At 38.9% G+C, this 908,069-nt stretch overlaps 2 protein-coding genes, 1 non-coding gene and 1 pseudogene across 3 annotated transcripts; 1 reads left to right on the plus strand and 3 right to left on the minus strand.

Moving 5' to 3' along the window:
• Nucleotides 1–23,852: 23,852 nt before the first annotated feature.
• Arhgap15 (Rho GTPase activating protein 15) lies at nt 23,853–627,872 on the minus strand. The gene is made up of 14 exons (XM_038336693.1): nt 627,746–627,872; nt 602,731–602,908; nt 557,073–557,141; nt 540,358–540,419; nt 530,589–530,676; nt 503,145–503,234; nt 322,979–323,077; nt 321,754–321,877; nt 271,988–272,110; nt 241,160–241,258; nt 214,462–214,539; nt 151,914–152,048; nt 82,241–82,346; nt 23,853–24,223 (listed from the first exon to the last, which is right to left on the minus strand). The coding sequence occupies exons 1-14, from the start codon at nt 627,754–627,756 to the stop codon at nt 24,040–24,042; spliced, it is 1,446 nt and encodes a 481-aa protein (XP_038192621.1). The 5' UTR covers nt 627,757–627,872; the 3' UTR covers nt 23,853–24,039.
• On the plus strand, nt 307,786–307,910 carry LOC119820137. Its single transcript, XR_005286405.1, has one exon. It is a non-coding gene; the product is annotated as a small nucleolar RNA SNORA40 (small nucleolar RNA).
• Nucleotides 446,607–446,732, minus strand: LOC119820176 (annotated as a pseudogene).
• A 73,041-nt stretch (nt 627,873–700,913) lies between the features above and the next one.
• Kynu (kynureninase) lies at nt 700,914–838,947 on the minus strand. Its single transcript, XM_038338285.2, has 14 exons — nt 838,793–838,947; nt 830,643–830,824; nt 801,181–801,301; nt 787,228–787,310; nt 776,331–776,392; nt 774,844–774,915; nt 773,301–773,375; nt 770,539–770,685; nt 744,444–744,542; nt 743,239–743,312; nt 711,263–711,315; nt 709,235–709,320; nt 702,260–702,490; nt 700,914–701,327 (listed from the first exon to the last, which is right to left on the minus strand). The coding sequence occupies exons 2-14, from the start codon at nt 830,809–830,811 to the stop codon at nt 701,196–701,198; spliced, it is 1,404 nt and encodes a 467-aa protein (XP_038194213.1). The 5' UTR covers nt 830,812–830,824; nt 838,793–838,947; the 3' UTR covers nt 700,914–701,195.
• Between the last annotated feature and the right edge of the window lie 69,122 nt (nt 838,948–908,069).

The following is a 908,069-nucleotide window of genomic DNA, read 5'->3' on the forward strand; positions in this document are numbered from 1 at the left end:
AATCTTGTAGAACTCTGCACTGCAACTATCTGATCCTGTGTTTTTTTGGTTGGGAGACTTTTGATGACTATTTCTATTTATTTAGCAGTTATAGGTCTATTTAACTTGCTTATTAGACTTGATTTAATTTTGATAAGTGATATTAATCCAGAAGATTGTCCATTTCCTTTAGGTTTTCCAATTTTGTGGAGTACAGGTCTTTAAATTATGACCTGATGATTCTCTAGATTTTCTCCATGTCTGTTTTTATGTCCTCCTTTTTGTTTCTGATTTTGTTAATTTGAATATTCTGTCTCTGCTTTTTGGTTAGTTTGGATAAAGTTTTGTCTGTTTTGTTGATTTTTCTGGAAGAACCAACTCTTTGTATCACTGATTACTTGTATTGTTTTCTTTGTTTCTAGTTTGTTGATTTCAGCTCTCAGTTTGATTATTTCCTGCCTTCTAGTACTCCTAGGTGAGTTTGTTTATTTTTGTTCTAGAGTTTTCATGTGTGCTATTAATTCACTAGTGTGGAATTTTCCAGCTTTTTTTATGTAGATATCTAGTGCTATAAACTTTCCTCTTAACACTGTTTTCATTGTGTCTTATAAATTTGGGTATGTTGCAGGGTAATTTTTGTGGATTTTTTAGGAAGTCTTTAATTTCTTTCTTTATTTCTTCCTTGACCTACTGGTGATTCAGGTGAGCATTGTTTAATTTCCATGTGTTTCTGAGCTTTTAATTAGTGTTGCTGTTGAATTCTAATTTTAAGCCATGGTGATCTGATAAGATACATGGTGTTATTCCAGTTTTTGTATCTGCTGAGGTTTGCTTTGTTACCTAGTTTGTGGTCAGGTTTTTTTTTTTTTTTTTTTTTTTTTTTTTTTTTTTTTTTTTTTTTTTTTTTGGTTTTTTGAGACAAGGTTTCCCTATAGTTTCTAGAGCCTGTCCTGGAACTAGCTCTTGTAGACCAGGCTGGCCTCGAACTCAGAGATCTGCCTGCCTCTGCCTCCTGAGTGCTGGGATTAAAGGCGTGCACCATCACTGCCCGGCATGTGGTCAGTTTTTGAGAAGGATCCATGAGGTGCTGAGAAGAAGGTATATTCTTTTATGTTTGGGTCGAATGTTCTATAGATGTCTGTTAAGTCCATTTGAATCATAACGTTTGTTAGTTCCCTTATTTCTCTGTTAAGTTTCTGTCTGGCAGACCTGTCCAGTGGTGAGAGTGGGGTGTCAGTGTCCCCCACTATTGGTGTGTGGGGATTAGTGTGTGATTTAAGCTTTAGTAGTGTTTTTTTTTTAAATATGATGGTACCTTTGTATTTGAGGCACAGATGTTCAGTCTTAAGATTTCCTATTGATGGATTTTTCCTGTGACTAATAAAAATGTCTTTCTTTGTCTCTTTTGATTTATTTTAGGTTGAAATCTATTTTTTCACTATTAGGATAGCTACACCAGCTTGTTTGTTTCTTAGGTCCATTTGATTAAAAATTTTTTTCCTAATCTTTTTCTCTGAGGTGATGTCTGTCTTCGAGGTTGAGATGTGTTTTGTGAATGCAGTAGGAGGGTGAATTCTGTTTTCATATCCAGTTTGTTGGCATGTGTCTGTTTATAGGTGAGTTGAGTCCATTTATATTAAGGGATATTAATGACCAGTCATTGCTAGCACCTGTTGTTTTTCGTTTTCGTTGTTGGTGATGTTATTGTGTGTTTTTCCCTTCTTTGAAATTGGTGCTGTGAGATCATCTATTGTTTGTGTTTTTATGGATGTAGCTAACTTCCTTGGTTTGGAGTTTTCCTCCTAGTACTTTGTGTAGGGCTGGGTTTTTGGATAGGTATTGGCTAAATCTGGATCTGTTAAGGAATATCTTGTTTTGTCCATCTGTGGTGATTGAAAGTTTTGCTGGGTATAGTAGTCTGGGCTGGCATTCGTAGCCTCTTCATGTCTGCATAATGCTTGACCAGAACCTTCTGACTTTCATTGTTTCCATTGAGAAGTCAGGTGTAATTCTGATAAGTCTCCCTTTACATGTTACTTGGCCATTTTCCTTTGCAGCTCTTAACATTCTTTCTTTATTCTGTATGTTTAGTGTTTCAATTATTATGAGGGGACTTTTTTTGGTCTAGTCTATTTGGTGTTCTTATATCTTCATATTCATATCTTTCTTTAGGTTGGGAAAGTTTTCTTCTATAATTTTGTTGAATATATTTTCTGTGCTTTTGAGCTGGACTTCTTCTATCCCTATTATTCTTAGGTTTGGTCTTTTCATGGTGTCCCATATTCTGTTAAACTTCTGTTAGATTTAATGCTTTTTTTTTCTGATTAGCATAATTCCTCTATTATATTTTCAAAGCTTGAGATTCTCTCTTCTATCTATTGTATTCTGCTGATTATGCCTGCACTTGTGGTTCCTGATCTTTTTCCCATATTTTCTGTTTCCAGAATTCCCTCATTTTTTATTTTATATTATTGTTCTATTCTGGTTTTCAAGCCTTTAATCATTCCTTTCATCTTATTGCCTTTTCATAGTTTTCTTTAAGGAATTTGTTGATATCTTTCTATTTTTTGTTTATCTTTTTTTCAATTTCTTTGAGAAAAATTTTCATTTCTTCTTTAAGGACCTCAAACATTCTCCAAAAGTTATTTTTAGGTCTTTTTCTTCTGCTTCATCTGTATTAGGTTGTTCAAGTCTTGCTGTTTGAAAGCCACTAGTTTTTGTTGGTATTGTATTGCTCTTTGTGGTATTGAGGGTACTCTTACCTTATCTACCCATCTTTTCCTCTGATTGGTGTAGCTGGGGTCATGTCTCTGGTGATCACTTTTCCAAGTGCCAGTGGATCCAAGGCTCAGATGGTTGCTTCTCATGGGGGAGTTGGGGCCATGGTTGCAGTCAAGCCGAAGGTCACTTGGTATTCCTGGAGGTCAGTTGGCACTCCCAGAGTTTGCCCTGCAATCCTGGTGGTTGGTCGGGCCTGCTTCCATGAAGGTTGCTTACTTTGGCCTGGGCCTGTGGAGGTTGCTGACTTAGGCCTGATCCCATGGAGGTGGTTGGTTTGTTCCTGCTCCTGAGGAGGTTGCTGGCTCAGGCCCTGGTCCCACAGAGATCACTAGCTCAGGCCTGCTCCCTCAGGGGTTGCTTTGGCAGTGGTTGCTGGCTCAGGCCTACTCTAGGAAAGGTCACTGGCTCAGGCCTGCTCTGGTGGAGGTCGCTAACTTGGGCCTGTTCCTACAAAGGTTGCTGTCCTGGACTTGGTCCCACAGAGGTTGCTGGCTCAGACCTGCTTTCATGGAGGTCACTGGCTTGGGCCCAGTCCCATAGAGGTCTCTGGCTCAGGCCTGCTCCCACAGAGGTCACTAACCTAGGCCTGGTTTCTCAGAGGTCACTGGCCTGGGCCTGGTCCCACAGAGGTTGCTGACTCAGTCCTGTTATTGTGGAGGTCACTGGCTTGGGCCTGCTCCCTCCGAGGTTGCTCCCTTGAACATGCTGTGGCAGAGGTCTCTGGCTCAGCCAGCTTGATATTTTTGTGGTACTCCTAACAGTGTTCAGAGTGAGTGAAGCTTTCTCTGACTCTTTTGCCTGCTTTTAGGATCCTTTTCCTTCTACTGGTTGCCTTACTCAGCTCTGCTATGAGGATTTGTTAATAGTCTTATTATATCTTGTGTTCAGTTGATATCTCTGGGAGGCCTATTCCTTTTTGAAGGGAAATGGAGGAGGAATGGATCTGGGGGCAGGGGAGGTGGCAGGGGGACCACAGTGGGGATGTATTGTATGATGTAACAACAATAGTGATAATGTAACATCATTGTTGAGAAGGAGGAAATGTGAGTTTGAGAATAAGGGATCTGACCAGAGGTACTTCCTTATCTTCCAGTTGTTTATCCTCTGGCCCAGCTGCACATAAGCTTATGTCTCACATCCTTTGCATGGGTTTTCCTCTTGTGCCAGCTTCTTGAGGACTTAAGTCCTGCTGTGGTTCTTTTCCTTTGTCATTAGTGTCCTCTTCTAGTCTAGATCCAACTAGCACATCAGAATGCTAACGCATTTTCCACGGTCAGATGAGCCTTTGTTGATAATTTGCCTTTTCCTGTACTTCATGGCTTTCCTCCTCTTCAAACAAATTTTTCCTAAAATGCATGTTCCTGTCTCTACTTCCTATTTATTTATTTATTTATTTATTTATTTATTTATTTATTTATCTTCCTTACTTCCTAGACCAAATGTAGACTGGCTGTTTCTTTCTCCAGTAAAAGAGTACCTGTCACTCTTTTTACTCTTTGGTTTCTTTGACATCAGATTTCCTGGGGGCTTTCTCTAACTTGTTGGTTATTGTCTAGTAATTTTCAATAACTACAATTTTTTTCCTCCTTGAAATGTTGCTATGTTTACAGTATCAATCCTGGACCACTTTTTTCTTGTTTTGTTTTGTTTGTTTTTGAGATCATATTTTATGACATCTCTCCCTTCCCATTCCTCCCTCGAAAACTTTCCATACACCTCTCCCTATTCTATTTTAAATTCATGGCCTCTTTTTTCAACAGTTGTTTTTGCATGCAATATTTGCATAAACATATATATTCCTAAGTATAACTTGTTGAGTACGTATAATATTACTTGCCTATATATTTTCAGGGCTGACTGTTTGGCACTGGACAACCAACTGGTATTCTCTTTCCTGAGGAGCACTGCCTCTCTTGTGCCCAGCTTTACCCAGTTGTCTGTAGTTATTTGGTTCAGGCTGAAGTTGTGTGGACTTTCCCCTGCCTGGTTTTGCATGTTCATTAGCGTAACATTTTTTCTTCCTCCTCCTGCAACACAACCTAACTTTGTGCCCTGAGTTTTTACTAGAGCTATGAGTTTATGTTTCTATATCTGTTTTGACGGCTCTCAAGAAGCACATGTGTGCCACTGACAGTGTCCTGTAGGGCATGTGTTAACCATCAAAATCACCTCAAATTTAAAGCAATAGTAAGTCTTCATTCTCTGTCTCCATAAGCCATCCTCTCTTACAATCTTCCCATATCCGTAAATCTTACTACCCCCTGGCATCTTAGACCAAACACCTGAACGAGCTTCTTCATTGATACCCATTCATTCACTAGGATCAACCAAGGCATGGCTTCGATACCTCTCCACTTATTTCCACCTCCGTTGTTTTCCTCCCCGTTCATGTCATCGTTGTCTCTTATTTGCATGGGGTCTTGACTGTGAGTGAATGAGTCCTTTTCATTCTTTAGGTTGCCTGTGCACCAAGTGCTCATGCGCAGCTGTGTCATATTGCCATTCCACATTTGTGGCTAAAATTCCCATTCTCAAGCAAGCGCTCCCCAGAGAGACTCGCAGTTGTCAAATCACCACATGCCTTGCTTTCAGGATGTGATGTCTTCATCTTGTAAGGGAGGAAGTTATAAGCCGAAACCATCTTGTTTATTTCTTCCACTGTTTATGGGTTGCACATCCCTCCAAGAAGATGATGAGCTTCTTGAAGGAGGCACTTTTTCCCAACTTCATCTTTTCGGTATCTTCATTCTGCAAAACACTGAAGTCCCTGTGTAAGACTCAGCGTAGGTTGATCAATTCTCTGACTGACTGACGGTTGGCTGACCTAATTGACAGAATGCATGGATCATAATAAGGCCTAGAAGAAGTGGTAGGTACAAGGAAATGTCCCTAAAGGAGGTCAAGAAACAGAAGCAATTCTAGAATTGTCTATGTATGTCTTCAGAAGTCTGCTGAAAAGTATTATCCTATTTTTTCCTGTTCCAAGTAGACTTTGTTTAAATTTAATTAGGAAATTGCATTTAAAATGAGAAAAAAAAACTTCACCTATTTTTCTTGGCATGCTTGGGTTTTAAAAGCAAGAGCCAAAAAAGCAAGCTTAAGAATCATACATAGAACATCCATGTACAAAGATAGAAAGCTACCCTAGCATGTGGAGTGATTACATAAGTACATCACACTGTGATAGCTTGATACATACACTTTCTGGAAGTATCCACGTCATGCTCAACATCATTGTTACTTTTTAGGTATGAAGAGAGTGAGAATTCAGCAGAGAACAAGGAGACTTTGATTTTATTCACCAAGTTGCACTTTTTATTTAAGAAGTGTGAAATAGATCTGACAGAGTTCCAACATTTTACTGTTGTGTGGATTGATCTACATTCAATATATTTTTTCTTAATAATTTCTGTACTTTAAACATAAAAGAAAGCTAAATTAAAGACTACTATGTACCTGTGATCTTAGTAGAACTTAAGGTCTTGATTCATAAAATATAATGTCTTTATATTGAAATCAGGAGTTAACTAATTTAATTTGGCATCTGCCTTTATGATTCTTGGGTGGGCTTCCTTCTGGCTGGCGTCTGTGTTTCAGGGTCAGACTGCAGTGGCGTGGAATGTGGAAATCGAAAGGAAAACATCTGTGCACAAACTCAAATATCTTTCCCCTGTTCTTCTAGGGCTGCTCTCTGCCCCTGTCTCCACATAAAAGTGGCAAACATAAATGTCGTCTATTGAGGAGCATGTCACCTCTGGCCGCTGGCTATGGTGTTGCAGTCATCACCGACTGTTTGAGGTGGGTTTTACAATCCCCTTTTTATAGGTGAGAACATTTAGATTTGGAAGCGAAGCACACTTGGTTACACAGCTTGTAGACGACAGCGGCCATTGTGAAAGCTGTGTTTACTTGACCCCAGCGCTGGGAGCTTTCCTATGATATGATTTTTATCTACTGGACTTTGACTCCAAAGTACATCTTTAACTTTCAGATTGTTCATTTCAGCCTTTTGATTTCCAAGAGGTTTCCTTTTCATCCAAACATTTGGTTAGCGCAAGCTGTATTTAACCCAGTCTAAGAGACACTTTGACTATAAAGTCATAGCGTTCCGTGTGCAGCATTGTTCCTACAAATTGGGGTCTGATGAGTTCAAAGAAGTTTATTATTATTATTATTATTATTATTATTAATTTTGTGGGTATCTTCTTTTTCTTATAAAAAGATTATTTTTAATTGTGTGTCTGTGTATTTGAGCACACGAGTGCAAGCATTCAGAGTCCAGAGGCACTAGCTCTCCTTGGGGCTATAATTATTTGTAATGGGTGTTAGGAACCAGACTATGGTCTTCTTTGCAGGAGCAGGACGTGCTCCGACATCTGAGCTGTCTCTCCAGCCCCATTATGTGTTTCTTCAAAGAGTGTGAAAAAGGTATCACTTGAAAAATTGGGAAGATATGAAGCAGCAAATAAGTAATACTAACAAGTATACTCAGAATTTTGGATTAGTCTTAAATCAAGAGTAAGCATGGTGAAGTAGTCAAGACTATTATTTCAGGATTTATTTCAGTTTTATCTTCCCCAAAACCAGTTGGATGGCATCTCCTATGTGAACTTTTCAGTGCTGTGACATTTGTCTAGGTGTATATCCCCGTGTGGGCTTTGTCTCTCATCTCCCTCGTCTATGTAATAAGGAGCTTTCTCACCTTGTTGCGAGAGCTGGAGTCTACTTTACCTGCTCCACTCTTAGCAGCTTCCAAATAGTAGGCCTTCTGGTGAAGCGGATCGTCTTTCTTGGATGATGGTGACAAAGGAAGATCCAGGCTACTGTGATCATGGTTATGTAAAGGTTGATGAACTATCTCAGACAACGTGTATGATGCTTGGCTGGCTTTCTCTCATACTCCCGCAAAGAGACTCTGTGACTTTTAATACAATGGCATAAAGAAAGGCAAAATACCTGGTGGGGGATAATCCCTTTGTATATCGTAAAAATGCTACATGGCTGCCTCTTTTCTTTCTATGCTAGGATTCTGGTGTTCGTGCCACCAGGTAGAAAACCAAGAGGATTCCGAGACTCTGTGAAACTCTGTTTTCAAAGTATGTAGCTAGGACCTCAGATATGGAAATTAAAACGGAAGTTGGTGGAAAAAATAGAATTTAGTACTAATACACATACTTACTCTTTCCTCCTTATTGAGACAGTATTGTTGGATTTGATAAATGTCAATCTGTGAGCTTTAAAACACTCATATTGACCAGAATACTGTTAATAACAGAAACTCTGACATCATAGGTCTCTTCAATCCTTTCTTGGGAGTTTGTAAGATAACAAAAACATCAATTTCATGGGTATAGAGGTTGGTTATTAAGCCATTTCCTGCTCACCTGGGGAAGTCGATTTATGTGTAGACGTTTTTATTTAAAGGAAAGGGAGAGATTATATGAATTTAAAAATACTTTCTGAATTTTCTTTTGTGACCTTTAAATTTTATTTTATTCTTTCATAGATATATACTTGAGGGCAGTCTTTTGGTAGGGAAGGTAGGAAGATCGTCAGGCTTTGGGTTTATCTAGAGAGGGAAGCAGGGGATCCTCTTGTCAAGTCAGATAAAATATACCGAGTGTTGTGAGCTTGAGCCACTGGAATGGCATGCATAGTCATTGCATGGTACTTAGACCACAGTAAGAGCCAAGGTTATCACTGTCTGTGTCCCCCATCTGACTCATGAATGTTAGCTTGACCTTTACCCTTCCACGTGCTAACACGTGGCTGAGTGGTGAAGTGAGATCTATTTTTACTTTGCATCCTGTGCATTTCTGAGGCTGTAGCTGTAGAACATGGACTTTTCTTTTTCAGGTATCTTTGAAAAATATTTATAAGCCAATTGAAATGATATTTCAAAGTGCACTCATGTGCTCAAGCAAACAAGCAGTGAGGAGAGGAAGTAAGGCGAGAAAATGTTAGTACTTGCAAATACCAGAAAATGAACACTCAGGTGCTGTGCGCTCTCACCCATCTACTGTTGAATAGGTGTAGAAACGCCAGAAATGAACACTCAAGTGCTGTGTGCACCTCATCCATTTACTGCTGAATAGGCATAGAACTTTTTGGTCTGTCTGTCTGTCTGTCTGTCTATCTATCTATCTATCTATCTATCTACCATCTATCTAGTTATTTTCATGTGTAACATATGTATTTACGTTTTCAAGTATGGGTGTGCACATGCCATGTCATACACATGGAGGTCAAAGGGTCAACCTCTGCTGTCAATCTTAACCTTCCACCTTGTTTGAGACAGTCTATTGATGAGAACCCAGGGTAGCTGGCCTGAGAACTTCAGGGAACTTTCCGGTCTCCTCTCCCAGCTCACTTCAAGAATGCTCACTTGAAGTACTCTGTCTCGATTTAGGTGGGTTCGGGGTTGGTATTCATGCTTGAATGACAAATGCTTCACTTACTCAGCTGGCGTCTGAGCCCTCCTTATATTTCTTACCTGGAACTCATCTACAAAAATTTACTCTTTCTGTAATTATTTGGCTGTTCTGAAATACTTTTGAAATGAGGAAGTCAGAATTAATGCTTGACTTGTTTGCTTTATAGCCAATTTTCGGAGGCTTTTTATGTTTTCCTAGCACTCTATTTTCCTTTTGATGAAGTTGTATTTCCTTCTTTGCATGAATATTACTACATAGATCTCAAGTACACATTTTGTGTATACAGTCCATTCTATTTATAGCCTCAGGCTAGTGGGAGCATCCTCAAGGTGGCCGTTTTGTCCATTGGAAATGATCCATTAGTCTTTTGTGATTCCTTGACTTTTGGCACCATGAGTTGTTCCAGGTTGACTTTCTGTGTTTCCTGCCCAAGATCTTGGGCATGAGTTTAATCCAAACAATGAAGCTATCTCTTTGTTCCTGCTGTATATCAGACATATTGCAAAGACAGGTTGTCCTGAATTAATACTGATCAGAAGAAAGTCAACTGGAAGTTTCCTCAAAAGAGTTTCTGCCAGGCATTGTTGTTCTCTCTCTCTTTTTTTTTCCTGATGGGAATGTAGCTCAGTATCTGGTTACTCCATTCAGCTTCTTCTTTCTAATTTACTTAAGATTTCTTTGGCTTCCAGCAATCCTGTCTTTTCTCTGCTGAGTTATTTATGTTTTGGGCACAGCAGAGTCAGATTTTGTCCTTTGAATCTTTTCAATGCCCTTCTTGCTAATAGAGTAATATCTTCCAAATTATATTGGTCTTACCCTTTCCCACTCAATGCCTAGATCAGAGAGTGAACATCAAATATAATAATCATTACATTTTATAATCAAAATTACATAATATAATCAAAATTGCTTATCTTACCAACAGTTTCAGAAATGGTAGCAATTTTTAGAGCAATAGTTAACAATGGACACCTTCCCCTTAGCACATTCTTATAACCTCACACTGACTATTTTGTAATTCTCTTCATTAGATATTCCTGTCCCCATTTTACACATTATCCCAGTGAGACTCAGAGAATAGAAATGCTCCTTTAAGGATCTGACAGTTTCACAGAGAGTTCTCTGGACTCAGGTCTGGCACTATTTAACAGTGGTTCACTATTTCTCCTCTCTTTCCTTTCCTTCCATTTATTTCCTCCTTCCATTCCCTTTACCTTTCCCTTCTTTCCCCTTCCCTTCCATTCCTATTCCTTCCCTCCCCTCCTCTTGCCTCTCCCCTCCTCCTCCCTTACTTCCCTCCCCTTTTCTTCTTCCCTTCCCTTCTGTTCCCCCATCCTGATCTCTGTGTTGTTAGGGATCAAACCAAGGGTTTTGTGTATATTAGGCAAGTGCTCTACCACCAAGCTACCTCTCCATTCCAAGGCCTTATGTTTTTCCTCAAAGGTTTCATAATCCAAATGGAGTAGACAAAATCATCATAGAAAAAAGATGTATTTTTTTCAATATAAGAAACCTGTAAGAAGATCCATGTAGCTGTCTCTCCTTTAGTCTTTCCACCTGGTATTGCCAGAATAACTCAACTGAAATGCTTTGGCTCTCATTACCCCCCCCCCGCCTAAAACTTCAGAGGTCCCCCACTGCCTACAGGATCAAGTCCAACTCTCTTGCTTGGCATTTAGGGCTTCCAAAATTTGGCCCTTACCTATCTTTTCATGTGTGAAATTCTACTGTGAAGCTGGCATGCAAACTGGGTGTCTAAGCCAAAGTATATGTCTGGAGCTCTGTGCTTTTGCTTGCTAGAAAAATTTGTCACATTAAGGGCATCCTTGTTTTTCTCAGTTCCACCATTTAAAAGATGATCCCTGAAAGATGCACAGCGATTAGACTTCTGGACCCCTCATGGCCAAACTGGTCCTACTTCTGAAGTGCATCTTGACGGTCTTGCCTTTGCTCTTGTCACACTCTGGAAATTTCTAGGCCTTTGCTCCTCTCACACCCTGTGTCTCTGCCTTTCTTTCTTCTTCTTTTGGCCGTGCTTCAACACACCCTTGTGTCTTGGAGCCTCTCCTGGCTTCTCCATGCCCCTGTTTAACATGATCTCATTTGAAATTCTTCAGAGTGTCTTGTCTGTATCAATTACCATATATAGTCTTAAATTATCACTTCCATATTTTTAAAATTACACTTGTATTTTTTTCTAATTATGAAAGTAACAAATGGTAAAAGCAAAAACTTGGGGATGTGCCAGGAACAATGGGAGAAAATTAATTACCAATAATCTAACAACCCAAGGATAACCACTGATAATATTTTGTTGTGTGTATACATACATTCTGCAGTATATAAACAAGAATGGCATAATATTGTACCTATGATTTTGTAACCCGGTTTTCCTCTAAGCAGATTTCTCTTATTGATGGGACTTACACACAACTGGTTCCCTAGTTGATGGGACTTGAACCAACTGGTTCCCTAAAGCCTCTGTAACATTTTGTCATAAGCTGCATTGGCTTTATAACCAAATCTTTATCATTAAGGGTTTATTACTTTCCTATTATAAATAATGTTTCAGTAAGTATACTTTAGGCAATTTTTCAATTTGGAGGATCTGGAAATATTTATTAAAAGGTATATATTAGTCGGGCGGTGGTCACGCATGCCTTTAATCCAGCACTCAGAAGGCAGAGGCAGGCGAATCTCTGTGAGTTCAAAGCCAACCTGGTCTACAAGCCCTAGTTCCAGGACAGGCTCCAAAGCCACAGACAAAGCCTGTCTCAAAAAAGAAAAGAAAAGAAAACAACAACAAAAGTACACACTTATAAAGCTACTTCCTAGCTCTATTTCTCTGGACAATGATGTAGCCTTTCAAAGATGACATTACTTCATCTTTCAAATATTACATCATTGCGTGTCAGAGAAACACTACAAAATGGCATCAAAGAAGCTGGTAGCAGACAGAAGGTCCTGGGATTTTTCACTTTTATGCCCATAGAAGTATCGCTTCTCCCAGGACTAGAGTATAAATCCTTAGGTAAAGCACCCACCTATTTGGAGTTTGTGTTCTTTGCATGCAGGACCGTCCCAGTGAATCATAACAAAGCAGCTATTAACAGCTATTTGTAAATTATTTCCACAGCGATGTCCAATTTCCACTGCATATTGCCATGTAAGTAACTCCTATTCGTACTCCTTTGCAAATCCCAAGGTTTTTTCGCAATGTGGTCTTAAGACTTTTTCTTGAACAGAACTTCCTTTTTGGTATTCATCTGAGTTTGCTGTTATCCCTACTTCACCCATCCTTTACATTCTAGCCTTAATTCTAGTCCCATTTCCTTACTCTGTGCGTTCATTTCTGCCATCAGCCTTGCAGTTCATCTATGCGATCAGCCCTTCCATTCATCTATGCGATCAGCCCTTCAGGTTATTTATTTATTTTGTTAATTGCCAAGGGCCCGGCTGTGATCTATGCTAACTTCATGTGATGGCACTTCCAGGACACTAATTTGTGGCACCACGGAACATATCTCTGGCTGTGTTAGCCAGTTTAAAAGCCAGCTTCACAGCAGAATTTCACACATGCAAATAAGCCATTGTGGCTCCAGTCATGAAAATTCATGGAATGGTGGCTAGTTCGGTGTGGATGACCTGTCAATTTGGCAGCCAATCATTTAGTTAAACATTCAAATTACTGGCCAGTTGACTCACTCAAAAACTAGTCTTCCTGCTTCCTTTTGGGTTCTACATAATCCTATTAAAAGCAATGCCATTGCTTTTGATGTATTACAGCTAATGGCTTCAAAGTACCATGCAAGCATAGGCCATGTGGCTGGCACAGTTTACATGTGGGCATTGTAAGAAAGGACGACGTGCATATTTATTGGTTTTGTTCTTGAGATACTAAATGTCTTTGTCGAATAGCAGGCAAATGTCTTAATTTCATAGGTCCTTCTGTGTCCTATTCTAAATGGTGGTGTCTCTCAGGGTGACTTCTCATTTTCTTATGTGTACTAATTGATTTTGTTAGATCTACATTTAATCCCCTGGGGAAGTCTGTACTGTGGAACAGTGGGGCAGAAACCTTTGTGAACTCCTAAGGGCTTAGTGGAATTTAGGATGGTATTGAACACGAACCATCTGAGGTTTAAATTGGGCACAAGATAACGGTTTTGATAAGTATAATAGCCAATCCAGACCCATAATTACTAACCACAGACTTCTCTGAGAATATGGTGAAAAAAAATTACAAAGAATGTAACCTTAACTTTCTGAAAGTCCTAATGTCTGCCAAAGTCTAGTGGTACCAGGAACCATAACCTCTAAGGCAAGAGTCTGCTTTGGATGTGGAGACAAGGGGCAGGGCTGAAAACTTAGATACGTACAGAGAGGCGCTGAGAGGGAGAGGTGCTAAGAACTGTCCCTAAGGCTGGGACAGAAGCTGAGACAAAAGAGTCAGTGTGAGCATAAACTTTCGCTGTCTTATAGTCACTCAATACCACTCATAATGAGGTTCCAATAAATACCTTATTATGTTCATAATCCTGAGTCCTACTAACAAAATAAAATCCTTCGTATGAAAGACATAGCATATCCCATACCTGAGGGGTTTGAGAAGTATATAGAAACAACCATTTCTTGGTTAAAGGTACGCTGGCTGATTTCTGAAAGATATAGTATATAAGAAAGAATTTATAAATACAAGATTCTTTGTGTATGCAGGAAAAATTGATAGAATTATTGTAGTAAAGATAATAGGAAACATTATGTTCCTTGCTTTCCGTGTGGTTACCGGTTACCTGCTTTCATTCTGATACCAGCTATACTCTCTTGATTGGATAGGATAGAAACTGTCATTTGTATTCTGAACCCAAAAACATGAGACATTTTTATAAAGACTTCCTTGAAATCAGGAATCTGCAGTGAAATAAAGAATTCTGGAAACCTGACTTCCCAACATTGATTGTCTGGTGAATCCTCTGGATATTAGTATTTATATAGCCTAACACATTACAAATACAGTATTTTCCTACTCCTTAACATGAAATATATCATTGACAATGGTAATCATGAAATAGGATCAAATAATGCAATCTCCAAGATTTAAAGTATAGTGAATCCTACAGAAGAAAATTGGACCTGCTTATTATGTTGAGGACACAGGCCTGACCTGGATCTGGTCTCCTTCCTCCAGAGCCTCTGGAAATGTAAGGAGCGAGCACTGGGACAGCTTAAGAAGGAGTTCCCTCCCAATGCCTTGATTTTAAAATGTTCTTTAGCAAGGAGAAAAGCAGTATAGAATGGGCTGCTATTAACAGCCATGAGTCTAATCGATTCTCTTTTCAAAAAGTTTAAGATTCCAAACAGTATTTGCCAGATGGCATTTCTATGGGGTAACATTAAATTTCCTAGGTGCTGTTGGCCTGAGAAACACGACATGGCCATAAAAAATATGACAGATGAATTGACCTGCTTGCTGGTCTGCAGTAAAGAGTCCCAGATTAGAGTAGGTTGCATGCATATCAAAGAGGGTTGTGTACGCATTCATCTGCATGTGATTTATTTATACATGTGCATGTATATGTACGTGTAATTAATATATGTATTTCATCATGAGCATTTATAATATGAATTGGGTCTTTGACATATTTAAACATTCCTCGTTTATAATATGCTTTTTTGAATTATTTAGCTATGCAAGATATCACCATATTCCGTATTTTTTTAATAATAAACATGTCTAGTCAAAGAAGGCATTAATGAAGCAATTCCCCAAATAAAACAGCCCATGATATCGGAGTTACAGCAGAGAGAGTGTGGTCTTTGTAGTTTAATCAAGATCACAAGACTTGTTTTGAGTGTCTGTCATCTTTAATTTTACGGCACTTCATTTCAGAGCGGGACTGCCAGGGTCACATGCAATTAAAACACAGGCAAGATTTGTCTTGTGAAATCTTAACATGAAAAGTAATGTGTTACTGCATTTTAACTTTTCCACTGAACTCTGTGAACTCACTAATTACTTTTCCCCCTCTTGTCACCTTTTTGATATGACATGTATTTTCTAGAGGAGATAGAAGTTTGGATTTTTTTCATTTCGTGCCTATGATTGAGGATAACAAAATTAAACCGGAGAAAAAAGGAATGTGTTTCTCAGAAATACATTTTTTAGTAATATCTGAGTACTCCAGCTTCAATTACAAAGAACCTCATGATCAAATTCTAGGAAATAACTGTTAATCTGCTTAACTAGGGCAGGTAGGAGTGTAATAACGGACCGGAGATTTTATAGAGGCCAGGATCCTGAACTGGGACGTACTCTCTGGAGTGCCGGCAAAGGCTCTTTTATGTGATTGGCTGCGGAAAACATTAACAGGCAGCGCCAATGTGGAGATTGGGAGCGCAAGGAGGCTGTTGCATTATAGTGATCAGTAAATTGCATAGACCCTTATTAACCTTATTGATAAGGAGCTTAGGGAAGTCCCATTCAGCTGCCGTAGAGTCCGCTTTTTGTTCTCCTCTCTGTCTGTGTGTGCAATCTCGGGCACTTTGTACTGGAAGCCTTTCTGGGCACCACAAAATTCAGTGTGAGTAGTTGAACCTCCAAGTTAGAGCAAAAAACGGCATGGGAGCAGACTTCAGCACTGGGGACTCAGGGCCTATTTAACTGTGTGGGGACACCTGGAGAATGTTTGAAAATGTCGTGCTTAAAGAATCTTTTATTTTGCTCCTCTTTCAATGCAGCTGGAGTCTGCAGGGATCAGGGGATTATTTTTGATACCTGTCGAAAAGAGTTATGTCTACACTGATTTTCCATCCCTCACCACTAATTAACCTCATTGTATACAGGAAGCAGTCTATTTAATACCTGCATTCTTTCTGTAATGCCAAGTAAAATGAAATCCAGTGTGAAATCTGGTTAGCGTTGGCCTTTTTGAAGTCGTTTTAAAGTTTCCAGTTTTAGTGACTGTGACCTTAGAACTGATAGCAGGAAAATAGTGAGCGTAAACCAATTTGGGTTTCAGCAGTGTTCTGTTCCTCCTCCAACTTGAAAGCTTCCCTTACCTGGCAGTCTGATGGGACAGGAAATCTGGAGCCGGAGCCTGTGTCCCTGTCCTGTTGCTCACTCCCGACGCTCTCCTTTCACATTGCTCAGTTCCATTAATACGTCCTCCTCTCTAGTTGAACACCTCTATCCTTTGCATTTCTTTAGAATGTTTGATTTTAACAGATGGACACTTCCTGACAAAACTTCCCAACAGCCAAGCAAGTAGATGCTGAAGGACAGGAAGGAATTTCAGCCCAGGGTAAGATGCTCTATGAAATTCTATTGGTGGAGTCTTTGAAGGGAGAGTGGGGAGGCAGGGTCTAGCAAGAAAGAGCAGAAATTAAACTGTGTAAAATGTCACCAAATGATGTGGAAAAATCCACACGTCTTCAAGCATGCTGCACAATATGGACTTAGAACACATTTTGCTAGCGATGTGAGAACGGTTAGAGCAATGGTTACATTCCTGCTCTTAAAATGTGAGCCTGTATGTCAAGGAAACTCATCAGCTCAAAGGGTGCCAGAGGAAAGGGAGGATTTCCAGGACCAATGCTTTATATTTTTGTAGCGATCTTGGCTTTTGATAGATTGGTCAGAAAGCCCTCACTCTATAGGACTCAGACAATGTGTAAGTCACACATGTGGGAAGTTCATAGAAGCGGTGGAAGATGTCACGAGGTGTCGTAGATGCCAGGATGCTCCCTGGTCTGAAGCAGGGTGTGAGCATCTGCTGTCAGACTTACAGGAACCAGACTGGCAAGCCGGATGCTCTGCTGCCTCCGTGAGCTGTAGGGAAAAGGAGCATTTCCTAGGGACTTAGACTTTAGGAGACACAGATGAAGGGGATTCTCTTTGATGGTTCTTTTTCTTTTCTTTCTTTTTTTTCTTTTTTTCTTTAGGGCTAGGAATCAACACAAATACCAGTGATTTGGCTGCACCTAAGCCATTAGACACTACATTTTTCTGAAGAGGAAACATGATAGTAGATTATGTTCATCTGCTTATGTTCTTGGTGTTTGTCTCGGTTCCCTTATCTAACAAGTGTGCACTTAACACACACCCTGGGCCTGGTGCTGACTGTCTCTCCCTTGCTGCTTTCTTTACACCCCTCAGACTGAATAAGGAGTGTTCTGCAGAACCAGGCTTGAGGATTTTGTGGACACTGGATGCTTTGCCTCACGTATAAGCTAGCAAAAATCAGATGCCTGTTTATAGTGTGTGTGTGTGTGTGTGTGTGTGTGTGTGTGTGTGTGTGGTGTTCCCTTCTCTTAGGCACCTCATCAAGGCGGAAGACATTTCCATCTTGACAATATCACTGCAGCAAATTGTCATCTTCCTATTCAAAACGTTCACTGTATTCTCATCATTCCAGCGAGTCAGGATCACTTTTCAGCAGCGGGAGACACAGCATGTCCTGATGCCTGCCTCTTTTTCAGTTATATTTAAGAGGAAGACTGCTGGGGACCCAGTTTTTTTTCATCTTTCTCAGGACTCCCATAGAGCCAGATCTAATTTTGATAAGATGCCGGGTAGCGTGGATATGACGGATGCTAGTGGCCACTGAGAAATATGCTCCACCCTGGTTGATAAAATGCCACACAGGGTCAGGGTCACCCGAACAGGTGCTTTGTATCTATTTGGGGAAAGAGGTTTTCTTGTCTGACTTTTCCACAGTGAAGTGAAGTCAGAACTGTGGAGGTAAAGCAAACAGATAAATGAACTATGGCGTGACTGCTAAAATCTTAAAGAGCCAAATCTTTAAGGCGGTTTAGTCATCTACTGACAGGAACAGAAATACCGTACGTCTCTTTGGGAAACTCACATAATGTTCCTTCTGCTCGTCCGTGAAAATTGATATGGAGGCGAAAGCCTCAAGAACGTTCACAAGAGAGCAACCAGCACCCCTCCCATATTAAATGCAAATATTTGGGGGTGTTTGTATGCTTACCTTTTTTTTTTTCCCCAGCTGCATTCCCTGAAGATCCTTGTGGCATACTTATGTATTAGTTCATCCACTGCTGTGACAAAGTCTCTAACAACAGCATGCTATAAGAGGGAGGAAGTATATTGGCTCACAGTTAGCACCATCCATCAACGGGAGGAAAGCACGTGAGCACGTGAGCCATTGCCCACATCTGGGTGTATCAGGACCCCGAATCCTATGAATTCTGGGTGCTCAGTCCAGGTACTACCCCTTCCCCCTGGGCTTTTCTTATTCAGTTAAAATCCCAGCCCACAGTACAGCACCATTCACACTCAAAGTAGATCTCTCGTCTTCAATTAAATGTCCCTGCAGATGTCTTCAGAGACACCCCCAGAAGTCTGAATCTGGTCAAACTGTCAATGAACATCACCCATCCCACATAGGGCAGGGTCCTCTGGAGCCATATTATTTAAATTTGAATACTCCCTTGGTGAGTTACTAATGACATGGACTTGGTAGCATCTTTTTTTTTTTTTTTTTTTTTTTTTTCCATTTGTGTTTCTTTGAGGATGAACCAGGGACAAGCAGACGGTTGTGAGGAGTAAATAAAACAACAAATAAGACCATCATTGATACGGAACTAATGTTTCATTCATGTTAGCTAGCCAAATCAATCTTCCCAGGACCGGTTTTCCTTGGTGGTCTTGCGCAGAATGAGAGGAGCCATACTGGGCCGAGAGATGGAGTGAGAAAGTAGGAGTGAGGTGATGGAGTGACCCCAGGACAGCCTGGGCTTAGCTCTGGGAGCAGGCATGACATGGTCCAAATATATTAATGACTCTTAAATGACACATTATGGCCAGAATTTCCGAATGGGCCATAGTCCCAACCCAGCAAGTAATCCAGAATGGACCTGCTTATAGAAATTTGGTCCAATTGGAACTGGAACTGGTGGGTTTTTTTTTTTCATAGCAATTGTAACAAAGAGATGTGGGTAACGCCTTCACAAAGAACAGCTAGATGATCGCAGATCAATTTCTCTGCCTGCTGCCAGTCTGAATTCGGACTGCATGAATAGGGCTCCGGCAATAATGTCTAGTTTGACAGTCGTGCCTGCAGTTTCTCCCTGCATCAAACTTTACCTCATCACATAATATCTCTGATAAAGTTGCTTTCCTGAAGAAAAAACTTGACTAGAGATGTGCTAGGCCATCCAAGACTTTTTAGAATTTGGTCCCCACCTTCCTTCCATCATCTTCAGATTATAAAGTTACTTATTATTAAGCTATGGATGAATCATCTAAATCCTTAAGTGACAATTTATGAGATTTGCATTGCCTGTTTGAGCTCTCACCGCATCATTCCATTCGATAGCAAGATTTAAAAATGTATATCACATTTAATAAATCAGAAAGCAAGGGAGTTCCAGACGGATTAAGTAATCTGCTCAGAACTTGAACAGTAAGTTCGACATATTTTGCTGCTTGTATGTTCTTTCGTTGCTTTGGCTCACTCTCTTATCTCCACAACTTACATCCAAGAGTGCCATTTTCTGGGGAACAAGCTCTGCAACTTGGAAGGCTTAACACCGAGGCCACAAAAAAGACTTGGTCTTTAGGCTGAGTCTGCTCAGATGTGTTTTATTTGGTAGCTTATTTAGTGTCTTAAAAATCAGATTTCATAGAAGATTCTCAATTCTGGCTTTCCATGAAAGATCTGAAGGTCTGGCAACATGGCTCACATTCCCACATAAGCAACATCAGCTCCAGCTGAGTGGAAGCCTGCCTTTTGGCCAGGCAGGGAGCTTGAGTTTTCCCCAGCTGTTACCACTTCATAGTGCCGGCTGCCTGCTTCTCTTTACTCATTTATGCTACATGCCTGGCCCTACTCAGCATCTGAGTTTGCAGCCCTTGGCTTAAAGAAACACACACACACTTATACTTACAGACACACACACACACACACACAAAGAGTAACCTATCTACATTTTAAAGATACGATGAAGCGTTTTAAAATTATTTCCTTTAACTTTGAAATTACAATATAATTATACCATTTCTCTCTTCCCCTACTCACCTCTAAACACTTCAAGGCACCCCTCTCTCCTCTCTTTCAGATTCATGGCCTCATTTTCATTAATTCTGTTATATATGTATGTGTACCCACAGGTAAACCTAAATACATAAATACAGCCTGCTTAGTTTGTATAATTTACTCGTACATGTGTTTTCAGGACTGACCAGAGGATGCATTTTAATTGAAGATATGAAATTTTAAGAATATCTTTTTATTATGTTAAAATTTGCATTCCCAAGGAGAGAGCTGATATGGTTTTGGAATTTTTTTCTCATTTTTGACAACAGAGCAATTTGACCCAGAACTTTTAGCGATGGTCCTTTTGGATAAAAATCTTTGCAGGGCCTTCTAATTAGGAATTGACAGGGTGATTAACTTATAATTCACAAAACTAAGTGTGGAAGAGAGAAGTGCAGGTCACTCTCTGGTGGCGCTGGGCTGCGAGGACAGCACTATTGGCAAGTGGCGGCGTCCTTCTCACAGCTTGTCTCCTTCTTCTTAATTGGATCCTTTGTTTTCTAATTGGATAGGGCGAACCATCACAAGGCTTTCAATTACGAGCTGTGGCATGATGATCCTGTCATATGGCACACGCTAAGTAAAGCCAGACTCAGAACACGTAGATGGAAGAGCCACCTTTCCCAGGAAGAAAGAGGCAATCTCTGGCAAGCTGGGTGAGGGAAGCCTGACTAAGTGGGCATCCTGACTGGCTTGATTTTTCCAGAGAGACAGATGCAGATTTGTGTTCCTATTCGTTAGATTAGAATGTCTTACTGTTATGTAGAAATGCCTCTGAGAACACAGGGTTATTATTGCACTGTTAAGAAATGTTAAAAAAAATTACAGACACATGACTCATGTATTTGCAGAGCCCTAGCCCCAGTAAGAGAACAAGAATCTTCTCAAATAGGTTTGTATCTCTTTACCTCTAGGAAATTTAGAGATTCTTTGTCCAAGTTATTCTGTGCCTCTCTTATTTTACAATCCACAGTGGATCGCCTCTGTCTACAAGAAAGATCTGAATATCCCGCTTTCTGTATTCTGTCTTCCCAAATAGCCAGACATATATACATCATCTCTAATTACTGATGTTCTCAGTTTTCTTTGGGGGTGTCAAACCTTCCACCATTGCACACCATTCCTACTTGGTGTGACTTCTGTATTTTTCCTTGTCTAATAAATCTTAGTAATCAAGATTATACAGAAGGTTCCCCAGAGTATCTCAACAGTGAAACCTTATCTGGTTTTCCCAATTACAACTTGTTTCTTAAACACCAACTAATATAATTTGTCTATGTTTCTGTATAGGGCACTGCCCATCTCTCTGAGCATTTCTCTGTATAGGTGTTGAACTCTGAGGTGGACATGGTTGCTCCAGTGGCCAACATCTATGATCTTGTACTGGATAGTATCTAATCCTTAAGCAACTGTCTTCCTTTCCTACAGAGGTTAGTAATACATAATACGTGCTTTATATGGCAAACATATCATCAGTGCCTCCACCTGGGCTTGGCTCAGACCAGGTGAGTAAGAAACCCTTGCTAACTTTCCTAGTTTTGTTTTGGTGTTGTTGTTTTAATGGAGAATACTGTCCAGTTTCATAAAATCGTTTAGTGCTCCAACCTAGGACAGAACCTCGGCTTTAACACAGGGGACAGCAATTCTAGACAGCATGGCTAACTGAAATGTTGTGGAATATCGTGACCTTTCTGTACTTTTCGAGTGAGCAAGTGAGAGCCTGTGATGGGCACTTTGGCTCAGTACCTTGGAAAGGCCTTCCTCTAGAGAGGAAACATGTTCTCTGATGCAATGCCCTTAGCAGGCAGGGACAGGACACAGCTGGGGTCTGAATCAGGCTAAATCCCATCTGATTGGAAATCAAGAAGCTGATGCTTTTGAAGATTATGAATCTGGAAGGCAGCAGAGGCAAGGGGATGTCAGTCTTTGCTCAAAGCAGGTAGTGCCACTCTCTTTGGCTTGTGGTCTGATTTCTCTATGGTCAAAGCTTCCAGAGTAACTTTAAAAGTGGATTTGTAAAGACACAGCATTTGCCTCCTGGATCTCTTAACCTGGCTGTTCACTTTTCAAAAGGAGAAATAATTAAAGTCTTGGAAAAGACTTCATTGAGAATGTTACAGCATTGAGAAAGACTAGAAATAAATGCCAGAAACCCATGTTTCATGTTTCTCTGTGTTTTATTGAAAGTATAAGTATAGTTTTACATGTAAGAATCTTTTCCAGCTTAACCATCCTGTTGCTTCACTATTACTGATAGCTTTAGAAGATCTCTTTCTTGTGACTTCTCTTGGCTTTGTGATAGGATGTGTGTACATCCCACTTGTTGAAACCATGGTGAAGAATTAATTGTGCCCTCTTCACTATTCTTGGCTGTGAGCCCATGTATTGGCACCTTTACTAAAATAAAGACATTCAAGAGGGTCAGGCTTACTGTGTCCTTCCTCAAGCTAGTGTCCTCGGGCAGCACCACGGATGCTGGTACTTGAATATCTGACTGTCTCTTAAGGCTGTCTTTCTCATCTCTGAATGCCCGATCCATGCTACAGCATATGCCTCCAAGCTCATTATTGCTCTGAGACCCATGTTTCACACATAGTATTTACATGCTTTATTTTACATTTTAGGATTAAATCAATAGCTAGACTTTCTTACCACACTGGATTAGCTTTATTCATTCCATTTGAGTTTATTAAAAAGCTGTCAAACATAAGTCTACATTTTTATCAGCAGAACTCTTTCATAAAACGGCATGAGATGTGTTCAACCAGAACATACTTTTCAAAATATAGCAATGTTTGATATATTCTAGACAGTTATCCCTTCATTTAATCAATCACAATTGAAAGTAACCATCACATGAATGAAATAAAATGAGTCTAGTCAAGGAATCCTTGGGGCATAATAGTACAAGCATTAAAAAATAGTTCTTTTTAGCTGGAGTTAGTATAACTCCCCAATAAAATAGCTTTCAAAACTTATTAAAAATTCTACATAATATGGCATAGCTGAGGAAAGGGAAGATACACAATTTGATGAAGAATCAACGTGGAACAGCAGCGCAATCCTTGTGTACAATAAAGATCAATCCAGTTAATTTACAAAATGGTATGTTTGTGGAACCAAAATAGTTTTTACCCACAAAGAAAGAACAGTCCAAACAAATCTCTTGAACTGTCCTTTTGTTCTTCAGAAAAGCTACCACTCAGCATGTTGTATTTGCAAAGCTCACCCATCACTGACGATCATGGGCTGTACACTTGAAAGATGAAATTACTCTATTTTGATTGAGAACAGAGAGATGCCTTCGTATTCCTTGTGTTCTCTCTGTGGATGCTTAGGCATGTGGGGACACAGTTGATGCATTGGTGCATATGGATCTTGATAAGGTACACATGTCCACACTCTCAAACTTACCCACAATTTCTCTGCATGCTCACATATCTGCACATACACCAGCACACACATGATGCCAAGGTTCAGTAGTAGAGCTATGCTTTGGTGCTGTCTTGTACACACTATTTACGAGTGTGAGACATTTATGATGTATTCCTAGAATGCTAAGAGGAACAACACTCAAGGGGTTAATGTAGACCACATATAGGAAAATATTGTCATTTATTTTATTCAAATGTTTGGAACTTAAATACAAAATCATCACTAAGTTTTCACAAAATGAAGCATCTGTCGCTTGGAAGGAAAAAATATTTCAGAAATATGTTTACAAAAATGTAAAAATATTAGGCATCAAGACAGATGTGAACACACTCAGTAGCTTGTCTTGTCTGTCAGTCTTCCTTTGAGTTGAAGATCTTATCATACTCGTTCAGCATGAACTCTGCTATCTGGTTCTGGTATACCATGTGAATCGCCATGTTCCCCGACTCATTTTCAGCTCGCAGAAGGGTGGGTCCAAATACAATTCCTAAGCTTTGGGTGGACATGAGATTCTTGGAGGCTTTGGCCACTATCCTGGGGAGAAGAAAAAAAATAAAGATACCATTGATGTTTAAGGTGAAATTGTGGCTAGTTCTAGCTCCAGGAAAAAGAAAAAGAAAAATGAAGAACCACACTGCACTATTTGATCATGAGCCCTTTCTGAACTACTGAATGGAATCAGAATGTCACCTTGTCCAGCTTTAATTCCTCATTATAAATGGCTATTGTGGATGTCAAATAAATATGTTAAACAGCAAAATTCTTGTGGAATTAAAAAGATTCAGCCTCTGAAGTGTTTCTAATCAATGGAAAATATGGGTGACATCTTCATAGATTATATTAGAATCCAAAATAATAATCGAAAATAAATGCATGATTAATAATGGAAGACAGACATAAAGACTGAAATAAGATTTTAGCGATTAGAATGAGAGACATGTTCCTGGCAGAAGTTAACTGGAATATGCTTTGTATAGGAGGTGTGGTCCGGAGACTTTTGGGTATATGTCAAAATTCTGTTTCTCCATTCAGTTGGATGGGTTCTTTTCTCATGCCTCAATAGAATGCAGAATCTCATAGCATTCCTACAGATAGAGAATCCTTCTGAGATTAGAGAGGTACTTGCTCACATGAGGGTTGCATAGAAAGCTAGGATACCTTCAGTACAACAAAGATGTTGTATTTAAGGGATGCCTTACATGTCACCAAAGGGCTTTTCAAAGAAAACCCAATCTTCTTGCCAGATCGACACTTAAACAGGGAATTGTCTCATAGCTGATAGTGTGGGAGCACGGTTTCAATGACAGTAAGGAAAGAAGACAGCACGCATAAGGCATGGGCTAAGAAATTCTATTGTAGACTTCCAGACAGCCTGACCCAAGGGAAGTATGAAGACAGTGATTTTGTTGTCCTCAGTGCTCGGTGTGGAACTTGGTTAAACTGTTGAGAACTTGACACTGTCTTACTTGGCCTATGCTGGTCTACACAGTCCATAGTTGGAGGAGACAGCAGACTCTTTGCTTTCATTAATTTCCAATGGAAATGCGCTGGCTTGTATCTGAGCACAGCCATGTTAATGTAACGGAATGTTGGCAGAAAATGTACTTGGTTTAAAATTTCCCAAGCAACCATAATCGATCATTATTTTAAATGATTTTATTGTGACATTTAATCCTTATAATAACCCAACAAACTAGGTTCTGTTGCTAGCTCTGTTGATCAGGTGAAATGGTTGGGGCTCTGTGAACATAGGGACTGACGTCATGCAGAATTCAGGCTGGTAGTGAGTTGCATGGTTCCAGCTCTTCGGGACACATCATGTCAGAGGGTCTGGCAACGCCCTTACGCTTCATAATGGGGTCAATGTTTCGTTCCTCTCCACCTTGCACAATTATTGAGTCTACAATAAGAGGCTCTGTGGTTGTCAGTTTGGTTACAGCATATTTACTGTGGGCAAAATGACTGCAATCTTTTCTCTTTCTTTTATTTTTTATCTTTTGTCTTTTCGAGACAGGGTTTCTCTGTGTAGCTCCAGAGCCTATCCTGGAACTCACTCTCAAACTCACAGAGACCCACCAGTCTCTATCTCCCAAGTGCTGGATTAAAGGCATGCACCACCACCAAAAGTGACTGCGGATCTGAGTGAAAATTCAGGATATTCTGCCTCACATTTCCCTTTTCTTCCTGTTTTAAGTTGAGAACATTTGTACCTGTGAGTATTGTTGGCATGACTACATTTCTGGAAGGGAGTCTCATATTTTTAGAGTTTCAGTTAGTTATCAGAGATTTCAAATTTAAAGTTTCCTTTGGGAGAAAAAGGACTACGTCACTTTGATGCTTCCTTTTTCAAAGGCTGTAAAATGATATGAGCCTCTTCTCCCCACATCTGTTGAGTGAAACAGGCCTTAGCTCCCCACAGCATGGCAGTTTACCTCAGTTTAAGATCTTTGGAACTTCTTCTTGGCAAGTGTGCTATGAAAGTCATTAGTAAGACTTATTTCAAGGTAAAAAAAGTTTTTTTTTTATCTTTTGCTTTTAACTGAATGCTTTTTATGATACCAACTCCAGTGACTCCAAGACATGAACAATTGCCAAAGACAAAAATGGAAAAAACAGAACATAACAAGTAATTGAGTGCTCAGAAGGCAAAGGTTGCTGTGACTATACCCACTGACAGCAAATGTCTCAGCTGCGGAGGTTCATCCAGCAAAGAGCAGTTTTCTTTTGTTATAGGCTATGGGGGAAGCAGACAGAAATCTCAGACAGTACTGACTGTGTGATGGCAAATGGCCTGGCAGTGGCACAAGGGTAGGTAGTGGCTGGTCACTAGGGATGGGAGTTTAGAGAGCCTGAAAGGGGAGGGGCAAGATGAAAACATGGTCTGTGGTATATTTTCTAATTTAGACTGTTCTAATTTCTCTTGGACAAAGAATGGGCAGGAGAGGTGGGATAGTTGGGAACTCAAACTGAGTGACACCCTCAAAAAATAAGGTCAGCCAAGGTGACTCCAGGATTTGGTAAGTGCAGGGGTTAATCATGGTGGACAGAAGGTGATGGGGTAACTCAACCAGTGGCAGGGCAGCTTAGTTCTCATTCCCAAAACACAGCTAAGGGGACATAGCCCTACAGAGAAACGAGGCTGGATTGAGTTTAGAAACTTCACTCTTCTCCAAGAGTTACAGGTTATTTGTGTGTGTGTATGTGTGTGTGTGTGTGTGTGTGTGTGTGTGTTGGACAAGGTCAGATCTAGAGGTGGGTACCTGGTTGAGTTTAGACAGAACAAAGAGTGGAAGATAATGAAGCATAGCTAGACACTCTGAAAGCATCTCCATCTCAGCCGCTGGGCCATAGGGGCGCCCAGTGAATTCCTTCCAGTGTGCTAATGCTCAGTTACTGCTTTTATGCATGTATAAATTATCACATCTCATCCTAAACCCATCATCTTCAGGTCCATGCTCTAGAAATTTCCCATCTGACTTTGATAATGCCAATTGATGAGTGTAAAATGATCTTGTTAATATAAACGCTTCAGAATAACATAGCTTTATACTTTTTTTTTTTTTTTACCATGTCTGGATTAGTGCAGATTACATTTTGATAGCAGTTTAAATTTGTTTCTTAAATTAAGAAAATCAAGTCACTTGCTATGCCTTCTTGAAAAGCAAGATGTAGTTAAAGAGATAAGACAATATGGGTGTGCATTATACGGTATGTGTGCTAATTACCTTATTTACCAGTATAAAATATAACCTGTTGGTGCGTATGTAGTCTACAATTTATTTCCTAAATATCAATGAACAGTAGTTGATAGGATAGAAGAACTGATCTTTAGGTTAGAAATGATGCTGAGGGTGAGGGCCAATCTGATGTGAAATTGCTGCTTCACGTGCCTGTAGAGACAGACACTTCTAGCAAAAAAAAAAGCTCTGAAATTCGGGCTGCCTGGCAAATGGGTTAATGCTATTGTAAACTTTGCTGTTCACATACAAACCTACCCATTCCTACCTTGCTAGATGCCTGAATGGTTAAGTGGTTGTTTGAGGAGCAGAGCGTCAATCCCAGTTTCCTAAATTTAGTTAGCATATTATGAAAAATTGTTTATTTGTCAAATCAAAATAGCACTCATTTTCTAGTCTCCCGAGTGAGTAGATGTGAATTGCAGTCGAGGGCTTAACTAGTGGTGGAGCACGCACAAGAACACAGTCTAACCAAAGCAATGAAAACCCTGCGTGCGCTTTGTGTAACCTCCTATCTATGCAGGACAACAAAAGAGAGTAAGCAGTTCTTCTAGGAGTTGGAGGGGAGGCCACAGCTGGCACTACCTTCCAGAAAGCTCTCACCAAAAGTGAGTTCTGAGCAACACTATTTCTGTCACATGCCTCATAAAATTGGCATCCGAGATAAGTTTTGAAGAAGATTGAGCTTTGTTTTTCCTCTTGAAAATCTTAATGCACAGAACTGTTATTAAGACCCCCGAAAAGACTGCAGAGAAAATGGCCCTGCTCACGCTCAGCTCGTGTAGTCCTCTCTGACTTAAATGGCACGTCTGGCTTTTGTGCCTCGGCGGCACTGAGTTGTTTAGTCAGGGAAACCCTGACCTTGTGTACTCTGCTAAGGGCCTGTCTGCAATTCGGAAAATCTACTGGGTGTGATGCACCTGAGTTTCTCTGGGTCTGCCGTCTCTGCTACCAGCCCAGAGAGTTCTCCTCTTGAGGTGGATACATTACATCATTCTTAAAGTCCATGCAGTGTTGTGAATTCTGAGCTGCAATTTAACCTGTTTTTTTTTTTTTGAGCATTGCCTGTTTTATTTTTGTTTTTGTTTTTGTTTTTGTTTTTTTTTTAAAGAAAGGCTGCAAGACACATCACAGAACAAAGGCAAAATGGCAGAGAACAAATATGAATGAGAAATTTAAGGGTGACGATGTGGCTGAGAGATTATAATATACTCTGAATTGGTGGACGATTGGGAAGTTATGAAAATCATTTAGCTCTTCTGTCGGTATTTGGAAAGTCCCTTGATACATGTTTATTTGCTATTAGTTTATTTCCAAGAAACCCTAACAGCAAAGATACCTGATTTTCAGCAGCTTGAAAAACTCAAAATTAACTCTCACCAATGACTGATTACCAGGCTTCCGTTCTTCATTGAGAAAGACTAAAGAGACACTTCTTTATCTACTAGAGCCTAACAAAGACTTAACTGATTTTATAACTGTGCTCTGCAATAGCAATTAATACATGATCATTGTAGTAGCAACGTTTATAACGCTAGGTTAAATCCAAGTTTGTACAGTCTTGAATGAGTCAGATTTTTTCCCACAAGGTCAGAAGAGTGGTACCTTATAGCAATATAGGGAGAAAAAAATCTGACTCCCACTCCTTATCAGGTGCCAAAGGAAGAGTGACAGTGACCCATCGATTTCAGATTCTTAAAAATACAATATGCACTACAATACTACAGATATTGGATCCCAGGCCAGAACAAAAAAAAAAAAAATCCAAAAAAAACCAAACCACCAACCACCCAACCAATCAAACAAAACCCAGAAACTCTCAGAAAAGCCTTATGCTTGGTATGTTTTTCCAAACATGAGCAGAATTTGAACTAACTGAAAGAAATTTCTTGGTTGTGTACAGTAACAGCCAAATGACTCAATGAAAGGGAGATTTGGTATCAAACTAGAAGCTGATATAGAATCAAGAAAAGCAACCTATTTAATAGTAGTACATGGTCAAGCAGATAGCTGATAGGTGGGTGCAGCCTTTTTTTAAATTGTAATTTATTTATTGTGTGTGTGTGTGTATGTGAGTGAGAGAAGAACCTCCAGAAGTTGGTCCTCTGCTTCAGACATATTAGTCTTGGGGATCAAACTCAGATTCTCAGACTTGGCCACAAGTTGCCTTTAGCAACTGAGTCATCTCACCAGCCTGCAAACTTCCTTTTGTTCCTTGATGTTCCCATGGTAATGTACACAGAAAGCCACGTAACTGCCCATAGGACAAGTTTTCAGTTCTGGGGGTGTATTGCAGAGTTCCCCTTCCTGTCTGAGGAGCTTCTAGAGGGTGTTACTGGATTGGGGAAGAGTGTGGTGACAAATGTGTCCCGCCAAGTCACACACCTGGCATGCAAAACAGATCTCAGCCACCGCGTGCGAAATGTTAGCCGTCATTTTGACCACTTAGTAAAGAGAGACTGTTACAAATAGAATCAGTCTTCAATATGCTCAACTTATGTTTCTTATGTGTTGTGACTATTTTGAGGGGATACGTGCTAACCATATGCTTGCCTTCCCTCCGTTTGCGCAAATTATTCTGCTGTCTCCTCTGGCCTTTTATAAGATTGGGGAATCTGCAAAACTCGCACCTTCTCTCCTAAAGTTGTGGCATATGTCAGGAGAATGCTCAACTCTACTAAAGGCAGGAGCACACTTACAGAGCATTTTGCATTTAGCATCAGCGTGTTTCAGAGTGATCATTCACATCTGATTCAGCCATTGTCACATGTCAATCTGGAAATCAATTGGCTTGAACTAATTGTAGTCTTCAATTTTATATCTAGATACTATATGATTATTAATTTCTAAAAATCAGCTCACGGCTAGCATCCCAAGTGGGAGTTATTGCTATATTCTGACAGTTTTGCTTTTAAATGATCTTTAGGACCATGCATATATAATTTTTAAAAAACACATTATAGGAAAAAACCCAATATGGCAATTGCCTATTGATAGGTAACACAGCCTGCTCTTTAAAATTTATTGAGCTACTTTGCATTAATTTCAATACAGAAGATTGAAGCACTTTCAAATTACCCATTTGTCTCATATCTTTATTGATCAGACATTATAGATATAGACTAAAGCACCTTTAGAATAATATTCATATTGTTTAACAGGATATAGGGAATGAAAATTTAAAAATGAATAGCCGTGGGCTTCAACTAATGACTTATTTCTAGTTATGCATTTTGTAAGGTATCAACAATCATAAATAAAATGGGCTGTCAGAACCACAGCCCTGCCGTTCTAAATACCAGAAGGGAATACTATTGGTACCGCTGCTGGATGCTTTCACGTGCTAATCATAGTGTTTCAGGTACGCCAGTGTTCACCAAACATACTTGAACATAAACTTTTTCTTGAGTTATAAAGGAAGGAGTTGGACTGGAGAAAATGTGACATTTATATGAGCCTGATTCTTCTGCGTGTATGTGTATGTGCACGGAGCTACGCAGGTCTGTGAGTGAGGAGAGTCACATGTGCGCTGCGGCATGCAGGCGGAGGTTGAGCCTCATCTTCCCCCTTATGTGAGAAAGGGAATACGGCTTTTTGCCTTGTTGAATTCAAAGCTAGCTGGCCTGTGAGTATCCGGGCACCCTGTCTCTGCCTTTCATCTTGCCATGGGAGCGTTGAGGTTCTAGATAGGCACAGTTACACTTGGCTTTACTTGGAATTTCAACTCAGGTTAACCCATGGATCTACCTCACCAGTCCGTGAGTATAATTTAAAAAGCGCATTCCTTGATAATCTTCTGTGCACCGGGTGCTATTCTGAATGTTGAGATAGTTGCAGCAAGCAAAACAGACAGAATCCTTACCCGGTAGGAGCTCCCACTGCCAGTCTCCCTTATCCACAGCTTTTGTAGTTTGGGGATCTAACCAACCTCAGATGGGAAACATTTGAGAAAAATTGCATTTGTGTTGAAAGACTATCGAGTTTTTTCCTTTACATCTACCCTAAACAATGTGGTGTAACAACTCTTTCCATAGCAGAAACATTATATTTGGTATTATAAATAAGACCTCAGCATTCAGAGTCTGGTGTCTGCAGGGTGTGCCAAACCCATCCTCTAAGGAGCCCGAGGAGTGACTGGAATCTTGCAGTGGATGGGGTAGACAGCCAAGCCCACACGACTCAATAGATAATGCGATTTCAATCACGAAATGGTTTACCAGGAAACTCAGAAAGGAAAGGGTAGTTCTTCTACTGACCCCAAGCAGTTTAAAAATCCCGGTGACCTAAAATCTCTCCCCTGAGATTCCCGCTTACGTGGCATAGGCGGGATCTGGTTGCCGCCATTTTTAAATAGTTCTCCTAAGTTCAAGGAGCAGAGTAGTGTCGTGGAGTATGCTGCACGTTAGTTGACAGGATGCTCCAAAAAACAAAAAAAATCCCTGTCCCCTTGGGATGGAGGAACAAGTCCTGTCCTGCTTAGGCACACGTATCAGGGAGGAACGATTCCTAGAAAGGTACGGCAGGTGCAGTGGTCCAGGGTGAAGCTGGGCTGCCTGCCATTCCAGGAGTGGAGAAAAGTCCAGTGTGACCATGGACCAGTGAGCCAGGGTGTGGAGGTGGGAGGCACTCCTTAGGGTGACCTTCTGCCCCTGCTATTATGTCATCTGGCTTAAGAACACAGTGTTGGCGGTGGTGGGAAGTCCTGCCCTTAGTGGGAGTGTGATAGCTAGCTATTATATACTCTTCTTTAAACTTTAGATCCTTTAGTATAAGGACTGGAAAAGAAATCAACAAATGCAAATAAATAGAGTTGTGTATTTTTCTCTTGTGAATATTTCTTGCCATCTTTTCTATTGAGAGCACATAGTTTTGTGCTTGCCTATTTAGTCCATTTGTTTATTTTTATAAAAAACTACTGTATAATCCTTAAAGATGTGATAATAAAAAGAAACCTAGGGTAACAAGTGAAGTATTCCCCCTGATTGCTAATGAAATGCTTTCATTGTAGTTATAATTAGCCAATGGGCGTGACTTCAAGATAGTTTTCTACTTGCCCATTGATCTACCTACCACTATATAGGATAATAGGTATTCATATGCTACCTGTATAAAATATATAATATGCAATATATATATATGTATATATGTATGTATTTTTGGTTTTTTGAGACAGGGTTTCTCTGTAGCTTTGGAGCCTGTCCTGGAATAGTTCTTGTAGACCAGGCTGACCTTGAACTCACAGAGATACACCTGCCTCTGCCTCCTTAGTTCCTTTGTACTGGGATTAAAGGCATCTGACACCGCTGCCCAGCAATGCAGCCATATTTTTTTAAAAAAAACAATGAAATAGTAACACAGAAAATGTTCTAAAATTTGCTCTTCCACTCTTTTACTATATATACATTATGGGCATCTTTCCAACTCACCACACATAAAATACTGCATTCTTTAAAAACAGTCATTTCATTTTATAGGATGGAAATACTTAGGTTCTTTAACCATTCATCAGTTGGTGGCTAACAAATTGCTCCTTCATTTTCTGTCACAGACGATGCTGCAATGAGGAGTCTTTTCTGTACAGACTTCTGAGATCTTAGGGATTTCAGTGATAACACTTTCACCATTTTTTTTTAATCACAAATAGAGCTCCTGATTTTTTTGTTTCTTAATTTTATTTTCTTTTATGTTTATATAGTCACATGTGGTAGTAGTCCTTCTGCAATGTATACCATTATTGTCATTATCCTAAAATCCAGCCATATAAAGAGAGCAAATACAGCTCTCCAGTCTTCTCTTAGTTAAAAAAAAAAAAGTGATGTCAAATTTATTTTTTATCATGCTCCCTACTTTGTCTTTCTCTGGTTTAGTTTGGAAATGTGATCACAATATAAATTTATCCTTTCCCCCATGCCAGCTAATTATTGAATTATCCACTTGCTACCAAACGATTAGTGACAAGATATTCTTTGGTAGTTCATTATACTCACAGCCACACATACCTGCATATCTAGCTGTCCTGCGCTCTAACTGTGTATTTGGAGCCAGGACCTGACTATCTACATCACCGTAATGTCAATAGGCTTGTTCCTCCTCCCATCTTTCTCTCCTTCATAACGGACAGAAAGCTTTTCCGTGAACTTCAGCTGGAGGAAAGGAGCTAAGGTGAGACTGAGTGCTTTGACCGAAGCCACTGAGGAGAGAGCAGTGGCACTGTGGGATACAGACACTCACTTTGCACAGCAACACGATCCAGCATTCTGAGTTTGAAATCAGAGCTCTTCCCAACAGTGAGGCCTGAGGAAGACTTGGGGAAGAGTTGCAGTCTGCTGAAGTGAGTTGCAGCCAGCAAGATATCCCGGAAGGCATATTTACATTTTTCAGAATGTCCTAATTCACATTCAAGGGCATAACTACACAAAGGAGAAGGGCAAGAAGACAGAAGAAAAACGGAGCTAGTAGATAGCACGAGTTCTAATTGATCTTAATAATAAAAACCTGGAGTCAGATATTAGGGGGCGAAAGCTAAAGAACAGAGCAGCCAGCCTCTACCTCTTACCTCTATGGAATCCTCAGACCAATGGGGTACCCTGTCTCTACAAGTCCTCAGACTGAATATTGTCTCTACAAAACCTCAGACTGAATCCTGAGCTCTTGTCTCCTCCCTCCTTAGAGTCCTCTCTCCACCCAGCCATAGTAATTCCTGTCTCCACCTCCCTAGTGCTGGGGAAAAAGGTGTGAACTAGAGTCCTCTCTCCACCCAGACATATTAATTCTTGTCTCCACCTCCCTAGGGCTGGGAATAAAGGTATGAGCCAACACTGCTTGGCTCTGTTTCTCTATTAGACTGATTCAATCTTGTGTAGACTAGGGTGGCTTTGAACTCATAAAGATCTGTCTGCCTCTGTCTCCTGAGTGCTGGGATTAAAGGTGAGTGCCAGCACTGCCTGGCTTCTGTAGCTAACTGCTGTGGCTAGCTCTGCACTCTGATCTTCAGGCAAGTTTTATTTGTTAGATCACAAACAGAGTATCAGCACACATGTATGAACGATTTTTTCCTCTTGTGTCACGCTTTTCTTACCACAATGGAAACACACTGCTGGTGGAATGACAGAGAATTTTAGTTCTGCTTTCATTAAAGTGTCTTCCCTCAGACTTTAGGATAGTTTTTGTTATCTATAGTGGGTCTCTCAAGAGTAACATAAGTTTGCTCTGCTACCTAAGAACTGATAATTCGAAGATCCCACTTCCAGTTAGAAGAAACATCTAGAAAATGTATTGTACGTTCGGAGTATTTTCAGGAAGCAAACATTCATAAGAGTGCTATTATTCTCTACCTGAGTTTTCCAAATGAACCTGTTGAAATGCTAGTATGTTCTACTCACATCTTATATGAACTATCAAGTGTTGCACATGGCTCTGCATTAATTAAGTCCACAGAACAATGCACCTAATTAAAAGAAATTAGTGCAAAACATGGGTCTTAAATATTTACCCTGTGTTGTTTGAAAAGCCTAGGAAGAATGTTACCAGTGTGTACTTAGAACTGTTAATCTCGGTTTTTCCTTATTATATAAGTGAAGGGAGTGTCAGTTCCCTCTGAGGACATCCTCACAAGGTCTTTGGCAGTCTATGTTTGGCAGGGATATCTTCTTGTTTCAAATGTCCTTGGAGTAGCTAATTATCAGTTGAAATTTGACGATTATCGTTCTATTGTCCATATTTTACTTTTTTTCTCAGTGAAAGTATTTTTTTATATTTTAAAAACTCTTATTTTGCATACCAGACTCAGTTCCCTCTCCCTCCCATCCACCTGCTCCCTCCACCTTCTCCCCACCCTACCCCCTACCCACTCAGAGAGGGTGAAACCTCCTATGGGGAGTCAACAAAGTCTGTCATCACTTGAAGCAGGATCAAGCCCCCCCTCCAATATATCTAGGATGAGCAAGGTATTCTCTAAAGGGAATGGGTTCCAAAGAGCCAGTTCAGAGGAATCTCAATGGCCAAAAGGCTCTTAAGGAACTGCTCAGCATCCTTAGCCATCAGGGAAATGCCAATCAAAGCAACTCTAAGATACCATCTTATGCCTGTGAGAATGGTTCAGATCAAAAACACTAAGGAAAACTTATGCTGGAGAGGAAGTGGGGTAAGGGAAATGCTGGTGGGAGTGCAAACTTGTACAGCCACTTTGGAAATCAGTATGGTGGTTTCTCTGAAAATTGTGAATCAATGTACCTTAAGACCCAGTAATACCACTCTTGGACATATACACAAAGGTACAAGGACATTTGCTCAACTATGTTCACAGCAGTATTATTTGTAAAATTCAAAACCTGAAAAAAGTCCTAGATGCCACTAAACCAAAGAATGGATAAAGAAAATGTGGCACATTTATACAATGAGTGCTATTCAGTGGTAAAAAAACCAATGAGATCTTTAAATTTGCAGGCAAATGGATGGAACTGGAAAAACCATCCTGAGTGAGGTAACCCAGACACAGAAAGACAAATCAAAGGATAACCAGCCTGTAACCCAAGTCCACAACCCCAGAGAAGACAGGAGACAAGGAGAACTCTAAGAGAGACACACGTGAATGCCCCTGGGAAGGGGAAGTAGAAAGTAAGTCTTTTAATCCTTTCTATAGTGACTGAACTTTAACAGGAGCCTGTAAGCCATCAGGTTATCAGGATGGCTCTAAAATAGTGCACTCCTAAAAGGAAGGACACAGGACAGAAACTGAAGGTGTTTGGCTGGAAACACAGCACACTTAGGGAAGCAACGATGTTGTGAAAGCAAACAGCCATTGTATGGAAGGAAGAGGGAATGAGTTTTCTTTGTATGAGGAATTAGTGCTGGGAAAATAGAAATGGCGATTTCAAAGCCATCATAGATTCTTACCACCATGGAAAATGCAGACAAGTCAAAATAAGAAAATAACCATTCCAAATTCTAACCACTTAGAGTTTTACCTCTATTAATATCTAGTTTAGACTTCCCTTATAAATGCTAGAAAGGTACTGGGAGTATCCATCGATATTACTCAATATTTTATGCATAAAAAGGCCCACATTCCCCATCAAGAGAAATATTTAGGAGGACATTTAAGATTCCTTATAGTAGATGGCAGATTTGGTGACCCTTGAAGAATGATTTGTGCTGCTGGATTGATGCCCAAAGAATAGACATTCTGGGAAATTTGAAGTATCATTTAAAATGAGAAGGCAGAATATTTACTAACTAAGATTTCTGCCCAGCATGCGTTGTGCTTCTTGCCATTTTCTAGGACTCAGCAGAATTCACGGCCTCAGTGGAGTGAGATACACTGGAAAAGCAGAGAAAATGCTCTTGATTTTGGCAACTCATGGTATTTGAATAGCAAAGGACAGCACCTATGAGTAGCCCAATAGTTGGATAGAGAGATGAGCCAGGCTACAATGCCACTAGGCTACAGATAGACCTTCTGAGCAGGGAAGGGAGAACGGAGACATCAGTGAGGTCTCAGGATAGTAACTGTCTGACTCCTTCTTAGCCTACTTTCCTGGGTATGAAGGCTGCTAGAAGGTTCAAAGAATACGAGGGAAGGCACAGTCACGTTCTTTTCCTTCCAAAATGCCCCGTGGTTTAGCATGATTTTATAGTTTCCATGTCTGTTACCAGGCATAGCCAAGTAGAAATTACTCTGCAGCATATCTAGGTGAACGGGACCCACGATAGTATCACATTCTGCTGCATCACATGGAATCTGGAACAGAGAGTTGGCCATGATAGCTGAAAACCAGAACAAAGTAGCACCAGCCTGCTGAGGTTGCAAAAGCCAGACTCTTTCTTTTCTGCTAATCTGCAGAATGCAAGTATCCTCAACACCAGGATTGACCTGTTCGGTCTAGTGTACTTCCACAGACCAAGCGTTGAGTTTGGGTCACAGTAATAAGTACTCAATAAGCATGTATTGAAATACTATATTAACAGATGCCCTCCCTGGGCATAGCCCCCCAGAATAAAAGCAAATCAGAAAAATCTGGAAGGCAATCATAATTCATTTAGAAGACTGGAATCTTAGATTCAATTAGGGCACAATCCTACCTACTCTGGGAAAAATAAGAGCATAGAAGTAGAAACAGAAAGAGGTATTTTTAATAAAGACTTAGGTATTCGTATTTTATGTTCTGCGAGAATGCCTGTATGTATGTATGTGCACCTCATACATGCCTGGTGCTGTGGAGACCAGAATAGGGTGCTGGATCCCTGCAACTGAGTTATAGGCAGTTGTGAGCCACCATATGGGTACTTGGAACTGTACCTCTTTGAGAACAGCAAGCGCTCTTAACCACTGGGCAATCTCTCTAGCCTCAAGAGCTTGTATGCTTTTTGACCTTGTTAAGAGGTTGGGATTAAACTGAATGGGACTTTAGAGTTTACAAGTCAGTTCAATTTCTTTCTCTGTTTAGTCCTGCTGCTAAATCCTTTCTTCCTCAGTGGATGGACAACAATTACACCTTGCATGTCATGCACTCCTTCTGCAGACCATAGCCCATGATTTCTAATTCCAGGAGTAGTGTAAGAAGGCTAACAATATAATTACGGTTGGGGCTTGCTCATCTGCTATCTGTTTGGTGACAATGAGTCAGGCAATGGTGGCAGGTACAGCACAGATGTGTCCTTGGGTAAGATAACAGCCCAATTGCTAAAACTCTTACAACTGGTAAGTCGGGGTATTGTATCTGTGGAGAACAGGCTGTGTAATACATGAGCATTGACAAATAATAGTTGGGGATTCCCGGTAACTAAGAAGTGTCAGCGAAAGTCCATAAGACATTGTTCATAAGTAAAAAAGATTTTACTCTGGAATGAGAGCTGATTGGAGAGTGTCTGCTACATACATAGGCTCACCGACAGCGATAGAGTTGAAAAGACCCTGATGGAATAGGAATAGAGTGATGGGGCTTAATTACAAGAAGCCAGGTAGCTGTAAGCTTAGCAACATGCAACAGAGCCTGAGGGGCAGGCAAGGCAACCTGATGTACGGAGTGTCATGAGGACGAGTAATAGGACATGGCATTCCCAGGAGCAAGATAAACAGGGAGCTAATAAAGATGCCCTTCTCCGTGTTAGAGCAATACATCTAATCAGTGGATTTTTAGCTACTTCTTGGCCCCTAGGCTTCTTTAGTCCAGGGACCAGAAGCCGAAGCTAAGAGTTGTCATCTCGTTCATAACAATAAGATGCTAATGATTCAGATCAAGTAAAGAGGCAGACTCATTGTTGCAGTCGGGACAGGGATAGTATGTGTGGCACCTACATGGAACTTCCAAGGTATCTGTTCTTTAGGCATAGCTAATGTCTGAGATAGAAATCCTAAGGTGAACAGGAATTTGGACTTGTTATGAATGAAGGAGTAGGTGGCACTGGGTTTGAAGGAGGCCATAAGTGAAGGAGAAAAGGAACCCAGAGTTCATAGTAGAGAGGTGAGCTGACGGCTTAAGCTCAGGCTTGGTTTCAGCGTCTGAGTCTGTTGTTCAGCCTTCTAAATCTTTCATTTAAAGGATTTCCTCAGGAAGACAGTCTCCCTGTCATCCTGGGGGAAATTTTTACCAAATACACATGAAGAATGGGTTGGCATAGGGCAGCAGGCGAACTCTGGGTGGCCTGTGATATGCTGGCGTCTCTGTTCGTACCTACTCTCAGAAGTAGGTTTGTCTCCAAGAGTGGTCTCAACCTACCTAACACTGCAGCCCTTTAATCCAGTTCCTTATGTTGTGGTGACCACCAACCACAAAATTATTTTGTTGCTACTTCATAACTGTAATTTTGCTACTGTTATGAATCATAGTGTAAATGTCTGATATGTAGGATATCTGATATGTGACTCCTGCAAAAAAGTTGTTCAACCCCCAAAGGGGTCATGACCTACGGGTTGAGAACCGCTGGCCTTCAAGGAAGGCTCAGCTCCCAGTACTCTGTCATCAGACAGATCCAGCTATCAGCTTTGCAAGGTTTCCCTAAACTGAGGACAGGCACTTCAGCCCAAAAGATTCTTGCAAGTGCCTTTGACCAGTAAATGGAGGTATCAAGTGTATAAAAGCCAAGCTCTTTTGAATAAGGCAAGGGCTGCAGTGGCCCAGGGGCTCCAGAACCCCTACAGGCTGTCTGGGCTTTGCTGAGCCCATGTCACGGACTGAGTTTTCTTTCTCCCCCACCCTCTTCCACCCTCTTTCCATTAGTAGCAATAAGTAGCTCTCACCACGTCAAACCCTTCTTGTGATAGTCACTATGAGCTCTATGGAATCAGAGATATTCCGATAGAAAGGAAACGTGTAAAAGAAAAGACATGAACTTTCATGAATCATCCACTTCCACACTGAACTCACGTTTTATGATCAGCAAAAATGGCACAATCATTGTATCTATAAAGAATTTATATTTTGCAAAGTTGTTCACTATAGAGAACATATTGTCCATCTGGCTTGTTTGTTACCATCGTCTACGGACAATTCAAAAGTATGTCAATGTCTGGGGCTCGTCCACAGCAACCCTGTTCCAGTGGTCTGCAGTAGGCTGATGTGTTTCCAAAGCTCATACTGCGACTACCCTGTGCCTGGTGCTGGGGGGGTGGGGATAATCATTACTGTGGGAAAAAGCGATAATATAATCAGGATGCCGAATCCACAGTACTCGCTCTCCAAGTGCTAAGGATGTGAGAGAAACATTTTAGCAGTAGAGCCTCCGACTCCACTTAAAAAGTGAAGGTAATGGCAAACGTGACACCATGGAAATTTTGCGAGTTAAAATCCAAACCTTTGTGAAAGGCTTTGGAAATTAATAGAATTGTCGTTCTCATTGTATGTGTTTTCTGTGGTTCTGTGGACCGTGGCTTTGAAGGAGGGAAAGGGAGAGAAGGTCGCACTAAGAGAGCTTTGACGCAGGAAACGGATTTAGTTACAGACTTTGGAGCGTCTAAAAGTCCTCCCAGGAAAGCTCACGTGTAGCCCCTTGGCTCCTGTGCTTTTTGATTAAATGAACTGCCCGAAAGTTACACAGCTGATGAAGGGAAAAGCAGGCCGAAGTCCCAGCATTCCTCTTGTTTTGTGCTACTATTCCTGGTGTTTTTATTTGTGCTCAGAGTTTTTATCTTAGTCTTGTCCCTTTGTCATAAAATACAACAATAGGGATAAAATGGATTTTTAATTTTAAAACATGTTGCCATTACAATGTTGCGGTGGTTATGAAATGGTAAAATAATGACTCCCATCCCGTTAGAGGTAAACCATTTGATCTGTGCTCTTTCAGTGAGGGCGAAACCTTGTAGGCAGCATAAGCTACGTTTAAGATTACATGAGCCAAGCGTAAATTAAACAACGTGACACAGAGGCTGAAATAATGTAAGCAGCTCCAAGTGAAGCCTGCGAGTGAGTTCAGAATAGTACAACTCCCTGCTCCCAGCTGCCCCCCTGCCGTGAACATACTCACTGATCATGATGGAGGAGAACAGAGTGGAGGGACAGAAGGACACAGGAAGCCATGAAGATCATCATTCATGTGTCTCTTATGGCCTGGGAACACTTTCATACTTATTGGAAGATATGACCTATAAGCATTCCTTGCTTGCCAAAGGACAAATATTCTAGAAGCCGAGCGTTCACCAGAAGCCTTGTCTACGGGAGGCCGCCGCAGGGAGAGCGTGCAGGCCACTTGAGCAAACGTGCCGCTGGCTTCCCATTTCCAGACTTCAGGGGGAAGCTCTCTTGACAGCTCCCTGATTTCTTTAACACAGCAAATCTTTAATCAGCCTAGATATGTTAAAATGTGATTTTTACAGTGAGTTGACCTGAGTGGAGTACTTGAGTTGAAATGTGTATTTTCTTTCCCCCTCAAAAGCTGACTTGTGGGGAAGGAAAAAAAAATATCAGATATTCAATGATATACTTTGCCTTAGTGACAAGATGTTTTGGAGGAAGTCACCCAAGCTTGAAATAAAATCTTTATTGAAAGTAATTCTACATTCATGGCAGTCAGATACATTGTCGGATTAGAGCAGATGTCCCAGGGGGAAACTACGGTATATGCACCAGGCAGGCTTGATTATTTGGATCTCCTGTCAGTTCTGAACTTTCTGACAATGGCTGAAGCATTCGCGACGGCTGCAACTCTGTTTTCATCTTTAGGTTGAGAGAAAGTTAATATACTTTACCTTAACTAGGCCAAATGTACTGGAAAATAACCCGGTAATAAGATATACCCCCACCCACCGAAAAGTATCTGTGTGGAGAGAGCATTTAGCTGTGCATTTTAAGGAAACAAACACGGCAGCCAATGACTGAGAGATGTGATTATTTTTTTTCTGCCTGAGCTTTAAAGATCTCCCTAGCAAAGCCCCCTATGTGCTGCTTTACAAACACCATGTGCGCAGAGTCAGGGGACACAAATGGTTCTCACTGGAAGGGGCCTCCAAATGGCAGAACAGCCTTTATTTTTCCTATTAGAATAAGTCAGATATAAATATTATTTGGTATCCCGAGAATGGCACAGGTGTGCCAGGTAACATTTATTTCTACTTAGAAACACACAACAGCCTATATGTCTCTTTTGAAAAGGTTAGAGAATTGCATATTTTGTTGAATATAATTGACACTAAAAGACAGAAAACACACGTAACTTTAGAATAAGAATTATGTTAGGATTTGTTTTGAAGCTGACACCTTGTTGTGGTTGAAGAAGGCAGGAAGAGACACACCTCCAATGGGTGACTGAGAAGAATCACATCCATTTGAAAATTCACAGCTTACTTTAGTTGCTCGCCTTGCTCAAATGTACGTTATAAAACTATCTTCTCCCCTGTCACCAGGGCACAGAAAAAGGGGAGCGAATTTGGTTTCAAATCAACTTAAATTTAAGAAGAGAAAGGATGAGTTTACATTGTGTGGTGGAAGGTCACAGAACAGCCCACCAGATCAAGGAGTCTGGCCACCAGACAAATGCATGCTCTGAGAACACAGTTCCCACTTGAGCAACGCACTGATTACATAAGTTAAACTTTATGTTTGAAAACTTGTTTTTCAACTACCAAGGATCATAAATATCCTCCACTAGGTGAGGTGACAAACAAATATTGCATGCCGACGCCATAGATGACGATTCAATGGCGAAGAGAAGTGAGTTCTGAAAGGCCATAAATGTTTGGGGGAGTTTGTAATGCTTGTTGTCACGTGAAATAGACAATGATTCCAGTCCTGGATTGTTTGCTTTCTGTTGCTAAGATAAACACCAGGACAACAAAGCAGCTTCAGGAGGAAAGGGTTTATTTGTCTTACGTGGCCCAGGTCACTTTCCATCACTAGGGGAAAGTAGGGCAGGAACTCATGACAGAGAATATGGAGGAGTGCTTGTTCACCGTGGCTCGCTCACCTGCTTTCTTAGACACACCAGGAGCACCTGCCTGGTGGGGGCACTACCCCCAGAGACCTGGGCCCTCCCACATCAGTTATTAATCCAGAAAATGTTCAACCATCTTGCCGATAGGGCAGTCGGATGAAGTATTTTCTCATTTGAAATTCCCTCTTCTCATATGACTCTGGTTGTGTTAATCTGACAAAAAGCCAACGAGAACACTGATATTCTCCAAAATTTGAAATTATGTGGGAAGAAAAGATCAGTACTTAACTGGAATTTCAGAAGAACAGGTAGGGAATTGAGATACTTTTAGGGATGTGAAACTATTCGGTAGGACCCTACAGTGATGCTTGTATGCCAGTATCCGTTTGCTAAAATCCACCGAAGGCAGAAAACAAAGAGTAAATTCTCCTGTGAGCTATGGATTTTAGTTAGCAATGTTTCAATATGGTCTCATCAGCCCATAATAGGATGGCCCTGACAGGAGAAGCTTTGTCACTGTGTGGCCTCAGAAGAATGGGACTATATGGGGACACCCTGAACCAAAGGCTCAATTTCTTTGCAAAACTAAATACGTTCAGAAAAATAAACTGTATTATTGCCAAAAAAGAAAGTAAAAAGGTGGTCTTGAAGTCGGATTGCTTCCATCTGGGTCAGAGATTGCTGGCCTGCTCATCTAACTTTACATTACATCCACTTGAGCCGTTTTTCCCTACCTTACTGCTGCTTCAATGACCACATCTATGCTCCGCTCCATACCCCAAAACATATTTAAGCATGCCTCTGCTAGGACGTATTTAGACATCATATTCTGAAAGTTTTGTTATTTGCTTTCTTGGCACTTAAACATCCAGCCTGTATCACGTTGTCGTTGACATGTTTGGGTTTTATCTCTCTTCCATGCGCACATGTTTTAGCTTTCTCAGTGAGGTCGTATAGGTGGTGTATTACCTTCTTCTTCACCCCAGCTCGGGTGCAGGAAAACGTTTGGGGCATTGCATACCTTTCTGTTGTTATAGCGTTTGCTTTGTGTGCGGTGCTCTAGCTTTTGCTTTAGCGGTGTGCTGCTTTTGCTCTACTAGCCAGGAACTGGACTGAACCAAATATTTTTCTGGATGTAGAATAACAAAGCCAGCCACAGTACTCCTTTTGGGTTTTCTCTGTAGAATAACAAAGCCAGCCACAGATACTCCTTTTAGGTTTTCTCTTCAGTCTCGATGAGAGAGGCCAGTTCAGTGAGGTGAGCTGTTGGGTTCTTGTCAGCACTTTTAACCTGGCTCTTTTGTCTCCTTTCTCTCTCTCCAGAAGCAAATTACAGTGGATAACTAGAGAACATATTTTTGGGTATGCAGCAATAGAGGGTAACATTTAGGAAAACTTTCTGAGGGAAAGGAAGAACTTGGTACATGTAAAATATGCTTTCTTCTCGACATTTTTGTGAGTTGGTGTAAAATTTCTCTTGGCTAAAGTGTCAAGCATAGAATATAGGTTTGTTTCCCAAAGCCGTGGTTGCTTATCGAAAGTGTTCAAATAATGCAAAAGAGAACTGTCTAGGTTAAAAAGCTGAGTGGTTATAAATCAAATGAGGATGTGCAGGAGAGAGTATTAAATGGCCCATTTCAGACCTGTGGGATTAAGTGATGATTCCTGAGAGCAGCTAACCCAGAAATGGAAGAAACCCAGGAATGCACCTCTTGAGTGTGTGCTGTGCAAGTGGGAGACCTGCCTCCCAAGAATGCAGGAAACTTGGCTTCCTTCTCCTACCTCCATGTTTCTACCTGAATGACTATGGATGCTTATTAGCCTTCCTCAGCCTCAGTTTCCTCATTTGCAATGTAAGTTAGTTGATCTAGAAGAGCTCTTACTTATTTCCTTGTGCTGGAGATTTGATTTCCCAACACATCTAAGCACTGTCTTTTGATCCTGACTTGAAGTCTGACAAGCTTCGAAATACACCGAAGGCATTATTGCCAATTACAGAATAGCTTGAACCTGGAACGTGAGGTTTTGTAATAGTGTCTTGCATATATGTAGACAATTTAAATGCTTGTTTATGCAGAAGTCACTATATGGAGTAAGATATGTGTCTGTTTATTAAAATGAAGAATGAAACAGAAAGGTAGACTCTACGGATTTAAAGAGAATATCAGCCAGGTGCCTCCTGTTGTCTTGAAAACAGTTTTTTTTTTTGTTTTGTTTTTTTTTTTTTTTTTTTTTTTTTTTTTTTTTTTTTTTTTTTTTTTTTTTTTTTTTTTTTTTTTTTTTTTTAGAGTGCTTGGGAATGGATGGTGACTTTGGAGTGGCAGGGCCTGACCCACAGGTGTGCATCATCTGCCTCAGGATGACTGCTTGTTCTCTGGGTAAGGACTCGGTGGTTGAAGCCACTGAGTAGAAGGAACGTATGATCAACCAATAATGTCTACATGGGCTTGGAAATGGAAAATGGTGGCCTATGTGCTCGGGCCATGCCATCCATTGCAAAAGCAATTTCAAAAGGAAACACAATACATGTACAGAAGCAATGAATGGTGTTATATCTTCCAGATGGTCAGGAATTTGGGATCTTGAAAGGCAAGATACCGGGACCGGTGGGGTGTGTGGGTGTTAAATCGCAGTAACCTAACGTTGCCATTAACCTTCTAAGAAGAAGGAAAAATTATCGGCAGATAGAGGCATCAAAGTATGGGAATATTTAGGCATTCCTAAAAATATGTTTAAGGAATATTAGAAGCAATTTATCTACATAAATATTTGAAAGAGAATTTTAGAGTATTTACACAAATGATATATCTCACAAATCCTTTCCATAAGACAGCTCTGCAGTCTTTCAAATGCTATTTTGAAGCCCAGCTCCCAGTAGATGGACAATTCCTCCCAACAGTTTGTTTATTTGATGTTAACCAAGCCTCTTTCTGGCTACCCATGCATATAGAGGAGCGCACTGTTGAAAGGGAAAATGGTCTCTCGATAGTTAAAATGATGTTCTAGGGCTGGAGAAATGGCTTAGTGGATAATGTCCTTGCCATACAACATGAACATCAGAGCTTGCCTCTCCAGAGGCATGTAAAGCTGATGTGGTATCCTGTGTCTGAAACCCAGCGAGCCTAGGTGAGATGGTAGGCCGAGGCAGGAAAATCCGCCGACAGTCTTTGGCCAGCTAGTCTGGCTTATGCCGTGCTGAGTATCAGACTCTGTCTCAAACCAAGGCAGAAAGCAAGGACTGACATCCAAGATTCTCCTCTAACTTCTATATGTGTGCTATGGTACGGACACATACATGCACACACACACACAGTCACTCTTCTCTAGTGACTGAAAGGGGGGGAGAGGAGCATAGATGTATACTACAGCGTATTGCACACAACACACACACACACACACACACACACTCACACCCATGCACGCTGCATACACACAGGATCTGCTATGATTCCAGAGTGAGGATAGATGTGTAAAACTGGTGAGAGTATAAGAAAATAGATGGAATCCCTATTTTGCACTCATACTCCTGCGTCTTGTGTGGAGCCTCACTCCAGGGCCTGATGTGGGAGGATTAACTACTATCACAACACGCCTGATTTATAGCAGCTCAATTAGGTTAAACAGCTTGATTCATTTCAGTTGGATAAGAAAAATTCCTCTTGAATATGAATCCTTGCTATGCAGTGAACACAAACTCACGCTCATTATTACTTATGGAACTTTTCTTTATGGATGAGTGTTTCTCAGCCAAGGAGCGGTAGTCACCCAGCTGATGACCATAAGGAAAGGCGAACACTGTCAGTAGAATAACATCCTCAGCCAAGTGTTTATGTTGGCTACATATACAATACAGAACTGTTCCTAACTAATGAGACAGAGTGGCCTCCCCAAGTCTCTCCCTTTGTATTATTTCTCGCCACCCATGCGCTGAGCAAGATTTTCTCAGGACCCAAGCCCCATCCTACTGGCAAGTTCTGCTTCGTTGCAAGCTGGATTTATTCTTTCTGTTCAAGTGAACATCATACATCAAGCAACTGTGAGGTAGCTCTGGGCACAACCGTGACACAACTGTTAGTATAGCATCCAGGGCTGATTGATTCATGCAGAGAAGATGTTAAACAATAAGATGATCAGGATAAGTCAATATTTCAAAACATAATTTATAATTTTTTACCCCCCCCCCCCAAATCTTTTGGCTCATTGTATTCTCAAAAGGCATTTTTTTATACCTTAAATTATTTCCTACTACAGGCAAAGAAACACCTAACCTTTTCTACTGAGAACTTAACTGTCTTTCTTCTCTAGGCTCCCACTCGGGTTGGTAGAGTTTTCTTTAGTCTGCAGTCTGAAATTCTCTTCTCTAGTGCCTGAAAGAATGCCTGTGCACACTTTAAATATCCTCTTGATGCATTTAAAACCACTTTAAAAATCTCTGTCCAGGCCTGGGACAGGGCCTCAGCTCACCCGGGTCTAGAACCCCAATTCTTCTACTGTTGCTCGCGCTCCAAGCCTACTTGCAGTCTGGCTCTTCTCTTTCTGTTTGTCTTTTGATTTCTAACCAGATACCCTTCGTCTCTGTACCCGGAGCTCGGAGGTAGCCTGTCCCTTCCCTTTCCCTAGTCTCAGCTCACTTAACCCCTGCCTGGGTTCAGAGCCCCAGGCCCCTGGCTTTTCTGGCAGGAGAATAAAGACAGCTGGCAGCGAAAAACGTCTGTTAAGGAGAATATGAGTCCGGTCGTGGTTATGGCTCTGCTGCCTCAGAACTCCCTCTGTCAGGGACCGGCCTGGGCTCTTCCCACACTTGCTCCACGGACAGATGTTTTCAATTATTATCACTGACAAGCCTCCAGGCCAGGTTGCCTTCTGATTGGCTGTCACCGGAGTCAGACGGGAATAAAGGAAACTGAGGCTCGGCCACCAAACACCTCAGTCATCACTTTAATAATGTTTCTCTGCAGCAACTGGTTGAGTTGGACAGTCCCCCCAGAACTGGAACCCTTTTGTAAACAGAGACTCAATTTCCTTTGAAACCTCTCTTGCATTCTGGTTTTGAGTTTTCTGCCAATCGTTCTTCTGTCGTTAGGAGAGAGAGAGCGAGACATTTGTCATTTCTTAACCAATTCTTTCCTTTTGTGTTCTTCCAGAATTTTGACTACATACCAAAGTACAGTGGGAGTTATAACTTGGAGAAACTGCACTCGTGATTATTGGACTACTAGACTTGCCTGTACATAATCATCCGCAAAAACACCCTACGCAGGGTCTGGAAGGAGGGCATTGGCCAATGTTTCCACTCACTGTAAGAGGACAGGCTCCCTCTTGAAGTCAGCAGCCACTTCCCAGATCAGATTTACGTGAATAGCTTTGCTAGGGCCACATGAGAAACACTGCTCTTGCACGGCTAGCTCTGTTTAGTCTCTCTTTTCACAGTAGGCAGACACAAGTACAGTAACGATTGCATTTGCCCCAATTCTCCCATGTATTATTGGCTGAGATGTGGCTATGGCCAAAGTACGTGACAGAGCAAATTAACGAAAGAGAGGCTAATTCTGATTCATGATTTCAGAGGGTTCAGCCCCTGGTCATTTGGCTCCATGTACTCTGGGAGAACATCACAGTGAGAGACTACAGATGAAGGAGTAAACAGGAGGTGGGGAGATGAGGGAAACACACTGGGGGAAAAAAAGCCAGGTATGATATTGAGGTACGCCTCCCCACAATGAAGCTGCGCCCCAGTTCTCAAGGCTTCCTCCTTTACTCCTTGAGCTTCTGATGGAAAGCGAGCATTCAACACACAGGGGGCATTTCATACATAAGCCACGACATCCTGATTGCCTTCCTTTCGTTACTTCCTGGGTGTTCAATGACCAGCTGATGCTTACAGTACTCGGATGGTCCAGCGACACCATCAGTGATAGGGAGGAACTGAGATGTGGCTTTCAGCGGCCGCCCGGATAGACTTTTCCTCCACGCTTCCTTGTTCAGTGGGTTTAGTTATATTGTGTACCATCCAGCTACACCCTTCTTTTCCTGGCTCGCAGAGCATTCTAAATTCATTTTTACTTCCCATTTTTGAGTGTCATATATCTTGTTAGAGAGAAATCTTTTCAAGATGCTTCAGTGTTTCTACACATTAGTTTATGTCCTCTGATGTTTTGAAATTTGGTTTGTGTGTGGTCCTTCTCACTCATGTACCCACACTGCCTCCTTTCAGCTGCCATCTTTAAAGTAATAGCAGTAGATGTGTAAGGCTCTGTATTTAATGAGATAGATGAAAAATTTGTAGCGTTAGTTCCTAAGGCCTGCATCTGTATTTTATTTCAAAAAAAGTCCCCCCGACTTTTGATCTAGAGTCTGTATTTTAAGTCTAGGGATAAAATACTATAGGATGTTAATCATTCTTTTCAAAAAAGGCACATGAGGATTAAAACATATGCTTCCTTCTTCACCCAGGAAAAAAAAATCCAACCTTTCTGGGGGATCACATGTAGTTCTCAAACAGCTGAAGCTAAAACATCAAAGTTGGCATACCTTCAGTTATCACAAAGTGGGGAAGAGCAAGCCAAATTTTTGAAGAAAATGGTTGAACATTTTAAAAAATAAAAAAGTCACAATGCTCTTTCTGAGCATGCTCCAGAAGACCCTTGAAAATAGTTTCTTTAGGTCAGTTTTATTTTGTTTGCTACCAACAAAGGCTATCTAATCGACCTTACAGATGATGTCCACTGATGCTCTAGCCCGGGGCCCAAGTGTTCTTTACTGGCCTGGGGCTGTTTCCCCATGTTTTTCCAGGCCCACTCCTGGTCAAGGCCAGTGAGTTGCTTTATTCCTTTTATATTTTTGTCATATTTGGTTTAGTGATTTGGTGTGGGACAAATGTGGAGGAGGGAATGACTGACAAGATGCTGAAACATATCACAATAACATTGTAGGTTGATTGTAGTTGCTAAATCTTTGCCTGGTTTTATTTTTTAAATGAAATTATTTACAACTTTAAATTTAAGGAATAAATGAGGATTATTTCAGTATTGGAGGGGCAACAAGCAGTTAAAGACAGTGTTCAAATATAAAAATACTCGAAGAGAAAGCAGAGTGAATTCTGTACTTATTATTTCCTGAGATGGGTTCCTTTTGCAACACTAAAGAGCTCTGTGCTACTGACAGTCTGGGGCCACATTTATCCTGTAAGAAGACGTAAAGTGCCCAGTGTTACTTGGGACTAGATCAATAGACAGACCTGGCAAATATTTGACATTATGCTTGTTATCACTGCAACACTGTTTCAAGACATAACTTTCTGAAATGATATCAACAGCCCGGTGAGAACATTGCTTCTTATTGCACAGTCTTCCTCCCGTCTACACGCTGCAGTTTCAGGACCCCAGTTCCCAGTGAAATCCTTCAGTTGAGTTTTTCAATTGAGAAAATATTTTGCATATAATGTCTCAAGGGAATTGCCTCTCTGGTAAGATTCTATCTTAACCTGCCATGGGCTGTCAGGAGGTAGATCTTGACAAATCCGTGCTTCCTAAGCACGTGTGGTACTCAGATGGCTCCACACAGACAGGGATAGCCCAACAGACTATGTGTAGATCAATTTGGGTCTATCAATCTGATGTACAATTATGTTCAAGTTATAGATTCAAGTATAATAAGGAAATGTTATTTTAATAGCTGGCAGCAAGATTCCACTTAAGCGAGAAAATCATCTGCTTTTCTTTCTTGCTTAGCAAAACATTTTGATGGGCATGTTGGTTGTGAAAAGATAATCCTTAGGACACAGCGAGAAAAACGAGAACCACATTTTCTATGTAAGACAGAAAAATGGACTTCTGACGGCTGTGCACACAGAGTAGAGAATGTGGCTGAGCAGCATGGTGACAGCAGAGGCCAATTAGAAAATCTATAGAATTCTTAGAGGAGGAGGCAGGAGGAAAGGGGGCTCTCAGCACGCGGGAAGCCCACTGTGCCTCTCCACAGTGGAAATTATCTGCTGGATTAGATGTTGGGTAGGTTTCCCTTCCCTGGTGAAGCTTTGGTAAAATTCTGTCAGTTCTTTGGCTGGGAATGAAATGCTGGAAAACAAGACAGAGGAACTGTCAAGATAAGGACCCTCGTGCAGGAAGGCATGGGTAAGTGGAGAGTTCACTGGCATCAGGAATGGCTGCAGGAAGTGTCCACCCTTCGTGATAACCTCAGAGATGCCAAATGCATAATTTTGAAAGAGTGGAAGGGCTGAACAAATTTTATTTTATTTTTTAAGGGAATGACAGTGTGGTAGGACAGAAGGCATCGCCCAGGGTTCTTGGTGCTATAGCTTTCTGCCTCAGGGATGCTCAGGGATTCTGTCAGGCCTTTGGTCCCAAGATGCAGCAAGAGTGAGTCACTTATGTAAGTTTTCATAAGTGGAGCTTCTGCTGGACTTCTTCCTTTCCTTTCCCGTTCAGGATTAGATTCTAGTCCAGGGCCCAATTTGGACTGCTGGGGAGCCCGGCTCTCCTACTGAAGTTTTACTAGTTCCTTTTTCAAAGTGATAGATGACCTTTTCCCGCCCTTTCAAGTATACTTAAGCTGCTCTTTGTTGCCCATCCCCAAGCATAGGCCACAGAGCCTTCCAGGACAGTATACTTCCAGGTAAATTCATGTGGATCAATCTCTGCTCAAAAATATACTCATTTACAAGGTAAAATCCCAGTCCCTTAATACAGCATGCTATTATTCTTCTTACTTCCTTTCAGATAGCAGCTACTCAATATTCTTCATGATTACTTGACAACACATTGCTCTCACTCCCAATGAGTAGACCTGGTCACATTTTGTTTTAGATTTTGGGGGGATGGGTGAATGGATTTGAACCAAAGAATGGGCCTAGCCAGTCTATTGGTACTTTGTATTAAGAATGTTGTTGAATAGAAGGGGTTCATTTTGTGGTAGTGAAGGGGAGAATAAAAGAGGATAATGGGGGAGAATGTGAAGAAAATATATTCTATGAAAATACCTTATCTGAAATTGTTTAAGAATAAACAAAGACATATCAATAAAGATACAAAGAAAATCAGGACGCTATTACATTTAAGTTATTTACAAAGTAGAACATATGATTCGCATTAGACAACTAATTCGATCATGAGTTAAGAAAAAAGGAATAAAAAGAGAGCAAAATGATGAGTTTATTCATAAATTTCTTTTTCTCACCGAAAGTCAGCATTCAAGTATTATAATCATGAAAATTTGGCTTCCCATGGCAAACAGTAAGTTAGATACATTATCCTTCTCAATAACAGCACACACTCACTGGTGAGAACTTTAGATTTAGCTGGTGACAGGCACGGCAGCACCCCAAACAACAGAGTCACCAATTTCCCAAAACCCTGAGTTCAGAATATACATGTTGTCAATAGTATTTTTTTTCAGCATCCCAATTCTGAAAACTGTAATATAATAAATATATAAATTGCAAAAACAAAAAAAATGATCAGGAGATCTCCCCAAAGATGGAAACAATTGCTCCCTTCATACAATTGTCCAATCAGAAGTCCAGGCGTTACTAAGCAAACACTCCGAATGTCCTTTTAGATTCTATCCAATTCAGAGGGTCTTTGAAACTGAAACACACTTCTCTTATGTCCTTCTTAGAAATGAATATCTGGCCTACGATTGAAGACTACTGGATTTAGGGTGGCACCAGTAGGCATCTTCCATATTCTCCCATTTTCCTTCTATGCGGCTTTCCGTCCGCCGCACAGTGACTACATAGTAACAACTCTGATTCGGGAAGCCATGCTTGAAATTCTTGTTATGGAGTGTTAAGCATATCAGTTATGGATAGCTGTTTAAGAAATCTAAGCAAGAGGCCAAATTTGTGGTCAAATATCAAGAGTGAGGGGAATTCAGGTAGAGCAGACTGCAAAAGACTCCTGACAGGTGGCACAGGCCCTCTTGTCTGATCCCACTTATCAGGCGCTCCGTTTCCCCCGTAAAACAACTGACCAGTGCCCACATCACACTCGATGTTCCCAGCTAGCTAATGACTCTCAACTGTGCACATCTGTTCCCACTAGAGGAAAGTCCCAGGAGAGAGTCCCAAACAAGTTTATGCCAGTTGTACTTATTATTATAATTATGTAATTTAATTAGCTATTATGTAAGCTGATGAAATATGAGAGTAAAAAGGAAGAGAGCTGCTCCAGGAACACTTTCTTTGGAGAGAAGATAAATCTCGTTTTATCTAAAATGACTAAGCTTTTTCTCTCTGAGGAAGGGGCTGGGTATGGCTGAACTCGCAAAGGTTTTTTTTTTCTTATATTACTCGAGCTTCCACGTTTTCCTACCCACGTGTCCACATGTCCCTTGCTCCATCTCTTGTCAGTAGTGTCTAAGTTATCTCCTCCTCAGGGCTTCCCCGTGCCAGGCACACTGTACAGTGATTTCCTTGCATTTTTCATTTGATATCCATGATAACAACTATCAATTTTTTGAAAAAATGACATTCTGTGCTTGGTGTTATGCTGAACACATGATGTGTATATTATCCATTTAATCCTCATAATGCACCTATTTTTTATTTTATTTTATTATTTTTATTGTTATTTATTTACTTTTTTTTTTTTTTTTTTTTTTTTTTTTTTTTTTTTGCAAAAACCTGAAAGGGTAGAAGGATTGAGAACTTGGTGCACACTCACAACTAAGAAACAAAACTCCCGAGACTGGAACCTAGCAATACATCAGGTTGAAGCCGTATCCCCTATAATTAAACTCTGCTGCCTCCGTGCGTTAATTTTTATGGACTGTCCATAGGGACTCTGCAGTCTCCGCAGAGTTCAGCGTGTTCTTCACTACAGGTGTTCTTTCCTGTCACGTGGGGGAAGGCACACACAGATGACTATTACCTCCCCCCCCTTTTTTTGATAAAACAACGCCAGTTTGCTAGAAAACGGAAAATATAGGCAACTTTCCCTAATTATAGATCAGTGCTCCTTAATGACAATTAGCCTCATTCACTGCCATTGATTGAACTATTATTTTCATCAAAGGTAGACGAGTTTTTTTGGGGGGGAATCACAGTAATAATTTACAATTGTAGACTGGTAGATTTTTCTCCTTGATCTCCAGTCATTATTCTTTCTTCCTCTGAGTGAGATCACGTTTGGGAGAAATTATTTTCTCCCCATTCCCAGTGTCTGCTTTTGAGTGAAGCTAACCCAGGGTGGGCCTGCCTTCCAAACCCAGCTAATGAGAGCCATGCATTTTTTCGCTATAGAGAAGGGATCAGGAACAAACAAGAAATAAACAAGGGACACAAGCCAGGCCAAGGAGAATGATTCCTGGAAGTTTTTCTTCCCACAGTAAAAGAGCAGCTTTCATGCCCCCAAGGAGGTGGAGTTGACATGATACAATCCTGGCACCGCCATTTGCTGCCAGGAAAAAAAAAAAGATTTCTACATTAACACAAAGTTAGCCCAGTAGTGAGCAGCGTTTAGGGATGAAAAAAGAAGTTCTGTCAATACCCTTTGGGGATTGGCTCTGGTGCCCAGAGTCCTATCTATCAGTGAAATCTTCATTCCTGTAGTTTAGCAGATTATCTCTTTTGCCTAAACAGTTTGCATCGGGCTTCTATCATTTGGATCAAGTCTTATCTATATGTCTAGATACAATTTCATATTTTACTGAATACTGACTAGAGTGGTAGCTTGTGAATATTTGGAGAAGCAAAAGAAATCATATGTAAGAAAAGCAAAAGAGTCGCGCATGTCAGCCGCTATATTGCGGTGCGAGCTGATGTTTTGGCTTCATGGCTTTATACTTTTACTTTGTTCTGTAATTTAAAAGAAGAGTCACTAATCTGCTAAGTCAAGGGACTTGATCATGAGAGAGGATTTATAGCATTTTAGGATCTGTGTTCCTTAGGAATCTTCAGATAAAGTGAGAGCATTCAGGAGAAATGCCCCCCCCCCATGATGTTTTCTTAATGAATTTTAAAAATCAAGACTTCTTCGAGCAATATTTTCTTCCCATTCTCTTGCAAAACACATGCTCTTATTTATACATCCACACAGGAAGAGAAATCCATTCAGGTACAATCTAACTTGCAATCAAGAACTACTCAAATAGAACCTTTATCATCAACACAGCACATCCAAAAATGTCTTTGTAAAATAAATCAAATTATATGAGTTAATTGATTCCAGGCAGCATCAGCAACTGCAGGTGGAGATGGAATAACAGGATGTTTATTAATGAAGAACTATTCATCAAAACTGACAATACCAACTCCTGTTTGTGGTATCTGTAAGAGTCCTGCTGTGGTTATAGGTATAATTGTTGAAAAATTTAAGCATAATTTTGAAAAGAGAAATTAAAAAAAAAAGAGGCTGTACTCACACATGGGAATTTTAGCTGAGGATCTGGGCCACTGTTGTTGTAACAGTGAAAGGGTACTCCTAAATGCAATTTGACAAGCAATGCCAAAGATGCCAGTGGTAATTAATTAGCACTTAATTGAGACCACAGAACAACAGGACATAGGAATCAGTACTCAGTGCCATTTTCCCCTCAGGCTCCAACTCATGAGGGTCAGCAGAGTGGCTGCAAGCTGAAGGTCAGGAAGTAGATTGAAAGAACACATTGACTCTGGACATTTCATGATGGATCTCCCTCACCCTCTGCTTCTGCCCCTGGCTATGGCCGACGAGAAAAGGACTGTGATTGTCTGAGGGGAATTTATTGCTCAGGCACATCTACACTGAGGTAGCTGCTGTCCTCACGTCCTCGACTAGATGGGATACTTCAGGAAGATTCAAGCTCAAATGTTTGTGAGCGTGAACATCAGCGGACATAAAGGCATGTGGACTTAGAATGGAGAATTCTTCGAAATTTCTGCCTACGCATGGCTATATGTAAGGTTTTGTAAAAGTAAATCCCTACAGAAATTTCTCACAACATTTTTTTTTTTTTTGTAGATCATAGGTATTATTATACAAGTTGGGACTTAAATGCACCCCCACATTCAATCTTAACTATTCTCGATGCTCCCCAGGTCTTCCCCAGGGCACAGATCCTGCCCTCTGTCTTCACAGGGGGGTGACAGCACATTTAGCATAGAGGAAACTCTTGTTTGTCAGCTGAGAGCAAATGAAGACAAGGAAATGGATTCCTCTGATCTCAGAGAAAATTAACAGGCAGTTTCTGACTGAAAATTTATGGTAACTTGGTTGGCAAATGTGGATCAGAGAATAGTTTTGTTCAAACTGTCTTTTCTAAAAACTTAACTTGGGCAGTTTTAATTTTTTCTTTTTCTTCCTTTCTTTTTTCTTTTTCTTTTAAAGCTCAGTGTTGAAGTCAGCAGTGAAAGTTCAGCTGGTCCACGTAACTGGGAATTGGAGCCTCCGTTCCTGAGTACTGAGCCCTCCATCCACGAGGATTATATCACTTTGAAGGGCCTTCACTCTTCAAATAGGCTCAGATAAACTACAAATGCTGCATCTCCATCTGGAAAAAGACTCTTCAGGGATCTGCTTTATTTGGTCACACACATGCCCGCAGTCAAAGCAAATCAGATACCTAACCTCTCTGCATTCCTAGAAAGTGCTTCACTCTGATTCTTCAGTGGTCCTTGAAAGCGTGTCTCAGACAATGATGCTCACTGTCAAGAAGCAGCAACGGGTGACCATTCGATAAGAAATGCCCTTTCCCTGTTCCTAACTCACTTCCTGCTCCGTCTCATTTGCTGACTTAAATCTGTTCCCACGAGTCAACAGTCACCCCTACTTCATTTCTCCTTTCCAACTAGGGGTCTGCCAGACAAAAGCGTTCTTTATTACGCTCGGTATCCTGGTTGGTATCCTTGGGGCATGCCCTGAGTAGTCAGTGACTCCCAGCCCTTCCATTAGGAAGCACGGTTGTGCTTGGTGAAGGCAACAAGGAGTCGTGCCACTTGGTGAGCTCAGAATCAGAAGAAAAATAAACAAAAGAAACCAAGGGAGAGCTTGTCCTCACTGCCTTGATATTAATTTAGCAAGAAAACAATGTCTTTCTCCGTCAGGCCTTCCCCAGTTCTTTGCTGTACCACTGCTGTTTGAGATAAAGTCGTTTTCAAACTAAGATCTTCATGGTTTCGTGAAAATTATTCTTCTTTTTCTCAATCTATGGCTAGCTCATATCTCTCTCTGCGCCTTAACAGTGACTGACCTGTATTGTTGATGCTGATCTTACCTAGCCCGCAACTTAGCAATCACAGTCCTTTCCTTAGCGAATGTTATTATGTGAAACTGAGAACTACCTACTCTACATATGGCTAGTACATATCTACCACATATGAGCCCTCTCGGTAAACATATCTGAATAAACTACAAACTTAAGCCCTACGCTGCTTTCTAAAGTGTAGTTATTTACTTGATTTACCTTCCTACCTTATTAAGTATAGCATTATATTTAAAACACATTGAAAATACAAATACTCAAATATGCTTAAAGCAGGAAAGAAACAAAAGTGAAGGGCCAACAGGGCTAAGGACCCAAACTGATGCTGTGAAGATCCACATGCTTGCTAAATGTCAGTCAGGTTTGGCTCAAGACTTTCTTGCTTTTTGAATTCCGTTATTTGTGGGTGGGTGTCCAGTGGTTGGCATTACTGTTAACTTCTAAAACTATTCCAAGCTTTCCTTGTATTGTCAGACCACATCTGCTCAGAGCTATCAAGACTCAGAATTCCTTATTCTTTTCCTTTGTGCCAATTACCTCAGTACTGTGTTCCCTTTCTATACACAATAATTCCTCCTTATCCATGTGTCTGTTGCCCAGATCCCTAGTGGCTATATGGTGTTGCATATAATGACAAACTTTGCCTCTGCTATACAAATTTACAGATACTCAGCCCAGTATGCCAGAAGAGACAGAAGTTATTTGGGCTGTCACGTCTATCAATGCCTCCTTTGTATCCATATTCTTGGGCTGTGTGGCAGTTGTTAAGAATAAGAGCTACTGGAATTGCAATGCTGAAGCTGCAACAGTAGGTCTGGTTCTAAGGAGCAGGTAGTGTGTACAGCTTGGGTACAGTGAAGGCTCATAGTTGAGACAGGAAAGTGAGAAAATTCTGCTGTCCAGAGTAGCATGCAACTTAAAACTTATGAATTATTTATTTATGGAATGTTCCATATTAGTTTTTTTCCCACTTAATATGCATTTGAGCCATTGTTGACTGAGAATAATTGAAGACTTGGAAAACAAATCCATGGATGGATGGATGGGGGGGCCTACAGTAATTTAGTTATTCACCTATCAGAATCACACACTTGTAATGACTTTTGCACAGACATTTCTCTGAGATGGGGGATAGTTGGGCACTGAAGTTATAACTAAAGGTTTTGCATCATTTAGTTAGACCTGCACCCCAAATACTGGAGCTATTCCAGTTTTGTTTTTGTTTTTTATGACCGACACAATACTATATTCTCTCTGGATACTACAATTTGGATGCATAAGTAGAAGACGGTTGGTTGTTTTATGTGATGATAGGCTGAGATGATATGTTTTTAAACACTTGATGAAGTATGGGATACATAGCTAATGTACAATTGTGTCTGTTCATGGCAGACATTCCGTGAGAATTACAAAAAGGGTAATATGCCTTGGCCTACATTCACTTCATACCCAACATGGAGTCACCAATGTGTCTTTACAGCTGTTTCTCGGCAAGGCCATATAGTCAGGGCAGAGGAAGGTGTGCACACGCAGGGCAGGCTCCCTAACTAGATTCTCTATGGTAAGAACTGGATGTTGAGTCAAAACCTCTGTAGATGTCACACAGTCTTGGGTAGACAGATAGCACACAGAGGGCTCTTGGTGGGAAGGGGAGAGTGTGGATGAAGAATCTGTATCTTAGAGTTACCGTGAATGAGGCATAATGTCGACCACATCTACGCACCCAGCGGTTCTTATATGGAATTCAGGGTGCTGATGAGAGCTAGGACAATCAAATCTATTTTGTAGAAAGGGGATCAGGGGAAGAAATTACTTCTACTGGAACCTGAAATGTAAAACCTTAACTGTATTTAATGGCCTAGAATGATCAACCTATTTCTATTTCCATTTTCTTCCCACAGTTGCAGTGACCTCGGTTAGGGGCCCCGTAGCATTGTTCGATGACTCGGGGAAGTCCTACGTCTGCTCATCTTTGATATCAGAAGATCACACAGCTTCCGTTCTGCTGGGGGAAAACCTAGATGCCATTTCTGACCCAAAATGAGAATAAAGGTCAGTTGTTGCTCTCATAGTGGCTTCACCTCTGGCTGCCTGTTTTGGGTGTCCCTCAACTCCCAGATGTCTGCACAAAGGCTTAGCACATGGCACTGGGCTTTCAAAGAGGCTTTCTCCTTCCCCCTCTTCCTCTGGCCAAGGTGTTGACTGGATCAAAATTCCTCAGGGCCAACCAAAACCAACCTCTCTCCAAACCTCCTCAGGCAAAAATCTTTCCATATGCACCCATGATGCTATGCTACTAATTCCTGATTTTAAGCTCAATGGTCATTTATATTTTAAAGATAGATACCAACCCCTTCGTGCACGAATGTGTCAAATATAAGTGCAAAATATAACAGGTTAGCATTTAGTGAGGTAAGGCAATGGGAACTTTTTAATGTAGGGCAGGAAATCACATCTGCATTTTGAAGTTCACCTCTACCCTGCCGCTGTTTCTCGGTGAGTTTCGGGATGACACCAGCTGCTCTCGGGTGGTTTTGATTACTCATTTTCAGAAGACACCCCTAGTTCTGCTTTGTAGCATTCTCTTCCTGGAGAGTCAGGATCGCCAGTGTGAAAACGGGGAAGACAAAGAGCTGCTGCATACCTGTCTCTAAGCACAGTGGCTCTCCTCTCATAACTCACCACAGGCAAACTGTGAACTGCAGGCATAGATTGACAGCTTCCGCGCCCTCTTTGAACCCTCAGCTCTGGGGACAAGGCAGAACTAGAGAGGGAGGGGTTTGTACCAAAACAGGGCAGAAGAAACATGCTCCTCACCTCGGCTGTGCTATGTTAACTGTTTTCTGAACTTCTACTTTGGCTACAATCCCAACCGTGTTGCTCACAATATGGCTATATGGCTTTCACATCTCAAAGGAGCTCTCTGTGCCCCGTGGCCTTTGCCTTTTGCCTCCTTTGGACATCTCTCCTTCCCACTGAAGTGCTTCCCTGACTTATTTGCCTACCCTGTGCTCCTGGAGCTCAATTGTCAACTGAATGTTTCTTCTTGGTCACAGCCCCATTCAGAACACTTACCCATTGTGTATTCCCTCTCATGGTCCCCAAAGTTCTCAGACTTACATTTCTCCCCGGAAAGCTTTCTGGGCTAAATCCAATGATAGTCAAGATAGGACGAGACATACACTTTGGTTATTTTTGATTTAAAGCCAGCTCTAATCCATTATTTTGTTAGATTTTTAATTAGCATCTGTAATGGCCATGCCTTGGCAGTGATGTGTCTTATGACTTCATGGAGTGAATAAGATGTGTCAAATTCACTTTGAGACTGCTTTCGGAGTACTATGAAAATTTGTTAGTCATACATCTCACCAACATTTATTGATAGCCTACTGTGTTACGGGTGTTGGACCATGTTCAAGCATTAAAGGGATAGGCAATACACTCTTAGACCATCCAAGTCATGGAAAACAACAGAGTTGTTTCAAACAAAGCAGGTGCAGTATCCAGTGAAGAAAAGCTCGGGAAAACAAAATAGGGTGAACCAGCAGGGGTGGTTTCTTTAAGACCTTTCAACTCAATGAAAGACTTAAATTCAGTGCCAAGCAGAACTGACCCAGGAAAGAATGGCCAGGGAGCAATAAGCAGGGTATGGTTGACTTCGACTTCCTGCATTGCTTAATAATCTTCCTAAATGCCTTCTTGTGCATGAGTGACCTTGGTTAGGATAATTCATTTCCATTTTCTGAGCTTTAGCATCTAAAAGCTCAGCTTGCTTTCCGGCTTTCTCCTTGGTTAGGTTGTAGTTTATTGGGACGGCACTAACAAAGGAGCCGTTTCTGAAGTTTTCCAGGTGTGTGAGCCACAGCGCATCTTGGGCTTAAGTATCCGTTCCCCTTTCTCTCCACTCCCACGCACGCACACGTCCACTTCAGGTTTTTCCTGGCACACCAAAGGGGGAACCTTGAGGATAGGTTTAAGCCTGTGTAACTAAGACCATAGCTCTGTGGCTTTGACTGCACTTCCGAGCGCGGGGACTCCACAGATAAATAATAAAGAAATAATGATTTTTAAAGCATTTGGCAATGCTGAGTTGAAAGGTGGGGTGGAAGTGCAATGCCTTCTACTGAAAGTGATGGCTCTCGCATTATGAGCATCTAATGGAGGCGCATAATGGAGGAGGAGGCACTTAGGCCTGGAGACCTGGTCCCTGAAGGCGGGTGGGGCTCGAGAAGACCTGTGGTAATGCTTACTGTATGTGGAGAACTTCCTTCCAATCCAGCAGGTGTGAGAAGGCTCGGCCTGTTACTTATTCCCCTAAACCTTGGAAGCTATCACCGTTTCTTTTTTTCTTTTCTTTTTTTTTTTTTTTTGTTTTTTTTGTTTTTTGTTTTTTTTTAGAGACAGGGTTTCTCTGTAGCTTTGGAGCCTGTCCTGGAACTAGCTCTTGTAGACCAGGCTGGTCTCGAACTCACAGAGATCCGCCTGCCTCTGCCTCCCAAGTGCTGGGATTAAAGGCGTGCGCCACCACCGCCCGGCATATCACCGTTTCTTAATGATGATCTGAAACTCATACTGGGTAAACACTGACGATTTAGAAATTAGGAATTTGGGTGTGGGTTCTGTGTTCAAATAAGCACACGTGTGACACACAGCCCACCAGGAACCTGGAGAAGCACATCCCCTTTGTGTGGTGTAGGTTGACGTAGGTCCCCTCTAGGTACATGGTAAAGCCCTAACTTCCAGTTCCTCAGACTGCAGCTGCCAGCAGGTTAGGGCAAGAAAAAAGTCACTAGGTTAAAATGAGACTGCTAAGTCTGGCTCTAAGGGTCTGACTGTGGCCTTGTCTGAGCACACACGGAGACAGTAGGAGCACACAGGCATAGAAGCAAGGCCATGAGGTCATTAGGGAGCTAGAAAAAGGTTATGTGCTAGCGATGGAGAGTGGCCACATAAGGAAGCCCATTGCTTAAGTTCTACCACTGCCTGTGGTGTTTCTCACGGCAGGCCTACGGCATAAAACCTCTTTGGGCTTTGGGTCCGCACCATACCGGAGAGTACACCGTAGAACATAAGAGATACTTTTCATTCCGTAGGATCCGAATGCTCTCGCAACTAAGTTCATAGCTTTAATTATAAAGTGAATATAACCTGTATCAAATTATGAATGCGTTAGCATATTGAACGGGGACAAGAAAAATAAGCACCAGATTCAGCCTACATAAGCACTTGAAGGTAGAGTAAAAAAATCTGGTTTCCTTGACCACATTGTCATAATATGCATACATAACAGTTTATTGAATCCAGGCTGTGTAGACAAGCAGAAGAACTCTGGCTCCACACTGTCACAATGCATGCCCACAACAAAGACTCAGGGAGAGCAGGCCCTTTCATTCGATCTCGCCAAGTATTACCAACACGAGAGCTGAAAACCTTACGTCTGTCTGAAGTTTATCTATGTATCCCATGCATAAGTTATTAACTAGGCTCCCTGGGCTCGGCTGATGAAAATATTAATATATTCAAATCTCATTCCAGCTACTGCAAAACACGGCACATCAGATAAATGCATTAATATCATCCTAAGACAAAAGACCCCAGTGTATTTTTTAAACTTTCCTCTTGTTTTCTGGAGTCCTGCTGAGCCATTGGCGATGTACAGGCTAGTCAGGTAAAGTGGCCCTCAGGTGCTGAAGTATTGGGATGACGTTATCTATAAACCTCTGTTTATTGTATGTGAAGTACAACACTCTTCTCTATGAATCATGTCCGAGGACTGCTCACAGAATCCAAGACAGAAATGTTTTCTTTTGAGTTTTTTAGACATTTTACCTGGTGGGAATGAGCTGGACTGCCTTCAGATGACATCCTGTGGCAGACACCGTGACCTCTGTCCTGGAGACAGCCCCACCTGCATAAACTGCCTCTCCAAGGCACAGAGCAACATCTGCTGAACTGGGAGGCAGAGTTTGCTGGGACTCCAGCAAGCCAAGTGGGACGGCTGGAGGGGATCAGGCGGTGAGTGAGGGCTCATACTTGGGACTTAGCCCTTGAGATCACCACTCAGCATTTTTGGAGGCGGCTTGGATATTTATAATGACCAGCCTCTACCCTGTCCAGCTTTGCCTGTTTGCTATTGGCTGCATTTAAGGCCCTTGTATCAATGACAACAAGCTCAGTGGGTGGTCTACCTCCTTCTAGCTGTAGGAAGAAAAATAGTGACATAATTTTTCACAGCCTGAAATAATTGTGGAAGTACAGATACTGGTTAGGCTTGCTATGAATTATTAGTGGAAAAGTGGGTCTCAGAAGTACGTTACATGTGAAATATTTTTCGTCACTTGAACATGTGCCGTCCAGAGCTGGCCCTGTTCTAGCCGTCACAGGGAACAAACATTTCACATTCCCAGATGCTCCCAATTTGGTGCGGTTTGGAGTGTAATTTAGATCAAACGTCTCCATGTAAATGAGTCAGGGTTTCTTAATTAGGTGCCTCTAAAGCAAAACCTTGGACCACATCAGTAGGTGTGGGTGTGGTGCCCACAATACTGGAATCTTTCCTGTATCATTCAAACAGAGTCCCCCCCTCCCACCCTTGGTTGTTTTTTTCAGGCAAAGTAATAAATCTGCAGATGGCATAGACAGAGAGACGCTGCTTCAGAAGAGCTGTCTGAAAACACCGCTTCTTTGGCAAATGCCTTAAAGTAGGTCATTCTGCTGTGATTTAGCTTTTTCTTTAGATTTGATTGCCAGCTTTTTGTTCCCATTACGAGTAGGGTGCATTCCAGTCCGCAGACTTGTTCTTACTTTTCCAACTGGTGTTTGTTTACTAGCATTCTCAGATCTTCACAGAAAATGGCCAATATCCTGTCACGGGGCTCATCATGCCCTTGACCACAGAGCGAAATGGATCCTGGTGATAATCTGGGGATGCTGAAATATTAAATGCCTTAAACACCCAGTCTTCCCACAGCAAAACGGCCTTGATTTATATGGGTGGGTCTGTTGAAATAATTGCCCCATCTTTTATACGTGTGCAAAGAAGAGGTGACAGGATGTAAATGGAAAACTTTTACAGGCCCTAGAGTTGTTGGTACAGATAGTCAGGTTTTTCGCTTATGCACTTGTCATTGTTTGTGTTTTTTATAGGATGGGGGGAATCACTGGGTCCCATTTCCCTATCAAGGCTTTGGGATTTACATGCCGAACTCCCAGTGGCATTAATGAGTTACCTGCATAAATTCCCCGGCAATCGATGGCCACATAGACCTTGTTTGGTTCTATTAATTATTCTTCACAGAACCTTGACACTGACATTAAATGAGGCCTTAAAAAATCTTGACGAAGGTCTTAAGGTATCTTTTACTGTTTAGATATTAGCATTGCAAACACTGTGTCTAAAGCATTATTCATTTTGTGGTACCAAAGGGAAGGAGGGGTTGAGATGTGGCAAGAGCACAGGGCATACGGAGCGAGCGTTCTGGTTTTAACTCTTCTTTGCCCACAGTCTAGTTTTGCTAGCACCAAGTTATGGTGTTCAAATTGTAATAATGAGGAAAATAACAGTTAAAAATCAAATTCAACGAATGGAATATGTTGTTTTCTCCAGATTGGTGTTGAATATGGTGTCTTCTCCAAGGCCAAGTTTTGTCTTGGCAAATTGTTGATGTTTTCAGGTGAATTCCAAAATGTCAATTAAAAAGACACAAAGCGGGCATTGGAGAGGAGATAGATTTTATATTATTGGCTAGGTATGTTGTAAGAGTGGCTTTTTCAGTGTGTTATTAAGGAACAGCTTCAGGAAATGGCTTAACATACCGTTTTCGCTCATTTCCAGCAACTTTCTTTCCCTCAGAGGGGCATAGAAAGTTCTGATTAAGCAAACCTTCTGGTGAAAAACACTTATCATCATGTGCGGATTAGCCGTAATCAAATAACACAGTTAATACTAAAATTACAAGGACACAGAATTAGCATCCTTTGATAATTCACAAGGAACTTTTGAATCTTCAAGCTTTCATTAAGAACTGGAGTTATCGCAGGGCTAGAGAGGGGTTATTAGATAAATCGGTGGCTATTAGAAGTCTCCGACTGGCGAAATGGCAGCTAATTGAAATTTGTTTGGATCCTTTTGGGCAGACGTTATTTAGTGGGCAATGATTATCGGATGACACTCTTCCAGTCTTGGTAACGCAGCTCGTTCTGAGTTCGCTGTTTCCTTCCTAGTTTTCCCGTTTGCAACTTAGTGGTTCTTACCATGCTTGATCCAAGGTTGCCTTTAATTCCTTCCCTCTTGGCTGATTCTGAAGTGTCTTGGTGAATGCGTTCACTTTTGTGGCTCGAAACATTCACTTTTGTGGCTTGAAACATTCACTCTAAAACAGATACAGCTCAGTCTCTTTCTTTTACATAATGCCTTCCTTCACCTACTTACGAAAGTGTTTTTTTCAGATCCCTTTGAGGTCCTATCTTTTGTCACTGACACCGGATATTGCTGTGAAGAAAAGAGTCCTGCTCTCAAAGAACAAAGTCACTACGCACAAGGAAGGATCATTTGTGTGTTAACAGGCAGAGTAGATCTACCTATGGTTGCAAAAGGAGCCTGGGGGAAAGTAAGCTTGCAAAAACCAACTCAAGTTGTTGTTGGTGCTTCAGAATTTCTACTGGGCTGTTCTTCCCACCTGGTTCTAAATCAAAGAGAGGTCCTTTTAGTGATAGGTATTGCAATATCTTTTAAAATACAAGAGGAAATCAATGCTACCGGAAGATATGCTGTCCAGTATGACAGGGAAAGAGGAAACCCCGGATGAAAGAAGCAGGTGTTCCTGATGTGAATCCAGTACTTTCTCCATTTGAGGCCCTGGATTCCATGCAGTGCTGAGTGCTGGGGCTGGATGCTGCTTGGATTTTTAACTGTGTCAAAACCCAGAACAGGATAGTCACCCTCAGTCTCCTGGGGAGACTGTTGCTAAAGTCTCCTTAGGATAACAAAATCCCTACATAAAGCTCAATTCTTTATTTAAAATGTTGCATAGGTTGCCTTTTCTAATGCTCTAACGACCTTGTCTTTTCTCCTCCCCATAACATTTTCCTTTTCCTTTTATCGAAAATGGATTTTTCCCTCACATAATTTATCCTGATTATGGTTCCCTTTCCTCTACTTCTCCCACCTCCTTCCCCCACACCTCTGGCTCTGGATCCACTCCCTTCATGTCTCTCATTAGAAAACAAACAGCTTTCTAAGGGATATAATATAATATAATATAATATAACATGGTAAAACAAAAGTTAACACTCTGGAATTGGATAAAACAAAACAGAGAGAGAGAGAGAGAGAGAGAGAGAGAGAGAGAGCCCAAGAGAACCAAGAGAAGGCACAGGAAACAGAGATCTAATTTGCACACTCAGGAATTCCATAAAAACATTAAACTGGAAGTCATTCTTTATACACATATATTTAATGTGCATATAATGTATATGACCCATAGAGTAAAAAAGAGAGAAGAAAAATATATAAACAAAATAAAAATAAAAAGATGAAATTTAATAAAAGAAAGAGCCCTGTCATGACATTATGAGACAAGGAACCTCTAAAGATGCCACTGAGGTCCTTTTCTGTGGCCATCTACTTCTGGGCATACAGCCTACCCTTAAGAATAGTTTGTTTCTCCAGTGAAACAACCTCAAAAGAAACCAAAATTTCATTTCCAAGAGGTTATCAAGTGGAGAACACTTCTGGTTTAGGGATGGAGATATGTGTCTATTTCGTTTAGCTCCTGGACCCCAACTGGTACAAACTGAGGCCCTTGTATGTTGCCTTGGTCTCCATGAGTACATGTATGTCCTCCATCCCTTCTGGCTTATACATTCTTTCTGCGTCCTCTTCCAATAAGTTCCCTGACCCCTGGGGGAATTTGATGGAGACATTCCATTTAAGGTTGTAGTTTGAATAGAAATAACCCCTCATAGACTGATGTGTTTGAATGTTTGACCCATGGGGGTAGCACTATATGGAGGGGTGGCCTTGTTGGAAGTGTGACACTGTGAGCCCAGGCTCATGGCACACAGTTCCTTTCCTGCTGCAAGTGGATCCAGATGTAGAACGCTCAGCCACCTCTCCAGCACCATCTCTGCCTGCATGTCCCCATACTTCCTTCCATAATTATAATAGACCAAACCTCTGAACTATAAGCCAGCTCCCATGAAAATGGTTTCCCTCATAAGTGTTGCCATGGTCATAGTGTTTCTTCACAGCAAGAAAACTATAACCAAGTAAGACAGGCTGAGCGAGTGTTTCAAAATCTCTCACTCTCTGCATACTATGTGGCTGTAGGTTTGCTCCCACATGCTGCAGGAGGAAGCTTCTTTGATGATGTCTGACAAAGGCACTAATCTATCAATATAGCAGAATGCACTAGGAGTCATTTTGTTGCTACTTTTTCTTTGTTTTAAAACGGTGAGTAGAATTTGGTTTTTCCTTAGGTTCCTGGACCATCTAGTCTCTTGTTGTTGGCCACCTAAACAATGTCAGTTATGGGTCCCCTCTCCTGGCGTGGACCTTGGGTCAAGTCAGTAACTGGTTGGTTACTCCCACAGACATCGGGCACCATGCCCTAGCATATCTTACCGGCGGGATACTATTGAGCCACCGTTTGTGGCAGCACACAGCCCCCACATCTCTCTTAAGCCTCTTCGTTCATCATCATCACACTTCATTCTGCTGAATCTGAAGCATGCAATGGCAGTACTTTCCTTATCCTACAGAGTTGCCTCAATTCTTTCTCCTATCTGGGTTAGGTGTATTATAGCCTCCACAAGGGCAAGGTGAGTTTCTAGATAGATGGGAAATTGCTAGAACTCCACATGGGTGATAGTTGGTGCCTGATATCAATTTCTAGATACTTCAGTTTTATCGGTGTTCTCACTATCTTGTAGCCTATAGGCGGGTACCTTGGTAGTCTCGGAGTCTCTAGTCCTCCATAGACCATTAAGAAAAGATCTGCAAAAATATGTATTTCAGAGCCTTTACAGAAGCTGCCTTCTTCCTGTTTATTTTCACAGCCAGTATCGGAAACAAAGGCTAGCCTAGAGAACGATGGGCTTCCAGCTTTGCTCCAGGCTCCTTTGGACCTTCTGTTCCTACATCCATTTTACACTTGCACTGGATTATTTGAGATAATTAAATCATAAATCCAACTTACATTCTTCATTTAATTTTATGAAATTTATTTATTTTGTGTTTGAGAACTTTTCCTGCATATATGTGTGCCACATACATGCTTGCTTCCCAGAGAAGTAAAAAAAAAAAAAAAAAAAAGGTGTTAGCTCCCCTGGAACTGGAGGTACAGATGGTTTTGAGCTTCTATGCAGGTGGGACGAACTGAACCTGGTCCTTTGCAAGAGCGGCACATGTTCTTTTTGCTGAGCCATTTCTTCCGTCCTAGAATTTGTGTGCTTTAACTGCTCAATAACCTGCGTTGCTTCCTCAAGGACGGAGGCATCAAATTCCAACCTCCCTGTGAAGCCCGCCTGCAACTCCAGCCCCTCCCTGCATTGCAATTGCTCCTTCTTTGTCCTTCTTCCATAGCACAGTGCTCTTGGACACAGCTGGCCTTCCACACGACTTTCTCATCCACGCCACCAACTGCAGGTTTTGCCTAGCAGTAAATTGCCTCATGTCTTTTCTTAAGCTCTTACCCCAGTAGATTGGTGGCTAAGCAAGAGTGTATCCCCCAGTTTCAAATGTTATGGTTATCTTCTCAACTCTCTTTACTTGATGATAACTCATAAAATAGATGCTTGATAATACAGATTCATTGAGCGTATTGCATTCTTCTAGAATAGGCGCTTATCACGCTAACTTTAAATAGCTGAATATTCTAAATGTTTTATCGTTTGAATGTCACCATAGATACATACATACATACATACATATATGTATTTATACACATACGTATATATCTGACAAGTGGTAGCTCTTAGCAGCTACAAGACTAAAGCATGTATGAAGGTGTACGTATATTTATTATTTCCCCATTCCTCGTTTACAGCGGTTTGCAGTATGTCTAAAGGGAGAGAGCTGTGTTGCTTCTACTAGGGATAAAAGACTATTTCCTTTCAAGTATCAGCATTTCTTCTCAAATATCAGTGGCTTCGATCATTAAAAAGTCACGAAATATGCAGATATTACTCCACAAACCACTTAGGAAATAACTAAAGAACGTAATTGTCAATCCCACCAACAATTAGGATCCTTAGCAGTATATCCATGCTTTATCATAAAAGCCTTTTAACAGCAATAACCATGTTTGCCTACAATAAGCTTTAAAAAACGGCCCGTTCAGTTACTGTTTCTTAGCAGCTCTGGAGTCCTTTCCCTTCCTCCACTGACCATGGCTTAAGTCAGCTTTAAGTTCCTGCGTTCCTCTACCTTGTCTTCTTTTGCTTCATTTTGGAAGCCTGGTGATGCCAGCTCCAGGACATCCTAACACGCCTCTTGTTGGCTGTCCTTGCTGGTATAGCTAGGTAGGTATCTCATGCATGAGACAGATTCAAGGACCAGATTCGTTCCTCCCCATCCTCATTATTAAGCTATTGTGGAGTGGAGTTGAAATCGCATTACTAATTTGGATTCTCCAAGTTTTCGCTTCACGCAGTGCCTAGGACGAATGCAGCAGGTTGGATAACTGGTTGTTACACTTCATTTTGAAGACAGCACTCCCTTTGCTGGTCTCCCCTTTGTCTACAGAGAGCCTCTTTTCTTTCCTGCAGAACTTGGTTTCTGACAGTTCAGCCCCCAGCGCAGCAGCCCTTTCCCTTGGAAAGCTACTCATGCAGATTCCTAGGCGTGCTAAACCTCCTGAAATGGAATCTATGTTCTTCGAATCTATTCCTATAAGTGGTGGCTTACTTTATAACAGCTTCCTTTAAAGGTGCTCATGGAAGAAGTTCTGGCCACGGGAGCAGCAGGCACTGGTGGCCTTCTGGTTCCCACCTAGCATCTTGACCTGTTCTCTATCCTCAGCCATCTCGAACCTTCTCTCTCCACTCAATTCCTTCTAAACCTGTTTGCCAAGTCTGGCGAGCCAGTTACAGGGCACTACAGCGGAGCCAATAGAGGGCGCTCTTCTAGCCAATTAGTCATCACCATTAAGTCCATCTGATGGATTCTGGGCTGAGAGGTGAGCTCCTTGGATAGGACGCAGGATGGCGGCCCTCACCACTTGTGGTCATTAAGGGTCCTGTGGTGCCCTTCGTGAGAGGAGAAATTGTTAACCTCGGTGTCCTGGCTGACTTCCAATCTGTGTAATTGCATACAGCCTACCTAAGTCAGCTCTGTAGTTTCAATTAGGTAAAGCATTGTTCACTTCTTGTATTAAACTGCTGTGCTGTGTGGCGGCAGACTGCTAATTAGCTTGTGTTTTGTGAGTGGCTGCATGATGGCCAGAACGCCACCCTCTGGTCATCTCCTTCTCTGTTCAGCTTTCTCCAGTGCCCTACCCAAGTGCAGGCTTCTTTTCTTCTGGACTTCTGCTTCCTGGGTTAAAGAGCATTGGGGTCAGAAGTTACTAGATGTGACAACGACTATTGCCTTAGCTTCTTTTGGTAGCCATCTTCTCCTAGTTTATCATTGGGTGGGGATGGGGATATGATAAGGGGTGGAGAATAGGCTTCCTACTGATGCCTATAGGAAGGAAGGCAAAGGAAAAATAAATTCCCTTCAAGATGTGGAGCAAGGTCCTGTGATTGCCAGGGAAGTACTAATTGCTTTAGGGGCCTGGCACCCCAGGAAATGCCCATTTCCATTATGATGGCAATGGAGGATGAGGTTAGCGAAAACAGAAGATGCACCCTATTTCTCCTTTCTCCCAGCTAGAAAAATCTGGCAAGACATGTGGACTGCCAGTCAAATGCCTATGTCTGCGGGGACGGCTTGGCCCTAACCAGGAGGAAGAGAGAGTAGGCTTGTCCTTGGATGGCTGAAGGGTCAGCACTAGGGAAGAAGGAGGAATGCTGAGAAAAAAGCCCAATCACCAAGAATGTAGGCAGGATTTAAGAATGGAGATGAAATTACTAGATGTGAGACTTGAGAATCTCTGTACAAAGCTTGTGTGTTATATGTTTTTGAATCTTCTTTGCATATGTTAGTAACAGGAATTCGTGTGAGCATTATAGACCCAGACATTGATGAATTGAAGAGAAAATAGTCTTAAAATCCATTTTATCTTTCTATCTACCTACCTGTCTGTCTATCTATCTATCTATCTATCTATCTTCTATCTATCTATCTATCTATCTATCTATCTATCTATCTTCTATCTATCTATCTATCTATCTATCTATCTATCTATCTTCTATCTATCTATCTATCTATCTATCTATCTATCTATCTATCTATCTATCTATCTATAGATCAATCTCCCTACCTACCCATCTATTAGCTAGGGACAGAATGCAGAATCTCCCAATCCTCAAAGTCCAGTCTAAAGTCAGAGTTTACTGTCTTGCACAAGATTTCAAAGCCATTTTCCACGTGGCCAGACCCAAGCCTTTGTCCCCAGAGGCTCTCCGTTGGGTTAAGCCCATGAGGTTTTAGTTGTAAAGTGCTTCAAAATCAAGTGTGGGTCCAGCCTGCTAGAGGCCCCAGGCCAGCTCGTATTTATGGCTGAGATTTCCTCCAGCCCAGCACTATACAGCAGTCAGTTTCCAGCCTAGACTTCCTAGCGCTGAGATCTGAAAGCTCATACACAATCTTCACTTTTTTTCTTGCATTGAAAAAAAAAAGAACCCACGACATGGAATTTGCAGCTACCCCATCTTTAACTATTCCTGGGTGTCACCCTGCAGCTCCAATTTCTGCTTTCTCCTCTGCATTCTGGGGACTGCTGCCGGACTTGTCAGCACCTTGTCATGGCTTCCTGTTGCGTGGGCTACCATTGGACTCCGCGTTCCTCACAATTATCCACAAACCCCACAAGTCCGTCACAATTAAAAAATATATATTAATAGGTAGGAAAAGGAAGCTGCTTTTTAAAAATTTAGTGGGGGCCGTTCGTAAAGCCTCCCTGCCCTCTGTGAGTGGTCATGTTGTTTTGTATCTTCTAGTCCTGGGGTAGTCTTTTGTTCTTGCTGTAACGTGGACCAAGAATGTGTGGGAGCCAATATGATTTAATGAAATAATATACAAATGTCAAGAATACTTTCATGTCTTGTGTACAGACCATAATAAATTACTTGGATGGAATGTTTTGCTTCCCTTTTCAGGCAACAACCCCACAGCTGACAGTGAGCTTCACTGATAAGAAATGGCTAAGAAGTATGTTAAAGCTAACCCATTTTTACGTGGGATTAAATGACTGGGGGGGGGGATCTCACCCAGCTTCAAGAGGCAGGGACAGGCAGGAAGCAGTAGGTATTAGGGCTGTCCTGGAATTGTTGTGGGCAAAACGGAGAAAAACAAATTCAGTGAGAGTGAAAGCGAATGAACTAGTTTCTCAGAATTAAAGGTGAACCGAAAGAAATTGGCAGCTGTCTGGACTTGCCAGCCAGGGAGGCCATGGTGTCAGATCCACGTGACAGATCCAGAGACAAGGCAACACTCCCTAAACAGCTCCCTGGAAGGGCTTGCCAGGAAGCCAGATGCTGCTTCTGGAAGACTGTCTTCCGTGGTTGGGCATCTGGGTTCAGCGCTTTCCATTTACAGAGGAGAAAGGTGGTGGCAAGTGGCAGCCCGTCGCTGCCCTTCCAAAAAGTGCTGTTTATAAGTGTGAGAAATGCACACCGAGGCATCCGGGGATTTTGACATGGCACTTGCTTTCAAAGACACCGTTGTTGAAGGATGCAGCATCCCTCTTGCTTTGCAGTCAGAAAGCAACACAGCGAAAGAAAGGAGGGAGGAAGAACAAGACTGTCACAGCTCTGCGGAGGCTCCCGTGACCATCAGGGGGTTCTCATTTCTTATGGTGCCTTGGGGGGCTTTATCTGAGTGACTGGGGTGATACATGGTCGCAATTAGGGGAACCGACTGAAGGACAGCCTGTATCCTCTCCAGGCTGTATCCCTGCCATGGTCTTCTTCCCGGGAAACACGGTTGAGTATTGGTGTTGGCAGGAGAGCGCAGTGTGCGCTGGGAGACTGGAAATCAGGTGATTTGAGGTCTGGGTGATTTTTTTTCTCCCTCCACTTTGAAGTTTACTGTCTTTGATGCACAGCATAGACAAACCCCATTTGTTTATCCAACAAAAGGGAGAGCAAGCTTTGCAATTAGGAGTCTTCATTCTTTCATTCATGTTTTGCTTTTATTCTTATTTTCTTTCTCCCCCACCCAATCTCTCTTCTCTCTCTCCCTTTATTCCTCTTTTATTCTCTCCTTTCTTCACCTGATACTTAATATTTGACGACAGTATGAAGTCTTTCAGAATTGAAAAGCATGATCAATAGGGAAGTTGGGATTGATATAACAGGAGCTGGGATTGATAAATTCTCTCACGAGTGAGAGACCTTGGAATATTCAGTCCTAAAAGACCTGTCACCATCAAATCCCTTGCCTCCAGGATCAGGGGACTCTGTGGAAGAGGAGGTGGAAAGAACGTAAGAGCCAGAAGGGGTGGAGGACACGAAGGACACAAGGCCTTCTGGCCACAGTGGGAGTGGCACACCTACGCACTCACAGAGCCTGAGGCAGTATGCCCAGGGCCTAAACCAGATGTGGTCCGAGAGCTGAAGAAAGACATGGGCACATGACCCCCATCCCTAACACAGGAGCTATCTCCAATTGGTAACCACTGGCAAAAGATAAATTAGTTTTCTCCTAAGGAGTCTCACTGGGAAAACAAACCACTCTTAAGGGCAGGCCCCCAGCCCAGCAATTGGCACATTTGAACTGGAAGGCATCTGTGGAGATTATTGTCTCATAATGTTTAGTCAGGGAGATTTTTTTCCCTCCCACCTTATAGGTCCTTTGTGTGTGTATTATGACCTCTCGTTTGGTGTTCTCATGGGATTCCTGTGTGTGTGAACATGTGCTTTTTCTTTGACTTTTTCCTGTCTGGTTACATTTTCATATTCAAATTTGTTTTGGATTTGTGTTACCTTATTTTATTATTATTCCTTAGATGCGTATTTATTTTCTAATGAAGATAGAAAGGGGGCATGGATCTGGATGGGGAAGGGAGGTAGGGAGGACATGGAAGGAGTAGAGGGGAGAAACCATAATCAGAATGTACTGTGTGAAAAAAAGATCTGAAAAAAGAAAAACATTCTCTCAGCAGGGAGTCAAAGGAAGATGTAAAAATAAATCCTCATGTTCTAAGACCTAGTACTAATTCCAGATAATACTAAATTAAAAAAAAAAAAACAAGTAATGGTGACCTTATGATATAGTATTAGAGTTGCTCCCATCTGGGGGGGGGGGGGTCACAGTGTCCTAGCGTGGCTGCAGCCTGCTAGCCCTTCTCACATTTGATGCTGGAATGCTAGCATTTCCCCCTCTGTCATCAGAAGAGGGTGTTCTTCATCACGGCAAGGATGGTATATCAGATGAGGCCAGGCATTTAAGAAGAACGAGTTACTTAAAGTGGGGGTATTCCCTAGTCCTCATCTGAACTATGTCAGATTTTTACCATGTCAGGCCTAAGATCTCACCTGGATCCACTCACCGCTTTGCAGCTGATTGCCATCCTCAATGAGGTCAGGGAATTCCACTGATTACACAAAATTGTGGGGACACTGTATTTACAAGTCTTTGCAAACAGTGCCATCAGGAACTCAGGGAGCTACATTCCTTCAGCCTGTGGTCAACCCTTTCATGGCAGAAGGGGTCAAATTTTGTTTTTAATTACTATTTTCACCAACATTTTCAAGAGGCTGAGTTACAGGATATCTCCCTCCTGCTTGCTCAATGCTGTGTTTACTTATTGGACATGCGAGGTGAAGATAAGAACAGTATCTGCTCACGGCTAGAAATCTACCCAACGGTCTGTTATCATGAGAACTTTCTGTTTCATTTATGTATTTATTTTAAGCTTTGGTGCATACTTTTCTCACTGAGCCTTTTCTAGGCCTCTTTTAAGGAATTAGTAGGCTTACACACGAAATGTAATACCTCTGCTTCTGCCGTATTTTCTGTAGTATGCTTGACGATCTCCAAGAGCTTCTACGGCAGTGTTTCCATGAGAAGTTCTGAGAATGCTGCTGTCAGCTCACCCCTTGGGGTTATTTATGGCCCGGTGCCATTGCCTTCTTCAAAGTGATGCTTTCCAAACTTATCGAAAGACCTATTGGTTCTATTGTACTACATTCTGCTAGTGGACTATAAATGGTGACCAGATCACATGATGCCCTAACTTCAGGCCCTCCTGTGCATCCGCTTTCTTCTTTTACCTGCACGAGTTACAGGCATTGCCCTTCCTGCAGCTAGTTCAAAGCCTGGGAAGTCTCCTGGAAACGTCACACTACTCATGCGCTTGGAGAGCAAGTGCTATGGGCTGTGCTTCCTCGGGGCTCTCGGAACGGACCTGCCCTGTTCTCCTAACTTTATCCTGTTTTGGCCATCTAACTCCTTGTATCTCAGACTGTTTCACTTCTCCTCTGCTTAGATCTTCCTAGGCAAGCCTTTTGCTTTATTTCCATACCGGGAGTCCTTAAACACCTGAAATTCAAACTCCTTTATAATACTAGGGCTTTCTTGACAATTTATCTTATCTAACAATATTCTGAGTTTACATTTTTTATTTCTATTTACAATTCATAAGTCTATTTATCCTGGAGGACATTTTCCCCTCACATTGTGGTCCTCCATGCCCTGGTACACAGTACGGTTTGCCATATGTGCTCACAAGTTCTATGTTAGAGGAATCAATAACTGTTGATTAAAACTGTTTAACTGGTTTTACATTTTACTAGCCTTCTTGTCATTATTTCCTAAACAGTTGCAATAACAATTATTTTCTTATTATTACATTATATTAGGTGTTATGAATAATCCAGAGAGATTGAAAGTCATGTTTTGAAGGATACCGTTGGTATGTACAAATATCATCTCATTTTATATAAGAAACTTGATCATTTTTAGCTTTTGTACAGTGCATACCAAATGGATGGATCCACTTAAAGCTAGTCTGTGTCATACGCTCTGAAGGTGTTCTTTTGAGGTTTCTAAGCTAAATTTCTACTCTTGCTTGGTGTTTCATGCCTTGGACCTTGAATTCAGTGGATAGACACTTTTTCTTCTGTAACAAATTAAGAACAAGCGCATTGGATCTTGTTCAACTCACTGCGATTATTTAATTCCTGGCATTGTAGAATGAAAATTTTTCCAGGAAATATATAAACAGCAAGTGTGTGTTTCAATAAACTGTTATTGACAAGTATGGGGAGCAGGAGAGATCTTGTCTAAGCCTGAGAACTTGTCAATCCACCAGTTCCTGTAGGCCCTAGAAGCTAAACGACACTCATTGAAAACTTATAAAGGAGTTGGAAGATAAGGTGTTACAATTGACAAACAAATAAGTTAGAATTTATTTCACATATTTCAAACAGGAATAAAAGGAACATTCAGGATAACTTTTTCTCAATGGTATAGGCTTCTAAGGGCTGAGATTGGGGCTGTAACCATTTTTCTATTCCAAGTTCCAAATTCCCAGTTCTTTCCTTTCTTTCGGACAAGGCCAAGAATCACGGTGAAGAAGAATATGGCTAAAACTTTTATTTCTCAGAGGCCAGTATCCCTGTGGGCGTGAAGCTTGGTCCACAACAGAAGACAGCCATAGAAGGGGCAGTAACAATTGTAAGTTTACTGTTTTCTACACTTTATGGAGAAGCAAAGTCTGAAGATCCCTAGGAATCATTTCACTCCTGCCTTGTTTATCTCTCAAAGCCTTCTTCTAGGAGCAGGGTACAACATGGGAAGGGTAATTGCACCTTGGTCCCCAGTTCACAGATCTTATAAATTCTTTGCCAAGATGTCTCCTAAGTTAATGACATTTTAATAACCCCTATGGGAAGTTGAAAACTGTTGATTCACCTCACAATCTGAATAATTAGTTTTAATGCTCAAACCAGCTTCTCCCACAAGAGTCCAGCTGAGGAGTTTCGTGCTCATTGGAAGTACATTAGCTCTTCCAAATGGCGGACATTTCTCACACACAGGCAAAGAAGCCACCATGTTTCTTGTTCCAAACTACTTGCTACCCTTGTCCCTGAAGAGAAGAAAAAGACACAGAGAAAGGGATGGATAGAGGGATGGATGGATGGATAGATGGATGGAAGAAGGGGAAGGAGAGAGAAAGGGAGAGGGAGAGAGACGGGGGAGAGAATAACAATTTGTACACATTCCTCTTTTTCCAGTAAAATTACCCATAGCTTGCAAATCTTTGGCTATCAGGTGTTGTGGTTGGGTGGAAGACCAAAGTGTACAGAAAGAGAGTGTAGTGCCAGGAGACAGCACAGAAAAAACACATCCTGTTCCAAAGCACAGGAGACCAGATGGGCAGAAGTGAGTCACACCCACGACGCTCCTGAGGACCAGACGAAAGCGAGAAGGAGGTCCCTGGTTTTGAAGTATGTGTTTATCGGTATCTAACCTCCACTGGGGATCAGAAATGCCCACAGTGCCATTGTAAAGAACCGGTGGACGCAATGTTTCCTCACTCTGGTTTCTACACACAAGGCTCCTCTTTCTAGGTCATCATCATCTAAGTTACCTCAGACGTGCTTTTGCAGAATATTTTATTTAATATCCATAAAGACCGCAACAGCTTTAAATATCAGTTCTCTCCCTCACAAAGTAGCCACAGCTCCACAGTTGCTCCTTTTAACACGGCATTCAACTGGCATGCTTCCCTGAGATCTGCCTGTGCGCTGAAAACGTTTGTTTCTTTCACCTTGGAATTCTATGAACAGCTGGGCAATTTTCTTAGAGTCAATGCAAAAGGGAAGATTTTAAAACTCTCCTTTTAGTCTAGTTTATAATGTGCAAATCTCCCCCAAGAAAACTTATTTGCATCTAAAAGTTAGCAGCAATTATATTCTTGTAAGGATATTTTTTTCAGAAATGCTTAAATTCTATTATTTCTTTCTTACTTATTTATTTATTCGGCTGGAGATTGAACCCAGGGTCTTAGGGAGGATCCTCCAGTACTGGAAGTTTTTGTTAAAAATACCCATTTCTGAAAGATTTTTACCTTTCCTGAATAATGTGTACCTAAGTGAGAATTAAATGTTCTTTTGTCCCACCTCCCCCCCCCCAAAAAAAAAAATTCGGAGATTATTTTTGACTTCCTAAATGCAAGCCACAAAGTAAATCTGGCTAAAGATTTTTATTTTGCCCGACTCCGAAGCTCATTTTCTTTGTTCCCTTAAGATTTGGATAAATTCTTCCAGGTACTCAAGTCTAACTACGCTATCACAGGTCTCTGAGAGTCTCTTTCCTGCTCTTCCTGCCATCAGACATGCCGTTGTGAGCTGACTCTCCCACAGGAGGATCACGGTGCAACTGTGTGCCGCATATACATTCGTGACTCTCTGCTTCTCCTTTCCTTCCTTTAATTGGCTCACACCCCAACTGCTGCTCACTAAGAAACAGGCCATTTTCCTACAACTTTTGCCCCTGTTGGCTTCATCTTTGGTCACCTATAACATATTTTACAGAGAGAGCACTTGGTTCTTACATGGTCATTCAGAAGGTATCATAGGACCTTCCTGGTCCAAGCACTATAATGTCAACTCACGAAAGTGGCCACGAATGCATTTTCTGACTGATAGTGCTTTCTGATTACCGTTCATTCTGAACTTTCGGTCTCTGGCTCTGACAGTAGGAACTGGCTCTAAACTTAAGGTCTTTAGATAAAGCATCTGCATCATTTTTATCTCTCTCATTTCTGTATCCTAGAAATATGTAGTTCTCTATGGGGAAAAGAATCCTGAAATTGCAATGCTGAATAATCGTGAAAACTGTTTCTGGTACGATTTAGAAAGACATTCTTTCCTTTATTTTGCAAGAGCAGCGAGAGAATAGGATTTGACCTTAAGTTCAACTAGAATAGGATAGTCAGAGCATAGAATCTGACCTTGAGTTCAACTACGACTGAGGACTTTGGACCCTGATACTACTGAACCTATGCAGTCATTAAATAACATTATGCTTAGTATAATCACAACCCTGTAAAAAAAAGTTCTGGCTTTTATGGGAAGATTTCCCTCCACCCTCTAGTCCAGCTGTGCTGTAGCAAGTTTTCCCAGTTGGTAGCTTTTCTGCTTTGAGGGCAGTGTTTAATTCACAGCTCTGAAAACATAGTTCTGCTCCGTTGATTGTAGAGTATAGAGGTCAAGTGGAATTTTGGCACATTATAATGATCCCTCCCCTTCACTAAACAAACTTTAGTAGACACACACATATTTTGTATTAAACACTCCACACAAGTATGGATGGTATATTCGCTGAAGGACTACCAAATGCATCAAGAATAAAGAAAACATCCTAATGATTCTTTCAAACACGAATATATTTAAACTTAAGTTAAACAATCTTTCTATTTAGTCTTCTCAGACTTTGATGACATACCACAACTGGCTGTTTATCAAAAACTTAGAAAAATGCTTAGCAAGATATAATTGTGTACACACATTTATGCATAATTAAAGTCAGTTTATAACTTGGTACTGGATGGAATATGGCCACACCACCCAAGAAAGGTTGGTGGATGATAAATAACACTTTTTCCTCCCCCATAAAGATAAATCTCAAGATGTGAATGCTTTGAGGTAGCAGAATAGTCTGATCTCAAAATCTTAGTTTAAAATATCTATTTCCAGCTTTACTGAACTAAACAAAAGATCTAACTAAGTTAGAAAATCCATTTAGATATCAGAAGCATGCTTCTATAGGAACTGCATCTCTGCACGCCTCAGCACACTGATTCTGTGTGTTTCGGAGGGAAGTTTTATAGCCAATTCTTAGTTTCTTTATTTTATTTTTTTTTTAAATTCTACTATTCATCTTATTCCTATTTTTCCTTTCAGTCCAAAAAGAGAAATATCTGAGACTAAGTAATGGCTATTTTTCAAGAACACTAAGACTGAATTTATCTTAGTACTAAATAGTGTAATTTTGATTTGTCTTTTGACTTTGTCCATCTAGAATTACTAAAAACTCTAGCTTTTAACTGAAACTTGAACACTCTTTCCATGCTAGATAAAAATATCGAGAAGAAAATAATAACATATCAGGAATTCTTAGTCTTGTGTCTGACGTTTTACGCATCTTCTTATTTAACTCACATAGCTATAAGATATGGTATATTATTTAATCTAGCTGTAGATGTCTGAGACCATACCTGAGACAATGTATAGACCACTGATTTGGCTCTAAGTCTCCTTTTTCTATTCATTTAAGAGCCAAGATCTTTTCCTAATGTATCCTGCATCCTATCTATGAAAGATGCTCAGAACTTTGAGAGAACAACTAAGACGATGCATTAGGTTCTTATATGTTCTCTAAGGCAAGTACTACTTTAGCAAGCTATGACATAGTAAAACCTTGGAGTGTTATCCTTAGAGATATAAGACAAGTCTGCTTAACAAAGTAGAGGACAGCACATGGGTTATAAATAGTTGAAGAATAATGTGTGCAGGGCTCTACTATAGCACCAGAAGCAACATACACACATACGTTTGCATGTGCTTAGAAAGAGGTCTAAGAGGATCCATGAAAGAATGTTAGCTACTTCTGCTAGGCAAGCTACGAGTGACTGGGGTTGGGGGAAGGAGGACGAATGTCACTTTTTCATGTATATTCGTCACTGCTGCTTACACATTTTGCGTGCAGTTTCATGTATTGCGTTCACAATTAAAAATGATTGAATGAATGAGTTGAATGGTTTTCAGGCATTATTCAGGTGATTAAGCAACTTTAATCTCACAAAGCACAACTGCAGTTTTGGTTCACTGCTCGGTGAGCAGTGTGCTGACGCTACGCATATAGAGAGCTCAGACGTCACCAAGTGTATCACACTGTGCCTTACTGAATATCAACAGAAGGTAATAACTGTTATTTCTGATGTAGCATGGCCCAAAAGGAGCTTTCAAGCCTGCTCTTCCCATTCCTCTACCAGGTTTGCCCATCGGTACATGGGGCACTATCATTTCTCAGCTTGCCTGAGCAGAAACCCTAAGGGGCAGCCATGGTCTCTCTTTCCTTTCTACCACTATGCCACAAACAACAGCACACCCAACTTGACTCACTTGTAAGATTTCTTGACTAATTTCTCTCTAATGCAGTGGTTCTCAGTCTTCCTAATGCTGCAACCCTTTAATCCTCATGTTGTGGCGACCGCCCCCAATCATAAAATTATTTTCGCTACTACATCATAACTGTAATTTTGCTACTGTTATGAATCATAACGCAAATATCTGTGTTTTCTGATGGCCTTAGGCGACCCCCATGAAAAGGTTTTTGACCTCTAAAGGGTCGCGATCGATGGGTTGAGAATCATGGCTCTAAGATCTTCTTCTTAGATAGTCGCCTCTATCTTCGAACTAGGCTACTAGAGATCCTAGCTAGTGGCATTCCTGCTTTCATAACTGTTCTCTATTCTCTGCTTGACAGGCAGAGAAACCTTGTACTCCCTCAGCTGAGCCTCTTCAGTGGCTCCTCGTATTTAACATGGAAATGTGAGACTTCTGCTTTCAAGTCTACGTTCCTTACTCACTTGGTGCTGGCCTTTCCTGTCTGCTTTCTGCTTTTCATGGGTATCAAGAACATTTGGGCCTCTGGATCTTTCTATTTGCCTCCCTTTTCCTAGACCACTCCTCTCTCACTTGACTACCTGACTAGCACCTTGACTAAGTGGAATGCAGAGAACGTAAGTCATGTAAGTTTGGTCATTGGATTTGGTACATGGTGGAGCTGTATTCCAATGTCTGTCTGAATTGTTTCATGTTTTGCCCATGATTTTAGATAGCAAAAGTCAATGTGAACCGTCATGGGCCCTGGCAATGTTTCTAACAGTCGGTCAACAAACATTTTCATGTTTTAAAAAAATACAAGAAAATAGAAGCCTTTAGAAGTTCCCTTTTCAGGTTTCTCTTCCTATCGTGATTATGTTTTCAGGCTCCTCAGTCAGACTGAGGTCAGGTAGAGTAGAGATCTCTGATGGACACATTGGGGAACCTTTGTCTTAGAGATACAAGGTCAAATGTTCTCTGTGTCAGTAACAACTATAATACAACGTACTCAAAAATGTGCGTAACTTACTTAGTCAGATGTCCAAAGAGGATTTTCATGGTGTCATGATTTGGTGGAGGGAGATCTTTTACCAGAGACTTTATAGCTTCAATTCTTGCATTACGGTCTTGTTTTTCTGAAACAAAATTGAAAACAAACATTAGAAAAGACAGAGATTCCACTGACATATGAAAGGGTTTCTGACGAGATTTTTGGGCTATGACATAGCAACTCTGATTATTAGCTCCCGACTCTCTTGTAGTGAGATTCTTGATTTGATGATAAATTAGACTATAAGCACATCAAAACAGTAACAGGGTGACTTTCATACCACAATTTTTCTGTTGAGATTAGATATGGAATTACTTTTTTCTATTTTTATTTGCAAGGCATGGGGTGAATAATGCTTTCCAAGACATTTATGGCCTCCAATCCTTGGTAAGAGAGTCTTTGAAGGTGCGATCTTGTTAGATATTGACACAGGGAGACCTTTCTGGAATGTGACCTCTCAGCTCCATATCACAGGCGGTTAAGGGGATGAGAACTAGAGAGAAGACAATAGGGCAGTGAGAACACAGAAGGGGTGTCTGATGCAGGAGAAGCTGCCTTTGCTGGAAAAGACAAGGATGCAGAACCTGGGGAGGTAACAGACCTGTCGATATCTAGAGTTATGTTTGGTCAGGCTGACGACAGTTGTCCAACCTTCAAGATTGGAAGCTAGCGAGTTCATGTCATCTGAAGCCACAGGTTGGCATAAGGACACACAATGTGACTTAATTATAAATATGCTGCAATTATTCTAAATATTCCACTGTGGTTTTGATTTTGTGGGGGATACTTTTGAAGGAGCAGAAAATATATTTTTAATAATACCTTTGTTTTTTTTTAACCTCATATATTTTGTTTTTGCTGATAAAACAAGAGCATCACACATCTCTCAAAAGTCAGGAAGTAGTTGTTCAAAAGTGTCTACCCCATTGATTGCTTCCCTCATGCTGCTCCTGTCAGAGAGAGGTGGCACGTGGAAAATGAATCTTGCTCCTTGGTAAAAGTGTTGCTGTAGCTAAGGCCTTCCAGGGTAGAGGTGTAAATATCTACTCTTCTTTAGCACTTCCTTCCCACTGAACTGGGTGTCTCCCTGGCTCATAAACTCTTTCTCACATTCAGCACATGATCCTCAGAACTCCAGAGACTTCTTTTCTGGACTCATGACGTATGGGAAAGTAGTACATGATATGGACAATCACACAGTATCCAATTTCTTCTTCCTTAGCATGATAATACCTTGGTGAACAAGGAAGGTAACATGTCTGTCTGGTCAACCGGTCCCTTTCCCAATATCCTCTGTAGCTAGGGTGGCCATATGACCAAGTCTGGCCAGTCAGAGCCAAAGTCATATGGGAGTTCTGAAAAGTTGAGAACGCAGACGGAAGTCTTCACTGTGAGATGAACTTGAGAACTGAGTCTCTGAACATGGAACACGTGTTAGCAGGAAGGGCTCTGTGGAGCAGCAAGACCTGGGTTTCTTTGACATATAAAAATGAACCCTCGTGTACTAAAGCCTTTGTCGATGGGTCACTGGTACCAAGGCAAATTGTCACTATAAAGATGTCCTTCCAACACCCTAATACTTAATCTCTTGCTAATAGATACATGGATTTTATACAGTAGGCTAAGGAAGAGTCAGTTCAGAAGCTGGCCATTTTCTTATGTGATGTTGCCAAAGAAACATTTTATAAAGCATTATAAGAGAATGTCCAGCTGAAGACAGTATTTGGCTAAAGTGGAGTGAAGGCAGCCTTCCTAGTGGTACCCTACTTGAAAGCTCTACTCTTCCCTCTTAAAACCACCAAGGTCTATAAATAACACTTCCCACAGTCAAAGCTTTCAGAATTACCATTCTTCTTAATCTTAAGACTTCCAATAGTATATGACTTGGATACAAAGAGGAAAAAGGAAGAGAATAAAAAAGCAGTTACCACATCTCTTTGTAGAGTAGCCCCTCTGTCATGTAATTGTAGGTGCTTCACAGAGCCCCTAGTGAATATGAGATCCCAGGCAATGAAGTCAAGAAAAACGGCAGGGAAGTTGGTCTAGTTCCCTGAGGAAAAACTATCCAGGCATGCTCTATGCCTTGTAGCTAACCTTGTATAGTCACCTGTGCAACACAGCGTTTCCGTAGCACAAATGCCTTTCAATTGCCCCCATCAAACTGCATTTTTCTCTGAAGCAAAGTGACTTCTCAACTGGTAGGTAATGGATTAAATGAGAAAGAAATGAATTAGTGAATGAAAGCCATGAGCATGGGTTAGGATGGATGGATCTGACTTTAAATTCTTTAATAGCCTCTTATAGCTGTACTGGATAGTTTTATGTCAGCTTGGAGCAAGCGGAGGTCATCAGAGAGAAGGGACCCTCGACTGAGAAAATGCCTTCATTAAGACTGTGCTGTAGGCAAGCCTGTAGGGCATTTCTTAATTAGTGATTGATGCAGAGTACCCATCCCATTTTTTGGTGATGCCATCCCTGAGTTGGTGATCCTAGGTTCTTTAAGAAAGCAGGCTGGCCAGGACAGGAGGATCAAGCCAATAAGCAGCTCCCCTCCGCCGCCTCTGCAGCAGCTCCCTGTTTGAGTTCCTGCTCTAACTTCCTTTGATGGTGAATCGTGATGTAGAAGCAGAAGTCAACTAAACCCTTTCCTCCCCAGCCTTCTTTGGTCATCACAGCAGTGGTAACCCTAACTAGGACATTAGCTTTGTGGCCATGTACACATTTCTTATGCTCTCTGACTAGCATCCAAAAAAGGAGCTTTATGGAATAGGCTATGGTATTCAACATACTTTGCACAAACAATAGTGAAACTAAGTACTCTATAAATGCTCATCTTCCAAGAAAAACACTTTTGAGGTTCAGTTCACCCATTTATAGCACATAGCAATTACCTCCTTGCAGTAACCATTGAAATGTAGTTACTGTGTGTGTGTGTGTGTGTGTGTGTGTGTGTGTGTGTGTGTGTGTGTTGGGGAAGGCTATGTACACAAGTGAATGCTGGTACTTGTAGAGTCCAGCAGAGGGCATCAGGTCCCCCCCGCCCCCCAGAGCAGGAGGCTGTCTTAGTCGCCTAATAGGATGCTGGGAAGTGAACTCAGATCCTATGCAGTACTATTAACCACTGACTCATCTCTCCACTCCTAGCTTCTGATTCTTCAGCTTGTTTGTCTGTTGGTCCACATGCAACTGCTCTCCTAGCCAGGCATTAGGTAACATGCTAAATACTTTGGTAATGACCTAAGAGACTGATATAATTGGAGGGTGGTTTATGTAGGAAAGTTTATAAACTATGGTGGTTTTTGTCTATAAGAAACATTTTACATTAAAAGCATTTTATAAAATGTTCCTTCTTTTTCTACTTTTGAGGAATCAGACTGTTGAATAGTTATGTAGATATTTGTGGCTAAGTTATACCAAGGGAAACACTCACAAAGGACTAAAGAAGACAGAAATACGAACAAGGAGCAACTCCTTTTCCTGACAACGGAGTCTGAACAAAATCTTTTTGGAGAACTATAAGAAAGCAACGTTTTCCCATTTAAATCAACACCACATAACCCTTTCATGGCATGTAAATAATATAAACATGCTTCAGTGGAAAGCATCTAAAAACACAATGGAAGCATTAAAATTAAAATAACACTTTTTCAGTTGGATTTATGGTGTCTCGTGCTAGGCTCTGGGATCACTTTCCCTAAGCCAGGAGTGGTTCCTATGAACTACGACTCATACGCAGCTTACTAAGACCATGTCAACAGTCTTCATGAACACACAAATGACAGGATTTTCTGCTATTTCTCTCTTAGCATGTAGTTTCTCTTATGTGTGAAGTACTCAAAATCTGAGACTATGGTGTTGTTTGACTCTCCCTATTTAATGTTAAGATTGTAGAAAGTAAAGGAACATTTTCTTTATGGAGACTTGAAGACCTCTTAGCAAAACTGTATGTTAAGAATCAGAAACTCTTTTTTTGGAAATAGCTGTGTTTTCTCCTTTTCTGCACTTAATTCTACTTTTGTTCCAGCGCCCCTGATTTTTAGATGCACTCTATGTTTCCAGTTATCTTTATTTAGTCCCTCGCCTCCAGCTTGTGCTTCCAGTCTCCATAAACTGGGAACCTTCAACCGCACACAAGACATTTCTGCATTCATTTGTGCCATCCAACAGGGATTCTAAATAATTTTCTGTCAGCTCTGGACTTGCTAGCCCCGTCTTCTTAAACTCCAACAAACTAGAGCAGTACATCAGCTTTCTCAGATACATTGCTATGCTCCTTGGAGAAGTCACATCTTTCATGATGTGAAATAGACTTCAATGTTATGGTAAGAATGTGGCTTTATGTTCACCTTATTAATGGTTCTTAGGTCAGTTTTTTTTTTAATAGAAAACGATTTATGAAAGTAACATTTGCATTTATCTGCACGAAAGGTTACTACTGAAACACATTTACAATCAAATGCTTTATAGAAAAGAGATAAGATAAAGTTATACGATGGTGGAAAGAGTTTGGCCCAGTAAAGAACCTTGGGATGGATAACCTCCAGTCACTTTCTGGCCTTATCAGCCATGGTCTTATTTTTCTGAACTTATTTATAGATGCATATTAAATCACATTTTGAAATAGATTCTGTTATATTATATAGGTCCAGGGAATGAAAAGTCTTGATTCTGCCAGCACATAATTCACACAAGCCTTATTTATCCGACTGTCTATAATTCTTAAAAGATAGTTATAACCCTGTGTGCTAAAGAGGTCACTGTGTACAGCTGTTCTTCTGAAGTGTATTCTGGAACATTAACATGTCTTGTATGAAAGCATCGTATGTCGGGCTGTGTTTAGAGTATGGCAATTCTCTAGCTTCGGTTGAGTTAGGCTTTTTGTGTTGTGGTCATTTTAGAATGTGGCGAGAGGCTGTCGTTTACCGCAATAAATATCATTAGCTTATATCCCCTTAGTTTCAGGCTATCCTATTGGTGAAACAAATTCTTTATAAAACATTTTCAATGACAAATTTTAGATGAAGATGAGAAATTAACCAAACTATAACAATTGCTTGTTCAATATTTTAAAGCAACATACATTCACTTTAGCAGACGCTTAAGGAGGAGGTTTAAACCTTAACTACTTCAAACTTATGTTGTAAATAAGAGAAGTGGTTTATCATTGCGCAGACTGACGAAAGTGACTGAGAATTTCTCCTCTGTTTTACAGTGCTGGGCAAATTGCTTATACCCTGGAAAATTCGTAGTCTTTAAAACACAGCAATATATATATATATATATATATATATATATATATATATATATATATGTTTCAGATTTTCTATGGAATCAAATGTTTTACCACACATTCATATATGTTAAGTGCTCATTGAGTAATCTTCACTTGGACAAACTTTCTTCGATTGTTACCAGCTCTGAGACAGGAATCTCATTAGTCAAGATCCTGTCTAAAATCATACCAAGCCATCTATTTTACTATTTATTTATTTTTATTTTTTCTTATATGCTATCCTTTAGTACTTTCTTAAAAACAGAAACAAGTCACAGAATATGATAGATCTATAATCAGAAAACAAGCCCGCTATCAAAATTTATTTGGTTAAATTCATAAGTAGAGTTCATGGAAGCAGGAGCAGCACTGCAGTAAAGCACCAAGCCATTACCACGGCTTGGAAATTGATCTGTGGTTGACAACTCTCACTTTTGTGAGATTCTACACTCCTTATAGACCCCTCTAGAATCCAGAAAAGCAAGTTAATTAAAAGGAAGGCACATTCTTGACATCTTCAGACACCTGGCAAATTTAGTTTGAAGTACTGATAAGTTGTGTTAAGCAGTTTAACTGGAACTGAATACATGTGACGTAAGTAGGACTGTTCCCTTCTTTAGCGGGCATTCCTGATAACTAGACCTGGCCAACTGATTTCCACAAATCACGTAGATCTCCTTGTAGCTACTGTTTCACTTGGAAAATATCAGGGTTTTGCCCATTTCTGAAATAAGCTAGTTTTTAATAAAAGAATTTAAACAATGAGAACTCTCTGCTATCCATCAATGTTAAGACCCAGAACACTCTAGCCAGGGCATTGTCGTAGGCCCATTGATTCCTTAAGTCCCAAAGCTGCTCACTGGCTGCTTCATTACTATATCTAGAAGCCATTTCTGGTCCTCATGCAGAAGGAGGTAGTCATTTAGTGCCATCTCCAGTCAAACTGGCCAGGTAGATGCAGATGTTGAAAACACACCTTCCTCTTACTTAAATATAAAAATACAACATTTCTTGGTTTATAGGGTGCTTCAGGGACCACAGATATCACAAAAGTGAAAATCATCATGCAATTAAAAGCCTTGCTAATGGGCATCATAAGATCAATCTCTTATCTGCCCTTTATTCCTCTCTGCAGTCAAGAGTCAGAAATTGTTAAGTAAATTTACCTTTTAAATAATTTATAGTGGGCTAAACATATGCATACATACAAATGAATAAAGTAATACCTAGCAGGGCAAGCGTACAGTCCAGGGCTAGTACAAATCTGGTCTGTGTCTTTGTCAATTTCTGACCCAGAGAGCCAACAAAATACAATATGCCATAACCAATGTTTAAATATAAGGCATATAAAAATACAGGTGTTGATGAACATTTTATTATTCTTCTTACTCAAGGAATTATCCAAGACAATGGTGGAGGTAAAAAAGCTTCTGAGGTGTTATTTTGCCTGGCAAAAAAAAAAAAAAAATTCAAAATAATTTAGAATTTCACAAATCAATGAGATTAAATTCTATTTAAATCCATTTTGGAAGGTCTTCATGATTATCACAATTAACTACTTTATGTATCCTCAAATACATTCATGGTAAGTAAGAATACTCTCTTTTCTTCTTTCCTGGAATTGTATTGGTTATTCTGATACTCCCGGTGGACTGACTTTGTGTGGGAAGGAAGTTTGGAGAACACTGACATTTAAGACTCTCAGTAACTTTTAAAGAGAATAATTACTTGGGGATAACCAATTTTAGGATGATTATATTTCTTAAAATTCATCAACCTAAAATTGACTTGTGTCAATTTGCGCACACACACATGTGTTTGAATGCCAGAGGACAACATCTGGTATCATTCTTAGGGTACTGTTGGCTTCTTTGAGACAGGGTCTCTCTGGAGCTTGCCACTCAGACTAACCTGAGTGGTTAGTGAAGGCCGGATATGTGCCTCTAGCCATCCTCCTCTCTAGAACTGGTGTTTGACATGGATACCACCACGCTTGTTTTTTCATCTTGTGTGATGAACATCCAGCTCAGGTCCTTGTACTTTACTGAGTAAGCTGAACCTAAACTTGCTCCCTTCGTTTTCACAGCGATGCCTCTATCCGAATTGGGGCACAAGGTGGCATCTGGCCCTCCATCAGTGGTTTTTCCAGGAAAAGCAGAAGTCTGCTAGAGATTTGCTGCTTTCAAAGTCATGTTGGGAGGATCATGGTGGCCAAGCACATTTCTGTAACTTACCAATGACACTAATTCATTCTTAGGGGAGAAGCTGTTGCTAAGATAACAAAACAGCTCACGAGTTTATTGCTTTGAAACTCAGGTCTATATAATTTTTTAAAATTATGTTTATGTATATCTAGTTTTATAAATTTTTTTTTTAGAAAAACGTCTTGGCATTGTGAGTTGTTTGAACTCTTTCTCATTGTAAACCAGTAACATTCCAAATTCTTAAGAGGCTGTTTATATTAATTGTTCTCTTTGTACATTTTTGTGAGAGTAGAAATCCAACTCTTCTAGGTTTGAGTTTTTCATACAAGTTTCTTTCATTCTGGTTATTTCCATCGGTAGACAGAATAAACTTACAGGGATTTAAAGTCTCACATGAAATTAATAGACTCTATCTGGGAAAGAAAACACAATCCTAGAAACTCTCGTCTATTTGGAGTTTAAAGATGCTTTTTAGGCAAGACATATTAAATTTTATCTAGAACACTTGTGCTAAACAAAAGACCTCTGAAGATGAGAAAATTCTTGGGACAGTAGCTTCCTTGTCAGTTTATTTGACCTGGACTCACAGTAATACTGAGAGCCAGGGGGCAGCTCTGAATTAAACAAACAGCAAAATCCTTTAAGAAATGGGTTATAAAATCATTTATGATTCAGCTTCCCCCTCCCCTCCAAATTGAACAATCGAAAAAGAGGGAAAACAGGCAACACGTGGCAACTTTAGTCAGCATTTCTGAGCTGGAAATGATAAACACCTCTGCCTGCCCCAGCATTTATCAGGACTGAGATATTATTACCACGTACGGTCACAGCGTGGTTACTGTTATCATCGGAAGAAAGAGCCAGCTAATCTTAATGGTTTGTAAAGCCGTTACCTGCGCTGGTCTGACATTTATCATGATCATTTTACCACATGGGTTCCTACATAGCAAAGGTCTTTTATCTGGAAGGGACATCACTATGAATTATTATTTGCAGCTAGGTAGAAAATTGTATGTTGTAGATACCTTTACTCATTATAAATCACATAGTCACATCCCACCATTTCACCCAGAAAGCTGCTGAGCCTACGGTTTTTTGCCACAGCTTGGTTTTTCTTTCCAACCCTCCTCTCTCTCTTTATAGTTTCTCAAAAACAGGACCTCCTCTTTTTTTTTATTAGAATTTTAAACACATTTTTTGATGGCGGCATTTGTATGGTAACAATACGTCGAGACACAGTTTATAATCAGAGGGATTTCTGGAGCCTTCTGTATAAGGACTGCACAGGTGCATGAGGTATGCAGTGACCGGCAGGTGCTCAACTGCTTATTTGAAAGGATCCTTCCCTTAGCCCGGCTGGCCAGAGCATCCTATGCTTTGGCTCTTACCAAAGAATGCTTACCAGCAGGTCAGACAAAATTTCATATGCTTGCCTTAAAAGAAAGGACTTATGACCTTGTTTGCCCCCAAATACTTTGCTTGAAGAACAGGAGTCAGAGAGTTTTGTTTTGTTTGATTGGAACTTTGAACGACTCTGGCTAGAGCGGAGTTGATTCTTCTAAACACTTGGTTCACGGAGCTGCTTAGATTTCGTCTCGATCTACCAACGTCCTAATGAAATGCACGGACACCGAATGTGGAGGAAATTAGACATGGAAGGTCTGGTGTTTCAGAGCCACAGAACTAACTCAGCGAAGTGCTGTGCATTAATCTAACAATGGAAAACTCCAGCGCACAGCCCAAAGTTGTTTACCATGGGGAGAAACAAACAAACCCTCTCTTTTAAAAAGATTGAGGCAACTAATCTTCTGAAAGAGATATTTATATATTTTTCTTCTTTCTCAAGTGTTCCATTAGGAATAAACAAGCCCAGAAATTCTGCACTTCCATAATGAAGAGGGAGGAGACTCCGTTGCCATTTTACATTTAGGAAGAAATGTGCGAGAAGAATGTGACAGTTTAAGCAAATCAAGATTGTTTCAAATGGATCACAAACGGGACTTAGTGGGGTATTTTATACTAGCACGTGAGGCAGGCAGTAAATTTGAAAGGAGGATTTTCTCAATGGTCTAGTTCTGATGTGTTTTCCCATTTCTTTGTGTGTTTAAGAGTGGTTTGGATGTGGTGTTTAATATTGCTATGGCTCTTTTGCAAATGAGTTCTGGAGAAACATTCACACATGAAGGGAAGCTGGTGTGCCGCATCGCGCAGCAGCTGCCGAGCACAAATGAACTACCCGGATTCTAGGTTTGGATCGAGCAAAAATAAACATATCATCCCCACTAAAAAAAAACAACCTGTCATTTTTATTTTATTATTTTAATTTATTAGTTACTCTAAATGCTTATCGTCATCAAAAGTAGAGCCCTGTCCCATTGAAGAAGCCCAATCTTCATTATCAAAGCCTAAAACAACAGCAACTTAACTGGAGGGCATCATTTTGTAGGAACAGGCAACACTTTGCCTGCGTTGCCACACTGGTCCTTGGTCCTGGAATCAAACAGTGATCTGTTTCTGTTTCAGAGACGGGTTGAGAGATATGCTTGCTGAATTTGAGGCCGGGGAGAGGCAATCATTTGTGAAGCCAACCTGTATGTACTACAGTTGCTCATGAGCAGCTGCCCACAATTTGGTTCAATCTTCTAAAATTTCATTGTAAAATGGTGGCCTAATACTCCAGCGTATCGCTTTGCAACCGAATGAAAGAGTGAGTGATTCCCAACAAACGAGCAAGCAACCAACACTCTGGCCTTCCTTCTTTTATATTTCAGGATGGTGCTTTTGTTTGAATTTGCCACCATCTTGCCATCGTAGCCCCCCCCACCCCCCCCCCCCCGCCCCGCATCCTGGGAGCATTTACAATAATTAGTGAGGAGCTTTGCTGCTTGGAATCTCCCCCCTTTCTGGGGAGCTGGGTGAATTGTTGAGTGCTAATGAAAGTCAGAGACTTCTAGCAGTGGCTGAGCCAGGCACCGCTCCGCAGACTGTGAGCTTCCCACTGTGCGGCAGTGCACGCTTCCCGCTGTTATGTTTACCATAGTTTTAATGTCTGTGAAAAAATTCCTGATGCAACCGAATTATGCTGTGCCCTTTTGTTTATACAACCCTTCCCTTCCCTGGCCACTTGCTGCCCCTATTTTAACAGATTCTGGTTGTGGCTGCCCCTGTCTCTAACAGAAAAGTGTCTCCTCAACTTTGTGGCTATCTTGCCACTTACAAGAGCCCAGCTGATTTGCAGCCTGGCTTGAAAAGCCTATCTATAAAGAAGTTTTGGAGGAACACACACACACACACACACACACACACACACACACACACACACACACCCCACAGCACACTTTCGAGGTACCTAGTACAGCCATCTTCTTCAGTGCACTCGAATGTTATCCTAGGTAGTGTTAAAGCACCAAACCAAGTCAGCTGGTGTTGGCAGTCGTAGCTTAAGATGCAAATGATTTTGGTGAAATGTGCCACGTCTTTAAAGAATTCTCTTAAAAAACCCCCAAACTTACTGCAACTAAGGATTGTGCTCTAAGACGAAAACAAGCCGATGGCAATTGGAGTTGTCCTTGCTTTAAAAATGGTTATCTCAAAGATGGCCATTCCCTTATATTGTAAATTGAATTCACCAAGTGTGATGTACAAGGAAGTTTTTAATGAGGATGCAATGTAACTCTTTCCATCCATTACCAGGACTCAAAAGGATGATGCAACCCTTTCTATTAGACAGCGGAGAGATGGAATTAATAGAAAAAAAAAAAAAAAAAAAAAGCACTCCAGAAAGTTTAACTTTAATGTTTCAAACTCCAGGTGCCAGAGTTTGAGGAAAATCACCAATAATAGCCATTTTTAACATATTTGATGGGACTGATTATGCAATGCACAACTCTAAATGGCTTATAGCACATTGTAGCATGGTTCCATCCCATTGGCTACAGTAGGGTGCAGGCAGATGGATGGCAGTGACAGGGAGAGAAGTGCTTTTGCTTAGCCGTGCGTTAAGATGCCATCCAGAAGCTCTGTGCACTGCAGACACTTCATTAGGATGCCAGGATAATGGTAAACTACCACTCAGAGTGACACCCCATTTCCCGCTTACTGAGCGCTCCAACCTCGGCAGATGTCAACAATCTCGCAGAGCCGCGGAGCAGACCTAACTTTCCAGCCACTTTGACTCCAATTTTTCCCTTCTAACAGGGCCATACATTATGTGCAATATGTAATGACAAACACCTCACCGACAACAAAACCTGTCCAGTTCATTAGAGCCGAGGGCCACCCTGTGTGTTCCTCCATCTCAGAGACGAGGGGCCCGGGAGCTTGGGTGAGCGTGGTCCACTTGCTATCTCACTTCCGAAATTCTTGCTGTACTCCAATTTGCTGATGAACTCAAAGTGTTAACTGCGTGGTGGACTCTGATCATAAATGGCTACTTTTCGATCAGCGGAGAGGTGACTGCTCCTTTTAATTAGTGCCCATTCCGACAGGGAGGGTCTTTAGGATTCTTTTGTTAAAATTTCCAGTATGGCTCTTACTCGTCTGCCAAGAAAAGGCTCACTGAAGCATCTGGATGGTATTTCCTCTGCAATGTATGACTTGAGGCCATTCACACTCCTCCTTTCCAGGGATCCAAGCCAAGAGGAACTTTTTTTTTCTATGATGTAAATCCCACTTTCTTTCTATAAAGAACTAAGGTGTGTTTTAAATGAATGAAAAAAGAAAAGTCTCCCAACTGGAAAAATAATAGTCTGAAAGCCGCCATTATGATTAAATAACTGATTCAAGCTTTGCGATCCAAAGTGTCCTCCTGGAAGCTCAAAGGGTCAAAGGCACGACTAAAGCACACACAGTGCTCTTGGGTGGGTCACCACTTCTTCATAAAGACACAGTGTGGAGTAACCGCAGCGGAGGACGAATTTGAATGTGAACTTTCGGTGTGATGCCCTCTATGAGGAACTGATGCAAAATGTGACTTTTGGTTTGAAATGGCATCTGGCTGGCAACACCTAAACCTCCTCTTGGGACTTGCCCCTAAAGGTGCTCAGAGACAAACTCCACCTTTCAAAGTAAGTCAAACAGAGACTGACAGTCAGGACAGTAATATGACTTAAGAACAGCTTACTGGAAGACATGTAAGAAGTGTCGGCCTTGGGACCACCTGGGCCAGAAGCTGCCCCAATCTTTTTCAACTGAGCTAATCAAAGAGTGAGGCACTGTTCTGGTAATGGTATTTCTCACCAGTTTTTCCTTCTTGTCTTCCTCTTATCCTTGCCTTCCCTTTGAACTATGCAATAGGTTTTTGGTTTACCCGAGGAAATTCAGAGATGGTGATTTCCATGAAATAACCAGGACACTGTGCAAGAGAGAGGGGAGACTAAGCAAGCCATTCACCTTTTAGAGTGCCAGACCACAACAGGGCCTAGCAATCCCAGTAGAGAATAGTAAGAACTGTCCGTCCGGGTCTACTGCTCCAATCACCGAGACAAACATCATAGACTAGAATAGAAGCAGAAGGTTAAAGCGAGTGTGCATAGGGTGCTGAATCCATGTTTGCCCTTCGAGAAGAATGAACGTAAAGTAAACATAATAAAACATGTAGGAAAAACTGTAGCTCAGATGGAAGGAGAGTGCCTGGAGAACTCTAGAATGTTCCCAATGACAAGATAATTAGGCAATTCAGCATCCATTGGATTTTTTTGAAAGTTATGTATTGAAAACTCAACAAATGTTAAGAGGGGAATATGGTAAGATGGAAAGATACTGAAAAAAAAAGCTGAGTGAGGACCAAGGGTAAAATAAAAATTAAATCCCATCAAAGGCCACATTTTTACTATAGAAAATTAGGTCAGTGATTTGGACCACAAGCTGGAGAAGCTTCCCGAGGATGTGAAAACATAAGCAGCAGTGAAGGCTGGATATCGGAGAGCTGCTGGGTTCTCTTTGATCTCTGTGTACGCAATCGCTCTAGAAAAACTGTAACATTTGAAAAAAAAAATAACAGGAATCTAAGTGTAATGGTCAGGAGTGAAATGAAAGAAAATGACGAATGAGGAAAAAAAAAAAAACCTTCGTCAATATTAAAGGTGATAGGTTCTAACACAATTAAACTGAGTTGATATACTATTTGGAGATATTTTGGTAAAACTTTGTTGAATGTAAAACATCTTCTTACAGATGCTCACCCGAAGACAGGACTAAATGAATAAAATCATAGGCTTCCCCAAGACCCATTTCCACCAAGTACAATGAAACACCAAGAAAAGCAAAAACATAAAAACCCAAAGCAACACTTGATGAGTTTACAGGGGAAAGTATCTACATCTGAAGTATTGTCATTTGTTTGCTAAGTCAATAGAAGGACATTCTTGTCTATGAACACTGATAATAGCACATCTTCCTTGAAAGTAAACTTGAAGCTTCCAGCGTCTGCTCACCAAGGATCAGAATTTACATCACAAGAACAGACACATCACAGGAAATCTTGGCTTGGATCCCAAAGCCAGGAGACTCTTTGTATTGCTGATCTTTGGCTTCTGTTTTCTCATGGTACCAGGAATACCTGGCAGTGTCCCCTACACAACTGAGGTAAAGGCTCTGGAATCAGGCAGCAATCTTTCAAAACAATGGTCTATGCTGACCATTCTGGAGTTTAGTCACAAATGTCTATAGAGACATTGTGCTAGAAAGAAACTACATCTCTTCTCTCTTCCGCTGGTAAAAGTCAGTGCTGGAGAGAGGGCAGCAGTTGTGTTGATGTCTGTTGCTAAGTAGTCCTTAGTAGTCATGTTTTCCTATAATTGTTTTGGAGTAATTTGGTGAAAGGTAGTTAAAGTGATGAAGCTTAAAAATGAAGTAATACTAGGTATTAAATGGAATTTTGTATATCACACTTGCCTTAAAATTATGAATGTTAGGAGTAAACACAAATGTAGTATGAACAGGTCGGAAGGAAATATCTCTAAGCCAGGATAAAAGGTGGAGTCATTTTTATAGACTCTATATTTTGTGTAGACTTCAAGTTAATGTTAATATATATTAATTCCTTTTTTAAAATCTGCTAAGAAAGCAATTCAACATGAGTTTGTTCAATCATTTAGCTACCATACAACTCATTCAAACACTTAGTAGAAAGCTTGGTAACAATTGTACCCAAATATTAATTAGGATAAATAGTATGCACTTTTAAATTTTAAAATATTTTCCATCATTTATGACAGGATGGGTTTATGACAATAAAATCAAGGCTCTGTGTTTGCAATATAAGAATCTTCAGTTTAGTTGATTTCACAGAAAAGCAAACTCCTTACAGAGGTCAAACCATTCTTAGAAAAATACCATTCCTTCCTTCTGACTTTCCTCTATGTACTACTGACGCTGTCAACCTTTGACTTGGTGACCGTGTTCCAGAATCAAGTATAAAGTGTTATATTGGCCACTTTCTTCTTCTGGGTTAACATGTTGGGTGTAGGGGCCCTTGCAAGGCAAGTGGAGAAAGCGGGAAACCCAGAGGAATAGATGTTTGCATTCTGAAGGAACAAGGACCCCGCATTGTAATGTGTGAACATCCATTCTAGTTTTAGATTCTAACTTCCAGCCCTCCCCCAATCATATCAGCTTTTAGGGAACTCTATTGCCTCCTGGACTGTACCTTGGAATAGTGGAACGCAACACACGCAAGCAATGTACACACAACACTACCACACAGAAGCTGTGGGAATATTGCCAAGGTAAAAAAAAAAAAAAAAAAAAAGGCAGCTGCTCACTTGTAAACCAACACACAGTTCACCCCCATTCAGTCTTGGTTTCTCTTGTCTTTGAAAGACACACCTATTAAACATCTTTATATTTGTAAAATATAAAGTGAGGGCGCTATTGATCTCATATAGAAGTTTAAGCCTCAAGTTTGCCTCAGTTTTCTGAATACGATAGATGCACAGTTAGTATCCAATTTGTGTGATCAAATTATCCAGATAATTGATTTAGTTGTGTAGCGGATCTTACACACAAGAGAAGAGAGCAGAGAAAACCTTTAGTTACAAGACGCTAACTCCTATGTACAATAAGCAGGGATACAAGGATCTGAAAGTCAAATCTTTGAATGTAGAAGTTGTTGGGTGGGCAATAAATAGTTGATTAAAATTTGGTCAAAATTCTGGTTAATTTTATATGGGGCAAAAGTTTGCTGGGAGAAAAAAAATAAAAAAATAATAAAAAATGTTTGTTGGGCTAGGGCCCCACTATAGCTGAAATACTTAAGGGAGCCCCCTATTGGCTAACCATAGAAATACATGCTGAGTCTTTAAGTAGCTGACCATGTGGCTGAAAATGATTTTGAATGGAAGCAACATAAACTTCCATATTTGATTAACATAAGCTCCTAATAACTTCTTTTTGTAAAAATGGTTTTAAAATTCTCGGTGTTAAAGGATATAAAAAGACAAAACCAATTTCCAATTTAAAAAAAAAAAGCCGCAAATGTAAGCAATTCAGAAACGTTCTAAGACAATGGGACATTTTTAAGAGGCTGAAGTGATTCCCGCTGTGACATTTTGCAAGGACTCTTCTCCTAAAACCATTTTTTTTTTGCCTGAATTTAGAAAGAAAATAAAGTTAGTCTCTTAGATAATCTGAGCACAGCCCGCTTCCCTGCTAGACATATTCCAGGACTTCAGAAAGAGAAATAATAATGGGAAAGGGATGCAAATGTTTTCCTTTTCCAGCAACATAATTTTTTTAGAAAAAGTAAACAGTGGCTCCTCAGGGAGATCCGACGTGAAGACTGTTTATTCCATCATTTGAATAGGACGAGACCTGGCCTTTGACTTGAACCACTACCAAATTTCAGACTGTGAGGAAATTGTTCTACATTTCCTGACAAATTGAGTTAAGCAGACATTAAGTGGGCTTTAAGAAAACAAATGGCCATCTTTATCACAGGTGGACACTGATGGCTTAATGGGGCCTGGGCTGATTGTATCACTTCTAATGGCTTGCCGGGAAGCATTAGGGTTTTTGCATAAAGAACTGGCATTGCGAAGCCCGGCTAACACAGACCTGTCAAGCGCTCTGTATCCCTTTGTGCACGGAAGCAGATGTTTGTATGTATACTCTGAACTGGCATTAGAGCAAGCGACAGATGCCTGTCTGAATGCCAGGTCTGTGAATCTTTACAGCAGGAGCATGTTCTGAGGAGGTGCGGCCCTGCCCTCCATCAGAGGTAATTCCCAGCGGGACTTGCTAAATCCCGGCTCAGTTTTCATGATTTGGCTTTCCGAGCAACTGGATGAATGTGTCTATCCTGAGAATGCAAGACGAGAGCCCTACCGAATTCTTGCAGATTTACAGATAGCTCAGCTGTGTTTTGAACTTGGACTTTGCAAGGCAGAGCTTTTGCTCTGTAATCGCGGGCGACTTGCTCAGAGGAGCGGGTGGCATAGCAGCTCTCTAATTAAAACTTACTTCAGTGTTTCTCTGCCAGGCTCCCCCACCGCCCCCGCCCCGCCCCCCATCTCCCTACATTCCAACCCCAGCTCTCAAGGAAATGTGATTTGAGTTCAGAGGTTTTCCTCTTCCGTAACGTTCAAAACTTACACTCCGGTTGTCTGTCAACAATAGAAACAGGTAGCATGCAGTCCGTTAAACAAACACAGTGCCCCCCTCACTTTTATTTGACATTTTATTTGGCTGTGACAAATGAGCAGCAGTTGGATTATAACATAATTTGTCTTGTCTTTATTACCAGCACAAAGGACACCATTCATTAATTATTCTGCCGTTGCAGCTTAACACTGACTGGAAAGGTCCCTCTTCGGACAGATGGCGGGGACGATGTTATTTATATCAATCAGCCAAAATCCTCAACAAGGATTACTGTTCCTGAGACTACAATGATTTATTTCTTTTTACCTCACCCTCCCTCAACCCCTTCTGCTTTCAGAGATTTCTCTATAAAAACGAAATTTGATGAGAATCTTAAAGCAAAGCCATATTTAACCTGTTAGCTTGCAAAACAACATGCATGCTACATCAGTTTAACTGCGTGACATTAGCTGCATATTTTTTAAACTGCTTGGGGTTTTTGATCTTTCATTCCAGAGTAAAAGATTAAGGGAAGGTCTCAGGGCAGCAAGTTCAGCAGAAGTTCGCTTCTTGTGTGACACTGTGTTTCAGTGGCCCATGGGACCCTACACCCCTAATAAGGATATTGAGCGGTCAAAGCATTTTTTTGGGGGGGTTCTCTGTTGAAATAAGATGATCCATCCCATTTCAAAGCCTAGACCCTTTCTGTAAGATCAGCTGGGGTATTGGGCCAAAATGAAAACAACAACTAAAACAAGCAAAAAGGCAGAAATGCTCCCCTGTTTGAATTGGGGTCAAGCAGAAGAAGAAAAGGAAGAACCCTTTGATTTCTTCTCAATGCCCATCTCTGTTTAGCACCCAGAGGAGGTGCCTGGGGAGGGAGTAGGTAATTTACCTTGCTTGTTTTGGGGTTGTCAACGGATTCTCTCTAATACGGGCCCATCAAGTACTCCTAAAAGGCCAGACAGAACCCAGAGGTGTGACATTCTTCTAGATATTTTCAGCAGTGCTTGTGAGATGTGTCCATTTCCTCACAGTAAGTCTCTAAGAGAGGTGGGTGTGCACAAAAGCACAGAGCCTGCAGTGGCTGAGCCACTGAAAGTTTTTTTTTAAGTTCTTGTTGAATATAATAAAGAAAATAATGCCAAAAGTTTTTTTTTTGTCTTCAGAAATTACTGGTATAACCTTGCTCTCCTGATTAGTGTGCAAATATTAAAAGTCCCATCAAGACAAATATCAGCAACATGCAAATACTCTTGCAGGTTGTGATTAAGATTTTAAATGTATCCTTTTGCTTTTAGTTAATGAAAAACAAAGTCTTGGAGGATCTAAGTTGTAATTTATTAAACATGAAAGGCTCCTTGATGAAATATAGAAATGAGATATATTTTGCATTTCAAAGATTTAAGCTGACAACTTACTTGCATGCAAATAAGAGCAAGATTTGTAAAAATATTTGAAAAGAAATTATTCCTGAATGTACTTATTACAATAATGTGGCATGCAGATAAGAGAAACACACAGCATTAAAAGACATTCATTTCTCCAAAGTCTTAAAATTAGCTCCTTCCTGCCATTGTGTATTAATGTTCTTCTTCAGGAATGCAGCATATTAAAGAACTGAACAGAATTAGTAATAAATTTGTTAATTACAAATTTAAGCAACACAACTGTGTTGTTTGCCCAATATGTGTTTTTTTTTCAAAAGCAGAATTGCTAATGCATTTTAATCATTTATGTATAAACATTCGAGGATAAAATATTCTGAAGTTTATCAATTTCAAGAGCTGTTTATTTGCTGGTAAAATAGGCCATGTTATACAACATATATCTTATCATTTTTGCTCATCAAATCCCCATTTGCTGAATGCAAATTTCCCTGGTCTAAGTGCTCTTGCACCTCAATTTAAATGAATAATAGGATTGACTCTATTAAAATCAGTTTAAGGTTGCCATGGGTGACATATCAGTAGGGTTAAAATGAGAAAAAAAGGTCATGGAATCAGTCCTTACAACCTGTTTTTTATCATAATGAAGCATATGCAAGACTAGACGAAAGCTTAAATAACAATATGTCACTTAGGCAGTTTTTAGTTTGTAGGTCATCTTTTTTGTTTTTTTTTTTTTTTGTTTTTTTAAAAATCAGAATGTATGCCCAATGAAATAAATGTAAGACGTGATAGTGCTCTCCACAAATCCAGGAGAGTATTCAGTTGCAGTTGCACTGAAAATGAAGAAGTAAGCTCTTAAATTGTTATCCAAGACTGACAGATTGTGGATTTGCAGAAATAATAGAGGGCCTCCAAACAGGAGAAGTAGCTACTATTGCAGCAATCTCCGCTTATGAGGATCCAGCTCGGTGCTATAGTCAAATTGACATAGCATGTAGGAAGTACACTTAACCCTTCACTTGAGAAAATGTTGCACCTCCCTCAAACTAATGAGGTTTAAGGGTTATTCATAGACTAGTCAGCAACTACCACAATATTAGGACTAGGCTGGGAAGAGATTCAGAGCTGCTTTTGGGTTACATGAGTTCAAGCCCTGGCTAGGTAATAAGCAAGTGTCTGAGCATGCTGGGATATACAAATACTTAAGCACATGCATACATATATACATACACATGTATGTAGGTTCATATGCATGCATGTGAGCATATGCATGGGTATATGTAATTGTGGTTTTGAATCCTGGTATTTATAAGGTCATTCCCATTTCTTAGACTTACAGTCACATTCTTAATGCTGATTTTATATTATTTATGATTCTCATTTGGATTTCACAGAATCACTTTTTGTTACAAGTGTTATATTTCCTATCTTTTTTTAAAAAAAACTTGCAATAAAAGGGGAAAAAAATCTCCTTATTTGCTAAGGTTACAGTGTTAGTTTAATCTTCATAGAAGCGGTAGAATATTTTGAAGTGAGTAACATTTACCAAGTCATTAGTTTTATGCAAACTAGGAAGGAAGATGAAAGAAAAAAAATTATCAATTATTTATAGATTGTTAAAATGTATCTTAGTGCACTGCTACTGTATAGAAATGACAATTAGCCAAACTTACCTTCTTTAATTAATAATGCATACATTATGCTCTTTGGGCAGCTAATCACCAGCTCTACAAATTTGTTTGACACTGTTGAAGATACCTATCACACGAGTTAAAAAAAGGAACAATGCTTCGCCAGCTCCAGCCAACTCTCAGGCTTCTAGAAATGCTGCAAAATCCTGTAGCAGTTCCAGGGAGCAAAATGGCGGTCCTTCAGCTGCCTGACACCAACCAACAGAGTGCGGCCTGCCATGGCTGCTTTATCAGAGAGTGTGCATTACCAGAAAGTATTTAGCTCCAGATGAAACCCTCATTCCCTGTCTCTCGTGTCACCTTTCACAATCAGAGGGTGAACAGTCATTACAGGAAAACGGGGCCTGTTTTCTAGTGGCGTTTACCCCAGTTTCTGAACTAAAAGAGGACTATATGGCTGGACACTAGGATGCTCCGTGAAACCTGAACTCTCAAGGAGAAATCGGTGTGAACGGTCACTATGCTCACCACAGAACATCCTGATCAAACCTGCCATGGCAGCATTGTGCTGTCACGTGCCCTCCGAAATTTACTTTAAATAAAAATGTAAAATAAACATGAAAAATGTAAAAAACAGAACCTAACAGCTGGCAAGATGGTTTAGGGTGTAGGGAGGTTGCACCAAGCCTGATGCTCTAAAGTTGAGCTATGTGGTAGAAGGAACGAACCCTCTCCTGTAAGCTGTCTTCCGTCTACACAGGTGCCATACTGTTGTGTGTGCGTACACACACACACACACACACACACACACACACACACACATGAACTATCAGAGGCATATGTTTAGAGATGAAGAGGAAAGTCCAGAAAAAACTGTAAAAAGTGCCTCTATCTTTTTTTTTTTTTTTTTTTTTTTTTTTTTTTTTTTTTTTTTGAAGATCACAAACCCAGTTTTCTCATTCTGCTCAGAAAGCTGAAGGCGATGGCAGCTATGGGGAAGCCTGTAAAAGTTGCATCCACACGACTACATAAATGTAAAGGATGGGATGTCTTGTTTTTCAGAGGCCGTGAAAGCACAGTATCATGCTCAGCTGTATTCCTGTGTGGTCAGCAGTCCAGCTGACACTGGGACCAGGTAGCCAGTTGGCTGTCATTGCTTTCGTGGGAGAGTCACACACACACCACCATGAGGTAGCAGCTTGTGGTGTTTGGAAGGAGAAGCGAGCCTGGTGCCGCTTCCTCCCATATGGTGTCTCACAGGCTCCACTTGCCATTTGCTCCCTGAAAAGGTGTGCCTTTTCAGGGGATGACGCCAAGCGCTCTTTGTGCTATGGTGTCTTTGCATTGAAAGGTGATGTGTCTGGCACATTTGGCAGGCTGCTGTGAGGAGGTGTAGAATTTTCCACTGACTTTGGCTATCATTTAACAGAATAATATCGTACCTGACCAAAGGTGATGATCTGCCTTTTGGGAAGCTAGGATTACGGTTGTGAAGCAAAAAGCAAAAAATCATTTTTATTGATATTGCTCATGACAGTACTTTGTAAAAAAAAATCCATTTTGTTGCTTTAAAAAATTTTTATACCGACAAGAAAATCTGGCACCTAAGCCGGCTTATCATTGTGAGTAAATTCTGAATGAGAGCTTTGACATGTGGGTATAGTAAAAGTAGAACATATCTTTCTTATTCAACCCCCTCCTCTTGCTTTAAATGAAATGCAAAAGAAGAGGCAGAATAAGTGGGAGGGGCGGAGAAGGCTGAGGGAGAAGCAATTCTCCATGTGAAGGGAAGAAAAGCTCTCTTTCCACATGAACACTGGGTCTCTCCCACTCACCATTTAGGGAGCTCGCATTCTGTTAGTCTTTTGTGAAAGACTGCTCTCGTTTATTTAACTCTTGCCACATGGCTTAGCATCATAACCACGAGAGCTCCTAGAGGTTGGAGAAATCCGCTTTGTATCTGTGGAAATAGCAAGCTAGAATTCAAGCTGGAATTGCGGTGACTTCTCCACATTACAGTGCGAATGTGCCGGGTTTACAGATGCCGGTCATCCTCCAGCTCTCTGTTTTGCCCTGATCAGTAGTTCCCTATCAGGATGTAGGATGCATCAAGGATACTCTGTGCCACCAAGAAAAATGGTGCGTGGGTTACTGCCCCCCCCAATGTTTTATTTGTTATATAAGCAATAATTTATGGAAATTCTTGGAATTATAAATATTAAATCAACGCCAAAGATTTAACTACCCCACAATGGCAAACTGTCTTTAAAGACTAGCATTTTTTTCTCTTTTTCTTTCTTTCTTTTTCTTTCATTCTTTCTTCTTTTTTTAATCATTTTGTTGTAGACCAGAAACACTTGCAGGCTCTTGCCCCTGGCCTTCTGTGAGAATGTTAGTTAGCAATGCTCATAAAAACTCAATTCATCAATGTGAACATAATTTGCTATGAACAGAAAGCTCACAAAAGGGTGAATTTGTCAGATAGACAGGTGGCCTGAGATCTCTCCCTGATACTGAATGATATGAATAATAGATTCTGGTAAATGTATGCCAAGACTTGAGCTGTAAACACAGCTGCCTCCGTTCCCTTCCAGAAAAACAGCTTCGAGGACGAAAGCACAGGAACCCTGCTTCCACCTGAGGACCAAAGCTTGCACACACACACACACACACACACACACACACGCACACACACACATACACACACACACCACGCACACACACGCACGCACATACACGCACACACATTCAAGAAGTAAACAACCTCTATTTTTTAAAAAAGACACAGTTAGAGCCATCCTCACACTTTTCCCTTCTATGAGAAAGACATTTTAAAGGCAGAGGAGACTAGACAGAGGAGAAAAAGAAGAGAAAGGAAATAGATTTTCTTAATGGTCCTGGTCCCGCATTATTCAAGCGTCTCATTTTATAAAATACACAAATCAATGGTGCTAATAAACTTGGCCATATTGTAACTCCTGTTTTATAATGACCAAAAACAAGAGGGCAGGTTGACTCCGTAGGAGCCCTGTGCTTAAAACCATTCTTGTAATTCATGGCTATTTGTCTTATGGGTTATTAAGTATTTATTAAGGTTCAAATGTAATGTAGCCCTTTCTCCAATTTACTCTGAACTTTAAAAATCTGCTTGGCAAATTGTTTTCCAGGTAATGCACAAATCTATTTAGGAGTGGATGATCAGGATATTAGGAAATTCTGGTTGAGTGGAACATATATATTTAGAACCTTTATAGACATCCATGCATATAGGTTGACCTGTTCCTGTAATATTTATGATCAACCTCTCTAGTCAACCAGTAGATTAATTTAAAAAGATTTTCTTAATATAGTAAAGCAGTGCTTCTTAAATAGAATGCTTGTATAAGTGGGAGTACAAAAGAAAAAATAATGGTTATATGTTTATTTAAAAATGTATACATGTGTTTTTATTAAATATATAAAGGCATGAGTAAAACAAATATTTATGATGTCAGGCATACTATTAATTAGGAGAAAGTTAAATATATTTAAGTCTGAAATCTTAGGAAAAATTTTAGCAGTAATATAACTGAAAATGAGAATTGCGAAATGAGTATGTGGATAAATGGAATTTAGGAAACACAGCAACCTCTTCCCACTCACCAGAAGAGGCAAGGTTACAGCCCAGCGGAGGAGCAGTGTTTAGTACTTGTTAAGCACTTCCTTCGGAGGGCCCTGTCTCGCCAGCCTTCGCAAGGAACAAAAAAGGCACCAGGAACTACAGAGCCACAGAAAAATGGAATCATGACAGTTTTGGAGTTGGAGGAGACCTTCGAAATCATTGTGTTCTATTTTTTAATGTTATGGATGATAAAGCTGTGAGCAAGGGGTTGGGTGAAGTTACTGACTATAGGCTAAAGTGCCTCAAGGCTGCTTCTGAAGGAGGAGGAGCAAGGGAGAGGGAGGGGAAGGAGAGGGAGGGAGAACTATCCTGGAGTCACTTGCCCTTCACTCACCCTTGACTTCCGAAGGAGAATGGATACATTCTCCCAGGGGAAGTTTTTTCCTTGCCTATAGACAAGAGTCCTAAAACTATTCGCTGGCATTTATTTTTACTTTTCCAGATGAGCAGGAGTGAAGTTTGACTCAATAGGAAGTGGACTGTCTTGTTTGGGAGTAATCTTAGAGACAAATATATTTTTTTACTTTTTTGGTTTGTCATTTGAATGTACCAAATCCTTTCCTTTGTCATGAGATTTTGTGTTTTTATTGAGTCCTATCAGTTGTACGTTTGTCTTTTCCCTGAAAACCCGGTTCTTTTATACAAAAACTTATTTTCTTTATCTTCAATTATCCTTTGTTTCTTTATTTCTTAGCTCAGTGTTTTATACATGGTAATTACTCACTCAGACTGTTCAGCATAAGAAGCCACAAATGAAGCCAATTCCTTAAGTCTCTGTTAATATTTCCAGACTTATGGCTCCATTAGCTGCAAAGATTATTCCACATTGTCTAGCCAAATCAACCCATCAAATATTTAAAACCTTCACTAACTTTGTCTTTATTTTGTTTTTAATCTAACCGGAGAATGTTCTGGATGTGATAGGTGATAAAACAGGTAAGCAGGTTTTTTGTTGCTGTGTTTGTTTCTTAGATATACCAACCAAGTAAAGGTGGGAGAGTAACATGACTCATGACTCACAGAAATGAAGTGCAGAGCATAGTAAAAAAGCTGCAAATTTCCTTGTTGTGGTGGCTTGGAAGAAAATGGCCACTGGGCAGTGGTGGCACATGCCTTTAATCCCAGCACATGGGAGGCAGAAGTAGGTAAATCTCTTTGAGTTTGAGGTCAGCCTGGTCTGCAAGAGCTAGTTCTAGAACAGGCTCCAAAGCTACACAGAGAAATCCTGTCTCAAAAATCCAAACAAAGAAAAAGAAAACAATAAAGAAAAAGAAAAGAAAGAAAATGGAATTGTGAGTGTGTGTGGAGGGCAGGCTTTGAAGTCTCTTTTTCTCAAACTTCCCTTAATGTGACAACCAGCTTCATGTTACCTGTAAGATGTAGCACTCTCCGCTCCAGCATCATGTCTGCCTGCGTACTGCCTTGGTCCCTTTCATGATCATAATGAACTGAACCTCTGAAACTGTAAACAAGCCACCTCAATGAAATATTTTCTTTATGCGAGTGGTCATGGTGTCTCTTCACAGCAATAGGAAACCCTAAATAAGACACATTAAGAGTTGAGGAAGGCAAGTGTTGCATGTGTCTGGGGGAATCCAAAGCAGTTACATGAAAATAGGGTAGCGACTTCAGTAACCAAGGATTTTTTGTTTACCTTTAAACGCCAGTGACCAGATACTTCAATCATGGATCCAAAACTTGATTTGCACAACACAAAAGTCTCTGAAGATGATGGGATCAAAATTCTCTATTCTACTTTCTTCACTATATGCCTAACTAGCTGGTACTCCATGGCAATATTAGGATAATTGGAGCAAGAACATTCACAAAATGATGAATGGCATGACTGTTGGCTGAATTAGATGTCTATACATGTGCTATTTGCTTAATCTCCCAAAGTGTTACATGATCTCCTCTTAATACAATCTCATTTGAGATATACAAGAGATTAATTTGTTTTAGTCAAATCAGGATTTCTTCAATTTTACAACTAAAATCAGAGTGATCTTCTAAGCCAAGAAAAAAATGCCACATCCAATCATTTTGCTATGATAAAAAGAGCCAGGTTCCAAGGAGATTCCTTTCAGGTAGCTACTGAAGCAGAAATACTCAGAAACCAACAAAATGTGTTCCTAGAAGAAAATTTCTTACTGATATAAAGAAACTGGTAAGTAGAATTTAACTTTTAAGCCGCTGAATCAAAGTAAGTTCTAAAAAGGATCTATCAAAACAAAAATGGTGACTTAAAGCTGAGTCACCATTGCATTATATTGCATGAACAGTGTCCACAGAAACATCTAATGGCAAACCATTACATAACTTCCCACTTAGCCTTCTGAAACATCATGTCTTCAGTAGGCTTTCCAAGAGTAGAATGAATTCAAAGAAAATACTGTGTAGAAAGGAAGGCAAATAGTGAAAATCAGAAGAGTAAATGAGGGGGCTGGAGAGATGGCTCAGCGGTTAAGAGCACTGACTGCTCTTCCAGAGGTCCTGAGTTTAGTTCCCAGCAACCACATGGTGGGTCACAGCCACCTATAATGAGATCTGGTGCCCTCTTCTGGCATGCAAGCATACATGGAAGGAATGTTGTATACATAATAAATAAATACATCTTAAAAAAAAGAAGAGTAAATGAGTATTCTTAAGATTGCCTTTCCAGTAACTTCTTCCAATGGTTTCTATTATGGCTGTTAAAAATAAAATGCACCTGATCCCTTATATATAAAGTTACCTGCTGATTAAATGGTAAAAAAAAACTATTTGAAAACCTATGTAGGAGAAAGTTTCTGTCCACCAGCAGCTCCCAAATAAACACACTGAAGCTTATGTTAATAACAAATGCTCCACCAATAGCTTAGACTTGTTACTAGCTAAATCTTACACTTAACCTATATTTCTTATCTTTGTCACATGTCTTGTTACCTCATTTTCTACACATCCTGCATCTGCTGGTGACTCCTCTGATTCTGTCCTTCTTTATCCCATCATCATTAGTTTTGTTGTCCCACCTATACTTCCTGTCTGGCTACTGGCCAGTCAGTTCTTTATTAACCAATGAGAGTAATACATATTCACAGTGTGCAGAATGATTATTCCACAACATCACTTCCTTTTGTCTAATTAAAAAGAAAGGTTTTAACCTTGACTACTATAGTAAAACTATATATAACAAAACAGTTATTAAATAAGAATTACAGTTAACAATATCCAGTCTATTTGTATTTGGCAAATTTAGAGAAAATTCTCTATTATTAATCTTGTCTTTGTGAATCTAAAATTTTATACCTAAGTTACTTCTTATCGTAACTAAGAAAACTATAAATTTAACTATTTTGTCTTTAACTCTACCAAATGAATTTAAGTATTTAGTTCTTAACTCCATCAAATATTCCAGAAGGATGAAGTATTACATAATGACAGGAGCATCTGGCTGCCTGGAGAGAGTTATTCTAGGTTCCTCTGCAACAGTGGAGCATCCATCTTGGCCTACAGTCCTAGATCATCTGACAGATCTTTCTGTGAGCCAGAAATTTTGAAGGACTGTCCCACCTTGCCTTTGGCAATGTTTGGCAGTCACTTTCTTTTATGTCCTGCTTGTCCAAACTGGATGGTACTCTGTCAGCAGTCAAGGTAAGGGCAGTTTCTTACCTGGTGGCTAACTTTTATCACAGATAAATAAAACTCCATATGGAGTTTCTTTGATGCCTATCATCTTCTATTTAGTATATTGGTGTAGCCAGGAACAGACATGTCTCACTGTCATGAAAAGCCTTAGGTATTAAACATATTAAATGCCATAGTCTGTATGTCTTCGAAATGTTTGAAGACCTTTATCTATCTAAATATATGTGTTTATGACCTTGAAAACGCTCCTAATATGACTATAAGTTTGACTATTATTAATGACTATTAATCTGTATTTCTTAATTATGTATTATATTTTTAAATGATTGCATAAACATAATACCCTAAGCCTAGAGTAGAAGCATACATATAGTATAAAAATTAACTTTAAATTTCTGTCAATAACCAAAATTTATACCAATGTAAAATATTTTGAAATTAATAGTTGTTTTTTGGATAAAAGTAGATTCAATAATCCACATTTTGATCTCATACTTCTGTATTATATCTCCCTTTTTTCCTTTAGAAAGAGATTTTTTTTTAATTTACCTTTTTTGTTTTGTGTTTTTTCTTTGACTAAGATTAATAACAATTCGTAAACAAACTCCTTAAATGATAATAAATATCCATAACCCATGTTTGGGAATGTGGACATCATTCTGTAGACTGCTTATTGTTTGGGGGTGCTGGTAATCTTTGGATCCTGAGAAAATTTAGAAAAATGGTAAAGTCCTGGCTATAGCATTTTGTGAGGCTGGATCATCTCAGTCAACTGAGATCATTGAATAAGAGACAGTGAGGAGTTCAGCAGATATGACTATGGTACAACACGACATTCTCTGCATTTGACATCACTATGACACAAGATGACATTCTCTGCATTTAATATCACTATGACACAACATGACATTTTCTGCATGTGTACCCTGGACTTAAGTTTTACTGTATCCACCACTACCTGCTGAATTTACCAAGACCAGTATATCAGTTCCTGAAGGTTGTGGAAGTCATGGAATTTGGGTTGGAGGTGTCAGAGGGGTGCATAAGTGTACTGATATGGCTTTTTATAAATGTTGGGTGCTCTTATCTCCATCTTTTGGCTAATTTAGAAGGACATCCAAAGTATGAGTCCTCAGTCTTGCCAGTCTTCAAACCCAGATGCCAACATCTAGCAGAGCTGAATTTAACACAAACTATAATTTGTGTCATAAATATGTTGATCCAAGAGGGAATGCAATAGTATTGGAAACATGGAGAAAAAGATGCAGACTCTGTATGATGAAGGGGGAAAGCAGGAAAAGTTAGCAGCAAACGGTGGTGCTAACAATATGATTAGGGGCAGAGGTCAGGTTTGTTGTAAGAACATGAGAAACAGAAAAGATTTTGTATATATAATACCGATTCCTAGGATTTTTCTGAATACTCTCTATGGGACTGCATGGACTCACCAGAGGTTCAACCCTTTCCTGGTGTTCAAAGTCTGAGCCAGACTTCAGGAGAGGTGTTAGTTACAGCTCTAGTCTCAGTGCCATGGGCATGTGACCTAGCCAACATGGCAGCCTTGCATCTTGTTTCAATGTAAGTGTCCTTCTGCCTGTATCTACATGTTAATGATCAGATCTTCGGTCCCTCTGCCTTGGGATTCTTGTCTTTTCTTTGTCTATATGTCTGGAAAATTTATTATTCTCAAACCTTCCTGTTTCTTGAAACATTTTTTTTTTTTGATCTGGATTATAAAACATAGCAGCTTTGATTTGAGTGTTTGGGTTCCCACAAAGCTCTTAAACTGGAAATTTATTTCTATGGTGGGAGCAATTGAATCTGAGGCAAGGCCTTTGGAAATAATGGGGTTTGTACTCCTGTGGAAAAATATCCAAAAAGCTGCTTTGTCCCTTCCACTATTACGAAGATGCTGGAAAACTTCTCACCTATGAACTATGATATCATTCCCGAATCTATCATTTTAGAAAACAACTATAGAATCTACTAGAGTCTTAAACTTGGACTTCTTAGCAGAAGTCATAAGAAGTAAGCTTGCTGTGTTGTTTTGTATAAGCTGATAGTGCTAAGACAGCAAGCAAATCTGAGTCCCCCTAGTATTCCTCTTGATAATATACATCACAATAAAGTCAGGGATCCTGAGGTCATAAAGTCCATCGTTCAGAAGAAGGCCTGTCTTCTGACCATGGAAATAGAGATCTGGATATCATGCTCAGCTTTCTTAATTACTAAGAATCTGACCTTGGATACACCTCATGACCTCTCCAAGTTATGGTTTTCTTATTTGTCAAGGATAGTGGTGGCTCATGTTCACAGTGTTTTTTAAGAGGTATGCTGACCACACAGAAACCCATTAGCATAGTTAGTCCTCAATTAGTCATGGCTATTGCTATCATAATATGATAAGTCCTATATGGGCTGGCACTTGTCTCTGTATTTCCAATGTTTGCTTTGTGACATGGTAGTTTAGCTCACTCCACTGTTCAGTTCTTCAACTGTTGTATTCAAGTATGAGTTCAAGTGTGTGCTTCTCTTACTGGGTTCTGTCCTGGTATAAGTGATTGATTTATATTTATGGGATCCCAAATACAGAATCCAAGAAAAAAAGGAAGCAATACTTCATTTTTTCTTATTATACAAATGGAAAGAACAGTAGGTCTTGTCTCTTAGGGTTGCTCTGAAGTTCAAGCTGACACTATTTGTGTGCTGGGTTATGCTTGGAGCATCACAATTCTGGATTATGTGTCCTGTATCATTGTTTTCATGTGAGAACTCTTATGGCATTTATTTCATTGACGTTGGTTATGTATTCAACCCTAATTGGAAAGTTGGAACTTGCAAGGTAGCCTTGCAGGAAGGGACCTGAAGGACAGTTATAACAAATCTCTCAACTACTTTAATATGACAATAACTGACAGAGAAAGGAACAGGGTTGACATTCAGTGTTGAGATGACCATGTGCTCTGCACTTAAAGGAAGAGTCAGTGAAGGCTTGTCAAACAGCTAATTGCGCCTGCAAACAAAGGACATAGTTTAAGGCATGAGGCTTTGAAAAGGATGCTGGTCTCTTATTTATCTTTTCAGCTGGGTCTGTGAACATGGGCAATAATGCCACAATCAACGATGTCATCTTTGAATAGGGAGGAATAGAAACTCATACAGGGCTTGCACCAGGGAGATTCTGCTCACAGATGAGCAATTCATTAGTCATTCAGAACTGGAAGCTGTTGCCAAACTTTGCAGAAAACAATGAAATAATAGAAAACCAAAGGAGAATAGAATTAAGGCAGGGGTGGGAATGCTGTCAAGTTATAGTTGAACCTGAATATCCACACAGTATTTTTCCAAGCTATGACATTTAAACTCATACTTTATAGAGTTTATAAATGGCACTCCCTGTCTCCTATTTGAAAATTGCTAAATCTAAGTAAAGTGCTTAAAATACTTCCTTCTTGATTCTCTCTTCCACACATTTTTCTTGTTTGAATCATTTTCATGATTTATTATAGCAAGTTATGAAAAATGAAATTTCTTGAAGATTAAATAAGCAAACTTCTGTGAAATATCTGTTTCAAGGTAGCTATTACTTCCAATCTTACTTTATTAATAAGTTTGCATATAGCTGCTCTCCTTTATCTCCTGCTATTCCTCTACATATAACTGGCATTCATAGAACATTCATTCTTCATTACTCTGTACAAAACTACATTCTCATCTCCTCTAGCTAGCATATATGGGAGGCTGGGAACTGGGCTCCGATGGCATCCTTGTCCTGATTGCCTAGAACCTATAAACATGCCACCTGCTTGAGAAAAGAGGATTTTGAAAATGTGATTAAATGAAGGATTTTGGGATGAAGAAACTGTTCAGGATTATGTGGCTGAGTCCAGTCAAATCACAAGCTTTCTTAAAAGCAGAGGATGCTTCTTTGTTGGGGCTGGTGGAAAAATATGGTATCGGGAAAAGTCAGATGTAGTCTTGATGGTTTTGAAAATGGGGGTAAGGGGTTGTGCTGGATAGTTTTATGTCAATTTAACACAAGCTAGAGTCATTTGAGGGGAGAAAACCTTAATTGAGAAAATTCCTTCAGGTGAGCCTGTAGGGCATTTTCTTAATTAGGGATTCATAGGGAGGACCCAGCCCATTGTGGGTGGGAGCATCAAGTTCCTATTCTGACTCCTGTTGATGATGAACAGCGATATAGAAGAGTAAGCAAAATAAACCGTTTCCTCCCTGAGTTGCTTTTGGTCATGATGTTTCATGAAAGCAATAGTTACCATAACTAAGACAGGGGTCTCAAGCTCAGGACTGGTGGAGCCTCTGGAACAGGAAAAGCAGCGGATGGATTTCTCCTTAGAGCTTTCAGAAGGGAGGTCAGTCTCATCAGCACCTGTCACCCGCTAAGACTTCTCTGTTGCAGAATCATAAGGTAAGAAGTCAGTAAGTTGTGGTAATTTCCACGACAGCAGTAGAAACTAATAGGACAGAGTATGGAGTGAAATTGGGACCTAGCACTGTGGGCTTGCTTGCCTTTGCACACAGTCTGCCTTGATTCTACTCCTCTGGGGGAGGGCGTGTCAGCAGTTAGGAAGAGAGCTCCATCAAGAAACATAGATGGTGAGTCCAATCTTCTCTTTCCGTGACAATCTGAACCTTCCACTTGAATTTGCTATATTTGCAGTAAAATGAAGATAACCCCAGTGTCAGAGCATTCTATACACAGGGTGTGGGGATTTGTATAGGTCTATCTAAATGAGTAATTTTGAAACATTTTCTCTCAATTTTTTACAAGCTGTACATCTTACAATTGATCCTCGTTCTTGTGATTTTTTTAAATGGTTATTGTCCCACCCTTCAATCATTGGCCAGATTGAACTAACCCTATTTTAATGACTCAATATGTAGATTTCTTTTCCGATTTTCAGAATGCTGCTCAGACACCAGAATTTTGACATCTGCTTGGAAGTAATATGAATAAACCCAGTGTCTCTCCTAGAATTCCTGGGATCTCAGGGTGAGAGACTACGCTGAGTATGGGAAAGGAAGGAGGGCTTATACTTACATATATGTTTAAAAACAAGCAGGCTATACTTTATACAAAAGTTCTACAGAAGATGAGATTAAGGGAAAGAGCCAGCATGGGGGCCTTGAGACCCACATCCCAAGCCCTAGAACTTGCCTTTGTCATTGTGTAGCAGCAGAACGTGTGACTTATCTTAGACCTCGCATATTATTTGACACACGTTCAGCCCCACACTTCCACATTAGTAACGCCACTGTGAAAAACTCAGCATAGCATTCTGAATACTGGCCTGCATTATCTACCCCCAGTGTCCGCCTTCTGTAAGTCTATTCCAATTCCAGATCTTTTGAGGAAAACTTCAAGATAAAAATAATGCTCACTAAACCAAATGCCACAGAAATGAGCCTATGATAGAAACTAGCTGTGAAGAGATGGAAATCTCTAGAATAAGAACCCTAGAATTATTGGAAGTCCCAATCACCGACTAGAAACCAATAAATCAGAGGTGTTAAAACTTTTAAGAATAGTGTTATAGTCACATGAACCCATGTCTGGCTGAGAAGGACAGATATTTCCTTCTTGTGGCCTCTGATAGTGTGAGCCGGAAGAGATGAATCCATACTGTGTCCTCTAGCATGGCTTTCTCTGAGGACCTCAGAAATAAAGTTATCCAAGATTCTTTCAGAAGTGGAACCGGGAGGTATTTGATGGCTAGGGCATAGAACATAAACTTTTTCTACCCAGAAGAATGGTATATATCCTATAGGTCAAAGACCAGAACAGGATTTCTTCTGCTTCTTCTTACAAATGGAATTTTTAAAACAAAAATGAAGATTAATATGGTGATTATATATTGTGTAATGCTGACCAATGTCTTAGTTACTTTCCTATTGCTGTGAAGAGACACTGTGATTGAGGCTACTTATAAAAGAAAGCATTTAGCTAGGGTTTTGCTTACAGTTTCAGAGTCCTTGATCATCATGATGGGGCACACGGCAGCAGAAAGTCATGGCGCTGTTTACATCTTGAGGCAACCAAGAAGCAGAGAGACGAGCAAGACTGGGCCTGATCTGGCCTTTTGAAACCTCATAGTCTGGCCCAAGGATATACCTCCTCCAAGACCACATCCCCTCAGCCTTCCAAAGCAGTCCCACCAAGTGGGAACAAAGCATTTAAATATATAAGCCCATGAGGGTCATTCTCATCATTTTAACTATCACAATATAATTAAGTAATAAACTGATAACTGCTCATGTTGTGTCTTAGATGCTTATTTAAAGGGAATTTGATGCTAGTATCCCTTCTTTCTGTATTTCTGAGCCCCCCTCTACCCCCAGATAGTTATCCTGTAGTTAATGAAGTTACAGGATACCCAGGAAAGAAAATGAGCACAAATTTAACTGGATCTAGCAGGAGAAACTGCAGGTGGCTTGGAAGTAGTGAGTGGCTTGAGAAGATGCCAGAGTTTTCCAGGTATGCTAAAGCAGGATTCATGCAGATTCGTAGTGGCCAATGCATTGGGCAGGTGACACAGCCCACTGTCTAGTCTACATGGGTGCTTCTATTCCAGTTTCTAAAGAGGCAGGTGACACTGTCAATTGTCTAGTCTACTTGTCTTCTTCTTTTCCACTTTTTAAAGAGAGTTCTGGTAGTGTCCAGAGACTGGTAGATTTTGATGCTTGAGCTAGGACTCAGCTTTGATCAATCTACGTATTTTTCATGGCTATATTAAGAAATGAGCATGTAGTGTAATTGAAATTAATCTGGTTCTACCTCTGGCGAAGGAAAGACACAGTCCATGCGGTTGTCTCCTACAAGGCAGTTTGTCTGCACCAAGGTGAAACAGAGTGGACTGTATGGGCACCACGCTCTGGTTTTCACCGTTGGGTCCCTGGATAAACACACTCTGCACTTCACACTATCTTTGGATCCCTAGCTACTAGGACCAATAACCTCCCTCTCTTCAACCTCTGACCTGATTTCTGCCAAATAGATACATAGAATCCAGTTCACACAGTATTTGATGTTGACATAGAGACAGTGTAAGTCACTCAGCAATTCTTAGGAGAAAATACATAGGAGAGTTTGATCTTGGGGCTCCATAGATGGACATGATGCATAAGCGTACAGTGTGTGCAGACAAATATATCCCTAAAATTTAACCTGAGCTATTATTGCTATATTTGTCTTCTCTGAAACCCAGAGTACAAATAAAATAGCAAACTGACCCCCAAATTTAGTTGGAGAGATTAAATGAGCTGATACCCATACGAATCCTGTTATGGAGTGGATGTTCAATAATAGTTGTCATTATTTTAACAGCAAGTGAAAACATTATTTAAGATCTCTTGGTGAGAATTTCTGGGTGGAGACGCCATAAATACATCTGAGTGCTCTAAAATGAAACCCTTAGAGTACAATTACAAATGAACCTGATGAGAAAGGAGACGTCAATCAGAGCTGATGGGCTACACGGGGTGTTTCAAATGGGTGCTAAGAATGAGAAAAGTTAACATCTTGTGATTCTTGTGGTTATGTCAAAAGACATAATAGGAATGAATTGTTGCAGGTACACATGGCACTAAGGGATGGACCGCAGGAGGAAGCCAAAGAGTTTAAAAACGGAATCGAACCCTTGACAACATGAGATGCACCACACTGATAGAACGTCCAAGGAGCTGCCTACAAAATGGGATATCCATTTTCAGGGTAAATGCTAGTTCTACGAAATTTCAAATTGTGCTTTGAAATATTACTGGTTACCTTGGCTTGAGTATTACTTTGCTATGGAAAATATAAAAAAGTAAAACATTAGATAAATTAGATTCATATCAGCTTCAATTCCTGGTAAACTCTGGGGAAAAGTCTTGCCACTACAAAAAGATAGCCCTTCTGTGGCCTGAAATACTAGCACCTTCTTATGTAAGCAAAATATTTTGTTCACCTCGGAAATATTCAACCACAGTTCCTAATTTCAGAAAAATAGCTTTAAAAAACCTTGGCTCAACCAAAATTTCTGGGGGGAAAAAAGGTTGTTAGTGATTTCTCTTAAGGATAACATATTCTTCACACCCTAACACATGTGCCATCCACACGCATGTGCACAGGTGAGAGACCGAGAATTCGGTCCAACTCAGACAGAAACACCTTTAACCTGGGTTGTTATGTAAACGCAAACCCACTTTCATGCATAGAGCAAACAGCGTTTACAGCCTAAGTTCTCCTGATTTGTCCAATGTGAACGTCAGAAGAGGCCTTCATTACCAAGCTTTAGTTCCTGTCTGACCTAGTAAAGTTTCCTAAATAGGAGAATGACTGTGATTTAGCAGGTCAGGGGAGAACATAGCTTCCCCACCATGAATGTCTTTGAAAAGAATTCACATTCAGGTAAACTGCTTTTAGAAAGTACTCCTGGTTACCTGCCCCTAGAGTGAAGTTCAAAGAAAAAGATTCAAATGTTCTCAGTAAAGATCTTTGGGCTGTTGTGTTTTCTACCACTGGAGAGTTGCTTGATTTCGAACATTATCACCTTCAGGAATGGGAAGCAGTCATTTCTTTACCTAGGCAGTCCTTTAATCTTGGAACAGGGGGCCCAGAAAGCTATTTTCACAGAAGGCTCTCTTTGCTTTTAAAAACGTAATCAAATTGGTTCCAGTGGAGTGGGATATAAGGAAGGCCACCTCTTCTACTTCTCCAAAAGTAATTGAGCCAGCCTAATTAAATTGCCCAAGTGTTTCAATACCATGGTGATGGACATGTTATAAATGCTGTATGTTGCTGAACTGGGAGCATCCCTTGCAAGTATAATAGCTATGTAGTTAGCTCTGATAGGGTAGGGAGATACAAGCCAAGTGCTTTTCTACATTCCTTATTTATTGATAGTTATTTATGCTGACACTTTCAGCCATTTGTGGTATCTTTTTATTCTGGGTCTGTGGGTAGTGTGGTCAAAGATGACTTCTGTAAAGACATCATCTTGTATGCATGATGCATCACTGTGGATTCTGCACCATAACCAAGAAAACCCTTTCAACTTATAAACAACTGCAACCCAGAAATAGAGCAACCCTCAATCCGTTCAGAATTAGAGCATGCGTAAACGAGATCTGTAAAGCCACACGTGGTACAGAGGCCCGTGGTCTTTTGATCCTGGAAGAAAATCAAAGAATGTTCACTGGTTGTTGAAATAAACCCAGAAAATAGCTATCCTGAATGCTGAGTTTCCCACACAAACTTTTTTTTCTGTTTTACTCGTCAGGCTGTGGCAACTTTACTGAGAACGGCTTTGGTTAAAGTGCTGATTTCCAGGAAGACACTCAGTCGTGTTTTCAATGCATACAACGTAATATTCTGAACTTCATGGTAAAAATTTGAAAAAAAAAAAGTTTGTTGTCTTTCATACCATCAGAGTTACCTAGAATGGTAATACAGTTATGTGAATTCTTGTAGTAATCCTGTCAGCTGGGTAACACACCACTCTTGAAGAGAACATTGAGACTCCAGATTGTGTTGATTACTATGAATGTCCACAGTCTGGAACACAACCCAAATTTCAATTTCATCTTATCAGACTTCATGATGAAGCCTTTTTCCTGTAATGCACTGTTCATATCTTCATTAAAATTTGTTGCCATTGGAAAATAGATTATTACCTTAACTATGAGCTTATCAGAATTCACATTTTGTCTTTTGATTGTGACTTGTAGTTTTTCATTTATGTTTATGAAAGCATGACTGGGTACCATGACAGCACGCATGGAAATAACACAATACGATGGGAAGGATCCAGACTTAGAATAAAAGCATCTGATAGGTGGCCTCTAGGATGATGTGTCCATGCGTGAAGCAGTGCACAGCTGTTATGGCAGCAACCAGCTGCCTTCTACTTGAATATGAGCCCTGCTCCACAAGAGGGAATTCACACTTGGTACATACAAGCATACGGCTACAGAAGTCCTAGCTCTCTTTCTTAAATGATCATGTCAAATTTGCCTTCTAAACGTTTATTTCTATATTCTTAGATTAGAGTTAATCTCGACCTTGGTCACAGATGTTTCTTTTAGCAGTTTGAAGTGATGAGTCCAGAGGCTCATAACTGGTCAAAGAGCTGAGAATAACTGACTTTAATACTAATACTCGTACGGGATAAATCTTTGTCAACCTCCGTAAAGCACAAAGGGCACCAGAGCTGGACGATGGAAATAAATGCTATGAATTGCTGTCTTTCAGATATAGCATGGTTGCTACACTGATAATCTCACAGCAGCTGTAGCTAGCTACACAAGACCTCCACGAGATTGAACCCATTAATATTCCATCACGGATTACAGAGGAATCATAAGGCCTCAACCCTAGATAAGGAGCTATTGGCAGTTCATAGCTGCTTGTGGAGAAGTAGCCATTTTTCTTCAGTGATGATAACTGGCTCAGGCTTCAATAAATAACGCTATGTCCATCCTCATGTAAGAGACCTTTACTAAACTCAGTGGATCAGAGAAAAGACGTGAAAGATGAAGACCTTGTTGGGGGAATGAAAGGGGTTCAGATGGTGTGTGAGGAGGATAAGAAGGTACTAGGAAGGGTGAATACTACCAAAATAAATTACATACATCTTGAATTTTTCAAAGAACAAATCAAAATGTTTTTGAAAAGACCTAACAAAGCTTCATTAGAAATGACACCATGAGTTACAATTTATTTATTGAAAAACGTGGGTGTTGATATTTCTTATTACCAGAGTGGCTGTCAAAGAAAGAAAAGCTTGACAATTCTTTATAGGTGCAGCTGTGTGTATTTCATTATAATTTCTATCAAAAAGGATTTACAAATCAATTGATTTCATGTTTGATAACTCACTGGAAACTTCGTGTATATGAACTATGTATCAATGTGTCTGAAGTAGTCCTGTACCTGGCAATGGAACATTTTGAAGAGCCTTCAAGAATCTTTTGCATCTCTCAAATACTTGAAAATGAATCACAGCAATGGCACTAAGGAGGACTTCAGGGTAAAATAATGGAAGCCCTGACGTACACGGGTAACACTTGGGAGACCTGTTTTTTGAAATATAAAAGGTTTGCCTAACCCATTTTTTTTTAAAAAAAATTACTCAATGGTACCATATACCAATAGCCATCCTGTTCTGCCTCTTCCTTTCTCTTGTTGCTGTTTAATTTTCTTTATTTTTTTTACTGTTAACTGTATGTGATGAGCAAATTCTATAAATTCTGCTTCCTAAGTTTTCCTTAAATTTCCTTAAAATGGCTTGTTTTCCCCTTTAGTCCATTCTTTCTCATTTCACCTTCATATTTCCTAAACCCACACATTATGCTACCAAATAACTCTGTCACGAACTTGCTTAAATTGTCGTAGATTTTGATTGCCCCCAGGATAAAATTCAAATGTCAAAGTAAAGCACAGAGAAACCTTCACTGTCTGGTAAATAGCCATATTAATCTAAAAATTAAACATTTTGTTAAAATTATTAAAAAGTAAAATAAAAATTGAAATGATTAAAAATTCATGGGCAGAGAATAACTTTTCTTGGAACTGTGTATCACACCTTATCCTGGCATTATTGGAAGTATCAAAACAGGCATTGTATCTGTTAACTTTCTCAATGCTGTGACTAAGTATCTGACACAAGAAATTTATGACAGGAAGGGTTTATTTTAGCTCGTGGTTTGAAGATAGAAACCCTCTTCTGTCACAGGAAAGAAGGGATGGAGTGAGACTATGAGCTATGAGGCAGCCGGTCACACAGCATCTGCAGTGGGAAGGAGGGAGGGAGAGAGAGAGAGAGAGAGAGAGAGAGAGAGAGGAGAGAGAGAGAGAGAGAGAGAGAGAGGCTGGTATTCAGCTTGTGTTCTACCCTCTTCCCTTGTTTATTTTAATTGTGTACGTGTGTGTGTGTGCGCGCGCGCGTGTGTGTGTGTGTGTGTGTGTGTGTGCATGCATGTTCAGTTATTTTCAGACTCCAGAAAAGGGAGCACTTAGACTGCAGGAAGTCTATTAAATTGAGGGCAAGTTATAAGAATGAATATGTTTATTCACTGTTGCAATAGTGGCATAAATGCTATCCAGGGAAGCAACCACTTTTTAATTGAATCTAAGTCTTTTCTAATGTGACAGCTCATGGCTGGTACTGTAAATCCAGCAAGAGCACGCAGCTGGTAGGTCACAAGCCTTACAAGATAATTAATTGCTTTGCCAAATGGACACAGCATTCAATTACTCTCCACACATTTACGTTGATTCTCACATATTAGAGCGATTCTCAGCCTTCATTAAGAGACTTCATTTTGAGCTGGGCGGTGGTGGTGCATGCCTTTAATCCCAGCATTCGGGAGGCAGAGGCAGGCGGATCTCTGAGTTCGAGGCCAGCCTGGTCTACAAGAGCTAGTTCCAGGACAGGCCCTAGAAACTACAGGGAAACCCTGTCTCGAACCCCCCCCCCCAAAAAAAAGAGACTTCATTTTGCAGTTGGTATCCGTTAATACAGAGGCGCACACCTGGTCAATGTGAAGACAGCAGTGACTGTGGAGTCCTCCTTCTTAAATGGACCTCTACAACCCCCTAAGGGAGGCTCAGGGGGCATCAGGGAGAGGTGGCAGGATGTCTGGGAGAGGGAGAAGTCAGGAGGGACTGCTGCAAACCTGGCTTCTGGACGTGACGGAGCCTTCGCACTCAGAAGCCGGTAGCAACTCTAGTTGCCTAGACAGGACCTTACATATTAAGCCAGTCAATGGTCCAACCTGGATGGGGGGGCACATGAGTTCCCATTACCAGCTGAAGAGGTGCTGGAAGCTGATGGCCACTAGTGCAGGGAGTCTTTCTCCTCCCCTTCCCTGCTATTTGGCGCCAGTGAATGGCCACACCCCCACGGACAATAAATGGTCCCAGTGGTAGTGGGTTCGAAAAACAAATGATATTGAATTGAGAAGGGGAGGGTCTAGAGAGAGTTCGACTTGAGGAGGGAAGATAACAGCAAACTTTTCGGTACATATCTGTCAAAGTCTCAAAAACACATTTTATGAAAATCGAATTGTACTTGGTGTATAAAACAGAACTCTTTCTGGACACCCTGTATGTCTATTGTAGCAAAAGCAGCTATGCAAGTAGTTAAAGCTGAAGGTAATAAGGTAAGCATTGTGGTAATTAAAATAATTAATTTTATTTCAAAACTTATCTAATAGCTACATCAGTTGTCACTGTGGGGATAAGACAAATGGTACTAAGGATTTGAATTAACCCTGTGTATTACCAAAACCTCACAAATACCAAAGATACTGTATTATAATTAGTGTTTGTCATAAACCAGGGTCTTACATTTTACCCTCCCACAAAGTATTTGCCTGGGCTCCTGACCTTAACAACAGTTGTTGGGCTAAGTGTCCTGACTAAAAGAAGAAAAGACAAAAGCCTTGATGACTCTTGGGCCTGCGGACATCCAAGGAAGGCATTCGAAGACTTTTTACTATGAAACTACAGAATAAAGTTCTAAAGGAACCAGAAGAGATGGTTACTGATTTCCTACTTCAATGACCTCATTTTCATTTTAGTGGCAAAACGTCAGGTTTGAGAGGACAGGGACTTTGATGTGGTAGAGCTAATTAGAGAATAAACCAAGAGAACTCATCCACTTAGTGTGCCCCTGCCCTTGGCAAACCATTCTGTTCCTTTCCTGACCACATGCCATCCATCTAAGCCACCCAGACAACCAACTGAAGGGTTCCATATGACAAACACAAAAGAAGCCTTCAGAGACCCAGCCTGTTTGCCTTCCCCATCAGTTCCTAGATGGAAGAAAAGTGATAGAGTTATTCTGGACATAAATTTGGTTCTGATAAAGGATTTGTTCACTAGTTTGCTGAAGAACTTACAGAGGAAAAACTTTTTCAGCAATATGGAACTAAAACTGAAAACAATAGACTGTAATCTTTGGAAAATCCTTAATCACCTGTAGTGACAGTTTTCCCAAATGATTGTTCTTCATTTACTTCGGCAATGCTTGGAGTGTAATGTATCTTTTAAAGGTGGTGGTGTTTTGCTGTTGTTATTCATGCTACAATCATCTATAAAATGGGCCGAAAACTGAGTTCAAGTCACCTAAGGCGAGCAGTTCACGGTCTGCCCAGAGTCCCTGACAGTATCAGCAGGCTTGAAGAATCTTGCCGTTTTAGTGTCTTTACAATAAGGACATACGTTTTATGCTGTACCTTCCTGATTGGCCGACTGTGGAGAGCAGACTACATCTGCCGGAAAGCAAACATTGTTTCTTCTCTCCAGATGTCTGCTTTTTCTCCCAGAAGTTGGAGAGCATCGGACAAGCAATAACAGATGATGAACACATGCATAACTACAAACGGGCAAGCTGATTGTTTTCAAAATCGCTGTAAACATTTGCTCTTGGGTTGAGATTTAGCTTCTAGCAAATCTTTACATTCTTGTGCTAAACTCCAAACTGAAAAAAAAGGGTTTATAATGGAAGTGCTGACAATGTGAAAATTAAGTTATGGTCAGGCAAGCAGCTCTGTTTAAAAATGCCATTTTGCACTTCCATATTTACTTCCTAACCACGGACGGAGATGTCAGTTTCTCCAGTTTTCGCTCCCATTCCAGAGGGTAGTCTGACAGTTATGTTGAAACGAACGGGCAAACTGAATTTCATCCTTTTTGCCCCATCAACAAGTTACAATTAGAATTTAGAGCCACATGCTGGTTACTTAGCTGGTTTCATGGATGGTGATGGTGGTGGTGGTGGTGGTGGTGGTGGTGGTGGTGGTGGTGGCGGTGGCTGTGAATTAGACCTGGAGAGGATTAAGTTCATTGCACAATACAAAGAGGTTTTGCTTTTATGAAGCATTTGTAAAGGAAAGAGCAGCAATTATTAAGAAATACTTTCCACTCCATGATCTTGACTATGTCAAAACATAGTGACTACATTGACTAAGGGTATTAACTAAGGTCAGAAAAACTCCTTGACTTATTAATAAATGATTTGGTGGGACTGAAAAATCTTGTTTGTACTCCAGTGTGGGCATGACAGTGACCCGAGTGGGCTGACTCAGCTGCCTATATATCTTGTTATATTAACAGTGCAATGTCCATCTTTTACAAAGATAGATTGCAAAGACTGCCTTTTTGTCCACTTAAAGACCCACAATGTGAATAAGAACAAATAAGAAGTGAGACTAGAGAAAGCTGTGGACAACGCATCATTCTGAGTGAAGGATTTCCCTCTGGAAACTGGGTGGGAATCAGGGAATTTCACACAGTTGCAGGCTATAGTGAGAGCCTCTGCAGTAACGCCATGTATAAAGCAAAAGCGTCAACTTGGAAATGTAAAGTTATTATTGTTTTATGATGCGTAATTCTTATCTAGATTCTCATTTATTTCCACGGGGCTGAATTCTATGTACAATAAATGCACCAGAAAGACAAAGCAAGACTCAAGTCTATGCCAAGGACACGACAGACACAGTACACAAAGCATCCTCATGCTCAGATGCCACATGTGGGTCTCAGTAGCATCAAATGCTTCTCAGGTTCTAACATGAGAAGCTGGATGGGTGACCTTTACCCTTGACATAAGAGCATCCAATAGATCACCCTTAAAAGAAACCTCCGAAGTCTTCTGAATGGAGAAAATCCTGACTAGCCTAAAACTCACCCTGTGTACCAGACTGGCCTTGAACTCCCCCCAAATCTACCAATCTCTGTTTCTCAAGTGCTGGGATTATAGATATGTATCACCAAAGCTAGCATATTTATTAAATATATGTAAAAAAGGCTAGTCACACATAAGCTTTTCTTAATAATGCAATTAAACAATTAGGAAATGCCCTTTAAAGTTTAGCATTTACATTTTTTGCATGAGAGTGTACAAATTATATAACAGATTCTGCATTCTATGGTTGTTTCACAATAACTCTTAAGTCATGTGTAAGATAAGCTCAAATGAAGAAATCAAGACACAGGAAGCCATCTGAGTAGTAGGGCAAAATGTAGATTTTGTTGCTGTCCTTTTGTTCCCAAGCCTTATGTGCTGTGACTGTCTAATCTTATGCAGGAACAGAAGACTCTTATCGTGCTTTCTAATATTTGGAGGGAGCCATGTGGGCTCTAAAGCGCCAATCCTCGGAGTGGAGGGATGATTTGGAGGGAGTAATGTTTAGTTCTCTTAGGCTGTTAGATTCTTGGAACTAACTTGAAAAGAACGAGACACACACAGGGAGGTAATGAAGAGGGTGTGTGCATGAAAACATGGGATCCATTTCCACATTTTACATTACTGAGAAAAGTGAACTTGTTTGTGACGTGGATAGTCTTTCAAGGGAAAGTTATACCTTACATTAAAAAAAGTACAGTGCAAATCTTGGCTGGCTATGCTTATTATCTCCAGTTATTCAGAGATTTTATTGTAAGTTAACATTACACAAGCATGGTGTACATTAGTGAATTGAGATAAAAGAGCTCTGATGGACAGAATAAGAGCAGAATTAAAGATTAATTGTTTTTCCCAAATGAGTTCTCTCCGCCTTGCCCTTGCTCAGTTATTGCTTGGAGGACTGGAATGCGTTCTATGTTTATAACTCAATGATTCACATACAGGCGGCACTGCAGCGCCACATCAAATAGCAACAATCATTTGTTGTAATTGGAGAAAAATGTGTTTGTGCAGAAGGAACCTAACAACCAGGGCTTTGGTGCATTCTTCTTGTAATCCTTAAGTCAGCACTGCAGTGGGAGCAGATCGAAAGCTCACCATCTACAGGGCCCCGCTGCTTGTTTCTCTCTTAAAAACTATGTTGTCATGTCCTAGTTAACCATGTTCAACTGACTGCTTTAAAAGAAGGACTATGGTTTCTCATCTAGTGCAGTGGGAGCTCACTCGCTCTTTTGCGCTAAGGCAATGGCACAGCTACACACATGTATGCTGGGCTGGAGCATGCTCTCGCTATTCAAATTTGGGTTAGTGTGGGCTCGCACTAGTATTGATTTCCATTTCGTGATGTTCTTTTCACATTCTGGAAGGTGAGTTCAAGTATCACATTTTCTTTTGCAGATTGAATCTGGTGTTGGAGTCTTAAGAAATTACTTGACAGACTCTGACATCTGAGAGATGATGTTTTACTTGAAAATAAATAAAAAAGCAGAAGAGTCGGTGGGATAAAATGGACTCAAAAGGAGGAAGCTGACTACTTCTTATCGTATGCCAATTGCTTCTCTTTCCCCTTTAAAGTCAAAGTCAAACACATCTAATTTGGATTGGCCAATCATCGCGTGACTCTGAGACTTCAGTGTGTGGCCAGTGTGTCTATTGAATTATGCTGCTCTGCAGTAGAAATACAGGTCCCCGATCTCCGTGCAGTCCGTGGGTGACTGTCGTCTTTCCCTCAGCTTCCTGGATAGACAATGCAATGCATAGCTAGCTGTCATATACAGGACTGAAAAATTGCGCGCAGCGTATATAAATCCCAGACCAGGCATTACACAACCAGAGTTTAAAGTGTCACGTGTAAATCATCCAGAGTTAAGCTGCTGAGGAAACACAAACCATTCTCTAAGGACATATGAGACCAGGACTTCAGAAGATGCTGCCTCACTGTGGGATGGCAGAAAACATCGGCTCGCAGACCACCCTGGTGTGCAGTAATCAACAATGCAGTGGCCCACTTTATAAAGGCGTCAGACAGTCTGTAAGCAAAAAGGCAGGGCCTCCAGCTGAGACGGGCCCTGCTAATAAGTGGCTTGAAGTAAAAAAAGAAGAGAGGCAGCTTTAAGCATATGCAACAGGTCGCATCACGGTCTTCTTTATTCCCTTTGCCAGCGACCATCTTTCATGGGGAACAGCTCCACCAAGAGCCTTGTCCCCGCCACCAGGAGCCCCCAGCGCACCAGTATTCTTACCTGGCTTGGCTCACAGTCCTCAATACCTAACTCGTTCCCATGCTGGGCTCTGAATCCTTTGAGAGCAGCACCAGGGACTGTTTGTCTTATTGCGTCTCCTCTCCTTTAATGATTTCTTAAGAAGTTCTTCAAAGCGTACTCATTACAAGTCGCTGAGTTCCAGCCCTGATCTTAGTTCCCTCAGAGGCTCTGGAAAAACTGTTTTTGCTTGAGGTTCCTCACTAATAAATGGGAACAATGGAGCTCTAAGCATTTTTTTTTTTTTTTTTTTTTTTTTTTTTTTTTTGCAAAAACTTTAACACAAGAGATTTGGTATTTGAAAATAAATGCCGGGGATGTAGCCGAATGGTGGAGAACTTGACCAGAACATGTGAGGCCCTGGATTTAATTCCCAGGATATGAGAGAGAAAGAGAGAGAGAGAGAGAGAGAGAGAGAGAGAGAGAGAGAGAGAGAGAGAGAGAGAGAGACAGAGAGAGAGAGAGACAGAGAGAGAGAGACAGAGAGAGAGAGAGAGAGAGAGAGAGAGAGAGAGAGAGAGAGAGAGAGAGAGAGCGCACATTCTGTGTCTATCAGGCACAGGTTTTCGTACTTGTTGCACTAAAAACTGAGTTTTCTGAAGAACTATTGTTTAATATGCAATAGTAGTGTTTAATCTGACTTACTTTTCCAGACCCCCCCCCTTTTTTAGCTGCATGCTGAAAATCATTTGAAAGAATCATATGCACTTGTGTAATTTGTAGAACACAGATGCCAAAGCAGTTACTCCAGGAAGTATGAAGACATTTCAGTTTTCTTACACTTCGGATGCTACATCTGCAAAATACCTCAGCGTAGGCCCTACCTGCTGGGCTAAGTACAGAGCCGCAAGCAAGCACATTTTATCAACAGGACAACTTGTACAAACTGGCTACACAAACAGAAAACAGCAATGTTGAAGGCAGTGTAATTAATTAATTCAAGCTTAAGATAAGATCAGTGGATCCTGCTGACCCTACATGTTAATCAGCTGATTGATTAATTGCTACAATCATAATAATTATACGGTACCAATCTAAGTATACTTAATGATAGTGTAGACCTAGAGTTAAAAGTGCTTTTCAATCTGCGTATCTTTTCACTTTCTTGAATCAAACGAGTTGGTTGCAGTTCCTGGAACCGTGTCTTTTAGCTTGTAGAGCTGGAAAACTTCTCTCAAAATTAGCCAAGGATCAATTTGCTTCATCCTATTGGGCATTTTTTGGCTACTCCCTAATGTTCTAATAATAATTAAAACTACACACCACTGAAATAGGAATGTTCCATTATACACCCCCATGAAACCACGACAACCTCCTGCAGATGTACTTAGTGCATGATGGACCGGAGTTACTGCAGAGCCGAGGTGCCCTTCAGCATGTGGCTCTCCATGCTGGACTTTTAACATGTGTCTGGTGGATGGAGTTGTCATGGAGACACAAGATTTGCATCTGTGCTGCAGTGAGGGTTCTCAGACACTTAAGGACTGAGTCTCACATAGCTCTAAGGTGCATAGTTATTTATTCATGGACAAATTCATTTTTGGGCTTTTCCTACCTCATGACAAAACATTGCTTTGCCATGAAGGTATAGCTTTATATATCACAGTATCATCAATTTTCCCAAAACCTTTGTTCATATCACATTTGACTGCTGATTGCCCAACATCCTCATAGCTACAAAAACTTTCGTTGGGTGATGCTGGAGTGACTCTTTGTAGAGCAAGAAGACAAGGAGCTGAGAATGATGGCTTAGTGGCTAATATTGAGCTCAGGACACACTCAATATGACACTTGAATATATAGGACATGGCCTCAGAAGCAAGATGTTGGCCCTGGCTCTTGCCTGCCCTTTTCTTCCCTTCCTATATTCACCAACAAAGAAAGTCATAAATCCTGGAATTCCCTTTCCTCATGTGTGTTTCCTAAAGCCAACCCCCAAACTTAGAATGAATCTGCCTTCTCTTCCTTCTCCCTTCGAGAACCCTCATGTGCTGTCTGTCAGTCCCTCTACCAGGAGACAGAGAAGGATCTGACCCAATAACCTGTTAGCATTAGATCCTAACTCCAGCCACACCACCATGTGACTGTCCAGTTCTTACTGAACAGAAGCATAAAGGCAAGGAATTCTCCCTCAGATTGTGTCATCATTTCTGAAGGCTCAAATGTCTCATTTAATTTTGATGAAAGAAATGTGTTCAGTTTTTCACATGTCGATATTTATCTTTTATCTAGAGGTGCTTACCGTAGACAATGAAGAGGGTGGAGAAAAGATATTATGTTATTTTGTTTCTAGAACTGTCTAGATTTAGCATACAGGAACAATAAGCCAGGAGGGAAAACTGACTGACTGATGACTTGTGTTTGTTTGATTCCATACTCTGCTGTATACAAAACACTCATACTGCAGTTTCTTAACTCCTGCTAAGGAGTTCGTTCTTCTTGGTCATCCAGTTTCAAGACCTCATTTATGTTTCTCTTTTATGATTTTTTTCCAAATTTTGTTAAGCCATCTTAACTTTTATTTTCTATCATGTTTGATATGCTTACTTCTTTTTATATATACTTTATATAACGTATATACTTAATACTTTTTATATACACATAAATTCTTAATTTTCAAAATAGTGAAAGATTTTAAAGTTGTGAACAGCCTAGCACTCATTTGGAAATAAGATGGTTCTTAAACTTTTGCATCAAGATAATCTGAAGAGCTTGAACAAACACCACTCCCTGAACTCTGTTTCTACAGACTGTCTCTCTCAAGAGGTTTGGTGTGAGACACTAGAATACACATGTGCAATAAGACTACTACTCAGATGCTCTCATCCTGCAATAGTTGGCATGGCACTTACTTTAAAATTACTTCAATTTATTTTTTTAATCATATCTGAGTATCTTGTTCCAGGATATATTCTGAGCACATACACACATTCGGCAACTGCTTTGGGGAGTTGTGTATGAATCCTATAAAGCAAATGCATGGATAGACCACAGAGCAATAAAGTCACTTTGGGTGATGGGTAATATTGGTTGTTAACCTGGTGGAATTTAGAATCAGCATGGGATCAAAACTTGGGGCATGTCTGTGAGAAACTTTCTAGATTGGTTTTATATTTGAGGTTGAAATATTCAATCTGAATGCAAGTGGACTGCGGTCCTAGTCCACATAAGGAGAAAACAAGATGAATACATTCATCTCCCTGCTCCTGATGGCAGGTGCAGTGGGACCAGTCTCTTCATGCTCCTAAAGTCATGATCTTCCATCATGATGGTCTATACTCATGAACCATGAATCCAGATAACCCTTTTCTTTAAAAAGGTGTTTTTATCAGCGATTTTGTACCTATGGTGTGCAACGTAACTATGCTTAAGTCATCTTTGGATGATAACCAAGAAGAGTATCTTCTGGGCTTTTGTGTTTCCTTTACCTTATTAAACCATTCTGTTGGTTACCATTAAGGTTATTTTTTCTAAAGCATAGTTTTCCATTTTGACCACTTTCCTCAGAAATCTGTAACAAGATTTTATTGTATGTTAGATAAGATTTAAACCATATATACAATTAAAATGTCTGCAACTGGCTAGTTAATTTGTTGGTCAAATATTTGCCTTTCCTATGGAAAGTCCTCTGCTAGGCAACGAGACGGAGAATCTAATCAGATAATTTCAGGGTGTGCCTACTTCGAATTTATAATGTCGGATTCACAGTATCTGCTCTCTCTCATCTCCTACTATTTATCGCTTTGGTTCATCCAACCCAGATAGCTCACTTTCCCCTAAATGGTATTTGCCTTAGGGTGGGGTCTCATGCTCATTCTCTGGCTGATATCCCGAGGGTCACATACCCCGCTGCCTCCTTTAGGAAGCAAGCCCTGCTCTATCATATGTCTCTGCTGTGGAGTATTTATTGTCTTGGTTGCCCACTGTCCAGCTGGATCACGTTAAGTCATTATCTGCTCAGTCAGGGACTGTACCACTCACTTTTCAGTACTTTCCTCAAAGTACACGTACCTTGGCTTGGAGCAAGATGTTGTGGCATCCATCAGTATTAGAAGGGAGAGTTTCACTCTCCCTGGGTCGCTTCATCAAGAAAAAGGAAGAAAACAAACGACTTTCTGAGCTAACAGCACAATACAACCACCCACCAGTTACCTCATTGTTTTTTAGTAAAAATTTTTATGCTTTATTTCAAGTGCCATAAACAATAACAACAACAAGATCTATCATTTTAGGTCCAGAAATCTGTTTTTACAGAAGTGATTGAATTAAAACCACATTGGAAGCTCCTAGTATAATGGGTTACTCCTCACATTGAATACTTTTTATTACATGTTCTTTGTAGTCCTTAAATATTATTCTTACTTCAGAAATGTACAGATCATATCAAAGCAGAAAGAGAAGAAAAAATCCTCAAGGCATATATAATCATTCATAGGTAAGAGATAATATTCTTAAGGAAATTTGCATTGCGTTTTCTATTCATGTGAGCATTCATATCCACACTTAAGAACATATTCACACTTGCTATGATTTAAATATGTACTGCAAAGTTCATGTGTTAGCACCAGATCCCCAGTGTAGGGTTGACAGGTAGGGCTTTTTAAGAAGTGATTAGACGAGGATCTCTCTGTCCTCATGGAAGAATGAATGCCTTATCTGGATATGGGCTGCAATTCCCCTACCACGTCTTCCCTCCTCCTCTTCCTTCTCCCTGCTTCTTTCTTCCACTGTCCAGTTTTCTCCCTCCCATGTGCACATATTATGACCTTCCTTACCCGACTTTAGGTCCTACAGCAGGATGCCTTTCTGAAGGACATTTGACTTTAAACTTCTCATCAGTCATAACTTATAACCCCTATGTTACTCAGTCTTTGCTCTTTGTTAGGGGGATAGTGCTGCAATGCTACATTAAGTTTACGCTTTCTCTTAATATCTAGGGGATTTTTTGGCTTGCAATGTAATGTTTCAATAGAACAATTTAACTATTGTTACATGAATGGGCCCTGGTTTAGGCTTCCCTAGGGTTTCTTTACATTGTTGCTGCTTTTATTTGTTTTGTTTGTTGTTGCTGCCTTGTTGGGGATCAGATCCTGGGTCTGTGCATGCTAGACAAGCATTCAATTAGTTAACTACACACCTAGTCACCTTCTCTAACTTCACAAACATGCATTCTACACTTTTGCGGTTAGAAATGATACTTCAAGGGGTCTGTTTGGACACATTCTTCTGTCCCTCTAAAAACATTCCCTAAGCTACTTTTTAGATGTGCACTTGCCATTAAAATGTTGTATATATTTTAAGGCTTTTCCTAGACACATATATACAAATATACACGCACGCACACACACACACACACACACACACACACACACACACACACACACACACACACACACAGCCCTCAAAGACTTTCTAAGACTGGCAATGCCAAGGAGCTTACAGGATCTGCTTCACCGTAATATCTACATTTTGTATATATGCACACACACACACACACACACACACACACACACACACACACACACACATGAATAGCCCTTTACAGGCACTTGGTAGCATACTTTACTACATGGAAATGGTGTCTTTTGTTAAGGATATTAAATTTATTGGCTCTCTTCCCTGAAAGTTTCCAGAAACATTAGAGAGAAGAAAACATCAAAATAATTAGTCTCCTGAAGTAACTTTTGATTAGATGTAACATAAGAGCTAAAAACCCAAGGCAGGAGAATGCTACTTTATTTTTTATTTTTAGTATGATACCTTATTCTAGCCATCTGTTGAATAAATCACTGGTTCCAAATAATGTCATTTAAGATGGATGACAAATTTTCCTAACTTTTACTTGTGAACATCAGAAAGATTAGGGCCTGGCTGTCCTGTAGTCCTCTCATGGTGAGTGAGATCTTTCTGTCATCTTCCTTGCTGTTTCTCTTTAGTCTCCCATCTCTCAGTGTTCCTGGTCAGCACAAACCTTGCTGTGTAAACATTTAAAACAGGGCGGTTCTACATTGGGGCACCCCAGTCCCAGTGAGAGGAGGGTCATGAGAATACAAGACAAGCGCTGTTGACCAGCGCAAATGAGGGAGACTTCTCTGGGCCACTTTGCAGATGGGGCTATTCTTTGGTGAACCACAGAGGCTCCCCGGTGGTGTTTGTAGCATTTCACCACGCAAGGTGACCTGCTTCCCTCTGCAGAGGAAACTTAAGGTAGCTGTGTGCATGTATGGACCCAGTGCCGCTGGCACAAGGAGCATCAGTGAGGGTTGGTGGCAGATGGTCTTGTTCTACAGGAAATGTCTATCCAGCTTTGTTTGGCCTAAATTCTGAAACAATTCTAAAATAAACACTCAGGGTCATAATTTATAAGTATATCCATACCAATAAATCAGAATCCTGTAAACAGTCATGTTTATTATCTTCTTCTTGCTTAATATTCATGACAGTAATTTATTTTTATGGTTTCACTGTCCTCTGTACCTCGGCTCTGCATTTAAGCTTGGCAACTTGAATGAGCAGGAGTTCAGGTAACCCTTTGAAGGCTGCAAAAGTTCACCAGCCAGTTAAAAGAAAAATAAAAAGATATAGGTGCGTATATTGATTGCTTAAATCCGCTGCACTGACATCTAGAAACTGTGAGGGCTAGTATCTGCAGGGTCCATTGATAATCTGTATATTGCAGGGCTCATAGACACAGATGAACATTTGGAGAAAGCTAAGTACTTAGTTCTTACTTGGAAACATCAGAAAGATTGTTGTGATTGAATTAAGATTGCATTAAGCAGAGTTTCCACCTTCCTCATTTCCTTGCCACCAGATCTGATTCTCCACAGGGACAATTTCAAGAGCGTTGCTACTAATTCCCAAGTTCTTTTCCAGGAGAACTTGCATGGATCAACTACCACAAATTGTGGTGACTTTTATATTCATCTTGTGTTGAAGCCCAGAATAAGAGTGAGATATGGTTCTTGTCCCAGAGAATCTTCAATCAGATTTTGAGATGGGGGATAGGGTCTGGGTTCTATAGCACTGGTAGAGTGTGTATGTGGTATGTGTGAAGCCTGGCTCACCTCGCAGAACACAAAAAGAATGTAATGGAAAACTGTAATGCATTGTTCTGTAAGTGTGCACGAGGCAGGCTCTATTCTGTTTTACACAGAAAATCTCAATAGAGAGTTAGGTGTGGTAGTGCATGTCTGTAATCCCAACCGGACCAGGAAGAGTGAGGTGGGGGGGGGTGGTTTCTAGGCCAATCTGGGCTATCAATCAAGATGCCATCTCACAAAAACAGACAAGCAAGCAAACAACAACAACAACAACAACAAAAAAAAAACAAAAACAAAAGCAACACACACACAAACTAACAAAAACAAAAATGCAATAGAGGACATATACAAATCATTATCAGAAATGAAAGCCATAAACTTATAAACCTAGAAAACAAATTTTATTATTTTTAAATTTTCCAGTTAAGAATATTCTTGCAATCTGTGTGCTGCTTTTCTGTATTTTTTGTTCTGTTTTGTTTTGTATTCACAGATATTTTAGAATTTAAGAAGCTCACTGTGCCGGCTGGTTTTTATGTCAACTTGACACACACTAGAATCATCAGAAAGGAGGAGATCTAGTCGAGAAAATGCCTACAATAAGATCAAGCTGTAGGAAGCTTATAGAGCATTTTCTGAAGTAGTGATTGATACAGAGGGTCCAGCCCCTGTGGGTGGTGTTATTGCTGGGCTGGTGGTCCTGTGTTCTCTACGGCAGCAGGCTGAACCAGTCATAGAGCCCTGCATAGACTCTGTATCAGCTTCTGCTTCTAAGTTCCTGCCCTCTTTGAGTTTGGCCTTCTTTCTAGGATGAATAGTGATGTAGAAGTGTAAGCCAAATAGACCCTTTAGAGACATGTTGGTTTGGCCTAAGTATTTCATCACAGCAGTAGGAACCCTAACTAAGATATGCATTATCATCTGATGTTAGTAGATATTGTTATAGTTTAATTTTAAGTTAAAACCAGTTTGGGTAGGAAGGTTGAAATGATAAAATATTTTGCAGGCTGGCTTTTTTTAAGCACGTGAAACGAGGCATAAAGTGATGTTGTTATTGTAGCTTTCTCTCTCTGACAACGTATGATGGAAGGTGTAGGAAATGCCATGCTGTTGTTTCCCATGCACTTTTTGGGAGGTTGTGATGAGGGTGTGATTCCTCTTCCCAATCTATACTTTAAGTATTTGCAATACAAGGAGGAGCTCACTGCTAACATAGTTGTATTTTCCTGGTGCATTTTGCACAAAATAGGTGCTCTTAGCCAACTTTCCTAACAGATAAATTAAATGTTCCTTACGAATACGTTTGCATGCCCTCCAACCTTCTCCATCTGCTAGGGGTATTTGAATCTCACTGGTGCTTTATTTTATTTTTAAAAGTTTTCCTAGAAACCTAGGCACAGGAATGAAAACCTGTAATGTTGCCTTGGAGACAGAAAGCAATAAAAATAATTGTTGAATTTCATTTGAATAGTGAGGACAGAGACAAAGAGCAAGGTTCTGAGATTCTGAGACTGATCAAGAAAGTTATTCATGTTTATGTGGTTTCTTCCCCTCAGAGTTCTCAATAGCACACTCTATCTGGAGCACGTTGTTGAAGTCTATTTGCTAATGCATTTTAAAGTCGACACTTCCTATCGGGTTTCTTCTATTCCTTGGATTTTTGCCTTGTGTGATCTATGGATATACACTTTTAGAGCGAAAGTCAATGAATTTCACAATGCAAATTGTGGTTATCATTTTAATGGTTTCTGAATTTATCTATCTTACCTAGATCAGTTTGCTAAGGAAGAATGACAGTTTGGGTCACATGAGCACTGCAGTCTTCTCAAATCTAACCAAGCCTGGTACTATGGTGTGCTGTTGGAAGATCCTGTTGATGCATTCAGAGACCTCTTGATTATTAAATGGTGTCATCAAGCATCAAACAAACCATAGCCTCCCATTGGGCCTCAGTGTAGAAGGGAACTTCAATGTGGTAAAGATTTCCTACTTGTTGGACCCATAGAGAAATCTGTTTGGCAAACCGGGTGCCAAAATTTTCTGTGACCAAGAGCCTTGAAAGAAAACTCTGAGAAGGTTGTCAGGAGGTCCTCTGTGTCTTATACACGCCAGCAGCTTCTAGTGTCAGAAAAATAGCTGCAGTGTGACCCCTCCCTCCATTTTTTAACACTTTGGAGATGATTATAGAAGGAAAAATTTACCTTGCTTGTAGTTATAAATATTGCTTTGCAAGGTTTATTCTTGTAATACTGGCAGAAACTTTTTCTAAACATCAGCATCTTTACTAGGAACACCTTGGCAGCTAGTGAGCCCACAGAATGTCTGGTCCCCATTTTTCAGTGCATGCCTACAGATGGCAAAGGAATTGTTCTTCTTTGTAGATTCCCTTGAGACCTTGGCTGTACCAAAGGAGTGCCGCACTGAATACTTCTGATCAATTTGACACAAGCTAGCGTCATTTGGGAAGAGGGATTCTTAATTGAGAAAATGCCTCCTTCAGATTTGCCCATAGGCAAGTCTATAGTGTCTTTTATAGATAAATGACTGATATGGAGGACCAAGCTCATTGTGGGTGGTGCCACCCCTGGGAACGCGTATGTGAAAATAAACTGAGCAAGTCAGTATGAACAATTCCTCCGTGACCTCTGTTTTAGTTTCTGCCTCCAGATTCTTCCTGTGTTTGAGTTCCTGCTATGAATTCCATCAGTGATGGACTGTGATCTGTAAGACGCACTGCAAGCCCTTTCCTCCCCAAGATGCTTTGGTCCTAGTATTTTATTATAGCAACTGAAATACTAAGACACTGTGTGTATTCCTAGACACTTGTATAATTATGAAGGCGGTATATTGTATCCAGGGATTATATTTTGTAGTCATTTTCTTATAGTGCTTGCTCTCAAGTATATCACAGAAATAAGCATTTAAAAATATTTGAATTTTCACGACAACAGAAAAAGCTCAATTGCTAAAAATTCTAAAGAACATTTGAGCTGTTAGTTGCAGTATTTTGGGTGGTAGGAGCAGGGCTTTGATGTTGATGGTTGCTGACTAATTGGAATGGTGGCTGCTACAGATTGCAGTGGCTTTGACAAGTTCTTAAACAGCAATGAAGTTTTTTCTATATAATTGTCTCTGCTTTCATAAAAGATTTGTTTGTGTGGTATTGTTTGATATTCTTTTTCTCATGGCAGAACTCCCAAAACTAGTCAGCTCTCTCAAAACTGTTAATTCTTTATCAACACATTTATGTAATATTCTAAATTTTGTATTGCCATTTTAATAATGTTTGTGATGTCTTTGACACATTTCGTCTCAAGATGGAATATTGCTCACACAAGTGAAGCCACTCTTAGTCCATTGTCGCTTAATCATGAAGGCACAGCAGTGCAGCTACATCCTGAGACTCCACTTCTCATCCTATGACTCTTGTTATTTCCCCTATAGGGATGTTTCAACCAATGTCTTCAGCCTTTCAAAGTCATCAAAAAAGTGGGAAGTGACTTTTCCGATCTCCAATTGTTGTTAACATTTTGACCATCTCCCAAGAAATACAAATGCTTTTCATTGCATTTAGCATGATAGATCTTTCCAGAGGGCTTTCAAAGTGTTTTGCCCAATTTTAGAGCAAGTGCGATGGTATGTGGCCACTATAACTTTATCAAATAGGCTTTTCAAATGATGAGACCTAAAAATCAAGGTTACTCTTTTGCCCAGTGACTACAGGATGGGTGTTGTGTTAGCAATGAAGAAGGCAAATTTACTTTAATTTTCATCTCTATTAGAGCCCTTAGGTGAATATGGGATAGTCATGATATTTAGAAAGCTATACTTTTTCCTGACCTCAGCAATGGTTAGAAGTTTCTAGAGATTGAAATGTAATTAGATATGTTCTTATCCTGATGTTTTTAGTTCCCCATCCATACAACACAAGAAAACTAGACACTATAATTCTTAAAGGTTCTAACATTTTTCAAATTATAAGTGAGCGTTCACTTGAACTTAAAGTTAGCAGCTGCATTAGTCTCGGATAAGGGAGAGAGCATGTCCATTGAAACCAGGAGTTGACTTTTCCAGGTTACCTATGAAAGTGTTAGATGACACTTACTTCCTTTATCAAGCTGTTTCTCCTACATTGAATATCTTCTGATCAGTATTGTTACCTTTGTTCACTGTCATAGCTAGGTTTCCGGAAAACTTGTTGGGGTCTCTATACCAACATTTCCTCTTCTCTTTAAATATTATACTATGCGATGATGTCTTCTCTTAAGCATCATGAACCAGCAACTCTTAGCTTCAATCTTTCTCTGCAGCTTTCTCGCCTTCAGTAAGGTAAAAATAGACTTGACTTAAGAATAGGTAGCTAATGGGTCTTTTGCTGGAGAACCATTCTCTATATTAGCAATAAGCTACTTCTTCTTTAGAAGGATTACACTTTTTAGCTACCTTCACAACTCAGAGCACAAGAAGCTTTTTTTTTGTTCTAGCCCATGAAGGCTTTCAACATGCCTCCCTCACTAAGATAAACCATTTTTAGGTTTTGATTTGAAGTGAGAGATTTGAAACTCTTCCTTTCACTTGAGCTCAGAGGGGCCATTGAAGTGTTACTAAGTGGTCTAATTTCCGTGTTTTGTGGTTCAGGAACTAGGGAGATCCAAGAAGAGAGAACAAGATGGGGAATGACTAGTTACTGCAACAGTCATAAACAAATAATTCTAATGACGATGAAATCCATCGTCCTATGTGGATGTAGCTCATGTTGCCTGTATAGATTGTGTTATAAGAACTAACTAATGACAGGACATATAACAGATAAATACAATTTTTTAAAAAACTTCATATCCCAGAAATTCAAATTGAGCGCAGAGTATTATAAAATAGTGTCAATAGACTTTTATGAGACAGGGTTGGCTCAAATCTTCAGTCAGAAAAGCCCAATACCAGCCTAATGTGGTGGAAGGCATCTGTAACCTCAGCTCTTAGTAGCAGGGAAGGGAGCTCCAGGTTCAGCGAGAGACACTGCCTCAAAAAACAAAGTGGAGAACAGTAGATACTTGACATTGATTTCTGGTCATTACAAGCACAAACAGCTACAAATAAGTGTACACAGCCACACTAACAGATACACATAACGCCACACACACACACACACACACACACACACACTCTCTCTCTCTCTCTCTCACACACACACACACCCCATAATACCTAAGGTGAAAAAGAAAATAAACTATGCCTATTTTTCTGATTCGAATTCTAAAATTAGTTGAGTTTAAAGTCCTTTATTTTGGCACACCGGGATGCCTATTTTTGCAATCTTCCTTATTGTAACTGTATTTGCAATTCTCAAAATGTTGAGAGTTGTTATCTTTAGCAGTTCAATTGTTCCAGAGGGTCTTAGAGATTGTATTACAGTTTTATAGTTGTCAATATTGGCAGGAAGGTTGAGTGATAGTGTCTGAAGAATTTATAGTTTAGCACTTGGCTTTGGCTCTAGTTCTAGCTGGTAGAAACTCAGGTGAGATTAGTCTCACAAATCTACAGAACTGAAGACAAACTCTCCTCGTGGTGTCATTGTTTTGGCAGGTCAAGCTTGGAGGAAAAATGTTATAGGGTTGCTCGAATGGTTCTGCATGTAAACAATATGAGAGAACATGGGTAAAAGTGATGCCTGGGACTGTGAAATTCAATTTCAGATTACAGTAACAGAATTAAGAATATAAATAAAGAACTAATTAAATCTTGTATTACAATAGTAGGAAGACATTGCCAGCATAAAGGAGGAAACCATTTTGTGCTGACAAATTTGCACACCTAAAATACTCTGTTGAAGTAGGATTTCTGTTGTAGATTTAGCACGTGTGCTGTCCTAAACTTGCTTGTTGAAGCTCAAGACCCAGTGCGAGAGCACTCAGAGGTGGGGCCATCGGGAAAGAAGCCAGGCTCAGACAGCTCAAGAATATGAAAGGGTAAGGCTCCAAGCTCAACAGTGATGGGGTCCTGATTTTGCCTGATTTTGGACTTCCAAAACCCAGGTCTGTGGGAAATAAATGTCTGTGTCCTAAGCCACAGATTCTTACGGAAGCTCCAGCTAAGACAAATTCCAAACTTTGGAAGGAATGGAGGAGTATGAATTTGGTAGTGAAAGATCTGGAAACACTGATGCATGGGAAATTCCTGAAAGACCAGAAGGAGAGTGAGACTATGGAACGCTTGTTCTTGGGCTGTAACGCTAAGGATTTTTGGGGGGAAAAATCTGGGGGCCTGTGGTTGAGTAATCTGGTCCTTCTAGTTATGTTCCAGGTATCCTCTCTTTCTCTCCGGTCATGCTTTTCTGCTTAGCTCACACTACTCTATAATTATCAAGGGAACCAGATCTCAGAAGTCCTGCGTATCAGACACATCACAGACAGCAGTTTCTGGGGTCTTTCTAGGTCTGATATGGCATGGCCTCACATTTCTCTGACTCTGCTGAAAGCATCCTCACCATACAACACAAAGGGGGTAGAAAATCCCCTTGAATATCACACTGGGAAAATGGATCTCTCATAGGTGCTGCTTGGAAATTCAGAGAATAATGCACAAAATGTCAAAGGATAAGCTTGCCATTGTGCTGAGAGTCAGAGGTCTGAAGAAGGAACTCGAGAGATCACGCTTTCATCTGTTGGTTAGATAGTATCCACCTGCATCTAGCGGGACAGATGGCACTAATTATGTCTGCCCATCCGTTACTTGGCAGAGGAACGGAACTGAGATCTGAAAGGGTGAACCTTTCACATGCTGGACACTCAAGGTGAGAAGGAAAATAGCAAGGGGCCAAGAGCTGATTGTCTGGTTAGACAGTAATCATGAGCTCAGGCCTTGGGCATTTGACCTTTGAGAATTGCAGTTTTGAAAAATAAAGGTACTGCAGAAAATGAGATGGTAGAAAAAGGGAGGGAGGCTGCACATTTAAACAGAAAATTACAATTAGTGAAGGGAACAATTCTCATAGATATCCTACATAATTTTTGTAGTTCATGAATATTTAAAAATATACATACATATATATATACATATATATGTAATTTCATCTTTCTGAACATTGCTTTTTCCCCCTCATAAAGAAGTAGTGAGACTTGTTTTCAACAACAGTGTATTTGTTTTCCATGCTTCTGTTTCCCAAAGTGTAGGTAGAAATGTCTGCCTAAATCCTTGGGGGAAAATGTTCTACTCTAAACCACATGGCTATGATCAGCTGTACCAACATAAGCAAAACTCTCTCAGGAGACTGATAGTACTTTAGCAACTATCACATCTAAAATTTAACCCTGAAGGGCAGTGAGGAGCCCAATGAACAAATGCCACTCTTCCGGGAACTCGGGGTTTATCTAGAAAATGTTCAAAGAACATCCCTCTACTGATCGAAACACAGCGGGTTAGAGTAGGGACAAGTGCTTGGGCAAGTTAAGTGTCGGTGTTAGCATCTTGCTGCTGTGAGAAGAAGCTCAAAGAGGAAAGCCTTCTTCCAAGCTCATTTTAGCCCTTGGTCATCGGCTTCATTATTTCTGCAATTGTCATGTAGCAGAGCATCACGATAGAAGGGCTTAGTAATGTAGAGCTTCTTGCTTCTCAGTAGCCAGGAAGCACAGGAAAGGCCGGAGACAAAGTATGCCATTCAAATGCTTTCGGTGACTTTCTCTAGCTAGACCACTGTCTCTCTATTCTTTACTTAGACTTGGAATCTCTCTATGGGTTAAACTGTTGATTGGATCTGAGATTGTGTGATATACTGTTTTCTGGAAATGGTTCAACAGACACAATCTGAGATATGCTTAGTAAAACTCACAGCTATCTTTCAACCCTATCAAGCCAACCGTCAAGGTTAACATTCCCAGCTACACGCTAGTACCAGCAAGCAAGAGGACGGAGACAGTTATCGCTCCATGAAAAGTCTGAAAATAAATAGTACACGGGAAGTTATTATGGAAGTTCTTTTGAGGAAAATTATCTTTTCAAAGTCTCTTTTGGGAAGGTAGACTGTATAATGTGTGACAAGCAAAGCACCTCAGATTTGGTGAATGCCAGTGAGTTTGTACCTACAAGTGTCCGTTGCTGTGTGAGGAAGGATTATTTGTTGAATATAGTTTAGTTGGTAAATCTCTGAACATTTTAAACTTTGAACAGAATCTACACTGTCACAGGTTTTCGTAGGCTATTATACAGTGTCCTCTACCACCTTCCACCTACCAGAGTGGTTATGACTTTCACAAGTCAACATCATCAGGATACACACACAGCAATGTAATCTTTTAACTTGGAGATGAATTACTTTGGAGTTGTCACTTTCGCTACCATAGTGAATACCATGGGCTCGCTACTGTGTAGAGTAGGAAGACAGCATTAATTAAGAGAATCTGGGATAGCCTACAGTTTATGAAAAGGATGTGTACTCTTCAGGAAAAGGACATACTTTTGATTATCTGGCAGATTGTTCTTCAGAGTAAAGCATGTCACAAGATGAAGAAACTAGAATTCACTGGGTTTTGAACCCATTATAAGAAAATGTCCTATAATATTATCTTAGCCATGTCTTGTGCTGCGCAAATTGCAGACACAAAACACTAAAGCAGAATGAGGATAGTCATATGCATCACTTGAGATAGCCATACCAGAAGAGAGACGAGGAAGTACGGGCAGGAAGATCTCCTGAGATGGTACCATCTAAATTGTAGTATGCCAATAGGTTGACATAATAAGATTAGCTAATATTTACTCAACACTGTATGTCAGGAACTGTAAAAAAGTGAGTTAATACAATTTGCATTTCACCAAATTATTTGAAAATCTCAGGAGGGAGGTGCCATTTTCGCATCAGTTTTTATAGATCGGAGAGAAGGTTTTGTTCAAGGTTTTAAAGGAAGTAAATGTCAGAGGCAGAATTTTAGGAGTAGCACAATGAGTGTTGCAGTTGAGGCCTTAGAAAATTTGCCTAACAGGGGGCATCTGAGCAGCAGTGAGTTTCAGCAGTGAATGACCCAAGATCAACAGACCTTGAATATCTGAAGGAAAGCCTTTAGCTCAAAGAGCTTTCCTGTGATGGGTGAGGCAGAAAAGTGAAGTCAGAGAGCTTATGCATAACCAGAACATAGAGGCTTTGAATCGCTTACAAAGGTGTTAGCTTTCTCTCAAAATGAAATGAAAGCCAGTTACAGTAATTTGGTTGCTTTTTGATGAGGAAAAGTTACTGGACCAGGAGGGGAGGATGTCCTTTTGGTGATGGGGCCACACTCAGAGCTGCGGTTGGTGGGTGGAAGGTTGTGGAAGTTCTGTGGTAGTGGCCATAATCCAGTGTGAACTGAAGCAAGTGAAGTAAAGCAGGATGGAGCAAGAGGCCACAAAACTTAAGATTCGTCATGTTCGCCATTAGAGGAACTGGTCAAGTTAACTGCTTTCCACTGAGTACCAGGAAGAATTTTTGCACCTTGCTGCGCATGTTTGGTAGCGTGTCTATGCAGTAAGGCAGGGGTGTTTAGGGCACTGACTCATGACAGCAATATGCCTGATTGCTCAGCTTGAAACAATCACTGCTTTGAGAAGTGACCTCAAGGACGTGGAGGTGTACACATACGTAAAGGCTTTGAGGAAAAGCAAAAGACTAGCATTGGGCATTGGGCATGAGGCTTTCTAATGGAGTTGATGGCTCACTACTCAATTTCTGAGTCAAGGCCGGATTTTAAATCTGAATCCCCCCCCCCCAGTGTTTTTTATAAAGGACTTTCATTAAAGCCAAATTAAGTCGATGGAAGTCCGGTTGTTTATTATCTAGCACTAAACTATTCCTACAAAGAGACACCTGTACCAGCCATTTGGCTCTAGTCAACTATAATTTTTACAATTTAATTATGAATATAATTAGGATGAGTTAGGAGACAGGCTAGGCATCAGCCATAAAATTTCCGCTGTGCTTACACACAAGCGAGTACGTGCACCCCCCCCCCCCCAGAGATAGAGATAAATAAATAAATAAATAAACCCTGTAGCCTGTGAGAATATTTGCTTTCAGTGAAAATTTTTAGAGACATCAGTAAAATTTATTTTTACTTAATTTAAAACTTTCTTGAAAGTCTGTTGATCAAGAATATTTTTATACCATATTATTTTTATGTCTTTGATTTCTTTGCTGTGAATCTTTAGAATATCTTTTTCTTTCTCTGGATTTAAAGCACTGTGTTACCTCATATATTCTTGTCTAGCCAACTGCTCTCCCAGCTCTGCTTCTTCTCTCCCAAGGAATGTAATCACAAAGTTGATGATGCATTAGAAATAGCTTGACCAAAGGGCAAGATAAAGTCAAGAAAAGAAAATATTTGCAAATATACTTGACTGGTTTTTCTCCCCAATTACCTATTGAAAATACACTGTATCAGCAAAATGGCATGGTGACCATCCATGGCAAAGCCATGGAAACATGTAATAGGTACTTTTGGCCATAGGGCAATGTCTTAAATCATTTTTATGTAAGGATGGTGGTATTGACATAGACACAGGTGTATGAGTTTTGTTTAAGGAATACACGTGGGAACATTTTACTTTTGGTTTCGGATTGGTTGAATTTTAACACTATGCAGTCTTATGGGTGCCATTTCGTACAGTCTATTTTAATTGACTGCTGTCATAAATAAATTTATAAAAATTTATATAAATGTATACAAAAGAAAAAGAACACCATTGTCTAACTACAAAGAGAGTAAAATATGGCCAAGTACTTAAGCAATTTTTGAAGCGTAACAATGTGTATTATATTTCATCCACTGAAGAATTCCCTATGAGAAGTCTCTGAGCTGTGAGAGAGAATGCCAAAGAAGACACCTTTGCACAGCCACCATGAAAGGCAGTTAACAATGCTTCTGGTACTATAGTAGTATAAATGTAAATATTGCTCCTTATTTTCCTAATGCTTATGACAGCATATGAAACTTAAAGGGGTCAATGGCCATTGTTACCATGAAAGATGAGAGATGAAGAAGAATGTCCCAACCTTGTAAAGGGAAGTTCAGATATTGCTCAATGTTAGTGAAGGAATAAATACATTTTTTAGTGTACTATTTAAACTTAAATATAATGAGTATAAGGTGGAATAAGGTAACATTTTATATTACACAGTAAAGGATATTGTTATCAATGGTTGATATACTAGAAAGATCATAAAGAACTAAAAAAATAATCATTAAATGTGATTAAAAATCTATTAACAGGGATAAGGTTTTTCCTCATAAACAAGCTTCTGATATTGTCTAAACATTCTCCCCAGAATAAACTATTCTTTCTGGCTTGTTGATTTATTTTGGTGTGTGTGTGTGTGTGTGTGTGTGTGTGTGTATAAGTGTGTGATTGCATGTCATAATATGATACAAGCAAAAACTTGGAAAAGTTTTAAAAATACACCCATAGAATATGATTTAAATATTGATATTTTCACTGTCATGTAACAAATATTGAAACATTGCTTATTCTTGTGGAATTACACTTTTAAAACTAGCTTTAAATTCCAATACTGAACATTTTTAACCTCTCACTTAATTCTGAATTCACCTAATATTTGAAGTAGGGTCTCACTGCACATCCCTTAGGGTCCTGGACCTTACTATGTAGACAAAGCTGGCTTCAAACTCTTAAAACTCTGCCCTACACTGCCTCACTGAGAGCTGGGATTAATGGCATGCATCATCACATCCAGTTCATTCAAGAACCCCCTTTAAAAAGAAAAGGGAATTAATATTGCAAAGAATGTTTTAGCCCATACCGATTTTTCAGAGACTAATGTAATACACATATATTTGTCAACAGCTAGTTTGTTAGTTTTCAGTCACGTGTGAAAAAGTAGTTAGTACACAGGTTTTGGAGTTTGGAGATGAATACAAAATTGAATTTTTTTTTTTTTTAGTTATGTGAGCTCAGGACTCACATAACTAAAAAAATCAACTTCTTTTAAAATCACATATAGAGTACCTCATACCCATATTGGAGGAAAAAGAGTTAATTTATTTAGTTCCCATAGAACCTTTAAGACATTGAAATTATTTTCTATATGATCTCTTTACTCCATCACTATCTCCATAGCTATCCTGAGGACTAAGCAAGAACACATCAGAAGTGCCTTTGAATTTCTTTCCTCTCATTTACTTTTGCAAGATGGCTAAGAAAATACAGACACTATTTTCCTTTGGATCTGTAGTTATAAGAATGAAAAGAATGGAGTAATCACAGACAGTGTATTTCCCAGGATTTAGGTCTACTGGAAAGACCTAGAATGCCCTCCGGTCTAACACGTGATTATATCACTCCCCCACTGGATAGAACCATTTGCTTAATAAGCTCACATTTACAGAACTAATAACTCCTTCAGCATAAGTCGTCTCCGGGAAATCAAGTCTTTGCTGATAGTGGGTTAAATCCTTGTGGGAAAAAAATGTGCTACTAACACAATTATACTGATATCTCAGGTACAGAATTTTATATCAATAGCTGGGACATTTAGATTTTGAAATATATAACCAAATCTGGGACTTTTGTTGCCCCAGTGAATCAGACAGAAATCACCATAGCATTTGCAGGTTCTTGTAGAAAGAAACTATATTAAAATGGTCCAAAAGAAACTCTTTTTATAAAAAAAATCTGTTTACTTTTCTTGGAATACACAACGATGAATTTCAAACTTATAATGAGTAATAAAATAATTCAAAAAGTGCAAGCAGTCAGGTCAATTGTTTCCACTAGAAATAACATTCTTTCTTCCATGCAAAGCATTCCAGTCAGATGTAAAATTCCATTTGGTCTATTCACTTTGGGACTTTTCCATGAAAACACATCTCTCAGCTAGGGGCCAAATACAAATGTTAAGTCTTCATAAACTGGTTTTCATAGTGGCAGAAGAGAAAATGGAAATAATGTTATGATAACATGAACTGTAGCAGGGAAGGGAACGGGCCTTTGTCCATGCCTAACTTAACAGCAGAAACCATTTTAAGCTTTTCTGCTAACACAAAATTAATTTAGTGCGAAGAAATGTTTATCCAAAAGATGGACAAGCTAAAGTATGAGTGAGGTAGACCAGAAGTCCCATCAGGAAGCCACTAACTCCTCCAAAGTGGAAGGGCAAAGACAGGAGGGTCTGAGCCACGAGGTGGAAGCTGGGACTAGAGTGATTCTGTCTACCAAAGCGGCATGTAGAAAAGCCACTGAGGCAGTGAAGTTAATAATGTGAGCTGGACTTGGCATCCCTCCTTGTCAGGGTTTGAATGAAAAATGGCCTTCACAAGGTGATATGCTTGAACACATGGTACCCAACCTCATGGTACCAAAACATGGTACTTAACCTTTGGATAAGCATTTCTTTGCACTAAATTAAATATGCAGGTTATGCACTTTTAGGAAGTAGTGTCTAGCTGGAGGAGGTGGGAAACTGGGAGTGGGCCCGCTTTGATTTCAGCTCAAGGTCTCTCTTTTCAGGTTTGCGTCCAGGTAGCCAGCCTCAACCGTGCACTCTTATCATCATAAACTCTGCAAAGTCTGCTCCACCATGATGCACTGTGCCTTCTACCCTGCATCCTCTATGGCTTCTGTCAGACATTTGGTTATAAAGTGAGAGTCATAGCTATCACACTCCTCTACCGGTTATCTCCTGCCAGTGGGTGTCCACTCTCTGCCACGGCTGCTGGCTGCCAAGAATACCTGTGAAACAGCTCTGTGTAGGGTCAACCCCACGATGGTGCAGAGCACAGAGAACAGCTGGGCAAGGCTCTGTGGACAACATAGCCCAGATACAGCCAACACACAAAGCACACTGTGGGTTTCCTGAAGTTCTTACTTCTTTTTGCAAAGAGTTAATTCTGCGTGGATTTGGTCAACTTGTAACTATTATAGTTTCACAAGGCATTGCAATGTGAGCTTTGATGAAATCCAAGACTCTTCTATGCCTGCATATGAATGTCCACATCATTCTGAAAGTTTTTTTTAAGCTTAATTATGTCAAGTGTAGTAAATGAACCCTCTCTGGTGTTATTTCTCCCAGTACCGAATATCAAAGTGCCCATTTCCTCATCCCTGAATGATATTTAAAGTAACATTACAATCTAGAGCTCACCCCAAGTTTAGAACACAGGACTAGGGTATTGCTCAATGGCAGAGCAGTTACCAAGTATGCTTGAGGCCCTGTATTCTACACCCAGCACAGGAAAAATAAAAGTTAAGTTTATGCCCAAAATACATTTAGATAATTGGAATCTTAGTTAAGGTTTCTATGGCTATGAAGAGATACCATGCCCACAGCAACTCTTATAAAGGGAAGCCATTTAATTGTGGTGGTGGCTTCTATTTTTAGTGGTTTAGTTCATTGTCATCATTGTGTAACAAGGTGGTGTGCAGGCAGACAGGGTGCTGGAGCAGGAGAGAGAGTCCTTACATCTGATTTACAGGCAACATGAAGTGGTCTGAGACACTGGGGAGTATCTTGAGCATATATGAGATCTCGAAACCTGCCTCCACAGTGACACACTTCCTCCAACAAGACCACACCTACTCCAACAAGGCCACACCTCCTAATAGTGACACTCCCTTTGGGGGCCATTTTCTTTCAAGCCACCACAGTTGGTATGAGTTGGTCCATCTGTTGAGTATTGTACCATATCCCCAACTACTCTATCCAATGGCTTATTGCCCAGTTGTTAAACATCATGCAGTGATGTTCTGACATTCTTGATTAGTTAAAGCAAGATTGAGAAGAATCTTAGTCTAATTATCCTTCTATAAAAGTACCATAAGCTGTACACATTATAAACAATAGAAGTTTATACGACACAATTGTAGTGGCTAGGATATCCAAGACCAAGACAACAGCATTGAGTACTGAGGGCCTGTTTTCTGCTTCAGCTGACTGTGATGTTTAGCTATGTACACACATGACTAGAAAAGCTAAGACATCTCTCTTGGTCTTGCTTTTGTTGTTGTTGTTGCTGTATTTTGTTTTTACTTCCTTTAGTTTTTATATGTATTTGTTTATTTTGGTGTGTGTGTATGTCAGCACGAATGTGCCGTGGTTTATGTGTGCAAGTCACATGACAAACTGCGGGAGTCAGTTCTCTACTTCCACCATACGGGATCCGGGGAGCAAATGCAAGTCTGTAGGCTTGGTAGCAAGCAATGCTCCCTACAGCGCTAAGTCATTGTCCCTGGGGCCTCTTTTATAGGGGTGTTAACCTTATCAGAAATGATCTTCTTCATGACTCAATCACTAAAGGCCCCACCCCTCAGTACGATTACCCTGGCCTTGCCACATATGGCTTTAATGGGACATGTTCCATCTCTTGATTTTCAGATTGCCTTCTCAACACAGGTCACTTGGAAAGCTACTGCCAGCATGCGTATAACATCTTGAAGTTTTAAAAGGACTTTATTAAGCTTGTTCCTCTTCATTTGGACAAATTACCTATTTTACAACTGTCTGCAGAGCGTCTCTCTACAACCACCCTTAAGAGCTTGCTGCCTGCCTTATCTTTGCTGTTCAGTTCTGATCATGCCTGTGTCACTGAAACTACGTCCAATTTGGGTTTAAAGCTAAAACATCCCAGAAAACATCATACTTCTTATGGGGATTCAAAGGACACGTACTCATATGAGCTCCAAGGGCCTGGTTCCCATATGCTTAGCCTATGAGAAAAGTTTGCTACTATCTTTGGAATCGTGTGAACTAAAGGAGGTAGAAAGCTTCATTTATGGGAATCTTATACGACACTCCCCACCCAGCAGATATGTAAGCATGTTTCCAGACGACACGATTGCCACCTAAGAGTAGAGAGGTCACAATATGATATGCATATTTCTAAATATGCACAATTAAGACAGGAATCTGTACAAAAGTCTTTCCAATTTCCTCCCAGAATGCTGCTCTCTCAGTTCACGTAAATGTGTGAGCTAAGAAAGAACACCAGACTGCACTGAATGAGATTCAGGCTTACTTACTTTTTCTTTATTATTCCTTTTAAGTTGTAGTTTAGAGAACCTGGCAACTATACATCATTGCTCTACAGGAAGGATAACACTCCAGACTCATACCAAACTTAAAACAAAAGTAATCTTCCTGCCCTTAAATAATAGCCAGTCAACAAGACAATTTGAAATTGTGAGCAGGTTAGACCAGAGGCTGAGAGAGGAACCCTTATCTTCAGCCCATCGATTTCATTTCGCGGAAGTTTTAAGAGCATGGGAAGAGATTTTTCCCAGTGAAAACAGAATAAAAGTGCCTACTGAAGGGCTGTTCTCCAGCACTGGCCCCCAGCTCCTCATTGCTACTACTGGGAACTCTTCACACACAGCATCCAAGATCAGACCTCCTAAGTAGAGCAGTTTTTTTCCTTGGAGATTTTTCTTGTTGGGACTTTAATTAAGCTCCTGCCAGGCTTGCAAGATTCTTAATTTTACCTTTCTTTCTTCTTTCTTTCTCTTTCATTCTTATATCGCCTGCTTGCCAGGAGTCATTTTCCAAGCTGTCACAATTAGAGTAAATGTACCCTATGATATTACATTTAGTAATATTTTAAGTATTTGTTTTTCCAAGTATTTATAGGAGAAGTTTTCATGCAGGAGAAGATTTTGATCATCCCTTCCTTCTTTCCTTCCTTCCTTCCATTTTACTTTAGATTGTGTATTATAAATGAGAGAGTAACACATCAGAGAAAGAAGCTTTGTGGAGAGATGCAACTCATCGTTATGAATGTCACCCTTAAAAGAAATTCACTTTCACTTAACCTTACACACTGCTCAGAAGCCAACTGTAGAGAGCTACTGCTGCTGGTGAGGGAACAAATGAGTGAGCCAAGAGAAGATTACGGTATTGCAGCTGATGATTTAACACATATTTAATGAAACACAATATTTAATATATTTAGGTTCCCTTGCAAGACCTCTTTGTCTGCAAACAGTGCAATTCTGAAAATATAAAGGCAGGGGCTGGGAGTACAAGAGATGACCCCTTTAAAGCAGATTGCAGAAGAAGCTATTTTCATTTGAGAAAGCTTAAATTTGGTGGCCTTAAATAGATTTCTATCTCTTTTTTTTTTGGTCTGAATATTTTGGTTTTAAAGCTCAGATAATATTGCAGGGTGAGCTATAAAATAAGCCACCCAAATGACAAAACCTAAGGCTACAGATTTGAGCATGGGGCACACATATTCCGTTTCTCTGTTGTCATGATCGGCATCAATCTCATTATTGTTATTAATTCTACCACACCCGGCTCCTTTCTGGGGTATACTTACTGATCGCCTCCACAAACCGCTCAAAGAAACTGTAAGGGAAGAGTGGTTCAGACAGCTCCCGGAAAAACATCTTCAGTGCTCCGGTGACGACGTGGATGTCCTCCCACTGGCTGTCATCCAAATTCAGCTTCTCTTCTGGGAAAACACGAGGAGAAATGGAACAACTGGTTTTAATGAAACAATTACAAGACACTAATTATTATGTTAATGTTTGCCGACTATCATCAGCAACCGTTAACAGCCTTCTGCACCTAGAGGTTTGGTTCTGTGCATGGGTTTCTTTTCTTTTTTTTTTCTTCTCTCGTTTTCTGTAGGAAGGGAACATTTTCAATGGAATGCCATCTGTAGGAATGCAGCTAACAAAAAACAAGGGACACAAAGAGACAGTACCATTGACACAGTATGTCAGATACAGTGATTCCCATAATGCATCAGTATGAAAATTAGCATCATGGCTCTACATGATTCAAAGCTATTTGGTTTTGAGGCCGAGGGGCTAAGAGTTGCCAGCGATGGCTGGCTCAAGGGACCGGCCTGAAGGCCTTGCTGAGCCAACAGGAGACATATGCTAAACATGGCAATAGAAAACGAGTTATTGCTTTACATGTGTTAGCTCTGCTATGTACAAGGGAATAATGGCTAACACTTTTTTCTTTTTTTTTCTTTCTTCTGTTTTTTTTCTTCTTGCCTAAATCTAAAGTCAGCAAGGAATAGAATATGGGGAGGGGGGGAAGAAAGGATATTAATTCCTTCTTACTGCTTCAGAAATATTTTTCTTCCGTTTTCATCTCAGTGAGGAAAATGTACCCAGCAACAATATTAGACAGACCCCTGTTGGCCTATGCAGGCTATGCAAAGCTGCCAAAATGATAACACGCCGAAGACAAACCACAAATGCTAACCGACTCTTTAGAAACAACAAAAATATTTGCTTGGGAAACCTGAGCAAGTTGCTTCCGTGACACACTGAAGAACGTAGGTGCCAAAGTGAATGTTCAGTAGCTGGGGAATGTGATAGGTGATTATCACCCTCCTTTAACTCTCAGTAGGAAAATCTGGGATCATTCTCATACAAGGAAGGGACGATGGCTGTCTAGAAGTGACATCTTTACGTATAATTAAAAGGAAGCAAGATACGATGACATTTCTGCTAATCTATAGGACAAGCTACAAAGAAACGATTTTTCCCCCCTGGGCTTAAAGGAACAAAAGCTTATCAGTTACGACATGGAGTTAACTGAAACTCCAAGAATCCTGGTGAAAACTTACAGGTGTTTGGTTGACTGGGATTTTTTTCTCTATTTTGATGATGTCTGAGCTCAGGGTCACATGCCCCCACAGTGTGAGCTTCGTGAATGCCAAGGAGCATTTTGCAACAACAACAACAAAAAGGAAAGGAAAGAAAGAAAAGAAAAGCTGAGAACTGTCACTGTAGGGATTCTCTGCAGGAGCTGTTTTGCTAATAGTGTTCATATCCTTTAAAAAATATTAGCCCACATTGCTATCAGATCTATTTTTTTTCTAATGGACTATTATTTTCAGGATCTGTGAGTGATGTTCCTGCCCAGTAGTATGTTTTCAAAAAGTGGGGATGAGGTGGATCTGTTTCTGCCAGACGGGCTCTTTGCATCCTCCTCTCAATCGTCGTCCTCGCCGCCATCATAACACACCAACAGGATCCACAGCAAAAATCAGCAGAGGAGACCTTCTCTCTGCCCTGCAATCATCTTGATTGATTGTATTTCAACAATTAGTCTTTTATTTGACTGCACACTATTGAAATAGGCCGACAGCATCTTAGCAGGCCAGCTTTAAACAGTCAACTGTTAACAATAGCATCAAAAAGGGAGACCTGATGGGGTTTACTGTCACTTTAAAGAACGGGGTTTTCACATTGTTGAAATCTGTCAGATATTTTGAAATGTCCCTCTCACTATGGTGCCACACCCCCTGCGTGCCCTTATAATAAAATCGGTTTTACTCCTGATTAAATCATTTTCTCCCTACCCACTACCATACTTCTCATAATGGACCTGTGCGCTCTACAGCTGGTGTTCTTCCCATGGTACCAATTCTTACTTTATCTTTTAAGCACTTTGCTGCTAAGATCTCATGCAGAGTGCTTATGTTTTGTTAAGAGCTTCATTCTTAGAGAAATAGTTTAACACATGTTCTAAAAATGTTGTACAACTTATTGCTTAAAACACATTTAGAAAATGTATCAGTACTGTAGCTTTGGCACTGATCTTTAAGTGGAAACCTAAACATACACACACATTCAGGGAAACACATGCATTCAACTTCCCAACTTTATTAGGGAAGTAAAGCATCGGGTGGCATTGTGGTGAGTAGATTAGAACCTGCTAAATGGAGACATTCAGAGAGTCAAAAGGAACATGTTCATATAGGGCAGATAGCCGACAATAATAACAAATAACTACTCAACTTGAGGGAAATGCCATTAATGTTAGTCACTTTCATATATACAGCAGCCAATTTTTTTAGTGAAGGTGAGGAAGGAGCATTTCAGTACACTGAGAAGGATGTGTCGATGGATGAGGGCCACTTCACTGTGTCTGCTTAAAAGTTTTAAGCTGGACTACTGTGAATTTGTGTCACTTACACAAGAATTCCTAATATTAGAAATATAAATATAGATATCAGTAGTCATCATTTAAAGAAAAAAATAATTATGATTTGTAAACTTCCACAAGTAGCTCAAGTAAACAATATGGCAAGAGTTGACATTTGTCATTTGAAATATGCTAGTTCATTTTTATATCCAGCATTTCATAATCAACAGATCCCCTGTAATCCAGAGGGTCTCGTGGTAGGGCTTTCAAGGCCATGGTGGCTTATTTAAACATATAATTATGCCCAAAAATCTGCCGTCTCACAAAGTCAGCCCGTTCTCAAGAAAATCTGTTCATAACACTTTCCTGGTATTGACAGGCATCATTCAAATACATTTACATTATTTGTAAGAATGTTCTAGTGCTTTTCCCTTTTCCAGGAATGTAAGGTATATAAACAGTGGCACACTATGCCACCTGAGAAAAGATGATTTTTCTTAGAGGACTGTCCTTTGTATTCTGGGATGTATAGGTAACATACTTGGCCTTCACCCACTCAAGGCCAGTTGTGTTTCCCAAGGTTGACTATAGAAAACGTTTTCAAACATTCCCTATTATGTTCCGGAGCTGCAAACTCTTCTTGATTGACAGGACTAGACTAGAGGCTGCAAATATCTATGGACACTCCTTTACAAGCTGAGCTTATGAAATTAACTCATGTGGACAAGGATCCATGTAGTGAGGAGCTGCGGGCAGGCCTGCTTTTCATCCCGCCCAGCTCCCGCATGGTTAGCTTTACACCCGAAATAATTACACGGAAACTGTATTCTTTTAAACACTGCCTGGCCCATTATTTTCTGCCTCTTACTCACAACTTGACTAACCCATATCTAATAATCTGTGTAGCACCACAAAGTGGGTGTCTTACTGGGGAAGGATTCTAGTGTACGTCCATCTTGGGGTGGAGCTTCGTCGCATCTCTCTCAGAGGAGAGGCAAGGCAGTCTGCCTAACTTAGGAGAGGCGTGGCATCTGACTGAGCCATTTACCTCACTTCCTTCTTCCTGTTCTGTCTACTCCACCCACCTAAGGGCTGGCCAAGGCAGTTTCTTTATTAATGAATGAAATCAACATAAACAGAAGACTCTCCCACATCAGATCCATGGACTATATATGTGTAGACACCATGATTTCCCAAATATGAACTTTAGAGTTGATACTTCATTTTTATTAAAGTTATTATTACTGTGTGTGGGGACGGGGAGTGGCTGTTTGGGTGGCATGTATATTGAGGTCAGAAGACTGCTGCAGGAATCAGTTCTCTGCTTCTGCTGTAGGTCTAAGCAACCAAACTCAGGTAACAAGGCTTGTGTGGCACCCACTGAACTACCTTGTCAGCATTGTAATTCTTAATTACTGACAAAAATCAAAACCTTTTCTATAACAAAATTCATATAACGATATTCAAAGTACTTAAAACAAAAATAATAACTGAAAATTATGTATCACTTAACTTATAGAACATGATACTAAGCATTTTGCAATTATCTATAATTTAAATGTATGTTAAATTATATATAAGTAGGTAAGACAATGAAGTAGATGTTGTTGGCATGGTATCGGTTTTATAGAGAAAATAAAAGGGGCAGGATTAGCTTAAGGAATTTTCTTATGAGTGGCAAGGCAGTGAAACTGAGATAAGGAGCCAATCCATTCCCACTATGTTTAAAATCGCTATATTTATACACAATTTCATCTGGCAGAAGCCAAAAGGCAAATAATTAGTGTGAAGTGCTCGTAGATGGACCCGACTTCAGAACTGGGGACTTTTACATTTTATCTCTAAGTATCTTATTTGAGACTGTGCTTTCATCTACAAACTAACTCCAATATTTAGTAATTCCCCAATCACTGAGAGCCCGATTCTTATATGAGCAGATATAAAACAAACTGGCCATAAAAAGAAACAGCAGTAGGAAACAGTCGGAGATGAGTGGATTATTATGTGAAGGGGTGTTGAAGAAACATGATAGAGTTGAAAAAATTATATGGATATATAAAATATCTTTTTTAGGCCTGGCTCACCACTGATACATTTTATATCTATTCATTTATATGTGAAGTGAAGATGGTTGGAGAGACAAATGCTACTATCAATGGGGGAAACGCACACAGCATTTGGAAGTTATAAGGAAACAAACATCCAAGATACAACCATGATTGGTAAGGCAAACAAGGGCTCTAAGGGGAAGATACATCAAGAGTGAAGGCAATGAAAACACCAAGTGAATATTATGAACTGTACTAATTGGTTTAGAGAAATCATTTCAGGGTGTTGTGGCTTACCATACAGGGTTAACAACAGTTATACACACTGGGATCTAATGCTCAGGGAAAGTCTGGTTGGTTCCAGGTCTCTCATGATTGTTACACTCAAAATCTGTCCTGGGTTCTCTTGACCCTCTACTTAGGGTATTTTAAATACACCCTAGTCAATGGTGGTTTTAAAATATATGATATAATTAAGGTAGGTTAAGATTGAGAATCCAAATACTATGAGATTTTTATGAGATCATTAATGTATAAGAAAATATTTTACCCAAATAGGCTGTCTTGAAATGCCTCATTTTGAAGGGGTCTTAGTATAGTTTATCCATTTTTAGGGGAAAAAAAAGTACTTGTGCATGCAAAAGAGTATGTTTGAAAGAGAAAAATCTACTATCATTTCTAAGACAATTCGGGGCCATTTTCCTTACAGTGGAGTCTTGTAAGACGGATCTCTGATGGTGTAGATGGGAAATGGTAGCCTTCAAGGAAGCAGGAACACTTAAGTATTACTGAACGTTTAATCACCAACTTTCTGGTACACATTTATTTGGAATTCTAGAAATAAATACAGGCAGGAGTTTCTGTATCAGGTCTGAACTTAACTAAATCATTCTTTACCTAATGTGGGTTAAAATGTGGCCATGGATAACTAGAATTATCCTGAATAGAATAAATGTAAAGTGCAAAGTGACACCTCTTTGCATATTTAAAAATCAAATGTTCCTCTTTTTCCCCTCCCACCCTTTATTTTGTAATGCTTCCATGACATTTCCAAAAGCTCTTTCCAACATTTACTTTCCGATCACAATAGAAAAGGGGAGAAAGACAGCCCAGGTTATGGAAAGAATAGCTCTGATTTCATTAATGCAACGACAAGAACAGATGACACCGTGAACCTGTCATCAAGGATATGGCATCTGCTCCCAGTGCCAAGAACCACGACACAGCCACATTTTTATTGGGAAAGCCTGCTGGGTTCATGAATGTCACATTGTAGATGCCAGAGATGCCAAAGAGGATGAATCTATATATAATGTTTGGCTATAAAATAAAAGTAAAAGGTTAGAAATCCGAGTGGCTGGAATGGCGCTGTCTGTCTATAAATATACAGCTTCTATCTAGGCCATTATATTTAAAGGACTAGATCAAAAGGAAATAGGTTGGGTCATTGACACGTACTGAACCTTTCTGGTTATCTCTTCTGAGTGACAGTCCACTCTGACTTCTGTTGAGTTAGACAGGGTCAACATTCTCATAGCAGGTGATACAAACTCCATGCCAAGGCAGCGCCTTCCTGTGCTGTCCTAATAGAAGTCCCTTTCTACCACTCACGCAGGAATGCACTGAGGATATTATCTGAGAAACTAGGACAGTTGGCCAGTTAATCTGTTTGTTCACTTAATTTTTATTATGCAAACAGGGACTGAACACGGTCTGGATACTAGTCACTATGCTGTGTGCTTTCGGAAGCTGCAGCTGGCAGACTGCCTTATGGTCCTCAAAGGAGAGGGCTTTACCAGGTGCTCAGAAACATTGCTAAAGTGAACATTGACCAAGTTCTAGCATTTCACATCGTCTGTTTATCCTCCACAACATACTCTACTGACCTTGATGATCAGGAGGACAAATTCATCAGCAAATATACCACCACCAAATGTACATGATGCTAGCTAGCTAGCTACAGCCTGAATTCCTAAACTTATACATTTTTGTACTTAGGGCCTCATGCCTGTATTTCAGAATATGACAACTTGGAGATGCTTTTTAAAGAAGTAATTAAAAATATAAGGTCACTTGAACTCCAAACACCATGACAATCCAATATGAATGGTGTCCTTATAGCAAAAGATTGGAACATACGGAGGGGAAGACCAGGAGACATTGGATTCCAGAGATGCCAAACGGGGATGGATATAGATATATAATAAACATCAATGATAGATGCTCGGATGACAATAACCTGGTCCCATTTAGAGCTCATATTTCTAGTACTTTGAAACAAATTACTGTGATTTAATTTCCTACCCTGTGGAAGTTTTGTAACCCAAGCTAACTCATATAACTCCTAAAGGTTTTGCATAGTGCACGACAAGAAGATGTTAACTTGTGAAATGCAAGATAAAACTGCCTAGATTATTCCAGATAAATGATTATTTATATTTTAAGAAATAATTTAAAGTCATAATTCAAAATTGCTTGCCTATTCTGACTCAACCTTACTGCAAACATATAGGATACTCTTGGTTGCCAAGGAATAAAATACAATTGCCATTTTCTTACTCAGCTCTTTTTACCCAAATATGCTTATTAGACAAGAAATACAATGCCATTCCTAAAGCTGGAGCTAAAGAACATTTGAAATTATGTGAAAAAATACCAAGTCAAGCCAATAGTCTATGGCCATGGCATCTATCAAAAAAAAAGGAAGAAATTAGTTTGGGATGTGAAATTTTGTACTCTAAACCACTTTTCATTTCTCATAATTTATACATAAATTCCCAGTAAACTGCTAAAAGAATTAGTTTTGAAACTGGTTCAGCCTACACATAAAATAGATGCTCCAGCCGCCCAGCACACATGGCCAATTTCATCTGGCCTTTTTGAAGTGGGAAAAAAGAAGGAAACAAGGAGATAATAGGTACTTTCTGAGATGCTAAAGTTTCAAAAACCAAAAGAGCAAGTCTTTCATCGTCCAGTAGTGCATTCCGACAGCCCTTGCTGACTTGTTTCTCTCTACTTTATATTTCAGCTATACCTTTGAAAGTCACTTGAGACACCCAAGCCATGTCCAAAATGTCAACGCATGATATAACATCTCTAAGATCATCTCTTTGAAGGAGACATCGTGATCTTCTACCACACCAAGTGTTGGAAGCAAGTAGATAATGTGATGCTTATTTTCACCAAATCAGCAGGCTTCATTTGGCTGAAGCAGCAACCTAGCAAATAGGTAGAGAGGAAACTTAGGAAGGAAGTGCCACAGATGGAAAGTATAACACGTATGGCACTGCTCTGTGCATTTTTAATTTACGGTGGCATAACATAAAACATCCTCCTATTACCATAACTCCATGCATAATGCCACCTCGTAAAAAGTGGTGGTTGAGGTCACCTATCTCTCTGCGTGTCTAGATACTCTTCTCTTGGCATCTGGAACAGTAGTGCTCTCACACAGGTTATGCAGAAAACAATGCCAAAAATAAACTGAGTTTTCTTTGAGTTAGATCATAAAAACTGATGTATTTCTCGGTGCCAATATGTATTTCTTTAATGCCCTTCTTACTTAGAGCTATCAACACTGCTCTTATTTACATTTGTAAAAGGCCTTTTGTATTCTACGGACATGGTACACAATGATTCATTTTATGCGATTGTCTTCTCCAAACAGATTCCAAGTTTGCTAGAATTCCATGGATGATTTCACATATTTTAGCCTCCAAAGGGTAGAGACTCGGTAGGATAAAATTTAACAGCCATTTTTAACAGCTTGCTTCGTGTTGTATCTAAATGACACCATTGCTCATTTGTCCCATCCAGTTCATGTTATGTTATTTAATATCAACCTAAGGGGTCAGTTTCTGTAAATAGCTATGCACAGATAATCTTTCTGTTACATGTGCATACAGGGATGCTGTTTAACATAGAGGTGTTGTCTCTTGTCAGATGAATTCCTAAGTTCATATGAGTTAAGGGAGGTTCTATATGTAATGGACCAGTATAGATCTGCCATTCTTTACCAGCAAGTTAGCTTGCATAGTAGTCTCTTTGCCAGTGGCAAATGTTCCCAGACTCTAATATAAGACTCTGACTTCTTTTATTCTCCTTACAATATTGTTGGGATTTGTTGGGTGAGAAATGGGTGAGAATAGGGACTCGCTTTAGAAATTAACTTGTTAATTTAGAAGTTACTCTGGATACAATCATTCAATAAAGCAGAAGTAGAAAACGAAATTGGTAGAATTAGATATTGCCACTTTGATTTATTCAAGCCACTGTCTCTAGATAAAATGTACAACACTTACCAAACGAAGAGAAAATCATAATTATTTTGCCTAAACAGTATCGATGAGTTTATTTCTTAAGAGTAGTTAAGTGCATTTTCTACTTCATATCACAAGAACTCATACTTTCTACTTCATATCATAATCAGAACTCTACAGATATAAATATTTGTGAGATTTACAACACTCACAACAGCATGTGTATTAGACACAGCATGGTTACTGTAACATTTTTTTTGAAGCTACAGAATAAAACTGTCATAATTATGTATTAATATAATTCTTTAAGTCCAGAATAATGAAATAGATTAATTAGTTGATAAGTATACTATCAGTAGCTAACTGTTTCGGTTTTCATAGATGAAAGGTTTGAGCGTTTTTCTGTCTTCAGTGAGGTTTCCTTGATGAAATAAAGCAATAGGTTGGTCACCCCGCTTTCACCGATGTGAAGCATAAAGTTTCTCTGTTGCTCTTTTCTTTTGAAACTTAAATATTATAACTCACAGAAATTATTCCCAAGATCATTTTCAAAAATCTACCATGAATGAAATAAGATTGTCAAAGCACTTGATAACTTGGTATTGAAAAACACATACTTTTAAAATAGGAATTATATAATACAGTAATTCAAACACTTTATTATTTTGATTTGATATATGTCATGTATTGAAACAGTGTTGATTGATAGTATATGCAAGAGTACATGGCGAGAACTTTGCCACATCTTCTCTTAGTTATTTAATTTATACCGACAGAGAAAACTGAGTCTTAGTTTTCCTTTGGGAATTTCCTAAACTTCTTAGACTTCCTTTCAAGGACATTTCTTACACTCAGGCAGTAGTACCGTCTACCACCATTTTAAAGAAACAAAAGGTAATTTATATATTCTTCTGTTTAGTTTTCACTAGATATATCTTGAAAATCACTCAAAACTAACGTTATCTCTGTTTCATCTGCATATGAAGAAGGATGCTTAAAAGAAATCCCACACTAGCTCAGAATTGAGAATAATAGAGAGTTATTTATTTAGGGGTAGAATCACAGATCACAATCCTCTGCTAGAATGGGGAACAGCAACCGAATCCCGCAGACAGAAAAGAGGCAGGATGCATGCTTTACATCAGCATAAACAGTAAAAGAGGCCATGCCTAAGTGGCCAGGTAACTTAAAGGCTACTGGCAATAGGAATTACTACAGCATGCATATTCATCTTTGCGGACGTATAATGACTCACTTAACAAGTCATGGGATCATCATGATTGTGCAAATAGTTTTGTACTAGCATAATTTGATATCTATGTCAGTATATACTACCCATGTAAGTAGAGAAAATACCTAAATGGTTAATTCCTATGTTAAAGTTTGTATGTATATTTAAATGTAAATAGGCATTGCCAACTTGTTATTGGAGTCAGTGAGTTAATTTCTATTACATCACAATGTTTGAGACCATGTGGACCACTGGGATTTATGTTATCACTGCTGCCTATCACTCCTCTCTGATATCCATGATGAAGTATACCTGTGAATAAATAGTTGAAAATGTACAATAACAAGTAAATACAGAAAGATCTGAATAAAAATTTTTGAGTAATAATACATATAAACTTTGTTAAATACCAAAAGAGATACCTATAAAATTTTCTTTTTATAAATTGTGTGTATAAACTTTATTATTAAGAAACCTGACAATTAAAAAAAGCAAACAGATCCAAGCTCTTTATATCTCAGTAGACTTCTATACACTTAAATTAATCATTTGATTTGGCACAGAAGCTGTAGAGTGTCACATTGGATTTTACATTTTCACTATCAAATATTGTACTTATTTACCACCAAAAACTAAAAAGCCATGAGAGCTACAACTTGAAAAACAACTAATTTATATCATCTTTTATAATTCATGACAATTTTCTGTATTCAGTGTGTGTGTGTGTGAAATTTTCATTATTCATTCTTCTTTCAGTCAATAACTAGGTTGATTCTAAATTATTTGCTATAGCGAAAAAGAATAAGTAGAATATGGTACACACATCTCTATGGAGTATGGAGTCTCTGGGTATATTTCTAGGAATAAAATGCTAAATATTTTGGTCTTTTTTAAAATATTTTTTTGAAATCTCTCCAAACTGATTCCATAAATGGCTGTATTAGTTTGTAGCTCCACAAACAGTGACTTAAGGCCCCTTTCTAGCCACATCTTCTCAATCATTTCTTGTCAGATTTGGTGGAAGGCTTTTTGACTGGGGTGAGGTGGATTTATTCAATATCTATAAATTAAAATGACTCAACATCTTGCATACAACTAATGTCTGTTTAATATATAACAGCAATATTTATGAATGATAGAATTCATTTCCTTCGCAGGAATTGCTAATATTTGAGAGATAAGAAACAGAGAAACAAACAAACAAATGAATAGACAAACAAAAGAAAATGGTATACTGGATATAGAAACATATCAACATTATTCTGTCATTGTAAGTCAATATAAACATTATAGTATAAGATCAAAGAAAATATTCAGTTGAACATATTTAATCATTAAGCAATTTCTGAACACCTAGTAAATGTCAGATGTCCTACTAAGTGCAAGAAGTTTACATAGGAGAAAGCAGAGGCTGAAAGACATACAAAAAGATCTATAATCTCTGGAACTCACTAGAATTTTCTGATTCTTGTTAGTGTTTCTCTTAAAATTGTACTGTTTCTGTGGAAAGAGTTACTCCTTTTAGTTTTATATCTGCTTCATTAATGTAAATCTACATTCAGCTCATTGCCTAATAAGTTCCTTTTAAATAAACTTCATGATGATGAGGGTGCTAATGACTGGGTAAACTCTCAAGAAAAGGGGGTCATCTACAGCTTTTATTTTTGAGAAAAATATCTGCAACTGTCTCAAGGTACCTCTTGGCACTAAGATTTCCCCGCAAGCAGTGCAGACAGGTTTGACACACATAAAAATGTCTTATTCCGACGGGAGAAGAAACACACTTAACCTAGCTTGACCATATACTCTGATGTTGGAGAGCTGAGGAAGTCAGGGGAGAATGCAAGTTTTAACAGGCACGCTGACGTTACAGACCACCTAAAGTCAGTGAGGAAGCTAAGGTCAGAATGTCCTCTTATGTTCACGAGCAGAGAAGTCATGCACACCAGTGTTGGAGAGCACAGGAGGTCCGTGCAGTAAGCTTTGGATCACATGTAAGACAGCACAAGCTTTTGTAACTATGAGAGATTTCAGGCTTTCTTCTCTTCCAACCTAAACAAATTTGTGACCGATGGTGTGAGTTTTTTGGCCTGTAGCTGTGAAGCCATTCATAGTATACATTGATAAAACGCTCTTTCCAGGCTTAGATTTATTTAATTTTTTATTATGATATTTCTAATCCTAGCATGATAATTCTTCCGTTCTTTACAAGCGCTACTACTTATTGGAACCGAATTGTCTATCTATGTCTGTCCTTCAAAAACTTTCTTATCCCTGAAAGACATTTTTTCTGATTAATTTTCCTGTCCCCAGAGCCTAGTACCTGCTGCATTCCTTTTATTAGTTCTGAAAATATCTTTTTGAAATCCTTCATCAATCTTAATTTAACCTCTTTTAGTAGTGATACTATAAAAATATGCCAATGAAAACAGACATATGTATAGTCACAGAGCATGATGAACTGTTCTTTTTATCAGGTTAACTTTTCATGGAATTTAACCAGTGCTGAAGACATGCAGGCCTTAAGTCACATATTCACTCCTTTATCAGATACTTGAAATCAAATTTTATGCTAGGCTTGTTGCTAGCCGTGGAGCTTAGAAATGAGAAAGAAAGTAGAGTATTTGCTATTTCATGTAATACAAGAAATTAGGCAAGTTGATAAAATAATAGCACATGGAAAGTTATATTTCGTGTAGACTGTTAAGGGAACATAGAAGGTGGCTAGCCAGCTTCATCTGGGTGGTGGCCAGAGGAGATTTTGTACATGAAGTCTTACATTGTAACTGTTTCAAAGAAGTTAATATTTGGATGAAGGGATATTGGCTGGGAGAGTGGACAAGAGGTAAATGAGGATGGATCCAACCAAGTTGAAGTAGTAGTATGTCAAAGACAGAGCACAACACATTGGTAAGTCATGGGTCGCTAGAGAACACAAAAAGATAGCTTCCATATCTCAAGGTATTGAGGATTAAGAGGGAGGGAAGGGATGGGGTAGAGTAAAAAGACCCTGAAAATGAAAAACATGCACACGAGTAACATTGTACAGACTTATCGGGTTATATACATGCATGTGTATAACAACAACCAATTAAAGAAAGAGGTCGTCAATTTGAAATAGAGAAAGAAGGGTCATATGGGACAGTTTGGAAAGAGGAATGGGCAGAGAGAAATGGTGTAACTGTATTATCATCACAAAAATAAAAGAGATTTTAAAAAGACATGAAAGAGTCTGCATGATCACTGGGACAGAGTCATGTCCTAAACAGGAACTAGAGCCGCAGGATGTGGCGTGGAACAGAGCGAGTGTGTATCTGGAAGGTGAATGGTGAGACTGTGGGCATAGCAAGGTCATAGATTAGGCGAGAGAGTGCTGGGCATAGCAAGGTCATAGCTTAGGCGAGAGAGTGCTGGGCATAGCTACCTTGGAAAATAATTTTGAAGTCAAAATGGAGGAACACAAGGTGTTTTCCTGAAACTGTATACTACAAGAGTCCAGAAAATGGTGGCTAGCAAGGACAAAAGACTAAAGTTCAGAGACCATTACTGAACTTAATGCAAGTTCAGGGAAGTCAAAGTATTTCATTTTGCAGGCGTCTGTAAAGACCTGCTGGTAGTTTGAAAATGAGAACCCGTTTGGATTATTGGACCAATGATAAGACTTCAATGGTGCTTTAGTGTCGTGATCCAGTTTTCTGATTCTACAAAGGGGACTTACAATTAATTGGATTATGCTGGGCTCCACATGGTGTTTGCACAAAAGAAAGTATGAAAGTGTAACTGTTGCTAACAGGTCATATCTATCATCAACCATGGGATTTGCTCTTTTACTTACCAGTAAGATTAATTTCTTCCTTGCAATCTTCCAACTTGAAGTCATTTTAATTACAGAGTTTAGAAAATTCAAAGGGAAAGACAAACCTACTTTCAACGTATTATTAATGATTGACCTCATTTTTATTCATTTTTATGATGAAGGGGAAATAAATGGATGGTTTGTTTATTATTTAGAAGATTTTTACTTTCTTAAGATCCTTTTGCAATCTTTCCTCAATCTCAATTTAATTAAAAACATTTTTTTTTTAGTGGATTTCTATAAAGAGCTGAACTCAGAGTTACTTCTGAGCAGTCACAAAGATGTTATTTCTCCTTCCAATGAACTTGATATATAGAGAAGGAGTTAGACCCACACCTCTGAACATCATTATGTCTGAGTAGAGTGTCCCATTAAAGATATGAACTGTTCTTCTTCAAGGGTTGAGGTCCCTGGTAAGTCGATCATGCTCCATGTATATGCTTATAGGCAGCACAAGTTTGACTCTGGATTATTAAAATAAATAATAATAAAAGGAAGACACAAAGCTGAGAGGGGTGGCAGAAGGATCTGAAGGAGTTACGGGAGAATGGGATCACAATGAATCTTATGCATGTGTGAAATTATCAAAGAATTAATAAATCCATTACATTTAATAACAGAGGCAATGGATTAAGTTGCCATAATCCATTAGGCTCATTTTAAAGAATTATATACAACCTTTAAAGTATCAATACTTTCAATGATCAAAACTTTACATACTTCACTATTAACAAAAAAAGATGTGACTTTCTCAAAAAGAGTAATAATTGTGCACACCTCTCAGGCATTATTCAAAGTGTTTCTTTTTGTTATTTATTTAATACTTATGTTAATATATGTTTTATGTATTTTTGTGGCAGGGAAACACAGGTCCAATGATTAAACAATTTGTCCTAATTCGTTTAGGCATTTAGTGGCTAAGTCCAGGCAGCCTCACTTCTTTCGTGCTATTGCTTTAACGTGTTTTTCAGAAGTCATCTTTGAATTGTGATTCTAACCTACTTGAAAAAAGATGAATTCTTTAAGACACCGTTAAGCCATGAGGACTCTACACCTTTGGGTTGGAATACTGCCTGTCTTAGCTAGTGTTACTATTGCTAGGATGGAACACCACGGCCAAAAACAAGTTGGGGAGGAAAGGGGTTATTTATTTATTTGCTTACATTTCTACATCCCTTTTCAGGGCAGAGACTCAAACAGAGCAGGAATCTGGACTCAGTAGCTGATGCAGAGGCCTTGGATGGGTGCTGTTTACTGGCTTAGCCCTCTTGAGTTACTCCACCTGCTTGCTTATACATATGCAACCAGCTGCATAGGAACGGCACCACCCACAATGGGCTGTGTCTTACCCCTTCAATCGTTGATTTAAAAAGTGCCTTACAGGCTTACCTACAGCTGGATCTTATGGAGGCATTTGCTCAGTTGAGGCTTCCTCCTCTCAGATGACTCTAGCTGTGTCAAGTTGACATGAAACTCGCCAGTACAATGCCATTATAAAGTCCCTTTTCCCCATCTTGCTTTCTACATGCCTTTCTGGATTCCATGTGATCACACAAAAGAACCCAGCCAGGTGTTGGTGCCCTGGTATTGGACTTTCCAGCCTTCAGAATCCTGAGCTTGCTCATTTAAAATTTTACCAGTCTATGATATTCTGTTACAGGCGTACAACATGAAATAAGACATTTTGACCCTTAATTCATTGTAATACCAAGTAGTATATTCTTCCCACTAGGGGCAGACAAAATCATACAGCCAATAGCCTTCAAGTTACCTGCCCACTGGGGTGTGGCCTCTTATACTATTTATGTAAAGTATGCATCTACCCTCTTTTCTGGTTGCAAGATTTAGATTCTGTTCTCTGTTCCAGCAGAGGATTTTGATTTGTGAGTTTACCCCTAAGTAAATAACCATGTACTATTCTCAATTCTGAGCTAGTGTGGGATTTCTTTTAAGCGTCCTTCTTTGCCTTTAGCTGGCACAGTCATCCCCGATACTTGGGAAGGATTACCTAGCATTTCAATTTCGTTCGCGTTGGGTCTTTTGATGGATAATGAGTTTGGATTAGATATACTGGGAAACATCTATGTCATGATGGCAACTAGACACAGGGAAATTTGGGCACACAAAGCTCAAGGAATACAACTCATACAGATAAATTTGAGAATTACCGGGGACGCGAAATCTAAACTATAACAGCAGAGTTGCAATGATGTTGGTGACAATGGTAGCCAGAAATCTTTACCGTTTATAGTGCACCTGCCATGGTGCTTGGCATTGCACACACATAAATATATTGAGAGTATGTACAAACCAAGCTAGCTCTTATTACTAAGAGTTTATACATACAAGTAACATTATTGGAACCGAACTGGGGATATTTAGGAATATATGTGTATATACAGATATGCATGCAATAATATTTAATGAAAGAAGAGGCCATGAATTTAAAGGAAAGAGAGGAGTATGTGAGAAACTGTGGAGCGTGGAAAGGCAAGGGAGAAATAAATACTATGAATTTTAAAACAAAATAAAAAAAATTAGCTTACAAACTAACTAAGTAATACATTTCCAAATGGGATTTCCATACATATTTCAGTTTTGGTTGATTCTTTCCTTCCAAGATTCTTTCTTTTCTTTCTTTCTTTCTTTCTTTCTTTCTTTCTTTAGTCTTCTTTCTTTCTGTTCTTTCTTCCTCATTCCTCCGTCCTTCCTTCCTCCTTCTTTCTTTCCTTCCTTTTTCCTTCCTTCCATCTTTTTTCTTCTTTCTTTTCTTCCTCTCTCCCTCCCTCTTTCCCTCCTTCTTCCCCTCCCTCCCTCCCCCCTCTCTCTTTCTTTCTTTCTTTTGTTTTGTTTTTTTTTTTTTTTTTTGAGACAGGGTTTCTCTTTGTAACAGTACTGGCTGCTAACTTGCTCTGTAGACCAGGCTGACCTCAAACTCACAGAGATCCACTTGATCCTGAGTGCTGGGATTAAAGGTATGCACAAGCATTACCCAGCCCCAAACTATTTATTAACTAAGACTTATAAACAAACTTCCCTAAAGTATGCCATTAAAAAAATAACAAGCCACGGGGATTCCTGTATTAACAATGTATCTACAAAGCTCAGAGTAAGGACAAGCCAGGCTGGTTGACCATATAAATTCTGCCCACCTGCCATAGACTTTGTCTCCAGCACAATGATGTTTATCTTAATGACAATGGGCATTGTGCTTGAGAACTGCTAACCCAAGCTCTTGGATGTGTGGAAATGAGACCAATACTGACTGTGCTCTCAGCAAAAACCCATCTGAAGTGCAGAGCAGTGAAACACATCAGTTGGTGTTTCCTAGGCCCAATAGTGAGCCTGCGAATCCAGTTCAACAGTAGTTTGCTAACAGACTGCAAACCAGTTGGTCAAGAAGAGATAAACCTATCGGATTTTTAAGCCTCTGCTTTAGTTCAAGAAGTGTAAGAAGGGAGCATTAAGCTATGAATCTTGGTTAAAAGCATAAAGTGATTTTAGGAATAAAATTTTTTAATTTTCTGAAAATGTAGGTTACAGATCTTTTAATGAACAGAGCTATTTTTAAGAGACAGAACAGCCGTACATTAATTTGAATGCATGATAAGGCACAGTATGTATCATTTATAGATTGCATTTACATACTAAACACACCTTTGTCACATATTTTGAAGAATAAGCCCTCCATTCAGCCATTCTGGGGCTTAATTTCATAGCCACACCCAAGCACAGAGCCTTTAAATGCAACTATTATATTAAATGTTAGCTTTAAACGCAACTATAAAGAACCCATGGCTTTCAGTCACTCTTGGCATCCATTGCCCTATCCTGTCCCTACCAGATCCTTTTCCTCTTGTTTTACTTTTTAGTTTTGCTTGATGCATAATAATAATTACACCCACAGAATACCTGGATGGGAGACCATTGACCCCTCAAGGACCAAAGCAAAATTTTACCTTTCCCAAATCTTGCCTTGAATAACCTATGACACCCGATAAAGAAACATATGTGTGCGCATTTGTGCTACGTATAATTATTGGTATAAATACAGCTGCACTCTATGTGAAGGGAATATGAAACTCACAAAAGCAAGGAGATCCCTACTTCGAAAGCTTCCTCCACTCTTACTGTGCCTTGTGCCCCGATGCTGCTGAACCATTAGAAGGTTGGTGTGCGAACACAAAACGGTGATAAGGAAATTAGACTGAGAATGGAGCCCGTAGAACTGTCCACTTCTTAGATTTCACTATGCATCAGTCTCCAGAATGTCCAGGCACAACAAAACAAATTACAAATTAAAGGGAAGGCAACTTGACTGTGGTTTGCTAAATTTGGGAGGCAGGAAAGCCACACATGTAAAGAGACACGAGACGCATACAGAGCAAACAGAATATTGAAATTGTGTAGGTTTACAGAAAACTTAAAATAAATAGCTTTACACTCCCCTTTAGATCCAGAAATACACGAAAAGTTGCAAGGCAGCCCACAACAAAGCAATTGACAAGAAAGATAGCATCTGCTTTTCGGTCTATTCAAGCTGAAGTTTTTCATTTGGAATGCAAGCAGTGCTTCCCAAGTTAACATAATTAACTCATGACGCTCCTGAAACATCATAATATAAGATGCAGATGGAAACTCAAAGCTGAAGAAATGTCAGCTGAGTGCGTCAGGAGGATCACTTCTTTTTTTTTTTTTTTTAAAGGAACAAACCATAATGCTAATTAAAACAGGTGTTTTTATTTCAAACCCCTTTGCATGTTATGAAATGGCAACCAGGGTTATTTATTTATTAGTCTGCTGTGAAACATACATCTTAGAAGAAAGGGGATCTGCGAAAATTACAAAGTAAAAAGATGAAAAGGATGGCACTCAGCATCGCGTTCTGACACAATAGAGGACCAGTCGCTCAATTAGGTAGTAATTTCCGTGCGACCACTTGACAGAACCTACTAATTGTTAATCTTCCACTAACTATTGCTTTACATAATTAATTATATTCAAATCAAAACAACAAAGACATGTGGGCCAGTTGCCCTTTTGAGAATTTTTTTTTTTTTTTGTAAACTGCTTCTTCTTACTGCGTCCTGACAATATTTCTAGGAAGCAAAGATATTAATCTCACAGGAGAGCACACATAAAAAAATATGAGCAGAGTCTAGTCTTTTACCTTTCGTAGAGAGCAAGGCCTGCAACTGTTCTACTCCACAAAAGACAGATTGACAGCCACAACAGAAAACCCCCCCAAGCTACTGACTCATCACACAAATCCATCCTTGAAACAATCACGAACAGCCCAAGTCCTTTGAGTTGGGATCTTTCATATTAATTGAGAACTGCATAAAATACAGCAACCCATCTAGGGGTCAAGCATCATTCATCATTAGTTGAAGTGACATTTTCAACCCTTCATTTTGCAGCTGCTGAGAGAGGAGGGGGAAAGGTATTCTTTAGAAGGAAAAAAACAAGGCAGAGAGCACAATCCTCGCTCTATCTGCGGGAGAGAATACAAGGTTCCTCTCTGTCAGCGTGATAACATGCTTAAAGCTGGTGATGTCATTCTTCCCTAACCTTGGAGTCACCAAGCACATGGCAGCTGCATTCCTCCACTTAGGAGTTCTGCTGGAGATCAGTATTAACCATTTTAGATGTAAATGAAGCCCTTCAGCGGGGTGGGGAACACAGTTCTGTGAGCTGAAACGATGACTTATATCCAAATCCCGTTTTGTTTTTGAGAGATGGCAACTTGTTAACAAGGCTGTCCTTGTTCTAGCGGCATCCCTCAGGGCAGAAGAGAAATTCTGGGAAACTGAGGGCGATCACTTTGAAGCTACAAAACAGCATTCCAAGACTGCGTAGCAAATGTACTGGCCAAACTGGGACCTCTGCCGTTCACAATAAAAGATCTCTCCTTTCTCCTCTGTGGGATGCTTGCTTTTCTCTGAAACAGAAAGGTCATGACAGGAAATGGGAGCAATTAAAATGAAAAAGCAATCTGAAACAAAATCCAGAAAGCTGGTATTTAAATGACCAATAATTCACAGCGCTTTTGATAATGCAGAGATGTTTGCGAGCCCCTTAGACATGTCTGGAGTCTAACTTATCAGGGGTATTTGCTCTAGGAAGGAAAGTTTCTTTGGCAAGTGTTCTGAGTACAAAGATAAGTGTTAGGAAACCCACGGGGGACAGAGCAGGATCTGGCCGTTTCTGCCAAGGAAGCCTCTCCAGCGAGCCTGTCTTTGAAGTGTCCTCTCAGATCCTGTGCTACCTGAGACGGCAGAATTTTGGCACTCACACTGCTACCAAATTAGAATACTCAGCTAAAGAGTTATGCGTGCTAATTGTTTCGGATGTCTAGGAAAATGATTTGGCAAATTTGGCCAACATTTCAGAAGAATTCAAAAATCACCTTATGGAATCCTTCAGAGGTAGTTATGTACACATAAATCTTGTATATAGTTATAACTTTGTGTAGTTATTTCAAAAGTGAAAGCCTCTAGTATTTTCATGGGTAGTAACATTCTAGATGCCATTTAACCACCACATTTGGGGAGGATTCTGTCTGCACAAAGGTGATGCACATGGTGAGGGAAGGCCCACGGCCGTGGCAGGTAAGAGCAGGGTCCTTTAGTTTTTCACATGTGGCAGAGCCTGTAGAGAGTGGTCCAAACTTCAGGTTTGACCTGAGAAACGTGAGCAGTTTTAACTTCCCTTTCTGGTACTGAAAATTTCTTTACAAAAGTAGTAAGTTTGGGTGCCGATGTCTAACAAATAAGCTGACATAAAAAAAAAAAAAGCAGAGAGAGTTCCCACGCAGTGGTTCAAAACAAGATTGTCATAAACTGCTGATGTCTTTCCCATTTCATTTTTAATTACTTTGATATGGGCTGGGTGCACACAGAGATCAAGTTGGAGTGTTAAAGAGATAATTAGCTGGATGTTTTAAGAAATAATTTTCATTGAGCTACCAAACAAATGGGAACAAATACAAGCATAGACTATCCTGAGGTAGAGGATCACAGACAATAGAATCATAGAATATGCTGAGGTAGAGAGTCCTAGAAAATATAATCATAGAACACGCTGACTGAGGTAGAGGGTCACAGATAAATAAACAGCCCGATATTCGGCATCTTTCTAAATAATCACTACAAACTGGAAACGCCTGACTTAGTTTCTTCCTTATTTTATAGAACAAGAAACAAAGGGTCTGTAAAATAGATACACACAGTATTATAGTTAGGGCAAACAATACGTAAACCAAAGTTTGAAATAAAACACTCCTTGTTATGTGTCACTGGTGGCATCCTTGTTGCCATTTAAATCAGCTTTTCATTATCATGTATAAACTTATTAATGTCAAACTATGATCTGCATCGAATAACAAAACCAGAATAAAGCCACTTCAAAATCAAAGCGCCGTCACTTGTAGGATGCAGAAAGGGAGCTCTTAAAATGTGCTCCCAATGGCTGAACAGCCCTGTCCTCTTACCCTGCAAGTCAAATGCTGTTTACTAAAACACTCTGAAATTGCTTCACAAGAGACCTTTGCATAACCATTGTCCGAGGAACTATGAGTTTGGGATTTTTTTTTTTCTAAAACTTGCCCGATTTTCAGTCATGACGTGCTATGTCTCCTGCTTGCAGGAATTCCTGCTAGTCTTTACCTGGGTATATACTTTAAAGTGCTGATTATGTGTCAGTCTCAGACCAAAGAACAGCCATCCGAAACATGTTTCTTCTGGGTAAGTTCAGCCATGGAGCCACAGCAGACAGAGCAAGTGGAGCAGGAAGGCAGAGTTTCGGCCTTCGTATGTTAGTCCGACTTGCTAGAAATTGTGAGCATGAGTTAAAGAAAATGTTAGAGAAAGCAAGCTAAGAAAAATTTGAAATATTTTGTCATGAAATAGGGTTTTCCTCAACTGAGAAGAGCTGCAAAGTATAGGCCTTGTAGAAGAGAGCCCTATCAGCTCCCAGAGCCTGGTCCACATTCCAGGAAGTAAAGCTGCCTAAATATCACCTGATAGTTGTGACAAATTCTGCTCAAACTGTATTGAGTTTGGTAGGGCGTACAACAAATGCATCTAAGAGTTTAGTCATGGGGAGTGAGCCTTGGAGCTTCACCTGCGAGATTTTATTAGGGAATTTTCAGTAACTAGCTAGATATAATGTGTTTCTCCAAAAAGGCACTCTATATATATTAAAATGACGGTGATCAAAGCTTAATTTTTGTAACAGCTGGGGGTCTTATGGGAGATAATACAGGTGTTTAATAAATGCCAGAAACTCAAGGCAAACAGAATCCTCCGAAGGGATTTGCAGTAAATGGTGGCTTCTCTATTTGAAGCCGATACTGAACACTTGTCTCCAGGTTGCTGTATACAGCAATTTGATCCTAGCTACTACCAGCAGCTTGCAAGAAGCTATGATAGAGGCTACAGAAATTTCCAATTCTACATTCTAAAGTAAAATTTGCAATGAAAGGCACAGAAGCAAGAGAAATGAGGCTTACTAGAGGCTTACTAGAGTCTGTCCCCCACCAATGAAACAACCCTGTGCAGCTAAGGCCAATGGCTGAGGTTGTCCTCAGTATACCCTCAAATGCTGTCCTGCAAGCCACACAGCCACTCCTGGGGAGATTATGTTGTAGTCTAATGGATCTCATTGTCAGGAAATGGTTTTTGATGTTCAGCCAAATTCAAGATTTCCAGAAACAAGTTTTATTTGTGCATTTCCCTCCTTTAATATTTATGGCTAATGCTGATATTTCATTTATGGGCTTCTTTTTTAAAGCTTCAAGTAGGCTGATGATTAAAAAAAAAGTCTTCTCTCATTTGTTTGTTTCTTTGTTTCTTTTAAACTTGGAATTTCTTTTCTTTTTGCCTCCTCAAGTGAGGTAAAGTTAACTGCTCCTATGGATGGCTGCTTTCCAGGGAGACTATGACAAGTCTTTACAAAGAGAAGCCGTACACATAGGTGGGAATATTTGAAGAGTGGAAGGTCACCAAATAACCCAAATCTGTAGGAAGACTACTTCAGCTTCAGCAGCTTTTAGATGCTTTGTATCGCCATCATTCATTGGTAACTGGGGAGTTTTTACAGCCTTTCAAACCTTGGAGTCCTTTCAATCATCAGAAGCCTTAAAGGGACAGAAGGCCTCAAAATGTGCTCCCTATCTCCCTAGTTGAAAAAGATACATAGACAGAGGGGGGAAAAGTCAAACAACAATACAAAAAGCATTAATGCAAAGAACAGTGGGGTCTCTCCCTAATTTGACTTTCTCTACAGGTGGCCTGCAGCTGCATCCAAACAGGTTGCTGCCTCTGCCTTCCCATGAGCACAGCAACAAAGTACTATCTGTATTCACAAGAATACATTTAGTGGCATAGACCGATTCAGGTCTAAAAATAAGAAAAAAGCATTTTCCAGCATAGCCCGAGGTGACTCTGTGCAGCAGCAGAAGACAGTAGCGCTCTTGTCTCCCTGGCCGTGCCCGAACATAAAGGAATCAGAAGTTCACTTCATATGACTCGAGGAGGCCCAGGGCCAGCAAGAGTTGATTCATTCTGTTTACATCCGCGTGGGCGAACTGACAGCAAACAGCAGCCAAGCAGGCAAAATCAATGAGAAATATTCTGTTTTCAATTGACTTCAAGGTGAACCGTACAGCTATGTCTCTGAGACCAAGGTGCCTGTTTGAACAAAGTCCTCTACCATGCTGGGCAACATGAGGCAGAAACAGGCAAAATTAGAGCATACCTATTTAGTTACTGTTAGCAATTGGGCCACCTTCACCAAACTAAAATATGCATTCTGAATAGATCTTTGCTGGTAAAATGACAAAGAGAAGAAAATCTTTGGGGGAGGAGAGTGCTTGTATTGTTTGTGTAGCCCCTCCTAACTCTATTGCTAATTCTTTTCTAAATTAGGTATCCGTACTTCAATCTCTACTGCAGCAAGTCCTGACATGACTTCTTCCTTCCTTCGCAGTCATGGAGGAAAGAGTTTGACTCCTTCCTTCATGCCTTCCTTCCCTCTTGCATTCCCCTCGAATCATTGATTCATGTGTTCACGCTGTCTCTTCCCCATTCATTATGCTGATTTGGATGCAAGGGGACCTTCCTCCTTTCCCTTCCATCCTTGGGCATCTCCTCCTCTCCCCACTGAAATCAGTTCTATTGCCACTGCACATGCCCAGCAGGTCATCTGGGAGCTTGGCTTATCTCTTACTGACCAATAAGTGGGACTCTGTACTTCTAGGTCCAGGTCTGATAAACAATTTTTATTTGCTCAATTGTTGCATTCCAAAACTAGCTTCTTTTAAAACCTTTTTTTGATAGCTCCGACTTTGTCTAGCTAGAAATCTATACAGGACTATTTTTGTAACGTGGACATGACAACCATTAGCAAAGCGTTTCTCCGCTTTCGATATCCAGATGGTTCCAATTTATTTCCTTGTTTCTCTTTAAACCCACACCTATATTGTTTTATGAAGATATATGATTTAAGAATACATCATAATAACATACTTTTGCTGATGCATGCCAAAAAAACGAAAGACCAGCTGATTTCCCTTTTGAATTCAATAAAGAGCAAAAGAAGAATGGATTTAATAATGACTAATGAATGGCTTTCTGTTTTATGTTACATGAGAAAACAGCCCCTTGAAATGGATCTCTCCCACAAGCGTAAGGTAAGTGGTCAGTCGTTAGTGTTCACTGATAAGAAGGCACAGAACTGGGCCGGGGTAAAGTTAGCAATTCCCTCTCAGGGAAAGGTGTGCAAAACTGAACAGCTGTGGAATGGAAACAAATCCAAGTGAAGGTACATAACAGAAGAACACAGTTCATAGGTCAATTTTTGAGAAATAGAAACTAAATCCATACAAAATTTAAGCATTGAGATAAAAGTGTGGGTTTTTTGGAGTTTTCTTTCTTTTTTTTTAAGGTTAGCTATATTCTTATGATTGTGGACTTGCTTTTAATCATGGTCTTTCAGACGGAACCCGTGGTCTCACACATGGCAGGCAAGAACTCTACCTCTGAGCTATGTTCCCAGCCCTCATCACCGGAATATAAATGGCAAAGGCTGAGTAATGGAAAGACAGATGAAGTCTCTAACCACTCGACTCTATAACCACGGGCTCCATTTCTAGACAGTTGAATCCTGTGGGCAGGCATTCTTCCTTTATCTGCCTGCAACTGCCGTTTACTTGATTACTGAGGAATGATTATTTTGAAGTATATGAACACTAATTATAGCAGAGAAACAGAATTTATCATTTTTTACTTCTTCTGTTACCAATACTTGTTATATTTGAGAAGTTTTAACTCTGAAAAAGAGTGTCACGTGGGCATGGTGACCCACGTCTTTAATCCCAGCATTTGGGAGGCAGAGCCAGGATGATCTCTGAGTTTGAGTCCAGTCTGGTCTACAAAGTGAGTTTCAGGACAGCAGGGATGTTACACAGAGAAATCTGTCTTGAAAAAACAAAAACAAATTTGAAGTATCTGGTTGTATATGAAGCTCTGTTAAGGCCATACAGTATGAAAATTCTACTAGGAATTTTCTTGCCTTCCTCTTGCAGAAAAACCTTAAGAAAGATGGAGATTTTGAAAGATATAGCAGGATAGGCTGTCATACAATATAAATTCCTGAAATCAAGATAAATGTGAATATTATCACATTGAAAAACAAAATTTAAAAGTATAAAGAGAAATTGAATAATAGCAAATATGTTGAGGCTTCTCTAAACTTAGCATTTCTATTATTTGAAACTATTAAAACCAGTATCTGGATTTCTAAAGCTATTAATATTGCCCATTCAAACCTTTGGGGCTACTGTGCTAGCTGAAGCAAGAACAAACCTGCCCACATTTTAGCCTATGTGCAAATGTGACTTCTGATTCTCTCTCTCTCTCTCTCTCTCTCTCTCTCTCTCTCTCTCTCTCTCTCTCTCTCTCACACACACACACACACACACTCTCTCTCTCAATATATATATATATCATATTTTAAATATGACAAGTGTATAATTCACATAGTTGATTTATTTTATAGTTTTACCACATTTCTTTAATCCTAAACTATTGTCTGTAATAGAAAAGGAACATAATACAATGGAATGTCATTATACTTTTATGTATATAAATCTTTTGGTCAAGATCAGCTATAAATTCATCAAAATATTCTAAAACACTGTGGCTGTTGATGCCATTCCGGAGCTTTGAGGCCCAGTTTTTATGGTAATTATATTTTATGCGACTTTAAGCTCCTTCAAGGCATTGAACAGCTACATAAGATGAGGTTTATAAAAGCCATTTAAAATACTCAGAAAACTACCTGAGGAGGCAGTCATGCTGCAGTAGTAGTGGTAGAAGTAGGTGCTCAACAAATGTTTGTTGGATGTATATTAAACACTGGCTCTGTTCTAAATATCTAATTTGAATAAGAAGGCCGACTGAGTTAATGATTACTCCACTGGTTCTGAAAGGCCTGGAATTCCAAGTGAGAGTCCCACTTGTGGAAGAAATACAGTATGTGGTCGTGTGACTCAAAGATAATAGGAACCATTGAAGATGGAGATTTTCCACTTGGTCCTGGGCAGAGAATCAAGATCTAAGTTTAACATGGTGATATTTAAAAATGCATAACATGCAAAAGTCTGTAATCGTTCTGTTTCTCAGCGAGTGAAAATAGAAGCCTACGGCACGGTATGTGTCAATTGTGAAGATATAGCCAAATCAGGCCGACAAGAAAAATTTTGAGTAAATAACTTCATCCATGTGTTTAGTACCAACCACTTCTCCATGCCAAGCTCACTTCATGTTTCTGTCTCCAGCAACTTCTCTTATAACGTGCCTGCTGCACTAACTATCCAAAGTGTTGATGAGGAGGAGCAATGAAATTGCTTTCCTAGTGAGGTTTCAGGGGCGCATTTGGAATCCCACAATATGTGGCTGCAACAGCTTCAGTCAGAAATGTATGCAAAGAAAAACACCTGAATTCTAAGCAAATAGTTTAAGCCACTTCAAATTCACAGAGGCAGATACACAAAATAAGAAAGCAAAAACGAAAAACAACAAGGAGATGAAAATCTTGTCACCCGATAGCAATGGAAAGAGATTACGGCCAGTTAGACTAGACATGTATGATGAATTTTAACAGCATGAAAATACTGGGTTTTCTAATTTGGATAGAAAATATCCTTTCCCCTTAAGGCATAGTTTTCTGGCTTTGATAGTGATAGTTTTATTTCTGCGTCGTTTATTACATGTTTTGATGGATAATTTCTTATATTTCAGTTAACACAAAATAATTTTTCCTTTCTATGAGAAATTCAAATGAATAATGCTTAATTTCCTGCTGTGTACTAATAGGAGTTCACAGATGTATACTATAGGCTGGAGAAAAGCTCCTCCCAAAGCTATTGGTCATCTCTGCACAGCGACGCTATCCAAAAGTCTCTATTTATTATAATAGTTTTCATTCTCCCAGATGAAAGTGTGTAAAAGTTTGATATTGGGTAAAGAGAGAAATAAATAATCAGTTCCACAGGCAACATTGTTTCCAGAAGGCAGTATGCCCCTTTTTGCTATTGACATCCTCTCTTTAAGGACATACTGTGTCCTCTGAATCTTTTACTCAGGTCCCTTCATAACCTTGAACAATGAACCTCTCTCTCCTCTTTACTTTTTAGCATATTTGCTAAGACATCCATCTTCTGCAGACAAGCAGGCAAGTTTTTTTCCTTCCCTCACTTCTCTGTCTCTTCCTCTTACCTGCTTGGTTTTTTTTTTTTTTTTTTTTTTTAATGTCTTTCCTCATTTCATCCCCTTTCTTCCTTCTCCTCCCTTCACTTCCTTGGTTTCTTTCTTTTGACAAGATATCTCTATGGAGTCCAGACTGGCCTTGAACTTGTACTTCAGCCTCAGCTTCCTGAGTGCCGGAATTAGAGAAGTGTGCTACCCAAACTACCAAGTTACATAAGTTCAGACTGAAAAAAAAAATGAAGTAAGGCATCTGTTTAAAGGGTGGAGCACTCAATGCTGATCAGGCAGGGTGTGGTAAAAAAAAAAAAAAAAAGAGAGATGTGATATGGCGTAGAAAACCCCATGAGGCAGATGTCTGCTGCCTCAAATCAGCTCTTCCTCTCTTTTCTGCAATTACTTTCTGACCTGTGGAACATAACTCAGGAGTCTTGGCATTTTAACACAAGCTCACTGATGGTAACTGTAAGTCTTTCATTCCTCTAGAGGGTGACCATCCTGGAGATATTAACTTTGAGTATCCCTCATCCATTTTGCGTATTATTTTTGACTAAAAATTAGTCTTTATCTCAACTTTTCCTTTAAGCCCTACAGAGCCCACATTTTGTTGTTTTGGGTTTCTTGGACAGGATCTTTCTATTAGTTCAGGTGTCCTGTAGTTGGCTTTCCATTCTGCACCGCTGACCTTCTTTTCACGACAATGGTTCTTGGATGGTGTCCTGGTAATATCGGCTATGGTCTCAATGAATCTTCAAAAACTCATGTGTAAGAAGCATAATCCTCATTATAACTGGGTTGAGCAGTAGAATCTTCTGGCGTGAAGTCACTGCCTTAGTGGCACCCACTTTCCAGACCCCAGAAGTGAGCAGAAGCACATTTCGATTCTTTAAAGCTTACCTCACCTTAGCGATTCTGTCACAGTGGCACACGGAACAAAGACAGAAGCTTCCCGGGAGAGTCTGTGGATGCGAAATGCTCAAATTGCTTTGCTTGAGAAAGTTTTAGTTGTTTACAGATCAAAATAAAATAGACTCATGACACCAGTTCGTGCTCTATTCTCTCAAGTATGTAATCCTCTCACTACTTACCTTTCAAATATGTCTTTCCTATTGTTCTGTACCATGGTTAAAGCTAAATGTTTTCCTGTGAAGTTAAAGCCTCTTCTCCTCTCACCACTTCATGCCCTCTTTATCAATACATTGCCCACTTTTTAAAGCAGATAGTAGATTACTATACTGAAGATTTCCTGGATTATGTAATTCTAATGATTAAACTCCTCTTTCTGTCCAGAAGGATCACTGCATTTTTTTCTTGAATATTCAGATTAGTGGTGAATTTTCTGCCTGGATCTCCATCTTCCGTAAGATCTCAGTAACACACTATACACATTAAAAACTATAAACTTAATATAGTTATTACAAACCAGTATTAATTACATAGTTTTTTCTCTTCCTTATCAGATTTGATATTTAAGCAGTTAAAATAGAACCACCGTGAGAACCAAATTACAAAGAAGAGAATTTGAGAATTTTGCTGTCTTGTGAGTTACAAATGAAATCTCAAAACTGTTTTATATCCCCCTATGCTTCAATATAGTTGACAAACTTTTATTATTAAGGGAAAAAAGGAGAAGGAGGAAGGTTATAAGAACAAGTGAAGAAGAAGCCTATTTAAATTAGTGAGAGATGAACTTCTAGTCAAATTAGAGAATGTTCTACATAGGATTCTTCTGCAGTTGGTGATAATGAATGAAGTTCTTAGTGAGGTCTAATCTCATGATCATTTATAAAGGTTTTATAGTTATAATATCATACTTAAGAGACAAATGGGTGGCTCTAAAGCAATTAAGAATTATTAAAAATGTTCCTGGAATTTTGGAAATGTTTTCAATAAAGACTTTTCAGCATAACAAGCGGATAAGTATCAAATCATTATGTTTCAAACATGCATGAATTGTTAATTAGTGAAACCTCCATTATATGGAGGATAAAACAGAATCTTCTACGGCACTCACTTAATGATTCTTAAAAGATAATACTTTTAGGCACAACTTAAAACAAATGCTAGTTTATAAATAAATACATATAAGTGGCTTATTTTCAGAGGTTATCATTTTCGTTTTAGGTAAACAGTGGTTTTGAGAATAGTAGGCTTTATTCAAATAATTGTGACTTCAAAACCAATGTTATGTGACAGTCCCACAGGGATAATACCACCCCTCCACAGTCATATTTTAACAGCAGACCGTGAGGCATGCTGGCTAATAAGTACCCATTTACAGTTGAGGTGTCTCTTCTTAGACTTGTCTGTCTCAACCAGCAATGGGTTTTGCTGGATTGTCTGACAGTCACTGAAAGTTTTCATATTCTTGGAACAGTAAAAATGAATAAAATCATTGCAATTTTCTAAGTTCAGTCACAAGCTTGACTTCACATAGCCAGAGACAATGTGGGTTAAATGGGCTTTGATCTGATGCTGCAGGTAGGTGGCTCTGTTCATGCTGACTGGACAGGAAGGGATTTTTCCTGAATATGAGTTTAAACCTAAGCAAAGTTGCATTTCCATCCCGTCCGTTCCAGAGAAGCCAAACAGTGCTTTTGCTTTAAAACTGCTTTAGTTCTGTTGGTAATGTGACTGCCTTGTAAGCATGGGGACCTGAGTTTGATCACAATCCCCGTCCATGCACACAGAGGCAATGAAAATGCTGAGAACAGGACTGTGTGATGAGGAGCCCTGGGCTGGGGAACGGGGCCAGAAGATCCACGGGGCACTTCAAGGAGTCAGTCTGTCCTAACTGGTGTACGCCAATCCAAATGGAGACGATCTCTCAAAAGAGATGGATAGCATACCCAAGGATGACACTTGAAGCTGTCTTTCAGCCTCCACATGCATGTGCACACACATACATGCACAAACAAAGATGCACATACAAATGTGTCCACGCATAATACTTCTTTATAGAAAGAGTATTGTCTGGAACGCTCAAGCTAATTCCCAATTTCAGTTAAAGAGTGGGTCGTTCTACTTCCCATCTTAATGTTTTGATTCACATAAGTTTCAGAAGATGAGAAAACGAAAAAACGTATATAGAAAATGAAATTCCTCCCAGAAAACTTGGGAAAAGACACTGTCAACAAAAGCATCACGGGACAAGTAGTAAGCTGAGTTCTTCCTTCATCACATTATCATTTGGGGTTGGTTACACAGGCACATGCTCATCCATTCATTTGACGAGCTTTAATTTTGCATCCCCCCAGGTACCAGGCAGTAGACATGGAAGGTGGAAAATACAGTATCATTTCCACTATAGGGGTTCTGTTATATAAGAGATAGAAACTAGCAATCTTGCACAATGGCAAATGTGCATGAGAAGACTGATTCCTCGGGGGTCGTAATTAATTTAGAAAGACTATTTGTCTCTAAACACATTTTACAGTTAGCCATCACTGATAGAGAAATGAAGACGGTACTTGTTTGGTATGCTGCATTTTGGACCCCACTCTACCCTAGCTGTCCCGATTTTATAAAGCTTAGGAATGGCTGAAGATCTGGTGCCAATAAAACTGAAAAATTTTAATATCTGGTCAACTCAGCTGCTCTGACAGCAATTGATTTGCTGAATGTCAAATCTGTTCACTCTGGAATTTAATGGGTTTTAATAAGGTTGGAGATGGGATAAATCTAAATAATGCTTGAGTAAGTATTTACCAATTTGTTCTTTATATTTTGCTTGACTAGAAGACATTTATATTTCCAAATACAAATTTCCATCATGGGCATGAGGTAGCAGCACCGTTCATTTTGTAGAGTATAACATGCCTAGACAGAACCCGTGGGAATCTGAAGGTGGAGTTGACACTCCATTGTTTGCTTATACAGCTGTGTATTTCCTTAAAACTAAACAGTGTGGTGGGGGCTGGTTATAGATGTAACTTTGACACTGCTGACATTTGTCACCTTATGTCATAACCTTAACTAGAGCTAAGTGTATGTATGAGTGGGTGTCCTTACCGTTCAAGTTCAACCTAGAATTCTGACATGTGCAGGCTTCTGTAACATTTGCCCCATCAGCAATCAGCATGTCAGATTTTCCTTGAGAGGTAAATATTATGTGTCATGTTCCACAGGGGAAGACATTAAGTAGTGCTATGACATGGTCTTTGATAATTTCCTCCCTGTTTTCTTTGTTTTGGAGGTTACTTACATCAGAAAGAAAATAGCTTGTGAATTTCTCTTTTTCCTTCATCAATCAAAGCTGATCAATTATAAGCCTGGCAAAACTGGATCACAACTCCAAGCTACATGGTCATATTACATTCATATTATTACTAAAAGCCACATCTATATTCCAAAGCAGGATACTATAACCCCTTTGTCATTTTCCAATAAAAAAGACCATACCAAATAGGCCGAGCACACCGTAATTAGCAGCTGGCAGAGAAAGCTGTAAATCTGTATGAGTTCTGAACGATTTGCTTACATTGTTGCTTTGTTGACAAATGATGCTGTACATGTTAATGTTCCTGAAATGTCCCCATTGCACCTGACGTGCCAATAAATGCCAGCCAGCTGTATGAATTATGGAAATAAGATTTTTGTTTATGAAGGTATTCCAGACATTTATTTTACAGCATTCCTCTCGACAGATTTAATGTCTGGAGTTACATTGAGAAGATATTTGCTACCTGACATAATGGATAATGAGAACTTTAAAGGCCCTGTTTTCTCCTTCTAATGATGAGATGAATAAATCCATGCATGCACACACACACACACACACACACACACATACACACACACACACATGCACGCACACATGCATGCACGCGCGCGCGCACACACACACACACGGGATTTAACATTTACCTTCTGATTTTATAATTTGCTTCCAATTTGTGCATATCATCCATTTCTGACAAAGAATTAAGTAATGCATCAGTTTCCAGTTAAGACTATTAGCCGCTGAATATTAGAATTATAGCCTCATAATTTTCTCTTCCCAATCATCCTTTAGTGTGTGTGTGAATTACACATAAGTACTTCCTATGGCTTATACTATTGTGCTTTTGTTCATTTATTACTTTATTGTTGATCTGAAAGAGCTTTATTATGGATGCTTCTTTTATATGAATTCCTGGAGTTCTTAAGGAGTTGGTGAATAGTTTTATCTCAAGACTTTTCAAAATAATTCATGGCTAGGGATCCACCAGACTATACCTCATTACTCAATGCTCCACTCAAAGTCATTATGTTTAGAGATTTAATTAATACATATTATTAAAGAGCTCTCATGAGAGATAAAAATGATCTGGTCTTACAAATATAGAATAATCACTGGTTCTGAATCCTATAAACTCACCAATAAAAGAAATTTGACCACAGTCATGCAAAACCTTTTCTTCCTCTACTAGTAAGAATATATAGTTTCTATATGTGAATGATGGTTTTCTCTGGCTTAATCTCCATAACACTTGTGCAAGAGGTTCGCTATCATCTTTCCATGTACTCTACCTTACACCAGGTCACAGGTAAATTAGAGATGATGATAAGGGGACTTATCCATAGTTTGGATTTTAGGTTTATTGCCGCAGAATGGATAGAACCAATGCCAAATCAGCTGCTAATGTAGGTGTCCAATAAGAGCTTGATTTTGAATATTGAGGTGCAAATGATTTGTCCCATGAAGCAGCTTGTGTTTTAAGAAAGAAGACAATGCGTAGAAGCTAATTGGTCTTCTGTAGATCATTGGTTATATGATTTTTATCTGGACTAAGTGGTTTAGTTGATTTTCATTCACATAGGTCAATGAGGTTTGTCTGTAGAAATGGTCTTTATCCTCCTTAGAGATCACCATGCTATTTAAATAGTCAAGCAGCAGTGGGGTAAAAGGGGGCCTCTTTTATGGAAGTTTGAAGAGTGGTGCCTATGGGATGATTAACATATAAATAGGGAGGAGAGTCAAATCATCTTTGTGACCAAAGGCAATTCCCTTCGAATATTTCTTTCTCCACAAAGAATCCAGATGGTCAAAATGATGCTTAAATCAATGCTTGGTGATAGCTCAATTCTTCCCATTCACCTTGGCTACCAGAGAAAAGACATTCATATTGGTTATTAACCATATTCACAGGTTGTGTGTGAAGAGCAAGCTATGTGTCCACATGTCTTTTGTGTTCAAGGAGTTAAGTGTCTGGTTCTCGGCACCACTGTTCCATTCTGTGCTTGCTGGAGGATTAAGGATAATGGGCAGCAGAGAAGCAACTTAGGAAGACCTGGACTCTCTCTCCCCAATATACCTGCATCTCAGGAAACACAGGCTCCACACTCCCTCCAGCTTCTTGTTCTGTGCATGGAATTCATTGAAACTAATGGGAAGGAAATTACAGTCGTCTCACAGGTCTCCTAACTATAGGTTTCTGTGTGGATAAATTTAACTTGTCAAGGTTTCTTACAGAAAGACACAAGAAAAGTCCAACAGTCAGCTAAAAATAGCAGGAAAAGCTCAAAGTATTCAGTTCCCCCATTTCAGTTAAATAGAACCAGATACATCAGAGGCAAGCATCAGAGTTGGACTGGAGATTTTACAAAATGATACCAGAAGTTCTTCCTGAGTGGTAAAGTTAAACATAATAAAAGCAATAAATATCTGGGAAAATAAAGATGCTTCACTTATGTGAAATTATTTAGAAGTGTATTTCTCATAAGCAAAATTCCTTGTACACCTCACAAGAATGTGCTAGGATTGACAGAAAAAAATAACGGGAGTTATTCAGTGACTAAATTCTTCATTTAGAAAGTGCACATCTCTGATAAAATATTAAATTTAGTAATATTTGAGAATTATGAACTATACCCCTTAACTCAGGCCAAGTGTTAGAATAGCTTTTTCAAACAATCGTCCCCTTTACAATAGAATTATAAGAAATTTTACAGTTGCCACATTTGCAGAAGCTAATGGTGATTATAAAAGATACTAATCTCTGCTTTTCTATGTAAAACATTAGGAACTGAACATTGTCAGCCTTCTTTATAATAGAGGAAGCTGTGGTGGTTTGAAAGAAAACAACCCCCAAAGGCAGTGTCACTATTAGGAAGTGTGGGTTTATTGGAGGAAGTGTGTCACTGTGGGGGTGGGCTTTGGGGTTTCCTATGCTCAGGATACTGTCCAGTGTCTCAGACAACTTCCTGTTGCCTGCAAACCAAGATGCAGCCAGCACCACTTCTGTTTGTACTCCACCATGCTCCCCATCATGATGATAATGGACTGAAGCTCTGAAACTGTAGGCAGGACATCCCAGTTACATGTTTTAATTATAAGAGTTGCCATGATCCTGTTTCTTCACAACCATTAAAACCCTAGCCAAGACAGAAGTGGAGCACTGAGTTGCTTGAACACATTTGAAGTTGTCCTATCTTTACAGTGGGGCTCAAACTGACCCCTAAACCATGATGGCACAGCCTCTATTTTAAAGTCCACAGTGCTTTGCCCCTCAAAATGAAAAAAGGCACATGATGACTATCTAATTTGGGACATTAATGAATTTCTTCAGGAGACTTTACTGAAAAACAGAAAGAAAAGTATAGGGGATTCAGGAAATGGGTCTTCTGAGTAGGAGAAGCAGATAGGAAAAGAACAGCAGCCAAACAGAAAACAACATGAGAGTGACCAGGGAGTTAGATACATGCTCATCAAATGTGCACCTTTGAAATTTGTGTGTGTGTGTGTGTGCATGCGCGCACGTGTGTGCACACTCATGTGTAAGCCAGAGGACCATGCCTGGTGTCTTCCTCAGTTGTTTTCTGCCTTATGCTTTGAGACAGGGTCTCTCTCTGAACTTGGGTCTCACGAATTCAGCCATGTTGACCTGCTGGAAACCTTGCAGCCCCCAAATCTCCTGTCTTCAACTCATTCAGTGCCAAGGTTACAAGCAATTTCTCTGTGAGATTTTTTTTTTTTCATGAGTGCTGGAACTCAAGCTTTTATCCTGACTTCTGATAGAGTTATCTCCCCAGCCCCTGTAATAATTTATAAGTTCCTATGCACACATGACATCCTAAATTCAAATAATTGCCATTAGGGGAACAAAGCTGAGGAGTCGCTGATTAATTTTTGTGACAAATAGTACCAGGCAAGAGCATCACTTACAAAATGAGAATGAATAACCTTCAAATGACATTGTCATCTATATTGGTTGCTGAATTCAAGACAGCAAAAAGACACAGCAACACCAGTGCTTGCCCCCACACGAAGAGTACAGAGAGTCCAAGCCTGGTGCACATAGTTTAAAAAGAGTGACCATGGATGCAGGAAGTCTATTCTGGACCTAAAAACAAATGGATAAGATAATGAACTGCATAGTGATGAGAAATGTGCTGACTGTGAGTTCAGTTGATGTTAGGTACCTGTCCTTGGATAGGATAACTTTTCTAGGCATTTATTGCTTCATGGACACAATGAGAGAGTACTGGGTATCCTGAGGACAGGAAGATTGTTCGCTGTGCAGAAGAACTTGCTGTTCTACCCTCAGAACAGTGTAGAAGAAGAGAACAAACTTCCAACAGCTGTCTCCTGATCGTGATACACACACACACACACACACACACACACACACACACACAATAAAAGGAGAGATGTAAAGGCTGAAAGAGCCTTGGGAAAGTAAGAGCGTTAGGCATCTACAGTATCTGTAGGTGGTAGCGTGACTGCAAAGGAAGGAATCGCTCTGACTAGAGATCAAATTTATCTCTCATACTAACAACGGGTGACCACTTAAGCAAAGGTGTAAAATCAGACTTCAAACAATATGTTGAAAGCCGAGAGTTAAGGAACAAAAATGTGGGTTTGATAATAATTTAATTGAAAGTGAACTCTTCAAGTTTTTGGAAGTAGCGAGTAGAGAAAGTTCCAAAGCTAAGTTTCTAAGGCAGTAAAATAAGGAAGTTTCAGCAGGAAGAACAGGGGTGGAGAAACAACCAGGGGTAACATTTTAAAGTCCCTTTGTTTATCTCAGTCTTGACTCGATTTCTTAAAACAGAAAGTATGTATAAATGGCCATAAAAGACTGTATCAGAGAGTTGGAGAAAACAAATTCTAAGGCATATTCATTAAAAAGCATAGAAGACTTGCCCAAACCCCAAAGCAGTGAGATTACACTGGGCAGGAAAGCGAAGTTTGCAGAGCCAGTGTTTGACACATTACAGGTGAAAAGATCACCTGCAATCCAGGTGATCTGCTGGGAGGACTTCTGATGGACACCCCCGGCACATGCACAAATTAATCAAACTAGCTGGAAATCCATACCTTCTCTTCCAGTCCTGAAAACAAATTGGGGTGCAATGGCTATGCTATTTTTCCCCGAGTGAAAAATGTTCATTTTTTTTCTAAAAGAGTCGGTAACTTGAAAACATGGGCACTTTTCGTAGTAAAGAAGGCTTCCCCAGAAAGTGTGAGAGTGGAGAAGGTGAGTGGAGGATCCAGGGATGCTATCACTGGGGCCTTATGTGTTTGATGCAATAGACTCTAACACGTAACCTAAAGCTTAATGAAAGGGAAGATTTACATGAGCAAAGCTGCTCTCAGGTGAAAAACTGGCAAAAGTTCTTTGGTAAGCTTTTTAGAAAGGTTGGTGGAACCAGAAGTCCTCCAGGATGAACATGTCAGTCAGCTGCCTACAGATGAGAGCGAGTCCAGTTAGGAGAAAAGTGTGGACAGAGTCAGCCAGCTGGTGTGAGGACATTCATAGACATTCCTTCTGCCTCTCCTCACCAAATACTTTCTCATGTATTAAAAAATAATAGGAGAGGGAGGGAGTGGGGGTATGGGTGGAGGGGAGGGGAGGGGAGGGAAGGAGGAGGAGGAGGGGAGGAGATGGCAATTTTTAATAAAAAATAAATAAACTGGAAAAAATAATAAATATTTATATGCATTTAATGAAGTAGCAAATTGCTGGTTTGCTGCAAAAGTCAAATGTCAAGTTTAACCATAATATAAAGTCTTTATCATGGTAGAGATATTCATGTACCTCTATAGATGGACTGGCATTGTAGAATTAAATGAAAGAACGGACACTTAAAGAAAGGTAGGCCTGACGCCTTCATTTGGAAGAGATAATGTCATGTTAGGCAAGGGATATTGGAAAAGAGTAATATATTAGTTTTGTTCAAAATAATTCATTATTTTCTTCCAGGAATTTGACACAAACTTTGAAAGCCTTCAAGAGCTCAGATCAGATTGTTTTCTTTGAAAAGCACAGCATGGAATTCCTTGAAAACACACCCAAAGCAAAAGTCACTAAAAGTCAGGGAACCACAGTAACACTAAAAACAAAATGCTCCATTTTCCATAGACAAAAATAACAACCTCAAACCAGAAATAATTACAGGTACTATCTAATCCTATGGAGTTACACTAAAATAAAGGGAGAATCTAGGAGCAGAGACAAGGATCGGAAACCCAAGATGAAAGTTGTTTTCTTAATAGGATTCTAATTTTGAAAGTGATAGTTGATGGTTTAAGTAGAATTCCAGGATCCTGTAAGTAGGGTCTTATAAGCTTTCAGAAATCCAAAAGATGGCAATTTTGATAGCAAAACCACTTTATTTCTTTCCTCTAAATTGTGCCTTAAGAAGGAAGTTAAATAGAAAACTGAATGAAAGGGGGGCCAGTCAGAAATCATTAACTTCCAATGTTGCTGGAGAGAGAAGGAGGGAGGGAGGAAAAAAAAGGAGGTACAGAAGGAGAGAGAGAGAGAGAGAGAGAGAGAGAGAGAGAGAGAGAGAGAGAGAGAGAGAGAGAGAGAGAGAGGGAGGGAGGGAGGGAGGGAGGGAGGGAGGGAGGGAGGGAGGGAGAGGGAGGGAGAGAGGGAGAGAGGGAGAATGGAAGAGGGAAGAGAGAGAGGAAGGGGAAGGAGGGAAAGAATGAGGAAGGGAGAGGGAGGGGAGAGGGGGAGAGAGGGAGACAGGGAAGGAGAGGGAGAGTAAGAGAGTGAGTGCAAGGAGGGGAGGGAGTGGGAACTGGGATTGGTATGTAAAATGGAAAAAGATAGTTTATTTTCTTTTAAAAAAATTAAAAAGAGTGAGTGGGAAAACACTAACCTTTAATCAAGGATTGCTACTCATCAGACATAGCTAAGTGATTACAGAATCATCACACCATCACTAATCATACCTCAGGTAGAAAGGAACACAGACACATGTCAGAAGAGGAATTATCAAGAACACAGAGGGTTCAACAGATAATATCTATAGTTTTAATGACATTATCTTACTTATAATATCAGAAAAAAAATGAAAGAACAGAAAGTCTTAAAATTAATGAAAAGCAAGTTGATAGAAAGCAGGAAATAAAAGGAAATCTAAAAAGCCTATAATGTAAAAGTAGAGCCAAAACACAATGCACACAATTGAAAGCACAGAATGCTGTACAAAATAGAAGAAATCGTATAAAAGGATAGCAAGACATCAGAGACATAATGCATGTCAGTACAATTAATGTACATTGGTAATGTTAACTATAGTATGGAAGGCAAACGAAATTAGTACTTCTGAAGTGAACAGAGCAGACTGAACAAAATAAAAATGATGGATATGACAGAAGAAAAGCTCTTGAAAATGGAGTACTTAAATCTGTGGCCTGAAGGAGTACATTTGATCCACAGAAATGTTTATATACATTACCTGTTTTCACACAGATACTAAAATTTAAGAATAAAGAAAAGGCCAAGAGCTTCCAAGTCCAGACAGTTAAATCATATGAAAAGGAGGAAAAAGATTGGCCTCAGATATTTTGCAACATTCAGTGCTGGGTGAAAAGCTATATGAATATCACAAAAATTAAAATCTCCCTTTTCCCTTTTTCCCTGTTACTAATTGATTACGATACCATGCACACACATAATGAAAGATGGAGAAATAAGCTCATGATCACTGTTCACGATCTCTTCTCTAAAAGGAAAATGGTCAGAAAATATCATCTACACAAAATTATTGGGAAACCCCCATGAATAGGGAAAAGTTGATAAACACTGTATTTTGTGTTTCAGAAGCAAGATCAACATTAGAATATAAACATATATTTGAAGTTCAACCATTTGGAGTTGTTCTTTATTCGTCTTCTCTTAACACAAACAAAATTTAATGCAAGATATTTACCAAGGCAAAACCTGTTTCTTTTTTCTCTTTCTAAGTCTGTCCTCTGTCTACAACACTACTCAAAGGGCTATTTAGAATTTGCAGGGTGCTTGCATGTGCAAGGGGTGGGTTTATCTATGGAATGCACGGATGTTATATATATATATATATATATATATATATACATATATATATATAATACATATATATGTATCTTTTTCAGTCCATGTGTTTATAATATTTGTTTTTTAAGACGTCTTCAATACTATAACACAATCGAATTTATACTATTCTTCAAACACAGCAATGCAGCTGCATACAGATTTGAGGTGTTTGTTATCCTCTGCTTACTTGATACATAATTAAGGGTAAAAATCACAGAGTTAAGAATATCTCAATACTCTTTTGATTTTGGTTGTTCACGAAATTGGGAATTTTCCGGTGAGATTTTCTTTGTGTTGGTTCAAATATTTGGAAAGGACATTTTAAATCTTGGCATGGAATCTTCATTATTACGCAATAGACCTGTGAACTCTGAGTATCTTTATCAGCATTGAAAACAGAAGAATGTCAAACTATTCTAGTGGCAAAAGTTGAAACACTAATATGGACGTGTTTACAAGAAATTCCAAAAATTAAGCGGGGACGAATTGGGTCTGCTTAGAATTAAGGACTTCTTCCGGGCGGTGGTGGCGCACCCTTTAATCCCAGCACTTGGGAGGCAGAGGCAGATGGATCTCTGTGAGTTCGAGACCAGCCTGGTCTACAAGAGCTAGTTCCAGGACAGGCTCTAAAAAGCTGCAGAGAAACCCTGTCTCGAAAAACAAACAAACAAACAAAAAAAAGAATTAAGGACTTCTTCTGCCAGAAACTTTGGTCTAACCGTATTTGTCTGTTGCATTTTTTTTTTTTTTTTTTTGGAATGAAGACTTAGATTTTGAGAGTAAAGTGTGTGACACGTTCATTTCAATTCACCACGAGTGCTTCGCTGAATTATTGTTTGAATTGAATCCGCTTCTACAGATCTGTGGTGTGTGTTACATGATCCAATTTCCAACCTTCTAGTCCTCCAGATTACATTGCAGCAACGCTGCTATCCTCCTCGTGTTTTATGTTTGCCAGCATGCTGTGTGTGAGCAATTGCACAGTACAGGTGCTCCAGCGTCATGCGGGACTTGACACCTGCGGATTCTCCAGCCAGTCCTGCACATGGGTAGGCAGCTCCGCTCAGGCTGCTCTGGGTTTTTACACTTGGGGCTTTTTCAATGTCTGATGTCAACAAAATGTGTCATCACATTTTGGATAAAAATATGTGGACAACGGTTCTTTTCTTGTTTCCTATTCTTTTTTTTTAAAAAAAGAACTTGACCAGCTAGTAAATATAAATCAAAATATTTATTTTTGGAGGAAGTAACATGCATAAAGTTAGTAGTATATGTTTAGCTATAAATTAATAAACATGATTTTGTAGTAATCAGTTTAATCTACCTATCTACCCATCTCTCTCTCTTTCTCTCTCTATCTATTCACCTACCTATCACCTATCCATCTCTCACTTTGGAAAATTCCCATTTATTAAGAATTATTTTGATAAAGGTTTTCCTTTGCTCACAAGAAATCCTCCAGGCTGCTGGAGGATTTAATCTTCACAGTTAAGTCATCTCAGACAAAATCCCGTAACAGAATATACATTAACTTTCAATTCAGAAGCCTCGGACTACTCAGCATATTCCATGAAGCAAATCCATGCTGGATACCTTTCTGACCCGTTCCCTCCTCATTAGTCTTCTGTGTGAATGCAGAAATCATAAAAAAGTTGATTTTCTGTAAGAGTAGGAGTTTATGAAAGTTCGTGAAACTACTACTAGAGACAAACAAATTAAACAAATGATAACAAGCCTGAAGAAATGGCTCTGCCTCTTCTCTAGTGGAAGAACCATCGCTTCTGTCCAACTAATACAGCCTGGTGGAACAATTTTAAATAATAGGAAACATACGGACCGGGTGTTTAATTATTCTAGAAGGAGACAATTATGGTGAACTGGTGTTGGTACATGACATTTATGTCATTCACTACTCAATCCCTGTCATGCTGGGTCAGCATTCTCTTTTCTTTTTCCTTTTCAGCTTTTTGAGACAGGGTTTCTGTGTAGACTTGGCAATCCTGAAACTCACTTTCTAGACAAGGCTAGCCTCGAACTCACAGAGATCCACTTGTTACTGCCTGTAAGTTCTATATTTAAAAGTGTGTGTCATCACTATCTGGCTCATCCTCTTTTCTTAAAACACCTCTGAGAATTTAAGCCTAGACTGTTTACCCCAGTGCTCATGTGGCCCTCATTAAGATTATGAGGATGGTTGACCTCAAAATGGAACCAGCAAAGAAATGACCTTCCTGTTGTAATGGGGTCAACACACACTCATATGTTCATTACCACCCTGTCTTCCATCTTCCTTTCTACATGAGTAACCCCCATTCAATGAGGAGAGAGTTGGGGCTCAAGTCTATCCAGTTCTTAACATAATGAGAGGAAAATAAGACTTATCTTTGGCTAAAAGAACTGCCTAATTGATATTAAGTATGAAAAAAATATATAGTATTGTTCCTTCATGACTCACAGTTAAATTGGTATATCCTGTATGCTGTATGGTTTTAAATAAAGTATTTGGTCAAAGAGCTAAACCTTAGGCACACATGGGACTGTTTTCCACAACGTATATGAAGTTGTTTGATACATGTAGAAAAGAGTTTGATATATGTAGAAAATAGTCTCTGTGTTTTCCTGTTTGCTTAACTCTCCAACCCAAATATTCTTTTCTATATTGTCAGTTTGACTAACTCATGGGTTGCCACTGTGCGTTTAGACAATGCTTGTAAAAGAAGAAAAGTCATGGGTTTTGCTCTGCTGCCTCTTCCTTCTGTTAAGGATCTCTTGCAGAAAGCCAGTTGGGGCAGTATTTACCAAAGGCCCTCCTCATTGGGACACTGAGTGAGTCGAAGAATTCTAATAATCAAAGGCACAGGGCCTGCATCTAGTTTGGAAATGAAACCATGGGCAATTTTCAAAAGTGGTGCCCTCAATTTTTGATGAACTGTCACACAAACAGGAATTACCACAATTCAAAAATCACATCGACCAGTAGACAGAGACCAGCATCTGTGGGTGATTTCTTCTACCCCAGTCCCCTCAAATTTCCTCCCTGCCCTCCTAATAAAAACACACCCTGTTGCCTCATGCTTCCAATTTAGTACGATCATGCCTCTTACTGGCCGTTGTCTTGCAGGACACCATCTGTCGAGTGCAGAGACACAAGGTATGGGGATTTGAAATGTAATGTCTTATAATGGAAAAGACGTGCATGTCTTATATCACATCCAATATTAAACTCAAAATGAGACTGCTCAGCATGCAGAAAGAAATCTCGTAAACACTGGAAATAAAGGAAAACGAGATGACACTTATCATTTTTCAGTCTCTAGATGGAATGTCTTCAGGAAAAGAAACCGCCCCGTTCCTTCCTCTTAAATCCCCTCCCACCGATGAAATGGCTGTGAGAGAAGCTGTGATTCTGGGAAGCTTTTCCAGAGTTGCCTTTGGAGAATTGAAGTTTTGTGCCGCTTGACAATCTGAGAATGTGAAGCCAGGGCACAATACACCATTTCTGTAGTTGGGGCAACTTGCTCCCTGGATAGCTCGGATTCTTTTTCATTTGTTCTTTCTATTTATTTTTCACAATGGCTCATGAAAAGTCCACTTACTTATCACATATCTGCATAGAGTCCTCTGTCAGGTAGTGAGGTCGGGCTGAGAAGCTGCATTCTCCCTTTAGGAATCCAGGATTTTGAAAGGAGAAGAAGGAAGCAGGCAAGGATGTAAGTAAATGACTCTATGGTGCTTAGTTCTCTGACCAGAGCACAGATGAAATCAGGGAAGACTAGAAAAGCAAGCAAGCAATAACTTGTATGTGTCAGACTCAAGACTCATGTTGGAGAAGAGATGGCATGTTAGCCTGATTTGAAAGGCTGAAAACATAAATTCGCCGGTGTTTGCAGGGCTCTGTGTAGAACTGTATCCCAGGGTGACTGGAGCATGGCCTTCAGTGTGCACTGGGCAGGAAAAGAAAGTTGCCGGCTAGATAAAATGAGAATTTTCAAGTGAATTTTCTGGGTATCATGGCTTCCCCATATTTCCAGCATTTGGGGGGATAGAGATCACTTAGTTCCTGTATCTTTTCCTTTTTGTGAAACTAATAATCAGTCAATTGTCCTAGAAAATGGGCTCTATTCAAGAATCCCTGTATTTGGACCTATTTACTAACTCCATCCACTGTCAAGTTCTTTTTCTATTTCCAATACTTTTACCTGAAGATGGGAATGAAAATGGCACCTGCTTTGCAGGGTTATTTTGATGATCAGGTATACACTGCTGATCTAAACTTAGCACGGTTCAGATCTGTAAGTCTTGAATAGACATTAGTTATCATAACTGCATTATTGTATTTTGAGTAGACTGTAATTTGAGTGTAATTATGTGCTATCAACGAGGATCACAGTGTAGAGCAAGCTTATTGATTTCTTCCTATCATACTGACATTCATTTTAGGCATGCAAAACTTCATGCCAGCTGTGGATTGAAAATAGCTGGGTGTGGTATGCATCTGGAGACCATGGTGATCTCCAGAGAAATTCACTAACTTGTAGGCAAACTTTTAGTGAAATTTTGTCTTTTTTATTTACTCCGTTGAAATGGGTTGATCTCTGACAGAACTGCCTTACTGAATAATCAACCAAAACATCTTCTTTCACCTCGTCACCCAGTAGTCCCCTAATGAATTCACAGCTAAATTCATATGAAGCAGACTCAAACCGAGTGGATTTTTCTTCTAACTTTATGATGTTCCATAGGCCTCATCTGATCACGTGTTCAGATCATCGAAAATTCAGGTAGAGTTAGAAATCAAACATTTTGTCATCTCATAGTGTTCTTTTTAAATACAAACAATGTTCAATTATTAATAGTGAAGGAAAAGTTTTATGTAGGAAAGAGTAAAAAAAAAACCTCAGATTTCATTCTTGCTCATTTACAAGTGTACCATCAACATTTTTATTAATAAGGAATGAAAGTTCATTTTTTACTTAAGCCCTGACTTCTTCATATTGTCCTCCCTAGCTGAAAATGTGGCTGCTTTAAAGTAGTTTGGAATACCGTTGGAGGATTACCATGAAAATGGGTATAGGTTGGGGCGCTCCTTTTACTTTTTCTGATCTGGTTCTGCTTCTGACAAAGGCATGCCTCTCTGTGAATGCTGGTTGGCATTAAGAACACAATCCATGCCCATGGAGCAAAGAACATCACATCGACCTATGTAAATACTGAGGATGCTCAGCTGCCCACCACACACGAAATACTGATGATATTTCCTGATGTTTTCTAAAGTAAAGAAAGCTGGTTGGTCAAATACATATAGATCTATATCTGCCCAAGATTGTCCCCACAAGCGTGAGATAACTGTGTGTTTCATCTGAAAAACCTGTGTTTGCTTTATAGTCCCATATAATAAAAAATAGTAATTATTACTTTATATCTTCTGACTTACCCATCTTTGAGAAGTTGATACACTTAGATGCCTACTCTCGCATTTTAAATGCTTTCTTAAACATTTAAATATGCAATTTTGCCTAATTACGCAATGCATTCTACTTGGATACAAAATCATAATACAACTTTGGCATCATTATCATCTTCTACCATTTGCTTTATTATGCTGTAGCATTTTGAGTATTTCTGACCAAACAGTATAAATGGGACAAGTTTCGCATGCTGGGCCTCTTAAAACCCACTTTAAAGAGATTTACTATCAATGCACATTTTCTGTTCAGCTGGAAAAATAAGAACTTTGAAGTGTGTGTTATAAAATGTTAAATATTAATACTATTTAAAGTTAATGGTATGCCAAAGAAAATGGCTAATAATATATTATACAATTAAATGCTTATCATATTAGCTCATCTATTAACAAAATAAAATAGATTCAAACAGGAGAACTCTGATTTGTAGTTTTTAAGCAAGGGTTGCCCATGTGTAAAAGCTAAATTATTTATTCAATTTTTAAACAGTTGGATACATCAGTTTGCAATTATTTGCACTATATTTGAATGCTTTGTCATGTGTCTCTGATATAACCAAAAGAGCAAACAGTTTTTCCTTCTTTTATGAAGGCTCATTTTTTTTTTCTAAACAAATTTCAGGACCAATCAACCAAAACATTGACCAAAAACTGGTGCTTATTTATGTCCTGGTTATCACAGGGTTGTAAGGAGAGTCAGCACTTACCCAGGGTCTCAATACTAATGCTGAATTGCTGGACTGTCTCTGTTAACGATATTTTCAATTACACAATTCTACTTCATTATTAGGTTTCCTCAACATTTACCATTTCTGTCCAATGCTAAGTGTCTCCCATTTCCTGTTCTCAGTTGTAATTCTCTGTATCTTGGGCTATTGTTATTCATATGCCATCATATGCTTGGTATAAATGGTGATTGCTTAAAAGGCTGAAAGCAGGTGGATTTTTTTTCCTAAAACACTTTAACTATTACATAATAATAGATGAGTCAGGACACTGGAGGGTCCATACTTGAGTGTCTGACGAAGTTAGCCAGTGTAACTTAGACATAATTATCCCTTTCCTGAAAAAAAAATCAATACAGCAAGGTACAAGTATGTCAAATCTCAAGCAATTTTATTGCATCTTTAAAATTTCCCCAAAACCTGCAAAATTTGTTTGGTGAGTTTTAAGCATTTGATAAACCGCTTGCACATAAAAGAGTTGCCGCAGGGGTGCCTCATCTCTCGTTTGTCTCAGTCCCTCCTATGTGGTACTCATCCACAATCAGTCCCTCCTGTGTGGTACTCATCCACAAACTGTGAAAGATCAGCTGTGGAGAACCATTTTGTTGCTGGGATACTGTATTCCTCTGGGTAAACACCACGCCTTCCATCCCACGAATGTGCCCTGATGGGCTGGGACCTCAGTCTCTAGGTCTGGACCTTGGTACCTCAGTAAAGGCCATCAACTTAGTCATAGCAGTCGATTCCAGGGTTGACTAATGACCCTATTTGGGTAATATAGTCAAGTGTTTGGGGGAAAGAGATTATGGGTGGACTAGAAACAGGGAGTTTGACTCAGACCTGCAGTTGGCCATTTTTCCACCATAGAAAATTGAGAACAAACCCAATGTGGAGATGAGAAGAGGTGGGAGACAGAGTTAACATATGAATGATGATTTTCAAACTAGAGGTTAGTTGTACTTAAAGTTGGTCATTTTCCTTAATTTTCCAGGTAATAAACAAAAGCAAATTCTTTTTCATTTTGGCTTAAGCTGATATTAGCTTTGTGTCCCATGAAATATTCTAAATAATGATAATGTACATCTATTTACTTTGTCTCTCTCATAGTGCTAATGTTTTAGCTTTAGAATTTTTGTAGATTGGAAGACCTGATACATACATTAAAAAGTCAATATTTCTTTTTATTCCCTATTGACATTTATTATTTTTAGGCTAAGGGAGTGTTGGAAGTAACTGGTTGCCCCACAAAGTCCATCAGCTTATGTCCAAAGTAAGTGAGGATAATGTATAAAAGGAACTTCTCGAAGACTGTGGTTTGAGATTACTTTTCCCATCACAGATGCTTTTTAAAAACTCTCCCCTTTAGAAAGTTTAGTTCTAGTGCTAGTTTGAGGAGAACATTATGGACAGAAAAATAATGTTGGCGATTATCAGCCAAAGTCATTAAGGGGCAGGGGATTTTTTTCCTATGGAAAATTATTTTGAAATTTTTTTATGCGGATGAGAATGAACTAAATATGTGATTTGCATAATGAATGGGACTCGACCAAAATAGTCTAGTTATATACCTAATGCCAAAGATGAATTCTGTTAGTGGGTAAAACAGACTTGGCTCTGGTGCAACGGTGAAGTAAGATATGACTTCCTCTTCCAACTACTTGCTAAAATCAAGGCTTTTTATTTTTCCCCTAAAGTTCTCAGTACTTCTGAATTCTTCATTCTTTCCCACAAGACCTTTACCTCTTCTGACTCTTCTAAAACACCTCTTGTTTCTCATCTTCCCCTGACGGTTTCCTGTCTAGTTCACATGCTCTCCTGGATGATAAGAGGACATGGGTCCTTGCTTTCACAAGGAGTAAGCTTCGCACAGCAACTGACACGGAAGAGTCGGTTTTTATTAGCTTAGCACTACAGTGCAGGAATAGAAACTATGCACCACATACATTGTGCCTCTCTAGAACTTGTTTCTCTGTAAAAAGGCAGTGTCCTGTCGTGAGTTAATTACAGAACTCTTCCTCACTTACTTATGACACCACTGCAGTATCCTTAACACAACTTCCCAATCGGTCACAATAAACACATCTTTGCTATAAAAGATGAAAGCATTTACTCTTCTTACTTGAGCAACCTAAGCTGAGTTCTAATTGTGTTAGGCACAATGGAACAGGTGGGGATCATGTCGAAGAAAATGCCTTTTGGTGCCTCAGAGCACCCACCTACTCGGCCATCAAATTAGTCCGCAAGTATTTTAAATGAAGTTAAATAGAGATAGATTTGGGTGTTACCGAACAGTGCTTTATATAATGTCACTTGAATATGTATATGCTCAGTGACCTAAGTGAGTTTTTAATCCCACCTCCTCCAGTTTAAATTATCTATAAAAATAATTCAGGGCATTTCGTTGTCAGAATAACACACTCCATCTAGTGAAAGCTAAATCATCTATTTTAGTCTTAGCTTCCTTTCCCTTTCCTCTTGCCCCCCAAATAAAACTATTCATATGGAAAGCAAATCCCAAGCACCATTAGAACAGCATCATCTCTTATTTACTTCACAAAACAGAATACAATATGGGTCGCTGTGAAATACAAATGAACTGTAATCCTCATCAGGTTTGGAAATAATGGATTCAGGCTAACATTTCCAGAAGAAATATGAAGGCAGTATTCTAAATTTCCTATTCTTTCCCAAATGAGTTTGCACAAAATGTGTCGCTAAGAAGAGTAATGTGCCCATCACATAGTGAAATTTCCCACTTGCAAAATGAAAATGAAAAGTCTGCATTTCTGGATGGCATATTTAAACACATGCACCATGCTGTTCGTACAGTAGGGAAAAGAATGCTCCCCCTACCGGAGCATAAAAAGCCTCATCTCTTTCCTGCACCCTGTGGCTCCCTCATATACAGGAAGGCACAGAAACATATAGTCTTTCCCCTTCTCAGCATCCTGGCTCTCTTAGCAAACATTACATTTTCTTCATTTCGGTTAATGAAAGGACGGGCTGGACACTCCGTTATTGACCATCTCAGCTCTATTTGGTTGAAATGGACATGGGAGGCACTTGGGCCCAGACACATTTTCACCCAAGACAAATGGTTGTAAAACCCGCAGCTCAAAGGAGAAATTCCAAGAAGAAATGAAAGCAATATTTGCAGGATATTTGCATGTATATATAGCGTGGTTTTCACCCCACTCGGGGAATGGAACACCAGCATGTCAGGATTTTGACTAAAGAAGTCAAAATACACGGGTCACATGTAGAAATGAAGAAAGGACTCTGTGACACGTGGGTTGCTATTAATGGTTGGAAATTCTCGCTTGTTGGTAAATCTCAGAGGCGTACCGAACCAAAGATACGCTTGTTCTATCAGAGAGCAAGGCGTTTATATCAAAAAGTATTCTAATGAAACATTCAGAATTTCTAAGCTTTGATAGTTGAAATGATTCCTATCTACAGAAATAAAACAAAACAACAACCACCACCACAAAAGCCATTTAACGAAAATTAAGAATTTCTACCAGTTCTAATTAGAGACAGCCTTAGTTAAGGAGGGCAATAAGCATGTTCCTATAGTTCTTGACATAAAAAGATCACGCCCACTCATTATAACTGGGAAGCTGGGAAGGTGACCATGGGAGAAAGCCTTCCACTGTAGCTCACCATTTTCAAGACAAGCCTCACACTTGCTTCCTCGTTCTCTTTGAAATTATGCCTAGGAATTAGGATGCATTCATGGTCAGCCAATACGCTAGACATTTCTAATTTTTTTTTCCACTGAATGAGATAAATGACCAGCTTCCAAGGTACAGTTCAAGTCAGGCATTTTGAATTCCTTGTAACTTAGAAAGCTCAGGAATAATTTGTAAGCCATGCTGATTAGATTCTCAGAAGAATGGTCCCCTATTCATCTATGTGGCTTCAGGAGTGGGCCCCAACCAAGGATACTCTTGACAGCTTTCTTGTTTCCTTCAATAGGTTTAAATGCAATCACTGTCAGATCCAGGTGGTTTTATTGTGGCCACAGTCTATGAAGCACCACGGTTACATTCTCTTCCACGCTTCTAAGCATCTTGAAGAGAGTAATATGTAGTATAACCATTGACTAAAAATAATCTGATTTCCCCTCTTTTCAATCTTAATGTTGACAAAAAATATAAGGTTGAATTTTTTTCTTTTAAAAGAAATGAGTGAAATGGATTCTGATCTATTCTGGATGGGATGCAAGGGATAAAGGTTTATCACTCATTTTCAAGAATTAAAAGTGGGTTACCTTTTGAAAAGAAAGTATACCTCAAAGCCACTGCACTAGGTATGTTAGAACTCATAACATTTCCAATTACTGTTTCAGAATTTATTGTGCACATATGGAAAATAATACTTGTTAAACAGAAAGGGGTTTGTGCCTTGTGCTGTCAATACTGTGAAGGATGGGGTGATTATAAAGCAAATTAACAATACTTTTAAATGTGCATTCACTTATCTTTCCAATTAAATCCTTGTTAAACAACCGCACAGACAGTAATGGCGCTTCTGCAAAGCACTGATCAAGACAGTTTTATTGTAATTTTTACTCTGTAACAATTAATCAAGTAGGCATTTTCTTCATTATTAAATTATTTAGTTAATAAATATTCTCAATAGGCTAACATATTTGGAGTTTCCGCGTTATTTTTGATTTTCCTACAGTGGAACATGTTTGGGGTCCTTCTATTCTCTGGCAGAGGGGCCATTAAGGGATGCGATTTTGCCAATTCCTTTTCTCTAGAAGAATAAACAAAGGAGAAAAAGTCCTTGAAACTTTAAACCATTTAAAAACCTGCTCAACGATCTTGTAAAGGATGGGAACACATTGCTTTTAGCAGATAAGAATGGAGTAGTTTTGCTTTAAGGCGCTTTTCTTTTGGGGTAAGCATGAAAATTTAAATTTGGAAAGTTCATCAATAGCGGTGGTAGACTGTCATGCCAAGAAGCTAGACTGTAGCCAGCACTTCCCTTTGTCATCTATGAAAATGACCAATACTTGACCACTTTTTCTTCCACAAACACAGGGTGATGTAAGTGGAGAAACAGATAAAAAATATTTTTAAAGAAGTTTCTACCTGCATCATTTGCAGGTGTGAACTCATCCAAGCAGGTACGTCCTGCTGAGCTTAAAATGCCATAAAGATTCTCTTTGGCCTTTTGTCATTTGGTTATAGTTTGTTGCATGTTAAGTTTTCAATATGGAGGGATGTTTTTTAGACTACTAGAGTAGCAGCAAGGGTAATGCTAGCAGAAATTACACTTTGACATAGAATTCAAGTGAGCTGTATTTATCCGGAAGTAAGAATCAATAGACACAAGAGAGACAGGCTAGTCTGAGGACCAGAAGCACAATTTCAGGAAAGATGTCTCTGGAAATGCTGTGATTTGAAGTGGGTTAATCTTATCTGTCAAAAATACCTTTCATGACGACCTAAAATCCTCACCATTGACCTGACAACATACTTCCTAGAAATAGGAAAGGACATGATCTTTTTATTCAGTCTGTTCTAGTTTCAATACTGTTGCTAAACAAATACCGTCAACCCTCCCATCCCCCCCAAAACAAACAAAAGACAAAACAAAACAAAAAGACAGAATTAGAATCAAAAGGGTTTATTTTGCTTATAATTTCAGGTGACAGTTCATCACTGAGAAAAAACTTGAAGGCCTCTCTACTTACTTATAGCATTACCTCATACCATTCTCATACTGAAGAAGTAGGGTGTGTGTGTGGCTTACTGGCTAGAAGGTAGGCATGCTTAGAAAGCTTTCTTATATTTAGTACTATCTGCCTGGGGAATGCTCCTGCCCACAGTCCTCTGGGTCCTCCTACATCAATAACAAGATAACCACCTATGGTCTTGCTCTCAACTGAGAATCTCTTCCTACAGAATTGTAGGTTGTGCAAGTTGATAGTTCTAGCCAAAATAATCACCTTGGACACTTTGACAGACAGTTGGGAGTGAGGGGGGATCTCTTTATGCTAATGTTGAGCACTGACCAGGCGGTGGTGGCGCACGCCTTTAATCCCAGCACTTGGGAGGCAGAGGCAGGCAGATCTCTGTAAGTTCGAGGCCAGCCTGGTCTACAAGAGCTAGTTCCAGGGCAGGCTCCAAAGTTACGGAGAAACCCTGTCTCGAAAAACCAAAAAAAAAAAAAAAAAAAAAAAAAGAAAGAAAGAAAAAAAAAAGAAAAGAAAGAAAGAAACCTAAAACTGGATACATGTGCTATGAGGAAGGGCAAAGTGAGCTCATTAAGATATACAGTCATGGCCTTATCAGGGGCTCAGGATGTGGCAACTCGAAGCCCAGAAACCACACTTGATACTTCTATGTTTTGGGAGGTGATTGATCCCAGTTTTAATCCAGATGATTCTCTGGTGGAAATAGAAGGGCAAGCACTTTGGCAAGCAGAAACCAGGCAGCATAATTTTATTGAGAACTTACAATGAGCATGGAACATGATTGGCATAATGAGGATCACCTAGACAACTATGAGAGAGACAGAGGGACTATAGAGCAGACCACATTCAGCGCTGAGCCACAGTTGCAAAGCACTATGGGAATATAGCAGCAGTAGTAGTCACTTCCTGTCGAGATGTATCCCCAAAAATCATAAGGCAAGTTTGTCTATAGCAAAACCTATGATGGCGTACCTCTTGCTCAGAAGGACAGATATGCTGTTGCAAAATAATAGAATACAGACTTGTAAACCCTAAAGGCTGAATGAAAACACACTTCTAACAGTCTAAGCACAGAGTCAGGAGTGATCTAGCCTCTTACAGTTGCCAGCATAGGCAGGGATAATATTAAGAAGGGGAGTGGTGCACTCAGGAAGAGTGTGGCAGAAAAGGATGAAAACACACACAAAAAAGCAATCTGGACCAGAGTAAAAGAAAAAGGTAGTAAATTAGTAGAAAAGACAGATGTCACCAATCCCTGCTGCTTTTTAAGGAGAAGAAAGGGCTGGAATTTTGCAGGCCCCCAGAGCCTGGATTTTCTATTCTATCCCTATCTTCTTACACAGCAGATTGGAATGTTCATGGACATAGAGGTTCTATGACCTAGGGAATGTTACCTGTGCCATTTATTGATGGATTACCAGCATCCTACATAATGTCTTGCATTAGTCAGAACTCTTCAAGTGTGTGTCAAGGGGATGATATGAACACCCAATTTCAGAGACCTCACCTCTCAGTTTTCCACAAATGTATTTGTTCTTGGACTCCTAATGTAGAGGAAAACTGAGTGACTTCCCTGTCACCCTTCCTCCGTGGTGCCCACTGACAATGAGAGCATAAAAGATAATGGGCTTTTATGTTAAAAGTGTCTCTATCATTCAGACCTTAGTCCATGTCTTGGTTTGAGCCCTGCATCTTGCAAATTTTAGGCAAATCCTCGGATTGTGCATGAGAGCAGCTCAAGCTGACCCTGCCACTGTTTTCCATTTCTGAAACAGCTTTGAAGAGGAGAGTGCTTCTTTCTACAGCACACGTGTCAGGAAATATTACTAAAGGATGCGGGGCACCTGGAAGAGAGATGGTGTAGAAATACATGTGGCTCATTAAAGCTGTGATTACTAACAAGGAGAATTTCCTGTGTGAAAACAAAAACAGGTCATTCAAAAATCGGGATGCCAGGGTTAGCTAACAGGAGCAATGCAATGCAATCGCTCTTGATTCCGCTGACTCATCATTCCCAGCACGTGGGCGGTCAATATGGCAAGCCAGGATCTCCTTCCGACACTGTATCTGATATGTTCATCTCTTAATGGCACACTGTGCTGATGGACAATCAGTTATCTCCCCTTAGTGTTAGTGAGCTTACATAGAAATGTGGAATTATCCAATGTTTATTTCTGTCCCTTGTTTATTTTACTCATGAGGAACTAAATGCAGTTTTAAAGGCCTCTGGGGGAGAAAACAGAAACAGATGATACTGTAGGACTTGTTCTTATTGTTGAGAAATACTAGAAATGAAACCAATGAGCTCACTTGGTACTTGCGTGATGTAAAGTCGGTCTGTGTCAACAGATCATCGATTGCTTAGTTTCTTTCATAGGAACAAAATTTTATTTAGTGACTACAAAATAACAGGTGCCTTTCTCTGCTGAATGCCCACAGATGAATCAAGATTTTGCCCCCGATGAACTCATGGGCAGATAAAGACTTTACTGGAAAGACATTTCAATAGACATTTCCCTTGTAAAAGAATAGTATTAGCTGGATACCAGGAAAATACGTTACAAAGAGAAGAAGTAAGGTTTGACTCTTTGGTATCCCAAAGAAGAAAACAGGTTTGGGTCTATGATGAAATATTGAATATAATAATCTGATAACAAACGCTTTATAGTGAGTTTCAAATGGATCATCTTGGGTCCTTGCTGTATATAGACTTTGCAGCCTTAGGAAGGCTCTTTAAACTTCTGATGTATAGGTTTCTCATGCGAACAATGAGGGCTTGAGATACATTTACCTTTGAGAACATACCATCTAGTAGATTCTCAAATAAAGGTTGGCTGTCGTTGGCACTGGATTAATCCTGTTATGCTTTTTAATATCATTCACTCTTCAGTTTTGTTAGAGACCCATTAGACAAGATATCTTTCCTTTTCATTCATCTCAGAGTGTACAGTATTGAAAAATGAGGGCAGCAATGACATCTGTCAACAATTTTCATCATGGTAGCAGCATATACGCTACATTAACAGCACTGTAAAATTATACAGTGATTCAGCTGTTCAGTGGTAGTGAGTACTATTAGTTAACAATCCAGGAGAAAAGTTTCCATGGGTTAGAAAACTGGTTAACTTTTTGTGGTTAATGATCTATCTCTGCTTCTCTTAAATTTCCAATATTGTGTACCTTATGGCTAGATAAATTTTATTTCCCTAGAAAGCCAGGACAGAGTTAGCCAGATATTGTGGAGGAGGTTCCCAGATATGGCTATGGACCCTCTTCTTTTCAAATACTTCTTTGTAATACCAACCTGAGTTTAAATGAGAGTTTCTATGAATGACTCCCAATCCTTTATTTTTTGGAACGTTACATTACTTGATTCTTACAAAAGAAACTCATAGATGTCCTGAACATCTATTTTTCCTTCCTGGACATCACACCTTTTGTGTATCCTTCCCCCAGGGTATGGGTAGGAGCAGCTACTTTCTTCTATCCAATAGAATACGGTAAAAGAAATGGGACATGCACTTTATGATTACATTACTCAGGTTTCTAGTTTCTGTGTCGCTATTAATCTTTCTCTTCCATACTTCTCTGATGACTCAAGCTACCATTTTGTGCTTGGCCTACAGAAGCATCATGTAGCCTCAGGCCTGTAGCCACTGACAAACTGAGGCCTTTTCGGTCCAACAACCCACCAGAAACAGAAACTCAAGCTTGCCCAAGACCATGTGAACCTGTCCCCAGGCAAGCTGCCAGATGAGAATCCACTCCTGGCTAACACCTTGACTGCAGAGCACCCAGCGAAACTGTGCCCAGACTTCTGACTCACAGAAACTGTGAGGTAATCAATTTGTACTGGTTTAAGCAGCTGATCTGGCAGCGATCTTGTCAGATAGCAGTACATTGCTGTGATGGCATCGGGTTTTAGAGAAAGGGCGCTGTGCGCGCAGCGTAACTAAAGCGGGAGGAGGCTTGGTCTGCTTTTCTAGCGAGCGTTTTAAGAGCTGCCTATTAATTATCATGGTGGTGATGGCCTGTGATGATGATGAGACAGTTTATAAATCTCCTAGGGGGTTCTCCAGGGTTGGCAGTTAAATAACTCTGACTTAATTCCTGGATTCAGTAACAAAATGTCCATGGGAAAACCCACACTGAATTCAGTTGTAAAATTTCCATAGACTCCGCCCACTCCCTGTATCACAAATTCATTGTAAAAGGAAACTAAGTTTCTCTTTTATGTCCAGGAGTTCCTAAGTCCATGAATTTGGCTAGTAATGTGATAAAACTTTGGATATCAAGCCGCTCAAAAAAACCTCATGTACTGGATTTCTCTTTCTAGGAAACAAATCTAATTACCATCAAAGAAAATTCCATCATGTAGATGACAGAACCATATTTGATTTTTAATATTTAATAATACAGTATTACTAATAAAACTAATACTCATTTTGGCTAACTTCTTGTCATCATAATTAAAGTAAACAGTAATTATCAGTTGGCTGATTCAGTTTTTAATTTGCTCACTTTTTAAAATATTAATCTCCATTTTGGAAATGAAGAATATGAGATTTAAAGAGATCAGAACAGATCCTTTTAGACTTATAGAATAACTCAGAATTAAGATAAGAAGATCCTTGAATTCTTATCTTGTGTGCCTTTCCCACTTGACTGCCTCTGCCTTTAATTGCATTAGTTACAGCATTAGGCCATTCCCTACCCCACCCCACCCCAGAAAGGGTTTCTCTGTAGGTTTTGGAACCTGTTTTGGAACTAACTCTTGTAGACCAGGCTGACCTCGAACTCACAAAGATCTGCCTGCCTCTGCCTCCTGAGTGCTGAGATTAAAGGCATGTGCCACCACTGCCCGACTACCACTGCCTGTTTTAGGTCAGTTTTTATTGCCTGTTTTGTAGTAAATTATATAATAGAACTCACAATAAGCATATAATTTTGCATTAAGTTTAGTGGCCAGAGTTTTTGTACATTAGAAATGGAAAGGACACCTAAGCTTGAGATGATTGGAATATAAGATAAAATGTAATAGCTAGAAATTATAGTTTATTTTGGCCTCTTTGTTCAGAAATATGAAGAGTTTGTTGCCTTGACATCTTTGTCAAGAATTGTCACTACTGCCAATGAGTTTCCTTAAGTTACTGGCAAGCTATATGAGTTTCCCCATCAATAGTCGTCAAATGCTCAGATTCAGTAGAGCTGAAAAATGAGATCTAGCGAAGTTTCTAAAGTCTGAACATTGTTAGAGTTTGCCCATTTTATGATCAAGTGATCTTTCTAGCTTCAAGGGAAAAATAAATCAGTGTTAAAATAAAATCTCATCACATGGAATCCACAAAGGTGCACCTTAAAAAAAATGACATACACACCACTAACACCACCACTACTACCACCAGCAGCAGCAACAACAAAACAAAGAAACTCACCCTACCCAAAAGGATAAGAGCAAATAACACAGTTTGTTTTGTTAAAGCTGCGGTTCCCAATGAAAATGAAGTAGGCTTAAGGAAACACTCATTTTAAAAATAACAAAGAGAGCAACATAAACTCACTTAATAGAAAAATGAATGGATTTGACACAAGGACTATGTTATAAGAACACGACTAGAAGTCTTAAAAATCCTTTTCAAAATCCTTTTTACTTTCATCCAGTTGCTTATTTCCAGATGAAACCGCCAATTGTCCACATTCTTTCCTGCTTTCCCTTTCCTTTATTCGATTTTGGTACTGCAAATGGTAGGGGATGCAGAGGAACAGCTACTAAAGCTTTTGCTTCTCTTTAAGGAGCACGACTGCAGAAAAGTAGTGTAGGTAGGATTGCTTTTCTAATGGTATATTTTCAGTGTGGTTGACCTATTATTAGCAAGTTTAAAGTAAGCAAAGGCATTCCTTTCAGCAAACATCTAGTATGTCTTATTGTGTCAATAAAATCTTTGTGAATAAATATATAGTACAAGATTACAAATTAAAAACTCCCCCTAAAAACAACAAACAAACATGTGTGTGCATGTCCATAGAAGATTCTTAGCCATGTAGATTTCTGTAAGGCACATATTTTGAAAATGTGAGCATGTTGTCTTTTATCTGCATTTCTATCTCTGGAAATCAGTTCTAAAATCCTGGTTAGGAGTTATTCTCTCCAATTCCAGGCAAACACTTGCAGGGGGAACTGTTACCATGTATCAAGAAGCACTGGTCCTGAAAATCCCGTCTTCTTTCTCCACGTAGCTTTATAGCTATCCTATTGGCTCAGGCTTTGGGGCAGCTTCAAATGTAGTATTTTGCAGAGAGGATGCCAACCTCTCCTGTCTCTTATAGAAAGAGTGAACCCAGAAGACATGTATGTAAGATTGGATTTGGGACAATATGTGTAGACGGCAGCTGAGACAGAGCTGATGTGAGGAAGTCTGGTGGGATTTCCAAGACCCACCGTCAGAAGTCCTTAAGACAGCCACGGAGCATCTTCTATGTTGAAGCCTGTCTTTTGCATACGTGCACCCATGCTACAAAGCCACCAGGAGGTCACAGATCATACAGAAGAATCAACACAATGACACAGGCTGATGACAGGTTGACATCTAGGGTCATGCACCAGTTTTCTTTGGGGATGCCCATATAGACCAGAAGAGTTGCATCAGCAAAATGTCACTGAAAGCTGTCACTAAATTCAACAAACAAACAAGGCAGAGCGCCGCTCACTAATGCACCAATAGCCTAGGAAGTCCAGAATCTGTAATGCCTCTCTGCAAGGCTGCAAAGTGCTTCTTGATCCAAACATAGAATCATAAAGGTGCCAGGATCCTCAATCCTGCGATGTTTTTCCCAAACATCTCCATTCTTGAATAGTTTTATCCAAAAACTAAATAGTAGCACCAATAACCAATGCTGAGGAGAGTAAAAACAGAGATGTTCAAATGCACGCCCAGCATGAAAAGACCCCACTCTGTTTTTGCAAGAAGGATGTAATAAAGAATCATTGCATGGGAGGTGTAGCTTCTCGGCAGTAGTTTGCAGCACAGACTCGAGTCCGAGACATCTGAGAGCTAGTTTTAGCCCCTTATCCTTGGACATTTGGCAACTGAGCCTCAGTTTCCTCACTGAAAACAACAAGCTTATTCATTGTACCTATCTACACTACAAGGTTGAAGAAAAGATTAGATTAAATATATATGTAGGGAATTCAGTGCACAGCCTGATATGGTACATTGTGAAAATGGTAGCTACCTATACAATAAAATTATTATCAGCATTACTAATTTTAATTAGGTAATGTTTTTCAAAAGTGATCACTTTGAATTTAACGTGTGTGTCATCTGATCTGGAAGTATAATAAGGGTATCTAATTCTTTCTGGTTTAGTGAGTCAAACAGAAAACCAAAACAAATTGAATCATTCAACTGGTGTATTTAGAATTGCTGATGATTATAGCATTCAAGAAAGTCAGCGAAACACAGAAATTGCAATTCAACTGTTCTTGAAAATCTCCAAAATCAGTTTTCATTTGTGTAGTCTAACAGTGGATAAGGCTTATTCATTTTTTAAAAAAAAATATATTTGGAACCTTTTAAAAAAAGAGGCATCATGTAAGTGAACACAGAGGGGATAAAAGACGCTAATGGAAGGACACCAAATTCTTCAATGTCCTGCATGAAATTTTAAAATGAATGTATGATGCTTGCATAGCTCTGCATACTTTAATGGAAAATTCATGTCATCAGCATTTTATTTCACCATTCATTCACACACACACGCACACACACACACACACACACACACACACACACAAGCATGTGTTACCCTCCTTGTTCCAAACGCTAATTCAAATAATACTCCAACCATCAAATTTTGAGAGGGGATGATATGTGTGTGTGTGTGTGTGTGTGTGTGTGTAGTATATATACACGTTCATACACACATGTGTGTATATATACATAAATATAAATGCATATATATTTATATATAGATATATAAAATCTTTAGGGTTTTTAATTTTATTTTATATTTATGAACGTTTTAGCTACATTTATGTGTATGTAAACTTCTGGTACCACACAAGTCAGAAGAGGGTGCTGGACAACCCGAATAGTCTGAGCCTCTACAGGGGTGCTAGGAATTGACTCTAGGTCTTCTGGAAAAGAAACAAGTGCTCTAGACTGGTGACCATCTCTCTGTCTCCTCAATATGTAAGTTAGGAGACTCCAGGACACAGAGTCAGCAGTACCAAAGGTCCCAATGCAGCCTCATTTGTGTTGACTGTGTTCAGTTCTCAGAGTGCTGTAAAACAGGACGACTGTTTGCTGACAGTTTATACCACCAGATACCAACTCAGGCCTCTGTCCAGCTTTACGTTGTCAACATTCACAGAAACACGAGCAGTTACAACGTCTCCGAGGATGCTCAAGTCTGGATTGTAAAAGATGAGATGGATAGATTTCGTATTTTCATTGCAGATTGTTTTTTTTTTCTTTAACAAACTGCTGAGCATAATTTTTTTAAAGGCAGGAAATACAGCTAGTGTTTGTTTCTAGCATGGCTTCTGTTTTGAGATTTCTTCTTTGTAGGAGAAATGTGTTGCCCAGCTGTCTAGAATCCCAGTCAGGATATGGTTTCAGCATGAGCTATCTTACAAGAATGATTTTAGCTGCTTACAAACAGAATAAAAATGAGACTGAGCTATTTCATGCAAATTTTTACCCACAGAAGGACACTGTGGCTTAGACCAATGGGACTTTCATGAAGTAATGTAAGGTTGGATTCTGTGTTTTGCCTAGCCAAATTAGTCAATAAGCAGAGCCCGTAACGATTCACAGAAAGAAGAATTATGGGCCAACTAGTCAAAGAACTAGTCAACACACATAAGAGGTTTTCCACCTGAACTTATAGAGAGACAGTTTAATTTTTACCAGTTTTAATGCCTCTACGTGCAGCATTCACAGGAATCAACATATAGAGGAGGTACATATAACATCCCCCCAGACACACAAAAGTACATGCACACATGCACACATACACACAGAAGCACATACACACACAGAGGCATACACACACATAGATGCACAATACATAGGTAGCACACACATACATACTTATTCCACAATTATTAATACAGGGATGCCGTGAGACTAGCACACTGGTTCATGAACAAGAACATCAGCAAAATAGGCAGAAGAACTGGCCCAGGCCTGAGTCCAGTTCCCAGTATCCACGTTGGGTGTGGCTCACAACTGCCCGTAAACTCCAGCTCCAAGAAGATCCAGTGTCTCTGGCTTCTGTGGGCATGGGCTCTCACATTTACATGCCCACACAAACCACATAATTAAAACAACAAAATTTATTTCTTTTAGAAATGCAAGAAAGATTCAAATCCAAGCTCGTATCGAGATTCGTGAAAGAGGCAGGTGTGCCAACCCCTTTATCTTATTTTTTGAGGTCAAGACCTTCATGTTTTAATGCTTCTTGGTATAAAGGCATGTGTACATTTGATTGCATTCTCTCTAAAAATAAGACCAATGGGTCTTAGCAGAGATGAAATTTTAGATGGTAGATACGAGTATACTATTATAAATTCAGCTACCGAGAATGTGAAGAGAACACAGAAAAGATAGACACCCTAGTTGTCTGGTTATGAAATGTACAAACTACTTAAATATCACCCTAAGGTCATTTAGGCTTCCTATTTTTCTTTTCCTAATGTTCTTAGTTTTGTTTTTTTTTTCATTAATAGACTTTCTAAGAGTAGCTTCAGGCTCCTAGAAAGGTCGACCAGCACATACAGCTAACAAGGGCCCCCTCACACCTCCCAGAAGTTCCAAGGTTACTCATGGCTCAATAGGTGGTTTCTCTCCATCACGGTAATATTCCATTATATGAATTTACCACATATTTTAGTCCAATCCCATTCTGAGACATACCTTATTACCTTCAAGTTTTTATTCATCCCTTTCAGGGGCTGGACCAGGGTCTCAGACATCATGCATGTAAGGCAGACGTATCACTCCTGAGCAATATCCTGACCCTATCTCCAAGCTTTTCCAATTAGGAATAAAGCCGTAAACATTTGTGTGTGGAATTTTGTATGGAAACAACAGCCAGTACAGAGAGTCCGTATCTGCTGGTAGGGACCCAAAGTGATGTGGCATTATATTTTCTCTGGATGGGTGTTAACCTTATCTCATTTCCTGATTTGCATTTCATTAACAACATAACGCATCTTTCATGTTTTCTTTTTGAGCATTTGTGATTTGGGTTCTTAAGTTTTCCATCATATGTCCATTGTTCCCTTCATCAACACATATCAGGAACCTCTTATAACCCAGTAACAGTTTTCCAAAGCTGAGCTATTTTTCTTTAGTTTATTATTTATTCTATTTCCTATTTTTCCCTGTCTTTATTCTATGCATTGTTGATTTTACATGAGCTATTAGTTTGACTTTCTAGTCTATGTCTCTTCGGGATTTATTTTTCTGGTAATTGTTCAGTAATTCCTTAATTTCTGCATTACGTTGTTCCCCCCTCAACACATTTATTACTGTCTGTTCATAGTGTACAGCTGTCTGAGCACTACTAGAGACGTGACTTCTGAAAAACGTTTGAAGTAAAGAAATCTCTTACCTTGGTTGACAATAAATTTTAACTTCTGTATTGTTGCCAGATTGCCACTAACTCGATATATTCCATCAACATCTAGGCCTGAAAACAAAATAGCAATTTCAAATCAGCACAGAGAAGAACTGAGACTATAAACAATGATGAAGTGTATTGTACACTATTGTCGAATACCTCTTCTCTACAAAGAAGACAAATTCCTATGACTTCAACTAAAGCAATGCTCAAAATTTTAATCCCCCAATTTTTGTCATAAAGTTCTGAGACAGTCAGAGTCAAATACAACTTTCATTAAAGCAAACACAAAAACCCATGCCATCGCATGGCATATTTAAGATGATTCTCAAGACAAGCAGAAAAAAAGAATGTGTGTGTGTGTGTGTGTGTGTGTGTGTGTGTATGTGTGTAACTTCCCTTATTGGAAAGATAAAATAATTAGACATATGAAAATGGTTTTCTTCTCTCTCTTTTTCATTTTGTTGCTCTCCTTCTATCCCCCATCCTTCTCCTTCTCTCTCTCCATTCCCAACCATGCCCCATTTTGCATCTCTTGCAATCACTGTCATATGGCATGTATTAGTCTAATATTTGAGCTACAGAGTAAAAAGGTCATTTAATGTATGACTAGTTTCTAGCATGTTCATATAATAAGATATTATCAAAGGAAAATATGGAAAATCCTGGCCTATTGCTCTATGAGTTTTAGATCATTTTGGAACTCGTCATCAAAATATTGTAGGGAACTTGGATAATCACTTGCTTGATTTTGGACATATTTGCTTATCATATCTACCCATTTGAACAGCTAAATCTCTAGGATTATTAATAAATGAGAAAATATACAGAGATACTTTTCATGTACTATTATTCTCTCCAATAAATGTTGATGTTTTAACTTTTATGTTAGGAGTATCATGTATCTAGGCTATCAGACAGATAAGTCTGGGTGAGATTACTGGCCAAGGGCACGGGCCATTATCCCAGCATCCTCTCCAAGGATGTGGTGTCAAATCATTGTTAATCATGGTGATTCATGAAAATAAATGTTAAATAAGTTGAAAGAAATTCATTATATTTTGTAACAAAAACATTACAGAGATCTTTAATAACACAAAATGTCCTTCCACTGGTTTGCCATTTCTATACTTCTATACATTTTAAATTAGGACTTTATGTGTTGTGCAAAACACTTCTTCATTAGCTTACAGTAGAATTATGCAATTTATGTCACAGGCATCGGTGACATAATGCAGAGCAACTATTGCCAGTGCCCTGAACTCTTCGATGTAATGAACTGAAGTAACTTGTGACAATAGCAGTGGGGTAGAGTTGCTATTAGCAAATGCATTAATTGTTGTGGGTTGGGAGTTGCAGCGTAAGCTAATGACCAATACATTACTGAGACGCTTCCCCTTTCTGAGAAGTCCAAGCTGCTCAGAATACAGAGGAACTGGATGAAGTGAGACACCTATCTGTAAACAGGAAAACCACCCAAGACGTAGTCCATTTTTATAAACATCAACTTTTTCTTCCCAATGTGCAAACTACCTCTGTTGACTTAAAAAAAAAAAACCTACTGTGTTTGCCCAAAGTACATTGAAGAATTGACATACTGAATGTGAGAATCATAATTCACACTTTTCTAATATATGATCCCTGCTTTCACTGCAGGATCCAGTTGTCCTTACGCTTATGCGTTTAAGTCTGAATGTTAAAAGATTAATTTAGGACGATTTACTGACCAAATTTTAGCTAATATAACTAAATTTTCTCATTGCTTCATCAGAAAGTAGTTGGCCTTTTGTCTTAATTTGAAAACTCTAAAACAATATGATTTATTTTAAAGGTTAAAATTTGTACATGGTTGTGTACTCTTCAAAGTGTTTCTTTCTTTTATGAACATATGAACAACTGCAGATGATGATTTTGAATTTTTTGAAGTCATTATTGGTGGCCCCCCAGTGTCTATAGAACAAAGTTCAGGACAGCATGTTGGGGCAGCTTTGGAAGGGTTGGAATTCAGATCTAGCCCAATGTCATTGAGACGAAGAGTGATAAGCAGTTTCACCTTGTCTCCCCAAATAAAATTTAACCAAATGCAAAGTGCCCTAATTATTCTATAGGTTACCAGTTGTTTGAAAGGAATTCAGAGAAAAAAATATTTTTAGGAAAAAAAAATGTGAGTCTATGTTCTGTAAAGGAGGGTTTCAATTTATCTTTAAAAGAGTCAAAGTAGTCTCAGTTAAAAGAATTATTAAAGGTGAAAAGTCAATCTGTATCTGGTGAGAGTGAAGACATTGACTTTGTATTTATTTCTTTGTTTGTTTGGCTGATTTATGAGATGTCAAAGATAAGTGAAAGCAAACCCCAAACAATAGAATATGAACCACAGCTTTCCTTAAGCCTCATTTTCCTATGAATCTTTTCAAAATACACTATAAAATCAAGTACATTTTAATTTTTTGTCTAATACTCATAATAGTATTGTAGGAGTATTTAGAGTGTCTATGTTGTCTTGTGCTGTAGACTGGTATTCAACTGCAACAGTTCTTCGGAGTCCCAAGCTTTGTTTTTCTCTTGTGTAAGTTGAAGTCGCAACAGAAGAAACAATGGCCTTGGTCTTTTGAAAATTTCTGTAGATTTTTTTTAAATGTTCAATACTCAAAACCATTTGAAAGAGTAGCATGGATTGGATATGTTACAAATGAACAATTGGAAAGTATGGCAGCGTTTAAAGAAAACAGCCTTATTCTACCTTAATAACCTATTTTCTTTTGGGACGAAGGCAGGGTGTGCTGCTGATGGAGATGGAGAGGGTAATTCAGACCTGAGCCACTGCTGTGGTTGCGTGACTGAGTCATAGCTGAGAAACTGTCTTGTGGCTTCAGTTAGCAAACAGAAAGTAAGAGGGAGCCGAGTAAAGCGTTTCGTTGCAACATGAATCTACTGACACAGCTTCTCCGTTCTTTAGATGCCGAGATAGCAACACCATACATCTTGCAAGTTATAATAATCTAGACCTTAGTGGCTCCCGCTCTGAGCAGGTTCTGCCCCGCCCCCGCGATCATACGTTTTAAATTGTGTAAGTAGGGTAAAGATGGCAAAGTGTATACTAAAGAAGAGGGCATTGCATTTTTCAAAACATAATCTGGAACCTATCAGTGAGGTTTAGTAATTATAAATTATGTAGGTACCGTCTTGAAGCTGGTCAGGTCCCCCCTGAATGGCTGTGGAAAGGCAAGCTTAAAATCCTGGGAGCATTATCTCAATTGCAGTTATTCACGTGTCATTCCCTTTTTACTCCAAGAACTTTGAAAGTTGTGCCAAACCAAACCAATGTAAATTGGTGGCTTTGGACATCCTTTTCGTGACCACATTATCCTTGCTGGATCGGGAACTGCTCATTTTGGAAATAAAGTCAGACTTGGTATGAGTTTTAAATGAGTGGTGTCTTCAAGGTACCCACATTGTGCTTTGGTGGAGCTTGGACAAATTACTTTGAGAGTTACCTCTTTGCAGTAAATAACATGAGTGAAGGCTGACAGAGGTTTTTGCTTGCCCTGCTAGGAATACACTGGGAACATGAGGAGACCAAGTCATTGCACTTTTTTTTTTTTTAAAAAAAAAAAAAAAAAAAAAACAGACTGGAATGAACAGGATTACAAAGATTTCTCAGAAGAGAACCACATTCTCTGAAGTATCATTTGCTTACTCACCAGCTGACTTTTTATGTTTCAAAACAGCGTTTACCACTGGCAGAAATGCCTGGGTGTTGCCGTAGGGGATTTTAGAAACTTGTTCCTTTTTTTTTCTTCTTCTTCTGAAGAAGCTTAAGGTAGGATAGATGTAGTTCAGACACAGTGCTGGCAAGATGCTGAGAAGGAGCGACTGAATTTGTTTAGTTTTGAATACCTTAATCATTTATTGACCATTTGCCAGTTGCTGCTTATTGTATATGTTGACTCAAAGTTGTGACATTCTATAGGATGCCAGTGTAAGGAATTGTGTATTCTGTAGGATATCACTGTAAGGAATTGTGTATTCTGTAGGATATCACTGTAAGGAATTGTGTATTCTGTAGGATATCGCTGCAAAGAACTGTGCCTACTTATGTTGTCTCATAATAATGTTTTCCCCACTTTGTTGTCTTCACATGTGCGATCTCATCTGCTTTCTGTCTTCTTGGAATCTATTTGTAGTGTGCTATTGGCACTTATTCTATTGTGTGGGGGAATTCTTGTCTCCTTTCCTTTCTTTCTTCCTCCCTTCCTCTTTCTTTCCCTCCCTCCCTCCCTCCCTCCCTCCCTCCTTCCCTCCCTCCCTCCCTCCCTCTCTCCCTGCCTCCGTCCCTCCCTCCATTCTTTCTTCCTTCCTTTCTGTTTTTTCCTTTTACAAGTATATCATTTTCATCTTCTTATTAGAATTTTTGAGAAAGAAAATCAGATTTTTTTGACGTGGCTACCATATTGAATTAGATGTTTGTACTGGTTTTCTAGTGACTGCACATTTTTTTTTTTGAGCTACTGATAAACATCCTTTATTCATCCATGCCAGGTTTGCACTGGAATGCATGGGCTCTGAAGGGCATTGGGGAAGAAGGGAAGGAAATCAGGTGCAGCAAAGGAAAAAAGAAAGACAAAAACAGGGAGCAGAATTGTAACATATGAAAGACAATTAATAAGTAGCATTGAGTTTGCACCTTTAAATAATTCATGATATGCTTTATCTACTTAAAAGATAAAGTCTTAGCAATATTTACTATCTGCCAGACAATGTCATAACTTCATATTTATTTAATTCTTCTAACAGCCCTAGAATAGCATCTTTAATTTCACATCATCATACTTGGATATTATATAATTTTAATGCTACTTTATATTGTATCCTTTTTATAGATGAAGATCAAGCTTAGAGAGCTGAAGCCAACTTAAGAGCAATATATTCGAGGCTGTATCTAGAAAATATTGGCCTAGATTCAAGCCTGAGTCCTACTCTAAGCTAAACATCAAATCATTTAATTATGCTGTGTCTTTCAATAATATTGTGAATGATTGTATCCTTACTTTATGTTGAAAAAATTTTATTCAGATTCTGACATGTTGCTATGAGTGTTTTTACTGGTACACGGTATAAAAAGAATGGTTGATTACATCATGATTATTTGAATTCCTTGTTATGTTACTATGCTCCAATATTAAGAGATTATGCTGACAAAGGGTCCTATTTCAGTACATGTTTCATGACTTTTATTTTTTTTGTATTCATGATTTTTATTATGTTATAGAAATGTTATTGTCTTTATATTTTTAATGTCCCCTAAAGACTTAGGGTTTTCACACTAATTTTTTTCATTAACCTTTTATTTTTAGTTTCTCTCAGTCCTATTTTCTTATATCTATGTTTGGGGTTCTTGTTTTATAGAAATAATTATTGCAAAATGATTCTCCTTTTCTCTTAAGACAATAACAAAATTCTTATTTTTAACTATTCCTTCATTTCTCTCATTTATTTATTTTTGCTTAAGGTTATTGTGAAGGTTTCACCAGCATAGTTTTTTGAATATTTACTTGTGGAAGAGCTTTTCATCTATGAGGTATTTATGGGGGATTCACATAAAAACGCAGAATGTTTGTTTTCTTAACAGTGGGACAGGCAAACATTGGTTGCTCAGTTAAGAAACACTAAATGATGGGCCTGGAGGATTGCTCACTGGTTGACAGCCCTGGCTACTTTTGTAGAAGTCTGGGGCTCTATTCCCAGAACTCACATGTTGGCTTGCAACTATTTGAAACTCCTGTCCTAGGGAATAGGAGGCTGTCTTCCTGTCTCGGCAGGGACTACATGAAAGTGGCCTACATGCATGCACTCAGGCATACACATGTCCACAAAAATAAAGAAATAAACAAATAAATAAGAATTAAAATAATATTTTACTAAAACAGGATTATTAAAAACTGCTTTTTAAACAGTACATAGCCTGTGATATTGACAAAAGATCTACTGTCTTATATCATTTACCTAGTTTCACAGAGATGGTGAATTCCAGATTTGGAGTAAATTTCTGAAAATAGAAAGTACACACAACAAAGAAAACATCCTATGGGCCTAAAGAAAAGGGTTGGATCAAACACAGAGTTTCTGTAATAGAAATGAGGCTCACCTTTAGGACTTTTTATTTGCTACCTGATTGCTTAAGGTCACTGGCAAGTGCTCCACCACTCCCTATACTACTGTCCCTTCAATTCAGTACTAGGAAATAAAAACATTTAATGTCCATCCAACAATACTCATTTATTAATATTAACAATACTCGCTGTTCTGCTCATCACAGACCTTGAAAAAAATCACTGTCCTGTTTTGGCAGCTGGGGAGACAGGTGCTAAGCTCATGCCAGAGCTGAGATGGGTAATAAGAAAGGACCAAATCCATGGCAGTAAGTGTTCTAAAATTTGGGTGTCTTACAGATGCTACACTGTGCTACTTAAACCTTAACATCCCTATATAACAGTAAGTAGAGATTAGAGAAGCCTCAGTGGTGCGGGACAGTTGTCTGTATTCTGTCAATTATGTTTTAAATAAATGCTGATTGGCCAATAGCCAGGCAGGAAGTATAGGCGGGACTACCAGACAGGAAGTAGAGGTGGGTCAGTGAGAACAGAAGAATTCTGGGGAGGAGGAAGCCCATTCCTCCCCAGTCCTGTCCCAACCACAGAAGAAGGAAGCTGTGATTGTCCCACTGAAAAAGGTACTGAGCCATGCGGCTAACATAAATAAGAATAATGGGTTAATATAAGTTATAAGAGTTAATAAGAAGCCTGAGCTACTGGGCCAATCAGTTTATAACTAATGTAGACTTCTGTGTGATTTTTTTTTTCGAGACAGGGTTTCTCTGCAGCTTTTTTAGAGCCTGTCCTGGAACTAGCTCTTGTAGACCAGGCTGGCCTCGAACTCACAGAGATCCGCCTGCCTCTGCCTCCCAATAGCTGGGATTAAAGGCGTGCGCCACCACCGCCCGGCTTCTGTGTGATTCTTTGGGACCTGGTGGTAGGACAGAAACCAGGCAGGACAGAAACCTTGATCAACACCTCGAGGTGGGAGGAAACATGCATGATTAGTTATTCTGTTTTAAATATAATCAGGTATTCTGTGTATAGAGAGATGTCTGGGAAAAAAATCTTGAAAAATCTTTTATTGCATCACTTTCCACACCGTTTACATATATATGTGGAATATGAGCACTTTATAAGCAGAAGAGAAACCCACTGAAATCTTTAAATATTTGTGTGAAAACAGAAGCCATGTGGGAAGTCACTGTCATCTATTGCTAGGCACTGTCTTCTATGTTTGTACTTGGTTCTTGCCAAACATCCCTTCCATTTCTCATAATGAGAGATACTTGCCTACACTGCTGAACTATACCATTGGAGATAGCGGTACCCACAAGCTCCAATCTTGACATCCATTTTCTGTGCTTCATAATGGATTGTGATTGCTTTTGCATAAAACCGCCATACATTTACTGTAACTCATATTCCCACTTTGACTACTGGGCCAGCTTCCCTTAAAATCATACCTTTTAGCTTCTGGATTGCTAAATGATAGCTGAATCAGGGAAAAGATGAGGGAAAATGTTCCAATATGGCTAATGTGGTATAGATTGAAGCCATTTGTGTGCCATATCTAATATCTGGGTAACGTGAAATGATAGACAAAGGATGATATCTCCTGTATGGCTACTCATTTTTTTATATACTTACTTGTATATATCTGTCGAACTCAGCAAAGAATTTGAGGTCTGTAGGATAGTATTCATGACTATAATTTATAGAATTATACCAACCATGAAGCCATTCCATAAATCTCTTAAGGTTAAAAAAATTTAAAAAGATCCTGAGTTTGAACATGAAATATCACCGAGAATGTTGCTATCAGAATAAAGTTGACAGACTGAGATGATTTCTGGAAAACAGAGAGCATTGCCTAAAGATAGTCTTTGGTTAATTTTAGTCTATTTCTTTCTTTCAGAACAGTCTCAGTCTTGAAGACAAGGACTGGCAAGTGACTCTGGTGATCATTTAACAGAAGTTGTCCTCTTCCAAGAAACTTCTACAGAGCTAGAAGACACTGACATTGGAGCTTGCATTCTGGGTCATTCTCTGCATGGCGAGGCTCCACTGTTTAAGTTTTGCTGTGATCATCCTGGTGGAAGTATATCCCTCTTTCGGTATTGGGACTTGCTTTGTGAAAGTAAATTGGAGTAATAGAAACAAAGGGTCTATTAGGTTCTGCCACTATCACCCGGTAGTTTGCTGGCACATAGACTAGGAAAACCTGAGCGTTAGTGACAGTAGAGTGTCCCAGGAGAGTCAAGGGAAAAATAGAGTTTTTCATAGATGCCGTTACTAAGGAAACCTGAAGTCTGGTGTTTGATTGAAAGTGAGACCCCAGACCTCTGACACCCCTACACCCAAGAAGTCTAGGATGATTGGAAACTTCACCCCAGCCCCTGACCTGGGAGTTGTCTTAGTCCGGACTGCAACTCCCAGCCTGCCAAGTGCTGACCCCTCGCCAGGGAGGATCAGGACCACTCCCACAGACTATTTAGGCTCAGAAAAAGAAACACGTGGTCTCCAGGGTTTGTGTATGCTCCTCTACCAGCCATGCTGTCCCGGTCCACCAGGTAGAGTAGCATTTATTAAACATGGGCATGTTTGATTCGGTCTAATCTGGTCTAATTAGAGTTATTTTGTGTCGGCAGAGAGGCTCTTCTTAAGATTATTCCTAACATGTGGGAAGGAGGAATCTGTATCTTTTGTACATACTCTTGCTTCTTTAAAATATTGTAGCAGCAGACTATTTCATAAATTAAAGGCATATAATAAAAGGCTGACCAACACCACACAAGCATGGAGAAAGCACTAGAAATGGCTCCTTTAATGATGAAGTCATAACAGTTATATAAAAGTCTAGTCTCTGATCCCATCGTACTTGAAATAGATATTGATGTAAAATTCATATATTTGCTGTCATTCTTTCAAACCTCCACTCCTATTTTCCTTTAAACATCTAAACAAAGTGACCTCATTGTTTTCCATTGGGCTTTTTTTTTTTTTTTTTTTTAACATTGGCAGGGATGATTGAGATTCAGGAATGTGGGAAAATGGATTCCCAAACCACGTCCCTCCCCTTTCATTCTGAACTGTAATTTTTGGCTTGGCTTGACTCACAGTCATCGCATTTCAGCCTGAATCTCTCTGTAAAGTGATCTTTCTTAAACATTTCTCTCACTCATCAAGGGATCAGAAGCGAAGCCATGCTAGCCTTTCAGCAAAACACTTAGAAGGCGCTCTGACGGAGAAGTCGCAAGAGCTAAATTTCACCCAAAATTGTTTGAAAAGAGCACATGTTCAGAGCCTCGCTGTCCTCTGCAAGTCTTGTCATCTGTGTGCCGTGAGCTCCAGCAGCTATTTTAATCTGTTTTTGTTTGCAATCCATTTGGTGTCCACCCAAGGAAATGCAGGTGATTCTAATTAACTTACTGCTAAAGATGTCGGAAAAGAAAAAAAAAAACCAAAAAAAAAAAAAAAAACCCAACAACTTACTCCCGTTGTACAGAATTATACACTTAAAAACCTGTCTTCTATTATTTATAACACATTATTAATGAAGATGACCGTATGCATATATTTACCACCTAATTCACTGTTGTTCACTTTTTTTGTTCAGAAAGAAAACAAACAAAAAAACCAAATGAGGTTTATGAAACAAGAAAAAGCCACACACATACACAAACACACAGACACAATACAGACCCTAGGAATGTTTGCCAACTTTATTTAACAAGAGTAGCAACTTAAAAATAACATTATTTTTACTTTGTGCAACATAGTTTAATATCTGAAATAACCCTGTTCCAATAAAAACCTATTGAAATACTCTCAGGCCTAACTCTGCCCTGAAGGTAAAAGTGATTAATTGAAAGATTTTGGCAGATCTCCGCTCACCACCAGGGCAGTTTAATTTAGAACACATTCAACCATTTCTCAGTGTCTCTGTGCTGGTGGGGCATGACTTTTGATCTTCTTTGGGGAGGCGCCTGTAATTCAGAGCCTTTGGCTAGCCACTTCCTGGAGGGTTTTCGTGGCTGCCCCTGCTGCGCATTCAGGTGAGAGACAGTCTGCCTTAGATGACTAAAGGTAATTCTAGGCACAAAAGGACACCGCACAAACCCCGCAGGGCGTCAACCATCTGCATAAGCGCGCCAAAATCACAGACGAGGTGATTCTTTTCAGTGTGGTGGTGCTCTCAGGCTTCTGAGCCGTTCTAGCACCATTCAACACTCTCCCAGTAAAGACGGAGCTCCTGCCCACAGCAGCGGCTACACTGATCCGCAAGAGTCTTTGGAGACAGACGCAGTGTTAGTTTTTAGAGACTACAGGAAATGCACACCTTCATTTTTTTTTTTTTAAGTAGTTCTGCTAAACGGACAAATGAGAGTGGGGCACCTTCCTCCGCATCTGGCAGATGGAACAGCGTTCATTGTGGTTACATGGAAGCACTGAGAAGCTGAACTATATGGAAATGGACATCCTTGAGTTGGTGAACGCTACTTCAATACTCACTGTATAGAAATAGAATGCTAGGTGCTAGGTGTTGAGGATTTGGTACAGAACACATATATAATAGTGTGTGTGTGTGTGTGTGTGTGTGTGTGTGTATTCCAAACTATAGATTTACCTCACACCATTAAATGTCATACAAACATTCATTTACTCATTCATTTTATTTATTTATTTTCAGAACTAGGCTTTGAAACTAGGGCATTGTGAATGCTAGGCAAGCATAGCCCAGATGACATCATTTTCTTTTTTTCCCCTTTACTTTGTGAGCCAGGGTCTCACTAAATTTTCTAGACTGGCCTTGAACTCACTACAGCTGAGGCAGGTCTTACAGTTACTACTCTCTTGCCTTAGATACTGGAGTACCTAGGATTATAGGCATGTACCACATAAACATTTTGTTTTGGAATCTATCTGTACATGCACGAGAGATGGATAATCATTTAATTAATCAATCAGTTGTTACCCTTGTAAAGAACAGGAGTTCACTTCCCAAAACTCATATCAGGTAGCTTACAACCACTGTAACTCCAGCCTGAGGATAGCTGATTCCTTCCTCCGGCCTCTGTGGTTGTCTGTGCCAACACAGCATACACTCATACAGACACACATGTATACATAAACAAAAATAACAATAAATATTAAAAATACATCCCGATCATACAAATATTTTACTACCTACCTAAATATCTATCTATCTATCTATCTATCTATCTATCTATCTATCTATCTATCTATCTATGTATCCATGTATGTATGTTTTCTACTCTTTGAACAAACAACATTTTCTAACTTTAAGACAATCTCATAGATTGTATAGATTGTATTTCTTTACTTTTACAGATATTCTGATATATTTATATATATATGTGTGTGTGTGTGTGTGTGTGTGTGTGTGTGTGTAAATTCTGTTTTCTGGGTAATGGTAATTTTGCATGCATATATGGATCATATATGTACTAGTGGCCTTAGAGGCCAGAAAATGGCATCAGATCACCTGAATCTAGAGATATAAGCTATTGTGAGCTGCCCAATAGGTGCTGGGAATTGAACCCAGGGTCTCTGGAAGAGCAGCCACTGCTTTTAACCGTTGAGCGACTGCTTCAGTCCCATATATTATGAGTTTTTATTTCTACCCATTCACATGAAAATATTTGGATAGTATCATCAATATGCTTATTGTCTTTGAGTTCCACTATGTGTCTGTAATTTAGATGAAATATGTTGTAAAACCCATGAGATGACATGAAAATTCTTTATGGGGTTCACATAGGAAATCTAAAATTTTAACTGATTGGTGAACTGTTCCAACATTAACTTTAAAGGTTTAAAGATACAAATGTAATCTATCAAGATCAGAGGAGAACAGGCAGAATTTTCCCTACCTAGAAACCCTAAGTCTGCATGGACGATCAGTACTATTCACATTCATGATTTTAGGAGTCAAACAGAAAGCACCAAGGTTTACTATACTAATTTCTAAAATCACAAAGGCTTCTTTAAGTGGTCTATGAGAGAGGATTTTAGCTTTATTCCTGACTGTATGCGGGTTGTTAACGATCTTTCAAAGAATTGTACACTCTCTGGTTACTCAGAACACATACATGTGCTTAAAAAAAGGCCATTCCAATAGCAATTGTTGCATTGTATAAACTCATCTAAGGCTGGCATCAGTTTCACATATATTTCATGTTTTCTTTACATGAAATCAGAAGAATATCATCATTTTCCCATTTCCCGGAGAACTAACAAAATTTAAGGCTTAGGAATATTTGAAAATCCATAATCAGTCTCTCTAACTGATTCTTGAAGAGATTTTAGAGGGTAGACAAAGAAGACTACCAGTTTGAAACTTAGAGTTTATGTGCTCAGCTCCCACAACAAGCCTTAAGATTAATTACAGAGGCCTTGTTTATATTTTCAGAGTTTTGAGGAAACAATTTTTCCTTCAAACATTTCTTTCAGTCAAAAATTGTTTATATGTAAAGTTCTGAAATAAGAAATAATGCTATTCTCTTGTCTTGAAATCATTCCTTTGTAAGAGAACTTGACTAATGGGAAGGAACGATAGGGTTGAGCCTGTAAATCTGTGTGTGATATAAGGAGATAATAAGTGATCAAAGATAAAACACTGAGAGAATAATAGAGTAAGAAAATCGATGGGCTGTATTGGATTTAAAATAATAAAATAGAATGGTTTACACCTTGCAAATATTTCTTTACTTAGATTCTTTACTATGTCCTTATAAACCAAGACAGAGAAAAGAAATGATCAGAGTATATGTAGAAATTTGGGAAGAGAAGGGTATTATTCAGGACCACTAAATACATTAATTTTGAATGGTTTGCACTTACTGTCATAATATTCTTTTCATCGAGAATGAATTATAAAAGGATCATCTACTGTTCTGCACATACAGCTTATGCAATGCTGCTTGTCTCAGGGTGAGTGTGACTTTTTCCACTGCATTCTAAATCCTCATTGCACCATGCAGGCTTTTCTCTACACATTTCACGCCACTAAGAGATGCTTCATTCTCTCTTGAAATCAAGAGAATCTGACACCAAGGCCTTCCGTCTATTTTGGACAGCACACAATACAGTCTTGACAACTTCTACAGTGGTACTGGTTTTCACACGTGAACTGTCTATGCATAGACTGCTTGCACCTGATACCCATCTTCTTCCTAGGGACCTGAAGTCTTTTACCGTAACTCAACCTAAGTACATATTGCCCAAAGCATGGGCTGACTCATGAAGTCAGAGAGACTTCCAACCTGCTGTTCACTTTCACAATAAAACTTAAGAAAGGCCTTTGGACCCAGAACCAAATAAATTTCTGTTAATACACTGGCCAGAGTGTTAAAAGCAAAGATTGACCTTACTTCATCCAGTTCCAAAGCAATGTGCTCTACAAGCAGAACTCCTTGGAAGGAGGAGAGTTCTAAGCTTAGGAACATGTATGCTTTAGAAGTGTCTATGTGACTCCTCTTCCCCCTCTGACTTATCAAAACAAATGGCAAACTTCACTTTCTAGGGCTTAAAATATTGTAAAAGGAAACAAGACCATTTCTTTTTCAAAATGATCCAAACTTTTCAAAACAACTGTATCCAAGTTAACACACAGTAGCGTATTAATGGTACCTGAACCCTTTATATACGTGCTACACCTGATGCTGTTTGCCAGAAGAATATGAGCGGTCAGGTAGAGGCACAAGGGGACATCATAAAGTAACGAAACCAGCTTGCAAAGAGAAGGAAGGAAGGAGACAAACTCTTCTCTTTGAGATCCCTGTTCTGTTCCTGTAAGTTATGTGCTCATGGTTTCAGGGCTTCTGACCCCGCTCCCTCTGACTCCACTGTCTATCAGTGTTCTTTCTAAAATCTTGTTCTAAAAATTGAACTGAAATTTTAATATTCAACAATTCTCAACCAGCGAAGTGTTCCTTCAATCCTCGTCCTGTTAAGACAGGACAATGATGCTTCAGGATTTCTTCTACCAAGGCCTGATTTCATTCTAAGAGCCAGATGTACGTGGACTTCCAGACAAAGGCTTTGAAAAGGAGGTGGCGGCCATAAGCTAGGATATCTGTGTATCCTTTGACAGTTTTTGCTAACGGAAACGTTATGGTCATTTTTTCTTTCCAGACTGTTAGTAATGGAGTGTATGAGAGTTGATTTAAAAATATAATATTTAAATCAGGAGGCAGTGGCTCATGCCTTTAATCCCAATACTTGGGAAGCAGAGGCAGTAGGATTTCTGAGTTCAAGGCTAGCCTGGTCTATAGCATGCGTTCCAGGTCAGATAGCGCTACACAGAAAAACTCTGTCTTGACAAACCAAAGGGGGGGGGGGGAGGAATTTAAATAATTCTTTTGCTGACTTCTCTATGGAAAAAAAAGTACTGATTTATCCTTCTCATGCTTTAAATGTAGTATCTCTTAAATATTCATATTTGGGTCTATAGAGACATGAGAAAAATGTGGTCATAGTCTTTTTCATATTAATCTGTTTTCCTGTTTCAAGCATTTCTTCTCATCGTTCAGTAAACACAGAACTCTATTTATTTCTGTTGACTCTTCAGAAGGCCACAGTTGACCTGTAGAGCTATATGTCTTTTGAAGATGAGTTGATGTCTAACATTGGTATACTTTCTTAAATCTAAGTTCAACTAGTTTATCTAGGAAATCGAGTTGCTTCATCAACTGCCTTTCACAAAAAAAGTTGGTGGGAAAAACCTTTCTGGTAGGAAATACATATATATATATATATATATATATGTATATATACATATATATGTAAATCAGATCATGGATTAAAGGATGAATATTGTGTTTGAGGAACACTATAAGGCGGTTCACTACGTTAGTTTTTCCAGAACTTTGTTCCAAATCAGGCTTGGATTATGTGTGAAAAGTAAGAACCTTCTACTGTAACAGGTGCTGGCAGGAAACTCCCATTAAAGCTATTGAAGTTCTGCCTGTAAAGACTTGGCATCTGCAAACATTCTCTCAGAAGAATGCATTATGCATCAGACTTTTCTCACTAGAAAAACAATGTGAGGCTGTGACTGCTGAACAATATTCCCAGTCACTATTTTGTTAACACGATCCTTCGGTGATGACATCTTTGCTGGCCTTGTGTTATATATGAAGCGCGCATCAGCTCTCGTTTCAACACTGTGAACGTGCATTGTCTTCTGTGTAGACAATAGAGACACTGGTCTACCATCTGTTTGTCCTATTTAGAGGATAAACTTGAAAATATTTTTTCCCAGTGCCGTCCACGGTTTAAATGACTGTATCCACATTCTGAAGACTGATTCTTTGCATGAAACTTAAAAGGTATTTACCAGGTTTTTAGTGAAGGTGAGAACGAGGTCTATAGAGTGCTGGCAATTATCAATGTAAGCTCACACGTATCTCAGACAGAAGGAACATTATGCCTGATATGTAATAGAAGATTAGTAAATGCTGTTGATTTTTCTTTATATAAGTATTCCGTGCTAATATGGCCTTATCTTTAAAGCCTAATGATGCTATTCTCTGAACATAAACATCCTAACCTTAAGTAAATAAGGACCCCTTCTCCACTCAGCCTTCATTTCCCAGATTACTAAATCTACAAACCATATATTCTTTTTCATATTAAATACATCTGAAGAAAATATCCTACTTCATCTTATAAACTGATTATTTATAAATAATTTTACTTACATACAAGGGTTAACTTACAGTCACCAAGTTAAGGTCTAAAAGAAAAAGGTATGTCACAGTAAATTCTAGAAAAAAAAGTAAAAACAATTTAAAACATGTGTAATCCAAGTGTGTGTGTCTATATCTAGCTTTGTGATTACCTTGCGTGTTAAATATCACCAAATAGTTACAGTAATAATTTATATTTTATTACATAAATAATTTTATAGTTGAGTTGATGGTTTTAAACTGAGCTTTTCAACTAAGCTGTAAACATGTATATATATCCATATATATATATATATATATATCCATATCCATAAATATATCTTTAGCAACAAGTCCTCATTGAGGCTAATCAAGCAGCTTACAGAATAGAGAACTCATACATGTGTATGAGCCTGCATACTGACACCAGCACTCAGGCAATGTGCCCAAGTGTGAGAAAGCCTTTGCTTCAGGGCAATAGCCAACCAGCTCAGCTCTCTACTACTGCACTGCCTGCCCTTCACCACATGGCCCTTTGCTGTATCCTTAGCCTCCCCTCCTACCGTGAGGGAACGCTGCTTTGTACTGTTTTATTGCCAATACATTTTTACGTTGTTTGATGAAATGAAGCAAGGGACTGGTTTCATTAGAAGGAGAGGTAAACAGAACATTAATTAAATTTGCTGATGATACTAAATTGGGAGGAACTGTGGACATCTGTGAGGACAAAAGAATCATACAAATGGACTTAAGGAGTTTAGAAATATGAGCAGGAAATAATAAAATGAGATTCAGTCTTAAATAATGCAGGCTAATACATTTGGGAGAAGATAATCAGAAACATGGCTGTTCAGTGGATGGTCGAGGCCTGGAAAGTGGCAACGGTGAAAGAGACCTAGGGGGTGATAATAGGAAAAATTATGCGCAAACTTACAGGGAAGTAGTCACTAAGCCTGGGGGTGTACATATAAAAAGGGATAGCGCTCTTCTTAGGACACCACTATGTTCGCAAGCAACAAATGGCAAATTTGCTTTAGTTGTTGAATCATTCAGGTCCGTGGGACAATTTAACACCCTTCGGTGGGAGTATTGCTTTTCTCTATTAAAGATGACAAAGTTTGTTTTGTCTAAGATCTATGTTGGAAATCAGAGTCACTGTTCAATTTCTGTCATTTTCTACTATGAACTATTGCTAATATATCAGTTCATATATTGATGGTTGGTGACATTGTAGAAACACAACCTCAACGCTCTCGCTTTATAGAGTCCCGTCTCTGGTTTGTATGATTGCACATAGTGTTCACAGTCACTGTGTTTCCGAAAAGGTCTCTTTAGGTCATGTGATCTGATTCTCTAAGGATGGATGTGAGGCGGGGGTTTTGGATAATATCCACCTCTTTATCCACTTAGTCACTCACTGTGAATTGAGTCCCTTTCTCCCGCTGACTATGAAATTGTAGGTAGAGTAAAGATGGCTGCAAAGCCAACACAATGGCTATGTTCAAGACTCGTGCTCTAGATGGAAAAAGGCAGTGAAAACAGCTATTGCAATCTCAGCACTTGGGGATATGTTAGGAAAAGTGGAGTTGTTGCTAGCATGCGGAAGGAAAGCCCCTCTGATATATTCAGGGGCCCACAGAGGAGGTTGGGAATGAGTTGGAGCATTTTGTTTGGAGAAGGTGATTTTTCTGCTGTTTGCAAGAGAATGAAGACAAATGTGGCAAGCGGACTGACTGTTCATGGCAGGTTTTCTAGGGGAAGGAACGAGCATACAGGATAAACAGAGATCTCTGGAAGCAAGGGTTTTGCTGGAATTCTTAGAACACACGAAGCAGTTCATAAAGATTTGGAGATGGGCAACAGGCAAGGATCACTTGATTATTATTATTGTTATCCGCTGGTTCTGCAGGTAGCTCAGGAGTTAATTCACTCCGAACTTTCAAAAATCCAAAATGGAATTAGAAAAGAACAAATCTTAATTATACATCACAATTCTAAATTTTAATGACATAGGTGCTTTCATAGTTTTATAGTTTTTTTTTCAATAGCAGAGTTTAAATTTGTCCTGGATGAAGTGCATATGGAAAAAAAAAAACAAAATTTATCTCAGAATTTCGGCTATTGACATCCTCCCTTCATTAGCTTCATGTTTATATTTCTGTGTTGAGCGTGGTTTTCTTTTTCAAAAAAATTTATTTATCTTTATTTTATTTTATGTGACTACAAATACATGTGTACTACATGTGTGCAGGTGCCCTTGGCATCAAAAAGACTTGAATTCTCTGGAACTGGAGGTGCGGGTGGATATGAGCTGCCTGAGGTGAGTGCTGGGAAGTGAACCTGGGTCCTCGGTGAGAGCAGCGAACACTTTTAATTTCTGAGCCTTTTCCCTGGCCCCCATGATGTGTTGATCATATCATATGACAATCTCTTATAACTCAAAATTTTTTATTAAGTAAAAATTTCCTGAGAGGTGTGTGGAAAACAAACATTAAATCACAGGGAGGTTAACTAACACAGAAAAGCAGTAACATTGCATTCCAAGTTCAAGTAAAAGAAAAAGATAGAGAACCCAGCTTCCTATGTGGCTATAGAAAATGAGCCCATGACTGACTATCATCAGGCATGTCCATTGTAAATCATTCAATTATCTGATTAAAAACAGTAGGTTAGTGGCGATGAAGCAGTGCCTGATGGGACATTACTTCCTCTAATGAAAACGGTCAAGGAATGGATAGTCCAGTGGTTGCTGGACTGTTCGCTTAAATCGAATATCTCCAAATTGAGGACTATAAAATCTTTCGGGCAACCTCATTTCAACTGCCTAACATAGCTGGGGCCTGATGGAAAGATGGCACCCCACTGAACAATGCAACACATTCCGTAAGTGGTCGCACTTAAATATTTAACAACCAAGCTACAAATCACATTATCCCCTTACATAAAATGTAGCTGCCTTCACTCAGCAACTGTTGACTACGAGTTGCTTTTTATTTTGAATGCCAAAGCAAGGATGAGTTCAGTTCACTCAGACCATTTCCTGGGAGCCCTTCCTCATTAGGCACTGTGAGAGAAGTCAATGCACTTTCAGAAGGGACACGCAGGGAGCTGAAGTGGGTATGTAAATAAATACTTTTCTACTGTATGTTGTGCTATTACCCTAGCAATCAGGCCTCCAGGATTATCTTTTCTTAAAACGGGAATGTTTTTTGAATTCGGGTCTACAGTCTTTAGTAACCAACCTCAAGAGTTCGCCCAACATTATCATTTAAAGAGCTATTTTGGTTCCGTGTAGTTTGTTTTTCTTTTCAAAGTGCCTTGCCCTTGATTTTTTTTTCCTGCTTGATTGTTTTTCTTTTTCTGAACTGAAAATAGGAAGTGGTCTGAAGAGTATAAAATTAGGCAAAAAGATTAAGCTAGAAAAGAAAGGATTATTTTTAACCCAAAGAAAAAAATATTACTAGCTCCACAGACTGTTAAACTATAAAATAACTTTCCAGGGAGGTTAAAGGCATCAAGGAATCATTGAGACATTAATCTTTCAAGGAGATAGGAAAATTATGACAAAGTATGGTGCTAAAGAAATGGATACGATGCTCTCCGTGCAACAGTGTACCCAGAATAAGTATTTGGCTTGTTGTTTGTACGTAGATTGATGTTTATGTTGGGCATTCTTCATTTGCAAATAGAAAGGGGGGAATTGGAAAGACCATCTTTTCCCTACTGACTTTAAAGGGAGAATTAGTCACCAGGGTACTCAAAAGCATATGAATTCTGGATCACTCACTGCTTCTGAAACCAACCTAAGACTTTTTCATGTGTTGAACCCAAGGATCGTTAATCTAAATCAAATCTATATATTCTTGTTCTATCAGAAACAAAAGTGTTTTGCCCAAATCATAGTAGTAGTGTTGTGGAAATTTTCATATTTTTGTAAATCAGTCAGTTTTCATTATAAAACAAGAATTACAAATAAAAACTATAGGGTTATTTTGTTTTGATTCCCAGGGCAACAAATATCTGGAAAATCTTTGGCTGCCTTAAATTATTTTTATTTTGTTCCTGATTATTGAAAACCTGAAAGCTTTCCAAACAAATATAATTTCTTTTACAAATTTTGTAAACATTTGTTTCCAGGCGAAAACAGCCTGCCAGCTCTCAGCTCGATTATCTTTAATGGTTGCACTATGAACTTCTGAATATAGGTCCTTATAATAGAAACTCACAGACCAAGAATTTACTTTATAAAATGATGCCACTTATAAGACATCTTAGCGTACTGGATCTTGATATGCTGAATCTATTCAAGCTTTCTATCCATAATAAAAGGCTAATTGTGCGGGGTCTTAATTTTGGCTTAAAATCAAGTGACTCCAGTGGAAAATATTTTCAAATCCTAAATTCCAGAATGGGGATTAAGAGTGGTGGTAAATGTTGGAAATTAGACCCAGGCTTTATCTGACACTGTTCTTTTGCAGTCTGGATCCAGAAGTGTGGGAATATCCACAGTCGGTGCGATGTGAGCAGGCCACACCGCTGTGTTCCGTAGCTAGCTTCACTGGTGACTGACCTGCACGTCAACTCCCACGCCAACTTCTGTTATGCTTAAGGTCTTTTTGATAACAAGACTGTCATATGTGCTTCTAAGTAGATATAAACTTAATTAAATGCCATTAATAAGCACAGCAAATTAATTAAAACAGTTTGTGTGCAGAATTTTTTTTTTTTTTTTTTACAATTCAAGGCATACTTTTTACTGCCAGATTTAACTTGCCATCATTTTGCAAGAACAAATGTCTTCGGGACAGAAAAGTATGTTTGGGGTAATTGCTAGAAATGACCCAATCCCGTGCTGCCCCCTTGCAGAACTCACAGGCCTACCCATTTGCCCACATTCGCTTTCTTCCTTGCGAAACCTACTTCCACCCCCAACTCTCCACCTTGCCATCTCTGATTTCTTTTGGGTTGTCTTTTCTGGTTTCTCTTTTATACTCTTGCAGGCCATTTCCTGTTTACTTTGTTGGAAATTGTCTTTCCTCCTAGCCCTCAATGTGGCTTTCTTACAGACACAGAGGCCCCAGCGTGACTACCCCAAAGAGCCAGCTCCAACTTGGCTCTAGCACAGCAGAACCGCTGTCAGGAAGGTGGCATTAAAACAGCAAAACAAAACACCAAGAGAACAAAAAAGAAATTACAAAAAATAAAAGAGAGACTGGTCTTAATTTTAACTCAGAAAGAAAAACTAAGTTAATTTGCAGCCTGCTCTCAAGAGCTTCACTGAGGATCGTCGGCGCTCAGCGTGCATGTGGACATCCAAGCTCTAGACATAAAAGTGAGAAAAAACCAAAACAAACAACAACAAACACCAACATAGCTCGCTCCCTTAGGAACCTTTTTTTGTCAAGTCCACAAATATTCTCCAGAGAAAAAGAAAAACTGCTTATCTTGTACTCTAGATTTTTGCTCTAAGCATGTAATTTTTATCAGTTTGTTTTGTTTTTATTACTTTTTTTTTTCACTTACTGCTTATAAAACTAGGAAGCAGAAGTCTCTCTGGAAGAGGATAGAATCATAAAAGTTTTCAAGACTCTCATCAGAAACTAAACAGTACAAATTGCATATTCTTCGTAGACGGATCAGTCTTTAGTGCGTGCCTGGATCCAGCTCTCATAGATTATTTCAAAGTGGGAAAGAATGAACAGTATAAAGTTAGCAGGGCTGGGAGCAGACTTGTCTAGTTATGGCAATACAATCTGCACTTTAGGGGCCTAGATTTCAAGCAATGGGAAATAGCAATGTGAAGTTTTATTTTTATACCAAAGTACTCAGTGGGATCTCAATGGGCTGAAGGGTTCACTGAATGAAGTTACAGAATATTAACAAGGATAAGCTTCATGTAGCTCAGCAGAAAACCTAGACAATCATCATTTCCATCACTTTTCCAATAATTTCTTGTACATACATACTCTACCTACTATTCACAGCAATCTGTTTATAGCAAATAGTCATATATCTATTTTTATTCCGTACTGTGAAGTTTCCAAAATCATAGATGTGCACTCATAGTTCTCACGCTATGACGGTACTAGCAAATATGACCGTATAAAAATTCATGTAGCTAAGGTGTCTGTCTGTCTCTCAAATTTCACATAATCACAAGGAATTAAAAAACCAGTTAAGGTATAATAATAATTTTAGCCATTATTTTTTCAACTTGCTACAATCTATCCTAAGATAACTAATTGTTCAAAGTAAACATTCCGCTCAGACCACAAAAGGAATCCATTATACAAACATATAATTCACAGTCATTTTTAGTGGGTTGTAAACAGTTTGGAATGAGTATAAAATGGGACAAAAATCAAAGTGAGCATTTTGAAATGAAAAAGTGTTTGCTACAAAAGGTCAGTCCCTTTGCTTGGCAAACTATGTAGAAAAGCCTGGGAAAATGCTGATCACACAAGCAATGAGGGGATTTTGAAGCCAACAGCCTCCTTGTTTCTTTAAACAGACATCGGAACCTATAACTGGATCCTGTCAAACAAACGACAGCAAAAAAATATAACAGCTGCCACGAAGTCAAGTTGAGAGATAAAGCTTTGGAGGCTGAGGACCTTCTCAGAACTGGACTAAAGGGCTTTCTTCAAATCTTTAAGCAATGTTATGGATCCCAGGGTATCTTCTGGGCACTAAGTCAAGTATGTAACTTGTGTTTCATTCCTGTCATAGCTTTATGTATTTGAGAGAAGGAAACACACACACACAGACACACACACACACACAGACACACACACACACACACACACACACACACACAGAGAAAGGGCAAATTCCTTGTTGGTCAGCAATTACTGAAGCATTCTGAAAGCTATCTTGTATCTCAAATCATTAAGGGTGGAAAACATGGGAACACACACACATCTCCCACACTCTCACCCCCCCCATACACACACTCACGCACAGTAGGGCTGGTGAGATGCTCATAGGGTAAGTGTAAGCCGCCAAACCAGACCATTTGAGTTTCATCCTTGGGAACCACGTGATGGAAAAAGAGAACCAACTCCTACAAGTTGTCTTCTCATTTCTACACTCGTGTGTGGTGTGTACACTCAGGAACACACAGACACAAACACATAGATTGAATAAAAAATAAAACTTGTGGCAAAAGCATACAATGTAACGTAATTATTTTAAGTACATATTTCAGTAGTGTCACGTATATTCAGATTGCTGAGTTACAGATCTCTTGGTACCCTCGGAACGTGCTATGTTTATGGGGCCCAGCAGCAGAACTGGCAATCTTAGGGGATAATGAGCTATCACAGCGTATTATGGATACTGAATGCCAACAGCATTTATGTTAATTTTAAAATTCAATTGTATTTCCTTACATTAAAAAATGTACTTGATATACAAAACATATTTAGGGTATAATTATGTTCATTAATTTAGTAAATTCTATCTCTCTATAAAAGAAGTCTCTGGCAAGGTCTCTGTTTAACTTTTCATGTAAAACATGTCTTTCCATGTATCACATATGGCTGACTTATTCTACTTATGACCACACAATGGGCCAAGATAGAAGCTTTGTGAATAAAACCAAATTAAACTCTCCTGATCCTATGTGGAGGGCAAAGCAAACAAGCATGTGTTTATGGTTTAGGTTTTGATCAATTTACTTTAAAGACACACATCTTTGTTTGCGTTTCAGATTTTGTAATCGTTTTCCTATGTTCTTTACCTGCGCTTTCCTCTCAAAGCCCTTATCTCAGCGTGTGCTTTATCTTTAGTGTCTATTTCTTCTACGAGTTTAGTTCATAACGTGAAGAACAATGCACATCGAGTGACTGCTTCCTCATTCAACATCCAAGGTGTCTTTCAGGAAGAAATTCAAGTTGAGACATTCATTGCTCAATTTGAGTAACCCACAGAGAGTTTTCAACCATGAGAGTAAGGCAGAGAGAAGGAGCTGCAAGTGTAAAATCAATGTCATTCTTTGTACAAAAGGATACTTAGGGCTGCGCAAACAGAAAAAAAAAAGGCAGAAGTGACTGTAGTCTAAAAAGCTTGGGAGGACAATATGGCCTAGTGGTCAAGAGTATAGTGAATCAAATTGAGACAAGGTAATGTGCCAGGTAAGTCATTTGCCAGTTGGTTTACAGGCTTACGTAGCCATTTTTCTACATTATATACAAAAGATGCCAAAAATTTAATGTAACTAATGCCACTTTACTGAAGGTGAACAAAGAATATGCTTCTGCTAGTCACTGGACAGACCTTCCTGGGAGACCCCAGAAACCAAGCATGGTTCTGTCAGACTCAAGCAGTCAGCAACCTGAGAGGATGACTGAATCAAATGCTGAGTTTGTCTGCCCTACCATGCTTCATTTTATAATAAATATATCATAAGCATTTAAAAAATACTGCTTGAGTTTTATAGGTGCCTTGAAAAAAAAAGAAAACAATTAGAGAGGGAAAATGAGGAAGGAGCCAAATCCTTTCTATTAGAGCCAGTGTGCCCATAGTATGAACCCAGAGGCCATTTCCCCAAGACTGGGAGAGCGAACGCAGCTTGCATTAAATGGGCCTTTCCTAGAGTGGACCCATAAGCATTTCCCATGACTGCACAGTTGAGTTTCTTGGCTGGAGGAGCATCTGGCCATTAGAAGGAGCACTCCAGATATGCTGAGTCCCAGCCATGCCGAGAGACTTGGCACCTTCCCTTGCTACTTTCTAGTACCAACCCTGCATCAAATGTCATCAGAAGCCTGCATAAATATTGGACTTAGATTCACATAAATTATTTCTGTCCTGAGGTGCAATATGCCAAAATTTAGTAAAAACAACACTTTGAGTAAACAGCACTGGTGTGTAATTGTAAGAATATTAATCCAACGAAACGATCATGGAAAAATATAATAGAAAGTACGCACTTGTAAATTTTGCAATGATGTGAGACGTTTGTCTGTGTCTTTGAGTATTTATTGAACATTTCCATGGAGTTCCTTTAAGCTTACACTGCCAAAGTGCTTTGAATTTTTCAGTTGCTTTGCAGAATTACAAAATGTCTTTGCGTTTCATTAGGATGCTCGGGAATTATTTTAATAATCATATGTGTGATTAGCAGCTGTTTAGCGCTGGATCTACAAATTCATTTTGAGAGTAAACATTGGGACAATAAAATATAATGCTGTCATGATTGCTCCTGTCAGCAGAAACACCATCTTACTTTATTAAAAATCACCATGAAAATGCCACGCATAGATACAATCCCTATTTATAGACAGTTTCTATTCTGTGATAGTATGGTATCTGTACCCTGCAAGGCTACATCAGGCAGGGTTTTTCATTTTGCCTTAGGTAGACACACAAATCGAGAGATATGAGCTATTATTTCCTCGTGCATACATCTTACTATGTATGACTTTCCCCCATGGCCTATTTGAATTTTGTTTTTGATATAACATAATAATGTTCATACCATTGGTCCTCAGTATTTAAAGGTGAATGAAGATTTCTTGGAAAAGATGATAATTTAACTATTGGAAATAATGGCAACCTTCTCGGCTGCCCATTTTGGCTTTAAGTATTTTTAAAATCATGTGTATTCGTCAGATAGGCACCTATAAATGGAATGAAATCGCAACAGGCACTAAAACCACATTTCGCTCTTAATTCCAATCAGCTTCATTCTGCGCAGGCACTTCTCGGTGCTTATTCTACAGTAACTGTTTCCTGTTCTCTCCTCTCTCAACTCTTCTCCCTGAAGTGCCAATGTGCCTTTCCCCACAGCCACGGGTCTTTATCTGTGTCCCTACCCAACCCTTCCCCTCTTGTTATTCTCTCATTCCCTACTGATAGGGGAATAATAGGATCCCAAGGCTGTCCTTACAGTATAATTAAAGTATGAATTTCTAGGAGCTAGAAATTGCATGCCGTTTTTATTATGCTTCTATAATAAAGCCAGGTAACACCGAGAGAATTAAAATGGCCTTTTTTTCTGAGCAGAGGATTTGAAGATCTTTTTCCCTTTGGTTGTATTGTTTTAGGAGAATAGGTGTTGAAAATGGAAATAGGGTCAGCCATTGCTTTTCTCTGCAAACACCTCTATGTTTCGCATGATATATATTCCCCTAGATCCTGGAAATATGTTGTAAACTTGTAACAGATGGTGATGAAGCTTCACATTTTTATTTAATACATTTTTTTTTTTTAAGATTCTGCATTTACAGTGTGTGTCTTCCAGGAAAAATGACCTTGAATGAATGAAGTCATAGTTCGAAGGAAAAACACTCCACAGATAAACTAGCATAGAAATGATGAGTCAATTGGGGTTTGTTTTCTTCCCTTCCGTGAGATGAAATAATTTCAGATGAAAAACAGAATGTTGAAACAGAGGAGTCAAAGGTCATCTTAACACTGGAGGTGTATCTACTAATTGTTCCAGGAAACCCAGTTAGCTGTAATCTGCACTGAGCAGAACCATGTGGAAGACAGCGCATCAGTATCTGTGAGTGGAAACGCTGTTTACTTCACTTGGGTAATGCTGGGGGCTTACCAAAATGGTTCTGGCACGTCTACCAGCATGAATGTCAGAGGGTTCTAACACCGAGAGTGCTGATATTTCATGAATGTTTTATCACTGGCTTAGAAACAAGAAGTTTGCAATTGATTCAACAGTATGTCAGACAGACAAAATATTAAAAAAAAAGAACATTAGTGAGAATTGCTAATGTCCCTATTGTAAAAACAAACCGAAGTTAATAAGAAACTTGATCCTCTTAGCCGATTAACAAAAGTCAAGTTTTAATTGCGTGGCTTCCCAGAGAAATCAAGTGGCACCGTGAACTCGAGCTGTAGCTGCTCAGAGGATGCAGCAAGGCTGCAGATTTAGCTACCCACCTCGTTTTTCAACAGCTTCAATGCATTGCTTTACAAACCATGGAACTGTGGAATGTTCCCGTTCACACACTGTGTGCAGATGAGAGCCAAAAGTTTGATCTGCAAACGAAACAAAGATGAGTTTCATTAAAATCCCAGCCTGCGTTGTTCTTTAATTTGATTCTGCTTCCATAGCCAACACTGCGCTCTTCATCTCGCATAGGAATTGATTTCTGCTTCAATTTCAAAGTGTCTACGGCAGACGTATTAAAGACTGCACGTCCCTTTATGCAACAGAACCCTGATCTCAATGTAAGAAAACTAGCATGGTCATGGATTAGGCGTGGAGGAAGAGTGTCTAAGTGTGTTTGAAATCCTGCATGTTTTGCAAGTTTGTCAGCAGTTATCAAAAATATAGTTTGGTCATTATATTTAAGGAATTCATCCTGCAGAGTTATTTGAGGAGGAAGGTAGAAGCAGGGAAAGCACTGCAAAGCCAACCTCTTAGTGTTTCTTTCTCCTGTCTTGAATGCTCACCCTCTTGGTCAGATTTAAGTATCACCTTTGCGACAAGCCTCTGCTCAGAGCTTCCCTAAGCCAGAGTGGCCTCTCCATTGAAATAGACTTCCTGGACAGCAATTCCTCGGGTTGTTCAACAGATGCTGTAGACAACAGGGCTTGTTCTCAAAATGGCTCGGCAACATCAAGTTAAACCACGTTAAACAGAGTTTAAGGTAAGCATTAAAAGTGCTTTGATTTGTGAGAGCCCCAATATATGTGAGTTTCTATAAAAGGGTGGAAGGGATAATATTCCTTGTACTTGTTTTGTTAATATCCCTTTGTTTCAGAGGGCATCTGACTAAAGAAAGCTGCTATAAGCGAGGGTGAGACCCCAGCCCTTCCCTCTCATTTAGAATAAGACAGATGCTTCGTCCAACAGCATTTCTGCATTTGTGATTAATGGAACTGTGAGTTGGACTTCAACTTGGTGCTGGTGGTTCATTTATTGAAAGCACCATTCTCCAGCCAGGGGTACTATTGAGAGGCGATTGGATCAGAGTCTACCTGATCCGATCAACAGATACATAATTGGATGGAGTCACTGGAAGGTTGTGGCAACTAGACACTGGTTGGAGGAAGTAAGTCACGAGGGCATGCTTTTGGAAGGTATATCTCTTCCCTGGTTTCTGCCTGTTACAATTTTTTTCCTCTTTACTCTCATGCAGTGAGCAATCGGTTTTGTGATATGTGGCCTCACTGCTATGCCACACATTTCCCTTGCCACAATGCATTGTCAGCCCAAAGCAATGGATCATTTTGACTCTACACTGGACCCAGAAGCTAAAAGAACCTTTTCCTTCCATAACTGACTTTCTCAGGTACTTTGTTCCAACAGCAAGAAAGTGACTAATACAGAACCATCTCTCTATTTCCAGAGCCCGAGTGTCTGAATCATCCGTTATTTTGTAGTTGCCAGGGCTTAGTACAGCAGTAGACACTCATAGACTGTATTTTAAAAATAATCATAAAATATGCACCATGTACCAAGTGTGCACGGACTTGAGGGGCATTAAGTCCATCCTGAGTATTGTGTAACTATCGCATTACTCACTTCAAGACCTCATTTCCGTAGCAACGATATGTAATACTCACACCCAGACTAGTATGTGGAGAGTCCAAGGGTGTCCCATTTTGATCAGAATGAGGCCTGGTCCCCCTGTGACTTCTCATGCTATCCCTGATTTGTCCTCTGCGAACTGTTTTCCTTTTAGCTTTCTCAATCTCCATGGAGACTACTCTTGTTTCCTGAGTGTCTGTTTCTAATCCCTTACGAATACTTTGTCCCTGGGGTTGTGGTCTCATTATCCCCTCTGGGTGGAACTCCATTGCTCCAGTCTTTGATCAAATGCTATCTTTTCGCTGTAGTCTTTTCCAGCCACCTCTCAAAGACTGAGCCACTCAACTCCATTTTCTATATCAATATCTCTTCTTTATTTGGGCATGGGGCTTACCTCCCCTTGAGATGTTAGACCCATGTTGATTGTATAGTTTATTTAAGCTAAGAATTGCAACTCAGAAGGGTCAGGGTAAAACATTTACTATGGATCTTCTCTTAGACGCAGGCAATGTAGTTTGGCACATAATGGAAATTTATTAAGCATATTTTGAATTGTCAGTGGGGATTTTTGCAGAAAAATTTAAATACACAGGAATGTGGAAACACGATATAATTGTACATAACAGAATCCTAAGTGCCAAAGTATTTTGATGATGAAGACACTGAGATTTCAGGGAAGCTGGATTTTCATGTTACTTAGGAAAATGTATTTATATGTGCTGGTAACGACAACATAGAGGGTATCAAGTAAGGCTAATGCACTATTAATAACACACCCTGATGTGGAAATATGTGTGTTTATACAAGAGACAGGAAGAAGATAAACTCAAAACCCAGAGAGTATAAAAATGGCAAACAATTGTATATGCTTTGAACACTTGATGAAGTAGCAGAGATTTGTTCCAAACGGTGAGCATCCCTATAATAAAGAGTGGCATGAATATTACCTAAGAAAAATTGTCTGGGGCTTCAGATTAAACATTTTGAGTTGGATAGAGTTCACAGTCAGGAAACATTACTACAGCATGTAAACCTGTTAGTAGACTTCATTATTTAAGTCTGTTGCCCAAATCTTGATTGACTCTTCTCTCTGCACAGCAATGAAGCAGGCACTTGAAGTTGTAAAACGATACTAGGATTTTTCTAATATTGCAGGGTTGATACAGCAGGTGCCATAAAAGGTGTTTAGCAGGAAGAATAACGCCCTTCAGATATATACCGGTGTATGTCTTCCATGTCTTCAGGAGACAGAGAAAGAGAGAGAGACAGAACTATTTTAAATGGAAGTCATTCAAGGAAAGTAGATGCAGTCATAAAGTGAGTGCTAAATTTTCAGAAGGACTTTGTTTTCTTTTTACGTGCATATAAGAGAAAGATGGAAACTTATGATATTTTCTCTTTAATCCACTCACTGTCTGGGAAAGACAATCATGAGTGCCTATTCTGCAGCAAAGTAACCTCAGGATCTCCCACATCATTATTAAAATGTTACAACCTCCTCATCCTCTAAATGTATCCTGTGTAAAATACTGACACATGTGGGAAGAACGGGTGATCCTGAATTATCAAGTGTCTGGGGTAGTAAAGGTGTTTTGTGGGAACATACGGGAAAAGGAAAGCCTAGCGTTACTCATGGACAGCTTCCCAGAGAAGAGGCGAATCGTCAGGAATAAGTAGGACTTGAGCAGAAATCACGAGAGGAACACAAGTGCGTTTGGAGAGATGGAGGACAAAAAGTGCCAGCACTTGGGGAAAAGACAGCATGACCAGGGTGCCCTTTTCTGGAAAAAAAACTCATGGTTTATTGAAATCTTGATGAATTAAGCTTAAACAGGAGATTGTATTCGGAAGTGTCTTATATTTTGTCAACTGGGTTCAGTAATTTGACAAATAATAATTATGTCCTATAAGTATTTCCTTTGAAAGTTACTTTCTTGTTCTTAGAATTCACTCAGGATGACTAAATGACTCCACAGGTAATGGCCTTTGCTGCTGCCATCCAACCTGGATAAAAACCATCTGATCCACATGGTGGAAGAAGACAACAGCTCCTGAATATTGTCCTCTGATCGCTACACAATAAAAGTTGCCATGCAGACACCTTTACACGTACATCTTCATGTGCACACAAAATCAACCAATAGAAATAAAACAGAATTCATAAGACACAACCCAAGAATGATCTCAATTAAAATCTATGTCTCTGCATCTCTGGTTGATAGGATGGTCTAGACAAGAAACAGAAAAGCCATTTGGGGTGTGTGCAGAGACTTTGCTTTCTTACCCTATGAAAAGATTGTGAAGAAGGAGGCACTTTCCTTTCCTTGTTTGCACTTGGGACATCACCTTGTGATAGTGCTTGGGTCAAGTGGAGCACTGCTGTCACTATGGGGCAACTGAGAACCATGGCTAACTTGTTTTAAAAGAAAGCAATGGAACTTATTATATGCCAGTGGTAAGACACTTCTCTAGGTTTCTTACATACCATAGTCCTTACCCAATATGGAGTAATATTAGCAGGTTGCTGGGATTTTTGAGTTGAGTGTGTGTCACAACCATAGTTCTGCTTGAAGAAGGTTGTTTGATGGATTATAAAGAGCATGGGGGCACAGAGAAGAGTGGGTGATTAGATCCTAGGGTCTATTAACTATTGTTAAAGAGGCAATGCACAGTCTAGGAAGGATGTTATGAATACCAAGTCAGGATAAGGGTGTAAATTTCTTTTGGTTCATGGTTTTCATGTTTTTGGAGTTAGAGTGTGGATTTGTACCCCCTACCATGTAATTTCCATTGATCAGCGTAAACAGCATTTATTTTTCTTCATATCCTTTGACACTGGGCTTGACCTGCAGTTGGCTTGGAGTGGTGGATGGGAGCAGAAATGTATCCAATCAGTTCCAGATGAAAACCTTAGAGAGCATGGCAGTCTTCTCCCCACCTAGTCACTTCTGTGTTGTTACTCACAGACATCTTCCCTGGCTGGCTACTGTCCCGTCATCCTGGGTTCCATGAGAAACATGCATGGCCAGAGCTGAAGCCAATGTTCAGAAGTCCAAGCAGACTGCGTATTAAAGCAATTCTGCCAAGCCAGGCCTTTTCTAGGTCGCACATACCACACCCCCACTGTAGAACCATTATATTATATGCTGCAAAATTTTGTTTGTTATTTAGCTCTATCTCACTGATTCATCTTCAACTGGAGTTCAAGGGTATGGTAAAATTCGTTTAACCCGAACTGTCAGAGGGAAAGTAAAAGAAGCAGCAGAAAATAAAATTAAAAAAAAAAAAAAACCTGGAGAGAAAAGGATGACAAACAACCACAGCAAAAACCATCTAATTCTCCACAAAAAGGGAAGTTCATGCTTAGTTTGAGTTCAGTGTATGGAGAGGTCTCGAATTAAGTTGTTTGTACCTTAACATTTATATTTGTTAGAGGAGGGGAGACAGAGAGGCGGGAGAAGAATTTGAGGGAACAGGATAGAAGAGATGGAGGAAAGACAGAGATGAGAGCAAGGAAAGAGATATTTTGATTGAGGGAGCCATTATGGGACTAGCATGAAACCTGGCACTGGAGAAATTCCCATGAATCCACAAGGCTGACCCAAGCTAACACCCTAAGGAGTAGAGGAGAGGGTACCTGAACTGGCCTTGCCCTGTAGTTAGACTGATGAATATCTTAACTATCACCATAGAATGTTCATCCAGTAACTGATGGAAACAGAGGCAGAGACCCATATTGAAGCATTGAACTGAGCTCCCAAAGTCCAGTTGAAGAGTGGGAGAATACAAGAGGTCAAGAACATGATGGGGATGCACTGAAACAGTTTACCTGAGCTAATGGGAGCTCACCAACTCCAGCCAGGCAGAAAAGGAATCAGTATAGGTTCAAACTAGTTCTTCTGAATGTGGGTGACAGTTGTATGACTGGGGCAGACCAGATATATTAGAGAGGGCCTTGGACCATCTCCAAAGCAATGTGCCTTACCCTCTCTGTGGAGTGGATGGGAGTTAGGGCGGTGGTGGGAGGTGGAGGGAATGGGAGGAGGGAGGAAGGGAGTGGGAACTGGGATTGGTATGTAAAATGAAAAAAGATAGTTTGTTTTCTTTTTTAAAAAAAGAAAAGAAAAGAAATTTTAAAAAACTATATTTGTTATGCCTTACAAAATATTATGACATTTCTTATTCTGTGTTTTCAATTCTACCCAATTTAATTCAGAAATATCAGTGAACACCTAGCATATGCCGAGTAGTGTATTTTTATTTATTTATTTATTTATTCATTCGTTCATTCAGCAACTATTACATGTCAGATGGAAGGCAGGCTGGGACTGTCTATAGCTTAATGTATATTTCATATAGGACTTTCACAGTGGTTACCACAAAATGTAATTTATGATGTTATAGTGAACATTCATGGTTATTTACTGTGTACTTACCCTTAGCCATGTCTGGTTCATACAGATGTTGTATGACAGTCTGACTAATACATTCTAAGTTGAAAATATCTCATGTTAGGTTTGCCATCCCAGGTGAGCCCTTGTCACATGGACACATGAACAAAACTAAATATACTCAGCCAAATATGTATGTATATATTTATATGTATATTTACTAAAAATATATATGTACATATCTCTATTAATTACTTTTCTGTTGCTGCGATATAACAATAAACAAGGCAATGTATAGAAGAAAGAATTTTATTTGGGCTTAAGTTCCAGAGGATTCAAGTCCCATGATGGCATGGACAGACAGCATAGCAACAAATCACAGACAAGCAGGAAGACAGAGAGGCATAGTGACTGGGGACGGGAAGCTGAGAGCTCACATCTTAAATCTCAAGAATAAAGCACAGACAGCAACTTGACATGGCAAGAATAACTAAGCTCTCAAAGGTTATGTCTGGTGAAACACTTACAACACCAAGGCTCCATCTCTCTAAAAGTCCCCAAACAATGCCACCATCTGGGGACCAAGTATCAAATATATGAGTCAATGGGAGATATTCTCCTTCAAACCACCACAAGTAATAATAACAATTTAAAAGTGATCATAAACTTGGGAGGGATGAGTAGAAAAATGGAAGAATGAGAGTAATGGGGTAGCACTGCTCACACATGAAAATTCAAAATTAAAAAAAATCTATTAAAATTTAAAAAGTATGGGAGATCTTTCCATTTTCTGGTGTATTTCTCAATTTCTTTTTTCAAAGACTTAAATTTCTTGTCATACAGGTCTTTCACTTCTTTGGATAGAGTTACTCCAAGATATTTTATGTTATTTGTGGCTATTGTGGAAGGTAATGGTTTCTGATTTTTTTCTCAGCCCATTTATCATTGGTATAAAGGAGGGCTACTGATTTTTTGAGTTAGTCTTGTATCCTGCTACATTACTGAAGGTATTTATGAGTTGTAGAAGTTCCTTGGTAGAATTTTTGGGGTCACTTATATAAACTATTATATCATCACCAAATAGTGAGAGTTTGACATCTTCTTTTCCAATTTGTATCCCCTTGATCTCCTTTTGTTATCTTATTGTTCTATCTAAAACCTCAGGTACTATATTGAATATATATGGGGAGAGTGGACAACCTTATCTTGTTCCTGATTTTAGTCAGATTGCTTTGAGTTTCTCTCCATTTAGTTTGATGTTGGTTGTTGGCTTGCTGTATATTGCCTTAATTACATTTAGGTATGTTCTTTTTATCCATGCTTTCTCCAAGATCTTTATCATGAAGGGATGTTATGGTTTTCTCAAAGGCTTTTTCAGCATCAAATGAGATGATCATGTAGTCTTTTTTCCAGTTTGTTTATATGGTGAATTACAGTGACAGATTTTCATATGTTGGACCATCCTTGCATCTCTGGGATGAAGTTTACTTAGTCACGGTGAGTGATTTTTCTGAGGTGTTCTTGGATTCTATTTTGCCAGTATTTTATTGAATATTTTTGCATCAATGTTCATGAGTGAGATTGGTCTGTAATTCTCTTTCTCAGTAATGTCTTTGTGTGGTTTGGATTGACTCTTGGGTTGGTAGAATTAACATAGTAAAAATGGCAATCGTACCAAAAGCAATCTACAGATTCAATGCAATGCCCATCAAAATCCCACCAAAATTTTTTACAGACCTCGAAAAAATAATACTCATCTTCATATGGAAAAACAAGGAATACAGAATAGCCAAAACAATCCTATACAATAAAGAAACTTCTGGAGGCATCATGGTCCCTGACTTAAAACTCTACTATAGAGCTACATTCCTGAAAACAGCTTGGTATTGGCATAAAAACATACAGGAGGACAAATGGAACTGAATCGAAGACCTGGATATCAGTACATACACCTATGAACACATGGTTATTGACAAAGAAGCAAAAAAAAATATAAAATGGAAAAAATAAAGTATATTCAACAAATGATGTTGGCATAACTGTATAGCAACATGGAGAAGAATGAAAACAGATCCATATCTATCACCATGCACAAAACTCAAGTCCAAATGGATCAAAGACCTCAACATAAAACCAACCACACTGAACCTCATAGAAAAGAAAGTAGGACATACACTTGAATGTATTTGCACAGGAGACCACTTCCTAAATATAACCCCAGTAGCACAAGTAGTGAGAGCAACAGTTAATAAATGGGACCTCCTAAATCTGAGACACTTCTGTAAAACAAAGGATATGATCAATAAGACAAAATGACAGCCTACAGAATGGGAAAAGATCTTCACCAACCTCACATTGGACAGAGAGTTGATCTTCAAAATATACAAAGAACTTAAGAAATTTGTCATCAAAAGAACAAATTACCCAATTAAAAAAAATGGGATACAGACCTAAACAGAGAACTCTCAACAGGTGACTCTAAATGGTTGGAAGACACTTAAAGAAATGTTCAACATCCTTAGCCATCAGAGAAATGCAAATCAAAACAGCTTTGAGATTCCATCTTGTACCTGTAAAAATGACCAAATCAAAACCACTGATAACAGAATATGCTGGAGAAGATGTGGGCTAAAGGGAATATTTCTCCATTGCTGGTAGGAGTGCAAACTGGTACAGCCACTTTGGAAATCAATATGGCGATTTCTCAGAAAATTAAAAACAACATACCTCAAGACCAACAATACCACTTTCGGGTATATACCCAAAGGATGCTCAATCATACTATAAGGACATGTGCTCACCTATGTTCATAGCAGCATTATTTGTCATAGCCAGAAACTAGAAACAGCCTAAATGCCCCTTGACTGAAGAACGGATAAAGAAGATGTGGTACATTTACACAATAGAGCACTACACAGTGGAAAAAAATAATGATATCTTGAAATTTGCAGACAAATTTATGAATCTAAAAAGCATCATAATGAGTGAGGTAATCCAGACCCAGAAAGACAATTATCATATGTACTCACTCATAAGTAGCTTTTAGACATAAAACAAAGAGAAGCTTGTCTGTAATTTGCAATCCCAGAGAAATAGACAACAAAGAAAACCCTAAGAGAGACATACATGGATCTAATCTACATGGGAGTTAAAAAACGACAAGATTTCCTGAGTAAAATTGGGAGTTGGAGGGATCATGGGAGAGAACAGAAGGGGAGGTGGGAGGAAGGGAGGGGAACAGAGAAAAATATATAGCTCAATAAAAACAATGAAAAAGAAGAAAAAAAGAAACAATAATAAAAAGAAAGAAAGAAAAAATTAAAAAAGAAAATATCTTATGTTAAAGAGTGTGTTTTAGAAACTTCTAAACACCAATGCTTGCCAACACAGTTCTTTGTAGAGTGCCATTTGCTTCTATGCTTATGTGCTGACTGGGCACCATGACTTGAGGTTGTTGCTCAGCATTGCAAGAAAGTGTTGAACTACCCAGACAAGGAACATATCAAAATCCATGTCTTGAGTAGTTTCCACTGACTATAAATTACTTTTACCTGTTGTAAAGCCAAAAATGTACACTGGGCTAGTACAACTTGGGGCCCATTTGTATAGTCTACACAACCTGATCAATCTTCATTGTTCTGATGACGGACACCATTACTGTACTAATTTTACTGCAAAGAAAATGGAATCAAAGATACTGAATTTTTGTTCATGGTCACAAATAATTAGGCTTTGAGCTGCAAGAGATGAAAATGAACCAGAAGTGGCGAGATTCATGACCCAGTGGGTATGAAAAGCAGATAGAGGATGGAATGAAGTCTGTCAGGAAATGACAACCTTTGGCTTTCTGTTTTTCAGTGGTGAGAGCTTGCAGGGTTGAAGAGATAGGAATTTGGAAGTGACATTAAGGGTTTTAGCTGCAGCAGAATGCTGTTTGGAGACGAACATGAAAAGCTATCTTGGCATTTTGACAACTCACACAACATGGGTGACTGCAAAGAGAGTGGTCTTGGGAGAGTCATTACACCAAAATTAGATGGTTGTGGTCAAGTTTTGTAAAGAAGATGAGGAAGAGATGGATTAGCTAGACAAAGGTATAGGACTTGATGTTTGACTTGGGGTAGATAGGAGAGGAATCAACTACAGGGTATTTTTGATGGCTGAGTGGGTGAGGAGGTGCACTACTGACTATCCTCAGCAGTCTTGTTGGGGTGGTAGAAGTGTTCTATTGCTCTTCACTGAGGGATCCAGGAAAATGGGTATTTCATAGAAAATCTTTCTCCCATTGCTGATAATGCCATAAGACATAAGACAAAACAAAACAATCTAAATATTTTAAATTTCTCTGAAGTGTTCAAGCTCAGTAATTACTAGCATAAGAAATATTTTTCTTTATTGCTTCCATCCTCCCTGAAGATTTACTGTCTTTACTCAAGAATATGTGGCTCGGGAGCATGGGATTCCAGCCCCCACATGAGCCAGCAAGGTCCATAGCTGCCTTACAGATCAAACTGGGGTCCCACTCAAGAAATTTAAAATCCAGATGCAGAGAGATTGGGGACAGTGTTGTTTATACAGATTTGAACTGTGAGGCTGCTTACATTTAGACGCTAAAGAAAACACAGCCTCTTCTGGGTTGTCTGTGTGGGATGAATGGGTGAACAGAACAACTCTACTTTGAAGAAATTGGTAAAGGGACCAGATGCGATTAAGTTCTTTGCAAAAGCCAGCCCCAGCAACTAGGCCTATTCCATGGCACTCAGACTTCCCCAGTCCTAAATTACCAAGGTTTCCTCATACCCTTTCTTGATGGCATTCCTTAAGATGTTTGCTGTGTGTTTCTATTGTCAATATAACAGCAGTCTGGACATAGCGCTTCCCGTGAGACTGTAAGTGAGAAGGTACAATTACAATATGAAAGGCCGAGATTGACAAAATAACTCAGGATCCACCCTTCCAGAGGGTACTGCACAGGAAACACATTGTATCCATCAATTCTCTCTGGAAAGACACACAGGAGAACTAGGGCCAAAGTGAAGAACAGTCCTGAACGAGGAATCTGAAACTATACATTTTGTGCCCCCGTGTCCAGTCACACCCCACATAACCCATATCCCTGAACTGGTCAGTTAAGTAACCAGAAAAACTTCATTCTTACATATGTGGGTCATACAAGTTTCTTTGAATTGCAAATGAAAAAAAAAAAACTATCAGCAAGACATTCAGCTTCAACATAAATAATGAATACTCATCTCAGAGGGTTGATGAAACAACTTTGCAAAGTGAGAAATCTTATCAAAGAAAGAATATCTTAGAGATTGATTCTAAAAGATATCGTATTTAAGGATGGATTTAGAATGTCTCCCATCTGCAGATTTGATCAAGTCTAGAGTTTTACATACCAAGGAGGACCTTTACGTTACAGGAAAGCATTTGACTTTCCGTCTTAAAATAGGGTAGACAAGAAGGAGGGAAAGAGGAGAGATTTTGTTTCCTTGGCAAGCTTACATGACCAGCTTTGCCCCTAACCTCCATGGTTGTTGCCTGGCACACCATTAAGGATTATTTCTGCCTTCCTCCTCCTTATGGATATTCAAAAATGGGAGCCTTCCCAGCACCCCAAGTTCCTAACTCCCCACCTACATTCCCATCTGTGGGCTCACTGCTAATCTTTTCTTCCTGTCTTAACAACTTTTGTTTTGTATTTAGAAAAGGCCTCTTGCCTGAGGTGTCAATATTTTTGGAATCCTCTGCAAGCGTCCCTGGCCTTGGCAAGTGTGATCATTCTATCCCCACCCGACTGCTGCAGCATTTATATTAAGGGTGGCAGGCAACACATTGTTTGGAGAAAATCCATTTTCGGTGATGTTTCATTGAAAGCATCTTTTGGTGAGAAAAATAAATAGACCTTCCACAAGACTGCACTTAGAAATCATGATGTTTACATAATGAAGTAGAGTTTAACTAGAGAATGGGGGATTTTAATCTTTTACCTCTCAAACTTGTGACCAATTGAGTTTGTCAGCAGAGCCAGGTTAAGTCCTCCCAGACTCCAAATTGGCTCTATTCTCTCTCCTTATAGGCGTAGATTTCTTTTTTTGAAAAATTATGGAAAGAACACCCAGTAATGGGATCTTTGTCAGTTAGACTCCAAATTAATCAAAACTATCAGGAGAACTACTCAATACATGCAGTTAAATGAACAAATAATGTGGCAGCGTTATCATTATTTACCTAGAAGACCATCTCCACACATTTTTAAAATGATGTTCTGTTTTCAGGAGTGCAAGCCACCACAGCCCAGAGGATGACACATTGTGGGGAAAAGAAGGAGACAGAAAGTGGTAATTGCAAGCCAGAATGTCCAGCTCAGAAGCAAAACAGGAGATGACCCTGAACATGAGGTGTGTTTATAGAGGTGATCAGCTGCCAGCAGTTGAGAAACACGTACCACTGTGGTTTGTATTAAGAAAATGCATATTAATCTAAAAGACTGAGGAGTAGAGATGGATGGAACACAATGAATATAGTCTTGGGACTAGAGTTGGGAATACTTTGAGATTCCAATGCTCAAGAGATCATGAAATGAAACTAGAGAAATACCATGTTTATACACCAGCCCCAACACTAGTCTGAGCAAAGAGGCTTCAAGTTATTAATTACATTAGTTTCAGTAAAGGATGCTGTAGTGACCAAGATCATGCAATAAAATACATACAAGGAAGTAAAGCATGCAGCATTCTTTGCTTTCATAGATCACATTTGCTCTGAATTTTTCTCCCACTAATATGTCACATACAGGCAGATAATTCTCAGTATGCTATTATAAGAGAGATGCAGGGGATAATGGGAGGTGCAAATAATACTTTTATTATGTAATTTCAGCAGTTTGCATTTTTATTTTAATTTCCTTCACTTTGAGATTAAAGTATTATTGCCACATCATTCCTTTTCCTTTTATCTCTCCATATCTTCCCATATACCTCTCCTTGCTATTTTTTAAAGACAGGACCTCATTTTAAAATAATTGTTATTACATGCATAGATGTATGTGTATATACCTATATTTTCCTAAATATAACCTACTAAGTTTCTATAATGTTCCTTGTGTGTATGTTTTTAGGACTATTTGATACTGGATAACTGATTGGTGCACTCTTCCCTGGAGAAAACTGTTCCTCCCACTCTCAGAATTACTGAGTTGCCTATAGTGCTTCATGTACTGTCAAGGCCTTGTGGACTTTCCCCAGTGTACTTCGCATGTCTCTTGGTGACTTCATTGTTCAACTCATGCTTAGGAAATCATTGTGCATTTTGAAGTCTGTCTTTCAGTTCAATTCTTACAACCATCTCGTGTTCTTCTCCTCAAACATAATATGAAATGTTAACACAGCACCCAGAACTGTCTCTGAACTCTACTGAGACTGCATGAAGGGGTGGGCGATTTGAGCGAACACTTGAGTGGAGCATGTGTCTACATGGAATGCAGACGTCTTTCTAGTGTTGAAGGCTGGTTGTGTTCTTATTTGTCTCCTCACTGCTTCAGAAAGTGCTTCCATCTCTTGTGAATCTCCACAGCTTTGATTAAAAGGATAAGCTACTGCCTTTGGGTGTGCAGATATAAAACATTGAGCTGATTTTCTGCTGAGCCTGTAACAGACAGTAAATCTTTTACTACCTTATGACTTTTTTTGACATGAGGCAAATACGAGAAAAAAAAATGGATGTTTTCACCTTGTAAGTATTTTAGATTGTAAGCACCTAGGCATATCCAAAGGTTGTGTAACAACCTGCTTCCACTGGTTCATTCATGTTCTTTTTATTTCAGTAAACCCCAAAAATCTACAGTGTATGGTAGAGAGGAACAATATTCACCATGGGAAGATTGATCTAGATATTTGACTAGAAAATTCAAAAATCTCCAGTCTTGTAGTGACGAGCAGCAGGCTGGGTTCCCGCTGGCTCCCGCATGGCTAGCTTTACACCTGAAATAACAACACACAAACTGTATTCATTTAAACACTGCCTGGCCCATTAGTTTCAGCCTCTTATTAGCTAATTCTCACATCTTGCTTTAACCCATATTTAGTAATGTGTGTAGAATCACAAGCTGGTGGCTTACCAGGAAAGATTCAGCATGTATGATCTGGTGGCTGGCTCCATGGTGTCTGTCTCAGAGAGGAGAGGCATGACAATTGACTAACTTCCCTTCTTCCCAGCATTCTGTTCTGTCTACTCCACCTATCTAAATCCTGCCCAATCAAAAAGCCAAGGCAGTTTCTTTATTAACCAATGAGAGTCCTCCATCACAGTCTAGTGTCTAGATTGAGAGTCTGCAGATTATGTTTGAGGATGGGCAGCCGACTGTAGTGTAGTAGCATTCTCTGACAAGAGCAGACCAAGGATGAGATTCCGTGAAAGCTAGCTGCCACTCAGATGGAACTGCCATAGTCTTCCCTGTACTTTCTATGCTTTTCTTCTTTCCTTTCAGATTTCTAGCAGTGTCTACTTCCCTGGACACAGATTCATGGTGAGTGCCCTTCCTTGTATGAGGTTCCTGTTCATTTAAGCTTGCATGGAATGAGATCCCAACTGTGCTTTTCTCTGTTTGGTGACATGAGCCCTTCCAAGAGAGATTTCAGCAGCCAGAAGGACATTTGTATCTTCAACCCTTCAGATCAACGTGACAGTAAACATGGTATTCTGTTTGCTTTCTTTAGACAGAAACTTTGTCTTGTACTTTCTTCTTCTGTTTGCACAAAATAATTCCCACTACACACACACACACACACACACACACACCAGGAAACACAATAGCAGAGGGAATGGTACACTTTTATGAAAAATTTTTTTTATATATCATTTTTATCCATTCAATGTATCTATTCAAGAGCTTTTTTCAATGTCTCTAGGGTTGGAATAGTAAAAGTTTCCATCACTACACAGCTTATGCACATAAGTGGAGAAAGGAAATACAAGCACATTAATACATAATATGAAGTCAGAAATAGATTAGCAAAGGCAGAGCTGATGGTATAGCCAGGGAAGACATCTCTAAGTTGATGCCATTTGAGAGGATGGAGCAACATAAACACACAGGGAAACAGAAAACACACAAAGCTGCTGGAGAAGGCTGTGGGATTAGAGAGTTGTGTGGCTGAAGTGGGGTGGCCAGGAAGCAGTGTGGTGCTGATGAAATTAAAAAGATAGCCTGGGGGCCAAAGCAGGTAGAAATACGTGGGTCATAGGAGGACACTATACGTTTAAATATGGTTCTATGCTAAGGCACTGGAGATTCCTGGGGGTGGAGGCATGGCATGGTGTGATTTACATCTCTAAATGATCCTTTGGAGCAGTTGCCGTGTAGCTCCTAAATTTAAGAGGGTCAAGCCTAGAAGCAGAGAGGCCAGGCAAGGGGCTGGTGAAATAGTCCCAAGAGAAAAGATGGCACTTGGATAAGAATGGTAATAACGGAAGTGACTAAAAGTGGTTTAATTTAGAATATATTTTTAGGCAGGATTTGCTGATGGAAGTGAAAGAGACAAAGTTAGAGTCGAGGGTGACTCCAGCTGGCACATGGCTGTGGTATTTCCTGAAATAGAGAACACGTGGGAGCCAGGGAATCAAGGGTTGCTCCGGATAAATTTGAGATGTCTACCAAGCACCCAAGAAGATGTCAAATAGACGTTTGAATATGCAAGTCTGGAGTGTGAGGCTGACGTTTTAAGTTTGGAGAATATCAACCTATAGATGGAATTAGAAGTCACAGGGATGGAATATTTCAGCCCCAGAATGTTTGAACAGTGTCCAAGAGTTGGGGAATAAGAAGAATAGAGAAAAGAAAGCCAAGAAACAGGGATCAGGAGAAGAGCAAGGGCCACCAAAGAACTGTTCACTGACCCAAGTTTTATCATGACCGAATAGGAACCTGTAAACAAACCATGACTCTAAGCCCAGAAATCCATGTCCAGGCTCATTCTTTCTTAGTCTCATTCCAGGCAATAACTTCCCATGATGGACAGAGCTGAATAAAATGGTGTCTGAGTTCACAACCTATCCATACTCTAAAAGGAGGATATTAAAACATGACACAATAGCTTTGGGAACAGAAGTGGGAACTAATGGAAGGGAGGAGAGAAAAAGATTGTTTCAGTGCATTGGAGATTTTCAGCTGAAAGTGTAAAAGAGAATGAGAGTTGATTAAGTGAAAAAATAATATCCAAGGTAAAAGGGACTTTGCATGGTAGGACAAGATAAGTGCCACCTCTTCCTCTTGTTTTTATATGCATGCATTACATGTGTGCCTCCAGTGACCTAATCCATTCATTCGTGAATGGAAGATAAAACTGAGCAAGAGGATATATTTTACAAAAGCAAATGATTTACATCTAAGGGCAGTGGCATGCTCAGTTGACAATGGGGGAAATAACTCTTATTTCACTTCTTGAGATTTAGATGACTAATGTGGACAGATATTTGTGGAGCATAGAGTTTTTTCCCAGCAGAGGGAGCTGACAATGTTTTGTGCTTTTTTTCCCACCTGACATCACCTTATTAGAAGTATAGGAAGGGTCAACAGAAGAAAGAAAATTGTTTATAAAGTTGAAGTATATCTAAATTTGCTGGCTTCTCTAGTATTTGCTTACAATTGCTTAGTATACTTTAAATAGAAAACTGTTCACAGAATTCACCTACTCCATCACAAAACTTCAATTAATTCATCTAAAAGCTAAAACTACCATCAAGTATGATGATCTTTAACTAAGGAAGGCCCACTTTATAGTAGGATGGACACTACTCGGGAAAAATATTTTTATTTTTTGTTTGACTTGCAACTATGAGGAAAGAATCTAATGTAAAAAAAACTTAGGGTAGTTAAATGAATGAATTCTAAATGACTCAATTTACCTTCTAAAGACAACTAACAGAGACTAAAGATGAAAACATTATTCAATGATTAAGAACTGAAGGATTGTTTTGGGGGCAGAGAAAGCACAGAAAATTTAACTCCAGAATTAAGCAAAATCTAGGTACGAAGACCATTTTCTCTAATATCAGCATAGATTCGCGGGAATCCCAAGTGGTAAAGACTTCAATTTATTTGCATGAATGTGGAGTTCAATAAGAAAAGACTCAAATTCAGTGGGAGTAAAACTGCTTAATGATTTCAAATATTGCTTGTAATGTATTAATATAACAGGTTTGAATATCTACAATGGAGTCTCTTTCATTTGGTCTTAAGGGTGTTCTTCAAGCCACTAATGCTGAGCGCTAGGTATGTGCTGAAGTACCTAAGAGGAAAGCACTTTAGGTTAAAAGCACTTTCTCTTGCAGCCTCGGGTTAAAAGCTATTTCAGGATTCTGTTAAAGGCATTCTTTAGTCCTCTGCTTCAGCTTAGAAGTGGCTTTGATGAGAAGTGCTTTGAGGCAGGTAAAGGATTTTATAATAAACCATATTAAGAGCCCGGGAGTCGTGTGGTTCTGTGGAGCACTGGGGCGGGTGTTTAAGCTGTGCGTACGGATTCCCATTCTCTGTAGGTTGTTCGAGGCAATGTGGCTCACTAGTTATTCTGTGTAAAGAAACATAAAACCAGTTCCAGCAACGCCACTGGAGAGAAGGGACTATGAGCCCAAATTCGAAGGCCATGGTGCACACATTTCTGAAAACAAGTTGTCTTTTTCGGGTTTCCAGCCAAATACTGTCTGTTTCTTATTGCAGAAAGAGACAATTGAAAGAACATTTCTAAAACACCTTATTCTGCCCAAAATTTACCCACAAAATTGAAGGACTGGACAGCCCATTGTGAGAGGCCATTTTGTACCTCGCACGTTTTCTGGGTCAAGGCTGCTCTTCAGACCTAGTGATTACCCAGGCAACGGGACTTCTTATTGGGATGTGAAGGGACTATAGAAATGGGATGGACACCTCAGTTGGAAGTGTCTACTGAACACAGAATGACAGCAGAATGAAGTCTACCACCTTTTATGTTTTTCTGTATGTGTTGGTATTAGCTCAAGAACTGCCTGTGAACTTGCTGAGGTTAATGAGAGTTCTAAGAAAGGACAAAAGGTACGTGTACAACAGCTATAGCCTAGGGCTAGGAATGAATTCTGTTAAGAAAAGAGCTTAGATACAAAGAAATGGAGCAATTTCGCCCCTTGTGAGATCCAAAGGCTCAGAGTGATGTTATAGGTCTTTGAAAACCATCTGCGCATGCACATGGGGAAAAGCAAAGCACCACCTTGTAGTCTCTGTTCTACCCAGGCTCAAAGGCGGGATTGAGCATGCGCGGGCACTGGGGCGGTTTTGCAATCTTAGTCGCCCTAGGCAGGGAAACCCATAACTCTCAAGGTTGCGGTTTGCCCAGTTGCTGTGATATTCTTTCTTAAGGCAGTCTATAGACAACAATGTCTAAAAAGGAAGAAAAAAAGGACAGGAGGGTCATTTGACAGTCCTCATTCTAGGCCATGTACTCTAGTAACTACTACCGGGAACTGGGAAGTTGTGTTCCTGGAGGAGAGATACATTCACACTTTTTGTTAGGATTTTATAAGAATCAAGTAAGACTAGATCACAACATCTAATGTGAACAGTTCAGCAATATCTCTTTCCAAAGTCTTTCCATCAACCTTCTAGTGGAGATGGTTGTGTTGTCTACGCTCATGAAATTGCTGAGTTAGAATATAGCTCTGTAGCAGTGCTAAAAAGACTGATCTTACAGAAGGGAGGCACAACATATTCATCTTTGTGACCCAGGGTTTACATATTGTTTGGCATAGGATAGATTAATAAATGTTTTAAAGTAAGTAAAAGGCAAAAAAAAATCATCCAATAGAAAAATTTTACATATAAACTTTTCGTAGAGGTTCATTTAGCTTACAGTAGTCCAAAACAACTACAACAAACCATTGTTATCATCAAATTCTCAGCATTTTATCCCAATCAATCATTGTGTCTCCAAGCTATCCTAAAGTAGCACAACTCAAATGTCTTGTTCCCAGTCCAAATGGTTTAACTCAGAGACTCAGCCTAAAGACCACAAAAAAAAAAAAAAGGGAAACATCAATCTTCCCCACGCTTTCCACTTGTAATTTTCCCCAAATTTGTGACCTGAATGCTCCTTAAGGCACCTGGCATTTGATATGTTACACAATATTTCTGAACATATATCTTCCTCACTCACATTTGGGGAGCTTTATGGAAGTCTGCACCCCCTAGTAACACAAGATTTCAATGTATAGATCTCAGTAGGCAATATGAATAGCAACCAAAACTAAAGCAGAAGGAAACATAAGCCCATCCCCTGATTCAGCACAGAGCTAGGTACACAGAATGTTTCAGATGCTGCCTTTATTAGTGGAATGTGACAAAGCTTGTACCAGGATCAATCACTTTTGACAAATTCAGAGTGTATTCTCCCTAATCAGGAGAATGCTGTACACTGGCAAGATGAGACATAGAAATAGAGCCTAAAATTAGTAGTCGGTGTTTGTTACAGTAATTGCTCTTTATAAAATGTCAACAATCCTAAGAGGTATTATTTGGAATGTGTGAAGACAGATAATTTCATCACCTTGCCCAAATTTACAAAACATGTAAGCAGTAAAGACAAAACTAGACTTCAGATCTATTTTAAAATTCAGTAGTTTTGTTGGTTCAAGGCGCACTGCTTTCCACGATGAAAACAAAACTGAGCTAAACAGCAACAACAAAATAGGGTTGTCCTCTGACTAGTGTAGCAAGAGTCTTGGCTAACCTGTCTTTTACCATTACGTAAGCACCCCATCAGTTCCCCACATTCAAGGAAGGAAATCAATGTCCAAATGTGTAATTGTTTCAAGTGTGCCTAATACTGCAAAACTAAGTATAGCTTTTGTGTTTATCACTTCCCTTAAAGAAAGAGCCATATATTTCCTTAGATGTCCTTGGGGTCTGAGGCTCAAGTCTGGTTATAATGGGGATGGTAGGCTCAGACCTTGTCCAGCAGAGACTATTCACAGCCTTTAAAGGCTATGCCTGATTAACCAGAACAGATTCTTAATTTCAGGTTTCTGATGAATGACAAAGGTCTGTAGGAACCTGAGATCAGTGGTCATGTCTATAGTAGGTTCTTGGAGAGTCACAGCTGGGCCACCAGGAAGTAGCCTCAGACAGAGGCTTTTTGATAAAGTTCACACTGTAGCTACTGATTATGTGTATAGATAGATGCCTTTGTCTATAACATCGAAAGTCTTTCCACTAAGACTTTACCTTGAAATGCTTATTCCATCCATAGAATTCCCCCAGGCAAAGTATCTTGTGTTCCAAATCATTCTCCACCAAATTATGTTGCCTTGAACCAAGTAAGTCTGTGTGGTCTGTGTTTATCAACACTGGCTTGTGTTCTTTCACCCTCCCCTGGGGCAAAGGCACATTTCCTCCCATGGAATCCTTATCTGAAAGCAGGAATTTTTCAACTCTCACACTAAATAGTCATGTTGGTGATACTTTCCACATGTCACTGTGGCGTCTTGAGTTGAATCCCACCAACCTCATTACAGACCTCCCCATTTATGTGCCTATGATTAGCTGTACATTACAAACCAGGATGTTTTCCCCATACTATTCACTCAACCTATAAGCATCTCACTGCCTACCCATGACTGGGTTGGAACACAATACATTAGCCAGGCCAGCCTCCAATTTAGAGATAAGCCTGTGTCTGCCTCCAAAGTGCTGTGCTGAGGTGAAAGGCTTGCCAAGTCTGGAAGTATGTTTGATGCAAGGTTTAACATGCTCGATTTTCTAATATATTTTTGACTTTATCAACTGATAATTATGTGAACAGATTCATAACCAAAATAGGCTCTATTCTTTGGACATGTTATTCGTCTTTAAAACAACATTAAATGAGGTCCTGTCAAACGCTGTACATAATATCGAATAGTGCATGCCAATTAGTTTTTAAGATAAAAAATTGGAGCATGCTTAGAGTCTCAGTGCATTTGACATGTGGAAGTACACAGTGTTCTACTCTTCATAAGACAATGCATGAGGGAGTTCAGGGGCAATGGCTTTTCTGACACTTAGCTTATTTGTAATTTCAAGATATTAAGATATCCTCTGTACATTATTTTCAGACCATCTACTTTTTTATTTCTCAGCCTCTAGTCATGTGATAGATTCCTTCCTTGCGAGGTTAACTAAGGCCAGGCCTCTTCCCACTCTATCATTTCTGTTGCTCGTATGAATTTGAGTTATAAGTTCAAAGGGACATGTTAGAAGTGATATATTCTAGTTAACGGCCTTCACATGTGTTTAACTTGGATGACATCTCCTCGAAAATTTCCTTCCTGTCTAATGTGGCTAGATAAGAATATCACTGAAGTATTGATGCTCGGCAACCATTGAAAGAGATTGAAATTTGTCTTTCGCTCTCTTTTAAGGGCATCACGTCCTATGGAAAAATCAGTCCTGGTGGCAGGTTCTTAGATGATGGTCTACAGAAACCATCTACCTAATAAAAGCCAAGTCCAACAGTTGTGTGCATTTCAGGAAGGTATCAAGCTGGGTAATTTTATGATTTGTGTCCAGATGTAGAGATTATAATTTGGGCAAAATTCAAGAAGTAAATAGTATCAAGATAATACTTCTGAAAAAAGTTTAAGAAATGTATACCAGATTTTCTTACACACATTGATCAAAACACACCACCAAGAAAACAGGATGTGACCTGCCAGCTAAAAAAGGTACTGAGCCATATGACAAACATATATAAGAACAACGGGTTAATATAAGCTACAAGAGCTAATACGTATCCTAAACTAATGGGCCAATCAGCTTTATAACTTATAGAGATCTCTGTGTGATTTTCTTTGGGGCTTGCCAGCTGTGGGGTACAGGATGGGAGAAAAACCCCAACAAGCCAGCCCTCATGTTACAGATCAAAACATTCATGATTTGTTTTGATTCCTAAACTAGGAGATCTTTTATGTTTGGTTTTCTTGCATGTATGAATGAATGTATAGCTTTCTACTAAAATTATTGTCCAATATATTTGAAACTCTTGTTTAAAACTAGGCAAATAATTCCTGAGATATTGGGAATATGCTAATGGGCACAGTGATTTAGATTTTATCTCAAAATAGTAAAGTGAGATGGGTATATGTTATTCAGTTTTATAGTTCCTCAGCAGATCAAAACGCTTTCTTAGTTAGCTCTATGAAGTGTGTGTAACATGTTTAATGGGATATCAAAGGTAAGATAGCAGAGATATTTAAAGATAGAACATAGTTAGGGCAGAGAATTGTATAGAAAAGGCCTGGACTCTTGGAAAAAACATGTTCTAGAAGGCATGTATTATGAACAGATATTTCTTATAAACTTTAAATACTTCTGAATTCTTTTCTTTACTAGGTCTTTTCCTCAGCTACTCTTAAATAGTGAAAATATATTTAATAGAACTTCACATAAGGTATAGCTAATTTTAGGAGGAAGAAAACATTTCCTTATTCCTCTTCTACATGCTTCTCTTTTTCTTGTCTGAGAAGAAAATATTTAGGTCATGTTTTTAAATAGTGAAAACAATAATAACATTTCCCAGGGAAATAAGGAAGTGAAGATGAGGTTTTGTTTAACTTATCTGTGATAAGACCCTTTGGGTCTCTGGCTTTAATGAGTTAAAGCGAGAGATATACATGACACTCCAACCCTTCTATTATGACAGTTTATGCTTCCTATACAGGTTATTTAACTCCAATGCCTGGGAAATAGACCCAATTACCACCTTCTGGAATGCGACTTAAGTTAAACGTTCCCTGCAGATTAGAAATCTACTGTACAAAATATAACTCGGTTTGTGAAGAATTATTTCTTCTTTAAGCTCCTGAATATTTTGGGGCAATTTAAAATTTAGACAAAGATTGCTTGAGAGTTAACTATGCTAGGAAAATGAAGGAAAAAAATTTCCCACAGTACTGGAGCCTGTTTCTAAGAGTTCGTACGTCCTGTGCCGATGTACATTTTAATCATGCTCTCTTTCAGCTGTTATCAATTTAAAACCAATGAAACTCCCACACTGAGTCCATTTGAGCAGTCAATTTTAATATCTCCAGGCATCTGTAGTTATTCTGAATGGGCTGCAAAAGCAGGGCTAACAAGTTAAGCTCTAACCATAAGTCGGCACAGGCTGGTAAGGCATACATCAAGCACCGACAGCTAGTCAATACTCCAGTGTGAAAAACCAGCTAGCCACTTTAAGACGAGCAATATATTCATAATATGTTCGGCAGTCTGCTTTGTATTTCTTTCTTGATGGCTACGAGTTCCACTCTGTCGTCAACAGGGTAACTCTCCAGCACCCTAAGAAATACATTGAAGGGAAAGGCGGTTACTTTTGTGATCTGCATGTAATGTCTTTAAGAATGAGAATGGAGAGTAAGGGAATGTGCCTTTTGTGACTACATATCTAGAAAGTGTCTTCAGTGGACGCTTCTTTTATAAGAAAATAGCCATATGTTCTGGATCTCTGAGCACGGACCCTACTTCAAATATTATGTCACTGTCAGGCCATGTGTCTCAATGTTGTGTTTGGAAAACATGGCTGCCAGAAATACCTCGGCCCCTCCTAGGAGTGGCTGCGAGGCGGGATCTGCCTCCTGCAGACAGAAGAGGACATTGAAGGAGGAGTATTGCAAGGAGATCAAGGCAGTCACCACTTCCATCAAACCCTTTCTAACTTTGGGCCACGGAGCCCTGGGGGAGGGAGTGCAGGGTGTTTATGACATTTAGCCGCTTTCCCAGAACTTTTATGTACTTTTATCTTCAAAAAGAAAGAACATATTAAAGCGACATAACTGAGGAGGAGCAATACTACATAAAGTTTATGTTTTCCGATCTGTTGCCCCAGAAAACGCTTTGATAGAACACACTTGGAGCAACGCAGATCATTTCAAAGACTATCGGAGTGATAGACCTCTTCGTATTGCAGTTTGGCTGGCATGGAGAGACAGCTAATTGTGATTAGTCAAATTCTGATCAAACATATTCCTTCCTGCCCCGGATAAAAGTAAAACTGCATGGAAAGAACGCTTGCAATTAGAACTGTTTTCCTAATGAATGCAGTTTATAGGGGCCGGCTGGCGTGTTTTCTTTTTAAGGCTGGTTCACACCATCTTGCCCAGCCTGGCCTTGAGCACCTGGGCTGACAAGAGCCTCCTATTTCAGCCCCCAGAGGATCAGGGACTCAGAGCAAGCACCACTACACCTGGCTTGAGGATGGTTAATTTTAAATCATTAATCAGGTAGGGCAATAAAACAAAAGGAAGTTACTTTATTTAGAAAAAAATATACTGATGCCATTCCTTTATTTTGTTTTGTAAATTTATGGGGTACTGGTGATTGATTATAGATAGGGGGATTTATTATAGATATGAATTTGGGGGTGTTTGTAAAGCCAAACTGTCAGTGATGGTAAAAGATACTGAGGACACTCCCTTCATCTTAGGATATGGCAAGATGAAATGTTGACATCAATACTTCCTTGTTTATAGCAGCCTAGCACATCTGCTGAGCATTGTCCCTGATGAGATGCTTGCTGGGAGAGTTCTGGTGTGGGTGATTTTTAGAGACACACTCAACCTACACATACTATAGAATCTTAAATCTTACTTATATCATGCAGAAGGACAGGGCAGAGCCAATTCTCAGATACGTGGTCAATCCATCTGTCTGGCTGCATATAAAACATTTCTTTATGTATTTGTTCCTTCTCTAGATCAGGATAAAATTACGCTTCAGTCTCCTGGAATTAGCTACTTTGAAATGAAATGAAGTCAGCAACTAATAGTTTGTATGGGGAGTAGGATTATAAAAATTAGAGGGGGAAAAACTCAGTATCTAGAACTGGCTTTGGAAGTTCTAGCCCACAGGAAGGGGGCTCTGAACATTGACAAAGGATACATGTCTTTTCAGAGAGCAAAGATTTAAGACACGATGAGAGACATGAAATATTCATGAACTTCTTGTCTATAGCGCAGAAGACTTCTGACACCTAAATGAAATAATATATCAGTCTGACTTTTGGTCATCTGCAACTAGTCAAGAACATAGTTTGAGCTGGGCGGTGGTGGTGCACACCTTTAATCCCAGCATGTGGCAGGCAGAGGCATGCTGATCTCTGCAAGTCTGATACCAGCCTGGTCTACAAGAGTGAGTTCCAGTACAGGCGCTAAAGCTACAGAGTAACCCTCTCTCAAAAAACCAAACCACACCAAACCAAAACAAACGAACAAAAAAGAACAGGCTTTGGAGAGTGTTATCCAATGAGTTGTACAAAGATGGCTTGTTTTAATTATAAACATGGATACACAGATGTATACACATACACGTTTTGGGTTAGCATACAGTGCATGCTTAAAACATGGTATACATACACAGGATGAAGCCAAGCACAACATGACTTACAACTGCTTCCCTTGTTTGGTCCTCATCTTCAACTTATTTTATTTTTAAAATTTATTTATTTTTATTTTATGTGTATGGGTGTTTTGCTTACATGTGTGTCTGTGCACCACAAGAGTGCAGTTCCTTCAGAGACCACAAGTTGTCAGACTACCTAGAACAGCAGTTACAGGTGGCTACTATGTGGGTGCCTGAGACTAAACTTAAGTCTTCCATAAGAATACCCAGTGATACTAACCACTGAGGCATCTCTTTAGTCTCTCTACTCCTCACTTCACAGAAACCTGATAGTCTTTCAGATGGAAGATTCAAATACACTATTCTAATTGGTACTAGAAGTCTATTAACCATAAAGAGTATGTGTCAAAATTCTAGATATAGGATGAGTGTGTTCTGTCTGAGCATGGGGCTTGGAAATCATTAACTACAAAGCAAATGCCACTTTTCTCTAGCATTTTCAATCCATTTTTGGTCAAGCCCATTGATGTAGGGCAAGCCCATGGATCTGGAGGGAAGATTATACATACATACATCTTATATCCTCAAATAATATTACATTCTGACTAATATCTGTAAGAAAAGTCTCTCCCCATGAGAAAATAAATCCTTGAACCACAAGCACACCGATTTGTTAAACTGGCTCATCATTTTTCTCTTCCCGAACTAGGAATTTCCCTTTCTGGATCTCATTTTCTTTCATTGTCCCCATGTTGATATGTTTTTAATATCCCATAAGACCTGATCATTTCCTCCCAGGCCAACAGGCTGTTCAAAGACGTAAGCTACCCAGGTGCATGATTTCTCCATTTCTCATGGTGACCCAAATTTTATTATTGAACAAAAGCTAGCTATGTGGTACTCTATTAACCATACATTTACTCCGAAGAGCCTTTAAATAGTAGTAACTGCCCAGGACCTATTAATGCAAAGGAACCAGGAAGCTTGTAGGCCAAGATAAAGAAGCTTAAGCTTGGCTATTAATTTTGGCTAATATTAAATCATGACACAGCTCACATGTAAGGATCACAGTTCAATTATGAGCCATAAGGAAGTTCGAAGAAAAGAAGATTTGTACTATTTTTTTAAGCACATTAGTATATATTGGGGAAGCTGTGAGAGTGCCTCATGCCCAAGTAATGCCAGACCCACGCCCTAGTGTATAAATCCAAACACAATTATTCTCAGCCTCACAGTGAGAGGTGGCAAAGTTGAGCATGACTCTACTAAAAACTGTGATGCTCAGATAGAGGTTTCTTCTGGAATTAGCAGTGGGCTAATAAGATTATTCTGTCATCTATAGGTTCTACCAAATTATTTAAAAAATACTTTTCTTTAACCCAGTTATTTTAGTATTCATAAACACAACTGGGAAACATAAGACTGACTTGTATTTGTCGTAGGAATGGTGACTATTTCTTTATTTCTCAATATAACTGATTTTTTTTTTTTACAAAAGTACTGTGACTTTTCAAAGACATTTTCTTCTTTGACAGAAATTTTAAACAATTAGTGGTGCTTGTGTAAAGGGTAATTACTTAAATGGCCCCTGCAGTTAGCTGACATGAGCAAGTGAATGTACCTGGGAAAGAAACTAGCCAATGCCAGCTTACAAATAAAGATTACAGACTAACAAATAAAAGATTACAAACTAAAGAGAATCAGAAGGATAAGACCAAGTTCTCAGCTCACTTTTTTTTTTTTTTGAAACTAGTGTGTTCAGTGTCCTTGCCTTTCTAAGAGATTTGCCAGACCTTTGAGCAAAATAATTGATTTGACAAAAATACAATGAAATAAGCAAACTGAAAGACTCAAATGAAATGAATGATTCCAGGACTGAAAGATAGTAGTTTAAAATAAAAAAATTCAACTTCCAAAGTAACAAAAAAATTCTAAGTTATGTCTTAAAGAAAAGCCATACACGCATACATAGTTTTAACTCAGTGAAAAGGAACATACTGAGTGTTAGTGCTGTTATTGACTGTGGCTAAGTGAGTGCCAAGTTTACTCTCATGACGTGGAAGAGAATGAGGTATGCAAAAGGCACAGAGAAAAAGAAATCCAGATAAAGAATTATTGATACTCTTATAAAGACTGAGGGGTAATACTGAGAATTCGTTCAGGCTAGGAGAAAAATTAAGATTGGAAAAACGATTCATTCTGGTGATCTAACATAACAGTGAGACAAGAACTCAAAAGATGAACAGGACACACATGGGAGGAATGTGTCAACACCCAAACAAAAAGAAGATCATTTTAGAGTTGAAAGGAATCAGTATCCTTTGGATTAAGTGCTAAGCAGAATAAATTAGACAAGTATTGTCAACTATATATATTATCTTTCTTATAAAACTTGAACACAAAGTACCAAATGATTTTAATTTGAGAGAGGAAAAAAAAAGCAACCATTACAGTATAAAAGGTGAATTATAAGAATAGAGCATTTAATTCTGTCTTATAGAAGTAGTGGAATTTTATATCCAACTGAACCACTGGTACAGTATGTGGGTGTTTGCTGGGGAATAGAACTTAGTAATAAAGTGCTTTTGTACCATGAACAAGGCTATGGGTTTGAGCCCTATCAACACACACACACACACACACACACACACACACACACACACACACACACACACACATGCAACCAAACCAAACAAACAAATACAAAACCTTGCCCTAGTTGGGTTGATGGAAGCTTGAGGACTTCTAAAACAAACACACGATCAAACAACCCCCCAAACGGTAGCTATATTGAAAGTGTTTTCTAAATGAGTTAATGATTCCTGTCTCAAAGTAACAAAAAGGACTAGAATAAGAAGTAATCATGAGGTTTCCAGAGAGCAAATACAACCCAGAACACTTAGAGAAAAATCAGAACGTAATAAGACAACATTTCCAGCTGAGGTTTCCTTATGAATTTAGAAGATAACCAGAGAGAAAAGCAGGGGGTAGAAGAACAGAACAGAAAGAGAGGTGAGAAAGTAGTTGATAGCCCAAAAGCCAAGGTAGAAAGACAGAAAAACAACAATAACAACAACAAAATCTGCACAGAAAAAATCACAATAAAAATTCTGATGGATTTTAACTGGTGAAACAACCTTGGGAAGCAAGAATATTAACATTATCTTTTGGAGAACCAATCAGCCCATGGAGTTTATAAAGAATGTTAAGAATAATAAAGCAACACACCAAGACTGATTAACATTAAAGATGTGAAAGATATTGGCAAACTAGTCTGCATCCACACAACAATCACACAGATCAGAAGCTCGTCTCCTGGAGGCCTGTGAATAGGAACCAACATGGCGTCCCCTTAAGAGCAACGTGGGAATGGAGCTAGAAGAATTGCTTAATAACCCATACTCTGAGTTTCCTCTGTTATCTTTACATCTTTAAAGAGATTCATATACTAATGATTGGATATAGAAGCAATATGGTATTAATTTCACTTGGGTTCTATATACAGTAAGAGAATAAAACAATTTTTTAAGACACAGCTCTACTGTTTTTAATACCAGGAAGCCTTGGATGTTCCTAAACAACAAAAGCCCAAACACCAAACAATTGTTACCTTGTCTAAAAGCTGTAAACCTAAATAATTCCTATGTATAAACATCAATGCTATTATTTGAAAGATTATGACAGAGAAACTTGGATAAAACTAAAGAGCTATTAAATTCCATAAACGAGTTGCAGTTATGAAGAAACACACCCACTACCCTAAAAATGTACCTATTTCCTCACAATCTATATATAAAGCTGATTCAAACTGTGGGTCCAGCGAGCAGCTCACTGTAATAAACTCATACATCTGAAAAGGGCTCCTTCCTCCCTTAGGCAATGCAAATGCATTTGGACAATTTCAGAGGTTATCTTGTGACTTGGCATTTTATTATATTTAGTATCGCTGTATTTTTTTCAATAGCTATATTAAAAAAAAATTAAAATTCCTCTCCATCAAGTGACTTTCTGGATCTAGATTTTAACCGCTGCAGTCACATCTTGCCAGGGCCCCATGGTTCAAAAGCATAGCTTTTGCCTACAGGGCTGTGACTATGTGTACTTTGTGGACACCACACGGAGTGTCACAGTCTATAAGGTACTGGCTTCTGTCCTCTCAGTGGGCTTCAGTGAGGACTGGCTAAGGCCAGAGCTCAGTCCCCTCTACCTTTGGAAACAAGTACATTAGAGAGCAAACACTGGAAAGTATACAGGGCCTTAGCAAATCAACCCTGGGTCTGGAAGGCCATTTAAAGAATGTGATGCAAATGCTCCATTAGAAACAGCACCAATTCGTTTAGAGAACACTAGCACTCTTTCGAAAATACTTGTCCCCTTGAAAGACGTTTTCTTTCTTTTCTTTTTCTTCTTTTTCTGGTGAAATTAAGAGTGTAACTATTCATCATTTATTTTTTATGTAATGTTTCTTAACTGATTAAAATTTTGATTTTACTTTCTCCCCTGACTCTGTCTTAACTATGAAAATTGTGCTGAAGTGTTGAATTTGACTAGCCAGATGCTTTTAAAAATTGGTTTAATGCCATTTATCTCGCTGGAAAAAAAAATCTCAGTGAAAGCCTTGAGAAAAGTTCATAGATAAAATTGAAACAAGCCAGGAAGTGACTCCATTTGCATAACTTGATCTGTATTTGGAAAAAAAAAAAGATGCTGCTGAAGACAACAATGGAAGCTTATCAAATCAGAATTACACATAGATTTTCCATAGCTCTGCTAATGAATACTGACTCATCGGTGAGCTATGGTGAAACCTCAATGGAGCTCTAGTTAGGAAAGCAGGCAGACATCAGTCAAAGTGCATTAGCATTGACTCCGAGGCTGCCTTCTTAGGCCATTCTAGAGGGTGCCGGTGAGGCCAGTTTGCTCACCTGATGGGAGCCAGATCCTACCGCTGAACCAAGAAGCTGTCATGCACGGAACTATCTTTCCGGTCTCACAGCTAGCAGGGTTGAGGATTATTTTTCTATCTGAGATATATTTTCTTGGGGAAATCTTATTTTGCTTTACGCTGAACTGTTGTCCTCTAGGCATCTCTGGCTTTTTTCCTAGCATTCTCTAAGACTCTGGTTTCAATGACCAGATACCACTATTGAAATCAGGATACATTTGACAGTGAAAAGGGTGACCGATATTAAGTATGCTGGAACAAGAGATGTAAACAGTACAGGCCCATGGGAAAACACACTGTCATTCCCGTGGGCCATCTCCCAGGACAACACTTCTCTGCTCCTGGTACAGAGGCCAGGTCCTCTGAGGCCAACTCTGGCTATTTCTTTTCTCTATAATCTCATACCACCAACTTTATTTACTCAAGGGTCATTTTTCTGGACAACTATATTTTCTTCCATTACAGAGCAAGCCACGAAAATGACACTGTCCCGTACCTTTAATGATTCCCTTTTCTTGCAAAGTTTTCAGAGAAGGTCTTCGGGAGATGAACTTCTTCAGTCTGCTCTTCACACGGTTCTTATCGCTTGTATCAGAGGCACTGTGATGCAGTCGGAACACTGAGAATCGAAAACAAAGTCAGGGGTTTGGTTTGTTTTTGCTTTTTTGTAATTTTTGTTTATGATTATTACTTTGTGTAAAAACAAACGCGAGGCAAGTTACAGAATGACCACGTGGATGGCTACCAGGACCCCTCTATCCAGCCAGGGCAGAGGAATAAAATATGTCTACTTGGAAGCAGTGTGCTTTTGTATCCAATGTACAAAGAGAAGAGGGCTAGCTAACTCATTTCTATTTCCATTCCCTTATGTTTAACATAGAGACCTTCCTCTAGATAATTCCATTTCCTTGCATCTAAAAACAAAGTTACAGTCAGAAAAATAACCTATTGGAGGAGTACGTTAGCTCTTCTAATTTCAATTAATATTGATTACATACTAGATCTACCCACACAAGGCATTGTTCTGAAAGGTTTACATACTCAAATGATTTTACTCTTCTTTTTTTTAATATTAACTCATGGGATTTCTTTTCCTGGGATGCAGCCATTTCTTACTCAAATTTATAAAATTTGCCTCCGAATTTTCCACATTCCTCTAACTCCTCTGCCCTCAGATCTTCGTTCTATTTTCAGTTAAGTGTGTGTCATACTTAGTCCTGAACCAAAGTCTGCTGATCATCACACTCGATACTGAGTTAGGGGAATTCAATGACAAAAGTAGCAAATGTAATAGACTCTGGGCTTTTGGAGAGCCTATGGTCCAGCCATATTCATGGGCTGTTATTATTAATTACTGATGGCAATTTGATATGTCTGTGAGATAAGATATATTCTATTTCTGTCTCTACTATTTTAACCCAATTATCGACAAAAATGTGTAGTCTGTTTTTAAAAATCTGCCTTGCTCAGACAGTGAGAAAAAAAATCTGTAATCAGTCATGAAAGAGCATGTCTGCATCCTCCTTCCTCCAGCTTGGACCCCAGGCAGGAGCAAACTTCAGTTGGCAAGGCCAGAAGTCAAGGTGAAGCACCCAGTAGAAGCAGGTGGACATCTTGCCTACCTGGTAGCTGTGGAGAATGATGGGATTTTATTTTTAAATTAAGTTTCAAAAATTTGTTGGGATCTGATACGATGTGCTATATAGAACTGAGAACAATACTTATCATAGAAAAGGACAATAATACATAATTTTACCTGAAAATAATAGGTATCTGTGGAAATTCGGAGGCAATTATTCAGCTATCTGTGTTTTAGGCCAGATAAGTTTTGTGGTTGTAGTTATAGGGGACTTTTTACATAATCTCTGCAGGTTGCCAGCAGGACTTCCTCATTAGACATGACAATCAAAACCACCTATAGACATAGCCAAATGTCCCTGCTTAAGAATTATCACCTAAACGAATTGGGGCATTAATATGGCACAATTAAAACCTCCTTTCTTGGTGGTAGAAGGTTCATCAGCACACGGAGAAAACAGCTTACATTCTGGCCTAGGCATTGCAAAGGACCTCAGTGGTATATGAATAGGAATAGTTAATACCTAGTTAATACTTTAGTAGTGGGGAGAGTGATGAAATATTACCACAATATTAACTACTATAAATAATTATATATAATATAATAATATAATTATATATAATAATTATATATATATATTACTATACTGTAAGTCTGCATTCCTGTGTGAGGCTGAAGAACACTTAGTGTCCTTCAAAGACACATGTCTTGGAGAGATTTTGTGCGATTTCACAGAACTGGTAATTGTATGGAACAACTAATTTAAGTTTTTCCAGGTTGCCAATGATTCTGTTTTCCACTTCTTTTCTCGTCTCAAACCCCTGCAATTCCCATGCCAGGGTGTCAAAAACCATATGACCAGACAGTGTAGTTTTTGTCTGCCATGACAGAGCTCATAAGCATTTGTGACTGGAAAGTACTTTGCAAATTAACACACACATTCTGTCTCTCTCTCTCTCTCTCTCTCTCTCTCTCTCTCTCTCTCTCTCTCCAAATGTTACATTATGAAAATAATTATGTAGTGAGTTATATCTTTCTGGAACCCCCTAGGTATTCCAGAGATAGTATTCTTAATTAGAGATATATATATGTACATTATATTGTTTTCAATCCCACCATCTGGCTCCACGTGTGAGAAATGTCTGCAAGGTGTATTGGATTGTAAGGGAAATGGAAAAAGGTTTCGAAATGTTTTAACTTCTTTCCTTCTCACCCAGCCTAACAGCATCATGGGTAAGGTTACACAGTTTTGAACAGAGGCGGACTCTCCATAGGTGCTTATTTCGATGGCCTCTCTGAGTGTCACCTTCCATTTCCCAGAGCCGTAAATAATCATCCTTAGACGAGTCAGACTGCAAGGCCTTTGCCATCAACGCTGCTTTGTTCATTTCGTTCTAAGGGGAGTTATGAAGACGTTAAAGTCAGTAGAAGACTGTAATATATGGCATACTTTTTATTAACCAAATAACTAGAAAGAAAGTGCTATAAATACAAAATAAAAATGTAAGAGACGCCTGGCTATGAAGACAGGTCCATCCCGGGGCCCTGCAAACGGCAGTAAAAGCCTTTGAATATTGTGGTTTACAAATCTGATGTTAACAGCCAAACTTATAAAACAGTTTATGCTTTTCTGTTGTCAAGGGAGAAGAACTTGCCAAATTGTTCATTTTAAGTAAATACAACATAAGCAATTAAGGAAAGCAAAGTTTAAACACATGCCTGTGATAATCAGGACAGCTCGCTTCTGATCTCTCTCCTGATCCCACAGAACAGTGTTCCTTTCATTTTCCCACAGCACCCAGTGACCCCACACATACTTTTAGAAACTTGTAATCACACAGTGCAAATAAAAGGACACTTTACTGGAAAATACACAGTGTGGTACAATAATCCATCATTTATGAAAAATAGAATTCAGCCTTTTCTTTTTCCTCAGAGATTTAACTACTTTTTGAGGGTGAAACTTCCTGCAGTTTGAAGATTTATGTTAAGCCAATGAGCAGTTTTTTTCCATTCCCATTTAAACATTTTATTTGAAAATGGAAAGAGCTGTAAGAGATATGGTTTGAATTCTAAAGCAGTTAATCTGATTTACAGAGGAGAACAGGAATGTCCCTTAATTCTATGTATTGTCACCTCCATGTAAGTTAGCTTGGCTATGCATACTTTCTGGGGTCTCTGGAAATAATGCACATATTTCCTTTATATTTTCCTCTTAGTTTTCCACTGATTGTAAAATTTTCTTTGAAGCTCAATAGCATATTTTTCAAAGACCAAGAATCTTTTTTTTTTAAGTATGCAATTTAAGTCTGAGCACGTAGAGGCAAACAGTACTATCTTTAAACAGGATTCTTAACCAGTTGAGAGATTTTAATTGGTGCTAAGGCAGAGAGGTGCTAGGATCCTGCACTTTGGAAGGTATTAGGATAGCGAGCTTTCTCAGATGATCTTCAGTTAATAGCATTATGTGTGACAGTAAGCATTAACTCAACATAAGTCTTCTACCCAGGCCAGTCTTTGGGGAGTTCCCTGGTACCTCTTGTGTATTTTTTTTCCCACAGTAATGGAGGGAAGGGCCACACAGTGTGGATGATGGTCATCTACTACCATTCTATTAAGGGTATGGGAACCACAAAAGAAAACCCCAAATCTTCCAGAATCTAACAGTTTGGATAATATAATCCAGGATCGTGTATCTGCCAGAACTTTGCTTGCTTGGGACTTATTTTGAAATATTTCCTTTTCCTGCCAAACTGCTGTTCTCGCAGTATTCCCATGTCACAATTACATGTTTTCATTGTTATTTTTTTTATATTTGGAAATTCTAGGAGAGCTAAGGCTTCAGAAATGTCACTAAGAGAGCCGAGTTGCTACTCCTCAGAAACACAGCACTAGGCAGCTTTCAGGGTTACTTCCTTTCATTTTACTAAAGGCATTGTGCGTGAATCAACCTCAGGTGAGGCTAGAGAGTCCCGTTAACAGCCCGTAGTCCCCAGCAATTCAGCTTCCATTCAAGAGGACATCAGGGCAAAGCTGGCAAGAATGGTCAGTGCAATCAGTTTAGCACCCCATGGTGTCCGCAGCGAGAGGTCCAGAAAGAAATGTCGAAATAAGGTCAAACCAGACTCTTCATCCTCAGAGGTCCTGAGGTCCTTCTCAAACCTTCCCAAGGACTGTCCCGACAAGCGTGCTGTTGTCTCAACTCAGGTTTTCCAACACAACTTTCTTGTATTTGGGGGGTCATTCTGTATTGATACCTTCTTAACAGTACCTTACCCAAAATTGGTGGAAAAGAAAAAGGACGTTCATTATGTTTCGTTTCAGCCTTTGTATGTTTCTTCCCAGGCCGTACACACTTGGGCTAATGATGGGCTTGGACTGAACAGACTTTCCAGCATGACCCTTCCAGCAGGCGGGTCTAGAGCATGCAGGTTTTAAATGTTACTCCCTACACTCGAGGGACAAAAGGGGAAGGTTTAGGCTTAATACACTGTGGGTCATTTACTATCTCCTTCTTTTCCATATGTTCAATGTAAATAGAAGTCATAATTTCAGCTCTCAATAGTTTGAGAAACTAAGTTATTGAAACGTTAAGTGACTCACTCAAAGTACAAATCATGATTAAGTCTGGAAATAATTAGCAGAGTTAAAACAGGGAATTTTAACAGCAGCGCTTTGTTTTAACTGCTTCGTTCCCACTTCGACATTGTAAAAATACGAAACAGACTATTTGATTCATAATGGAAGGGTTTGCATACATCATATGTTCAGCAGTCCCTATTTATGCTCTGTACCCTTTTATGGAGAAGTGAGAATTCATATAGCGAAATTGTTTACTCTCCGAATAAATTTTCTAGCTAAATAGTCAAGTCTGAACCCATTTTTATAATCTCAGTGTTATTAAAGAGACGGGGACTACTATAATTCATCCCTATGTAAATTCCATGGCTACTTTTCCCAGTAATATGTGTATACATGTCTTCCTCCTCTAATGAGTTCACCGTCGGCGAATTACTCATGGTTGCAATATGCAACCTTTCTTTCACGACAGATTTATCAAGTTTCTTTTTATGATCGAGAGTTCAAAAAGATCCTTGCACCACTGTTTGAATTTATACTTTATTTCCAAAAGAAAAAAAGGGGAGAAGAGAAAGTAGACCTTAATCGCCTCCAACTATTGGATACAGAGAGGAACACAACGTGGTTGTTCCCTGAAACAGGACCATCAGCGGGGTAAGCTATGGGGCCAGCTCATTAAAACATTCTTCTATTGACCAGCTATTTTATCTTGGTTCCTCATGAATTGACACAGTGCCAGTAAACTCTTCTGAGAGCCACTCACAACTTTGATAAATTTGTTAATAAAGTAAGTGGCTCCTGAGCTAAAACAGTAGCTGGTTTTCAAATTTCAATTATGCGAGAGAAAGAGAGAGGTAGCATGGGTCATCCATCCAGACAGAAGGTATGGTGCGGTAGGAACCTGTTCTCCTTGAGCAAAGGTGGTATATTAAAAGCAGAAATGGGTACTGCCATGATAGAAAACAGGCACAGCCCAATTAAACCAAAAGAGCCCGACAGAAAATGTGAACCTCAGTCTCCAAAGATGATGGACCATGGAGTTGTAATCACGGTAATTAATGGCACAGCAGAGTTCTAGAAAATTCCCATCTAGACATTTTGTGAAAAAGGAAGGAGCATTGCAGAATAAAAAAAAAAAATTACGTTGAATGTTTTTGATTATTTCAAGGGCAATATGAGCCAAACCCTAAAATCCACACTGTTGAATTGGGGGTTATTGAAACTCTCACTCAGTATGCACACTCACAGTGAGAGCCACTAGAACAAGTGTACATTAACTTCCACACTCCGGGAAATGTGTAGAGAGGCATTTTGACAGGTATGGAGCATAGCGACAGAACTGTGTCATTTTGCCTTAACTCTCAGAATTCCTGGTCTTTTGAATGCCACAACATGTCTTTAGGAAAGAATATGCTATTCTACATCCAAAAATTGTGAAGCATGAAATTTGAGCCAAAATAGAAACACATACACCACCACCACCACCACCACCACCACCACCACCACCATGCTCATGTATGAAGAGTGTGGAGTGAGAAATGTCTTAAATATTAAAATAATATTTAGTTAGAAGAAACATTTTAAGTATGTATTTGAATTATAAAAAAAATACAGGGCTGATGAGTAGACTCTGTGGATAAAGGTCATGCCAGGCAAGCATTTGGATCAGAGTTTTAATGTCCAGCACCACATGAAAAGCTGGACCTCATAGCACTGTAGCCCTGGGTGCCAGGGGAGATAGGTGAATTTTGAAGTTCATCCATCATCTAGTCTAAACCAACTGCTGAGCAGGAGGTTAAGTGAGAGACTTCACTTTAATATATAAAAATAAAAGGTAGAGAGTGATCGCTAACTCCACACACATGTGCACATATATATTAACAGTCACCAAAGGCACAGCCAAAAGAAAATAAGAGAAATGCGTATAACATTTAGAAATATGTATAAGCATTGATAAAGGTATAGGATACAGATAGAAATGGCATGGATGGAGATGGAGGTACAGATATAGGGGGAGACCTGGGTTATAATAGGTATAGATGTATATAGAGATATCAATGTAGATATAGGTAGAGACATAGATTTAGGTCTAGATAAAGATGTAGATATAGACATAGATAAATTTCCGAGTCAGTTAAAACAGTCTTAGTTTCAATTTTGATTAGCCACTCTGGTTATCCTAATATAGTTGTTCCTAATAACGACCAGTGTTTTGGGAGTACTTGTTATACACTAAGGAACTTTCTAAGGCAAGGTGTGTCTTATTTATTTACTATAATCTTCCAGTCTGGTAGGTTCTAGCGTGTTAATCACCCATTCTTTATGTTAAGAATCTGAGGTTCTGAGATCACGTAACAGGTAGGCAACAGAGACTGAATATAGGGTTATTTGAGTCATAAGTCAATGTCCTGCCTTTCCATTTTCCAGCATGTTATCATTGTCTAATAACATAAAATATCATTGTCTGTCTTGCCTTTCTTCAGTACTTTCCATATAACATTTGAATCCTTTGCATTCCAAGAACTATGGACACTAGAGCATGGTGGTGTGCATTATTATAGGCCCGAGAGGGAAGTGGACTGCCTTAGGGGGCATGAGTAAATCAAGGGACAGCAAAGGAGCTGATGGCTGAATCATCTTGGGACTGCCAATTTAGTCACTGAAGAGGGCATCCGACAGTGGGAGCTGTCTGCTGCCACAAGGAAGCACACCCCCTGGAGAGTTACTAACCACTCTCCAAGTGACTGTATGACGCAAGACAACCCTGAGTCTCAAAGGAGAGCTATAGCTAAAGATTGGGACTCCCTTAAGACAAAAGGAGTTAGCCACCTATGGCAATTTCTCAGCTCTACTCCAGATGTCACACATGGTTTTCCCAAGACTGACATACTTACGTACCAAGCCAACAGTGTCAGGGAACACAGCCACCTTTGCAAGCTCTCTGCTCTTTTCTAAACTCTTGCCAGGACATCTCATTTTTCTCTATGCCCAATCACAGAGATCAGTGACTTACATCATTCATGTTGCTTTGCAGGACAAGGATTTGACTTCAGTTATAGTGTTTAATGGGAAAGCACAAAAGAGCTATAGTTTCCTCCCGATGTTCATGTTCTTTCTTTAAACAACAACAACCAGCTGTGCCCCTTTCTCTTTCCCGTTCTTTCACTCTCTTATGAATGCTAACTATAATATTTCAACTTGTCACTTAATGTGGCATCTTATTTAACCTATACAAGAGGTTTTATTTTGTATATGTGTGTGTGTACATCTGTCATTATTGGTTAAATGAGACTAACAATATCCACACCAGAGACTGATGTGCAAGGAAAATGCCCTGATATAGGCAAATCATGCAGCAGAATGACAAGCATATGCTAAGCATTCAGCCTACGCTAGCAATTGTTGCTACTCTTAAGGTTGTGGGAAGTGTCCTATACCACTATGGCCGTACCCATCCATAATCAGCAAGAAGCAGAACAGGTGTAAAACTCCCACTCCCCATCCCGCAGCACAGCATCTAACATTTTCAACCTTTCCCGAGCGCTTGCTATCTATCTGCTATCATTAGCGCTTACTCTTGGCTGCTGCATGTTTATGCACACATTTATTTATATATATACACATGTACGTAAGTGTTTGTATGTGTGCATTTAAATGAATCGTTCCTCGCTTCTCAATTAAAGAAAAATCTGGAATATAATCCCCAGAGTTACCTGCGATTAGTATTTGCCAGGTAGACTGCATTTCAAGACTTTGAGCACGTGTAAAAACGATTGGGCTTCGAAGCGTTATCTGTTAAAGACTTTCTGAACGGTGACAGTGGGTATTGACAGTGCTTGTCAGACTAAACCACTATTGATTGGCTCACATCATGTGTATAGCAAAACCAATTTCTTTCAAGTGCTTCTTTCTAACCAAAATACATTATTGCAGCCTTCCTCTCTGTTTATTATAACACCCAAGCTCATCGTATGTAGCACATCCAGCGAAAGGGTTTCACGACGAGCGAGGCAGCAGACACAGCACAGAGAAGCGAAGGCACTTAGCAATCCAAATGCTCAGACGCTGAGAGTTGCCATTCGTTCTGAAAATATTGATTCCTTGCCGTCTTTGTTTTCATTTTACAGCCCTTGTGAACAGGGAACAATCATGGCCTCACCGTGCTTTGCTGTTATTTACTGCCCTGTGACTCTCATGGCTTCTCCTCCTGAAAGAAACTATTCCGAGCATTGTGTATATGTTAAAGTTGTGGGAAAGAAAGTGTTTATGTTTGGGCCAGTGCTCCCATGCTGATAAACACACATAACCCTAAACACTCAAGAGCGGGTTCGCAGAGGACACAAACACACACACACACACACACACACACACACACACGGGGCGGGGGATGTGCCTTTCTCCCATCTTTAGGGCATTTTCTTGGGTAAGTGACTTAGGCCAACTTTGGACATGAGCTGCATATGGTACAGTTTTGCTGTGAATTTGCATTTGCATTGTGTCTCTCCTCCCTGGAGAGAACATGTCTTGTAGCAACAATACTGTTTTGGAGCAAAAAGCAGTTCTCACAATACCCCTGTGAATGGGAAGAATTCCATCTTTTTTTTTTTTTTTTGCTAGAGAATATAATCATTAAACAAAATTCCCCAAATGACATATCCACAGTCAGGGTCTGATGACACCAGTTACAAGGAGTAACCCTAACCCAAACTCCTTCCAACCCGTTTTACCAGGTAAACAACTCCTGATTAGCCATTCCTAAGTTCCTGGAGGTAATTCTTAGAGTATTATCAAAATTGCCATCCCTCTCTGACCTACCCTGATGACGACAACAGCATAGACTTCCACTAACCCGCAAATGCTTTAATGTACACGGCTGCAGCGCCTTCCTCCTAGCCTCAATGTACCTAGAAATTATAGAAAACAAACCAACAAATGCTACGCGAAAATGCATCATCGTCGTCTTTCAAAGCCCCTTCTTGGAAAGGCACGGGGGTTCCTGCTCAGCTGCACATTCTGGACAGGCTGAGATAAGGATTCTTTATATCTTGCCTGCGGTTCCAGACCATGATGCAGGGCAGTGGCCGCTCTGCCCTGCCTCCTTCGCCTTTCTTGGTGGCCTTCTCACCCCCACATTCCCCAGTGCTGAGACCCGCGCTTGGCCTGGGCTTGCGCTCTTGGCCGGCTCTGCAGTTTCTGCAGGCCTTGCTTTGGCCCGTGCAGTGGCTGCCAGTGTGGCAACTTGCCTTGTCTGCTAGGGAATATCAGGAATCTGAAAATGCCAGGCCAGAGACAGTCTTTCAAAAAGTAGTGTTTCGGGGGGACAGAACCCTCTATTATTCGAAGAATTATTTTGACATAAGCTTCAAGCTATTTGCTCCAAAATGTGCGGGCAAAGCACTGCTGCCCACCGGCCTCCCCCCGCCCCCCCCCCCCCCACAGGAAGTGTATTGAAAATGCGAAGGGTGCGCCGAGCATATCTGAGGACACAGTGTGTAGTCTACGGCTAAGCGATCAGGGATAGCGGCGAGGTTTGTCCTCACAAATGCTGACAGACAGCTGCAGTTTGCAGCTGGCAGGGAGCTTATGCTCGCTAAACAAAGATCTAGCTGGAGCCCGGTGAATACTTGGCTGTAGCGCAGTGATCATAATTCATAACATACATTTCTAAAGGAGAATTCAAACCCTAAGAAAAAGCCCAGAAAGAGTCCTGTCATTTTGTCACTTGCTGTGGTCTGGATGTAAGTTGCTTGTTGGCTATTTTGAAACCCCTCAGGGTCCTATATAGAGACCTGGGTTACCGCGCCTGTCATAAACCAAACTTCTCTGCTTTCCTACCACTCTTTCAGATTCCCCAAACCAAAGTGTTATTCCAAATAGTCTATTCATTTTCAAAAATGAGTCAATTGTAATAAAATTTCCAAACTCTTTATCCCTCCCTCCTTCTTTCTTCTTCTTCTTTCTTTCTTTCTTTCTTTCTTTCTTCCTTTCTTCCTTTCTTCCTTTCTTTCACTTTTGAAAACATCAGAAACCCCCATTTTTGGGGCACAGTTCAGGCTAGCTTCTCAGAAACATGAAATGCTAAATTTGGGAAACAAAAAAACTGAAGAGAACAAAGTGTAAGTGTCCCCAGCTTCTGAGATGAGGAAAGACAGACAGTTGTGAAGTCACTTGCCCGAGGCAACAGAGGAAGAAACAGAGCAAAGCTGGAATCCAAGCCTCTTAAACATCATTTCTGGTTTCTTTGTCAGCGCCTCCTTCTGCCTCTTTAATCCCAGATTGACTTTATTAGAAAAATTGTTCTTAAATCCTGAAGAATGTTCTAGGGAGCCTTTTTTGCTGCTTGAGGCGCCCACTGCTGGCCCAATGCTTCCAGTGACTAGGATTTCAGCCTAAAAGCAATAATTCCCATCAATTGTTTTAGTCTATGTCTTCACAATTGGAGAGTTTTGAATATAATATGGAAATGTATTTAAATTTATATGCATAATTATGCATAATAATATGAAAAATACATGCCCAAGGGGGGAAATTACAGTAGCCTTCCTTTGACACGCAACAATGCTAAGTGTTTGGCTGTGATTCTTCCCTCCAACTTTTGGTAACCTAAAATCTGCAATAGATTATTCTTATTATTTGGGGTTTTCAGCCTTCCCTTTCCCTGGGGGACAGAGAGCTGTGTTGCCGAATGCCAGGACACCCCTCCAGATGCAGATGTCACTGAGAAGGGCCCTGCTGGATATCCTTTCCATGTGTTTCTGCCTAAGCTGGGAGGGAACAGAGAGGATTGAGCTGCGCATGGGAAAATGTGCTGTGCCAAGTTCCAACCCCTCTGAAATTCCAGCTTTTGGACTTGAACAGGCTGCGATCTTGGTCCATTGCAAGCTTGTTCACTCTTGACACAATGAAACTTATGGTCTTGAGGAAGAAAAAAAAACCAACTGAATTTGGGTTTTAAGACCACCATAAGCTTCTTGAGACATTAAGTACCTTTTACACAAAATAGCAGGGATGGCTTAAGACTGGAGGAATTGGAAAGGCACGGATTGAATGACCTTTAAAATACACATAGGTTTAAAACTGAAAGAAAAATGCACTTAGCAAGAAAGTATTTTGACTTATTTCTAAAATATGGATGGAAACATTAAGCAAAGTCAAAATGAGGCCGCAGCACATTCTCCTTTTGACTGAAAGATCGACTTTAAATAACAAAACAGCTGCAGTCGTCAGTGTTGATTCCAAACACGAACCTTGTGAATGGTGAGAAAGACCGGGTGAGGCTTGGGCAATAGCAAGAACTACTGTTATTGTTAGCCCTTAATCCTTTAAACTCCCAAAGTAGAAACAGGAGTGCAAGGGATATATTCTGGCAGGGTCCGACTCCCACCCCAGTTTTGTGAACCGGTAAGAAACATCCACCAGGAAATGTCTCCCAACAGAAAACATGTTTAGCTGTTTGCACTCCGTGGCACAGATGGAAAAACAAGAAGTCACCTGTGGGAAAAGCAGTCCCAGCCACACAAACAGGTGCGGGCTTACAGGACAGCACCAAGGAGAGCAGGGGGGACAAAGCCAGAAATTGTGGGTGTCCACTGCAAAGGAGAACTGAAGTTAATTGCTGTATTGTGAGGAAATGGTCAACTGAGGATTGTTCTAAGTCACCTGGCCGTTTGGCAGAAATATTTCTTTTGCCAGGGTTGCGGTGACGTAAAATAAACTGCCACGGGAGTTTCCTCGTGAGGCAGTTTAAAGTTTAATGGTACTCCCTGCATTCCCTGGAACATAGTTCAGGGTTAATGAAGAAAAAAAAAAGTCTGATTATCTACCAGTATCTGGGCTTGATACTGTGTGGGAGGAGAAGACAGGCCTTTGTGTTGAGATCTGACATGCAATTCCATTTCTGCTACCAGGACAGTGCCAGGCTCAGTGCCCCTGGATTCTGTTTTTTTTCATCAGCATAACTGAGCGAAAGAGAACTTGTCACAGTGTTGCAGTCACTGAATATTCTATCATCTACAATCACTTTACGTTGTATGGTATACACAAGGAGAAAAATGCCTCAGTCCCATTCCTTCCTTCTTCATCATCATCATCACCATTATTAGCATACAGTTTGCCACAGAAGCTATATCATAAGACTTAAATAGGACTGGTCCTCGGGGTTTGGGGCTGATAACGAAATAGCATCCTATCAAAGTTTGTTAAGCCGAAAGATGACATAGATAATTTCAGAACCTCAGGGATCAATGCATAGAAATTTAATTAAGCATATCACTAATAAATATTAGTAAAGGCCAGTGTCTATATTGTATAAAGAGAGCTCTAAGGGATTGCTTTTGAGACATGGTACCTCTTTAATATTTTGCATACCTAAGTCTCTACATGAGAATTTATTGCAATTTTGGTAGAGAACGAGAGTACTGCTGAAGTGAGTGCCCTAGGTGGATGCAGGGCATGCACTACCACTTCTATTATTACTTCTGCTAATAATACTTAAGCAATATGATTTTTAAAGTTCATTCTATTCAATAAATCGTATGTCTATCCAGTCAGAAATGGTAGGCTATCTGTTCTGATAAATATGGCAGCAATGTGACCTTGCATAGTGATAAACAGTCTTGACATTATATTCAAGGTACTTCCATGTCCTATAGTTGAAGTAGTACACAAAACACATACGCTTTCGGTGTAGGAGCTCCTTCTGTTTGTGTGTTGCTTTCATTCGTTAATTAATTTAAAAAAAAAAAAACTGCTTGGCCTGATAAGGCAGAACTTAAATAGGCAGAGAAGACAGAACTGAATTCTGGGAGAAAGAAAGGAGAGTGAGAGAGAGCCACCATGGAGACGACAGGTCAGACATGCTAAATTCTTCTTGGTAAGCCACGACCTCGTGGTGAACACAGATTTAATAGAAATGGGTTAAATCAAGATGTGAGAGTTAGCCAATAGGAGGCTAGAGCTAATGGTCAAGCAGTGCTTTAATTAATACAGTTTCTGTGTGATTATTTCAGGTGTAAGCTAGCTGGGGGGGCCAGAACAAAGGGACCCCCGCGCTCCCTGTAACACACATTAGTCATGGCAACTAAAATACATTTTATATATTGAAATGTTCTGTAAAAGACTCTTAGGTCTCAGTGGATAAAATGTTTGCCAGACACATGTAAGAACAGGAGTTTGGAACTCCAGGGGCAACATATTCAGTAGTACACATCTGTAATACTAGCATGCTTCCAGAAAAAGGGGCAGCAGAGCAGCAGAATTGCCAGAAGTTTATGAGATGGCTAGCCTGGAATAAGCAATGGTGAATCACAAGAGACCCCGCCTCAAATGAGGGTGAGAGCAAGGACTGACACTGGAGGTTGTCCTCTGACCTCCACACTAGCCCTAAAATACGAATGTGCCACAGTCACATACATGTAAACACACATAAGCACATGAACACAAACACATATATACATAACACACACACACATTTTAAAGAAAATTGAGGTTAGAGAAATGACTTGGACGTCCAGAGAGAGGGCTGCTGCTGCAGGGGACTGGAGTTTAGTTTCCAGGCACTAGTCAAGTGGTCCACAACCACTGGCAACTACAGCTACAGAGGGGCCAATGATATATTCTAGTCTCGGCATGCATTCCCACATATGTGTATACACACACACATATGCATACATACACATATTCATATATAATGAAATAAAATAATTCTTCTTATCATTTTAAAAGTTTTTATCTAAAAGTTTGTTTTTTTCATTTTACATACCAATCACGGTTCCCTCTCCCCTCCCCTCCTTTCACCCCCTCACCACCTTCCTCCCACCCAACACTTTGAGAAGTATAGATATTAGCTCTTCTTAGAAGTTCTGGTAGAATTCTGCACGAAAACCATTTGGCCTGGGCTTTTTTTGGTTGGGAGGCTTTGATGACAGCTTCTATTTCCTTGCAGTTTATAGGTTGATTTAAACTGCCCACCTGGTCTTGATTTAACTGGATGGAAACATGGAGAAGAATGAAAATAGATCCATATCTATCCCCATACACAAAACTCAAATGCAAAAGGATTAAAGACCTCAATATAAATCCGACCACACTGAACCTGATAGAAGAGAAAGTGGGAAGTAGTCATTAATGCATGGGCACAAGAGACCACTTCCTAAATATTACCCCAGTAGTACAGACACTGAGAGAAACAATAAAAAATGGGACCTCCTGAAACTGAGAAGCTTCTGTAAAACAAAGGACACAGTCAATAAGTCAATAAGACAAAAAGGTAACCTACTGAATGAGAAAAGATCTTCACCAACCCCACATCAGACAAAGGACTGATCTCCAAAATATATAAAGAACTCAAGAAATTAGACATCAAAATTCTAAATAACCCAATTAAAAATGGGGTACAGAACTAAACAGAGAATTCTCAATGGAAGAATCACAAATGGCCTAAAGATACTTAAGGAAATGTTCAGCATCCTTAGCCATCAGGGAAATGCAAATCAAAACAACTCTGAGTTACCAACTTACACCTGTCAGAATACCTAAGATAAAAAACACCAATGATAGCCTATTCTGGAGAAGAGCACTCATCCATTGCTGGTGGGAATGCAAACTTTACAACTGCTTTGGAAATCAATATGGCAGTTTCTCAGAAAATAGGGAATCAACCTACCTCAAGATCCAGCAATATCACTCTTGGGCATATAACCCAAAGATGCTCGATCATACTACAAAAGCATTTGTTCAACTATATTAATAGCAGCATTATTTGTGATATCCAGAATCTGTAAACAACCTAGGTGCCCCTCAACCAATGAAAAGATAAAGAAAATATGGCATATTTACACATTAGAGTACTACTCAGCTGTAAAAAAAAAAAAAACCAAAAAACCCCCAAAACAATGATATCTTAAATTTTGCATGCAAATGGATGGAATTAGAAAACACTATACTGAGTGAGGTAACCCAGACCCCAAAAGATGAATATGGTATGTACTCACTCATAAGTGGATACTAGCTATAAACAAACGATGTTGAGCCTATAGTTCATGATTCTAGAGAAGCTAAGTAATAAGGTGAACCCTAAGAAAAACATATATAGATCCATCTGGAAAGTTGAAACAGACAAGATTGCCTGACAAAATTGGGAGCATGGGGGTCGGGGGAGAAGGGAGGGTGGAAGGGGAAGAGGAGGGAAGAAGGGGAGGAGTGAGGAGAACTTGGGGGAATGGAATAGTTGAGGAGGAAGGACAGAGATGAGAGCAAGGAAAGAGATACCTTGATTGAGGGAGCCATTATAGGGCTAGCAAGAAACCTGACTCTATAGAAATTCCCAGGAATCCACAAGGATTACCCCAGCTAAGACCCTAAGCAATAGAGGAGAGACTTGCACTGTAGTCAGACTGATGAATATCTTAAATATCACCATAGAACCTTCATGCAGCAACTGATGGAAACAGAGGCAGAGACCCACATTGGAACACTGGACTGAGCTCCCAACGTCCAGTTTGTAGTGAGAAGCGGCGGGCTGCCACCCGCCGCCGGCTAGCTTTACACCCGAAATAATTACACGGAAACTGTATTCTTTTAAAACACTGCCTGGCCCATAGTTTCAGCCTCTTATTGGTTAACTCTCACATCTTCCTTTAACCCATATTTAGTAATTTGGGTAGCACCACGAGTTGTGGCTTACCAGGAGAGATCTTAACCTGCGTCCATCTCGGAGAGGAGCAGCATGGAGCCTCACCACGCGACTGCCTGAAGCGTCTCTCCTTCACTCTACTTCCTTGTTCCCACAATTCTGTTCTGTCTACTCCACCTACCTAATTTTCTGTTCTTAAAGGGCCAAGGCAGTTTTCTTTATTAATTAACCAATGAAAGAAACATAGACAGATAACTCTCCTCCATCATTTCCCCTTTTTCTGTTTAAACAAAAAAGAAAGGCTTCAACTTTAACATAGCAAAATTACATATAACAAAACAGTTATCAAGCAAGTATTACAGTTACAATATTTAAATCTATTTTATCTTTTATCATAACTAAGGAAAGCTATAACTATCTATTTATTCTTCAACTCCATCAAAGACTCCAGAAGGATATAATGCTACCTAAGTAAATAAGAAATAAGTAACTTATAAAACTCTAGAAATGACAGAGACAACTCGCTGCCTAGACAGTCACCCAAAGTTCCTCTGTACCGTTGGGGCATCCATCTTCAGCCTTCAGGCCCATAGTGTCCAGCAGACTTTTTCATGAAGCAGGAAATTCCAAAGACAGTTCAGTCACTTTCTGCTGTGTCCTGCAGAACGTCTCGCAGACTCTTTCATGAATCAGGAACCGCGAAAGACCATCTCACCTTTAGGCAAGTTCAGCAGTCCTCTTTCTGTGGGTTCCTTGTGTCCAGTTTATGCAACAGTCCAGGCAAGAGCATTTTCTTGCCCAAATGGCTAACAAACTCCATAAGTAGCCTCTTCGATGCCCATCTTCCTCTCGAAGTAGATTGGTGCTGCCAGGAGCAGACGTGTCTCATTGTCATGAAAAACCCTAAGTTATTAAAACATTAAATGCCATATTCTGCAGTCTTTGAAAGATATGAAGAATGCCTATCTGAAATATATCTATGCACATCTAGAAAATGACTAACATGACTACAAGCTTGACTATTAATCGATGATTATCCATTAACAACCTATATTTCCTAATTATACATTACATTCTTTAAAATGAACTACAATCACAATAGCTTAATCAAAATCGGAAATACATATACATATAACAAATTGACCTTAAAATCCATACCAATGCAAATTATTCATATCTATATCATATCCCCCTTTAAATGTAAAAGAACATTTATAAACAATATTTGGGAATGTGGGCGCAGTTATTTCTCTCCAAACTGCTTCCTGCTGAGTGGGGGCGTTGTTATTTAGGTCTTTCATGGTATAACCTGTGTGCTAGGTTCCTCTCAGTTGGCAGTTGAGTGAAGTAATTTTTTGAAGATGTTCACAGCAACCTTTCAGGAGGGCGTGGTCTATCATACCATACTGGGATAGAAGCAATCCACAGAGTCTCGTCCTCTGTGAAAACAAAAGAAGAAACTCTTTTCCAAAGCATCATGTTCTTAGATCCAAATCCTGAAGTCATACCGTTAAGATGTCCATTCTGGTCTAGCCTGGCAGCCCATATAATGAAATGTCTCTCTGTACTTAGCTCCTTTACAGTCAAAAAAATCAAAGAAAACACAACAAAATACATAATCCAGACTCTCTGTGAATTTTCCATTTTTACGTGGCTTATTTTCACTCTATCACTTTACTTCTTTTAATCTATAACTATCTGTACTCTGTCTCTTTAAAGACTTTAACCTTTTTTTTTAAGGCATTAACTTTATTCTTTATATTTTCTTTTTCTCTCTTTTAAGCCTACGTGAGCCATTTAAAGGCCTTCTATGTCTGAATCTTTTCTATTGTGAATCTGTAATTTTTTACTATCCAGGAGCATTTCTTAAAAGGTTAACCACTTCTTAAAATAATACGGTACTGCCTGTTTACAGCCAAGTCTAAACCTTAACTGCGCTGTTATCATGGTAATTACGATAGTTCCTGCCTGAGGTCAGCACAATTCAGCGTGGCGGAGCAGAGCCGGAGCCACTCCTGCCTCAGAGCATGGTCTCAGAGAACCTTCTTTCCGATCCCCAGCGGGCACACAAACATCCAGTCCATAAAAGCCACTGAAATGCTTTATAGCCAGAGTTTGCACTGGCGGCACAGCGCAGGAAGCTGCAGTTTAAAATGACTCAGCTTTTTTTTTTTTTTTTTTTTTGTGCCGCTATTGCGGAAACAGGAGATCTCTCTACAGCATGTCCAGGCAAACAGCAAAAAGCCGTGTTAAACTCTCTCTCTCCTTTATTTAAAGCTTTTTAAGGTTTTTACGTGGATTTGGTCACCACGTTGGCGCGCCAATCTGTAGTGAGAAGCGGCGGGCTGCCACCCGCCGCCGGCTAGCTTTACACCCGAAATAATTACACGGAAACTGTATTCTTTTAAAACACTGCCTGGCCCATAGTTTCAGCCTCTTATTGGTTAACTCTCACATCTTCCTTTAACCCATATTTAGTAATTTGGGTAGCACCACGAGTTGTGGCTTACCAGGAGAGATCTTAACCTGCGTCCATCTCGGAGAGGAGCAGCATGGAGCCTCACCACGCGACTGCCTGAAGCGTCTCTCCTTCACTCTACTTCCTTGTTCCCACAATTCTGTTCTGTCTACTCCACCTACCTAATTTTCTGTTCTTAAAGGGCCAAGGCAGTTTTCTTTATTAATTAACCAATGAAAGAAACATAGACAGATAACTCTCCTCCATCACCAGTTGAAGAGTGGGAGGAGTGAGAATATGAGCAAAGAGGTCGAGACCATGATGCAGACACCCACTGAAATAGTCTACCTGAGCTAATGGGAGCTCATCAACTCCAGCTGGACTGGGAAGAAATAAGGATAGGAGCAAACTAGTCCCTCTGAATGTGGGTGACAGTTTCATGGCTGAGGCAGACTGAGGGGCCACTGGCAGTGTCACCAGAATTTGTTTCTGTTGCTTGTTCTGGCTTTTGGGAACCCATTCTCTTTGAATGGATACCTTGCTCAGCCTAGATATAGTAGGGAGAACCTTGGACATTCCACAAAGCAATGTGCCTTACCCTTTCTGATGGGGGTGGGGCTTGAGGGTATGTGGAGGGAATGGGAGTGGGAACTTGTATTGTTATGTATAATGAAAAAAGATAGCTTGTTTTCTTTATAAAAAATAAATAGGAAAAAAGGTGAGCTATAATGACATTTTAATTTTTAGGGGTTATTATTTCAATGCCTCAAAAGTTTTGGGCAAATAAGTGGACAGTACACTCATACTGAATGAATGGGAGAATATTTGAATTCCATTTTCTAGAAAAATAAAACCTCTCCGTTTCTTTAAAAATAATTCAGATTTAGAGATAAAATTATCTTCTAAGAAGATAGGAGCCAGGCGGTGGTGGCGCACGCCTTTAATCCCAGCACTCGGGAGGTAGAGGCAGGCAGATCTCTGAGTTCAAGGCCAGCCTGGTCTACAAAAGCTAGATCCAGGACAGGCTCTAGAAACTACAGGGAAACCCTGTCTCAAAAAACCAAAAAAAAAAAAAAAAAAAAAAGAAGATAGACTTCACTGAATAGTTTGCAAAGAAAGGATGACTAATAATTATCACTGTGACAATGTGAGTTGTCACATATCCACAATCTGTCCGAGAAAAAAGCAAATTCTGCCTCTCAAAACCTTCTCTTCAAAACTTGAACATGTAGAAATAGTTGTGGCACACTTCCATGTTTGCAAATTCATAGATATGAATACAAAATCACTTTCTTTTCTTTTCTTTACAGAATATTAGAATTCAGTTTTCAAAAATCTCATTAAATATCTGATTGATACTTACACCTACAAAAATATATCAAAATCATTCCATGTGTACTTATTGACAACAAGTAAAATAGAAGATTCATGTTAAAAATCATAAAGACAGTCTTTTTATAACTAATGATTATAAATACAAAAGTTATGATGACAATAGTGGAATTCTCTGTACAATTAAGGGGCTAAGGAAGAAGAGGGAAGGGAGGGGGAGAGAGAAAGAGAAGGTAATTCTTAGCGAGAGCATCTCAGTTTGTGGCAGAGGTTACAGAAATCCAAGACCAACAGTGTCCATAGGAAATCCAATGTGAACCACATATATAATTGAAAAATGTGTTAATAGCCACAATAAAAAGTAAAAAAAAAAACCAGTTGGAACTAATTTTAATATTTTATTTTCTTTAATTTGTTCTATTTCCTTGTATAATCAATTTCAAATCTTTGAAACATTTCATATTCTTTTTTCCTGTACTAAAAATTTAAGTCAGGTATATATGCTATACCTACAGGACATTTCAGTTTACAGTCATCTATCTTGCCAGTGCCCAATAGCCACATGACGGTGGTGGCATCCTGTCCATCAGTTCAGTCTAAATCCCGACTGGGAGATTTAACCTCCTTTCCAGTTTAACTGAATTTGGAATCACCAAGCTACCACCTCTTGGCCTGTGTGTGAGCATGTTTTGAACAGTTTAAGTAAGGAGATAAGACTCACTTGAATGCAGGCAATACAACCCCAAGGGCTGGAGTTGTGGGTTGAATGAAAAGGGAAGAATGGGCGGGTAAACTGAGTGCCAGCCTTTGTCTCTCTCTACTTTCTGACCATAGATGCAATGTGACCAGATGTCTCCTGCTCCTGCCTCACTGCCTTACTGGCATGACTGACTGTTTGCCTTTTAAAACCAAGACCCAAGGCAAACCTTCCTTTCTTAAGTTCCTTTTATGAGACACCTTGTCACAGTCAGGAGAAAAAAAATAACACAGAGTTTCTGGGTGTCATGTCTTAAAAAGAACTGGCTCCAGGAGCCATGGGGGAGTTCTACAGGAGAACAGGAAACCTGACTCAGCTCAGAGGCTGGCTTACAAGTTTCGGGAGAAGATACTGTCTTAACTCTAGCTGTATGTCCAGTTACTACAGCAATTTGTAGAAGCTGCACTTTATTTTTCCGCCATCATTAGATTGCTGAGTTTAATATTTTTTATTTCCAAATGTTGCTCTCTGGTAGCATGGCCTCTTTAAATGTTCAAACATGGCAGTTGTCCTATATGATCGGTTTTAATTGGCAACTGAACACCATGTAGAATTATCTAGGAACAGCGTCTCAATGAGGTCTTATTTAGGTCATGTTGGTCTGTGGGTCTGTCTGTCTATAGGGTATTTTCCTTTGTAATGTTAACAGCTGTGTGAAGACCAAGAATAAAAGTGGGTGCGACCACTCTCAGGGCTTATATCGAGGACAGTATAGAAAATGAGAAAGTCAGCTGTGCTCAAGTAAGCATGTATTCCTTCTTGATAAACCCTGCAGTAGGTATGTTCAGCTGCCTCAGGTTCCTTCTGGTTTGACTTGCCTGCACTGATGGACTGTAACCGAAAATGTAAGTCGAACAAGTCCTATCTCCCCCAAGTTGTTTTTATACTGAATTATTTTATCGCAGCCACAGAAATGCAACCAGGACAACCTTTATCACTGTATTTATATCCAACTCTAAAATACATCTGAGAGAGCAAATGAGCAAACTAAATATTTCCAAGTTCTGGCATTTGCAATTCATAACGTTAGCTTTCTGTACCCAGAACACTTTCTTATGTCAAGATGACAGTGCTTATTCCCCCATCTTTACTACTAAACAATAGTTCATTTATGAGAACCCACAGTGAACGACAACATTAGTTTCCAAGAGGTGTGTCCAGACTGTTGGCGGAGAATAGAGAAGAGAGAGCATAGTCCTGTTTGGTTTACTGTGTATTCCTTAAACCATAACTTTGTTCTGGGGAATGAAGTTGAGGAGATACACACTCATTTCATTGGATTAATTTGGGGCTTGCCTTAACTTTTTAATGCTGTGTACTTAATTGACTTGACTACATAATGGGTTGGTTAGACAAGTAAGTTTGCTTGTGTGCCATTCTCCCAGGATGAAGATAATTAAGTTTCCCCCAACACTCATCTAAAGTCAAAAGAATGCATATTTTTATTGTAAACACACACACACACACACACACAAAAGGAACCCAATGCAGGTAGGCTCTATTGTATTATAATCCTCAAAACTTAACTCTAAAGGTATACAAACAATTATGAAAATGAATACAAGCAAGGCAGAGTCAAGGAATACCATCTGGTGTGGTGGAAAAATGGCAACACCTACTTCTCAGAGGTTTTTGACGCTGTGAGACCGGTTCTCAAGACCAAATTTAAGCTTTTGTTTCAAATGAACTTCGGTTTTAGCAGTGCTTTTCCAAATTATTTTGTATGTATAAAAAATAATTAGCAGAGACCATTTAACATTATTTATGTTTATATTTCTAAGGGAAAACAATCAACATACAATGGCACTCTCTAGTTGTATTAAGAATATTCTTTAAATAGAATGAATAAGACAGAAATTTTTGTAAGGTAAAACGAAACTAAAAAGCATGTTCCTCTTCCCTTGGAATTCTTCAGTGTGTGTACCATTAAAATGCAAACTACAAAGTAGTTGACGTGATGACATAATGCGTAAGTAGCCAAGACAAAACAATGCAGATTGAATTTTTCTTCTATCTCAGTTCCCAGTTATGGGAATCAAAGGTCCAATCAACATGAACTTGAATCACAACAAACATACCCAAACCGTCATGAAAAACCAGATATTTATGATGACAAACTAGGACTTTAATGACAAAGACAGACGAACTGAGCTCATATCTATGCAATAGAAGAAGGAAACAATGGTTGTACAGTGCAAATAATTTTGCAGTAATATGACAGCATAATGACTTAAGTGCCGAATATCGTCATTATGGCTCTGAACCTCATGTACATGAGCAATAAAGACTCGGTGCAACTATTGTATAATTCATATTTTTGTATGAAAATCTTGTTCTTCTTTTAAAGTACTTGCGTCTATAGGATCTGTGGAGTCTGTAAGATCTATAAGTCTAATTTAATTATAATGTCTGTGTTCTCTGTGATGTGCAAGTTCCCTCAGGGAGGTTTCTAACCTGGACTGTGTTAAAGAAGGACGAAGTTTGGCATACCTAGGTTTATTTCGCCAACTTTCAATCTGATGAGAATCACTATTTTGTGATATTGGCACTATTTTGTGATATTATTGTGTCGACAATTCCCTAGCAGTCGTATAAACAGGCAACCACATTACTTTGGTGATCTAATGCATTTTAATTTTCTGGAAAAGAACAAACACTTGAAATTCTGACAAGTGTTTAAAATACCACCACATATATAGTTAGAAGTATAACATTTTCTTCCACTCATTTTAGACACTGCATAGAGTCATCACACCAAGTACAGGAACTAAGAAACCACACAGGGCAACTGGAAAGAAAATGGACTGTTTTTATTTCAAGTTTTGAGATACCTTTTCCTCAGACCTGGAGAAGGAAACAGAAGTTTCCCCCGTCTTTTGTTAGACGACAAAGGAACAAAATCCTGATGACAGCAGCAAGAATGGGTAGTTTGAGACCGCTGACCTGTGTACTACTTAGCCCTTTAAAAAGAGAATCTGACAAGCATGAAAAACAAAGCCTGCTAGTATCTCTCCTTTCCCTCTTAATAGTTGTAAGAGAGCAGCTGTGCCCAATTCTTACAGGAAAAGAAAAACCATACCAATTTTTGTCATTTTTGTATTTCGAATGAATTCGTGATGAGAAATACATTTTGCCACTACTGATTCCAGAAATGCAGCAATTATAACAGTTGCCTCATCTACCTGCTAAACTGGTCTTCCTTACTCAGAATATGGTCTTGCAGGGTGGTATCAGCCATCTGGCATCAGAGAGTGTGAGTCTGACAAAGAAACTTCTCGGATATGTAAAAGAGTTAGGGGGGCTGGAGAGATGGCTCAGCGGTTAAGAGCATTGCCTGCTCTTCCAAAGGTCCTGAGTTCAATCCCGGGCAACCACATGGTGGCTCACAACCATCTGTAATGAGGTCTGGCGCCCTCTTCTGGCCTGCAGACATACACTCAGACAGAATATTGTATACATAATAAAGAAAGGAAGGGAGGAAGGAAGGAAGGAAGGAAGAAAGGAAGGGAGAGAGAGAGAGAGAGAGAGAGAGAGAGAGAGAGAGAGAGAGGGAGAGAGAGAGAGAGAGAGAAAGAGAGAAAGAAAGAGTTAGGACAGACAACCCCTTCAGGGTATGTCCACGACGGAAATTACTTCCATTTGCAACGGTGAGCACAGAAGAGAAGACGGAATAGCCAAACTGTGCCTCCCTTAGCTACTTGCTTTGCTCCTGAGTGTGCCTGACATATGTGTATCTGAGTGTGCCTGACATATGTGTATCTGAGCAGGATGCGAGGACTTGAGGAGTTAAACTGGAAGACTAAGGCTGTCATGCGCTATGCTCAAAACACAGAGCATGCATGCATCCCAAATAAATACGCTGGGTTTATACAACCAGCTCTTTTCCTTCTTAAGCAAGAATTGAAGCACACACATGCGCACACAAGCGCGTGCGCGCGCACACACATACACGCATGTACATGTGAACACACACACAAACAAACCAAGCTGCCTTTTTCATGAATTTTGAGAAATTGCATAGTTTTGGGCAAAAAAAAAAAACAGAGATGGAAAGAATAAGATTGTGCCCATAAAAGCCCAATTGTTTCCAAACCACATTGTATTGTTTGGCCCAAATAATTCAACTTCCTATATGGAAGAAGGGAACTGTAACAGGCTGAAAGCACAATAGCCAATCAAAATAAAATTTCTGTTCTAAGCTACCTTCCTAGTGTGTGAGGACCAGTCGAGTCCTAGCCTCACCCGTACCCACACTCTGCCACTAGTGAGACGAAGGCAAAACACTTGGAATGAAAGGACTTAAATTAATATCTTGGTTTCCACATGAAATCATCACTCTTTGAGGACCTGTTTTATTGACTCACAAACCCTGTGGAATCTGGGAGGTTTTTAAGACAGACCTGAAGTTCTCAGCCACAGAGAGGGGCTAGACTTTCCATCTTCTTTGTGGAAGAAAACTGAATGAATGATGGGATCTGGGCTTACAGACCTCCACACAGGTAGGTGGCAGAGTAAAGCTAATTATGAATATCACATTATATTAATGTAAAAAAAAGGTGGTCTTTTGTTCATCTTTATGGATTGCCACAGCAGAAGAGGCAAAATTAAAATCAAAACATTTTAAACTGTGTCCCTTGATTAGCACTTAAAAGAATTCTATTTTTAAACATTTCCGGACTAGAAAGATGGCACAGTGGGTATAGGTTGCCACCTAGCCCAAGGACCTGAATTCCATTCCCAGAATCGACACGGTGGAAGGAGAGAACCAATTACCTAAAAGTTGTTCTCTGACCTTCCCATATGCACCATGGCACAAGTGCAAACACACACACACACACACACACACACACACACACACACACATGCGCGCGCGCACACACACAGGTGTGTGTGTGTGTGTGTGTGTGTGTGTGTGTGTGTGGTGAGAGAGGGGGGGTGGAATTTTGTGATATTTTGTAATAGGTAGCAAATCTGCCTTTTGATTTTTAAGCTGGGAAAACATAATGCCTTACCTTTCTGCTAGAATAAGTACAAACAGGGAATAAAAACACAGCAGCAGTCATGTTGAGAAATCACACATATGCTGCTTACGTGGACTTTGCGGTCACTGGTTTATATGTGGATCACGTAAAAGTCAAGAGCCCAGGAATTATTACCCAAATTTATCTTATTGCCCAAATTTTCATTTTGGTATGATTGGATTGTCTTAGTAAATGTGACAGGGTTTACTTCACCTCAGGAAGGAGGGCCACCTGCAGACAGCAATGTAAAAGAGACCAACACTTGTCTTCTTTCTCTCGTGCTTCTTGCCCCTTTCTCCTTGCTCCTCTCAGCTCGGATATTTTGTTTAGTTTCCCATAAAGTGTAATTTAAAACCCGTTTGGGAAACTACAAAAACAGCGACAATAACATCAGCAGCAGCAACAACATCAAAAGAGCAAAAGGCTGCTGATTGGGAAGAAAACACAGACGAAGGAAGAAAAATAGCAATGGGTAGCAGGCAGGGGCATCAAGGAGCGGGAGGCAGAAGGCATTCAGTTTCAAATTAAGGATTAAATGATTTATATAACTAAAGTAACAATATTAATAAGATATTTTAGAGTGTAAAATAAAAGCTTGCTATTAAATATTTTATTATACAAAGGTTATCATAATGTAAAGTGATTTTTCTAATAAAAAGCTTGAAGTGGACATAGGAATCAAAGAATAGCTATAGATTTTGGTGCCCTGACTCTGTGAGGAGGAATGAAGGCACGTTATGAAGTGGAGCCTATAATAGCAATCTCTGGATATGCCATCATCCTGCAACACAAACGTTTTGAGATGTTTTGACTATCAGCAAGTGAAGAGGCAGAACTAGGCTTGGTGACATCATTTCCACTGGAACAGAAGTTGTCTTGACTAGAAATTGTCATAGAAATTTGTCGTTTACACTTAGAAATATAAATAACTTGTCTGGCAAGTGTAAGCATACTTTTTCCAAGATGACATCAATATACTAAGTAGGTTTATTTATTTATGTGTGCTTTTCGAGGGTACTATTTGCCATGCTCATAAAATTTTCTTTTAGGTTATGATATTGAGTGTCATCAATCCTCAATGCAGTTTGTTCCTGCTCAGGTTTAGATTCCTCGTTCTACTATATCGTTGTATTGCACTCTATTCTTTACTTTGATCAAACTATATCTCCCAAATTACTACTCAAATAAATAATATGGAATAAATAAATTATCGTGGGCCTTGCCTCACTTAAATATTGACTTCATGGTTTAGGTAGGTTAGTCTATTCTGGCCTGAGTAGACCTAGGCTTTTCTAGGAAAATGTCTACTTTCCCAAACCTCTGGAAAGTCTAGTCAGGCTGATCTCTATCATAAAGCTCCCCAAGTCAAAACTACATACACAGTCTCGATTAAATTTCAATCAAATTTGCAGGCCTTGTATCAAGTGTAGGCCACTTTTTAATTATTTTTAAGAGGGTGAGAAACGGTTAGAAAAATTTGCTGCTGGAGATGTCTTCAAGACAAGGAGAACGAAGCCTATGCATGTCTGATAGGTTTGCTGTGGAGGACTGATCTCAGCTTCAGCTCAGCCACCCGACAGCTGTCTGACACTGGCACATGGCTGCGCTCTGATGGCTTTTTAATGTGTGATCCTAGGTAGGCAAAACTACAGACCCAAGCCATTCTATCACGCGCTAATGTAGGGGATGCTGTGAAGGGATTGTGAGAGGCAATGAAAGTCTCTAATCGGCTGACTTTAAATTAATCAGCAGAGATTATTTTATGGTCAGCCAGATGAGCTCTCTGAGGACGCAGAAGTTCTGTGAGTTTCGAGATTCTTCCAGCCATGTCTGACTGTTGCTGACCTTCAACCATTGATGTCTATGAGGTTCTTGCTTGCCGTCTACCTTCCCTTTCTGACTACCTATCCTGTGGTTTCCAGATGTGTTTAGTGAGCCCGAACAGCTGTGTAAATCAATCCCTTTGATGTTATGGATCTGTCAACCCATCTCTCCATCCATCTACATCAGTTAGGGTTTATATTGCTGTGATAAAATTCAATGACCCAGAAACCACTGGGGGAAAAGAGCTTACTTTATCTTCAAACTCTCAGGGACTCACTCCATCACTGAGGGACTCAAGACAGGAACCTCGAGACAGGAACTGGAGCAGAAGCCAGCATCAAAGAACACTGCTTACTGATTTGCTCCTCATTGTGTGCTCAGTTTTCTCTTCTTGTACAGTTTGGGACCAGCTACCCAAGGTTAGCATTTTCAACTGCCGGGGCACAAAAAGTGTTCCAACTTCTTTTCCATGGCTTACAATCACCAGCCTTTCCACAGGGGTCTGTCCACTCCATGTGACTCCCTAGACACATAGTCTGTAGTGCTCCAAATATCAATGAACTGACCTATAGACCTCTCTTAGCTGAGCTTGCACAGCAGGATTGAAGCTCTGGTCACACGGGAGTCACACTGACTGTTCTGCCCACATTGAGCTGCAGTAGTGGCCAGCACTCTGTGTTGCTGTGTGTTTTAGGTCTTCATACATTTGAAAATTTCTCTCATGTTATTTGCATGCTTTGAGATGGTATAAAAATGAGCTGTTCTTCAGAAGTCTGACATCACTCACTAATACACTTTTGTTCTTGTGATTTTTGTGGCAGATTTTGGCACATATTCAGATATTCTAACCTTTCTATGTTGTTTTGGTCACTTTCCAAGCTATCAAAAAAAAAAAAAAGAAAACTTTTATATAGTTTGCTGGAACTTTGATCTCATCTGTACCTGGTTTGTTTTATGCTCTTTTAACTTAGGTTCTTTTCAGAGTTGTTTTAATTTAATTCTTTTTTAAAATTATTTATTTATTTTACATCCAGGCTACAGTTTTCCCTCCCTCCTCTCCTCCAAGCCCCTCCCCCAACTTCCCTCTAGTCTCATCCCCCCCAACCCACTCTGTTTAGGAAAGGGCGGGTCTCCCATGGATATTAACAAAAGATGGCATATCAAGCTCCAATAAAACTAAGTACCTCCCCATGTATTAAGGCTGGTAAAGGAGATCCAGTATGAGGAATAGGATTCTAAGAGCTAGTAAGAGTCATGGACAGTCCCTGCTCTCACTGTTAGAAGTTCTTCAAGAGGATTAAGCTACACAACTGTCACGTATATGTAGATTAATTCTTAATAAGATTATTTATCTTCCAAAGCAATATTTCCCAATTCAGTAACACATTTTTACTTGAATGGTTCCTCTTAATTTTATCACTCTCACTTCAGAAATTCAGTAGTTAGCCTTTGAAAAACACCTTGGGCCGGGCTGGAGAGACGACTCAGCACAGAAGACGCCCGACGACTGCTCTTCCAGGGGATGCGGCACCCACCTGGTGGCCTTCAGCTGCCTGCAGCTGCAGTTTCAGGGCACTGAGCTTCTCTTCTGGTCACCGTGGATACCAGGCCAGCATGTGGTGCGCAGACACACGTGCAAACAAAACACCCATCATACCAAAAAATAAAGCTAGTTTAACTTAAATTTTTAAACTATAGATTTGATTTAAGGGCAGCATCAGTCTACTTTTTTCATATTAAAATTTAACATGCTATGCATGTGCCTCTAAATATTTCTTTAGTTGCATATGTATTTAATTAGTTTCCAATAAAAGAAAAATAACGGAAAGGGTTGTTATTTTAATGGGTAAGTTACCTGGAGAATTTTATTTAAATTTTTTTAATTTTTTAGCTTTATTACATTCTATTCAGCTTTTGCATCTAGGCTTAAAAATATTTTTATTTAATATAGCTGATAATTCCTTATTTTGCATTTTGTGAGATATTTAATATTTAATAAAATACAGATTTTCATGTTAAGGATATAAATGTTAATAATGCAAATTTATTAACAATGCAAAACACATGAAAAATATTTTTTTATTTTTGAATGTTAATCTAAAAGTAAATTTTATACACAGATAAAAGTATTTATTCATATTCAAATTTCAGAATAAGATTTATTAAATGAGAGTTTTAATTATATGTGAACTGAAAGGTGAGAGTTTTCTAAAAATAGAAGTAGCTAGCAAACTTCTAATCAAGTACACAAAATTATCTCACTAATTTCAAAACTCAAATTACGTTTTAATTTTTTTTTGTTTTTACTGTTTTACTTGCCATCTGTTAAATCAATAAATGGTAAAGTTTAATTTTGTTATTATATATTTATTTCATAATCAACTTTCCTTGACATTTGTGCCTTTTCCATCTGCCAGTATGGCCTTGAAACTTTATTTTTATGTGCTATATATATATACACGTGCATATATATATCATCTCTATTTTTCAAAACACACATATAAAATCATCCAACTATATGATTAATTATACATAATAATGAACAAAACAAAAAAGGCAAAAGAAAAGAAATAAATGTAGAACGCCTAAAATCAGTGTGCATTACGAGGTAAACTCTTTATTCCAGATCCTAAAACTCGCTGTATGAATTCCCTTTTCTGAAAATAAGAATGAATTTGATATAATGTTTGAATAATAGAATGAAGATATATTTGGTGTATTTCAAAATATTCACAGTACATATGCTGTTTACATTTTATTTAGCATTGGTAATATATAAAACTTGATCAAAATTGTCTTCCACGTAGGAAGAAAATTCTTTTACTTTATGGAAGAGTATTTTGCCATATCACTTTGCCTTTTTGTATCATATTGTTTCCAAACTTATTTTAATGTGTTAAGACAATGGAAAAATTCAAAAATATTTAATTTGTGATAATCTTAAACATTTTCTGCTTTCTTTAATTAAATTGCCACTGTATTGGCTATATTTCTGCAATTTTTTTCTTTAAAAATATGCAGGCTAACCAGTTGTGGTTTTCTGAAATGGTCTTTGTCTCCCACAAAAAGAGTTTTCTTTGATGAGGGGTGAGAGCCACACTTCTCTGCAGTATGATAATATGTACTTAAAACACAATTTGAGATTATATTGCTTTGGGAGAAGTGGTGGTAGTGGGGTCTCCTCTAGATCCTATAGCCTAACTAGCACTGTAGTTATCTAGGTTTCTACTGCAGACAAGAATTTCATCCTGGGGAGAGGTAGGGAGGGGAGCAGAGAAAAATTTAGGGCTCAATAAACATAATAATAATAATAATGATAATAATAATAATGATAATAATAATAATAATAATAATAATAATAATAATAATAATAAAGAATTCTGTCCTGTGGAGTGCACCTAAAGTCTAGGTAGATAGCTGTTGCTTATCACCAGGATACGAGTGCCACTATTGCACTTTTGGAGGATGTCTTACCATGCTGGCCATTGTTGTGGTTTATAGGTCTCATAGCTGCGGAGGACTATTGATCGCTTCTCTCCTTCGGCAGCTTTCACATCTTCCATCATGAAAGCTAGTCCTCAGCAAGGTGACTTGCGAAAGGCAGACCCAGATTGTATCTGGAGTGCATAGTGCCTTCAGTAACAATGCAGAGAACAACTGACCATGGGGAACCAATATCAAATTTATGTACCTACACACAACAGTGCCTCGAAGGCTCAGGGTACACCAAACATCATGGAAGGGGGGGGGGAAGCCATACCAATAAAAATCTCGCCAATAAGGTTGCCAAACAATGACAGCGGCAGTTGACATGCCAATGTGAGTAAGAGAAATCGCATGGGTCTATACAATTATATGAAGAGTGGCAATTAATGACTACAAAAAGAGGGAGAATCAGTCTTCTCCAGGGATGACCCCCTTAATCGGTTATCCAATACCAAGTAATTAGCTTTCAAAATGTGTACATAGCAAGCAACACTAAGTAGAAACTAGCAGATTGCTAGTCAGAGACCCTTCCTAGCCAAGTAATTCACATTGATGGTTGATTTAAATATTGGATTAATATATTATTATCTGCATAGCTTTCCAAATATTACAAAGTAATGGTATCTGTGTGTGATGCTACCCTGATTTACTACGCACTTAGCTCAGCAATCCCTAAAAGCACCCGTTGTCTTCTCTACGTCAGGCTGAAGAGTAGGTATCAATTACCAGCAAATAAGAGTCCTTGAGCTTCCCAATGACAGTGATTACATAGGAAGCCTACTGAGCATTCTTTCCACCTTACTTTGAAAAGATCAATTTGCTCCCCTTTCTTTATTTACCTCTCATCGAAATGCTAATAAACAATTCCCTTTCGGTTAAATTCCCGCAGTTTCATTGAACTGTGTAACTCTATATTTTATTTCTGAAGCCTCGCACCCAAAATATGGTGATCCAAGTTATATAATTATGCTAGTAAGCCAGGTTTTCTGCTTTCCCATGAAACATGGCTTCTTCAAAGAAGAGTCTATTCTATCAGATTTGTCTTGAAGAGCTTTGTCCTAGAACAAAGAGTGTGATCCCTGTCTTCACTGTCTTTTTTCCTGATGGGTTAAATTTGTTTTAACTTAGTATACAAACATGATTTAATTATGTAAAATATGTCATGAATTGAGAATCAAGACTTTGTAGAGGAAAATGAATGCAGGTAGATATATAACATATATCAAGAAGTTTAGCCTTTAGTAAGGCAGTCAATAAACTTTGCCTCCAAAATCCCAAAGTCATTTTTGAAAGTATGGTAATTTGTGGAGATTTTAATCATTCATCTTCATGGTAGCCTTTTCTTAAGCGAATTATGAGTATTTTTCAAAATAGCATAGGAGAATACATCATATTTGTATTAATGCTATTAACATTTATTGCGTCACACCCTCTATAAATTATGTAAGCTAATTTGTGCTTCTAAAATCTCTGTGAGGTAGGCACTATTATTTTGTAGTTTTAAAAAACTACAAAAGAGAGTCTACGTGAGATTGAGAGAGTGAGTTAAAGCTGGGAGGCGCGGTAAACTGCACACCTCAGCCTCCCCTGCTTGTCAGGAGTACCATGAACAAGGTGGTAGCCCTAGGATGTGAAACTGGATGGCTTGCATTCAAAACCATTCTTGATTCCTTGGTGTAACTCTGTGCACATTAATGACACTTCAGTGTCTTCGTGATAGCTAATAAATAAAAGGGAGGTAATAATCATACCTCATATAATAAACGAGAGGGTTAAAAGGGAGGGCTCTTTTTTTTTTGTTTTGTTTTGTTTGTTTGTTTGTTTGTTTGTTTTGTTTTTCGAGACAGGGTTTCTCTGCAGCTTTTTTAGAGCCTGCCCTGGAACTAGCTCTTGTAGACCAGGCTGGCCTCGAACTCACAGAGATCCGCCTGCCTCTGCCTCCCAAGTGCTGGGATTAAAGGTGTGCGCCACCACCGCCCGGCAAGGGAGGGGGCTTTTTTATACTTGGTTTATCACCTAGAGCTAGTAAGCATTTCAAACTATTTCTATACAGCGTTTCTTTGCTGTGGAGGACATGATCATTTTGTTCTTACAGTACTGTTCGCAATGAGACATAGCAGTCATCCACAAATGAGAATCAAAAGGTTCTATTCATGTCACCAGTTATTCGATGAAAATGGTTATGCTTGTCGCAACTCCTAACTTATTGTCCCAGAATCTTCTGACAGCAATCACTTATTACATTTATTACTTATTTATGGTGATAAATTATTAGAAGACATGATAAACAATTAGAATTATATCGAATAATTATAAATAGAAACTTTGTGAGGGTTTAAATTGTCTCACTTGTATATTTCTCTCCATCTGTCCCATGATCAAATGACCTCTCTCATTTAGAGTTGCTGAGGCATTGAGAAAAGTGAATCTGATAGGGACATCATTGTAGACTATTCCTATAAGGGTGCACCTCATCACACAGCACGTTACACATGCATCTTTTACATACTTATCTTTAAACTGTTTATTTGGCACATCAACAGGCAGCTAGTGGAACAAATAGGAAATCGTGGGAAGCACATTCATTTTTAAAGTGTTAATGTGCCCACTCCAAGAGACAGTAATGTGCTTCCATCCGTTAAGATCCCCTTGAATGTTTTGGATTGGAGGACCATAATTTAAATGAAATGCATTATCCAACCTGGAAGGTATTCTACATCCTAAATATTTAATTGATTTCTCCATCAGGGGAAGATGAGCCTACACAATAGGCAGATCCTATCTTTAAGTGTCCGATTAATAGTGTCTCTAATTTAGGGTAATTTAGGAGTTTACAACTTATAAAATGGCTCTGCCTTCCACATTCCTCCCAAAGTACCAAGAGGATTGTGCCTGGATTAATTGCAAACAGCAGACAACCCTCTGCGTATAATGAAAACTCAAGAGTCAGCATCATCAGCCATGCGCCTATAATTTGGGATCTCATCTAAATATTTTTCACTAGGGGCTTCACTTCCAATGGAAACTCAAGGAGCGGAGAAGGAAAGTTGTAATTGTTGCATCTTCCAATTTAAAAAAGTTTAACAAGTCGAGTTCATTCCTGCTGAGTTTTACTTAGTTGGGTCTTAGCTAACTGAGTGAGGAAAAGATAAATCAAGCTACTTGCAGATTTTCCTAATGGTGCAAAGTTTGGCACCCTGAGGACTGGGGAAGCATCTATTCCTGCACTTGTAAAGAAGGGAAGTGACTGTGACTCCGTAAGAGTGATTTATTACATTCTACGCGACTCAGTCATTTCCAGAGAAGCACATAAGTGCTAGAAGTTTTCGGTTGAAGAAAGAATAAGGGAAAAAGGCTTGATATTCTCACAAGTACTGATGCCACCGAAATCAGTATTCTTTGATGAAATGGTAACATATGAGTTTATAAATGTGAAAATAACATTGAACTGTACCTGCATGTGTCTACTTTTGATTTTGTAAAGTCTTGTCTAATTTCACTTGTTTGTAGAGGAAAAGAAATGGGTGGCCTGCTGCTGAGCTTCATTTGGGGATTTGAAAAAAGAAAATAAATAAATAACAAACAAACAAGCAATAAATAAACAAAATAAGATCAGTAGCATATCAGGTATACAATGTTTAGTATGGAATTATCTTTCCTGTCGTACTTTCTCTCTGTCTTCTTGAAGAACTACTTTGTAGACAGCTTAATTTTTGTTCAAATATAAATTAGAATCAATTTTCTGGGGAGAAATAATCGGTAGAGCTCCTGTTCTCCACAACAAAGAAATTACATTTGTAGACATATTCTAGAAATTTAAATCCCCCAGTACTCCTTTGAGGAAGTCCAAGGAGATTTGAAGACTGACGGTTTTGTACTTTGTTATTCCCAGGGGCTCATGCGTGATCATCTTTACTGAGATTTATTCCCATCCCTGATGAATTAATATGCATTTTAGTTAACTAATCTTGAAACAACAGGAATAAAGTTTATCCAGGTCTTTTATACCTCAGAGAACAAAACAAATACTACAAATCTTTAGAGAGAAAGGATATACAAAAGGGCTTGAGGTGAAGATTTCAAAGCAAATACTCTTTAAACGATGTGCAAATTACCTCGGCGCTTGAGCATGATTTATGAAAGGGGATTAGCTCACTGGAATAAGAACCAAGTTTAAACTGATGGGTTTCAAAGTCAAAGATGAGAAGTAGCTACAAGACAAGGAAGGAGGAACGCAACAATAATTTAGGGAAGTGATTTGGTTTAATTTTTCCCCTGAATGGATTTGCCTTAGATTGTCGCAAATTACTCTTGCTAACTGCAGTAGAAACAGCACATTGGTGCTTTAATTTTCTATAAAGGTTGAGTTCAATAAATGAGTAATTATCTGCTTATCATATTAAAAAAAATTAACCAGAAACTGTTAAGCAATGAAAACTATTCTACTGTAGCTCGAGAGGTCAACATGTGAAAGGTTTGGGGAGAGAACATTTTCTTTCCAATTCACAAAGTTACCTACAACACCAACAGAACACAGACATGCCAGGACTCCACCATGTTCCCCTGGCAGCAGTTTAAGAGCTTCTTGGAAAACATAGGAAAATGATGACTTTGATTAGCATCACAAGGATTTGTGGATGTGTTTGTTCAACTAGGGGACCAAAGACAGATTAGAGAGGTACAAAGATAAATCCTCTTTTGCAACCCAGAACTCACTGTTCAGTGTGAGTTTTGAGATAAAGAAGAACAAAATACAAGACAGCACAAAAGATGACAGCGTTGATAATGAAGCCTGTCTTGAATATGAGGTTGGAACTAAACATACCTGTGAATGAATGTTCCAGTGGAGCCCTGGCATTTCGCACATACAGGTTAGGATTCTGAATGTGCTAGGGATGGACATGAGCAGGACTCTACAGAGACATGGGGTGTCATCAGGTGAAAGGCCTATCTTAAAGCGGTTCCCAAAGTAAACTTTTTGAAGAAATTTCCAGAAATCCTCTGGCAGAGAACTTTAAAGGTGTCATGACTGTGTTTCTTTAACTCAAGGAGAGATAGGAGAACAAACGGCTGAGAGCACAACTGTAGTAAACATCTTTCTCTGAGTAAGGGCTATTTTCAGAAATCTTGAACCCCAGTGACCTGGATAGAATAGCAAATGAACCCTTCAAATAAATACTTTAAATAAAAATTTTATTGACTTTACAATAATAAAAAGATTATTACATGAGTTCATTTCTTAAAATACCATAATGACTTACCATTATGGAAGGTAAAGAAATGTCTAATGTTTCCACTCCTGTATGATTACTATCTAATGTTTCTTGACTAACTTTCTGGATTTTGCCCAGTGAAAATGAATTAAACAAAATTCTTTAGGTTCTCAGCCAAATCTTTCCATGGAAATCGGCTATGCTCAATTTAAAAATAAGGCATGGGATAGCAACAACAAATTCAGGCACTTACTAGAAAAAAACAACGTTAAATATTCCTGTGTAAGCTGTCCTGAAGTATGGAGCTAAATAAGCGAAGATACCCAGACAATACAGCCTGTCTTCTTACTGTGCAATGACATTTTAAGTGACTTAATGTTTACAAAAAACTTAGTGAAATTCATTAAGAATACATTTATATTTTCTATTTTGTTTTTTAATTCCTAGATTTACCCACATCAGGATGCAGTGAGTGATATTTCATTTGTATTTTAATAAATAAAGCTTGCCTGAAGTTCTGAGAGTAAACCAGTCCCACTGGTCAGCCTTACAGACCAGGCAGTGGTGACACACACCTTTAATCCCAGTAGCCACACTAGTTTGCCATAGAAATTGGGAGGTAGTGGTACATGTCTTTAATCCCAGCCCTAGAGAGGAATATGAGACAGGGGGAGACAGCTCTCACACACAGTCTCATTCTGAGAGTCCTGGAGGCAGGATCGCCATTTTGAACTGAGGTAGATGTGAGAGTCAGTGGCTGGCTGTTTCATTTTTCTGACCTTCAGGTTGGCTTTGTTTATTTAAATCCTAGTGAAATAGCACTGCACGAGGTGATGTTTTATCTCCAAACTAATCGCCATCAGTTTTTCCTAGAGATGAAGTCGTACGCTACTAGAAGGCTTAAGCAGGCCTCGTTCTAAGTTTGCTCACTCTGTTTATGGGAACTCAAATGTGAGTCTATTTTTGTTTTCCTTGCACCTTTTCCAAACAACTTAACTTAAGTATAGCTTGTTGAGCCTTGGTTGTTTTGGCAGGCATCACTGAAATGGTAATAAGCTAGCTCTAGGTAGTAATACAGCAGCTGAGCTGTGAGTCATCCAGATTAAGATATCTAACCTGAAAGGTTGATGGGAAGTGAATTACAGTACTCAGGAACAACACAAAAATTAAGTAACCTACAGAATCCAATATCATTATTCTTGCCCTTGGAGAAGTGGATTAACTTCCAGAGGATACGTGTGGAAACCAACATTCTCTGAACAGGATTTGTGTGGAAGGTGAAGGATAAACAGAATTTCAGATCCATTCTGCATGTGGAATTAGTGGAATTCCCGGAAATTGGTGGAATATCTCACAGACTTGCTTATGAATGGTTTATTATTTGTTTATTTTGAGGAATTTGGTTTAATTTTAGAATCGCTTTTGTGTGTATTGCTGCTGCCCTTTGTCCTGCCATTTCAATATCTAGGATATAGTGATGGCTATAGTGCAGGCAAATGGACACAGGAAGAATAGCTCTTGACTCTGTAGAAATTCATGGGATATCACGAATTAGAAGGGAGTGATGAGACAAAATGAAAATTTACCATCTCAACCCATGCATTGTCAGGAAATGGCCAACTCAACAAGCCCTGTGCAGGCTAGATTAGACAGGCTCCAAAGTGCTCTGACTCTGGCCTATTGCAAACTGATTTAGGGAGTCAGCTTTGTGTAATGTGGTCAAGTATTTATCAAACTTACTATGTCTATATTTTACCTATTAAAATGCAGTCTCCTGGGGCTGGTAATGACCGAGTTTGTGGCTTTTCCAGTAGAGTTCAGTTCACGGCACCCTTTTCAGGTGACTCACAACTACCTGAAAATTCATTTCCAGGGGCTCTGATGTCCTGTCTGTCTTTCTTGGGTACCCACAGACATATGCAACACACATAAATAAACCATAAAATAATGATTTGTAAAGAAATGTCCTCTCTGCTCAGTGAGTTTGGGTTGGGTCTTGGGAATCCAGTCTTTCCTATGAACAAGCTCCAGCTGATAAGATTGTCACTGGTCCCTTGGCCACATTTTGTGTATCAAGACTATCGACTACATAGATTCTGAAAGCCAGTGGTTAGAGACAGACTCTGCTCAACTTTCCATCTTTATATTTTTGAAGACACAGAAGAAACGGAATTTTTGGAACTGTCAAGAATCCTTCCAATATGTTTCAGGAAAACCTGCCACCTCCGAAATCTTTGGAGTCTGTCTCTGTTCCCCCTGCTAGCTTGGGCCGACAGCATCTGTTACTTGGTCTGCTGCAGTATTTTCTTACCTCTGATCTTTCATTGTTTTCTCTCATCTGCAGAAATGGTTACTTTTAAAAAAAAACCAGACCTGTTCAGTACTTTTGCCTACAATGTAGCACTTTATTAATATTGCTTTCAGTACAACGTTGTCACTGTAAGCCCTTGGCCAAATAGTTCATTTTTGCTTACTAACCAGACTTACCATTGTTGTTTCCCCAATGTTTATACGCTGTAGGTTCAGAAATCTCTAAAATCCGCCTGCATTCTCTGGCTCTCTGATGTCTATTCTAATATGTATTTGTATGATTTCCCTATTATTCTCTCTTCTGCATTTGAAAGGCTCCCCCAGCCTCACAGCATCAGTAAATCTGAGGGCCCTTTGCTTCCCGTGCTCTGACAACCTTCTTCTATGTGCTACTTTTGTGTACAGGATCACTTTCAAGTGTTTGTTCTCTGAATATAAGCATATTTTTTTTGGGGGGGATGACTTCCAGAAGGACCCACAGTACTTCACCCTTCAAGGAGTACCCTATCCTTCAACCTTTCCCTTTACTATGTGAACATCAAACTTTTGCTTTCTTTGGGACTCTCCCCTCATTTGCTCAGTAATTTTCTTATTCACTTTGTTTTTAACACGAATGTGCCAGTGCTCTAGATTGCTTTCTCAAAAACTAGGATGTGGAGAGGTAAGCTTCGGAAGGCCATCACCTATTTCCCTCTGGCACTCAGATCTAGTGGATCAGGGTGATTCTGGTTTAAGTAAACGATGGTCAGCTAGGTTATCTCACCCAGATAGAATGGTATCTTGGATACAGGGCACATAGTGGGTATCCAGGTATATTTGATAGTTGGTTAACAGAATTGTCTTTCTTGAAATAAGACATTTAGAGACTTTCATGTAACTCCTTATAAGGTAATTAAAGTCCATGTATTTGAAGGACATTACTCCCTATGGCACACCAAACCCTTAAGGAAACAGAAAATAATAAATAAAAGTATATGTGATGTTCCAAGTTAACTGACTAATAGAAGTATGTTAAAAATTAAATCTCTGACAGATTATGCATTTGCTGATTCTGTACTTATTTTTATAGCAAAATGTATAGAGAGACAACTAATACTAAAGACATTTCAAAAAATCATATGGAAAAGTAGTAACTGAAGAAGCTTCCTAAATATATACATAAACAGAAAAATATTTTAAGTGGAATTATCCAATCATAAGACAACAATGCTTCTATTAGACACTATAGGATAACAAATGCAAAACACAGTGCCAGGAATGGGTTACCTCTTTTGGGGTTCTTGGCAAGAAGGCCCCAAAGACCCTCCAAACAAGCTATTGCCAAACTTGACTGTCAGACCCTTTTGCTGAAGATACCACACACATGAAGAAACCAAGCTGGCACTGAACTGGAAGCTTCAGAACCACTGGATAGCTTTCATTGCACTGAAAGATGCTGTGGATATTCCCAGAGGAAAAACGGAATCACTAACCTTAACCAGCTGTGAATTCTACAGCAATGACTGGCCTTGCAAGACATGCCCAGTTATGCACAATAGTGGCATGAACATCATGAGAGTAACCAACCATTTTCTTGTGGGAGTTAGGGCCCCCTCCATAGGTTGAAATCCCAACCTGGAACCCTTATCAGGATGAAGAAAGTTTTCACATAGCTTATGCACCCCAGGGGGAGGACTTAGAGTTATTATTCTGTTAAATGGACGTAACACTAAAATGACGTAAAGTTTTATCATTAGTTCCTGTAGATGGGTAAATCTGTCAACCATCATCGGAAAAGCTGCTTTGTGCTGCATAGAAAATTAACACAGGGTCTGGTAAAGGTACACAGAGTAAAATACTCAACCCTAACCTTAATATCTGTATTAAACAACCTCCCTAAATTCTTAGGGACAATTGTGGAGGAGGAAGAAGAAAGAGTGTAAAAGCTAGATGTGGTGGTTGACTAAAGGAAATAGTTTTTTCTCTGGACATAAGAAGACAGCTGCACACATGAATTCACAGCAGTGGAGACCTCATACACAAGACCTGCACAAGTTCAAAAGTGCCAGACTTAATTCCAGCATGGAGTGGGGAAGCAGACCTCAAGTCCCACTGCTGCTTAAGTAGCCTTTGGCAACTGAGAAAGAGTGGGAGAAAGAGAATAAGTTTTCTTTAATAGTGAAGCCCCTGATGGGTTGGCTATGTTCTAGTGGAAACCATAAATTCAAGAATATATGGGGGTGAATCAATATACATTGTATGAAATTATTCAAGAACTAATAATGGTGGGTTAAATAAGTACACTTTTGTTCTTTGCTCTAAATGTAGAAACTGATAGATTTATAGTAGACAGAATTTGGGATACTTTACTCAAAAATTCACTCATAGAAATTATTATATCAAGTATTTATATAACAACATAACATTTACAAATACCTTATATATACTTAAACTCTGATTTTATATTACTCTTACATTTAGTACATATATTTCCATCATATTCAAATTTTCTTCTGTGTTATTTAATAATTACATTGAAATATCTATTATACTTAAAGAACAGATCAATTTTAGGATATTTAAAAGAATGTATGTAAATCACACAGCTGTGTATCTTGGATTAAGAATGACACTCACGTACATAAAGTTGAAAAGCCAGTGTATTAACATCTGTCTCAGTTAGCCTGAACCGTCAATTTGACACACCCTAGAGTCATTCGAGAAGGGAGTCTTAATCGAAATGCTAACCAGATCAGACTGATCTATAGGCAAGTCTGTTAGCATCTTTATTGTTAATTGATGAAGAGTCTGGCCATGTTGTACGCTCCATACCCTGGGCAGGTTATCTTTGAATGTACAAGAAAACTAGCTAAGCATGAGCCGAGGGTGAGAAATAGAAGTCAAATAAACCCTTTTCTCACCTACAAAACCAAACCAAATCAAAGGTGCTCAAACTTTTTACTCTTACACCCTCACTTCTTATATAACTCCACCCAGCTTTTAAAGAGTGTGATGAGGGGCAGAATTTCTGTAACTCCTGTTTTCAGTTGGATTTCTATGAATAGATGAGAGAACTATCTTCACTGATTTCAGAAATTATCAAAACATTAACTTTTCTACATTAAAAACACCATTTTATTTTGTAGACTCAAATATAATGCTAAAAAATTAAAATCAGTGCCCATAAAAAAAAGCATCAAGAATGGGTACGAATTACCACAATTCTTTAAAATACAATGGAATATTAAAGTAGAACATTGAGAGATGGTGATCTGAGCTCAGACGTATGAGATGTTATTTCTGTATGTGTATGTGGGGGGGAGTAGTCTTAAGGTGATGTCAACAGGCTAAGCTGTGGATATAGGTCTTTAGCTCATTTCCCTGGAAAAGAATTTGAGGGTCACATATTGGGGAAGGGGATCCTTATAAGAAGGTGCAGGCAGACAATGAAGAACTGTTTATCGAGGTCTAGTGGAATTATGTCTGCCCATTATGCTATTTTGAGTAGAAATATTTGAAAAACAATAAAGGGAGTATATAGAGGAAGAGAAGAAGGAAGAGATACTGCTTAGACTCTTTGAACTCAGTTTTGGACTTTGGAAAACACTATGTCTGAAAGAAGGATGCTTTTGTTCTTTTCCTTCCTTGTTTTCTAAAGGTGACCTTGAACATAATATGTAACAGAGAAAGGCCTTGAACTTCTGATCCTCTAGCATGTATCTCCTGAGTGCTAAGATAATGTGTGTGCCACCGTGTTTAGTGCCCAGAGCAAAATTTTAGTCTTATAGTTTCTTATAGTCATGTCATCTCACATTTTGTTTCCAGTTTGGAGCCAATTAATTTTGTATACAATAGGAATAAGATACGTCTATTTTCAGCAAGTGTTAAAGAATAGGGATGTTGCCTTTAGTTATTATTTAAGCAATCAAAATATCCATAAACCATTTCTCTAAGAAAAGAAATAAGCTTGATGTTATAGGTCACTTTTTAAAAAATAAATTTCAAGAGGTATATCTGTTATTTTCAGATTTATTTCATATTGTCTGATAGAAGTTGTATTTGATTTTCCTTAAAGGATGGGGGATATACTATGAGTAACAAAAACCAAACTGTTTTCCTAAGAACATACTGAAGATTCAATGCTTACAATGAGTACTTCAAACATGTCAGGGAGCCCATTCTAACATCCAACAAAATACCTTAAAAAGAAAGTTACATTCTTTTAGGCTTTTGAGGAATTATAGTACAAGTTTCTGTGGTCTATAAACAAAGGGAGTGGGTGGACCACACGAATCTTGAGTATAGAAAGAGTAAGTGATCTTTTGCATCTAAAACAGTGTTTTCTCAATACAGAAAGCTGAGAATGTAAAAAAGTTCCAAATATCATGCTTAGAAATGGCTCTTAAAATTTAGTTCACAATGTTGAACGATTACCCTATGCTTAACTTCATAATGAAAGGTTAACATATACCTAATTCTCTGTCATGAAGTAGAAAGGATAAAACTTTTAGAGAAGTTCAAAGAATATTATTTTCTTTTGTTTATAATCACAACAGTGTACTAGCGGTTATGAAATAATGCTGGAGAGTAGGGAAAAGAGCCCTCTGAATTTGGCCTATTAGTGAAAGAAAGTCACCACTTGACCTAATGAAATCAGAAATTGATTAACTGCGGTTCATCTAAGGAGAAATATGGTCACAGTGTTACTGCCAGGGTCAGGAGGAAGATGGGGTGATCTAGTGATGGAGCACTCAAAGGCTTACACGGACAGGAGAATAGCTCATGCTCCAAGATGCATGGCCGTGGATGCCCAACGGGCAGAGGGTAAGATCAGCCCCTAGATGTTAAAGAGGAGATTCATCAGAGCTTGCTTTGCTCAGCTCATAACTAATTCCTCATATCTAATGATTCATAGGGAACTTAATGTTTTGAGGAAATTACAATCTATGGGTTCTACAAAAGTTGAGATTGCTGCGAGCTATCATGAAAACACAGAGCAGAATAACCAAGGTTACACAGATACCGGGCATAGTTCTGAAACTTCGTGAATAACAGTGTTTGAACAAATGCATTCACATGTCTGCTTATCAAGTATGTACTGAATCTTTAATGTTTTCTTTTTCTGAATTTAAACACTAGCCCCAATAGTATTTTAATGTATATGTTTTAAGTCATCTGAAATATTTTCAACAAAGACCCCCTTAATCCTTGAAAAATGATCAATGAACAGATAGTCTCTAAATAACTGAAATCATTCATTTTAAAATTATTTTTGTTCAATAGTTTTCCTCAAGTGGTACTGAATAAAATTGGTGCCAGAAGAAACATTTTTTTTGGGAGTGCTGGGGAAAGGACTAAGGTGAATGACCATAGTTCTATGGACTATTTTATCTTTCCAATTTTCCAATGTAATGACAACCCACAGAAATCTATGTGAATATTAGGAGGTTATTTTCAGATAAGATTTTTTATTTTTCTTCTTAACTAGATTTGATTTATCTCTGAAAGTTTAACATTGTTTTTTTCTTTCTTAGCAGATGGCTTATTCATCTTATTATTTGTAAGCATTGGCAGGGTTATGTGGTTTCATATAAAATTTATAATAAGAAAACCTTTACAATATGTATTTTTATGAGTCTCCAGGACAGGCTTCCCAGTGTGTATCTCAAACAACTGCTAATTACATGTTTATCTGAGAAAATAGTATGAATTTTCAATTTGGGTTAATAACAAATATATTACAAGGTTTCTTAGTTATATACTTACTAGAAAGGCCATAAGGGTCATAAGGATAAAAAATATTGGTTTGGGGGAAGAGTTGGAAAACAATGGGTTATGGAGGTTGTTTTCCAAAGGTCTTGATATTAATCACGAAGAAAATTAGATCTTTCTTTAAAAGTATTCATATTGCAGTTTAAACATGTGGATATTCTTTTACTGAATTATAGAAATGCCTAATATCTAACTTTCCAGTTTTTAGTTGAGAAACATTAAAATACAAACAGAAAAGATGAAAAAGAAAGTATCTAATAAACTATGTATTTGCCACCTAAACCCAGTAAGTTAGTTGTTGGGATAATACCAGACTTATTCTACCATTATATCGATAACTTGCCTTGGTGAAGATTCGTTTCCTGACATGCTACTAAATCTTCTTTCCCAGGCTTTGTCTTCTCTGTACCATACTCTTCATCCTGGTTTAGCTGTGCTACACTTTCCTGCAGCTTCTGTGGTGTGCAGGGTTCATGATTTCTAGTTAGAGCCATCTTGAAATCCTCATTGCTTGTGGTAATTTTTGTAGGTCTGAGAGAGTAGGAAGCAAGCTGGATGGTAATGGTGTGACTGAAAAGTTCCAGTTCTCAGGGCCAGGGGTTTGACTAGCTCAGAATAAACCGCTCCTTAAAAATACCACTGTAAATGGCTCCGAAGGTCCAAGGTGATTTGTTCCCTGTATATGATTTCCTAAGGAAAATGGGTCAAGACCTAAGCAACCATTTTACAGTGACACCATACTTTTAGCTGTTGCTGGTGAGAAATTATTTAGATTGTTACAAAATATCACTGCTTTTCTATTAAACTTATTTCAGTCAACATGATAATGATTACTCCACAGCACAATAAAGGTTTTCAGATTTTTAATTTTCAGCATTGTATTAATATCTCATTCATCTCTAGTCTGTCTTCATTTCTATAACCTCATTATGGTATATGAACCATTATTAAGGTATGTGAAACTGAGAAAACCACATGGAAATACTTTTAGGATTTTGCCCAAACATATTTTTATCTTATTAAAAAAATTCAAAAGAGAAATGCATTTCCTTTTAGTGCTTTACCATGTGACTTTTAAAACTTATGTTAATTTTTGAGTTCATACATTTATAAGGTTGAAAGTGTTTTATATAAAATTTATCCTTCACACTTGTAGATTTTAGAGTTTGGCAATCTTACAGGCATGAGATAGATTACAACAGAAGGACCACATTTTCTATCTGTTTGTTTGTCTGTCTGTCTGTCTGTTTTTATTTGAAAGCAAAGCAGTGAATGCAAGAATTTTGTGTACATTTTAATGGTATTTGTTAAGAAACAACATTCATATTCGATGACTGTGAATACGGGAATAAATCAGAGCTTTGTCTGAAGTACTTGCTGGATGCTGAAGCTTTCCATTAACCAGGACTTCTTAATGACATGCTCTTCTGGGCATTAAGTAATCAAGGGCATCTCTTGGCTCCATTCTACTGGGTCCTGACGTGCTGCTCCCAAGAATGCCCTGGCTGCCATTTTCACCTGGGGAGGTGCCAGGGGAAGGACCAGCTGCTCATATTTAGACGTTTGCAGCTATGACTCCCATATCCAATTCTGGCTCCTCTCCTGTATTTCCTGTACCCTCAGGGAGAAGGATGCAGAGTGTGTGTGCCCTGCTCCAGCCTTCCATCAGACACCACCCTTGGCTCATACCCGTCTTGGTGCCATCTGCTTGGAGACATGGAGGATAATAAAAGAGGCTCCTATTTATTGAGTGCCTGCTGTGAACTAAGTATTTACATCTCCAATTTCAAATTTTCACATGATCCTAGAAGGATGTTATCAGACCCATTTTTATAGTTCTGGAAAGGAACACTTGGAAAAGTTAAAAAAGCTCTCCCAAGTAATGTGATGCCATGATTATATTTGGGCCTTTCCTATTTTCCATCAGTGGGAGAGACTCTCTCTCTCCTTGGAGAAATCTGTGAGCACTGTGTCTGATTGACTCTTCACTTTCCATAGCAGCCTTCCCTAGAGAGCTGATCTCCTGCTCTCATCCCAGGCTGCTGTCCTGAATTTCTCACAGTGATTTGGCCCTCTCATAGAATTTTCTGGCTTCTTGTCTGTTAGACTCAACTGATATCTTAAAATATCCGATTAGTACTTGATAGTGTTGGCAGGTTGGAATCATATTTTTTTTAAAGGAAAGTATATTTTAACTCAACTTTCTGATTTCACTCATTGGGAGAACATATTTTTCCCATGTTAATCGGAAAAACTGGACAAAGAAATGACCACCTGTTAGCTGCTAATGATATTCACATGCCTTTTTAAAAAAGTAATTCTGGCTTTTTCTGCTTACAATCTTGGCGACAAAACTCATGGGAACTTCAAGGGCACAGGAAGCCAAAGGCAGCAAACAGACAATAGAGTTTGTGCTTGGACTACTAATAAGGGCGTAATCACTGTCAATGTGACTCCACGTAATTATCGAATCTTCAGACAGTGACTTAAAACATAATGTATGATTTAAAAAATCTAAACTTTGGGTATTCAAATATAAGACCTAGTTCATAAGGGTTTCACACATGGGAGCTCCTACTTGAAGTTTTAAAAAAGCCAAATAGAAAACATGCTTCAATGATTTCAAACCCATGGTCTAATTTAGTATGTTGCAGATAGGTCAAGTGAAAATAAATACACTCATAAGATCAGATATAACTTAGTTTAAACAGTGATTTGCTGTGTCCTACCTTGAAAGAAGTCTTACAACTCTACACAGCCAAGAAGACATGGGCAAGAAAGAGTTTTGAAAATTATGGTTAGCATTAAAGACTAAATGGACTTTTTTATTTTAATGGTAAAATTCATCTAAGAGTGCTGGCATCTTGGTTTAAGTTAGCTGACGTGTATAGATTTCATTTTTACTTTTTAGCAAAGGTCCACCCAAGGGCAAGTTCGAAACAGCTTAATGTTTATTTGTTCACCTAACTACAGAGTGCAGTTAAAAGAGCAGGTTGTAAAAACAGATTTCTTGAGTTCAACATGTGTCTCTTAACTGTATTACACACATTACCATCATTCTAGGTGCCTTGGCTACCACATTCAAAATATAGGTTTAAAAAAGGTAACTGTTTCTTAGGATTGATGAGTTGGTATAAGATAAGCACTTGGCACAGCATTAGGGGTACAGTATATACAAAATTGGTGTGAGATGTCCTTCTGTCTATGTGTTGCTTTTATTGGTTAATGAACAAAGAACTGCTTTGAGCCTATTGCAAGGGCAGAACAGAACTAGGTGGGTAGGGAAGGTAGGCTGTATGCTGAGAGAAAGAGGGTGGAGTCAGACAGACCCATGGAGCCACTGCCAGAGTCAGACATGCTGAATCTTTGCTGGTAAGCCACTGCCACATGATGATACACAGTTTAGTGGAGATGGGTTAAATTAATATGTAAGAGTTAGCCAATAAAGAAGCTAGAGCTAATGGGCCAGGCAGTGATTTAAATAATCTGGTTTCTGTGTGATTTCGGGTCTAAGCTAACCAGGCGGCTGGGACAAACAAGCGGCTCATTGCAACACAAAATAGTGTCTTATATTAGTGATGTTTTAACTTAAAAGTCATTGTACAATTAAGGAGATTTTGATTTGAATAAATACCTGCCTTCTCCCCATCTTTTGACAAGAATGACTTTGCTCTCATACTGATTAAATGATTGTCTTTCCAAATGGGGAAAAAGAATACGAAGAAGGGCTGAAGATTCTTTCCATAGAATTTCTTTTCTAAGAATCATTCTAAAACCTTTAATATAATTACCATTTAATACAGGATATGTCAGCCTCAGTTTCTCAAACATGCTGTTGCAAATGTTTTTCCCCACTGCTTCAGGGTTTAAACGCAAGTCAAGTTCTCTTCCACAGCTGTAATTAAATCTCAGATTTCAGATTTGCTAATCACTGTATCACAAACCCTTGTGTGTTTACTACAAAATACTTATGTAATTAACATTAAACATATACTTAAAACTGAATTCTAATGCTCTAATCTTACCTTATACCTTATCATGGGAAATGAAAGGGGAAAACTCAAGAATTAAAGAAAAACATTATGCAAATGAAATTAACTCTAAATAAAATCTTTTAAAAGACATTCCTGAGTCTCTCTACCCATTCCCTGTGTACTCTGTAGGCATAGGCAGTGAGAACCTTCTTCAACTGCTGCATCACACAAATGGCTAGCTCAATCAGTCTTGGGTAGCTGTAGCAAACTATGGTATAGGCCTTCAACAGTGCCTTCCTTTGAAAAAGGAATCTCTACTCAACTTCTCCTGTAACTTCGAAAACTGTGGATCCTAATAATTCAGCTTTGAACATGTTGCCACACATACACATACTTTCCTAAGACATATATATATATATATATATATATATATATATATATATATGTAAAAGCAAATATAATCATCTACCATACATTTTTGTTTGCACTACATGTATTGGAAGTTCAGCTTACTGACTTGTTTTTAAGTTTCAAAAGCTAGGATCTAACTACGTACAGACCTTTAGACAGAGAAAAAAATGTCTAAAAGTAGCTAGATAGAACGTTCATGGAAGATGCTATAATTTTTAAGACTGGGAAACTGCTTTCTCTCATATGAAATATATCTGCATGTGTTTTCAGAAGTGTAGGACTCAATTTTACTCAGTGAGATACATGTAACAGGTTTTTAATAATGTCCTTTTGTTGAGAAGGAAGCAGAATGCCTAAAAAAAATTCGATTTTGCAGACCATCATGTAAATGGCATAAGTTGTTGTCACTCCAGATTCTATTGTTTCAGAAGTAGAACTTTCGAGTATATGTAACTTCAGTAACCATTCAGATGTCACATTTCCTGCCAACTCTGCAACACACATCTTACATCTTCCTGGTATTCTGGAAGTGTGGATTGTTGCATAGGCTGTTGGCTTAGTTGGGCCAACTGTGGTGGTCACTTGTGTCTTTTAATGTATGAAAATCAAATGGTCAGCATGCCAGATGCTTGACATTTCCCACTCTCAAAATCAATCACCGATCTGAACTCCATGGCCATTACTCAGAGAATCAGAGGTTTGCTGTAAGCAGAGACCATGACCTTGGAACAATTATTTTCTCAAAAGACATTACCAACAACGATGTGAGCAGAATGCCCAGACTGCCCTCCAGCGCATGAATCCCTAGGTAGGAAATGGTTGTGAACCTTGCAAAGTAGTCTGGCTTTGGCTTAAATCTCATTTTAATGCATTTATATTTCATAAGCACTGCATTTAGACAGAGGTAAAATGAGCAACTCAAAGAAAACACTCACTGAAAGACTTCCTGTTCTCTGGTTTCTGTTCTTTTCTATCACCGTGGCGATGACTCAGCAGTTCAGTACTTGAGGATCTCTGGAGCTTGAACAACTCCATGGACTGGCAAGTCGGATTCTTTGGCTGGAAATAACAAGCAATACCTTGAATACTTCTACTAGGAAGAAAGCATTCACCAAACTCTTTCGTGTTTTGTCTTGATACTAAATGTAACCAGACTTTGGAATAAGTAAATTATTTTTGTGAGATGGCCTCTATCTAAGCACAATGCTTACACTGATTCATACATCAAAATAGCGTTCACTAAATGCTATGAATTATTCAAAGAACAGCAGCTCAGTTACTCCTCTCAGGCATCCAGCAGGGCCGCCACATACTGAGGAAACAGACAGAAGGAAAAGAACCCACCTTTCCCAAACCACGCAGCTAGTAAATAGGCTCTGCCTTCAAATTCAGAAATTTTGGACTTATACTTCATATTTAAAGTTAATAATCCATGTGTTTGCTCTCTTTTTTATGGAGACTCTGTTGATGGTATGGAAAGACTATTTTAATTTGTAGAGTTTGATCTTAAAAAGGATATAATGAAAGATTTTGAATCTATTCTCCTATTTTATAAGCTATTAAAAGCTTTCAAAAACATTTTCCAAATAATTTTATAAATAATAGTGAGTTAAAATTAAGTTAGTAAGAAACAGTTTTAAATAATTTAGGCCTTTAAAACGTATACTCTGAGTGTGTTATTTAAGTCAACTTCCTGAAGTTCTAGGTGTCTAACATTCTTGAGAAGAACATTCTAGCTTAGCTGGGAAATAATAAAAACAAGCATAAATGATTTTTATCTGTGGCATTATAACAGTAAGTACAGTCATAAATGCATAGATATTTACTTTCCAGAATATATATTAGAGACTACATAAATGGAAAATGTAAAAATGCAATACTTTTGAAGCGCTTGTGTGCATTTTACAACCTCCAATAAATGAATGCCTGTGTTATTCTAGAAAAAGAACACAGCAGTTTTGAAGGAGAGAAATTAAATGGCATTTACCTCACAAATCCTGTCAGCAAGCAAGGTTCCTAATGTTCTTTATTAAGCTTAAAATAGCTAATATCTCTCAGCTGTAGGATCCATTTAGATGTGTGAATGTTATACGCCTGAACAGTAAGATTTAAATGACTACATTTTAATTAATAAATGTAACAGCCCAAACAAATACATACCAATCTGTCAATTGCATTTTTGATAGCATGGAACCAATCCAATATGATGAAGTCAATATCTGACTGGAGAAGGAACTCATTTCCTGATGCTGTTGTGATCTGAGAGGAAAAATTGACAGGAAAGAGCACCATGTTAGATAGATTTCTTACGTGAAAAAGCCCTTTTCAAGAACAAGTTTATCACATGGACAAGTTTCCTTGTATTCCCGTAATTGTCTTTCTGGGAACTAAGGCCACTACTATCATTTTGAACTTCTCTCTGTAAACTGTTTTTTTCATGTCATAACAAATACATGATTGTTTTAGTAGTAGAAAGATTAACTCAGAGCAGGACTAAAGCTGAGTTGCTTTCTCTCCAGCATCAGGAGAAAGAAGACAAGAAGTGGAGGGGTGCAGACAGTGCATGCATAAGATAAAAGCCAACAGAAGTGCGCAGCCTGTGTCAGAATTCACTCTGGACTGTTGGCTCTTTCCTGTCTGTCTTATTCAAATCTAATAGTATCTCTATATTTGATTTTCTTTTACGGAGGGCTCTAAAACAGATTATTTACCAAAGAGACTAATGCCAACTTTTGCAAAAGGTCATTCAGATGAATAACTTCGGGCCGTTCCTGTCTTCCTACAGTAAAGCTCTATAGGAAAGTCATGAAGGACCAATTTCCTCGCAAAGAGAGTGTATTAGGATGCGCTTTCATTTGCATATTAGAACCTTTGGTAGAAAGTATAACTCATCATCAGTTTCCCGCCTCTCAGTGCTGTCAAGTGGTTGGCAATGCCGTGACTTTTCACCACAGTGGATCTTTCCCTGCAGACACAAGAGAGGACAGGACCCTATCAAAACACCGCAAGCAATACTTTTGATTCCACCCGTAAAGGACTTGTTTGGGGAGAATTTGATTAGCGTGGAAGTGGACATGTTTTTCCTATGAGGCGGCCAATCTGAATGGTGAAGGTTTTCTCTTTGTATTATTGACCTTCTTTTGGAGCAAGAGGACAGACATTTCTCAACAACTGCCACACATCAAGCCAGGCGACAGAACTTTAGAGGATTTGGCATTTCAAAAAAAAATCCGTCAGGAGCCAGTTACCTCTGCTCAGCCCTGCAAGCGCGAATCGGTGAATGGTGAAAGGTGGCACAGGTTCAGAAAAACCCCAAATCACACAGGCTGGCTTGGAATTCTATCAGTAAAGTGACAAAGGTTAACCCCAAATGGCTTATTCTGAAGGTTCCAATAATTTTTGTGGCACCATTTAAAAACAATTACCTTGATATTTTTTTTCAAGTATAAATAGAATATAGTTTGCAGACAGGTATGGTTATTGCTTGAGTATTTAATACAATAAATGATCTTGCATTGGCTATTTGGTCTAAACGTTCTGGTGTTATTGCATCAGCCACAATGACAAATGACTGGTAGTATCATAAATATTAATATTTATCAGTCTATGCATTGATACATCTAAGTATCATTTAAGTATCATGTGTGCATGAATCTACATATTTAAGTATCCTTTGCTGTCATTTAAGGATGTTGGGAATTGTAATCAGAACTGTATGTGTGCAGAGAGGCACTATGATGAGATATACTCAGACCATTGGTCTGTATAATTTCTACAGGTACACTGACCTATTTAAGTCAATATTGTAACACAAAGTATACATAGGATAAATATGTCTTAGCATGTTACAAATGTTTCATACACTAAAGGGCCTGCATTCTCTAGATTTACTATCAATGCTATATGAACTCACATAAACTGTCACATAAACTCCCGGAAATATTTGATGTTGATCTTGGGATTTTAAAGAAATCTTTGTGTTCACATATGTGAAAAAATGTATTTTTTATTTTATTTTCAGAAGCCTTTAAAGAGTTGTAATCCTAGTGAGGACTGCCAAGAACACATTCTTAGGTGCCATGAGTTCCAGTGTCAATTCTGGTTCTTTCTTCAGTAAAGAGAGAAGTGGCCAAATTATAAAAAGGGAAAAATTGGAAAGTAATAGGATTAATTACACACCCTAAAATCTGACAGATTACTGGATCCAATTACTCTTTTTCTTTCCCTCTTTTGAAGTAAAATGGCATGTAAAATTTGGGGTGGTTCAAAATAGCCATGTGTCCATGAAAAGAAAGCCAGGATGATATTTTTCTAATTATCTGATTGCCATGACATGCTCCTTACTTACATAGAATTACAAATATTTACTTTCTAAAGTGCTGCCTCAGAAACTAAATTCTAAAAACATAAGGCCACTTGTAAGTAACACAAGAAATCTAGTATTGTCCTCAACTTTTACTTTGATTTTAAATTTAGATATTTTGATTATTAATATTTTATACACATCACAATTTGTTGTTATACATAAAGAAAAATGAGTTTCCCAAATACAAAGTACACTATAATATAATACTTTAAACCGGTATAAATACATTATTAAAATTGTAAAAGGAACAACATTTAAAAGGAAAAGAAAAAGTATAATTAGATTTACTGTATCTTGAAGGGGAACAAAAAGAGTTGTTTGGGTTTTTGCCCTTGTAAATTCAAACTGTGGCAAGTAAATTTCAGCATTGCCTTTGCCGTTTTGATGCGAGATGCACAGTTCAGAATGGGCCTTTTCCTGCTCACATAGCCAAACACAAGCTGTATTTTAAAAATTTCTTTGTCTAAATATATTACGGCATTAATCATACATAATCAGTGACTTATAAATTCACTCTGGGAAGCTAGAATCAGGAGATCTGTGAACGCAGCTCCTCTGAATCACCCAATCAGAGGCATCCTGCTCACATCTTCCTCTCTGTCTTCCCGGTAATCTTTGGAGTTCCTAGGCAGTGTGGAGAGGTCTGCTGCTGCTCCCTACAGTTTAAATGCATCCACTTCTTAATTGCAGCCAGTAATTGACTTTATTCTGTTCCACTCCAGACTCACACAGAAAGGCACTTTTTCAATCTCTGCCAGGTAAAGTCCACTTAATTCAGCTTCCCAATCTCTCTCTCTCTCTCTCTCTCTCTCTCTCTCTCTCTCTCTCTCTCTCTCTCTCTCTCTCTCTCTGTTTTTTGTGGTCTTGCCCCTTCAGAATTTCTGATAAGTGGGTGGTGAATCATTTTTGTACTTTGAACGATTGAATCTTCAGCTTTTCACACACAGGTTCTGGCGGCAGTGGAGGACATGGGTGGAGAATGTTAGCTTGCCCTAAACCTTTCGATTGAACGGCACACGATGCCAGTTTACGGCAATGTACAATTTGGGGCAGAAGGGAGCTACCGTGAAGCCATGCTAATGGGACCCTTCTTTGTGTGCTATTTGGGACCTGCAGGGTTAAGGTAGTGAAAACAAAATTTACAGAAAACAAAACAGGTTTTTGCAGAACTGCCAGCCAACCTTCTCTTTGGAATTTCACCTAGTCACATATCTAATGAAATCCTGCATCTCTAATAGTCTATATTGGGTTTTTTTTTTTTTTTTTTTTTTTGTGAGGGTCTATAGCAAGTCCACAAAGCAGCTTTGTCAAAGGGCACTAGCATCATTGATGAAAAATATGCTTAAATATTTGGAGACATTTGCCTCGGTATTTCTCAGGAAATGTACATATAGCAGTTATTGGTTACAACTGTAAACCATGAGTGAATCATCAATGGCGGTGCCTGAAAGACGCCAGCACTGCCCTGTGAACGCCTTAGACAGTTTGACTCAAAGTGTGGGCCCATCTCTATTCTTGTTAGTGACAAATTTACGTCAAGAAATTCTATAAGCAGTCACCCACCAACAGGAAGAGTAGGCACATTCCTGGGACTTTTCTGAAATTCATTAACTATAGTCTCCCATGGGCATGGGACTTTGGTCTGTATCTTTGGTCCCTCCATAGAGAGAGTTGAGTTTGTAAATTCCATGCTCCACTGATAGGACTTGTGGTGGGACAATTTGTTTTGTTTTGTTGGGATTTTTTTTGGGGGGGGGGCAGGGTTTCTCTATGTAACAGCCCTAACTGTCCTGGAACTAGCTTTGTAGACCAGGCTGGCTTCGAACTCACAATGATCTGCCTGCCTCTGCCTCCTGAGTGCTGGGATTAGAGGCATGCACCACCATTGCCCAATGGGACAATTTTTTTTACGTGAATTGAATATTGTTATGTTAACTGAGAACATCTTCAAAGAATAGTGTTTTATTCTTAAAAGATAGCATTTGTATTTTTAACTGGTGTCCTTTCTGACGTTTTCAAGTATCATTATCGTCAACAAGGCAGTATTAGATTTTAATTTGGATGAAAAATAGCTATGTATTATGACATTTATAGTAATAAAAACTTCTTTGGTTTTATTAACATAGAAATGAACTATTTTTAAATCTTCTCTTTTTCTGATTATTGGCGATAGATAAAATGTGGAGAATGGGAAAGTTAAAAATAATAAAGAATAAAACTGCTCATGGCTACACAGATTAAACATAGCACACATTTGAACTGAGCCATTATCTGTCTTTTGTAAATAATAGCTAAATAAGTATGATAATTATCAATGGGTACATTGATGCATAAGCAAACCATATTTAATAGGCAAATATTACTAACTTTTTTTTTCAGTTGAACTCAAATATGTCTGGGGTGGCAAGTGAAGATGTCATTGTACTCCTTTCTTTCTCTCTGAAGTACTACCTTTTCAGTTGCATAATAAATGCTACAGATAATTTCATGTCTATAGTATGTTTATATGAGAAGACATGTTTATAATTGATTACATATCTAATTATCAACAAAGACTGATGGATTATCCATTAAATACAGGGAGCAGTGTTTGAAGTTAGTGATCTATGACCCTCCCCGTTAAGAACTGTAAATCTGTTTGGCTACATAGGTCACCTACATATTAAGACAAATAATCATAGAAAATGACTTATCCTAGGTCCCAATGTGAGTGGCATAGACCATACTCATGACAAGGAGGGCGTACCTATTGTGGCTGCACTTGCATCTTGGAACTGTGTATAACTGTTGGCCATGATAGGTTATTTTCAAAGGTTGATGGTATCAGAACTTGGGGGTATTGAGGACATAAATACTACCACTTTATATGCAAAGTGAAGCTAGCTTTAAAGATCTCAAAGCACTTAAACATCTCCAGTACAGCTTCTCTACATCATAAAGTATTTTTTCAAATGAAGTAAATGATGAAGATGCCAAGCTATGAAATTGGCATTATTTTAACTTAGAGAATTAAGAGACTCTAAAAACCTTTATTTCTAGTGCAACAGTTGAAAGCACCCCGTTGTATCCAACAGAGAGCTCCATAAGTCTACAGAAAAGGCCCTTAATGATTTCACGTCAGTCAAAAAAGTTAGAGAAATGACCATGGACAAACTCGTTCACTTGCTTACTGCTATCATAAAAAAGGAGCAGTGAAAACAGCATCTCTATCCTTATATTTATCATTTTTTGTTCATCTTTCTAAAAATAACTACTCTTTTGCTATGAAAAATAATGTGTTTATGGCCAATTTGAGGCATTCAGAAATTTCAAATCCTAGAAAGAACTAAAGGAACCCAGCATTCTAATGCATGTCATCCACAGTTTCTTAGAATTAGAATTTGACAAAGAACTCAAGAAGATAGTCCACCTTAAGTACTCTGAAATTATGCATAGGAAATGTATATAAAAAGATGCCAAATGACCAAGGAGCCTCAAGGCATATTAAATGACATGGTTATAGTGGTCTAGAAACACGCAAGAGGAAGGAAATTGGATTACTATTACATTTGGAGATACTTTGTATTTCATGATGGTATCACTGCTCTTGAATTAAATTAAGTAGAAATAAAAAGTTATGTCAAACTATACTAAACTTATCTGGAGTGAACATGAATTATTTTGTGATATTAATTTTGGCCATATCTTTATTGAATCCTCAGCGAATAAAATATAGATGTATATTTTGACTATGCCATAATGAGATAGCAAGACCTAAAATTGAAGCAGTAAAAGCTTATAAAGAATAACAGTTCAGGCTAACATTGTTTTCATCTTGCGTCATTCTCTTTGCTATAGATGATCAAGTACAGGTTGTTGTGGTTATACTTAAAGTTCAATTACTGGGCCTCAGAGGCATTTGTTACCACTGAAGGAATGATATTATCGGGTCTGTGTTAGTTTCAAATTGCAGTCTCCTTGAGTAACTCCAAACTTTAAAAAAAAAATAAATAAAATAAAAGCTTTTCAGAGTAAAGCTAACTAAAACTAAGGGTGAAACATCAGCCTGACATGAATGGTCGTCAGTGTGTCTTCCAGAATGTTCCTTGTCACTTTTTGAGAAAGTATCTATCTTGTGCTCCCAGTGTTGCTGGATGTTAAGTAAATATATGGTGATTACAGGAAAACGTTGCTTTGGTAACTCTCTTATTAAAATGCATTTGTAACCCTCATCTGTCATGAAAGGTTAAAAACTTTGTTTGCGTTGGAGCGCAGCCTTATTCAGGGTTACCCTAGCAAACAAAGATAGCAGTCTTCAGAAGTTGTATGAGGAACAAGCCACTAGGGACTCACTTTTGTTTTAATTGGCACACACAAACACTTCTCTGGTCTGTCAAGAAGATCAAGCTAATATGCGTGGAGGGTGCTATATTCTCACTTTGGGGAGCGGTAAAGCGCCCTTTATTTAAGTAATTTAAATGATAGACTGCAAAAACTTTGCAAGTCAGAAAGATGTTTTATACTTTCTGAGGGAATATTTGTTTTTAAGGGACGGAAAATGTTCTACATATCTGAAAGATGTTGAAGTCTATGTCACAATGGCCCCATTCCTTCTGATGCTGTGAACTCTTCCTAAATTTGCAGTCACTAAATCAGCCTGACCACCAATGGACCCTGTGTTTCCACAGCTCCCCCTGTGTCACCAAATGTGTATTCATTAGTTTCCAGATGTTTATTGGCCATGTTTTCAATGCATTTGGGTGATTGATTTGCATGCACATTTATTGGAAACCTCAGTGGTGTCATCATATGAACATAACCTGCCCATGTAAGCAATTTCTTATTTAATGAAAAGCAAACAAATGTTGAACTACATACTCGACAGATCTCAAGAGCATTCTGAAATATAAGGTTTAAGGGCAGCCTTTCAAGAAACAATGCTTTTTAATTGAAATTGAGCTGTACTTTTGACACTTAAATAATTTGGTCCATGAATTCTTGCATCAGAGGTTTGTTCTGCATAATGAAGTTGGCCCTATAGTGCACACTCATGCCCATGTCCCTTGCCAACTCTTTATTAGCAATATATTTAAACTCCCTAGCCATGACACACAAACAAGAAAACAAAAACTCACTTGCATTATATATCTGTGTTAAAATGTTTTAAGTATTGAGAAACAGTCCCCTTAATATTCATGCAAGAATACTGCCTAACTGATTAGAAGTCAGGTTGGCAGTTCCCAGAGCTGTCGTGTGAGCTGAAGTCGCCTGCCGTGCTTTTGAGAACAAACAACTGGGAAAGCAAAGGAACAAAACTGAGGGCATATGACGTTATCTGAAGAGTTCCTTGGATCTTGATTTTTGAGAACAGTATTCATCTCAACATAAATGAATCGGTCCACGACCTGTGTCCCCTGCTCCCGTTCCTGCCATGAATTCACTTACTCCCTGAGATATAGTCATGTTTGTCTATTAACTCATGCAGTCTCATGACATTTGAACCCCTGTTGCCTCCATCAGTTTCAAAGTGGAATGACTTTATTGTTGTTTTTATTCATGTAAGGCCCAATTTAAAGATTTTTTTTTCTAAATTGGAAAACCTAGTGCAGTGGAAATCCTAGTGAGGACTTTTGGCGATGGAGCATAGAGTATGAACTGGCCATCTTTTGTAGCCAGCCAAGGCTTCTAGTGGTAGTAGTGGGTTATATTCAACTGAGTTGTTGGCTGAGGGTTTTCCAGGGAGATTCTTAAAATCCCAGGCTGATACTAATACAGAAGGTCGCTCTCTGAAAACTGGCAATAGGGTTCATTGCAAAGGACAACATCCACACAGTTCTTTGAATGTGAAGAGGTCATGCTCCTGCCTGCATGGAACCTTCACCCCTCCTCTGTTCTAGTCTTTTTGGTACAAGAAGGTACTGTGAAGACTACAGAAAGAGAAATCTGGATACCAACCTAGTCACAAAACCTTCAACCTGCAAACTGCCCTGCCTGCAAGATGTGCTGGGATAATGGTGACTTAGACCTTGTGGGAGTGGCATCCAATGTTTGGATTAATTCGAGGCCCACACCATGCCCCACACTGCCTGGAAATTCAGGAACCTTACACCGGTTAGCCCAGAGACCTAGGTAGAACCAAACACAATTGGAAAAAATATCAATGAAATGATTCCTCTCCTACACTCAAAGATCTGATGTTTGTCTTCTTGTCGTCAGACAGACGTCCTCTGGTGGCTGAAGGGAGCAGGTGCAGAGACCCACAACCAGATATCATACGGAGAGTGAGTCTACTCTGGAGGTCTCCATTGGATTCTCCCCTTGGAGATCAGAGAACATCACAAGAAAAGGGGGAGGAATGATTGTAGGAGTCAGAGGGAATGGAGAACATGGCCCGCTGAATCAGTTAAGTAGGGCTCACATGGATTCCCAGAGACTGAAACAGCCAGCAACAGGCCAGCATGGTTCTCCATTGGGTGCTCTGTGCAAATGTTGTGCCTGTTAGCTTGGTGTTTTGTTATAGCAGATGTATCTCTGACTCTTTTGATTGCTCTTGGGACTTTTTCACTCCTATTGGGCTGCTATGTCCAGCCTCCACATGAGATGTTTTGCCTTGTCTTATTGTATCTTGTTTTGTCCTGTTTGGCTGCCATCTTTTGGGGGCCTGCTCTTTCCTGAAGAGGAAATGGAGGAGAAGTCTGGGGAGAGGGGAGATGAGGGGAGCAGGGAGGAGCAAAGAGAAAAGAAACTGTGCTCAAGAAGTGTTGTATGAGAGATGAATCTATTTTCAATAAAATCTTTTAAAAATAAATAATATACAAATAAGGAAATTATCTTGGAAGTACAAAATCTCCTTTTCCATAAGAGAGGCTAAATTTATACTTTTCTTTGTACCCATTTTGGATCCATTCATAAACATTATGTGTTTATCTTACTATAAGCAGCATGTATACCTTTATGAAAATTTGTATGCATGCAACTCTAAAGAAACTATCCCCCCCAGGCAGACTGAGTTGCCCCATCTTTCACTTCCTCCATGACATCAGTCATGTCTCTTCCAGACCACACAGGGCAGCCACAGTAAAATGATCTGTGCAACTTGGAACTCCCATTACATTGTGGGATTGTCACTCAGAAGCTTGTCCCCCCCGTCCCTGCAGTGATGAGAGTCCTTTCATTGGGCTGCTACATCATGTGTGCTGGGGCTCCTTTGGTTCCACAGCTTTGTGCTCCTCAGTTTCCTTTTGCACTTCTAGAATCCAGACAGGCAGAGAGCGTTTTGTTCCTAATGGTCCTATCCTAGTGTTTGCCACTTCCCTTAGATAAGATTGTGTCTCTGCCAGAACCTTGACTTCCTCTGTCGTCCCATCCAAATCAATTTGGATCTCACTTTTTCCATAAAGGCGTTCCTAAAATGAACATCACTCCAAACACCCACGTAAACCATGTCTCTTTTGTCACACCACACAACAGAAATATAAATTTCAGCTCCCTGTGGATCTTTCCATTGTCCTCTTATGCTCTAATTACTCGAGGTCACTGGCAAATGCCTATGTGTGGCTGAACACCTCACAAATATAGAAGCTATTAAGATGGCAGATAGATAAAAAAAGATCCACTTTATTCACTACAGTGAATGAATACTATTTTATTGTTTGATTTGACATGATAAATTTAACTCATCTTTTATTACAATAAAAGCCCGAAAGGTGCAATAAGATTTTCATTAGTTCACGTAATATTTGGTAACTGATATGCACTGCTATCCACTTTAGCAAGATAGGCTAGAGAAAACATCCTGAACTTTGAGAAGAACTGTCAAAGGAAGGTATTTTTCCATCAACCAACACATTTTAGTCATCAGAAAACAGGTTTATAAACTGGAGGAGCCAAGAAACACCAAGGGTTGATTGGATTTCAGTGCTTTCGATCACATTTCTAAGCTACGCTGTGTTAGGGAGCGATAATCCATGCTGTTTTTCACGGACATCCCACCCTGTGTCTGGAAATTCCTACCTGTGAGATGTAATATAAGGAAATGGACATGATTTTAAGATTTTTGGAGCTAATTCAGAAGATAACAGGTCAGCTCCTTAGAGGACCACCATGATGTAGAATATTTATTATTGATTCTTCAGAGCTGCAATCATTAGCTTCACTGAGGCATTGTTACCATTACTAAACAAGATATGTCTGCCGGGAGATGGTACTATTTATGCCACAAGCACTTCCACGTAGACACATTAGCTAATTTTCAGATATGGTGACTTACGCAAATGAAAGTGTTATCACTCATACAAGCCTATTGCTAGCAAGTGCTGAGGTTGTACAATAGGAATAAAAGATGCTCCCATATGTAAGTATTTCTGTGCTATTGTAACATACTTGGCAATGATTTTGAGTGTTTATAAAACATTCAAGAGTTGTTCCATGTCTACTTACATTAATGAGAACACCTGTTAGCGTTAGTGCCACACAGACTTATTTGCATCAGATTCAGGTTTTCACATACTGTACATCACTTTTGAAACAATTAGATGCTTATAGAGAAATACAGCTCAGGGAAAAACAGCAGCTTGACTGCCTTCCGGCTCAAGGCAATTCAACTCCAGGTTTCAGTGAGAACCAGAAATCTGCTGAATTATAATACTGCCACTTAGAAAGGAATGTAGGTGTACTTTTTATTTTCTCCATTGAGAGAACAGAAGATACAGATAAAAATCTGTGCCTTCATCCTCAAGTAAAATCACAGGCAATGACAGTAGTTTCAAGACAAAGATGGCAGCAAGTTAGGAACTACGAAAAGAAAAATTCTTTGTGGTTGTAGGGTCCTCCTACCAAAAAACTGGTGTCTGTCAGTCTTCCAAAGCTTGGAGTAGGGAAGGAGCATGGACAGGTGTGGGTGCCTTCATGCCATCTCCAACCCTTTCCTAGGGAGTCCTTTATGATGATAGAAGTCAAGGGAATGAAGAGCCTGGGGCTCCCAGGCTTTGAATGATCATGGCCCATACATACCAACAAAGAAATTATGTGCCATTCTTGACAGAAGTCGGGGAGTTTGTTTTGTTATTTCCCAGTGTAAATAATCACAACTTCTCTAAGTCCCACCTCATGGCACGTCTGTCTACCACTCCACACGGATGTTAAAGATTCGGTGAATTTAAATGTTTTCAGTTATTGAAGAGAGCACTTGTACAGTTCCTCGAATCACAGCCTCTATTATCATCATTATATTTGAGAGGTGCAATATTTACATCAAAATGACTCAGTTGGTGATACATTCTAAAGATAAATGTGTATTTATGATCTACAGAAGTGTGATTTATAACTCTTTTCTCAGACACAAACAAAATACTTCTATGCTATCTCGTAAACACAGATTAGCCAAGGCACACTTGAATGATTCCCCGTGACGAATGGCACTTTGTCCTCGGGAATGAGGAAACACAACTGTGGATTACAAGGAATATCAGTCTGCGTCATCCCTTGCAGTCTGGCTGTGTGCTTTAGGAAGATGAAGCAATACTGAACGAGAATCTGGGGATCAAGTGATGACAGTGTCTGTCTGGAGGCCGAGCTACCTAATTCAAGAAGGAAAGGGAAAACTTTGTTTTTGATTTCTGATCATTTTGACTTTGTGCTGAATCAAGAGTCAAATGATGTCAGTCTTTGAATTCTTTACTAACTAGCATAATCATTCATTGAGGTTGACAGACTATCTGTTTAATTAGGGAGCTCATGAATAAAGGGAGTGTTCTTTTTTTCCATTAAATACATTGAAGAAATATCAATTTATACTGAAAATGCACAAAATAAGTAATCTGACTTATGGGAGAATACCTGTTTATTTAAAGTAATTATTGTTAAATCAATCATGAAGTCATCTATGGTGGCACAACACCAATAATTCCAGCACTTGGGAGACAAGAGAATTTTGCAAATTCCCTGGGTTACTTGGAGACACAGAATGAGAAAATTTCTCAAAAGAAACATGTTTCTAAAATAATAGCTTGTTGATATATAATATATACAACATATATGTGAAGATACATATTTGATGCAGTGGTATATATACGTAGATGAAGATGCACAAAGAGAATTGAACAACACTTAGAAAAAGTCACCTGTGACTATTTTAGACAGTAGAATGTATCAACTGAGCAACAGGCCACTTGATAATAGTGTATCTAGGATGACCTATCGCTCCATGCTATGATAAAAACGTATACCCAAACCTAAACACACCTTATTACAAGATACAAAATGGTGCCTGTGTTGGAAATAGCAGTTTGTACAAATGACAATATTAGGAAAAGAAATCCTGGTTGTCCTGTTAGTAGGGTGACCAAATAATTTATCATCTAAACTGCTATTTTGAAGCCAACCACTAGTACTTTAGTAATCCCTATGAACAACTTACCTAAGAAAATAGGCATAAACCAGATCTAATTTTGCATATACTGGGACACTTGTGTTGTTTGTTTCCCCTCAAAACATGAGGAGTCACTTAGCAATCACTGATCTTGAGATGCCTGCTAAACCAAAGCTCTGCCCTGGTTTTAACTCTAGGAACTGAGGCAACCCCAAACAGTTTAGCAGTGGCCTGTGTTCTCAAGAAGAGTATTCAGTAGGACACAAAAACCAGCATGGGAATCAACTAACTCAGGGTGATGATGGAAGCATACGGAATCTTATGGAAAACGTCAGCTCCTCTGATAATAAAGTGGAACGCTCAGAGGAAAATGTCGGAGAGAATCTTAAATTTTCAGAGGTTAAACAGAAGAAAAGAAGAGGATGGTACTACCCATGTGACAGGAGCATCTTATCCAGAGACTGCAAGATCAGGAAGGTACAGCTCTGCAGGACAACGAGAGGTTGCTAACCACTACTCATGTGGCCTCTAGACCCTTCAAGTGGAGTTTCCTTAGCATTCCCTGATGATCTGTACTTCTCAGGTAAGCGAACTTAACTCAGGTATTGTAGAAGAACAGTAGGCACTACTGATCCGTCTTTCTAGTCCCTAAACACGTGCTCTTAAATGATAGAATTAACTAAACTCTATTTTTGTTTGTTTGTTTTTAAACTTGCATGTGATGCTGTGTGTTTGTGAGGTATGTACCTGCATGTGTGGACATATGTGTGGACTGGTGTGTAGAACCATAAGGTTCACAATGACTCTGCACATTTATTTTTGAAACAGATCTCTCATTATACCTCAGGCTCACGTCCAACTCGACAAAGCTGCTCGTCAATGAGCCTTAGGTCCCTGGCTGTCTCCATTCCATACCAAGACTGGGCCTCCAGACATGCTCCTCCCCATGCCTGGCTTCTGGCATGTTGGAGGGGTGGCGAACTCAGGTCCTCCAGCTTACACAGCAGGAACTTAACCCAGTGAACTCTCTCCATAGACTCTCAAACTCTTTTCTTTGACATTTCTTTTTAAGTCATTTATAGATAGAAGGGTTTTTTTATGGCATTTTCATACATATTTAGTTTTGGTTGACACCACTCATCTCCTGCTGCTCCAGATTATCCTATCCTTCTCTCCCTAGCATACCCTCTGCTACTTTCATATAATATGTATTCTTTTGCCCACACTCTCCCTAAAATCTTCCTTTTTTCTTCCTATCATGGATCTATCTCTAGCTTTCTTATCTATATATAGGCACAGTAGTATTTAGCAGTTTTAGCCATTCTCCTGTGAACTTCATAATTTTTGTTTTGTATTTTTGTTTATGGATGGGCAAAATTCCATTGTGTAAATGTAACATATTTTCATCATTCACTAATCAGTTAATAGACATCCAGACTGATTCCATTTCATGGTTACCATAAGACCTTAACAAAACTTGGATTTACACTTGTCTCTCTCTTGGGAATTAGTATTGCTAAATATTAGAATTCCGAAGTGACAAATCTATATTTCAGTACTATTAGTGCACATTTCTTCCGTGTTAGGTACTTTGTCATAACTTCTGTAAACAATAAGTTATTACCTACCTCACACAACACCATAAGGGCTACAGGAAATATAATCTAGGACAAACAGCACAATAGCATTTGACACACTGTAAGCACAAATGATATAGGTGTGTCTTCTATCTATCTGATGATTTCATTGGATAATTAATAAAGAAACTGCCTGGCCCATCTGATAGACTGGCCCTTAGGTGGGTGGAGTAGACAGAACAGGAAGAAGGAAGTGAGGTAGATGGCTCAGTCAGATGCCACGCCTCTCCTAAGTTAGGCAGACCTCCGTGCCTCTCCTCAGGGAGCCAGATGCGATGAAGCTCCAGCCCAAGATGGACATATGCTAGAATCTTTCTGGTAAGACACCACTCCGTGGTGCTACACAGATTATTAGAAATGGGTTAAAGCAAGATGTGAGTAAGAGGCTGAAAATAATGGGCCAGGCAGTGTTTAAAAGAATACAATTTGTGTGTTGTTATTTTGGGTAAAGCTAGCCGGTGGCCGGGAGCTGGGGCTGCGGGAAGGCGGCCCGTAGCCCCTCACTACAGAATGGCGCCCACGTGGATAATTGAATCCACAGAAAGCCTGAGAAAGCTTGGGAAAGAATAGAGTAAAGCATGTTTTCTTGGTAGCAGCTATTTCTCAGGTTTGGCTTTGCTTGCTAGAGGTAAGAAAGCACTCTCATCTAAGAGAGGCTTCCTGACTCAGCTTTAGCAGCAAAATCTTGCAGCTCTTTTAAGAGGTTCTGCCACCAAACACTTAAATGGTGTTGATGAAAAGCTGAACGTTTGTTTTTCAGTTTTCAGCCGTAGCAGGAAAAAAGCTGTGCCGTTTTAAAATGCCAGCTTTCTGGGCAGTCCCACCAGGGCAAACTCTGACTCTTTCAAGCAGGCGGTCCTGACTATGGAGCTTTTGAGTGTTTAACACTGTTGCAGCTTGCTTGCTGGCAGGGACCTTGAACCGCCACAGAGTTGTGGTGATAAACAAGGCTATAGCCGGTACCTCTGCCATGAGGCTGGAAAGCTAAGGAATGGGCTGGATCTAGCTGTCAAAGCCACGGCTTTAATCCTACCTATATTGCTTGGTAAATTAAAGACTCGTGTGGTCAGAAAAAGAGAGATATACAGTAAAGAGAGATTCAAAGACAAAGAAAACCTCTAAATGGTTTGCAGTGAGTTTAAAATACATGCAGGCTAAAAGTTAAAGTTCTTACAGTTAAAAAAAAAAAAGAGAAAGAAAGAAAGAAAAAGGAAGTAGTTTGTTGTGGTGGTATACACCTTTAATCCCAACACTTGGGAGGCAGAGGTAGATTGACCTCTGTGACTTGAAGGTGTGGCAGGACACACCTTTAATCCGAATGCCTGGGAGGCAGAGACAGAAAGATCTCTGTGAGTTCAAGGTGTTGTAGCACACACCTTTAATCCCAGCACTGGGGAGGCAGAGACAGACGGATTTCTGAGAGTTCAAGGACAGCCTGGTCTACAGAGTTATTCCAGGACAAAGATATACAGAGAACCTGTCTCAAAAAATAAAAGTATAAAAATAAATGAAATAGAGGTAAAAATAAAGCCACATAAAGATGGAAAATATACGGAGAATCTTGATACTGTATGTTATTATGCTCTCTTTGAATTGTTTGAATGCTGAGGAAGAAGCAACAGCTGCTAAAAGATATTTGTTTATAAATGCTGCTGAACTAATCCAACATAGACATTTTGAAAATATCTTGACTTCAGAATTTGGATCTAAGGATATGATACTTTGGAAAAGAGATTCTCCTTTTGTTTTCACAGAGGATGAGACACTGTGGATTGCTTCTGTCCCAGTATGGTATGATAGACCACGCCCTCCTGAAAGGTTGTTGTGAACACCTTCAGAAAATTACTTCACCCAACTGATGACTGAGATGAACCTGGCACACAGGTTACACCATGAAAGATCTGATTAACAGCGTCCCCATTCAGCAGGAAGCAGTTTGGAGAGAAATAACTACGTCCATATTCCCAAATATTGTTTATAAATGTTCTTTTACATTTAAAGGGGGAGATGATATAGATATGAATAATTTACATTGGTATAAATTTTGCCTTATTGATAGAAATTTAAGGTCTATTTTGTTATATGTATATGTATTTCTAATAACGATTAAGGTATTGTAATTGTGTAGTTCATTTAAAAATGTAGTGTATAATTAGGAAATATAGGTTGCTAATGAGTAATCATTGATAATAGTTAAGCTTGTAGTCATGTTAGTTAGATTTTCTAGATATATAGAGATATATTTCAGTTAGATAGGCATACTTCATATCTTCCAAAGACTACAGAATATTGCATTTTAAATGTCTTAATAACTTAGGGTTTTTCATGACAATGAGACATGTCTGCTCCTGGCAGCACCAATCTACTTCAAGAGGAAGATGGGCATCGAAGAGGCTCCTTATTGAGTTTGATAGCCATTTGGGCAAGAAACTGCTCTTGCCTGGACTATTGCATAAACTGGACACAGAGAACCCTCAGAGAGAGGACTGCTGAACTTGCCTAGAGGTGAGATGATCTCTTTGGGTTCCTGATTCATGAAAGAGTCTGCGAGACATTCTGCAGGACACAGCAGATAGTGACTGAACTGTCTTTGAAATTTCCTGCTTCATGGGAAACTCTGCTGGATACTGTGGGCCTATAGGCCGAAGATAGATGCCCCAACAATACAAAAGAACTTTGGGTGACTGTCCAGGCAGCGAGATGTCTCTATCATTTCTAGAGTTATATGGAAATTGCATATTTCTTATTTACTTAAGTAATATTGTGTTCTTCTGGAGTCTTTGATGGAGCTGAAGAATAGATAGATATAGTTGTTTTCCTTTGTTATGATAAAAGATAAAGTAGATATAAATATTGTAACTGTAATTTTTGCATGATAACTGTTTTGTTATATGTAATTTTACTATGTTAAAGTGAAAGCTTTTCTTTTTTGTTTAAACAGAAAAAGGGGAAATGATATAGGTGTGTCTTCTATCTATCTGATGATTTCATTGGATAATTAATAAAGAAACTGCCTGGCCCATCTGATAGACTGGCCCTTAGGTGGGTGGAGTAGACAGAACAGGAAGAAGGAAGTGAGGTAGATGGCTCAGTCAGATGCCACGCCTCTCCTAAGTTAGGCAGACCTCCGTGCCTCTCCTCAGGGAGCCAGATGCGATGAAGCTCCAGCCCAAGATGGACATATGCTAGAATCTTTCTGGTAAGACACCACTCCGTGGTGCTACACAGATTATTAGAAATGGGTTAAAGCAAGATGTGAGTAAGAGGCTGAAAATAATGGGCCAGGCAGTATTTAAAAGAATACAGTTTCCGTGTAATTATTTTGGGTATAAAGCTAGCCCTCCAGGAGCCGCCCAACAGCTCCTCACTACACACAAACAATATGGTTAATATTTTGCTGTACTTACTTGGCTAATTGATTCATTAATTGTCACTTGGATTTTACAAACTTTCCTCAGAATTCTGGAAACTCCTAGTCATCATCTATTTGGGAAACAGTGAGCGTCTCTAGGGGCTATATCGAAGCTATCCCTCTGGCAGCCTGTACCTGCTCCATCACACTGGGACTCCACACTTTTTATACTTATGCATCTTTTACACAGCCCTAAGAGAGTTCGGATTCTGAAGGTGAGATGTGTCCTTGTGCTTGATTGAGCACCTGGCGTGCTACAGGCTGTCGGTAGAATGAATGAAAGCTCAGCTGCCCTAGGCTGATTCAGAAGAGTTGTGGTACCAGCTAACAGAAGGCCTTGCGTTTTAGGTGGCATATGACTTGGTAGACCAGAAGGAAGCAGTGACTGGCCACTGAGAAGACACGGAATGGGCCTCATGACAGGGCTAGAGGTGCGGACATCTTTCCACAACCACTTCCCTGACTGCCAACCCAGCATGCTGTTTTGGGTGGGCTGTGCCAATGTATCTCTCTCTGAGAAGATGATATCCCACTTTGACTTGACACACTGACTCTTCCGTGGAGGCCTGAGCTTGCGAACACTCTTTCCATTGCTTGGCTCTTTACTCTCTGTTTCAGAAAGCTGAGGCAGCTTGTTTCTCCGCCTCTGACTTTTAAGATGCTTGATGTGTAATTAAGACTTCCCCCTTATCCTAAGAAGACCTTACACAATCTCCAACTCTTTGGGCTGAACATTCACTTGGCGGTCAGCACTGAGTTCTACCAAGCTCAGCATCTCACTGTATTCTGCTCTGGTTTCATGGTTTGTCCCCACTCATCATGGTGGCTTACATAAAGGACTCAGCTGTTGAAGATGGTTTTGCTAGCCACACTGTTAAGAAGTGGGCTCGACATTCTGCTGTGCATCTTCAATCCTCATTGTCTCTTTTCCCTTTACCAGTTTTTTAAATTCACTGCCCAGCATGTTCACATATCCACATCGTGACATAAGCAATCGGGTATGTAACTCAGTGGATGGAGGGCTGTTTATTCTTCAGGAAGTCCATAGACTTCGAGTTTTATAATCTGAGTGTGGTGTGCATTTGTAATCCCATAATACTTGGGAAGGAGCTGTTTTAGAAGTTCAAGTTACTATTCAAGGTAATATTCAGCTGCGATAGGCAATCCTCAGAATTTTTTCACAAAGAAAAAAATAGAATAATCAATGCATACCTCTGAGATAGCTTGGTTATTAGATTATCTGGAAATAACCATGATAGTATAGTTAATGATTACCCAAATGGATCTTAAGACCTTGTTGGGTTGGCTAGATAGCTCAGCAGATAAAGATGCTTGCCAAGACTGACACCCTGAGTTTGATTCCTGGAATCAACCTAGTGGAGCAGCAAAAGCAATTCCTGCAGGCTGTCCATTGGCCTCTATGTGCATGCTCACACAATACACAAATAAATAAACACCCATAGAAAGAAAAAGTCCCATTTATTTCTGGTGATAATGAATGTCTTCAAACAGCCCATGTTCTTGGTCTAACTTTAAGAGTTTGTATTTCGTCCAGGAGACATGCTGCTTTCCAGTGGGACCAGCTCAAACTTTCCCAATATGCCTTACTAAACTACAGCATCCCGCCAGCTAGATCAGGTCAGTTTCACTGTTATTAGCCAGGTAATTCCTAATGCCAAGCAATAATCTAACTTGATGAAATGATATCTAAAGATACCAACGCAGAACTCCCTCCCACAATTCCCGAGACCCCCTTTAAACTAATGTGCCAGTGACCGTTCTCCAGAGTCCTAGGGATTAAGACTTTAAAGAGAACATTTTTCTCATGAGAAAATTTCTCTGTTACGAGAACCATCACTGAGTTTGTAATCTGCTACCCTTGATGAATGGCTTATAGCATTGGGTCTACAGTTTACTGAGTTTCCTCCACAATTTTCTTTAAAAGTTCGAGATTTAATTAGATTAGGTTTATATGCAGCTTGTGAAATTTGCCTAAAAGCAGATGGAGGAGGCTCTAAGAGAAAAATTTATTCCAAAGTTAAAGGAGCCACTGGCCTGGAGGCATAATCTGGCTTTCAGACGGCTTTGGCCATGATCCATGGTAAGAAATATATTTATGTTGCCAACCCTTATCCGAGTTTCTCTTTATCTTTTTCACACCCTTTTCCTCTCTCTAACACACACACACACACACACACACACACACACAGAGAGAGAGAGAGAGAGAGAGAGAGAGAGAGTCATCTACCTATTCCTTAGCTCTTCATTTTTCCATCTATCCCTATTTTTATTTAGTATTTTATTTATACTATGTGTATATTTGTGCAATTATATATTTACCTTATATAATTTAAAACTATTAAAAGAATATCCCCCTTACTAAAAGAAGCATGGTCTGATATTTTCTTTTTATTCTATTCTTTCTTGACTTTATTTCATTAAAACAACGCTGGCCTTAACTTTTCAAACTGGCTGCAGGAACCAATGAATTGTCCTGAATGCAATCTCATGCATGCTTCCTATAGAGATGTAGTTTTAAAACTATACTCCTTTACAAAACTTCTGTCTCTCTCTATCTCCCTCTCCCTCCTTGCCTCCCATCCTCTCCTTTCTTCCTTCCCATTCTCTCCCTCCCTCCTTCCCATGCTCCCTTCCACTCTTTCTCAGTTTTAAAGATGCTTCCAAAAGTTCCCATATGTAAGATAAGATTTGGATATTTGAACCCACAGTGTCTCCTGTAGTCGTTTTGACTTTTAGGGTCAGGTGAGCAACAACCTTGTAAGTGGGGGACTCATTGGTGATAAGCAATTTCCTGCCTCTTGGAAGTACAGTTAGGATGTGCTTCTTTGGAATTTGGCTAAGGCCCTGGATTTTCTAAATATACTTTAAAGAAAAAGTGACTATATATATGAAGAAGAAACAAAGACTTGGGATAATGTGCTGTTTGGAATGCATTTGAGATAGTGCACCATGACGGAAGAGGAGAAAACCAAAGGAGCTGAAAACCTGGCAAACTATCAGAGGCACGGATGGCAACTATTGTTTTTTAAGGCTCTTGAATTAAAACAATGAGCGTACTGCATGTTGCTTCCTACAGTTCCTCCATACAAGGTCTGGGAGTAGTTATTAGCATGTGCCAGCACAATGGGAGGGAGAAAGCTAAACATTTTAAGTATTATGGACTCTCCTTCTCAAGTTCCCATTAATGCAAATATAGTACATATGGTTTAAGTCCCCAGGGCCTTGTAGTACAGAAATCACAGATGTGGAATAAACACTATTTGAGAACATGACTTCATAGACTGCTGGCCATCAGCAGATGCCCTGGTGCTTGATGATGCCAGGGAGATACCTGATAGGATGTTCTGACTCCCAAATGCTAGTATTTGAGTGTAAACTCCAAACACTTCTTGGTGAACTCTGGCAAAATTTTAGGTACATCAAGTCTCTCTCTCTCTCTCTCTCTCTCTCTCTCTCTCTCTCTCTCTCTCTCTCTCTCTCTCTCTCTCTCTCTCTCTGTGTGTGTGTGTGTGTGTGTGTGTGTGTGTTAATTCAGAGAGATCTGACTGACTCTGTTTCTCTGTAACTGGAATTAAAGATGTGTACCTTAGCTGGGCGGTGGTGGCACATGCCTTTAATCCCAGCACTTGGGAGGCAGAGGCAGGTGGATCTCTGTGAGTTTGAGACCTGCCTGGTCTACAAGAGCTAGATCCAGGACAGACTCCAAAAGCTACAGAGAAACCGTGCCTCGAGAAACAAACCAAACCAACCAACCAAACAAACAAACAAAAAGATGTGTACGTCTGTGTCTGGCCCACATCAAAGCTTTCAAACGACACTCCCACTATGATTACTAAGTGGAGTGCAAGTTTCCTGTGCGTGTCAGCTGCACGAGAGAGCTGCAACTACGTTTAGCAGTCTTATTGCAATGTAATTCAGATGATCAAATGATGGAATAAGATAAAATGGAGCTGGTGTACCGAAAGCATATGGGAAAAATTGCCCAGATCTTCTGACTCTTCCATGCGATTCCCCACAAGACTGTCATTCACAAGACTATAATTCAGGGGTCATGGTGCTCTGATATTGCCTTCATTTCCTCAGCCTTCCAATTACTTTTATTTATATATGTCACACTTACATAACATTCTCTGTTTCAAAAAAAGAAGTAAATAAATTGAGTCTGGTTGTTTGCTAAATTCCAAACTGTCAGTATAGTTGAGAAGCTTTGAATACTCTCCTTACATATTGATGAACTGCAGTTTCCCACACGTCCCATAAGTGAGATTTCAGTATCCATATGCTGACCTGAACTTAAAACTTATATTGGCAGTATTGCCAATTTCTATGTACTGTGATTCTGGTAGCTCTCAGAAGACTCTCTGGTGACAAAATAATTCCCTAAACCTTCTGTCTAAGGCCTGGCATTTTAATTATCATATTTTCCTTTTAGATAAAGCAGTTAAATGTCTAGACAATAACTTTTTATAATTATTTATTCAGACATTAGTGCACATTGGCTTTATGAAGAAACTATATTAAAACAAACAATTCCTAATTACATATATACATTTACACTAAAATATATGAAGAAAATTATAAAATAGAAACTAATCCCATAGGTAATCACTCAACTCAAAAATTATATTATTTCTAGATATATTAATTTATATTAATAAATTTATATATTAATTTATATATCTTTTTGTACATATTATAGTCTGCATGTGTGTCTGTATATTATATATTTGCCTAAGTTTATATTTGTTTTTTTCATATGTGGGTCAAATTTAAACATACTTTTTTGTTTTTTGAACCTTATGTCATAAAGGTTCTTCTCTGGTCCAATCCTGAAGCATTAACCCCATGGCCACCCACCAGCCTGTGAGCATCATCAACTCCCAGGCTCTACACCAACCTGTGAACATCCTCAGCTCAATGACTCTACACCATCCTGTGAGAATCATCAGTTTCATGTCTACACCATCCTGCGAACATCATCAAATCCATAGCTTAACACCATCCTGTGAGCATCATCAGCTCCATGGCTCTACACCATCCTGTGAGCATCATCAGCTCCATGGCTCTACACCATCCTGTGAGCATCATCAAATCCATAGCTTAACACCATCCTGTGAGCATCATCAGCTCCATGGCTCTACACCATCCTGTGAGCATCATCAGCTCCATGGCTCTACACCATCCTGTGAGCATCATCAAATCCATGGCTCTACACCATCCTGTGAGCATCCTCAGCTCCATGGCTCTACACCATCCTTCTACAGGGACCTACCATAGCACACTTGTCCTTCAATTTCTATCATCAATTATTTGCTTCTAACTTTTTGTCGCAATGAATGAGGGACACCAAATTAACATGTCCTTTAAATATTTTTTTATATTTGTTTGTCTTACAAGCAATTCTTATAAAGAGAACTGCTGTGTCCAAAGTTCAAATTTAGAAAGGGTAATGAAGTACATTAATTAATTAATTAATTAGTTCTGTAGAAGTTGCCCAAAGCTGTCTTAGCTCACCAAAATTTAAAAGTGAGATGTTTTTACTTCATATTTTCCCAAATATAATGTTAAATAATTAATGAGTTCTACAGGAAAACAGCTATGTTAGCTTTGTATTTCTTTTATAGTCATTTAAATATTTTGCCTTTTTGGATATTACTGCTAGCATTCTTTAAATTTTATAATTTTGGTTGGATTAATCTTTATTACATTAAAGAGATCTGTGTCTACTAAACTTTTAGAAAAATTACTATATATAATATCCCAATTTTAAATGATACTTTTTTTTTTGGTTTTTCGAGACAGAGTTTCTCTGTGGCTTTGGAGCCTGTCCTGGAACTAGCTCTTGTAGACCAGGCTGGCCTTGAACTCACAGAAATCCGTCTGCCTCTGCCTCTGCTGAGATTAAAGGCGTGTGCCACCACCGCCCGGCTAAATAATACTTTTTGAATCCATAAATTAGCATGTTATTTTTATTTTATATTATGATAATTAACCGTTGAGTTTTTGACTTTTTCATATTTATATTTCATATATTAGGAATTTCTTTTATTTTCAAATATTAGGTTGTAACTCATTTCCCCCCAAAATTTGAAATGCTGTAAACGATATTAATTTTTGGACATATGTGTGTGCAGAGGGAAACTAATGCTTTGGATTTTCTTCTTTATATTCAGCCTGTTCAGTGGCACCCTATACTGACGAATCTTTTTTCTTCCCACTAATTTGTGACTTCTCTATTATGGTTTACATGAATCATTTTTTAAGACTGTTTTGCCTGCATTGTGTGTACATGTATGTGTACCTGTGTAGCTGCATGTGCCGCACAGGCGTAAAGAAGCCAAATGACAGCTTAGCAAATACAGTCATTCCCTCCAGCAACCAGGAGTTGGTGTTCAAATTCACATTGTCAGGCGTGGTAACAAGCACCTTTGCCCTCAGAACCCTCTTGTCAGGCCGGATGTGGTTTGCATTGAGAGACCTATAGTTCGTTTTATGACCTCTCTTTTGATTTACTGATTTACTTTTTGATTTGTTTAATTCCAACTTTATTCTCTTATTCCATGCTTTCTCTCTCTCTCTCTCTCTCTCTCTCTCTCTCTCTCTCTCTTTGAGACAGGGTCTTACTATGTAGCTTTGGCTGCCCCTAAACCCCTAAACTTTCATTACTCCCGCTTCCTCAGTCTCCCAGATGCTGGGATTACAGAAGCATGAATCACAGCCTACCAACTGTTCTTCATTTTTCTTCTTTTTCTCTTAGGGAGTTTCTCACTTGCTATTCATTTATAATATTATTTTTTCTTGGTTATATATCTTGCCAACAAATTTTGAATATTTCTGTCTTATCTTTATGCAGAAAACCCACTGGAGTTCACAAATTCTATAGTAATTTGAGAAGAATGAAAATTTTGCAAATAGCAGTACTTCCTCTTCCTAAACCAAGCATGTATACCAAGTTTTAAAGGTTCATCCATATTGCATAGTAAGAGTTTACCATTTTATTTACAGGGACATAGTTAGTCCTCTGCATCTGAACATGGAGGTACTGGAGAAAATCTGAAACCAGTATGTATCTTAGAGTGAACAATTAGGACTCCAAAGAACTCAGAACAAGTAAATGGAGGCTTTTCTTTTTTTTCTTTTCTTTTCTTTTCTTCTCTTCTCTTCTCTTCTCTTCTCTTCTCTTCTCTTCTCTTCTCTTTTCTTTTCTTCTTTCCATTTAATGCACCATCAAGGGAAGGGTTAACCATCACTCCCAGGTGACCCCAAGAGGTCCATGATTTGTATCACTCATTCCTGACATGCAGACCATGGCAAGTGTTTCACGGACGCTCAACCTCTACACATATTGTTATCTATCAAGCAATGCTAGAAGTGTTTAGTTGCAAACTGTACAGGTTTTCTGATAGTAGCATTTTCACTTCTAAAATGTCCCATGTGTATTGGTCAGAGCTGCGTCTTGTAAAGACCAGGGACACAAAGCTGCATCCCACAAAAAAAGCTGCAGACATCTTTATTTAGGCTCAGTTTGCTACCTTTACCCCAAATTCTGCTCATGGGGTTTCTAGAAATTCTTCTTAATTTTCAGTCATCATGTAATATAATATCTCATGGATATATAATATACCCCATTTTCCAAGTTTTGGAATATCTTTAATTTAATTTCTCTTTTGTCTTGATATGGTCTCTCCAAAGATTCAGTGTAATTTCTAATATATCAGATAGACAGCACAATGAAAGTATAAACACAGAGGCTCTGCAGTCACATCTGAGTCTGCCATTCACAAGCATGTGTCTTGGTCCAGACACCGGCCTATATCACATGGTGCTTTAATGTCATCAGCCACTAGGAAGTCAGGACGGCATGAGTCAGTGCTGACTGTAATGTAACTGCAAGACGAAGGAGCTTTTGCCTATATTTGTTTCAGTCTTCCCAACTCCTTAATGAGCATAGCACACAGCAAGATTCATGATTTGGAAGGAATTCCAATCCAGGGAACTCAGCTTGTTATTTGTTCTTAATTTTTATCTCAGAGTATTCCAATTTTAAATATTAGGGATATATACTACTTAGTTACCTTTTTATAAATATCCAAAATAACATTTTACAGTTACTTGAAATTCTGTGATAAAAGTCAAGCAAGATGTTTTTAGCATCTTCCTTCTGAACTACCCCATTTAATTCATTTCTAACTACCATTTTTATTCCTTCATCATTTTAGATCAGGCCAAGAGTGACTCACCTCCTAAATGGGGACTTGCTAACTGGTCTCCACACTTCCTTTCTTAAGGTTCTCTATATAATTTCATTGCACAGTTGAAAGAAATGACAAAATATATTAATTAGATCATAGGCATTCCCAATATTGGGTATCTATCTGAAGTACATGAAATCAATATATTTAAGGGATACATTCCCAAGAATATTGCATATTACTCACAGCAAGGTTACAGACTCAAACTCAGCCACCAATGCATTAATGGACAAAGAAAATGTCTCACACACACACACACACACACACACACACACACACACACACACACACACACATACGTGTGTGTGTGTTTGTAGTTGTGTTTGTGTGTGTGTGTGTGGTGTATACATATCATGGAATGCTATTCTACAATAACATTTATGTTTTTTATGTCAAGATGAATGGCCCTGGAGGATATTAAATGTAAGAACCCAGGTTCTGAAGGACAAATATTGTATAACTGAATTCATATATATAATATAATATCAATTTCACGTTATAAAAAATAGAAATGGTGGTAACCAGTGCCCGTAGAGCGCTAGGAGAGAACACAGAGAGATATTACTCCAAACGTTGAACCCGATTCCTAGATGGGGAAATAAGTTCAACAATTAATTGTATATCCTATTGACACATGGATGATAATATATTGTATTCATGAAAACTGCACAGAGTACATGTGTGTGTTCTTATCACAAATCAGTATAGGAGCACATACCTCCACTTAGAATAAACTTTTGTGAGTCTGTGTGTGAGCGACAGACAGTGTGGGAACACTACACATGTATGTGCACATTCATGGGGGTCATGGAGGCCACATGGCAACCTTGAGTATTGCTCCTGAGACATCCTTTACCTTGTTTTTGAAAACAGGTGCTTCCTAAACCTGGTACTTGCCGAGTGGGCTAGGCTGGCTATTCAAGTAAGCTCCGGGACTCTGCCTAGCACTGCATCCCCAGCAGTTAGAAGACAAGCTGAGATTGGAACTTAGGTCCTCACACTTCCAATTCATCCATGTTAGCATGGAAGTTATCTCCTTACCCTAGAAACAGAGACTCTATCAACAATGAAAATGTTTCTATGAGTTGAGCGCTGCCAGCTGCTGACTTCTCTCCCACTCTACTCCCTCCTCACTGATCCACGTTAGTCCACTAGCTGCTTATTGAGTCTTTTAGATTTACACTCCCTCCATCAGAAAATACATTGTAGATAAACTGCTGCGCTCAAGGATGACTGAGCTTCAGCACTGCTGCCTCAAGCCTTCCCTGACACTTCTAAGGATATATATACCCTTTTGTTCTCCCAGACACTTTGGCTCTCTCCAGACCTGATATTCCTCAGGACATTTCACTGAAATAATATGCACTTTTTGCTTAGTTTACCATGACTACTGTCTGCCAATATACAAACCCCATTATTTCAGAATTTTTTATTAGGGTTTATTAATATATCTCTAGCTGTCAGATTAGGAATATCTCAACAAATATCCAGATAATGAAATTACCCTCGCCTTCAACAGTTATCACAAATGCCAGGCATTCCTTTCCTTTTATGCAGAGTGAAAAGATGAATATACTGTATACTGTTAATAAATCTATAAGATAATAGTAGAGAAACATGAGCAATAGGCAATCAGCATGATGACTGTAATAGAAACAGTCCCCATAGTTATGATGGGAAGGTCCTTGTCATTGTAGCTTTGGTTGGAAGCTATTGATTGACTTTGCTTTATCTTAATGCCTGCATCCACAGAGGCATTTTATTTTAAGTGTAATAAATATAGAATTAAAGACTGCTGTCATTCCTAAAGTAACTGCATGGGACGGCAGTCTTACAAATAAGTAGTTTTTAAAGTTTCCTAAATAATGTATCCTTTCCTACCATATCATTGTTTTTACCACCATAGTGATTGAGACTATCGTGATCGTTGTCATGAGCAAAACCTTACAGCAGATAACCTGCATCTTCTTTAGATTTTGCTCAAATATTATATTTACAAAACCTTCTCTGATCATCCTTCTTAAATTTCTGGTCTTTTTATGCTTTAATTTTCTAGTTACTATGACAACTTCTAATATACCACATTTTACTCTATTCCATTGTTTAGCCTGTACTGGACTCTTTAACTAGAATATAAATTCCACAAGAGTAAAGTGTTTTGTGTGTTTAACTATTGGGTCCTACCGTATATTCTAAGACTTAGCATAAACACATATCATTGTTTGACACATAGTAGTAGTGGCTTACTAAAGACTTGTCAAACAGTTCTTCTTATATTTCCATCTCATATGCCATACTTTTAATCCCTCTGGGCTGGAATAATAATGTTATATAAGAAAACACTGACTGACATTGGGCATATTATATATATAGGCACATCAGTCTGTTGTCAATGAATGGGTGCATTAAGCATGTGTTTTAAAAATAACTCCATTTATGTTCAGGTTTCTTGATCATCAGCAGAAGAAATACCACCCAAATTAATTGATATAAGTTTTGCATTGTATTATTAATTATATAAAATTTAATATATGATAAATACAAAATATGTATCATATTATATATTATATGCATAACAAATATAAATTAATGAAAATTAAAGTAGACTTTCATTGAAATACTATTAAGTGTTGGTATTTTAAATATTACTTTTTAGAATTATACTGTTCCAGTATGATTTTTTGGGTTATATTTAAATTATCAACCTATTAACTTCATTTCTTCTATTAAACTTTTAAAACCATGAACGTAAAATAATTTGAATTTCTTGTTCTATAGTAGGGGAAGAGAATGTGAAAAGTTCTCTCCTTTATAATGGAGATATGCAGGTGAACAATCACAAGTCTTTAGAAAGCTTCTTCTGGACATAGGGATAATCTTAAGCCACGAAACATTAACATAAAGCTCGATACATTCAATTAAATACTTGGTTAAGCCAGTTAAAGAACCATTGGAGATATTCCCATATGCGAATTAACACTTCTAATATGACTGTCTCCATTCCTGCTCCTGACACAAATTAATAAGACTCTATTTCATTTAAAAAAATTCTCTCATTAGTGTCCTATCAAAAATAGCACCATGTGCCTCATTAAATTTAATGAGGTTGTTGTTGTTGTTGTTGTTGTTCCAGGGGTAGGTGTGGGTGTGTGATATATGTGTCAATGTGTTAGACTTGTATCTTCAGCTAACGTGATTTAACAGGCAAGCATTTCCCAGAAGCTAGAGTCGCCTTAGAGTAAGCTATTTCTAGAATGTGGTGGCTCCCGACTGGGCTAGGTAATAAGATGATATATATCTTTTATCTTGTCTCAAAAGACAAACGACGTTGGAAATAGATGCATTTTATGTCAAATACGCATAATTAAAAATGGCAGTATCAAGATGTTGTGTATTTTATATAACAAATATAAAATGTAAATGTCAAATCAAGAATTAACGGAAAGACTTATTTTTCTATTATATCCAAAATCCCTCATTGAACAGAAACTTCTAAGTGATGAAGGGACTGGACTCAGGCCAACACCTCCACAGTGAAAAACATGAAACTTTAATTTCTGAAAGGCAGAAATGTTACTTCCTTGAGGTACTTCAAGTCTGTGTAAAAACTTAGTCACTTGAAAGGGCAAAAAATAAAATAAAATAAAAGAGAATTATTAGCCTGATAGTTCAAGGGAGGAGAAAGTTTTAGGGAGGAGATGCTGAGTGATCCTAAACACACCATCAATTTGAAGATATGTTCAAATAGCTCTTTTTAAAAAAGATTCTTCAGTCATATAGCATATCCCAACCACAGTCTCCCCTCCATTTACTCCCCTCATTTCTTCCCTCCCCTTCCCTTCCCCCCCAGATCCACTGCTCCTCCATTACCCTTCAGAAAAGAGAAGTCTTTCCAGGGACATCAAGCGAACATGGCATAACTAGGTACAATAGGACTGGGCACAAGCCCTCATATCAAGTTTGGACAAGGCAACCCAAGAGGAGGAAAGGGGCCACGAGAGTTGGCAAAAGAGTCAGAGACAACCCTAACTCCCACTGTTAGGAGTCCCACAAACTGTCAAGCTAAACAACCACAGCATTAATGCAGAGGACCTAGCAAAAACTGATGCAGGCTACATGATTGCCACTACAGTCTTTGCGAGACCCTGTGTGAGCCATACTTAGTTGATTCTGTGGGCCATGTCAATAGAGTCTTCAAACTAGAGTAGATAAATTACACTTGCAGTTTTAGAGATTTTACTAACCCCACCCAGTTTTGTCAATCAGGAAGGAATAGAAGCAGAGTTGCACAGTTGGAAAGTACATGAATAGAGTGGTATATTAACATGAGAAGAAACAAGAGGAGGGAAAGAAAGGAAAGGGAAGGGAAGGGTAGGGAGGAGAAAGAAATGGAGGCATGGGTGGGTAAAGTTGGGGTGGGTAGGGTAGAAAAGGAGTTGAGTGAGATTTCCTAAGGAGAAATGGTAGCTTCTTTTAGAATGATGTTTTGTGTTGACTGCTATGTATAAGTGGGTAATGTCTATGGGATATTCTGGTTCTTGTTACCCATGAAAATATTATAAAAAAAAATCAACACTAGTAACAGATCCATTGAGACCCAGAAGTCAGAAAGAAAACTGGACACAAGAAAAATATTTTTTCTAAGAAATGAGAAAAGATTGTATGTGATTTTTCAATAACCTCATAGGAAAATATGGAAGCTTGAACCTTTTTAAGAAGGGTAAACAAATGAACAGAAATGATAAGTAAAGATTATTTAGCAAGGACAGTCAGTTTGCAAACATACATGGATAGTTATTAATTAATAACTGCTACAATGATAATTATCAGAACAACACACTTTAAAATAGCAAGAAGTAGAGGAGCTACAATATCACAACGGAAAATTTGTGACATAAAAAAAAACCAACAACATGAGATCAAAGCTCTTGAAGACAATACTGGGGAAACTTAAGACAAACTACAGGCTGGATGCAAGGATGATTTTATTCTATTGCCATCAAGCAGGAGAAGAGCATAATCATAACCTTGGCTCATTCAGTCAATGGAAATTTCAAAAAACACCATCCAGCTATATTTTTCCCAAGCTTAGAAGATGATAACACAGTATATAAGACCATTTATAGTCTAAAAGTAAATATGAAATAAAGTCACAGAAATATCAAACACACTTGCTTTAAAATTTTGAAATGATTACATTTTCCCATTAACAAATACAGCTTCGAGGTTGGGTTAACAAACAACAACAACAAATCAGTGTACGTCTCTCTGAGACAAAACTAAAAAGAGAATGAGGTTGAAAATGAAGGATGTAAATTTATGCTAATGAAGTGTTATAAAAATCTTGCAGTTTCCATATCGGGAAAACAAAAGAAGTTCTAAGGATGAGCAGTAACTTGTGAGCCAAATATTTCTATTTTTTACCAAAATAATCTTTTTCCTTGTGGAAAGACAGCTAGACCCTCTTCCTTATTTACGTGTGGAGAGACAGCCAACACTTTAGCAATTCTTTAATAGCTGACTAATCCTTGATACTTTTCCCCATCCAGGACCTAAAGGGTCAGGATTCTGATGAACTAGAGGAAAGTCAACTTAAGAGGGAGGGCACACAGCTATTACCTCACAGATAATAGACTCAACGTCCTGTCCGGAGGAGAAATCAACTCTGTGTCAAGAAACCGAGAACTGGGATTTATGTTCTATGGCAGCTACTGCTATATGAAGAAGACTGCCCTTGCTAAAACATTATTTTCAGGTAAGAAGCAATAATGGTGTCTCCTTATAGCTCTAAGTCCATAAAGCGAAATTAACCAGAAATATATGGATACATCTGAAATCTCTTCATGTAACATTTGGATAAACAGTAGGATAACATTTCCACTCCTAACAAATGAAACAAGAAGATTTCAAACATCAGGCCACAAAGAATCTATCAGCAAATATTCTCTGAAGCTACATTTCTTAAATACAGCGCTCTACAATTAGACCCTTCACCCTAGCACTAGAGAAGGGAAGGTTGGTGGTTTATGAATTTGAGCCCAGACAGGTCTACATGGTGAGATCATTTCTTTGTCTTCCCACCCATCACCACTACAGAAACCAGCAGCAACAACAAAAAAACAGACATTAAAAAACTATCCAAAGAAAAACATATAGTTATCCTCCTGGATACTGGAAGTAGACAAGATTGTACATGCTGGACAAAAATGGGAACTTGGGGGTGGGGTGGGATGGGGGGATGGGTGGATGGGGAGAGAAAAGTGTGAAGTGGAGGATGAGGAGAGCTTGGGGGAATAGGATGGTTGGGATATAGGAAGGGTGGATATGGGAACAAGGAATTATATATCTTAATTAAGAAAAAAATAAAAAAATCGATTGCAAAAAAAAAACTATTCCCTTGAAAGTAATAACATCTATACATACAAAAGAACAAAAAAGACACTAAAGCCAGAATTAAAAATTCTTAAAACTGGACTTTGGATGGCAAAATCTACAAGAATTGGATCAAAATGCAAAACAAAAAAAACTGCCTGAGGTAAGCTAATTTATGAAAGACAGTAGACATGAGAAAATTATTTCACATTGATATTTTACATTGATTCATCACTAGTACTGTTGAAAATGTTGAAATAAAATGCAATCCGAAATATTTAAAAATCTGACACATGAAAACTGCCCCAACATAGAGGGGGAGACCCAAGCTCATCGGTTTGTAAGCTCCGCAGTTGCAAGGCTGTAGAGGCATGGAGCTCCATGGTAGAGCACTTGCCTAGCATGCAGGAGACCCTAAGTGTGAGTCCCGTGCTGTAATATTTAAGTGTTTCAGGAGACTTAGCAAAGAGTTTGCATTCTCATCCATATACTTACAGAATCACAAGATTATATGGCTAAAAGAAAAAAGTCCCATGGACCTCCATGAAATAGTTATGGCTTATTATTAGAGCACAAAAGAGGCTGATGTGAGAGTTCTGCACATATTCATGTCCCAAAACAGTGGACCCAAGTGGAAATGAACACATGACCCAAATAATGTATACCCTACCAAAGAGTTTAAAAACACTGGAGAGGAAGGAAGTTGCATAAAATGAGGGATAACCTTTGGACTGAAATTCTCTGAGAACTATATGCACAAAAGGAAATAAAGTACAAGAAACATGACATGTAGAGGCATGGAGCTCCATGGTAGAGCACTTGCCTAGCATGCAGGAGACCCTAAGTGTGAGTCCCGTGCTGTAATATTTAAGTGTTTCAGGAGACTTAGCAAAGAGTTTGCATTCTCATCCATATACTTACAGAATCACAAGATTATATGGCTAAAAGAAAAAAGTCCCATGGACCTCCATGAAATAGTTATGGTTTATTATTAGAGCACAAAAGAGGCTGATGTGAGAGTTCTGCACATATTCATGTCCCAAAACAGTGGACCCAAGTGGAAATGAACACATGACCCAAATAATGTATACCCTACCAAAGAGTTTAAAAACACTGGAGAGGAAGGAAGTTGCATAAAATGAGGGATAACCTTTGGACTGAAATTCTCTGAGAACTATATGCACAAAAGGAAATAAAGTACAAGAAACATGACAATATAAGATGTGTCTAATAACTGGATTGCTATCTTGTATTTCATACAGGCAGTCTCTTGCAGGGATGAAGAACTGTAGGCATATTTGTGAGGATAACTCATTTTCATAAAAGACAATAAAATTCAGCGGCATGACGAACAAACATTTGATGAGGCTATGGTGCAAAGCCATAGAGACAGAAACGAATCCACTCATGATTGTGTTTTTTTTTGCTACAGGGAGAGGTATTTTTACAAGGTCAAGCGTACAAATGTGTTTGGTAAAGGCCAGGCTCCTTTTGCACATTAAGGTGACAGCAATTTCGCTGCAAAGCTGTTTGGGTGGTACATTGTTTGTCTAGGGTTATTTATTTATTTATTTATTTATTTATTTATTTATTTATTTGTGTGGATGTATGCATATGTGTGTATGTGGGTGGCTATATAAATGTTGTGGCTCTGTGAGAGAGAGAGACACATATGTATACATGGAAGCCTGAGGAGGACATGGGGTGTCCTGTCTTTACAGTCTCTCCTTTATTTCCTTGAGACCAGTTCTCTGACCGAAACTGGAGCAAGGCTGGTGGCCATCTAGAGGTAGCTCTCTTCCTGTCTCTACCTACTATTGCATTAGTATTAAATTCCCTGCCCAATCTTTTAAAAACAAGGGATTTTGTTTTAAATTATGGTGTATGTTTGTCTGATGAAGATTTGATACATCAGATCCTCTGGAACTGGAATTACGAATGGCTGTGAGCCAGTGCACACCACATGACAGGGAATTGTGTCTGCTGATGAATGCATAACAGTTAATATCATATTTAAGGTAAATGAAGGCTATTTATGTGAAATATTAAGCAGAATTAAATTTAATGGAAGCCACATATGCATCATCTAATATTTGTTTGAAAATTAGGAGAAAGTCATGTTTTAAGTGATGATATGTTCCTAATGACCAGAAAGACTTTTCCATTAGTTGAAGTGAACTTTGCAGTCAATATCAAGATGACATCTCTTTCTGCCAGTGTATACCCATATTCAACATCTACCTTAAGGTAGCCATAACATTTTCCGTTTTCTATGAAATTTTTGTTCTTATGCTTGTCACCTACCAGGATTTCCCTCACTCTTTTGGGGTCACTGTCACCCTCATCACCCACTCTCCTGCTCCCATGCCTTTTGTCTCCTTTATCTCCTTCACTGCTAGTGTGTGATCACTTAGGCTTCATCTTGTCCTAAGTGTTCAGAACCATCAGTGTCTCCCACACTTTATTGCCTCCCACCATGTTCGCCACCATGTTTGCTCTGGGCCCCATCTTTTCAAGACCTTAACTATTTAATCCATTAAGTATGATAGCTTCAGCATGTTTCTCAACATCTCTAAAATATCTTCATTGAAAAGATTAAGATGTCATGGTTCTTGATGTAATCTGTGGATATTTCAGTTTAATATCATGTGAATAAATCCCATAATGCAGCTGTCTACTTTTGTTCAACATTCATATTCAAGTCTTACTCATATAAGCCTCACATTGCAACTTCAAAATGATCTGATGTATAGTTGTTTTTCTGGTTTAAAATTACTAAGAGGAATTCATGTTGGTTTTATGGAGTTGGGTCAGAAATTCAACAATAAATTTTATAATTATTTTATGAACTTGGTAAAATTATGTAAAAATTCATGTTCATATGCTCTGACATACTGGACACTTCCTGAAATTTATTTTTATTTTTCAGTCATATTACTATTACACCCATAACACATGCCATCCAGTTCTGGATAAAGTATATATATATATATATATATATATATATATATATATATGTAAAGTTTATTAAATTTATTATCTAAATTTATTTTGAGTGGTTTTCTTTTTGTTTGTCATTAATTAACATGTATATACTTAAGAGTCATAACTATTGTGTTTCTCTATAATTCTTGAAACTGTGCCTGATATAGACTGATGAATACATAAAGATTTGGGCAAGTGTTTGAAAATCAGAAGTAACACATGAAGTGTTATGAAAGGGAGGCATGGGGAGCAGAAGAGGTCCGTGTAATCCAGTTCTCATAACTCTATAAGAAGATGGGTTTTGTGCAGTGGGATAATGTGAAGATGTGCTATGGCTAGGTCTCAAATATGACTAAGGGATGCTAAGAACTAAATAATGAAGATTTGGTGGGGAAAGACATAGTTTAAGCAACATACAAACCCACTATAATCTACTCACTTCAAACATATGATATTCCCTCAGTTATCAAAATTTACTTAATTTATCCAACCAAGTGAACATTGATTTGGCAGATCAATATTCTTTTGTTCCTATGTAGCTATATTTGAATAGCTTGTATTTTATATTGCTTGTTATCTTTTGAAAAAATGGGTTTTAAGGCTCCTTTTCTATTTTTATGAAATTAGATTTAATATTTGTAATTATGTCAACAGAATTAGATAACATTGAGAGTTAGGCACTCTTTTACAAAAAGAAAGTACCCAGGAAGTCTGGCCTCCAGAAATCTCTCAGCCAGAAGACAGTCAAAACATAGAAGAACAGAATATTTTCACTGTGGTCCCCAAACAGCCTTCAATTATGAGAAACAATCGGCTGATGTTTCTCATTTGATGCCAAGGAATCTCTGTGCAGTGTTTCTGGGGATTTCCTTCCTTTGTCCCAACATGAGGCTTTGCCCCTGTGATTCTGTAATTGTTAAGTAGCTGTTGGAGGCATGCTGTGAACAGTGGTCCCGTTGTGGATGCATCGTGGGGGCACGCACATGGACCAGAAAGGAATGGACACTTCCATGTTCAAAATATTCACACCCAACCCCTTCCAACTTCCAAAATAAAATTAGCCTTGACTTGTTATCCTCGGGAACCACATATTTTAAAAACATCGGAGTTTTAAAGTTCCCGAGAAGGGTAAATCTTTTGTTTTCCCTGTCACTAAGAATTCTTTTCCTTTTGTGAACTCTGAAGAAGCTAAAATACCAGTACCTTAGCTGTTTTCTGTTTCCAGCTCCAGTTAAAGCTGAAATACAACAACAGTATATCTGCGTTTCTGTTCCATCCTACGTGGCCTGCGGAACTGCTCAGTCCTTTTGTTGGAGCCTATTAAACATATCTTGTACTTCGCATAGCATTGTAATAATATTATATGGCAGGCAAAAATATAATGATAAATGATAATTTGCCAAAAAAGATGGAAAAAAAACCCTGAGGTGTTACCTATCAAAAGTTCTCCTTCTGTCTGTGATGCAGCACAGATTGCGATCGTGACAGTAAATCTGGTGCTATTGTTAATGCCATGGCACTTGGGTTTTTGGCTTGCTTTAGTCCAATCTGTGACATGCTTGTGAATATCTTTCTTCTGTTCTGTCTGTATGGCATATGGATTTCTGGGATACAACGTCAGACCTATCCACATAACAAGTGTTCAGAGCACCTTATCATTTTAAAAAGCCAATTACTCAAAAAGACAAATGTGAAATGTTTCACATTTAATGATGAGCAAATCTGCAAAACAAATGCAATTTTGCTCGTTCTAAAAAGTTTAGTTTAACGGTAAATATTGCAATGGAGTCTTGTATGACACACACCACTGAGAGTGAAAAGCTCATTTCATACATATTGTATATCATCGCTGTCAATTACATCTGCACAGGATTGAAAATGAGGGTGTTGTAAGTAATTAGAAATAAAGAAAATAGAATATTCTAAACTACAAGGCTCTGAAATCACTGTAAAAATGTCACTGCTAACATTGAACAGTCTAAAAAAAATATTTTGAAAGTCTCACCCAAAAAACTGAAAACTGCATATGTCTGCAGAGGTAAAGGTCACTCATGAAAACACTCAACAACAAAAAATACCAATTCATTTTTTAGAAATATTTGTCAATATGTAAAGAATGTTTTGTACATAAGTTCTCAGTTACTCTTGAATCAGTGGCTGTATGTAATATTCCCACATGGAATGATGTCCTCTCAGATACTTTAGAACAAAGGTTTGGTGAAAGATTTTAGGGGGACATCTTGACTGCTTAGATTTTATGCATAGGAAGTAAAACAATCGAAATACAATAAAAATGGTTTCAAGACTGATTTCTTTTTAAATTTAAACTTTTATATTTACTTGATGGAGACAATATCTGATTCAAAACTAAGCATCTTGTCTCTATCATTCCCTACCTAGGCAAAACAAAGATGAGACTAAATATAAAAATAAGAAACAATCCCGTTGTGATATCCTGTGTAGTTTATGTAAATACAGTTCACATTTAAAGAACTCAGGTTCTTTGTGTGTGTATGTGTACACATTTTTATGCGTTCTTTTAAACTGGATGCTGGTAGCAGAATATTATATGATATGAGAAATGGAATGCACTTGGCACTGGTAATTTTAGAAGAAACTAATCTTGACATTTGTAACATCATCTAGCAAGTGGGATGGATTTACCAGGCTTGAACTGTTGGAGTATGATAAAGTTCACTCTGTTCTTGGACCTCTATTCTACATTGAAATGTTGTTTAAAATATAGTATCAGAAGGTAGCAGTTAGTTGTTACAAAGCATATACAGAAAAGCCCACTCTAAGGTTTCTCTACTAGAAATTGAGGCTAAACAATATCCCACAATTTTCTGTAACGCATTTCATGTTAACTATTTATTATAGAGTATGGAATTTAGAGAAGAAGACCTAAGCATCCAATCTTCACAGTTAAAAAAAATAAAAGGATACACAGTTAATTCTAACAATACTGTCTGTACTTGGTTAAAAATTATGTATCTACTGTACGCTCCTTTCATATGAATAATGTACTATGATTTTTACAGTAGTTTTGATTGAACACTCATCATTGTTGATGCTAGGCAAGTACACTCTCATTGACCTGCATCTATATTCTTTCATTTTTTTTTTTTTAGTCTTTTCCAGGTAGACCTTAAACTTACTATATGGAACGGGATGTCTTTAATCTTGTGGTCTTCTACCTCAACCTCTGATTTGCTTACGTTATGGATGTATGTCCATATTCCCTGAGTTATGTACATGTTAATTTGAATTGGATGGATATGATGATAGGTAATAATTTGCCACGTGCCTTCTGAGTACCTAATTACAATAAATAGGTTATAGATCTGCCTGAAAACTGTGATGGAAAACAGTGGTATAAGGTACAAGCCTAAAGAAACTCTACTAAACATTTCCACCCTTCACTCTTCACTAATGTTCCAGAATCATTTTTTGTGCAAAGCCGAGACTCCTGGAAATGTAATGGATTAAGTAACTTGCCTCAATTTGCATAGTAATATTTGATTTCTAACAGCTGGGACCTAAAAAATATAACACTGAAATCTTACTCTCAGAGACTCATTTCCGTGTTTATGTTAATGGCTTGAACCAAAGAAGAGTTGTCATGGAAAAAAATGATGCCCACAGCACTTTGTCCAGAAGACTCGAGAGCACAGAAACACAAGGTGATGGCAAGCACAAGTCAATGGACAGACACATGCCATGGAGGAGCTGAATAGATCACTCTTGACTGGAGTCAGGTAGCAAACTGATCTTAGTGACTGATCTGCTATGCATTTCTATAGTTCTTGGGATGGATAACCAAAGGTCAAAATCCCATCTTGAAGCTGGAAGAGCGATCGGAAGCTCCCACCTCCACAGGGCTCATATGTGACAGTGGGAAAGACGCAGACATAAAGCACTTCAAGCTTTTCAGGAGGCGTGTTCTTCCAGAATTGCTAGGCAAACCCAGAGTCAGATGGTCTGGCCGGTAGTCTGCTCATCGAACTTAACCCATCTGCTGCCTTAGGAACTGTCCTAACCCTGTGAAAAGGCAACCTTCTCAGCTGTAAAGGTCTGGTGACACCTATTTTACAGAGATACCAAGAAAGATAACACATGGGAAAGTCCTGTAAAGCCCAAAGTTCTCCACAATCTATCCTGGGGCCTCTCCCTAACTCTCCCCCCTTGTAGCTCCTGGTTCCTGTGGCACTAGCAATGTTGCTGTCTCTTTCTGCTTATCTTACACAATGCAAAGGATTAAACATGGAAGGGAACAGAAGGAACTGACATCCAGAGTTTAGAGACAGACACCAGGCTGCTGAGAAGGGTTTTCCCAGCATCTCTTGTGTTGCAGACTGTCCAAAAGCTTTCTCAGAGCTTGTGGCCAGCTACAGATTTAAAATAATTGTCTAATGGGGTGGGGGGAGAGTAATAATCGAGTAATAATGGGTGAAGTGTAATTGTGGCAGCTGCAGGCTTCCAAAGTCAGTCTCCATTGTGTTGGTACTGAGTAAAATACTACTTGGGCAGTACCTGAGCCTGTAAAGTGTCAGGTGGCCATTTGGAAAGAGAAAAGGGAAGGAACCAGATCAACATTTTATAAGTAGCTTGCATTTTTTTGCACCTGTTATTCCACAATTTCTTTCAGTTATATTTCAAAACACTGTGGTTGGGATCTCCTTGCCAACCTGAGATGGCATAAGCCTGGATAACAGTACAAAATGTGAGAAGGTCCTTCTGTCTTTAACGCCTGTTCGCCGGTGACTCAGCCTCCAATTAATCTGTTTCTTCAGCAGGAGTTTAATAAAAGTCAAGCGCACACATGCTCAGACTTGCTGAGTACTGAAGTTGTGCTAACATTTGCTGTCCAGCCAGGTCAAAAATCCCGTATAATTGGATACCAGAAACCGCTCTGAGAAGTAGAAGGATTTTCCATTTATTCTAAGGCAATTGATCATCTGTGATAGGGAAGTTTAAAACTAGAATGAAACCGCGATGAGAGGGGCCCTTCTTAGTCAACATTGCAAAGGGAGAAAGTTTGTACTGTGGCCAAAATGCACATGAAGCCCAATACATTCTGTTAGCTATTTTCTATTTGTCTGTGAACCAGAAAACTCAGGACCACTCAGCGATGCTTATTCCCTTTTCACTCTATGAGCGATGATTAGAACTGGGCATTTGCATTCGGTCATATAGTGTTCTGTTTGGAGGAAGCTCCAAAGCAGTTGTCTGTGCCTGTAAACTGAGTGTGCCTCAGTGTGTTCTGGAGGGAATCACCAACACTGCAGATGGAAATGCAGGTTGGATGCATTTACGACTAGCTGAGATAACAACACTCAAAACTCAAAGCTTCCAAGATAAGAGCCAGTCTGCTCCATTTAAGCAATGATAGTGGTGGCAAAATCCTAGGAAAACCACATTTTCTAAGAGTTTATGGAAAGGGACATTTAGCCAATAGCTGACATACATGTTTACTTTACATAAATCATAAAATAAAATCCCTTACCCAGCACCTCTTGACTGTCTACTTTGGAGTCTAGTTACTAATGCTGAAGAATCTGAAAACCAATTCTTGGTTTTACATTTGCAATGGGGAAGGATGACTCATGCCCATGGGCTACCTCATATAAATGTGAGACTTTTGAAGGGCATATCATTTAAGAAATCACTACTCAAGGCTAAAGGCAGACATATGAAAACAGAAGGAGTTAATAATGATTCTCCATATCTGACTTTCAGATTTCATCTGTTTCCACAGTAAAGCAATTGCTTACTTTCCTTTCTTTGAAAAATTTTAATCAATTAATTGAAAATATGACTATTTGTACACATTTCAAATAAATATATAGGAACTATATATTCCAACTAAGGATGGAACATTCTAAAGTGGTCTGCAGATGAAGGACATTTAAAATTAGTGGGAAAAAGGATGGTGATTTTCTATGCTCTGCTGGGATATAAAGTATCGGAGAGATTAGCTTGCTTAAAATGCTAGATTTTATCACTTGTTATCTGGGAAGACAATAAGGAGAAACCAAGTTTGAGTAAATTGTTCTATGCCATGTTCTATTTCTTTATTTTGGCTATAAAATCTCCATTTTTTCAGCATTTTCATTATTTGTTTATCTTTTACTCAATTGGAATGTACAGATTTAAGCAATTTTGTGATTTAAAAGTGATTCAAAAATAATTTTGAAAGTTACTGGCTGATGATTAGTAACCAGGAAACTAGGTAATATTTATACAGATAGAACAATAATATTTACTATATAGTTATGCATATAATAATATCATAATTCTTAGTAATAATATTGTATCTACAAATCAGTGATTGTCATGATTCTTTATTCAAGAATATATAAAACTATTGAAACTGTGCTTGAAAGTGTATGTCATGATCTCTTGACAAGACTCTGTTTCTACATCTCTCCTGATAGAAGGTTCAACTGAGATGGCAGAAAGAGTTTGATGGCCTTTGTCGCTGTGCTGAACAAAAAAATAGCATAGAAAATAATAACTCCATCTTTATTCAACTGTCAGGGACAATTCAGGAATTTCCTCCCTCCTCTAATTTTGAGTCTCCCCTTAGCTTTTCTCAACTGCTAAATCTGATAAAAACGAGATAAATCCACGTAAACAAGTTTTAAAGACTTCAAAGACCCATACATGTGACACTATTACAGTCACTACAGCTAATGCTGGTCAGTGTGCTCGGGGATGTTGAATATCTTCTCTCCTGAACTTGGCGTCAGTTGGGGCTCAGTGAACATCTAGAAAACCAACACATAGGCAGTAAATAAATGTATTCAAGGATAGTTTTCTACTCCAAGGTAGCTTGATGTTTACTAACTCATTCTGGAGCCTTGATATGCTAGCATTGGTTAAAGAAAAAACAATCATGTAGATTTTTATTTTAGAATATTTACCTGTAGCTTATTCTAAAAACTCTTGACTTCTTTCAACACATCAAGCTCTCTATTTGTCCTTTCATAGCAGCATCGAGTAGCTTGTTACTGCAATTTTTACAGCAGGCCAGCCACCTATGCAGACAGATCCATAAGCATTGATGCTGTTCCTGAATCAAGCTGGAGCTCAGGTCACTCCCTTGATGTGTTAGTCCTGCTCAGAGGATGGCATCATTTTTAGATGGATAGAATTAGAAGTATAGAAACCTAAGATAGCACAGCACTTTAGGGTTTTCTTTTTGCTACTCTTAATCAGAGTCAGAGCCAAGAAAATATACTCATCGCAACAGGCAATAGGCAATTGTATTTCACCTGAATTTTTATAAGATCATTAGTTAAGAATCTGTGATTTATGATCAATATGTAAGGGAATGCAAAAGCTGACCTTGTCCAATGGATAGGGATAAGAACAAATAATTTCACAATAACAATTGATAAAATATAAATGGAGCATTAAGGTCCTAACAGTGGTTGCTTTCTGGCTTAGGTTTTAACTAGAACTTCTTGCAGGTGTCAGACCATCCCACTATGTACTTTGCACTCCAGAGCAACTTTCTGCCTTCTCTCTTTGTGAAAACCATCGGTAGCACCACATCCTGTCAGGTAAGAGGAAAGCATATTACTGCAGCTGATAAGGATACCTATTACCTGCTTCCTGACATAAAACACTCTGTCTTCCTCATTAATTTCATCCATCTCAAGTATCTCTTGGATCATTAAATAAATTATGCTCTGTCCTGCTTCATAGTCTTTGAATGAGGTGGGTGCCGTGTCTCTCTGCAATTTCTTAGACTCTCTTGGGTATTCCCAGCCATTTTCTTCTTCCAAATTTAAAGATCTGTTCTTAAAAGTACCTTTCTTGACCATTTTAAGTAGATATTGCTTAAGACAATGATAGTGCTAATTGAGCAATTTGCTTCAAATATAGAAAAGAAATGTCAATTTCAGTCAAGAACATTCTGAAGTCCAGAATTATGCTTGTTTACACGAGTTTACGGTTCTACGTCACTGTTGGAACATTAGCTCATATATCTATATCTATAATATAATGTTTTATAAAAAACTATAAATGTAAATATACAATGTATTGTATAATCTATATTATATAATATTTTGTGTAGTTCTTGTATATATCTATGAGTAAGTATATATCAGTTAAATATAAATATAAAGTTAAATATACACATATACACACACACATATGTGTATATATAAGTGATTAGTCTTGAAATATCTTTCATTTTCTTTCCTGTGCTATCTACTCAATTCTTCATGATTAAGATGAAATGCTGGGCCTGGAGCTATTACTCATAAATTAAGATCACTGGCTGCCCTTCCATAGGAACTGTGTTCATTTCCCAACATCCACATGATGGCCCTCAACCACTTATAATTCCAAACTCAGGGAACCTTGAGCCATCTTCTGTCCTCCAGAGGGTACCAGGCATCCATATGGTACAGAGACTTACATGCAGACAAAACACTCCGAAGATAAATTAAAAAAAAAAAAAACTTTTAGGATGATGAAATCGCACCTCTGTATTGAAATTTCTTCTTTGACATTCTTATTGATTCATAATGATTCTTCTTTAATACTAATAAGTGTACATTTAAAATATTACTGTATTCTTCAAATGTAAAGTCGGGTGCTTTGAGCTGTTCATGTTTGGTTGGGTTGCTAAACTACGGTGTTAGGTGATGTGTAAAGAGATCGAAACCCTTCTATTTTGTTCTTGTCTTTTTCTCTCTACCTTCCCTGCAAAGGAAGTTTTGATCTCACATTTTTTCTTAAGAATACGATCTAGTTCAAGATCCTGGAGTACTTTATCATTTTCTTGTCACAATGTTCAGCAAAGAAATTGAAAATACACTTCATCGCACGATCTAGGACTTCAGTCTCTTTAACTCTTAGTCTAATAAGCACTTCAAATATGAAGTAAATGTCAAACTGAAGTGTACTTGATAATTTCTTAGAGTTCACAGGTGTTCAACCAGGATAAAATGATGTCTATTCTGAAACACATCTTCCACTGGCCAAAACATTCCTTTTGTATTGTATTTTTTGCGGCTTGCATTAGGTAGAAGATATTACTGGCTGTTCAAATCACCATTTGGGAAAGAGGATGCTAAAATATTTTGCCATAATCAGTGTTTAAAGTACAGCTGTGGTTGCTGAACCACAGAGGGCATAAGACATACATATCTTATAGAGTCGAGGTCTCTTTAGAACCACAAATGATTATTCTTGTGATACCTTTTCATGCGATTACAATTTATGGTGGAGCATTTGTTTTCCACAGACTTTTTATTCTTTCAAAGTCCTGATAAGGATGAGAGTTCCTTGACGCTTACATTCTTGCCTTGACTGTCACCAGCTCTTAAGTCACCTTGAACATCACCCACGTTTCACAGACTAGCGTATTTATGTCTGCTTTCATCTCTATGAGTCTCTTAGTTTATGCAAAATGTTAATGAGGTTGTAGCAAAGTTGTAGGGAAGTTAAATGTTTGTCACAATGGATGAGCAAAGAACTCCATTTGAAAGCTCTAATTAAGTTGTCATTGTATGTATTGTGTGCTTATTTAGTGATCACTATATGCATCAATAATTAATAGCCTTGTTTTAGAAAAGAGGAGGTTTTAAGAAAGTGCTTGATAATTTTTGCTGTCTCCTTAAATCATAGAAGCAATTTGGACATGATCTTGTCAGGTTCTACCCTCTGGCCCATAAGAATGCCAATACCAAAAAATGTTAGTGGGAAGAAGTAGTAGTAATGGCCATGTTCACTGGTTCTTTCAAGTGTCAGCAATCAGAAGTATGTTTCCCCCAATTACAACCCAGTTGGAAAGGAAACCCTGTGAAGGATACAACCTTCAGTAGCTTTGCTCCAAATATCATCTTGTTTTACCAATCAATTAAATAATAGTGTTAAGAGTTCTTGTGAATTATCCTAAGAGCTTTCTAAAAAAGGATACATCAAAGTGACATTGCTTTCTTTCCAACAATATTACAATACCTGCCTAATAGTGAAAGAAGGATCATTTTGGGGGGAATAAAATACAGTTTTGAAAATCTCACTCTTTGAATTATAAAATTTATAATATTATAAATATATAAATTTATATATAATATATTACTATAATGTAATAATATTATAAATACATAAAATTTTTAATATAACATGAGCTGGTCAGTGGTGGCGCACAACTTTAATCCCAGCATTGGGAGACAGAGGCAGGTAGATCTCTGTGGATTCAAGGTAGCTCTGGTCTACAGAGCTACTTCTGAGACAGGCTCCAAAGCTACAGAGAAACCCTGTCTCAAAAAATTATAATAACATGAATCATATAATCCAATATGAAACCAAGATATGCGGATTTTAACTATTTAGATATTTTATGACATTGAGGTCCATTCTTTTTCTTTTGTTAATCTTACAAAGTCCAAACTAAAAGCAGGACCAGAGACCTAAAGAATAAAACAAAGTTTAAATAAATAATTTTGAGCAAAATAGAGCCAGGTGGTGGTGTCATATGCCTTTAATTCCAGCACTCTAGAGGCAAAGGCAGGATAATTTCTGAGTTTAAGAGCAGCCTAATCTTCAGAGTGTGTTTGAGGATAGCCAGGCTATAACAGGGAAACTTCGTCTCAAAACAGCCCCTCTAAAGTAATTTATTCTGTAAAAAGGTCTATATATATTTCAAAATTTTCATATGTGAAATTTATTTCCTAGCAATGCTGACACATGCATGGTTAGTATGTATGGTGATTCTGTTGATCTTGTCCATATTGAGTTTCATGGTCTAAGCTGATGAGAACTACTGATCAGGTCTCTTCCTCAAGTGGGCACCAGATCTTATTATAGATGGTTGTGAGCCACCATGTGGTTGCTGGGGACTGATGTCAGAACCTTTGGAAGAGCAGGCAGTGCTCTTAAGAACTAAACCATCTCATATGTGTGTGCGTGTGTGTGTGTGTAGTGTATATATAGAGAGAGTCTATAAAATTATTCATATTCTTTATCCCCTCTTCCTTTTTTCCTACTTTATTGTACTATGAAACATGACTTGAGCTTCAAAGAAAACTTATCAAATATTCGTCTTAAGTAAACATCGACAATAATGTACTTTTGAAGAGAAGATATTCTCTCACTGAGTTCTGAGGAACTCACCAATAGAGATGACGTTTTCAGGAAGAGGTCATAATGATCCTAAGGATTCATGCCTGCTATACATAGTTTGTCCAGTATTCTCCTCAATCCAAAACAACAAATCCTCCCAGCACATCCTTCATTTACCACTTGTTCTTCTTTAATACCTTATCACCCTACTTCTTCCCATCTCTTCCTAGCATTACTAGCTGCTGACAGACCACACTCAGGTGAAGCCATTCAAAACCAGTCTTGCTAACCATTCCTGAGAGGACTGTGGGTGGCAGTGTCACTGGGAGCTATGAGGTGTGCATTCTGGGAACATGCTTATGTCTTCTACACACCCTTCTGATTACATACTCTCATGAGTCAAGCTGGACGTGGCACTCATAAGCACGCATACTCTTTAAATCACCTGACAATGAAACATTTGTTGACAAATGAGTATTATAAAATAACTCCTCCACAAAATGTAATTTCAATAGATAGTTTAACATATTTGTATATAATTTAGTAATTGAAATTTCAAGTCTTCACAGCTATTGGAAAATGGAAGCTTAATAAAATTCCACATGATCCCAGACAGTATACCTCTCAGTCTGTGGCTGTCAGCACACTTTAAAAAGAGCGCATAACATAATACTGAGGACTTATTTTCAACACTGATCACTCAGAGTCTGGTAACTTTCTGGGCCCCAGCTACTGTATTCACTTTTCAACTCCTTTGGAAGCTAGAGGACCTCTATTTGCCCCCTAGGAATCTTATGTATGGCCTACATGTTAGTTTCAAACAATACATTCTCGCCTGTGACCTCAAGTCCCAAAGAATAACCTTTCCCAGGTTCCAATGACAACATGATAGATGCTTGAATGTACACTAATTATTTTGAAATGGGAATTAAAGCAATGTTTGTTCTTGATTTCCCTTGAAAAGAACAAGGAATTACAGGCAGTTTCTGCTTATTGCTGTGTTAGGAAAATCCTGGGTTTTCTTTGGCTATTCCAAATCACCCTTCTTAGGGAAAATGTCCCTTGTGCTGCAAGCCACAGTGGGAAGGGAATTCTGGAACCTTTGACAGCCCAGGCAACAGTGGCTGAAGGTCATGTAGCTGGGGCAGGAAAGGGGGCTGGTTGCAGGGTATCATTTTCTATTGTAACTTTATAATTAGGAGTCAATTGAGTTAAGTGCTTGCTTAATAATCGGCCTCTAGACTCAAGGCAGGCTCCTGAAAATCAAGGAAATAAAACCCGGCATTGTGCTGCCTAGCATGTTTTAGAACAGGGTGAAAATGGGATCTTGCCTCCCATAATGGCGCAAATGTTTCTCTGTGGTTGCATCTAACAAAGGTATCACACGGGCATGAATCAACGAGGGGAACATATTTCACTACGGTTAATTATCCTGCGTTATCCCAAGAAACTAGGTTTTATTCTGTAATCTTCGAGGAAATCTGCTGTTCCAATCCCAAATCCTTTGCTCAGCCAGGTGATTATCAACTACATTTTTGTACAGGAGAGAATTAATGCCACATACAGCATAAGCGGCTTTGAAGGCAAAAAGGCCTGGACCTGTAATAACTTTTGTGTAGGGTATTGATTCAGAGAGCACGCTGGAGTGCGCAGTCCCGGGGTTTCCGGGGGCTGTATAAGCTGGGTCTACCTTTTATAGTGTCTCCTACTCCTACCTCCACTGTGAACTCTTGCATTAACTCTCCGCAGGAGAGCTCAGGTAACTCTGCGGTGCTCCTGCCACAGACTGAGCAAAACCCTAGGTCAAAAGTGAGCCCCACAATGAAATCTGATTTTCAAGCCAGCCACAATCAATACAGCTTTAAAATTTGATAACAAGGAACTTCGGCAGAAAATAACCAGGGCCGGCAGTGAAAGGCGAAGAAATTTTCTCCCAAGTTCACAGCTTGTTCTCTCTCCTCAGGTTGGTTCTTTGGTGCGCCTGTTTAGTCGAATGTGGATACTGGTGCACACCCGGGATTTATGTGTGTGCGTCGGAGGGAGGGAGGGGGGGATTTGCCACGGTTTTCCCTATAAGGGCAACTGTAAGCTTTTGTTGAAAAGAGTATACATTTGGCTGGGAGTAGGGGTAAACGGGAACAGGGAGGGAGGGGGGAAGCAGAGAATAGCCTGCTCCATGAATTTATTCAAAAGCGTTTCAATCTGCGTGCACATCTTCATCTCTTCAGTGATAATTAAATCTCAGCATCACAGGTGATGTCCTCATGCAGTTTCTTTCCCTGGTTCCCACTGGGCCAATGAAGCAGGCCTCCCCGTGAGGCCTGTTAGCACAGATCAGGTGGTAATGTAGAGGGACAGATGAGCTTTCGCTGACAGATGGCAAGATGACCTGGAAAACCTGCCCCCTCTTCTAGGATCAGGCAGCAGCTGACAGGTATTATTTCATAAAATAACGTCTAAAAGGAATCGCCAGGGTCTTCGCATTAATCTGAGGCTGCAACCAGCCATGTAACGTTCATGTCAGAACAAATCTGTCTCTATGCAGGAGAGGGAAAGTGGTTTTTGATGAAGTTGTTCATAAATTTTAATATAATATGCCTGATGGTGTCAGATATAGTCTCATATCTCTTTTATATTTAAAGGCTCTAGTGAAACATAGAAATATTCAATCTTCAACAAGCTACTTTTAAATAAGTTAAAAGTTAACCAAGGGTACGGTGCTTACTGTCTGCCTCTCTGTTGTATTTTCAATAACGAATTGGTTCATCTGAGCTCCTTATTTTTAAATGAAAATGATTTCAATCCTCTGAAAACCTTTTTTTTCCAGAGGTATAGAACAAAAGGAGTGGAGCTGATGCAAAGTGGCTATGGAAAACTTGCATTCTAGAGAGAAGTAACTTGCTCAAACCCACAAGGAAATGACAGGGAGACCCTGCCTCCTCCATACATAAATAATATTTCACACTCCTGACTAGCTGGCAGAGATAGCCCCTTCATTAAATGAGCTCTCCAGGCACCTGACATTTGAAGGCTTCAGCCCAAATGAATATGTGGGGAATTCTACCACCTGGATGGATTTTGGCTTTGTCTGCCCCACACACATCTCTGAAGAACGATACAGAAAGAAGCAACATGAGACTCACTGTACAGTTACATAGTAAATAGCAAAGCCACTTCAGGTTTTCCCTAAATGAATCAGTATTTCAGCAATAAACTTTTAAACCTCACAAGGTAAAATTCTGGCACCTTTCTGTTTACTTGCTTTTCCTGAAACAGGAAGAAACATTTATTGCAACTGTGTTAAGAGGCAATATTTTCTTTTCTTTTCTAGACCTTTTTATAGTGCAAGATTAGTTCTGCAAGTACCCCAAGGATCATCATTCAGAGAATTCATGAACATAACAGACGCATAAGTAACCTGGAGAGCATGTTTTACGGAGACAGAACCATCTCCACAGCTCATAATCACATTTTCACCTGCCCATCTGGTACAGACCTGGGCTTATTACTAAATGCACCAGACATTGAAGCCTGCCACTTTTGTCTTTCAAAAACATGTACTGAATATGCTCTGTAAAGAGGAATAAGGCCTGATGAGCAGACGTAGAAAAACATGCCAAGATATGCCTTTTGAAAACTGAAATCATTGGGTTTTGCCAGAAAAATCTCATGCTCTACTTACTTTGTTTAAATTTATTTTTCAGATTATAAAATCATTTCATCATTTCTCTATTTCCTTTCTTCCCTCCAAGTCTTTCCCTGTATTCCTCCTGCTCTCTTTCAAATTGTCTCTTTTTAATTAAGAGTTGTTATAAACATAAATATGTGTATGTATTCATATTTGTATGTGTGTGATCCCAGATCAATTTTCAGATCATGTTTAGGTAAAAAAAATATTGTTGAGACTTCCCAAGCTTGTCTTCCTTGTTACATAAAGACCATACCATCTCATAGGAGACATCCTTGCCCTCTGACTGTTACTGCCTTTCTGTCTCCTCTTTTGTGATGCTGCTTCCTGAGCCCTAGGAATAGGATTTTGGGGTAGATTTTTCAGCTGAACTGCCTCCCTATGATTAGTTTTTCTGGGCATATTGATCAGTAGTAACTTCAGTGAAGCCTTCTTTTGCCATAGACAGTTACTGAAATTTATAACTGGTTAAAAAAATAAATCTCATATTTCTTCATACTTTCTCTTCTCAAACAGTTCTCAAGTGGTTTGACTTTTCTACCTCTTAATCTAAAACAAGGTGTGCTTTCTTTTTCTAGCGCTCAATGATCGTTGAAAACATTTACTTTGCTTTGTGACAAAACGAACTCTAAACTGTAAAGAGGAGTCTATTTCTGATACACGGCTTGTGTTCTTTTTAAAATCCAATCTATTTAAACATTTGCTTATATATGCTTAGTTATTTAACAGTTCACTCACAGATTCACACCCTTCTGGAAACTCCGCGGTCACTTTCGTCTACTGTATAATATTCCACTTAATGCTATGCAGATGGTCTGTAAACTCTGTGTTGATAACTGAGATGTAATTTAGGTTGTAATACAGCTCAAGTGAAATTCATGCATATTTCCTTTGTTCACCAGTGATGCTAATTATATTCTGCACCATGCTCCACCATAAAAACACTAGTGTTTAAGAATTTCATGTCTCCCTGGGTACTTTCCTCAATTGCTCTCTATCTTCCTTTTCTGAGACGAGATCCTTCGCAGAACTTGGAACTCTTTAGTCACCTAGACTGTCTGGCCAGCAGCCCCAGAGAGTCTTGTGTTTCTCCCGACTGTGTTTTATGAGGGTCATGGAGATCCAAACTCAGTCCTTCACATATGCTTGATAGCTAGCTGAAGCCATCTCCCCAACCCCTTATGCTAATAAAATTTTAATAAGATAAAAAAGAATTTCATGTCTCTGTTCATACTAATATCACCCATAAGAACAGGTAAACTATGAAAGGTTAGATCCTTAAACACCCAGTGAAACCACATATTCTAGAACAAAATAAAAATTACTCTTGCTTGATTAGTCCCTGCCATTGAGTGTACACTACTGTCCTCATCAAAAGAGCACAGGAGAGCATTTTAAAGATATTCTGACAGTTTTAGTGTCTGAGAGTTGGGAAGTTCTTGCTGATTTGTAAAGAGAACTCTAATTCCCCAGTACCAGAGAAATAAGAAGTCCCATCTTGAATGTGTACCAACAATTTGGTAATTGATTGTGTACTTTGGCGAAACATTTGCTAGTAATAATGTCCAGAAAAAGCCCTTCCAACGTTTATAGCGGAACTCTTAAAATATATCCCTTCACTTAGAACTTTGGTTATTACTTTGATAAAGTAAAGTTTAATTTTAATCAGAACTGTAAATATCAAGTAGCCCTGTTTTGAGAGTTGTCATCAGGTTGGTAGAAAACACTTTGATTACCGGTGTTGAAATTTCCCCACCAATGTTTTTACCCGATCTTCAAAGCTTGTACACATAAATGATACTTTCATTCATTGTAAATAACGGCACATGTCAACTTGAAGTGGTCTTTTATCAAGCGGCTGTTCCTCTACTCTTCTGTGGATAGAAAACTCGAGCTTTACCGCTGTAAGCTCCATTCCCACCCTATGGCTGATATGAAAACCCAAGACTGGTAGATTTTCTGAAGCAGTCATCAATTTTATTTGTGAATTGATAAGACACTTCTCTCCAGGTAAAATGAAATGGTATCCTAGGGCTTCTATCAAATGCTCGGCACTATGGACATTTGAAGAAATGAAATAAAATCGCTTTCACAAAGGGATGTCTTATTCAATTTTCCAAAGAATTGATATTAGGGGAAAGTTTGCTTTTGTGAAGTGTGTTGAACCGTTTTTTCCCCCATAATGGGATGTGTTCGAGCCAGAGAAGGTTTGGTTCACTTCTTCTTAGAAGCAGAGACAGAAATAGATGGCCTTTCATGTCTTTGATTGCGGGTTTACTTACAAATACATCCAGATGACAGCCTCCAACAGAAGGGCACTTCAGACATGGCTGGTTCCTGATCGATGCCAAGAAAAGAGACACTATTTGGAAATATCGAAATCTCTTCAAATTTTACTTATGCAGGTGGGTTATATTCCCCTACTATGTTCTTAGCAATGTGGTTCCACCCCCCACTCCCCAGCTTTAAAACACATAGGCCTTTTTCCCTGAGTTAAATTTGTTTCCTTAGCGGGTAAAGCTTTTCCTTTCCATATGGTCAGGATAGCTAATTTAGTTGTCTCTGAGGTGGCCAACATTATAGTGTGGTATCATAGAATATAAAAATAAAAGAAGGTATGAAAACCTTATTCTAAAAATGAACTGAAAACAGATGGGACATACGTTTCTAACGTATTTAATTTGCATCGTCTTTTTCTCCTTTTAAAGTTCTTGTGGACCAATCTTGCAAAAAGGCAAAACAAACCCTAAACACTCCAATTTCATGCCAGCAAGCTGACAGGCTGATCTTTTTATCTCCATCAACTCCATAAAAAAAAAAAATCAACGGGAAGAGAAAAAAAAGCATGTGCTTAAATATTCTGGATGGGTTTTTGTTGTTGTTGTTGTTGCTGCTGCTGCTGCTGCTGCTGCTGTTTTAATAAGAATTGAAGTATATTTCCGACACTGTTTTTCACTGACACGCGGTGGAGGGGTATTCAGCCTAGGGTGACCGCTGAAGGAGGATGCTAAGGATTTTCCAGTGTGCCCCCCCCCACAAACAGGGAAGGGCCTTTCCACTTGAATTTTCTCTCCCTAACCAGTCAGTTATGGAAATTTTATTATTCGCTCTTAAGACATTCCCACATTTTGCATCCAGAATCCTCATCTCATCTGATTTGCCCATGGTCATTTGTTTAATAACTTATCGTGTAATGTCCTTGATGACCAGTTACACGTGAGCCTGACGTGGTCTGTGTGAAGTCAATGCAAGAGAATTAGCAAGCAAATCGATTTCGCCTACAACTAGTGTTTTCTTCCGGACCATTGGTTTTACTTATTTTATCCCTATACCTTCCTGAATCAACTGGGTTTTGGCGGTACATCAAATCAACTGGCTGTAGGACCCCTTTAGAACTAACTGTAAGTATGTGGCTTAGCACAGATTACATGACACTGTAAGTATGTGGCTTAGCATAGATTACATGACACTGTAAGTATGTGGCTTAGCACAGATTACATGACACCCGTTATTTGGTTTGCACTTTCTATGTTGGCAGAGCTTACCTCTAAGAAAAATATTTTTAACAGAGATGAGCTGACCTGTCAAAGGGTTACGGTAGCATAATAACGTAGTAGAGATTTGCAAATGTAATTCTTTTGATACTAAAACATTTTAATTGTACTTGCATAAATAACTTCAAAATACTTTTTTATTAGTAACTGGCTCTGATTTTAATAAAAATTCATTGAGATGAAAGCATTGCCAAGTTGTACTTATTCAAATGAGCTAAGATGCCTGTTTGAAACAAATAATCTATGGTCTTCAAGTTGCAAGAAGGAAACAAAGGTGGAAATACAAGTGGCTGTGAGAAGCATAAAATATTATCGGAAGAAAACTTTAGAAATTGCTTAGGATAATACTCCAGAAGTTTTGACTTAAAAAAATGCTTTTTCTCAAAGGCGTTCTGCCTTTTTTTTTTCTCTCATCTTAATCAAACTTTTAAAGTCATTATTGATTTTTGGTACAGGGCATTATGGGTTGAGAAAGGTTTTAGGAGTTGGGGAAGAAGGCTCAGTGTATACCATGTCTTGCTGAGAAAGCATAGAGGGCTGCCTTTGGATGCTCAGTATCCAAAGGAAGAGTTGGTCATGATGGCACTCTTTGTGCCAGAATCGGAGAAAGGAGGACCTCTGTAGTTTACTGGCCAACCACTCTAGCCAGACTGCAGGCGTGAGGCTCAGTGAGCGCATTTTAAGGAATAAAGAGGAGTTTGACAGGGAAAACCACCAACTTCAACTCCTGAGCTCTGCGTGTGCACATATAGCGATGCACACATACATGCATACACTACACCCACCACTACCACCAACAACAAAATATAAGCTTCCCTAGTGTCCTTGGTAACCCTGGTACATGTCTACTTAACACAATTTGGGAAGAAAAACTATGGTTGGTGTTACTGATACTTGATCATTTTATTTCTCACAGTGTTTGATAGCTTAGCTTAGTTTTTGTTTCAAGGAGGTATTTGCCAAACAAATTCATTAAAGAACTAGTTGTGAAGGTTTTATTTGATTGATACATTTAGGCGCACGTTGTTTGCATTTGATGCTGCAGCTCTATGGAACCTGTGAAACGAGGGAGCAAGTGAAAGGTCCTATAGAATGACAGATACAAGAGCAGTCATAACGGCACTTCCATCACTACCGGGTCCTCCAAAAAGATAAAAGCTGTGACTCTTCTTTTTCAATACAAGAAGCAAGTATGGGAAAGATTCTGTCCTTGAGTGGTATTATGAATTTACCTATGTCCCTTCCTTACAAAGTCACGTTAAATTTCTCAACTCAGAATATGACCTTATTTGGAAATCCTTTGTGGAGGCAATCAAGCTAAAATAAGATCAGTATGAGGTGCCTTAATACAACCATTACCGTATCACAAAGGGACAATATAGACAAACAAGACACCCAAAAGGAAGGTGATACAGAGGCACACATTGTGGCTTGGGGCACTGGTGCCCAGAGTTTGTTTCACTACTGCAAACCAAGTCAAGCCCCACATGGCTAGAAATGCAGAACAGAACTAACGAGGGAAGAAGTTCAGGTTCAGAAGGAGCAGACCCCTGGAGATGAGCTGATTTGGCACTTCTAGGTTCTAAAACTGTGCAGCCTGAAGTTATTTTGCATTGCTCCTTTCTGGTATTTGATCACAAGAGCCCTAAGAAATGAGTGGAGTCGATGAAACAGACCACTGAGGTTGATACTTGGAAATAAAGATGACAGAAGGAGAAGGGAAACTCCAAGACAACTATGTCACCCGAATCCAAATTAGGATGACAGTTTTGATGAAAATAGAAGAGCAAGGCACTATAAAAAGGAAACTCAATATAGAAAGGATCTCCTGATTTGTTGCTTATAAACAACATTTTGTACCTCATTATTATTATTATTATTATTATTATCATTATCATCGTCGTCGTCATCATCATCATCATCGTCATCATCATTATCATCATCATCATCATCATCGTTGTTGATGTCATTTTTTATACCTTCTATTCCTACCCTTTCAGATTACCATCTGGGGGAAAGAGTCGAGTGCTAGGAAGTCCTGGACAGAGTAATACAGCTAGAGGCTGCATTGAGAGCGATTTCAATTCCGTTCAGGATAAATTGTGAACCAGAAGAAGAGGATGGCCATAGTCTACAAGAGAGAGTCTGTAAATCACTGTGTAAACACCCAGGAACTGCTCACCCAAAGTCAAGAACCAGTCAAGCAGTACCAGCTGTAAAAATGGAAGTGTGCAGGAAGTAGAGGATTCCTCTAACATCTGTTGGGGCCATTAAAAATGAAAACTAAATCCAAACTGGCAATATAAGAGATTTATTTTTCTACATTAACCCTGACAGCAACTGCCAATTTTTTTTTTTCAATCTTTGCCACACAAGTACCTTTCAAGGGGCATAAGAATCAGCGCCAACTGCAAAGCAGCAATACGTGGGAAAAAAAACCAGGATTAAAACAATTTAATATTGATGGCAAGCATCCAATAAGATGAGGGTATAGAAGGGAATATGAGAAGTCAAAGCTGGCGGGAACACTTCAACATTCCCCAGGAAAATATAATCATCTGGGGAGAATATAAATCTGAAGTGCACCTTAAAACAGCAGCAGAGCCAAGCAGCTCTCAGTAGGCAGTCTCACACCCTAAAAAAAAATTGCAGAATTTGTATGAAAACTTCTCTATGCTATGAGCTAGACTAGTTTGAAATAAATGCACACTACTTCAAGTGATGCTTAGGAGTTTTCAAAAGAGAAGGAGCCTGGTGACGGCACGTCATTCACTCCTGGAGATGTGGATACCCTAAGAATTAGGAGGTCCTTGATTGCTGTGTTCTTTTCTCGGAAAAGCTGCTATCCCCATGCTCGGAGCCACATTTACAAGGTGATGTCTTAACGTTTTGCCCATCTCTTCTTCCGTCCTTCACTCTTTCTCCAATCAGCTTCGTAACCCTAGGAAAAGGTCGTATCCACGCATCACGAGTCCTCCCATTGGTCATTAACAACTGCAGTGTTAGAATTTGTGCGTGGAAGTATTTACTTTGAGTTCATTTATGCATGTAAGAACCATTTAAAAAGAGGAAACATAGAGACAGTGGTGTATGCTTGGCCACCACTTCCACTGGACCTATTCTTCTTCCACTGGTTCATTCATGATGAGCGAAATTTTCATCATTTCTAAAAACTATAAAATAACATTCTTCTTACTACACTGTATGGTTGTTTTGAGTAGATTAAGTAAGAGGTTAATAAGAAATAGTACTAACATGTCAGTAGCATATATTAGTGCTTCAATATGAATCTACCTAATCTATTTTGTTTTTACTACAACGTATTTTATATGTTAGTAAGGTTAGATATGCTTGGGAGAAATACCTATAGTTCTGATGCTGTCATCTTGTCCTTTATTATTTTCCTAATACAGTCCCTCCATACTACTACATAAGGTTTCTGAGTGGGGAGTTTTGCTCTCCTCGTTCTAATCCACTGAATACTTTGAGAATATAAAAATGAGCATACAGCACAATTAATTTCTGTTTATCAGGTATTGAATAAAATATTTAAACTTTGTCTATTTTGATTGACTTCCTTCTTTTTAAAATTTTCCTTTATTTGATATTAATATTATCTTATCTCTGTCTAAGTGGTTTGTCTACATGTTGGTGCATGCATGAGAAAGTGTTTGGCCCTCTGGAATGGGTGACTGTCAGCCACAGCGTAGGTCTGGATACCAAACTTGGGTCTTCTGGAAGAGCAACAAGTTCTCTTAAGTCCTGAGCTATCTCTCCGGTCTCCATTTCCTTTTTCCTTGGAAAAAAACATAGCCATTTGTTTTTTTTTTTCCTGCTTAATTATTTTAATGTTTATTTACTCTCAAGACACAAATCTTAACGTATAAGTCTTTCATTTTGAACAATTTTTATTATTTACGCTTCTCTGAAGTTGACAATATGTTTTTGTGTAAGACAAAAAGAGTAAAGTTTCAAATTAGTTCATTTGAATTATTTTTCAAGAGAGCATTATGCAAACTATGCCACTTTGAAACAGTACATGTAGTAGAAGTCTACAGTGACAGTTAGTGTGGATCGTTTAACCACGAACCCAACTATTGGCAGCATAGCAGAAATGGGTATGCTGGGAGAAAAAGCTACTTACATTTGATCTTCTACCCTCATCCTTTTTTGCAATTAGAGACATATATGAGAAACCACTCATTTCTTCTTTTAACAATTCACGCAAATCCAAACTTCAAAAATGCCAATAATTGTGTGTAACTTCACAAAATTTGAAATATCCATTCTCTTTACAGCAAGTTTTAGAAAAGCAAGTTAAAAAAAACCCCAATAACTCCACAGTTCCAAGTTGTATTGTGTGTACCCTCAAATAGTACATAGTGTGCCGGCTTCCTTCAATATTTTCAATTTATCAACCCATACATTGTAACATTTATCTACAGCATTTCTCCCAGTTAACTTTCAATACTTCACAGATTGATTATTCAGTCTGTGGAAATAAGTCAAGTCCTTGATTTTTCCGTTTCACCCAAGCATCTGACTTTGGGGCACTTATTTTCTCTTTAGAATCTTTGCTCCAGGGTAGCAGTGGATGGGAAGAAGATAAAACACATTTATCAATGTTTCTACTTCCAGAAGAACTGGTAGAGGATGGTATATAATAAGACATTGGCAGACTCACTGAAAATGATACTCTTAAGTGAGTCAAAGTTTTCATTGATTTTTGTTTTGAGACTACATCGCTCGTTTCCTTAAGGCATTAAGCAGGAGTTTATAAACTGTGTTCTGAAAGGAGAATTCAGCACAGGAAGGATAATAGGCTTGGTCCTGTGTGTTACCATCTTGGCTCCACAGCTGGGAACTGACCCCTGTATGTCAAGAGGTAATGTGAACACATAGAAGTCAACTTGATACAGCAGAGAAAGAGGCCCACAGACACTAACCCTAGTGGCACCTGAACTTGAGCTTCCTCCACCCAGGAGCAAAATCTCCCCTTTAAAACAGGAAACTTTCTTGATGCAAAACAAAATATTTCAAGCAAGCTTACAGGGGAGTGTTTGCCATTACTAATAGTTCAAAAGGTAGTGTCACTGTTTGGCTAGCTGGCCTTTAAGTAATAGCCTGTGACCTAAGGAACAAGAGAAGGTTGCATTTGAAGAATGGGAAGGTATGTTTCATAAAACTGAAAATTCAGCATCTTAAAATATTCAACCAAAGCTAATATAAGGTTCACCATTTATAAAGTCCCAAAGAAAATACAGCAATGTGGGACTGACAGGAAACTGGGGGTAAGTCAAATATTAAATACAAATTTTAAAACATTGTCATTATGGTGGTGTATTTCCTATTGTACATTCTTTATAAGTAAAATGATAAACATAGGGCTTTTCTGATTCTTTGTGTGCACCCTCCCTAGCACATGCTTGTTTCCAAGGTGTATTCTTTGTGATCGAAGTCTGACCACCTATACGTGGACTGTGGACTTAGAGTTAATGAGAAAAAATAGCTGTAGTTTACAGATATCATGATCATGAGTTTGGAAGTTCTCTTCATGTCAGGTCCTCTTCTAAGCCAAATGACAAAGTAAGCCATGATCACTGAAGTCTATAGATAAAAATTGACAGCCGTGGTCATCGGCCAGGAAATGTTGCCATTGATAAGCTGTCCAAAAATCCTAGTCAAGTATAGTCAATGTTAACCTAACAGGAAATATACAATACTCCGGCAATGAGAAGTTTATTGACTGTTCTTGTTTTCAGAATGAATGAAAAGTCTCTCATTCTATTCTTAGCTTTGTAATTTAAGTCAGGTGTGGAACCTGGGGCAGGAAGATAAAGTTAGCTCACCAGTTTGAGATCAGCCTGAGTGACACAGCAAGCCCCACATCCAGAAAACAAAACATACGTTTCGGCTGACTCTGTTGCAATTAGATGGTTCAAAATAGTCACAGGATAAATTAAAATATTCAGTCGCATTAATGAGGAGTGTCTGCAGTACCTAGCATGCATCATTCTAAACATCAGTTATGATGACAACCAAAGCAGTGTGACAGATGAAGGCATATGACAAAATATTCGCCAACACGTTTGACGGTGGTAGATATGGGTGTGATTTGTTCACTTGCTTTGCTCTCTCATGATGTTTTAAAAGATGAGATCTCATCTACTACTTCCTTCTTAAGCTGTTTATCTTCTCCAAAGCATGTCCTTCTTCAAACATCAGGAAAGGTAAAATAGTGTTTACAGCATCTAAGTCCTCAGTGGGCGTTTTCCTGTTGCAAGCTTTCAGTACGGACTCCTTGGTGCTATAGTGTTGATAGAAGTTTTCCATGGGAACATTCACCCTAGGCTGTGCTGCCGTGGGTCAGTCTGCTCTCTGCTCCTTTAAAGTCTGTTTCCCCCCCACCATTGGGAATCTGCATCTCCCACCCACATTCCCAGAATAGGCTAAGATTTCATTGCCACCTCCTTGGGGCTTTCAGGGAGGCACCAGAAACCCTCCCTCTGTTGTTCTAACACCCCGTGATCCACACAGTTCTCCCTTCTAGTCCACATATGGGAGAGTATATTTTTCTAAGCTCACAAGGGTTTGGCACAAGTGATTCCCAAGGTGCTCGGGTTATGTTGTTGTGAGTTTTCATCACCAATCAGATTACTTACTTTCAGTCCATAAAAGTCACAGAAAAGAATTTGGGAAATTTCTGTTTTATAGGGCTCTGGGGAGGAATGGCAGGATGGGCATTTAAGAGTGGAGGAGAGAATATTTCTATAGATCAGCAGGTAGAGAGTATTGATTTCAAAAAGAATCCTAAAAATATAAGAAACAGTACTGCCACAGAATACTATATCTATTCTGAGATAGGCTTGAACAATTCAGCAAGCACTTGTTTTTAAAAGCATCAGTATTTGTATCATCTAAAAGGACACAGCCTACATTCAAGGTTCAATGCCCATAACCAAAACATCCAAAAAAAAAATCTCTTCAATGTAAGCTAGTGTTTGTTTGTTGCTTTGTTTTTGTAGGAGGGTCATCTGCCTATGTGTTACTTTCATTGGTTAAATAAAGAAACTGCCTTGGCTTTTTGAGAGGGCAGGATTTAGATAAGTGGAGTCGACCAAATAGAATGCTGGGAGTAAGAAGCAGAGTCAGGCAGATGCCATGATTCTCCGACCTGAGACAGACGTAGGTTAGGATCTTTCCCGGTAAACCACCACCTCGTGGTGCTACACAGATTATTAGAAATGGGTTAATCAAGATGTGAGAATTAGCCAATAAGAGGCTAGAACTAATGGGCCAGGCAGTGTTTAAATGAATACAGTTTCTGTGTAATTATTTTGGGGATTAACCAGGTGGCCGGGAGCTGGGAGGCGGGAAGTGGCCACTCCTTTTACAGTTTTTTTAATCCACATATGCTGGTGATGTCTCCCTATAGCAAAAGAGCTCTGATTTTCATGGTCTGATGAGTTATTTTAGCCCACATGCAGCTTGGTAAAACTATAAGTACCGAATAGAACAGTCGTGGTACCTGTCCTGGAAGAGTCATTTGAATGATGAGGGTGGAATGACTCTTTCAATAAGGACCATGGCAAAAGTGTGGATTTTCTAGCACTGGTATGTAAAAACTACTCCTTTAGCCCAGAGAAGAATGAGAATAAGACCAACCATCTCTGCCCAGGATCAGAGGGTGGGACAGTTGTGGGAAAAAAAGAATAGGAAGCAGGCAAGAACAGACTTCTGTCCTCAGATCTAGGGGAAAGCGGTCTATTCCCATAATTCACCTACAGCACACTTACCCTTCTTTTTTGTCAACCAGGAAGTGAGCAATATGTTCCCTTTTAGGAAATGTGCTGTTCCTTACACACTGGCTTATATTTCACCCATTATAATGGCTTTCGTCCACTGGCTTTGCAAGGCTCTCTGCCAACTGTTTAGAGGGTAACAGTTACAAACTTGGTTACAAGTGAGCAGCAGAAGAATTTCACCTATGGATACACAGCATTTAAGATTTATTGCTATGGGTCTATTTCTAAGTGCTAACCATAATTCTAATAACAGTTTAAACTCAGTTAAAACGGTTTTGCAGCTTTGTTAGATCCAATGACTCCTTCAACTCCTTGGGATTTCTTATTCATGAACAACTCAAGTCTAATTATATTTACTCTTTCCTCCGGAGACATAGGAGAACTTTATTATGGTAATCTAAACATAATAAGTCATATTTAACTTCATGAGATGACACTTTAATCTAGGCACTGTCTGCCTCCTCTAGTCCTTCTTTAATACCTTACTCAAATGGGCTGTACTTCTCTGTTTCCTAAAACACCAATAAACATACTTGCTATTTTAGCCTGCATCCCATGTTACTGTGCATACTTCTGCCATCCTTTGATATGAGACAATGGGTGCAAGTGTTACGTACCTTGGTTATTGAAACTTCAGCCCTGGATTAAGTCCTTGTTGTGCCACTGAGTATATTCAGTGTTCTGTAGTTGTAGGTAAATCCCACTGTCTCTCTATGCCTTATTCATTGTGGCTTTGTTACCTCAATGTTTCCTCATCTTTAAAAAAGAGAGAGAGAGATACTAGCAGTGCCCAGTGAGCCAGGTGCTGAGACTGGTGGATAAATATACAAAGGGGTTTATAAAAAGATGCGTGTAGTGTCACCTATCTGTAAGCCTATTAATCATGTGAACGGATATCTAGATCAAACTGAGTCTAGGTCCAGATGATTTCATTTCTCTTATACTTAGATGAGACAGGGTGATGGATATAAGGTTGGGGAGATAGATAGTTTGATAGGCAGACTGATGATAGATTTATATTATATCTGTATATTAAACAGATAAATAATAGGTAAGTAGGTAGATGTATGATAGATAGGTAGATGATAGATAGATGAATAGATATATAGATAGATAGATAGATAGATAGATATTTAGGAAGAATGCACTAACTTGACATCTAGACAATTAAAGAATGCTAAATATAATACACACAGCTTTGTCTTCACTGTTTTGCCGTAAGGAAGTCATAACTAACTGATGCTTAGACTTACATGTCTTTCAGATATATTTCTTGTCAAAAATGCTTAAAATATTGTGCTCATCCAATAACATGACTTGTGAGAATCCAATCTAGAATAAGTTTCTATTGTACCAAACAACAATGAAAAACAGAAATAATGTACTCTTTCCCAACAACAGGAGATATATGTCCAATAATAAGGAGATGAATCTTAATAGCTACACTGGACCAAGATACTGAAAAGTGCAAAAGCTAATAATAAGCAAGAACAAGATGTTATGATTTGCATAAGCAATAGAAATATTTCAAAAGTAATCGTTGTACTTTTAATGTAGAGGAAATGGACAAAGAAAGAATAAATGTAAGTCAGGGCTGAGAATATATAACTGAGAATTCTGTAACTTCATATACTCAGGAGATTGAGAGTATCATAAATTCAAGGCCACCCTGAACAACTTATTTTGAGATATTCTCTCAAAATATAAAAGTTAAATAACAACAACAACAACAATAATAGTCTGAAAATGTCATACAGTGATGGAGAGCTTTCCTAACATGGGAAGATTTAGTTTCAATTCTGTAGTGTTACCCATTTATACTGATAATATAATATAAATAAATATATTGGTAATTTTAAATAAATGAACATAAATACTATACTTGCCTGATATGTCAGAAGATCACATTCAGAAAAACAACTTGAATTCACCTTGGGTAACTTACTATTTGTGTTTGATTTGACCCCTGTCTTGAGAAATGCTTTTTACAGTTAATGATTCTCACTATAGTGGAACATATATAAAACATGCTTAGAAAGAACATAGATGCTATCTTGTAAAAGATATGATACTTAGGTCAAATTATGAGAATGGTTCTACAATTAATTGTTACCAACATGACTTTGGATATAGCAATATTGAAGTAAGATCTAGAAATGAAAATCAATAGATAAGATGCAAGAATTCTAAGTGATTAAGAAAATAATTTATAAAATTCAACTTTTGAAGTTTAGTATTAATAAAAAAAAAACAAGAACTAAACATATTGGGAGAAAATTGATATCCTAACAGAAGACCATTTGTTGTTTAGTGTCTGTATTATTATTACTTAGGGTCTAAACAGCTTACCTTCAGGTAAGTGATGCAGTTCTTTAAAATAAATAAGAACTAGTTGTTCTAAACTTATTTCTTATTTGCCTATTTCCTTTCCCCGACGACAGTTGTGACACGCCAGTAGAAATAAAAATTGGCTTTAGCACATGACAGGTGATTTGGAATCCAATCCAAAATTAACATTTGTCAGTCGACTACTGTGGAAATTACATAATTTCCTTGAGGTTCAATTTCTGGGAAATAAGTTATAAAAATGCAATAGGAATGATGACAGGTAGCTGACTCTTCGTAATATTGTGGACACTATCTCAGTATCAGATATTGGTCTAGTATTCCTCCAGCCAATCACAACAGCATTAACACAGCTAAATGGTGCATTGGGAGTTTGACATAGTTTGGGTAATAGTGTGTGCTCTCTATGAATCAAAGCCCCACGTGACTAGCTTCTCAGTTAGCTTGACATTATATTGGAAATTTAGTGTGCTGGGTTGAGAGAGTTGACCAAACTGCTGTGCTTTAAATCTACATTGTATGATCTTACCAAAATGACTAGTTTTTAGTAAAGTGATGATTTATAAATATTATATGTCTGTAATTAAAAGACACATAAATAAACTTAATCTGCAAGGACAGGCTACTTTTAGTTTTGTTAGAAAATGAAGAAATAAATTTACATGAATTTCCATCTTAAAGAAAAATTGGCATAATATTTATGATATTTACAGTCTCTCTCTCTGAGATCGTCTATAGTTCATAAAACTGCAATTTAGGATAAGAAGAGATAAAATCTCATAGAGAATACTATTTGCAGAGCATAAGTGTCACTGAATTAGATTATGCAAATAAGCTGAACAATATACTATGAACATAGTTATGCTTTCTTATATGGTATGTAAATGTGCAAATTGCATTTGATTTAGAACCAAATTCTGCCATCTTTAGAATTTACTACCATCAGTGATCATTTTACATGAATGTGTGGGCATTTTTCGTTGTTTTGGGGGACCCACTTGCTGTGTGTTAAGAAGCCTAGATGTGTCCCTGCTCGGTTAATATAAAAATATTAATTCAATAATCAGCCATTTTTATTTTATTCATTGACTATATACATTCTGTTTGTTGAACTATTAATCACAATTCACTAGGTGTTACAAGGTTGTAGTTATCTAAATAATTAATGCAAACCAGAGACAATCAAAATGGAAAGAGGCTAGGAAGGGGTTTTCTGATTAAATTAAGTTAGTGTCTTTAAATTCTGTGAAAAAATTAAGCCCCAATTCTTAGTTTCTTGACAAGTTCTTTGGTCTACAGAGACTTTTTTTTAAACAAATGATTCTAGGTTTCTTTCTAATCTTTATTAACAATACACAGGCCTGAGAGGGTGTGGCGCAACAGCCCACAGTGCCCCTCATTATTAACAATACACAGTCCTGAGAGGGCGTGGCACAAAAGCCCACCATGCCCTTGTTTCTGTCAGAGTTCTTGCGTCTTCACTTTATATGGCCAGTGAATCCCTACTACTAAGGAAAGTCCAGTGTTCTTGGCAAAATACACACTGATTTCAAAGTTCAGGGCCTGCCACTGATACTATTGCAGTTATTACCCATGTACAGGATGGAATGATGCCTCTGAACTTGGCCATTCTTCATCTCTCTCAGTCCAAGTCTGGAGGATTCTTAATACTCAGTGAATTGCTATTTGATATCTAAGTATATCATTATGATTTTTATATTGCCTTATAGCTCATTTGGGACATATTTATTTGTTTTAATTCTATGATTTTTCAAGGGTTTACTTAAAGAAGGTGTGTCTGGTTTTAAATGCAGAAGTGCATAGAACAGCAAGAAGATGAATGGTATTAGCATATACATACATCTATCAATTTCATTGGAATTAAATTCCTCAAAGGATCTAAATATATCATTTGGGGGACTGTTTTGCATTTCCGTTATTTCCTTTTAATAGATTCCCAAATTCTGACGACGAGTCAATAAATTTCCTATAGTCTTTTTACTTTGCAATATTATTTTCTAATTTTTTTTATTTAGTTAAGACCTGTAATGTGGCCATAAAGAAGGCTGGCAAACTGTGGTACAGTGAATTCAAACCTATTTTTAGATGATCCAAATTAACACGGTTTGTGACAAACATACAGTGGTTTATTTTATAAACCCTACTAATAATACATGAAGCATGAATTACAGATATGAAAGCACATTAAAAAGCAACAGCAAAATAATACACGTATGAGAAAAGCGAAGTGAAATGGAGGTTGCAAAAAGGAATCTATAAAGAAAAGACACAGAGAAAATGAAAAATCCTGAAAGATAAATTAATGTATGCCCAAAGGCAATGAATGCCATTTAGTAATAAATACACTGGAAATAAAAACGGAGCCAATTAGTATAAACAAGAAAATGCAAAAATAATCAGGAATAAGAAAGAGTAATACACAAGGCGAGTTCCATAAAATGTAAACTAGGAAGATTATAAAACTGAAGTCAAGAGAGAACATAATGAGAAGAAAGGACGGCAAACAAAAGGAAAACTGTGGCGGTGACTGCGGTAAATATGACAGGACTGCCCGGTGCAGTGAGGCCAGGTCTGGCCCTCAAAGGGTTGAAGTGAGAATTCACTGGCAGCCAGTGTGGAGAAACTGATGAAACAAAATTATTATTTTTTTGTCCTCAGTTTCCACAAATAGCGGGAAGTCTAATGTGGCGGGTGCAGCATGCCATTCACAGAGGACAGAAGAGAAAAGCTGAAGGTAACTCAAATTGTTATCGGGTCTTCTTCAGAACACGTCATCCTATTTAAAACAAAAGGGAAAACTGACAATAGCAGGTTTAGCGTTTACTTCAAGTATCAGAAGCGTGTCAATTATTCTGAGAGTATAAACAGCCTTTACACAGTGTCTGTAAGAGAAATCCAGTAAACAGTAGGCCAGCCGAGTTGGACTAAAATAAATGAATATTTAGACTACCCTTTATACATTGCAGAATAAATAAATAATAATATCACTGGGATTTTTTTCATCTGGGATTTAAAATTTTTTTTTTTTCTGGGGCTGAAGAGATGGTTCAGAGGACCAGGTTTGGATCTCAGCACACACACACACACACACACACACACACACACGGAGTCTCACAATCACCTGTAACTCCATTTCCATGTTTCCAATGCCCTCTTTGTTCTCTGTGGGCACCAGGCATGCATACACTGTGCATACATACATGTAGGCAAAATGTGTGCACGTATAATAAAAATAAATAAATTAAACATACTTTTTCTTAGTTAGATTCTAAGTTTTAAAGAAATAGTAAAGTATTTTTGTGGTGCCAGATTTCACATGAGAGTCATTTCTATAAACTAACTGAATGAACCGTCATGTAATAAGTTGAAATGTAAAGATTTTACTTTATAGTGCTTGTGTAGAAAACAATCAGAAATCAAAAGAAAATTCACACAAAAGTTAACATGTTACTATAAGATCTTATTATCTTTAGTGCCGGAATTACATCTCTAACCTGAAAGTGAACGTTTATTATGTTTCTCATGAAGCCTTTAACAAACTTGCACGTTAGTCCTTACGGATTTGTGATCACGATTTCTATTTTACAAATGTAATAGAGCTGAGCTGAGACAAAAGGTATATAGTCTTTTTTTTTTTTTTTTTGGTTTTTTGAGACAGGGTTTCTCTGTGGCTTTGGTCTTTTTTATATTATTAATTTATTTATTTTTCTTCCATACATTACATCCCAACTGCAGTTTCCCCTCCCTCCTCTCAGTCCCTTCCCCTCCCTTCTTCCCCAGAACCACTCCTCTGTTTCCCTCCAGAAAAGAGCAGGTCTTCTATGAATATAACACGACTAAACATGGCATAACAAGTTACAATAAGGCTAGGTATATACACTCATATCAGGGCTGGATGAAGCAACCCAGTGGGAGGAAAAGCAGGCGGAAGAGTCAGAGACAGTTCCCGCTCCGACCCTTAGGAGTCCCATGAGACTGTCAAGCTACGCAGCGAGATATATATACCAATAACACTTGTGGAAGACCAGTTCAGAGCCATACTCGCTCTCTGATTATTGTTCCAGTCTCTCTGAGCCCCTGTGAGCCCTGGTTAGCTGATTCTGTGGACCTTGTTCTTGTGGTTTCCTTTTACCCCTCTGGCTCCTCCCTCCCCCTCCTCCACAGGATTCCCAGAGTTCTGACTAAGGCATAGCTCTGTCTGTTTTAGTCACCAATAACACATATATCAACTTACAAGAGAAAGGTTTATTTCAACTCACAGTTTCTGAGGTTCCTGCCCATGTCCAATTGGCCCTGTTGTTTTTAGACCTATTCAAGTGAGTATATAAAAGCCAGGCTACAGGCTGCTCACATTGAAGTGGTCAGGAAGCAGAGAGGGAAAGAGGTTACTAATTGGTCTCTCTCTCTCTCTCTCTCTCTCTCTCTCTCTCTCTCTCTCTCTCTCTCTCTCTCTCTCTCTCTCTCTCTCTCTTTCTCCCTCCCTCCCTCCCCTTTCCCCCCCCCCTCTCTCCCTCTCTCGTTTTTTGGAGCCTGTCCTGGAACTAGCTCTTGTAGACCAGGCTGGCCTCGAACTCACAGAGATCCGCCTGCCTCTGCCTCCCCAGTGCTGGGATTAAAGGCATGCTTCACCACTGCCCAGCACTAACTGGCATCTCTTTATAGGACAACTCGATGACCTAACTTCCCACCTTAGGCCCTTTCTTTTAGGTCTTAGCACCTCATAATACCACCTTTGCTGCTGAAGTTTCAATCTTCAACACACAGACCTTGGGAAGAATCTTTAAGACCAAAACACAACAAAACTTTACACATACTATCTGAGACCGTACACTGTACTGTACTTAGTGTAATTAGTAAGGTAGAGGAAAACACTACCATAAAAAGAATCTCTGCAAACCTGGGGAAAGATTTGTGATCGTTTGAAAACTATTGGAGTACATGTCAAATAAAGATGACCCAAAGTTACACAGAAAATGTAGACTAAATTTAGCCACTGTCCAATAAGTTTTCTCCTGTACTATACGGGGGTTAATACAGGAACTCACAGCTAAACAATAGGCCGAGAGTAGGAGATTAGGAATGCTTAGTCCAATCTTACATGTCTTACAGGTATATCAGGATTGACACTCACATGAACTCAAAAAGATAGGGGACTGGAGAAATTCAAACCAGACAGGGTCCCAGTGCTGAGGTGGGGGAAGTAGACACGAGTTCCGTTCCCATCCAAGGGAATCTCACTGGGTATACAAACCACACTCAAGGGTGGACCCCAGGCCTATTAATAGATGCCAACCTAATATGAACTCAAATATAATTTTGTCTTTTTTAATTTGCCTATTTTTTTAAAGAGCATTAGAAAGGTGTGGAGTTGAAAGGGTACCAAGTAGGGGTGAATCTAGGAGGATATTAAGGAGGCAAAACATCAGGATATATTATGTGAAAATAACATTATTTTCAATAAAAATTTTAAGAAAGTAGAGTAAGGAACTTTCGAACAAAAGGAACTGAGAAATCAAAAATGAAGATGTGACAGCATCTATTCATCACTTGGTCTCTGCCTAGTATTTTACACAACTTCAATTATTGGTCTTTAGAACATCTGTCCATCAGAGCAAAGCAGAATTGTGGTTATGACTCCATCACATAACTGATTTGAGGTGGGTATGATTATATGATTTTGTGCAGCAGACAATGTACAGAGGTATCATGTGGTTTGGATACTGTTTAACACCCTCTCTCTGTGCTTCATGTGTTTAAGCCTTGTGTGATGGTGAGTCAGATTTAAACAGACTGGGATGTGCTTAGGACATTAGTAAAAATTGTCTCCTCATGCAACTAGAAGATGCTTTCAAAGAGGATTATCTATAGAGAATTCAGAACATGGAATATGAGGAGCGGCATCCATTCACATGAAGTTCAAGTGGTGGAACGAAGAGAGGCAACTAGAACAAGCAATTTCTTTCTCTGGCCTCTATGAGATGAACTGCGCTGCCCTGTCACCATGGCCTGAAGCCTACAGAAACTTTCCCTTTCTTAAGCTCTCTCCTTGGGTATTTATCAAAGTGAAAAAAAAAATCTGACTACAGTTTAGTCACCATATTGGGAAGTGATGGATCCTTAAAGAAGTGTTAGAGACTTCTGTGTGGTCCTTAAGTCTTAAGTGTGTGGGACTGTGCAGCCTGGTTCTTTGGCTTCCTGTTGAAAGATGGGATTCTTTCATCTCAAACACATTCCTCCCATTGGCATTTATTACAAGATACCATAGAGAGGACTCTCACTGCAACTGAGTGGATGAGGAGTCTCCCTCCACCCTTGAACCTTCAGTACTCTGGTCTAAATAAATCCCTTTTTACTGTAATTAGCTAGTGTCTATCATTTCAGTGAAAACCTTTCCGGGAGCTATTCTAGAAAAGATACTACCCAAGAACTCTTCAGTATCTGATTATTTGGTTCCAAGAAGTTTTATCTTCAAAATCTAGTAACCTTTGTTGGTGTCAGTTTATTTTGTTTTGCATTTCTGGAGGTTGCATATAGAACCTGTGAGTGTGCATGCTAGACAAGCACTTGGCAACCGAGTCATAATCCTGTTTTCTCAGTCAGCTCCTTGTTTGTGATCTGACTTTATATAAGATAAAAGACTGAAGGAAGAAGGAAGGATGTGCCAAATCAGGGGGACAGCATGCTTGAGTGCTTAAAAGACAGTCTGAATGATCTTCTGTCACATTCGAGATAGAGAAATGAATGTGTCTTGTCATGCAGAAATCACCAACCAGAAAGTTAACAACAACAACAACAACAACAACAAAAGGGATGTCTTTTTGAATTTTAAGTTTTTTACTTTTCATACAATCCATGATAGTCAAATCTTACCCTTCCTGGGTACAACACCTGTAGAAGTTCAAACTAGACAAAATTCCAGCATGGAGAATGGGAGGTGGGTGCAAAGTTTCCATCCACAATCAAAAAAGCTGTCTGTGATCCGTAGCTACTGGGTTATCTTTTTTAAAAAAATTTTTTTCAGAGAATGTCTATAATTTTGTTTTCTTCGTCAAGGGTAGTAGGCTCATTACTGTGACAGGACATCCACATGCTTCATTTTAAACTTTGCTCAAATTCTCTCTCTCTCTCTCTCTCTCTCTCTCTCTCTCTCTCTCTCTCTCTCTCTCTCTCTCTCTGTAAAATTAGGTACATATTTCATAACCAAGTCTTTGATGTACTACATAGACTGTGTTGACTCCTTGTAGTTTCCGCTCCCCTCTGACTTAGTACTTAATATTATAATATCTTATGCATTGTTACTAGCACATAAGGAAAATTTAACACTCAAGATTTATATTTACTACATTTTAAGCTGTCTATTGGGTACTGAATGAGTATTTTCTTCAGTAATAAATGGAGAAATATTTCCTGTCTTAATGGAGGAAAACAAAACCTTTACTTTACCTTAAAGTAAAACTCTGAGATGTAAGCAGTGAGGTTTCCTGCCATGCAGTAAGAATTGTGCTGGGCACCCACTTAAGACACTGCATTCCCAGCTGTCTCGTCATCTTTAGGTAAGCAAGTGAAACACTGATTCTTGTTAAGGCTTCCTCGGTGCTTTATATTGACCTGGTCTCACACTCCAGGAATAAATAGCTGAAAAGCAAGTTTCACCAGTACTTACATGCACAACGACGACTTGGTGATGCCTTCTCCAGTCTATCAGTTGAAAGGAGTATTTTAATGTCTGCTTATTGTTTTTGTTAAGAACCATGAAATTTGAGGAAAAAGTTAAGGTATGTTCTTCCTATCCACATGGATTGGTCCTCTCTATTAGGATTTCTCTAAAATCCACCCATTTGATTATAACCTCACATACAATTGTTTTTGCTTATTTACCAGATACTGAGAGACTTGCTGCTGGTTGAGACCTAGTGAAGGTTCTGGAATCTCTGTGATGGATATGAGAAGATCTATGTGCTGATGAGGCTGTCATTTTGGAGAGTTTGAAGAAGAGCCAAAACTACCAGTTGATGTATAAACAAAAGGGAGTTAGTGATAAGACTGGGTATAACGTAGAACATTAAAATGGCATAGTTATTCAGAGAAATATGACAAAAATATTGATTCTAAATGGAGATGGGTGATCATGACAGTTGTTCTATAATATATAGTGATGGCAAATTATGAAGTTTCTCTGTTAAGGAAAGCTTAGGGTAGAAGTAGATGACAGGAAGAAGAAACAAGAGGAAATTGAACCAGAGCACCAAAACAAGTTGCTTGGGAAAATGAAAGACAAATGCATCCAAAGCAAAAAGAGGGGGCAAGATGCAAAGATGCTAGAGTGCATCGAAGGGACTGCATGGTCAGTCAAGAGCATATGCTAGAAATTAATTTGAAATAGAATTAAAATTGACATACTACATCAGATAGGCAAATGAATGATTTCATTCACGTATTTAAATGGTCGACCCGGCTATTATTGAAGAGTGTATGACAAGAGGTTGGAGAAGTATGGCAGTTGAAAAAGACTGTCGTATTATCCTGAGGAGAGCATGGTCATTTTGGCAGAGATGCTAAGTTGATGCAAAATCTGATACACTCAAGTAACTGTGATCCAGGTCTTTAGATATCGTAGAGATTAACATGGGTTCTTTATTTTGGTGGAAAATGAGAAGAGGGAGGCAGAGTCTCATTGCAGAGGTCAGCAAGTATTCTTGTTTTAGTTAGTCAAATAACAATATCAAAAGGCAAACTTCTCAGTGGGTCTGAAGTTCTATAAGCAAACCCAGATGCAGAGATTTGAATGTAGGCATCTTGTGGATGGCTTGAAATCATGTTCTCCCCAAAAAAGTCTCAAGTATTATAGATATTAAGGTAATATCACACATAACTGAGCCCCAAGAAACTCCATAAGTAAGAACTGGAGAAGACAGAGACCTTGAAGAGGTGAGAGTGTTCTTTGAGTATGATGCGAGAGAATCCAAGACTAAGTAATCAACTATGGTATAACTGTGTTTTGTCACACAACAGCATGACTTTAAGTCCAAGAGGGAACGAAATCTCATGTCTTAATGAAAGTTTTTGTTCTGGCAAAGAGTCAGAGAAACAACTTCACTCTGACCAACAATTATGACAACTAACAAGATTATGAGATTATAAAAGAAAGGCATGTGCACTCTGTCTTGGAGATTAGGAAGGGTGATTAGGAATGGAAGATGAGAAAGGGTTAGATGGGAAAAAAATAGAAAATGTAGCTAGATGAAATAGCATTTTTCATAAACTGAAAACTGGATTTCATTTTTAAAAGAACTATGTTTGATAAGGTTGGGGGAGGCTTCCAAGATGGAAAGAACTTAGATTCAGCAATACATAAAGAGGCAGAGACCAAGAAGGGACCGGATCATGGAGATCTTTGGAAGTTATCATACAGATACTGAACTTTATTTTCTAAAAGATATGCAGAATTACAGAGAAGTTATTAAAAACAGACAAGAAAAACAGAATATGTGCTTTAGAATGGTCTTGGCAGCCAGCCCCAGGACGAATACTTACAGTTGATTGAGAATATCTGAGTATTATTTAGGAACCTCTAGTGAAAATCTAATCTGGTGGATGATGAGCATAGGGAAGAAGGTAATTAAAATATATTCCAGTTGAAGACCTTCAAAACTTTGTGCAGTTTAGTAGGTCTTTGTAAAGACGGACACTATCTGTAATTAAGAGAGAGGGTAAATTTGTGCCAGGAATGGAGCTTCTTAATTTGGAATTTGGTCAGCAAAAAACTGGTAAATAATTCCTGACAGATGGCAACACAGAATCTTCCATGACCATTAACATCAAGATCTCTGCTTTATGCTCCATCCAAGAGTTGCAACTTCTGACAATCACACCGTTTCCAATTCTATAATAGGTCACTTGCTATCAGAGCATCATTCCCTTTTTAGGAAAGCAGAGGTCTTTTTAAATTAATAACGTTTGTGATAATGTTGATGGTTAAGAATATACATACTTGGAAGCCTTATATACTACAAGATAATTGGCATATGCCACTCTGGTGTTTAATAGGTGACAGATCAAAGTGCAGAAGATTCACTAGAGATCTGAAACCACTTCTAAGAGTTTGGATGAGCTGGATTTCCTGTTCAGCCTTCACTTCTTAGTTGGTTTCTGCTTGCTTCCTTCCTTCCTTGCTTGCTTGCTTTTTAGCTCACTTCTGCTTCTCACTGGTCCCCATTCACTGTGAATATAGTTCTTCTCTACACCCCAGGATCTTTATATTGCCCCTGAATGTCAGACTTATATATGTGATATAGTTATAGTAGTTATCATTTCATTGTCCTGATGCATGGGACATGCCCAGAGTTCTGTATTTGAAATTATTTCCAACGTTAATGTCACATTTAAAATAAAAATACCACAAATTTTGTATCAGAATATGCCATAAAATTTTAAAGAATGATGTTAAGTGACCACATGGATGCTAATGCTCTTAAATGGCTTTGAGTATCTCTAAATTGCTTTTCGGTAATGAGTCACAGGTTGCCTGGAGATATCACCTGCATTGTGCTATTTATTTGTACTCAATTATATTTAGTTCTGAAATTTGTTGTCTTTAGCCTCATATATGTATAGACAGTTTGGAGGCATTCAAAGGCTATAAATCATTGCATAAGAGTTATTATTATATGACTAAAGAAACTGGTCCACAGAAACATAGATACATTTTCATATTTCTGTGATGGCAGAACTGAAGAGAAAGCAGGGAATTTCTAAGTACCTTGTCTTTGTTTAAAATCTCAAATGGAGGAGATATTTCTTACCCTGAAGGCAATTTCTTACTGTCTTCGATTCCTAATAAAACACTTTCTGTCTTTTGCTGATTTGTTGGTTTGAAATTATTTATTGCCATAGAAAAATGTTTCTGCTAACAACAGTGTGATTTCACAACAAACTTGCATCATTACAAGTAACCTTTAATGTTTTCTCCCTTTTCTCTTGTGTGGAAACAGAAATTACATTAAACCAAACTTTTGAAGTTTTCTGAAAGCATATGAAAATATGTCTCGGCTGGGCGGTGGTGGCGCACGCCTTTAATCCCAGCACTCGGGAGGCAGAGGCAGGCGGATCTCTGAGTTCGAGGCCAGCCTGGTCTACAAGAGCTAGCTCCAGGACAGGCTCTAGAAACTACAGGGAAACCCTGTCTCGAAAAACAAAAAAAAAAGAAAAGAAAATATGTCTCACTAAAAAACATTAGATCGCTGTGCATGATATAATGTTTCATTTGGGATTAGTCAATGAAGGAATAAACTACTTTCTGATCTTGTTTTATAGTAATATTCCTAGTAAATTCATGAACATTGGTGTAAATGTCATAATTGAGGGTATATTTTTCCAATGAGAGGTAATATAAAAGTTAAAATTAGCATGTCCATTATTGTAGGGACACAAGCCATATCTAATATTTCCCCCCTTTGTATCTCTGTAATAATAACCTATGCTTATCTCAGTCCAGGTGGATTTCTTGAATGCAAGATGAGGCCATGAAAGATGTGCAAATGTATTTGTTTAATTATTTACATCAATTTCTGAAGAAAACAGTATTGCCAGGAAAGGGTTAGAAGTTACTGAAATGAATTTGGAAAGAGCTCCATAAAGAGGAGAAATTAGGATCATTTTCTCAATTATAAATAAGAATGAAATAAGTCCTTTCTCAAGAGAGACAATGGAAAAAGGCAGTGCTATAAGGAGGTGCTGAAGAGCACAGGTTACCCCCACATACGAAATGAAGAGGGAGCATTGTGCTGGTGAAGAGCACAGGTTACCCCCACATACAAAAGGAAGAGGGAGCCTGTGCCCACAGGGAAATGTGAATGTTGAAACAGGACTGATGACAGCTAGAAGTTTACTTAAGTCAATGGATTTCAACTGGAGTATGCCTAAGAATGATTTGCATAGAAAGAATGTTGCCTAAGAAAATGAGGAATCATGAAAATTCAGTAGAGAAGACTAAAAAATTTTGTAACACCCACCGAAATCACTACCCACTTAAAGGAAAAAAGAAAAGAATAGAAAACCCTGTGGTATGGCACAAATTGTCCAAGCACCGGCTTTGATTCTTCTAAGAGGTTATTGTAGGCAGGGTATGCTAAGTCACCGCTACCCTAATAGATTATGTTGACATTTTGCATGTATTTTTTTATATGAGTACTCCATGATTTCATTATAATAGACATATATGCATTTTATCAGTTAGGGGCTTCTGTTGTTGTTGTTTTACATTAAACAGATGGCTCTCACTGTCCCTTTTATAATGATGAGGACTTGGCTATCCACTCAATATTATTATTTTGTCTTTCTGGTTTATAATGTCTGTGTTGATAATGAATCTATCCACACATTTAAAAACATACATATACATGCATAAGTATTATATATAGAAAATTAATTAATAATTAAATATTTTAAAACAAGAAAAGCATATGTAGGTATAGACACAATGTTACATAGATATACATTTCCTTGTGGATGTAAAATATTCATATTTGCAGGCATTTATGGAATATTCCTTTCTATAACATCCAGTTTCTGCCAGAAAAATAAAATGTCTTTTCTATAAATGTTTCTTTCTTTCTTTTTCTTGTTTTTTTTTTACTCAATGTATTTCTCTCCAATAACAAAAGTACAGTTCTTTTTAAATGCCTTTTGCATAATGTCACATTAAATGTGGCTTTTAATTATTGGTTTTGATGATTTTTGAAGATTTTTGTATTTAGATGGCATACACATTTTCAATCATGTCTTAATTACTTTTAAAAATGCTGCACTGGCTTAGGGACAAGACAGATAACTTGTTAAGCATTTGAAATTTCTGAGCTGTTTTCTCAGTTCTGGCAGTCACTACCCAAGTCCAGATTGTAACCTCCTTTCTGCCTCCAAAGCCTGCCTTGGCTCCGTGTCCAGCGAGGGATTATGGATTTAGCAAGGAAGGTAAGTGTGACTACAAGCATTGGCTCACCATCTGCTCCCCAGCAGAGCGTGGGCCAGCCTGCATCGCCTGCAGCAAGACCAGGGCAGTGTTCTCCAGCCAGCCCTTTCCAACCTGGCTCAAGGCACACTGCACATTCAGTCAGATGATTAGGTCTAAGTAGTCCATATGTAACAGAATATTTTTCCTAAATACCAAAATGAAAACAAAATGAATGCCATTTTTTTTTCATTCTCCTTACTCGATACATCAAGTTTTACACAAATAAATACTCTCTTAAGGTTTATGCAAATGATAGAAAAATAAAACTATGCATTATTTAGCAGTTCTTCCTATTTCAAGATCTAACAGACTTTATTCACAGCATGTTTTTCCCTGGTTTATGCTGGCCTTCTTTTCTGATTCGACTTTTTAATTCATCTTTTTAAATTATTCCTTTTTAAATCATTATCTTATGTGTCTTCATAGATTTTAATGTATTAATCTATTATTAATTTTTACTATACTTAACTTAATCTTAAGTTGTTTAAAGCTCTTTTAAGAGTAAACACTTGCCTTGCTTCAAAAATAGGTTGTACTTTAATATTTTGTGTATTTGATCCAGTAGCCTCATTCAAGCCTGTCACATAAATTATAATTTTATTGTGGCATTTTTATGCACAGGATATTCAAGTATCAAACAAGAAGATTAACCTTTGGGTTCAAGAACCAAGATTATTTTTCAATTCATAAGAAGATTTTTTTAGTCACTGATATTAACACATTTATTTCTTTTTGAATTTATTTTGTTTCAGGTCAAAAGCTTAAACAACGATTTCCATAAATACCAGGAGAGCATGCAGTTTCTGCCTCCTTTATTCCTAGTGCTGAACTGAGGCCAGCGTGAACCTGGAAATAAGCTAAACAAACATCTCACCCTTTTTACTTAAACTGTTGTTTTCCTGACTGCTGAATGCACACAGAAAACAATCTAAAACTGTATAACCCATAATACAGTATATTAAATTACAACATTGGTCAGTAATGGAAACTTATTCCCAGATATGAATTATTTACAGCCCATTTAAGTAATCCATATTCAGGTGTAGCAATGAAAAAAAAGTCCAACATAAATCTTTAATGTTGACCGGTTGAGAGAGCAGAGCTGAGGATTACAGACATTTTAAAGAAAGAAAGAAAAAAAAAACTAAACGAATTGATATAGCCTGTTCAGTGGCTTACTGCACCAGCGTGCTAATAAATTGACGGATGGCGTGTCAGGGGTAGGAGGTGAAACCCTAGCATTTCTAATAAGGCGGGATCTAACACTGCACAACCGAAATAAAGAGTTCTGAACCTGGCTCTTCCAGGAAATCGCCTGCACCTTTTTGCCTATGTGAGTGTTGCAAATGTCATTTTGTAACATCAAAATCCATAAAGAATTTTATAAAAAAAAAACAATTCACTAAGTGCATTAGGAATCTCAGTGAGCCATGTAGAAGGTGGTATAAAACAGAGAGAGGATACTGAGAAGAAGTGGCTCTTCATCTTTTGTGTGGAATTGTAGCCAATGCCATATTTGGGAAATCACGCTTATTAAAGAAATGCCTCTGACTTTGCTTTACATTTCTGTAGCGTCTAGAAGAGAAAATACCCACTAACTTAAAGGAAGCAAAGTCTCTGGAGTTTTTCCTACTATTTTTCTGTACATACTGCGCAAGTTGTTAACTACTTCACACTGAAGCATAAAGATGATGCGTGGTAGGGAGAATTTCACTTGCGATTTCTTTTGTTTCCTGGAGCAGTACCTATATTAATTCATCTTATCAAGATCATTGCTCAAGAACTAAATTTTGCATATATTAGAAGGCAGAATTAGCATTGCAGTGTGTACAACACTCAGCACCAACTTCTCTCCAAGCAACCATTAAAGGTCATGTTTTGACGACTGAATGGCATGTCTGCACCTTGGTACCCTGGAGAGGCATTCCCCAGGTACATGCAAAAGGTTATTAAATTACCTTCCGAGCGACACTATCTCTTTGGATGAAAATAATTACAGGCTTTTAGAGGCATCAGAATGCTTTCTTTCTTTCTTCCTTTCTCTCTCTCTTTTTTTAATAAGATGAAGATGCACTACCTAATGACCATTTTTGTGTGTGAGTCATATAGCCTGTCAGCGGTGACAGGACAAATGAGCATAATGGCATAGCTTAAAGGGGAAAGGTTCATTTTAAATAGTGACAAATAATATTTAAATGGCATTGTTGGAGACCCATCATGCTTGTAAAATGTAGTTTGTATCCTTCCTTCATCCTCTAATTTCCTCACTGTCAAATGGCATTAGCTGCTAACATACAACATCAGGTGCAGATATGATTTTTAACTGTGACACATGCCCCTAACCACACAAAATGGCTCTCATTTCTCCTGGAGTTTTCTTTGTAATATGGATAACTCATTAAATAATTAAAAAATAAACATATCTAGGGAATTTCCTTGTAGAAGACAACTTTGCTTGATGAAGAAAATAGTTTTAAACTATAATACCTTGAATAGTCTTTTGTTTTAAAAATTAAAAAAATACACAAATACGATTTAGATTTTAGGCTAACTATCCAGACCATGTTGGGAGTTTTCTAGAGAAGATGACCTGGTATAGTATTTGGTCATGTATATCCATTGAAATGGATCACTGAGCATTTAAAACATTCTCTCTTTTTTTTTTTTAAAGCAAATGCATGACTTCAAACACATAATAAGTATGGGAATCAAAATCACAAGCTAGCTTTTCCTATTCTTTGTCTAGATACAGAACTTTTAATAACGACATTAAAATGAGTAAATGTTGAGATGTCTTGTGCAGAGAACTGCACTTGTGACTTCCAACTTTCATAGAGAGCCTTTGAATTCTTAAATATTTTTACATAGCTTCATCACATTTATTACTACTTTATTTTCAGATCACTTAAGCCAAAACTGGAGACAGTTTAGGTACCTTTGAGTTGTTAAAAGTTATAGCCAATTTTCTGAAAAATTATACCAGCTAAAAACACAACATTAAATATTTACCCTGTTGGATGTTAAAAAACGCTTACAATGAAAAATGTTCACATATTGACTATTCAAAATGGCCTGCACTTTGAAATGGTGGAATGGAAGGGATTGCAGATGTACAAGAATAAATATAAAAACAAATGAGTTGACTTGAAGTGTTGCCGGCTTTCATAAACATGCTACTGCAATAACATGTGACATTAATATTTAATTACAAAAGCACTGCTGCAAAATCTTTGAAATTAATGTTTTGCAAAATTAACATTCAGTGCACAGAAGCAAAGTCGTTCCAGGCGCGACTGTGATTAACAATGCCATTCACTTTACATATTATATTAATATATTATTCAAGCTACGAATTAACACCTCCTAATTTAAATAAGGTGCTACATATCATGATGAGCTAAAATGCTTTTCTTAAAATGGCCCGTCTGATTTTAAGCAATCTGTGTTTATCATTTAATATTTTGTTATTGAATACTGTTCTCTGTAAAACTCCTTTCCACTTTCATTTCAAGCAGAGACCTCATTAAACTGGTGTGTTCCGTTCCTCGGATTGCTAAGCCATTTGAACCATATTTTGTTTGCTTGCTACCAGAAGCACTGAAATACTGTGTGTGTGAGCCTGCTCTGGGCAGCCAGGCTTTTACTTTGAAGGTTCTGAGGGATCCTTTCAGGCAGTGTGCTTTCTGCTTTCAGTGAGACACTTGTTTGCACCAACGTGGCTACTGTCATTGTGCCTTGCATCGGATTTCCATGTATTCACTCAGAATGCCATGAACACAGCTCGGGGAGGGGGAAATTCTGGGAGCTGAAATTCCCACGTTGCTGCTCCGCTGACTCACACAGAACACCTGTTTCCCACAGAAGTGGGAAGATGCTTGGAAATGGCACTCCCTTCTCCTTCTCCTGTCTGGATGAGAGTGATTGTCATTCTTGTTCTGATCCCATTCATCAGGAAGTAGTCCAGAGGACCAGTTCTGTTTTGCTGAGGTCCATGCAAATGAGTTTCTTGTTTCAAGGAAAAGAACCATTGAGTAAACGAAATCACCACACAGGAAATTCCACTTTAAAGCCTTCAAAGCTTGTAGGCTTTATTATTGTATTTTGGGGGCCCCCAAATTTCAATGGCAATTTGATTATTGTCATATTTAAACTAAAGACAATTACTGTCATGCTTATGAAACACTGAGCAACAAAAATCAATTATTAAGATACCTCAAGATAAATTTAGTGTGTTTGAAAAACAGATCCTTATTTGTAGCAGAGTTCCTTAGCTTTCAATCAATCAACCAATGCATGATATAATGAAATTGGCATCCATTCACTTCACAGTCTAGAACCCTAGACTAAAAAGGAGCTTTATTCACTGATTTCAAGTTAAGGTCTATAGGGTATGTTTCTAGATATCTCTCCCATGTTGCGCAGTTCTAACTCAGGTTAACTTTTGTAACTGAATGGGTGTCAGTTTTGAAATCGTCGAAAAAAAAAATGCTGGAAGGATCTGTAGCAAACAATTAGCCTAAACAGAGTATGTGAAGACAATAAGAGAGTTACCTAGGCCCAGTAGCTGTTAATGCACTGTTGGCGTTTTTCCAGTTTAAAAAAAAATAAGGCAAAGCCTGGCAGTAGTGGCACACGCCTTTAATCCCAGCACTCGGAAGGCAGAGGCAGGCAGATCTCTGTGAGTTCAAGGTCAACCTGGTCCACAAGAGCTAATTCCAGGACAGGCTCCAAAGCTACAGAGAAACCCTGTCTCGAAAAACCAATAAACAAACAAACAAACAAACAAACAAATAAGGCAAGAAACCATAACAAAGATTTTTTAAAGAACTGGGTTCGTTTTATTCTTGGTTTTTGATGTCAATGACTTCTTGCTTATGTACCTTCTAATTTGAAATTTGTATTACCACAAACTTTTTATTTATTTTATTAATTTTTTTGTAGTCCAGGCAGGCCTTGAACTCAGCATGTTAGGATCTTAAGGCAATATAGTTGCCTCAACCTCCAGAATACTAGGGTTCTAGGTATATACCACCTTTCCTAGTGCTTTTACATTCTTATTGAAAAAATGATCGTTTTTATACAATATAGTCTGGGGATGCTGTCCTCACCCCTAACTCTTTCCAGATCTTCCCTACCTTCCCACGTGGAAAATAATTGAGCAAATGCCTTATCACGGAGCTGTAGGTCCAGTATAAACCAATACTTTTTCAAAAGCTTTTTTAGAGTTATTTATTTTATTTCATGTATATTTCGTTTTGGAGTGTTTTCCTGCAGGGATGTATGTGCACCACTTGGTTTGATGCTCGCAGAAGCTAGTTATGAGTGTATGGAATTCCTTAGAACTGGAGTTACCCATAGCCGTGAACCACAATGTAGGTTCTGGAAGCTGAACCAGGTCCTCTGCAAGACCACCAGAGCTCTTAACCGTGGAACCGCCTTTCCAGCCACCCCTATATATTTATTATTATTATTAATACTTCATTTAATTATTTTGTTGAGGGTTTTAAGAAAGTAAACTTTGGAGCAACAGTTTTGATAGCAGAATTATTAATGGGCTTACAAAGATTATTTGTTCATAATTCAAAAACACACTAATTCCAAATGAGTAGCACAGTTTGGATAGTCACTTATCAGGTTAAAATATGTGAAGTTAAATTCTGAGAATTATGTACAATATATTAGATAACATATAATATATGTATATAAAATGTTGGAGTAAGTAATCAATCTCTGTGCTTTGCACAATAACAGTTCCTGAGGAAACATCTTCAGTATCCTTTGCCCTGAGAGTCAGTTCTGTAGTGAGCATGCTAAGGAGAAAGGCACACTCCACATGAATATTTGTCTTTTACATATCCAAATAAATTAAGCAATCTTTTTTTAAGAGCTCTTCACCACCTTTGATTTTCATAGACTCCATTGGATTACAGCACCGAAAAATTTCTGAAATTGATTAGAATATTGATCATTTTTCCATAGGGAATCGTGGATGCCATGCGCTACATTTTAGAAATAACTATTCTAATAACAAACAAACAAATAAGCAAAACCAAAGTCATGCTATTAGTTAATTAATGAAATTACAACTTGTCGCCTGTATTTCAAGCTTTAAAAACATGACATTTTACTGTTTGGTGTTTTATTGAGATGGTACTAGAGGGAAGGAGCAGCAAGCCTGCTGTGGAGATCGACTAAATAAAGCTTTAAGACATATTTTTCTAGGGAGTCAGAGATGTGGTTCTGCAATGGAGACAGCATGCTGCTTTTCAGAGGGCCGTGTTCAACCCCCAGCACCCAAGGAGGTTGCTCGCAGCTGCAGTGTCTTCAGCACCAGGGTACATATTACCTTCTTCTGGCCCTCATGGCCACTGTTCTCACATGAACATGCTCATACACAGAAACGCATACCTACACATAATTAAAAATAAAAATGTAGTAAATCTTGAAAGGTAGAATTTCCTAGTAGTGTTTGTTAGGACTGCATATCGATTTCTTTAGACAGCTGCAGTTGTCATGAAAATACCCATTGTGTTGATGTCCCTCCAACTATAATTTCTTCAGAAGGCATGAGATATGCAGTTCACCAGATGTGTTAAGGTATTCTATGCCAGAGCAATAAAATATTTTTAAAATTTGAACAATACAATGTGAGCAAAACCATGAAAACATTTTGTGGTGGTCGTTGGAAGGTGGGGTAATCGACATTATGCATCGTCTTTATATTTGGGAAACTATGTCAGTTACTAACAATTTATTTCAAGATAATAGTAAGAAGTTTATATTTTGTGAATAAGTAAGTGCTATAAATAGGGGCTGGTCCTGAAAACGTTATTCTCATGCCCCAAATATTCAGATATACTTTAGATTAAAAATTATAAATGAGACTGTTATTTCCAGTAGTAAATGCCATACTCTGTAATGGAAGTGAATGATATCTTGTTTCTAACTCCATGCAATAATACAGCAAAGCTCTGGGGTACTAGAGTAGTTCATTTTCTGAATATCAATTAGCAATTAGCTCAATTCTATTGATACAGACACAAGATTGAAAGATGGAGGGTTTTCTGGTCTTATCCTCTACCCAAATAACAAGCTCTGCAATAATGAATGGCCTTTGGGGGCCACTCCCATGTTCATCGCCAAACTGACACCCCTGGTTAAAACATCAATCCTTGGAGAAGACATGGACTAAGAAACTGGTGACTCTCACCACTTGGGCAAGATTTGATTATCACAGCAAATACATTTTTCTCAGTTGTACATTATGCTTAGCAAAGTGGAAGTTGGTTGATGTTTCAGCAAGAAACTGAGCATGCTCAGTTGTGTTCTTTTCTTCCTGTTCTCTGCTTTTCCCTTTTCCAGCCCCATCCCCCAAATTGGTTTCTTTGAGGTCCTCAGATAAATGGGAGACAATTCCCTGAAGACAGTTAATCATCCAATAGGACACTTCAAAAATCCCTTAAAGTACTGAGCTTTTTAGTGGAGTGCTTATTGGCTGGCTCTAGATCAAATCCTTGTATACTAGGAAATCATGTCATTACATCAATGTAAACTCAACTGACAGCCCCTCTGGTTGTGAAGGACTTCAGGTTAACGTGCACAATTTGTGCAGTTCTTATGGGCAGAAGCTCCTTCTCTGTAATTTTCACATTGTTTAACTCTGAGTTTAATAGCCATACTGTCCTGATAGTAGCAAATTTCTTTTCATAGAGACATGAGTATGCTTTGGAGTACAATATCAACTGAGAATCTTCAGAATGGTTCTGTGGAATTCTGAGGTCTCATGAGTATTTTAATGACACCCAGGGAGACACTGGAAGAGAGCCGAGAATGTTGAGCAAGTGTTTTGTAAGTTCTACTTGCTCCTTGAGGCCTGAGGCCATCTTGTTTTTCAGGAAAAATGAGTGGTTACAAAGTAATAAATGAATTAGTATCACTGTAGTAATTTCAACTTGGTTTTGATATGAAACCAATTTTAACTGATTTTCAAAAATAACTATATTTTCTTTTTGAACAAAAACATTGGTTTTATGCTTATTAGAATGTGAAGTTCCTCACTAAATTTCTTTTCTTTTCTCTATGAAACAGTCCTGGCTGTCCTGGAAAGTCACTCTGTAGACTAGATTGGTCTCACGCTCACAGAGATCTGCCTGCCTCTGCCTCCTGAGTTCTGAGATTAAAGGCGTGCACATTAACTGCCTAAAATTTCTTAAAGTTATAGATTTTAGAACCTAGAAAAGATATAAAGACCAAATCCCTAGTTGAGTGGGCCAACACACAGATGGCACAAACTTTCTTGCCACTGTCAAAGTCTTGTTTTGTAACAAATTTTGAAATGAAACTGACTGTAGCACTTAAGATATAACTAATATATAAGATATAATTAGGATATGAATTCATTTAAAATAGGTTTCATTATTGAAGTGACAATAGAGAAATAAATCTGCTTTACTTGTACAAGTAAAATATATTTTCATATACCTCCTGTCATTTTCAAGTCATAAACAAAATAAGGAAAACCATAAAAATTGACAAGGCTAAGAGCAGCGCTGTTCTTACCACTAGGGCATGGTATACAAAAAGTGGTGACTTTCACGAGTTTGTTTCAAAAAAGTCGGCCACACTTCAACAAGACAGAGATTATGTTGAATGGTAGGCTCCTATAAATGTCAACAGATCTTAGCATTTGATCATCTGCCTAAATCTCCTTCCAAGAATCACGACACCAAGAAAGCCTACATTTATTAGAGCAGAGACTGAAGCCTAGAAATGTAACAGATTCAACAATGTACAGGAATTTGCTTAGTTGGGGCTGAAATCGGCATTGTTTGAGTCCGGAATCACTTGCTGTCTTGTACTTGACCTCTGGATGTTGTTATCGACATGGTGAAAGCAATGATCCCACACATAAGGCAGTCATGTCATTATAACAACATAAGTGATATTTAATATGCGCCAAGGTGTTTACAGAAGGATCTGGTCCTCGAAATAAATAGAAATGTCAAAGAACAATAAGAGAGGCAGGAGGCAGGGTGGAGGGCGAGGAGCAGAAAGGCGAAACGCCGCAATTGGCTTCAGCTGTCCCTTAAAGGAGACTTGCAACAGTAAAGGAGGTCCTCTCTGCTCCTATCATAGACGACGGAAACATTTTGGAACATTACAGATTAAACAACAACATAATTTTCCACCTTCTAGGATGAAAGGAGGAAATTAACATAAAACATATACTTAAGGAACTGGTCAAAATCACAGCTAGAGAAGAGAAGACAGGAAACGAGCACTCATTGGAGCTAGGTAGGCTCTCACGCATCGTAAATAGACTTTGATGAATTGATCTTGTTTCAACAAGAGTTGATGCTTTCAGCACTTCCTTTCATCCCTTGACTGCAATCGATCTAAATTTCCGAGGAGTTTGGAATGAACATTTTCATTGGCCGGCTTTCCTAAGTGTTGACTGGATGCACAAATAAAAAGGCAATTCTCGCGTTTCTTCTGAACAACTTGCAGCAATGTCCAACAAATGAAATTGCTTTGCATAATGGTTGAAGCCCTCACCAAAGCCTTTTTAACCTGCCTCCCCTCCCCTCTTAAAAGGTGTGTGGGAAGGTCCAAATACTTGGACAAGCTATTAGTCTTTCCGTGGTACGTATGTGAAGAATTCCTTCATTCCTTCCAAGAACCTCATTTCTCTTGCATGGAAACACGTACAGCTTTATGGTTTTGTAACCTGATGCCATAATTTGACAAAAGTTATCTTTTCACTTTTCTAATTTGAGAATTTAATTTTTTTTAAGTCTCCATGTAAATATCATGTAGAAAGCAATTGTTACAGAAGAATATAATAGAGTGTTTTCCTGTTTACTGTTCTTCTTTCCTTATTTAGAAGACAGTACAGAACCAACTGATGAAAAGTGTCTGGAGTTTCCAGGTTTTTCCAAAAGGTCAAAACTAAAGTGACAGATAGTAAAGGAAAAGAAACAGCCTGTCATCGCTGAAATCACACTATCATAATTTACAATGACATAACTCAGAAATCCTTCAAAACAAGGTGAAGTAAGAGAAGTTATGCACACAAGTCCACCTCTCAGGTTGACTGCTCATTTTCATAAAGTCTGAAAGAAACACACAAAGGCATTTTGCCACTTTTAACAACTTGAATGACTTCTTGATGTCAACCAGGGTGAGATACTTCAAACACTCACTCTCGTCTATGACTGCAGGAGTAAGAAAATGCCTGCTTAACGCTGCTTCATTAACATTTGGAAATTATAGTTTTCTGAACCCATAAATAATCAAGCACGAGTTTTTGCTGCTGAAAATTCTCCAGAGAGCTAAAATGTAACCTAAAATGACAAAGACACTCTCCAAACATAGTGTGGCTATCACAGCGAAACAGGGCACCCGGGAAATGGTGCGCATTGGACGACTGTCAGAATTTGCATAACTTACTCCGCATGAATTAACTATGAAGCAAAAAATTCGACTTTGACTTAAATACACATGGAATTGTCACGTCACGTTTCTAGGCATTGCAATCATGACATCAGACTAATTCCTAAGTCATCAACGAAACCAGAAAAACATGGCTGTCACACATGACTGCCATGCCCTGATACACAGGAAGAGAAATGTGGTCCTGCCAGGAAAACAAAACAAAAACAAAACATGGAACCAAGCTAGGCCCTTGTCTAACTGTGTTTAGGAATCTTTGAAGTGGGCACTTGTCACCGGAGTCCATGGTGACCACTCTGATGTATCAGGCCGATGGAGTAGGCTCCCAGGAGAAAATTCAGGGATGTTGGGATCTCTAAGGTTATTAACTGTCCAGAAAAATCAAAGTCTGATATTTAACATCTGTCCTATTGATTTTTATCATTTATCTTCTGATCCAAATTCCAAACGGTGCCAAAAAAAATCATTAAGTCAAAAGGATTTGGTGGGGGTATCTTTGTTTCTCTCCCAAAGCCTAAAAGTTATACTCCACGGCGGCACAAAGAGTAAAGAGGTTGTTATTCATATTAACTACATTTACATTCCTAACGCAACATCCAGAGAGCTAATAGTGGGGTTATTAACATAACAAACGTAAATGTTCTATATAAATAATACTGTTTCAGGCCAGCAACCGCTCATCTGACAGCATTTAGGCACAGGCTCAACATCTGTTTATGAACACTTTGCCTAATGATATCATCAGATATCATTAAGTGCGGCAGAATACAGCATAGAGGCAGGTGCAGCTGCCTTCACAACCCATCACAGAGAAAGAAAAGAGCCGCATTCCCCATCCGAAAACCCATCATTAGGACAATTTTCTTCGACAAACCAGCCCTGTGATTTCAATCTGTATATCACCTGTAATTGTAGTTTTTAGCAAGAAGCTGATTCTATACATTTAGCGACGAATCACGTTGATGGCCTGAATACTGGAAACACATTTGTGGTACCAGCTGCGGCAGCTTTTTTTAGAGCCTGTGTTAACAAAATACTGCTAACAAGGCAAGGCTTGGAGTGCGGCTTTGTTTCTCTTTCTTGTTCATAGTGTTTAGATGTGCATAATTATGGAAATTAGCAATTGATTGCTTCTCAATAATAATTGATTACTGGTCACTGAACTCTGCTGCGGCAGTTTCCTGGAGGTGAGTAGATAAGTGAATTCCTTCCAGTTCCAGCCTGACAGAAAGAAAGACCAAAAGAACTTGCGATTGTACATCAGTTTCCATGATAAACAGACCAAAGGGATAATAGAATATCCCAGAATCTAGTTTGCCCTGAAGCAAATTGTAGAGATCATAGCAAGCCTGCAGAATTCTCCCTGTGGACCATGTAAGAAACATACATCATTTTTATATATGTCAGTTGGTCTTTGATTTGAAAATATTTCTACCCATTTAATTTATCTCTTTCAGTCAGTTTTCTTAAATTGTACAATTTAAGGGTTGTATCACAAAAAATGAATACCAATTCTCTATACCTCTCAAATGGAAACAGACTGACAAAATAACGTGAAGTCTCTTTTTGCAAAGAGGTATAAATTCAGAAGCCTATCATGCCAGACAAACACGGAGCACTTCAAAATGACTCTCCTCGTTTTGATCTGCCGTATATCCATCAACATTTTGGTCAGTGCCGACTGGCTTGTTCAGTATAGCGTACCGTGTCTTGCCGCCGCTCACGTTTAAAGGAAAACGCACATATTTCTTGGCTTACTCAGTGCTATCAATTTGAACACAACATATCCAATTCAAATGTGCTGCAGTACATGGAAAGCTCACAGACAATAAAGAAGCCGAGCTGTTTGTTAAACGGGAAACACCGTGACTCATGGTGTTTCAAAGATGTGAAAATCAGTAAGGAAAGCAACAGCAACAGGAAAAGCTCTGTATTTAAGAAGAGTCAAGTGTTAAATGATGCCCTCCCTGGTGTGTGTGTGTGTGTGTGTGTGTGTGTGTGTGTGTGTGTGAATTTACAGAAGACATGGCTGCTTTGTGACAACCAACTTTACAACCCGATTCATAAAAAAAATGCAGCTTGGTTAAGTTAGTATGCTTGATTTCAATAGTGTTTTTAATCCCAAAATGGGTAGCAGATTGTACAATCATGACTCAAAAAAATATGCACAAGTTATAAGAATTAGGCAACAGTTTGAGAATAAAGCTGAAATCCTCCTCTGCCCACAGTAGGATTTCTCACATAACGAGCAGGTGCATTTCCAGAGATCTCTGTCATGGAGATGGCCAGAGCCACTGTTTGCTGCCTCCCCAGCAGCAACACAAGATAAAATGGCGATAAAACTCTTGACTAGAGATGAAAATGCCACACTGCACGTCTGTGCCGTTCTAATCTCTGTGCACTGTCCTTTAGCAAGAATCTATAGCCCTACCTTAACAGCTCCTCTGTCCAGTGACATTTGTGTACCGAATAGCATGATTTTGAAATTTTGTACCAATCCATAACCAATACCTTAAAAAAATAGAATTTAGGCACTGCGGGTGAGTCTGTGCACACACGCCATTATGTTGGTGCCAACAGCATTTAAAAAAAATACAGACAGATCCTCTGTAATATATCTCTGGGTTTATTATCAGCATGACATTTTAATGTTTATTATTAAAATTGTATTTCAGGGGTTGGGGTGGGGTTCAGGTGGGAGAGTGCTTTGGAATATTGGGAGAAGTTGCACATAAAATGATTTTGGTAACCTAGTGATGTCCTTGACACATGTTGGCACCGCAGAGTGTATCCGCTTAAAGAGACATATGGCTTAAATGGCAGAAGTCAGAATTTGAAAGGTATTAGGAAAACCATGTGGGGCAAGTTTGAACCGATGTTGGCTGTTCTCTGACTTCACATGCTCAAAACCCATTCGATAAATAAACCAACTGATTGATACTTTCCAGCTTTGAGGGGGGGGGGACTTTTAAAATCACATTAATAGGAAATGAGGTTTAAAATGAAACTGCTTGCTAATAACGCTAGGAGACTTTAACATACTAAGGCTTAAAAAAAAAAAAACAGTAAGTGATTCTGGACAGAAACCAGCTGGTGTGGCTTGCTGTCGCTGAATTCTCCATTGCTGAAATCAGGAAGCCTGTTGGAGAAAATCAGAAGCCAACTCCGTCTCGTTTTTCTGCGCACCTAACAGTTCTGCAAAGCCGCAGCCCGCTGACCTTTCTCTGAAGCCAGCCTCAGCAAATCCTAAAGCCCTTTCCCCAGCTCTCCTGGTTTACCTGGGCATTGGCTGGCTGCCCCTCCCCCACCTCTTACTTAGGGATTCTACTCCCAGGAGCAACCTTGTTGACGTCCTCTATTGCTGTTCTTCCGACTTTCACAACAAAGAGGAAGAACTGTACCATTTACACTCCACAGTCGGCGGGAGGTCCTCAGCGCTTCCTTGGGATAGCCAGGTGGGCTGATGTACTTTAAATATGTGAGGCCTGGCTCGTAGTTTCCGTAAAATACCAGGTTGTCAATAGGAAATGAAAAGCCCCATGCGGTGTTAATGAGAGTTTACTTAATCTGACCAGAGTGGGATTTTAGTCAGCAAAACAAAAATAGTGTAGAGCTTCTTTAATAATAATATTTTACTTTGCTGCTACCTAAACTTTTCCTGGATTAAACAGGTTTATATCTGAGAGTTTAGCTATTTTTTTTAAAATGAGACCAATCCCTATACCTTTAAAACTTGTCATGTCCTTACATACAAATTTTAATTAAGACACAACTTATATTGTTTCCATACTTGGCAAACATATTAGTAATGTATAACTTTGAAAAAAATCAAATTATTCTTGCTATTTTCTTTTTTGAGTCAGGTTGAACATGTCACTCACTCTCAAGCAAGTACCGGGGAAAATGACTTTCTATTTAGACATAATTCCCATAGAGATGAGACGAGAGAGCGAGGGGGCTGTTAGCAGAAGGAATTTGGAGGGAGTGCGTTTCCAAACATGTGTACATCAGAGACTCCTCAATGCTTGCCTGGCAATCTGTTTTTATGCAAGTTTGTTTTTATATGTAGTGGGGAGCATTGATATTTAAATTTGCACGAACTACTTTCCATAATGAATTAGAAGTACATTTCTAAACTTGATTTGCAGCTAATCAATTTTGGCAGACAACAAAAAGTCAAAAACTGTTTTTGTTTTTCATGTTGAAGGCTCTCTTTAAGGCCCCTGCAGAGTTTCAGAGGAGACCGTGGGAGTGTCCAAGGTCAGGGTAGTAAAGGAACAGGTGATGTAATGGCGAGGGGCTGGAGAGTTCCTCTGTTTCTAAAATATCAGGTAAATTCTTGTCTTTCCCTTTGATACTACTCCATGATCTGGTATAGTGATATTTTGTTTGTGTTGTAACAAATGAAGCTTGCCTGAAGATCAGAGCGCAGAGCTAAGCCCCTAGAGGCCAGGTGGTGGGGGCTCACACCATTAATCCCAGTACTGGGAGTCCCATGACTTTAAACCTAGCACTAGGGAGGTGGAGACTGGAAGGGACCTGTCTGGGCAGAGAAAGGAATATAAAGCAGGAGGAGACAAGAGCTCATTGCAGTCTGGAAATGCAGTCTGAAGCAGTCAGTCAGAGGACATAGTCTGAGAACAGGATGGCCCATTTGGTCTGTGGATTTGGTAGAGGTAGTCTCTCTAGGGGCTGCCTGCACTGCTTCTCTGACCTCACCTTTCACCACCTAATCTCTGACTCTGAGTTGTTATTAAGAATAATTGGAATTCACGCTACAACTTGGGGTTATTTAGTTGCTTTATCTATCACTATTTATAGTGAAGATGCTAAAAGCAAAATCCCACCAAATTGTAAGGTCAAAAGTAACTCAGAGCAGGGCATGGTGGTGCACGCCTTTAATCCCAGCACTTGGAAAGCAGAGGCAAGTGAATCTCTGTGAGGTCAAGGCCAGCCTGTTCTACAAAGTGAGTTGCGGGACAGCCAGTGTTGTTACACAGAGAAACCCTGTCTTGAAAAAAAAAAAAGAAACAAAGAACAAAAAAAACAACAAACAAAAAGTAACTCAAATAATTTTCTCATTAAGTCAACCAACGCTGTTTCTCTAAACCCTCTACACGCCAGTGGAGCTGCCTTACAGTGCTAACCCTAAGCCCACACGAGTGCTATTCTGCAGAAACTCTCCAAACATGACTTACACTGCAGTATCAACGTAAACCTCAGAATGTGTGCAATCTTAGGAATCCAGTCTTTACCTGTTTTCTGATCTTCTTTTTCTAATCTTTTTCTGACCTTCCTGGTTACTCTGCTCCTGGGCAAACAATCCCTCAAGAGCAGCTGGCTTTTTCCATCTCAGAACTGAAGTCTTTTTCAACACATTTCCTCAGTATGGCTCTCCTAGGTGCCGTCCTTCCTCCAAAAGGTCCTCTCTCCATGTTTCATTTTCTGCATGATGAACTCCTGGTCATCTAGCAAAATTTAGATTAGATATGACTTTCCCTCAAAACACTTTACCCAATGTTGGCTTTCCTCACCGTGTCATAACACACTATCAATCGTAGAGTCTTCATCCTACAAGTATATGTCAGGGTCCCACCGGGTTGATGGAGCTATAGCTCACTTGTGCAGCATGTGGCCCTGAGCTTGAGTCAAAGACTTTAAGACAGCTTGTGTGGCATGCTACATCATGAGGATACACTACCAAGGGCAAGTAGGCAAAGCTTTCCAATCTCACAGACTTTCTACTCCAATTACAACACTGGAAAATACAAAGAGGCTTGGAATTTGACCCTAAGCACTTTAAGAAAGCTTGCATAGCAGTAAGGAAATGCCACTGGGAAAAAAAATAGGTAAAGCTTTCTAATCTTAGGGAACTGATCCTCAGATTACAAAACTGAAAAATCAGTATGTAATTACACACACACACATACACACAGACATATATGATATAATATTTTATGCAGGCACTGTTAATCTCACAGGAAAAAGATTACAACAAGGAAGGAAAATGTTCGTTGCTGGATGTAATTAATATTCTTCTTATTGTGTTTGGATAACAGCTCACCAAGAGATGTTTGGTGAACCATCTACAGATCACATCTTCACCGGCTCTTACATAGTCGCCTTGAAGTTTCTTTCTCTGAGCCCTTCCCTTCCTTGCTTCACCTATAACCTAGCATAATTTCTGGCACAAGGTATGAAGAAAGTCGATGGAATCTAGCCTTATGAAGGAATAATTTTGTGCACATTTAAAGATTGTCAGACTTATGAGCGAGATGTTATGATTTATTTTTGTTTCTTGGAACTTTGTGTTTTGCACTATACCTTGTGAGGCTGATGACCTTTAAATGCAATCCCACCAACAACCAGCAGGTATCTGGAGAATGCCCTCTGAGAAGTCAACATACTCTATTGTGCCACCAGAAGAGAATGACCATAGAACATTCTCATTACTATCCTTTTATAAAGAGTTTATTAATGGTAAAAAAATAATCTCTCATGTTTCAGGCACTTCTTTTTTCTGTTAAATGAACATCATTTCCTTCCATTGACTGCCCTGTACTGCCTTTCCAGGCAAATGAACATCCCAAACAAGTATATTTTTACTATAATATTGTACTTTGAATTCGGTGAAAACTTCAGAAAGTTTCTAGATACCTGAACTATGGCTTTGAGGTTTCACAAATTTTCAAATCAGCACAATTGTCTATACTGCCATTATGGACAGTTAGGACAGTTCTGCACTGAAAAGCACAGAGCACACAATGAGTCCCTCAAATTTGGGAGCATCAGCACAAAGCTGGATGGATTGTTTCAGAATGTGCATTGGAAAGGACACATGGAATAGGATCTACACTTGTTTTTAGTTGGCAAAACTATTTTTGACGTTCAAAACAATATATTTTTTCTTATCAGGCTAAAAGCAATTTATGTTTCAGTTTTTGATACTCTATCCAAGTGTAGATTTTGATTAATTTTAATAATTGCTCCAGGAATCTTGATATAATTTGGATCAACTAATTTTACTGAATAAATAGAAGGGAGAACAAATATGTACTACATCTTTGCTAAGAAATCAGGAAAAGGCATTCTATATGTTGTTATTTAGCATTAGTGCAGAAGAAGCAAGACATCTTGAAACCTAAATGCATGAGGAAACTAGAGTGGTTTGCAAAGATGAATCAGAGAGGGATTTCTTATCTTGTTACCTCTGAACAATCCCAGCCAAGAAATCAGAACAATATGGGGATCTGAGGTTGGAAATAGATTATGTGCAGCTTTGAAAACATTTCCAGAAAATATATTAGCTGTGTGTTTGTAGGTGTTATTTATGCTAAAGAGAACTTCATGTATTGTCTCCCATTTATTGATATGTGTGTGTGTGTTAGAAAGTATGTGTGTGAGAGAAAGAGACAGAGATGGAGACACAGAGAATATATATGAATCTGTCTCTATGTGGTGTAATTGTACTGTGGCATGTGTGTCATGACCAGAGCATAACTTTCAGGAGTGGGTTCTCTACTTAGACCACGTGGGACCCGAGGAACAAATTTATCAGCCTTGGTGGCAGCTGTCTTTGTGCATGGAGCCATCTTGCAGGTCCACCAACATTTTCTGAAAACATTTTGTTTCTATGGTAGCATCTTTATTCCTGTGACAGTTTTTCTCATGTTTTCTTGACCATAGTAAATAATGTGAAAGATATCAATTAAGTGCAAAAGTGTGTGTAAGTTCAGGTTAATAAGCAGCTACTATTCATGAGTTTTTCCAGGAGAATAAAGAAAAGTACGGTGGTCCTCCCTCTCTCAATGGACTCCCCAAGGAAAGGTATAGGGAGCAAATAAGTAGAGTTTTTAATGGAGGATACAGCAGAACCACAGATACAGGACATGCACGTACTTCTGTGTCACAGGGACAAAGGGCTGTCTTATCCCTTAATAGAAAACAAATATTCAAGCTACAAAGAAAGAAGCATTAGAGAATAAATAATCTCGCTGCTATAAAAACAGCAATCAACAGATTCTGAATTAGGACAATGATAATCGCAACTATAGCATTCTGACTTCTTATCATATCAGACTCTAGTTTGTATAGGTGCAATTTTTAATTAAAGTTTTAGTATTGCCCAACTAAATGTCTGAAAAACAGAGGAAGAACAATCTTTTTTTTTTTTTTTAAAGTTCTTCTTCAATATTCCCTACCCATGCCTCGGGAATGTGAATGTCCTATGAGCAGAGGGGTTCTTGCCATCAGAGTGCCCTCAGGAACTCGAGTCTATTGGAAAGTGCTATCAAGATAGTAAACACCCAAGCCACTACTTTGATCCTCTTTTGAGTTTTCACTTATAGAGACTGTCAAATGTTATGACTTGTTATTTACTGCATGTGACTGCCCTCTAACACATAATTGATTTTTAAACAAATTTAAAAGGAAACACATAACACCAGTAAAATGGCCGGTTTACAAGCGGTAGTAGATAACCATTTACTGAGACATAGAAAACCATCCAAAATCTTTCCCGATTCTCTACCAACAAGTCACATGTGTGGCGCACATCAAGATCACCTGTTGACTCCTCATTTCTCCTCTCCCACCTCACTCCTTTTCTTACTTTGGCTTTGGCTATTATATTATTGGTCACTCACTCCAAAAGGCCTCCAATCTGTCTTGGTTTCATTTGTTCCTACAGCTTAATACACTACTCTAAGGAACAACATCCAAGTATAGAAATCTCAGTAGCTAACTCCTAGCCAAGTGGCAAAACACTCTTCCCTATTCGGATATAAGATATGACTTACTTAGTTAAATCTTTGTTTGAATATCTTTGTTTCTGATTATATATATATATATATGTGTGTGTGTGTGTGTGTGTGTGTGTGTGTGTGTGTGTGTATGTGTGTGTGTGTGTGTTATTATATTATATGAAAATTTTAAACATTGTTTTTAAAGAGAAGGAATAGTGCCTTTGGGTAAGTGTCCTAGTTAGTCTTTTGTCACATTGGCAAAAGCTAGAGTTACCTAGAAACATAGAATCCCATGCAATAAAATGCCTCCGTTAACAAAACTGTATGGCAAATTTTGTTTAAAGCTTTTTTATGGGTGTATCTAGTACACTCAGGGTGGTGCCACCTTTGACAGTTGGTCCTGGGAGGTTTCTGAAAGGAGACTGAGCAAACTACAGGAAGTAATATAATGGTCTGCTCTGTCTCTTTTAAGAGACAAGCCATGCCCACTACCTCTGCCACCTGCTAAGACAGGCTGAGCTTCAGTTTCTGAGTTCTCTCTTCTTTCCATCTTTCTCTCAGAGAGGCAGCTTTGGTCTCTCCTCTCTTTCCTTCCCTCCCTCCCTCCCTCCCTCCCTCCCTCCCTCCCTCCCTCCCTCCCTCCCTCTCTCTCTCTCTCTCTCTCTCTGCTCTTCTCCCCTCCCTTCCATAACCACTAAATAAATATCTAACTCCACTCTACATGGCATGCCTATCCATCTGTCTCTCACCCTCTGTCATGTGACTGGCCGCCAGAGACCAGCCACCTTTGTGGTCTCCTGCACCATCCTTGCCTGGGACTGGCTGCTGTTCGGACCCCGCTGCCTCCTGCCTGCCAGGGATCCTGCAGCAATTTTTAATAATCCATTACAAGTAAGCCAGTAGCTTACTCTATGACGTCCTCTTTAGTTTCTTCCTCAAGCTCCTGTCCTGGTTTCCCTTCATGTTGGACTATAAACTGAAATAAGTTCTTTCTCCCCAAGCTGTGTTTGCTCATGGTATTTTATCACAGCAATAGAAACCAAGACAATGAGTCTCAGATATTTAAAAATCAGCCTGAATTGCTGAAAGACGATCCAAGTTGACTTGTGGGCCACCTAAAAATTAGATGTGTAGACCTCAAATCTTCTCTGGGGAGTTTCACTTCATAAGTGAGGAACACAATTATCTCAAATAACCAAACCAAACAAACAAACCAAATCAGAACAGTGGTGTGGGACACAAGTAAAGGCTATTGAGATTTTATGGGCATACCCACAATCCCTCATAATTCAGTCATAGTCCTCAGTAATGAAACCATAGACACCAAAATTTATTAAGATGGAATCTAAGATGATAAGTATGGATTGGAGAGAGCTTTGGCATACAGATTAATGATGTAGAACCATCTTTGAGGAATGGCCTTGATGGCCCTGTGGCCTAAAAGTGCACTTATAGACTTCTCTCCAGGTGTCAAATGGTCACAACACTGAGGGTCATGAAATCAAATACCCAGCAGTAGACTTGCCTCCTGGCACCCACCTGGGATGACTGGGCCTGCTCTCGCCAGAGTGCGGTCACCTTTTACCCCATCTCTGCCATGTTGTACTCAGAGACAACACGAACAAAGCCACAGTCCTTGCCTGCTCCCTAATAAAAATGAGCAAGGTGACATCTAAGGACTTTATCTCTTGAACCAAGTATAACAAGCAATGGGTATTCAATTAATAGTTATTAAAAAATGGATGGTTAAGCCCAACTGAGAGCACAGGATTTGAAATCCCTTGCTGCCGATGCTTCTCCTTCTTGTGGCTGTGATGTAAAAGGGCACAGTGGAGTGGATGTCTGCTTGGGAACCTGGGGCTTTCATCTACAACACACTGAAGGAGATATTATTAGTTCTGGTTTTATTTTATAGTCATGAGAAAGGATGAACAGTGTATTATAGGTCACTCAGCTCTCAGGTACCTGAAGCATTGGAGTCAGGTAGCCTGATCCTGTCTATGTACTGGTGAACAGGTTTTGTGTACTTCACTTTTCCTAGATAGAAACTTGGGTCAAAATTCACAACTTGATGTGAAATTCTGATTTTGGTTTAAAGAGGCCTGCAGGCTCACAAGAAGGAAGTGTTAAAATGAAATGTATAAAGCCATTCCTTTCCTCGTTATTTAACTAGAATTAACATTAAAGTAGCTGGATAAAGCTGTCTTTTGTCCCCTGCTTCTTTTTATTTAATTGCCCATCAGCAGTGTTTGTTGGCGAGGTCTATGCCTTTCACGCAAAGTTTTAATACCAGAGTTTCACTCACTGACAGTTTCTTTGCAACACAAAGGATCACTGAATTTACTGCCCTTACTGGGTTAACTATGCTAAGCTGTTTCTCCAGAAGTCACACATTTACAACTGTGTGTGTGTGCTATTAGTATTCACTTTTAAAGCAAGATTCTGCAGGGTTTAACCAATGTGCACAGGATTGGACTTTACCAGATCAAACCTCCACTCAACCTCTCCTGCACGGGGTAAATTAATTCTCTGAATACTGCTGTGCCCTGTCTGTAAAGAATATCCTGCCTCATGGGGAAAGTACAGCACAGGAAACTTAGATTAATGTTTGACACACATCAAGCAGCCGAAACATCCATTATGTTTGATAGACACTTGCAGGTACGTTTGGGAAGCGGGAACAAAAGAAAAGGAATGATACCTTGGAGAATTTACATTGTAAGATGTCTGACAATACCGCATTAAGGGGAAAGCCCTTGGGATTTAGAAGTCAGAGAATTACTAAATAATTTCCAGCTGAGCAATTAATTTAATGTTGTTTTTCTCCTCAAGTTAATTATCGTAGGTCAATGGCACTCTCCTTCCAGTGTTTGTGGTAGGGTTTAGATAACACACCTTCCGCTCCGTCTTTTTCTTCTTTCTCTTTTCTTTTTAATGTTTGGTATTTCCCAGTCCTTGATGAGTTTAGTTGGCCTGGAGTTATTTTGGAAAGTAGATTTTTGTGATCCTGAAAGTCTGAAAATTTAAGAGAATTCCAGAAGGAGTTACCTAAATTAGATTAAATTCCAAAAAATTCCTGATGCCTTCATACAATGCAGAATCTTAGGCAGGCAACATTGTCAAATCCTAAAAGTAATGTAAAATTTGACATGAATTTGACATGATTTCTACATGTAACATATAGTTATGCACCTTGGAAAAAAGCAAGCAAACAAACAAAATTCCTCCAGATACTGTACCGCTATGTGCGAATCATACACTGGCTTCCCATTATTGCACGATGAAGACAGGTATTAAGACTTAAGGTCAATCTGAGGTCAGACATGCTCTAATCTGGCCTCTCTGACCCCAGTCCCCACCACCATCCTCGCCATCCTTTACCTACATTGTCAGCCTTCAAGGGATCGCTGTTCACATAGTACATTTGCACAGGGGCGAGAAAGTAATTTCCAGTCCTTCCCTCAGTCCTGGCTCCAAATTCTTCTCATTTTACATGAAAAGAAATTTTCCTCCTTCCTCCCTAGCTGACCAAAACAACCACATTCATGTTATGCTTGGTGTCCCAAAGATTCCTGCCCCCTGAGTCCCACAAGTGTCTCTTGTTCACCTGCCCTGTTTCCAAAATGCCCTTGGCAATTGTAACGTTTTCTACGCGTGTTGCTTTCTCTGTGACCAGCCCAAGGCCTGACAAGCCCTATGTTGTTAATAAGTGTTATAGAACGAAAGAAAGAAAACTAAACCATTTTAAAAGAAAACAAATACAAATTAACCAGAGGGTGTTTTATTCTTTGTGACAGTCAGACTTTCCTTGGTCATGCCACATTCCTGAGAGAACAACTTAGAAGAGGGGATGATTAGCTGTGGCTCATGGACTCGCAAGTTTTAGGACCCATCATTCGGATCTCTGCTGGGACAGATCATTGTGACAGGAAAGACAGGATGCCGTAGAACTTACCACTACACAGCAGCTGGGAATTCTAGACAGACAGAAAGGGACAGAGGCGAGATTCCCTTAAAGGCATGCCAACTTCTGGGCTCTGCCTCCCCAAATCCCATCATATTAAGAATCCATTAAAAGATTAATGCATTCATGAGGTCAGCACCTTCCCGGCGGCGTCACAGCTTAGTGATTGCTTCCACCAGGTGGGGACGACGTAGACCTCGATACTGTATATGGGATGTTTTCTCAGCCTGTGGAATAGTGATATTTAAAACCCTCTTTACTCTGCTCCAGACTTTTGTCACAAGGCTCCTGGGGCCAACTTGGGGCGGAGAAAGAACTAGAGAAGGGGAGAATGAGACACAGGGTAGTGTTCTGGGGTCTTTCATACTCACATTGCTACTGCTAAAGCAGACACATATACTCCTCATTGTCTCCAGAATCCCAGAACCAAAGATTAGAGACTACAACTAGTTTGAAAATCAGTGACAGAAGGCCACCCTGGATTGCTCAATTTATTTTCACTGTCAAGTTAAGGGCAAATTGCCCTTTGAAAACTCTTATATAGGACCTTATTGTTCTGCTCTTCTAGGCCATAGAAATGCCTCAAGAGCATAAGAATACACAGATTTAAGCTAGGTTTGGTGACATAGGTTTGCAACCCCAGCTCCTAAAAAGTCTGAATCAGGGACACAATGAATTCAAAGCCCATGTGTTTATGGGGACTCTCTGAAAACATAAAAGTGGACTTTGAGTATAGCTCAACGGTAGGGCATTACCTAACATGAGAAAAAAAAGGACCATTTTCCTGTATTTATAGGAAGAGGAGAATGAAATGTGGGCGAGGGATTGGAGAGGGAAGGGAGAAGATGGGAAGGCTATGTTGACAAGGCACAGCCCTGAGTTCCCTCCTGTAATCTGTCATCCCTTTGAGTCCCCTTTCATAGCAGGAGGCTCTTGACTTGGGTGTGCCAATGCCAAGAAGAAACTATCCATGTCCACAGCATAACATTTCCCAATCCCACCACTGTTTGCCTTAGCATTCCCTACCCTCAGGCCCTTTTTCTAAGCATACTGCCTTTCCCCCACCACATCCTGCCTGTCTGTGTGCTCTCCCCTTTTTAAAATATACTTTCTCTGACTGAACAATTCCTTCAATTCTTTTATGAACTAACTCAAATGTCATCATCTGATTCTTCCATTCTGAATAGTGTTACACAAACCCTTTCTACACACAGCTATAAAACTTTGTGTCATGCAGCACAGGGCTGATCATACTGAATGTGTTAGTTTTTGTCCATCTTTCTTGCCTTGGTAGGTTTTCTGACAGACTCAGCCATGCCTTACCTCCTGGGTGGGGCTTGGCATAATAAATTGATCCTGGGGAAGAGGAGGAGAACTGTCACTTTGAACAATCCCTTGTCATTTAAACATTTAATACAATTTCAACTCATTGTGCCAATCACCAAGGTATATGCTATTTAAAAATTCTCTAAATCTCAATCAAAATTGTAGCCAGTGACCACTACCCGTGGTATTTGGGAAGAGAGTTGGGTCAAGATGTCTGACCACTGCCTTCAGCAGTTTCTCACTTTTATTTAGAATAGTGTTTTACCCATATAAGAATTTTCAAGAGGCATTGCATCCCTTAGGGATGCTAAGGATTTTTTAAATTTAGAAACTTGAAGAACCAAGAGAGTGATTTTTTTTTTTCACTGTACTGTTAATCAAGGGATCTGGCCACTATAGGTCAAGGTCAGCATTTCTCAAAGTGTCTCAAAGACTCACAGATCCCTTGAGAATTTGAACAAAAATGCTCATGATCAGATCAGTTTGGGAACACCACATTCCTGGCTCTGCACAGAGCCCTGTAGTGTGCTGGTACATTACATTCCCTGAGAAAGTTTTCAGGAAAGAAATCTACTTATCTTTATTTAGTTTAGCATTTCCTGAACTCAGTTGATGGCAAGCCTTATGAACATGGTCAGAACTCACTGTGGATGAAGCTGGCCTTGATTATTCCATCCTCATTCATTAGTTTGGTTTACTAATGACAGAATGCACACACGCACAGTCTGGAGCTAAAGCAACTATTCGGGGCAACTCTAGCTAACATCGTGGTTATTTTATCTTGAAATTCCATAAGAGGAGAACAACTTATTTTAGATACATCTCTCCTTATTGCTTAATTTTACTCTTTTGTTTAGGGACTGGGGGTGTAGCAAATACATAATCCCTTTATAATATTTCTCATAATAGAAAAATCATGTTGCCTGTTTTGGAAAGCACAGTTTCCTTGCCCTGTTATTTATATTATTGTATCATCGCTGTCACCACAACCTAGCAGCCAGCTACAGTAGTTGCCCTAATGGATTGACCTTAATTTCAGTTTAGAAGCTGCTACCTAATGCTTTCCACTCATAACGTTGATTTTGACACACATACAAGCATATACTACCCCAAAGTCTAAGCTAAAACTTCATAATAGCTGACGCAGCAGGCAAACATTAGAGTAGACATATTTAGAAGAACATGTATGGTTAGCAGCTACTAGCAGCTAGCTTTATGACCCACGTCAGGTTCAATACAGGAAGAGGCTAGCATGTGTTAGAACTCGAAAACTCTATGTCCAGAGTAAACGTTTTCCTTCCAGACCAGTATTTCCTATATCTGAGATAAATTATAATTAAATGATAAAAAAGGGAAAAGGAAAGTCTTGCTTTTGTCTGCCTCAGAAAAGGTATGGCCTCTGTGGTTATCAGTTGCAAGGTAAGGGCAGAGTACCCCACTTTGATTGTGTGCAGCCTGAATGTGCAAGTGTGAGCTGCATCTGGAGTCCTGCTTGTTAGGCTGTGGAACACGGAAGTCTGAACCCTTGGGTTGTCACCTTGAAACAAACTGTCGCGCATTTTTCTTCACACATTTGGAACTCAACTTATCAACCTTAACAAGTGTTGTTATCAAAAGAATTTTGGTGCCTTTGTTCTTTCCCCTTTCCAAGTAAATTACACTTTTAGGATTTATTAGGACAAGAAACAATTTTTGAATAGCAGGTCAAAACTCTCTGCGGAAAAATTCTCATTACTTTCTAGCCCGAAGCAGTATTTACAACCCAATGTATCCATCTTTTCCCTGTTTCTCCTATATCTATATTTCCTGAATCTTGTTTCTGGGCCTAATGCTATAACAGTGAAGCAGTTTGTTCAAAGCAACACTCTTATTTTTGCTCTTAGCCAGTGCTATACAAACCCTGATCAATTATTGAAGTAGAGGCCCTGAAGTAACACAGCCATTACTGTAGCAGGCGGATAAAAATGGAACACGTTTAGCTACAATATATTTACCTTCGAGTTTGAGCAAACAAACCCACAAGTTAAGCCACCTAGTCTTAGTGCTGCGCTTGATGCACCATTTGCAACCACCTCCAAAGTCATCTTCTTCATAAAGCCCCAATGTGAAAATTCTATTTTCTTTTTAAACCATGTTAACCTTAATATTTATTCCGAAGCTCTGAGAGGCTGGACAGGAAGGGCATGCCGTGGCTACAAGCGCATGAATTCCTACCATTTTCGTCTGTGTGTGTGTCTTCGTAGCGTAATAGCACCACAAAGAGCCTGGGATGATGTTTAAAACAGCAAAAGGCATTACGGGGGGAAAGTATTCATTAAAGCTTTTCAGAAAAGTCAAATCAGAGGTGGAGAAAATTTCTCCTAAGGAGCAACCACTAATCACATTTGGTTTCTTCTTCCCCTCTGCTTATTCCATTATTCACAAAAGATTGCCAAAGATGGTGTATTTTTATTTTTTAAGCTGCTCCCTTATTTAATTATAGAGAATGCATGTGTTCAAGGTTGCCAGAGACGGCAGTGAGGGCTCATCTTCTGATGGTGTGAACTGCATCTGCAGCCTCAACAGAATGGTGTGTCCCCCCTCTTTTTTTTCATTTTTAAGTGTCTGTTCTGAGCTTTAAGGAGTAAATGATAGTGAAGATAACTGGAAATGTTCCAAGGTTTTTATATGCACTTTGCAGTTGAAACCAAAATTAGTAGTTAGATTCCAGAACTAATAATATTTGACATTTATTCCTATCATTGCCTCAAGTTTGGGTGGAGAGTCCCAACAAGTTTCTCAAGTGTCTGAAGGCAATGCTAGACACTGGTATAAAGACGTTGCAATCTACAGAACACTTGCAAGCCAAAATGCAAGCTACCCGCACAGCACCAAAGGTGAGCGCACTATGACAAGCACGTCCATGGATTCATATAAATGCCATCAAAGTCACTTGAAGTGTCGTAATATTTGAATAGAAAAATCTATGAATTAAAAAATCCATATGAGTCTGGAAGCTTTCGTAATTTAGGAGAGTTTATCTCCATGTCTTATTATGAAGTGATGCTCATCTTTTCCCCTCCTGTGTTGTTCCATTTGTGAATAGGCCTATTAAATACAGCACACAGCATAAAATACCTCAACAGAAATGTGTGACAGATTATGATCTTATCAAACATTTTTTTTAAATATGAGGACATTTGTATCTCTGGTTTTATGAAAGCCAGCTATATCTCTGTTATCAGGACAAACACTCTTTATAGAATTCCCAGCTGCCATTAGCTATGGGCAACGATATTACATTATTATAGTTTCAACTCCCTTCCCTTATTTCAAAGAGAAGAAATAACGCATTTGCATGCCCAGTCCCTACAATGTGCATTTCTTTGTTTGAATTGATATTGTCATCTAGCACTGAACGAATGGGTGAAGAGGCTACAATTTTATCTATAAATGTAAAAATTGACTGAAAGAGAGATGAACCCTTTATTGACTCAAACATCTGTGTTATTATTTGGTGGGTTCCATGTCAGATAGCTCCTGGAAGGTGGTTTCTATAACAGGAAACATGATTTGAAAGGGGCAGACAGAGGCTCTAGAAAGATGTGATTTGTGGAACTGCTCTTCACTGAACAAGCACTGCAGAGTGGAAACAGTGACAAATTTATGGGGTGTGAAGCGTATAACAATGACTCACAACTTAAACCTGAGGTCAGACTTAAGAAATATTATTAACTCTTGCTCTAATGCTAAAATATCAGTCAGACCCTCTTCCACCCCCCGGAGCTGAGCCTTCCTGAGCGTCAGCACATTTCAGACTGTCTTCCATGCTTCCGAAAAGCAAACACTTGTCATTTCAGCAATTTTCCTTTTAGAAACTTTAGACTGAAGGGGGAGGCATCCATCTAATCCTTGCAGGGATTTAATCTGAAGTTATCACCGTATTCCCATTTATGTATTCTATTATTAAGGGATAACTAGAAACTATTTTGGGTGACGACTAGGAGTTATGTGCTGACTTTGATTACGATACAAACAGACCATGTCTCCAAGATTGCTCAGATAGTCTCCTTGAGAAGAGAGAAGCAAGCAAGCTCCACAGTTAGATCGCAGCACCGAGATTCTTAGTACGTGACCTCATTCAGAGGAAATGTTGAGGATTTTGTTTTTGTTTTTCACCAAGAAGGGTTAGAGCGACATCATCGCCAAGGGCTTTTAAAGGCAGTTGGTTACAATGACCCCAAGAACACCACGTAATGAGATATATGTTGCTTAAAATATAGTTCCTAAGAGCGGTGCATGATTGGCTAGTTTGTGTTATAATGTAATGACATAGAGAATCACTGCAGCTTGTGTGAGGGTTGCTGGTGGGCAAAGCTCTTAATACTTACCTCAACAAGTTGGCAGCAGATAGGATTTAGGTCCTTTCAGTTATATGAAAATGAATAAGGGCTGTATTTAAGGAACAATGTAACAATAATGTCAACTTACAACCCAAACCAAAGAAGAAATTTATTTAGGGAGAAAGTGACACCCATTTAGCAATAGTTAGGTGAAAGTCCTGAGGGAAACCTAAGGAGGACATACATATAGTATGGTCTACTTATACTAATATAGAATGAATGCTTTTTTTTAATACAGATATCCAGATTGATCCAGAACATTGAAAGTTACATAATAAACATATTACTTTAGAAATGAAAAATTACAACTCTTCTTGTATATATATCTACATATGTATATATGTAGATATATATTTGAAAATCCCTTAAGGCAATGTATGTATATATACATACATATATACATACATACATATATATATATATATATATATATATATATATATATACATACATTGCCTTAAGGAATTTTTATATATATCGCTGATGGAGAAATGAAAGCTTGAGGGAAAACTGAATTAGAAAAAAGTCATACTTCTATTGGGATTATATGTTGAGACTGCACGAACACCCATTATACATGGGCTACTTCTGAACTCTTGGGACATGATTCAGCACCTTTCATTGCCCTTCCACAAAGTACCCAAGAGTCTGAAAAAAAAAAAAAGCAGATTTATTCAACTGGAAAGTGACAGGGATTTAGGAATAATGGATACTTAAGAAATACTTACAAATGTAACACTAGCTACTATGGATATTTCATAGGTGTGTATTATCCTTGAGGATTTTGCCCTTATTATGAAATGTTGTGCTGTTCATTGGAAAGTTTGACGAAAATGGTGGTAAAGTTATATCTATAGATTTTGGGCAGATATGTTGAAATATTGAAATATTAACACTACAGTATAAAATTTGTACTTCATCGACCCAGTATGCCATTGCTTACATAGGTGCTTGTTTTTTATTTTTGACAATTAGATACAATTATTTTATTTTTGACATTTAGATCTGAAGTTCAATGTCAATTTCCTTTTTGTCTTGAAATTACTCTTAATTACCAGGCAAATTCTTTAAGCTATGCTCACTATAACTTTTTATAGAAATAATTTTAAAACTTTAGGGAAAGTTTACAATTAAAATTCTGAGTTTGCAATGCTACTGGTGCTAAATTGCACAGCAGAGTTTGCATGTGTGAATAATTTGAGGAAGTTATATATATATGTGTATGTATGTGTATATATATATATATATATGTATATATCAAACATGTAAGTGTCTGTGTGTCAACCATGCCCTGTCATGTTGTATAGTAATTTCTATAGCTATGTTACTGACACTCACTTAGCAGCTCAAAGCCAAAATGTATTTTTATTTTTTATTTCAATTGGTTTGGAGGTTAGACTAGTATGTGGGTCCTTGATTGAGGATCTGACAGGCTTTTATTAAGATGTTTAAGGTTCTGTGATATCACCTTAAGTGAACATGTTCTGGAGAGTTGCCTCCCACTATACTCAGCTCACAGCTTGGCTATTTTGCTGGTCTAAGGCCAATATGAACTTTGAGTGCTATAAATGAACTCTTTGACAGAGATAGTATGGTCAAATGAGACCTACCCTCAATAATATCCTAAATTAGCAAAGTGGATATTCCAGTTGATAAAAATCTATTCAGTATTACTTTAAAATGTAACCAACTTCATAATCATTGCTTATAATGTAAGCAGCCATGGGGTAAGAACAGATGGTTGAGAGTGGGGGCCCTCTGGACATTGTCCTATGGTTTTTGTTAGGATTTTATTTCTGTGAGGAGATGTAACGCTAATAAAAGAGAGTAGTTAGTCAGGAGCGGCTTACATGTCAGAGGTTTAGCCCATTGTCAATATAGTGAGAAGCATGGCAGTGCACAAGGATATAGTGCCAGAGAAGAAAACCGGAGTTCTACTACTGGAGCGACAGACAAATGGAAGAGAGAGACACACTGGGTCTGGCTTGAGCATCTGAGACCTCCAAGCCCACTCCCTGCGACCCACTTCCTCTAACAAGGCCACACCTCCTAATAGTGCCATTTTCTGTAAGCCTATGGGGGCTATTTTCAATCAATTCACCACACTCCTCTCCCTGGCCCCATGATTCAGTCCAACTTCAAAAGTCTCCATTATCTATAACAGTCTCAAATTTGTTTAGAAGTCCAAGGTCCAAAGTCTCTTCTGAAACTCGAAGCAGTTTCTTCGCTGTAATACCTTATAAAATCGAAATAGAAAAGCAGATCACATACTTCCAACATACAGTGGTACAGAATAAACACTGCTATTCCAAAAGAGAAGAATGAGAAGACAGTGAGGAAATGCTGGACCAGAGCAAGACCAAAAACCAGCGGGGCTAGCTCCAAACTCTGTATCTCCATGCCTGATCTCAAAGCACTCTTCAGATCTCCAACTCCTTTCAGCTTTGTCAACAGCAACACATTTCTTCCTCTTGAACAGGCTCCACTCCCTGCTAGCAGCTTTCCTCAGCAGGTATCCCATGGCTCTGGTGTCTCCGACATTTTGGAATCTCCATCCAGGCTTCTCCTTCACAGCTTCACACAATGGTCTCTCGGGACTCCATGTAGAGATACCCCTGATGCATGCCTCGCCTCTGTAGCTTTCTTTAGTCACAGAGTGAGATTCCATAATCCTTTGCCCAGAATCATGTGGCCAAAGCTGCCAATTTATGTAGCTTGTTGGGAGCTGGAACATGTTCCCCTCATGCATTTACCAGTTTTCTGGTTTTGATGGTTTCCTTCATTGCCTAAGCTTAGCTGTCCTAGAACGTTGCCTGTAGACCATGCTGACCTTGATCTCAGTGACTCGCCAGTCTCTGTCTTCTGAGCACTGATATTAAAATTGTCTACCACCACACGTGGCTCTAAGCTTTTCCTTAATTCTTTTTAACAAGTTGTAAGCTTAACTGGGTGGAGTCTTGCTCTGAGGTCACTCTTCCTTTATTCCACTTAGCATCAGGATTTTCTTTAACCTGTTTGTACTTCCTGGAACTCCTTTCTTCCTCAAATTATACATTTTGTAGCTTTCCTTGCTCAACGTGCTCCTTTTCATTATAGGTCTGCACAAGTGTGGCCACTAATAACCAAGAAACACATCAGTACTAAACAGGCTGGAAATCTCCTCTGCAAAAGCTGTTAAACCAAAACTCTTTAATTTAGCTGCAGACACATTTTTTTGGACTAGGGCAGAAATCAGTCACACAAGAAACAATTCTAGGCCTCATATTAATATTATTCTGTTCTGAAACCTTTTGAACCATGCCCCCACAGGTCAAATCATCCTTAGCATTATGTCTTCCATGCTCCTGATATTATGTCCCATTAAATTATCATTAAAATGTCCAATTGCTTTTCTATCCAAAGTGTCAAAGTGTTCTATATTCTTCCAGGCAAAGTCATGGTCAAGCCTATCACAGAAATATCCCAATCCCTGATACCAGTTTCTGTCTTAGGGTTTTTATTGCTGTGAAGAGACATCATGACCACAACAACTCTTATAAAGGAAAGCATTTAATTTGGGCTGCCTTACAATTCAGAGGCTCGGTCTACTATCATTAGGGCAGGAAGCAGGCAGACAGACAGACATAGTGCTGGAGAAGTAGTTTAGAGTTCTACACCCAAATCCTCAGGCATTGGGAAGAGACACGCCCTGGGCCTGGACTGAACATCTAAAAGCTCAAAACCCATGCCCAATGACACACTTTCTCCACAAAGGCCACATTTCCTAATAGTGCCACTCCCTGGAAGCCTATAGGTGTCATTTTTATTCAAGCAACCACACTTATCATATATTAACTAAGCATAGTAACTGCTTAAATACTGGAGAAGGCAAGCCTATATAATCAGAAATCAGAGGAAGTATTGGCACAAGTATGTAGAAACATATTGACAAGTTGCCTTCATTCCATATCATAAATAGGAAAATTCACAATTAGGAAATATAGAAATAAAAATTCAGAAATAATATGAAGGTATAATCTGATTAAATTTCCAAAGGAGTTCTTTAAAATAATTCAGGAAATAAGTTTTAATTCCTGGGGAGAGCCATATTAAACAGACTTACGCTAGATTATAAAAAGTACAGATGGTTGTTCGGGTAGACACAGACAGAATTGTAGCTTATGAAACAGTTTCATAACTGTTTCTTTCTCAATCATGCATCATCTACTCAGGTACATATGTGTTTAAATTTCAGTTGTATGACTTAGGGAAAGCTTATGTGAACTCTTTGAATGCCCCCTTTTTTTTAAGTTCTATAAATCAACTTTAGAATCCACTATATAGGTTTTGATCAAAGAATAGAAATATTTTTGGATTGTTTACAAATCTCTTCACTAGAAAGAATCTAACAAAACCATTATATGAGAAACAGACCTTGAAAACTATTAAGTGTCAAAAATCTTGACAATGCATTAAAACACTTCCCGGTCGTGTTTTTCTCATTGGTTAATTGTCTCTACAGCCTTCCTTGACTTCATATTTGACATAATTATGGAATGTTAAGACCACTCTAAAATTAGAAAGTTTACTAAATGATAAGGTTATTATCTGAAGCAAGTGTATTGACAATTTAGGGTTACACACATGGAGAGTAGACAGTAGAGGAAAATGGTGAAAACGATACACAAAGGCTCCACGTTCGCTTTGCCTTTCAGCGCTGCTCATCATTCTCACTAATGATTATTTCTGGCATTTAATAAATAAAAAATGAAGCAAAGTTTCACTCAGTAGCATTATAGATGAAAGTCAATTATTTAATTCATGAAAGTATATCCAACATGAAGGTACCGTTCATTATAGACAGAGACTTCCCATAAAATTACAGTTTTAAGGTGGGATTTGGTACCTATACGCGAAACAAATGACTTAATATCTCAGGTAATTTACTTACCGTGTAAGCACCAGAAGTTTCAATTCATATTTTGTATCTTTAGGGAAGAATACAACCAAAATAAACATCAGTTTTCCTCCTAGATTCCCAGTCTTTTCTGTTTGATAATCACAATAAGCAAGGTGACAAGCCAGGACTCTGGGAATATTTATTGAATTGCAAAAGAAGAAATCTGACAAACAATATACTTAATCACTTTCCATACATCATCATCAGCCAGTGACAGGTTATAAAAACAATTGTAGTAAAATGTGTTTGGCTGAGGATGAGGCTCTAGAGTATTAAACAAAAAAGGATTGATATTTGAGCAAATAAAATTCTGCTGGAACCAGAAAATGAAGAGTATTCAAAGAAATGCTCTGAACTCTGGTGACTGATTAGTCTTCATTTATAGCATCTGTTTCAGGCTGTCTTAAACATAAAGTTTAAGAAATCTCGAGTCAAGACAGGATCCAGCAAGGGAGATAACACTAACTTTTACACTAACTACATAGGAGATGCATTTTATAAGCTGCTGAGGTAAACAGAAGAAGGTATATGTTTAGCCAGCTCTGCTCTTTGAGAGTTACATCTTTGAAACATGAGGGGAAAAAAGGGAATTTCTAAGAAATAATAAAGCCTCGAGATGCACTAGTAAGTGTTTCACTGTAACCATGGCTTCTGACCCAAGCTGTACAAGCCAGAGGATGAATCTCATTTTGAATATTCATTATAGTCATGTTTTTTAAGCAATAAAATAAAAAAAAAACATTTAATGTCACACAGAAACAAAAGCTCTTCACGGGCCACAGCCTAGTCACTTAGGTTTACCACAGAGTGATGAAAATTCATCAGAATGTCAAGAGATCTGTACTTACCAAGTTTGATGAAGAAAATCTGACAAATACAGTCACAGATAAGTGGCATTTTTTCCCTAATTGTTTTCATATGGATGAATGAAAATCAAGGGCCCTGCTACTTTCATGAAATGCTAAATGGCTGAAAAATTCATATTTATACAGTGGACCAGCATACAAACTGAACCTAAGATTATTACTTCAAAAGTAAGATGCAGATTTTCATAGCTTAGTGTCCACCACATTCAGACTCAGTACAAGAAATACCACAGATACCTAATCCTGAGACTAGAAGTCAGTCTTACTCTCATTGCATCCCTTCACTAAAATGCAACACAAGTAAGTATTAGGTTATGAAGTCACAAGGATGGTTTTCCTTAGAGAATAGGTCAGACTTTTTGTGATGGTGGAAGTTCATCTAAGACACATCAATCATTTTAGCAGATAATTCATATCAGGAATTCTGTAAACATTACATGAAAACCATAGACTATTTTTTTTTCTTGTCTACAAAAATCATGTCATCATTTCCAGTAAGAATAAACTGCACTAGAAAAACAAACAGGGAGACAAGTATATTAACTTTCATAGCTATTATACCTAAAGAAATAAATGATTTTGTGCTAAGTGAATTTCTTCCTATAGTTTTATGTGAAGGCATGTCTGTGTGTGCATAGCATCCTTACAGTTCCTTTAAAACCAAAGGCATATCTGAACTACAGCAGGTAAGCATTGACTGAAGATTTGAATCTCAGGTCTCTGCACCAGCACTGAATATAACCCAAAACTTTCCTTCATTATTTATATTTCTTCATATAGTTTTCCCAAAGACAATTATAAAATACTGTTCACTTTTAAAATTAGCAGTTCACTGAAATGAGTCCCAGTGCCTGCTTTCTGGGTTGCTGAGCAGTGGCCTTGTGTTGGAGTTTCCTCTTAGTTCTACATCTGGAACAGCCTCAAGACTGCTGACTGCGATGATCCAGTCTCACAGAATACTCTAGTCTTGACTTAATTTTAACTTAAAATCCTAAATTTTCTTTGGGTGCCCATAAGATTATCAGCATCCCCAATCAACATGGAAGCAGCCTAGAAAAATATACCCACACCCCCCAAGATGAATTATGGATATTTGTCTTTGTTTAGACTGTTAGTTACAAGTTGTTATAGATAATGATCAAGAAAAAAGCTAAACAAATGAAACTGGATTCAGAGTTCTTGTTTTGAAAAGAAAAAAAAGGGGGGAAATGTTGTGGGACAATGGTCTTGTACACTGTAAAGACTTGTCACTCATAGTAGTTTAATAAAACTGCCACTGAGAAAAGGTACCAGGCCATGTGGCTAAATACAAATACTGGGTTAATTTAAGTTGTAAGAGCTAGTTAAAAATAAGCCTAAGCTAATTGGCCAAACAATTTAGAACTATTATAAGCCTCTGTATGTTTTTTTGGGACTGAAGGGCTGGGGCCAGGTGGGACAGTCTACAGCCTTGTGCTTCCAAGTGCTATATGGAAGAGACCTGCCTTTGCCAGAGAAATCTACTGTTGTTTGTGATAACTCAGATGTTAGCATGGATACTATGACATTGTGAATATTAAAATTCTTTCATACAAAATGTCTCAACTAGTATATTAGGAACTTTAAAGGCAAACCTCTCTACTTCCCACACCTGAGGACACTGTGGCTGTCCCACACAAGTAATTTTCTCCATAGCTGTCTATGTTTGAGCACTTAATCTCCAACTGGGGCCTCTATATGGGAAAGCTGCTGAATGTTTAGGACTAGCCTGGAAGTAGAGCACTGTAGGGATGGGTTTAAATTTGTTTGTTTGTTTTTACACTGACTCTATTTCCTGTTCATTTTCTGATTCCTTACTACAGATGCAATAGGACCAGCCACCCTCTTGTTCTTGGGGTCCATACCTTCCAAACCATGATGCCTGATTTCTTTAGTTTCCTGTATCCCCTTGATCTGTGAGTCAAAATAAACACTTAAGTTGCTGCTCATCATGCATTTTGTTACTGCAATGAGAGAAGTAACTAGCCTATCACATTTGTCTTATTTCTTACTCTTGGGCTGCAGCCAAGTGAAGAAAGAAATAAATGATAATACTCTAGGAGAAATTCTCCCTACAATCTTAGCAAATTTGTTAGCCTAGACTCTGGGTCCTGGCCCAGCGCTGCACTAGTATAGTCAGGATGACCAATTTGATATTGGGTATCTTCTCAGTGTTGTTACTTCCAAGGCAGCAGCCTGTAATGTTCACCAATCTAGAAGAGGTCTTTTCAGCTTGGCAGTCACTGCAGGCCATGACTGTCCTCCTGTTCCAACCTTCTTCTAGCCTTTGTCTTCAAGCAGGACCCACGGAAAGGAAAATTATACAGCTGAATTAGACAATGTGCTATTCAAAACCTCAGATTTTTGCCTTCGGTTGTCACCCACAGTTTCTCCTCCCTCATCTGCTCCACCTGTCTACCTACCAAGACAGAGGCAGGAAAAATGACAAAGTAGAGATTATTGGTTAATGTAAAAAACATAGTTATTATGACACCAATGGCAGTATATTTCTGAGAAGAATTTAGGTTAATAAGCAGAAATGTTTATTTTTGATTTCCTAGTAACTAGCAGGCGCTAGCCTATGAAAAGTAACAGCCGAGGAACATTCGGATTCTTACTGGACTCGGCATCACGCATGAAGCGTGTTTCTGACATAGCCTTTTTCTTCCTCTTTGAAATGCTTGATTCCCATGAGTTATATATTTAGCTACCCACCTGTTATTTATTATTTTTGTTTACAGAAAACCATAAGTGCACAGAACACATAAAAGGACCTATACAGATGAGTTTTCTAACCCAATTATGATTACAATACCTTGGGCAACAGACTGAAAAGGCAAAAAGGTAGAAGTATTTTTATGGTACAGATTGAAAGAGGAGATTTTTGCGAAAGAAATACAAGAGGAATAGACATAGAAGAGCATCTGGTTTGCGAAAGACAGAATTTGGGAACATACTACATTATTTAAAATATGAATTAACAGCATTAAATCAAATGAAACTGGAATTCAATAAAGGAATATTTTTAGATATGCAATAAAAAACACAAAAGTCAAAGAAAGGACAACAATCAATCAGACAACACTGCAACATTGTAAAATACATTATGATAAATAACAAACAAGTGGCTGACTGAAAGACAAGAGGCAGATTGCTAGGTTGAGGGCTGTGGTCCAAAGGTGGGTTTGCAGGATTACTATTCAAATCCATCAGAAAAGAAATAGATGGATTAGAGATTAAGGAATTTTTCTTGGTTTTACATCTGAGGTTCAACACTAAAAATTTTGTATTGCAGTCCAAAGTGGTGTGGGAAGTTCTCTGTCTAGGTGTTTCTTTCATTGGTTAATGAATAAAGCTGTTTCAGCCAGTGGTTTAGCAGAATAGAGCAAGGCGGGAAGTCCAAGCAGATAGAGGAGGAGTGAGGAGGCAGAGTAAAAAGATGCCATGTCGTCGCTAGAGAAGACAGGTGCCAGAACCTTGCCTGTAGGCCACAACCTCGTGGTGATGCACAGATTAATAGATATGGGTTAATTTAAGATGTAAGAGCCAGCTAGAAATAAATACACTAGAGTCATTGGCCAAGCAGTGTTGCAGTTAGTATAGTTTCAATGTGATTATTTTGGGTCTGGGCAAATGGAAAATGAATGAGCAGCCTCTGATAACACCCAACCTGAAACTTGAGACGTTGATGGTTACAACATTCATTTGGAAAGTGATTGCTGAGTGTTGACATCAATGTGGGAAGATACTACAGTAGCTACTGAGAGAAAGACAGTCCATTTGTATGTACTGATTTTCTACTTAGCCATACTGTTTGTATTTAACAATCCTCTCAGTGATCTAGCCAGCTTGACTTTGATTGGCTCATTTTTAGTTAAGAGCACTTTCACTCAAGAAAAGACCAATGAAAATTTAAAGATTTGTGAGTGTGAGGGGCTTGCTACCTAGCAGACAAAGGTTTGGGAGAACAGAAAGAAACCCTCAAGTTGGTTATTTGAAGAATTTGCCTTTTATCTTGGAGATCTAGCACTGATTGAGAGGATAAAGATAAAATCCTGTTTCTGGTTTCTAGTTACAAGGACCACTCTGCCAAGATATAAGCCCTGTTGGTTGAGCCTTAGAGGGACATAGAATTATGACCTACTCTAAAGGAGGTTTTCTACATGTTTGCTCAGTGACTTCCTGTTCAGACTAGGAGAAGGTGTTGCAGGTGTTCTAAGTGCTATGCACTGAAGATGTTGGTAATCATCTACTATGATAATTTTTCCTCTGACATGTGCTTTCCAAATTTCCCCATTTTGTTAGTTGACTTGCTACTTTATCTTCCAGTGTAACACTTTAATAAACTGCTTCCAGGAACAACACAATTATTGGTGTAGTGGTGTAATTCACCCTTCATACTGGCTGCCTGAATCCTTCTATATAATTATTCAGAACAAAATATCTTCTCAAAAGCAGTTCATAGAGTAGAGCAGAAATATTTATTTTTGGAGACAAAGCCACCATATAATAGTTTCCAGTCATCTTTCTAACTATGGGTTCTAGGCATGCTCAGATTTGTGAATAAATGTTTCATCTATTTCACCTTGAAGCAGTCATTTACCCTTGTGGTAAGACCAACACATCTATGTGTCAAAAGTGGCCAACATTCTTTTGCATCCTGTTACAGAAGTAATTTCTAACTCACGAAGAACTGATTTTTATGCATTATAGGTGCCCATATCTTTACTTGTCTCTCTGTTGCCTTTGTGTGTGTCTATGTCTTTACCGGCGCTTCTATAGATATTTAGTTTATCATAGTGGTTGATAGCAAGCTCTCAGCAGTTTTGATGATGATGTAGGCACATGCATGGTGCATTTCCTACAGCAGGAGCAGACAGTCCCCCCAAAATTATTTACTCATCCCCTTCTTTTTAATTTTTTTTGCAGTCCTATTTGCAGACCATGGTTTGTTAACCAAACTAGGAGGTAAGTATTAGAGTTTTCCTTAAATCATACACTATTTGGATCATTTTCAGATACAAAAAGCATTTGATATTTATAAATAAACACAATGTGTACTTATTTTTAGAAGATGAAGGTCATTCAAGAATGTAAATATGGAAGACTATTGTCCAGCTTAAAAGTGTTGAAAAGAGTAGAGTCATCAGTGTTTCTTCTGGCTTAATAATTTGCATAATGCTGACTAATACTGTCCTAGAACCCTTGTTTCTGATTGGTGGAAATTGTAGCATGTTGGTATTATTTCCTACATGTGAAGTAGCACATGGGAAGCTGTGTCCCACCTCTGTCAATGAAACAAATATTCTGCACTCCCCTAATTTCCAAAAGACCTCCCCAGTCTTAAGTATATCTGTGTTTGAGAGCCACACGTGTGTCTCTGTAAGCTGCTATAATTCAAACACTACCATAATCCTGAAACAGATGACATATTAGAAAAACTGGCCTGAAATTAGAAGAGAAATAGATTTTTACAATGAATGCTATCTAATTCTTTTTTCAGTATGTTTTATAAATAGAATTCTAAATATAGGACTATGAGGTTATGTGTCTGAAAGCTATTTCAAAATACACATAAGGATTAAAATGGTGACTACCAATTAATGACATCTACTGGTTATTTAAATGTTTTTTCCTTTATTTAAGTCTGATATATTGTCATTTTACTTGCTCAGAAAAAAAATATTGACAGTAATGTAATTGTTCCACTAATGCCCATTCAGCTGGTATAACCTGCAATCCTTTCAGAATGATCAAGCGGCTCCCTTCAAACATACATATCTACACATATATACAAACAAACACACATGCATATGGTTGGTTTACAGCAAAATCACAGAGATTTTTGTGCATTACATAAAGGATAATATTAATGTTGAATGCATTAGAGGTATTGGGATTTCTATTAAATGATGGATTTGTTTTAGTGTGGGATCAATGAATGAAATTACAGTACAATGTCAATCATCAAGAAAATTCTTAAAATAATTTTATCTTTTAAAGTGGCAAACACACCTCTGCAAGGCCATTAGCCTTTTACACTAAACTCTGCCTTCAGAATAGCCAATGGTCGTATAAAACTGTTTTCAGAAAAATGTAAGCTTCTTAAGACCTGTCTCTCCCATTTTAAAGACCAGAAAGATCTATTTGCTCTTGAGTATCTTATCACCAGATAATAAAAGCAGATCTCACTCCAATTCTGTACTAGTAGCTCTCTTCCAAATCTTGAGCCCTGAGGGGATCCTATGGGGCAGTGTGGCTCTGCATACAGCCAAGAGCTCTGGCTCTTTTGGTCACCATGACTTTCTGTCACCAGAGATGCCAACGTCACGGACAGTCAAGGTGCAGTGAGGAAACTGCCTATTCTGATAAGAGTTAATTGTAAAGGTGAGTTAGCTGGAAACTCTTTTCTAGCTTTAAATGTCATCCAGCATATTTGGATGAGAAATGTATTTTTTAATTAAAAATAAAATAAAATTCACGTATGTTGAAATATTATAAAAGATTGGTTTCTTCCTTAGCAGAATGTAGGCTCTGGCAGAAATATGGTTTCAGGTGTGGGTGTAGGAGGGAACCGAACTTGGATGCAGCAGGATTTTTATCTTCCTGGGGTGGGCTGCCAGTTAAATCTCTGCAAATAGCAATGTCATAAGCATGGGTTTGAGAGAAAGACTGTGAGCTTTGTAGAGTAGCAACTGAAAGAAAAACAAAATTACAAGGAGTGTACATGTTAAAAAAAACAAAACTCTTGTTCCTTCTCCATTTTAAGTCTTACAACGTAAAAGGCATTAAAAACTTACAGTGTACAATAACTCTTAAAAATCAGAGCAAAACAGCATGAATCTTGAAGTGTGCCTGCTTGGTGAACTCTGCTATCTGGTACTAAGATATAAAGGTTAATTAAAGAAACGACAAGTTCTCTCCTTCCCTAACGTGGCTAAGGAAGACACATTAGCAAAGCCACAGAGGAAGCTGAACAGCAATTAGAGAGACTCGAAAAACAGACACACAAAATGGAACCTTTGGCAAACCTGAAGAGAGACTGGACCCCAGCATCTGCCGTTATGTTACAAACATCTAAAAACCTTACGTTTCTGATTTTTGCTTTCATATTCCATCAACTTATCCTCCTCTCCCTCGCCCCTCCCCAGACACACACTCCTCTATAATACGTTTCCTGCAGCGTCCTGAGCAGACCGTCAGTGTAAGGGACACCATCCAAGGCAAAAGAAGGGGAATGACCACGTGGATAGAACTGAGGACAATAGTACGGGTTAAAGAAACTCAGTTGGGGGCAACAATTTATATGTGAAGAGGTTCAGATGTAAGGAGGCTGAGCCTGTGATTTTCTTTGCATCAAGTTCCTGCCAATCCTGCCACTACTTAGTGGAGTGTGTTTTAGGAAATATTCCTTTGGGGCTTCATCTATGCCATTTGTACTTTAAACTCTGCAGCAGTTCAGTGAACTTCCTGTTTAAAGCTCTCTCTCTATTTCTCTCTCTCTGTCTCTCTCTGTCTGTCTGTCTTCTCTCTCTCTCTCTCTCTCTCTCTCTCTCTCTCTCTCTCTCTCTCTCTCTCTCTCTCTCTCTCTCTCATCTGTCTTTTCTTTTTAACTCTCCTGAGTCATTTTTAACATATACTTAGGAATTTTTCCAGCCACTTGAACATTCTAGCCTCTTTTCCTGCGCTTTTGGATATAGTATTACAGTAAATTGGTGCAACTGGTAAGAACATTCTGACTTCATCAGTGCAACTGTAGTGTAAAGTGTGACAGACAGAATTCGAAACTAAGAGGACAGCCTCATGCTCACGTATCGCTCTTGAGATAAGGAGGAGATTAAGTGCATTTAAATGAAGACATCAGAGATATATCTGTATTTAGATGGAATTACTAATTTGTTAACTATGACAAATTCACGCAGAACCCCTTTTGTTGGAAACTGAATTTTCTCATGTAATAATTAGCTGTGGAATATTACCCCAAACAGGTGTCTGTAGCCTGTCAAAGTCAGAACAGGTGATTTAGAATTAGCGTATTAAAGGAACTGTGAATTAGCGAAGCAAAAACGTGTTAATTTCTTGTTCCATCTGTTAATATGAATTCACTGCCAAATATTTTACTTTGTAGAACTGTGCTGGGATTGGCAAGAATATACACTATAAAAAAAAGTTTAAAGGCCTGAATGTTTAAAAATCATGACATACGTTACAGCAAAAATAACTTCTACATTTTTTGAGCATGCTTTCTTTCTCCTTTATCTTTGAAAAAAATAACTGCAGAGATTGCCATATTATATAGAAAGTTAACTAAAGAAAACATACGATCAAATGTTAGGCCTTTAAAACAAAAACTGGAAGAGAATATTATTCAGGAATGTTTGATTATAAATGATGCTTCTTCGTGCATCTGAGATCTGTTCTGTTTGCTGAGAGACACAGAGAAAAATATCTCATGCCGCTACCAGCTCATGATCAGCAATATCCTCTTATAACGATGCTCCAATATAGAGACACTGTATGTTTTCCTAATATGTAATTCCAGGATTGTGGTACAATTCAGGTCATTAAATCATGATTTCTGTGTAATACCTTAATCTATTGTTTACTAATTCGGCTTTGCTTCTTCCTCCAAATTTTCCTAGCATGGGTAAAATCAAGATGTCTTTCTCTCCATAAGCATGTGTACAATTGTGTCTGCCAGTGGGAGCTACGTAAGTGGGGAGTCAGAAAGGGGGGTTGGAAGGTGGTAATGAAGTCTAACAATCTTCATCCGTGTCGCTGTCCAATCTGCAAGGGTATGCAACCTCAGCCAGGAACATTTTCATCTTGAGAGCCTTAAGAAAATCTGGGACTCGTGAATGACTAAACTTATTTGCCATCTTTGTATCTCTTTCCTCTGCAGACAGATCCAAGGGAGAAGGAAGGAATTTGAAGTGAATTGAATATGAGAGCTTAGACATATGCTAAGAGTACAGTTAACTTGAGTTACTTTTCCATGCTGCTGAGTTGGGTCCTGAATGAGGCAGTTTTGTGACTTAAACAGATTTCACTAATTTTCCTGCCTTGCACATTTAAAAAACAAACCACACTCTTCCATATTGCTGTTTGGGTTTTAACGGAGCTGAGCATGCACACTCAATTACTATAAGTACTTTAAGTAAAGCTTAAAGAAATACAGCATGTTCTTAACTGCAGACGATATGATAGGTAGTGCCTTTCCTCTCTAGTTTGATGTCACATCCAAGAGATTAATCCTCTCATGAATCATCCATAATGACTAGAATAATTTGGGAAACTGAATGAAAAATTTTAAATTATTTATATCGGGAGTGCATGAGAATATGAATGGTAGGCTACACAAATACAAGCCAGGCTTACAGAAGCTGGATACAAGACAAAGGTGGGCAGAGTAGAAATATAAAATTGTTTCTGTTTCTAAAACTGGTCTTCACCACGTTGACTCACCATGTCAATACTTGGTAGTATGAGTCCCATCCTTGCTTATAAAACAGCTAGGAAAGACTGTCACCCTCAACAAGTGAGTAGAAGAAATATAGTTTGTTGCTTAGTCTACAGAAGTCTGAGTGCCAACATATGGTGCTCCTATGATGCAAAACTTATAATAATTTAAATGAAGTATCAATAATATTTAGATATAGCTAGTTATTTACATGCCTTACTTGAAATAGACTGAGAATGAGTTTCATAATCCTCCCTAGACAAGATCTCAGACAAAAGACGATATCCTCTTTACCGCCATATTTAAGACACATGATGTTATTGTAGAAAAATCATTGATGAAACAGTTCCAAACTATATTATAGCTTAGAAATTGATATAAGCCATGTTACAATAAGATATTCTATGGGGTGTCAGAGTGTGCATTTGTCTAAGCTTTAGTTGACTTATCCAGAAAGACATTTTTGGTATGTAAATAAAAATGCAAGGAGAAGAACCTGTCAGAAAGTAAATAGAGTATGCAAATTAAATAAAAGGTAAGGCAGCTACACTTTTATATAAATAACTGTGTTAACAGAGCTTTGTGCATATTACAATATATTCAGATTGCATAGCTTTTGCAAAAATAAATTCATTGCCTCCCTCCAAAGAATGGATTAAAACAATTTATTTTATAAAATTTGGATAGATAGGATAAGAAATGCAATAGCCATCCATGGAAAATAAATATAAAAATTATTCAAGCTCCATCTACTTTATGTTAGTAATGAGATGCACTTCATTCAAATTCTTTCAATTGAAACAGTGCTGAGGAAGCAAAAACATGATTCTGAAGGAAATGATTTCTAATCTTCATGATAACATACCGATATAATACAATTATTTACAATTGACTAAGAGTTAATTTCAACAGTATAACATCTTTCTTGCAAAAATGTCAGCTTTTATTGATGAAACAAACTAAGAATAAAACATTTTTACTTGTAGTATCACAGTGCTGTTTTTCATTCTGCTAACCAAAACAACATAGTAATACTGTAAACAGAAAAATAACATCAGACTGCTTATGTTTGCAGGGTTTTTTTTTTATCAAGAACCATAAGCAATGCAATGAAGTACAGTAGATTTCATTTTGGAAAATAGCCTGTCCTTTTAGATCATAGCCACACTGAACTCAAGATAAGAAGGGACCAGTGGTCAAGTTGTTTTGGTTACTGTCTTTTATGCCAAGGGAAATACAGAATGAATAATATAAAACTATTGATCTTATATATTCATATTAGAGGGTATTAAATATTGCACAAGAGACCAGAGTAGCTATTGTTATTAACTCGTCCATTATTAGCCATTTGCGTTATCATTTACACAAGCACAGCAGTTCATATACATCAGTGTTTCTCACAATGGCTCCACATATTTGCAGGAATTTCAGGGGTCATGTCATGAAGAGCAGCTCCTTAATGCATGAAGGCACTGATTCTCAGCCTGAGAGTTGTGCCCACTTTGGTCCTGCATATCAGTTATTTTTATCACAACTAATAACAGTAGCAAAACTACAGTTATGAGTTATCGAAAATAGTTTTATAGTTGGTGTCACCACAGCACAAAGGACTGTACTGAAGGGTTGCAGCATTAGTAAGGTTGAAAATCACTGCTGGAGAGGGCAAAAGTCAGAGTTGCTATTAATCCATATGATCCATGGGACATCTTCCACTGCAAAGAACTATCTGCTCCAAAATATTCTGTGTCCTGAGTTGAGGACCCTTGATGACTGCCCAGAGATTATTATTGTTCCTTATTCTCTTTAAATGAAAGGCACAAATTATTTAAGTATCTGCAAACCTTAGCTGTCAAAATGGATACATTAGATAACTATCATCCTTGAGAACATAGAGAAGCAGGGTTGTTGTTTGTTGATTTGTGGTTTCAATCTCTTTTTTTTGAGAAGGGGTCTCATATAACTCAGGTCAGTTTTAAGCTTGCTGGGTGGCTGGAAACAACCTAGAACTTTGATCTTCCTGTTTTCTCCATTGCACTGTGATGAAGGTTTATATCATAGCCCCCGGTTCAGGTGGAAACTACACCCAGAACGTTTGGCACACAGGCAAATACACTTCCATCTCCACCTGAGTCCTTCCTGGTTTGTTTATCCATCACCATTTGAAGGAGGGTTTTACTGCAGCCACGATTTCGGACAAGTCATCACTCAATCCAATTCTTTACTCACAGGCTAGTAAGTAAATAGTCAAGTAATAAAGTGAGTTACACATGGTGGGGCCGGTTTGAATGGACTTTTCCTATCTAGGATTTTAGCCAAAAAAAAAAAAATCCTTTTTTTATACCTGAAATTGTGCTCGCAGGAAAGCCCAGAACAGGGATGGTACCTATACAATGTTGATGTTTATTTTGTTTATTTTCCTCTATATTGGAACTTGCTTTGATAACCTTAAAAACAGCATTTTTATGTTTGGGAATAAAGATAGATAGGCCATGAAAAAAGGGCAGATTTTATTTTACAGAAATAGAACTATTAGCTGAATAAACCACTTTCAATGATGCATATATGATGTATATGAAATATGTATGTATGTTTATATAATGGTATAAGTCACATGTGTTATTAGAAAATACTTCTACATGTAATGGATCATACATATATAAAATCTTATTTCTGCATTACTGGGAGTCAAAGTCAGGCCTCATGTATACCAGGCAAGTGCTTCACACTGAGTTTTATATCCGGTTGAATTTTATTTTAATATTATGTTCTCAGTTTTGGTTAGGCATCATTTTAAAGAATATTATTAAACTGATTAGAGCAGATACTACACTTGATCTTAGCCAAAAGTGGCTCAGAGGTTAAGAGCACTAGCTGATCTTCCAGAGCACCCGGGTTCAATTTCCAGAACCAACATGGCAGCTCACAACTGTCTGTAACTCCACTTCGAGTGTATCCAACACCCTCACACAGACATGCAGGCAGAACACCAATGAAAGTAGAATTAATTAATTAAAAATGTTATTCTTTTATCATTTTAATTTATATTTTATGCTTTCATACATGAAAACTGTATTTACATCATTTCTATTGCATCCCTGAAGGTCACTAAAGCAATAAAACCCCCTTTTCAATATTCTGATATACAGACAGATATAAATGACAGACATCAGGACAAAGTTCGTAGAATTTTTCACTTTTCAAAAAGTATTATTTTCTTTTTTATATCCTACCTACTAACAAGGTCAGAGATAAGTCAAATTTCACTCACCATCAAACCTCCTATTCTTATAGCTGTCATTTTTATTTATTCTTCTTACTTGATTTGCTTTCTTACACATCTAAGACATGAGTATGCATGCTGCATTCCATTTCTTAGCTTGCTCACCGAGTAGTGTCTTGAAACAATGACATGACAGTGACTATAGAAGGTGCCACATGCACCTTCTTGCTTAGATTCATAAAGTGATTTCTCAGCTCATTTCCTGTTTTCTATGATAAGCCATCAGGGATATTTGTTTTTATATAAAAATTCATATATATATGAATTTGTATTCATATATACTATGAATATAATATATATAATTCACATATATTTTCATATAATATATATGAACTCACCAGGTGGTGGCACATGCCTTTATTCCCAGCACTCAGGAAGCAGAGCCAGATGGAATTCTGTGAGTTAGAGGCCAGCATGGTCTACAAAGCAAGTTCTGGGATAGCCAGGGCAACACAGAGAAACACTGTCTTGAAAAACCAATATACATATATATTGTTGATGTCAATACAATGTCAATTTAAAGATTAATAAGCACTTCCATATTCTCTATAGTCATATATGTCTTATTGTGCATTTTCTACCCACTTAGTGCTTAAACTGGATACAATTATCCTTGTTTTGCACATTACTTGTTCTTTAAACAGGATAGCATTGAGAAGACCTGTCTCTTACTCACTTGCCTATTATCATACAGAAATCCGAGAGAACCCCATAACATCATCACAGATATCTCTACCAGCAAATTCTTGCTTATTTTCACTTGCTTTGTTAGTCCAAAAATTGCATGAAAAAGTTGAACTTAGTTCAATGTAGTGTGAGATAAAATTCTAAGATAGAAGCTTAGATACGATTTAATTCTACTTCTGTGGCTATTTTTATTGACTCTACTCAGTGTTGATGGATTTTGCTCCCATTCTGTTTCTTTCTCCACCTCTACCCCTGCCACACCATGTAGCTACAGCACAGAACTAAGACTCTGAAAGAGTCAAAATATTTTACCAATTTCTCACAGTTCCATGTCTATATGTTATGTGCTGTCCAACACTGTTTAAGTGTGCCTACTGGGAAAAGCTGTGAAACTGTATATGTAGGTTCGTGTTCAACAAAGGCTAAGAGTGACTCAGCCGTTTCCACAAACAGAAGAATCTATTAAGCAGTACAGTGGTGCATCCATGTATTTGCTACTGATAACACAAATGGAGTAACACTGTAAAGACATCCGTAGTCCTGAGACACAACATGGCTGTTTTATGAGCTTTCTCATCAAGACCCCAAAAGGTTTGATTTTTTCCAAATGAAAGGCAATCCAGACTCAATTTGCAGTACATATTTGAGATATTCTTTTGAGTGCTTCTCCTTTCACACTAACAAACCCTGCCCACTAGCTGCATCCAAGTTAATCTTCTTCATCCAATGTGTGATGTGTAACAAGAGATTCTGATAAGAACATATCAACTGTTGATATGTTGATACTTCATGTGCATATTGAGCTTATGCATTCTTCCACTTTTGCTAAGCCTCGGAACTTAAATTTTTACCAAGAACTGTGAAATTAAATGCCCATTTTAAGTGGACAAAGTCTAGAGATATAGTAAGTGGAGTTCGAGCATGGTCCCCACAAAAACCCAGAGTGATTCCTCTCTTCATAGCAGACAGGGCTTGCAGCTTGCTGAATATCACTTATGTTGTCAGTGAAGAGACACTGTACACGAAAAGAAAATGCCAAATGCATTGATGTTAAGTCCACCAAAAAGTAGGTTATCATGCAGAGGCCTTAACCAACCAAATGACTTTTAAAGAAACACTTCCTGTCCTGGAACTAGCTCCTGGCGACCAGGCTGGCCTGGAACTCATAGAGATCCACCTGCCTCTGTCTCCCAAGTGCTGAGATTAAAGGTGTCTGCCACCACCACCCAACTAAAGAAACACATTTTAAAAAAACTGATCATTATCTTTCTGAGAGAGATTCATTTGTTGGCCTTCAAGAAAGCAATCAACCCAGTCTACAACTTCAGGGTCTTTCAGTGCCCTGATTATCAAGAGAATGCTCAGGAGAGATGGCAGTCCTCCTATTATATTGGCTAAAGCCTCAAAAAATCCCCAGGGAGGGTCCCAGAAGCTCAGTGCCTTGACTCAAGCACCCGGAAACTGAGATGACATCCGTGAATCTTTTTAGATTTCAGAGCTCTGGTGAATTTGCTGTAAGGCAGTAGAAAACTAATATAGATATGATCTGTAAACTCATGAGATATTGTTCCCACTCTAAAAAACAAATCCAAGATCCTGCGGAGGAGGCAGTAGTATTCATATTTGTCTAGAGTGTCTATTCCTATTCCTAAGTAGTAACGAGATAGATCAATAATACCTTTGAGTGTCTGCAAGGCACTAGGGCAGATGGCAGGGACCATGCAGAAGAATTTGTGCATGCTCTTTGCTCTGTTCTCCATACCCAACTGATACATAATACCTGACCTTATTAACGTATTTTCAGATAATGTTTTCAGTGGCTTGCATTGATTAAATGCACTTGTAAGCAAACAGTAAAGGCAGAGGAAGATTCAAATGCAGATGTCCACCTGGTCTCTACTCCATGATCTGAGCAGCTGAGCGTTTGTACTTCCTCTACAATAAAGAGCAGCTTGTCCCATTCCTTCTTAGTTGAACACTGTCATTGTCACCGTTCTGTTCAGCGACTGCCCGTAAACCTCAGAAAGATTCTCCGTCTTCCTTACACTTTTTTTTGAAAAGACATGAAAGCCTTTCCTTACTAAAATTTAGCATTTTTGACTTGGCTAGAAGCAATGCATCCTTATATAAGAGATCCACAGTGTGCCCAATATTTCTGAGGCTGTTCCAACAGATTTGAATGAAATGATGATGAAACAGGTGTTTAAAAAATTGTTTTTCCCAAAAAATTAAAAACAAATCTTAGTTAAAAATTCAATTTAGGCAAATTGTTTTTTTATAATAAAATAAACTTATGTAGAGAATGTCTTAAAGAGAGTGTCAACTGGTTTTATTTGATTGGCATTCTCTTGGCACTAAATGATATTTATATATTTTAAATTACCCTTAATTTGTTTATAACAGTTGCTCAAATTCCATTTGTATAGAAGGACCATTTTCTCCTGAAGTGCTAACATTCTACTCCTTCCTTCATATTAGGGTTTTTTTTTTTTTTAATTGTGAGTACCTTGACAATTGAAAGACTGTAAAAAGAATATTGATGTGTCTCAAATATGGCATAATCAAGCATTTTTGGATATTTTCTCACTGCTTTGTTAAATTTATAGTTAAGAAAGAATATGCTTTGTAAAGACGTAAGTGATATATTTGTCCATTTTGGACTCATGAAATTTGAAATTTTATATGATTTAATCAAGATAAATCATATTCTTGATTTAGCAGCAACACCCAATAAGCACTATTTTGGGTGTGTATTTTTAACACAGTCTACTTGAATGAGTTAACACTACAATCTGGGATTAAGAAGATAATTGTAGCATCCTGTGGATGTCTGTATTTAACATTATAATTTTATATGTGTCTACAAGGTAATATTAGTGTATTTATCCTTGAGTATGGAAAGCCATTATGTTTACCCTACCCAATTTAAAATGCTTAGATTATAAAACCATAAGAGTTTACTCATGGTCGAGTTCATAATTTACACAGTTAAGTATTTTCTTTGACAGAAGACATTTTATGAGAATACAGAACTGTCGTAAGTTCAGCTGTCTCTTGGGGAGGGGTTGGAATGTCTCTGCCTGAGAGAATTTAGAGTTGTCTGCACATTTAGAATTCCTAATTTTCTGATTCTTCCAGGTAGTACTTGTCAGAAAAGACCATAAAGTAGAACTACTTTCCAACTTCCACATTTTCTGTGTTAAATAAGTATTTTCACCAGAAATACAGATTTTTCAGCCCAGAATTTCACACCACATTGGACTGAAATTTTCAAAAAGGATATAAAGTGTCTGAATTATTTTTAGTCAGAGCAAGAAGTATTATTTATACCTAGCTATCATTTTTCCTGTGAAAGTTTAACAAAAAAAAAATAACTTTGAGAAAAAAGTCATGCTGGAAAGCATGCTGCAATGGAGACCCTCAGCAACAATAACTTGCAGCAACAATGGCGGCAGGGCTAAATCATGGTGGCAATGAGGTAGGAAATACAAACCACACAGAAAGGGGAAAGAGATGAATAGGTGAGAAGAATTAAAATCTTCGCATGCACCTGACATTCATTGTAGTTGACCGTTTTAACCAACATGGAGAGAAAAGGTTATTTATTTAGTAGATTCAAAGAGAGAGAGGTTAGCAAGCTTTAAAACACATTTAATGCCTTTCTTCTTGTACATTTCAAGGTCTAAAGTTAAAAAAACCTGTATAGATATACAAGCTCTCACCTTCTTAAACTTAGTCTATTTCACACACAATTATATAAATCAAATGTTATCACATTTACCATCTCAACCCTTTAAAAATTATTATATACATGCATACCTATTTATCAGTACATACATAGATACAGATATAACAATATATTTGGATATCTTTTTATGTGTATACATGCATAATCATTAAATTTACAACAGCATTGGACTAGCAACTCTAATAACGTTAAATTCTCATTAACCATTTTTTGTTATGGAATTATTTTGTTATTAAAAATTTCCTGAAATGGACTGTAAGGATAGAGAATTTAAAAAGAGTTAAAGTGTTGATGGAAGTATCTTATCCCCATACAAAGTGATTTTTCTTACATACAGAAGTGACTTTTATACCCATTGCTACATTATTTATTAATAATATTATCATCTTTAAGGAAGTGATAAATCAATGAAGTTGGTAAAAAAATAAGGAGGGGCTCCATTTGTTATCATATCCTCAAAATATTGTAGAGACAGTGAACAAGAAATCTATAATGTAGTAAAAATTGTGAAAAGACACGCAAGTGCTAAGTCTCTGCTCATGGATATACATTATCATCTATCTATCTATCTATCTATCTATCTATCTATCTATCTATCTATCTATCTATCTATCTATCATCTATCTATCTATCATCTATCTATCTATCTATCTATCATCTATCTATCTATCTATCTATCTATCATCTATCTATCTATCTATCATCTATCTATCTATCTATCTATCTATCTATCTATCTATCATCTATCTATCTATCATCAATCTATCATCTATCTATCTATCTATCTATCTATCTATCTATCTATCTATCTATCATCTATCTATCTATCTATCTATCTATCATCTATCTATCTATCATCTATCTATCTATCTATCTATCTATCTATCTATCTATCTATCTATCATCTATCTATTTATCTATCTATCTATCATCTATCTATCTATCATCTATCTATCTATCTATCTATCATCTATCTATCATCTATCTATCTATCATCTATCTATCTATCAATCTATCTATCATCTATCTATCTATCTATCTATCATCTATCTATCTATCTATCTATCTATCATCTATCTATCTATCATCTATCTATCTATCTATCATCTATCATCTATCTATCATCTATCATCTATCTATCATCTATCTATCTATCTATCTATCTATCATCTATCTATCTATCATCTATCTATCTAGCTATCTATCTATCTATCTATCATCTATCTATTTATCTATCTATCATCTATCATCTATCTATCATCTATCTATCTATCTATCTATCTATCTATCTATCTATCATCTATCTATCTATCTATCTATCTATCATCTATCATCTATCTATCATCTATCTATCTATCTATCTATCTATCTATCTATCTATCTATCTATCATCTATCATCTATCTATCTATCTATCTATCATCTATCTATCTATCTATCTATCTATCTATCTATCTATCTATCTATCATCTATCTATCTATCTATCTATCATCTCTCTATCATCTATCTATCTATCTATCTATCATCTATCTATCTATCTATCATCTATCTATCATCTATCTCTCTCTGTCTATCTATCTATCATCTATCATCTATCTATCTATCATCTATCTATCTATCTATCTATCTATCTATCTATCTATCTATCTATCTCTATCTATCTATCTATCTATCTATCTATCTATCTATCTATCATCTATCTATCTATCTATCATCTATCTATCTATCTATCTATCTATCTATCTATCTATCTATCTATCTATCATCTATCTATCTATCATCTATCTATCATCTATCTCTCTATCTCTCTCTCTATCTATCATCTATCATCTATCTATCTATCTATCTATCATCTACATCTATCTATCTATCTATCTATCTATCTATCTATCATCTATCTATCTATCTATCTATCTATCACATACCTATCTATCTATCTATCTATCATCTATCTATCTATCTATCTATCTATCTATCTATCTATCTATCTATCCATCTATCTATCGATGTATCTATCTATATCTATCTATCTATCGATGTATCTATCATCTATCTATCTATCTATCTATCTATCTATCTATCTATCTATCTATCTATCTATCTATCATCTATCTATCTATATCTATCTATCCATCCATCCATCTGTGTGTATACATATATACACTACATTTGTTATTGCTATATTTGATGCATCAAGAATATCTTATCAATACTAGTCTCATAAAATATACCAATTTAGAATTTTGTTAAATTCTGTTAAAGTAGTCCACAACTGATATTAGAAAACTAATTGCATTGCCTTAGAGTTCATGTTAGGACGTCACTCTTGGACCTATCTACAGGCAAACACATGACCACGTGTAAGGTATTTATCATGTAGTGACTGCATCAAAGCAATGGCACTATTGCTTCATTGTTTGGGTAATTCTCTGCTAGATATACCTTGTATACAACACCTGACAACTCTGTAATCGCTTTTCTAAATTGTACACAACTGGCTTCCTTATTTTTCATGTTAGGGTTCTAGTCAAGGGGGCTTAGTGATATCGGGTGACTGTTATTTCTAGAAAAAGACATTAGAGAAGTTCTGTCTCTTAGTGCATGTGCCCCTTGCACCTGCCGGGTATGGAGAAGCAAAGTCACAAATGCAAAGGAAGCCGGGCAGTGGTGGCGCACGCCTTTAATCCCAGCACTCGGGAGGCAGAGGCAGGCGGATCTCTGAGTTCGAGGCCAGCCTGGTCTACAAGAGCTAGTTCCAGGACAGGCTCCAAAGCCACAGAGAAACCCTGTCTCGAAAAACCAAAAAAAAAAAACAAAACAAAACACAAATGCAAAGGACTCCTTGTCATTGCCTAAACTCTAGAGAGCTGCTTGTCTAAGAATCCCCAGCTGATAACACTTGTAAGAATAACATCTTGGTAAGTCAAGAGTTGAAAGTGTGCTTTGGTTGAGCCATTATCCTAACACACTTTCAAGATCTTGTATGGATACCAAAGTGAATACTTAAGAGAGAACTTCAGCTCACACGTATAATGGTTTGCTGTCAATATATGGTTACATAATGTTAAGGTTTATTAACTAATTATGTATCCCTAAAGCCACACATGATTCTTTTCTGCTTCATTTTAATCTTTTAGAACATTAACTCAATGTTTAAGAGCTATTATATATAACTATGCACCTCTGCAGCACAAGAAATCTTCTCATCTTCTACACAGATACTGGGCTAATACTTTTTGTATTTTTAAAATCCCGACTGTCTGCCCCTAAGCAGTTCAAAGTCCATTCCTAGAAGAATAAATTTTTTACAGTTTAACAATCTGTTCTTTATAATCCCATATATTTCATTAACTAATCCTATTAAATACCATTGTACAAGAAAAGAAATACCTTGTTAATGTATCTGCAAGGGTTTTATGGGTTTTTATTGCCATAGAAAGAATAAAGGAGACTTTCTTGATTAATTTTTGCCTGAAGGATAGCAGCAATTCTGCTTTCCCCACTGTTATTTAAATGACTTCTCAATACGATTCTTTCCAAATATCACACAAATATTCCCCAGGAAAGGAAACTACTGGACCTCTTTTAAGTCACTGCAAGTTTTTAAACACAACCTTCGGTGCTCTTGAGTTACAAGTCTATGGAAAACACATGGATTTCTTAACTAAAAACTCTTATGAGATCTTAAGTCAAAGAATTTTGAATGTTTCACTTAGGTATACTTTTAAGGAAGCAGTTTCCTCAACACGGAAAACAGTAGGAGGAAAGAAAATGGCCAACATCAAGGCACAAGAATTGGAAAAAAATGGATAAGGAACTCTACAGACATTTGGAGAAATTCAATGTTGGAATTGGTTATCTTCCACACCACAGTGATAATCAAAGGTAACTCAGTAGTAATTCATAAAATAACTCATGCTTACAGCAAAATATCTTCAATAGGCATTGTGTTAAAGTATATACATACACACTTGGGCACATGCAGTGCGTGTGTAGCAGGCTTCCATACCAAAGCTACATACTACCTCTTGTTATTTAAAGAAGAAAATCTCAGTCCTTGGAAAATTAAAACATGAACAAAGAAAATTAAGAATGGAGAGGTTTTGTTCAGCAACTCTAAACTCCTAGAAATTATTTTGCATTCTGTGTTTAATTATTGAAGTACGCACTTGTTCAAATGTTTCTTATAATACTAAGTTGATAATAAAATTTTATATTTCATAAATTTTTATTTGCAAATCTCAAAAGAGTATTAAAACTTTTGGGCTCCTATCTCTCATCATATCAGTCACAAGCATGATTCTTTCATGCTTTGGTTCTGGTGATAAATACGGTGGAAGGAGTGATCCACTGCTAGATCTATGACTGGCCTACTAGTGTGTTAATGCTAAGAGTAAGAAGTTTAGAGTCCATATGGTATATCCCCCAAAGCTTCATGCTGTACCCCAAATGTATGACTGAATGTTATCAAATAGCATCATTTACTAATTAATTAGCAACCTGCAAAATACCAGCAAAAGTTCTTGTTGGAATGTTAAGTTGTTGCATGACAACAACTTATTAGTTTTCTATGTACTATTTCTTTTTTTTTTTTCTTTTTTTTTCTTTTTGGTTTTTCGAGACAGGGTTTCTCTGCAGCTTTTTTAGAGCCTGTCCTGGACCTAGCTCTTGTAGACCAGGCTGGCCTCGAGCTCACAGAGATCCGCCTGCCTCTGCCTCCCGAGTGCTGGGATTAAAGGCCTGCGCCACCACCGCCCGGCTCTATGTACTATTTCTGATGTACTATTTAGTATCGAATTCTTTTGATTCTTTAATAAGCTAGACACTATTTTAGTCTTTTTCCAAGGGTAATATCCATGTACTCTACTGCCACATATGTGAAGAGATTTAAGTCATGCATGTGGGTTTTATTAACACATTTCTTTTCCGATTAAATCTTTACCTAAATGTAGTATGAGGCCGACATTAATAAGAACACTCAGTTTGCATGGATTTGCTGAAGTGAGATTCAAATCGGCATAATGAGTTTAAGTTTGAAAAGTACCAACATGTCTTGGAAAATAATTATTAGGAATTTTTATGGCACTAATTTCTTCCTTCACATGAATGAGGCTTAGTGAAGCTGTCATAATCATCTTGTAATGATACAAGTGGAAATTCTCAAAGACTATGTTATAATGATAAGGTAAAACAAAGTGCTATCAATGCTATGGTGTACTAAGAGGATGATAAAAAGAGCCCCTTTATTAGAAGAGCTAACTAGGGATTATAGGCATTTGAGGGGTAATCCTAACATTACCTTTTTACTGACTCTGGAATATGAAAGTCATAGTAGACAATGAAGGACCAGTTGAGAAATTCATAGGTCAGCGCAGTATTAAAAGGCTCTGTGAAACCACAGTAGTTACTTCCCCTTATTCCTTGGTAAGTGAATCTATGTCATGGAATAGGAAGACTACTGAGAAACTCCCACATGAGAAGATTATACTTGTAATGCAAAAAAATAGAACTTAATAGTTAAAATATGTGATCTTTAAAGCTATATGTATTGGTTAGGCTTAATACTGCTATAATGAAACACCATAACCAAAAATGAGTTGGAGAGGAAAGAGTTTATTCAGCTTATGCTTCCACATGGCAGTTCATCATTAAAGAAAGTCAGTACACAAACTCAAGCAGGGCAGGAACTTGGAGACAGGGCCTGATGCAGAGACCATGGAGGGGTGCTGGCTACTGGATTGCTCAACATGGCTCGCTCAACCTGCTTTCTTTTCGAACCCAGGATCACCAGTTCAAGGGGGAGCACCCCCCACAATGGGCTGGGCCCTCTCCCATCAATCACTAATTAAGAAATGTCCTACTGGCCTGCCTACAGCCAGATCTTAAAAAAGTATTTTCTCAACGGAGGCTCCCTCCTCTGATAACTCTAGGTTGATGCAAACCTAGCCAGCACACGAAATAAGAATGTGGAGAAATGCTTTAAACAATGGTAGCACTGGAATGCCAATTGCACCTAGTAAAATTGCAACCAAGGTTAAGTGACGTATTTTATCTTGACCCTTATGAAATCTTCATAGTCAAAAGTGGCTACATAGAGAATTTCGAATTTGGCACTCTATAGAGCTTAGTCCTTTGATTTAAAGAAAGGGTTCTCTGCAAGGCAGCAAAGACCAGGTACTGACCAGGCAGTTAACAAGGCACCTGCACTGAGCCTGCTATGGAAAGATGAAGATTTAGAGAGTGCAGCCTACTCAACACCTCGACTCTAGAGGACTGTTCAAGTTCAACACTCTCTCCATGGCATGAGAGCACCTGACTCCACCAGGAGCTCAGTCATGGCTCAGTTCTGTAATCTGCCAGCTTGGTGTTGAAGCTTCTCCAGCCACACTGGAATCCAAGTTCTCTTATTTGCTATGTGTTACAATAACCATCATAATAATTTGATGTAAGCAGACTTGTCTGTTTCCTCTTCTTAAAGATTCTCCCAGAAGAGACCTTTTCTTCCCTTTTCACTTTGGACACTGCTTTTTTTTGGTGCATAATATAATTATTCACATAGAGGAAAAACCAGGAGGTAACGTAAGTGCAAAATGAATATTCTATTAAAATCAAGATACTGAGACTGCCAACATATACATTAACAGTCTCTGAGATTTATATGGGTTTTCACTGAAGCGTAACTCCTTATTCAAAGGATTCTCGAGACAACATACTCCAGACTGCTTCCGCTTGCATTGATACTCTTAGGGTAGGAGCGCTGGAGGCATGTTGGCTTCAGTGTCGTACATGACATTGAAAAGCCACCTTTCAATAACCATTCACCTCCGCACTTCCCAGTAATGTGCTACTAAAGCTGTTTCCTTTCTTGTAAACACAGGTGTCAGATGAATCCTAAGGCAAGAGCTGCCCTCTGAGCTCTTCACTGTGCCCCTCTTGTCAGCTTACACTGCATACAGCAACAGCGTAAATTACAGACAGCCATGATGCCACGGGAAGTAGTGTGTGATTGACAGAGAAGAGCAGTCCGTGTCAGAGGTGGTTCCTTAGAGAATTGAAAACTCCCCTCATGTCCTCCAAAGGTCTCTTTCCTTGATTTGAAAAAAGATGTGAGGTGTTCTCTGCATAAGTGACTAGAGACAGGAAGTGACGTAAGCGCTAGAGATGGTGGATTATTTTGAAGACAGATCAGGATAGGGTGGAGGCTTGTATGGGGTATTAGAATTGCTGAGAAGGCACGGGGTATGCTTCTGAGCTTTTGGTAAGTGGCATTTGTTTGGAAATTCCTTCTCCAACTTTGTTCGCAGACCCCAGCATTCATTTCCCAGGGTCTGTATGAGTAGTTCCCTAGATAAACACTAGTATTGTAACAAATCCCCGAGTGCCAGGCCCGACCAGATGGTTACATAGAATTAAAAATATATGCAAAAATAGGTTCGAAAGTAAAATGTATAAAGATGTAACTCTTACTAATTCCAAAACTTGCCTGCTATCACAGCCAAGGGTGACAGATCCTGTCCTTATCTACTGTAATCCTGATTCCCTCCAGCCTTCTCTGGAAATCTCTGGAGTCTCTCTCTCCCGGGCTCCTGCCCATATCTACGAAGGACCAGGGAAGGCTCACAACTTTCATGAACCCTGACAGCACAGGTGCTCTGGCTGTATCCTTTTTCTCAAGTCCCATCTTTTGTCTTTTTAGATTCTCCTTTCTGACACGATTAGATGACTTTCCACCTTAAAGCAGATTTCTGTATTCTGGGAGATGGCAGGCCTCTTGAATCTCTTCCTCTCTGAGACCGTGGGACACAGAAGGATGGGGAATGTTCTACAGAGAAGGACACAGGAGCCTGGGCTCTGTATGGAGTGAATGAATCATACACATGTATGGACCGTGTAACTGAAACCAAGTAAATGAGGGGACATTTCTTTCATTTAGGATAGAAATGGCTGTCCCCCCTTTTTAGACAGCGTTTTCTGTCTTTTATGAGGAATACGATAGTATGACAGACCTCTAGAGATGAATCAGGATTTGATACATTTTTATTTCATGAGGTTGGGTATGTATCGCCCTGTACCTCACTTTCCCATCTTGTAGAGTTTAAATTTATTTAGCATTACACTGACTATTAACTAAGCCAATATATTTAGTATATAGCTTAGATTTGCTAGCTATTATTTTATTATGATTAAAGTTATTCTCATTAGCTTGGTTTTCAATTAAGATTTCCTTTGGTTTTTCTCCAAGCAGATATTTCTTGTTCAGAAGTAGGGCAGAGCTGTAGCCTAAAAGTAACAATTCAGTGAATAGAAGCACAGGTTGCATGTTATGAGAGCTGACCCTTCCAAATTTGTACCCAGTTAGCAGTTCAGGGTTCTCCTGGTTCATTACTGATATTTTGAAAATTTTGTCAATAATTTGGAACATGCCCACTGACTGCCTATGTAGTTAATGTGGTTCGCAGTCTGTTGTATGTTGTCTAGGGAGCTGCTGAGCTCTGGAGAATGCATTTCTTATTCCTCTGGGATTGCTTTCTAAGAATGAATTCTTGCCTTTCAGGCTTAAGCAGAGGTGCTGAGTGCCACTCCAGTCAAAGGGTGGCACTACTCACTGTGATTTGACTGGATTGAGGCAGATGAGCATAATCGACCTAGAAGATACATAATGAAGATGCTTGCTCCATGAGAAGATAAATGTCTAGGTTTCTAACCTATAATCTACAAGGAATCGTCCCAACAGGCATTTTCATGCTGGACGGGACATGAGAGGATGTCGTGTTGAAACTATTACCAGCTTTTGGTTCGATTTGTTATAGCAACTAATGTTATTCAAATTAATATCCTATCTACTGTTAAACTGGAGAGAAGTATATGTGTCTTATCAGAAGTTAAATATTAATCTATAAAATGCCTAAGCTTCAGAAGCACCAAGAAGTTCATGGGATAATATTTCCCAGTTGGGGCACTTAGTAGAGTAAAATTGTGTTAAGCTTAAAAGAATAACTTGTTCAGATCATTCTTTAAATGCTGGCATGAAAGGGGGTGACAACAGAGGAAGATTGTAGTGAGATCTTTAGGGTACATGTTGAAGAAATTCAGTTGTTACAATAGGAAGACTTGAGATGGGTGATAACTTGTCAACATGAAAACACAAAGGAGCTCTAAGGAAAGAGGTTAGCAAGATACCATGAGTGAAGTTTCCAGAGGTCTCACGAATTTGTCTGAAATCTGCTCTTTTCACACATTAATCTGAACAGATTACTTACTTGGCCCGTATCTCTGTTTTAAGCATGTATTTTTCAAACCTGAATAGGCAACAACGACATAGGTTACTCTGAGCTTTTTAGGTGAGGTACAAGTCACCAAAAACCATCAAAACTCAAATTTAAATATAGGTGAACCATTATCAAATTATCTTTTCAATATTTATGTTCTGAACAGGAATGCTCTTTGTACTGCATTTCCAGAACAATTAGCCTTGGAACGCATAACCTGAAAATGGTTCAGCTTCTGCATTTTATCTAGTGCAAACTGAATTAACACAGCCATGGTTGAAAGCTTTGAAATCAATATTAATGTACTGTGTGCCAAAATAGATATAACGCAAATTCTTAGTTGTGTCAAATGGGTATGTTTTTGGCCTTGTCTTTATCAAGTGGGCATATAAACATCTGTAAGTCTCAAGCCAAGAATGTATATGAAAAGCTCATGTTACATACTAATATATGAGTTGGAAAACCAGTTAAGAAACTTCTGAATACATTTTAAATAATTCCCGTGTTATGAGAATGAAGCACATTAATCCATTTTAAAAATTTGGGACTAAACGGGGCAGTGGTAGCACACACCTTTAATCCCAGCCCTTGGGAGGGAGAGACAGGTGGATCTCTGAGAGTTCGAGGCCAGCCTGGTCTACAAAGGCTAGTTCCAGCACAGGTTCCAAAGCTATAGAGAAACCCTGTCTTGAAAAAACAAAACAATACAACAGCAAAAATATGTGGGACTCTATCAGACACTTAGTAGAAACAGTTGGTCATTGTTTTGCAGTGATTGTTTTCTCTCCTTGACAGCCTTCCTTGATGAGCATATAACTCTGTGAATGAGTGCTGGATGATGGGGCCATTCTAAATACAGGCACACCACTTGGATTAATGAAATGGTTTCCAGAAGGTTGTCAATCTTATCATGCCTCAGACACATAACAAAGTTGCTGGAAGAAAAGATTAGCAATTGGGGATCCTCAGAGTGTTATTTTGAAGTGTTTTATAAAAGTGAATTCTAAGATGATCAATTTAAAATTTACATTTATATTTATTCATGATAAGCTAAGTGAAATATGAATACTGACAAAGGGTTTGCAGAAAAATGGTTAAAGCTAGCAATTCTGATACTGTGGGATTAATATTTTGGCTTAGTAACGTTATCACTTAAAACTAATGGGGTCAATATATATTTCTAGAAACAATCAACAAAATAGCTCCTAAATTATATTTATGCTTCCTAGCACTGCTAAAATTAATGGTCTTATAAAATTCCTATTATAAGAATACATTTTCACGTACTGCAAAATCTGTCATAAATTATTTTGCATAAATAATTATTTTTTTTAAAAAAAATCAATGACTATTTTAAAGTTTTAGAGCTAAAAAGACTTTTTAAAAAGTTGCTTCAGAAATGATTTATGAAAAAATTACCCTTCTTTCTATCATAATAATTTTAAAAGGGCTGCCTTTTCTATTAAAAATTTTAATTTAATTTTACAGGCTGTTACTCTATAAATAGAACAATCCATTTAAAATGGACAAGGTGAAGTATATAAATGACATTACTAGTGTTGCTACTAACAAGTTTTGAACTATGCATATTTACACATAAATAAAACTAAACCATAGAGAATACAAATCAAGAGCAAATGAAGATTAGAGTGGCATGCCTATTATTTCTTTAGTTTAAGGTGTAAATGGATCAGGATAATTGAGTAATATTGGCATTTTCTTATACTGTACATAAATTTTATTGGTAAATAAATGAACATTAAAAGTCAGTAGTAATACTTAAATGAAACTTCTTAAATTTACCCTAATATTTCATTTTATAATATTATAAATTATGGACTAGAAGTTAAAACTCACCCCACATGTCAGATGGTATTGACCAGGCGGTGCAAAGCACAAGCAACTTTATTCAAAATAAGAATAGAATGTTCCTTTAAGGCAGAAAAGCTCAACCAGCATCGTTTCCACTCATTCTCATTCTCATTGATTTGGTGGCAGTGATACAGATATCAACAAACACTACCACGAATCAGAGGCTTTTTTGGAGAAGCATTCACAGCTTTCCAAAGTGTCTAAAATTTCCCCAGCTCTTCAAATGTTTATATTCAGAAAATTTACAATATGTTGGATCCATCAAAGCTAACTTGCTGATTAAATTGTCTTGTGTCTAGGTGCAAACATAAAGATTCTTTGCTAAGAATTTTCTCTTTAGGGGGGGAATGGGGTGGTTGGGGTTTTTGGATTTGGAAGACAGGGTTTCCCTGTGTAGTCCTGGCTGTCCCAGAACTCACTTTGTAGACCAGACTGGTCTAGAACTTGGAGATCTTCCTGTCCATCTCCCAAGTGCTAGGACTAGATGTGTGCCCTCATGGTCAGGCTAAGAATTCACTGCTTTGTGTGATAGTCTCAGCCCTTGTCTATGTGGTGGGAAGGAAGGTAGGCGATAAAGTGCAGAGACCTGGAGGAGTCAAGATAAAAATCTAGACAATTTGGATTCAAACCAGCATGCCCCAATTAAAGCATGTATACCATTCTTTTTAACAACTCACTGCTTTGCATTACTTGGACTTCTGGAAGTCTACTCTACTCAGTGTTCCTTTCAAGCCACAAACGAATATCCAGATGCCATCTTCTCACTGACAATCTCCTTACATCCTTCTCGTACCCCAGCAGCTTTCCCAGTTCCCAACCAGAGACTTTCAGACAAACCTTATTTAGTCTTTGCCAATAGCTACATTCTTTGCCATCCTACCCGTTACCACCATGGTACTGTGACTGCCTCTCTGATAAGCTGCTTTGCCCATTTCTAAATACCTGTTGAAGTTTCACCCTAATTGGCTCTCTCCTATTAAAACTGTCTCAACCTTACATGCTTTCCATGTTCAGACTCAAAGGCTCCTCTACACTGTATCTATCCAATTACATGTTGTTTACTGTGTCCTGGGGCAGGGAGAAGGTGGCACACAGTGTGGGCTAGGGCACAACTTTTCAATGTCTATGTGTGTAAACAAGAGGTTTCAGGTGAGGATCCAGATTATAGGTTTCTATTGAATCTCTAAAGGATCTGCCAATACCACCTCCTATTTTGCATGCGTCAGCATGCTCCAGGTGAAAAGCAGATTGCATGTTTTCAAATACGAACCCCAAAATTCCAGGGACAGTTATCACTGTTTGCTATTTTTCAGTAAGGAATCTACTTTATGCCTCTGCACTACCATTCAGCATTTCAGTGTGCAGTTTAAATCATTGATACTTCCGAGTCCAGCTGTACTGTTTGCCTCTTGGTCGGCAGTGTATGGTGCTCCTCTTTCTAAACCTCAGTGACCCCCCCTTTCCCATCCTCTTTCTCTCCCAGTGCTCCCATGGAATTGGGGAAAATCATGAAGCTGTGGCAGAGCTGACTGGTGACCTGCATCTGTTTGGAGCTTGTCTGTTACTTAGCCCTCATTATATTACAGTCTAATGATGTCGTTAATTATTCAAACTGATTGCTCCGTAAAGACAGGGACTCTAAATCTTGATGCCTTTGAAGCTCCAATACCTGTAATTATCTGAGAAAAGAGTGGCATCTGCTCCTTTAACTTTCTGCTAAAAATTTCTTATCATGGTATTTTACGCAATCAGATTTGTTGAGTTATTTGGTGTTCTGTGAAATATGAAGACTCGCCAAATTTGCTGCAAATGAAATTATTTTTGTTCCCTCCTTTTTTTTATTATTTGTCATTTGACTTGACATTGTCATGTGTGGATCACTGAGGGAGGATTGGCGGGTCAGGCAGTAAGAACAATACACATGTGTTAGGAGGATACTAGATTAAAAAAAACAAATCAAATGGGTCTTGTGTACAACACGGAACAGGCATGAATCTACATATGTGGTCTACTGCAGTGCCAGGCACAATTGGGTGGTGTCAGAGGGAAGAAGCTTTGATAAGCTGCAGCCTATGCCCTTTCCAGCCAGGGTTTCCAGCCTCATAAACTGCTTTCATGTGTACTGCCTTCCGCAAGGATTTAAAATTCATCAAACAGACAAAGTGTATATTTAATACTCACATGAGGGAATACAGAATGCCTTTCAATACATCAAACTCCTAAACCTTTTACATCCTTCATTTTTAAGCTACATGGATTTTGATTTGTACAATTTTAAAAATATTCTGAAGTCTAGTCAATCTAACAGTAAAAAGCACTGTTGCACAGTAAGAAATCAAGAAATACAATTCAGCAAACCTGGTATAGTTGCTCCCCAGGGAAGCTTTGTTCCAATTCGGTTTGTCATAGCCCAGATCCATCATGCCACGCTAGCCTAACTCACTACCAGTATCTTTCATTTTTTCCCCCTTTTTGGCACACTCCAACTATTTTCTGTTAAACTAGCGCTGTCACAAGAAAACATATAAAAATGCTCTTTTGCAAACACTCTGTTTGGCTCTCTCCTGAGCCCTCTCTGCAGAGCGTTGGGCTTCTCTCACTGTCTTCATCGGGGGTGAACGCTGACAGATCGTTGAACCTCACTCACCATCAGCAGTGACAAGCTTGATGCTGTTTCACTAAAGGTGCAGAGAAATGATAATAAAACAGGCTTGTGTGCCATGTATCGAGATGATCCTTCACTCAACAACAAAGGCTTATGTTCAAAGATGTTTAGCTTAAAGGCATTTCAGAGACTTCTGATTGTAGCCCCAGTTGGGTGTCTTGCTACTGGGTGAAATATGTATTCCCCCGAGAACAAAGGCAGCAGCGACCCTCTTCTGCTGAGATAGCACCTTTAATAATTCCATGTATTTATCAGTATTTGTGTCAAGATCTTAGGGATTTTGCCCTTTGGGTGAGAGTAAGGGTAGATGGAGTGGGTAGGGTCTTAAACAGTCCTCTAAGGTTGGCAGTGGAAGAAAAATGTCCCAGGGTATATAAGGGAATGAGAAGAAAATATTCCTTTGGATGAAAATGTACACAGCACAGAAAAATGCCTCCAAGGCTTCTAAATGGAAGAATGAATAGCCTTTGGGTTATTCGGAGAGCCCCAAGACAAGATACTGCTCAAGAAATCATGAAACACTCGTTTTCAAGTTTGAACCAAACGTTTCTAAAGAATTGTATCTTTTAGAAAGTTAAATCTCAAGAAAGGTAAACTTATTTTCTTTTCAGATAAGATCCCCAAGCCCTGCATGTGCGGTTGCCATGGATTTTTCCTGCATAGCCATTCTGCATATTGTGTACGTGATTCCAGAGGAAACATGTTCAGTCTGCCTTAGGAGGTGTGGAATGTGCATAAGATATCACTGAGTGTGCATCTCTATGAGTGCCACTCTCTCAGTGACCTGCTGCCTGCAATGACACCTTCTGTCACCATCCGAGGGTGATGGATGTACAGCTGAATCACGTGGCCCCTTTTCCCATGTGAATTGCATTGCACCTGGTTCTTCATGCCTTTCATCAAATGCAAAGAGCCTTCACACCATGTGTGCAAGGGTGTGTGAGCTCAAGCAGCAGCAGGGAAAGGTAGGAACTCAAGCACTTGTGCTTGCAAGTTGAAACATTGATACAACCCCTTGCTTGTAAAAACTGGAAAGTCAATTGAATGGAATGGGTCCTCTACCTGACACAGAAGGTAAGGGACTCAAGGGCCAATCAAGTCTAGGGTTCACTGCTGCTGGGCAGTCATGCAAACAGCGGCCTGTTAGAATCTCTCCCTATTTTCTAATGTTTTGGTAGGTAGTGAACTCTCAGGACACATCTTGGTATGTCAATCATTTTCAGGGAGAGAGTCTCATGCTCTGAAACGTGGTGTCGAGTCCACTGGAGTTAAAGGAAGACAGTTCTGGCATAGGTAACTGCAATAGCTAATTAAGTCTAATCTCTCCCATTGTCCTTTTTCTGCCTGTGCTTTATTGGTGTCAAAAGCAAACTGCTTTCATAATGACTAATTATTGCCATTTGATAATTTATATGGCAACATTAGATTTTTTTTAAATATCTATAGGGTCATACAGGACCAGACAACAACCAATGATATAGAGTAGACTTATGTTAGTTTTATCTAGAAGTATACATAGTATACATTTGTTTAGTTTCTCACTCCACTCCCAAACACTTAGATCAAATGGTAAGTGGTATAGGTCAGAGAAAGAGTGTGTGCTTTACATGTCCCAGACCTGGATTCAATCACTACCATCAGTCAAAGAAAAGAGGAATCAGGAAGTAAATAAACTAATTAGGTCAAGTCATTTCCCTATAGGCTCTGATTTCTGTGTGGTCATTGAGATTTCTTTCTTTCTTTTTTCTTTCTTTCTTTGTTTTGCCTCACATCTTTGTCTAAAATCTTTGTGTAATAGAAAACCAAAGGAAGAAGTACATTTATATTCTCTAGTCACTTATTTCATGCACGTACATAGGCATGTACTCACAGTAGGCAACAGATACGAGCAGATTTTGCACTCTGATTAGACTATGCTCAGATAAAGAAAATTCAGTACGGAGAAGTTAAAAGCTTGCTGTATCTGTGGCTCTGTCATGCACCCTCTCCATGTACATGAGAGGGCAACAAAGATTTTCTCAGAATTTGGCATAGCATATCAAGGTCTGCTCAAAGGAACTCTGGCATTGGGAGCTCGGCCCTCCAGCCTTTCATTTGCCATTGTTCCTGGTTATGATCATGAAAATAGCCATTTGTTTCCATGGGACTCCTCCCATCATTAAACATGCAATGTTAGCACTTTCCACAAAGGGAGGGCGCTGTGCAGATTAAATGTTATACCGCATGCAGAAACACTGTGAATTCAAATACACTGAGCAAGTGTAAATGAGAAAGATTAAATCACAAAACTAAAATTTTATTCAAAAAAGTTATGGGTTATTTGGAGTAGACATTGTTTTCCTTCATAATTTTGTGCATCATGAATTTTCATTTCAAATTGCAGAGGATTTTTAAGTTTTTGCTAAAGTCAACATTTAAAAATATTGTATGGATGTAAAATTATTTTATCTACACTTAAAGGGTATATAATGGTTGATGTTTCAGTTTTCATGTGTAACGTAAGTCTTGTTCAAACACACCAGAGATAGAGTCTTATTAGGACTGGCAGGGATGCTACCAACATGCATTCGTGGACTGATTCCATCTGTATGGAATATGCAGATCTCACTCTAAATATAGCTCCTCACTCTTCTGTAATGCCTGAGCAGAAATCTGAAGTTCAATAAACCAATACTATATTAACATGAATTTAGTTACTCAATTTAAAGAAATACACATCTCACAAAAATATTAGACATCTAATTCAAAAAGCAAATGCATGTAGGGTCACGGTGACCATGATAGAATTCAGTAGGCATTATGTTGTAGTGTTTTATTGATATATTCCCCAACTTTCAGTGTTAGGCTATTCATATTGTCCAGCTAGCTACCTCAAGTAGGTGAAGTAAGTAGTGAAAGGGAAATGATCATTTCTGCCCCATAAATGGACAAAACAGAGTTCAGTATCATGACTTATCTAACCTACAGTTAACATGGATTTTGACCTTATAATTTGAATAGTAAAGGGTAAAATCTTAATCCGGTTTTGATATGCTTTAAATTTCGAAAAACGCTGTTAGAGTACATCAAACATAATAATTAATTAGTTATATTCCTATTGCTCTTTAATTTTCTCACATAATATTGGATTTAGAAGTAAAATTCCCAAATGGAAAAGAGCCAAATTTTCACTCTATGTAAGTAAATTTTGAATGCATTTGCATGGGCTTAATTTTATGTGTATAGGTCTTTTGCACACCTACCACAGAACTGCTGTATGACATCAGAAGCTATCTTTTCTTTTTCATTTTTCTGATTGTCTTTAGGTCAGTTACTAAACAGGAATCCTAGTCTGGAAGGAGGACTTCTCCTTATAGCTCTTTGGCTGCTTCAGGAGAGTTAAAAGTTGATGGCAGTTAAATATAATGATAAATTTTACCACAAAATATTATTTGCTTTCTTTTGAAAAATTAGATTTGACAAAACTCTCTGTGGTGACTGTTACTTCATGCAAAGATCCCAAGTCATGTAGTACACCTGACCCCAAGCATTCTTCGGTATTAACTCCTATATCTTGAGAATACACTTATACTATTTTAAAGCCCTGGGTGCCTGGATGCATGCTTCTATTATCAAAAAAATTTCAGAAAAAGGGCATGGTTTAGGGTTATCATGGAGGGTTCACCATGAAGAAGAATAGATTACCAAAGAGCACAAATTTCCAGTAAACAGCCAGAAATCAATAGCTGATGGTCAGATCAAGGGGTAAGATTAGCAACAGAGACTGCATATTATCCGTCTTAAAGATATAGTTGGAAATAAATGAGTTCTCCTATAGAATTCAGCAAGAAGAGTAAAAGGCCGACAACTGATCGCAAGAAAACATTCACAGCTCAGATGCAGGGAAAAATGGTAGAGCATGCCTTAATATTGGTTCATATTTATTGAGATTTAGTTTGTATGTATGAAGTTATGAAGCCAGAACCACGAAGGCATTACCAAGGTGGGGCACAGTGTCCTACCGCCTTGCTGTGACAGGAGTGTAAAGATCACGTTGGTACATGCTTGAATCCTGTCTTGGAACAAAAGTTACAGCATCAGATACGCACGCAGTCCAAAAACCTAAGTATTATGCGGAGCACGGTACGTATTGGGCTGGTACGAGAGCAGAGACGCATGTTTCACTGTTTATGTAAAACTAACTTTATATTTCTAAGCTCGGTTTTTTTTTTTTTTTTGCTTTTTTCTAAAACTTTTGAATACAGATGGGTCACGTCTATTTTAAAGCTAGTCCTTTATTTTTAAAAGGTGGGGAGAGAGTTCTTACTCGCCACTTAAATCTTAAACTTTCTCATGTTGGCAGTTTGTACACTGAGGAAAACGGTGAGAACGGAACTGTGTGAAATTATTGATCTCTTGCCTTGTGAAGTTTCACGAGTCTTTGCAAAAATTTACAAGTTTGCTTCAGGGCAAAATTTGATCATTTTAGACAGGGATTGAATATTTTGCCTTGAAAAATGTTAGTAAAAAAAACCTCCTGGGGGAGAAATCACAAATTGTCAAACCATTTGGGTATAGAAAGTCATCAACTTTATGTGGTGAGTGGCAATTTATACTCTATGTTTAGATTTAATGGAAAGCAATGACAAATTTGGAATCAATACCCCCAAAATGATCCTGCTCCAACAAGAACTGATTGTTTTCTCTGGGTTGTGTTGAGGGCAGATTGCAATGCAATTCAAGCAGATATCGGCAGGGGGCAGCACTGACGGCATGTAAATAGGAATGCAGAACCAGGTCTGGGCTGGAACCACGTGCCTGGGTAAAAAGAGTGCAGTTTAGAGACTGACAAGGGAGTGTGCAAACGTGTTTTCTACCTGTGTGATGTCTGGCGAGTTCTAATTCTAACAAATGCTTCTCTCAGTGCGGAAAGACGAGAAACAGTTTGAAGAGCTAATTCTCAAGAAAGTTACCGAAACGCTAACCTGCTGAAAGAGAGAACTCGTTTATGTACTAGATGGTAACCTCATTGGGTTGCATGTATAACAAGTTCCTTTAGTTTGGGAGCGAAGAAGTTACATAAGCTTATGAATACTGGATTCATAGAAGACTTTAAAAATATTTTTGGCTAGGTAACACTTTTGCATAGTTCAGCAATCAAAAAGCATAAAAAAGGAATAAAGTGAGAAGTTTTTCCCTTCTCTTTATCTCAATAGTGGGATTTTTTTTTAAAATGGAAAGTAGCATATTTTCAGCTCGTCACTGAATGCTAGGGGAGTCTGTGGTAGCTACTGTGCAGCTGCATTTTATCAAACTGCCTGGTGGCTACTGTCCACACTGGTACTGTACCCAAGCACCACCGTTCACACTTAGTCAGTGCGAGAGAATGTGCTTCTTCACATCAACATCAAGAAGCTGGGTTCTCAGACCTGCGCCCACAGGCACGCATGTACTGTGCAGGAACCATGGATTACTGCCTTTCCTTTTCCGTTTCCATCCATTTGGCTGCAGCTGTCTAGCTGAACCACCTTAAGGCCTTATGTACAGAGCTATACCATTAAACCAATATTCTTGACACAAAAGAATTCTAAGAGTCTTATGTCTTATCCTACTAGTGTGTTGTTCTCTGATGCTCTTGGTTTTAACTTGCTGCTTAGGACTTCCCGTGTCAAACATCAGACTTCTATGTCTTTCTAGTGTAACATAGCCTAGTGATATGGTTATTATTCTTGCAAGACGATCTACATTTATTTTAAGCCTAATTTTTACCAGTTGCTAACTGTATGGCTATTTAATGTGTTTTCTGTGGCTTGCTGAAGTCGTAATATACCCTGACCAAAATCAGCTTCAGGAGGAAAGGCCTATTTCATAACATCCTTCCAGGTTATGATCCATCCCTGGGGGAAGTTAGCAGGAATTCAAAGCCAAAACATGAGAAGAAACCATGGAGGAACGCTGCTAACTGGCTCCCTGTCTAGCTCATACTCAGCCAGGTTTCTCACATAGTCTAGACCTCCCTTCCTGGTATGGGAGTGTCAGTCATTGTACACTGGACTCTTCCACCCCATTCATCCGCCAAGACAATCTCCCTCAGACACAGCCACACGCCGGTCTGATTAAGAAATTCTGCAGCTGAGGATCCCTCTTTTCAGGTGACTCTGGGTTGTGTCAACATGACACTAAATACTAACCAGGACAATTGCCTTGGCCGCATAACTGGAGGGCTCTGAATATTGCTTTCCTTGGTTTGTAAAAAGGGTACGACAGCAGGGATGTGGGAAGGGTTAAACTGATCAATGCAAGTAAATCATACCTAGCTTAAGCATTACTATCTAAGTAGTCTGCCACATTTTCTTTCATTTAGAAATATATTTGTAACCGTTTTTATTGAAAAAAAGAAGAGGATATCCTTCTGTGCTTCCCATCTCTTCATACATAAACTGAAGGAGGACACTTAATGGGCTGATTGCTATTCACCGGATCTGATTGTCGGACTATGGTGGGAGGGGCCACAGTTCTTAAGGCTAGATTGCCATTTCAAGGCCAGTATTCTCTCTCCTCAAAACCCATTAAATTCTTGATCAAAACCTTAAAACTCAGATTATTTTCGGCTAATGTTGGCATCTCTTTTGGTGGTGAATTTTTCAAAAGAAGGCATCATAATCAGATAGTATCTTAGAGGGTGGGGTGGTAAATGAAGATGCCAATACTCTGAAAAGCCATATCGCTGCTAAAGAAAACGAGACGTTTCTCCGCTAAAATGAGGTATTTCTCCGTTCCCCAAGGCTACATCCCTCTCTACCCACTGTTCTAACTTCTGCCAAAGTGTAATGCTTATGCCGACGGTGTGACATTCCAGGGCACGGCCTGAGTCAATGAATGGCAAGTGCTAATAGTGCTTTTGCATCCTTCTTGTTTCCGCATTGACAGACAGACCTACAGATGTCCCGATGGTAGTAAGTTTCTTGGTCTTCTACTGATGATGCATCCTTCTGTTTTCTCTTCTTTTCCCACGTCTCCAAGTTCAGGACTGTTGGCAGACTGAGCCAGTCTGGCATGAGTCTGTTAGGAAAGCCGCATCTCTCCTTTTCCCTTTAGTACCAGGATTGTAAGAAAAATAAGACATCTCGGCTTTTTAAAGTGAGCCTATAAATATGAAAACCAGACTCAGGCTATTTCAATAGCCCATTTCTGCCTTTAAAGAAGTCTTTGATTTTTGACTTGTGAAGATTTACAGATTGACTTCATTTCTAGGATGGGGGAAATGGGAGGTCACTTCAGGCTGATTTGAAGCACTGGGAACAATCTCAGCACCCCATGATGTCCCCAACTGTGGCTACTTCCCAAATCCTCGGAAGGATGCAGACACACTGCCTCCTGAGAAGAACTCCATCTACCTCCATCTGTAAGGGCTTCCGCGCCACTGTGCAGAAGACACAACTCTGAGCTTCACGGAGCAGGTAAAATCAAAACACAAAGGCTGCCTAACTGAACTCTGCAGCTAACACCTATCTATACAAGAGCAAAGTCAAGTCCAATATAACAGCCGAAAAGCAAAACCAACTAAAACTCTGTCAAAAAGGGGGGGCACATGGGTTTTAAAATGGGCACATTTTAACTCTATAACCCACAGTGAGAATTCTAGGAGAAAATCAGAGGGTTCTGTAATCGAAATATGGGAATTATATTGCTTGAAGGCAGTTTACATATAAACAACATGAGAAGCTTTGTGGAACAATGAATAAAGACCATGTTCCCATTTTGCCATCTTTCTACATCTAAGACGACATAACCAAGAGCAGGTCAGTTGTTAGCAGGTGGAAAACCTTCATGCCTCTTGTTCAGAGATGGGCAGGACTGAACAATGTGTTTCATTCAAAATAGGACTCAACTTGAAACAGAGACACCCAGTGTCTGCTAATCGACACTAAACTGACTAAGAATTGCTGTCATATTTCCTGGCAGAACTTGGGAAACTGGGTCTAACCTCAAGATCTGGCACAGGTCATAGTCTCCAATGTAGGCACAGCTTGTTTCTTGACCAATGCCTCGATCACATTCGAGCAGAACAAAACACTATACTGTGCAGGACATTCGGAACTCGCATGCAGTTCCCATCATCAGAAAGGCAGTACTTGAAAATCTTTTCTCTAAGCACAACTACTTGAAGATGAGAAGGGTTTCACAGGATAAATTAAAACCCACCAAATTGGCACTTCAGCTGAATGAAGAGGAAAAAAACCCAGAAGGGTGGACTGTCCATAAAAAAGACACCACTTCATTCTCTCCTAGAAATAATAACATCCTTTCTATGTCCCCTGTCTCTATGAGGAGATTTAAGTGCTTTATCTAATTAATCCTCCCAGCTTCCCAGAGAGGAAGATAGGGGGCAGATATTATGATCTGAATTCAGCAGTGGTAGAAATTAAAGTATCCTGATTAAGTGACTTAGAACGGAGACAGCATTTGCACTTAAATAAGTATGCTCTGAATTCTACACTATTTTACTAGAAATAGTACCCGCAACATGTAGTGAATCTTCATTGTTCTAATTCACCCTATGTAAAATATAGCCAAAGACACAAAATGACAATAGCAAGAAAACAACCATTTTAGTGCGGTGGCACAAGGGACAAAATATTGGTCACCATATACTTTGAAATTGTTATAGTAGTCCGTTTAGTGTTATTCAAACAGTTGTGTATGCATTGCTTTGGAAAGTCCACCTGAGGGATCAGGTACTTGAAATCAGGGGACCAACGCAACAGACCCAAATAGTTATCAACTCAAACCTTGTGTCTTCTTTACCTTGTAGACAAAAACCAGGATGGCATCGAGTATTGTTTGGTGGGGGGATGGCAGCCCTCTCTCCTCTGAACCACAGAATCTGTATTTTTAGGTGATTCTATTTATGTGTTGGACAGTCATGTAAATAGTTTGCCCCAGTGAGAAGGGACTGCAAAGGACCTTTCTGGGAAGGCTCTCTTTATTTCCAAGAGTTATAAGAGGCAACTCCTCAATCTGTTTAAACTTGGCAGGTCTCTGTAGATCACCTGGTTCATAAATTGCCAGTATACAGCCCCCAGTGAGACAAGCTGATTCACAGAATGACAGATAGGGAGAAAGTTTGATTCTTGATAATATCATTGAGCTATGGAAGGAACAAACTCTGAAATGTTTTATCTTGGCATATTCCTTCTACATATACCCAAGTGTGTTATAATTAATAACAAGTACATATTTTCATAAACATTTCTGTGCCATCATAATTATCATCAGAGACTGTACCCAGGGCCTTGTGCATCTAAGCAAGCTGAATCCCCAGCCCCAATGCCTTTATCTGATGGTCTCTCAGATCTCTTCCTATAAGCCAATATAAAGACTCGGAGATAAACACAGGCTTTATGAGATGCTAAAGACACACAAATCCAGCCCTTAAATTTCCAGAGAGGATAGAAAACCAATTAATATTTTTCTTTAAAAGAATAACATGGAGAAATATAGCAGGGAAAAGTTCCCAAAGAAAGATATCAGGACAGGAAAACAAGAGCAGAATTTAGAGGCTCTGTGTTGAAAGTCAAAATCATGCCCTGCTTTCCTGTGGACCTAGAAAATAATCCTTATTGAACCACGTGGTTTCATATGGCCTAGTTCAGAGTTGCCCTAACATATTGATGTGATAAGACAAACCATCCTCTGAAAAAAGGGTCTGAAAACAGTTCCACAGATGAGTAGCTTCATATTTTAAAGTTCTAACTGTCCAAATAATGAAGCATACAGATGGCCCTGTGGCAAGAATAAGGCTGATACAATGAATACAGAGTCAAGGAAGGTATATATGGATTGGAGCATGGAGTAGGAGTCCTTCCTTCTAGTCATTTCATATTGCTGTGTCAAAATAAGCAATCCTGTCTGCTAGCTACTCTAAGCAAATGATACTTAATGAAACTGCTCATTTGTCTTATGGAGAGAATAAGCGCAAATCAAACTATTTCAGTCCCTGATATTTACAAGCCAAATGGCAAGGAGTGAATGCACGTCTGCTTGCAGGTTCCCAGGACACACTAGACGTGAAGGGAAAGAAAGTTCAAGAGGTTGAAAGGCACACATTCAATAAACTCCAGGATCAAAGCGAGAACCACCACCACCACAAGAAAAGACAGAAGAAGAAAACTCCAAAGAACACCATGAAGTATGCAGCATCTGGGCTCAAAGAATGCTAGGACGGCGTGGTGGTTGCGTGATGGAATTTCTAAACAGTCTGCAGATTCTGTTCATGTCTGTTGTGTGCCTAATGTTACGCCAATGTCTTAGGAAGATTCAAAATTAAATCAAACAGAATAAATACAATGCAGAGAATCTGCACAGATGATACCAGGCCAAGCATTGAAGGACATTCAGGAAAAGTAGTTGTGGCTCTAGCTTCCAAAGACACAAAATGTAATTATAAGCATAATGCATAGGCCGACAAAGAGTGTAGAAAATACTAAATGTTGAGCACAAGCAGCTCATAAATAGAATTATTAGTGCGACTGCATGGAGACAACACTGTTTCATTTAGAGGCAGTGTAACATAACTGTGAAAAAGGCAGGGAGTAGGGAGGTTCCTTCTGTGGCTTTAAAGCTCAGATTTACAGACAGAACTGCAACAAGAAACAATTGTTCTGTAAAAGCCCTTACTTGTTTTCATCGTTTCTTTGGGGGCAGGAAATAGATTTTTTTTGCTTTGTTTTCAAGATAGGGTTTCTCTGTGTAGCCCTGTTTGTACTGAATCTCCCTCTATAGACCAGGCTGGCCCTTGAACTCACAGAGATCTGCCTGTCTCAGCCCCCAGGATTAAAGGTGTGTGGCATCTTTAATTAAAGCCACCACACCTGGCTTTATTTTAATCTTGAAAAGAAGTTATAGATGTGGTAAGCTGGCTCTGAGGAACATATGTGTTGAGTATATATAATACAGAAATGCATGGTAAAAGATGCTAGCATCCCTGCAACGACTAGGTGAATAAGGGTCTCCAAGTATACATCTGTGTTTCCTGGATGCTTTTGGCAAGTCAGCTATTCTGCATAAATTGTCTCATATAATTTTTCTAGCCATCACTATAGAGTGATACAGTCTGTGCAAGAACAAAATTGAGAACAATTCACGCTAGTCACAAGAGTAGAGCAAATTGTTCCTGGAAGGACTCATACAGGATGGGTGCATGGTGAGTTGGAGGGGAGGGAATAGGGTGGTATGCCAGGATAGGAAATGAATCATGCCGGGCAAGTCACACTAGTAACCCAACAGATTGGTGAGAAGGCAGGTCAGTTATTTGAGTCAGGCATTAGCATCCAAGACGTATGTCCCAAGTATGCTGATGTGTCAGAAGACTAATGGGCTTGGGCAACCATAACACTTCTAGAAAGAACCTCATGTAAACGGTTCTCAGCCGTTACCTTGTTGTTTGTGTAGAGTTGGCTATCTCAAGAGCAAGAAGTTTGCTTTCAGAAAAAAAAAGTGTGCTTGCTTTATCTTGTGAAATAAGTAGGAGTCATTAAATAAATAAACTGAACTGATTTCATATTGACAAACTCAACTAAGAAGAGAAATAAATTCATCTGATCAAATGATAATTTTGTTTCAATGTTGATTTGGACAATTTTCAAATTACTTCTTTCAAATTAATTTTCTAACTCTACCTCACCGTTGTCAAGATGAACAATATGTGATGGAGACACCATAATGTGTGACCCATTTTTGCCAATCAATATTGCTCCTTGCAGCCATAGTTGAGTGATGGAGTGGGCAGCCTGCTCAATGCCTCCAACCTTCCTTCTTTCCTGGGAAAGAAATCAGAAGCTACTCTGTGCCCAACATTTGACAGGGACTGCCTGGAGGGACTTAGTGATTCTCCGGAGTCCCCTCCTGCCACAGAGATTTCTGTGTTGGTTGTGGGTGGTTTCCGTTTCTGTTTAGATGTGGGTTTTCACTGAGCAGAAGGTCTTATTCTTTGTTCTCTTTTTGATTCGAGGACTTTACCAAGAGTGGTGGCCTAGTCCTTTGGGACATTTCTCGGTATATATTGTTAAATTCTCAAAGTCTGTTAGGCAAGGTGTCCGGGGGAAATCAAAATTTATTATTGTTATTATGAAACGCTGAAATTAAGACCACCTTGCAAAACAGCTGAGTTATAAGCGTGCTGTGTTGTCTGGTTACCCAATCAATTGGCCAGTAACAGGAGACGGCTATTAGTCTGTGCTCTGTGAACCTAACTTCCTCCTCGTAATGTGATGGAATTAATTCACACAACCTGATAACAAGGCTATTACACTGCGAACAATGGTTTAAAAGTGCCTTGCGTCGAGCAGCCAGGCACCATTGAACATTTCAGATCAAAGGTCTATTGAACAGAAAGAACAAATAGAATCAATTTCTTGAACTGTCTCTGCATTTCCAAAACTTGCAACATTATACCACAGAATGTGACTTAATGAAGTACAGACGAGAAGACCAGAGCAAAGCTAGTTTTAATGTCACAATGAACATTAATGGAGAACTTTGGACTTTTTTCCTCTATGGAAACAAACTAGTTATTAAAGACAGCTTTGTACTCCTAAAATTCTAGACTTTAAAGCCAGCCAGGACATAGATAGTTCACTTAGGCACAGATAACAAGTGATAGAGTCATACATTTGCTACTTTTTATCAGGGCTCTAAGGCTGTATGCTGCATAATTTATTTGTGTTTAAGCCACAGTGTATTTAATGAGGTAGAGTGACCTAATCTCACTCACAAAAGTAATAGAAGACGGATGAACATTTGGCTTTAAAAACCTGAAATGAATAGTTAAATAATGACCACAATTAAGTGGATTCTGACTGAATAAAGATTGTACATTATTTGAGGTATCTCAGCCTAATTACTTTGGGTTCTGGACACAAGCGACAGATACAAGGGTATCAGTGCAGTGTTATTTTAAGTAGAGATATTTGAAAATAATGCAGGATCTGCAACCACACAGGGAGTGATTAAAGGGCTGGAGGTGGAGCTCAACAGCAGAGTGGCTGTCCAACATGCCCAGGGTCTGGGTACCATCCCCAGCACTGCAGCAAAGCATGTGATTATGAAGGAGAATGATGTGAATAATTTGTTTATCTTAATCTTTAATTTAAAGCAATGTATTGAGAAGTCACATAAGAATAAAGGAAGGACACATTGTCAAAAACCCTAAAGTGCTTCAATACATAGAATATACACCATTTACATGGATATTCTTATCTTTGCATTGTTAAATATAAAATCACAATGCAAAATAGTACAAAAAATCCACTGTATCTAGCTAAATATAAATTTAGAAAAAAACATAGGCTATTAAAAGCAAGATTCAAAACTGTCTTGCTGACAAAATACATATTTAATACTTTTCTTCTGAAACATTCATGAAAACATAGAAGAAAACAAGCCATGGTTGCACTCAAGTCTGAGGATGTAGGTGGGCAATTCTTTTGAATGTTTAGAATAACTGTGTCTAGACTTGCCACAGGTCACCTGGGCCTAGGCAAGTAGCACCATTTTCATAGCCCAAGACAGCAGGAGAAGGCATGAACATTAAGACAAGGCTTGCACCCGCCTCCTTCCCAATCACAAGAGCCCTGAGAGTGATGAGTTAGAAGAGAGGGCTTACCTCCGGAGTTAAACATATTCAAATCAATATTAAATATGATTCAATCACTATGATGATCATCGTTTACTCTAAATACCATCTCTTTTAATGTTTAGGTTTGACTTTATTTTTTTCTTTTTAAGTAAATGAAAATATTAGAGATGGGGCAGGTTGGTTCATTAATTGACCTTTGTTAGACTCTTACCTGGACACCAAGCTGCCTTGTCCTCAGAAATATGAATCAAGCCAGGCTGCTCTTCTGCCAACACAGCCATTTGGCCAGTCATAGATGACCTAAGGAATCCACAGCTGTTTGCTGCCAAAGCATTGTTCCTAAAGACAAAACCCCAGCAGTGCTAATTTTCAACTGCTCACAGTGGGCTTCTAGATTTTCTGCTGTGGAATAATCTTTTTGTACACTGTAAGTATATATTGTTCTCATTTTTAATAAAAAGCTGATTTTATTAATAAGTAACAGGACAAAAGAGCCCGAGACAGAAAGAACACTAGGAAGAGAAAGAAAGGCAGACCCAGAGGTTGCCAGCCAGATGGAGAACAACTTGGACACACAAAGTGAGATAGGAGTAAAAGCCACAAGCCTCTGGGCAGTACACTGATGAATAGGGATGAGTTAAGTTGTAAGAGCTAGTCAGTAACAAGCCAGAGCTATTGACCGAGCATTTGTAAATAATATTAAGCTTCTGAGTATTTGAAGTGACTGCAGAACAAAAGAAATTCTGCCTCTACTTTTTCAAGTCTCATTCCAATTTCGATGCTCTTGGAACTGCCCCCAGCCAGGTTGGAAGAGCAAGGACCGTCTTGCTCAGCAAAGAGACTGGGTGGACTGGTATAAGACAGAACTCACCACTATGGGCATGAACAAAGCATGTCGTGTGTATGAAAGTGTGCTGTGATTGGTGCAAACACTGTTCTTAGTTACATAGACTGGCGGAGGCTGGCCAGGAGACATCCTTCTGTACTGTCCCCCATGCTGGTGCTGAAACACAAGCCCACCAAAAAAGATTCTTCATGTTGTACTGTCTTGCTTATCTTTTATCTTCATCATTGGTAGAGCAGGCTGGTCTTGAAACATGAAGAGTAGAGATGGCACCGGCAACAGAGACAGAGGCAACATCCACAAAGGCAATAGCAGTGGGAGCATTAGCGGCAAGAGTAATGGTCGGTCAGGCTACCTTGGAGTGGCGGCTGTAGCAATGGCAACCACAAGAGCTTGCTGAAAGAGTTCCAGAGAGCTTAAGGACAACGAAGCCGCGACCCGGTCTGTGCTGAAGTGGGTCACAGATTCCTAGCAGCCTAACCCAGAAAGCTCTACATTGGTCACATTAAGGTAAGGGCTCCAGTCCTGGAGACCTGCTGGAGAGCTGTTAGAGGGTACTCATATGCCGCAGCTTGCAGCTGCTGCCTGCCACAGCTCACTCCTGTCAGCAGCTGAGGAGTCTGAAAGATGCTAAATGCCAGCCCTGGAAGAGCTTCTCCTGTCTACCAAGAGCTTCCAATCTTGGAAGAACAAAAGAACGCTAGCTACTGCTCCTCTCTGCCCTGTCCCACACATCTCCTCCAGCCATTGCTATGGACATAGTGAGTCCCTTGTAAGAAAATGCTTTTTTATGACTAAAAATAAAAACAAAAATAAACTGGAGATTTTAACAGAAGACAGCAAGTAGTTCGCTCTTCAGAAGAAGTGCAGATTTAATTCATGCCCACATTAAAGTAAAAAAGGAACTAGAGACTGCTTAAAATTCTTCAAACGTTAGTTTCTGAGCTAAATCTATCTCTTTTTGAGTGGAACATGGAATACAAAAAGATATTAACTCGATTCTTCTCTCACCTTTAATATGGAGGTGAACATTTTACGTGAAAGCAAACGTGTTAAACCTGTAAGAAATATTATATAACAACTTAGATACTATAAAAAGGGGTTTTATAGTTCGTAAAGAAAAATTCCTTGAATAATATCTTGAGAAAAGGCAGATGATTTATTGAAGGAAATGGGATATTTAGGACTCTGCTTACGTTGGCTTGTCAGTAAAGCACAGATTGGAGTGTACGTGGTCAAAGTGGGAACTTCGATTTCTGAAGGTTGTAAACTAGTAAAATGTAAGGATAGTTGAAAGAATGAAGAAGCTAAACCTGCAGCTATTGCTAGATCTCAGATCTTTATGAGGGCAGAACTAACGCTGCAGAAAATTATCTTAACAACATACTCAAAAGTCAGAAATTCCCAGAAAAGAAGAAAAAGAAAATGGAAACTTCAGAAATCAAAAGGAGATGTGGGCTCAAGTGAAACTCAGTATCTAACTGCGAGAGACAGACAGCGAAAGGAAGGAGGAAAGGCACACAGGGGAGGAAGGAGGAAGGCAGAGAAAAAAGGGGAAATAGTTGCAAAGAGAAGAGAGATTAATGAAGTAAGGACCAACGTCATTAAACATGTGTACAAAAATGTCATAATGAAACCCATCATGTATAATTTATTAAATGCATATGATAATAAAAAAACTAAAAAGCTGGAAAACCAAACAAAAAGGGGAAGACTTTTATAAAGCTTTAGATTTGCTGAGCATGAAAATTAAAACTTTAAAGTGATTATAAATGATACCAGCATTAGTGAAATACATGTTTTGAATTTTGTTGAATATACATTTAAATATTTTGAATGCAATTAGAATATTAATAAAAAACTAAAATATGATTTTAAGCATTTTCAAAATAAAGATCTAAAATAGATTAATTGCAAAGATCAAAGTCAGATTTCTTTAAACTCTACTAATGTTCTAAATATATCAGTAATAATAATATAAATTTAAAACAAAAGTCAAGTAGAAGATTTGACTTTCAACAAAATATAATTCCATTAAGTTATAACAGAATAATAATAACAATATGGGTGCTATATCAAAGAAATCAGCATCTCTGAAATATATTTTTTAAAAAGGAGATAGTACATAATTAAAACAGGCATTATAAAACCACCAAGGGGCAATCCATTCACCACCAAATAATACTGAGTGATTATCATTTCTTGGCACACCAAAATGAACTATAAACGGTTAAATGTTACTGATATGTCAAAAGGTCAAATGATAAGATAGTCTGAACTTCTTTGAATATTGGCCGTAGCAGAGGTGAAAGCCTTCTGGGTTCAAGATAGTTAGCACTTTCTGCAGCAAGCAGTTCCAACATCTGAACAGGAGGACCAAATGGCAATGATGAGGACAAGAGAGAGTAAATTGATGGCAAACAGCATGTCATGGCTAGAATTCTCTGCTTTCAAGAGTGACAAAAGTCTCAGCTTTAACAAAGCATGGAAGGTGTGTTCTTCAACAAGCAGATAAAGAAGGAAATTACAGTCCATATACACAGAGGAGTTTTCTTCATCCATAAAGAAGGATGAGATCATATCATTTGTAGGAAAATGAACAGAGTTGGAGATGATCAGGTTAGGTGAAACAAACCAGCTTCAGCCAGCATTGATACTTTCTCCCACATGAGAATATGGGGTACATTATTTGTGGGTATATACACACATGTGTGACAGGATGGCAAAAGCAGGGATGTACAGCAGGGAGGGAGGAGTCTAAAATGGAGTGTGAGAGAAAGAAGAGAGAGCAGTGGAAGAGGTGGGATCAGCAGTTCTTGCTCACTAACATACGGATTAAAAGGTTACTATATCTAGACATACACTTGCCATGAGAGCAGAGGTGGAATTTATGGGGGAGGTGGGATATCTGTAGGAGAGGAAGACCAGAAAGGAGAGTGTGAGAAAATAGAAGCAAAGTATAATGCTATTAAATATAAATACACATATAGGTAATGTTACCATGAAGCCCATCAAACTGCCCACTAATTATTTTTTTTTAAACTTTCAGAAAAAATATAGTTTAATGGAAAAATTCAACCTAATGTACTAAGCAAAATGTAAAACTTTATCTCGGAGCCCTCTTCAGACATTAGCAATTTTTGTTCTCCATTTTACGGTTCATGAATAAAAACATTTAGAAGTGTTACTTTAGCAAGCTTTGTTCAAAATAAATCAGAGTATCTGAACAGTATAGAGAAACATATCTTAAGATTTGGGCATATGAGGGTCAGGCATGTAAACCATAGTGTTTCCTCTTACTTAAAGAAATCTACAAGCATATGATCTAAGCAAGGCCTGTGTCATACCTATGAGGACAGAAGATGCTCTATTTTAGCAACTCTTTTACGTGTACTCATTTTTAAGGGCAGGCACAATGCGGTTATGTGTTCACTGCAGTGAATTTTTTTAATCAATGGTTCAGATTGACAGTAGTTCAACAATGGCCAACTTGCTCTATCTCCACGTTAAGTCTAATCTTCACTCTCATCTTAGTATAGGCTACATTCTTCCACAGCATGAGATCCACAGTTTACCTGTACCTGGCAGTCCAGTGTCTATTCAAGCATCTGTAGTTTTAATAAGTACTTTGTTTATCCAAAGATACTAGTAACATATATTATTCTATTTTACAGATAATTAAAAATTACATTTTCCAACTCTTACATCTGTAATTTTTTAAATAAATACAGAGTGCATTTTAAACTGACTTCCATTAAATTTGTTTAAAGGAAAAGAACTTTTTTTGTATGAGCTACAAAACAAAAAAAAAATTTGTTTCAAGAAACAATGACGTTATTAACGATTGGCCATTCCTTTCTGACTTCGATCTCCTTTGTGTTCATGGTTGGTAATTTCAGTCAGCTTATCTGCTCAGCCAAATTTCCCTGCCTGCCCTCTGAAGGTGTAGATTTCTCAAGTACCAGTTGCATGTGCTAAATTATTTCCTAGGAGCGATAGCTAATTGCAACTTGGTTTCCTGGGATTGTTTGAAGGCCCCTTTGTTTGCTTGCTTTAAACCAATATGCTCAGTGTAAGAACAATCAAGTTTTCAAATGACAAACTGAAAGGGCAAGCTAAACAAACTAGACTTCGCCATGGTAGCTGCATACATAGAGATGACTCACAGTCGTATTCATTAACACTAGTCGGATCTTTTGCTGAAATCAAAGTTGTTTTTCTCGTACGAATCTTTAACACCAAAAATGAGACATATGCCATATTTTGGAAATTTAGATAGCTTTACTCACTGTCAAAATTTCTTGATTTTGCTATGGAACAACTTGCATTGAGGACTGTCTTTCTTTTTTAAAGCCCATCTAATATTATTTAATAAACATATATTCATATAAAAGAACAGATATAGTTCTTAAAACATAATAGAAAAATACTTCTTTTATCTTTGAGTTCTAGAAGATAATTATCCCAAGGCCTCTTGCAGTTCATTCATTTTGTTGAGTTTAACCAAGTAAGTTATCGTAATTACATACTTTATATTTCAAATACAGTTTGTAAATGTCTACAGATCGAACATAAATATGTTAGAGGCTGTATAATATATACTCAATTATCATTAGAAAAACGGACAAACCAGTACTCTCATTCAAACACTAAACAAAACTACGTTAAGAATCTTGCTTCATTTGTGATTCTTTCTGAAGGTACTTATTTCATCCTAATTATCTGACCTTTAATTCTTATCATTTATGCATCTGCCTTGGATTTTAATTATTAATACAAATTTCCCACATCCTAAACACTTCTGAACTAATTTTAAAATAGATATGAGTTGGTATGCAGGTTGACATATTTTGTTGAATAACCTGAATTCAAGTTCCACATTCAACAGCATGTAGATGTTGGTTCCTTGAAATGAGTCATTATGCCATCACCAATGACAAGTAAACAATAAATTGCGGAAAATGTGCTTTTGCAAAGGCCTGATACAATTTACTCCATCTTAACAATAGAAACGTGTAAAAAAAGGTCCTTTAATTTAGATGATGCAGAGGATTGGAATAAGACTGTTGTAGGCTCTGTGAGAATTCTCAATACAAACCAGGGGATCTTCATGCAGTGACTTCATATACTGTGGTGGGCAGCTAGGGCAGAGGTTAGTACATCTCTGCTCTAGTAGCTGTTGACTTATTTAGTACTGTGAAATACAGACAGATAGGACACATGTCCCTTTTGGGTGGTGGCTTTAAAGACCCGTTTGGTTTAATCCATCTGTGCTAAAGAGTCTTTTCCATCATCCGGAGCAAAGATAGTGTAGTCAAACCCCAGAAGATGCCCACACACTGGAGAGTATACTGACATCTATTTTGGTTAATTCAAGAGCCAGACATTGAAATGTGGCGAGGAAAACCTTAATGATACTTGGTGTGTTGCATTCCTCGGTTAATATCTTCTTCATTAATGTATTACATTGTTCTCACTATTCAGAAACTCGAGAGCTTCTGAGTAGCTTCTGGAGATCAAAGAGCTGTGCTATAACAGAAGCCCAATGCATAGTACCTGCAGAAACTGCCTCTACAGCATTTCTTGGCCTCTAGGATTGGACTTATGAAAGTAGAGAAACTTATTCTCTCAGAAAGATTTCACTTTGTATAATCAAATATAAGAAATTCATATGCAAAATGAATAAAATAGAGAACATACCAACAATCATAGTTTTCCATTGTTTAAAAAGAGTGCCTTTAGTTAAAGAAATGCATCTTTTTTCAAAACCACCTTTGTCTGTCTTAGTCGTGTTCCAGAAGAACTAGGATTCACACTATTTAACATCATTCTACACAAAGCAAATGCCAACCACTTCCTCAGAAGTTGCATTTGCAATGTACTCCAGCATCTTTCTCTGATAACTGAGACTTTGTTAATAGTTCAATTTGTTATGCTGGAAAGCACAATGTGATCCCCACTGTAGCAGGTGAGGTAGTACCTCTTACCCCAAAAATATTTATATGAGATAAAGAAATGTATTTAAAAGAATAAGAAATACAGTGGTGAACACTGGTACATTATTGTACTTCTTAACCAAAAACTGGTCATTTTGAAAACTTACTCAAAATTCGGAGCTGTACCTGGTGCTGTGGAAGACTGACAGATAAACCCACTGAACCTGAAATAGCTGTGAAGGGTTATTTGTCACCTAGAGCAGGGGTTCTTAACCTGTGGGCCATGACCCCTTTGGTGCTGGAATGATATTTTCACAGGGGCTGCATATTAGACATCCTGCATATCAGCTATTTACAATACGATTCACAACAGTAGCAAAACTATAGTTATCATGTATCAATGAAAAGGATTATAGGGTTTAGGGTCACCACAAAGTGAGGAACAGTATCAAAGGTCGTAGCATTAGGAAGGTTGAGAAGCACTGAGCCAGAGTTTGATTAACTTAATAATTATTTCATCCTTTTTCTTTCTCATCAATTTTTCTATTGACTCTAACCTGCTGTGGATTCAGAAATACGAACTCATTGTGATTTTAAAATTTAATTTAGCTGAAAAGCAACTAAGAGAAAATTTAAATCCCATACTTAACAAGCCTAAAATTTAAACATGAATATTTTAGGTTTAATTTGGAAATAAAAAGAACTCTAAAGGGGAACAGATAAATTAAACCTCCATGTTTACATGTTTTGGGGGAGGAAGAAAATGTAACAATGCATTAAGATAGCCATGTTTATGAATCATATATTTACTTTACACAAGTATCTGGTCTGGAAAAAAAATTCGTGAAAATGTCCAAGAATAATAAAAGTGGCAATTTCCAGATATACTTTTTAAAAAATCTGAAATGTTACACTATTAAATCCCCAAAGTAACATTGCCTTCATAACTATTCTTAACTAATGGCTTTTAACATGTAAGGTCATTTTCAACTTTTTAAAAAACAAACAGAGAATACCATTCGGAATGAAAATATGAGAAATTTAATTTTCTCAGGCCTTCTGCAGGCTTTCCCATCAACTGCACAGAAATCAGATTTCTTTCCTTTCCCCTGGAAAGTCCTGACGTGCCAAAACTTTTAGACTATGTTTAGATTTTCCAACTGTATTTGTATCTTCTCTTAGTCTCACAGCTCACTTTGTGGGTTAGGACCTCTAAAGCTGTTGGCTTTACAATGATCTGTGACAACCCTAAATTCTGCTGGTCCACGCTGCTTTTAAAAATAGCAAGATACACAGTTTTCTCTTATTTTTTTTCTAGAGGCCAAGAAAGATACTATCTTGAAGCCTCTGAACACAGTGTTCCCCGAGCATTCTCAGTCATTTTTTTCCCCTTAGAACTTTCCAAGCCCGATTATATTGCTTCCACCTAATGTTGCAAACATTTTGGGTGAAAGCCCAATGTGATTCTGAGACTTGGGTATGATTCCTTGTAACCTGGCATCCTTCCTGGAAGTTAACTTTGTTAGGCAGTTATTTCTATAAACATACTGAGTAATAGGAAAGCTACATGGCCAGATGAAGTCTACTACCTGCCTCTTCTCTCCAGCCCTGTTGGATGGAACTTGGCTATTATTTATTAAAGCTGGCCCAATGAATTGTGGTCCTATGACCTCTTGAAAGGGCCAAATCATATCTTCAGCACTGTTATTGATTCACATAAAAATTAAACCTTTGGATTATAATTCTAGATGCACAATGTGCATCAGCTAGCTACTTATTGTTACGAATGAGCCCAAAGTTTAGAGGTTTACAACAACTACTTAGCAGGTTAAAGTCAGAAACCTCAGTCTTACTCAAATATTCTCATATAGTTTACCTGAGTGTAACTAGCATGAGTGTATTTAGCTAGGTCTACATGGTATATTGTGCGATAACAGCATGTCTGGAAGCCATTGATAGCAGAGTGGCTATTCTACAATCAACCAATGTCGTTAGCATGTCCAGGCTGTGATATTTGTACTTTGAGTCTCAAGATATATGATTTAGAAAATTCAAAATAAAACTCGAGTATAATGTCACTGTATTTTTAAAGCCTGTGGAATGATGGATGAAGACTGTCTTCTGAAGCAAAAAGAGAAACCTCAGCAATTAAAAGTTATCACTTCAGGTTTATCACTGGGTCATAAAAAAAAAATGAGGAGCAAAAGGAGGGAGATCATGAGCAAGGAAGCCAGGACCGCGAGGAGTGCTTTTACCCCTTGAGACGGTGGGACAGATCTAACGGGAGACCACCAAGTCCAGTCGGAATGGGACTGATGGAACAGGGGACCAAACCGGACTCTCTGAATGTGGCTGACGGTGGAGGAGGACTGAGAAACCAAGGACAATGGCGATGAACGTGAACTCTACAGCATGGACGGGCTCACTGTGAGCCTTGTCAGTTTGGTTGCTCACCTTCCTGGACTTAGGGGGAGCTGGGAGGACCTTGGACTTAACATAGTGAAGGGAACCCTGATGGCTCTTTGTCTTTGGAGAGGGGTGGAGTGGGAGTATGAGTGGAAGGGAGGGGAGGGAAGAGGGAGGAGGAAGGGAGGAGATGGAAATCTTGAATAAAAAAATGAGAAAAAGAAACAAAAAAAATAAGTTTCTGATCATACATTTTCAACAGACTATGTGGCTTTAGCTTCCTAAATGATTGACATTGTCAAATCCGCTAAATAAAGGGCTACATGGCAATCCCTAAATGGAAATACAACATTCAGAATTTGGGACAACAGTTTGGCGGAATCTAAGTCCCACAAACAAATGGCTAAAATCTCCGTTTCCCTTCATATGGAGGGTCTCATGAAGTCAGCTGATGTGGAATGAGAAACCAGGCTTGGTTCCTATCATCATTCCACCCTTTTAGGGTGGTGGTGAGGAGAAATGCTCTCACACATGAGGTGTGCAAGCAAGAAAACTAAGAGTTGGGTAGCTTGAGGGAAGAACATAGATAGCAAGGATGGCTTTATATGGTGACCTGAGGTCTATAGGGGGACAATCTAGAAGATAAGAGACAAAAAATGTCCAGAGAATATTAGTGAACTCGTGAGAGCCAGCAAGATCATGCATGCTTTAAGTCTTCTCTCAATGTCTTACTATTTCCCAGAGATCACCACGTTGAACAAGATGACTTATACCTTCAATGGTATCCATCTTCATCCTTACCCATTTAGGTCTTGGAAAAGAAATCCATGGTTGGGGCAGCCATAGTGTCAGACATAGAGACTCTACATTGATCTAACAGCACTACTTCCTCCTGACAAAGCCAATACAGCTTTGCTTACTGAATAGCTTTTCATCCGGAAGGACAACATTCAGCACTTCAGACCATCAGTCAGGTTCTGCATAGCAAATTGGATCCCTTCTGTGCTTGGGATCTTGGCTCAGCTTCCCTGGACTTGAAATGATGGGTTTGTGTTTTCTGATTAGTGCCTGTGCCTGTTCCACTATTTCTGATCTTTAAGGAGCACAGACCTGGTGACACTAGTTATTCAAAGCACTGCCTCAAAGTAGAGAAGTAAAGGAAATATAAGCCTGGACACCTAGCTCCAGGGTATACTGCTCTTGCCAAGTGCCCCATCACTTGGGAACAATTAACCTTGCAATGGTATGGTATCTTAAAACGAATCTGAAGCAAGGTGGTACCTTAGAGGAGAAGGGTCTGCCATACTACAGCCCAAGTCCATGTGCTCACCAAACTGGTCCACAGCATGGAATTCATGGTGACATGTGACAGAGATTCCCCGAAACTAGACCATAGCTGTGTAAGAACCAAAGTAGAAAAAGAATAGCCACCATAGAACACATCTGTAATATTTATACTTCTATGTCTTCAAATCTAGTCTTTGCTGGTTTGGCAATCGTTCTTAGGATAGGGAGAGGTTTGCTTAAAGCTATAGCTGACTGCGGATAACTGTGCACACTGAAGATATAGAGTAACAATCTAGTAAAATGTCTGATATGTACATGGGGAAACTGGCCTTTTAACAGTAGGGTATCACTGTTTCTGTATACTGACAAGAAATGTTCTGGCCTGGAGGTAGCTAAGGGAGTTGCCTCTTGTTGCCTCCAGACCTGGTGAGTGCCATGGACTGTCGACCACATTAAATGAAGGCTGGGAATGTCAAGAAAACCAGGTCTTACAACCCTTGGACATGAACTATGGCACAGCAGGAAAACAGAACATGACAATGGATGAGAAAAATCCAGAATCCTTGGTAATAAAATATGCAATGAATAACAAATACAGCCTCATGCAGGGAAAAGGTGGATTTTTTCCATGAGACTTTTTATTAACTCTTCTGTAGTCCTGAGATCAGTCACATCTCTGAGGTTCTGGGCTGCATTTAATGTGAGCTATATGGGCGTTTGCATTGCTAGGATATAGTGCATCATACATTGCTGCTCTCCTTCCTCATCTCTCCACAGCTGCGTCTGCACTTGCTGGTGTGCACAGCTGCCTGTTGGGTTCAACCTTCCTGAGACTGCGTCCATCTTGCCTCAACTTGCGTCATGCGTCTTTCTGCTATGGATATCTGATGTAGGTGTGTCTTCTATCTATCTGATGATTTCATTGGATAATTAATAAAGAAACTGCCTGGCCCATCTGATAGACCGGCCCTTAGGTGGGTGGAGTAGACAGAACAGGAAGAAGGAAGTGAGGTAGATGGCTCAGTCAGATGCCACGCCTCTCTTAAGTTAGACCGCTGTGCCTCTCCTCAGAGAGATGCCAGATGCGATGAAGCCAGCCATCAGGTCAGACATGCTGAATCTTTCTTGGTAAGACACCACTTTGTGGTGTTACACAGATTATTAAATATGGGTTAAAGCAAGAGATGTGAGAATTAGACAAAAAGAGGCTGAAAATAATGGGCCAGGCAGTATTTAAAAGAATACAATTTGTGTGTTGTTATTTTGGGGCATAAGCTAGCCGGTGGCCGGGAGCAGGGCAGGATGAAAAGCAGGCCTGCCCGCAGCTCCACACTACAGATATCCAGAAGTTCTATAAAGAGAATACCTAGAAGAGCCTTCCTGTCACCACATAACCAGGAAGTTGGAAGACCTAACGACACCAGTCCACAGGGAGGCAAAAAAAAAAAAAAAAGATTTTTTTCTTTAATCACTTTATGCAACTTTGGGAGGAAAATTCTAGTTAGCATCACGCTGCCCTGTGACCAACTTTGTAAGTCCTTTGTATCTGCTGCTTTTTCCTGCTATTTTACTCTTGCTGATTCTTAAAACCCGTTTTCTGAGATTTGGCCATCCATAAACTAGGAGGAGACCAACTATCAATTTCTTGGACTTTATGGCAGAGACAGAGGCCCCTATGACGAAACTGTATCCTTAAAGGGATTTTCAAAACCTCCTTAATAAAGGAGATGAACCCTTTCCACTGAGATCAGGCTGTCAGCACTACGATTTGGCATAAACCAACACACCAGCAAACACCCCACTATGCAGTAACATCAAGCTACTGTATACTAAGATGCTTAAAACAGCATCCTTTGTTACAGCACATAAATAATCCTCCTAACTAAATAGGAATGTGCTGTTAAGAAGTTGTATAAGTGCTGAGAAGTAAATGCTATTGAGGCAGCCATTAGCAACTTGCGACTAATACCTGAGTACCTTGACCAAAGGATTTCTGTGTCAATTATGGAGCTATTAGAAACCGCCATGAAATTATACTCAAGCCTACTGGGAGAGAGATGTACTTTAAAACAAACACTTACAGATGAAAGAGACAGAGGTAAGTAACATGGCTCTTACTTTCCTGACAGGGCCGGAGTGTGTTGTTTCTGTCATCTTCCTGAGGAGCATGGAGGGAAAAGAGGGAAAGGAGGACCTAAGGGAATTGAGCCTTCTTACAGCAAGATGTGACATGGTTTTTGACGAGCCAAATTAAATGTATTGAGGGAGGAAATATTTCCAGGATCAAAAGTCGCTTGTAACAGAGGTAATAGCAATTGTATATACGCTGAACCAAAGCCTTCCGAAGAATTTGAAAATAAAATCCAAATGTCTTTCTGTAAAAATAGTCACTTGTAACCTTTATGAAAAAGAATAACATTCATTCAGTGTTGTAATTCTTTCGGTGTACTGCAATATGCCTCTTTGTGGGTGAGTTTTAGTAAGTCATAAGGCAGTTTAATGGCAGGGAAACACACATTGGAACATGAACATTAACTATTAAATACCATCTCTGAGAATTCAAGGAACTCCAGCCTCCCTCCTGGGGCAATTTTAACTCATTATATCTTATGTTCTTCAAAGGCTTCTTATCTACATAAATATCCATTCTCAGGTTCTGATGTAACCACATACAAGGAGCCATTCCATGATTTTAGAAAGTTTTACAGTGGCCCAGGACACAAAGGTGTCCTCATCTGAGTGAGAATAAGCCATGAGTCATCACTCCCTTCAAGTACAGTGTGACCTGAATATTTGTCATTAGATTTCTAAATCCGCAAAGATAGATTACTTTATAGGTTTCTGAGTCGTGTACAATTAATCAGATTTCTTCATACAACCCTTCAGTGACTGAGCTAGAATCTCGAGATTTATGAATTGCTGTTCATTTTTCTTTTTTTGATATTATAAATTGTATTATTTCCAAAAGCAGACTCAGTGAATGATAACTTAAGAAAATTCATGCTTAGATCCAAATGAGGGATTACAGCATCTCACATATATTCTTATTTACCCAAAATAACATATCCTTAGACTCAATACATCTTTCTAATATTTGAGTACATATTTATTTGCCAACAGAACTGAATGTCAATAAAATTTGTCAGTCAACAACAGCCAAGAGGAACTTCCTTCGATAAGCCTTGTAAAATATACATTCACATTAAGGCCAAAAATATGCAATTATCTCACCACCGCCTTGAGTCTTTCATTCTACCACCGAGTGGAGAGCAAGGGCAGTCATCAAGTGACTGACATCTAGGCCTAACTGTTCACACTTTCTTTTTCACCGCCTCGGAGCCTTGTCAGGCAGTCCTCAAGGAGACCCAGTCGGATGGAATGAGCAGTCTGTGCTGAACTGCCAGTCGGCCACCAGATGGCAGCAATGCTTCTATGAATAATGCAGCAGTCTGCGCCGCCTATCTAAGATTTCCCGTGTTAAGAATAGAACAATCCTTACTTTAGGAAAAGGACAAATTCGTCTGCAGTGAAGCCAGCCACGTGTTCATGCCATTAATTGTACTTTCTGGGAAACATTTGTTTCCTAGCACTTGGGCCTCCAAGTATTTACTATGCTGATTACACGTTAAAAAGCGGCTGCATTTCTTTTGATGCTGAGCTGAGGACAGCCAGGGGCTTGTTCCTTCCTTTCAGGTGGACAGTGACATCTGTGATTGTGTATGTTCCAGGGCATCTATGAGACAAGAGAGGTTCCACGTGTTTCCCCCCACGTTTATCAGCACACTCTGTACATCTGAAGATCGCACACATAATCTCTCTGGCATGATTGGAGTTCGAATCCATCATAGAAGCAGAAATCAGAAGGCTGACTTTGACTTAATCATGGGTGTGGGAGTCTTAAAAATTAAGCATTGTTTAAATGGCAGATAAAACACAACAGAACTACCAAGGTCTGTCTAAGGTACCAAAGGAAGTTCAGTGTCAATAGCTCACGTTCCTTGGGGTCACTTCTGCAATGTGTCAACACTAGCATTGTAAACAGCTTGCATTGAACATATACCCTACAACAATTTAGAAAGCCTCTGTCCATGCTAGAGATGAAATGTCTCATAACATGGTGAGGCTGGGCCTGAGGGAAGAAATGCATTTGCTTACTCTATGAGAGCATGAACCCCAGACACCAATAGCAGCCCAAGTGTTGCTGAGTTCATCATTTCATCTCATTGTTAAACTTAAGACACTACTTTTCCAATAGCCTGCCTCTTCAAATTCCAAGAAGCCTTAACTGTCCTGCAGTGTTTTATGGTGTGTGTGTGTGTGTGTGTGTGTGTGTGTGTGTGTGTGTTTACATGGTGCATGCGTGTCTTGGTTAGGCTTCTATTGATGCAATAAAGACCATGAAACCATGGTCAATAGCCAACAGCCATTGGGGAGGAGAGGGTTAATTGGTTAGCAGATCATAAGGGGAAGCCTAGGAGGAAACCTGGAGACAGGAACTAAAACGGAGGTCATAGAAGAACTCTGTTGAGTGGATTAAACCTTAATGGCTTGCCTGGTCTGCTTGTCCTGTATCACCCAGTACCATGTGCCTAGGAGTGGCGCCACCTGCAGTGAGCTGGGGCATCCTGTTTCAATAATTAATCAAGAAAATGCCCCCACAGTTGCCTACAGGCTATCAGGCTGAAGAATTTTCTCAACTGAGGTTCTTCTTCCAAGTTAACTCTAGCTTGGTGTCCAATTGATGAAAAAACTGACTAAGACAATATGCCTTTTGAGTCTTCGTAGGGAGGACAGAGGTGCATGTTGGAGGTTCTGCTCTGTCTTCTCCACCTTATTCCCTTGAAACATCATTGCCCACCGATGCTAGAGCTAGTCTAAATCAAAAGGCCTTAGAAATCCTCTTGTTTCTACCTGCTGCAGTGCTGGCATCAGAGGCACCCAGGGCCACCCACAGCGGTTTACAGGGGCATGGGGGATTTGAACTCAGGTCCTCGTTCTTGCATAGCAAGTGCTCTTTCCTATGGAACCATCTTCCTAGATCCTTGCCTTTTGAAAAATTAAGAATATAATTTAATTCCAACAATTCTCCCTTCCCTTTGCTCCCCTCCAAACCTTTTCTTATAACCCTTCTCACTCTCTTTCCCATTCATGGCCTCTCTTTCCACTAATTGATTAGATGCATACCTGTGTTTGCATGTACATATATATTCCTAAATTATATCCTTGCTTCTAAGTCTGTACCATCTGCTAAAGTTTTAGTAGCACAGAACACTAGTATATTGAAAGATTCTGCACAGATCCCAGGCAAGGTCTCTCTAGCGTGTGAGTGCTGGCTTTAGTTTGCATCATAAACTGTTTTCTTGAGTTCATTTCAAGCCTTTGTTTATGATGCTTGCTTTATTATTTTCTTATCCTGTTTTAAACATTGCTCTGAGGTTTCAGAGTTTTGCTTACCGCTGCCCAGATTTTTCTCCTTCTTGTGGTTAGTGGCATATAAACATTGTGTGTGTATGTGTGTGTGTGTGTGTGTGTGTGCGTGTGTGTATGCTGATGTGTGTGTATTTGTGTTTGTGTATGAATGTGTGTTTCTTGCTATCAGATAGTCTCATTACCTGTCTTTCTAAAAACTGGATGGTACTGGTTATTTATATGAAGGTGATTTTGTGCTTTCCTAAGGCACTTGACTTGATTTTATTCTGTCTTCCTCATGGACAAGCTATAAACTGTGTTACCATTTACTGACTCCATATATTATATACCAACTTTAGGGATTAAACTATTCTTTTTTTCTGGAATACATCTGTTTGCTATTAAAAAAGAAAGAAAACCAGACTCAGCATGAAGTAAACATGGCTACTTTGTTTTACAAATACAAAATAAGAATTCTGAAACAGATATGCAAAAGAGAGCCCATGGTTGGAATGTTGTGCCAGAATCAAAGTCATATTTTCTGTTCTTTATACAAGATGGAAATTCACAAGTAGAAAAATTCTAGTTCTTGGCACTATCACTTCAGTCCCATGAAACCCATCCCGAGGCCCAGGATATGTTTGCACACATTGCTTGGTATAGTCTGAAGACCTAGGTTTTGTTAACCAGTACCTGGAAACCTCATCATGTGAACCCCACCAAGAAACTTCAGTGAGTCACAGATACCCATGGATAGCCATGGAGACCAGAACTCTTACTCTACCAAGGCATCAAGAAATAAAGAAGCTTCATGAGAGGTGGGGGGGGGGGTCCTAGCACGAGGCCAAGGAGAGAAGGGCAGCCTGCTGCAGGCATCCTGAGATCAGGACGAAACCCGGATTGTCTAAATACAAGGGCGCTTATCTCTACCCTAGACCCCAGCTACTTCAGAAGTCAAAGAGAACAAAGCGGTGGCTTTAGCCCATTCGGCTCATCCATCTGTTCTAAGAAAACTTAACATGACAAGTTCATTCCTTTTGGTTCAAAAGTTTGATCTAATTTATGCCTTATTGGAAAGCTTACATCTGAGTCCCTTTGGCTGATTTTTTTCTGAAACCTATCAGGGTAATGTCGACTGCCCTCCAGTTTTGTTCTGTCCTGACACTAGCATGGACAGATAAAATCGCAGGGCACTAGCAGTGGGCCTTCGGTAGCTTTAGCAAGTGAGGGACCTGTATAAAGGAAACTATGGCGAGCCTAAGCTTTATACTCTGGAGCTTCCCAGCCAGGGAAGAAAAATTTGATATTGTTCTTGCTAACAACATACTTGAATTTTGTGTCTTAATTTCAAGAATTTAACTGAAAAGGTCTTTATTATTTTCCTCAAAATTAAATCAGTAAAAAGCCAGTGTTTCCCAGTGATTTGGTCTGAGGGGAGGGGCATGGTCTGGTCTGAAGAGATGGGCGTGGTCTTCATCTTATTGGCCTGTTTTGACCTATCTCCTGTTTCTGCTCTCCCTTTATTAGTCAGTGCTAATGTGTTTTTGGTTCCACCAAAATTTGACAACATTCATTTTTTTTCTCATGTTCAGGATCATTTTCTTATAGCCAGTCACATAGAAGGTAGATGAATCTCTCTCTCTCTCTCTCCCTCTCTCTCTCTCTCTCTCTCTTTCTCTCTCTCTCTCTCTCCCTCCCTCCCTCCCTCCCTCCCTCCCTCCCTCTCTCTCTTTCTCTCTCCTCTCCTCTACCGTGTGTGTGTGTGTGTGTGTGTGTGTGTGTCAAAGACCTAATTCCAAAATAAATCTTTTGCAGCATAATCTCACTGACACACTGAAGCCAACATTCATAAAATAATCATATTCTTTCTTTCTAATCAAGAAAAAAAGTATTGCTTTGACACCTTGGAAGGGGAGCAGAAAGTGTTCTTTCTCTCCCCCTTTATTTGGGGACATTGTTACTGGCCTTGTCTCTATAAATTGCAGTTGGGAGCTTGTTAGAAAATTCCGGGGGAATATGCTTCTGTTACCATATTAACTTGCATATTCCATGCAACTAGTATAAACTATATAAACTAGTAACATATATAACTAGTTTGTACCAACTAGATATTGCAGCAATGACACTTTCAAAAAGGACCGGATGCTAAAATCTGAACAAGGCAGAAGGACACATACCCTGTGAATGAGAAATGAAAGTATTTTTCTTTGGAGATATTAAATCCTTAGCAACTGAGGGCAATACATAAAAAGTTGAAGAGCTCCAAGGTTAGTGGCATTTTACAATATGTACCACCCTTATCGAGATTCTGCTAAAATTCACAACAGGAATTTCAAGCTTAATGTTAGAAGATGATTTGGTGAGTGATCAAATAAATAATGATGAGCACCTGTGTTTGTGTTAACGTTACTCCTTTGCCGTTGCTTTCAAACACACTAAAGGACCTCCTCCTTTTGAACACAGACAGGAGGCTGGAAGAGGAGGGCTTATTATTTTGTCCTTTCTCAGTGCGACACAATGCAAGTTGGGGAAGGATTGCTGCCTTGAGTCTGTATAAAGTTCAATTGACAACATGCAGGTCTCCAGACCCAAATGCCTCTCCACTAGTCCTCTGCAGGATGGTTGAGTATTTAGTAGGCAGAAGAAATGGTGGAGGGCAAGCCGTCAAGGAAAACAAAGCCATGTTAGACATTGATGCTTCTCTTTACACTGGTTTATTTTTGACCCCATGCGTTTTGAGGCATTGTGAGCAATCCTGTCAACTGAAATAAGCCTTATTTCAAATTAATGCAGGTATAAAAGCGAAGAATCTCCCCTTTGCATTTAGTCTAACAACACACATTGCAAAATGAAAGAGAAAATCGGTAAAAGCTCAGATTTATTCTAAACCACCCCTCTTGACGCAAGAAATGCATAAAAGTGAGATACCAGTAGTTTTCCTTTTGGCTTAAAGTAGCATTTTCCAGGATGTTATTAAATTATCTCCACATTAATAAATCTAAGTAGCACTAAAATATGTTAAGCTAAGACTTGCCAGATCAGGACGAGCAATCAAATTATGTTTAGTTGTAATGCATATCCATGGAAAATATTACATGAATGTATTTAATATACAATATAGCCAGAGGAGTTTACCCAGAGTCTGAAAAGTAACATGAGTAATTAAATGTTAAAACTATTCCAACTTGACTTTCCTTGTAGGGAACTGGGTCCCTCCCTGCAGATGTGGTTTTATATTAAATAGACAGTGTCAATCCCAGGTATTTGAGCACAGTGTTGATGTTGTGAACTTCTGATGGAGGTATGAACCAAGTCGTCTCCATGTTTCCTGTCTTACAGATGGGCAGTTGGCATGGTTCTACTCATTATTTATTAACTGGTAGAGTTTTACGACTTAACACATGCAATCTATAGAAAGCCAATAAATGCCACAGTCAAATTTCATAAAATTTGTTTAGAAAAACAGTGAGACCTATTCTGTCACACTAGGTAGGAGGCAAATATGTATTCAGAGGACAGATGATTCGATATCTTAAAATATAGTTATGTCCTACTCTCTACTGAGAAAAGAACTAAGGAAACACACAGTATCTCCTAGTTCTTTATTTCAGTTATTCTTTGGGAATCTTGTAAAGCAAGGCTAATGGTGCAGCTAGAATTCCCTGATTGTTTTCTTTGTTGTTTGTCATACTGTGTGTGTTCAGATCTGGCCCCAGCAGTCACAATCTGACCAGCTAGGAATGCCCAGTTTCCTAGCTCAATAGGTACAGTAACTGAGATAATTTCCAGTCTCATATCTAAAACTGCTTTACTTGCCGGGAAAGAGCACCACGTGATAACTTAATTGAATGGAATTAATTGCTTTGTCTTCAGTCTGTTTTTGTTTTCATTATCATTTTTTAAGACAGGATTCTATATAGCTCTGACTGTCCTTGGACTCACTAAGCAGACCAGGCTGGCCTTACACTCACAGGGATCACCTGCATCTGCCTCAGAGGGACTGGGATTTAAAGGCTTGGCACCACTATGCTCAGCTCATTCTCATTTTTAACAAGTGGCATTCCTGGAAGGCTGGGAGAGTATTTGTGTTGTGTCCTCTGTTTGACAGCATGCCATGAGTTCCCCACCCTAGACTTCCAAAGACATTGTTCAGAGACCCTCAAACTCAAAGGAAGTGAAACAACCTAAATGAAAATTTCCTGTCAACTTTGAAACAAGAAGATTTTCTTCCCCCAAATGATGTGTTAGTGTTTCTGTAACTAATTTCCAAACTATGTTATCAGTTAACCTTCCTGATGTAAGGCAGTGTAAATGCCCAGTGTGGCCAGCGAGACAAGAGAAGATATGACCTCCCCTTGTGCTTCGGATGCTGCCTTACAGTACTACAACCCTTTAGCGGAGTTTTGTTTAGTTATTACAACTATCTCTCTGTAAATGACATTTGGGATTATTTAAGATTATGTTGTAATCCTTTTAATCCTTGGTGCATTAAATTTCAGGTTAACCACAAAAGAAAAAACCAGCACTTAGCAGAAATGTTTAAGACAAGTGATTTGCGCATAAATCTTTTTGCCCAGGCTCTCTCTGATGAAGACCTGGTGAAAACTTGTCTAAAGTTCATCCCAAATTACTCAATGACGAAATACCTTCTCAAGTTACATCAAAATTGTGATGGTTCATGATTACCCTTTCTACAGGATTAAACAACCATTAGAGCAGTGGACGTACACCAATTTAGTTTAGGATTTGTATGTCCCTTTCATAAGTGCAAAAATTCGTGTGTGTGTATGTGTGTGTAAATCCCAAGATCAAGAAATCCAATATAAATGTACACCTGATGATGTTTTTTAAAGATGTATTTATAGAATTGTTTGACACCTGTGATTACATGTCATAGACAGAGACTTTTTAAAGACAGATAGCACTTTTTTAAGATGTTACTTGCTCTTGAGCAATGCCTATCAGACAAAAGAAGCACAAAGATTCCAGCTCCAAAACAGGCAGAGATTCCTCATTTCAGAAAGCGAATACCATTTTGATTTACCAAGAGCTATTATATACTAAATTATACTACATATACACTAAATTATATACTATAATTTCATCACTGTGATATTAGCATCTACTATTAGAAGAAGACTGAACCCACGTTTTGTTTGATGGAAATTTAACTGTAAATAAAACTTGGATTTTGTTAAATACAGAAAGTGAACAAATCAGATGTCTACAAAGTATAAACAGTGTATGAAAATATTCCATCTTTCTGTATCAAAAATGTGTGCTTCCAGCATATCTCAGGCACTCACAATTTTTGTTTGTTTTCCTCTTCATTTCAAGTTTGACTTCTCTGCAGACATGGTAATTATGTGGTATATAATTGCCAATCCGTCAACTTTTTAAAGACAGATTTCAAATTTTAAATTATTTCTAATTTTGCTCTTCTTTGATTCTTCTGGAACTAAAAATCTCAATAGTCATTTGCTGTCTGTAATCTATAATTCATAGGCTGAGATTGAATATCAAGCCTAATTCAAACTTGGAATCCTAAAACTATTTTTGATGTGGTACCTCAGCTAAAGTTAGAAGGGTCTTTTTCAGTCAGGAAGAAACGTTTCATTATTCAGTAGGTAAGGAAACCCTTCTGCACTCTCAAATACCCACCCATGCCTTAATACTGTGTTTTGAGATGTAATCATGTTTATTCTGATCACTTGAGAGTAAGCCCAGCTAATGTATCTAATCAAATATTGATGCACAACATCATCTGGACTTAGTCGTCTGCAAATTCTTCTCAATGCTTCTTTTTGCTAGCTGAACTATAAAAGCAATTCACGTTATTCTACTCAAATGACTGATCTCCTTGATGGGTGCATATTAGTAAATTTTAACCTAAGCTTGAGGAAAGCAAGATGCTTTATCCAACATGAATAAACAGAAAATAATATCAGAATTTTCTGTAACTTTTGTGTTCACAATATCTTCATAGCCTTATATTTCTACATATAAAACTATCAAGAATTTTTCCACCGAATATCTATCTATCTATCTATCTATCTATCTATCTATCTATCTATCTATCTATCATCTATCATCTATATATGAATCATGCTATCTATCTGTGCATGTACCCCTCTGCCAATCATCTGTCTAAATATTTTAGGCTCAAGGCTCCATGAATTGTTCAATTATATCACTTACAAAAATAGATGACAAAATTTTCAAGCCACTAAATTTTCAAAAGGTGAAATAGATTTCAGTGTCTTTGGGAAAAGCTGTATTCAGAAGTATATATAAAATTCAAGTGAAAATTATAAACGAATGAACATTAGCAATAGTTCAAAAGCTAAGGATGATATACGCCACCATTTGTGCACCACAGACTTGACAGTAGCCTCTCATTGTTGGTCTGGTTGAAACTTTACAGAGATAAACGCAGAAAGACTGGCCTCAGAAATCTAAAAGATGATCCATTTTTACAAACATCATGTTCTTAAAAGTGAACACAATCTCTTTCTTTTACAACTTTATTAATTGAGGTACCCACAATGCATGTAGACAAACAACATTTAGCTTATCTGATCATGCCCTAGATCAGTGGTTTTTCAACCTTCCAAATGCTGCAACTCTTTAATCCAGTTCCTTATGTTGTGGCAGCCCGCAACCACAAAATTATTTTCACTGTTGCTTCAGAACTGTACTTTGCTACTGTTAGGAATCGTAATGTAAATATTTTTTTTTTTTTTTTTGGAGATAGAGGTTTTCCAAGGGGTCACGACCCTCAGGATGAGAGCCACTGTTTTAGATTGTCAGTGTCTTGAATTATGACCCTTACATTTTATTATTGGTGTCAGAATAACACCAAGAGACAGAAATAAGAGGAGAGGGTTATTTTTACCGACTCTTACCTTCTCATTCTCAAACAAAGTTCATCTTATTATTTATACCTTGGTTCTCTAAATTCTCTGCCGTTTGGTTTGAGATCACTCTCCCTACGTGTGCCTTCCTGCCTCCTTCCTTCCTTCCTTCCTCCTTCTTGTTTAAAATTGTATTTTTAGTTGACAGATGATAATTATATCTATCCTTTCACTTAATTTTTAGTTAAAAACATCTCTATATTTAAGTAGAGCAAAACTAGAAACGGAAAGATAATTTATTCTAGGACAAGCATCGCTTTTTAAATCTGAATAGGTCTGAATTATTTTACTATATCTGAATAAGTTCCGGGAGGAAGTAACCCACACTGGATATACTGGAAGTGAGCTATTTCCCCTCATATGAGAAGAAGGAGAAAAGGCCACCACATATGCTACTGCAAGATCCTTATACTGATTTCATCAATGTATTTTATTACATAATAACTTACTTTTAGTTAAAAAGTAGAATTAATATTTCATATTAATAAGTAGTGTTAATCTACTCCCTTCTCTCCTAAATGGGATAATTCTGAAATATAACAAAATTGAAAATCTAAATGTTGTATATAAGTTAAAATGGAAAAACATACCAATTTATCATCTGAAATAATTATAATCTGAATTAATTTCACAAGTGAAATACCAAAGTTTATGGTTTCTATTCATTCAAGGATTTCGTGGTTTATTTTACACTCAGTGGAATATGATTCTGACTGTTAATCGATAGTAGCAATTTTCTTCCCAAAGTGAAAATAGTCAATATAAAAGGATCTGGTTTAAAATTTATTATTAATTAAATTTGTGCTTTGACAAGTTCGTCCATGTATCGAATGCATTCTGATTTCTCTCCCTCCTCCCTTTTGCATGTCCTTGCCTTCCCCAACAGGCTGCTCTGTTCTCCCCTGCTCCTCACTTCCGCTAGTAAATGTTGTTAATGACTGGAAGGCAGGGATAGCAATGAATGAGAATAGCTTATAATTAGGGAATCTTAATTTGTGTACGTTTGAAAGTGCCACGTCACATCTATTTAAGCAAAACATTCTAGGTTGGCGCCCCAAACAGCTATCGAATACGTTGCAAAGTTCAATGACGTTGCTGTATAATAACCAACACAGAGAATCTATTTTGTGTCTAGATAGTAACCAGGCATCAGGGGAAAACACAAAATAAACCCACAGTTCCACAAGGAAGAAGAGTCAGAGTCAGTCTTTCATAATGACCTTCAGACAAGTAGCTCATGCAGACGGAAACATCATAGGAAGGTAATCTCATTCTGATTACCCAAGAGAGCTCGGTTTAGAGGAAACAGGAATAAATTGAGTACGTGTGGCATTCCTACCTGAAAGACACTCTTCTTGCTTGATTTTTCCTTGGCCCATTCTATATGTGCACCATGCAAATCCACACATTCTGCTTTGTGCCTTGCTTTCTGTAAACAAAAATGAAAATAAGAATAAAGATCACAGGGCACGGAAGAAACTTGTCAGAAAAAAACAAGTTTACCGAGTTAGAGGTTGTACATACGTATGACACGAAGCCTCTCTTTTGTGCTTCCCAGAGGAGACCTAATCTTTTACTTGGGATTTTATAATTTTAATTCTCTAAAATTACAAGCATAGTTTTAAATATATTTCATTAGTTACACATAATAAAAAGGATCAATACTTCAATCAATGATTTGACATAATGTTAAAGAAACAGAAGCTTGAAGACTGCTTTTCTGTTCTGTATAATATTGCTATTGTATTATATCATCGAGTCAGAGATGAACAGAAACAAAAATTAAGTCATATACATGTTAGACCTAAAAGTAAAAGAAAAATCACAATGTAATTAGACCTTTCCCAGGTCTACTTTAGTTTTGTGACCTCAGCAATGTTATTTAGCACCTAGCTACGTCATCTTGAAATTTGAGCAAACAGATTCAGCTTAATCTCAAACTCTTTTCTAATGTTTGTATTTTGTATGTTAACAAATTCAGAAAGTAACATTAAGTGTCACCATTGTGCCTTTTACAAAGTCACATTTTAGTTGGACATGTGGCACATATCTTTAATCCCAGCACTCACAGGACAGAAGCAGGCTGATCTCTGTGCATCAAAGGCTTGTCTGTTCTGCATAGTGAGATACTGTCTTAACATAATAATAAGAAAGAAGAGAAAGAGAAAGAGAGGGAGGGAGGGAAGAAGGGAGGGAGAAAGGAGGGAGGAGGGAGGGAGAGAAGAGGGAGGAGGGAGGGAGGGGGGAAGGGAGGGAAGAAGGAAGGAAGGAAAGAAGGAAGGGAGCAAAGAAGATCCACATTTAAAAGTTTAGGAGTACGTGTGTAAGTTTTATGTAATAAAGCTAATTTATTTAATGAATAAATCATAGTATTGAATTATTTTTATATGAAGTACATGATAAATGAAAGTAATTTTATTTCAGAAATTTCTAATAACCAGCTAATATGAATGTTAACTATAGTTGCCCAAGAATTTCATTTGACGCAGTGAATATCATCTACATAAGTTTAAATTCCCACAACTTCAGCTGTCACACAAAGCTTATTTTTGGACATTCTTTATTGTTTTCCAAAGAGGTACTGACCAGAGATGTTTTGCAACAGTTTCCATGTGCTTTAGGCTACTCTAGCTTTCTTTACAAAGAAATTCAATATTTCCTTATTTTTTTTTCCTGCAGAACATTCTGAACATTTAGTATAGAAATGTTTTAGTCAACTTTCATAAACTTTAAGTCAAATCTTGAAATTAGGAAAGTAAAAATGTTGAAAGATTATTTTCTGTCCATAATTGTTAACCTTATAACCACTCTGTCTAATTTTATTGGATTAAAAAAAATCTAACAGGAGTTGGTAGAAGATTTTCTATGTCCTTTTTTTTTTACCCGTGATAAAATAGGATATGTTTACCTTTCAGAAACTAAAGAAGTGTGTGTGTGTGTGTGTGTGTGTGTGTGTGCGCGCGCGCGCGCGCGCGGCGCTCTCTCGTATAATTATCTGCAGGAACAATTTCACCTGGTTGGATAGCAGTTCACAGCATGCCTTTCACTTCCATTCAGTAGAAGCCTCGTGGGAAACCCTTTAAAATCAGCCATGACCCTTAAAACTACTGCAATCAGTGAGTTTCACGGGTTCCCTCGGCATCGACATGCAGGCTGTCAGTACTGTAGAGCTCATGAAGAAAAACCAACAAGTTGCTTCCTGGAGAGTTGGTTAAATTATATCATACTCAGAACCAACAATAACCATTAAGGAAATAAAATGAAAGGGTTTTATTTGCCCCATATAATGCAATGGGGTGGGAGGGAGAGGTGGCTGTAGAATTACATTATATAAGAAGTACTTTTTATAATCAAGCATTTCCTTAACTAGCTAAGCTATCTTTTAATCCTTATAGTAATCGCAATTATTATTACTGCTGTACTATAGGTTATAAGATATATGAGAATGATTCTGGTGTTCAGAAGTTTACCAAGGCAAACAGCTTAAAGGAGTGTGAATCAAACTTACTTATTTTAAATTATTTCACCATTTTTTGTGTTTGAGTTTTTTGCCTGCATGTGTGCCTATGCCCCACTTGCATTCCTGTGGCAAAAGAGAGCAGCAGATCCTTCAGAATTAAAGTTATAGATGGTTCTGAACCACCTTATGGTGGAGTTGAACTCTGGTCCTTTGGAAGATCAGCAAATGCTCTTAACTGCTGAGCCATTTCTCTGGCCCTAAAGATCAGAATTCAAATGCAACCAGAGTCACTATCTTCTTGGTGCAGTGCTGAAAATCAAACAGGAAGCTTTGCCCATGCATAGGCAAGCGCTTTACCACAAAGAGGTACCCACAGCTCTCCAAATCTGTCCTTAACCAGTATGCAGCCCGTGAAACAGGAATTACCATGATAAAAACACATCCAAAGGTGGGGAAAGTTGTGACTTGCTCATTAGACTGCAAGATGGGCACTGATTTTGTTTACATCCCTTCTGCTAAATTAATCTTGTTGGAGAGCCTTAATCCCTTCATCATCTTTATTTATTCCACCTACACAACCTCCATCCAGATCTTCATCCCGCTGGCTCTTCTGCATCAGCTCCCTGCTGTAGGCACCTTGTCAGCAGCGCTGGTTTCTGAACTCTATGGAAAGCAGCTGCTTCCCGGCACCCGTGGAAACCTCTACCTTAATTCTTACTCCACCTCACTCCTACCTGAAAGTACCACGTGTTCTTTGTATATACTGACTATCTGTGTTTCTCCCTTAGAGCCGCGCTTATGCAATGTGGGGCTTGTTTTCCATTTCCTTCACTGTTTTTCCCAATGTATGGAACAGTGCCTGGCACACACTTGCTGTACAGGGAATATTTACTGAATTCTGAATGAAGAAAAATATCAACATGCAACTAACTTTTCTGCTTTGGAATGAAGTCTTGAGTGTCTTAAAATTTTGTTTTACATAAATTAAGATTTCTAAAATGTTTACAAGCTAAGCAGTCATTTGTGATTTGGGAAAGTGATTACAATAATTTAACGGAGTCATTGAAACTGAGTATGAATTTCATGAAATTATTCTTTTTTATTGATCTTTATTGAGCTCTACATTTTTCTCTGCTCCTCTCCCTGCCTCTTCAACCCTCTCCCAAGGTCCCCATGCTCCCAATTTACTCAGGAGATCTTGTCTTTTTCTACTTCCCATGTAGATTAGGTCTATGTATTTCTCTCTTAGGGTCCTCATTGTTGTCTAGGTTCTCTAAGATTGTGATTTGTGGGCTCGTTTTCTTTGCTTTATCTTTAAAAACCACTTGTGACTGAGTACATGTGATAATTGTCTTTCTGAGTGTGGGTTACCTCCCTCAAAATGATGTTTTCTAGCTCCATCCATTTGCCTGCAAAATTCAAGGTGTCATTATTTTTTTCTGCCGTGTAGTACTCCATTGTGTAAATGTACCACATTTTCCTTATCCCTTCTTCGGTTGAGGGGCATTTAGGTCAACCTTCCTCAAGACCCAGCAATACCATTTTTGGGTGTATACCCAAAGGATGCTCAATTGTGCCACAAGGGCAACTATGTTCATTGCAGCATTGTTTGTCATAGCCAGAGCATTGTTCAGCTTCAGTATCAATAATGTGAGTTATGCTCCATCCAAAAACTTCAGGGTTAAGAAAAGTGTTGACTGTTCCTTTAAGAATTTTATAGCTGGGGCTGAGCTTTTGAATTGAATCTCTAGGTCAATACCACACACAAGGCACTGGGTTCAATCTCCAGTAACACATCATACACACACATACACCCCCATGCATATGGACACACAAACACACACACACACACACACACACACACACACACACACACGGGGGGGGGGGTGGAGGAAGAGGCAGAGACAGAAATTTCCATATTAGGAGCCCTTAAAGACTACCTAATTATTTATCGTCATTCTATGATGTTGAAATAGGGAACCTCAATGGGTACAGAGCAATGCAGGCTTTCTCATTCTTTACATCGTTTAGCTATCTAGTCTCTAAATATCATCCACATTGCCTGCCAAACCCCATGGCTATGGCTTCTTGTTCATGATTACCCCAATCCAAATTCCTGCCACTCCCACTCACTGCCCTTTGCTCCTCAGGCCAACATGCCTTTGGTGATCATGTACCCTTTGTCCCAACTCCTCATGTTATTATTCTTCCATCTCTTCTCCAATCCGTGACTTCACAGTGCTTCTCATCTACAGAAAAGTATCTGAGTTCTGTGCAATTCCTTCCTGCTTCTGATACTCCTTCTGGTATTCTTGAAATAGTCTTGGGATCACCTTCCCATCTTCTAAGACCTTTCTGGTTTCATGTCTTTCTATGCGTGAGCCAGTGTTCTGGATTCAACCGTCACTTCAACCACCCTATTACCCAACTTGTTTCCCACTAGTCCTCTGCTCACTGTCTGTCTGTTTAGAAGTCTTCCGGGAAAATAATCTTGTGGGCTCTTCAGGATAGCAGTGTCCCAGATGGTGCTTGCCTTACTCATTGGACTGTTGACTCTCCTTAGCAATATTTTTCTGTACCTAGTCACTCTTTTTTCTTTCTTGAGACAGGTAACTAACTACTAAGTGTTTATCCTTCCCAGCTCCGCTCTATGACATGGTTTATTCTTACTGCCCAAAGGTTGTAGCGCTCACGTGCAAGGCTCCTAAGTTCCATCGTTACCAAAAACAGATGAAAGATTTTCACTAAATTCTTTTATATTCTATTCTTTACGATATCATTGTGAAGCTAGTGTCAGTCACTTCAACGTGCATGTGAAAAAAACTCAAGCAGCAAGTGACCAAGTACCTCACAGAAGGCCACACACTTAGCAAATGCCTAAGCTAAGCTATGAACTCGGTTTCATATGACTGCATGCAGCAGGCCCTTGACAGTACAGAATACAACCTCCCGTTCTTGGTCATTCTTTCTTCCTCTGAGTTCACTGCTCCAAAGCAGGGAACCTAATTCCTATTTTCTACATGTTCCTTGTAAAAGCTAACATTTTCTTACTCCTTGTCTCTCCACAGAAACCCAGTTCTGGCTCTGTGGTCTGTTTCTACTTTCCAGAGCCTCATTCCTTGGCACGAGAGGCAGAAGTTCCTGAATACAGGTGTCATGAGGGATACAGATGACAGCCTGTGGCCTGCCTGACCTCAGAGCAAGAGGCAAATCTACCCCAGGTTTATCTCCCCTAACTCCTGGCTCCATCCCAAGAATTCAAACCCTGCTTTATCTCACTTTAATAGAATCTATCCTCGACCACTTCGTTCTTGAGAGACAGTGGAGAAATGCTGTTTCAAAATGTCAACTCAAAAGCTTCACTCTTAGCTACCTTTATTATTATTCCATTATATCTAGAATCCCCTGGTACCTGAATTCATGGTGTCCTGTTGTTCACGTACCATGCTCCTCTTTACCCCCCATAGCCTGGCTTTTACTCCCATTTCCAGTTAGTGTAAAATGTTTTAACCATTAGGGTGAATACCAGCCACCTGACATCTAGTCTCTGCTCCTTGAACCATTAGGACATAAACTGCCTAGTACTGCTGCCATATTCCAGAAATTCTCCTGGCCTTGGTGGTTGAGGGCATATTTGTTCTTACTGTTCTGTTTTTCCTATATGACTTCCTGTTTGTTTCCCCTACCTTCCTTCCTCTCTAGTTTCTAAACCATCTATGGTTGGTTTCTAAAAGATCCCTGACTTACTCTCCTCATCTCTCACATTTTCTTATTGAGCACTATACTGTGGGTTTCAGTCTTGCATCTAATCTGGCCTCATCATTTGTACTAAGTTGACTCCTCAATCAGTTCCTCTGCCCTCCCTCCTCCAGCTTCTAATAGCGGTCCACAACTCTATTTTTTTTTAGGCTACTAATATTAAAACAAGTTGTAGGACTCTACGGGCCTTCTTCTTGGGCTCCCTTATGTCTCTCTATTGCTAATCTTGTTTAATTGCCTATTTACCCGTCTATATGAAATTTTCTTGACCTCTTCCACCATCTCCCTCATCACTGATAGCCAAAGGGTTAAAAATAAATCCCTGATTTCTAAGTTACCTTTGCTCTTTCCATCTCGTGACAATAGTCCTTTGAATTGAACTCTTTTGTTTTCTTTTACCTGAATTCTTCTAGCTTTTTCTTCTATGGCCAGTCCAAACCAAAACAAAACCAAACCTCTTGTACTCATTTCCCCAGACATTTTGGCTTTTCAAATCTCTTTAAGATACAGGCCAAACCCCTCAGGACATTATATCAGCTCAACTTCCTGATTGACAGCCCTTTCCAGATCTGTGTGATTTCCTTTTCTCTATCTTCCAGGAATGCTACCTACACCTATGGGAGTTTTCAAAACGCAACATGTTTTCACAGCATCTCAGCTACTTAAATCATTTATGAACTGGATGGGGAGTTATAATAGAAAATATTCAGATTCCGTCTAGTGACCTACTGATTATAAAGCGTTAATATGAGAAAAGCCATTTATGAAAGAATAAACAGGTAGGACCTCAGTAGAGACTATCATTCGGGACAGTCAGAATAAACAATAAAACGTGTAGAACATCTAGTTTGCTTCATGACAAGAACACTAAGGTAAGAAGACAGAGGATTATGTAAACAGTAGTTCTAACCTGTTTCCCCTCCCCCCGCCAATTAAGAAGAGACCGGTGCTGAAAAATGTTGAGCACTAAAGGGTATCAGGAAAGAAAGCTTTAGTATTTAAGTGTTAAACCTCATAATAAACAATTCAGGAAAAGTCACAGAATTTATTTGGAAGAGAATCATCAACATTTTATTTAAGAAGCCTGAAATTAAAGAATCCATTAATAGAAAATGTATTTCTGATTTTACAGCATTAAAACACAAACAAGAAACAGCTAACAAATTATGGAACCCAATGGATGAAAGAGTATATTGTTATAAGGACAAAGTTTTTTTTAATTTATACCAATTTATAATGGTTATAAATTGACTAAATATGGGTTTAAATCTAGGAATGAGGCTGCCATATCTTCTGTGGGGATAGATTTAAAATAGAAATGACTGATTTTTAAAACTAAGATGATAGCTCTATTGAAGAGTTACTGCCTCTGGACAGGAAAGCATGCAAGCCTCTTAGTTGGAGCAATGTGAAGTCATTAAAAATTGATCCTGTGCTTAGCCACTTCATGTTTTTATTATTCTCATAGTCCATCTTCATGGTTTCTCAATAATAACCGACAGAATATTCTCTACATAGTACGTTTTTCTTTGTCTTAGTTTAAGCCTTTCGGGTTGAGTTTTCTGTTTTATGAGCTGTTTGTGACACATAGTTTTCGGTGTGTGTTAGGAGGTGTCTCAGGGTGGACAGTCTTTTGCTTTACGGCGTTTTTGATGATGGACATTAGGCATATGTGTAACAAATCATTGGGCCACTCCTCCCCTCTGCCTCAATTCTAGATGTGTTTTTAAAGAAGATAAAGCTCAGACTTGCTGAAGTGGGTTATTTGCCATCACTTTTTATTTTGGATTAATTGCTGTTTTGGAATATAGACTGAGATTGTCCTTAGCCATTTTGAAACACAGAACACAAAATTGGTTTAGAGGAATTAAGTTTAACCACATAACTTGCTTTGATTCTGGAAAATCGTTCATGGAGGAGGACAAAACTCACTTATCAATTCTCATCTGGGAAAAATGATTTAGGAAAGAGTGCAAAATTGATACCTGATCTTATTAATATCTAAAGTATGGCCTCTGCCAATGCAAAAGTGGAGACTGATTATAACATGTGGGTTTTCTGTTTATGAATATAAATGATACTAATAATAACTGAAATTGTACTACAATGAAATTTCTCGGTTTGTTATAGAACAAATCAAATGGGCTTCTCAGAGAGGTAAACCTTCATTAGTGATTATGGTGCTAAAATGTGTGCTTTTGTTGCTGTTTAGAGGAGAGAGTGTTTTCTCCTTTTAAATAAATAATAGACCTCTCTTGGACTTTTTTTTTAATCAAAAATCTTTCTGGAATAGTTCCGATACCTTCTCCATAGATTACTTGTGCTATATTTTGATTCTCACATTTATATTACCTTTAGAGCTAATGGAATTTTCCCAAAGTTGTTTCTTAGATTTTCATCCACTCCAATGACTGTCATTATAGGTGATCATCCCTACTTGAGCTATATGTCCCCTTATCTAAGAAATTTTTCCTAGAACTTCAGTTCTGCCTTCTACAAGGCCAGAGTGGATGTATGTTCCTTCTTAGTTCTTAGCTCCTTCTACTTCCAGCGTGGATGAATTTCCATTTCTACAGGGATTGGAATCATGCTTTCTGAGGAACTATTAAGGGTCAACATGGGACAAGCATATATATATATATATATATATATATATATATATATATATATTCTTATTGATGAATTTAAACAGAGGGGCTGGGAGCAGGACACTCAGAAGAAATAGAAGTGAAAGTTATTCGTCCTTCCCCCATGTCCTCTGACCGCAGAATTTCTTCTTGTGTTCTTCAAGGAGTCTCTTTGCCCAGAGCACCTGCCTAGAGAGCTTCCTGCCTTCTTAGACTATGCAGTGGTAGTCAGCATGACAATAAATCCACTGTAATACTTCCTATGTTTTCTGTCTCCTTTGTTATTCACTCCTTGATGTCTTGGATGTATAAGTCCAAATAAAGCACACTGCTTACCATTTATTATTAAAAACAAAACAAAACAAACAAACACACAAAAAAACCACCCACCCAGAGAGCTGCAATAACTGACATTGTTGTTCTTGTGGCCAATATAGATAGTTCTCTGCTAACATAGCTTCTGTTTATTTGAGTGTCTAGAGTTACTCCATTTTAATTCAGTGCCCAGTGGATCAAAATGTAGTCAGTTACTCCTTCTTTCCAGTGGAATGGGAAAAGCGATGGAAGACCTTTCAAAGCTTTCAGGAGCCTAAATATCTTGTCCAAGCTGTCATTATCTACCATCATCTGCTGCTACTCTTAACAACTAGGCTTCATTGTTTTTTAGCAGTAGACACAGACATGTGTACCTAGAGTAGACACCAAATGCAATTAAGAGCTACTCTGTTAATGGTGTGTGAGGCATTGTATCAGTTTTGCCTCCCACAGTGCCATGAGGTAAGATGCACCTATTAACATCATGTTGTAGTTGAGATAACCAAAGCTATACAACAAATAAAATGTGAACCTAATATTTGTAACCTAAGTAGTCTAACTTGTACACTTACCCTATAGGATATACCACTTCGCTGCAACTTCTGGTTCAAAAGCGACTTCTTAAAATCTAAATACATTTATTGCTCAGTGCTTTTTAAAAGAATGTACTGTAGGGGAAAATGTTCATTTTATAGAGAAACACAGGCTCTGAAACATGTGTTATGCTGACCAAAGTGATAAAACACAAAGTCAAGCTTCATCATTAAAATAGTTTTCTGGGAGAGCCTAAGGTGAGGTTTATTGAGGGAGAGCAAACTATTATCCATTTAAAAGTCTTCTTATCAATTTAATTGATTTTGTAGCTATTAAAAATTATGTAAGATATAGAATTTATTGTGGTTAATGGCTAAATCTTAAGAAAATGATAACCAGAGAACACGGCTTCATTTGCAGGAATATTGATCATTGGATTTTTCTTCTAAAACTTAAGTTAATAATGCAATAGAAAATACTCTTCTCTTTTTTTCTTCCTTTGTTCCTATTTTTACCTGTCATCTCTAGATTTTCAACTGTCACCTTTTTCTAGTTATAAATCTATGATGGGTCCACATGATGGTGTTCTCTGCAGTTGTCAGAGTGAAGCCCAGCAGGAACAACTGTCCTGACTGCAAGAACAGTATCATGAGACTAAAATATAAGCAGAGACTTGAGATGCCTTTGCCAGGTTTAGATTGTTAGATCTACTATTGCTTTTTCATTTTTGGGGATCTTATTGAGCAAGAATCTATGAGGTGACTCAATACTCTTTCTATAAAAATATAATTACTCTGTATTCATTTTGCACACATAAAAATCCATGCATAGTGTTTTAATTGAAACTATTTTCTTCTTCCTGCTCACTTCCATATTTTATATCCGTAAGTTCATGTTGTTGTTGAGTTCACACTACAGCAAAAAAGTCTTATATCTGGTACTTATCTAATTAATGCTTAACAAATATTTCACATTGAAAGTAAACAATATTAAAGAAAACAAACAATTTAAATGAGGCTTTTTACACCTCTCTTCTGGTGTTGTTTCTTTCAAGAACACAGCTGAATGGGTTGTTTCAAAAAGTTAATAGTTTATTAAATGTCCTCAATGCTTCTGTAATTAGATATAAACTTTTAAAAGAAGTGTATCTCACAGAAGTGGAGAGTAGAATAGTGGTGACCAGCTATCTTAAGAGAGCTGGTCAATTTTTAGTTAGATAAGAAGTTCCACTGAGGCACTAATCCCCACTCATAAACAGATTTAAAATTAGATCTCTAGATCATCATGGTAAAACCACATCCTATAAATTCCTTCGTTTCAGACTATCTCTGGAATAATTAATAATAATTATTTAATAATAATAATTAACAATAATACTCTTACTGGTTTAGAACAGGGAATGTTACAGTAAAGTCTGAATCCACCTCTAGGTGTAGAGATAATATTATCTCTTCCTTTAAGAGTTAATGCAGTTGAACATGTCCATCATGTAAGCTACGGAGCACTCCCATGGAAGGCAACTCAATAAGCTATGCTAAAGAGATAGGAGGAATACTTATCCCCAGAATAGTGTGTTTATCTTTCCCTAGATTCTTCTTTAAGATGCTAACAGCAGCTATATATGCTTTCTGGGGTACTTACTCAGGGTTTCCTTAGCTTTCTCTGATGCTCCCCCATCACTGTCCATTACAGGGCTGCCCTCCATCCCCAATAAATGGTATGGCTTTCTATCTTTCTCTCTTCCTCTTACCTCTTTCCGTTTTCAAGCATCTTCAAATATTTACAACTTGTCTGCCCTGTGGATTTTCTATGAAAGGATAATAAAATTATCTTCAGGCTTCTTTTGAATCTGTTCTTAAATTCTATTACCACTGAGACTAAGAACCCCAAGAGGGAAGCCCAGTTTTCCCAGTAACATGTGACAACTCTGCCAGTACTCACTATAATTTCCCTTGACACATGCACAAGGAGGCAATAGTACAGACATGAGTACAAGATGGAAGTTCTCCTTTCCCATGTTGGTTCTGGAAATCTTCCCTGCAAATGTATTCAATATTGTAGAACCTAGGGTTACAATGTTAGCTTTATTTTAAGAAAAAAAAATGATTTTGATTTTGCACTGCTGGGGTTCAAACTCAGGGCCTGGTGCATACTAGATAAGTACTTTATTGCTAATCCAAACCACTAGCCCTAATTTTGAATGTTGATAGCTAGGGCCACATTGTTCCATGCAGTTCCTTTTGAAAGTACAGAAAGTTTCATTTTAAGAAAGTAAATTATTCCCTACCCTAGATTCTAGCCATCCCCAGCCCAGACAATACTAATCAGGGCCCTCTACCCTGTTGCTGCTCAGTCCTGAAGTACAACAAACATTCTTAAAGATTACCTGACATTCTTTCACTCACCACTCCCTGGTCACTCCTAGCAACAACCTTTATCTAGCCCAAAAAGAAAGTTTTCAGAGCCTCTTTTCCTTCCTCCTCCAGACACAGTTATCCTAGTCTTTGAGCAGAACATGAGCTCTCATCTTTCTGGAAGGAGAGATATCTCTTCTGCAGCTATATTTTTAATGATTTTATTGAGCTCTACATTTTTCTCTGCTTCTCTCCCTACCTCTCCCCTCCCCTTCAAACCGCTCCTATGGGCCCCATGCTCCCTACTCAGGAGATCTTGTCTTCTGCTACTTCCCATGTAGATTAGATCCATGTCTCACTTAGGGTCCTCATTGTTGTCTAGGTTCTTTGGGATTGTGATTTGTGGGCTGGTTTTCTTTGCTTTATGTTTAAAAATTATTTATGACTGAGTACATATGATAATTGTCTTACACCTGTAAGAATGGCAAAGATCAAAACCACTGATGACAACTTATGCTGGAGAGGTTGTGGAGTAAACACTCCTGCATTGTGGTGGGAGTGTAAGATGGTACAGCCCCTTTGGATATCAGTATGGTGATTTCTCAGAAAATTAGTAAACACTCTTCCTCAAGACCCAGAAATACCACTTCTGGGTATATATTCAAAGGATGCTCAATCATACCACAATAACATGTGCTCAGCTATGTTCATAGCAGTATTGTTTATCATATCCAGAACCTGGAAACAACCTAAATGCCCCTCGACCGAAGAATGGATAAGGAAAATGTGGTACATTTACACAATGGAGTCCTACACAGCAGAGAAAAATAATGACATCTTGAAATTTGCAGGCAAACAGGTGGAGCTAGAAAACATCATAATGAGATTCTGCAGCTATTTTTAGTTGTTGTCTGTTTGCTTTGTTTTTGTTGAATTGAACCTGTTCTTCTGTTAAAAAAATAAATAAAAGCTAAAAGGAGAAACTTAAGTTCTTTGGGTTTCTTATGCAGCATGGGAACTGTACTTAATAATCTCCTGTATACATAAATATTGCAAAGAACAAATTTTTAATGCTCTTATTATGAATAAAGTATTGAGATAATATATTCATCACTGTGATATAACCATTCCCTGGTATACATATATCAAATATTACCCTCTACAACATAAATACATAAAGGTTAAATTTGCGAGCTAGGAGGTCAGTGTTAGAGTACTTGCCTACTGTGTATGTTGTAAAACAGTGCAAGAGAGACTTTGGTGGGCCAAAGGTCCATCAGCTGGTGAGAGCCCAGTGGTGGAAGGACAGGCACGCCATGCAAGCACAGCTTATGTGGGAGCTTTATTGAGTTAAAGGGAGTGGGGGACAAAAGAGAGGAAGGTAAATACAGAGACAAAGAAGAAGAGAAAGAAGTGGCAAGGACCAGCCTGCTTCTTCAGAAAAACAGCAGGAAAGAAAAGGTAGGAATGGGCAGAGTTTGTCTCTTTTTTTCATGGTTTATTTTTTTATATTTTAAAATTTCCATCTTCTCCCCTCTTCCTCCACCTTTCCTCCCCTCCCCTCCACCCATACCTCCCCTCTCTCCCTCTCCAGGCCAAGGAGCCATCAGGATTCCCTACTCTATGTTAAGGCCAAGGTCCTCCCAACTTCCCCCAGGTCCAGGAAGGTGATCAACCAAGCTGAGAAGGCTCCCACAGAGCCCGTCCATGCAGAAGAATCAAAGCCCAGCGCCATTCTTAAAGGGACCTTTTTCACCTGCATACATATGTTACTGCCTAGGTTCATCCTGCCAGGTGACAGGGGCCAGCATAATGCGTGAACCCTAACAGTGTGCGAACCTGAAATTAACTCCCAGCAAAACAATAAACAAAGAAGAACCTAGAGCACAATTTTATAGTTGTTACTTCTAATTGAAATATTAGAATAAAATAAAATTTAAACTCTTAAATTTGCATAACTGAAACAGATAGACCTTCAATATTGAAGTCTTATATTGACTTTAGACATTTTAGTGAAGAAATATTACTGAAAATACATATAAAGGTGTAGAGTTTGTGCTTAAAATGACACTAAGTTTTCTGAGTAGTATATGAGGATTAAAACAAATCAAGGGAGATCCACTGTCACTGATCTGTGTGGATGTGGAACAACAGAAACTATTCAGTGCAGAAAACTTCAAAATATTCTGTTTAGAGGCACTAGGCTTCTTAGGTATGCAGTTGGTGCTGGCTGGTGTGCCAATGAGCTCATGTTCTTCTAAGATGTCATTCATAGTTCTTAAATGAGTTGCCCTGCCATTTCTTTTTGTACTGGCATGTCTGTAACACTCACCATAGTCCCAAATGTCAAAGACAGGTGAGTTTATTAAAATATTCTTGTCAGTGAGAGATGACCTATGGTTTACTAAAGACAAAAAGACAATAAACAGCCTGTGGGCAATTTTCTCTCTCAGTAAGAGAAACACCTTTTGTTCTCATCTGCTTGAACAGTTTTAGAACGTGTCTATAAGGTCATATAAGCTTCATAGCTCTTTATAATTAAAAATACAGAAAAAGTGCTCTTTCACAACAACACGTCTCGACTGCCACCGAGGCTGTTTTAATCTGAGAACATGTAACACTTGATATGAAAATTTCCACTCCATCAACAGGTGACATGAGGCCCTTGCAGCTCAGATTTTCCCTAAGCCAGTGCCACACTGAGTTTCCAGCCAGAGCAGTGACTTCCAATTTCAGAAACTGGCTGAAGCTTCTATGGTACAATCCCAACCTGGAATTGCTCCCAAGTGTTTCTAGAAGCAGGTCACAACCTGGATTGTAGGACATTTACTCTGCCTAAGAGGCTTGATCAAAATGGCTAAATCGGCCTACACCATGCATGGAGCAAGAGGGAAGAAAGAGATCAATAGCTTTGAGAAACAATTCATTTATGGAATTAAATTGCCATAGTTTACCATTGTTTATGTTCTTATAGCAACATAAAATATTTTCCCTATATCAAAAATCCCATTTATATTTCGAAAAGAAGTTCAATGGCACTTCTGCTGAATATATTTAGAATCCTCACTAGCTGGGAGCAATCACTCTCCCTTCAAACTACCATAAGTCCAAACCATTGTCATGTACTTTAGGGCAGCTATCAATGTCCAACTTTACAGTGCAAATCAATTTATGGGCATATTTCCTTTCAGTTTGCTTTGAGATTCAAGGGAATAGTTTCCATTTCCTTCTACTTTTCTTCCTTTTAAAAATAATATTTTAATTACTTGTTTGAGAATGTCATATAATATATTTTAATTATATGCATCAGCTTCCCCATCTCCCCCCAGATGCACGTCCCTTCCCTAAACCATTCAACTTCGTGTTTACTTTCTCTCTCTCTCTTTCTCTTTCTCCTCATAAAATCCAATTTGTCCTGCTGAAATACTCTTGGGTGTGGGGCCTTCTTTGGATCATGGACCTACCAGAGTTCACACCCTTAATGAATACTAGGGCCTCTCCCAGAAACTATCAGTTGACAACAGCTCCTAAGCTAAATGCAGGACATTTTTGTCTGGCTTGAGTTTGCTCAGGTCTTATGGATGCTGTGTCTTAATCACTATGACTTACTGTGTGCAACTGACCTGCTGTGTTCAAAAACACATTGTTTCTTTCCAGCCACTATTTCTAGCTTTCACAATCTTTTAACCCCCTCTTTTACAATGGTCTCTGAGACTTTGGATGGGGGATTGGGCTACTCCATTCAGGGATGAGTTCTCTGTAGTTTCTTATTCCCTATATGTTGACCAGTTGTGGATCTCTCTGTTGTCAACTACTACATGAAGCACTTTTTCTGTTGAGATTTGACAAGTGCACGAATCAATAGATATAGTGATAAGTCATTAGACGTCAATTACATACTATGTCCTATTAGTTGAATAATGGTAGCAGTTTCTCCCCAAGGACTATGGCATATCTAACCTCAAGTTCTTGGCCCCGGTACCTATAGCACATATGTGTCTCATCTTGTGAGGCTGGCCTTAAATCTAATCAGAAAGTGTTCGGTTTTTTCCATAACATGTGTGCCATTACTGCATCAGTAGAAATGTCTTGCCAGACAGATCATTATTTTTTTTTTTTTTTTTTTTTTTGGTTTTTCGAGACAGGGTTTCTCTGCAGCTTTTTTAGAGCCTGTCCTGGAACTAGCTCTTGTAGACCAGGCTGGCCTCGAACTCACAGAGATCCGCCTGCCTCTGCCTCCCGAGTGCTGGGATTAAAGGCGTGTGCCACCACCGCCCGGCTGACAGATCATTATCTTAGCTCACTCACTGGATTCACAACTGGGTAAGACTGATGATTAATTTTATCCTCTAGTACACTGGATTGCACCTTTCAGCACTATCAAAACTAGATAGTAGGGATGAAGCTCTTGGGACAGCACCAACTTGATTTTTCCATGTGTTATGATTTATGTTTGAGGTAGCTTCAACAACAGGGCCTTACCATCAAGTTCTGGAGGGTAACCAAAAGCAATGGCAATAGCCAGTAATGTTTGTTTTTAATGAGACTGCAACTGACCATCAACTCAAAGAAAGATAAACAATTTCTAATACTGGGGTTTTTATTTGCTAGAATGTAATATGCAGTTGTGGTCTTCCCCCCATTATAAAGTAAGCCCATTTAAATTATTTTATATGTGTATGTATATATATATATATTTTAGAAAACTTCTACAGTAGTAAGTTTCCATATGACATTTTCAAGACACCTTTAGTATCAGTTACCCCTCTCCTTATAGCCTTTCATCCCCTGACCTATTTGAACCTTTAATTATCGTTCTTGTCTCTTTATATCACACATTCTCTCTCTTTGAAAGATTTCCCCAGCCACTATGGTCCCTTACTAGTTTCCTAATATTTATGAATAGGTAAAATGAAATACACATTGCTAAAGGTCAATGATAGCATCCATAAACACAAGAAAGATGTATGGTTTGCTCTTTAGGGTCTGGGCCAGAATCATTTGGTAGGTATCTAGGCTATTTCCATTTCCTGGTTATTATAATTAGAGCACCAATGAACACACATTATCTCTTTAGTAGGACATAGAATCCTTTTGTGTACATGCCCAAAAACTGGTGGTGGTTTGAAAGAAAATATCCTCCAAGGGGAGTAGCACTATTAAAAGGTATGGCCTTATTGGAGGAAGTGTGTCACTGTGGGGGCCGGTTTTGAGGTCTGTTTTGCTAAAGTTTCCCTCAGTGTGACTGTCAGTAGACTGACTGATGCCAGCAAGATGTAGCATTCTCAGTTCCAGCATCATGTCTGCCTATATGTCACTACATTTCCCATCATGATGATAATGGACTCAACCCCAATTAAATATTTAAACTGTAAGTGAGCCACCCCAATTAAATATTTTCTTTATAAGAATTGCCATGGTTATGGTGTCTCTTCACAGCAATAGAAACCTAACTAAGATACTGGTTTAGCTCAGTCATAGGATATATCTATTTTCAGCAATTGGAGGAATCTCCACAGGAATTTCCATAGAGAATGCACTGGTTTACATGCTCAATAATCATGAATAAATATTCTTCATCCTCATATCTATGCCAGCATTTGTTCTTTGGTTGTTGTTTTGTATGTATGCTTTTTGATCTTAGCCATACTGATTAGGCTAAGATGAACTCTCAAAGTAGTTTTAATTTGTATTTCTCTTATGACTAAAGGCTGTAAACATGCTAAAAGTGTTTCTCAGCCATTAATGTTTCATCTTTTGAAAACTCTTTTTTAGGCATTCCTTGCCCCAATTTAATCGGATTTTTTGATGTTATCATTTTTTCTTTTGAATTCTTTGCTTATTCTGGATATTAATCCTGTGTCAGATGTATGTCTCTCCATTTAAATGATGGTGCCTTTTGCTGTAAAAATAGTTTTTTACTTCTATGAGGTATCATATGTCAATTGTGAGTCTTAATACCTACTATACTTGGATGTTTTCCTTTCCTGTGCTATAAATTCAAGTATATCATTAGTTTTTCCATTGTCTGATCCGGAGTGTCAGGCTTTATGCTGAGGTCCTTGATACATCTGGGATTTTGAGTAGGGTCAGAGATAGGGATCTAGTCATTCTTCTGCACCCAGCTATCGAGTTTTACCAGCACCACTTGTTGAAAAATGTTATTTTTTTCTCCAGTGTGTAGTACTTTCTTGCCTTTTTGAAAAGAGGGGAGAGGTTGTAGGAGTATGGAGTTAGATGTGGGTCCTCAGTTATATTCCATTGTTCAATGTTTCTGTTTTAATGTCAAGTATTATGCTATTTTTCTTACTATACTGATACAGTATAAAGCAGTATAAAATCAGGGAGGTTGTACCTCCATTAGTGCTTTTATTGTTTAGGATTGTCTTGGTTATTTTGGAGGTGGTTTTTTTTTTGTTTTGTTTTTTGTTCTCTGACTCTTTTCATGTGAAATTTTAGATTTTTTTTCAATTTACGTAAAGAAAAACATTTGGTTTTATGGATTCTGTGATTCTATAGATTGATTTTGGGAGGATGACCATTTTTACAATATTACTCATACAAATTCAAGAGCTTGAAAGGTCTTCCATCTCCTGATGTCTTCCTTATACAAATATTTCACTTCCTTGGTTAGATTTATTTCATGCCATTGTTGATGGGATTGCTTCTCTGATTTCTTTCTTGGCATGCTTATCTTATGTGTATAGGAAGATTACTGATTTTTGTGTATTAACTTTTATCCTCCTACTTTGCTAAATGTGTCTATCAAATTTTGAACTGTTTGGAGTTTAGGTTCTTTTAGCATAGAATTGTATTATTTTTCTTCTTGTGGTGCATTCTAATAAGATATGCTGAAGAAGCAGAGGCATGAAGATTTTGAGTTCATTGCTTCTTTTCTTCCCTCCTCCCTTTCTTCCTTCAACTTTCCTATCTTCCCTTCCTTTTTTTAATAATTAGGGTAGAATTCAGGACCTTGAGCATAGAAATCAAGTTATGTACCACTGAGCTGTAGTCACAGCAAGACAAAAACAAAAGCAAACAAACCCACAAAAACTTAATAGATTGAGTCATGCTTATTTAACCAAGCTTTGCACACCAGGCATGGCTTCAATTTGTGATGCTCTTGCCTCTGGTCTTTGGGGACACTAGACTGCTTCAGGTTTGTATTTTTCAGAACACTTAACACAATGGTATAAAACTGACCTTTCAGAATGTTACTTGCAGAATGACCAAATTGGGAGGAGGTATGTAGAATGAGTGTTACTTTCAAGGCCACCATCTCTGGGAAAGGATTACATGTACCAAATGGTCTTAGTCAGTATACTATTGCTGGAAGGAGATATGACTATTTTTATAAAGGGAAATATTTAATTGGGGTTTACTTTCAGTTTCAGTGGCTTAGTCCTTTGTAGTCATGTCAGGAAGCATGGTGCTAGGCAGGCCAACACGGTGCCTCGGAAGTTGAAAGTTCTCCATCCAGATCCAAAGGCAGCAGGAAGAGAAAACATGAAAAAAGTCATTGGGCACCATTTATTTTTTCTGAAACCCCAAAGCCCATCCCAGTGATATACTTCCTCCAACAAGGCTACCCCTTCTAATCCCTCTCAAGCAGCAACACTTCTTAATGACCAGACATTCAATATATAAGCCTACGGGGGAAATTGCTACTCAAGCCTGTGGTTCTAGACCCAGCTTCTTAAACTGCCAAACAACTGACTATGGGGTGTGGTATGGGGTGTGAATGTAATTTGCTGCCATAAGCTCATAGCCAATAGCCAAGGAGGTATGGCTTTGTTGGAGTAGGTATAGTCTTGTTGAAGGAAGTATGTTACTGGAAGTTTGGGGGCAGACTTTGAGGTTTCCTAGGCTTAAGCTTCACTCAGTGTTAAGGTCCTGCTTGTTGCCTTCTGATCAAGATGTAGCCAACACCATGTCTGCCTGTGTGCTACCATGCTCCCAACTATGATGATAATGGACTGAACCTTTGAAATTGTAAGCTGTAGCCTCAATTAAATGCTTTCCTTTATAAGAGTTGCGATGGTCATACTGCTTCTTCACAGCAATAGAAACCCTAAGGCATAGGGATCATGAAAATTTGGCTACTTTTTCTTCTGGATGTGGAATGAGTTGTGCAAAGTTATTTCAAAATAAAATTGCAGAGAACATACTTCTGGCAACACTTGCCTGTGCTATGTCACAGGGCTTCCCTTAAAACCTTGCTTCTGAATTTGCAGCATGCATGAACACCCTGTGCTACACATGTGTCCATACTCTCAGGACCAGAAAGAGTTGCCGGAGATCCCTCAGCTCACACTGAGACTAGGTGTGATGGGCGGTAGTGTCCTTATTGTATGTACTAAGGGCTCTGCCCACATAGAAGTACAGTGGAGAACTTAGTTCCTCAGAATGTCAGGGTAAAATTAATATACCCTTGGGTTGTCTTGTTTGCACAGTGTTTGATTTTTTTAAAGTTCAACACTTGATTTGCTTATTCAAATCCCATTCAAAAAAAAAATACCAAAGGAATTTTGGCCATAAGAGTGGAGAAAAATTTCCACCTATTTCTAAAATGTCTCTAAATAGTACTCCTGCTATTTTGAACTACCTATTCATACAAACTGGCATTCTCAGAATTAATGATTATAAAATCAAAACATCAATCAACTCTGATAAAAAGTGCTCTAGGTTCTATAGTACCAAATGCTCAGTCAAGATTTAGTTCTTTATTTTGAAAAAAAAAATAAGCACATACATCTTTTATGCAAATTTGTCTCCATTTTAATAAACAGTAAAATTATATGCATACCAAAGAATTGTGATAAAATAAATTTCTCTGATTTATTATCAGTAAATGTTTGATTTGTATGCCTATTTTATATTCTGGTGTACCTGGGAAGCCCTGGTCTGGTGCTGGCTTCCTCACAGTTATATCACAGTCATAGTTTATTATAATAAGCTTATTTATGGCTCTGTCAGCTCTACCATATCACAACACCGTGAGAGCAAGGGTCATATATTATTCATTTGGATTTCTCTTTGATTAAAATGATCATGTGATGCCTGGTAGGACTTATTGATTATTCATAGAATAAATAAGTGAGTGGGGTCTCTACATTTAAAAAAGTTGTTCTTCCATTTGTCAGTAGTTGCTCTTATTTCTGGAGCAACTAGGAGTCCTTTTGAGAATTCCTTACCTGAGGAGAGGCTCATATGATTCCACTTCTCCCCTAAGAGATCTAGGCATTTAATGGTTGCTATGAGAGGGAGTCAAATTCCTTAGTGGTGTAGCCACTGGTACACTGCCCTTGTTCAGGTAAATAACCCCCATCCATATTCATGCAGGCGACCTCAATTAAGCACTGTTGGTCACGTAAGAGAAAAGAGACAGAAGTATAAGGAAGAGTTTTGGGGGTTATTCTAATCTATAATGGATTCCATGGGAGAGAGAGCACGATGGTAGGTTATGATCAAAGTATGTTATAGGTATGAGAAACTGTGAAAGGATAAATAACTGGTTAAAATCCTCTTTACAAGGCCACCCATCTATGGGTTTTGATGACTCAAGCAGGCGCGTCTGTAGTGTCCCATGGATGCAGTCAGGTGTCTCCCTACACATCAAACAGAAACTCTAAAGTCACAAAACACAGCAAGGACTTAGGGTGTTAACTTGGAAATGAGAGACAGGCGTCAACTGCAATTGTCCAGACACAAAAATGCACACTGCATGAGGAAAAGACAATTTGTTTGAGGCAAGGCCTTGGAGGAAAACTCAACTGGAAGCACAAGATGTGACAACCACAGCTTGTGCACTCACTTGGAAGTAAAGAGTCGGATCCTGTATTGAGGGTAATCCATGATCCCAGGAGACTCGGTTTCTCTTTTGTTTGGGTCCCACTATATGCTCAGCTCCTTCCAGAAACACTGCATGTGTCCTACTCAGTAAAAACCATTTAGATTATTCTGTGATGTAGGTGTTTGGATTATTTACCAGTAATCCATTTTAGAGTCTTGCCCTGGGAGTGTATTCATAAGCTCACAACCTCTCCTTAAGGCTTATCTTAACCTGGATTCCAACTAGACCATGAAAATCATTTATATTTTAGTGCTCGTATTCCATCCATTCTTAGTTATTGTTCACGGTTTCATCTCCCTGTGTTTTCTGCCTGCAAATCCCCATGTAAAGAAGTGACAACCATCTCTCAAAGCCCAATTCAAATCCTTCAGAGATGTGAGCACTCCCTCCTTTAAATCCTAAAGAAAAAAAATAAAAAGAAAGAAACAAAAACAAACATCTATTCTGTTTCCTATTTCATATCATTGTTATTGGCACAGATTTGGTAGGGCAAAGTCGTCTCTATCTTGGTTATATATCCATGCCTTCTATGCAGTCTTAACGAGCAAGCTGTTCATTGTGGGATTTCAATACATATTCCAATGAAATCTTTTCCCACCCAGGCTGATATAAATAGCACAAACCTGATTAACTGAATGCATACTCACATTAAAGGGAAGTAGATTATAATGAGTAGAGATGTTATTTGGATCAACTCTCCCACTGAAAACAGTGAAAATGTTGGATTAAAAAATACCTTTTAAAAATTGTTTCAGAACTGAAAGTCGGAAATGGTAAAGGGGAATGTCATGTTGAAGTTTTTATTTGTGTGTGTGTGAGGTGGGAAATAGATAGTGAACCTGAGTATCAAAGCAGCATAACTTCACATTCCTCTGAGGTCATTTGTTTATACTTCACAAATTTGAGCTTTGTCCCACACCACAGTGTAATAGGACAAGGGCCTGCCAAGCATTCATGGAAGGATAGACAAGAATCAGTGCTCAAACTGTTTTTTTCTCTAGTTCCGAGAGTACAGAAGGGAAGTGTTGAGTAGGCTAAAATGTTAAAGAAGCAGAGGAGAGTCTTGTCTCCAAGAAGTTATAGTGTTTCTGTAGCTCTCCCATTTCCAAGACACAACCTGAGACTCTAATACCACAGTCTGAGACAAGGCGTCATGGTCTCACACCCCTTCTGAAATTACAAAGCACTCCCATAAGTAGAACACATGTATCCCAATCACAGGGCACACCCCTCCTACCACCAGGGTCACATTGTCATCTTGATGGTAAGTACACAGACAAAGATTAGCAATGACAACGAGGAACCCAAGAAGCACGAGTCAGAGGCAGCAGAAACACATGGAATGGAGTGAGGCCCTGGACCACTGATGCTAAGCTCACAGGACCGGTCATAAAACAACCATTCCTCCTGTTTTTCTCAAAACTAAAATGTAGTCTGGAAAATACCTGCAGGAAACAAGTAGCTACGCCAGCTGACAGAATAAATTTAAAGAAACAAACTCCTAGAAGTAAAAAAAAAAAAAAAAAAATCATACTATTTGAAATTAGAGGAAAAATGTTTATCACATGAGAAGACTTAAATAAAGAACTGAAAGACACACACAGAAAAAGTACTCCCAACTGAGCTCAAAAAGACAAAAATACAGAAAGAAAAAAAAAAGAAGACATTTGGAGAATACAGTAAGATGCTTTAACATGCTTTGGCTGACACTTAGAATAAAAATAAGGGAATATAAAGTGGCTACATCTGAAAACACAGAAAACTTCTAGCCTGTATTCAGGACCATAGTAAGTGCAGCAACCAGCAGTGACCACGTTCTGGTCTGAGGTGAGCTGCGTAAGCAGGAACAGGTGCAGGAAGACAGCGGATCTGTTCCTGTCTCTGTAGAGACTGACTTTCGTTCTTTTCTTTCTCTGCTAGATGTTTGGAGGCTTGCAGTGACCTTCTGTTATGAAATGCCGACAATAGGCGATCAGTTACTGTTTGATCTTCTGATTCAAAACACTGAAACGGACAAAAGTCCTCTGTTTCCTTTAAAGGGAGGACCATGGACCCAAAGCCACGTGATCCTGTGCATATTTTCTGGACAAAGTGGGACTAGGATATTGCTGTGGAATCAACATGTTCATATATTGAATCCTAAATCCTTGCCACGCTGTTAAAAGCTGGGGTTGGGAGTGGGATCTGCTAATAAGAGTGAAGCCTTAACGTTCTGCCTGCTATGTGTGGGATTACAGAGAGATGGGACCCACGCAGGAAGGGCATTCTCACTGAACCCTAGACCTACCAATGCCTCTCTTTTGGACTTTGCAGAATCCAAAATCATGAGAACTTAGTATTTGTTGTTTGAGATGTACCTCCAGTGGTATGCTGTTATAACAGCCCTAAGTGGGGGGAAGAGACAGTAACTGAAAACACGTCAGTGAGAAGAAGAGTTGCCAAACGTGGGCTGTGCGGATCAGTCCCAACATTATGTGGGATGCGTAATCAAGCGGCAGTAGTGAATATCCACGGGAGAAAACGCTCAGGACATTCAGGAAGGAATATCTGAGTTCCAGATGAATGGATGCTTCATTTTTTCCCACATCACTACTATTTATTAGGATAAATATTTATTTTTCCCAAGACAATTCTTTTTTTTCCTCATTTTTTATTAAAAATTTCCATCTCCTCTCCTCCTCCTCCCCCTCCCCTCCCTTCCACCCATACCCCCACTCCCTCCCTCTCCAGGCCAAAGAGATATCTTTTGCTGCCTTTTGGATACAGATATTTTTCTCGTTATGAAAGCCTTGCACAACAGTTTTCTTACATTTGTACAATGTTGCCAGACAAGCATGGTGGTATAACAAACACTCAAGGGCATAGGCTGATTGCTCTCTGTAAGTTCAAGACAGCCTGGTCTACATAACAAGATGGTCCGGGCAAGGGCACCTCTCTCTCTCTCTCTCTCTCTCTCTCTCTCTCTCTCTCTCTCTCTCTCTCTCTCTACATATGTGTGTGTACATGCATATATACAGAGTAGAGAATACATATATTATACACACATACATATATGTATTCTCTATTCTATAAATATGTGAAACAAATCATATAAAATTAATACGGTATAATAATGTCTTTCCTATACTGCTGCCTAAATTATGTATGATATAAAATGTTTATATAGTTAATTAATTTTAAATACCTATTTCTTTTAATTTACGTGTATAAGTCTTCTTGATTGCATGTTTTGTGCGCCTGGTTTCAGTGAAGACCAGGGAGGGGCATCAACGTTCCTGGAATCAGAAATACAGAGGGTTGTGAATTGCATTAAGGGTACTGGTAACTGAACCTGGGACTTGTGAGAGAGCAGAAAATACTCTTAAGCACAGATATTTACCTTCAAATATGTACATACATTATTGGCAAATGTGAGAGCAGGTGACCAGGAATTGTTTGTAGGTGTTGTAACCCTGTGGTTCTACTTAGCTCCTTTCATTCTGTTTTTTGCTGATAAAACTACCCTGTCCTTCTTGTGTGGATTCCCAGCTCAAAGAAGTTGAGTAACTCCATCAGCTTCTAAGTGGCAAAGAGAACTGGTCCTCTGGGTCTGCCTTTAGCCAGCTCTGAGCTACCCTGAACTTTGTCTCAGCGCTGGATTACCACTGTAAGGTGGCTCAGAAAGCTTAGTGCACAGTTAACTCTTTAGGCCACAGTCTGCTCTTATGGCAGCTTCACCAGGCCCAGTAGAGGAAAGGCTTTTCCTCGGAAAGAAAGTGAACACCATGGCTCAGTTAAGGAGTGTGAGAGAAATTCAGAAACTTGAGCACAAACCTCTTCCAGAATAAAACCACAGCATCTTTAATCAAGGCCTGGCAATCATTGTATCATTTCCCTGAGACTGGAGCTGGTAAATGCAGCCATCCCACCAGGCCTTTTATACTTGTTTAGAAATGCATCCAAGAAGTTGACTAGCAAGACAATTCATGCGGCACAAACACAGATCTGTAATTCTCTTTTCCTTTACCACAGAACAGTTAGCCCCTACCCAGAATTTGCTTTGAAGGCAATGCATGCCTGGGAGAAACTAAAAGCACTGAAAATGGGGCCAGAAGTAATAAATAAAGACTGCCAAAAACAAAACAAAACAAAAGTCAATGAATTTCTTCTACAAGTCAAATCCATTGTCACTTTCTGATGTACAATTAGTGAACTAACCTGTAACGTTTGCTTGCAATGGAAAAGTGGGGTTTCTTTCACCTTTATATAATTAAACAGTGGAGAGAACTGTATCTCCCCCATATGAGGAGATTAAAAATAATGAAATAAATGATTTAATATGGAATTAATCCATCCCATTATCTCCATCTGACTCAGCTCCAGTGGGATTCTTCTCCCTCAGCAGGACAAGAATCATCATCTTAGCATCAAGCCCAGGCAGGCTGGCATTTTCCCACTTCCTACCTTCCCCATAGAACTCATTCAAAGAGAAAACAACGTCTCTGCCAGGGAGTAGGTGATGTTTTGTGCTCAGCCTTAGGTGGTATTTTATGTTCCTTCAAATACTATCTCAACCTTACTGTAGCCAAAAGGAGAAGCAAAACAAATCCCTAAAACAAACTTCTGAAGTATTTTAAAATGCAACGGACAAAGATAATTTTAATTTATTCATCATGAGTTTGTAGATTGGACCTTACTGAGACTCCAAAATCAGTAAGCCCCTTGTAGACAAATGTGATTGAAATGATGGGGAACAAGCCACATGTGATCCTTTGTTCTTACTGAATTTTTCTTCTTTAAAAGACGTCTCTTAGAGTTCCCATTTTCTGTTTAAAGAGAATTATATGGCGAACATGACTAGCGGCTGTAAAACAAAGAACCTGTCATTATTTTATTACCTGCCAAATATAAATTAGCTCCTTGTGGTTCCCTCCCGCCAGGCCACCGCATTCCTTATCACCTATCAAACCAATAGGATAAGGCAGGTTAGTTCCTTGTGAAGAGTCCTTCCTAATCAGGACCTGGCAAACAGTCTGCCCGCCCTTTCTTGCTCTTCATGGTTGCTGCTGTGTTTGGGCAGCAAGGTTTTGAGTTCAAGGTTTTACCAGTAAGGAACTCCACGTTGCTCCTGTTGTTACACATCTCTGTAACCTGTGGTGCCTTCCTTCAGGTGCAGTGGAGCAATTCCGCAAATCTCACTTTGCAATAACCGCAAGAAACAGCAATTGCATTAGACTGATTAGGCGCAGTCATAAGCACATTCACAAAGGTTAGCTGGATACAGTGGATGCCTTAGTTAGACTAAGATAAAAAATCACTTCGTTAACTTAGAGGGTTTTTTTCATTGGCAACACCCTTTATTAAGGTGCCATTTATAAAGAGTTTATTATTATTTATTAATGTGGGAGGCACTTTATAGAATGCAAGATAACAACTTAAATCCATGTATTAAAGATGCACATACATGGTTTAATACGATTTACGTCTTATAATATTCTTTAAAGCAGACTCCCATAGTCTCATCCGTTAAACATTTATTACTAATGCATTTTATAACATGCTGTATAATACATTATTTGGGAAAGTAGCAGCATTTAGTGATTATTTCATAAATAAGAATAAAGCACTTATAAATGGCGCCTTAATTTAAAGTGTTACCTTCCCATTACCAGATAGCTGCTCACCATCCATCTCATTTGTGTGTCTTCTCCAAACGCAGCCCTCAATAAACCAGACCCTACGTTCTGTTTTCCCTTCATCTGATTAAGAGGTTATTGCATCATTTCCTCCATCTGCTTTTGGGGTGTAGGTAGCTTAGAGGCTTTGGGTGTGATAGCGGATGAAACCACACTTTCCATTCTACACTGTTTCTGAAAAGATGGTAACAAAAATAGAGACCTACCATGTTGGGGAGAGCTTGCTGCTTGGAGTCTTTGTAAAATTCAATCTTTGGACCAGAAAGAACAATCCAGGAGGTAGACCAGTTTTTCCTTAGGGGGGAAATAAATAAATAAGTATGACATGAGTAGAAAAGATCATTTATGAACTATGCCTGGAGTTTGTTTGTGGTTGCAGACTATTTTCAATGGGTTTTCTTAAAAGTCTTCTATTTATTTAAATCGGTTAAGTGGAAGAAAACTCAGATAATAATAAACATAGCAATCGTTTGAATGTTAAAATTTTTGACACATAAATAAAAGTTTCTGAGTTTGTAAATCCTCTTAGATACTCTCTAACTGATCAATGGCCATGTTTACTTCCACCCTTTTTTTTTTTTTTTGCAGGACCAAAGCACGAAGGTAAAAGTGTTGGAGGCTGCTCCGTCTCTGTTCCTTTTTGTTGATGTAGCACGACTGAGAATCTGAGAGCCTGACCAGCTCATGTGCTGTCCTTTAAATCAAAATGCTTAGTCACTCGCCAGCAATCAGAGGATGACACATGGGAGCAGAGGTGTGCGTTCTCCTCTTTCCGGTGAAAGTGCCAAGCATTGAAAGAACCAGTGTTAACTACATTCTCACACACTGTCTCTTCTCTAGTGCCATTTAGCAATGTATTTTTCATTAATTTACAAGAAATTTAGACGTAGTTATTGACTAGGCATTTTTATTCCCATGAATTTAACTTTGCTTTAAAGAAATAGGACCAGGTTTCCAGGTTCTGACCATTAAAATGAATTGCACATTCCGTGTTAATACTGCTCCTAACGTGTAAAAAACAAACAAACAAACAAAAACAGAGATTGCTTTAAAAATTTGCTCATAATAGAAGAGTACATTGGAAGAATGACCCCTGTGTTTAAGAATACTGATGTGGGAAGATTTCAATGTAGCTCATAATATATACTTTGCTCCATGCTATGCAATTTACCTAGAACTGTTTGCACCCAGCTCAGCCCCTCCTGATTATTAATTCCATCCATCAGAAGTCCAAATATTGCTTCCCTCAAAGTACATTCATGACATGTAACATGATGAATTAAAAAAAATACTTCAAAATTTTTCACTTTCATTGCCTTCATTAAAATACAAGCCCCCGGGCAACAGAAATCATTTCAACATTATTGGGTATTTTCAGAGCCTAGCACAGAGTCCTGGAGAGCCTAGGAGCTAAATGGACATTTATCTAATCAATGAGCGCTTTGGCCTGGGAACAAAGTCTCGATGTAGCCGTAGTTAAAAAGATAGTGAGATTACACATTTTTCCTTCCCTTTGTATTTCTTACTTTTACTTGTTTCTTTAACTAAACACATTAGTGCTTCCGCATTTGGAGTATGTGTATTAGTGTTGGGAAGGTTTTCTTTCTCAGGTGGCACAACTACCAGTAAGACTGATATGCACAGGTTTCTACCATTAAAATACATTGTTACTGCTTTCTCTAGTTTGATGTTTACTTTTGTATTGTATTACTCTTACAAAAAGTGATGAAAAAAGTTTACAGAAAAGCTTTCACTCAGATAAATAGAAAACCTTAACAAATATGCAACTATGACAGATTTTTGTGTACCTTTGTATATAAGATTTTATGCGGTATCTTTCCACTTTCTTTTAGAATCTAGAGCCTTTACTATGAAGAGCAGTTTTTATTTAGTATGGCTAATGCTGACAAAAAGAATCTGGCTGCTCTTACATGTCTGAAGCTGTCTGTTTTAAAAGGTATTTATTTATTCTTATTTTATGTGTTTTCGAGTTTTGCCTGTATGTATGTATACACGCCTTGTGCCTGCAGAGCCAGAAGAGGGTGTCAGGTCTCAGGGAACTGGAGTTAAGAACAGTATGACCCACCACGCTGGTGCTAGGAACCAAAGTTGGGTCCTCTGGAATAGTAGTGACTATCTTAACCACCGGGCCATCACTCCAGCCTCCTGAAGCTTTCTTAATGGTACACTAACGCATTACAAAAGAACAGAATAAACAGACATACAAGGAACATGTTCAGAATTTCATCAGACAATAGCATGCTGTTGGACTCACTTGTCTTCAGATGGGTAGTCAGTGTTTCAATCAAATTATGGAAAGTCAGACAGCAAGAGAAAAAAAAATAGCATGTTCTATCTGGATTACTGCCGACTTCTCTTTGTAGATACCAACACTACTAAGGTGAATTAAATCAGTAACAGCCTTCGCTTTAAGCAATTCACAGAAAGAAGAACTGGAAGCCTAGAGCTACAGGTCAAGGCTAGTCTTCTCTATCACAGTCCTTTTGACCATGTGTGATGAGAATGTGAAACCTCCTAACGGGATGGACCCATATTCAATCCACCTGCTATGATTCTCAGTCGAGTTCCTGTCTTCTGGCAGGGTGCTCGCACACCGTATTTGCTTCCTATCTATAGAAGTTCCTAGAGGAATAGTTCTGGTTTGAATCTGTTTCAGATGTTGATCGTTTATAGAACTTGCTGGAAAAACTCTTCTGTTCCTTAAACTTCTAACTGGAGCAGGTTACACAGGAAGTCCATAAATTCCAGTTACATCACCTTCTGTCTTAGGACTTTGACTGGTGTCTCTGGTAGGCTAGCTGGAAGGACAAACACTTAAAGCTAAGAACGAAGAGCTGGGAAGCTTAGCCACGTGATCCTCTGTAATACCCTTGTCTGGTGCTAGCTTTGTCTGTCTCAAAAATCATCTTTATTGTATCACAATGAAGAGGAGAGCTGCCCCAACAGCTGAATCCTACAACTTGAAAATCTTGTCAAAATAAATAATAAAAATACAGCAGATAAATTTAAGACCATTTTCACTTCAATGTCTCCCACGATTTCTTTTAAAAAATACCAGTGACATAATTTTTCTTGAACAACTAGTAAAAGTTTATCTCATGCCCAAACAATGAAACTGCAGATGTTCCCATGGACTAATACAGAAAGCTAAGCTCAGAGAGTTTAGATGACTTACTTAAGACCACATGAGCACGAAGGCCAAGTCCAGTTTCTCTGAAAATTCACCTTGTTGTCTATGGAATCAATGACCTTATGCTGTATTTTTACAAGATTTTTACAGTGCTAACTTGATTAAGGGTGTCATCAATGTCAGCAACACAGCCTTGGCTGACTCCCTCAATTTAAAAAAAAAAAAAAAAAAAAAAAAAAAAAAAAAAAAAAAAAAAAAAAAAAAAAAAAAAAACATTTGTAGTCTGTGAGAACGAGTCATCCATTTAGGCTGTCTTACCAAATGACTTCATCAAATTCTTATAAAGAAGATTAGCAGTCTGACCAGTCCCCAACTAGATCTATTCTACTTCCCAAACCTTTCAATCATGGGAGGTACGGTGGAGCTTTGGCTCCTGCTTGCTGCACAGTTTGCCACTGGTGTTCTACATACATCACGTATCAGAATCACTTAGTCAATCACAAGAACCTGCTCACATACATTCCCAAACCATTCCAAGGGCAGGTTAGAAAAGTAAAGATAGTAAGCAAAAGATAAAAAGTAAGGTAAGATGCATCTCCAGGGTTTTTGTCAGTGACTAGAAGACTCCCCTAAAGCATAAAAGACACTAATTCCCTGAGTATCCCTTGCGTGTGGGTGAGCAGCCGGGGCAACTGAGGAGAAAAATGCAGCTTACCGAGACTGTGTCTTCCTGAAAGCACACAGTCATACAGAAGACATTTAAGGGTTTGACCCTGAGACCTACACTCATTCTGAAGGATGAGCTGTCTCTGGGGCAGGGGTGTGCCTGCACTCTCCGATTCTGCGGTTTTATGAAGAGTTAGTAGAGGAGAGCCCAAACATGCTCTGTGGAGAGCTTTAGACCTCATCCTACCTGAGAGCAGAGATGCGACCTTGCTGGTTCCAGTCTTCTGTGCCAACCCCTCCGCTGAGCAGTGTGTTACTACAACCAGTGGGAAGGCAGCTAAAACCTCACACTCTACATCTTCTTAACATAACAATGGACATGGAGAGAATGTTTAATACATTGCTAGCTCTTTCTCTCTCTCTCTCTCTCTCTCTATCTCTCTCTCTCTCTCGCTCTCATCCTCTCTCCTCTCTCCTCTCTCTCTCTCTCTCTCTCATACATGTTTGTTTAGGTACTCAGGAATCAGTAGCCCATGGAATGAGCAATCCCCACACAGACTTCCAGATATTCAGTTAGGAATTACAGCTAGTCTTTTAGTGCTGAAAAGAGATCCAGGGACCAGGAATGAAAACATGTTTTGCAGTTTGAAAGACAAAATACGTGATATCTAATAAGATAAAAGGTCATATAATTTCAAAGCCAGAAGTACTAAATTCATATCCGATCAACTGATTTTGATATGGGCAATTGCCAGGGCATTCTAGGCAAGTGGAATTCTTTCAATAACTTACAAAAACAGATTGTGAGTTGTGAAGTGGAAGAAATGGAAGGTGAAGCAAAGTAAAACCAAAACAATCAAAAGCCCCGACATAGGCATCAGCTTGACATTCTACCAAATGGACACCGGATGGCAGCACATAACAGCAGCATATACCTGCTTGGCTGCGGGATGGAAATGACCCTGAAAATATTCTTCAGCGATCTAAGGGTCTAGGAGATACAACTGTTTATCTCTCAAGGCTTTCTGCCCTGCACTCCTCCTCGTGTTCTTTACTTACACATCAACAAGCCAGAACAGAGGCAAATACATGTGGAGTGACATCATCAATTCCAGATTCTCTTTGGGTCACCTGGTGCTGTTTCCTGACTTGGTTACTCTGGAGTAGATTTGAGTCTGTGCTGTAGCAGGAGTGGGTGATTTTTCCAAGTGCCTCTGAATGATTTACTGTAAAACCCTCCAGACTCTTGGATAAGCAGGTCTGAGAACTTATATGTTCTCTCTCATATTTTAAGCTTCTGCAATATAGCTCTATAAGAGTTGAGTCAATGAGACAGTAGGTATAAAAATGCACATTTCTTTGAGGGGTGCAAGAAGAGAAAGGGAGAGAGGAAGGGAAGGAAGGAAGGAAAGTGGCAAGGGCCTAGAAAGATTGGGTTGGTGTTAATTTATTGACAATCTGAGCAGAAAGTACCAAAGAAAATTATGTTCGCATTGGAGGGGACTTTAGTATCACATGCTAAAGAAAAGGAAATACGCTGATGATAATGAGCAGTGCGCGTGCGCACGTGCGCGCGCGCACATGTACACAGTCTTAGCTCCAATCCTGTGAAGAATGCTCCACTAGTAAAGGTGACCACTACATCCCCTTTCAGGTTTGCTTCTCTGCCCGTTTTCTGTCCACATTGACACCAAATATTGTCAATGGGGAAAATTCTAAGGGGAAAGCGAAGCGAGAAGATCTAAACGTGATGAGACGTACGGAGCCCCAGAGGAACCGACAGAGGAAAGGCACACATGCAGAAACGTGTGAGATACTGAACATGTGTGAGCACATTAGCAGGTGCCTTTTGTAACCTTAAGCTCTAGGAACTAGAAAACAAAACCAAACAAACAAGCAAACAAAAACAATCCAAAAAGCCATGACTAAATCATCACGGAGCTTCAGTCAAGGCAGGGCAACTTCCTGCACAAGGATGCAATTCCCGAAATGAAAACGTTCCCGAGATTCATCAGAAAAGCTGAGGCATAATTTCAAGGTTCATAATTAAAAATTAACGTTGAATGTTGAATGATTCCTGCTTTCAAGCCTGCCAGTATATCGCAAGGGAAATGTGCATAACCTCATTTCAAAACAAGGCTAAGTTTGGGGCCTTTCATGAATGTAAGATGAAACCAGCAGACTCTTTCCTGCCACCTACCCTAGTCACATGAGTAATTTGTTTTTCCTTATGGAAAAGAAAACATAGGACAGAGAGAAATAAAGACAAGTGAAAATGACAACAAGCAAAGACAGGTTCAGAATAGGGAAAGATGTAAAATGTAAACGACGTAGCATAGATTTAGACATAGAAAACTTTGCAGAAGTCTCCAAAGCGCTATTAATAAATGACAGTCGAAGCTCTCAGGACCAACGGTGGCAGGAAACAAAAGAGCATGGTCCCACTTCTTGGCCTCACACAGCTTAAATCAAGAACGGACACACAAGTGCATTTCAAGCAGCCCAGGGTGAGATGCTGGTACATCTGGCAGATTCTGGCCAAAGGAGCAGTTAAGACGATTTTTAGATTTGAAAAACAAGATGACTGAAGTACTTAAGTAATAACACTACTATCACAATGAACCATGTGCTTGGCAGAATAAGCATTTATTAATAGTGCTTATTAGCTCATTAAATTTTGCGAAAGTGATATAAGATCCTAGATGAATGGGAAGCAGCCCATAGAAAGTATCACATAAGCAATATAAATAATGATAACTAGATGACATCATTTAATCATTATTAAATGATCCATGTGATAAAACCTCCATAACTTTTCAAGGTTATGACCAACCTGACCTGCTTGTTACTGCTAATAAAAGTATAGACTTTGAGTAAGCAATTGCAACATATTGCAAGAATAGTAAGATTCTTTTCCTTAATGTATGGGTGTGGGAGAGGGTTCACATCTGCGGTTGCACTCATATGTATGTTGTAAGCGTGTGCGCACATGTGCATGTGTGTGTGTGTGTGTGTGTGTGTGTGTGCCTGCTCCTGTGTGCACCTGTATTGATGTCAGAAGAGGACAACAGATGTCTGTCCTCTGACACTGTTTTGTTTAGATCAATCGGCAGGGAGCTCTCCGCATATGCATTTATCTCTAATTGTTCCAGTCATTTTCCTGTGGGATTTGGATAGTGGAACCCAGGTTCATTTGTGGAAAGCACTGCTACCCACTTCATCACCTCCCCAGCTCCTAAAATTCATTAGCAGCCATGCAATTTGATCAGATAATCCAGGTTTAGAATTGATCTTTAGAAAAGGTATAAAGAAAAAATGATAATAACTAGAAGGTATATTGCAGTTTAATACTTTTAGTATAAAACTTGACTCAACTATTAAATTAAAATGATAATAGAAATTATCTGGCATATTGTAGCTCATGAAATGGGCAGGAAACTAAGTATATAAAAACGGTGACTACTACATTTAAAATGTTCACTATATTAAGGCATCTATATTAAAAGTGAAAATGAACTCCATGAATTTAGGGGGATACTTATAATGTCCAAAACTAACAAAGTATTGTTGTCTATGATTATTTTATATTCTCTCAAACAACAAAAAGACAAGACATGCAATAGCTAGTAGTCAAAGCTCTTGGATAAGTCATTCTTGCGACGCAGAATCTGAGTGACTCTAGATGAACGATTAAAGTCACACTCAACTGTAATACCAATCAGTGGAATGGGAATGAAAGCAGAAACAAGAAAACGGTCTGTGGCCACATTTTTGATGGCATGAAAAGTGGAATGTTGGGTTGGCTTGGGTTGGGTTATGGAGAAATAGGATTCCTTCTGCAATGCAAGACAAACTTGTGTGTGTTTCAGCAATCATTCAAGAGCCTGTCAGTAGCACACAGCAGAGGCCCAAGAAATCTTATTTCCTGAGTTCCCCAAGAGAACTTCTAACAGGTTCCAAAGAAACAATTACATGTGATTTCTTGTAATGTTTAAGATCCAAGAAGAGTTAGAGATAACTTGGGTGTTTGTGCTGGGGGACTTGTGAAAATAAGATTTGGCACAAATGCACAATGGCAAGTGGGCAACAAAGGGGATGAAATGGACCTGATGCAGCATCACTGTGGATATTATTAAACACTAATATTGAATGAACATGGCAAAGAACATGAGGCTTCGAATATAAAACTGTTTATTATGCAACATCGAACACGTTAAAGTACACATTATCATAAACAATTATTTTGTTTCAAACACCACACATAAAACCAAATAAGTGTATGAATAGGGGATTTAAAGAAGAGGAGCTTGATCTGAGAGTAGAAGAAAATATGAAGTAAAACCACCCAGGGTTCTTGCCCCAATACAATATCATAGCGCTACAACTGAAGGGTATAATTAATTCAATTCACTACACCTGGGAGTTCTAAAAGAAGAAAAACTAAACTTTATAAAATTATAAAAAAAAATCTGAAAGAATGCTTAGTGTCATACAAGCTGATTGAAAAACCAATGAAATAGAGTACACACCCATGCTTACATGAATTTAAGCTTATATCCAGACATTGTACACAACTTGATTAAGATTTTTATGAAAAGGAAGCAAATGCACAGGGGCATATATACTGAAAAAAATATGCACTCTATTCATGAGAGTTTGCGTGGAAAGGGGCTGCTCCCTGTCTCTGATGCTTCAGACCCATACTTCTAGGAGTATGCTACAAGATTGGTTAATGGGTCACGGATGCGGGTGTTCCACGGAGCCACCACAGATGGCCAATTGCCTTGTTTTCGATGCACTCCTGTTTGTGTGAAGCTGGAGAGGAACACTGACCAATGCTGTCATTGTTTCTGGTGCCAACACAGCAGGGAAGAATGAGTGAGTGAGCTGGAGTTTCTTGTGTTGGGGTAGGGGTGGAGACTCGTGTGGTTGATTGTGTAACAAAGGGTTTTGGCCAGCTTGCTCTGCTGTACCCTCTACATGCCTGAGTTTTGATTATGGGATGAGGTTCATGGAAAAAAGGGATACAAGGCTGAGCTAGTCAGTCAATGATTCTCACCTGTTGCTCTTTCAAAGTTCGACTGGCAGTTCTCCAGGGACAGAGTAGGCCAGACCTACAGCTGCTTTGCATTTGACCTTGTGCCTCTATGGTACTTTTGAGGCAAAGTGGTGGCTGCCTGACTCCTACCAGGAAATATGTTTGGGAAGATTCAACCTTATTTCCTATTTAAAAATTAGAATAGCTATTGTAGGCACTGGAATTACATTTTTTTCTTTCACATAAATAAAAATTCTATCCACTATAGCCATTAAACCAAAGTATCTTTCATTTCCTAGTCTTAGCCAAAGCATCTTTATAGTAACATATTGTGCAATGCAATTAACAGTTGTCCTATTGTATAGCTAATTAGAATATTGACCCTACTTAGTTATAACAGTAATACACTCCCAAATAAATGTCTCTTAGTTTGAGTATTTTCATACACCTTTATACTTGCATATTTCATACTATAAAGCTAAATATAGAATACACAATGTATGAAATAGAAAAATTCTAAAAGGGAGATGACTCTTTTAAAGCCCCCATATAAATAGCATAGCAAGTATCTTTCTTGACCCAAAGACCAACTTGTTCTTTTTTCTTGAACACTTTTATTGTTCCTGCCCTTCACCCCAGGAAGTTCTTTATAATTTTTAAAATTTCCCTCACCTATCTTTTGTTCATGGTTTTCTTTTTTTCTTCCTTTTTTTTTTCTAAATGGTTTTTAATTTTGAGCTACAAATGCAGTTCAAATCCTCTATCCTTCATAAAACTTCTCCGGGTATTGCAGAGAGATCTTTATATGCTTCAAATGAATTCATTCAACAACCCAATCTGTTAATCCAGAAACCATGTTTCCCTTTTTATGTTTAAAGATTTCTAGTCCTAAGAATGCAAGGCATCAGCCATTTTTACATTCTGGGCAACACTATAGAATGCAATGTCTTTCTTTGAAAAGTATAATCATTTTAACAATAAGGGTGTCAACAATGGTAACAGAAGGGACTGTTCTAGTTAGGTTTGGGTGGCCTTGTGTCTCAGACAATATCAGTGATACAAGCTGAGGATATAGGAGACTGTGCCGTTATGCAACAGAGAGTTGAAAAAGTTTTATTACCTCAGTTTCTTCCCTCCATCTGCAATTTTGGCTTTTTGAAGATACCCTTCTTTTTCAACCATCTGCAAGAAAAATACATATGTTAGCACTGTGACAAAGTCCTCTGCATTTCCGCATGAATGAACCCAAACTTTTTTAGCTAGAGTCATTGCAGTGATGGAAGCTTCCCGTCCCAGAGCTTTATTAATAATACATACAAGACTTATGGGGAGTGCATACAAGATCAAAGTCTTTACTAACTCTGCATGTCGAATGATAGATTGTGAGGATGTATGTGAATGGATTGTTTGATAGTGATATAGCACCATGCACTTCCCTTTCTGTGTCGGGAAGTCACTTGCTTAAAACATTGACTTCAGTCTCTCCTTAATCTTACCAGAGAAGCTCTTCATTTATGCCCTCCCCACACACCTGCCAAGCCCAGGAAAAAGGAAAGCATTAAATGGAACAAGAGCTTGAGCCTGATGAATCATGGGAAAACATTACAATGGCACCATTTTGTGCATTTTGCCAGTTAGCCAGCGACAACGTAGCGGAGCGCTCATTGCCATCTGAGCTGTGTAACTGCTTCCCTTCTTCACACTGGTACTGTTGGCTTTCATCCTAACACAGTTGCAAACTCCCTAAAGGGCATGCAACAATTTACTATAACACAACAGAGGTGTTCAGTAAGTTCCAGGCAAAATACATACAAATGCAGATTATAGTATGTTGATTCCCAGCATAGTCAACAAGCTGCCTCAGTTTCTTGGTGGTCTGTTTGTGCCCTTCTGACTGCCTCCTACATCCTATTCCAGTTCTTGGCCTTGGCTCCCTTCAAAAGAGTAGTGTGTCACTATGTCTAACAACTGACGGTCATATTCCCTCAGTGCCACCAGTGGGATCCATATCTCTGAACACAATATTTCACCCAATGTATCTCAAAAATTCCGATCATACAAAATGAAATTTCAACCCATTTTAAAATTCTACCTGCACGGCTTTGGTCAGATGGTCTTTCTATCATCGGTCGAATTGCTTTTTAGGCTTCCCACTCCCAGTTTCTTTATCACTGTTTTCTTATCACTCTATTAACACCTATCAGATAATGTTGCAGTGGCTGGCTTATTTACTTACACCTGCTCCCGTGCTATGAGTCCACTGAAGGCAAATGATTGTCCCTTTCCTATTCCATGAGAATCTAGAGTTACGCTAATTGGATTGTGTGAACAAATACATGAATTAATGTATGCATGAATGATATTTACATTTATAGAGAAAATTGTAAAAGTCAAAACCATTCATTGGTGAGTGGAAAAGACAGTTTGGAGTAGTGAGTTATCTCAAAGACTAACATGGTACCCCTTGTAAGACTTGCTGTGCTGTAGATAACGTGTATGTGATCTTCCCCTGATTCCTACATTGTTATATTCCTAATACAGTGGAAAGTACTGAGCTTTCAAGATACATTTGATAAATACACTTTACTTATTTTATAAACTATAGGAAATTATTTCAGTAATGACAATTATGGTAAAATAATTTTCATATAGGTTTAGATTATGTCTCTTCCTTCAGTTTGCTTTCCACAAGTCTAAAGAACCCAATGACGTTTTCAGGGTTGATTTTTCGAATCATAGTGCTCATGGCGTTAGCACTCTATGTGTAGATGTATCTCTCTGAATGCTTTGACCACCCCCTGATTCTAGGAATAGGTAACAGAGAATTTCATTACTGCTTAAATACCATCTAAGTTTAACTCCAGGCATCACTGATGTCTATAAATTCTAGAAACAGAAACACTTCCAGTAGTCATTAGCATCACAGAGGAAGTCCCTTCCATTATTCATTGCTTTATATAAGTTCTTATGAAGATTAAGAGTTACCCAAACCTTGAAATATTTAGTATTAAAAGCTATAAAAACTTCTCAATCCATTCATACTCTCAGCTAATATGATTGCTTTTTTAGAAATATTCCATGCAAGACCCCCAGTTGGCCATTTTGAAAACTATATTGATGGTAACTATGTAACTATTCTCTATAAAGGGAAGTGTGCAAGGAGAACATTGATAGCCTCACAAGACGAGACCATTGGAGCATGTTTGAGGTGAGGTGTATAAAGGTCTCTCCCAGTTGGACCTTTCTCAAGCCACTTGAAGTAGGTAGCCAAAGGCTTTTTCAGGTTAGGACTCAGTAAACATGTTATATCTGTCATTAGTGGCAGAATAATTTTCCAAGGACACTGGTAAATATCGTGGAGTCTTCAGGAATGACCTTCTAGTAATCCTGGGAGAACAATGGAGAAAAGCTGAATAGAAAGTTAGGTCTTAACTTTCACATTCCCACCTGCCTTCCAGGCCATAGGCAGACCTAAAAAAAACTGTAACTTGGCAGTATTTTCTGCTATTAATTCACTTACTACCACCACCAACAGCTGCACATTTCTAAGTGTATGGTGCATACAGACACACATGAATGTGTGATAAGTACATTCTTGAGCTTTCCACCCACGTCTTACCATCTCTCTCAAACACACATGCCCCTTTCCAGGATCACATTTCTCTCTACATTGTTTCTCTTATATTCTTGACATACATTTGCTCCCTTGGCAATGTTTCAATGAATGATCCTCCGTTCCCTCAGATAACCACTATGCACACACAAGAGTTGCTAGATTCATGAGACAAGCCTCCTCTTACTACAGCTTAGTCTTTATGGGCTCACATCAAGACATCCCTTCTTCTTGGAGGACTGATAACACTCTTTCACTCCTCTGAGATCATCCTTTAGATAGGACCAATAACTTCCAGTTGACTTCTTGCACTGAACAGGCTGCTTTGTTCAGGTGCCACACTGGCGAAAAAAAGGCTTCTATTGGATAAAATTAATTATGTGAATATCTAAGGGATTTCCATCATACATTGAAATTTCCCCAGTTCTTCCATACCAGGAAGCAGTCATGGTGAGAGGTTTAGTCTAAGTGGAAGGAGGTATTAGGGTAAACAGAAAATTGCTAAGGATTGTACATCTGGGTTTATAAATAGCACCTTATTAATTGTTTTCATAGTCACATGGCTTGAAAGAAGAATGATTATGAATTTCAGTTTATAGTTCAGACATCTGGGGCTCAGATTGTCTTGTCTTCAGTGATTTACAAAGTTATATATGGGCTTTAAATTTAAGCTTAGGATTCCTCCCATGCCAGATTCTAGGCCAAACTGAAATTCATTAAAGGAATCCTAGCACCCAAACCATGTATACTTAAGAAATATCAGCCAGTCTTTAGATGCTAAATGTGGCTTTTGGAGCTATTTTTTTCAGTGCCGGCTAGAATCCCTATTTAACATTGCGTGGCAGGAAAGATCAGCAATTTGTCCAGGCTGGATGCCAGCCAGTCTGCCAGTACTGAGGAAGTGCTTCAGCAGCATCCTGTGTGCTGAGACACAGCTGACGACAATGAATGGCAGTGGAATTCCAAGATGGTACCTGTTTATAAACCTAGGCCGGGCATGACAGACAGGGAAACAGGGAAGGAGAGGAGAGAACTTTTGATTGATGGGTACAAGTCTAACAAACATGAGCTTGTAATCTCTTAAACAGACACTGCAGGGTTTTTTTGTATGTTTATTGTTTACATGAATGTTTCATGTTACCATATACAAATGCAAACAATAGGTTCCCCTATCTATACTGGTACTGATACACTGAACAATTTTGCTAAATTAAACTGAACTAAATTAGAAACGATCTGGCAGTTTGGTTGAGAATTTGGCTGTCAATCACACAGCGTTTTTGCTTTATAATATCTGTTCTGATGATGGGTTTCATCTTTTATTCTCCCTCTTTTTATCTTAGTCTGTATTTGTTGACAACCATGAACACCATATTCAGTTTCTTAGGTCATCTGATATAGAAAGCCAGTGTCTCCAGTAGTGAGAGCCAGAGTGCCCCCTCCCACTTCCCCAGCTTTTGTGAGGAAATGTGGATGGGACTCTATAAACATAGATGCTATTGGCAAATAGGATTGCTTTTTCTGTGTTGTAAGTTTGAGAGAGGCCTCAATTTGATGCTGGGGTGGTCCCCTTGAAAAGAGGTTTTATAATGTGAGTCGTGTGGCTGGAGGATTGTCTAAGGAACATTTGCATCATTACTCCAAGACTGCAGCCCTGGACCACTGTAATTCTCAAACATCTAGCATTCATTTATTTTCCTATTTAATAATAAGGTCGTTGCTAAAGTTTTAAAAGCACACAGTGTTTTGCTGATAAATGTATTTGATGGATTTCTATTAAACAATCAAATGAAGACATTCTTTGTCACATCATTTTGTACCCTCCAATGCTTCTCTTTCCTTCTGTAACCACCTTTTATTTTTCTTCTATACTCAAAGACATTTTGTTCTTTTATGTGTGTGTGTGCCTTCTTTTTCTTGACATTTTTCTCAAGTTACACTATGATACTAATCTTGACTGTTAATTTTAACTGGATGTAGGAAATACTACGAGATTATACAAGCACACCTATGGATATGACTTTGAAGACATTTCTAAAGGCATTGACACATTAATTCAGATTTTAATACACTATTGGCAAGTAGTGGGACTGTGCAAGCTAGCTCCCGGTTAAAGGAAGTGGTTCAATGGCAGGGAGCAAGAGAGAGTGGAGGGGATGGAGAATGGGAGGGACAGTGGTGAAAAGAGCTGGAGAGGTTCTTGGAGACGTGACTTGCTCCTTCTTGTTGTCATTCTGGTCTTCTTCTTGTTCTCTATTAAGTGAAGAATTTCTTCTAACACATATTCCTGATGCTGCTGAAGCCCAGCAACCTGAGACTTAGTACTCTGAAAACATGGCATAAGTGATGTGACCCTTGGATATTTTCTGTCTTGCATTTATTTTTATCATAACTACAAGATGGTTAACAGGCATAAATGCACACTTGCAAACACACACATGAAAATACATATACTCTTTCACACACAACACAATATCACATACATATACATTCCTACTCCCCATCACACAAGCACACACACTCACATACATTAAAACACACACTCTCTCTTTTTCCTTGTCTCTCTCTGTGTGTCTCTGTCTCTCTGTCTCTGTCTCTGTCTCTCTCTCTCTCTGTCTCTCTCCTTTTCCTCATTGAGATGTATTGTTTTCTTTTGAGTATGCCACATTTTCTGTCATCCTGCGTTTGATCTACTGGTAATGTGTACAGGTTTTTCACATAAGCTAGTAAGAGAAATCTTTTCTTTCTAGTTTTTCTCAGGGGAGTCCCAATGATTCCCAGAAAAGGATTACAGATATGCAATAGGACAGATTCATACATAAAAGACCCCTAAATGAGATACAGTCTGTCTAAAATATGTACGTAGGCTTGAGAGAGAAGAAAAAGAATATAGAAAAAATAAAAGTATTTAACAGAGTATAGAAAGTCATAGAATCAAGGAGTAAAGAAAAATAAGTCATGCAAAGATGGAATATGCACAGAGAGTCTGACTTATGTATATTATTATATTTTCTTTGAATTTTTTGACTGCGAATGAGCTAAGTATAAGAAAATCTTCATTGTATGGGCTGCTAAGCTAAACCAACATATGTATTTTAAAGGTATCTTGACTTCAAATTTGGGTCTAAGGCTATGTTGCTTTGGAAAATGAGTTCTGCTTTTGTTACCACAGAGGATGAGAATCTGTGGATTCCTTCCAGACTAATGTGGTTTAATGTACCAAGATCACCCAAAAGGTCTTTGTGAAAACCCAAAAAGCACTTTGCCTAACAAAAAGCAGGAAGCAGTTTGGAGAGAAGTATGACCAAATTCCCAAATACTGTTTATACACATTTGTTTACATTTAAAGGGAGGTATGCTATATAGATGAATACTTTGTATTTGTATGGATCTTTGCTATGGGAGCTCCTTCAGACAGTAGCCTTTAAGATACCTGCCCTCTTGTGCATAGTCTCTTATACTATAATTGCCAAAGGAAAGCGTGATTTTTACTCTTGCTTTCAGCTGCTGGATTTGGTTCCTGCTCCTCATTCATGCAGAGGATTGTGATCTAGGACTGTCATCTGTTTGTCTACCCCTAAATGAACAACCTTTATTATACTATAATTGCTGAGGTAAAGTGCACATTCACTCTCTTGCTTCTGGATGTTGGATTCAGTTCCTCTTCCCCATTCAATCAGAGGATGTGATCAAGGACTGTGATCTGTGAGTCTACCAATAAATAAATAATCCTTTATTGTACACAATTCTGAACTAGTATGGGATTATTTTGTAACTTCTGTCATCAAATCTTGGTTTATTGATACAAATTTAAGATCAATTTTGTAATATTTCTATTCTTGGTTAAGGTACTGTGTCTGTGAAGCTTACTTAAAAATGTAATGCATACTTAAGGAATACAGGTTAATAGATAATCATCTATAATAGTCAAGCTTGTAGTCATGTAAGTTAGATTTTCTAGATGTACAGAGTTATAGTTTAGATGGATAGGTATCCTTCAAACCTTTCAAAGGCTAACAGAGTATGACATTTAAAATGTTTAAAAATTTAGGACTATTCATGACAATGAGACACATCTACTCCTGTTAGCACCAATCTATGTCAAGAGAATAATGGGCATCGAAGAGGCTCCTTATGGAGTTCATTAGCCATTTGTGCAAGAAACTACTCTGCCTGCTCTGCTTGATGGTATGCTATATAAAATAGACATGTAGGGCTCTCAGTAAAATGACTGCTGAAGTTGCCTAAAGAAGGTGAGATAGTCCTTCATGGTTTCTGCTTCATGAAAAGGTCTGGCAGACATTATGTAGGACACACAAAAAAGTGACTGACAAACTGCTAATATAGGTAGAACTGTCTTTGAAATTTCTAACTTCATAGAAAAGTCTGGCAGATACTATGGTCCTGTATGTTGAAGATGAATGCCTCAATGTTATAGAAGAACTTTGATTGACTGTCCAAGCAGCGAGGTGTCTCTGTCAATTCTAGAGTTTTGGAAGTTGCTTACAATGCTTTTCCTGTTAACTTAGGCAATATTATATCCTTCTGGAGTCTTTGGTGGAGTTGAAGAATAGATAGTTATAATGATAGTTTTCCTTATTTATGATAAAATATAATATATATTAATATAATATTTGATAACTGTTTTACACATGTAATTTTACTATATTAAAATTAAAACCTTCTATTTTATTTGGACAGAAAAGGGGAAATGGCATGGGGTGTTCTTTTGTACATGTGTTGCTTTTATTAGCTAATAAATAAAGAAGGTGCTTGGGCCTATGACAGGGCAGAATGTAACTAGGTGAGAAAACTGAACTGAATGCTAAGAGGAGAAGTAAGGGGGAGTCAGAGAGATGCCATGTAGCTGCTGAAGGAGAAAGATGACCATGGGATTTTGCTGGAACTTTGCCGGTAGGCCACAACCTCATGGTGATGCACAGATTAATACAGATGAGTTAATTTAAGATATAAGAGCTAGCTAGCAATATACTTAAGTGATTGGCCAAGCAATGTTTTAATTAATACAGTTTCTGTGTGATTATTTTGGGTCTGTATGGCGAGGAACAAACAAATGGCATCCATCAACAATTGACAGTTAATTGTTTTAAATTAGGGAGAGACCATTTTTCTTGGGCATGTAGTCCAGAGTAGGGTGACCATGCTCCACTGGTCCTACTCATGTGCATGTGAGGGCAGCATAACTGGATCTAGTGAGTTATAAATAAAAAAGAGAGTACATGATATGGAAGGGACCCATGAAAGTTTCTCTGAAGGATGATTCTTACCTCATTTAGACTCATAATACATGTATGTTCATACATGTAAACTCTCAAATTGGATGCAATAATTACATAGAGTCAAACAAAAACAATTACAAAGCCCAGAGAACAGCTATGTACTCCTAAAGAAGTTCTTGAAATATGGCATGGTGGCTAATTCCTAAAACCCCAGCACTTGGAGACACAGGCAGGAAGAATAACCTCCAAGTTTCAAGGTTAGCCCATATAGTGAGTTCCAGATGAGCCAAGGGTACATTATTGTGGGAGCTTTTCTCAAATAAACAAAACAGAGGAACAAAAAAATGAATGAAAAAAATAACCAAAAGTAAAATAATTGAAACTCAGAAACCCAGACTTATCAGAAGTTGATCTGGCTTTATGGTCTGGCCTAGGGTGAATCTTACTGTCAAAGCTTCCTTGCTCTCTTAAGTTCCTGTGTGGAATGTGTCTTCATGTAGTGCTGGCAGAGGCCACTTGTTCATTCCCAGCCATCCAGACTTGAAATAACCACACAGAAACTATACTAATTAAATCATTGCTTGATCTATTGCTTAAGCATCTTTCTAGCTACCTCTTATATCTTAAATTAACCCATTTATAGTAATCTGTGTATTGCCATGTGGCTGTGGCTTACCAGCAAATTCTGGTGCAACTGTCTCCTCTGGCGACTAAATGGCATCTCATTGACTCAACCCTCCTTCTCCCAGCATTCAGTTTAGTCTTTCCACCTAACTCTACTCTGTCCTATCACAGGTCAAAGCAGCTTTTTTATTAATTAACCAATAAAAGCAACAAATATACAGAAGGACTTACCATATCAGTATAGTTACCTCTACTACTTATTTCACTCGAAGGTATGAGATCATGTCTAACTTTAGGATTCCACTCAGAGTTCTGAACTCTTTTCTAAACACTGCACTTGGTGAAACACATGTTATGTTTTGCCAAGTTATTCCTCCCCCTTATTAAACCACTGTGCACTTCAAGGGGAATGCTGTCCTTGGTTGCTGATTTATTTACCATTGACTCATCAAAGGATCATTTTGAAAATGACATTATAGCATTCCATGCTTCAGATAGCCCATGAACGTTTGTATTTTTGAGCCTTTCAACTTGAAGCCAGGCATGTCTTATTTATTCATCACCAATAAAGTTTCTGTTTAGAGATGGGCTTAGGAGAGACCACATTGTATCTGAAGAACTTCAGTTTTTGGAGGTCTTTTCTTGTGATTCAATTCTCAATAGATTCTCTTGGGAATTTCTGTTCTTATGTCTTTGCTTTCAATGTTTCTTGTTTTGTGACTGTTGGTGAAGTTCACAGAGGATGATATTCTTTCCTCCATTGCTGTCTGAGCCACTTATTATTGAAATTCATCGCCAGGCAAAATTGGGAACTTAAGGGTTGGGCGAGACTGGGCCAAGGGAAGATGGGGAGAGAAAAGCGTAAAGGGGAGAATGGGGGGAGCTCGGAGGAATGGGATGCTTGGGATACAGGAAGGGTGGATATGGGAGCAGGGAAGCATATATCTTAATTTAAGGAGCCACCTGAGGGTTGTCAAGAGACTTGACCCTAGAGGGGTTCCCAGGTTTCCAGGGAGACGCCCCCAGTTAGTTCCTTGGGCAGCTGAGGAGAGGGAGCCTGAAAAGGCCAGTTCCTATAGCCATACTGATGAATTTCTTGCATTTCACCATAGAACCTCCACCTGACGATAGATGAAGAAAATGACAGAGCCCCACATTGGAGCACCGGACTGAGCTCACGAGGTCCTGAGGAGGAGCAGAAGGAGAGAGAACATGAGAAAGAAAGTCAGGACCATGAGGGAACCTCCATCTGGCGATAGATGAAGAAAATGACTGAGCCCCACATTGGAGCACTGGACTGAGCTCCCAAGGTCCTGATGAGGAGCAGAAGGAGGGAGAACATGAGAAAGAAAGTCAGGAACGTGAGGGGTGCGTTCACTCATGGAGACGGTGGGACAGAACTAATGGGAGATCACCAACTCCAGCTGGAATGGGACTGATGGATCATGCGACCAAACCGGACTCTCTGAATGTGGCCAACAGCGGGGGCTGACTGAGAAGCAAAGGACAATGGCGCTGGGCTCAGATTCTTCTGCATGGACGGGCTCTGTGGAAGCCTTCTCAGCTTGGTCAATCACCTTCCTGGACCTGGGGGGAGTTGGGAGGACCTTGGTCTTAGCATAGAGTGGGGAACCCTGATGGCTCCTTGGCCTTGAGAGGGAGGGAGGGGAGGTATGGGTGGAGGGGAGGGGAGGGAAGGGGGAAAAGGAGGGGAGGGAAGGGGGAGGAGGAGGGGAGGGAGGGGGGAGGAGGAGGGAAGGAGATGGAAATTTTTAAATATAAAAAAAATAAACCATGAGAAAAAAAAAGAAAAAAAAGATATGTACTTAAGTATATAATAATCACAGCTCCTTGTTATATTTACTTATTTATACTTGGATGGAAAACATTAAAATTTAATGTGAAAAAAAATAATAAAAATGCTTATTTTGGAAGCCCCCCCCCCCAAAAAAAAGAAAGAAATTCATTTGTGTTATAACCTAATTTCACTCTGGGCAGCTGTGAAGAAAGAATTGCTCAATCCTAATAGACTTTGTAGATGTGTGTGCCCTTTTTTCTACTCTAGAATTAAATGAATTACAAGTGGGAGACATGGCTGGGAGACATAATTTAACTAGTATCTGTTTTAATGACTTCTCAAATTCTTCCTATTACCCCAAGCTTCTTCTCCTGAGGATCGCTCCCTTTTGTCATGCCCCATGGCACTTTAGATCATTATAGTCTGGTCACTATGGTATTTTTGTTTGTTGTTTTGAGACATTGGGTATATAATCCTGGACTTCTGGTCTGGAACTCTCTATGTAGACCAGGCTGTGTTTGAACTTGCAAACCTCCTGTTTCTGCCTCCTAAATGTTTGTACTACAGGCATGTACCACCATGCCAGCTTCCTCATAGCATTCTTTCAGTTTTACAAATAAAATTGAAATATATCTGTCCTACCATTTCCTATTTCATATAGTTTTCTCTTGAAGTTTTTTCTCCCTTCTTTCTTTCCTTGCTTCCTTCCTTCCTTTCTTTTTTCCTTCCTTCCTTCCTTCCTTCCTTCCTTTCTTTTACTTCCTGTTCCACTCGTTTGTTTCTGTAGTTCTACTCATGGCAAAAATCTCCTTTTAAGTGATACTTTCAAAGTGTGATTGATTGTATGTCTACTGAATCCAAGACAGGTCTTTCCTTTCCCACAGACATGAGTGCAAAGTGATGTCTTTCTGATCATCAATCCTTCTGCTTGTCCATAGACTGAAAGTTTCACCAGGAAAGGCCATAGCTTGCTAATCTTTCATCAGATTCTCAGAGACTAAACTAGTTTCTGAATGAGCATGAACCTAGAAAAATACATGAATCAATAAGTAGACTCCTGTTTAAGAAAATGAAATAAATATTTAAATTGAAATGATTTCTAATAAAGTGATTCAATAGCCGGGCAGTGGTGGTACACACCTTTAATCCTAGCACTGGGAGGCAGAGGTAGGTGGATCCCTGTGAGTTCGAGGCCAGCCTCATCTACAAGAGCTAGATCCAGCACAGGCTTCAAAACTACAAAAAAAAATCTGTCTTGAACCCCCCCACACAACGATTCAACTATATAATTTATTACTGTCATCTTGAATAGTGAGAGGATATTTTTTTGCAAACCTAAATATAATTTAGCAAAATACCATTCAGAAAGTTTGAGATTTTTTTGTTTTCAACTTAAAGAAACCCCAGCCTGGTCAATAGAATTATTCCCAAAGAAGTGACTATGCTTTTTTCCCCTTTAGAAAAAGAAAGTATAATATCTTTATAATGCCTCTCATCCTCAATTCCTCCACAAAAATTAATTAATCCACAAAATGATATCATGCTTGAAAAGGTAGAATCTGTGACTTAGGTTTATCTTTAAAAGCCTGCTTTGCCCTAAGCCAGGACAATTTCTTTTGCTCTTCTCTCAAAATCCTCCTTGTTCAGGAGAAAGTAGAGGATTCTCTAAAGCCTGCCACAGGCTTTTGACTCCTGCAGGGTTATCCAGATATGCTTTACAATGTCTAAATAAAAAGAAAGAAGATAAAGATTTAAGATGCTATAATCAGGGTTACTTTTCTTGAATCTTTAGGGGAAAAGGAAAAGTGCCTTGAAAGTAACTGAGTCTCATGAACAGCTGCAATGTGAAATATATTAATAGAAGGTCAAGAAACTAACAAATGCATATGAGTGTATCACAGTTTCATGTCGTGATGTCTCATGTTTGAAGCTGCTGCTTCATAACTGTGTTAAGCAATCACACACTTCCCTGCTATTATTCCAGCCTCCTCCACAGAAGCCCCGTGATGTGCATCTGTGTGGCATTAATGATTTACTTCCTTCTGAACTGGGGCCACTATGAGCATTCTTAGACTTCAATTAGCATTGTTTCGAAGGTAACAGTCAAAACAAATGTGTTGTTCTTTTAATTATTCATGTTGATCACAATCAGCTTTATTAACAGGAACTGTAAAAAAATAATTCATGGCTTCCAAAAAGAATACCCACTCATTGGAGCATCTGCAATGATAGTTTTCATGCTATAAAGTAAAATATTTTATTCCAAAAAGGGGCAGACTTAACAGATAATTAGAAAAGTTGTAACCAAAACTGTGGTCTCATGAGTTTTAAAAATATTTAGGGGAATTCTTTGAATATGAAATAAAAGAATTGAGATTTACATTACAGCCAGGGTTTATAAAAAATAAATACACATGAGAATCCATATGATTGAAACAATAAACATCATAATAATATCAGCTCTAGGGATTTAAATAAACTCTAGGGATTTAAATAATCACTCCACATTATTCTGGTACAATGTTTCATACATGCCAGCTTGTCCTGATAGAGGCCAGCAACAAATAGCTGTGGATGGCTTGGCTGCCATAGTTAGGCATGGAGGCAAGAGGGAGACAGGCAGAGAATGAAGAGAATGAAGAGAATGGGAGTTCAGGTTAGTCTGATCTACAGCAAACGGTGGGCTCTATAGAAGCGTGTCTTCACGAATGACAAGGGGGAGTTTACAACCTACAGTTCTGCCTTTTGAAACCCAGTGATTCTTCCATCATGCACTCTGGAACCGTCAATTCACCAGAGTTTGCAGAACTGATAGCATTTCTGCCTTTAAAATACAAGTAAGAGATTCCGTTCATTAGAAGCCATGGGGGAAAAGCTGAATGTTCCCTGTGCTCAAAAGACCGAACAAGTGGTGTGTATGTTCAGAGAGAGGATTCAGGTAGCACATGTCAGTGCCAGGAAGCAATTAAATTGATAATTTAAAAAGGTTATGGAAGTAATGACTATGTGAGGCTGTGTGTGTGTGTGTGTGTGTTTGTAGATTATGTGTATATAAAGTTTGTGGGTGTGGGGGGCGTATAGATTTAGTGATTACAAACTAAATTATTACTTTAAAAATTATTGGTTTTGCTTAGATTTAGTATTTCTCTTCAATGTCACCTTCCAAGGTAACACAGTTTCCTTCATTTTAAATTGAAATTGCAGAATAACACAGCTCTCCACATGTTGTTTAAAAAAACATAACTTTAATATAAGGAAGGTAAACTATGAAAGCTATTTCTGAATATTCTAATGGTTTATCTACATGTGTTATGCTTGATATGTATGTATTGCTATGAAATTGAAATTGGGTAATAGTTATTGATTAAATATTAAAATAATCATAGTTTGAATTTTTAAACTTTATAATTCACATATATATATATATATATATATATGTAAAAATTTGGGACATTTCAATGAATGGATTAGGACATTCAAACATAATTTCATAGACATTTGTGCATTTATATGTGTACATATGTGTACATGAAATTGGTATACATGTTGTATATGTATATATATATGTATATATGTATACATAAATAATTATTTGTATACATTTATTTTCCTATTCATTGTGTGTTACGATGTGCCAAATTCTATACTAATTCCCATAGTTAAATAGTTAAATCATGCATAACCTCTCCTCATGTAAGTTATAATTCAGTAAAGGAGATGGAAAAGAAAATAGGCAATTTTAGTGCTATACATCTGGGAAAGAGACAAGTCCAAGTTGCTCCTCTTGGGAAGCATTTTATACAAGGGCAAACTATTTCAAATTTGAGAAATCACGGAAATTGTTCCCATGGAAAATATAAAGGTAAGAACTGAAAATTTTGAAAACAAAATATAAATATAAACAAATCGCAATATTGAAAAGATTGAGCTTCATTTGGATAATGACTATATAATTATTGACATTTTTGACCATCAATTTCATAATCCCTTAGTATCTTGTTATATCAGCTGGCAAACATGTCTTTCCAGGGCAAACAATAATGCCAAAAGTAATATAACTGGAAGCATAACATAGAAAAGAGAGCACAACTCATGGCCTCTCACTGCAAGGCATTTACAGTCCAGCCATGGCACAAGTCTATTATCTATGAAATAAGAGCGGACAGCGTAACAGTATTTGAACATGTGGTAGGATGAAAGCACCATAATTACCTCTGAAAACTTAACTTCCTTCAGGCTAAAAGCCATGTCTCAATCATACTCCTATTGCTGGCTTGAGGGTGTATATTTGGGAGTAGATAATATATAGCATAAATCACGGGTCATGAGAGAGTTCTATTAACTTGATACCATAGGTAAAAGGACACCACTTAGTTTGGGTAAAGAAAACCAAATATTAAAGGTACTGCCTTAAAGTAGATTATTCTGGAGTTACTGCCCATGATCTGTGTAGAAGAAAAACAAAGGGTGGGATCCAATGCATTTGGAAGTCAAGATGATGGTATGAGTGTTCCAAAAGAGGAATGAGGAGTCATGTGACAATCGAGGAGAAGCTGCTTCATAAGATTCCTGTCTAGGTTGGGGCTGAAGAGATGCCTCTGTTGGTCATAATACATACCCATATATGTGTATAACACCCACAAATGTGTGCACAGTAACACATACACACAAACACACACACACAATTGTATATCAGTAGTCGTAGGTAAAATAAACACCAAAAGAAAAGGCATTTGAAAACTAGTGATGGCTGGAGCTGGTCTGAGGTTGAGGGAAGCAGGTTGGCGAGATGCTTATGAAGGGTGAGTTTGGTATATTTTACTTCTTGCTTTCAGTGAGAAAGAAGTCTCAGAACAAATGACTAGTTAGTACTTGAAGATCTAAGAAAACGGTGAAGCATGGATCTGCTTATAACCAAAGTCGTTCGCTTTCCAATATGCCAGACACTTAGATGATACTTCCTGAAACCTTCCATGTCCTTGCAGTTATGAGAATGTTGGGAACAGAATAGTGAACACAGAAAGTAATTCCCCTCCCCGAGCAGACTGACATATCAATGAGTGACAAATAAATAAAATGCAGCCAGGTCTAAAGAAAATATTGAACAAGAGTAAAAATAAAGGAGTTAAAGGAGATTAGACATGATTTATTTTAAATTTTATAATTCTCTCTTTCTCCCTCTCTCGTATATGTGTAGAGACATACATATGCCATGGTACATGGGTATCGTCCAGAAGACAGATTGATGAAGTCAGTTCTCATGAAATGGTCTCCACTACAGCAAGGGTCTCATGGGGTCTGCCCAACAGGACACAGTCATTATTTTGACATACTGCCTAGGCTATTTACCATGTTTCCTCATTTACCTCTCTCTGACCTCACCATTAGCTGTTCAATGTGGTAGATAAAGCAAAGGAAACAACTTGAATTTTAAGTTCTTAATCATGTAGCTCTCCAGAGAGACTGTGACTTCAATACAAAGAAATATTTATCACCAAAGGTTCTGGAAACAGAACCTGATGTAGTTGGGATGCTGTGAATATATGCATCCCAGATTTTGAAAATTGACTGTGTTGTCAGAAACTGCCTTTACCCAATGAGCCATCTTACCACCCCAAGACTTATTTTAAAGATATAATAATTAATAATAATAATAATAATAATAATAATAATAATAATAATAATAATAATAATAATGGTAGGTTAACAAAGCAGTAACACTTAAATATACTGGTCACAAATGAATTACAGTTTACAAGAAAGACGAACAAACAAGTTGAATAACACTTCCGAGGAAGAGCCAGTTTGGTGGCAACAGAATAAGGCAGCAGAAGAAAGTGATTTAATGAGATAGCTGGACCTTTACAACTTGGAAACTTCTGGTTGCTTTCTACCTTCTACGCTTGGGATAACAGAAGCCATTGCAAGTTTCGAGCACAGGAGTGGTGCTGTAGGCTGATGGACGCAATGTTGACATTTTACCCTCCATCATGATTGCATGAGGAGATGGGCCGTGATGAGCTCATAAGTGTGGATCTTTTCTAAATGGGAGTTTATGAAAAGAAAGGCTCTACAATCTTATTCAATTGTCTATTCTGAAAAGAAGTGGCACACAGGAAATGAAAGAGGAAGGAGAAAAGGATCTTGTTCCAGGACATTAAATTCCTGGAATATACCAATTTTTGTTTGTGTGAATAAAGACCTAACCGTATGGGGGAGGCATACATATGTTTGAATTTCTTGTCCTAAGCGCGACTTTTATAGTATTTGATAAAAAAGACTCATATTTGATTTTTCTTATATCAGTGAATCCCACCACTAACCTTGTCTGTGAGCTTGATACTCCCTCAGTCAAGCTTTCTGATATGGTTCAGCTCTCAGGGAAAGGTTGATTATACCCTTTGACTGTCTCTGAGCTAGGCACTAATAAATCATATCAGAATTCTGGACTCACAGCATGTATAATAATTGTGTGTGTAGTTTCAAGACACTGCGTTTAGGGCACCATTTTGCAGTAGTATATAAAAGAGTACAATACTAGAGTAAAATCAGTCACTTACTTGATGTTCTAGCGGTGGAATGACATCTTTCAAGACATGCTGTGAATGATTCCTTCTGTGCCGGGAAATCTGCAAACACATTGACATTTGATGTCATTACATTGTTTTTCTTTACAAAGTTGAAAATAATTTTAATGAGCACAATTTAGTAGATATGCAAATGCAAATGAACATATTAAAATTTAATTAAATAAGGATAATAACATAGATATAAAATGAACAATGCATTAGATGTTAAGTAATTTGAATAAAATTTGCATTTCAAGATGGCTGGCTGGAAAAATAGTTTATGTGCTTTTCTAAGGCTTGAATTTCCTCTTATCAAGAATGAAATTAGTATTTCAATTTTGGACCTCACCAAACTTTTATACCCAGTTTAACTAAATTATGCAATGCAAGTGTCACTACCTGGCATTAAAAGTTGGAACATAAAAATGATATGTGTATCCCTCTTGGAACTCTTAACTTGGACAATAGTCCTAATATGATAAGGAAGCTCAAATCATTCCATTCAGTATGTCCACAAAGAGAGGCTTTGCCATTTTATGGTTGGTATAGTAATGAGGGTCTAGTAACCAGCTTCAACCACCTATTATGTAAATATAAAACTTCCTGAGGACTGGCTCATCCCGACATGGAGTAGCCTCAACCTTCAAACTTCTAAGCTGTCCTGGAATACCATAAAAGGGAGACAAACTGAGCTTAGGCTTTATTCCGAAAAACATTTTGCTTTTGTTACCAGACTCTAAGGAGAATAAAATAAATAGTTTACATCTTTGTGTTTCAGCATCTTAAGTTGCAGGAACTGGGAAAAATATTTCATGCTGAAATGTGATGTGATGTTTATGATGCCAGCTCATGATTCTTAAAGAATGTGCTGTGTTATTTTCACCTCTTCCTTTATTGTTCAGATGCCAACAAATACACAAAAGTCACATGGCACATTTTCTCTGAGTGAAGAGGAATGAGAGTTATTGCTCTTTCTCCAGAAGAAGCGTCATGGACGAATTTCATCATTAAAGAAGAAAGGGGGAACTTATGATTTAATATGATTATATCTTTCATATTTTATATGAAAAAGAGAGTTAGAAAGAAGAAAGCAATGAGAGAAAGAAAGAAAGTAGAGGATACAAGCAATAAACCAGGTCTTAACACTATAAGTAGAGATGAAAACCGTCTCGTGTCTTTGGCTCCGGTTACTGGTATGTTTACCAGACTGAAGAAATTAGATCAATGTCTGTGAAGATTTTGAGGTAACTGTATTACCAAAGAAACCAGAAGCTGGGCCTAAAATCCAGTACCTATGCAACCCTGGAACCCCATTATTTGTCCCACAAAAGCTGTTATGAAGAGAGCAAAAATTGAGATCATTCTCTCCACTGTCCAACTGGAGTCTGGATGGGCATAGTGCACAGGGAAGCACATTTACAGACACACACACTATAGGATAATGGACGTGAGGTGTTCTTCCAGGCAGAGGAACCAGAAATGGTCTCCACCATAGCAAGGGTCTCATGGTGTCTACTCAACAGGACACAGTCATTATTTTGACATACTGCCTAGGCTATTTACCATGTTTCCTCATTTACCTCTCTCTGACCTCACCATTAGCTGTTCAATGTGGTAGATAAAGCAAAGGAAACAACTTGAATTTTAAGTTCTTAATCATGTAGCTCTCCAGAGAGACTGTGACTTCACGACAAAGAAATATTTATCACCAAAGGTTCTGGAAACAGAACCTGATGTAGTTGGGATGCTGTGATAATTTATCTTTGTTTTCAGTGTGATTGGATCTGAAATCAACTAAGAAACACCTATCTGGCCTATTCATTAAGAGCATTTCCAGGAAGGATTACCTGTGGATCAGGGGAGACCCTCCAAAATTTGGACAGGACCTTTGGCCCATAGCCTGGAAGACAACTGGTCCAGGAGAAAAGCGTTGATGCTAACTACAGGCTTTGCACATTGCAGTTTAGCGTGCGTTTCTTATTGTTGTCTCTGGTTGCTGTCAGAATCCAGCGTCTTTGACTTTTCAGTGTGAACTAAAGACCAGCAGCTCTCCAGGAATGCCACAGGTCATCATCACTAGATCAGGACTGATGGGGCATCTGATCCAATCTGTCTTAAGTCTATAGACAGCCATTGCTGGAGCACCCTCCCCCTATCATTTACGACAGCCTCCGGTGTATTGGTTAGAATTGTCTAGAGGAATGGGAGAGATTGGGGAGAGGAGGATAGACACATTTCTAAGTGTTGGAAAACAGATACAAAGTAAGATAGATAAGGGAAGAAGATGTACTCTTGTACCTGCACTTAGCCTACGTTACAGCTAGGGCTTGCCGTTTGACTAGTTTAGGCTAAGAAAAGATGAACAGAAACAAAGCTATAGCTATATCAACAGCCAAAGTTGTTTCAAATTCTCTCCTTCCTTTGACACTGGCTAGGAGTTAACATCAAACTAATCTATGTGAAAGGAGGGTCAGGACCCAAAGACACCATGGGGAGGAAACTAACCTAACTCAGAAAGTTTACTTCTATGAATCATTTTACTTCAAACTTTTGGGGAGGAATAGTTTTGTATTCAGAGAACATTTCAGAGCCTCCCTGTAGGAAACAGCCTTCTCTTGCATAAGTGAGAATAAATTCCTATTTCTTGGAGCCATTATGTGATTTAGAGAATTTGAAACTGGCATTGCCTGAAAAGGATAACCATGATAGATACTAAATTGATATAAAGATGCAAGATCTTATGCCCAAGGATGCTGACAGCAAAAGTAGTCAATGAGAGGAACCCTAGAAACCCCAGCTTCACAGTGGCTGTCTCTGCTACTCAGCAGTAAGAAATGACCTTATCCAAATAAGTAGAAAGTTATCTCTTGATGGCACACATTTGGAACTCTCTCTCTCTCTCTCTCTCTCTCTCTCTCTCTCTTCTCTTCTTTCTCTCTTGATCTATTCTCTCTCCTCTCTCTCTCATCTCTATCTGCTCTCTTTTCTTCTCTCTCTTCTCTCTCTTGTCTCTCTCTCTATCTCTCTCTCTCTCTATCTCTCTCGAAGTCATTCTCATATTCGTCTCTGTCTCTCATCCTCTCGTCTGTCCCCTGTCTTGAATTTTTGAGACAGGGTGTCTCTGCATAGCTTTGGAGCCAGTCCTGGAACTAGCTTTTCTAGACCAGGCTGGCCTCGAACTCACAAAGATCCACCTGCCTCTGCTTCCCAAGTGCTGGGATTATTAAAGGCATGTGCCACCACCACCCAGCCTGGAACCACATCTCTTAAGTACTCACTATACTATACTTGTGTACATGCAAGATACATGTTTTACATGTAAGGGTGGAAGATCCTGAATGATAGAAACTTTCAGATTTTATTTCCCTAAAAACTAGCTATTGCTCTAGCTTGGGTGCAAAAGACAATTATCTGGAAACTAAAATACCTCAAGTGTTACAGACAGTAATGCCTACTAAATTCCAATGTTTCTGCATGGGACCTGGTCAGCCCTGTCACTCCATGTCTCATTTGTTCCAGCATTAGTAGGATTGAGTGGGGAGAGTGGCCCACCAGCCTCTAAGTGTCCCTGTAACTCACCTTGTGAATATTTTTCTCTAAGGCAGGCTTTCAAATTTGGCTTTGTTCTTAATATTATTTTTAGCTGTGATGGTTTAACTTTAATTATTAGTTTAAATATATATATTTAATATATATTTAAATATATTATGTATTTTACATAGTTAAATATATATATATTCGAGGCAGGGTTTCTCTGTAGTTTTGGAGCCTGCCCTCGAACTAGCTCTTGTAGACCAGGCTGACCTCAAACTCACAGAGATCTGCCTGACTCTGTCTCCTAAGTGCTGGGATTAAAGGCGTGCACCACCACTCCCTGGCAGTTTAAAAATCTTAAGGCTTTGCAGAAAGATTATCATATCAAAGCCATTTATTAGTCTCGCCACATATTTTACTTTAAAATGAAACTGTTAAAATTATATTAAATGAGTAAATAGTAAAGAAATATGGGGAACTCATAGAGTAAGCTAATGATTAAAATCTGAAAAAAATGTTAATGAGAAAAATTGAGAGAAATGTCTATTTTGAACACATACTTGGTTTTCTCTTGAAATGGACCATTGGATCCATGATCTAGTTGAACCAAATATACGATGAAAAGATGCTAAAATTTATGGAATATTAAGTTGCCGGGTGCTATTGAAGGCTTTTTGCATATATTAGAATGTTAAATCTCACAAACACTTTAAGAAGTCAATAATACTATCCTGTTTTATAAATACTGACACAATTTGAGTTATTTGGTGAATCTATATCTAACAAAAGCAAAGATAATATTTTAAATTGGATCAGTATTTACATACTTATCATGTTTTATACAGCTATCATCCTTTGCATATATGAATCACATATATATTATACACACATGTGAATATATATATATATATATATATATAATCATATATATATATCATCAGTAAGTAAAGTTATGGGGAGCTTAAAATTTGAGTCCTTTCATTGCCGAAGAGAATGTTTCTAAGGTAGATGTTTGAGAAAGAGTCAAGCATTTAAATTTGCACACGTTAACAGGGAAGCTAGAAATCATTTTCAAACCGTTTATAAATCATCTTAATCCTTCTTTGGGGGAGGTAATACTCCTGATCATTCCTAACTCAATAAGCCTCTGATCTGTCATATTCAACTGAGTTATGAGGGTCTTGAAAATAGAGGTCTTTCATAACCCATTCTTTACTAAAAACAGTCTTCCCTGGAAAGCAAAGAAACATGTCATTCCAACCAGATTAGACTGACTGAGAGTTATGGTTTTGAAAATTCTGTTTTCATAATGGCTTGGTTACTACATATAGATATCAGGAAAAGTTAGGATACATCAAACTGTCTTTCCATGAAATATGTAATTGAAGTGATAAATATGAAGAAAACTTGTGAACAGTCGAAATTCTCATAAACTAAGTTTGGAGGGAAAAAAGACTCCTAAACTATATTATAAAAATTAGAAAATTTCATAGAACCTTTATAGACATTAACGAGTTACTAATTATTGACTGATTTGGTATGTTGTCTTAGGCTACCCCTTATACACGACGGTTTAAGACAGTAGTTCCTTATGATCAATGACTGTTGCCAGAACAATCTTCGTATTCGACACACACATTTCAGTACTTTCTGAGTAGATCATTGAAGTACACTTGTTTATGTTACCAAATATTTCTACTATGAGCACAGGAAAACAGTGTTTCATTTAGACAGCCCTAGTTAGTCCCCAAAATTCCAAAACTGAGACATACACAGTTTCAGACACCTATGTTTTGTCTAAAGTTGTTTATGCCATGTTTCAGGATCTGGCAAAGTCTGTTAGTTCCTTTTAACTTCCTGTTATCTTGTAAATAGTTGATGAATTGAAGAAGTTGAACAGCAATGAGAAACTATAGTAGCTTAGTATAACTTTATTTTTCAGCAAGTTATTTGTTCATGTAATTATGGAAGCTTTACTTTGCAGAAGGCAATTTTTTCATGTATGCTTCCGTTTGGTTCTATGTGGTCTTAAGAATAAAGGGAACATATATGTATGCTTACTGTACAATTGAAGGCACACAGCTACCTTTATTTTGTTGGTATTTATATTTCTGAATTATAAATTGTTTTTAATATTATTTTACAATTCTACTTTAAAATAATCACAAATCTTGACATGAATTTATTTCCAAAAATTCTAAGTAATTAAAAAACTTGATAATTCAGTTTCTCTGGCCTATTTATTAAGAGTGTCATTTACATATTATAGTTGAAGTGACATGATTTTGTCTGATGTTGTTTTTTATCTCTATATCCTGACTCCTAAATAATGAAAGTGTGATGATAAATATTTGAATTGATGATAATCTTTCATTTGGAGAAGAAAGAATATTATGTCACATTTCATCTTTTTGCATGAACAAACTATTTACTCAATGATGGTGCCTTCCTACTGAACTATCATGAGCTATTAATAGGAATGATCTGTAGTAGGTTCCATTAGAACACAATTAAAATGTACGTGTCTTCTGACTTTGATTATCTTAAAATTGGTATCAGATTAATCTATATATGACTAACAATTTTTGATCAAAGCTACGTTCTGCCTTCACTATCACCACACAGCCCTCTCTCTTCTCCACGGTTTTGCAGATGTGGAAAGCTATCTGGAAAGATGAAGCACCCAGAATGCATAAACATGCTTCCTTCAAATCCCTTTCTTTTCTTATTAGAAAATGCACCATAATTTTTCAGATCTCTAGTTTCAAAATGGAATTTAAAAGTCACTTTTTCAAATGTTCTTCATTTTTTCCTCCATTTCTTTTTCATTTTTTATCTATTTAAAGCACACGAAGCCGATGAGTGGGATTAGTCTGTGATATATTACATACTGTAAAAATAACAGAATTTGGGCACATTATTTTCCCTGTGTGGGAGGGTCTACCATAAAAGTTATACATAAACATGAAACATTCCACACAGCTCTGATTTTAAATAGATTACCATTTTTGATGAAAGTTTATATCTTGTGGCTTAGACTTGAAATAAAATCACTTGAAAAGCATTAGTACGTTCCAAGGTTTTCACAGACATGTGCGTTTTCTGAGGCATACCTCCCATTAGCAACCTCCCTGGATACGTGGTTGAAAAGCAGAAATAAATCTGTGGTTAAGTTTAGTCTTTATCTTCACAGTTTCTCAAAGTTTTTTTTGGTGTATCCCAAGTCTTATATTCAAATTTTCATTTTTTCCCAAATTCTATTTCTTAAAGCTATCATAATCAGAAATTCAGGAAAGTTGAAGTATTCTTTTGGGAATGTGGAGACATGGCTAATAGGCTAATATTTCATTCAAGCACTCGTTACAATGTAGCTATTTACAAATTGTAAACACTGACCAAATGATGGTTGCTCTCACAGCATGTGTGTGTAGTCGCTAGCTTTGTGTAAAGAAGGTTGTGGTGGCGGCCTTGACTCCCCTGTTCACTTCATCCGCTGTAACTCTGTGACACAGAAAACTTACCCAGTTCTCATTTATCTTCTGTGATGTAAATTAATCTTTCAGCAGACCAATGGTAGGCAATCGCACATAGCATTGAGAGATCAAATGATTTTACTTTGTACCTTATTAGTGTATCATAAATACATAGTTTAGCATGTTTATCTCCCTTTTCCTTCTGATAGTTGTTCTATTCAAATATCATAGTGAGTCTCCATAACCAAATCTATTCCCCACACACGATGTTTGGCTGCTCCGTAATTCTCATTCTATTATATAATATGAGTCAGAAATGAGATATGGCTTATTATGTCTTTTATACTCTGAGAAAAATTAGAGGGAACAGTTAGAAAGGATTCATGAGACATGTTACAGCTAAACTTAAACATAATTTGTTGAACCACAGATAGTTGCAGAGAGCTATTTGGGATAGTTCCAAATGCTTTATACCTTCCCTTTCTTTATTTAATCCAAAACACTTGTTTCCCTTCAAGAAGAAAACCAAACTACCTACTGACCTTATTTAAATACAAATTAATTGTGTACAGTGTGCCCATTGGCTTGCTCCAGATTAATATTATTTCCTTTGGTCTCTCATGGTGGGTATTTTTAGTGAAATATTTCTTTGCTGTTGCTACGAAGCTGGATATGCCATGGTTTTTGTTTTTATAGACTGAAATCATCAGAACCAAGAAGTTTATGTGTCTGAGTGATACACTTCTCTATATTTCTTTAATCTGAAGTATGCCAATGCCTTGTCTTCATTCTTAGTATTTTATCTCTTTAAGAACATCTATGTTTTGCAAAGAATTTTATTTTATATGTACTTTGTGTATCATTTTCAATATATTTAAATTTGTCATTGATACACAATCATTGAATATGTGTATGGGGCAAAAAAGTGTAAAATTTCAGTTCAGATACATAATGTATATTGATAAGATGAGGGTAACTGATGTATCCATTATTTTGAATATTTTTCATGTCTTTGGGGAGCATTCAAATTTCTCCCACTTGCTGTTTTGAAATGTGCATCTAATTATTGTCAATCTGAAGAGCAGTAACACTCTACAGAATATGAGGAGTAACTTGTGGGCCTCTGTTAGCACCAAGCATTCTCTTCCTTTATTTCTGTTCATGCTAACTACTCTCTTCATAAGGTTGACTTTTTAGATTCTGCATATGTAACATTCAGCCGTCTGTCTCTACAATGAAAGAATGTTTGTTATGGGTAATGGTTTTGGAAGTTTCCATCCATGATCAGTTGACGGCCATGCTCTAGGCCTGTGCTGAGACAGCACATCCTGTTGGAAGCACATAACAAAGAAGAACTCTCAGTTCACAGGGAGGAAATAAGAGAGAGAAATGGGACAGATCAGGCCTGCCAGTGGGGACAACCCCAAAGGCATAACGATGTCACATAATGCCCCCTTCCTAAGAGTCTACAACACCTTCCAATAGCACCATCCTTGGGCACAAGCTGATGGTGCATTTGATTCGGCTTATGACACTATTAAGAGCAGTACAGGGTTTATTGAAGTCACAATTTTGATTGTTGCCAAGAGCAAATAAAATAATTCATTCATCCCCTTTACTCTTGATAAAAGAGATACTCAGTCTGATAGAAACAAAAGGAAATAGTTCAAAGAATAGATTATTAAACAATAGGCACATGTTCTGGAACACTTTAACAAAACTTACATTTTCCCCACAAGTGTAAGCTAGGAATTTCTTTTAAATGAAAAGATTGAAGCCAACAGAAAATAATACTAAGACAACTATTTCATAAACACCTCATAAAGTTTAAAATACAAAATAAATAAAAATTATTGAAGAGTAGGATTTTTATGGGACTCCAGTCATGTTTACCCAGATGAAACACGCCACTGTTAAGTTCCTGTTTTGCCAGTTTGTGCAGACACGTTCTACATCTGATCTCATGATATCTAAATGCATGAAATCCTTAACAAATTAAATCAGGCTCAGTTTCAAATTTTAAAAATGCTTTCACTTTCCAGAAGGGCCTAGGTTAAAAAACCCAAGTTTTCTTTTTTACTTCTGCAAGTGTATTTTGATCACTAACAAAGAAACTCTTTGGTTTTGGAAAACTGTGGTGTAGTGCATTATGTATGACATTTCATCTGCGGTGCGTAAAGCTGCACGAAGATACCTACCTGCTCTCTGCTTTCTACTGTCTAGTGACATTTTTCATAAATCTTTATGTCTTAATTTAAAGGTGAAGAAGTTCTTAGAGAAAGTGGCCTGTCTGTTTGGAGAGCCATTTTTTACAAATACGGTAGGAGACAGGGATTTGAATAGCAACAACCATCTTTCAAGAAGTAAAACTTTCTGCCAAGTGTGCAAAATAAGCACACTGAATGAATGCCTTCAGCCTCTTTAGTTGCTACCTCATAATTACACCTCACCAGGTTGCTTTCTTCACTGATTCTTTGAGGTTCCTAGAGACCTCCCCCCCAAACTCACCTTCTGCTGCTGAAAAAGAAGATTTAGTTTTGAAGGTTAATCCGACTCAGCAGGATTGAAGGATGGCGCTTTTCCTTGGTTGTAAGTATTTTGGCTCAGACCAGACAGCTGTTAGGACATTCTCCTCTGGGAATCGTGCCCTCAACACCCTCCATTGATGCACATACATGGTCTACTGGCTGCCGACTTCCATGCCCATCTGCTCGGATGGCCTGGTGCCCACTCACAAGTTGGCTGGATCCTTGCCCTTAGTGTGGAGGTGCCAGGCAATGATGGGTTTAGATGGGCAGCCTGCATAATACTCCAAGTGACAATTTTTTTTTTCTTTCTCTCTGTGCGGTATCTGTCCTCTGTGCCTCCCACGAAAGAGAAACTTGTGTCTCTCCACCCCTGATCCTACCCATGGACACATGCAGCCTTGTACATAGAGAGGAACATGTTTATTCAACCTGCCACCCACAGTGAGACGAAAGGAGAGGATTCTCCAAGATCCAAGTGACATGTTCCAACAATGCAATGGGTTGGATTGTAACAATTCTGAGCACCTGGAGTCTGTCAGAGGACATTTAGCGTGGGTATAAGTACAACAGGCTGGTACGTAGCAGGGCACCAGGACATGGCTGTCGCTGCAGCCGGGTTGTCTTTTACAGTTCCTGTACATGTCATTCAGTTCGCATTGAAAATAAAACAGAAAGAGCCAGCTGAATAGGAACACAAATCTTATGTTCAACGGGGCCGAAGGCGGATGCTGTGATATTTAGACCTCCAAAATGACCCTGACCAGAGGTCCTAAAGGAAAGGAAAAGAAACGAGAATAGCATCATTCCTTCCAAGCTACAGCAAACCCATGAAGAGGAATAGATTGGCACAGGAGGTTGTGACTTTAATGATCCAAAGCATATGAATGCTTGTTAGCAGACAGCAGACAGACCTAAGTAAGAACAACAGTAATGACAGCATCTGCAGCCTGGCCTATGGCACGAAAACCAATCAGGCAGCAGTGGAGAGAAGAGCCTGAAGGTATGTTGAAGCTGTGCTTTCCTTGTATGTTTATTTAAGGGAGATTGAATTCAGGGTGTTGTCAGTCTGCCTTGGAGAGTGGTTATCCAATGTGGAGGCATGATCTTTCTCTCCGAATGCGCTCGGTGGAGTCAGTTAGTTATGTGTGACCACTTGATCTCTCCTAGCCTTTATAGACTGCCAGTATTGTCCAGTCCAAGTTCCAAAGGAACGAGGCCTAAAAACTTTTGGCTCCAAAATCAAATTAGGCTTCTCTACTTCCTTCGCCAGAAATGCATAAGTACACGACGGCCAAAACCAAAGAATTTGACATTGTGGAATGGATAGAGCTGTCATATACCACTAAAGTGTGGAAATATCTACTGTTTGAAGTCAAGACTAGCGCAACATCTTCGGTAATCAGAACAGACTTCCTGGGACACCTTTCTGGGGTAGTCTGGCATTGCACTAGGAATATTTCTGGCAAGCTGCCGATTTCAGATATCAAAAAAATGTAAGAACATATGGTTTTTAAAAGAAAATCTGACATTTTTTTCTGTCCAAAAAAATTCATAAAAGCAGCACATTTACATATTAAAAGTGGGTCCCGTAGTCCATGTTCGGGTTATTGTCAGTTGCTTAAATACATTCTTTAGAGAATGAGCAGAAGACAAAGCAAGTCAGTGTGACTCAGAAGAAACTATTACGCGACAAATCTTTTGATTACCTTGAATTTAGAATTATCTCAGGAATTTCTGGTAAAAAGTCAAAAAATTTGGGCAAAGACATCCAGCGCTCCTTCATCTGATTGCTGGGCTATGAGTTACCCATCCGAGTTCCCTGCTTGTCCCATAAAGAGAGTCCTGAGCACAGAGGCCAGTTTTACACAGCTTGGAGTCACAGGACTTGACACACAAGTCCACCATGCTTTAAGACTGATCTTTCCAAACTTTGTTTTGTATCCTTTTATGTATTTGAACTGTTGTGTTATTGAATCTACTGTTAGCTTTGTCCAAAGATACCTTACTTTTCCTGATTCCTTTTGAAATATGAACAACCTGAATTTTTGATCTATTCTAGATGAACGTCTATAATTCCCTCTGGGGTATTTGACATCCACTTTAATTGAAAAAAAAAAAAGTTCAAATTTGCAAAAGTAATCATTCACTGGTCATAACTGAAATACAGCTCCTGGGTTTGTATCATTGGAAGATACCTGAAACTTGGGTTCTTCTCTGGAAAGGAAAACTAGGTAGATACGCAGCATTGCTGCAGAGAGACACAGCTGTAGAACTGCATGCAAGGTGGGATACATCTGCTCTAAAATGCATTAAAGCCATCTACTGTCACACAGATGATCATTTGAAGCATTGCATGTTTTCCTACCATAGGCTCTGTGCAGATTACATAACTTTTAGCAACTTTTTCTCTTCAGTTCTAAAATTTGCTGATGTATGGTATTGGTTTGCTCCACAGAATGGCATTAAAAATAGGGAAATAGACCTCCTAAAGATCAGAGCACATGGCCAGCCCTATTATAACATTTTATCATGGTCTAATATGGTGATTGACATTAGCCAGATGCACTTGCTGAAATTCAAGTCTCTGAAAACATGTTCTAAAATGAATTATTTCTTCTTGAAAGAAATTCCACCCATTTGTTTTGAAGGTACTATGAAGTATTCTATTAGAAAGAAAACTTTTGAGCATAAACACAGAAATAATATTATACCAGGCATGTATACTGACAGCTAGAAATCTTGGTGTCATCTTAGGATTCTACCTACCTGGCCTTCTTTTTCCATTATCCTTCCTTCCTTTCTCCTTGCTTTCTTTTTTGAGACAGGACCTTACTATATAGCCCCTATTAGCCAAGAATTCACTTTGTAGATGAGGATGGCAAGAGAACAAGGAAAGTAAGATATTAGGGGTCAGCCACCTAGCCATTAAGCCATGCAGCCAGCCACAGAGTAAGAGTGAAAGTAAGATTTACAGAAGTAAGAGAAAACAAAAAAGTCCAGAGGCAGAAGTTAGATGGGATAAGTTATGAAAAGCTGGCTAACAACAAGCCAAGCAACTGTGGGACATTCGTAAGTAAGAATAAGCCTCCGTGTCATGATTTGGGAGCTGGGCAATGGGCCCACCAAAGAGTAAACAACAAAATAACCACCAGCAACACATGCGCTCAGGAGGATGGCAGTGAAGACCAGAGGTAAATATTGGTAAGTATTCTTCAATATCTTCTCTGCTGTATTTTCTTGAGACGATGTCACTTACCACACCTGGAACTTGTCGACGTGGCTAGCTTGCAGGCAAAGCCCTGGCATCTGCTTTTCAGTAGCATTAGCACTGGGGTTACAGGCGTATGCTACTAAGTCTAACTTTTTATGTGGGTTCTGGGGATCTGAACTCATGTCCATTTGCTTGTACAGCAAGCATTTTTACACACTGGGCCATCTTTCCTGGCAATAAATCTAAGGTTTGTGTGGTGGGGGGACTGGGTGGCATGGAATTATAAAGGTCATTGACTTTTGGTTGTCAGATTCATGTTATTAAAAAAAATATGCATTATTCCACAATGCTTTTTAGGGCTGAATTTATTTTGCCTTTTAGAGTAGTCATTGAGCAAATGTTTGCTGACAGACATACAAGATGACTTTCTGTGACAAGTTACGTTGTAACTAATCAAACACCTCTTGTCTATTGTCATTATATTTCACATCTAATATCTTAGAATATTATGGAAGATGCACCAGCAATAGTAACACTTTGGGAACCTGGAAGATACTAAGTGTATGTAAGCTCTCATCAAATCTACTCCACAAAGCAGAGTGAGATTCGCTGGGTGATTCCTTGCACCAGGATATGGTTGTCAATTTTCTGTTTCATCTAGATCTTATATCAGAAAACACTAACAGTGCTAAAATTAAGGTGACAATGTATCTTAATCTCTCCCACTCATTAAAATCCTATTGGAGTCACAGTTAAAAGTGTGTGTGTGGGGGGGGAATCTTTATTAATAGAAAATCCTATAAAATGAAAATGTGGACAAAAGTGAACATGAACCAACAAAAATATAGATGATAAAGATGTATTATCTTTCACATCTTGGTATGTGGAGACAAGAGGATCTTGATTTTGAAAAGTACCTTGAGTATACAGTAAGACTATATCCTAAAAGCAAAGCTGCTACAAAGGGTTCATTGGAAAGGTTATGTAAAGAGGATTCAAGGAGGAAGGGCACAGCAGCATGCATGCGATTTAAAAGTAAAGTTGAAGAATACTTGGGGCTTAAAGGTTTAGACAGGTATAAAGATGGGAGGACAGACAGAGAGATGATGGAAGAAAGATTAAACGAGATCTTATAAAAAAAAAAACACCCTGGGGAAACTTGCTGTTTTATTTTATGTCCCTGTGATAAAGTAAAATACCCAACAAAAGCATTTTAAAGGGTAAATGGTTTATTCAGTGTAGACACTGTCAAGTATTTAAAGGGTAAGTGGTTTATTTCAGGGTAGACACTGTAGAGTCTCAATAGTGGGGCTATCATAGCAGCAGAGTCTGAATCAGCTAGTTAGATCCCACCTCAGGAAGAAGGGAGGGTAGGATGCTCTATATCTTCTCCATTTATGCCATCTGGGATCCCAGCCTGAGAATGGTGTCAACCACAGTGATCCCGTATTCCAGCAAAATGTTATACACATAATTTCCGACAGGCACGCCCACACACCTATCTTCCAGGTGGTTGTACATGTTGTTCAATTGACAATTAACACTAACCTTCACAACTACTATTTTCTGTATCTGTTAAAATGCAATTAAAAGTATTTATCCACGGGCATGGGTGGATAAAGATCCTCCCAGAGGTCAAAGGTTATTAAGTAAAAATCCAACTGCCAGATGTAAGATAGCTCCTCGCAAGAAGTTGTCGATAAGAGAAACAGACTCCCCCATCTTTCAGATAATACATTTATATCGATCGCCTACCAGGATTAGACAATAAGACCACTGATGGAGATATCACAAGTTGGGTGTCAGGACATGGAAAACATGCCCCTTTGCTGGATAATGCCAGAAATTACTATAAAGGCTTCTGGAGGAATAAATTCACCATCAGCTCTCTCAAGCTGTGGATATTATAAACTATAATAACAATCTGCAAGAAAAGAGGAGGCTGACATTGGTGCAATAGTGCCATAACTATTATAGGGTAAACGGCAGCTCTCAGGCTGGATTTTCAGCCCACTCAAGAGGAGTTAGCTCAGGCTTGGTAATGTAAACTTGGCCAAGAGCCTATAGTTAGGGATTTCATGGAGCTTAGAAGGGAAACTGATCATTTTGTTGCATTAAAATAGACATCCTGTCAAACTCCCTTCTATACATATGCTCTCAGCCATAGGTTAGTGTTGTTCTCAGCCTCATTAGAGAAGCTTCTTTTGTGGTGACGAGAAACAGTTATTACAGAAATTCATAACTATTCAGAGTGCTGGAAAGTAAGGACTGCAGAGCATTTAGCCCTAAATGGGGCATCTGTATCAATCTTTGCAAGACTCATGAGACAGAAAGAATGTAACAGCCATAGGAAAGGGAGGCATACTATAAACTGTCTTCTGGACAACAGTTGCACTTATAAATTTATTGCATCTATGGTTATGTATAAGGCCTGCATAAGACCTGTTATCAGTGCAAGATGTGTGGGGAATTGTGAATCTTCAACCTTCACTGAATTACTGTAGCAAATGAATGGCTGCTGAAGGAGGGGGTGCCATACCAATTGATTAGTTGTCCATGTTTCCTACTGGGTCTTATGAAAACAACCACAACAACATTTACTGGGTCACACACATACACACACACACACACACACACACACACACACACACAGAGAGAGAGAGAGAGAGAGAGAGAGAGAGAGAGAGAGAGAGAGATACACAAACACAACATAGGAAGGAGGTTTGTTTGGAATAATAAAAGTTTCAGTTGGAGAGGAAGGGTAACAAAAGAGGTAGTGGATGACTATTATCATAAATTCATGTACTAAGTTACTGAAGAATAACAAAGAAAGTAACTGCCTTAAATAAATAAATAACACAAATACTTAGTATCTTTTTAAAACAACAAGAAATGAAAGTATTTTCAGAAGTAAACATGACTGGGATTTTTTTTTTTTCAGAAGAAGAAAAACGTGTGAAAGCATTGTAATGACTAAAGAAGATAAAGCCTGTATTTAAAATTATAGAGAAAGAAATAGTAATAACATAAAAAAATTCAGAAAACAAAACAGAAGAATACTAACTCATTTTACTGACAGAACCTCCAAGAAGATCATTACTTTGTAGTACCTGGTACTCTGATGATGAAGTCATGATTGCCAATAACAGCCATCATTCAGAAATAATAGACTTCCAGACACATTAACCCACTACACATAGTCATGTGAGCACAACATTAAATCAGAAGCAGCTAGAATCTAGTCTAGACTCAAAATCACCACTACTACAGAGGAAAGAGGTGAATATATGGCTGTAAACTAGAGGACTAACATCTAATAAGCAAGACTTCCAGCATCTCTTATCAATCCTACTCCAGAAATGTCAAAGCAAAGGTGAATTTTATCATTTAGAAGACCAGAGGCATATATTCCTTAGGACTGTGAATAGCTTCAAGTTCTTGTAGATCCTGAGTTTAAATAACCTCAAGTGAACAGAGGACTTCATCATGTAACTGCTCTACAGAAAAGTCTATTAAGCAAAAGAAAAAGATTCCTGCTGTAAATACAAGGAGAATTCCAATAACTTTTCAATGGTTCTTTAAAAATGTCAATTAGTAGTCATTGATTATTAGAAACTAATTAGTTATTAGCAATTATTAGTCATTGGACATTATATATATATGGGCAATACATTGTTCTCAGTGATAAACAAAATAACCCCCGCTTTTCATGAAAAGTGATTAAATTCAGTAGAGATTCCCAAATAAGCAGACATAGGAAGGTGTGTGCGGAGTGACTTAGTGGAAAACTGCTTATTAGCAGAAATAGTATCAGGAAAAGAAAAGAAACAAACTTACAAACCAAACTTTTCAGAATATTTTCAAGAGGCAAGAAAAAGTAGAATTCATAAGAACACAAAACAATAATAAATAATAGTGGTTCTGACGGTGGAGGAGGACTGAGAAACCAAGGACAATGGCAATGAACATGAACTCTACAGCATGGACGGGCTCACTGTGAGCCTTGTCAGTTTGGTTGCTCACCTTCCTGGACTTAGGGGGAGCTGGGAGGACCTTGGAATCAACATAGTGAAGGGAACCCTGATGGCTCTTTGTCTTTGGAGAGGGGTGGAGTGGGGATATGGGTGGAAGGGAGGGGAGAGAAGGGGGAGGAGAAGGGGAGAAGATGGAAATCTTGAATAAAAAAAAATGAGAAAAAAAATAATAGTGGTTTAAATAGTAAAAGCAGAACCTAAAATATAAATATTTCAAATCAGTAGAATTTATAGAGGAAGACCGGGCCATGAAACCCAGAACTATTAAGAAAACCCATGCCATTGTTTTAATAAATATTCATCCTTTATTATTCTGGACAGTCAGTGGAAGACGGGGAAGTATGCTCCTTGTTGCTATGACTGTGTGGGATGCTGTCATTTCTCTTACTATAGAGTCCCCAGGAAGATGTTCATATTTCTGCTTCTCACAGACATCTAGGAAGGAAAAAGAGAAATCCCTTTCACCCGTCATTTAATAAAACTTCCTTATTTTCAAAGCAAGGGAAGCTGCCAGAATAATATTAATTAAAAAACGAAAGAAGAAAACCAGCCCCCACTCGTGCTCCCCTTGGATGAATAAAGATGAGTGGATTCTGAGGCATTTTATCCTCCACTGTGTCTTCACCGCAATGCTGGAGTTAGTCATTAGTGCTCCCTGCGCGGGCTATCATTAAATGATCAAAGTGTTTGTTTGGGGAGAAATCTGTCACATAGCACAATGACTCCCAAATTGTGATGCTGGGCGTTTAAAGGAGACTCCTCTGTGTTCATTTAGTGGGCATTTTAAGTCAAAGTGGGACAATAAGACATAAAACCAAGTGGGACTATTTTGAAAATCAAATAACATAGAACGGCACCAATAATGGTTTGTGGACTCACATTCAAAGGCAGTAGCAAAACATTTCCAACATTTGCAGGGGAGGGGCTCATGAGGTTCCTCCCGTAGCCTTCAGCCATTGGCAACTGATATCTGCTGGGGGAGGGAGACTCAGTTTCCTTCAAGGATGCATCTATAGTGCTCTAGTAGATATGTTACACCCATGCACATACAGGCGTCTCTCAGTGGCCTCAGTGAGTTTTTCATAAAGTACAAAGATGCACATGAAGTTGGGAGTGAAAAGTATGCAGTCCATAGGGAAGACATTGGAAGAGAAGAAATGGGGAGGGAGAGTAAATTGGATCAAGACATTATATGCATGTACGAAATTCTCAAACAACCCAAACACATGCCATACTGAAAAACCAAACAAACAAACAAATAAACTAATAAAATCAGAGCCAATTCAAAAGTAAGGCATGAGAGACTTTCAGGTATGGAACAAGTCTAGGTCCCAATGATACAGTCATATCTTACAAAGGAATTCTTATTTTATGAAAAATTTTGTAATTTATTCTTAAAATGAAAACTTCATATCTAAGTCTTAAAACAACAACAATAAAAGCACACTAATATTTTAAAATAAAAAGCTTTCACATCACAAATGTCATAGGTTTTGGTTCTTGTAAGAAGAAATTTCAGTATTTTAACCATGAACAAAGGAAATATTATTTTGTATCTATTTTATTTATCTATTTCAGATTTCTCTGGTGCTTTAGGATAGACATGGTTTTCCCCATCTGGTTACTGTGAAAGACTCAGCTACCTCATCCACAATACAAAAGAAAAAGCTGAGAATAATTTTTGAACTGTCAGTCAGAAGTTCAGTAGAAACTTTAGAGTAATGTTCTTATGGCATTTGAAGAGCCCTTAGGAAATATTCTTTATGAGAGATCAGTATATTTTTTTGCCTTGGAAAACAGGGTGCTTTGGAGGCAGCTATGGAGAAGGTAATTTGGAGTCTTAGGCAGAAAGGGAAAGGAAGAAGATGGGGCTGACAGACCTACTGTAGCTAAGGAATCAGAGTTATGGAAAATTTAAAAGGAAACTGACTTTGTAATGTCCATGTAAAGTTACTAGACAACAACTTTTCTTTTAACTCGGAAATATCAGCTTATGGGAAATGGATTTCACATGATTTTTGAGGTCCCTCCAATGGAATGGACACAGAATAAGTAGATTTTCTACAACAATTAATAATGGGTGTGGGGTGCAGGGCAAAGGAGGTAAGAATCGTTCTGACTAATAAGACATGAGTATGCATAGGGGGATGATCTCCACTTTTCTTGAACCCTCAAACGAATCTGAAAAGAAGCATTCCTGAAAGTGATAGCTACTCACATTACTGTGACTAAAAGATTTGTGTGGAAGCCACTGGGCCCTTGGAGACCTGCAGAGGTGGCTGATTTCATTGCAGTAAAACTGATGAGTGACTCTGACATGTTTTATCCTCTATCTTAGACTTAACAACCAGAAGAGAATCAAGGATTTGAAGCAACAAAATTCAGACGATATACTTAAAGTACGTGAATGTCACCTTACATGGTAGTGATTAAGAGTGACAGAACAATGAAAATATTGATAGGGTTATTAGAAATTAAAGGAGGAGAAATACCTATTTATTCAAGTTATAAGCCATATTCACCTCATCCTAACAAACAAAAAGACTGGCAAAGTATTTGGTGTATAATAGTTGTGGGATAATTTAATGCAAAATTTAATAAGGAAGTATTAATAAAAACATTTTATTTTTAAAATAGTTTTATAGATTTAGTTATTTCACAAAAGCAATACACATATAAAACACATCATTGGGTCTCTTTGGAACACAGAGACCTGAGTTTCAGTTTAAAAATAATGTTGAATAGTTTTTTGCGCAAAACTATCCACTAATCATCAAATACACCAGTCAAGGCTTCAATTATAGAAGATTACGTTTCTTTTAAAAAAAATCAACATTTTACATAGATGCCATCAATTTCCAAACAGAGGCTCAAGTGTATGGAGTAAGTCGACATTAGATAACTCATTTTCCAATCTCACGGTGTTCCCAGGGAAACTCAAAGGAGAAACACTGCTCCTTTCCTGAACACTGAGCTACATAAGGAAATAGACATAGAGAAAATAGTCCAGTCTCCTTCCAATAAATGCCATTAGGGATAATTCCTATGTGATTTTACTCAGTAGTAGCACACTAAGTCATTTTATCCCATTGGTTATTCTTCTACTGGCTCTGCAGAGCTGTCTAATTTTTTGAGGTCATTTTATAAAGTAAGACTTTTGGTTGATGCTAAAGGCACTTGTCCTTCAGACTTTTGCCTTGCCAGGAACCCTGCCTTCTCTTTAGAGATGCAACCCTTCACCCTGTCGAATGCTATTCTCTGTAATTCAGCTCGCATGATATATTTCAAAATGTAAGCATGCAGAGCAACAAGCTGTATCAGCGAGCATGTCATTTCAGGTTACACGTTTCCGTTCTTTCTTCCTAAGACTTGGGTTGCTGGAATGCTGACCTCCCCAGTTGAGTCAACTGCCATGGGCTATGAGCTGTGAAGAGCAAGGGCAATCACAGCAGAGGAACCTTTGGCTTGCCTAATTTTGCATCCTTTGCCTTACTCTGCCCTGCCAACTTGATTTATAAAGATTCTTTTTTACGTGATTTCAACTTCAAGCTTCAATTTAAGGACAGTGTTGTTTGTTTGTTTCCACTTTTGGTCAGTTGTGTCTCCACATAAATATAAATAAATGTATGAGATGACACCTTTTCACCTTTAGCTTTAAACAAGAAGAAAATAAGAAAATCTAAAACAAAAAACCCTGGAGAGTTAGCAGTAGACAGTCTTTACTTGAGTGCTCCATTTTAACACTAGGACTGGAGCTATGTGACCCTTCCAGAGTTAGGTACTTTCATTTTCTCGTGTGTGTTCTTGTTGTCAGTTTTATCCATTTAGACACTTTATTATTTTGATTTTTCTTTTTCCCTCAGAGGCATTTAGATGAGTTCAAAGAAAGACAGTGCCGAGGACACCACAGTTTCCGTCCATTTTCCTGATTGAACATTGCTCACTTTCCACAGAAGAATCAAGGCTCAAACCAGAAAAACAGCTTAGATCCTAATTCCAGAAACACCATCCTCGTGACAGGTAATCAATGATTTTCACAAACAGCCTACAGTGTGGGTAGGGGTCACACTTGACAATGCCCAGCAGTATAACTGCCTTCTTTTGCCTTTGCTTATCTTGGTCTCTGATGAGCAACTCTTCAATAGTATTTAGCTCAACTCCAGAGACTGTGAGAAGTAGTAAGTATTTGACCAGATTTTCCAGTGTCTTAGGAAAATAAAGCTCCAAGAAGCCTCAGCGGCTGTGGAGCACGAGGCCATCTGACTTATGGGTCAAAAACTGGAAATATCTTATGAGCCTTCTCTGTTTTCTTTATCTACCTCTAATGGTAAAATTGACCTTCTATTCTTGACAGGTAGCATCCCTTGTGGTGGAGAGAAGTCAGAATGTACACTTGATTGACTAATGATCTCCCCTGATGTACTTATTATTCTCTGTCCAAGGAGTAGACTATGTTTTCAAGACCCATGAACCCAGTGGGAGACACACTACATAGACACGGATCTTTTTCTATTACATGGTACCATATATCTTAAATCCTGGTTATTTTGCCTTTTCAGATGATTAGTTCAGCTGGCAGGAAAGACTACTTCAACCATTTCTGAATGTTTTCCACCTACTCTAACATTGGACCGTCCAGAGACAGTGTCCATATTTAAATTAATTCCCATTCTGTGGAGAGTAGTGTCTCATAGAATCCCCTGATAATCTCATGACAGAATTTTGAAGAGGTCAAGCTAATTCTATAATAGCTTAATCTCTTCTCATCCTTTCATTCTTCCCTTATCCTTTATTTCTCTTTCACTTCTCCCCTTCGTGTCACCCCCATTTCACCTGTACCTATTTCCCTTCATCTCCACACTCTCTCCATGCCCCCATTTCCTCTCCCTCTCTATTTTCTTCACCTCAACTATCTTTAATACACACACACACATTCACACACACAAATGATTACTATTAATACTTAAGACTGTCTCATTGTTACCATTTCTGAAAGGACTTGTAAACTTGGTTTTGCTACCTAGATTTTTGTGAAGCACACAGGGAACTAGAGATATGTACGCAGATTATCAGGCAGGTGTTTACAGGCAAGATGGTTTGGTGTGTATGGTAATGTTGGTTTTATAGGTTAAGTATTAAAGTAAAAGCTGGTCAATGTAAAGAGTTTTGCTTTGATTGCTGGTTTCATTCTGTTTGTTTCTCTCCTTTAACTCTGAGCCCTGATATCAGGCACAAAAAGAAGAACAGGTCAGTCTGAGTTTTAGGATCTGGAATGAGTGCACAGGTCTGTTTCTCTAAATTAGGCTAAATGATTCTTATCACAGGCCAAATTGATAATCTCTGCAGCAGAGAGTGGTGGGAATTTCCCAGTGGTAACCTACGAAAGTGCATGTGTCCCAGCATGGAGGCAAAGACCTTGTTCATTCCAAGAGAACATGAGTTCAGTTATTAGCTCAGATTTTGGTGTTGCTTTCTGGAGACCCCAAAATTATTGCCTAAATAAATAAATCAGTGAACTCAGAGGACAGAAAACACTGCTCAGATCTAGGATGCAATTTATGCATGTTTTTTATATAACCACTGAACATAAAATATATAGTTACTCTTCAATAGCAGCAAAAATTCAGCCAGTGCTAAAAAATGATCAGCCCAAGTATTGTTTGCATGTTTGAAGCCATTATGAAATTCTACTTATAAACTACAGCTGCAATTACTAAAATACACATGACATAGTATTAGTTTTCTGACTATAGTGAATTCTGTAATATTGGAGTATTTATTTTAGTAATTATTAAACATTTATTTAGAAAGGATGTTTGAGATATACCTAAGATTTAAATGAATACTTTTAAACTAATCAATGATTAATCAATTTAATATTTTAATACCTTAGAAATAAATTAATGACTGATTTCATGTCTCAGTGGTTCATGAATGTATAAAATTAAACACCTCGTGAGATCTGTTTATAAAATAAATAGCTATTATTTTAATATTATTTGTGAGAATAATATATAGCTGCCATCTCCAGGAATGGAGTCTTTATGAGCATTAGATAAACATACACAGTATAGAATGATGTATTATATCATTTTCCTATAACATCTTTTCCTGTGTCCTCTGTAGAAGTTTGCATTTTTAAAATAGATGAAGGTTCTCAAATATTTATAATAGAACATTACTCTCTTTAAAAGTATAAGTTCCTTAAAGACATTGTTAATCTAAGGTACAGCTATTATTACTTATCACAAGTATCTAAAATTGAGTTATTTTAATAATATGTAAGTACCAATTAATTTAAACGCAACAATAATAAACACATTGGCTATTAACATGTTTTTGTCACCAAAAACAACTAGTTTCCAAAACAATCCTCTGATGAAGATTTGGCTGGATGTTTTGCAAATGTCTTCTGTGTCTGTCTTAAAAGAAAAGGAAACCGCTCTTCAGAGCTGAAATCTGCAGCTAGCCTACTGTGACAGTACATCCTAGAGCCTCTTCGGGATCTCACTGTTCAACCAGATGCCATGTGCATAAAAACAACAAGGCACAGCTTACAAACACAATGTAAACTGTGGATCTGAGAAGCTCAGGAACCTCCACCTCTCCTTAGATTGCCCTTGAGAGTCATCAATGTGCCTGTCAGATTGTGAGAATTGCAAGTTGTTGAATGAACACAGTGGTAAGTTGGTACAACGGAAAATGAGAGATAGATAGAAAATACAAAAGTCCTCTCTCTGTTGTTATGACTTTCTCTGGTGTTTTTGTGTTGTCTATCCTGAAGGCAGCTCCCTTTCGGAAGGTGATGACAGCCTTTCTTTCTTTTTTTCTTTCTTTTTTTTCTTTCTTTCTTTCTTTCTTTCTTTCTTTCTTTCTTTCTTTTTTCTTTCTTTTCTTCTTCTTCTTCTTCTTCTTCTTCTTCTTCTTCTTCTTCTTCTTCTTCTTCTTATCTCTCTCTCTCTCTCTCTCTCTCTCTCTCTCTCTTTCTTTTTAGGAGTCACTAACAGATATTTATTTATTTCTATTGAGCTATATATTTTGCTCTGCTCCCCTCCCTTCCTACCCCCTCCCTTCTACCCTCTCCCATGATCCCCATGCTATCAATTTACTCAAAAAACCTTGTCTTTTTTCTACTTCCCACGTAGATTAGATCCATGTACATCTCTCTTAGGGTCCCCTTTGTTGTCTAGGTTCTCTGGGATTGTGGACTGTAGGCTGATTTTTCTTTGCTTTATGTATAAAAGCCATTTATGAGTGAGCACATATTATATTTGTCTTTCTTAGTCTGGGTTACTTCACTCAATATGATGTTTTCTAGATCCACCCATTTGCCCACAAATTTAAAGATGTCATTATATTTTTCTGCTGTGTAGTATTCCATTGTGTAAATGTACCACATCTTCTTCAGGATAGCTAAAACAATCCTGTACAATAAAAGAACTTCTGGAGGCCTCACAATCCCTGACTTCAAACTCTACTATGGAGCTACAGCCTTTCTTAATCCAATAGACTTTCTCTGCTGCATTCTGCTCAGATAGCCCCCTAGAACCACCAATCTGACAAGCAATCAAAATTGGATTGGTTCATGGACAAAATACAGCTAGGTCATTCTTACAACTCAGCTTTTATCTCTGTAAAAGGCCATACTAAGCTGTAAGCAAAGGACAAAGATGTCAGTCCATAATGACAGACAGAAGAAAGACATGGAGTCTGGCACATTTCTGATTTTCTTTTGTGGCTTATTCCATTTCCTAAGCACTCCAAAATACAACTCAAGTGAATACTCCATATTCCTGTAACTTAGTAGGCCTATACTACCATCAAATGACTCTATACAAGCTTCTAAAGCTACTATACAAATATAATTTCCACACTGCCCCCAAGCAACAGCTCCAAGAACCTGTCCCTAGATTACCCAGGGAGCTGACGCAGGCTGGTGTGGAAAGAAATAGAACCTGAGTCTCAAACTTAAAGCTCAGCTAATTCTTTAGGAGACAATGACAACTGTTTCCTACTCTCATAAGCAAGCCATCCAGAAAAACAATCTCCAGTCCTAAACTGCCTGGTGCCACTTTAGAATACAGACATTTCCTATTGTCCCCTGCCCAAACTGCAGCTGCACAAGTTATAAACATGTAGTAACATGTTATCAGCAATAACGAAGTAGCTAAGTACAAAAGTCGCTCACTGTTCTTTATTGTTTAAAGAGTTCAAAATGGGAGTCAAAATGTGTAAAAAGAAGTTAAAGTCATGAATTGTTTAAGCAGATTTTTTACTTGATAGTTTTTACTATTTGATAAATGACAAAGAAATCAAGAGAAAGGAGATTTCTTCTGCTTTCATAGAAGGATTTTCACTAGCTGCCTAAAGCAGGAAATTAGAACATATAATGATTAATTTACTGTTAGTTTGTCTTCTGCATATGGATACCAATGTGAGGCATATAACCTAAATTAATAAATTAGTTTTATATTGGGGTTGAATAATTTCCTTAATTGTTTTTGAAAATTACAACTGAGATTGTGTGGGAGATATATTATACATAGAAACAGTAGAAAATTTTCACATAATTGCCTATTTAACATTTTTATCCATATAAAATAATCTTTGTTAATAATTTTATAATGAGATCATCTCTTTCATCTCATCACTTGTCGCTGAGGAACTTTTCAAAATAAAAGAACTTGCTCAAGCCTAACAGGAAAATGATTTCCCTGAAATCTGTTGATATTTAAAATTTCTCAAGCTAAATATATATTTTATTTAATTCATTATTAAATCTTGATATCTTCCAGCTACTGCATATCCCTTACTGTTTAGTTAGTTACATTATTTCTACATTATTTTATGCAGGTTGACAATTCTGCTTCATGACCTATGACTTGGATTTGGTACTTTCTTTCCCTGGAAAACACATCTGGCAACAAAGCCGAGTTGTGAAGGTCATCATCACAATGCGGCCTGGAGGAAATCTTCAGTGTACAGTCATTAGGAAGCCCTCCCTGGAAACCCTTCACTAAGAGTAAGAAGATAAAGGCTTCTGGGGATTAGAGAGCATTATTTATCCCAAATGTGGTTGGGAATGAAAGCGTTCAGTACCCGGTCCTTCCCTCCACTCTACCATGTAGACGCCAGCTCCATTTCCAGGAGGCACCAGGGCTACCATTTCTTCATGTGTTTACCTCCTAAGGGAAGACACACCAATGGACACAGATTGTTATCAGAAGAATGTCTGCCAACCACAGGTCTTAAAAGGCTATCAGGGCATTTTCCTTCTCAGCCTTCTCTCTTCCAGTTTCCTCCCTGAATATTGGCCAATTAACTTCAGCCAATTGCTTCCTGTCCCGAAACTTAGCATTTGATCTGTGGTGGGCCTTAACTTAGTATGTGGTTAATACATTTTCAAATGAGTCTTCTGTGAATATTTTAATAGGACTGAGCCCTGTAATCTGTGTGCTATCCCTCACTTCTTCCACTCAGGGCAGACAAGAGGCTTCCCAAGACTCTCAGCTCATTGGTTCAGGGGCCCTTGAGATTCATTAAAGAGCTAATGACACATAAAAGCTCAGGTTTCATAGTTTCTTTGCCCTCTGTGGCCTTCTATGTGTGGCTACAGCATCCACCACTACAGCATCCACTTTCAAATTCTTTATCTTCATTACTTAAAATAGGCAATGGATTTAAAATCTCAGGATGAAAAGTCTAGAATGCTATTGGTATTACTAGTTAGCAGGGGAATGGATAACATTAATACGTCTAATTGATACCTAAAGAGATCTTTTCCCACTTGATCAATTACAAAATACTGTTAATATTGTTTCAGGAGACACTGTGTTTGTATAAGGACTTCATTATAAAGCCATTATTCTATTTTTTTTCTTCCCAGGAGGAGATGAGAAAATGAAAGAACCATCAAGTAGCTCCATTGTCTCTGTGGGTGTGGGGGCAGGCTACAATGATTCATCTACGTTATAGCTCTTTTTACAAGTAAGTCAGATAGGAACGTCAAAGCTCTTACCAAATTTCTACCACTCAACTAGATTTATAACTAACTTGAGTTCTGTGGAGAGACAACACAATTGCTAGAAAATAGCTTAAAAATAGCCTATGGACAAATAGGGTCTTTGTAAGCTCTGGAAAACAAACGCAGTAGGTTTAGAAGATCTTTATAAAGACAACAATGTGAGAACATGCCATGCTAAAAGAAGGTTTCTTCAGGTATTTTGTATATGTCTTTTATTTTTAATTAAAGGTCATTGCTTGCTAATGATGCAGGGGAGAGGTGTTAGAAAACAGAGTTCTCAAAGGTAGTGATCAAAGTCTTTTCACTCAGCTTTGTTTTAATATTATTATTAAGCTGCTAATTTGGTGGAGGTGATCATTAGCGTTTTAATGCGAAGCAAAAGCTTCGGGACAAGAACTTCTGGTTGAAGATCAAGATGAGAGAAACTGGTTCAGTTATGGCCTTAATAATTGTAACCGTGGGGAGCCTGGCAGAGCCAGTTTTATGAATTAATATAATATACAATCCACCAGGTACAAATGGAGAGGACGAACAAAGGAGAATTGCAAGCAGCGGCTACACTGGGACTGTGTGGATGAGAGGGAGTTGTTTGACAAATGCAGGTTGATTCAAAGTGGGCACCAGTACAGTCCCGCAGATTCCTCTTCCAACAGGAGACTGCAGAGCTGAGGGCCAAATGGGTAGGGAATTCAACCCAGAAGAATAAAACTGGGAACGACCTTTTGGAAAGCAACTAATTTTACATACTCCATTATCCTATAATGTTCCTTGTGGGATTTTCTTTTCTTTAAGTGGATTAAATCAAACACAGAGTTGATGTTTTTTGTGTGTTCTGCTCCTGAGATATAACAACTCTTAGACAGAAGTTATAAACAGTTTGGTCTAGGGGCTGCTATCCATCTACTGAGGAAATAATATGCCACTAACCTTTTCTGATTAACAACACATATCATTTTATCCTGGAGCAAACCATAAGTGGGGGAAAAAAAGGTTTGAAAATGTCCATTCAATTCACTACAGACAAAACAAGAGGGTGTGTGTGTGTGTGTGTGTGTGTGTGTGTGTGTGTGCCTTATCTTTACAATCTGTGGGTGGCTTGTTTTTACCTCTGCCCTGATGTTTGCACTTTGATTCTATCTTTGAACATTTATTTTGCCATGTTGCCACCAAGTGTCATTTTTTGGTCAGTTTTGACATTTTCCCTTCCTCTCATATTACAATGACAAGTGAGTCTCTTAAACAAGAATTGATACTTCCTATGGAAAAGTTAAAAGTTTGAGGTTTCCTGGAACAAGAGAGAAAAAATAACATTTAAAACATTAGATATTTCAAATATTATTATAACATACACACATGTATATCAAAGCACACAGATTCATATAGATAAATACTATTATATATCCATGAATAGTCACTTTTCTGTAACTGTATGTCTTAATGGGATTTTGGCCTTTTCTGCAGCACCAATCACGAAACTTTGGTGACTGGCATCAAAATGCATCTCCAATGCATATGGACACAAGCACAAGAAGCTCCTATCTCACATACTTGATTGTCAATTTCTAACTTTCACTGTGATGCATCCCGGAAACTCATAAGTACTTGACATCTTCACTGAGGATTCCCTGAGATGCTCTATTCTTCCCAGCTCAGGGATAGGCACAACCCTATCACAACATTTAAAAGTCCCCCCCCCCCCCCGTCTACTGATAGCCAATCCTTTTCTATTTTTCTTTGTCATTGAACATTGACGTTGAACATATTCTTTATTTTGATTCCATCTGTCAAACCTAGGACAACCTTCGACAAACCTAGGACAAGCCTTCGACAAACCTAGGACAAGCTACCTTGATTTACTATGCAGAGACTATGATAGAGTGCCACATAGTCCCCCGTGTTTCTACCTTTTTTCTAACTCTTCTCTCCCTCAGCAGAGGGACTTAATCAGCTTAGAATCCTAATTGTGCATCAAATGATAAAGCCAAAACTCATAGTAGACTCCAAATGTCTTGAGGATCTATGGAATGCCACCACTTCAATATTTGCTCATGGCTGTTAATCTTTTGTTAGTACTTACCTATACCCAAAATTATTTTGTTTACATTAGGTAAGTATCCTGAATAAGTACCCCAATTTTCACAGAAACTAAATGTGAATGTGTGATACATTTCTGAACCATAAGGCTGGTAGAGATTACTCAACAGGTTTTGTCTTTATTTCTTTTTCCTTTCTTCTTTTCTTTCTTGTTTATTGAAGTAGGTTCAACTTGCACGTTGACCTTTTCCCTTTGCATGTCTTTCCTGGCATTTAGTTGAAAAACTAAAGCCTGAAAGTAAAACAGCTACCTGCTGGCCACAAAAACAGAAGCAATAGGAAATGAGCTACATTGGAAAGATAGTGAGCAGAAAGAAGGCAAAGACTCATGTCTATGACAATTTTTATCTTGACACTAAAATTGAAAGGTCTGCCTCTGTATTACCAGCACATGTAGAGATACACACACACACACACACACACACGAGGAGAGAGAGAGAGCCCAATTCATATACACACAAAATGTTACTTTTTAATCCTCTATGTTCACTTTTCCAGTACATAGAACTAAACACAAACTTCAGTGCTTATAAAAGGGTATATAACTATTTCTAGGTAGAATTTATTATCCAGATAGGTAGATGATTTTCCTTCCTGGATCCAGGTATACCTTGAAGCAGTCTGACAACAACCACAAGTATGCCTTCTATGGTTTTGAAAGACACAAACAGGAGCATCCTTTGCCCTCCCTGCAGAGATCTCTGTTAGATCAGACTGATTAGAAATGGCCAGAAAACTGAAACGTTGTCTTCCTTTCCAATGCTTCTGATAACTCTAGGTCAGTTCCTAACAGGGCAGTCAGAATCACTGCTGGTCCCTGTCTGCCTAACTCTGCTGCTAGTTCCCTATGATTCCCATTGTGTTGCTTCTTGAGTGTTCCAGTCTCTTAACAACAAAATGTGGAAGGCTAAAGAGCAACAGAATTCTGGGTATTTCACAAAGTAATGCAGCAGAATGACTTTGCCAGTTTGAGCTACTTTACTCTCTAAATGGTCTATGGAAAAGGTGAGCTTCCCATTTTGGTCTCAGTTTCTTCTGAGAAACTGACACAGCAGTGTCTTCTCTATTGGTGGGGTAAAGCACATTGTTTGCCTTTGTTCTTCCTGTGTATCAATATAACAGATGCAAGAAGAAAGACCATTGACCTAAATCATGACCAAATTAATTAAAGCAAGTTTTATTCATGTATAAGGTTTGAACCCATAGAGCAAGGTTCAAGAGATCAACATTAGACAAGGGAAAGATAATGGTTTTTATAGCTCAGGAGTAGGGTTTTCCAAATAGGCAACTTTGACAAGCAAACAGTTGGGGTTACAGAAGCAGGACATAAGCATAAGAAGTTGTTCATAACAGCCTTGTGAAACAAAGGTATAGTTGCAAAGTGGTCATAACAAGGTGGTCATAATAATGTGGTCATAACAATGTAGCCATAACAATGGGTGGTCATAACAACTTTTAGGGACAAAGGCATGGTTGCTTTTTCCTGGAATAGTCAGTACAGAACTATTTGTAGTTAAGGTTACAGGTAGGGCATAGCCCAATTCCTGAGAAACAGATTTAAGCATAAAGAATGTGTATAGTTTTTCTTTACTGTAAAATTATTTTTTTAAAAAAATTGAGAACAGATTCTTCTTTCATACACTATATCCTGACCACACTTTCTTCTCTCTCCATTCCTCCCAGTTTTTTCCAACCTCCTCTCTGCCCCAGATACTCTCTTTCTCTTCAGAAAAGAGCAGGCCTCCAAAAGACAACAACCAAACATGGCAAAACAGGATACAATAAGACAAGGCAAAAGCCCTCATATTAAGGCTGAACAAGGCAACACAATAGGAGGACAAGAGTCCCAAGAGCTGGCAAAAGAGTCAGAGACACACTTACTCCCAGCATTAGGAGTACCACAAGAAGACCAAACTAACAATCATAACATGTATGTGGAGGACATGATACAGACCCTTCCAGGCTCTGTGCTTGCCTCTTCAAATTCAATATGGAAGTAGGTGGGTTTATAATGGATCTTCATGAATGTTTTGTTTGAAAATTCAGAAAGATAGTATTAGTTGTGTATTGTTGGATTAATAATATTTTGAGCCTTCTAAAATAATATTCAATGCCATTTTGGCAATATTTGGCATGAGGTCTGAATCTGAAACATTTTAAATAAAGTAGGTGCTTTACATTATAAAACTATAGTTTCTTACTGAATAGCAGTAAGCAAGATAGAAAGTTTATAAAGACAGAAAGAACACCACGGCTATAAATAATGAATAACTATATTATTTAAAAGGTGAATAATTGCTGTAGAGTTCAGACAAAAGTAAGCCTGACATAAAACTGAGCATAGGAGGTTAAGTTTTAATTGGGTCTTAGAGTAAATTTAGTAGGTATAAACTCATTGATACTCCTGATTCTCACTCATTCCCTCCTGGGTAAGAAACACCCCGCAGGGAGCCCAGCTGTGGTATTAGAAATTTGTAGAGTTACGTTTTACCACCATCGTCAGTTTGCTGCTGCTTAGGGTTAAGAAATTTTTTTTTGTTATACAGCACTGTTCCAAGAACAGAGTGGATGCTTCCAATCATTAAACATTTATATTAGTGTAATGCACGAGCTAACGATGAATCAGACCAAAAGAGAGACTCCAACAAGCATTAAAATAACAGCATATTTCAAAGAGCTGAGTAAGAAGCCAAGCTGAAATCAAGGAGAACCTGAATAAGCACTCAAGTTGGTTTTAATCAGAATAGGTCAGAACATGGACGGACATTCACAACCTCTTTACTGAAAGGACGTGATAGAATGGCAGGATGGTTAATTTAATCAACATGGTGACTTAATAGAAAGCTAAGTTACTATACAAACACCCACAGGCTCTTTGTAAATATCATATTGTTTCATCTTTATTTCTCTGTAGATGGCAGGTATCTTTACTTTTCTATTTTGTTTTGGTTTTGAGATAGGGGTTCTTTGTGTATCTCTGGCTGTACTAGAACTCATCTGTAGACCAAGCTGGCCTCAAACTCACAGAGATCCTCCTGCCTCTGCCTCCCGAGTGCTGGGATTAAAGGTGGGCACCACTACCTCCTGACTTACTTTTACATTTGTCTTACTAAGAGCACTGAACAACCCTGTCATGAGTCCACACTAATGTGATCAATAGGGGGCAGAGCCAGGATTTGTCCCCAAAACTGGCCAGCACTACCCCAGATTCATAATCAAGGGACTCATATTTAGTGCATGGAGTGGAAAAGCACATGCAAGGACTGTCATGGAGATCTGTGAGGGAAGAAACACATCTGAATTTATGATCCCTGAAGTATCTTAGTTCTCACTGACTGAAAAGTGACTGGTTCAGTCTTTGAACTTGGACCTTGTACCATACTGAAAGGGACACTGACTGCTGACAACTCTGACAGAACCAAGAAGGGCCACTTCTTAGCCAACTAAATCCTTGATTTTTTTTTTTAATTGGTGATTTATGGCCATGGGCACAATCATTTCTGTCACCAGAAATCAGCAAAGGATAAAGGTTCATGAAGTTTTATCTATGTAAATGACATCTCCAATGTACGAAAAAAACTTTACCTTCCTCTTTCAAAGGCTTATTCCTACATAGAACCAGGAACTTGGATAGTTTATACCCAAGAGATCTGTGTGTATAGATTTGACTAATGGTGGAGTTTCTCATGTCCTCACTGGGCAAGTCAAAGTTGGACTGGAGACATTAACATTAGAATTGTTGGCTCAAACACCCATTAGGAAGCGTTATCACTGGGGGTTCTCTTGTAAGCTTGAGGGGCACTGAGTCATTTAGATGGGACAGCAGCGGCTTAGCTTCTATGGGTTCTTGACTGTCCTTTGGGGAACCAGCTTATGACAGAAGAATTCGAAATACAAACACAAATTTTCATAGGGCAGCGGCAATGTTAAAATGTCAGTGCATTAAAAAGACAGAAGGAAGAAGAGTGAGACAGAGCTGCCATAAGCAGCATCCCAACTGTAAACGCAGATGCCCTGCGAGGCCTCCGATCTGTGCTCCTGAGGAGAGCTTTCCCCTCGTGTGACACTGCTGTTCTGTTTCTATAAAGGCTTCTATTGGATAAAACACCGGCTGCTGGAGAAGTTTTAGGTCGGAGGAGCTAAGTTGAGACTGTATCTGTAGAGTTCGTGTTCCTGTGTGTTTCCACTTCTTAGGGGCTTTCACATGCTCCAGAAAAGGAGATAGAAATTCACACAAAGTTTCAAAAACTTCAAGTTAAGATTAATTAGTCAAAAATGCATGAGAAAGGGCAAGGGATTAGATTACTACTCAAAACTAAGCTGGCTTAATTTGGGATAAGATCCAGTGCATCTTGTCTCGTGCCTCGCTGCTTCTGAGGGCCTGCTGTGTGCCTTCTGATGAGTGTTCTGAGTTGCCACATGTTGTTCTGATTTCCAAAGCAGCCTCCCATCATTTCAGAATGATTTTTTTTTACAAAACATGTGACAGTTGAGCCACAGATAACCCAAAGTAAACAGAGTATTTATAACTCGCTGACAAGAGAACACCATTTCCTTACACAACACAGTTACGCTTTTAGTGTTGTCTAAGAGGCAGCAAGATGTTTGTTAATTTACAGTGTAAGAGTCTAAAATTGAAATTAAACCCAAAGGAGAAAAATCTGAGTAAGAAAATTCATCTTTAGCTATAACGAAAGATTGTTTTTATACTGTCACTGAAATGTGGTAGAGACTACATTTCCAAATTTATGAGGAGCAACTGTCAGCGTCTGAGTTCCCATGTGTAAAGACAATTGGCACACTCCGACTTTCTGCATGGTGTCCTCACATGGGAAAAGGCTGCCAGTCAATGGCTGTAAGGTACTCAATGTGGCATTCAGGACTAAGCAGGTCATGTGACTTTCAAGAAAGCATCATACCTCCAGCTAAGCATGTACATTTAAAAGTACTAAAAAAAAATGATTAAAAAAACCAAACCCAATTCACCTGAATACAAATACCTGGGGACACAATTGTGTCAGCAGATAGGGCACCTGTTTGAAATCTATCAACCTCAAAGAAAGCACTTGATAGGCAGAAAGTCAGGGTAGACTGTGATGAGAACAATCTCTAGAAAGTCTATACATTGTAGGTGCAAAGCAGTTTTCAGACTTCTAGGTACAGGATGGTGATCTTTGGGAAGCAAACGTCAGCCAAGACTGGCACCAACTAAAGAGGTGGAAGACTTGGCATGGGAAAGGGCAGCATGGGTGAAGCTCAGCAGAAGGTGAAGACTGACACCACTTAGCACATCCAGAATCTAATGCACATATCTTCATTCATTATCATAGATAGACAGCTATTTACTTATACCATATGGGAGAAACAAAAATTTATAAGGACTCAATAGTGCCGTCTGATGTATGATCAGATGATTAAGGTCAGAAAAGCACTTCTCCTTGGGCAGAGCTGTTAACAGAGTAGTTCATCTTAATATCCCACTGACACTACCACTGTGTCTTGGCTCTAGCATGGCAAAGCAATTCAATAAATTTCTCATATAAGTGTTCCTTTTCCTTTCTTACTTCTGGGTGGAATATGCCTCAAGGTAGTTCTTCAGTGACTCACCCTGTGGTCCGGGCTTTTCTTCATGGGTAATGTCGCTTTTGATCTAGTGTAAGCACAAGATTGGTGGCACATTTTAAGGGCGATAGTGGTTTGTTCATCCTACCTAGACAGGAAAACACTAATGGTAAGGGCTGCTCTGATAGGCTTATAAATTAGATCGAGTACAAGCTGCAATCAATCCCACATGACTTCGTAAATCATGAGGACCTGAAGGATAAAGTTCCACCAAACCTCGAAGCAAGGAACCAAGTGAAAATTTTAGAAGGCCAGAACATGACAGTTTTGATTCCTCGGTAAATGTCTAAATTAGGTCTGTGTTCAGTTTGTACTGAAATCAAGAACAAAGATGAGATAAACAAATATATTAATATTTTATTTTAGCCATAAAGTATTATTTTAACCCCAATTCAATTTATCATTAATTTTATCAGTACAAAGGAAGAGTCAAACTCAACAGTGAGTAGAAGAGGGCTGGCACACTTAACCAGATAAGAACAACGGCAGCTTCATCAGCTGTCAACACCATCCTCCATGAACCTGTGTGCATCCAGCAAACAGGGCTCAGAAGAGGTGTCCAGCTATACACACGGGAGTTTAAAATCATGTGGAAACCCACAATTCTAAGCATGTTTTAAAAAGAAAAATAATTTTATTTGTGATTTACCACCACAGAAAGACATCCTACAGGAAGTGAAAATAAAGAATATTTCTTGGTTTCCTGGCCATTTCCAAGCATTGTGCATGCGTGTCAAAATGGAAGCCGGTGAGCCTAGCAACCGCACCAAGAGGTGAGGCAGTGCTGCTGCCATGAAATGGGCAGGCTGAGCCCTGGTCCACGAGGATTAGAAGTTAACCTCACTCAAAGGGTAGGTAACCTGCCAGGAGACAGAAGCACTCTCTGCTCTGTAGCCCTGCTTCTAAAGCAATTCTGACATTTGTAGAAAGGGTCAAGACATGCTTGTTGAAGAAGTCCATGAACAAATAAATGAACGTGTGAATGGGAGCAGCTGGCCTGTTCTGCTGTCTATTTGGGGACACTTGAAGGATACACAGGTGGAGGTGGAACTGACCTAGTGGTCACTTAATGAAAAGGAAAGTATGCATGTGCAGCGTAAAGGTTTCAGCTATAGACGAGAACTTTAAGAATGTCGCATTATTACTATGTGTAAGTGTTTCTCTCTCTGTCTCCCTCCCGCTTTTAATAGCATAGAAATTAAGGCTACTACATCAGGAGTTTAAATGTCTTTCTTGTCTATTTGGTCGTGTGCTATTGGCATTAACACTGTCAATAATTCATAGTGAAAGAGGAAGCCGCTGGGAAAGGTTGCCCATTGTCGGGCAGTGATCAATAGGTGAGACCACAGCGTGTGATGTATTGTTAAGTAGCAGCCAGATTCGCTTTCCTGTGGATTCTCAAAATTGCGGTACTTACACCCAGTTTGCCTGACCCGCGCTGGGCTTATGTCTTCATTAACCTTGTACCTCTGATTAAAGACTATGCCTTAAACAAATTTATGAAGAAAACACCAACTCTTAGTCTCTGTGATCTGGCAGTGGGCCTGGAGGTTTGGGTTTCTGGATGTTAGTTTATATTAAACCAAACTGTCACTTTGTTTTCCTGTCTTTCTATATCGGGTCACTTGGTGCTACGTGATATGATCCAGGACAATTCAATTCAAGGAGACACATGTCCCTTCTCATTGCGTATATGAAACTGTAGCTCCCTTTCGCCCTGTGGGAAAGAGAGCAGGTCAGGTGCCCAAAGGTAACAGAGGAAAGTTTAGGGCAACCATTACTGCTCCCTGACAGAGATTCTGTATAATCATAAGGCTAAACACTGTGACAACCCACACGACATAGAGGAACAGCATTCTGATCACCTCTGTTTCTGATGCTTTGGGAAGGCAGTGTAAAAACAAGGCTGCCATTTCTGAATACCATCAAACATAATATAAGAGCATCTTGAATCTCAGGAAAAATAAGGTCACTTATTGAAATTCCTTCTAATTTGCAGTTATTTGGCTTCTTTGATCCGGGGTGTAAGCATGCTGGATTTATTCCTCGTTGGAATTTCTGGGTGACCTCTGGATATTGACACACCGATTTGCTTCCATGTGTGCTATTTTACCCAAATGCCAGAATACAAATCAATGTTGATATGACCTGATAACTAGTCTATGTCAGCCACTACATTGTTTCTCAAAGAATTATGCGTAGGGAAAAATGCATCCGACAGAATGTGAGAATAGTGTCCACTGGAGAAAAATCATGATGCTGAGTTTCAGGGTGGAAAAAAAAAATCAGAAAAAGATTCAATGCTGTAATATAGCAGTTGTAATGAGAAAAATGGAGGACTAAGGGGATTTGGGGAACAGGGAAAGATAAAGGGATTCTGAGTCCCCTTTCATTTTTCCTCTTTCCCCAAAGAGGCCATCCTTATTTTCACATACTTGCTTCTTTTTAACATTAGCGCACCCTTAAACCTGCTTGACATATGACAAACACTTGTGCAGTTACAGCTCAAATCCCCCACCTCCTGTCCTCTTAAACTTATTGGCAAGGCATTGAAAGTAAAGAGGAATCACAAAATCTTTCACCTGAGAGAAGCTCCGTAGGAGGCTGCGTGGAGCCGAGACAGCATGTCTGCCAGAGCCACGAGGCTCTACATTTGCTAATGAGTTGCAACAAGCATTAATGGACAAAATAATGCCTCAGCCTTCCACGCCGATGTCTGGAGATGGTTCTGCTTATCAGGCTTTAATATGCTCTTTGAAAACTGACACGTGCTTTCCCCACAGCTCTTTAGGAACACAGGGACTCAAAGGCTGGAGAAAAGACTTCCATGGTTTCCGACACAAACCTGAGAGGATAATTAAACAGATGGCAACAATAAACCGAATCGGAACACATCAGGGAGTGAAGTCCCTTATTAAAAGCCCTGCAAGATGAGAGGAAAGTAAAATCCAAACCCAGACTCCGGGGGATTGTTTTAGCCGTCAACGGCTTTGTGTCATTGGTGACCTCAGAAGGGGAGGCTAATCAACCATTTAGGGATGGATTTACTACCGTCTAGGAGAGGGCACCTAGAGCTCTGTGTGCTCACTCCACTCCTCAGAACAGGAGTGGGGAGACAAAGTCTGTGAGACTCTCAGACAGCTCTTCAGGACTTCCCTCAAAGGCCTCAGCATCACGCAAAGGCAGACAGACAGACAGACAGACAGACACACACACACACACACACACACACACACTGACACACTTCAGACCTTTGAGCTTCCAAATGCCCCCTGACACACTCCCTTCTCCAAACCAGAAGTCAGAGGGCTGATACATTCCTTGTACCAGAGGACAAAATCTAGGTATTAAAAAATTCTGTGATGATCTATGTACTGAAAATATTTTTGGACTCATTTTTGGCGCTAGAACAATCCCCAACTTATTGTGCCCTAAAAATAAATTAAGATTCCACTTATTTTTTAAAAACTTAAGATTGCCACTACATAGTGAGCTGAACCTATGATAGATTAATAAGCTTATTGATATGTCTGTCTGCAATATATATATATAATTTTCCAGAAATAAACAAATGAGTACAAAATCATGTAATACAAATATGTATGTGCTTACTTGTGTGGTGTTTCTTTATAGATATGTATACATACTATATATGCAGATACAGAACTCCTTATGCATTCACATATGCTATAAGCCTGTATAAAAATGCAGAATCTATTGTATGTAAGAAAATATCTAGGCATTACAAAGATTTGTAAAGATATTAATGAACCATCACACATGCAAAGATGGCATGGAATTACATCAAGTGTCTATAACCTGGGGTTTAGTTGAGCTGCTGTTTGCCGTTCTCTCTGTCCTTTGCCTAGCACTGAGAACTATGTGAACACTACTTATAAATCAATGATGGTTCATCTTCAGGAAGTAAAGGACTATTCACTATGCCTTGTTTTAAATTGACCTTGCCTGTAATTCCAGTCTAATAAAAGCCGATTTTTGAAAATTGAAGCAAACGTTAAACCTGGAAAAGATATAACATGCAGGCAAAATTGAATTCATTGGCAAAACCCATTCTTTACCTTGGCTTTTACCTTCCTATAAATGGCAGGTCACCTTTGGAGCGTGTCCTAAGACTCTCTTCCTAATGCTGACTACAGTTCAGAGTTGTTTGGAGGGTAGGGAAAATATGCAGATAACTGGTTGGAAAAGCACTCGGAATATGAGGTAACCTCTTTTAGAATGTATAATCTCAGATTACTGACTATGAACATCATGGGACTCGAGATTTTCATTCATCAGTGATTCTCCTTTATGTCTCACTAAGATGTAAAAACTAGCTCTCTGCTCTCACAGATTCCGGCTTCTCCACACCGTACTGAAGCTCTTACCTGTGATCTCCTGTGCTGCTCTGCCCCCTTGTGCTGCTGTGGTGAACTCAGCAGAGAACAGGGTGCCTCCCTCTTTGTACATGAACCACAGAAAACCCTACTGTCACTTCTCACTTTTCTGGCAAGTTCAAGGTCGGTGTCTAGCTATTTTCAGCTCATCTCTTCTTGATCCATGCGGAGAAATGACAAGGTAACGTGATTCGGGGTCAGCTGTATTACAGGAACCGTTACATAAATGGAGAAAGTGAAAATCAATCCTGGCTGACAGTGACTTCGGGATAATCAGCGCTCCCTGGACGTCTCTGTCATCTCGCCTGCATCAAACACCGTGTGACTTCTGTCAGATCTTTTTAATAAAACTATCTTCTCACTTTCAGCAACCTAAATAAATGCCATACTGGGGCTGAGTCTTCCTAGGCTAGTTTAGCCCTCCAGATTTGTTTAGCCCTCTCTAATACTTCCTCGGGAAGCCGCATAAGTGACACCTGTTATCCCAGGTTTGTTATTGACCTGTTAGGAAAGCATTGTGGCAAAAACTGCCACATTGAGTGATGTGTCTGAGCTTCCCTGTGCACTTCTGTATCCTGTGAATTAACCCAACTCCTGTCTCCACACACTCCTCAAGCCCCCTACAGCGCTACCTCCTCTCTTTTCTTCTGGGTACCCACATCCTCATCCATCATTTCTTGTTGGGGACAGGTCTTTTTCAGCATTTTTAGGCGTTGGTTGAAATTTTCCTTTTTATCGCTGTGTTTTTACTGAGCCGTGGCCCCTAACCCAGAGTCGGGAAGAACAGAGTGTTTAACAAGATGCTTCACGACAGTGACATTCCTTCCGCTGACAGGACCTTGCATGTCAGTTTCAGGAGGGAGCATCTCTGTCCCACCCACCTTGTGCTCCCAGGAAACTGAAGCAGGCAGTCCTCCATTGAGGCACAATTTACCATAATATTAGTTGTCAGTAAATTCAAAGACCGAACTACTAAAGCTATAAAATGGATTAGAAGCAATTTAAAAAAGAATTAACAAACTAGAGTAAGAGTATACTGTCAACAAACAAATGCTCCATCATAGGACTGTAATTTGGAATTTTAATTACCCCTCTGCTCTGTAACAAAACAATGTCTGAACTGGCAGCGATTTGAATCTCTCACAGGTCATTGAGCATTCTAGTTAATTACTCTATGAATAGCCTGTTTTTCTCCCCTCTGGAAACACGTTTCTAATGGCAGTCAAGGTCTGACAAATGTGTCATCTACATAATTAGCTAGGAAGCAACACAAAACATTAAACATGCTTTGTGCCGACAACTATCAAAACATTTCATTTGTTGTCAATTATTCATTACTTTGTAGGTTCTGAAGGGGTTGTTATTATGGAAATAAGTCCAGATGCTAACAAGGTTAGAGTTTTGGATTCAAATTAGTAATCAGAGGACTAACTTTTAAAAAAATGTATCTCGTGTACATTCTTCACCACGTTCAATCAGTAGGAGATTCTAAACAAATTTAGCTCCGTGCTGAAGTTGAAAGGAAAACGATTCTTGCCACATGTGTGAACTCCGGAGCCCTGGCTCATTCTTTGAAGTATGGACTCTTTAATTTTACCATAAATTTCCCCCACCTTTTGGGAACCCCAATTTGTACTTGGTAAATAGAGTTAAAAGATTTCCCAGCATGAAATGGCACAGGGTGGCACAGACAGGGATGGAAATCTCTGGCTGGGGTTGAATCTTCTCTGGGGCATGTTATAGGAAAGTGGAAATTCGGACTAACAAACTTTTTCATCTGCTAACAGCTGGAGACCGGTTACCTTAGGCAACCTGGGAGTTTCTGTTTATTGTTCTTGTCTCGTTCTCTTTTAACTTGGTATGTCTGAAGTCTTGCTTGATTCTTGTAGCATTTTAATATTGTGTACAAAGCTGAATACCATCTTGAAAGCAGCCCTCCTAACGTTTGCAGAGGGTACAAAAAGATTCTTCAACAGAATTGACCTCTCAGTGGCAAAGAAAATTGCACTGGAAGACACATGATTGCATGGTCGTATCAGAGCTTTGGATCTCACTCCACTGTCCTCCAGCCTTTCCTTATAAACCAAAATGGCTCACAAATGTCATCTACAATAGTCCAATAAAGATTAGGAACAAAACACTGTCCTTACGCTGATGAGATAAGGAAGATTCAGCTGCAGAATGCAGTATAGAAGAACAGTTCACGAGGCTTGTTCTCAAATCAGAAAGACAGAATTCAAATTGCATCGGCGTGTGTGTTTAAAATTAAATTGAAATGATCAGTTTGTTTTCTACATAATGTTCGATCAGATGCCTGTATCACAGAGCTGGATAAAAAGAAAAGGAGGAAAACAAATTCTATCAGGGAAATCAAGAAGACCTGTTATCTTCAGGGTGTGCAGAATATGTCAGGAAATAATTCTACCCTGGGCACCGAGAATGCCCAGTTAATAAAAAACAGATCAGTCACTCACTATGAGAAAATAACGGCCTGTATCTATGTTTTTGAAAGCAAAGCAGCAGGCACATCTTACATTAAATAGGACACATTAAAATAAGCTTTAATAATCTTTATGCAAAAGGAAACTCATCCATTTTCAGATCATACGATCCACGGCAATAAAAGGAAATCATCAAACTAAAAACAATTTTAGAAATGGCTGCAGTCTCTCATTTAATTAACATGCAACAGATCATATATTTATGAGGAAGTCAAAATATTTAGGAAGTCTATAATCCTGTAAGCCTTAATGTGGTATAAAAACAACAAATAAATGCAAAGTGTTACTGTTACACATGCCTGCCTGATCAATGGTTTTCACATATTGATCTATAAATGGAGTTGACAGTCTGCGTTGCCTGCACATTTTCCAAGCAGTGCTATTTTTTGCACAAAACCAATACGGGCAATTACCTTTGTTTGAGATGCCAAGTCTTATCAATTCAATGTGATTTAGTGTCATTTTAATTAAATATCAGGATCCACTTCAGGACAATTTATCCAAACAAAGCCTCAACCCTAACTATAAGCTTGATTTGAAGTAAATATGGACATGCCCTACAATCTCATAATATTTCTCAAAAAGTCTGCTAAACAGAAGGCTTATATTTTTAGTAGTGATTTTTATGTCTGCCTTTTTGGCTAGCCACAACTTTGGCAAGTATCCTATAACGACAGAAGTAAGAAACAAAAGAAATTTGTTTCTTCTTTTTCCTGATAATACATTGAAATGAGAGAGAGAGAGAGAAAGAGAGAGAGAGAGAGAGAGAGAGAGAGAGAGAGAGAGAGAGAGATCAGGAGCAGTGTGTTAATGGGGGTGAGAGGAATCTCGTATGTTAACACTCAGGGATGGCTCAACGTAAGTCCTCATCGAAACATCAGTGAAAACATATTTCCCTCTTCGTGATGGCCATGAATGTAGTAATGCCCTTCTGTGGGTTTGCGGGATGGGAATGGTGAATATTCATGCTTGTCACTGCTGAAGACACCAGCATTAAATGCTGAAATGGCTCCAGCCTGCAGATCCTGTGTTTGCAGCTTCCTGGTTTGGACTGCTTAAACTGTTCATTAATATCTATTTTAAACTGTCTGGTAGACTGGAGCATCCCCACAATAAATAGGCATCGAAGTGCACTGAACCTTTGGCACTAGCTCTTTGCTGGATTGCACATTGGCCTTTCTGCCCTTAAACAGGCAACTTCACTTGCTCCATTTTTTTCCCCCTGGCTGACTGCTTTTTCAACTAGTGTATTCTGGTAAACAAGCCACCCTCCTTTCAGGAGTCTCACTGTGTACCTCTGCATGGGACAATTGATCACTGTGGAAACCAGGGAGCTCCTTCCCACTCAACTGGAATGCTCCGTATTTCTTTTATGGAAAGGCAATTTTCTTGCAAACTGCATCCTTCCACATCCAATAGTCCTAGCTCCTTAACATTCCCTGAGTATCAAATTAACCTCTTGAAATTTTGATATTGATTATTTGATGTTTAGAGAGAACAACACATGCAAAATCCCCAAATTTCCAACCAAATTCGCCTCTGCTTGTAATTCTGGGGGTTGTAGAACTACATTAGCATTTTAAAATACATTCAATTTTCAGAAACTTAAAAGACTTACAAATGACATAATATTATATACTATGTTGTAAGTATACAATCATATAAAAATGCTGCAACTCAATAAATGAAATTATGAATTAATGAAAAAGCCTATTGATTTTACCCTAAAACATTAAAAAAATAATAATGAAATCACTGGGATTACCTGACAATTTATGCGATTAGTTAGTCCAGTAGTTTAAAATGAGACTTTCCAATAAACAGATATTATAAACAAGACGTTTTTATTGAACAAGACACACAGCATATGCGTGACCTCCAAGCACCTAGTGTTTCTTTTGTAGAGACACCATGTGTGTGTGTCTCTCTTCTAGCAAACTGCTTTGTGTAAACACGCATACACATTTTTAGGGTATCTCGCCCCCCCCCACTTCCAAATGCGAACTCTCCCCCTTGACCTCACACCGTCACCCAACTTCTGAAGAACCAAGCAGATAACTTTAACAGGCTTGTTTGAATAAATATGCCAAAATACTTTACATTCTGTCAGTATCTAGTCAGAGAATTGTGCATGGAAAAAAAAAAAGATGAAAAGAACTGAGACAGAAAGAAAATTAGTGCCATGGCAGGCTTTCAATACAGGCTCTCTGAGCCAAGTTTTCTCCGTGAAATGACATATCCTCACTAACATACCCCTTTTATATAATTATGCACTGAGTACACATAACCAGAAGTAACTTTTATTTTTGTTCCTTATCGAGGAATCCATATTGCTCAGACTAAGAATGCGGAAATAAAAACTGGGATAATTACAGCTAATTTAACTTTGGAAAACTCTGTTTTTTTTTTTTTCCTCTAGCCGTCCAGCCTACAACCCCCCAAACTAAAGTTATGTAACAAGGTAATACCAACAATGAGAAACTGCATGATAAAATCCTGCCCAAAAGTAAAAAATGCTAATTTTGTCTCATTTAGCAGCTGGATACAGAAATGCTCATTAGTTTTAAGAGGGTTAATCCTTTTAACTTTTGCATATTGATATGCCAATTATGCCTAATTGTACAAGAGGCATCAGTCAAGGTAATAGTGCATAAACACATGAAAGTTATTAAGTACATCCCAACATGTAATAAAGTAGGTGTTAATTGGTAGCTGAGTTCTGCGGGCTATTGAGGTGGATAATTCATTGAGAGATGGATCACTTGTAATTTCTCTCCATAATTCCTTTTGCAGTCTCACGCTGTGATGTTTTCATGCTTGTCAAAAACAACTGCGGCATAGTGCCTTTTGTTAAACACAGCCAATAAAATATGCTAGGCATCATTAAATATACTTAACTTCTAAACTTTTCTCAAGGTACAGTTCTTCGAGAGGGAACATATAGAGAGTCCGATAATTGACTCCAACCACTGTCTCAAGTTCATAGTCAAGAACCAGTTGAGTTGGCTTGAAAGCGGAGGCAGCTGACGGTGCCATGCCTCCCAGCAGACAATTGTTGTAAATGAGAAAGTCAATAAAGGCAGAGGCTTTGCTCATGAGTTACCTCATCTAAGGATGGGTTTCTCACTACCCCTGTACCAACACGGGTTCTCTCATGTTACGTCTGCCTACAACACCCGAGGAAGAAATGATTAAATTCACGTCTTGCTCAACCCCCTGCGATTGCTGTGGGTTAATTTTGCACTTGAAATTCAAGGGAAAAGTGGAAAATAAATATAATTGGTAACAGTCTACTCAGTCAGTTTACCTCATTGAATAACTCAGGGAGCTGAATATTTCATGCTCCCCTATGATAACATCAGAATACTCAATTAATAGCTCACATGCTTCTGCACGGTGACTGGGACTCACAGTCTGTCCCCAGCTAACTTATCTCTCACTCCTCCTCTCTCTGTGACAAACAGAATAGATCTGGGGTCCAAAAGAGTGGCTAACACTGCATAAATAATTTTGTAACATTCTATGGCCTCAGCTGCAAGTTACCACCATTATGGTGGAAAATTAACCAGAGGAGACTCATCGTAATCAGTGGGTTTAGTGGCTCAGGATGCGTGCAGGGCCAGGGACACAATTGGCAGTAGAGTTCATCTCTAACTATTTTATTTCAAATCCTTCTAATGACACATTATGGAAACAAAATGGCTTCCTCTCCAAACCTTAAATAGCCGCACCATTGCAGCCGCTGGAGCCCAGCGCAAATCAAACCACACTTTCCGCTCTTCTCGATTATGGGGAGATTTTAAGAAAGAGATTTTCACATTTTTTTAAGTTGTTGATTTTTTTTCCCCCCTCAGTTCACTCTTAGCTAATTTTAGCCTCTGGCTTTTCAAAGTGATGTACTGTATTTGGAAGTACAAACGCCGCATGCTAGCATAACCTCATTATTTTTATGACACTGAAGCATGATACCAGAGGCCCTTAAAATGAGTCAAAGGTGCTCTTCAGCCTGGCTCCCCATCCCCTTTATCACTCTGGATTAGGACCAGCTCTGCTCTTGTAACTGGGGATGTTATTATGACTATAACTAGGCAAGATAAAATCCATCACAAAACAGTTTTCTGGTGTACATTAGGTAAACAAACAAAACAAAGCTAATTAGCATTTTCTCTCTCTCTCTCTCTTTTTATCTGTCTGCTCAGAGAAAGTGACATGTTTGGCGTATTTGACTTACAGGTTCAGTGACCTTCCCAGCATCGGTGAGGATCATGGATTTAGTTTGGCTCAGCCTGTCGTGGTGGCTGTTGGCATTTTTGATTCTCATTTGCACGGCTCCTGGAGCTTGGTGGGCAGAATTCAGTGCTTCCAAAGGGTTATCACAATTTGTAGATGTCCGTGCACCGCAGCTTATCCTGGTGAAGAATAAAACATTATATTACTATAAATAGAAACACTTCCTATGAAAACCTGTTTGTGAGTGGACATGCCTCTTCGTCATGACGTCACTAAAATTCACTCGTCTGAAGCGTTCTCGGTGGGAATGAGCCAGTTGCCACTTGGTGCTCATTTTTAACAGCTCTGCCCTCCATCCCCACGGATGACAGGTGTTTGTAAGCAGCACAGCTCCTAGCTCTGTAACCTCGAATTCTATTAGAAGCTTCTGTGTCGAGATGCAAAGATAAGACTAAGACAGCTGAGACCACCTACTGCTCCTGCAGACCTATCTCAGTTTCCAGCATCCACCTTGGGCAGCTCAAGGCTTTTGCAGTTAATCCAGCCCCAGGGGATCCAAGATTCTCCTGTGGCTTCCATGGGCACTGCGTTCATGTGCCCAAAACCCACACTCACATATACACGTCCTTTAAAAATAAAATCTTTTTAAAATGCTCGTTTACCATTTTGTTTTTTATGTGTGGATGCTTTGACTGCTGTATGTCTGTGCAACATGTTCACACAGTGCCCATGGAAACCAGAAGAGGGTATCAGATCACCTGGAACTGGACTTAAAGATAGATCTAAGCTTGCTACATAAGGCCCGGGAATCAAATCCCCATCACCTGAATGAACAGTCAGTGTTCTTTATGGCTGAGCTAGTTAAAAAAAAAAAAAAACTAACTAAATAAAAACTAAATAAATAAAAAACTAAATGAATAAAGCTCAATAAAATCTTAAAAAAGAGAAATTTCTATATACGACAGGTTTTCATATAGGGTGATGGTGCCAACTCTTCATTATTAAGGATACAGGCTTTTCTTCCTTGACAGTTTTGTATGCACACTGTGTATGCCACTAGCTCTTTCTCTCTCTCTCTCTCTCTCTCTCTCTCTCTCTCTCTCTCTCTCTCTCTCTGTGTGTGTGTGTGTGTGTCAGAGAGAGAGAGAGAGATCAAAAGGTATTTGAATCAAAAGTAGAATTAGTGTCAGAGCTAAACAAAAGGTCCTAAAGGACCCCTCTCACAATATCCCCAGGAAGAAATTAAAATTCTTGTGTCCATTGACACCTGCCTACTGAACTCTGCTACATCCATTGGACATAATATTTAAGAAGACTATATTGAAAAGGAAAAACACCGTTTACTTATTTTTTCTATACATTTTATTTATTTGTGGTATATATGCCATAGAAGGAGTCTAACTTTGGCAACCCCTGTGCAGGCACACTTCACAGAGGAGCTGTGAGGGAAATAAAGCAGACTCATGGCATCACCTGAGGAAGAATACCCTTCACCTGTCTACTCTCCCTTCAGAGTCCTTCATGTGAGCGCACCTTCTAATTCTAAGAGAACATTTACAATGCACATCAAGTGTCCCAACTGCTTCTTGCAGACCTTTTCCTGCCTGGTCATTGTACTGTCAATACTGGGCACCTGGGTACAACATTAGACAAAGCAATGCCTCATCAATTCCGGAAGGAAATATAACTCAAAAGAACAGTAGTCTTCTTACGTGAGAGGAATCAAGAGTTTTGTTATCCATAGGTTTAAAATTGGATTAGCATTATAATAGAAACAAAAAATAGGTTCTAAAATATGCAGCAAAGATGGGTTTGTTTGTTTGTTTGTGTTTTAGTTTTGAGACAGGGTCCTGTCTATTTTTCCTTTTTGGGGCTTAGAGTCCTTAACCCTTCTATTCCTACCTTCAGTGCTAGGATTATAGATGTGAACCACTGTGCTAGGGAAATGTAGTTTAATATGAAAAAGTATTATCTCACAATAAACAGAAATTAGAAAATTATGACAACTAATTGAGCAGTGTGGGAGCATGCCTTTATCCACAGCACTCAGGAGGCAGAGACAGGCCAGTCTCTGTGAATTTGAAGTCAGGCTCATATACAAAATGAGTTCCGGGACAGCCAAGGCTACACAGAGAAACCCTGTCTTGAAACACCGCCATAAAAAAGAAAATTACAACACATTAGAAATGTATTCAGTATTATTTTAGTGCATGCTAGTCAATCTTCACATTAGTTCATTTCTTGATTCTCTAAAGCTCCTATGAAATAGACATTCAATTTAACTTTTACAGAGGAGATAAATGCAAAGGGTCTAAGAACTTTCCCAATAACACTGGCAAAGAAGACGAAATATGTCCGTGAGTCCACCAAAAGTAATACAGAGGAGCAAATTCTAGTATATCTATATAATGAAAACGAAGGTGGAGGGGACTCAGCAGTTCAGAACTCTGCTGTTTCAGAAGCCCCAAGTCCTGATCTCACCGCTCATATTTGGCTGCTCACAAAAGCCTTTACTTGTAGCTCTGGGGGTTCAAAGCCTTTGTTCTCCAAGTGCAGCTATACTTGTGTGCACCCATCTACAGATACATATGCACATACATAGAAAACGTCTTACAAACGGAATCATCTATCCATGGACACTAAGATGAAGAATCAATAACTCACTCTGTCAAATGAATGAAGCCAGTCCCAAGGAAAAATGGAACAATTGGAAACATAGTAGATAGCTGTGGTCTCACATATTTGTAATTACAGCACTTGGGCACCTGAAGCAGAAGGGTGGTGAGCTTTGGGCCAGCCTGGTCTATATAACAAGAACCTGTGTCGAAACAAAAAGGAGAGCATCTGTTCTGCTATCGTATTAATACAGTGTTCTAAAAACGTGCAAGCTAACAACATGGGACAGAAACCCAAAGAGCAAATGCTTAAGGAGAAAGAAGAGAGTGAGGGCAGTAATAACTTAGCTGTTATTGAATAGAAGGAGGTGTGGGAGTGATAGGGATATTTGTCCTGTTGATTAAATGCGAGATGGTTTCATGTTCACGCAACGAAATGAATACACTGTGCACACTAAGTAGTTATACTCTATCACATTTCAGTTATAATAAGCAAAGTTGTTTAGAGGAAAGCTGTTCTAGGAATTCCTTAGTCATGCTTTTAAGTATACCTATCTGAATGTGCTATAAAATTAACTATTTGAATATTAGATAAGAAGGAGCTCTTTCAATGGGTATGAAGGAAAATTTAAGGTAATTTATAACATTTCAATGCACATTAAAATAATTGCATTTTATTTTTCTCTAGAAAGGTCTTTGATTTTTCAGTGAAGTTCTCCGAGTGCATTCAAGGTCTGCTATTCCATATTACTCAGTGGGTTCAAAGTCTACATGTGGGAAGTTTATCATATTAGAAAGGTATGCATCCATGCTGAAGCCTCCGTCTTCTGACTGAGATTATCTAAACACTGTATTTGCAGAGTCCCCCCATGCACCATATATAGAACTTGCTGCTTTTCCACATTTGTGCAACTTTTGGTATCAGCCCAAACTGCATTCTTATACTTATTTTAAAGCCAAATTGCCTGTTGATGTACTACCGTCAAAAGGCAGGGTTACGTGCGAAACTTCTGGCTTCCCTGATTTGCTTAGGGACAATCTCCCTATTTCAGAGCTTTCTCTTAGCTGAATGACTCTTCCAGCCCATTGCTCTTGGTTTTTGCTCGTTTTCCCTCCCCTAGCCACTGCTTCCTCTTCCATCTGGCCTTATGTTGTTACTCTCTCGCTACACCATGCTTCTTTTCTTTCTTCAGCAATCCTTGTGTTGTTGTCTTCCCTGTCTGTAGGGACTATGCGCCATTTCTCCTGGTACGCACCTGAAATTGGACAATGATGAACATCATGCTTGCTACCCTTTCCTCTATGCGGATATGTTAGAGATATAGGTTATTTTATAAGTCACGCACACTAAGAGCTTGTAATTATAACATTGCCTTGTAATGGAAGTTATGCACATGCGGTGTCTTTCTCTTAAAATTGTCCTACCCTCATGCTTCTTCTAGTGACAAGGCCAGATGGAAGAAGAAGACCTATGCCCAAGTGATGTCACAGAGTCTGTGAAGGAGGTAGGACTGTGACGGAGCACTAAGCACCGCATAGTCAACTATAAGATACTGAACACTGGATCTAATTGCCTGCAGGGTTGCCAAGCCATAAGTAAGTGGGTATCATTACAACTAAGACACTACACACAGAGATGGCTCAGGTTCTCGAGAGTGTCCGAGCAGACAGCATTCCCCTTCACCATGATCTCAGAGCAGCACCTGGCTTCAAACATAAGATTGGTTTTAATTTAGGGAAATTTTCATTTAATACTTTCTGAATATGCTTGGCTGTAGGTAATGGAAGCCACAGAAAGCTCGGGAACTGATACTAAATTTTATTTTTCTGTGTTACTCCCTGTGTACCATTGCGCAGGTTAGTTTCATCAACTTGACCCAAACTCGAGTCACCTGAGAAGAGCAAACCTCAACTGAGGAGCTGCTCCTCCAAATCTGCCTATGAGGAAATTCTGTGGAGAATTTCTTCATTAATGATTGATGAGGGAGGAGGGCTCAGTTCCCTGTGCGCGGTACCACATCTGGGCATGTGGTCCTGATGACTTGACTCAGTATCTGGAAGTGGCTGGGCTGACCCAGACACTGTGTGCATTTCAGGGCATCTTGAAAAGGACATGAAGAGCTCTGTGTCTTTCTGCACTATTCCAAAATTGTTCACAGATTTTTTTTCCAATGGTATTTTACTTTTCTGCCCTTGACTCAATTTCATAAGCCCTCAGTTGTCTAGATTTTGTAATGTTAGTGATGCTTGTTTCTTCTTTGGATGGCTTAGTCCCTCCGGCATATTGCTAATACCAGTTGTAGCAATTCTGTTTGTATTGAATCTTCATTCCTGCTCTGATTCCCCTTCGTTTACCTTTGACTATGTCATTCACTTAAGTCACATGATAAAACACTGGTGCCTTCTACGGGTGGCACCCAGTAATGATGAATGACAAAGATATGGAAAAATCAAGACAATTCTGCATGTGCCTGAGATACCCACTGATTTTTATAAATCTCTCCCCCAAATCCCAGATTCCCAATTTAGAAATTTAAATATAAATCGTTCCATCCTGGCTTTACTATGCCTCTAAACTTCTGATTTTGTACGCACTCAGAAGTCAAGAATATCTTGCGGTATCGCTGAAGTTCCACTTTGAATCCTGTTTTAAAAACAGGAAGTGTGGCGAGAACATGCTTCATAAGGGTCACACAGATGTTGGCTCTGCTCATCAGACTTGGCTCTTTGGTGTTCTGGGCTCTGTTTCCCCTCTCACCCTGCAAACTCCCAAAGAGGAGCGAGCATGATATGTAATCACAAATTTCATAGCTGTTCTGCCAATTATTTTTTGTACTGTTAATTATGTGGAAGCTCAGCAGCATGCCCTTTTGAGTTTGAAAGTAGAGTTTTGACATCTCTTTCACAACAGCAGCATTAAAAATAAGAATATATTAAGATATCTTTGAGCCATGGAAAAGAGAAGGGGCCCTAGGATGTAGTTTCCATATTCAAGAAGACACAGGCTTGAATACACTGCCTTTCTTCTCCCTTGGCACAGGCAGTTTAAAGCCATCCCAGGCAGCACAGGACCCTGTATCCCTAAATATACCCAGTGCCTTTGCAGACTCCAACGTAAGGGGAGTCTAAAAGAACAAAGATTTCAAAGTAAATCCATCAGAGATGGGGGAAGTAAAGTGACCACAATGCAGCCACATTAGATACATAACATATCAACTCTCCTAATCAATTAATATGTGTTCCCATGGGGTATTGGAGAAACAAGAGAGATCGAATAAATGTGTGTTGAAGAAAGCAGTTAGTGCTGGTGTATGCAACTTACTAACATACCATCAGGAAAACATCTGGCTAAGCTCCGTTGTTTTTTTTAATACGTGTAATTTGTCTTTAGCTGTGTCTGTGAGGGCCAGTGAGTGCACTGTGAGTATTTCACAGCAAGTCAGAGACACAAAAAAGTGGGGCTTTTTTATACTTCATGTGTCCAGAATTAAAGTATTCCTAGAGATTCATATAGATTTCCAAAAATGTGCGGAACACCATATTTTCATTCCGTTTCAGAATAACCCTTATGTTTCCTTCTGATTGCAAAAAGTGAACATCTCCCTTGAGAACAGGATTACTTCAGGCAGTTTATATATGTGCACACTCGCATACACAAATATGAACTTTTTCGTATGACATTGGCTACCCCTGGGAGCTTTTTGAGGACAACTATTTTGGAGGCGGATATCACATGCACCCTCTGAGAATTCCTATTTTATGAGAGTCAGCCTAGATTTTTTTTTCCCCTGTGCGGCAGATGAGCTGTGTGGTCACCCCTGCCCACGAAAGCCAGGTCTCTTCTGCCCCCACATGCAAGATGTCTCTGCATAGTCAGATCCTATTGCTATCTCTGCATGGGTGAGGCAGATTGACTCTCCAGGTCTGCTAAGAGCTCATGGCTACTCCGCAGACAAGTATTATTTCTCAGAGAAATCCATTTCAATCCCCTGGAAAGATCTTATGTTGATCTGTGGTAGGACAACGTCTGCTGGGCCCCTGTAGAAATGACTTGTGGCTGTGGTAGCCCCAGTAATATGTGGCACAACCTTCATGTCATGCTTTCCTGACAGGTCAGTAATTAACTTGCATTGAAATTGTTTGCTGTTTCTACCACAGCAGCCATTTACTGAAATAACATTTTAATTTCAGCTTCCTTCTAGCGCACTTTCCTTTTCTTTTGCTCCCAGTGGCTTCTACATCTCTATTAAGTCTCATTTCCCCAGACCACTTCCATAAGCTGAGAGAATGCAATAAAACCCAGTTTCAGAAATGTCAAATATAATGAGAAAGGAAGACACAGTAAAGGAATTTGATCACAGCCAGCCCATTGGGTAACATTTCTCTTCACAGGGCAGGTGTTACATATGGGAGATGTGATAATAAGACTTTACATTTATTTAACCCATATCAGGAAATCTGGGAGTGGGCTGTGCTTACTGAAAATGGCTCATAGGTCAGCTGCTTAGGCAAAGTCTAATATTACTATTATTTTCCTTGCATGTGGCTCTCCTAAATGGAGAGAATCCATTAAATAAAAACGGGATAGATCCAAAATCTGTTTGATAGGCATTTCTGACATTCATTAACGGTAGGTTATTAGCACCCCCTCTGTCGTTGGAATCTTAGCAACATTCTCGTGGAAACAAAGCAGCCAGTTTTGAGTTCAATGTGTAGTGAGTTTTCTCCCAGAGAAACGGGCTTGTTGTGTGCCACTGAGTCTATAGAAAGTATGAAGAATTTTTTCAGTAGAGTTAGCTATAGCATGCTTGACTATCACTAAGTTCGATAAGGGTACAAAGGAGAACGGAACTGGGGACATTTTCAAGGTAAAAGTGTCATTAGGACTGGTGTTTCTGGTATGTACAACTTCACTGGGGAAGGGATAATCAGAGCCCCATGGGCTGAGGTATCACATTCAAAGAAGAAAGCCATGTACCTCTCCATCAACTGGTGGAGTGTGGGTGGCTAGGTGGAGAGGCTAAGTAGAGAAAGCTGGCAGAGCTGAATAGGAGGAACTGTGCAACTGCTTTTAGGGAACTGGAGTGTTTCTTTTAGGTCTTGGAGACATTTGGTTATCTGTTTAAGGTTATTTTGTTTTTCAAAAAATATACTACATGTCAGTGAGACAGTTCAGTTGGTCACACTCTTTGCTGCACTAATTTGTGACCTAACCTTAATTCCCCAGAACCATGGTAGATTGCGAACCAAGTCCTGAAGCTTATCTTCTGACAACATGTGTGCCACAATGTAAGCCACACCGCACACACGCCGAGAAACATAAATTTGAATACATATTTTTTCATGTTATTAGAAATCTTACTATCCTGATAAAAGAACCAGGTGACATGACAGAAAAGGACCCAAGGTTTTAGAAAGTACAGTTTGAACATCCAAATACTTGTTTAATGTTTCTAGGTGTCAAACAGGCGCAGAAAAGGGTAAGACATGACAAGAAAGTCTACGTTCTTAGTGACAGAGGTCACAGGTGCAATTTCATTGAACTAAGAAACAAAAAAATGAGATTAGTAGAACTCCCACTCTCTTCTGATGCTCAGGCAGGTTGGAAAGCATTGGGAACACTGGGAACACACAAGGCTGAAATATAAGTGTGCTGCCTTCAGAGTGTTTAGGACTGGAAGAAGTTCTCTGGATTGACAGTCCCTCGGATACAGAGGAAAGCTACACAGGGTATAACTAAGTCAGTCTTTGGTTTGTTTCTTTGTTAGCTTTGACCTAACTCAGAACGAAATGTGTAGGACTGTCAATCTCTTGCAGATTTATCATAGAAATTCATAATAAAGCATCTCTGTAGGAAACACTGGCAAAACAAGCAGAATCCAGATAGTGCCAGGGCCAGGCATGTGCTCTGATCTTTCATGGAAGAGTATCAAGCGCAGACACTGCATTTAATGCTGTATTTGTGTTTATTTCCTGGGTTTTCTTGTTCTAAGGTGATTTTTCCCCTGCTAAAGGAATTTGACTCCATGACAAAGTTCTCTATCGAATTGGTTAAGTCTAGCTATTGATAACAGTTATACCAGACTTTATCTCAGTCTTTTCCTGGGCAGGGTTCATATATGGAGAAGTTGCATACTGCACAATTAGTGTTCATCAGTAATTAACAGTGCTCAGCAATGTCAGTATGGCTGGCATTTTGTTGCATCCAGAAAATTTGTTATTGTGTCCATTATTCTTTCCATAATGCTGATGTCTCCAAAGTCTGGATTGATTGGATTGAATTTCAGTGCCAACAGGGCAGCCTGATCTGGGGGTGGAACAATGTTGTGACATTCCACTGTTGTGAGGGACGATGGTTGCATCAATAAAAGTTTTCCAGAGGTGTTCCTTTGCTGTATTTTAAAAGTAGTTATTTCCTTTTCAAGAGCATTGAGCATGTTAAATAGCTGTAAAAGCATTTTTGCAAGTGTGATCCTGCCTGTGTTTGTGTCCAAAGCTAAGTTAGTAATTAGAAGCTGAACACTTTTGAGCAGTCCCAGCTACACACCACACTAGGGCACTGAACGTTCACCCACAGTTCTGCTAGTGAAAGCTTCACCTCACCAAAGGCAACTGTGATTCTGCCTTTCTCATTTCCTGATTATTTTACCACTGTGTTGTCTGTCTATCGTCTATTGCTCGGTAGTAATTTTTCAACAACCTTGGTACAAAAGGTTTTCTATTCTATACATTTTCCACTTGTGGGTAGCCCTTTCATTCTTTTAATGTTATAATTTTATTAGTAGGATCCCTTAATTTTAATATTTTTCTAATATATTCATTCTTCCCTCTTTCCACATTTTACTTTTGTGGATATTCATGTGTGCCATGCATGTACCTGGTGCCCATAGCCGGGGACAGTGGTGGCACACGCCTTTAATCCCAACATTCAGGAGGCAGAGGCAGGTTGATCTCTGTGAGTTCAAGGCCAGCCTGGGGCTACAGAGTGAGTTCTAGGATACACATCAAAGCATCAGAGAAACCCTGTCTAACCAAAAAAGATGTCAAATCCCCTGGAACTGGAGTTACAGATATCAGCTGTCATATGAGTGCTGGCACCAAAAATTGTCCTCTGTAAGAGCAGGGAGAATGCAGAGCTGCTAAGCCATTTCTCTAGGCCCTCTTTCCTCTTTTAATTATCACTTTTTTCTAACTATACTCCACGTAATTCTAGGTCACACACATATTTATTTGCATGAAATACCTTACTTTAAAATATTGATTGTTTAAGTTCTTCTTTTTTTAAAACGGGGATTTACCTTGGAATAATTTGGTGCTTGGTGTGAGATAGGATATCATTCTTGCCCTATGCATAACTCACACGTGTGCATGTTTGTAATTTTGAATGGAGTATCAACTCTAATGTTGACAAAGTGAAAAGGGATCATGAAGCAGCAAACCATCTAAACTGAGTCTCTGAAGAGCTCTGTTAAGCACAGGTGGAGAAAGAGGTGTAAAACTTGTCATGAGTTAGTTCCAGGGAGGCTAGAGCTACATGAAGAAACCCTGTCTCAAAACCTCCCCCCTACCCAGAAAAAGAGAAAGAAAAAGAAAAGAAAGAAACCATGGTAGTCCATCACCATGCAAGAACTCAGATTTTTCCTAACCTTAAGCTATTTTATAAGGGGGTTGTCATATTTTATTTTATTTTTGATCATCTATATGTGTGAATCATTTACATGTGTCTGGTACAGGAATAGTACTGAAGAAAGGGTGGGAATCTTCCTGGAGTTGGAGTTATGGGTAGTTGAGAGCTACCCTACATCCACGTGTTCTTGACCGACAAGCCATCTCCAACCTCCTTGATAAAGGTTGAAAGAGATATTTTCATTTTAAAGATATTCTAAAATTATTGCTCTATTATTGCTAGGCTCCCATTGTTTTAGTTGTAGCTGTAGTTGTTTTCTGGGGATGAAAGTTCACTTTAGAACATGCAGGCGATGGGGCACTGTATTGGGAGGAGGGAGAGTTGTGTAAGTGGTCAGTAAGTAGGTACCTGGGCCCAGGTGGATGAAAACAGTGTGTCAACATGAGATAGATCCTAACAAGTATCCAGCACAGCACTTCTGGATATCAGTCCTTTCTCATAAGAAATAATCACAGACTCAGCACACCCAAGAACCCAAGTCTACCATGCCGTATTTGGTAGAGCATTTGCTACCTTTGGTTTGTTTGCTATATCATGGACTTGGTAAGTGGGAAGCAACTAGCAAGCAAAGTTTAACACTTGCAAAAGAACTCTCTTTGTTAAAGAGTAGATTGAGGTTGGAAGTGTTCAGCATGCAAAAGTTCTTTGTAGAAGCCAAGGACAGTAAAACCGAGGAAAAGCTATTGGCTAGTCTTCAGCACTTAAATTGAAAGTTTTAAATTGAGTTTCTCATCTTCCATCTTTGAAATTTCTCCACTATCCACATGTTCTTTGCATATCTTAGGATGTTGCCAGCTCCTTTCGGGCTGAGTAACTGAAGAGTCCTCATTCTTTCAGTGTCTTTGCCGGTTACTTTAACTCATGAACCTTTGGGCTAGCTGGATCCTCCTCCCTCTAAACCAATCTGGTTTCGCTTTTGTTTCCCCAAACCAGAGTTTCCCTGCTACCTCAGCGAGTAAATAAGAGTAACCTACCTAACAGGAGTCCAGTTCATTCAACATTATTATAATTTTTAAAAGTTTAGTCAAATTTCCATCCTAATTTAGAGAATGCGTAACTCTTAAAGTTTTAAAACAGACATACAAGTAACATTATATGGACTGAAAGCCTATATTTAGGAATATATGCATATAAATATATGCATGCAATAACAGCTTTTAAAAAAGGAATCTATTAATTTTAAGCAGAATCAGGAGGAAATTTTGGAAGAAGGTAGGGGAAGGGAAATATGTTATAATTATAACCTCAAAAATAAAATAAATGAAATATATTGGAATGACTGTTATTTTGTTGAAAACGTTTAGATTGATTTTCTTTATTTTCTGTTTGGCTTTACTTGCTTATCTACTTTGTCATGATCCTCTGAGACACAGAGAGTCTCTTATGTTAACAGACAACCTACCTGATGATGAAAAGGCTGTACATCCACACCCTGGCTATGTTGCCCACCTTGTGCACTGGGAAATTTGTGTGTGTGTGTGTGTGTGTGTGTGTGTGTGTGTGTAGTGTGTGTACATGTGCACGCGCACATGCATGTATGCAGCATGTGTTTAGATGATGCCACTATTACTACCCTCGTGTGAGGTATAAAAGTCTTTTATAAGCTGTATAACATATGCATCTTTACACATGTAGATACCAGGTGATACTCTATAATTCAATCTATAACATATGATTAAAATATCAGTTGAAAAACTTAATATATTCTTTATTACTCAGTTAAGTTAAACTTTTGGAGACATATTTTAATGATTTTAAAATGTTTTGAAGAGAGTTGGCAGCAGAAGAAAATTTATTCTTTCTAGTTAAGAAAATGAACCCAGTCATGAAATCTAGACAGACAAAACAAACTTAAATGAAAAGCTATATATAAATAGATGGTTTCTTATAAGATAATTCAGTGTTTTAACCAATCCATAAGGACTTTTAAGATGTCTTAAATGTACAAAAGTTAGTTGGTGTCTCTTGTTCGCTCCGTGACACCTGCTCCTGTTTTCTTGGGAGCAGCTATAAATTCAACAAGAGGTGGAAAAGGCAGCCAGACAGCCAACCCGATTCAGCCCACAGACATATGGTGTTGGGCCTGAACAATGTTTTAAAATGTTTTGAATCAATTTCCAATTGAAAATGAGAGCTGATGTTTATTTTTAAAAAATTAAAAAATATAGAAATAAAAAAGTTACATATCTTCACTGGAAAAATCATTAGCTTCGACAAAGTGATCCAGACTGACTGATAGCAGTCAGTTGTTTGAGGACCTTTTTTCCATCCCATAGCGAAGACACCTGTCCCCATGGTCCTCAGTTTCTCTCTGGATGTCTCTTCTAGCTTGTATGTTCTGACTGTCTGGTGATGTGGTTTTTTTATAAGCTGGCTATTTTTTAATTGATTTTTACTGAGCTCTACATTTTTCTCTGCTCCCTTCCCTGCCTCTCCCCTTCACCTTCAACCCTCCCCAAGGTCTCCATGCTCCAAATTTACTCAGGAGATCTTGTCTTTTTCTACTTCCCATGTAGATTAGGTTTATTGAAGTCTCTCTTTGTGTCCTCGTTGTTGTCTAAATTCTCTGGGATTATGGTATGTAGGCTAGTTTTCTTTGCTTTATCTTTAAAAACCACCTATGAGTGAGTATATGTGACAATTGTCTTTCTGTCTGGGTTACCTCACTCAAAATAATGTTTTCTGGCTCCATCCATTTTCCTGCAAAATTCAAGGTGTCGTTATTTTTTTCTGCTGTGTAGTACTCCATTGTGTAAAATAAACGTACCACATTTTCCTTATTCCTTCTTCGGTTGAGGGCATTAGGTTGTTTCCAGGTTCTGGCTATGTCAAAAAATGCTGCTATGAACATAGTTGAGCACATGTCCTTGTGGCACAGTTGAGCATCCTGGTGGATGCTCAAAAGTGGTATTACTGGGTCTTGAAGAAGGTTGTTTCCTAATTTTCTGAGAAATCGCCACACTGACATTTAAAGGGGCTGTGAATCTGGGCCCTTCAAGGGAGTAGACCTAAACCAGGATCCCTGTGGGTCTGGGCGTGAGTCTAGAACCTCCCAGGAACTAGGCCTGAGGCAGGACCTGTGTGGGTCAGAGTGTGAATCTGGGACCTCCAAGGGAGTAGGCAGGAACCAGAGATCTCTGTGGGTCCAGGCATGAGACTGGGACAACAGAGGGAGTGAGCCAGGACCTCTGTGGGTCCGGGAATTGCTCCGGGACATCAAAGGGAATAGGCAGGAACCTGGAACCTCTGCGGGTTTGAGTGTGAGTCTGGGACCTCTGAGTCAGGTCCTCTGCAGTTCTGGGCACACCCAAGCCTGGTGATGTTTTTGACGGTGACACCTAGTGTCAGTATGCACAGAAACATGCTCGCTCTACCGTGTGAATTGAGCCGAGTTTCTGCTGCACATTAAGCTTACATATGTTTCTATATCTTACTCTTCGTTAATTCAGACAGGTAAGTTAGAAATGGCGAGTGGAACCAGGAGATGGTGTTTGCACCACAACTTCAGAAAGAGTGTCTGTAGACATTACCTCACGGGATCTACCATCCTCTCAATATCAATGTGATTCCTGTCATACGTTAAGCTAGTGTGCTGTGATTCCCCTTTCTTCTCTTGGTCTGCCCTCTTTTGCTGTTCCTATTCTATTTTGACAGATAGTTATTCCCTGACCTGTTGCCGATTCTTTCTGTCAGGTGTGTCTAATCTGCCCGAATAGCTGCAGGTGCCTCAAAGGCCGACAGTGTGGGCAATGTTGCTGTCCCTTCACCTCAACAAATCCTTGTTGGCTATTTCCAATTCCATGCCCCAAGTTCTACCAGGACCATGAACATGTCCAAGTCCAGATTCGCTGCATGCCTGAGATGGTTGTGATTCCCAGGCGGTGTGGAGTGCCATTGAATTCAGTGTTTCACCTCTGCCTTCCTCTTCAAAGACCCAAATGGACCCAGGATTGTATAACACGGAGAGGGAAACCCGGAATAATTACTTCATCTTACTTTCTCGGCATCTAGGCCATCCTTTGTACTCTCTGCATTTCTGCCGTACAGACCCATCTCCAGTTTCTTATTAGGACGGCCCCACCAGTCTCTACCCACCCCAATGCTAATTCCCTTTCCTAAAGCCGGATGACTAATCTAGAACCTACTGCCAAGCAGCCACAGGACCTTCTAGCTCTCCAAGGACATAAGCCCAGCTGCTGTCTCAGCACATGGGGTCCCTAGTTCCAGGCATTGCTCGCATCCATGCCCTGCACAATGGTACTGGTATAAGCCCCGTCACAATAGGACTGGGATATCCCCTTAAACTCGATAATGGAATACTGAGGTGGTTTGCCGGGGGAAGAACTGAAACAAACCAAACGAAAGTCTTCTTATCTTGTCAATAATTGAGATATCGTACCTCACAATTTCCTTTCCCATTATTTTTTCGTGAACACATTGCCGTGGCCTCGGCATATCTGCTTTGGGTCATTCATTTTAACACCTGTACAAACACTAGGTTTAAAGTAAAAGTGGAGAAGAATTCCACACTTTTCTCTCTCCCGTGTCTTAGTTCTCCTTTCTTCATTCTAATTTCTGTTGCAAGGGTCAGTGACTGGCCACCACTTTTGACAAAAAGTAAAAGTCCTTGGAGATAAAGTCGTATTTCTAGAGGAAGCCTGTTTTGAGCTTTCTGTAGTAAAAGTTCTCTGTCATGCAGAACAAACAGAAGAGGAATCGGCCCATCTTCCGTCTTTCCTGTACAGCCAGAGTGTACTCCCACACATGGCTATATGGTGGAAATGAAACTAATTGCAAGAAACTGCTCATGATGAGATTTATGAATTTATAATAATACTTAGAATTCAAGTAGAACAAAGATCATGCTACATTTATCTTTAGAAAAGAGTAAAGAGAAGACAAAAAGAGTCACAAATTCAAGTGACAATTCAATTACTACTGCTGCTGTCTCAGACACATCCAACAGTTAGGTTTTTAACACATGTCAAACACTAGGCACATTTTAAACATACATTGTTTTCTTTACAATGTGTTCTTTTGAAGGAGTTTCTTGTTTTACAGAGGAGGAAAAACAGGCTCAGAATGACTATGTAAGTCAGAATTATAACTTTGGAGTTCAGGTTTAAACTGTATATGTATGTGTATGTTTATGGGTACATGTACAGGTGCTTGTGTACTTGTGTGTACACATGTAAATGTGTACATATGTGTATGCACGTGTACGAATGTACTTGTGTGTGCATACATGTGTATGTGTGTATATCTATATGTATATCTATATGTACATGTGTGTGTGCATTGTGTAAATGTATGCACATGTGTGTATTGTGTGTGTATGTGTATGTAAAAATATGTGTAGCTCCCTGTCTTGCCAAACTGTTTCTTAAAACATTGTCATTTGTCTTTAGAAGTAAAATATTCTATAGTAAAAGTTGAGGGGGAAAAATGTCCTAAAGCTAACACCACGGATCTGATCTAATCCTTGTGAAAGCGAGGAAATGAAGACCCATATAATATGGGTCTGAGTGAGGATCAGATGACACTTTTGAAGGCATGTCTACAATGACACACTTCCTTCGAGCAGACCAGACCTTCTAAGGTGTCTGCATTAGCTGAGGACAGAATTGTAACGCATGGCTTTAGAAGAAAATATAAGATCTAAACTGTAACAGTGAATCACACAAGGTTTTAAATTTCTTGTCGTTCATCTGAATAAATGACAACATGTTTACATTGTTTTCACGGATACCAGATATTTTTTCATGGATAAAAAACCTGGACAATAACATGACTTGAAAAACCACAGTTGTGATAAAAATATTAACAATCACAATCAAATAATTTATCGTGGGGAATATTTGGCTCCTCTTTAAGTTTACTGATCAACAAGAACTACTGTGTAATTCTGGGGCACCCTCATACTCCCCTCAGTGACAGGCAAGACACTGTTTCCTCACATCTCCGTATTTTAGAGAGACAATCAAGGTGGTTTGCTTTGCAGGCAAATTCCTCGGTTCTTCAGTACCAAGTGGAAAGATGCATGCGGACTGTAGTGCTCCTTTTCCAGGGATTCAAATGTGAACATGACATCAAAGTAGAAAGATGAGAGAGCAGAAACGGAAGTCTCCCTGAACTGAGCATGCGTTCCCTGACCGTTCTACTCACAGGGCTTCAGAGAATATGCCTTGTTTTGTTGACTCAAAGCCAGGAATTAACTAGCAAAGTTGTGTAAGGTTTTAGAAGATGAATCTGCACTAAACGTAAAATACCCCAAGTTAAAAGTCCCTTTCATAAAGTAGTTTAAAATTTATATGATAGCACTTTATACGTGTTTGAGTTTCATGTTCTGATCCTCAAAAGCACAGTCGAATGCAGGCCATCATAAGACACAGCTGGACGCAGCTGCTGAAGCACCCATGATCCTCACAGAGTAGGTGCAGTGATATTTATCTAGAATATAGTTGTTGAGTTCACTTCTACATTTTTCTAATTTTTAGTTTCAGGGAAAGTCTTAAGTCTTCAGCAATGTCTCCCTCCTTTTAGAACCCATGGCCAATTTCTGCAACATTCGTTCTTTTGCTGAGAAAACAGTTACTCACTGCTTATGATATACTCTTATAGGTTCTAAGCAGTTGTCAGTAAAATGGCATGCGAGATGTATGGGAAATAGACACTGGAGAGCTGAAAAGTAAGCAACTTCAGTCTGTAAAGGGGAACAAAAGCAGAGAATGAGCTGCAGGGTTGCGGGGGGGCGTTGCAAACTAGGGGTCGGGACTGAATTTATTTTGAAGCATAGTAAGAACCCTGACGAGAGAAGTGAAATGTCTGTGTCTTCAGAAGATCACTTTAGCTACTTCTTGGAAATGGCAGGGAGGGAAATTTAAGAATTCTGTGGTAATGGAAATAGTAAAAGTGCCGCGTTAAAAAAAAAAAAAATACCCTTGACTGTGCTCTGATTTGTTCTAATTGACTCCTAGACAGTATAAATCTGTCAGCCCAAATCTGAGAAACAAAATATGTTTCATGTATATAAATCTATGGATACAATTAGAGTAGTTTCATTTAAGCAGTAAACAATGTGTAAGACAATACCTTTTAAATGTAATAGAAGGGGTTTTGTTTATTATATATCCTTTTTTTTTTTTCGATATGTTTGTTCTTCACCAGGATCTTCAATGTTTGTAAGGTATGGTTTTCTCAAAGTGTAGCTAATAATTCACTTTTAGACCAAAAATCCAAATCAAAAAGTTGTAGAATTTCCTAAACTCTTCAACATGGAGACACTGTGACTTAAAATAAATACACACAAATAAACACCTCTCCGTACTGCTTTTGATTAGAGAGTGTGGTGATGCCCCCCATAGGCTTGTGTATTTGAATGCATGGTGCCTGCCACCGCAACCCCTCCCTTTGCAGTGGATAGAATTGATTGGGGAGGGTTAGGAGGTTAGGAGGTGTGGCCTTGTCAGAGGAGTTATGTCTCTGAGAGGGTGGACTTCCTTCCCATTCCCAGTTAGTACTCTCTCCTCTCTTTCTCTCTCTCTCTCTCTCTCTCTCTCTCTCTCTCTCTCTCTCTCTCTCTCTGCTTCATGACTGTTTTCTAAACATATAAGCTCTCAGCTACTTTCCAATACCATGCCTGCTGTCATGTACTCTGACATGATTGGCATGAATTCATTGTCTGAAACTACAAGCAAGTGTTCCCAATTTGATGCCTTTTTTATAAGTTGCTTCTGTTGTACTGTCTCTTCAGCAATAGAACCGCAGCTTAGAGTGAACTAGTCACTGTGGTTTTGTTTAAAACTCCATGGCATCATGCATTTTAGTGTGTCCGTTTCTCAGTGATTTGGAGAGAAAAGCCATCATATCCACAAACACACTAATAAAAAAAAAGTCTGAGAAAGACGTGACATTTTATGAGAGCCATTACTGAACCATAAGTGATATGGGGAAGCTGTGTCTTTAGTTCTGAGGACCTACTTACTGTTGAGGGATGGAGGGTGAAATTGTGTCTGTAGATCTGAGGATCTACTTGCTGTTCAGGGATGGAGAGTGTTTAGAGGAAAGGGAAGAAAGCAGAAGGGAACAGAGCATGACTCTAGGTTGTTCCAGAAAGATGGAAAAGGTGCAATAATGAAGGAAGCTTAAAGGAGATAAGCAGTCTGAGTCGAGTGGAGGTAGAAGTGGTTACGTGACCACTTTGGCTTTGTTTTTTAAAGTTCTGTGTCTCTCTGCCCCTCTGCTGTGTGTGAGTGTGTGTGTGTGTGTGTGATTGGGTGGGAGGCACATGTTCTCCAGCAGGAGTGTAGGATTCAGAGGACAACGTTCAGAAGTTGGTTCTCACCTTCCACCTTGTTTTCTTTTAAGATGGAGTCTCTGTTGCTGCCTCACTCTGTAGTTCAGACTACCTGATGTATGGGCTTCTTGGTGCTTCTCCTATTTCCAGTTCACTGGGATTACAGACCCAGATGTATTACTGTACAGACCCAGATGCACAGATGTGTTACAGTATCCTGTCCTAAATGTGGGTTCTGGGAGTTGGAACTCAAATCGTCAGATTTCTTTATCCATTGAGCTCTATTGCTGGCCAAAAAGACTGTTTTTGATAGAGCTATTTCAACTTGTCAGGGACATTCAAGGAGAGATGATGGGTAGTCAGTTGCATTTACAGTTTTAATGCTTTGTATCAAGATTTGGTCTTGACATAGAAGATAGATAGGATTTAAAGACACAGCGCTAAAGATTACCTAGGAATAAACATCTAGGACAAAACAAAGATTGCATCCCAAGATTGATCTCAGATCATTTCAATTTTTAGAGATCTGAAGAGTGTGGTAAAGCACATAGAAGACACCAAGAACGATCATCCACCCAATCAGTCAGAATGAAAGCAGATCAGGCTACACTGGGAAGACAAATGAGAGGACCAGATAAGGAAAGAGCTGTGGACAACAGCAGCACCATGTGCAACTCGGAAACAGAATAAAATGGAAGTGCTGTGGCTAATGTATGTGGCAGGTGAAGAGCTTTGGGCTCTATCTAAATATGCGTTATAGCGTTCATGAGAAATTAGGTCTGTACACACAGATTTCTATTTGAATTCTTGTGTTTATGTGTCTCTGCTATTTAAAGTTTTCATTAACTGGAACACACCTAACGTTTTGTTTGTTTGTTTGTCTTTTGTGGTTTGGTTTTGGATTTTTGTTTTGCTTCACCAGTAACTCTCAACACTTTACAGGATATGATTTTGGAGCTCAAATTAGTTATGGACTTTAATTCTATTGGGCTACTGTCTATTAAAATAGAAAAAAATCTATTTAAAAATATACAATTGTATCTGGATGTGATCACTAACCTCGACAAAAATCTAGAAGCTCCTTGGGAATGGACTTCTAGGCATTCTATGTTTTGTGGAATATTATTTTAACTAGGTAAAGATGTGTTACATTTGTGTATGCTGTGGAACAGTACTTTAACTATGTAAGGTGTGTTATATTTGTTTATGCTTCATTTGTTTAATTATATAAAGATGGGTTGTTGTTTTACCTTGCGTACCCGAGGCACCTAATTTGGCACCTAATTGATTGTTCCAATAAAAAACTGAATGACCAATAGCTAGGCAGCAGAGGAATAGGCAGGGATGCTGGAAGGGCAGGGAGAATAAGTAGGAGGAGAAACCTAGACTCAAAAAGAGAAGAGGGAGAAGAGAACAAGTGGGGGGAGAGGGAGGCTCCTGGGGCCGGTCACCCAGGCAACCAACAGCCAGACAGACATGGAGTACATACTGAAACATACAGAAAGAAAGGTAAAAAGCCTCCAGGCAAAATAGAGATAACAAGAAACAGGTTAAGTTATCACAGCTTGTGGCACAAGCATAAGATGAGGCCAAGCATTCATAACTAATAAGTCTCTGTATCATGATTTGAGAGCTGATTGGGGGCCCCCAAAGGAAGCCTGCTACTTTTACGTAGGGTTATCTTGAGTATATTCAAACTGATGTGGGAAAACTCATCGTAAATGTGGGATCATATTCTTGGGCAGAGGATATTGGTCTGGATGAAATGGGGAAGGTGCCCAGTACTAGAAAGCATGCATTTATTCATTGTCTTCTGCTTCTGTGCTGTGGACACAGTGTTACTTGCTATCTCAAGCTCCTGATGCTGACTTCCCCTACAGTGATGGACTACAACCTTGAGCCCTGAGCTGAACTAAATCCCTTTCCTCTGAGTTACTTTTATCGGAGTATTTCCTCACAGCAAAATAAAGGGGATGAAGACACTGGGAATGGCAGGCAGAACATGGGCGGATTCCCCGCCCATACGAGGGTGAGATAGGACTGGCTCAAGTTCGAGCCCAATCTGGCCTACACAAGATATTAGACTCTGGTGTGGGCTGCACAAAGACTTTGAGGCCTGCCTTGGCTACATGGTTAAAACTAAGAGGGGAAAAAAATTAAAAACTAAAACTAAAAATCTACAACTGTACTGTGTTATTGACAAGGGCTGTTTGTAACTAAAATGTCCCAGCTGTTTTCTGGCACCTGGAAGCACTCAGTGCCATCAGCTGAGCTTCCAACTGTTTCAGGGAAGACAGAGCCTAGGAAGCATGAATTCCCTCAACTTCCTCTTCTCGTTCCATCGTATCTATATCCAATTCATCTACATTCAGACTCATTAAAGCCTGCTTCCTTCTGTTTCAGGTTATTTATCTACTTGAGCTAGTGATTCCATCCATCTGTCTCTGGCTCCTCTGAGACCTGTTGGCTTTCTGGATGTATTGTTTTATTTGCATTCTTTCTCCCCTCGCTTTGTGCGTTCACGGAGCAGTCTCCCCCTCCCCAGTTAGCTAGAGGCCCCTCGATCTTTAGAAAGGTTAATGCTATGGATGCTACATTATCCCGAGTGTCTTACTTCCTTCGAGATCTCACGCCGAGGCTTGAGCAGCAGTGATATTATTTTAATTACACAGCTAAGAATGAGGCCCCTCCTGCGCAGTGACAACAGATAAGACTTTTTAAAAGTGAACTCAACCTCATTCATAAGAACAGAAAGAGCAAGCAAAGCTGCACTGAAACTTTTGTAAATTCACGAAGGCTGCAGAGGTGGCACGCACAGTGGCTGTGGTCCTGTCTCTGCAGAAGCTGAGGCAGCCAGAAGCTTTCTCTGTGCTGCCGTGACTGTCATCTCACTCAGTGTGGACAGAAGCTCAAAAAGTCACAAGAATGCAAAGAATAGATTATAGCCACTATGAAAATAATTTTTCTCACAGATGTATTTCTAAGAATTCATTCTATACATATATTTTCAAAAAAAATCACACAGAAATTTATTACCCCACAGAAAAGTTAAAATGATGAAAGCTATGCCTCTTACAGTAAAATACCGATTCAATATAATAAAATAATATAGAATATTAAACAGTTGTAACAAACAGTATTATAGTACAGTTTATTATCATGAGAATGTTCCAAATATTTACTGCTAAAATAAAAAAATCAGAGTTGGGAAAGTATGTAAAGTTATGCCCCAGAGAAACACACATATAGGAACATATATAAATATATGCTTTTTACAGAAAGAACCAGAAAAGTATACATCAGTATGGAAGTGGTTGGTGGAGGTCAGATCGAAGAGGGCAGACAGAAGGAAGATGAGTGTGAGAAGAATTTTCTCTAAATATCTCCTGTGATGTGTTAATCACCACACCAAGTCACCTAAATGCTCCCATGAAAAGGAAAAGATCTGTTAAAGTAGAGCCTGGGCAAGATTGTTGGGTGTCTGGTCAAGGAAGTAAGTGCCTGTCTTAAAGGGCTGTGCCTTGTCACCAAGTTCAGTCTGTCTGTAAAATTCCAAGGAGTACAGCACTCAACAGCGAGGAAAATTGAAGAAACTGACTAACGCTCATGTAACAAAACCCATATGCCTCTGTGGAGTCTCAGAACGGATAACACCATTCACAGCTGCTTTCCTCTCTGGGTCTCTGAGATGCTTTCTGCTCAGCAGGTGCGTGCCCTGACGACCCCACCATCCTTCTGGGCTCACCTCACGTTATATAACACTTCATCAGACAGGGATGCTTCATTCCTGTGTTTATCTTCTCTACCCTGGCCCATGTTTTCCTACTTTATTAATCCATTTCCTGCTCTTTGGAATAAATCTGTGTCTGAAACCCATCATAAGCCCTGCTCACAATGTTCCCGGATTGTCTGACAGGACAGATCAAATGTTGCACTAGTGACAAAGTTCCTATAGCCTGTGGCCTGGCAAACAGCAACTGCAAGATTTTGAATGGGTCTCTGAATCCACATAGAACGTTCTTTGCAAGTTTTGTGGTAATTAATCAACATTTTTAAGTACTAGCTGCTCTTTCAGAGGAGCTGAGTTCTCTTCCCAGGATCCACACAGCAGACACAACTGTCTGTAACTCCAATTCCTGGGGATCTGGCTGACACCCTCTTTTGGTCTCTGTGACACTGCCCTCACTTGACATGAGACAGGTCCACAGGCTGTATACTGTATACACATAAAATAGAGGTAAACAAATCTTTCAAAATAAGGCAACTTCAGTTCTAGATTGAACACTTAGAATGTTCAAAGGACATTTGCATAAATAGCGGTTGAAATATTTTCACCTCAGTTTCGTGGAAACTCTGACTCTACTCAGCCCTGCCTTGAACATGTGTCTGTATAATTACATGTTTGGAGAAGGTGGGAGCAACATTTTCAAATGCAACAACCATCCGTGGCTCTGAAGAGGAATCTTGTGGTTTTGACTGCAGAAGCCCAATGACCCTTCTGGGAAAGTGCCTGCCTTCCTTATTCAGCAGACTCTCATGGTCAGAGAAAGCCCATGAGTGACAGCTATGGCGTCATTGGATGAGCCTGGACCCGATTCATCATGCATGAAGGCAAAGGGATCTGGAATAACTCAATTGCAATCAAGTCCTTTAAATATTGGTCTGAGTAGTTCAGAGTCTGTGCACAGTGTTTTGCAGGACAGGATTGAAATCATCAGTATACCTATCTTTACTTACAACCTTGTCTTAATCCATCCCAAACTGCCTTAGCCTTTTATACACACTCTGTAAAATAACTGAATCTAACAGTAGCTGCAAAAATCTTTTTACAAAGAATTTGGCTCTGAATCATATTAAATACGTTAAACCTTTATGATCTTTTCCTTACTTCAGATGTTTGTCTGACATTCATTCTTGCTAATGTGTGAATTCTACCACTTCTATTCATGGGATGTTCTTTTATAATATAATGGAAACAGCAATAGCATATCAACTAAAATTATCTGAAGGATGCAGCTTCTCAGGATGCAGGGTCTCAGCAGCATAATATTGAAGACAGATTGAAATACTGCTTCCCATGGTAAGGAAATACAACAAATTGAAATTCTAATCAGAATATCAAAGCAAGTATATGTTACCAAGATCTTCTGACATGCTAACAATAAAAAGTATTGGATACCACATTCTAATCTCCATTTTTACATAATCATTTTAATAGTCAACAAGTAGCTGGCTTCAATGTGGACAATTGAAGAGAGCTTAAAATATAGCGTGCCAGGAGTGTGTCAGCACACTGAATAATTTCCTACAAAATTGACCATGTCAAAGAAGAAAAAAAACCATTTGTAAGTGTCTTTCAATAGACCACAATAAAAGAAAAGAAAACTATTGCCACTTACCAACCCTGCAACCATCTTTAATAACCCAAATATCTGCATTCTAGGGTATCACCTCCTTATCCAATAGCACAATAGAATAATATTAGGGGCAAGGGGGTCATATCTTGCATTTTTATTAAATTTCCTCAAAACTCTCCAGTTAGATTTATTTAGGCATTTGTCTCTAAGATTAGCAACATTTTGATGATTTCTGCATATAAATTAGAAAGCACAGAGCATCCGCACAACATCAGAGGCTAAGGAAAATTCTTGCTGGTTTGCAATGAACAAATCCTTTTCATCTCTAAGGTTTGTTACTTCATAATTTTTCCAAATACAGTACCCTTAAACAACGAAAGACGTTTTCAAGTGAGCCCTCTTCCCAGAAATAACCGTCAGTGAAATCAGGAGAAACATTTGCTTTGAACCTAAATATCTGTTTATGAATTAGAAAATTGACCGGATTTTATCCAATCTGAAACATTAAAGTTAGGGGAAATACTCCATTGCTGTGACAGACATTATTGTTTTATATGCTAAAACTTCCTTGCTTCTTGGTGGTGTTTTGTCAGGTCATGTTTGAGAACCTTCGTATGGCTCTTTACACAATGCCTTAGAGTACTTTCCACACGGAAATTTAAAAGGCAACTTCTTATTGTTACAGCAGCCTTTTTCACTTATTAACTAAGTTTTGAATAGCGCATATTAGCATGTAGTATCAGCTAGTGGTCTCATGCGTGTTACCTCCGTCTCTTTTAGAAGCACTTTCAAGCTACAACTTTCCATGCTCCGTCTTTAACCATTTAGTCTAAAATCATAACCAAAGATACTAGCATAATACTTCCATAACAGAACTTTGAATCTGCTAGTCGCAAATATGAAAAAAAAAGAACACCAAAACAACACTTTTTTACCCCCAAAGGAAACAAGCTGATGTTTGAGTTACAGGTGAGAGCTGTACATTTGTAGAAATATTTACACATTCCTAACAGCAATGCTTTCAAGTTGCTAATATGCAGAATGAAGTTAAAATTACATACCTTTTCTCCATGGTGACTTGCTATTAAAGCTGGTATCAACTCTTGTTAATGAGACTTTCCACAAAACGGAAAAGAGCAAAGTCACGTGTCCTATGAGGAGGCCTGTGCTAGTAGCTGCTTAATCTCAGTACTGAAGGGGAAAAAAAGGCGGGGGCAAAGGGTGAGCACAGACCTTAAAAAACAACCCACTTCCTGGGTACATGCCGCTAACCACACATTATTTGATTTAGAGCTTGCCTTGCTCAGCCAGCCAACAATACTATTATTTATCAATGTAGCAGTCGATTTTCAAGTATTGTATATTTATATGGGCTACATCAGGTTTAATGTGCAGGGGAAAGTGTGATTAAAATTTTACCCACCGGGTTGGGTGGGGTGAGGGGAGGAACTGGCTGTCAAGAACAGTAGAAACTTCCTCTTTCTGTCTTCTAGTAAGGCCCTAAAAACAGTCTCTCCTGGGTTTACTTACTCATGTTCATGCTAACAGAAGGCACTGCGTAACCACCGGGAAGCCAAGAGGTCACCCCTGACATAGTGCTGGTGCTTGTCTCACTTGTTGCTAGACATACAAAAACCGATTGGGGGTCACAAGTGCGCAGTGCTTTGGGCAGATGGCACCAGAACCTCAGAGCACACAGTCCAGAGCCCGCAGGTACTCCAGGAGAGTAAATAGCCGGGGGTACTTGCTGGAGCCCTGCACATGGATGAGGTTTCAGCCTCACACGTTCTCTGTTTCCCAAGCTGTTTTGAAATGGGGTAAAGAGCATTTGCTCAAGCTGCGCAATCCTTTGGTCTAACGTAAAGGAAAAGACAAAATAAGTGGTCCAAGAGCTGTCCTTTGGGCAAGCTGCTGTCCCTCAGCATTCCAGAGCATACAGTACCGGCTCTCCATAACAGTCATAATAGGTGCATATGTATTGGGCTCCAGAGATCAGAAAATCTGACCCTGAGTTACCAGGTTTGGTTAGCTCTTTGAGAATTGCAGGATAGTCACAAAAGGGAAACTGTGCCTTCCAAATATGTAAGCAAATCAATCAGAGTCTCCTAAGGTCACAGCAATTGAATGAAACCTCCATGGAGGAGAGTGGTATGGATTACTTTACAATAGTGTTCAATTCACTGTCAGACCTCCTTCCTGGATGGACCTGCTTAGGCATAGGGGTCCTAAGGGATTGATGGGCGTTTGCTTTTGGCGTCAAGGAGAAAGTAGGAAGAATTACAATAGAAGTGAGGAAAGCTGAATTCAGTGACCAGTTCTGATACTGCTGCCTAGCCTTGGCCAAGTCATTTACAGTCTCTAAAATTCAGTTAGCTATCCATATAGTGGAACACACAGCTATGAAAATTTTACTTTCGAGAGCATAATAAGTAGATTTAACTATTTTTTTATACTTGAAATATTGTAAGTGTCTTAGTTACTGTTTGATTGCTGTGACAGACATCATAGCCAAGGGCAACTCTTATTAAAGAAAGAATTTAAATGGGGGCTTGCTTACAGTTTCAGAGAGTTGTTGGTCCATTATCATCATGGCAGGAAGCAAATGGGCGTGGCAAAGAGGCAGTAGCTGAGAGCTACATCCTGATCCATAACAACCAGCAGCAACAGCAAAGACAGAGAGAAACAGAGACAGAGAGAGACAGAGAGACAGAGACAAAGAGACACAGAAAGAAATACAGAGAGAAAGAGAAGCAGAGACAGAGAGACAGAAAAACAGAGAGAGACAGAGACAGAAAGACAGAGATAGAGAGACAGATACAGAGAGAGACTGGGCCTAGTGTGGGCTTTGAAACCTTGAATTCCCACGCCCAGTGGCACACTTCATTCAACAAGGCTATGCCTCCTAATCCTTCCCAAACAGTGCTACCAAATATTCAATATTTGAATATGAACCTATGGGGTTCCCAGAAATTCAAGACAATTTATCTGAAGCCTTGGTAAAATCTGGATGGACTCGGAAATTAAGGATGAGCTGTGTTAATTAGATGTCTCCTTAAAAACAAGTATTAATAAAATACATTAAATGAGGTCAAAGGTGCATTTTCTTCTCACAAGGCCTTGTCCTGGAGTGATGGCTACTCATCACGATTAAGACCCTCAGGCCTGTGCTGTCACCCATTGGTGGACAGGTTTATCCACTCACAGAGTGGATACTTGGTAAAGGCTTGCAATAAGCTACACATTGGGGCAAACAGTTCACAATCCTTCTACCCTTGGTTTGAATCCTCCCAACTGCTTCTCAAGTCAGACATTAATTTATGATTTTTAGCCCTAAGGAAAATGGATTTCCTTTGTGGGCCAAATCAATAGAGAGAAACAGGAGTCAACCTCCAAGGCTCTGACTTTGGAGGCCCTGTTACAACTGAGTAGGCCGTCTTAGAAACACTCTCTCCACAGCGAAATCCTGAGTGAGTGATACTGAATACTGAAGTCCCCCTTTGGGAAATTCGTTTAGTCTCTCTACATCCGAGGATGACGGACTTGGAAGTTAGGAGTCATTTCCAGGAGGAGTATTGAAGCCAATTTCCCGGAATATTCTCTAAAAGTTAAAGGCATATCAAGTAAATGAAATGAAGTTCACTGTAAGCAGAAATACTCTGTGTTTGGAAATGCAAAGCAGTGGCTTGGCATCAGCCTGCCCAGGTCAGTCTACAAATAGACTCAATACAGTACTAATTATAATTGTAATGGTAACTTTTGAAGAAAGTCACTAGCAACTTCTAGAATTTCTGTGGAGGTATGAGTAGCTAAAGTATTTGAGTTCATTTTGGAATAAGAACAAAAAGTCAGCTGACTTGATCTGCTAGATATTAACATTAACATATATATATATAATACTATGTTTTTATAGCATGTTAATATATACAATATATATGTATTATGTATATATGCAAAATAAAATTGGACACAGTAGTGTAGTCCCACAATCTCAGCACTTAGGAGCTAGAGGTAAGAAAAACTGGCAGCTAAAGTCTGGCCTGAGGTACATATTGAGTTTGAGGTCAGCCTGAGTTACACAAGACCCTCTTTTAAAGAACAAACAATATTTTAATACCTAAATCAATGTTATTAGTTTATTATAGCATTGTATACAATAATTATTATAAAAAAACTACTCTTTGAGAGTAAATCCTAATGCTGATACAGTGATAATAATGGAAAGGTTATCTTTCCATTGCCATGCAAAAGAGCAAATGTATATAGATTGGACAAAATAATTAATCATTTCTACTACAGATATAACATAGAGATAGATGACTGGAAAAGAAAAGCCTGGTAGAAATGGATATATTTCCAGAAGATTTATATAAACCAATAGAAAAACCTCTAGGCAAGCTAATTTGAATAAAAGAACAATGGAATTAGATGAGGTATTCATGAAAGTAAATGCTCTAAAATGGCCTTCACTGGTGAGACTAAGATCAGGCCATTCTAATAATAAATCTAAAAAACAAAAGCAAAATAAAGTACACTCAAGGAGTTGGCTCCAACACCCTGACTCTGGTGCCCACAACGGTCTAGAAAATTGCTCCCTACAGAGTGGCGGCATCCTTTATGGTGAGCTAGAGATGTTGCAGACTGGGAGGAATTATCTGTTCAGCATTCTTAAGAAACTCTATGGAGTTCTGTGAGACTCTGTTGAGCACTGAAGGATGAACCAAGAGATTACAATCACCCACAGCAGAGATGACAGGGTCATGGACCAAGTTTGAGCATCAACAGAGGACAATGGTTAAATTCTGGAAGGCGTTTGAAAATCGACATGCCTATGTTTTGTTATGAGCAGCAAAATATTCATCAAATGTGGGAAAGACAGAGATGGCTTCAGAGGAACCTAGTGGGTGCACCATAACGGTGAAGCTACACATAATGCTACTGACCTCTGAGAAACTGTCTGTGCTCACAGTGCGCTTAACCAATGTGCAGCTGGATATGAAAATAAAAGACTAGGGGAAAAGTTGAGCTAACAATATTTATTTGGAAGTCACAAATACTTAGCATTTACTTGTGTAAGACTGTATGTGCAAGCATAGAGTGATCACAGAAAAGAGAAAGGTCATGGGAGGACTCTCAGTATGCAATCAAAAGATTATGAAAGATTGTGAAAGAAGAAAAAAAGCAAGAAATTCTAAAACAGAATAAGGAAGAGGAGGAGACTGGGTATCTTGCAAAATCAAATCAAGTGCCAGGCAGTGGTGGCACACGCCTTTAATCCCTGAACTCAAGAGGCAGAGGCAGGGGGATCTGTGAGTTCGAGGCCAACCAGGTCTACAGAGCAAGTTCCAGGACAGGATCCAAAGCTACACAGAGAAACCCTTTCTTAAAAACAAACAAAAGAAGAAGAAGAAGGAGAAGGAGAAGGAGAAGAAAAAGAAGGAAAGAGGAGAGGAAGAAGAAGAAGGAGGAAAGAAAGAAAGAAAGAAAGGAAGGAAGGAAGAAAGAAGAAAAGAAAAATCAAATCAAAATGTTTCTTTGAGAGATTTTCAAGCTATTGGTTCAAGAATTAAATGGAAGTGGTCAAATTGCCTATAGATAGGCAATGGTGGAGGTCATTGTGACCTTGATAAAAGTAGCCCTTGTTGGATATGTGGGGAAGAAATCCTATTACACAGGATTGGTATGCTGACTCAGGAGGTAGAGGAACTTACTGCCACTTCTGATGGCCTGTGCCTGACCCCTGGTATGTACACAGTGAAAAGAAAGAATCAATTCTTAACAGATATCCTCTGACCAAGACACATGCATCTTAGTGCAAACACACACACACACACACACACATTTGGAAAAGGCTTTAGTACATTAAAAACAGGAGGTATAGTTATGGTTAAGGAGCTCTTATGTGACAGGAAAAGTTAGAAGTTCAGGGCAGTAGTGTGGTACCCAAGAGAGAAATGCAGCCATGGGACTTCTTTTATATGTTTTTTGTTTTTTCAGAACGGGAAAAGAACACATGGATTTGGAGGATGGGTCTTTAGAGAGAAAAAGCGATGATACGGGAGGAAAAAGCAGAGAGGATTGTGGGAAATATCCTGAGAGGGGAGTGATGCACTGGAGTCAGGGATGAGTGTAAGCCATGGCCTTGGCTAAGAGTCTAAAGGGCAGTCAGGGAAGCAGAGATCCCTGCCTGAACTTCTGGGCATGGTGCAAAAATACAGAGATCCCCGTCTTTGGAGTCATTAGAAGTTCTCTTCTGGTTGTCAGTAACAGAAAAACAGTAAGGAAGGAAAATTAGGATTCAAGAAAATGGACAAAATATAGAGGTTTAGGAAATAGGAGTCAGTCAAACAGTAGAGCAAGGTGAGATTCTGGACTTCTTAGAACACTGAATATAAGTTACATCTGTGAGCTTGGACAGAGAACCTCGAAGAGTGTTGATAACGGCATGGGGAACTCCTCCGAGGACCACGTCAGGGCTCAGGGAATTCTGTGTGGTTTTAAGGACAGATGGTTGGGAAACACTGGTACAAAATATGATAAAACTTTTAATTTCTCATGCAGAAATGGCTAGTACACATCAGAACCAGATATTCATGGGGGGAGGGCAAATGTGACAATTCTCACAAACAAGTGTCACACTGTTCTGGGGAAAGAGATTGGATGTGCTCAGTCTCTCATTCACTCGGCAAACAGAAAGCACTGTCTTGTTTCAGATGTGTCCCCAAGTTCCAGGGGTGGAATTTCTCAGCTGTCATTAATGCTGTTGATGAGGTACGGCAGAGAGGAAACTGTTGGAGAGGCTGTTTGTTTGTTCTGGGCCCCCGAGACCCGAAGTAATCATAGAAACTGTACTAATTGCAACACTGCTTGAACAATGACTCTAGCATATTCCTAGCTAGCTCTTACATCTTGAATGTCTTTTTTTTTTTTTATATATATTTTACCACGAGGCTTGTGATTTACTGGCAAGGTTCCTGGAGGGCTCCCATGGGCATCTTTCTCCTTCCGGGGTTACATGTCCTCTCTCTGGCTTCACCTACTCTCTCCTCCTCTATCTGCTGGGAATTCCCACCTGACCATATTTACGCTGCAATAGGCCCAAAGCAGTTTCTTTCTTAAGCAATAGTATTCACAGCATACAGAAGGGAATCCCACATCAGCAAACACATTATTAGTCAACATAAACAAAGTAGAGCAATCACAAAGAACGTAAAGCAAAGTCAGCAGACAGCAACTATATATATATATATATATATATATATATATATATATATATATATATATATCTTTGAAGAGAGATAAGAACTGGATATGGACTGCGGGACTGCGTAAGGTGGAAGAGAAGATAAAAGGTTTTGTCCTTTTCCAGTTTCCAGTGAAACCCATGCTAGTTTGAATGAAGCAGTAAGGAGAGGAATTTTGTTGACATAAACACAGCACAGACAGCTCGCTGAAGCAATGACTCCAAGCAGGTAAAGCAGGGTCATTAGCTCCGGTATAGACATTGACAGCTCACAGTGAGGCGAGAAAAGGGAAACAGATGACGGTGGGGAAGTGTGACATTTCTGGTAAAATAGCAGCGCTTGGTGCAAGACCTAGAATGGCTCAGGTGTATAGCCAGAGAAGAAAGACCCAAAGAGAGGAAAAGCGGAGACAAAGTTGAGTTTGCTTAGCAATTTAAATTACAACTGAAATGCTTATTTGCCTGGAAGAAAAAAAAATAAGTATTAATGGCACGGAGTTTGGGATGTCGAGGTGAGAATAGAGCTTTGTGGATATGGGTCCACGTTACTAAGTGGGTAGTAGGCATTTAAAGATAAGGGCATGCAACTTCTTCAGGCCCCCCTCACCTCCATCAAAACACATATTTTCACCTTGATATATTTATTCATTTTGCATGTTTGAGTTTTATATCAAGAAGGGCTGCACTCCTATAATTTCTTTAAATGTCTACAAAATAAAGTCCCCAGAAGCTGCACGGGGCTCTTGGGCCATAGGCAAAGCACGTTGGCCAGGTCTCAGAAACGTGGGCCTGACTTCTAAGCCTCAGGTGCCATTTTGAGACTCCTAAATGTTTCAGTCTCTGATGAGAGAAGCAGAAGCAGCTTGAGGTACATTTACGGGATGCCTGTGTTTCTGACAGAGGCAAGGCAGGTTGTGGTGGAACTTCCTGTTGCAGCAACTGTGCCTGCTGAGAAGACGGGCTCTGCCTGCCCAGGCAACACCGTAAATGTACAAATTAATGCTAAGCGCACAGGGAAGCCACCTTCTCTGAAAGAAAGGCGACTTTCAGAGGGAGGGCAGGCATGGAAATCTCCAACTCACTGAGCGAAGTTGAATGCAATCAATCCCCTGGCCAGCTTCTAATATGGAGGGAAGGAGGAGATAGCACCAAGGGTCTCTGAGTTAGAAGCCACTGCTGCTTGGAATACAGACCACAGAGTGGCTACAACTGCAACGCAAGAGGAACTAAAAAAAAAATAAAACAGAAACAGGAAAGCTTATGAACGCAAGGCAGAGCAAAAGTTGAAGAGAAACTGAAAATGAGTTCATGCTGAGGCGCTAAAATTATAATCACAACTCCCGTATTTGAAGCCCAAAGGTAGAATTCCATGTTAAACTGCTGTTTGGGCAGCGAAACCTCTCTGCCCTTTTCGCGGAGCAAATTGGAAATTTCCATGCAGCAAGTGCTCTCTTCAACCTGAAGTGTTCAGCAGCCCACCCCCGCCCCAGCATTAGCAGGAGGTGTTTGCCCGGTAAAAATAAAAAAATGCGCCCTTATCAAGAAGCTGTCAACCTTTGCCAAGGTCAGTAGTACAAATAAAGACCCCGACGAATAGCTTCCTTGGAGACAGATGTCATACAAAACCTGGGGTTTGGTCTGCATCTATCTCAAAAGACTGACAAAAGCCTGTGTTGCTTAGAGGGCCTCTGGGGCCTCCCTGACCAACAATTTCTGAGAAGCAATCTCCCTCCCTGGGACCTTTATTCCCGCTTCTTCTGGAAGCAGCAGTATTTAGTCATGCAGAGGGTGTCTTGGGTTTACAAAAACGTAAGTTTCCATGTTGTTTTTTTCTTAGAGCTTTGCTTTGGTTAGCCCTCCTCCTTAGCCCCTCCCCAGCCCCCACCCCAACCCTGTCATCATCTTTGTGCTTACTCCTTCCTGCCTCCAGTCCTGCCCCTAGTCCCCTTTCACCTAAGCTCTACTCTGACTTTCCTATAAGGGAGCCCTTACCCCCAAGATCACCTTCCTAGATTCCACAAGAAATCCAGGCTAAATAAACAACACCGAAGTCCCTTGCCAGGATGCACATCTGTGAGAGAATGAGCAGCATTTAATCTGTCTGGCCTGGGTGATCTCACTCAGCGCAAGTTTCCCAGTCTGCACCATAGACCTGAAAGTGTCGTGGAGTTAGTTTACTTCAAAGTATGTATGTATGTATATACATATATACGTATATATATATACGTATATGTGTGTGTGTGTGTATGCAAACCTTCTTTTTCAATGTATATCTGTCTGTTCGATTGTATATTTCCTAATGAGCATGAATGTGCAAATAGCACAATAGTATGATGCAATGTCCTTTATGTATGTTTCCAAGAGGGCCATAGCTGGGTCAGATGGTAGCTAGACCTCCAGCTCCTTGAGAAACCTACAGACAGGTTTCCAATGGGACTACTCTAGTTTATACCCTCACCATATACAAAGGTCTCCTTTTCCTAGTGTTCACCAGCATTTATAATCATTTGTGTTCCTGATACTGACCACTGGGATGGGAGTTGGATAGACTCTTAATGTACCTTTGAGCCACATTTCCCTGCTGACTAAGAATGTTGAACTCCTTTTTAAACATTAATTACCCATTTGCATTTTTGACAGTTCTATTTAGTTTCATGGCCCATTTTTCCTATTTATTTACTTATTTGTTTATTATTTATTATTTTTGTTTTACATCTAGACCAAAGTATTCCCTTCTTCCTCTCTTCCTAGTCTCCTCCACCTCACCTACTCCTCCTCTGTATCTCTTCAAAAAGAGCAGACTTTCCATGATATCAGCCATCCAACTTGATATCAGTATATCAAGTTGCAATGAGACGAGGCATCTCCTCTTCTATTAAGGTTGGGTGGGGCAATCTGGTAAAAGGAATGGGTCGCAAAATCAAGCAACAGAGTCAGAGATAGTCCCTGCTCCCGCTCTTAGGAGTCCTACATGAAGACCAAGTTTTAATATATATGCAGAAAACCAGGTTAGTTAGTCCTGTGATGTTTCTAGTGGTGCCCTTGACCCTTCTGGCTCCTAGAGTCCTCCTCCCAGTCTTCAGCAGGATTCCGCAAGGTCTGCCTAATGTTTGACTCTGGGTCTCTGCATATGTTTTCATCCGTTGCTAGGTGAACCTCTTTGATGGCAATTGCACTAGGCACCAATCTGTTCTGCTGACTGGTTTGGCCTGTCCTACAGCCCATTTTTAATGTACTATTTTTGTTAATTCTCTGAGAATTTTGATCTATATTTGGTCATCCGTCCTGACTCCTCCCAGATCCACATCTACCTTCCTACAGACCCAATTTAGCCTCAATCTATCCCCTCCCTTTTCTTTATATCAATGAAATCTAAGTTTTACTGTCTATAACTTGGTGGGTCTGGACCCACCCACCACCGGTATATGATCAACCTAACAGCAGTTACACCTTTCAAGAGATTAATTTTGAGTCTCTCAATATAATTTGCGGCTTACCTCAAGCAGAGTATTGATGGACTCTGTGGGGTTTTTCTTCACCAGATTATATAGTCTGAAGAAACCATTTAAATAATTTATCTGAGTGCCCTTCTCCCTTCCCTCTCTCCCCCTCCCTTTCTCATTTTATTTCATTTTCTTTCTTCCTCTTGACAACTGCTGTACCTAGGATTTCCAATAAAACATAGAACAGAAGCGGCATAGTGGGCATCTTTCCTTAAAGAAATATCTTTAAAGTCTTCTTTGTTGAAGCCAGCAATGAGCTTGGCACACGTGGCCTTTCCTATGTTTAGATAGATTTCTTCTATATGTAACTTGCTGAGAACTTTTTTCTTTATCAAAATATCTATCATTTACTACATATATCTAAAAGCCAATATAAATTAATTCCAGGCACTTTTTGAGTTTATGCTGAGACCATCCTGCCAGAGAACAGCATGTAGAGTGTTCAATATCATGATATCCTACACTTTGATTTTGAAAAAGGTACGTGAGGAAAGCCTTTTAGCACTACATTTTAGACTCTAAGCTGAAAGAAACCCTTTCAGACACAGCGGCTGTTAAACTTTCCTAAGCAAAGTTTACATTCTTATTTCAATACTTGAAGTTAAAATTTCTATCCCCTGTGTCTAACACAGAAACATGACATAAGCGTATCAGACATGTCGATTTCAAATGCAACGCCAAGATCCCTGTGAGAGAACAAAATGGGACTGAAGATACTTGATGCTCATATCTAGGCCTGCCTGCAGTCACACACAGGCACCCACTCTCCTCCATGGTTCAGCTATCTCTCCTACCCAGCCATATTTTGCACATCCCTTATTACAGTGGGGCTGGGCCCTTCCACATTAATTAAAAATTTTCCATATAGGCTCGCCTGCCTACAGCCTAATTTATAGGGGCAGTTTGTTCAACTGGAACCCTTGCCTCTCAAATGACTCCAACATGTGTCAAGTTGACATTTAGCTAGCTATCAGAAATGTGAACTTTTTTTTAAGGTAGGAAAGGAACACGCAGGAAATTGAAAACACCATTTGGAATTATAGACATAGATGGTAGAGAAAAATCCTAAGTCAGTGACACAGACCTGATCTTCAATAAGATCACAGAAGAAAATGTCCTCAACGCAAGGAAAGACTGCAACACAGATGAAGCACAGAGAACACCAACTAGACAAGACCAGAAGTGAAAATCCCCATGGCATATCATAGATAAAACAGAAAAAAAAGAATATGCACTGAATGTTGCAAAAAATAAGGTCAAATATAAAGGAAAACTCATCACAATAGCAGCTTATTTCTCAATAATAGGGCTTGGGGTAATGCATTCCAAGTCATAAAAGACCATAAGGGCCAGCATAGCCTAATAACACAGAGTAAAGTTATCCACCACAGGTGAATGAGAAAACCATTAACCAGTACAAACAGCCTAAAACATTTGTAATCAACAAAAGAAACTTAAAAAAAAATATAGGAATCAATATTTCAGGCTGAAGAGAGGAATAAGCATGGTAGACAGACTGTGTAAAGAAATACAAAGACACAATTATTAAAACATATAGTGCCACTTAGCTCACAAGACCAAAAATAAAAAAAACATGATAACCAAATTTAACAGACATTTTAATAAAAAACTTTAAATACAAATAGTCTCAATTATCTATTTAAAAGACACAGACTCAAGAAAATTCCATCTCTTTGTTGTCTACAAGAAACATATCATAAAATAAAAAAAAGAGAAACAAATATATCTTGCTTAAATTTAGAGATAGGTACTGCTGTAGCGTCAAAGAACAGGCAAAAGTGCTACACCAAATAAAGTATCAGAAAGCAAACAGGCATTGCTATCTTAATACCATACAAAACAGCCTTCAAACTAAAATTAACCAGAAGAGATAAACTGGGATTCTTCATTCTAGTCAAGGGAAGAATGAACCAAGAGCATATTACTATTCTAAATGTAAATGCACAAAATTCTGATGTACTCAATTTCATAAAGAAACATACAACTGGATTTAAAGACTTACTAGTTTATTTTAATATCCCAATCCTCCAACACGGGTTGTAGTAGTTTGAATGAAAATGGCCCCACAGGCTCATGGAGACTGGCACCTCATTTGGAGGTGTTACATTGTGGGAGAAGTGTGGCATTGTTGGAGGAAGTGTGACACTGGGGGCAGGCTTTGCTGCCTGGTGATCCAGATGTAGAACCCTCAGCTCCTTCTCCAGCACCATGTCTGCCTGAAAACTGCCATGCTTCCCACCATGGTATCAATGGACGGAAACTGTGAAACTGTAAACCCCAGTTAAACGTTTTCCTTTGTAAGAGTTGCTATGGTCATGGTGTCTCTTCACAGCAATAAAAACCCTAGCTAAGACAGAAGTTGGTTCCAGGGACTGAGGTACTGTTGTGGTAGGCCTGAACATGCTTTTTTTTGTGTGTGTGGAGGAATGTAGACTTAGGGGCTTTGGATTAGTAAAGCAGTTGAATGCTTACTGGGTCATCCTCATAGCAATGTGGAAGTCAGTAGTGCTGAGAGTGGATTGAATTGTGGGGGCCTGGCTCAAGGAGTTTCAGAGGAGAATGTTAGTATGTGGTCTAGATGCTGCTCTTTTGATATTTTGGTGAGGAATGTGACTGCTTTTTGCCCTTGTCCTAAAAGTCTGTCAGAGGTTCAGTTAAAGAGTTTTGGACTAGTTTCATAGGCAGAGGAATTTTCAAAACAGTCTAGCATTGACTGTCATGTGATTATTAGTGTTCACTCTTATGAAGCTCTGTAAGGACAAAGAGCAAGCTGAGCAATGAAAACAACAACAACAACAAAATAACAAAAAAAGTACAGTTCAAGGAGAAAGGGGGCAGCAGGAAAGTTGAACAGTTAAGGCGATAAACAAATAAACATAAAGCAATGGAAACTAGCCCACAAATCATAATCCACAGCAATGAGGACCCTAAGAGAGACATACATGGATCTAATCTACATGGGAAGTAGCAAAAGACAAGATCTCCTGAGTAAATTGGGAGAGGGTTGAAGGAGAGGAGAGCAGAGAAAACTATAGAGCTCAATTTTTAAAAAAAAGAAAAAGAAAATCCTACTATTAGGTGGAAGAAAGGGAGTAGTGACCTGGGGCAAGATCCCAGCTAGCTAAGCTTCCAATTGTAAAAAGAAATTAAAGAGAAAAATGTAGAGCTCAATAAAAATCAATTTAAAAACTGAAATGATAATAAAAATGAAAAAAAAAGAAATTAAAGAAAAATTCAGGACCAAATGTGGTGGTGCATACCTTTAATCTCAGCACTCCAGAGGCAGAAGTAGGCAGGGTTATGAGTTTGAGGCCAGCTTGGTCTACAGATCAAGTTTCTGGATACATAGCCTTATGCAGTGAAGGAAATCACTGAAAACAGACCGCTGGTAAAGATATAACTGAATGTTCTATCCCCAGCAAGCAGCTGAACTTGGCAGCTTCGGTCACTTTGTTAAGATTCAGGTGTTACACTGGCCTCTGTCACCAGGCAGGATGAACCCAGACAGTACTCTAGCCAACCCAGGGTCCTATGGCTGCTAGTTCACTACACAGTTACAAAGGTCTCTTTAAGAGACAAACTCTGCCCATTCCCAATCTCTTTTCAGCTGCTCTTCTCCTTTTCTCTCTCTCTGTCTCTTTCTCTTCTCTTCCCTTTCTCCACTCCCTTCTCTTGCCCCAGTGAAACTTTCCACTTAAATTCTGATTGGCCATGTATGTCCCTCACCCATCCTGGACTCACCCACCTGGGTCTCACTCACATCATATCATAACACACTTGGTTCTGACTTTAGAGTTAAGAATAGAAGAAAGGAATTATGAAATCTCCTTTTGTGACTAGGGAAAGCCTGTGAGGCCAAGTAAGTGTCAGAGGTACCGCTGCATGGAGGTCATTGGGTGAAGCTGTCAAGACAACACCTGGATTTTCTTAGAGACCTAAAACGCTGGAGATGCCAGAGCTGTGGGATACCTGCGGAGGACAGCTGCTAACACGGAATGGAACCAGACCAAGAGAAAGTATCTTTCAGTCAACAAAGCTGAAAAGAGTTGGAGATCTGAAGAGAGTTTTGACATCAGGCAGGAAGATGAAGTATGGGGTTTTCCCAACAAGTTTTCAGTCTTGCTTTGGTCAAGTATTTCCTCACTATGCTCCCTTTTGAGATGGTGACGTGTATCCTGTGCCATTGTATGTTGGAAGTATGTGATCTGGTTTTTCACTTTGATTTTACAGGGGATTACAGTTAAGAGATTGCATGAGTCTCAGAAGAGACTTTGGACTTCAGTCTTTTAAACAATGTTGAGACTGTGACAGACTCTGAGGACTTTTGAAGTTGAACTGAATGCATTTTGCATTGTGATATGGCTACAAGCCTATGGGAGTCAGGGGTTGGACTGTGGTCACTTGAATGACAATGACCTGGCAAGCTCTGAGGACAAATACAGCTCTGCCCAAGGTCTCTGGACCTGGGTGGAAAGGATTCACCTAAGAGCCTGCCTGGTGCCTCTGGAGACTCGGCAGTCAGAAACCATTCTGATGAGTAAGTACAGGAAGGTGAAATAGAAGAGATAAAGAGGCAAAATGATTCCTTTTCTGTGGAGAGAGGGAGATCAGAAGAGGTGAGGGCAGTGTGGAACAGGTTAGGGTAGATGCCCTGCTAACCATCCAGAGTCATGGCGATGTTTGGGCCTGGGCTGAAAACAAAGACTATGGTTTGGTCCCTGTCCCTGATGCAACTATGGGGGTTTATATGATTCTTGTTATCAATGAGGTCTCTGTGAGTACTTGGAGTCTGGGCCATTAACTGTAACCAATTGATGTCAAGGGGATGTGCCCAGACAGTGGCCATGCCAATTCAGAATTTCCGCATTACCACTTAGGACCATGGTGCCATCCAGCCCAGACTTCTGCTGGGAGCATTGTTTAGGTCCATGGCCCTGGGGCAACTGGACTCTGAGTTGATAACTTTGGCTTCTGTTGCTACCAAGGGCTATGCAGAGTCCCGTAGTATGGGCCAACACCTTAGGCCATGCTGGTTTTAGAGGGTCACGCTGCCTCCAGGGCCATACATACCTGGTGGTCTGTGCTGCTACCCAGCACCATAATGTCATCTGGACCCCAAATGTGGCCCTAGGCCGTGTCTGTATCCGTGGCCCTACCACAGTGAGGGTCTGTGTTGGTCTCCATGGCCATAAAAGGCTGAGCAAATACCCAGGGTCTGGGCTGCTACCTGGGGATGTGTTGGCACTTTGGGTCCATGCTGCCACTGGGGCCATGCTACTGGGCAATTGGCAATGTCAACTAGGGCTATGATGACATTCAGGTCCGGGTTGGTGCCAAGTACCATTTCTGCAGCCTGAGTCTGTGCTGATGTCCGTGCCTTGTTTTGCCACCAAAGGACACACTGATACCCACGATCTAGGCCTCCACTTGTAACCTTCTTGGTACCTGAGGAACGTGCTGCTGCTGGGCCCAAACAGACATGAGCTACATGTGCTGTAACTGGAGACCAGGATGGCATATGGACCTGAGTTGTGGCCTCAGCCATGTCTGGGTCTGTGGCCATGTGCAGGCAGGACCTATGTTGATATCCAAGCCTCCATTGAAGGGTGTGTGGATGCTTCAGATCTGGATGCACACCTAGAGCCATGTGGGGGTTTGAGGGCCACACTGCCATTGGGTCCATGCTCATCTAAGTGATCTGCACTGCCAACCAAGGCCACGGTGACACCTGAGCCCTGGTTGCTGCTATGAATCATCATGTCTGGGTCTGTGGTCCAACCACAGCTGAAGGATGTATTGAGGTCCATGGCCTGATGCACCACTAACGGCTACAGAAACATCAGGGCCCTGGGCTGCTATCTAGGACCAAGTTAGTATCCAAGAGTTGAGTCTTGGCCAGGCCTATGAAGATCTGAGCTGCTTGCAGTAGCCAGCCATGGTCAGGGTGTCTTCCAGGCCCAACTACTGCTAGGGGCCATGTCTGAGTCTGTGGCTCTGTGGCAGCCACATCTCTGTTGATGTATTGATATCTGTGTTGGTGGATGAGGTCACTTGTTTGTCCGGGCGCCCAGAACCAAAATAACCACAAAGAAACTGTATTATTTAAAACACCGCTTGGCCCATTAGCTCTAACTTCTTTTTATTTATTTATTTATTTATTTATTTATTTATTTATTTATTTATTTATTCATTCATTCATTCATTCATTTTTATTTATTTATTTATTTACTTATTTATTATGTATACAATATTCTGTCTGTGTGTATGCCTGCAGGCCAGAAGAGGGCACCAGACCCCATTACAGATGGTTGTGAGCCACCATGTGGTTGCTGGGAATTGAACTCAGGACCTTTGGAAGAGCAGGCAATGCTCTTAACCTCTGAGCCATCTCTCCAGCCCCAAGCTCTAACTTCTTATTGGCTAGTTCTTACATCTTAATTTAACCCATCTCCATTAATCTGTGTATTACCACAGATGTCATGGTCTACCGGCGAAGTTTTAGCATGTCTCTGGTGGCAGATTGACGGTGCCTCTCTGACTCTTTCCTTCTCCCAGCATTCAGCTCAGTCTTTCCCACCTACCTAAGTTCTGCCCTATCAAGAGGCCAATGCAGTTTCTTTATTCATTAACCAATGAAAGCAACGCATAGACAAAAGGACCTCCCACACCATCTGTGGCTCCAATTACCACTGAAAGTACTGAGACTAGGGCTGCACAGAGTTCGCTCTGCCTTCACTTTCTACAGCAATAGGAAGAACTGGCCCTGCCCCTTGGGCACAGCACCATGTCGGGGCAGCATACTAGAGCTATCCCTGTTGGTGGGGATATAGGAGAGCTGTACACTGCCCCCTTCCTCATATGCCATGGGGTGGCAAGCGTGAGAACCTCCTCATGTGACCTCCCCCTACTACCCCTTGCTATGTTAGGCTGGAGAACCAGCCTTGGGGGCATGAGAATGGAAGAGCTGGCCCTACACCTCACCAAGGGCAGAAGTGTGGAGAGTGGATCCTGCACCTTGCCTGGGAATAAAACATAAATAGCCCTGATGGTGTGAGTACAGGTGAGCCTGACCTAAGTGTTTGAGGGCAGGAGAACTGACCTTGCTGTCTGCTGGGTGAACGGGCTGGGCCAGTGCTGGAGACCTTGTCTGGGTGGTGGTTATAAGGGTAAGCTGGTAGGCTGACCAACCCAGCCACCACCCAGGCCAAGAACTGTATCTATGGGTTATCTACCCCAACATCTACCTCATCTATGCACTTCTGGAACATGTGAAGGGCCTGACCTGCAGATCTCTACAGGAGCTCCATGACACAAAGCAACAATAGGATATCCAAGGGGAGCCCCATTGAGCCCAGCATTGATAGTGTAATTGAAGCCAGAGGCCTTGAATCAGACCAATGACTCATTGCAACGAACCCTTACAAGAATAGATGTAAATGGTAAAGGTTGTACTTTGTGACCCACTGGGCCACACTACAGCTTCCATGCCCAGATATTTTTCATTTGTTGTTTGTTTGTTGGTTTTGTTTTTAAATTCTGGTTGGGGGGGGGGAGATCGCAAGGGCAGAGGGCAAAATTGAGAGGGAGACAAGTGGAACTGGGATGCATGATGTGAAATCCACAGAGAATCAACGAAATGTTAAAAAAAATAAAAAGTCAAGAGAAATCATACTATTAACTATCTACTTTAGAAAGCCTATGCTACACATAAGTCTGGATATAAATGTACATTTATAGATTAAATGAAATTTTCTCATCTGAACCTGACTCTGCTCCCTTCAAGATCATCTAACAAAACCCAAACACCAGGCACAAGAAACTCTGCTTACAGTTGGTTAAGGTTTTCCAAGAGACTCCTAAAACATTGCAGGCTATTAGTACTGCCTTTGGATGCTCCCCACCAGAGGCAGGAGGTAAGTCCCTACTGCTGTAAACCCCCTGCACTTCAGAAACAGAGTTCAGAAGCCCCTGAACTACAACTGACCTGAATGTCACCTCCCTAGGGAGGAGCTATCATTGTCCCAGAAGGTACCACATAAGCTTCTAAAATAGATGTGGTTGTCTGAATATGAATAGACCTAATAGTCTAATATATTTGAATGCTTAGACACCGGGGAGTGGTATTACTTAGAAGGATTAAGAGGTGGGGTCTTATTAGAGGAAGTATGTCAGTGAGGGTGGGTTTTGAGGTTTCAGAAGCCCAAGGAAGGACCAATGACTCTGATCTTCTGGATGCAGAACTTTCAGGTACTTCTCCAACTCCATGTCTGCCTGCATGCTACCATGATGATAATGGACTAAATCTAAGATACTGTAAGAAAGCCCCAATTAAATGCTTTTCTTTTACAAGAGTTATAGTCACAGTGTTTCTTTACAGAAATAGACCACTGGCAAAAACAGAAAGGAAATAGCCAACAGTCCTACTGAACTATGATGCCTATGAACCAGAACAAGAACCAGAAAGGCCCAGTAACCTTAAGGGTATGGTAATAGCATGTACACTTAGAATACAGCTCTTTAGTTAGACTTCAGACATGCTCAACAAGAGGAAAGTCATTCCTGGTACTGGAAATCCACCCAACTACTGAGGGGTAGTGAAGTCATGGATCTTGATGGAGAACCTGTAACTGCCACTTCACTAAAGAATAAAGGCCGTGAGTTTGAAAGACAGAAGGGGTAGGGGTTGTGGGAGGGGTTGGAAGGAGAGAAGGAAAGGAAGCAATGATGCAATTATATCATAATCTCAAAAAGAAAAGAAAAATAATTTAAAAGAGAGAGACATTTTTCACAAAAAGAAATGAAAATGGCTAGGGCATGGAGAAAATATAAATATCAACCACAAACTGCTAGGCTTCTCAAATACCATGATGCCTTTTCTCTAAAATAATAATAATGCTTATAAAGAGAAATGAATTGCTAAGATGTTAGATCAGCTTTCTCTGTGTAGTATATGTCTCCACATGTATAGTACATGTTTGTGTGCATGGGAGTGCATGTGCACATGTGTATGATGTGTATGCATGCATTCCTAGGCTAGAGGTTGCTGTCAGCCCTCCTCCACTGTCATACCGCACTCTCTCTTTAGAGAAAGGGTTTCTCACAGAACTCAGAGTTCAGAGATTAGCTATCCTGGCTGACCCAGGATCTAAGGAAGGGCTTATTGATCTCTATTTGTTCCACGCAGTTACACATGTGTAGTATCGTGCTTGACTTTTGCACAGGTGCTACAGATCTGAACATAGGTCTCCATACTTATGGGATAGGCATATTGACTGAGATATCTCCCTTACATTTTATTCACATTTAAAACTTGCATGATAAAAATATCACGATATTTTCCCCTCCGAAACATGTCACTTTACTCCATTGTGACTTTTCTAGACAAGACATAGCTGTTTGCTCTATTCAGGAATGACTCAGCTAAGCAGATTTTTATGGGATTATGTAGAAGAATGATTCGGGTCATCTCTTGGACTTGAGAAAAGGACTATGGAGATATGGGATGGCAGAACGTCACAAGAATCCTGAGAGAAATGGTTTTAATGTCTATATCCTACTGCAAACAATCCTGTCCGCCTGACTGTAAAACAGAAACCCCTGTAGCTTTGTTCTGGGATGGCTTCCAAGAACTTTCTATGGACAGTAGCCTCGGAGGACACAGCGTCTTATTCTGCAGTGAACACGAGGCTTCTTCATCTCTGAGGGGGATGACGATTATGCCTCCCGCTGCATCAGAGCATTGCTGGGCAGGTTTACCTTCATAAGCTATTGAAGCGTTGCCATTCCAAGTCGTCTCAAATGCTCACAGAGCTCCCCTGCGAAAACAGTGCTCCTGCGGCTCCATCCCTGGTGTCTTGGGGGGATGGGAACAAGGGAAGCAGCGGAGAACAGAAGACACTTGCTCCTCCGTGGGTTGTGACCAGGAGGGCCCTGTCTTCTGCTGCCATCTTCGAAGCTTGGAGAGACTTGTTAGCTTGTAAGCACAGCCGGAGCGGAAGCCCTGATCCTTCCTGTTTCAGGTCCTTCCAGTTACAGCTTTCCACCTTCCCTCACTGCGTTAAGTCAGTCACAGGACAGGGGTCCTTTATCCTTTTCTAATTGGTGTCACTTTTTTTTCGGCGACATTTTTGTTTCTGAAGAAGCTTGGGTATACCATGAATTGCAGAGGCTTAGTAGCAAATGGTGTATATTTGGGGGAATGACCAAAGGTTCAAAAAAGTTTCTGCCATCTGTAGTGAGCATTTCGGCTTGAGTTCATTGTGGATGAACTGAGAGAAACGTGAGGTGAGCGTTAGCGAGGTGCTGGGTTGGAGCAGCCTCTTTCCTCTGCACTGGTCAGCTAGAAAACTGGTCATGGGAGTCTGGATTAGTGTTTTCAGGGTTTGTTCTAGCATTCCTGTCTTTCTAGGGGTTTTATTTCCTCTCTCTCCCTCTCTCTCTTTCTCTCTCTTTTTCTTCTTTTTGATGTGCTAGGCCAGCTAAGTCCTCGATGCATTTCCAGAAAACTAAAACTCCATATCTAAGCCTGTTGAACCTCTTGTCACACACGCATTTGAAAGCATGATACTTAAGGGAAATAGAAAATGACACTTTCCTCCTCATCTTTTGAAGACGGAATGATCCACCCCCCTCCAATTCTACCAAGAGATTCCCAGCTCATTTTCCCTAGCAAGAGCTTTAAAGTGTAAAAAAAAAAAACTCATCAAACATCTTTCCCTCTGAGACAATGTCATCGGAGTTCAAAGGATGCAACAGCCCTGCAAACTGCTGTCTTGTTCCAGCGATAAGGGCTCGGCTTTCATTGTACGTTTGATTCGAAGAAAATCAAATCTGTTTTTATGTACACTATGACTATAACTAAATCAGGAAATTAGGAGAAATAATCTATTTTTGCAGACAGCTGTGGGGGGGGCTCCTTTTTTTTTTTTTTTTAATCTTACATTGACTCTCCAGTTCACTGGTATCTCACTCTCTGGCTGGCTTGAATATTCAAAATGAAAGCATCCTTTTGCTTCGATGTAATGAGGAAAACCACCGCAGCTCTGGGAAATAATGCCGTCTCTTTTCTGCAGTGAGCTCTTTTCAAGCCTTCCCTGGCTGAAAAACAGAAAGCAACTCACACTTGTCTGTACATTTCCCCTCGAATCTAGTCATAACTCCTGTACCAGCACAAGCAGAGTATCAAAACACACACTAAGATTCCAGGGCGGCTGATCTACTGAATTAGGATTCCCGCAGACTCATTCCTACAAAAACAAACAAACAAAAAAACAAAAACAAAAACAAAAACAAACAAAAAAAAACTCTTAGGATCAGCAGTTTTCATCCAGCTAATCCATTAGGTAGATTTTAGCCCATCCAAAGGTAATCTTCGGGTTTGGGGCAATGAATTGTGTGCATGGAAGCTCGCAAACACTTGCAGTCAAGTTCATATAGCTACTAGGTCATTAAAAGTGGATGAATTCTTTTACTTCTTCCAGAGTAATGTAGAAAGTTACTGTCAATAGTTTTTCATGATTTTGTGTGTGTGTGTGTTTGTTTGATTTGCAACAAGACCAGGTACCTGAAAATGATGGAGGAAAGACAAATGAGGTTCAGGTTTCTGAGGTTTTGGTCTGTGGTCCCTTGGCTCTCTTGCAGAATTTTGGTCCAATGATAAGGCAGAGAACCATGGTAGGAGCACAAAGAGGACATAGCCACTCACCCTGTAGAGCAGTAGGTGAGGAAAGAGAGACTAAGCAAAAGTCCCTCTTTTGGCTTTGCAATTACCAAGTTCAAGGCCATCACAGTAGCTACGGGAACACACAGTGCATTGGCACTCCTCCAAGTCCCTGGGATCCCCAAGGTCCCAGCATTTCCCTGAAACTTGATTCTGAACTCTTGAAATAAAAGGCAAACATGTATTTTGAAATAAACGGAAACTAAAGGGCTAATTTTAAACCTACAAATAAAAACACTTACTAAGTCGATGTGTTAACAATCATTTCGTATTGGTTCAAATATTTTCTAGCTGTTCAACTTCGAATATCTTATTTTCGTATTTCAAAACATTTGCTCTATAAATATCTTAATCAAACATTAGTGGATAGAGCCAGAAGGGAGAAACTTGACTCTTCCCCCTCTCTAGCATGGCTGCTCTCCTGGGAATGATATTAAAACTCTTAGTGACAGGCAGGACCACACAAGGACAATTTAGACAACGGGGGTGTGTTTTCCATTGTGACTTCTGTTGCCTTTCAGCCTCCTATACAGAATCAGGTGTCTGTAAGATTGTAACAAACAAGCTAAAAATACAAACCGGAAGTTAACTCTAAAAACACTACAAGTTTCAGAATCTATGGGAATCCTCACCTCGAGGCACAGGTTTTCTGCTGCCATTGCCCTTTATCATACATACAACAAGAACACCATCAGTGAACAGTTACAGATGAAGTTAGAAAGCCAAGCTGCACGTAGTGTGTTAAGTCCCCCCACCCCACCCCCGTGCGCCATCCCAGTGCTCCTGGGATACTGGGATACTGACAGGATTGTTTCACGGTGTTCCATTTGTTTGCTTTTAGCAAATATCTCTTAAGCTTGAGTATTTAGGGAATCTCCAGCAGTACTCTTTCTGAGGCTCTCTCTTTGCAGCCACCTCAATACCTGTGTCTTTTGCCCTCTGGAGGCCAACATGTCCTCGGAGGTCCCCCTCTGTTATCCCACCCCTCTCTCTTCTCTGGGATTCTTCTGTCCAGAGTCCAGAGCCTCCACTGACAGTGAGGCTCTCCCACTTGGGCATTGTGTGAAGCCCAAGTTGTACCGTCTTAGACACTGTCAACCTCTTGTTTCCTAAGCTCTATGCCATTTTGTAGATGGAACGGCGGGGCTTTGTCCCGCCACCCGGCTAGCTTTACCTAAAATAATTACACAGAAACTATTCATTTAAATACTGCCTGGCCCCTGGCCTGTTATCTGTAGCTTCTTATTGGTTGATTCTCATATCTTGCTTTAACCCATATTTAGTAATTTATATAGCACCACAAGGGGTGGCTTACCAGGAGAGATCTTCTGTCTACTAATAAATGAAAGTAACACATAGACACTCCTCCATCACCATTTCACCATTTTTTTTTCTGTTTCTTTATTTCGTCCTTCATCCTGTTTGTATGGTATGTCTGCAGTCCCTTTCAGCCTGTGTGTAGTAAATCAACGGTGAGTGGGTCTGTCCTGGTTTTGAGTTGCTCAAATAGAATAATGACTTAGAGTTCAATTTGAAAAGAAAAGAGAATATTGAAAAATAAAGGTTCAGTTTCCTTTAATGACCTGTAGTGGGTATCAAGTGTGAATAGAATTAAAGACCAGTTCAAGAGAAGTATGCAAGGATAGTCCACAGATATTCCCAGGCAGGGTTCTACTTCTTGTACAAACAAACAAACAAACAAAAAACCCAAAATACCAGTGGCTTTGACATATACATCCATACATAAAAAAAATCATAAAATTGGGCAATTGGCCTGTGGCTAACATTGATCATGAACTCAATGTCTCTGAATAGCAAAGATCTAGTTAGCTTAGGGACATTTTGTCTTGGCCCTCATGGTCTCAAAATGGCTGCTATACCTCCTGCCTTCATGCATGAGTTCCTCACAGAATACCAAGTATTCCTCACAGAATACCAAGCACATGAGCAAAAGCACTCCTTCAAATTGACCTACCACATTGACCAGTCTGCTTTTTATTTTTGTGGCCCCAAAATGTGTCACTTCAGGATGGGCCCACTGATATCCCAAATGAAAATATACATCTTATTACCTAAGAAAGGGGGAATAATGATGGCATCCCCAATTGGGAGTCTCCAGGATAAAAAATGAGGTAAAGATTGACCTTTCTAATACATTAATTAACTTACATTACTCTTAAATAATGTGTTTTACTTTACAGATCCCCAAATCCAGGAAGATTACATAAAATCTCCTTTCAGCGACAGACAAGTAAAACCTACACAATTAGTGAGAACCTAACTCTACATGGCTAGTGTGTACAAACGTATGCATACGGACATGTAGATATATGTTCGTGAAGTCATACACACAAACACACATGCGCGCGCGCACACACACACACACACACACACACACACACACACACACACTCACGGCATGAAAGTAAAGTCAAGTGCTTCAGCAAAGTCTTGAGTAAGCTCTGGCCTCCCAGATACTAGACCCTCACGGCTGACAGGGGTGTGCGACAGTCTATGGTGACAAGCCTTTCTAGCAAAAAGTTGTGGGTTCCTTCACAGTGCCACCTAGGAAATATAACCCGAGTTATGTTTCAGACAACATAACATGATATCACGTGGTGAGAAAGACTACACGTGAAGTCATACTAGGGTCCTTCAGAACAGGGAGCTGCAGGCAGGTGTCACCACGGTATGGGCCTCTTGTTGCTTTAACTTCAGCGGGTTCCTTCTACACTTACCTCTTAAATTTAACTGTGTGACTTTATGGATTTATCTGGAGCCTCCAGACCCTCCCTCGAGTTCACTGATTTCTTGGCTCCTAGAGTAAAATCCTTCAAAGAGAAGAAAGATCGGATGCGAACATAATGCGTCAGGGAAATTGAGGAACGATGCCCATCGGGAGGCTAAAGAAACATGAGGCCATGGTTGGTTGCTGCCCAGCGGCCGGGTCTGCAAATCTGAGGCCAGCCAAGCTCTTGTCAGTTTTTTGTGATTTGGCGCCACCTTGTGGCATCTAGGGAAGTCAGCGTCAATACTAATGGGGACCTGTTCTGCATTTTCTTAACTGGAACTTCTTATCCAGAGCCAGTGCTCTGAGAAGTGGCAGTCACATGGCTTTGTAGCAGGTTGATACCTAGGTCAGCTAGATCAGCTATAGATGATGATGTTTGAGCGGCAAGAGTACAGGAATTGGAAAAAGTAGACACTGCCCTTAAGAAGCCCTGAAACCCTTGCAACAGTTTAGGCGTGGGGACAGTCCCCACAGCCGACAATGCTCCAGAGTCACTGACCGGACACAGACAAGACCTTGATCTTTTAAAGTCACTCTTCTTATATTTTTGGTTGTGAGCCTAGCCTTTAACGGCTGAGCCATCTCTCCAGCCTGTCTCGAAAAACCAAAAAAAAAAAAAAAAAAAAAAAAAGTCACTCTTCTTGTATCTTACAGTCACCACGTTAAAGGATTCTAAGTAGCGTGATCACAGGCTGAACAAATGTCACTAGGACGAAAAAAATTGCTTTCAAGTTTTATGAGGAATCAGAGAACATGGGTTGTCTGTCCTTTAATGTTTCCATGTGAAATTTAATTTACTCGTGTGTAAGATCGGTGTCCTCTGTCAATGGATTTTAAATTGTCCCCAATTGTACTTAGTGCTTGGTCCCCAGGGATGTGATATTCAGAAGTGTAACTTTGGGGAAGGTTTGGGAGCATGAGGGTTTAGTCACCCATCCTATGGGCTATTGAAAGGGGGTGGAAACTTACTATGTGGGACCTGACTGAAAACAGTGGGGTGTTGGGAACTATGACTTTTGTGGGTTTGGTCTCTGTAGGCATTTTCAGGGACTGGGCATTTGACTATCTACTATTAAAGGATCTCGGTGTCTATTTGCAATTCTCCTTTAAACCTCACTCTCCACCTAGCTTGCTATGGCAGGCCATACTTCCAGCCGCTGTGTGCTCCTCCAAGCCTCAAGGCTGCCTGTTCAGGGGAGGTTGGGTAAAGAACTGGGTCATAGAGCAGTGACATAAAAAATAGCGTAGAAACCGAGCCTTCACTGACAGAGCCAGGGTGTCCTGCACTCCAAGCTACACAAGAAACCGAAGTTTGAGAGTAGTGATCCAGGTCACACTGAGGAAATTCGCGATGTGGGGAAACAGGGAGAACTGGGTTGGATTTCATAGTTTAACCACACTGAACCTCACAGAAGGGAAAGTGGGAAGTACGCTTGAACACATTGACACAGGAGACCACCTCCTAAATATAACCCCAGTAGCACAGACACTGAGAGAAACAGTTAGTAAATGGGACTTCCTGAAACTGAGAAGCTTCTGTAAGGCAAAGGACACAGGCAATAAGACAAAATGGCAGTCTTTTAGACATAATGCAAAGAAAAACCAGCCTACAGTTCACAATCCCTGAGAACCTAGACAACAAAGAGGACCCTAGGAGAGACGTACATGAATGTAATCCAAATGGGAAGTAGAAAAAGACAAGATCTCCTGAGTAAATTGGGTGCATGGGAAAGGGTAGAAGTGGAGGAAAGATGAAGGGAGTAGAGCAGAGAAAATATATATATAGCTCAATAAAACAATAAAAAAGAAAAAATAACACAATGGCAGGAAACCGTTTAATATTCAAGAAATGAAAGTGTTTTCTGCATAGATGAGTCAGCACCAGAAACACTAATTCTATTTATGAAATTTTAAATGTCAGATCTGTTTTTACGTCTAGCATTTGCTTAGAGTTTGAGTCATTAGTTGAAACTGAATTCAAAGACAAAGATAACTTGACGTATACGCCTTGGAGTATGGGAACAAGTGCTCAGCTCTTGATAATATATATGTCAGAGAGAAAAGAAATCCAATGAGTTCTCTATTGATGAAATAATGAATTGTTATCACACAATACTGTTTTATTGTAATTGTTATTACACGATGATGGTCTATTTAATTATTTTTTCTTAGCAAGGCTGGGGAGTGAACCCATGGTCTTGGGCATGCTAGCAAGCACTGTGCTGCTGAGCTATCTTCTAGCCCAAAGAGTTCTCCTTAAAACAAAATAATTATGGTGTCATGTGTTTGTTGTGTGGCTTTTGGTTCAACAGTTAAAGTGTTCTCAAAGTCGTTGGGAAAAGTGGGACCCAACATATCTCTCTAGTTCACTCTTAGACCACAATGTCATAGGCTAGAAACTGTCCTGGAGATGATATGTTTTTGTCGCTGGAGTTTCTTTTTTCCCTCTCCAGCAAATGATCACACCATAAGTTTCCATTTTCCCCCGATGTTGTTTCTGCTGTAATAATGGCTTGAGGATTTAAAGCCTGTGATGTTATTGTGACTTCAAAGCCTTAAAGCCGCAATTGAATGAGGCAGTTCATCTGTCATTATTCAAATATGAAGCAATTATGATGAAATAAAGATAAAATTCCATTGAGAACTACTCCAATCAATTTTCACTTATATTTACCCAGAAACATAAAACAATGCTTAGCAGAGTGAGCTTGGGTAATAAAATGGAGGGCGAGAAGACACAAACTTCAGACCGGTAGCTGAGACTTTGTGATGGCTTCAGGGCGTGTAAGTAAAATGTGCCACCAATACTGAGTGCAAGTTTGTTTGCTTGATAAATAAAAGGAAAAAGTAACGCCCTCAACACAGAACACAATCTGCTTGTACCTGGTCCAAACAGTGCTCAAATGTGTCATCCAATTGAAGAATTGTACAGGAAACTGTGCTCAAGCGTCTACGCCACCCAAGGGAAGCTGCGAGGAACTTGCTTGGATTTTCTTCTACTCAGGGAGGATATGAAATGTCACAAAAGACACACGCTGCATCAGAAGGTGAACTTTTTATTCTGCCTGAGCGCTTTACATTTTCTCATTGATGCCAACTCACTTTTTATCATTTTCATCTGTTATTCTCCACTTCAGTACGTCCCCCTTAATCTCCACTTCAGTACTCACTTGCTGGAGTTAGTTCAGTTGACCCGAAATGCCAGGCAATCGAGCATCAAAGCTCAGAAAGGAACTAGAGATAGGAGGGTAATATATGACATGATGTCATAGAAGAGTTTCATAGATATGATTTTTATGCACTATTGCTCCATTTCGCATGACTTTGTCACAGAAATTTCCCATTAACCATGTTAAGTTCTCCTGGTGTCCAAACTCATATAAGCATACATAATATCACGCTTTTAGTTATGATTATTTATTACTTGTTTATATTACTATTCGTTTGTCTTTTCTTTGCATTTATAATTTCAAAAATAGAAAGAGCTGGTTTGAATTTGCAATTCGGCTACCTGAGGTTTGCTACTTTAGAGGAGTGATAGAGGTAATGAGTGAGCCCACGATTCCAGGGGCACACATGTTCTAGAAATGCCACGTGCATTCCAGATCTTTGTCTAACAACTGGATGGGGACTCCATACACAAATAAAGATGAAAGCAGAGTACAAAAGTGCAGTGTAAATCCAAATGAGGGGTCCTGAATTTTGCTATGAGTGTACTTAGATACCTTAAATAAGCCTGGTAGAGGAGATGAACTCTACTCTCAACAGAAAGGGTCTCTTTAGCAAGTGAAGAGGAAGTAGACTTGGGGAATGAGTGGAAAATAAGCAGAGGACAATATAAGAGAGATCCCATGTAAGCAGAGCATCTCTAGTGCTGCAAAGCTAGAGAAAGTCGTTCTATGTCTTGCTGAAGGATAATGGGAGGAAGATGCTGGTGGTGGCTTCAGAGGGTGTCAGAGCAGATAGGCACTCTGTCCCCACGTTCCTGGAAATGAGGACAGTTACCAAAAGGAACCAGCTGAGCATAACTGTCTTTTAAGGATGCCACTGCACAGTGTGCTGTTAGGAACGCAGGATAGGAGACCACCATGAAAGAACTATGAAGATGCACTTTTACCCATCCAAACAACTCTAAGAGCACCATGCTCTACTAGGTGAGCAAGCTGATCTACTTTCTGTAATGGACTATAATTTGAACAATAGGGTGAAGAAAAATAAATTGAATTTTAAGTCAACGTGAGGTAAGAAGCAATGCAAGGCAATGGCTGGCTGTATATAGGTCCTTTAAGAGAGGGTTCAGGTAATGAGTGGTTATATGCATTAGAATACAGATCCACGGGGAGGTAAGCTGAGAGAACAGAGGAGGACGGTGGAGGTCAAAGTTAGTTGAGGGTGATGGGGAAGGTAGGGAGTTCATTTTTAAACATGTGGAGTGTGGGATGGGAGCAAAACTCCTCTATAGATCTGATCAGGGAGGAAGAGTCATCCCGCGTCAGTTTTGAAGACTTCTTGGGTAAGAAGTATTTGAAGGGTGAGGCAGATACACCGAAAGTGGGATGCAGTAGACTGAACTCAGTGTACATTTTAATTTTCTGAAATATTTGGTGGGATATGAAGCCATTACACTTAAATCAACCTGGAGGAGGGCTACAGACACTCTGTTAAAGGCACCTATTAAGAATATGCAACGGAGTATAGGGAATAATTTCAATAATGACCGACTTTCAGTTCTCCTTCATGATCAAGGGTAAGACTCTTTATCAGCAAAATCAGACACACTAGGTTCCAAAGTCAGTCCCGGTACTTATTTGATCTTTTCCCTTTGATAGGTCCTTTAACTTCTTTAGTGTTAGAATAGCAGTACTGATGGTGGCAATACGGCTTGTCTTGGTGGGTTATTGAAAGCTTGAATAAGCAAAGTGGACTGTTGCTGTCTGGTGGGAGATGGAACTAAAACAACACCCCTTGTGTGGCAGAGCTCAGATCAATCAACACAAAATTGTTAAAGGTTTTGTTTTTCTCCTTTTTCAGAATACCATCGTGTGTAAATACTAAATAGCACAAACCCGTTTTAAACATTAACTTAGTAATCTTTTTGCTATCGATCTCATGTATGGGGTGACATTGGATGCCACCCAGAAGCCACAAATAGTGCAAACACAAGTCCTACTTTCAAAATGTCTAGTAATATACGTCCTACAAGAGTAAAACAGCAAATCAAGATAAAAGACAACTTGTGGGTATGAAAAATGTTTTTAGAGGGATGGGGAGGCAAATAGTGGACCACCTCTACATGAAGATGTGGATGTGGCAGTCTGACTGATCGCTGCTCTCATGTTTGCCTGGAGCGCTTAGGGTATAAGGTTCCTTCTTTATTAAGCCATTGCTCATACCGAAGAGGTTAAAAGCCAGCCATGTAGTGCTGAGTCTGCCTTCAAATTCCAGCTCCATCAGTAACTGCAGCACAACGCTGGACATATTACTTTTGCTTTGAAACTCTGGCTGTGAAGTGGAGAGTTCTATTGCCTGTCACACGGCATTGGCTCACGGTGTAAAAGATGATGCGACACCCCTAACACGGTTTCTGACCTACAACAAAATTCAGCAGAGACTGGTTGGCATGCTAGATAAAAATAATCCCTTTAGCGTGCACACATTCTATAAACACGGAAGTAAGTGCTCACAACATAGCCAGCCATGGATTGGATAATATTCCAAGATTAAAAAAAATATATTTGATAGTATTATTTTCAGACAATTTTGGAAAAATATGATTAATCCTAACAAAATGATCCAAATGACAGCAGTGAGGGAGTTCTGTTGGATCCTCTGAACAGATGTGGATTCCCATCAGTTCTTCAAGAGCCAAAAGGTTGAAAAGCAATTCCCAAAGCTTCATAAGAAGAAAACTCAGGAACTGTGTTTAAGTCATAATTACTTTCTTTTATACATGACTTTTCTTTTTAACTGTTTGAAAGGTTTAGAATTATATGTCCTAATGTAGCAGCACACATGTGCCATCTCAGCGTTGGGGAGGCTAATGCAGGGGATATCTGAGGTCATGTTCAGTCAGACCATGTTTCAAAATTTTTAAAATATTTAGGAGAATTTAAGTAATATTAGTATGTTAGCATTGTTGTTTAGTAAACTGTGCATGCTTATTGTTTTAAATACCTTACATGTCTTGCAAGGTTTGCTGCATTAGAATATTAGATCAGGTCTGTAATTATCCCTTAAAATGTACCATTACATTCTTGACTGAAATTGAGATCAGTACTAAAATATTAGTTTACATTAGTATGATAGCATTTGTTGATGTTGTTATACTTCAGATTTTAATTTAGCAGATTTTATAATAATTATGTAAGCACCCAGAAAATCTTTGTGATAATATGTTTAATGAGATAAATGAATTTTTAAAATTTGTAGCTGCATTTTAAAGTATTTAGAGGAGATTTCTAAATATCTCCAAATATTTATGTAATATTTCCTACTTCAAAAGGTTCTTGTTTTGAGAAAACAAAATTAGGCATAGTGATTGAATTCTATTTTTCACCTTTTACAAATGAAAAGTTCACAAACTAGACAATTTGAGTCTCTTACATAATATGCATGTATACAGGTCTAGATATAGTTACAGACATATATGAATATTTGTATATATCCATCCCTTTAACATTATAAACGGAAAAGAAATCATCTGGCTAAAGGTCACTGAGTGTCTGACTGTCACTAAATTGCGTGGAATGACAACTGGTTTCCCAGAAGAGGTCTCAACACCATTAGGAGTTCATTTGCAAACTGCTGTGACAGTTCATCAGGAATGCTAATTTCTTCCCAGAAGGAGGGGGTGATTTAACAGCTCGGTCTCAGGCCAGGTTAAGGGCAATTTTCTTCTTTTCACATCTTTAACTATTAAAATTTCCAGAATTACACATGGAAGTGTATACATTATTTCTCATTTTAATGGTTACTAAGGAATTAGTTCTTTTTCTTTAAAAAGAGAAAAAGTCACTTCATATTATATACTCTCAGGTACCTGAAATCTTCTACACTTACACACAAAGATCTCAAAATATTCTCTATCTGAATGAGTGCTTTTCAAAGGTTGCTGTGGATGTGTTTATATGCTGAATATCTATGTTTGCATGTATATGTGCGTATGATAACTTGACTAGAATATTTCTTTATGAAGTGCGAACTTGTGATGACATAGCATAAAGGACGTGCTCATGGCTACCAGGCTCATTAGACTAAAGTCAGGCCATCAGAAACCCCCAGGAGGAGGAGCAAGTAGCAAGACAAGGCCATCAGGAAGGAGCCGATGGAAGTTCTTGGAAAACTTCTGTCCCAGAGAGTGAGGAATACAGTGATTGCTAACTTTTTATTCTTCTACCTTTGCTATTTCTTATGATTTAAGATTCTTCCCCATCTCTGATTCAGGCATGATATTAAAATATGATCCAAATATCTCTTGTTGCCGTTGATAGAGAGACCTATAGAGAGACTTGACAGGCAAAGCTGTCAACCAAAAGTATTAAATAATGAACATACAGAAAACGTAGCTTCAGAACGAGAAAAACAAATGATCCTAGGTCATTAAGCATGTGACATGTGTGTGTTTATGTGTATGAGCAAGTGTGCATATGTGTACCTATGGAGGTCAGAGATCAATATTGAGTGTCTTTTTCATTTTTATTCACTTTACACTTTGAAACAGTTTGTTTCACTGTACTTGAAGCTCACTGATTTGTTGACTGAAATGTCCAGGAATCTAACTGTCTATTACTTTCCAAGACCTGGGATTAAAGGCACATGCTACCACCCTTAGCTTTTTAAATGGTTCTGATGAAACCAGACCAAAATCAGCTTTTCATTCTTCTGCGGCAAGCATCTTACTGACTGAGCACTTCCAGAGTCCGAGGTGACTGTTTAAAAGCAGTTGTTCTCAATTGGTACAGGAAATGCAGGGCTATTAATTACTTGATTATTTCATTATTAGCTATGTGATGTTTAAATTATATCAGTTTTGACGATAAAGCAATAGTTCAGTGATTGTTGTTAAGGGGCTCCTATGGGACTCTTGGTTATGGGAGAAGGATTTTCTGTTTTATATTGGCTAATTGTATTAATTAATTAATACAATTAATTGTATTAATTGTATAATTGTGTTGTGGATTAGATATATGTAGAAAAAATATACCGTCATCTCCAGTTTCTCATACCATTTTCAAAAGTTACTGATCTAGTAGGAAAAAAAGAAACCTAAATTAAAAGGGTTAAAACACCCCCAACCTTTTTTTATTTCCCCTGAGATGAAGGACTGTTGTCTGGGCTGAGATGGAGCATCAAGGCTGTGTCTCCTCCTCTGTGGCTTGGAGAGATGAGCTTGGCGAGTGCCACAAATCTCAAATGCGCAGCATGCCTGTGCTCTCAATTGTTCTCTTCAAGTTAGCGTGCTTACATGGTTTGGGGGGATCACCTTTTCATGCTGTGAAGGGGGCTCGCAAGTGACAGGATTCTTACAGCTCATTCTGGCTCTCTGGGCTAACCCTCTGACATCTCAAGTGAGTGTATAGTGCTCTCCAGGGAACTTCCCTGTTTTCCTTCAGAGAAAGAAGCAGGTTTTATGAAGACACTCAAGCAGCTAAATAAGATAATGACTAAAAGAATTGCTTGCAGTTTTGTTATTTCTGCTGAGTGATGGAAGAGCAACTGAGAACTATGGATCCTCACAGAGGCATAATGAAGAGAGGGATGGGAAATCGTCTGAGTAAGAACATGAAGGGACCTGCGCTAGACTGTGTGTCCCTGAATTTCAGCATCCAAAAGGGACAGGGGCAGAGTTATCCTGGTCTCATTGAGCCCAAGCACACTGGGCATCTTCAGGGGTGGGTCTCTTGAAGGTCAACATTGCCCATTTTATTTATAGAGTTCAGTGTGGCCAGTTCTCATATATTATTAGAAAACAGTGTACTTTGCTTGGTTCCAGGAATAGCAACTACCTTGGAGACTGGAAAATCTGAAAATGTGATCTCATTTAGTGTGGCAAGCCTTGCTCTTGCGAGGCAGTGAGACAGTGGAGGGGATTTGTGTCCACCTTGTTATGTTCAGCCTATGCCCTCAGCTCCCCAAGGAGGGAGGCTATCTGGGTTACACACAATTTGCCCTATTCTTTAATTTGGCTGTGTTAGTCTGGGCACACTTAGTTGGAATGTTCAACCGTGAAACCTGCTGTATGGGATGACTCCAGTGTATTTGGGTTGCACTGTTTCCTCACTGACTCATTCATTCCTTTCTTGAAAGACTTCCTGTGAAGCTGAGCCATCTGAAGATTTCCAGAAAAGAGGAGGAGTGGCCTTCTTCATTACACCCTCAGCTGGCATCAAAACTCCCTGTTTCCTTGAAGAAAGCGTGGTAATGTGCTTTTGTTCAGTTCATTCTGATTTAGATTTAAGGATGCTGGTATATATTTCTTCTCTTTAAACAGGAATCATTTTTCATTATCTTTATGCTATATTAATATTTTATGTTTATTCCTGTATGGATGTAGAGAATCAAAAAATTGTTCAAAAACATGGTATTTTTAATGATGGTGATGGACTAATTAAATTAGCATTTTCTGGTTACAGCTTACATTGATTTCCACTCTCCGTCCATATAAGAATTATTTGGCTTCTCAGTCAGCCCTCCTCGTCAGCCACGTTCAGAGAGTCCGGTTTGATCACATGCTCCATCAGTCCCAGTCCAGTTGGCCTTGGTGAGCTCCCATTAGATCAGTCCCATTGTCTCCTGACTTCTTTGCTCACGTTCTCCCTCCTTCTGCTCCTCATTTGGACCTTGGGAGCTCAGTCCAAGCCAAGGACAATGGCACTGGGTTTTGATTCTACTGTATGTACTGGCTTTGTGGGAACCTAGTCTGTTTGGATCCTCACCTTCCTAGACCTGGATGGATGGGGGAGGAACTTGGACTTCCCCCAGGGCAGGGAACCCTGACTGCTCCTTCGACTGGAGGGGGGGGGGGGGAATGCGGGGAGGGGAAGGGAAATGGGAGGAGGGGAGGAGGTGAAAATTTGTAAAATTATATAATTTAATTAAAAAAAATTATTTGGGGAAGCTTGCCTGAACTTGGCTTCCTGCGAGTATAGTTACATTCAACTCTTTTTAGAGCGACTGCCTCAGCGACTGCCTCAGCCATGCCTCAGACCCCACACTTGCTTCAGCACTGTGGCCCCTCGACTTCACCAAGCAATGGAGACCACTTTCACATTGCTGGCTCTGGACCACATCCGGGGCCAAGCACAGATACGCGTGTGAAGCTATTTGGGTATTTAGCACCTACCTACCATCTGAGTGACATGGAACCTTAGAAGGCATCCAAAAGGATGTTGTAAACACAGAAGGACTAAGTGACTGAGAGTGATCAATTTTTTAGACCCGCAGAACTATGGGCAAATAAAATCAAAGTTTGTATCTGTCCACTGAAGGTTTGAGGTGTCCTTTATTCGGGAATAATGGGAATATCTACTTCAAAGAAATGTCTACAGATGCATTTTGTATCCTGGTTAACCTGATAGTCACATATCTGGAAAACTCGCTCAGTTGTGTCTGGAGTTCCTAAATCAGGATCCCTGTATGTCCTCACAGTGGATGCTGGGAGGCTAAAAAAAGGAAGACACCATCTCTTGAGCTTTCAGTGAAGCCGTGGTCTTGAAAATTGGGACTTTTAAAAAATATTCATTTATTCCTTCTACATCCTGACTGCAGTTTTCCCTTCCTCCTCTCCCCTGCTGCCCCCGCCCATCTGTTCTTCCATCATTTCTATTTAGAAAACAGCAGGTCTGCCATGGATATCAGCAAAGCATGGCTTCTCAAGTGGCAGTGAGACTAAGTGCCTCCCTAGGTATTAATGCTGGACACGGTGACCCAGTATGAGGAGTAGGGTCCCAAAAGCGAGTAAAAGAGTCAGAGACAGCCCCTGTTCCCACTGATAGGAGTCCCAGAAGAAAGCCAAGCTACACAACTGTCATATATATGTTGAGGGCCTAGGTCAGTTCCATGCAGGCTTCCTGGCTGCTGGTTCAGTTTCTGTGAGTGCTTATGAGCCCAGGTTAGCTGATTCTGTGGGTTTTCCTATGGTGTCCTTCACCCCTCTGGCTTCTATAATCCGTCTTCCGTCTCTTCAGCAGGATTTCCCAAGCTTGGCCTAATGTTTGGTTGTGTGTCTGTGCATGTGTTTCCACCAGTTGCTGGATGAAGCTTCTCTGATGGTAACCGGACTAGTCACCAATCATGAGTAGAGCAGAATATTATTAGGTATTATTACATTGCCAATTTTGGAAAATCGGGGACTTTTAAAAATTATTTATTTTTATTTGCATTGACATGTTTGCCTGCATGTATGTGCGTGGCGTTACAGACAGCCAGGAGCTGCCACGTGTGTGCTGGGAACTGAATTTGGGTACTCTAGCAGAGAAGCTAATGCTCTTAACTACAGAGCCAAGTCTCCATCCCTATGAAAATCAAGGACTTTTAAAATAAGATTGTTTTTTTCTTTTTTCCTTCTCTTGCACATCTTCTAAAACCAACCTTACAAACAATGTAAGGAAGAATTTTGGTTGCCCAAATAATTTTTCTTGAAACTAGCAGATTATAAATTTCATCACACAGAGAAATAACTGAGAGTTGTCTAAGCCTGGGCCCCATGCTCATCATACCTGAGAAAGCATGTCTGAGACAGTGCCAAAGAATTTGTCTTTCAACAAGTACTAAGTTCCTGGTACTGCAGTTGGCCTGGAGCCAGCATTCGGGGAACCATTGCTCCAAGTCCTCAAAGGGAGGCGATGAATATTCTGAGTAGAGACTGGAAGCAAAGTGTCCACCTCAAGGGCACCTACATGATATTTTAAAAATAAAATAAGTCATGGAAGAGCAAATAAAGTAATGAGGAAAGTGAGTGCCGTTTGCTAGTTTGGTTTTCATGTCACAAAAGGGATGACATTTGCTTGTGCTTAGAAACAAGCCTAGGTGAAGAAAGCATCCCAAACTAGGTTTAGTAATCATGGGCAGGAACAGTGGTGTGAAATGTCCCAGGGAGACGGAGAGGCTCAGAAATGTCCCAGAAAGACGGAGAGGCTCAGCCTCATCCGTCCTGGTTTCTCTTTTGAGTAATTGCTGGAAAAAAAATTGCATTGCAGAAATCCAGGTTGGTTGTATAATTTACCATATGTAAACAGTGTTACAATAAATATTGATATGAAGTGCATTTCTGATATATTAACTAGAGAGAGGTCTTTTGAGTAAATACCCAGAAATAGTTTTCCTCTTCTTCATGATTTCTAGATTTATATAGCTACATATAGTCATGCATGCTTATACGGTATGAAAGTAGAACCAAAAGTGCTCAGGGAATGGGGGAGGATAACAAGAAGGGTTGAATGGGTACAGAGGTGTATGGAGTAAGAATTTTTACCACACATTGTTTACTTTTATGAAAATTACCTTTTGTAGCATAGTAGCATGCCCAATAAATATATATTAGTGCAGGGGAGGCATTTGAGTATTCATGTCTCCCTGGCAGAAATCAGAAGGTAGGTGAAGGCTGATGTGAGCTAAGAGTGCTGCATGGCTCTCCAAAAGCTACCTCAGGGGTATCTAGCAAAAAAGATGTCTAGGTAAGGAAAGGGGCAACTTCGCAAAGTCGCTCATGGATGAACGCAGAGTTAAGAAATATTTCCCTCTGGATATCGTTATGCCATTTAAGTTCCCACTCCCACCTTGTCTTTAACTATAGATATGCTTTTTTCCCCCCAGAAACCCATGGGTTTGGAGCCACCCATTGGCATATGATTGGCCTATTAGGTATCACTCTCCCAAGGAAGCCTGACTCTCCTTTCCTCACAAATTATCAGCTAGCAATAGCTCCTCTGCTAGGCAGGAGCCTTGGGAGCTCATACCCCCTCCATCTTAGTTCCATTGTTTCATTGCTGTAAAGACACACCATGGCCAAGGGAACTTAGAAAAGAAAGCAATTTTTTGCAGGCTTACTTACAGCTTCAGAGCATGACTCGGTGATCATCATGGTGAGAAGCAAGGCCACAGACAAGCAAGCTTGTGACTGGAACAGTAGGTGAAAGCTTACATATGATCTACAACCACACAGACACATGGGAGAGAGAGAGAGAGACAGAGAGCGACAGAGAGAGAGAGGGAGAGACAGACAGAGGCAGACAATGATCAACACAGCTCCGCTAACGAGGCAATATTTCCTAATCCTTCCTAAAAATCCTTCCAACTTGGAACCAAGCAATCAAACATATGAACCTATGGGGACCATTCTCATTCAAACCACAATCCCCATGCTATGTTAGAATGTTGACTGATTTGATCTTGTGTAGGTTTTAGGAAGATGCTGAGTTCATGAATATAGGGGTCCTGTCATGTCCAGAAGATACTGTGCTTCTGCAGGCTTTCATGATCTGTTTGGCTTGTACAATCCTTTTACTCCCTTATCCTTGATGAATGCTGAGCCCTGGAAAGGGGTTGGGTAATAGAAATAACCCACTAGTGACTGAGCGCTCCACTGACAGCTACCCTCTAGACTTTGGTCAGTTGCCAATTTCTGTACTAACCACTGCCACTGCAAAAAGAAACTTTTCTGAAGTGGTGTGACAGCAGCACTAAGATATGGGTGTACTGATACACAGATCGAGACGAGCTTGATACTATATCAGTTTAGCAAAATAATCATTGTAGTTTCATTTCTGGAGTCTTTGACCCCTCCAACCCCAAGTTCTTGGCCAGATCTATGGTACCAGGCAAGCATTTTCTCCTGTAGAGTAAGCCTTAAATTCAAGAAGAATGCAGTCCCTGACCCTCATTAGCATCCATGACACTACTGACACATAAGCGTGCCATACCAGGCTCGTTATTACAGCTCAGATGGTTCCCAGCTGGAAGAAACTTTTTATGAATTTTCCCTTGCAGAAGTCTACCTGGCATTAGGTACTTTCAAATCTAGTTAACAAGAAGGGAGCTTCCTTGTTTAGTAACAACTTGATTCCTTCATGCTCTGTAGTCAAAGTGTGTGGTGTTTTCAGCAGAGGGTCATTACAGTAAGTTCCAGAGAGCAACAGAGAGTGATTGCAGCAGTTTAGATTTTGGAGGTTTGTAATAGTTTATGTTTTGGAGGTTTCTAGGATACCCATGTCTAGTAATTCAAGGTGAAGTTACCAGTTCAGTTCAGTTACTAGTAATTCAAGGTCAAGTTACCAGTTCAGTTCACACACCTGACACTGGGCTTTTGATTTGGCAACCTATAAGTTCTTTTCTTTCTTTCACTTTTTAGCTTTTTATTGTTTTTATTGAGCTATATATTTTCACCACTTCCCTCCTTCCCCTCTCCCCCTTCTACTCTCTCCCATAGTTCCCATGCTCCCAATTAACTCAGGAGGTCTTGTCTTTTTCTACATCTCATGTAGTTTACATCCATGTAAGACACTCTTAGGGTCCTCATTATTGTCTAGGTTCTCTGGGATTGTGAATTGTAAACTGGTTATTCTTTGCTTTCTGTCTAAAAGCCACTATGACTGAGTACATATGATATTTGTCTTTCTGGGTCTGGGATAACTCACTCAATATGATATTTTCTAGATCCGTCCATTTGCCTGCAAATTTCAAGACATCATTGTTTTTTTTTCTGCTGTGTAGTACTCCATTGTGTAAATGTACCACATCTTCTTTATCCATTCTTCAGTTGAGGGGCAATTAAGTTGTTTCCAGATTCTGGCTATGACAAACAATGCTGCTATGAACATAGTTGAGCACATGTCCTTTTGGCACTATTGAGCTTCCTTTGGGTGTATAACCAAAAGTGGTATTGCTGGATCTTGAGGTACGTTGTTTCCTAGTTTTCTAAGAAATTGCCATACTGATATCCAAAATGGCTGTACCACTTTGCACTCCTACCAGCAATGGAGGAGTGTTAATCCTTTACTCAACATCCTTTCCAGCATAAGGTATCACCAGTATTTTTGATCTTGGCTATTCTTACAAGTTTAAGATAGAATCTATAGTATTCCCTGCAGACAAACTAACTCCTATTAAGTGCTTTTCTATGACTAGATGTGTGTAGGAAGCTAACAGACTAATGGGTTTACATATGGATTTTTTCAATATCTTTAATGTTAAGCTGTCCCTCTTTCCAGTCTCTCCCCCTGTGAGGATTGGACAAAGTCCCTAGTGAGTGAAGTCTAGAGGGAATGTGTGCTGTTTTCATGGCTATTTCATGCTGGGTTCTTCTGTTCAATGTAAAATTAGCTAAGATCACTTATTTTCATTCAACAGGCACAGGGTCTGATCCTCAGGGGCCATGACTTCTGTCTTCATCTCTCTGTAATAGGGTCTTAGAGACTAGGCTAGATGGCTGGGTCTGCCTGATTTTGTTAATGGTCTGCCTCCATACACCTTCTTCAGCATGAGGGCTATAGGGCAGTAGAACTTCTGACATGATAGCCATCATCCCCTAGAGATGCTTGCTAAGAGATACATACACATTATTAGGTGCCTATGATAGCCATTGACGACCCACATTCTGCTTGTTAAGGAAGCTCAGATTTAAGAGGAAATGGGTTAGATTTTCCTGCTTGGAGAGAACCAAGAACATTTTGGCTACTTTGAATGTAACACACTCATTCAGATGCAGGGCAGAGTTGGTGATCAGAGTTTATCAATTATATTTCCAACCTTAATCTTTCCCTTCTTGCTGTAGTCTTTAGCTGTCAGGGTGAACTTTGCACAGTGCATTCATATGTATTATGTAGGCTTCTATGAGTGTGTGGTCTATGTCTGTGCTTTTTCCTTCACTTTGTTTGGGGTGTTCATTTCCACTTATTGACTACTAAGGTTGAATATACTTTCATACTTTTAGGAGTCTTCTTTTGTTTTGATTATATATTCTAAAACATGAAATAACTATATACAAAGTAAGTTAAGGCTTATTTCTGAGAAAGAGTAACATGGGATAGTTTTTTTCTCATTTACTCTCATTCGTCGGTAAATTATTCTCATCCTAGGAATACAGACAAATAGAAAAGGCTTCTGAGACACATCCAATACTACATACTTATAAGTTTATTGTATGTGATTAAATAACAAAATATAATAAATATAACATTTTAAATATACAATTTCTAGGATTTGGGAGGTTTCATGTTCCCAAAGCATAGTTTCTTCTCCAAATTTAAGGGCTTGGTTTTGTCACAGGCTTCTCGATTGGTCATGGGGACAGCACAGCCTTGATGAAATGAAGTGGGGAGGGTAGTCCTTTACAAAATCCAGTCCTAATCTTGTAAAAGTCTCTGTTCTTTGCAGGTCATACACTGAGTGCTTCTCCTATGAAATTTATTCACAGCAATTTCAAGACAAAGGAAACTGGGATGTAGCATGACAGATGCTAACATCTGTGCAGTGTACAACGAGCCAGCCAATTGGCCAAGTGGCTTATAAAAACTAGATTTTTGAATATTCACAAAAAACCCAGGGGAGTATAAACTGGATGGCTCCACTTCCTGCCCATGGCACAAATCAGAAAATTAGAGCAGAGACAGGGTGAAAGAAGTGGCCCTGAATCAGACAGCTATTGCCCCTTGGAAATAAAGTTTTAATCCAGGGTTTTCTCCACTTCCCTATACCATGTTGCTGCTATTTTCAGCCCATGACCACCTACTAAATCTACAATCCACTAAATGAACTGAAAACAAGGCTCAGCCATCAAATGGTATTTGTTCTGAAGCTTCATTCACCTTATATTGGAGACCACTTGAATGATTGAGCTTATTGGTAATAAAACTCTCTTAAGTTCTATTCTTGCTCATGTATGTGATAAAACTTATGTCAGCAGACATTGTAAAACAGTGAGGTCTCATTCTGTAGAAAATATAAAGGCCATTTTCATGATGCTGGTACACAAAATATGGTAGGACAAGCAGTGTGATGAGTTGCATTTTTCCTGTGAAACTATTGTCATAATATAATATATGTCATCATTAATGTATACATGAACTATTATAAAATACTGACATCTAATGCTAACTTCTTATTTTGTAATTTTAGAGGGCCTCTAGCATCCAAGAACAAAATTAAAGAAGTGTTAAAAATATATTGCGAAAATATTCATATACTCTTATTAAAATTAAATTATTCTATATATCAATGGAAAGAATATTCTTAAATGTTAAACATGGAAGTAGCTCACACATATGGAAAACTTAAAATGAATTGGGTACACAATAGAATTGAATATTACTATATGGCTATATTACTGATAGTTTCTGAATAAATTAAGTTTTCAATTTAGAGGCTAGTATCTCTTTTTAATAAAAGAGAAGGCAGTGTATTATTTAGGCATTATGGGCAATACTACAGGACTCTAATGCATGGAAGGTACCATAGGCAGTACATGGGTGAATGAGCATAGCTGAATTCCAATGAACAATAAATAACTGAATAATAAAATGTTCTCTTAGTTTTATGAGTAATCATTTGAACATGTGAAAAAACATATTGGGCTGGGAATATGGCTCAATCATCATCTTAGCACATGCGAGGCCCTAAGTTCAATCCCTGGCCTAAGAGAAATACTCTTAGCTTGAAGCTAAACCAGAGCAGACAGTATATCTCAGGGTCCACAGTTTGCTGACCATATTGTAATGAATTTTAGTTAAACAGTCAGAATAAGACTGTGTAGAGGAGAATTTCTCTCCTCTCTGGGTAAGAATATACTAAATTAAACTAATATTCAAAGATCAAACAAATATTATGGTTGATGAGTTCTTCTAACCTTTCTAGTGTTACACTCCAGACTTGTTAGCTGACTCAGCTATAAAAATCAATTTGATGTCTTTTAAAACCATACTTATGAACTGATGTCTTGGTATTTGGCAGAGCTTGGTAGCTGACTAAGGAAGATCATTCAAAGGTTAACAACAGAAGGTACACATTTCTTTAACATAAAGCACTGAGGCTATAGAATGCCATATCTGTCATGTCCCATTGATCAAAGTAGGCTAAGGGTTCAGGAAGCTGTCTTCATAGGAAGGAACTATGCAGAAAGACCTAATCACCTGCAAGTATGATTCATTAGGGATATAGCTGGAGTCCATTTCTCAAAAAAATTATCTGTGCTCTAAAATTGTGGATCAGAAAGAGGTGCTAGTGCAGGCAGAGAGAATGGGAAATCATCTTTATTGACCAAATGAAAGCATGCCCAAGTGGTTGAGACAAACACAAATGAAGAACTCCTTGGGAAGGCCATCCACAGACTAAGGATTTGAAGGAATTGAAAATCTTTGGAACAAAATGTTGGTAGGGAATATTTTTAAACACAGTGGCCTCATTTAACAAGAAGAATGTGAAAACATTTATTGGGAGGCTTAAGTCAACCTTGCCTTCTCTCTTGAAACTCTGAATGATAGAACTTTAAATTAGTCTATTGATGAGACTCAGACAAATGCATACACAGACCTAAAATGCGTAGGTTACCGAAGTCAAATGAGCTACCTACAATTCTGTTCCCAAGTCATTCTGCTCTTGGATTGTTGAACTTGCAGCACAATCCAACAGTGAGATCAGAGTCCTCTTGCTGCTCACATCTGTCTAACTGAGAGCTCTTTTTGGGGATCAAAATCATCACAGTAAATGGAGGACAGTTGGCAAATGTTTGGGAATCAGTAATCTGAGTATACTTCCTAATTCTTTCTGTACATAATGTAGTGTGCCAGATGACAATGAAATAATAATAAATGAAATGACATTTTATAAAGCAGATAGTAATGTTTAATGCCAGAAGAATATGTCCTTAATTTTATTTTGTTATTCAAAGCATCGTCTATAGATAAGGCATTTATATGATTTATCTAAATTTTCAATAGTTCTCTTTCATTTAGAGAGCCACCAAAAAAAATCAATTCTAGATCTGTAGTGTTTTTTTTTCCAATTTCCATGTGTACATGCTTCTACTCTGCCCGATTTCAAGCTACTGAAGTAACATTAGTGAATGCAGAATTTGGAAGAAATATTAATGCGTCCTACTCAGATAAAGTTGATGTAAACCATTCAAATGTATCTGTAAGAGTGAAATGAGAAACTCAGGAGAAACAGATATTCTTTTTGATCCTTTAAGGAAATGTCCACGGGGCTGGTGATAAAGTTCAGTGGTAGGGTTCTTACCTAGCTGATGCAAGACTCGGGTTTAGCTTGGCACTGAAGGCAAAACATTTGATTAGATATAATTATACATTCAGAAATCACCAAGAAACATGGAGAGAGATTAGGTGGGGTCCTCTTAACACTATAGTACAGTAACAAAATTATAATTGACTCTGGTATGCTATAGGTAGCTTTTTATGCATCGCCAGTTTTTAATATTCTTGTTTATGCCTATATATAATTCTATGCAAGGTGTAAGTGTAATATCATAAAAATGATCAAAAAGGGCACAGAAAACTTAGCACAGTTACTTCATGCTATCCCCTTCTAGGGAGTTCTCTAGGAATCCCTAATTTTTAGTTGCTGGCAATCACAAAGCTGCTATACAGACCTTAAAAGACAACTTTTAAAATGTTGTAAAGTTGACTCATATGACACAACACCTTTTCGTCTAACATCTTCGTCTCTGAAATTCCCCTGAGTTCTGTCTAAGTGGCTAAAAGTATTAAAAGTCTGTTTCATTATATTCAGAAGTAAGAGTTTATGATATAAATGTAGCAGATTCTAAGTATCCATCTCTTGAAATACATGCTGTTACTCTTAATTTTTGTCTATTATAAACAGAGCTGCTATGTATATTTGTAGACATTTTTGTATTAACAAGGGCATTTATTTCTCTGGCATAAATCCCCAAGAGGACAGTTAACAACCACAAATACAAACATGCTTTGATTACACAAGAAATTCCCAAAGTATTTTGCAGATTTTTCTGGTCATTTTTCATCATAACCATCACTGTGTGAGTAACCTGCTTTTCAGCATCACAAATTGATGATGCAATTATTATTTTTAATCATATGCATACCCTGTCCCAACACCTCCCAGACCAACTCCACTTCCCTACAAACTCAACTTTGTCACCTTTTGTTTGTTTATTCATCTACCAAGTGCAATTTGTGCTTCCCAAATATTCTTGGATATGTGGCCTTTCAGTGAAGCATGGTCAACTTACCTGGAACACTCTCTTAAAGAAAACTGATACTCCCTGCCCCAGCAGCTATCAGTTGCATATAACTCATTACTCAGGAGTAAGACTGCATGTTTCCTCTCTTCTCCATGCTGGGGTTTGGTCTGGCTTGACTTCCATGGGACTGTGCATATTGTCATAACTGCTGTGAGTTCATAGGAGCCGCTGCCAAACTGTGACCAGAGCATGCCATTTCCCTGGATTCATTCCATAATGCTTGGTGTAGGAGGATCTTCTGTATGTTTTACTTTCATTGGTTAAATAAAGAAGCTGCCTTGGCCTTTTGATAGGCCAGCCCTTAGGTGAGTGGAGTAGATAGAACAGAATGCTGGGAGAAAGAAGGCAGTGTGGCAGATGCCATGGCTCTCCTCTCTGAGACAGACTCTGTTTAGATTTATGCTGGTAGGCCACAGTCAAGTGGCAATACAGATTATTAGAAATGGGTTAGATCAATATGTGAGAGTTAGCCAATAAGAGGCTGGAGATAATGGGCCAGGCAGTGATTTAATTAATACATATTTCTGTGTGATTATTTCAGGGGCGCTGGGAGCCGGGTGGCAGGATGCAGCCCTTGGCTGATATTACAAACTCTGGCTCTTACAGTCTTACAGTCCAAAATGATCCTTGAGCTCCCGGAGGAGGGATGTGGTAGAGATGCCCCACTTACAGATGAGCATTCCACATTCTCTTACTCTCTATAACTTGACCTGCTGTAGATCTCTGTGTTAATCACCATTACTTTATATAAAAGCTTCCCTGATAAGGGTTATGCTGCAGCTACTGATGGAGTCAAAATTTGAAGGTAGTCTGTAGCACTACATGGCTGGCTCTTAACCTCTTCTGTATGAGTAGTGACTTAGTAAAGAAAAAAATCTTCTATGTCAAGTGCTCCAGGCAAATGGGCAGTGACCAGTCTAAGCTGCTGCATCTACATCTTCATGTAGAAGTGGTTCACTATTCATTTACCCATTTCTTTAAAAATATTATTTATACCCACAAATTGCCTTGTGTTTTTATTTGCTGTTTCACCCCTGTAGGACTTAATATTATGGGAGTGTTTGAAGGTAGGGCATATGTTCGCATTGTGTGACTTCAGGGAGACATTCAATGTCACTCTATACATGAGATCTACAGTAAGAAAATAATGGTACAGGAATAATCACTGACTTGGCAAGACATGACCTCTAGTGCAATTGTGGCATGAACGTCATGGGACCAACTAACTTTCTGGTTATTGTAGCTCACAGGTTCCCAGCAGGAGAAGGTTGATGATCACTTTTTCTCTCCTGATAACATGCATAGCACCTTCTATCACTGAGAAAGCTAGTTCAAAAGGATGAATTTTCAAGACAGTACAAGTTTGAGATCTTCCATGACTCAAGTCGTGATGTCTTCTGTGATAGGATCTTACTATGCTGTTCTGGAGGGTAACCAGCAGCACTGGGGTTCCTAGAATAATCTCACTAGCCAACAATCCCAAATGCGATAACCCAAATACTGAACTTTGTATTTGTTAGCATGTGAGTTTTAATGAGGGTCACCCTATCATAGGTTAACTCCATTTTAAATCCTTTAATCTGTGTGTGTTTATGTTCCCAAAAGATCTTTAGTGTTATTTACCCCTTTCTATATTCCCCCTTTACCCTGACCCACTCCTTTTCCCCATTAAACTTTTCCTGTACCATTTTTCCTCTTTAAACCTTTATATGACAGCTTTCTGTTTTCCCTCTTTGGAAAGATCCCTACCTATGGTCCCTTACTAATTTCCTGACCTCTATGGGAATTCCAAATGAAACATATGTATCTGAAGATTCAATGATAACAGTAAAAAATTAGAGTAAATTGGGATATTAGTCTTTGGAGGTATCTGTTATCTCATTATCTATATGGATAGATTGTTTTAATGTCCTGGATATTGTGAATAGAGTAGCAAATAACATAGACAAGCAGGTATTCCTGTAGTAAGATATAGAGCCTTATGGATTTATGCCCCCAAATGATATTGCTCAAATATGTGATAGATTTATTGATTTTTAGTTTTCTGAGGAACCCTCACATAATAGATGTACCAGTTTGCACCCCTACCAGCAGCAAATAACTGTTCTTGTTTCCCCACATCCATGCCAGCATGTAAGGTTTTTGTTTTGCTTTCATTTTATCTTAGACAGTAGGGTAAGATAAAAACTCCAACTAATTTAAATTGCATTCTCATGGTGGATAAGGATGTTGGACAATTTTAAAATGTTTCTCAGCTATTTGTATTTTACCTTTTGCAAATTCCATCTAGTTTCATGCCCCATTTGTTTATTGATATTGATATTTGTATATTCTTTGTAGATACTGAGTATCTCTCTGATATATAGGTGGAAATTTATTTTCCATTCTGCGGGCTGCTTCTTCACTAAAATGATAATGAATCTTGCTATATCGAAGCTCTTAGTTTATTTAAATGCTACTTGTAAATTGTTGGTCTTGATACTTTTGATAACAGGGTCTTGTTCAGCAAGCCTTTTCTTATGCCAGTAAGTTCAAGAATATTCCCTATCTTCTCAGAATAGCAGGTCTTAGGTCGAGCTCCCTGGTCCATTTGGAGTTCAGTTTTGTATAGGGTGAAGAATAAAGGTATAGTTTTGTTCTTTTAAATTTAACATCATTTCAGTTACTTAACTCACTTTTTACTGCACCCTCAATTGCAGGTGACAAACATCAACATTCCTTCTGTGTCTTCAATGATGGAGTTTGTTTATCTATTTGATTGCAGCTTATTTTGAACAAAGATCTTTGTCTCTTTCTACTGGAATGTACACACAGTGAATGTTTGTTAGAACTACACAATAAAGACTGTTTTCTTTTCTCAAAAAAAAAAAAATAATAAATTTAGCTCTCGGGTTTGGTCAACACCATTTGTTGAAGATGTTGTCTCTTCTGTTTAATGTTATCCTCTTTATAAAAATTCAGGTACATGTAGAAGTGTGAGCTCCCTCATCAATTCTATTTCCTTGGTCAATGAATGTTATTTTCATGACAGTACCACATGGTATTTATTAGCATAGATCAGTAGGAGAAGTTGAAATCTGGGATGGTGATGGCTTCAGAAGATTTTTGTTGTTGTTCAGGGGCATTTTTGCTATCCTGGATAGTTTTTCTTTCCATATAAATTTATGATTAATTTTTTAATTTCTGTAAAGAATTACATAGAAATTTTGATGGGGATTACACTGAATCTGAAGGTTGCTTTTGGTAGGTTGGCCATATTCTTAATATTAATCCAACCAGTCCGTGAGCACAGGAGTCCTTCTTTCTTCAGGCATCCTCTTTAATTTATTATTATTATTATTATTATTATTATTATTATTATTATTATTATTATTAATTAAATTTTCCATCATGTCATTTTTCACTTGCTTGGCTAAGTTTATCCCAAGGTATGTTTAAGACTATTTTGATTAGTGTTTTTTCCAGATTTCTTTCTCAGTGTGTCTGTCATTTGTACTCACTCATAAGTGGCTTTTATACATAAAGTAAAGAAAAACCAGCCTACAATTCACAATCCCAGAGAACCTTGGCAACAAAGAGGACTCTAAGAGAAACATAAATGGATCTAATCTACATGGGAAGTAGAAAAAGACAAGATCTTCTGAGTAAATTGGGAGTGTGGGGATCATGGGAGAGGGTAGAAGTGGGGAGAAGGGAGGGGAACAGAGAAAAATATAGAGCTTAATGAAAAAAATCAAAAAAAGAGTATTGATTTTGTGTGTTAATTTTGCATCCTGCTCTTTTTGTGAATGTGTCATTAGTTCTAGGAGTTTTCTGGTGGCATCTGTATGGTCTGTTATGCATAGAGACACAATTGCAGATAGGGATGCTTGGACTCCTTCCATTTCTACTGTGTTTCTTTTCTCCTTCCCTTGCCCCATTGCTCTAGCTAAGACATCAAGGACTGCATTGAACCTGTATGAAGAGTGCTTCCTGATTTTAGAGCAAATTCTTTGAGTCTTTTTCCATTTGGGTGATACTTGACATCAGATTTCTGTATATTACCTTCATTATTTTGAGATGTGTTCCCTGTATTCCTATTCTTTCCAGGGCTTTTTTTTTTTAAATCAAGGGATTTGGGAGTTTGTCAAAAGTCTTTTCTGAATATAATGGAGACAATCAGGTGATTTCTGGCCTTGAATGTGTTTCTGTGGAGAACTGTTTATTGATTTACTTATGCTGAATCATTCCTGCGTCTCTGAGGTGAACCTAACTATCATAATGGATAATTTTTTGACAAAGTCTTTAATTCACTGTTTAAATATTATACTGGGAAGTTTTGCTTCTATGTTCATCAAAGGTATTGGCCTATAACTTTCCTTCTTTCATTCATTTTATGGGGACCATTGTCCTTGTCTTGTTGTGATATTAGGGTAATACTGGCTTCATTTGAAAGAATTTGAAAATCTTGCTTCCTTTTTTGATAATGTTGAATATCTTGAGATGCTCTGCTATTCTTCTTTGAATATGTGATAGGATTTTAAGTTTTTTTTTTAAGTTGGCAGATTTTTTTAAATACTGATTCTATCCCATTGAATGAAATGAGTCTTCTTAAATTATTGATTTTTGTATTGATTTAACTTTGGTATGTGGTATATATCTGAGAATTCATTTATTTCTTTTAAGTTTTCTAGTTTGATAGAATATGAGTTTTTACACTCTGATTCTCTACATTTCATCAGTGTCTGTGGTAATGGCTCCCTTTTCATCTCTAATTTTATCAATTTGGATCCTCTCTTAGGCTACAACTTGTGGCAGCCAGTTTTCACCTTTCCCCATGTGGGTCATAGGGCCCAAATTCCAGTCATCAGTCCCAAAGTGAACATTTTTAAAACACTGTTTGCAGGATGCTATAATATCTAATAAATTTGTATCTAATTTCTAAAGTTTATAGATAAAATTAATTTTCTGTTTGCTATGCAACAATGTTGGAATTTATTAAGAAAAGTTTCAAATAAATAAATATTGAGACTTAAAAAGGGTGAGAGACTTGTAGGAAGGGAAAACAGTTTAAAACAGAGTGGCTGCAGAATTCTCAAGAGAGAGAGAGAGAGAGAGAGAGAGAGAGAGAGAGAGAGAGAGAGAGAGAGAGAGAGAGAGAGAGAGAGAGAGAGAAAGCTACTGACAGGAGATTTTTTTAAAAAAAAAAAAGTTTCAAAAAAGGAACAATTGGTAAGGCCAATCCTGTTAATGACCCCTTCTTGTTTCTTTCCTTTTTTGTTATTTTTCCTTACTTTTACTTCTTATTAATAAGCTATTGCTATGAAGTTAACTCTTATAAAGAACTAATTAAAGTTTGAATTGGGTTAATGAACAACTATGCATTTTTATTTATCATTTATTTTCCATATTCATCTCGACTAGCAATGTCTTTAAGCATTATATATCTGTGAATGAGGATGGGATTTGCCTATGTTCACTGGGAAACTTCATTCCTTCCCTTCTCTCACTAAGTTTCCAGTTCTCAGAGATTGGTACTGTTTCCACAGAGTTTCTACCTTTTCAAAATTAGAATGATGTACTTAATCCTCTGAGTAGACCTCACTGTGCATCTTCATAAAAATTACTGATTAAATTTGTTCTTTGACAATGCCTTGCATATTGTCACACTGTCACCTTACCTTCTCTTGTATTTTTGTTTGTGTGCCAAGCCTTTAATGGCTAAGGCCTTTTTCTCCAGTCTGTTCCCATCCTGTCTTGTCTGTCTTCTACCTCTGTCATCTGCCTTCTAACCTCCAGGTGCCTTTCACACATTTGTGTCTTTTTGTTTTAATTTGGAACCTGTTGATTTTAAGTGGGAATGTCTGTTTGGCCACAGCTCTAGAACTATGCACTAGAAACAGGTAACAGTGAGCATTTCTCACTCAGAGACAGCTGGTAGCAATATAGCCCCATGATTCCTTCTTAGAGCCTTGACCAGATGTTGAGAAACCCGCTGCAGGTGTGAGAACATGGCTGCAGTGGCTATATCATAGCCACAAGATAGTATTTCTCATCTTTCTTCCTGTCTTCAATCTTTGCTTTCCCTACAAGCTTTGCTTTCCCACTTGCTATGATGCTCACTGATAGACTTCCTTCGTAGGAGAACTTAATTAGGTCATGCGCTAAGCTTTCTTCATGTATTAATATGAACAAATAAGAATGCCAGCACACATTGTGAGTTGAAAATATCACAAGTAAAAGATAAATGTACTAAAGTAGACCCAAAGTGTAAAAAAAAATCTCACTGTAGTTCAGCTGTATCAGTTATTTATCCTGGAGGCCACATGATCACCTTTGAGATATAGTTCATGGCCACTAAGTTGTATTGTAAGAATATACCAAACTATGTTTAGTCGAGAAAAAAAAATTATAAATTCAATACTTCTGAAGGCATTTAGTAGAAACTACACATCAGAAATATTGTAAAGTATAAATACAGTCAACACAGTAAATTAAGGATTATTTGTAATGTTCTTTATGCATAATTCCACTTCCCATGCTTCAATTATTGAGATCAAACATAACTTGAAAGTAGTAGGTAGATAATGCCAGAAACAAAATACTCAAAATGTTTAAATAATGTAAATACAATTATTGTATAATTTAATTATTAGTAAATGTATTTCCTAATAACTAAATAATTATGTAATAATATATATATATATATATACAAATAATAAATAATGATTAACAAATACATTTGTGAATATTGAACATTTAATTGTATCAAATTATAAATTAAAATTGAACATAAGTATGTATTATGGTGGTTTGAATAAGAATGGACTTCATAGGAACATATTTTTTAATCTTAGTTATCATGGAGTGTCACTATTTGAGAAGGATTAGGAGATGTGGCCTTGTTGGAGTAGGTATGGCCTTCTTGGAGGAAGTGTGTCACTCTTGGTGACTAGTGGCAGACCTAGACTCTATTTCTTTCCTCCTGTTGCCTGCAGATCAGGATGTTCTCAGCTATTGCTCCAGCACCTGCCTGCATGCCACCATGCTCCCAGCCAGGATGATAATGGATTAACTCTCTGAAACTGTAGATACACCTCAATTAAAGTATTTTCTTTGTTAGATAACCTTGGTCATAGTGTCTCTTTCCAGTTATGGACTAAGATGGAAATTGATAAAGGGACTGAGGTACTGCTGTGATATGTCTGATCATGCTGTTGTTTGGAGGAACATGAAAGGTTTTGGGACTTTGGACTAGAAAGGTGGTTGAATGCATCAAGAGGGTCTTAGTGGGTTTTGCTAGTAGGATCTTAGCAGACAGAAGTCCTGAAAGAAAGGGGGCCCTGCTCAAGAGCTTTCAGAACTGAAGAATATTAATAAATGGCCCAGAGACCATTCTTTTATATCTTGACAAAGAAGGTGGCTGCTTTCTGACCTTGTTCTGAAACTCTGCCAAAGGCTAAATTAAAGTTTGGGATTAATGGTGTTGTTGGAGGAGATTTCAAGACGGTCAATACTGGCAGTGTCCTGTGGTTATTAGTCACCACTGTTATACAGATCAATATTGAAAAGATGCAAACTGGACAATGAGGAATAGAAAAGGTACCATTTGAGGAGGAAATGAGCATCAGGAAGTGTAGTGGAGCTAACTGCAATTCTCAAGAAGATAAAAATGGTTAAAGAAAAGCCTGGTGCTAAGTGGAATAAAGCGAGTGCTGACCTAGGGGAAAAGACTCATTCAGCTAAGCTTTCAGCTTGTGAAAAGGAATTAGAGAAATGCTTAGGCAAGTAAGGAAAACATCAACAACAGAATGCTCATATAATTGTAATTGAAAAAGAGTTCCAGCCCCATCAAACATTAGTACCTGAGAACTTCTCCACATGGTTCTGACTTTAGAGTCAAAGAATAAAGAAAGGAGCTGTGGAATCTATGTCTGTGGTTAAGGACAGTTACTGAGGCCAGGCATGTGTTAGGGATATCCCAGCATGAAGGCCCAGAGAGGTCACTGTGTAAAGCTGTAAAAGAGAAGACTGGAAGCCCCAAAGTATTGGGGATGCCAGAGTCATGGCATCCATAGCAAGGAAAGCTACAGACCAGGTGTGGAACCAGCCAAGAGAAAGACGTGTGTGGTAGCCAACAAAACTCAAAGGAATTAAAGATATGGAGAGCATTTCAACCTATGAAATGGAGATGAAGAATTTGAAGTTTGCCTACCTAGTTCTTAGTATTTCTTTGGTCCTATATTTCCTCACTGTGTTCCATTTCATATTTTTTTAGGATTGTAATGTATATTCTGTGTCATTGAATGTTGAAAGTATGTGATCGGCTTTTAGATTTTGATTTTATGTGAGTTAGAGTAAAGATATTTTTTTGAGTTTCCAAAAAGACTTTGAACTTTGGACTTTTAAACTGTGCTAAACTGTGATAGACTGTTGTGATTCTTGAAGTTGAACTAAATGAATTTTGCATTATGATGTAGTTATAAGTCTGTGGGGGCCACAGTATATAATGCAGTGGTTTAAATAAGAATGACCCCCATAGACACATCTATTTGAATGCTTAGTTACCAGGGAGTGGCATCATTTCAAAAGGATTATGAGGTGTGGCCTTGCTGGAGGAAGTGTGTCACTAGGGGTGGACTTTGAGGTTTCAAAGTCCCATGCCAGGTCCAGTTTTTATTTCTTTTATCTTGCTGCCTGCAGAACAAGACATAGCTCTCGACTACTGCCTGCACACCACCATGGTCCCTACCATGATGATAATGGAATAAATCTTTGAAAATATTAGTAAGCCTCCAAGTAAACACTTTACTTTGTAAGAGTTGTGGTCATGGAGTCTCTTCATAGCAACAGAACAGTGACTAAGACAGTATATATTAGGAAAATACATATGGCTTTGTGTTACCCATATTTTCAGACAGACATATTTTTGAAAAAGACAAGATGGACTACCTGGCTCTTGTTGTCATGGCAATGGAACTTTAATAAATTGACCAAAATATTTTATAAGATTTTATAAAAGCTCATTTGTGAAGTTCTCTAATTAACTGGGAATTAAAAGATAACTTGCCACGATAGATAAAATTTTCAGAATAATGTAAAATAATAAATTGATTTCATTCTTAGGTATCAACAACATATAGTTTTGACTTTAGATAAATTATATAAATTATTTACTAGCTGATTTAAGGCTTCAGACATGGTATTCTGATTGGTGATTAAATTGTAGACATATTTGTGAGTCAGGGAGGGCAGGTGCATGTTCCCCCATGACATTCTTTGTGCACTGTGGTTTTCTCCAGTTACCTTGTCCCTCAGTGTTGCATGCAGTTAGCAGGAGGTCTTGAAGCATAGAATTGGCCCACGTGTGGAGGAGCAGGTGTCTATTTATACGGCAGCATTCTTCTCAGCTCTCCCAGCCTGGGCTGCAGTCTGTTGTCTAGCTTCTCCATGAATCTTCCTTGTGCGTTTACAATAATAAAAATTCAATTTTTTTGCCCACATGTTTAAAATGTTTTGAAGCTGCCATTCACTAACAGCCTTAGTTTAGTTACACACAAACTGTTTGAATGCCATCAGAACTTCTGAAGTTACAGCTTTTTCCCTAATTATGAGCCATACATTATTGTCTATATCATCCGTTGAATAAACAGCTTTTGTGCCTGCCAAAAGAATATCTGGAGGTGTTCTTATTTACATTGTATTTTGAAAATACAAACAAAAACACAAACATGGCTTACTGTATGTTATAATTAATAAAGCCACCATGATCTGGTTTCTCCCTTACTCAGCAGCATTTCTTTAAATAGAGTTGATATTTGAAAACAATACTGTATTCAACTTTTAATGATGAGAAATAAAAAAATATTCAATATCACTTTTGTCTTAATAAATGAACAGAGATGTGTTAAAATGTATTGAAATTTTAGGCTTTTGTTGCTATTAAACTGAAATGAGAGTCCACCTGCTGTTAGCTCTCATCAGAAGAAATGCTAGCACGGGTGTTAAAGAGCCTCTGACAATTCTTTATTGGTTTGACACCTGCTGTACTGGCTTCATTTCTTTCACGAATAAGATTTCTATTTTCAAAAAGAAAAGCATTTAAAATTCACATCCTAGGTCCTCCGTGCATTTTGTAGTAATGTGTACACATTAACTTTTCCATAATCAAGCATAATTATCAAATTACTTAGATATTAGATAGCAAAGTTCTGTTTAAGTTAAAGCAGCTGTATTCCATTATAGGTTACTTACAAACTTTCAGCTTTTAAATATAAGACCCTCCCTTCACTTTTATATCAAAGCAGTCTATATAGATGGTTAGCAGCTGCATGTAACTGATAACATTAATAAACTGCCAGGTGTTAAGTAATTACTTGTATTAATTCAAACTTTAGACTAATCCCTTGAAGAGGGTCTATTATTACTCAATTTCCCAAGCAGGGAAATAAAGGCAGTAAGTATTAGAAACATGGATTATAACTAGGAAGGCATGGATATAGCATTTGAGCTCTGTTTTGGTTTCAGGCTCCAAACACCTAATCGTTCTGAAGTATTTCTGTGTACCATTCAACTCTCTCTCTAAATAAATAAATAAATAAATAAATAAATAAATAAATAAATAAATAAATATAAATTTGCTATGGTTTGCTCCACAAACATACCGTTCACTCCTGCCAGTAGCAAGATAACTGCTTTTGACTTTTTTTTTCAGATGTACATTGCTTCTTTGTTTTGAATTTTGAAGCAAGGTAAATCTCACTGGATAGCTGTAGTGGTTTTATAGCAGTTTGACACAAGCTAGAGTCATCAGAGAGGAGGGAGCCTCAGTTGAGAAAATGTCTCTGTCAGGTCATTTTCGTAATTAGTGATTTGTGAGGGAGGGCCAGTCCATTGTGGGTGGTACCAGCCTCGGGTTGGTAATCCAGAGTTCTATAAAAAAAGCAGGCTGAGCAAGCTCTGAGAAACAAGCCAGTAAGCAGCACCCCTCCATAGCTTCTGCATCAGCTCCTACCTCGAGCTTCCTGCCCTGCTTGAGTTCTTTCCCTGACTTCCTTTGATAATGAACAATGGTATGGAAGTGTAAACTCAATAAGCCCTTTCCTTACCAATGATTTGCTCACTGTGTTTCATTGCAACAATGCTAACCCTAACTAAGATAGCCTAGAAAAGCCAGAACTTGCAATTCTCCCTTTGCTTCTAGAGTGCTGGTGTTACAGGTATATATCACCACACACAGCTTCCATATTTTAAAAATATTTTATTAATATTAGTAGATGCATGTAATGTAGTCAGCCTCATCAACTTAGACCATGAAGCCAAATATGGACAAGTTCAACAGAACCACACATACAGGCTGCCCATGCATGCTTCAGCATTGCCAGGGCATAAATTTCAGTTCAATTTCAGATGCGTGTAATATGTTTGGATTAACTCTACCATCATTTCCTCCCTCTAATTATCCTCCTATCTCACCCATTTTTTTCCTTCCAACTTCACTAGCAGTCTCTCTTTTTTTACTTGATATCTGTTGAGTTTACTTAGTGCTACAAGTAGGTACATTGTGAAGTACCATTGATTAGAGGAATGGTAGTCTCAGGCCTATGAAGAAAACTTTCTCTCTCTATTTCTCTTTCTTTCCTAGTAGCCCCCAATTACCAGTAGCTCCTTAGTGACAAGTGGGACTTCATGTTGGCATTTTGGCTGCTCTGATTGTGTGCAAATCTTGTGTGTGAAGTCCTCACTATCGTTTTGCTGTAGACACCTACTCCCTTAAGCTCCTCCACCATTTCTGCCCTCTTTTCCATGAACTGAATAATAATAATCCCACTCCAAATGTTTATTCATTTATTTTAGATTTATTTTATTATTTTATGTGTTTGAGTCTTCTGCCTGCATATTTGTGTGTGTATCACAAGTATGCCAGGTACTTGTACAGGTCAGAAGAAGTCATCCTATTCTTGGAACTGGAGTTAGACCTAATTGTGAGCCACCATCTGGGTGCTGAGAATTGGACCCAGGTTCACTGGAAAAGCAGCAAGTGCTGTTAACCACTAATCTGACTCGCCAGCTCCCACTCCACATTTTAAAATAATATAATTTATTGCTATTTTATCAAAATGACTTTTGCAGTATTATCGTGTTTCTGGTCATGGAAACAGTTCCTTCATATTGTGGGTTCCCCTTCTCATGCACTGTACATATGCAAACAGGTAAATACACGTGTTCTCCCTCATTATCCAAATACAACTATTATTTGATTACTTCAGTATTCATTCCTTTTATGTTTGTGACAAAACTGACACATAGAAATAAAAGAATAAAGATGTATTCTAAAATTTATTGAGAACTTAGCATTCTCAAGCAGTAACTGGGCATATTTCACATTGTACAGCTTACGCTTGATGCTCCCTTACCGCATCCCCTGCATTTCTGTGTTGTGCCGATAGTTGTCATCTCTTATATTTTCTCAATATTATTATTTACATTTATTTTTATGTTCAAATTATTTTTAACAGAAGTTAAAGTTATTCTCAGAGTAGCTAAATATTGCAGGCATTGAGTACCTTGTGGTTTTGTTTTCGGCGGATGGAAGGTTGGGGAAGAGAACTGGGAAGCAACAGACACAGAAAAAGTCTTGAGGGTTCTCTAATCACCTGCTCCCAGCTGGCCTGATGCCTCTTTGGGGCTGATGAACCACTGTTAGCACTGGGTTTGTCTACTTGCTGTTTGGAAACTGCATGCCCTCCCACCCAGGTTTAGTTTTGAAGTAGCTCTCTTTGTACTTTGAGAAGTGCCAGGCAGGACTGGCACATTTTAAGATCGCATCCGTGAGGATCTTAGGCACTCTCTCAGGAAGTGATAGCTTTGCTGATCATAGGAATGTTTTTACAATTATTTGTGCGTGTGTATGCGTGTGCATATATTCATGCTTACATGTCCCATGGCAAGCTTGTGGAAATCAGCAAGTAACTTAGAAGAGTCTGTTCTTTCCTTCCTCTCTGTGGGGTCTGGGATTTGAACTCTGGTCATTAGGCTGGGCAACAAGGGCCTTTTCCCACTGGATATCTTTGGCTCTCACTATAGAATTATAAACTGGAAATAATTTCCTATTATTGACCACTTATAGTGATCCTATGATCAAAATGTGTTTTCTTTTTTTGAGACTTTTTCTCAGTTGCGTATTCAAAAATTTCTTATTTTTTAACTTTTCATATTACATTTTTAATTTTCCATGTTTTCTCTGTGTACATATTAATTTTAGTTTCTGTATTTTTTCTGTGCTTTCTCTTTATGTGTTTTCATTGAATTATTTCTTTTCAGTTTGGTCCTTGGACTTGGTCCTGTATTTTAAACATCATAACTGATGATCTGTTGATACTTTAATTCCATGCATTTTTAAAAGAAGAGTTCAGAGAAAACAGAAACAAGATTTTGTATAGGGATAGATTTCAAATGAACTGGGTAGTTTCTCCAGAGCAAAGCGTATTCTCACCTTCTGGGTGGGGAAGGGTGGGTGTAAACCTGAACATATGTCAATCCTCAGGATCAAAGTGGGAAACTGAGTGGAAACTTTCCACATTTAGAATGCAAAGCTTTCCTTGAATCCCCATTTATCAGCCAAAACCCCCATCTCTCAGGTGATGCTTGTGTCCCTGGACCCAGAACTACCCACGTTCCTTTTCTCTGGACAACATATTCCTGTCACTTCGAATGTTTTGGCTACACCAACTGGAGAAAGGGATCTGGGCCTGTCTGCTAATTCCAGCTTTTCAACCATCTGTCTCTCGTGGTGCCTGCAGTCTGGCCTTCAGAAATGACAGGCTACATTCAGAATAACTCAGACCTAAACTTTTCAATGGTTCTTTGACTTGAATCAGGTTTTTACAACTTGATTTCCACACTAGGTAATTACATTGTTTGAACCTTATTCAATGTTGAGGTTACCTTTTCCAGCTTTGAATATGTTGATCTCCACTCTCCCCCTTGCTGCTCACTGTTCTAAGAGAAGGCCTTGCTGGTTTTGTTTCTTGTCTTTATTCATTCACTATGATTTTTCTATGAATTAGATGACTAATATGTCTTATTAGTTGATGATATATATTATTTGTATCCAGAAATCTCTCCTTAAGGGAATTTTTTTTAGAATATTATTTTTTCTCTTGCCTTATTTCATTTTTACTTTGAGAGAGGTGAGTTTATATGTTTAATATGTAGTGACACAGATTCCACCTACTAAAGTACACAGACATGCCTACATAAACAACACTGAACATGCCAGATTTGGGTGGACAGAAGCCAGTCAAGAGTCACAGTCCTTCACCTTTAAGTTGTTTGCTTCAGTCATACTGAACATTGAAATACTGAGACAAAGAAATAAAAGAAATATAACAAATATAGTTTACAAAAATATATACAAGACATTTATATGAAGGAAGCTAATGTGGTCTTCAATATAACCAACTCATGGTTATAAAATTGCAATATTATTTAGCATTCAGTGAAAAATGCGACATTTGGAGTGATTTACCAGTTTCAAGCAGTCTGGATCTGTTGTTGTCACCTAAAAAAAGACTGTCTGTGATTCTCTCTCCCTGTGTGTGCTTTTTATTCCCTCTTAATTGCCATTTTTCCCCAGAGCAGCTGTAGCATCTATGTCCTGACTTTGATCCAACTACTTACTTTAACCCACAGAAAATGTGTCCCATAGTCACGTGCCTCACTACAGTGCCTCGATTCTTGACAAGCTGGCTGTTTAAGATGATGAAACTGCAGGGAGATCGGCAGGGAGTGATGCTCTTATGCATGGGGGGTGGGGAGAAAATGGTAAGACCTTGTCCTCCACAAGTATCGGCACAAAAATACATTTCTTTTTCACCTAAAATTATATGTAAATCTGATACTGAAATTTTATTTGAAGCCAAGGAAAGAGTGAACTGTCAGGTCATTTGCCTTTCCTCGGAGTCTCACATTAAAACCGTCCCATTTTAAAAACGATTTTAAGTTAACATTTTATTGTAATCATAATTATATGTACTTGGGTTGGAGTGGGTAAAAGGCTACAAGCACAGGTCCCCATTGAGTCCAGATGCACTGGATTCCAGGGAGCTGGATATTCAGGCGCCTCTGACTTGGGTGCTGGAAACTGAATTCAGGTCCTTTGCAAAAGTAATATACTCTCTTAACTGCTGAGTCATCTCTTTAACATACCAAGTAGTCTCATTTTTCACAACGTAATTGAATCATCTAGACTTTCCCTGCAGTTGAGTCTCTAAAGGGGCAGTTGCAAAAGGGCAGAGAATGTCAGTAACCAGCGCACCAGATGTCCATGACTACAGAAACTTTGCCTTTGACCAGGACAACAATAATATGGAATTTGTACATTTGGAATACTGGAAGTTATCTCAGATAGGTCTTCTAAATGTTGATTACTTCTGAAATGTTCTGGTAGACTCAGGTCTGAACCAATTCAACACAAAGTATGACAAGCAGCCCGCTCCCCCTACTACACAACAACAAAACCATAATGTTATAGGATTTTCGTAAATAATTTTGTAAATAACAAATGAAAATAGTAAGTCAACTGATTGTCAGAGAAAAAAAGAAACTATCAGATGAAAGACTTAGAAAATATTTTCAATAAATCTCATAAAAGAAAAATTTACAGATATAGTGAAAGAGATGGCCACCCAGTTTAAAGTGGCACAGAGAACACCAAAGTGACAGAAACATGAAAAAACCCCTCCATATAGCACATTATAGTTAAAATAAAAACTATGCAGAACAAAAAAGGGTATTAAAAGCGACAAGAGAAGATGCAAGTCACATCTAAAGGCATGCCCCTCAGAACAACAGACAGTTTCTCAGTGGGAATAGTAAGAGTCAAGAGAGCTTGGGGCAATATGATTCAAGTCTGGGACTAACACAGATGTCAGCTCAGACTGCTCTAGCCAGCAAAACTATTCATTATGATTGAAGGATTATGAGAGAAAAACTATTTGTGATGAAAGCAGACTACAAAAAATTATGATCACAAAACCAGCCAATCAAGGCAATACAGGGAGAAATCGTGATGCTAGGAGAACAGCTATTCAAAGTAGAACTGAGGAAACAAATGCCAGGAAATCAACAAAATGACAGAAATTAATACACAGCTTTCAAAAATTACTCTGAGTATTAATGACCTGACTTGCCAATCTAAGGACACAGACTAACCAATTGAATTAGAAAAAATGCATTTTTCTTGTTGCAGTCTGTAAGAAACTCACTTAGCTTCCAAAGATAGATACAGCATAGAGTGAAAGGTTAGAAGAGGATAGCCCAAGAAAATGGAAACAGAAAACAAGGGACCATTACTATCCTAATATCAGAGAAAATAAACTTTGAGCCAAAATAATTTGAAGAGATAAGACAGTCACTTCATTCTGACCAAGGAAACAACACAGTAAGAAGACAATATAGTTTTAAACACTTACACATCAAACTCAGATACCTCCAATTTCATAAAACAAATATGACTAGGCATTAAACCAAATATTAACTCAATACAGCAATAGTCAATGATTTCAGCATCCCACTTACACTAAGGGACTTGAGTTGTAACAGGGGACAGTTGGACTTAGAGAGCTACAGAATAGTTTATCTAAACATTTCAGATAATACATTCTCAGAAAGCTGTGAAATTATTCTAAAGTAGATCACATTTGAAATCAGAAGGAAAACCTCACTAAGTACAGAAAAATTGAAACAACTCACTCCAAGTTATCAAACTGCAGTTGACTAAAACAAGAACTCAACAGCAAGAAAAACTACAGAAAATACACACATCCAAAGATATCAAACAATATATTATTAAGTACTGAATGAATTGTTGGGGAGATCAAGGAGGGAGTAAAAACATTCCTAGAGTTTAAGGATAATGAAAAACACAATGCACTAAAGCTTATGGAACACAAGGAATCTTGTCAATAGAGGTCAGTCTACAGTTCTAAGCACCGACCTCTCAAAACAAGAGAGCTTTCAAGTGAGAGGTTGAAACAAGGATCTTCAAGTCTGTCAAGGAGTGGAGAGAGAGTAGTAGATATTAGGGGAAGCAAAGAATGACCATAGACTTAACTGTTTCTGGCTTCACTGACAGCTCAGGAATGGTTTCTGAAGTATGCAGAACCCATTCTAATTCACAAAATGTGGGTTTTCTTATGTTTTGAATACTTTTACTATTATGGTGAATGTCCTGATTGTGGTGATTTGAATGACAATGCCCCTCATAGGTATATTGCATTTTTAGTCCCCAGTTGAACTGTTTGGGAAGATTAGGGAGTGTGGCCTTGTTGGAGTAATTGTGTCCTTGGGGCAGTGTACTGTTGGGAACGGACTCTGAGATTTCAAAAGCTCACACCAGGCCCAGTTGTCTTTCTCTCTTTGCCTGAAGTCAGGATACAAAGCTCTCAGCTACTGTTCTAGCACCATGCCTTCCTGTCTGCCACCATGGTCCCCACAATCATAATGTCAGAAGAGACTTCAAGACAGACTAGTATTGACTGTGTTATGCGATTATTAGTGGTCACTCTTATGCAAGTATACCATGAAAAGGAGCAAGCAGAACAAGGAAAAAATACAAAATGTATAGTTTGAGAAGAACAGGAACACCAGAAAATAAAATGTTGAAGACAGAAGCTCCTATTTTCAAGGAGATAAAAAGTTTAAAGGAAAGGCATATGCTAAATGGAGAGGGGCCTGAAGGACAAGTCTCCATCCAGCTAAGCTTCCAACTTGTGAACAGGAATTAAAGGAAAGCTTAAGCAGTGAAGGAAACCATCAATAGCAGAGAGCTGATACTAATGTAAAGCCAGGAGGGGAATAGGATCTAGTCTCAGCAAGCAGAAGAACTTGAAATCTTCAGCCATGTGGTTCTGATTTTGGAGTCAATGGTATAGAAAAGGGAGTCTAGAATCTTCCACTGTGGTTAAGGAAAACTAATGGGACCAGGAATGTGGCAGGGGAATCCCTTCACGGAGGCCCAAAGAAGCCATTGCTTGAAGCTGGGAAGATGTAGTCTGGATTGTGTTGGGGAACCCAAGAGATGCTAGAGTTGTGGGATATTTGCCAAGGAGAGCTGCTAACAGTGTGTGGAATCAGCCTAAGAAAGAGAAGTGTATTGTAGTTAATGAAGCTGAAAGGAGTTGCCAATCACATCACTTTGACATCAAATATGGAGATGCAGTGATGGAGGAGAGTTATCTGTCTATGTTTCTTTCATTGGTTAATTAATAAAGAAAACTGCCTTGGCCCTTTAAGAACAGAAAATTAGGTAGGTGGAGTAGACAGAACAGAATTGTGGGAACAAGGAAGTAGAGTTGGGGAGACGCTTCAGGGAGTCGCGTGGTGAGTCTCCATGCTGCTCCTCTCCGAGATGGACGCAGGTTAAGATCTCTCCCGGTAAGCCACACCTCGTGGTGCTACCCAGATTACTAAATATGGGTTAAAGAAAGATGTGAGAATTAGCCAATAAGAGGCTGAAACTATGGGCCAGGCAGTGTTTTAAAAGAATACAGTTTCCGTGTAATTATTTTGAGTAAAGCTAGCCGGGTGGCAGAAAGCAGCCCAGCTAGCCGGTGGCTGGGAGCCGGGTGGCGGGACACAGCCCTGCCGCTTCGTACTACAATGCAGAATTTGGAATCTGCCCTGCTAGTTTTTGGTCTTGCTTTTGCACACATTTCCTCTCTATATTGCCTTTTCTCCTTTTTGAAATGGTAATGTATATCCTGTGCCATTGTATATTGGAAGTATGTGATCTGCTTTTTGATTTTGATTTTACAGGGAGCTACTCTTGTGGGGTAGCCATCAGAGAAGACAGCTTGGATGTGGATTTAAGCCAATAAAATGTCTTTATTAGCTGGCTGGCAACTACACTGTGGGTTCAGGATAACAATGTAGCAATGCACCTTCCTCAGAGTGAGCTTTTAAGCACATAAAACACATTTTGGGTTGGCATATTTTAGTAAACAAGAACAGTTAAGCAAAAATGGAACTAAAGAAGCTAAAAAGCAAGGTTAGGGACTTTCCCAGAATACAAATTTAATAGATTAGGCCTTTGTTTTAGATTTGGCTGGTGATGCTGTCTACATGCTGATTTAAGAGACTGAAAGGGTAATTCCATTATGGAGTTAGTTGTGCTAAGGTTTGGGGTCTTGTTATAGTTAAGAGATTGCTTTGAGTCTCAGAAGAGACTGTGGACTTTTAAACAGTATTGAGACTGTGAATGACAATAGGAACTTTTGAAGTTAGACTAAATAAATTATACATTATGATATAGTTATAGCCTATGGGGACCAGGGGGTGAAATGCAGTGGTTTAAATAAGAATACTCTCCTCCCATAATCTATATCTTTATTAAGGTTTCTATTTCTGTGAAGAGACACCATGACTGTGGCAACTCTTATAAGAAAAACATTTCATCATGGAGCCTCACTTACAGTTTCAGAGGTTCAGTCTATTATTGTCATGGTGGGGAGCATAGCAGTGTGCAGGCAGACAAGATACTGCAACAGTAGCTGAGAGTCTTACATCTTAAAGGCAACAGGAAAGATCTATCACAATAAGCGAGGCTTAAGCAAAAGAAACCTCAAAGCCTGCCCCACAGTGACACACCTCCTTTAACAAGGCCACATGTCCCAACAGTGCCACTACTTATGAGCTTATCAGGCTCAATTATATTCAAACAACCACAGGTTCTTATATTTGAATGGCTAATCACTGGTTGATGAACTGTTTGGAAGGATTAAGAGGTCTGTCCTTGTTGGAGAAGGCGTGCCATTGGGAGTTGGCTTTAAGGTTTCAAAACCTACCCCAGGCACAAACTCTCACTCTCTCCCATCCCTGTCTATGGATCAGGATGTAAAGCCCTCAGCTACTGCGCCAGCACCATGTGTTCCTGCCTGTCACCATGTTCCCAGCCATTATGATAGTGGACTGACCTTCTCAAACTGTAGGCAAGGCCCCAAATACCTCCCTTTATAATAGTTGTCGTGGTCACAATTGCTCTTCCAAACAATTAAATAGTGACTGTATTACATAGTTTTATGTCAACTTGACACACAAGTTAGAGTCACCAGAAAGAAGTGTTCTCAATTAAGAAATTATTTCCATAAGATTGGGCTTTAGACACTAGAGCATTTTCTTAATTAGTGAAAGATGGGAACAGACCCATCATTGTGGTGGGGACTACCTGGACAGATAGTCCCTCATTCTATAAGGAAGCAGGTTAAGCAAACGATGAAGAGCAAGTCAACAAGCAAGAGTCCTCCAAGGCTTCTATATCAGCTCCTGCCTCCAGACTCTGGCCCTGTTTGTGTTCTTGTCCCAACTTACTTCTTTCAGTGGTGGAGTACAGATCAAAGAAACCTTTTCCTTCCCAAGTTGCTTGGGTCATGGTGTCCTATTACAGTAATAGCAATTCTAACTACAACGTGACTAACTCACTAACCCATAGAAACAAAGCAGTGGCAGGCTGTGAGCAGGCTCCATGCAGAACAGTTGGTGGGGAGAACTGCGATGGTATACCAGAAGGCCCATGAAAAGTAGTTGAAAATATAGCATCAAAAAATCAAGAATGTCCAAGAAGATGTTAAAAACTTAAAATAAAATGTATAAAAATTCAAAATATGTTTTAACAGTTGTAATCAAGGGGCTTGGAGGCTTCCATAGGACCTGGGTTCCATTTCCTTTACCCACGTGGTGACTCACAGCCTGTAACTCCAGACCCCTGGCATCGGATGTTCTTTTCTGGCCTCTAGAACAATGCACACATGAGGTGCACAAACATATAACACAGGTAAAACTCTCATACACATACTTATTTTTAAACTTGTAATCAAGAATGCTATCTACAAACTCACAGAATATGTGAAAGACATGTTAGTGGCAGGAATGGGGGGTGTAATATCTTAATGGAGATTCAAAATATGGAGAGCAAATAATGTTTGAACGAATGACACCAGAGCTAGTGTATTTATCCAAAACCCGAAGGAGCCATTCTCAGATTTGGATATGCTATAAGTTAAACCAAAATTTCGTGCAAATATTGCTTTGACATATCAAAGTAAAACTGCAGATTGTTCGAGTAAAAAACAGTCAGCAGTGACAGGATGCTAAGACATTGAGTTAGGAGTGTCTATTTCTTAGGAAAAAATAATTCTCAGTGTAGGATAGTAGAGCAAAGAAAATCATTTCTGCTGTGGACAGTAGAATTATGCAGTGAGAACTCAGTGAGTACATCAGGTCTCAACCCTTCAGAGATGCGTATCTCAGGGAAATAGACCTTATTTAGCAAGGCGATAAGGGATACCGTCACTAGAGATGCACATCTGATTGGCGATGCCATATTTAGCAGGGCAATAAGGAATACTGCCTTCTGAATATGCTAGCTGCCCTCATTGCAGACGTTTTGCATGAGGCGCTCTTTCCCTCACATTACAGCTGTGGGGATTTTTTTCCCCACAGCACTATAGTGTGTTAATTGTTTACTGGGCACAATTTCTCCATGTATTGGTATATTGGATGGCTTTCACCAGCAATGTGTGATTCTGATAAGAAAGCAATCACAGTCAATACCCTTACTCTCTCAGCCGGTCTTTGTATAAACTTAGAAGTCTGTGCTCCTGTAATTATCTTCCTTGGCAGACAGTTGGCCAGGGTTAATATCCAGGCAAAAAGACCTCTATTGAGACATTCGCAGATGCCCATGGACAATAATTATCATGTGTTTGAAGTTCTTGAGCCATAACTCTCAGAAAGAGAGAGAGAGAGAGAGAGAGAGAGAGAGAGAGAGAGAGAGAGAGAGAGAGAACAAGAATATGCTGGATCTGCCAGCAAATAGGAAAGTACTGTTTCAAGCTAACCTCACAGTAACCTTAAAGTATGCCTATTTTTTGCTTGCCAGTCTGTTAGCTAAAGACCTATGTCTCAAAGCCTATATCAGTGTGCCCCACCCTCTGATCACAGTCTCACTTCTATAAATTTGGACCCTTACGCTGCCAAGGCAATGGCTCTGCTCTTATCGCTTAGCCTAGGAATGTGCTTCTGACCAATAAAAAGCTATTTTTTAAACTCATATCTTTGCTTTTCAAGCTTCTGGGAGAAGAGGATTTTGAGAAATGAGACAGAAAAAGAAGAAGAAGAAGAAGAAGAAGAAGAAGAAGAAGAAGAAGAAGAAGAAGAAGAAGAAGAAGAAGAAGAGGAGGAGAGGAGGAGGAGGAGGAGGGGAGGAGGAGGAGGCAGAGGAGGAGGAGAGGAGGAGGAGGAGGAGGAGGAGGAGGAGGAGGGAGGTGGCAGCGGCGGAGGAGGGGCAGGAGGAGGAGGAGGAGGAAGAGGAGGAGGAGGAAGAGGAGGAAGAAGAAGAGGGCGGAAGGAGAGACGGAAGAGGAAGAGGAAGACAGAGGAGGGAGAAGAGGAGGAGAAGGAGAAGAAAGAAGAGGAAGAGAGAGGGGAGAAGGAAGGAAAAAGGAGGAGAAGAGGAAGGAGAAGGAGGAGAGAAGAAGAAGAAGATGAAGAAGAAGAAGAAGAAGAAGAAGAAGAAGAAGAAGAAGAAGAAGAAGAAGAAGAAGAAGAAGAAGAAGAAAGGAAGGAAAGAAAGAAAGAAAGAAAGAAAGAAAGAAAGAAAGAAGCAGCAGCAGCAGCTAGAAAAATGAAGTAGGACAGGATTATTAGAACAGAAACAGAACAACAAAGCGCACATGGATAGAATGAATGTGTGTGAGGAGACTCTTTTTCTATAGCCCTTAGACTTTAGTTCTTCCACTTACTGTATCACCTTTTGATGAACCCTAAATGAAGACTTCTGAGGCAGGACCCCGAAAGCCTTCAATACATTTCTTATAGGGTTGTGGAAAAATAACAGTATGTTTTTCTCATGTCTAATAGAAAACTACCATTAAAACAAAACCAAGTGAACCCTAAGTGCAACCCCTTTGGTGTGATTTAAATTAGATGAAGTGTGAGCAGACGTCTCAGTGTGTGATTGCGTATGCTGGAAGCAGCCCCAAAAGGAGCACGGAATGGGCAGGGTGGAAGGCAGAGGCTCGGGGCTCAGGAGGAGAATAAAAGGACAAGGGCTGATTCTAAACTTTGTCAAGCACATGCATTAACATCAGCGGGGGAAGACAGGTGTGGCTGTGCATCCAGCGGAGGCAATAAGTGTGCAAGGCCAGGAGGCCAGGTTGAACTGCACAGAGAGACCCTCTTACATTCTCGGTGGTGAAGGAATTGTCTAGTGGGAACAAAGTCCTGGGTTTCAACTCAGCCAACAGAGTGGGGGAAGCTAGAGCAAATCAACTGCTTTCATACAAGTGAAACATATTGAGCACACCTGCGTCCACATGCTGTATTAGTCACTCGTCTACCTGCTCTGAGTAGATACCTGACAAGCAGCAACTGAAGGCAGGAAGGGTTTAAGGAGTAGCTATCACGCACAAGTTCCAACCCAGAACCCCCATGGTCTACCATCTGTCTGATATACCCCATGTCCAATAAGATTATAGCCTTCCAAAATAACATTTCCACCTGGAAACCATGTGTTAAAACCCTTTAGCCTTTGGATAATAAAAGGATTTTTTTAAAAAAAAAAAGAAACAAAAAAAATAAATCTCCCAAATTAAAAAGGACGTAGAGATGGAGCTTCCTTGCAGGTAATAACTCCATGCATGGAAGACTCCACCGCTAAGTGAACATTAGGGAGTTAGATTTTAAATAAACATTCAAAACATACTTATCAGTTGAGCATCCGTACAGCAGCAGCTGCTAGTGACCCAGTTCCAACAGGTGTCACGTGAGGGGTTCAGAAGTGCTCTGAACTCTAACTGTGCAGTGTCTTGGCAGAGAAAATCAAACTTTTCAAAATCCATTAAAGAAGACATAAATAAATGAAAATAAATTTTATGGTCTTGAGTAAGAAGGCTCAATGCTGAAATGAGTTAATTCTTCCAAAACTGAACTAAAATTTAATTGCCATTCAATTGAAATCCCAGCAGGAGATTTTATAGAGCACAATTTACTTATTCTAAATTTATTTAGATATATTCTAAATTTATAAGTAAAAATAAAGAGGCCCAGGATACCCAAGGCAATCTTTTAAAAATAAAGGACGAGACACTTCATTTAGCAGATGCCAGGTCCTACTATGTTGTAGTAATTAAGGCAGTTTGTAATTGAAGAAAGAATATAGAGATTGGCCAGCTGGAAATACAGAAGTTAACCTTGACCTCCTTTTTTTCCTCTTTTCATATCACACACACACACATACACACACACACACACACACACACACACACATACACACAAGCACACCTATACACAAAAAATGGAATTATAAAAAAGAAAGTAATTATAGATTACATAATGATCTCCATGGGAAAAATACAATAAAATTACTTGACAATGCTCAGAAAATCTTTTCAGATGTGTTAAAACTTAAAGGTGACTTTTAAAAATTGTCCCTAAATGTTTGTAAACTATTACCATAATAGAATACTATATTTTAGTGATAATCAAAACAAATAGGTAAATCTCAATAAAAAAGCAAAGTGATGTTGAGCAAAGGCAGACAGTTGAGTACGTCCAGTGTACACTACAGCTACTATACAATAAAATTAATCCATTCCCATGGGTATACACGAATGTAAAACTCTTGGAAACACAAAAGTTATTCATAAAAGTGATGACAGGAGAGAAGGAAAGGAACTGTGTCATAATATGCTATGTCATTGTGGGTTCTGCGCATGTGGTACTTAAATTTCTCCCATGGTTTCTCTTTATAATTTGATAAAATGTTAGTATGATTAGCATGTAATAGTTTTAATATAATCGTATAAACATCTTCAAACACTTCCCATTGCTCAACCATGTAGGCTAAGTCTTCCCATTTATATTGTCATCTATTCTAGTTAGTGTTAGCTGTTACTGTGACAAGCCAGACTTGTCTGAGAGAGTTTCATGGAGGGTATTACCTCTATCAGATTGGCCTATGGGCATGTTTGTGGGAATTCACTTGATCGCTAAAGGATGTGAGAGGGCTGGGTCCTGTGGATCACCTCACCCCTGGTAGATGGGCCTGGGCTGCATGAGAGAGGGAGCTGACAGAAACCTGTGAGTAAGCAAATAGGGCGGGTGAATCTGTGGTTTCTGCTTCCAATTCCTGTCTTGCTGGAGTTCCTGGCCTGACTTCCTTTAACAATGGACAGTGTAACCGGAAGGATGAAATAAACCACTTCCTCCTTAAGTCGCTTTTGGTGATAGTGTTTGTCTTAGTTAACAGTTCACTGCTGTGCTAAAAGACCATGACCAAAAGCAACTTGGGAAGCCAATGGTTTACTTCACATTACAGTCTGTGGTCCATCATCCAAGGAAGTCAAGACAGAAATTCAAGGCAGAAGCCTGGAGGCAAAGGCTGAAAAACAAAGTCACAGAGGAATGATGTTTACCAACATTTTGCCCACAACTTTCTCAGACTGCCTTGTAGCACCCAGGGCCACCTGTCAAAGAGTGGCATCATCCTCAGTGAGATGGGCCCTCCCACATCAATCATCAACTAAAACCATTCCACAAGCTTGCTCACAGGCCAGTCTGGTGAGTCTGGTGGAGGCATTTGCTCAGCTGAGGTTCTCTCTTCCCAAATGACTCTATCCTGAGTCCATTTGACAAAGCACCAGCCAGCACAATGTTTATCCCAGCAACAGTGGGCCAGCTAGGACATCATCAATGGATGCTACTAGTTATAATTAAGTATTTTATTTTTTACACTATTAATGGACTGAACTTCATGGATCTATGTTCCTTGGAAATGGAAATTGTATCAGTTTGAATCCATGTATTCAAACCATGTATGAATGAGGTTCAAGGTCCTGAGAGCCATTCCATCAATGAAGGTAAGATACTGCAGTAGAGAACTTTGTTACATTAGCCGAGGTGTGAGCGGAATACATGGAATTGAATTGTTAGTAAACAAGAGAGTTGTGTGTGTTAGTCCCGTTGCCACGGTCTGACGTTGTATTACTTACTGCATCAAAGGTAGTTGTCTGACCCAGTTTATTTCATTCAAGTTTATCAAATTAGTACCCCCGGTCGTGTAGTAAGCATTATACCTTGCTGTTTATAGATGCGAATTTAGAATACTTTGCCAATAGATACATGTTAGTAGTAGCATCAAAAGCAATGGCTGAGCCCTGAGGATGTGAGAGGGGCATGGTTGGTACAGCCTCCCTCATCTGTGGTGTGGTGGTACTGATGAGGGAAAGATGCCCCCTAACCTTGTCTGTACCTGCTTCAGTAGACTAGAGAGCTGACCCATTTACCACCAGCTGCAACACTCAGGGAAGCAGGCCCTCCATCTCACCTGGGTGGCATAAGAGAACCAACCCCACTGGTGGAGGTGGAGGTGAGTCAGCCCTGAGGTTGTAAGAGTGGGAGAACTGTCCCCACAACTCATCTCTCATGTGGTGGTGTGTGCAGGGGAGACATGTCCCGTCCCCCTTACCCCTCTTACCTCACCACCTGCTACAGATGAAAGAGCTGACCCTTCCCCTTTCCCTCTGCAGTGCTCAGGAAAGTGGGCCCTGTTTCTTGCCTGGGAAGCACAGTGGCGCTGATCATGTTGGCAGAGGTGGAACTCAGATAGACCTGAGGGTGTAGCTGACCACAGACCACTTGTCTGCCATGCGGCGGTGAGGGTAAAAGAGAAGATGCCCTTTCCCCCTTTCCCCTGCCACCCGTGGTGGGTGAGGGAGCTGACCCTTCCTTTAACCAACCTTACCTTGCCTGGGCAGCGCAATAGAATCAACGGCATTGGCGGAGGCGTGGGTGAGCCAGTCCTGAAGCTGGGAGCATGAGAGCTGTCCCCATCGCTCATCTGCCATCTGTCATCTGGTGGCATGAGCAGGAAGAGATGCACCCGCATCAAGCTTGAGGTGGTGGGAGAGCTGACCCCGCCCCCACCAGCTGCAACACTCAGGCGAGCAGACCCTGTGCCTCACCTGGGCAACACAATAGAACCAACCCCATTAGCAGGTTTGTGTGAGCCAGACACGAAGTTGTGAGCATGGGAGAGAGCAGTCCCCATTAATCGTCTGTTATGTGGCAACATGGGTGGGGGAGAGATGCTCCCCCCACCCGCTCTCATGCCCATCAACGATTGAGGCAGGTGGGAGAGCTAGCCTTGAGAGCATAAGAGCAAGAGAGTCGTCCCTGCCCCTTATTAGCAGCGGCACTCAGGAGAATGGCGCCCAGTAGAGCTGGCCCCGAAGGTGTAGGTGTGGGAAAATAGGGTCACCTGTGGACGTGAAAGCAGGAGAAGTGGCCTCACTTCTTGCTCATCACTCCAAGGGGTGAACTAGCCTGGGCAATACAGGAGAGCCCACCCTGGTGGTGAGGACAAGGGAGAACTGGTGGGCTGACCAACCCTGCAATTACCCACGTCCAGAACCAGGTTTATGAGTTGGCCCACCACAACATCCAGCTCATCTGTGATCTCTTGGAGCCTGGAAAGGGGGCGGTCTGACAGATCCCAAAGCTGCGGTATCTCCACAATACAACAGCAGGGTAAGCAAGAGGAATTCCAGTGAGATCCCAGCATCAAAGTGTAGCAGAAATCAAAGACCTAGAACCAGACCAAACACTCGTTGCCTTGAACACTTGCAATTCAAGATACATGGATAGAAGGGTTTACTGCATGACTCATTGTGTCTACAGCTTCTATGATGAAATTGGGTTTTTTTCTTCTTTTTCTCTTAAATTTCATTTTATTTTGGTGGCGAGGGTCAAGGGTAGAGGGGAGATACAAAGGGACTGGGAAATGAATGGGATGGAGATGTATGATGTGAAAGACACAAAGAATAAATAAAAAAAGTTAACTTAGCAAAGCAATGACTGGGGGAATGGCTTGGTGGTTGAAGTGCTGGCTTCACAAACATTAGAACCTGTGTTCAGATACCGGAACCCATGTAAAATCTATGTGCGACAGTGTGCACCTCTAATCCAGCACTAATGGGAGGGGACAGACAGAGAAATCATGAACACTCACTCACTGGTCAGCCACACGAGCTGAAGGGATGAGTTCCAGATTTGATGAGAAAGCCTGTATCAAAATATGAGGTGGAAGGGCTGGGGAGATACTTAAAGAGGACCAGAGACATGGTTGCTCTTCCAGAGGACCTGGGTTGAAGTCAAAGCACCCACATAGCAGCTCATGAATGGCCATAACTCCAGTTCCAGGTGATCTGATACCCTATTCTAGGTATGTGTGGACACAGCATGTGCATGATGGACAGACGAACATGCAAGCAAAACACACACACCCATACACGCACATACGCGCACACACACACATATATATAAATACATATGAATATATATTTATTCATATATATGAATATATGTTTATTCATATATATGAATAAAAAATTTATAAATACCCCAATGTTGCTCTCTGGCTTCACATGAGCATGTAGGCCTAAGCACCTTCACCCTCATCTGTCATGTATGTGCATTTACACATGCACACACACACACACACACACACACACACACACACACACGACTGTAATGGCATAGAAAATGGGTTTTCTTTTCCTGAAATTGGATGGAACATCACAAGATCATACATATTTCAGATGACTCAGTTGCATGTTTTAAAAGAAAAACTCGTTTTTTACATCAGAATTAAAGAGATATTTCCTATGCTGAGACAAGAAGTCCATGTAGCTTATAAAGTTGTCAGTTTAATCACAAATTAAACAGAAAACCTTTCAGTGACCATGGAATGCACAGCTGATCAAGACAGTGGCCTACAGGTTGGAGCCATGGAATTGTCTGGTTCCCCAGTCTTAGAGACTCTACATTCCCCAGCAACGCAGTCATTAATACATTTGTCAAGTTTTCTCTAAGTTTATATAATTATTACCAGTTCTATGCAATCAATTTCCTGACACTTATTAATGACTACACTTCAGGAGTAGCGAAGTGAGATTTGCTTGAGTTATTCTAGATAACACGGATAGTTTTTGCAGAGCTAAGTATGGCAGTAAGCAGTCTGACAAACTTATAAACATCATGGAAAGAATTGTAGAGAGGAACAGGGGCCACACGGATGCCATCTGGTTCTCGTTTGTCACACTGGAAAGAAAAATAAATAAAGTCATCATTTTAGCAGTATCCACACACAGAAGTTCTACTTACATGATAAAGTTCCATAGATTATGACTTCCCTAAAACTCAATACATGGGCACTTAAAAAAAAAACTCTATCTTTCTGTAAGTCTAAACTTTCTTAATATTAACACAAAAGTGGGTTAAATGTGAATGTCTAAATTATATTTCTGAAGTCACTGAGAGTTATTTTTGAAAATGGATTCTATACCAAGCTTTACAGAGGGTAAGCCTTGGGGTGGATAAAACTCTGGGACCAATTTAAATGTCCAAGCCTTCAGTGAGATGCTAGGAGCTTTAGAAACCACCCTTCGTTTAATTCTCTAACCCTTGATCATAGAGAGGAGAATTGTCTCTATGTCCCCAGAACTGCTGATAGGTTTGGAAGTAGGACCACATAATTACATGTTGCCTTGTCATCACCATGAGCAAGTTTAAGAATATGTGTATGTCTGTCTATCTATCTATCTATCTATCTATCTATCTATCTATCTATCTATCTATCTATCTATCTATCATCTATCTATATCTATCTATCTATACATTTACAAATCTATCTATCTATCCTTACATTTACAAGTCAAAACTGGTGAAAACCTTTTCTTCACTGAGTCTGATGAAATGTATCCCTGCTTAACTGTTAAAAACTGAGTAAATAACAAGACTATTTCTCAAAAGAGGATTTGTTGTTTACTCTGTTTGATCAGAAACAGCAGAGGGCCCTCATGGCTATCAGTTTGCAGAGTGCTGAGTGCTAAGTTGGTGTTTGACTTATCGTGACTGGCTGACAGGAATGCTATGTGATAAGGGGTCAACTGAGGAACCTAAGACCCATCCTAAGCAGGAACCCAAGGAGGACCTGTGGCTCAATGCAAGCCATAAACTGATCATATACATACAACGACTCCTCTTTTTTCCAGTTCCTTAAAAACGCCTTTCTTGGAAATGGAAAAGGTCAGTGTTAACTGGCAGCCGCGTTCCTCTGCTCTGGGAGGGGTGATGATGTTCACAAGTGGCCCCTTGTTTTCGGTGTTCCCTTTGCTGCCGTATTGTTTGAGCATGTATTCCAGATAGCCTGTCAGCAGAATGGATTTTCTCCTCAGGGCTGCCATAGTTGCTTGCTGGAAGAGCTGAGAATGACAATCATATTAGCAGTGCCTACTGATTTAAAGAGACACAGCACTTTAAATCGTACATAAAAAGGAAATTCCCATTTTCGATCTATTAAAAGCTCATCACCTTTCAGGAAATCTTTTCTCTATTAAAACATGCCATGTTTTTTAAATTTTTTTCTGATCAATAGTGAAGGTAAAGTTTCCATGACAGAAAATATATGTAAATGCCATTTTAAACAATATTTGCAAGAGAAGGAAACTTTTGCTTAAGAGCATTCAACTGTCGTCTGTAGTTTGGTCCACAGAACATCCCACACAAGGCAAATACATGAATAAATGTGGATTTTGGTATTGTCCACAACATCTTGGTGATCACTTTATTTTCCCAAGCCAGTAGTATTTTGTTGTTGTTGTTTGTTTTATGAGACGTGGTTTCTCTGTGTTGCCCTGACTGCCCTGGAACTTGCTCTGTAGACCAGGCTGTCCTTGAACTCAGAGATCCATCTGAGTGGATGGGATTAATAGTGTGAATCACCATCACCCAGCTTATGTTTGTAAAGTTAAATTATGAAGCTGATTTTCTCAAGGACTCTAACAATGCCGCATAAATATGTATTATTGCTATGGAATTTAGTTGCTAGTACCTTCCACCTCTCTCTTCTTCGTAAAACTCTAGCACTTGTGTAAAACATTGCCACTTGCTGTCTGATGGGCCTGTCAGAATTGGAGGTAAGGGTCTACAATAATTGTTGTGCTAATATTATGAGCCAGAACAGACATGCCTTTCTGTCTTGCCTAAAAAATGTATCCTCCACATAAGGACCGGAGGAAATGTTAACAGCGTGATGTATATGGCACTCCATTGATGTCCTTTGCTATAATATGAGCCAGAAAATCAGGATCAAATATGGGTGATGTCATTTACTAACATCTGGATTTATCAAGAGATGAAAAAGCATGTGGGAGAAGGAATTATAATAAGATTTGACCCAGTAAGCCAATATTTCTCTAGATCTACTGTGTATAATACCATGTATTTGCTAAAAGTTAGGACCGTGAGTTAGTGAAATTAGTGAAGGTCCAGCTGCAGGCTCTAGGTCTGTGCATAAAGCTGTGAAGATGCTAAAGAGAGAAGTACTGTTTGAGATGAGTGACTGCACCTGTTACTGCAGGCAGATGGAGCTGCAGGAAGATGCAGCTGCAGGCAGAGGCAGGTGAAGGAAGGTGCAGGTGTCTTTGTAAAGACGAGGTGCCAGCATCACCAGCTTCAGAACATTAGGGCCAAGCCACCAGGAGTTTTATTACCTTTTACAAAAGAAGATGCAGGCCAGCTGGAGCTTCTGGGAAGCCAGTCAGGGTTTAGGACAACACACTCCTTGCAGAGTAGGAGCAGACTGGCCAGGCATGACTCATAAGACTTTGAAACGGACGATGAGATGCCTTAGCTCAAGTTCCTCTCTGAATCTCATAACATTCTAGAATTATTTTGTTTAATAAACTATTCTATAAGGTTTTCTGGTTCAGCTACTGGCCCCCAAATATGCACATAGGGTAATGTGTAAAATACGATTTTCCCCTTTCCATCTGCAAGTACCCAAACCCTTGACAACAATGCCCCATAAATATAATAGCATTGAACACATCCTCTCACAAACTGTAGTACTTAAGGATCCTACGGAATGGTACCTAATATAGCAGGACTACTGTATAGCTACTTGTAAACATCACATCCCCTGGTTATAACAACAAAGAGAAATGGGACTGTACAAGAAGAATGTTTTCCCTTGGGTGTGGGCTCCATGAACGAAGACCCTGTGCATATGGAGGAAGAAGTGCCCACTTTTAACAATTCATTTGTATCTGCAGGGAACAAAGCTCTTGGAGACCATTAACTATCCCTTCTAGTGTTCTTAAAAAGATGTGGCATTTGCTAAAATGTTATTGTGTTCAATGTCAACCAGCCTTATTTTTTTTAAATATTACAAAATGGCTTACTTTCCCACAGAAAAATAAATATAAAATTATTTTCCACTTTATAGCCACAACAAGGGTGGATGCTGTCTTTTTAGTCACGTTTCCTGTCACCTGGGACCAGATACCTGAGAAGAAGCAACGCAGGAAGGGAGGGCTTATACCTGCTGACAGTTTAAGAAGGATTCTAGTAACACTGTGCCCACCATCAGGAACCAGGCAAACAGGAAGTGGGGACCAACTATAAAATTCCAAAGCCCTTTCGGGACCATCCTGGTCTACAAGATGAGTTCCAAGACAACTAGGCTGTTACACAGAGAAATTTTGTCTTAAAAAACACACAAAACAAACAAACAAAAACCCAAGGCCTTATGAGGTACTTCCTCCTCAGAACTCCACTCCCTTTCTAAAACTGTTGGTGAAACCCTTAAGCTGGGGTGGGGTTTTGACCTTCAAGGTAAAATGTTAGACCCTCAAACTGAGAAGGTCAGACCCTCAAGCTACAAAGCTTATATACTCTTAAGACGAGAAAGCATGTAGAATGTGGAGTTTTTCATTGTTTTGATTTTATCTCTTAAATTCTTTTTTCTTTCATTTTATTTCTCTTTTTCTCTACATGCCTCTCCTTTACTTCCTTTACTTTTGCTTCTTTTCTCTTTCCTTGCTTCAGGTTTTTCACCTTTTTTTCCTTCTTTTCTTCTTTCTCTTCCTCCTTCCCTCCCTCCCTCCCTCCCCCTCCCTCCCTCCCTCCACTCCCTCCCTCCCTCACCTCCCTCCCTCCCTCCCTCCCTCCTTTCTTTCTTTCTTTCTTTCTTTCTTTCTTTCTTTCTTTCTTTCTTTCTTTCTTTCTTTCTCTCCTTTTGAGATAGTGTCTTGCTACGGATCTTTGGCAGGCCTTGAACTCACAGATATCCACCTGCCTCTGCCTCTACCTCTGCCTCCTGAGTGCTGGGATGTAAGGAGCGAGTTGCCATGCCTGTATGGTGTCTCTTATGTTTTCAAACTTGGGTCCCTATGCCTTGTGAAGGAACACCTTCTATTTGTCCTTGCTGCTCTCTTGGGCTTCATCACCATGCACTCAGCCTGAATATTCAATTTGTGGTTTTGAACAGTTTTTTTAGTTTGTACCATTATAAATGTATATATTGAGCAGGAGTCGAAATTGTGTATTTATTGCCATATAAAATACAAACATTAAATATAAAATTCAAAAAAAATGTAACTTAGCAGTCAGAAGACTGGAAATTTCTGAAATTCTCTGCTCCGCACATCTTCACTACAAAACTAGAGTAGACAAACGGCTGCATAAATGTCCACCTCCCGGCAGTGGACAGGAAGTGACAGTTTCAAACGGATGATAGGAAATACTTTCAACAATACCAACTGAAAAAAAATGTAGTTGTAAACAAAGCCATATTAATATATTTTCAAAATTATTTCATTGAAAAGAACTTTTAAAAAATGTGTTTATGCAGTGACTAGAGGCAAGCAGGCCATGGTACACACGTGGAGGTCAGAGGACAACATTTCGGATTCTGTACTCTCCCTCCACCTTTGTGTCCATGGGTTCCCTGGCTTGTACAGCTAGTGGTTTGCACGCTGAGACATCTCTCTTTCCCTGTCTAGTTGATTTTTAAGTGCAGAATACTCCAGTTGTTTTTTTTTTTTTTTTTTTTTTTTTTTTTTTTTTTTTTTTTTTTTTTTTTTTTGGTTTTTCGAGACAGGGTTTCTCTGTGGCTTTGGAGCCTGTCCTGGAACTAGCTCTTGTAGACCAGGCTGGTCTCGAACTCACAGAGATCCGCCTGCCTCTGCCTCCCGAGTGCTGGGATTAAAGGCGTGCGCCACCACTGCCCGGCTTCCAGTTGTTTTTTAAGTGTAAAGAATGTTTTGAAAGGGAAGTGGACAAGACAAACTGGTTATATCATTTGTTTCTTTCATTTACTCACTTGCCATGTTTCAGTAAGGGGTGTCCTCTGCCCACTAATGTCAGCTTACCTTTGTCCTTTTCCACTCCCAACTTGCCTTACTCCAACTCCTCTCTTCCCCCACAGCACAGATTTTCTCACTTTGAACCCCCTTTCTTATATTCTTTTTTTTTTTTTTTTGATTTCATCTCCCCCAACATTTCTTCTTTCTCATCTCCACAGCATGACCTGCTCTCTCCCAGAAAGAAACAAACCAAACATATAAGATAAAGCCAAGGAGCTTAACTTGCCAACGCTTACTGACGGGGCTCGGAAATAGATGGGGATTACAATATCAGAGAATGGGAATGGGGATTCGGTGTTATTTTGCAATTTTTCATCTTTGCAGTTTCAAATGTGGAGGGAAAACTTTGAAACCAGTTCAGTTGCTACAAAGATTGAGTGGTGTATTCAGCAATAATGATCAAAGAAGAGGCTCAGCTGGAGAGGGGCAGAGAATGAGTTGGAAGAAGAGGCTAGAGGGAGAAAAGGGAAGGCGGAAAGTGACATAATTATATTTCAGTTAAAATGTCTAAAAATTAAAAACTCAAAATGGGGAAAAGACCATTTGGCCAGAACACAGCCTTAGTAGTGAATGGGTGCAATAACCCCGAATCCCAAACCCAAAGCCGATGTGAACTGTGTGCCCAGCCGCAGGTGGCTGTCAAGGTTCGTTGGGTAGGCTTAAGTTTAGGTATTAAAGGGAAAGATCAGTCGGTGCTCAGAGTCTGAGAATAGAACGTTGATGTGCATGTCTCTCATTCAGCATGGTAGGATATCAGTGGTAGTAAAGGAGAGTCGGCCTCTCTTCTGTGTAGATAGTTTGCTAAATGAGAGGGACTGGGTGTGCCCCCACCCCCAGGCTGGAATCACTCTACCTGAAAGGTGGAGGCAACTGAGTTGAAGGTCATCCTGTCTTGAGAATAATAATAATTAATAATAATAATAATAATAATAATATGGACAATTTCAGAATATATGGATAAGGGAAATCAGAAGCAATGAGGTAAGCCTAGCTCCCTAGGGTGTGTCTTGGTTGCTTCCAGTCTTAGCCCTTCAGTTACAACCTTGCAAAGTGGGGTAACAGCTCCTATTTCCAAACCACTAAACACACTGTTTCTCTTCATGGTTACTTGTTAAATAGTACTAGACAACTACTAGATATACTTAGACAAAGTACTGAACAGACTTTTCCTCCAAAAGACTTTGAAAAGTGTTATGCAGATTGAAAACTAATCTTGTCACTTGGTCTATTTTCTATCAAAACAAAACAGTTCAAAAAGGTGAAAACAGCACATGCTCCATCTAGTGGTCAAACTGAGTAGTTGCTTCCTAAACTAGGATGAAAAGAGAAAGCAAGTGATAATGGTTCACAAGAACAGGAATTTGATACTGCCGCCCAGTGGCCATGATAAGAAACTACTATATTTTCGGTTTAGAAGAGAGACCATTTCTTTCTAATCACTGCTTTCAAGGTCAAATCCTGCACAACAGGATTTCCTAAAATATCATGAATTAGATGATTTTAGAAGGTATTTAAAAATCTTCAATTCTAGGAGGCATAAAACAACTGTTTAAAGAGGTATAATTTTAAGTACATTTTAGTTGAATTTATTCAATAATGTAATTATATCAATATTAAATATATAACTTTAGAAATGTATTTTTATTTTATAAATATGGGTGTTTTCTCTCTATGTACCAAATATGTGCATGGTGCCCACAGAGACCAGAAGAAGGCACTGTATTCCTTGGGACTGGAGTTACAGACAGTTGTGAGCTGCCATGTGGGTGCCTACAATCAAACCCAAGTCCTGTGGTTGAGCAGCCAGTATTCTGAACCCCTGAGCCACTTCTCTAGCCCAAGGTTATATAATTTTAATTACTTTATAAGTAATAATTATATGTATTAGATTTACTGGAATAAATTTAGAATATCACTAAGTGATATCAAACACATAACAGTTTGGATTTCTAGATTATGTTTATTTATCTGTATCTTTCTTGTATACATACATATCTACAAACCTAACTGATTTTACAAATATTAATATTGTGTAAAATCAATTTAGACAAGTGGATAAATTAATTTAAAAGAAAATACTGAGTGACTATACCAAAATTGTACATAAATATAATGTCATGGACACCACAATATAAAATATCTATCCTGGCCTGGTGGTGGTGGTGCATGCCTTTAATCCCAAGGAATCCCAGCACTCGGGAGGCAGAGACAGACGGATCTCTGTGAGTTCGAGGCCAGCCAGGTCTACAAGAGCTAGTTCCAGGACAGGCTCCAAAGCCACAGAGAAACCCTGTCTCGAAAAATCAAAAAAAAAAAAAATCTATCCTGTTTAGTGAAGCCACTTTATCCTATATATGGTTTCCCCATTCACAGTTATCTTACAAAGTTGGATAACTTTTACAGCGCATGTTGGTTGTTCCTTGGTTTGCACAACTGGAGGTAACAGGATGCCTAGAAGTCACAACAATGCCTGGCAATTCTTTCTCAGTACGTATCGGCTACTTGAATGAATTAACTTAGAATTAAATATTGCATACTCATTTGATTGACTTAGTCAAGTCCAAACACATCTCAGTAAAACAGCCACAGACGCCTCTTCCCACTTCGGGTCCAATGAACAAATTCAAGGTCACAGTCCTAGTCACTGTTCCAGTGGGAAATGCTGCCTTTTGTCCATCGCTAAGTGCTTATTCAGGATCTTTCTGATTCGTAGAAACCCTTTAGGACCCGTGAGGACCGTGAGGACCAGGTGAGGCAAGCAGGACAGGATGTAGGAAGGCAGAAGCTCAGGTTTCTTACCTCTAAACTAGCATGCAAGGGACAGACCAACAAAATGGGAGGGTTCGAAATTCGGAATCCACTGGCCCCAGGGATTAACTGCAGCTCTGAAAAATTAGTATAATTATAGTGTCATTATTTACAACATCCTTTAGGACTTACAACTATGAAGAAGTCGATATTTTAAAAGTAAGACTTAGCCGGGCAGTGGTGGCGCATGCCTTTAATCCCAGCACTCGGGAGGCAGAGGCAGGCAGATCTCTGTGAGTTCGAGACCAGCCTGGTCTACAAGAGCTAGTTCCGGGACAGGCTCTAAAAAAGCTGCAGAGAAACCCTGTCTCGAAAAACCAAAATAAAATAAAATAAAATAAAATAAAAGTAAGACTTTAAACCATCCCCCTCCCCCAGTGACATTCCTGAATAAAAGAAACTCAGAGGAGGGAAAATTTTGGCATGTTTTCATTCCATGTCAATGCCTAGGACTTGGGCTCATCCCTGTCAACTGACTTGACATTAGAACCCTCACAAGGAAGATAAAAATGTTCTAAACCCTACCCTCTGTCTTCCTGGTAAGAAGACAGTATTTCCTTCTTACACTACGCTCTAAAAACTACTTTGAATGTCATATCATGTGAGAGAACATCAAGGTTCTGAGGCGTGTGAACCTAAGTCACCTGAAGGCAGAGAGAGGAATGAGATGACCCAGGGAAATGGTTTTAGCTCTAGGACTTTTATTTGGTCACATGGTTTTCTTAGGAAAAGGAGAGGAGATACCAGATCTACTTATCTAAGGTGAGCTAGAAAAGAAAGGGGTAGCAGGCTTTCCCCTAACTCGATTAAATACATTGAACTGAAGCAAATTAAATCTAATAACACTGGGATGATCAGAAATTCACTTAAAACTAAAAAGAAAGTATTAAATGTCTTTAGAAATTCATCAATCCTTGGGCTAGCTGAAATAAAACCAGCAAGCAAAGTCCAATCCACCACATGTTTTCAAATTATTTTTTAAAAGTGAAGGCTCTTTGGACAATGGCCTTGGTGGTGCGTATGTGCCTTTATAGCTACTTTAGAACTCAATACAGAGCTGAGAAGAACACTTAAAATAGTTCCTATCTCCTATGCCATAGCAGTAGAGCCAGCTCAGTTCGTGACCAATCAAATTCCCTCTTGACTGATAAGAAATTTCACTTCAGTTAATTGAGGTAACAGGCATGAAGCTAACAGGTTAGCAGTCTGGTTTTTGATTTTACTGGGGTTGTCAACCAAAACTCTGTGACCTGGCTATTGCCAATTTAAAGACATATAAACAGTTCCTAAGATCGGAACACTGAAATTTATGCCTGACTGACAAATGCTCATGATACCTCCGGTGTTCTAGAAGGCTGGGGTACAGCCACGGGAAAAAGGAAGAGGACAGTTGCGATCGTAGTGCATGGCAGCTTACTCCCCATTGATGCAGTTGCTTATAGCGATTCTTATACTTTGGTACATAGCAAATGCCATAGCAAGGGAATAACTAGAGAGAATGAATATGTGAACATTTGTTTAAAGCAATCCAGTACGCCATTTGGTTTGTAATTTTGAATTTCACTTACTCTTAAACCAAACACTGAAGTCAACATTATTCACGTTGGATATGTGGAACAGAACAAACAATGACTGGCATTATCACAAAACTATTAAGCAGCAGATTGGGATTGACATTCATGTTTCTCTGGCTCTGGCCTCAATCACCAAATTGCCCCGTCTTCCCTGCGTGTGTTTTGGCCATTCCTACTCGGGAATCTGACCAAGCCACATGAGCCGCAGGCTAGATTTCACTTCCTTTAATCTCTCTTCAAAGGGATAAAATACAAAATCACGCTAAATCTATAAACACTTAGCCTTACATACTGAAATGTCATTTCTTATTTTGGAAAGCACAATGACATTTTCAAAGTGCATTCCCCATGGGACATGTCTATTACATGGAATCCAAAGTGAGCTGAAAATCAGAATGAAGGCAAAACAAAATTGCATATAAAATATAAAATTGAATATACTTACTGTTATCCATCTTAAATCTTGTACTGTGTTCATGGCCAAACCATCCCACTAACCTAAAATATAAGATAACAATAGTCATTTGGTCTACAATGTTGGTTTAAGAATTTGTAGCCAGCATATTAAAATAACTTGTGGTTAAAGTTAGCTAATGCTTAAGTATATAAATGTTACACAAGAGGATAAGACACTATCAAAAATAAGGGAAAAATAAATTTTCTCACGTTGTTTATTTTAGAACAGTAAAATATAGTTACAATTAATATTTTTAATGATCTAAAATTTCTTTTTCAAATGGTTTTAGAAGAACATTAGTGGGGGTTTATTTTAAAATGATAAACTAAAGCTTAAACATTAAAATCACTGGCTATACCATGATATTTTACAGTACAGTCCTAGAGAGATGGCCTAGCAAAACTTGATAGAGTGCTGAGAACGTATGAATAATTTCCTAAAGAAATGGATTCTTTCAGCTTGAACTTAGTTTACACTGAGTGTATCAGAAGTAACCAGACAGAAAATACAAATTATAAAGGAAAAAAAAAATCATGTATATCAATGTTAGTTGGAAAATAGAGCAAAATAATTTAGAGTTAAAAAACAAAACAAACAAAAAAACCACACAATCAAACTGTGAGAAAAGCACAGTGCTCCTGAGTTTTCCGTGAAGAATGTTTGCTTGACATCCTGTCAGCTTGATTAGATATAGTGATTAGAATGAGACGAGCAAGCACACCCTTTGGTGAACCCTGGAGGTTCATCAGACATAGAAATTGATCATGGAAGCTCTGCCCTAATCAGGTGTCTACTCCATTGGTGCCCTCAAACTTTGGCTAGTCGGTAGAAGTGCAGAAGGTGGAGCCTCATTGGAGGAGAGGGGCACTGTGGGCCTGTGTGTAGCGTTGACCTTTTCCTGTGACTCTTCTCTTTGCTTACTGGGTGCCAGGAGGTGAGGCACTCCTCTCTATTATCTTCTTCTATGGTGTGGAAGGTCCTTCTCTCTATGTGTTGCTTTTACTGGTTAATGAATAAAGAACTACTTTGAACCTATGGTAGGGAAGAACAGAACTAGGCAGAGATAGGTGGTATGCTGGGAGAAAGAAGGGCAGATTCAGGGAGACGCCATGGAGCAACCACCAGAGATAGATGTGCTGAAACTTTGCTGGTAGGCCACGACCTCATGGTGATACACAGATTAATGGAGATGGGTTAAATTCACACGTAAGAGTTAGCCAATAACAAGCTAGAGCTAATTGGTCAAGCAGTGTTTTTAAATAATATAGTTTCTGTATGATTATTTCAGGACTAAACTAGCTGGGTGGCCAGGAACCAACAAGTGACCCTTCTTACTACACTTCTTTGAGGCTCTCCCTCATCACGGGCCCAAGGACAACGGAGTCCCCTGACCATGAACAAAATCCTGCCACTGAGATGTAGACTAACTGTTTCTCAGTTGAGTTCTTCCTCCCAGGTATTTGTTACGCAGGCTGACTAGCATTGTATTGTCACTGCAATGCCTTTGGAATAAAGACTATGACACTGCCTTTTGGAACTTGGAGAATCATTTATCAATTTCTACATAACACATGCATGAAAGTAAAATAAACTTTGAAATGCATGAGTACCAAAAGGAGTTTACTGTTTTATTGTGTAAATAATATCCAACAAGCTTTTAAAAATATAGAATGCTATAAAATGCATTAAATGAATAAGCACAGTACTGGCAAAAGAAACATCTTCAAGGCAAAAGGAACTGGGTAGAATACATAAAATCCATCCTTCTGTCACCTGCTACATGCTCACCATGAGATAAAATACCCCAAAATAGAGGAAATGTTTGCATATTTTTATTATTTTTAATTTTTTATGTTTTATTTTTGTCTATGCATATGTGCCTACTTGTCTATATGTACACTATGCATATGGGTATCCATGGAGGTCAGAAGAGGAACTGGAACTAGAATTATATGCAGTTGCAAGCTGCTCCATGTAGTTGCTGGGAGCTGAACCCAGGTCTTCTGGAAGAACAGCAAGTGTTCTTAAACCCTGAGCCACCTCTAGCCTTATTTTCAGTATTTTAAAGAGAGTTTCTTCTTAAGTGTACACAAAAGAAGAACAAGTAAAGTAATATATATTAGATTTGTAAACACCTAAAATTCTGTATTAAAAAGGTAGAACAATTATAGAGAAATATCAGATAGGGAGAGAAATGATCTTACTACCTTTGAGTGATTTCATAACGAGTATTTTTATTTTTTGTTTTTCAGAGAGGAGGAATAGGAAACTATTTTGAGAGCTATGTTTTCCTGAATAAGGCACAAATCTGATCAAAGAGGAAATGTCATGTGCCCCTATTCAGAAAAACAAATAATATATCTCAATCTCACAAAAAAAGAAAAATTCAAATAATAGGGAATTAAATCCCACATTTAAGGTACTGATTTGACAGAATGATGTAAACTCCGGGATGCCTATTTTTGCTAAGCATTCAGAGAAAAGCAAACTTTTCGGTCTGTTTACTGATGTGGATCACAAGTGTTCAAGCCTTTCTAAAGGAGGGCTTTACAAAATGCAAGGAAGATATCAGTAGCAACAACATGAGGAATCTCCACGAAACTCTCCTCAGATGAAAATCATAAGCCACAGGAGCTGCCATAAAGGTAATGGAAAATATACAGCAACTGAATCAATAAATGCCAACGGCTTAGCGAATAATACTCAGTGTTATGGGAAACATCAAGGAAAAGTGTAGGAACAGGACAGATCCAGTGCGGTAGGTAGAGTGGTTTTGAGAAGCAGCAAATAACTGCCCTCCAGGAAAGTGACCAGCCTCACTGCCCAGAAGAGATTTGGAATTTCTGCAGATATCTGTGAGTTGTGCAGAAATCTCCTCGACTGTAGTTTTCATCAGTCACTATAGTTACTGGGGTGGCTGTTTTGGTGATAGCCCTGTTTTGAGTCATCTATACTTCTGTAAGAAATGCTTTGCCCTTACTCTTGTTAGTAACCCAAATGAAAACTCATTGTTTTGCAAAGTAGACTTTGGTTTAAATCTTATTCTGATCTATTATGTGTTCCCTACCTGGAATGAATAGATGTGAATGCAAGTGTGTGTGTATGTGGGGGGAGGCTGTGCGTGGTGTTTTCTTAGAAAAAGTGTCATACACATACCTCCATATTAGAGCTTTAGCTTATAAGTTCAGAAAGAAAAGGAAGTCAGAGCAAAGGGTGATGGTGGCTGGGCAGAAGGAAGGAGACTCATGTCAAATATACCACTATTCAATGAAAGGAAATAACAGAATCTTTTAAAAGAAAATTTAAAATAAAATCCTGAGAATCAGAAGATTTTGCTCCAAAGCAGTGAACAGAAAAGCAGAGTTTGTTGAAATACTCCTTTAGAAGCTCTGAAAACAGAAGACACGATCTGAAGCAACACTGAATGAAGCCCAGACACATCTGCCATAGTGACAAATGACAGTGGGTCCAGGGAGCTTCAGGAAGTCAGCAGTGGTCAGAAGGCTCTATCTCCTTAGGAAGGTGGAAGGCGATGTAAGAAAGCCAAAGAAAATGTCATGTGCGGGGTTAGTCATAAACAAGGAAAATCAGCTTAGCGTGAATCAGAGATTACCTAAAATATTTTAAAACATCAATAAAATGAGCACTTTTCTAAAAGAAGGTAACTGATTTAACTTAATCTCAGAGAGAAAAAAGTCTACACTGAAAGATTTTACAGAACTAGAAGACATCATAAAAACCTAAAGTTGTAAAAGAAAAGCTATCTCATTACAGTTTTAGAGTATATAAATCTCAAAATTATTTATTCCCATCCATCAAAAATTATTTAATCAGACTTAAAGCATTTGAAAAATTATTATTTTATAAGAGCAATATAATATCGATATAAACTAAATTAGAATGACAGATATAAAAGCAAGCTAATCTTAAGTGTAAATATGCACAAGCATAAAGAATTTGAATGTGGCAGAGAAACATCAAAGCTTCCAGCATAAATTGCAAGAGTTTATGGATGAAAAAAATCAGGGAAAGGAGGCAAATTATTACAACTTTCAAGTTATGTAATTCTGTACTTGGTAAGAACAAATTGGTAATTTAATATAATAGTTTAACATGTAAAAGTAAATTCTTAAGGACAAATTTGCATTATTACATAGATATATTACCAAGAAGCATATAACGCCTACATTTTTTGTTTTGTTTTGTTTGTTTTTCGAGACAGGGTTTCTCTGTAGCTTTGGAGCCTGTCCTGGAACTAGCTCTTGTAGACCAGGCTGGTCTCGAACTCACAGAGATTCTCCTGCCTCTGTCTCCTGAGGGCTGGGATTAAAGGCGTGTGCCACCATTATCTGACAAGGCCTACATTTCTAAACCACTTCAAAAGGACATGATTAGTAATCGATATAGAAAGGAAACCAATATCCTTGATTTGATATACAAATCTAATATGAGTCACATAAAAATGCAAGCAAGCTTGCTTTTATTTATGAAAAGCAAAGCTGACTCCAATGTCAGATAGAAAAGAAATAACACTAAGAAGCCTCCTTGTGAAAAAGCATGATGCCAGGGAATGTTCCTGGAAGATTTTACTCTCTGTGAGAGTTCCAATTCCAAACAACATAGAGTATGTCAACAAGTGAATAAACACATAATACTTTGTGTAATAAAACTGAAAAGAATGTTTCTGCAGAACAACTAACTGGAAAAGATTGTTTAAGTAACAATCTAAACAATCATTTTCAATTTATATAACCAAGGATAAGCTGACCTGGAAATATATTTTGTGTATGTAGGTATTCTGTCTGCATATATGTCTGTGTAACACATACGTATGATGCCTGTAAAGACCAGAAGATGGCATGCAATTCCCTCCAATTGGAGTTTCAGATGGTTGGGTTCTGGGAACCAAACTCAGGTCCTGTGGAAGAGTATCAAGTGCTTTTAACCACTGAACCATCTTCCTAACCTCTAGCTGAACTTAATATGTATGTAGGCATAATATTCAACCATAGGGGAAGAAGGAAATTCTGCCATTTATGACAACATGATAAAAATGGGGACATTATATTAAGTGAAACAGAACATGTACAGAAAGACAAGCATGGTGCCACTGATGTGCAGGATGTAAAGGACCTGATTTTAAGTGTATTTAGAGTGGAATGACGACTACCAGAGTTTGGAAAGGGTAAAGGAGGAGGCAAGGAAAGTTGATCCATTGGTAATAAGATAATATTGGACAGGACTAAGAAATTTTGATGCCGCATTGCACCATAGTTTGATGAGACGTTACAATTGAGCATCATGGTTTTCACAAGCTAGAAAATGAGTGTAAATGGCTTCTCCACCAGGAAAAAAAAATGATGTGTGTGAGATAGGCACAGCCAACCTGAGCTTAAACATGTGCACGTACATCAACCCACTGTGTGGTTTTATTATATATAACTGTTGTGCTTTTATGTATCTGTTACAATCCATTTAACCTTTCTAGAAAGTCGTAACACAAAGCACTTCAGTGAGAATGAACAAAAGGTGATATCCTTCCGCACCTGGTGTCCTAGCCTTGGGAAGTAGAGTCCAGTAGACCTAACGTCAGAGGCAGCCTCAGGGACAGAGATCTTCTGGCCACCTGTGCTATAGGTGATGACTTTGCCTTCAAAAAAAGAAAAATAAAGAAAAACTCGAAGAAAGTAAAGGGGAGAGCAGCGAGAAAAATACCCGAAAAGCCAAGGTATACACAAGGTCACTGTTGTTTAAAAAGTTATTAAGTGTCAAAACAGCAGGTTTCCCATTTAGTGATGACATTAGTAATTATAGTTATAAAGAGACATCATAGTTCCCCTTTCAGATTAGAAAAAATGAAAAGTTTGATTATGCCCTCTATTGATATAAACGTGACAAAAAAGGATATTCCTCACATAATATTTTAGGAGTATTATGTGATGTGTACCAGAGGAAAGTAAAGACACAAAGGCCATAAAATTTATGACTATTATATTACTGGCAAATTCATATCCAAGAATTATTTTCCTGAAAAAAAGAAACAGTGTGAAGTAAATTATATATAAGTATAGGCATAACATCTTCTTAGTAACTGTTCAAGACTTAAAGAAATAATTCTCTCATTGGGAAGTTGGTTTTGTAAATTATAGAAAATCTACATAATAAACTATTATGTGGCTATTAAGTTAAAAGTGAGGCAAAGAGCTGGATATGCTAATATACTATGAGTTACACGAAACCAAGAAAGATGAAGGGTACCCGCAGTATATATTTTGATCATATTTAATCATTACTTGGACATTTGCTTTTGTTTTATCTCCAGCCAGAAGATAAATTTGTGCACTTAGAGATTTGACTAGGTTGTAGGTCGGGATATATGTGTGGTGTGATGTGTCATAAATGGTCAATGCAGGGTGCACAAGTCGGAAAACAGACCCACTTTGGGATGAGAAAGGGGCTCTCCTGGGGAAGGTAAGCAAAAGTATGGGTTTACTTTATCAGAAAAGGAAGGGAAGACTATCAGAGAGAGAGGCAGAGAAGCATGAAAGAGGCACTGTGTTTCAGTAAAGTGACTTTCCCAAGAAGAGCACTCTTGCGTAAAGACCACAGCTTTGTTCACCATCTTGAAATGTAACCAGCATGCAGTAAAGAGGTTTTCATGGAAATTTGCTTAATAGTTTTAAAACTTGTTTTCATTTTAACTTTTAAAATTATTCATTTAAACTGGAGCCTAAACAAAGGTATATTTAGCAAAAGATTTCTTATTTTTAATCACATTTATTGATTTACTTATTTTTGTGTGTAGAAGGGTATGGACTTGTGTGCCACAGTGCCTTGTAGGGTTCAGAAGAAAACCTGAAGGAGTCTATTTCTTTTTCTTCTACCATGTGGGTCCCAGCGACTGAACTCAGCTCATTCACCTTGATAGTAAGTACCTTTATCTACTGAGTCATCTCACCACCCTTCAAAATATCTATTCTTTTCCATATGTTTAGAATAAAAATCAGAACTTTCTTAAGTATAATGTGGGAATTATGGACACATTTCATGTAACTGTCTGAATGACAGCAAGGTAAAGTGGAAGAAGAAATAGAATGGAATTTATGTATATAAGATGATCAAGTCAATCTTCATGAGTTCATGGTTATTAAGTTTGAAAACAGGGAAGAGCTAACTGAAAGACAGACATAACACAGTTCATTTAAAAGGCATACCATAATTAGAGACATTTCTGGTAATAATAAATAAAGTCCATGTCCACAGAAAAAGAAACACAAAAACACAAAGAAAAGAAAGAAGATATATCTCATTCTTTGAGTCACTGCCTCTGCAAACGTTTGTAAGATAGCCAAGAATTTGCTATTTAATCTACGTGATGCCAATGCCCATGTTCACCTCAGTCCAGAAGCAGTTTATAAAATATTTCAAGAGAAGGATGTTTTGATAAAATTTGTTCCAGAATTAATTATTAGATTAGTAGCTTAAATTATAGTTTTTGAAAAAAATTAAGAAAAATGTAGAAGAGATAAAATTTATTGCAGAATGAAGGAACTAAGTAAAGGTTTTGGTGAAAGTATGAACATGGAATTATCCTTAATTTTTAGAGGTTGAAAATGTACAAAATAATGATTTATTAAGTAGAATTATTTCTTTTGCAGCCACATATAACTTTATAGCATATGAGCCTTCTGCACTCAGTGATATCAGATTTACCTCTTGGCATTTTCTTGAAAAGCCTAACTCTGAGACACAGTGGTGGAAAAATACAGTAACATGTTTCTTCATTTCCATTTTAGTGTGATCAAAACAAAAATTGGGAGCAATATTTCAATCTTTTCTTATTTAACAAACTTTTATTCATTTTGTGTTTTTGTCATCTCTGTGTATGGGCTAATATTAAAAATTCAAGAGTATGAGTTATGATGGTTTATGTTTATGTTTAACAGGAACATCAAAAACCTACTGTTCAACAAAGCATCACAAGAGGAAATGATAACTTATCTTGAGACTACACAATGACATGTTCATAACAGAAATATGAACAAAAGACTATACCAAGGGGGAAATGTTCTCTTCTTTATAGATAATCTCAGTGCTGATTCTAAACTATAATCAAAAGAAAATTTTTGTATTACACACCAGAACCTTTGGGATACATCGAACCATGGCTTAAGATGAAAGGCTATTGCTGTAACTGCTTGTATAAAAAAAATCAGAGAGATGGTAAATAAATAACCTAGTAATGCCTCTCAAAACTATAGGATAACAAGACAAAATCAAACCCAAAGCTGCTGGTGTCAAGAAGTAATAATAAAGATCGAGACAGAAACTAATGTAATCAAGACTAAAAATCAAGACTAAAAGAACAATAAATAGAATTACTAATCAAATAGATGTTTCTTTTAAGAAACTTACAAGATTGGCAAACTCTTAGCTAAATTAACATAGAGAACTCCAAGTTAATAAAATCAGTGCTGAAAAGAGAGATGCTACAACAGAAGCCTGAATCCAGATCAGAAGAGAAGAATTTGAAGACCTCCATTCTAATGAGTTAGAAAATCTAGAAGAAATGAAAAACTTTCAAAATGTACATTGTCAGAACATGGTCCAAGAATTGAATCATGTGAGATTTCTGAGTGCTTGTGAGAAAACTCTAAGAAACCAAGACAAGAGTCTTATGACCTCAGTTTCTTCAAATACACAAAATTGTTCTTGGATTATGCTTTAGTTATTCTCCCAGGTACAGTGGATAGGAGTGAGTTTACTTCAGATTATTCATTACAACCAACTATTGTTATTTGTTTACATGCCTTTATAGAAAAACATGCTCTTGCCACAAGTAACATGCCCACAACCTGTGGCTTGCCCTCGTGATTATACACTTTAATCATGTGACTCCTCTCAAACCTAGGAGTATAAATTGTCCAATGGTAGCAATAAAGTTGGCTATTGCTTGGGGTTTTAGTTGGTCTCATTTATTGGCTCCATTGTCACAAGTCCCACTACCTCTAGAACAGTAAACCATAAATGACCATAAATAACCAAAATTAGAGCCAGAGGATATAGAATCCAGAAGAATATAAATGTGTGGGTATGTTTAAGTTGTTTAAATATTCGCACAACAATCAATGAAACTGAAGCAGTAGTTAAATGTCTATTAACAAAGAAAAGCCCAAGAGGGGATGTATACACTGATGAATTCTTCTACCAATACTCTAACACCAATGCTTCTCAAAAATGTTCCACAAAATGAAAGAGACCAGTGTCAAACTTGTTCTACAAAGTCAGTATTACATTGATACCAAATTTTGATATAGACATAACCAAAAACCAAAAATTACAGAAGTCTCATTAAAATAAGTGTAAATATTCTTTACAAAAGGACTTGTAAACTTTATTTAAGATCACATTAATGGGGGCTGGAGACATGGCTCAGTGGTTAAGAGCATTGCCTGCTCTTCCAAAGGTCCTGAGTTCAATTCCCGGCAACCATATGGTGGCTCACAACCATCTGTAAATGAGGTCTGCTGCCCTCTTCTGGCCTGCAGACATACACACAGACAGAATATTATATGCATAATAAATAAATATTTTAAAAAATCACATTAATAATATCATGTTCAACATAGTGAAATCAGGAAATGTAATACACCTTATTAATAGACTAAAAGATATCAAATCATCTTCTCAATAGATTCAAAAAGGCACTTGAGGAATGAACTATTATTCATTTTTATTTTATTTTTATACTTGAGTACTTGCCTCCACTAACACACATACTTGCATCATGGATATATCTGGTGATCTTCTGGATGTCAAAAGAGGGCATTGGATTCCCTGGAACTATAAATTAAGGTACTTGTGAGCTGCCATTTGGGTTCTGGTACTCAGACCCAGGTCCTATGCAAGTGCAGTAAGCACTCTTAAGCACACAGATCTTTTCTTCATTCTCTCAACATTTCTTTATGATAAAACTTATCACCAACTAGGAATAAAGCCCCAACATAATAAAGATTATAAACAGAAAATCTACAATTAATGTTATACTAAATTGGGAAAATCTAAGAACATCTGGGATGCAGATGGGATGTCCACTCTCTCCTCTCTTATTCATCATACTGCTCAGAGTCTTAGGCAGAGCAATAAAAGAGAAATGTACAAAAGAGGAAAAAGTTTGGAAAGGAAAATCTTAAACTATATCTGCTTGTTAATAATGTGATTCTACAGTTAAAAGATCCACGAACCTATTGGGAAACTTTTAGATCTCATAAATACACTCAGGAAAGTACAGGATATAAAATGAACGTAGAAAATCCATAGCTTCCAGGTATGTTAATCACAAACTTGCTGATAAGGAAGTTAAGAAAACTATCTCATTCACAACAGCTTTGAAAACATCTGGGAATAGAGCTAACCAAAGATATAAAAAACCTATAAAAGAAAGCTTTTTTGTTGTTTTTTTTTCTTTTTTATTTATTTATTTTTTTTCTTTTTCATGGTTTATTTTTTTTTTAATTTAAAAATTTCCATCTCCTTCCCCTCCTTCTCCCCCTCCCCTCCCCTCCCCTTCACCCATACCCCCCTCCCTCTCCAGGCCAAGGAGCCACCAGGGTTCCCTACTCTATGTTAAGACCAAGGTCCTTCCAACTCCCCCCAGGTCCAGGAAGGTGATCAATCAAGCTGAGAAGGCTCCTACAGAGCCCATTCAAAGCTTTAAGACACTGAAAAAATTTGAAGATAGTAAATGATAACATACTTACTATTAAAAAATGAATGTACTAGCAAAAGTAATCTACAAATTCAATGGTACCTCCATTAAAATGATAATTGATTTTTCACGGAACTAGAAAACATCCTAATATTCAAAAGACAATGTAAAGATCATGGATAGCAAAAGCAATCCTAAGCAGAAAGAACAAACCAAGTGTATCACATTATCTGACTTCAGATTATACTATACATTAATAGTGACAAGAACGAAAGAACACTGGCACAAAAATAAACATGAAGACCAACAAAATAAAATAGATGGTCCAGAAATAAACGAACACATCTATGGGTACTTAACACTTGACAGGGATAAAGAAAAACATACTGGAAAAATAACAACCTGTTCAATAAAAGGTATCAGCAAAACTGAATATCCACCTGCAGAAGAATGAAATTCCATGTATGAATCTCATGCTATACAAAACCCAGTTCAAAGTGAATCAAAGACTTTAATTTAAAAGCACAAACATTGAAAGTACTAGAGGAAAGGTAGAGAAAACTTGCTAGGTTTCAGTTACAGGCAAGAACTTCCTGAATGAATCTCAATGGCATAGCAAGTATCTAATTTATAACAGGATCACATCAAATTACAAAGATTCTGTGCATTAAAAGAAACTATGAACCAATCTACCAGCCTACAAGATAAGAGAAAATCTTTGCCATCTCTGTTTCAGAGAAAAGGCTACTATCTAGAATACATTTTTTTTTAACCTGGAAAACTGTAATGAACATTCACAGAAATCTGCAAATAAATAAGTGGGCCAGTGTTCTAGACATAAAGACTTTGGGGGGGAGTCTAACTGACCAATTAATATCCTTAGTTATCTAGAAATTCAGATTAAAACTACTTGGAAATTTCATCGTCGTCAATTTAAAGTGGCTATTTCCAAGGAAGCAAATTAATAACATATGCTAATGAGAATATGTGGAAAGAGGAACCCTTCTGTGGGATTTCCTTCTGTATGCTAAGAATATATTTTATTACCATTGGTTAATAAAGAAGCTGCTTTGGCCTATTGTAGGGCAGAATAGAGTTATACCGGGAAAGCTAAACAGAAATGCAGAGAGAAAGAAGGCAGAGTCAGGGAGATGCCATGTAGCTAGTGAACAAAAGAGATGCTGAAACCCTACCAGTAGGCCACAGCCTCATGGTGATATATAGATTAATAGAAATGGGTAAATTTAAGATATAGGATCTAGCCAGAAATACACCTTAGCCATCAACTAAACAGTGTTGTAATTAATATAGTTTTTGTGTAATTATTTTGGGTCAGGGTGACCAGGAAACTAAAGCACAGATTCTGATTACTTAATGATACCCAACATGGAGTAATATACATTCTTATAAAGTCTAAGAAAGCTTAAAATATAAAGGGCTTCTAGACCCACAAAAATGTAAGTCAATTGGAGCATCTTGATAGCCGCATTTTACTTCAGATAGGGTCTGTTTTCTGGCTGCAAGCAGAGGCATAAGTTCTTTAAGAAATGGCTTCCTGTTTTGTGGTGGCAGCATAAATGGCTTTTTTGGGAGGTCCTGCTAATTAAATGCAAAAGTGCACTTAAATGAGATTTGTGAGCAGAGTGCTACAAGTTGCTTAATGGCTACATAGGACTGCTGTGTCTCTGGAACTGGGGCAGTGAGCATGGCTCAGAGGGGCAGTGAATGTACCTTCACCATGTTGGACAAGGCAGAGCCAACAGGCAAAGCCACAGACTTAGTCTGAGCCATGCTGCTTAGTATTTTTTTTAAAAAAATGCTTCTGTTTTTCCATATAAAGTTGATTATTGTCCTGTCAAGATCTATGAGGAATTTTGATGGGACCTTGATGGGGATTTCATTGAATCTATATATTGCCTTTGGTAGAATTGCCATTTTTATTATGTTGATCCTCCCAATCCAAGAGCAAGGGAGATCCTTCCATTTTCTGGTATCTTCTTCAATTTCTTTCCTCAAAGACTTAAAGTTCTTGTCAAATAGATCTTTCACTTCCTTGGTTAGAGTTACCCCAAGGTATTTTATGCTATTTGTGGCTATCGTGAAAGGTGATGCTTCTCTGATTTCTTTCTCTGCTTCCTTATCCTTTGTGTATAGGAGGGCAACTGATTTTTTGGAGTTGATCTTGTATCCTGCCACATTACTAAAGGAGTTTATCAGCTGTAGGAGTTCTTTGGTGGAGTTTTTGGGGTCGCTTATGTACACTATCATATCATCTGCAAATAACGAAAGTTTAACCTCTTCCTTTCCAATTCGAATTCCCTTGATCCCCTTATGTTGTCATATTGCTATTGCTAGAACTTCAAGCACTATATTGAAGAGATAAGGAGAGAGTAGACAGCCTTGTCATGTTCCTGAATTTAGTGGGATGGCCTTGAGTTTCTCTCCATTTAATTTGATGTTAGCTGTCGGCTTGCTGTCATGGATATTGGAAGTAGACAAGATTGCCGGGCAAAAATTGGGAACTTGGGGGTGGGGTGGGATGGGGGTAAGGGGAGATGGGGAGAGAAAAGTGTGAAGGGGAGGATGAGGAGAGCTTGGGGGGGATGGGATGGTTGGGATATAGGAAGGGTGGATATGGGAGCAGGGAAGTATATATCTTAATTAAGGAAGCCATTTTAGGGTTGGCAAAAGACTTGACTCTAGAGGGGTTCCCAGGTGTCCAGGGAGATGCCCGCAGCTAGTTCCTTGGGCAGCTGAGGAGGGGGAGCCAGAAATGGTCAGATCCTATAGCCATACTGATGAATATTTTGCATATCACCATAGAACCTTCATCTGGCGATGGATGGAGATAGAGACAGAGCCCCACACTGGAGCACTAGACTGAGCTCCCAAGGTCCAAATGAGGATCAGAAGGAGGGAGAAAATGAGCAAGGAAGTCAGGACCGCGAGGGGTGCACCCACCCACCGAGATGGTGGGGCTGATCTAATGGGAGCTCACCAAGGCCAGCTGGACTGGTACTGAAAAAGCACGGGATAAAACTGGACTCCCTGAACATGGCAGACAATGAGGGCTGCTGAGAAACCAAGGACAATGGCACTGGATTTTGATCCTACTACATATACTGGCTTTGTGTGTGTGTGGGGGGGGGGGGCTAGCCTGTTTGGATGCTCACCGTCCTAGACCTGGATGGAGGTGGGAGGAACTTGTACTTCCCACAGGGCATAGTCCAGAGTCTGTGAGCTGTCACTAGCTGGGTCAGGTGTCACTGAGGGCTTTGATCCACTTAAACTTGAATTTTGTGCAGAATGATAGGTAACATTCTTCTGTAGTTAAGTGATGATAACGTCTCTTTATGAACAATTGTGGATCATTTGATCATCATTTTTTATTGCTCTAAGATTTATTCATCTATCACAAACCATAGTGTTTCTTGCATGCTCCCTTGACAGTGTTTTAGACATATAATCTAAAACAATTTGGATTGACAAATGCAAACAATCTCTGTTTGATTGTACTAGAACTCTGTGTTCTGGCATGTGAAGTTAGTTGGGTACCATTTGGACCTGGTCTGGTAGGTACAGAAGTCCTGAGGACATCTTCTTTGCCCACAATTTCACAGCAGGATGTTGTTTTGCTAAAGAAATGGGTAGAGCAAGAAGAAACACAGAGAAAAGAGATTGGGTTTCAAGTAGACAAGGTATCTTAGCAGTAACAGGATTTCAGGCACAGAGAGAGAGGGCAGTTTGTGTAGAGGGATCAGGGCAGGCAATGGTGGAGAAATCAAACACAAACTAAACAGCCAGAGAAAGAGCAAGGAATGCCTAAGCCAGTCATTGGTCAATCAGCATCCTGGCAAAAAGGTGACAGAGTGACAAAAACAGAATCTGGTGTGAGAATCTCCATGACAAAGAAGATATTTTCAGTAAAGAAGCAGCATAGGTTGTTAGAGCCAACAAATTTTGCTTCCTCTTCTGGCATTAGCAACTAGCCCCCAAGCAGGCCTGGTATCAGGCTTGATATGGCCTGGCATTGAGATCATCGTCAGTTTCTATTGTCTGATATTATTTACCTCCTCACCATTGCTGTGCTTAGGTCTGTGTCACCTGTCTAACATTCCCATGCAAAGCACTTTGAGGAGTTACTGCTGAGTTCAATTCATCTTCGTCCTTTCATCTGCCAACCCAGTCTTCTTGGTTCTGTGACATGTCCAGTTACCTCTTCAAGTCTCATTTTGCAAGAGACTTATTCAAATGTAACCTGTGAGCTAGCAATATGACAAGCACAGTCATGCAGACAATTCTCCTGAATTGATACATTTTGGTTAATGGAAATTATTATTTGCTGAAGTTTTAGAATAGTATGTTATTCTTATAAGAGCTGAATCAATATTTTGGAATAAAACATTATTTGAAGAAAGTCTTTGAAATTTTTCTGAATATACTTTCTTGAAGTATCTTATTATCTTGAAATATTGCTATGTAATCCTTTGAAATAATATTGATGTCCTGAGTACAAGAACAGGAAAAAGACATCTCAGCCTGAGACTTTTGAAAGTACTCAAATTTTGGGCATCCGTGTTGAACCAAACTCATGAAGGATTTATGTAGATAGCGCTCACAGATACATTTGATCTTTTTAGAAGCATATGGAAATGCATATTTAATTTGTCAGCACTTTGCAACTCACACCCTCTTCGGGAATAATTTCAGAGTATAAATGTCTCCATATGCTAAATTCTGGTTTGTCTATTATGGTAGGAATAAAGAAAGAAAAAAGGGACATACATTATTTTTCTCCCCTAGCACTCTGGATTATGAAGGAGAAATCAATAATCCAATGTTCCTTACTCAAATAATTCAGAATTAAAAAGTTTCAGTTTACAATCAAGTTTTCAATCACATTGGAGAGACTATGATGAAAACTTAATAGGACCATAAGCCCCATATTTTTTTAAAAATGTGTCACATGGCTGTTTTCCACCTAAATTGCTATGTTAAATCTTTGGAGACATCAACCAAAATTGATTGGAACAGAAAATAATATGCAAACCAAAGACACACCGTCTCTACATCAAATCATGGGAAGAATGGCAGGTAAACGAATAGTTCCCAGCCAAGCAAATTCTTTCTTCTGACACAACACAAACCAGCAAAGAGAAACTAAATCCTGCAGGTCAGCCATTTGTTTCAGAACTGTATTTAGAATGTCTAGAAATACCAGGATGTCCAGGATGACCTGACCAAATGGTGAGGTCATTTGCTGAGCTGCCCACACAGCAGGTGTGTGGATCCTCACAGTAGACTTCCACACCAGCTCTTTTGGCAATCCTAAAGAGCTGGGGGTGATGCATGCAATTTCTAGATAAGCCTGTATAAAATTCTAGAAAAAAACCTGCAGATTTCAAAGGTCATTTTCTGTAGAGAATCTGAAGTAATTAACACAAGAACTGAAGATCTTTGGCAACTTTTACTTTTCAAGTCTGAAAGGATCACTGACCCTATATACCTTCTGTGACCCTAGACTGAGGTTTTAGAGCATAAAATAAAATGCAAGGTTTCAAAGGACTTCGCCACCCCCCAATTAATGATTATGTCATCATTATCAGTGAAGACTGATGTGCTAGCCAGAAGGACCTCCAGGATCTTATAGTGTGGATGATTACTCTTTGGCTTCCTTTAGCAGCTGCTATAATTTATTTCCTTAGTAGAAAGAAAACAAAATGATTAATCAAATTTATTTTTAATTGTGATCACACCTCGGGACAAATAAGTTATTTTTTACAGTAACAGCTTCAGTTTACCATATGGGAAAGTTATTTGGAAAATTCAACTAATAAAAACCGCTGAGGCTGAGGAGAAGGTTAAATGGGTGAAGTACTTGGAGCACAAGACTAATAAGCTGAGTTCAGACTCCTGCCACCATATAAAATCTAAATGCCAGCAAGTGGAAAACAATGACTGGTACTGAACCGAGCTAAATACTCAGCGCTAGTGAAATCATGGTTATTGGAAAAGAATCTACAACTAATTTACTAAACCCACATACTCTCTAACAACAGTCTAGAGAGCAGCCAGAAAGAAGTGTTGCCTTCACTCTCACCCAGCAAACTTCTCTTGGCAACAGACAGAGACCACCACAGAAAAATCACAACCGACTAAACTACAATGTTATAAAACCTCATCCCAATGGAAACATCTATACAGAGTGATCTTGCCCCCTAAGCTCAGGGAACACTGTAGAACAGGGGTTGGAGACATTTTATGAGCTTGAGGATCAAGGAGTTTGTTGTGAGGTTGCGTCTCTTAGTAATATCAGAAAGTACACCCATTAAATCTCACCAATATGACTGTCCAAACAGGAGCCAAACAGGGGCAACACTAATGGACTTGCCAAACTGGGTGCCGAAAAGCCCACATGGCCTCAGCCCCACAAAAATAACTTTAGGAAACTGACTAAACTGGTCATGGGAGAAGTGTTCTTCCCCATACTTGCACATTCAGCAATAAAAACATACGCAAAGAAATGTTATATGGACCAAACAGGTTATTAAGACATATTTACACACACACACACACACACACACACACACACACACACACACACACACACAGAGAGGAATATAACCTATATATATGCATAAAAATTTGCGAATAAAAAGGCCGTTTGAAGAAAACTAGAGATGAGTATATGGGAAGGTTTGGAGGGAGAAAGGGAAAAGAGAATGTTATAATTATAATCTCAATAATAATTAATATTTAATATGACAAGGCCCAGACAATGAACACCCGTTCATTGAAAACATTCTGACCTGGCTACGAGCCTGTAGCCCCAGTGTAGGTCAGAGGAGACTGGAATATTCCAGGGGTTTCACTGGTCAACTAGTCTAGTCAAATCAGTGAACTCTAGCTTAAGTAACAGTATCTCTAAAACACGATAATATTATCTTATTGCTGAAGATGCTACTTACGTCATTGAATATAGAGAGTACAAGCTTGTGCCTAACTAAAACCTTAGCCCCTACTGACTAATATTCATGATTTTGGAAAGTACTGTGCCTGATACCAGAGGAGAAAAGCACTAATATAACCCAGAAACAGGTCTTATGACCTTGAACAGTGGCCTGACGAGAAGATCGATGAGTGTGATAGTGGCCCAACTGTTATGGGAGTAACCAATCTTGATGGTTCATAAGGTCCACTCCATGAGATGGAATTTGTGCCTGACTCTGCTAAAGTGTCCAAAAACCTGAGACTAGATAGGTCAGGGGCCCTAGTGGTAAATCTACTACTATTATTCTGATAAAAAACATAATAATAAAATGACTCCTAATGACATCCTTCAATGTCTATAGATCAGTGCATCACTCAATCCTCATCAAGAAGCTTCTTCTTGCAGTGGATGCAATTGATAGAGAGACCCACAAATGGACAATGTACAGAGAGAGACTTGGAGCACTCATCCCCAGTTGGGATGTCCTTATTAAAGCCCTCCCATGAACAACTGGGAAACTACGACAAAGAGAAGGTTGAAACACTGTAAGATTCAGAGATGGTGGTCGACTCCAAGGGAAGAGTGACTTCCCAACACAACAGAACTGATGTCAATATCAACTCACAGAGAGAGTGACAGCATGCACATACCTTCACAGATTCAAATCTAACAAAATCCCATCACCGAGAGGGGCAAGTTGACACAAATTCCTTCCCCTAATCAATAATCTTTTTGCCTTTGATACCTACTGCCAAAAGGAAAATCAATTTTCTTCAATGAAGTGTCATTGGGTTTATTAACCACACACATAGGCAAGTCCCATGCCCAGAAGTAGTTGATCAACACTAAGTGGACTCCATAATTGGTGCACTTCTTTTTTTGTTTTGGTATTTTATAGGTTTGATTAGTTTAGTGTTCATTTTCATTTATTTATTCACTGAGAGAGAGAAAGAGAGAGAAAGAGGAGAAAGGGAGAGTAGAATAGTTAGTGAGGTGGGAGGGATCTTGGAGGAGTTGGGGGAGCAAAATAAGTAAAAAAAATAATAAGGTAAATATTGATATAAGAAAACACCAAATGTTGACCTCTGGTTTTCTGAATGAGCTCAACAACCACCACAAGCATCTGTCTCTCTCTGTCTCTCTGTCTCTCTGTCTCTCTGTCTCTCTCTCTCACAAACACACACACACACACACACACACACACCACCACCACCACCACCACCACCACCACCACCACCACCACCTTGCCATTTAGGCAAATAATAATTTAATAATATTTATCTTAAATCTTAATAGTCTATAAATGAAAACAGAGTTGGTTAAATACAATGATTCCACAGGTGAATTTTCTAAAAGAGACATGTCTGATTTTGGACCCCATATACTTCCAACTTGGAGTTTAAGTCTGAATACAGATGTAACTGACTTGTTCAGTGTGGTTTCAGAACTGATAGCTTAAATAATCCTGATTTTATTATTGCTTACACTTTCTGAAATACTGAAGAATGGGATAAAGGGCAATCTGATTATAGAAAGGGAGTTTTAAAATGTTAAGCCAATAACACTTCCATAAAAGTACCAGTGAAGGGAATAGAAAGAAGAGCCCCTTGATATAAACTTAAGGAATATCTTTTAAACAATTCCCCTTTCCTTTTATTCCTCCTTAAACTGTTGGAATTTGGAGAGTGACTCTCTCTCACAGACAATAGTTTCAGATTTCAAAGTAACTGAATAAAGGCAGTCACTTAGCTATTATTGTATTCTGTTTGACAGAGGAATTGCAGCTTTGCGTTCTTCCTGTCCTGGTGCGCGTTTAGACCAAGTAGCCCTGAGTTAGTTACACAAGTCTTCATTTATATGGCATAATCAGTCATTGCTTACAAGTTGGCTTGGGACACATATTCTGTCATTCTGTCCCAGGTGTTGTCTGTCATTTAAATGAATTATATGATTGTTTAAGTGGTATCTTCCCAGATGAACTGTAACATTTGTTTTTAATTTCCATCAGAAAGAATTGTTTACTTTCTTGCGAGCTCTTGTCAGCACTGTGACAGAAGAATCATAAGTTCAAAACCAGCCTAGACTACACAGCAAAGGCATTTTATATTTAAAAAGAGGGTTTTGAAGCAATCTAGGGATTCAACACAATCCCCAGCAAAATTCCAACACAATTCTTCACAAATCTTGACAGGACAATTTTCAGGTTCATATGGAAACACAAAAAACCCAGAGTAGCTTAAAAAAAAGAGTTCTGAATAATAGAAGACCTGCAGGAGGTGTCACCATTCCTAATTTCAAGTTGTACTACAGAGCTATAGTAACAAAATCAGCACTGAATTGGCACAAAAACACAGACACATCAATCAGCGGAATCGAATTGAAGACTCAGACATACACACATCTGATTTTTGATAAAGAATTCAAAGCACACCCTTGAAACACGTGTTGGTCAAACTGGACGGCTGCATGCAGAAGAATGCAAACAGAGCTATACTTACCCTTCTGTATAAAACTCAACTGCAAATGCATTAGCATAAAACCAGATAAACTGAACACAATAGAAGGGGAAGTTGCCAATATCTTTGAACTCACTGGCATAGGAAAAGACTTTCTGAACAGAATAGTGTTAGCATAGTCACTAAGACAAATAATTAATAACTGAGACTTCATAAAACTAAAAAGCTTCTGTATACTAAAAGACACTCTAATTTGGAAAAATGGGTAGTCTACAGAATGGGAAAAGACTTTTATCAGATACACATCTGATATAGTGCTAATATCCAAATTTATATAAAGAAATAAAAAGGTAAATACCATAAGGTGATATAAATGAAATCACCAAATAATGGAGAGACAGAGTGGCAACCGGATATCTCTTGTCACTAACTGGAGCCTCCAGTACTAAGACTGGATTACATCTCATTGAGTTGTTTTAAAATGGAGTCCTATAGGAACTCCTACTAAAACTGTTGCAAAGACTATTATTTCCTCTTCATGAACCAATGACAAGCCCTACTGCTGAATATTACATTTACACAACTCATTGAACATAGAGAAATGGAACTGGTGCCCACATAGAGTCTTCATCTCTGTGTGCTTGTCTTTGGACCAGGAAGGTACTCTATATGTTATCAAAAGAGAAATGTAAACACCAAGGCAGACACCAACCCTTTGATCTACAATGATGTACTTACTGCCAGCAAAATATGCCAATTCAATGGTGGCACAAAGCTTCTGGGAGTAACCAACAAATATCTATTTTGATTTAAGGCTCACTCCACAAGACAGAACTCATACCTGATGCTGCTTGACTCAAGAACCTGAGACTAGTTATCTAAGGGATCTAGGGAAAAACCAAACACTAATGGTCTAAAAAAACGCAATAAAATGACTTTAATGATGTTCTGCTACTATATCAGTCCCTTGCTCAATCAAGCTTCCTCCATAGGCAGATGGCAACAAATATAGACAGTCACAGTCAGACAGTAAGCAGAGAATGAAAGACCTTGGAACACATTCCTAAGTGGGATGAGTTCATCAAATCCTTCCTCTCAGTGTTCACAGACCTCTCTGGAAAAGGAGGCAGAAAGAGTATAAGGACCAGAGTGAGAGAAGATTCCAAGGAAACAAGTTCCTCTAAATCATTGATATCAACATATATATGATCTCACAGACTGAAGCAGCACACATACAGCCTTCAATGGGTCTGCATCTTAACCTAGAAGCAATCACCAATTGATAACCACTGCAAATGAAAGTTTAGTTTTCTCCAAGAGAGTCTTACTGGGGACCAAACTACTCTAAGGGTTGGCTGCATTTCCAGCAGTAGATAGCCACAGACAACAAACTCAACAGCACCATCGAAAGTTCCTGTCTTATAATGTCATGTCAGGGATTTTCCTTTTTTAAAAAAATTCTTATTTTTTATTGTATTTGTGTGTACTTTTCTCTTCTCCCTCTTTACCCTACAGGTTCTTTATATATATATATATATATATATATATATATATATATATATATATATACACACACATATATATATAGGCCTCCAGTTTAGTGTTTTTATGGGATTCCTGTGTGTGCGAGCTAGTGGGTATCTGTTTCTTGTGACTTCTCCTGGGTTCTTGTCCTTATGTGTGTTTGTTTTGTCCTATTCCAATGTGCTTTTTGACTTTTGTTCTCTCTCTCTCTCTCTCTCTCTCTATATATATATATATATATATATATATATATATGTATGTATGTATCCCTTAGAAACCTGCTTGTTTTCCTGTTATAGATAGAAGTGGTTTTTGCATAAAAATATTTGCAGGATGTATTTATGCATCATTTTAACCCACTCAGTATTATTCCATTTACATGACTAAGCATTGATAATTTAGATGGGTATTTGTGTAGGAATAAGATACACAGTAAGTTTTGCCATATTTAATTATTGAGTTGAAAATATAAATTTATATGTATACAGATTTATACTCTTACAGCACACAAATATGTGAAGACACACTGAGACCCTTCATCCTTTGAGAACAAACTAAGCAAGATATTGATCTTCTGAAGTAATTTTTAAATGTAATGGAGAAAATAAGTTTATTGAGGTGTTACCTTAAAACATTAAGTGAAAATACTGGAGAGTTGGTTCAGCAGTTAAGGGCACTGGCTGCCCTTGAGGACTGAAGTTCAGTTCCCAGCACGCACATGGCAGCCCACAATCATTTATAGCTCCAGTTTCAGGTGATCTAATGCCCTCTTCTGGCATCTGCAGGTACTAGGCACTGTTTGCTGTACAGACAAACACTCATGCACATGAAACAATAATAAATAAGTCAAAACACTATAAAGTTGAAAATTATAAAAAATAAGTATAAATTTGATAAATTTGAAGTTAAAATTATATCATTTAAAAAAATTACTTTGTTTTAAATGTCCATATGTCTCGGTGCTTTTGAGCATCTATGTTTTGACCATGTGTACCCAGTGGTTTCAGAGGCCGGAATAGGGTGGGGGAATCACCTGGAATTGGAGTTCCAGACAGCTATGAGCCATGCACCTTTGCTGGTATTCAAATCCTGTCCCAGTCCTCTGAAACAATAGCCAGTGCTTTTAGTTGCTCAGTCATTCCTCCAGCCCTACATTACAAATTTTGAAAAGAAAAGGAAATGAATCTATTATTTACTCTTGGTTTGCATTTTGAGTTTACCATGTTAGGAGGTAAAATATAATCCCCTGTATAAGGGGATTTATATAAAAGGATTGACTTTTTCCCACATAATCTTGGAGATGTTTATAATATTTTTTTCTAAAATCTTTAATATTTCAGTTATGTAATTTAAAACTCTTATCATATTTCTTCAATTATCTATGCCAACAGCTCTAACTATGGCATATTCTTGCCTATGATTATGAAACAGTTTTTCAACTTTACTTACACCAGGAAACTCTCTGAAAAGATCTTAACTTAAAATGAATGTTCAGTTTGCTTCTGCTATATCTTCTCTTATTTATGATATGAAACTACACAAAATAATTCACAGAATTAGATGGCATTTAGTTGGGGGAGGATGTTCAGATAAGGACTAATTTTATAAGAGAGTGGTTGATGTGTGAATGTTTTTCCTTGTAGGAAAATCTTTGTTTTCTTGAATCACTCTGTATTGTGTTTGGCACTGGATGTTTGCATAATGAGAAACTCTCACAATTTGCAATCTGATGAAAATAATGGCTAGGTATGGAAATGTTTTCTTCCAAAAATCTGTGGTTAAAATCTTCAGCATGACTGAGCTAGTCCTAGACCAACACCTTCCTCTGAAACCTCTGTTCTTTGTTATAGGAGTAAGTCAAAAGAGCTCACTAAGAAACTAAAACACGGTTTTGGTTATGCCTCTAGATGTTTGTGGATATTGGACATATCAAATCCATGTTCCCCAGAACAAATGTGTGTAAGTTACTCCCCCAAATATACATTGTTTACTTGGGTGAAGCATGATATAATCTTAAATATTTCTTAGGTCTTTTGGTAGGAGATTTTGATGCATATTTTTAATCTTTATTGGACTTCTCTGAGAATCCTTTTACATGCATAATAAGTTCCCCCCAAAAGCAATACTAACCTATGTTTCTGACATCTAAAATTTGTTTTAACCATTCACTAAAGTTAGCCAGAATGTTTTAACTTGCAAACTCCCTGTAATAATAAAGAGGAGGAAAGCCCTTAATAAGATTTTTTAGATGTCAACTATATTTAAAAATTTCAATCAAACGACAGTACGTGGTTGTGGAAACGTGTTGGAATGAGCTAAATTTAGAGAATTCTCATCAAAATTATTAGTAGGCATCACTCATGACCACTAAAAATTGCTCACAAGTTATCCCAAGGGAAATGAACATTCTGGGAGATTAAACATAATGGGGGTATTTGGAGATCTGCTGAACCTGTGTGCAAATGAGGGGCAACAACACTGTGCACCACGATCTCACTGAATAAGTTTAACATTTTGAACAGAAATCATCTTTCTGCATATCCGATCAAAGCAGGATATCCATTTTTATAAAGGCAAGTTGGGTGCTGAATATTGAATTACAGCCTGTGGGATCCTGCAGGAAAAACAAAAAAACTTTTCATGAAATCCAGGTATCATTGAAATTCCTAAATCAAAAGGGCAAACATTATACTGGACCATATGAAATAGAAAGGTTGACATTTGTAAAGCTAACACAAAGTCAAGGTCATTTGAACACTGCTGTTTGCCACACATTTCTGATTATTAAGCCTTTACAATTGAAACCTTCTTTTCATATTATTTTATGCTTACTTAGAAAGACATATATCCATGCATATATTAAATGAAGGTACATCACATGGAGTGGTGAGGATCCTTTTTGAGAACCAGCCATAGGTAACTGCCCTTCAAGTTTCTGGTCAGGAGAGTCTGAGATACTTTCCAGACAATTTAGGCCATTGCTTTTATTCTCAGTTGCCTCCCAGAGCTTGAAGATAATTTATCTATTGATAAATAAACCACTTCAGAAATAGTACTTGAAGGAATCAAGCTGGAATGAATCTAGAAACCCCCAACCTGAGAACTGGCTCTCATGATATCTAAAGATGTTATGTAAGTTACCAAGAGAGGGCAACAACTGATAGTCCTTCCTATTTGTAAAACCTATGAACAACAATAATGAATGACAAGGTACCCTAAAGAGTACAATAGTCACACTTACATTTTAGGGGTAACCAGCATCCATCTAGTCAGACTGAAGGCCCACTCAACAGGAGGGAAAGCAGAATGGCTACGGAAAACCTTGATAACCACTGTCAGCTTGTCAACTACTTGGAGGATAATATGCTGCTGTCACTTTCCTAAATGAATATAATTCCTAACTGCCTTCTAGATACTTATCCTTCTACCTTCAGGCAAGAGTAAACCCTTCTCTTTGGACTAGATGGAGATCCTTATAGAAAGTCACAACCTCAAAATGCAGAGAACAACTGCCCATGGGGAGCCAAGGCCCAATTCAGTGTGTCAACAGTGGAGCAAGATGTACATAATGTCAACCCCAATTCACATGCCCATGTGGTTTGGGGAGGGGGATCTATCTCGCAACGCCACAGCCCGAGCTGCAGGACTATAGAAAATTAATGACTGTGGAGAGGGAGAGACAGAGGGAGAGAGAGAGAGAGAGAGAGAGAGAGAGAGAGAGAGAGAGAGAGAGAGAGAGATCGTTCATTTCTGGTGATTCATTTCACAAACAAATGGACCATCCACTTATGCAAGGCAGTTCTTTCCACATCCATAGTGAACATTTAAAATTTCAATAACCATATACCTGAAATTCCTTCATACTGATGTGGGATTTCCCTCTGTGTGCTGTGATTATCATTAATGAATTAAAAACTGCTTTGAGCCTATAGCAGAGCAGGGCAGGGCAGAGCAGAGCTAGGTGGGGAGGACTGGACTGAATGCTGGGAGGAAAGAAGGGCGGATTCAGGGAGAAACCATGTAGCCATGCTGGAGCCGACTGCACTTCACCCTGTAAAGCACAGCCATGTGGTGATTCACAGACTACTAGAAATGGGTTAAATTAAGATGTAAGGATTAGCCAAAAAGAAGTTAGAGCTAATTGGCAAAACAGTGATTTAATAAATACACTTTCTGTGTGATTATTTCGGGGCTGAGCATCCCGGAACATACAAGCAGCCTCCTTACAAAACCAGAGCTTCTTAATTATTTATCTTTTTCAGAGCATTAATTATAAGACTTCTGCAATGTACATAGTATTGTGATAAGAGATTTTAAAAAAAGATTGTGTGTGTGTGTATGTATAAAAATATCTGTTAAAGGTGAATGACAATGAGTTATTAATTTGAAATAACACCTTTAACCACTAGATGTCAGCCTTTTCAAGCAACAAAGCTGACTTTGCCAAGTGTGTCGTGTCAGCTTTTAGATCTTTAACTTTGAATTGAGGCTGTTCATATGGTTTCCAGCTACAATAATGAATAATTTAACAACCCAAAACACCCAAGTCTTTCTGCAGTCCTGGGAAAATGGAGAGGGTACAGGCATCAGAAGTTCATTAAGCTGAGTTAACCAGCTGAAACCTCAGACCTAACAACTGAAATGTAATTATTAACTGGCATTCGAATTAGCATGATGCTTTTGAAACTCCAGTTATATGTGGTCTTCGCATGATAATTGCCATTCACAGGGAAACAGCCTTTCATTTCCATGTAACTTCACTGAGCTCCACTGTTGTTTGTGGAATCAGTCTAATTCGGTATCTTATTTTGACATTTCGAATATTTGCTCTTCTTCTAGCATTTTCCCAGGGATGCTGTTTGACTGGCAGATGCACAAAGAAGGAAAAACACAGTGCGGAGCACAAAGCGAAGCTTCAGCCAAGCAGTAAGCCTCCCTTCAGAGTCAAGAGCTGATCACTGGGAATAGCTTGCGCTACTCTTATGCACATCTGCAACATCCCACACCAACAGAGCCCTAAGTCCCTAATGCACATTAACACATGATCCCGGGGTTGGAAGAGGGAATTAAGGTTAGAAACAGGAAGCCCTGGAGTTAGTCATTCTGACATCACATGGAAAGAAGTTTTAAGGACACGAAGGAACGAACAACAAACCAAAAAGCAAAAGCCAATCTCCTGTAAGGCCGCTTTGCTAGTTAAGCCTGATTTAAGCCCATCTATATGCCAAGCTGACGAGCTAAAATGCAGTACATCATAAAAATAATCTTTGAAAACCTTAAACCATGGCTGATGCAAATACAAACTAAGCATCAAAGAAGTAGCTCTCTTTCTGGTGTAGTTGACACACCTGTAATGAGTGAGGAACCCAGGAGTTGAGTTAGAATAGTCAGACTTTCAGGCCAGCCTGGGCTACACAATCTGCCTCAGAACAGGCCAGCCTAGGCTACACAATCTGCCTCAGAAAACTAAAAATGGAAATGAGGGAGGAGGAGGAAGGAGAAAAACGTGAGGAAGAATGGAGGGAGGAGGAAGCAGTAGATGATAAGGCCAGTGGGAGAGAGAGTTCAGGGAGTGGAAGTTCAGTCAGCTCTTCAAAGGCACATTGAAACTGCTAACAGCCAAGAATTATTTGATAACCTAGAAGTTCAGAAACCATAAACTTTGGAGTTAACGTTCTTGCTTGATAAAAATGCTTTTGATTAGGCAAAATGCTACAAGTTCACTGGGAGCCGGGAACATAACAGGGGTTAGCAATAATGAAGCCCTAAAGAGTTAGAATAAAAGAATGTCCTAGTGGCATTTTTTTTTAGAAATGCCACCCTCTCTTTTTCTTTCTGAAGTTTTGAATATATTTATGTAGCCCTATATAAATTGATGACATATAATAAAATTAAATGGCAACATTTAATGCCCTAGGATGCATCAAATTATTATTTTTCTTACAAAACTTGTATATACAATAGAGACAGACGTTATTTCTTTTGGAGGAGTGGCATCGGAAGTGCAGGGACCATCTGAAATTTTCCCACCAGCAAGAGATTCTACAGAACACAGTGCAGATGAGCATTCCCACCCCCTCCTTCTCATCATTCAGTGCTAGAGAAACCAAGTGCAACACCCCTCTGCTGGGAGGTCAGAGCTTAACTCCCAGCATGCCCTAAAGCGTGTATACATTTCTTCCTCTTCTGTTCCCCTGTAACCAGCTTGCCCTTCAATTTGATATCACACATCAGATCTTCTATTACATTCTGAATAACAGAGAATGAGAAATGGCTGAGAAGGTATCATGGAAAAGTAAAAACTACCTTGTATTTCAACTATGTAGAAAACAAGTAAACTGGAAGAAAGTGTGACACTATTTGTTATGTGTGTGTTTGTTGTGTGTATATGTGTGATGTGTGTATGTATGCTTGCTCCTGTGTATTTGTTTGCATATATGTCACTGCACACATGTGGGGAGGTCAGAGGACAACTTTGGATATCTACTTTGTTGTTCACTGTGACAGAGGCTAGGGAAGCCAGCTGGCTTGGAAATTTCTGGAGACGTTCTTGATTATACCACAGACAAGCTAATATTATCATGTGTGTGCAAGCACATCTGGATTTTCATGGATTCTGGAAATATAAATTTGGTTTTCATGCTTAGGCAGGTACTTTAATCTACTGAACTATCTTCCTATCCTTATAAAATGAGATACCTCAATTTATAAAGTGCCTGCTCTGTAAACATGAGGACCTGTGTTCAGATTTCTAGCACATATTTATAAATTTGGGAGTGATAGTACACACCTGTAGCCCTAGACTTGTCAGACAGAGACAAAGGGATCCTGGAAACTTGCTCACCATCTTACCTTGTCAAATCAGTGAGTTCCAGGTTCACTGACTCATAACATAAGGTGGAGAGATACTGAGATACTGAGTGACTCAAAATCAAATCTGGCCTTCACATTTAAATACACATACATGTGCATGTACCCTCAACATATACCACACATGTGCACGTCCCAACCCCCCCCCCACACTAAGAGGGTGACTTAAAATATGTGTACTATTCTCATAATATGCACTTTATAGTCTTCTCTGAAGATTTGGGATATACAGAACAGTTTAATGTACCGACAGCGATATATTTAAGAAAAATACAGGCCTGACTAAATAGCTGTTCAGAGAAAAAGCACTCTTTAATTTTAGAAGCTTGAAATCTTGAAGAGACTTCAGACATGATTAAGGGACCCGCAGAAAATGATCTTAAATTTCTAGGATTAATATGCAGAGGATGGCAGAAATGGGAGGTGCTCCAAGGTCTACTAATTCTCCTGTAATTTCTTTTAAGGTTAAATCATTGAGCCGGTGACACAGAGAAGAAGAAAAGTCACCACAGGACTGTATTGTGTACATTCCTGATGCTCACCCAACACATTCCAGGACAAACACAAATAAGATTCAGGATGTTATTTGCTTTTCTCTACACTAGATGAAAGGCACACAATGAGTTCCCTCGTCAAATAAAAATGCATACATATGTTGATATATTGCGTTTGTATTTACACTTACTGTAGAACACAGAGAGAGTTGCATAAGCCTGCAAGTATTGCTTTGTAATACTAGCCCATTGTTCAATATTTAGCTCCTTTTGGTTTCTTGGATTATAAAGCCTTTCAGGAGAGAAGATACGCCTTACTTGCTATCCTGTGACACTGACAGCTTTAAAGGTAACTGCAATTTGAATAACAACACACTTAGACCTCTATTAGGCACAGTCTGGCTGTCTTTATATTGATAAAGAATAAGAAATTGTCTAATGATTAATTTTTCCAACAATATTTTTCTTATTTACAGGTCAGAATCAAAAGACAAAAAGAAAGACTGTTCTGAGATCCAAATAAAGATATCACCAAATCCCCAGGCTCCAACTGAAGTGGAAGGACAAAGGGAATGGAATAGGAAATGACCAACAAGAAAAGAGAACACCTGCCTCTTCTCATCCCCATGGAGACTGAGGGTAGGACCACGGTGCTACCCATTCCCAGTCTCACCTAGCTGAAACAAATTAAAGTGAAAAACCTCTCAGAACAGGGTCCTTAGGAGTAAATATGGTAGCTGTATCTTCAGGTAGTCTTGTACTAGACCTTTACCCTCTTCCACCCATCGCTCTGCTCCACCTCCATCATTCAGAAACATTTAGAGGTCTTTGCCAATAGCCCTGGGGAATTCAACCTTATTTTGTTCATGACCCTACTTCAATGAATGTCCCTGCACAGTGCCAGATTTCCTATGGCCAAGGGTGAGATGAAGAAGTGTCACAACAAGAAAGAAAGTGTTGGCGCAGGGTGGTTAAGAAAAATCAATGTGTCATAAGAGGAGAAAGATGAGGATGAGGAGCTAAATCTGGGGCTGGAATTGCTGGGACGCTGGGACTTGCTATACAGTAACTTTGTTTCCCACTCACCCTCTTGAGAGGCTGATGGGTGAGTTGGCTTGTCCACTGATAGCTTGTAACTGCATCTGTAGTTCTCAATTCTTTCTCTGAAGCTAGCTCTCTCTCTCTCTCTTTCTCTCTCTCTCTCTCTCTCTCTCTCTCTCTCTCTCTCTCTTGCTCGCTCCTTTTTTCCTTTCTTTCTTGTTTCTTGTTTTCTTTTTCTTTTCTTTTTTTTTTTTTTTTTGGTTTTTTGAGACAGAGTTTCTCTGTGGCTTTGGAGCCTGTCCTGGAGCTAGCTCTTGTAGACCAGGCTGGCCTCGAACTCACAGAGATCCGTCTGCCTCTGCCTCCCGAGTGCTGGGATTAAAGGCGTGCGCCACCACCGCCTGGCTCTTTCTTGTTTTCTTAAAAGTTATTTCTTTTATATTTCGATATTATACTACAGCACACCAATTTCCTCTTCATTTTCTTCCCTCCAAATTCTCGCATATATCCCTCCTTGCTCTTTTTCAAATTCATGGCTTCATTTTTCATTAATTGTTATTATAAACATACATGTGTATGTGTATATCTGTGCATAAATGCATGTGTTTGCATATCTGTGTATATATGTTTGCACGGGACTCACCATTTGGTATTTTATAGCCCATTGGTGCGCTTATACCTTTGGATGGGTTTAGTAGTATAAAACTCTAAGTTTCTTTTAAAGGCTGGATAAAACTGCGCTCAACCTAAGTGTGTATACCTCGTAAGTTTCAAAACCAATCCCAATTGCTTCTGGATTTGAGTCACATAAGGAGGAATCCTTATCCTCAGTGATATAATTTGAGTCACATAAAGAGGGCTCCTTAGCCTCAGTGATCTGTGTGGTTCAACCCAGATTCTCCCAAGGTAATATTGATATCCAAGCTCAACTGCTTTTTCTCACTATAATTCATGGGCCTGCTCTTTTCTTGCTCATCTGAATCTCAATGAAGGGACAAGCCATTTGTGGCTGTCTCTGTGGCATCCTTGGGTATCTTGTTGGTACTTCTTTCTCAAGGTCTAAAGCCATAGTGGACTAGAATAGCAGCATTGCCAGTCCCACCGCCACTTGCTTTCTTAGGGTCAAGGTAGCTGAGGCTCCTCACCGTCGTTCATCAATCCCAACCTGGACTAAATCTTTTCTGCCTTCTGGTTCTTCCTACTTTCATTTTTTTCTCTCTTCAGCTTGGGCTTATATATTGGGCCCTGGCATAGGAGAGCCAGTTGTTCATGTACAATTTGAAACTGTTCCTCTAGTTCTGCCAAGAAACGATCCCTTTCCTTCCTACTCCACCTATTCCTCCTTGCTTCTTCTATTCCCCCAGAAGAAGAGGAGCTCTCAGTACTGTCTTTACTCTAAAGATGATTTGGCCAGCTCAGAGGAAAAGCAATTGAGACTTGGTAAAATCCCTGGTTCCAGTGGCTCATCTAGCACCTTGGCACTGGGGAATTCAAACACAGCCTGTAACTTTCACGCTGTGGCCACAACACTGTGATTTGAATGGGGAGACAGACTGTATATATAGCAATTGAAAAGCCGAAGCAGCACATTTTTAAAAATATAAATTTCAAGAGTACTTTAGCATCAAACCATTGGCTCTACATGATTGCGAGAACTCATTTTGCATTGAAGATTCCCTTTTGATTAAACTTCTCATTCAGCCAATTGAAGTCTTCAGAAAGCATGTATTTCTGATAAAGCACGGCACTGTTAATGAAGTGGTAAAATAATTATAGTCATATCCAGCTCCTGTTCACGAGCAATTTTAGAAACATTTACCATCTTAGGAATGCACACTGATTTGTTCATAACAGAATAAAGGCTTGGAGACGCTACTCACGCAGGCTTGATCGTATGAGCATGTTTCTCATGGACGAAGGCACCAGCCAGACCTCCAGCTCCTGAATTTAAATACTGGAAAAGAAGTGAAATTTTATGAATTTATTTAAAACAGGAGAAAAATACAAATGCTGCTTTCATTTTTACTTGTTTTAAATAAGCCCATAACTTTTGACCAGTTCAAAATACGTGATCATTTGAGCTTCTGCAATAAACGAGAATATCAGGTCTTACTGTTAAAAGAAAAACAAATGAAAAATATTATTAAGTTGAAAATATCTGGCAATATTATTTTTCACAAAATTTTATTCAAATTATTAAGTCAGGAGAACAGGGCAAAGGGAGGCTCTGGAGAGCCTTGGATATATTGAAAACTTAGCTGGTTAATCCTCTCCTATAGGCTATCCTATCCCAGCAACAGACAGAGGCAGACAGATGTAAGAGGCTGGTGCCTGAATGTGATCTATGACTCATGTTAACATATGCCTCTTGGGGGAGAAATAAGATGTCAAGTACATGCCTTTGGTACATGAAGTTGTATGTAGAATTACATTTAATGGATAGAACATGTATGGAAAAAAATCCCAAAGTTTCAATCCCTGTGAAGTAGGGTCTCTTAAACTACTATGATCTTTTTGTTCTTGCACACTTCCTACTTTAGAAAATTAGTTTCTCTAACACACAGCCTTATTTCTGTGACTCTTTATGTATCTGTGTCCAATTCCTTCCTTCAGGGCATGAGAGTCGGGAAACCTCCAGAGGTACTCATGGAATGCCCAGTATCACTAGTAGGTAGCAGGTAAACTAAGGTCTCACAGATTTTAAAGACTCTGTCCAAATGTTCCATGTCAAATACTCACAGTCTAAGAATTTAATTTCTATATGTAGAAATGTTCGAACTTCATCTTCATATAAACAAAAACTAAAGGCATTCATCAGTAAGTATTAAGCTCTAATTGTGGGATATTTTCTCTATATTTAATTTGTTTTCATAGTAGTCTAGAAATTTAATGAATAAATTTTCTAGAGCTGTAGGAATAATAGACCTAACTTATGTTTCATGTTACTTTATCGTATGGCTTCACTATTTTCTGAATCAGGAAACACAGGGCTGACAAAAGTAGAGTGTGTGTCATGGGCCAAGGTTTTCCTTTAGATTAAAACCTATGTGAAATAAAAGGATTCCAGACATGAACTTGTTCCTACCTTATAAGAACACCAGCAGGCAAAGTCAACGCCCCAGTCATGTAAGTGGAGTTCAACATTTCCAACTGCATGTGCTAGATCAAAGCCAACAAAACAGCCCTAGGGAAGAACATAACAAGCCTTCAGTTGGCATAGTGATGAGAAACAGTAAGGACAAGTATCTCAAGGTTTTTGCAACATGTTGAAAAGTGAACTGTTCCCTCTCTGATGCCTCAGCTCACAACATTTGATCCATACTCCCACCATCCTTTTGTTAACCTAGACTAAAGCCATCTTTATAAAAATTCCAATACCTCCTTCTTCTCTACATTGACATTTGCACTTGTATGCAAGAATGGCAATAGGGATGAAACTTCAGGTCCAGTAGGAGAAACAGAAGTATCACTGCCAAACTGGGATGCCTTCATTGCACTCAATCCACAGTTCATTTGTGGGAGATGGGAGGGCTTTGCTTAAATTCTCCTTGTGAAAATTACAACAGGGTAAAGACAGATCCCTGGATCCTGCCCAGCAGATTCAGAGAGTTCCCAGAACACCCAGGCTGCAGAACCAATGGCTCCTGTATAACCCTCTGCCATGCATCACCACATAGAACCTACTCGGAAAAGAAGGATCTGAGATCTTTACCTTTCAACTCAGTGCATCTGTGCTAGCAATAACCCCACAAGCATTTTTCTTTTTTATCCTAAAGCCTTCATCTCTTACCCTTCATTCATGCACATATTTGTCATGATGGCCTTGCTTTTGATTGTTGTTCAGCTGCTTTTAGGATTTTGTTTACTTTGCTTTATGAAGATTAGTCTAAGTTATTTCACTCTAACTTAGTGTAATTTAATTTAATTTTCACTCTATTCTACTTTAATTTAATTTAGTTTATTCTGTCACATCTCACATATTCTCCCATTCCTCACATATCCTCTCTTCCTTTGATCAAGATCATTCCTCCTTCTTTTTTGTCTGGTTATAACTTTCCAGCAATGCAACAATCAGTCTCTAAATTCTGTAGATCCTTAGTATACCTCAACTTTCCCTACCTTAATTTCTTTTTTTTTAAAGTTGATCTAATACTTAACCTTTTTCCTTATTTACTTTACTTCCCTCTTTCTTCCAAACATATTAACTAAAACCTAAGTATAATTCAGGTTATCCTTGGCCATTTATCTTCCAATGGTTTTTGAAGTCTATGCTAGTATCACAATTACATAGTGTTAATACCGAATAGCTCTGGCCAGTCTCCTAGTTAGTGTTCTTCATGGTGATATATAAAGAGTTTATGCCAACATCTGGAGCTCTTGATATAAAGAATTACTTTCTGAACTTTACATGTTATATGTCCTCACCCAAGTCACACCTGAACAGTATAAATCTTTCAACTAAAAGAATATAGCTGATTAGAAAACACCAAATCAGGTGAAGAAGTAGTACCGATACACAATTTCTAGTGCACTAATGACAGAAACAGGAAAAACCAGGACAGCATAACTCCTTCAAATATTATTACTCTTGCAGCAATGGCATCTAGTAAGAGTGAGCTAGGTGAAATCCTAGACCGAGAAATGAAAATGATTATAAACATGTTCAGAGACACGATAGCCAAACAAAATACAGAAGGCAATAGATGAAATGAAGGAAGAATTTGTCAAAAAGAAAGAAATGTTGAAGAAAAAACAACTTGAAATGCTGAATGTAAATACCATAGTAAGCAAAATAAAATAGATAAAAATAACAGCAAAATTCTAATTTGCCTCAGCAATAGAGTGGACTAAGCAGAGGAAAGAATGCTGAGCTTGAAGACAAGGTGTCAGAACTGGAAGACCCCCACAATGAGAAAGATAAAACAAGGAGTTAATGAATATTGAGAACCCCAAGGTGGATGAGGCCCTCTGAAAAGACCAAATTTGTAAGTTGTAGGCATAGGAGAAGGAGAAGAAACTTATTCTAAAGACACAGAAATCCTTTTCAAAAGAATCATGATAGAAACTTTATCAGAATTAAGAAAAGAGATGCCAATCCATATAGATAAGGCATTTAGGGCAGGAAAGCACATCCTTTCATAGTATTCTTGTTAGAACATTACTAAAACAGGACAAAGAAAGTATATTGAAACAGCCCGTCAGAATAACAGTATATTATTTAACTGGAAATTTCAAAGCTAGAAAGTCTTGATATGATATATTTTAAATTCTGAAAGTTAACAACTGTCAATATAAACTACTGATCATAATTTAAGGGAATATAAGTACTTTCATGATTAAAAAATAGACTAAATAAATTATAAGCACTAAGCCAGCTCTACAGAAAATATTGAAAGGAATGCTAAGACTTAAGATAAACACAAATCTTTCCATGAGGTTACAGATAGGAATAAGCCATGAGGGAATGATACTAATCAATGGAGGAAAAGAAAAAAAAAACACTACAAAATCGACAGTCTGGCAGGGATCAATACACAACTTCTAATAACCCTGAATATTCATGGTCTCAATTCCCCAATCTGAAAACACAGCCTAATAGATTCTGGCAAATATCAGGGGTCCTCTATTTGTTGCCTCCAAAAAACACACTTCATCACCATATGTTGAGAGAATGAAAAATGCCATTTCAGGCAAATGGATCTACAAATAAGCAGATATCACTGTTATATACTGTTATAAAACCTGACAAAATATAATTTAAACCAAAACTAATGAGAAAAGATGAAGACAACAACTTCATACTGATTAATGGATCAACCAATAAAGAGAACATTATTATTATAAATAGGTATGTCCTGGAAACAAGTACACCTAATTATATAAAATAACTACTAGACACATATTAGCCTCCAGCACAGGTGATTTCAATGCCCTGCTTTCACCAATTGGCAGGCTGTCCCCACATAATGTAAAAAAGAAAGAAAGAAAGAAAGAAAGAAAGAAAGAAAGAAAGAAAGAAAGAAAGAAGAAAGGAAGGAGAAAGGAGGGAGAGAGGAAGGAAGGAATATCTGAGTTAAATGAAATCATATATCAAATGGACCTAGCAGACATCTAACAGAAAATTCCATCCAAACACTGTATAATGCACATAATATTAGGGCACAGATAAAGTATAATATATACAGGGAATATTAAACAATTCATTGTATTTCATCAGACTACAATGCACTAAGACAATGGAAAGCAAGAAAAAACTCTAGAACACACACAAACTTATGGTTATTAAGCAACACATGATTTAATGTTGAGTGAGTCCTTGGAGAAGTCACAAAAAGCAATCTTTCTAGAAGCAAATAAAAACAAAAACACAATATCTCAAAACCAAGGGGCTTGAACTTCATAGCTCTACATGCCTACATTAAGACATCATTTGGTTTGGTGATGTTTGTTTTTTGTTTTTGTCCTTTTTTTTAAGAGAGAAAGAACATGAATTTGGGTGAGTAGGTGAGGGACATCTGGAAGGATTTTTGAAAGGGAAATATATATATATATATATATATATATATATATTAAAAAGGTCAAGTAAATGAAAGGCAAGAAAGAAAGGAAGAAAGAATGGAAGGAAGGAAGGAAGGAAGGAAGGAAGGAAGGAAGGAAGGAAATAAAAGAGATTACAACTAAATAAATTAATAATGCACTTAAAGTTTTGAAAAAGGAGAACAGGGCAAACCCAAGTAGCAGACATGAAGAAGTTGTTAAGCTCAGGGCAGACATTCATGACACAGGAAACAAAATAAACAATAAAGAATCAATAAAGTAAAGAGTCATTTCTTTGACAAGATAAGTAAGATTGAAAAGGCCTTAACCAAACAGACCAAACATAAAAAGGGCAGTTTAATAAAATAAGCAACAAAAGGGCATCCATTACAACAGTTACCAATGAAATTCAAAAATCATCAGATCATATCTTTAAATACATTTCATTGAGTAGAAAAATCTAAAATTTTTAGACGTACATGAATTTCCAATATTAAATCAAAATGGGATAAAAAGTTTAAACAGCTCATCAACAAGCTGTCAGATTGGTAAAAGCAAACAGAAACAACAACAAACCCCCCCAAAAAGGATAAAGAAAACTCCAAACAAACAAAATACACCAGAAAAACCAGATGTTCTCCATGGAGGCAATGGTTGGCTAAGTTGTCTTTTGTTGTTCCTATTTTTTTCCCAAAGTTGAGCTAACAATAATATTAAACATAAATGAGAAACAATAATACCAAATAGCAGGTTTTCTCCAAATATTTCAGTTTTCTTTCCATGTGCTTCTTCTTTTTTTTCTAGGCTGGCTAGAAACCTGTAATTTGGGTGAAACCTGCATGGTACTTTTGGAAGGAACTCCCTCTTTCCTGTCCATTCCTTCCACTATATCTAGGACTTGTCCTGGACATTTACCTGACATGTAATGTATGGGGACTTAATACTGGGTGATCAGTCCTTCTGTTTGTTTTCCAACTGAGCCAACAAAGTCCCTTCCATCCCAAGAATAAGTGTATTTTTCTGGGCTTCCCCCCTCAACTGCTTATATGTCATGAAGTTTGTGATAGACAGAGGCCAGAGTAAAGGACAGAATTAGACATAGGAGGAAAAAGGGCAAATCCTAGCAAATTAACAAAGCTTCTAAAAACAGAAACAAGCTAAACACTTAAACTGGAATGTTCTGAAAACAAAATGACTAACCTTGAACTAAATGCTTCAGAAACAAACAACAACAAAGAACAAATAGAATTCAAACCGAATAGTTTCCCAATTACCATCTCAAAACAATTCAGCGGATTATCCATTGATGTAAGGGAAGAGTCCAACCCCAAGAAAGATGCCACAAACATCAGCCCAATGAGTCAACAGTAGGCAACTGGACATGAGTGGCTTATGAGCTCATGTGTATGTGTAAAGATTTGCTACTTGTATTGCTTTAATAAAACACTGATTTGCACTATCCAAGAAGAAAGTATAAGTGAGGTGACCAGACTAGGAGAATCCTGGGAAGTGGAAAGTCTCAGTCTGAAGTCACCAGACAGATGTAGAGGAGGTAAGATGAGAATGCCTTACTGAATAAGGTACCAAGCCATGTGGCTAAATATAGTTAAGTATTATGGGTTAATATAAGTTGTAAGAGCTAGTTTTTAATCAGCATGAGCTAATAGGCCTAACAGGTTATAATTAGTATAAGCCTCTGTGTGTTTTGTTGGCACTGAACAGCTGTGGGACCAGGCAGGACAGACACTTCCATCTACACTCATGCTAGTATCTCACACTGATGCACGTTACTACTGCAGTGACGTGGATCATCCTTAGGGCCTCATATTCTGTTCCCAGAACTGTGGATACAGAGACGTAGTTCCTGCCCCAAAGGCAATGAGCAGCATTTTGTCTAAGAGCCAAATGTGCATGATCATGTACAAGAACATAGATTCAGTTTACTACAAATGCTCCATGTCTAGTGTGGCAGCAGTTTCATGAAGTACCAAAAGAAAATCATAAATCATGTCACTTCTCAAGCACTTTCATGGAAATATCAAGCTGTTATAGGAAAATCGAGAAGTCTCTGTTATGGACCCCAGGTGCTACCTGATAACCTTCTAAGTCTATGGGCTAGTGGAAGCAATTAGTTTTGTTAGCACACTCCCAAATTATTCCACCTGATAGTCACAAGGATAGCAGGCCACACGCAGAGGTGAGCGATGAATCCCTTTTAAGGAGACTAAAGATAGCCTACGATAATTGTGCCCCAAACCTACCACGTCTGAGCTCTCCACAATCACAGATGTTCTAATCCATCACAAATCTATTCAGCTTTGGAGAAGTCTTAACACAGGTGTGGCTTTTATTCTTGGAAATTCAGTTCACAAAGCTATGCTTATTATAACCTGACTGTATCTATTCTTTCACAAAAGGAACACCATATCTATAATACTTAACTGATCGCTTTCTTCCAAGGTAGAGAGGTGAATTTGCCAGTTTTTCTTACTCTCAAATTGAGAAATATATATCATATAAGCAAGAAATTTTCTATAGGAATATACCTTGTGAGAATGTCTGAGAAGTGATACACTTAATCCACACCAAGAAGACTTGGAGATAATTAGAATCTGGGCTGACAGATTCTTGATCAGACTTGATAGACAGACACATTTGTTACTGTGCATTGTGATATACACATACAACTAAAATTTCATGTGAAAAATTAAAACAGATTCTGAAAATGAAGTCAGTTTTCTACTCACCCACATTCCTAATTAGAGAAAATATTCTTTAATGAAAGAATTCTTTCAAACTCATTTTTAAATAAATTTTTAGAATAGAATTCATCCTTCCTAGAAAACTCAAGGAATACAAGTCTATACTTTATTTCATCTTGAATTATTTATCAAGTATGGACTATGAAGAAGGTACCAAGTTCACCTACTGGATCCCGTTATTAATGCCCTGTGGTCACAGATATAGCATCATATCATAAAAGCACTCCAAGCTCACACAGTACATTTTATTGAATGTAGAATTCTTTTGTATGGATGACAGAAAACATCAATTATTAAAGTAGAGACTGCAGTAAGAGGCAAACTTTAGTGAGATGGCCACAGTGTGATTTTACAGAAGTGTCGCTAGATGGCAGCATCTTAAAACAAAGCATAGCAGAGTCATCTCCCAGGTAGCCTTTCCTCAGCTGTTTCCACTATTTTATAAGAGTAGGTGACTTGAGATGCAAAGGAAAGAAGAAGAAAGAGGAGGAGGAGGAAGAGGAGGAGGAGGAGGAGGAGGAGGAAGAGGAGGAGGAACAAGACCCTTAAGCTTGTTTGCCACCTTTATAACATTTTCAAATAAAAATAAAAATCGACGTTTCAACCCATTTTACCCAGTTTTACCATAGATGGTTATAGCATATACATTCTGACATAACTGCACGATACGTAGTTGTGTACAGACAACACAATACCTTACTTCCTAGTCATCCTTGCATAAATGTAGTAATTTATTCTCAAACCAAGCAAATTCTTCCAGTCTGCCTTTTTTTCCAGTTTAAATCCTAAGCCACGGATTTGACAACACCCTGCTCTTCCTTTGAAAATCCCCTGGTAAGATGAGGAAGCATATTGTAGGAGTTGCTGTTATGGTTCTCGAGCCTTTATAGACTTTTCTATCTGCCATGTCTCAGAGGCCCTATTGCTCCCACCTTTTAGTTTACACCTTCTCCCTGATACTTTCCCTCCTCATTTTGCTGATGCCATGATTGTAGTGCCCCTCAATGTTCAGGGCTTGGAAACTTCACCCTGAAATTCATATGTAAATGGCATTGTGTGGTGAGACCTTTGGGCAGTAGTTAGTTTTAGTTGAAGTCAATGTGTCCCACCGTATGGCATTATTGAGTTTAAGGAAAGTAAAAGATCCTAGAGTTTCATCCGTGCTCAGCTTCCCAAGTGATGCCCTCTACTAGGGTATGATGAACTGCAGAAAAGAAGTTCCCAAGAATCCCAGGATGTGATCTTGAACTTACCAACCTTTAGAACCATAAATAAAGCAACATTATTTTATGAATTCTCCAGTCTATCTTATTCAGTTGTAGTAGAGGAAACAGATGGTCCTGAATGACTCAGATTATGTTCACCAGGTATCTTCTAAGAAAGGGAACCATTCTTCATACTTTCCCCTATTATATATTCTTGTGAAAATTTCCAATCTCATTGTTTTATACTATAAGTAAAATATCATTGAACAAATAAGCAAAAGACTAAACAAATAAAATCATCAACTGCCCATGGATATTCTCTCATCTGGTGTTGGGAATGGAAAAAATGTTTTTAAATGTATAAGAGAATTAATGTGTATATTTATATGTGTATGCATCACTGGAAACATACTGCTTAACTTTATGGAGAAATATAGACCCATAGTGGATAAATAAGAACAGGTTGGTTAGGCAATTCTGATCTTGCATTTTGCAGTGAGGTTCACAATTGAGATCTGCGGAATTATTAGAGAGTGATAGGAATGGAATAGAGGATGGAAGCTGATAAGGTTTCTTGTCAGAGTATTGGGACATTTAATTCCCAAATTCACTCACTTGTGAGCCTCAATCATACACAGATACAAAGATAAAAACAAAAACAGAAATCAAGATCTGACTAGGTGTGGTGGTTCACACCTTTAATTCAGCACACTCTGTTAATTGGAAGCCAGCCTGGTACAGATCAAGTTTCTGGTCATTTAGTGTTACACAGTGAAACCCTGCCTCCAAAATAAGTAAATAAGTAAATACATACATACATGCATACATACATAAACACATAACTAGATGGATAAAATTAAATGATATAAAACAAACAAGCAGATCTATAAGAGGGGCTCCTATTGTCCTACCATCTCTGTCGATCATCGCAGCCTGGGAATGTACAAAATCTTTCCTTTTATTCAGACCAAATTTGCCATGACTGTCAGAGGTCTTTACTCTGCCTACTTCGTACCAAATGTCACCAAGTTCTGTGGGTCACAATCCTTTCCAACAGTACCTAGGATTATCTACTCTATCCTAGTGTAGGGTGTAAGGCTGTCAGACAGTTACACAACAGCTCTGTGGGAACAGCAGCTCTTCAGTTTTAATACAAAAGTGAAAACAATGAGTCTAAAAAAATGAAGAACACATAGTCTTTCTCATGCAACTACAGAAGCAAATTTTAGGAGCCGAGTTGTATTATAAAATAACTCAGCATGCAGGCTTTCTGGGAGCAGAGCTCTGCTAGTCAAGGTTGTATTAGACCTTGGGCTCTTGTAAGTAATACAGAAGATGGAACTGCAAATAATGTGCATTATAGAAAATAAATCCACACAATCTTTTATCTCAGAAGAGAGCTGCCCGATGATGAATTCTAAATGCTCATATTGAAGGTCAGTGGCAAACTGGAATAGAATGAAGGAAACTGGAATGATATCGCCAATAGCTACCCCGAGACTGATGTCTGACGATCTCAAATGAAATCGTTTAGTGCATAAGTACATAGAAACTGGGTAACACTTACTCTGTTCACTAAATTGATTTCACAGTTCCCTCTGTCCCAGATGTATTGATTGATGGTACTTAAGCAATGTATTTGCAGAGGAGACAACAGTCGCTGATAAAGTGAACATTGCTCTGTGACTTGCGTGTCCCAGGGAGCTTAATTTGAAAGATAAGAGATCCAGTAAAAGAGCTTTGAATAAAAAAGTTTGTCATGAGAAAAGGAATACACAAAAATGAAAGAACTTACTGCAATAGAAACAATGCTTTTTCAGGCATAGCGATACATGCTTATGACAACAGCATTTGGGAGATGGAAGTAGGAGGGGTGGACGTTTGAGGCCAACCCAGCAATAACCCAAATCCAAAATAATTATTTTTCTTTAATATTGGAATGGCTGTTTCTACCATCTGATCTTTATACTCTGTGTTGAAGGATAAGTATAAAGATCAAAGTGGAAATCCTCACTTTTACAAATTAAAACAACACACTATGAGTATTTCATTAGAATTTAGCTGCTTTCACATACAGTATAATATCCCATGATATAGATTATTTTATAAAGTGAGATATTGTGTGATGGTAGCCACCATGAAGAAAAATGCCCCATTGAAAGAAAGAGTCAGGCTGTCGAAATATAGTAATACGGAGAAAGATGGTAAGAAAGAGGTGGGCACAAGCCCACCAAAGGCTTGTTTTTGAATAAAATCCCTAGAACACCAAATGTGAACAAGAAAACTTTACTGAGCTGTGGAGGGTGGTTAGGCTATCACAACCTTTGGAGCCTTCTAGATGCTACTATTTCTTTTGTAGCAAGGTCTGTTTTACATGAACATGGATGTAATATAAATTACCTTTTTAAGTTTATGTTTTCCGGAAGTGGATTTAGCATAGTCAGAGACGCCTTTCTGTAAGCTGGTAAGTATGAATTAGAACCATGGCTGTGTTCCTTAATTGTGAGGAAAGAGACAAAAGAAAGCAAGTACTTCTGGAATGAGAGTGGAGACCTTCATCCAAAATATTGGCCAATTTTTAAACAAATTAGAACACACATGAGTGTAAGTTTTGTTACGTGAGTCTGGGTTGATTTCATGAGATGAAGTAGTGTATTGGTTCTTTCCTTTGTCAGTACTCAATAGTCAGAAGCCAATGTTTCTATGTCTGTGCATCCTGCCTAACTGAGTCCTTAAAAGAGAGTGGAGTTCCCCCATTTGGTCTTCTCTCTATTTTCCCCTTTAAAGGCAATCCCCACAAAAGTGAGAGGTCAACATACAGATGAAAGAACCAAGTTCTTCGAGTGTGCTGTGCACCCCAGATTCAGTGAAGTGTTCAGGGACTTCCTGCTGCAAATCTGCCCCGGGGTTATGTAGATCTCATCCAGTCCTATACAGGCTTGCACATCTTTTTAATTAGAAGGAACTCTTTCAAACACTACATAAAGTGCTAAAGAGAAGCAGGTGTATGGGATATGGAGGCCTCTATTGGGAGCCATTGTTAGAAGAGTAGCTGCATGGGATACCCACCAGAAGGAGTGGAGGAACCATGGGTTAAAATATTTCTACATGACTTGGAGTTTGTGTTTCTGAGTGCCTGAGAGATGACTTCTGAATTCTGGCATTGATCAATCCCTTGTCTAGAATAATCCCTATTTCCTTTTTTTTTTTTTTTTTTTTTTTTTTTTGGTTTTTCGAGACAGGGTTTCTCTGTAGCTTTTTGGAGCCTGTCCTGGAACTAGCTCTTGTAGACCAGGCTGGTCTCAAACTCACAGAGATCCGCCTGCCTCTGCCTCCCGAGTGCTGGGATTAAAGGCGTGCGCCACCACCTATCCTTGAAAACTGGAAATGAAAAGAAAAGATAATTACTCATTTTTACTTTGATTATCAAAAATGCTCAGACTTCTTTGCTTAAGATTCTTTGTAAAAGCAAGTGCTTTTACAGAATCACTTTTCTCATTTGAACCATGATGAAAAGTCACTAATGTGTTTTCTGGGAAATCTAAAGCCCTGAACTAGATAGCAAGCACCTGAACCATAGTAGGTTTTCAGAAGTGGATTCGGGTATTCTAGTCCCACGAATAAAATGCATCATTCCCTGGAAATAGTTCTATTGTTAAAAAGTCAACACTGAGACTGAACTACTTCAGTAATAAAGCACTTAGGTAGCATGAGACCCTGGATTCAATTCCCAGCATACGATGAGCCTGGCAAATCTGAAAATGAAAATGAATGGAAAAAAGAAGAGGGCCATCTTTCTAGCATGATTTAATGAAATTTAATGTGTCTATTTTGAAGAAATAAAGCAAAAATAAATGTTGTTCGGAGAGTAGGAACGAAGGACTGGGGAGACAGGAAAAGCAAATTAATTCAGATGCTCTGAAGCACACTACAATTTTCAGTGGGAAACTTCTGTCTCACAATTTCTGTCACTTATACTCCACAAATTAATGATCTCCCCAACCTTCTTTAATGCTGGGCATACAATCTAAAGACACATGCATTCAAGACAAGCACTCTACCAATGGCTACATTTCCATTGAGCTTTTTTCCTTATTTAATCTCATATGTTTGAAACCAGGAAAATATAATGGATTTAGTGGCACCATAATTTTGCACAATCTTAGGCCTGTCTGACAAAGATCTTACAAAAACAAATGAGTTTGTTTGATTTATTTTAGGCATCTTAAGTGGGAAAATAGCTTAAGGTTATTTTTCATGCTTAATTTAGCTCATTGAATTTTAAATGACCTAATGGAACACCCTGCATAGCCTAAGAATGACGACAAACAGAGAAGATTTTGAAAAGGATCTCCAAATTAACCAAAGCATCCAGATTTTTAGAATAACTATTTAGTTGGGGGCTTCAACCCAGTTCCCTGACATCCATCTTTGGAATACTGGGCAGAAAACTTTATTTCAAGCCTTCTCCACTGGGAGCTGCCTCAGTCCAAACTCCACCTCCCTAGGGAGGGTCAAGAAAGTCTGTCAAACTGTGACCCCTCCCCAAGGAAGGTCAAGAAAGCCTGCCAATGACCCCTCCCCAGGGAAGGTCAAGACCCCTTCCGCAGGCTACTACTTAAACTGCCCCCCTCAAATAAACACGTTGTCCCCCCCCTCTTTCTCTATGGTGGTCATGTCAGTTCCCCCCCCCCTTTGTGTTTTCCCGAGACCACCCAAAAGCATAGATGTCCAATTAAATCTGGATATCTTTTAATTTGGTTTGATTTGGTCTGACTGGGATGATTTGTGTTGGCGGAGAGGCTTGTTGGTGAGATAATACCTAACGGTAACTAGGCACTATAAATGGTTTTCCAGAAAGCAATCAAATTTAAATTCTGTTCTTCATGCACTGTTGTGATCCATCAACTTTCTTAACCAACACTTTTGTTGATAGCACACTGATAATCTGTTCACAGACATACCGTGTATTTAATGACAAATCACTCTGTTCAAGGTACAGCTTGGGAGGTTTTTAGTGTCAGTCATTGGTAAGCTTCCTAGACTTGAGAGTTAAAGTAGGTGTGTAATTAATTGTAAGGCAGAGCAAAAGGAAATCAGTAATATGTTTCCCATCATGCTCTGGAAATACTGCAGGATGATAAATTTCTGACACAGAAGTGCAAAAGCTTTCATGATGGAAGCTAAGGATCTCACACTTAGGATTCCTAAAATAAAGGTTCTTAACCTTCTCCATGCTGTTCTTCATGTTGTACCGACCTCCACAATAAAATTATCCCGTTGCTCCTTTTAAACTGTAATTTTGCTACTATTATGAATAGTAATGTTTTCTGGTGGTCTTAAGGTTCTTGAAGAGGTTGGAACCCACAGGTTGAGGACTTCTGTCTTCAAGTCAAGCAAGTAACATATGAGTTGGGCCTGGGGTAAATATTCCACTTTCTGCTTGTAAGACTGCTATAGGGTAGGCATGAATATAATAAACATCAGCTGTGCCTCATCTTCAGCACCAAGGACAGCACAGAGCTGTAGGCTTGCCTTTGGGTTGTTACAAGGCAGGAATGATGATCCAAACCAACTTCTAGTTGTTCCTGAGACATTTGTAAATAGTAGCTTTTATATAAAACATCATGCACTGTAATTGTTGATGTGTACTTAAAATTCTAAAACACACTCTGTTTACTCATAGAATGAAGACAGCACGTCTAGAGTAGGCATTTGCCTGTTGAGTAGGTAGGGGTCAACTCTAGAAAGGAAAATAGAGAATATTCACCTGTAAAGATCCTGTCATAGCTTGAAAAAATTTTTCTTTTACCTAAAATTGTGACACTATCTGGAGATAAATGCAACTTGATGGGAAATCAGGAAAGATTCTCCTTTCTTGACAATTTTCGAGTGATTTCTGTGCCAATTTTTGTAATAAAATCTCGACCAACTCTTTTTATTTTTTTTTTATTAAAAATTGCCATCTCCTTCCCTCCTCCTCCCCCTTCCCTCCCCTCCCCTCCACCCATACCCCCACTCCCTCCCTCTCCAGGCCAAAGAGCCATCAGGGTTCTCTACACTATGTTGAGTCCAAGGTCCTCCCAACTCCCTCCAGGTCCAGGAAGGTGAGCAACCAAACTGACAAGGCTCACACAGAGCCCGTCCTTGTCGTGGAGACCAAGCCCATCGCCATTGTCCTTGGCTTCTCGGTCAGCCTCCACCATCAGCCACTTTCAGAGAGTCCGATTTGGTCGCATGTTCTTTTTATTTTTAATTGTGCACTAAAAATGATGCTGTTACATTAAAAACTACACAATAAGCCTTGAGGAGACCTCTTCAAGGTCTCTACTAAGTTTGTACCATCACAGCCAGTTTTTAAAGCTGATCATGGTGCTGCATGCTTGAATTTTCAGGACTCCTGTGGCAGGAAGGTTATATATTTATCAGATAGCTGCATGTTGAGACCCCGTCTTAGAAATATCAAAGTAGATTCTGGGGAGATCATTTAGTGGTTAATAGCACTGGTGTTTTTGCAGAGGACATGGGTTTGGTACCTAGCACCCATATGGGGTGGGAGGCTAAACATCTGAATTCCAGTTCCAGAAGATTCAAAACCTGCTTCTGGCCTGTGTGAACACTAAGTACCCATGTGGTACATATGCTTACATGTAGAAAAGCTACTACCACAAAAATAAATAAATAAATCTCTAAAAGAAATGCCAAAAGAATGAAAGAGATTTCTTATTGACAATTTGATTGTTCTCTTCTTTGATCACCAGCTTCCCTTAGGTAGACTATCTGTGAGTAAATAAACATTCTCCGACTCAGCTAACTTTGAAGGTGACAGTACTATACTTGTTTCCTTTAATAACTCACCTGAAAAAAAAAAGAAATGGGAAGAGAAAATAACATGGGTGAGTTCTGCATTTTATTTTGCATTTCTTAAAATCAGGAATGCTTAGAACTCCACAGTCTGTCTTTATTGTTATAGTAGTGAACAGACTAGAATGGGTATATACATGGGCGTATACATTTCATGTTGGAATTCGTTTATTTTCCCTCATAATAAAGACAAAGCAGTCTCCCTTGATTAGTCAAGAGAGAAGAAAAACGGAGTGCTAGAGGAACAACCCTGAGTCTTCGGCAACTAATTATATAATTTGCAATCTCTGAAAAAATAACCCCTCCAACTACAACATCTCCTTCAGGTGGTCCTGGAATTAGCAGGTAAATGAGGCTTGAGATCAGAAAATTAGCTCTCCCTTGCGCCTCTGATAGGAATGGATGCAATAATGCAAATCCTGATTGACAACTAGGAGGGTTGCTTTTCCCAGATCTATAATCCTAAAACAACATCTGGCATCTGGAATACTATTCCCCTGGGAATAAATTATTTTTATCTTGTATGGTCCACTTAATCAAGTCTTAAATAAAACACCTGATAGAGATTGCTTAGAAACAGCTCTATCATTTTAGATTCCCGTGCTCTGATTCTCACCAATTTATTTTGACTTAATAATTTCTAGAATTCAAATGGAAGGATTTAAGAGTGTGGATAACTTTCTGTGTGGAGTGCAACAATCCTCTGCCATTCCAAAGACCAGTGATAATGGCATATTCAGTTTAAATATTACTTCTCTCCTTACTAAAACAAAGACTAATATTCCGCTATCAATTATTTTTGGGCAGTATTTTTCTTATCTAAAACATGCATACACACACATGCACATATATACACAAACATACATTTTCAATTTTCTTTTCCTTGGATTCCCTTGATAGAATCAAGTCTATATAATTCTTCAGGAATTCTGTGTAGAAATGACCTATAATGATTATTTTAAACCCATTTTTTTATGATAACTGAAGAAATGAAGTTACAAATTTCTCAAAAGATCAAAATCACACTGAAGTACACTGCAATGATAGTCTTTACATTTCTGAAAAGATAATGCTATACCTTTTTCATTTGGCCAGTTCTTATTCCATCCCATTCCATTCCACTTCCACCTTTGCAGGTAGAAAGTTTCTTTTAAAAGTTAAAATAGGTCAGCCTCCCTAAATATCCAAAGCTCTGCAGTGTCTTGTATGGCTCTCCATGAAGTTCATATGGGTTGGAAGAGTCTGCTTCTGACCCTGTTGTCTTCATACACTGTCTTATTCTTTCTTCCCTTACATTCTTAAATTAGATTATATGGAAACATTGGCTCCTTCATAAACCTATTAATACTTTACATTTCTGAAAATAGTCCTTATCAGATATCCAGTGCTGACAAAGAAGGTCTTACCTGGAAAATATCTGAGCATTTTGCTAGAACTTGCTTAATCTCATATTCTTTAAGAAGGTCACTCTGGCACACAGAACTATATTAGGTGTTCTTTGTTTGCATTTTATTATAATATACTATAGAAATATTTACTGAGGAGTGAAAGATGAATATATGCCACTTTACTATAGAGTATACAGAGACAAAATTCTTTTATATGTTGATGGTAGGATCTTCTCAAGTGAACTCCAACTTACAATTTATATTTATAATAAATATGGTTCAATAAATTATAATATTAAATTTCTATGTAAGAGATTAATTTTTGTACATAAGAGTTCCATGAATCCTCAGGCAGATAAGCACATGATTGTATCATCAAAGTTCAAGGCACTGAGGAAGGAGGATTATGAATGTCAGGCCTGACTGGGCTACAAAAAAGTGCACAGACATCATGTTAATTCATAATATATAATATATACACATACAATGTAATATATATATTATGTGTATGATGCATTGGTGGATTAAAATTACCATCTCATTTAATGAACACCATATGGCATTATGAGGAAAATGTATCTTATATTCTAGGAGACAGGAGCTTTTGCTGTACCTCACAGCCAGAATTAATAATATACCTTGAGGTCAAGACTTAGGAGTGCTATCTCACATATTTACCCTGCTGGTTTAACATTCCTTTGAGAGAAAAATGTAACATCCAACTTTACTTTCTTTGGATTTCCCATTTAACCAACATTTACAGCCTAAACTAATACATAGCTGTAATCTCATGTTGTGTGTTCTTCCATGCTCTGGACCCAAGCTATGTTTAATACGTGTGTATGATAATCATTTGCTGAAAATGGCAAATGAAGACTGAATGTATCCTTATAAAATGAATATCCATAATAAATGCTGTAAGCAAACTACAGATGTTGCTGTATAAACAGTGCTATTTGTAATATTTTTTTTTAAATCTGGGTCAGTAGGGGTGAACTGAAGTCAGTGACTTAGTCCTTTCTAAAGCTCTGTTAAAGATTTCTTTAAAGTATCCCATTCTTTACCCCCTATGATACCTGCTGTGCTGTTCCTTGAAAGAGAGAGCAAAGTCCTTTTGTAGGGAGAGACACATTCAGCCAGACAGACATAGACACAGGAACGGACACATTCACAGGACTGCTTTCAGAGAAGCCCAGACTCATATTCATCTGACAGACAGGACAGAAGACACAGAGAGAGCAAACAGAGAATTCAATCCTGGGTTCTCCCCTGGTTAAAAGATACAAGGGGAAATGCATTGATTATTTTTTCTTAATGAGACACCAATGCATTATCGGTGACTTAGTTTATATTATTAATGCATTCAAGCTGACTGAAAGTCTTGAATGTCTCACATGAGCATTATTGATATTATACTGGGAGTTGACTTCAACCATTACAGCTAAGGTTTCTGTTAAAAGCTTCGGCAGTCATTTATTTGTGCCCTCACAGACAATAAAACCTTTAGAAAACCTGGGCTTTATGCTGCAGATAAATGAATGGTTCTGGTGATCATTCACGTGTGGAGGTTGCTTTGTTATCTCTGACTTTTTACTAGTTATTTTACCGATTATTATTAGTTTCCCTTATCATTCAGTATTCATAATCAATCGCGTGCATGAACGTGTGTGTGTGTCTGTGTGTTTATTGTATGTATCCATGTACACAAACCGTGACTGTGTGTCCTACTCTATCAACTGCACCTTATTTCCAGGAGACAGTGTTGCTACTGAACCCAGGCTTGTCAATTTTTTTTCCAGCTAGGATAGATGCCCAGAGAGCCCCAGAAATCCTGTCTCTTCCTCACGGTGATTGCGTGACAAGAGCACCAGTAGCCATACCCGTTTTTTACATTGGCACTGGGATTTGAACTCAGATCCTTAGTTTATTCAGCTAGTACTGTTACCCAGTGTACCATCTCTCCAGTCCACCTCCTCTCCTATCATCCCTCCCTCCTTCCCTGTTCCCATTCCCTCTCTCCATCCCTCTCCCTGTCCCTCCCACCACTCTGTGTAGGTTTGGAAAAATAGGATCATTTTATGTTGCCCAGACTGGCCCTAAGTTCCTGGACTCAAATGACTCTGCTGCTTCAGCTCTCAAATGGTAACTAGGACTGCAGGTCTATGTATTGCCATACATAGCTGGGAATTAATCCACCTTAATTAACAGTGAAAGGACTATAATTGCTATTAATATTTATTAGTAATTGAAAGGCCTTATGGTTGGGACTGACACATAATTCACACACAAAAATAAAAACTGCTCTATGACAAAAAAGTGTCTCACAGATTTTTTTTAATTCACCATCTGCATTGTAATTTTAGTACATTAAAAGAGAGCGAATACATGAGGACTTATATATGTGTGTTACTGTAATGTGCAAAAGAGATGAGTGACTAAAGCAACTCATTTATTCATCTACTCCTTCAGTGGGCAATGACTGGACACTCACTTTATCTACTCCTTCAATGGGCAAAGACTGGACACTCACTTCATTTACTTTTTCAATGGGCAAGGACTGGACACTCACTTTATCTACTCCTTCAATGAGCAATTACTGGTCCCTCACTTCATCTATTCCTTCAATGGGCAATGACTGGGTATACATTTTATCTACTCCTTCAATGGGCAATGACTGGGAATGCACTTCCTCTACTACTTCAATGGGCAATGATTGGGAACTCACTTCATCTACTCCTTCAATGGGCAATGATTGGGAACTCTCTTCATCTACTCCTTCAATGGGCAATGATTGGGAACTCATTTCATCTAATCCTTCAATGGGCAATGATTGGGCACTCACTTCATCTACCCCTTCAGTGGGCAATGATTGGGCACTCACTATCAGTGTTTTGTGTGGTGTAAGACATTTGGTTGGGGACAGAGGGCATGAGGTGTTTACAGTGAGTTTTTAAGGATCAATGTATTAAATGGCATATTATTCCATCATTTAACTTTTGAAACTTCAGTATAGTCTCTTCCATGCATAAGAAGCTGTCTCTATTATTCTGCTTTCATGTGTACTCTGATCCAGAAATATTCACTTACCAGTTACAAACTCTTTTATTTTTATCTGGAAGTCTTATTTTGTTCACTAGTTACTTTTCCAATTAAGCTATATATTCCAATATATATTTATTTTATTGGAATGTTGAAAACTTACAAACATTTATTGAGTACTTGCCATATGATAAGTATTATATATTTTAAGATATCATTTCTCTTAGTTCTTCTTAGAGTTAGCTTATGAAGTAAACATTACTAGCATCTTAATTTGCTAAGTAGACAAAAAAAGTTATAATGATAAGGGCATTCCTACAGTTAAATTAAGCAAAAATATAATTTTCATAATATAAAACTATATAATATACCTAAATAACATGAAATATGTTATAGTAGTCACTTATTAGTATATTAATATAGAATATATAATTAATACACAATTGCATAGTATATAAATAATACAACTAATACAATTGTTTAGCATTTTTCTTTGCTATTGAAAGTCTTAATTGCACAGTGGAAGTGTAGTGCAGATGCCACAATGCATATGTCGCAGTCAGAGGCCAGCCTGTATGAGAGTTCTGGGAATAAATCTCAGGTCTTCAGTCTTGCACAGCAAGTGCTTCTGCCCTCTTATCAACCTTAATTACTAAAACCACTAGTTCCCATTTTACTCTACATCCCAAAAGAAATGCCCAACCTCATCAGTATGAGAGGGCCTTGAGTCCAAGGCAGCACAGCAAACATTATTTCTCAGATACAGGTAAACTTCATTTCCCAGAGACTACACAGACTGTGAGTGGTTTACATGAGGAGGTAATCTTGCCACTTGAAGGTAAGGCATTTGAGAAATTGTGCTGTTCATACCCATTATCCTTCTCCATTGACTGGACACACCAAAGCTATAGGGTATGAAAGCCAAAGAGTCCAGTCCTGAATCCTAGGAACCAATCTCTGCCTGGACAGAAGGTTAACCTCTGGGTGGCAGGAGCAAGAAATAAACACTGGTTATTGTGAAAGGGGTCTATGGTTCTGGCTTTATTAAAGAGGAGCTGGTCTGCCTAATTAACATGCAGAAAGTTTGCCTAGAAAATAATTCCCAGTTATTGTAGGAGGGTCTTCTGTCTATGTGTTTCTTTCATTGTTTAAATAAAGAGACTGCCTTGACCTTTTAATAGGGCAGAAAATTAGGTAGGTGGAGTAGACAGAACAGAATGCTGGGAGGAAGAAGGCAGTGTGGCAGATGCCATTGCTCTCCTCTCCAAGACAGACGCTGGTTAGACTCATGCTGGTAAGCAACAGTCAAGTGGCGATACACATTAATGGAGATGGATTAAATTAATATGTGAGAGTTAGCCAGTAAGAGGCTAGAGCTAATGGGCCAGGCAGTGTTTAATTAATATAATTTCCATGTTGTTATTTTGGGGTATAAGCTAGCTGGTGCCGGGAATGCAGCCTGCCACCCACCCCTTCTACTACACCCAGTGAACTTTTAACTATTCAGTTTTGCCCATTTTGATTGCTCTCTTTGTTTGCCTTCTGGTATTGAAATGGTCACTCTCACTAACCTGGAACTTTCAGTTCTACTGCCTCAGCCTCAACAATATTGGAATTATATGCATGCACTATGAGGCTGAGTTGTCTGTTTCTTATTTAAACTAAACTCGGAAGTTATCAATTGTGACACCATGCATTTCTTTCTTATTAGTTTCTTATGAACTGTTTTCAATGCCCATGAAATGTGACGAGGGATGGAAGTAAAGGGGGAGGAAGAAAAGAAAGAAAAGGCGTTACGGCTCTGAACCAAGGGCAATGTGTTAGAAAGCATTGTGTCATCTGCAGCTGGATTAGCACCTGCCATGGGATGGCAATCCTAAACTCACTCTGCAGCACTTTCTTCTTAATGCAGGACTATAGAAGCACACTCTTTCTTTGCCCATGTCCCTCTCGGCTGTCAGTTCAGAGACACTGAGTCCTGAGCAGGAATCTGCTGGGCTTTGCTGGGAAAGATTTAGTACTTCACATAAAAGGGATACAGGAACCTGGTCTGGCTTCCATTCTTCCTTCTCCCAACCTTGAAGTGGAACGGGTCTGGGACAACCATGTTAGGACTGTGATGTGGAAAGACAGAGGACTCCGGATCTGTCACTCAGACTCAACGGTGCTTCTCCACACAGCTCAGCAGTCTCGGGCTGCTACTGTTCTATGGTTAGCCAAAGGGATTCTGTGTATGGGCTGATTTTCATTGTTATTCTGCTCATTATAAATGCAAATCTTAATATTTGACTGAGGACTACTTAAGAAAAGGCAGACAGTGAGAAAGTAGAATTTAAACGTGATTGGTTAAAAGTCTAACAGTCGGAGCAGGGGCAGTCTCTGACTCTTGCCTCCTTGTGAGACCCTTTCCTTCCTGTTGGGTTACATCGTCCAGCCTTGATATGATGGTATGTGCCTGGTCTTATTTTAGTATGTTATTTCATGTTTGGTTGATGTTGCTAGGAGACCTGCTCTTTTCTGAGGGTAGATGGTGGGAAGGGGTGGAGCTGGAGGATAGAGAAAGACTGGAGGAGAGGAGGTAGCAAAACTGCAGTTGGGATGTAATATACAAGAGGAGAATAAAAAATACAAATAGCTAATACACAAGAGAAGAATAGAAAACAAATAACTAATGCAGTTTCAGAACTCTAAAAGTACTCTGCATGTCACCATTGGTTCATATCTCAAATATCTTCCAAAGGTCAATGTGGCACACAGCAAAGCACTCACCCGGACTCTCAGAAAATACCGGATGCAGGCAATTATTGTCTCACTTTAAAATAATTAAATAGAAAATAAATTATTCTGAAGTTCCTCTTGAAAAAAATTGGCAAGATCAGAAGGCTTGGCATAGTGGCACATGACTGTAATTTCAGCATTCAGGAGAAAGAGATGCTTCATCTCAAGCATCAGGAAGAAAGAAGGAAAGAAAGAAAGAAGAAAGAAAGGAAGAAATTGAAAAGAAAATCGGAAGAAATACAAAACTGATCCAACTAGGAAACTAGAGCTGAACTCTAAGTCTGGCATAATGGTGAAGCACGTGACCTTCAAGCACATGCTGGATGTCCAAGTGTTGTGGGCAGTTTAGCACTGACTATTGATATTTCCTTGTGGTGTAATCCAGGGCAATCAACTGGCAGAAATAGCTGAGTTGAGGGACAGTGCAAAATCACTGGAGATGGTGGAGGTTAAGGGATTACATCTGCATGTTGTTGGTATGGCAAATAAAGGTTACTAGAAACAAATAACAGAATAGGAAAATCAGAAATATAGGAATCGGAGCTCCAGAAAGATAACATAAAACAACCATGTAGCACCTAGAATAGATGGCTTATCTTTCAGCTGATGTCTCTGATACTTCATGGCCTTCCCTGTGGCTTCTTATCCACTCTGATTCATTTTCCTCAATCTTGCCACCCAAACCTCGAACCTTCCCCTTGCTAAGAACAGCACTTCTACATCCTACAGTCACCATACAAACCAAAGTTGTGGTCTCAGCTCTTCTATGAATTTGATTCTTCTTTGATATCTATTGAAAACGTAATATTCTTCCCTCCTCCAAAAATTAACTTTACATCACCTACAACCTAATCAGAAGATACCAGATAATAGTAGAAAATGGGGGAAAAAACTTAAAAAGACATTTCACAGAAGAATTTATCTAAGGACTCTAACATACATTTGAAAGATTCTAGCCTCATGAGTAATCAGGGCATTGAGTATCTGATACCAAGACTGGCAAAAGTTGGTCTCATACACACTGCTTAGAGTGGACACCAACTTTACAGAAGTCCATAGGACACTGGTGGATATTGTTGCTTATGACTGAATTCACACACAACTTATGATCAAGGGAGCCTGCTTCTAAGATACAGACTTGCCAGGAATGTGATGGAAGCTTACCCTAAGTGATTTGTAGTAACAGCCAAAGTAGTATGTATAGTAACAGCCTTCAAAGGAAAAAAAAAAACTCACATATCTGCCCTGATGCAAATGGAGAAATTGTGCTAGATTTCCTTTCTGTTAATGTTATCCTGAAATGGAGACATAACAAAGAAAGACTGTTGCTAAATACAGCATGGATAAATTAGCATTACAACCTAGGAACAAACCAGGTACAACATGTCTATATTTGCACAAAATTCAAAGTGTCAAACTAGAGAAAGTGGCTTATATTTGTAAAATTGGCAGAATTTGGGATGGGAAGGTCTAGCCTCTAAATATTGGTGTATCCCTCCCCATTCACATATTGTTAAATTATATCAACTTGTTAAATAATACCTAGTTGTTAAATAATGGCAGCATTAGGAATGGGGGCATTGGATAGTAATTAAGGTACAAGGCTTTCTCCCTTATGAATGGGATTAGTGTGCACATGTGTGTGTGTGTGTATGTTTGAGCATGTGCACACACACATATACATATACACACACCCATAAATATATAAGCATGGCATCAATTTGTTCAGTGTTATTTTTATGCATATTATTTCAGGGCTGACCACTTGGTATAATCAACTGGAAGGTTTATCCCTGAGGAAAAATGTTTCTTCTGTTCTCAGCATGTTTTAGTTGCCTATCATTCTTTGTCTACAGTTGGGTCCCTTACAATTTTACCCTTCCTTGTTAGCATGCCTATTGAGAAGCAGAGAACAAGTAAGCATAGGTGCCGAGCACCAACTGCCCCAACACAATTCTTACACCCAAGGCTCAGGGAACACTGCACATGAAAGTGTAAATGACCATAAGAGCAAGAGTACCAGCAAATCTACTGTAAGAAAGTGTCTCCTAGAATTGGCAAGGAAAGTACAGCCTTAATACCTCAACAGTATGGTTGCTTAAAAAGATGAGCTGGAGAGCTATACAATGATGAGTTCGAGGCCAGCCTGGTCTACAAGAGCTAGTTCCAGGACAGGCTCTAGAAACTACAGGGAAACCCTGTCTCGAAAAACCAAAAAAAAAAAAAAAAAAAAAAGATATAAAAAAAAAAAAAAGATACAATGATTTTTAAATTAATTTCAAGATACAAAATAACTCTAGTTACTTATGATTTGTGATGTTGTTGGGATATACGCATTTTTAAACTATTTTCAAAATTTGCGTATCTACTTCCTTACTACAAACTTTGTAAGTTTTACTTCAAGATTTTGAAGATTGTACTTCATAGCCGACTCATTGATTTTCATTGCTCTATTCATTGTCATTTTTGGCTGCTATCATGCTCAATTTCCAGAAACTTCCCTCTATTTTACCTCATTTCTTCAGTCTTAACGTTGATAATTTTAAGTCCCCTCCCCCTTACAATTGTCAATTTATTTCTTGATTGACACCTTTAATTTTCTCCCTGTCTTTTCCTTCAGTTTTATAGTCACAGACCACACAGGAGAGTTACATAAGTCTAATTTTAAATTAGCCCAATTTTTCAACTCCAGTTGAGAATGAAAGCAATTATATAGCAAGAGGGTAAACATTTGTTAAAATAAATTTGATAATGGGTAAGTCTAAGTCAGTCATATCACTCGTTCAGTCCCATGGCATCATTCCATTTAGATTGGAACTGCTCATTTTTCCCTTCATTTGTTTGACTGAATGTACCATGAGAATTTGACTCAATAGACATGTTAAATGAATGAAAGCCTGTGGCATACTTAGAAACTGGTTTCAGCAACTAAATCCCTTCACAAGAATTGAATAGAAAATCTAATAAACACATTTATTTTTAAGAGTCTCCTATTTTATCTGTATTTTGAATATGTGAGCATTTTGCCTGTATGTATGTATATGTGCTTCAAGTGTGCCTGGTGTCTCAGAGGCTAAATGAAGGCATTGGATTCCCGGGATTGGAGCTGCAAATGGTTTAAGCGGCCACGTGGATGCTGGGAACCAAAACTTGATCTTGTGCAATAGCAGCAAATGTTCTTAATCATGAAGCCACCTCTTTAATTCCCTCATTTAAATCTTTAATGGGAAATAAAGCCCACATCTGAGACATTCCCGTAATTTCATATTCAAGGAAGAGAGTAGACGTGGGGAGGGACCACTGCTTAACAGCAGAACATGAAGCAACCACGACATCCTTCAGACACTACTTTCTTTACTCTGAGTATACGAGGTAGATGCTACTCAGAGAAGTCAAGTAAATTTCTGGGAATCATATAACACGGCCATGACCCAGCCAGTAACTGCAAACCGGATGGTCTAATTGCCAAGCTCATGGTCCTTCTCTGTCTCTGGCCTCATTTCTATGAAGGTTAATGAGACATGCTTGCCTATGAAGGGAGCAAGGCTGCTGATTACTGGCAGAACACTTTAAAACACAAGTTTTATTGGCCTCCCTTTATTTGGGTGCTTAAGATTTAATATCTAAATTAAGAAGGCATTATCTTTATATCTTTTGTAATGTACCACTTTCACAGTGATCCATCAAATCAGCTGGAGGTCCTGGTTGGAAGTTCCTAGAGACCACTGAAAACAGTACTAAATTTTTTTCATTAGTTCCATTCATTAACCTCAATAACTGCATATATTAGCTGGATCGCACATATATAGTAATCCCATAACTTATTAATGTTCAGGATAAAATTCAATTGTCACCTTTTTTTTAATACAAGGCTTGATTGCATAATCAAACAGAAAAGCTACTTAGGATTTTAAATATGACTTATGACTATTGAATTTTTCTCCCAGTTGATTTCTTTCTTATAGGCCAAAATGAATAAAATAATTCTTAAATCACTTACTTATATACATAAAGTCATGACATACAAATACAAATATCTTAATTTTGAATTAGTAGTACACAGGGGTAATCAACACCTTTGCTATAGACAGTGTTATAAAGCTAAAAGATTGTTAGCCAAATAAAACAGGATCTTAAAAATCACTTGAGTAAAACTCATCCTACTGATAGTGCCACATGAGAAACTGATAGAGCCCACATTTCCCTATCTAGAAGTAACTAGCTTTAAGTAAGAGTTGGTTTGCATTTAGAAAGAGTTACAGTAAGACAATGTGTGGATGTGGGCTTTTTAGCAGTCCTTGCATGCCCTGAAGACCCTAATATTTCATCTCCCTTTTGCAGTCTGAAGAGTCACATCATGTATGCAAAATGTGCTCTTTCTGGACCCTAGAGGCCCCATGAAGATGATATTATTTTGAATAAGGTTTGATCCTTGATGCCATGCACACATGGCTTGAAACACAGTAATAATAATAAAAAAGTAAATCTTCTCAGTAGAGAAAAGGATTCCTAGAATAATTTAAAACATACATAAGATAATGCAGGTGTGCCACTCTCGAGCAGAGGGCCCCCTGGGGGAGGGTGACGAGGAGAGAAGAGAGATCTACCTTTGCTTGTCCAGCTTTTGTAATGGCAGGCATGTTGAAGAGCTGTCCACTGTAGAACTGCACACCGCTGAACAGGATCACTGCAATTGAGTCTCCTTCTTCCTCGATTACTTGCAGTATGTCCTCCATTCTTAAGATCTCTTCCCCCTATGCCAAATTCAGTGCAAGTTACACAGTATGACAGGCATGAGCATGCGACTCCATATCCACGAATGTCTTTTCTACATACAGCAATGAAAGGTGATTATGCTGCCCTATGCCAACGATCTTCAGAAACCTGGCAAGAGAGCAGCACTAGAATACACTGGGCTGAAGAGAGAAATAAAAAATGAAACGCTAAAGAGGTTTCATTTAAGTGCCACTCTGCACAGTCCTGTGAGCTCCTTTGTTCTTCAGTTTTCTATTCTCCACTATTTACAAACCCGTGAACTGTTTTCCAGCCATCTCTATCAAATAAAGAAAGCACGGAGTCCAATGAAGTGTCCTATAGCAAAGCTGGAGATTCATATTTCACTCAGCAAGTCAGTGATACTTTTCCCCCTGAAAACTTCTGTAGGCATCTTTCAGCTAGGTTTGGCCCAATCGATGTTTCAATTACTTTAAAATTTAATCTTTTCCAAGCTAATGTAAAGATAAAGGCAAACATGTAGAAAACAAATCTAAACAAATTATCAAGGACAGGGTTTCTCTAACCTCATCACCACAACTAATAATTGAAAATTGTCAATGACTTGAGATTCAATCCTGCAAAGGTAACTGGAGCTGTAAGAAATCAGAGAAGCGTGAAGCAGCTGTGTAGCAGTGAGCAAGTTTAAGGTACATCTAACTCTCCACAAATCTTCTCTTGTACCAAACATGACAAAGTTTGGAGCTAGTGCATACATAATTGCCTTAATATCATGTAAAAAGCCCTTTTAAATAATCCTTTACTATCCTTCTATATAAGTTTTTAAATTTCTTGGTATTGGCCAAAGTTTCATGTTAGAAGACTTGTATGGACAAATAGGTGTGTGCGTGTGGATGTGTATGTGTGTGTGTGTGTGTGTGTGTGTGTGTGTGTGTGTGGAGTTTTTATTAGAAGAGTCCTAGGGTTTGTTTACCAAATGGCAAAAACAATGATATTGAAATCTGTTTTATTAGAACTATACTATATCATATATATGATACATATGTACATATATATGATATATATATCTTAGTAATTATAAAAATTCTACTTAAGGGACTAGCAACATAGAACTCTTTTAAACTTCTAAAACAGTTTGAGAACAACAATTTTGAAAAACTGACTAAAGAGAATGTTTTGGAAACTTGTGGAGGCACAAAATTGTGAACCTATTCCACTTTGTCAGAGAGTTTTAGCTTGCTCAAAGTTGTTGACAAAAACTCTCACTACACACTGTGACCTAGGGTGTGGTTACTTCGTGTTTTGGACATTAAGATTGCCCATACAAGTTAGCTCCAGTCCACCCTGACCAAAGGTCAGAGTATTCAAGCATACTTCTGCTCCTTCGGAATTAGGAGGTTTGATCTAGAGAGGGGCTGCCTTCAGGATACTTGGTCTAGGGTGGGTTCACTGCCTAAACAACGGAATGCTTTTCTCATCAATTAATGACTTCTTGTCTCAAAGTAATGAAGCAAGTAACTGTTCTAGTTTTCCTTTGCATCATGTTAAAGCAGACTTTTGCCTTCCTCCCTCTCTCCTATTGTACTTTGATATAAAAGCATATGGAAAATTAAAAACTGGCAGACTCAGGTCTCTGAACTCAGGGCTCAGAACCCTAGAATTCAGCATTTAGTACTTGCTACCGATACTATCCTATGTCTCTGAGATTATTTCTTATCTCTGTTCCTTCTACCTAACACTTCTAATCTTCATGTCCCTACCTTAGAACATACGAACCCGCTACTGCAGTAAAGTCATGGTAGACGTCACCTCAAAAAGGCGGCTTATGTCATATGGCAGCCTAATGTGGTGGTTTACAACAGAAACTAAGATAGAATTCATTTGTCTAAAGGGTCACCATGAATCAAATAAGAAATGAAGGTTTCAATGAGACAAACCTCTTATTAGTGTTGATTTGAAGATGTCTGGTAATGTACATACCTGGTTAGAATGGACCCAGAAGATAAGATGCTGGTCATGTGTAACCCCGAATCTTGGTTCTTGGGGGCTATATTCATTTATGCTGGAAACTACCCATTTATATAACATGTGGAAACAGATATATCTTACAGATGTGAGAATCTCTTATATCATTAATTCTGCATGTTGGTTACTACACACACTGGTTTCCCGGACTCTCCAACTTATTGGCTTTAGAAAACTTATTGTATTTTATGTATAAGAAAAAATTAATACTTTGCAAAAGAACATGAGAGGCAATCTCCATATAATTTCACAGTGACTTCTAGTCTTTGATTATAATGAGATCCACCAACAACTATATTTGAAGTTTAAAGTGGCATACTCAGTTATACATTCATTCCTTTCTCACCTGCTTGACCACTATAGCCTCCATTGGTATTAAAAGAAAAATTTCTTGCCATGTATCTATCTCTTGAAAATGAAAATAAATATACTTCCCATTTATTTTTTTCCTTTAAACAAAAGGGTCTAATGGTAACAAATACAGAGGTCTCTTATGCTTTCTTGGAAGTTACATCAAAGCCTTGAAGATAACAAATGTCTGAGGAAAATGGAGGGAAATCAACAGACACTAAGTAGAAGGATAATGGACATTTATCTCTTTCTCAGATACCTTTCTTGGCTTTATCATCCTCATGCTTTTCTCGACATCAAGTCCATGCAGTTGAATCTGTGACTCAATAGCGTACTGAAAAAGATAGCAATTGTATTCAATAAATTAAGTTCAAAGCATAGCAGTCCATGAACACAGCTCCTCTAAAACAAATAATAAAATAACAATGAAACCATATCATTCTATTAAACCACATGTCAAAGGTAAAGTGAATGGCTACATCAGAGAGGTCCTTCTTAATGCAAGAGAGCAGGAATTGGGGTATTTGTTGAAGTATCATATACTAAAGGTGATCACAAGTGCAGAGTAGCTGTTGGCTATAAGAAGATGCTACAGTGAAATTCAGGTAGTGCAACTCACAACTGGGAGGGGAGTTTGAAGGGCGGGGCTTGAGTGAGGATATACGAGCAGTCACCATAGGAAGAGTCAGGTAGCAGAGACAGATCACATGAAAACTTCAGGCAGAAAATAAGATATGAACGAGGCCAAACAACTAAGAGGAGCTGGGATTCTCTTCAAGGTAGCAAGATCTTAATCTTTTTTTTTCTTCCAAAATAACCATTTGTTGGCTTAATAGATGACATGCTTTAAAATTACAAGGTGTAGGATAATAGAATAACAAAAAGATTGAAGGAGTTTCTTTAAATCTAAATGAAAAGGTTTCATCTGTGTATGGATCCAGAAGAACCATTATTGTTTAAGTGAGCTACAAGAAATCCTTTAATCTTTTCTCTGTGTGGGGCTGTATTTATATGTACATTTTCCTGTGTGTGTTCACAGGCATGTATAAGAACCATTGGTCAATGCCAATGTAACTTCCCTGATCATTGTCTACCTAGTTTTATTTATTTATTTTTTTTTTTGAGGCAGGGTCTCTCATTGAAACTGGATGTTCTTGACAAGATAGACAGCCTATCCAGCAAGCCTCAGACATCCTCCTGTCTCTCTCGTCTCCTACTCTGGGACTAGAGGCCCACACAGCCATATTCAGCTTTTTTCGTGACTGGTAGATATCCCACTTTAGGTCCTTTAGCCTGTGCAGCAACCTCTTTACAGACTTAACCATCTCCCCACACCAACTCGCTCTTTAATATTTTTTTCATGGAAAGAAATCAATAAGTGTTGCTAGCAAACCATGGCAAAAGAGATGCAAATGCAAGTTCATATGACAACTCAACATTGCTAAAGGGTTAAGCAGTGGGGTTTGTATTGATCTGATTTTATGAAATAAAACAGCCACAGGAATTAATAAAACATTTATAACCACACTTGATTTAGGGGACGATTTGCTCAACATCTTTAAAACGACTAATAAATCAATGTCCCCATTCAGTCCTTTCCTCCCAGAACACATGTTTTGCTTGAACGAAAGAAATAAATCTACTATCCGGGGAAAAAAATTTGTAAATCAAAAGCACTTGACAGATCTTTTTTAGTCCGCTTACTTGGATATGACTAGTGAATAAGCATTCAAGTCTGGAAAATGATGTGTCCTGCTAGGAAGAGTAGAAAGAACATAAATATAATTTGAAGAAATCCTTACATGATCAGAAGGGAAGGCTTTGGCTTCTAGAAGAATCTTGTGCCGCTTTGGTGTGGGTTTAAAGAATGATAACTACAATGAGAGAGAGTTATTGAGAAGCATTAATGCACAATTTACTCATTTGCTCCTTTATGCCACACTTTCATTTTGTAAACTCCAACATTCTAAAGACATTAATTAATTAAACATCTAAGGTATCTGACAGGGGTACCTTTCCAATTAGCCTAGTTTTCAATGAATTATGGATATGGAGATATTGTCTCATTACATTTATCAATGGAAAACAAACTCAGAGGAAAATGTGAACCCAATAAAAACACATTCTAAGGCTTTACCTAAATGTTAATTGAAAATTTATCTTCTTAAGCTTTTAAAGGTAATTTCTCTAGAGTGAGGCAGAAATAGCTTGGTCTATGCGTGTCTTATTTACATATCTTACACTGCCAATTTGGTTCCCTTTGTCACCGTTTCCTTTTGTCTGGATGTTTGCTTTATGGCATTTTGGATAGGTCCAGCCAAGCATGCCCTTGCCCTCTCAGGATACCCCTGTCCATCTTGGAGGCACCAGCCATAAGCACATTACTGGTTCACTGGCCCTTTCATTTCTCCATGAAGTCCCTGAACAATAAGCTTGGCACAGATTCTAATACAGATGACAACACGCTTTAACAGTATGCTCCTTATGGTCCAGGGTGCTAAATTAATTTTCACATGTTACCTCATTGAGTTCTGTACATCTATGAGGAAGACACTATTGTCCTCATTATTACAAAGGGAAACACTATTTCTGAGAGATACTGAGAAGCTTAACTAACATTAAAGAGACACTGAGTAATTAGTTGGAGTCAAAACTAAGGATGTATGAACTTTTAGACATGATTTGAAAACATAATCTTACATGTTTTCATCAGAACGTAACATTTATTTTGCCTCTCTCTCTCTCTCTCTCTCTCTCTCTCTCTCTCCTTTCTCTCTCTCCCTCTCTCTCTGAGTGAACCCCTAAGGCACTTAATCTGTGATGGTTTGTCATGCAACTCTTTTGTCTTGATAACTATTAACAGTCACACTGTGATAACGGTGAGACACATCTGGCAGAGTTGAATTCATCTACCAAAGATGTGCTTTACTTTGATGTTAGAAACAACTAGCTTGTTTTTTTTTTTTTTCATCATAGGGAGTCATCCTTTCTGAGAGGCTCTGAGCTAGCCAGTGAGGGTCCTCACTGAGCAACTTTCTCTTTTAAGTGCTATTACTATTTTCCTCTGTTCTCTAGAGAACTCATTACTCTAACGCTCTTTGTAAGGAATAACTCTTTCACGATTGAGAAGGAACCATGAGATCATGGTCTAGAACATTTTGGTGAAAGTATAGACCATCTCACACATTAATAAATAGACCATCGGAGACTTACTTATGAATTTAAAATAGAAACATTTCAGATTTTGTAAATGAGAGAACTCAAAACACAGATGTTAAAGAAATCTTACCAGTAGGAGATGCAAATTAACAGTCAAAGCATTCATTAGAACTATTTCTTTCTCGTGGGCTCCTGGAAAATAATCATCAACGATGCATCATATTTGAGGCTTTTCTTGTTGGTTTGGAATGTAGTTGGAAAATAAGGCTGGATGGAGCTTTACTTGAGTATATCAGTGTTATTAGAGATAAGAGTATATTGATGTGTCATTATGAAAATGGGGGGGTCCCCATCTGCCCCACTTACCACATTATAGAAACATGCATACAGTTAAAAAATAATACCCCTCTTTTGATGTTATGAATAAGAAAGCCAAAATAATAATCATTTTCTATGACAGTGGTTTATCATATTATTAATTTGCAAAATTCCTGAAGAGTACTTTTTATGTGTGTAAATTTTTAAAATAAACTCAAAATGATATTAGGGTTAATCATATATTTAAAGTTGGTCATTCCTGACATCAAACTAAAGCTCACCTTTAGTAACAGAAGTCAACTCTGCCAAACATATCTCACTGTTACTACAATGAGTATGGTCATGGTTGCCAAGAGAAAAGAGCTGCATGACAAAATGCCACAGCTTAAATATTTGCTCATCCATAAAAAGACAATAGAAATGTGTACTGTCTGATGAAAACATATGCAAAATTAAGATATTTATTACCTACACATGATGGGACCTGACTCCCAAGAATGGAGAACTGGAAGTAGGTGGGAGACAGAGCCTACACTTGGGATGTGACAACCCAGGAATACTTCACATCTTCTGCGGTTCAACTTTCTAGAAAACTAGGCCTATTTAAGAAGAATGATTTCTTCACCACTACTGAAGAAATGACCATCAAAAAGTTCATAAAGTTGTTAGAGAAAATATATAATTCTTGCTGTACACTGTTTATTCACGGGCATAGAAATCTGGTAGAGTTAGTTCCCTTTAGAAACACAGCAGTCCATGTGATAATAAGTCCAATAATTTCTAGTGTAAGTTGACCTGAAGTGAGGTCACTGGAAATGAGTGTTTAACTAATGAATTCTTAATCAACATAGCTATTCAAGGAGGAACCTGTATTTTCCTTTGGTCAGAGGCTACTTGTATTTGCTATCTGGATTTCTTTATTTGTTGTACAATTGGTGAATAGGTGGTGGGCATTAAAAACATGCCTGGTCATCTTAAGGAGAATTAGGTTTGAAGCCAAGCGGCCAGAAAAATAAATTCCATCTACATGTCTATGCAGAGTAAATGGACATAGTAAGCTTATATCACATATAATGGTATGTGTATTCTCCTACATATAACATACTTTTTGAAATGTGGTATTAAAATAAATGTTATTAGCTCTATTCTAGCTGTTTCTCTATACTGCTGTGTAACTTATTTTTACTGTTGCTTCTGAGATAAAACCCTATCCAGCAGCTTGATTCCCTTTTATTTGTAAGTATTTATTGTGAAAACCATTGTTAAAAAAGCATGATGCAGAAAACAGGCGGAGTAAAGAAAGAAAACAATACTGTAAGAGAACAGAATTAATGGGGGAAAGCATTTAAAAACAAATAAAAATGATAAGAAAACACAGTAGTTGTTAAAAGAAAACAAAGAAATGGAAAAGATTACTGAAGAGCTTTTATGTAGAAACCCAGACATTAATTTTTGCTTAAGCACTACATATTGATTAAGACAACTTTCCATCAGTTACTAGATGAAAAAATGAAAAAAGAAAAAAAAAGACTACCATGTTCTGAGAAATTTGGTCTGTCACATGCTCCATAATCTTTTTATTGGACCTAAAATGTTTCTGGCATGGGCCAATTCTGACACCACAAACATAGCCACCCCAGGTGCACTGGTCTGAACCAATCCTGGCTTACTCATGGCATTTCTCCCTCTCTTTCAAGGACATGCTCCATCTTTAACCAATTCTTTGCCAACAGTCCCTCACTACTTTGAATGATTACCTATCCTCGCATGATTATCCCAACATTGACTACTGCATATGAAATTCACCAGAGAACTTCACCGAATGCCACCCTAACCTACTGCTGAGCCCTGCCCAAAGACAGGATGCATTTATTTAAGTTGCAAATGTGCATACTCAGCTACACCCAGGAGGCATGCTAGAATTAAAGTCTTGAAACACTAACCGAAATGTTTACTGTGAGTATAACTAGAGGCACTTAAGAATAATTTATTCTTAACATCACAGCCGTGCCAGCTGAACTAATTTTTACTTTATTTTCAAAAGGAAGTTTACCTAATTGACCTCATGGGTTCAAGTTGTACCTCGGGAAAAAAAATGTTCTCCTACAATACTTCAATATTATCTAAGAGATAAATTGTTAATGTTAAATGAAACTCTTTTAAGTTGCCTCTCCTTGTTCCCCTTCCTGTCCTAAGAGCCTTCTTTGAATTAATAAGGAAACATCATGACCTAAAATTATTCAGAACACAGTTTTTTAGAAGTTTCCTGAAAGCTTAAGCCGTGGAAGGCTCTTCCCCTTAGGGGACCACCTGTGATTTTCTTTGATAAATGTCAGAATAGGAGTTGCTTCATCAGATATGAGTGTTTCCTGCTTGTTTTTGGCAGCTAAATACAAGCACTGCCTTCTCACACTGAATTCTTGCAAGGTAATATTTATGGGGCCATTACTATGCGCTGATGCTTTTTAATTTCAGAATAGTCTCAACGGCCGCTCCTGGGAGTCTAAAGTGAGTGGAAGCATCACAGGCTCTGTTCAGGAAGTGCACCGACAGTTTGAAATCTGCAACTTGTGTTATTTCACACAGCCTTCTTAACAACGAGATGAGATACCGATTATGGGTTTCCTTCTTTATATCAATATGGAAACTGATATTCAAATAGAACTAATCAAAGTCAAAGTCTCATAAGGGTTTTTTTTTTGTTGTTCAGAATTACATTTGGAAGCACCGTTTGTAAGACATTCCCTATAAATCAAATATGGGAGAGCCAGGTTCATAACAAGTTTCCTTCTTTGTCTCTCTAATCCCAAAATAATTTCAAAGTATAGCAAGCTGAGAAGAGCAAGTCCCCAAGCTGCTTATTGTCTGGTAAGAGAGTCCACTCATACTGTCATATCATCCTTCCTCTTCTTTATTAAGCAGATGCAAATGCTATTGTGCATTTGATGTCAGGACTATAATTACGTAAAGCCCCAAGGAAATCTGTCTAGTTGCAAATTCCTAGGGCCCCTAGAGATGGCCAGGGCATGGAAGAGGGTCTGGGAGAGTTGAAGTAGATCACCCATGGATGATTGTTCCTCTTATGCTCAACCACAAGTTTCAGAAAAGAAATAGATTAATTTTATATTTTAAAAAGATCAAATTCTTGTATCTGGCTCCTGGTGATCTTTATGTATCCAGGGGAAGTAGACTTAATAATGATCTTGATAATCTTCTCCAGCACATCTATTTCTAGCATCTTGATAATATGACATTAATTATAAGGGAAAGCTACTCCATGTTCCAAGTGCTGTGGAATTGTTGGCTCTATATAAAATGTTTTACTAATAGGTTTTCTTCATATCTAAAATTAAAATTTTTTATGTCTGAATAAATATGGATGTTCACTGTCTCTCTTCCTGTTCACTCTACATATCAATGTGTATACATAATAACCACCACTGCCCTCTTATTGCTTGCTTTTGAAGAGTCTTATCTAAGTTAAAGGCTATGCTTTCAAGTAAGTAGAAGATCCAACCATGATCAGAATAAGACAACTCTGTATGCTTATGACATAGTTAGCAATGAAAAGTAATCTGACTTTTGCTACACTTCATTTTTTTACATTATTTTATGATTTTAAGTCATATCTTCTGGAGACAGTTTGAAGCTTTTAATATACAACATAAAGAATAACAAAATTTGCAATAAAGCTGGAAGCATGGCAAAGTAATAGAGTGCTTGTCTACTGTATGCAAGGTCCTGAGTTCCATCTGAGGATATGTACACACTCAAATGCATGCACACATGCATGCACACACAAGAGGGGGGGAGAACAATGCAATAGAATATGTAATATGTATAGAAGAAGAAACAATATTTTGAATTATTACTTTCAATTTGGGCATTTTTTTTCCTCTTAGAACCACTTCGTAACCAAGGTAAAAGGAAATTTTGTATGGTTTTTCCTTGACAAATACAATAAAAAACTGTAAACTATAAAGCCATTGATTAAATCAAAACACATTGTGTTTCCATTAAGAAGGTCAGAAACAAAAATAAAATCACTTTCTCATTTCAAGTCAGCCAAGAGAAACCAATTTCTTACCTAACCTTAAAAACCAGAACCAGAGACTTAGTCAGAGTTCCAAATGGGCCACTACCATTTTAATTGGCACACTACCATTCCCTGTGCCTTAGTTCCTTCACAGGACATGTACCCCACAGACACCTGATGTAAACAATGTGTCTCCCTGTCCCTCTTGAAAGGAAACTAAGTTTACCATGAATAGCCTGTCCCCCCTTTCTGTCTTGGGGTTTCCTTTGGTTCTTTTCTATGGATATAGCCAAACTCTTTTCCTAAATTCACAGGGATACCTACTCTGGTGCTGTGTAGCAATTCCCCTGGTCTGCTTGTTTCTGTGGTTAGTGACTGAACCCAAGGCCTAGATCTTGCTGGACAAGCACTCTGTCACTGAGTTAAGTTCCCAAGTCCCTGTAACAATTTTCTCTGAATTCAAACATTCCATCCCTGAGGGAAGCTCCTTCAAATTTGGGAAACTCTCAAGAAAAGTTGAGAACCTAATAAGACAATTTATAAGTGCCAGAAAAGTCCCTACCACTTACCAGACCCCCAGTGCCTTTCCCCCAGAAAATTAATAGGCAAAAAGAATTACTGAGGAGAGCACACTTGCTACCCGAGAGCTGTGCAAAGCACTCCTAGGTTTTGGCTCTTGTGAGCCACTGCCTCTGCTGTGGTGGGCTGTCACTGATACACCAAATTGAACTTTGTTGGTATTGTTCCTTTGGTCTTTTGTAAGTTCCCTTACTGAGGATGAATAGATATTTGTTATTGTCATACAACATCTACTTCAGGGAAATGCTACCCAATTCTAAAGCAAAAATAAAGCCAATGAAGATTTTGTTAATTTTGTTCTTTCACATTATCAACAAAGATCTTTAAGAAAAGCTATTCATACTAATGCAAGCATTGAATTGATTTTCATTTTTAAAAATTTGTTTTACATACCAACCATAGTTCCCCTCCCTCCTTCCCTTCTTCCCCATTTTCCCCGTATCCCCCATCTACGCACTCCTTCTGCATCTCCACTTAGATGGGATAAGGCCTTCCTTAATAATCAACAAAGCAAGCCACATGAAGCTGAGGCAGGACAAAGCTCCTCCCTCCTGCATCAAGGCTGAATAAGGCATCCCACCATTGGGAATAAGTTCCAAGGAGCCATCTCATGCATCAGGAACAGGTCCTGGTCCCACCACTAGGGGCCCCACAAAAACCAAGCTACACAGCTGCCACCCAGATGTAGAGGGCCTAAGTGGGTCCCATGCTGGCTCCCTAGTTGTCCATCCAGAGTCCATGAGCTCCCGTAAGCTCAGGTCATTTGTCTATGTGGGTTTGCTTCACAGGCTGAAGAGATGGCTTACTTGTTAAGAGCACTGGCTTCTCTTCAAGAGATCCTGAGTTCAATTCCCAGCAACCTCATTGGTGGCTCACAACCATCTGTAATGATATCTGGTGCCCTCTTCTGGCATGCAGGCAGAATATTGCATATATAATAAATAAATAAATTGGTTTTTAAAATTATATAAAGGGATAAACATTTCTCTATACATACAATTTTAAAAATAATTTAGAGAATGGCATTTACTTAAATTTTAAAATTAGTGTTTAAGAATACTGCTTATAATTCACTTTTATAAAATTATATATTTATATTCTGTATACAATAAAGCAATTCTAGGGATATTTCACTGGTCACATTATGATTTATAGAAGAAAACCAATTATTTAACTCTAATAATTTTTATATAAGATTTAAGGCTTTGGAAAATTACTTATATATTTTATTGAGTTTTAGGTACACAAAATAGACTTTTGAAATGCCAAGAATAATTATCTTTTATATGCCTTTTAACATTGAAAACCAAAACATCTCTAATTTAATTAATACAACATCCAAATAAAAATTTTCAAATAAAAGAAGAAATGTCTGATATGTTTGTCTCTTCACTCCCAGCTGTGACTTAGATGAAGTCAGGAGAGATCATGTGACCAGATAGTTGATCTTGTCATCTCACCTACTACTTCTTGTTTGGGCAGTGACTGCACACCAGGCCCCAGAGCAGACTGAGCACTGAGAGCATAGTATACTTGAACAGGCTTCATGGCAACCCTCCCACATGGCCTTGAGCTTCCTTACTGCTGTGTTGGGTTGGGTCCTTTTAATAAGCAGGTTAGAATATGGAAAGTGTACTTCATGCTCTGTAAATTGCTGTCATGTTATCACAACCAAAGTGTTAATTGTGAAAATCCCAACATACAGATAGTTATCTCCAAGTAGGGACCTATGGCAGGTGTCACAAGTTAGAGCACCAGAGAGGGATCAAACTCTGAACCTATGGAATGTGAACTAACTCTGGGACACTGGTGTCAGAATTTAATCAAATGACTGTTAACATAGTCTCAATGTCAGGACTGGTTTCCAGGATTAGAAATGCATCAGAACATGAATTACATGACACTTTATGTAATTTACAAACTAGATAAAGCTTCACAAAGCGGAGGTTAATTAATGTAGCTTTTTCAAATTTAAAAATGGTCAGACAATTTTCTTTTCTAAGCAAGCTGAACATCTACAGTCCCCTTATCTCTCCTTATTAATAACAGTAGACAGTAACTGCTTTGAAATTTTCTTTATTAACGTGACATGCATGTACTTATTGAGTAACAAAATTCTTGTGCATTTAATGAGTTGCAATAGCCCAATGTTTCTTTTTGTTTGTTTGTTTTAAATAGACAGTTCAAAGAGGCATTCTGTAGCTATGAAAAAATAAAAAAATAAAAATAAAAAAAAACTTTTAAATGGTCACAGGAAAATTATGTAGCATTTACTGGCCTTATAAATAAATCTCATTAAATAATATCATCTTATGACTTTCCTGGCCTGTATATAAACATTCTAACTCCCCATTTTGAGGATGATAAATACTAGACACAAAATAACATGATTAGAATGGACTTATTATCTGAAAAAAAACTATTATTACCACACAAAGAGAGACAGACACACACAATGCACATTCTACAACTAAAGAAACACAAATCTCATGTTGAATTAATATAAACCTTTATTTGTAGGGTTTTTTTTTTTTTTTTACCTGTTAGAAATTTGAACAAATACAAATGGTTTTCCGAAATGGAACTACTATCTATAATAGAGATTGTGAGCTTCTTTCTTTGTCATGCACAGGGATTTCTAACAGATCAAGAGTGATGATCCTCGAAAACTTCTCGGTAGAGCAGAGATCCTGTACTTCTAGCCTCCCTGAGCTTGGATGCCCTTTGGCATTCTGGGCTATTGGGTTTCAGATCCCAGAATCCAGGTTGCACACACACACACACACACACACACACACACACACACACACACACACACACGACAGTGTCTTTTGAAAAGCTCTTAATGCAGATCTCCGTCTCTGAGCCGTTTCCTTCGTTTCCTTCGTTTTTGCTGCCCCGAAAGCCGCACTTGCACAGCTCTAAGCCCTTTCAGAGCATCTATACTTCTGGTCTATAGAGGCATGTTTGCTTATATTGTTTTTGTCTTTCTGTGCCGTTGGAGATGGTATTTTCCGTGTGCACTCAATATTCAGATTCCATAACACCTCCACGTTAAACCAATAGAAATTTGCACATTAAGAACTCAATAAAATTGGAATGAAGTAAGGTTACTTTTGCTCACAACTTTTTTTTATCAGAGTTACAAATTCTGTAACAGACAGCATAGTGACATAGTTTACAGTGTAGACTATGATTATTACACATACGGTGCAGTCTATAGGAAGGTGATCCACTGAGTTGTTGGGCAGGGGAGCAGCCTCCTCTTTGAGCCTTTAGGTTAAAAGCACAGAGAAAGCACAGTCTCCTGGTGAGTTCTGGCTGCTAAGAAGAGTATACTTCCATTTATATGTTTAGAATTAAATGTGTCTTCCCACGGTCTTATGGTGAAGCCCCAATCCCCTGTGTTAATTAAGAGTAATTGAGGCCGTACAGGTAAGGTCTTAATCAGGTATGACTAGCTTTCTCATAGGAAAGAAAGGCCACTGGGGGAAAATATGAAATTGTCTTGTGCAAGCCAGGAAGAGAGCCTGCTGGCTTTGAGATCGGGGCTGTAGGTATCAAAGAGAAAAGGTGTCTTCTAAAGCTTCTCCATCTTGAACACTTTGTTATGTAAGCCTGGACTGACTGACATGCATGCTATTCCTCTCAATGGGTCTGGTTTTCCCCTGCTTTCCAACCCCCAATCTTCTCTAGCAGTGTGATATAGGAGACGCCTGGAGGCCACATACAGGGTAAGAGGGTCATTTGTATACGGTGTATACAGTCTCTCAATAGATCTCTTTTATTCCTATCTTCATGCAGACTCCCCCATTTGACTGACTGAGTAATTTCTAAACCTTTGAAAGATAATTACCAAGGTAATGAAAGGGTTGTTGTTTGTTTGCTTTTCCATTAAAAATTTGATTTATTGCAAATTTATTTGTTTTTGTTTATTTGTACAAAAGCAATTAGCAATTGTCATTCTGCTAATAGCGTGGACACCATTTGTTTTCCATTTCAATTTTGTTCATTGAGAGTTTGCATATTTTCCAGTTCCTTAAATAATTTCTGAGTGATAATTCAGATAAAATGTATTTCCATGCATATGTCTGATACTTGGTCAACTAAAAACTTAGTGCCTATGGTAGCACAAGTCACAGTAATAAGTACTGGGCTTTCTTGTGTTTTTAGTGGTCATATGCATATTAATTTTGCTTTGTAGCCAGGAGAAAACCAGGGACTTTTTTTGTCTTCATTTCTTCCTCACCACAACCTTGGGATTTCTAACAAAGAATCATACATTATTTTTTGAGAAGATATTCTATTTCTTACATTTTAGGGGCTTTCCATAAGCTTTTCTGCATTTGAGCCTTGCTTCTCTGCTCTAATTCCACTTGTCATCATGCTGATTGAATCATCAAATTACTTGCCCAGAATCAAATGATAAAATAAATATGGTTTTACAAAAATAAAGATGGTTTTATGCTTTCTGATAAGGGTGTGAGATTTTCAAAACCACTTGAAAACTGGGTATTTCCAAAAGTACATCAAATGTTTTCATATAGAATCCAAAAATTGGAAAAGGGTAACAAGCTGTTATAAATTTCAGCCAATGCCAAATATTTAAGCCAATGAAATAGAAAGTTAATTTACTATCTAAAATATCATGAATACCAACAGAATACAAAATTTAATTGCAGAAACTCATTATGCCACAAAATAGCACCAATCACCAATTATTACAGTTAAAGTTTCAGGGATGAATGGATGACTCCATAATTAAAGGCATAATTAAAGGTATTACAAAATACCTAGGATGCATTCCCAGCACCCATGTTGGATATGTTGGATGGCTCACAACTGCCTGGAATTCCAGCTCTAGGGGACTTGAGGCCTGTTCTAGCCTCTGCACACACATCTACTTATGTATACACACACATACACACACACACACGAGAGAGAGAGAGAGAGAGAGAGAGAGAGAGAGAGAGAGAGAGAGAGAGAGATGAAATGTCGTGACCAAGGCACATGCAAAGGAAAACGCTGAACTGGGGTTTGCTTACAGTTTCAGAAGATGAGTCCCTGACCACCTTGGCAGGGATCATGGTGGCAGACAGGTCCTGGAGCAGTTACTGAAAGCTTACATCCTGGCAAGAGCCAGAAAGGGATGGGGCTTGGCATATGCTTTTGAAACCTCAAAGTCCACCACTCAGTGACACAGCTTCTCTAATAAGATCAAACTTACTCCGACAAGGCCACACCTCCTAAACCTTCTTTAACGGTCCACCAGTTAGGAACCAAACATTCAAATATGTGAGCTTCTGAGAAGCAGTTTTATTCTAACATACACACACACACACACACACACACACACACACACACACACACACACACACACATCAATAAAACATTGTCCATTTGTTTCTTAGTAAAGCTAGTCAAGTTTAGAATGGGATCACACTAAGCAGCCTTATTAGGCATAAACTCAAGACCCCCACAACACCTCCTTGGTTTCTTCACCCTGGTGAGTCTAAATCTGAGACGGTCCTTCTAGTGTTTTACAATAAACATATTTATTAATGAAAATGAATGTATATCATGTAATAGCATTATAATACATATTTTTAATTACTTGATTGTAAATTAATAAAATGTGCTTTTCCTTAAAGAAGGTGATAAATAGGGGTTTCAAAGTATACAAGAAGCTGGACAAGCCTATAATCCCAGCACACAAGAGATCAAGGCAAGAATTCTGAGATAGCCTGCTTTGCTGAGGAAGACTGTGTTTAAAACAAACTCAGACATATGCGGTATGGGTGCAATTTAGTGGGGAACACTTGATATTTTGAGTGAGGAACTGGGACCCATCCCCATTAACACAAAATAAAGAATTAAATAAACAGATACTTGAAAGAGCTAAAAACAACAGATATTTATTTTTGTACTTTGTATATTGATGTTATATTCTTCATAAAAACCTTTTGAAATAATATTGAAGGTACATTTTCATTTTACTTTTGATTAACTTAGAAAATCAAGATGTTTTTACTTTTAGAACTAAATTATATCTTCACAATCTTTTGGAAAAATATTCACTGTGTTTTGTACTTACCCACAATGTCCTTCATAAGGCCAACAATAGTCTCATCCCCTGTAATCCAAGGACGTTTCCCGAAATCATGACCATAGGCTCCCCTGAAATTGAAAAGAGACATAAAAATTTCTTAGTTGTGTGGTGGTGGCCGATTTTGTTTTCAAAATTAGCAAGTAGGATACTTCTGTGTGTAATGTTTTAGTTTAGAGGTAACATGTCTTGCACTGGCTCATGTAATAGAATATATATTTTTAAGTTGGTGGCCCTGTTTTGGGAGGTAATAGAACCTTTAGGAGGTAGAGCTTAGATAGAGGAAGAAGGTAATTGAGGGGTGAACCTGAGGTTCACAGGCCAGTCCTGCTTTGTTTCCTAATGTGCCCAGATGTGATCAACAGCCTGGTGTTCCTGTCAACAGGAGCTGAGAGCTGCAGTCACTGTCTCGTGTTCCCTACTACGATGGCTTGCATCCTCAAACCATGACTTATAACCAGTCTTGGCCTCTTAAAGTTCTTTCTGCTCAGGCAGTTGACACAGTGACAAGGCAGGTGACCAACACACGTGTCTTTGCCAGGTTTAACCAATCATGTTAAAGTCGAGCTTCTTTAAAATCAAGAAGTGGTACCTGGATATTATATGATTAAAAGTAATCATTGTTTTACTGCTTACAAGTTTTTACTGTTGTGGGTAGAAGATTATCCATGTGATATTTAATTTTTTTAAAACATTTTCCAGCCTAAGCTACTATTTTTTCTTTATTTTGAAATTTTCAAGACTGTTGGGACACTCTACTTATTCACTTAGAGTCTACAACAGTATCTACACAAAAGTATATATCCGTATCTTATTTTTGGACATCAAAATCTATTAATGAGATAAAAATACATAAAATAACTATACTTGTGATAATATTTCATACAAATAGCAAAATTTAATAATCATAATCAACACTCCATGTCTCTATCTTTTACTACATACCTTTCATATTCCAGCTCAATATTATTATTGTAGCAAATATTTTAGCAGTTTTTTTTAAAGGGGGAAATCAGAAAATACAAAAGAGTGCTTCGGTATCAAGAAATTTCCATCAAATGAGGAAGAATAATACACATGAAAATGCTCAGGAGATTAAATCAAAGCATTTGGAGGAGCATCTAGAGGGCCGTTGAGCGCTGATGTTCTCCATAACTCTGAAATGGGTTGGTCTTAGCTTGGTGCCTTATAGACTAAGAAATAAGACTACTGCACGTGCTTTCTATTCTAAGGGAAGTCAAGGTTTATGTCCACATTGTAGGGCCCGGGTCTGCCCTTGTTCCTGGGGCTCACCTTGAGGACGGTTTCTGGTCAGATGACTAAGCATCCTGTTTGTTCCTGTGCTCCCTCTGCCCCGCCTGGTGATTTGTTGTAGGGCATTGTTAACTCTATTGTTGGTATGGTAATTTCCCACCTGCCTAGGTGGGAGTCCTTGTGCAGCAGTTAGATATGGTAATTTCCCACTTGCCTGGGTGGAATTCCTTGGGCAGGAGTGGGGTATATAAGATTTTCCCCAAGGCTAAATAAACGGCATTCGGCTGATCTCCTTTCGAATGACCCAGGTCTCTTTGTGTGTTCTTTCAATCTCCAGGCCCTTGTCCGACTCGCAAGGTACAGTGGCGCGCGAACTGTACTGAGGGGGTAACACAGAATCGGGTGTTACAATTGGAGGCCCCAGCGAGATCATCAGCAACTGCAGTCGGAGACCCATCTGCGAGATTGGGAAGTAGGGATTCCTGAGAGGTCGCCCTCGGAAGTCTGGCCAGCAGGTAAGAAATTGAGTGGTGAGGGTGTATTGGTTATGGGTGCAAGTAATTCTGTTCCAGTGTTAAGGGGCCGGTTAACAGGCCAGTTGTTAAGTCTTTTGGAGAAACAAGGCACCGGTATTAAAGTTGAGACAGCACAAGAGATCGTTAAGACGGTTTTAGAGTTTAGTCCCTGGTTTCTACATGCAGGGGGTTTTAATATTACTGATTGGGAGCAGGTAAAGGCTGAAAAGATCGAGGGCCAGAAGAATTCCCCATAGCAATATTTTCGCTATGGCGCTTAGTCAGAGATGCTCTTCTCAGTGATGATGTTAAAGTAAAAGAGCTATTAGAGAATTTGAACAAAACCCTTGAGGAGATTCAGGAAGAAGAATCTGTGAGTTCTATTAAGAGTTTTGAGGAACAGGAAGTTAAGAGTATTAGAAGGGATATAGAACAGGAAGAAGAAATTTTAGAAAAGGAGATCGCACTGATAAAAAGGAAGTTAGAAAAAGAGGAAAGGAAGGAAGCAAACAGAGATGTCTCCATGAGACCTCCGCTGCAAAATACATTTCTTGACACTTCAAATCCTTATACCAATGCTTCCGCCCCTATAGACTTAGAGGCAGAAATCCGAGAGATCCAAAACAGATTAAATAATCTAAGTAGAGAGAGGCAGATTTATCCTGTTGTGGAAACTATTGATCCGCAAGGACAGAAGGTCAGGCAGCATAACCCCCTGGCCTTTAAGGATATTAAGCAGTTAAAAGAAGCAGTTATGGATTATGGACCTCATGCTCCTTTCACTATAGCTTTTTTGGAATCCTTTGCAGAACTCAACCTTATACCCAATGACTGGATGCAGCTTTGCAGGGCTTGTCTTTCAGGGGGAGATTATTTGTTATGGAGAGGTGAAATGCAGGAAAATTGCAAAAAGACAGCACGGGAAAATGCCGAGGCGGGTTTCCCCCAGCATAACCTTGACAAGTTAACTGGTGAAGGACAGTATGCTGATTTAGCAGCACAGATTGCTTATGACCCTGCGGTTTATGCTCAGATAGCTGCCGCAGCTGTTAAAGCTCGGAAAACTTTACCTAACAAAGGAGCAAGAGATCAGCTTTCTAAGACCCTTCAAGGATCTTCAGAACCTTATTCTGAGTTCATTGACCGCCTGCTTCAGGTGGGGAGTCGCATTTTTGGGGATGTGGACTCAGCTATGCCAGCCATAAAGCAACTGGCCTACGAAAATGCTAATAGATTTTGTCAAGAGGTTTTACGCCCCCATAGAGATGGAGATTTAAATGACTTTATCCGGTTAGGCTGGGACATTGATGGCACTCACGTGATGGGTAGGGTAATTGTTTCTGCCCTTAAGGAAGGTCAAGGTGAAGCCAGGTTAAGGAATTGCTTTCAATATGGAAGGTCAGGACACAACAAAAGGAACTGCCCTGCAGGTAAAGGGATGGTTAATCAGCCCAGGAAAAAAGCCAGGTGTAATGGCACGAGCCTTTAATCCCAGCAACTAGACCCAGCAACTAGAGACAGAGACCAATAGAACTTTATGAGTTTAAGACCAGCCCGGTCTTCAGAGTGAGTTCCTAGAACAGCTAGAGGCAGGATGCATAATGACATCCACTTCTCCCTGGAATACTCTTATCTTTGTTATTAAGAAAAAGTCTAGTAAATGGAGGTTGCTGTAAGATCTTAGAGCAGTAAATAATTATGGACATTCTACAGGGAAATCCAGACCCAACCTCCTTTCGTGAGTTGACACCTCAGGCAAGGAAATGTATTACTTTAATTGAGAAAAAGCTTGCCTCTGCTCATACTCATTATATTGACTATAGTCAGCCGTTGCTATTGATAATTTTTCCCTCTCAGCATAGTCCTACTAGAGTTTTTTGGCAGCAAGGACCCATCCTATGGGTACATGAACACGTGTCACCTGTAAAAATTGTTATCTCGTACCCATCAGCTGTGCTATGTGTTATTCAGAAAGGGTATAAACTTAGTTTGCAAACCTTTGGAATGTTACCTGATAAGGTTATTACGCCTTATACCCAGGCAGAAATAACGTGGTTACAAAATTTTGCTGAAGATTGGACCTTGTTTTTATGCACTAATCCCTGCAAGTTTGATAATCATTATCCTTCTGATAAGTTGGTCACCTTTTTCAAAAATCATCCGGTATGTTTCCCTAAAGTTATTTCTTTGCAGCCTCTGGCAGGGGCTCGGAATGTGTTTACTGATGGATCTTCCACAGGGAGAGCTGTGGTAGCCTCCCCTCCTGATTTTGATATTCAGCCTGTTGATACTAAATCTGCTCAGGTGGCTGAATTGATCGCTGTTCAAATGGCATTAGAGAAATATGCTGATATTCCATTTAACCTTTTTACTGATAGTCAGTATATAAGCAAAATTCTTGCACCTTTGGAAACTGCAGCTTATATTGCCTCTGTATCTCGAGTCCAGACGCAGTTATTGGCTATTCAAACTTTGCTTTGGGCCCGGTCTGTTCCCATTTACGTAGGGCATTTACGGGCTCATACTGACCTCCCTGGTCCCTTGAGCGAGGGGAATGCATTGGCTGATCAGCTTACCCGCCAAATTTGTGCAGTTAGTCTAGAATCTTATGAAGCTGCGGAAAAAGCTCATAATCGTTTTCATCTCAATGCTGGGTCGTTAAGATTTCATTTTAAGATATCTCGAGAGCAAGCCACTGACATTGTTAAAAAATGTTCTCTGTGTACAGAACTTTTAACTGTTCCCCATTTGGGAGTTAATCCTCGTGGGCTTGCTCCTAATCATTTATGGCAAATGGATGTTACCCATGTTCCTTCTTTTGGGCGTTTGCAATATGTTCACGTAACCGTGGATACATATTCTCATCTTATTTTTGCCTCAGCTCATACAGGAGAAAAATTACGTGATGTTAAAAGTCACTGTCTCCAGGCCTTTGCCTACATGGGAGTTCCAAAAACTGTAAAAACTGATAATGGGCCAGCCTACACCAGCTCTGGCTTTACTAAATTTTGTTCTGACTTTTTCATTTCCCATAAAACGGGAATACCTTATAATCCTCAAGGACAAGCTATAGTGGAACGAGCGCATCGTACGCTCAAAGCCTATCTGCATAAAACAAGAAAGGGGGAATATGGTTCCACCCCCAGAGACCATTTGTCTTTTATTTTATACATTTTAAATTTTTTGACTGTTGATGCTCAATCTCATACCGCTGCTGACCGGCACTGGCGGCCAGATTCTTCCGGGATGCCTCATGTTAAATGGAAGAATCTAGCAGATGGCACCTGGTATGGTCCAGATCCTGTACTGGTGTGGGGAAGAGGGGCTGTTTGTGTTTTCCCACAGGATGCTGACAATCCAATATGGGTACCTGAGCGTCTGGTGCGTGCTGTGGATTTTCCCGTCCAGAAGCCTGAAGACAGGACAGAGCCAAGAGATCAAGTAGATACTGGCTTGTCAACTGAAGAGTTGCTGGGATCCTGAGGAGCTAGCTGTTGTGGTCCGAGTGCTAAGGACCTATCTACCCATCCCGTGATAATGCAGCCATTGCTGCGGCTGCCAGAGCAGCTAGAGCTGCTGGATTTTCCATTAGTCAGTCAGTTGCTTCTGCTTGCACAATGGATACCCTCTCAGGGCAGGTTGCAAATGCCTTGGCCATTCAAATTGAGCTAAATTTACAAATGAATATTGCAGTTAATTTTGCTATTGGTTGTGGTTAAAGTCCACTGCTAGGTTACAGTAAAGGCTTATTGCTGTTTTTCGTGGACCCTGGAGTATACAATTTACTAATTGGCTCTTGAGATTATTCTAGTTTAATATACCAGGGTTCCTTTCACCAGTGCTGAGACCTTACTTAAAGGACTCCAATTTGGGCAGATTTATTAAGCAGGCACAGTCTCCTAAGGAATGCTTATATGCACTGGAGCATCATCTTCATGGTTTCATGGTGCCAGAGCCAAAGGCAAACTCAGGTCAATGTTGCCACGTGGCAAGTCCTCTTAGCAATTGCCCCAGAGAATCTTTCAGCACAAATCTGGCTGAACTCGGTGTTGGGTGACTAGTGAGCCAATGACGGGAAAGGTTTTGGGGGGGCTACCCCAACCTAAGACAGGAAATGTGTTTTGACCTGAATGCTTTCCCATGACGGGTAAGGGGTATTGCCTGACGTCCAATGCCACCCAAGACAGGCCTAGTCATAATTTATATAAAAGGGAGACCTGTAGGGCCCGGGTCTGCCCTTGTTCCTGGGGCTCACCTTGAGGACGGTTTCTGGTCAGATGACTAAGCATCCTGTTTGTTCCTGTGCTCCCTCTGCCCCGCCTGGTGATTTGTTGTAGGGCATTGTTAACTCTATTGTTGGTATGGTAATTTCCCACCTGCCTAGGTGGGAGTCCTTGTGCAGCAGTTAGATATGGTAATTTCCCACTTGCCTGGGTGGAATTCCTTGGGCAGGAGTGGGGTATATAAGATTTTCCCCAAGGCTAAATAAACGGCATTCGGCTGATCTCCTTTCGAATGACCCAGGTCTCTTTGTGTGTTCTTTCAATCTCCAGGCCCTTGTCCGACTCGCAAGGTACAGTGGCGCGCGAACTGTACCGAGGGGGTAACACAGAATCGGGTGTTACACCACATATTGAAATTCTTTAATCCACCTATAGTGAGTGGGGATGCCTTCACATTTGATACCATTTTTTGATAACAGCAAAAAATTGTATTCTAAGTGTTGGCTTTTTATCATATATTATGAGTCCACTTCAGGTCTCTCCAGGAGGAAAACCTCCTTTATTAGGCGCTTCCAGGGGCTAATTTTCCACATCTGTAAAAGTAAATAAAAGAGTGACAATATGTTCTTCAAAGGGTTGGCAGGAAGAGTAAACGAGATAGCATATAAAAGAGATGGATACACAATATTCCCTTGCTGACTCATCCCCTGTAATGTAAATCGAATGCTAAACTGCCTTCATCAACATGTGGTACACAACAGGAATCTTTAAGCTAATATTTCCATTACCATATAAACCGAGATGAAGGAGGTGGCCTTTCTGTGGGAATAAACATAGGCTGCTAAGAACTAGGAGGAAGGAAAGGGCAATTCAATTGCTAGTTATTATTATTCATATTATTATTAGATCGCCTGCAGCTTGCCTCTCTGGACTCCCAATATAAATGTTAAAGACAAAAATCGTTATCATTAAATGGTAGTTAAAGGCAGATATTCGGATCCTTTTTTATTTTAATCACATAGAGCTCCCTGGCCTTTGCTGATAGCACAATATATCTTATTACATCGAGGTAGTAAAATTCTATGTTCTGCCTCAGAGAATTTATATCTCAGAATATTATGCCACCTACTTCTCACTCTGGTAGACACCATGGTAATAATCTTTAGGGATATGTTTCTCCCTCCAAGGCTTTTGGCATCTCCCTCTCTTTAAAATATTACACACTAAGACTACTTCCTCATTTTGTCAACCCACCAGCCTGGGGCAGTGAAATGTGTTTAGAACATTTTATCCAAATAAACCCAAAGTAAAGTGTCCTGTCATTAGGAAGAATTGATGTAGATTAAAGTGTGGTTATAGACGTGTGTTAGAGTTAAGAAAGTTGCTAGATTGCTTTCATTCAAAGTTGCAGCCTAACATGACTGCAATCCTTTACAAATGTTGAGAAAGAAATACGAAGAGTTAACTCATACCACAATATTAATCATTACCAGGAGTGGGGTGTTTTGTAAGGTGGCTATGAGCAATATTTGCTCTTGAAATTAGAGGATAGAACATCTAATTAAGAAGTTAATAGAAACTTGGATTCCCTTTAAAATAGGACCATATTTTACCCATCCCACAAAATGAGAAGTGGCCCTATTTTAGAAAGCTTTCCCTGTCAGCAAATAAGTAAATTTCCACAGCCTTTCTTAATGAAGGCTTATCCATGGCCCAATCGATGACTAGCTAACAACAATGCTGAAATGGGTATTTTCTTATTCATGTGTTCCTTTTTATTTAAAGGAAGAAATTCATAACTGAATAAAAGCTGTTATAGGTGTCTTCAGATGAAAACTCCCCTGGTCTCCTTCATCACTGCACTGTTCACAAACGCATTGCCACGTAAATCATGCTGTCAGCCAGCTGGAATGTTCCTCAAGTATAAATGAGTGGGACTTTTCTTCTTTAACTAATTTTACCTGAACTGTCAATTTTTTGCAAAAGTCCCAATGATAGCATAACAATAGTAGAGATTACTCATGTGAAAAGCAGAAGACAACATCTATCTCGCCAATTTGAGAATGCAGATGACTTAAATACTATGGCTCTAGGTTCTGTCTTTGGGATGCAATGCACGTTTCTCAATGTACAATATACTCAGGATTGATGATTTTTTTTGCCTTCTAACTAAAGTTTATCATAATGATAATTAACATATTGCTCTCTTTAAAATAATGCAGTCTGTCTTAGGGTTTCTTCTATTGCTCCGAAGAGACAGTATGAACATGGCAACTCTTATAAGGAAAACATTTAACTGAGAGTGCTTTCTTAAGTTTTAGAGGATCAGTTCATTATCATCGTGGCAGGGAGCATGGCAGCATGTGGGCAGATGCGCTGCTGGAGGAGCTGAGTCCTACATCTTGCAGGCAACAGGAAGTTGATTTCCTGTCATACTGAGCACTAGGGGGAGCTGGGAGGACCTTGGACTTAACATAGTGAAGGGAACCCTGATGGCTCTTTGTCTTTGGAGAGGGGTAGAATGGAGGTATGGGTGGAAGGGAGGGGAGGGAAGGAGGAGGAGGAGGGGAGGAGATGGAAATCTTTAATAAAAAAAGTGAGAAAAAAAATAAAAAATAAAAAAAAAGCTTGAGCGAAAGAGACCTCAAAGCCCACCCACACAGTGATTTACTTCCTCTAACAAGGCCTCACCTTCTAAGAACACCATTCCCTTTGGTGGCCATTTTCTTTCAAACCACCACACAGACCATTAGTAAATATTTAATACAAAACAGTCCCCCAAAACTTCTAAGCAGATAGCCTATCCTTGCTCACACACATGGTGTTGGAGAACATTATTATTTCTTATTTTTATAGGATATCTTTCTTCATTTTTCTTGAGACAATATCTTCCTCTATATCTAAGGGTATCCTCAGATACTCAATTCTCCTGCTTCAGCATGCTGAGAGATGAGACACTAGGTTCATGATATAACATTCAGGACTGCAGAAACTTTACGCTGATAATTATTACATAGCAAATGAGTCTATTTAGGTTACAACTTTTCTATTTCAAAACATTAGAATCGCCTAAATAATTTCATTTAACAGAACACATGCATTAAATTAAACTAAAATTTAAAATGATCAGATCTACTTTAGAAATTTCATAAATGAAAATCAAATTATAAAATGACAATAAAAATGATTGTTTTCTAAGAGATCAAAGCTCCTACTAAACTTTGGAGGGGATGTAATTTTTTAAATAAATAGAAATTGTAGAAGAAATACTTTGAGTACAACTAGAGCCTAGATATAGTTTTTAAGAAGTAATAAGTTAAAAAGCAAATCATCAGTGTGTGTTAAGAGGGGCAGCACTTAAACTACTAGTTCACAAACTTCCAAATGCTGCAACCCTTTAAAACAGTTCCTCATTCATATTAGATGTTTATATTAGTCATTTAATTCATATTAGACTATTTATATTAATCTAATTTATATTAGACTATTTAGTAAATTTGAAATTTCATAGCAAAAGAAACTATCACTCCACAGGACAAGCTGCAAAGTGAATGGCAAAAGGTATTTATCAGTTAAACTTTAGACACAGTGTTTATATCAGAATACTCAAGGAACTACAAAATTAAACAACCCCCAAAATTAACCCACGGAAATCTGCTAATCAATAAATAGGGCAGTGAACTGGACAGTTCTCAAGAAAAAAAAAAAAACCAAAAAAAACAAAAAAAGCCCACACATATTTTAAATACTGTTTCACGTACTCAACTATCGGGGAAATGGAAATAAAAACTACTCTGAAATTTCATCTCATCCAGTCAGAATGGCCATTATAAAGAAAATAAACGACAATTAATGCCTGCAAAAAAGTAGGGGAAAAGAATCTTTATTCCCTGATGAAAAGTCGGCACTGGAACAGTCACGATGAAAATCGATATAGAAGTTCCTTAAAGAACTAAGAGCGGAGCTACTGTATAACCAGTTATACGAGAAGAACGGGAGATGGGAGATAGAAAATGACTGGGTGGTTTTTAGGGACTAGGATCCTGAAAGCAAATGGTTCTTAATCTTGTCCTTGGTGCTGTCCTAGCCATAGGTCAGAAATCCCAAAGAAATTCTGGCTCCTGGTCTGGTTTCTCCTTCTCTCTCTTCCTAAATGAGCAGCCCTGCTGAAATTGAGAGGAGGCCCATGGGTCTCACTGAGCAGTGCACCCTCTCCTAGCTGCCTCATCCTGCCCTCTTTCTGTTTAAGCCCCTTCGAAGCTTCCAGAGTAGCAGCTGAATGATATACTTTCTCCCGCACTTCTGCTGTATAGGATGGTGACCCCTTTTTACCCTAAACTCCTTACCACCGAACGCGTATCTAAAAGTCGCCCTCTGCGCTCTGTGAATTCCATTTTTAAAATTTGCGAGCCACTGACTCAGCAGACGTTTTGTGTGACCATGAGTTTCTGGAGCTCCAACTTCTCCATCAAAGCCCACCTGAGGCGAGCGAGAAAGCGTCCACAGAATTCAAAGACCTCCCACTTCTTACCATCTCAACAGCATTTGTGGACTCCTCTAAGGGACTCCGCAGCACGTATAGAGATACTCGTATATCTGTGTTCATTGTTACGCCGTGGAAAAGGACCTATGCTATATTTCCATGAAGAGACAGAGATAACGAAAAGTAAAGAACTTTAATTTTGAAATTTATATTAAAATGAGGAATCTGGAAATCATTATATTATATGAAATTGCTCAGACTCAGAAAGAGAAACAGTATACTTTCTCTATCATATGAGACCATCTATGAACATGAATGTGGCTGTAGATCATGAGACTAGAAATGGGACTGTATAGTGGATATCATGTTTGGAGTGTAGACTAAAGTAACAAAATACATAAACTATGAACACTGAGAGGGAATTGTTGTGCATGGAATGACACTAGCCCGAGAGCAGGAGGTCAGGGGAGGTAAGTAGAGGGAGGGGAATCAACAAAACTAAACTCTATATGAAGATTCCAGAGTGAAACATCACTTAGTATTTTAATTTTTTAAAGGAAAAAATAATGAAGCTTGTAGTTCTTTTTGACTGAGAATCTTCTGTTGGACAAATGAAAGGGGCACAGATGTGGCTTGAGCCTCTGAGCAAAAATGGGTCTGGAGGATGCAGAGAGAGCAACATTGAATACCTTAAAAGCTTACCACACTACCAGGGAGTCCCCGACCTAGGGACAAATGCCACAGTGGGATTAGCAAAAAAATCAGGACAGTCATCAGAAAGGGAAATGAAAAGACTGACAGCCTACCACAGTGACACAGTTGTTTAAATGAAAATGTGTGCACACAGAGCAACTTAAAAACAAACAAAAACAAAACAAAACAAAACAAAACAAGTCAAACAAATAAACAAAAAACCCAGCTGAAGTTGAATAAAAGGCTCCTTAAGGTAAGGCGATCACAGACTCAAACTCAGAAAGACAAAGTCAATTTCCGAATGTTCTTCCTGGAAGCATCCACCCCAGAATACTCACTAACTTCAGCACAGTTGTGCAAGATCCCGCAGTGCCTCCTGTTTCCCATGAGTCACTATGGCTATCCTTCACATAGAGCTCTTCAACCAGTTACTATGGTAAGAAAACCTTCCTGTGTGCTTGTCCAACCTGCCTTCTTTCAAGAATCTCTCAGGCTGTCAGAAAGTTTGGAGCTAAGTTGATAAGGAAAAAAAAAAAGATTCTTTCCTACAGAATCTCATACGGAAAAGTCTAGGAGTGGGGCTTCAAATTGAATATTTTGGGAGCAAAAAACAAATAAAAACTGTTTTTGGATCAAAGGTGTGTGGGCAAGGGAGGAAGGAAAGGAAGAATAACTGCACATCTGAAACCCTTCAACTATTTAGGAGCTAGCAGGGCCCCAAGGTTACCTAGGTCTCCAGGGCTGAGAGAAAGGGCATGTGAGGCAATCAAAGCAAAAGTAGGCGGATCTTTTTTTGCCTAAAAAAGGCCTTCGATTCAATTTTCATTGCCTTCAGCCTTCAAGTGCATTCCTCTGTGACTGTCTAATGAGCAATAGGAGAATTTAACTAAGGCTCTGGCTTTGTCTGCATTCATGAAGTAAAATATGAAAGCGTAATGCAACAATGGGTGATGCTCTGAGAGACAGGCTGCTTCCTGACACAGAATTTTAACATCCCGACCATCCTCAGCTGGTCCCTCCCTGGTGGGAGGTGTGATGGGGAATGAATGGGGCAGCAGGGCAGCCGCTTTTAAATACCTAGAGCCTACAAATGCAAAACCTGGCTGCCTGAGTATTCAAGGGGAAAGACACTTTCAAAAGTGCAAAATCATCCCATTTAACGCCGCTTTCAAACATGAAGGACCAATGTGAATGTCGGCCATTTTTATTAACTGTGACCCTCATTTATTAAATACTAAAACCTGCTAGTCCAAAATGCTTTCAAACGTGGTGATATGTATTTTGAAACTTACACATAAAAGCCTGGGCAGATGAAATTATCACATGCTTAATAAATTATATAAGCATTCCATCATGCCTGCATTAATTTGGGAGTCCTCATTCTTAACCATTAAAACCGAGGACTCTGCAGTGCTACCTGAGAATCACGGTAGCCGTCCTCACTAAGGGGTGGGAACTAAAGGGCTCCCAAAATGACAGAGCACAAAGAAGGTAGAAAGGCCATGAACCATGAAATTTTATGAGCGCAAATGGCATACTCCAGAATTTGTATTTAATGTGACTTCATCTTTCTGAAATGTTTTCTGATCATTGAGTGAGACTCATTTCCATAATGATTTTTTTTTTGGTTCGTTTTCAAATGATCAGAGAAAACATTTATAAATATTTTGGGACTGTTTAAAATACTTAAATGTTTACATTTCAGGAATAAGACAAAAGAAATTCAATACTTAACAAATATATCTCATTTCCATTTTATAAGTAATTACTATGGAAAGAAAGAAGATACATAAAAGCAGATTATTTTCCTAAGAACAGGAAAGTAATGAAAATCGATGTCTCTAAGTTGTCTCCCCAAGTGGAAATTGTAGAAGGTTAAAAATGGGTATCTGAATTCAGTTAGACAGAATTAATAAATTCTGGTGTTTTATAAAACGGATGGAATCATAATTCACAATAAACTGTGATAACTAGATGGGAGCCTCAATTACCTTGAGTTGACTGTATATATTATAAACATATATAAAAATATCACAGTGATACACTCATCAATATGGATAACTGTAGGGTGTTAATGAAAAAGTTTTAAATGTTTAAAGAGATGTGTTTGTAATACAGTGACATTTGGAAGAGGTAATGTATGGTTGGGATGGCTAGTTTACAGAAGAGGGCTCGGACAGGAGGAAAGAGGAAGGGTTAGTCATTAGAAGACTACAGGAAGACATCGAGCACTGGAGAGAAAACGGTGCTCTTGTAAGAATTAATATATAAGCAAGCCTGGAAATAGAAGTCTTTAAACTGTCATCACAAGAGGAAATGGCAGGGGCTTAAAAATGCTAAGATCAGACAATACATCCCACTCTGTGCATTCATGATCACATGTGACCCTAACCTAATGTCACCTTAACAAGCCTGGATTCCATATTTTTATGTTGTTCACTTAGCCATGAGTAAATCATAAAACCCTCAAAATTGTAAATTAACTTCTTTGCTGGTCGTTAAGCATGGGAAATAAAATGGCTACACTGATTCAGATGTAGGGTGGAGGATCAAATGCTTAAGTGTGCTGTTTTACTCTCCCTCCATCACAAATTTGCCTTAGTCTGACCCTAAATTAGTTCCTCAAAATATAGTAATATTAGTAATTATGACCTATTAGGTTTTCCTTTATCCTAAAATGCCAGGTGCATAACTTGCCCAAATCAGACACCTTTTGTAGTTTTCAAAATTCTTCTGTCAGATATAGAATTATACTTTGAAACATGGTACTTACATTTTGGCCCACTTATCTAACTCTTCTTCCAGGTATGTTTTAACCATTTTTGGTTGAAGGCCAAGAGAATTTCCCAATAAATAGATGGCATTTTCATCCTTATTCACCAAAGACGGATCAACTGAAAGAGAAGAAAGTACAAAATAGTGTGCTTATTAAATTAATTAACATTCTTGCACTTGACATTGTAAATCCGCCACAATTAACATAATTAACTGGAGGAAGGATAATAAATAACTTGCAGTTACTCCCACAGAAACATCGGGTTCTGAACAGTAATTAACCTTTTGTATTTTACGTTAAAACATAACTTAAACCCACAGAGGTGACATGGAGCTCTCTCACAGCTATTGTGCCACAGGAAGAAATCTAAATTAGCAACCATTTCCAATCACAAATAGCCAAAGGCTTTAGGAAGATTTAAGAACATTTTTCTACAGGAAATATGATTGCCTGTCTAATTGTGTTAGCTTTCCACAACTTGGGCAGAGTACACTCTGAATTAATGGGTGTCATTATAATGCTATTGAAGTTGTGTATCTTATGATGTGTCTAGATAGACACATGTATAGTACAAATATCATAAACTAAAGATTGTCCAAATACGTCTTTTTCTCCTTCAGCTAGACCAGAACTTTGCTGTGCTTTCTATCTCTGGTCTTAGCTTTGATTGTAAGAAATAAACAAACAATTCCTATGTTTAAGACTTGTTTAAGACCATGGAGAAAAGAATACATTAATAACAATGGCTACTGGTTTCAATCCCTAGGACCAGAGAAATACAAAGACCAACATCAAAAAACTTTATTGAATTCACAGTGAAGTTGCCAAGAGCCTCACATTTGTCTGCAATCTCTGCATGTGGTCTATAGCATGGCTGAGTCAGAAGATATGGCCCAACAGGACGGATGAGCACTCATGTCTGTTTTAGGGGTAGCAATAAGGCATAGTCATCCCCAAGACTTAAGACAGCTTCAACACCAGGACACATTGGTTCTTAGTAAGGAAAACATTGGGGTTCTTTGCCCAATGCTTTTGAGTCTCCTGTCTTCTGTGCATACGATGACAACATACTTCCTGCCCTCTTCTGACTGAGGGCACACAAGACTCATCCAGGCAAGTCAATTGTGAGCAGGAATGACACGTCATTTCTAAGCTGGATTCTTTTCTCAGCAAAGCGAGGTCATCTAGAGCCTACTTTCCCTCCAGCACCACAACTGCTGAAACATGCTGTTGATGTATCCTCGAGAGCCTAATGAACAGAGCATCTCTGCAAGGAACAAGCCTGCTGTCCTGGGCCACAGGGACTGTGGGATCTGCTGAATGGCAGCCATTTAGCTTAGTCATTTCCAGTGGACCAAATAAACCTTTGAGGTATCGCCTGAGATTTGAGGGTGGCTATTGAGAAAGATAAACTGAGATAGTGTCTACACTAGAGCATCTGAGGAAACACTGTTTACTCAGCAAGTGAATTACTCCATGCTTTTACTTATTATAATTTGTCAAATATATTACATCTTAAAGAACTGCCTCAGGGAGACAGGCACATTATTCTACTGTGAAAATGTAAATCATATGTAGAAATACACAGAAAATGTCCAAATATGCCATGTTCTGAATGTTTGGATCCCCTCAAAACTCATATGTTGAAATACTATTTCCCAGACGGTATTAGGAAATGAAGACTTTGGGGACATTGTGCATCAGAAGGGCATTGCCTTTAAAAAGTCCAGTCCTTTCCATCATGGGAACACCCAACGAGGAGTCATCTGTGTAGAACAGGGGCCTTCCACACACCAGATCTGACAATACTTTGATCTGTGAGAAATAATTTTTGTTTGTTTGTTTGCTTGCTTGCTTGCTTTATTGAGACATGGTTTCTCTGTGTAGCCCTTGCTGCCCTGTTACTCTCTCCGTAGACCAGGCTGGTCTTGAACTCACAGAGCTCTGCCTGCCTCTGCCTCTTGAGTGCTGGAATAGAGGCATGTGCCATCACGACTGGTGAGAGATAAAAATAAATACAACGAACAAATAAATAAAAAGTGGCTGTAAATAATTTTTTTCTTATCAACTACTGTATCTCCTTGCTCCATCTTTTGAACCTAACACAACAAAACAGGTGTCAATGTTACTTATACATTGAAGCTGAAACTTGGTGATGGGTGAGTGGGAGCAGTTTGGAACTCTGGATTAGCATGGATATTCCTGAATGCTTTTAATCAATGTACAGTGAGAATTAGGACCACACAGCAGAAAGAATGGAAACGTTAGAAAAGCTGAGCATTTTCCCAGAGAAGAGCATACAAAAGGAGTCCTACAAAATGCTAAAGAGGTTGCGATCATTAAAAAGAAGGCAATTAAATTGGACTGGAATAACAGAGAAGATACCTTGAAGATACCTGAGGACTCAGCAAAGCACACCATGGTCAATGAGTGAGCATACAAACTCATTTAAAAGACTCCCTTGAGGCGGACCTTGGGGCAACCTGCCCTGGAAGAGAGCACAGACCCCCTACCCCCACTTCCCTCTGCAGGCTTGTGTCTCCCAAGCTTTCTCTAGTGTTCTCAGGTGTCCTGCTCCTGTTCTAAGGCCATCCACCCAAAGGGGTCAGACTCTGGCCTCCAGGCAGGTCTGAGGATTCCAGCGGAGGGGTGCGGGCTCCTTCAGATTGTGCTCCCAGGTTCGCTGTGTGGTATTCCATCCCGCCCTGCCCCCATCTTGGCCCTTTAGTCTGGGCTGCGACCCTGGGCTGCCTGGAATCCCTGATCCTGTGCCCTGACATTCCATCTGAACTGGTGAGTGAATGCGGACCCTGGAGCAATCTGCCCTGGAAGAGAGCACAGACCCCCTACCCCCACTTCCCTCTGCAGGCTTGGGTCTGCTTCTCCAGTCCCTGTCTCTCCCAAGTTTTCCCTAGTGTTCTCAGGTGTCCTGCTCCTGTTCTAAGGCCATCCACCCAAAGGGGTCAGACTCTGGCCTCCAGGCAGGTCTGAGGATCCCTGCGGAGCTGTGCAGGCTCCTTCAGATTGTGCTCCCAGGTTCGCTGTGTGGTATTCCATCCCGCCCTGCCCCCACCTTGGCCCTTTTGTCTGGGCTGCGACCCTGGGCTGCCTGGAATCCCTGATCCTGTGCCCTGACATTCCATCTGAACTGGTGAGTGAATGCTGACCCTGGGGCAACCTGCCCTGGAAGAGAGCACAGACCCCCTACCCCCACTTCCCTCTGCAGGCTTGTGTCTCCCAAGCTTTCCCTAGTGTTCTCAGGTGTCCTGCTCCTGTTCTAAGGCCATCCACCCAAAGGGGTCAGACTCTGGCCTCCAGGCAGGTCTGAGGATTCCTGCGGAGGGGTGCGGGCTCCTTCAGATTGTGCTCCCAGGTTCGCTGTGTGGTATTCCATCCCGCCCTGCCCCCACCTTGGCCCTTTTGTCTGGGCTGCGACCCTGGGCTGCCTGGAATCCCTGATCCTGTGCCCTGACATTCCATCTGAACTGGTGAGTGAATGCGGACCTTGGGGCAACCTGCCCTGGAAGAGAGCACAGACCCCCTACCCCCACTTCCCTCTGCAGGCTTGTGTCTCCCAAGCTTTCCCTAGTGTTCTCAGGTGTCCTGCTCCTGTTCTAAGGCCATCCACCCAAAGGGGTCAGACTCTGGCCTCCAGGCAGGTCTGAGGATTCCTGCGGAGGGGTGCGGGCTCCTTCAGATTGTGCTGCCAGGTTCGCTGTGTGGTATTCCATCCCGCCCTGCCCCCACCTTGGCCCTTTTGTCTGGGCTGCGACCCTGGGCTGCCTGGAATCCCTGATCCTGTGCCCTGACATTCCATCTGAACTGGTGAGTGAATGCGGACCCTGGGGCAACCTGCCCTGGAAGAGAGCACAGACCCCCTACCCCCACTTCCCTCTGCAGGCTTGTGTCTCCCAAGCTTTCCCTAGTGTTCTCAGGTATCCTGCTCCTGTTCTAAGGCCATCCACCCAAAGGGGTCAGACTCTGGCCTCCAGGCAGGTCTGAGGATTCCTGCGGAGGGGTGCATCTCCTTCAGATTGTGCTGCCAGGTTCGCTGTGTGGTATTCCATCCCGCCCTGCCCCCACCTTGGCCCTTTTGTCTGGGCTGCGACCCTGGGCTGCCTGGAATCCCTGATCCTGTGCCCTGACATTCCATCTGAACTGGTGAGTGAATGCTGACCCTGGGGCAACCTGCCCTGGAAGAGAGCACAGACCCCCTACCCCCACTTCCCTCTGCAGGCTTGTGTCTCCCAAGCTTTCCCTAGTGTTCTCAGGTGTCCTGCTCCTGTTCTAAGGCCATCCACCCAAAGGGATCAGACTCTGGCCTCCAGGCAGGTCTCAGGATTCCTGCAAGGGAGTGCGGGCTTCTTCAGATTGTGACGCAAGGAATAGGTCCTCCTCTGGCACTGGGGAGATCCAACCAGTTTCAGTCACAGCAAAGATTGGTCTAGGACACCAAACGCCTCCGGGCTCCTTTTGAAGGAAGAGATGGGCAGGCGCCAATGCAGGAGCTCCTCCAACAACATGAAAGGCAACATGACATCACCACAAGCCAGACATCCCGAAACAACAAGAATTGAATACCCTACCCCAGAAGATATAGAAGAAACCGACCTTAAACAGTACTTTATGAAAATAATAGAGGACCTTAAACAGGAGGTAAAAAACTGCCATAAAGAAATGGAGATGACAAACAAAAAGGTAGAGGAAATAAATAAATCTCTCAAAGATACCCAAGAAAAACAAGAAAGACAAGAAAAAGCAATCAAGCAGGTAAGGGAAACAGTACAAGACCTGATAAATGAAATGGAGGTATTGAAGAAAACACAATCTGAGGGACGACTGGAAATGGAAACTCTGAGTAAACGAACAGAAACTTCAGAGACAAGTATTTCCAACCGAATACAAGAGATGGAAGAAAGAATCTCGGACTCTGAAGATACAATAGAGGAAATAAACTCACAGATTAAAGAACTAAACAAATCTAACAAATTCTTAACACAAAACATTCAGGAAATATGGGACACCATGAAAAGACCAAACCTAAGAATAATTGGGGTAGAAGAAGGAGAAGAATTACAACTCAAAGGCCCAGAAAACATATTCAACAAAATTATAGAAGAAAACTTCCCCAACCTAAAGAAGGATGTTCCTATGAAGGTACAAGAAGCCTACAGAACACCAAATAGACTGGATCAAAAGAAAGCATCCCCACGCCATATAATAATCAAAACACAAAACATACAGAATAAAGAACAGATATTAAGAGCTGCAAAGGAAAAAGGTCAAGTAACATATAAAGGGAAACCTATCAGAATTACACCTGATTTCTCAATGGAAACCATGAAAGCCAGAAGAGCTTGGATAGATGTGCTACAGACACTAAGGGAACATGGATGCAAGCCTAGACTATTATACCCAGCAAAGCTTGCATTCACCATTGATGGAGAAAACAAGATATTCCAGGACAAAAACAGATTTAAACAATACGCAGCCACAAATCCAGCCTTGCAGAAAGTAATAGAAGGAAAATCACAAACCAAGGAGTCCAACAACGCCCACAATAACTCAGGCTTCTAGCGACCCTTCACCAGCACAACTAGAAGAAGGGAAACACACAAACTCTACTACTAAAAATGACTGAAGTTAACAACCACTGGTCATTAATATCACTTAATATCAATGGACTCAATTCACCTATAAAAAGGCACAGGCTAAGAGACTGGATACGAAAACAGAATCCAACATTTTGCTGTTTACAAGAAACACACCTCAACCACAAAGACAGACACCTACTCAGAGTAAAGGGTTGGGAAAAGGTTTATCAAGCAAATGGCCCTAAGAAACAAGCGGGTGTGGCCATACTAATTTCCAACAAAATTGACTGTAAACTAAAATCAATCAGAAGAGATGGAAAGGGACACTTTATACTCATAACAGGAAAAATCCATCAGAATGAAGTCTCAATCCTGAATATCTATGCCCCTAATATAAAAGCTCCCACTTATGTAAAAGAAACACTTCTAGAACTCAAGGCAGCCATCAAACCACACACACTAATAGTTGGAGACTTCAACACTCCTCTCTCACCAATGGACAGGTCAAGCAGACAGAAACCTAACAGAGAATTGAAAGACTTAATGGAGGTAATGAACCAAATGGACTTAACAGACATCTATAGAACATTCCACCCAAATAGGAAAGAATATACCTTCTTCTCTGCGGCTCATGGAACCTTTTCGAAAATTGACCATATACTTGGTAACAAAGCAAACTTCCACAGTTACAAAAAAATATTAGTAACCACCTGTGTCTTATCGGATCACCATGGATTAAAATTAGAATTCAACAACAATGCTACCCCCAGAAAGCCCACAAACTCATGGAAACTGAACAGTCAACTACTGACCCACACCTGGGTCAAGGAAGAAATAAAGAAAGAAATTAAAGTCTTTCTTGAATTTAATGAAAACAAAGACACAACATACTCAAACCTATGGGACACAATGAAAGCAGTGCTAAGAGGAAAGTTCATAGCACTAAGTGCCCACTTAAAGAAAACGGAGAAAGCACTCATTGGTGACTTAACAGCACACCTGAAAGCTCTGGAAAAAAAAGAAGCAGACTCACCTAGGAGAAGTAGAAGACTGGAAATAATCAAACTCAGGGCAGAAATCAACAAAATAGAAACACAGAAAACAATCCAAAGAATCAATGAAACAAGAAGCTGGTTCTTGGAGAAAATCAACAAGATTGACAAACCCTTAGCCAAACTAATCAAACGGCAGAGGGAGAACACGCAAATTAATAAGATCAGAAATGAAAAGGGGGACATAACCACAGACACAGAGGAAATTCAGAGAATCATTAGATCTTACTACAAAAGCCTGTATGCCACAAAATTGGAAACTGTAAAAGAAATGGACAGTTTTTTAGATAAATGCCATATTCCAAAGTTAAACCAGGACCAGATAAATGCTCTAAATAGTCCTGTTAGTCGCGAAGAATTAGAAACTGTTATCAGAAACCTCCCTACCAAAAAGAGCCCAGGACCAGATGGTTTCAATGCGGAATTCTACCAGAACTTCCAAGAAGACCTAATACCTATACTCCTTAAGGTATTTCATAATATAGAAACACAAGAGTCACTGCCAAATTCCTTCTATGAAGCTACAGTCACCCTGATACCTAAACCACACAAAGACTCAACCAAGAAAGAGAATTACAGGCCAATCTCACTCATGAACATTGACGCAAAAATTCTCAATAAAATACTGGCAAACCGAATCCAAGAACACATTAGAAAAATTATCCATTACGATCAAGTAGGCTTCATCCCAGAGATGCAGGGCTGGTTCAACATACGAAAATCTATCAATGTAATCCATCATATAAATAAACTGAAGGAAAAAAATCATATGGTCATCTCATTAGATGCTGAAAAAGCATTTGACAAAATTCAGCACCCTTTTATGATAAAGGTCTTGGAGAGATTAGGGATACAAGGGTCATTCCTAAATATAATAAAAGCTATTTACAGCAAGCCGACAGCTAACATCAAACTAAACGGAGAGAAACTCAAGGCTATCCCACTAAATTCAGGAACACGACAAGGCTGTCCACTCTCTCCTTATCTCTTCAATATAGTGCTTGAAGTTCTAGCAATAGCAATAAGACAACATAAGGGAATCAAGGGGATTCAATTTGGAAAGGAAGAAGTTAAACTTTCATTATTTGCAGATGATATGATAGTATACATAAGCGACCCCAAAAACTCCACCAAAGAACTCTTACAGCTGATAAACTCCTTCAGTAACGTGGCAGGTTACAAGATCAACTCCAAAAAATCAGTCGCCCTCCTATACACAAAGGATAAGGAAGCAGAGAGGGAAATCAAAGAAGTATCACCTTTCACAATAGCCACAAATAGCATAAGATATCTGGGAGTATCTCTAACCAAGGAAGTGAAGGATTTATTTGACAAGAACTTTAAGTCTTTGAAGAAAGAAATTAAAGAGGATACCAGAAAATGGAAGGATCTCCCCTGCTCGTGGATTGGGAGGATCAACATAGTAAAAATGGCAATTCTACCAAAAGCAATCTATAGATTCAATGCAATCCCAATCAAGGTCCCATTAAAATTCTTCATAGAGATTGAGAGGACAATAATCAACTTTATATGGAAAAACAAGAAACCCAGGATAGCCAAAAAAATCTTATACAATAAAGGTTCTTCTGGAGGCATTACCATCCCTGACTTCAAACTCTATTACAAAGCTACAGTATTGAAAACAGCTTGGTATTGGCATAAAAACAGAGAAGTTGACCAATGGAATCGTATAGAAGACCCGGATCTTAAACCACAAACCTATGAACACCTGATTTTTGATAAAGGAGCCAAAAGTACACAATGGAAGAAAGAGGGCATCTTCAACAAATGGTGCTGGCATAACTGGATGTCAACCTGTAGAAGAATGAAAGTAGATCCATATCTATCACCATGCACAAAACTCAAGTCCAAATGGATTAAAGACCTCAATATTAATTTGAACACATTGAGCTTGATAGAGGAGAAAGTGGGAAGTACTCTACAACAAATGGGCACAGGGAACTGTTTCCTACGCATAACCCCAGCTGCACAGACTTTAAGGACAACATTGAATAAATGGGACCTCCTGAAGTTGAGCAGCTTCTGTAAAGCAAAGGACATTGTCACTAAGACACAAAGGCAGCCTACTGACTGGGAAAAGATTTTCACCAACCCTGCAACTGACAAAGGTCTGATCTCTAAAATATATAAGGAACTCAAGAGACTAGACGGTAAAATGCCAATTAACCCAATTAAAAAATGGGGCACTGAACTGAACAGAGAATTCTCAACAGAAGAAGTTCGAATGGCCAAAAGACACTTAAGGTCATGCTCAACCTCCCTAGCTATCAGGGAAATGCAAATCAAAACAACTTTGAGATATCATCTTACACCTGTCAGATTGGCTAAAATCCAAAACACCAATAATAACCTTTGCTGGAGAGGTTGTGGGGTAAGGGGTACACTCATCCATTGCTGGTGGGAATGCACACTTGTGCAACCACTTTGGAAAGCAGTGTGGCGGTTTCTCAGGAAATTCGGGATCAACCTACCCCAGGACCCAGCAATTCCACTATTGGGAATCTACCCAAGAGATGCCCAATCATACAACAAAAGCATATGCTCATCTATGTTCATAGCAGCATTATTTGTAATAGCCAGATCCTGGAAACAACCTAGATGCCCTTCAGTGGAAGAATGGATGAAGAAACTGTGGAATATATACATGCTAGAATACTACTCAGCGGTAAAAAACAATGACATCTTGAATTTTGCAGGCAAATGGATGGAAATAGAAAACACTATTCTGAGTGAGGTAACCCAGACCCAAAAAGATGAACATGGGATGTACTCACTCATAATCGGTTTCTAGCCATAATTAAAGGACATCGAGCCTATAAATTTGGGATCCTTGAGAAGATAATAAGAAGGTGAACTCCCAAAAAAAGATATAGTAATCCTCCTGGATATTGGAAGTAGACACGATCGCCAGGCAAAATTGGGAACTTGAGGGTTGGGCAAGACTGGGCCAAGGGAAGATGGGGAGAGAAAAGTGTGTAGGGAAGAACGGGGGGAGCTCGGAGGAATGGGGTGCTTGGGATATAGGAAGGGTGGATATGGGAGCAGGGAAGCATATATCCTAATTTAAAGAGCTACCTGAGGGTTGTCAAGAGACTTGACCCTAGAGGGGTTCCCAGGTTTCCAGGGAGATGCCCCCAGTTAGTCCCTTGGGCAGCTGAGGAGAGGGAGCCTGAAAAGGCCAGTTCCTATAGCCATACTGATTAATTTCTTGCATATCACCATAGAACCTCCACCTGACGATAGATGAAGAAAATGACAGAGCCCCACATTGGAGCACCGGACTGAGCTCCCAAGGTCCTGATGAGGAGCAGAAGGAGAGAGAACATGAGAAAGAAAGTCAGGACCGTGAGGGAACCTCCAGCTGGCGACAGATGGGGAAGGTGACTGAGCCCCACATTGGAGCACTAGACTGAGCTCCCAAGGTCCTGATGAGGAGCAGAAGGAGCGAGAACATGAGGGAGAAAGTCAGGAACGAGAGGGGTGCGTTCACTCATGGAGACGGTGGGACAGAACTAATGGGAGATCACCAACTCCATTTGGAATGGGACTGATGGATCATGCGACCAAACCCGTCTCTCTGAATGTGGCCAACAGCGGGGGCTGACTGAGAAGCAAAGGACAATGGCTCTGGGCTCTGATTCTTCTGCATGGACGGGCTCTGTGGGAGCCTTCTCAGCTTGGTCGATCACCTTCCTGGACCAGGGGGGAGTTGGGAGGACCCTGGTCTTAGCATAGAATGGGGAACCCTGATGGCTCCTTGGCCTTGAGAGGGAGGGAGGGGAAGTATGGGTGAAGGGGAGGGGAGGGAAGGGGGAGAAGGAGGGGAGGGTAGGGGGAGGAGGAGGGGAGGGAGGGGGAAGGAGGAGGGAAGTAGATGGAAATTTTTAAATATATATAAAAAAAAATTTAAAAATTTGAAAAAAAAAAAAATAAAAGACTCCCTTGAGAGAACACTGCTCACACTGGATAGCCTAGGGAAGTGTTTTCGTAGGATTAGCTGCCCAAGTACTCTGAAATAACTGAGCCATGGTTTAAATGAGGTGCCTGTGGGTGTCCAAAGGAGGGCGACTGCTTGAGCAGGAGGCGGACTTTGTTACCATCTATGAGGTGTTGGTTTTGCAAGCACGTAAAAGCAAGAATTACAGGGGAATGTAAGCTTCCATCCAGATTTTAAAAGAAAACTTAGGAGGCCAGGCAGTGTAGAAGAGAGCCAAGATCTCGGTGAGAAATATTTGGCAAGGCAATGTTGGAAGCTAAGGACACAATGGAGACCCCAGGAAGTTAGCGATTCCAGAAAAGTTGAATTTATGCCAAACAGAGCTGTTTTGGATCTAGCTGAGACAGAAGCCAAGCAGAGCGCATCTTGCAGGTGGCAATGTCCATAGAAACAAGGCCACCCTCCATTCTTGGAGTTTTGAATTATGATGCTACTAATCCCGAATACTGGATGCACAATTACTAACATTCTTTGGCAGGGGGCGAAGTGGGGAGTCTAACTATGTAGCCTAGGTTGGTCTCAAAACCCCAATTACCCTGCTTCAACATCCAAAGTGCAGGAATTATGGGTATGCAGTCATGTCTCCTGATAGCTATGTTCATTAAGACTTCTCCTGTTTTGTTTTGGTCTTACCTTGATCCATCCCACTTGTCTATAAACCCCACAACCTTCTTCTCTTTCAGAATAGAAATATTCACCCTGAAGGTACATTATACCTTGGAGGAATACAGCAGACCCACCCCGCACCCTCTATTTTCATTTTATTGGAGTTCACTGTTGAGAGTTTGCCTTTAGTTTCAGGAGATTTTGGATTCGAGCTTTAGAAAGCTGCTGCAGCTGTGGAGGCGTTGAAGAGTCCTGGAGACATAATAAACTCGTTTTGCCTTATGAGATGGACACATGCCTTGGGGGTCAGGGGTAGGATTTTAAGGTATGTTTAGGAAATGTCCCTGGCCTCATGTATTAGCCCTTGAGCCCTGCTGGTGGTGTTATTTCAGGACATGGTGGAAACTTCAGAAGTGGAAAGCAAGCTTAAGAAAGTAGTAATTGGGTTGTGTTTTGGAGCCTATCCTTTGTTCCAATTTCTCCCTGTCTCTTTGTCTGTTTCCAGGACACCACTAGGTCACTACCCTTATTTCTCCTAGCCCGTTTACCATGATGTCCTCCCTCAGCATGGTCCAGGCAAGGTCAAGAGGTTAATCGTGCATTGAAACCTTTTAAAATCTGAGCAGAGAGTGAATCTTCTTGAAGTCACTTTTCCCAGATATTTTGTCTCTGTGAGAAAAATTTTAAGTTATATAACTGCAGACTTCAAGAAGGTCTCTCCCTGGGGAGTGGGAAGAGAGGAGGGCATGGGGGAGGAACTAGTAGGATATGAGAGAGGGGAAACTGTAGCTGGGATGCAAAGTAAATAAATAAATTTATTTATGTGTTTTTTTTTTTTTTTTAAAGAAGGTCCCTCTCCTGATTATGTTCGGGCACTGGGGAGGAGACAGGTTGCGAGAAAGGTCTCCTGTCACTGAGGCCTATGACCAATGGCGCAGGGTCTGGGAGAGGAGTGCAGAGGACAGAAGAGTTATTTACAGATCAGAGTTGAGAGGGTCTTCAAAACTTACAGACCACAGCGGGGCGGGGGGATTCCAAAATGAAGGTGACAAAACTTGCTATCAAATCTCATGCTAGGGAATTTGTTCCTGCCTTAGAAATGATATTATATCCATTCCAATAATCTGACCAAGAGTAGAATATTAATGGCTTAGAACTGTATAAAATAAAATAATACTTTTCTTCAAATTGAACTAACTTTCTTCTTTCCTTGTAGTGTCCTGGGAATTGAATCCAAGGCCTCATACATGTTAGCCAAGCATTTTTACTACCAAGCAATATTTATAACATGATCTTCCATCCCTTAACTCTAATTTATTTTATAGTCAGATCATATAGAAAAATCAAAAGTGAATTTCATTTTATTTTTTATCACATTACTGCCCTTTAAGGAAATTTCATCAGTGAGTCATTTATTCACCTGGAAGATATTACCTGCAGGTTCAATCCTCATAGTATTACAGTTCTCTCTCTCTCTCTCTCTCTCTCTCTCTCTCTCTCTCTCTCTCTCTCTCTTTCTCTCTCTCTCTCTGTCTCCCACTCTCCCTTCCTTTTCTTAAGACTTCCAGAAAGATTTATGTCCTTGGGGACAGAACATAAGGTCAGTAATTTGAGGAGCATTGAGACATGAGTTAAGGAAGAAACTTCTCTATGTTCACACATAACTTATTGTACAAAACTTCTCAGGGTCTTACCATGAGAAACAGCATCTGTGATAGTTGTGAAGGACATGGCATCAAGTAGTGTCAATAAAATGACTCTATGGGTGTTCAGAAGGTTTTCAGATAGAAGCTGTACCGAATTCAGCATATCAATTTGCTGTGGGATAATCCTGTATGCTGTGAATATGCATTCCTCTCATTGGCTGATAAAATAGCTGACTTGGCCTATAGCAAGGCAGTATAAGGCTAAGTAAGGAAGTGAAACTGTAAATGCAGAGAGAAAGAAAAGAAGAGTCAGAGAGGCAGAGACGAGTCAATCTCAGGAAAAGCAAGATGCTAGTGAACAGGTAAAGCCACAAGCCATGTTGCAAAATATAGATTAATAAAAATGTGTTAATTTAAGTTGTAAGAGCTAGTTAGTAATATGCCTGCACTATAGGCAAAGCACACTGTAATTAATATAAACTTTGTTTATTTATTTGTGACTGTGCAGCAGGGACAAAGGGAAAACTCCACCTCCATTTATATTCATGATCATGTGGACCAAATATAGCTTCTATTTTTCTTCTTGTTCTAATCCTTTTTCTTTGTTACAACACAGTTACTCTTCCCATACTAAAAGACAAGAAAGGAAAATAGGTTGAACATAGCATTTCCAAACTGTTTTTGGAATCATAGGATATTTATGTGTTCCTTGGGTTTTGAGAGGTTATTCTGTATCTGTGCAAGCCAGATCCTCTTGGATAGAATATTAGTTGCTGGACCTCAAGTCAGTCATGACTCATTGCTTCTCATTATCAAGATTGTCCTATCAATTGTTGCTAATGTCATGCCAATCATTAATATCAATTTTCCACCTTTATACTATAGTTAGAGTCCATATGTAAAACTTTAAAATGCACTTGCATTTTTCCTATACCCCGTTATATCTAGGAGCAACTCCTGAGAATGTAGGCCTGGGTACACATATAATTCCAAGTCCTTATTCCATGACTCCCAGATAAAATAAGTTATCTAATATGCTCCCAGGATGTCAAGCTATGACATATGTCATAGCTTGACATCCTGGGAGCATATTAGATAACTTGTTTTATGCTTCTTATTCATGAACTAATATGGACTGAGAGAGATTCCTCCCAACACACACACACACACACACACACATATGTACAAACACATACACAGTATACCTTTTTGATGTATATTTTTTCTGCTTTCCAAAATGAAGTTAGTATTGATGCAGAGCAGCTGTTAATGTTCTTTGGGATTTTTTTCAACTCATGACGACATTCTTTTATTTCAATATAAGTTTAATTTGATGCTCTGCTCAACCAGTTATTGTAGAAATGATGGCACTGACCAACCTCTTTTCTTGGAATTAAAAGTGTCCAATTATGTCACTGAGTTTCTATTTCTTTTTTTTCTCTTTCAATTTTTTTTTTGGTTTTGTTTTTCCCCACACCTGAGTGAGCTATTATAAACTACTTTTAAAGTGAACTATGACTAATATATACCATCTTAGCAGATACCCCAAAGTTGGCTAACTCTTAAGACCTAAAGTGATTGATTCTTTGGGCATCTTTTGTGGTTATCTTTTAAATTTTTCTTTCTACCCCATCAGAAGAAACCTTTCTTTGAATTGGCTCACTCTCACTAGAAGGGGGAAGAAGTAAAGGAGATACCTCAGTCTTTTCCTTTAGTCCATGCTTTGAATGACTTACTGATCTGGAGCCTTGATGATCTGTGTTCAGGTTTTGACCATTTGCTGCTTTTGTTTTGCAAACCTCAACTAGACAGAACAATACATAATACTCTTGTTCTACACAAAGGGAGACACTGCTTTTCGTGAACCAGGCCCTGCTGATCACACCATCTCTACTGCAGTGCTTTTTCTTCTTCAATAAGCGTGGAAGCACCTATAGAGAACACCTAAGACAAGAATTGTGGCCCTGATCTCCTGTGCATCTGCTTAAAAGAATAAAAGAGGTGTTGCTGAATTTCTCCAGAGGTCCCTCTGAAATCCTGATATGTTCTTAATTTCTTTATCTTCCAAGTATCTACAATATGTTGCAACTGGAACACTTTGCATTAGTGTTATAAGTCCTCTGTATTTATTTCCAGTTTAACAATTCCAAGATATAGGAATAGGACAGTTCTTTTCTAAGAATACCTCACAAATGAGGAGCCTTCCAACAGAGGAGTTTATTGTCTCGTGGCAATGGAGGCTAGAAGTCCAACATCAGACGTCATCTGCATTAATTACTTCGCAGCCTGGGAGGAAGGACCTCTTCCAAATCTCTACTCTTGTCTGGTATATGGCTTTCTTCATGTGCAGCCCTCAGTTTATCTCCTGTAAATATATCTCCTGATTTCTCTTTTCAAAAAAATACAAAGTCATGGCAGATTAGGGACAGCTTAACTTGATTCATCTTTAAAATAAATACATTCCACATATATTTTTATTTGCTTTACATGTATGTGGAGGTCAGAGGACAACGTTGAGGAGGCCATTTCTCCTTCTTCCATGTAATATCTAGGTACTGACCTCAGATCATCAGACTTGATACCAGTGGCTCCAGCTCCTGAGCCATCTCACTGATGCTCGGCATGGATTTTGAAAGAACACATTTCAACCCCACGCACTCTCCACAGATACACTTAAGAGCTTCAGCTTTCTCTATATAATTTTATGAAGTTAGACTTAAGAAAAAAGTTTGGATTTATTCTGGAAGTCTACTTATTTGGCCATGATGACAGTTTGGTTATTTGGAGTGTGAGGTTATGGAAATCTACTATTACAAATCTGAGCAACAAGTTAATTAATAAAATATGCCCATCATTTTGACCCTTATTTACTCCATGATTTAGTGGATATAATTTATTGGAGAACAAAGTGACAGCGACTTATGAAAGTTATTATTTGACTTTATTTGTAATTCTAGTGTCAAGGGCTATTTCACTGTATAACATAGAATTCATGTTCTAGTGACCAAGCCCTAGACTTGGCTGTCAGAAAAAGAATTGAGAATTTAACACCAGGCTGAGGCTATGTGATGAGGATCTAGCTAAAACACAAACAAAACAAATGGAAATAAAAAACAACTGAAGAACCAAACCGAATCAATAAAAAGTTGATTTCGTGGGTGCAGAAAGACAGAAGGAAATAGAAACAGAAGAACCAGAAGACTGATAATTTTAAAATTACTTTCCCTGTAAGACTGGGGCAAAATGAAGAAAACTAATGACTTTGTTAACACAGGTTCCTCGAGGCTATTTGTAAAGGATTACATATTACAGGGTGCAGAGGATTAAGGTAACTCCTGTTTTTCACAGTGATTGAAGCTGCCCATTTGGCACATTTGACTCTCTTGCTCTTTGAGAAGGCCTGATAAATAGCTTAGTTTCACCTTGTTGGTGCCAAACTCCATCAAACTTAAGTGTGGATGTCTGTAACTGAATTTCAGACTTGGTCCAAGGTAAGACTTAGTTTAAAACAATGACCCTTATAATTATTTAACAATTCCAACTTCAGTCAAGTCACAAGAAAAGGCAGACAGAGAAAGAGAAATACTACCTGTTCTTTTATCTTGATGTCGAAAAATGTCAATGTGAGTGTCTGTTCGTGATTGCTAAAGGCTGAGCAAGAAGAGAACAAGTGTTTGGAGGCAGGTCAGAGGGCCAAGTACCAAAGTGAAGCTGAAGGAGGAAAGTCTGTTATCTCATTGCACAATGGGGAGGATATAGATCATGGCTGTTCAGCATTTTATGAAGAATCAGGAGGAAGGAACTGATGACTCCATGCATAAAGTTCTGACAAGGAACTGTACCTGCTCATCACCGTGATTGGATCAGTGCATGCTGTATGCATGTGTTAAAAATAAAATTCCTACATCATATTTAATGGGAAGCTTCGTCTAACACTTGTCCTAACTTCAGAAAATCAAAGTCTGACTTGTTTTCCTGTTGCTGATGTTGCCTCTAAGCCCTCCATCAGAGGGGAAAATGGCAATAGAAACAGTACCGAGAATGCCGCAAAGCACAGGAACAATTGGAAACCTAACTCAGCGCTCAGTGCCCGTACAGTAGCTCCTTCCCTGGGGAGGCAATTATTGTAAGTATTCCAGAAATGTCTCTCCACAAAGGACCATCAGATCCTTAGAGAAGTTACTATTCCCTTCAGCTGGCATTTCAGGTCTACAGTTACTGCCTCTCACCTCTGGTGCCAAAGCAGTTTTTCAGAACTTCTGCTGAGGTGACTGAATCCAACAGGTAGATTTCCCTAGTGGGCCTCCTTGGAGTGACTTAGGCTCCTTCAGCTTTTACTGGGTTGATTAACTCAAAGGAAATAGACGTTTAATATTTGCAGGCATACTAATGAAGCTATTTTAAGTTGTAATTATTTTAATGTCTGTAAGTAGAGTTTTATGTCTTCTATACATATGAATTTTCTATTAGACTGCTTTCCTCACACACAAAATGTGCTCATTAGGTGTTTAGACCATTCACTTAGTACTAAAACTTGTTCGCACAAGCTCTTAATTGGAAGTACATTGCATATCAGTTACAGGTATGTTATAATTGAAATAGGCAAACTGCTACTTATTTTTGGATCATGTAGGTATATTTATATTCTTATATATAAAATTGTTTCTATATACCTGTATGCTTGCTGCTGTTTAACGTGATTATGACCCGTTAATGAAATAATGGCTCTAAAATGCTGTAAATGCTAAGGAAATTTTCACGTGCTTCTTTAGATTCACTTTCTAGTCTATTGTTTTAAAAATAGAAATATCAGTGCCTGGGCTAGAATCAAAGATTGATCAAGATGAACTTGTTCCTTTAGAATACTTCTGTATTAAGCATTAAAAATATATATCACCTAGCAAATTATCCAGGCTTACTCTAGAAAGTCTTTCATTCAACTCAATTCACACACACAAAAAAAATTACAAAATGAAGCAAACAAACAAAATACAGATTCCTCAAGCTTAATGGAAATACCAAGGCTGTACATAGTATTTTACACTCCACTTAATACGCCATACAATTTCAGGAATATAAGACTTGAGGAACCCACTTAAAATGTTTTAAGATTCAATAATTGAGCCCTGTAAAGAAAGTCTTTCCACTTTGCATATGATGGAATGCGTATCGGTCAGCTTATGCTATTATGTCAAGTGGCTCACGTCAAGCTCCAGAAGAAAAGGTTCTAGCCAGCTGTCTCACAGATGACATCCTCAGAACAATTCTGTCTCCTCAGAACAAACATAAGCAATAACAATCTCATACTGAGAATCCAGCGGAAGTTTAATGCATAAAACATGAATTAGCTTTATCATTTTTACTGTTACCATTATTTAAATTCATATTTACTTTTATCATGTGTGTGTCTGCCTGCCAAGCATGTACAGGTGCCCATGGGAGCCAGAAGAGGGCATCAGATCCCCTGACGATGGAGAATGGAGATATGGGAGGTGGTGGTAAGTTGTCTGACATGGGTGCTTTGATCCAAACTCAGGTCCCCTGGCAGAGTACCAAGTGCCCTCAACCTCTGAGCCATCTGTCCAGCCCATTATTGTTATTGTTATTATTATTATTATTATTATTATTATTGTCACCAACATCATTTTTTTCAAAATTATGAAGTGAACCCAGAAGTGACCTTGTAGTTCTAAAAAAATGCCAACATTTTCTATGTGCATAGAATATTTAGAAGTAAAATGATTCTGTAATGAATTCATATGTTAGTGAGTGAGTTTCCCAGGTGCCTGGTGTGAAGTAAGGATGTATGCGACACAGGCCTTGCTGTAATTGATATATCAGTATCCAGTGTGACTATCGACACTTGCATTTATTCAGAAAAGTAAAGCCTTAAAATTCTGTTATTAGAATAAATCAGGATAAAAAATTAACATTCTTTAATTATTGTGAAGGACATGTTCTTTAAAAAAAAAAAACATTGCTGTCCAGTTTTGACATTCTTTTTCAGTGAACCAGAAAACAGCACTTTGTGCTTTGGAGATGTCAAAGCCCAGAGTGACACAAAGAGGCAAATCTGTCAAAGCTGAGGTCCTGACTCAGGACACATGTCAGGCACTAAAGTTGCTTTGACAACAGCATCTTAGGACAGATTACTGTGATAACTACAAGAGGGTTTTATGGTAATGCTTTTGGCTTGAGGGCACAGGGGGAGAAAAAGAAATGAAAGAAAATGAAATGTAAGATTTACCTCCAAAAATACATTATTTGCTTTGAAAGAATTCATATGTAGCATGTCCTTCCCTATACGTGCATGTGAACACATCACACGGTTAGTGAGTAGCTATGTGACAGATGGGATTCAGATGTTATTACAGAGCTGTTTGATTTGAAATTACTATAATCTCTCTCTCTCTCTCTCTCTCTCTCTCTCTCTCTCTCTCTCTCTCTCTCTCTCTCTCTCTCTGAGACCTCTGGCTGTCCTGGAATTCTCTATGTAGACCAAGGTGGCCTTGAACTCACAGCGCCTGCCTTTGCCTCCCAAGTGCTGGGATTTTAGAGGTATGTGCCACTCTGCCCAGCTTTAGGCTAGAATTTCTAATTTCAGTCTACCATTCTATATGCTGTATGTTCAGTCCCACTTTGATCAAAATGGAACGATGGCTGTCCAGCCGCTGAAAGTTTGAAGAAGGGGCCACCTCATTGCCCTGGCCGACTCCATGTTGTGTGATCCTTCTAGTTTATTTCCTTCTAGTTTCTTTCCCCTCTAAGAGTACCTTCTATGCCAAGAATAAATTTGTTGGAGAAGATAATAAAAACTGCTACCTAGGCTACCATGAACTTTTTGTGCCAACAAATTTTTGCATGGCAGTGTGTGACATAAAGTTTCAAGTTTATGATCAATCAGACCATAAGGCCAGACAGACTGGGTGACGGATCCCCACGACAGTCCTAAGCCTTGTCTTTGTTTCCTTTCCCTAGAGAACAATCACTGAGAGCACAGTGAGCATATGAGGATGGTTTTTGATCACTGCCCTCAGTGCTACCCAAGGTTATCAGCTTGCTAATAAAGATCTCCCCCTTTCAAACACATCTTCCTTCTCCCTGGCTTTTGGTCTCCCGGCTGTTGACAAGAGGCTCGCTGAGTGCCTTCTATCAGTGCTGGGTGGTATCCTTAGAGGCTTCTGGAATGGAAGTAGAAACAGGGCTCTTCACTGAGTCTTACTTTGGCCAAGTTTTACAAATCTTCCGTGAGACCCAATTCCATCCTCCTCCAGCACAGCCTTTGGGGCTTCTGTGGCTGTTGTACAGATGAGACCTTGAGAAGGCCACCTGTTCCCTCTTCCTTTGCCTCCCAGGTGTTTGTGAACACCAGAGGGTCAGGGAGGGGACAACAAGACCATCATGCAAATTGCGGGACAAGAAGACCAGCACACAAAGTGGAACTGGAGACCCTGCCCGCTCAGAACAACACAGAATGCTTTTATTTTCCTTAGTAATTGGTTCAGGCAGGGGAGACTCCAGTACACAAAGTCTTGACAGTAACAGCTCGGATGACTGTGTCCTGCTCCTGTGTCCATCTGCTAAGGCCTGGGATGGATATAATGACAAGAGCTTTTCTATTGAGGTTGCCGCTAACTTTTCTGTTACCTCCCTGACAAGTGCGCACTAAAACTTGCACATAGGACTCTTTCCTACTTCTGTTCAGGCTGCTCCCTGATTGTCCTCGCCAGGACTGAGTGGTCTGATTGGAGTCCTCATCCAGAGTTTTTTTTATCACTTGGACACTGTAACTAGTAACTCTTTATTTAAGAGAGATGAAATAAATTGCTTTGGTTTTTATTTTCAATTTTGCCTAAATTGAGAATTTCTTTCCATGTTAAAGGGCAGGGGACAAAGCTAGGGAAAGAAAAGGAAATAAATGAAGGATATTCTGTTTGTAAAAGACGCACAATGTTTTTGCACGTTGATGAAGATGAAATGGTTGCTGGTTATGTTATAATCACTAGGTGAAAACAGAGGCCCCACTCTCCTTGTTTCCTTCATGTTTTGGGTATTTAGTGCCCCCCTTTCCCCGGGGAGAACCAGGCATGTAATCTGAATTCATTGGGTACAAACTGCCGTAATTGTAAAATTGTTCCAATCTTAATAATTGTGATACGAATGTAAGTGGCTTGTTATTCCTGTTGGCAATATTGAACTGCATCTCAGCAGTCTGGACTAGCACTTAGCTGGGACCTATGCTCATATCCATAAATCTGAGATCACAGTCCTCTGAGGAATCAGGTCAAAACTTTAGTTGAAGATAAAGATGCCTCAGAAGGAAAGCAAGAGGTAAGGGAAGGCTTCCTTTTCTTCCATTATCCAATAGATATAATTCTGCCTGTCAGACTTCCTAAGGAGCAATTCTGTTCCTGGCCATTAAAATGACAGATGAGGGTGCTAACATATTCTCCCTTTAAAATGTTTTAAAATAAAGTTTTTTTTTTTAAAAAAAATACTCAGGTCTGGTACAATGGGTATTTACTTTCCTTTGCACTGTGGAATCCCTTGCTTACATTTTGTACTTAGGTAGCAATCAGACACAACTTGACATGGTGAAGTACTTCCAGGATGAGACTGGCATCTATTGTGGTGTGTCTAGTGGCCTTCTAATGATTCTTGAGGACTGACAGCAGAGGCATGAGTTGGTTCAACTTAACAGACTTAAATACGGCTCATAGTTTTTAACTTTCAAGCCCTTTTTTACTTACGGATATTTTCTGTTTGTGATAAGCTGGTTGGGATAGAGCTTCATGTTTAAGGGCCATCTGAAGATTAGGCTAGGAAGCCAGAAGTGGAAATACAACGAAACTGTAAAGGAGCTTCAGGGTGTCTTGCTAATCTTGAGGAATTCACACATCCAGAAGCCCTAACCGCAGGCTTTGTGGTCTGTCAGAATTCTAGGAGAATCCTACTACTCCTGTTTCTGTCAGAGCAAAATCCCCTAAAGAATGAATGGGTCATCCAATTGTCCGTTTGTTTTCTGCTCATGCCATCCGTCTGATTTCCCTGTAGCCATGTGTTGATCCAGCTTCGGGTTTTTGGCCACATCTCTAAGAACAAAAGCAATGTGGGTACTTCCCGAACTTGTTCCCTATTTTCCTGCCCCTAGTGTCAGCAGCAAAGCACGTGACAAATTGAAATATCAGTTTTGTAACAGAGATAGCTGAGCCTGGGTCCTGTAAGGCTGGGTAGTGTGTCACCCACAGCATGGGAGTTCCTTGCTGTAGCCAAGCATCATCAAAACAAAACTTAAAAAGAATCTTCTTTCATTAGCAGGCCGTTTCCCTAATGGAGTCACACATGAACCTCCGAACACAGGCTGTGCACAGAGATCTGGCGCTCATTTGTAAAATGGTACCCATGGATCTGAATACAGAGATTTACTCACATTGTAAAGATCTATTCATCTGGTTTATATATTTTCTGAATAAAAAATTGTATCTGTGTCTGGCCCACTATTGTTCAGAATGGAATGAGTTCATATCTTTTTGTATCGCTGGGAATGACTTAATACTAACATCACATATCACAATACCTCATTAAGTCCTGTTTAATGTTATTGGATTTCTTGATATTATCCTGTGAGAGCAATGGTTATCCTTTTCTTTTTTCATGACTTCTTATTATTTAATTATTATTGTTACACATATCTCTATAAATTTATAAATACAACCTGCTGAATCCCTTTAGTGTTGTTTACATGTAGATGTGTTTAGAACTGCCCTCTTGGGACTGGATAACCTAAGAGATACAGGACCAAGACATCTACTGGATGATAGTGTCTTCTATGTATGACAAGGAGGTACACCCATGAAACTTATGGTCACCTTAATAACATCTGAAAAATAACAGCACTTGAGATACCCTGTGAATGGGATAAATCTCACATGCTTTCACTAACAGGTAAATAGCTACAGGCAATTCATGGCGACAAAGAGAGGATGGTTTTTATTTTTATGAAGATTCAAGGCTATTCTCACCGAAATCCCTTTAGACTTTATCATCTAAGAGGAAGATTGAGAAAACTATGGTTCACTATCAGACTTACCCTCACCACCAATACAGTCTTATGTGCTTTTTGAGTCTATTAGTCTTCTTTGTGGTCTGGAAATTGTGGGGTGGAAGACTTCCAAAGAAAGGATGTATTTTGAGGACTTAAAAAATATTTCCCCATGCTCTTGAAAATAAGTTCCCCTTAGGGGAAAATATATACAGCTGTGGGCGTTTGAGTGAAAACAACCCTCATAGGAACATACATTCGAATACTTAGTCTCAAATTGGTGAAACAGTTTGGAAAGGATTAGGAAGTGTGGCATTGTTAGAAGAGGTACCATACTTAGATATGGCTTTGTGGTTTACAAAGGCTCATATGGTTCCCACTGTTTCTCTCTATCTGCGGCTGTGCATTAACATGAGAGCTCTGAGTTGTTCTTTGCCCCTCCATCATGGACTCTAAACCTCAGAAACCGTAAGTCAAATTAAATGATTTCTTTTATAAGATGCCTTGGTCTATATGCATTCTTCTACATGTTGATATCCAGTTATGCCAGCACCATTTGTTAAATATGCTTTCTTTATTCCATTTGATTTTTTTTTTTTTGCTTCTTTGTTAAAAATCAGGTGTTTGAAGGAGTGTGGATTAATATTCGGGTCTTCTATTCAGTTCCATTGGTCCTCCTGTCTGTTCTTATGCCAATACCAGTCTGTTTTCAGTACTGTAGCTCTGTATTAGAGTTTGAAGTCAGGGATTGTGATGCATCCAGAAGCTCCAGAAGTTCTTTTATTGTACAGGATTGTTTTGGCTATCCTGTTTCTTTTTTTTGTTTGTTTGTTTGTTTGTTTGTTTGTTTTGTTTTTGCTTTTCCATATGTAGTTGAGTACTGGTCTTTCAAAGTCTGTGAAAATTTTTGGGGGGGATTTTGATGGGCATTGCATTGAATCTGTAGATTGCTTTTGGTAAGATTGCCATTTTTAATATGTTAATTCTGTCTACCCAAGAGCATGGGAGAGCTTTCTACTTTCTAGTGTCTTCTTCAATTTCTTTCTTCAAAGATTTAAAGTTCTTAACATACAAGTCTTTCACTTGTTTGGTTAACGTTACTCCAAGATATTTTATGCTATTTGTGGCTATTGTGAAGGGTGTTGTTTCTCTGATTTCTTTCCCAGCCCTTTAACATCTGTGTACAGGAGGGCTACTGATTTTTTTAGCTAATCGTATATCCTGCTACATTACAAAAAGTGTTTATGAGTCATCGAAATTCCTTGGTAGAATTTTTAGGATCCCTTATGTAAACCATCATATCATCAGCAAACAATGAAAGTTTGACCGCTTCTTTTCCAATTTGTATCCCCTTGATCTGTTTTGGTGTCTTATTGCTCTAGCTAGGACCCCAAGAACTAAATTGACTAGTTATGGAGAGAGTGGACAACCTTGTCTTGTTCCTGATTTCAGTGGAATCACTGGGAGTTTCTCTCCATTTAGTTTGATGTTGGCAGTTGACTTGTTGTATATTGCCTTTATTATGTTTAGGTATGTTTCTTGTATCCCTACTCTCTCAAAGACCTCAACATAAAGCCAGCCACACTGAAGCTCATGGAAGAGAAAGTAAGAAATACACTTGAATGTATTGGCACAGGAGACCACTTCTGAAATATAACCCCAGCAGCACAGACACAGAGAGAAACAAATAATAAATGGGACCTCCTAAAACTGAAAAGCTTCCTTAAAGCAAAGGACACGGTCAACAAGGCAAAACGACAGCCTACAGATGGGAAAAGATCTTCACTAATCCCACATCAGACAGAGGTAGGATCTCCAAAGTATACAAAGAAACTCAAGAAACTGGTCATCAATAGAACACATAATCCAATAAAAAAAAATACCTAAACAGAGAACTCTCAACAGAGGAATCTAAAATGGGTGAAAGACACTTAAGGAAATGTTCAACATCCTTAGTCATCAGAGAAATGCAAATCAAAATAACTCTGAGATTCCATCTTACGCCTGTAAGAATGGCCAAGATCAAAAACACTGATGGCAACTTATGCTGGAGAGGTTGTAGGGAAAAGGGAACACTTCTGCATTGCTGGTGGAAATGCAAGCTGGTACAGCCCCTTTGGATGTTAGTGTGGCGATTTCTCAGAAAATTAGGAAACAACCTTCCTCAAGACCCAATAATACCACTTTGGGGTATATATCCAAAGGATGCTCAATCGTGCCACAAGGACATGTGCTAAACTATGTTCACAGCAGCATTGTTTGTCATAGCCAGAACCTGGAAATAACATAAATGCCCCCTGACCAAAGAATGGATAAGGAAAATGTGATACATTTACACAATGGAGTACTACACAGCAAAAAATAAATAAATAAATAAAAACATCTTGAATTTTGCAGGAAAAAGGATGGAGATAACCCAGACACAGAAAGACAATTATCACATGTACTCACTCATAGGTGGTTTTTAAACATAAAGCAAAGAAAACCAGCCTACAAACCACAATCCCAGAGAACTTAGACAACAATGAGGACACTAAGAGAGACTTACATAGGTATAATCTACATGAGAAGTAGAAAAAGACAAGATCTCCTGAGTAAATTGGGAACATGGGGACCTTGGGGGAAGGTTGAAGAGGGGAGGGGAGAGGCAGGGAGGGAGCAGATAAAAATGTCGGGCTCAATAAATATCAATTTAAAAAAGATTCCTTAGTCATGGTGCTTTATTGCAGTAATAGAAATGTAACTAAGAGAACAACTGAAGGAGAAAGTAGACCTTGCCTCCACTCTTGGGTGAAAGCTTGGATTCTTGACAAACACATGTATAATTCTAATCCTTTCCCACACTGAAGATTAAGGAATGGACTGTCTTGCCATGTGGCTGTAATGATCAGACGGGGCCATGAAAGTTCTTCAAGAAATATCTATCCGAACGGTTGATCCTGCCCACTATCCCCATCTCTTGAGAAGCAAAAAGGCTGTCTTTAACAGTTTATATTATCTAAGGTTTGTGGGTCCCATGAGCTGAAAATGCAGGGGCAGACAACAAAGCTAATAGAAACTCTTCTTAGCTGAGAAACATAACTTCTAATGCACACTTTTCTCGGCTTCTTCTTCTTAAAGTGCAGCCATGATCAAAGACATCCGAGGTTTCCTTTCTCTCCCTGTGATCATTGGTTTTCTTCTTTTCAGGGGAAAGTTTCATTCTTGGAGAATGGCTGTAAATTCTAGTTTCCGTTCTTTCAATTACATCTGCAAGAATACCTCCCCACTATCACTCCAATGACTTGATTAAAGTTAAGCCTACTAAATAACATTTTCTTAACTGCTGGATTCAGGCTCTGACTGCCGAAACCGGTAAGCACCCTCATTCCTTTGAATGCCTCTCTACACACATTCTGTGTACCCTGACTTGCTTTTCCCCACTCTGCTAAGAGTTTGCTTTTTCCAGTCTCTTGCTTACCGTTTTGCTTCCAGAAATTTTATTTCGGTGGATGTGTAGTTCTTAATGTTCAAGCCTATATTTTCAAATGTTACCTAAATGCTGATGAGTCTCAAATTTGTAATTTCGCTGTTAACCCAGCTGTTAGCTGTTCCCTGATTCCACTCTCATTTTCCTTTATAGTATTAGAATTGTTAGCTTGGCGTACGGCTATTAAGGATGAATGTGTAGCTGGGGAGATGGCTTGGCAGTGGAGAGTGCTTATTGCTTTGGCAGAGAAGCCAGGTTCTCAGCACCTATATTAGGCAGCTCACAACACACTGGAACTCCAGGTCCATGGGATCTGCTGCCCTCCAATCCACAAGGGCACTTACATGTATGTAGAGTGGTTAAACTAATGCGTCCATTTAAATACAACCTTTTTTATTTTTATATTTATTTATTTATTATGTATACAATATTCTGTCTGTGTGTATGTCTACAGGCCAGAAGAGGGCACCAGACCTCATTACCGATGGTTGTGAGCCACCATGTGGTTGCCGGGAATTGAACTCAGGACCTTTGGAAGAGCAGGCAATGCTCTTAACCACTGAGCCATCTCTCCAGTCCCTAAATACAACCTTTTTTAACATAAAGAAAAAGACATTTTATCTGCACTCTTTTGTTCCATTTCGGTGGGGACATGTTAGGTAAACTCTGAAATTCTCCTTAAAGAAGCGGACATGCCTGACTCTGTCTTCCCTTTGTACCCACATGTCCCCTACTACTGTGAAACTTCACTGTTACCTTCCTGAACTCTAAGTCAGGACCACACAAGGTAAACCAGCAAAAGACTTTAGTATCTTTTCTTTAGATGAGTAGTTGCCTAATTATATTAATTACATCACTGCTATTTAACCTATACCTTCAAGCTGGGCTGGGGCAGTGTCTGCTAATTTTAAATCTACTCTTATATAAATATTTCAAGTGTGTCTTAAAGCTCAGCCCCTTCCCTCACCTCCATTACTTTTACTTCTTTGGTCTTATGGCCCCTTTCCTCACAACCACTATGTACTACTCACTTACATTTTCCCTTTTCTTTTTCTCCTGCTCTCCCTCCCTCCCACTCTCCCTCTTTCCCTTCCTCCCTTCCTACCACCCTTTCTTTCCCCCTCCTTCCCTCCCTCCCTCCCTTCCTTCCTCCCTCCATACTTTCCTTCCTTTCTTCCACATTTGGCTACAACCTGCAGAACAATGTAAAGCTTTAAAAATACCACCAGCTCACTATGAATATTCAGATCCTGTCTATAATAGTTTGCAAGAAAATGTTTATAAAGCATATTCACCTTGAACAATTTTGCTGGAAACCTAGACTGAGCTTACACATCCCTATTTACTCTCAGGCTGCTTGTGAGGAAACCATGCTATGTCTTGATGAATTAGTTTTTTTTTTTAACTATCTGAAATTAAGGTTATTAAAACAAATTTAAATTAATTAGTGAATCAATGTACCATCAATCTTTATTTTCTTTAATTATCAGCCATGGCTTGCCCAACAGATCTGTTTGGCAAAAACTCAAAGTAGATATTATTCTTAGAGTTGGAAAAATGATACCAACTCTTAAGTGAGTACATAGGCAGTGCAAGAAACTTCTATTTAAAAAATTAAGTTATTTTAAAATTTATATGTATGTCTGCTTCTGTGTGGATCTGTGCACCAAGTGCCCAAAGTGGCCAGAGGTATTGAATCCCCTTGGAGCTGGAATTATAGGCAGTTGAAGTTCATTGATATGGGTGCTGAGAACTGAACTCTGTTCTTCCAGAAGGGCAGTATATGCACCTAATCACTGAGCTATTTCTCCATTCCAGAGTCTTCTATTTGTAATCCAGAGGAAAACAATGTGCTACAATTCCCACAACTAAATTTTACATCTGATCTATTTTTTCTTTTTTTTTTTTTTTTTTTTGGTTTTTCGAGACAGGGTTTCTCTGTGGCTTTGGAGCCTGTCCTGGAACTAGCTCTTGTAGACCAGGCTGGCCTCGAACTCACAGAGATCCGCCTGCCTCTGCCTCCCGAGTGCTGGGATTAAAGGCGCGCGCCACCACCGCCCGGCTCATCTGATCTATTTTTAAGTGTCCAACGCTGAGGCAAGAATATCCGTCCTGTGACACCTGGTTCGCACTCCACTTTCAGCTTTCCAAAATTATGGCTGATGCTAGACATGGCAGTCACATATGAATCGATCCTATAGGTGTCACATTTCACACGGGTGTTCATACAGTGGAAGCCAAATGAGAATATGTGACCCAATCCTATTCCAAATAATGTTAGTGGAGGTCCTTGGATTCTGAGTATTTGAAATTGTACCCACTTTATTAAATTTGAAGGAAAACTAAAGGAAGTTGAAATGTATAAACCACATGAGGCTGATTTCGTGATTCATTCAAGTCAATCTGGAATGGAGTTCAAGATGAGATTCTTCGTATTATTTGTGCCTGGGCTGCATATGTTTACAAACTGGACTTTTCCCCCAAAACAGAACCCTTCAGGTCATTTTGTGATATTAGAAATGCAGTGTGGGTTTCTTGGAGCTCTGACACGTGTTGCCTGTTTTACAGCATGCAAAGGTAGCTGTTCACATAATATGCCTCCTAATACTCCCAGCCACAAATGCATTAGCTCTCAGACAAGCACCACGCTATCATCAATGAGATGCCACAAAATAAGACATGTTCTAATATTGCTTTGAAAAGCATTGCTTTGTGCTTTAAGTGCTGAGAACAAGCAAACGCCTCGGCCTATGCTTTCAATCAGCTGCTGTATTATTCAGAGAAGTCGTTGACAGCATAAGCGCCTTGTGAGCAATGTATTCAGGAAGGATAAGAAACATAAAGAATGAGTCTCAGGTAGGTGGATGGGTTGATAGTATAGCACCAGGGGCCTGCTATTTTATCAGAAACAGTGGTAAGAGCTCTGTTATGCCATAGAACAATGCTTTTCAAAGATTTATGACAATCCTATGTTTTAGCAGAGATAAATTAATTACTAAATTGATTTATAAAACCTTCCCCTGTAGTCTTACTTGAAGGCAGATCCCGCATTTTGGGGATATAAAAACGGTCCCTAAAATGCTTCAGCTTATCTTCCTCATCCAAGCGGAGAGCAACTCTCTCATCTGTTGGGTGGCATTGGAGTTCAGCCGCGATGCGCTGCACTGCGTCAGCCGGTAGCTCAAAAGGCGAGGGCTCCATTACAAGCTGATATCTGAGAAGGAAGTAAAATGATAAAACAATATAGCCATCGTCACTTTTCTTCAGAGTATTATCCCTTTTTCGAGATTTTAAACTCAGATTCCCATTTTCACAGTTCCAGAAACAATGGAATTATAGTCAGGAGTGGTGGTACACACCTATCATCTTGGAATTGGAAGGCTGAGGTAGGAGAATAACCTGGGCTACATCGTGAGTGTCACATGAGGATTGGCTACATACTGAAACCTACCCCAACCCCAATAAAACAAACAGAAATGACCGGAGATAGGGCACCAAGAGTAAAGGTCCTTGCTGCCAATCCTGAAAACCTAAGTTCCATTCCTGTAACTCAGATGGTGGAAGGACAATGTAATTACTCACTTTAAACCTCATCCTAAGATTTTGTTATAGATAAAATAACAAAAGTAGTAACTTAGAAATGTTTGAACTTAGAAATACTACGCTAGGTGTGGTGGCACAACAGGGAGGCAGGGGCAAATCTCTGTGGGTTTGAGGTCAACCTGGATTGCAGAGAGATTTCCAGCCCAAGCCAGGGATACACAGTGATAACGTCTCTAAATAAACAAAACCAAAAATGGTTAAGACTGAAGAAGAATTTTTGTTGCTACTGTTGTTGTTGTTAATGTTGCTGGGTGGTTATTTTTTTTTTTTGATTTTGTGTTTTGTTTTTGATGTCTGTCTTATATGTATGTATGTAAGCATGCATATGCTTCTGTGTGTATGTGCATGTGTGTTTGTGGGTTGCAAGTCTGTGTGTGTGCATTCGGAGACTGAACATCAGTCTTGGTACTGTCTTCACACACTTAGTCTTCCATTCCCGAAACAGGTGCTCTCACTGAACCTGGAGCTCACCAACAGCCTAGGCTGGCATCCCAGTGAGGTCCAGGGATCTGTTTGTATCTATCCTCCCCTTCATCCCGGGGTTACAAATGCCTGTTGCTGCACCTAAGTTTTTCTGCGAGTGCTGGGGAGCTGAAATACACTTGTACAGCAGATAGTTTCCTGACTGAGGCATCTCCCTTACCCTCTTCATTCCATCATTTTTCAACTTTAGGTTTGATTTATTTTTATTTTGTGTACACGATTGTTCGCCTACATATGTATATGTGTCCTATGTGTGCAGTGTCCACAGAGACCCAAAGAAGGAATCCGATTCTTGGAACTGGAGTTAGAGGCAGTTGTTAGCTGTGTGAGTGCTGGGAAGCAAAGCCAGGTTCTGTTATAAGAAAACAAGTAGTCCTAGTGACTGAGCCATTTCTCTAGCCCTCATTCCATTCTCATCTGAAAAAAAAGAGACCACAAATTTATTGTTTCATCTCATTCTAGCTAGCTACTAACTTGTGACAATGGACATATTTTTTTTTTAAGAAGAGACACCTAGTTCTCCATATAACAACATTTTAAAACTATGGATAACTTAAACTTTCACAAGAGTCTTTATTATGCAAATTATCTTACTGGAGAGGAAAGTTCTCTCTGAATATCACCTTTCTCTTCATATGATACCAGAGCAATTTAACCACCTACTGCTTCTTGTTCATCTCAGAGCAAACAGTAATCTGTGGTGACTTTCGAAACACATTCTACCGTTTTGTAATCATCTAGAACTTGTTAGTATTTGGGGGATATGCGATGAACTTTTCTGAGGGACCACTGGAGGTTTATTATTAATTATTTTTCTGAAATTTACTTTGCTAATTAATATACTATATATAAGATGTATATGGGTGGCGTGGGAAGTCCTTCTGTCTATGTGTTGCTTCTATTGGTTAATGAATAAAGAAAACTGCATTGGTCTGATAGGGTAGAACTTAGATAGGCAGGAAAGACTAAACTGAATGCTGGCATAATGAAGGGTAGAGTCAGAAAGATGCTATGGAGCCACCGCCAAAGTCAGACATGCTGGAACTTTGCTTGTAGGCCATGACCTCATGGTGATATACAGATTGATAGAAATGGGTTAGATTAAGATGTAAGAGTTAGCCAATAAGAAGCTACAGCTAATGGGCCAGGCAGTGATTTAGTAAATACAGTTTCTGGGTGGTTATTTCGGGGCTAAGTTAGCCAAGCAGATGGGACAAATAAGCAGGCCCTCCTCCTACATATGGGGACACCTATGTGCCACTGAGCATGTGCAGATATCAGAGAAAAACTGCTAGGAATTGGTTCTCTCTTTGTGCTGTGGGTCTGGGTATTGAACTCGAGACATCCAGTTGTACAGCAAGCACTTTTACTAGTTGAGCTACCAATCTCACTGGCCTGACAATGGAGGTGTAATCACATTTTTTAACTCCACTCATTTGTTGGTTTATTGATTTATATTTCCCCTAAATTTTAGTTCTTTGAAGTTGAATTAGAAAGGAGTTAAAGATAACCAGGCCTCCTTAGACTCCCTTGATTTACACATGGCCATTCTGTAAGCATCATCCACTTAAGCCTTTAAGACCTATCTTGCAAAGCTCCCTTCATGCGGCTCCTGATACTGGTGGAAGGGCAGGGTAGACGGCTGTTAAGTGCCAGTTCTTGCACAGTTGACATTTTGTGGAAGAAAAGAATAGTAAATGCCATAGTAAATGCTGTAGATAGTTTTTAAAACTAAGGGGACAGAATAATGATATGGTTTAGGTGATCAACATCAGGGTGACCCTGTGCATTTGTCTTGATGAAGATCTCAACTTGAAGGAAGTATTTCAGAACTTAAAGGTCCAGGATAGGCGCTTACCTTGGACTGGTCAATAAATACCAGGGTTGAAGGGGAAATAGAGTGACGTAGACAGGGGCAGATGTTAGTCACGGAAAACTTCTGTGACTGAAAGAGGCTTTGAGATACTTGTTGAGTAGCAAATGTACTTATTGAGCACAACACTGGATATGCAAATTTGCATTAAATAGAAATAATTTGACAGGGAGCTGGTGAGATGACAAAGCAGGTGGAAGTACTTCCTGCATAAGTCTTTCAACCTGAGTGTGATTCTGAGAGCCCAGGTGGGGCGACACACATCTGTAATCCAGTGTTCCTGCTCTAACATGGGAGGTGGAAGCAGGAAAACTACCCAGAATTCCCTGGGACTACCAGCCTAGAGTGTAAGCCTGGTAGAAGCAACAAGAAAGCCCCTGAGTCAACAGCATGAAAGGACAGAACTACTCCCAAAAGTTTTCCTCTAACGGTTAGGTGTGCACCATGGCACATCTGTGCCTGTACTAGTGTAGAGAACTCTCTCTCTCTCTCTCTCTCTCTCTCTCTCTCTCTCTCTCACACACACACACACACACACACACACACACACACAAACACGAACATGCACATGACCTTACTTATACTAGTAATAACATCATTTTTAAAGATGTTATAGGATTAAAAAAAAGAGAAGAGTATGGGCTCATGATAGATTTCCTAAGGAAATCATAGACTCGATGGCAACAGTTTCTCTTGCATAGAGGACAGAGTCCTACACAGAAAGCATTCAATCCCACAAGCCTTGGGCATCTGGAGAGCGACGCCACTGCAGTCCAAGTGTGCGATGAAGAGCAAGGGTGACATTTGTTTCTCATCTTATACTAAGAAGAATCTAGAATGGGTTTTTTTTTTTCCCAAAACTGGTATGGAAGAAGCTTTGTAGTTGCATTTCGTCTTCCATCCTTCCTTTTCTACTTAATCCTAAGTAGAACACAGGTTATTCAGTTACATGTGCGGATGAGAAAGAATATTCTTGTGCCTGCAACTTGATTTGAAATTGGTTCCTCCTGGGGGTACCTTCTGATTAAGGAAGCTAGAATAAATGCTGCGGAGCAATCCTTTTGTATACTATGAATATGTATTTACTCTCACCGGCTTAAAAAAAAAAGAAGCTGATGGCCATTAGCCAGGCAAAAAGTATAGGCAGGGTGATCAAACTGATGGTACAGGGAGAAATGAGATGCTGAGAAGCAAGATGAACATGCCATTGTACATGGAGATGAGACTACATTTTCATTTCCAGGCTACATAGACTTGAATAATCACACAGAAACTCTATTAATTACAACACTGTTGGAAAAAATAGCTCTGACATATTTCTAGTTAGCTCTTACATCTCAAATTATTCCATTTCTATTAGTCTATGTATTACCACATGGCCATGGTGTTACCTCATTTTCTATATGTCCTTTTTTTTGTCAGCTGGCTGGCATCTACCTGACTCCACCTACTCTCTCTATATATTTCTGTTTGGATTTCATGCTTGGCTTTACTCTGCTAAGCCATTGACCAAAACAGCTTTATTTATTAACCAATAAAAGCAACACATATACAGAAAGACATCCCAAATTATACCTAACAAAGGTACTGCCACCTGGTAGATCATAAATAAGAAATATGTGTTTATTTAAAATGTAGGATCTAGCTATTAATAAGCCTGAGCTACTGGCTGAGCATTTACAATTAATGTAATCCTCTGTGTGGTAATTTGGAAGCAGCTCCCTGGATGGGAAAACTCCACCTACAAATAGAAATGACTGTGTCTCACTCTTGACCTGATACATTTGGTTAGATCTTGCCTAAACACTTAACCATGCATGGCTGTCTGCGAATGATTTGCTGTAACTCTACTGAAGCAGTGGGCATAGTACTTAACTTAGCATAACATCAAATCAAACTCTTCCAGGAGTTTGAACTGGGAGAGATACTGATTAGTCCAGGTAGAAACAGAATCACTAATTTCAAAGAATCAGAGAGAAGCTGTGAAATACTGGGGCTCAATAGCACAGGGTCACAAGAAACTCATTTTTATGTTCACAGGGAAACAAAAGTATTGATTATTAAAACATGGAAAGTGTGCCGTGACGCTAGCAGCAAATGAGGTCACTGAGCCGAGCAAATGCGGCTAAACAAGAAGGCTGGGAACAAATACAGGCTGGTCCTGTGTGGAATGTCATAGAACCCTGCGACACACTGAGCTCTGCAAAGCTCCGGGGTCTGTTGACCGCTGTTCTTTGTTTTTTCTGTTTGGTGTGTTCTTACCACGGACCTGTCACAGGGAGTTCTTGCAGGCTCTGTTAAAGTCTATTCTACCAGCACCGCACCATGTTTAATTTCTCATGATGGCTACCCCATTGCTAAGCAATGTTGCTTATGTATGTAGGCTTTCCCCTAAAGTAAAATGACAGCTGAATGGGAGAAGCCAAACAAACAGCTCAGTGAATTATGTGACATGAGGAATGACCTGCTCCCAGGAGAAGCGACCCTCTTCCACTCTGACATAGGAAGACCAATTAGAAAAACACCTTTAGTGAAATTCAGAGACAAGAGTTTGCCTTATGTTGGCATTTTAACTGGAGTGCTGGCACGTTATATTTCTTTGGGGACACGTGAGTTCTGAGGGAGAGGTTCTTTCAATTCGGAGATGAATTTGCTGTCATATCCAAACAGCAACCCACTACCCTCGCAGGAGCATTTGTTAACACTGTTGACATCTTCTGTGGCCACAATTTAACCTTGCTCTCATTCCTCCAGTCTGAGAAAGGCTAGCGCAATACTCCTAAATGAAACTGGGAATGTTTGCTCAGGCCTGCAGTCTCAGCACCATGGAGGCTGAGGCCTACCTTGAATTCAGCATTACCCTGAGCCAGATATGAGTCCCAGGCCAGCTCACACTACATCAGAAGATCGTGCCTTAGACAACAGCCATCTAAAAACCGTCTTCCTGGTTATTTACACATATTTCAACATATAGAAACTCATTATGAGAAAACAACGGGCAAGAGTTTGTTTGAGTAAATGTAGAGACTTCCTAAGTGTGCCAAGAATAACAGTTATTCAACCATCAATTCAACGAATGTTTACCGAGCATCTACTACGACTCAGGCGTACAGCTCTGAAAAACTAAACTAATGCTGCTGACGTCTTGACCGAGCATGCAAACAATAAAAGCGAATCATGTTGGGCATGGTGGCACATATCTGTTATTACAGTACTCTTACTGGGGAAAAAAAAACGAGGATTGCAAGTTCTAGGTCAGCCCTGACTATATAGCTAGATCCTACCCAAAAACAAACAAAAAAAGTATTAGTATCTTTACACCTACATCTAGTTGTCCTAGTAAGGTAAGTAACCTTAACCTAGAAGCCAAAGACTGACAATAGATGAATAATGAACTCTGAGGCCAATACAATGTTTAGCATCAAGTGTGGCCGAGAATGTAGGGCAAACTGGTCTTCTCTTGAGAAGTCATGGAGTCAGACCCATAGAGATAACCCCCCTGGAGAGATAAAACCCTCTGCACAGGACAGCCTAGTATTTCCCTGTATCCAGTTTCTTGAGACTTACAATCAATGATTTAGTTTATTATCGTTTTCTCTTGTCAAGTCCACATAAAGTCTACACACCAGCATAGTCTACACGTGAAATTATTTCCTCTTAAAAAAATACTTGGAGACAGAGCGTCACGAGGCAGCAGAAGCTTAGCTGGAGCCATGACTCTCCTTCCTGCATATTGAGGTTACAGATTCATGGCTATATGTCTTTATTTTAATATCTGTTTCCTTCTGGCCAAAGTGTGGCTGTTCCCACTTCTGGGCTTGTTGTACCTAAGGCAGGAGCAGATTCCGGACAGGAGTTTCTTCACTGAAATAAGGTCTCCTTCTGGGTTACCCCTGTGTGCACAGCTATAACAGGCTGAGATGCTCATTCAAGGCCTTCTCCCCGAGAGCACTTGATTACTTCACACTAATTGCTGCTTAATTCTGCATTCATACCACCAGCTAAGACAATTAGTGTTTCAAAACATCATTTTATGCCTTGTTTAGGCTTATCATTGCCAAGTAAATTGACATGATTTGTTTGAAAATGAAGACATTAGATCCCAGTTTTTCAGAACTGTCAAATTTCATATTTCATGTATTGAGCATGGTTTAATTTTGCAGAGGTAGACAAACATGTCAGGTATTGGCTTGCAAGTCATCTGAACACTCTTCTGTCATTGTTATATAAAATAAAGTTCAATTTAACTTTTCCCAAAAGACTGTGGTTAGCATCAAGTCATATTCATAAGGTATTTCCATAACAGCTTTAAATATCAATGTGGTTTGATGGAAATTGAGTTGTCCTCAATGACACACTTGAAGGGCTTGACTTACTAAAAGCTGTACGTTTGTTAAGAATCACAGATTTAAAACTTTCTGATCCTACTGTTCTAAGGTTAACCAGTTAAATAAATTACCCAGCACTCAATAGTTAATGGTTACACAACAAAGAGGCAGTCTAACCCTGAAGTGAGGAAACTGGATACTAAGTTCAAAGTTTAGAAGCTGGTATAGATACATTCATAGAATGCCATCTTCCACTGGGAAAGCAGAAGTTTATATACAGGTGCACAAAGCCTGCTTCTGTAGGACTCTCATTGAGAATGAGATGACGTCACAGTACGAAGACCAGCTGAGCCAGACAGTATAAGACTTGAGTTTGTTTAACTTTTGCTTGAGCTTGCGTTTGTTTCCAAGTTCCTAAAGTAGTGAACAGGAACTGTATATCAAACACAGAAAAAAAAAAAAAAAAAGAATCGACTTTCTATTTTTAGGCAAATGCTGTAGAAAATGAAAGGGGAAGAAACTCCACTCCAGAAGAGACATTTTCACTTCTGTAAATGTGAATGTGGCCAGCAGCAGCAGCACAGGACGAAAATACAAAAGCAGAAACCAGAAAGCTCATTTAAACATGCCTTTCCTCGCCTGGACTTGGTCTACTGACCCCCTTTAAGCTAAAGTTTAGTAGATGAACTGCAATGTGTTATCTCGCTGTGATGTTTAGGTCTCTTCTCAGTGCTGGGTAGAGAGATGCAGGAGGTCATGGCCCAAAAAGCAGAAACAATGGGGAAAAACATCTCCGATGGGTCGCACTATATTAGCATAGAAGAACACTTGGAAAAGGACAAGAGAAGCGGATGGACTGTTCTGTGTAGAGCCACGCCATGGCCCCTCTGCTTACCTGCTCAGTCCTGCACAGGGCCCTCAGCTTCCACTCTCTTCTCAGGGGCTGCCTGATATTTCCTTGCAGCTAGCCAGCCAGACTTTAAGAACTGATCAGACTCCCCCCTGCTGGGGAATTTGCATGTCAACTTTGCTCCTCCCACCCAGTTTGACCAGGTTGCAAATTTCTAGCCACCGGCAAGAACTAAGCAAAATGCTGCCCCTCCCCCTGTAGGTGGCCAAGCACCTGGCTCTGTGAGGGCTTCTTGTGGGGCACCCTTGTCAACTCTAGCCACGGTCAGACCAGAGGCTCCCTTGACCTCTGCTTATCTCTGCTGTGATTACAGTGACAGAGAATTGACTTCCAAAAATCTGCATTTATTTTTCACGTTGTGCTCTGGAATATTCTAAGCCCTGCAGAAATGCCCTCTTTCAACTCTGGACACATTTCTCTTGGATTTTAAGACACTGACCCAGTGTTCAATTTGGTTGTAGGATTTTTGACTTATAATGGATAAAGGTTTTATTTGAAAGTTTAAAATAAACCAGGTCTGGTGGTACATACCGGTAACTGAAACACTCGGCACTAAATAAGAAGGACCTTGCCTGCAAAGAAAATTAATATAGGCTATTAGTTCCTCAAAATACATAGTTGCCTAGTAATGGAATTTTTAAATTTCTAGGTTAGAAACTGTGACAGTATGCCAGCCACAGAAAGAGGAGTTAGGGTTTGAAATCCACGTGAAAAGTAGACTGAGGTAGACTGGGAAACCTTGCTCATGCAAATTTTTGTAAAGCTGTGCTTTTGTTGGTTTGTTTGTATTAGAGACAGGGTTTCTCAATCTCTGGAGCCCGTCCAGGAATTTGTTTAGACCAGGCTGACCTTGAATTCGCAGATATCCCTCCCCAACCAGTCTCTGTCTCCCGAGTGCTGGGATTAAAGGCCTGTGCACCACCACCGCCCTGCAAAGCTATGCTTTTCCTTGTCTGGCCTAGGCCTAGGTTACCTCCCCTGGCCTAGTACTGAGTTCAAGTCTTTTGAAGACTGTATTAGGCATAAAAGAAAGAACCAAGGTTTTCAGAATGGGAACTACAGAAGAGACTGCCTGGCTTGCTGCTGTGGGCTCCTGGGCCTTGCTGAAGCCTGCAGTGTGTTGCACTCATTGAGGCCCTGTTCAGTTTCTTCTGAGTGTCTTCATTGTGACCTCGACAGTTCGCTGTACCCTGCTCTGGCCAAGGCTGCTATCTAACTGATGAGCAGAAAACATATCTTCCGGACAAGATTATTGAGATAGTAAAACAATACAAGGGAAAAAACCGCTGAACCGTGACACATAAATCCATCTGATGCATGCTTTGCTCCCTCAAATTAGACAAGTTCCCCAGACAAAGCACGTTATCCCTCAGCCTCCAAGATAGGGTCATAGAATACATGAAGTTACTTCAAGATAATTTACCGACCACTGTTAAACTGGGCAGTGGTGGTACATGCCTTTAATCCTAGCACTTGGGAGGCTGAGGCAGGTGGATCTCTGTGAGTTTGAGGCCAGTCAGGTCTACAAAAGCTAGCTCCAGGACAGGCTCCAAAGCCATAGAGAAACCCTGTCTCGAAAAACCAAAAAAATAAAAAATAAAAAAGATACACATAAAATAGAGACTCCTCACTTGACTCAAAAGGAAATATAACAATTTGAATCTAACTGAGAAACTTAAAATAGTGTAGTATATTTATTTATATTTATATATATTTCTATCAGTTAGTGTCTTGTGCTGTCAGAATTTTGGAAGATTTGATCTACGCAGAGAGAAAGCTATGCTTCCTTATTACTCAGTATGGAGAGATGTATACTAAAAGGCCAAAGGTTTCCTCTCACCTATTTGGTAGAGTCTTTGAGTGGTGACTGTAGCGCTGGTGGACAGAGCTGCTGAGGCCCGCCTTCCTTACTACTCAAACTGTTCTTTAACTTGCACACCTTAGTTTCTTGTATTCCATCCATTCACTTTACCCTACTGGTTTTATTTAATAATTTAAATTATTTCTTAGTTCCCTTAAATGTTCAGTATTAGGAAACTATCATTGTATTTAATTTATAAAAGCAGTCTTCTTACGATAGGCATAAGCTGTTTTGATATGGAGAGCTGGAAGAGGAAAACGCTGTGATCCTGACTGGAGGCCTTAGTTATTACTAAGTAACGTGTTTCTAAGTTGTTACTTACTACCCAGAGTCAGGAAGTTTTAGCCCGCTCATTGCCAAGGCAAAATAATGGAACTACAGCTGTTCTAGGTGCCTGTAATCTTTGAGTTGCACAGTAAGCAAGCCATACTTCTGGTTCTATCTCCTTGTCTTTACTGATATCTGTCTAAGTTTAGAGATGTTTTCTTCTAATTTGTACCTTTATGCCGACCAATCCTTGTTTCTGACACTTGACTCCTCATTCCGTAAAAAGGCCATTTCCTTGTTCCCATGTCTACTGCCTTGACATGTGTAGTCTCTTGGATTCACGAATGCTGAGGATTTTGGTTGGCTGTGGGCTCATGAACTACCACATCTGAGATATGACCTTGCTACACACACGTTTTTCTTCATGTCTTGATGTATAGACAATAATATGAAGTATCGACGTATCCATCCATCTATCCATCCATCAATCCACCTTTCCATGTATCTATCATGAATCTCCTACCATATCTATCTATATATCCACCTATCATCAGTCCATCATACATCTATCTTTCTATTATCTACCTATCATTAGTCTGTCTGTCTGTCTGTCTGTCTGTCACTTGTCTATCTTCTAACCCCACATATCATTATACAGAGGGCTATATTTTGTAGTTCTAGTCTGTTCAGTGACATACAATTCGGCTCATGGATTATTTTATAACATTCCTTTCTTATCTATCTCCCCCCATGCTTTTCTTGCCTGACCCATCCATCGTGAACCGGAAGTTCTTGAACTGGAAGTTCTACTGTATTTTTGCACACACTAGGCACTTTCCATTTCTGCCTCGTGTATCCATTTTAGGAACAAAAGTGTCATTTTCCTCTGGCAAGTCTCATGCTTCCTCCTTCCCTATTACATTCCCCTCATGAAAAACGACACCTTTCCAAGGCTTTTCACTCACGCTCTTTCCCTTCTGTTTCTGCCTATTCATAGGTAAGAAATTTGGGAATCTTTTACCTCCTTCTTCTGGAAGTATAGACGTACATGTATTCTAGACCCGACTAAAGCTGTTTAGTGTTTTTCAGCCTTTCCAGTAAGCCCCCCTCTGCTTCAGGAGACTGGAACAAAGATTAGAAGAGACCTGACCTATGGTAACAAGAGACCGGATCTAGAGTAACAACTATAATTTCCAAATCGTATCAACTACCTTCTCATTACGTACAGATGGGCATACATGGTAACATTGCTTCATCTGTTTTCTCCTAGAGTCTTCACTCTCTTCTTCTTCCTCTATTTAAAATGTCTTTTCTGGTTCACTGTTTATTTCAGAGTTGTTTCTTAAACCTTGGGCAGGATTGTAAGGAATATTAGGATTAGAGTACATGCTTAATGTGCCTGAGGACATGAATTCAATCCACACATCTCAAATTATTTTGCACAGATCATCCTCATGAGTGACATTTTAACTGAATTTGTACGTTTTCTAAAACATATTTTTGCTGTTGGAATGACTAAATATTATCTTATGTCATGTTAAAATAACTTTTAGACATAATTTGTAGATGAATTTCCACTTTCTTCTAGGTCCAGGTTAAAATGAGAAATCGGAACTGGCTTTGTGCCTTTGGCCTATAGTTTTATGTTTGAAGTGCACGGTACAGTTCATGAAGGTTTAAGGATAGGTTTACATTCAATCATTTTCATTGTCTGTCCTACTTGGAAAATAAGTATTTCTAATAAAATGGTTTGTAATTCCTTTCGGAATGATCAAGGCCTAAATAGCATAGTATTTCCCACCCATACCTGAACTCAACATTACTCAGCTGATTCAACAGTTGGCACAAGTAATGACATCTGATGATTAGCTGTAACAAAGCTTAGAATCAAATGGGGGAGTCTCACTAAGGGTTTATCTACCTTGGGTTGACCTGTGGGCTTGTTTGTGGAATACTGTCTTATGTTAATTGCTGTAGGAAGACTCAGACCACTGTGAGTGGAATCATTCCCTAGGTAGGGGTGTTGAATTGTATGTAAGAGTAGATAAATTGAACTGAGTGAAAGCAAGCAAGACAGGATTCATGAATTTATGTCCTTGACTGAGGGTATGAGTTGAATAGCTTTTTTCTAGTTCCTGACTTAATTCCACCATAAGGAACTGTAATGTGGAATTTTAAGTCTAATAAAGACCCTTTCTTCTAAGTTGCTTTTAGTCAAGGTATTTTATTAGAAATGAAACTAAGACAAGATCTTCTCATAATGTTTTAGTCTCTGATGATGCTTCACTTTAGTGTCCTCTTAACTGTCTAAGACCAAGTTGACACTTGTTTATAAAGCATAGCAGGACCTTCAACGATCTTGCCATACTCTGTAAAAATGTCTTATAACCTTGAGTGACTTAAGGATCTTGAAGAAGAATGAAATAGAGGCTAAGAGAGTCTAGAAGAAAAGACCCTTGTGAACAGAAAAAAGATAGTATCAGAAAACAGAAGGCATTTGAATAAATAGCTCAGTACCAGAGGAAAGCTATCTTTCCACCTTCTATTAAGCAAGGCATCTCCCAACATCCCTGAACTAAAAAGGCTATTGCTAATGCTGTTGACTGCATGCTGGAGCCAGATGATAACACCACGTTGCCAAAGACACCCTTTACTTTGGCTGTGTGACATGGAGAAATATTATAGAGTTGGGAGCTCTTTTCGTGCTGTCTGGCTTTTACAGTGCCAGAATGCCACCAAGTGCTATTCACTTGGATTAGGACCTTTTTTTATGAGAATGAACTCAAATCCTGTACTGTAATCCTCCCACCTGCATCAAGGCTGAGCAAGGCATCCCACCAAAGGGAAGGCTCTTCAAAAAACCAGTTCATGTACCAGAAATAGATCTTGATCCCACTGCCAGGGGCCCCTCAACCAGACCAAGCTACACAACTGTCTCTCACATGCAGAGGGCCTAGTTCAGTCCCATGCAGGCTCCACTGCTGTCCTTCTAGAATTCATGAGTTCCCACAAATATGGTTCAGCTCTCTGTAGATTTTCTCATCTTTATCTTGATCCTCCCCCACTTGCTAATATTATCTCTCCTCATTCTATTTATATGGCCTCCAAGAGCTCAGCCCAGTGCTTGGCTGTATATCATTGTATTTGCTTCCATCAGTTAAAGGATGAAGGCTCCATGACGAATGACAGCTAGGCTATTCACCAAACTGATTACAGGGGAAAAGCCAGTTCCGGCATTCTCTCTGCTATTGCTACAAATCTTAGTTGAGGTCCTTCTTTTGGGTTCCCGGGAGTTTCCCTAATACCAGGTCTATTCCTGGCCCCATAATGGTTCTCTCTATCAAGATATCTCTATTATTGCTTTCCTCCTCCATCCATTCCCCAGCTTTATTATCCTCTTCCCTCACATTCTCCTCCCTTATCTCCTCCCCTCTATGTCCTAACCCCTAACACCAGTTTACCCAGATCTCTTCTATTTTCCCTTCCGAGGGTGACCCATCCATTCCTCTTAGGGTCCTCCTTGTTTCCTAGTGTCTCTAAAGCTGTTACATCTAGTATCCACTTATGAGTGAGTACATACCCATGTTTGTCCTTCTGAGTTTGGGTTACTTCACTCAGGATGGCATTTTCTAGTTCTATCCATTTGCTTGCAAATTTTATGAGATCATTGTTTCCTTTACCACTGACTAATTAATACTCTATCATGCAATACTCTATCATTTTTTTTTTGTCCATTCTTTGGTTGAGGGACAACTAGGTTTCCAGGTTCTGGCTATTACAAATAATGGTGCTATGAACATAGCTGAGCAAGTGTCCATGTGGTATGATGGAGTATGAGTATCCCTTGGGTGTATGCCCAATGATGGAGCCCACTCTAGCAGGAATCATCAGGGGACTTGGGAGGGGGCAGGAGGCTAAAGAAAATGGCAGATTAAGAGAAACAGAGATAGAAAACACAGGATAGACTAGGAGCACTGAAGGTGAATACCAACTAGTCCCGAGTTTATTTCTCAGCCAATATATATACAAGTTACAGGCAAAAGCCAAAACAAAGAGCAGTACAATAAACTAACGACTCCCTGCACTGTTTTGGGGAGGAAGCTCAAGCAGGTGCATTATCTCATGTAAGAATTCAGCTAGGAAGCAGCTTCTAATCTCTAACAAGGAGTGCCTCTGGCTGACAATCACAAGCCCAAATTTTAATAGAATAATGCTAAAATGCTCTTTCCTATGGGCTAATAACAGAAGTTATTCACAGCCTTCAAGGCGACTGGACAAAGCAGAGTGAAGTGAGGAGCTGTGGGCCGGATTCCCGGCCGCCCTACTCCCACATGCTTAGCTTTACACCCGAAAAAACAACACACAAATTGTATTCTTTTAAATACTGCCTGGCCCATTATTTTCAGCCTCTTACTCACATCTTGACTAACCCATATCTAATAATCTGTGTAGCACCACAAAGTGGTGCGTTACCAGGAAGTTTCTAGCGTACATCCATCTTGGGCTGGAGCTTCATTGCTTCTAGCATCTCTCTCTGAGGAGAGGCACGGCGGTCTGACTAACTTAGGAGAGGTGTGTCATCTTACTGATCCTTCTACCTCACTTCCTCTTCCTGTTCTGTCTACTCCACCCACCTAAGGGGCGGTCTATCAAATGGGCCAAGCAGTTTCTTTATTAGCCAATGAAATCAACTCAAACAGAAGACTCTCCCACATCAGCAGAGCAGGCAAGCTTGAACTCAAATGACTTAAAAGTCAGTATTGATTCTAGATGGAAACTGAATCACACGTACTTTATAACAGCCCATGAGTGATATTGCTGGATCTTGGGGTAGACTGATTCCCAATTTTCATAGAAATCACCTGTATATAATTACAATGCATATGATTTCCATTTGTTATTTCTGGTGCTGAGGATCAAACCTATGGTTTTAGTTGTCTTAGGAAAGCACCTTATCAGTGAGCGATAGTCTAGGCTCCATTTCTCATTTTCTCTGGACTTTGAGTGCTTCTTTAAAACCTACTTACTGTGCTTTCTTTGATTCATTATCATACACTTGAGAGCATAGACTTAACATATCCACCCCTCACCCCCTACATTGATCAGAGGAAGAACTCAAAATGCAAACAAGTCCCCAGGCATCTCCAGCCTAGTTGGCATAGGAAGGGACTTTTGGGTCTGGATGCTTGCTGTGGCATACAAATAGAGCAGTCAGCAACTAGCTCGTTTCCTGTCTTGTTTTCATAGGTTCTCTTCTAACACAGCAATTTACATAGTTTATGTTTTACTTCTTCAAATTGTGTTTATCTGTCATGGTCATGTAACAAATTATTTTCAATTTACTCCCATTACACGAAGACCTCTAATTTCTGCTCTGTTTGAAAGAATGGACATTTGGATTCATTTCTTTTCGATGTTATCATTGGATAATGTTTTCCTTATACTAATCAATAGTTAGGCATGGTATTCTAAATATTGAATAAATAAAATAACATTAATACAGAACAAAAATGTCACCAGGAATTATTTTCTGGAGGATTTGTTTCTAGTTTCTTATCTGAAATTCTTGATAATGATCATAGAATCAGCATCTTACCATCTTTTATGGTAAATCTGGGTGGATCTCTTACTGTTCTGTGAACTTCCCACTCCCTCCAGGGAATATTATAGATATCCACAAAAGGAAAGAACTATTTGTCTCATGCATTCAAAAACTTAGCCACATTGCTTTAGGTCTGTGACAATGTAGAGCATCATGGTGGAACATACAGCAAAAGAATGAATCATGGGATACCTGGCAATGTGGGAGAGGAAAAAAGGATGGGGCCAGGGTCCTGCTAGACACTGAAGCACACACTCTCAATGACCTAGTCACTCAGTTTATGCCCCATGTGTGCAAGTTCCTACCTTTTCCTGGCAACATCAAGTGACACACTCTTGGGTCATAATTAAGATCCAAAACACTTACTTGCTTGGACGAAGTGCTGGGCATTTATTTATCCAATTCCATTTCCACTCAAGTATATATTTATTTCTTTTAGATAATACCCTGCATAATTCCCTGTTTCAGTAATATATGAACTTTTCTTAAACACAAATGGAATTATATATAAGGGGGAAAAGATCTTTGTTCAGTGGTCTTGGGAAAAGATACAGTTCTTGACATGACATGCAGGGCTCTTAAGATTTGCCCTGTGCTGAGCTCTGGGTCCCATTTTGGGCCTTTTCTGCTGTGGGTGAGAAGAGCTCCTTTAAATTCTCTGTGAGAATTTGACACTCAAACTCTCTGTCACCTCTCTGCCTTCCCTTACATGTGGTTACTTACTCCTGTCCATGCTATTCTTTTCTCTCTTGCTACTCTTCTAAAAAAAAAAAAAAAAAAAGAAAGCCAACTTCAGTCTCAATTTTAACTCCCAGGTCTCCCCTTCTACTACAATCAGAGGTGTATTCTTCCCCCTCTTTTATATCGCTCCTCACAATGTTTTATTTAAACTGTCTGGTTTTGTTCTGAGAGAGGTTAGATATCCAGGAGTCATGAAAGGATTTATCTTCCCAGTATGGCCCAATCCTTTTTGTTATTGTTAAAGCAGAAAATCAATATGGTTCAAGATTAGCGCCAGGTGACCCAGTTTTTCTGTTGGGAGATGACTTAGCTAGCTTGGATCACTGTGGATAAAGCAAATTGCTGCTGCATTTCCTCCACGGCCACAGTAACTGCAATTTCTTAGGATAATACTTGATCTGTGTACTTTCTTCTCCAGTCTTATGTCTTCTTCCAGTGTTCAGAGAGGAGTTGGAGTTTATTTTTTTCCTTTCCCCCCATGTGTATGGTATGTGCTCATTCATGTAAGTATGTGAACAAACGTATGCATATGTGAGGCACATGTAGACATGTGAGGATTGGGGGACCCAATTAATATTTGGAATCTTCCTAGATCATGCATTTGTGTCATTATTTGAGGTCTGGCCTCTTAAATAAACCCAGAGCTCTCTGATAAGGATTTGTGGGCTCTCTAGCTAGCTAGCTCAAATGGTCCTCTGTCCACCATCTGGGTCTGGAATTATGAGCAGGTCACCACACTCACATAGCATTTAAACACGCTCTGGGATCTGAGCTTGAGTACTCTTGGTTGCACAGAAAGTGAGCCATCTGCCCAGTCTCAGAACGGAGTTTAGAGATCACTCCCTAGCTTATTTAGTTTCCTAGAAACTCCTGGTGAGATAGGCTTCAATGGGTTGTCAAGGACCAGGTCACCTGCCTTGGGACACTCAGAGCAATTAGCAATACCCTCTCCACCCCTAAGTTCCCTCCATCTGTGTCTTAAGGCTGGTTAGCAACTCTCCTTATACTTTGTGATTGAAATTAGAGTTATGGCACATTTTATTTATTCAGGACTAAGCTTTGGATGTGCTAGGAAGGTATTTCACCACAGTAAATTTCCAGAAGTGCCGATAGGATTTATAGACAGTATGTCGCTTATATCATCCAGGCTAGACTTGAATTTGCCATCTTCCTGCCTTGGCCTTCTGAGTAGCTTCACTTCTAGCTGTTGTAATAAAGGGAAATGTCTTTTGTGTTTTTAAAGAAGTTTTTATAGTTGCTGTTGCTTTTAAAGGGAAGGTAAAGGTAAAACCTTTAGTGTGCCTCTTTAACCACAAGTTCCTCTGAATCGCTCATGTACCCCTTCCCTGCCATGCTGCAATGATGTTCTAGACAAATTCAAACTGCCTTCTTTGCTGACAGGCTCTGTACATGCTCACACTACTTCCTTCACTGCAAAGTCCAGGCCAATCTATATTCTAGCACTACTCTGTTGATTCTCTTAAATTCTATCTCTATGTTCCTCTTTTGGAACCAAAGTGAAACCGATCCTTTGGTTTTGTCTTTGGAGCACATTTTTATTGTTCTTCATAGCACAGTCTCCTTCGAATGTTGCTAGTATTTGTTGTCATTTCTACTGTTTTAATGTACCTGAATTTCCTATGTTATAACTTAAACTTCCAGTTGATGGCACTGAGTTAGGTCTCTGAAAAGGTGAGCGGGCCATAGGGACTTTGGGTTTTGACTCAGATGAATGCCTATACAAAGGGAGTTTCAGAGAGCAGCTTCCTTGTCCACTCTGGCCTGTGAGGGCACATCAGTCTCCTTTTCCTTTTCAGGGATGGTAGACAGGCAAGGCAAGCTCTTACCATACATACTCTGATGCTGTTGGCATTGCCATTCTCAACCCCAGAGCTGTGAGAAAGATGAAAAGACTCCTGGTGGAATAGGTATTCTCCATGGCAGACTGAACTGGACTGTATGATCTATGTGGACTGAATAGGTTCTATACATTTGAAAGAAAAAAAGAGATCATAAATTTGAGAGAAAGCAAATTTGAGAGGGGGCAAAATATATGGGACTAGTTGGGGGGAGGAAAAGGGGGGCGGAAAGATGATATAAATATATTTTAGTTCCAAAAACTAAAAGAAATAGTTTTTTTCAAATGCCCTCGCCAAATATGTAGTCAGCTTTGAGGTAGGCAATGGTAGAAGCTGGACTGTACAGGACTATTCTGTTAAGGACTCAGAAGACAAAAAAATGTGGGGAGAGTCTTATTATCCTTGAATAATAGTGCATGAGTAATTGTACTCATAATAGTGAAATAATACACACAGTGAAAGCAGTCCTAGGATCTCAGATATAAATAAAAACACAGTGTTAGAAACTTAACAAGACACCATTTTCATTTTAATGGGGAAAAAATGTGGCCAAATTGTGCCTATGTCCTACAGGTGTTAAAAGAGGAAATGTACGAGCAATGAAATTTGAAGTTTTGGCAGGAGGAATCTCTAAGCAGTTTTGAGGGTTCCCTTGTTTGTATGGCTTCCCTTGGCTGCTTACTGGAAAGTGTGAGAGGCAAGAAATGAATTAAAGATGCAATTTCTAGTCAAAAGGGATGTAGAACCAAAAGATTAAGAAAATGTTCAGGCTCATCAGCTGATAAATAATGAAGAGAAGTGTTCATGTGGGAGAAACAAGGGCATCAGTTGAATATTTAATAAAGATTTAGTGCAGTTATAATGCAGGCAGAAGCTGTTTATCAAGATAATCGAAAGATGATGATGGAGGAGTGTCTATGTGTTACTTTCATTATTAATAAAGAAAACTGCCTTGGCCCTTTAAGAGAACAGAAAATTAGGTAGGCGGAGTAGACAGAACAGAATGCTGGGAAGCAGGAGTTGGAGAGACGCTTCAGGCAGTCACGATAGTGAGTCTCCATGCTTCTCCTCTCCGAGATGGACGCAGGTTAAGATCTCTCCTGGTAAGCCACAACTCGTGGTGCTACCCAGATTACTAAATATGGGTTAAAGGAAGATGTGAGAATTAACTAATAAGAGGCTGAAACTATGGGCCAGGCAGTGTTTTAAAAGAATACAGTTTCCGTGTAATTATTTCCGGGGGTAAAGCTAGCCGGGTGGCGGGTGGCGGGACGCAGCCCCGCCGCTTCACACTACAGATTGGCGCTCCAACGTGGTGACTAAATCCACGTAAAAACCTGAAAAAGCTTTAAATAAAGGAGAGAGAGAGTTTAACACAGTTTTCTGCTGTTTGCCTGGACGTGCCGTAGAGAGATTTTCTGTTTCGGCAATAGCGGCAGAGAAAAAGCTGAGTCATTTTAAAACGCGGCTTCCTGGTGCTGTGCTGCCAGTGCAAATTCTGGCTATAAACCATTTCAGTGGCTTTTATGGACTGGATGTTTGTGTGCCCGCTTGGGATCGGGGAAAAAAAGTACTCTGAGACCATGCCAAAGGCTCAGAGATCCCTGCCTGCACCTGGGCAGATGGCGGAATCAGGCTTAGGCAGGTGGAAGAGCATGGCGGATTCCTGCCACAATACAGAGAGATGTTTTCAGACTGCGCAGTGCTCTGCATGTCAGATTTGGCTGTAACTTGGATGAAAAGAGTTTTTGTGCTGCACGCTCAGTCTCAGAGTTAAAGTGCTGAGTGCGGCTCCTACCTGGTGGCCCCAGAGCTAGTAGAAAATGGTACATCCTCCATTTTGAAATTGGAGAGAGGTGGAGCCAACATCCAGAGCAGCCCGCAGCTCTGCAGCTCAGAGCTGCAACCGATTCAGAGTCATAAGCGGCTCAGCTATGTTGGACTGGGCGTGGCAAGCCTGCAGTACCTGTTTTTGACCTAGGAATGTCACAGCTTAGAGTCTTAAGTGCTTAGCAATGTAAAGGCTCAAATCAAACAAGTTTCTCGACAGTAAAACAATTACAGATTCACAATAGGACAGATTCAGACATAAAAGACTTTTAAATGAGTCACAGTGTTGGATGAATGTATGTAGGCTTGAGAGAGAGAAAAGAAAATATAAAAAAATAAAGTTAATGCCTAAAAAAAGGCTAAAGTCTTTAAAGAGACAGAATAAAGTAAAGTGATAGAATGAAAATAAGCCGCATAAAAATGGAAAATTCACAGAGAGTCTGGATTATGTATTTTGTTGTGTTTTCTTTGATTTTTTTGACTGTAAAGGAGCTAAATACAGAGAGACATTTCATTATATGGGCTGTCAGGCTAGACCAAAATGGACATTTTAATGGTATGACTTCAGGATTTGGATCTAAGAACATGATGCTTTGGAAAAGAGTTTCTTCTTTTGTTTTCACAGAGGACGAGACTCTGTGGATTGCTTCTATCCCAATATGGTATGATAGACCACGCCCTCCTGAAAGGTTGCTGTGAACATCTTCAAAAAATTACTTCACTCAACTGCCAACTGAGAGGAACCTAGCACACAGGTTACACCATAAAAGACCTAAATAACAGCGCCCCCATTCAGCAGGAAGTAGTTTGGAGAGAAATAACTGCGCCCATTTTCTCAAATATTGTTTATAAATGTTCTTTTACATTTAAAGGGGGAGATGATATAGATATGAATAATTTGCATTGGTATAGATTTTTAAGGTCAATTTTGTTATATGTATATGTATTTCTGATACTGATTAAGGTATTGTGATTGTGTTGTTCATTTAAGAATGTAATGTATAATTAGGAAATATAGGTTGTTAATGGATAATCATCAATAATAGTCAAGCTTGTAGTCATGTTAGTTAGATTTTCTAGATGTGCATAGATATATTTCAGTTAGGCATTCTTCATATCTTTCAAAGACTGCAGAATATGGCATTTAATGTTTTAATAACTTAGGGTTTTTCATGACAATGAGACACGTCTGCTCCTGGCAGCACCAATCTACTTCGAGAGGAAGATGGGCATCGAAGAGGCTACTTATGGAGTTTGTTAGCCATTTGGGCAAGGAACTGCTCTTGCCTGGACTGTTGCATAAACTGGACACAGGAACCCACAGAAAGAGGACTGCTGAACTTGCCTAAAGGTGAGATGGCCTTTTGGGGTTCCTGATTCATGAAAGAGTCTGCGAGACGTTCTGCAGGACATAGCAGAAAGTGACTGAACTGTCTTTGGAATTTCCTGCTTCATGAAAAAGTCTGCTGGACACTATGGGCCTAAAGGCTGAAGATGGATGCCCCAACGGTACAGAGGAACTTTGGGTGACTGTCCAGGCAGCGAGTTGTCTCTGTCATTTCTAGAGTTTTATAAGTTACTTATTTCTTGTTTACTTAGGTAGCATTATATCCTTCTGGAGTCTTTGATGGAGTTGAAGAATAAATAGTTATAGCTTTCCTTAGTTATGATAAAAGATAAAATAGATTTAAATATTGTAACTGTAATACTTGCTTGATAACTGTTTTGTTATATGTAATTTTGCTATGTTAAAGTTGAAGCCTTTCTTTTTTGTTTAAACAGAAAAAGGGGAAGTGATGGAGGAGTGTCTATGTGTTACTTTCATTATTAATAAAGAAAACTGCCTTGGCCCTTTAAGAGAACAGAAAATTAGGTAGGCGGAGTAGACAGAACAGAATGCTGGGAAGCAGGAGTTGGAGAGACGCTTCAGGCAGTCACGATAGTGAGTCTCCATGCTTCTCCTCTCCGAGATGGACGCAGGTTAAGATCTCTCCTGGTAAGCCACAACTCGTGGTGCTACCCAGATTACTAAATATGGGTTAAAGGAAGATGTGAGAATTAACTAATAAGAGGCTGAAACTATGGGCCAGGCAGTGTTTTAAAAGAATACAGTTTCCGTGTAATTATTTCCGGGGGTAAAGCTAGCCGGGTGGCGGGTGGCGGGACGCAGCCCCGCCGCTTCACACTACAAGATGACCTCCAAAGCATATTGCCATGTTGCAAACCACTACCACCCAGAGTACAAGAAATTTAGGACTTGGGGACAGAATGGTTTTAATAAGAGATTTAATGAAATCATGAGATTCTGGGGTTTGTTATACAGCTTAAACCTTTATATCCTGTATTTGAATGCAATGTTTATTAATTGTCATAGTTATGACTTAGATGGTCCAGAAGAAGCCTTTTGGAATATTGAAGCCATAAACATGGCTCATGTCCATGAGAAGCTTACTCAGTACTTATGAAAAAGGCACAGACTCTGGAGGAAATGCTACCCCCACCTGATTTCAAAGGATGCTCCAAGGGGTTTTAGGAACTAGACAGAGAGCTGCCACATGGGTAGGCCATTGCTCAGCCTCCCGACAACAGCAATGTCTAGAGACGCCAAGGGAACGGGCTCCATAGCTGCTTAACCACTAAGTGCAGTGCCATCCTGAGAGAGCTGCAGAGCTCCAGCTCCAAAGAGGACACTGTGGAGTCTCCGCCTGCAGAAAATGCAGTGTCAGTGCCCATTTAGTTCAGTAGCAGTGTAACACCTGCACTAGTGAATCAGAGAACATAGAAGCCCAGATTTTCCTTACGTTCTACATCTTTGGTAATGAACTGACTGATCTTAATTAGCTTACAGCATACTCGTTCTCATTATGGTGTTCTCAAACGAAACTTCTTACAGTTTTCCTTTTGTCTCCATCCACCTCACGCTCCTTTGCACTTCTCTCTTCCAGTTTTCAGCCGTGTGGTGATCTGAATGAGGACTTCCCCCCAGTAGGTATGCATATGTGAACCACCGGTCTCGGGTTGGTGGTGGGGACTGTGGAGGTTGTAGAACCTGTAGGAGTAGGAACATTGCTGGAGGCTCGGGCAGGACTTGGGAGTTCAGAACCTTCTTCCACTTCTAGTTTGCTCTCTCTGCCTCATGTTTGAGCTTGAATATGGAATTCTTAAGCTACACTCCTGTTGTCACATCCCCTGCTCCCAATTATGGGATCTCCCTCTAAAATGCCGAGCACAAATAAACCCTTTCTTCCATGAGTTGACTTTGTCCATGGTGATTTATCACAGCAACAAGTGACTAATGCAACTCATATATGTGTGTGCCTATGTGTATACATATATATAAGAGATATAAAATTTTAGGATTTCATATGAGAGAAATTACATGGTTTCTATCTTCTAAGCCTAGGTCACCTCTTTTAATGTAAGTAAGATACAGATCTTCCTTTTACTGTGAATTTCATAATTTTATTTTTCTCTACAGAAAAATTCTATTGTCTATATGGACCCCATTTGCACCATCAATTTAACTCTCAACAGACATCTAAGCTAGTTACATATCCATCCTTACATTGAAACTTTTTAAAATGCTTACTGACGATTCAACTTTCTTGTTTATCTTTGATTCTTTGGAAGTTTCACACAGCTATATATATATATATATATATATATATATATATATATATATATATATTATCATATGCATCCATTACTTTCCTCAAATTCTTTCTGGTTCCCTTTATCCTGTTTCCTTCCCAATATCACAACTTCTTTTCTACTGTTATTACTAACTACCAGAGCACTGTTAGTGCTACCCATGTGTTCATGGTTCCATGCCCATCCACAAGAGTATGATAAATCTATCAATAGCACTTTCCCCAAGATAAATGACATGCACTCAGCAGCCACAACCACAAATAGTTCTGTTGTCATGGGTGAGGTTTTAGGTTAGTCTCCCTATCTATGGCCGAATTTTGCTTGGGGTGATCTTGTGCAGATAAACACAGCCACTGTGATTCTGTGTGTAATAGCCGTCATGACCAGAAATCAGCGTTTTATCAATGCCTCTTCCCATTCTGTTCCTTACATTCTTTCTTTCCCCTCTATCATGACGTTCCTCAATCCTTCTCTGATGGGATATTGATACAGATGACCCATTTACAATAGAACCCTCATTGTTATCTATACTTGGCCCTTTGACAAGTGTGAATCTCTGCATTGATCCACTGCCAAAAGAATCTTTTCAGACCCATGTTGAGAGCAGCACAAATCTATGGGTAGATACATAAAAATACAGACTGTAGTTGGAGAGCATGGTCATTTAACAAAACATCAGCAGGTTTCCCCTTGGGCCTATTATCTTCACAGTCATGGGTTTTATACTCGAATTATATAGCAGGCATGAAATCAATTCTATGAAGCAGACCTCATATTCAACCAGAAAGTGGTTGATTATCTCCATAAATATCATGCCATGATTCTACCAGTAGGCACATTTTGCCATCAAGCCAGGATTATATCATTCAGATTCCACTGCTGAGTATCAATATTGATCAATGATTTGCTCCTCCAGCAAAGTATGTAGCAGGTTTTGGCACCAGGTAAACTAGCAAGTAGGGAGAGAATTGCCTGGCCAGTTGAAGGTTGATTTCTCTGTCTTGCAATCAAAATGAGTGGTGTCTTCAGCAGTAGGATATCACCATTTAGTGATGAGGGTCAACCAAGGGCTGCAGTGGTATGTTATTTGTATTTTGATAAATGAATCTTGCCTGAGGACCAGAGGCAAAGCCAAAGATGTCAGGTAATAGTGATATACAACTTTAATCCCAGGATTTGAGAGACAGAGTCAGATGGATCTCAGTGAATTTAAGGCCACTATGGACTACAGAAGATCAATGAAGAAAAAAATCCAGGTGGTGGTGGCTCACACTTTTAATCCCAGTCTTAGGGAGTGACATGCCTTTAATCCCAGCACTAAAGGGAATATAAAATTAGAGGAGAGAAAGGCTAAGGCTGGTAAGTTTGCTGTCGTCCTGTTTTGGTAGAGGTAAGACTTCTCTAGTGGCTTGGCTACTCTGCTTTTCTAGCTTTTGGGTTGGACTGCAATTTCTACCACTGGGATTTATTATTCGTGCTACAAAAAGCAACAGCCTGTTTTTGTTTTGGGTAATTCTATGGACTGCATAGTCAATAACACATATGGAGGTATCTTATGCCTGTCATTGAGATCTTCTCTAAAAGAGTCATTATCTTCTGGAGTTCTGGAGTCCACACTTTAAGAGTATTTCTGATCAAGTTCCTTATAATTATACACACACACACACACATATAGTCTATGTTAGAATTATGCATATACACACATATATGTGTATGTATGTATATATGTATGTATGTATGGTGTATGTATATTTACCCTACAAACTGTTAGATTTCAAAACAGCTTCTTCATGCAGACTAAACTTTGGCCAATCTAACTTCTTCCCTCTCCAATCCCCATATTCCACTTAAAGCTTGAATTCCAGAAATATATGCTAGATATACATCTAACATAAGATTGACATTTAGCATTTACAAAAAAACTAAAAGAATAACTTCAGGAAAACAAAGAATCCAATTAAAAATGTTAAACTAACAAACAAAATAACAACAAAAACAGATTTCAAAGCAAGCATGAAACACAAATGTTGGCAAACACTTTTAAACGTACATCTATGTATGTATGTATATATGTATGTATGTATGTATCTATCTATCTATCTACCTACCTATCATCTATCTATCTATCTATCTATCTATCTATCTATCTACCTATCATCTATCTATCTATCTATCTATCTACCTACCTACCTACCTATCATCTATCTATCTATCTATCTATCTATCCATCTATCTACCTATCATCTATCTATCTATCTATCTATCTATCTACCTACCTAGCCTACCTATCATCTATCTATGAGTAGCTGAGTCGATCTAGTCGTACTCTATCCTACCACTAACCTACCTATCAATCTATCTATCTATCTATCTATCTATCTAATCTATCTATCTATGTATCTATCTACTCAACCACATTACACACACACACACACAGAGAGCGGAGAGAAGGAGAAGAGAGAGAGACGAGGTAGAGAGAGGAGAGAGGAGGGAGAGAGAAGAGGAGAGAGAGAGAGAGAGAGAGAGAGAGAGAGAGAGAGAGAGAGAACATCTTTAACCATGAGGGAAATGCAGATTAAGCTTACTTTGAGATTCCATCTCACCCCATGCAGAATTTCCAAAATCAGAAATACAAATGACAGCAAATGGTGGTGTGGAGGTAGGTAAAACACATCCCCTGCCTTGCCTGTTAGCTGGCTGATAAACTAGACAAACTAAGGCAACTACTGTGGAAACCAGTCTGGAATACACACACACACACACACACGCACGCACGCACGCACGCACGCACGCACGCACGCACGTATGTATGTATGTATGTATGTATATCATAGAATTGCCATATTGCCTAGCTATATCACTTCTGGGCATATTCCCCAAGAGATTTTGTATACTACTGCAAGGATACATGTGTATCCATGCTTTTAGAAGTTCAATTCAAAATACCTAAGTACTGGAATCAACCAAGATGTCATTAACAGATGAATGGATAAAGAGAACATGATACATGTACAGAATGGAATATTACTATCTTTAAAGAAAAGCACAAATTTATATGTAAATGGATGGAACTGAAAAAATGATACTGAGTAAGGTTGCCCTGACACAGAAATACAGACAGTGTCTTGCTCTCTTTCATATATTGATCCTAGCTTAAAATCTTTTGTTTTGTATGTTTAACCTGGAGTAAATGTGGAAACCAGAGCATTAGACATGGGTCACTTTGGGAAGAGATAGCATAAGAGAGAAGATGAAAGATAAAGGAAAAACACTAGGGGTTTGAAAGTTAGAGAACATAGAGGGTAGGAGTTAGAAAATGGGATGTTGGCAGAAAGCTTAACCGAAACCTATAGTCTTCCAACTCAAGAAAAAAGTTCAACTATAGATAATAATAGAGCATATCCATTGATAATAATCTGTTGGTTTAATTAGCTAAATTGTTTATTTGTAGCTCTTTTATCATTTTTTTCAAAAATATTATGTATTTTGCTTATCTGTATGACTGTGTGCCATGTCTTCATCTTCTCTAGGTAAGACTTTGAGCATTGTATTGAATAATGGTGGTAGAAATGGATATCCTTACTTCATTCTATATTTTAGATCAAATGTTCTCCTTTTTCTTGCACTAAGATTCATTATTTACCTTTGTGGGCTTTGCTTTTACTTGGGAGCTTTTTCACACCTTTTCTTTAGGATGATGTTTCATAGAGTGTGAATGTTTATCCTATGCTTGGAAGTACTTAATCTGTTCGAGTTTATAGGATTACAGTTAGAGTAAGTAAATTTGCCTCATGATGGCTCCTACCTTAGGTTTCAAAAAAAACGCACTTCTGATTTAGATGACGCCAAGGACACAGGTTTTAAGTTGATCTTGGTTGAAATTATTGGGATACAGTGAATGTAGTTTACATGTGAGAATGAAGTGGGCATTGTGTGGTCAAGGGAAGCACTGAATTGTTTGAATCCTGGTGCCTTCCTGCATTCATGCTTTGAAATTTTATCTGGAGAACGACGGTATCAGGAGGTGTGGTATTTACATGCGCAGTCATGGATTGATCGACAGCCTGGTCCATGAGGCTTGGAGACCTCCATCATCTCTTCACTTAGTGAGTACATTTACAGGATGTCAGTACACATAGGATGAATCTTTTGTCTTCACTTCCGTCTGCGATGTGACAATACAACATTCTCCTTCCTCTTCCGAGGATGAAGAAACGGGATATTATCTTTGCAGAATCTTCTGGCATCTGTCTTAACTGTTATCTTAGATAACTGAGACAGAAGAACTATGGGAAGTCATTTTTTATTATTTATAAACAATCAACTCCATTTTGTTGGATCTCTGTGTACTGACTAGGACAGTTACCATCTTTTCATAATGTTTCACATTCAGAGGAGATTTTTCTTTTACTCTACTGCCTTTTAAACCTTTTAAATAAAAGATAAATCAAATAAAATAGGATTGGGTTAAATTTTTAAATTATACTTATTGTTCCTGAATTGTCTTTATTAATAAGGATTATTCTATTATATTAATTATTTACATATGTTAGGATATCACAAATAGCAAATAAATATGTGGTAATGAAATCAAGTTGGGCAAGATGCCATGCCTAAAATCCCAGATGCTGTGTTCCCTGAAGCAGAAAGATCTCTTAAGACCACGAATTCAAAGTTAGCCTGACAACATAGTAAGGCTTGTCAAACAAGCAAGCCAAGCAAGCAAGCAAGCAAGCAAGCAAGCAAGCAAGCAAGCAAGCAAGCAAACCAATAAACAGAAAACACTACTAAACCAGGAGGCTGTGTATCTATGTATCATCTTAACCTGGTATGAAAAATGAACATGAGGTTTCCACGAACAAAGGAGTGGGAACAAATCAATTAGATAACAAAGAAGAAAATTATGTCCTGAAAAATAAATATATTTTTAAAACATTGATTTTAAAGTCTTTTAATAACTAAGGATTTGAATAAATAAGTCTTCAAGTAGAAAATTATGTGAAAATATTATCATTGGTTTCAAAAGTTTATTTTTACATTTTCAATATAAAATAATTCATAGAAAGTATGACTGAGATAATATTATTTTGATTAAAGCAAACAAACAAAAAGCTCCACCATGAATACACAGTCTTGAAGGAACTGTCACATCCACAGAAATGCCTACCAAGTTTAAACTGAGATTGTAGAATCACCATGAAAATATTTTACTTTTACTTTGTTTTTTCATTATTATACAAAGTTCATGCCTTCACAAGCAAAGTTGTTTTTATTACGACTAATCATGGCACATAGTAAGACTTACCCATACAGACTGGGAACCAGTCCTTTCCATTCCATGCTCACACAAAAGATTGGGCTTGTATTTTCAATTAAAGAGGTGCTATTAAAGCTTATTCTTTTCCACTTTGCCCCTCAGCCTAACAGTTGAACAAAGTCTATGTCTAGTAAATGAGTCTCACTCTTGATTTTTGGGACAGACCTAGTGTATCTTTTTCTGCTATCTCATGAGCTCTTTAACTTTCTCACAGTATAATTAAAGCACAAAGCCATGGAAAGAAGACTTTTTATTCTGTTTGTGAGACCCAAGTCTATTGACATATGATTTATAGAACAGTGAGCTATCAAATATGACTTTCTTTATAACCCCCAAACCATAAGTGCATACCTGTAATACTCATTTGATTAGATCAAAGGATTAGCTCAGCTTGGAAAGCCTTAATTACGCACAACTCCTAAGTACATAATACCTGGTAAGCTCTTTGATTAATGAATTGAAATTATTGGTTAACATTGTGAATGTCCAGAGTGAATCTTAAAGCTTTCAAGAAAAGAACTTTATGTTTGCCTTTGATCTATTAGAACTCTAGATTATGTGATTAGAATTGAGTCATTCATAATAATTTGAGTTACATTTCTATGGATCTTCCAAGAGCTAATGATTATTATTTGAGGAGGTGAGAATGTTCCAGAAAAGAGGGGATGATGTACCCTATTGCGATTCTCTTCTTACTTTGGTATGACAGCCACTACTACTTGAACTCACACCACGTTTTGTTCTGTGCCAGGATGTCATCTATCATTCTCTCAGTAGTGTACACAGACACTAATATTAAGGGATGAAATGTTTTAACCAGCTTAAGATTCACTGTACCCAGTGTTGGATAAAATGTATAGTATATTAACCTGATTAGACAAACAAGCATAAACTATTTCCAAGTACTCCTTGCCAGCAAAGAAGTTGATTCCATATCTTGAGAATGGACACTGGAGTGGACATTAACTAAACACTAAGCAAGTTGGTTTAATGATAAAGTCTTCATAACATCTGAAATACTCCCACTGTCAAGAAATTACTCCCACTGTCAAGAAATTTATTTAGTAAAAGAAGGTAAAAGTTTCTACTAAGAGAAAATGTTGCAAACTTGTGCAACTACTTTGGAAATCAGTGTGGTGGTTTCTCAGGAAATTCAGGATCAAGCTACCCCAGGATCCAGCAATACCACTCCTGGGAATATACCCAAGAGATGCATTATCATACTGCAAAATCATTTGTTCAACTATGTTCATAGCAGCATTATTTGTAATAGCCAGAACCTGGAAACAACCTAGATGCCCCTCAATGGAAGAATGGATAAAGAAAGTGTGGAATATGTATGCATTAGAGTACTACTCAGCAGTAAAAAACAATGACAACTTGAATTTTGCATGCAAGGGATGGAAATAGAGAACACTATCCTGAGTGAGGTAACCCAGACTCAAAAAGATGACTATGGTATGTACTCACTCATTAGTGGATTCTAGCCATAAATAAAGGACACTGAGCCTATAATTCATGATCCTAGAGAAGCTAAATAGGAAGGTAATCCCCCTCACACCAAAAAAAAAAAAAAAAAAAAAAAAAAAAAAAAAAAAAAAAAAAAAAAAAAAAAAAAAAAAAAACCATGTAGTTATCCTCCTGGATATTGGAAGTAGACAAAATTTCCAGGCACAAATGGAGAGCTTGGGGGTGGGGGTGGGATAGGGGTAAGAGGAGATGGGGAGAGAGAAGTGAGAAGGGAAGGATCTAGAGAACTTGGGGGAATGGGACAGTTGGGATGGGGGAGGAGTGGATATGGGAGCAGGGAAGTATATATCTTAATTAAGGGAGCCTTTTGAGGGTTGGCAAGAGACTGGACTCTAGAGGGGTTCCCAGGTGTCCAAGGAGATGTCTCCAGCTTGTTCCTTGAGCAGCTGAGGAGAGGGCATCAGAACTGGCCCTATATTAAAGCCACTCTGATGAATATCTTGCATATCACCATAGAACCTTCATCTGGTGATGGATGGAGATAGAGACAGAGACCCACATTGGAGCACTGGACTGAGCTCCCAAAGTCCAAATTAGGAGCAGAAAGAGAGAGAACATGAGCAAGGAAGTCAGGGCCGCAAGGGGTGTGCCCACCCACTGTGATGGTGGGGCCAACAAATGGGAACTCACCAAGGCCAGATGGACTGGGTCTGATGGAGCATGTAATCAAACTGGACTCTGAATGTGGCTGACATAGAGGGCTGACTGAGAAGCCAAGGACAATGGCACTGGGTTTTGATTCTACTGTATGTACTGGCTTTGTGGGAACCTAGTCTGTTTGGATGCTCACCTTCCTAGACCTGGATGGAGGGGGGAGGACCTTGGACTTTCCACAGGGCAGGGAACCCTGACTGCTCTTTGGACTGGAGAGGGAGAGGAAGAGGGAGTGGGGGGAGGGGGAGGGAAATAGGAGGAGGTGAAAATTTGTAATAATAATAATAATAATAATAATAATGGAAAAAATAAAAAACCTTTGAATGGCCACATTTTTCACATTGAGCTGTATTGTCTAGTATCTATAGTAAAATTTTGAGGAAAACATTTGCCTCAGAAAATTATGAATGATTCTATTCACTTTTATAAATTCTGTAGGACTTTCTCTTCTCTTATAGATTTGCTATCCTTCAGAGAGAACATCTGATACAAAGTAGACTTTGCCTTCTGTAGTACCTGCTTCAAAATATTTTGATGTGTCGGGTGATAAATCATAGAGGAGTAGGTGCAAGAATGGTCAAGATGAAAGCGCCTGGTTTTGAAAATATAGATTCAGCAGGTACCACTTTAGATGCCTCCATCAGCAGTGGGTCAGAGGAGCAGTGCAGAAATGCAGGTCAGCTGTGAAAGAGGGTCTCTGTCCCACACTGGCAGGAGGAGCAGGTTAATGTGAGCACGGGGCTTTTCATTTCCCAGGAATATCCCCTTATCTATCATCACAGCACCCACTCTGAATGGCAGGTGTCTAGTCTGAGATATGATCTGAGAGGAAATGGATATGACAATCTGTTTATATTGAGATTAAAATTAAAATTTCTAAATTCATGGACATATTTATGTACGAGAAATATATCACAGCAATTAAAAACAGATCAGTAAATGACAAGTATAACTGTAACCCTGCCCTGCCCCATGCTCCCAATTTTGTCAGGCAATCTTGTCTGTTTCCAATTCCCAGGTGGGTTTATATATGTTTTTCTTTGGGTTCACCTTATTACTTAGCTTCTCTAAGATCATGTCCTTTGTTTATGGCTAGTATCCACTTATGAGTGAGTACATACAAGATTCATTTTTATGGGGGGGATTCTGGGTTACCACACTCAGGATAGTGTTTTCTAATTCCATCCATTGCAAGCAAAATTCAAGATGTCATTGCTGTTTTTTTCCACTGAGTAGAACTCTAATGTGTTATGTGCCACACTTTCTTTATCCATTCTTCTATTGAGGGGCATCTAGGTTGTTTCCAGGTTTTGGCTATTACAAATAAAGCTGCTATGAACATAGTCAAACAAATGCTTTTGTAATTTGATTGAGCCTCAACATCTAAAACTTTAAGAGAGGCTTTTTTTTTAAAGTCATCACATGAAAACGTGGGAGAGGAATTAAAGTAAAAACACTCTACAAGAAGTAGTCTGAATAGTCAATATGACTTTTAAAGAGGTGGGCAGAGACTTTAGTAGTCACATAAATGTACATAAAAGGCATTTTAAAATTTCTATAAACCAATAATGCTCACAAAAATTAAAAGTTCTGATAACTTCTAGAGAAAGAAAGAAAGAAAGTGTGAAGCTATTTATTCATTTTGGTTCAGAAAACCCATCATTTTGAAATTTAGAAGTTTTAAAATATATTGAAATAAAGTAGGGACATATGGTATGACTTAGCAATTTTTAGCAGGTATCTAGCAATATCTTATTCTTTCACATCTCTTCCTGTTTCCTACCTGCAGTAAGGTGCTGTTACACTTCTCTACTATGAAGTTCTACCATCAATGCAACCTTCCATACCACAGTCAAAGCAAATTCTTCTATTACCCTGTTCTCCCAGGACTTTTATTATTCCCAATAAAGGTTGTAAGATGCCCATCTGGTAGACCTGCCATATTCCACACATCGACTCTAGAGCCCAAGAGAATCTTTTTCTTCAAATGGTGAGAATAAAATTTACTTCCACTGCCCGCAGAGGACCCTTATTGCTTAGGGCCCACTGAGAGATGAAGAACCTGATCTAGTTGTTTGCTTTATTGCTTGTTTTCTAAGAGAATATCAGCTTTCAGTTACTATATGCAATTTCTGAGATAAATACATTTATAAGGGAAAGGTTTATTTTCCATAATATTTTTAAAAGGTTTTGGTGCCTGGCCTATCTGCACCATGGCTTTTAAGCATATGGGGAGTCAGAATCTCACACATAAATAGCACAGGAGAGCACAATGCTCACCAAATGATGGTCACTGAAGAAGAGAAAAGAGAAGAAGCTGGTGATCCTTTGAAGGCAAGCCTCCCATGTCTTCACCCATTCTTAGAAGGTCACACCCTTTAAATGTTCTCTCATATCCTGATAGCATTGTAGGGTGGGAAGCAAGCCTTGGCACATAGGTTTTTGGGATGTGAAGATGTTTAGGATTCAAGATACAGGACTACAGAAGTGTCTTCATGTGTAAGCCTGCTTACTGCTCCTGCAGAGGACACAGATTCAGTACTTAGCCTCCATGTGCCAGCTCACTACTGCCTGCCATACCAGTTCCAGGAAATCTGAGACCCTTTTCTGGACACCATGGGCTCTCAAACATGATAATCATATAGACAAGCAAGCAAACACATATGTACATAAAGAATTAGAAAATCCAAACTCTCTTTCTCCCTCCCTCCTTCTATTCCTCCCTCCTTCCATCCCTTCCTCCCTCTCATCTCCTTATCCATCTTCCTCCATCCCTCTGTCTCTCTGTGTGTATAACATTGTTATACACGTATATGTATATATGTATATCTGAAGTTACATGTGGATAATATACCATACATAGCCACAATTCTATATTAACCACAACAGATGTATTTAAAATATAGAAAATTGATACTACCCAACACGCCAGGCTTAGATTTCTTTGGTTGAAAAACTGCTAATACAAATGCTAGTGTACAGACATCTAAGCTGTGGCCATGTTGCTTATTCAAGGGCAGTCTCTTGAACATCTATAAGCACGATATCCACACCCAGGGATTATGATGATTATAGGGAAAGCTATAGATAAGTCCTCACTAGTTCGCAAACTAAAACGATTCACGCATTTGCTTTATAGCCTGAAGACTTACAAGATAATTTTATTTAACATTTAGAGCATATTATTTAAGATTTTTTGTCTTAGTAATTCACCTTGTTCACTTTCAATTTTTTATTTTTCCCCATATTCAAAGCACATTTAAAGGCATTTATAGATAAAATCACAATAAGCCTGCACCAATGTCACAAAAGGCAAAACTGCATAGATATATTTAAAAAATCCCTGCTTTAGTTTATGTAAATCTGCTTCTTTAAAAGCCATATTTGTTACAAACACTGTAATATTTTATAAAACTCTCATTACTGGTAGAAAATGAGTCTTACAGAACAAGAAAATGAAACACAAATGTATAACCTCTTTGCATCCATATTCAATATGACATTTTTTTCTTGAAAGAAAACAATTTACATTTAAAATGTATAAGCATTGACTACACATGCAGAGATGTAGCATCTCCTGCTTTGCACCCTGAAGAGCAGCATTGCAGTGTTTTCTAATCTGTATTACTATCTATTATCCTGCGCTTGCATGAAAGCTATTTTTGCAATGTCATTTTAAAAATTAAATGATTACAATATAGCTCAAACACATGCTGGATCTCAAACTCAATATCATAAGTATGCCTCTCTATCTCCGAAAGAAGTTTAGAATTTGAAAACCCAGACGAAAAGCACATTGAGAAGATGGGAGAAGTCTTAATTTTAGTTTTAAGGTGTGGTTTTTCCTCAGACAGCAACTCTGTAGCATTGTGAACCCTACTGCCTTCAGACGCCAGCAGATTTTCATCAAGAAACATGATTTTAAAGGCATTTAAATTACAAACATCTCTCTTTGCCTCCTGAACTCATCCCCTTTTTACACCACAGGAAGCTCAGAGAATCCTACTGTAGGTCAGATTGCTTCCTATGTCAGGTAGTCTTGACAGAAGCTGCTCTTAAGTGAAGTGCCACTACACCACATCTGCTTTTCTTCACTTGTTTTGATAGACTTTCTCCTACTTTTTATAATAGCTTCCATATTTTATCTGAACTGCTTCATTTTAAGTCATACTCAAAAGTCGTATGATAAAGAGATACTAGATATTTCCCTAGCCTTTTAGTTCAAAATACTTTACATGATATTTAGATTGCACTCTTCTGATGCCAGTATTTCCATTTAAAATTTATTTACCTAATAAAAATGATATTTAATAAAAATCAGAGATTAGAATATTAATGTTGGTACTGTGGGAACACATATACTATCATCATAGGAGATCTCATGCCAGTTCTGCTCAGCTCCTGCACTGAAGCCTAGGGTGGACCCAAGGGTTGCCCATGCATCACTACTGAGTGGTGGCTTCTTTGGTTTTCCATTCTGTCACACTGGTCATCATCCTCATTGAATGCTCTGTGCTGAGGCCTGATGTGTTGAGGTCTGTGTGTTGCTTGTATTGGTTAATGAATAAAAAAACTGCCCTGGCCTGATAGGGCAGAAGTTAGGTAGGCAGAGAAGAAAGATCTGAATGCTGGGAGAAGGAAAGAATCAGAGGGATGGCTTGAAACCATGGCCGGAGGTAGATATGTTAAAACTTTTCTGGTAGGCCATGATCTTGTAGTGATACACAGATTGATAGAAATGAGTTAAATAAAGATGCAGGAGTTAGCCAATAAAAAGCTAAAGCCAATGGACCAAGCAGTAATTTAATTAATACAGTTTCTGTGTGGTTATTTTGGGGCTAAGCTAGCCCAGCAGCTGGGACAAACAAGCAGCTTGGCTCTCCTTGCAACAGAGGTCCCTATGTTTGTTGTGGCTATCTCTCCATCGTTATAGTACACCACATGGTGGCCTGACTGTATCCAGACATACATAAAATTCTTTAGGTACAAATAGTTATAAAGAGTTCTACAGAACTCAGAAATTAAGGGCTTAAGCATTTTCATCTACTTCCAAAGAAATGTTTACCCAGTTTTCTAAGGTTAAGATAATTAAAATAGGTTTTTTTGGTAATTTTTTATATGTTATATTACTCCTTTTCTTTTAGATTGATTCTATTCACTAAAGCTTGCTAAAAGAAATTAAAAATCTATAATCTCAGAAACTACTGGTTATAGGATCAGATCACATACAGAACATGGAGTTCTAAAGAGCAGAACTGAAAGTCCAGGTTGATTAAAGGAAATAATGGGGAACTATTAAGGCATATCTGTTGATTTATAAGACCAACAAAGCAAGGGGGATCCCATGCGATCATACTGAACTCTGGTAAGTAGTAATAGTAATAGTAAAAGGGGGTAGTAACAGGAAGTAGTAATTACAGAAATGCTACAGTTCATCATGCACCACAAGTCACAGAAACCTGTTATTGGACTTTGTTTTAAATAATTGGTTCAACCATTTTCTATATTTTATATAGTATCCAAAATTGTTTCAAGATTTTGCTCTACACAAGGTTTGTTCTCATTGGATACTGTCTTTTCAGTGTTTCATTATTTGGTGTGAAGAGCATGAAAAGAAAAGGTATGGAAAACAAAAGGCAATGAATTCTTTATTGATGTGATGTCCGTGTTGCAGTGTTGACCTGTGAATGTGACATTGGTGTCAAAACAAGTTTTGGTACTCAACCCTTACAGTGAGACAAACAGTTATAAAAACCATCTCCTATCAATTAATATAAATGCACCAGCTCTAGTAAGTAACACTTTAATAGTGAGATATTCTTTCCTCCTTTCCCTTCTTTCACATGTGTGCATGCATGCACACGTACACTTACACACAGATGCCACACTTTGATGCTCCTCTGCCCTTTCTGTCCCTATTCTCCTTGGATGGCTTTTCCCTCTCAGCCCATGTATCCTGACCACCTCTCAGAAGTCACGGTTGAGATGACACTCATCGTCAGTCTCAAGACTCTCTTAATAGCCTTTTATTGTTATCTGTCATTCATCTCCAGTACAGGCAAGCAGATGCACCCAGGACACACTTAGTCAAGTTTATGATGATTTATTATTGCTCTACAGATGGAATCATAAAAGCAGAGACCATGTAGATAGGTCACAAGTCCGACATCTGCCTTACAGAGTTGGTTGGGCACTGTTCATATCAGATCCCTGTCACTAGTGGGGCACCAAAGGATTGGGAGAAATAACCTTACTGGGAAGTGATTTCAGTGGTTAAAAAAAGAAGAAGAAATTTAAAAATGCTGCTTTGTTTCTTGAAAACCCCTTTGTCACCCTGGAAACCCGGGAACCCCTCTAGACGCCCCCAGCTAGTTCCTTGGGCAGCCGAGGAGAGGGAGCCTGAAAAGGCCAGTTCCTATAGCCATACTGATGAATTTCTTGCATATCACCATAGAACCTCCACCTGGCGATAGATGAAGAAAATGACTGAGCCCCACAATGGAGCACCGGACACACACACACACACACACACACATGCAGACAGACTTTTAAGAGAGAGAGAGGGAGGGAGAAGTCTCATTCTGTGGATTATGCCATCTTTGGATTTGCCTTGGCCTCAAGAGACATATCACTGTATTTAGACAAAAATCACTCTTCTAATCTCTGTACTCAACAACTAAGAGCTTTTAATGAAATCATGTTATTTTATAATTAACAGGACACTTGTCAATGCTCTTGGAACTTACTGTGATATTTTAACATACATTGCTAATATAGGTTTAAATTAGACAAACTCACAAAATTGTCAAGTGACATTTACATTTTGAGTGTGTATGGTGAAAACATTTAAGATCTATTATTTGTGAAAGCTTGAAATCTACCACATATTCTTACTTATTTCCATCACTTTCTATGTGTCCTATAACCACTTCTCACTCTCCCACTGAATATTTACATCGTGTGATCAACATGTCTTTTCCCATTGACTTTCTACCCTGGCCTCTCATAGTTATCATGCTCTCTGCTTCTATGAGATCAGTTTTTTAGATTTCTGTAGAAAAGAAACCATGTGAAATCTTTCTTAATGTGTCTGATCATTTCTCCTAACACATTATTTCCCATGTTCATCCACATTATTACAAATAATAGGATTTTTATTTTACAACTTAATGTTAGTCAACTGTGGACATATTGAATATAAATTATTTTTTACGTTGGCTTCATTGAGTTGAAAAGAAGTTCATTGCTGAATTTTAGTGATATAAAAATGGCCTTGAGACAAGTTAGTGCTGTTGCAATGGCATGTGACTTTATATGCCTTCTCAAATGTTGGTGGACAATTCAAATCTTTTATTTTTCCTTTAGAAAAAAGGAAGAATGCCCTAAAGTAAGGCTCCCTGTTTGAATGTGTCTACTTCAGCAGGGTGAAGATCAAATGGAGTTTCCTTCAACTTCCACCAGGTTTCTGGTACCTGTGTACTCCTTGCACAGCATGTAGATTCTCCTATTTCTTCATTATATTTTTAGAGTGAAGAGATAAAATTTTAATATTCATAAGTTATTCTAATGGCTAATCTACAGCTAGGGTCTCTGCACTGAGTAGGGAAAGAGAAAGCATATGCTTTTGTTGATACATGTGAACTATCTTATCACAGTATTGTTATATATTAAATATCAATAATCAAAAAGTGAGCAAAATAAGCAAAAATGATACAGATAGTTTTATATTCTAGTGTTGATTGAATCAGAATCATCAGCTTGATTTTAAATAAAAAACAGTTTTCTAAAATTCTCTGATTACTGAATGTAGAAATATGTATATATACACAAAAGATCACAAATGTATGAACATTAATTTGTAAATATGACATTAAACATTGAAATAACTGGCAACAAATGCTTTTGAGGTTGTGAATAAACAGAAACCCTCATTTACTGTTGGCGAGAATGCAAAGTCAAGCAGCCATTCTGTAAATCAATATGGAAATTTTCAAAAAAAGTAAAAGTAAATCTACCATATGACTGTTGGCATATGCCCAAAGGACTCAACCTACTGCCCCACAGATACTTGCTCAACAATGTCCATTATTATCCTATTCACAATAGTTAGGAAATTGAAGCCACCTAAATGTCCTTCAACAGATGAATGGATAATGAAAATCATGTTCTTATTCTCAATGGAATACTATTCATCTGTAACAAAACATGAAACTATGAAATTTGTGATTAAATGGGTGGACCAATAAAAGATTATATTGAGTGAGGTAACTCAGATCTAGAATGATCTTTTATTGTCACTATTCTGTGGTTCCAAGCTCCATATCCTCAGATGTAAGTATACACTATGGAGTAACCATAGAAATCAGGAAAATATGAAGTATGCGTAACTGGGGGGATGGCTTAGGAGGAGCATAGCTGGATACAGATCTTATGAAATGGAATGGAAAATGGGGAGGGAGTTTGAATTGTGGATAAGAGAGAGATCAGTACAAAAGGAGGAAAGGCGAGAGGCATGTGGCAACAATGCTGTTCATCGAGCCTCAAGTGTGTATGTGTGTGTGTGTGTGTGTGTGTGTGTGTGTGTGTGTGTGTGTATGGAGTTAAGTCACTTCAGTTGAAAATGGTCCCAGTGAAAACCAGAGTATCAAAACCTCAATACCACTCATAATAAACCTTTCAAATAGTTAGTGTAGTCCCAGTAACTCTCAAAACAAAGTAGGTTATTGATGAAGCTCTTGGTTCCCACTCAGGGATAGAGGAATTGAGGGCATGCCTCTATTTCTGAAGACACTGTACACTTAGAATGTAAGAGTCAAATGATCAGCTGGGCGGTGGTTGCACACACTTTTAATCCCAGCACTCAGGAGGCAGAGGCAGGTGGATCTATGTGAGTTCGAGCCCAGCCTGGTCTACAAGAGCTAGTTCCAGGACAGGCTCCAAAGCTACAGAGAAACTCTGTTTCCAAATAAAATAAAATAATATAATATAATATAATATAATATAAAAATGATCTAGGCTGGATTTGACTTGGAAATCCCTTTCCTGTGGTCTAGATCCTATGGTTCCTGAAAATAAATACTATACAAGTTGCCAACAGAGGGAAATAATTAACTATCCTGTCCAAGCTAAAACATCTGTGAACTGTGATAATTACCAGCAAGGAAGGATTCACATAAAGGTGGTAAAACACCCACAGATTTGTAGCAACCAACAATTATCTAATTGGATTTAAGGCCCAGTCAGCAGGAAGGAAATCGTGTTTGGTACTGGAAACTGGGTCATCTTCCCAAGGCTAGTGAGATTATGGAGTTTAGAAAAAAAATCTAGTATTGCCACTTTGCGTGACCAGCACTGGTGTGGAAGGTCCTTCTGCCTATGTGTTGCTTTTATTGGTTAATGCATAAAAAACTGCTTTAAGCCTATGGCAGGAAAGAACAGACTTGGCAGAGAAACCTAGGCTGAATTCTGGGAGAAAGAGGGCAGAGTCAGAGAGAAGCCATGGAGTTGCCAGAGATAGACACTGGGAACTTTACCTCGTAATCCACAGCCACATGGCTATACCCAGATAAATAGAAATAGGTTAAATTAATATAAGAGTTAGCCAATAAGAAGCTAGAGCTAATGGGCCAAGCAGCGATTTAATTAATACAGTTTCTGTGTGATTTTGGGGGGTCTAAGCTAGCCAAGAAGCAGATGGGAACCAAGAAGCAGCCTCCCTCCTATACAGCATAATTCCTTGGCATATGTCCACATTATCTGTATACCCACGGATAAATATAGCTATGATCCCTTCACCAAAAATCCACCTTTTATAGCAAATGGAGAACATCACAGAAAACAACTACTAAATGCTATATAGAGACCACCAGACTGTATGGAGCCCACCCCTATTTAATACATTTAAATCAAAGATCCTGTATCTATAGCCCAGGGCCCATCTAGGAAGAAGATGTAGAAAGATTGTAAGAACCAGTATACAAGGAAGTCTTATGTGAAATAGTTTCTCCTATAAGTGGCTGTATAAAGAATCTCTAGAGAATGACAATATCAATGGACACAGAAAGGGGAAATTTCCATGGAGTTCCATCCCATCACAAAGATCTAAAGGTCAGTTAGTGAATGCTGGGATTAGAAGAATTAACCTTGGGCTTTGATTCTTCTGCATGGACAGGCTCTATGGGAGCATTGGCAGCTTGGTTGATCACCTTCCTGGACCTGGGGGCGAGTTGGGAGGACCTTGGACTTAACATAGAGTAGGGAACCCCGATGGCGACTTGGCCTGGAGAGGGAGGGAGTAGGGGTGTGGCTGGAGGGAAGGGGAGGGAAGGGGAGGAGGAGGGGAGGAGATGGAAATTTTTTTAAAAAACATAAACCAAAAAAGGAAGAATTAACCTTTTCCAGGAATTAACCCCTTGTTGTTTTTACAATGTCATGTGGTCAGCCTTGAAACCATATACACATCACCAACAAAAAAATATTCAACATGTTGTCTGTATGTGTATGCACATACACGTGTGTGCTCAGGTAAGTGTGTGTTTGTAGAAATATTACGCTTTAATGACCTTGTCATCTGTTGTAAGAGGCCACTTGTTTGTTCCTGGCTTCCCAGACTCAAAATAACCACACAGAAACTATATTAATTAAATCACTGTTTGGCCTATTATCTCTACCTTCTTATTCGCTAGCTGTTAGATTTTAATTTTACATGTTTCTACTAATCTGTGTATCACCACATGGCTGTGGCTAACCAGCAAGGTTCCAGCTCATCTGATCCCAACAGCAGCTACATGGCATCTCCCTGACTCCACCTTCTTTCTCCAAGCATCAGTTTAGTTTTTTGTGCCTAGTTCTATTCTACCCTATCTTCCTAGGGCCTAGGAAGATTCTTTATTCATTAATCAATATAAGCAACATATATACAGGAGAACCTCCCACATCACACATCCATCTCTGTCTGTGTTGCATAATTTTATATTGACTTGACACAAGTTAAAGTCATCTGTGAGGAGGAAATTTTAATTAAAAAGTCTCCATAAGATTGGACTGTAAGTAATCCTTTAGGGTATTTTCTTAATTAGTGATTGATAGGAGAGAGTTAAGTCCTTGTGGGTAGTGTCATTCCTCAATGGTAGTCTTAGGTTCTAGAAGAAATTAGGCTAAGCAAGCCATGAGGAGCAAGCCAGTAAGCAGCACCCCTCCATGACCTCAGCATCAGTTCCTGCCTCTAGGTTCCAGCCCTGCTTGAGTTCCTGTTCTGAATTCCTTTAGTGATGGAGTAAGTCATGAAAGAAAGAGCTAAGTAACTTCTTTTCTACTGAACTTAGTCATGGTATTTCACCATAGCAATAGTAACCCTAACTAGTATACCCTCCCAACTTGATGTTCTCCTTTATTTATTATACATTATTATTATTAGTTATAATTATTATTACAAGTCTCTTGAATCCAATTGGTGTTGACCATGTGTGAATGAATATGGGGCACTAAACAAGGTATGGACAACCTACTAATTGCCATATCCCCAAAAGAAAATGACTCTCTCTGCTTCAGTAGCAATAAGCAGATAACAGCTCTTTAGCTTGGGTTGAGGCTATGAGCATTCTTTTGCAAACAATTTTAATTTAGACTAACTTGATATTGTTCAAGTAATCATAGCTGTTATGAGTTTATGTGCACATCAGAGATATTATATCTGAAAGACAGCATTTTATAAATCTTCTCCCCATCTTCTAGCTCTTGCATTCTTTGTTCCCACTCTTCTGAGGTGTTCCCTGAGCCTTGATGAGAGGAAGTTGATAGGGATGTTTCCTATAGTTGAAAACTTACAGATACTTATTCTCAGCAATTTGAACACTTATTTGTCTGTATGTTAACCATTATCCACTGGGGGAAAAAAAGAAACTCTGACTTCCCTTTCCAAGTTGAAAGAAGCACAGATCTATGGATAGAAGCATAAATATTAAGAAAGGGGCTTGGAGACATGCCCTGGTAGTTAAAAGCACTTGCCGCACTTTCAGAGGTCCTGGTTTAAGTTTCTGCCATCTACACATTGGCTTATAATCATCTGTAACTGCAGTTCCTGGGCAACCAACACCCTTTTCTGACCTCTGCCGACACATTTATAGTACTCATACATTAGTGTAGGGAAAGCATTTATACACATAAACAAAACAAAAGAAATCTCCTTTCTTAAATAAAGAAAGGTGACAACATGGTCATTTAGTAAACACTCAAAGTAAGTTTCCCTTGCAGCCTATGAAAAACTCAAAGAAGTAGCCCATATATATATATATATATATATATATATATATATATATATATATATATAAAGGGCTGAGAAAGAAATCAAGGAAACAACACCCTTCACAATAACCATGAACAATATAAAATATCTTGGACTCTAACCAAACAAGTGAAAGACCTGTACAACAAGAACTTCAAGTCTTTGAAGAAAGAAATCAGAAAGTATATCAAGAGATGGAAAGATTTTCCATGCTCATGGATCATTAGCATTCACAGAGTTAAAATGGCCATATTACCAAAAAAAATGTACAGATTCAATGCAATTCCCATCAAAATTTCAACACATTTCTTTACAGACCTTGACAGAAAAATATTCAACTTCATATGAAGAAACAAAGCAAAAAAAATAAAAATAGGGCCGGGCGGTGGTGGCGCACGCCTTTAATCCCAGCACTCGGGAGGCAGAGGCAGGCGGATCTCTGTGAGTTCGAGACCAGCCTGGTCTACAAGAGCTAGCTCCAGGACCAGCTCTAAAGCTGCAGAGAAACCCTGTCTCGAAAAACCAAAAAAAAAAAAAAAAAACCAAAAAAACAAAACAAAACTAGGACAGCTAAAACAATCTTGAACAATAAAATAACTGACAGAGGTAGCACAATCCCTTATCTCAAGCTCTACTACAGAGATAAATTAATAAAAGCAGCATGGTATTGGCATAACAACAGACACATTGATCAATGGAATCAAATAGAAGACCTAGACATAAGTCCACACACTTGTGGACTCTTGATTTTTGACAAAGAAGCTTAAACTATTTAATGGAGAAAAGAAAGCATCTTCAGCAAATGGTGCCAGCATTATGACTGGATGTCATAATGTAGAAAAATGCAAATAGAACCATAGCTATCACCTGCACAAAACTCAAGTCCAAGAAGATCAAAGATCTCAACATAAATCACAAATATGTGACAGATGCATAGCTTGGTCTATTTGTGGGACTCCTAAAAATGGCAGCAGAAGCTGTCCCCAATGCTTTGACTGGTTTGGGTGATCTATTCCTCATAATGTATTATCTTGCCCAATCTAAATACAAGGGGAGGTGCCTAGTTGTATGCCAATGTGGTCAAATGGATATGCTATGGTTTGGTGATACCCATGGGAGCCCTGCCCCTTTCAGAACAGAAACAGAGGAGTGAATTGGACAGTGGTAGAGGTGAGGTAGGAGGAGAGAATGGGGGGAGAGAAGGGACAGGAAACTGCAGTTAGGGATGTAAAATAGATAGATAGATAGATAGATAGATAGATAGATAGATAGATAGATAGATAGATAGAAATGATAAACCAAAATATAAAATTCTGATAAACTTTAGTGTTTATATGGAAGTAATTTTATAAAATAAAATATATCAGCAGGCAGAAGTTGAAGTTCAGTATTAAACAGAAAGAAAATGTTAGAGAGTATATTTGAATAAGCAGAAAGACTTGCACAGCAAAATGAAGAAATCAAAAAGAATTACCGGAGGCTAATAAGAAATTACTCGTGATCAATATAGAAAAACCTAAGCAGAAAATCTATTTAAAATGTAAATTATGTAACAGAAAATATTAGAGCAATTGCTAGCATACAAATAAGAAAATCAATAGTGATTAATAGCCATTATGACGTTTACATTTCGTCCTATCTCAGAAACCAATGGCTAAATCATTTTGAAATACTTTTATTTATTCAGTTAAAGATATTTGTGAAGTTCTATGTTCTATTTTTTGAAACAGTGGTTCTAAAGGATCACTGTATTTTAAGCGACTTTACTGGAATTCCATTTAAATGACGGGCTTTTGCGTGGAGGAAAAGCTAGCTTAAGAATTGCTTCAGTCTGTCTTTTGTAGTGTAGGGACTGACTAAGTTTATCCCTAAAAACACTGACAGTTATCATCAGGTAACTTGTCAAGAATTTCAATTTTTTTTTTTTTTTTTTGGTTTTTCGAGACAGGGTTTCTCTGCAGCTTTAGAGCCTGTCCTGGAGCTAGCTCTTGTAGACCAGGCTGGTCTTGAACTCACAGAGATCCGCCTGCCTCTGCCTCCCGAGTGCTGGGATTAAAGGCGTGCGCCACCACCGCCCAGCTAAGAATTTCAAATTTTTAATCTTAGGTCACACAGCCCTGTTCTTGGTTAGTCACTCACACCCCCTGCTTCCCCCCCCACACACAGAGAGAGAGAGAGAGAGGGGGGGGGGGTGATTGGAGAGGAGCTAAACAGACATTATCAATATATTACACTTAATTGTGCTTGAATCACAAACTACATTACTGTCTTTTTGAGTCTGCTACTTGAAGCTCACAGACCCCAGATCCAGCCCTCAGGATAATTAATGATGACATTTTTCCTATACCTTGTTGCTAATGCCGTCTATTGCCTGTGATGTTTCACTGAGATAAATTACTTAGCCAATTGCAGATAAAAGTGTTTTCCATCAGAAGCAGCCTGTGACACTGCACTAGAGAACAAGCTCAACATGACTTTATGAATGGTAGAAATTCCCTCCCCAGACATAATGGTGAATGCCATTGTTCGTTTTTGATTTCTATCCATACGAGAGAAACAATGTCCATAATATTGATTCTTTCAGTTACAGCTGTTGTGGATAAAACAGTATCTACTTCCTGCCAAAACTGAACATGAAGCAGCATCACGGTTTAGATCCTAAGTTTACTTTGGCAAGTTAGACATTGTTTTTAGGAAGAAGAAAAAGGAAATGTTGATGATTTGTGCCCAGGGCAATCAGAGAGGGTTAACATACCATTTCACTTAGGACTGAAATAAAGTGAAATTTAGGGTTACAATTATATAAAGCAACAGACTTGGACTGAAATAATTTCTTCCTATATCCTAGAGGATAAGTTAGTTCTAAAGAGTTAAACAGCTTAAAATGTATCTGAAAAGAAAAATAAGTAAAAAACCTAAACATTTTGTATTTACAGTGCGCATGAGTAAGATTGTAGCAGTGGCAGTTAAGAAGAGAGACTTGTCACAGTGATAATAAATCTATGTGATCTTGTTTTCATTCTTTCATTTTTTTTATTTTTTTTTTTAAAAACTTTCTGAGAAACTTGACAGGAAAAAGAAAACATACGTTTGATAATCCTATTTTTCCCCAGGAATGCAGAACATTTTCAAAAGACAGTAGCATCTTTTGTAAAATTATGCATCAGTTTGTGTTACCTCTAAACAGGAAATCTCCCAACAAAATACAAGTGAGCTTGAAAGAATACCTGACCTCGTATTCGTAGGCAAAGCCATTCCTATCTGCTTTCACTTCTGATTCTTTCCTGACTATTTGTGTCCTGTAGCTTATTTCTTAGTGATCTTTAGGCATCCTGCCCTCCATTTCTTTCCTCACAGGGGTCTATGTCTCTCACCTGAGGTGTGTTAGACTCACTTAGTCTTCTCTCTGCCTGGGGTATTCATCTCTAGAATAATTTTATGACATGTATAGTATCTTTGTTCTATATTTTTTCTTTCTTTTTTTTTTTTTTTTGATTTTTTCGAGACAGGGTTTCTCTGTGGCTTTGGAGCCTGTCCTGGAACTAGCTCTTGTAGACCAGGCTGGCCTCGAACTCACAGAGATCGCCTGCCTCTGCCTCCCGAGTGCTGGGATTAAAGGCATGCGCCACCACCGCCCGGCTATATTTTTTCTAAAGTCTTGCCATTGAAAACTCTTCCTGGATACCTGAAGTAAATCTATGCTTCTGTCTCATCTAGTAGTATCTGAAATGACTCAGTTTTCATTGTTAGTTGCTCTGTGTTTTTAGACATGGTCTTATTATGTATCTAAAGCTGGCCTTGAGCTGGCTAAGTGACCCAGACTGGCCTTGAATTTGAAGCTTCTTTCCTTCATTTTCTGAGTGCTGGAAAGCTAGGCATGTGCCACCAAGTCCAACATTAAGTTTACAGATGTTTGTTTCTAGGAAGCCAGAAACATTTCTTCTTTTCTCAGATCTATGTGGTTGAAAAGTATATGCTAAATATGTCTTTTTGCTGAACTGATTGCTGAAGTCAATCATTTAATTAGAACATTATAACCTTTCTACATTTCCCCATACAAATTATTCCCCTATTGTTTTGCACATTGATTTGTTATATTTTAAAATAACAAATTATCAAAAATGTCATCTGAAAGTATTCACCAGGATCCTGTAGGTTAAAAGAATTGTAGCAAAGATTAAATGAAGACATTTATCATCATAAAATTTCTTTAAAATCAAGAATGCCTGGCAACTTCAGGAAAGGAATCCCACATTTGAGAATGAGCTTTTCTTTCTTTTGGGGTTCTAGAAGGAGCCTATGTAGGATTGGATTATGGATATTTGCCATTGTTTAGAGTGTTAGTTACAAGTTATTTTTGGTCAAGGTCAGGAAAAAAGCTAAACAAAGAAAATTAGATTCAAGGTTCTTGTTTTGAAATGAAAAAAAAAGATATAGAATATGATAGGATAAAAGGTTAGATTATTGAATGACCCGTCCAGCAGGCCAGGTTATTTATGGGTCTCGAGGAGGCATCACCTAGGAATAATGGGGGAAAGGGAAAGGGAACCAAGCGCGTAAGGAAAGACAGAGTCAGTCTGAGATGCGTCAAGGTTCCGTTTATTGCAAGCAGGGTCTCGTTTTTTATAGGGTAGATCTGGTAGGGCAAGGTAAGGTTAGAGGCGGGTGGAAAACTACTGAGCCCTAGGCCAAAGGGGAAGTAGGCTGAAAATACCATCAGAGGGAGGATCCGTCAGTTGCATGGTTGACCGTAAGATGTGCTTAGGATAAGTACGTGCTGTTAACTCATGCAGGCTATCCCAAGTGGAAAGGCGCCGGGGATGAATCAGCCTGCCAGACCCGAGGGTCCTTTCCGGTCCCTCACAATTGAATCTGCTCTGAAAAGAAAATAAAAGGCTATATAGAAATGATAAGATAAAAGGGTAGATTATTGAATCTACTCTGAAAAGAAAAGGGAGGATATAGATATGATAAGATAAAAGGTAGAAAACCTTTTTAATAAAAGCAACTATTAGTTTTTAGTGTTTTAATTGGATTGGACTTTTTATAATGTATACAAATTTTGTGTATTGAAGCAAATTTGAGATTAACTTTATTAAAACATACATATATTTCTAATCTTGTTCAAATATTTATATGATATATGACACATGACACATAACACATAACATATTACATGATATGTTATGTATGATATATGATACATGATTACATGATATATGATGTATGATTGATATGTGATATATGATATATGATATATGATGCAAGATGCATGATGCATGATACATGATACATGATATATGATATATAAATAATATAATGTAAATTTCCAGTTTTTGAAAATTATTTTTACCAACTGTTTAGGATAATAAGGAAATGTAGGTTAGTAGTTAATCACCTAGTACAGTCAATCTTGTAGTTACATTGGGTATGTTTTCAAGGTCAAACAAAGATACATTTTAGATAGATAGGTCATCTTAAAACACTTCAGAGATCTACAGAATATGACCTTTAAGATGTTTTAATAACCTAGGTTCTTCTTTTTATGACAATGAGACAAGTCTGCTCCTGGCAGCACTAGTCTACTTCAGAGAACATAATGGGCAATGAAGCAACACCACATGGAGTTTACTTTCTTTGTGGCAAGAGTAAGCCCCTGGGCAAGAAAATTCCCCTGCCTCAACTGCAGACAGTGTGCTGTCCTAATTGGAAAATCAGCACACAAAATATTCTGCTTCACAGAAAAGTATGTCAGATATGCTAGGCCTGTAGGCTAAAGATGAATGCCCCAACATTGCAGCGGAACTTTAGGTGACTCTCCAGGAAGACAGCTATTTCTGTCATTTCTCATTTTTTTGGATGTTGCTTGATTGCACTTATTTCTTACTCACTTAATATTATTTCCTTTTTGAATATCTGAGGTAGTTGAAGACTAGATAATTATAGCTTTTCTTGTTACCTGATGCAGAAAGCAAGTTATGATAGAAAGTAAATTAGGTACAAGACTTTGGACTCACCAAGATGAGATAGATATGGAGTATTTTCTCTGAATTTGTCAAATGCAAATGGACTGGAAATTGTTGATGAATTTATTGCCTGTATGTACTGTTTATAGTTATTGTACTTATTGTAAATAATTTTCTTGTATTAGTTGTAGCCTAATGTAGTGACATTTTGATTGTATTTTAATAAATAAGGCTTGCCTAGGGATCACAAAAGTAAAACAGCCACACTAGCCAACCTTACAGACCAGGCTGCAATAACACACACCTTTAACTCTAGTAGCCGTACTTGTTTGACACAAATACTGGGCTTGCAAGCCTTTAATCCCAGCCCTAGAGAGAATATAAGACAGGAGGAGGGAGCTCTGAGACATAGTCTCATTCTGAGATTCCTGGAGGAGGATCACCATTTTCAGACTGAGGAAGATGTATGAGCTGTTTTGCTCTTCCGACCTTCAGATTCAACCCCAGTTTTTCTCCCATGATTAATCATGCTTCACATGAGAGTCCTTAACTATTGAGAGTAGTAGAATGGGGGAAAGTTGGCTGGGGGGTAGACAGAGTGGGTGGAAGAACTATGGATTGAATGTAAAATTAAATTAAAAATAAATTAAAATAAAAATGTGTATATATGTGTGTTTGTGTTTTATAAAATAATATGTTTCCTTATGGCTTTTTTTCAGAGTCAGAATGACTGCTAGTCAATGATGAACAGTCTTGAGTTTATTTCTGAACTGGCTTATCTGCAGACTAAAAGTAAAAGCACAGCATAGTCAGTCAACCACCTCCCTATGCTGTCCTTCAGTCAAGTAGCACACAGTCTCTCTATCTTATCACGTGCCCCCTGCTAGCAGGAAGCAGTTTCATTTTTCTATCTTGATGTGCCTTCAGCTGGTATCAGCAGCCTGCATTTAGCTAGATAATATATTCTTTCCCATTGGCTTAATCAGAAAACCCTCATAGCTTTCAAGAAGACTGGAGCAAGCAAGCTTAAACTCAAATGCCTTAGATGTCAGAATGGGCTCCAGAAGGAAACACTCACTTGTGGACTCCCACAATTCTTTTTGTAGTTTTAAGACTCCACAGAGTCTCTCAGATGACTGCACCTGTCTTAGGTTGTTCCTTTCGCACTCTAGTCTTATCCATCATCGAAACAAGAATTCCGTCATTTATGTTCCATCGTAAGTTAAGGCAAATAAAATTTACCCATTTTTGACTACCAGTCTCTGATATCATAAATTAATGTGTGTGTGGAGTTTTACTCTGTGACGTTCTGGGCCCACTTTCCATATCAAGTTCGTGATCAGCTTGAAGAGTATAGACACACTGATTTTTCCCTAGAACACATGTCCTGGTAACCGCAATGCTACTAAGTGAAGTAAATGCTGACCATAATGAAGCAGCCTTTTTTAATTATTCCAAAATATCTTTAGCTGTCTTTATCACATTAAAATCTAATTTAGATCTTTTCATTACTATAATCTCTTGATGTAATTTAACCAAATCTAAAAATTCATTAGAATCATGCCAAATTCCTTTAAGATGTGCTTTAACTCTTTCCCATCTGATAGTACTTTCATTATAGACACAAGATGCAGCACAAATCTATTCATAAATAGCATGACATTTTAGTTGTACTCTGGTGTTTAGGGTCTGGAGCTCATATCCTAAAAATTTTATCATTTCAAACAAGACATTCAATTTATGTACATTTTTAAACATTCTCATTGTTAGTTCTTATTCCCCAAACTCTGTTCTATGTCCTACCTCCAAATCTAACTTCCCACTTAATCCTCCCCTGACAATTATTCCCTCTTTCTTGTTCATATCACCTTCAGACAGAACAGTTATTGCTATTGCTTTTGGTTGGCTACAAGAACTTGTTGGTAAGATCCTCTTGTTGAGCATGTCACAGCTCTTTGGTCATAGAATACAGCGAAACCAAGCTGGTACTATTTTGGAAGCTTCTTCTCTGTGGCTAGCTTTTATAGCACCAGAAGATGTGATGTAGGCTAATGGTGGAGAAGTCCTCACCAGACGTACTCAATAGTGAGTCTTGCAATTTACAATAATGACAGGATGGGTACACGGGCACAACAACTACAAACCTGGTACTATATATCTGGCTAAGAACGTGTGATTGGGGATCTCATAGTCCCTAAGAGAGAACATACTATCATTATTTTGCTAAAGAGATATAGTGTCAACATACTTTCTAAAACAAAACCATAGGGCTGGAGAGATGGCTCAGAGGTTAAGAGCATTGCCTGCTCTTCCAAAGGTCCTGAGTTCAATTCCCAGCAACCACATGGTGGCTCACAACCATCTGTAAAGGGGTCTGGTGCCCTCTTCTGGCCTGCAGGCATACACACATACAGAATATTCTTTACATAATAAAATAAATAAATATTTTAAAAAAATAAAACAAAACCATAGATTAGTGCAGATTAAAGCTCTTCAGAGAAGAGGCTTTGTACAGAAGACATAGGTTAATAAAGAGGTCTCGAATGGTAAAAGTGCAGAAGGTGAATGTCTGTACAGTATTAGTCCTAACTAGGTCATGTTTTTCACATACTCTTTCCACAAAGCTCAGGAGAATTGTGGAGGATGCAATAGAAATACTGGAGTAGCCATAGTTCAGAAGACTGCTGCCGAACAGTAACTTCTAGACATAACAAGCCTGTTGTACTTAAAAATTCACAAGATCTGGAGATAACTGCTCAAACCTATACAAACCAAATGAGCCAACATTCCTGCTTGGACTGAGAAGTAGCAAAAGGCCCCACTCCTAGCTGAGAACTATTGGTATTAGATAACAAATGGGGAAAGAATGATAGCAAGACTTTGTCTCAAAAACTTAACATATTCAATACAAAAGCCAGACCCCCCCCCAAAAAAATCAACAAACACAGATCAGCAAATGGATGGGGTAGGGACATCAAATGAGGAGCCAAACTCTAAAAATGGCTCTGCATCAGAACTTTTATATTCACAGGAATGTGTTTCAATTAGTCCTCAACTGCTCTTGACAACCATCACATTTGCTTTGTAAAGTATGATGGTTGGTAGGTCTACACAGGACGAGTTAGCCATCGAAATAACCCATATAATTATCTACTCAGATTAGACGTTAGTTTTACATGGTGTTAGGAGTACAAAGGACTTTGTGTCTATTATTCCCTCTAAGAGTGTCTTTGAAACCCTCTTGGAAAAAATAACCACTAACACACATAACTAGAATAAATTATTCCTTTGCTCACAGAACTTTCCAGAGGCATTTTCAAATTACCCTGAGTACAAAAAGTACAGGGCTAGATGCCCTGCTTCTCCAATTTTCAATCTTTAATATTTGCTTAAACTAAAAATTTTCAGAGGACGCCAGTGTATCAGACCTGCAAGCCCATGTTGACCAGCGTGAGAAAAAGAATGAAAATGCTTCGCTTTCATGTTGTAACTCTAGTCCCAGTAATAGGGTGTGTAATTTAATTCTTAATGAAATATTTGTAAATAAAAGGTAGAAAGAAGGCTACAGGGCATAACAGGCATTAGGATCCATGCCTATCTAAGCTGGACACCTGAGCTACTATGATATAGAACTGAAGGATGATTTTGGCATCTTTACAATTGACATCAATTGCTGTGATCAAAAGGGTTTAGCAGTGATCTGTACCGATTTTTAGGGTAGCTTTGTAAGCAAAATCTTCTAAGCTTCAGTGACTGTCAGTCCATATCCATAAATTTACCTATTTATTTTCATTTTTGTGGTATTTTTGTCCTGAAGAAATATGCTCTTATTTCCTTCACAAAGAAAACTAGTTTAACCCATTCACAAGCAAATTCCTAACAAAAGCGCTTGCTGCCAAAAGATAAAATTATCAGTCACCAGACAATAACATGGATAACTTCAAGGGATTTCCAAGGTTTGGAAGTTGAGTGATAATGAATAAAATCATTCATAAGCATCTTTGGATAAAATATGAAACTTGATGTTCAAGCTCAGAAGTCTATAATGAAGGTTTTCTTTGTACTTAATCCTCTAAACCAACATCAACAAGTCAGGGATCATAAAGCCATGTTCCATGTGTTCACTAGAATCAATAGAACCAAGCATTACTTAATTATTTAAATTTGAGCCACAATATACATTTTCATTAGTGAGTTCATTGCTTTGTTTCATTCTTGCATGTACCTTGGCCTGGTGTGCCACAAGTTAAACCCATGTAATATATTTCTGTGAAGATATCCAAGTGTTAAATCTGGGTGGAAACATGTAATAATCATAAGGATATTGTAGTTTGAAAGAAAATAACCCTCAAAGGAAGTGGCACTGCTTGAAGGTGTGTTCTTGTTGGAGGAAGTTTGTCTCTCTGTGTGGGTGGGCTTTGAAGTCTCTTTTGCTCAAGCTTCTCTTAGTCAACTGTCAGTTGACTTCCTGTTGCCTGCAAGATGTGGTACTCTCAGCTTCAGCACCGTATCTGTGTGCATGCCACCATGCTCCCCACCATGATGAAAATGGTTTGAACTTCTGAACTGTAACCGAGACACCCACCTGAACTAAAAGTTTTCTTTATAAGAGTTGTAGTGGTCATGGTGTCTCTTCCCAGCAATAAAATCTTAGCTAAGAAAGATATTTAATGTTGTTTCTTGCTTTTCATTGTCAGTCTTGCTACATTTTTGTGAGGTTATGGTAAATTTAAAAAATATATTTTAATTTTTGATAGTATAATATAGTTACAATATTTCTACCTTGCATTATCTCCCTCTGGTCCCTCCCATATACCCCTCCTAGCTCTCCTTCAAATTAATGACATTTTTTCACTCATTATTATTGCATGCATATACATATATGCATATTTCCCTAAATATAACCTGTTCGGTCTGTAAGTATATTTGGGGGCTGATTATTTAGCACTAGACAACCAATTGGAGTGCTCTTCTCTGGAGAAGGCCACCTCTCTTGCTTCCAGCCTTTCTTAGTTGCCTATAATATGTTGTATAGGACTGAGGCTTCGTGGGCTTTTCCTATCCACTTTGGTGTTTCTATTTGTGTTGATCTTGTTAGGCTCATGTTTGGACAGTCACGTCGGTGAGATTTTATGGGCGCAGTTTCAGACAATTCTAGCAGTCATGATCTCACTGTCAACTCCCTGATCCTCTGGCTCTTGCATGAAAGAGATATTTACTGAACAGGTAAATCTAAACATTAGAGCCATTATTAAAAATTGCCAAATATTGCAGTGAATACATACATTGATACTCCTGTCAGCAACCCCAGTCTTTTGTATCAAAATATAATTTACGTAAGAATACATATAGTTTATATGTGCGTAAGTTTGTGTGTGTGTGTGCATGTGTGTGCTTGTGTAATCTAGGTAACTACTCTAATATGGCACTATGTCCTAAGCCTTTAAAATAATTTTTGAAAGAAAATCATCACTTCAGCTGGAAGAGCTTAAAATATCATGTTTCAGTTCTTTTCAAGTTGAATTTGTTTTCAAAAAGAATTCTACATTATACTAAACAATCTCCATGGCATCCATTTGTCCATTACAAGTCCATGGGAGCAGTGTATCTAAGCTGTTTTGGAATTGCTGGGCTTTATGAAGGGCTTCTCTGCTGCACTGACATTTCCTGAGGCTTTGGTCTTGAGTCCTGAGGGTGAAAGGGCATTAAGCTGTAATGAAAAGGGTAAGCAGGAAGAATGTGGAACTTACAAACTTCTTGGAATTCTTAGGGCTCTTGTAATGGTTGAGTGTACATTTCTCCTTTGACGGCAGACTCTTTCAGATCAAAAGCATTGCATTTTATAGCTTGTGTGTTACAATCCACAAGGATGTCTAAATGGAAGCATGAACAAGAATTAATTGCTGATTTAAACTGATTAAACACTCGTGTGCCATAAGAATTATAAAAGGGCATTCTTTAGCTGTGTGATTTTTATTTGCATACCCTATTAAAACACCTTGAAACATGTTTTCTAACCCATCAATGAATATTTAGTGACAGATTTCTGTGTTCTGTGTGTAGTGCAGGATGAATTATAACAGGGCGGAACAAAGCTTTGAAATCCGCTCTATCCCTGTTCCACAGGAAGCCTTTCTCTTCATATTTACTCCAGTCTTCAGATGAGTGAGATTTTTGCATCTAATGTGATCTCTTTCTAAACAGCCTCAGAGAATCATTTAACATTGTGTCATTTTAAATAATAGAAAGTAAAACATTTGATATTGTTAAAAATCATGCATATTTTTAAATATATTAATAGATTTATATGTAAACTGTGATGTTATATAACATATTTTAAGCATTTAATATTGTTGCTAAGTAAATCTCAAGTAAAAGTTAGTAATGCATATAAATTTATATATTGTTTTTAAAGAGATGAGATCTTACTACACTGCCAAGTAGGCCTGATACTCCTAGGTTCAAATAATCCTCTTACATTAGCCATGTGAATAGCTAGCGCCTCAGGAATCTGGTATGCTTGGGGATACACAATAAGTAATTTGATTCTATTTATTCAATAAGTGGTCATTTAGGTGTGCTATTATGGGAGAATGGCAGGATTGTTCAGTGGTTACAATCACTTAGACCTTTTTCAGTTTTCTTTGTTAGCTTATGTTTTTTATTTACAAGGCTATTATAGACTTAAACTGTATTTATGAAATAGATAACCTAAGCATTAGAGCACCCACAGAGATGTTTACATTTCCTGCAACTCTGATTCTACGGGATGCAATTTACACTTCTGGACTAAGAAGATATATGTATTCATATCCTCATGCCCATAAACACATATATTCATGTGTGTATGTGTGTGTAATATATATATATATATATTCTAAAATAAAAAAACTAAATCTCATAAAAACTATTAATAAATATAGTATATTCATATTATTATAAATATATATATATGTCATAAATATATCAATAGAAAAGGACAAAATGTTCCAAAAAAGATATAAGTATGAATATGTTTTGGATTCAGAAATAAATTTACATTAGGGTAGAGATGTCACTTCTAAGTATAACACAAGAAGAACTATAAAGAAAATTAGATTTAACCACATTGTATTTAAACATTTATCATAGAAAATGAATAAAAATAAAAATAAAAAACTCTTAAGACATACTACCCACCATAAATGCTCATAAACTAGATATGATGACCCAAGTCCATAAACTCAGAATTCAGGATGCTCGGACAGGCAAATGTTGCACTGGATGGCAGCCTGGGACATGTAGTGAAAAGCTTTAGCTACAGAGTGAACTATGTCTCAAAAAGAAATTAAAGAAAACTCTGTAACCTCATACAAAATGGATATGTTGGCAAGCACTTGGAAACAGAGAACAAAAGACAGCTAATTGTGGAAAGCGGATGTCAACAAATCACTCCATATAATACTGTTTGTTGGTCACGTGTAGAAAAGTGATAGTAAGGCACAAGGCAAAATTGTTCTAGCATTAGTAAGATACTGGTGCTTCAGGTTTTCTAATTGTGCATTTGTAAGTACTAATGGAGAATTATTTAAAGTATGAATATATTCAGAGAAGAAATTCTGGTAAAATAATATGTCTATCGTTTGGAAGTGGTTGAGATACACAAAGGAGAAAAGGATATTCAGTTTCTTTTACAACTAAACTACCAAGACATTGACCAAACGATCGAAGATCATCACCCTCACCTGAATTGGAGAGGGTGCGACAAAACATGGTGTTCTTCTATGACACTGGTTATTTGGAAACTTCAAAGCTTAGGCTTAGGGGCTGGAGAGATGGCTCAGAGGTTAAGAGCATTGCCTGCTCTTCCAAAGGTCCTGAGTTCAATTCCCAGCAACCACATGGTGGCTCACAACCATCTGTAATGGGGTCTGGTGCCCTCTTCTGGCGTGCAGGCATACACACAGACAGAATATTGTATCCATAATAATAAATAAATAAATAAATAAATAAATAAATAAATATTAAAAAAAATAATAAAAAGCTTAGGCTTAGAATACTTTCAAAATCAGAATATTAAGTCTTATTAATGTACACATTCTATAAATCCTAAATTTTGTTACTGGCTCATCTATTGAGTAAAAAAGGGGGCTTCAAAGGCCCAGAATTTCTCTTAAGGAGCTAAGAACCCCGAAGACACAGTAGTCAAGGCACGGAAATACATTGAAAAGTTCTGCCACATGAATGTAACCATGAAATACAATATTATCAGTGCATGTTTAATGCACTGGAGACTCGGCTGAAAAATATTGATCAGTATAAAATCAAGATCAAAACTTTGTGGGCCATTTTATGATTACTTGCATAGTAAAAATGAATGCATTCAGTTACCCAAAACTTCATAAAACAAGATCCACATCTAACCTAGTCCTTCACTTCTCTCTTTTTCCCAACTATTAATTTTCTGTTTTCTGCAATTTCATTGATTTTGCTGATGTTGTCTTTGTCCCTGCCCCTTCTCTGCATAACTACATTTTGTTTATTTTTATTTACTTGTGCCAAATCTTTGTGTGTGACCCAGTAATTTATTATACTCTGATACATACCGGAAGCAAAGCAAAATGAATAATCAATAACAAAATAGTTTCAAATTACATAATATAGTCAAGAAGGAATGGGTGACTTAGCCAACAAAAGTTAAAGAACAGAGAGAGAAAGTACAGCCAACACAGTGCCAGAAAGCAGGAGAGGGTTTGTATTTGAAGTCCTTGTAACTAGACTGCAGTGGAAGCAATAGGGCAGTTTATGTTGATGAGCTATGGAAAGACAGGTGATAGGCATTTTAAGTCTTTCAGGACAAGACTGGTGTCTGAAATTTGATCAGCCTCTGGTTGAAAGCTGTTAAAGGTGCCTATAGTCGGGTGATCTGGTAGGATTTGTTTTTAATGGTTGCTCTGCATGATTCTGGTGAAAGAGATTGTTAAATACAGATTATTCAAATAAGTGGTAGAAGAGATGCAGCAGCAGCAAAGAGACAGAAAGGAGGCTCCTAGTCCCTTTCTGGAGAAAAGAAACTGTGGTGTTACTCATGAATTGTAGTTATTTCCTTTGATGGTATTTTCTAGTTTTCAGTTCCCATAAATACAGCCCAATCAGAAAGTGGGCAAGTTTGATTTTGATGTTTGGAAAATGGATGAGACTTAAGGAAAAGACATCAAGGAAGGAACTGCATCAAGGGAATGGAGCATCTAGCTGTAAATTGCTGTCACCAAGCAAGGTGATCCAAACATGGTGCCGGAAGTGTCTGGCTGTCTGTCTATTTGCCTCATTTGATCGCTGAGTTAAAGCTTTGCACTCTGGTAAAGAATACTGTAGATATTACAGGAAAAGGCCAATCACAAAAGCAGAGGTCTTAAGAAGCAGATGCTGGGAAGGTAGATTTGGGACTCAGACCCTGCCCAGTTGGTGAGTGTGGAATTTCTAGATCTTTCAGTTGAGACTTCAGATGGATTAGGGTCTAAACAAGGCTCTGTGGCAGGAGTACAGTCATAAAATTGATGAGCTAAAGTAGATGTGCATAGTGGAGAATAGTAACTTTGAAACTCATGAAGAAGGAAGCGAGATTACAAGGGGCCAGTTGGAATCAGCTGTATGAAGTGCTCAACTTGATTTTCCTATAAGTAAAAATATTCAAATTTCATCAAGACAAATCAACAACATTTTTGGCAACCCTTGAAGATTTCACTATGAAAATTAGTTGGAATGGAATCTATTAACTTGGAATAATTTCTGTAAAGTATTTGCCAAATAATTCTTGGAAACTCACATCATATGTTATTATCATTATTATTCTGATGATGATAATAATGATGATGTTTGTGAATTATATATTAGTCTAATTCTATAGAAAAGCACAGTCGATAGGATGCTTGCATATTATTTCTGCTTTTTCAGTTTCTGGCTATGAATGTATATGTAGATACATGGACAGATGAATAGATACATACACACACACACACACATATATATACATACATCATATACATATATATATACATACATACACACATACATACATACATACACACACACACATCCACCATAAAGTATTTGTTCTAAAACTGTAAACACTGTCAAGCCCCAAATCTACAGCATATACAGGAAGAACAATGATGTATTTGCAAATCAAAGGTTGATAAACTAGAGAATAAGGTACAGAGGAATTCTGGAGCAAGTTAGTTAATGAAACTATAACATTGTTTTTTTTTTTCCCTATTCAGGCTTTTAAATGATTAGATGAGGTCCATCCTCACTCTGGAAGGCTATCTACTTTACTCAAAATCCATCAGTTTGAATATTAATCTCATTCAGAAATGCTTCTGTGTCAATATAAAATTAACAATCTTAAGGCATAGCTTTAATATTAATATCCATACAATATTCTAGGAGTTCTGGATGTGCAGTGTGATGCTTACTGATGCACACCTATGATGCCACATTGTAACAAAGAGCATTTCTGTTATTCATAATGCTTCCTCAACTCTTGTGCACCACGTTTCGCTGCAAGCCAGGAACACAGCAATTTGGTTTCTATTACTTGTTTTCTCTGCTCTGTAGCTTGTTGTTACTAAAATGTGAATAGCTGACTTCTTTTGCACAACCTACTTTCTCTGAGATTCATCCATAAAGTTGTGTACATTGATGTCACTTGTATTTGTCTTATTGTGAATTTTCCATTACAAAATACCTGTTGTAGGTTTATTCCTTAATATTTAATCTACTTCAAGTTTTTAGTGTGGTTAAAAAGTGTAACAGTGTTATATAATTAGGAAAAGAGACACAAGCTTTGTTTTCTATCTTTGTGGACTGAATTCCTGTCAGTGAATTTGCTTCATCCCAAAGTTGAAAACTTTAATTTCGTAGCAAATTACCAGTTTTCCCAAGGGATTTCACTAGCAATGAATGTGTTTTTAGAACCACTAACCTCCTTCTTTTGTGTTTGATTTCTTATTTAGCTGTCCTTATTAATTAAATTTTTATGCAACTGTGTCAACTAATATAATCACAAATGAGTAACAACTGTGATCACCTGCACTGGGCCCATACAGTACAGGATCTCTCAAAAATCGGCCAAGGAAGGGGATGGAACTCACAGTGATTTGAGCCTTACCTCTGAACTATTGGCCAAGGATAGATTCTGAGAGACAGAGAACCACTGTAGTTGCATATTCTCTGCTGAGCCCAGAAGACTACAACAGACAGCTCCACACCTGTAGTGACACAGTTTGATGTCAAATGACCACAAAACAGACATAGACATCAAAGATAGATGTGGGCAGCAGTTGTGGTCGATAGGATGCAGCTTCAAGAGATAGTGTATGTTAATAACATCTGCTCTGGGCTTGGTTGAAGTAAGGGGGAAATGACAAAAAAAAAAAAAAAAAGAAGGTAGATGTCTGTAATGGGCCATCCACGATGTTGCATACTTGACACATTCCTTTTTATCTTGTTATCCTTATGTCATCTCTGTGAGCAAAATGTCTGTAGTGGAATTTTTCATAACAATTAGTTAGCTATTTGACAGTTTTGTGAATGTATATCATATGTTTTTATTACCATCTCCCTTATACTTTCTTTTATGATCTTCTCATCCCTATCAGTATTATTTCTACCAGTACTCTCTCTAACAGTCCCTTTACCAGATTGATGACATTTGATTTTATTTTGTGGCCCTTTTGGTATGAGCGGGGCAGTCTGTGTGGCTACTAGATTGGAACTATCCATTGGCAGCTAGAATTTTTTTATGGAAACCTAATTAAAGGCAACGCTTCTTCTTTTTCCTGGTTTTTTTCTTTTCTGTAGAAGATACATTTAATGGAATGGGAAATTATACCAGGGACAAAATTAACATAGAGAAATAGACGACAAAACCCACAAGAGCAGCTATATACAGCCTGGAGGCTAGAAGTTTCCCAGTGTCCTTTGTCTTGGTGTCCACTGGCCTCATGAGTCCATGCAGCCTCAGACGACCCACCCTCTACAGTGGTAAAGGGTACGTCAAATTTTATTAGTAGCAAATAGACCAGTAGTGGCCCCCATGGCCACTTTCAATAGATGCTTGGGTTTGATTTGCTTTTGCTTATACAGTCTCAGGGTAGTCATATTCAGCCATGAATTCCGGATTGTGATATGGCTATGTCTTGCCCAGAGGATGATGTTTCGTAGCCCCTTTTCTTGTCTTCTGGTTCTTATTTACTTCTCACTCTCTTTATTGCCATCCTTCCTGAGCATTAAAGGGATGGTGTAAAGGTCTGTCTTATGGCTAAGCACACATCAGTCAACCATTCTTAGCACTTTGTATAACCATGGGTCTCTTCATTTACTATTTATTGGAAAGAGTGGCTTCTCCAATTAAAACAAAGAGTAACGTTTGTCAAAAGACACGAACAAACATTTAGAGGATAGTTTAATATTATTTCAATTTATTGAAAAATTATTCAATTTATCTATAGAGACCAAGATCTTCCTTGCATTGGCTTTAACCAAGTTTACAGTGTTGGGCACAATTTCCCTCCTTTGGAATGTGTCTCAAATTCATTCAGAGAGCAATAGTTTGCTACCATAATAATGCTGTGTAGGTAGCAGAAAATGCCCAGAGTGACTGAAATCTTGAGTGAATGTATATGTTGACATGAGCCTGCCAGGTCAAGCGCCCTGGAGCCTTAGATCCATGTGATAATGACAAACGCTTCTTCTTTTTGAGTGTAAGACTCAAAGGGAAATGACAAAGCCTTCCCTTATGGTTCATGTGTAGATGCTGATGGTGTGTGCAGAAAATGTCTACCATAGTTTTCTCTTCAAGAAGGTTTAAAGTAACAAAACTGCACACGCTCATAAACTGCTATTGTGGAGATAAACTGAATCTGCCCCTTGATCCAGCAGAATACATAAACTCTGCCCCCCTTTGCATCTGTATATAATAACCTGCCTTTTGTACACCTGTATGCAAAAACCTCACCTTTCTATTCAATTCTATCCTATAAATGTCCTGAGCTTCCAGATGGCTGTGCTTCCTCCAGTTAACAGCCCAGTCCACTTGGCCCCCAACTTTCTGCCTGTGTATTTGTCTGTGTCTGTCCTTTCTTTATCCCTTACTACATCAGTCAGGTCTGTCCTGGAGTCAGGTAGGATGCTCCAAGTACCAAATTTGTTTTTAAAAGATGTACCTATTTAATGTGTGTATATATGTTCTCACATGTATGCAAGTGCACTGTGTATGTGCTTGTGTGTGTCTGCATGTCTATGTGTGTGTGTGTGTGTGTGTGTGTGTATACATGACATCCTTTGATGCCAGAAAAGAGTCTTTAATTCCACAGACATTGAGTAACAGGTGGGTGTGATCCATTATGTAGGTGTTGGGAACCGAACCTAGATACTCTTCGAGAGTAACATGTTCTTGTAGCCTCCGACACGTATCTCTAGTATCTCTAGCAAAGTGAGTGAAGATGGATGCTTAAAAGAAATCCCCACACTAGCTCAGAATTGAGAATAATTGAGGGTTATTTATTTGGGGATAGACTCACAAATCAATACCCTCTGCTGGAATGGAGAACAGCATCTGAATCCTGGAAAAGAGACTGGACGAGCACTTTACATCGGCACAAACAGAATAAGAGGCCACACCAAGTGGGCAGGTAACTTAAAGGCTACTGGTTGCAGGAATTTCTACAACAGGTGAGCCCATCTTGATTGGCAGAGTTAGTCTTGTATATCATACATTTCATAACTAAGTATGACTTTTGATGCGACTTTTGCCAGCAGAATGCTTATCATCTTCTGGACTCTGAAAGCTAGCATGCTAGAAGGATGTTTTCAGTTTTATTTTTGCTTGGCTTCTCCCTATCATGAACTGAAGGCACGTGGTATCTTCAGAAATCAGTCTTTTCATCCAGTACTGGTGAACAACATGAAAAAGATCACAAGCCTGGATTATTTGGGGGAATTTCTAGGCCCCATTACAAATACCTCATAAGGAGGTATGCTGCTTTTAACACTGGAGTTTTTCATAAAATTGATGTGTTTAGCATAGTATGGACGTAGATAACACTGAGAATTTTGCTTAATTACCTATTGATACTGCAAGCAGCATTTCCATCCATATTCCCTTTCTTCAAGCTCTTCCCCCCCTACACACACACACACACACACACACACACACACACACACACACACACACACACACACACATCCCCAAATGAGATTTATTAGTTGAATTTATAGTCTGTTATCAGGTTTGGTAAACACAAATGGCTGCATTTTAATGAAACAGACAATTTCATTAGTTGTTCAGTCCACAGGGCCAGATTTCTCAGTTGATCTTTGATGTACATTGGAATCTCAAAGAAGTAGGTTCTAATACCAGTGAGGTACTGACTCAGCAGTGGGACAAATGAACTTGTTAGAGAGAATGAGGCAAGTTGGTAAAAAGCAAAAATCTTCCTCCTTTTTTATGTGGGGCTGCCACCAGAAGGTGTGTCAGGTTTTTCTTAAATCTATTTTGTCTAGCAAGAGTTAAAATAAAGTAGAGGATCTAGAAAAATAAGAAAAGAATACATTTTTAAACATAGAAAAGAAACATGTAGGAAGTGTGGAATACTTTAAAATGACAAATCAGTGTTTTATATCTTAACCATGAAAACATTACTGTCCTAATCACGTATACCCAATTCCAGTGCATCCAATTTCCTAAAACATATACTACTGAAATTAAAGACATAAGTTCAGACCAACCCATAAATAGTAGTTGATGTCAATATTCTACATGCTCCAGTGAAGTGGTCATTTAAACAAAAAATTAGCATAAAACATCAGAATTAAATGGCAGTATACATCAAAAGGACATGAAATTACAAAGTATTCAACCCAAACACGAAAATATGTAGTTCTACTTAGAAACAGACTGAGGCTTATTTTAAATAGACTATATCCTGGAACACAAAACAAATCTTAACCAATTCAGAAAGATAGAAATAATTCCATGTATCCCATATGACCATGTTGCAATAAAATTAAAAATCAGTACACAAACTTGGGGATATGAAGCAACTCATTAACAAATGATATATGGGTCAAAGAAAAAGACAGAAGGGTAATAAAAATTATCACGGAACTAAATGAAAATGAAAACACAGCACAGGAAAACTTCTGGGACACATTGAAATCAGTCCTCCCAGGGGAATGCATAGTTTTAAGTGCCTTCATTAAAGAAATCAGAGCACAAGCAATGACTTAATGATGCAACCCAAAAATCTGGAAAAGCAAGGAAAAACCAAGCCCAAAGTAGCAGATGGCAAAAAGTAATAAAAATTAGAGCATAACTCAATAAAATAGAGTCAAAGAAAAAATACAAAGAATTAATGAATTTAAGAGTTGGTTCTTTGAAATATTAAGCAAGATAAACAGAACTTTGTCCTAACTAATTAAAAGAAAGATCCAAAATAACAGAAATTAAATATATACACAATACCAAAATTCGACCAAGATGTCAACAATCTATGCAGAGCCATAACAAATGAGGAGACTGTAAATAGTTTTACAATTAAAAGTAGTCTGGACCCAGTTAGATTCATAGCAGAATTATGCCACACTTTCAAAGGAGGTCCAGAGCCAGTCCTTCCAATAGTATTTTTAAACAGTGTCAGAAGAATCACTTCTGACTCATCCCATGGAGGTCAGTATCATTCTAGCAACAAAATCAGGGTTTTTGTTGTTGTTGCAACACAGCAACAAAAAAAATTAAAACTATGCCTTATGTCCATAGCTTTTAAAATTCTCAATAAAATACTTGCAAACTGAATTCAGAGATACATTAAAGAGGTCATCCACCACAACTAAGTTTGATTTATCCTGGAGAAGCAGGAATGACTTGATACATGCAAGTCATGAAATGTTATAAATACATGGACTTGGATAAAAATTTACAATTGATCATCTCAATAGATGTAGAAGAAGCCTTCAGCAACTTCCACAATACCTCATGAGAAGTTTTAGAAAGAGTTTAACGTTCCTAGTGCTGCAACCCCCAACCATAAAACTATTTTGTTGCTATTTCATAACTCTAATTTTCTTATTGTTATGAATTATAATGTACATATCTGATCTGCAGGATTTCTAATATGCGGCCCCAAAGCGAATGTGAAGCACATGTTGAGAAACAGTCAGCTATAAGAAGCCTATCTCAGTATCATAAACCTACATATGAGAAATCCAAAGGTAATATCAACCTAAATGGAAAAATGCATGAAGTAACCCCACTGAAATCAGGAATGAGATAGAGCTGATATCCCATCATGTTTGGAGCACTAGCTGGAACAACAAGCCATTTAAAAAAAGGATAAAAATTGGAGCAGAATAAGTCAAAATATCCCTAGTTACAAAAGATCTCATAAGCTCATCTTCTCTCCATGCTGAGTATTCATTAGATTAATCTAGTTGCAGGCCTTTTGTAGGCACCCAAAGTTGCCATAAGTTCATGAGTAAAGTGATTGTGTCATGTACAAAAGATATTGTTTTGCACTGGGATGTCCAAAATATTTTATTGAATATTTCTGCCTAAACTTCTCTGAGGTTTTCTTAGCTTGGTGGAGAAAGGGTTAGATATATGTAGATGTACCAGTTAGAGCTCACCATTCCATCATCAATTATTCTCTATACTTTTATGAATTCTGAGTCTCTGTATTAACTGTCGTCCACTGTATATAGAAGCTTCTATGATGAGAATTAAGAGATGAACAAATCTGTGGTTATATAACTCTGTATTTAGAAAACATTTGATCCTTCGTCTCTTTAGCAAACTGAAAGTAATAGGCTCTCCCCTAGGCCTGTTCCTAGCCAGATTTATAGACCCACCAGGCAGGAGGGCTTTGTTTGGAGTGGATTCAAGTAAATAGTGTTGGTTACTTTCATAACATTGCACACCACTGTTGTGCCAATGGCTCTGACATGCCAGAGTAGTCATTATTGCAGTTCCCAGGTTTTACAGCTAGACAAAATTTGATGACTTTTCTTCAACAGCCTATATAGCACCTCCAAGAACTATAAAAGTTTCTAGCAGAATGGATGCTTCCATGTAAATACTACTTTTATTTCTTTTTGCTTGTGACCAGTATATGGTGGATTTTTTTCCAACCATGGAGTCTTCTCACTAAATTCTCGTGGATAACCAAGGATAATATACACTGAGATATTTTTGGAGTCCCTGCCTTCCCTCAACCAACATGTCTAAAAGAGGCTTCTCAAACACAACAGTGGGCTTGTTTGATAACTTGTGGATTCTAAATGGTTCATTGACCATTGTGGGTTTTTTTTAAAGAAGGTTATATAATAGCCAACAAGCCAAATTAGACAGTCTAGTTCTATGTAATACAGAACATTTTTAGCTTAATTTAACATAAGATATTTCCCCAACATTTGTGATTCAGATTTGAAGTTGCAAAGCTTGGGATGAGTAATACAGTTTAGTTGTTGGCTTTCGATCTCTGGTCCTTTCATGTCTTTTTCTTAGTATAGGCAGAATGCAGAGAGGACGAAGAATGTGGGTAGAATGATGAAAACAATAGAATTTGAGTTGAGAGATAGGGGTTGGAGCTTTGTTGCTTTCATAAATTGACAATTAGCTTCCTCTGACCTCAGAGGACTTTAGTGTATTCTCTAAGAATTCTGATCCTCAGGTCAAGTCACATGACAGTGTTTGTCATTTGCTTCCTTCAACTCTACTACCTTATCTTCTTGGCATGTATCTTCATTGGGACTCAGTCCATCACAGTACTTCCTATTCATGCATGCAACTGCTTCATATACAATATTCTCAGCTCTGAGACCAGGACACTTGCTTTAGATATAGCTCTAATACCAATGCGGACAGTTCTCTTTCTGCTTGGGACAATGGTCTTGTACCCTGTCACTTATATTATACTGTTTTAGTAAAACACTGATTAGCCAGTAGCCAGGCAGGAAATATAGGCAGGGCAACCAGGCAGGAAATATAGGTAGGATGACAAGAACAGGAGAATAGTAGGAAGAGGAGAGACTCAGTTTGCAGCCAGAAGCAGAGGAAGCAAGATGAGAATGCCTTGCTAATAAATGTACCAAGCCATGTGGCTAACACAGATAGGAACTGTGGGTTAAGATGTAAGAATTAATTAAAAGAAGAATGAACTAAGAGGCCAACCAGTTTATAATTAATGTAGACCTCTGTGTATTTCTTTGGGAGTGAATGACTGTGGGACTGGGTAGGACAGACACCTCTGCCAACATCTTTCCATTTAATCAAAGAGAAGAGTACACTTTATATTCTCTAGTCAAGAAAAACAAAAACACCAGACCTAGTATTTGACTACAGAATACCAAATTTTGAAGGAAACATTTTAGAGTTCTCAGTACTGACTTCAAACAAAGGGACAAGTAGAAAATCCCAGTGTGAAAATTATAGAAAATTGATCATTTACTCCGCAAGTCACTTTTAATCTTCTCTAAAGCCTTGACATACCCTTCCTTGTGTGTGAAGTATTTATAATTTTTCATTTCTCTAACACTGATTTCAAATATCCAGAGTGCATATTGTCCTAATTAATAAAATGCGGAAAGTCTATTTAAACAGCTTTATTGGTGTTTAGTCACTATTTAGTGAATTGTACACATGGCACACAAAGTTGATTTGAAAAACTGACCTATGCAAATACATATAAAACATTGCAGTCATAACTAAGGACTCACCTACCTCAACCATCTCTTCATGCTCAGTGTGATTATTCCCACCTGGCACTATTATCTCAACTGCCTCCAACATCTACTTTCTGTCACTACAGACAATTTTGCATTCCATATGTGGAATTATTCAGTTAGACTACTTTCATGTCTTGTTCTTTAATAAAGTATAATTCTTCTAATAATGTCCGTGAGTGATTCATTTCCCTCATGCTGAGTTTTTTTTCCATTCAGCCTTGACAGATGTTTGGATTATTTCTAGTTTCTGGCTCTTACAATACAGCTATTATGAATACTCATGCACAGGTCTTTCTGTAGGCATATGATTTCACTCCTCTTAGGTTAATATCTGATAGAGAATAGCTATATCTTTTGGACCTTAAGGAAACTAGCAGACTCTTTCCCAGAGTGGTCACTAGAACTCTGGTGCTTTAATAAATATTTTTGCTCAGATGCAGAGACCCAAAGACAAACATTAGGTTGTGCACTAAGAATCCTGCTGAAAATAGGAAGGAAGGATTGTAGGAGCTAGCGGGGTCAAGGACATCACAAGAAAGCCCACAAAATCAACTAACCTGGGCTCGTGGGCACTCACAGGGACTAAACCGACAATCAGGGAGCCTGCATGGGACTGACCTAGGCTCTCTGCATATATGTTACAGCTGTGTAGCTTTGTCTTCTTGTGGGACTCTTCACAGTGCACGTAGGAGTCTGACTGCTTTGCTGACTTTTAGGACCCTACTCCTCATACAGGGTTGCCTTGCCCAACCTTAGTACATGGGATGTACTTAGCCTTACTAGATCTTGATATGCCATGTTCTGTCAATAGTCATGAGAATCATGCCCATTTTTTATAAGAAACAAAGGAGGAGTGGATGGGGTGGCACAAAGGGCATGCTGGGGAAAGGGACTAGGAGGAAAAGGAGGAAAGGAAAGAGTGGAAACTGTGCTTGGAATGCAAAATAAATAAATAAATATGATTATTTTTATTGATACTGTTGGAGGTAAGTGATATTTCACTTTGTTCTCAATCCTTTCCCTAATGACTAACAACACAACAAGCTGTTATCTTCCCATTAGTGTGTCTTTTTCAAAACTTCCCTCATTTCCATGCTTGAGTTTTTGCCATTTCAATACATTTGTTACAGCCTTATTTATTTCTCTAACCTTACAATTTGTTAAAGATCAGAATTTTAGGTTTGAAGAGTTCTGGTTTGTCACCATAGTTTTTATTGGGCATGTGCGTGATGTTATACTATAAATCTGCCAAATATTTACTATTTATTGTCATGTTTTATTACTGACATTTATATTTTAACAGCTTAGGGTTTAGACTCGTGAGTTAGTTTCAACATGTTCTTATTCAAAATTGGGATTGGATAGTTACAAAGGAATGAACATTTTTTTCACCACTTTTTAAAAGACTAATTTTTTTTTCTCTCCAGCATTACCTGTTAAACTTTGGCAATCTCCAGTTGAGCATATACATGTTAGACTATTTCTAAGCTCTCTATTTAGCTCCATTAACCTGTTAGTCTGTTTTTCTAAGACACATTGACTTCTCTCCAGCAGCACTGGGAGTTTTGGAATCACGTACTGAAAGTGGTGCGATTTTGTTCTTCTTCAGTGTTCATTTGCTCTCTGTCCTTGCAATCTATTTGTTCATAGAATGTACAACATTTTCTTTAATTTTTTTAAAAAAGAAAACAAATTATCTTTTTCATTTTACATACCAATCCCTGTTCCCAATCCCTCCTGTCCCTCCTTCCCTCCACCTTTCCCTCACCCCTATCCACTCCTCAGAGAGGGTAAGGCATATTGCTTTGGGGAAGGTCCAAGGTCTCTCTACTATATCTAGGCAGAGCAAGGTATCCAACCAAAAAGAATAGGTTTCCAAAAAGCCAGTACAAACTGTACAGATACATCCTGGTCCCACCACCAGTAGCCCTGCAGTCTGCCCCAGCCAAACAACTGTCACCCACATTCAGAGGTTCTGCGGAAATCTCGGCCCCGGTCAGCACTCTATGCGCTAGAACCCAGTTCTTGAGCTTTGGGAAAGGGAGCTGGAGGTTGAGAATACTCACGCAGAGACAGACCGACACGCAGACCTTCAATCAATGGTATCAAAAGCCCATCTTTAATAGCACCATAGAGGCTTCAATACACTGCAGTCAATGGCCAACAGGTGAAAATCCCATCATCTGATCCTCAAAGCTAGGCACAGCTTCTAGTAACTTCAATTAGAAGGTTCTAGCAGGGAAGAGTAGTTCAAGGCCAGGACTCATTAGTCCCAATAGGGTCTAGTTTGGTTTTGTCAAAATATCTTTAGAACTGTTTAGGTTTGGATGCCCCCAGACAATTTGACTGAAATTGTATTGTATACATCCAGAAATGTGGGACATTAGCATTATTTATTCTTCTGAACTGTGTACGTGTGATATCATCCTAGTTTTACATTTACCTCAATTTCTTCAAGAAAAATTTTAAATGTCCTCTGTGTATCTCTTTTAGAACTTTTTGGCTAGGTTTAACTTCGGTGTTTTGTTTACTCAGTGCTATTGCAAATAATATAAAATTTAAAATCCAGTTGCCTATATTGCTAGTATAGAGAGATAAAATCTATTGTTATATTGATCCTGTATCCCACAGTCTACCTTAGTTCACTTACTAGTTCTGTGGCTTTTCTGTAGATCCAGGGAATTTTCTAAGTCACTAGGTGTTTAGACTGTGAACAAAGGCTTTTGTTTTTTCTCTTCCCATCTGCAAACTTGTTATTCCTTTTTTCTTATCTAAAGAGAGAGAGTATTATGCTCTCACTAATTGTCTTATATAATTTACTGGTGGAGACAAAGAGTTAAAAAAAATTCACTTTAGGATACTATAACACCAGAGATAGAAAAATATAAATAAATTAATAATTTCTTTTATACACAGATGGTCAAGTAAGTAGTTTTTACCTTTGGTAATTGTCTTTTCACTAATATGTCCTCAGAGATTCATCTAGGAATGAATGAGTTACGCAAGTGAACAATTTGTTCTTTCTGCTGATATGATATTCCACAAACTCTTTAACAACTCCCACAGAGAGAAACAAGTTGCTTCTAGTTTTTACGTCTCTAAAAAGTTTCTTTAAAAAAAAAAAAAACCTTGTGTGGACAGTAAAGTGTGGTGAAAACCCCCAGGAGGTAAGTTCTTGGCTTGTGTTGCAGCTTCATATCTCACTCGTCGAGAAATTGCTAAGTGAATTTATGCAATGGTTTCTTCATATTTTTATTTCTACCAGCAATATGTAAATATTATGACTTACCTGCATTTTTACCAGATTCTAATCTTTTTCTGACATCTTATGATATATTTCTCTAATAGTTAATATTGACCTTTTACGTGTTTGACATCTAACAGTCGTAAAGTGCCTTTTCACATCCTTCAGTCTGTTTCCATTGCATTGTGTGCTTTTTATTCTTAAACTCTGAGAGTTTCTTTTCACTCTAACAAGTATTTACAATTGCCAGGTAAGAGGATTGAGAATTTTGTCTGGGTATTTTTAAAGGCAATAGTTTTAAATTTTGAAATGGCAGTGTGTTAAATAAAAGTCACAGGAACCCGTTACTTTGGACTCAGCTTCTTCATCAACTAGACTGAAAACCAAATATAACTCCTCGTGTCAAATTCTTTATTGCTGGCAAAAAGCAAGCCATTTAACTCATCTGAAAGTTAGAATTAGAGAAATGATAGCATTCTGCCCCAAACATGCCCTTTAGTATTGGCATATCAGTTCCCTCTATATGAATATTCATACAGAGAACTATCTTAAAGTAATGTGATTTTAATTAATTAACTACTTTTTAACTAGTTTTTTTCTATCTGGTCTCCATGACCTCTTCTAACATGAAACATCATTCTTAAATGGCCACCTCTCTCTCTTGTTTTTACTTTTTCCTATTTGTCAATATTTTCATATCTATAAACCCAAATTCCTTTGCTTTGACCATTAAACACTTGACTATATTTTTTATTTAAAATACATGAAAAATGTATATACAAGTAATATTATACAAACTGAGCATGTTGTGTTTATGTTTTTAGGAAAACACATAAAACATCAATTTAAGAAAAAGAGGTCATTAATTTGAAAAAAGAACAAGTGGGAAGGGGTATGTTGGGAGGGTTTGGGAAGAGAAAAGGTAAGGGAGAAATAGTGTAACTATGCTATAATTTAAAAATATAAAAATATTTTAATGTTATTTTTAATTTTGTGTACTTGTGTGTATTTGAATGTAGGTATGTACATGTGCATTCTGGCTCTCTCAGAGGCCACAGGATTTGGATCCCTCTGAGCTGAGTTCTGATTCATCCTCCATGAATGCTGGGAACCACATTCTATGTTCCTCTGGAAAAGCAATGCGATCTCTTAGAGTTATCTCCCCAGTTTCACTTGCAGATTTAAAGAATTCTATTTATGAGTATCTGTTTGCATGTGTGTCCACATGTGAAGCTGCCCACGGAGGTCAGATTGCTAAATTTCTGAGAAATCACCATCCTCATTTCCACAGTAGCTGTACTAGTTTGCACTTCCACCAGCAATGGATTAGTGTTCCCCTTACTTCTCTTCGTCTCCAGCATAAGCTCTCATCAGTGTTTGTGATCTTGGCCAGTTTTACAGGTGTAATATGGAATTTCAGAGTTGTTAGAATTTTCATTTCTCTGGTGGGTAAGGATATTGGGCATTTCCTTAAGCAATTTTTAGTTATTTAAAATTCGTCTGTTGAGAGTTCTCTATTTAGATCTGTACCCCATTTTATTTTTACTGGATTATTTGTTCTTTTGATGTCAAGTGTGTTGAGCTTTTTGTTTTCTTTATTGTCTCTATTTCAGTTTTCAAGACTTTAATTATTTCTTTCACCTATTGATTGCTTTTCTTGGTTTTCTCTAAGGGATTTGTTGATTTCTTCCATATTTATTTTTGTCTTTTCCTCCACTTCTTTGAATTTTTCATTTCCTCTTTAAGGGCCTCAAACATTTTCCTAAAGTTATTTTTAAGTTGTTTTCTTTTGCTTCAACTGTGTTGGGGTGTTCAAGTCTTGCTGTTGTAGAGCCATTAATTTTTGGTGGTGCCATGTTTTTGTGTTGTTGAGTGTGCTTTTACCTTGTTGCCTATTCATTCTCTTCCAGTTAGTGTAGTTGGGGTTGTGTCTCTGGTGATCACTCCTCCAGATACCAGTGGATCCAAGGCTCAGGCAGTAGCTCCTCGTGGCGGAGTCAGGGCCATGGTTTTGTTCACACCGGAAGTAGCTCGGTGCTCCTGAGGGTTGCTGGGCAGTCCTGTCTGTTCCCTCAGAGGTCGGGTGGTGCCTGCCTGCTCCCTCAGAGGTCAAGTCAGGCCTGCCTCTTAAGTTAATTTTTATAAGACTTTTCTATCACATTCTTTTATTTTTATGAAAGTTCATTGCTTCATCCATATTTGACATATCCTTCTTTTCACCACTAAGATTTTTTTTATACTTTCAGATATCTATTAGATATATTTGTGGGCCTATTTTTGTGTTATATGTGTATTCTATGATCTTAAAGTTCTTATATATTCAATATTTAGTTTAGATTTGCTTTGTTTTGTTTTTTGTTTTTCGAGACAGAGTTTCACTGTACAGCTTTAATGCCTGACTTAGAACTAGCTCTTGTAGACCAATCTGGCTTTGAACTCATAAAGATCAGTCTGCCTCTGCCTCCTGAGTGCTGGGATTAAAGGCATGCACCATTAATGCCCCGCTCACGATTTCATTTTTATTACTCACATATAGTATATAAAAAGAGAGTAAAAAATCTTCCTTTGTTATTTTTAAAAACAATGTAAACATTTTTCTTTGTGTTGCTATAATTTTTAAAAATAATCTATCTATCTATCTATCTATCTATCTATCTATCTATCTATCTATCTTATCTCTCTATCTTTCTATCTCTATATATACATACAAATGCTCTTTCCTGGATTTTTATTGCAATTTTAGATAAATTATATGCCCACTTCTTAAAAATTGACATCTCTGCTGATGTTGGGTTCCTTTATGTACAAACTAGGTGTTTTGTTGCGACTAAATACCTGGTGGAAAAAAAAAAAAAACTTGAAGGAGATTGGGTCTATTTTGGCTCAGGGTTGGGAGAAGCTAAGTCTGTGCCTACTTTGTCCCAAGCAGTTGGACCATCGGGCCAGGAGGAGCATATTGCAAAGGCTCTTTGTATGACTGTGTTCTGGCAGCAGAGAAAGGGGTACAAGACACATGAGGAAACAGCCTAACCTTGAAAGGCTCTCCTAGAGAACGATCTCCAAGTAAGATCTGCCTCCTAGGTTCCTCAGGCCTCAAATACTGCCAAGTGTTAGTATCAAAAATATGAGCCTGTGGAGTCTCTTTCACGTTTGAACTATAACAATATGTGTCTACATTTACTTAGTCTTCAAGGCATTTTACAGGCATATCATACAGTGTACCTATGCATTTTATTACATCTATATCCTAATCAATTCACACATTACCCATTTTTAATACACTCCTTGAGTCTTTAGTTTTACACTAAATTATTTCTGAGCTGGATGAGCAGTTGTATAAGTGTACCATATCATGAAGATAACTATGTAGCTGCCAGGCAGCTCAACATCTTTATTCATGGATGATGCTAGCAAGCTAAACATTAATACCCACTTAGAAACATTATATGAGTTTTTACAAACTAAACATGCAAAACTAAGAATTACCTATGTTTCTTAAAACTTTTCAATCTCTCACCACCATAGGAAGTTTTATTATTTTTAATCATTTGTATTCAGCTACATTTTATTTGATTCACAGTCTTTCTTCTAACTATCTTTACCTCCCTTTCCAAACAATATATTTTCCATAGAGGTATTTTTGTACCTTTGAAGATCAGTTAATTTTTCTTCTACAATGTTTCAAACTGCTGTCTAACGAAGGCTCCATCACATTCACATGCGTTGCTTTTTTCAATCTTTAAGTCTGATTTAGACTGCTTAAGCATTTATTATATATATACAAATATATATATATATATAATTTTAATCTTATGCAATAACATTACCTTGGTTTCAAATACTCCATTAGTAACTTCAAGATAAGTTTAAATTTGAGTTGGATTTTATTATTATTGCATCAATGTTTGCCTTGGGTATTTGTTTTGAAATTTAACTTGTCTGTCTATTTTTGCATTTACATAAATATTGAGTGTGAGGATTCATAAGTTATTTGAGAAAAGTTTGATATTGGTTTTTAGATGTTATTTTTTAATCTTATTTTTGTTCTCAAGTCGTGTCCAGTTTATGGATATTTTTTTCTACCACTCCCTGAACAATATGCACACTATGATGTTAATCCTACTAGAGGTATCATGAGTTTATTCTGTCTGTGTAGAGAAACAATATTCAATTTCCAGTCACTATTGTGCTATGAATCTCATTCACTCTCATTATGGTTATTTGATTATTTCCCAACTTCAGAAACGGTGCTCGCAGGCAGAGACCCTGTTATGCTGCTATGCATAGGAAGCAGTTTGTTCTCTCGAATACTGTGCTGTGAAATCTTGCTCTTTTCATCTCTTCAGAATCTTTGACTCAGTGTCAGCTCCGGGAATTCTTCAGGCCACAGAGTTGCCACTTTCCCATGCTGTGGCATTAAAATGTTTTTTTTTAAATTTTTTTAGGCAGTAATCTTGGAATTCTGATGGACCCATTTGTTTCATGCCTGGTAGGCATGACTTCTTCATAATTTAATGTCTAGCATACTGAAAACTATCATAATTTTTCCCATTTCCAAGGTAGTTTATCGCTGTTTTGTTTTGGCTTGATTATTTTATGTATAAAAGCAAACCTTGACTTCAACTTAACAGCAATAATTTATGACTTTCTTGTTGCTACTCTAACAAATTACACCAGTAACCAAGGGCATAGGCTTATTTTTGTAATTCTAAAGCCTAAAACTACACTGTTGGTTAGGTTGTGTCTGTGACAGTCTGTGTGGGAGAGTCCATTTCCTTCCTTTTGCAGTATTCAGAGCCCAGGGGCATTCCTTAAATGTTAGCCCCTTCTGGTGCCTTCAAAGTGAATCATTCCTTCATCTGTCTCCATCGTCTTGTTTCCTTTGTATGTCTCCTTCTGTCTTATACTGCCCATTATTACATTGGATATAGTTAAATAATTTAATATGATCTACTCTTCTCAACATATTTCCCCACACCTTCAACCTTATTTCCTAAAGCTAGTCACACTAAAATCTGAGATGATTTTCTTAAACATCTTTTACTTTTTAAAGTTTATTTATTTTACGTGTATGAGCATTTAGCATGCATGCATATATGTGCATCATGTTTGTGCCTGGTGACCGCAGAGGTAAGAAAAGCAGTAGGAAATAGCCCCTGAAACTGGGATTACAAATGGCTGTGAGCATCACATGGATGCCAGGAATTGAACTGAGGTCCTTTTCAAGAGCATCAAGTTCTACTAACACCTGAGTCATCTCTCTAGCCCATAGCAAAAGATTTAACTTGAAGACTACTTGAGGTTTCGAAGCAGGAAACATAATGAACTGATATGGTATATGTGAAAATAATTAGAAAGTAGAATTCTATATTTGCTAATAGAGTTTTTGTGTGTGTGTGTGTGTTTCAGTGTCAGAAGATGGCCAAAGGAATGAGGCATGATGAACAATGCCTTGGGGAACTACAAGAGAGGCTCAAAGAAAAAGGCAAAGGACCCTTTCTTTATATAAAAAATAATTTTATTTATTTGTTTTGTATCCTCTCCACTCATTCTCTCTCCCCGGCCCCCGAACCCTACCCTCAATCAATTTTTCTTCCATATTCATTCAGAAAGGGGCAGGACTCCCATGCGCATCAGCAAAGCATGGCATATCAAGCTGCTATAAGACTAAGCACCTGTATTCAGTCTGGGCAAG

This window comes from Arvicola amphibius, chromosome 7, assembly GCF_903992535.2.
Source record: "Arvicola amphibius chromosome 7, mArvAmp1.2, whole genome shotgun sequence".
In the NCBI taxonomy this organism is placed as follows: domain Eukaryota; kingdom Metazoa; phylum Chordata; class Mammalia; order Rodentia; family Cricetidae; genus Arvicola; species Arvicola amphibius.

Coding starts and splice junctions, on each gene's coding strand:
- Arhgap15 (XM_038336693.1), bottom strand. Junction 557,142..602,730: donor CTGGGAAGGTCACTGAACCT/GTAAGTCAAATA, acceptor ATGTGTTTGCAG/ATTTCCCGGCACAGAAGGAA. Junction 82,347..151,913: donor GCGGTTTGTGGAGGCGATCA/GTAAGTATACCC, acceptor ATTTTGTTTCAG/AAAAACAAGACCGTAATGCA.
- Kynu (XM_038338285.2), bottom strand. CDS start 830,811: ATGGAGCCCTCGCCTTTTGAGCTACCGGCTGACGCAGTGCAGCGCATC. Junction 711,316..743,238: donor GCTCATACGATCAAGCCTGC/GTGAGTAGCGTC, acceptor CTTATATTTTAG/GTTAGTGGGATGGTTTGGCC. Junction 709,321..711,262: donor AAGATTTAAGATGGATAACA/GTAAGTATATTC, acceptor CTAATTTTTCAG/AGCTGCAGTTAATCCCTGGG.